The sequence below is a fragment of the Lepidochelys kempii genome, chromosome 6, assembly GCF_965140285.1.
Source record: "Lepidochelys kempii isolate rLepKem1 chromosome 6, rLepKem1.hap1, whole genome shotgun sequence".
Classification (NCBI taxonomy): Eukaryota; Metazoa; Chordata; order Testudines; family Cheloniidae; genus Lepidochelys; species Lepidochelys kempii.
Window position 1 is genome coordinate 55,829,172 of NC_136385.1, and position 1,153,433 is coordinate 56,982,604.

Consider the following 1,153,433-nt stretch of genomic DNA (forward strand, 5'->3'; position numbering starts at 1 on the left):
GTGGATGATACTAAACTAGGAGGAGTGGTAGATATGCTGGAGGGCAGGGATAGGATACAGAGGGACCTAGACAAATTGGAGGATTGGGCCAAAAGAAATCTGAAGAGGTTCAATAAGGATAAGTGCAGGGTCCTGCACTTAGGACGGAAGAACCCAATGCACCCCTACAGTCTAGGGACCGAATGGCTAGGCAACAGTTCTGCGGAAAAGGACCTAGGGGTGACAGTGGACGAGAAGCTGGATATGAGTCAGCAGTGTGCCCTTGTTGCCAAGAAGGCCAATGGCATTTTGGGATGTATAAGTAGGGGCATAGCGAGCAGATCAAGGGGCGTGATTGTCCCCCTCTATTCAACATTGGTGAGGCCTCATCTGGAGTACTGTGTCCAGTTTTGGGCTCCACACTACAAGAAGGATGTGGATAAATTGGAGAGAGTCCAGCGAAGGGCAACAAAAATGATTAGGGGTCTAGAACACATGACTTATGAGGACAGGCTGAGGGAACTGGGATTGTTTAGTCTACAGAAGAGAAGAATGAGGGGGGATTTGATAGCTGCTTTCAACTACCTGAGAGGTGGTTCCAGAGAGGATGGTTCTAGACTATTCTCAGTGGTAGAAGAGGACAGGACAAGGAGTAATGGTCTCAAGTTGCAGTGGGGGAGGTTTAGATTGGATATTAGGAAAAACTTTTTTCACTAGGAGGGTGGTGAAACACTGGAATGCATTACCTAGGGAGGTGGTAGAATCTGCCTCCTTAGAACTTTTTAAGGTCAGGCTTGACAAAGCCCTGGCTGGGATGATTTAATTGGGGATTGGTCCTGCTTTGAGCAGGGGGTTGGACTAGATGACCTCCTGAGGTCCCTTCCAACCCTATATTCTATGATTCTATGACATCTCGGTTTATAATACTGTGTAGACATACCTTATGTGGCTGTGTTAGGACCAGCCACAATTTGCACACCAGAAACACTTGTGTGGCAGAAACACTTGTGTGCTCATCCAATCAGAAACAGAAACAACACCATGTGATTTACCTGACAAGTAACCCAAGACAATTCTAATAGTGCATTGATTGTACTTACAGAACTCTTCATCATCAATCCCTAGATTTGAAATTCTCAAAGAAAAGTGCTAAATAATTTTGAGCCAAAAGTGAACTTGAAGAAACTGTTAGTTCTGCAAGAACAACAACAATAATATTTAGTACTTGCATTGTATTTTGGATCTATAGTTCTCAAGCATTTTACAAATAAGGGAAATTATCATTATCCTCATTTTACAGATGGGGAAACTGAGGCACAGAGATTAAATGACTTGGCCATGATCACACTGTAGATCTGGTGGTGCCAAGAATAAAGCCAAGGTCTCCTAGTCCAGTGCCCTATTACTGAATCATGCTGCTTCCCAGAGAGAAGGCTAAATCTCTAGGATCAGTTATCTATCAGTTGTGAGTCACCATTGGTTTACAATATTCATGTGCTAAATACCATTACACTTAAAGCAAGACAATGGAGGAAAGGAAGGAATTTACACTTGCTTTGGGGCATTCACATTTGAGTTGATCTCTCTCTTATAATAGCTGCTTGCCTGGGCTCTCCAAGCAAACATTTGTTATGTTGATATATACCCTTGAAACAAAGTCACCAGCATTTTTTTCCAATACCTGTCTCATTTCTCTGAAGCACTGGAAGAGGTTAAACGGAAGAAAGAAATGTAATCTTCTCAATTAAGAATGCAGAGAAATATATATATATATATATATATATATTATATATATATATATAGGAAGTGACTATAGTGAACAGTGCTGTGATAGAGTCTTCAGTGGGCTCTTTTCCCAGGCTCCTTCCTACTATGGTGGTTCCCAAACTTGTTCCGCCGCTTGTGCAGGGAAAACCCCTGCTGGGCCGGGCCAGTTTGTTTACCTGCCGCGTCCGCAGGTTCGGCCGATGGCGGATCCCAATGGCTGCGGTTCACTGCTCCAGGCCAATGGGAGCTGCTGGAAATGATGTGGGTCGAGGGACATACTGGCCACTGTTTCCAGCAGCTCCCAGTACATCCCTCGGCCCGCATCGCTTCCAGCAGCTCCCATTGGCCTGGAGCAGCGAACCGCGGCCAGTGGGAGCCACGATCGGCCGAACCTGCGGACGCGGCAGGTAAACAAACCGGCCTGGCTCGCCAGGGGCTTTCCCTGCACAAGCGGCGGAACAAGTTTGGGAACCACTGTCCTACTAAAGATTCATTAGAGGAGCCACGTCCCAAACTAATCTAATTACCCAGCAGTTGGGGCTTATCTGCAGGCTCCCTTTGGCAAGGGGAAGGCTTACTTGTCTCCAGTGACTGCATGGGGTGGCAGGTTGCTGCTGCGTCCCTTCAGGCAGGTAAACAGCAAGTTCCTGCCTCCTTGCCAGTCAGCACCTGATGAGCCAGGCTGTCTTCTTCCCCCCACCCCTCCAGGCCTCGCATTGGCTGCAGGTATAGCTGGGAGGGGCTAGCTGAACCTACAGGTTTTCTTTAACCCCTGCTGTGCGAGGCAGCAGTTTCTCTGCTCCTTCACAGGTGCATAGAGAGTGGTTTGCATTTGGCTGACCTATACATGGTGGTCTATCTAAATATCTTCCCCTCAGAAGCTGAAGTCCGAGATCCCCTTCAAAATCAAACACCTTCTAACGGTACTGATACTGAGAACTTACTGGGTCTTTGGATTGGTATTTGGATACAGAACATTTAATCAATGCATCAAACCGAACAGGGATGAAGAATTAAATTTGTTACCAGCTGGTGGATATGTGCAGACCTATTTGAAATGAATTTGGTGGTCTCAGTTTGTTCTTAGCAAATATGTGTTCACATACAAAAGACCACCACCACATTTCCCACTAATTTTCACATTTGATTACACTCACAGTAAAGAAGATATGGAAACTAGAGGCCACATCCTCAAAGATATTTAGGAGATACTGAAATAGATGGGAGTTAGATGCCTAAATACCTTTGAAGATCTAGACCTAAGTTCCTCTCTCACACATGCAGGTGTGCCCTTCAGGTCAGAGGCGAAGTACCCTCTATCGGTGTAGCAGTGTGAGGAATTTGGTAGTTGCCATGCTGTATCTGTGTGGTGGGTGTATAGATAGAAGACTTCCATCTTCAGACCTGCTAATCCAACCATTTTTACTAGTACTACTAACCAGAATAATATTTTAAAAACAAAATATGAACAGATTGTGCCAGACAGGGTAGATAAAAGAAATTCAAACCCAAGACAAATAAATATGAAAAAGTCATGGAGGGCACAGAAAAGAGGCAAGACAGTGAGAGAGAGCTGAAAAATCATGGCCTCACATTTGCACCAAAGGTTGCCAACGCATTTTTAAAGTCATATAAACTGTTATGCAAACTTTAAGCATGGATAGATTCATTTATCATTTAAAAGTTCCTTCTCCTGGGGTGAAAGAGAATAGCTGTTTAAGAGTGCACACCCGAACTGCAGACTAAGTTTATGAAAGGAACAAAACCGATGAGAAGGCAAGTATAATTCCAAGAGGAAAATGGTGGGCAGAAAATAATGGGGGTGGGGGAAGTGCAAAAGAGAAAGAGGATGAGAAGGAGAGTAGAGAGACGATGGAAGAGCAGGAGAGCAACTTCCTTACTATTAAGAGAAAAGGGAACACCAGAAGATAACATAACAGGAGTTTAAAATACTTACCAGCTGGAAGACAGGGAGGAGTAGTCTGTAGCAGTCACATGGACAAGGGTCATTTTAAGGCTGTAGCTGCTTGTCTCTGCCTAATTTAAAGGAGCAGCTACCAAGAAAAGCATTCTGGGAAAGGATCCTATAACAGGGTGTACCCAATCTATGCAATTTGGTGGTGACAAGGCAATTATAGAAACCATATCTACTATGTGAATCCCCATCTTCTTTGAGAGTCAGGAGCTTTGGAGGAGGTCAGAACTGGAACTTGATGTGTTGGAGGGATATGTTATCTGACATTAGGTTTCATTAATAAAATTCTGTTTTTTTTTCTTTTTTTAATTACATGCATCCTGGATTTAAATTTTACAACAACTGCACCACAGAGTGAATATCTGGGTGAACAGGATGTGCTTCTGGGGAAAATGGACAGGGAAAGAAGGGAACATGCAAAGGAGACAAAGAAAATATAAAGAGTAAAGTCAGAAAGCACCAGAAGGGTAATGCAATAAAGCGCATGCCCTCAAGTCTGGTAGGCAGAGAATGGGGGGTGGGAGCTTCACAAGCCACACTTTAATGGTAAATGAGCCACATGTGGCTCACAAGCCACGGTTTGGCCACCCCGGTATAAAATTTTCCACTACTTCCCTTGGGAGGCTTTTTTTGAATCTGGAATATTTTCCAACCATTCAATCTAATTTTTCATGTGCTTACTGTCATCCCATTTCTCTTAGCTGTATAACATCAGAACACCCTAAAAATCATCTGAGATGGGTGTGAACCAAACCCGATTAAACACCTGTACCTAATCCTATATGTTGGTTTTACATTACCTTTTTAAAATGGTCCTTCTGACAGTTTTCAATTCAATCTCTCTATAATATGCCAACCACTGTGGGATCTTTTTGTATCAATGAGGAGACAAGAACATGGAATGCAAAAATAAAAAGAATGAGAGAAGACAAGGAGAGGCATGCAAGGGGGGGTTACCCTCCCTCTCTCTCCCTTCTTCTTTTCGTCCCCTTTCTATCTTCATCATAATCTTCTTCTCTCTCAACAGTGCTCATTTCACCCTTGTCTTTTCTCCCCACCCTCTGTACCGTCTACTCCATTCTTCTTTGGCTGAGCAGGCAGACACTCTGTCTCATTAATGAAAGCTCTGGGTGAGCTAAACTCTTTTGGTAAAGAATTGATTGTCTCCCCATTGCAGTGTCAGAAATCAGCAGGGATATAGAAGGGGACCGATATTTTCCAGGCAGAAGAAAGAAGAGATGACTGCCAATAATGCACACATCCATTCTGTGCTGAACACTCTGGAACTAAGCAATGAAATTTATAATGAAAGAAAAGATCTCTTTGAGGCTGCTGACACCCTACATGCAGGCCATGGTGACTGACAGTCTTAGACTTGATACCAGTTTGACAGGGGCCTTGATGAGCTGGATGCAGAGTCAAAGGAGAAGCAGCTGTTAAGGAAAGAGAAAAGATGGGAGAAAAAGTGAGGGAAAAACCATCACTTGTTCATGCAATTATTTTTGAACTACCTTAGAGCACTTTTATTTGCTCAATTTTTAAAAGATAAGCCTAGACATGACTTGCAAACTTTAAAATTTCAGATGCCCAAAGAATATAATTCTTGTTTTCAAACCCCTGGCTTTAGAGCACACTTGATTATAAGGAAAGAGATGTGTGGCACTGGAAAAAATAAACAGCATTTCATAAACTTGTCTCTCAGGGCCAATTTGTTTAGAAATGGCAGACTTGAATACGAAAACATGTAGGGTACCAGAGAAATACTCGGAGACACTAGTTGCAAGGACATGAGAAGGGTTCTTACCCAAGTGTAACAATGAGTAGCATTTTGAAAGTGCCTAAGGGCTAGATACAGAGAGGTTCTAAGTGCCTAAGTCCAACATTGTCACGTGCCACTGACATTCTCAAACCCATGGCTTCACAGCCATGGGCTAACAGGGCTCGTGCTAGTGTTCTAAAAATAGCTGTGTTGACAGTGCTTTGAACTTGAGACTCAGGCTGGAACTCAGGTTCTTAAACCTCTCTCTCCCCCCCACTCCCCAACCGCCAGCTCCTAGGCTTCAGAGCCTGAGCTCCAGCCCAAGCCACAACTTGAAATTGCTGTCTACACAGCTATTTGTAGGGCACTAGCACAAGGCCTGCTAGCCTGAGTGTGTCGATCCCAGCTGGGAGGCTTACATCCAGAGGTTGTGCAGTCATTCCCTTTGTGAGAAAGGGTGACCTGGTTTAGACACCCAATCTGAGGAGCGAATGCACAGCTGAGAATCCTGAACAGAGATAGGCACCTCCCTCCAGCCTGTCAGTGTGGTGCCTACGGCTTAGATCAAAGGGAGTTAGACACCTAAGTGCTTTGTGAATCTGGGCCCTAAATCCGACCCTTGTGCTCTGACTCAGCTTACTGGTTTATGAGGACTGCTCTCTTAAGTGCTTCATTTCCCCCATGCAGTGTATGAGCAGCTGGGGCAGCTAACTCAGGCTTAAGGAGTATGCTAGCTGGCAGTACACCTAGGAGTTAGGTGTTTTAATGCCTAAATCCCTTTTTGATCTAGTCATAAGTGTCTTATGTCTAAGTTCAATTTTCAAAAGTGACATAGGCATTTAGCATTCTAGGGCTCATAAAAGCCAATAGGTCTTAGACTCCCAGGTTTCTAAATTGCTTGGATTTCAGCTCTAAAAATTACTTAGGTACTTTTGGACATTTTAGCCAATGCATCTAATTAGATTGTCCGTGGGGACTGATCCTAGGACCTCCAGATTTAAAACCATTTGCTTCTGTTGCTTGACGTAAATGATAAGGTCCATTAGTAGCTGATACATCTTTAAAAGTGGTCAAAGACCCATATTGGGTTAATGTGGATTCCGAACAGGGTAGCATACCAAAATGATAGGTCCATGGCAAAATGAAAAGGCATCCAAAATAAAACCTCCCCATGTCTGTGGTGTTTAAAATGATCAGTTGCTCCAAAGTGACATATGCCAAGATTTTTAACAGAGACAAGTTATTTTAAGTTCCTTGACTTTTGAATTAGCCAACTTGAGATGCCTTAAAAGGTTCTGATTTTCAAAGAGTTCAGTGGTTTCTCAAAATTTGTACCCTTTTCTGTGGCTTAGGTTGAGCCCCCCAAAATTGAGGCACTCAGAAAAGTGACTACTGATTGTAGAAGTCATGTTCTGGGTGTATATAAATCTCCTCACTGTATTTTCCACTGAATGTATCTGATGAAGTGAGCTGTAGCTCACAAAAGCTTATGCTCAAATAAATTGGTTAGTCTCTAAGGTGCCACAAGTACTCCTTTTCTTTTTGCGAATACAGACTAACATGGCTGCTACTCTGAAACCTGTCATTATGCAAGGCACTGCATTTAGCTGTATGGAGTGGAAATCTATCAACTTCATGAAAAAACTTGTACAGATACAGATACACATCATCTTCCTTTCCAAATGCAAACAGATGGACATCGTACCAAAAGGACTGATGGTAAAAAATCCATTACAATCTACATACCATACAGACTATGCTGACAGCTTGTGCCACACGCTCTCAAAGAAACTGAGGAATCACCAGATCAACATCCTCTACAGCAAACAGGGAAAGATTAAGAATGAGCTCTCAAAACTGGATACTCTCATAAAAAACAAACTTCCACACAAACTTCCTCGTGGCTGGACTTTACAAAAACTAGACAAGCCATTTACAACACACACTTTGCTTCTCTACAAAAGAAAAAGGACACTAAACTATCTAAACTACTACATGCCACAAGGGGCCACAGCAATGGTTCCCTTAACCCAACCAGCAATATTGTTAATCTAACCAACTATACTCTTAGCCCAGCAGAAGAATCTGTCCTATCTCGGGGCCTCTCCTTCTGCCCCTCCACCCCCACGAACATGAAACAGTTCTGTGCTGACTTAGAATCCTATTTTCAACGTCTCCGACTCAAGGAATATTTCCAACACACCTCTGAACAACGTACTAATCCACAGAGACCTTCCTACCAACACTACAAAAAGAAGGATTCTAGGTGGACCCCTCCTGAAAGTCGAAACAACAGACTGGACTTCTACATATTGTGCTTCCGCCGACGTGCATGGGCTGAAATTGTGGAAAAGCAGCATCACTTGCCCCATAACCTCAGCTGTGCAGAACACAATGCCATCCACAGCCTCAGAAACAACTCTGACATCAAAATCAAAAAGGCTGACAAAGGAGGTGCTGTCGTCATCATGAATAGGTCGGAATATGAACAAGAGGCTGCTAGGCAGCTCTCCAACACCACTTTCTACAAGCCATTACCCTCTGATTCCACTGAGGGTTACCGAAAGAAACTACACCATTTGCTCAAGAAACTCCCTGAAAAAGCAAAAGAACAAATCCGCACAGACACACCCCTGTACCGCGACCTGGGGTATTCTATCTGTTACCCAAGATCCATAAATCTGGAAATCCTGGACGCCCCATCATCTCAGGCATTGTCACACTGACAGCAGGATTGTCTGGCTACATAGACTCCCTCCTCAGGCCCTACGCTACCAGCACTCCCAGCTATCTTTGAGACATCACTGACTTCCTGAGGAAACTACAGTCCATCAGTGATCTTCCTGAAAACACCATCCTGGCCACTATGGATGTAGAAGCCCTCTACACAAACATTCTACACAAATGGACTACAAGCCATCAGGAACAGTATCCCCGATAATGTCACGGCAAACCTGGTGGCTGAACTTTGTGACTGTGTCCTCACCCATAACTATTTCACATTTGGAGACAATGTATACCTTCAAATCAGCGGCACTGCTATGGGTACCCGCATGGCCCTACAGTATGCCAACATTTTTATGGCTGACTTAGAACAACGCTTCCTCAGCTCTCGTCCCCTAATGCCCCTACTCTACTTCTACATCTTCATCATCTGGACCCATGGAAAAGAAGTTCTTGAGGAATTCCACCATGATTTCAACAATTTCCACCCCACCATCAACCTCAGCCTGGACCAGTTCACACAAGAGATCCACTTCTTGGACACTATGGTGCTAATAAGTGATGGTCACATAAACATCACCCTATACCGGAAACCTACTGACCGCTATTCCTACCTACATGCCTCCAGCTTTCACCCAGACCACACCACATGATCCGTTGTCTACAGCCAAGCTCTATGATACAACCGCATTTGCTCCAACCCCTCAGACAGAGACAAACACCTACAAGATCTCTATCAAGTATTCTTACAACTACAATACCCACCTGCTGAAGTGAAGAAACAAATTGACAGAGCCAGAAGAGTACCCAGAAGACACCTACTATAGGACAGGCCCAACAAAGAAAATAACAGAACGCCACTAGCCATCACCTTCAGCCCCCAACTAAAACCTCTCAAATGCATCATCAAGGATCTACAACCTATCCTGAAGGATGACCCATCACTCTCACAAATCTTGGGAGACAGGCCAGTCCTTGTCTACAGACAGTCCCCCAACCTGAAGCAAATACTCACCAGCAACCACACACCACACAACAGAACCACTAACCCAGGAACCTATCCTTGCAACAAAGCCCATTGCCAACTGTGTCCACATATCTATTCAGGGGACACCATCATAGGGCCTAATCACATCAGCCACACTATCAGAGGCTCGTTCACCTGCACATCCACCAATGTGATATATGCCATCATGTGCCAGCAATGCCATGTACATTGGCCAAACCGAACAGTCTCTATGTAAAAGAATAAATGGACACAAATGAGATGTCAAGAATTATAACATTCAAAAACCAGTCGGAGAACACTTCAATCTCTCTGGTCACTCAATTACAGACCTAAAAGTCGCAATATTACAACAAAAAGACTTCAAAAACAGACTCCAACGAGAGACTGCTGAATTGGAATTAATTTGCAAACTGGATACCATTAACTTAGGCTTGAATAGAGACTGGGCGTGGATGGGTCATTACACAAAGTAAAACTATTTCCTCATCTTTATTTCCCCCCCCCCCCGTCACCCCCCACTGTTCCTCAGACGTTCTTGTTAACTGCTGGAAATGGCCCACCTTGATTATCACTACAAAAGGTTTTCTCCCCGCCCCCGCTCTCCTGCTGGTAATAGCTCATCTTAAGTGATCACTCTCCTTATAGTGTGTATGATAACACCCATTTTTTTCATGTTCTGTGCGTATATAAATCTCCTCATTGTATTTTCCACTGAATGCATCCGATGAAGTGAGCTGTAGCTCACAAAAGCTTATGCTCAAATAAATTGGTTAGTCTCTAAGGTGCCACAAGTACTCCTTTTCTTTTTCAGAATACAGACTAACACAGCTGCTACTCTGAAACCAAACATAAAACTGGTTTGTTCAACTGAAGGAATAATGAGGAATTCCTGTGTGCATAACACATAATACTGAGTATAGTCCCATTATTCAAAACACACACTGTTCATATTGTGGTGACCTCTGCTGCTGGATCAAATAACACTACTCCTGAACAGAGTTACACAATGGATGGTAAAATCCTCTTCTTAGAGTCCTCCCAACTAAGTAATATGCTTACCTGATAGGTATCTGAGTTCCAGCTTTTAGTACTTACAGCCCACTTCATCTATAGATCTCAAAGAAGAGTAAAATACTTTTATCCACGTTTCTTACAGATGAGCAAATTGAAGCACAGAGAGCCTAAGACGAGAGCTGTGAAAATTTCCATGATTTCAAATATTTTACCAGTCTGCAATGTGATGAAACCAAAAACTTTTGATATTTTTTAGAATAAACCAGAAAGAGACAGGCAGCACAGAATAGTGACGAGTGGTAAGGGTACATGCCTAGGAAATGTGACACCAGATTCAAGTTGCTGCTCTCTCTGAATCAGAAGAGGGATTTAAATCTGACTCTCCTACTTCCCAGGTGAGTGACCTAACCACCAGTCTACAGTGTCAATATCTGACTCAATTAACATTCATTTAATTACGTATACACCGTGGAACACCTCTAACAGGAGAGACTGAGGACATGTCTATAGTACCTGCCGGATCGGCGGGCAGCGATCGATCCAGCAGCGGTTGATTTATTGTGTCTGGTCCAGATGCAATAAATCGACCCCTGAGCACTCCCCTGTCGACTCCTGTACTCCACTGCTACAAAAGGTGCAGGCGGAGTCGACGGGGGAGCAGCAGCAGTCAACTCACCATAGGAGAGACACCGCGGTGAGTAGATCTCAGTATGTTGACAGGGACCTAGAGTACATTTGTATTAATAATAATTGGATTTAATTAATTATTAATATATAAACTACCACTATAACTTACCCTTACTCTTTTGATTGTTAACCAGATCCAAAACAAGCTTCTGAAGCCCTGGATACATAACAAAATGTTGTTACTGAAATACAGAATCAGAGAAAATGCAGGAAACTTCATTGTTGAGCCCTTTAAAACTAGACTCAAGCAACCCCTGGAGATCACAGGGAGTGAACCTGTGCTGGCTGGGGAAAGTAACATGGGGAGAGGAACTAGATGACCTAACAGAGGTTTTCCACGTCTGTTCTCCCTGGGAGAGTATTCCAGAGTTGAAAGATCAACTGGATGCAGCTGTATGGGTGTGCAAGCAAATTAGAAGTTCCAGGAAGTCCACACACATCAGCAGTAGACAGAGGGCAGCCGGAATCCTTGCAGTCCCTGAGTATGGAGAAATGTTTTCATTAATATTAGAGAGCATTAGGGCTGACATGAGGCATATGTTTTCTCAGAACCCCCAGCGGCATTCTGCTGGCACTTATTCTCTACAGCAACCTCCCCTTTCTGCACAGCCTGGTTGTAAAGGTCTAAAAGCCATAGCAGGTGTCTCTGTCAGGACACTGTGATATATGTGACTTTTAAATGTGTAGGGTTTACATTTACATAGCAACTTTTGCATGCAGCACTCAGCTGATCATTTTTCAAATGTTAATTAAGCTTCACAAGCCACCTGTGGGGAAAGACATCAGGTTAATCCTCTTTTTGCAAATGGGGAAAATAATGCACAGAAAGGTTACATGAGTTGCCTAAGGTCACACATTGGTGGCAGAGTTGTGAATAGAATCCAGGAGGCCTGACTACCGGTACATGCTTTAATCACTATAGAAATTCCTTCTTCATGTCAGAAAAAATGTACTGATCTTCTACCATATTTTTAACATGAAATTCTTCAAAGTTGCAAAAAATATAGATTTTTTCCTATCCTTGTCTATATGAAATAACCATAGTCACTTCTCTGGGTACTTCAGTGTTTCCTCATTCAGCCAAAATAAAGTACTGGAATGGGGTTGGAACATTTGTGAACCTCAGACAGGGTTCAAGTTCAAGATAGGTTTACTTACCCAGCCATTTGTAAAGCATTTTGGGAGCTTTCAGGATACAACATACCGTATAAATGTAAGCTATAAAGGAATGACTGCAAGAACACATGTGCTCTGGTAGGTTGCTGACTGCCACAAGTCAAATCCTGCTTGATGTAAATCTCATAGGTGTAACCCCATCTTGGAATTTTTCAGCTTCTGGAACTCTGGACTAGTCTCTAGGGAGACTGGAATACAGGGAGTTGAAGTGACTTGTCCAAGCTCACCCAGCAGGACAATAGTAGAGGCAGGAAAAGACCCCAGGTCTCCAGAGTCCCACTCTAGTGCATGACCCACAAGGCCAGACTACTCCAGAGCAACATTTATGAAAATATGATGACTTTGCCACTCATGCAAAATTCACAGTGTAGGCCAATGTATGGGATTCAGCCATATTGACTAAGGCTTAAATCTTATTGCTTGAATTAAAGATTTAGAAGCGCGGTTTGGTGTAGCAGAGTTAACCAGAGACTGGAAAGAAGGAATTCTCCCTCCGTTTCCAGTCACTATGCGCTGGATACTGCATTACTTTAGTCCGTACTAACTACTTCTGCATCTGTCCTCCGAGGTGGGGAGCAGACAATAAAACTGCACCCCTACACAATCCTGTTCCCAGCTGGATCCTTGCTCTGTGGCGGGAACACCACAAAGACCGGCTTCATGGTGCGGAGGCAGTGCAGCCCCTCTGGGTAGGCTCCTCAGCATCTGCCCTAAGCTATGCATGCCCATAATCCCCTCATCACTTCTGACTATCTGAATAGCAGCAGAAGTGGAGGGATTTGCTAGTTAATGCCAATACAGAGACTATAATCACTGGAACTCAATACTCATTAAAACATCCACCCTCTGGTTATTGTCCTACTAGAACAACTGTAAATGGAGCTGCTAGAGCGGTGTGCCCGTGGATTAAGTGCATCTTTGGTTATACATGCATATTTATACAGAGGGGGAACTGAGATAACTGGTAATATATGTGGTTCTCACTATATCATGTAGACTAGGCTAAAACTTGGTTTGTTTGTTTATTTATTTGCAGTGAAATTGTAAAGTTCTGCCCCTTCAGCTTCTAATGTTTCCTGGACCTTTATTTTTTAGATCTCAAAAAGAACAGCAAACCTTAATTAATACAAAATGCTATCCTTAAGACATGAATATATGGGAATATGCACTTGAGGGAAGGAGGAAATGGCTTTATGGAATTCTTCATCCTTCTTGTCCAAAGGACTGTGGTAAATAATGCTCATACCTCACACCAGTGAAGCCTTCAACAGAAGTCATGCATAATATTCACACCACATGAAATCTAGAATGTCAAATTCCAAATACAATGTCAATTTAGTTTTCCCCTTTTTCTTATACTACAACTGACCCACAGTGTCATCTATGTAAAAGGGAACCTGGAAACCCTTCCACATTATTCTTTAATGTACAGACTATTTTCTGTAGAAAGAGAAATCCAGCAACATAACAATTTTCGTACACTTAGCATGTTTCAGAGTAACATAACATGCTCGTGTTACGTTGGGAACTGAAATGCAACCTATTTGCTTTTTCTCACGCTCCTGCATACTTCAAGCCCTATAATCATACCTCTTTTTGTGCACTTGAAGGCTATTCCTCAGGAAAAAATCTTCTGCAATTTGGATTTGTAGAAGAAAGCAGCTAACTCTGTACAACTTGATCTGGTGAACTGAAGATTATTTCATCTTTTCCCAAGTGTAAACTAAAAAAAATGACACTTCATAATCAAGATTACATTTGTTACTCCTGTGCAGGAAATAATATTTCATTGCTCGTCTAAAGTGTTACCAATAAAAACAAATTCATTATAGCAACCTGGTAGCTGTGCTCTGCCATACAGGACATATAGGCTTTGTTCCCCACTTCTGACTCTGAAGTGGCAGACCTGCAGCAGATAGTGACTTCTCTCACATTATTCCATATCCCCTCTGGCAGTTAAAGGTGTGGGGTTGACTAGCTCTGGGGAGGACCATGTGCAGTTATTCTGGGTTGGAAAGGCAATGACAGTGCCATAGCTTGGTAGAAGAGAAGTAGGGAAAAACAAGAGGAATCCTCAGGGGTCTAACAAGGATGCAGAGGCCCCCCATGGGTGTCAACATTGGTGTGGTTTCATATGGATCAGTAGAGCTGGCTGATTTTTTTTTCACAAAAAATAATTTTACAGAACCAAAAAATGTTCAGTAACAAAATAATGATCAAAACCTGTATTTGAAAACTTCCTCTCCCCACCCCCTGACCCCCAATTTTGGTTACAGTTATTTTTTGAAAAACCAAAAAAATTCTCTCAGGACATTTTGATAAAAAACAACCAACCAACCAAACAAAAACAACCCCCTCTCCCCGCTCCAAAATCCTGTGAAAAATAAGTGCCATTTTTTTGGTCAGCTGTAATTAACCATGGTTAGAGAGAATCCCCTACCATGTAACTAAGAACAACTTATTTATTCAGATCAAGAGTATTTAAAATACTGATTTACTGTTGCTTGTTGATGTTTATTTTTTTGCATTTTATTTGACAAGTAAAATTAGACCAGTTAGTTTCACTTCGTGCTTCCTATGCATGATCAAAATGTTGCACCTTAATCTAGGTGACAGTGTCTGTTAATCTTGGGGGGACACTTTCCATAGAGTCAGATGTACTCTGTTAGTCTCCTTTCCATCTGAGGAACATCTCCCAACAATATGCAAACATCAGAAGTTGAAATTGCAGGGCTCTTTTAAATTAATGCACATCACCGCCAGACTTTTTGTAACATCTTTTCTATACAAGTAAGCTTCAGAGATATCCCATAACTACTTTAAACTTAAATAAACTCTGTGTGTGGGAGCCATCTAAGCCTTTCCAACCCCTTTCTTCATTAATGTACATAAACCACCATCCTCTCCTCTTCTCCTCCCCCAAGATAATGCCAATAGGGGTCTTTTCCTTAACCCTATAATGAGCAGCTAAGCATATCCACTTGTGGGGTGTAGGGGAGTATTTTGTAATTTTCTATGCATTTTAATTAATTAATTTATTTAAAATCTTTGATTGTGCAATAGGGTCAAGCTATAGCTCAATTAACATTTTATGCTTTAAAAAAATTGTGCTCAGCAGCACTTTAATCAAAAAAGTGGACATCATTTTTGTAATGGAAAGCTCCCCAACAGCCAATCTGCTGTTTCCAGATGACCAAGGTACAAGAAACAAAAATTTAACACACCTCTGGTGCTACTGGATGGAGCAGACACCTTAGGCAAAATGCACCTCCTGGACAGACTAGATACTCTGTTCTACATAGGTTCTTCTAGCACTCTCATCACCAGACTATCTGAACACCTTACCTTGAACAAAGTGCATCTGCAAGGTTTCTGGATAGACTATGCCACAACGTTCATATGGAATTCAACAGGAACACTACTGAAATGGAGCAGTGCATTTCAAGTGAAGGACTAGCAAGCAAAGTAGCCATAAAACAACCTTCTTCCCAGTATTTCAGTATGTCTAATCCAGATCTTTCTTCATCCCCTATTAAAATTCCCTTAGAATATATATTATTTTTCATGTAATTCATTGAAGGATAATGTCTCCAAATATTTTTCTGAGATTATTATAGGACTTTGGGTTTCCCTCTGCAATATACTTATACTTCCTGCACATTGTGATTCAGTGTCACCTCTCTCCAGTTTCTTCTTTAGATTAGACTTTCCGCTGTAATATTCACTTACAACTTTTAGGATTATACATGCTACTTTAGAGCATTTATCCTTTCAGTCATGGCATCACATACATGTAAAGGGGACCAAAAGAAGGTGCAGTTTACAGCAACTTGGACTCATCTGTGAATTTGGCCAAAAGGGTGTGTTAGATTGATTTTCTTCTGGGTTAATCCACTTCTTTCAAAGCACCTTGATTTCATTTTGCAACGATCAGGAATATGGACTCAGAGATGTATCTTGGGTATCTAAATAAATTTCATATTTACACCTAGGAGAACTTCCAAAGCAATCAAAATGTCTGGCTTTGAAGATTAAAATCAATATTATTAATTTTGACACCCCCCTATGTACAAGTAACATTTCTTTAAAATAAGAACAAAACTTCCACCATTGTCTAGTCAGCCCTTTTGTACCTGAACACTGTCTAGACATCTTCCAGAGACTGCGGAATACTTCTTTGAATACAATGGAGATAATTGAAAGTTCCCTTACACTGAGTCATCATAATTTTGCATTAAAAGTCAGGTATTTTTATTATCTAGTACACTGTTATATATATATATATATATCCTAAAATAAAAACAACACTATTCTTCAGTAATGATCCAAAATACAGCAGTAATACTCTTAAACTGTTGTGTTTTAGACCATCACAGCAGAATACTGTAAAATTTCTAACAAACTTTTAATTTTTTTAAAGCCACACTGAAAATAAGCTGTATCCGAGTACAGAAAAAAACCAACAATATTTTATTTATAATCTTATTTTAGTGTTTGAACTACAAATTCTGGTTCTAGAATTGTTTAAAAGATCATGGGTTTTGTAGATGTTCACAAGTAAATTATTTTCTTAGATTTTTGTTTCTTCTTCCACAGAATGGTCCTCTTGGTAAATACAGAACAGGTCATTACATGAAAAATTTAAAAAAAGGCTTTGCTTTTTTGTTGTTGTTGTTGCTTGTTCCTTGGTTCTCACTTACAAATCTACTGCTAATGCTCCATTCCCTGTAGAACCGTTTCAAGAAGGGTATGAGAAAAGAAAAAATAAAACAGAAAAAAGAGACAAAATCGACTGAATCTCACCACTAGAGTTCACCATAAAAATTCCCAAAGTATGACAGAATTCTTACAAAATTTCCTAGACCAGTTCTTTTAGGGAATCAAGATCTCCTATGAAAAATATGGCAAATGGGGTTGGGGCAGGTAGGGGAGGGAGAAAGGAGGAAGTGGGGTAAATAAGTGCAGCAAAAAGAGGTTTTGAGGAATACACATAATTTTGTCTGCTTTAGATCACAATAGAATTTTTAATAAATAAATTTCTTTTTTTTGTAAAGACACTTTTTTTTGAAACAGTAGATTTAGCCCAGTCATTTGTGTCATTTGTTTTATAAACCGTCCTTTTTGTATTTCCCCTCCCCCCAATTTTGTAAATATTTTAGATCTGAGTCTCTTGTACATTGTCTTTTGAGTTCATTCGGATCAATAACGGTTCATGCACTGAACTGTGTATTGAATTTATTGTGTTAACTGTTGTTGTGTGGTTGAAAGGAGACTTATAAGAGTTATAATGATTTAGGTGCTCATGCTCTATGGCTGGCATGGACAAGTGACTCTCTATGGGTGTATCACCAGTAAGTTCATCATCCACGTTAATGATCTCTACAGTCCGTGTTGGAGCATGGTGGTTCTGTCGGTGATGCTGTTTCCTCATTTTGTAGAAAATTACCAGCATCACAGCGGCCATGAGAGTGATAGCCACAAAACAACCAATTATGATTTTGGTAGTCTTCATAACCTCGTCTATTCCTGGGATCCCATTGCTTGCATCTGTGACTGGGATGGTAAATGTTTTTTCTGTTGACCTTGTGCTCTGTGGAGTAAGAGAAGTTGTCACATTGGTGGTCTCCCAGTCAATAACTGGCGTGGGCCCAATCTGCTCTGTGGTCCGGGCCTCATCCTGAGAAGGTTCCATAGTCTCTACGGTAACAGTTGAAAAGTATGTGTAACCATTGTCCAGTGCAGTCACGTTCAGTGTGGCAGAAGCTGTGGTATTCCCAATAGAGTTACTCACCATGCAGGTATACAAGCCCGTGTCTTGCACGGTCACCTTTGTAAAATTTAATGTGCCATCACTGAGCACAGCAATCCGAACTCTGTATGCCCCATGTGTCATAACCGATCCATTTGGAGTAATCCAAGATACAGAGGTCAGGGAGGTCGATGCTCGGCATTTCAGTTCTGCAGCCATGCCTTCTGTGACGTTGAGGTCTGCTGGTGGCTCCACTATCACCGGAGCATAACACGTGAAATAATTCAGGTCCAGCTCACCGATGTACCTTCCTTTCAAATTGGGAGGTGTGTTGCAGCGAGCACAGCATGCAGTGTTGGAGGGTGCTTTGTCCTTAATCCACCAGCTGAGCCAAAGAATGTCACAGTTGCAGTTCCAAGGATTGTGGTGCAGGTGGATCCTTTCTAGGTGGAGTGGTGTGAAGAGATCATGAGGCAGTAGTGTTAGGTTGTTGTGCGCCAGGTTGATTTCCACCAGTGACTGAAGGTTATCGAAGGCATTCCTTTCAATCACTTGAATCTGGGACTGTATCATCCACAATTTTTGAAGATGCATTAACCCTTGAAAGGACCCCGGCCTGATGGCTGTCAGATGGTTCCCAGAAAGATCTAACTCATCCAGTTTTACGAGTGGTGTGAGGTTAGGGATCTCTCGAAGGTTGCACATAGCAAGGTTCAAATACCTCAAATTGGAAAGACCTTCAAAAGCACCTTCTGAGATGTATGAAAGCCTTTTTAGTTCCCCCAAATCCAGCCTACGTAGGGAAGGGATTCTGTTAAAAGCATAAGAAGGGATGCTCTCAATAGGGTTGTTTCTCAACCAAAGCTCCTTCAGTTTTGACAGGTATACAAAAGCCCCATTAGGGATGGTGGTAAGACGATTGTCAAAAAGTTCCAGAGTGTTGAGATTGGCCAGACCATTGAAGGCCCCTATTTCAATAGTTCTAATGTGATTCCTACTCAGCTGCAAGATTTCCAGGTGTCTCAAATGTTTGAAACTATTCACCTTAATTATTTGGATCTGGTTCTCATGGAGATTCAATAACCGTGTGTTGGTGGAGATGCCGTCTGGGACTTCTCTCAGATTCTTCCGCACACAGATCACTTTGCTGAACTGGTTGCTGCAGGAGCAGACAGAAGGGCAAGTTTGAGCCCTGACTAGACCAGCCACCACAAGAAGTTGAAGAGCCAGTAGCACCACAAGCAGGGGGTCAAATAGGGCCCTGTTAAACCTAGGACCTATCATTATCTGCTGTGGATGTAAGGTCATCTTGTTCAACATTCATAATTTATTTGGTGTTGGTCCTTCTGGAGTTTGAATTGTCTGAAAGAAAGAAAGGAAGAGGGGAAAAATAACATTAAATTAACTCTAAATATTAAAAGTTACAGTGTTATAGATCAATATATCTCCACACTTTTCAGTGACACTCTACCTATACTATTAGGCACAGATTTTAATGTTTGAAACTCTGAAGGCTCTAACTTGCAATGGAGCTTGGGCCATTCCAGAAACTAGACTCTCAGTCCATACTTCATTTTAGGTTGTAATGTGCAAAACTGGATGACAGATAGCCAGTACCAGCACAACAGTGCTTAGCAGAAAGACTCATCCTTAAGGTACAGAAGGGAAACCCAGAGTATCAGTGACAAGAACCTGAAAAGGCAGTATAGGTAATAATGGTTAGGATAGGAACCCCCAAATTATGCATAGTTTTAAACTTGCTGTGCACATTCTAAATAAAAGAACCATTACAAAGAAACACTGGCAGGTGCAAGCGAAAGTCCCAACTCCCAGTTTTACAATCGGAACTGCATATGTGAACCCTTACACCACTGCAAATGTGACTACAAGACTGGGGTCTTATTGCAAGCAAAGTTTTTACTACTGGATGTAGAAGGTCACAAAAATGCTAGTAAAACATTTTGCTTATTTCAGGAAAGTGGAATAAAAAAACCCCCAGCTTTATGAGAACTGCTGAGCATCAGCTCTCCCCCACCATGAAACAGGATCATTCAATTTCATGATATTTTCTCCTCTATTCTCTGGTTTACCAGCAGAGAAACACTCATTAGTAAACGTGTGCTGAGCACAGAAATAAAGAATAGCTGTTCAAACTAAAAAAAGAAAAAAATCTCGGTAGCTGCAGGGTTGGTAATTTCACTGTTACCTCCAAAAAAATATTCCTTCAGATCTTAGTATAACGGGGGAGAAGACCTTTACACTCTGCAAATGATCATCACCATTCAAAGTATTTCAGTGCTGATTCATTTGTGGTAGTTCTTAAAGCCCCCAGTCCCAGGTACATTTTCAATCTGCTACTATCTGCAAGGTCCCTCCACTGTAGAGATTAATGAAATTTCCTATAAATCAGCCACAAGTGAAGCCTCATAAATTACAGCAAGCTCAAAGCACATTTACAACCCTGAGCACCCTGATGCATAATACATGCATTCAGCAGAACAAAAAACTATCAGCTAAAGGTTTTTACTTTAAACCTCAAATTGTTTCATTTTGTAATAAAAAGCCATCTCAGTTAAAAAAATATGTTGTACATCAGAGCAGTCCATTTAAAGAAAGACAATTTTTATAATCATATGTTCTGACAATATATATTTATGAATTTAATTATGCATGCTTGGTAGTAATTTGCAACAACATCTCAGAATTACCAAGGGCTTTCTTTTGCACTCTTAAAACTTGACTATCATAGTCCAATGGTTAAAGCACAGGACTGGGAATCAGGAGATCTGGGCTGTATCTATCTGCTTTATCTAGTCTATTTTTGCTATTTATAGACACCAATCACTGTAGTATCTATTGATTAAACTAACACCAGTGTGTTTTGCAACCTCGCATAAGTCACTTGTTTCTCTTTTTCCATGTCCCATTCACTCTCTCTGTCTTAATTTCTTCAACTTTAAAACAAAGCTCTATATTAGCAACCTCAGAGAGAAGTGCTAAGGTTTAATTAACCAGGACCTGATTCTGATCTTTCCTACACTGTGGTAAAAAAAGGAGTGACTCTGATGAAATCAATAGATTACACTAGTGTAAAACTGGTATGACACCAGAATCAGGCCATTATTGTTTATAAGATGAATTGATATTGTTGGATAAATTTTGCCATTGAATTGCACGTTATAATTATTTTTTGGAAACACTGGGCAAGATTTTATTAAGTTTTTATTGTTTGTGTTTTTAGTATTGTGGCTTTTTTTTTAATTGTCTTATCCCAAAACATCTTGGCTTCAGTAATTAATCACATCAGCAATCAATAAAACAAAGAAACAATTTTTTTTTCTCAATTGCTTTGGTGCAATTCCATGGACTTCAATGTAGCTGAGAAGAGAACTTGGCCAACTATATTTAACATCAGAGCTCTCAAGGGTCATTATGGATCTGGCATGACATGCAGTCAGGAGCTCCATCATGCATCCACAAAAGCTGTAGGGATAGCTCTGCGGTTACTCTTCGTTCCGTCCCCATCAAAGGCCTACTGTGCAGCAGCTGATCTGCAGGCTGCCAAATGCCTTTTTGTCACTGTTTTTGCTACTCGGGCTCTCTCTCCTCAGTCTTGGGCAGCTTGCAAGAGCAGGGAGGCAGTGACAGTACTACAAGAGGGAGCAGCAAGAGCAAGACAAGGCTGGGGGAGAATACTGGCACTGCCAAGCTTTTTAAATATAGCTAATGTAACGTTAATATTTAAGAAGGGCTCTAGAGGTGATCCTGGCAATTACAGACCGGTAAGTCTAACATCAGTACTGGGCAAATTAGTTGAAACAATAGTAAAGAATAAAATTGTCAGACACATAAAAGAACAAATTGTTGGTCAAAAGTCAACATGGTTTCTGTAAAGGGAGATCATGTCTTACTAATCTATTAGAGTTCTTTGAAGGGATCAACAAACATGTGGACAAGGGGGATCCAGTGGACATAGTGTATTCGTGATGTTCCCCAAGGGTCAGTCCTAGGACCAATCCTATTCAACTTATTCATAAATGCTCTGGAGAAAGGGGTAAACATTGAGGTGGCAAAGTTTGCAGATAATACTAAACTGCTCAAGATAGTTAAGACCAAAGAAGACTGTGAACAACTTCAAAAAGATATCACAAAACTAAGTGATTGGGCAACAAAATGGTAAATGAAATTTAATGTGGATAAATGTAAAGTGATGCACGTTAGAAAAAATAACCCCAACTATACATACAATATGATGGGGGCTAATTTAGCTACAACTAATCAGGAAAGAGATTGTGGATAGTTCTCTGAAGACGTCCACGCAGTGTGCAGCAGCAGTCAAAAAAGCGAACAGGATGTTAGGAATCATTAAAAAGGGGATAGAGAATAAGATGGAGAATATCTTATTGCCCTGATATATATCCATGGTACACCCACATCTTGAATGCTGCATACAGATGTGGTCCCCTCATCTCAAAAAAGATATACTGGCATTAGAAAAGGTTCAGAGAAGGGCAGCTAAAATGATTAGGGGTTTGGAATGGGTCCCATATGAGGAGACATTAAAGAGGCTAGGACTTTTCAGCTTGGAAAAGAGGAGACTAAGGGGGGGTATGATAGAGGTATATAAAATCATGAGTGAAGAAAGTGAGTAAGGAAAAGTTATTTACTTGTTCCCATCAGATAAGAACTAGGGGCCACCAAATGAAATTAATGGGTAGCAGGTTTAAAACAAATAAAAGACGTTCTTCTTCACTCAGCGCACAGTCAGCCTGTGGAACTCCTTGCCTGAGGAGTTTGTGAAGGCTAGACTATAACAGGGTTTAAAAGAGAACTGGATAAATTCATGAAGGTTAAGTCCATTAATGGCTATGAGCCAGGATTGGTAAGGAATGGTGTCCCTAGCCTCTGTTTGTTAGAGGGTGGAGATGGATGACAGGAAAGAGATCACTTGATCATTACCTGTTAGGTTCACTCCCTCTGGGGCACCTGGCATTGGCCACTGTTGGTAGACAGGATACTGAGCTGGATGGACCTTTGATCTGCCCCAGTATGGCCATTCTTATGTTCTTATCCCCACTTTCATATACTCTGCCACTAATTCCCACGCACCCAACTGCCATAGGCATCTTAAATCATGAACCCAGCTGCCCTAGACAAGACCTTCAAGATACAAAAGGCATTTTCCACCAATTCCACCAAATGCTCCCCTAGTCAGCTGTGCCAAGAACACTTTTCCCTTCCTCACCAAAAACCCTGCTCCATGTTCTCCTTTTCATAGAATCATAGAATCATAGAATATCAGGGTTGGAAGGGACCCCAGAAGGTCATCTAGTCCAACCCCCTGCTCAAAGCAGGACCAATTCCCAGTTAAATCATCCCAGCCAGGGCTTTGTCAAGCCTGACCTTAAAAACCTCTAAGGAAGGAGATTCTACCACCTCCCTAGGTAACGCATTCCAGTGTTTCACCACCCTCTTAGTGAAAAAGTTTTTCCTAATATCCAATCTAAACCTCCCCCACTGCAACTTGAGACCATTACTCCTCGTTCTGTCATCTGCTACCATTGAGAACAGTCTAGAGCCATCCTCTTTGGAACCCCCTTTCAGGTAGTTGAAAGCAGCTATCAAATCCCCCCTCATTCTTCTCTTCTGCAGGCTAAACAATCCCAGCTCCCTCAGCCTCTCCTCATAACTCATGTGTTCTAGACCCCTAATCATTTTTGTTGCCCTTCGCTGGACTCTCTCCAATTTATCCACATCCTTCTTGAAGTGTGGGGCCCAAAACTGGACACAGTACTCCAGATGAGGCCTCACCAATGTCGAATAGAGGGGAACGATCACGTCCCTCGATCTGCTCGCTATGCCCCTACTTATACATCCCAAAATGCCATTGGCCTTCTTGGCAACAAGGGCACACTGCTGACTCATATCCAGCTTCTCGTCCACTGTCACCCCTAGGTCCTTTTCCGCAGAACTGCTGCCTAGCCATTCGGTCCCTAGTCTGTAGCTGTGCATTGGGTTCTTCCGTCCTAAGTGCAGGACCCTGCACTTATCCTTATTGAACCTCATCAGATTCCTTTTGGCCCAATCTTCCAATTGGTCTAGGTCCTTCTGTATCCTATCCCTCCCCTCCAGCGTATCTACCACTCCTCCCAGTTTAGTATCATCTGCAAATTTGCTGAGAGTGCAATCCACACCATCCTCCAGATCATTTATGAAGATATTGAATAAAACCGGCCCCAGGACCGACCCTTGGGGCACTCCACTTGATACCGGCTGCCAACTAGACATGGAGCCATTGATCACTACCCGTTGAGCCCGACAATCTAGCCAGCTTTCTACCCACCTTATAGTGCATTCATCCAGCCCATACTTCCTTAACTTGGTGACAAGAATACTATGGGAGACCGTGTCAAAAGCTTTGCTAAAGTCAAGAAACAATACATCCACTGCTTTCCCTTCATCCACAGAACCAGTAATCTCATCATAAAAGGTGATTAGATTAGTCAGGCATGACCTTCCCTTGGTGAATCCATGCTGGCTGTTCCTGATCACTTTCCTCTCATGCAAGTGCTTCAGGATTGATTCTTTGAGGACCTGCTCCATGATTTTTCCAGGAACTGAGGTGAGGCTGACTGGCCTGTAGTTCCCAGGATCTTCCTTCTTCCCTTTTTTAAAAATTGGCACTACATTAGCCTTTTTCCAGTCATCTGGGACTTCCCCGGTTCGGCACGAGTTTTCAAAGATTTCAAAGATTTTCGCCACGAGTTTTCACCAAGGCCAGCGGCAAGATCGCCTCCAGCTCCCTCTTCTATCATCCATATAAACATGGTCTGTATGCATGCTTACGGGCTCTCCCATCATCTATTTCAAGTGAATATGGAAGGATAGCCACTGCTCAGGAACTAAGGAATTGGCGACTCTGATTCATAAGAAACCTCACATGTGGAGCTGCCAAGAACTGCTCAAAGTTTCATTGAATGCAAACCTGCTCAAGGCAGTGTCCAGGCTTGCAGCCATCTTTACCTTTCCCCCTTGGGTCCTGTTGCAAACATATATCATCCACACCCAAGCACCAGGCTCATGTTCTCTGAAAGCACCTTCAGCAATTGCTCTGCACCCTTCAAATATGTACACAATTGCATCACAACCTATATAGTTTGCCCAACTAATTGAGTGCTTTAAATATAATTTTTCAAAGCCAGATACTTTTTGAAAACTGTCCATAATGAAAGGACAAAGAGGAAGAAAGATGTGCAGTTGTTTTAACACATATCAGGGGTATTTGTTCATTTTGTCTCTTTCTCTCTCTGAATATCTCTGGATCCTATTCCGGGTTTTGTTAGCATGCGAGTGTTAAAGATCTATAAACAAGCATCTTATTTCAGGGGCGAAGGGATCTTAGCTATTGTAGCTACTGTTTGATTTTATTTTTGGACGTGTTTATATAACTCAATATTTTTTCTCTTTCACATACGTGAGGTGAAATTCATTTAATCAGCAGAAGGTCATTAATCAGGCATTGTGCTGCTGAAGTACAGGGGTGGGACGGTTGGGAAGGTCAAATCCAGTCTCCCCAAACTGGGGTCTGATGCCACAGAACAGCCCCTGTGGCCAATAAGGGAGAGGAAGGGATAGCTGTAGTCATGCCAACACACTTGTGTGTTTTATAACAGCCACGGTTATCTGCAATCTCCTCTGGTCTGCTGCCTTTGCATCAACTATGTGCTAGCACAAATATTACCCCTCCAGTGCACTTGGGTTACAAATGGCCCTCCCTGTTTTGCTGGTGACTCCTTCACCTCAGGACTTAAGCAGCGTGGAAGTTTTTGTGCAGGTCCGGCTCAATTTCACCTTAATAAGAAACTGAAAAATATATGGCACTATAAAAAATGTGGAAAATTCATTTAAAGAATTAAAAAATATTGTGGTGATAATTTTAACAGGGTTCACATAAAGACCCAACTGCAAATTTGTATTTTAGCAATTCGCTATTCAGTATCTCCCTCACTTGTGCTAGAGACATATAAAGGTTTGACTTTATAAATCCAGACAGGAACAGCATTCGTGGACAGTCAACCAGTTTCTCCAGTTCTTCTTGATGCCCCTTTAAACCCTAAGTTTTCTGTAAAAAGAAAAGCAGTTCTTATGGCACCTTAGAGACTAACCAATTTATTTGAGCATAAGCTTTCGTGAGCTACAGCTCACTTCATCGGATGCATACTGTGGAAAGTATAGAAGATCTTTTATACACACAAAGCATGAAAAAAATGGGTGTTTACCACTACAAAAGGTTTTCTCCCCTCCCCCCCCCCACTCTCCTGCTGGTAATAGCTTATTTAAAGTGATCACTCTCCTTACAATGTGTATGATGATCAAGTTGGGCCATTTCCAGCACAAATCCAGGGTTTAACAAGAACGTCGGGGGGGGGGGTAGGAAAAAACAAGGGGAAATAGGTTACCTTGCATAATGACTTAGCCACTCCCAGTCTCTATTCAAGCCTAAGTTAATTGTATCCAATTTGCAAATGAATTCCAATTCAACAGTCTCTCGCTGGAGTCTGGATTTGAAGTTTTTTTGTTGTAATATCGCAACTTTCATGTCTGTAATCGCGTGACCAGAGAGATTGAAGTGTTCTCCGACTGGTTTATGAATGTTATAATTCTTGACATCTAATTTGTGTCCATTTATTCTTTTACGTAGAGACTGTCCAGTTTGACCAATGTACATGGCAGAGGGGCATTGCTGGCACATGTTGGTAGATGTGCAGGTGAATGAGCCTCTGATAGTGTGGCTGATGTTATTAGGCCCTGTGATGGTGTTCCCTGAATAGATATGTGGGCACAGTTGGCAACGGGCTTTGTTGCAAGGATAGGTTCCTGGGTTAGTGGTTCTGTTGTGTGGTATGTGGTTGCTGGTGAGTATTTGCTTCAGGTTGGGGGGCTGTCTGTAGGCAAGGACTGGCCTGTCTCCCAAGATTTGTGAGAGTGTTGGGTCATCCTTCAGGATAGGTTGTAGATCCTTAATAATGTGTTGGAGGTGGTTTAGCTGGGGGCTGAAAGTGATGGCTAGTGGCGTTCTGTTATTTTCTTTGTTAGGCCTGTCCTGTAGTAGGTGACTTCTGGGAACTCTTCTGGCTCTATCAATCTGTTTCTTCACTTCCGCAGGTGGGTATTGTAGTTGTAAGAATGCTTGATAGAGATCTTGTAGGTGTTTGTCTCTGTCTGAGGGGTTGGAGCAAATGTGGTTGTATCACAGAGCTTGGCTGTAGACGATGGATCGTGTGGTGTGGTCAGGGTGAAAGCTGGAGGCATGTAGGTATGCCATCATGTGTCAGCAATGCCCCTCTGCCATGTACATTGGTCAAACTGGACAGTCTCTACGTAGAAGAATAAATGGACACAAATCAGATGTCAAGAATTATAACATTCATAAACCAGTCGGAGAACACTTCAATCTCTCTGGTCACACGATTACAGACATGAAAGTTGCGATATTAAGACAAAAAAACTTCAAAACCAGATTCCAGCGAGAGACTGTTGAATTGGAATTCATTTGCAAATTGGATACAATTTGGATACAATAGAAAACCTGGATTTGTGCTAGAAATGGCCCAACTTGATTATCATACACGTTGTAAGGAGAGTGATCACTTTAGATAATCTATTACCAGCAGGAGAGTGGGGGGGGGAGAGAAAACCTTTTGTAGTGGTAAATACCCATTTTTTCATGCTTTGTGTGTATAAAAGATCTTCTATACTTTCCACAGTATGCATCCGATGAAGTGAGCTGTAGCTTACGAAAGCTTATGCTCAAATAAATTGGTTAGTCTCTAAGGTGCCACAAGTACTCCTTTTCTTTTTGCAAATACAGACTAACACGGCTGTTACTCTGAAACCTAAGTTTTCTGTGTCTCTTTCCTAGTGACAGAGGTACAAACTCTATGGTCAATTCAATAACACTGCTGCCCTCTGCTGTATATATTTAAAACTCCATTAAAATGCTGAGAATTTTCTTGTTACACAGTTAACCCCCACAGCAGTCAGGAAATTGTTGAATTAAGTTTGCATGCATAACTTCAGTGCTGTCCCTTGAGTATATGACTTGTGATACTGCTCTAATTATAGAATCACATGCTACATGTTAAATAATGCATTATAATGCCATAATATTTATTCTGCAGTCTTAGATACACACATACCTTGTAAAATTTTGTTTCATTCATGACTGTTTAAATTATTTTCATTGCCAATTATTCTGAAGAACTTTACTGAAATAGACTCTTCTCCCTGAGGAATTGATGTCAATAATTCAGTCAGGTCCTGTGCACTTTACGTTTTCTTTTGAGGCACCAGCACAGCCTTCTCTAGTTGCAAAATGGAGGATGGAGCAATTAAAGATGAAGCTAATGTACCTGTGCAGAAATGTACAGCATCGCTTTCCTTAGGTGCAACTCATGGGATGAAGCAGTTACAGTAATTGCAAAGCTAATCTACCTGCACACACATGCAGAACACAGTATCTCAAATGCAATATACTCTGAGTAAGTTTCTCAGACCTGAAGAAGAGCTCTATGAAAGCTTGTCTTTCTCACCAATAGTAGTTGGTCCAATAAAATATATTACCTCACCCACCCTGTCTCTCTAATAAAAGGCAGTTAACTATAATAGTAATTTAACCATAAATTTAGGTGGCTTCTATAAGATGCCAAAGTTTCACTGTTACTCAGTGATGTATAATTAGGCCCCAATCCTGGGCTGCACTTTTATTTCTTTGTACAACTCTTCCAGTATACCGTGACCATGAATCTAGCAAATCAGAGCCTTGAAGGATCCTCATTCTCAGTGGAGTGGGGGAAGGAACCTCAAGTGGTATAGGGGAACTCCTACCCCACTCCTTGTCCTGGCTGCGTCAAAGGTCTGCTTCCAGCCATACATTTGACACTAGCAGCCAGCACGAGTGGGGTAGGAGTTCCCCTATACCCCACTCAAGGTCCCTTCCCCCATTCCTCTGAGGATGAAGGAAGCAAGGGGGTATAGTTGAGATTTCCCCAACACTGGTGATTCCTAGCTGCCAGGTGGGGGCATTAGCAGCTAGTGCAGGCTGCTCTCATATGAGTCTAGGGACAGGCCTTGTGAAAAGCATGGGCATGCCCAGTGCACATTTATGTCCCAACCTCCTCAGATGTGCTGAGCACTCCTCAAGCTCAGCTGTTGTCAAGTTTCTAGGTCTTAATCTGTAGTAATTGTTTAATACAATTTACTGTGTACTTCTTGCCCAATTTGGTGGATGCCATGCACCTGGCACACAAAAAAGCAGCACATGAAAATGTGAGTTGCTACTCACATGCAGGCTGTAGAGAAACTGTATATCCTGTGTTATCTGTGTGTTAGCATGAGATCAAGTCATTAAGGTATGTCTCCAAAGGCAGTATCCCTCCCTGAACGCCATGCAAGTTCACTTTTGACATGAAGTTAACCAAACATGCATGCATCAGGGAAAGGCCCCTTCAGTGCACTTTTCACATCATGTATCCATGTACACCGCAGCCTTCTTGAAGAACTTAGCAAGAAAAAACATTCCAAAGGTATCAGCATTTATTAAACTCTGCACATTCTGGGGCATTCTGAGGATGACCTCTGTGGCTACAAATTCAGTGGCAGATTTTCAAAGGTGCAAAGAGGAGTTAGGGGCCAACTCTCATTGATTTTCCATGGGAAATAGGCACTTTGTTACCCTTTGCGCTTTTGAAAATCTATCCATCAAAAGGTATCAAATATATTCAGAATTCCTTTAACCAGAAGACCTTAAAAACAAGGACTGTAAATAGCATGGGGTTACATTTAAGCAGAGCCCTGAGTTAGCCCTGAGTTAAGGGAAAAGTGGAAGTATTCAGCCTCAGGTGGATCTCAGAGAAGAGATTATGTTTCAGGAACCACAGACATTTCCTGAGTGACACAGCATGCAAGGGACGTGCACACAATATACCATCTCTTGATAGTACAGCCTGTTTTCACCAAGCAGCACTAACCAGCACATGTGGGAGAGGGGCCATGGTGCTATCTTTGGGATGATTTATGTTCTCTGTGAGCCCTGGAGGATGCAGTCCCCATATGTCCCACACAACCCCTTCTCCCTCATAATAGAAATCAGGGTATCCCACATTACTTTTGTGGTTTACGTATCGCTTCTCATTTTCCCAGGAGTAAATCCAGCATTGGAGTCATCTAAAAGGAATCTAAATCTTGCATGCTTCAGATCACAGTTCTTTGGTATCTCTGTCATGCAGGGGACAGGAATGGCGTAAGAGAGAAGCAAGTATGGAGATCCACTGCTATGCTGCATGACACCACGGCCTCTCATGGAGTACAGGAACTACAGCAAATACTCCAGTTCCACAAATCCCTTCCTCTCCCTACCCTATCTCCAGCACTCAGCCCAGCCACTTGTGGTAGGATACTCCCCTAAAAGATCTAAATTCAGTTGGCAAGCTGATCCCTACTGAATCTCCACTGAATCCTCTAGGGATGAATTTGGTTTGATTTCTCTTTCTCCTCATGTTTCTCAGTTTATTTCACAGTAAATAGGTTTATTTCATTGTCTTTTCCAACAGGGTTTCTTGTTTTCTCCCTTATATCTTCCTAATTTCTCATGCAGTTTCCCCTCAATTAAATCAAATGATGCCCATGTACATATTCTTCCAAGTGGGGCAGTCAGTACATGCATGTTCTGATAGCAGTATCAGGTTACGACACTGGAAAGCTTTTTACGCTAGTGAACTCTGACATGTGTCTGTGGTAGGAAGAGAGCCTGAGACATGAGCCCTTGTATCAGAAGCCTGGTATGAGGTCTGAGGCCTGGGCTAAAGTAGTCAAAACCTTGCTGATATAAAGCAAAGTTAAGTAGTGAGCAAGAGGCAGATCCTGCTCACAGAATTTGGCAAGGATCGAGTTGATATTTCAAAAACACATATTCCTAAGAGGTGCTAGGCACAAAATACTCATGGAAACATATTCCAGAAGGGTGGTATCAGAAGACCCCGAAAAATACATTCCCCAAAGATAACAGGAACATGATAACCCATTTTAAGGATAGGTCAGGATGACAGCACGATGAACAGAGATGTTTTGATCAAACCTACAGGTATAAGGCAATGGGTGGCGCCCTAATACATCAGACGGTGGCACCCTGATATGTCAAGGGTGATACGTAACTTGTTTGTATTGGTGTACAAAGATATACCTCAGAGGGAGTGCCTTTGTCCAGCCGAGGGAGCAGTGGAAAGTCCCGCCACTGGCTGAGCTGCATCCATAGTCACGGTCATATATGTACTAGTGCAACTGTAGACATTAGTCTGGGGAGCTATTACCGTGCATTAACGGATGTTGTGGTCATTGGGCGGTTCGCTCAAGATCTGCTGTGCCAGCTATTGTGCAGAGCTGGAATAGCACACAGGGAGAACACACACACAGCTGAACATCTGACGACAGTGTCTATTTCCAAAGCAACTCTCTTTTAATCTCAGTTTTCACTTGCACATTGCATTCCTTTCTATTGCTCCTAATATTTGCTGATTTCAGTCATGAATGAGAACTCTGGAGAGCATAAGACAAAGTATATTTTGGCGGATATAGAAGTATACGAGGAAGAATTTGTTGGCCTATCTGCTCCCCTCTGATCTGGAGTAACCATATCGAATACTGCAAGGACAGTATGACCCAATCAATTCCTAGCCTCTCTGCTAGATTATTCAGAGTGGGGCTAATTGGTGCCACTTGTGATCTGTCCACTAAGAACTGATCTAAGTTAATTTTGCACAGGGCACTGATTTGGTGGTATTAGGTATTAGCAACTTTCATTCTCTACTGCTCTGGAAAAGATTCCAACCAGTTCCCTAACAATAAAAGATTTGCCACCCCATTACTCATCCCTTGGGTTACTAAAGTCCAATCTTGCTTTTCTCACTTCCGTAACTGTTGATGGCTCTTGTGAAGGCTTTTTTACTGTTTTCATTTCCATATTCTTATGGAAGATATTTATGAGGAAGGAAGCAGGGAGATCAAAATAAGCAATTATACTGTTGTAATAACCCTGACTACATAGAGTTTGTAATTATTCGCCCTAGCATGTTAATTCACCTCACATGCTAACTGTACCATGAATCAAAGTCAGATAAGCACCTTCTGGATACCACTCTCTCATGCCAGAAATCTCTCGACCGATAATGATTAAACTGAAATTAAAGAGGCACGTTCTAAGCTGACATTTGCTTTATAATGATAACCAAAACACATCTGTAGGTTCCTATGTTGGAAGGCACATGGGAACCTAAACAAAAAATAATGCATAAACAATCCACAATAAATGTTGCCTGGTATTCTAAAACAATGTTCAAAACATTACAGATTCCAATAGTGTTACTAAGAGGTTGGGGATGTTACTTTGTTACTATTCTTAAGTTTAAAGTTCTACAGTGTTCCAGTCATCTAAGGCAGTGGTTCTCAAACTTTAGCAAGCTGAGGACCCCCATTTTGATTTAAAATTTCAGGGACCCCCAAACCCTCCCACTCAGCCCTTGCCACAACCCCTTCCCTGGGACCATGCCCCTGCCCAACCCCTTCTTTGAGGCCCTGCCCCCCACTCACTCCACCCCCCTCCTTCCTTCATTCGCTTTCCCCCATCCTCACTCATTTTCACGAGGCTGGGGCAGGGGGTTGGGGTGCAGGAGGGGGTGTGGGCTCTGGGAGGGAATTTGGGTGCAGGAGGAGGTGCAGGGGGTGGGCTCTGGGAGGGAGTTTGGGTGCAGGGTGCAGACTCTGTGCTGGGGCAGGGGGTTGCAGTGCGGGAGGGGGTGCAGGCTCTGGGAGAGAGTTTGGGTGTAGGAGGGGGTGCAGGGTGCAGGCTCTGGCCTGGGGCAGGCATTGGGGTGCAGGAGAGGGTGATGGGCTGTTGCTTACCTTGGGATGCTCCCGAAAGCAACCAGCACATCCCTCTGGATGCAGCTCCTAGGCGGGGGGTGGGGGTGGGGAGGGGTGTCCAGGGGTTTCTGCGCGCTACCCTTACCTGCAGATACCGCTCCTCAGCCAATGGGAGCTGCAGAGTCAGCGCCCAGGGCGGGGGGGCAGGGCGTAGAGACCCCATGGCCTTCCCACCCCAGGATACATGCCTGCCGCTTCTGGGAGCAGTGGGGAGCTGGGACAGGTAAAGCCTGTTTCCCAGCATGTTGGAGGCGTACCTGGGAGGGATGGGGAGGAGTTGAGGAAGGGAGGAGTTTCTCAGCAGGGCCCGCGGACCACCTGGATTCCCCTCGGGGACGAGGGGTTTGAGAAACCCTGATCTAAGGTCTAACATCCCTTTTAAGGTACTACAGTAATTATCCAAACTCCTGCAATAAGACTATTTTAAAATGGAGCATTTTGGACCATTACTATGCATTGCTATTGTGATTTAGTTATATAAGCTTAAGTCATATAGGCAACCTCACTTTTTGATGAAATAATGTAGTATTCTAAAGCAGTTTTCCAAAATTCTGCAGCTTAAAGTAGTGAAATATTACAGGATTTAGGGTCATTACTGTAATACCTTTTAATAAGCAAATAGCTGATAGAATCCAAAATTATATCACCAAATCCCAACCAATCATTAGGCCTCAAGCCCACAAAATGAAAAACAGGAACAATGGAAATTCCATAATGGATCAGACCAGCCAGACATCTAGTCCAGTAGCCTATCTGTGACAATGCCCACTCCAGATATTTCCAGGGAAAGAAGACAGCTATGGGATACTCTGTCCCTTAAGAAAGCTTCTTCCTTACCTCCAAAAGTTAGAGGTTAGCTTATGTCCTAAAATATGAGGAATTATGTCCCTTCCAAACTACTATTTATTTATTTACTATTTTCAGAGGAACAGCCGTGTTAGTCTGTATTCGCAAAAAGAAAAGGAGTACTTGTGGCACCTTAGAGACTAACCAATTTATTTGAGCATGAGCTTTCGTGAGCTACAGCTCACTTCATCAGATGTTTACCGTGGAAAATAATAATTTTTTATATAAAAATATAATTTACTATTATAACTCTGAATATTTTTGCTATCCATATAAAGGTCCAATCCTTTTTGGAACCTTGCTGAGCTCTTGAACTCAATGTACTATATCAACCCTGCTCCTGTTCACAATAAACTTAAGAAGGAGACAAAAATATTGAGGCCTGATATTTCAGAGTGATGAACATGCATTGAAGTCATGAATTAGTAGCATCTTACATATTGATGCAACAGATATGTTCTGACCAAACTTTGAGATGGTGGGGGAAGACCATTTCCTTTCTTCCCATTGTCTTGAGACTAACCAGACAGAAGACTTGGTTCAGCTGAAGTTAAGGTGGAAAGTCCATTTCAGGGATATGGATGATCATTTACTTTGACAAGAAGAGTATTTGATAATGTGCAAAATATAATATTTTGAAAAAATAATGACAGCCTAGTAACATGAGGTCTCCCTGCAATGGTCTTATATCAAACCTTTACTGAAACATAGGCATAAGTCAGCATTTTGGGATGTGAATTAAAAGGTCTACTTATAGGGCCCTCACCACTGTATTATAATAGCAAGGTCTCAGTATACTGTGTTGAGCTGGCTTGTTGACGGATAACAGTATTACATAACCATAGTGACTGCAGGCTACATCCACCTGGCATGTTTTCTTCTGAGAAAACTTCTTTCCCACATTTATTGGAGCAACATATCCAGCTAATAATGAAATGACACTGAAGCATGAGAGTCCATTTTGCATTATTGCATTTGCAGTTACTAACTGAGTCCAAATTACTCCCTTGTTCTGTTAATAAACAAAGAGATAGGGAGAAAAGGGAGACAAGAGAGAAAAAGTTAATGCTGTGAATAGCCTGGAGTCCAGCAAATGATGGTTAAACTTCTTGTCCTTGGTAACTATGGAAACCCCTTAAGGTAAGAACGGCACACAGATACTTTATGGCCTGCAATTTACAAGCTGTTTATTTAATTATGATGGAATATGAGACTGTTAGGGACAATGCAATTATCATACTGTGATAGAATTTTGGATACAACAAATAGATACAGAGAAATAAGAAGTTAATTTTTTGGAAAATTACTAGTTTTATTGGAGTTTTATGCAACTGCAACACATTGTTTTTTACTGGGATCTGAGATTCTGAAGGTGGATGAGAAGCCAAAATTAGCAATGTGACATTTCTCAATAGCGTCCTTCAGCAGATATATAGCAATTACGTCCTTTCTGTGCCCAGTGAACAAAACCAAGGTCAGATTGTATTTTCAGTTAAACCCTTGGTGTTAGTAAAGTGCATCACAGCTAGAATAGCAAGCACATTATTACCAGATCTATCACGGCTGACCGATGAATAGGTCACAAGAGCTCCTGCATACAATATTTGTACAGGTTTGAATATTACAACCAAGAAAACATTTCAAGTCAATGTAGGAGGCACCAAGTGAAATAAAATTAAGAGTGAAGCTCTGTGATGACTCAGGGGAAATACAACTGCTCACAAGTATTTCATGGGTGGGAACAACAAACTTTGACTTGATACTATACTCTCTTTGGCTGCACAAGGATTATAAGCTTAGGCACCAGGAAATGAATTGTTTAAGGCTCAAAAAGGAGGATGCATTTAGTATCAGAAACAACTGTCTAGTGGTAAGATCTTAAAATGATGATTTGCATTCCACAGTGCCCTTGACCAGAGGACATTAATGAGATAACATATTTTAATATAGCCTCATAATACCCCTGTAAACGAGGAAAGTAATATTATCCCTATGTTATAGCTGGAGAAACTGAGGCACAGAGAGATTAAAATGACTTGGGGTCAGTGAAAAAGGCGGGAAAATAACCTACATCTACTGATTCTCACTCCTACAAGAACATACTTCATCCATATTAGGCTGTCAAATGATCTTCTAGGTGAAGTTCTGTCATTTTCTTATGACATTTAAAATTACTTTGGTAAAACCATTAGAAAATATACTGTATTCTATTCTATTTTATATAAGTTTTTGTGCTATCCTCATCACTGTAACATTTGAGCACCTTCCAGTCGTGCATTAAGAGATGTGACTAAAATATGTCACATGTAATTTGTTCTATCTCTAATCCTCTCCCCAGAGAAGAATTGTGTATGCTGTAGAGTGTTTTCTTTTGGTAGTGTTTATTATTTGTTGGTTTTTTGTACATACATGCTGCTATGCATTTATATCAGACAAGGCAAGACTGAAGAATTATGCCTCACACTTGGAGCAGAACATGTTGAGATTTGTGATAGTTCTTAGTTCCTCTGGGAGTTCATTCCATATTATTGGACCAGGCCCTGAGAAAACACCAATGATCTTCATCTTAATGGTAGAAAGTTCTATTGTGCTCAAGGAGTGGAGTATTCATTACAAAGCCTGACACAATTTTTTAGCTATTCTGGGCCCAGCCTACTGAGTGCCTTGAAAATACATGCCAAGATCTTGTACTTGACGCAATAGTTTATGTGAAGCCAGTGTAGAGGACAGATCTAATGTGCTCGCAATAGAGTGTGCTGCACTGTTCTGTACTAGCTGGAGTTTTGTAAGGGCTGATGGTTTCAGGCTCTGGTTTATCACATTGCTGTAGTCCATCTGAAAGGTTATGAAGGTGTGAGTAACTGATCATCCACCCACCATCTGCCCACATGCGACAGAGTTTTCTAGCCAACTAGAGATAATAGAAAGTGCTACTCAGGGATACGAGAGCTTAGCATCAGTGAGGAATCTAGGAGAACACCTAAGCTACAGACTGAACTGATTAGTTGTGAGTGTGAACCTTCAACCAAAGAAGAATGCATTGTGGCTGCAAATTCTTCAAACTCTTCCTTTGCCCACCAGCGTAACCTCTGTCTTGCTTGGGTTCAGCTTCAGTCAGCTGTTCTTCATCTGTGAACTGATCTCATCCAAGTACTGGGCCATTTTGGTGGTTGGGTATGTTCATATGTGGTGAAAGATAAGTATAGCTGTGTGTCATCTGCATACTGATGCTGGCATTTGAGCCCATGTCATTTTACCAGTTCAGCTAGTGGTTGCATGTAGATGTTGAATAGAACCAGACAGAGAATTGATCCTGTGGGCCTCTAAATGAGAGGTCTAGTGGCACAGGTGCAGTTTCACATCACTACTCTTTCGATGCGTCCCTCCAGGAAATACTTAAATCATTCTAATGCATTCCTAAGAAGCTTGCCACCTCTCTCACAGAGAGCAGTATCTCATACTGCTTGAAAAAAATCCTGCAGTAGCAGGAAATGGACTAGATAAGTGGTTCTCAAATGTTCTCATAGTGTGGACCATGTAATAGGCAGGTTTTCTTCTGGCCACCTTCCCACTAATTCATGATAGTGTGGACCCAACCTCCTTTCCTAATCACAGTCACAATAACCACTTATTTTTGATTTCCATCTTTATTTCATCAACAGCAATTTCTGACATGGTAAACTATGTAATGTAATTATTTCTGTCTCATATGTCACGGACGACTGATAATCCATCAGCCACAGTTTGAGAACCACTGATCTAGATGACCTATTAGGTTTCTTTCTATCTCAAGCATCTGTGATACTTCAGTTTTACCTGATAGTTTACTTTGTGGCAGCACTTGGTAAGGGTGAGAAGGCATACCTGTTTTATATATTCCCATGGTAGGAACATGATTGGTAAATTGATGAAATTGTCATAAATTTACAAATATACATTTACTTATTGGTCTATTGCCTACACTTTGAATGCCCATAGCTCACTGAAGTAATTGTAGTAACATTTTGCATTTGACCAAAGGGAAGGTACATGTGGTAGAAACTGAGATCTCAATTCAGCCAGGTTCTTAAGCATGTATTCAACTTTAAGCACATGAGTACTTTGCTGACCTCAAGTTAAGCACATCTTAAATTCCTAGCTTACATTCTCAACAATCTGGAATGACTTTGTGTCCAACTGATCATTTATTCAGAATGCCCAAATGATAATACAGTTTCCTTAGATCATAACCTAAATACAGGCCTCAATCATGCCATTGGGTCCACTAAGGGAAGACTAGGGATGAAATCCTGGCCCAACTATAGTCAGTGGGAGTCTTGCCATTGACTTCAATGGAGCCAGGATTTCACTCCCAAATTTAATAAGGTTTGAGTTATGCAGATCCAATGGCAGATTTAGGGCCATAGTGATATCATTGCTGTAAGCTGCAGTGATTTGGTACCATTCTTGTAGAATGCAGTTAGTGGGGGAAAATTTTTAAACATTTTAATTAAAACTTTCAGAAAATATAATCATTAGCAAAATATGGTAGGGAGTCAAGACTCAACCAAGCTAAAAGTATAAAGTTGCTATACATGAAAGAGTGCTATGAAGTAAAAATGGTCTAAGACTTAACAATTATTAAGAAATTAATACATATGATTCTGAATATTAATAAAAGACTCCAAGCTATTATGCTTGACAGCTGTAGCCCTTTAAAATGTATATATTATATGAACAGAGTAAGTCTATGGGTCAATACATACTTGAAAATTATCTTTCCAATGAAGTATAAATTTGATGGCTAATGTTATTAGAGTGCCTACAAATATTCCTGTTTGCAGTAAGCCTTTCTTTTACTCATGCTGATTTATATATCAATAGAGATACTTTTATTATAGGCAGGGTTGGTAGCATCACCTACTATTAAGGTTGCCTGACATTTCTTGTTATATGAGCCTATATTCAGTTGTTTAGAACTTTGCCAAACTTTAATTATTTGAGATGAAGTTTTCCATGCCATGTGTCTGACTTTTGAAAGAAATCATCCAAAACAGTTCCGCTCTTTCTGAGAACAAGGCTAGGGAAAAAATATATTGTTTTGTCCAAGCTAAAAATTCTGGTGACCTTTTCTTTGAGAAGCTCTAGTACCCACAAGCTTTGGAGCAGGGTCTTGGGCAAGGAATGGCCTTTGTGAGATGTGCCTTTGCTCACGCCCTGAAAGTCCACCCAAATATAGCCACACTATAAGCCTTTGAAAAATTGCAGTTCCGCATACTCAGAAGAGACTTAGATTTTAGTAGCTAAAATCCCAGAGGGTTCAATCCAAACTGGGCATGCTCCATCCTGTGTCACACCAGGACTTTCCCTGCAATTGTAGCTCTGGGGTACTGCGGGCCAAGCCAGGTCCAGTTCCAGACATTTGAACTGAAAGCAAAGATCCTGTCTTTCCTGTGCTCTCAATGACCCCCTGATAGCCTGGGCAGCATGGTGGAGGAAGATGCTTGATTCAAATGCAGAGAGGACAAGAGCTTGGCTTCTGTGAATGGAGGAAATAGATTGGGAGAAGGAGCATTAGGTGGGAGACTGGAAGTGGAGGCTGGAAGAGCGGGGGAGTGAGAAACTAGCACTGGGATTGGGGTGGGGGTAAGACTAACATTTGTTAGGAGACTAGAACTATGAGTCAGGGAATGAAATGGGAGAAACGGGAACCAGTAGGTAGGAGGAGATTGGCAGGGCGAGAAAACTTGGACTGAGAACTAGTGGGCAGAGGCAAGGAGATAAAGGGGGAATAAAAATAAATTTAACAGGGAGCAGGGTACAGGGGAGAAATGGGCAAAGGGACTAGGACAAGGGACAAGGAAAATGGACAGGAAGCCTGGGGAAAGAGATTGGGAATGGAGCCAATGGGTAAAGAGAACTTGGACAGGGAGGGTGTCTGCAGGCTGGGGGTGAAAGAGACAGATTGGATGAGGGTTTGGGGCACGGGGGCTTGGGCTGGCTGGGCAAGGAGCTGGGGTGGATGCGGGAGATTGAGAATGGTTAAGTCAAAGAGATGGAGTGGGAGTAGGAGGGAAGTGGGATGGGGCTTTGGAGGGGTGAGATTAGAACTGGTTGGGCAAGGAGAGTAGGGTTGGGATGAGAATGACAAGGATAGGAGACTGGGACTGTCTATGTGAGTTGAATGGGCCTGGGATGAGGAGCCAGGGGTGAAGAAGGGACAGGACTGAGACTGAGACAGGGACGGGATGGGGCAAAAAGGGATCAAGCTTGAGAGGAATGGGTGAGTCTGTGCCCACTAGAAAACATTCCCCTCCAGAGCCTGGAATGAAACCCCAGATTCTTGAGCCTTACCATCCCTCTGCTGTCAGCAAATATCTGTGAAACTCAGCAGCAAAATGTGTGTCTCAGTCCCCTCTAGTGCTGGTCCACTCAGAGGATGACAACCTACTACTGCTATCTGTTAGCTCAAATGGCACAAGTTTGGGTTGTGGATCTAGAGATTCCAATCCTGCTGATGATTCATGTGGGTGTCAATAAATGCTCTGATTTGGAATGTCTGTTTTTTCAGTTTTCAAACACCTAAGAAACAATGCTAAAAGAGCATTATTAGGTTTGCTAAGTCAAGCTTTCAAAAGTCAGGAGATACCAGAATTAAAGTTGCCTGTGTATTCTGCACACTGAATGGAGGGGATCCTGTGGGGGGAAAAATAACATGTGCTCATATAATTAAAGACTGTATAATAATAATACATATGCAGAAGGGGGCCTGGCATTTCCTAAATTTTGAGTGTGTGACTTTGAAACATTAATAATGTTCTTTTCACATAGGTTTGTGTGTATAATTTATTTATATCTATAATGGGCTTTTTAAATAATTTTTAGAATATAATCCAACATTTTATCCCAGAATTATTTAATTTAATATAAGGATGATAGCCAAAACTGAGGTTTTGGGGGCTTTACTGTTTAATCAGACCTCAATACTGAGTCATTCCAAAACAGAGCATCCAGATCTCTTTACCTGAGGATTCCCCTGCGTCTATCTGCATGCATGCGTGCGTGCATGTGGCTGGAATGCCAATGAACTCCAGAAACTTCTGGCTGATGGATGGCCTTAAATGGACATTGTTTAGAGCAGAAGGCTGAACTTGCCCCATGATCAGAGAGACCATCCTCCACCATGTCATCTATTGCACCCAGAAATTATTGGGCTCAGCTGAGGATTGAAGCCCAGGTAATTATTCAGATAGCTCCAAGGAAGTGAAAAATAGAAGCATCATTTGCTTTCTTCCAGTCTTCTGAAACTTCCCGAGTGTTCCAAGATTTAATGAAAATCAGCATTAGTGACCCAGCAACATCCTCAGCAATTTCTTCTAAAATTCTTGGATGTAAGTTATCCAAGCTGCTGATCTTAAAACGTCTAAGTTTGGTAGGTGATATTTAACAGCCTCCTGAGTTACTGTTGTGATGGAAAGTGTTTAATCATATATGATATGATATGGCTACATCATCTATTGTTTTTGTTTGTTTAATGGTTTTCCTAAATACAGAATAGAAATATTTATTGAACACTTCTGTCTTTTCGACATCTACCATTTCCATCTAGTAATGGACGAATACAATTGAAGAGGGTTTTTTTGGTCCTACTATACATACAACCCCTCCTTTTTATTGTCTTTAACTCTGCTGGGCAGAGATTTCGCTAAATATTTTTCAAATCTATGCCACCCAGCATGGTTAAATCTGCATGACAAATGACAAAGACATTTGACTACTGCATTCATCATGCAACTTTGATCATATCATCTGTATTCTGCCCATTATTCTTTCTTCCAAGGACTACTGTTATCATTACAAAGCTCTTCAAACTGCATCGTTAGAAGAAGAAGAGTCTGACAATAAGATGATTCCTTTTTTCTCCCAAATGCAGAATTGTACTCCAAATCAATAATGGTGTGAGACTTAGGAAGAGCAAAATTTACTCTTGGACCCAGGACTTGTTTAAGGTCCAATATCTTGGGACTTACAAAGACTAAAAATGAGAATTCTATCTGACTAGGAACCAATGAATGCCCTTACCAGTGAGATAAGACACTTATTTCATGTTCTGGTAGATTGTAAGATATGGGACCATAAAAATATGATATTATTATCTAAAGGAAATATTTCATTTCCCATTGTGGCCTGTACAGTTGGATACATAGAATGTCAGCACTTTACAGGGCCTGGTATATGGATCATCATCACTGGAGGTGCTGTTTGCAGCACATCCTCGATGGCACCGAAATTTTGTTCATTTAAATCTAGGGTATTTTTCACCATGCACCTGGCATCCCCAGGTATATGTACTTGTGCACACATATACGGTGATGATTATTACCAAGTGGCAATGGGTGTCCAGCCACATTCCGACAGAGCAGTCTGAAGGCCTGCGTTATAGAAAATTTGCAAAATTACAGCCTTTTCCTCCTTGTTACTCCCAACAATGTATTGCTTCCCTCATGCCTCCACAATCCAAGAAAGCCCAGGAACTGACATGATATGCCAACAGTACCTATAACCAATGGAGAGGTCTATAGCGGACCTGGCTGTTGGATGGGGACCTAAATCTCTAAGATGGATATTAGCAAAGGCAGGAGGTTTTCTGGGTATCAGAGTTACAAAACAGGCATAGCCATAGGAACCTGACTTACTAGTAAGACTATAGCTCTAATTCTTTAGTCTCTTTTTTCTTGCATAACCTGAAAAATAATTAACCCTTTACACATGAGCCTCTCCCTTTCCCCTCCCTCCCCTCCCCCATCCACCCCCTGGTTCTGGGAAGAATGTCACAGAGAAATCACTTGGTTCTTTTTTTCCCCCACTCTTCCACTCCAGAAAGTGCAAGGGAATCTTTTCCCCTATGATTCTATGAATTCTGGGCCACTCCTCAGCTGGTGGAAATTGACACTGCTCCGTTGAAGTCAATAGAACTATACCAATATACAGCAGCTGAGGTTTGGGCCCCTTATTATTTTCTGAATTGGGATCCTTAATTAAAACTGAGAAGTTTAGATAACAAATTACTAATATGAAGCACCCTTTATAAAAATAGGCTGGTACTGTTAAAGATGATATAAACACATTTGTTTTAATTGTGTTAATTAAAGAGATCTGCATTCAGATTGCTAAAATGCTGGAAGGGGGATAATAACACATCAGAAGGCTGCATTTATTTTTAGTTTGTAAAAATAAACTTTGAAAACTAGTTTTTTTTTTCTCAAATGATAAGCAATCCCCTTCCTCCCACTCCTTATTACCATTTGATGCCTCTTTGCAATGGCAGCTGCAAAATAATATACAACAGGCATGCACTATGATGAATCAAGAGGGGTCTTTATCTACAGCCTTTATAATGTGTTATGTCTGGTGTGCAAGGGATTTAGGAGGCTTTAAATTGACTAATAGATAACAATAGCTTACATTTATATAGCATCTTTTATCCTGAAGGATCCCTGTGGGCTTTAAAAATACACTGATAAACAACATACATATTGTACTAAGAACACTCTATTCCCCACTGAAATGCAGCCATTCTGGGGAGAAATATAGCACCTGATAACAATGTACCACAACATGGCAGGAAGAGATGAAGAATACCATATTAAATTCAAACTGCAAAGGGAAATTAGGGAGATACAATTGTGACGTTGCACTCCATATGATTTTACGAAAATATGCCAATGAGTGTGAATATAATGTAACTGGAATATGCTTCATGCAAAAGGTCTCTTGTAAGGTATCATTACAAACCTTATAATCCACTGAGTGTGGTCATTCTATTTGTATAAACGTATCATTCTTGTATCTGAAACTAGAAATATGAAATATAACTCTGAGGTCCTATTGTAATTATGCAAAGCGTGGGCCATTAATGGTGGTTTGGAATCTTTATGGCTCACATCAACTAGGACAACTGGTTATAAACAGCTCTGTTTACTTGCAAGCCTTCCTGTGAGTCAGGCCAGAAAGAATGAAGGCTTGGGGTCTCACAGAACATGTGACTATGTCACCTGGTACTGGAATCCATCTTAAACCTGGGGCTTTTCCATTTAGAAGGAGGGGTGGGGACCCAGAGAGAGAAAAGATCCCCACCTTGTGCCAAAATTATATAAGGGGGTGGAACAGAACAAAGGAGGTTCCAGTCATTAGAAATCCCCTAGTTACCAACTGAGCTAAAGCTAACAAAAACTGTACCGGGGAAAGGATTGGGTCCAGACTAGGAAGGTGTCTAGTCTGTGAAAGAAGCTTATTGGAACATCTCTGAGGGTGAGATTTTATCTGTAATCAGTTTCTTAATGTATTAGGCTTAGACTTGTGTGTTTTATTTTATTTTGGTTGGTAACATACTTTGTTCTGTCTGTTATTACTTGAAACCACTTAAATCCTACTTATTATACTTAATAAAATCACTTTTGTTTATTATTAAACCCAGCATAAGTGATTAGTACCTGGGGGAACAAACAGTTGTGCATCTCTCTCTATCAGTGTTATAGAGGGTGGACAATTTATGAGTTTACCCTGTATAAGCTTTATACAGAGTAAAATGGATTTATTTGGGTTTTGGTCCCCACTGGGAACTCTGTGTGTCTGAGTGCTGGAGACAGGAGTACTTGCTAAGCTATTTTCAGTTAAGTCTGCAGCTTTGGCATGGTTCAGACCCTGGGTCTGTGTTGCAGCAGGCTTGCATGTCTGGCACGACAACGCAGGGTTCTGAAGGCCCAAACTGGCAGAGAAAACAGGCTCAGAGGAAGTCTCAGCACATCAGGTGACCGTCCCAAGGAGGTCTCTGTGACCGAACCCATCACAACAATGTAATTACAATTGAAATTCAGCCAAGGCAATAGGATTAACATCTCTGCCATTGAGGAAAGTGAAATAGAAGCTTTAATGACCACAGTGGAAAGGACACCTCTCTTATATCTCATTTCAAAGATAGTATCTCCAATAGCACAGTATTGGAGTACTGTCTCCGGACTAGCTAAAAGGGAAAGACTCCCTCGTATTGTCACCAAATTCATTTCTTGCAACCCACTGTGTTTTCCTTGGATGTCTCCCATGAAAGTGGTGAGCAAACACAATGTTGCTCAGTTTAGGATACACAGCAAACTAACTATCCAAGGGGGTCTGAGCACAATTTCATTACTTGGTGGAAGCAATAGTAACATATACATATTGGTACCCAATCTATCCCTCAGACTCTACAAAGATATGGACTAGCTAGTCTCTGATATCTATCTTTATAATCCAGAATATGAGGGATTATTTGAGAACTGTTTAGCCATTTAGCATCCGATGAAGTGAGCTGTAGCTCACGAAAGCTTGTGCTCAAATAAATTGGTTAGTCTCTAAGATGCCACAAGTACTCCTTTTCTTTTTGCAAATACAGACTAACACGGCTGTTACTCTGAAACCTGTTGTTTAGCCATTTGTTATCCTCTCTCTCCATACAAGTGAAGAAGTGTAAACAGTGTAAGAAATCAACTGTCATCTAGGGGGTACCATTAAAATTCAATATTTACCTCCTTGGGTACCTGTGGTAACTACTGTATCAGCCTATGCTGAAAATGGGTGACTCCATAGCATCTCTGCAATGACAAATACTGGGATTTAAATTCCTCACTCTGGGCAGGCACAAGAACAAGAGAATACAACCACAGCAACATTTGTCTCTAACCATTTAATGGTGTCTAAGATGGCAAAGTTCTCTGGCCTCTGGAAGCCACCCTGGGCTGGAGCCCATCAGTGAGAACTGCAAGACTGCAGTATCCTGCAGCCAGAGAGGCCATATTAATGGTCTCTCCCGAAGATATTACAGCAGCACAACAATGCACCTTTCAGTTTAATTAAGAGTTTGTCAAGCATTTCTAATCTAAAACCTTGGTTTTTTTTCTTCAAAGGGATACTAAATATTCCCTTTAAAAATGCATTTCCCTGCAGTTTGGCATCCAAGTTGTCAGTTCAGTTGCAATTTATTTGTTCCTCTCAAACACAGGGCAAATTGCTTAGTCATTTGAAAATTACTTAGCAGCAAAAAGCACAGCTTTTTAAATGGTTTTGGGGGGATTTTTTTTCATTGTCAAGCCCCCTCATACTCACAGTAACAACATCCTCATTTTTCAAAAATTAAACCAACAGCAATTAAGTGTGAGAAAGGTGCTTGCTACGCTGAATTTGATCACACTTCACTCCTCTATTTCATTTTCCGGGGTTTACTGAGAGGTAAAGGAAGAAGGTAACATGCACTGAGAGACATAATTTGGGCACAGACCATCACACAGGGAATACACAAGCAGTGGCTGATACTTCTAAAAGGGTTTAGGGTGGGGAAACTGTACTGCTCTCCTCCCCCTGAAGCCATTCAAGCACCCTCTATGCTTTAGGAATCTGGTTTCTGAGTGGGGTCTTGCATCATCTACTTCATAACTTGCAAAGGAACAATGCTGATCCATCATGGAACTATCTGCAAGAAAAAAGTAAGAAATCCCCCCCCACAGCTATCTGAGAATGGGCAGTATGGATCTGGAGACAAATTCCAGAGACATCTGTGCTAGGTAATCTGGGGGTCCATGGAGTATCCCATCCCTTCTTTCTCCCTTCAGCTGTGTGAGTTTGCAGAGGGATCCCATGGAATGCTCCATGCACTGCTTGAGGCCATGCCACTCTCCATTCCACAGTGGGCCAAACCTTAATCAGGTAAGTTACTTGAAACTCCTTGGGTTCAGACTTTCTTGTGCCACTGCACATGGGATAATCTGACCCTTAGTCTCTCAGAGTATAGAAAAGAAAATAAGATTGTATTATATATTTTATGAGATGATATGATGATGTATCCCCCCCATCTCCACTTGGGATTACAATGCTTGGAGACATTTCTGGTCCCTGTCTCAATGAGAATTTTCCATTGAAGTCAATTGAAACAGAATAGAGCTATCAGACCTCTGGTGCCGTATAGAAGAAGCAACACAACCATTGTTGGGGCTATGGATGTAGGTCTAATACTTTGTGATACGAACAATGACTGTAAAAAGTCCTCACATTGGTGTAGCCACAGTTACTGTCAAAAATACAGCTCATAAGGCAAATCTTCAGCTTGTGTAAAGTAATGTAGCTTCACTGAAGTCAATGGATCTATGCGAGATCATACTGGCAGAGGACCTGGCTCCATATAGCCATTCAGACAGCCTCTCACTCACATTGTCCAGTCATATCCTCTTGTGTTTTAATTAATATGCTGACTAAGGACAATTGGGAGCAGCTGGAAATATATTTAAAAAAAATAGTATTCATTGTCCTTTTCTTTGCCTCATAGTGCTCATTGTTGGGAGTTGTTGGCTTTTTGTTTTGTTTTGTTTTTGTTTATGTTTTTCCCCTCTGCTTTTTTATTCATTCAAGTTTAATGTCCTTATTTATTAAATATCAATGTTAATTAATCCTCCGATGCTATAGGCGCCCTAATACTTAACTAACTAGTATTCAGTTCATGGTATTTGGGATAGTCTTATCTAGTGCAATCGTTCTCAAAATTGTTGGTCTTCAGACCGCAGAATGACCCACACAATTATCCTGCAAACCTCCATGGTACTTTTCCATAGCCCTTTGGATTGATTGTTGGATTTGTATCACAAGAATCAGCAACAGGAGGTTTGGGGGTTCTAGGGAATAGGTCACAAAGGGCCAGGTTTTTGGAACTGGTGAGGGTGCTGTCTCCCCAGTGGAAGCAGTTAGAACAAGAAATTTAGAATCAGGACATTTGAATTCCTTTCTTCACTCTTCTCACTATGGCTTGCCAAAGTTGCTTGGTGAGTAGGTGACAAACTCAGGAACAATACTCATAGGTCCTAAATCCAAGTCTTCTCCTCTAACCACCCATGACACTTACCAAATACCACGCCAGTCATGCAGTTTACTTTTCACAAGCAGGTGTGACATTTTTCAGTTTTTTAGAGGTCCTGAAATGAAATGAACTGATTCTATTTCCTGTTTCCCTAGTCACTTTACTCAAGGGTAATTGATGGGCCATTTATCAAGAGACCGATTAAGGAGAGTCCAGAACAGAAATTATAATTGCTCCTTCCACATGTTCCTATTAAGCTGCTGCCTACCATATTGCCCACAGACAATGCCATACTCCTTACCAATAGCACGTTCTCTTGTGTGATATACAGAAACCTTTACTCTTGTTTAAAGTTGCAGATTCGTTTTAAACATGAGTTAACAATACATACTGGAGTCTTCCATGATCTTGAATGTTTGATCTTAATAGGGTATGACTGCACATCAAACGAGTTAGAACAAAGTGTGCCAAAATATCAGGGCTGTATTAAAAAAGGTAACCACAATCTTTGATGTTTTGATTCCTTTCTTATTCAGACAAAGGCAAGTGTGAGCTAATAGAATTTTTCCTGTTACTCAAAGCAGCAGGCTGCAAAATCTGGAAACTACAAAAGCATTTTGCCAAGAGACTGTAGCTCAGAAATTAACCTAAGGTTGATTGAAGGCCTGCAGTTTATCGTCAAAAATCATATTTAAAAGTATGATTTGCTGTAGTTTATGGTGTCATTCACAAATGTAAGCAGAGGGAAAATGATTCATATTCCTTTAAAAGGGTAGAGTTCTAGGCTTTCTGGACAGGAAAATGGCACATGTCCAAATAAAACATTCTTTGTCCCCTTTCGCTCCCCCCCCCTTTTTTTCTTTTTTGCTATAATTATGTCTGTTACTCCTTTCAACTGTAGCTATGTTTAGTGTTTCTGTCTGTAGTATCTAAGAACCGGTGGTGTTTAACCCTTTGGGATTACATGCATGCATACCAGGAGTGGGTGTGGAAGAAATATGCATCGATGCATTTTTTTATTATTTGAGCATATTTTTGATGATCACATAATAGTAGGTGAATATTTTATAACATTTTTTTCCATCGGTCATTGAATAAACTGTTCACAAATAAATGTTTCCATTATTCAATCTGCTATCCTCTTAAAAAATGCAGGGAAGAGCCTTGAGGCTTGCATAAGGCCTTTTAAAATTTTTAACAGAGCTATACAAACCTTTTGATAATGCCACACTCTGGTTCCTCCTTGTTAAATAAAGCCAGGAAAATCTTTTAACTCACAGATTGCTTAAGTGACTATATAATAATAATAAAAATTCTTGCACACTGCACAAATTTCAGCAAGGCCTAAAAAAGAAATGAAAACTACATATATATTCTAAATCAATTCCTATTTTATGTATAAATGGTTTTAATTGTTCTGGCCAAATATGCACTGTCACAAGGTGAGCTATAGCTCCGTTGCCACAAATGAAAGCAGATAACATCTCTTATGGGATTAGTGTGGGGAGGGATTTTTATAGCAGCAGGGGATTTCATTAACAAAATGAAAGATTAGATTTTTGCTTCCCTTCAGAAGAAATGGATGCTAATAAAAGCCCATTCTCTCCTTCTCACATTGATCAGACAGAGAAGTTAATAATGGCATTGGCTTGCCTGCATATGGAAGGCAACGTAAATCAAATCTTCCATGTGATTAAATGCGTTTAGATCTTGGTCAGAGACAGGCACAGTGGCTATGAGAAGTTACGGTGGTGTTGATGGAAGGAAAAGGTGCACCACATACTGGAACTTGCTGTAGAATGTCCCTACCATATTGGTGCTCCATGTGGCTGCTTGTTTCAGGCACCCCTGCATATCTACTCCTAATATATAAGATATTAATCATTGCTATAATGTGTGCTAGACACTTGACAGCACTAGTAAAAGGATGATGTTCTTGCCCCCAAGAGACTGCAGTCTGATTGTAGATGTGATACAATAAATGGGTTTAATAAGCTGTAGGGGAGGGATGGGGTGAAGATGAACATAGTAAAAAGTTCATGTAGCTGCTCAATAGCTATGCAGATATTTTAGTAATACAAATATGTTTTTTTTGGCTGGGATTCTCAAAGGAGCGTATGGGAGTTAGGCCTGGTCTACCCTACAGTTAGGTAAGCATAAGTTGCCTTTCATTGACCTATGTTTGCACTTGTCTACCCTCAGATTTGTCTGACCATGTAAGCACCCTTCACAGCGATGCAGTAAAACCACCTCCTCAAACAGTACGGAGCCCTGCTCAACCTACTGAAGTTGACGCAGTGCGAGTGTAGACACTCCATGATCTGTGTCAACGCTAACAGTCCATCAGCAGCTGTCCCACAATGCCCCATTTACTATGACAGCGACCACTGTGGTCACTGTTTTAAACTCTAGAGTCCTGGGGTCACAGAGATGGGAAGCCATCCCCTGCCTTTTCCTGGTTGCCCACCTTGGCAAGCACAGCGAGAGCTCTGGGAGAGTAATTTCTACCCTGTAACACATTATGAAGATTTCCCAAAAGACACTGCACCAGATAGTGGTGCGTGGCGTACTGGAAAACATAATTCTGGTGAGGACATGCAACACTGACCCAAGCAACCAGGTATGTGTGTGTCCAAGTGATATAGAAACTTTGGCACCAATATAACTTGAGTCAACCAAAGTTTGTAGTGTGGTTAGATGTCCAACTCCCATTGGATTCCAGTGGGACATAAGAGCTAACTCCCTGAGGCTGCTTTGAATTGCCTAGCCTATATCTCTATCTATAGATATTATTGCCTCATGTCTTGTAGGCTTTGTGGGAGAAGTCAGGTGTAAGGGAGATTTAAATGAAGTAGTGGGTAGTAGCTAAGAAGAATGCAAATGGGAGAAATTCCAAAGCTATGGGTAGATTGGAAGAAAAATAAGAGGTTCATTATGGGGAAGTGGACAAATAAGTCTGGTCACATTTACATTTAAGAAAAAAGGTGATACCAGAAGAGATTAAGTCAGATTTGTATGCAGCAGGGAATTATCCAGGGCATTGAAGAAGAGGACAAATATTGAATAAAAAAAGGAGTCAGACTCTAAAAGCACTATTAAGGGACAGAACTAGAGTTGTTTGTATTGAATTTGGCCCTATTTTTGTTTCCAAGTTATCTACAAACTTATGGTGAGTTTCCTAAATGAACTTCTTATTCATTATTTCTAATATACAAACCATATTCAGGCTTATGGGTTTTTCACCACTATTTACATAACTATGATATTCAATATTAAGTATTCAACACATTCAGTCACATGTGTGACTGATCAACAGTCACCTGGTATGGTGTCTGTTCCACACCTGGATAAACTCAAGTGAGTGCTTCTCATGCAACTGCGCACAGTCATGCATGGATTTGCAAAGATAAAAATCTCACCCCCAAACAAACAAATATGGTCACTTATTTTTGCTACAATGTAAATACAATAGCGCACAAATGTGGTTGGATGGAATGATGAGTTGGATTTTGCAAACATTGTTGTGAATAATTTCCCCACTATTTGCCCAGACATAACACACCTGAATAGTGTGTGTCACATCACCCTCTAGTGGGAACTCTACAGAGGAGAAAACAACTTACAACTTGCTACAGCTAAAGGAGTTACTCCTTTAGTACAAGTAGTGAAAGTCTGTGTGGCAGTGATGAAGACTGCAGATTCAAACCCTTCTGATGAAACATGCTGGGGGTCATTGCACAATCTATGATGAAGCAGATTTGATTTTGAAGCTCAGCAGAGAAACTTCCTGCCTCTAGATCATGGAGTTAAATGGTCCTCCCCTATAAAGGGTCAGCTGAAGATGGAAAAAAAAGCAGCTCTACAGAGTTAATTACTATAGCCAAAGCCGGCTCATTAGTACCATTGACTCATGTGGTGTGAAATCACAACTGAAAAGGTTCCACACCAACTGAGTACACTCAAAAGATTCTCTTTCATAATTATGAATGAAGTGGAATCTTTGATTGACTGTTAATTACCTCTTTGACTCACCTGAATTATCTATAATGTAAGAGCAAAGCAGGTAGACAATAAGTTATGTCTTCTTGATACTTATTTGATTCTGAATTTTTTGTTATTCTATTCCATTCTCCCCTCCAAAAAAACCATGAACAAAACCTATTGAACTATAGCCTGATATACAACGTAATGCAACATACACAATACTTTTGGTAATAATAAACTGGACAGAGGCCAGGAAAAACTTTTCACATCCCCTAGGGGAAAGACTTACAGTATTTAATAGAAAATGAAAACGTTACTATAGTTTAAAAAAAATTCCATAGACTTTAATAGAGAATGATAAATTTGCTATAGAATTCTATAGGGCGGCTCAACAATGCTACAGAAAAGAGCATGCCCAATTAAATTTTAAGGTTGAAATGTTGATCCGCAATGAAATCAAAAGCAAAATTGTCACTGGCTTCATAAGAACATAAGAATGGCCATACTGGGTCAGACTAATGGACCATCTAACCCAGTATCCTGTCTTCTGACAGTGCCAAATGCTTCAAAGGGAATGAACAGAACATGACAATCATCAGGTGATCCATCCCCTGTCATGCAATCCCAGTATCTTGCAGTCAGAAGCTTAGGAACACCTAGATCATGGGTTGCATCCTTGACCATCTTGGCTAATTGCCTGATGGACCAATCCTCCACTAATTTATCTAATTCTTTTTTTTTAATCCAGCTATAGTTTTGGCCTTACAACATCCCCTGACAACCAGTTCCACAGGTTGACTGTACGTTTTGTGAAGAAGTACTTCCCTATGTTTATTCTAAACTTGCTGCCTATTAATTTCATTGGGTGATCTCTGGTTCTTGTGTTATGTGAATGGGTAAATAACACTTCCCTATTCATTTTCTCCACATCATTCATAATTTTATAGACCTCTCACAGTCCCCTTAGTCCCCCCTCCATCACAGTCTCTTTCCCAAACTGAGTAGTACCAGCCTTTCTAATTTCTTCTCATATGGAAGCTGTTCTGTACCTTAATAATTTTTGTTGCCCTTCTCTGTACCTTTTCCACTTCTAATATATCTTTTTTTGAGATGGGGTGACCAGAACTACATGCAGTATTCAACATGTGGGTGGCATTATGATGTTTACTGTCTTCTTATCTATCCCTTTTCTAATGGTTCCTAACATTCAGTTAGCTTTTTTGACTGCTGCTGCACACTTAGCAGATATTTTCAGAGAACTATGCACGATGACTCCAAGATCTCTGTCTTGAATGGTAATAGCTAATTTAGACCCATCATTTTGCATAGATAGTTGGGATTATGTTTTTCAATGTACATTACTTTGCCTTTATCAACACTGAATTTCATCTTCCATTTTGTTGCCCAGTCACCCAGTTTTGTGAGATCCCTTTGTAAGTCTGTGCAGCCTGCTTAGGACTTAACTATCTTGAATAATTTTGTATCATCTGCAAACTTTGCCACCTCACTGTTTACCCCTTTTTTGTTGATCCTCTCAAAGAATTCTAGATTCAGTAGGACCAGGATTTGACCCTGTATGTTTTTAAAATAACTTCTGTAGAACCCTGTTTAATTTCTACAGAACCATGATGTTTCCATCTGTATGAAAAACTGGAGGATTTCATCAGAGATACAGATCCCATCTCTCTCTGACACCCTCTCCCCACCCCACTTCTTCCTTGTATCTCTGTTTCATAGCTAAATATACAGTCACAAAGAGAAAAAAAGGGGTGAGTGACTCTTTGGAGAATACAAATATTGAGGGCAATAGAAGTAATTTATAACCTGAAGGATAAAATCATTCTGGAGATGGGTGTAATGTCTGAAACATTTTTTTTTTTAAAATCTTACTTCCTGGAGAGATTGTGAAGTCCTCTTTTTCCCTCCAATAGGTAATTTTCAAAGTAGCATCCCTCTTATCCCCAATCCTTCCTCTCTTCTCCAGTGCACACCAGCTGGAAAGATGTGGGAAGCTGCAGAACTGCCCTAGGGAGCCCTTCATGGATACATACTGGAGGAGGTGAAAACTGCTGGTATTAGCTGTTCTCCTTGTTAGCAACAGCTTCTTTCCAAAGCTGGGATCGAGGGTCCCAGAACAGTGTTTTACAACACAGAATGAGTACCTTGGCCAGATACTCCCCTTTTGTTAATGTTCGTTCTTAGCAACTTCTTCCAGCTCCCACACTTTTCAGAAGAGCACATCACGACTTCTGACATACACTGTTTCTTCCTGCTGAGGGCATTAGCACAACTGATTATGTGATCAGTTTAAGGGGTTAATACACACAGAGTACATACAAAATACATATGCACACATACACACAAAGAGTCAAGGACTGGAATTAGGGCCTCAAAGGAAAAAATTAAAGCACTTAGCTACTGAGTCACCATAGCTCAGCTTTGTTCCAGGGTAGTCATATGCAACCCATTAATTTGAAATCTAATTATGCTCCACTGCTAAGCACAAATGCACAGAGCCTTATACACCCAAGGAAATACTTCAAAGTGCTTTGCTCTGCAGAAACATCTGCAGCACCTATTTTTAACTCAAGGACGCAATATTATGCCTTCACCGAAATTAAGCTAATCTGTGTACAGTGAACCAACCGAACATAATTCTAATTAGTGGTGTGCTGCATCAGAACGGAGCCAGAGAGAAAAGGAGAATTCCATTCAGTCTCCAGGTACAATCAAAATCCTCATCAAATGTGTCTAATGTTTGTTCTTAAGGGATTGAAAAATAAATGTTTTAACAAAATGAAGCTGTTAGCTCAAACCTTTAGTTACTGTAGTTAATGAATGTCTCCAAATCCCAGTTTGTCTTTCAGACTGAGTAGCCTTGGAAAACAGGCCCATCAACCAAAAAAACCAGACTCTGCACATTCACTTTAATATTCACCTCAGCCTTCATACTATCAAATCACCTGGAGAGGCTTTCTTCATTTTGTAAAGTAAGACATTACTATCTTTGTGAAATGTGTCATGGGATCTTCAATGGTCACAAATGATCATATTCTGGGTTTCATGTCTCATTTGAAAGATGACACCTCTAGCAGAATAGCATCCCCTAACTCCAAGATGGGATATAAATTTGTGTGGACTGGTACGGGACTCAAGTAGTAAAGAACTAATGAAAGGTAATGTAATTAATACAAATTAGCAGGAATTAATGAGAGACAGATTATGTCAAGTGAATTTGATATCTTTTTATGAGATTACAAATTTGGTTGATAAAGATAATAGTGGTGATGTAATATACTTAGTATATACTAACTCATAAGTCTTAAACTTATTGTAACTGCAAATAGGAATCATCACTGAGCAGCTCTGTTTCCAGTGAGTTCCTGTGGGAATCAGTTATTGGCCCTGTTTAACATTTCACATCTTATAAAGAAAACATAAAATCATCACTGATAAAGTTTGCAGATGCAACAAAGATTGGGAAGTGGTAAATGATGAAGAGGACAGGTCACTGGTTCAGAACCATTTATGTCGCTTGATAAACTGGGCACAAGCAAACAACATGCATTTTAATGCAGCTAAATGTAAATGTATACATCTGAGAACAAAGAATGTAGGGATGGGGGACTCTATCATGGGAAGCAGTGACTCTAAAAAAGATTTGGAGGTTGTGGTTGATAATCAGCTGAACATGAGCTCCCAGTTTAACACTGTGGCCGAAAGAGCTAATGTGATCCTGAGATGAATAAATAGGGGAATTTCAGGTACAAGTAGAGGTTATTTTATCTATGTATTTGGCACTGCTACATGCACTGCTGGAATACTGTATCCACTTCTGGTGCCCACAATTCAAGAAGGATGTTAATAAACTGGAGAGGGTTCAGAGAAGAGCCACAAGAATGATTAAAAGATTAGAAACCATGCTTTCTGGTGATAGACTCAAGTTGCTCACTGTATTTAGCTTAACAAAGAGAAGGTGACGGGGTGACTTGATTACAGTCTACAAGTACATGCAGAAGAAATATTTAATAATGGTCTCTTCAGTATAGCAGAGAAAGTTATAACACAAGCCAATGACTGGAAGTTGAAGCTAGACAAATTCAGTTTGGAAATAGGGCATACATTATTAACACTGAAAGTAATTAAACATTGGAATAATTTCCAAGGGATGTGGTGGATTTGCCATCACTTAGTAATTTTAAAAAAGAGATTGGATGTTTGTCTAAAAGATATGTGCTAAGAATTAATTTGGGGAAGTTCTATGACTTGTACTATACAGACTAGATGATCACAATGATCCTGGTCTTAGAATCTATAAAGAAGTATGACAGCCTCCTATTGAACAGTCAACACCAACATCACCAAAGATTTTACATTTTAGTCTCCCACCCATGTACTGACCCATCTCAATCCTGGTTAGTTAATGAGATCATAGCTTGTGATAATATGGTTACAAAATCATAATTAGCACACATTTTTCAACCAAAATTAAAACAACTCAAGACCACCATTTTCTAAAAAACCACACAATCACTTTATGATCGCTAGAACGAGGAAAATATTATCAGATTCCAAGAATAGCCTTAGGGTGGACATGCTTTTATAACCCATTAAGCTATCTTAACTTGCACATTGCTATCAGGGTTCCACTGTTTCAATAAATTGGCACTTTAGATGAGCTTTATCTGAACACACAGTGTTCTATACAAGTGTCCCAGAAATCAGCAATAAAATATAATGAAACTACATTAATAGCACAATGCCCCAGTTTGAGCAGAGTATAATTCAATACATTTGGCTAGTTTCTAGTTCTTACTGACAACTTGTCTATATTTTCTTTCTGTTGAATATAAGTTGTTTAAGTGATATGTGCGGAGCCAGATTCTGTCACATCTACGATGAAACAATGAGTAAAGTACTAAACATCAGAAAATGTGGAATAGTCTGGCTCATAACTCATTCCTCCAGCCTGCCATCTTAAAATCTGGATTATGTTTATGGTGTAGCTAGAAATTTGTTTTTTTTACTATCCATTCTTCCATTTTGTAAATGTAATATTTTCAACACTTGTGATTTCATTGCAAGTCTTGTGATCGTTTGCACTTTTCTCAAAGCCCAAACCTCCAGAGTCATGTCATTACGTGAAAATTGTGGCTTCTATTTAAGAGATATTAAGCTAAAAAGCTTGAAAATGTGCTCCCCGCAAGGTCCAAAACCAATAAATCAAATTACTAGAACCCCACATTTATTATTTTTTAAATTTTGTGATGTTTTTGCAATATTGCAAATATTTTACAGAATATAATAATGTTAACTTTTTTTTATAGCTAAACCAAAATACTTTTGAAATATAAAAACAGAGTTAATCTGGTTGTTCCTTTGCTTGTTTGGATTTAAACATCCCCCTTCCAATCATAAGGCATCAGCGTTGCATTAGTACTTAAAGAACAGAGAGTGAAACTGACTATAAATCAAAATCAAACTGACTTGTGTTTTCATTCCTCAAACTGTGACAGATTTTTAAGAGTGAAGAACCCAGCAATGCTGCCAAGCCAAAAATGATTTTAAAAATAATTTCATTTTTAATATCAGTAATACAGGAAGGCAATATGTTCCTTAAAAAAATGTGTGCTTATATTTTCTTTGTTCCATTAAGCCTTTAAGCTACACACACAAACTAATTTTACATCATCCCAACCCTCATATCAATTTGTAAGTTATAGGTCATAACTTGCCTCACAATTATTGCATACATACAGGGCAGATCTACTACTGATGTAATTTTATATCATCTGAAAATCTGGCCCATAAAACTTACAATGGAGATCTGGCATCATGTAAAATTAGCTAGGGACTAGTGTGTCTCCATTTTGTATATAGATACAGTAACGAGAAACCAATGAAGTCTAGGGATGATTTTAGTAGCTGGGTGATTCCAGCTGGGGGTGCCTCTCCATCAAGATTTGTGCAATCTTGTCTCTCCTCTATCGCTTGACCTGATTACCAAAGCAGAACATAGTTGGGTGTGATAGGTTCAAAGATAGCTGTGCTCCAGCAAGTCTTCAAGGATGCCATCCCTTAGGTTGGGAGGAAAGATGGTGAGCCAGGCAGGCCGCCACCAATAGGTACTAGCCAGGACAGACGACAGATACAGGGAAGAGGAGAGTTTTCCAGACTGTATTTATATCAGCTGCAGTAGCAACACTCCCCTGCCTACCTATCTCTGTCTTCTCTGCTCTAGAAAGATTTTGGAGGAAAGTGATATTTCCAGAAGGGCCACATCGGCCAGGGGATGGGGAGAGGGAATGCAAGGAGTAACTGCGAGAATGTGTATGTCAATAGTAAGGTCTTCCCATACCTCTGAGCAGCCACCCACTCTGCATATATTACAGGGTGGGCTGGTCTCTTGATTTGGTGAAAAATTGTAGTCAAATAATTATTTTCTTAAAACTAAGATTTGATAAAAACATTAAAGGCTTTTATTGTTGGTGCTCACAGTAAAGTAATTGTGTAATTATCTAAGACACTAATTACAGAAGAGACGTTTTACCCAGTTGTTCATGTATATATGCTTAAGCATCTATCCTTTCAGAATCCTGAAGTGAAGGAGTAAGGCTGCTTTCCAAAGAAACAGGAACAAGAGGGTCCAAATTAGAAGGATTTCTTAAGTTAGCACAAGAGCCAGGACTCCAGAAATGGTCATTTAAATGAATGAACTATAACTTCATCCTTCATAATAGAAGTCCAAGAAGATTCCCCCACTACCTTACTAGGTTCAGGCTTTATTAGTCTGCCTGTCCTTCACTAAACTCACTGTAATATCATGGTCCGTGTTAATGTTTCATTGAATCCAATGGTCTGTATGATGTGCCTGCCTCCTACATTCAAGAGCATTGCAGCAGTACTTTATCTAATCTGGAGATTCCTGTATAGTTATGCTGCTTTCTGAGGGTAAAGAACCCACATACTGCTGCAACCTGGCTCTGGTAGGTATAATATGTATTTACCTCATCCAGTTGCTGAGTGGAGTTTACTGTAGCCCTGCTAAAAGTGGCAGTGACTACGCACCTCTAGCCTGTCAGTGGATTCCTTGGTCACCTCTGCTGATTGAAAGGTTGTGCATACTGCAGCCTTGCCCCCTGATCGGTGCAGTTAGTATTCAAGAACGTAGTTCTTTGGTTGTCATTCTAAATAAACAAAGGCAATAGCTTGCATTTATAGAACACCTTTCATTTGAGGACTTCAGAGATGTACACTGAAACGAGGGCACATAGAGCTTAAATGACTTGTCCAAAATCACACAGAAACTCAGTGGCAGAACTGGGAACAGAAGCTAGGTGCCTTGACATGCAGTCCCCTGACAACGCTGCTTTCCACCTAACATGGCCTGCCTCAGAGTTCAGTTTGGCTCCAGCTCTCCCAGGTTGTGTCCCCCTCCTAAACTTCACTCTGAGACTACACTGCTGCAGGCTTTCATTTGATGGATACACAAGATCACTTGGCTGTGCTGACTATTTGACAGCAACTAGGAAGAAAACAAAGACATACATTACAGAAAAAAAGGAATTTCAATATGGGAAAGTTCTCCCTAAATCAGTCATTACACTGGATTACAACCACAATCAGATTTGCCTGAGGTGGCTGGAAAGCAAATTAACCATTAATTTTTGCATAGAGTGCTTTTTTCCTTTTGCAATTATCTATAATATTACCGTAAAAGACTCATTAAAAAAGTGATATCCTTTCACTCCTACCCAAGAAAAATTACCTGCAAAGAGCTTCCCACCAACATAGAAACTAATCTCATAAATCTCACAATTTGGGGGGAATATAAATCCAAGCTGTTCAATGCTGGGGAAGGCCAAAGACATAAGATTGGCAGAGGCAGACAAGATACCTAATAGCTCAGATACATTGTGTAGAGACCTTCAGGCACCTCAGTGTGATTTATGGATGGGCTACTCCTGGGGGAATTCTGCTCCACTGCATGCATACATAATGAATGAGACAGACATATTTTAAATTTTTTGCACAGAAAAAAGCTTCTGCCAGAAAGTTACTGAAGTTCTGCCTTTTGCCCACCAGAGGGCACTGTGGCAATAGAACAGAACAGCAGTTCCCGGCCAACTAGGAAAGAAAAAGAGCCTGTAGTGCCTTCTTCACAGCACCATGTCAGGCCAAGTCAGGAGACAGGGGCTATGGGGAGACAGACAGCGTGGGGCTGCTTGGGTAGGGGGTCACAGACAGGGGCTCATAAGGGCTAGTGTGGGAGGACAGACTTGGGCAGGGGCTGATTGGGAGTGGAGGCACAGGGCCACAGGCGGGAAGGAGGTGGCTGAGTGGGGGCACAGAGACACATGGGGACAAGGGCAGATGTGCCTGACTGAATGGGAGAGGCTAGGGGTCAGCCAGGGTCTGCATGGAGGAAGCCTCAGAACAATCCCTCCCTGGCCTGCAAAAAAACTGTTCCATACTTTTCCCATCCATACCCAACATCCTCCAAGTTCACACCCAGGCTCCTTTCCTGCAATTACTTCCCTCTCCCTCAAACCTTTGTTATCCCCGTACTCGACCAAGCCTTTGAACTGCTTCTGAAGGGTGAGGGAAATATGATTCTGTATTGTTGTTTAAATAAATTATTACTCAGAGTTCTGTATTACTATGCCTAGTAAGGAATTTATTTGTGAAAAAAAATCTCCTGAAACTTTTTTGTTGTCTGTATTGTTACAGACATACTTGTTGACAGGTATTTTGAAATAAGTGATCGAAAATAAGTGAAACTGGTGTGATTCTATTGTGTTATTTTGACAAATAAAATATGGAGAATTTGAAAATATTATGTGCAGAATTTTTAATTTTTGGGGCAGAATTCCCCCAGGAGTAATGGGCAGAAAGCAGCTTCAGTGACGTGGCAGAACTGTGCTAATGACCACATTATGAAACCAATCAAGAGCTTTTCTCAACCTTTTGGTTAATGGTAGCTTAGGCAAGACAAACAAAGCAAGTGAAACCGAGTGAAAACTGTATTTCAGAGTAGATAGGATATTTTAGTACATTCCATGGAATGTTTATTTTTGGGGGGAAGGGTGGGTGGCTAGGTTTGAAGAGGACGGGGCAGTGTAATGGGGTGGCTTGTCCCCTTCAGGGCCAGTGGCCTGCAGCCCTGCCTGGCATACCTGGAAAGAGAAAGTAGGGGAACCAGCCTCCCCTTCCACTCTTCAGCTTCCTACTGCTCTTTGTAGGAGAATGAACTGTCCCATACACTGTTGATTCTACTAATTAAATACCACACCTCTGTGGCAGACAGAGCTAATTGTAAGAGGGTGGCCAGCTCCAGGCCTTTGGCCCTGAAAGGGAAAAACCACCCTAGTACAGACAGCATTCCTTGTGATCAGGGGCAGGGGTAAGATTTTACTGGCTGCTTCAGGAGTTTATTGAGTGAAGCACCATGGTAGGATTTTAAAAAGGCTGGATAATTTCATGACCAATATCATCATGTGTACTTCCTCTTGTTACAGAAGAGACTTGATTGTGATGGATATAAAGGGGATTCTTTACTGAGGCCGGTGGACACACAGACTCTGTGGCTCTCTCACTGTATAGTTGCCAGACTCAGTGCACACAGCCTATGCTGCCTGGTATTATCACACAGGGTCTCCTTAAGTCCTAGCATGGACTCAGCAGTCATCAAAGGGACTTCTGACTACTTGGATCTAGGGGTAATCATAATTTAATTTCAGGTCATTGGCTCATTGATCAGGGACTCAGGAAAGAAATCTCTGTTCCTCACACATATAGTATAGCACAATTCCCTAAAAAGAAAAGGAGTACTTGTGGCACCTTAGAGACTAACCAATTTATTAGAGCATAAGCTTTCATGAGCTACAGCTCACTTCATCAGATGCATATCGTGGAAACTGCAGCAGACTTTATATATACACAGAGAATATGAAACAATACCTCCTCCCACCCCACTGTCCTGCTGGTAATAGCTTATCTAAAGTGATCATCAGGTGGGCCATTTCCAGCACAAATCCAGGTTTTCTCACCCTCCACCCCCCCACACAAATTCACTCTCCTGCTGGTGATAGCCCATCCAAATTGACAACTCTTTACACAATGTGCATGACAATCAAGTTGGGCTATTTCCTGCACAAATCCAGGTTTTCTCACATTCCCCCCATCCCCATACACACACAAACTCACTCTCCTGCTGGTAATAGCTCATCCAAACTGACCACTCTTCAAGTTTAAATCCAAGTTAAACCAGAACATCTGGGGGGGGGGGGGGGGGGGAGGAAAAAACAAGAGGAAACAGGATACCTTGCATAATAACTTAGCCACTCCCAGTCTCTATTTAAGCCTAAATTAATAGTATCCAATTTGCAAATGAATTCCAATTCAGCAGTTTCTCGCTGGAGTCTGGATTTGAAGTTTTTTTGTTTTAAGATAGCGACCTTCATGTCTGTGATTGCGTGACCAGAGAGATTGAAGTGTTCTCCAACTGGTTTATGAATGTTATAATTCTTGACATCTGATTTGTGTCCATTTATTCTTTTACGTAGAGACTGTCCAGTTTGACCAATGTACATGGCAGAGGGGCATTGCTGGCACATGATGGCATATATCACATTGGTGGATGTGCAGGTGAACGAGCCTCTGATAGTGTGGCTGATGTTATTAGGCCCTGTGATGGTGTCCCCTGAATAGATATGTGGGCACAATTGGCAACGGGCTTTGTTGCAAGGATAAGTTCCTGGGTTAGTGGTTCTGTTGTGTGGTATGTGGTTGTTGGTGAGTATTTGCTTCAGGTTGCGGGGCTGTCTGTAGGCAAGGACTGGCCTGTCTCCCAAGATTTGTGAGAGTGTTGGGTCATCCTTTAGGATAGGTTGTAGATCCTTAATAATGCGTTGGAGGGGTTTTAGTTGGGGGCTGAAGGTGACGGCTAGTGGCGTTCTGTTATTTTCTTTGTTAGGCCTGTCCTGTAGTAGGTAACTTCTGGGAACTCTTCTGGCTCTATCAATCTGTTTCTTTACTTCTTTACTTCACTAGCCGTCACCTTCAGCCCCCCCAGATGTTCTGGTTTAACTTGGATTTAAACTTGAAGAGTGGTCAGTTTGGATGAGCTATTACCAGCAGGAGAGTGAGTTTGTGTGTGTATGGGGGTGGGGGGGATGTGAGAAAACCTGGATTTGTGCAGGAAATAGCCCAACTTGATTGTCATGCACATTGTGTAAAGAGTTGTCACTTTGGATGGGCTACCACCAGCAGGAGAGTGAATTTGTGTGTGGGGGGGTGGAGGGTGAGAAAACCTGGATTTGTGCTGGAAATGGCCCACCTGATGATCACTTTAGATAAGCTATTACCAGCAGGACAGTGGGGTGGGAGGAGGTATTGTTTCATATTCTCTGTGTATATATAAAGTCTGCTGCAGTTTCCACGATATGCATCTGATGAAGTGAGCTGTAGCTCACGAAAGCTTATGCTCTAATAAATTGGTTAGTCTCTAAGGTGCCACAAGTACTCCTTTTCTTTTTGCGAATACAGACTAACACGGCTGTTACTCTGAAACCTGTCACAATTCCCTAGTTACCCTGTGTGGTGCCTTCAGCTTCATTTCATGGATGCAAGATACTGGAGTTAATGGTCCTATGATCTGATCCAATATGGTAAAACCTATGCTCCTATGCAGCATACTGCTAGATCTCTTTATGTAACTGCAGCTGCTGCCTTAGTGATCATATTGCGTGTAATGGCATGTCTGCCTTAGGGGATTTATGGGTATGCACTGCAGGCAATGGTGCAGTGGGGGGAAGGGAGGAATGCATCAGCTAGGATGTGTAGACATTTTGAATTGCTGGCAATCCTCTCTGGGCTGCTGCAGGAAAAATGAGAGACCCAGGGAGCTGCTGACAGCCCACACACTGGATGATCGGTTTCTTTCTGAAATGAAGAAAGTAAAACAACATTCAGCAGTGATGAAAAGAAGTAAAAGAGCAGCCCTGAACTATCACTTCTCTCAGAGATTGGCTTGGTGCCCAATGCAAAATTACATCTGAACTCTCACACGCAGAGCCTGAGCAGCTGAGAGAGAAATGCTGGGGTGGGCAAGGACTCTCACAGCAGAACTGTTGTTTTCATTTGATCCTAAAAGCTGTTCAGGATCCTGACCCAAGGATACGAGCATTACAAAGAGAAATATTTCTCTGTGTTCTTCTTTGTGAATTTAGTGCTGGTCAAAGGGGCTGGAGTTCCCATGTTGGAGACTGAAATCCTGCTTTGTATCCAAGAGAAGGTACAAGCTATGGGGATTTTCCACCTTCCTCTGAAGCATCTGCTATTGGCCATTCTCAGGATGTGACTGCAACTCATGTAGTCATAGACAAGATAGTTTCCATCTAGCTAGCTTAGTTACCGGAGCAGTGAAGCCTCAGCACTATGGGCTTCAGTTGGGGTGTACAAGCCTGGACTCCACACGTTCACCGGTTTGGTACCTGAGCTAGCTAGACTAAAGGTAGTTCAGGTAGGTCTACACGAACTGCAGTCACACCCCTGACTGCAGTGAAGACGTACCTTGAGAGACAGGAAGCTGGACTAGACAGACCACTAGTCTTATCAAGTATGACAATTCCTCTCTCTTCTGAGATGGCTCAAAGATAAGAGTACAAACCAATTCCAAGGCAGGGGGGCATTTCTCTGTGAGAGGGGGTCACTATTCCAGTAGGCTCTGAATTGAGATCCTTCTTTAAATATATGCCTTTAAGCCCTCATTGAAATCTCCATTTAACGCTCCCGCCCAAATACAATATTTAAAAATCAGTTCCGGCTTTCACTTGCATATCAAACACTGACAAGTGTAGGAGTCTGTGTTTTTTACTGCTATAAGAGATAACTTCACTGACCTCCTAGCATAGTGCAGGTAACTGCCCTTTGTGCTCCTTTAGGCTCACTGTATGGAGAACCATCAACACCCTGGACTCACCTCTTGTCAAGAAAAAGGCTATTTTGTTGTTGTTTTTTCCCCATTTTAAATTTAATTTTCTTTTTAATTTGAGCTTTAAAAAAGTCTCAGAGAAGTACCAGGTCTCTGTTGGTTGATGATGGAATTTCATTAGACTAAGACAAAATTTTAGGACTTGTTTTATTCATTTCTAGTGCAACTGCTTTCTGCAGGGAAGGAGTCTCTTAAATGCTAGATATTGCAGAGTGCAGTGGAGACCTCCCTCAGCAGGATATGAAAAAAGATCATGGACTTCACTGACAGTTACTTGTAACTTGCCAAGGAGTGGAAATGGAGAGAGAATAGGACTCCCTGATGAAATGGTCTGAACTTGCCAATCACAGAAACACTGAGCGGCTGCCTTCACATACACAGAGATAGACCCAAAGTGGCAACACCACCGTATAAAGTGATGCTGAATTTTTTGGCAAACAACAGTGATACCATCCTCTAGGAGCTTAGTTCAAAATAAACGAATGACCTTTATTTCCAAACTGAAATACACACAAAGCTCAGTCCCAGACCATGCACAAGCACATTAGAGCCATTTCTAGCAGCACCATTTCTTGAAAAGAGCACAAAATATTCAGTAAAACACCAAGGAATTTAAGTAGTAAACAATATGTTCCTTGTTTGCCAATTACTACAGATCAGCCTCTTGCCAGAAACCAATCATGTCTCTGATTCACTTCAGAGCTCTATTTTTTATGTATTTATTTATTTTTGCCATAGCTGTGAGCCTGACTGATTTAGCATACCTACAGCCTTCCTTGTCATTGTCTGGTTAAAAACAAAAAAAAAAGGTTCAAACTGCCTGATTGTATTATAAACCAATGCTCAGTTCTCAAACACCATATCACTAAATTAACGAAGGGGGTTCAACTTGTGTGTATACAATTTTTATGTAGTATCACTGGTGTATGCAGCTATAGGTGTTACAAAATCCCAATTTACCCTAGATCTGCAAATACAAACCAGTTTGGCACCTGTAAATTTTATTGTTTATGTGTACAAGTGACAGTGTGCAAAAAGTGTGTCCAATCACTTGCACACATAAAAATATCTGTAGCTGGAGGACTCATTCTGAAAATATGACTGGCCCATAGAAATTAACCTTTTGCCTACATACACAAATACAAATGGGTTTGCCTTATTAGAAACACTGAGAAGAGTGAGAACCGGGCTAAGTTCAATTGGGCTGTCAAGGTCATTAGATTCCACATTACCTTTAAGTTTTGTATTAAAGAAGGGAATTTTACAAGATTTAATTGTGAACAGAAACTTAATTTAAACAAACAGTTGTTTTAAACATTTTTAACAATCCCCTGTAGTGCTGTGAACCCAAATAACATTGTGCTAGGGCATGAGAAATAGGAAGCAAAACTGACTAGTCTTGCCAAGCTGAGTGAAGTGCAGAGTGCAAAGACCACAAATGCTCAGTGTGAATTGTCTGTTTAAAATTCTGTCATTCTTGTTATGCTTTTCTCCACTAGATCAAAGAGCCCTTTAATACCCCATATTTTCTCCCCAGGAAGGTACTTGTACAGTGTAATCCAGTCACCTCTCAATCTTCTTTTTCATAAGCTAAATAGGTTGATCTTTTTGGGATAGACCCACAAAGGGACATAAGCACCTCAGGGACACTTTGAAGTTCCTAAATGCAAAATTTAGATCCTCAAAACACACATTAGCTGCCACCTAACTCTACAGTTGCCTCAAGTCCCTAGTCACCTGAGTTTCCACCAATAAAGTCCATTAGGCACCTAACAATCTGCCACTATGCATGCACAAAGCCACCGCAGTCCCAATGCCCCAAACCCTAGTGGGATCCTCAAATTAGGCATTGCCTCACCTATCTCACCTGTGAGGGTCAACCTGGCAAATATTTCTAGAGGCCACTTACAGATCAAGGCCTGCATAAGATGATGGTGGTGGTGATTGTGGTCCCTTTAGCTCAGTAATTAGAGCATTCACCTGGGGTGTAGGAGAGACAGATTCAAAACCCCACTCTCTGCCCAATTTGAGCAGGAATCCAGAACTTAGGCCTATAAACTTACAAGAGGCCCCTATCTACTGGGCAATGGGATATTTTTTGGGGGGGTCTCTCACAATTTCTCCTGTGGAAGCTTCTCCACTTTGCATAAATAAAGAGTCACTGGGCCTGTCACAGTTCCCTCCCCACGCAGAACTCTGGGGTACAGATGTGGGGACCCGCATGAAAGACCCCATAAGCTTATTTCTACCAGCTTAAGTTAAAACTTCCCCAAATTCTTTGCCCTTGGACGGTACACTGCCACCACCAAGTGATTTAACAAAGAATCAGGGAAAGGACCACTTGGAGTTCTTATTCCCCATATCCCCCCAAGCCTTTACACCCCCTTTCCTGGGGAGGTTTGAGAATAGTATCCTAACGAATTGGTTACAAAGTGATCACAGACCCAAACCCCTGGGTCTTGGGACAATAGAGAAATCAGTCAAGTTCTTAAAAGAAGGATTTTATTTTTTTTTAAAAGTAAACAGCTTTAATAACTTAGGGTACTATTAGTAACACAGTATGACAGGGCATCTTTCCCAGATTGCTCCAAAACAAAGTCCATACAATGTACAAAGAATTTGGCTTTATTATATATCAGAAACTAACAACATACCATAATATAACATATAGTTCCTTGGGACTGCTCAGCCCACATACTAGACCCTCTCTCCACAGAGAACCCTTCCCACTTTCCTTATAGCTATGTCGAGGTGATAAGCTACCTGCCTCTGAACACAGTTGCCAACTCATGATTTTATCATGTCTCATTATTTTTTTTTAATTTGGACAATTCCTGGGTCCAAACCTAAAGAAATTTCCCTTATTCAAAATGACTGCCATTACCCATCACTTTAAATAGGGTGAAAGCCAAATGTCCCTCAGCCTGCATAGCCATCACTTCATACAGGCTCTGACTGTAGAAAGGAGACTGCTAGTAAAGATGGATAAATTTTGTTATTTTTAATGAGAGTGAAGCAGGCAGCCTTCAAGGAAGATGGCCATCTCCTGGGTGCTATGGTAAATACTCTGGATAGAAAACTGTGAGGAGACAAGAGTATGTGGGAAGCAGGAGACATCCTGAAGAGGAGCTGTGAAGAAATGCTGGGAAACATGCAAGTAAGATGCAGGAATGCAAGCGAAAGTGCAACTGATACGAGAGTCTAAAGGGAAAGAGAGAGAATTATGGAGGGTTGCCTGGGAACAGGAGACTGTGGGAAGCCCAGGTGGGCTCAGGAAGGAGACAGGTTAGCAGTAAGGGAGGAGGACAGAGAGGGATAGAATGGCAGCTCTCCCATCCAATGGCTAGGAGAAGGTATAGGGAGGTCCACTCTTAGCAACCAGTGGAGAAGCCTGCATTTTTACATCTGCATATCAGATTGAATTTTGACCCTGAAATGCTCACACAAATGTGGGGGCAAACAGTTGGTAAAAGGGTTAAAAGCCATAAGGAAAATGGAAAAAAATAAGCATCCCACACCCCTCCTCAAATATTCATATTTTAAAGTCTCATAATTTTGGAGGCGTTGACTCCTGATATTTGAATTATTGGGATTGGGAGTAAGAGGGTCAGCAGAACCCTCTTAACCTTTTTCCAGCTCCTTCAATACCTGCAGCAATAACTGGGTGGGATATTTCAGGTAAATAATACCGACTTGTTACACAAATGTAAGGAATCTCCTAACAAATAGTTTTTATTTTTTTCTTTTATCTCAGAAGTGCCTCTATAAATGTTATTACAACAAACTATATTTTTAAATTCAAACACCAAAGGTGGAAGAGAGAGCTCAGGTGGATTTTGATTAGTGCTGATGTTTTCCATTAACAGATATTTAAAAAAAAAATCCCAGTTGTACAGGAGGTTAGGACCGTGAAAGAGAGATTGAATCAAATGTCTCCAGTGGAACTGTACCTCTCATCACACCATTCACTACTATCATTCGAGTGAAATATTTAAGTCACAATGGGGTGACAGAGGCAGTTTTCTTTTTCCATTGCTAAACAGCTCATATCCTACCAATATCACATAGTAAAGTATGTAGAAAGGTGAGAAAGGGGGGTTAGTCTTCTTTCAGGAAATAAACTTCCAAGTAACCTTGGTGACATGAAACACAATGGATGGAAGCGTATTTGACACCAGGATTTTTTGATGAGTATATGTATACAAGTCTGATATTATTTGATTCCCAACTTTTATTTGGATTAAGTTTCTGCCTCTTAAATTACTTCAAATAACTCAGATTTCTCTTCTGAGCCTGTTTTCTTATTTATTTGGCTAAAGTTGGGTGCATAATAGGAGACTATTACTCCCTTGACAATCTGGTATTTGATTTAGTAATTGTAGCTATTTAAAAAAAGAAAAAAGCAGGCTGCCTGCCACAGCAACTTCCTTTGTATTCAGTCCAAACCCTTATTAATGTCCCAAGCTGCAGGGTCCAGTGGAAGCATCCTCTGGATTGTCAAACAGCTGAAATGGCACTGTAGATGTATAGAAATAGAACAAAATATGAATCTTGAAGAAGGTAGGTATAAATCTAAGTCCTTCAAAATTTGTATTTTCTTCTCCTCACACAGAAACCCCACTGTTTATTTTTACTATACAGCGTATATAAGGGTCCTCCCACTGGACTGTGACCTTTTGAGATCTCACTAGCTTAGCAGGATTTGGAGCATAGGCCCCAGTTCTTCAATAAGCTCTGCACCAGGCCCCCATGCCTAAATGGAGCCTCAACAACTTTAGTTTGGGGTCTACTCATGCAGAACAACTTGCACGATTGAGCCTTATTCAGTAAGAACATAAGAATAGCCATACTGGGTCAGACCAAAGGTCCATCCAGCCCAGTATCCTGTCTGCTGACAGTGGGCAATGCCAGGTGCCCCAGAGGGAGTGAACCTAACAGGTAATGATCAAGTGATCTCTCTCCTGCCATCCATCTCCACCCTCTGACAAAGAGAAACTAGGGACACCATTCCTTACCCATCCTGGCTAATAGCTATTACTGGATTTAACCTTCTTGAATTTATCTAGTTCTCTTTTAAAACCTGTTATAGTCCTAAACTTCACAATCTCCTCAGGCAGGGAGTTCCACAGGTTGACATAGTTTAATACATAAAATTTTACAGATGGGACTGCAAAGGTCCAGCCGTGCAGATAGACAGCACAAAACATGATATTTTCCTTTCCTAAGAAAAACTCAATAGTATTGAAGTTAAGGGTGTATCAATTCTGGGGAGAGAGGGTTCCCATCTATGCTGGACTTACATATTGCCAGAGAAAATGTGAGAATCACCAGAGGAATAGGATATTCAGAGAGGAATGATCATCTTGTTAAGGCTCTGGATTAGTACTCAGGACATCTGGAATCAGCTCATGGCTCTGCTGTAGACCTTCAGTATGACTTTGTGCATATAACTTGGGCCTTGTTTACACAGGAAATTGATGGGTATAGCTATTGCAGAATAAACTCTCCATGTGGCCACTCTATTCCAGGATAAAAGTAACTTTATCCCAGAATAATTACGCAGCTCACAAAGAGGATTAATTATTCTACAATAAAATCACTTTTATTCCAGAATAGAATTCCACAAAAGGAGCTATTGAGGAATAGATTATTCTGCAATAACTATGTTTGTCAATTTCCCTTTGTAACAAGGCCTAAATCTCTGTGCCTCACTTCCTCATCTATAAAATGGAGATCATATTCCCTTCCACCATCCTTTATGTGTCTTGTGTAGATTTCACACTATCTCTCACCATTTATCTATTCAGTGGCTAGCGCAACGTGGCTCCAGTCTCAGTTGGGGCTTCTAGGTGCTACACTAATATCAACGAATAATAATACATAACAACAGCACACTGGTTTCTTCATTAATCGCATTCTTTCCCTCTGCCATCAAAGGCTTAGTTGTTCTGCCAATAACACTCCCACCACGCTCACCCCTTCTCGTTTTTGTATTAATATATAATAACAACAATAATATAATTTTCTTTATACCCCCACGTGTCACACACTGCAACTTGGTCACCGAGGAGCTGCCATGTGATACATTTGCATGCCCCTAGGACTGCCTCTGGTTTCCTGCAATATGCCAGTTCATCACTAGAGCTGTGAGGACCTCACTGTTCACAAGTGTTCATAGGTATATTTCCTTTGTTTCCATGCCCTGAATGGAGTTTCCCTTGGAGTTGACACTCAACAACTCATTGAGAAACACTGTAATTGCTGAGGTTCTCCTGGTTCTCTGGCAAAGTGTTAATTGGTCTCAGATCCACTCAAACCTAGTTTCACTTTACTGGGAGGGTTTGGAAACCTGATTAGATTACTCACTTCCTAGTAAAACCCAAACTAGGAGAGTTTTGTGTGGTTTCTGGTTTGTTGCAAGTAGGGCGACCAGATAGCAAGTGTGAAAAATTGGGACAGAGGATGGGGTATAATAGGCAGCTATACAAGAAAAAGGCCTGAATAGCTGGACAGTCCCTATTAAATCGGGACATCCGGTCATCCTAGTTGCAAGCATTTTCACAGACAGCTGCAGCGTCACAGGAGCCAGCAAACAGAGCTGTAAACAGGGGAGTTTGAGTGGGAGTTTGCAAGGGGAGTTTGGGGGGAAGACTAAGAGAGCCAGGCAGAGGAACAGACAGGCTAGTGAAGGGGGTGTGTAGTGGTCTGGCAGCGTTTTGGTGCTCTTTGGAGGTTTGTTTTGATGTGGGGGATGGTACTTTGGTTTGGTTTGTGTTTCCCGGAATAACAGGATTTAGGTGAGAAGGCTGTGACAGATACAGAAGCAGCAGTGGAAGACACATGAAGATGACTGGATGTGGAAGCTGCGGCATGTACATGATCCTGGAGGGGGTAACTGATAAAACTCTTAACTGCATGAAGTACTGCCTGATAGAGCTGATGGAAGAAAAGATCCGAGGATTGGAGATGCAGGTGGAAACTCTGGTCGAGTTTAGAAGGGGGTTCAACTGGATAATGGAGGAAAGACATGAGGAGGCTGAAGGGAAAAGCTCAGACGTGCAGATGAAAGCAGGACCAAAGAACTCTGAGGGGAGACTGCTGGGTGAGGAAAGTGGACAGTGGAAGCATGTAACTAAGAGAATCAGGCAGAGGAAAAGATGGGCTAGTGAAGGAGAAATAGAGCTCAGGAACAGATTTGTGGAGTTGAAAAATGAAGAAGGGGCACAGCAGATGGTCACTGAAGGTGAGAGGGCATGGAAGAAGAGAAGAGCAGCTAGTCCTATAGGAAGAGGGGAAGAGTCAATGGAGATAACACCACCAAATATGAGCCCCAGGAGGATACAGGATGGGTTGCAGAGAATTGAAAGGGACAATAGGGATTGAGAGGACACGCAGCCAGAGGGAACAGGGGATAGACCGGAGAATCGCACTATCACCAGGAAAAAGGCAAGTCTACGTGACTGGAGACTCCTTACTGAGAAGAATAGACAGGCCTGTAAGCAGAGCTGATCCAGAGAACAGAAGGGTGTGCTGTCTGTCGGGTGCTAAGATACGGGATGTGGACCTGAGGCTGAAGAGTATCCTAACAGGAGCGGGAAAGAATCCACTGATTGTCCTTCATGTGGGAACAAATGATACGGCTAGATTCTTGCTGGAACGTTTCAAGGGAGACTATGCCAGGCTGAGGAAGACGCTTAAGGAAATTGAGACTCAGGTGATCTTCACTGGGATTCTGCCTGTTTTGAGAGAAGGGCAACAAAGGTGTGACAAGATTATGATGATCAACAGATAGCTCAGGCAGTGGTGCTATAAGGAGGGCTTTGGGATGTATGGCCACTGGGCAGCATTCATGGACAGAGGACTGTTCTCTTCGAATGGACTTCACCTGAGTAGGGAGGGAAATAGACTTCTAGGATGGAGGCTGGCACAACTGATTAAGAGAGCTTTAAACTAGTAATTTGGGGGTGATGGTTGGAAGATGTCCAGGTAATCTCCACACCAGATGTTAACATTGAGAGGAAAGAAAACAAAGTAAGAAAGGATACAACCATCAATAGGAGAATGGACATAAAGAGGAAGGGTAGTGTAGATACCAGTCTAATAGGTGATACAGGTCATAGAATGTCTGTGCCTAATCGGGTAAAGAATGTGAGCGAAGCCAAACAGCCCGCGCTGCTTCCCGCAGCCGTCATTGGCCTGGAGCATTGAACCGTGGCCAGTGGGAGCCGTGATCGGCTGAACCTGTGGACGTGGCAGGTAAACAAACCGGTCCAGCGGGCCAGGAGCTTTCCCTGAACAAGTGGCAGACCGGCTTTGAGAACCACTGCTATAGACCATAGGGATCCAGTTTGGATATGGATAGAGACCTCTTTAATGTTTTTAATGAAGTAAAGACATTGGGAATTGTGTGATCATGGGAGACTTTAACTTCCCAGATATAGACTGGAGGATGAGTGCTAGCAATAATAATAGGGCTCAGATTTTCCTGGATGCAATAGCTGATGGAGTCCTTCACCAAGTAGTTGCTGAACCAACAAGAGGGGATGCTATTTTAGATTTGGTTTTGGTGAGTATTGAGGACCTCATAGAAGACATGGTTATAGGGAACAACCTCGGTTTGAGTGATCATGAGCTACTTCAGTTCAAACTAAATGGAAGGATAAACAAAAATAGATCTGTGACTAGGGTTTTTTATTTCAAAAAAGAAACTTTAAAAAATTAAGGAAATTAGTTAGGGAAGTGGATTGGACTGAAGAACTTGTGGATCTAAAGCTGGAGGAGGCCTGGAATTACTTCAGGTCAAGGTTGCAGAAACTATCAGAAGCCTGCATCCCAAGAAAGGGAAAAAAAATCCATAGGCAGGAGTTGTAGATCAAGCTGGATGAGCAAGCATCTCAGAGAGATGATTAAGAAAAAGCAGAAAACCTACAAGGAGTGGAAGATAGGAGGGATCAGCAAAGAAAGCTACCTTATTGGGGTCAGAACATGTAAGGATAAAGTGAGAAAGGCCAAAAGCCATGTAGAGTTGGACCTTGCAAAGGGAACTAAAACCAATAGTAAAAGGGTCTATAGCCATATGAATAAGAATAAAACAAAGAAAGAAAAAGTGGGACCGCTAACACTGAGGATGGAGTGGAGGTTAAGGATAATTTAGGCATGGCCCGATATCTAAACAAATACTTTGCCTCAGTCTTTAATGAGGCTATTGAGGAGCTTAGGGATAATGGTAGGATGACAAATGGGAATGAGGATATGGAGGTAGATATTACCACATCCGAGGCAGAAGCCAAACTTGAACAGCTTAATGGGACTAAATGGGGGAGGGGGGCAGATAATCTTCATCCAAGAATATTAAAGGAATTGGCACATGAAATTGAAAGCTCATTAGCAAGAATTTTTAATGAATCTGTAAACTCAGGGGTTGTACCGTATGACTGGAGAATTGCTAACATAGTTCCTATTTTTAAGAAAGGAAAAAAAGGTGATCTAGGTAACTACAAACCTGTTAGTTTGACATCTGTAGTATGCAAGATCTTGGAAAGAATTTTGAAGGAGAAACTAGTTAAGGACATTGAGGTCAATGGCAATTAGGACAAAATACAACATGGTTTTACAAAAGGTAGATCATGCCAAACCAACCTGATCTCCTTCTTTGAGAAGGTAACAGATTTTTTAGACAAAGGAAACACAGTCTAATTTACCTCAATTTCAGTATGGCATTTGATATGGTTCCACATGGAGAATTATTCGCTAAATTGGAAAAGATGGGGATCAATATGAAAATTGAAAGGTGAATAAGGAACTGGTTAAAGGGGAGACTACAGCAGGTCATACTGAAAGGTGAACTGTCAGGCTGGAAGGAGGTTACTAGTGGAGTTGTCTCAGGGATTGGTTTTGGGAGCAATCTTATTTAATCTTTTTATTACTGACTTTGGCACAAAAAGTGGGAATGTGCTAATAAAGTTTGCAGATGAGACGAAGCTGGGAGGTATTGCCAATAGTGGTTTGAGCATTGGCCTGCTAAACCCAGGGTTGTGTGTTCAATGCTTGAGGTGGCCATTTAGGGATCTGGGGCAACTATGGGGGTTTGGTCCTGCTTTGAGCAGGGGGTTGGGCTAGATGACCTCCTGAGGTCCCTTCCAACCCTGATATTCTATGATCATACAGGAAGATCTGGATGACCTTGTAAACTGGAGTAATAGTAATAGGATGAAATTTAATAGTCAAAAGTGCAACGTCATGCATTTAGGGATTAATAACAAGAATATTTGTTATAAACTGGGGACGCATCACTTGGAAGTAACAGAGAAGGAGAAGGACCTCAGAGTGTTGATTGATCACAGGATGACTATGATCCGCCAACGTGATATGGCTGTGAAAAAAGCTAATGTGGTCTTGGGATGCATCAGGCGAGGTATTTCCAGTAGAGATAAGGAGATGTTAGTACCATTATACAAGGCACTGGTGAGACCTCATCTGGAATATTATGTGCAGTTCAGGTCTCCCATGTTTAAGAAGGATGAATTCAAACTGAAACATGTACAGAGAAGGGCTACTAGGATGATCAAAGAGCTTGGCTTGTTTAGCCTAACCAAAAGAAGGCTGAGGGGAGATATGATTGCTCTCTATAAATATATCAGAGGGATAAATACCAGAGAGGGAGAAGAATTATTGAAGCTCAGTACCAATGTGAACACAAGAACAAATGGATATAAACTGGCCATCAGGAAGTTTAGACTTGAAATTAGACAAAGGTTTCTAACCATCAGAGGAGTGAAGTTCTGGAATAGACTTCCAAGGGGAGCAGTGGAGGCAAAGGACCTATCTGGCTTCAAGACTAAGCTTGATAAGTTTATGGTGGGGATGGTATGATGGGGTAGCCTAATTTTGGCAAATAATTGATCTTTGACTATTAGCGGTAAATATGCCCAATGGCCTGTGATGGGATGCTAGATAGGATGGGATCTGAGTTATGACAGAGAATTCTTTCCTGGGTGTCTGGCTGGTGAGTCTTGCCCACATTCTCAGGGTTTAGCTGATCGTCATATTTGGGGTCGGGAAGAAATTTTCCTCCAGGGCAGATTGGCAAGGGCCCTGGGGTTTTTTTGCCTTTCTCTGCAGTGTGGGGCATGAGTCACTTGCTGGAGGATTCTTTGCACCTTGAAGTCTTTAAACCACGATTTGAGGACTTCAGTAGCTCAGACATAGCTCGGGGTTTGTTACAGGAGTGGGTGGGTGAGATTCTGTGGCCTGCGTTGTGCAGGAGGTCAGACTCAACGATCATGATGGTCCCTTCTAACCTTAAAGTCTATGATTCTTTGGTTCTACATAGTCGTGTCCAGCACACCTGCCCACTTGTCCACTGGGAAATAGGGCTGACATTCTCAAAGAAGTCTAAGTATGAAGTAAGACATACAAATTTATGTCACATTGGCCAAACAACAGTCTGATCATAGTGACTTTTTAGATTTTCAAAAGCACTCAGCATTGATCTAACTTGGCTCCCATTAAAATCAATGGAAGTAGGAGCAGAGCTAGGTGAATGGTAAGTATTGCTGAAATTTTCATCCGTAGTCATTACTGACCTAGATGAGATCCAAACTAATGATGAAAGAGGTGAAAAGAACTCCCATTACCCAGACATTGAACTTTTGGCCTTTCGGTCTTGTTTGGTAATCTCTACATTTTAGAGATAAAATATTTTTATTTCCATTCTGCATAGTCAGGTCAAGTTTTTTTCTTTGTACTAATAGTTTAAATATATTGTTTCCCCTTCTTTTCTTTAGGAGATGTCACTGTGATTAAAACTCTTGCTCAAAGCAGATCTAAGCAAGAAGGTAACTTTAGGGTTCATTTTCTAATTGATCGAACAAACTGCTAATTAAATGCATCTGTGCTTAATCAAAACAAAGCTACAGTGCAAAAGCACAGTTTATCATTTAGCTAGGTGCATGAGATTGTATTCATCAGGGGGAATGAAGATTTAGTTGATTACTTCATGGTGCTCCTCACGCAAATGCTTCTTTAAGGAGGCTGTTTCTATCACAAGCCAACAATGTAATTTAATGTTATTTGTATGGGCATTGGTACACAGATATCTTTCTGGTGTGCAACAGTCTTTCTTGAGTAATCCCATAATCTTATTCATGTGTCATGTTTGCTCTCAGAGTGTGAGCTCTAAAGAGAAGGGACCATGTCTTCTTGTCTGTATTAGGAGATGTCTTGTACACTTTAGGGTGCTCTAAAACAGTGTTTCTCAATTCTTTGATACAGGACTGGCTTGTTGCCTTCCTAAACTGCATCAGGTAGAGCTCAGGGACCAGAACCAGTCCACAGACTGGTCGTTGAGAAACCACTGCCGTAAAATAAATAATGGTAATCATATCCTAGGTGACTGGGAGCACATTAAATCAAGCCAGTGCTGAGTCCCAGTATGTTATTTACTTACATTATGGTTGGAATTTTCAAGGGAGCCTGAAAGAGGAGAGTGAGTACATATATCTCTTAAACTCATATGTTAATCTAAAGCCATTATGCTTATTATATTTATGAGCTCTATTGACAATATCTAGAATGCATGAGTGTTCACACTGTACTCATTAACACCCCCCACACACACACACACACCTCCAAAGACTTCTCAGCATACACAAGGTCCTGTGCAAAACCAAATCTGGGGAGGATTCTCTGAGTGGGCAGTCTCCTTGGTTGTTCCATAAATCCTGCTCAGGAACTTGGATAACAATGTCTCCAAGAAATTAAAAACCACTTCTCCCTACTGCTTAAGAGCAATGAACTGTTGCTGCTATTGGATATGAGTAACTACTCTTTGTGACTTTGTTCTCACCCATAACTATTTCACATTTGGGGACAATGTATACCTTCAAGTCAGCGGCACTGCTATGGGTATCCGCATGGCCCCACAGTATGCCAACATTTTTATGGCTGACTTAGACCAACGGTTCCTCAGCTCTCATCCCCTAACGCCCCTACTCTACTTGCGCTACATTGATGACATCTTCATCATCTGGACCCACGGAAAATAAGCCCTTGAGGAATTCCACCATGATTTCAACAATTTCCATCCCACCATCAACCTCAGCCTGGACCAGTCCACACAAGAGATCCACTTCCTGGACACTACAGTGCTAATAAGCAATGGTCACATAAACACCCCCCTATACCGGAAACTTACTGACTGCTAGACTTACCTATATGCCTCCAGCTTTCATCCAGACCACACCACACGATCCATTGTCTACAGCCAAGCTCTAAGACAAAACCATATTTGCTCCAACCCCTCAGACAGAGACAAACACCTACAAGATCTCTATCAAGCATTCTTACAACTACAATACCCACCTGCTGAAGTGAAGAAACAAATTGACAAAGCCAGAAGAGTACCCAGAAGTCACCTACTACAGGACAGGCCTAACAAAGAAAATAACAGAACACCACTAGCTATCACCTTCAGCCCCCAACTAAAACCTCTCCAATGCATCCTCAAGGATCTATAACCTATCCTGAAGGACGATCCCTCACTCTCACAGATCTTGGGAGACAGGCCAGTCCTTGCTTACAGATAGCCCCCAACCTGAAGCAAATACTCACCAGCAACCACACACCAAACAACAAAAACACTCACCCAGGAACCTATCCTTGCAACAAAGCCCGTTGCCAACCCTGTCCACATATCTATTCCGAGGACACCATCATAGGACCTAATCACATCAGCCACACTATCAGAGGCTCATTCACCTGCACATCTACCAATGTGATATATGCCATCATGTGCCAGCAATACCCCTCTGCCATGTACATTGGGCAAACTGGACAGTCTCTACGTAAAATAATAAATGGACACAAATCAGACATCAAGAATTATAACATTCAAAAACCAGTTGGAGAACACTTCAATCTCCCTGGTCACTGGATTACAGACCTAAAAGTCGCAATATTACAACAAAAAAAACCCCTTCAAAACAGATTCCAATGAGAAACTGCTGAACTGGAATTAATTTGCAAACTGGACATCATTAAATTAGCCTTGAATAAAGACTGGGAGTGGATGGGTCATTACACAAAGAAAAAGTATTTCCCCATGCTTATTTTTCGCCCCCTACTGTTCCTCACACCTTCTTGTCAACTGTTGGAAATGGGCCATCCTGATTATCACTATAAAAGGTTTTTTTTTCCTGCTGGTAATAGCTCACATTAATTGATCACTCTCGTTATAGTGTGTATGGCAACACCCATTTTTTCATGTTTCTCTGTGTATATCTATATATCTTCCTACTTGTATTTTCCACTGTACGCATCTGATGAAGTGGGTTTTAGCCCACGAAAGCTTATGCTCAAATAAATTTGTTAGTCTCTAAAGTGCCACAAGTACCTCTCGTTCTTTTTACCCTAAACCCATCATTCTTCTCTACCACCTGCCAGATGCTATCCTTTACTGTCTGTTAATGTCTGGGATTACAGCTAAAGGAGGGAAAACAGGGATTAAGCTATTCCTACCGTATCACAACACATACACATTTTCCTTCACTCAAAATTATAAAGCAAAACATAATTTCATGAAAAGTGTTTTATTATTTGGGAATGGATTTATAAACCAGTGATTAATAATGCTGGTCACAGCCAGGAATAGCATAGTTTTGTAGGGGACATCTGAACAGTCACATGCTTGACTCACTGAAGTGAAGCTAACGCATTAATATGAACAATAATACATATTTTACACTATAGCATAACTCATGCAAGAATAAGTCAAACACTTTAAATTATTAATGGTTAGCAGTGGTAGTAGTATTTGCATTGCAGTAGCAGCTGGAGGCCATGGTTGTGCCTGCAGTAGGTTAAAAACTCATTTTACAGTTGGGGAAATTGAGGCACAAAGAATTGAAGAGACTTGCGCAATGCCATACAAAAAACCAGGGGCAAGCACAGAAACAGAAACTACTGGCACTCAGTTTCCTGATCTAACCCCTGGACAATATTCCCGTTAATTAATGGTGGAGAGAGAGCTCGCAAACGTAGTATCGTTCCTGGTTAGAGAACAACTGTGCATTGCCTCAATGTTTAAACTGCTCTGGACTCTCTCCAATTTGTCCACATCTTTCTTAAAACTGGGCATAGTACTTCAGCTAAGATACTTTACAAGAATAATTGAACTTGACAGCTGCTATCTGGAGTTAAATTAAATAAACAAACACATCTGTTCAGTGTGTCAAAATAATTGGTCTCCCAGCTGTTTTCTATTGATCTTAGCCTAACAAAGAGAAGTGTTAATTTAGAGACAGGAGTTACCTCATTACACAAATTCAGACATAGCTGTGGAATTCAGAAATCACCTTGCAGGATTGCAGCCCAGCTGTGAGGTGCCCAACAAGTTTACATTAGCTCTGGGGCCAGATCTTCAGCTGATTTAAATTGATGCTGCTCTCAAGTGTGAAGAATGACACCAACTGACCTGAAGAAAAAGCTCTATGTGAGCTTGAAAGCTTGTCTCTCTCACCAACAGAAGTTGGTGTAATAAAAGTTATTACCTCATACACCTTGTCTCTTTCACATCCTGGGACCAACACAGCTACAACAACCCTCCATAAATGCCCAGAGAAAATACAGCAGGGGCAAAAGTAATGCAAGCTTCCCTCATACTGACCCCTTAGAATGTTGCCACTTTCAGCAAGACTATAATGATACATTGCCCCACATAACTAGCACAGCACAAACCAGCGATGTGATGAATAGATGTCCTCTGTAAAGTGGAAATACTTCTGCCTGTATAGGGCTTTGTGTGAACCAATAACACATAATATTAATGCTTAACCCTTGGGCAATATTTTATAATAGAGCATTACCGGTCCTATTTTACTTATCTGGAAAACAAAGCACAGAGGCATGAAGTGATTTGCCCAAGGTCATCCAGCATGTCAATGGCAGAACAGGGAAGGAAATCCAGGTTCCCTGATTTTCAATGCTGTACCCTATCCACCAGACCACAAGGCCTCCACTAGCGATGCATTATCTATAAAAGGAGAAGCACTAGATAGAGACCAGTTTTGGTGAACCACTGGGTGATCTTAACCCAGCAACCTGTGTTTTCCTCTTTGCACTTCCACACAAACACAGTGCAGAAGACCCAGCCAAATGAGAATGTATTTCTCTCTCTCCCTCAAAGGCAAATGGTCCTTGCATGGTTTGCAGTTACTGTATTAATTATGAAAACATCTATTTACTTTGGATTTTTTTAAACCACTCTAAAAACAAAATTGTTTAAACGTTGATTCAGTTTCAGTGCCCAAGTGAGCTGCCCCTGAGGATTGCCAGCCACTGAAACACTTGAAAATGCCCTTGTAAATTAGCAAGCATTGCACAAATACTGCTGGCAAATTCAATTATTTCTGTGTCATGCTGCATTGTTATCTGCTGCTCTCTTAAAGAGCTGAAGTTCATTCTTCTTTAATTCCATGTAGGTTAGTCAGATGATACAAATGACTTTGGTTAAGAGAAACCATCTCTATTAATATTTCACTACAGAAAATAATAAAAACAGAACAAAAAAGGTTTTGGAATTAAACAATCACTCTCATTTTCTGATTCTTGTTTTTAAAATAAAATATGTTTCCCACAACTGTATTTTAAATATTTTTTGTAAAAAAATCATTCCTTTGCATAATAGTTGTTCTTATGACTGCTGGAAAAAAGGAGTACTTGTGGCACCTTAGAGACTAACAAATTTATTTGAGTATAAGCTTTCATGAGCTACAGCTTAACATTCAGTGGTTTTGCAGGGTCTTGTCTCAAGATCAGAACCAGAGTTATTAGTTGAGAAGCCTGATGTGCAAGAGACACTCACACTTAGGAAAGGCCTTTTAAATTTGCAATAATTTTATTAGCACAATTAGGAAAATCTCACACACTCTAAGCCAGCAAAGTAGATAGAAGTAATACAGAATGGTCCAGATGTTTGGGATCTAGTTCATTTGTATACACAGACCATTCCTCATGTAAAAACCCAAAGTATTAGTCATCATTCACATCATCACCAGTAGTCATCACTAGTGAGCTGTAGCTCACGAAAGCTTACGCTCAAATAAAGTTGTTAGTCTCTAAGGTGCCACAAGTACTCCTTTTCTTTTTGTGGATACAGACTAACACGGCTACTACTCTGAATGCTGGAAAAAAGGATATTTAAAAGACTGAGTCCTTACTCTAATATTGTTTATATCAATAAGCAATCAATTGCTTATATCAGATCCCTACAGACTTCCATGGAAAAAGATTTTCAGAAATGAGTGCCCAAATTTAGGCTCATAAGTCACTAACTCCAAAGGTTACCATTGGTTTTCAGCCCTTTAGGAAATCAGGCCGTTTATTGAAGTGGTGAAACAAAGAATCAGGCCCTTAATCAGATCATCTTTAATTCTTTTGTTTCTCAAACTACAGGATACTATTGAAGGAAAATATTCAAATTCCTCACAGTCAGGAAATCACAGCATGTGGCTGATGATGTGAACTTTGCTTACATGGTCTTCTGTGAGACTTTGTTAAGTGCAGCTAGAAAGTTCATTCCATGTGGTTTTCATAGGGCATTTATCCCCTGCTGGGATGATGTCTGTGACAACCTCTTTCAAAAAGTCACACAGTCTGCTTCACCTGAGGGGACAAACAAGCAGCTAATATGTTAATGGAACATCTTAGTGTTAAGAGGCTGGAAAGGTGGCATGAATTGAAAGTGCTGACTTCAGGTACTCAAGCCATCCAGAACTCAAGCCATCCAGTGTGGGGCCTCCTTCCTCACATTCAGGCAGAGGAGACCCCTAAATGCCCTGCATGTGTCTCAGCAAATGCTGTAGCAGTCCACCTTGTGGCCAACAGCTGACCAGGAATCACAAACAGAGATCATGATTGGAAGTATTGTCGGCTCTCACAAGGATTTGTTAACCCCCACAGCTGACTCCAGCTTATCCCAGTCATTCACTAAGGAGAAACTGGAATCAGCTATTTCTTTTTTTTTAAATCTTCAAGACTCCTGGGCTTGACAACATCCATGGGGAGTTCCTGCATCCCATCAGCTCATCCTGTTGCGACTTTCTACTAAGGCTCTATAATACTTGCCTGGAATGTTGTACAGTTCAAAAGCCCTGGTGAAGGTCACACATCGTGGCTCTTCTTAAGCCTGGAAGGAAGGCAGATGACGAGAAGAACTACCACTCTGATCAGCATCACTTTTAAGCTGCTTGACTGGTATATAAACGACTGTTGCCTTTAATTGACTTCCAGTTACCTCATTACCAGGCAGGGTTCCAACTCGGCCATAGTGCTAAGGATCAAGTGATTAGACTGATTTTTTTTAATTGAGGATGCTTTTGAGGCAGGACAGAAGGTCGGTGCTTTTTCTGCTAACTTTTACAGTGTGGCACCGTGGACTAGTCTATGGTCCCAGACAAGAACTTGTACAGTTTACTATCCAGATGATTTCTAACAGAACAATGATTGCCAAGAATGGAGATAGTTCAAATAGCCGAATGATATGAATCATCTCACCCACATCATATGAACAAGATATCCCCAGGGATCTGTACTCACGCTGATGCTCTTTTGTATATACATATATAAGGTGTCCAACTTTCCAGTCCTGGCTGGCATTGCTCTCCCAGCGATTAGGTGTCGAATCAGGGTCTTTGCTGCATTACTGCATGCAGCCAACTGTCAAGATAGCTTACTTCACAATTTTATTTCAAAGCTACATCAAAAACACCAGTTGAAGTCAAGATGTCCTTTTCCTGAAATAGTTGAGCCTGTCAGACAGTACATCAGACATAACCTTCCTAAGGAAGTGTGGCAATAGATGGTGTGGGGCAGCATTTTGGATCAGTGGCACATTTCTTGGCAGATTGACAACTCAGATCTGCATGTCCTAGTCTCTCCGGTTCAGCTCTTGCAAGTCCCTCAGAACAATCATATGAACCGAAAGATTCTTTTTAGTTACAAATGGATATGTCATGGGCAGTTTAACTCAGACCTGTAACTCTGGGGTTTCTTGTGCTCCTGTTCTGCCCCTGTGAAGTTCATGAACAATGTGCTATCTGGTTACGGATGGACTTCTTTATCATCTTGATGGTGGATTGCTATGTTTCATGTCTCCAGATGCTGCTGCTATAGCTACAACAATTATCCAATACCTAATTCATTGTTTGTGCCATGAGAAGCCATATACCAGAAGAAGTTTCAAAGTGGTCCTTGGAAATGTAGCTGTAACATGGCTTGTACACTCAAAGCCAGTGTTTGTATGTGAAAGCAGGTACGTGTGCATGCAAATCTAGCATATTGTACTTCTATGTTAATTGCTCATTTGCTCATAGAAAACCTGCATTGTTATTTGTGATAACAAACTATGTAACTGAAAAGTAGGTGGCCACATTTGAAAATGTGGTCTTATTCTTAATAAGTTTTTGTTATATGCTAAATATAAGAATCAGTTTACTGTACAGCTAGTTATTTTCATAGGGAACACAAGCAGGTAGGTGTCTGAGTTTTCTGTAACATTTAAAGTCAGTGATTATTATAAATACAAAAATAAATATTTGAACTTCTTCTGCAAGTTCAAATATAGATAATATAATAAATAATAAAGAGAGGGTATATTTTAGAGGTTACCACAAGGAATTTGTAGGCAGAATTTCTAAATTCTATGCAAGGCCGCGCCAGCATCTGGCTTTGTGATAATGGGCAAGTCACTTCATCTCTGTGTGTCTTGTCTGTAAAATGGGACTAAAAATACTTAACTCACAGGGGTGCTGTGAGGGTTAATTAATAGTTGTAAATGTACTGAAGGGAAGATGCTGCAGAAGTGCAAAGTATAGTTATATTGATATCATAACAATTGTCCTCTTATTTCTTTCCCTAACATTTTTTCCGTTTTACTATCTATCCTCACATAATTCTAATTTAATCTTAGCTGTGCTAAAATCTTTTCCAAGTCTCTGATGTTCTTTTACTTTTGTCAGCTACACAGTAATTGTTGGCAACTATTTTTATATCCATAAATACATATTTTTCTTTATTCTGGAGAAGGCATTTTTGCCTGATGATTACAAATGACTAAGCAACAATTGAGGATGGAGTCATTGCTAGTCTATAGTTGGCCATCTCTCACACGAGTTAATATTTCAGCTTTATTGAAGCTAGTCATCTTACATTAAGTAAAGTGGTGCTGAGCAAATTGTGAATGATGCCAGTAACTTGTATAATTTGCTGAAAAGCACTTTAGCTTTGAAATTGTCCTGTTTCTTCACTCCCATGTTCTTATTTATGGAATAATTTGAAATGAAGGAAAAATTATATTATAATATATATATATATATATATATATATATATATATATATATATATATATATGCCATAAATAAAAAATGGAGCCATTTGCTACTAGATACAAAGAGGATGCCAGTCTTGGGTCCTAATCCTGCAATTGCCTGTTTTTTGAATAAATTTATTTACATGAATGTTTCTGGTATTTGGCTCTTCACATACACAAAATAAAGCCAGGTCTCTAGGATGAGACAGAAAACTGAAAAGTGATTATTCACAACTTGTGATCTTTAAAGATCCCACAGCATCTTTCACCTGAGTAATAGCACCTTTAACTTCAGAGTCCTGCCCCAATCCATATGCTGCCAGTCTAATATTCTAACTACAGTTTCAATTGTATTCAATATTCTTCTTCACTTCCAGTCATGAATTTTGCGTAGTGTTGTTGTGTTAAACAGCTTTCATATTACACTCTAACTGTGGTTCCATTTCAGAAATTACAGGGTATATCTAAGAGTTTGTAAAACCTTTCCTATAAGAGGCAAAGGCATAAAAGTTCAAATGTGACTAGTGATTCTGATGCCCAATTTGAGACACTTTAAAGAACCGTCATTTGGAGAAAGTGCTGGGCATTCACTCTCTGAAAATTAGGCTTTTTAAAAGATGTTTCAAGTTGGGCATCCACAAACTGAGAAGGTCAAAATCACAGTTTTCACTCTTGAAAATTTAAATGGCAGTATCTTTCTAAGTTCTCCATCACTGTAGTATCGTACAGCCTAATTTATGATATTGTTATTATCACTGTATGCCTCCAAAACATAGACAAATGTGAAAAGAAAATAAACTACATTTTTCAAAAGGCTTATTTTATCATTTAAGATTGCAGTGGTTCATATGGAACATGAATAATTAATCCTTAAAATCCTCTTTGATATATGTATACACAATACCCAGTCATTATTTGGTGGCAAAATTAAGATGTGAAATAACATAAGTATGACCTAGAAAAATGAAGCAGTGTGTGTGTGGGAGAGAAAAATAAACCCTCAGGAAACAGATGAAACCCATGAAATTAAAGGAAATTATTATTGTGTACTTATACAGCACCTTTCAAATTAACATTTCAAAGCACTTTTCATATAGTTCATTAATTAGACATAAACACCCTCTGAATTAGATATTATGGCATCCATTTTATAGATTGGGTAACTGAGGTACAAATAATTTAAGTGACTTGCCTAAGGGCACATAGTGAGTCAGTAGCTGGAGAAGAATCCTGGTACTCTGACAACTAGACAACACTGACTATTGTCTGTAAAATATATATTTAAAAAAACAAAGTGAAGAATTTGGAAAAATGCAAATATATTCTGTACATGCAGAAAGGATTTTGACCATCATGGTTTTAAAATAAAACATTGTAAGGAATCAAAGCTCAGGGAGGAGTAAGGAAATAGTTGGAGACTGAAAGGAACGGAGGGGAAATTAGTCGTCTTTTTCTGTGAAGCAAGGTTTAGTTAGTAACTGAGAGAGAGAAGACCTAATGTGAACTAGAGATGGGGTAGAATCATTACGGGAAATTGTAGGCAATATTGGGATTAAGTTGATAGAAGGCATTTGCTGGAGATCCATCTGATCAGACGGTGCAAAATGAGTAGGAGATTATAACAGAAATAAAAAAACCAAGCAGATGAAAAGATGACATGGGTAGCAGTTGATGGGAGATTTCCGTAGCAGCTTGGGAAAATGCTGGAATCATTAAATTGAATTAGAAAATGTCATCAGTACAGCAGCCAGTCAAACTCACGTTCAAATAGTTAGGCAAATTGGAGGACACAAGTTTCATCAGAATTGGCCCGTTTCCTTTTAACGCTGTTCTCTGTGTAATGTGATCAGGAAGCATGATAATTCAAATTTTCAGAATTGTGCAAATGTATTTGTGCATCTAATTTGCATGCACAGTTGTGTGTTTAAAAGTTAGTGAACTGCACATGCATTTGCTGCAACTGCACATACAATTTTATTGACTGAATGCTTCAAGTAGACAAGCAAATAGGAATTTACAATTCTCAAAATCTAAGCTCAGGGACAGCTCTAGCTTTCATAGGGCTCTTTATGAAGCATCTTACTCTTTTCCCATCTGTGATCTGTCCCAAGCCACCTTAATTTACATATCCACTCATCACCACTTGCCTGTCAATTCTGTGCATAGGGCTCTGGTGGTAATTTCTACACACTCCTGGTCCTGAATCCTTTGATCTCTAAAGACCCACACAGAAACATGAGTGCCAATAGCAAAACCCTGGTATTCAAGTCAAGCACAGCAAACATTTTAGTGTTTTCTCAGTGGTGCATAAATGCAAAGCCCAGTAGCACTATTTTAGCTCCTTTTCAATACAAACTCTTATACCTGATAATTGACCTTGACATCTGCTATATGCCTTTGGCATAAGAGATGTAATTCCCATCACAGCCAGTTCTTTGACTGGCAGAGTCATGACAAAAGGGGCATTATCGATTAACAAATCCATTAAGCCAAGGTCCAGATGTGTCATGAGCACACAATATGATGGGCACCAGAACAAGAAGAGGGCAGAGAGGTTAAAATGATCAGGAATCAATTACTTTAACATAAATGATATTTTCAACAACTTCTGTTTCAAAGCTTGGCTGCTCTCTCACTTTCATGATAGAGTGCATTTGGATAATAGAACAAGTGTAAGCCAATAGGCATCTGTGATGTAGAGCATTACAGTACCTGATGCTGAGAGGTACTGAATACCCTAAAATCACATCAGCTTCAATGGGAGTTGAGGATGTTCAGACCCTTCAAGAATCAGACCTATCTTATTAGTAAAAATAAGTGCAATAAAAACTGTCTTATGTGAGCGCTAAAGTAGCTGATAAATTTTAGTTGCTTACTGGAACTAAACAAGAATTGTACTTAATAGGTGTGGGGATGCTTTAGGGTTGTAGGTTGCCTTGCAGACATGACAGGCATATAGGATACTGGACTCAGACACAAGAGACTATGTTTAATTTCTGGCTCTGCCTCCACCTGGCTGGATGACCTTGGGTAAGTAACTTCACTGCTCAGTGCCTCAGTTTCTTCATCTGTAAAATAGGGAATGATTATGCTTACCTCCTTTGAGATCTTCTGATTAAAAGTGCTATTTAAGAGCTAGGTATGTCTATCTTACGGCTTTATTCTGCTCCTGAGTACTAAAGTATCTCACCACCATCCACAGAAAATCAATAGCAAAGACCCTAATGGATTCATGGAGTACGTATCATATGAATATATGCTATGATTAAGGCTGTGAGTTTGTCACACAGGTCACAAATTCCGTGACCTTCTGTGACCTCCGTGACTTCTGCAGCGGCCAGCTGCACCGGCCGCTGCTGGGGCAGTCTTGAGGCACCGCCCCTCTGCGCCCGCCCCCCACAACAGCAGCAGGAGTTTGGGCGGGGAGCTCAGGGCTGGGGGTTGGGGCACGAGAGGGGGTGAGGCCTCTGGGCAGTGCTTACCTCGGGGGGCTTCCTCGGCTCCTGGGAGAAGCGTGGCCAGGGGGTTCTATGTGCTGCATCAGTCTGCAGGCACCACTCCTGCAGCTCCCATTGGCTATGGTTCCCAGCCAATGGGAGCTGCAGAGCCAGTGCTCAAGGGGCAGGCAGCGCACAGAGCTGCATGGCTGCACCTCAGCCTCTGCCTAGGAGCTGAGGGATGTTGCCGCTTCCCAGAAGGCATGGAGCTGGGTAGGGAGTCTGACAGCCCCCCTAACCCCCCTGCCCCCCCTGCCCCCCCTGCACCAGCTGGTGTCTCACCCCCCAACATCCACGGTGTCCCCCAGGCCACCCCCCTGAGCATCCACAGCACCCCCAGATTTAGTCAGGGGTATATAGTACAAGTCATGGGCAGGTCACACACTGTGAATTTTTTTACTGCCCGTAAACTGTCCATGACTTTTACTAAAAATATCCATGATTAAAATGTAGCCTTAGCTATGACTCAACAATCAAATAAACACCAAAAAATCAAGACCATCTCTTCAGACTTTGGACGGGGGGAAGCAATTGGAAGGTTAATCAATTCTCCTTTTAACTTTCACAAATAATATCAGGTTTAAATAGAGGAGGTAAATTCTATTATAGGAAAAGTACATACATGTGTCTTCTGGGAAGAGAGATTGAAGGAATACAAGGTAAGCAATTAACTTCAGTCTTCAGGCACATGGTTTGTTTCACTCTCACCATCCCTTTAAACTCACAGTACCCACAACCTGAGGAAATACAGATGTGGGGCAAAATGTTCCACTTTGAGCATCATTCCAGAGCTCAGTGCAATATTTTACTGTCTCTAGATGCCCGGATCTCCCATTTATTTCACTGGGAGTTGGGGGGGGGGGAGGGCAGTTTTGTGTCTGAACAGGGAGTGGATTACCAGAGTTAAGAATCTGCAATGTGGGTATGAGATGAAAGTGGAAGTTTTTAGTTAAAAAATGTTATTTAGGTTGCAAAGTCAAACACTCCAACGTTGGGAAATGCCAGATTTAAGATGGCTCCTGCAACCATAATTCTTATCCCTTATGCAACTGTGCACTGAAATGATGTACGGTCCAGTAGAAAACAGAAACAAAAACAAATAGTTTGTGTGATCACGTACTTCAAGAGAATGACAAATATGGGAATTCCGACCTTTCAAGTATTTGACTTTTTGCAATTAAAATAACATTTTTAATAACCCTGCCTTGTAGGATTTTTTTAGGTAATTTCATAGGGTGTCCTCCCAGAAAAACGTAAAAGCAAATTCTGTCACATATAACTGTAATAATCCCTCCGTCAGGCAACATCAGCAGGGTTTGAATCCTGAACATTCAGGAATGTAGTACAGATGTCTACAACTTGACCTCTGTGACTAACTATATGAGCTGACAGCAAGAAAAGACTGTTACCCCAAAGGGTGATGGACTGTTGGCACCATATGCTGGATCCAGGAGATGGGTGGGAGAAACCCAGTTTAGTCTGGTTTTCTTTCCTTCCCACATGCTCCAGGCAGTGAGTGGGCTCTTGCCTCATCTGTTGCTGCCAGAAAGGGGGATGGGATGTTGGGACCTGTTCCAGGTCCGGGGAGGTGTGCTCAGTGAGGAGAAGGAGGAGCCTATCTTGACCTGACCTTCCTCCTCCTCCCCCCCGCACTCACTACTAAGTCAGCTCCCAGGCATTCCCAGGGCTGCTGATGCTTTGGTGTTGGCATGGGCCTAGCTCTTTAGAATGTTTGGTTTTGTTATTATTTTGGCATGCTGCCAAAATGTTCTCTTCCAAAGCAAGAGAAATGACTATTTTTAACAGTTTATAACTCAGTCAAACCTGAATGGAATTTCATGCAGTACAGAAAAGGCACTTCACTCTTCTTTTTGAAGGCTTCGCCAAATTTTAAAGGCCTACTGCAAGCAATGGAGGTGTTAAGAGTTTCTCAAGGAAAGCCTCAGAGATATTTTAAATGGAAAATGTTAGGCACTCTAAATAAGGGTTGATACCAGTGCACGCACGTGCATACACACCTTGTTTTTACTACAAAGAAAAGGTGATTTTTTTTTTTTTAACCACATGTTGGGTAATGTGCTAACTAACATGAGGTGAAATCCTACAGAAGACAAGAACGTTGTAGTTTTAATGCATGTTAGCAGGTCAGGTTGAACCCTAAGCTCTCCCGCCTCTCTCAACATGCTAACAGAAGTAAAAATGACAAACTGCCTTGTCTTCTTTAGGATTTTACCCACTTAACATGAGATATGAAAACACCTTTTTTCTTAGCGTGTGGATACCCACAAAGATAAATCCCATGGTGAAGATTTAGGCTCAATACAATGTTACTACTGCAAAATCTCACATTGAAATGTCAAGAAATCAAAGAGATCTAAGGAACAAATCAAGTTCTGCCACTAGCAATTATGAGCACAGAATGTTTGATTAGACAGTAGGGGACAAATGTTCAGTTTTTAATATGAACAAAACTCACAATGGTGAATAGATTTTGCTGAAATTAAATAAATGAATGAATAAATAAAATAATGTCTACTACTGTATTGAGAAGAAGTAGGGTAAAATTCCACCCCAATCGGATTTATTGAAGACAGTTATAAGCAACAGAGAAAACGGGGTTTATAATGGATGCTACACTCCACCTTTAATTACAGTGGTGACTCCTATATAACACGAGTAAGATAAGCACAAATACCTCTGTCATTAGGAGTAATAGAGGTTAAAATCATGAATCTAATGGATAAACATAAAGTTCAAAATGATTTACATACTGTCAAGCTTTCTAACTGCATCCCACATTGGTTTTGCTTTATTTTAACATACAGGGTATTTTTTGCTGTTTACAGAAAAAAAATCTATCAGTTTGATTTCTTTCCTACTAGCATGTTCATGAGGTAAGACTATAATTAAGATTATATTACTTAAGAAATGAGTTAAGATTATAACTGGCAGATAGGCACCCACATCAGAAAGAAAATATTATATATATTTATTGGAGTGAATGTTCCTCTATTTGTTTATAAAGCTCTGTGTACATTTATGACAATCTGGGCCTGATGCAGGAGGTTCTTAGCACCCCCATCGATCATGGATTTCCATTGACTTCAGCAAGGGTTGGGAATGTTCAGCATTTTTCAGAATCATACCTTTTAGGTTTCCTTGAATATAAGTCTTGAATGACTAATTAATAGATAATAATAATAGAAATAATGTTCCCTTTAGGTCTAATGAGTGCTTTTTCCCATCCTTTTAGACATTTCTCATACATTTGGAGATTATTCTGATCTTGAGCATTATGAAAATGAGACTAAAATGTGAGGGTGAAATTGGAATTAACACACACACATAAGAGTTTTTCATTAGTAGTCGTGAGGGGAAAATGTGAGAATAAAGAGAATAAAACAAATTCAAGGAAATACTTCACACATCTTCCCAAATCACTAACAGTCTGTTCCACAGAGCTGGCCGAAAGCCCTGCAAAGTCAAAAGGGGTCTTTCCATCAGCATTAACGGGCCTCAGATCATGCCCTGCATAGGGTAAGTCCCATGTTCCTGAGAAGGTTTGCGTTTTGTCTCATTTCCCTCTTGCCTCCTCTGAAGACTCCAGAATTTAGGCGTGATGAATGACTCTGAAAACATTTGGAGGTTCATTTCAGAGAGATAAAAACAGGTTAGGTTGCTAATGTAACCCTGGAAATTGGATGATCTGCGATTTAATTATTACCTGTTCCCTACTTTTAACTTGACATTTCTCTGCCCAGTGTGCGGGTGATATAGCAAGAGAGTACAAAACCGCACTGCAACACTGCAGCTGTGCCACTGTAGCGCTTCACTGAAGACACTCTCTACGTTGATGGGACAGGTTCTCCCATTAGTGTAGGAACTCCACCTCCATGAGAGGCAGTGTTAGATTGACAGGAGAACTCTCCTGTTGACAGCACTGTCTACGCCAGGGATTATGTCCGTTTAATTGTGTCGCTCGGGAGTGGGAATACCGACCTACTTTCCTAGTATAGACCAGGCCAAAGAAGTTTACTTCTCTCAGTGAGTTACTTCTGAGCATGACAGAATAAAGAACAATTGGAACTCCGCTTCCTGTTTCCTTGGCCCCAAAAGCTTTGAACCTTTTTGCCAGACAGATAAGCCAGGGGTTCTCAACTTTTTTCTTTCTGAGGCCCCCAGTACGTGCTATAAAAACTCCACGGCCCACCTGTGCCACAACAACTATTTTTCTGCATATAAAAGCCAAGGTCAACGTTACGGGGTAGCTAGCAGGGCAACTGCCCAGAGCCCCACACCACAGGGCACCCCACAAAAACTACATTGCTTAGGCTTTGGCTTCAGCCCCAGGTGGCAGGGCTCAGGACCCCAGACTTCAGCCCCATGCTCTGGGACTTCAGCTTTGTGCCCTGGGCCCCAGCGAGTCTAATGCTGGCCTTATTTTGTGGCCCCCCTGAAACCTGCTCACAGCCCCACACTCCTGCTTGAGAACTACTGAGATAAGCCATGGAAATATGGATCTTCCCTTCTCCATCACATCCAGATCCCTGAACAAAGGTAGCTGATGGAAAGATTCATTGAAGATGCAACTGATGATGCACATCAATGTGTTCTACTAATACACCTAAATAACTGTGAAACTCAGTTTATAACACCATGATACCAGATTAAATCGCAAACAAATAAAGTTGGGATTCACTTTTCACCTCCCAAAACAACAGTATTTTTGCATTATTTTATCTATAGTTCAAGTTGAAATAAAACAAAAACAATCAAACACCAAACAAAGAAAAGAAAAATGCCATTGTCCTTAATTTCATGAACCTCATCAAGCTGAAAACCAGGATGCTGGAAATCTCATCAGAAGAGCATTTCCGACAGCATTCTGGCACTTCTTACTCTGGGTAACTTCAAGGCATATGCATATGAAAAAAAGGTTTGCCAAATTTTTTGTCAGCTCAGAAATGTTTCAGGCTAAGGTTTGAGTTCAGGAGAAAGCTCAAGTGGCAATCCTTAGCCAATTGCTTGTCTCTCATACAGCTGGTATGGTAGGTATATTGGGGTAGAGACCATCACTTGGCTGACATGACTTTATAAACACATTGCACTTTTTAAAAAAAAATATCCTTAATCATACTAATTAGAACTAAGATTTAAACCAGCGAGAAACTGGGGGCTTTCACTCTGAGACCTTGCATGGAGCACAAAGGCTTGATGTGGCTTTCATTCATTCTTGCTGACACAATTCAGGTTCATTTGGTAGATATTATAAGCCCAATCTCTCAGAGGTATATTGCTTGGCCACATGTCAGGTTGAAACTTCTTTTGCAAGTAACCAGCTGGGTCTCAAATTCTCTTCCATTTCTAGAAGAACCGCTTAAATTTTTCATCTATGGAAATATGGGTTCAATTTAATGCTTAATTGGTGTAAAAGAATGAAATGAGTTTGGTGGGGCTCAACTCTGTAGCTAGTGAACATTTGCCAGCATTATTAAACAACCATGCAATCAGCTGCGATAATCAGTGCCTACTTAGAAGCAGCTCAGGACTAGAATAGTAGGAGGAGCTGTAGATCAGGACTCAAAACACACTGACTGAGCAGCATTGGCACTTTAACTTTCTTAGCAGAACAACATGGGGGAAATTTGCACAGCAGCAAGTCTTTACTAGGCTTGCTTTTAGCTATTAGCTCTTTGCTTTAATGAGCTTCACATTTTCCCACCCTTAAAAGAGTGTACAGGAATTGGAAGGGGAAGCGATCGATATAAACGTTTCTATAACCACCTCCAAAAATGACCTACAATAAGCATTTTTTTTACCTCAACATGTCACAGACTTGAAGTCTGATGCAACAGAACCTTCAAGGGCTACAAACAAGTATTGTATGTCTCACTAGGAAGGAGGGATTCTTGCTAGCCCCAACAGGGTTCTGCACAGGAAAAAGGGTTCACATTAGAAGATCAAATTGCTGGACTGGAGCCATAAAGTAGAAGATGCCATTTTGTTTTGTTTTGTTTAATCAGTATTAGAAGATCTGGGTTCTATTCTAAACTCTGCCATGGGCCTCCTGCTTGACTTCGAGCAAGTAATTTAGGGCACAGTCCAAAGCCTAATGAAGTCACTGGGAATCATTTGATTGCCTTCAATGGGCTTTCAGTCAGGTCCCTAATCTCTGTGCCTCAGTTTACCCATCTGTAAAATGGGACAATTATAATGTTCACGGAGTGTGTGCACAAAGATAATGCCACTGATCTACTAACATTTAGAGTATACTACACGGGACATCTTTTAAGAAGGACTGCTACACAAGCACATAGATGCAATATTTAGGAATTTTGATTATTTCTGTGGTCTGATTATTTAGTACACTTGTAAGTCATAGGTTGCTGTTTCCTTTTTTCATTTACTGTAGTTTTAAGTATTGGTCAGATGTAGCTAGACTGTTCAGAGAGGTCTCTCTTATTTTATAAATCTAAATTAATTACAGTTTCTGAAGCATTCAGATACTCTGGTTATAAGCAACATAAAAAAGCCTACACATCAACAGAATTAAAGAAAGCTTCCTGATTCATTGTTATGGTATATGTGAGCAAAATATAGCGTGCCCCTATGGCACTGTAAACAGACTATTTGTACAATATGGAATAAAAGTTTTTTGTATATTGAAAATATACTCACATGAAATATTTTGTAGAATCATTTTTTTAAAAAGTTACCTTTAGCTAATTGCACATAGGTGTTTAGCTGTTATATTTTGCATACCATGTACTAAGGGTTTGTTTGAGCTTGCTTGCTTTATGGAATGAAATGCAGGGCTATTTGTTTGTTTTTAATGGCTTTTGTTTTGGAGGTTAATCCGAAAATCTGTACAAGGAAATCTGCAGTTATCAGAATTCAAAAATGTAGCAAGACTCCATTAGCAACATGAGTGGGTCACTATGCAGGTGGGTGTCTAGAAGAAAAACAGGGGTATTGACTATTAAACTTCTCCTTAGAAGAGCCTCTTGAACTTACTATTTGAAACTAGCCTGCTGTGTAGAGAGATTTCAAATGATTTAGGGTGTGTACCTGTAGTCTCTAAGGGTATGTCCAGACTCCAATTAAACACCTGTAGCTGACCCATGTCAGCTGACTTGGGTTCGTGGGGCTGTAAAACTCTGGTGTAGACATGCAAGCACAGGCTGGAACCCAGGCTCTGGGATCCTACATGGGGATAGATTCCTATAGCCCGGTCTCCAGACACAGCTCAAACCTCTTCACCATAATTTTACAGCTGCGTAGCCCAAGCCCTGCAAGTCTGGGTCAGCTGACATGTGCCAACCATAGATTTTTAATTGCAGTCTAATTGTACCATTGAATTCCATGGGGCAGAGCTGTCTTACCCACATTTGGAGGTAAAACATGCACATTCATTCTCCCACACAATCATCTTCCATGACACGCTCATTGCCTGCATTTGGAGGGTGAGGGAAATCCATATTCCATCCCCCATCCTAAGAGAACTTGGGAGGCACTTGAGGGATGGGAAGGATGGGATGTGAAATGGAGGAGAGGACCATGGTGGGTGAGAAATGGAAGGAAGAGACATAACAGTGGAGAGAGAATAGCATAGAAAGGATGAAAGAGGGAAAAGAGTGATGATTTTTAAAAGATAGTGGCAGAAGCACAGAAAGAAAAAAAAAACATACTGAAAAAAGGTCTCAAGAATGAAAAACAAAAGATAATTGAGACACTGGGTGAAATTCTTACCCCACAGAAGTCAATGGGGGTTTTGCCATTGATTTTAATGGGGACAGAATTTCACCCGAATGCCATGAACGTTTAAAATTTATGATATACAATGGGTAAGATGCTTCTAGCAACAACATTGTGCTTTGGAAAGTGAACGAGTAACATGTATGGCAGGTGACTCAGGATTGCATGACTGGACTTGTAATTTTCACCAGGCTAAGCTTGTTCCTTTTACATTTCATTTTTCAGTTTATCCCAAGGAGATCCAAAATGATCTATTCATATCACATCACTATTTCTATTCCACCCTGAAATATAAAAAGGAATTGCTACTAAGTTCTCCTGCCTCCATTTGTCTCTTCAGGGTTATTGGCTTTGGTTCCATCTAAGGGTCCTTTCTTCTAAAATAAATCCCCACAGACATCTTAGTAGTAAAACTGAGTGAACAGAGGCTTACCAGCTTTCATTTATACATATACAGAATATCAAAAATTACTCATTTGATCATTTTATTTGTCTAAATTTGCCTGGTAGCAATGGAAGCTGCCCACATAATTTTACATGAAAAATTACAACTGCCTGATAATGACTGTCGTCCTGTCAACTCCCAACTGCTTTCTGCTTGTCCAGAAATAGATGTGTATATGCAGGTTAAAATCTGTAGCCATTGGGAATACATCTGGCATGCATAGGTCTACATGTGGGTATGTGCATTTGTCGGGGGACAGGGGGGAGGTGGAAAGAAGTGAGCCCTCACTATTACTTGAAGAAAAGGAGTACTTGTGGCACCTTAGAGACTAACCAATTTATTTGAGCATGAGCTTTCGAGAGTTACAGCTCACTTCATCGGATGCATAAAGCAGAAAATATAGTGAGGATGTTTTATACACACAGACCATGAAAAAATGAGTGTTTATCACTTCAAAAGGTTTTCTCTCCCCCAACAAACCCACTCTCCTGCTGGTAATAGCTTATCTAAAGTGATCACTCTCCTTACAATGTGTATGATAATCAAGGTGGGCCATTTCCAGCACAAATCCAGGGTTTAACAAGAACGTCTGAGGAACCGGGGGGGGGGGGGGGGGGGGAGGAAAAAACAAGGGGAAATAGGTTACCTTGCATAATGACTTAGCCACTTTCCCCTTGTTTTTTCCTACCCCTCTTCCCCCCACACACACACACTGTTCCTCAGACGTTCTTGTTAAACCCTGGATTAGTGCTGGAAATGGCCCACCTTGATTATCATACACATTGTAAGGAGAGTGATCACTTTAGATAAGCTATTACCAGCAGGAGAGTGGGGTGGGGGGAGAGAAAACCTTTTGAAGTGATAAACACCCATTTTTTCATGGTCTGTGTGTATAAAACATCCTCACTGTATTTTCCACTTTATGAATCCGATGAAGTGAGCTGTAGTTCACAAAAGCTTATGCTCAAATGAATTGGTTAGTCTCTAAGGTGCCACAAGTACTCCTTTTCTTTTTGTGAATACAGACTAACACGGCTGCTACTCTGAAAACTATTAGTTGAATCACTCTTTTTTATACTTCTTACTTAATCTGCACATGGGACTTAATCAATTAGGGTCCAACAGGTTTTTCACAATGCCTACTGTGATAACTCAACATTTATAACAAACATTCTAACACTTGCTGCATGTCATGTAACTGCCATTTTTTCAAGATGGACATCAAACTCTCTTATAAGGTGCCACAAAGTGATTACACTTTACCATAAACCACAGGAATAAAAACAACAGGCAAATTGCTCAGCTGGTATAGTTCAGCATAGAGCCGTGACTTTCACAGAGCTATTCAGATATACACCAGGTGAGACTGTGATCCCATATATCTAACAGTTAGCATCTTTCATCTTTAAAAAGAACAGGAGTACTTGTGGCACCTTAGAGACTAACAAATTTATTTGAGCATAAGTTTCATGAGCTACAGCTCACTTCATCAGATGCATGCAGTGGAAAATACAGGAGGGAAATTTTATATACACAGAGAACATGAAACAATGGGTGTTACCATACACATTGTAACTGAGAGTGATCAGGTAAGGTGAGCTATTACCAGCAGGAGAGAAAAGAAAAACCTTTTGTAGTGATAATCAAGGTGGGCCATTTCCAGCAGTTAACAAGAACATCTGAGGAACAGTAGGGGGAAAAATAAACATGGGGAAATAGTTTTACTTTGTGTAATTACCAATCCACTCCCAGTCTTCATTCAAGCCTAAGTTAATGGTGTCCAGTTTGCAAATTAATTCCAATTCAGCAGTCTCTCTTTGGAGTCTTTTTTGAAGTTTTTTGGTTGTAATATTGTGACTTTTAGATCCGTAATCGAGTGATCAGAGAGATTAAGTGTTCTCCAACTGGTTTTTGAATGTTATAAGTCTTGACGTCTGATTTGTGTCCATTTATGCTTTTACGTAGAGACTGTCCAGTTTAGCCAATGTACATGGCAGAGGGGCATTGCTGGCACATGATGGCATATATCACATTGGTACATGTGCAGGTGAACGAGCCTCTGATAGTGTGGCTGATGTGATTAGGCCCTATGATAGTGTCCCTTGAATAGATATGTGCACAGAGTTGGCAATGGGCTTTGTTGCAAGGATAGGCTCCTGGGTGAGTGTTTTTGTTGTGTGATGTGGGGTTGCTGGTGAGTATTTGCTTCAGATTGGGGGGCTGTCTGTAAGCGAGGACTGGCCTGTCTCCCAAGATCTGTGAGGGTGAGGGATCGTCCTTCAGGATAGGTTGCAGATCCTTGATGATGCATTGGAGAGGTTTTAGTTGGGGGCTGAAGGTGATGGCTAGTGGTGTTCTGTTATTTTCTTTGTTGGGCCTGTCCTGTAGTAGGTGACTTCTGGTTACTCTTCTGGTTCTGTCAATACAGACTAACATGGCTGCTACTCTGAAACCTTTCATCTTTAAGAAACCCGAACAAATTATTTAGTCAAAAAAATTAACAGTGAAATGCAGCCACCTCTGGGGTTGAATGGGGCAGCTGTTTAATAGTGAACAGAAATATTATACAGGAGCTGAGGAGAGGAAGAGCCAAATTCTGTCCACACTTGCACCAATGTGAAACTTGAGTGACTTCATTGGATTTATATTAAATTTAAACATGTTTAACTGGATGCAAAATTTGGTAAGAAGTGAAGGAGAGTACCATATTCAATTGAAGGTGCAAGAGGAGGCTCTACTTAAATATCCAAAGTTAGAATTCAGCTAAAACAAAATCTTCTTTCATTAAATATTGGAGCCAAGTCTTAAATAATCAGTTACAATCAAGAGCTCAGTTTTATAACTCACCACCCCGCCACACAACACTTCCAACGACACAGTGCCCCCCTTGCTCCACCTAGAGCATTGACTCTGTGGTGAATCATATTGAAAAGCACTCTCTATTAAGACATTAACCCCACTTCCTGCAGCACCCTGTCCCCGTCCCCCCCCAGGTTAAGTGCTGACACTAATTAGTATGTGCAGTTGAAGATCTTAACTTCAGCTGGTCTAACTTCAGACACTTTTCTCTCACACATATTTTTAGCTATGTCCTTAGTGTGAGGAAATCATTTTTCCCATTGGCTACAAAGCCCACAATCATAACTGACACCAGCAGCACCAGGATTATCTATCTAGGTACTTTCAAAGTCCTAATCACAGTCTATCAAAGTAGCTATCAGACATTAATGAAGGTATCTTCACAAAACTTCTGTGCAGTAAGAAAGTATTGTTAGCCCCATTTTACAGGTGGAAAATAGAGGCATAGATAGATTGCACAGAGTCACTGAGGACATCTGAGACAGAGCTAAGAAGTGCATGCAGATCACCTGAGTCCCAACCCAGTTCCTTAACTACAAGCACATTATTCCTTCCCTTTGCTGGTGCCAGCTTTTGAGAAACCAATTTCTGCAGGCTCTTTGGAGATTTTCAAACAAAATAAAATAAACAATGCTACATTTGCTGAAAATTTTGAGGCCAATATTAAAAACTGCAGGGGAAGGTGGAACAGGGAGAAAAGCAAAATTCTATACATCCATGGAGCGTGGGGGAATAAAAAGAATGATCTGAACATTGGCAAATGTAAGATCCACCCTATCCCCCTGCCTTCACCACAACCCCCCCAGCCACCTACCCTCCCTCTCCTCTGGGAATGTATCTATCAGCTCCTCTCAATCAAACACAATAAAGGTAGCTGCTCTCTTTAGATATGCAAAAAGAAAAGGAGTACTTGTGGCACCTTAGAGACTAAGCAATTTATCTGAGCATAAGCTTTCGTGAACTACAGCTCATTTCATCAGATGCATTCAGTGGATGCATTCCACTGAGTGCATCCGATGAGTCATTCCACTGAATGCATCCGATGAAGTGAGCTGTAGCTCACGAAAGTTTATGCTCAAATAAATTGGTTAGTCTCTAAGGTGCTACAAGTACTCCTTTTCTTTTTGCGAATACAGACTAACATGGTTGCTACTCTGAAACCTGTCTTTAGATATGGAGGCCTCACGATCTCACACTCTGTCAGGGCTGCAGGCCATGTAGAAATGTAACTCGCAGCAAGATTATGATTGCAGATTGGTCTGTTGTCTTGAGGGAGCCAAGGTTGGCAAAGCATGGAAGCGATTTGTGAATTGCAGCAGTGGTAACTCTGAATGGCTTTAATTAACGGATGCCTGGGAACTGGAGGGAGCTCACCAGCAAGAAAAAAGGAAGGTGGTTCCCTGAGACTTTTGAAAGCCCAGCCTATTACTCAAGCAGCCAAGCCTATCTACGTCACTAAGAGCTGAGCAGAGGCAAAAGCTTCCCTAGCTGAGATAACCTTCTATCTAGCTTCCCCTGCCCCGAGTGAGAAGTGGAAAGACACTACTAATGTAACTTTTCCATCAGAAATTCCATTTCAGTTTGCATTGTCTAATTAGTATGATTTTCCATTGTCTACATTTTCTCGCCCTGCACAGGTATTATAGCACAATAAATGAAAGGAATGAGTCATCTTGTCAAATTTTTCCTAAAGCATCCTGGGAATAATCTGTTTAGGATAACTGCACAAAATCTATTTGCTCTGCAAACCTAATTTTTGCTGAGAACCAATAAATACGTATGTAGTGAAGATACCACTGCAAGCTAAGAGCGCTCGGAACTAAGTGGCAGATTCACACCAGGTGACTGATTATTTGGGCCAATGGAAAACTACAATGGTTTATTTCATTTGGGATATCATGGCTCAGTTCGATTGGGATGCAATAAGGATGACAATATCACCTTGAGTACAAATGTATTGGGTCACCTGGTGATGTTCTTCACCCTGATGCTGTGAGACTATGGACCTGCAGTCCGTACGTTCTCTGGAATCTCAAAGCTTTGACAATTAACATCAACAAGAGTGGTTTAAAAAAGGAAATCACACACCAAGCAAGAGAATTACAGAAAAATATTTATATTTTCAGTCCTCCCCATTCCCCAGCACATGCCCCTATTGTTCAATTGTTATACAGCTGATATGGTTGTATTATCAGGAGTGGACAGTACTGTACGGATTACCATTGGAAACCTGTGAGACGCAATTCCTAACAGGGCCATCAGAGGGTCTAAAAATCAAACACATATAAAAAACCCAGAAGGTTTCTCCTCTGAACTATCCCATGGGACAAGGCACGTTTTGCCTCACACGCAAAAGAAGGGGATTGGGACCCTAAATCCTGAGGACGCTGGGAGTTCTTCAGAAGGTACAGGACAAACCATGGAGAGGACTTGGGCCTCCTATTTCTGAAGCTTTGTGTTCCCTTCCCCCTCCAACATAATGTCAGGTCTTTTCCTGTGGTGGATGTTCCCAGAACCCCCCCCAAAGGATGTATTCCAGAGCTCAGCAAGCAGACTGTATACAAGGTCAGGCACTGCATTACCTTTTCTGTGGTTTACCAGCAGGGGGAGATGATGCTTGTCGTCCACTCCCAAACAACCCGAGGACTTCCTCATCTTGCCGGGCGCTTGGAGTACTAGGGGTGTAAAAGACCGTGCCACAGAGGTGGCTGGACCCTTCCATAAACATACACATGCTGACCCTGAGGAGACAGTCCTCTCCAGAGAAACCTGAATTCACTTATTTAAACATGGATGTCAAGGAGATCAAGTGGCCCAAAATTTTAACCTTGCGTCTGAATTCCCTGGCTATTGGGAGTGCTATTGGCTTGGGTAGTGGTGGGTAGTGGTGATAGGAAAAGCCTTGTGTTAGTGCAACAGTTTGACAGTGAGGGATCTCGTTATAGAGACTGATCCTAGAAGGTGTTGAGGTGCCTCATCTCCCACTGATATCAATAAGAGGCAAGCACATCTCAAGTGGTGCTCTGACCCTTGGAGGTTGGGTCTTTCTTACATATATATATATACATACACACAGTGATATAAAATCAAACATAAGCAACAATTAAACAAATAAACCAACCTGCTGCCCCAAACTGCTTCTAGAATATAGGCACAAGTCAGGACCTGCAGAGTCAAAAATCTCAATTAAATCAATCAGTACCATTATAAATAATAGTTATATGTATAATCCCAAAAGCCTAAAGGGAATGAGATACAAAAACAGGTCTTTCATTTCAAATTTCTTAAAGATGCTGCTCATCTACCCAAGAAATAACAAACAAATTCCACATTTATTTATTTATAACAAAGATGACACAATAAGTGGTTATTTCAGATAACCCATAAGTCACAGATTTTGTTTTCAAAGCCCTGCCTGCTTTCTATGCCTTTGGCATCTGCTGCCTAGCAACCTCAACAGAGCTTTCTTAGTCTATACTGATTCTGGAGGGTTTTCATTTCTTTATTTATTGGAATGTCATATAAGGAGCATATGAAAACAAAGAGCTGTTTGTTCTCTCTATCAAACGACAGACCCAAGGCACCCCACCTCACTGAAGAACACAGTTGTCACTGATCCAATAACCCACCACCACACCCTGGATTTGCTGGGAAATTGAAAAAGCCCTACTTTTCATTAAGGCAGGTAGACTTTGGAACCCTTCCAGTGGCTCTTGGCAGTAACGGGCACTGCTCTTTTTCAGCCTCTTTAATTGTGTTGGTTGAGTCTGCATAAGCCTTTTCACCCTGGAATATCAAGTGTTGTGTAAGCCTCCTGCTTGCCAGTAGCCATGGAGTTCCTGAATAATATGCACATGCTTCACTACTGCAAGACTGACTCACTAGCACACCCCCGCTACAGCATCCATGCCATGGAAGGAAACGAGGTTTAAAACTCTGCAATCTCTCACTGGGTCTGCTCTTCAAGGCATGTGGGTTTGGAAGGCGCTGTGGTTAAAGTAGGTGGTGGGGGAGTGTCTCACTGCACCAGCCAATGAGGAGGGGGGAGTTATGGATACGTGCTGCTCTATCAAGCTAGGGACAGGAAAGATAGCTTCCTTCTGCTTTTCCTGGAGTGGGGTTATCTCCTCAGTCTTGTTCTGATTGACTCTCTTCCCCATTTTATCAAGAATTACTATGGTTGATTATTAGGTTCTATTGCTCTTTGGTTACATCTACACTTGGAGCAGGGGGCATGATTCCCTGCTCACGTAGCCATATCCGCCCTAGCTCTGCTCACACTAGCATGCCAAAAATAGCAGTGTAGCTGGGATAATATGGGCAGTGGCTTGAACTAGCCACTCCAGGTACGTACCCACCTGGACCCTCTAGGTACATAGTCGGGCAGCTAGCCCAAGCCAGCACCTGCGCTAACCTGATTACACAGCTATTTTTAGCAGTCTAGCTCAAGCAGAGCTAACACAGATACATCTACACAAGCTGGGAATCACAACCCCTGTTCCAAGTGTAGACATAGCCGTGTATTGATGGCTGCACAGAACACCGCCTCCCCACTGCTAAGTAAGACTCATACTTCGCTTGTTACTTCAACCAGGGCTTTACAGATATCACTGGATCAATACTTCATCCTGCCCCACAATGGGGTAGGTCAATAATATTAACCTTGTTTTACAGATAGAGAAATTGAGGCATGAAGAGGCGGAGTAATTTAACTGAACCCAGATCTCCTTAACACGTAGGGCTGGGTAAATAGTTAACAAAGACAACAATAACAAAAACCACCTTATTTAAAAAACAAACAAACAAACAAACAAGCAAACAAAAAACACCAATAAAAGCGCCTGCCTTGTTTTGCTATGATTCTCAAGTTGATATTATTCATGCAAACCATTTTGGTGTAAAGATGTTTGTGAATCTCAGCATTTGCCTGCATTTAAGCACAAATGTTTATTCTGCCAAAATTTTGTACTGGGAAATGAAGTATTTGCTATCTGTTATTCTCAATTGAAAAATTTCCCATTATCCAATCAGAAAGCAGAAACAATATCAGATGACTTAAGTGACCAATCAAACAAACAAACAAGAAATGTTTGAAAATCATTCATAGACCAGCCACAGGCTTCAAATGTTTTATTTATTTATGGATACTTATGAATAATGAAGATATTCACAGAAAATGGAATAGATCTGCAGACTGTTCGTTGTCTGAAAAGGGGACTAAGTTAGGCAAGCAGAGGTCACTGGTCTGCGAGTTAGGAGACCTAAATTCTGTTCCTGGTTCTACCACCGTGTTGTAGTGTTGTTTCACCTCCCTGTGCCTCTATTTATCCTCCTGCTGTCAACTCTTTGGGACAGAGACCATCTCTTACCAAATGTATGCACAGTGCCTAGCACAATTAGACCCTGATCTCAATTGTGATTTCTGCCTGCTACCATAATACACAGACATAATAATAAATATTATTCAAAATTAAATATTTGATCACCTCTAATTATATGCAATTTGTTTTACGTCCACTTTCCACTGAGTATCAGTGCTGCAGTTCCATGGTTAACCGCACCTTTGACCCCAGGAAAATCTTCCTTAAGGTTTTAGGTTTCCTAGCCATCACCTCTCTTGGGTTGAAATAACGAGGAGTCCTTGTGGCACGTTAGAGACTAACACATTTATTTGGGCTTAAGCTTTTGTGGGTTAGAACCCACTTCATCAGATACATGGAGTGAAAATACAGGAGCAGGTATAAATACATGAAAGGATAGGGGTTGCTTTACCAAGTGTGAGATCAGTATAATGAGATAAATCAATTAACAACAGGATACCAAGGGAGGAAAAATAACTTTTGAAGTGGTAAGAGAGTGGCCCATTACAGACAGTTGACAAGAAGGTATGAGTAACAATAGGGAGAAATTAGTATTGGAGAAATTAAGTTAGGTTTTGTAATGAACCAACCATTCCCAGTCTCTATTCAGGCCTGATCTGATGGTATCCAGTTTGCAAATTAATTCCAGTTCTGCAGCTTCACACTGGAGTCTGTTTTTGAAGTTTTTTTTTTGTTGAAGAATTGCCACTTTTAGGTCTGTTATTGAGTGACCAGAGAGACTGAAGTGTTTTCCGACTAGTTTTTGAATGTGATGATTCCTGATGTCAGATTTGTGTCCATTTATTCTTTTGTGTAGAGACTGTCTGGTTTGGCTAATGTATCTGGCAGAGGGGTATTGCTGGCACATGATGACATATATCACATTGGCAGATGTGCAGGTGAACGAGCCTTTGATGGTGTAACTAATGTGGTTAGGTCCTATGATGGTGTCCTGAATGGATATGTGGACAGAGTTGGCAACGGGGTTTGTAGCAGGGTTTGGTTCCTGGGTTGGTGCTTTTGTTGTGTGGTGCGTAGTTGCTGGTGAGTATTTGCTTTGTGGGGCTGACTGTAAGCAGGGACTGGCCTGTCTCCGAAGATCTGTGAGAGTGAGGGATCATCCTTCAGGATAGATTGTAGATCCTTGATGATGCGCTGGAGAGGTTTTAGTTGAGGGCTGCAGGTGACAGCTAGTGGTGTTCTGTTACTTCCTTTTTGGGTCTGTCTTGTAGTAGGTGACTTCTCAGTATCCTTCTGGCTGTCAGTCTGTTTCTTCACTTCACCAGGTGGGTATTGCAGTTTTAAGAACGCTTGACAGATATTCTGTGGGTGTTTGTCTCTGTCTGAGGGATCGGAGCAAATGCGGTTGTATCTTAGAGCTTGGCTGTAGATACCCCTCGTCAACTGTCTGTAAGGGCCACTTTTTTACCACTTCAAAAGTTATTTTTCCTCCCTTGGTATGCTGCTGTTAATTGATTTATATCGTTAGACTGACCTCACACTTGGTAAAGCAACCCCCATCCTTTCATGTATTTATACTGGCTCCTGTATTTTCACTCCATGTATCTGATGAATTGGGTTCTAAACCATGAAAGCTTATGCCCAAATAATTTGTTAGTCTCTAATGTGCCACAAGGACTCCTCGTTATTTTTGCTGATACAGACTAACACAGCTATCACTTGGAAACCTGTCTTTTGGGTTGGATATCCATATCTCTCTCCCTTCAGACTGCGGGTTTAGGATTGCAGTCATTCTGCACCTTACTGTGACTTCCTAGCAGCTATGACCTGGGTCCAGCATCTGCGGTTAATCTTTTTCCAGAAGCTCTAACAGAGTACACGAGTTACAAACCAGCCTTCACAAAGCAAACCACATTTATTCTTAGGGCAAAAGCATTACAGAGAAAACACATATAAACAATAAAAGAAAACCTACATGCACGCTAAAAGTTTACCAGAGGACATCCCCAATTCCAATATAGAGCTCTGGTAAATTCCAGTCTTTCACGCCCCACCTGGGTTTTCCCCCTTGATTGCAAGTTCATGGCAGTTTTTAGATCAGGAACCAGGCTCCAGCTGGACAGTTCAATTGTTTCTTTATACAGCTGGAGCCTTTGATCTAATCTCCAGGAACAGGAGATCACTAGTCAATGTTTATCTTCATAGGACATAGGTTTCAAAAGGCTGAATTTTCGCATAACCAGGTTTGTGACATTTGCATTAATCACTACCCAGGGATTCCTCAGGAAACACACGTAATTGTTGTCCCAAAAGTCCATGCCTGTCTGGTACATTTCAATGTAGTCATTCAAACTCCTTATACTTCCCAGGTCTCATATCTATCACAATCAGCATTAGGTTTAAAACAAAAATCAAGTTGCTGGCTCTTTCCTCTTGCAAGGAATAAATGTAAGATCTCGTGCTGCTGCTTGTGAACCCAACCTTTCAGAGAACCATCTTCAAATAAACAGCAGCAGACATACAAACTCGTAAGTCTACCATCACATTCACCCAGGTGAGGGATCAACTTCAAAGCCAAGCTGAAATCATGGAAATGGACAATCAAAAATAAGCATGCACACACTTTTATTCTTTTATCAAATATTCTAAAAAATGGATTTGACTGTATAATGAAGAAAGTGTGATTAGCACCAAAATGGACTCTGGAGAAAAAAGAAGGCTGTACAGGTTATTGGAAAAGGATATTAGAAGAAGGTCACAGCCTAATTTCTGAAGATTGAAAGTAGATTTTAAAGAAGGAAAACCCCAACTGCCTTGGTTTTTATCTTAAAAAAATTAGTAGAGCCAGGAGTTCACTTCACCCTCCTAGGAAAGAGAGTTGCAGACTGGGTTGGTTTGCAATTTATGATCTCTCCCTAAATATGAAGTGCATCAGGGTTCCCACACACAAGCAGCAAAAAGAGATGCAAAGATGGTGATGAAATAAATCAACAAGGTGATGCAAGGCAAAAGTATTATCAAGAAATGGGCCAGCACTGCACAAACTATAGATAAATGATTAAAACATGGGTCAGCCTAATTAACCAAGGAAGACTGCAAGCAGGTCTGCACAGAGGTTTTGGAGGGTCCAGGGCAAAACCTGAAACTGAGTCCCTTCCCTGCATCCTTCCAAAAACATTACCACTGAGAGGAGGCCATGCATGGGTCTTGGAGCGCAAAGCAGCCCTACACTAGCCCCACAGCAGCGTTACTGTCCTGAGGGGCTGTGCTCAGCTCCATGCTTCAGGACTTGTGATCTGGCAGCCAGGGCTGCAGTACCATTCAGGATTGGCTCGGCCTCCTCTTTCATGACAGAAAGATGACTGGGCCAAACCTGAGTGGTGCTGTGACCCCATGTGCCAAGTCATGAAGTGGGAGCCTGGGACAAAGTGTCCCTTTGGCCGGCTACCTCCTCTCCACCCCGGTCAGCTCTTAACAACAGGACACATTATTCCAGCGGTCAAATCCTGATCCCCATTACCCTGATGTTACTCCAGACATATAGCAGTGTAAATGAGATCAGAATTTGGCCCAATTCTTTAAATATCAGCTATAAACATATTGGAAAAATAAGAGACATGAAATCCCTGAAGTTACAAAATGCTCTATTCAGGCACTGTTAAATGCTCAAAATACAGTTACCTGAACAAAAAGATATCTATAAAAAGAAAGTTGTGATCAAAGTAAGTTTGGTGAGAGGTACTTACATAAAAACTTTATAAGTACTGTAGTAATGGCATAATAAATAAAAAATACATAGAACCAAACATAACCAATACCAACAAATCCACTATTTTAAGGAAATGTACAGCATTTGAGAATCTACCTACATTATAAAGCAAGAGATGAGACATATTGTCAAGAAAAATAAATGTGCTTTGGGTGTTTACATCTATATTTTAGTAGGCACAGTGAGGACAAAGTTATTAAAATGTGAAAGTCACAATGTTATCTGCCCACATAAACCATTTAACAGTCCTTCCAGATACAGAGGAAAAAGCTGCTCTGTACAGTTGCATACAGAGATATTCTCTTTACAGCCATATATTATTACTAGCTGTGGATATGATGATGGCAACCTGAATTCTCATCCTGTGAATGAATCCCGAGTGATTTCACAATATCCAGCTACCATGGGTTTCCTGATGATGTGGAACACTGTCTTTGACAATTTTAATTTCTCCTGGTCAGTACTACTTTAAGTGCTAGAGTAGAGTGTGTAGTGAAATCAAAAGGGGTTATACTCTGCTATATATGGTTTTAGAGATGATACCACAAACTGTCATGATGTAAAGTGAAATTAGAATTTAGAATTTATGGAAAATGACAGATTGACAGCCCTGGAGAATAAAATGTAAGTTTTTGGCTCAGGGATAGTCATGTATTTTATGTTTGTACAGCACCTAGCACAATGGGCACCAACCTGGTTGTGGCCTTCAGGTATTACCTCCAACATAAATGTTAAATAACTAACAATAATATATCCATGAACAGGTATAGCCTAGGCAGTGACAGTGTAATTCACCTACTATGAATGAGCCTCAGATTGCTGATGTGGAAGGTTGTTCAGCCTTCATGCCCATCCAACTCCATGATTTCTGATGAAGGGAAATGTTTTCAGTTGTGGATGTATCCGTCTACTAGAAATTGAGTTGATACTTCCCAACTCAAAACAAAAACAAGCAGAGAGCTAGAAAATTATATGCTGCATATTACCCACCTAAGCATAGGTGTTCATTTAACCCTATTCTGGGTATTCCTCCTGGCCTCACTCCTTGCCTGTAATTAATTCCCTGAGTACCCAGGCCTTGTCATCATCAGTTTGTTCTTTGGGGAAGACTCCATGTCTTTCCTTACACTGTGAAGCACGATGACACCTATGTGCACTATACGTGAAACTTTAATAATATCACATGATATAATTTCACAGAGAGAATCACAAAGGCATCAGACCATTTTAATCATTACCAATCCGAACTATAGTTCACACTGAAATTTCTAGGACACAGCATTGCAAAGGATCCCTTTCTTTTACATCTGCTCCCCCTCACACTTCAGGTCCATAATTAATAGGAGGCTTGTCATTTGTATATGCCATCTCTTCCCCTCTAATGTAGGAGAAAGCCTACCTAAACTGATGGATAACGTTCTTTTATATACAATGGGGAAATTAATTTACTAACCATTGACTGCCTTTTTTTGTTTTTGGGACAAATACTAAGGTTTTACTGCATTCTCACTCATTACTACAAACTTGCATTGATTTCAACAGGTGCGCACCTAAGTACAGTGTGAAATGGAGTAAGCACTTTACAAATTAGTAAACCATGAAGATGATTAGAAATGGAAAAATGAAATTTTGACCAAAAAAGATACACTTTTAAAATGTTTTGCTTATTTCCCCCCATTTCCTCCCCCTATTTTCTGACCAGCTCTTCTAGCAAATACTGTTTTCCAAATACTCCTCTGACAAATGGCTGTTTAACACTGTTCTGCTTATAAAAGGTTTCCCTTGGTTTGTGCATCTATAAATACACATTTATGTGCTGTAGATACAAATATATATTTGTGTTAGCTTTCATCCCTGCTGTGTTTGTACAACACAGTGTGACATTCACAAAGAAGAAAAGAGACTAGAAGTGAGGAGTATTCAATAGTGCTGTCTAGCATTTTAAATGCAGTGAGAGAGATAAATTAGTGTTATCTTCACCAACCGCTAAGTCTGGAGTGACTAAAATGAGAGAGGAAGGGTGGGATAGACACATTGTAAAGTAAACCATGGACGAAGAGACCAGTCTCCACAATCTCAGCCGCTCTAGAGTGTATTCTGTTGAACTGTACCCTGGCACTCGCTGTGTCATTTTAGACCTCTATCCCTGATGGTAGACCTGGTATTCTTCCACTCTTCAATATTAATGATAATAGTTTTTTGCCTTCCTCTAGCAGCTTCCAGCCAAGGTTCCTAGGCCATTTCACAAACCTGTATAGATGAAGACTCACATAGCCATCTGAGGTATCTGCCTCACATATGAAGCCTCTCATAGCCATCTGTCGGTGCATTATCCCCACTTTATAGAAGAGGAAGATGAGGTTCTGAGAAGTCAACTTGCTCAAAGTCTTACCAGACACTTAGGGTATGTCTACACTGCAATCAAAAGTATGACGACAGCATGCATAGACATATCCAAATTAGCTTTAATCTAGCTAGTGCTAGTAACAATATCAAGGAGTTTCAAAGAAATCAGAGATGGAAGAGACCTACCAGATTGTCTAGTCCATCCTCTGCCCCACACTCTCCCAGGCCAATACATGAGAAGCACCGGAGGCAACACCATCTGTTTTTGTCACTCAGAAGGGAATGCTTCCTTGTGGTTAGTGAGAAGAAACCCTTTTGAAGATTCCCCTCTAGTTACAAAATGCCAGTCCTCCTGCATGAAGATATGAAGAACATGTTTTCTTCTGTATTATATGCCCATGTCTATGGAGTATTGTTGTAAATGTGCCTATAACTTCAGGAAGGAGGAAGCCCCCTTGGAGTTCATAGAATTCCTAAAAATGACACTCTTAAAACAAAATAGAAATAATAAATAGCATTCATCCTGTAGATAGCTAGATATCCATGTTTTTGCTAACTAGAATTAGCTAGCACAATCCTACTTATTAATGAATAACATAGCTTCAACCCATGACTTTTGGTTTAATTTAGATATACTTAACAAATCATTTGGCCATCTAGGAACTTCATGATAATCATTATACTGCACACTCTGGCCACTCAGAAATTCACAGTGGTGATGGGGTAGAACTCAGATTGTTGTGTTCCAAAAGGAAACAAGGATCTCCATCAGTTATTAGCTGCATAGGGTTTATGACCACAGTTGAGCAGTACTGATTCTATCCAACAGAGGGAAGGGGTGCAACTGCACAACTATCCATTTAATTACAAAGCACACACTAACTCATTCAGTGCAATTCCCTCTGAACAGATTAAATGATTATCTTAGAATATAACAGAAACACATTTTGCTTTTAAGACATTGTCTTAAACATTTTCAACATTCATGAAGGGAGTATGCCTTACTCTGTGTTTGTAAAGCACTATGCAAATTTATGCTGCAATATAAATTAGTTTTAATAATAATTATTTTAATTAAATGCTACATTCCATTTAATGATATTAACCTTGAGTATTAAATAGCACAGCTGTTGGGTCTCAATTAAAATCTGAGTTGGGTCTAATGGAACTGAAGTCTCATTTTCAACCTTTCTGGCAGTTTACCACATTACCAACATATCATCATAACCAACAGGAAAATTAACTCCTTTGGGTTAATATGCACAATATTCTGTTCATAGATCATAGGGTATGCCATGTTTTAAAAAGCTAAAAATTCCTAACTCGGTTTCTGTCATCCATCAAATTGGTTACATGCAGTGTTATTGTAGCTGTGTCGGTCCTAGGATATTAAAGAGACAAGGTGGGTGAGGTAATATCTTTTTTTGGACCAACTTCTGTCGGTGAGAGAGACAAGCTTTCGAGAGTATACAGAGCTGAAAAATAAGTCTATGTAAGCTTGAAAGCTTGTCTCTCCCATCAACAGAAGTTGGTCCAATAAAAAAAAAAAACAGAGCCAGTTAACTTTTTTTTTTCTAACAAGCAGTTTTACGTTAAAACCAAATCTGCCAAGCAAGAGCAGTGATAAGGGCATCAGTAACATGTCATTAGTAATTTAAATAATTGGTTTATATAAAAAGAGGTGGAGACTTCAGTGGAAGCAGGAGGAAGTGTATAACTAATTTTCTCTGCAATATTCTGAACTGAAGTCCAAGGACTTTGAGTTTCAGGTAAATGCTGCAAAATATTTTATGCAAAGGCTGGAATAGGTTTCTGCAGAAAAAAGGAGCCAGAGCCAGAGCATGTTATGCACTCCACCATTAAAATCCCCTGGACACTCTAGATTGAAAGATTATTTCTCAGAAGTATCTGAACTGCTTCGTTTTGCTCCACTAGAGTAGACCAAAGTAATCATAAATTGTTTATTCACTGAAATTAGTCCTTTATCCTGTCTGCTAACTGTTCATGCAACAATTGCCAATTTTCTTATTTTATTTCTTAGTTGTAATGACTATTTTTTCCAAAGCATTAATAAATAATAATAATAATGGCACTTCATTAATCCATTATTATTTATTGTGTGTGATTGGTTACCTAAATCACACGGTACCATTTCTGTTCCCTGAGTGGATGAACTATGCTTTGCAGATCAAAAGCACACCAAGATAAGTCTCTGGGGCTTTGATTCCCTTTGGTAGAGGGAAAGAGAGATTGCAGACCTAGTGAACTTTAGGACAATTCAGATATGTTCCTGTCCTCAAGAAAGAGTATTTTGGCTGCGTACATGGACGTCAGATTTAAAATCAGCTGTGTTCCCTTACTGAGGGGCAAAGAGACACTGGTAGCACACTTCACATTTGCTTTGTTCTTGTCACACTGACACTTCTAATATGAATAATATCAATTGCACGTGAACATCCCTAACTGCGAATGAACTCACAAAATCACATTCATGGGAGACGTCTCCCCAACATGTATTTGTATGCTCATAAATCAGTGTTTGAATATTAATGAAACAAACCAACAAAAAGTGGCACAAAGATGGCAAAACTCCCACTAATTTCAATATAGCAAAGATAGCCCTTCTAGTCTTTCAGGGTGCATAATGCTTTACAGAGCAAATAAATAGCTACATACCAATGTTAAATAATAACACTACTTTCTAAATTTCATTATTTTCAGAAACTTCCAAGCTAGCTATGAGCATTGGACAAAACACACTCATCAGTACCCATATATAGTCTAAAGAGAACAAAAAGAATAACCTCTTCACAAGAACACCATCTTAAAGGGGCCCAGATGCTTCCCATCTCTGCCATCATTGCCATAGCATTCTTTGAAGAACCACATCAGAAGAAAACTCAATGGTTCTCAAAAATAACAGTGCAAGATTAAACCTAGTGTGGAACAGAAAACTGACTTCTTGTTCTTAGTAGGGACCTTATCGCAACTCGAGGAGGATGAAGATCTCATTGATTCATGCAAACTTTCCTGCATTTTACATCCTTGCAAAGACACACCTGTAATAAGTGCTATATAAATGGCTATAGAGATCATGATAAAGCATATAACCTAATTCCTACCTGCTCTTTTAAGTACCAAATTTCCTGGGAGTTGCCTTTGCCCCAAGAGGAAACAATAGAGTGATTCATTGTGGATGAAGTTCAGGGCCTGCCCAAGCAAAGGACTGGGGAAGCAAGTCCTGCTAGATCTGTTGTGAAACCAGTAGCCTTGGAACCACTTAGACTAGTCTAGGATCTGCAAGGGAAACATTGGAAAACATAATCATAACTATACATTGGAAAACATAATCCTAACTATACATACACAATGATGGGGTCTAAATTAGCTGTTACCACTCAAGAAAGAGATCTTGGAGTCATCATGGAGAGTTCTCTGAAAACATATACTCAATGTGCAAAAAAGTGAACAGAATGTTAGGAATCATCAAGAAAGGGATAGATAATAAGACAGAAAATATCATGTTGCCTCTATATAAATCCATGGTACACCCACACCTGAATACTGCGTACAGATGTGGTCGCCCCATCTCAAAAAAGATATATTGGAATTGGAAAAAGGTTCAGAAAAGGGCAACAAAGATGATTAGGGGTATAGAACGGCTTCTGTATGAGGAGAGATTAGTAAGACTGGGACTTTTCAGCTTGGAAAAGAGGCAGCTAAGGGGGGATATGATAGAGGTCTATAAAATCATGAGTGATATAGAGAATGTAAATAAGGAAGTATTATTTATTCCTTCTCATAATACAAGAACAAGGGGCCACCAAATGAAATTAATACGTAGCAGGTTTAAAACAAACACAAGAAAGTATTTTTTCATGCAACGCACTGTCAACCTCTGGAACTCTTTGTCAGAGAGCGTTGTGAAGGCCAGTACTATAACAGAGTTCAAAAGGGAGCTAGATAGACTCATGGAAGATAGGTCCATCAATGACTATTAGCCAGGATGGGCAGAAATGGTGTCCCTAATCTCTGTTTTCCAGAAGCTGGGATTGGGTGACAGGGCATGGACCACTTGATGATAACCTGTCTATTCATTCCCTTTGGGGCACCTGCCATTGGCCACTGTCAGAGGACAGGATACTGGGCTTGATGGACCTTTGGTCTGACCCAGTATAGCCGTTCTTATGTTCTTATGTTTATATTACAGTATTGCCGTTCTTATGTCCTAAGGGAAAAGAGGTTCAAATACCCTGAAAAATTAGGAAATGAGGCACAGGACAAAATGGAAGAAAACACTGGGCCAGATTCTGCTCTCACTTTCAATTGCATAAATAGAGTGTAGCTCCACCAAATCAATGAAGTTGCTCCAGATTTAAAACAGTGTAACAGAAACTAGACTATGACCTCATGTGATACTCTTATGTACAATCCCCGAGAAATAGGTATTTAGACAAGTTGTATATATTGCTTACCAATAAAGCTGCTGCTTCAAACAACTGGAAACATTGGAATTTTTTCCAAAACACTCATCCAAATTAAGGAGTAATGGCTAGGGCCCTACCAATTTCACGGCCATGAAAAACTTGTCACGGACCATGAAACCAGCCCTCCCTCGTGAAATCTGATCTCCCCTGCTGCTGGGAGCCTGGAGCTCCTAGCCCGGCTGCACTTGATCCCACCTGATCCGCACTTGAGATCAGACCCACCTCCAGAGGCAGTGCAGAAATGAGGGTGACACACACACACACAGAGCCTGCTGCAGCTCTAGTCGCCGAGCTCAGGGGAGCTCGGGATTGGGGGCTTCCTCTGCTGCTCTAGCCGGGGCAGTGTGGGCTCAGGGCTTCCGCCCCCAACCCAGCATGGGCTCAGGTCTTCCGTCCCCCTGCCACTACAGCCTGGGTTTGGGGCAGTCTGGGCTCGAGGCTACCTGGGTTTGAGGCTTCTTCCCCTGTGGCTGCTGCTGGGGCTCAGGGTGACCTGGTAGGGGCTTCTGTCCTGGTGCTTCTTCAGGGGCTTGGACACCCATTTTTCCTGGGGGAGGGAGGACCCAAATTGGCTGGGGGCCTTACCTTAATATGTCCCTACCACGGATTAGCAATTAGGAATCCCCAGCTGGGGCACTCCCAGCAGCATGGGGGAGATCCTACCCATCTCCACCTCCGAGAACCTCCTCTAACTTCAGGAAGCTGGGACGGTGCTGTATTCAGTGCCGAGCTCTCAAAGAAGCACAGAGGTGAGGGTGGCAATCTCTACAACAAACCCCCTCCCCATGATCCCATTTTGGGTCAGGACCCCCACAGTTACAACAACTTGAAATTTCAGATATAAACATTTGAAATCATGATATTGACCAATTTTAAAACTCTCTGGCCAAGAAATTGACCAGAATGGATGGTGAATTTGGTAGGGCCCTAGCAATCAGTAGTAAAATTTCAGCACAAGAGCCATTTTTAAGGTATCAGCACATTTTTTAAAAAGTACCTGAAACCTTTTCAACATTTTTTGTTTTAAAGACATTCCTATAAATTCAATAACAAATAAAAATAGAGTTTTTTCTCTTCAAGTTCTGTACAAAAATAATAATTCTTTGGCAGAAACCTTGCATCATGGTGCCAAATTTCAGCTTGGAACAGATATTCATCATGACTAAGTAATTATAAAAGAAGAATCCCAAATGATGCTAACGACAGCAGTTTAGAAGTGGAAATGCAGACATAAACCTGAACTATGATGGAACTAGCACGTATTTGTTTAAAATGTAGTTTTGATTATTGAGATTCCTGTTAAGACATTGGAAAAACTCTCCCTGCAACAGACATTGGGCTTGACCCTGGGAGTGGCTGAGACCCTGGAACTCCGAGCAGAAGAGTTATAAAAGAACCTGTCAGGCTCATACCCATAATCTGTAATGATATTAACCATATCCCACATGTGACCAGGGAGTGATTTGTAAAACATCCAGTTATCTATAAATTATCTGAGGCATTCTGAAAGCTCATGATTTTACCATGAGTCTCACAACAACAGGTGATTTTCTTCAAGCCCCTTCTCCTGGAAAGTGATTAGGTGAGAATCTCAGTTTTCATGTAAAAGAACTGGGCTTACATTTTAGAAATCTCTGATTAGTGTAGACCCTGAAGATAGGTATGTCACTTCCCCTCCTCTCCCTTTATCCTAACCCTCTTTACTTACTTTGTATATTATGATCAATCTGGAATTTTGATATGTTTGTTGTATTTGGAATGATTGTAAAAAATTATAAATATAATTTTAAAAAAATGCTTCTAGTCCTCTTAGTTGAAAAGAAAATCGTGAAAACCTAGAGCAAGCACACTCTAAAGGTTCATAAACCAGAAGGCCAATTAAAAGAACCAAAAATGTATTTATTTATTTGTAAATGTCATTATTTTTAAGCTAGGTTCATGTGTTTGGGGTTTTCTTTGGGGATTGGGGGTGGGGGCAATTGGACTCATGTTTTATGAACACTTGCATTCCTCAAGGGGTTTTTAAAAGCTTTTTGTGACAATGGTGACTCACTCACTGGTCACCACCTATTTCCACTGTGGTTTCTTCAGGCCAAGTATAAAATCAATAGAACAATTATGGGACTTGTGTTGCTATTGTATTAACAACCTTTCACCTGGGACTTCATGCAATATTACTACTTCACCTCATTATAAACTTAATGCAGCCTGGAGCATAAAATCCCATTTTCTAGATGGCTACTTTGTCTTTTTCTAAGAAGTATATAGATAATGCAACTGTACCACCAGCAGCAGATAAAAACATTGACACAGTAGACTAAAACAGGGTATTCTTTCCCCCTTTACATTGCTTTACTGTCATAGTTTATAATAGCAGTAATGGCCTCTAGGTTGGCCATTCTTCATAGTTAGTAACCAGCTGGGTTAAGATTCCTCAGGGGCTGCAGTCAGTCGTTAGCTGCCATGAAAGGCCTGACCTGGTGTCATTGCTTAAGTACTGTACACACAGGCAAACTGAAATTTGAGTCATATCCGTATTATGCAGATAGTACTCAAAATGAGCAGTAGACAATATGTTATTCAATGTCTGTGTATACAACTGAAGAAACTATAATGGAACATATATCTGCAGGATGATATGCAGGCAAGACCCATCCATTTAACACAACTATTATTATATTTGTCTCCTCTCTTACTATTACACAAAATATTAAGAGAGTCATAATGGTTTTCTTTCCTTCTACAACAAACTGAATAGGTAATAACTAGATTATGAGTTCCTGGGGGGCAGGAGCTGTCTGCTTTCCTGTTTGGAAAGCATCTAGCATAATATGAACATTTCTGGATGTAAATAATGCAGCAACCTATGACAGATGTTCTCAAATTAATACACCTCTGCATCTGAATTTTGAGGTTACTGCTTATAGTCTACAAACTATTATTGAGCAGGCTTGTAATAGTCTAATATATTTATTCCTGACTTTGTGCATATAATAGAAAGAATGGTCTTGTAAGGTATGAGAGCCAGGAGATCTGGGTTATACTCAAGGCTCTTCCACAGAATTCCTGATTCTTTGGAGTATGTCATTTAGAGACACATTTTCAAAAGGAACCTCTAATTCTGGGGGCCTTGGGTTTTGTGTGTCCACCCTTGGAAACATAGAGGCCTGCATTTCAGTGGTGCTGAGCTCTCACTGATTTCCATAAGAGTAATATGTGCTCAGCACTTTTGAAATTCAGGCCTTGCAGGTGTCTAAAGTTGGTTATCCACTGACCAAGGACCACAAACTTAGATGACACTTTTGAAAATATGAGATTTAACCTCACTGTGCCTCAGTTTCCCATCTTTAACATAGAAATAACATTTTTTACCTACTTCATAGGAGTTATAGGCTTAATTAGTTAACATCTGTCAAACACTTTGGGATCCTCAGACAGTAGAGCCTATAGAAAGGCTAAGTATTATTATATTGTTGCATATTATTGTTACTTTCTATTTGAATTATTCAAAAATTAATAGATAGATCTTTAGCTGTATCCTTGATGCAGATCTACTGCTCCCATAAGTTCTCATGGGAACCATGCTGAGGGGAGAATGGACCCTTTACAATAATGTTTAAAAGGTTTTTGGCAGAAATGAAACTTTCCCCCAAAACTCATCCATTTATATGGGTGAAAGATGCTGGGGATTAAAAGTTCTCTGCCACCGAGCAAATACGATCCTGGACAACAACAGTGCCAGCTACTCACTGCACACCCTACCCCCATCCATGACAAGAAGTGGCTATCACTGGAGTTGAGATGAAAACTCTTTTGATATGGCTATGGAGGGGTGTATCACTTGTATTTGAAGAAGGTTGAAAGAGGTAGCTGAAAATGCTGAATCAGCTATTTCAGATACATGTTCCACACTAGCCAAATCCAGCAGCATCACATAATGAAACAGAAAGGCAATAGTCTCTTGACATGGGTCTGCGGTAGCTGTGCCTGGAAAATTGCATTAGTTCTGGATACCTCATTACCAAACAGAAGAAATTAATAAAAGAGCTACAGCAATGATCAGGAAACTGGAGGTACTGACCTATGAGGAAAGACTGGAAGAGTTAAATAAGTCTAGCATGGTCACTGATAACTGAGAGGGAACATTATCATTTATACAAAAGGGAAGGGTATAAACATCAAAAGGAGAGAAGAATTATTTAGTGTGATATAAGGAAGATGAGAATTTAAAAAAAAACTAGGAGCAAATGGATGAAATAAAGAAGGAAAAATGTAGGCTGAATATTAAGAAAACTTTCATAAGCCTAAGATCTGTCAGGCTGTGAAATAATCTTTTGAGGGGAGTGGTGTTAGACCTATTGCTTGGAACTGTTGAAAGTAGAGTAGATAAAGCACAAGACAGAAAGAAACAATCATGCACTGTCCCCAACACCCCAGTAGATGTGTACTAGATTATTTAAATATGTCTTTATTTAGATCTCTAATTTCTGTGAGAATGTTCCCTCTAGTCAACTGTTTTTGAACATCACTGCGTTTCAGCACTCTTACAGAAGCCATGAAAACATATAATTTTGTGACCTTGTTTCTCTTATCTTTCCCTCTACTTTAAATAAAGAGCTTATATCATCACTGTATTTATCCTAATGTTTTCAGACTTGACTCATTTTCTATCTCTGAAAACCTCTTTTATGCAGCCACTGGCCATGGCATTTAGCATCTTTCCTGCAAAATGGAGCCCCTCTGCACTCATCTGTTTTTTTTTTATAAGGTCACCCATCACCGTGGTATCTTAGTGACCTTATAAAAATCTAGATAGATAGATGGGTGAAGAAAGGCTTGGGCAGAAAAAATGCTAAATGCCATGACTGTCTTCCATCCCCCAACACGCACGTACACTTTTCTTTAAAACACAAAAGACCAAAAGTCAAAAGCTTTCTAAAACGTGAGCGAAAAAGTCTACAAAACTGTAAGTACGTGATATAGAAGATTCCATGCAACTGTAGAAAACAGGACCTAAAAGCTTTTGCTATCATAGGAAAATAAATAGTTATCACTGCATGTTTTTAAAAACAATCAAAATATCCTGACCTTTACTGGGAAATTGCAGTTATAATACTTGATAAGAAATACCTGGTATCTGTAAATCTTTCTGAGCTTCAGTGTTCTGAGAAGTTTCTAGTTTTAAAAAAAAAAAGCTTGGTGGTTTTTCTAGATTTTAATTTGAAAAGTCACATTCATATTAAAAATAAAGTGCAAATACATTTTGAAATGTCAAAGGCAAAGGAAGAAAAAAAATATATAATCCAGCAATAGTTGCAGGCATCCTGATATTACCTTTTCCTTCAACAGATGCTCATATCATCAGCCTCAAATAAGGATATCTTCCTCTTGAAACTAACATGAACCACTTAGACTGTTACCTTTTCAAAACAAAAATCACTATGTGCTTTTATGATTCTTTTACAATGAGTGTTCCGAAATACAAGAATCCTAAATCTCAGTTTTCTACACATTTTCATTATTACATCTAAGTAGCAGTGTAAGGCACATGGGCCCTGATTGAACAAAGCATTTAAGCATGTGCTTAACTTTAAGCATGTGCTTATGATCATCCCTATTCAGCCAAGCACAAGTGCTTGAGTCCCATTAAAAAATAAAATAATTAGGAAATGATTTGAAAAATCAAATTTAGTCTTTACTGGTTATTCAGTTTGCTTTCCTTCTGTATTTTACTCAGCTAGGTCAACAAGACTGGTCGGTTTTACCTTTGGGGCTTCCACTCTCTTCTGCTCGTGCAAGTTCAGTGGAACTATTTACATATGAGAATTTACTAAGGGGATGTTCAGTGTTTGCAGGATAAGGGTCTTTTAAAAAAGTAATAAAATCATTTTTGCAAAAACAAACTCTAATTTTTAGACATCATTTAAATATCCTCTTAAACTCTCAAGAAACTGTTACCCCTTCCCTTTCAGCACCAGGCATATAATGATTCTTGATTGACAGATTACGTGACCATTTCTAACCAGGCATGGGGGGGAGTTACTTTTTCTCTCTCTTTTTCTGTTTGCTAAACTGATCTAAAATATAGCTTAATCTGGTGAAAACTGACAATTGGCAGACTCCACTCAAGAAGCCCTCAAGAATGGAATAGTAGGGGTTTTGCATATCTAGAAATGAGTTGCTATTTGTCAGTGTTTGCACGTTGGGGGAGAAGGAACAGGATATTAGGGTGTTAGAAATGCAGTACTGTGATGCTGTATGATTGAAATATGACCATGTATATCATTGTTGCTACCACTGTTATACAATTGCAACAAATCTTATACAAAGTATGTTATGTAGGCTATGTACCTGTATTTCAAATGTGTCCGTTTCTTGGGTAACGCACCAAGAAAAATCACATTGATGCCAAACAGCTTTGTGTTGTTGGCCCATCAAAGGCAATTGACTCTCACAATGGATCATGGAAGAAACTCATTACACCCAGATAGCTCTTCCTGCAGACACCTTAGCTTTCAAGCAGCCAGTGGCTTGTCCCTGTGAGTCAACAAGCCATGTAAGGGCATGTGATTTGCTCATGTGACCCTGGACTCTCCATCTTGTGACTGTACTTTTCCACAAATTGTACTGCGGGTGCTGTTTTGGACAGTAAAATTCCATCCATATCGGAGAAGGTATAAAAGACCCGGAAACAGTCTCCACTTCTTGCTTCACTTCTCTGGACTGAATTTCTAACAAGGAAGCTCTAAACAAGGACTGATGATCTCCAAGCTGTTTGGGTAATTTCTAGAAAGACTTTTCCAAACTTCCAGTTTATTCCATCACTGCTTCAAATCTGATATAAAAACTTTGCAATTACTTTATCTATATGATTTCCTTAACCATTTTAACTCTCATTTTCTTTATAAATAAACCTTTAGATTTTATTTACTAAAGGACTGGCAACAGCGTAATTGTTGGATAAAATCTGAGTTATATATTGACTTGGCTGTGTGGCTGATCTCTTGGGATCAGAAGAACTTTTTTTTCTTTTTTTTTTTAATGAAATTGGTTTTCAATAACCACTCATCATAAAGTCTCGTGTCTGGATGGTGAAATAAGTACTGGAATGCCTAAGGAGACTGCATTTTTGATTTCTTGTTAACCAGTGTGGCGAGACAGAAGTTTACTTTTGTTATTGGATTGGTATATCTAATGGTAGAATAACCATCAGTTTGGGGTGCCTTATTACTCAGGGTTTTTTCCTGAATTTGGTACTCTCAGCTGTGACCTACTTAGGCAGAGTGACAAGTACATTCACATTGTTACAAACCTTTGGCCAGCTGATCCTTCATGGTGTAGCAATATGCATGCAATGTCGATGAAGGAGCATAGGCTGCAGGAGGAAAGGGTTTGGACGTAGCACCATGAATACAGTCTTATATTTACATGGCTGGAATGCTGGTGGCAACTGCAGCATCTCTGTAATAGTTTTCTTCTCACTAAAGAGCATGTTTAGTTTTAGAAGAATGGAGTCCTTTCATGTTATTTGCTGGCACATGAAACACAGAGGAGACACTATATTCAATAGTGTAATTTGTCAGAACGTCACAACAGCAGAGACGATAGAGCTCCAATCTTCCTCCCAAACCCAGACCCCTACCGACTACATGAACTAAAGAGGAATCTCAATTACCTCTTAGTAACCTATGTTTTCTTGATACTTTACTCCTGGGGGAATTCTGTGCCACTGCACAATGCAGAATTTTGCAGAAATTAACAGTGTGCACAGAATTTTCTTCCCCACCCCCCACAGAAATAGGATGCAGTGCTACTAGCTGCCACGAGGGGCCACTGGACCCAGCAGAGCCCAACTCCCACATAGAAGACACTGCTGGGGGGAGGGAGAGGGAGCTAGAGGGTTTCTGGCAGCTGCAGTTCCCAGCAAGCCCTGAGGGAAGGAAAGGGTGGTGCACAGGAAACTCTGCACGTCTGGGACAGAGCATCAGGGTGTTTCTCCCTCTGGATGCCTGGACTTGGGGGGGAGTAGGTGTGAGTGTCTGTCTGGGCAAGGGGGACCCCCATGGCTGGGTTCGGGGGGGAGGAGATGGGGTGCTGGTATCTGGGCTGGGGACCCCCTTGCGGTTGGGCTCTGGGGAGGAGGGAGTTCAGGTGTATTGATGGGGGGGCACAGGTGAGCTCTGGGGGGGAGGGGTTGTGGGTGTCTGCCCCTCCCCCCGAGATGGGCTCTAGGGGTGTAAGGGGACAGAGAACTTGGAACTGGGTTGTCATAGAGGTTTCTTTAACTCTCCACTTTCAGGGGAATTTTTGCGTGTGTGTCTGTCTGTATTGTTACAGACATACTTGCTGACAGGTATTATGAAAAAATAAAACCAAAATAATGTAAACTGGCATGATTATGCAGTGTTATTTTGAGAAAATAACATTTGCAGAATTTTAAAATATTATGCACAGATTTTTTTCACTTTTTTGGTGCAGAATGCCCTCAGAAGTAGTACTTATATGGTTTTCATTACAATAACATCTAAGCATCTCACAATCTTTAATGCATTTGTCTTCCTTGATATAGGGAAGCATTATTGTCCTTATTTTACGAGGCGCAGGGGGAAGGAGGGACAGGGGCAGAGAGAGAAAACTTGCCCAAAGTCACAGAGAAATTTGCAGTGGAGAAGGAATCAGGTCTCCTGAATCTAAAGTCAGCACCCTAACCCCTAGACCATCCTTCCTATGACACAGTTATGCAGTTCTGATTCCATTCTGTAATGCATACACACATTTTCCAGTACAATACACTATATATTCAATAATTAAATACAAAACCCAAGTAAATATGTGCAAAAATGTGCTTAGTAACTTTGAAAATCAGGATACTTTTATTTAAGTCCCCAAACTTTAGGTACCCAGGTTTGAAAAAATTACCTAAAATATATTTCAAAACAGGAAAATAAATTTCAGTTTCATCTAAACCATTGTTCTCAATTTTTTTTTTTTCATTTGAAGACCCCTACAAACTTTTGAATGGAGGTGCGGAACCCTTGGAAATCTATTGTTTGTGTGTGTGTTTTGTTCAATCTAAGTCTTTGTGGACCCCTTAGACATAGTCTCTGGACCCTGGCCACAGGTTGAGAATCACTGATCTAAACATCCAACTTTTGAACACAAAAATAATCTGCAACATTATTTTTATACATTCGATAATGTTTTTATATACACAATAATCTGCTTTTACATGTTTGATAAACTAAATTGTATACGTTATATACTCCAAAATTATGTGCAAGAGGGTTTTTTTATGTGAAAATATAATGAACCCAAGTTCCAATGCACACAGTGCCTGTGATCTAAAATCATTCTTGTTTGTTTAATAATCTTTGATCCTGAAAGGCTCTGAAAAACTACAGCCTACAATGATTTCATGATTCAATTGGACACTTGAGTAATTACTTCAATTTATATTTCTGATACGGGTCTCAATCCTGCCAGATGCAGAACCCAGATCCAGTTAAGCTTTGTTGGACTGGGTCCTTAGTTTCAGGCTGTGGTTGGCCCTAACAAATCCATAAAGGAGAGTGAGGAGGTATAAAGCCCTCCAACACCACCTGCCTGCCCTTGTAATATCTTACTGACAAACAGAGAATTGGCAAGATAAACCCTTTATTATGAACAGGGACTATGTACTGAAATGAGGCAACAGAACTTTCTATTGCTCTGTGTAGCTGCAGCTTGTGACTGCCCTGATCTGGCCTTTGTTTCTATCCAAGCAGAAAGTGTGTCCCAGCAAACCAAAGACTAGCATGTACACAAAGTGTGGCACCTCTGTACTTCCTGGAACACTTATTCTATAGCACATTTCCCTTTTTCAGATCTCTTTTAAAAATATCCTTACTTAACTGAAACACTATTAAAAATAAACTATCAAACTATTACAAGTACAATAACTGACAACTCTTCAGGTTGCTTAAACTTGTCTCAATTTCAGCAGTCTTCCCAATCTGCTGTACTGCAAACACTCGTTAGTCAAATCCTTGTCTGTAACAGACTGTTCAGTCTATTGGTCAATAACAGGATCATTTAGTGCAGTGGTGGGCAACCTGTGGCCTGCGGGCCATACGCAGCCCATCAGGGTAATCCACTGGTGGACTTCCAGACAGTTTGTTTACGTTTGCAAGGCCGCCCACAGTTCCTAGTGGCCACAGTTCGCTGTTCCCGGCCAATAGGAGCTGCGGGAAGCATTCTGATGCATATCTAGTAATTGAGTATTTATATGTCTGTTGTAGAGGAATACAGCAGTAGCAGTATAGTTGAGAATTGCTAAATATGGATCTTCTCTTGTATCCATGGCTTCACTATACATACAGCACATTCAGCTAATCCACTAGTTTGAGGATATCTGGGACTAGATGTCTCATGATGAAAGTAATATGTTTTAGCAAAGTCCAGGAATTCCTTATTCTTGAACTGTGGTCCATTGTCAGCTATTACTGTCTTTGGAAGTCCATGACTTGCAAATACAGATTTAATGTGCCTGATTCTGTTGCTGCTGTGGTGTCTTCAAGTGTTCAAGTTTCTGGGAAATTGGTAAAGTAGTCCATTATAAACAGGTTCGTGTCTTCCTAAACTGAACATGTCAATCCCAACTTTGTCCCACGGAATTGCTAGTTGTCTGTGTCTTGTTATTGGTGCTTTCTGCTGGGAATCTCTGTACTTCTGACATGTTCCACACCTGCTCACCATTTCATAAATGTCACTATTCATCTGTGGCCAGAATACAGTTTCTCCTGTTCTGCTCTTTGATTTGGTCATTCCCAGGTTCCCTTCATGTATTCATTCCAATATTTTCCTTCTCATCAAACTGTGAGAACCATGATCTGTGTTCCCTTCAAGAGAACTGAGATCACTGAAAGCTCATTTTTATAGTGGGAATATGCAGCTGAGAAATGTTATTTTCCCCTTCCTTTATTTATTGCATGTATCACTGTTTTCAGAATTTCATCTTTAGCTGTTTCTGTCACTAATTCATCCGATATGCCTGGGGACATAGCATGTGACACTATTATCATGTTACCATGTATGTTTACTGCTTGTTCCAGATCATCAAGCCATGTAATGTCAGATGGAGCACACACTCTTGAGTGTGTGTCTGCCATTCCTAAGTGGCATGCACATTGGAATTCCAGGGTGAGATCGTAGTTCTGTAATTTCAAAAGTAATCACGATTTCCTTGGTGGTGTTCTCCAAGTTCCTTTTTGTGTATTTCCATCAGTGATTTGTGATTCTTTATGGTTTTAGCTTTCAAGCAGAAACTAAAGTCATGAAATCTTGTACCAGAACTATGTCTGCTAGATCTAGTGTCTTTTTTTTTTCAGTCTGTATGTACATCTTCTCTGCATCTGTAATAGCCTTACTTCCCAAACTTCCTTTCAAAGCATCTGTGGAGAATTTGATACCTTTTGGTGGGTCAAAAAATTGCAATGCTGGAGCTGATCTCAGAAAGTGCTTTAAATCACTGAACGCTTTCATGCTCTGGCATTCAGGGCCATTCAGTGACCTTGTGGAGGAAATGTCTTAGGTGAGTTGTGTACAGTTAGGTATGAATTTGCAGACATAAGTCAACATGCCTAGCCGCCTTTGAATTCCTTTTTTAACTTTAGTATTGGCATGTACATTACTGCTTGAATAGTTAATTCATCAGGCAAGATTCCTTTGGAAGTCAATCTCTCTCCCAAGTATTTTCTTTTTGCTGTTTGAAATTAACATTTGGCCTTATACAGTTTAAGATTATTAGCTCTTGCAACTTCCAGTACTCTCCTCAATCGTTCCTGATCATTTAATGGCAGTGCTGCCTCAAATTATTATGTCATCAGTGTACACTTTCGTGACTGCTAGACCCTCTAGCGTATGGCTCATTGTACAGTAAAATATTTCTGGAGCTGAACCTATTCTGAAATATCGTCTTAAGAAGCAATATCTGCCAAATGGTGCGTTGAAAGTGCAGATCTTGCAGCTCTCACTGTCCAAGGGGATCTGCCAAAATCACACTGATGCATCTAATTTGCTGAAAAATTTGGCTCATACCATCTCAAATAACAGTTCACTTCTTACGGGCAAATGGAAAAGGTCTCTTTTTATGTTTCTATTAATCAATTTTGGGTCTATCCGCAGCTGTTGTCCCCATCCCTTTTCTTTACAATTACTAATGAGTGGACCCAATTGGTTGGTTCCTCTAGTTTCTGAATGATACCATTTGCTGTCATATTTTGCCGCTTTTTTTCTAACCTCTTTCTTACAGTATGTAACCACAGCTTCTACATCGTTTCTTAACTTTCTCTTGTATGTTACCAGAAGCACCCATTTCCTGTGCATACATCTTCATATGATGTTATAACACTTTCATATATAGAAAAGGAGTACTTGTGGCACCTTAGAGACTAACCAATTTCTTTGAGCATAAGCTTTCGTGAGCTACAGCTCACTTCATCAGATGCATACTTGCATAATGACATAGCCACTCCTAGTCTCTATTCAAGCCTAAGTTAATTGTATCCAATTTGCAAATGAATTCCAATTCAGCAGTCTCTCACTGGAGTCTGGATTTGAAGTTTTTCTCTTGTAATATTGCGACTTTTAGGTCTGTAATCGCGTGACCAGAGAGATTGAAGTGTTCTCCGACTGGTTTATGAATGTTATAATTCTTGACATCTGATTTGTGTCCATTTATTCTTTTACGTAGAGACTGTCCAGTTTGACCAATGTACATGGCAGAGGGGCATTGCTGGCACATGTTGGTAGATGTGCAGGTGAACGAGCCTCTGATAGTGTGGCTGATGTTACTAGGCCCTGTGACGGTGTCCCCTGAATAGATATGTGGGCACAGTTGGCAACGGGCTTTGTTGCAAGGATAGGTTCCTGGGTTAGTGGTTCTGTTGTGTGGTATGTGGTTGCTGGTGAGTATTCGCTTCAGGTTGGGGGGCTGTCTGTAGGCAAGGACTGGCCTGTCTCCCAAGATTTGTGAGAGTGTTGGGTCATCCTTCAGGATAGGCTGTAGATCCTTGATAATGCGTTGGAGAGGTTTTAGTTGGGGGCTGAAAGTGACGGCTAGTGGCGTTCTGTTATTTTCTTTCTTAGGCCTGTCCTGAAGTAGGTGACTTCCGGGAACTCTTCTGCCTCTATCAATCTGTTTCTTCACTTCCACAGGTGGGTATTGTAGTTGTAAGAATGCTTCATAGAAATCTTGTAGGTGTTTGTCTCTGTCTGAGGGGTTGGAGCAAATGTGGTTATATCACAGAGTTTGGCTGTAGACAATGGATCATGTGGTGTGGTCAGGGTGAAAGCTGGAGACATGTAGGTAGGAATAGCGGTCAGTAGGTTTCCGGTATAGGATGCTGTTTATGTGACCATCGTTTATTAGCACTGTAGTGTCCAGGAAGTGGATCTCTTGTTTGGACTGGACCAGGCTGAGGTTGATGGTGGGATGGAAATTGTTGAAATCATGGTGGAATTCCTCAAGGGCTTCTTTTTCCCTGGGTCCAGATGATGAAGATGTCATCAATATAGCGCAAGTAGAGTAGGGGCGTTAGGGGACTAGAGCTGAGGAAGCGTTGTTCTAAGTCAGCCATAAAAATGTTGGCATACAAACGATGGTCACATAAACACCACCCTATACCGGAATACTGACCGCTATTCCTACCTACATGCCTCCAGCTTTCACCCTGACCACACCACAAGATCCATTGTCTACAGCCAAGCTCTGTGGTACAACCGCATTTGCTCCAACCCCTCAAACAGAGACAAACACCTACAAGATCTCTATCAAGCATTCTTACAACTACAATACCCACCTGCAGAAGTGTAGAAACAGATTGATAGAGCCAGAAGAGGTCCCAGAAGTCACCTACTACAGGACAGGCCTAACAAAGAAAATAACAGAAGGCCACAATCCGTCACCTTCAGCCCCCAACTAAAACCCCTTTAAAGCATTATCAAGGATCTACAACCTATCCTGAAGGATGACCCAACACTCTCACAAATCTTGGGAGACAGGCCAGTCCTTGCCTACAGACAGCCCCCCAACCTGAAGCGAATACTCACCAGCGACCTCATACCACACAACAGAACCACTAACCCAAGAACCTATCCTTGCAACAAAGCCAACTGTGCCCACATATGTATTCAGGGGACACCATCACAGGGCCTGATAACATCAGCCACACTATCAGAGGCTCGTTCACCTGCACATCTACCAACATGTGCCAGCAATGCCCCTCTGCCATGTACATTGGTCAAACTAGACAGTCTCTACGTAAAAGAATAAATGGACACAAATCAGATGTCAAGAATTATAACATTCATAAACCAGTCGGAGAACACTTCAATCTCTCTGGTCACGCGATTACAGACATGAAAGTTGCGATATTACAACAGAAAAACTTCAAATCCAGACTCCAGCGAGAGACTGCTGAATTGGAATTCATTTGCAAATTGGATACAATTAACTTAGGCTTGAATAGAGACTGGGAGTGGCTAAGTCATTATGCAAGTATGCATCCGATGAAGTGAGCTATAGCTCACGAAAGCTTATGCTCAAATACATTGGTTAGTCTCTAAGGTGCCACAAGTACTCCTTTTCTTTTTGTGAATACAGACTAACATGGCTGTTACTCTGAAACTTTCATATATGTTGTCTTTCTGGCTCTCTATGGCATACATCCTCTTAACATGACCAAGGACCTTACAAGTGCATAGGACCAAGACTGATTCCTTGGCTCAGGGCACCACGACAAGCCCCTGTTTTATTGTTTTCCCTTTACATCTGAGTGTCAGTGTGCACTCACCCATCATTGGAATGGTTTTTCCAGGATAGTCTTTCACTTTTGACTCTTCCACTTTTATATGTGCTCCTTATATTTCTCTGTTTCAGTTTCTGTTGTTACACTTACTTCTGAGCCTGTATCCATCTTGCATGTTAGATAAAAACCCTTTGTGCACATTTTAATTAATATTTTTGGAGATTTCAGCCTCTTCCAGTACTGTGTTTAAGAACAGCTCTTCACAACATTTGGGTTTATTATCTTTTCTACACATTTGCCTGAATGTTGGCCATTTCCTATAATCATGTGGGTTACCACATGGCTGGCATTGTTTCCTGCTTTCCATGTTTCTGTCGTTGGCCAATTTAATTTCAAGTAACTTTTCCCTTGCTGATTTAACTACAGTACTCACAGACGTGCTCTGTGCCTTTCTCTAGGCTGTTTGTTTATGTTTCTGTTTTTTCTGCTGCTTGGCATATATATATATATATATATATATATATATATATATATATATATATATAGCCTTTTTTAGTGTCAGATCCATCTCCCTTAGTAACCATTCATGACCTTTTTTCATGGTTAAACCCTGGGACAATCTGGTCCTTAATAAGAGTTTAATATTCCATATTCATACAACTTGGTTCCCTTTGTGCTGTGTTCACATCCTGAACATAAATCGTTTTAAGTATTTTTTTAGGGACAGAATGATTCTCAAACATTATCATTATTTCTGCAAAGCTTTGTTCTCTTTCCCTACCACCATTTGTATGGAATGCATAGTATACATCTCGGGCTTCTGAGCTTGTCATTGTTAACAGCAAAACAATCTTTTTGCAATTCTTCAGTTTATTTGCCACTGGGTCTTTCATACATAGCTCAAATTGCTCTTTGAACCATTTTCAGACACATTTAGCATTTTCCCTGCTTCTCAGACATAGGCTCTGCAGCAGCCATTGCCATGCTACTTCTCTCACTGGGTCTTCCAGCATGTTGTATTTTTCATGTCCAGTATCAGGCAGTATCTCACGGATGAGCAGACCATTGTCAAGATCAGGGGTGGGCAAAATACAACCTGAGGGCCGGATCCAGCCTGTCTAACATTTCTGTCTGGTCCACCATGACTAACATTTCTGTCCAGCTTCCTCTGCCCCTTGCGATCTCCGAGTCCGGGCTGCTAAAAGTCCCACGGTGCAGCGGGGAGCTCAGGCAGGCCGCCTGCCTATTGTGGTCCCATGCTGCTCTTGGAAGCGTCCGGCTGCTGCTGGCACATCTCTGTGTGCCCCTGGCGGGGAGGAGGTGGCTCCGCGCATTGCTCCCACCCCCAGCACCGTCCTCACAGCTACCATTGGCTGGAAATCAGCCAATAGGAGCTGTAGGGGTGGTGCTTAGAATATCATAGAATATCAGGGTTGGAAGGGCCCTCAGAAGGTCATCTAGTCCAACCCCCTGCTCAAAGTAGGACCAATCCTCAACTAAATCATCCCAGCCGGTGCTTTATCAAGACTGACCTTAAAAACCTCTAAGGAAGGAGATTCCACCACCTCCCTAGATAACGCATTCCAGTGCTTCACCACCCTCCTAAGGAAAAAGATTTTCCTAATATCTAACCTAAATCTCTCCAACTGCAACTTGAGACCATTAGTCCTTGTTCTGTCATCTGCTACCACTGAGAACAGTCTAGATCCATCCTCTTTGAAACCCCCTTTCAGGTAGTTGAAAGCAGCTATCAAATCCCCTCTAATTCTTTTTTCAACAGACTAAATAATCCTAGTTCCCTCAGCCTCTCCTCATAAGTCATGTGCTCCAGCTCCCTAATAATTTTTTGTCCCCTCCAGCTTCTCATCCACTGTAACCCCAGGTCCTTTTCTGCAGAACTGCTGGCTAGCCACTAGGTCCCTAGTCTATAGCAGTGCAAGGGATTGGTCTGTCCTAAGTGCGGGACTCTGCATTTGTCTTTGTTGAACCTCATCAGATTTCTTTTGGCCCAATCCTCTAATTTGTCTAGGTCCCTCTGCATCCTATCCCTACCCTCCAGCATATCTACCACTCCTCCCAGTTTAGTGTCATCTGCAAACTTGCTGAGGGTGCAATTCATCCCATCAGCCACACCATTAATGAAGATATTGAACAAAACTGGCCCCAGGGCCGACCCTTGGGGCACTCCACTTGATACCGGCTGCCAACTAGACATGGAGCCATTGATTACTACCCATTGAGCCTGACGATCTAGCCAACTTTCTACCCACCATATAGACCATATATCCAACCCATACTTTAACTTGCTGGCAAGAATACTGTGGGAGACCATATCAAAAGCTTTGCTAAAGTCAAGGAATAACATGTCCACTGCTTTCCCCTCATCCACAGAGCCAGTGATCTCGTCACAGAAGGCAATTAGATTAGTCAGGCATGATTTGCCCTTGGCAAATCCATGCTGACTATTCCTGATCACTTTCCTCTCCTCTAAGTGCTTCAGAATTGATTCCTTGAGGACCTGCTCCATGATTTTTCCAGGGACTGAGGTGAGGCTGACTGGCCTGTCATTCCCAGGATCCTCCTTCTTCCCTTTTTTAAAGATAGGCACTACATTAGCCTTTTTCCAGTCATCTGGGACCTCCCCCAATCGCCATGAGTTTTCAAAGATAATGGCCAATGGCTCTGCAGTCACATCCGCCAACTCCTTTAGCACCCTGGGATGCAGTGCATCCGGCCCCATGGACTTGAGCTCATCCAGCTTTTCTAAATAGTCCTGAACCACTTCTTTCTCCACAGAGGGTTGGTCACCTCCTCCCCATACCGTGCTGCCCAGTGCAGTAGTCTGGGAGCTGACCTTGTTCATGAAGACAGAGGCAAAAAAAGCATTGAGTACATTAGCTTTTTCCACATCCCCTGTCACTAGGTTGCCTCCCTTATTCAGTAAGGAACCACACTTTCTTTGACCACCTTCTTGTTGCTAACATACCTGAATAAACCCTTCTTGTTATTCTTAACATCCCTTGCTAGCTGCAACTCCAAGTGTGATTTGGCCTTCCTGATTTCACTCCTGCATGCCTGAGCAATATTTTTATAGTCCTCCCTGGTCATTTGTCCAATCTTCCATTTCTTGTAAGCTTCTTTTTTGTGTTTAAGATCAGCAAGGATTTCACTGTTAAGCCAAGCTGGTCACCTGCCATATTTACTAGTCTTTCTACACATTGGGATGTTTTATCCCTGTAACCTCAATAAGGATTCTTTAAAATACAGCCATCTCTCCTGGACTCCTTTCCCCTTCATGTTGTTCTCCCAGGGGATCCTGCCCATCAGTTCCCCGAGGGAGTCAAGGTCTGCTTTTCTGAAGTCCAGGGTCTGTATTCTGCTGCTCTCCTTTCTTCCTTGTGTCAGGATCCTGAACTCAACCATCTCATTTCGGACATGGGCAGTGCACGGAGACCTGCTGCCCACCTCTCCCCAAAGGGGCGCACAGAGACATGCCAGCAGCAGCCGGCCACAGCCACTTCTGGGAGTGGCATGGGGGCCACGGCATATAGGCAGCCTGCCTGAGTCCTGCTGTGCCACCAGCCAGGAGCTGCCTACAGTAAGTACCTTCTGGACAGAACCTGCACCTCGTACTCTCTCCTGCACTTCAATCTCCTGGCCCAGGTCAGAACCCCCTCCTGCATCCAAACTCCCTCCCAGACCCAGCATCTCCTCCATTAATATAGTAGAAATGTGCGGCCCGTGATGACTTACCAAAATTCGTGTAGTGCCCCCACCCTGTGAAAATTATTGCCCACCCCGGTCAAGATAAACCCTTATTATACACAGGGACTATATATAGAAAGGAGGTAACAAAACCACACTGTGTAGCTGTAGCATGCAATTCCCCTTTCCTTGTTGTCTTTGTTTCTGCCCAAACAGGAAGTGTGTCCAGTCTAGCAAACCAAAGACTGCATCTAGAGTGTAAAAGTGTGGCATCTCTACAGTTCCTGCAGGAGTTACTCTGTAGCACAGCCCTGATTCCTGAAGGTCCCACGGTCCTACCCAAGCAGATCACAAACTATAGGTACGTGGGGAAAGCAGACTGTGGCTTCACTTCTCCTGCACCCATTTTCAGGTGAGGAGACTGAAAGAGGTGGAGTGGGCAGGATCTTGGCTCCTCCCTCCAACACACAAGTAAGCACAGCTGAGCCGGTGCAAAGGGGGAAGTAAGAACCCTTCAGTGCACTGCAAGAAATTATTTCCCCCATGGATCAAGGCAGGAGAAGGGTACGAATTGTGATTGAGTCATGATTCCTTTCCCCAGACTTCCTCCTGGATAGTGTAGTTGCATTCTTTGCCTTATGCAGGGCTTTGAGCAACTGCTCAGTCTATCTCTTAATTTAGTGCCATCTGTATTGCTAACTCATACCCAATACAATAATTTGAATTTCATGTATTAAAGCAAGTGGGACTATTCACATAAGTATGGGTTTCCCAGTCACATCCTAATTGTGCAATACATTTTACATGGAGAGGGTTATTTTTGTACACACAATATTTTCCATTTTACAAGACTGTCCAAGTTTTTCATTATATTTTTAATTAAGTATATTTTGCACCTAATGAAGTCAGTTTCTCTTTTGTTTTACCTTTGTAATTACTTAACAGATATGATCATAGACAAATAATTGTATGGAATAATTGACTATATATGTATTCACAATATGGAATTTTGTAATGCTTCTGCTGCCATGTTTGGAAGCATGCACAGTGTATACTTGCGATATGCTTAATTCTAACCAATGCTATATGGTGCCCTACTTTCTAGCCATCCATTCACCCATGCTAGGAATGGGTGCTATAGAACAAAAAAAAAAAAAAGTACAGAAAATATCAAGCCTTTCCTGAGCATTGACATTGCTTTATACATTTATTAAATTATTTTTTCTAATTCTTTTGTTGCAACAGGGTCACCTGTTAGGACACACATGAGAGCAAAAGCACACACAGGAGAAGGGTGTCAAATTACAGAATTGGTTCACATTTAATTTTCTTGGCCAGCCATGGGCTATTGCTAAGAGATCTATCTGCTTCCTGATTACATATTTGATGTTAAACCTAATTATATTTTGCACAGTGATCATGAAAGTAGATAGACAGCAGCACTCATAACTCATTGCTTTATATACCCTCCATAATACACTTTCCATTTAGGGACACAAAGTGTTTTTTCTAAAGGAATAAGCTATAAGAAGAATAAAGATAAATTGTACCACACAAACATTGTGCATGTCACTTTAATATATTGTTTTGTATCAGGTTTGGATTTAGATGTGATATATGTATTGTCTATATAGAATATATCTAGCAATACATGGACTTGTACGACTCACCTAAACCACTTTTATTGATTGATTTAAGTGTTCATAAGTACAGCCTGTATCACAAAACTGAAAAGCAATCATCCATCTTCGAATCTATTCCAGCACAATGACATATAATCTAGCAATATAATATTTTAAAAGGCACATGTAAAACTAAAATACAGTAATTTTTTTTTGAGAGAGAGACAGATCTAATGAAATAGGTGCTTTGCATTATGTTAGAGGCCAAGATTTTTAAATGTGGTCCCTAAAGTTGAAGTCAACTGAAATCAATGAGAGCTGCAGGTGCTCAAAACCTTTGAAAAATCAGGCCTTTTTTGTTTAGTTACTGTCACGGTTCCTCCCCCACTCTGAACTCTAGGGTACAGATGTGGGGACCTGCATGAAAAACCTCCTAAGCTTATCTTTACCAGCTTAGGTCAAAACTTCCCCAAGGTACAAAATATTACACCTTGGACTGGCCGCTACCACCACCAAACTAATACTGGTTACTGGGGAAGAGCTGTTTGGACGCGTCCTTCCCCCCAAAATACTTCCCAAAACCTTGCACCCCACTTCCTGGACAAGGTTTGGTAAAAAGCCTCACCAATTTGCCTAGGTGACTACAGACCCAGACCCTTGGATCTTAAGAACAATGAACAATCCTCTGTTCATCTTTCAATGAACGAGCAACTGCTGCAATACTAGGTCCCAATCATTGGAGTGCTCATTTACGAATTTACGTATCATGGCCCCCAAAGTTCCATTAAACTTCTCCACCATGCCATTTGTTTGATGATGGTAAGGAGTGGCAACCAAGTGATTTACCCCATGAGCTTCCCAAAGGTTTTTCATAGTTCCTGCCAGGAAATTAGTCCCTGCATCTGTGAGGATGTCGGAGGGCCAACCTACCCTGGCAAAAATGTCTGCTAGTGCCTGGCACACACTTTTAGCCCTGGTGTTGCTTAGAGCTACTGCTTCCGGCCATCGGGTGGCAAAATCCATGAAAGTCAGTATGTACTGCTTTCCTCTGGGTGTCTTTTTCGGAAAAGGACCCAGAATATCCACAGCTACTCGCTGAAATGGAACTTCAATGATGGGGAGTGGCTGGAGAGGAGCTTTGACCTGGTCTTGGGGTTTTCCCACTCTTTGGCACACCTCACAAGACTGGACATAGGTAGAAACATCCTTGCCCATTCCCTCCCAGTGGAATGACCCCCCCCAAACGGACTTTGGTCCTGTTCACCCCAGCATGGCCACTAGGGTGATCATGGGCTAAGCTCAAGAGCTTGGCCCGGTATTTAGTTGGAACTACCAACTGTCTCTGAGGATGCCAGTCTTCCTGGTGTCCCCCAGAAAGAGTTTCCTTGTATAAAAGTCATCTTTCTACAACAAACCTCTTGGCCTGCTTCACATGATTGGCCAAGTCTTCCCCCAACAGCATGGGGATGGGATAATCATCATAGACTGCAAAAGTCCACATTCCTGACCAGCCCTTGTACTGGACAGGCAACTTGGCTGTAGGCAAATTGAAAGAGTTGGACTTGAAGGGTTGAATCGTCACTTGGATCTCTGGGTTGATTAAATTGGGGTCCACTAAGGAAGCATGGATAGCTGACACTTGTGCTCCGGTGTCCCTCCACGCGGTGACCTTCTTCCCGCCCACACTCACAGTTTCCCTCCGCTCCAAGGGTATCTGGGAGGTATCTGGGACCTGTGGACCTCTGGTGTGATTCCGGTGCAATGAACTGTAATCTGTTGGGGTTCTTGGGGCAGTTGGCCTTTACATGCCCCAGCTCGTTACACTTAAAACATCGTCCAGCTGACGGGTCACCGGGGCGAGGTGGGTTGCTGGAGAACGGGGTGGTGGGACGATAAGGGGTCTGGAGGGTTCTTTGGGAGGTAGGTGGGGCTTTGGGCGGCCCCCCGGTAATAGGGTGTGGTCTGGGGTGGTCCCTTCTGGTCTCCGCTCCAACTGCGACCAGTTTTCTTCTTCTCTGCCACCTCCACCCATCTGGCTCCAATCTCTCCTGCCTCGATTACAGTTTTGGGTTTCCCATCTAGGATGTATCTTTCTATTTCCTCAGGAACACCCTCTAAGAATTGTTCCATTTGCATTAGGAAGGGCAAATTTACTGGAGATTCAACACTTGCTCCTGATATCCAGGCATCCCAATGTTTCACAATGTGGTAGGCATGTCGGGTAAATGACACGTCTGGTTTCCACCTTAGGGCTCGGAACCTCCGACGAGTCTGCTCGGGTGTTATCCCCATTCTGACTCTCGCCTTGGATTTAAACAGTTCATACTTGTTCATATGTTCTTTAGGCATTTCAGCTGCCACCTCAGCTAAGGGTCCACTGAGCTGCGGCCTCAGCTCTACCATGTATTGGTCAGTAGAGATGTTGTACCCAAGGCAGGCCCTTTCGAAGTTTTCTAAGAAGGCCTCAGTATCATCACCTGCCTTGTAGGTGGGGAACTTTCTGGGATGGGAAGTGGTACCTGGAGAAGGATTGCTAGGGTTTGTTGGTATATTCTGCTGGGCCTTTATCCTCTCCATCTCCTCCACATGCTTCCTTGCCTCCATTTCCCTCTTGTGGGCAGCCTCCTGTACCTCCTTCTCCAGCCGCATGAGTTCTATCTGTCTTTCATGTTCCCTTTGTTTTTCCTCAGCCTGAAATTTGGCTAATTCCAGCTGTAGTCGAGCCGAGGATTTGGCCATTCTAACCTCTCTGTTTTTAACTAACTTTACACCCGAGGTTTAGAAATAAACAAACAAAACTTGGCTGTAAAATTTTGCTGTGCTGGAATAGAATACCTATTCTCTGATAGTGATTGTCAGCCTACAGAAAAAGACAATTCCCTTGTCTCTGCTCTGGGCCCAAATTAAAGCAAAAAACCTCCAACTACTTGGAAACCTGCTTACCCAGCCCAAAGAAAAAAAAAATTCTTTTCAAACCTGTGCTCCTTGTAAAACAAAAAAAAAATCAAAATCCTAAAAAAAAACCCTGCCACTTTTGTCTCCAGGCAAATGGGTAGAGCACACACCCCCTATTTACTTTTAGGAAGAAAAGAAAAAAAAAACCTCTGGGTTGGAAGACTGTGAATTTCCCTGCAGGAGTTAAGTACCCTGCCTCCAGGCAAAGAAAACCTGCAATTCACAAGATAATCCCCTTTTGTCTCTGCTTGGCCACAAAGCAGAGAAAAAACAATCTGCTTTCAGTTTCAACTGCTTCCTTTCCAAAGGAAAAAAAAATTCTTTTTTAAAATCTGTATTTCTAGTTCAAAAAATCTCAACTGGATCTCAAAATGATTTCAGGTTAATCCCACCACTGTGCCACCATGTCATGGTTCCTCCCCCACTCTGAACTCTAGGGTACAGATGTGGGGACCTGCATGAAAAACCTCCTAAGCTTATCTTTACCAGCTTAGGTCAAAACTTCCCCAAGGTACAAAATATTACACCTTGGACTGGCCGCTACCACCACCAAACTAATACTGGTTACTGGGGAAGAGCTGTTTGGACACGTCCTTCCTGGGACTACAGACCCAGACCCTTGGATCTTAAGAACAATGAACAATCCTCCCAACACTTGCACCCCCCCTTTCCTGGGAAATGTTGGATAAAAAGCCTCACCAATTTGCATAGGTGACCACAGACCCAAACCCTTGGATCTGAGAACAATGAAAAAGCATTCAGTGTTGTACAAGAAGACTTTTAATAAAAAAATAGAAGTAAATAGAAATAAAGAAATCCCCCCTGTAAAATCAGGATGGTAGATATCTTACAGGGTAATTAGATTCAAAAACATAGAGAACCCCTCTAGGCAAAACCTTAAGTTACAAAAAAGATACACAGACAGAAATAGTTATTCTATTCAGCACAATTCTTTTCTCAGCCATTTAAAGAAATCATAATCTAACACATACCTAGCTAGATTACTTACTAAAAGTTCTAAGACTCCATTCCTGTTCTGTCCCCGGCCAAGACGACTACAGACAGACACAGACCCTTTGTTTCTCTCCCTCCTCCCAGCTTTTGAAAGTATCTTGTCTCCTCATTGGTCATTTTGGTCAGGTGCCAGCGAGGTTACCTTTAGCTTCTTAACCCTTTACAGGTGAGAGGAGCTTTCCCCTGGCCAGGAGGGATTTCAAAGTGGTTTACCCTTCCCTTTATATTTATGACAGTTACTTATATATGGATTTAGCTGTCTAATATGAATCATACAAGTTTGAATATTTTAGCCTATGTCCTCGGCTATCACACATAAGGGCATTTGATTATGGCATTCTATAATGGATGGGGAGTAACTGAGCTAAAGAAACTACTAATCAAAACTCTCCAAAGTTAGAATCAATTATATTGGCCCCAGTGCACTAATATAGTATCTTTGGAGTTCAATCCCGCCATTTCAGATACACTCACTCCTTTTGAGACCTTGCTTTTTGTTCTTGATCAGGGTACATAAGAATTTCTCCCATATTAATGGACATTAGCTTGGCTAAAGTTTGCAGGATGCCCCATCTGATGTCACAAAAACTCTTGCAGTCTGATTCTATGCCATGCTTCTTTGGAGGCATAGCACACAAGGCACAGCCTCATTATTGCTTGTGCTGCATATGTACTATGGACAAAGAGTCTTCAGCATTGTCAATGCAAGCATGTTTCATGAGTGCTAAATTCTGTATCAGCCAAATGCTGCTGAGAACACAAGTCCTGAAGTGCAGCAGAATGAGGGCTATTCTGCTGCCGGTGGTGAAGTGCCAGATTGCAGAGGGAATGTACAGAACTCCAATACTCATACTGCAGAGTGGCTCTTTCTTGGGTCTCACAGGCAGGCAAAGATATGGCCAGTGGCTCTGCGCATGGATTACACATATCCATGTCCAAAGCTTTGTGCAGGGACTCATGGACCACAGCTTCTGCTACATCCCAGGGGCAGAGAAACTATGTGGGGGTATGTGACTATGTGGGACAGAGGTCCACCAGCAGAGCTGGGGTAGGATTATTCATCCCCATCCCCACTTCCATACAGATTCTGCTGTACAATTGTGCTTGGTGAACCACAGTTTGGGCTTTTAAGAAAATGGTTTCTATAACTCAGCCTTATGGAGAAATAAATACAAAACTGAAAAATGCCTCTGAACGGCCAGACTGGTTGTGTCACCTCTGGTCTTGTTACAAACCTTGTTCTGTTGGATCAGAAATACTCTGACAGACAGCTGATAATTAATTATATAGAATCAGCTGGGATTCTTGTTTGTTTTCCTGATCATGTTCTCTCCCAATCACCTCAAAATCTACAATTTGTGTAGTGAAAAAATTCCCCCTCTTTCTCCCCCCCAAAGTCACTCTCAATGAACCCTATTTAAGTTGTAACCTATAGCTGTTGGGTATAACTGAACCCTCTTTTTCTATCTGAGAGGGTAAAAGCCATTGGGACTTGCTGAAACCAACTCATGGGACTTTCTAGAGAGCACATGCCTTCGCTAGATAGTAATCTCTTTAGATGACAGAGACTCTGAAGCACAGGAAAAGGGTTCTGAACATTGTATTCTTGCTGAGGAGCGAATTACATCACCACAGAGGCCAAGCAGCTGGGAAAGATTTCTCTGCTTTTCTGTTTTCTTCTATTTCTAATTCACCTTCCCTTTTTCACATGTGCATTCCTCTCTTGAACTTTCCATCTTAGTTACAGCTGCCTACAGCATAGCCACTGATTATAACTGAGGCTCCATGTCAAGTTGGGTCTAAATTCTGCTACAAATTTCCTGGGTTCTTTGATGTTCTGCTATGGCAGAATGGAAATTATGTGGTTTAATTTCAATTAAAATCTAGATGTTATTTTTAAAAGTAAATAAAAAAGAAATTGAATAAGGCAATCAGTGTCCTGTGTCCATTTTTAAAAAAAATAATCTATTTTATTTTACACCACTCCTATATTTTCAGTGCTTAATACCAACCATATCTGTATGGATAATAAACAAACTATACAGAAATATTTAGGTTGGGCATTTGACACTTGAAAAGGCCTGGGAGGTGGTTTGGAATGGTGAGATATGCACATTAGATGGAGGTTTCTGCCAAAATGATTAGCAGTGTCTGTCATAGTCAACTATAATTAGGTTTAATTCTCATCATTAGCATTCAGAGTCAATATCTCATTGAAATGAAATGGACAAATCATATCTCAAACAGCTATTTTTCAAGCTGTCTGCAGCCTCTGGAAAACATTGTTTATATTTGGTGCATTTTTTCCAAGGTTTCCTTTGCAATTGAAAGGGCTAGAATCCCCCTCAGCCTACCCCCAACAGATTTACAATGAAAATCTAGACTTCTGGACGACAATTTTACAAGCGATGGACTCTGAATCAAACTGGTCAGCTGCTTATTCTCAAACACACAAAGATTAGGTTACTACTACTAGAGGTCAGACTTTTAAATCCATCATAACAAACAGCTGGAATGCAATTGAATGGGATGCAAGCAACCCAGGTGATGCCAAAACTGTAAGATTTGTTATTTATTTATATTTGTTTATCTGAACCTACGATGAACAGAAAAGTTTTCATGGTATTTTTAAATTTCAGAGACAGTATTTTCTCCTGGAATTAACATCCTCATGCTGGATTATGAATCTACAATAACCTCTTTATAGTGCTTCAAAACCAGTAAGTGAAACTAACTAGATATGACTTAAACTGACCAGTATAGTTTTATGGTTCGTGTTGAGCAAAGTGCTTTTTTTTTCTATGAAAAATTAGATTTTTAAAATTCTTTCAGTTTTAATCTCAGGTGTTGACTGTACCACAGCTGAGCGCATTTTTAAAATGTAGGATTATTATTTTGGCACTGACCTTTTAAAGATATGTTCCGAAACACCGTGCTATATTATTTTCCCTCTCACAAGAAAAACCCACTTTCACATACAGAAGACAGATGCAGCAGACTATTTGTTGTTTCTGCCAATCATACTTAAATACAGTGATGTTTCATTTAATTAGTGAAGCCATTTTCCATTAGTTTGCATACTGCTTGGGAGCCCTTGTTCCAAAGAGAAAAGTTACTTGTGGCACCGTAGAGACTAACAAATTTATTTGAGCATAAGCTTTCGTGAGCTACAGCTCACTTCATCGGATGCATTGCAGTGAGCTGTAGCTCACGAAAGCTTATGCTCAAATAAATTTGTTAGTCTCTAAGGTGCCACAAGTACTCCTTTTCTTTTGGCCACAATGTTACAAATCAGTGGGACACAAGTTATATGTTATTTCAATGGGCAGATTTTTGGAGAAGTGGTAGGACATTGATTTCACAGCACTGCAGTGTGATTATTTTCATATACCCTAGGTGGGTGGGAGAATCTAAAATATTACTGCCACATTGGCCTGCCACTGAACACATAATATCTCCAGAGAATTGAAATAACTCCATGGTTCTAGAAGAGATAAACATCTTATTGGTATTTGCACTGGTAATGAGGGTGTGTAAAATGGCAAACCAGGGCTGTGATATGTTTGAGGAATTCTATATGAGGTAAATATGTTACCTAAAACCCTCCAATATCTTGTTCTCTCCATCAACTGGAGATTTTACAGATATTTCTTTGTCTAACACACGTTCGCCAGATAAATATGTCCCAGTGAGAGTAGCTGACTGCAAAACTCACCACAACTATTTACTGTCTGGAACGTGACAGATGAACTCAGTGTGTGAACAACTTCTCCTTTATTATTCGGTTAACTGCAGAGGCCCCTCCATACCACTTAAATCCTTAACATTCGGCATAGTGAGGTTTGAGTGATGCCTGCACCTTGATTTGACCCTCTAAGCAGGGATGAATTTCACCCTAGACTTTCAAAGCAGCATTAAATAATGCAAAGACACAAATATCAGGAATAGTCAGCCCCCCAGAATAATATCAGTATTATGTGAGGAAAGATTTGCAGGATCAGGTCCCTGGTCATTAATGTAGCTAAACTCTCCAGAGCCACTTACAGAGAAACACCACCATTCATGAGTCAGCTGTCTGCATCATCAACGATCAATCACTTATGACCTTCTCCTAAAGTGAGCTAAAGTGATCAGTTCCACTCATTCAGCCAACAGAGGAAATCTATACAGTCATGGGATGATTTAAAATTCTTCCATCCAGCAGTGGTGCATGGACGGAATACAACAACTAATCATGTCCCCCACAGAAACACCAAAGTTGTAGATTATGGCAAAATGAACTAGTCACTTTTAAAGCTCACAAGCGACTGCAGCATTTAGGAATATAATTAAAAATTCCACATTGTCCAATGAAAACAGAGTTAAGGCATTGTCTTTTTAATCATTCCATTGTACAAAATAAAAATAAATCAATATTACATCCAGCCCAGAAAATGCAGGGGCCTGATCCTACAAACTTTTAATGCATGCAAATACTTCTTACTCACCTAGGCGATCCATGGAAATCAATGGACTGCATACATAAGTAAGGACTCCACGCTCATGTGTGTAAGCACTTATTCTTATGAGTAAGAACTCAGCTTGTTACCTAGATTTTTTTTTAATTCAGTTTATGCCTCAGGCAAAATAAGTCATGAAAACAAAATCCACTTGTTAAAAGTCTGAATATTGAGAAGTGGTTAGGGGTAGGACAAAAATGCTGGCAAATTTAGAAAAAAGGAAGTTGCTAGGATGGAGGCATAAGAAGGAAGAAATGGTCTCTGCTTCTACAACTGTATAACTAAGAAAATGTTTCAGTGCATAGAATATGCATGCTCTTTTGTCTCTGTTACTCCATGTTGAAGTGTTATGTATTATATATGGTGTTAGTGGATGTAATTATTGCACTTATATTTCATTCTAGGATTGCAAAGAACCATGCAATCATAAATTAACTAAGCTTCCCAACCCTTCATGAACACCTGCACTTCAAAGGGAGGTTTGGTTGTGTAAGGTGTGCAGGATCTGGCCCTGGTTTTATAAATATGATTATTTTCACATTACAAAGAGATAAACTGAGATACAAAAGAGGTTAAATGACTTGTTCAAGACCATGCAATGAATCATAGGCCAAACTTGGAAAAAAATCCTGTGAGTCCTGACTCTCAATCCTCTGTGATTAGCACTCTAGCACTGTTCCCCCCAGCCTAATGGATCCCTATAATTTTCCTTTGATCATTTACCCTTTAAAATATAAAATTTGAAACAGGAAAAACATAATCACGGATGCATATTTTCTTCCAAAAAAAAAAATGAAAGTGCTACGCTGGGGAAAAAACAAAACAAATCAAGAAAAAAAAGTCATTCATTTTAAAACAGATTTCCTTTGAATAACAGTTTTCACTGCAGCTAGCTACAGTATTACCCAATGCTTCAAATGCCAGAGAGAACCAGCTGAGTAAAATGTGGAGATTTCTATTCCCCTCCCCCACAAAGAGGTTTATGGAATCTGGTGCTTTGGCAGATAAATCAAAAGGAATACCTCCCTGCTGTTTTCCTACAGTGGAGATATCCTGTCCATAGGGGCACTATCTGATTCCCTTTAAAAGCAATTTATAAAGCAAAAAGAAACACATTCCACATTGGAAAAATGCAGTAGATACTTTAAAGAAATACACACTATTTTCCTCTTCCCAAATGTGCAGCCCATTATATTTATAGGCTCTGATCTTGCAAACACTTAGCATATGCATAACTTTACTCTCATACGTAATCCCATTGAAGCTATTGAAACCACTCAAAGTTGAGCTTTCTGGGTGGAGCTTTTGGCCAGTATAGAGTCCCATTGTCTTCCATGAGACTCCATACCAACTCAGGAATCCACCTCCTTGGAAATTTGGCAGGATTAGGGCCATATTTTGAAAGTTTTAACCCTTCACCAAGAACTCTAGCTGAGTAATGTTAATCTTAGCCAGAGAAAGTCAGGGAAATACTTAAATGACTCACTCAGCTGCCCTTCTTATAGGGCTGTTTTTACTTCATTCTGATTCTATCATCCTCTTTTTACAGACCTAATTCACCTCCTTACCAGTTTTGGTCCCCTTTTGCCTTCATTATATTAATGGTCATTGTACTTCACTATCTGAGTATTTTTAGTTTGTTTGGCAGAAAAATGCCGTTTTCTCATTTGTCCCCTCTGTGCACCAGTATCATAACAGCTACAAATATACACAACACTGAGAAATACCGTCGACTCCAGTCGCTTCTGCAGACCAAGGGAGGGAGACATTCTTTGTCCCTAGAAGTATGCATTTACATTTAGCCATTTTAAAATGTGTATCGTTTGCTTGCCCCTAGTTTATCAAGCAATCCAGACCACTTTGAATCAGTGACCTGTCCTCTTCATTATTTACCATTTCCCCAACTTCTGTCTCATCTGCAAACTTTATCAGTGGATTTTGAGTTTTGTTCCAGGTCATTAATAAAAAATGTTAAATAGCATAGGGCCTACTACTGATCCCTGCAGGATCACACTAGAAAGACACCTGTTCAGTGGTGATTCCTCATTTAAAGTTACATTTTGAGATCAGCCAGATTTTAATCCATTTAATGTATGCCATGTTGATTTTATATCATTCTAGCTTTCTTAGTCAGAATCTCTTGCAGAACCAAATAAAACTCTTTACAGAAGTCTAAGTATATGACATCAATACTATTACGTTTATCAATTAAACTTGTAATCTCATTAAAAAAAATCAAGTTAGTCTGACAGGATCTATTTTCCACAAAACCCATGTTGATTTGCATTGAATATATTACCCTCTGTCACAGGGTAGCTGGTCCCTGTGGATACACTGAGCCCAGTTCCCCTGGATCAGAGCAATTGAATCAAACCAAAGAGGGCTGGAGCTACAACTGGGCCTATAAAACGGCTGCTAGTAGGCAGCTAGGAAAGACTGAGATAGGCTGAGCCCTGGGAAGGAAAATCACACTGGAATAGAGCCAATTCCTGTTGTGGGTCCCTGGAGTAAGGAGCCAGGTACTCAGAAGCTCTAGGAGGAGAGCAAAGCTGACCGCAGCTGAGAGACTGCCAGGAGCTGGAGTGCCAGATACCCGTAGGAGAGGTGGCCCTGAAGAACTGAGTTAAGACTATTTTCTGTTTGATAACCCCTGTTAAAGAAATAGACCTCCTTGAAAGGACTGGATGTGGCAGCACATGCTTTGGAGTCAGGGAGAAGGGTCTGGTGATGCACTCCTTTAATACTTTATTAGTCAAGTCCCATATCATCCATTCCATTATTTTGCCTGGGACTGATGTGAGACTGACAGGCCTATAACTACCTGGGTTATCCCATTTACCCTTTTAAATATTGACACAACATTAGTTTTCTTCCAGTCTTCTGGAAATTCCCCAATATTCCAAAACTTATTGAAATTTAACATTAATCGTCCAGCAAGCTCCTCAGCCAGCTCTTTTAAAACACTTTGATGCAAGCTATCCAGAACTGATTATTTTAAAATGTCTGATTGTAGTAGCTGCTGTTTAACATCCTCCTGACATATTGGGGAATGGAAAGAGTGTTATCATAAGCTCTGAGTACTGCATCTGTTTTTTTCCTAAATACAGAACAAATGTGTTTATTGAACACTTCTGGCTTTTTCTGCATTATTATTGAAATGTCAACATTTCCATTTAGTAATGGACCAATACCATTTTTAGCATTATTTTTGTGCCTAATATATATCTTTTAAAACCTTCTACTTATTGTCCTTAACTCTGCTGGCCAGAGATTTCTTCTTGCATCCTTTGCTTCCCTTAACGATTTTCTACAATTCTTAGCATCTGATTTATATTCATCACTTACCACTTACCACTTCCCCTTTCTTCGTTTGTTATATATTATTTTTACAGCTGCCTTCACTTGCCTGTAAACCAGTGTGGTTTTTAAAAACCAATATGGCCTCCTTCCATGACTGTGGCTTTTGGGGCATCTAGTAACTTTCTCCTCCCAGCTGATTTGGCTCATAATTGTTTTCAGTTTTGTGAAATTGGCCACTTTAAATCTCTATATCACTGGTTTGGATTTCATTATTATCTAGCTGATGCATGTGATCTCTAGCAGTCAAAAATGGAGGCACTCAAAGTCCCTGGTTATTAAATTTGGGCCTAAATGATTTGCCCAAGATCCCACAGAACACTCTGTAGCAGAGCAGGAACTGAGCTCAGACCTTCTGACCATCTTGCAACTTTTGTGCCTTAGCAACAAGACTAGCCTTCCTAACTACAAAGAGATATGGCAGTACACTGTATGTTTTCAAAAAATCTACAGACGTTAACTAATTATTCATCACAGCAGCCCTGTGAAATAGAGAAATAGTATCCCCATTTTACAGAAGAAAACAAAAATACTTGAGATCCCAGGGCTAGGAATTGCCCAAGGTCATGTAGCAAGTCAGTGGAGGAGCCAGGATTAGAATTTAGGAATTCCTAGTTCCTAGGTTTCTGAGCATATTATCTCGATTAAAACAGTTACATGCATCTCTTTTATCTCTTTGCTTTATTATAGATCATTACAGAAAATGAATGCAGCATTTGGGAAACTGCAGCCTGCTTTCTCAAACTAATTCAGCTGCTAATGTAATTCCACTTTTTACATAGTATATATCCTCTTCCAAAGGGTTTAGTTCAAAATGATATGTATATATACAGCATATCCAGTTAAATAAATATATTTGTATTTTTTTATGTCAATATGAAACATAAACTCCAGATTTTCCTGTTAAGGACAGTAGCATCTTAATAAACTGTATCTGTAAAGACAAGTACTGATGCATTTTGGATTACTGGATCGTGCGAAAGCTTTTCATGATACGCAGATTCAGAAACGGATAGAAACACACTTAAGGAAATCTGTATTTCTCTTCCTGCATCTCCCCTTGGGCTGTGACAATATGGAAAAGAGCAGCTACTTGACTGTTTTATCTGTTCCCTAGTGTGCATCATGCAGCAAGAACGACAATGATCCTATTGTTAGAGAAGCAGGATAATGGAATATTTGATTTTTTTTGTTCTTGTAGGGATTTTGATGCTATTATTACATGTCACCTTCTATATGAATGGTGCTTAACAGATATACTGATAGCAGGGCTTTACCTCTAAGGTCTTACAGTCTATGGCACACACCTGGTTAAGTGTTAACTTTACAGTTGTGAGTAACCACACTATTAGATAGGAAACAGAGTAGGAAAAAATAAGTTTTACCCAGGATTTTAAAAACAAACAAATACATAAATCTTGCAATATTTTTTGGAAAAACTTATCTAGATATTTTATATAGTGTATTGATTACATACATGTTTGCAGTGGTTCATTTTCTTTCACATTTAGGATTTCAGATATACGTTAAGATGCAACAGAAAAGCGAGAGCTTTTAATGTATTTGATTTGAAAAATGTCAGAAACTGAGCTACCTCAGGCACTGATCCTACAAAGTGATTGCCAATGGCAGACCCTTAACCCTTTATAGAGACCCATCAAAGTCAATATGGCTCCACATGAGTTCTGTAGCCTAACACATTCGTTCATCTTGCAAAACTGAGAACTAAGTAAGAACAGAAAATGTGACAAATAGAAATACATGTATCTTTTGCTTCTGGTTATCATGAGATCAATCATGAAGAACAAATTAGATTCAACAGGTGGCTTTACAGTCAATATCCGTCGACCATGCTGTAGGAAGGCTGGATACGGAGTCTAGATGCAAGCATATTACTAGGTTCTTGGGTTCTTTGGGACATCTGTATCCTAAAATTACTCCTGCCTTAGAAAATACACACTTGCTACTCTACAATGTCAACTATGGAACCAGTGATGGGACATCACAGACAACCATCACCCAGGAGGAACTCAGCTCTGGGTCTGAGGAGTGGAATGACTAAAGGTAGTTTTGTCAATCAAACTAAATTCTTACTGGAAGCTGCTTCAATCATTTGGCTGTTTCCCAGATTGATAAATGGTTCTGAGAGAGATTGGATAGCTATCTAGGGTGGGAAGGCAAGAAGATATGGGTGGAGGTAAAGTGTTCTGGTCGAGTCTCCGCTGATAGACTAGGGCTTCATTATTTGACATTCAAATGGGCACTGACAATAACGAGTTACAAGAAACATGAAACAAATATTCAGCTACAATTAATTCCCCTATTATATTCACAGTCTAATGAGTGGAAGAAAGCCAGAAGTATCTGTGATAAAATGAAGGGAGTATACAAAGAACGAAATACAATACAATATGCAATCACAAAGAAAACTATAAATAGGTGATGGGTTCTTAGGGGGTGGGAATGAAAAGAGAATCAGAAAAATCCTAGATGCAGATGCTAATAGGATTTCCAAGACCCTAGGGGAGTTAGACCATTGATTTGGGTTAGGCCAGTGAGATCTGGGCACCTAACTCTCTTAGTCCCCTATGAAAATCCCCACTAGAAGGCTTTAGATCCATCCTTCCTTCCCCTAAGGAGATGTGACAGTGTTCCTCCAAAACCACTAAACAGAATATTTTTAAAAAATGAAAATGATATATCTGAGAATGACACCGGGCAATGGTAGGAAGTTGAGAATGGAGTGGAGAGAGTAAAAGTAAAACAAATAATCACAAAGAAAATGACACCTTAAAAATTACACACAATTTCTCAAGGCCACCAAATGACAAGAACAGAAAAATAAATAGGTAAAACTATTGTGAGACATTAATTTTGTTGGAGGCATGATGTTTTCTCTACCTAGATGCTTGCACTTCAAAATATTCCTGATTTGGCCAAGACCAGCAGTGCCTGCAGAACTGCTGGGGAATCTAATTTCCTTACAAAGCACTTGATTGTCCTCCACTTTGCATAGAGTCATTCCCACCTGTGCCAAATGAGTGAAAAATTCTACTACTTGGGTTTGGTAGCATCTGACACCCTCTTTGTACAGGTGCAAATGATGACAGAAAGCAGTGGAGAATCAGACCCATTAAGGCATTGTCTACACAGAGCAGCAATGCATGCTAATAGGGTGTGATCTCTGAGGTGTACTATTGTTTTGCATATTAGCTGTTCCATGTAGACCCTGCTTGTGTGCACTAAATGTTCCCTGGTGCACTTTTAATTCTGCACCGTTTGAAATAGAATTACATTAAAGAGCCATAGGGAGCCTCTAGTGCACACCAGCAGGGTCCATCTGGACCCATTAATGTGCAGCATATTAGTGCACTTTAACAATGAACCCCGCACAGGGTGCATTACCACACCATGTAGCCATTTCTCCTCCTGATGCACTGACTCAGTACCCCCAATAGCATTTCCTGAAGGCAAATTGCAAGAGGAATATATCCCATTATCCTATTCACTCCCTGTCTGAAGAATGGTAAAGAGGAGAGTATTACATTTAGCGTCCATAGAGGATACTATTTTATTTACATATTTAATTACATTTGTGTATTAATTAACTGCTTGGATAGAGAGTGGTGAGTAGGGTAAGAAGGTGATATGAAAAGGAAAGCAACCCCTGTCACTTTGTGATATACCTCCTTCCACTCTGGTACTGCTGCAGCATCACTGGCAGAGAAAGTATACTGGAAACTTTATGTTGGGATCTCCTTAGACTTGCAAATTCCACAAGTATTTTCTAAAAGGGGGTAGATACAGAAACTGGATGTCTCAGGATATGGAACCTGCTAACAATTCACAGTCAGTAGTGACTGAATATAGTTACCTCCAATGGATTGCCCTTGATACCTGAAAGGTTGCTTCTCTCTCTGTGCCCATGACCTCTCATGATAACTACATGCAACTGGAACAATGAAAATGTGCCCATGACCTCTCATGATAACTACATGCAACTGGAACAATGAAAATGACAACCACTAAGGGAGAATATTGAATGTAGGAGGCAGAAATCAGATTTAGACTACAAAACTCTCTCCTATAAGAGGGAAGAATGACCACAGATCTCACCACTAAATACAGAACATATCTTTGACTTAGTTTTCCCCCACAAATTTCATTATACACATATCATACACCACCATCCTCACATATATGAAGAAAAGTAAAACAGCAAACAAACGAAAAAAACAAACTAATCACCTATTTTTACTAAAGGTTGAGAAGAAAGAGGTAGACACCATTATTGTACAGATCATCTCAGAATTGTTTAGTGATCTGTGTGAAATAAGCAGAGTGGGCAGAGAAAGGGAATTCTGTTTCATGTACGATTTTGATACTTCAAAATCTGATTCTGGTCCTATTTGGAATTTACCTGGCTTCAGCTTCCAGCCATTGTTTCTTTTTATGCCTTTCTCTGCTAGACTGAAGAGCCCTTTAGTAGCTGGTAGTCCCTCCCCATGGAGGTACTTCTATACGGTAATCAAGTCACATCTAAATCTTCTTTTTGATAAATTACACAGATTGAGCTATTGAAATTTCTCACTATAAGGCATTTTCTTCAGTTCTAATATAATTTTTGTGGTTCTTTTCTGCACCCTCTCTAATTTTTGAACAGCTTTTTTCAAATGTGGACAACGGATCTGGACACAACATTTCAGTACTGGTCTCACCACTGCTGTATACAGAGGTAAAATAACCTTCCAACTCCTATGCGTTACCCCCTTCTATATACATACAAGGATCATATTAGCCCATTATGCCATCACAATGGGAGCTCGTGCAATTGCTTGTCCACTATGTCTTGTAAATCCTCTTCAGAGTCACTCTTTTCCATGATACAGTCCTCTATTCTGTAGGTATTGCCTACATTCCTTGTTATTGGATGTATAACTTTGGATTTGGCAGTATTAAAACACATTTTGTTGAATGGGCCCAGGTCACCAAATAATTCAGATCACTGTATGAGTGCCCTGTCCTCATCATTATTTCCCACTGCCAATCTTTGTGTCGCCCAGAACATTTATTGGCAGAGATTTTATATTTACTTTCAGATCATTGATGGAAGTGTTGAATACCTACCCCGTGAAATCCCACTAGAAATGTCCCTATTTAGTGATGATGTCTCATTCACAATTACTTTGATATCTGCTAGTGAGCCATTTCTTCATTCATGTAATGTGTACTCTATGGATATTATATAGTGCTATTTTTAAGCATAATGTGTGCAATTCTAAGCCAAATGCCTTACAACAATCTACTACATCTATGCAGTAGTTACCTTTATGAACCAAACTTCTATTTTCACCAAATAATTAAATCAGGTTTCTTTGAAAAGACCTATTTTCCATAAAATCATGCTCATTGGCATAACCTTTAATTCTTCATTGGTTTAATCCCATATCAGTTTATCAATTATTTTGCCTGGGATTTATATCAGGCTAACCAGTTTATAGGTCACCAGGTCATCTAGGTTGCCTTTTCTGAATATTGGCATGCTCCAATCATCTGATATTTCCTCAGCATGCCATGATTTATTAAAAGTTAACATGTGGCCAGAAAACTCCTCAGCCAACTCTTTTAGGAATCTCAGGTGCAAATTATTTGGGCCTGCTGATTTTAAAATGTTTAATACTAGCAGATTGTTATCTAACATCCTCCTCAGTTACTAATGCACAGGAAAATACTTCATCATCGTCATATGATACAAGTACATTCTTCTACTTCTTTCCAAATAGAGAAAAAAATATTTAGTGAAGACTTGTTTCTTTTCCATGTCATTATTAATGGTTTTACTATCTACGTCAAGTAATGTGCCTATACCATTGTTAGGATTTCTTTTGTTCCTAATATACTTTAAACTCTGTCTTATTGTCCCTAACTCTGCCAGCCACTGTTTTTTTTCTTGATGTCTTGAGCTTCCCTTATCAATGTTATACATTTCATAACTTCTAATTTATATCAATTTCTTTCTATTGTTTCCTTTCCCATTTGGTACATTTTTCTAAATTTCTATTTGCTGCCTTTGTTTTGCCACTGAATCAGAATGGGCTATTAGCCAAAGTTGTCCTCTTTCTTGATTAGGGAATTGTGGGATTTTGGTCATATAATACACTCTAAATAATTCCCAATTTTTATTCACATTTTTCTGTCTAAATTTATCCTCCCAATCAATTTTGATAACAATTTATCTCAGCTTCAGGAAATTTGCCCTTTTGAAGTACCAACTATATACTTTACTGTTTGGGAGTTTCCACTGTTTGGTCATCTTGAATGTAATCAGGTCATGATCACTGCTCCCTAGGCACAGGGTCAGATTAACCTTTTGTGGGCCCGGCACCGAATATATTTGTGGGCCCCCATGGAGGCAGTGAACCATGTTGCAGGGACGTCAGGCCCCAGAGCAAGGGGCCAGCCAGAGGTAATGGGGCATGGCATGGCTGGAGCAGCTCCACTCTGCCCAGCCCAGTGCGAGGGCACTATTTACAAACCAGCAGTTGCCAGACGCACAGTGGCCCAGCTGTCCCTGTGCTGTCAGCATGCCCCTTCCCCTCGGGTACGGGCCCATGTCACGCCACATAGCCCCTCCCCCGCGATTCCCTGTGGCCAGAGGCCCCCTGGACCTGCTATGGCCAGCATCCCCCCACATATGCACAGCACCCTGCACAACACCACCCTTGCCCAGCACCCCCCTGCCCACAACCCCACCACAACTGCCCAGCACCCCCCACAGAACCTCCACTCCCTAGTGCCTCAACACACACAGATCTTCCCTGTCACCTCCCCACCCAGCACCCCCCAGAGACCCACTCCCCACCCGCTGCCTTCTGGCTGCACTCACCGGCCTTGCTGGGAGGTGACTTTGTTTGCTGGGCTGATCCAGCAGTGCAGCCAGAGCTGGTCCCAGGGACGGGAATCACATGATCAGCCAGGCCGGGGCCTGCCCCGGCTGGGCTCTCTCAAGATGCAGTTGCCTGGAGGGGCCCAGGCAAACCTCATACACTGTCACCTGCCCCCCACACCTGGCTGAGACTGGCCAGGCTTCTGCACCAGTCCCAGGCAGCTCAGGTCCGGGGAGACAGATGGGGCCCCACAGGTGATGGGAAGCAGAGACTGCCTGGAGCCGGAGATGCACTGGGTCCAACCAGGGGGCTGAGAGGAGCAAGGGGGTGGGGGCAGAAGGGTGGAGAGGAGCCCTCGGCTTGAGGAGCAAGTGGTGGGCGGCGGGGAGTCAGCAGGCCCTTCTGAGCATGGGCCCGGCTCCATGGAGCCACTGGTGTCATTGTAAATCTGGCACAACCTAGGGAATCAACAACTGCCATTTGAATGATTTAATTCATTGTTAGCCATCATTATGAGGGCCAAAATAGGCTGACCTCATGTTGAGTACCAGACCTTTTGTGTTAGAAAATTACCTTAAATAAAATAGGAACTCTACTGTTTTAATGCTGGCTGCATGAGACCACTAGCATACGTCTCCCAAACTGAATTTCTCCAGATCAAAATACTTTTTCTTTCCACGTATTACAAACAGGTGTTGAAGGAACAACTCATCTTGTTCTGTGTGGGGTTTGTGAGTGCGTGTTCGTCTGTCTGAGACCCCCAGAGTACTCTCTCCAGGACTTTGTAGTGAGCATATAGAGGACTCTCGTCTCCAAGGCTGTCAAGCCAATGGCTTTCCCCTTCATGAGATTCACACTAGAGAAAGAAAAATATCAAAAAGAACAATATTCCAATATGAGTGTCTCCGCACTTTTTCCAATGCAAAAGAGAAAACCATTCTGGTCATAATTCCATACGTCACGTACATACAAACCTCACATGGGCTTCAAAGAAAGAAAACCTGCATCTGACTGAAGGGAGCAGGCACTACATGTGAGCAGCCTGAAAGGCTAACGAGGCTATCAAAACTCCTTGGTTGCTATGAAGTAAAGAGTCCCAATTGAAATGAAACTCAGCTCTCCTAAGGATGTATTAAAAATAAAAACTTGCCTCCAGACAAATAATATATTACCCCTTGTCTAAGAGCCTTCCCTTCAAATAAGGATTCACAATCAGCTTTACAGTCACAGCAAAGTCTTGAAACACCAAACAGCAAGGAAAGAACCTAGCATACCACGTATGCCCTTTGGCAAATAAGGTTAGAGAATTTAATATATTTCTTCACTTCCCATTTCAAACTCTCATGCAATGAGAGAGGGAGAGTGTTAAGTTAACCCCTTTCTTTCTCTGCACCATTATTCCACCTTCCAGATCACCTCTGTAGTCATTAAAAGGTTAATGACAAAGCTTTAAATAAAATAACTAGGTTACATCAGTAACAGAATGTTCTGTGTATGTAGTCTTTAAGGATATGGGCACCTAATTTAGGCTCCTGTGAGAACCTCAGCCTTAAAGTATGAAGCATTGACATTTTATAAACAAAAGAGCTGAAAAACGTTCACTGGACTTGTGCTTCTGCAGTAACAGATGAAGATTTGGTGAAATAGCACTGATCACTAGCATTCTGAACGGCAAAGAGAGAGAAATGTTCCTTCCTCTTTCTAACGGCTTGGGATGACATCAAGAATGGCAAAGGTAACACAGAACACTTGGCAAATACGATAGATAAGGACGTGGACTTTCAAAATGTTAGGAGCAGTTGTGGCACCTTAAAGACTAACAAATTTATTAGAGCATAAGCTTTCGTGAGCTTATGAAACTTTTCAAAATGTTGTGATTCAGCATATAACTTTGATAATACTTATTTTTATATAAGCCTAAACTTTTAACCTGTTATTGATTTGGAAACTTAAACAGGTTTCACAATTCAGGAGTGGGAGGGGCAGGGAAAGAAGACAAACAAAAAATAAACCAGAGAATCAATCCTGCCCTTCTGGAAGTCACTGAAAAAACTCTCATTGAGATCAGTGGGAGACAAGAGCTTGGAATTGCAGATTAAAGGAGAAAAGAGGAACAAATACATAAATGAAATGAAACCACGAGGTTGCTTTTAGGCATTACAGAACAATGGGCCAGCACCTTGACCCTATAGTGGTGAGTGCATCAGAGACTGAACAGATAAATGTCAAATAAGTAAAATCAAAATAATAGTTTTGTCATTGTACATGATTTTATTAACGTTAATGACACTGTATAAACACTTCACCGTGTCAGTTACCCCTTCCCAACAATAAATTACCCTGTAGATCAAAACACATAATACTGCATGGCTCTGAGAACTGAATATGGAGGAAGAAACTTTCATTTCTAGGTCACTAGTTCAAATTCTATTCAAGTCAGCAGCATCTGAACGTGTTTAACCATCTGATGGCTAGTCAGTTGCCTAGGTATATGAAGTGAATTGATGACCTCAGTCCAAATCAAAATTAGCAAACTTTATTGACCATGTCAGAGACGCCCAGGATTGCTCAAATTAGGGAAACTCTTTTAGAGCCTGTCCCAGTTCTGAAGGTGAACCTTAACTTAGGGTTATGACTGAGGCATTCAGATAGCTAATGTGAGTGCTGTACTTAATCTTGTGGATAAATAGATGACAACATTTCACTAGTGCTAAATGAGAAGACCCGAACTACACTAAATACTTTTTAAAAAATGTAATACAGTACTAGGCTCTCAGGATTGGGTATGACCTTCAAAGCATCCGAGAATCATTCTTACACATATAGCGGTAAAAAAGTACTAACTATTGACGCTCTTCAGAAGTCAATTTTCACATTAAATTGGCCACCTGAGCGTGACAGAAAAACATATCCTTGTTTCCATGAGTTATTTTGTTGCACCAGGCTTCATGGATCCAGCTGCTGCAAAAAATAACCAAAGGGAGATCCCTCCACACAAAGGGCATCTCCAATGTCCTGAATCTCTCATGTCTTTCAAGACAAAAGCCTTTCTTTTGCAGTGACTCTCTTGAGCTGGTTTTAACTAATTCGACATGGGGCCAACAACACTGTTATGTTAAAAAATGCACTGATTTCAGTGGTACGTTGCACACAAACACTCCTGCACGGCAGGACGTGTTCTGCAGCAATTGCAAACAGAGACTTTGCTCAGGGATCCAGTGCTGCCTCTCTCTCACTTTTGCAAACAGCAAGATAAATCTGGTCCTTGCTTTATGAAAGCAGAATTTACAGAGCTTGTAGCATTGTGGTGTTCAAATTTACAGAAACTCTAGCATATGCCTGCAATGCATTTTAATCCACCCAGTGATTAGAGGAATGGATTGAGTCCTAGCAAGTTCATTGTTCTTTCTAATTGTCAGTGACTGCTACATTTCACTTGCCTGCAGCTATCCAATTAACATATCAACACTACACAAAATATTGTAATATGCTCGGTGTCCTCACAACAAGAAGCAGCCTTCCATCCAGCAGTTCTATCTTAATTAGGTCTCTTGTACATTAACAGATCTGAGGGTAGAACTGCAGAAGGCCAGGGACAGACAATGAGGCCATCTCACTCTTTTGCCTATTGTTGTGCCAAGTTCAATAGGAATATTTGTTGTTGTTAAGAAAAGCTCAACTAGAGAAGTGAAAAACATGTAACTTGTGCCCCAAGATATTGCCATGGCAACATTTAAACAATGAACAGAAAACCCTGCAGGATTCTGTTCTTGCTTCCTTGGATACCAAATGCAAATCTTCACTCCCTCTTTTTGTGCATATGCGTGCCTGACTTTGGCTTTTCTCTCTAATGTATATAAGAATATTCCTGCTCTCCCCCACCCCGATCATTTTTTTCTTAATTCATCCAGACATATCACAGCTTGTATATCTGCAATTAAAAGAGGGGGAGGGAACACACAGTAGACAACAAAACTCTCTGAAGGAGAGAGGGAATGAATAGCTCTGGAGCTGTACAGTGAAACATGGAGCCCTTCATCTTTTGGTCATGGGATAAAGGCAGTCTTGCAGAATTCTTAAAAAAATTTACCAGTGACGGCAAAAAAAAGCTACTTTCCTGTCCTTTACTCCATGATGCTGATATTGGGGAGATGTGTGGGGGGGACCCTCCTAAAGACAGTTTTCAAGAAGTTATTTGCTGAGGTGAATGGCATTGTACAAGGCTGGTTAGTTCCAATCTTTCTTGCCAAGCTTTAACCACATGAGTAATCAATCACCTTTTAAAGCAGCAGGGTTTGTTCATTTCCTTTAGGCTGGTGACATGAGTAAGGATATGCAGGATCAGGCTCCAGGTAGGCAGTGATCTAAGCCACTACTGCTTGGCAGAGATTTGGATGCTCTAGAAATAGGTTGGTGAATCTCCAGTCCTCTTATTTGTGGACAGGTGTCCATATTGCAATTGGAGCTAATTGCCCCCTTTTTTGTAAATCTCATCAGAGAGGTCAAGGGATCTCTCCAGTTCAAGGTGGAAACACATTGAAAGGATTGGGAGTGAAGTTTACACTGCAGTTAGTTGTGATGTACTCCCTCCCCGCATTCTTCCCGCAACCCCACAGTATATACTAGGGACTTCAGCCCCAGGGCTGTCAAACAGGTGCTTTTCACCAGCATCAAAATTTCCTCTACATTTTAAATATGGGGAAACAAATCTTAATGAAAAAGCAAGTCACTTTTTTAACCCTCCTGAAATCCCACATACTTACTGGTATGTCTTGCTATAGAGGGTCTCCATTTTCATATTGCTGATTGATGTAACTACTGTGAGAATGACACTGGCTAACCATGTGCAATAGAATTAGTTTTTAAAGATACTCACACCTTATCTTAAACTCTTAATATTTTGAGAATCTCTTCCACAACCTTTAGCTTACACTGAAGGAGCAAAATATGAGTTTATAAATCTATGTCTATATAGCATATAAATATGTTGACATTCTATTTAACTGCCTTTACAAGTCTTCTTTTCCACCAAGATTACAATCCTAGTCACAGTGATCCGGAGGCTACTTCAGCAATAAAAACTGATCTGGGGCCCACTATACTTCAGTGAAATACCTTTCTGAAGTGTGAAAAGACCTGGATTGTCTTGGTTTTATATCAGCAATAACTTCTGCATCACAACCACAGATTACCAAGAGAGGCTGCATTTTTAGATTAAGTAATCTTTGGCCCCAGGGGAGCAAATACAACAAATAAAATAGGGCCCTCATACACATTATTCTGATTTCTTCTGCATTGGCATTTGACATGTTACTATTCACATAACTGCTCACTATACACACTGTACTTTCTCTTCACACACACTATTCAGACCAGTTTCCTACCTGCCTAGGTAATTAACAGATGGTTTACCCAATACTCTGAAAATGAAGGCAGCTTGCATATCATATATTGCTGAATGCTACACTGGTGTTCTGACACGAGAGATGGAAATAGCAAAATCATTTCTACTCAGGTTCCTATGAAATCCTCACTTTTCACCTCATTTTGTTATCTATCATATTTTTACCATTTTTATCTTGCCCAGCACCTTGAGATCTAGACAACATCAGAGTGCAAATTATTTGAACGCAAAACACTTTTCTATTACATCACTGAAAGAGTTACATTCCATGTGTCTTTGGCTACTTTACCAAGTGAGTGATTCATGAAGTGTACAACTATTGCATCTTTAGAAGCTGAGACACATCTTCATATTTCTAATGTTGACAAGCTTTGCCTATTTCATAGCCCAGATTTGTATTTACATTTTCTTCAGCACATAAAAAAACCCCTCGTGCTATTTACTGTAAAAAATGAATCAGGCGTCCTATTGTCAAAGACTAGACTGGCTTTCCCTAGAGGTTTTCTATTTATGGGCTCACTTCGCAACAATCCAGTGAAAAGCTTGAAGATTTTTTCCCACCTCACTTGGCCAGCTTCTCTCTCTTTCAGTAATTACCGAGCAACAGTTTAAACACACATTTAACTGCTCTATTACTGCAACTGGTGATGTCAGTGTAGCCCCAATAGGGCCCAGAATTATGATAAGATATTCAGGACCTTACACAGGGTTGAGGAAAACAATGCGACTGTTTTCACAGACTAACAAATTTATTGCCCACTCAGTGTCCCCACAGGAAACACCTTTCCAGAAAAATAAACGAGACTGAAAACATTACATACTAAACATGCTTAGTTAAGGACTTAAGAGAAGGGTAAGAATAGATATGGATGTAAGGGATTTTTTTTTAATTGTGCCAACTTGCTTCTTGTTTTAAACCCAGCAGAATAAAATGCCTGATTCTGTGCCCATGGCAAACAAAAATACCTTGGACCTCCCTGGGAGCAGGATTGCCCCCAACGTCTTTTATCCTTCCCAAGTAACCAACGTTTACTTTAAGGGACATGACCTCTGAGGAGCAGAAGAATGGGATATTTTTTAATGGCAGAAACTCAAATTTCCATTAAACCAGTAAGGTCAGGACGGTTTCTATCAAATAAATAGGGCAAGTTTTTCGGGTTTTTTTTTTACCTTTATTTTATTATTATTATTATTTTATTGCCAGAAGTTCTAGCTATGTTGAACTTGTGGTTTCTGAGACAGAAAGCCTGAGAAAGAGGGAAAGATTGTCAGCAAGTGAGGAGTTCTAATCAAGATCTCTCCCCTTCCCCTATTAGATTGTAGCTAAAGGGAGCAGGGGGAGGAAATCAGTGGTGATGCTAATTCTGCACATTGCCTGGCAAAAATTGCCATTATCTGTCCATTATGGGTCATTTATTTATGTGTTTGAGGTCCCCCTCCAACTTCCTTCTTCACTACATTCCAGTCTATTCCAGTAAAGACCTTCAATCTGAGTCCCTGGACATGGAGGCCAGGGTTGGGGGCAGGGAAAGGGAATATCTAATAAGCCAGCAGTTTTGCCAGCAGAAAAGCGAGGAGGAAAGCGGCACTGTTCCCCACTAGCACACAGGGACCCCCAGTTATTTCAAATACCATTATCCCGCTTTTATTCCCCCAATCTCCGTTTCTGCAGGCAAGGACCGACATAATTAGTGGATACTAGCTCGGCCCATTATCTACCCATCACTCCTAATCAATAAACCCTACCAGAGACAGACTCGCTCTCTCCCTTTTTTTTTTTTTTTTTTAAGTTAACTCCTAACGCTGCAGAATACTATCTGTTTATCAACAGTAAATCTACAACTGCTGTGAAAGCCCTCTGGGAGCGAGAGGGATTTACCACCGAACCACAACAAATTGCCTAAGAGATCTGGAGCACATCTGTGGCAAGTATCATAAACTCTCCTTCAACAGTGAATACCCATCCCCATTCGCTGCTGCTAACCGTCCTTAATCACTCCGTGCACAATGTAACGTTTCTCCCTGTACTGCCTCCCCCCGCGTCCATCCACCCTTCACCTGCCTTCCTTATTATCATTTTCCATGTTAATACACCATGTTGAGCTGCACGGTCAGGTTGCATAATAAAAATTAAATTGGATCCCTTCGATTTCCAATGGTCAAAGGGGGGGGGGGGGGAATCGTTGTGCATCAAACTCCTGAGGCTGCCGTGCAACTTGCCGCTCTTCCACAGTTTGGGCAATCAAGCAGCACACCACCACACACTGCAGGGGCTTCCTTGGGAGATTTCTTTGCTAGTGAACATGTACAAACCCTGCAGACCCAGGCATGCAAGCATCTGCAACATCCTCCCGGGGCTTGAATTTTACTAGCCATAACATTGGATCTACCGTAACTTATCAGTTATACCCCCCGCCCCACCAAATCAGTTCGTATAATTCACCAAGATTGTATCCGAAGGGAAGAAAGCGAGGGGCATGATTTCTTTCCCAAGAAATAAGAATAAGAAAATATCAAAGGCACTCACTGTATTTCAGATTGCACAGAAGACTATCCAGATGGAAATCCGAGTGTTTAAGGGGGGGAAGGGGAAAAAAGGAGGTGGCAAACTATTTCATTGCAGCAGCGAAGCGAAAATTAAAAATAAGGAATTAAATTAAAAATAAAATATCCAACTTCAATTTTCGATCAATTTCAGGCCACACAGGCTCCAATCCAGCCCAACCTGCTGTTTTTTTCTCCCTCACCAGATTCTTCTTCTTTTCCACTCCCCCCGGCTTTTTTTTCCCCGTCGCTCTTAACTTTTCTGCTTAAAATGGTCGTACCTGTATCATTAAATTCCTGTCTTCTTGGGGGAGGTTTTTTTAAAAAACTAAACATTTAAAAAATCCCTCAGAGCAAGAATGGTCCTTCTCCTTTCTGAAACTTTTCATTCCATTGTGGATCCTTTTCCTAGTTTCCTTTCTTTGAGGGTTTTTCCCTTTCTGGCTCCTCTGTTCTCCATTGCCAACTTTTTTTTTCTTCTTCCTTTGGAGGGTAGAGAGGGGTTTCTTTATTTTAAACGACCCTCTATCTGAAGTAAGGCCGTTTGCTTTTAATGCATTTTTTGTTGTGACTGTTAAGATCCAGGTCTTTCCAGGCAATTTTCTTCTCCCCCCTTCTTTGCTGCACTATCAATTATCCAATACATGTGTTTCCACGTTAGATAGGGGGTTCCCATTCTTCTGTTTTCCCTATTTTCCTCCACGCACACCTTCACCAGAGTCTCCTCTTACATTTAGAATGTTAAAACAATAAACTTTTGGTCTCTCTCTCCCCCCTCTCCAAAGATCTGATTAGATTTCCAATCACAACCCAGTGCGCAATTGGATTTTTGATTTCAGAAAGAAGCCAGCTATTCACAGCATCATCACCATTCTCCTCTCTTCAAACTCCACGTTATCTCCTTTTGCCTTCACTCCAACTCCTCTGCATTTTCATCATCTCACATTAAATGGAAATGGGGTGGGGGAGAGTGGAGGAAAATTCAAGGTTCCCACCAGCTGTCAATAATAAATCCATCCCTTGTTTATTTTTTTTTTTACACACGTGGGGTGGGTATTTTTGACTCTCCCTCTTCTCTTTGCCCCCACTTCTCAAAATCTTCCTGACGTTAAAACTCCTCCGATGGGGCACAAAAGCTCCCTGGGGAGGCGTGATTTGTCCTCCTAACTCTGAATCTCACAAGCACGGGGCTCCCCTTCCTCTTCATTTCTGCTTCCTCTCCATCTTTTGTCCAGCAGGAATAAAGATCCAGCAGTATCGAGACGGATAAACTTCTTCTATTTCTTCTTGGGAGAGAGAGAGAAACACACACAGAGAGAGCCCTCCAATCTCTGCCTCCCTTTTCCTCCCCCTATCTATTGCAATTGCAGCTCTGATCTCATTGCCAAGATCAGGCTGGTATATTTCAGATCTACAAGTTGGTATCCCCTTCTGCACAGCAGTGGCTTAGGCTCCCATCTTCTTCCACATTCCAGTTACCTTCTCCCTTCCTCCCTCCTCTCCAAGATGACACATTCCCAGGAGCGCAGCCGCTTCTTTCATTCCTTATCCCAGAAATGCACAGCCCTTTGCACCGCAGAAACCTTTCCTCCCTGCCATCAGCTTCAGCTCGAACTCTCCCTACATATATTTATATGTGTGTATGTATATGTATTTACATATATCCAGTTCCAGTCAGCTGCTGCAGGGAATAGCTTTGCTCTCTCTCTCTCTCTCTCTCTCTCTCTCTCCCTCACCCCCCCCCCACCTTTGCAATGGCACCCCAGTATTTCCAAAGGTCCCAGGATCAGTCTTTCTTCCTACACTCGTCCCTTCTCCCGTCTTCAATTCTCTCTTCTCCCCCCCCCCCCCTCCTTTTCTCTGCTTGTGATCAGTAAAATACAATTACCCAATTACCTCCCATCATCCTAGCACTGATTGGTCAATTGCATTAACACTTGATGTCAAGGAAAAGGGTACAGGAGCTCTTGTGATAGGGCACTGCTGCCACCTGGCGGACAGTCTGGGAACAGGCTCACTGTTACCTCAAGAAACCTCCAAGTGAGGAAGGAGTAATTGAAAAACAAAGGCTCGTCTTGAGAAAAGGAATGTCAAAACTCATTTTCTTAAAAGCCCGCCTGATTGTGGCAGCTCAACTGTGCTCACAGGTACATGCCTAGCCACAGAAGGATAGGGAAAGTTAATGATTTTCTATAAAATCACTCCTTAGAAATCTGTTATATTTCATTTTACTCAGTAACTTTCTCTCACCTTTTGTGGCTAGGCATGTAATTGTGAACACGACGTCCATATATACCTTTACACATATACACGTTTACATTACACACACCCAAACACACATTAATACACATTTAAACCATTTATCTCCATAATTTGAAGAAACCCAAGTGTCACTCAGTACAAAACACCTGCACATTAATTAACAGACTGGAAGATCTTTAAAGTGCCTTCTGGTTTCAGGAGATTTGTGAGCAGTTAAGTGGCAGGATCACAATATAATGGCCATGTTTACACTACGAGCATTACAGCAGCAGAGCTACAGTGCCATAGATATGTTTCTGTAATCTCATAATTGGGTACGGCAAAATTCAATGTTTATTTTTCAGCATTTTAAAATTTTTTAACAATTTAAAGTTTCACAGTAGTGCAAAATGATATTCTTTAAGCATTTTTTTATTTTTATTTATTTAAATGTTCACAATTGAGGGAAATTATGGGAGATCTGACAATAATTATTTAATGCCTGTAGACATTGAGATTCAAAAGGTAAAAGCTTTATAACAATTACAACACAAGTGTCAACACCACATGTCAGAATATACAAAGGAAATAGCCTGAAAACAAACCCTAATAAGTTCACAAGCATTATTTTTCTTATTTTGCCTATCTTTATTTTTATTATTATTGATGGAAATATTTTTGTCAGTTTGTCAGTCAGTTTGTGTGTGTTTGGTGAAATCGACATTTACTGACATTTACAAATAGAAATTGAATCCTTCCAAGCCTACCCATAATGTAGACACAGACTATAGCAATGAAGGGTTTTCCCCCCCCATCTCTGTAGAAACTCCACCTCCCCGAGTGACAGTCACTAGGTTGACAGAAGCATTCTTCCATCAACCTAACTGTGACTACCCTGGGGAATAGATCAGCATAGCTACAGCGCTCAGGGGAGTGGATTTTTCACTCCCCTGAGTGCAGTAGCTACGCCAATCTAAGTTTTCAGTGCAGACCAGCCCAATTACTAGACTCACAGATTTTCTGGTGTAACTCCATTGGAATGAGGATTTTTCAGAAGTGAGGGAGAGGGAAGAGGGACTGGAATTGTAATGCAATGTTCCGTTCAAGTTTACAAACTAAGCCTGTGATCTTGAAAATGATCATGGATGTGTTTAATTTGATGTCAATTGAATTACTATTCACATGCTCACTGTTAAGCATGTTCATAAGTGTTTGCAGGATTGGGACCTAAACTCAGTGGAAGTTCTCACATGTGGAAAGTTATATGTGGAAATGTTTATAGGAGCAAGGCAAGCAAGCAGAGTATGGATGATACACTCTACTCCTGCATTTGTTGCTCTCATAATGAGAAAGAAAGAATGTATAGATCCAACTCCGCCACATGCACACCCCACCCCCCAAAAATGAGCCAAGCTCTTTGATGGTAATTATAGTGGATTCCATAAATCAAACAGTTGTTTCCAGTTATTTTTAGCATGAAATAACACAGCTACACCTTCACTCTGCTCTCCACAATAGTAACACACACACATACATATATATATATCAGGTATCCTTACTTAATCTAGCTCTTTGATATGATCTCGGCAAAAGTGAAAATGAGAAGAGAGAATGGAAGTGTCACGGTTACAAGTATGGGACTTGAACATGTAGCTATATAAATATTTATTTAATTGTAGAGTATATTTTCTGGTTAATTTCAGTTCAGTAACAAATTTACTGGATCAATAGCAAAGACCATGGAGCTCAGTCTTACTTCTAGTTGTAGTGACTCAGTGACAGAACTTGTGAAGTATCATTCACATTAGTGCAAATAAGGGAATCATCCTCTGGCTCTTAATCAATCATATATTTTAGGGCTTTTGATTTACTTTCATTGAAGTCAGTGGCAAATACACATTGACTTAAATGGGTAAAGGATCAGGACCTGGATCAATAACAAGCAACCCAAATTTGGTGGTTTTCCAGGCATGCTGCATTCTATTCAATAGGGTTTTGTGAAGGTAGCTGAGGGTATGCACCAGAAATGATGAAGGGATAGAAGGGAACATTTTTTGGTAGCTGTCTGTTCAAGTTCCTACCTATCCGTCTGTTTGACGCTACTGAACTTATGTTGTGATATTTATCAAGCATTAGGACTCCTAGAGCTTTGTATAAGCACTTTTATCTTTTTACTATTTTAATCTAAATAAATATCAAAACAAACATTTTTTTTCAGAAGTGCAAAAATATCACATCCCAATAAATGTTTCCATCAACCTTTTTTTAAATCACTTTTTACTACAGCAAAGTTACAACTAAATGTTAACATACTACATACTACACTACTCATTACTTATTCAAGATCAGGTTAATATTCAAAGAACCTGGCTAAAATTTTTGACTTTGTTATTAAAGGTGCCTTTAACAGTTGCCTACTAAAGCTAAGAGTCTGTGAACAAATCTGAAGTTTTTTGTTTGTTTTTTAAAATCAAATAAATGGTCTTTGTAAGTGGGGTGATGCTTAGCTGTTGCAGATCTAATCTGATTCTCAAATGCAATCTTCTGCAGTAGATACATCAGTTATTTGGACACAGACTAATATTCATTTACCCTTTCACCAGACATTAGCACTTTATGCAGCTTTGATGTCATTCCAAATGGCATTAAAACATGAATTGTTAAATGGTACTAGTATTTATATGAAATATATATAGAAATAATATATTAGCTAAAGTAGACATGATTTAGCTAAACAAATAGTATCAGGGCAGTAATATGCTGATAAAGTATGTGTAGGAACTGAAGAGAAACAGTCAAATGAAAGAGAGTCCCATTGAATTACATCACAAAGGAATACAAATAAATACTGAGAAATTTTATAAAGTGCTTTTATACAAATGAAAGAAATCTAAATGCTAAGACAGATGAAATTGAGTGCCTGGTATTCAATGATATTGATATAAGATGCACCACAGAAACTTGGTGGAATGATGATAATAAATGGGACACGGGAGTACCAGGGTATAAAATATATAGGAATGACAGAGTTGGTCATGCTGGTGTGGGAGTAGCACTGTATGTGAAAAAAAGCAATGTCAAATAGAGTAAAAATCTTAAATGAATGAAACAGTACCATAGAATCTTTATAGATAGAAATTCCATGCTTATATACCTTCAGATCTGATACTAATGACCATCGGACCAGAATGGTGATTGTGAAATGCTCAGGGAGATTAGAGAGATACAAAAACAGAAAACCCAACAATAATCTGGAATTTCAACTATCCCCATATTTACTAGGAACCAGGACCAGATGCAGAGATAAAATTTCTAGACACCATTAATGACTGCTTCTTGGAGCAGCTGGTCCTGGAACCCGCAAATGGAAAGGCAATCTTTGATTTAGTCGTAAGTGGAGCACAGGATCTGGTCCAAGAGGTAAATATAGCTGAACCACTATGTAATAGTGACCATAAAGTAATTAAATTTACCATCCTTACAGGGGGGAAATACCAAAGAAACCCAACATAGTAGCATTTAACTTCAAAAAGAGTAACTACACAAAAATGAGGAAGCTAGTTATATGGATATTAAAAGGAACAGTTTCAAGAGTGAAATGCCTGCAAGCTGCATGGATACTTTTTAAAAAACATCATAACAGAGGCTCAAACAGTATGTATATCCCAATAACAAAAACAGTAATACCACCAAAAAAACAAAAAAAAAAAAACAGCCATGGCTAAACAACAGCGTAAAAGAGGTGGTTAGAAGCAAAAAGGCATCCTTTCAAAATTTGAAGTCAAATTCTACTGAGGAAAATAGAAAGGAGCATAAACTCTGGCAAGTCAAATATAAAAGCATAATTAGGCAGGCCCAAAATGAATTTGAGGAGCAGCTAGCAAAAGACACAAAAAATAACAGCATTTTTCTAAAATACATTAGAAGCAGGAAGCCTGTCAAACAATCAGTGGAGCCATTGGGCAATCAAGGTGCTAAAAGAGCATTCAAAGAAGACAAGGCCATTGTGGAGAAAGCTAAATAAATTCTTTACATCGGTCTTCACTGCAGAGGATGTGAGGGAGATTCCCACACCTGAGCGATTCTTTTTAGTTGATGGATCTGAGGAACTATCCCAGACTGAAGTGCTTTGGGAAGAAATTGATAAATGAAACAGTAATAAGTCACCAGGACCAGATGGTATTCACACAAGAGTTTTGAAGGAACTCAAAGATGAATTTGCAGAAATACTACCTGTGGTATGTAACCCATCATTTAAACCAGCCTCTGTACCAGATTACTGGCAGACAGCTAATGTGACATCATTTTTTTTAAAAAGTCTCCAGACATGATTTTCTGGCAATTACAGGCCAGTATGCCTAACTTCAATATCAGGCAAATTGGTTGAAACAATAGTAAAGAACAGAATTATCAGACTTATGGATGAACATGATATGTTGGGGAATAGGCAGCATGGCTTTTGTAAAGGGAAAATTCACCATTAGAATTCTCAGAGGTTGTCAACAAACATGTGAACAAGGCTGATCCAGTGGATATAGTATTTGGGCTTTCAGAAAGGCTCTCCAAAGGCTTGTAAGCAAAGTAAGATGTCTTGGGATAAGAGGGAAGGTCCTCCCATGGATCAGTAATTGATTAAAAGATAGGAAACAAAGGATAGGAATACATGATCAGTTATCACAATGGAAAGAGGTAAATAGTGGGATTCATCCAAGGATCTGTACTAGGACCAGTGCTGTTCAACATATTCATAAATTATATGGGAAAAGGGGTAAACAGTGAGGTAGCAAATTTTGCAGATGATACAAAATTACTCAAGATTGTTAAATCCAAAGTTTGTCAAGATTTACAAAGCGATCTTACAAAACTGGGTAAGTGGGCAACAAAATGACAGATGAAATTCAATGTTGATACATGCAAAGTAATGCATGCTGGAAAACAATTCCAACTATACATACAAAATGATGGGGTCTAAATTAGCTGTTACAGCTCAAGAAAGAGATCTTGCAGTTATTGTGGATAGTTCTCTGAAACCATCTGCTCAAATGGCAGAGGCACTCAAAAAAGATGACAGAATGTTAGGAACTATTAGGAAAGGGATAGATAAACGACTGTAAATATCATGATGCGACTCTATAAATCTACAGTATACCCTCACCTTGAATACTGAGTGCAGTTCTGGCCACCCCATCTCAAAAAAAGATATAATAGAATGGGAAAAAGTACAGAGAGGGGCAACAAAATTTATTAGGAGTATGGAGAGATTAAATACAAGGAGAGATTTAAAAGACTGGAAAAGAGCTGGAAAAGACCTGGAAAAGTTCAGACTGAAAAAGAGATGAATGAGGGGAGGATATGACAGAGGTCTATAAAATCATGAATGTTGTGGAGAAAGTCAATAAGTGAGTAAGTGTTATTTACCTATTTGCATAATACAAAAACCAGGAGTCATGCAATGAAATGAAAAGGCAGCAGGTTTAAAACAAATATACAGAAGTAATTTTTCATACAACACACAGTCAACCTGTGGAACTCGTTGCCTGGGGATGTTGAGAAAGGCAAAAAATAACTGAATCAAAAAAAGAATTAGATTAATTTATGGAGGGTAGGTCCATCAATGGCCATTAGTCAAGATGGTCTGGGATGCAACACCATGCTTTCGGTGTCTTGAAACCTCTGACTTCTAGAAGCTAGGACTGGATGACAGAGGATGGATCACTTAATAAATTTCCCTGTTCTGGGGACTCTCTCCGAGACATCTGGCACCGGCTATTTTCACAAGACAGGATACTGGGCTTGATGGACAATTGGTCTGACCCACTATAGCCATTCTCATGTAGACTAAAACTATGGTTTCCTCTTTTAAAATTTCTATTTTTAATATGTTAACTATAGTTTATCAACAAATAAAACAAAGACAATAAAATGACTAGTCACTCACAACATAACCTCAAAGCAATCTGGAATTAAATTGTCGGGTTTCCAGGCTTGTTAGTCAGCTAGGTGCCAAATATCTTTAAAACATATTTTTAAAAACTATCAGCACATTTAATCATTCACCAATGTATATATCCATCAGGCAAGTAAATGATTACAAGTTGGTCAAATTTGGTTGGGTGAAATATTTTTTTCCCCCGACACTTTATACTAATTGTTTTCTCAAGTTTGTTTTATGCTGTTTTTGAGTCTTCAATCTTTCTCTTTGCATGGAACTTTCAGGAGCCAACAACTCCCTGCAGATCAATTTGCAAAATCCACTTCTACAATAGCTCTACATTTCACATGGAAGTACCTTGGGAGATACCTTGGATCATGTGGAAGGAATAGAATAACACCTAGCCATCCATCCACACACTTACAAAGCACAAATACTGACACAGACAAAGCCAAGTGGGGAAGGAAGTAGCTAGGGATATGTGTACTCTGGTTTCATCTTTACCTGGTCATTCACCTTTGCTCCATTTAGGTGGAAGGAAGGTCTGAAGGAGGGTAGCAGCTGTCTGAATGATGAAGGCGCACACTGTGGCCTAAATGGATGCTTTGGCGATGCAGCCCCTGGACAACTAGCAGTTCTGGCTGCTTATAGGGATCCACAGACCCCTCCTGCAACAGTGCAGCTAAAGTCCATTATCCTGCGGCTGGTGATGCACATGGACAAAGGCCGCAATCAGAGTCTCAATGACTTCCAGTTCCATTTAAGGACCAAGAGGATTATGGACCAAGAGGCTGATTAGTGAAGATAACTAGTAACATTCTGACAAATGGACTAAAACAACTCACATTTGTTTCTCATCAACTGAACAGATCTCCCCGATCCTAGGTAAGGGAGAATATCAATGCTTACTGGCATGTGCAGCAAATGTTGATGTGACTGGCAACATAACAGCAGGTTGCAATAACACAATTGTTCCTTATTGGCAGGAAATTGGGGCTAAAGAATTGAACTTCTATGTCGGAGTGGCATTGAGAATGGTTAAAGGTAAAAGACTGGATACTCAAAGTCGTCAATCATTTGGTGGAAGAGAAATATCTTTAGTCCCTGGGAAAGCAAATATTCTAATATAATGCAGACCTGCGGATAAAGAGGGTGAGATAGACATCAACTGCACAGTCAGAAAAGCCTGAAGAGGGGGAAAGAAATAGTGTAAATACTGGCAAAGTATAGGGAGAGGAGTGAAAAAGGAAAATTAAACAATGTTGCTAATAAAAAGGACAGTGAGAGGCAGTTTCAGAGCTATCTATCTGCTCTGATACAATTACATTTCACCTTCCTTGTATATAGTCACAAAAGCAACTCTGGAAAATAATCCTCCTTCCTTATAAAACATTGCTGACAAGAAGTTATTTGTGCATGGAAACATCACTGTCATTTTGGTTCTTTTCAGTCTGATACTTTTAATAAGAAAGAAAACTGCCTGAATCTGATCCAAAATCTGTTCAAGTCAGTGGGAAACTTTTCATTGTCTTCAATGGGCTTTGCATTAGACCCTTTCTATTCTAATTAACTTAACAGCTTGTCTCAGGAACTAAGGGATGGTGAGAATCCAACAGTATATTTTAGGGAGATTGTGATACAGTAAGAAAATCAAAGCTTGACTTTGATCTGACTCACACTAATGTTACACATATACAATTCCACTGATTATCACTGGTTTACTCCAGCGTGAGTAATACCAAATTCAGCTCCAAAGCCTTCAACATTAGGAGTTCAGAGATACTGTTTTGCATATATAAGGATCCCCCAGCTCATATGAGATTTAATCTCATCCTATTCACAGTTCCCAAATGTGAAATTAGGTTTCACAGCTATACAGTTGTTGGAACACAGGGGTGGGTTAGGAGAAGTCAAACACAAGTCACTGGGCTTAATACAGGAATAACAGAGTGAAATTTAATGGCCTGAAATACTCAGGAGGTCAGACTAAATGGTCTGTTGGTCTCCTCTGTCCTTAAACGCTATTAAGCTATGAATCCATAGAATATTTGCTTGGAAGGAAAATACCAGATGCTGCATCTTCCATTTGTAAATATCTTCCTTGTAAACTTGATTCCACTTCACACAGTGAAATTCTCAGAATGTTTTTTTGAATCTTGTGTTGCTAATCCAACTGGACAGCTGCAGACACAAATATCACAATCTGCAGTTAAAAATGTCTGGGTTTTAATGTGCACTATTCTTCAATGGGACACAAATTGCTGCATAGAAAGATCAGCTGATCTGTGAAAAGGAATTCAGTGGCATCCAAGCTTCTTTGAAACAGAGGCCTAACATTTAGTGACTGAAAGTTTTGTGAAAGAAAGTAAAAAGCCCTCTACTCTTGGGGCAAAGTTCTCCTTTCTAATCTGCAGTGAGGTTCTCTTTTTCACCTGAGAGGACTGCACATAGAATGAGAACAGAATGAGCAACAAAGATGAGCACTGTAGATCTGTGAGGAGAAATATGTCCTTAATATTTAAGTGAAGAAAAACTGCATTAATGAAAGGGTATAAACAGACAAAGTTATAAGAAATACAGAGAGTCAATTTGTTTCTAAGCATCTCTTTGGGCTGTAATATTACCAAATTGGCAGGTCTAGTGTCCAGGATTTTACTAAAATAAATTTAGGTCCCTATGAATTTAAGGCATAAGAGCTCAACCCTGAAAGGGTGCTAAACACCTTCAAGCCCTATTGTCTTTAATGGGATTTGAAGTTGCTCAGACATTTAAAGGGTCAGGTCTGTAAAACTTTATGGTATGAATATAATCAGAAAATTGGCGTGTAAAAATGTCTTCTTAATACTCAATGAATGAAATTCTGGCTCTATGGAAATCGACGGCAAAACTCCCACTGACTTCAATGAGGCCAGAATTTCATCCAAAATATCTACCTCTCATGTGACTTTGAGTTGTGTCCGATCTCCGTAGGTTCTTTCTCTGTGTTGAAATCTTTGTTCAGAATATTCTCTTTTAAGAACTTCTGCTCCAACTTTACTGCTACAGTTATCACAGCGGACAAAGGCTATGTCGTAAATGAAAAAAAACAAAGGTGATTCAGAGTCAGTCCTTTACTCACCTCGACTAGTTAGGCATAAGCAGGATAGCTGTCCCTCGCAACAACATGAGGTGCTGAAAGAGCGGGGCAAAGCAGTATGTACTAAATTGGACAGGCATTAGGTACAAATTACACAAATGACATCTTGGGGCTCTGGTCCTTTACTAAATTCATATCACAAATTGGTTTAATTAGCCCCTACAGCAATGAGAGTAGATACAGAAGAAATACATAGGTTGATTCCCACCACCATGGCAATCTGGGGCTCTCCAAATTGTAAAGTCATTCCAAAAGTCAAAGGCGTAGTGGCAGACAAAATGTGCCTTCACAGTGGTAGTCATAGCAAACAACGAGAACTGTGTACATGCACACACGCACCCTGAAGAAAAAAAATTAAGAACAAAAGGTTTTTCCATTTCATTCTGAATTTTTGAAAATGGCCACGTTTTGCAAATTTCCTATAATATGTCATTTTTGGACAATTTTCTGAGTGAACATTGATGAATTCGCTCTCATATTCAGGGTCAGCTCTAGCAATTTTGCTGCCCCAAGCAGCCGCCACCGAATTGCTGCCGCCACAGCAGCGGTGGAGCGGCCGCCGAATTGCCGCCATGGTGGGGAAAGTGGCTGAGCTGCCACTGAATTGCTGCCACAGGACACAGACTGCCACCCCATTCTAATTGCCGCCCCAAGCACCTGCTTGGAAAGCTGGTGACTGGAGCCAGCCCTGCTCATAAATGACCCTATTTTCCACATAAATCCACAGAAGTTCTGATTCACGAAATGGCTTGTAACCAAATGCCAAATGTTTTCATTCAAAATTTCCCACTTCCAAGTTTTGACACTTCTGCAGCCTCAAGTCCAAATCCTTCAGTATGACGCACACAGCAGTGGACTCCTACACCAAGATGGAGCCCCACTGAGGTCAGAATCTGATTTCATTTACACAGGTGTAAGTGAGGAGTAACTTCTTTGAGTACAGTGAAGTCACTCCAGATTTCTTTTGGTGTACATGGGAATATATTTTGGCCCTTAATGGTTCATGCACCATCCTCTACATATATATAGCTGCTTTTGTAAATGTCAGTAGAGTGAGAAGGAAGAATAGCTCTCTGTTGCTACTAAATTGCATTCATAAGATTGCAAACCCTAAGACAAGAAGACATGGACATGAATGATAGAGTACTTTAGGAATTATCGCTTTTACTTAAAAAGTGACAGCAATTTTTCCCCTATGTTTTTAAAGTTGCAAGAATATGACGCATTGATATCGAAGGGGATGTTTCAGACATCTTAATTTTTTCTCCTAAGAAGTTATTGTGACTGGAAAATACAATTCTTATTTACTTGAGAATCGAATCTTAACTGTATGTGCCTAAAAATACTCATGAGAAGACAACCAAGCAGCCATGTTGCTCTGCAGTGCCAAGCAGGAGATATATAGGTCTAAGTTCTGCTGTCTTGTTTCCTTGCTCAGCACAGGTTCAGAATGATGTGTTCTGAGGAGGAAAAGGGCCTCATAGAATCATAGAATATCAGGGTTGGAAGGGACCCCAGAAGGTCATCTAGTCCAACCCCCTGCTTAAAGCAGGACCAATTCCCAGTTAAATCATCCCAGCCAGGGCTTTGTCAAGCCTGACCTTAAAAACCTCTAAGGAAGGAGATTCTACCACCTCCCTAGGTAACTCATTCCAGTGTTTCACCACCCTCTTAGTGAAAAAGTTTTTCCTAATATCCAATCTAAACCTCCCCCACTGCAACTTGAGACCATTACTCCTCGTTCTGTCATCTGCTACCATTGAGAACAGTCTAGAGCCATCCTCTTTGGAACCCCCTTTCAGGTAGTTGAAAGCAGCTATCAAATCCCCCCTCATTCTTCTCTTCTGCAGGCTAAACATTGTTTAACAGAGAACTCTGAGCCAAGGATGAAGGAACAATAGCTGGTTCCAAAGTCCCCATCATCCAGAGGGATAATGCTTTGCAGGCATCAATGCAAGCCCTCGAAGAAAGGTATAAAGTGAGGAAACAGGAATGGTCTGTATCTGAATAACTTGCCAGAGATAGAGAAGATCCCTGCCAAGAGGAAAAATGTTCATGGCATAAGTATATAATAACTATGTCTTACACATCTGCTCTAGGTGAAGTTTCCTGTATTCTTTTCAAGTACTCACAGCTGAAAGTTGTTAGACTTCACAGTAGTTTAGGAGATACTTTCATTTTAAGCCTCTATTCTCAAGTGCTATAACTTTCTAAATAAATTAACCTCTGGATTGAAATTTTATCAACATGTTCTAAGCCCAAAATATGATCATAATTTTTGGAGATCAGACAAAATTCTATCTGGCCTTTTTTTGAGATTTCTCAACATAAAATAAGTGGTATTTTCCCAACACTTAAGACATTTTCAGAGACTTTTTTTCTGTCTATATAAATTAAAGAAGGCTCCTCTTTAAAATTGTCATACCCCCTAGTATATACTTCATCCTCAACAAGCAAAAGTGCCTTTGGCATGTGAGACGAAACTTTGTTTAGACATGTTCAAGTTTTAAGATTTGAAAATAGTGTTTTTATGCTTGGAAAGATTATATTTTTAATGATAAATGTTGGTAAATATCCATTTCACTGTACACACAAAAGCTGATAAAAATATTTCCATCAATAATAATCAACATTTACAGATTAAGAAAAAAAAATGCCTGGAAACATATTTGTGTCAAAATCTAGTGATTTAGACTTTTGAATTAGGCTTGTTACAAATGGACTAGCAAATGAATTGCAAAAACATGTCTGACTCGTTGATTTAAGGATAAATAATTTGTATATTTTGACATGTGATGTTGACAATTTGTCCTTTCACTTTTTGAATTTCAATATTGACTGTCATTAAATAACTATCTGACTTAATTATTTATTTAAATAAATACAAAATGCTAAAACTCCATAATTTTACACAACTCTGAACATTTATTTTAAATGCTTAAAACTAAATATCAATATTATCTGTAAAAAGTTATAAAAATAATCAAATTCTGTCAAGCCTAAGTGTAATGTTCATGCACTGTACACTATTTTCTAATAGCCAATTCTTGAGGCAGTGTGGTCGAGTGAATAGGACACTAGACTGGATTTTTCACACCCTCAAGACACATAGCAATGCTGATGTAAATTCCCAGAACAGACCAACCCTTGATTTTGTTAAATGCTTTGAGATCTGTGTATGCTATATAACATGCCTGTACTTTAACAGGTGTTTGCCTGAGTAATCGCCAATTAAAAACTGAGTACAGGTCTTAGGATTTAGCCCACAATGAAGAGAGATGTGAGGCTCTGCATATATGCACACAAATGTATTAAAATATAGTTAAAAGAACAGCCTTAACCTTGAATAGGGAGCTGTGAATAGCCAGCTCCCTATTCTTTCACTTTCCTATTCTTTCACTCTTATTAAAATTGTGCTTTGTACCAAATTTTCACAATGCATTATTTTATTTTCTCTAGCTTCCTTTCTTCAAATATATGCAGCATGGTTTTCTAGTGTTCAGAAATCAAATTAGCCTTACGGTGTTGAAATATACTCCTGGAACTACTATCTATTTAAATCATCTGGGCTTCACAGAGGTTACAGGAAGGTTCCTGAGTCATATTACTAGCTGTATTTTAGATAGACAGACAGATGGATAGATTATATATATCTATTATATATATATATATAAAGTGATATATAGCTGCTCATGATATGCCAGAATATTGGATTGTTATCCGAGCAATATACATCTTGATTTTCTTTAGCATGTGCAATACAAACACACTGAGGATTATATAGGGAAAAATATGAACATATACTCTGGAATGAGCAAGGGGAATATTCTTGATATAAGCGTATATATATAGATACTACTAAGACAGGGTTCTCTAAAAAGGTATAATAGGAACTGGCTGTTGTGAACTGTTCTCATTCTATTCTGTTTGTCCATTAGGTCTCAGGATAATAAGATGGGAAGTCTCTTCAGTCCAGGTTTGTGAAAATGATAAGAATATATAGGGTTTTAATGTATTAGGTCATTATTTTTAATACATAGATCTTTCTGGTTCTTTCCTCCCTGTCTCCATCTTTCCTTCTCACTTTGCCTGGTGCAACATAACATACAGTCCTACCTTAACAAATCTGATCTGATCTTCAAGATCTAGGGAAGAGCTGCTTTGTAAGAGGATGATTTCTGGTGATGAAGAGGGCATCAACACCTGCAAGGAAAGACACACAGATATTACAAGTTTGCACATGTTGGTTACACAACAATGCAGGAAAGTGCAGTCTATGATATGAGAAAGTCTGGGCTTGGTCCATATAAGTAGGAATTTGGGCATCTCTCACTACCTGCAGGAATTGTTTTTTCTTTGTCATTTTCTGTAATAATCCTCTTCCTTCTCCACTAGTTTATGCTGGAATTGAGTTTCCTCACTATTACATATGGCTTCCACTTCATTGCTTCAGTAGTGTGGAATTCCTTTTACAATGCTGATAAACTTAGCTGCCATGTAGTAGATTAGAATGCATTGGCAAATACCATACATTACAACACTGACAGTCTTTTGACAGTAGATAGGAATGCTACTGTAAGGGGAAGCAATCTTTTGCTTCTCAGGAAACTAAACACCTTGGCCAAAATGCATGTAGTAGATTAGAATGCATTGGCAAATACCATACATTACAACACTGACAGTCTTTTGACAGTAGATAGGAATGCTACTGTAAGAGGAAGCAATCTTTTGCTTCTCAGGAAACTAAACACCTTGGCCAAAATTTTCAAAAGTGACTAGTGATTTTGGGTGCCTCCAATTTTAGGGGGCCAATTTGAGACATTTTAAAGGGGCCTGATTTCCAGAAACTCTGCACTTTCTGAAAATAAGGCCCATTTAAAGTCTTAAGTTGGCATCCAAAACCACTCATCACTTTTGAAAACCTTTTCTGAGAATTCTAGAGGAACTTATATCATCGCTAGCATTTGGCCAAGAAGCAGGAGCTATACAAATATATATATAAACTCTATCAGAAGTTCTATACTGCTTCAAGAGGTGTATGGTATTGCAAACAGGAAGTGTTGCAGATTGGAATAGGTCTCCTCTTTCCATGAGTCTGCACAATAGAAATAACTCTGGACTGCAATGTTCATGTCTCATTCCAGGTCAGAACTTTCCAAAATTTCAGGTGAATTTGAATCCAATCTTCTCTTCAACTCATTGTAGAGATAATAGCTACACTCAAAGATAAGATCCAGTGTGACCTTTCCCAAAGCCTAGGATGTAGAACTGGTTGAAAAATCTCCATCAGAATATCTTTTTACGGGAAAATGCAATTTCATTAAAATCAAAACTTTCTAGAGCAGTTGTTGGCAACATTCGGCCTATCAAGGTAATCTGCTGATGGGCCGCAAGATAGTTTGTTTACATCGACTGTCTGCAGGCACGGTCACCTGTAGCTCCCAGTGGCTGCAGTTCGCCATTCCCGGCCAATGGGAGCTGTGGGAAGTGGTGGCCAGCACGCGGTGACCGGCACGTGGGTGACAGTGCCTGAGGACGGTCAATGTAAACAAACTGTCTCGCAGCCCGGCAGCGGATTACCCTGATGGGCCGAGTGCGGACAACGGGCTGCAGGTTTCCCACCGTTGTTCTAGAGGAACATGTGAACTTTAATGAATCTTTGTTTAAAAAAAAATGAAGAAAACCATTTCGGTAAGATTGAAACATCCCATTTCAACAATTTCAGAACAGAATGTTTTGATTTTCATTTTGAAATCATGCTCTCTCCAAATTTATTTCCAATTTGGAATGAAAACAAATTTAGAAATTGCAGTATTTCTGGTGAACGGAGATTCCAGTTCCCTGCACAGCTTTAAAGCCAAGATTTGGTTTGGTTCTTTCTTTATTGTGTATTATTTATTTGTTTGTATATATGTATTGTGTATATGTGCACGACTATCTCCGGAATGCTTGCCTTAAACATTTGCATCATTTTATGTAACCTTTATTTACAAGATATGTTAGGAGCAATACAATTGCATGTGGAGATCTATTTTTATAAAAGAACATTCCAAACATCTGGTATTCTTTAAAAAAAAAAAAATCCATTCCCTTAAGCAATTTTTGACTTGCCATAATCACCGAACACAGATCTTTAAAAAAAATATTTGAGCAATAATGAAAAGACTAGAGCCACCGTAGTTGTGGGCCAGGCCTTGAACCTATCACTGCAATCTTCTCTTCCAATCCCTAGACATATATAGATCCTACAAACATATATGCACATAATTTTATGAAACAGGTGGCCCTTTTGAAATTCAAGGCTATACTGAGCAACATTTTAAATGGGGTTTCTTTTTTGGCTAATAAAGTCCAAAGATTTGTTTCTTTCAAATCTGAGATATATCAGATATGAAACTCACCTATTACCTCCGTTAACTTTATTCTGTAAATTAAGCCTTTGGACCAGATCTATAAAGGTATGCAGGTGCCTACATGTGCAGATCAGCACTCAGATTTACAAAAGTGCCTAACTGAATTAGGCACTTAATTCTCTTTGACTTTACGTAGGTGAATCTTGGAGACACCCTCAAACAAGAATGATTTTGTTTTGTTAATATATCCACAGAAAGTAGAATATATGCTGAGTGCTTAAGCTTTTGGGGCTTTCCCAAGCCTACCCTGGGGTTTCTGAAAGATAATCAGTATCTTTCAAGTCATCTTAATGATATCAGGACAATGGTGGTTCTTTCCTCTCCCCCTGCCCCAGCTTCTTTCTTGTCATTTGAAGGTGTTAAGCTTATTTCCTTTGAGCAGAAGATAATTAGCCTGTTATCAGCATGCAGTATGAGCTGGGAGGCTGTGCACAGAGGGATTATTCTTCAGTAGTTAAACTTTCTGGTCAGCAAAATAATTCAGTATGGGAGGAATGTGCAGCGGGATTGTGCCTTTGACAATGCACTAGAAGATTCAAATTTACTTGGAAGCACATGCAGCTATTTTGGGATGGAGAAAACATAAGATTTTAAGCACTCTCCCTCTCCATTTTAATAAAATCTTTAAACACCTGTTTCATTATGCATCCTAAGTGCAATGAACTCACAACCACTCTGCTTGTTCTGGATTGTTTGTTCTGTACTGTACCCACCCATACCTTTGGGGTCCTGATTCTGAAAAGCACTGCTGAGCACCCTCAATTTCCACTGTTATAGGATAGTTACCTTGTAACTCATGGGATGAGGCCTGTGGATTGTAAGTGATATGGGACAGGGATTCCATGTTTTGGTTGAATGTAAATATATGTTGGCCCTTTGTCTCACAACAGTGTGGGAGTAGAGGAGTCTGTTAGACACAGAAGTAGGAGTGAGAGTGAAAGTCTGATGAGATGCAGCTATGACACATTATTATTCATTGTGTGAGGGTTACTCAGAGCAACTGTCATAAAGCACAGTGCAGAGCACACAAACAATGAGAAGCCTTGAAAGTGAAGGCAGGCCTCTTGGTTGGAAATGCTTCTGTCAGCCTCCAGGCCCTGGATTCACTGTTGTGTTTGTGTAAAGCATCTGGTAATATGAGTCAGGGTACTAACAGCCACTGAAATAAATACATAAATTATTAATCAAGATTGGCCTGCGAAGGCTTCATGAATTGAAAAAGGGTCACAATTCAACAAGTTTAGAATTCACTGACTACTATTCTACCAGGTCTAGAATTTATAGAATTAATAGAAACTGAACAACTAGCACTTTAAGAGAGTGACCACGACAGTTAGTAAGGGAATCAGCCCAAAGCTGGAGACTGAGTGAGGAAAACAGTTGACAACTTTCACGTGGTAAATAAGCACCCCAACTTTCACAAGAAGCCAAAAATCAAGCTAATCCTATTTCAAAACAAGGCCAAAACAAGCCCATCCCTAAGAACTCCAAACACTCTATGTGACTAGATTCCCCCGGCATGCAGTCTGGGACTGTGGTGGGCCCACTGTGCACCCCGGATTCTCTCCCTCCCTTGCCCCTGCTTTTCCCTTCCCCGCCCCTGATTTCTGGGAGCCAATCAAAAAAAAAAAAAGAAGCAACAAGCTACAAGCCAAAAACAAGCAACTCACAAGCCAATTAAGCCAAAAACAAGCTCAATTTCTGTGTTTTTTCCATGGGTTTGGCATGTCTGGTGAGGAGGTTAATGAGAGGGGACCTCAGAGGGAAAAATCAAAGACATGAATATGGAAATTTAAATCTCTCAGGATGCATATATAGGATTAGGATGAGAGACATAAAGAGAGCCAGCCATCACAGTCAGAATTTTTAAAAAAATAGAAAAGAGGTAGTAGCTAGTTGGAGGGAGAGGAAAAGTGAAGACTGAAATGAAGAGGGGGGAAAGGGAAGGGTCTGAAAACAGTCAGAGGGGAAGAGGAGAAATCCAAAGCTGCCACTGAGGCCATAGGAGCCGGAAGTGAGAGGAGAGGTTACTAAATGAGATGGCAATAACAGCTGACAAGTCCAATGAGGAGAACCAGGTATCCTCAGGGAGAAGGAAGTCAGAAATAAAGAGGTCGTTGATCAGGAGGACTTTCCAAGTGCTGGAACAAGAATTCCCAGGTTTTGTTGCACAAGTTTCATCTTTAAAATTGCCCAATCATCAGTGCAACATTTCAAGCTCTAAGTTCACAATTAATTAACTATTGAGAAATGCAGCCTGAAATATTAAAAACTATATGTTCACAATCCCTTGCCAATTTGGAATGGATTATCAACACAATCAGGACTGCACAAAGAGTTTTAATATCTCTACTTTAAAAAAATACACAATTTTAGTATTGGTGAAAGGTGCTGGATTTAGAATTTTGGAGACTGCCCATCACTCTTCACCCAAGAATGGGCAGAGGACACACAACAGCCATACAAACTTCCAACACCCATTTGTCCCCTTCCCTTTCAAGAGTGCCTCAAAACTCATGCGGAGACGGAGCTAAATGAATCATTCATAGTGGTTAATTCTATTAGATGAATTTAGTCTGGTTGTGGCAGCTTATGATTTTTTTGAACCAGAAAACTCAGGTTTCTGGTATGACAAAAGTAATAAATAAAAACTCACACAATTTTGAAATGTATTTTGTAAGAACATTCTCTCTTATCAGTCTTCTATCTGCTGTTTCTATTACAATTCATTTGCTAGGATATTATAAATAAGTGAATGCAAAAGGATAAACTCATTTAGCCTCTCTCAATTCAAGAGAAAAAATATTTGGGAGAAATGTTTTGAGATGTACACTTAATCTATACCTGAATGGCATGTCTCCTGAGTGTTCAGACTGGCAAAATATTAAGTTCATTTTGACAGCTGGTTGACAAAATACAAAATGTCAACACATTTTTGTTGAAATTTTGAATTTTTGATGAAAAACAGGGAAAGCAATTTTCTCAAATATGTCATCCCCCATTTTCCACTTGCTGTACTCATTTTGTACATGCACAAACTGAGGTTCAGTGACAATAGTTGATTTGCCTAGTATCTCATTTTCAAAATTTCCAACATAACCCAAAAGTTCATTCCTGAACCCACCGAGGTCACTGCTTTAACTGCTAGGCCAAACATGAATGCAATTAAATATTTGGCCTAGCTTCTAGACCAGGGGTTCTCAAACTGGGGGTCGGGACCCCTCAGGGGGTCATGAAGTTATTATATGGGGTGGGGAGTCGCAAGCTGTCAGTCTCCACCCCAAACCCTGCTTTGCCTCCAGCATTTATAATGGTGTTAAATATGTAAAAAAAGTGTTTTTAATTTATAAGGGGGGAGGGTCGCACACAGAGGCTTGCTATGTGAAAGGGGTCACCAGTACAAAAGTTTGAGAACCACTGTTCTAGACCATACAGCGTCAGAGACTGTTGTTTTCACAGGGTGACCGTTGGTAGCATCTGCTTTACCTTTCCTGCTTTTTCATCCTTTCCTTTCCCATAAATAGCTTCAGTTCATGACTAGGGTATCTACTATGTATTTCTAATCTTCTGATATGAAGTTAAGAAGGGGGGAAATAAAAGTCAGCATGAGGAAATGATTCTAAAATACAATTAGCAGGTCAGGGAGGCACTATTGTAAAGTTAGTTCAACCTGCTCTCAGTGAAGGTTTCTTCTCTCTAGCAGTGAAAGCAGGTGCCAAAGTTTTCTAGTCACATCTACACTTCAGCCACCCTAAACTGATTCTTTGAAAATACTATGGATAACCAGCTTCAATGGAAATTACATTAAATCCCACTGTAATTATCCCTATTAGAGCAACATATAAGCAACAATGATGGAGTGCAGATTATTTCTTTGGGGAATAATGACTGGGTGATATAAACTAATGACCATTATTCCCTTAGATCACTCATTCATTTGTTATTGGCATTATAATATGAAAGAATCTATATGTTTTAAAAAATATTATAACAATAAAAAACCACAAGAAGTTGTATTCATATAGTACTTTTCATTACAATACATCCAAAATCATTAAGTAGGAATCACTTTGCCAACAACAAACATATCCAGCAGTGGTGGAGGAACACAACTTGTGCTTAACGGCTGACAACATGCAGCACTTTTGTACAGGAAGCAAAGAATGTTGTCTGCAGGTCTACGTGCATGGAAATTTTGCAAAACATAATTATAAAAACTAGAATTTGGCCAGATCACCTGCTAAGTAACTCTTGAAAAAGAAAAAGGTGCTCTGGAAACTTTAATGACCACATGGATGGCGAAAACTCAGAATGTCCATTCTGTGGGAAATTCTGACATTTTGAAAAAGAACAAAAACTTGAAATGTTAATATTTCTTATGGAAATCCCATTTTTTTTTCATTTTGAAAAGTCAAAATATTTTCCTTATTTTTTTCCAGAATGAAACTGAGTAGCCATTTGCCCCAAATCCTGAGGATCCCTCATGCTGCCCAACTCCCAGGGACTCCCCCAACTCCAGTGGATATCCTAGATGGCCCTGACTCCCCAGAAAGTCACCCATCACAGAGCAGGGACTCCAGAAGTCCTGAAAACCTTGATCAAGAACTAAGGCTTTCAGGGCTCCCAGGCTCCAAGCTCCAGATCAGAGAGTCTGGAAGCTCTAGGATCCCCAACTCTGAAGCAGTTCACATGACATAGGCTGCCCTTGAACTGTAGACCCTGCAAGCCTGGGTTTCTCAGCAGCCCACCAAGTAAGCTGGCATGAAGTCAGGCAGGTTTCCAAGGTAAGCCCAAGGAGGCATTGTTTCATTGGAACCCTGCCTGTATTTTGGCAGAAGTTAGTCACAACAAAAATGTTTCTATGAAATGGTCTAGTTTTGGCAAATCAGCATTTTCCGAACGAAAGATCATTTTGTCAGTAAATTCCCAACCATCTTTAATCTGGAATATAACATTCCAAGCAGCACAACATGCTCCCCTCTCAACATGTTAGGACTCTGGGTCTACACTGACTCACAGGAAAGATATTCCTGGGGGAATTCTGCACCACTACTCACACACAAAATTCATTATCCTTGCAGAATTATTTGCTTCCCTGCAGAAAAATGACTTTCTGACGGGGAAGTGAAGGGAAGCTGCAAGAATGGGCACGCACCCCTGCCCAGCAATGTGGGGTGTATTGTTTCAGGTGTCTGGAGCAGCCAGCAGAGTGGTAAATCAGTGTGGGAGATAGGAAGTCGGGATGGGGAAGCCTTAGTCAGTGGCTCCTATCATGCACTGGGCTCAGTTGCTAGTCCTTCAGCCACAGGGGGAGGGGTCACTCTATGGGATGCTGCTCCCATCATCTGCCCAAACCCTGTGCATCTGGACTTCCCCTCACCCTGACCCCCCTGCCGAGCCCCATCCCCCCACAGCCAGAACCCCTTGCTGACCCCAACCACTTTCAGCTGGACCCTCCTGTAGAGGCCAATTGCCCCTACATCCAGAATCCCTCACTGAACCCCTCTGCATCCTGATCCCCCCGACACACATGGCCCCCCACTGAACTGCCTGTACCCAGACTGTCCCACACAGAACCCTCTCAACCCACATCTGGATATCCCCACACTAAGCCCCTCAACACTTTGATCCTGCTGAACTGATCCTGCCTGCCCACATCTGGTGCACCTGATATGGAGGGGCAGAGCCCCAGGCTGTTTCTGGGACAGGACAGGCCCTGGCGTTGTGTCAGAGTTGGGTGCAGCCTCAGTGCTGAGTCCATGTCCCAGGACTGGGGGCTGCAGGGTGATCTCCCACCTGCATGCAGCCAGTGGTCTGTGCTCCCCACTGTCATGTTGGCGCCTCCACATTTATTTATTAACAAATAAAAATTGCAGAATTTTGCAGATTTTTAAAATATTGTGTTCAGAATTTTTATTTTTTGGTGCAGAATTCCCTCAGGAGAAGAAAGAGAACCCTTTACTATTCCATCACCTTTAGTTTTCCTAGGCAGTGTCTCATTTAAGTACTAACCACACCTGACCCTACTTAGCTTGTGAGTGGTGACAAGAGCACAATTAGAGGCAGTGTTGCAGCTGGCAAAGAGGTACAGGATGAACTTTATTCGGAAATTTTAAGGCACTCTTGAAAAACTAACACCCTGGAAACAAACACATCAAATTACTTGAATGTGCCCTTAATATTCTATTCTGTATATAATTCTTCATAACATTCAACATTGTTACCCTTTGAATGAGAGTGGGAATGGGCACGTTATGGGAAGGAAAATACTTCCTTGTTATGTACTTCTAAACACTTGTTTTTATAGATAGAGTCAATAAATAATCATTGTTAGGCCATTTCTCATCTTTCAGCTGGAGCTGAACGTAACTTCCATGACTGTGAGACAGTGTTCACTGTATGTTTGTGCCTATAGGAAAGACGCCATGGGCCCAATGGGAAGAATAGAGAAATTCTCTGTTTGTTGAAGCTGTGGGTGAATAATAGAATGTTTTATCACATAAGCAGGACTATTTCCACATCTCACTGTAACTCATTACATATGCTGCTAATGGCACAGGGAAAACCAAAATAACAGTTAATCCTACACAGAGACTGTTGGAATGTCAACGTTTAATTAAACCTGCTTCAATCTGAGTGTAGACTGGCCATGCCATGTGTCACATGACAGCAGAAGGCAGCTGCATTGTTGACTAGCAGCTTAAATAAAAGTAACCTGAGAGGGATGATATCCCAGTATGTGGTGCTCCTGCTGTAGTATCTGATTTAGTCATTCTTCTTAACCTCTGCGAGGGGCAAAACAGCATGAAGTGGGTGAGCTGTGAGACAGTCAGTGATGTTCCAGGGATGCTCAGCATTGTGGCAGCTGTTCCTTGCTGTCCTTGGTGCTGGATTTACCATTGTAAGGAGGGGATTGAAGTTGTGTACTCTAGGAGTCTGGCGCATTTTTTTCAGGGAAAAGCAGCATTAACTGTGCTAATCCATATAGTAGGGGTGTTTTATGAGGGAAATGCTCTATCACCCATTCATCTAGACAGAAAATATGGCAGAGGTGACTCAGACAGGGATTAGAAATGAACAACATAAATTCTTCATTCCAATAACATCTTGTTAACACAAGAGTGACTGACAGCAGTGATAATATCTGTAAAATTATTAGCCAGGTGTTGTAAGGTATCTGAACATTATCTATGAGCCTTACTGAAATCATGCAGGTACAGATGGTTTTCTGGTGTTATGGCCACATTTTCAACTGCAGAAGTTCCTCTCAACCTTAAAATACAGTATGTTGTGCAGCATGACTAGCACAAAATGGCTACTGCTTTTCCACCTGAGAGGTGGCTGCATTTCAAAATACAACACTGCTTTTGGATCCTTCTGGATGAAACTGTCCTCTAAATGTATGCTCTTATTTATGGTTTATGTAGATAGGTTTTTTTTCTGGCTGACATTTAAGTGTGTCTCAAGAAGAAAGGTTTCCAAATTAGAAGTAGTCAGGGTCAAAAGAAGAAGGTTTCTGAAATAAGTACTGCAGCATTTTCTCTTTCTTGATGCAGATATCTTAAAAGTTTCTTTCATATATTGGTAGTTAAGAAAGAAGGTTAGTTTCTTGTCATTAGAGGAAAATTCAAGATTCAATCCAAATAAAAAGGCAGAAATTGCAAGATACACAAAGACAAAGGTAACATTAGAATACTGATATATTAGGGAATATATAGTTACTGCTGATATTAAAATATTTTTCTTCCAGTTAGTACTAGAAAAAATAAACCAGATCCTTGGATCTGGTTTAGTACAGTGTAGATTAGTTGCAGTGGAAGGGCAGAGGTATCAAAGTATGATTCTCAGTTCTCTTCTTTAATATTACTGAGCAAATTCTGCTTGCCCTTACTCCTATAAGTAGATCCAGGGACTTAGAATAATAGAATATCAGGGTTGGAAGGGACCCCAGAAGGTCATCTAGTCCAACCCCCTGCTCAAAGCAGGACCAATCCCCAATTAAATCATCCCAGCCAGGGCTTTGTCAAGCCTTACCTTAAAAACTTCTAAGGAAGGAGATTCTACCACCTCCCTAGGTAATGCATTCCAGTGTTTCACCACCCTCTTAGTGAAAAAGTTTTTCCTAATATCCAACCTAAACCTCCCCCACTGCAACTTGAGACCATTACTCCTTGTCCTGTCCTCTTCTACCACTGAGAATAGTCTAGAACCATCCTCTCTGGAACCACCTCTCAGGTAGTTGAAAGCAGCTATCAAATCCCCCCTCATTCTTCTCTTCTGCAGACTAAACAATCCCAGTTCCCTCAGCCTCTCCTCATAAGTCATGTGTTCCAGACCCCTAATCATTTTTGTTGCCCTTCGCTGGTCTCTCTCCAATTTATCCACATCCTTCTTGTAGTGTGGGACCCAAAACTGGACACAGTACTCCAGATGAGGCCTCACCAATGTCGAATAGAGGGGAACGATACGTCCCTCGATCTGCTCGTTATGCCCCTACTTATACATCCCAAAATGCCATTGGCCTTCTTGGCAACAAGGGCACACTGCTGACTCATATCCAGCTTCTCGTCCACTGTCACCCCTAGGTCCTTTTCCGCAGAACTGCTGCCTAGCCATTCGGTCCCTAGTCTGTAGCTGTGCATTGGGTTCTTCCGTCCTAAGTGCAGGACCCTGCACTTATCCTTATTGAACCTCATCAGATTTCTTTTGGCCCAATCCTCCAATTTGTCTAGGTCCCTCTGTATCCTATCCCTGCCCTCCAGCGTATCTACCACTCCTCCTAGTTTAGTATCATCCGCAAATTTGCTGAGAGTGCAATCCACACCATCCTCCATATCATTTATGAAGATATTGAACAAAACCGGCCCCAGGACCGACCCCTGGAGCACTCCACTTGACACCGGCTGCCAACTAGACATGGAGCCATTGATCACTACAAGCTGAGCCCGACAATCTAGCCAACTTTCTACCCACCTTATAGTGCATTCATCCAGCCCATACTTCTTTAACTTGCTGACAAGAATACTGTGGGCGACCGTGTCAAAAGCTTTGCTAAAGTCAAGAAACAATACATCCACTGCTTTCCCTTCATCCACAGAACCAGTAATCTCATTATAGAAGGCGATTAGATTAGTCAGGCATGACCTTCCCTTGGTGAATCCATGCTGACTGTTCCTGATCACTTTCCTCTCATGTAAGTGCTTCAGGATTGATTCTTTGAGGACCTGCTCCATGATTTTTCCGGGGACTGAGGTGAGGCTGACTGGCCTGTAGTTCCCAGGATCCTCCTTCTTCCCTTTTTCAAAGATTGGCACTACGTTAGCCTTTTTCCAGTCATCCGGGACTTCCCCGGTTCGCCACGAGTTTTCAAAGATAATGGCCAATGACTCTGTAATCACAGCTGCCAATTCCTTTAGCACTCTCGGATGCAACTCGTCCGGCCCAATGGACTTGTGCACGTCCAGCTTTTCTAAATAGTCCCTAACCACCTCTTTCTCCACAGAGGGATTTCAGTGGAATTGCAAGAGTAAGGTAAGCAGGATTTGACCCTTTATATTATGCTGTGGGTACTTACATTTGCAACTATTTCTTGTTTATGCACATGCATATGTGTATTTACAGACCTCTGAATTTTTAAAGGCAGAATGAAATTTGTCCTCTGGAATTTTGGTGATAAATATTAACTCAGAGAAATTAAGTTTGAGACATCACTAGTAAAACTGAAAAGGTTCTGTATGAGATATGAGGAAATTACAAAAGGACATAGAAAGGAAATAATCAAAGGACATGGAAGCCCTATTAGGGATCAGCACATAAATCCAGGTATTTACCAACAACTGTGAATCTTGTGCCAATAATCAGACAAGCAATACAGCGATGTCTCAGAACATTGATACTCTCTTTCCAAAGCTGTCTGCAAGCACTACCATAATACTAAGGACAGATGAAATGGAACCCAACTCATGAGAAAAGCAGAGTAAAGGGGAACTGGATTTTTTTCTTCTTTATCACCCATTTGCAAGAACAACTGTGGATTGTAAAAGCCTCCTAAAGGACCTGTTATTTTACGCTATCTCATCAAGGAGCTCTCTCTGTATAGGCTTCAGTGCAAAAGACACTGATGGATAATATAGCAGTGTACACTTTTGTTTACATCTACCCTGTGCTTTTCAAATGTATAAGGCATGGCCACAAGCCAATGGAAGAGCAGCTGTGAGAATGTAAAGTGCTATTTTTACTCATGTCCACTGGATTGTGCATGATTTATGCTGAACTGTTTATTAACAGTGTTAGGGTGCTTTGCTTTCAGCTCTCTCTCTCTCAAAAAAAGCCCACCTCAATGGAACTGTACTTAATTGTCACATGAAATCTTAAAACCAAACCAAAACAAAAGAATTAAAGGAAAACATATATAGTGAACTTAACTCCCCCGCACAAGTTTTAAATCAACCCCAGCCCCCTTCAGACCTGGTTGTGCAGAGGAAGATTCATGAGAACAACTTACACTAATAGTCCTAAGGACTCCGAATTGCTTTACAAATTACAGGTGGGAATCCCATTTCCTACCACTGCAACACAGCCACCTCTGAACTAGAATGTGGCAGCTGTTTATTATTATAAACAAAACTACACAACAGTTAAGGATAAAAAGGAAAAAAAATAAAAATAAACTCTTTGTACACCTGAAAATTTGGGGGGCAGGGAAGGAAGGAGTTAGACAGGCAAAATGTAATTATCCACATTGGAATTTGGCTAGAACACATGGGTTAAAACTCCAACTCTTGCAAAAAGTGCACAGAGGTTCAGTTAGTTCTTGACCTAAGCTTTTGAACCTCCCTAAAACACAATAGTCAACAGCATGACAAGCCCCAATACAATGAATATTGGATCAAAACTGACTCAGGACCTGGTATTTCACTGCCTTGAAGATTTCCGTCCCCAAATAGAATAGATTCCACACTCCTTGACTTATAAAATCTAGCAAGATCAGAAACTGACTTGTTATAAACAAATCTAGCTCATCAACTAGACTATTTGGATACAATCTTGCAAAATGTGGGGGGAAGGAGAGAGAGAGAGAGAGAGAGAGAGACTCTGTTTCAACAGATTCCTAATGTAGCAAACATTCTTCATTACATAATGGTAGATATGGTAGAAATGCTAGCAGGAGTCATCTTTATACTACTAAAAAAAAAGGAGTACTTGTGGCACCTCAGAGACTAACAAATTTATTTGAGCATAAGCCTTCATGAGCTACAGCTCACTTCATCGGATGCATGCAGTGGAAAATACAGTGGGGAGATTTATATACACAGAGAACATGAAACAATGGGTGTTACTATACACACTGTAACGAGAGTGATCAGGTAAGGTGAGCTATTACCAGCAGGAGAGCGGGGGTGGGAGGGACCTTTTGTAGTGATAATCGAGGTGGGCCATTTCCAGCAGTTGACAAGAACATGTGAGGAACAGTGCAGGGGAATAAACATAGGGAAATAGTTTTACGTTGTGTAATGACACATCCACTCCCAGTCTTTATTCAAGCCTAATTAATTGTATCCAGTTTGCAAATTAATTCTAATTCAGCAGTCTCTCATTGGAGTCTGTTTTTGAAGTGTTTTTGTTGAAGAATTGCCACTTTTAGGTCTGTAAGAGACACCACTGAGTTCCTGAGAAAACTACAGTCCATTGATGATCTTCCTGAAAACACCATCCTAGCCACTATGGATGTAGACGCCCTTTATACCAACATTCCACACAAAGATGGACTACAAGCCATCAGGAACAGTATCCCCGATAATATCACGGCAAACCTGGTGGCTGAACTTTGTGACTTTGTCCTCACCCATAACTATTTCACATTTGGGGACAATGTATACCTTCAAATCAGCAGCACTGCTATGGGTACCCGCATGGCCCCACAGTATGCCAACATTTTTATGGCTGACTTAGAACAACGCTTCCTCAGCTCTTGTCCCCTAATGCCCCCACTCTACTTGTGCTACATTGATGACATCTTCATCATCTGGACCCATGGAAAAGAAGCCCTTAAAGAATTCCACCATGATTTCAACAATTTCCATCCCACCATCAACCTCAGCCTGGATCAGTCCACACAAGAGATCCACTTCCTGGACACTACGGTGCTAATAAGCAATGGTCACATAAACACCACCCTATACCGGAAACCTACTGACCACTATGCTTACCTACATGCCTCCAGCTTTCATCCAGACCACACCACGTGATCCATTGTCTACAGCCAAGCTCTACGATACAACTGCATTTGCTCCAACCCCTCAGACAGAGACAAACACCTATAAGATCTCTATCAAGCATTCTTACAACTACAATACCCACCTGCTGAAGTGAAGAAACAGATTGACAGAGCAAGAAGAGGACCCAGAAGACACCTACTACAGGACAGGCCCAACAAAGAAAATAACAGAAAGCCACTAGCTATCACCTTCAGCCCTCAACTAAAACCTCTCCAACACATCATCAAGGATCTACAACCTATCCTGAAGGATGACCCATCACTCTCACAGAACTTGGGAGACAGGCCAGTCCTTGCTTACAGACAGCCTTCCAACCTGAAGCAAATACTCACCAGCAACCACACACCACACAGCAAAAACACTAACCCAGGAAGCTATCCTTGCAACAAAGCCCGTTGCCAACTGTGTCCACATATCTATTCAGGGGATACCATCTTAGGGCCTAACCACATCAGCCACACTATCAGAGGCTCATTCACCTGCACATGTACCAATGTGATATATGCCACCATGTGCCAGCAATGCCCCTCTGCCATGTACATTGGCCAAACTGGACAGTCTCTGTAAAAGAATGAATGGACACAAATCGGACGTCAAGAATTATAACATTCAAAAACCAGTCGGAGAACACTTCAATCTCTTTGGTCACTCAATTACAGACCTAAAAGTGGCAATTCTTCAACAAAAAAACTTCAAAAACAGACTCCAACGAGAGACTGCTGAATTGGAATTAATTTGCAAACTGGATACAATTAACTTCGGCTTGAATAAAGACTGGGAGTGGATGTGTCATTAAACAAAGTAAAACTATCCCCCCCCACACACACACACACTGTTCCTCACACAATCTTGTCAACTACTGGAAATGGCCCACCTTGATTATCACTACAAAAGGTTTCCTCCTCCCTCCCGGCTCTCCTGCTGGTAATAGCTCACCTTAGCTGATCACTCTTGTTACAGTGTGTATGGTAACACCCATTGTTTCATGTATATGAATCTCCCCACTGTATCTTTTACTGCATACATCCAATGAAGTGAGCTATAGCTCAAGAAAGCTTGTGCTCAAATAAATTGGTTAGTCTCTAAGGTGCCACAAGTACTCCTTTTCTTTTTGTGGATACAGACTAAGGCTACTACTCTTAAACCTGTCTTTATACTACTGTTTCACAGAGAAGAGTTTTGTGAATCATACCTGACCTTTTGGCAGTATGCTGGTCCAGGTTGGTATGGGAAGTTTTTGTTGTTGTGTTACAGTTTCTCACCTTGTCTTTGGTACTCAGGGTTAGAATACTGTGGTCTCAGCTAGAGGTGAACTTGTCATTGCAAGCAAAGATGAAAATGAAGGAAATATAGGAAGGAGAGATTCACCTAAATTTTGAATTCCGTTTTATTTCCCACATTATTTTCCCCTGTAAATGGAAATGTTTGGAATGAATAGAAAAGCTTGATTAGTACAGTACATCAATCTCAGATTTTCCATTTCATATTCATTACTCCCCCCACCCCAAGAAAATTAAACCAAATAATACATACATCTTTGTTTTTCAAAGTAAATTTAGTTAATTAGTATGGATGTTAGGTGTTATATTGATAACTCTTAAGACTTAAAGAAAAGGAGCACTTGTAGCACCTTAGAGACTAACCAATTTATTTGAGCATAAGCTTTCATGAGCTACAGCTCACTTCATCGGATGCATTCAGTGGATGCATTCCACTGAGTGCAATCGATGAGTCATTCCACTGAATGCATCTGATGAAGTGAGCTGTAGCTCACGAAAGCTTATGCTCAAATAAATTGGTTAGTTTCTAAGGTGCCACAAGTACTCCTTTTCTTTTCGCGAATACAGACTAACATGGCTGCTACTCTGAAACCTGCCTTAAGACTTAAGTTCTCTGTTCAAAAGCAAGTGTAGCAAGCAGAGTGACAATGCAAACTTCCCTACCTCCACTGCTTTGCTAATTGCCTGAACCTTGACATGGATGGACCTCTTCAGTCTCCACAGGCATTCACTCTCCTTACCCACTTCCACACTGATTTTCATTCTAAAGTCCATCATCCCTGACTCTAAAGACTACCCTGTAGGAGTGAGAAGAGAAGTTCAGGAGTTCATTCTCTGTAGTCCATTCAAATCTGGGGCCTCTATAATGTTGCTAAATTAGTGGCAACTATAGTGATAGTTTATGGGATGTGGACTGGGAAGTAGGTTAAAATAACCTAAGCTACCCAAGAGTCATCAGATGGTAACAAAATTTTTGAAATGATCTTGAATCAAAATCCTAGATCTGGACAGCCACAGATGAAGTGAGCTGTAGCTCACGAAAGCTCATGCTCAAATAAATTGGTTAATCTCTAAGGTGCCACAAGTCCTCCTTTTCTTAGTGCTGAGAAAGTTTGAGTCCCATTGTTTCAATTACCAAAACATGAGCTCTGAATGTCCCCAAACATATTGTGTGTGTGCTTCCCCTGATAATACTTTCACTTCAGTCTTAGGTTCTAAATCTGAAATGTCTGAACCAATTCATCTTTGAATTATTCTTATTTGGCTAGAAAAGCACAGAGCTAGCTGAAGAAAAATCACAAAGGGCCCTTCCACAAATTCAAAGAGTGAGCACAAAGCATCAGATCAGGGAAGCTGCTAAAGGCTGCACTGTCATTTTGCCTCAGGGCTTGAGAGCCACATCCTGTTTGCATGCAATGAAACAGATTGCAAGCATCCTTACTTTCAGTATGGCCCTGAGGCCTTTAAGGACTCCAGCTCTCAGCATACCACGCTGAGCAACCTTCCTCTTGGATTAGAGCTGAGTATTACATACTGGGACCTGCAGTCCCCAGGGCCTGCACTACTATATTGCAAATGAGGACTGCTTTGTACAATTCCATGGGCTGGACTGCTGTCATGCCTGAGCTATGTTTGCTCTCAGAATCACTGAGAAAGTATGAATAAATCCTGTCCCCTCCTTAACAGATGGAAAGCCAGTGTAGTTCTATTTTGGAAAAGGAGCAGGGTTTGGGCACTCTGTATAGTTATGTGACTTTCCCTCTCAATGCAAAGCTCTGCTTTGTGTGTCTGTGGGGTGATAGTGGCCCTGTATTACAGTACACTGTGCATAGGGGTCTTGAAGTGTTCACCAGCTAGTCTTCATGGTATGAAGGGGAGTGCAGTGGCCACGAGGGCTACTGCATCCCCGAAGAAGATGTGATGTGGCACCATGGCCTGGCAGGGAGGACTGATTCCTTCCTAGCTCCTGTAGAGCTCCCCAATGTGCAGCCCAACTACTCCACATGCAGCTTCAAATAAGCTGGTAGAAAACAAGCAAAAACAGATTGGGGAATGGATCCTGGATAAACACTGTATGGTCACATTTGATTCTCTCGCTCTCACTCAAATAGCAGGAAGTGTCAAAATACAGCTACTCTATATTCTGCATGGTACCTTTGTTGTCTTGGAGAGAATGGAGTTAATTGCTTCAGTTAGCCCTTCACTTAATTCAGCATATTACTGCACACTTCAGTTGCCACCCAAGTGAACAAGATGTGGTGCTGAGGGGAAAAACACATATAATGGATATCTCATAAATGTGCAATTGTTTATCTTTGAGCAAAACAATAATCTAGCTTTGAATTTATTGATCTCAGCAATAGCCTCCCTGTCTTTAGGGTTAGAGAAATAGCTCTGTCTCACATACAGCCACCTACTTCTTGGATTCATCACCTACTAATGGTCAGTATAAAATAAATGTCAGAGAAAATAATTTCATTTCTGTTACCAAAAGCTCTGGATATCTGGCTCAGAGTGAGTTTGTGTTATTTCCACACCTCATACTCATGGATTGCTTCCCACATGACCGTAAACAGTTTATTTCTCTCTTGCAAGTGATCATCGTTGGCTTAAGACACTGGTTTAATTAATTCATCCTATTATGGCTTCTGTTTAAGAAAAACAAGTCAGTCTGTTGCAATCTGCAAGAAAACCATTGGGGTTTTACATTGTGAGAATACATGAGGAGAGTCTATAAAAATAAATCATGTATTATTTATTATTAATTATTATTATTATTTTAAAGGGAGAGATTTGAGGATCATGCAATGCAGTATAAATAAGTCTGTTTAGAATTTTAAAAACTCACAATAGGCTTACACCTTAAAACTTCCTTGAAAATTGTGTGCAAGGCAATGATACAAAAGGAAATAGTCAGAAATTAGAGATTAAAGAAGTCTGTGGGGCTGCATTGTCAAAAATGTTTTATCTTGGCTCTACAACCTCCATTTTTGTACTAATGTTTCCACGCTTAAGTTTTTGTGTATATCAGAAATATGGCAATGCTCACATAAACTTCAGGTGCCCATGTAAACCGGTTCATCAATCTGACAACCCAATTTACAGGCAGGGTACATGCAGTTTGTACACGTACAAGAACTCAGTCATGAAAACTTGTGCAAATGCAAATTTAGAAGCCACTTTTTGAAAATGTGGCCCTTTTTGTCTGTCTTCTTCGTCACTGCAGGAATATTCCTTATGTTATAGTCCTTGATACTTATATTCCCTGATACAAAATCAGCATCAAATAACTTGAGCAATGTGGCTTCCATCACTTCTCTTGGGTGACTATTCTGCAGTGGAACAGATCACACCATTAAGAATTTTGTTGCCAGTCTAAATTTTCCTTGGTCTGGTTTAATCTTTTTCCTCCTTAGACTTATATAGAATCCTATATTTTAGTGGCAGGAAAAGACCATGCACCCCAAGAAACGTGACTATTTACACCAGACACCTCACTAATTTGTTCGAGGTGTCCCAACTCCCTTAATGGTTATATTTTGGGGTAGCAAAGTGGGAGGGGGGAAGGGAAACATGGGCAATTTTACATTAAGAAGTGAAGATGAGGTAAAATGTCACTGTACATGACTCAGACTGATGACAGTCAGCTCTTCATGCTACCTTTGAAAAGTGCCATTGTTGATACATGATGAGGTACAAATAATCGTTGCTTCCTACAATCTCTTTTCTTTGCCATTAAAAGTACTTGTGTGGGTTTTATAAGAAAAAAATCTATATCAGTTTTTCTTTGGATTAATAAAGCTATTAGTGCTGAAAGTCATCCTAAGAGGCAAAGCTTCTTCCCACCAGTTAGACCAAATGAATGCTTTAATCCTAAACTCTGTGCATTGAGCCCTACTAGGAATGTATAAAAGTAGGCTAAAGGGGAAGGCAATCCATAGAAATAAGCTTTATTAGCTGGAATGTCTTTGGATACTTCACTGAAAATACAAAGGGTTTACAGGTGCCCTGCACCTTGTGTTATCTTTTAAATCTGTGCAGCATGAGAATGAAATGGGTGCAAAACACTACTGGGCAGAACAGAAGGCAGCCACTTTTTACACCCATTTTGCAATGGTAAATTACCATTTAGGGCAATGGTAAATTTGGCCCACAGTTAGGTGAGATAAAGTGAAGATGATGTCATGTTACCATACCAATACTGGATTGAATCCTGAACTCTATTCCAATGTTGTTTGTTGACCTTTTTGAATAGGTTAGTGAAGAGAAATATATAAAGGAATATATAGCTATTGTGATGGGTTCGGTCACAGAGGCCCCATTGGGACAGTCACCTGTCGCGCTGAAACTACCTCTGAGCCCATTTTCCACTGCCAGCTTGAGACTCCAGAACCCTGTCTTGTTGAGCCAGACACGCTACTCTGTGGCAACACAGACCCAGGGTCTGAACCATGCCCCCAAAGCTGCAGACTTTAACTGAAAACCACTCAGCAGCTATTTCTGTCTCTAGCACCCAGACACCTAACTCCCAATGGGATCCAAACCCCAAATAAACCCATTTTACTCTGTCTAAAAGCTTATACAGGGTAAACTCATAAACTGTCTGCCTTCTATAACACTGATAGAGAGATATGCACAGCTGTTTGCTCCCCCAGGTATTAATCACTTACTCTGGGTTAATTAATAAACAAAAGTGATTTTATTAAGTATAAAAAGTAGAATTTAAGTGGTTTCAAGTAATAACAGACAGAACAAAGTAAGTCAGTCAATAAAATAAAACAAAAACACTCAAGTCTAAGCCTAATACATTAAGAAACTGAATACAGGTAAATCTCACCCTCAGAGATGTTCCAATAAGCTTTTTTTCACAGACTAGTCTCCTTCTTAGTGTGGGCCCAATCCTTTCCACCGTTTCAGTTCTTTTTAGTTCCAGCTCAGGTGGTAACTAGGGGATTTGTCATGACTGCAGCCCCCTTTGTTATGTTCCATTCCCTTTTATAGCTTTGGCACAAGGCGGGAATCCTTTGTCTCTCTCTGGGTTCCCACCCTTTCTTCTAAATGGAAAACCAGGTTTAAGATGGATTCCAGTACCAGGTGACATGACCAAATGTCATTGTAAGACCTCATTCTCCATTCTTTCAGGGTTGGCCTGTAGGTACTCAGGAAGGTTTGTGAGTAAACACAGCCATTTACAATCAATTGTCCTGGTTAATGGGAACCATCAAGATTGCAAGCCATTATTAATGGTCCACACTTTGCATAGTTACAATAGGACTTTAGAGTAATACTTCATACTTTTAGCTTCAGATACAAGAATGATACATTCATACAAATAGGATGAAGACCCTCAGCAGATTATAAGATTTGTAATGATTCCTTACAAGAGACCTTTTGCATAAAGCATATTTCAGTTACATTATATTTACACTCCTAAGCATATTTCCATAAACATATGGAGTGCAATATCACAGCTCTAAACCCAACACACTCCAGAATGCCCCAAGCAGACACTGGAGACTTCTGACATCCCCATTTTGTGGATGAGAGGTATATTATTAAAGAGGTGAGGGAAGGAAGAATAGGGTCCTGGAAAGCATATGCCATCATGTGCAAGCAATGCCCCTCTGCCATGTACATTGGTCAAACTGGACAGTCTCTGCGTGAAAGAATAAATGGACACAAATCAGATGTCAAGAATTATAACATTCATAAACCAGTTGGAGAACACTTCAATCTCTCTGGTCACGCGATTACAGACATAAAAGTTGCGATATTACAACAGAAAAACTTCAAATCCAGACTCCAGCGAGAGACTGCTGAATTGGAATTCATTTGCAAATTGGATACAATTAACTTAGGCTTGAATAGAGACTGGGAGTAGCTAAGTCATTAGACAAGGTAATCTATTTCCCCTTGTTTTTTCCTACCACCTCCACCTCCCCCCCCACTCGCCCCCCACTCCTCAGACGTTCTTGTTAAACCCTGGATTTGTGCTGGAAATGGCCCACCTTGATTATCATACACATTGTAAGGAGGACTTGTGGCACCTTAGAGTCTGTATTTGCGAATACAGACTAACACGGCTGTTACTCTGAAACCTGTCATTGTAAGGAGGGTGATCACTTTAGATAAGCTATTACCAGCAGGAGAGTGGGGTGGGGGGAGAAATCCTTTTGAAGTGATAAACACTTCATGGTCTGTGTGTATAAAAACATCCTCACTGCATTTTCCACTTTTATGCATCCGATGAAGTGAGCTGTAGCTCACGAAAGTTTATGCTCAAATAAATTGGTTAGTCTCTAAGGTGCACAAGTACTCCTTTTCTTTTTGCGAATACAGACTAACACGGCTGCTACTCTGAAAAATGTTATGTTCCATGCACTTTTCAAAAGAGGTGTCATGTTAGCTGTACCATGCTGACCAAACAACAGTTTGAGTGGTTGCAATCTTTTCCTCAACTTCTTACATCTAGAATATTAACAAGTTCCTCAAAAGTGTTTCTCTTTTCCTCCTGATAGTTTGCAATTAGAAGTGTAAAGCATACAAAAATGTAATTCCCAAACAAAGTGTAATTTGATTTTTATTTTAAGAGATGATACTTGATTAAGGTGCTAGCGTGCAACTCAGGAAACCTGGGTTCAATTCTGTATACAGCCACAGCATTCCTGTGGCAAGTCACTTAATATATCTGTATCTCAGTTCCTAATCTGTAAAATTGGGCTAATAGTATTATTAATTGACTATTAAAAATTAGTTATTACCAAAGTACCTATATGCCATACTCATGACCCAAAACCTGACTGTGCTAGAAACTGTACAACTCAAAACAAAAAGACGTTCCCCGCCCCAAGGACCTTATAAACTAGCTATAAGATGTGAGACAATATATGGACACAGACAGATGAGGAGTACAAGTAAACAATGAGACAACACTGGTCAGCATGACAGGCAATGGTTTCTGCCTAACCATTGTCAAGGTTTTTTTTAGGCATCATGGTAAAGGAAAGTTTTGAGGACAAATTTGAAAATGGATAATGAGGAAGCTTTGCAGAGGTTTATACCCTCTCAAGCATGTGTGACAGCATGGGTGAAAATGAAAAGATGTTTGAAAATTTAATAAGTGGACGGTGGAGGCTGGCATTATGTGATGACTGGAGGTGAGCATCAACAACTTAGTATTAAATGAGAGATGATAGGATGAGTGGGGATTGTGCACCATCCCCTTTTGGGGACCTTAAAATAGAGACTTGGAGGGGGGAAGGAAATCAACAGAGTGTAGATATGGGACTAAAAGGAGCGAGCTCTACAATCATGGCTGCCATTCCCACCATTTTCTGGAACCTCAGAATCCACTGTGATGCCACTGGTCTTGACTGTCCTCATTCTCATTCTGAAAGGCATCCTGACCTATCACACCAGTGACCCAGAGGCTTTGGCTAAATCCTGACCACTATCTGGAATATGGCACTTGGGACAGATGGATGGATAGAATACCTTTTTCTTGTGGGGAAAAAAGAGATTTTCTTTTATTATGAGAAAATTTATTTTGCGTTTTACCTTTTTCTCTTTTTTTTATATACAATTAAATTAGTCCTCTGCAGAGTTTTAATGCTGTGTGAGTCATATTTAATTGCAACTGTACATTCATTTTCTGAAGCACTGAGTTCAAATATAGCCCTCACACTGAGACACTTATTTATGTGCATAGCAGGCCGGCTTCAGATTCAGAAAGATATCAAGGGGAAGTGTTCATATTAGATGTGAATTCCCTACTGCCCCGCCCCCACCAACCACCCAGATTCTAAGCATAGAAACTATTAATCATATTGCAAAGCATTTTCAGGATCCAAAGTGCTAAGAAAATCTATACTGAAACTAGCTTCCTTTCATTTTAGGGTCCCTCATTTGCTCTTCAGACACCAAAGCAGTGAGGACAACATATTTTCAAACTGTGTGCATAATGCATGTCCCAGAAACTCTGTACAAAGCAGTCTTTCAATATTATTATGGTCTTTTACTATGCTTGTCAATGTGTCATGTCAATCAGTAAACTGTTTAGAATTCATCCCTGTTCTGTGGGCCAATACAAGGCCTAGGGACACTTGCATATCATTTAAGATCTATTTTCAAGTCATCTGTGGTCCATAGGCCAAAATCCCAAACCATGTTTAATGGTCTAATGTTGTACAATAACAAGGTCATGTTAACACTTTTGACTCTCTGAGCTCATTTTATTCTGTCAGAATTAACATAATACCTTACATGAGTCTTCTGTACAGGGTAACATTTCACCCTAATGAAAAAAAAGCTTTTTCTGTGTGCAGGAGAGAAACTGAGCTGTATACTGAGTATTGCCTCCATCCGAATGACCACTATCACTTTTAATAACTAGTGATGGTGAAAAGTTTCAATCCTGTTTGTATACCAACATTAAATAGCCTTAATAGCACCCTGACTGTGAGATCTGTTAAGCACTTGTAACCCCTGCTTATAGCCATGAGAGCTGTGGGTACTCAGACTTTCCAAAATCAGGCCCTTTCTGGTTACAACCAAGACAAAAAGTGGCATTACTCCTTTTATGTTTGTGGCCTAATATACTTATTCTACAAGATTTCCAGCCCATGTTTGGATACTTAAGAAGATTGGAGAGCCCTTCTAAGCATCTAATTTCCTGGGTGAGTTTCTGATCTTATATTTATTAGTTCCTTTCACTGAGATGAATCTCAAAGATGTTGGCAGTGTGTCATTCAATATAAGCAGGTAGAAATACCCACCACGAGGGCTACACTGTAAGCAAGGAGCATGATTCACAGCTCGCATATACATATTAGTGCTAGCTCTCATTGATCTAGCATGCTAAAAATAGTAGCCTGGCTGGGGTAACTGAGCTGGCAAATGGTGACCTGGGTTAGCTGCCCTGAATACATACTCTGTGGATGTGGACTTGGCACAGCTAGCCTGCATTGCTTCCTGCTGCCTGTGCTACACTGATATTTTTAGCATGCTCCCTTAGAGGAGCTAGCACAAATCTCTCTGCACAAGCTGGAATCACGCCTCTTACTCATACTGTAGACATAGCCTAAAATGCAATCGGCTTTGGAATGGGATACGGCAGCTGTTAAACAGCACACAACACTGCAGCAGTTTAAGTCACAACGGGCTAGAGCCAGAAAGAGTCTTAGGCCCCACTGAGATCCTTCAATTCCCTACTATTCAGCTGCCACCGAACTCTGTAGCTGCCTAAATTCCCTAGGTGACTAACTTTCTGCCAGTAAAGTCCCCTGGGTGCCAAAACTTCCACCACTTAAGTCCTGATGCCCCCAGGCTCCTTGGTGTCCTAGGTCAGGTAAGAGCCCCAGTAAGATTCACCAGCTAGGCGTTATCCTCTCCCATCTCACCTGTGGGCAGGACTTGATAGGCATGCTCAAAGCACACCTACCAGATCAGGCCTCTCCCAAAAGAAAGCTGGAGTGACCAGACTGGGAATGCATGCATGCATGTGTGTGTCCCCCAGAAAACCCAATAGTGTTAGGACATTCATCTGTGATGTGAGAGACCTATTTTCTTCACTCAGGCTGATTTGGAGGAAGGACTTGAATCTAGGTCTCCACTATCCAAAATGTGTGCCCTAATCACCAGGCTATAGTGTCAGTCTCTCTTTCTCAATCTCTCCTGTTGGAGCTGTTGCACTTTGTATAAATAATTAAATATTAATTGGGCCAGAGAGAGAAAGAGAAGCAAACGGAAAATCCCAACACATGTTAGAGGGTGGTAACACTCATTGAATAGCAAATACATCTTTGAGGTGTGAGTGTTTGCAAGTATAAGTGACCAACCCCCAAAATTGCCAAAAGCTAATTGGGTAGATGAGTGTGTAGGGAACAGCAGCTTTTGCCCTGAGAGCAGAAAATGGCTCTCAGAAAGCTTTTGGAAACTTGGCTCTTGAAAGCTTTGGATGCCAGATAATCTAAGAGAAGGTAAACTACAAATGAAAACCATCACAGGGTCAGCAAAGTGGGACGGTGCCAGAGGGCTACTTAGCACCCAAGTCCTTTGTATATCATGGATTCTTCATGCTTGAGTCACTTAAAACATACTACTGTGTTGGGGTAACCAATGCATATTCTTCTGGGCAACAGTGTGAAACTGGCAAAGACCTAGAAATTGCAGCTTAGAATGGAGGTCCACTTACAGGAATGTCAGTAGCAGTGATTGAGGCAATGGCTAGAAGGAAAGTGCAGATAATATGTCTGCAGGAAACTAGGCGCTACAGAGGCAAAAATAAAATCTTGAATGATGGCAAGGTCGAGAAAAATATGAGAGGAGCAACATGGAAGGCATACCACACATAAAATATTTACAATGAGACAGAAGTTTGAAAGATAAAGCATATGACTTGGTTCTGTGGGAGTTGTCTATGTATTGAGATGGATGGCAGGGGAGCATAAGAAGTGGAGATGATAGAGGAGCTAAAGTGGTAACATGGAATTTCAGAAAGTTTTGAGGTGACGATGGGATTGAGACAAGGCAGTGTGCTGAGTCCACTTTTCTTCACTCTAATTATGGAGTTAACTAGTAGGAGAACTGAGCCTCTGGAGAGACTAATGAGAGAAGAAGAATGTATGCTGATGATCTGGCCCTTTTGGCTGACAGCAAAGAGGAATTGGTAAATATGATATCAGAATGCATCTGTATTTGAAGATTATAGTTGGAAGGTAAACACAAAGACAACTGAAGTAATGCACAAAGAAAAGGTGGAAAATAGTCCTTGATTAAAGTTGCAGAACAGAAGCTGATTCAGAAGAAAAAAAATCGTGTACTTGGGAACTACTCTTAGAGCGAGATCTGGAGAACTGTAAATAAGACCCCAGTGTTCATTGGTGGTAGTGAAAAAGGTGGCAGGAGTATAGTGGGACAAGCAATTAACTAATAGACTGAACAGAAAAGTTTTGGTCCTTGCCTGGTCTATGGTTTGGAAACCATAAGTCTTATGGAGATGGAAGAAAAGAAGATACAGGTAGTAGAAAATAATATGGTGAGGAGAATTGCAGGCATGAGGAGGGTAGGTAGACTGTGCATGAACAAAATTAGGAGGAAGATGAACTTGGGACTCTAAGTGGTTGATAGTCTGGAGAGTGCATGTTTGAGGTGGACTGGACATGTGATAATAATGGAAGAAAAATAATCAGCCAAAAAAGCACGAGAGGAAGAGAACAGCAAGAAAGGATGTGGAAGGACTCAAGGATATGATGGAAAGACTCAATCAATAGAAGTTTGAAGTGAAAAAGACTAATTCCATGATCTATGAACCCATACCATAGATCAGAAGGAGTGGCGGAAGAATCATGAGCACCTCGGACTCCATGTACAATGGAAAAAGAATCAAGTAATGAAGTGAACTGGGCCAGAGAGAGAAAGAGAGAGGTTGACTCTATAGCCTGGTGTCTAGGGAACTCAAGTGGGATACTGGAGAATCAGGTCCAGTCATTCATGCTTGAATGAATATTTATTTATTTATACAAAGTGGAACACCTTCAACAGTAGGCTTGAGAGATATCCATCTCAGAATACCCAATAGTTCAGTGACCAGGTGATTGGAGACCGACGTTCAAGTCCCTGGTCAAAATCAGGCAGACAGGCCAATTGAAACTCAGCATTCTACATCCAAGGTGAGTGTTATAATCACTGGGGTATTGGGTATAATGTGGTGGGTTTCTCCTCTCTGTTTTTTTATGAGAAAAGGCTGACCTGATTTGGCTTAGGTGCCTAACTTCAGGAGAGGGTTCATGGTTGTGAATCCAGAATGGAGTTAGATGCCTAACTCCTTTTGAGGGTTGCCCCTCTCCTTGGAATTTCCTGCTATCTATTTTAGATGGCTCCCCACTCAGCATACTGGCCTATGTGAATTCCATCCCTGGCACCTAGCTCTCCTCATGCTTTGTATAGGGAGCCAGGGCACCTAGCTCCTGGTGGAGGATTCCACTGGGTATCAAGAAGCCTAGTAGCTAGGTGTTGCAATGCTAGGTCTTGTGGGTTTAGCTGAAAGTGAAAGAAGCCACATCCAATTAGAATCATTTCAACCTCCAAACCTTCTGAAGTTCACCCATCAGTACACAAAACATGCACTGAGAACTTCAGAGATGAAGGGATGAATGTGGAGTTAATCATCCTTTCATTTTTTACTTGAGATGCATACTTAATTCTCTCTATACAACTAAGAGAATTTGCCTCTCAGAACCACAGGTTAAAAAGAAATACTACATTCTGTCCAATGCTGACATTAAGATGTGAAACATTCTTGTCTGTAAAAATAATAGGAAGATTCAAACCTATAATACTGCTTTACTTTAACAACAATTTGGAGGAATTTCACTATGAAATACCTGAGACGACATACAAAAGTTTCACATAATGGATTCAAGAATTTGGTTAGCATCAGGGGCACCTATCTTCTGAAGTATCTGATACCAACTTCAGAGCTCTTTAGTGAGATATATTGACATTCTCTTATTCTATTGCAGTGCTAATGGCTGTTAGCACAAAACAACAAACAAAACTCAAAAGATCATTTTCCACATCAGTAATTAACTTTGGATGTTTTATAATAGAACAAAAGGCAGGACAATTCTATTTTCAATCTGCATTATGATCTTACATTTACTTAAAACTATGCTAAAGTGTTTTCTTCTTATATTTAATAGGCATGGAAAGAACCTACTGAGGGTAAAGATTAAAAAAAAAGCCACCAATCCTGACTAGTAACTGGATGGATGGTCTATGATTAAGTAGATAGCTCTAAACTTTGCAAAATTAGTATGCAGTATAGCCATATCAGTTCTGAGGATATTAGATAGATAAAATATATTACCTCACCTACCCTGTTTCATCTATTAATAGTTAATTTAAGAAACATGCAATGGATACTTGGGTGCATAGGATGGTCACAGGGCTCATGAAGAACTGGATACATATGGCGATGGACTCTTGGCTTTGCTGAGAAATGAATTTTCAACTGGTTGCAATCTTTCAAAACATCTTGCAAAAGGCCAGCTAATGAGGTAGGACAATCATTAAACTTAGCTAGACAAATATGATATGAGTAGTACTCCTGGGGGAATTCTGCACCACTGCATGCATGCAGAATTCATGTCCCCCTGCAGATTTATTGCTTCCCTGCAGAAAAAAATGACTTTCTGATGGGAAAGCAAAGGGAAGCCAAAAGAGTGGTCACATGAATCTCCCCAGCAGCCTGGGCGTATTGTTTACGGCACCCAGAGTAGCCATTGAAGAGGTAGAACAGCATGGAGGGAGGCTGGGGATGCCCTGGCTCATAACTCCCACCCTGCACCGCGCTCAGCAGCTAGTCCCTGCTGGGCTGGGCATGACGGAACTTCCTCTTCCCTTACAAGGAGTAGCCAGGGCTGGAGGAAGCTCCTCACCTCCTCCCCCAGAAACCTCCACTGGCTGCCGAAAGCTCCTCACCTCCTCACCATTTCCTGCCCCTATCACTCCTCAGCCATTGGGGAAGGAGTCACTATATGGGGAGGTGCTCCTCCATCCACCCATCCCCTTGCATCTGGAACCCCCAGCCCCCGACCCCCCCACTGAGCCTCACCTCCTGCACCTAGAACCCCAACACCACCAAATCTCCCGCACCCAAACCCCACCCTGTCGAGCCTCACCCCCTGTATCTGGAGCCCCCCTGTACCCAGACCCCCTCTGCCGAGCCTCATTCCCCCATACCCAACCACCCCTTCTCAGCCCCAACCACATTCACCTGGATCCCTCTGCAGAGTTCCATAGCCCCTGTGCTCCGAACCCTGCAATGAGCCCCTGTGCATCCAGATCCACCGTACCATCCCACTGCGCTGCCCACACCCAGATTGCCCCACACAGAAATTTCTCACCCAAACCTGGATTCCCACATACTAAGCCCCTCCACACTTGGATCCTGCAGGGCTGAGTCTGCCTGCCCACACCTGGTGCACATGGCACAGGGAGCAGCGCCCCGGGGTGTTTCTGGGGCAGGCCCGGCCCTTGCCCTGTGTAAGAGTCTGATGCAACCTCACTGATGAGTCCATGTCCCTAGAAGAGGTGCAGAGGGGCTGCATGGTGATCTCCCACCTCCATGCAACCAGTGGCCTGTGCTTCCCACTGCCATTGTGGAGCCTTCACATTTATTTATTGACAAAGAAAATTTGCAGAATTTTAAAATATTGTGCATAGAATTTTAATTTTTTAAAACAGAATTCCCTCAGGAGTAGAGTAGGAAGCTCAGCTGATGGGGCAATAGAGAGGAAATTATTCAGATTTTATCAGTGTAAATAATAAAATAATAATAATAATAGGCTAGACAAAACTGATGAGCCTCATAAGTCCTGTATAAAACTAAAATCAAGGATCAGCCACACAAACACCTATATCAGATGTGATGTAGGTAGGAAAAGATTACAGCCTTAGCTATAGTGAGAGGCAAGGAAAATGGCTTCATTTTTAGTAAGCAATCAAAGAAGAAAATGTTTTGTAGAACAAAGGTTAGATAATGTTTTTTAGTATATGAACAAGAAATAATTCATTGTACATACACTTTGAGGCTGAATTATTCACTTCTTTGAGAGTTGGTAGTTCTAACACGAAGTTAAACTATGCATTGGTGTTCAGACAATACATAAGAATTACAGCTAGTGATTAAGTGCAAGTATATTCCATAAAAAGTTTCAAAACAATTTTGTTTTGAAATTTCTGTAAAGAATTGCTGTGGAGAATTTCAACTTTTTCTGATTTTTTTTTTTTTTTTGGACAAAACCCCCAAACAAGAATGTTTTTGAAACCAAAGCCAAATATTTTAAAATATGTTTTCCTCCCTGCTTTTTTACATCCTTTTTCCATTTTGCTGCTTAACAGAGGCTAGGGAAAACAGAGCTGAGGGACAATAACTGAACACCCCAAAATTGAAAAATGTTAAATTTTGTTTTGGAATTGTCATAAATGTAAAGGGAAGGGTAAACCCCTTTAAAATCCCTCCTGGCCAGAAGAAAAATCCTCTCACCTGTAAAGGGTTAAGAAGCTAAAGGTAACCTCACTGGCACCTGACCAAAATGACCAATGAGGAGACAAGATACTTTCAAAAGCTGGGAGGAGGGAGAGAAACAAAGGGTCTGTGTCTGTTGGTATGCTGCTTTGCCGGGGATAGAACAGGAATGGAGTCTTAGAACTTTTAGTAAGTAATCTAGCTAGGTATGCATTAGATTATGGTTTCTTTAAATGGCTGAGAAAAGAATTGTGCTGAATAGAATGACTATTTCTGTCTGTGTGTCTTTTTTGTAACTTAAGGTTTTGCCTAGAGGGATTCTCTATGTTTTGAATCTAATTACCCTGTAAGGTATCCACCATCCTGATTTTACAGGGGTGATTCCTTTACTCCTATTTACCTCTATTTCTATTAAAAGTCTTCTTGTAAGAAAACTGAATGCTTTTTCATTGTTCTCAGATCCAAGGGTTTGGGTCTGTAGTCACCTATGCAAATTGGTGAGGATTTTTACCAAACCTTTTCCAGGAAGTGGGGTGCAAGGGTTGGGAGGATTTTGGGGAGAAAGACGTGTCCAAACTACGTTTCCCAGTAAACCCAGTTAGAGTTTGGTGGTGGCAGTGGTTATTCCAAGGACAAAGGATAAAATTAATTTGTACCTTGGGGAAGTTTTAACCTAAGCTGGTAAAAGTAAGCTTAGGAGGTTTTCATGCAGGTCCTCACATCTGTACCCTAGAGTTCAGAGTGGGGGAGGAACCTTGACAGGAATATTTTTGTCAAAAGTTGCAATAAATAAATAAATATTTTGTTAAAACAAAAGGATGTTTTAATTAAAACAATAGGTGGGAAGTGTTGGGCAGCTGTAATAATGGAGTACCAGCATTGAGGGATATAGCTTGTTCCAAAAGAATAGGTATGAGAAAAAGGAGGAGGTGTTGCACGGTATATCCAAAATGTATACACTTGCCTCAAGGTCCAAGAGGAAGCAAGCAATAGACCTACTCAGTCTCTGGGTGGCAATGCTATGGTGGAGGTCTATTACAGACCTCCAAACCAGGGAAGAGGAAGTGGATGAGTCATTCTACAAGCTGGTAACAGGATGAACTAGTGTTAATGGGAAATTTCAACATCCCAGATATTTGTTGGAAGACTATTACAGCAAAACATAATATGTCCTGCAAATTCTTAGCGTGTATAGGGGACAGCGTTGTGATTCAGAAAGTTGAGGAAACAACTACGGGGTCATCCATTTTGGATCTGGTTTTGACCAACAGGGATGAATTAGTTGGAAAAGTGAAGATGATTGGGAACTTGGGAGGAAGTGATCATAATCTGATAGAATTCAAGATCCTATGGAAAGGAGAACATGAGAACAGCAAAACAAGGACACTGGACTTCAGAAAGGCAGATTTCAACTGATTCAGAGAAATAGTAGGCAAGATCCCATTGGAAAGAACAATTAGGAGGAAAAGAAGTTGAAGGGGGATGTTAGTTCCTAAAAGATGTAATACTGGAGGCTCAGCATCAAGCTATTCCAACAAAAAGGAAAGATAAAAAGAGCCACAGGAAGCCAATGTAGCTGTACAAGGAGCATTTTAGCTATCTAAAAACCAAGAGGGATACATACAGGAAATGGAAGGCGAGGCATGTCACCAAGGAATTATGCATGGGAATAGTGTGTTTTTGTAGAGACAAAATCAGGAAAGCCAAGGCAAAAAATGAGTTGCAGCTTGCAAGGAATGTTAGAGAAAACAAAAAGGGTTTCTTCCAATATGTCAGACAAAAAAGAAAGATCAAGGATGGTGTGAGTGCACTGCTCAGTGGAGAAGGTAAGCTGGTAACAAGATGATAAGAAAGCAGAGTTGCTCAATGTCTACTTTGCTTCAGTCTTTTCACAAAAAATAACATGTGACCAGATGACTGGCGAAGTAACAGACAATTAAGGGGAAAGGATGCAGATCAGGATAAATAAGGAACATGTCAGATATCTTCTGACCAAATTGAATGAATTCAAATCAGCAGGATTGGATACTATTCACCGAAGGAGGAATTAGCTGAAGAAATCTCAGCACCACTGGCAATAATATTTACAAACTCATGGATAACAGGAGAAGTCCAGGAAGAGGTGGGAAAGGAAGAACTGGGGAACTATAGACCAGTCAGCCTGAGTTTGATACCTGGGAAGCTAATAGAGCAATATATAAAACGTTCAATTTTCAAATACCAGGAGGATGAAAGGGTTAATCACTAGCAGCCAGCATGGATTTACGAAGAACTAATCGTGCCAAACCAGCTTGATTTCCTTCTTTGACAGGGTAAATGGTTTGGTGAATAGGGGGAATGTGGGTTGACATAGTATACTTGGATTTCAGCAAGACATTTGACACAGTCCCACATGACATTCTGATAGGTAAGCTGGAGAAATGTGAACTTCGTGGAACTGCCATTAGGTGGATGCATAACTGGTTAAACCACTTCAAATGAAGAGTCACTATTAATGGAATGATGTCAGATTGGAAGGAGGTCTCAAGTAGGATTCTACAGGGATCTGTTCTGGGTCCAGTGTTGTTTAACATCTTTATTAATTACCTGAATTTAGGAATAGAGAGCATCCGGATCGAATTTGGAGATGAGACAAAGCTGGGTGGCGGGAGGGGATGCCAATACTTTGTAGGATAGAGCTAAAATTCAAAGGCATCTGGATAAATTGGACAACTGGGCTATAGACAATAAAATGAAATCCAACAAAGACAAATGTAATGTGGTACTGTAAGGGAAGAAAAACCATATGCACAAATACAAAATGGGGGATAACTGGCATGGCAGCAGAACTTCTGAGAAGGATCTGGGAGTTGTGGAGGATCACAACCTCAGTATGAGTCAGCAATGTCATGCTATTGCAAAAAAAGCAAAGGCAGTTTTAGGTTGCTTTAACAAAGGCAGAGTATGCAAGTCATAGAAGGTGATAGTACTGCTCTACTGGAGTACTGTGTCCAATTTTGGTCACCAATGCATAGAAGAGATGTAGAGAAACTGGAAAGGATCCAGAGGTGAGCAACAAGGATGATCAAATGGATGGAACGCAAGCCATATGAGCAAAGACTGAAGGACTGGGTATGTTTCGTTTGGAAAAGAGGAGATTAAGGGGCGGATATGATAACAGTCTTCAAATACTTGAAAGGCTGCCATAAAAAAGATGGAGAAAAGTAGTTTTTTCTTGCTATACAGGGTGAGACAAGAGGAATGGATTCAAACTACAGTATGACTAAATCTCAGAAAAAAACTTCCTAACTGTAAGAACAGTAGGACAACGGAACAGACTGTATAGAGAGATTGTGGAAGCTCCTTCACTGGAGGTTTTCAAAAAGAGGGCAAATAGCCATCTGTCGTGGATGGTTTAGACACAACAAATCATGCATGTTGGCAGGGGGTTAGACTGCATGACCCTGGCGGAACGTCTAACCCTATGATTCTAATCTGCTTTAGCATGTGATATCTTCAGACATATGCTTTTTAGGGCTTGAAATAGAGCCTGACACAGAATTTGCTGATACCACAGGAACTGTTTTTTGCTGTTCATTCACCCACCACCCCACACCCCAGGCAAAGACTGAACACACACAATCATCTTTGATAGATTTTTGCAGGCACATGTGTGAGTGCAAATTTTACAGGCCTTAACCCTTTGAAAAATTTACCTTAGTAATTTGCATACCTGCCCCTGAGTCAATGCTGTGCCAATGTTAAAGGTGCCTCTCTCTCGATGTGATGTACAGCTGAGGCCATAATACCTTAAACAAGACTAAGGGTGGCGTGCAGCCAAATTTCCTTTATGTAATTACATTCTGACTGCCCAAAATCTTTCTATAATTTCAACTGGATATGGTCTTTTTCATACTTCCTTTTAAACTGAATCTGCTGGAGAATAATTATAGCTGTATTTTCATCCAATAGAATGAGTTTATTTATTACATCTTAATAAGAAGGAGAGAGAGAGAGCCCTCAATGCTGGTTCTGTGCTAATTGATGAATAGGAATCACCAAAGGCATTAAAACATTTAGTGACCGTTTAGCATGTGGTTCAGACTGTGGGCTGGGATTATATGACATTTCCCAATTCACTTTAAGGACACACAACTTTCGTAGGCCCCACTATCTTTTACACGCACACAATGTTATTTACCCACTACTGAATTTTTACACACACACACAAACACAAATGGTCCAAATAATTACAAGTTAGTTACCAAAGCAAGAAAAGCCGGGCTGAAAGGACACTTGGACTCAGAATTTTAGGCCAGAAGGGATCATCATGATCATCTAGACTAGATTGATTCTGCACATTGCAAGCTGTAGAATTACACCCACCCACTCCTGGCTTATGTTCTCAGTTCTCCCACAAAATGTGTGTGTGACCCCGGGTATATCAAGTAATCTCTCTGAACTTTGGTTTCCACATTTGAAAAATGGGGATAATTCGATCTGAAGACTCTCCTATGATTTTATTACTACTGTGCAGAAAATAGGGTTGCTCCAAAAACATTTTCTTTTCAAAGAAAAAAAAAATATTTTCAACATTTTCAGTCTTCTGATTTTTTTTTTAGATGGAAAAAATATGAACAAGTTTCCATTTTTAAAAATTAGTTAAAACTAATATTTGGTGAATTGATAAACGTTATTCATTTCAAAATTGTGGGGCTTTCCCACTTGATTGTTTTCCAACTTTTGGAAGTTGGAAAAAAATCAAATAATGTAAGAAATTGGGAAAAAATACTTTGTTATTCTTTTTCAATGTTTGCTTTTTAGAAAACTGTAATAAATGTTGAAAGAGAGAAAGTGGAATTTTAGCAACTGAAAGTGAGTGTAACTTTTAAAAGTGAGAAATGTTTTTCTTCTCATTTTTTCACTCTTTCGTACTAATGAAGTATGTACGGAAAAGCATGGAGGAAAAAATACTCTCCCTATTCTTGAATTTTCCCATAGAAAAAATTTGAAAGGGCATTTCCCCAGGTTTTTTGACCAGCTATAAATATCTTAACCTACCACACAATGGTGATGTGCAACTAAATTAATGGGTATTCCTTTTCCATTTTCTTTTGTTCAGTTTTTTATTTCCTTTTTCTTGTTTACCCTAATTGACTTTTTTCTACCCCTTTTCCTTTTGTTTTCTTTTTTGAACTTTTTAATTTTATTTCCAATCAGCTTTATATATGTATTTTAAATGAGAATTAACTGGTTATGTGGAACACTTAAGCAAATTTCCTGGCCAAACTCAAAAAGATACAAGTCCACCCTTTAAAAGATTTGATTAAATTATGTAAACATATTTTATTAAGCTTAAAAGACTAAAGTGATATCTTACAGAGTAAACAAGATATAAGAAAGTTAAAAGTTCCTACTCTAAAGCTCTGCTGAGAATTTCCCCCTACAGAGACAGAAGGAATAATTCAGGGCAGGGATTGTTTCTGTTCTTGTTTGTACAGGTGCTCACTCTTAAAACGTCTCTTATTCATCTACAAGCACAGTTAGCTCCCCTTTGGTGTGTGATCTAGCTTTTTTCTCTGTTTTTTAAATAATTTATCCTCTAACATGGCATGTCAGATCTTAAAGGCTCCGCAACCCAAAGTATCACAAGAGCATCAACCCCAAACTACAGAATAACCAATGATCTTAACCCTTTGAATCAACTCTCTCAAGACAAAAGTGGAGATGTAGGAAACATCCTCAAGCTCTCTAACCTTTAAAGTCAAGGAACCAATTAAAAATGTATAGGTTTAGTTTGCAAAAGTCCTTCCTATAGAAATTTCAGGAAAAAAAAAAGACTGGTTTGCTTGGAGCATATTCTGAAAACTTGAGTAACTAGAGTACACACCCCAATATCAAAAGCTATGAAAGTTGAAAGACATCTGCTCGGGCATATTTGTATATGATAGGTTTCAGAGTAACAGCCCTGTTAGTCTGTATCTGATTTTTGTATATTTGTATATGATTGTTAGACATGGATTTAAACCAAGATACTTTCAGAAGATTAATCATCTTAACAGCCAGATGCTGCAGAGCAATATTTGGCATATGTGGAGTTAATAAAGTTACCAACTTTGAAGTGAACAGGAGAGATCGCAAACGTTCCCACTCACCACAATCAGAAGAATTCACAGGTCATAGATTCTAGATTCTTAGAATGTGTGTTAACTACTTGTGCTAAACAATCAGTTCCATCTTGTATTTAGTTGTGACACTCTGTGTACCTTTTCCAGGCCTGAAGAAGAGCTCTGTGTAAGCTCAATAGCTTGTCTCTTTCAGCAATAGAAGTTGGTGCCATAAAAAATACTCTCTCACCCACCTTGTCTCTCTGAGTAAGATATGGCTTAGAGATACTAAGAGGCTTTTTTATGTTTGCTCATATTTATAGTGAAACACACACAAAAAAACATATGGTGCCTTCACCTTTGGACTGTGTGGCCCAGATTCTAAATTTGCTTACACAGGTGTTAACCTGGGCTAACCCCAAAGACTTCAGTGGAGTTATTCCAGATTGGCATGAGTGCAGTCAACCTCAGAATCAGGCCTATGCGTTGTCTAATCAGGAAGATGAACTTTTTTTTTTTCAAAATTCTGACGTGTGACTGGAGGAAGGCAGCATCAGTCCCTTTTTTTCCTCAAAGGTCACCCTTTTATTTTCCATTCTTCAACCATGATTTTTTTTTTTGTAGAAAGGAACATATTGATGTGAAGGCTCTCTCATATTCCTGTAGCTTGGCTTACAGCTCTGAATAGAGCTGGCTGGGAAAAAAAATCCTGAGGGTTTTTTTTTTTTTTCATTTGAATTTGTCAAAACTGAAATGTTTTGTGGAGACAGTTCAATTGTGAGAAAGCTCCTGCCTAGTTTCCTGTCAGATTGCCTGTCCAGTTCATCAGCAGCCTGCCTACTAGACAGCTCTGGAGTTGGGGATCCCAGGACTTCTAGGATACATGGCTCCAGGTCACCCACTTGCCAAACTTCCTTACATACAGAGTTCCATTAACATTTTAGGAGAAGTTTGAAATTTCTGGTTTTAATTCCAAATTGGAATGACACCAAATTTCAAAATACCAAAATCCTCCAGAAAGGAATTACCTTTCTCCATCCAGCTCTAATTATTAATCAAATACCCTACCCCAGGGATAGAGGCACAGTCTCCTCACTTCTGTGGTCAACAATCAACGTGATAAAAATGTAGTTTTTCCTATTTTTATAGGTGAGGCATTTCAGCTAAATCAGCTAGAATTTGAGATTTTCAAAGTTTCCTAAACTATGTCTACTCTACAGCTGTGTCACTGAAGCCTTGCTGCTAAAAGTTGTGCAGTGTAGCTGCTGTTTGTCAGCTCTCCTGCTGACAAAAAACTTCTACCCCCAATAGTGGCATTTGCATTGTTGGCAGGAGAGTGCTCCTGCCAACAATGTGCTGTTCATACTGGCACTTCTTGTCACCAAAACTTTTCTCTTTCAGGGGGGATGTTTTTCAATACCTCTGAAAGACAAAAGTTTTGTCATTCAATTGCCAGTGTAGACATAGCCCTAGAGGTGGGTTTGAAAATCTAAACTATATTTGTTAAGCACTGTTGCCTTCCTTGTCCAGCTATGCTGAATTTAATTCTAAAATGCCTCAACAAAAATTGCACCTGGGGAGACATTTCCAACCCCTTTAGCAAACCCAAAATATCCTGCAGGCAGACACCTGGCCATTATGCCATCATTTTCTTACACCTCACCTACACTACTGTGGCTGAAGTGTGGTTTCTTTTCTTCTGATTACAACAACACTGCTGTTTTTGTCTCAAATTGTTTGCAATATGCTAAAAAGGCTGGCTGCCATGTGCTACCACACTCTTTTGTGTACTCGGAAAAGGTGTAAGGGGCAATGGGTGAGATACTAGATTTGTTGCAGAAGTGGTACTAGGATACAAAGCTTTCCACTTGAAAGTCAGTGATTCGAATCTGGATCAGGCTTGATTTTTTTTTTTACCATGTGGTGGCCTATGTGAAATAAGTCAACGGCTAATTTCAATTCTCAGACAAGGATGGTCCAAGTCACAAGAAGCAACATCATTTGAACCTTGACTGGCATTCTCAGAGGTGAGGCCAAGGACTGTAGAGACCAAGGAGCACAAATAACAGTCTAAACCTAGATGTGTTCCCTCTGGAACAAGGTGGAGGCACACTAAAAGGATTCAATGCAAGTGGGAAGCCTGTACTGCTTCTGCCTGTGTTGTGACTGTGCTGTGGATAAACAGAGGACTTCAGTATCCTGTTTGGCTCTTTTCACCAGCTCTAAAAATGTGCTTGTGCGTATTTTCACAGTGTTTGTCTCTGTTAGGAAGAGAGCTTTTAGCACTGCCACTGACATTCACTCTCAGAAGAAGCCATTTCAAGGCACCTGACTGCTTGAGTAATAACTCTTTGCTGTACACAGAAAGATGAGAGTATCCTCAAGTGCCTGGCATGCACTGCTAGTGGTGAGAGAAGTCACTAGTGGGCAACAGTGACAACAGATGCCAAACAATGGCTACAGGTGGTTTTGATGACAATTGTGTTACTATAACGAAGCACCTCTTGTGTGCAAGGCAACCACCCTCTCCTTGTTCAAATCTGGCTCCAAACACACTCCTTATGGCAAAACTACACACAGTGTTAACCCAGCAGTTACAAGAGATTTTGTGCTCCTATTTAAAACAGGAAAACAACCTCCTTGCAGTCTCCCTTTGGTCATCCAAATCACCATCTGCATTGTTTTGTTTCGGCCTTTACAGTCAGATCCTGCTTGCCTGGGCATGAAACAGAAAGGTGCAAGGAACCTCCCCAAGAAGAGAGGCACAACTGCAGTCTTTGCTCTCCTTTGAGACCAAGGGCTATTTCTGTCTGACAACAGTAGCCACCCTAAAGAAGGAGGCGGGCTCATGGGCTTCCACACTGGCCAGTGGAGATACCCCCAAGGAGATGCCTGTGTTTCCCATCCAAAATCATTTTACTCACCATCCAAAATCATTTTTGTGGGCTAACCTCCCCAGCTACAGCTAGTACTCACTCGTCACGGCTGAGTGGCACACAAGGGAGCAACCTCAGAGCTGCTCTAAACAGTACCAGCTGATTATAGCCCACTAGGGATCACTGGAGTACAGTAGAGCTCTGGCTAGGCCCCCTTCCTCCTGACCACATACCCAGGAGTCTCTCTATGACAGAAGCAGGGCGATGTAGGAGCCAGCTATGCCTACTCTCTGTCATTTAGAGATTTCCCAGGCCTGCTGGATAAGCTGGCTTTCCTAGCCAGTGCAATGCAGTTAGAACTGAGGCTGAGGATCTGGTCTGAAGATGGACACAGTTCATTTCTACCACAGTTTAATAACTTTCTTTTCCAAATGGTGTTTCCCTTGACCAGTGTTACACCTGTGAGGAAATGGGGAAAGTAGTGAGCAGATCCCTTAGACTCTCTCCTTTCTGCAAGCACAAGCAACACAGCACATGGGTTTAAATATATTCTGTTAAAATATTGGCAGCAAATCTCTGATACTTATGTATGATGGGGTGTTTACCTCACACACACCAGGAAAGGGTTAATATGTTCCTGAGAGGCAAATTACCCACATTGGGTACACCTGGATGGTGGTCCAGGCCTAATTAGAGACAAAGCTCAGCTGTGGGAGAGCTAGTTTCCACATCCCCATCCTAAGAGGTGGGTGAGCACAGTTGCGGGAGGGAAACCCAGAGGAGAGGAGATAGAGAGTTTTCTTTCTCAGGCAGCCTGAGAGAAGTCTGAGAAGCAGAGCAGAGAGGTTTCTTCAGGGGTCAGGCTTCCACTTCACTGGAGATGAGCATCCTGAGGATCTGTAGCGTGCCTGAACCCCTGAGTGCAGGGAGGAGTGTGCCAACTTCTGGACCATGCCGTTGACGGAGGCCCAGAAGCCCGTGGTTAGACATGAGGGTGATCTAGTACAGCAGAGGAACACTTGCGATGAGGTGGCTACCAGCTGAGCTCAGCTGGTCTGAAGGCTTAGTTTTGTATATGTTTCTGTTGGACTTTGGTAAAGAACTCGCCGGCTTTGGAAGGGGCAAACTGGTCTGGGTGGAGGGCCACGACACTCTCACAACTGGAGTTGGCCAAAGGAAAGTGAGGGAAACTGGGTCAAAAGGGCACTACAATACTCTCCAGTCAGGAGAGGGTGGGCTGAAGTGGCAACTTTACCATGCTGCACTACAATTATGCATCCAAACTCTGCCTTCATTTACCCCCATAAGACTCCATAAGAACTAATGAGTTTACTCAGGGAGAACTAGGAGCAGAAATTTTGACCTTGACATTATTTTAACATTAATGACAGCTGTCTTTACTTAAAAACAAGAAAATAACAAAACAAACAACCTCAAACACTGACCTCCCTCAAACTCCATCAGTAAGAACAAAGCTAGGGAACGGTGAATAGTGAATGTGAAAAGTGCAGAGATTTGTGTCACCAACCCAAATAAAAGTGCTGAATTCATGGACATTTCCTAGAGAAAGTCACCAGTTTGGATCTGATAATTATTGTCTGAAAATCATTACCATCTAGTGGCAGCCATTTGTGAGAGGAAGTGCTGGTCTCAATTGTCCATCACAAAATGTCCACCATCACAGTTATCACTAAATGTTGACTTAATTTGACTTATCAGGTCACAGCTCATCCCTATAGGTGATCTCTCCAGCCAGGACTGAAGTACTTTGGCAGAGGAAAAAAGCTTGTTATCTGTTTTGTGGATAAGCAGGACTTCATTTTCCAGTGCTGCCAATCTAGCACCAACTCATACAAATTGGTCATTTAGAAAAATATATATATAAAGAAGTGTGGGAAAGGGTGTGGATTTGCTGATGACATTGAAAGTATAATTAATAGTAGTACAGAGAGCTCCTCTTTCTGACCTTCATCCATGAAAAAAAATATTTATGAGCTAAATGGCATTTAGTTTGGTATTAATAGAAACCCCCCACTCTCCACATGGTTAAAATACTGCTACTCAGAGAATTCTTATATAGTTTCCTTGACAACCACATAAGCATCCTCTGAGTATCTTTCTGTAACAGCTGATTGTGTAATATGTATTTAATCCAATGGCTATGAGGATGAATATAATTTTAGACCACAAGAACATTCTAACAAGCCTGAATCAGTGAATTGGTTTGAAAGAAGAATTAGTCCCTTGGTGAAAATACTGAAACACTTTAGGGGTTGACACAGCCAGATCTTGGGGGAAAGAAAATACTCCAGTCATAAAGAGAGATCATGAAATAGAAACATGTACCAAATGAATACATGATTTTTTGTTGTATTACATCTCATTAGTCTCTCCTATTACCCTACTTCCATAATCAACAGCCAGCATGTTCACCTAAATGAATGGCTGCCACATTTATAAGAAATGAAAGGGAAAACTACACTCTGTGTAATCACCACCTGTGGAACTCACTGCTGAAGGACTGTTAAAGAATCCCATGGCCAAGATCCTGGAATGCAGCCAAAGTTCATGGAGCACCTTAGATGGCGATGAGGTGGGGGTGATGGTCAATAACAGTGCTTTGAAGCTGCCATTGTGCTTTCCTGATTGAAGCTATGGAGATGATGATCTGGTTCCAGTCCTAAGTTAAAGCTGAGGGCTTCTTTAAATGTTGGTGGCTGCCAATGGACCCAACAGGACATGCTGAGACTAGGGGATTGCTGGGGCATAAGAGATCCCCATCCATGCCCCTGTCTACTCTGGAAACACCCCTCACATCAGTGAGTGAAAAGGGCAGGATGACTTTTCTGTACTGGGTGTTTATATTAAAATGAAAGAGGGAAGCTCAGTAAAGTAATGATTAAAAAGAGAGAGAGAGAAAAAAAAACATAGAGGTGATGAATGGACCTGGCACTCCTAGCTTTTCCTATCTCATAGCAATTGTGCAGGAGGCTCACATTAGAGTCCATTTATGTCCACTTGGAGCACAGCCACCTACTAAGGTGACTAGGGAATAGGCAGGGTAAAATAGAAGACAGTAAAATAAAACCCTAGAGCAACAGGGGAAACACTTATACCAATCCCTCCCATTTGGATGCTAGACTCTTTCAACTGCTGAGATGAGAGGCAGGGTCTGCTATTTGCACTTCCATAACTGGCTGACCTTTCCCCTAAGCTCATTAGCCTGCAGCAGATCCAGCCTCAGTGGCCTTCTGGGGCTCATGGACATTTTTGGGTTTTATTGGACATTCAGTCTTCTAAGCCTCAGGCAAATCCTTCTGTGCACCTCTCCTTATCACAATGCAATTACTTGCCTTTCTTCAGGCTGGTTGGAATTCAGGAGTGGAACTCACTGAAAAGGTTAAGGAGTCAAGAAAATCAGATTAGATCTTTGTTTTTTAATCAGTGTACTTGTGGCACCTTAGAGACTAACAAATTTATTTGAGCAAATTTGAGCATGCTCAAATAAATTTGTTAGTCTCTAAGGTGCCACAAGTACGCCTTTTCTTTTTGCGAGTACAGACTAACACGGCTGCTACTCTGAAACCTGTTTTTTAATCAGTTCTCCTAACTTCACTTCATAACAGTTGGTGTCAGCAAGTTGAGACTGTGACTCTGACAGCTTGACTGAACCTATCAGATGGTCAACTGATCCATTTTGTATTTGCCTAAATCTAAAAGTTTGGAGATAAAAATAAGGGCACACATTCCAGTTCAATTAAAACACGTGCTAGAGAGAAATTTCTGAAATGACAGTGTAATAGTAATTTAATTTTATTTATTTGACTATTGAAATAGGGACTAAACCTCTGAAGCAGGCATTGAATTAAAACACAGTTTGAAATCCTAGTTAAAGAAGACACAAACCAACCCAATACAGGGCACATTTCTTTGAAGAGTTGAAATAAACATCAGAAGAAGGTAAGTCTCTCAGACTGTTACGAAGAGAGAAGAAATTAAGCCTTCCCCATCAATCTTGTTCCCTCAAAAATAATTTTCTTTATCCTATTTCATGAACAGGGATGCATGCCATAAGACAATTACAGGACCCTGCATCTTGATCCAAGCAAACTTTCATTCAGATCAAGATGCAGCACTGCATGCTTGGATCTACAGTTTCTGGTTGTCACACCATCATATTCAAATCAAGGGGGCAGAGGTGGGAGGATCAAGATAGTTCTAATCACCATGTTATCTGTATTTATCAGAGAGGTTATTTAAGTTCTAAACTTAAGACTTCCTTATTGAATGCCAAAGCAGTCTTCACCTGGGAATCTTGGCTTTACCTATAAAACTGAGAGGGTTCTTTCTCTCCACAGGCCCTCTGGAGGAAGATATTTGGAGTATTCTTACAGATCCGTCATTTGACAAACTTTTACTCATAATTTTTCTTTTAGAGAGTGTGTACCTGTGACACGATATTCCCCATATGATACTCTGTACCCCATGTTCACCACTTTTGTATGGTTATGATATATTTTGTACAAAGTATGCCTTGTGGGATATCATTTGAAAACTCAATCTGCTGAGCATCATTGTTCTGTTGAAAGATGTGTCTGAACATTGCATATGGAGTTATGAGATTTTGCTATATGTTTGTGACTGAAACATGTAATTCTGGGGAATGCTCATAGGCTAGCTCCTCAGTGACAATAAAGGCTTGACCACCGATGTTCTAAAACTATTAGCTACTGAAGCAACCATTTGCCATTGGGGGGGACAGTAAACAAAAGATTTGCATAACATCCTGGAGAAGTTTCAAACATCATGTAGGCAGAAGGTGTGAACAAGAAATTTGCAATTCACCTGAAAGACACTTGTACACAGGGGACTGCTTTGTCTAAGCCCCAGCGGAGGGTGGGAGTAATCCTCAAAGACTGGAGGAGTGTATAAGAATGAAGAACACACAATTTACCTCTCCTCCCCTATCTCTATGCATGATAGCAAGATCGTTTGAAAGACAAAGAACCACCACTGAACTAGAAGGATTGATCCTAACTAGTAGGCTTTCCAGTTAGTGTGGACTGCTGAAACTTTCTGGGTGACAGATACCATTTGCTTTCAAATCCTATTTAGCTTGGTAAAGTCTAGGAATTAGATTGTGGTTTTATACTTTTATTTTCTTTTGTAACCAATTCTTACTTGTATACATTTATAATCACTTAAAATCTGTCTTTCTCCAGTTAATAAACTTGTTTCATTGTTCATCCAAATCAGTGTGGTTTTGGTTGAAGTGGCTGGGGAATCTTTACTCAGGTTAACAAAGGCTGTCACATATTCATTACCCTTGTTGGAATGAAGAACTTTTAATGATCTTGCACTGTTTGGGGGGAGGAGGCAGGCCCAGAACAGTGTAAAATGCACATTTATGGGGTGCAAGGGATTGAGGGATATGCTGGGTTTGAGGGATATGCTGGTGTTGCCCTGTTCATGAGTGGCTGGGAGAGCGTTCATGTGACTTTGCTGGTTATGTCTTCACATGTTAATGGCTGTCTGAGGATGGCCTGGAAAGACTGTTCTTCACTAGCAGAGCAGTGTAAGAGACATCCTGATCTGGAGAATTAAGGTGACACAGCAGTTCAGTGTTTCAGGTTGTACCCTGGGGAATGTCACAGTACTCTATCCTTTCCATGTAAAGAGGAGCAGGGGAGCTGGGACAATTTATATAGTGGGGGTGCTGAGAGCCATTGAATCAAACTCTAAACCTTGTCTATAATGAAAATCACTTCAAGCCGGGGAGTGCAGCAGCCTCCCCAGCACCCCTAGTTCCAGGATCTATGAACAGAAGCTTGAAGTGTCTTATAGTCAAAATACTTACAGCACTCTTATGTTATTCCATATGTATCCCTTCTCAATCACTTCCACAGAAAATTAGCTCAAATTTACAAATCAAAGGATGATTTGTTTCTAACTTCTAATACCACAAATTCCAACCCAGAGCTGAAAAATAACATTTTTCCCTTCAGTGAAGTCAACAGATAAGACTTAAAGGCTCACATGGGATCACAAATGTGGAGTAAAGTGGTTCAAGGTGCAATTTTTACATTGTCATTTTTCTGACCAAATCCACTTTTTAATCCTTATTTTAAGTAGGAATGGAAAAAAAAGCATCATTGTTGTAAAATGTCTTTCAGGTTTTCTTCTTGTGAATTATAATCTTTTCCATGGATCAAGATTGAACTAACTAACTAAATTTGGTTTAGGAAGGAATTTTACCTCAGGGAATATTGGTAGGAAACTTTTCCCCCTTCTTTTGATGCAATAAGCAGAGATAATCTATTAAAATCTAGTAGGTGTGTCCCACAGTGTTATTTTAATATGATTACAAGAGTAGTATACATTTCTCAGGAACAAGATTTCCAGCCCAGATTCTACACTGAAGAGACTTGATGTGCTTTGTTTTTTTCCTAAGGACAAAGTCATTCATACTGCATGAATTTGCAGTCTGAATGACTTTAATGTTAAAGGGAACAACAAATTTAAAAAGTACTAAGAGGAGGAGCATCTTTAGCCAGGTTCTTTGAATATTAACCTGATCCTGAATAAGCAATGTGTGATGCAGTATATTAATGTATCATTGAAATGTTGGCTTAATAAATACAAATAAACAAACAGAGAGAGAGAGAGAGCATAATACGTGTTACTCACTATACCATCAACCAATTTGGACTAACTCACAAGAAATGCCTTTGGATGTAGCCTATTAACAGTTTACTCAAAATTGCAACAATCAGAGTTACATTACTACATAAACTAAAGGGTGTGTTTTGATAAACAGCTGTACTTTCATATTATATATATGAGGGTGCATATAGACATGAGGGCTTTTCAGTTTCAATCAGTACTAAATATAAACCACATAGTGTGCTGATATTGCAGTTATTATCCTCATTTATAATATGATGGATTAAGAGAATTACTGGCATACATATCTGATTGGTATTCAGCCAATTTGATTTTGTATTTTTTGTTTTAAAATCCTATACTATACCACTTGAAATTATTTTGACCAGCAAGAAACTAGACCCCTGGTTTAAAAAAAAAAAAAGTTTTCACTCTTGATCAACAAATTTCCAGTGTACTGAATTATTGCTTAACTATTCTGAAGCTCTTTCTCTATAAAGGAGGCTCAATGTTTCCTAAAAATATGCTTTTTTCCCAACAGATTTGCAGTGTTTACTTGGGCCAAATATAAAGATAATGTAATTTCTCTATTTCTTCTTATCCTAGAAGAAACCAAGAGAAGAGGTGTGATTATTTTTTTCAACCTTCAGAAAATGAATTTGGATTTGCTATATCATTTAAGGTAAGGTTCAGTCCATTCATTATGATTACCTTGAGTCTTGACAGTGTTGCTCAAGCTAGATTTTGAAGATGAAATTAAGGGTATAATAATTCTATTTGGTTCTAAAAAGGCTCTCATAATGCAGCCATCACTGCTGTATCTGAGTACCTTCCTGGGTAAAAACAAAAACAAACAAAAACGTGATCTACTCTACATATTTAAAGTTTCCTTTCCATTCTCCTTCTCTGTGCTATAACAAATACTTCCACTCAGCCACTGCAATGTATATACTGTTATCAAAGAGTAATGCAGTTCTTTAGGTATCAATGGATCCTCTCCATTATGGACATTGAAAAACTTGATCTAGTTTTCAACAGGGAACCAGCTAGTAAATTGATCAGTATACAGATACAATGTACTCTTCATAGCCCATATTGCTGAGGAGGTGAACTTCCACTTTCTGCCCCACTTGCAGCTTTTCCATTGATGTTTTCTCATTGGTGTTTTTAATGAGACATAATGAGATTAAACTGAGAAAAAATACCCAATCAGATAGTGGCATAATCTCTCCAGGGCTTTGGTAGACCCCGAATCACAGTAAAGGCCAAAGTACTTGAGAATATACTGTAGGGAAGAATCTTGACCCCGACAGGGAATAGACTAGATGATCTAACAGATCTTTTCCATCTCTAATTTCTGTTGTTTTGTAAGGCAAGTGTCTCAACCAATTCACTCTGGATCTATCCTATGTACCTTTTGTGAATTGTCAGCAAATCAGAAGCCCATCACTTGTGAGCACATTGCGTTTTCCAGAAACAATGAAACTTCACGGACATTGCACTTAGATTTACACTACTGGGTACATTTTTGACAGCCCTAAACTGTTTAGTGTCAAGTGCCCCTAAATTAATGTAGCCATGGCTCTTTCCTTTTTTCAGACTGTATTTTTATGGATCATTTCATGTATGTTTAAAAAATTTGGCAGTGTGATATAAATAAATACATTTAATTAAACCATCTGGCCCAGACAATACTTCAGTATAATATAGTTATATGGCCACACTCAAGCTTATACTCAGGGGCCTAGGATGCTTCTATACAGGAAAGTTTCTAATATAAGTTTATGAGGGGAGCAGATGTTCATTCCTGCTGTTTGGTGGTGGTGACATCTGAAAGTTCTGTCTTTTACCACTGAGGGAGAAATCCAAGGGTAGAACAAGTCTCTCTAAAACCAGCAAGAAAACTTAAAAAAAAAACCAACAAAAAAACCCCTCCCCAACCCTTTGTTACTAATCAGACTGTCACTATAAACAAACAACTATGGGTGCGTATTTAGTGATTCCATTGTTATTGGTACTGCCCTACTCCCTCCCCTTTATCGTGGACCAAACATAAGATTAAAAAGATGGTGATGTACAAGATAACCCTTATAACAAAACTCAAAATATAGAAACTAGGTGAGGTTATTTAGGTTGACTGGTGATCTTAGGTATTTGTCAGCAAGCCAAATATATTCCATAACAGAAACACTGTCTGTATCAATTTACTCTATTAGTGGACCCAGAGGATCTGCTCCTTTAGTTTGCTGAGTAGAAGTGCTGATGTTTTCATTAAATCTGAAGTTGTGAGATTTATTTCTAATACTTTTTGTATGCAGTTCATTTACGTCTCTGTCATTTTCATGCATAAAACCAACTACAGATCATTAAACAACCTTATCTCAGAGACAATGGCTGATGGCAGGAAATTCTATAAAAAATGTTATTCATACACAAGTCCATAAAACTTGTGTACAATGTTAAGGTAAATGTTTTTAAAGCACCTAAATGATTCAGAAGTCCCATTTTCAAAAAATACCTTAGGCAATTAGGGCTAGATTCACAAAAGGATTTAGGTGCCTAACTTCCACGTTGCGGTATTGCTATACAGTCATCCTAACTCTCTCTGGCCCAATTAATATTTAAATAGTTACACACAATAGGACAGCTTCAACAGGAGAAACAGTGAGACCTGCCTCAGAAAAAAACAATGGAATTAGGGAACGCACCAAACAAGTAGGAGACTCGGATTCAAATCCCTACTCAGCATCAGGCAGACTGGGTATATGAAGCTGTGTCTTACACATCCTGGATAGGAAAGGTCTGTCTGACCTGGCTTAGGAACCTAACTTGAGAAGCTAGTTCATAGCATGAATCCCGAGCAGAGGAAAGTTACTCCCTCTAGGCTGGAGTTACGTGTCTACATACCTTTGAGGGGCAGGACTTAGGCCACACCCCTCTCCTTTGTATTTCCATTTGTCTAGTTTAGGCGGTTGCCCATTCAGCATGCTGGCTTTCATTGATCCCATTCTTAGGTGCCTAACTCTCTCCATGCATTTTATAAGGAGTCTGGGTGCCTAATTCAGGGCTGTGAATTATACTAGGCAGCAGGGCACTTAAACATTAGGCATTGCAATGCTGACTCTAAGTCTGCTTTGTGAATCTAGCCCATTTGAAAGTCAATGGGACTTAGGATTCTAAGTGCCTAAATTACTTCTGAATATGGGACTTAGGGTTAGTCTACATGGTGCATTAGTCCATACTACAGAGGTGTAAAGTCTAGTACACACTAGTATGTTGTTTGAAACAGGACTACATTAACACACACTAGGAAACTTTTTGTGCATTCCAGCAAGGTCCACATGGGACAGTAAGTGTGCAACTTGCTATTGCACCCTAGAATTTACATGCCTTTGGTGCAGGCTAATGCACCATGTAAACAAGGCCTTAGGCTCCTAAGTCGTGAAGCACTTAGTGCTTATGAAGGTGAGAGACAAGCTGAACAATTGTGGGGAACAGGAGCTGAGCAATTTTTACACACACTTCTTTGCTGCTACATCTCAGTCCTGACCTGCAGCACCCAGGGGATCCACAGCAAGTAGTATTCCCTTCAGTTACATATACGATTCAAGGGACTGGTGGTATAACCTGCACTGGGTATATTCAATTCCAGACTAGAACGCTCATCTTTTTATTGATACATTATTAAGCACCATGTGAGGATTTATATATATGATTCCCACTATCTAAAATTGAAGTTGCAACGTTTTGTCTCACCTCCCTAGCTTTGGACATACATTCTTATACATCTGCTTTCTGATGTTCTTTTTATCGAAACAAGTGCAGCACAGGCAGAAACAGCAAAATCTTCCCCACGCTATCCAGTCAATATGACTAAACCCCAACATACAGGAACCACCTCGATGCCAATAGATAATTCGTTCTCCATAACCACTCAATCCTTATACTTTTGGCTGAGGCAACCACTGGTGGCAGTAGTGATGATTTAAATAGCGTGGAAAAAAACTTGTCCAGTGGGACCTGGACTCCACCAGGTCAATAGCAGCCACCGAACAGTGCCAGAAGGTAAAATCTTTTGGTCACTAGTGATCCATGTGTAGATTTCTACTACAGACATAGGAAAAAGCCACGTGTCTTTTTAATGCCACCCTGGGTCACCTAGTCCTCCATATATTGGGGAGAGGGTAAGACAAAGGAAAGGGAGACTGAATCCTTCAGTTATTCAAGTTTCTTCTTTCATTTGATAGCCACTGGAAAATTAGAACCTGTTCAAACAGGAGCCTTTCCACTGACTTCAATAAGCATTAGATGAGGCCCTTATGACCTTCAGATAAAAGTAAGAGCAGTAATATATGCTTTGTGCTCAGTACCAAGGCTCCATTGATAGCCTTTGTTAGAAGAAATATCAAATGACCTATTAAAAAAGTCTATTTAGTTCATTTTCACATTTTTTTAAAGGAATGACATGGGGAGCTATAGAGAAACAGGGCCCAAGACTGAGACAGAAAGAGAGAAAAGAAATTCATGGCTATGAAGTTCTGCAGGCACCACACACTTACCTCCACACCTCAGAGCGTTCCACTGCAATATTGTTCCTTGCAAATGTGATAGGCAGGGCATTTCTCAGGGATCACACTCGAGTGGTTTCTGAGCCCTTTCCCCTTTCAAAGGCCTTTCTGGTTTTTGGTGAGTCTTTGTAGGCAATGGAGGTATGTCAGATATTTTTACCTGTCACGTTCTGGGCTGCAATCCAGAGCAGTGAGGGATTATGTTACTGCCTGCCCTGTAACCCTATGTGCTTCAAAAGGCTCTGCTGCTGTGGTTCTCTTGTCTGGAAGCTCCCAGCCAGCATAGAAGACTGTGCTGAGTGTCTGTAGGTTAAGCAGCTCTGATTCAGCAATTCTGTTCACCACAGCCACACTCTGGTTATACCTAGCAAGATGACCCCACCACACATTCACTCCCAAAACCACATGCTCTGCAATATCCAGCCCTCTTTTGGACCCTTCAGAGGGCTATTACAGTTTGTTTGTTCCTTTAGAGGTACAATGCCCAGCAGCTTGCCACGTTAATTGGAGTTAACATTCACTTTAAATCAAACACAGCACTGTATTGGTTTACATTGAAAGTAATGCAAGTTTATTAACAAAAGATAAGATTGTAGGTGAGTTAGAAATGGTTACAAGCAAATAAAAGTAAAAAATGCTTTCTAGACGCTAAGCTAAAGCCATTGTTCAAGGTAGTTTGTTTACCAATCTACCTTGCAGCAAGACAGCTGACCAATGCCTCTGGTCAGGATCTCCTACATAGTCCAAAGTGCTTGGCTAGTTTGTCTTCCTGGGTGAAAGACAAATTGGGGTTCTCTGCCCCTCTCATTATAGACCAGTGAGCCATTGAAATGGCTTCTTCTGAAGATTACCCCACAAAGTAAAGTTTATTCAAGTTGTGAGGAAGGTTGAGATGGAATCTCCTGGTGCAGGAAGTTCCATGCTAGTTTCTTCCCCCAGTTGGCATCTGCCAAAATGCCATTTCCTACATTCTCCTCCCACTGCCGTCTTGATAGTCCTGTTTACCTTCTAATTGATTTGCATTCCTGTTGTTTTTTAAGGTACCTTGGAGATGACTTGCAGGTGGCTGAACCACATTCCTGTGTCTAGGGTGGAGTAGCCTGCCTGGAAGACACACTTTGATAATTTCCACTACGTTTGTAATTTTGAATTTGTCCTCCATATATATGCCACACAATAATGATCAGTAGTTATTAGCTTTCTCTTTATATCTTACATGACACCTTTTAGATACAGATTAAGGCATTAATGAGCTGGGGTACACTGAACTGGTCAGGCCAGCAGAAACTGTACCAGATACCCATGAACCCCTGGCTCTCTTGCACTAAGATGCTGTTAGGATCACACCCTCTCACCTACTCTGTAGCAAGTGTTAGCGCCTTCCAAGGTGCAGCAGATTTTCTCCCGGTTGCCATCCCTTCTGTGACTAGTTCTCCTTTTTAAGCTTGCTTCCTCCAGCTGGAGCAGCCTCTGTAGGTGTGTCTGTTTGGTAGCAAATGAGCCCAGAGGAGCTCATTAGCCTTTTCCTGGTTGGGACGGGGATGTACCCCACCACAGCAAGGATCAAATGAAAGTCAGAGGAAGCAAATTAGTCATGACTTTACTAGAGGTGACAGTAATAATCACAACAGTAGCAATTCTTTCCTTCCATGCTCCTTCCCATCCTTTCCATATCACTTTCAAATTATCTTGAGTTCGAGCTAGGTATGTTGTCATAGATTTTAAGTTATTTTGTAAGATGACTTATTGGGTGTGTAGTACTGTAGTAAAATAACAAAACAAAAAACGTGTGAAATAAAACTTATTTCCACAGATATTTCCCTTTGCTTTAAAAACTTTACACCTTATTTGACCTCCTGTGCTTGGTCTTCTCTGTGGAATGAATGGCTTCTCAATTTAATACAGTGGTCTATAAGGCTTTTCCCTCTTATTCCATATCTATTTTTATTTATTTATTTTAAATCTACATTATATCTGAGAAAAGTAGCATATCTCCAGAATGTGTCTTCATTTTATTTATTACATGTCTTCCAACCTGTTTAACCTTCATTCAGAAATGGAGCAGTAAATACATTTGTTTGAAATTATTTTGCCATTTAAAACAGGAAATGAATGATCAACTTGGTCTGAGTCAATAATAATAAGGTCACATATCTATTAATCTGTTAGTCACTCTTATGCATCCATTGGGACATGACTTCACTTTTTCAAGGCAAATTATGTCCTGATCTATTGTCCTGACATTATTAGGTTCATAATATATACAAATACACTTCAACTGCATTCTAAAGTACTACCAACTGAATGAACACAATAGCAATAGCTACTGTCTCGGCTTTGGGAAGTTGCTCTTTTTAACTCACATTTCTGAGCTCTGCTGTAATAATCTTCTGGATAAACTCTGACAGCTGGTATGTCCTATATTTAAGTCAATCCTTGGGAGATTTCTCCTCTAAGTGCTACAAAGTAGTACTCTTCTAACAACTGACCTTCTGCTATGTAACAGCATTGCAGATGAGGAGAGTTCACATCTCTAACGGTTTCATACTGCAGGATAATCTTCATGTAACTTTGCCATGATACTCAGTGACTATGAAGATTATTAGTGAAATTCAGAAATAGGTTAGAGAGATAGATTAGATAAACCTAGATTAAAGATAAATTAGATACAGATGAAATAGCTAAATCATAGTGTTAGATCAGCACATCACAACACAGTGTTATATGGCAGAATCAGATGTCATTCAGGACGCTGTGGTGCCCCACAAGCTTGAAGGATCATTCCCATGAAATCAGGAAAACTGCAAAAAAATTGGAAGGGTGGAAACCAAAATACTGGCAAGCTTTCTGTTGGAAACCCACTAGTTTAGCTGGGTATAACAAGGTTATATTGAGAAAAAATAACTGGACTAAAAACCTGACATATATTAAAAAAAAATTCTGTGAATACTATCACCACCCCACCCCCATCAATAAAATCCCTCCCCATTTAAGCACCAAAGGGATCAATCCTGCACGATGCTAGGCATCTGCTGAAATATTGAAGATCCTCATCCTTCCCATTTCATTGAATCCACTGGAAGTCTCCTGGTAGGTGGCACCTTTTTGGAATGGTCCAAAAGTATTTAAACATTGCCAAGTGAGACTGACTGTCATTTAGATATCATCACACTTTACCCCCCCTCTTCAACTAATCACTGCATGTTGAAGAGTTAGGGTGGAAATGGGAATTACTTGCATACAGAGGCTAACCACTGACATGCAAATTTCAGGGGTCTGCCAATCTGATTAATTAATCATCCTTGCAATTTATTCAGATAGATGATTATCTCCTTGCAATCTCACACATAGCCATGGAGGTTTTCTATGGGATATTAAGAATGCATAAAGAGGACCTTAAAATTATTGTACTCATGTACAAAATACACTGTCTTCTTCCTTTATAAACATTATAATTATTTAATTTCCTATTTAAGGTTAGATGAACAGTTATATAAACACCACCTGAAACATTATAAAGGGTTTTTCTTTACAGAAACAACCATTTATTTTTGTTTCCCTAAGTCAAAAAAGGAAACAAATGACCTTGTTTGTTTGAGGAATTTAGACTATTAAAGATGTACCTCTAAACCAAAAGGATAAGATGGGGGAGAAAGAGCAAAGTCACAGCCATGGTGGAAGTGGATATGATACAATGATTAATTTGACAGGATAACATGGCCTTTCAATAAATCATACACTGTACCTGTCACAAACTGTTTCACTCACATGGGATCAGGGCTGTACCTCCTGTCCCAAAATCCACAGAACAGAACAAGTTGTCAGAATTTTTTTACGGCTTCTATGGCAAAGCACGGGAAACAGAACTGAGTTATTGGCTCCATGCAGACCCTTGACATCTGGATATCAATTCAAGAATGATGCAGAGAAATCATCATCACAAAGATAACATTGGTTTACATTTCAAACAGGCCCGGGGTGAATGAGTCAAGAGTCATGATGGTTTTTAAAAAAAAACAAAAAGGAAAATAGTTCACATGCACTCTAACTTTGGAAAACAAACTAGTCTGTGTTAGTGAATTTAATGCTGGTGAAATAGCCAGCCCTGGAGACTGAAATACTTTCTTCACTGCAAAAGCAGCAATCGAATGAGCATCCTACAAACAGCCCTGTGGATATGCCTCAACCCTAACATAGAGGGAGCATCTCCAGGGAGGAGAGGCCATGAGTCCTTTCGTCCTGGTCTGGTGAGATTGTCAGCAAGGTGCCAAATTAGTGTGATGGTAATTTACATTGTAAACTCCTCAAGGGCTCTTTGTCTTCTTCTTCCTATTAGGCTACACTATGTAAATAACGATATCACCAACGCATCTCCTATCAAATGAGTCACTGCTAATCTGCGATGGGTATGAAATGATTTTTATCTCATTACTAGTCCTTGGAGGTATTTTATGTCACTCAACTTTGGTTTTGAAAAATTACATTGATATCCAAGTGAATGGTAAACAAAAGAAATCTTCCTTGTGTTAATCTGTATGAGGCCAAGGAAATACTGTGGAGTCTGGTACTCAAAGAGTCTGTAAAAAGGCAATGGAACAACACAATATCCTTTTCCATATTCTTCCTCAGGGACCTAGGGAAATCAGTTGGAAAACACTGCACTTTTTTTGCAGTAGCTGCCATATATTGTCGTAACACCCCCATCAGAACATGGGAAATAAATGTCAGAAGGACAGAAGCCAATGCTTGTGTTCAAATACATGAAATATTGGCATGATAAGGCTGCCATAAGGCCTTTTATGGCCTACGTGTCCTAGTGCATGTGAGATTTGGTCTGGTAAAGGTGAGTAAAGAAACATAATTATTAGGTCACTGATCAGAACGGTTACTTGAGTGTTTACTAACAAATCAGACACTCCTGGTTTGGACAACCATTATTCCAACTGCTGTAGGCTCATCTGTTGTATAAGTTTTCCTCAGTAAAGCCTATTTAGTCAAAGTCATTCTCCTGTAAAAATATTGGCTGGAGAACAGTGATGTGGTGACCAAGGGAAATGTTCAGTAGCCTAGGGATATGGGAACCAGAGCTATTCTTATTAACCAGCAGGACAGCCAGTACATGCATAGCAGAACACAAGATTTGCCATAACATATTGGAGCACTGGTCCATCACATCCAATATCCTGAATCTGGCAGTGTCTGAAACTGAAGATGCAGGAGCAGGAGGTGAAAAAGTTCCACAGTGCATTTAGCTAGTGAAGCAGTGTTCTGTGGGCCCATCCTGCACTGCTGATGAAAATGGGAGTTATGCCATTGGTTTTATGGGGAGCTGGATGAGGAGGGGGGAATAGATTCCTTCATTACCTTTCTGGGAATCAGAGGAAACATCAGATTTGATTATCTTCCATTAGCCTGTGTACTATAACTACACTGTTGCTATGGCCACACAATAATCCAACCTACTTTAAAAAATACCACCACAATCTTCAATATTATGATTACAAATAATTAATCCAGATCAAAATAGCTCCAAAGCTACTGCTAGTTATACCTGGGCAGAGGACAAAGCTCATGATGAGCAGATGTAGTTAAATGATATTCTAAAAGAATGGAACAGTTCAGAAGAGGTAGTGAGGTGATAGAACCAGTTTCTCCATTATTTTCCTGAGTAATCCCTATTTAAGGATTCTGGATGCAAACATGTTGGGGAAACCTGAAGATCATTTAACAATTGAACATCTACAGAGAATGAGAGCTGAGACAGGAACAATACATGTAGTTCCTTTGAGGGTATTCCACCTGAGTTATAACATTTCCAAACGTGCTGCATAATGCAAATATTAATAGAACACGGGTGCCTTTGCTGTTGCAAAGAAATAGATGCACTGAAGCAAACCAAGTTATTTTTAATAAAGTAATTTCCATTTTAAATAACATGAAGTGGAGGCTGTAAAACAGCTTCCAAATCTGAACACTCCTAACACTGCCCACTGTCACATGGGGATGTCTGTGCCTTGTAGAAATCTGCTACTATGTTTGAAAAAGTCTGGGAAATGAAGAGAGGGATAAAGCTCTTTGTGTCAAAAACTTAACACAGGAAACACTGTGATTTAAACAAATTCACTGGGCTCCATGTCTAGGAAACAGCACTGAACAGCTGAAAAAGGAACTTCTACAGACTAACTGGGCTAAATCAATATAAGTATTCGGAGGAACACATAAGGACAGAGAATTAGATATAGTGCATTAATACTCTTGGTTTGGAATGGGACTTGAAATCTGAATAAATTCATGTGACCCTAGGGACTCCTGTATTCACACCTTACACACTGCTGCAGTAATATTTGTACAATATACACCATGTAAGTTATCACATGAAAGCTAATAATACATTGGTTACTAATGTCATTGTAAAATGCATGTGTTAGCATTATAAGTGAAGTTATGATTTCCCTCTGTCAGATGTTAATAAAATGTGATTGAATCAGAAAGATCTGGGGAGACGGTAAACAGTTTTTTTCCCCCAGATAAAGGAAAGGCTGTTTCCATCCAAACACAATCACAGACAATAGGCAATCACAGTCAAGCAGCCATTCATTGGCATATGAGAGATGGCAGGGACAGATCAATTTGCATTGTAGAAAGCAGCACAGGAAAAGAAACCAGAATTCAAACTTTTCCATCAGACTCCATGGTAGCCTTCCTCACTGCAGGAGCTTTGAACTTTGAGAAGGATATTTAGTAAAAGCTGTATCATCTGGTACATTACCAACTGGAAAGCTCTAGAAACTGGCATTTTGAAGTGCTGGATCTGAGCAGCTCCCCACAAGCGGTGACATGTCCCTACTGCTCCTAGGCAGAGGAATGGCCAAGCGCTCCGTGTGCTGCCCCCATCCCACCCCGAGCGCTGGTTACGCAGCTCCCATTGGCTGGGGACCATGGCCAATAGGAACTGCAGGGGCAGCACCTGCGGGTGAAGACAGTGTGTAGAGCTTCTTGGCCGTGCCTCCGTCTAGGAGCAGCAGGGACATGTCGCCAGTTGCAGGGAGCACCCAGTACCCCCTCCCGTGCCCCAACCCTCAACCCTGAACCCCTCCCACACCCAAACCCCCCACAGAACCTGCATCCCACACCTCCTCCCGTGCCCCGAGGCCCCTCCCACTCCCAAACTACTTCCCTCCATTGGTAAGTATAACTCTTAGGTAACTGGAATTTTTGATTAACCGGCACCTCCAATTCCTCCAACATATTGGATAACAAAGCTTTTACTGTATTGCAAAAGTTGACAGGACTATAAAATAGAGGGGCAAAGAACCCCAAGTTACCTTTCACCTAAGAAAACAAAGGATCCAAACACTTTGTACTTTGAGGGAGATCATGAGCAAGAGGGTGGCCAGGCACCTTGTTGTAAGGAGGTGTGTTAAGAATCTTACCTTGAACCAAGACTATAGTTTTGTTAAGTCTTAGTCACTAGGAAGTGTTTTTCACTTTTATTTGTTTGAAACCAACATTTCTGATTTTATCACTTATACTGGATCTCACTTAAAAACTCTCTCTTTTTGATTAAATAAACTTGTTTTATTTTTTTCTAAATCAACCCAGTGCTGTGTTTGGCTTGAAGTAATTAACTCCAGTTAAAGCAACACACTGCTGTGCTTTCCACTCTTTAAAGGAGCAACAGACCTTGTTACTCCTCTGAATGTTCCAGCAGAGGGCTGTACATTTCAAAACAGATGGTTTGGGGGCAGTTTGGGTCTGGGAGTGTGTTAGGGTAACTTGGCTAGCAGTAACCAAGGCTGGTGGAGACCAGAGTGTGACTGAGGTATAACAACAGGCTGCTGAACCCACAGTTGCTAAACCAGGGCTGCTCAACACACAGACATTGAGTACATGTGTGTATGCTGGCTGGGAGCATCCAGACAGGGAGTTGCAGCAGCAGAGCATTTTAAGGACAAGCAGTGACACAACTGTTCACTGAACTGCACCCCAGAATGTGAAACTTCATAAATAAATTAACTGCAGACAGCACTATCTCCACATTGAAGAGATTGCAGTGATACAACCTTGGGCTCTGAGCTCCTCAGATCCCACAAATTAAGCAGGCTGTGTCTGGCTAATACTTGGATAAGAGACCTCCAGAGAAATCCCAGGGCATTGCTGCACATGGTGTCATCTCTGAGCCAGCACTAACCCAACAGCCCAACTTGGTATTAATACCCTCTACCAAAAAACCAGCAACATTCCAATATAGAAATAGTTGCATTTCGTTTGTAGATGAAATGATTGATAAATATAATTAGCTATAGCCTAAGGAGGCAGCGTTCAAATCCATATTAGGGGTTTGTAATCAGCGTTCAAGTCCAGGGATATGAGTCTATATTTCTCAGCAATCCAAAGGAGGAGTTCATATTTGAGGATCCATTTCCAACAATACAGCTCCAATCCATCTGTATGTGAAGCACTTTGGGGCTCTTCTGGTTGGAAGGTTCTGTACAAAATGTTGTACCACAGTCTTTTAAACAATGTAAGTTAAACTAGCTATTAAAAACAAAGAAAAAGGGGGCATGCCAGTGATTATACAGATGGGTTATTAAAAATGATAATTTTCCATCTGTGATTACAAATCAAGATACTGAATAGCTGCAGTACCCCGTCCACAGCAAGTGAACAGAAAATGTAGAATTAGTAAATACCAGAGTCTGAAATGATGCTGAAGAGCCGAGATACTGTCCAGTAATAACAAAGCACCAGATGCTGCCCACTCCATAGCATGATAATACCTGGCAATGCTAAAGATATTGCACAGTTAGGAAATGAGGATTTTTTTTCCTGATGTGTTTCCGAGGCTACTCATCCCTAAGACTGAATAAATCTCCAGATTTTTGAATGCTAAAAATTGCCCTGCACATTGTTTCTTACTTAATAAAGAGCTCATCATAAAGCTTCCGAACAGGTAGCGTGAAGTGTCTCCAAGGCAATTATTATGTTCCCATGTCACAGACACCAATTCTCCAAATTGGAGACCTAATAGGTGCTTTATAATAATTTCAGGCCATCCTTAGTTTCAGGAAAGAATGTCTTCTTATACCACAGGTTTTCTTGATTTCTGACAAGGTTTTATAGAATCTGTGAGGAGTCTCTCTATTTTTCACGACCAGTGAATGGTTCTGCTGTTAATGAATCAGGCTGGGATTGAAGAGACAAGGTTCAGTTTCCAACTCTGCCATTCACATCCTGTGTGACCTTGGACAAGTTATTCAATCTCTCTCTGGCTGTCTGTAAAACAGGGCTAACAATACCTGGGGTTAGGAGGGACCACAAGGGTCATCTAGTCTAACCCCTGCCAAGATGCAGGATTTATTGTGTCTAAACCATCCAAGATAGATGGCTATCCAGCTTCTTTTTGAAAACCTCCAGTGAAGGAGATCCCATGACTTCCCTAGGCAGTTTATTCCATTGTTTTAGTGTTCTTAAATTAGGAAGTTTTTCCTGAGATTTAATCTAAATCTGCCATGCTGAAGTTTGAACCCATTGCCTCGTCTCCTGCCTTCCATGGCAAGAGAGAATTTTTTTTCCTCCATCTTTTTATGGCAGCCTGTCAAGTATTTGAAAATCATTATTATATACCTTGTAATCTCCTCTTTTCCAAACTAAACATACCCAATGCCTTCAGCCTTTGCTCATATAGCTTCCATTCCATCCCTTTGATCATCTTTGTTGCTTGTATCTGGATCCTTTCCATTTTCTCTAAATCCTTTATATGCACTGGTGACCAAAACTGGATACAGTACGCCATCTGAGGCATAACCAGCACTAAATAGAGTGGTTTTATCATTAAGGCTACAATTTAGTCATGGGTATTTTCAGTAAAAGTCATGGACAGGTCACGGGCAACAAAAAACAAAATTCACGGCCATGACCTGTCCATGACATTTACTATAAATCCCCCTGACTAAATCTTACCTGCTCCTAGGGCACCACTGCTCTTAGGGGCCCCATGGTGCTGATGCCCTGTGGTGGAACTGACTCTGGCTGTCTGCTGCTCCAAGACCTCTGGGGCTGCCCACCGGCTAGTGCTCAGGCTACCCCTGGGACTGCCCTGGGGTCAGCTGCCCTGATTGCTGCAGCTGTGGAAGTCACAGAATCCGTGACTTCCACAACCTCTATGACAGACTCACAGCCTTACCTACCACCTTGCATGCTATACCTCTGTTAATGCAACCCAAAAATAGCATTTGCTTTTTTTTGCAACAGTATCACATTGCTGACTCATGTTGAGGTTGTGATCCACCACAATTCCCAGATCATTTCAGCAGTGCTGCTGCCGAGTCAGTTATCCCTCATTCTGTATTTATGCATTTGGTTTTTCTTCCCTAAGAGTAGTGCCTTACATTTGTCTTTCATTTTGTTGTCTCTAGTGCATTTCAAGTTATCAAGATCCCTTTGTATTTTAGCTCTATCATCCAAAGTGTTTGCAACTCCCGCCCCAGATATTTGTGTCATCTGAAAATTCTCTTTATTCCTACATCCAAATCATGAATAAAGATGTTAAATAACACCAGACCCAGAACAGATCCCTGTGGAACCCCACTTAAGACCTCCTTCCAATCCAATATCATTCCATTAATAGTTACTCTTTGTTTGCAATTGTTTAACCAATTAGGTATGCACTTAATGGTAGTTCTAATGAACCTGCATTTCTCCAGTTTACTCATGGGCATCGGGGGGGGTGCGGTACTCAAGGGGGTGTGTGAAGAGGTGCAAGCAGTTAGTGGGGGGCCCCTCGGGGGAAGGAGAGAAGAGGCATGAGCAGCAGGCGGGGGACGTCAGGAGAGGGAGCAGAGAGGTGAAGGCAGGGGATGGGGCCGAGCAGGAGTGGGGCCTGGGGCATAGTGGAGTGGAGCATGGGCAAGGCCTCGGAGGGGAGGAGGCTGAATCATAGAATCATAGAATATCAGGGTTGGAAGGGACCCCAGAAGGTCATCTAGTCCAACCCCCTGCTCAAAGCAGGACCAATTCCCAGTTAAATCATCCCAGCCAGGGCTTTGTCAAGCCTGACCTTAAAAACCTCTAAGGAAGGAGATTCTACCACCTCCCTAGGTAACGCATTCCAGTGTTTCACCACCCTCTTAGTGAAAAAGTTTTTCCTAATATCCAATCTAAACCTCCCCCACTGCAACTTGAGACCATTACTCCTCGTTCTGTCATCTGCTGCCATTGAGAACAGTCTAGAGCCATCCTCTTTGGAACCCCCTTTCAGGTAGTTGAAAGCAGCTATCAAATCCCCCCTCATTCTTCTCTTCTGCAAGCTGAACAATCGCAGCTCCCTCAGCCTCTCCTCATAACTCATGTGTTCCAGTCCCCTAATCATTTTTGTTGCCCTTCGCTGGACTCTCTCCAATTTATCCACATCCTGCTTGAAGTGTGGGGCCCAAAACTGGACACAGTACTCCAGATGAGGCCTCACCAATGTCGAATAGAGGGGAATGATCACGTCCCTCGATCTGCTCGCTATGCCCCTACTTATACATCCCAAAATGCCATTGGCCTTCTTGGCAACAAGGGCACACTGCTGACTCATATCCAGCTTCTCGTCCACTGTCACCCCTAGGTCCTTTTCCGCAGAACTGCTGCCTAGCCATTCGGTCTCTAGTCTGTAGCTGTGCATTGGGTTCTTCCGTCCTAAGTGCAGGACCCTGCACTTATCCTTGTTGAACCTCATCAGATTTCTTTTGGCCCAATCCTCCAATTTGTCTAGGTCTTTCTGTATCCTATCCCTCCCCTCCAGCGTATCTACCACTCCTCCCAGTTTAGTATCATCCGCAAATTTGCTGAGAGTGCAATCCACACCATCCTCCAGATCATTTATGAAGATATTGAACAAAACCGGCCCCAGGACCGACCCCTGGGGTACTCCACTTGATACCGACTGCCAACTAGATATGGAGCCATTGATCACTACCCGTTGAGCCCGACAATCTAGCCAGCTTTCTACCCACCTTGTAGTGCATTCATCCAGCCCATACTTCCTTAACTTGCTGACAAGAATACTGTGGGAGACCGTGTCAAAAGCTTTGCTAAAGTCAAGAAACAATACATCCACTGCTTTCCCTTCATCCACAGAACCAGTAATCTCATCATAAAAGGCGATTAGATTAGTCAGGCATGACCTTCCCTTGGTGAATCCATGCTGGCTGTTCCTGATCACTTTCCTCTCATGCAAGTGCTTCAGGATTGATTCTTTGAGGACCTGCTCCATGATTTTTCCAGGGACTGAAGTGAGGCTGACTGGCCTGTAGTTCCCAGGATCCTCCTTCTTCCCTTTTTTAAAGATTGGCACTACATTAGCCTTTTTCCAGTCATCCGGGACTTCCCCGGTTCGCCACGAGTTTTCAAAGATAATGGCCAATGGCTCTGCAATCACAGCCACCAATTCCTTCAGCACTCTCGGATGCAACTCGTCCGGCCCCATGGACTTGTGCACGTCCAGCTTTTCTAAATAGTCCCGAACCACTTCTTTCTCCACAGAGGGCTGGTCACCTCCTCCCCATGCTGTGCAGCCCAGTGCAGCAGTCTGGGAGCTGACCTTGTTCGTGAAGACAGAGGCAAAAAAAGCATTGAGTACATTAGCTTTTTCCACATCCTCTGTCACTAGGTTACCTCCCTCATTTAGTAAGGGGCCCACACTTTCCTTGGCTTTCTTCTTGTTGCCAACATACCTGAAGAAACCCTTCTTGTTACTCTTGACATCTCTTGCTAGCTGCAGCTCCAGGTGCGATTTGGCCCTCCTGATATCATTCCTACATGCCCGAGCAATATTTTTATACTCTTCCCTGGTCATATGTCCAACCTTACACTTCTTGTAAGCTTCTTTTTTATGTTTAAGATCTGGTAGGATTTCACCATTAAGCCAAGCTGGTCGCCTGCCATATTTACTATTCTTTTGACTCATCGGGATGGTTTGTCCCTGTAACCTCAACAGGGATTCCATGAAATACAGCCAGCTCTCCTGGACTCCTTTCCCCTTCAAGTTAGTCCCCCAGGGGATCCTGGCCATCCGTTCCCTGAGGGAGTCGAAGTCTGCTTTCCTGAAGTCCAGGGTCCATATCCTGCTGCTTACCTTTCTTCCCTGCATCAGGATCCTGAACTCAACCAACTCATGGTCACTGCCTCCCAGATTCCCATCCACTTTTGCTTCCCCCACTAATTCTACCCGGTTTGTGAGCAGCAGGTCAAGAAAAGCGCCCCCCCTAGTTGGCTCCTCTAGCACTTGCGCCAGGAAATTGTCCCCTACGCTTTCCAAAAACTTCCTGGATTGTCTATGCACCGCTGTATTGCTCTCCCAGCAGATATCAGGAAAATTAAAGTCACCCATGAGAATCAGGGCATGCGATCTAGTAGCTTCCGTGAGCTGCCGGAAGAAAGCCTCATCTACCTCATCCCCCTGGTCCGGTGGTCTATAGCAGACTCCCACCACTACATCACTCTTGTTGCACACACTTCTAAACTTAATCCAGAGACACTCAGGTTTTTCTGCAGTTTCGTACCGGAGCTCTGAGCAGTCATACTGCTCCCTTACATACAGTGCTACTCCCCCACCTTTTCTGCCCTGCCTGTCCTTCCTGAACATTTTATAACCATCCATGACAGTACTCCAGTCATGTGAGTTATCCCACCAAGTCTCTGTTATTCCGATCACGTCATAATTCCTTGACATCACCAGGACCTCCAGTTCTCCCTGCTTGTTTCCAAGGCTTTGTGCATTTGTATATAAGCACTTGAGATAACCTGTTGAGGGCAGGGCTCAAGGCAGACCATGGGGTAGGGCCACGATCTGGGCACTGGTGCCCCCCCCCAGCTTCTAAGGAGCTTCTAAGGTGCTCATGCTCAGCCTCCCCAAATGCAGGGGTCACTCTCCGCCCATTAATTTACTTATGAAAATGTCATGTGAGACTGTCTCAAAAGCATTGTTAAAGTCTGGGTATATTATATCCACTCTTTCAGTTGGAAACTGTTGATTCTCACCAGAATGTATAAAACACACAAGAAATGGTTAATTTCATAGATTCTGAGACCAGGAAGAACTGCTATGATCATCTAGTCTGACCTCCTGTTTAACACGAGCCATAGGAATTCCCTGAATTAATTCCTGTTTGAACTAGAACACATTTTTTTTAAAAACCATTAAATTAGTAAAAGCAGCTCCCTGAAGTTTCATGCGTCATGTTCTTGGGTATGATCAACCACTGAGAGCTAGTTCTGAGGCTTCTTATAATAGGATATCCTGCTGGGAACTCTTGGTGGGAAGAACTTTTCAGGACAAATGAAATCTGTCCCTTATTACAATGAAGGAGACTGTCTCATGCTCATGCATTTTCAGTTGATATCAGTTCATTGAGTCTTTATTAATACAGTCCATTGCTGTTTTCTCTCATTCAATTCTGGACTCTTTCATACTTTTACTCCAGACCCATCAGTAAGACAAACTAATAGGAAAACTACCATATGTGCAAAACAGAATGGAAAAAGAGTTGAAAGGAACAGAGTGAGGGGACAGACTGATAAAAACAAACATGCATTTCATTAAAATTGAGTGTAAATGTTGCAATCTTCCATACAGTATGTCCACCAGCATGTATTCTTGCTATTATGTGGTATGAATGTGATTCATGTCCAGAATGATTGATTTATAAAATATTCCAACATATTATGCCCACTCTCCACACAGTAATAGGTATGTGGGCTGTGGTCCATAATGCCCTGCTGCTTATTTTGCAAAAGGCTATCACTTCCATTTTCAGTTCCTCTGATAATTGGCAGTGTTTGCAGAAGCAGCCAACATTTTACATTAGAGGTTCCGGAGGATGCATCATGTGCTGATTGCTTTCTCTGTCAATTTGTTTTGTTTGCACGGTAATGAAATAGAAATGAAACTATCAAAAATATTCAGCTCATAAAATTTGAAGGAAGATGGGCAGCCCATTCTAGCTGACTGGCAGTATTCCATCTTGATGGGATTAGTTCACTGCTTCCCAATATATCCCTCTAGTAACAAGACAAGATAAGAGGATGACATGAGACAAGACTGTGGGTGACCCTTTCATAATCTGAATGCTTCTGGGTGTTGGAGTATTGTCCAGCAGATCAAGTGCTGGGATAAGTGTTAAATATTTTTTTGGTATAGAGGGCAGTTTTGCAAATACCAAGGTGCTTTACAAAATTATCAATATACACCCAATCCTGGAACTTTAACATTTTATCATTCATGCAGAGTGCATTCCACTGAATAACACTGAGGGCCTGTAATAAAGACGCTCCCCCTTTGCTGAAGAACATTGACATTTTAAGGGTCCTGGAATGTGCAGGGACCACTTCACCTTGCATTGAAATGGAACCTGTGGGATACAGCAGCTAGAATGATGACACTAGTCACATTGCAACAGTTAAGGAAAAAAGAGGTGAAGAAGAGTAATTCTGTTGAAACAGCAAGGGGATTCTAAATGAACAGAATATAATTATCAGAGTTGGAATCTGGTCAACACATTAGGTTCAGATTTACACTTTGTGTGAAAGGTGGCACATGAAGATGCACTGCACCTTCCCTAGGGCCAAGGCTCTGGTTCCATTCTGACTTAGAAAGAAAAATGTCATCTACTAAATCACCCATACCACTTGCTACAGAATCCTCATTTTCCCCCTGGAAGAATCCCATGTCCTCACCTACTGACTTCAATTCTGGAGACTGTGATTCCACCCCTTCTTTCATGAAATGATTTCACATCCTAATAGATCTTGCTGTCATCATTGGCTGAGCCTCGCCGGCCAAAGAGATGTGATTTGAAAAAATCAAATTCATTTCTCAGCCCTGGAAACAGCGGTTAAATCTCGCCCTCCCCACACCCATCTCCCACAAAATACCCTAAAAAGAACACTATTTCCTGCAAACACATCTGACTGAGTAGAGACATTGATCGACCTTGTTGGAAAGCAATAAAATGCAACACTATTCATGTTGGGGAGAAATTAACATTGTCATTAAACAGAATTGAGCACGTTAGAAGGTGTGGATTGTGAGCCAAAAGAGAATTTAAATATTCCCAGCGTTGCCTACACCTTCCTCTCCTCCAGGGATTTATTATCATTTGCTGTTGTGCTTCCATCCCTAATAAATTGAATAACTAGCTCACTAAATGCAGAGCAATCAGTTGCTCCAATTATTCATATGAAATGTTATCCTTCCAACAAAAGGATGTTGGCACTCTATTACTTGGCAAAGTTTGCTTTCACAGTGTTTTCTATTTTTTTTCCTACCTCAGTTTGAACTGAATTCAATCACTTAGCATGTTGCTTAAATGGGCCTGCTATATGAAGCAGTGAGAGTGCTTGCCTCCTGGAATGTCTCAGACTTGGCAAAACCAGTTCCAAAGACAGCACGTGAAGGCCATTCATCAACTTTATTATCATTCTGAAGCCTTGTCTACACTGGCAAGTTTCGGCGCAGCAAAACAGCTTTCTGCAGTGTAACTCCTGAGGTGTACACATGGACAAGTCACATAGTATGCAGAAACTGCGCAGCTGCAACGCTGTAAAAAAACGCTCTAAAAAGAGAGGCGTACGGTTTTCTGCACAAGAGCTACAGCCAGGAAGAGGAGGAACATGGATGTGGGAGGAACATGGATGGGGGACAGACACACCATTGCTGCACACAAGCAATTAGTTTAAGCCGCAGTCTTGGAGAAGACCTTCCCTTGATTCCCTGCTCACCCTCAGCAGCGAGATATCTTCCACAATGAACACAGCCTGTGGAAAACGTGGGGACAAGAATGATTATCAGGCCCACCATACAGTGCTGGCTCTCCCCAAGAGCCATGTGCCCACTCTACAGTAGGGTCCAGGAATACTGATTTACCCTGACTCTGTGGCTACTCACGATTTTGGGGGTCTTGTGGCTCATGTGTGTTTGCCTGGGGTATCTGACAGTTAGTGACAGGTATGTGAATAGTGACTGTGTTTTAAAACACTGAATCAGTGTTATGTATGTTGCAAACAATACTGCTTCCATAAAATGTTGCATTTTGGCTTCACAGAGATGACTTTGGGAGCCCTGCCTCCCTCTTTGTTATCGCCAGCTGATCATCTGCGCAGAATTAGAAAGTGGCCACAAAGAACTAAAGAGGACTTTCTACATGAGGTTATGATGCACTCTGCGGCTGAAAAACAGGAATTGAAGAAGTGACGGGACAGCGAGAAGAGGGACCTAAAGGAGAATGTGGCGTGCCAGAATGAAGCTATGAAGCAGCTCCTAAACATTATGGAGCGCCAAGAGGATATTAGCACTGCAAACTGGGCACCTCTGGGCCCACCCTCCCCTGAAGCTGCTGCCACAAAACACTTTTCCATGTGCCCCCCCAGACACCGCCAACACACTCTTATCAAACTCCTGGCTCCAGTATGTACCTGCGGCATCCACTCCTCCCCCACCACAGCAGACTCCCAGTACCCACTGCACTCTGAAGGGTTAATGTCTAGCTATTCCACCTGGAAGCAGGCGGGGCACACCCTGACTGTTTCTTAGGAGCAATGCACACATTGCTCTATCCAAGGACAAGGGCTAGATATGAACCCTGAGAACTTGATTGTTTGGACAGCAACTGTGGGAGGTTTTTTTAGCCTGGGCTCAAGGCCTGAGAACCAGGATTGTAGTAGATAGAGGATGGTAACTAAGCATATGAATCAACGTCATACATTCCTTTGTGTAGCAGTGTGTAATGCTTAGGGGGAGAAATATAATAAAAGGAGAAGGTGGAAGGCAGGGGGGGCAGAACAGCCCATCTCCGCTGACCAGCCTGTTTGCTTGCATAAAGCTGTGTTCTGTCTCATCACTGAACCGCAACAACTGGCGCCCAAATGTGGGGCCCTCAGCACTCACCTCGCCCGGCAAGGGTTTCAGACGCGTCACTCATCCACTTCGTGGATCCCGGTGAGTATTTTTCATTGTGGTAAGTATGGGAAGCTCCCTCTCTGCTTTGCAAGTGCAACACCGCAATGAGCTGCAGTATTTGCTGCGTAAGGCTCAGCATGACTGCCCAGCTTGAGAACTCACTCTCCTGCTACAGGAGGTGCGTGCCAAGTGCCCGTGGTATCCTGAAGCTGGAAGCCTTAAGCTAGCGGACTGGGAGCGATTGGGCCAGACATTGCACAAAGAGCCTCGGGCACCCGTGCAGGCTTTACATGCCTGGCACCTCTGCCGCGACGTGGTACAGCGTGTCGCCTCGGACAGACCCTCCCTCGCGAGGCTGGTGCTCTCGCCGCCCCCGTCCGCCCCTGCAGCCATCCCCCCTCCTGGCGATGCGACACAGCATGTCGCCTCGGAAAGGCCCTCTCCAGCCCCAACAGAGGAGCTGCCGATCCTGCCACCCCCGTCCGCTCCTGCAGTCATCCCTCCCCCTGCTTCGCCCCCAGTGCCTCTATTACCACCGCCTCCCTGGCCTTCCCCACCGGAGCCGGTGTGTGATCACCCTCCCCCCATGGGGCCCCCCGGAGAGTCATCTGCATCTGCTCAGAAGCTTTCGCTGGTGCAACAAATGGTTCACGCAGCGAAAGCTCGATCAGATCTTACAGCAGAGGAGCTGGCTGATCTGGTCTCCGTTTGCCCGGTGACCTGGCAGAATGATGACCAGGGCAACCCCGTGGGCACCTGGACTACTCTGCCATACTCGGTGGTTAGAGAGGTAAAGAAAGCAATTCGTGAATTTGGCCTGACTAGCACCTTTGTGCGTGGTCTCATTGAAGGGATGGGTGCTGGGTACTCCCTAATCCCTGAGGATTGGAAAACGCTGCTGCGCATGATGTTGTCACCCAGTCAGTATGTTATTTGGCTTAGTGAGTATCGGCAGATGGCAGAACGCCAAGCCCAGGTATATAGAGAGCAAGGTATCATTTATGAGCATTTGGCAGGGGAGGGCCAGTTTGCTACTATTGGGATGCAGTCTCAACTCCCTCAGGCTGTCTTCCCCATTATCTCCACCTGTGCCCAGCATGCTTTCAAGAAGGTCCCGGATTCAGGCAAGCCTACCAAAAGCTTTGTCAGTATCCGTCAGGGTGCCTTAGAGTCCTTTTTGGATTTTACCAACAGATTGCAGGAGGACACTGACTTTCGGCTGCCAGGGGAGGTCTGTGCCATACCTACACAGGTGATGGGACCTCTCCCTGCCGGCTTTTAGGTCTTGTTCTCCCTCGCTCACATGCTGGGAAACAGGGCTTTTTTGTCATTCCAGGGGTCATTGATGCTGATTACACTGGCATTATTAAGGTTCAGGTGTGGACTCATCTTCCACAGTCGCTCCCGCGTGGACGGTCAATTGCACAATTGATTTTAGTCCCCTATCAGGTGCCAGCTGCCGAGGATCGAACTCGGGGCGGAGGAGGCTTTGGATCTACGTTGTCTCACTCGCCGTCTCACAGCGTTCAGAATTAGCTGCTGTTATTTTGGTCTTTCAACTTTTTGCTGATTGTCCCTTTAATTTAATTGTGGATACCCATTATGTTTATTAGGTAATTGCTTATTTACCCCTTGCCCTCATTACCCCTCAGGTTGATGCAGACCTCCTTCACCTGTTTTTGTCTTTACAGCATCTTCTTGCCACTCGTCATTTCCCTTACTTTGTTGCTCATATTCGCAGTCATACCCCTCTGCCTGGGCCACTCACTGAGGGCAATGCACGCGCCGATTGCGCGTTGCGTGGTCAGGTAAATTCCCTTTTTTCTGACCCCATTGAAAGCCATGCCTTTTTTCATCAGTCTGCCTCTGTTTTGGCCCGGCAGTTTCACATTCCTGCTGATCATGCACGTTCCATTGTCCGTTCCTGCCCCCACTGTGCTGCTGCTGCTCCTACCTTTTCTTATGCCGTTAACCCCCGAGGTACCGCAGCAAATCAGCTGTGGCAAATGGATGTTACTCATGTACCACAATTCCGCCCCTATTCATTTTTACATGTTTCCGTTGATACTTATTCAGGCTTCCTTTGGGCAACCCCACAACGTGGGGAAGCCACTAACAAAGTTATTCACCATTTGCTGGCCTGCTTTTCTGTTATGGGTCGCCCTTGCCAAATTAAAACAGATAATGCCCCAGCCTACTGCTCTGCAGCCCTCTCCACCTTTTGTGCCCGCTGGGATGTCCGTCTTAAACATGGAATCCCTTATAATTCCACGGGCCAAGCCATTGTTGAACGTGCCAATCGCACACTCAAAACCTTGCTAGATAAACAATTAAAACAAGGGGAGCTGCGTCTCCGAACCTTAGGAGACATTCAACAACAGATGTATATTCTCTTGTTTACTTTAAATAATTTAACACTGAATGCAGATCTGCAGACCCCTGCGGATCGGCATTTTCACAAATCTGAGGTACTGGAAAGACCGCGTGTCTTTTACCGTCAGCTGCCCGATCCACAGTGGCTGGGCCCAGCACCTCTAATCACTTGGGGTCGGGGATATGCTGCTGTGTCTCTCCCTGCAGGACCGTTGTGGGTTCCAGCCCGGTGCGTGCGACCAGCACTTAAACAACATGGCATGGCACCAGGGGCTGTCGAATCCCATACCAGAGTTTCAGCTGACCTTGGAGGAGACCGCGTTGCCCCCCGAGTCGACAACGGCGGGACGGAAACGGAGGAGGCGTAACGTCCCAAGCCAGCCCGTGACAGGGGGAGCAGTAAAAGCATTGGTCGCCACGGCTCAACGAAAACTGGCAGCAGATTCAGCAGCCAGAAACTCCTAAGACTTTGTTTGTGGCGATTCTCGCCCAAATCACTGCTAATTCTGTGATGATTGTGTGCCTTTTGTGCCTGCTATTTTCTGTAGGGGTTGGCTCGGAAGCGCCTCCCCCGTTACAAGTCCGAAGGAGAATAAGATACTGCTCTTTGCTTATGCTAATCTTTTCTCCCAGTACTCTAGCATGGCTAATTGGGGCCCGGCCAACTATATTCTGCCTCGCACGGCTATATCCCTTCACACACCGTACCCGGCCGGGGCTCACAATGTCACCTGTGCGCGTGTAGTTAACTGCACTAGTACAAAGGTGCCATTGGGCTGTCAAAAAATTTCTCAATCCCTTTTAAATTGTTCCCATGCTGTTAATGTTTCATATAATTATGGCCATATCATCCTACCATCAGGATGGGTTTTTACTTGTGGTTCATGCACCTTTAATTATATTCCTGCAAATTTAAGTGATGGCACCCTTTGCTGTCTTAGTAGAATGATACTTATATTGCCTTTTGCTGGTTACAATTGTAGTAAAAGAAGTGTACCCCTTTTAGATGATTATATTGCAGATGTTAAGCTTTTGGTTATTTTGTGTTTGTAATCATTGGGCTTATTTTTTGTTGTTGCTGTGTACAATGTATTCCTTCCTTGTTAAGACTTTGTAAAATTTTGCCCTGGAAAGCTCCCCAGGTTATGTCCTTGTCTGTCTGGGAGTTAAATAGCATGACAAAACAAATTGGCGGCTACCATGAGATGGCCAACTATCAATAAACAAAAAAAGGGGAGATGAAGGGTTAATGTCTAGCTATTCCACCTGGAAGCAGGCGGGGCACACCCTGACTGTTTCCTAGGAGCAATGCACACATTGCTCTATCCAAGGACAAGGGCTAGATATGAACCCTGAGAACTTGATTGTTTGGACAGCAACTGTGGGAGGTTTTTTTAGCCTGGGCTCAAGGCCTGAGAACCAGGATTGTAGTAGATAGAGGATGGTAACTAAGCATATGAATCAACGTCATACATTCCTTTGTGTAGCAGTGTGTAATGCTTAGGGGGAGAAATATAATAAAAGGAGAAGGTGGAAGGCAGGGGGGGCAGAACAGCCCATCTCCGCTGAATAGCCTGTTTGCTTGCATAAAGCTGTGTTCTGTCTCATCACTGAACCGCAACAGCACTCAACACCCATTCCTCTGAAGTTTAGCCCTGTTGAAGTACAGTACCCGCTGCACTGTACTCCAAAGAGAAGGTTGAATATGATTCCTGGACATACACAAATCTTTAACCATCCTGGGACCCCACCTCTTTCTGGGACCTTTGCTTCCCCCAGTCCTCTCAGTGCTGATGTGTTTTGTTTTTTCTGTCTCTCTCCTCCGGATCTTGTTTTTTAATAAAAGAATTGTTCTGGTTTGAAAACAATCTCTCTTCTATTAAGCGAAAGGAAACATAGCCCTGCAAAGCAACAGACAATTATCTTAAACCTTTATATTGCATCGTCTGCACCTATCACAATCACCTCCTAGCATTACAAGAACTGCACTCCCAAGCATAGCAACAAATATTAGAGGCTTTCAGCTTCAAATTGCTGCCTCAAGGCATCCCTGATCCTTATGGCCCTGCGCTGAGCCCCTCTAAAAGCCCTGGTCTCTGGCCGTTCAAATTCAGCCTCCAGGTGCTGAGCTTCAGCAGTCCAGCCCTGAATGAAGCGTTCACCCTTCCCTTCACAAATATTATGAAATGTACAGCACGTGGCTATAAGCATAGGAATATTGTCATTGGCCAGGTCCAGTTTCCTATATAGGCAGCGCCAGAGGGCCTTTAAACAGCAAAAAGCACACTCAACAGTCATTCTGCACTTGCTCAGCCTGTTGTTGAACTGCTCCTTGCTGTGTATGGCTTCATAAGCCATGGCATTATGGGGTAGGCGGAGTCTCCCAGGATCACAATGGGCATTTCAACTTCCCCTCTGGTGATCTACTGCTCCGGAAAGAAAGTCCCTGCTTGCAGCTTCCTGAACAGACCAGTATTCCGAAAGATGCATGCGTCATGCACCTTTCCAGACCACCTGTGTTAATGTCCGTGAAACGCCCACGGTGATCCACAAGCACCTGGAGAACCATAGAGAAATACCCTTCCAATTAATGTACTCAGTGGCTAGGTAGTCTGGTGCCAGAATTGGAATATGTGTGCCATCTATTGCCCCTCCACAGTTAGGGAAGCCCATTTGTGCAAAGCCATCCACAATGTCACGCACGTTGCCCAGAGTCACAGTCTTTCAGAGCAGGATGCGATTAATGGTCCTACACACTTCTGTCAACACAAGCCCAACAGTCAACTTTCCCACTCCAAACTGGTTAGCGCCAGATTCCACACTGCAATCGCCATGTGCTTGTCCAATGGCAGGGCAGCTGTCATTCTTGTGTCCTTGCACCGCAGGGCTGGGGCAAGCTCATCACATGTCCCATGAATGTGGCTTTCCTCATCCTAAAGTTTATCCCATACATGCACGATGATGTGATCCCACCACTCAGTGCTTGTCTCCCAAGTCCAAAAGCAGCATTCCACTGTCACCTCCATGAATGCCACAAGCAATCTCATGTCATAGATTCTATGCATGGTAAGATCAAAGTTGCATTCCTCTTGCCCTTGTATTTTAAGGAATAACTCCACTGCCACTCGTGATGTGTTAGTCAAAGCAGGCAGCATAGTGGTCAACAGTTTGAGATCCATTCCTGAAGACTGAAGAGGCAGGGCGCGCAATACACAAACTGTTGAAAGATGGCACCAAATGCAGATGAAAGCACAGGGATTGCTGGGATGCGAAGCAATGCATCACGGGGCATTGGGACAGAACCCAGGATGCTCCGCAACCCTCTCTGCCTTCCCACAACTCTTAGCGGCAGAAGAGGAAGAGATGCTCCGTGGGATGGCGGCCCAGAGTGCACCGCTCCGAATACCGCTGCAAGTGCCTCAAGTGTGAACACACTATTGCACAGGCAGCTGACAGTGTGAACACACAACAGCGGTTTCCCTTCGGTGCTCGATGAGTGGCACTGTAACTCCTGGTGCCGTAACTCTGCCACTGTAGACATACCCTTAGATACAAGCTTCTTGCTCAGAGGGGTAGTCTTCATAGATACTATATTCAGTAATGCCAGGGCCCTGACATATGGCTCCCTTCTTTCAAGAAGGGCAGACATTCCGAGAAACATCATTCTCTTTTCCACATCCTCTCCGCATAAAGTAGAAACAGAGGAAGGAAGCCTTTCATGATGTAAACACCAAAGAAATTAACTTTGTGGGTTTTTTTTAAAGTTTTACTTACTGTACTAAAGATTGTAAAGATATTATTCCGCACAGCAAGCTAGACAAGTGGTCTATGTGGTGCTATACTGTGCCTCTGTTATAGTGATACTACATGCTTCAGAGTAAGATGGTGATTCCCTTTAATTCAGCAAGCAAATATTACAGTTTTCTGGCTGAAATCTGAGCTGAAAGAGAAAATATTGGAAAACGTTTGCAATAAGAAATTTTTAATTCATCTACTGTGCATATTCACACTGGAAACATGATTCCAGTAGTAATACTTATCCAATCAAGGAACAGAAACAATTCCATGTGACCTCTGAGCCCAATCCAAATTAAGCAAAAATCAGTCTGCAAATAATTTCAAATCAATATGTTCAAGAAAATACAAACCTACTTGCAGCCTACAGGTAGAAAAAAAAAGAGGTAAAGTTTGCTGAATAATTTCCTATGAATTATTTACCCAGCTCTTGTAATCACATTCTATTTGCCCATTACAATTGAAAGAGAAAACTACTAGGGCAAAACATAAATTAGCTCATCATGAAGAAGTACACGGTAAGGATTGAAAGTATCAATATTTTCTCCAGCACATGAATCTGGATTTTCCAATTATGAATTAAGCTGGGAAAAAATTGTAGTATGCAACAGTATGAAACTTCAGTGGCTTCACATTTCTCTGCAAACCTGAAACTCAGCCCTGCTTTTTCAAAAGTTTTGTGAAACGTCTGAGTAAAACTGGGCCCAGTTTCATATGAAGGTAGATCCTATTTATGGTTCTTTTATAAACTAGATGAGGCTCAGTAGTTTTGGCGGAATTTTCATTTTAATATGCATTTGTCTGAACCCCAGACTCCAAGTAAGCTTAAGGGGTGCAAACATATAGCGATCAAAACTGGAAAAAAAAAGCCTAAAAACCCAATTTTGTCTAAAATTATTTGAATGAAACACACAGAGTTTTGAATGACAGTTATGCAAAATGTAACTGACGTCAGTGTTTAGTTCTGAGATTAACAGTGATGGGACTTACACCAATTTTCATTCTACTTTATCATAATACTGGTCCCAACCTGGCAAAGCACTCAAGAAGATGAAAAGGAGTACTTGTGGTACCTTAGAGACTAACCAATTTATTTGAGCATAAGCTTTCGTGAGTTACAGCTCACTTCATCGGATATCCGATGAAGTGAGCTGTAGCTCACGAAAGCTTATGCTCAAATAAATTGGTTAGTCTCTAAGGTGCCACAAGTACTCTTTTCTTTTTGCGAATACAGACTAACACGGCTGTTACTCTGAAACCTGTCAAGAAGATGAGTAATCTCATTGCATTCAATGGGACTATTCATGTACTTAAATTTAAGCATGGAGTTTGTTGGATCATAGTCACCAGTGCAAATGCTAGCTCTAGTAAATAGAGAATCTAGTAAATGGAGCAGAAGCCCAGGGTTTCCAGTAAAATCATCCATGCAATGATGCACCTGGAATAAATGAAGAGTTCATACAGTCAGAGAGAGTAGGGATGGGAAAAGACCTATTAGATTATCAGGAATATTTTGCAATATTGTTATCTATAGCTATCTCCATTGCACAGACACAAATCAGTACAGCTGGCTGAATTTTTTCAAATGCTGATATTTCAGCAAAATTTCAAAACTAGAAAAAATACAAAAGGAAAATATTTTATTTTTTTTTCCTTCCCTCCCCCTCTACCCCTTTAATTTTGTGATCAGCTTCACAACTCAGGTACTTGTATGCACAGATATCCAGCCAGGCATCTTTACTCAAACATTATGTACGTGAACTTCTGGGAACTACACATAGGTGTGTGTATTTCACCATTGACATCCAAGGACTTCTGACATCTGGAAAATCAAGCTCTATATCTACAATGATTTAAGATATTGTAAGGCAATAGACCATGACACTATCAGATCTTGGCACATTCTACAAATTGGAGAGCTTTAAGGGGCTTTCAGAAGTCTCAAATGATACAAATTAGTCTATGTGAAAAGGAATTTCAATTCTACTGCTAGACAGCCACACATCTGATGCATGAGATACAGAAAGAATTTATTTGGTCTTTCAAACCAAAGAGAATTCACAACACACTTGGAAAAGCAAAACCTTTAAAAACCAAACCAAACCAAGATAATCTCTTTGCCCAGAGAGTAGTTTAGAGGACTTAATATATTCATATTGTTTTCTGAGTCTGGATGAGAACCATACATTATTACCAAGGAGGCACCTTTGCTGCTTTAATTAATCCAAATGTTGTGCAGATGCTGGTAACATTAGGACATGAAATATTGTAATTGACAAATTTTGGACGTATATCCCTAGATAGATGAAAGGGATCAATGTTAGTTGTTTCTCTCACTCCCGGCAAAGTGTGTGTATGTGTAACAAGTATGATGGGGTCATGCCAGATGGCTACAGGAGAGTGATCCTATTGGGATCTGGGAAGTGGGTGGGCAAAGCTAAAGGATTCCCCCCCAGCCTAAGAGGGGGATCTACAGGACCTGAACACCAAATAAATACGGGGGACAACTAATGGAATAACAGGGACAGGAGTGTGGTCAAAGGGTCAAACAAAGGGAACCAGATGGGGACACTGAGCAGAGAACCCTGGACAGCGCCCACTGCTCCTCAAAGGCGTCAAAGGAGTCAGTGGACGCCACCCAGAGGAACTCTGCCGGATATGTGAATGGATGGAGGATCAAAAATAGGCCCCACAGTCACAGGAGACTCCATCGGCCAACCTCCTCACTCTGGTTTTATATATGGCCATTTTAGCCAGGGCAAGGAGGAGGTTGACCCGGAGGTCCCGTGACTTTGTGGGGCCACGGATAGGGAGTGCATAAATAAGAAGGTTACAGGAGAGTGATAGAAGGCAGCTATATTAGCCCCAGGTTAAGTAGGTCCCTTTTCTGGGTAAGGTAACAGGGAAGGTTCCAGAACAGCCAGGAACTTTCTGGAAACAATTAAGGCAGACAGGCTGATTAGAACACCTGCAGCCAATCAAGAAGTTGCTAGAATCAATTAAGACAGGCAGGCTAATCAGGGCACTGGGGTTTAAAAAGGAGCTCACTTCAGTTTGTGGTGTGTATGCGAGGAACTGGGAGCAAGAGGCGCAAGAAGCTGAGTGTGAGAAGGCGTACTCCTGGAAGACTGAGAAGTATAAGCATTATCAGACATCAGGAGGAAAGTCCTGTGGTGAGAATAAAGAAGGTGTTGGGAGGAGGCCATGGGGAAGTAGCCTAGGGAGTTGTAGCTGTCGCACAGCTGTTACAGGAACCACTGTAGACAGCTGCAATCCACGGGGCCATGGGCTAGAACCCAGAGTAAAGGGCGGGCCTGGGTTCCCTCCATCTCCCCAACTCCCTACTTGATACCGGAGGAGTTGACCTGTATTGTGGGTTCCAACACAGGGGAAGGTCTCCGGCCTGTTCCCCGATCCACTAAGTGGATCAGCAGAGACTGCGGGGATTGTTCTTCTTCCTTTTCCCCATGCTGGCCAGTGATGAGGTTAGCTGAGTGAATGGCAGATTTGAGCCACGAAAGTGGCCAAACTGAGGGCTGCCGTGAACCTCTGAGGCGAGCAAATCCGTCAATAAGCGTAGGACCCACCAAGACAGAGGAGGAACTTTGTCACACAAGATATACACTGAAGATGATAGATGTGGGATGAATTTATTCCCTCATTGCTCATTTGCAATAGATTATTTATCCCAGCTGCCACTTGAGTTTTTAAGTGTCCTAATGATTTGTAAAAAGAAAAGGAGTACTTGTGGCACCTTAGAGACTAACCAATTTATTTGAGCATAAGCTTTAGTCTTAGTCTCTAAGGTGCCACAAGTACTCCTTTTCTTTTTGCGAATACAGACTAACACGGCTGTTACTCTGAAACCTGTCCTAATGATTTGTGTATATCTTTGATACAGATACTTTCAAAACAGAAACATCCACTCTGGAGACAGAAATAGCCATTGTCAATTAGGCTTGTCTGATGCTATGAACTCCCGAGTCCAATGTGAATTTCAGTCAAGGCTAAAAAACAAACTCAGAAAGCGGAACAAGCTGGAAGGAATCTTACATGATTCCAAGTATCTAGATTTGCAGAATCAGGAAACTACAGTGATTTCTAAAGACATATGCTACCTGAGATATGACCTAGGCTTTTAGTGGAGGCAAACCCCAAGCTTGTCATATTGATCTTCCTGTTTGTCATCATCTGGAAAAAGCCTATCGATTTTCATTTCCAGTTGCCCTTGAGATATTTAAGTTCTTTTGATTGGGTGCACTGTATTCATTTCTGAATTTCTTACAGCTAAACGCATTCTTCAGGAATGTAATATTTCAATATACTGGATCAAAGGAGGCCTGCAAAACTCATCAATTTAATGAGGACTAGTTTATTTTTGAGTTTGCTTCATTCCTATCAAAATGAGCAGGAGTGCCATAGATTCATAACAAAAAGGGGGAAGGGGAAAAAAAGGCAGGGCTAAACTAGTGGTGGAAATTAATTTAATGGCTAGTACCAGATCAAACTACGCACATTATTCAAAGAAAGAATTAATCATCAGCAATACTTTTGGTATTTAACCTTGAAATATGGACAAGTTATTTAAACAAATCCAGCAAGCAAATTCAATCAGTATAAAGAATTCATTTAATGTAAGAGACCAGCCTATTACCCAAACCAAATATAAATGTCATTGCAAAAACTAAGCTTATAGCTGAAGCTCAACAGGAGTTCTAAAGTGTGTGTATGTGTGGGGGGGTGTCAATTAATATTTGAAACAATTATGCCTAAGATTCAGAGATGAAAGCCATTAACAGTGAAAACCATTAAAAACATAAACCTGCAGCTCACAACATGCAGAATTAAAAGTCAAGTCTTCAGGAAATGCTGCAATGAACTTCCTGCAGCCAATGTCTCAGGTTAAATTTGTGATTCAACATGGATGTTTGCAAAGCAAGATGTAAGTTTCTAATCAACATTCAGTTAGATGAGCCAATATCCAGCAGTAGAAGCAATGCACAATACTGCCAACAGAAATAAAGAAGCAATGGACTTGCAACAACTTTTAGAATTACTGTGGAAGATCTGCTAAATAGGGAAGCTCAGTAGTTGTATTTACTTGTGGTCAGAGTATGGACATGACAGTTGGCAATAGTGGATTTTAATCCCATGGTTACCACTGAATTGATCTGCAGGCCTGAGGTATATCACTTATGCCACATTTCAGCTATCTGCAAGTCTGAGATATTTTATTCACATGTGTTGTGAAGTTTAACTCATTAAGGTTAGTCACCTTCTTTAAGATGCTCAGAGGAATGGTGCTATAGCAGTGGCAACTGTTCACAGGATTACAGATGTCAGACGTGGGGAAGGGCTGGAGCTCAGAAGTTCAGATTAAGTTTCAGGGTGTCTGTATCTGAGGCTCCAGTTTATTGTGAATATATGCGCTACACACACAGTCTGGATCCAGATTTGGGTCCTAAATTCCCTTATGTTCTATGGGGCTCAGATCCCAGGATCCACTTCTAACTTTAGAAAGGACCAAATAAATAATTCAGTCCATCTCTGAGTCATTATGAGACTACTCCCTGCCATTTATTTTCTAGTGTTTAATGTTCCAATCAATAGGGAGACTATTGCAGAACATGGTAGATCTCACCGTTAAGATGTTTTGCCTGGTACTTTGGGCCTGACTGTCCAGAGCCTTGCATGGGTGTGTATGTGTTTTTGGTCATGGTGGTGTGGGGGGAGGGTTAGCACAAAATACCTCTCACTGCTCCTTATTTCCATACCCTATACAAGAGCCAGGGACAATCAGAGTCCTTGCATTCAGGGGAGGGCAGGAAGTGCTCTCTCTCTCTCTCTCTCTTTGCCTCTTGAGACACAAATCATCGCAAAAGGGTCAAGGATGGGGGATCATGTCCCTACTCAATTCCACACCAACCCATGAAGCTTGTCCAGCATGCCAGGAGAGCAGGTTACAACACTCTAGGGTTTCCCAAGGAATGTTGCACTGTGTCTTATTCCCAGCACTGGCCCAAATCAGGGCTGCAACTAACTGGCACATTTCAGCCCTTGGTGTAATGCAGATGATGATAATGTCTTTCCCTTAGATTCCTTCTCCCTAACTCAATCCATCATTAAGATAAACTATACAGTATATATTTAGCTCTTTTAATCTTTGCTCATAAATCATTCCCTGCAGTCCCTAATCATTCTTGCTGCTCTTATCCACTTATTACATACTTTTTATTATCTGCCCCCACCATCTCAGAGATTTTCAGGTCTCATCCTGAACAAATTCAGCAAATGGAAATGTATGTCACAAATCTGAGGATGTATACTTGACATGAATCTGGGAAGCAGAAATGCCGATTTTCCATCCCAACTGCAATCTGATAGCGGAAACAACATCTCAGGTCATGAACAAGGAGATCTTAACTGTATTAGCAGTACAGTAAAGATTAGAATCAAAATAGTCCATAACCATTCATGAGGTTTGTGGTTTGCAATAGAAAATAAATAGCCAGTCATTTACTTTTTATTAGTGTTATGAAAAGCCAGCTGACTGTAGCTGACAGGTATCAATAAAATGCGTGCCAGGTTCCTTCCACCAGTGATCTGTAAAATACAGAGTAGTAATTGTGGAATATCATGAAATGGTATTTGGTAGTCATTTGAATGAATCATAATAGTTAGCACTCCAACATGCTTTTTAAACATTAACTAATTAATCTTTTTTAGGTTGTGAGCTACTCAGAGCAGGGGATGTGTTTCAACTTGTATTTGAACAGCATCCAGAATATTGTTAGTGCAATTAATATAAAATAATCCTCACAGCACCACTCTGACACTGTCATTACCTACCTTTTAAAAAACAGACAAATGTAAACTGAGTCCCAGAGAGGTGAAGTTATTTGTTTCACAACAAAAAAAGAAACAGAGTTGGTTGCCATAGCCTTCAACTCCCCATATGATGCCCATATCTTCCAGCAAAAAGAGCATACAACTCAGCTTAATATGGGAGTGGTACCCTAAAAAGGAAGTGTTTGCACACACCCACCCATCTTAGCCTGGGCTAGCTGTTCATAGGATGGTCCCTTGGTGTACCTTAACTTAGCTTGGGGAGAAGAGGATGGAGGGAAAGTCCTCTTATAAGTAGCTGCTCCACTGAATTGCAATACAAATTTGAATGATGAAAACTTTGAATTAGGCAGATTCCAGTAAACAGGTCAGACAGAGCAGCTGCTTAATACAAATGTATGTATTTTGCCATATACAGACAGAAAGAGTTATAACAAAGGTTTAAGGGAAATTTCATAAGAAATCACTTATCTACTTGAATAGCTCATCTCTAGAAATTATGGTCAAAGGCATTTCAAAGTCCTGAATAAATGAACCCTTTAGTTCTTTTAAGACAGAACTTCCCTGATAAGATATACTTAGTGCTGGTGGAAAGTGAAAGACTAACAGCAGGAACAATGTCTGCATAAGCTTGTCCACATTACCTTGCTAATGCACCTGAGCAATCTGAAAGTGAGGGAAACTCAGGATGAATTGAGAAAGATTTCTTGAAAGAAAATTGTCGAGCTGCCAGTCAAAAGCACCAGCTGAGTAGCCAATTATTTACACACAGAGATTATAATACGTGTTTGGAGATACAAAAAGCTGCCAGTTTCAGGAACTGGAAGATTCTAGATGCAAGCATGTTGTAAAAGAAACAGAGGAAACTCTTAGGAAGCTGTGAATTGCAGCAGCAAGGACTGGAGTAGCTACTATTCTCCATTTGTGTAGTGACTAGCACAATGGGGACCCATTCTCCAATGGTTCCTAGGCATTACTGTAGTAAACACAAAAACCAGGGCTTTGGAGTGGAGCCCAGAGCTGTGGAGCTGCAGGTTTTTGCCTGGAGCTGGAGTGGAACCGGAGCACAGCTCCAAAGCCCTGACAAAAACAAACAAACCAACAATAGTAATAAATAATTCTAATATGGTTTCAGGAAATTAAGAACTGAGTGAATTATGGTTATGGTACAAGTGCCAATCAGGGAAGATTATCTCCACAGAAAAATTGTGCATCTCGTGATAACATATTTTAGTGTAGAACTTTGTAATTTTATTTGATTATTTTTACTTTCTACACTTTTCCAATTATTAAAGTTCAGATTTAAGGTGTAGGATTCCTTCTCTGATTTTAGTCACAAAGGATATTTGAGCACTACCAGGGGGAAAAAAAACCCCACTAAGTCAAGGAGAAAGAGACTACAAACTGCTGGAGGGGTAAAGTTCAAATAGAAAAAAAAATCTTTGAAATAAAAAAAAATATGAAAAAAGTATTGATATTAGATTATATAACCCCATTGCCTTTTATTCTGTTACTCCACAAAACCTATATTTTAGGACTGCACTATTTTATAGCGTGACTGAATCAGATAGAATTGTGTTCCTCCATCAAAGAAAGCTGCAAAGTTAAAAACTGACTGTATTACACTTGGTCATTTTTGTTTGGTTCAGTTTCACTAAAATCTACTCTAAGTAATGAAAGGGCTGAAGCTCCTAATCCAGTGCAGGCAGTGGATACATTTTCATAGCTTACAGAGATAATAATACATCATCTTAAAGTCCAGGTTTATTAGAAATGACTGAAATACATTACAGGGCAACAATAACTTCAATGGTTGGTTTACCAACCAGTGGGGTGGAATTAAAAACGCATTAAAATTTATACAAAGGAAAGTAAATAGCAGAGAGTTTAGATTGTCTTTGACATAGTTAAATGAACCATTATTTCTCTTTTTGTGGCTAATAAAATAAAACCCTATAAAATGGGAGAAACATTCTATTTTGGAAGCTGAGAGGTGCAAAAATCCATTATTAATTAAATTTACTACTTGTTCCCCCCCACTGCACATCAGTGATGCTTTTCAGACAGGAGAGTCAGTGAAAGGTTCTTCTTTCTGCTCCGCTAGAGAATTAGCTATTCCCTTGGATTTCAGGAAATAGATTTTGTTCAGCCTTTTTAGGAGCAAGTGTAAAACAAAGAAACTCATCTGCACAGGAAAATGAGTTGACATACTGTAATAATAATGACATCTCACAATTATATAGCTCTTTGCTTCCCGAAGGATTTCGAAGTGTGTTTCAAACCACGGGCCACATTCTCTTTCACAGCCGGAGGTGCATAAGACAGAATGTAGAGAGTGAACTGAAGGAGTCAGAGATATTTTGACTGTGCAGGGAGAATATGTTAGGGAACACTGGAGACAAACTATTGCTCTCTAATAAACCTTTAAGCCCTAATCATCCTATTAGGCAAAGGCCCATATTGGAGGTGAAACTACACCATCTTTTGAGAGAACGATGGGATTCATTGTAGCTCAGAGAACCTCCAATAGCTGTTCAGCACATAGAGGAAGCATATTAGTGTACCACTCCTTAGGAGGCTGTAGCATGCACTCTCTACTCCTCTGGAGATGCCTTGCAACTCAGAGATGCTATAAGACAGTATATTGGCTGCCTCATGTATGGGCATCCTATATGTGGGGAAAAGAAGCCATCTGTATCCTTTCCCCCGCTGGAGCATCTGCACATGTGTAGCCACACTTCAGCTCATTAGATTTTCAGGAGTTGTTTCAGCTGCCTCTGGGGGAGAACATGGAAACTGTTTAACACTTCACATCAGACAGCACTTAGGATAGAAAATGTGGGTCTGATTCTTCATTACCCTGCACCTAATGCAGTCACTTACACCAATGCAATGATAAAACACTACGCTTCTGATTTGGTAGCATTTCCACATTCGCTTTGCACTGTGTAAATGACTACACGAAGTGCAGGGCAACAGAGAATCAGGCTCACTATATATAGTGGAAAGAGCACGGCAATTTAGAGCAGCGGAATGTAATTAGCCAGTTCAAATTTGGCCAGTACACTAAGGCATCATATAGCACCATATAGCACCAGTGGATCTGTAATGACCACAAGTTGTCAAGACCGTCTCTGTCTTCATTTCCAGCCGCACATCACCCTCTACCAATATGTTGGTGAGTTGGTTCATACAGATTCAAAAGGAAAAATGTTACCTATGACATCACCATTACCATATCTTCTAACAACCTGGGTTCCCTGGAAATCTCCCATCCAAGAATTGTTCAGGCTTGGGCTTATATTGCTTGCGAGATTAGGCCTGGTGTATAAGAAAACAATGTGTTGTCTTTTTATAGCTCCAGAAGCCTGAATGAAAAACAGATTGCCAAATAATCAAAAATACACCATTTCCAACAAAAGTTATCCAGAGTGCAACAAACCCTTCTTGCAGGTAAAGAAATTGTTACAACTGAGTATACTAATGCATCTGTCAAAACTAGATCAGACTTTACTACTTAGCGGAGCCCCTTCTAATCCAAGTCAACATGTGTTTGTCCTCCAGGTTTCTGTAGCCAAGGCTCACTCAGGAAGCTGTAGGCAACAGCTCAATTAGGCGAGTTAAAAGGAAAGTGCCTTGCACAGGCTGAATTAATGAAAGCTATGCTTCCAAGCTTGTCAACAGTACTAAAGAGCATGGGATGCTTTTGCCAAGGGTTTGCCCTCCACAGAGTCCAATATATTTTCATTTTGTATCTCAGCTTAGATTCCAAACAGAGCAACTCCCATCCTTAGCACCAAATAGCAACACTTATATATTCCATGTTAATATCTAATGGGTGACTCACTAATTTTTTTCTCCCACTCTCTCTCTGACTTTCCTTTGGCAAATGAGCAAACACGGACAGTTGTGAAAATTCCAACACAAAACAAGACCTGTACCTTCCACTAATAAAACCAGCTCCACTGATGCAGAGGACAGTGTTTGATCAAGAGAATCAATGACATGAATATTGATGGTGTGGAAGATAGGATCTTTTACCCAGAGAAAGAGTAATGGATGAGGTGAAAGCCTGCACTACACTTACTGTACATACACCTACATAAATTAATACACACACCAGCATAAATACACACAAGAATTGGTTCTCTTCACTACTGGAATGCATCTACATAGTAGTGCCCAAAGAAATTCAGATAAGGCATGAAATGCTGCTACTGGTCAGCAGTACCCAGATCCTTAGAGATTGATTTAACATTGGGAATATAATCAAAAATAGTCACTGCATGTTTGTTTTGTTTTTGTTTAATTTCATTGCAAAATCTGTAAGTATAGCAACAATAAACAGGCTATATTTAGAGACACAATTTGTAGTTGCCCTGCAGAATTCAGTCTCCTGAAACAGATCTACCAAACAAGGCTTCTGAATGGAATGTTTAAAAGAAACAGATAATTTAAAGACTTTTCATATGCCTATAGCAATACTAATGAAGATAGTGATAAGGGTCTTCTGGCCACTGTTGGAAGACTGGATACTCGGCTAGATGGACAATAGATCTGACCCAAAATGGCCATTCTTATATTTTTAACTCATGTTTCAGGACATAAACTGATTAATCTGAGGAACTGTCTCAGATTGATATGTCAATAGAGGTGGTTTTGGAACAAATAAATAAACAGTAATAAGTCACCAGAACCAGATGGTATTCATCCAAGATTTCTGAACAAACTCAAATATGAAATTGCAGAAATACTAACTGGAGTATGTAACCTATCATATTTTGTATGTAACCTATCACATATCATAACCTATTTCTATTTCAGATAACTGGAGGATAACTAATGTGACACCATTTTTTTTTAAAAAAGGCTCCAGGAGCAATCCTAGAAATTACAGTCCAGTAAGCCTAGCATAAGTACCAGGCAAATCAGTTGAAACTATAGTAAAGAACAGAATTATCAGAAACATAGATGAACATTATATGTTGGGGAAGAGTCAACACTGTTTTTGTAAAGGGAAATCATGCCTCAGCAATCTATTAGAATTCTTTAAGGTTATTAACAAGCATGTGGGCAAGAGTGATCCAGTGTATATAGTGCACTTGAACAAAGTCCCACACCAAAGGCTCTTAAGCAAACTAAGCAATTATGGGATAAAAGGGGAGGTCCTCTTATGAATCAGTAACTGGTTAGAAGACCGAAAACAAAGGATAGGAATAAATGGTCAGTTTTCAGAATGGAGAGAGGTAAATAGTGGTGTTCCCCAGGGATCTGTATTGGGACCAGTATTCAACATATTAATTAACAATCTGGAAAAGGGATAAATAGTGAGGTGACAAAATTTGCAGATGATACAAAATTAATCAAGATAAGTTAAGTCCAAAGCTGACTGCGAAGAGTTGCAAAAGGAGCTCACAAAACTGGGTGAGTGGGCAACAAAATGGCAGATGAAATTCAATGCTGATAAATGCAAAGTAATGCACATTGGAAAACATAATCCCGACTATATATTCAAAATGAAACAGTCTAAATTAGCTGTCATCCTTCAAGAAAGAGAGCTGGGAGTCATTGTGGATAATTTTTTTGAAAATGTGCAGTGGCAATAAAAAAAAGCAAACAAAATGTTAGGAACTATTAGGAAAGGGATAAATAAGAAGACGAAAACCATCATAATGCCACTATATAAGTCCATGGTACACCCATACCTTGAGCGCTGCATATAATTCTGATCACCCCATCTCAAAAAATATATATATTATAATTGGAAATGGTACACAGAAGGGCAACAAAATGATTAAGGTTATGGAACAGCTTCTGTATGAGAAGAGATTAAAAAGACTGGGACTTTTCAGCTTGGAAAAGAGATGACTAAGAGGGTATATGATAGAGATCTATAAAATCATGATTGGTCTGGAGAAAGTTAATAAGGAAGTGTTATTTACTCCTTCCCATAACAAAAGAACCAGAGGTCACCCAATGAAATTAATAATGAGGCAGCAGGTGTTAAAGAAACAAAAAGAAGTACTTCTTCACACAAAGCACAGACAACCTGTGGAACTCATTGCCAGGTGATGTTGTGAGGGCCAAAACTATAACAGGGTTAAAAAAGAACTAGATAAGTTTATTGAGGATAGGTCCATAAATGGCTATTAGCCAAGATGGTCAGGGCTACAACCCCATGCTCTAGGTGTCCCTAGCAACTGATTGCTAGAAGCTAGGAGTGGACAACAGGGGCTGGATGACATGATTGCCTGTTCTGTTCATTCCCTCTGAAGTACCTGGCATTGGTCACTGTCGGAAGACAGGATATTCGGCTAGATGGACCACTGGTCTGACCCAGTATGGTCATTCTTATGTTTATGGGTTTTTTTATTAAATCAGTTGATGGTTTTAATCCAGTTGCATCTTAGCAAGAATCCACAAGACATCCAGCACTCTTATGGTTCAAGGGGTAACTATAACAGGACCGCTTGGAAATAGTGACCATAATATAACAACATTTAACATTCCTGTGGTAGGAAGAATACCTCAACAGCCCAACACTATGGCATTTAATTTCAGAAAGGGGAACTATGCAAAAATGAGAAGATTAGTTAAACAGAAATTAAAAGGTACAGTGACTAGAGTGAAATCACTGCACGCTGCATGGATACTTTTCAAAGACACCATAATAGAGGCTCAAGTTAAATGTATACCCCAAATTAAAAAACACAGTAAAAGGACTAAAAAAGAGCCACCATGGCTTAACAACCATGTAAAAGAAGCAGTCAGAGATAAAAAGGCATCTTTTAAAAAGTGGAAGTCAAATCATAGTCAGGTAAATAGAAAGGAGCATAAACACTGCCAAATTAAATGTAATAAGAAATGCCAAAAAGGAGTTTGAAGAACAGCTAGCCAAAAACTCAAAACGTAATAACAAATTTTTAAGTACATCAAAAGCAGAAAGCCTGCTAAACAACCAGTCGGGCCCCTGGACGATTGAGATACAAAAGGAGCACTTAAAGATGATAAAGTCATCGCAGAGAAACTAAAGGAATTCTTTGCTTCAGTCTTCACAGCTGAGGATGTTAGGGAAATTGCCAAACCTGAGCCGTCTTTTGTAGGTGACAAATCTGAGTAATTGTCACAGACTGAAGTGTCATTAGAGGTGGTTTGGGAATTGAGAAAGTTAACAGTAACAAGTCACCAGGACCAGATGGCATTCACCAAAGAGTTCTGAAAGAATTCAAATGTGAAATTGCGGAACTATCAACTTTGGTTTGTAACCTGTCCTTTAAATCAGCTACTGTACCCAATGACTGGAAGATAGTTAATATAACGCCAATATTTAAGAAGGGCTCTAGAGGTGATCCCAGCAATTACAGACCAGTAAATCTAACATCAGTATCAGGCAAATTAGATGAAACAATAGTAAAGAATAAAATTGTCAGACACATAGAAGAACTTAAATTGTTGCACGAAAGTCAACATGGTTTCTGTAAAGGGAGATCATGTCTTACTAATCTATTAGAGTTCTTTGAGGGGATCAACAAACATGTCAAGGGGGATCTAGTGGACATAGTGTACTTACATTTCCAGAAGCCTTTGACAAGGTCCCTCACCAAAGGCTCTTACGTAAATTAAGTTGTCATGGGATAAGAGGGAAGATCCTTTCATGGATTGAGAACTGGTTAAAATACAGGGAACAAAAGGTAGGAATAAATGGTAAATTTTCAGAATGGAGAGGGGTAACGAGTGGTGTTCCCCAAGGGTCAGTTCTAGGACCAATCCTATTCAACTTATTCATAAATGATCTGGAGAAAGGGGTAAACAGTGCGGTGGCAAAGTTTGCAGATGATACTAAACTGCTCAAGATAGTTAAGACGAAAGCAGACTGTGAAGAACTTCAAAAAGATCTCATAAAACTAAGTGATTGGGCAACAAAATGGCAAATGAAATTTAATGTGGATAAATGTAAAGTTATGCACAATGGAAAAAATAACCCCAACTATACATAAAATATGATGGGGGCTAATTTAGCTACAACTAATCAGAGAAAGATCTTGAAGTTATCATGGATAGTTCTCCGAAGACGTCCATGCAGCATGCAGCGGCAGTCAAAACAGCACACAGGATGTTAGGAATAATTAAAAAAGGGATGGAGAATATCTTATTGCCCTTATATAAACCCATGGTATGCCCACATCTTGAATACTGCATACAGATGTGGTCCCCTCATCTCAGAAAAGATTGACTGGCATTAGAAAAGGTTCAGAAAAGGGCAACTAAATTGATTAGGGGTTTGGAACAGGTTCTATATGAGGAGAAATTAAAGAGACTAGGAAAAGAAAAGACTAAGGGGCATATGATAGAGGTATATAAAATCATGAGTGTTGTGGAGAAAGTGAATAAGGAAAAGTTATTTACTAGTTCCCATAATATAAGAACTAGGGGCCACCAAATGAAATTAATGGGCAGCAGGTTTAAAACAAATAAAAGGAAGCTCTTCTTCACTCAGCGCACAGTCAACCTGTGGAACTTCTTGCCTGAGGAGGTTGTGAAGGCTAAGACTATAACAGGGTTTAAAAGAGAACTGGATACATTTATGGAGGTTAAGTTAATTAATGTCTATTAGCCAGGATGGGTAAGGAATGGTGTTCCTAGCCTCTGTTTGTCAGCGGGTGGAGATGGATGGCAGGCGAGAGATCGCTTGATCATTACCTGTTAGGTTCGTGCCTCTAGGGCACCTGGCATTGGCCACTGTCAGTAGACAGGATACTGGACTGGATGGACCTTTGGTCTGACCCAGTATGGCCATCCTTATGTTCTTATGGGCAGTGTCAGAAGGCAGGGCTATCACTGAAATGGTTGTGAGGTCCCTGAGAGGTGGCTCCTCCAGGCCATAAATGAGGCTCAATTTTTTATTTGGCCCTTTTAACAATGTCTTTTTCACAAGAGTGATTTTTCCATCTCCGTCTCTCAGCATCCTTAATATTCCCAAATAAAAATGAGCATTTAACTTTTGATTGAATGGCAAGGTCAGAAAGAATAAATGACTCTATGAATAGTCATTACGTTTTCTGTTATCAGACCAATTAAGATTTCCAGCTGTCACTGTCTAACATTGCTACTGCATTTAAAAAAAATGGATACTAAGATGCACTGATCTGTGTGAGAACTATTTCAGATGGAAAAAACTGGGCAGAAACAATGATAATTATCATAGAATGTCAAACCATTAAATAAAAATATAAAAGGAGGAAAAGTTAAGAATGTCCCCCGGTCAGAGTCACCTTTCTACCTACCTCATTAGAGCCAAACAAGCTAACGGTTGCCATCACCTTCTATTACTTAGACCTCTAATCAGGTAACCCATCTTTGATCAGAAAAGGAAGACTTTGTAGAATAGCTAGAAAGCTCACAAATACGCCACCATACCAAATGACTAAAAGGATCTGGATGCAATGATGGTACACAGGAAGGTGGGTTCTTTCCCTTTTACATTGTTTGAACAGAGACAAAGAAAATAAACAATCAAAAAACCCCAACACTGGAAAGTTGTTTGAAAAACTGCTTGAAAATATAAACTAGAAAATACTCTGAGGGACTGGGAGTTGAGGGTACTCAGCATTTTCCAGAATTAAGCAATAATAGATTATACAAATAAAATATCTAGGTAAAGTTCCCTCTGCAATCTTGCAATAAAATTATTTCATTTTATTTATTTATAAAATTATTTATATTTCATTGTACTTTATTTTGCAAACTTTGTAATCACCTTTAAAAGGACACCAGATTAAAAATCACATCTCTGTGCAACTATTATTAGTAAACCTAAAATTATTTAGACTAAGGCATTTAAAAAAAAAAGACAATTTGCTTTCCTTTTCAGCTTGTTTAATTTACATATTTGATAGCACTTTTTTGTGTTGTCAGTTTCACTTCCCTTCCCCCCCTACCACCCATATGTCAGTCGGTTGGTGAGTTTCCCCCTTGTTTATATGGATTTTTTTACAGGGAAAAGAAAGACAGGAGAATGTGGCTGTAAAACCACAAAATTTGTCCAGAAAACTTGGAGACAAGTGTAAAATCACTTAACTGTAACTACTGACTGACATAAAGACAATAGTGTCTTTTTAAATACTGGAAATAAATACATTTTAAAGCAAAACAGATCAAGATCGTGCCCAAGTCTTGAACTCACAAGTCTTTGTTTCCCCTACAACAGTTAATGCCATCACTACACTTCACCCAATTCAGAGCAGCACTCTCCAGTTTCTTTACATTCCTTAGCTACATAGCGAACAATGCTCAGGCAGGTTGAGAATTGAGAATACTGCTTTTTACATGAAACATCTGCATTGTACCATAACTTTGTCCTCCCACCCCTAACCTGAAGTTTGTCTGTTCTGGTGCATCTTGCCATAAACCTGGTTTATGAACTCTCTGATGCAGGGACTCATTTTCTATTACTTGTTTGTATAGTGTGTAGCACAAGGAGTCCCTGATCTTTAATTGAGGCCCCTAGGTATTACTATAATGCAAATTAAAAAAAAATCCTGCATTCATTTAGCTGACTTTAAGAGTTAGGTAGCAACAATAGAAGACACTCCGAATGCTAAACTCTATATTTGCCAGGGGTAAACTTCTTGCACTTCAACTTGATTGAAATGGGAATAAGAGTTCAAATCATGGTTTTGACTTTAAATCAGAAAGAAATGTATTTTTGAGTACATTGAACAGTCTGAACATTAAAACATTCAATCCTAATTAATATAGTCTATTTTCTCTTTTGGGGAAAAAAAACCCCCTGAGAATAAAAAGAGAACAATCATTATCATGTTCTTCTAAGCAATCCTTTGATGAATGCAGTAAAGTAAATCTTCAGTATCGCATGGGAATTGTCCGCAGGACTCTATCTTTGGTGAAAATGTATTAAAAATTTAGGTCTTTACAAGCCATGACAATTAAGGTTAAGAACAATCTTCGAAGGTTTAGAGTTCCAATAACCTAAGGAAACAGGACTGCCTACACCCAGAGCTCAAGCCAAAGGACTTCTTGCAGACAAGGGATAAACATTTCAAAACTGTTTAAGTGACTTAGGAGCATGCATCCTATTTTCAAAACTGACGTAGACACTTAGGAGCCTAAGACCCATTGATTTTCAGTAAGACTTGGGCTGAACTAAGTGACTAAGGGCCAGATTTACAAATTATTTAGGCATCTAAAGATGCAAATAGGCACTTAGTGGGATAAACAAAAGCTCCAAAGACGGTTAGGCACCTAACTCCCATTGCAAGTCAATGGGAGTTAGGTGCTTAACTGATGTTTTTGCAAACCCTACTAGGAACCTATGTGCATCTTTAGGCCTCTCAATATTTATGTAACTCTGGGCCTAAGTCACTTCTGAAAACAACTTAAACTTCTACGTAACTTAGGTACTTCTGAAATTCCCCCCCCAAGATTCAAAAGTTGGACTTTTCACAGCCAGGATTTACTCAAAGTCTATAATTGCTCCTCACAGCCTACATGTCCCCTCTTTTGGTTGGGTCTAGCTTAGTTTGACCCACATCACAAGTTCTTGCCTATTGATCAGTAAAGCACTGAAAACCCCTCGGAGGCTATGTTAATTGTAATAACAAACAAATATGAATCCTGACACAGAATGTAGAGCATGTATTTAAAGTTTGTTGGATATGCTTTACTGAAAGAGGACAGGGAATTTCCTGCTATGCCATAGTATTTTCTATTACTTCAGGATAGGTATCCTGGCTCTACTGTCAAAACAATAAGCTACAATGTACTAAGGCTCTGTCTCCTCATGTTTCTGCAATAGTTATCAAAGAGAATTTATTTTATCATGTTAGATGCACGCTGAACTTCACTTTGATGAGACAGATTTGAGAAGCTCACGGGGATGGTGGAGGATCCAAAGTTTCTGGGCGTGGTGGTGCTAATGTAAGACTCCCAAGGTCCCTGCTACTCTTTCTAAGTAAAGGTTTTAAGGAGTGGGGAGTGATGCTCTCATTTTTGTGACACATGGTTCCCACTCCCTCTTTGTTTCTAAGTGGCTAAGCTACAAACCTGCAACCCCCCATGTTCACAAATGTTTCAGTAAATGTCTGTCACTCTCTGTTCCTTATTTGGCAGACCGGTCCTTTAATGAACCACTAATAATCCCTTGATAAGGAAATATTCTGTAATTTGTCCTTCCAAATACAGCAGCAGCATCAAGCACTGACACAGGTAACATAACTTCACTTCAAGTGAATTGCAACTGGATACGCTTGGCAACCAGACAAGCAGAAGCCCCGCAGCGCACACCTCTCTCCTCATCTGCCATGTATTTTTTCGCGAGTCATGTCATATATTTCAATATGTCTGCAAACACTGAATATTTAGAGTCTTTCTCCTGAAATCCAAGATATGAAGTAAAAATAATTTCTGCTTCCATTCAGTCATTGCTAATTGGACTTGGGTTTTTTTGGCAAATATGAAGATGGCAGCCAAGCTGAAATCAGATTTAGATGACCTGGTCTCGTAAAAAAAAACTTCACATCTTCATGGTAATATTACTGCTCTGTGTGACACTCCACATAATACTCAATTCACTGTGATAAACCTAGAAAACTTGCTGACTTGGTGATCTGACAGCAGGCTCTCTTTCATCATGAGTAGACTTAGAGCTGGTTGGGAATTTTTCAACAATTGGTTTTTGTTAAAAATATCTTTTGTTACAGACTCACTCCAGAAGAGCCTGGTGGTCGGGGTGCTCAGTGGGGACAAAGAAGATTCAGGTTCAAGTTGTTGCTTTGTCAGACTTGGAGCAGGCACTTGAATCCTGGTCTCTCGTATCCCTGGTGAGTACCCCAGCCAAGAGGCTGTGCAGTCAGTCTCTCTCCGTGTCTCCTCTTGGAGTTGATCCACTTTGTATAATTAATTAAACATTCATTAGGCAAGAGACACTGACTTTGTAGCCTTTATAGTTAGGACCCACATCTGGGATACAGAAGACCTGGTTTCAAGTCCCTACTTCAAATCAGGCAAAGAAGAGACTTGAAACTGGGTCTCAACATCCCAGGTGAGAGCCCTAGTAGCTTTTGACTAATCTATGGTAGGTCTCTCTCTCTCTCTCTCTCTCTGTTTTCTTCACAAAAAATTCTGAAAGGGCTTGGTTTCGTCCCAGTGTGGAATAGTGAATAAAACTGAAATCTCAATACTTTTCATGTGACAGAAAAAAACATTTCCTGGTCAGCTCTAGTTGTGTTTTAAAATGCATTTAATGCTCTTAAAAAGATAGGATTTTGAGTGAAAGACCCTCAGGACAGGGACTTGGTCTTCATAAAAGAGTGCAAAGTGTCTAGAACTGCACTGGTGCTACACAAATAAAAACAATAAAACTGAAAAAAATAATACTAAGCAGACTAATAGTAATAATAAATTTGGTGAAATGAACAGGTACAACATGGTTAACCATATAGTGAGCTTCTGTTATGCCTCAACCCTGCATTACATGTATGACATTTAGAGAGTGAAAAGATCTTTCAGTATCCATGGCCCATTTAGTTCTTGGTGGTTTCTGTGAGAAAGGTAGTATGATGCCACCTACAGATGTTAGGGAGAGCATCACTGGAGAGATTTGGTGAATAAGTCTATTTATTTTCTTTTTGTCCCGTTTTGGAAATCTGAACTTGATCACGGACCATCATACTGCTGTCAAACCCAACATATCAGCTGATTTCTATTAAATTTAAAACAAAAAACAAACAAAAACAGACAGACAAACAAAAGACAACTTGTCTAAGTCTCACATTGGAGAGGATATATGCTATACAAATTAATGTAAAAAATATCGGGGTTGTCTATGTCTTTGTGAATGCACTGTTGGAATGTAGCACAATATAATGTATACATTTCACATAAATATAAAAAGCTACATAGTTCGTCCTCCAGGTTTTTTCCACATTTGTTCTTTGGACAAGCTGTAAAACCTAAATCCTGACAATTAGTAGTTTTTATCAAATTCCACAGTGCCTTTGGCAAAGCATAGCAACTAATGTCCTCACCGGTTTCTAGAATTGATGGATATATTTTGATAACCTATATTCTCTCCCTTCCCTTCATTTTTTTTTTCAGCTGGAGACGTTATTCACTTCCCTTCCTAAACCTTGTTCTGTAGTTGAGTGGAATATGGAATTTGTTTTACTGTGCCCAGCAGAAATAGTTGAGGTCCTGCTCCTTGCTATGGTCTGGCCATTTTGCACAGCTCAATACCAACAAATTGGCCCTGAACCCAAATGACTATGGGAGGATCACAACTTTTGAGGCAATACCAGGCCATTCCCCATATCCCTGGGTTCTTCTGTTGCTATAAAAACCCACTGGGGTCTTTGACAGCCAGTACAAAATAAGGCATCCTCAAAGTTGCATTAATTTATACTGGCAGACCGGTCTAGTGCACAGCTAATCTAGGATCAAGCTAGTGCCTAAACTTTGCATGATCCCTAGTTGCCTGGATTATGCTCTGTGTTTGTCTTGGCCACCATGAGCACCTCTATACAGCAAACAGAAGCCCACAGCAGCGAGTCTCAGAGTCTGGCATCTGAAGTCCTGGGCTTGTGCTCTGGCACTAATAATAGCTGTGTAGACATTTGGGCTTGGGCTAGAGGTCAGACTCTCTGACATGGGCTGATGCTTGTTGTGTAGACATCCCCCATAACTATAATATGTGAAAGTCTCAGTCTTAAATGTATTTATTCTCATAACTTCCCTGTGAGGTAGGCAATATTGTTATCCATATTTTATAGAAGTGAGCCACAGAAAGACTAAGTGATTCACCCAAGGTCATACAAGAAGCTTTTGGCAGAGCACAGAATTGAATTTGGGTCTTTTAAGCCCTCAGACCCCAGCAGTTTAACCCTGGACGCACCTTCCTCTCCAATGCCATAGCCTCCTTGGCCTCAGTCAAGGTTCAGGGCCAGAGTCTGTCAAGTCACTCAGAGTAAGAGTGCTATAGTCAATATTATTATCCATAGCAATAATTACATTATTATATGTACTAATAAGAAGTTCTGTGGAATATAATGGACAAACCCATCTTTTTTGCTATTTGGCTTCTGTACCATAGTCAATAGCCAAGTTGACTTGTGGTTTTCAGCATTTCAGGGCCTTGTTTATTGCCAGACATACTCAGCATGCCATTATGGTTCTTACTATTTTTCAAGGTGGCGTGAAAACAAAAGGCAGCTGGATGATAGCAGTATTATTTGGTTTATTCATTTTTCCACCTTCTGTAAAGGACATGAAGTGCTATCAAAGTAACCTGAAAGGATACTGACCATCTGTGCTAGTCTTTCCTCACAATTTTGCCCCAAAAATAACCGTAAAGGAGCAATTACATGAAACAGACACCTTCTTTTTATCTTACATGCTGAGCATGACAGAAGCTTTCATATCAGACGGAGATGTATTGTCCTGTGGGCATGCTGGCAGAAACCACATTAGCATAAAGCGGAGTCATCCCTACACTTTGGGAGGAGAAATTTCACAGCTTGACTGTGAGCATAAGATTGTTCTAATATAAGGGGTGCTGTTTTGGGGAAAGCAAAGGAGGTTTCAAAGATTATTTTAAAATAGTAATATGGGGAGAGGAAGGGGGGTTAATTGGATATACTTTGCACCTCTTTTTCTCAAATGCAGAGCATCTGCCACTCCCATTGACTCCAGCTAGAGTTGTGGGTGCTCACCAACTATGCAAATAAGTGTGCCTGGGCACTTTTGAAAATCTGGACTTTGATCTCTTGTGGGGGAAAATTCAGCTCTGTTGTGGGTTTGCCATGAGCCTCGTGAGTGTGGCCACTGGTCCAGCAGCTGACCACCAGGTAAGATTCTGACTCAAGAGTCATGGAATTCCTTTTTTGTAAAAAATAATCTTTGAAAATTCAAAGGTGGTTTATTATATTTTAGTAAAAAGTGTATCCTTCCTCCAATACCTCACTCTCATACTGCCCTCATATTAGTAATGAGTTCATAGCTGCATACATGATCATCAGTGGGGATAGAAATCAGGATCTTTTGGCCCAGGATCAAAAGCACTTGAGCTAAAGGACATTCACCATAACACCAGTCACTAGCTATCATAGTTCTAGGGCTTATATCGCCCATGTACTACAGCCACTACAGGGCATTGTGATTTGATAGTGTTTTACTTCTACTTTAATTTCCTGGGCTCTGTGTTGCCCCCAACCCTCTTCAGTATGATGTTCTTCGCCATGCTTACAGATGCCTTTTTTTTTCCTGTGACACCAAGATTGGCATCAGATACCAGACTGATGGCCAGCTCTTCAATTTGAGGCGACTACAGGCAAAGACAAAGGCATGGAAAGTGACTGTTCATGATCTTCTGTTTGCTGATGACTGAGTCTGACGGGCAGCAGAGTATGGACTATTTATCTTCAGTTTGTGACAACTTTGGTCTCACAATTAACATCAAGGTGACAGAAGTGATGTATCAGCCTGCACCAGGAAAACTTTGCATAGAGCCTACTGTCACAGTGTATGGTCAAACCCTCCAAGCAGTGAACAAGTTCACCTACCTCAGCAGTACACTGTCACATTCAGTTCACATCAATGATTCAAAGATTCATAGATATTAAGGTCAGAAGGGACCATTATGATCATCTAGTCTGACCTTCTGCACAATTCAGGCCACAGAATCTCACCAACCCACTCCTGCAATAAACTTCTCACCTATGTCTGAGCTATTGAAGTCCTCAAATCATGGTTTAAAGACTTCAAGGTGCATAGAATCCTCCAGCAAGTGACCCGTGCTGCATGCTACAGAGGAAGGCGAAAAAACCCCAGGGCCTCTTCCAATCTGCCCTGGAGGAAAATTCCTTCTCGACCTCAAATATGGCTATCAGCTGAACCCTAAGCATGTGGGCAAGATTCACCAGCCAGATACCCAGGAAAGAATTCTCTGTAGTAACTCAGATCCCACCCCGTCTAACATCCCATCAGAGGCCATTGGGCCTATTTACCATGAATAATTAAAGATCAATTAATTACCAAAATCATGTTATCCCATCATACCATCTCCTCCATAAACTTATTGAGTTTAATCTTGAAGTCAGGTAGGTCTTTTGCCCCCACTGCTTCCCTTGGAAGGCTATTCCAGAACTTCACTCCTCTGATGGTTAGAAACCTTTGTCTAATTTCAAGTCTAAATTTCCCGATGGCCAATTTATATCCTATTTGTTCTTATGTCCACGTTGGTACTGAGTTTAAATAATTCCTCTCCCTCTCCGGTATTTATCCCTCTGATATACTTATAGAGAGCAATCATATCTCTTCTCAACCTTCTTTTGGTTAGGCTAAACAAGCCAAGCTCCTTGAATCTCCTTCCATAAGACAGGTTTTCCATTCCTCGGATCATCCTAGTAGCCCTTCCCTGTACCTCTTCCAGTTTGAATTCATCCTTCTTAAACATGGGAGACCAGAACTGCACACACTATTCCACATGAGGTTTCACCAGTGCCTTGTATAACGGTACTAACACCTCCTTATCTCTACTGGAAATACCTCGCCTGATGCATCCCAAGACCACATTAGCTTTTTTCACAGCCATATCACATTGACAGCTCATAGTCATCCTGTGGACAACCAATACTCCAAGGTCCTTCTCCTCCTCCGTTACTTCTAATTGATGCTTCCCCAGCTTATAACTAAAATTCTTGTTATTAACCCCTAAATGCATGACCTTACACTTCTCACTATTAAATTTCATCCTATTACTCCAGTTTACAAGGTCATCTAGATCCTCCTGTATGATATACCAGTCCTTCTCTAAATTGGCAATACCTCCCAGCTTTGTATCATCTGCAAACTTTATTAGCACGCTCCCACTTTTTGTGCCGAGGTCAGAAATAAAAAGATTAAATAAGATTGGTCCCAAAACCGATCCCTGAGGAACTTCACTGGTAACCAACTGGTAATGGTAATGACGAACTGATAGTGATGAAACCAACACCAGAATTGCCAAAGCAAGCATGGCCTTTGGCAGACTATGTGCAAATGTGTGGGAGTGTAGAGGCATTAGTCATCAACAAAACTGAAGATCTACAAAGTCATTGTGTTGCCAACTCTGATGTATGCTTGCAAAACATGGACAGCATACAGACGCCAGGTTATGAAGCTGAATCACTTTCACATGGGCTGTCTGAGGAAACTGAAGAGGATAAGATGGCAAGACAAGGTTCCAGACACTGTGATTCTCATATGGGCAGGCAATCTGAGCACTCACACTCTGTTGATGAAATCACAGATAAGATGGGCAGGCCATGTCACCAGAATGACAGATAAGCACCTGCCAAAGAAGATCTTTTAGGGTGAGCTAAAGGAGGGAAAGCGCTCTCAGGGAAGTCAGAAGAAACATTTCAATGACTCCCTCAAGTTATCCTTGAGGCATTTCAACATTGACCTAGAGTGTTGGGAAGATCTCATTAATGATCGTTCTACCTTATCCATACTGGAACTACAATTTATGAGCAGAGAAGAACTGTCAAAGTAGTGGAGCAGCGCCAGCAGCGTAAATCTCACAACAGCATGTCTGCTGTTAATCAAGTAACCCATATCAGCGTCTCTTGTTTAGTGTGCCACCGACAGGTCAAAGCTCAAATTGTCCTGATCAGCCACTCACGTGTTCACAGAAACCAAACCAACCAGTGATGCCATGGTCATCTTCAAACTCGAAGGACAAACAACAATTCATTTTACACTGGTAGAAAGGATTACAAAAAGTGTAGCCCAATAGAGAATAGGGTATGCAGAACCCCCTCTGGAGAGGCAAGGGTTGAGGAGCTGCTCTGGGCTCAGGCAATTCTGTCCTGCCACATCTGCAATACATGCACAGGCTGGAGAGGAGCTTAATAGGGGAACAGAGTAGTTCATTTGTAGGCAGCCAGTAGAGATGATCAGATTTATGCTCTAAAGCTCTCCAAAAGGAGCACTATGGGAGGCCCAAATTCGGGGCCCTGTTTATTGATAATCTACCAGACCTGCTCAGGGAAAAACACTCTGGACTTCTGCAAGGCTGGAGACTCGTTCTTTGATTTATTTTGTTTACATGCCTTTGCTGTACTTTCTTGTATGGGGAGGGTGGTAGGAAGTGATCTAGGGAGACAGCTGCATAGCACTCCAAGGTACAGGACTTAGCTGCCTACCCTTTGGGCCCTGGATTGGAACCCGGTGGAGAGGGTGGGCCTAGGTTCCCCTACCTACCTCCTGATATGGTGAAAAGCCTATACTTGATATCAGAGACCCAGGGCTAGGAAGACCCCATATCACAAAGAGTCCTGACATTGGAACTTTGGCCAGGTGAGGCCTAAAATGGAACTAGCCTTGGTTGGATTCTTTGGGTACCCTTGAATGGGTCGATGCAACTTGTGGTTCAGCTGGAGGGCTGAGTCACAGAAAATGGGACCACTGCAGGGCAGGGATGACTGTCAACTGGTGGCATTAACACTGAAGAGCACCTAACACTTCCTTGCCTAATCACTAAGTGGTGCCAGAAGCCCTCCCCCTCCTTCACAGCCATATTCCACCAAAGTTGAAATACAGGCCAAACTTGGATGAACAGCACACAGCAACACTACAGAACCATTAAGGACCTAAAATGAAGCCACGTAGGTTTCCCACTGGAAAACACAGAAGAAATTTTTTTAGGATGTCAGAATATAACTATTAACCGAAATGGAATTTGGCCAGGACAGTCGGACTAACATTATTAAAAATGCCATAGAATCTTTAATGTGCTCAGATGGTGGTTCAAGGGCTTGGTTTTATGTCTCATCCAGGAGACACACATTTACTAGTATTTAAAAGAGAAACTGTTTCATAAAACCACAGAATATTTATTTTTAGTCATGTAATTTAACATTCCAGAGCATCAAATATGAATCAAACCTGCTTAATATCATGAATCTTCCACAGAATCTCATATGCTTGAAGGAAGGGCTCAATCAGAACAAATTTTCTGGTTAAAATATAAATAATTAAAATCTGAATACCTGGCAATCCAACCCCATATGTTGTAACAAAATGTCAAGGCCCATCAATCACCAGCCAGCTTTATTTATGCAGCACATTAATGGACAACTTCACTGTAGCCAAGCAGCAGATCAGCAACATATGCTGCCCGATTGCTGCCACATTGATGCCAGGATAGAATGCGGCATGCATACACACATGTAAGCTGTGTCCGATCTACTGATCAATATGTGCATCAAGTAATTAACCGATTAAGGTCACAGGGTTTTCTAAAAAGGAAATTATTCCACTTCTTATAAGGAAACCTGCAACATTCTTCTGTCTTTTTGGGGGGCGGGGGAGAAGGGGGAGGGAAGGAAGAGGTGGAATGTGTCTTATGGCTCTCAGTTCACTATTTAACCTCTTGCATGCTTTGAGGAATATACCGTATGCACTGTTCCTTTAAAAAAAAATAGTTGTGATCCTGGATGTGAAATAGCATGGTGCTTAGGTGCCTGATTTTGTAGCAGTCCCTCTCTGGTATCATGATTAACTTAATGTTGTTTTTTTTAATTATTATTATTTCTACAGAACAACATTTTCCTGCCTGAACAGCTAAGTGAATGTTTTCGAAGACATTGAAGACTCAGGGACCTCTTAGAGAGGTCATAGGGTTAAGATTGTACAAGATGAGCTTTGAGGTGTAGGAGAGAGCAGAGATGACAGAGTAGGTAAGAGTGAGAAGGAGACTCAGACGTCATATTTGCCCTCTTGAAAAATATAGTATCGGAGGTGGTGGGAAACTGGGATATTGTCATTTTTGAGCAAGGATATCTAAGTTACAATTGAGACTTTGCCAACACAAGTAATAGCATCTAGGCCAATTAGATAAGAGAAGAATAGAAAAATGGAAACCATTAATATAATCTAACTTTGAACACAACTTTGTTCTCAATTGTAGGAATCTAAATCCTGTTGCAGCTAAAGGAGGGTAAAACATGAATGGAAGGGGCAGGGCATGAGGAGTCAGGAACTAAAAATGGTCTTTTTTTCCCCAATGCCTCAGTGAAGCTAAGAGAAGAGGACAAGACAACTTTTAAAGCGTGGTTATAGTCCATAAAAATGACTTTGAGTCTGATCCAACTCCCAACGGAGTCAATGGAAAGCTTTCAATAGGAGCTCAATCAAACCCACTGTGAGCTTCTATATTATAAGTATTCTCTCCTCTCCCAATGAATCCCACTAAAAAGTCTGCTCAGTTTTCAAGTGGGAAGATGATTTCTCTACCTGTAATTATTACAAATCCCACCTATGATCTGAAAATCTGTGCTCACCTGTGTTCTTTCTACTAATTACTACTTCCCTGGTACCAAATATTCTGCAATATGAATTTAATGGATACTTTTCTTAGTACATCAGATAGGATAGAGCCCAGTTCACTGTCAAATAACTATTTGCTATGCAGAACTAGCAAGAATGAAGACTTGCATCAGTAAAATGCTGACAAATAGAGATGACTTCAAGATGCACTTGGAACAGTTTAGTTGAGCAAAGAAAGTTTCATTTTTACATATTCTTTTAACAATAACCATGTTTTACCTGGCTCCGTTCTTTTAGCATCAAAAAGGTGGAGGAACAGCATGGACAAAGGAATGTGTTGTTCACAACCTTCCTTCACAACCTCCAGTTTTTGACTATTTACTCAGTTTGGCTTGTATTGAATTTACTGAAACGGAGTTAATCTGTATATGTCTTTAATTTGGTCTTTCAGATTTGAACTAGATATGCTAGATGGGGGGGGGCACAAACAAGATTCAAACCAAAATGGGCTTCCCCATCAAAAAGCAATTTTCCCTTCTTTTTATTACATACTTGTTTTCAACAACATTTCCAACACAAGAGAATGCCCTGAGTCTGACCAAGTGGAAGCTGTTCTTTAATAACATATAAAACACCTGACTATCATTAGTTCACCAATACCATTACAAAGAATCATCAAAAAGCTACACAATTCACTACTATCCTGCAATGGGATGCTGGAATTACTCTGATTTTAAAGATGCTGGAAAAATAACATAAATAATTCTGGATTTATAGTTTCTAGACTTGTATATAATTTCTTCCAGGATATATCCTCTGTCTTCCCCGAGCCTCAATAAAAGCCCATAAATAGGATATTTTGTACAATATTTTGGGGGTGATACACGCTTGTTTAGCATACTTTAAACATTTCTTAATCTGTGGAGTAAAATATCCCAGAGTCACTACTATTTATCTGAGGGATTCCCAGCCAGATCCAATACCCTTGTCTCTGATATGCTGTTGAAGAGGTCTTGCTGAGCCACTTGACACAGTCATCCTCAGAATAACTTATCTCCTCATATATCAAATCACCAGGTCCTACAAAAGACTCCTAGGAAATACTGCAAGAACTAATGGTAAGGGTTCTGAGGTCACTCTGAGGAGGAGCTGATTGTAAGTGGTTGAACTTGATGCCTTGGAATGTAAATGTGTATGAACCTTTAAGATTCAGCAATCAATAGCATTATGGATTCAATAGTAGTTCAGTCTCCATGTGTATGAAATAGGCTCACTTATTTGGGGGGTAATAGAGGCCAAACAGGGACTTGTTAAGATGCAGAGCCAAAATAAGAAGGTACAAAAGAAAAAAATGTTACAACTGCATGAATTGAATATTATATACATGCAAAAGAATGTGTCACTTCCACATTGACCAGGATTAACTGAAAAAGGAGGAAGAAGGCATAGCTTTCTACTTAAAAGAAGCACAGTAATGATGGATGACTTGCATTAACATATGATTTTCATCTGAATCCTAGAATGTCCTGCTGAGCCAATTGATTTGAAATGTTCTTCCTGCCTTCAGTCTAGCACTGACATCAAAGAAAAGGGCAATAACCTTTGGCCTGAAGAAGATGACATCCTGATAAAAGGTCTTGGCTACTCCTTAGATTCAAATGCCTTTTCTAGACAGACAGTACAAGAATGCCATGAGTCCCCACTGAAGAGACACTTTGACCTACCGCAACATTGCTATGCAGTGAGGTTATCTCTCCAGTTAGCAGAGGGTAAAGGAGAGGAAGGAAATCTCAGAGGGGAAAAATGTTATGAGAACTTTAGCTTCCTTTCCTTCAGGAAACTCCCCCTTAGCTCCCCATCATTTGCGGATGATACTAAACTGGGAGGAGTGGTAGGTACGCTGGAGGGGAGGGATAGGATACAGAAGGACCTAGACAAATTGGAGGATTGGGCCAAAAGAAATCTGATGAGGTTCAATAAGGATAAGTGCAGGGTCCTGCACTTAGGATGGAAGAATCCAATGCACCGCTTACAGACTAGGGACCGAATGGCTAGGCAGCAGTTCTGCGGAAAAGGACCTAGGGGTGACAGTGGACGAGAAGCTGGATATGAGTCAGCAGTGTGCCCTTGTTGCCAAGAAGGCCAATGGCATTTTGGGATGTATAAGTAAGGGCATAGCGAGCAGATCGAGGGACGTGATCGTTCCCCTCTATTCGACATTGGTGAGGCCTCATCTGGAGTACTGTGTCCAGTTTTGGGCCCCACACTACAAGAAGGATGTGGATAAATTGGAGAGAGTCCAGCGAAGGGCAACAAACATGATTAGGGGTCTAGAACACATGACTTATGAGGAGAGGCTGAGGGAGCTGGGATTGTTTAGCCTGCAGAAGAGAAGAATGAGGGGGGATTTGATAGCTGCTTTCAACTACCTGAAAGGGGGTTCCAAAGAGGATGGCTCTAGACTGTTCTCAATGGTAGCAGATGACAGAACGAGGAGTAATGGTCTCAAGTTGCAGTGGGGGAGGTTTAGATTGGATATTAGGAAAAACTTTTTCACTAAGAGGGTGGTGAAACACTGGAATGCGTTACCTAGGGAGGTGGTAGAATCTCCTTCCTTAGAGGTTTTTAAGGTCAGGCTTGACAAAGCCCTGGCTGGGATGATTTAACTGGGAATTGGTCCTGCTTCGAGCAGGGGCTTGGACTAGATGACCTTCAGGGGTACTTTCCAACCCTGATATTCTATGATTCTATGATCAAAGAAACTGGAGCATAACTGGCTGCTCAGTGTTGAGGTCTGTTAGATACCAAACTCAGTAGAAAGGAGACCAACATTTACACTAAGGTATCAAGATAAAGGAGGGATAAGCTGAAAAAAAATTCTCCTGCTTTACTCCTGTGGGGATGGCAGAGTAATAATAGGGCCTATTAATAATTCAGCAGCTTTCTTGTGCTATTTAGTAGCTGGCTACATCTCTGCTAGTTTCTAAGGCTCATTCTCTTTCCCACACAGGTCCTTGAGTATCAAGACTTTGCTTCAATTCTCTCTATTCCAACATAATTAAAACAATAGAAATCTTTCAGGGGAAACAAAATCTAAATCCAAACATATTAGAGCTTTGCAGTGAAAATTAGAGCAACAACTTTTTTTCTGATTTACTGGTAGGTAGTCTAAGTATACAGTTGTGTATATACCTGACAGAATACAAGGTGAATACAAATGACCACCACCATTTTGTTTTTAACTTAGCACAAGAAAGCTATAGGCTAGACAAACTGAAGACCTCCTGTTTATCTTGCACGGATACAGTAAGGCAGTTACAGTGCCTCCTTTCGGGACAAGAAAGTTTATTCATTGTCCATGGATCAATCAATCCAGGTCTTTCAAATGATAATGACAAGAAGGGTGCCAGTTATGACTGAAATGTATGTTTGTGTGTGCATACGGTGTAAGTGTTGTTTTTTTGTTTTGTTTTAATTTTGCAACGTGGATACCAGTCCACTACAAACTGAACTGCAATCACCAAATCACTACACATACTGTATGACATGAGTCGGCTATCAAATGATGCTTTTTGGTTACTCTACACCTGGATGAGATTTGAACTAGTGGCACGTAAGTAAAAATCTCCATATAGCCCATTCCCTACCTTTGAGCATTTATCCTACAAACCCCTTCGCTTACATACCTTTATACCCATATTTCAAAAAGTACATTGGCCTCCTATATGACATTAAGTTGAAATTGAAGGTGATGGTTTTAATATATAAAGCCACATGGAAAGACCTAACTACATTAGTGACTATCACTCTTCCTGTTACAGAGATAGAGTGAGGATTTTTTTTTATTAATTAGAAATGTGCTTTGAAATATTTAGTGGAATGTCCCTGACTGTGAGCCTCCTCAGAGTCATCAGAATCTATTTGTTTATTTTCAAAGTTTGTCATGAGGCACATCTTTTTGGTTGTTTGACTATGACTCATAGGTAAGGACAGGCCATAAATAGAAGTGTTTATTTGGGGGATTTCAATTGTTACATTTTTATGATTTAAAGTGATTAAAGGATTGAAATGGATTCTAAATATTCAGTGACAGAAGTTAAGCCATGAGGTTTTGAACACGTGGCTTTCTCCAGAAAAGATCCTTTAAGGAAAAAGTTATAGAAGAGGTGTTCAATTGCTGGGTCATATTCTACTGACAAAGAACCCTAAAATGAAAAACACATTTTCTTAATTTTGTTGTATCACATTACCTGATACAGACACTGTACTTTTGTGACTGGGGATCCTAGTTATTACCACAATATAAAAAAATAAGTAATTATAATAATTGTAGAAACCATCCTTATTTCCACTTTAACTGCTTCTAAAAGCTTAATCTAAATGGAAAAGAATGAGAAAATAAATGAAGAACAATGGCTATGTAGCAGACGTGATGAGTTCCATAGTGTGATGAGAGTCAGGCTCAGAGAACCCTCATAACAAAGAATCTAGCTACAATGATTAGCTCTTTCAGATCCCAGTTCTCAGTATAACATTATGTCCTATCCACTGTGAGCAGTGTGCACTTGTGATTATTACCACCTCTGAGCTAGAGTTCCATGCCACTGGATTCTGGACAAGGGACAAAGCTACAGGGTAAACCAAAGAAAGGTACTATATTGTGATGTATTTAGATGCTCCTGAGGGAATTCTGCACCAAAAAATAAAAATTGTGTGTACAATATTTTAAAATTCTGCAAATTTTATTTGTAAATAAACAAATGTGGCTCCAGCATTGTAGTGGTGAGCACAGGCCACTGACTGCATTGAGATAGGAGATCACCATGAAGCCCCTCACCTCACCTGGTACAGGGACTTGGCAATGAGGCTGCACCTGACCCTGACACAGGCTGGTCCTGCCCCAGAAACACCCTGGGGCCCTGCCCCTCTGTACCACGTGCACCAGATGTGGGTGGGCAGGCTCAGCACATCAGGACCCAAGTATGGAGGGGTTTAATGTTGGGGGATCCAGGTATGGGGTGAGAGGTTTCTGTGTGGGGCAATCTGGGTGCAGGCAGCTCAGTGGGAGATCTGGATGTACAGGGGCTCACTGGGGGATTCTGAGTGCAGGGGCAATGGGACTCTTCAGGGGATCCAGATGAAGGTGGTTGGGGCTCAGCAGGGGTGGGTCTGGGTTGTCTGGGTGCTGGAGGAGTGGGGCTTGATGGGGCAAGGATACAGGTGGAGCTGGTTGGGGATCAGTAGGGTGGGGGTCTGGCTGTGAAGGGCTCATCAGAGAGGTCCAAGTGTAGATGGGTAGAGTTACTCAGGATGAGGGTTTGATGGGCCTGCTTAAGGGCTGCCGAGGGGATGCTGCATGCCGGGCTCCCACTTCCCCCACAATTCCCTTGTCCCCTTTTCTTCTCCATCCCCCTCCCCTCACTACCACATTCCCCTCCCCCTGCCCTATGCCACCCCCTTCCTTCCCCACTGCCTCTTCCCCATCCCATCCCACCCACTTCCCTCATTTCCTCTGCGCCCCCGCCCCACCGTGGACACTCACTGTTGCACCAAAACCAGGAAGGCTCCCAGCACACAGAAGGGGAACACGACCGGCACTACGACCCAGAAGGTGTCGTTCAGCTGCAGAGTCAGCAGAGCCCAGATGCAGCTAGGCAGCTCTGCGCTTGCAGAAATGAGGGGAGGCAGTAGCACGTAACCAATGGTGAACCGGTTGTTTTTAACTTTTGAAGCAGTTTTAGAACTGGTTGTTAACCCGCTTCCCTGCAGGGGGCGCTGAGGCTTTGATGGGCTCCGGCCGGGAAGTGAGCCACCCCTGCTCCCCCTGCCTGCAACCAGCCCCTGCCGCACCCCCTGCCCTGCCCGCACCAGCCCCTGCCTCCAGCCACCCCCGCACCCCCTGCCCGCACCAGCCCCGTCTCCAGCCACCCCTGCACCCCTGCCTGCTGCCAGCCCGTCTTCAGCCAGCCCCGTACCCCCTGCCTCCAGCTAGCCCTGCCCCGCTCCCCTGTCTGCAGCTGGCCCCACGTCCTCTGGTGCCCTGCAGTTCCCAGGGCATTAACCCTGCACACCTGCTTCAATGGGGGGGGGCATGGAGCAGCTGGGACCCACACATGTGCACACCCTAGGGTGACCAGACAGCAAATGTGAAAAATCAGGACACAGTGTCGGGGGTAATAGGAGCCTATATAAGAAAAAGACTGCAAAATCCGGACTGTCCCTATAAAATCGGGACATCTGGTCACCCGAACACACCCCCAGGGAGTGGCGGGGACCCACACATGTGAAACGGAGCTCATTTCTAGTTCAGGCCCATCTTTTTAAAAAAGAACTTTAGGCAGGGTTAACATACATCCGTATTTTCCCAGACAGGTCAGGCTTTTTGGTTCTTAAATCGCCGTCCGGGAAAATACGGACGTATGGTAACCCTGTTGGTACAAAAAATACATACTGGGGCACATCCCTTAAATCAGAGCTTTTTATAGGGAACCGGTTGTTAAGATTTTGGCAGCTCATCACTGGGGGTATCCCATTCAAGACCAGAAACTCAGATGGCATGACACATCATAACTCTGTTACTACAGTAGCTTCCTTTAATGTCAGTATTTTGTGTTTATGATATCAGACGCCAAAACTAATAGTTTGGTTATAATGCATTGTTTTTCAGTCTCTATTTGGTATCAGCTAGGAGGTGGAGTTGGACTTTCTTCCTTTTCTTTCTAACCTCTTTTTTTTTTTTTAAGGCAAAGTTACAATCAAATGTTAACAAACTACATCTTGTATACATTACTTATTCGGGATCAAGTTAACATTCAGAGAACCTGACTAAAGATTCTGGCTTGTTAGCTGGGGAGCCCGTCTCCTCTGAATATGCTAGAAAGGGAGACCAAATTTCTAAACACCCCCTCCCCCCATTCTGGCACTTCTCTTGTGTATGTATTTGGTGTGAAGGCTTTTCCATTACATAGATGGTCTGACTGTGGGTTTCTTAAATATTTGGTCCTACTTAATGCTTTGGTAACATTTAACATTCTTCATTTCAGTGTCCAAGTCCCATCCCAACTCTAACAGAAGTTCAGAACGTGCATGGCAGCCACCTTCCAAACATCCTATTTACAGTGTGAATTCAATTAGCATACATCTAAGGAGTATCAATAGTCTACATACACCCACATACATTCCTTTTGATTCAATACTGTTGTCTGTAGTCTAGAAAGAATAATCACACCTGATTACACACCATTGACATAATGATCTTCGGGAATCTGTAAGTCCTTAAAGTACCTCTCCACCCAGTAGGCCTTGTTCTCCATTGCCCTGCATTATGTAGAGTCATTTGTAATTGGACACAAAATATCTTATCCTCCACTCTGTTATATCAGTTTTATGCTAGTCTACCTTTACTTTTAGTATTACACTAAATATGTAAGTAAATTTACTAAATATGTAAATAAATAAGATATGGAGTAATTGTGAGTGCAAAATAGGTGCAAATCCCTACTACTGGTGCAAGTGAGTAGAGAATTTTGGTTTGGTAGCATTTTACACTCAGTCTGCACTCACCTTGCTATGTTTAGATGACAACACATGGTTAAGTCGACAGAGATTTAAGCCCAGAATAACCATTTGAAATAGGAAGAAAGAGTGGTCTAGTGGTTATGGCAGAAGTCTGGGAGTGAGTCCTATTCCTCGTTCTACCAAAATTCAGGGTGATGACTTTAGCAACTTGAGGGTTCTAGCCCACGAAAGCTTACTAACACATTTATTTGGGCATCTCTACGGTGCCACAAGGACTCCTCATTGTTTTTTCTCCATTACTAAGTTTTCCTATATGCAAAATGGGGATAATACCATCTATTTTGCAGGGATATTCTGAGTCTTAATTAAGCATTTCAAAATCAGTGCAGAAAAGATACCATATATGTGCAATGTTGACCCATAGGTCAGATTTGTAGTAGTCATAAAGCCTACTGGTGAACCAAACTCCCAAGATGTTTTTAAGAAGGCTGTTGATTGCTGTAAAATGTGGAAATGCCAGATTGTGAAACCTTTAGTCCAGTACCCTGTTGTTTGAGTTACAAAATGATTTTGCAAGGAATGTACTAATCACAAAAACAAACAAAAATGCACAACTAATACACTAATGGTAAAGATTATGATTAAGCAACAGATGTGTGATCACGAACTTGGAAATTTATGAAATATACCAGACAAACATATATTTTTATTCTTATGACAGGAAAGAGGAAGTTGTAAATGGTAAACAAGCAAGCTATAAGAAGTCCAAGAAATATGCAAGCAGCTGAACTAGACAGAACCGAGATCAGTCTGTTATCTTTGCCATTGTCTACAAGTTTTGTTTCCACAGACTTGGTAATGTATATACCTTTCTGTTGTGTGCTGTACTAATAATTGATTAATAAATATCATTCAAGCATAGGTATCGGAGGTTTCCTTAATCATGAAACAAGATTAAACCTGAACTGGTAAAACATAGGCACCCTTAGTGGGCCTCATATCCATGCTATTGACTGAAACCTGACAGAGCAGGGTTACAATCTACCTATCAGGGGAAAAAGCTAACAGTGTAGAGGTCTGGACTCTGGCTGGGACAATTCAGATGTATAAAGCACCACAGAGCTCTTGCAGCGTGGGGGAGAGCTGGAAAATAAGAATGCTAAAAAAGAAAACTCGAATAAGAAATGCAAGAACACAGAGAAAAATACTACTGAATAAGTAATATAAGAAAAAATATAATAAACTGAAATGCTAATTAGACTAAACACCATAAAGAATAAATTCCTAGCTAATAGGAGTAATACTAATAAATAAATAAACAATAATAATAATAGAGAGAGTATTGAATTGTTTGTAAATATACAGTTGAACAAAGAAGGGGTTCAATAGTGCTGGTCACGGTCCAAGGATCTGTCCCATGGAGTCATATGTGTTTATTGTTTGCATCCAAGGTAGGAAAAAAGTCAAGGACAAAGATAAAAGGTATGACTGTCCAATGTTTGTTTATTGTTTATTGTGATGCCTTAGATTATACAGTTACAGATATGGAAAAGGGTCTCAAGGAAATAAAAGAGAACCTTGAAAGGGAGAAAGAACAGAATGTGGAATTAAGATTACAGTTTGAAAATGCAAGTGGGTTAAATGCATCTCTAGCACATAGTTTTAAAGAAGAAAATAGTAAAGAAAATAAAGGAGCCAGATCTGATACAGCAAAGAGAACAGACAGAGATTGACCTGGCAGAAGCAAGCAGAAGAGTACAAAGGGGCTTACCTGGTCGCCAGGGAGGAGTTGAACAAGGCAAATCACTGCATACACCATGTAGAAAGGAAGAGAAGATTATAAAAGAGGAGTCTCATGCATTTAAGAGACAGATGGTGGCACTGAAGCTTTAAAATACATGACCTTCCATGCCTCCTTACCCAAATTCTCCTTATGAGGATGACAAGGAACATGTCTATGAATAGGATGAACCCTGGTTAGATAATAAAGAGCCAAACAAAAAAGAGGAAAAAGAGGTTAAAATTCCTGTAGCTCCATTAAATAGGAGGCAAAGGGCAGCAATAAGTGAGGCAGAGAAAAGAGGAGGGAACTACATGCCAGAAGGGGTACTGAAAATCCAGGAGCGGATGATAGGAATAGCACTGACTTGGATGACAAGGACTCCCCTCCAAAAAAACCCTGACTTTGCCCCAGATAAGGAACAAGAACAGGGAGATACACTTGCATCCACTGATATAAAGAAGTTGGGTTTAGTACCAAAAAAGGTGAGGATAATAAAAAGGGTGATCTAATGGCAGTGCACAGGACTAGGACTGCTCAACAGGCACAGCTGTTTGATTTAGAGGATCCAGACTTCGTTAAGGTAGTGCAGATGACAAGAGACAAAACCACATGGAATGCTCTTCCTCATGTCTACAAAATAATAGAGATGAGTTTTAGTGGCACCATATCTCAGCTCCAAAACGTATTGCAGTCTGGACACGTATGCATTACCTTAGTGGACAAGCTCAAACAAAAGCCAGGAGAAGTCCCTGTGAGTTATCATGAATGGTCAGCTTCAGTGTGGATAAGAAATGATATGGACAATAGAGCAAATGATATTCACTATATTATCCTGTTAGTAAAGAATTTAATTACTGCCCCAAAGAACTGGGTGGAGCTTTTGTTTTGATTGGATTTCAAAGTAAATGATGTTTTGGAATTAATGACTCAGACATATCACAGCATAATTTCAGGAAAGGCCAAAGTAGAAAGAAAAAAGGTAGTGGCAGCTGCTGCTGCGGTTACACTTGAAAGTCCTGGGAGAACATCAAGATGGCAGGCATTTCCCAGCTGAGGGAAATATAGTTGTGATAGTTGTCAAAATAAAAACTTCCAGGCTATGGTAGAAGACAAGGATTTTTCAATTATGGCTCAAATAGAGGACAACATTTTGGTTGGTCTGGCAAAGGACCACTATCATTCTCTAACCCTCCTTGCTACCCATAGCCAGCTCATACATTTCCTCCTCCCTACCCCAAGTCACTGATTCCACAAGACTATCATGAATTGGAGTGATTATCTGCCCAACTTAATGCTGTCACTGAAAAAAAAATATTGGAAGGTAGGAGACCAGGTCATGCTTCTCTCATATGCTGTATCAGAGCATAACTTATGTCACAAATAGCTTGGTCCATGCTATATAAGGGCTAAACCAAGCTCATCAGTGTATAACATTAGAATTATGAGAAATAAAGAGGTTGATAAAATCTATTATGCCAATCAGCTTACTCTGTTCAAAAGACATAATGTCCATATGCAGAAATCATGTGGAGGCTTCTGTTTGGGAGCAGCATTCTCCAGTGCTGCCCAGGACAAGGCATTCTCCCACTGGACAGATAAATCAATCAAAGAAACCAAATGTATTATAATGATACGGGGTAAGGCAAGTGACCGGTATGAATCCCAACGCCATAGCTGGGGCCCTACCAAATTCACGGCCATGAAAAACGTCACGGACACCACCGCCTCCCCCCATCTCCTATGAAAACTGCTCTTGTGTGTACTTTTATGATATACTATAAAAATGCTCTATACTATACGGTACTATAGGGTAAAAGCATACAAAAGTACAACAGCTTGAGAAATCCTAAGTCTTAAAGGCTTTATAGTTTATATTTTGCCATTTTAAAATATATATTCATGTTTATTACAACACCATGAAATTTAAGATTTCAATATCTGAAAACATGACATTCAAAATCTGTAAAATGCTATGACAGTGAAATTTATGAAAATAGACTGTGAATTTGGTAGGGGCCTACGTATAATGTCATTATGGCCTGGAGATGCACCCCAAAAAATGTTACCTGCAGGAAGATCATCCATACAAATGAGTTCATGAACTTCACAAGCTGGACTAATGACACTACTGTAATCATACAAGATGTCGCACCCAAGACACAAGAATTGTACCAACTAGGTATCAGAATGGACACTGGGGGACAAAAATGATTTGTAATGTTTAACCATATATGGTAAATGTGATCTCACATGCCCACCTGTTGAAGGAAACCTGCATAAAGGCACTGGAGTCACAGGTAACCAGAGGGAAAAGGAGTACTATTGACCACTTCAGTGTTCCCTAATCCTTTGTAGTAAGTTATGTGGTAGAAATGTTACTTTAGAGGGGTAATTTTTAAGTAACATGGGACCTCAACCCATTGTATTATGGTATAGATTACCAGGACAACAGGATAGGCTGCCGTATCACGTAGTTGGACAGGTTCTGTTTAAAAAAGGGACAGAAAGATAAGGATTGGGAGAATAGTAACATTGAGGTACCTGCTTGAATGGTCAAGTAAAAAGTAATGTTGCCTTGATGCAGCCAAAAATCACTGACCCCAGAAACTATGTGACCTGTGATTAATTTATTACTATTGTTGTTGCAGTCTCATCTAATCACAAGCCTATGATTCTGGTCTTCGATATATTAATTCTGGTGCTCTTTTTGCTAGCTTCATTCCATCAGTTTCTGTACTATTTCATTTCTTCTGCGATTTGAAAGGATTGGCACAGACTTCAACACACAGAAGTGAAAGTTCACTTTATTTGACACCTATTTATAACTGTACGGTGGAGGTTGTATCCCTCACAGCCTGCTTTTATTGCTTACAACTGGGACTGGTTTTTGATCAGGTGACTAACTGCCAGTCTTTCTGTCAATCTCCAGCTGATCAGCTACCTTCAACTCTGCACTATTTTAGAAAAGCCATACCCAACTTCTAAACCATCATTGTCTGACTTCTCATACTAGATTCTCAGTTCTTCTTCTCTATTTACTGCAGGCATTTTTAATACACCAATTACTGTAGTATCTAGACACCAATATTTATATAGTCTTACTAGATACATCGGATGGTAAATACGACAGTACATTTTCCAGTTAAACATTACTGTAGTGTTCTTTTTATCTTTTACTTTGCCTGTTTGTATTCTAATTCTTTATATATACACCTTTTATACAATATTAATTAACTAGCAATCTGGTAAACATATGATGAGATAACTGGCTCTGTGGATGAGGGGAAAGCAGTGGATGTGTTATTCCTTGACTTTAGCAAAGCTTTTGATACTGTCTCCCTCAGTATTCTTGCCAACAAGTTAAAGAAGTATGGGCTGGATGCATGGACTATAAGGTGGATAGAAAGCTGGCTAGATCGTTGGACTCAATGGGTAGTGATCAATGGCTCCATGTCTAGTTGGCAGCCAGTATCAAGTGGAGTGCCCCAAGGGTCGGTCCTGGAGCTGGTTTTGTTCAATATCTTCATTAATTATCTGGAGGATGGCATGGATTGCACCCTCAGCAAGTCTGCAGATGACACTAAACTGGGAGGAGTGGTAGATACACTGGAGGGCAGGGATAGGACACAGAGGAACCGAGACAAATTAGAGGATTGGGCCAAAAGAAATCTGATGATGTTCAGCAAGGACAAGTGCAGAGTCCTGCACTTCGGAAGGAAGAATCCCATGTACTGCTACAGACGAGGGACCACTGTTCCCTCTAAGCTGTGCGCGCACACACACAGATCCTAAACCCTGCGCACACAGCAAAACTCCGCGTACACAAAAATTTGCACAGAAGCAAAACAATTTGCACAGAAGAAGTTTTTTGCGCACACGGCTTGTCAAAAATTAGAGGGAACATTGCTAGGGACTGACTGGCTAGGCAGCAGTTCTTCTTAAAAGGATCTAGAGATTACAGTGGACGAGAAGCTGGATATGAGTCAACAGTGGGATCTTGTTGCCAAGATGGCTAACGGCATCTTGGGCTGTATAAGTAGGGGCATTGCTAGCAAATCGAGGGACGTGATCATTCCCCTCTATTCGACATTGGTGAGGCCTCATCTGAAGTACTGTGTCCAGTTTTGGGCCCCATACTACAAGAATGATGTGGAAAAATTGGAAAGAGTCCAGCGGAGGGCAACAAAAATGATTAGGGGGCTGGAGTACATGACTTATGAGGAGAGGCTGAGGGAACTGGGATTGTTTAGTATGCAGAAGAATGAGGGGGGATTTGATAGCTGCTTTCAACTACCTGAAGAGGGGTTCCAAAGAATCATAGACTTTAAGGTCAGAATGGACCGTTATGATCATCTAGTCTGACCTCCTGCACAATGCAGGCCACGGAATCTCACCCACCAACTCCTGTAACAACCCCCTAACTTATGTCTGAGCTATTGAAGTCCTCAAATCGTGGTTTAAAGACTTAAAGATGCAGAGAATCCTCCAGCAAGTGACCCGATCTAGAGGATGGATCTAGTAGTACCAGATGACAGAACAAGTAGTAATGGTCTCAAGTTGCAGTGGAGGAGGTTTAGCTTGGATGTTAGGAAAAACCTTTCCACTAGGAGGGTGGTGAAGCACTGGAATGGGTTACCTAGGGAGATGGTGGAATCTCCTTCCTTAGAGGTTTTCAAGGTGAGGCCTGACAAAGCCCTGGCTGGGATGATTTAGTTGGAGATTGGTCCTGCTTTGAGCAGGGGGTTGGACTAGATGACCTCCTGAGGTTCCTTCCAACCCTGATATTCTATGATTCTGTGATTAACATTCAGTTTGTAGCATTAGCACCCTCTGTAATCTATACCGATTAAAAGTGGTACAATGAAACTCACTTATGTAGTCAGTAGGAGGGAGTGGTGCACATTGTGACCCTATGTCCCATATTCTTCAGAGAGATATGCTTAGATATGAATATGGCATAACTAAGATATGTTTTATGCAAGATGGGGCATGCGAGGTATCATTGAAAAGGTTATGATTTACTGTATGTGATTATCCAATTTATATGCATGAATCATTTCTGTATCTGAAGTTAGAAATATTGACTATGTAATAATTACAACTGTGTTTTCACCTGGGGAATGCCCACCAGACAGTAGGCAATCAGCCTGCAATGGGCCATGAGGAAGAACAACAGGACTTTGAAGATACTAATCTCCCTCCTTCCTGAGAAGTTTCCTGGGATTCTGCTTGGACACTGTAGTGTCCGGTGATTGTGTCACCTGGTACTAGACCCCATCTTGGACGTTTAGTGTTTTTCCATTAAGAGGGGGTGACGGTCAAACGATGAAACAAAGGATTTCCACCATCTGCAAATCCTATTGAAGGCTGAGAAGTGAGTTAAGTCTTGACTACAATGCTACTTTGCAGCACCAAAACTTTCTTGCTCAGGGGTGTGAAAAAACAGCCCCCCAAGTGATGCACATTTGAGCACTGTAAAGTGGCAGTGTAGACAGTGCAACAGTGCTGGGAGCTACTCCCCTCGTGGGGGTGGGTTTTTTACAGCACTGGGAGAGCTTTCTCCCAGTGCTGGTGCCACGACTACACAGCCACGTTAAAACGCTGTCGGGGCAGCGCTTTAACACTGGTAGTGAAGACATACCCTTAATCTTGTCTCTTCTTACTGCCTCCCTGCTCAAGAGGGAAGACTGCTGAAAACACCTGAAAAAACAAAGGAACTAAGCTGGGGGGAAGGGGACAGGGGCTGAGCCCAGGCGAGAAAGGTCAGCCTGTGAAGGATATCCCTGGAGATTTCAGCTGCAAGCAGTACAGTTTACCTTCCAGAAACTCTGCAATCTGCATAAAACAACATTTACGGTGAGAAATTATTATTTGTAGCCAATTTCTTTAATGTATTAAGCCTAGTTTGTGTTTGTTTGCTCAGTAATCTGCTTTAATCTGTTTGCTATCCCTTATAATCACTTAAAATCTACCTGTTGTAGTTAATAAACTTATTTTTTTGTTTATTCTAAAACCCAGTTTGCGCAATTCATAACTGGGGGGCAGGGGTGTGTGTGGGGAGTGGGGAACTGTGCACATCTTCCTCCACATTGAGGGAGGGAGTGAATTTCATGAGCTTATGCTGTATATCTCTATACAGAGGAAGACAATATAATTTTGGGTTTACACTCCAGAGGGTGTGTGCACCTGAGTGTTGGGAAATTCCCTGAGCTGAGTTTTCCCACACAGAGCTGATTGCAGACTCTGCGTGATTCTATAGCTGGGTGTATCCGTACCTTTGTGTGTGTGTGTGTGCGCACAGCGGGACAGGGCGAGGGAGCCCAGGCTGGTGTAACAGGTGGACTTAGTGGGACCCCAATACATCAGGTGGTACCCCGAAAGGGGATCCAATCTGTCACATGCATATACCTTGTAGGAGGTGAAAGACCCACATAGTTTACTATTAGAGAGATTTTTCATATAAATAGAATTCTTCACTCCAAAGGAACCAAAGCATTTAGAAAATGGTGTACTACATATACAGCATCACTGAAATATAGCCAATTATGAGTTGGAAGGCAGTGACTAACCATGGATTCATACGTTTAGGCAAATGTGGGAACCACATCCCACCAATTTCTTATTATCCTACTGAAACTGAAATCCCTCTGTGATGCTGCAGGATTCATTTTCACTCTTTAGCCATCCTTCCACTCACCAACACCCCCAGTGTAACTGCACCTTTACAAGTATCCATTACATCGCACACAGTATAAGACTAGGGAGAAAAAGAATATTATCCTTTATGTTTACAAAAAATGCCAAGACAACTTTAATGCCCCTGTAGAGGAGACAGAACTTCATTTTGCCACTTCTCATCAGAAATACCCACACTCTGCGTAGAATTTGGATTATCTACCTCAGGAGAATGAAAAGCTGAGTCTGATCCATCTAGATTTGAACTTGTGGTTATACAGAATCTAGGGGTGAGTTCCTCACGCTGCTCTGGCCTCCTTTATGTCAGGTTAAAAGGCCACAGTGGTGAAAAGGGGCTCTAAAGGACCTGGAATCAAGGTGAAGGAGGATTCCCCACCCCAATTTCTGAGGACCCACCTTGCAAGTCCGGATGTAAAGGGGACATAGCAGAGACAGAGCTTAGGTTACAGTCACAAACACAGCACTGCAGAGATTCTGGGACTATGGACTGCTAGATACAGGGACAGATCTTTCACAGGGAAATGACTGACATCAAAGGAAGCTAGAGATAAGTGCTATACCTTAGACAGGTCCCCAGATCTGTGTAAATTCTGCTGGGGGCCCTGGAGCAGACCAGCATCTGGAGGACACACAGATGGATTAAAGAGCTACATGAGTGCTGCCTCCCTCCTCTCAACTTCCTTCTGAGCTTGGAGTCACAGTGCAGAATTTCGCCCTGAGGTTTCCCGTCTGATGCTTTGATTGCTAAGCCTTTGCTTGTTGCTGTTGCTTTTTGCTCTCACCAGCCAAAAGCATATGGAACACTTGATGCCTCTGGTAAATGGTTTAGGGGTTATAAAGAAAGTCAAGGCTATTTAACATAGCTTTGGGTAATTTTGCTGAACTTATTGCACATTATGTAGCCTGAACCTTCATAGACTGGAACAGTGAGATGGTGCCGCAGAGTTGGGCTTCCAGCTTTACTGCCTTTTAAAACCGATGGACTTACTACAGCAGGCAAGGAGAGGGCTCATGGAGAAACAAGTTGTAAAGAAGAGCCCTGCACTCCTAAAACCTTCCTAGACGTTTTCTGCTGCCCTGCTACATTCCCTTGAACACGGGAGCTAACAGGCTGACAGTGCTGTGTGATGAGGCTGATGTTGTGTTGATAGTCTTCACATTCGGTTCACAATTTTCTTATGGCTATACCCTGAATACAGGCCACTCTGAATCAGTTTCCACTAACTGTTATCCTAATTTCAGATACAGAATATGTCCTACAGAGAACCACACCGAGGCTATACTTGTGCCAACCAGAAACCACAGCCAAAAGTGTGGACTCCATCAAAATAACTGAATGTGTTTGTCCCCAGGCAACTAGCAGTCAGAGTGTAATTACAGCTGGCTGCTTTTCTTGGATACAGAGTAGGAGAGATTTCCTAGCAGTTCTTTTCTATGTTACTCTTTAAAAAAATACAAAGAGGAGTGGGTTTTGTTTTAGTTTTAGTTTTTAACTGTTTTAATCTGCATGGTTTATTTATTTAGTTAGTTTTTGGTGTAGATAAGATCAGGAGCGTGAACGAAAGTGGAGTGAAAACAGAAATCAAAAAAATGGGGAAAGTAGAAAAAAGGTTGAGAGGTAAATGCCAAAAGAGGAGAGAGAATTAAAAAGTTACAAAGACCCTCCAAACAACATTATATTTGACTGAGTTTGTAACCAGCAATATAGGCAAGTCTAAACCTTTGTTTCTACATACACAGTTAACGTGTTAGTCTGTAAATATATAGTTTACCTGTAGCTAGTATCCATAGTGGGTAAAAATGTTTTACCGATGCTATTAGCATAGCAAGGTATATAAATGGTTTGGCACAGTGCTTTAAAAACAAAAACAAAACCCCCCAAATAAACAACAAAGTAGACAAAACCCTAGAACAATATCTTTTACTATTTCTTCTTCCAGTGCAGCAGGACATTTCAAAATGCCACATAGGATGCATATACCAGTTTGTGGCTCTGAACGAGAAAAGCACTTAAGTATGTGCTTAACTTTAAGCTTGTGAGTACTCATATTGACTTCAAAGGTTCTAATCATGTACATAATTTTAATCATGTGCTTAAGTGCTTTGTTGGATTGGGGTCAGAGTACATGTCCTCTGATCACTTCATTGAGGCACTATGAGAAACCTGCTCGGTTCTTCCAGAGCACATTCAAACAAATTGAGGTAGTATGGTAGCTATAGATGCACAAATGTAGCTGGCACATGGCTGCACTAGGAATAAAGATGCTATGTGGGAAATTTTAAGAAAAATACTAATGTGTCCAAGGTCCAATTTTGTGACTACAAGGCTGGGCTGAAATTCTCATACAGACAGGATGGAGGCCTCTCTGCATTGGGAACCCAGACACCCAAAGATGCATAAAAATGACACATAAATGTTTTTAAAATTGAAAATTTCCAACCTCAGAAAGACTAGGTAAATTCTTATTTAATCAAAACCACCATTGCTACTGAAAACATGACACAGTTTAGACTCTTTGTGGCTTTAAAATTCTTGACTCACCTGGGCCTCTAAGATGGATAGTGCTACATTAAGATCCTGGTGTACATTAAGAACATGAACGAGGGTGAATTTTACCTGCACAGCTACAGATACAGAATGTTCCACATAGCTCCACTGAAAACTAGCCACTTCCATATTCACCTCCCACCCAGAACTTCCATAAAGGAGCTAGTGCCTCTCCTGTGTGAAATTAGTTAGGGAAGGATGGTTTCAAACTCAGCTGCATGCTCTTTTGTAGAGTGAGATCTAGTCACATGTATTACATTGGCACACTTGTGCCCTCTGATTTCTTTGTTGTTCCCATTTCTCTTTATGCTCCTATCAAGCTGTTAAGTCTTTTCTCCAGTTTACCACAAAATGTTACTCTGCTTACACTTTTTAGGTGTAATTTGGAGAAAACTAGAGACATTAACTAAAATCAGGCATTGAAGTAGACTGTGTAGCAGTGTACTGTGTTTCTGTGCATGTATGGGTGGATAGATAGATAACTACAATTAAGTCCTTTGACACATCCGATCCCTGTTTGGGACAGTTATATGCTACTGTAATAATAATAATAAATAAAGATAATTGAAACTCCCTTTGAAAATGTGTCCATATTTGAAGGCAAAACTGAGCCCACTGTCTTTCAAAATATTTCATATGGAGGATAATTTTCAAAAGCACCCTAGGGAGTTAGGAGCAAAAATCCCATTGAAAGTCAGTAGAATTTGTAAACCTAAATTCTTTAGGTGCTTTTGAAAATCTCCCCATATGTGCAGTGTGGGCAACTTAAAGATATCTGTACACTTAGATTACCTCTTTAGGGCAGAGGCCATCAGTTTGGTATGCTTGGACAGCACTTTGCACAATGGAGTTGAAGATGCAACATGCTTCTGCAATACAAATAATACATAATCATCAGCATCATCCCAGGAACCTTACTTTTTGAATTTCTCGACTCCTTAATGGAAACTTTTCACTAGAATAAGCTGATACATCCCAAATCCTTGCCTAAATTCACATACAGATATTAGCTGCCTATGAAGTGCAGACAGAGTGGAGGTGGAAAGTGGCAGTACATAGCAACCCGACAGAAAACTTTTAAGAAATAAATGCAGAAGAATGCTGTATTCATCTAAAAACTATGGAAGGAATTTAGGAAGGCAGAATGTTTTACCTAAATTGGAATTTGGCAAGGGTTTGAGATGCAACAACTTACCCTAGTGAAAAGCTGTGCACAATGTGGGAAAATTAAAGTTATCTTTGTACTTAGATAATCTCTTCAGGGCAGGGACCATCACTTTATTACCCTTGTACAGCACCTTGCACAGTAGGGTGAAAGTAGTCTGATTTCCAGAGGTGCTGAAGACTTGTGCTCCCATGAACTTCAATAAGATTTGTGGTTTCTGAGAACTTCAGAGATGTGAAGCAGGACATCCAGTATTCCCTGCCTGACTACAAAGTTTTATAGAGATACACATGACTGGAAGCTTACAAAGAAATCAAAGTATCTTATATCCTTAGGTTTAGTGATTCAGCAGAAGGCTGATGCTATGGTACATAGGCACGAATGGACATTATTTTAAACATGTCAGATGAGTCAGGAAGCTTCTCATTCTCTTTTCACTCTCCTCTCTGTGTGGGCTAATGTCATGTCCTAAAATACAGCAAGTTGTCTTATCACCACCATTTTTGGAGGAATTGCATCTACAGGCAAAGTGCTACAATCAATGGGAATGAGACATGCTGCATTTGTGGCGAAGGAGCTTTTTCCATATTTACCTTGCTACTATTCTTCATCATGTAAGTACTGGTGCCCTTATTAAGCCATTCTTAGAATCAACCAGTATGCTAGTTTTTCACGGTATAGACAGAAGTATGTTCTGCAATTTATTCAGCAAATAGAAACTCTTCAATCACTGCTTAGTGTAAATATAACTATAGATTTTCATTTTTTTAAATTTAAACCTTGCTTCAAAATATGATCGAATTAATATCTCGGTACAGTAAAGAGAAATTTCTTTGCATTTAACTTTATATCATGTCTCAAAGGGTCTCATTCTGTTGTCACTTACACTGGTTTTATACTGGTGTAGCTCTATGGACTTCTGTGGAGTTACTCTTGGTTTGCACCACCATGTAAGTGAAAAGAGAATCTGATTGTGGTAAGTATTTCAAAAGTGATGAGAGTCACAAGCCATACTGGGATGAATCACAGGCCAGGGTAAGAGTTTTGGCATCACCTGAACTCTTTTAAGAATAAGAGGATGAAACTCAGAAAAATGAAAATAGGGTGAAATCTTGGCCACATTGAAGTCAATGGTAAAACTCGCATTGATTTCAGTATGTCCAGGATTTCATCCCAAGCCTCCATATCAGGGAAGTTTATGCTGAATATCAGGAAAAATTCCAAATAATGGGCAAAAATAATGGTGTAAATCAGCAGTAATTCAACTGACATCAATGGAGTTAAAATGAAGTTAAAGGAGAGGAATATCAGGTGTAATTCAATCTAAGTAGAATGTGGAATAGTTTCCCAAGTCTTAATTCCTATTATTTGTGTGATTTAGAAGGAGACTGGGCAAAGTGCTGGAAGATGTGTATTTCTATGGAGAAATCCTGTCCTAACAGGAAGATAAATTGCCTTATAAGTACAGTGAGTCTAGAATTTTTCAATAGAAAATGTTCTTTTTGCAAAATTAGAGTTTTCCATTGGAAAACTGGAAGTGGAATTGACAAGAGCTACCCAGGCAGGAAGCCAAAGAGCTGCAGCTGGGCTGCAGGACTGGGAGCTGGGCAGGCTGAGCACCCCGGCTCTCTGCCTGCTCTGCAACCCAGCTGCTTCTTCAGCAGCTGAGCTGGGCAGGAGGAGGGAAGCCTAGGTGCACAACCCACAGCAACCCATCTGGAAGGCTCTCGTTACATTTCACTATCTTTCTGCAGGGAGAAAGTAAAATTGACAAAAACCTTCCAGAAGGGCAGCCAGCAACTTGAAAAATACTGTTTGGATTCTCCTAAAATAGAATGTTTATGGAAATCCATTCGGGGGGCGCAGGAACAGACACATTTGTGACTTTTTTCCCCAATTCAGGAAAGAAAAGAAAAATTTAAAATGGATTTTTTTTTCACACAGGAAGGGATTTCCATTTTCTGGCCAGCTCTACTTAAAATCTTCCCCATCTCTGCCGCCTATGATAAACATTTTATAAGAGATAGATGGTTGGCTATTAACAAAATATCTTAATCATAACAATGTTACCAAGTGCCACAGTAATATAAGACCTTGATAGGTTAAAATCCTTATTAAACAATACATTTCACTTCCACTGAGAGTTAAAGACATATTTTGCATGGTGCTCTCAGCAAGCACGGTTGGAATTTTACAGTTAAAGATGTGAAGAAGAAAGAGGCTTTAGAAATACATCTTGTGGTCTTGTTGTTGCTGCTTTGTACTGTAACTAGAGATATGTACACAGGTCATATATTCATCACGAGGAACTGAAAGACTTATGTTTAAAAAGACCATATTTTTGTGTCTGATTCTACATCCACAAATAATACCACTTATAACATAGTACATGTTTGATGACAATTAAATACATAACTCCCTGAATTATAATTGAAATCAGGTAGTTAAGATGTCTAAATGCTAGCATTTGCACCTTCAGTTAATTTTTGGTACAAAGTTGCAACCACAATAATTAAAGCTTGTTTCTGAAAAATCAGGCCTTAATGGTGAAGTGAAAAATTTTGTATTTGTTATGGTCTGAGTTTGTGGTTATGTGTTTCCCCTCTAACAGCTGTTATCAATAAGCAACACTGAAAATCAGGGCAAGGGAAGTATATCCTTTACAGTGCCTTAAGTAATTAGTGATGACATAAACCTGTTAAAGGGAAAGCAGAGAATCCTAGACACTGCAAAGAAAAAAAATGAAGATCTGGACTTTCAACTGATTTGCTTTACCATGAAGGAAATTGCAGAGGTATCTAAAGCATGTAATCTACAGCACTAGATCTAGTCTGGAAATCACATCCTGTGAAATTTACAGTACTTTCTGCTTATCTTGCTTCTGACTGGACTGTAAATACCAGGTGTCCAGCCTCTGCTATGGTGTTTCAGCTGCTCTTATCCTGATCAGAGCCCAGAAGTGCAGAAGAGTAGGATAATAAGCAACAGTGGGGAAACGTTTACTCTATACTTTAGAACCTGTTTCGGTGTTCAGATATTGAAATGGGCAAAGTTTCTAGTGGAAAGAAGGTTGTTGTTTCTTTGGAACCATTTTACCTATCCCTAATCTACATCACAATACATGACTGGCAGTTTTGGGAAAATCCGATGTGAATGAAGGATACCAGGAAACGGTCTGTCACTCAGGCTCATCATCTGGATGTTATCATTGACTCAGCCCTCTCCATAGCTGACTGGAGGATGACAATTCTGTTTCGTAGAAAGACAAGGTGGGTGAGGGAATATCTTTATTCAAGGCATCTTTATTAAATATCTTTTATTAAAGATAGTACCTCATCCACCTTGTCTCTCCAATATTCTGGGACCAACATGGCTACAATAGCACTGCATACAATTCTGCTTCGCTGCAACTGGAATTAAATCAAAACTTTTAGAATCTTTTCATGAAAAAGAAAATACGTGTACACGTCACGCTATAGCCTGGCAGTTAAGATACTGGTCTGGGATACGGAAGACCCACATTCAAGTTCCTGTTCTATCTGATTAAGAGCAGTGCTTCCCTCCTAGATGACTCCAAATCAGGGGCTTGCAGCTGTCTCTCCCACCTCCCACACACTACGCTAGCTACCTAGCTATAATGTCTCTCTCCTTACCTTTCTCAAAATCTTCCCATTTCATTTTCAATGAAACAGCATACGCTGGCAAAATTTCATTTTGTCAAAAATGTTTTCACTGGCTTTAGCCCTCACCCCCGGATATCAGACTGTCTCTATATCTTGCTGCTTCTTCCTCTATAGCATCTCAAAGATCTGGCTGTTTGTGTCTACCTGGGCTATTAACACTTTTATCTAGGCCCTTATCTCATACCTGGATCGCAGTAATCTCTTCCTCTCTGGTCTGGATGCTTCCAACCTTGCCACTAAGTCCGTTCAAAATGTATTCCTTCAAGAATCAACTCCCTGGCTTTTTGTTTTGACTACTTCATTCCCCCAGCCTTAGTATATCTCCACTGTCACCTGATTTTACACTGCATCAAGCACAAGCTCCTCATTCTCACATTTTAGCGCTCCCCACCACCACAAAGCCCTCCCTATCTTTCAAATATAACTTCTTATCACAAAGTCAGCACCTGATTTTGTTCCCCCAATCATGCTGGCTTTGATCACGCCTTTCCCACAAACACCCTCATGCTTTTTCCCAATTAACCCTTTATACTTGGGAAAAACTCCCTCTCAGAATTCACAAAGCCACCACCTTATCCTCTTTTAAATCCTTCTTTAAAACCCACCTCTGTCTGGCATGGTGCCTATAGATCACTACCATCTGGCACTGCCTAGGCTGGTGCCACCTGTGCCTATTGAGATCATTGTTATGAGTAATTTATGAATACACTCCTGTCACTATTATAATTTCTTCTCCTCTTTCCTATCCACTTGCTTGTCTGTTTATTCACCCACTGTGTTTTGCCTAAATCTTAGATTACGAGTTCTCTGGTGCAGGGACTGTTTTTGTGTTATTTGTCTGTATGGTAACCAGTACAATGGGGCTCTGATCCCTAATTGGGATTTTTAGTCAGTATTGCAATAAGAATAATAATAATGGCTCTTCTAAAATAGTTGTGAATAAGAACTTAATGCTTAATTCATCATAATGTATTTATAATCATGAAAAGTGTGGAGAAAGTGAATAAGGAAATATTATTTACTCATTCACATAACACATGAACCTGAGGTCAGCCAATGAAATTAATAGGGAGCAGGTTTAAAACAAACATAAGGAAGTACTTTGTCACACAATACACAGTCAATCAATGGAGAATAGGTCCATTTGTGGCTATTAGCCAAGATGATCAGGGATGCAACCCTATGCCCACGGTGTCCCTAAGCCTCTGAGGTTGGATCACTCTATAATTGCCCTGTTCCATTCACTAAGTCTGAACCATCTGGCACAGGCCACTGTGGATGAGAGGATACTGGGCTAGATGACCAAGTATGGCCATTCCTATGTCCTTATACATTTAGTCTCTTAGGCTAGATGCCTTCACTGTTTAGGTGATCCTTTATAAGATTTGTCAATAAAAAGCAAATCATGGTGCTTCCAGATGGGAGGCAATTAAATGTAATAATTAATTCTGCTTGATGCCAGCATTACCAAAGATGCAAACTCTGAAACAGGTGCTGAGAGTTGAGATATGAAGAAATTGCAGTAATCTCCAGCATGGAATCTAGAGACTGTTTGCAAGGAAGGATTAAATAAATAGTCCCCAAACTTATTCAACATCATCACAAGGATCAAAGGAAGCAACTGGAGCAGGGAGGAGAACCAGCCACTAAAAATGTGTCCAAAGGGCTCAACTACCCCACTCTTGGAATGATGAGGAGCTGCTCCACCCCAGACAATCAAGATTGTTTCAGAGCTCCCTAGCATGCCCCCAGAGCATGTTCACCATTCTATCCCATAGAATGGTACAGAATGTGCTCCCCTGCATATGCAGCCAATTCTGATATTCAGCTCTAGGATGGTGCTATTGCACCTTATCCTCCCAGCACTCTCTGGAGTGGCTAAAGGTTGTGGTGATGCTGAGTGGCAGAGATAACAGGGACTAATATGGTGCAGAGCCACTGCATTGTGGGTGCAAAAGGATGATGAAATCTTTCAAGTTTACATTCCCTTGTGTGTGGCGTGTGGTGGCTGGAGCCCAAAATGAGTTCTGATCAAATGGATGTAGCAAGATCCTACTCTGACTGTAAAAAGCAAATTGTAGTTTCCTTGTATTGTATTATATCACTGCAGACATTAGATATGGAGAAGAGCTATTTGATCATGCAGTCCATTTCCCTGAAAACACAGGATTGTTCCCTAGTGTATATTTTAAAGTGTTTTGTTCACCCGAACACTTTTGAATTTCTTTTCTAATAGGAAAAAAAGAGAAAGAGAGAGAGAGATTCAAACTAGATCAAAGATTCATGTCAGAAAAATGCAGCTTGGTAACACAAAGTTGTGGATACATTTTTCTCTCTCCCTTTCAGCAGTGTTTGGCCAAACTCCCATTGATCTCCTGGTTATTATTAGATAAAACATTCATCTGCCTTTTCACCACTCCTACAGCCACAGGCATCACCTTAAATAAGCTGCAATTGAACATGACATTTAATGTCAAGCTCAGCACTGCTAATGCAATTGCAATTGTCTCTGGGACAACCTGTAGCCTGACCTCCTTTTCTGATGTATGTGTGCCACACATCCCCCTTTCTATCCTCATTCTGCATTACGGTCTCAGACATTCTACATGGCTAATGCTGAACATTTTTATCCCCCCTTTTTCCCCCAAACTAGGTTTTCTTCTATTACCTCACCAGCGTTTGACAGAAATAGACGATGTTTGCAGAATCTCAGGTGAGATAATCATGCACCCAGGGTGCGCTTCATCAGTTCCACTGCGGAATCCGATAACTGGGGTGAAGTTTATTCCAGGCTTGCTGAGACTTTCAATTTATTTATTTATTTATTTATTTAAGAGGAGAATGAAGCAGACTTCATCCTGCCCCCATGAATGCTTCATATTACATTACAAATATACATTATTATTACGCTACATATATATAAATTCACTTCAATCTGGCAATAGTACTGAGTGTGTTTCAGTGCATACAAAGGAGATGGATTACACAAATGAAGGGCAAAAAGCAAAATAATGAGTTCACTGCACAGCAGCAGCTCTATGACTCCTGTTTCACAGGCACACACAAGCAAACCTTACTGAACCAATATCTTATTTCCGAGTGGATTTGTCTTTATGAAATTATGAACTCCATTTTGCAGTGTGTGTTGAACACATGACTAAACTTGCCTGAGGACAGCTTATTGCATTGCATTCCAGAGAGTTGCCTTACCTGGGAAAGGCGCTTAAAATCTCCTCAAAAGACAGTACCGGAAAAGCCATCGAGATTGCAATCTTGGGTCATTGACTTTGATTGTCTTTCAACTACTGGCAACCTCATGGAACCATTTTTTTTTTCTACAGAGGAGCCAGAACATCTGAATGGAGCACATGAAGAGCTGGATTAACCCATCACTGGCAAACATACACCTATTGGTCCCTATCCTCTAATTTGAAGGAGGATAGATGGAAGGAAAGATGGGGGGAAATGCATTTCAGTTATGTTCCTCCCATACTTGTCACTGCAGCAAATTCCCATCCCAGCCTGTTCTCTTACTGCTGTTGGAGAAGAAAGTGGTTTCTTTACCCAGTGTCCTCCTCTATCAGTGGCTCTGCTGGGAATGGCAAAGTGAGTCTCAGCTGGGTCTGAGGACTACCTCTGCCCTTTTATCCTCTGGTGTGAATTTACACAAAAACTGAAAGAACTTCACTCATCGAGTCAGTGGCATTGCAATCTGGCACATAAGATCACAGCACCTCTTACATTTGGCCCAGACACTCTTACATCACTAGGGAGGGGTGTGCTGGGCAAATTTGAGTGGCATTGAAACCCTATGCACCAGATTGCAATGCCACTCACCAGTGGAATTGTTTCCCACATCAATAAAAATAGATACAATGAAATTTGGCCCTGGGCATGTGCCTCCTTTGTCTATGCATTGAACCAGCCCTGAGAACATGGCAAAAGAGAGAGACTATTTAAGAGCCTGGTGCTGCTCTGAGAAGAGACCAACCATTGCCACACATAAGGAGGACATGCAAAAGAGAGCGCGTAGGAGGCACACTGCCCAGTCTGCAATTCTGACAAATCTCTGACTCATAGAAGAGGGCACATCTCAAGAATTTTGTTGTTTTCAAAGAGCTATAACTCTCAAGCACTTAAAAAAGAAAGTCAGTATGGTTAAGAAATTCCTTTGCTAAATCTGTGTCCTTTCTTTCCTGACACATTGTCCCCATCAGAAGTTAAACTAGAAGGGCAAAATGGAGATGTGGTGAAGCATGTGTAAGCAACCGGGGGGGCTTGTGAGGACTCAGACATCGGTTTTCAGGGTCTATGCTGGCAAGTGGCACCTGATATCCCAAGGAAAGGCATCAGTAAAAGAGATCTGGACCTGGGAGTGTTCCCTAAAGCCCCAAAGCCAGATACAGTGACTAGACTTTATCCACACCTAGTTGGCTTGAAAGCATGTGGGATCCAACGACTGGGTCCATTTGTAATAGACTGACCACTGTACAGAGTACCCAGGTCAGGTTGTGACACACTGTTTTTATTAACATATATAGTAAATAACTTTGTGAGCAAAACTAAACCAATATGGGGTTTGATCCTAAGCCCAGTAAAGTAAGCAGAAGTACACCAACCAATTTCATTGGGCTTTGGATCAGGCCCACAGAGAATATGATTAAAACCTTTTAATTATTGAAACTATACAAAAATAATTATAAACTAAGCTCAAATAATGTTCAAGGTCTCACTAACATCAATAGATGCAGAGAAATTTCAGAGCTATAGTTAAAATGTAACTCCTCTCACTGATAGCAGTGCTCACTTTGAGCCATATGGTCCAGTAGGTAAAAACACCCTTAGGCAATATGTAAAAAAAGAATCAAGAAGTTCAGGACCCAAATGTAAACTAACATAAATGTCAGGGTTTTTTAAGATTGAAAATATGTTCCCTGATTTAATTAGCGTTGGGAACCTAGTGTATGAGCTACAAAAAGCAAAACTGGCTAGGAACAGGAAATAGATCATCATATTTACAATAATTCCAATTATGTATCTCATTGTCTCAATATTTTATAGGTCAGATTTTGCCAATTTTATTCATGAGGAGTGGTACCTCACTTTTTGAGTAGTTCCATTGAAATCAATGTGATTACTTGAAGACTAGGGTACTAGTCATTGTAAGTAAGGTTGGCAAAAATCTGGTCCTATATTTCTATTATACCAGGGATAAATATCTGCATGGAAACAAACCACTCAAATCTCTTCTGTTACAATACAGGTGCATATGAAACAGTGTTTTTGGCCCAGTAGTGGCAGATTCCCAGAATTCCAGTGGAGACAGGAGAGACAAATCCATGATTCACCTTCTCTTGCCAATGTCCTTGCTGGCTGGCAGGGAGGCACAGGTGGCCTGGCACTGTCCATGCTGACTTATTCCAATGTAGAGCTGAACTAAGTGATGCTCATTCCTGGTGAAAAAGTACCCATGTACAAAAGGCTAATACCATGCCTATATGCACCATTTAAATTACATTTAAGTACTATTTGGGTACTTAGGTGGCATATAGACCTCATGCTGGGTGAATTGCACCCTACACATGTAGGACTTCTGCCATTTTAGAAGAGCACTGGACAGAAAGCTGATGAATAAGTGTAACACACTTACTTTCCCTGGGGCATGTCCCTATTCTGTTCTATCTATCTTAGGGTTTTATACTGCTACCCATCACTCTAATGGCTCTTTTCTGCACCCTCTCCAATTTATCAACATCCTTCTTGAATTGTGGCCCCCAGAAATGGACACAGTATTCCAGCAGCAGTCACACCAGTGCCAAATATAGAGGTAAAATAACCTCTTTACTCCTACTCAAGATTCCCCTATTTATGCATTCAAGGATTGCATTAGCCCTTTTAGCCACAACACTGCTCTGGGAGCTCATGTTCAGCTGATTATCTATCATGACCCCCAAATCTTTTGCAGTTACTGCTTTCTAGGATAGAGACCCCCATCCTGTAAATCTGGCCTACATTCTTTGTTCTTGGATGTATACATTTATATCTAGCCATATTAAAAAGTATATTGTTTGCTTTCATCCTGTTTACCAAGCAATCCAGGTCACGCTGTACTAGTGACCTGTACTCTTTGTTTTTTACCTCTCCCACAATTTTTGCATCATCTGCAAACTTCATCAGAGAAGATTTTATTTTTTTCTTCCAGGCCATTAACAAAAATGTTACAGCGCTTCGAGGCAAGAACCATAGGGAGAGGGGAGGGTTGTGACCAATAAACTTGTTTGACTGTTAATCTAAACCAACAGGGCTGTGTTTGCTGTAAACTGTATGTCAGCTTCAATTAATGTGATAAATTGTTATGTATTGTCTCCGTAAAGGAGCAAATGAACCATATTATTTCTCTGAACTGCCCAGGAGATGGCTGAACATTGTAGAGCAGAAGGGTTTGGGAAAATTTGGGACTGGGAGCGTGTTGGGGGTCACTCTGCAAATAGTGTCAAGACTGGTGGAACCCAGAGTTGGGCTGTGGAGCTGCAGATGGGTGGCTGGGATCAGAGCTGCTGAACCAGGACTGCCGAGCACACAGACACTCAGGGTGCGATCTGAATGCTGGTAGTCTGGTTGTGAGTTGTCCAGTTGGGAGCTACAACAACAAAGCATTGTGAGGCACCCAAGATTACAGGGTAGGCAGTGTGACAACCCCTCACTGTCTGGATTGCACTCCAGACAATAACAGGGGTCGATAGGGTTTGGGAATAGCAAGGGTATTTATACTGTGAAAGTTCTGGTGGAAAAACACTCTCATTTCTCAGGTTTTAACCATCCTTACAAAAGTTACGATCCTAGATTCAGCTGTTTTCCTCAGGAAGATTAAGGGGATCCAGCTGTGGAACTGAGAACATTTTTCCCCCAGCACTCGCGCACACTTACTTTCATAGACTGAAGTTTATACTGGGCTTTGTGATATTCATTGTCCCAGAGGAATGGAGCTGTTGCAGTGATTCATATATTGAAACTTGGTCTTTGATGTAGCTATGACATGGACCATTAATTGCTTTCATATTAATACTAAGACCTTAAACAGGCATCAGAAGCTGACCAGGAGGCAGTGGAGGGCTGTCTGCGGGGTATGTACCCCACACTGGCACACAGTCCAAAGGGTTAAATACAGACATGGCCAGCAACTGTTGATAGAATGCCTCATAGCATCTGGGCTGAGAAGCAGAGGGATGGGCTGGCTACCAGAGGAAAAAGAAGGTTACAGAAAGGAGCTCCTGCCAGCAAACTACTTAAAGAGCTGCCCAGTGGCAACAGCCCAGGAAGAGATGAACTTACCAATAGGCTGGAGAGCCTGCACAAATCCAGGGGAAGGTAGGAAGAAACTCAGGGCACTGTCAGAGTTGAAGAACCCTGACCCTGCTTACCTAACTTGAGGGCCCAGAGCTGGAAACCAGTGGAGTCGGTGGGCCTGGGTTCCTCCACCAACCCCCTAATGGACTTTGGAGAAAGTGTTTTCAGACTCCTGGGACCAAGAATAGATGGAGAGCCCTACTGGGCTATGTGAGCCCACGGGTTACACCATGCTTGGCCAGAGGAGGGTGCTGTCATACTGACACCCCACCCCACCAGGGCTTAGAGCATAGGCCTGATATGCTCCCAGTGGTCTAAGCCACTGAGAAGATGGGCATTCTGTATCAGCTGGAGTCTGTGTATTGTCTTCAGATTCAGATACAGTGAGTTACAGTAATCCAGCCCAGGGGCAAAAACACATGGATTGTTCTTGTCCAGAGCTGAAAGAAGGCATTTTTGAAACTGATGTTACCTGGTCACTCAAGCTTAGTGAGGAGTCAAACAGGATTCTGAAACTTGGACAAATAGGGACTATATGCCTTCAATGGGAGAAGAGGACAATATCTTGGACAATTCTTTGAAGAGTTTCTTCTTTTTGATCAGCATCACTTTGTTCTTGCCTAGGTTCAGTGTGAGCCAGCTGCTCTTCATCTAAGAGCTAATTTCTTGTAAGTATTCTGTTCTACCCCTGAATCACAGAAAGCCAGTGAAGGTAGTGACCTGATAGTTTAGTCAATTACAGTGAACTGAAGCACATTCCTGAATGTCCATAGTTTGAAGTAGTGTTCAGCTTTTTTCTCTACCTCTCCTCTCTCCTTGTTTGCTTTGTCTATGGCACAGGACAAGAGAGAAGGTATTCCAGGATCTTTGTTTCTAAGAACATACCTTGTGCTGCTGCTGATTCCCACTCCTGAAATCAGAGTCCTCTGTTTGTAATTTTCCTTGCTGAATGCAGTAGAAAGGACTGAAATCACTAACAGAATGACAGGTTTCAGAGTAGCACCCATGTTAGTCTGTATCTGCAAAAAGAACAGGAGTACTTGTGGCACCTTAGAAACTAACAGATTTATTTGAGCTCAAATACATTTGTTATTCTCTAAGGTGCCACAAGTACTCCTGTTCTTTTTACTAACAGAATGATCTTCCATATTCAGTGTTTTTGTAGTCACACTGGTCTCAGGATATTAGAGACAAAAGGTGGCTGAGGTAACCTATTGTACTGGACCAACTTCTGTTAGTGAAAGACAAGCTTTTGAGCTACACAGAGCTCTTCTTCAGGTCTTGAAAGCAAAATCCTCTTTCTATGCAGGTACCCATTAAACAAAAGAGAGGGGGAGAATATACCACATAGGCACGAGCTGTTTCTGAGTACAATGGTTCTCAAAAGTTTTCTGGGAAGGATCAGAAAAGGCTTTAAATATTTTATCAAGTTAAAAATTGCAAAACAAAAGATGATTTTTAAAATTGTTCCTGAGTTAAGATATTGGATGTCAACTTTCACCCTCAGGGAATTTTCATGGCTTAGTTATAAACCTTGAAAACTGCAGGGTGGGGGAACTTATAATGAAAATACGACAGAGCCATTAACAATGGCAACTTTAGCAGCAGCCTCTACCATTAGTTTTACTATTGTCTACTATTGTCCTCCTTCATGTTATTGTAGTTATCGTTTTATTCAGTCAACAAGGCAAACTGAATGTATCAGTGATGATACGGTATAATGAGCACCTGATGCCTGAACGTTTTGCAGTAATGTAGCCAATGGGTTCATTTTATCATTAATTTATTGTATATTGTGTGATGTTATGATTAACTCATATGGTATGCCATATATAATCATTGTATGCTAAATAGATTCAAGAAGTATAAAATGAATAACTATTTAGAAGTGATAAGTATACATTAGGTATCTAAGTAAAAGCAGGGCTGAAAAGCAAAGCCTACAGGCTGAGGCCTGTAAAACATCAGCTTAGCTATACTAGGCCATAGGCTTAAGAAATGCTTGACATAAGTAAATGGCCAAAGAATGACCCTATGCCACAAGATCATGAGAAAGATGTGCTAATGGGTGGTGATATGAAAAACGGATTGCAATGTACCATTCAAAAATCGTGAGATACTTTGCTGTAATGTCTTTTTCTAATGTGTCCTCATCACAGGGTACATGTTATACGTAGATGCTAATGAGAATAAAAGGAACTATACACAACCTATGAAAAATGGTGCATATTCTTACGGGGTGCAATACAGATAAGGAAAAAGAGGGCTGGCAACTTCATACACATGCACAGAGTGTTAGGTGTAGTTAGAATCACAAGATAAAAGAGGGCTCCTGGATGGGGTAAAATGGGCTACCGACAGGAAACTCCAGCAGGCACCATCCCTCTACTGATGATCAATTGGCAAGACATCCATCAGACCCTAAGAATATTGTTAAGAATGTGAGTATAACTATATTGGTTACTTGTGCATAGGTCTTTATAGGATTTTGATATGCATGGTAATCATAACCTTAATTGCAACTTTAATAAATCTTGTAAAAGAGACTAGGCCTAGTACTTGTGAATGCATGTGTGGTCACTATCCTTGATCGTCATGTGTTCCTATAGGCACTAAATCTGAAGCAAGTAGCAGAGGAAACTTTCACTCTGAACTTGAAACTGAAGCCATCAAAGCCAAACATGGTAGTATAATACACCATTACTAAATTCACTTTAAATAAAAGGCTACAATAAGGTACAGGATGTCGCATGGCATATCTTTTAGCACCTTGGTAAATTTTGGAATAACTAATATTTATCCCTTAGCACAGCCACAACTAGACCTATTCTGTTGGCACAGTACTTTTTCCTCTGGAAAGGTATTGGCTGTTACTAGTTTCCCAGTGCCCTTTGTTCGTCCTCTCCCCTCTTCTCAAGGGGAACCCAAATTCCTTTTTGGTATACACATACACACTTGATTTTACCAGTTCTCATCTGATATAAACTGGAAGTCAATGGAGCTAACTAACATCGTTCCAGTGACTTCCGTGGAGCTATGCTGACTTCTACCAGATGAGGAACTCTCTCTACATTTACTCATAAGAAAACGTTGCTGCCCGGGAGGAAGATACCCCAGAGAGTAGGGTGGAAAGAAGACCATCCACCAGGATATCTTAAGGCCCACAAGATTTACAGACGTCTACCATCTGGAAGGCCAAAACCCCATTTCCTTGATCATGAGAATGTTCAAATGCAGGAAGTGAACCTCATGCCTTATATTATTTTCTTCCATCTGTAGGTTCTTCTGAAAAAGGGAAGCTTTGGGGCAAGTGTAAAAAGATTATCCATTATCCAAGGGACAATCCTGACACCATTGGGTATACTCAAGTCTAAATCTTGAAACGTCTTCATGGAGAAGCACCATAACTTCCCAAACATCACAGTACCATAATGCAACAGATTTGCAATCTGTAATGGCAACAGGAAAATTTAGGTGCTTAGACAACAAAGTGATGTGCATGGGATAGATAGGTAAAACATTGACTGAACTCCGGTCTCTACAAGACATAGAAACAGCATGGTCTCTGATCAGAGAAGCTTGCAGTGTAAGGCAGTGACACATCATCTGACTTTGTGGGAGCACGAGGAAAGGCAAGATGTGCATGCTAAAAAGAAATCTTGCAAGTACAGGTTTAATGGAGGAAAATTTCCACATACATACACACACACACACACACACACCCTCTGAACACTGAACGGAGAATATAACTGGGGAAGCACAAATTGGCTTAGACAAAATAAATAGCAGCGTTGTACAACTGGCTGCATGCAGTGTGATTTCAGTTTGCCACCTAGTGAAGCACCAGATATTAGACTCTCCCTCATTCTTGGCTTGAAACTCAGCAATGGGAAATCATGACACTTGCTAGCACAGAGTTAAGATGTAAACCACTCACACCATAAGCTATTTTTATGCAAGCTTGGCACTGGAGTCTCCCTTCTGGAAAGAAAGGGGGAAAGTGAGAAGTCAGGCCCCAGGAGAGGCAATATACATTTGATGCAGAATCTGACAATAGTTAGGTGAATAGTGCCTTTTGGCTTTACTGTCAAGAGAAGTAACCTGTCAAAGTTCCTGATGCAACTGAGACAATGTCTCAAATTGGCCTCCAGACACCAGGAAAAAAATGCTCTTGGAATATTTTGTTCTATACAGTGGAAGAAATGGAGTGGCATGTTTTATTTTTGCATCTACCAGTGGTTTCAATCCCAATGGTCTCCATTCCCAACTGCAGCAAGATCTCTTAAATACAGAGGTACTAACTACCTGCCTTAATTAGGTGATGCAGGGCAGAAGCCAGGTGCTTCTAAACTTAGATCTAGTTGATCCTAAGGAGTGGGACAAGAAATTACCAAGGCCCTTGCATGGCTGTACAGAACTTTAAATACTAGACTACAAAGCCTGAGACGGCTACATACACCTAAAGATGAAAGAAATCACACCCAGGTTAGTTTTCATTGAAAGTAAAGTGAGAACACAAAACAAAAATATGTCTATTTACTTTACATCAGTTTTTGTAAATTCTCTTTTTCCCTCTAAATGTCCTAATTTTGGTGCCTAATTTTCCTTCGACTCGAACAACACTTGCAGGGTTCTGTTAATATCAGTGATACAGGTGCACCAAGAGACATGTTTACCACTAGGATATGGGGGGGGGGTCAACCAATACCCAGATATACCTGTAATCTATGAAGACAAAAAACTGAACTCAGGTTGCCTGTGGGGCAGCACAAAGAACCAGGTATTGAACAGATTTTTAACTGGTCCATTAGATTAATGAAGAAACAAATTATTTTTGTGAAGGGAATTTATGGTTAATTACTTCCTCCCAGCAGAGGATTTGGAAAGGATTGGCTGTGGATCTGTAAAATTAGAAGCCAGGACTCCTGAGTTCCCTTTCCAGCACTGGGAGAGAGTGAGATTATGGTTAGAATCAGGGGACAGTGAGTCAGGCATTCTATTCCCTCCTCAGCCTTCATTTATTTGATGACCATCAGCGAGTCACTTCAGCTCTTGTAGCTAGGTGTCATCACAGGGAAAATAATACTACAGTATATGCGTGTAACTGTTGCCATAAAGTGCCCTATGGCTAGAAGAGGCAGCTTCAGAAACCTCAAGGTGAGTAGCAGGTGGTGCAGTTGGAATAACAAATTAGAAGATTTTGTAGTTGACAATAGTCCTAACTGTGCATTTTAGTGTGTGATTAAATCTGAATCATTGCATGTTATTTAAATAATTATCAAAGGCAGTTATTAATGTTTGTCAACGCTGTAACAGGTACCTGCTTCACTTGTCAGATGCAAGAGATTGCTTCTCTCCCCCCCAAATTCAAGGCCACCTAATTTAATACTACAAAATTTACTCACAACCCTTGTTAATGAAATATCATTTAACAGAGTAATTAGATGTGCCATCAAATTATTTTAAAGAGTCTGGGAAAATAAGAACTAGGTACAAGTGGCTGCAACTCCATTGACTTCAGTGGACTTCCATGCCTGTTAGTTCAAAATAAATCGGTTGGAGCCTCAGGCTTGAGGAAAAGCAAATTAGCTCATATATTATGTGAAGTAATATATATTACTTCTGGGCTATTTGTTCTCATATATTACCCCCCTTGCCCCTTTCATGGCAGTAGTGCTCTACAGGAAGAAGCTCTGAAAACTTCTCCTACTCTGCATCTTGACCTTAATCAGATGGTGAATGCATTTCTTGGAATAAAAGGATAGCTTAGTCTCCATGACCCACTGATTTCTTGGCTTCTTTACTGAGGCTGACAATTAGTGTAAAATGTGATGGTGGTATGTGTTCATTAGAGGGCTTATTCCTTCACCCTCTCACTTCCCTGGTCCTTCTCGCATGAACAGAGAGCAACAATACCCGAAGTCCAACGGTGCAAACAATTCAGGGTTTATTGGGGTGAACTTCCAGAAAGCAATGATTCCAATTTCCTTCCTCAGTGTCCCCCTTCCCAGCTCTGATGCCACAGAGCCTTGCCTGTGTCCCTGTTCCCATTTCCCCCCTTAACAAAACATGATTCCATTTCCCGTCCCCCCCACCCCCCGCCTGCCACTTACTTCCTGATTGACTGCAGGCTATACAGTAAAACTTGAGTTCTGCTTAGCTATACCTTAACCAATCATTTTACTGAATTTACCTAACCAATCCTAACATACTATAACATAATTCTCTAACCAATTATATCCCACTACCCTAATTAACTTACACCTAGCAAATTAATTATACAGCAGACAGAAACAATTAGAAAACCAGACAGATTAACAATAGAAAAGTGGGGGCGTACATACATAAGATAAAACATACAGAAATGAGAGTTTCACAACCACAACCATTGATAAGTCATTTCTTGCCAGACAGGATGCTATCAAAGTAAGTTTTCTTTAACCATCTTTCTCTGGTGGTGCTAGGCATAATCAGGACAGGATTGTATTCCTAACAGCCCAATAACACCTTATTTCAATGTGACTAGTTTGGAATGTGAGGATGTGACCGGTCGCTTCCCAGTTTATGGCTGCCTCTGCTGCTTAGCCAAAGGCCTTAGCTTAAGAACAGGGCCTCAGACTGTCACAGTGAGAGAAGGACCTTACACAGGCAGACAGTAATTTTGATTCTTTCTTTTATACCTCTATAACGAGCTAAATGATAAACATATCCCTAAATTCTTAAAGTATAGGCCTGCATATCTATATCCTAACAGTGTTGTGTGGATCTTTGCCCATTAGAAAATTGACTAAGACCATCATATCCATTTCCCACTGGACAACAAACATAATATAGTGGGTAATTACTCTGGGATGGACTTGAACTGGTGATTAAGAAGTGAAAGGCTTCATTTCCAGGAAGTCAGACTAGACAATCATCATGAATTCTTGAATTATATCTATGAATTTATACTCTTATTCCAGGTCCCTGGGGCACCCATTACCTTCTTCCAAGCTACTCTGAAAGCCATTTTGAGGAAATGTTTTACCTATGTAGACTAAGGCTATGTCTACACTGCGAACCTTACAGCGGCACAGCTGTGCTGCTGTAAGGTATGCAATATAGCCTCTCTTTGTCAGCAAGAAAGCTCTCCTGCTGACAAAATAAAGCACCCCCAATGAGGGGTGGTAGCTTTGTTGGTGGGAGAGTGTCTCCTGCCAACAAAGCACTGTCCGCACCAGTGCTTTTCGTCGGTAAAACTTTTGTCGGTTGGGGGTGTGTTTTTTTCGCACCCTTGACTGACAAAAGTGCAGTGTAGACATTGCTTAAGATTCCTTGTTAAGTACAGGTTTACTATGGAACTGTCTAGCTGCTGGGAGCACGCAGGTTATGTGAATCATTCTGACTTTCATTGGTGTTTAATCTTAAAACAAGAAAAGACGAAGACAGGTTGAATAACTCTATGTTTTACATAACTGAATTAGCCCATTTCACTCCAAGTAAATTCCTACTGATTACTGAAACACCCACTAAGGAAAACAACTGTAAGCAATCAGAGGCAGCAAGTTGCTTGAGTCTAGAGTATTTGCGTGCTTCCAGCAGCCAGAAGGAGTATGGCCAGTGACAACATTAACCATTGTCTTCCTGCTTCATCCACAGAGCAAAGGTCTGTTTGAAATGCAGTATTCATTCTGAGATTAATATCGTATGATATACAAACTGTGGTAGCTAGTCGACTAGCCATAGATTAATTGGGAGGCAATGTGGTGTGGTGAAGTTAAGAGATTATTGGTCTAATTTGCCGCAGAAGTTGAGGTGATATGTAATAATGTTATGAATGCTGAGATGTAACAATTTTATGAACATTGTATGTGAATGGGTCAGGGAGGGGAAGTTATTGTATAAGAATTTCCTGTGTAACTGTACTGATCTAACTTATATTGAGGGGCCTGGGAAGGATAGGGAAACAACACAATGGCTTTCCGATATGAACACCCAGCATGCATTTGAAAGTCAATGGCCAAGCTACTATATTCAAAGATCTTGTCTCCATCAAAGAAGCAAACCTTGTTTTGCCAGAGCTGGGAGTTATCAAATCAAAGGTCTGTAAGCAGTTAAAAAGTGACTTGATTTCTGTGAAGGGGGGTTAGTTGCCAAGGGCTGGCCAGGGAGTTGTCAGTGAGCTCTGATGGGGAGACAAACTGACACATAGAGTGATGCTTTGTGGAAGAGTCTGTGGGCAGTTAGTGCTTCCAGGGTCCCCACGTGGTAGACAGTTAAACACCTGGAAAGCAGACATACTTATAGGCTGGTTTATTGTTCTTAAGATAATTTTCTGTTCAATTATTTTGTTGAATAAATGATAATTTGCTTGAAAGAGGCTTTTTGGTCTAATTGACCCAGAGGGTTTAGAATTGCAGGGTCCAGACCTACCTCAAACCTGTTGAGGTAAATCAGTTTTAGCATTGACAGACTACAACCTTGGGCCTGGGCTGAGAGTGGGAGCCAAGTTACAGCTGGTGGCCTGAGACCTAAGAGAAGGGTGCATTCAGTGAGGCCAGGAGGGATCAGAGGTGAATTTCCCCTGATAACTGTGACACTGTTTCCACCCAGCTCTGCCACAGTCTCTCTATGAGATCTTGGGCAAGCAGTGTAACCTCTCTGTGCCTCAAAGGGAATAATATTTACCCTCTATAGAAAGCTCTATGACAGTGATATCAGTGCTATAAAATTATTACAGTGCTATGGAATTATTATTATTCTCTAGGAGGCAGCCAAATTCATATTCATGACCCATAATCAGGCTGTGCTTCTAAGATCTAAAATCAACACTGTTAGCTTTGGTACTAACAACAGCGATACTCTCTTAAAACTAATATTGTGTCTTTTCATCCTGAAGGAATCCACAGCTGCTTTTCAAGACTGACATAACATTTAATCACTTCTCCCACCACTGGGGTGGACCACAGCAGCTGCATAATAGTATCACACAATAGTTATGAAGTTATAAATAATACTTTATCAACCTACTGAAGCTTAGGGGAAAAAATACCATGCGATGTCTAACATATGGCCAGGGCCCCAATTTCAATGCTCATCTGAATGATGGAGTCCATTATATTTGATGAAGCCAGCATAGGCCAGTGGTACAAAAGGGCTCATCACTAATATTTTTCAGCTCTAATATGTTTCAAGCAAAATAGTACAGTTGCTCATCCAAACTAAATGAGGAACCTAAAGTAACTTGACTCAAAAGAATATCCAGACACAGCCTCTCTCAATGAAGAACCACTTTCTCAGCTCTGGAAGCACACTAATTCTCTAGCACACCTTCCCCAACTCCTCCCTGCAAAATCCAGCTCCTTCATAAAATGCAAATCCATGGTCCAATACCTGCACAGAAACTGTAGGCTGCGACCAGCCACAAATGTGAAACACCAGAACTAAAGCTCAGGAGTATGTCTGGGACCCAAAACCCACAGGTGTCTACTTAGAGAGCAAAAAGAGCAACTTTAGAGGACAATGGTATATATGAAGAGATAAAGTTTATGAATACAAAGAATCAGTGATCCATCAAGAGGTCAGTCAGTCAGTCACCTTTAATCAGTCATCCTCTATCCTACAGCAGATTCATTTAATTTCAACAGGAAGTCAAGACCTCCTTGGTTCTTACTACTCCCATTTCTGCAGGTGACCTACAGAAATGTGGATCAAATCATGTAACCCAGGGGTCTCAAACTCAAATTTCCCTTAGGGCCAGTGCCAGTCCTCAAAACCTCCCAGTGGGCCAATAATGTCACTCATGCTGCCCAGAACCCGCCCCCCAAAACTCTGCCCCCCCCACCTGACTAAGGCTCTGGGATAGGGTGAACAGATGTCCCATTTTTATAGGGACAGTCCCGTTTTTCTGGACTTTGGCTTATATAGGCGCCAATTACCTGCCACCCCCTGTCCCATTTTTTCACAGTTGCTATCTGGTCACCCTACCCTGGGAGGGAGTTTGGGTGGGGAAGGAGGTCTGGGGTAGGGGATTAGGGTGCAGGCTCTGGGAGGGAGTTTGGGCACAGAAGGGGTGAGAGGTTGGGCTCTGGGAGGGAGCCTGGGGTGCAGATTCTGGGATGGAGTTTGGAGGCTGGGTGCAGGCTCTGCGCTGGGGCAGGGGGTGCGGGTGCAGGAGGAGGGGGTGGGGTTGCAGGCTCTGGAAGAGCGTTTGGGGGCAGAAAGGTTGTGTGGGAAAGGGGAGGGGTTGCAGGCTTTGGGAGGGGGGTGGGGGATGTGACACTTACCTGGGGCTCCAAGGTGGGGCAGGTCGGGGGACCTCAGCAGGCTGCTGCCCCCACAGCTTCCCACTGGTTGCAGGGGCGCTCAGGGTGGGGCAGCATGCAGAAGCACAGCCCCACCCCGGGGCTGCAGGAAGGGGCTGTCAGACACGTGGCGCGAGCAGGCAGAAGCCGGTGGTGAGTGGGGCTCTGGGCCATTTTAAATTGCTGGAGCCCCACAGGCCACATTGGGGAGGTTCTTGGGCCACAGATGGCCCACAGGCGACAAGTTTGAGACCTCTGATGTAACTTTCCATGCCTAACTTTATCCAGGTGTAAAAGTGCAATAACATTATCATCTACCCCAAGGAAGTGTGAAACTTAGTAGCATCACTGAAAGTTGTAAATATGAACTAATTGGGTACTATGAGCCAACCCACTACACTACAGCAGGAGCGTCTTGTTGAAGCACTCTACAAATGAAGGAAATGTGGGGGGCTCCCATGATATTAATCCTTCCTTAATATATTTTCTTCCCACTTTTTTAGCTGTGCTGACAGTTTTGGTGTGTGTTTGGTTTTTTTGCCCTTTGACCAGCCAATAGGGCAGCTCACTTAAGACCCAATTAGATGAGGAACCAAACAGAGCAGTATTTATTTTCCACCACTGGTTTGCGGTAGTTTAATTTGTTTTGTTTGCCTTGGTACAAAGTATTTCTAAACCCACAGAAATGTTAACCCAACACACAGACTTTAATGCTCTTCCCTGCGCTGTTTGCACCAGGATCAGAAGTGAAAGGCCATTGCCTCAGTAGTGCACTCAGATTTCATTAGAGAGAGAGACAGGAGCACACACACAGCTGTCTCTAAGTAAGCTCAATAAATTGTTTGAAATTATGTTTTATGCCAGAAGCTGTATCTCTCCAAATCTGCAGAGACTGGTTTACAAAAATGCCAGTGATCTTCTGGGTCCGATAGCAGAATGTTTACTGTTTACATTTCATTTTCATTGTACCAGAGGCAGGAGACAGTCAGAGGAAAAAGAGCAACTTCGCTATCCCTATGTGTCTTTTGCAATCAACCTTATCATTGATTTAGTCATAATTTGCTTTTAAACTTCTTGAGAGATCATTTATTTGTTGCGGCAACCTGCCTGCAGGTGTAATACATGCATCTCAAATACATAAAAGCATTTTTATTCTAAAAAACACAGCAAGACCTTTTCATCGACACTTCTTGTCATGTGAATAAGATACAGACACATACACACACACACATGCCACTGCAAAGCTGAGCTGCAACTAAGACTTATACACATAACACCACCAACCATATGAGCATTAATTTGATGGGTACAAAGATGCCAAACAAACCCCTTCCAGCATATATAACCTCACAGCTCCAAGTTATCCAGCTAAATTGCATTCTCTTTTGTTCTTTTCATAAATTATTGTAACCGAAGTATTGCACTGACCTTTCTACTAGTCTCAGATAAATATTCTTGTGAATACCTGCCCCACACAGTACATTAAGAACTTGTTTGCACCATCAGTCCTAATAGAGGATGTGCATAGCCTTTTATTTACAGAATTCTCATTTATTTTGTCCTTCGTCTCTTGTGCATCTGTTCCACACCAACACTCCAATATTCTTGTCCACAGTTCGTCCAATGCTCTTCTGGCCCTGCACGTGCTCTTATAGCATCATCTACTGCTGCTTTGCTCTTTGAGTCCTTGCACAACCTTTTCCTGTGTTTAAGAACCCTAGATGAAAGTTCCTTAGCTTTTGCCAGTTTCAGTTAAGCTTTATTATGATACTGTTTTTTCAACAGGAGATAGAGAATGTTTAAAAGTTATCAGTGACTTCCATGGATGTGGCTATCTCCAAACCTGCATTAAAAGGGGAGAGAAGGCCATTGTGGAGGGACAGGCCCTGTCTGTATTAAATTTAAGGGGAAAATTATGCAGGGAGCAAGGAAAATGATATACATCCAGCCCAGGCCACCTTCTTTTCTTTGGTCACGTCTCACTATAATCTATATGGATACCTACAGGATCTATGAAAGGGAGTGGAAGCTTTCATAGATGAAATGAATCATAAAGCCATGATCTATTCTAGATCTTCACTTTTTATTATTTTACAGTTCCTAAAAGTTTGCTAGATATCTCACAGTACAGATAAGTGTCACATGGTCCTTTCTTTAAAGAGCTTCTAATGTAAATTCTACAATGATGAGAATAGTTTAAATACATAAATAATCAGACAGAAAGTGTTTGGTGTCTCATAAAGAGATATAAAAAATTCTTCCATCTTAAGCCTTGCCCATATCCCACAAAGCCCCAGCTGGGATGATTTAATTGGGGATTGGTCCTGCTTTGAGCAGGGGGTTGGACTAGATGACCTCCTGAGGTCCCTATGATTCTATGATTCTATGATATCCCATGGCGATAGTTGCAAAATAAATTAAATTAAAAAAATATTAATAGTAGTCAGTTTCACTTTCAATGTCGGTGCAAAATGCTGCAAGATATGAGACTCCAACTCAGTAGGAAAATGTTTCTCTCTTTCACACACATACACACAAGCATGCATGTTCACATACACACTCCACCCCTTCACTGAGATCAAAGTAAAACAAGAACAAAACCCAGAAACCTGAAAATATTTCTCATATCTCAGATTTTGTAAATCCTTCCCTTCCCCACTAATCTCCCCCACACCCCCCACAAGAGTGATCAGGAATGGTGAGCTATTACCAGCAGGAGAGCCGAGCATGGGGGACGGGGGACCATTTGTAGTGATAATCAAGGTGGGCCATTTCCAGCACTTTACAAGAACAGTAGAAGGGGAAATAGTTTTACTTTGTGTAATGACACATCCACTCCCAGTCTCTATTCAAGCCTAAGTTAATTGTATCCAGTTTGCAAATTAATTCCAATTCAGCAGTCTCTCCTTGGAGTCTGTTTTTGAAGTTTTTTTGTTGAAGAATTGCCACTTTTAGGTCTGTAATCGAGTGACCAAAGAGATTGAAGTGTTCTCCGACTGGTTTTTGAATGTTATAAGTCTTGACGTCTGATTTGTGTCCATTTATGCTTTTACGTAGAGACTGTCCAGTTTGGCCAATGTACATGGCAGAGGGGCATTGCTGGCACATAATGGCATATATCACATTGGTAGGTGCACAGGTGAACGAGCCTCTGATAGTGTGGCTGATGTGATTCGGCCCTATGATGGTGTCCCCTGAATAGATATGTGGACACAGTTGGCAACGGGCTTTGTTGCAAGGATAGGTTCCTGGGTTAGTGGTGTGTGTGGTTGCTGGTGAGTATTTGCTTCAGGTTGGGGGCTGTCTGTAGGCAAGGACTGGCCTGTCTCCCAAGATCTGTGAGAGTGATGGGTCGTCCTTCAGGATAGGTTGTAGATCCTTGATGATGCGTTGGAGAGGTTTTAGTTGGGGGCTGAAGGTGACAGCTAGTGGTGTTCTGTTATTTTCTTTGTTGGGCCTGTCCTGTAGTAGGTGACTTCTGGGTACTCTTCTGGCTCTGTCAATCTGTTTCTTCACTTCAGCAGGTGGGTATTGTAGTTGTAAGAATGCTTGATAGAGATCTTGTAGGTGTATGTCTCTGTCTGAGGGGTTGGAGCAAATGCAGTTGTATCGTACAGCTTGGCTGTAGACAATGGATTGTGTGGTGTGGTCTGGATGAAAGCAGGAGGCATGTAGGTAAGCATAGCGGTCAGTAGGTTTCCGGTATAGGGTGGTGTTTATGTGACCGTTGCTTATTAGCACCGTAGTGTCCAGGAAGTGGATCTCTTGTGTGGAATGGTCCTGGCTGAGGTTGATGGTGGGATGTAAATTGTTGAAATCATGGTGGAATTCCTCAAGGGCTTCTTTTCCGTGGGTCCAGATGATGATGTCATCAATGTAGCACAAGTAGAGTAGGGGCATTAGAGGACGAGAGCTGAGGAAGCATTGTTCTAAGTCAGCCATAAAAATGTTGGCATACCGTGGGGCCATGCAGGTACCCATAGCAGTGCCACTGATTTGAAGGTATAAATTGTCCCCAAATGTGAAGTAGTTATGCACTTCAATCTCTTTGGTCACTCGATTACAGACCTAAAAGTGGCAATTTTTTTGTTGAAGAACTTCAAAAACAGACTCCAAGGAGAGACTGCTGAATTGGAATTAATTTGCAAACTGGATACAATTAACTTAGGCTTGAATAAAGACTGGGAGTGGATGTGTCATTACACAAAGTAAAACTATTTCCCCTTCTACTGTTCTTGTAAAGTGCTGGAAATGGCCCACCTTGATTATCACTACAAATGGTCCCCCGTCCCCCCTGCTCGGCTCTCCTGCTGGTAATAGCTCACCATTCCTGATCACTCTTGTTACAGTCTGTATGGTAACACCCATTGTTTCATGTTCTCTGTGTATATAAAATCTCCGCACTATATTTTCCACTGTATTCATCCGATGAAGTGAGCTGTTGGTCATGAAAGCTTATGCTCTAATAAATTTGTTAGTCTCCAAGGTACCACAAGTACTCCTTTTCTTTTTATTTAATGCTGTAGACATTGTGGTTGCAGCTTTGTTAATTTTGGATAGCCTCAAATCATAAGGAGGAAAGAAAAAAAACAACCCATGAATGCGAACTGAAAAATGCCTCAACTGACCAAAGGAAACCATAAATACAGTCACAGGTTTCCATTTATACAGGGAAGCTAAAATAAAAAATTAACAACTGTTGTTTAAAAAAGAGAGTATCTCAGTCAAAGACAGTGATGGCATTCTACAAACGTGCCAGTTATTCTTTTCTCAGCAGAAACACAAATCCTCTCAATGCTAAAAACACCACAGTTTGCTGCATGTAAATATGTCTCCAAGGGTGCCTAGTGCTTAAGATGGATCTGATTACATTTTTTATGAAGTCCATCACACCTTTGAATGTACTTTGAGGATAGTGCATTAATATTTTATATTCTGAAAACAAAACTACAATTACTTTCTATGTGGTATTTTGTTTTATCTGAGTCCTGCAGTGCATAAGGTTGTCTTGTAAGATTTAATTAGTATGTCAGAATAGAACCTTCTCCTTCTTTTCTTTCTTTTCACAGTTTATTTATTCATAGCTGGAAAAAAGGTGACATAAAAAAAAAAGTGCAGTTCCCTATGCACAAGCATAGAATTTCCTGCTGGCTGCTGCTAAATTATAGCAAAGAAAAGAAAACTAAGTAGATGGGTAAGGTGAATTCACAAGTTTGCAGACTGGTTAGGGATCTGTTTGCTGGAAAAGGCTGCAGATAAGCACAGTATAGGTCTGACATTCAGAGGTGCTGAGTCATTGGGAGTTATGGGTGCTCAGCACCTCTGAATATCAATGAGACTTTCTAAAGACAAAAGACTTGAATGTGATCTCACATAGATTTTACACCAGGGTAACCTTACTGATTTCAGTGGAATTACTCCTGTTTTACACTGGTGAGAAAGCAGAATACTTTCGAGTAAGGACAATGTGCATACAGTAGGTACACTATTTCTGTGGGGTGGATTTGTTTGCTTATATGTAATGAGAAGAACATCTGAAAATGTTCCTGAAACTGCATATGAATTCTTATTTGAATTATCCCAAAAAAGTGCCCCTCCCTAAACTATTTAGAAAAGCTGGATGAGCACAAGTCCATGGGGCCGGATGCGCTGCATCCGAGAGTGGCAAAGGAGTTGGCGGATGTGATTGCAGAGCCATTAGCCATTATATTTGAAAAATCATGGCGATCGGGGGAAGTCCCGGACGACGGAAAAAGACTAATGTAGTGCCCATCTTTAAAAAAGGGAAGAAGGAGGATCCTGGGAACTACAGGCCAGTCAGCCTCACCTCAGTCCCTGGAACAATCATGGAGCAGGTCCTCAAGGAATCAATTCTGAAGCACTTAGAGGAGAGGAAAGTGATCAGGAACAGTCAGCATGGATTCACCAAGGGCAAGTCATGCCTGACTAATCTAATTGCCTTCTATGACGAGATAACTGGCTCTGTGGATGAGGGGAAAGCGGTGGACGTGTTGTTCCTTGAATTTAGCAAAGCTTTTGACATGGTCTCCCACAGTATTCTTGCCAGCAAGTTAAAGAAGTATGGGCCGGATGAATGGACTATAAGGTGGATAGAAAGCTGGCTAGATTGTTGGGCTCAGCAGGTAGTGATCAATGGCTCCATGTCTAGTTGGCAGCCGGTATCAAGTGGAGTGCCCCAAGGGTCAGTCCTGGGGCCGGTTTTGTTCAATATCTTCATAAATGATCTGGAGGATGGTGTGGATTGCACCCTCAGCAAGTTTGCAGATGACACTAAACTGGGAGGAGAGGTAGATACGCTGGAGGGTAGGGATAGGATACAGAGGGCCCTAGACAAATTGGAGGATTGGGCCAAAAGAAATCTGATGAGGTTCAACAAGGACAAGTGCAGAGTCCTGCACTTAGAATGGAAGAATCCCATGCACCGCTACAGACTAGGGACCGAATGGCTCAGCAGCAGTTCTGCAGAAAAGGACCTAGGGGTTACAGTGGATGAGAAGCTGGATATGAGTCAACAGTGTGCCCTTGTTGCCAAGAAGGCCAATGCCATTTTGGGATGTATAAGTAGGGGCATTGCCAGCAGATCAAGGGACGTGATCGTTCCCCTCTATTCGACATTGGTGAGGCCTCATCTGGAGTACTGTGTCCAGTTTTGGGCCCCACACTACAAGAAGGATGTGGAAAAATTGGAGAGAGTCCAGCGGAGGGCAACAAAAATGATTAGGGGACTGGAACACCTGACTTATGAGGAGGGGCTGAGGGAACTGGGATTGTTTAGTCTGCGGAAGAGAAGAATGAGGGGGGATTTGATAGCTGCTTTCAACTACCTGAAAGGGGGTTCCAAAGAGGATGGCGCCAGACTGTTCTCAGTGGTAGCTGATGACAGAACAAGGAGTAGTGGTCTCAAGTTGCAGTGGGGGGAGATTTAGGTTGGATATGAGGAAAATCTTTTTCACTAGGAGGTGGTGAAACGCTGGAATGTGTTACCTAGGGAAGTGGTGGAATCTCCTTCCTTAGAAGTTTTTAAGGTCAGGCTTGACAAAGCCCTGGCTGGGATTTAATTGGCGATCGGTCCTGCTTTGAGCAGGGGGTTGGACTAGATGACCTCCTGAGGTCCCTTCCAACCCTGATATTCTATGATTCTATGATTCAAGTATAAACTAGAAGGAAAAAATCCTGCACTGGCTCTTTAGGGATGGAGAAGATGACCTAATGGAACTTTTGCAATTGTAAAATATCTGATGGTATGTTGAAGCTGACTAGACAGGAAGAAAAAAAGAACTGCTGACTGCAGGGGGAAAAGGAGAGGGGGGAAAAGTGGGACACTGGAAAAGTAAATAGAAAAAAAAATACCTCTTGCCATGGTCACTTTAGGTTCATCATCAATAATGAAAGTATACAAGATGTTAAGTTATTTATGTGGCTGAAAAGCATTCTGCATTATAAGAAGAATGTATTTTTCGGATAACAAAAAAGTCTTGAATTTAACAAGTCACTGGGCCACTCAGAGGCTATCTTGGTAAATCCCGGAAGGATGACAGTCCTGAAATGCTGCTGCTCAGGGTTCTCTAGCTGCACCATTCACTGGCTTCTTAAAGAAGCCATATGTGTCCCTTAGATCAACAGGATTTTCGCAAGATTGAAACTTCAAACACATGGAAGTATGCAAGGAGTGAAGTAGACTACAAGTTCTCTTCCCCCTTAGCAACACTGTTGGAGGTGGGGAGAGATCTAGTAGAAAGTTGTCTTCCCCTCCAGTAGCCTCCTACTCTTCCAATTCAGCTCCACAGAGCAGTTTTTCCCCCTCTGGACTGCCTTTCTAGCAGTGGAGATGGAGACTGAACTGATCTGTGAGTTACTGCATCTCCATGGGGCCTCCAGTCCAGGAAGCTGGAACATAATTTAAATGAATTTTTCACTAATACAATGAGCCAAACTCCAAAAATGACATCATCCAGAAGTTTTACCTCCTCCTTTATCAAATTCTGTCCCTGGACTATATAAATTTTGTATTTACAGTCAATATACTGCTTTGTCAACTGTATCATGGAGAAAGGCCCTCAATCTTTTATCCTAAGACTGGGTTAGGAGGGCATGGAAACCCAGGTGCAGGAAGCTGAAAAACAGAAGTGGCAACAACAAAACACAAATATAACTACAGTTATATAGCCGCTTTTGTCTGAAGATATTAAAGCTCTTTATGAACATCACAGTACCCTGTGAGAAATTCAGTGTTATCATTGTTTTTTTAAGATGGAAAAACTCAGAAAAATGGTCCCAGATTCACACAGTGAGTCAGTGGCAGCACCTGGGAAAGGATTTACTGGTCTCCTGCTCTAACTAGACCATTGTGATTTATTTTACTATGGTGCCATGCTATTTATACCTGATACACAAAGTAGTACCGGTACTTATTGCTACAGAGCCATTAACTTGCTTCCCTTCCTCACACACACACAGTGACAGGCCTGAATCACATCAGTTGCCTTGGAGTCAGTTTAAATCCCTGAGAACTCCACCTGTTCATTCCACCTGGGACTCTAAGGTTCGCAAGCCTACAACACTGCAGCAGCACTCAGCCAGATGTTTTATTAGGCGGGGATTGTTGTGCAAATACTAGCAGACTAATGCTCAGAAACAGAGTTTCTTCTCTGCCCCAGCCCCAGCCCCCAGTGCCCTTTACATTGCACTGGTGGCTCTGATACAAATGTGAGGAGGTAAGTGCAAACAAATAAATAAATAAATCAAAACTCCAGATTAAGGCATAGAAAACAATGAGTAAATGTTCCTATTCACCCCAGTTGTGAAATCCAGTGAAAAATGTCACTTGTTGCCCAGTGAAATTCCTTCACATTTTGCTGTAAGTGGAAAGCAATTTTTGTTCTGGGGCGTGGTGGTGGGCATAGGGGAGAGATTATGATTTATCATCAGGCAAGGAAGGAATTGAAATATTCAGATTCTTTGTGCAACAGTCACTAGATCTCAGTCAGAACCTTCCCACACATTAATCCCTTGGGATCAGCAGCATTCATCATGCTAGTGAAATAGAAGAGAAATGGAGGAAGGTCATTGTAGCATGAGAGTTAATGGGGAAAGGATACACAGGAGAGTATAGAACTGTGGTGTGAGGAGAAGAGAGGACTGATGAAAAGATTGGAGAGGCAAAGAGAAGGATTTGAGGGACAGGATGCTGTGAAAAGGTGAGGAGTCCTATGATAAAGGGGCACTGTTGAGAAGCAAAGAGGATGTCCATGTCAGGAGTAAAGAGGACTTCCAAGGAAGTAAGGCAAATGGTAGAAGGATAGAAGAATTGCATGTTGGAGAAATAAACCACAAGGAGAGGACATGACTGTGGAGATAGACTGTGTGAGAAGTGGGGGGAAATGCAGAGGGAAAGAAACATATTGTGTATGTGGGACACTGACATTGACTGCGAAAGACTGTAGGGGGTTCTACAGAGGAAGAGAGGGAAAAAATAGGAGGGGTGACTGAAGAGAAGTGAGGCGAATTTCCAAGGGAATGAAGGAAAGTTAAAATAATGCCACAAAGTGAAAAATGGTAAAGTAGGAGAAGCAGCTATAAAAGGAATGAAACCTAAGTGAGAAAATAGCAATGTCCCCCACCCCCAAATATCCTTCTATCATTATCTACCCATCTTTTCGAGTGGAGCCATTATCTCTGACCACTCAGTCTCTGTGCTGAAAGGTAAAGAATTTGATTACTACAATGACCAGTGATGGTCTGCTGACTCTTGCATCGTACTCATATCCTGGCTGCTTCCAAAGAGCCACATTGACTGTGAAGACTATTGTGTTGGAATTTTCAGACAACAATGAGCAAGGACAAAGTATATTCCAGGTCCAAGGTCATGGTCCTTTATCTTGATGGATACCTATGTTTGGACACTACCTGCCTTCTAGAGGGTCTTGTTACCAAGCCTTTGATGTGATGGCCCATAGGGTGTTTAATTCACTCACGGAACATCGTCCCTCAGACTCTATTAAAAATACTTTATTTTGGAAGGTTAATGTTTGCAAATGGTAACTGCAATCTTTAAAAAAAAATGTTGTTAATAGAAATGTAGAACTCAAAGGGACTTCGAGAGGTTATAAAGTCGAGCCTTCTACACTGAGGCAGGAGCTAGTATACCTAGACCATCCATGACATGTATTTGTCTAATATGTTCTTCCTTCAATGATCGAGATTCCACAACCTCCTTTGGAAGCCTATTCCAGTGCTTACCTAGCCTTATCATTGGGAAGTTTTTTCCTAATATGTAACCTAAATCTCCCTTGCTGAAGATTAAGCTCATTTCTTCTTGTCCTACCTTCACTGGAAGAGGAAAACAATTGATCACTATTCTCTTTCTAACAGCCCTTAATGTACTTTAAGACTTATCAGGTCTCCATGAGTCTTTGTTTCTCAAAAACATGTACAGTTTTTTTAAACTTTCCTAATAGGTCAGGTTCTCTAACCTATTTAATATTGTTGTTGTTCTCCCCTCCAGTTTGTCCACATCTTTCCTAAAGTGTGGCACCCAAAACTGGACAAAATACTCAAACTAAGGCCTCAATAGTGCTAAGTGGAGAAGGATCATTACCTCTTGTGTCTTACATACAACATTCTTGTACATACATCCCCAAAAGATATTAGTCATTTTCACAACTGCATCACATTGTTGGCTCATAGTCAATTTGTGATCTATTATAACCCCCAGATCCTTTTCAGCAGTACTACCATCTACCCAGTTATCCCCCATTTTGTAGTTGTGCATTTGATTTTTCTTTTCTATGTGTAGTACTCTGCACTTGTTTCTACTGATTTCATCTTGTTGATTTCAGACCATTCCTCCAATTTTTCAAGGCTGTTTTGAATTCTAATGCTGTCCTTCAACGTTCTTGCAAACCACCCCCCCCCCAAAACTTGGTGTCACCCATAAATTTTATAAGCATACTCTCCACTCCATTATCCAAGTCATAAATGAAAATATTTAATAGTACCAGGACTGACCCCTGTGGGATCCCATCAGATACGTGCTCCCAAGTTTGACAGAGAACCATTGATAAGTACTCTTTGAATACAGTTTTTTAACCTGTTATGCACCCATCTTATAGTAATTTCATCTAGACCAAATTGCTCTAATTTGATGTTTTAGGGAGGGCAGCTGTGGTATGAATCTTTAGAGAAGGGTACTAATAATCCATACTCAAGGATTCTATTGCTGTCTATGCCAAAATTGACTGCAAGTGATTTCTCCTCTTTGTGTTTAGTTTTGGTTTAAAATGGGGATAACAACATTTACTTACCTCAGGGGATGTTTTGAGGCTTAATTGTTTGTAGAGTGCTTTGAGGTTCTTAGATGGCAGATATAGGTATAAAGTATTTTCATGAATGTTTTCAACTCACAATTATTTGTAACTGTTTGCGTGTGGAAAAGGGGTGGCTATGAATTCTTGTTGAGACCCTAAATAAATCCTCATTTCTCAATAATTGTGTAGTGCTGAATTACTGCAATTATATGTTTGCATGTTTTCCCACTGGTTTTTCTTGCCCCAGACAGCCATTTGTAAGGACTAAAATGAATTGAGATCTATTCTTCAGTCATGGTGTTCCCACTGTTCATAAACTGAAATACCACAAGGTAACAAGAACCATGTTATTTTAGCTTCTACATAAGTGCCTTTTGAGACATGAAAAAGCCCCCCTGAAGAATGTAAACCTCAGTGCAAGCACATCCATGCACTCAGCTCCCAGTGCTAGCCAAAGGTGGGATGGCCCCCACTATGCATTTTGTATTCACAATTTGTTAGAATCCTTGTGTCACATTATCCATCACAGACACAAAAAAGCAACTGAGTTTAAAAAAAAACTACCAACAACAACAGAGAAGAAAAAGCTATCAGGAGTGCTGCCTGAGGCCATGCATTTACTAACCTGAGCGTTTTGTTGAGTTCAATGAACTGGTTCACCTTTCATGGTTGACTTACCTGCGTGACTACATTGGGGTGGAGGGGTAGGAAAGGAAGGAAAAATATTGGTGTGCTTTGTAGAGGCTAAGTAGCCAATAACACTTACAGTCTGCAAACAGGAGGGCAAACACCACAGTAGGTGGGAGCAATCAGCCAAACCTCCGTCCATGGGTCATGCTGCATGTATGCTCACCTTGAACATTTTCTCAACTGGGACTTGAACCAGGACACTTGAGGAAGGGAAAAAGCAGCTCTGCCAAGTGAGCCAAAGGAGCCTGCACCTAGATGGACTCAGTAGGCGTTATGCAAAGCTGGAAATGGTTCGCTGCAGATTTTATTGTGACAGTAGCTGACCATTTGTTTTATGGATATTTGAAGTCATTTCTATAGCTACACATGGATAATTATCTCTGTCTTTCCTCAAGACCCTTTCTCCCTCTTTCTCTTCTTCACCACAGTTGATAATTGCAGTATCCTCCCTATAACCAGGCAATGCAATCTCAATGTCACATTATCTCCTGTCTGTTGTTTTCCTTGTTTCCACATCCCACATCTAGGATGTTGCTGACTTCAGTCAATTGTTTCTCTGCAACGTCTTTCAGATGCATTGTTTCTATTTATCCTTACTTCTGAAACCTGTTTCCAAACTTTGATCTTCTCCTACCTCATCTGTCTCAAAGTCCTCTTCTCTGCTTCTCTCCTCACTTAGCTCTATTCCATCCACAAGGCCACTGCAGAAATCATCATATTCTTTTACTACTCCTGTCACATTCTTGCTGTATTCTATTACATTCATTGCAGCCTACTCACCCTCCGTATCAAGGGTGATTTTCTGGAGGATCTTCCCAATTTTCCTTCTGCCCTGCAGTTCTGCTATTTCTCCACTGTTTTGTGATTCAGAAGTCCATGGTCCTGTCTTCTGAATATGCCATGGAGAATAACAGCTTAATACTGCTGCTAGCCAAGGGAAAGATTCCTTTAGCTCACTTGTAGAGATTTGTTCTATGGTGCTGAAAGTTTTTGGTTCATACCATGCCAGACAGGTGAGAATCTTTGAAAAATTAATGCCTGAATTCTGGTAGCCCTTTTGTTATTACTTATATTACACTAGCATTTACAGTCCCCCAAATTAGACTAGGACACAAATGTGCTAAGTATTGCACATAGAAAAAGACAGCTTTTGCCAAGAAAAGTTTAAAATCAAATAGACAAAAGATGGAAGAAAACCTGTATTATATACCTATTGTATAGATGGGGAATTGAGTGATTTGCTCAAGGTCAAACAGGAAGCTTGTGGCAGAGTTGGGGAAATAACCCTGACCTCCTAAGTAGCAGACTAGTGGCTTAACCACAGGGTCATCATTCTTCTGCGAGCATCTAATGTCAGGAGGAGCATGTACCCAATTGGTTCTATGTTACATTACCCCTGTCTAGTTGATAAATTTACAGATGACACTGCTGCCAGGTAGGTTCAAACCCTAATGATGCAGGATAGTGTTGCTTTTTTCAAGAGGCAATTCCTATCGCCACCACCACCCTGCTGAAAGAAAAAGGAAGAAGTGCCAGGAAGGGTACTTCACAGAGACTTTCACCTTTCCTTACACTTTTCAAAGTATCCATCTGGATGACATGCAGCCATTTGGGTAAGAGTTATTACAAGTTCTATTCTATTCAGATTTTCATACTGTGCCCATGACATTAGTAACTTTAGAAATAAGCTAATGGGATACACCCACTGATATTCCTCATACATGATATGATCAGAATTACTGTTATAATACCAGGCATGTGAGATTATCATATATTTATAATTGTCAATGTTAATGTCATTCCATGGAGAGAAAATAAGACAATATTCCCAGACACAGAACAATTCCGTTTTTTCTTACGCACAACAAGTTCTTATGGGAAAACCAATATACTAACCTAATCATGCTTACTGTAATGAAATGCTAAGAGGCATCACAGAGTGGAGAATGACAAAACATGTTTGCACTTCATGTTTGATTTAATTTAGAAAGAGAGGCCTGTGAGGCTTAAGGCATTGTCAAAAACTGCAAGGTCCTTTTGCTATTTTTTTAATGTATAGCAAGTACTAAGTAAAAAGTCCTTTGGATTCAGAGCTAAAGCCAATCTAATGAAGTCAGGCTTCACAGTGTTGAGTTCCAATGTTTGGAGGAAAGCTCTGGTGTGAATAAAGTATACTGCCATGGAAATAGTCTTATCAGTTGATTCATTAGAAGAAATGAACAACTCATTCTGCTAATGTGGCTTTTGATCACTTAAATCCAATTTCAGGATTGCAACCAACCACAACCATATGTGACTACCTACTCTTAAGGCATAAAATAAATACATACATGCAACAAAATGATATGTTCAATTCGCCCACTTAGAGTCAAGTTCCAACAACTCAGAACAAATTTTCAGATTATTAGAAACCAAGCATTTTTTCCAGAATTTTTTCTTTATGTGATTTTTAAAAGTACAGTGTCCATAGAAGCTGCACTTCTATGAATCTTAATATATCAAATCTGAAAGTAAATTCAAAATGTGAAAACGATTTGCTCAGAGAAACCTAGAAACAAGAGGTGGAAAGACTTATTAGGTAATAAATATCCTCTCTGCCATCGTGGCCAACACAATTGTCTCTCTGCCATATATTCTCATATGCTTTGAATTTCTAGGAATCTGTTTAGCTTTTTGTTGTTGTAAACAAGACCATAGCATCTCAGTGCCTTCTTAGGCAAAATCCTATAATTATTATGTATATTTCAGCAGCACCTAAGCATCCCATTGTGCTAGGCACTGTGAAAACATATAAGGTGACATGCTGTATGAGGATATAGGAAGTTTACAACGATTATTCAGAAGGTCTGTAACTCCAAGCCAAACCTTAAGCATGCTAGTCCTATTAAAGTCAGATAGAGAAGACAATAGACAGAGACAACATAAGTCCTTAGCAGTGTTGCCACCTACACTGATGCCGAGAACTTACCCAACAGAGACTGCAGTGATATAGCCACCAAAGATTAGGTGACCCTCATTCAATCAACGAAAAAAATCTCTTAGCAACCATCTTTGTACCTTGGAACAACGTATAAATGTATCAGTGTACTGACTGGGATAAATAAAATAGCCTTAGAAGTTGATTTGACTTAGCTCTACTGAAAACCTTTGGACCTAACATTGGAAACAACAATAATGCTTTGTGCTTTTATCTAAGGATAATAATGTGTTTTTAAAAGATGGGGAAGTTATATTATCCCCACTGGGAAAAGTGAGGTGCAGAGACTTGCTCTTAGTTTTCACAGGGAACTAGGAACAGAACACAGATCTGCCGATTCCTAATCTCACTCAAACTGGTAGTAGGGTTGCTCCCTCTCTGATCCATCGCTACACACCTGTGATTTCCATCTCTTGCTTTATTTTATCTTCCCATTTCTTTTCTCCATTTCAAGTCTGAACATTTCCATTCTTTCTCTTGGCCTCAAATGCTAGTTTGAACATTTAATGTAAGATTTGTCATCTCAGGAACATATATACTTAGACCAGCTCAGTGTTGTAACTGGAAATGGAGATTTGTGTATGGAACAGGCTTTTCCCTTCAGTAGACAGGGAGCATCCATACACTCCTAGGTGTGAGTGCAAGCATCTTTTTCCTGTAATTGTTTGCACTGTAACCTACTGACAGCAAATAAGCAATTATAAAAGGATAAGATATGAAAAACAAATTTCCTTTCACTCTACCCCATTTCTCCACCCTCCAGGACTGAATTTATTAGATGTCAGATTATTATTGTAGCCCTGGCAGTTCTTACTTTCAAAAGAACAATCAAAGAACCCCTTAAGAAAGCTGATCCACCTAAGTCTGTCAAGTCTTTGCATCTTTACCCTTTCACAGCCTGTCAGTCTCATGTTTCAAGTGCTTTTTTGTTTGACACTATCAACACAGATCTTGGTTTTAACAGGTAGAGAGTCATTGATGTGTTGTCAGTAATATGGCCTTGTTTAAATATTTAATCAAGTCCAAGGTGACCTATGGTAGCTGAGAACCATTCCAGATCCTGCAAGCACTACACATACATATAACACACAATTCATTGGCTTCATGTATACAAGAGCTGGCTAGTACAAACAGATACTAAGTTGTCCATGTGTTGTGTATGGATCTGGTGGGAAACTTTTGACCAAATGGTTTTTCATTGGAATATGCAAATTCATCAAAAACAAAACTGTTTTGATAAAATTTTCAGTATAAACCATAAGTCACAGCAGAGGTGGTGTTGCTACTATAAGCAGTCCCCCTGAAACCAGTGGACCTGATCCTTGAGTCCAACCAAGCTACATTCAGTGCAGGGCTTGGGGTGGTGTGACAAACACAGCTCAAAGTCACCACTGCACTCAGAATAATGCCCAGAAGTACTAGGGGCTGGTTCCTCATGGCTGTGTTACCTTAAATAGTGCAGGTGCAGGTTGTTGTACACATCCCCTGCTGGGTTCAAATACTATCTGAACAAGCTATTGCCTCAGCTATGGGAAAAATCCTTCCAGGTTCTCACCTGGATTTGTGCAGGAAATGGCCCAACTTTATTATCATGCACATTGTGTAAAGAGTTGTCACTTTGGATGGGCTATCACCAGCAGGAGAGTGAATCTGTGTGTGTGGGGGGGGGGGTGGGGATGGAGGGTGAGAAAACCTGGATTTGTGCTGGAAATGGCCCACCTGGTGATCACTTTAGATAAGCTATTACCAGCTGGACAGTGGGGTGGGAGGAGGTATTTTTTCATATTCTCTGTGTATATATAAAGTCTGCTACAGTTTCCACGGCATGCATCCGATGAAGTGAGCTGTAGCTCACGAAAGCTCATGCTCAAATAAATTGGTTAGTCTCTAAGGTGCCACAAGTACTCCTTTTCTTTTTGCGAATACAGACTAACACGGCTGTTACTCTGATACTAATTTCTAAGCGTAAGTTCTACTAACTGAATTTCTCCTTGTTGCAAATGTCCTCAGCTGCCCTTCATGCCAGCATTTTTTTTCCTTTGGAATTGGTTTATTATTATTTAAATATTCTTCTGAGATGAGAATGCCCACTGGTCTGGATATTTCTTCTGAGCCCCTTTTTCAACAAATGCCCTTCTCCTCAGGGGACACATCAGCAAGTGACTCTTTGTGTTAAGCGATCACTGCATTAATGAATTACTTTGCAATTCAGTCCCCTTGGGTTTTTCGTTTTGTATGAAGGAGCTGCAGAAAATCTGCTAATTTCTCTAAAATCTTTGCTGAAGAATGCTGCATAAAGTGCTGGAAGAGTTCTCCATACCAACTTATGTGGGAATGAAAAAGGAGGGGGGGAAAAAGAAAGGTATTATTTTAGTGATTCTTATTACCAACTGAATCTAAAACGAATGTTTTAAACTGCTGACACAACTGTAATTAGATCACAGATTGGAGCTATGAGAGTTCTGAAATGCCCAGTATTATTTTACTACTCATATTCTGACCTTAACATTCTCATCTGCCTTCCTCTGATGTTGCCTAAGAGACCATTTCAGCTACTAAAAATAAAAGTGATAAGTACAAAACACACACACCACCCTTGAACTTTGGATTTTTGTACATATGTTCCATCTGAATAACAATCTCATCTAATATGTATATTACTCAATATACTGTCAGGCAGGTGTTCTCTCTCTCTTTCTCCCCACACCCTCCCCACAGCCTGATTATCTCATTCTGATGAGCAGACAGATGACTGTCTTTCCTCTGAGTGTGTTTCTCACCCCAACACTTCCAGATGTGTAATTTATCTTAACCACTAATTTTATTCACTCTAATGAAGGGTAGTGTCTTCAGTACTTACTTAGGATAACCCTCTTTTGACTTCATTAGGAGTTTTATCTTGAGGGCTACAGCATTGACTGTTTCGGGACTAGATGGTGCCATTAGACAATGGCACATGTCAGAGGTGAGACACATATGCACCCACCAAGAGGAGCTCCAGGATAGAATGCTCCTCACTGAATCATCTCCATACTAGTGCAAACCACTTCAAAGAAGAGATCAAGGGCCATTGGCCCTGCTTCTCCTTCTACACAAGGTCAACGAGCTGGTGAAGAATGTTGGGGGATCAGACTGCACAATTCAAAGAGAAGGTGCAGAATATTCACTTTCCCTGGGCTTTTGCCACAGGATGTTTAGGTAGTTCATACGTGATATTTAAACCATGGAACCATCCCCTCATGGTACAGCTATACAAAATAAAAAAGTGGTACAAAGAAGGCAAAGTGTATGTTCATATTTACCTTTCTAGTAGTATAAGACCAGGGACACGTTCAATTATAAATGGAAAGGCAACAAGTTTTAAATTGACGAAACCTTTTTTTGAAGAGGCATTGTATTTAAATTAAACCTGTGGAACTCACTGCTACATGAGGTAAGTGAGGCCAAGAGGTTAGTAATAGTCTAAAAAAGACTAGACATGTATGTACTAAATGAGAACATTAACAGTTACATGAAGTAGGGTAATTTTTTAAAAGAGGGATTTAAACTCTCATACCTCTAGGCATAAACCAGCCACTAACTGATGGAGGATAACAATAAGTTTTGGTTTGTTTTTCATAAGTGTCCACCTCAGAGATTCTTGCACCTTCCTCTGAAGTAACTGATACTGGGCACTATCGGAGACAGGTTACTGGACCAGACTGATAATAGGTCTGATCCAGTTTGGAAATTCCTGTGTTCCTCTGGTAATTTTTCTGCTATGTCTAAACACTCATATAAACAATAGGAACAAATTCCACCCTCAGATAAACATATGCAAACCCACTGATTTCTAAACTGGATGATTGGAGAAAGGCAAACATAGTACCCATCTTTAAAAAAGTAAGAAGGAGAATCTGGGAAACTACAGACTGGTCAGCCTCTCCTCAGTCCCTGGAAAAATCATGAAGCGGGTCCTCAAGGGATCCATTTTGAAGCACTTGGAGGAGAGGAAGGTGATCAGGAACAGTCAGTCAGCATGGATTCACCAAGGGCAAGTCATGCCTGACCAACCTGATTGCCTTCTAGGATGAGATAACTGGCTCTGTGGATATTGGGAAAGCAGTGGACGTGATATATCTTGACTTTAGCAAAACTTTTGATACGATCTCCCACAATATTCGTGTCAGCCAGTTAAAGAAGTATGGATTGGATGAATGGATGACTATAAGGTGGATAGAAACCTGGCTAGATCGTCGGGCTCAACAGGGAGTGATCAACGGCTCGATGTCTAGTTGGCAGCCAATGTAAAGTGGAGTGCCCTGGGGTCGGTCCTGGGACTGGTTTTGTTCAACAACTTCATTAATGATCTGGAAGATTGGATGGATTGCACTCTCAGCAAGTTCACTGATGAAACTAAGCTGGGGGGAGAGGTAGATAAGCTGGAGGTAAAGTGATATGGTCTAGAGTGATCTAGACAAATTGGAGGGTTGGGCCAAAAAAATTTGCTGCGGTTCAACAAGGACAAGTGCAGAGTCCTGCACTGAAGATGGAAGAATCCCATGCACCGCTACAGACTGGGGACCGACTGGCTAAGCGGCAGTTCTGCAGAAAAGGATCTAGGGGTTTACAGTAGACAAAAAGCTGGATATGAGTCAGCAGTGTGCCCTGTTGCCAAGAAGGCTAATGTCATGTTGGGCTGCATTAGTAGGAGCATTGTCAGCAGATCGAGGGAAGTGATTATTCTCCTCTATTCAGCACTGCTGAGGCCACATCTAGAGTATTGCATCCAGTTTTGGGCCCCCCACTACAGAAAGGATGTAGACAAATTGGACAGAGTACAGTGGAGGGAAACAAAAATGCTTAGGGGGTTGGGGCACAAGACTTATGAGGATTGGATGAGGGAACTGGTCTTATTTAGTCTGCAGAAGAGAAGAGTGAGGGGGGATTTGATAACAGCCGTTAACTACCTGAAGGGGGGTTCCAAAGAAGATGGAGCTAGGGTACTCTCAGTGGTGGTGGATGACAGTACAAGGAGCAATGGTTTCAAGTTGCAGTGGGAGATGTCTCGGTTGGATATTAGAAAAAACTATTTCACTAGGAGGGTTGTGAAGCACTGGAATGGGTTGCCTAGGGAGGTTGTGGAATCTCCATCCTTAGAGGTTTTTAAGGCCCAGCTTGACAAAGCCCTGGCTGGGATGATTTAGTTGTGGTTGGTCCTGCTTTGAGCAGGGGATTGGGCTAGATGATCTCCTGTGGTCTCTTCCAACCCTAATCTTCTATGATTCTATGAACCCTATGCAGAAATCCATCCATAATATGCCTTTATATATATATATATATATATATATATATATATATATATATATTAACATTATATAAGAGAAAAAGTCATGGTGAGGAGAAATTTTTAATTGGTACTAGAAATCAATGCTATGTAGATGTAACAGGGACACAGAGAATATGCATATGCAAACAGTACGTGTATTTGATTACACATACAGAGACAGAAAAATAAGGAGAACTCATGATTTAGCCTGTTTGTTGGAAATAGAAATACAGGTTCTTAGGTTCTTGTTGAACATGAAATCTGAAGTTACAGTAGCACAGACAAAGACAAACCCTAGCAGGGGGAATAATTCTCCTTTACACGTGTACAGCACATTTAAGTCATCCAAGGATCTCTCAAAATGCTTTATGAGCATTAATAAAACCTCATAGCACTTCTTCTGAAATAAGTGGGCATTATTAACTCCATTTGACCTATGAGGAAATTGAGATACTGGCCAGGCAAAGTTACTTGGTTTAGGTTTTGGAGAAAGGATTGTCCAGTGCTCAGGGTGCTAGTCTTGGACTTGGGATACCTAGGTTTATGTCCCTACTCTGCCACAGATGTTGGGCAAGTCACTTATTCTCGCTTTGCCTCAGCTCCCTATCTGTAAAATGGGGATAACACTTTACTATCTCACAAGTATTTTAAATACATTAAAGGTTGTGAGGCACTGAAGTATTATGGCAATAAGGGGCATATAAATACCTAACATTCAGTCACAACAAATCAGGGCTTGGATTAGGACTCAAGTGAAGCATGTCCTGATTCCCTTGTCACTCTCTCTCCTCTCATGTACTTCCCCACCTAAAAACAGAAAGGCTTATAATCCTCAACAAGGGCATTCGGATCAGGGAAGCGTAAAGTGCTTGAATTTAAGAAGCTATCAGATAAGCCTGGATGTGACTGCAAGGTACCATAACAGAGTGGCCTTGATCCTGTGTTAACCCCATCAACAGCCTCCGTGGTCTGCTTTATAATGAGTTCCTCATCTTATTTCACTGATCCAAACCCTTGCAGCAATACACCTGATACATCCCTGGCACATTTCACATAAACCTTTGATATAGATCATTCCAAAGAACTGATGCTAGAGGTTATTTATGTTTTCATAGTCAGTGTTAAGCCATGTAGGAGCCTTCTAACTAAGGAAATAAAAAGTGTGTGTTTGCAACACATTTGTATAAAAGACCCTTATTGGTCTGCCAGCCTCTAGATTAATTGATAGTCTTATTTGCATAAATAGAGAAGCTGGAATTGCAAAAAGACAGATGGGTGAATATTAATTAATGATCATGAAGCTGAAAAAATAATTTGAAATATCCCATACCTCATGTCCCAAACAAGCCCACATTATTTACATGATGGTTTAATGCTGGCAGAGGAACACACTAAATGCATAAGGAACTACAAGATTTAACCTGAACTGTAAGAATTACTTTAAAATAAGCACAGAGGTGCATGTTTAGACTAGGTCAGTACAGCTCCAATGGACTGGGCCAGGAGGGAGGTTCATTTCTCACATGGTGGACTATGGATCCAGTCCCAGCTGCATGCAAACTCACTGACAGTGGGTCTATGGGACAAGGAGAATCCACTCATTGGTTAAATCCAAGATAAAGATTGGACAACCATGCCAGCCATCACCCGGCAAAACAACATTTCTTTCACAAATAACTTCAGGTCATCTCCTGGTCCCACTGAAGTCATAGAATACCAGAGTTGGAAGGGACCTCAGGAGGTCATCTAGTCCAAACCCCTGCTCAAAGCAGGACCAATCCCCAATGGCCCCCTCAAGGATTGGGCTCACAATCCTGGGTTTAGCAGGCCAATGCTCAAACCACTGAGCTATCTCTCCCCCCTTTCACTGACACAAACTTTCACTGACTTCACTGGGACAAGATTTTTGCTCCTACATTTGTTAAAACAATAAAGAACTATGTTCATTTGTATTGGTATTAGCCAGGTTATTGACTTAAATTCATTAAAGAACAGAAATTCAATCTTTGACATCTCCCCTCATCCCTGTATACTGCAGGTGATATCACTTAATGCTTAGAAACTGGGTAGATATTCAAGAACAATGGTAAAGTTTAAAGTATCATCCTTAAGTTTTAATTTCCTTCATTTTCTGGACATAAGCCACATTCTAAACAGTATATTTACCTATGGATGGGTGTACAAATAACTCTCATTACAGCTATCCTCTTTCTAACTGTTATATTAGGTAGAGCAAGTGGTTGTGATACTGGATGTATCATATACAGTCATGCAGAACACAAGTGCTGTATATACCAAGTATTTCCAGGTAGATGCACTTACTGTGGTCCTGAATAGCAGATGTATCCAGGCAGAACAAGGCTATTATGCTACTGAATGTACCAGGACACAAGTATATCTGCTGTGTTTTTTAGTGAGCTATGTTTGTCCAGCTGCTGAACTACTAACTGTACTAGCTACATCCATGTGTATACCACTTACTAGTAGCTCCTAATGCTTACTGATATCATTGTATGTTGTTATGTATATGTATATGACATTCTTCACCATGCGGTGTTAACTCATGAGTCATAAGCACTTATTGTGCTAGAAGAATGAAAAATGCAGTGTTGAAAGGGTTGAAGTTTGACAGCAGTAGATGGGTTGGTGAAAGACCAGTTATGGAAAGACTTGAATTACAACTGTGCAGATCACTTCAGTACTATGAAAACATACCTTTTTCAGGTTTAATTGCATATGGAATAGAGAAGGAGGTGGTTTAAGTCTTTAAAAAAAGGATAAGAAGTTGTGCCATTGATAAGCAATGAGATACTGACCTTATTCACACCCAATATCAGATCAATGGAGCTGTCCAGCCTTAGGCTACATCTGCACTCGGAATTAAGGGTGTGATTCTCAGCTCTCAGAGACATATTCATCCTAGCTGTGGTCAAGCTAGTATACTAAAAATAGTAATGTAGCCACAGTAATCATGGGCAGTAATGAGTGGTGGTATGGGCTAGCCACCACGCGCAAATGTGCTGGCCCTCCTGGGACAGCTAGCCCAAGCTCCTGTTCACCAGTATCTGTGCTATCATTGCTACACTACTACTTTTAGCACACTAGCTTGATGAGAGCAAACACAGGTATGTCTAGGTGAGCTCAGAATCACACCCCTAGCTCCAACTGCAGACACAGCCAACAGATGAATTAGGTCTACAGCTCTACTAATTTTAATATGAATGCATTCACAGCAGGTCTAGTAATGAGTCTGAAACGCTGGGGGAAGTGTATTAACAGCTTCAGAACATTTGCAAATCATCTTTCCATTATATAGTTTAGAATGTGAAATAAAAATGCTTTATGGTGATAATTAATATACACCTATGTAGCACATCTTTTCTTTGGAGGGATCCCAAAGTACTTTACAGGAATTACTTTATCCACCACTGAAATGCTGCCACCTTTATGGCAAAATGCAGTAGCTGATTAAGGGTTTGATAATGCCCCAATTAAATTTAATAGTAAAATCCCATTTATTTCAGTTGGAGTAGAAACAGGTCCTAAAAATGCACAGCAATCCTACAAAATACTTTAGGACTGAAAATGAAGCAGAATACTTTACCTAACTGAAACTAGATGGGGATTTGTGGGAGGCACAATCATATTACCTCCAGGACATCCAGGTCAATACTCTTCCAAAAAAGTGCTAGGCACATATGTGTTAATAGCCTTTAAACCCTGAAAATTATGCCGTTCAATTGTTTTGTTCTTTCTTCATTTTTTAAGGAATTGGGCGACTTTGAAATGCCACTAAAAAGAATAGAGCTGACTTTTAAGCTACAAGAGTACATAGAGAAAATATTTAATAATTTACAATTCTATAAATTATATATTCATAATTTATTGTGCTTTATATATATATAGATGGAAAGCTATATATCTAGAAGAGATAGCTATAGCAATAATAAAAATATTTTTGTGGTTCTCTGCTTGATATATTAAACAACCATGACATTAGTTGAAGACCTTTGAAAACACTGTACTAGTAAGTAATTATAAAGGTTGCATGCCGGGGCTCACATACACTTAGTGAAGTTACAAGCTCATGAGAATTATATATCATCCCCACGTGCACTACAGGGATCTGTAAAGGAATCAATGATCACTCACTCTGGATGCACTAGCAGACACAAGCTTTCATATGGACTGCTTCCTACAATATATAGGAGATATGAGATTTCCCATAATGGACAGCAAAACCAAAAAGAAAAGTGAAAAAAAAAGAGCAAGAAATGGGAATAAATCTTGAACTGCCATCATTCACTGGAGTAAGAATACAGCTGGTCTACTCTCCGGAAGATTATCAGTTTATCTGTCCCAAATGGCATAAATCACAAGTAAAATTAGGTTTTGCAAATGTCTCAATAGGTGCTGGAGCCAAATTGATCATCCAACAGCTGTAGTGGCTGGAAGTGTAAATCAGAGGATGCCCAGTGAAGCTGGGATTTGAAATTGAATCAGAGCAACTCAAAGGAAGGAACAGTCAAGTTTCCTCTGGGGTGCATGAATCTGCATAAGTAAAATGGAGGAGGGGAAGGTAGTGAAAAAGAGAGATAAAGAATGAAAATAAGACCAGGTAACATGTGACATAGAAAGAGTTTAACCTACTAGTGCTGGAATTGCGGGTTAAGCTAAATGACAAAGAAAGAGGAGCTGCATTTCCCTCTGCTCCCTCAGCTATAATGAAGTCAGGAGTGGACTCTGTTTGATGGTAATGTATATTAGTTAATTGCGGCTCATTTTGGAGGGTTGTTTTAATCTCTCAGCCTTCTATTAAGACTGCTCACTGTATGATTAACACAGGAGCTGGAAAGAGCAGGATAGTTGTTATAAGAGGAGATTAGCAGTAGGATTTGTAGATTCTGTTCCCCATTTGCCACTGACATGAGACAAGCCACAATTACTATGGGCTAGATTCACAAGGGGGACTTAGGCTGAGCACTGTAGTACCTAACTTTTACCATCCTCCTGCCAAATGGAATTCATAACCCCCAAGTTAGGTGCCCAGGATCACAATACTATGTTGGGAAGATTTAGATGCCTAAAAAGGGGATTCACAGAAGACAGAGTGCTAAGTGGGGAGTAGCTTCCGTTAGCTAATAGGATATGCCAAGGAGAGGGGTATGGCCTAAGTACCACCATTCAGAAGTAGGTGCCTTGCTCTAGTTGTGATTCACAGCAGTGAACCCTCTCCTGGAGTTTGGAATCTAAGCCAGTTGAGCCCTTTTTCAAGAAATCCTGAGAACAGGTGGTGGTGCCACCCCGTATAATAATAACCCACTAGTTAGATCTCTCTCTTAGGCTGTGGGAGACCACTTTAAATCCCTCCTCTGCCTGGTGGGGAGCAGAGATTGGAACATAGGTCTCCTGTCTCCCAATTATGTGCCAAAACCACTGGGCTTTGGGGTATCATTGCAACAGAGAAAGAAACTCTATATCCCAATGGTTAGGGCACATCCTTAGGAGACCCAAGTTAAAGTTTCTGCCCGAATAATTATTTAAGTATTCTATACAAAGAGGACCAGCTTCAACAGGAGAGACTGAGAGAGACCCACTCCAGAATACCTCTAAGCGCAGTGGTTAGAGCTCTCACATGGGCGGTAGGGGAGCTGGGTTACAGACCTTACTCCACAGCTGGTTGAGTGGGGATTTGAGCCCCATGTGGGGCGAGTGCTCTAACTATTGGGTGTAAGGGTGGCACTGGAACTACCAACTGTTTTATGAGGGATTGATCTGATATGCTCTGAAGTGACCTCTGAGTTTGTCTACAAGATCAGGCCCTGCAGGTGAGGTAGCTGGGGGAATGCCTTGTTTGTGAATCTCAATGGGGCTGAGGCATGAGTTAGGTGCCGAGGTGCTCCGTGATGTCAGAATTGAAGTAGCTGTACACACACCCAGAGGCAGAAATTAGAGTCCCACTGAGACTTCACTGGTGGAAATTAAGATGCTAGCAATGTTAGGTATCTACAGGGTTAAGCAGCAGGTGACCACAGGTTCTGGACTTAGGTGTCTAAAGTGGAAATTAGTTGCCTACGCCCCCCCTTGTGAATCCCAATTTATATGCCTGTATCCACATCTCTAAAATGGAACACAGTCGCTGGCATTGAAAGTACCTTCAGTTTCCACATAGTCATGCCTAGAATAGGAAACAACTGGTACTTCAGCTATCCCTGTACGGTAATTGTGGGTAAATGTTAAATTTCAATGGAAGCCATCACACCTATCTCATACGGGCCCTTTGAGGTTTCATTCATTATCATAAAGCACTATAAGATGGGTAGCTGAAGGCACTATAGGACAAAAGAAATGCTCAGAACCTTGATCGCCTGAAGTAGCCCAATATCACATCATCAGTGTGGCTGCTAAAATACAAGGTACCGACATTTGTTTTTTCCACTATGAAGGTAATGTATTTAACAATCTTTGGGGGTCAATAAATAACAAACCAGTGAATGGGAAAGGAATAAAACTTTAATAAAACAAACTGGAGAGTATCTCTGGTGAATTGCTACATGCAGTCATGGGCTTTTTCCAACCACTGCCTCCAGGGCACATCTCTAAACTTCCGCACTCACAACACAGTCCCTTATGAGGGAGTATCTCCAAATCACAATCTTCCAGAAACGTCTCTCTACAACGCACAGAACCCTTATCACTGAGTAGCAGTAAATGGCAAGATTGTAATTATGCCACTGAGTTCTACCCTAAAGGTGAATGCATTCTGAAGGTGTAATAAAGTAAGAGCTTGCATAGGCAGCCTATACACTTCCCTCAGTAAGGGTGAAAGTTTCCACATGAAAGTAAGGAATTATTTTGCTGATATGAAATGAGCCAAGAAAGACAACAGTTGGTCCCATTTAGGAAACAGAATGCTAGGAACTGAGAGAGGTTTTGGGCTGTGTGAACTTTGATTAAAGCACTATTATTTGATGAGGCATTTGATCCTAAATGGCACCACTGAAGAGATTAATGAGCCAGGCGACCCAGTGAGTGAAATTATAATTTTTTTAAAACTTAAAATATATCCTGATTAATATTAATTAATGCACAGAAAGTATGATAAGAGAACGCTAAAAGGTCTGGCATAACCCAACATCTTTATTGATCATTTTATTACAGAGACCATAATGTTACAAAATATATGTCCTTTTATAGGCCCACCAGCTATTTGTACTGTTCAACTTTTAGATCCTTCCATATTCCAAAATATTGATGGTCTCCATCTGCAATATCGACTAAAGAACATTTATTTAGTGTTTGGATCCCTCATACTCTCCCACGTGAAAAAAATGAGGAGGGAGAAAGTTGCTGTGAGTGAAGATTCTGATGTGATTTTCCCACAGGTATGCAGGGTGGGTGGTCTCATGAAAGGGAAAGTTAAGCTGGGTATCTGCTGGAAATACAATCCTACCCTGCAGATCCTGATAAGACCTGTGCAACAAAACACCCTCACAGTATACTCTGCCAGCCTCGTGCCAGAACTAGTAGCAATGGATGGCTCTTATACGTTGGCTCACCAGCTACAACTCCCTCTACAGTCATTAATGCCATGGTGGGGTACCTTACGAGATAATGTCCAGGAGAAAATACTGCAGATTTAAGTATTTCTGCACAACGTAGCATGCCTCCTACAGCAGCCACTCTTCTACCCTGTTACACCCCTCCAAACACTCAGATCTCCAATGACACGGTGTCCACACAGAGGCTCTCCATCCTCAGAGCTGCTGCTTTCCTCTAGTACTCCTCTCCTCATGGGAGGGGAAGGGACCCCCTAGCCTATGGTTTTTGAGCAACATGAGGCTCAAACAAGCATCACAAATTGATAAGACTCATTTTGTCACTGCTCTGTGTAAATTATAATGATAAAATCCAAAGCAAATTTTGAAAATGTGTTCATGGCTGTGAAAGAAGTTCAAATGGTGCTCAGAAACTACAGTGATGGGACATAAATATACCTAGATAACTGATTCCCCTTAAAGTTGCCAAAGCTTAGAAATGCTACATACCAACTCAAGCTATGCCAGACACCAATCAGCTAGGCCTGAGAAAATGGCCCTCTAATTCCCCTGTCTCTTGGTGATGCCTTATGTGAGTACCCAGCACAACTCCCACTCAGATCAAGCTTCTTTAGGACATGTCTGTGCTGTAAGCACTATAGTGGCATAGCTAGGGCACTACAGCTGTGCCACTGTAGCTCTATAGTCTAGACTGGGGTCGGCAACCTTTCAGAAGTGGTGTGCCGAGTCTTCATTTATTCACTCTACTTTAAGGTTTCGTGTGCCAGTAATACATTTTAAAGTTTTTAGAAGGTCTTTTGCCATAAAAGTCTATAATATACAACTAAACTATTGTTGTATGTAAAGTAAATAAGGTTTTCAAAATGTTTAAGCAGCTTCATTTAAAATTAAATTAAAATGCTGATCTTATCAGTTTAGTGTGATCCTTGCCCTTGCTTTTGCTTGCTGAGTTTTCCAATGTCTGGAACGTATTTGGATACTTTGAGCTGCACACAGGCTTCTGAGTGATCAGTTGTTAACTGGCTCCAAGAGGGACAGAGGATAGATTTCATGTATGAAAATACCTGTTCACACAGATATGTAGATCCAAATGCTGAAAGCACGGCAAACACAATACTGAGCTTTTTAACTAAATGAGCTGTACTTTGAAATCTTCAACACCCATCCACTGAAATACAGACAAATCTAAGTCGCTTTTGTTGAACTTTTCAGGTTTAATTAGAAAAGAAAGCATTGGGCCAAATCGCTGGAAATCTTGAAATCTGTCAGAAAATTCTGATGCCAGTTCTTGCATGTACATTCTAATCTCAACGACAAACGCAGTGCGCTGTTCCACGTGGCGTGATAGTAATGTAAGCAGCAAATCAGGAATTAAAAATATCCCAGTACAGTGGTGCTGGAACAATTTTTAAGGGTGCTGAGCTGTGCACCCTCTTCCCCCTGTCTGCACCCCTCACTCCCCCAGGCTTGGGCCAGTGGGCCACAGCTGGGGGTGGCTGCAGAGCCCCAGGCTAGAGCTGAGAGCCCCCCAGATCAGCAGCCAAGACCCGGTGCCAGCAGTGGCTGAGCAGAGCTGGCGGACAGAACCTTGGCTGGAAGGGGGCCAGCGGCCGGTACCCCAGGCCAGCAGCAGAGCCCCCGGGACTGGTGCCCAGGACCCGGGCAGTGTGAGTGACACTGAAAATCAGCTTGCATGCCAGAGGTTGCCTATCCCTGGTCCAGACACTTCCTACAGCAATGCTCTCTGTAATATAGCAAGGGGGTAAATACCAGGGAGGGAGAGGAGTTACTTAAGTTAAGCGCCAATGTGGACACAAGAACTAATGGGCATCAACTGGCTATCAACACGTTTAGGCTCGAAATTAGACCAAGGTTTCCTAACCATCAGAGGACTGAAGTTCTGGAACAGCCTTCCAAGGGGAGCAACGGGGGGAAAAAAACCCGAACTGTCTTCAAGACTGAGCTTGATAAATTTATGGAGGGGAGGAGATGATGAGATTGCCTTTTTGACCTGTGGCCCATTGGTGACTGTAAATTCAAAAGTCCCCAATGGCTGGAGATGAGACACTAGTCAGGGAGGGCTCTCAGTTACTACAGAGAATTCTTTCCAGGTATCTGCCTGGTGGGTCTTGCCCACATGCTCAGGATCTAACTGATCACCATATTTGGGGTCGGGAAGGAATTTTCCCCTGGGTCAGATTGGCAGAGACCCTGGGGTTTTTTCACCTTCCTTTGGAACATGGGTCACTTACAGGTTTAAACTACTGTCAGTAGTGAATTCTCTGTCACTTGAAGTCTTTAAACAATTATTTGAGGACTTTGGTAACTCAAGTAGAGGTTATGGGCCTACTACAGGAGTGGGTGAGATTCTGTGGCCTATAACGTGCAGGAGGTCAGACTAGGTGTTCAGAATGGTCCCTTCTGACCTTAAAATTTATGAGTCTACGTGGGAGAAAATCTGTATGGACACTCACATTCTTCTCTCTTCTTAAAGTGGATGTAAGCTACTCCTGACAAACATGTGCCACATAAGAGAATTTCTCCACTTGTGATTGAATTCCTTTGTCTATCCATCCATCCCTCCTTCATCAAAGAGATACTAGCTTACTTACAATAGCATTACAAGCTTCCCCCTCACCTCACCTGCCTCCACTAGGTTTCACTAGGGTCATGTCTAGAGCAGCCCAGGTGCTGCTTACTAGCTTATAGGAACTTAAGATAACACAACTCAATGTGGTCCAGCTGTAGGCTAGCAGTTCATTTGTGGAAAATAAACAACATGCTATTATGCGTCAGCATTAGGGGTTGCCAAGCAGTAGGCATGACCAGTAGCTGCCTGATTTGATACCTATCATGGTAGAATGCTTTCCTCCCTTTGAGAGGAGACATATATTTGAGGATGGGGGCTAAGAGATATGAATGTCAGCTATACAGAGGCACATTTGTGACTTTCAGTTTCTATCTGTGTGTGCACAAAATTGTGCTTATACTTTGCAGGCACAACAGCTGCTAACACTTAACTATGCAAATGTTAAATAGTGTACCTTTGTCAGAAGTATCAGTATTCATACCGACTGGGGGCAATGGGTGCTGGACAAAATGTTCAGAGATAGAGGTTATGAGAGTGGAATTGCTTCTGTGAAGTTTCACAGCTCTTTTTGCTGCCCTTATTTAGGATAAAGGAAGGAACCTTTGAGTGCTTAATTGGTTCACATTCCTATTCCTCATGCTGGCACTGTGCATGGGTTGAATTTCAGTCAGAATGAATAAAATAGACAAGGAAAAAATGCCCTTTGTCTCTATTCATGCAGCTTTTTCCCAGGATGGATTAACACATTCCTTCATGGCTCGGGATACACTGAAGGAGATACACTGAAGGATACATTGCAGATACATTGAAGGAGACAATTGTGCATTAGGGGAAGGTGGATGGACCATGTAACAAAACTGGCTCTATTTCTCTGCTCTGTCTGAATCTAGGTACACATTCAATACATGTACAATTGCCTATTATCTGGAGTATGTAGCCATGTTTCTGAATTGAAAGAAATTGACACGACCCTTGGGTAAGAGAATGTACATGCATACCCTAGTTTAAGTAGCCCTTGTGGAGATAGATATTTCACTAAGAGAGCTTAATCTCCTTGTAAAACATATTCTTTTTGTTAAGAGAGTCCATGGACAAAAACACCACCAACATGGGCATGGCATAGGATAAGGAGCAAATCTTTTGCCCTGGAGCTGCATCACTGTTGCTTTACAGGTGGAGGACTGACCAATGGATCCTTGGAATAATGAATTGTAGGGTTCTGCCCCACACTTCCACAAACCCTGTCCTATATGGTGGTATGGCATACGAGCATACACACCACATGTGGGCTCCAGGTGTTCTGCTCCCTCAGCCCAGAAGAACCAGACTGATTGTGCTACAGACACTGAGCACAGAAGCGGGATTTGCCCATTACTGAACAGATGTCTCCTTGTGCAATATTACAATATGTGTGGGTACAATACACAGACGTGATCCACAGATATGCTAAACACAGAAGCCAATAGACTGGCATAACGCAAAACAAGATTTGATTTTTCTGGGCATGCAAAGGTGAGATCAGCAGCTTCTGCTTAGGGAACACAAGATTCATGTTTTAAGACAGACATACCAGGGGGAGAAACATTTTTTCTTCTCTTTATACTCCACCACTGCTCAACAGCCTAGGTACATTATGAGGGAAATAGGGTTGACCTTCCTCTGAACCATCAGGTACTGGGGCACTGACAGAAGCAGAATGTACAGGACTAGACAGAGCTTTGGTCTGATCTGGTATGGAAGCTACTAGAAAGACAGAGTAGACACATGGATATATTGCTGTGGCTTTAACAATACATTATGTGGTACGACTTTGCACTGCAAATTAATGCAACTAATGAGTTTTATGATGGGCTTATGCCATGCAAATAATGAGAAGACTCCAGCCCAAAGCTCAGACAATTGAACTCCGTTGCCCTCTGTACCCCACTTTTTAATGCACTCAGCTTCCTGATCCAAGCTTTTCATTATGGTATATAAAACAGATTAATGAAAAGAGGGTCAAAATGATTGTATAGGTTTTGAGATAAAGGTGAGAACCCACATTTTTTATGCCCATTTATTAACGATAATAGGATCTTATGGTTGGAGAACTTCTCTGTAACCTTGCCTACTCTGCATACCATTGGGGCAATAGTGAGAGGTACACAGTCTGCACTCTGCAAAAAGTATAGTAACTCAAAGCAATATGCTAATTATCCCCAGTGTCCCTGTAATATTCTTCCTTCTGCTTGTACTAGCATAATGCCTCCATCCATCTCAGTTCAGGTAGAGCGTCAATTGTTTTTCCCCGCATCATCAGTGCGTTTCTCACTCAAAGAACCATCATTTGAGTCCTATATTATTAATTTTTATTTATATTGCAGTAGCACCTAGGAATCCTAGACATAAAACAGGACCCCATTGTACTAGGCCCTCACAAACGGAGGGGGGGGAGGGGGGACACGACAGGAATGACTTAATCCATCACCAGAGAAACAATGTAGGAGAGAATATCTTATTGGTCCAAATTCTGTTGGTGGACTGGAGAAGCTTTCGAGCTTCACAGAGCTCTTCTTCAACTCTAGGGAAGGTAAGCAGACTATCTAAGCTAAATACAAGGTGGAATAGGTTGTAAAGCATAAAGGGTTCACACATGCTGTAGGATACCATTTAAAATGAAGTGAGCAATTAAGGTCAGTATCCCAGTAGAGTGGGGTGGTAATGAGCCATAAAACCAGTGTTTCTCTTAAGTCCACTGTTTTTAGTGTCTAACAGAGCTATTAATTTAAGTACCCAAGCTCAACTTTTGAAGGTGTTTTGCAGATTTCTTTTGAGGACGAGGACATATTTATACTGAAACCGTTAGTGAAGGAAATCTGCTTTTAAGCACACACAATTTTAGGCTTGGTCAAAAAATGGAAAAAAAAAACAAGTGGGGAAAAAAATTGGAATTTCAGTGTTTTCATTTTTCAGTTTTTGAAACTGACTTATTTTTTGTTCTTTCAAAATTAGTTGTGAATTTTTAATTGAAATGCTATAAAATCACTACATAGATTTTTCATTTACTGATCAATAAATGAAAAAATACACAAATTCTTAAACTTAATTAAATGAAAACTTTCAAAAAATGTAAAATGTCTAAAAAGTCAGAAGGAAGGTCTTAAAAAATTAACCAGCTGTACAAAATACTTTAATGGACACAAAAATATGTAATGTTTTTGTTGAATTAGTAACTTGAGTGGTATGGCTCTGACACAAATTACATCCGTGTGAACCAATAAACTTGATGCTTTTGGTCCAACAGCTGAAAAAAATAGGAAGGTCTGCTCGACTAGATGTCAGATGTCCTAATAAGGAACAGACCCCTGTGACATTTGTGAAGGAGGAGTCATTAGCTTGTCCCTCTCTTTTGGATTACACAATGTGCATACATAAGAACACATTCTCCATGATTGGCAAATGCACAGTTTGAAAGTCCTACTATAATATCAAATTAACTTCTCGGTGTGTGCTTCACATCCTCCTCACCCCACAAATCATCCTAGTAATATATTTTGATGACTCTCAGGAGGCTTACTAATTTGGGGAGTGATGCTCGAGTGAAAGTGGGGTGCTGAAAATGTGCCAACACAGGCAACAAAAGAGCTAGCTTAAAGCCAGGACATCATTCCGGCACTTCAGCCTTCTACTGTGATTGCATTGGCTCCATTCCTAGTTTACAAGTGAGTTTAATTTTCAGCAGTGGTATATGGAAGGTGTGCAGATATGAAACTCAAATTTTAATGCAAAATATTTTGGATAATTTTCAAGACAGTCATGGAAATTAGCGAAGCTCATACACACTTGGCTGCCTCTAAAATCTCAAAGTGCTTATAGTTCTATGTGAAGAATTAGCAATTCACAAAATGAATGACCCTCTTGTGGACATAAGGAAGTCCTAGTGTATTAGTGATTTCAGGCATAGGAGACATACATAGAATTGTAGCAAAACTTGAGACTTTTTTATTCAAAGCCAAATCACACCCAGTGCTCAACAGAAGACTTAACAACACTGACAGGATGAGTGCAAACTTCCTCCACATTGCTTTACCTAATTCATAGTGTTCCAGTGTGCCTATCACCATGGTATCCGGTCATCCAACCAAGGTGATAGGTGCACTAAACTTAACTCTTACCTAGAATAGATCAATTTTATGGACTATCTATCCTTGGCCAGTCTCCCTTTTAAGGCTATGGTGGGGAAAAGGGTGGATAGAAATGTAGAAATTAATCTGAGATTCAGAATAGCCCTATCTGTCCATGTTCACTCTTACAAATCCCCTCCCCATGCTCTATTTTGAGCAATGCCTAACAGGCTGCTACACTACACAAGTGCCCTCACTCTCCTATTTTCAGTTTAAGCACAAATCTTGTCCTCCAAAGATCTTAAAACATGCTACAAACATTATTCATGACTCACAAAACCACCTGTGAGGAGAATGTATCTGTGAGGTAGAAAATTCTATTATACCCACACTACAGATAGGTAAACAGCGGCATGGCCACATTAAGCAGTTTATTTGGAGCCACAGAGTCAGTAAAGGAGCCAGAAAGAGAGACCAACATTCCTAAATCCTCACATCAAATGCTCTGCTCTAGCCTCCTGGACCAACTTCACTCATTTAAAACTATTAATAAGCCAGCTGGCATAAAAGTCAGGCATTGGTAACCTTGAACAGATCAAGGCACAACACACTCTCAACTTTGTAGGTTTCAGCACTCACCTCCAAAAACAACTTTGATTCATCCCAAACCAGACCTAGAACATCCCAGGCCCACACTGCTCTGCCAACGCAATCCAATCCTGTCCTGGCCCACTCAATTCCAACCAGGTAGACTGCTCTGTCAATGTGCCTTAATCTCCAGCTGCAACTGCTGTTTTTTTCTTAAACAGAGATAGGTGACTGGCAACCATGCTAAATAGTGCAGCAGTTGGTGATGTGTACAAACAGTGTGTTACGTTGTGGTTTCACAAGTGTCCTAGACCAGAATTAGGTCTCTAGAGGTCAAAGGTCATTGTGCTAACTCACTGCATCACTCCTAGTTCCCTAGGATACTTTTTTCTAACCACCCTCCATTTAGAACCATTAGAATATTGAGACACATCCATCCTATTACAGCCCAGGTTGTTAATAGTGAATAACTCCTTTTATCCTCAGAACAATTCACTCTGTCCTGTGAAATGGAGTTGAGAGTGATAGGGCTCACATAATGATAAATAGCTAGCTAGATGATGCTCAGCATCGCACACAATAAATTCCTAATGCCCCAGCAGAAAATCCCCATGAGTGAAGAGGCTGTGCATGTATTTATGTCTTGTTACTTTCTTTCTCTTCTACATGGAAACCAGAATCTCAGCAAAAGCAGAGGGAGGGTATATGTGCATGTGCATGTGCGTGTGTGTGTGTTTGTTTAAAATGAAAGAAAATGCTAGGTTATCAGCCTGGATATGCCACGCTCCATCTGATATTACTAGATGTGAGCAACAAAAACAGAGTTAATGTTCCATAGTGAAAGCAGAAGTGACAGTAATGCCCAGGAATGGACTTGAAGACAAAGAACTCACTGGAAAAGCTCAAATGTCAAGTGTAACAGAAGTTTACATTACTTCGGGTTTTTGACTTCTGCCCCATAAGATTCCTTTCTCCCACCCCTCATATATCCAGAGTAATAGGCCCGGCAAACTGGCCTTAGTATAACACTTTTTTTTTTTTTTTTAGCAATAATCAATGGAGGGAATCAGCAGAATCCCCAATGCTTGTGTGAAAACTCCTTGCAGTTGGAGAAAGCAATCATTTCTCTGTTACCCTCGTGCACAATATGTGTCCAGGGGATGGATAGATTATAGCATGGGCAAAATTCAATTGGACTTGACGTTTGTTAATGCTACTTCTCTGCACTAGAAAGAACCCAAGCTCCGAAATAGTTTGCTTCCAGTGCAAGGGAATTGGCATTCAAACTCCACTGCCCCCGCAGCAAACATCTTATTAAGTCCCCCCCAAACTCTTCAAAGTCATCAGCCAACCCCTTTCTACTGAACCCTGTCTTCCTTCTCCAGACACAGCCTGTCACAAAAAGGTTCAAGCCCAGGGAATACAAAAGGATGTGATAGACTGAAATGTACAAATTTTATCTGAGAACAAAACAAACGTCTTCGGAATAAACCTGGAAAACAAATGGGATTTACTCAGACTATAAACCACATTATTCCTGGATATACCATCCAGTCACGAAACCCCAGTGGGTACAGTGGGGTTGCAGAGAGAGTCAGAGCAGAATTTAACCCTATGTTTATACACAGCACTCACCTATTAGAAGTCAAAGACCTGATTTTCAGAGATTGCTGATGAACCCTCATTATCCTTTACTTTACCTGGATATGTGAGTGCTCAGCTTTCCTGGAAATCAGGAGCTTAACAGTAGAATGCAATACAAATGCAGTTTTAATGATACAGGTAGGATTCTCAGCTGGTGTAATGGGCACAGACTTCAATGGAGCAACACTAATTTATTGACTTACAGTAGCTGAGAACATGGCCCACAAACTGTGCTCCTGACTCTCCATTAGCCCCTGCCCATTCACATAGGGATTGGGTAGAGATCAGATAATGTCACTGGGTCAATTTAATGTAAATTCTTTGATTTGCTATGTTTACACGAGGGAACAATTTGGCCCAGTGTTTGGTCCATGTGGTAGCATTAATAAAATAAAACAACAGTAATAAATTATAAATAGTACCTTCCACTTATAACGTTTTTCCATCTGAAAATTCCCAGTGTGCTTCACAAAGGGGTTGACAATATAATTATTTGCATTTTACAGCCGTAGAACTGAGGGCTAGATTCACAAGGGTGATCTAGGTACCCGATTGCTACTTTAGGCATCCGAGTCCAAAATGTAGATCCTCAAAATCCCTGCTGAGGTGCCACCTAACCCTGCTGGTGCCTACATTTTCATTGATGAAGTTCTCCAGATGCCAAAATTTCTCCTTGTGGGATATAAGCACAGCTGCCCCAGTCCTGACACTACCGAGTAACTCACCGACTAATTCACATCTTAGCCCTGCTCTCCCCTATCTATTTCACCTGATCACATTGACATGATCACTGTAGCAAAAACTGGAACCTTGGTCTACCACATCCCAGGTGAATGCCCTAATCACTGGGCTAAAGAGTAACTCCCATGCTTACTAAATATTGAAATATTGTATAACAAATGGAACAGCTTTAACAGGAGAGATTGACGGAGAACTCACCTGGAAACTAGGAGAGTTGGGTTCAAGGCCCTGCTCCACATCAGACAAAGTGAGGATTTGAACCTGTCTCGCACGGCCTGTGTGAGTGCTGTAACCACTGGGTGATTGAGTAAAAGGAGGCCACCACCAACTCCTTGACTTTTCTCAAAAAAAGATGGGCCTTCGGCACTTACCTCCAGGAGAGGGTTCACCGCTGTAAATACTGAATGGAGGGAGGCACCAGACTTACGCAACTAACTCCCTTTGGGAGGTGGGGCTTAGGCCACACCCTTCTCCTGGCATTTCCTTCTGGATAACTTAGGCAACTCTCCACGCAGCATCTGGCTTCTGTGGATCCCTTTTTGAAGCACCTAAATCTCCCCAGCAACATATATGGCTCCTGTGTGCATAACTTGGGGTTGTGACTTTCACTAGTGGCAGGGTGCCTAAAGGTTAGGTTTTGTAATGAACAGGCTAAATCCCCCTTGTGAATCTGGCCCGGAGAGCTTAAAGAGCTGCCATCTGACAAGAGCCAGAACTAGAACACAAATCTCCTGACTCCCAGGCGTTCTCTGCTAACCATGAGGTCACACTGCCTCCCTAAATGTACCACGAACACCATATCCTGTGGGACTCACTCAGCCCCCAGCAATAGGGTTTGGAATTTTCAACAGCACTAACAGTTGGCCTAGCACCAATAGGAGCAGTTAGGCCAATGCTGAGTGCTTTTGAAAATCCCATGCATGGTATATATGATGTGTTATACTGGCCACAATGACCTCTAGGTTATCAGATAGGTATTGCATTTGAGTTTTTTGCTCACAATGGCATGACCATCCAAAACTATTTTCCTTTCTTATTCCCTCCTTCCTGAGTAGGAATGTTTGGCTGCCTTTAGAGGTGAACATACCAGGGAGAAAAATATTAATTGACTATTTTATTTGAAAATGTTCATAATATTAGTTGAAGAAGTTATTTGCATAACTCATCAGCAAATTATTTCACCATCTGGTTATAACAGGAGTGAAATCTGACCCCCACTGAAATAATGAGAATTTTGTCATTGACTTCAGTGGAGTTAGAATTTCACCCTATGTGAACCATGAAATAAAAGTTCTCTCAAATAATTTGAAAAAAATGCCAAGTTTGTTAAATAATATTCCAGCTGTAGTCACAGTGTAATGAGGGTAGATTTAGCTTTCTATCACATGACATCACCTTGAGGTAGTGCTTTGAACACCCAGTTATGAGGAGTCCGAACCTGATAATGAGGTGACATGGTTAGCTCATAACATGACACCATTAGCAACTTGATGTGACTTACTTTGACCACAAACTGCTGGCGTGACAAATTACCCAAGAGCTCAGAAGAGGCACAGTCTGAAAATGTGCCATTGCTGTATGAAAGCCATTATTATGCTTTCCTGAATTGCACAACCCAAGGGAAGGCAGGCAGTGATACTTCAAATAAGAGGTTTTAGCTGGGTGGGTTTGAATTCTTAATCCTAGTTTGGATTTATTGTGCTGGCTCCTGGAAAGAAGAGATAGACACAGACACAAACTCTTGTCAAAGTGCATGCCAGGAAATGCTGTTGCTCCTGCACTCCAGAATACAAGTGCCCTTGTGTATTGGAGCAAGATGTGTTTTTATTGGATGGACAACTGCTTATTCTGCTAAATAAATTCTGCACAGTTGGCCTGCAAGAGTTGTACATGGTGGTTTCAGATACAAACTTGTATGTGTAGGGAATGCTTTTAGGACTGCGTAGATCCACTTTCCTAAGTGAGAAAGTGGAGAACACAGACTCTTGTGATGTTTTCAATCTCTTGACATTTAATATTGGCACAGTAAACCTCACCTTGTCAATCCCCCTCTGCTCCCCGCCCCACTCTGTCTCTGCAGCCATAAATAAAGATAAAGAGTTAACCATTCATAACTTAACATAAGAATGGTCATACTAGGTCAGACCAACAGTCCATCTAATCCAGTATCCTCTCTTCTGACTGTGACCATTGTCAAATGCTTCAAAGGGAATGAACAGAACAGGGTAATTATCAAGTGTTTCATTCTGTGTTGTCCAGTCTCAGCTGCTAGCATTCAGAGGTTTAGGGACACTCAGAGTATGGGGTTGCATCCCTGGCCATCTTGGCTAACAGCCATTGATGGACCTATCCTCCACGAATTTATCTAATTCTTTTTTGCACCCAGTTATACATCCCCTGGCACCCACAACATCCCCTGGCAATGAGTTCCACAGGCTGACTGCGCATTGTCTGAAGAAGTGCTTTCTTTTTTTAAAAAAAACCTTGCTTCCTATTAATTTCATTGGATGACTCCTGGTTCTTGTGTTAGCTGAAGGGGTAAATAGCACTTCCTTATTCACTTTCTCCGCATGATAGAGGTCTATAAATTCATGAATATCTCCCCTTAGTCATTTGTTTTCCAAGATGAACACTCCCAATCTTTTATTTCTCCTCATATGGAAGCTGTTCCATGCCCTTAATAATTTTTGTTGCCCTTCTATATACTTTTTCCATTTCTAATGCATCTTTTTGGAGATGGGGTGACTGAGCTGCATGCAGTATTCAAGTTGTGGGCATACCATGGATTTATATAGTGGCATTATGATATTTTTTCTGTCTTATCTATCCCTTTCCTAATGTTTCCTAACAATGGTAGCTTTTTAGACTGCCACTGCACATTGATCAGATGTTTTCAGAGAACTATCCACTATGACTTCAAGATCTCTTTCTTGAGTGGCAATAGCTAATTTAGATCCCATCTCTTTGTATATATAGTTGGGATTATGTTTTCCAATATGTATTATTTTGTGTTTATCAGCACTGTGTTTCATCTGCCATTTTGTTGCCCAGTTACCCAGTTTTTTTTCTCAGAAAATACCAAAGCAGATTAATCTGCCACTTGAATTTCTTCTTCTTCTCACCCACTAGATCTATTGCTTTCCATCCATCCACTCATCCTACAAGAGTGATTATATGCATGAGACATCAGATTTCACAGATGTATCTGCCATAGTGTGTGTCTTTGAACATCCCCCAGCTGTGTCCAGTCCTGTTTCTTGGCTCCCATTGGCCACTGCTAGCTATATGCCTCAGATTCCACTGGCCATGTCTACCTAGCCCTGATGAGATCTACATATATATTTCCAACCTTATTACTGGATAATCTCCAATAGCTATGTCCAATGTTCCCTCTAATTTTTGACAGGCTGTGTGCACAAAAAATTTCTTCTGTGCAAATTGTTGTGCTTCTGTGAAAATTTTTGTGCGCACGGTGTTTCGCAGTGTGCATGGAGTTTAGGATCTGTGTACGTGCGCACACACGCACAGCTTAGAGGGAACAGTGGCTATGTCTACCCAGTTCTTATACTACACTGACCTCTCACTTTTCCACATCTCTCACCATCCACCGCCTCCATCCCGGACATCCTCAGCTAGGTTACTTGTCTTATGTCTAGTCTGTCTCCATTTCTTCCAGCCATATCCAGCCTCTTTCATCTTCATATTCCAATATACTCTGATTTAACACTCAACCAATACATACATGTGTTTGGAGGTGTCAGATTTGCTGAACCAACTCAGCTAATCTGTACTGGGTACTACCTATCTAATATACCTCACACTGCACACAAAATCTAATGCCTCTGTGTGTTGTCTGCTGAAAAGAAAAAAAAAATTAAAAAAGCAAGCTGTGTTTTCAGAAGCGGAGTGACTCAGTGCTCTGTAAGTAGGAAGGGGAAATGGCATGTCCTTTTATACAGCCTGAAATTACAACAGGAAGCAATTTGGTAAGGGATCTGTTTAACATTTGTATTTTCATTGTAAAGGTTTTATAAAGTTAATCCTTGAACTAAATTAGCCCTTTTGAGTCTGCTAAACCAGTAATTTAAACAAATGTAGCTCTGAATATATATCTCTGTTCTAAGGGCTGATATACATATGGGCATGATCTTCACCAGTTGCTCTTCAATGCTGTTTTAGCTGATGACTCATTTATTCTGTAAGCAGGAATCAGTATAGATGTTGAGATCATAGAAACTGTCTGACAGCTTTGATCTGAGTACAAACCTTATATTAAGAATGGTGGATTATTTCTCACTTGTTATTTGAAATAAGTTTGATAGATCTTAGCCCAGTTCTTGGCAAACAGGTGTTCATAATCACCAGCATAGCCACTAGAATTAGACTGGCACCATTGCTGGCAGTCCTAGCAGAAGCCACGGATTGATAGTCATGGAGACTCTTAATTATTATTACTATTGGCCAAATTACATAGATCAAACTTGCGATATATTACCTGAAGGGGCAGTATGCTTGGAAGTTCGGTACCATATTGTCCTGTTCTATGCACTGAAAGGGTTATCAATCTAGCATGTTTCCTTGCAAATAATTTCACTTTAAAAAGTACGTGGCTCAAAACCTGTATATAAGTTGGTGCTGCTTCACTGTCTTCAGTGGAGCTATGCCAATTTACACCAGATAAGGGTATGGCCCTATCTGTTTTTGAAATGTGTCATGATATTTTTCTTAAATAAATAAATAAATGGGCAAGTAAACAAACAGAATTAAATCATGTTTTTGTGCATATATAGTTATACGGAATACAGAACATTCAGTGTCTTATCCACAGGCCAGTCAAACTAAACCTTAGCTTCTCTTTTCCACATAGGGTTTTTCCTGGGTCAATAGAACGAGAAGCAGCCACTTGCATGCAATGGCAGCTTCTCATGGCTAGTTCCAGGCAAGGCTGGGGTTCGAACAAGTGGGAAGCAATTGGCCCACATATTCTCCATGTTGTGCTATATGGAGAGAGGCAAATTTGTGAAAGCACAGAAAAAGTGACTTCCACACACATACATTCTATACAGACAATATATATATTTTTTCCCTCCACAAAATACCAGAGCAGTACTTATACTGCATCTGGGCCTTTCTTGGATGTGGAGGTGAGGGAGGGTTCCAAGCAGGGAAAGCCTTGTGGAATGTTATTCCCACATGCTTCAAGGTGCAATGAAGGGTCAAGCATACAAGTAAAAAGTTTAGTGAAGTTCAAACCCTTTGCAGTTTGGGATTAATCAAAAACAAATCATTCTCCTTGGCGCCAGTAACCCTCCCATCTCTTCATGCATGGGATCTGAAACAAAGAAAGATTTTTTTTCTTGTTTGTAGATTTGAGAGTTTTCAAGACACACCTCATCATTCATTTTTCAGCATCTACACAGTGATGACACCAAGTCAAAAACAGTTTCCATCAGCAGACAGAGACAGAGAGGAGCCAGCCTCCAGCTCTCTCCAGAATGACAGACCTGGGAGTGGGGCTGAGGATACCGTAGGCAAATACCATATTAAACAGACAGACTGATCAGCTCAAGACAAGATGCTGCTCTTGTCTGCCTCTTCCTTACATTCAGAGCCAGTTTGATAGTATGATACCTAGAAGTCATTACTGCAGTCTGTACAATGATCCAGCTTGCACACTGTTTTGTTTTTTTCCCTTTTTGCTTCAGCTTTTGCTTTGGGATTTCATCACTCTTTGCAACATTAGAATGTCAAGTAATTTGTACCACAAACTACTATTTATTCCAGTGCCCAGGACCCTTCAGTGTCAGTGAGTAGCACGAACATGCAGTGAGGACTTGATCCTGTCCAGATCGGGTGCAAAGTGCTGCCTGCATGAATAAAAGTCAAGTAAAAAATGATGAGCAATGGTGGAAGTGCAGGGGACTAAGATCCTGTATTAATGGGACTGCTGCTGTGTGGTATCAAGTTGCAGCTGCCTAGTACCAGGCGAGAGAGCTAGGAGGGTGACCAGATACCTTATTACTACAAGCATTACATCTAAATCCATGTCTCTCCATTCAAGCCAATTTTACACCTAAACCTTGCCCCGTTTTATCCTGTATTCTTGTGCACAAAGGGAGTAGGTGTGTAAGGCACTTGAGATGTACTAACACTTAGCAAAGGACACACCTAGTGCCGTACCTTTCTGATACCCATACTATGCCTCCACTTGCACTGGGCAAGAGCTGGGAGGTTCAGAGCCTGAATGGCATTCTCTTGTCCCTTCCTTCCCAGCATACCTGCTTGCTATACTGAATGGGAGTTTTGAAATTAAAAATCTGATTCTCTCTCTCTCACCCCCCCCCCCCCGTGACTACACTCAATTTCACAGTGGGTTCCTTACTTCCTCGAATCAATGGATGCTAGATAATTGAAGGCATTCTGTTTCAATGAAAGAGCAATTCCTCAAAGCACTAAAATGATAATAAACAAACAGCCAACCAACCAACCCTGACTTGACTCCATCTGGAGAATAGCGGAAAAGACGCTTGATTCTCTAATCTGCCTGTGCAATCCCTCAAGTGAAACTCCTCAGTGACGGGAGAACGCTGCTAATGCTGCAAACTCTCTTCCAGAAAGGAGCTGAAATATCTCTTGCAGAATCTTATGCTATATATTTTCCTCCTCCTCCTCCTCCTCTCTGTTCTGCTCAAGATGGGCTAGAGCTGACTGAGTTTTAACAAGCCTCAGGATGTGCAGAGGACTCAATGAAATGCAACGTGAGCATGCATGCCATCGGCACATGGTCTAAAACAAGCCATGGATTTACCCTGCTAAACCACTGAGGAGGGAAAATGTTACAAGAGCACCCCCTGCAATCAGGTGGAGTGGTTTGATTTGTTTTCTTAAGTGGAATCTTGAAACTAATATCTTGTGTTGACCAAGAAAGCAGTGGAAAATCTTTAATCACTATGCCTCTACTCCACAAAATTCATGGCACTAAGACATAGGCTATTTTTTTCTCTTTAGCCCCACTGTCCATCTTCTCACTGTACGCTCGGCAGAGTCCTGTGGCACCTTATAGACTAACAGACATATTGGCGCATAAGCTTTCGTGGGTGAATACCCACTTCGTCGGATGCATGTAGTGGAAATTTCCAGAGGCAGGTATAAATATGCAAGCAAGAATCAGGCTAGGGATAACGAGATTAGTTCAATCAGGGAGGATGAGGCCCTCTTCTAGCAGTTGAGGTGTGTACACTGTCTATCGTCACTGTAAGCTTTTCAAGGCACAGATCTTATCTCCATACACGTCTGTTCAGCACTTAGCACACTATTTCTATTGTATAAATATCTTTGTAAAAACAACCTATCGAATAATAAAACCTTACATTTTACATAGCGCTTGTGTTCTAGATTTCTATAGGTTAACAATGCAGTGAATGAGATCTCAGCCTTAGCGAGGTGTCTGGTGCAAGATAGCTCAGTGCATATCTGGGTCACAAAGCTCATCTTTGGTTTACTTAAATATAAAGTTTTTAACAGCCAAACAATATAAGCTTTTGCTCCATTCATAAGAGACAGCAATTGCAAGGACTGTGCAACATCCTGTGAGCGCATCTCAACCCTAGTCTACACGGAACCCCGCTAAGGATGAAAAAGTGGTTCAGCTTCCATATCCTATTTATCCCAAGGCTTCTTTGATAAGTCCTCCAATGAGGATCCCACTTAGTGTCACCTGTGATGTGGACATGTGTCCATTAGAAGCTGGAGTGAGACCAGGGACTCATTTCACATAAGCCACTAAATATCCAGCAGAGTGTAATGACTGCATCAGTCACAAGTTGGAATGTGTAGCATCGTTCGTGGTACAGAAAAGACAGGAAGCAATCAGTTATAATGTGTATTACTGGCCATCAGGAAGTTTAGACTTGAAATTAGATGAAGGTTTCTAACCATCAGAGGAGTGAAGTTCTGGAATAGCCTTCCAAGGGAAGCAGTGGGGGCAAAAGACCTATCTGGCTTCAAGATTAAACTCAATAAGTTTATGGAGGAGATGGTATGATGGGATTACATGATTTTGGCAATTAATTGATCTTTAAATATTCATGGTAAATAGGCCCAATGGCCTGTGATGGGATGTTAGACGGGGTGGGATCTGAGTTACTACAGAGAATTCTTTCCTGGGTATCTGGCTGGTTAATCTTGCCCACATGCTCAGGGTTCAGCTGATCGCCATATTCGGGGTCGGGAAGGAATTTTCCTTCAGGGCAGATTGGCAAAGGCCCTGGGTTTTTTTTTTTTTTTTTGCCTTTCTCTCCAGCATGGGGCACAGGTCACTTGCTGGAGGATTCTCTGCACCTTGAAGTCTTTAAACCATGATTTGAGGACTTCAATAGCTCAGACATAGGTGAGAAGTTTTTCGCAGGAGTGGGTGGGTGAGATTCTGTTGTCTGCATTGCGCAGGAGGTCAGACTAGATGCTCATAATGGTCCCTTCTGACCTTAATATCTATGAGTCCTGTTTTAAACTATTAGATAAACACAAATTTTGTAATTCTTCTAAGGCTCTGCATTTCTCAGTCTAACCATACAGACTGTCTCCCTAAGTTCTGGTATAAGAAGTCATGAAAGGGACTCCTCATCTCATTACAGGCTGGATGTGAACAAATAAAAAGCTTCATGACCCATTACCGATCTCCTAAGAAATGTAGGTTCCCATTAGAGAATATATGGACTACTGACAAAATTATAGTACTGGGAGATATGAGATGGGTTCTATCCTCACCTCTGCCATATCAACTGTGTGACTTACTATTTAACATTTGGAAATCATTTCACATTTCTCTATTTCTAAAATGAGGATTATAATGCTTACCCTTTGAAAATGTGCATTTAAAGGTTTAATTATTTAAACTACGGAAAGTGCATTGAACTGTTCAAATAAAAAGCAAAATGTTGCTATAAAAGCCTCTGAGGACTTTATTTGGAGGACCCCAGATTCCCAAAGAAAGTCTTGTGATTAAAAGATCAAAGGAAAGTCAAAGGTACAAAGATATTATATATAAAGAACAGCTTCCATTATTGCATTAGTGTCAACATGTAGGATTCTACAGAAGAAAAACAGTAACATTGGGAAGCCATAGTAACTTTTGATGGATAAACTACTAAACCAAGACATATTGGGCAACACCAAGAGAGGAAAGTACTTCTAGAATAGGATTCAGAGTAGCAGCCGTGTTAGTCTGTATCCGCAAAAAGAAAAGGAGTACTTGTGGCACCTTAGAGACTAACCAATTTATCTGAGCATAAGCTTTCGTGAGCTACAGCTCACTTCATCGGATGCACCCGATGATGCACCCGATGTTGCATCCGATGAAGTGAGCTGCAGCTCACGAAAGCTTATGCTCACATAAATTGGTTAGTCTCTAAGGTGCCACAAGTACTCTTTTTCTTTCTAGAATAGAAGTTACAAATGCAACTAGCAGACACTATCTGTCCCAGGGAAAAGCCTGCACATCAAGATCTAAATTGAGCCCACAAGATATTGCTGGGTCAGCTATATCTCACACGAACAACAACTGATAATGAAGAAACAGAATCACAACTTTTTGGATGCCATCACATGCAAATACACAGAGTGCTGCATTTGACTAGGGGTAAAGGAAGAGAATCATCCCCCCCCCCCCAAGAATCTGTTTCTTTGTCATAGTTTAGAAGTTTAAAGTATGAGACTTAGTAGTATTATTCCAATACTATGGTTACTGAATCAATCTCATGAGTGATCTTCAGTGTCACATAGATATCATCCAATAGCATTGACAGTATACCAAAAATATATTATACAAGATCAGCTTTAATTGCTTTATCTGCTTTAGCACACCTGTAAGCAAAAGTATCTTATGGCCAAATCCTATAAGATGCTCAGCACCTGAGAAATACTGAACACTTTTAACACCCATTAATGGAGCCTCTAAAGAACCATAGAATTGTATAATAGCAACCAACTATTTTTAACAAGGAGTCTTAAATACAGTGAGTTAGAAGAAACTCCCTTCATTGGTCAAGAGACAGGATGAACAATATAGGTTAACGTAATAAAGTAAAATATAACATTCTATTTATATAGTAGTATGAAATTGGCAATGACTTTGTCAGTGCTTCACAAACACAAGTAATATAGAGATACACAGATTAAACCTAAGGGTTTAGGTTGGGTATTGGTACTATACAAAACCCTAAAACAGAGAAATGACTGAAAGGATAGTTAGATATAATTTTACAGAAAGACTTCCATTGACTTCAGTGGGAGTTAGATAAGGCCCTGAAAGCCCTTGCTAACAATAATTTGTTACTACTGTTCCATTAGATGGTCCAGTAAAGATCATATCTATCAAAATTCCAAGCTTTCTGATTCCTATATTGACAGATTGAGACACAACTTTATGGTATGTACCAATGGATATTTCATCCCCCTCCAGCATTCAGACATAGTTTAATTTGACAGATGATACTTTTTTTTTTGTCTAGATGGTTCAGAAGATTCTTTTGGAATATTAAAGAGCTTTAATTGACAGCCTGGGTTTTCTTTTTGTGATTTATATTGGAGGTACTCTCCTCTAAGATAAGCTATCTGCATTTAATTGTATCCCCAAAACACAGGCAATCTTCACATCCTATCAGAGAACAACAAATAAGACGTGTCTGCCATTATTGTTACTACTACTATTTGTATTACCATGATGCCTACGAGTGCTAATCATGGCTCAGGACCCTATTGTGCTAGGCTCTGTACAAACCGTACAAAAAGACTGTCCTTGCCCCGAAGAGCTTACAACTAATTATAAGAAAAGAGAGAGCAGATGGATACTGTCAGGAGGAGAGCACGAGAAAACAATAATGGTCAGTGTTCTCAACACACCAGTGGCCTAATCATTGTCAAGTTTTTTTTTGTAGACATCACAGCAAAAGAGAGTTTTAAGGAGGATAATGAGGTAGCTTTGCAGAGGTTTATGTGGAGCTCCTTCCAAGCACAAGGAGCAGCCTGGGGGAAATCACAAAGGTGCTTGTTTGAAAATTTAACAAGTGGATGGTACAGCATCATAAGCCAATAACAGATTTATAGATTCCAAGGTCAAAAGGCACTCCTGTGATCATCTAGACTGACCTCCTTTATAACACAGACCATAGAAGTTCCCCAAAATAATTCCTAGAGCATAGCTTTAAAAAAATCTGAGAATCCAGCACAACCCTTAGTAAATTGTTCCAATGGTTAGGAGGTGGGAGTTAATAAGTGAGACATGATGGTACGTCGGCTGTAGACCATGAAGGGCCTTGAAAGTGAAGACAAGTAGATTATGTTTGACACAATAGAGGGAGCAAGTGGAGGGATTCAAAGAGGGGGGTGACATGGTCAAAGCAACAAGCTAGAGAAATGATCTTTGCAGCAGCATTCTAAATGGATATGAATGGGACAATATTGCATTTTTCAAGGCCAGAGAGAAGAATGTTGCAGTAATGGAGATTGACATGAAGACAGTCTGGATGGAAGCGGATAGGAAAGATTGTTATCTTAGAGATGTTATCCAGCCATCATCTCATGACCTGGAGGAGAAAAAACAAACAAACAACATTCCACCGTAGGTCAGGTTTTTGAGAGCAAGGAAATTCTGCTCAAAATCAAGGCACAAATACTTTAGAAAAGATTTCTATAAAGGAGAATGTAAAGATATTGGTTAGATTTAGATGAACCTTTGACAAACGGAAATTTCAGATTGAAAAAGCATTTGGTCATCAAAACTGAAAGCAGAGGTTAATGGTTTTCTGATAGTAATGATATGTTTTGCATACACACAAACATGAACAGAAGCATTCACATATGTCTGTATAAAAGTAATGGTGTATATGTCAATCAATATGTTTACAAGAGCAATGAGGGTAGCTGGGCTATTTATAGTTATCATGAAAGGTGCTGGATTGACAGCCTTGGTCACTGAAATTCTCTATTTATCCAAGCACAGCATAGGCAACGACACTGCTAATTTCTCTTGTGCCAATATGGCTCAACACTTATGTGTAAGCACGAACACTGGGAAGAAGATATTACCTCACTATCCATTCCTCCATTGGGCCTCTCTGATGGGACTAGCAGCAAGGGCCAAACTAGTGCCAATTATGTATGGTGGTTATTTTTGTGATGTGAACATCCACTCATCTGAAACTGGAGTGAGCCCCACTATCTCTTTAACAAAGGTCACTGAATAACTGTCAGTGCCACTTACTTTTATTACTATTTTGCTGGAGGCAATAGGGTGATCGAATGGGAAAAGTTTCTGTATCCATACCTTTCCCTTGGGCAATCCAGTGTCTCAGAACAATTTTAAATACATGGCCAGTTTAAAACGTATGTCCCTAAAATAGCATATAACATAAGAATGGATTTTCAAAAGGTACTGAGCACCTACACCTCCTGTTGACCATAGCTGTATTTGTGGATGATCAGCACCTCTGCAAATCAGGCCAATTACTCTGCAATTACAAAGAAAAAACAGTGATAAAACTGAACTTCCTAACCGAAAACGTCCTCCTAGAAGACCAAGCTATATTAGCTCAGGCCAGAAAAAACATTTGTTTGCACTTTACCTTCAATTCCTTGTATTCCCTGTCCCACACTCTTGCAAAGCTCAAGAAATACCTAAGTCTACCAAGGTTTTACTGACCGACGAGGCTCTAAAAAAATCCATGATTATTTCTTGGCATTTGCTATTGTATGTGACCTTTACTTCCCAGGTAGGGATATTATTACCTGGCTACACTGTACATTTCCCCACAGGATATTACCATTCATATGTCAGTCTTGCTCAGAGGTCTGCCTTATACAGGTCGTACAGTTCATCACAGACCTCCAATATTAAGTGAGAATGGTATAGCTTGTATTTATATGGGGTTTTGTTTCTTATTTTCTTTACAATAAATTTCCTCAAGCCTAACTTCAGTGTTCAAAAATATAATATGTATTAGATAATTTAGATCAGTAATATCTGTAAATTAAGAAAAAAGTCTAAACCACATTTATTAAATCAAATATAGCAACCAAGCCAGTTAAAGTAATCTTCCAGAAAGGCCCTTCCCACCCTTACAACAACATAGATCATATGTGGTCATTTTTACATGATAAAGTGTATTTATCATGCACCTTTAAACCCCTCACCTACGTTTTGCCCAGTAATCTCTCTTTACAGTGTCTACTACTAACTTTCTGAGTAGCCTCAAACCATTGTATTTTAAAACAACATGCCAGAAAAAGTTTCATGCTCTTCCCCTTAACTGTGGAATTTCTCCCTAACCTTATAGCTATCCAAGGTCCTAGCTTGGAAATCAGCAATCGTGTATTCAGGAGATTTACATCCCATAACTCTGCAGAGCTAGAAATTTGGGGAAGAGGAGATTCCCTTCCTTCAACTGAACACATTTGCTCTCTATATCCCTGGGTAGGCCCAAGATATTGCACCTGAATAGATAATCTATTTCCAGTTATTTTTAGAGGATTATAAAACAAGTGAATTAGAATTTCCCTCTCCCTCCAGGGCCTGTACACTTGCACTCATGGTAACAAAGGCAACCTGTAGGCAGCCATGTATGAAAGGTAGTCACAACAAATGAATGAACAAACAAACAATGCTCAAAAGTATTTAGAAAAATAGTTTTGCTGTAGAATGTGGCACACAGACTATAGGAGTTGTGTGGTGTCGTATGAAGCTTGAAGTGACACTTGTTTGAAGTGACCTGCACAACTGGTTTTTAGATGCTAATATTGTGTGTGTGTGCAATCTAGATGAAATAGAGTTTGAGTCACCCAGAAACAAAAATGGAAGGCATTTGTAACTATTTTTTCTATTCACAATATTTGAAATTTTCTTCTCATCTTTTGTACAGTGACAACAGTTCTGAGTAGTAATCTCTTTGGTGCAATGACTGTGTCTTCGTATATGTTTGTACATCATCTAACACTTTGGAGGCCAGACAGTGATCCCAGATCTTACTGCAATATCAATTTTAAATAATTATTGTCACCTGTTAATGGCAAACACTCAGGGATAGAAATATCTTAGTGAAAGTTGCTAGTTGCATCATGCAGTGTCTACTGTGATGACTTGGAAACACATTAAGCCCACCACTGAACTACTCAGGCATGGCATAGACGTCAGTGGAATTTCATCCACTCATACTAAGGCTGCCTTTTCCAACACAAAACCAAAAATATCAAAGATTACTGCAACATGCCACCATGGTTTGGAAAATACCAAGGCAGCCAGAAGAAAAGCAACAACTTTAGAGGACAGAACCTCAGAATGGGAATGAAAGTGGGAAGAATAGCTGGAAGAATCCAGAGGAGCTTTCATGTATTTATATATTTTTAATTAATAGTATTTATTTTCTAATGTTACAAAAGTAAAAGTGAATAATTATTACTTGGTTTACCTTAACAGTCTATGATTTTCTTCTTCCATACACTGTACCATGTGGCTGGCGGGCTAACTAGCTAACTAGCTAACAAACAAAAACAAAACAAAACAAAGTCCTCTTGCTGACTATTAAGAGGGTTCACCATTTCATCCCTTTATCAAATATGTTAGTAAATGGCTTCCTGCGGTTATGAGGTTTCTCCTGTCCTGTGCAAACTGGAAAACATCCATCCCACAGTACACCACCATGAAAATATTTTGCATCACAGTAAGAAATTCTCAGTGTGTCACTATATTGTGATGTTTGCCAAGCCACACAGAAAAGTAAATTTCAGTTTAAGTTATTTTGGGGTTACAGAGCTCAGCACCCATATTATGTCTTCTCTACAATTTCCCTTTTATGGTGAGTCCTATTGATGTTCCTAATTACTAGCCATTAAAGGTACGTTCATGCCATGTCTTAGAACTGAAACCACTAAAATGTATCCATGCACCTTCTATATTACAATAAGGACACACATGCACACAGATTTAGGCTGATGTTTTCAAAGCCACCCAGGAGTTTTAGACTCACAGAGTCCATTAATTTGTATTGTACTATGAAAATCTCACCTTCATGACATTAAAAAAATCTAGTTTATTTGAAGAGGGCACACTGCAAGGTTAAAAAAAGACAGAATATATCTCTATTGGGCTACTGCTCTTGTGGATATTTTGTCAGCAAAAGGATTACTTTAGATATTTCTTAAAGTAAGGCTTCTGATGTGACATAACTGAGGGACATCTGAAGCATCTTCAGGATATTTCATTTTTTTCAGCCATAATCTGAATTTGAGAGTTAAATAAGAGTTCAGAATTTAAAGAAAGAAAGAAAGATCTGTAACAAACCAAAACATGAAAAGCTCAACTGTTGTCAAGATTAATTATGAATCCAAAACATAGGCAAGGTTTGCCAGAGGTTTTCAAACTATATAGGTGAACATGGTCTCATTACTGAATGATCTCTCTCCCAGGGAAGAGGGTGCAAGAGAGGCAGTTATGGTTCCAGGTGAAACTAGGGAAAACATGATGGCTCTGGCAACACTTTGGATTTGTTTGATAATGTTTGAATCAAATGCCTCCAAAAGAAACTCAAAAGATGTGAGCTCAAGAGAACTCACACTAAAGAATGTTTGCACAATCCCCCTTGAAATTTAAAGTGCTGAGTTTCAAAGTGACACTGATTGAGTTTAGCTTGGAATATGTATTGAGAATTTATCCCAAAAATGAAGCTGAATTTCTGCTTTCATTTACACTGATTATATAAAGAGTAGCTTCACTGAGCTAGAGAGTTGAATGTTGATCTGGAATTAAGTTATACTAGTATAAATTATGAGCAGATTTTGGCTTCAAGCATTTAGACTCTCAACCTCCTACTTCCTGTTTTCGCTTTACCTTTTTCTTCCTTCAAAGTCAATAGTACTATGGCTTTTTCTATCTCAGACATCTACAATTCAGTAACCACTGAGGCACCATAAAAAAATAAAGAGGTTTACACTAGCTCTGAGAACTGGGAGCTGTTGCTAAAATAGTCTTCTTAACTCCACTGGCTGGAAAGGGCCTTATATTCATGGCCAGGTAAGTTTCCCTATTCAGAGTATATTCTGCTCGGGGTAATGAATTCCTAATGGATAAAGACAAATAGTTCAAGAACCAATTTAGAATAATCTAACAGATGAATCCCTAGGCCATCCAAAGTAAATTAATTCAGCAATGTGATCAATGTGTTTCTTGGAGAGTATCTGTAATTCTTTTTTTTTAGTGTTTCATTGAAGATTTTGGGGCTATATTAGCTGGGTTACAGTGCCAATAAATAGAGAATAATTAGTTTGAACTAACAATTAGCATTTGTAGTATACCTGAAACTACTGGCATAAGTTCTGCTTGTCTCACAATGCAATACTCACATGGAACCTAATCCTCAGATCCTTACTCACTCAAAATTCTCAAACAAATTCACTGCAATTTTGCCTAAGTAAAGAGAGGGTGAAATATGATAACATCTTTAGGACTTGGGCAGAGTAGGTTCAATTAATTTTCCAGGCATGACATAAAATGTATTGAAAATTAAATGTATTGATACATTGTACAAGGGAGTGTGTGTGTGTGTGTGTGTGTGTGTGTGTGTGTGAGTGTGTGAGAGAGAGAGAGTGAGTGTATTTGGAGTTTTAGCCCTTTCTTCCCTGGAGAAAGGTAATTTACCCAGACTTTTGAGAGTCAATGCTATATACGACCGCTCAGAGAAAAATGCCTACAGCACACCTCTTCATCTTCTGAGATGATGGAACAGACTGATACAACTCACCCTAAGGGCTCTCTGAAACATTTCTGAGATGGAGGAAATCTTGCCAAGTGACTGGTAGGTGGGCCAATTCTTAAAAGGAAGAGTTTGTTGTTTCATTTTTTAGGGGAACTTATAATGGCCTTGCTTTTCTTTTCAAAAGATATGAAAATTCTCTAGAAAGGGAGTTTTAAAACTTTTATTTCCCCTAGGATAGCCCACATAAGGAGAATAATACCGTGTGTGTGTGAAAATTGTTATGAAGGAATGCGTTTAAAACCATACTGGAGTAGCACTGACTAACTGATGGATGTAAATATCAGTTCATAGTTGTATTTTTTTAAAATTAAAATGTGTTACAAGTCCAAGTTTTCTTTGTAATTACAGTGGAACCTGCTTAGAATGAATAAGGATATGGGGAACTTCATTTAGAGCGATGATAGTCCATGGAACAACGGCTTCATTATAAGAGTGTTTATTTCTTTCTACCTTAAATATCGTAAGTGCAACCAGTTTGTTGTCACCATTTTGTTGTCACCAGTTGTTGTTACAGTTGTTACTATGGCCCCTCAAAACTTCTTAGTGGTTGAGGGATAGGTTATGATGTTCCTTTTCTAAAAGCTTAGGACCCCACTACCTGAGCTGAAGAAGAATCTCCCTTAATGTTAGCAATATACAACACACCTCCCTTAGGAATCTTAACTTCCTTAGGCACCTCAAGAAATATTGCCTTGGAATCATGGACTTATTAAAAGCCATTAAAATTCTGAGAGGTTCCACCCTTAGAGGTGCTCATCACCCTCCAACAGCCACGCAGTTCCATGATATGTTGAGGTTAGCATAGAAATTTTCATGGTGAGGTCAAGGCCACTGGTTTCCCATTCTTTATATTTTACAGCCGGAGTGTGTTACCCATAAAAAAATAGCTCATGCAGGGAAGAATTCTTGGGAGAAGAGAGCAGGCAACTGACTGAAGTAGCAAAGCACACAAATAGAAAAGCAAGGCTCCACCATAGCAGGAAGGTGACAAGCATTTTGCCTGAGGCATTTTCTCAAGAGAAAAAGAACTGGAAATATTACAGTGCACAGCAGATTTTTATTTATTTTTTTCTCCACAGGAGTGGAAAGAACCACACACAAAAATCAGTCCACTCTCCATTACCATCCTCATTCATTCTTCTCACTTCTTTAGCTTTGGGAATTATCTTTAAAAGTTCATCATTCTTAGGGGTTCATTTACTGTACCTAAACTCCAAGCCAGTTGATATAAAACAAATATTTACTCAGCTTCATCCCTACCACCAGCACTGAAAAGTCCTTGATTTCATTGTTTTAAAACACTAATTGATGTTTCCAAAGAGTCTCTTACCACAGTTGGAAATATGTGAGAGTCACTATTGTACTCAGTGGGATACTTTGCCAGAAATATAATGTATAAACATTCAACAGCATTGCATGCTCCATAACTAAACAACTTATCTTCCTTTGCTCTCAGCTTCATTGCTATGTAATTATGCGCCTATGATGTGAGGTGTGTATATATATGTGGATGGCAGAACTTTATTTAAGAAACCTATGGGACATAAAACTGATTCCAAACAGGGTGGTGGTGGTGGTTGTTTATTTCAAAGTATTCCTTTACTAGCCTGTTGTCAATAGTGCTCTGTCATGGTTTATAGTGACTTCTTACTTTTCATTAATTACTTTAAAATATTTCTCCATTAGTCTCTTTATTTCTATTTATTCCCACATGTTTCTGAAATCCTTTAGTTAAGGGAGAGGACTGTGGATCTCACTATCGCAGGCTCCTTCATCTTGCTTAGTGAACACACACACAAAACAAACTCATAAGCACTGAGGGCTCCCTCTAATAAAAGCAAACACTAATTGTGCCTGATCCTCCCCTGCCTTAAAGTTTCAATAGTCATTTATCTCTGTGCAAAGTAAATATAAATTGCTACTATTCTGACCTGGAGTTACAGCTGTGAAAAGTGGGTGCACTGTAAGTGATTATACAAGCTGCTTGATGAGTGGTTCCCAAACTTGTTCCGCCGCTTGTGCAGGGAAAGCCCCTGGTGGGCCGGGCCGGTTTGTTTACCTGCTGCATCCGCAGGTTTGGCCGATCGCGGCTCCCAGTGGCTGCGGTTCGCTGCTCCAGGCCAATGGGAGTTGCCGGAAGCGGTGGCCAGTACATCCTTCAGCCTGCGCCGCTTCCAGAAGCTCCCATTGGCCTGGAGCAGTGAACCACGGCCACTGGGAGCCGCAATCGGCTGAACCTGCGGATGCGGCAGGTAAACAAATCAGCCCAGCACCCAGGGCTTTCCCTGCACAAGCGGCGGAACAAGTCTGGGAACTAGACAGTGAAGTGTCAGGTATACTGTCTTTAAGAGGTTTCTGTAGTCAAAGGATGAAACATCTACTATATTATTTTTATTTATTTGTATTACCATAGCACCTAGAAACCCTAGTCATGGACCATGACCCCATTATTCTAGATGCTATACAAACCCAGAACAGCAGAGTGTCCTAAAATCATCATATTATGTTTGTTCTGATACCATGCCCCAGACCCTACCCAAAAACTACATACAAGTTTGCATTAATTCTGTTGAATAATATTCATATTTACTGAATGAAGAACTCTGGTTAGGACCAAACTGAAAACCATTCTCATTAGTGATGGGTAATATTGGTTATGACAGATCTAGCACGAAACAAAGTTGAGAAATTCTGGTTTGAAGATTCCCGTAGTCTACAGGGGGATGTGTGTGTTATTTCTCTCGACACAGCATATACGAGTGCATGTTTCTGAGGTCACCACAGACCTCAGAGGAAGTCATGTGATTTGAAATCTCCACATATGACTTTGAATTACCTCCCCGTCTTGATTAGAATGCAGCAGCCTCTATGTCAGCCTAACAGAAAACATCTTCATTTCACTGCAGCACTGAGCTGCCAAAGCCAGCCTCTCAAAAAAAAAAAAAAAAAAAAAAAAAGATGGCTTTCCAAAACACTTTGTTCCATGGTAATGATACAATTGGCACCCAGACACAGAACACAGAATGCTGTCAGCAAAACAGAGCACATTTGCAAGATTTATGCAGATGAATCCTAAGCACTTCAACCTCTTGTTGTTTCAGCTCCCAGTGAGATGCTTAAAAATATCACATTGAGGGTCAATTGGACACCCATCACAGGAATAAATCACCAACACCACCATCATTTTTCACTTCTTGAAAATAAGAAAAAAATATGGTTGCAGTGATCAAAACTTTAGGTAAATACAGTGATGTGTGGGATGGAGATGTCAGATCTAATTAAACATACAACATCTTAAGGGTGTATGAAATAAGACGACTTTCAGTTTACCTGTAGTTGATCATTCATTGGACAATTCTCTTCTTTGCCAAAGTGGATTCCACTTCCTTTCTCATTGGCATGTCATGTTGTTAGGATATTTCCTAGCAACAAATTTCACGGTCCATTCCTGCTCCCCTGGTGACCTGTGTGAAAAAGGGGATAATAAAAATAAATAAGAATTGCACTTTATGTATACAGAGCTTTTCATCCTGATGGACCCCAGAATACTTTACAATCTGTAAGCGTGAAAATCTCCTAACCCACTACTGAAATGCAGATGCCTCTGGAATGAAATCAGCAAGATTACTTTGACATCAGCTGTATCTAACTTCTTTTTAGGCTAGGAAATGAAAAATAACTCCTTCAATTTGAAGTACAGTTTTTATGTTTATTGATTAGTTTTCTTAAAAGCAGAGCTGGATCAAGGTTTCCTGCAAACCCCCCCCCCCCCGCCTGCAGTCCCGCCCCTGTTCCACCCATGGTCATACCACATTCCTCTCCACATTGTGGCCCAGCAACCCGTTTGCTCCTTTCTGCCCCTCCGCCCCTACTATGGCCCCAAGACTGGAGAAACTCTGTCCCCCCACCACAGCCCCAGGGCCACAGCTCCCCCAGCCCTGAGATCAGGCAGGGAAAGCTCCCGCAGCCCTGAGATCAGGCAGGGAGCGAGAACTCCTCAAATCTCAGAGCCACAGCTGATGTCCAGGCATTGGGGCATCCTGTGCCACCCACACTTCTGCCAGAGAGCGGGGGCTTCCCCTGCCCTGCCCAGTGCTTCTGGCAGGACTCCGGGCTTCTGCCACTTTGCAGCAGATTTCAGCTGTGGGCAGGTGCCAGTTTTTCCAAGGCTCCTGGGAATGAGCCCCGTCTGTCCATTGGATAATCTGCTACTGCTTAAAAGGTGACAAACTTGTGCTGTATGGAGCTTGGCAAGAAGGGCTATGCACTTGGCAATGGCAGGTGGCTCTTACACGTGTGTATTTTTGGCAGGAAATCATATCAGATACGTCATACAATACAGCTGCAGAAAGAGACTTAAAGAACAGACTTCTTCATTCTATTGACAGTGTATAAATTACAGGTCTGTAGCATATTCCCACCCCCTACCCTAATCTTTTCAAAGTGTTTTATTGTTGTTGTTTTTTGCCTAAGAATGAGAAATTCCAGAGAAACTACAGTTGAACTGACCAAATCAGCTTTTCTCTAGGGCAGCCTTTGCACTACCCCAACGGCTGGAGACAGGGCACTAGATGAGGAGAGCTCTGAGTTACTACAGATAATTTGCTCCTGGGTATCTGCCTGACAGGTCTTGCCCACATGCGCAGGGACTAATTGATCACCATATTTGGGGATGGGAAGGAATTTTTCCCTACTTCAGATTGGCAGAGACCCTGGCTGGGGGGCGTCACCTTCCTTTGCAGCATGGGGCACGGTTCATTTGCAGGTTTAAACTAATGTCAGTGGTGAATTCTCTGTAACTTGAAGTCTTTAAACCATGATTTGAGGACTTCAGTAACTCAGCCAGAGGCTAGGGATCTATTTCAGCAGTGGGTGGGTGAAGTTCTGTGGCCTGTAATGGGCCTAGAGGATCACAATGGTCCTTTCTGACCTTAAAGTCTATGGGACCACATTTAACACAGATTTGTTCACATTATCCAAGATACTCTATATTTGCTTTGTTTTCCTTGGAAAGATAAAAATTGCCATGCTGGTTCTCATTACTGGCATATCACAGCTCAAACAATAGCCAATACCTAGTATTTTCAGGGAAGCAGAAAATGCATCTACCTAATGTGCAAGGCTTAACATGGAAAAAATATTTTCTGATCACACCAACAACCCTCTTTTCTACAGATCATCAGTTTATATCATGGAGAATCAGGTTTGATCATTGACTGACCTTATTATCATAGCTTGCTCTAGTGGAAATATTTATGAACTCTATTAGAATTCTTCATTCAGTTTCCTCTATTCATTGTTGATTGCTACTGACACTTTGTAGTTTCTACTGGAAGAGCTGTATCCCCTGTACCCATTGCTCTAAAACCTGGTTGCTAAATGGAACTCACAGGAACCAGTTTATTATTTGCAACAGGCATTTCCACTAAGGTATAGCTTAAAAAATATGTTACTTGTTAAATTTACTCAGTTGCCTACTTGGGCAGCCACTCTTCTAGTCACAATGGGAGAAATCATCCGCCATAAAAAAACAAGGAAGATTTATGGTGGGAAAATAGCTCAGTGAGGAAGGGGATATGTCCGAGTGTATCCATGATTACAACAATTCATAGGCCACACCACATGCTACCCTATCCTACCCATATATATAGAGCAGCTGCTGCAAAGTTTACTGATATTCTAAGGCTTTGGGGACAAGATTCTCCCAAAAATTGCCCCTACAGACAACCAGTTTACTCAGGCTTTGCACATGGTCCAAGATTTGGTCCCATGTTAGTATTAACACTTCAAACATTCCACTTACATTTGAAACCAAAGCAAAAAGTGAAGCCAAGGAAAGGTTATTAGAAAATGATCCTGTAACATATATTATGTTTAAGAGACAATTATGAGAGCCAACCTTCCAGCAGGGAACAGGAAGGTATATTTCATCTTTCAATATTGTTTTATTAAAGCATAAATGAATTTCAAATCTTTTATTACATGTATCTGCCATCAGTATTTCATCTCCCGCAAGGATGTTACACAGCATCTCTGACAAATGCACACAAATGAAGGTTAGAAGTAGATCAGATGCAGTCCTGACTTCCAAACAAAATCACAGATTTTTCTTTCCTAGAGTAAGATATTAAATCCTGGTATAAAGATATTCATCATTGTCCCTTGATATTAAGAATGCCAAAGTGATGGGGAGATGATACTTTCTTTGCTTGAATGAAAACAAAGAAACCTCCTTTTAGTTTGAGATTTTCAGGTCTGGTCTCCAGTAAACAATTCCTGTCCTCAATCTCTTAATTAACGCATATCACCAAGATAAATAGCACCTAACATTTTGGAGTTAACAATATGTTAAATAATAATGCTAACTTTGTAACATGAACTCAAGTTAGTTGAGCTATTGTGCCATTATGATAAGCTTTTCATTATTTTTTATACTTCATGTGTATAGTGGTCACTATTAAGTCATCTTGTATCCACAGTTATCATGCCTTTGCCCAAAAATTAAGAGGCGGGATGGTCTAGTGTTTAAGGGACTGTGCTGGGACTCAGAAAATCTGTGTTCAGTTCCTAGTTTTGTCACTGATTTCCTATGTGACTTTGGGAAAGTTGCTTAGTTTTTTTATGCTTCAGTTCAACACCTGTAAAATGGGAATAGTAATACTTCCTTTCACCCATCCATTGTCCAACTTCTGCATTTAGACTGTAAACGCTTTGGGGTAGGGCCTGTGTGTTACAATGGATTTGTAAAATGCCTGGCACAACAGTGGCCTCTAGACGACACCACCACCACCACCAAATCCTTCTTACGGTTACTCAGGTATTACTTGATCAATGTAACTTAGCACATGTAACTAAGCACTCAGCAATGGTGTATAGCTGCAAATTCATTTACTAGATAATTTGAACTATTAGTAAAGGATTACTAAACCCAGGCAGTGAAGATTACCAGCAAGTGGGAATTGTTGACTTTTTAATGGCCACGTGTAAACATATGCCTATTTTAAAAAACAAATCAAGATCAAATCTAGTTTTTGTGAGGGGGGTTTCTTGCTTTACTACGTTTCATATTTGTGAAGAGTATATGGGACCTTCTTTCAGGGAATGAGTAAAATCCAAATTCAATATCAATCTTCCAAAACATCTGAAAATACTACATAGTGATCCTAATACTACAAGAACCCACTAACCAGACTTCCAAACCATCAGGTTACGGGTAAGAATAGCTCAGATAATAGTAATTTTAAATTGGACTAACTAACTGTAGCTAGATAATCGATTGCAGCCTGTATGCATTTTATATTTGGGAATAAAAAACATAACCTCAAAACTATCTTGGTTTGTAGGGTAGGGGTAGCTTTGATTATGTAGAAGGGGGATAACATTTCATATTCTGCAGGGCAGGGTTGGAACACCTGAGGCTTTCCAGGGTATGACAGGGACCATGTACTTCCTTTTATAGGAAGGGAAGGGACTCTATACCCAATTGTCTTGCTTTGAAAACCGGATTATTCCATACTTTCTTTCCAGTTTCTAAAGATAGAATGTTATTCTTAAGAAAGGTATTGTGCATTCTGGGTTTCAATCTCTTGCTCATAGTTCCTGTTCTGTTTACTTTAGAAATGTTTTCAGCCTCAAGAAAATCACAAAGCCAGTTTCCATTGTTGTTTATATCCCCTTTTAATTGTCAAACTTATTTTGAGATACATAGAGAAAATACAATTGAATTTTAAGTCTCTATAGCAAATTTCCTGAAACTGGCTTTCAATGTCACTTATATTACACTTGGAAAGTGCTACTAAAGTGAGCACTTAAATATCCTTAACCTCAAAACAGATACTTCCTGGCTCATTTCTCCTTCCGTTGCATTCCCAGAAACTCAGCTCCTGATCCTGCTTTTCCAGCTGGTCAAGTGTAGCAGTCTTTGAGGAAAGACTGACCTTTCATCCATCAGCAGCACACACACGGTTTCTTATTTTTTTTTAATGGAAGGAGGTTTATAACACATACCACTCTCTGCTGTATTTCAATCAAAACCTGTCGTCCAACTCACTTCAGCTCACTTTGTGGCCCTTGCATTTCAGATTCTGATTGGGCCATGCTTTCTGGCAGTTTGACAAGAGGATGTGATCCATCACCAGCTTCTGTTTTCTGCTTTATAAACATTGATGTCTCAATATGAATCTCACTTGGGCTCATCTTTTAACCAGCGCTGCCACAGAGACTACGCTGTTTGGAAAGGCTGAAGTATTCATCTTTCCCTGTTTTATATTTAAATAGAGTAAGAGGCAATAGCTGTACCTTCATATTCCCTACAGAAATACTCAGCCACATTCTGCTTTTGTGTCACCCTGGTGTAAACTGAGAGAAACTCCATTGTATTATGTTCTCTGATTAATGGAGTTTTAAATTTGAGTTAGAGACATGGAAAATCCAGAATTGTGCATGTGTGTGAAATTACAAATGTGAATTATCCAAAACTCTAATAAATAAAACAAAACAAAATAAAAGCAACAAACAATATATAATCTTTTATGAACTTTTCCAGAACATATATATATATATATATATATGGCACTATATTACCCATGAGCATTCATCTAATACAGGGCATCTGATTTTCACCAAGGTCTTGCTTGTTTTAGGAAATTAGGTAATTTTTTTTTTCAAGTTAAGTTCAGGAGACACAAGGTCAGATTCAAACAAGTTGTAGTCGACTCAGTGGGATTTAAACCCATGATTCTTCTAAGTATTATTCTCTTGGTCTTACTGCCAGCTCAGGCAACCCTCTGGAATTGTCTCAGTTATAAAACTTGCATTAACTACACACGTCTTTCTCTTTTCTAGGCATGGAAAACGGATTAAACGTGTTTCTTAGCACTCAAACTTTGACAAGGGCCTTTAGCATAATCATCCATGCAAATTCAATCAATTAGTTTCAGCTGTAAGCTCTCTTTTATTCTGTCGAATGTTGAGTGTTTCCCTTTTTGATCCCTTTTCTATTTATATTGACTAGTCACAGTCACTTTTTTTTTTTTTAAAAAAAAACATAACCTGCAAAACAGAAAGAAGAAAAAAGAGGCAAAAGAAAACCCTTGAAACTCACGCTTTTCATCTTTCCATTTCAAATAATAAAATCATAAAAGTTAGAGACTTGAAAGATCGATTAGAGCATCAAACCCATATCCTGGCCAATGGGGGCATCCATCCCACCTAGAACCAGATCTCAGGGTGTCATCTTGGCACGTAATAGCAGCTGTCCCTTGTTAGGAGATCTGCTGCGGGTCAGTTTCTGTTGAAGTTATGGACCTACACATAAAAATAGCCCTCAGAGGAGACAAGCTTCTTATTTCATCTTCATGCCTGCAAACATAACATTTCATGCTCTCCGTATCAATCAATTGCAAAGATAGTGCTTTGAAAGTTCATTTGTGTGCTTACTAAAGATGTTCTTTAATCATCTGATAAACACCTATGGTGGAGTAGAATGTGAAAATCATGCAAATTTGGAATGCACACCGACAATATAAAAATTGTCTCATAAGTACAGCATAGGAATACAGGACACAGGACTGGAAGGGACCTCCTGGGTCATGAAGCCCAGTCCCCTGTTACCTCAGCAACTCTGTCAAATAATCATACTTATAAAATTATCAATCTCCATCTTAAAACTAGTTTGGTTGTTTGCCCCCACTACTTGTATTGGGAGATTGTTCCAGAACCTCACCACTCTAATGGTTAGATTCTTTCTTAGTTCCAGCATAAATTTATTTATAGCCAGTTTATAGCAATCTATTTTTCTGCCAATATTGTCATTTAGCTTAAACCCTCTTCTTCCTCTCTGGTGTTTAGCCCCTTGATGTATTTATGGGGAGCAATATGTGGGTTTTAAATTTGCAGTTTCTAAAAGTCTTCAGTGAAGTGGACAACTAGAGAATTAGGGTGATCGATTTTATAGGGACAGTCCTGATATTCGGGGTTTTTTCTTATATAGGCACCTATTACTCCCCAACGCATGTTTCACACTTGCTATCTGGTCACCCTACAGAGAACAGACTAACTGACTCAAAGGCAGGCTTATAAACTATGTTTTTTTGGATGGTGCATAGTATGGCTGCTTCCTCATTACCATTATTCTATTAGAATACCTTTTCTTACAATTGCTTTGAAATGGATTATTTATTTATTTTCCTGGGCCTCCATGCTTCCTGATATTGCCATTCACTCCTGATAACTTTCAGGCATATTTTTTCTTTCTATTCCCCCATCCCTTTCAAAAATGAAGCAATCGGCAAGACAACAGTAGTTAATTTTGTTTTTACCACTGATGCATTCATCTTGGGTCTGATTCTCCGCTGCCCAGCACCTTGTGTAGTCAGTAATACCTGTGCAAAGTGAATACAATGTAGATGTATAATGCTACCACATCAGAATGGGAGCATTTTAAACCCAGTTTACACATGTATAATGATTACTTATATTGAAAGGCAGTGTGAAGAGTGCCATATTCAATTAAGGTAAGTGGTAAGGGTCTTATCTTCAGATCTTAGCCAAAAGATAAACACCAGCAGTGGAGCATCCCCCTAAACGGAAAGTGACACAGTGCCACAGATAGAGAGTAGGCTTTAATATATTTATATTCTCTGCAGCAGAATGGGTTTCCTTGGAGATCTCCCGTTCAAACGATGACTAGTTCCATTCCCCTTAGCCACAAAAAGGTGACAATAACAGACTGACATGTTGGGTAGCAAGACAGAATGGAAATCAATAGAATGCAATGTAGCTGAATATTGGTAGGAAAGCCTTTAAGAAAAGGTTGACGCATGCATTTGCCCTGAAATAACTAATTCAGTTGTCATTCACACTTTCTGTTATGTCAGTGCAAGTCTGTGTGTGAACATTCCTTTTTCAGTTTCAGGCAAGGGTGAAAGTGGGCCGATATGGCGTACTGGTAAGAAGCCGGTACTGGCCCGTACGCAGCCCACATTAAAGCACGGCCGCCCCTTTTGCCTCTCCCATCTGTGGCCCTGCCGGTAGGGCCACTGACAAGGGAGGTGGAAGCACCGAGGTTAAAGCGCTGCTGCAGCAAAGGACCCTCCTTAAAGCGCGGCTGTGGCCGCGCTTTAACGTCGCTGCCCCTTCCCCCCAGCCCTACCAGCAGGGCCCCCGACGGGGGAGGCAAAAGGGGCAGCGACGTTAAAGGAGGGGCCATTGCCACGGCAGCACTTTAATGTCATTGTCCCTTTTCCCCCACTGGGCCGCTGACAGTGGGGGGGGGGGGGCAAAAGGAGCAGCTGACCCAGGGACAGCAATTTAAAAGGGCCCGGGGCTCCCAGCCACTGCTGCTACTGCGGCACCAACTGGAGCCCTGAGCCCTTTTAAATAGTCGCCAGAGCCACAGGTGGCGGGGGCCAGGCAGCGTGGATGGGCTGGCTGGGGGAGGCTGACCCCTAGCTCCGCCACTTCTGGGGGCCAGAGCCAGCCCCTGGAACCAGTAAGAAATTAATGTTACTTTTCACCCCTGGTTTCAGGGCACCCTATACTGATTTAGCTTAAGTTATTTTTGTACTGACAAGCTAAGTCAAAACATGGTACTTTTATTCTGAAATATAAGTGTACACAAATAACTGAAGGCATGCATTACAACTGAATTGGTCATTTCAGAGCAAATTTGCATGTGGACAAGCCTTAATTCCTCATCATACTATTCTGTGCTAGACCCTGTTAGCTTAGGAAAAAGAGGTACAGTAGGTCCCCTCACTAGAGAGAAGGAAAGGCTCCAGACAAAGACAAAAAATGTGTTCATGATTATTATTTATGTATGTGAAGACTGAAACTTCATCTTTGACACTATGATTGGCACATGAATTGTTTTTCACTTCTCAAGGCAAGCCAGTCTCTAATTTTATATTGAATGTGAGAAAATAAAGATGGCTTAAACCAAAAAGATCCTAATGTGTAAGTGGTTTGAAAAATAAGCTTCATATTTATTCATTAGCAACTGTACTATCTAAATCACAATATATTTATATACACAAACTTCCTATACGCATAGAACACTTTATTCCATATCTAATTCACATTAAGATAATTATCTTATTATAAGAAATGCATGCATCTGGATAAATAATACTTAAATAAATAGCATCTTACAATACAGATTGTCTTGAAGTTGTGTTAATTACTATTATATTGTAATAAAGCATTGTAAATAGCATTGGATGATACTTTTTACAATTATTATTATTTTATCCTTCCTTTATGGTCAGATACTGATCAGCATTACAAACGTATTGGACAGACCAATACTAGCTTGTGCACTTCTCTTAATATAAGATAGATACCCCATATTTGGGGTCGGGAAGGAATTTTCCTCCAGGGCAGATTGGAAGGCCCTGGAGGTTTTTCGCCTTCCTCTGTAGCATGGGGCACGGGTCACTTGCTGGAGGATTCTCTGCTCCTTGAGGTCTTCAAACTACAATTTGAGGACTTCAATAGCATAGATATAGGTGTGAGGTCTTTTTTTAGGAGTGGTGGGTGAAATTCTTTGGCCTGCATTGTGCAGGAGGTCAGACTAGATGATCATAATGGTCCCTTCTGGCCTAAATATCTATGAATCTATACTTGCTATTGGCTAGGTCAGATGGAATCTCATCTTGCTGCCCATATAACTTAGATATGTCTGGTATTAACTAAGCAACTTGAACTCTTCCAGCACTGTTCAATTTTCTCCTGTTGGCATAAGTAGTTTTACTACTTTTAATTTTTTCCTACATATTTCCTAGTGTAATTAATCCATACACAGCAAATATCAGACACATCACTCATATATCCCTCTTGAGCTGGGTCTAGAACCTGGTCCATTGGTGTTGAAAACATAGGCTGATTTATATATAATGACCTGGCAAAGAAAGTCTACAAGAAATAATACCAGAGAGCACAGCTGTTTAACGGAGTGGACATTCTTTTTTTACATTAATGTCACAGCATCCCTTTAGAAATTGTGGATTGGGTTAAAAAGTACAGAGAAACACTTCAAGTTAGTTATTTGCTCTCCCTTATCTTTGTTTCACTTAAAGTTCCATTCAGAGTGTAAAACCACAAATCTGCTTTCCTTAAAAAAAAAAAAAAATGAAATAGAGGAGGGGGAAAATGTAAGGATAAAAAAAACCCAGCAGTTTCCTTTAAGAAAGGCACTGAGAAAAGCACATCAGCCCCTTTTGTCCTTGAGTCACCACAGAGGTGAATAATTAGTTCAGCATTCTGAAAACCTTATAATCAGGATGTTTGCATGATGCAGATGAACTGAGGATTAGACATTACTGTCCCTGGGAAAATGAACTTGAGAAAAAAGATCAGCATACAATGCATTGATTCCCCAGGCAGTCAGCAGAAAATGAACATATATTGACCAATGAGTGGAATAATAGTTTTGTTGACAATCTCTGCACTGAGTGGAGAAACAAAGAGAGAAAAAGAAAGTAAAAGTCATCTCTCTATGGAGGACTCCCCCTCCCCAGCCTCTCCTTCACCTCTCTCCACCACTGCTATCATCCTTTGGACATGCAGATGGGCCAGATGGCCACAGAGCAAGGCTGGTATGTCAGTTGTGAACACAGCAGCTTGTTTTCCCTTCTGGTCACAACATCCAATCTTATGTAATGTGAAAATGTTTCCCTCATTGGCTGGAGATAAAAATGGGGAGGATAGTCTTTCTATGCCAAATTGCTCAATAGCTCATTGCAATGATTTAATATTCATTTGGGTCATCCCCTAGCTCTTAATAGGATTGGATTTAATTGTGGTTGCCAATTATTATTGGGTTCAGGGGCCAAATGTATCCCTGGTGCAACCTTATTGGCCTTGAAGAGGTAAAATAGGCCCAACCTGTGAATTTCATGTAGCTCCTCTACATTCATACATTCCAAACTTACAGTTAAAAACAAAGCACAGTTTTTGAGAGAACTGGGGAGGGAGGGAGGCAAAAAATATGACCAAAGGGGGAAAAGAGCAGGCAGAATAAAGGACAAAGTTGAGTATCACCGCTCTTTCTTCAGCCTAGGAACTGAACTTTTTAGCACAAACTGAAATCATTTGGATTCAAACTTTTAGCAGCCATGAAAGGAGATATACTCAGCCCAAAGTGTTTAATGCAGTTACCATATTTGTTCCATGCTGCACTGATAAATCAATTTTGTCACTTGGCTACCTTTATGCTCTTTCAACTTGTTCCCATAGAGCAGGTGTCAGGACAACAATCAGTTCTTGGCAAAGAAGGGCTGCTTCATGGTAGTTACTCTTATAAGTGCCTCTGATCTGGGAGCTCCTACCCAGAGTGTGGTTGGCAAGAGAAGGATGGTTGGTAGAAAGTCTTGTGCTCTGGAAGCTCATTCATGAAGTTGTGGTTGGCAACAGAGAACCAACCAAGGGGAGCATCTAGTTCTTTTATTCTCCCTGAGTTCTAGGGCTGCAAATCCAAAGATAAGGGCTTTTCTTGGCTGACCACTGTCTGTTGACTATCCTCCCGAGTCAGGCCCCAAAGCATGGGCTCTTCTGGGCTAGCATTATTTGCTTTTGTTAATGCTGCTGCACATCAAGCATCCATACTCAAAGAGCTGTCCACAGTGATGCCCTAGGTCTTCCTTCTGATGAATACAGCTAATTTAGAGCCCAACAATGTGTATCAGTATATTCTATTCTTTTCCATAATGGTATGTTTTGAGAGTTAACTACTTAACGTTGTGAGGTTCTGTAGGAGTGGTAATTTTTCTAAAATCCATTAAAAATACCCAGATTAAATGGCTGTTGACACCTTGGAGCTATGCATAAATTATGAATATGGGAATGATTACATTCTGAAATTACAATGATCATAACAGCAGCATTGGCCTTGCTATTTCCAGCCTGGCCATCAGCTGGCCATTTCAGGAATCTTATAAGAAAAATATTTTTGTGTGTGTGACATCTACCTCAGTTTTGAAAATGTATATATGGGTTTGAATAGTTTGTAGGTCCAGATGAATTATTAATTGCTATTGTTCAACCATTGTATAAAATACAATAAATATGTGAATTGTTCACAAACCAATCCTGATTTCTGTGACCTTCTTTATTATTTAGAAATAGTCACCAAATCATTCAGCCAAACCTTTTTCAGCTTATGGCTTGTTCATAAACTGCTGTCGCTAGTCATTATTTGTGGTGTCTGACTTGCTTCCTAAGTCAAATGACATGACCAAAGTGAACCTATTGGAATGATGTCTGCCTGAGTCTGCAGAAAGCAGTAAAGAATATGTGTCTGAGGAGCATAAACTGCCCAATGCATCTCAGTGTGGTGTTAACTCAAAACTTTACTGATCAGGGGAGCTCCATTAACCTCACCCCAGGAGGAGATTGTGCACATGGCAAGAGAAGAAAAATGAGGCAGGCTAACCCACTCACCTCAACAGAAATCCTCTGGGGACCACCACTGCTGATCCTGAAGGGAGGAGGCTCCTAATCTATAAAGGTAGAGAAGATGCCCCATGTCACTGAATCTACCTCTCTAGGAGGAGAGGTAGATCCATGCCCACTCAAAGGAGAACAGGGTCACAGTCTGAGGTCAGAGCCAGGAGGGCCTATGTCATCATTTTCTTAGGGCCCCGATCACCTTAATCTAGCACTGATGACATACTTTCTAGGAAGAATAATGAATAGTGAGAAACAAATGTCAATAACCTTGTTAGTAAACTAATCCCCCTGGTTACCCACAAATGTGGGGTTTTGTCTGAATGAAGAATAACCCATCTTCAAATATGTGTGGGGAAAAGACATGTTTGAATAATGTCTTCAAATATTGAACAGCCATTAAGTAGTTAAATGATTATTTCTGAACATGATTTTGTAATATTTTGGCAGCTCTAACACACAGACTTTAAAGCCAGAAGGGACCATCGTGATCATCAAGTCTGATTTCCTGCACATTGCAGGAGACACAACTTCTGTAGTAGGCTCATAAGCTCTGGCTGAGTTACTGAAGTTCTCAATCATGATTTAAAGACTTCAAATGCTTTACTGAAATCCAGTTAGATTAGATCTACTGCAATTCCTTTTTTTTTTCTTCTTCAGAAAACCAGTTATTTTCTCAAAGAAAGATCCCAGTGGTCTGGCACAATCTACTTTTTGTAAAACCAATTATTGTTTACCTCTATGTCCTTAACTACTTTCTCTTTCAAAATTTGTTCCAAGACCTTGCATACAACTCAGGTCAAACTAATGGTCCTGTAGTTTCCCAGATCACTCTTTTCCCTTTCTTAAAAATAGGTAGTATATTAGCAATTTTTCAGTTATAGGGTATGTTTATGGATTCTCATTAAAAATCTCTACTATTGGGCTTGCAATTTCATGTGCCAATTACTTTAATATTCTTGGATAGAGATTATCCAGGCCCCATGATTTGGTTCCATTAAACTGTTTGAGTTTGACCTCCACCTCGGATGTGGTAATTTCTACATCCATATCCTTATTTCCATTAGCCACCCTGCCACTATTCATAAGATTCTCATTACTCTTATTACGATCTCAGCAAAAGTATTTGGTTAGATGTTAAGCCATGCCTAGGTTATCTTTACTCTCCACCCCAACTTCCATGCTTTGCGGTTCCACTTCTTTCCTTGTTTTCTTTTTATTAAAATGGCTATAGAACCTTTTACTATTGGTTTTAAATTTCTTTTGCAAAGTCCAACTCCCCTTGGCTTTTGGCAGTTCTTAATTTTTCCCTACACTTTTTGAACTCCAAGAGATAGCTTTCCTTGCTGATCCTCCCATCTTCCATTCCTTGAAGGCTTTCTGCTTTCTCTTAATAAGCAGTTTGAGATGCTTGCTCATCCAGTTTGGCCTGCAACCCTTCTGTATGAGTTTCCCCCCCTGCTTGTCATGCAGGTTTCAGATGGCTTCTGTAACTTTGACTTAAAATAACTCCAAGCCTCTTCCACATTCAAATCGTTGAGCTCTTCAGTCCAATCTAATCAGCTTCCTAACTAATTCCCTTCATGTTTTAAGCTTTACCCTTTTGAAATCAAGGACCTTAGTTGTAGACCTACTGTTGTTTTTCCATTCAATTTAGTTGAAACTGAATTAGCTCATGATCGCTTGAACCAAGAATGTCCTCTACAACCAGTTCTTCTATGAGGTCCTTGCTACTTACAAATACTAAATCTAAAATGATAACTCCTTGTGTTGGTTCAGTAGCTATTTGGTGAAGATATATATCAGTTATCACAACCAGAAACATCTGGGCCCTACCATTATTAGTAACACTTGTCCTCCAAACTATATCTTGCACAGTAAAGTCTCCCATAATCACATAATTCCAAGTAATATTTATTTCCTTAATAATATTGGAGAGATTTCTATCCATGTCTAACCTGGATCCTGGAGGTCTGTAGCAGACCCCAACCACTATACCAGTGGAACCCTTGTTATCTTTCTTCCTCAAAATGATTTTGATCCAAATAAATTCTGTTTTATTCATTCCATCACTTCTAATTTCTTGACAGTGTGAGTCATCATTAAGATACAATGCTACTCCACCACCTTTACCTTTATTTCTGTCGTTCCTGAACAACACATAACCTTCAATACGTGTGCTCCAGTTATTACTACTATTCCACCATGTTTCTATTATCCCTATAATACCTGGTTTCACTTCCTGTACCAGTAGTTCTAATTCCTACATTTTCTTTCAGGCTCATCTCACTGGTATACATACATTTTAGTTGTTTCTCCTTGGCTTCACTCTGGTTCCTCACCCTATTATGTACAGTCATTCTACTGCCGGTATCACCTACCTGCTGTTAATGTTATTTGTACTGCCACTATCTTTCCTCTTGAAGTCCGTTCACCTACTCTCTGTTGTTCCTTTCTCTTTTGCTGTAACCTCCCTCACTTGATTTTCCTCACACTCAATGTTAGAAACAGTCATGGAGATTACACGAGCATCTCCAAACCACCTCCCCCAAATTCCTAGTTTAAAGAGCTCAGGTAAGTATCCAAACCTGTGTTTGATTATCCAGATAGAACCTGTAAACCTTCTTAAGTTTGCCTGTTACAGTTGGCTTGACATTCACAAATTTCCTTCTCTGAGGATCTCTTGGAATGGTTCTTTAACATGTTTTTTAGGAAATACAACTGGTTTCTGAAGTACTAAACTCTATGAAAAAAAGAAACCCTGTAGGCACACTGACATGTGTCCCTCCCCCAACCCCATCCTCTTGACCCATATGGTACATGCCCCTTCTTCATTGATTAAATATATCAAGATAGCCACTCTGATGATTGGTGTACACCAGTCTAGTAATCAGCCCTCAGGAAATAGTCATTGAAAAGGTTTATCCTAGCCTGCCTCCCAAGTGATATAAGAGTTTCCCAAGAGTTTCTGTAACTTAATACTGTATGCCAGTGGCAAAAGTAAGAGAGGTTAAGCTGTGTGAAGAGCAATTTCTCCAGATCATAGAAAGAAAGGGAAAGTGAGTAGGTGAGATGATATTACAAGATCATGGAGTCTGCACACCACCAAGGAATCGGGGGTACGGGGTTAAAAGCCAAAAAGCCCATTGCGTGAGAGTTGGCTGTCTCATTACAGCTCTGCTATTGGTGCCAATGGAACAATTCTAAACACTTTGTGCTTGGTCGTAATTTGTGCTATGGGGTGTAGGCTGCTGCTATCTAGTCATTTTACAACTGGAGGAAAACAACAAAAATGAACACATTCACTAGTCAAGGAATTAAAGGTAAAATGAACCTATACAGCTTAAATTTATTAAATAAGAAATCTTGACAAAATTGACATCAAAAATAAATAAATAAAACCTTTAACAGCTACATGCTTTTCTGAAGAATAAATAACACTGCTAGAAAGGAAAGGACAGCTGACCATCAGGAATTTTAGTTTCAGCTACCTGGCAGTAGGAAATAAGAGATTCTAGTATTGAAGAGACACTTTATAAACCCTGGTGGGAGATTTGTACCTTTTAACTTTCTCAAGTAACTATTTGCTGCATTCATTCACATTACTTCCTCTTACTGATTTAATACAATATATAGTACTGAAATTGTAATAAATTATGTTCTTCTGATGGATGTGACTGTGATATAGTATAGAATTGATAAAAAGAGTGATTCCTGTTCATAAAAGAGGTAATATACCCTTTTCTGAGATGTGCTCTTAATGAATCAACCGTATACTGCCAATTAGTCTTCTCTGCATGGAAAAAATACAGCACATGAGGCAGCCATGCAATTCCCTCCTCCCAGCATTTCTCAGTCCCAACCTTGGTGAAAACTGATTTCTGCTGGGGTCAGGAAAACAATTGCCGTCACCAGCTCCCTCTTCCCTAAATAGCATTATGGGCCTTGGATTAGTTTGCCTGTCTGTTTGAGGAGTTGCAGGGAGAGAAGGTATAAATGGACATTCACCTTCTTTTGAGCTATCAGATATTGGTCATCAGTCGAGACAGAAAACTGAATTTGGGGAGTCAATCATCTGATCTGATATGGCAATAACATGTTTTGTACTCTATTTTCTGTCGGTCTTGAAGTTTGCCACCAGAGAGTTGAGTTTGAAAAATTGTTGCCCAGGTTTGAATCATTGTTTTTCATATGCCCAGAAATATCTGTACAAAATGATACAGAGGCACAAAGTGTCAGCAATGTATCTCAAGCATCACACCTCAACACTTTAGCTATACTTCACCCATTATCTATCTATTGCACATCTCCTGACACATCATAGAATGATTCACAGAGCTAAAATAATACTCGTAAAAATACCTGAATTTCATGCTGCATTGACAGCCATGGAGATGAAGTCCTCTATTCAGTCACAGAATAGAGACACCATGAGTAGCTGTACTACAGGCTTCCTTTAACCACACCACCCACCTGGCTATAGAGGTACCATTGTTAAAGATAAGAGGCTTATTCAATTTCCAGAATGATAAGTGCCAACATTTTCAAACGTGACTGAAGATTTTGGATGACTTACTGTTTGGGAGCCCAAACTCAGATACCTGGAACCTAATTTTCAGCGATGAGCAACAGCATCTTACATTGCCTCAAAATGAAATAGTTGGTACTTAGCTACTCTGAAAAATGAGACCCTGGGTGTCTTGGATCAGGCACCTCAAAATTAAGGAACCCCAAATTAACAGCCATTTTTGAAAATATGGGCTTAAATCTTTCCTGTTTCTGCTGAGACTTCCAAGAAAGGTGAACCCTAAAATAACTGCTCACCATGAGAAAGCTGTCCTTCCATAACAAGGTGGAAGCATTTGCAGGGAGAAATTTGCATTACCCCTTTCTGAATTAAGTCCATTCTGGGAACAGAAAGTTTTGTCTTCCAGATCTGTCAACACAGCATCTTTCACCAACATTATATTCAATTAAAATTCAAAATAAAAAGATGACAGGACCATTGACCTCTTGTATAAGACAAACCATAGAACTTCCCTAAAATAATTCCTAAAGCATATCTTTTAGAAAAATACACCCAGTTTTGATTTAAAAATTTCCAGCAATGGAGAATCCACCATAACTCTTGGCAAATTGTTCCAATTGTTAATTACCCTCACTATTAAAAGTTTACTCATTTCCAGTCTCTGTTTCCAGCCATGGGATGATGTTATACTTTGTCTCTTATACTGAAGATCCTATTATCAAATATTTGTTCCCCACGTATGTACTTACAGACTAATCAAGCCACTCAATCTTCTCTTTGTTAAATTAAATAGCATGAGCATTTTGAGTCTATCCCTATAATGCAGGTTTTCTAATCTTTAGATTATTCTCATGGCTCTTCTCTGAACCTTCTCCAATTTATCAACATCTTTCTTACATTGTTGGCACCAGAATGGACACAATATTCCACAGTAGTCACATCAGTACCAAAAATACAGTTAAAATAACCTCTACTACTTGCGATTCCCCAGTTTATCAATTCAAGGATCCCACTTTAGACCTTTTTGGCCACTGCATTGCACTGGGAGCTAATGTTCAGCTGATTGGCCCCCAAAACTCCCAATTTTATTTCAGAATCACTGCTTCCCAGGATAGAGTCCTCCATCCCCTAAGTATGGCCTACATTTTTTGTTCCTATATTCTATGTTAGATAAGTCTGAGGCAAATATGCTATTGTGGGCATAATTCTGATCTCAGTTATACTTGTGTAAATCATGAGTAACTCCACTGAGATCAGTGGGGTTACCCATGTGTAAAAGCAGAGTAAGTGAAATCAGACTCAGAACATCAAAACGGCCATACTGAGTCAGACCAAAGTATCCTGTTTTCTGACAGAGGCCAATGCCAGGTGCTTCAGAGGAAATGAACAGAACAGGTAATCATCAAGTGATACTTCCCCTGTCGCCCACTCCCAGCTTCTGGCAAACAGAAATAAGATATAGGGCTCCCCATAGGGCTAATAGCCATAATCCTATCCTCCATGAATTTATCTTGTTATTTTTTAAATGCTGTTATAGTCTTCACCTTCACAACACTTCCTTATTTAGTTTCTCCACATCAGTCATGATTTTATAGACCTCTATCATATCCCCCTTTATTCATCTCTTCCAAGCTGAAAAGTTCCAATCTATTAATCAGTTCTCATATGGAAGCCCTAAACACTTTTGTTTCCCTTTTCTGTACCTTTTCAAATTCCAATATATCTTTTTTGGAGAATGGGTGACCACATCTGCATGCAGTATTCAAGTGAGCATACCGTAGATTTATATAGAGGCAATAGGATATTTTTTGTCTTATTAGCTATCCCTTTCTTAATGATTCCCAACATTCTGTTAGCTTTTTTGGCTGCCGTTGCACATTGACTGGATGTTTTCCGAGAACTATCCACAACTACTCCAATATCTCTTTCTTGAGTCATAATAGCTAATTTTTTATTTATAGTTGGAATTATGATTTCCAATGTCCATTACTTTGCATTTATCAACACTGAATTTCATCTGCCATTTTGTCACCCAGTCACCCAGTTTTGTGAGATCCCTTTGGATTCAGGTCCAGAGTTTCCACCTCATCAATTGTGAATATTGTACAAAAGAGAATTAAGCCAGCATTCTGAAAAAATAAATAAATCAGTTAGCCCCAAATCTGACGGAAAAAATTCAAATTCAGTGGTAGGAAATGTTGTGTGCCAAGTTTCTTTCGATTCCATTTATACTCCAAACTTATATTTCCAGAATGATATCTCTGCCTTGAATCTAGCCCATCTTCTTTCAGTGTTCACCTGAATTCTTTTTTTCTTTAACTCAAGTTTATGATCTAAAAATTCATTGCCCACTTGTTTCAACTAACGAGGCATGCGTTAGTGGCATGCCCTATAAAACATGAATTGTTTAAGCAGCACATTTAGGACACACATATAAAGGTGAAGTGCAGGTTCTACAGGGCTTTGTCCTTGGTTCCCTTCTCTTCTCCTTCCACATCTTCTCTCTCAGTATCCTTGTCCACAAACAAATTCAGCTGACAACTCACAGATCTCACTCTCAACTCCAGATTTGTCTTCTACTGTCCAAGCTAAACCCTCAGCTTGATTCTCAGACATCTCTTCATGGATGTCTGGCTTAAGCAAACCAGAGCTCTTACATTTCCTGCCAAGCCATCCCCAATACCTGCTTTCTTGATCAATGTGGTTAACACCAGCTACTGCCTGTAATTCTGGCCAGTAATCTGGGTATAATCTTTGACTCTCACGTCTCTAAGTCCTCACATCAAGGCTATATCTAAATCTTGCCAATTCTTTCGGAATAACATATCTAAGATATGGACTTTCTCATCTATCCACAGAGCTAAAACTCTAACCCAGGCCGTCATCATCTTGCATCTTCATTAGTGCACTATCATTTTCTCTGGCCTTCACAAATACAATCTTGCCTCACTCATATCCATTTTGAATGCTACTGCAAGGATCATTTTGACCATGTCACCCTTCTCTTTACATCAGATCCGCTTTCTCTATGGTATCTAAAATAAGCTATTTGTCTTCACTTTCAAGGCCCTTCATGACCTATCCTCCCCCATAGCTGTCATCTCTCATTCACTATTGCAGTGTCATGATTGCCTCTGATTGGCCCATGATACCAGTCCCCATTGCCCACTTGTTACATTTTCAAACAAGCATCTTCACGCTTTCTCCCATGCTGCTCCTCCTCATGCTTGTGAGGCGCGCCCCATAAACAACCGCAATATTACCTCATTATCCTCCTTCAAATCTCTCCTTTTCCACAATGCCTACAATAACCTAGATCATGGTTAGGCCATTGGTGTATTAAGATCACTGCCTACCAATATTTTCTCATTTTTTTCTTGTACTTATCTGTCTGGCTGCAGCCGTGTGTTGATTCTTGTGTTATACTTCAGTTGTAAGCTCCTTGGGATAAGGATTAATTTATTGTTCTGTGTTTGTACAACATCTAGCACAATGTGGTCCTGGTCCATAACCATGGGTCCTAGGTGCCACAGTGAGTCAAGTGATAAATAAATTATAATAATGTTGCCATGTGCGAGAGGTGACTGTGCTTCCTGGCAGAGGAAGTAGCTTTGCATGAATTCTGACCTCATGCCCAGTGACTAATAATAATTTATCATCAAATCTCCCCTCCTGTACAAACACAAAACAAAAAACAGCCCAAATTAATTCAAAGTTGAAGTTTAAAGAATTAATTCTTTTGTTTAAAGAAACAAAAACAAAACAAAATGCAAAAGTTCTCATTTCTAATAGGCCTCCACATGGCTTATGTTATGTCAGAATGTGAATCAACAGCCCAGACTGCAATCAAAAATATCCTCCACAAAACACTTAACTTTAGAGCTTATTTTTTAATATTTGAAAATATTTCCTTAAATTAAATGAGGACATATTTTTCACACACACACACACACACACACACACACACACACACCCCTTAATGTAGGTCACAATCCCATGCGTATTGACCACAACTGATGTGTTACTACTCCAACATCCTAATACAAATACAATTACGGATACAACAACTCCTTTTCATTTCCAACATATAACCAACAACAGTACACATAACTTATTTCTCACAATCACAGTCAAGTGTACAATCTGTACCCTTAGCTTAGACTTCTTCCTGTACAAAGAATACCATATAAGCTTTACTGCCACAACTTACGTACAGCCATCCTGTGTCTCACCCTAGTCAAGGTCTTTTACCCCTCTTGCATCCCCAGCCACCTGCAACAAGGTGATTTAATGTGCCAGTGTCTCCCCTCCCACAATACACCTGCACTCCCTTCCTTTTGCACCCTGAGGTGCAAAAGGTTCCAGGTTCCTGCCTGGAACAGTTCTGCCAGGATAAAAGCCATCAGGTGGTAGGTTCTCCACTTTAACCTGTCTGGACCTTTAAATGCCCAAAAAAAAGAAGGTGGGGAACAAACTCCTTTTCTTTCTGTGTGGAGAAAGGCAGCCAGGAGAGTGCTGCTAAAGAGCTTCATTATGGGAGAGACAGAGCAATTGTTCAGGTCTCTGCCCATTCCTGCAGAGCAAAAACCTGTCAGGGACATGTGAAGAGTGAGAGGGAAGGTGACATGCTATAAGCCTTGCCAAGCATGGGAACATGTTAGACTCCAGTTCAGGGTAAGGGCTTTTAAAATTATATTCATTCAAACATTATGAAGAATAATGACATTAGCGGCAAATGAAAATAAGAAATAACAGTTACTAATTTTAATAAATAGTGACAAATTAGTTACAAGAGAAACCATTGCATGGCATATAATAGATAAAAAAAATTCCAATTACAGAAATAGATTATTTCTTTACTGAATCTTTATGCTTTTTACATTGGTGTACAAGAGTCGCCATTAATAAAAGTTGACATGTGTCTACAGATACCCAAGGTCTAATCACAGCTATTAACTATTCTAAGTATCAGTGTAACCAATCCTGACAGAGCCTGGCTTTTTCCCCCTCTAGTGGCTGGACCAAGGAAGAAAATATTGGTCTGGGTAGATAAGTGCTTTGATATTTCAGATGCCACTGTGTGGAAATTGTGGGTATGTAGATATTTCCATGGATATCAACTGTACTCCCAGTTCAGAAACAGGAAGTGCCCTGATACAGAAACCTCCACTAGAGGAAGTCCTGCCATTTATGTATTTATTTTCTTATTAAATATATAAAATATAATTAAAATAAAATAAAATGACATTAAATTTAAATATAAAATTTTAGATATTGTGAGCCTGTTAATAGTTGATTGAACAAATATATGGAGAGATGATATGGCATCACCTTTTTGTACAAGTGTCTAATTAATTAAGATTAAATTTGCCCGTGGTAAATGTAAAATGATTTAATTATAATCAAAATTATCTAAATTGAATAGCTTCTGTTTCAAAGAATCACTCGCGTAGCACTAAGAAGCTCATTAAATTCAATTTGCAGTAATGTACGACTGTCATGTTTCCTTTCTGAACCACAGTATTAAATTAAAGTCCTTTGATTCTTTTCCTGTAGGGCAGCATTAATATGTCACACCATTAAAAGTAAAGCTCAGAAGAGTCTGAAAGATTCACTTACCTTTTCTCCCTACCTCAAAATGTTTAGTCTCAAGAAGAAATATTCATGGAAGAGTGTTATAACATGCCAAATGGTCAAGAAAGGCAACTTCAGAGAATAACCAAAGTAAAATATATTTGTTAATCATCACTAAGAAGTCCAAAATTTGCCAATGGTTTCTACATTCTGGTCCTTGCGATTCTGCAGAATGTCCCTATATCAGATGAAATAACTTTGGTAATAATATTTGTTGGCAATCACTGACTTTTCATTGGTGACAACTATACATATATATGATTCATTTAAGCCTAAAGGATTTTACCAAGATAGTTACTAGAGTGATAAGATGATTGAGGTAATATTTTTTACTGGACCAACTTCTGTTGGTGACAGAGACAAGCTTTTGTGCTTACACAGAGTTCTTCTTCGGGTCTGGGAAACATTCTCAGAGTATCACAGCTAAATACAAGGTGTAACCGATTGTTCTAGCATAATTTGGTACACATATTTCAAGGGACCATTCAAATAGTTGTCACTTATCACCCACACTAGGATGCAGATGATTCTAGGGGATCAGTACTATTGGGAAACCATTATGTGGGGAGGGATATAGTTGAACGATAAGGATGACCATCACAATATACTTTGGGAGATTATAGAGGTTAGGGATTTGGATTCTGGGAAATGTTGGGGTGACAGCAAGGATTGGTGGGTAAGGGAGGAGAGTAGTAATATGGGGGGAGGGAGGTGCCATATGAATCTCCTTTTCATTGCTACCTGCCTGACATGTCCTCTTCCCATAAACATTCCTAATATTCATGGGGTGGGGTGAAGGAGTCTCCTGATGGAGTCGCACAGCACCAGAGTTCCTCAGCTCTGTTGAAGAAGACTGAATAGGGAGATGCGGGGAGCAATGAAGTGGGAAGACAGTATATAACAGAAGGGGTGAATTCATACAAATAACAGGTATGCTGGGTAAAAAGGAAGGCTACTTGGGAGGAGTTAGAGTACATCAATATAAGAATTGATGGATAACTAGCAACAGGAGGATATCCATGGCAGCCCTGGCCTGCCCATGTGGGAATATAGGAATTGCTATATTGGACCAGACTCAAGTCCATCTATTCCACTATCCTGTAGATGAGAGAGGCCAGTACCAGAAGTTTCAAAAGCAGACCCTGCAGTAGGCAGAGATAGGTTAATCAGTTCCCTACATTAGGTGCCATCCTGATCTCTTCAGTTAGAGATTGGCTGAAGCCTTGAAGCACAAGGTTTAATATCCCTTCCAAACTTTTTGTTGCCATTAATAATGGTGATTTTGGATATTCTTGATATCCATATAAAATCCAATTTCATTTTGAATCTTGTTAAATCCTTGGCCTCAATGATTTTCTGTGGCAATGAGTTCTATAGTTCAAGTTCTACAGTTCAATTACATACTGTGTAAAAAAGTATTTCTGTTGATCAGTTCTATAATATGTCCCTTTCTTCCTCCTTTTCTCCCCATTTTATCTCCCACCCCGAATTCCTGATTCCCCATCCATCACAATCATCCTTTGTTCCATAATCCGTAGCATGTCCTCAAGGTTTTTGATGGAACATTGCATCTGATAAAAGGTGCATCACAACAGTTTACTACAGAAAGTGAGAGAATGGTGAGGTCTGTGATGCAAAGCACAAGCTCTGGAAGCCCTGTTATAATCCGGGCTCTAATCAGAGTCTCTCTCTCTGGTTGTGCAAAAATCATTTAATCTCTCTCCCTCAGCTCATACATTCATAGATTCCAAGGCTGGAAGGGACCACTGTGATTATCTCTCTGATCTCCTGCACAGCACAGGGCATAGAACTTCCCCAAAACAATTCCTAGAGCAGAGTTTTTAGAAAAACATCCAATCTTATTTAAAAAAATCTTAGTGCTGAAAAATTCACCAAAACCCCTTGGTAAGTTGTTCCAGTGGTTAATTACCCTCATTGTTAAAAATGCATGCCTTATTTCCAGTCTCTACTTGTCCATGGCCAGACATTGGATCATGTTGTTATACTTCGGCAGCTAGATTGAAGAGTCAGTTATTAAAAATTTGTTCCCCATGTAGGTACTAAACAGAATGATCAAGTCACCTCATAACCTTCTCATTGTTAAGCTAAATGGCTTGAGCTCCTTGAGTCTATCACTATACTGCAGGTTTTCTAAATCTTTAATCATTCTCATGGCTCTTCTCTGAACCCTCTCAGATTTATCAACATGCTTCTTGAATTGTGGACACAAGAAGAAAACTGAGTATTCTGGCAGCAGCTACATCAGTGCCAAATGTAGAGGTAAAAGCCTTTCTACTCCTACTCAAGATCCCATCTATAAAATAGAAATAATTTACTTGTCTACATCACAGAGAATTAATTACCGTAGACAATGGACTGATCTTCAGCTGCTGTAAACTGGCATGCCTACATAGATTTACATCAGCTGAGGATCTGGCCTCATGTTTGTAAAGTATTTTGAACATTAAATGTACTGTTAGGTACGAATAATTACACACACACACACACGAGTTGATTTGTTGCCCTCAAACACACACATTAAAAGATGCAAATGTGTCCCTTTTTCTGGTCCCCTATACTAATTTTAAACTACTTTACGTTCTCCCTAGCCCCTCTATTTCCCCTTCAGTTCAGCATCACTTTAATGGCTGTTTGTACAATCAAAACTTCCGAAATGTTGAAGTCAGACCTGACTGATTTAGGAATTCCACAAAAAACCTTGCTTCTTAGGCTAAAATCTTGAGGTTAGGGAGGTTTGTTCATTCATCTGCCTACAATCAAGGTACAGTGAAATGTGCTACAACTCCTAACATTCAGACACTTCATCTCAGCACAGTGTAAGGCATGTGAAGAAATGTGAGTCTGGCCATCTCCACAGTGTTTTCTACAGCCACGAATGGCCATTTAAGATCGCCCGATCAATTAAGCATAAGTCAGAGACATTTTACTGTTTCTCTTTCCTCCCTGACAGAAAGCAGAACAACGTGTCTGTGGACCTTAACACTTTTCCATACAGTTGTGGATTGGACTTCACTAAAATTGTTGTCCAAGCACACCATCGATGCTTGCTGCATGTGTGATGAGCACACACTGTTGTATATATTTAGGGACTCTTGGAGTCCTGAGAGCTGTTTGTTACAAGTTATGGGAGAAATAAAACTGGATCCAAGATCAGTGCTTCCAGCATTTTTCCCCCCTCTATAGCTACACTGGAGTCAGCATATAAGAAAAGAAAGCACTACACATTGCACCAAGCAGGTCACGGTTGAATGAGAGATTTAATAACAAGTTTTGGAACTACCTACAAACTATGTTGTTAAATTGCTCTGTCTCCCAGACCTTTCTTATCTGGCCTCCTGCTACATATGAGGTTATTTGCTGCATTCTTTCTAAAATGCAGAACGATGTGCAAGGTGGCATGAGTGATCTTGGAGACATGCCAATGGATGACATACTTGGAATTGAAGCCTAAAAAATTATAACAAGGGGAAGGATGGATAGCTACTCTCCATGGCAATCTTACTATCACACTGCTCAGGAACTCAAATGTGAAGAACACCTGTAATCATGCTGAAAAGAGGCTTTTCATTTCACCCTACCTCTCTCACGCATCTCTATTTGGCTCAGAGAAAATTTTATTGAATTATTATTGTAACTTAATTTTTGATTTATTTACCAACTTTCACGTGGATACCCTTCCCCCTTTATTTAAAGCTTGTGGCAGCTAATGCACTTATGGAATCTCATATTTACACATGAAATTGGGAATTTAGGAAATCAAGTAGGTGTCATCTTGTCATCAGGTGATTGGCTAATGTGCATCCAGAAATGCAAGGATTATCAAATACCCTTACATTTTTAAGGATATTCCTTGCAACTACCTTTAAAAACTAAGGGTATGTCTGCATGTCAACTGAAAACCCATGGCTGGCCCATGCCAGCTAACTCAGGCTTGCAGGGCTGCAGGTAAGGGGCCTTTTAATCGCAGCGTAGAAGTCCGGGCTCAGCCTGGGCTCTAGAACCCTGTGAGGTGGGAGGGTACGAGAGCTTGGGCTGAAGCACAAGTCAAAACGTCTACACCACAGTTAAACAGCCCCTCAGCTTGATTCCTGTGACCCTGAGTCAGCTGGCATGGGCCAGCCATGGGTGTCTAATTGCATTCTAGACATTCCCAAAACCCTTAGCGTCATCATCACCACTACCATCACTGTGGTGTGGAATTCTGGTGTGAACTTAGTATTTATTACTAATTAGAAATATATAGATTTAATAAAGGCAGTGAGCTCCAGGACTCCGGGAGAAGAATCTGGAGATCTGGGATGAAATCCTGGCCCTATTGATTTCACCCCTAGGTCCTAATCCCAGCTCTGAGAGCTTGAACAAGTCATTTCACCTCTCTGTACCTATCTCCCCTCCTATTCTTTGTCTGTCCTGTCTATCTCGACTAAAAGCTCGTAGGGACAGGGCCTGTCTATTACTATGGATGTGTATTTACAGTGCCTAGTACAAAGGGTCCCCCAAATGGTACTAGAATACAAACAAACAACAATGGTATTAATTACTTAATGTGGACCAAGTCCTGATCTGAAGGCAAGGGAAGTTTTGCACCCAAGGACTAAGTAGGCACTTCAGGATTTGAGCCGTTATTAGCATGGCATTACAACAGACATACATGAATAATAATTTAAAAAGTACCCCCAACATTGACTTACTCTTCCTGACCTACTACTCCCTTGTTTATTCTTTCTTCTTTGCCTGAAGTGCTGTAGTAACAACATCTAGCAGGAACAAAAAGGATTAAAGAACTATATCTGATAGTATCTTTCATCCACCAAAACATATAATTTTATAACATCTTCAAAATGTGAATTTCTCTGTGTTTCACATGCTGGTGATCACATTCAAAGAAATCAACAGAAGACATCATGAAATCAGAAGTACGAATAATTTATTTGAACAAAATACGAAGGCTATTCAAATGTGCAGTAATTCCCTTCTGCTGTCAAAAGATAAAGGCTCACAATTTTCAGCTGAAATGAGTACAATACTTTGTAAACTGTGAGCATGTAATCATCATCATTAAAAGGCAGGGGGAAAAGTACTTAATGGCAATGCTGGAAAGGATTACTGCAAACATATTTAGGTCAGGTCTTCTTACAAGAGAAGATGAAGGGGCAGTTTAGGTACATTACTCAGCAGCAGACAAAATTTGGCATTAATTTAAAGTGCTGTCATATTCAGAAGAGTAACTATTAAAAAATGGCACTCAGCACATCTGGCCCCTGTGCAGCTTTGAGCCAATATCTGCTGACTTTCCCTGATCGTAACTTTGTGCTCCTTTGAGCCCTGCAGGGTACACACATTTGCAAAGGAGTAGGGTGTGTTCTACTATGCATAATCTTGCACAAACTCTTAAGAACCCCATCAATAATGCTATCAGCTAAGTTCTGAAAACAGAAACTTTATTACGGTGATGATCGCTCCAAAGTGACAACTGGCTCCGTTATCAAAAAGTAAAACTGGAAATAGCCACTGAAAAGTTGGCTGGAGGGGTTCAACATTTTCTGAACTTCAAATTTTCAGTGAAATTTTTTAACAAAAAAACAAAAAGATTTTTGGCAGGGAAAAAGACTTGAAAAATTTCATTAATTTTTTGTTTGTTTGTGTGTTTGTTTCTTGGCTGGCTGGATTTTTTTCAGCCAACAATAAAGCTGGTCCACATTTCTCCAATTATGAATATGTGATGACTTTTTTTTTTTGTCAAAAATAGATTTTTGTTGGGAAAAAAAATTTTCATTGAAACTTTTAAGTGGTGTCGACCAAGTCCAGAATAAATGAAGTATCTCAGACACTACTGTATGAAAGTTCACTTTTGAATGGTGACCATGTGAGAAAGAACAAAAATACACCTGGATTTTCAGATCCCAGAATGAGTTTGTGCTACTGCAAGATAGAATTTACTCGGAGTGAAAATAAGCTACAACTAGGTGTAATAGGAAGGTATTTGACAGAGGCAAATAGGCCAAAAAAAAAAAAAGTTTGGATAGGTTAGATCAGTAGTTCCCAAACTTGTTCTGCTGCTTGTGCAGGGAAAGCCCCTGGTGGGCCGGGCTGTGCTGGTTTGTTTACCTGCCACGCCTGTAGGTTCGGACGATCGCGGCTCCCAGTGGCTGTGGTTCACTGCTCCAGGCCAATGGGAGCTGCGGGAAGCAGCGTGGGCTGAGGGACGTACTGTCCACCGCTTCCAGCAGCTCCCATTGGCCTGGAGCAGCGAACCACGGCCACTGGGAGCCGCGATCGGCTGAACCTGCAGATGCGGCAGGTAAACAAACCGGCCAGGCCCACCAGGGGCTTTCCCTGCACAAGCAGCGGAACAAGTTTGGGAACCACTGGGTTAGATATATAGGAATGATATTTTTACACTACTGTAGGAATACTATTTTTATTTTTTGTGATCTAATACTGTATTATACAGTAGAACCTTTATATATCAAAAGGGATGGTGAAGCACATATGTCAATGGACATCTCATATCCTTAATGCATGGAATGCATCAAAATACATCAGTCAAAAGCAGGGACCTGTTTGACCCCCATTATATACCCACACACTATTACCACACTCCCAAATGACACTCTCTGTTCATATCTGGACACATGTCCTTCTAACCTCTAAAAGGATCTTCTGGTGTAGTACAATTTAGACTCATGATTATTCTATAGTCACCTCCATTAAGGGCTTAATCTTGAGAGGTGTTGAGAACTTTCAACCCCCACTCAAGTCAGTGGGATATCTTGCTGATCAGCACCTCTGGTTAAGGACCTAACAAGCCCAATGTATAAAATATCCTTCAGTTATGTTCTCCACCCTTTAAGGACCTCTGGGGAAGGCCTAAGGGGCTAGACTCATCCAATATACTTCCCCTTATCTCTACAATTATATATCTACATTCCCTTGTCTCTGCATCCCTCCCCCCACCAATAATATATCCTCTTCACAAAGCCTGAGGAACATGATTTATTCATGAATGGGGGAAAGTACTTTAACATGGTGATGGAGAGCTTTCCACGAGCCAAAGCAACATAATTGTATTTTCATGGGTGATATACTGGCATGATTCAACTGGGATTCATTTAATTTTAAATTAACGTGTTTAACTTCATAGCACCTGCTACTAGACAAGGACACTGACATGGAAGGTGAGCTGCTTAGTTACACTTCTGGTGAGTACTCCCCAAATCATAAAGTAATTGGTCACTCCCTGGGATGGCCTCTCCAAAACTGATGAAACTTCAAGAAAATTGGAAGGGAGTTCAGAGGGGAAAAAAAAACATAATTAAAAGGATGGAGGAATTGATTTAATGGGAACTAAAATAATTATATACATATAGCTTGGCTATATAATGATGAACATAGGTAGCCATAAGTTTCTGCAAGCACAAGAATAATCAGTCAACATGTTATAACGGGTATAATTTTAGAAATAATGTGATGCAACTTTAAGAAAAGAAAAGGATAGGCTGCATGTTAGAAAAAAAAGGTGAAGATGTATTAAACAGCAGAATAGTCTCCAAAGGAATATGGTGGAAGTCTGAGGCATTTACAAGTAGCCTAGACAAAGCACTAGAAAATAGATCTGTAGGGAACCATCCTGTTCTGTCCAAAGAAAGAGGGAGTGAATGAACTAACAGTTTGTTTCCCCACTGCCATCTATCGTGGAGTCCTCCCTCCAATGCAGACATGTTTAACTGCATGCTATGCCCTTTGTAACAGCTTGCTCATCACCATTTTAAACCAAAGCATCATAAGCCCTGTTCATCTAACAAAATTGATAGTCAGTAGCAAGGTCAACTGCTCTGGACAACATGGTGACTGTCGCAGTTTAGGGAAACTGCACATATATTTCCCTTTAGTGGGCCCTCAAGGGTACCCACTCTTAGGTGTCTGGCCATCTACTATTGACTTTCTCGGGTGGAGATCCACATCCCTGTCCTTCCCTCCTGAACAAGGTATTTCCAGGCAGAATAGTCCCCTGCCTTCATTGTTTATTCTCAGCAAAAGACAGTCTGCCTAAGCAGGACTACTTCACTTCTCCCCTCAGAGACAATGCACAGTTGAATTGCTACATTACAAATTACCACATAGCACTTCCTATACAAGCCTACTTTATTCTTAAGGTAAAAACACTACAGAGTAAACATATTAAAAACAATAAAAGAACCTACACACATGCTAATGAGATTACAAGAGACCACCCCAACTGTCTGCAATATGGGTTCTTTCAGGTTAGTCTTCCAACCACCCTGCCCAACCAAGATCTCCTTTCCCTCACCCACAAAGGGGTCTCTTTTGTAGCCAAAAGTTCATAACAGCCTTCCTCAGAACTAGCACACAGTCTTATCAGGCCTCAGTAGGCCAAGTCCTTCCAAGCCTTCCTACAATTTTTCTTCCATCTCATCTTCTCCTTTTTCACTTTCTCTCTGAAACACACTTTCAATCTGCCCTGTGCTGTATTTTCCACCCTCTGACCTCAGTATATGTTTTCTCTCTTCTCCTTATTTTCAGATTTTCTTTCTTCTCTATTTCCCAATTTTTCCCCCCATTGGATATTTTCTTACCATTTCTTTTCCCACTGTATCTCTCAAACAGAATGAAAACCAAACACCATTTGAATATGGGTCAAGCCTGCAATCTTACAGTAGCATTCAAAGCTTGGCAAAATGAGTTGGCCATTTCCTACATAAAGTCTATTGATTGGTGTCAGAATTGTCTTTCATCCTTAAACGATGTGCTAAACACAGAGCAGCCTCAAAAGAAAAATAAAATTATTGTGGGTCACAACAATCTTCAACACCAGCAAAGAAAATTAAATCTCCTTAACAGACCATATTTAACTAAAATAAATCACTTCCTTTTTTTGAATAAAAGGACATTCATTACCCTCTGAATAGATCTTTGTTTCATTAGACACAACTCACCACTAGATATTGATAGAAGCTTGCAAAAGCTGATGTGTTCCCTTTTATGTAGGTTCTTTCAAAATCAATCAAATACCTTGCAAACATGACCTTTTTGTTGAAAAAGAGTCATACACAAAACAGAAGTAAGCCGTGGCCTGGATTTGCATTGCTATTATTCTATAAAAATCCCTCACCGGGAAGCAAATGGTGAGGAAAAACTGTGGGAAGCCAACAATTCTGAACTATTCATGTGAACTATTTGAAAAGAAACTAATTGTTCTCATAATTTATTGCAAAAGTAGAAAAAATTGCTTACACAATCAACTTTCTCCTCAAAGAGGCTGAGTAATTAAGTGAAAGGATCCACAGATCCAAAGAAACAAATCAAATCTTCAGTGCACCTGTGTGGTTTCCAATTCTGGTCAACTCAGACCTAGAGAAGGAAATCAAGATTTGAGAGGTGAAGTCCTGGCTTCACTGATGTCAACTGCAAAACTCCTATTGATGTCAATAAAACCAGGAGTTCAGCAAAAGTCTCTGACATCTTGATTAAGCCTCTTTCTGCAGTGTGTCCCTTACATACCTCACACACGTAGTATAGGGCAGTTTAGTATTTGCAGTCCCCATCAGAAGAAAAAATTGATGCATCTGCAAAACATTACAGTATTACAGTCTCACTGTTTCCATTAGTAGAAAATAATCCTGCTCAGATCAAAATGTATTAACAAGCTAAAGTCTTGTTTTGTGATTAGAAATGTTATCTTCCAAATTAAGTATTCTGCATTAGTCATAATGTTACACGAAGTTACCCTTTTTCTCATTATGTACTAAAGTTAATGAAAACATTCGAGTTGTCAGGGATGAATCACTTCCGTTTGCTTGTGCCATAAATGAAATTAGTCTGATTGGGGCAACAACTTCTTTACTGGAGGTTAAACAGTTTGCAACACATCCACTCTAGATCAAATTTTAACATTAATAGAGTTAAAGACATTTGCATTAACTTGCACATTTTATTTCAAAATGTAATGCTGGCAAATGTGTTCCTTCACACACACAGAAAAAAACTGAAGTACTAAAGGTAAGCAGGTGTGCATAGGTGTGTGTGTGTATATGCACACACACCAGTGTTATATACTGTTTCTGAGGACATCATTCTCTTGCCTTCCACCTGTGGTTGGCACTCACACTAGTGAAAAGTGTGTGTAAATATGCTACTTTTTGACATTTTACACCCACTTTTCAGTCACTTTGCACTTATCTGACTACACAAGGTAAAGGGCAATACAGAATCAAGTCCTTATAATTTGGAAAACTTCACATCAGGAACCAAACTTTACTTTCCAGCAGTTCTCAAATGCACACCTGCACGCACGCAGATATGATCACCCTGAATTATTACTTTCATCCTATGGTGCATCTTTTCCACAGAAACTCAAGAAAGGTCAAGGAATTATTCTTTATGGGCTCTTTATACTCTTTATGCAAGAATACCCCTTGCACGGCAATAACATGTCCATACAACCACAACTAGTGTTGTGTTAATAAGAATACATTGTTGGTTCACTGTCAACTCCAAAAAATTGTGTGTGGGGGGACACACACACCACATCAGGTCAAACCAAAAACATTTTTTTCTAATTTTTTGGTGAATCAAAATATTTCTTGAAATGCACTTTGGACTGAATGAAACATTTTGTTTAGACAAACTAGAAACACAAAATTTCAATTTGAGATAATTTTTAAATGTTTTTGATTGGATTTTTGTTTAGATTTTTCTTTATATAAAAATCAAAGGAAATTTGAACCAAAAAGTCATTTTGAAAAAAAAAAAAACTGAAACATTTCATTTAGAAAATATTGAAACACAACATTTAGATTGTTTTTATTTTAATTTTTAAATCTTGGTTAGGGTTTATTTTGCCTCCAACAAATAATTTGGCCAAACTCACATGAATTCTCACAATGTTTCGGTGCCACCAAATCTGCATTTTTTGCTGAAAAAAAGTTTCAGCTGAAAAATTTCACCTAGCTCAAATCACAACCCTATACACAGCAAACCCTGTTTTGAACAAAACAATCTCCCAAGGAACCAGCAAAGTTATGCCATCTAATAGACCCAGTGTCTGATTCTGGTATAAGTTACATTAGTTTTATATCCATGAGATGATATAAAATGACTTCAGTAGAGTCATTCCTGTACTTTTAGTATGATAGTAGGATCAGGCCCCTCACCTTTGACTAGTGATCAAGCAAATTTTTACTGGAAACACTAGGTATACGTTAAAATGCTGACTTAAAAGAGGGGCTTGGCTTTGGAAGTGAAGTCTTTAAAGAAATGTTCCGTGAGTGTACATTATGCAATATTTGTATGAATGTTCATTGCATTGCAGAAAAAAACAGAGTGAATATCATTGACATTGTGTATGTAAACTAATGATTTACATGATTAGTGTCTAATCTATCAGTTATTAATAATGACCTCTGCATGTGTAAAGAACAGATGCAAATTAGTTATTATAGCATCAAGTTTGTAAACAATTTAATGTAGCCTTAACATTAATACTAATTTACACAGTTTTACTCCCTGAAAATTCAGTAATTCACAAATATTCTACTTGATCCAGTGAAACTCTTGCACTTCCACAATATGTCTATAATTTACATGTATTGATTTGGCCTCATTTAATATTTCTTATTCCTTGCATCAGAATAACCTGTAGGCACTATTTCTTCATCTAGGAAATTATTCTCTCAAAGAGACTAAAGCAAAATGGACTTGTTAAAAAAATACACACAGAGGAATTGCACAACCACTAACACAAAATATTTGCCCCACAATCTCTCCATACAGTCAAACAGAACTTGTAAAATCAACGGTAAGTATGCCATCTGGTTACTCCCCGTTAATCATACATGGTATTTCTTCCAGTTTATTCCAGAAAATTAATGTATTGGGCACCTTGACAATGGTAAATAACCTCTAACTTTAAGGTAAAGTACTGTACTTCCCCTGATGTATGATATACATTAATGTAGTTAGAATCATGATGTGGAATTACATTGTTATACCTATACACTTCTTAAATTAATTGTGTGCCTTAACCACACATACAACTCAACACCTTACGTATTGTATATCAGAACTGCCACCATGCTAATTAATTCAGCTGCCACAGTATCAGTTGGAGCCTCACCTCCCAATAGCTCAGTCTGCTGGATTCACAAAAGACAACTGTGCATTCAAAATATTGAACAGAGTTTAAAAAAAGATGTGGTAAAAACAGAACCTGCCACTTGGAATAATGGAGTCACTGCAATCAATGAACGTTAATTATATTCAGCAAAATCATAAACACTTATTCTCTCACATATCATAGGAATATACTGTACATATATACAAAATACATGGTAGTTTGTTGCTGATGTGACATACTTCTCAAAAGAGAGAGAAATAATGCACAAGACGTGGAGTGATTTATGATATATCTCTCAATGAATGAAGATTAGTATCACAGAACTAAGCTAACATGATAATGATAAAACAATATTTTCCATTTCTATAGCAATTTCTGTCTGAGAAACTCGCCACACCTAAAAACACTAATTAGAATTTACATTTTATTATCTCCATTTTACAAATTAGAAAATTAAGGTACAGAAGTAAAAGGGAGTTAAGGGAAGAAAACCCTTAACTCTTGACTCCAAGTCCCATGTTCTAAACATGATATAATTCTTTGTGTTGTTCCCTATAGATGTAACAGTAATATGAGTTAACACTTTTATTGGGCCTGATCCTTCTCCCATTGAAATTAATGACAAAACTCCCATTGACTTCATTGGTACAGGATCAAGTGCATAGTACTTCACATTTTCAACACAATGAACAAACTACCTATTAAATGCAAAACACTCCTGAGTAAAGTCAAATCATCATCATCTCAGTTATTTGGGAAAGTCTTTCTTTGCTGATTGCTAGACATAGATCAATTTGGAATATCTGTTTGATTAAAGGATTGTGAATTAATTACATTTTGTTCTTATATACCAACTTTCATTTGAACACCTCAAAGCATTTATTAAGTGGGATGAATTATCCAAAAATTTACAGAATGGGAAATTGGTACAGAGAAGTTAAGGACTCAATCCTATTCCAGTGAAGTCGACAGGAGTTTTGTCATGAAATTTGCAGGAAGCAGAATTGGATCCTAAGTCACAAACCAAATCATTGGTACCATCAGAAAGACTCCCACTCATCACAACTTATCACTATTTCAGTGCTGCTTCCAATGCTTACATTTTTTTAAACAAAATGAAAAATTGGCTACATTGGAAGACAAAATGTTCCCAGATTTTTTTTTTTTAAATTTCTGATTTTACCACAAAAACAAAGACCAAAAAAAGCCTGGATGCGGGGAAGGAAAAAGGAAGAAAAATGAAAATAAGAGAATAACTGGGAAAAAAGAAAAAAAAGCATTTTCAGTTTTTGATGAAAATTTTGATATTTTTGTGAAATTTTTTGAGAAAATGAATTTTTTTTCAGAAAAAAATACCTATCATTTTTGACCAGTTTTATCTTTGAGAAGGAGTTGGGATACAAACCACAGCACTCATTGCCACTAGCAGTAATAGTCTCTTTCTTGGAAGAAAGCCTAAGCAATGGATATTAGTGAGTTTACAAACTATTATCTTGTTCTTCAGAGTCTGGCAAGCCCCTCATGAGCAGGACATCAGATGTGAAAGGTTGGTGCACTATTCCACCTACTTGCTGTTCCATTTACAGTGATCTTGCTACCTGCAAGATTCAGATACGTTCCATTGGGATGCTGATAGTCCAGAGGAGATGCATGAAGTACATAAGGCAACACTGGTGGAGTCATTTTCACCTATACCCCCAGTAAATTTGGAGGTACCAAAGTGGTTAAGAAGAGGGAGAATACTACAGAAAATATCAGAAACGCATTACATAAATCAATGAGCATAGACTCAGAACAATTATGGAAAAGAACTAATAGGACACATTCCTCCCCTAATAGTATCAGCTTTTCCCGTATGGTATATTTTCTTGGGCTACCTCATCTTCAATACTATGATCAGTTTTGATATACCTCATATTTTACACATCAGAGATAAGTGGTTCAGAAAATTATAAGGTTTTGTCTACACTGGCACTTTGTTGTTAAAACGTTTGTCGCTCAGGGGTGTGAAAAAAACATTCCTCTGTATGACAAAAGTTTTAATGACGAAAAGTGCCAGTGCTCTGTCGGTGGGAGCCGCTCTCCTTTTGACAAAGAGCGGCTACGCTGCTTAACTTAAAACAGTGTGACTGCAGCAGCATAGCTGCACCATTGTAAGGTAAATGGTGTAGACATAGTCTAAAATAGAGATAGAGGCAGGAGACTACACTAGGTATTACTGATCTTTTTGGCTATTTCTACGTTACCAAAGAGAGCACTTGCCCTACTCTGCCACATTGAAGTGGCTATAAACAGATATGCTCATGCACTCAATTAATAGTTTCACTGCCTTGTGAAACAGCAACATAGACAACACTCTCTTAGGTTTCACTTAACTTCCTCTTTTAAAGAAGACTCCAAGTCTCAGGGATCAGGGAGTGACACTGCAAATCTATCATCAAAATCACTGAGTGCCTTTCAGTGATGAGTTCCCATTTCCCCATCTCTGAAAGGCATTGTAAAGAGAGTCACAGATCAAAGCAGCAGGGCAGCTGGGTGAGTACAGCTGTGGAAGGGAAATGGCAGAGCTTCTACTCTGTAATTAATAGAGCCATCACTTAGGGTTTACTGTGGAATTTCAGAAATGTCATTTATAATTTGAAACAAAGGTTCCATTAGCTCCATGCACCTTTTATTGTGCTACCGATTTGCAATCCTTTGCTTTAATTTAATTTCAAGATGACAATGAATGCTTAAACATTTTTTCTCCGTCAAAGTGAGTCTTGCTGATTTCACTTCCAAACAGCAATATATTTTGAACCACTTTCTTTCTAGTCAGCTTCTCAATGTATTTCACTAATTAGGACTTTCATTTGCCCTAATTATGCTTTGGCAGATTTGCTTTCAGCAACATCTCACCTCACCACAGCAACATTTTGCTGCCTTCCTTGTTTAAGTCAGAATAGTCCTTAAAACTTATTTCCTCCCCAACACAGCTTTTTAGTTTACATGGCAACATTTATGCAGACTTCTGCATAAAATTCTTCTATACTCACATTTAGACTGAGTGATTCATAGCCAGATTTTCCCTTTCCTTTCTTGGGCCTGTAACAAACCCATGGCAACTCAAATATAGCCATAAATTGGAATAGAACTCAGGGCAAGCCTACACTACAAAATTAAGCCCACCTATGTTACGTCGACATATAGGCACCGCAGTAATTATATTGCTTTTGCATGTCCACACTACACTCCTTGTGTCAGCGGGGCACATCCTCACCAGCAGTGCTTACACCCATTTAACGGTCAGTGTGGGACGCCTTCTGAAAGGCAGGAACAGTCAATGTAAGCAGTACAGTGTCTACCCTGACACTGCATCGACCTAACTACTTCACCTCTTGCGGAGATGGAGTTAAGTCAGCGAGTTACATCAGTGGGAGCTACACTTTAGTGTAAGCGCTTATGGAGTAATGTCAGCGTAAGCTGCCTTACATCAACTTAACTCTATAGTCTAGAGCAGGCCTCCAAATCTTCAGAAGCCCAGACCTCAAACACTAGAGCTAAAGAAGAATCACCTTTACTTACAATGGTAGTAGGGTTTGAACAGGTCCAGTAGATGTTAGTAGTATGCACACAGATTAGCCGTTATATTAAACACTGATACTTTTTAACTACTCTTATTATTTATAACTACTCTTATTTGTTAACCTGCAAGGTACTGAGCATTCTGGCTTCAATCAGTGAAGCATTTATGCATGAGCTTAACTTTAAGCATATGAGTCCTACTGACTTAAATGAGTCTATTAATTACAGCTGAGTGGGAAACCGTTTCCTTGTCCCATTAACATTTTCAGTATATAAATAATTCCCATCTCAAATCTGGATGGAAAGTTGATATCTCAAAAAAACAAACAAAAAAAATTGTATACCAAAATCTTAAATCAGTTCAGATCAATCAAAATGTTTTATTTTGATATTTTCAAAACTTTTTGTTCCATTTTCAACCTTTTCCCATTCATTTAGTGTAAATAAAATTAATTTAAAAACAAAAAGTCATTTTGAAGTGAAAATCCTAAACTTTTCATTTTGACATTATCAGAATGTGTAATTTAGACAGTTCTAAAACATTCCTCCTTAACATTTTTTGAGCGAGAAGATTTGCTGAATCTTGTTAGGTTCCATGGCCTGGTCAAATCCACTTTTGGTAATTACTTTCTCTCTCCTGAAAACTCTCAGAGCATTTACAATTGTTTTGTCACCCCATTCTAAGTACAAAGTTTGTGCAGGACCGTGTCCTTACTGAAGCAATTCTGTACATACTAACCAGATGTCATGTTTCACCTCAAAGGTGGTTGCATATCTTTGGTGAGCGAAATGATTTCAATTTACAAAATGCTGGGAGGAGGGTGGATATTTTGAGATAAGGGACTACATTTAAAAACAAGATTATATTGCCTATTTGCTTGTGAATTTTAAAAACAGGTACTGAATGTGCACAAATGGCAATAAACTGAGTTTAGCGGCCAAAAGTGGACTACTACCCATGTGTAGGTCAAAACTCTGATTAAAGTTGTTGCATTCACACTGCTTAATATATGGAAATATAAAAAATAGCACTTCCTTTAAAGCTGAGTTTTCTGACAACAAACCTATACTAATGTACAATCCTGTGACTCTCCATGAAAGCACACTCAGAATTTTATTATTTCTCCTAAAGCTGTACCATTTTGGTGTATTTTCTTTAAAAGCCCTATTTAATTGCCCAACAGTTGCAGCTGAGGAGAGAAAACTGTACTTTGTTCCTAGGTTCCACTGGTACTGGGCTGGGATAAGTGTTTTCTTAGCTGAAGGTCTTTGCTTGTGGAACTCACCCCCATATGAGTTCCAGAGGAATCCCTTAGTGTCTTTCAATAGAGCATGTTGTAAGTCCTATCCATTTCAGTCAACTTATTCTTGATTCCCACCTTGTTTTTGCATCTTTTATTCCCTTTCCCCCCAATGATTTACCTTAGTTGAGAAATGATCTCTTTGTGAGATAGGTAGTTTCCCTGACGGAAATTCAGTTTGCCCTTGTGCCAGGTTTTTCTTTATGCTGTTTGGCTCTGTATTTGGGCTAGTTAGGGTTTTGTGTTTTTTGTGGTTAATGCTTTGTTTGTTTGCACAGCAACTGGCGGGCTCACAACAGGCCCCTGTAAATGGATTAGCTGAATGAATACCATATATAAGATAACAGATGGACCTCAGAGTGTCTGAAATCTTACAATTCACTAAAAAAGCCCAGCTACTGTTCCTTGAGGTTTAGGATTGACAATAAACCTCAGAGTGTAAATTTAGACATGGTCTTTTCCCTTTATTTTTCATAGACTCATTACCAACTCTTCTTCCTACTCCTTCCCTGTCTTCCAACCAAGTTTTTGGTTTCATCTGCCTGTTGCCTCCTGTCATTAACCAAGATTGTAAGCTCGGTAGGCAAGAATATGGCTGTACACCACTTCACACAGTGAGATCCAAAGCCCTGATTAGGGCCTCAAAAAACTACTGCAATATAATAAACTATCATAATAATATATACTTCATTTTTAAAACTCTTAGCCTTACAGCTGTTAGACATGTTAAATGGAACAGCCATAAACCATTTAACAATTCTATTTAAATTTTGTTTCAAGTGATAAAATTAAAGGATATATTACAGGTCTTATTTGTATCAGTGAATACATTCTCTCTCCGCCACAGTTAATAGTGTAAATAACTCATAACTATATAGAATAGATTAGTTTCTTTTTCTGTGTTAAAAAGGTTTGGAAAGTTTTTTTTCAAGACTGTTTGTCATATTTTAATTGATTCTTGCTCAAGCGCTAACAGTATTGCTGCAATTTCTTCAGCATCCATGAGGAGAAGTGTTTGTAAATTACCAAGCAATTTTAGATGTTCAGACAGTTTAAGTTGTTCTCCCACATTTCTTTTTTTTTCCTCCCTCTATAATCTCTCATTCATTCCTTCTATGAACTTTATGCCTACCCAGGATATAATATTGTGTATTCATATTATAATGCTAATGGTTTGGTAATATAGCTTCCTGACAGAGTCCACAATGTTTGGTTTCTCCTTGATTGTACATCTTGGTGAGCTACAGTACTTGGACTGATAATAGCCAGGCTACTTATGATCTGATTTGAATTAGATGAGAACTGCTGGACTCCTGTTTGTTTTATGGTTTTCTGATTTAATTTATATTCTTGTACTAAGTTTATTTTTAAAGTGTTTCCTTTTAACCTCTCTCATTAGAATGCAGCGAGAAATAAGCACTTGAAACAAAGGGCTAGTTAACTTGAAACAAAACTGTAAGGATATGGGATTTATTGAGCTATTGAATTAATCTGGAAGGATGGACTATATGAAATAGTATTTTTTCAAAAGCATACATGTGTATCATTCTGTGGCTTTTGCAAGAGACTGAGATAAATACAATATCTGGAATATAAAAAGACTGGATAACTGTCCGACTACTATTCCTATTTGCTACTCTGTAAAGCTAGAGAGCAAACTATAAGCGTGATCAAATCTCACACTTCAGGACCCATACTGATTATCTGCAAACCTCAATCGGCTTTTTCCAGCTCACATACAGCGATGCATAGATACAACTGATTAAACATCACGTGTGGCGAAGATGTTGTCACATAGGAACCCTCTTTTAGCTGTCTCTGAAGTATTAGAAAGGAGCCATAGTCTGATGCAGGTTACAAGAAATGCTCATGACCTCATCTAATCAGCTAACAGAAATAATATCACTAATTGAACCATTCTCAATCCTGGCACACAACCTGAATTTCAAATATTTGTGACTAATCCAAAGAGTGAGAAATAGTAACTGATTCAGTTATTATGTGTTCAAAGATACCCTACCAAGAAAAAGAGAGAAGCCAAATTAATTAAATAAATTAATCAAGTAAAGTACATGTTTTGCTCAACTATTAGTTAAGTCACAGTAACCGTCTGTTTAGTCATCAATTGCAATTGCTTTAGTAGCATACTGATCTCTTTTTAATTCTAAGTAGTTACATTTAATAGGAACAGAATTACACTTGTATATTTTTTCCAATACCAATTGATTAAAAAACAAACAAACAACCCCCCACCATATTTATATGGAAAGAAAACTGATGTGCAAGATAAATGAATGCCAATAAATATGTTTAAGATAATAAACAGTGGCCAGTGATATTTGGTTGCAGTGACAGGATAACCACAATGAAGCCAGTTGCAGCTTCCCAGTGCTGATCATCCCAACCGTGTCATAAGTTAAAACTGTAAGGGATCACCAGGTGTAGCAGCACTCAGTTTTGCCATACCTTTCCCTCCCCTTTCCCCCCACTCTTTCATGCCCCCTTCAACTTGTTTGTACTAGGGAGGCAGGGGACTGCTGGCACAGGAAGTGGCCATGCTGTCTTCATAAGATGATGCAGCTAGAGTTGGTTGGAACACCTTCAGCTCAATGAAATTTACCAAAATATGCTGTTTTATTGAAATTGAAATATTTTGTAGAGATGCATCAGTATACTCTATAGCCTGGTGTTAGGACAAACTCTCTTCCTCAAACTGAAAAACTCAGGTTTTGGTCTGAAAATGGACATGGCAACACAATTTAACTTTTGCAAAAAGGTTTTGTTTAGCGGACGAAAACCAAATTTTCAAAATATTGAACGTTGTTATGAAATGGAATCGTCATCCTCCATTTAGCACTACATGTGGCACTGAGTGGATGTGGAAGACTGCAAGCTCCACCTCTAGGTATTTAACATATTATGATTGGCCCATGAAGTCTAAATTAAAAGATGTGCTGAATTCTAAAATCGTTACTAAAAGCTCAATCTTGAAAAATGTTGAGCTTTCTGGACATGATCTAGTAAAGCTCTTTATCATGTACTTACTTTTAAGTTTCAGAGTAGCAGCCGTGTTAGTCTGTATTCGCAAAAAGAAAAGGAGTGCTTGTGGCACCTTAGAGACTAACCAATTTATTTGAGCATGAGCTTTTGTGAGCTGTTTCCACTGAATGCATCCAATGAAGTGAGCTGTAGCTCACAAAAGCATATGCTCAAATAAATTGGTTAGTCTCTAAGGTGCCACAAGTACTCCTGTTCTTTTTACCTTTAAGTGTGTATGTGTGAAAGTGTCACTGATCTTCAAGTTAAGCAAGTGTGTAAGTGTTTTACTGGATTTGGGACAAAGTGCTCATCACTTTGCAAGATTGAGAAGAAAGTGTTGTGGAACTGGGATTCTGTGCTCTCATCCCACTAAAAGAAAAGGAGTACTTGTGGCACCTTAGAGACTAACCAATTTATTTGAGCATACGCTTTCGTGAGCTACAGCTCACTTCATCGGATGCATACTGTGGAAACTGCAGAAGACATTATATACACAGAGACCATGAAACAATACCTCCTCCCATCCCACTCTCCTGCTGGTAATAGCTTATCTAAAGTGACCACTCTCTTTACAATGTGTATGATAATCAAGGTTGGCCATTTCCAGCACTTTGGATGGGCTATTACCAGCAGGAGAGTGAGTTTGTGTGGGGGGGGGGGGGGGAGAGGGTGAGAAAACCTGGATTTGTGCTGGAAATGGCCCAACTTGATTATCATACACATTGTAAGGAGAGTGATCACTTTAGATAAGCTATTACCAGCAGGAGAGTGGGATGGGAGGAGGTATTGTTTCATGGTCTCTGTGTGTATATAATGTCTTCTGCAGTTTCCACAGTATGCATCCGATGAAGTGAGCTGTAGCTCACGAAAGCTTATGCTCAAATAAATTGGTTAGTCTCTAAGGTGCCACAAGTACTCCTTTTCTTTTTGCGAATGCAGACTAACACAGCTGTTACTCTGAAACCTCTCATCCCACTGTTGCTCATATTTATGGGTAAATGGCAGTGAACTATGGATAATTCATCTCTGTTGTCTTTACCACCTATATAACATCAATTATTAAAATGAACTTAAGCAAGAGCAGAATTCCCCTCTCCAGCGGCTAGGCTTGCTCTGTGTCCTACATGAATTTGCAGATGAGGCTCAATGCAGAAACCTATGGTCCACATGCAGCAGCTCTGTCACATGAGACAAGGAGATGTCTCCCCCTCTGGCTCAGATGGAAGGCATGGTATTGAATTTACCCCATCTGGACATCAATCTTAAAGGGACACACATTAAGAGAGTGAATCCATTCAGACACCCCAGCAACAACAATTTTCCATTCACTGTCTCTGTTGGTGAAATCCATTAGTGTTTGTGATATGCTAATTATAAACAGACACGATGTTGGCCAATAATGTCCCCTGTAAGATTTTCAAGACATTCTGTGAAAATTAATTATAATGGAATTTTTTTGTTTTAATTTTATTTTCCCTGGTGGTTAATTATAGTACCAATCATCCTAATGAGAATACAACACTGCAGAATACAATAGCAAGAAGGCCTTTGTTATTGACGGTATTGTTTCTCAGCACAACCTTGGCAGAGAAGCAGGGCTCAGAAGGTTCACTGCTCAGTACTCTGTGTCAGCCTTATGGCCATTACCCAGAGATGGATTGATATCTTGGCTGTAAGCACCACCTGAAAACCTTATTGATTCATGGTGCTCACATACTGTTGTTTTCCATGCCCATGGAAAGGCCATTCATGTTACTTTACAGCACGTGATTCATTTTCAAAGTATAGTATATTTGGATAAAGTGTGAGGTGTAGTTAAGTTATGCAGTACAGCCAATAGGCACAATTATTAAAAAGAATTCACGCATGCAGGGAAGCTAGTGCTAAAACCTTGGTGTTTCAGTTTTAGAATTACAGGCACCAACCGCCTGAGGTAAAAAATGTCTGTAGCTTTTCCTAATAGTAGATCTTATCCTCAGGGTGGGCAGAGTCAGAAGAAGATCATTATACAGGCATGCACACAGAGCTAGTACATTACAGAGGTAATGGGTCTATCTGATTTCCTGCAAACTATCTAGATCCATTTTAGCCCATGAACACATTACTATTTCCTATTGTACATGAAAAATGACCTAACCCTGGTACATTGACATTAATGAGAGGTATGCAACTGACCTAAGAGGAAGGTGCATCAGACTCACTGAGGAGATGGAGGAGACTTACATAACCCCTCCCTAGTTAACAGAACCAGACCATGAAGAACTGCCTCATCTTCTGCTAGGGAGAAAACTGCTAGGGAGAAAAACAAAACAAAACAAAAAAAAACGTTCTATCCCTTTTCCTTGTGAAAAGCCTTGAAAACATAAAATGACAAACGGAAAAGAACAAGCAACTGGGCTGCACTTCTAAAGAAAGGGCAGACAATGAGCATCCCCATCAAATACTCGCTCACTTTGTACGTAAAATGGATCAGTTAAATTTGGGACACACCCCAAAGAGTCATCTTGCTAGGCCATCCTCCCGCATCTTTAAGGCAGCCCTGAGTACAGTGGTAATCTTGGCAAACAACGTTAACTTAAATATGATTTGGGTGGGACTATTTGGAAGGTTCACCTAAAAATGCAAATGCTGGCATGACATGTTAACTTTGGCAGCCCCTGCTGAGGCTGAGCTGCAGGTTGTTCCTGCTATTGATATGGCCACAGCCACTATTAGGAGGAAAAGCCCTCTCACATGCTCTACCATTGTCACTAGTAGCATATGAGACATGCAAAATATAGCCCTTGTGTGATGCACATATCTCTTGGGTGTGGTTTTCTGTCCCATCTAGTGGCACTGAGACCACTTAGAGAGAGATTAATGAGTCTGCTTTACAGCCTTAGCTAACAGGCATATGGCTTTTAGCTCCAGAAGTCCCAGGTTCGATCCCGCCTGCCGACAACCGGGGTCTGCAGGCTTTACACTTGCACCTCCCATCCCTCCACCTTCCGTAGTGGTGCACAAAGAGAGGCAATGTCAGTCATGATTCAGCTTTGTTAACGTCAGATATTTACAAAAACATTTCAAGATAACATAGGACTTGACAGAGTGGATGAGACCATTGGTCCAGCTTATTCGGGATTAGGCCCTGAGTAGTAGCTGTTTCCAAAATGTTTTAGCGGAAGATGAAAAAAGTAGCTAATGCACACAGGATCAGTTTTTCAAAGGTATTTCACACCTAAAAGTGCAGAGCACCACTTAGCAAGATTTTCAAAAGAACCCAAGCAGTTCAGGACCTTACTCCCATTGAAATCCCTCTGTATTTTTAGGCACCTGAAGTTTTTGAAAATCTAGCCCACAGTCAATTATGTTATATTCTACCACATGAAGATATCTATTACAGGTGGATTAGTATCTGTACTCCGTTATTTGATCACTCATAATTTGACTTGGATAGCTATAAATGCTATTGTGGGTCATGAATCCTCCCAGACTTTTAAAATCCAGCCATAGCATGTGATTTGAGTACACACAGAGCTTGTTTCAGTTTCATTAATACACAGTTTGTGTGAGAAGCAGGGTATAAAACAAGTAAAGTACCTAATCAGTGTATGTGGGCGATAGATACTGAACACTAAAGTACACGGTCCTGTTCATCTCAACATCCAGGGGATTTACATTAAAAGTATACTGTTTGCTGCAGTGAGCGATGATACAGGACTAACTCATAGAGACAAACCAGCCCTTTAGACTGCTGCTGATATTTTCTTGGTGCTTACTGAAGAATTTCAGTATTAGAGAAAAAACAACAAGCTTGCATCTTCCCTTCCCACCGTGATGCTAACTCCAGCACAGAGCAGCACATTTGCTACATACCACTGTCCCTGCTCTGCTGACAAAGCCCAGGAAAGGAGCATTCACTGGTGTGAAGTCAGTTTTACAACTTATGTACCAGACTGCAGAGCAAGGTTCGAATTGTACTCGCTAGAAAACAAATAAATCTGAAATTATCTATTTATGGGATGTGCTAGGGTTTTTTACATTGTGTGGGAGGTGGTAGTGTAATCATATTTTAGGCTTGTTTGCCTGCATAAGTTAAAAAACAAAAACACCACACATACACACACTCTCTCCTTGTTCTTTAAGAACCCAATCTTGTGAATTATTGAGTTCTCTGAGTAACTTCAATCGGAGTAGAGGCATTTCAGAACCTCTCTTGAAGCCTTCAGTGCTTTATATTTAAGAAAATTTGGAATATTTAGGGTCAGACGTTTCTTCTATAGACCTAATTATGATCCTCACACTGCTAGAGCAGGACATTTCGCTATGTCCTGTCTAGTTTTAAATGTCCCAAACGATGAGGATTCCTCCAATGTCCTTATTCCACAGCCAAAGGGATTGCACTGTCAGGAACCTTTTCCTGATATCCATGTTATATTTTTCCATTTCTTCATTTTGTCTCATTACTCCTAGCTATATCCATATATACTGTCTTAAGTAATACTCTCCCCTCCTTGGTGTACATATTCTTCAAACATATTTAAACTGATACAACATTCTTGAATCATGCTTAGCCAAGCCAATCATTTTTAGCTCTTTTAATCTCTTTCCCCATAAGTTAGTTCTTCCAGACACCTAATTATATCTATTATCCTCTCATAGCAAGGTTTCTTCAAATACACAGGGGAGCAGACTGGATACATTAGTTGTTCATCTCTAGACATTCTAACCGTTTGAGTTTTATAAAAGCAGAATTTTTGTAAAAAAAAGTGGAATGGGGTTGGGGTTTTGTGGTGTTGTCAGGACTCCACTGAAACTGACTTTCAACATTAACTATAATATTTTAAAGAGTTCTATATATACAGAAACACATAACATATGGATGATTTTGTTGAGTTTCAATCTAGATATTAATAAAGTTTAATGTCCCTATCACAATGTCTGCCAAAACTACCTCTATGTTTGATCCACTTGTCAACACTTTCGGAAAGTCAGAGTTGAAAAATATACAACATACCTAAGAAACCAATATATTTTGTTTGAAAAAGAGGAATCTCTTTCTCTCTCTCTCATATAAGAAATAAAATTGTAACCTTGGAAACTTTGTATGGGGATTAAAACAAAATCCTTCCAAATACTTCTGTATTTTTCCCCTTCCACAAAGTTGCAACTTTATTTTTTCCCATTAGTAGACTATGTTGTCTGTTTTGCTGTGAAAATGCATATATTTAGATACCCTATGATAAAAAATATTATGAATACAGTGCAGTTAGTGAGGAAACAAAATAAAGGTCAACACTGTTCAGGCCAATGAAAACCTGAGCAAAAATTATTATTATAAATTGATGGGAACAGTGAGAGGTGACTGAAGCAGCCTGACTGGTAGATCTTGTCAGAAAATTTTTGACTAAATGAAATTTTGTTGAAATACGTTGTTTCACCAAAGTCAACACATTTCCAATGTAGCTTTCGTCAGGAAGATGTTTTGGCTCCAGGGCTTTTTGGTCACATCTGGAGAGAGGGAAGAGGCAGGGAAGGAAGGAAAGGGAGCGAGGCAGACGCTATTGCCTGTGGTATGACATTGGCATGGGGAGACCAATCCATGTGTAGATCTGTCTGATTCAGAGTGATCTGGGATGCAAAACTCTATTATCATTACTGAAATACTTTTAAATAAAGTAAAAAGAAAAAAATGGAATGTTTTTAAAATAAACGACCATCCGTTGTGCTCTACCTTCATGAACAGATGAAAATAAATCATTTACATTATTAATTACTATGTTGATTATTTAATTTATTTATAGAGCACCATAAATGTAAATATTTGTGTACACATCACAAAAAGACAGACTGAGATCTTCACAGCCATCTTGACTGAATTTAAACAAACAACCTATTAAAATTAAGGAAGATAAATTTGTTACAGTACTTTGAAAATCTCAACCAGAATCCTTTGCCCTGAATGGTTTATAGCATAAAGGTCTCATTAAGCATTTACTAGCAAGCACATGTCTACTGAAGTCATGTCAGAAAGATCAGTAATAAGTGTTCTCCTGGTCAGGCCATAACTTCAGTATCTGTTCTGAAAGGTGCAATGGTTGGTGTATCAACATAGACAGAGCCATTGCATGGAAAATGCTTACAAATATTATAATTAAGCAACGACTGTGAGGATACTGTATGGTATTTTCTGTGGATCTCTTCCCCAATTCAAATTCTCCTTCTCTCACCACTCTCCTACTACCCTCCATCAAGTAGCAGTACTTGGCACAAGGGGTTTCCATGGTGGCCATAGGAGGAAAGCAATCCTTCACAGGCCACAGAATGAAACCACCTCCGGTTTTAACTTCCAAAAGCTATGATTAGAGTAACCGTAAAGAATTCTGGGATCCAAACATTATTAGGTAGTGCAAGTGTGGCCAAATACGATGACTTTTTCAACTACATGTCATGAACCCACCCAACACAATAATTTAATTCTGAAAGATGTAATGCAGTAAAATATAATATTATAAAAGGCAAGATTTAGTGGTGGCATCACCAAACAAACTGTAGTTTAGGATAGAGTATAAACTTTAAAAAAAAAGGGCTTGGCTTAAATTGGTTTCTTTAAAATAAATAATCTGCATAAATTAAAACAAAAAATTATCAGTCAGCTCTCACCTCTGTATTTGGCAGAAAATATACTCCATGGTGATCTTACTTGATCTGTTAACGGCAAATTCTCTGCATACAGCAAATTGTGTGTCCTCTTAGGAGTACTGCTGTGGGCATGGGGGAATTGGCCGGGGGCTGGGGAGGAGGGAGAAAATGCATGCTGACTCCACTGAGGATGATCAGTATCTGGACAATATGAGCTTTAATTAAAGAAAAAAAGAAACAAAACACATTTCAAGCCCTTATGATTGTTAAGAAAACCTTTTGAACATGAACGGCGTATAAACCGATGCTGCGCTCCGTCTGCTGCAGGACAGCCTGAAACCATCACTGTAAGAGAAGTCTGACCTCCCCTCTCCTCATTCATCTCAATTTCAGTTAACTTTGAAAACTGTAACACACTTTAAATGGTAGCATTATTAATAATTTTAGAGGCATGCAAGGAGCATGTTTTCACATTCCAGGAAGCCTAAGAACAGGAAATCCATAAGACTCGCAGAAACCCATGGCTTGTCTACCTTACAGATGTTACCTGTGGCTCAGGATGGGTGAAATTTTCAGGCTTAGCTGAACTGGTGTTGAATATAATTTCACTGCAAAAATAGCCAGAAAAAAAATTATGTTCAGCTCCATTCCAGAAACTGTCATTAAAACTTATTCCACATCTGTTAAGCATCTTGTAAGACCCACCTTGTAAGACTGGCAATGAGTAAACAAAGCAGTGTTGCACATTTACACAGGGCCCTAGAACTCTGGGAAGCAGAGACATTTATGGATCTGCAACGCCAAGAAGACATGTAGAGCTGTGTTTGCTTACGGATGGCACAGTGCCATTGTGAGCTTTGGATTACCACAGTCTCTTAGACCCTGCTCTCGTAGTCTCTTAAAACTGGGATTTCAGGGTTAAATTAATGTGTATATAAGGCAGTATCAGGTAACTAGGGATTAAAACAAAATATAAGGGAAATTACCTACCCTAAAATGTTTTAAGCAGTTTGGCGATATTTACTTCTTCAGGAAGACAGCTCTGTTTCTTTTTAGAGCATGAAAGTTTAATTATTCAACAGACTGGGGGGTGTGGGGAGAAATGCTCAAGACTCTTGCCTTGTCAAAGGAGATCTTGGAAATATACAATTTTATTTGTTCATAGCACAACAAGGTGGAGGCTGGAGTTATCTCCCCTTAGACCCCTATCAACTCAGTGAGTGAGAGAATGGAATAAATAAATTAAAGAGTACTAGGGATTTTGTGTGTGTGTGTGTGTGTGTGTTGGGGGGTGGGGTGGGGGGGCTGCATTCTTAAAAAGATTGTTGATCACATTCTGTAACTGTGGTGATAACCAGGAGGGGCCAAGGCAGGGTTTCATATACTGTCACATAAGTGTCACAGAACAGGAGAATGAAACTGAAATGTTTGATTGTCTTTGGGACCCCTGTCATCTTTGCCACCAAAGCTCTGAGAAATTGTCTCATGCTGTTATTGATATGCTGTCATGCTGTCCAACAGTTTAAGAAAAAATTTTGAGCACGCACGCGTGCACACACACACACACACACACTTACTTTACAATATATAAAATAAACATCTGATTTATTTCAATCATAGTATCTGTGATGGGTTGGGTCACAAAAACCCCCTTGGGACTGCCACCTGATATGCTGAGACTACCTCTAAGCCTGTTTTCCTTGGCAGCTTGGGACTTCAGTACCCTGTCTTGTTGAGCCAGACACGCTAGCCTGCTGCAAACACAGACGCAGGCTTGAACCACGTCCCCCACAAGCTGCAGACTTAACTGAAAACAGCTTAAGAAGTGCTCCTGTCTCTAGCACACAGATACCCAGTTCCCAATGGGATCTAAACCCCAAATAAATCCGTTTTACTCTGTCTAAAGCTAAAACAAGGTAAACGCATAGATTGTCTGCCCACTATAACACTGATAGAGAGATATGCATGGCTGTTTGATCCCCCAGGTATTAATTACTTGCTCTGGGTTAATTAATAAGTAAAAAGAGATTTTATTAAATATAAAAAGTAGGATTTAAGTGATTCCAAGTAATAACAGACAGAACAAAGTAAGTTACCGAGCAAAATAAAACAAAAACACACAAGTCTAAGCCTAATATAGTAGGAAACTGAATACAGATAAAATTTCACCCTCAGAGATGTTCCAATATTCTTCTTTCACAGACTAGACTCCTTTCTAGTCTGGGCCCAGTCCTTTCCCCTGGTACAGTCCTTGTTCCTGCTCAGGTGGTAGCTAGGGGATTTCTCATGACTGCAGCCCCCTTTGTTCTGTTCCATACCCCTATATAGCTTCGGCATGAGGCAGGAATCTTTTGCGTCTCTGGGTCCCCACCCCTCCTTCTAAATGGAAAAGCCCTAGGTTTAAGATGGATTCCAGTACCAGGTGACATGCTGACATGTCCAGTGAGACCCCAAGCCTTCATTCTTCCCAGCCTGAATCACAGGAAGGCTTGCAAGTAAACAGAGCCATCTACAGTCAATTGTCCTAGCTGATAGGAGCCATCAAGATTCTAAACCACCATTAATGGCCCACACTTTGCATAACTACAATAGGACCTCAGAGTTATATTTTATATTCCTAGTTGCAGATACAAGAATGATACATTCTTATAAATTGGATGAACACCCTCAGTAGATTATAAGCTTTGTAATGATACCTTACAGGAGACCTTTTGCATGAAGCATATTCCAGTTACATTATATTCACACTCATTACCATATTTCCATAAAATCATATATAGTGCAATGTCACAGTATCAATGATGTATAACATTCTGGTATTTACAGACCTTTCTTGTAGAAAGCAGATTTTTTGAATAAATCATCAGTCTCAAATCACTAATAAGTAATGCCAACGCTCATTTTATTATCACAAGTCTCAAGATCTGTGTTCGTTTTTCTTAAAGCCCCAGGTCCTGGAGTCATTTTATTTCAGGATTGTCTAAGCTTTCATTTTAAAAAAGAAAAGCAAGTTTCTAGCCCCACGGTTGCGGTGAAAACTTGAAAATGACCGAAATGTACTCTAAAGTTTCAGTAAACAGAAACAAAGACAAATAACTTAAAATGTATTATTTACAATTATCATAATTTTTAAACCAATCTCATGATTTTGGGGATCTGACTCATGATTTTGGCCAATTTGGGATCAGCACCACAGCTAAAAAATAATCAAACTATACCACAGATGGCTGCCAACTTCAGACTGTTTCAATACAATTTGAAGACTATATGAAAATGATGTGTCATTTTTATACTATATGAACAAGCGAGTTCTCTTTTGAGCAAGAGTGATACTAAAAAAAAAAAAAAAAAAACCAGCAACTAGATATCTCTGAATAATGAAATAATTCCTTCTGAAGAAGAAGTAAAACTGCATTAGGAAGAAGCATGGCATCATGGTTGAGACACTGGCATGTTCGATTTTCAGTTCTTCTGCAGACTTAATGTGTGACTTTGGACAAGACACTTAGTCTCACGGAGCCTCGGATGAAATGTAGCTCCATTAAGCAAATGGCAAAACTACAACTGATTTCCATAGGACCAGGATTTTATTATCCCGTCTGTCTGTCTTAATTTCACAACAGTTCAGCACCTAAGCAAGTGACCAGATTGGCAAATGAGCTAAACACACAGCAGCTAGAACAAAGGGAGATGGTGAGTGCTGAGCCCTTTTCCATATCAGGTCCCCATTGTGGATGCTAATCACATTTGAAATCTGGCCCTTAGTCTCACTGTGCTTCAGTTATTCAGCAATAAAATGTGGGTAATAACATTTCCCTGACTCATAGGGTTGCTGCGAGGATAAGTTCATTAATGTTTTTGAGGCAAGCAAATGCTATGTTGATACCTACTAGCCTACCAAACCTTTTCAAAATCAGGCTACCAGGAAAACTAATGAATGAAGATAGATTTTGGTTTAAGTCTGGGTTGTTGATATTGTTCTAATCAGGCCCAGTGTTAAGCTTAAACAAGGAAAGAAAAGGGAGATGCCAGCTGATGTCTGTTTTTCTTTTACCAAAAATATGTCCCTAAAATAAATATCACCACTGTTCTCCTGGGAAAGGACAAATACATGTAGGTTATAGAAACTCGTGGCTAAAGGCTCCAATGGCAAGCATCCCAGCACACAATTTAATTTCCTCTCATCATAAAAGCAGCTTCTGTGGATAATGAAAACCTATGATTACCAACATTAGAATAATCAAAGATTAAGGCACCAAAGGGCACAGGGAGCTTTTAATTATCTATTTGTTTTTGCAACACATCTGCAGATCCTGTTCTTTACAAATGTTCATGATGAAAGAGAGCACATGAAAGGTGAAAGGGAGTGCCAGGCCACCATGAGAGGGGAGCCCATTTCTCTTGAGTGGAGCTGCGTTCAAAATGCTCAATTTTAATTACTAACCTCCATGAGTCCACATTAAAGCTTTTCAGTGAAGCTTCAAAAAGCCAGGCACTTTCAAGGCAAGCATTCCTTTGTGCTCTGTGGTGACAACAACCCAATGAGGTGACTCAAACCTCGATACAATCCAAGCTATTTGGGTGGGATGGGAGACAGTACACCAAGAACCCAGAAAATCCCCTCACTCTGCCTCCCTATCACACACGCCCCTACAAATATACTATAATTCACGTCAAAAAACCCTATCTTGGTGACAATAGCTCCACTGCCACAGTCTTTTCATTTGGAAGGCCTGTGATTGCCGTCAGTAAGAGGCCACCTTATTTTGTCAGCCAAGCGTGCTTTATTTCCTCTCTGGATCCCTTTATGTCTCTTTTTTCCCGTGCTGTTAATTTATGGTCCATGTCTGTCCCAGGCAGCATCAGTCTCATTAAAACTGACTCCTGTTGCTTCGACTGTGCCTGGCTTCGATGGGAAAAACATCACCCCAGTGCACTGGTTGACCTGCACCTTATTCTTTAACTCTAGCCCAACAAACTGTCAGATTAACAACAAGAAAGTGAGCATGTTATAAAAAGGAACACTTTTATCTGAACTATTTGATTAGGTATGTTCTAACAGAGACATGACCTACATTCTCACATCCCAGCTGTGAACATATTAATTAAATAGCCTGCCTAATAGAACAAGCTGCTCCCCACCCCCCAACTAGTCATAATTATTGAATGAAATTCTGCAGAGATTTTAAGGGCTGGAAAATGGAAGTATTTAGATGCTAACTACTTATTATTAAAAGGTAACCTTTTCAAACCTGGGTGCCTTCATTTAGGCCCTTAAATCTATACTTTGTCACCTTAATAAAATTGGCCTGATGTTTACAGAATCACAGAAATGTAAGGTCTGGAAGGGCCCTTGAGAGGTCATCTAGCCCAGCCCCTGAGCAGAGGCAGAACCAAGTTAACCTAGACCATCCCTGACAAGTGTTTGTGCAACCTGTTTTTAAAAACTGCCAATGTAGGAAATGCCACAACCTCTCTTGGAAGCCTCTTTCAGCTCTTAAGTACCCTTATAATCAAAAAGTTTTTCCTATTATGTAACCTAAATCTTCTTTGCTGCAGGTTAAGTACAGTACTTCTCATTCCACCTCCAATGGACATGGAGAACAATTGATCACCATCCTCTTCTTGCCCTTAACATATTTAAAGATTATCAGGTCCCCATCTCAGTCTCCTTTTCTGAAGACTAACCATTCCCAGTTTTTTTAACCTTTCCTCACAAGTCAGGTTTTCTAAACCTGTTATAATTTTTGGTGGTTTCCTTTGGACTCTCTCCAATTTGTTCACATTTTTTCCTGCAGTGTGGCTCCAAGAATTGAACATGATACTCCAGCTGAGGTCTCACCAGTGCCGAGTGGAGGAGGACAATTACCTCCTGCGTCTTACATACAGAACTCTTGCTAATACACCCCAGGATGATATTATTACCCTTTTTCAGAACAGCATCACTTTGTTGACTTGTATTCAATTTGTGATCCACTATAATCCTCAGATCCTTTTCAGCAGTACTACCACCTACCCAGTTATTTTATTGTTCCACATTTAATTTTTCCTTCCTAAGTGAAGTACTTTGTTCTTGTTTTTATTGAATTTCATCTCGTTGAATTCAGACCAATTCTTCAATTTACCAAGATCATTTTGAATTCTAATACTATCCTCTAATGTCCTCGCAACCCCTCCCAGGTTGGCATCTTCTGCAAATTTTATAAAAACACACACTCCACTCCATTATCCAAGTCATTAATAAAATTATTGTCTAGTATTGGACACAGGAATGACTCCTGTGGGACACCACTAGATACACCCCACAAGTCTGACAGAAAATTATTGATAATTACCCTTTCAGTATGACCTTTTAACCAGTTGTGCACCCACCTTATAGTAATTTTCTCTAGACCACATTTCTCTAGTTTGCTTTTGAGAATGTAATGTGGGACTGTGTCAAAACCCTTACTATGATCAAGATATATTTTCAGAAGTGCTGGGAATTTTCAGCTTCCATTCGTGTCAATAGGAGCCACAGGTGCTCAGCACATCTGAGAATCAGGTCACTTTTATTTAGGTGTCTAAATAAGAGCATAACATAAGAACGGCCATACTGGGTCAGACCAAAGATCCATCTAGCCCAGTATCCTGTCTTCTGACAGTGGCCAATGCTAGGTGCCCCAGAGGGAATGAACAGAACAGGTAACCATCAAGTGATCCATCCCCTGTTGCCATTCCCAGCTTCTGGCAAACAGAGTCTAGGGACACCATCCCTGCCCATCCTGGCTAATAGCCATTGATGGATCTATCCTCCATGAACTTATCTAGTTCTTTTTTGAAACTCGTTATAGTTTTGGCCTTCACAATATACACTGGCAAAGAGTTCCACAGGTTGACCATGTGTTGTGTGAAAAAATACTTCCCTTTGTTTGTTTTAAACCTGCTGCCTATTAACACAAGAACTAGGGGGTCACCAAATGAAATCATCAGAAGGAATAAATAAAACTGTCTTATTTACTTTCTCCACCCCGTTATGATTTTATAGACCTCTATCATATATAGTCTTCTCTTTTCCAAGCTGAAAAGTCTCCTCATATGGAAGCCGTTCCATATACCTAATAGTTTTTGTTGCCCTTTTCTGAACCTTTTCCAATTCCAATATATCTTTTTTGAGATAGGGTGACCGTGTCTGCACGCATAACTCAATATGTGGGCATACCATGGATTTATAAAAAGGCAATAGGTTATTTTATGTCTTATTATCTATCCCTTTCTGAATGATTTCCAACATTCTGTTCACTTTTTTGACTGCCACTGCACATTGAGTGGATGTTTTCAGAGAACTATCCACAATGTCTGCAAGATCTCATTCTTGAATGGTAACAGCTAATTTAAGACCATATCATTTTATATGTTTAGTTGGGATTATGTTTTCCAATGTGCATTACTTTGCATTTATCAACATTGAATTTCATCTGCCATTTTGTTGCCCAGCTACCCAGTATTGTGAGATCCTTTTGTAGCTATGGATCTTTAGGTGTCTAAATATGGATCTAAGAGTCTACCTTTCGGCACTTCAGGCCCAAATTTTCAAAAGTGTCTGGATTTTCAAAAATTTCTTAATTACGTTAATGCTTAGTACTTAAAAAAAAAAAAAAACCCAAAACCCACACACCCTAGACATTTAAATAAAGTTTTTCAGAATGTAAATTTAGGTACCCACTTTAAAAATCTTGTCCTAAATTTGAAAATTTGGGTGATTATTTATTCTTGATATTGCCGTATTTATTGTCCATAGTGTGCCAAGGAATTTCCAAACACAGAAAAAAAAATCAGTCTATGCCCCAAGGAGCTTACAGCCTGAAAGTAAACAAAATCTGAAGCAACCAAACCAAGAAACAAAACACTAAACCTCAGATGTGTGGAGGGGAGGAAGGAATACACAGTTTTTTATACTCCTAGTGATCAGATAAAAAACTTACACATATATTGGTAGTTCCGTGTGCTTATTTGCATCTCTTTATTACATAAACTACTTGAGAAATAACTGAAAGCAAAAAATCAATTGATGTCTCTGGCACACATTTCATCTTAAATCTCCCAGTCTGAGAGTTGGCAGTTTTCTTTCCAGCAAGCAAATAGTTTCATTCTTATGGTAGTGCTGCTCAAGGAGACCAAAAGGTCAGTGGGATTCCAAATTGAGAGAGCCAGAGTCACTCTGTAACAAATGAACGCATGGATGGCATTGATGGTATCAAGCCAACCGCAAAAGACAAGAACGTCTTACAATATGCCCACAGGAAGATAGGCAAACTATAAACAGCTGCCCTATCAAATACTTGCAGCAGATTCCAGGAAACACTTGCATATCAAAGTGAATTGTGTGAAATTATTTTAACTGAAGGGATGCAAGAGTGTTTTAGCAGATCATCTCTGAAAGAATCAGATTAGAAAACAGAGTCTACACAGTCAGCTGCTGTGCCTTTGTTATTACCAATATAATTCTATATACATGAAAGGAGATATAATAGAAATTGCTTATTCACACAGTCCATAGCTCTCCCACACAAGAACACCAAGGCATTTTTTCCTCACTTCTCAGCATAAATTAAATAGCTAAGACAGTGCTGTAGTGAAACCTCATATCACTAATACTCAAGATACACTACCGAATATTTACTATTATGCGATGAAGTAGGATGGTAAATTAGGGTGGCCAATTTACTAAGTGCACAAAACTGAACACAATAGCCTAGCCGTACCCCTTCCTGAAGGCCCACCCCTGCCCCACCTCTTCCCCGAGGCCCCGTCCTGCTCACTACATTCTCCCTCCAAGGGGCTGGAGTGCAGGAGGGGGTTTCAGGCTAGGGCTGAGGGATTCAGAATGTAGGAGGGGGCTGTGGGTTGAGGCAGGGGGTTGGGGTGCAGGAGAGGGCTCCCAGTTTGGAGGTGCTCAGGGCTGGGGCAAGGGGTTGCTGATCAGGGTTACCTCGGGCAGCTCCCGGTCAGTGGTGCAGCGGGGCTAAGGCAAGATCCTTGCTTGTCCTGGCATCGCGCTGCACCCCGGAAGCAGCCAGCAGGTCCGGCTCCTAGGTGGTGGGGCCAGGACTAAACATCCCAGCCAATGGGAGTGCAGAACCAGTGCTTGGGGTGGGCACAGCACACAGAGCCCAGTGGCCTCCCTACCTAGGAGCCAGTGGTCGCTTCCAAGGTGGTGCCAGGACAGGCAGGGAGCTTACCTTAGCCCTGCTGAGCCGCTGACTGGGAACTGCCCGACGTAACCCCGAGCCAAGTGCCATGACAGGTAGGGACTAGCCTGCCTTAGACCTGCAGGACCACCATCTGGACTTTTAACGGCCCGGTTGGCGGTGCTGTCCAAAGCCACCAGGGTCCCTGTTCGACGGGCATTCCGGTCGAAAACCCGACACATGGCAACCCTATGGTAAATAATTAAAACTGAACTACTCTTCTTCAAATAAATGATCAAGGCAAACTTTCTGATGCAGTAGCCTCTCTTATTTTAGTGAATTGTTCAAGAGGCAGCATGGCCTAGAAGTGTATGCACAGGACTGGGATCCAGACGACCTGAGATTTATAGTCCTGGCTCCAGTGCTATCACGTAGCCTCTCTGTTTCACCATCTGTTAAATGGGAATAACAGTGCTTACTTACATAGCTTTTATCAGTGTTGAGGGGATTAATTAGTTATTGGTTGGAAAGTCTTTTTGACATGTAAGGCACTGTGTAAGTGCTGTACATCCTATTAAGCCTGCTAATTTGTAAAATTCAGCAATTTACAACTCATCTCTCAAATAGTAAGCGTAAGTTAGAGAGATTCTGCTATATATATACAGATAGATAGAAAAACTTATCTTTCTCCTATTGTGCTAGATTGTTAAACAGGGCCTCTCACACTATATCCTCCTCAGGTCTCATTTTTGGCAGAATCATGTGTACGTTTGAAAGGGTATCAGTCAGGTGATAGTTAACTACAAACCTGATAATCTTCTTGTCTTGTTTGGCAAACATACCTGCTAGTATGTCTGTAGCTGTGGCAAGATGACACAATATTTATCTGGATGAGAAGAAGTCTTAGTGATAGATAGAAAAGGGATTCTTGAGCTGTTCAGCAGACTGCGGGGGAGATACCTATTTGCTTCTTCTATTTCCCTTTTTCCTAGTTGTTTTCTCTCCCCTTCCCTCCCCACCCCCCATTAAGCCTCCCCATAAATAAAATAAGGTAGAAAATAATGCCATTAACTTTTCCACCGCATACAACTCTGTGATGTAGCGTAGGAGAATGGGGTTGGGGATTCTGCAGTTTCAGCAGGGCTCCAGTTTTTACTTGCACTTGCACAGAGCTATGCAGTAATCCACATTTATGTCAATCTGACATGAGCATTAAAATTAGTCCTTGCACACAGCCATCAGATGAGACGGGTATGAGATGTGACTGGCTGTATTGTTCCCTGCTGGTCCTGCCATTCCCCACTTGCCAGGGAAGAGAGCTCTCGCTGCTCCACTGATGATTTCAAAGGAGGTACAATAATACCCTGAGTCAGTGTTTGATTTCTGTATCACAGGAGTAAAAACAAAAAACAAAACCAGATTTTTAAGAATTAATAAAATTATAACATAAAATAAAATAAATAAATGCATCTTCCATTTATAAACAGTGACATTCATCCCTAATAGGAGGTCAGCTCAAGGCCTGTGAAGCTTTTAGTCCCACTTAAGCCCTAAAGGCCTTATGTTGGTCCTCTGCACAGAGGTGAATTAAACCAATAGCAAAAGCATCCCAAAGCAGTCAACAAACTAAGGGCGGCCTCAGCTATACACAGAAGAAGCAAAACATGTGTCAGAAGACAGCACATAAGGGACCAAAGTGTCTCCTGTAGTGACCACAGACAGACCAACCTCCACAACATCGTGGGGTCAGGGTTTGGGGAAGTTACATGCTACAATTAAAATCTGGATGTGAACTTTACCAAATTTCAAGGGGGGTTGGGGTGGTAAGGTTTGGATCTGGAGTTACAGTGCAGAGAGAAGGACTGGTTGTAAAGTTCAGATTGCGGTCTGGATCAAAATCCAAACTTCCCCAAAGTTCTGGGATGGCCTCACCCAGGGTTTTGGGCAGCTCCTTCCTATAGTAAAATGCACAGATTGATCAGTTTGGGGTCAGTGTATACATCAGGCACAGGCAACGCAGAACCCTGGTCACTGCCACCTCTCTGAAGGGTGATGCTTGCATTCCTCTCCATGGCTTCCACCTATGTGGATCAGCCATGACCTGGCCCTTAGCCGCTGAAATTTATGGTATTAAAATAAATGAAAATGTCAAATTTCTTTCAAACAATTATTTTTCTTTCATTCATCATTCCATTCAAACATTTGATCATCAAGCTCAGGCCAGTTGGAGAATCTCAACCCTCTTGCTGCTGAAAGGGGTTAATGGCTTTACCAAAAGAACAGTCCAGCATCTTGGTTTCTAAACTACGAATTTCTGTCAGAAGCCATCTTTCACACTCAAGGTTTCCTGTAGTATGAGGAGTTAGGATGAATTGGTGGAGCGTCTACACACCCATTATTTAATGCAACTTTGGTAATTCGTGCCTCTTTATAGTGTCAGAGAAAATGTTGGTCAGCATGCTGGCAACATCCTCTTTATTCCTTTGTGAAGTCCCATGAGGCTCTTTCACCTTCACCAGAGCAACTATCAAAAAAAAAAAAAAAAGCGCTGGGGAGAACTTTATTCCAACATCCTTACTGTGTCCTGCACTTCAGACTTTGTAGCCTTAGGATTTAAATCTCTCACACGAGGATTTCTTGCTCACAGGCAAGACTGTTCATGGAAAGAACACATATTTTTTCTACCTACTAATACTTTCTACAATGTGTTTGAAAATTGACAAGACGTAGCTGCTTTTTTAAATGAGCAAAATGAATTTTGTGACCTTTTCAATGTATGTACTTTTTTATTGCTGTTCCTTTATTTCCCCCTTCTTCTTCTTCTTCTCTTTTCTTTTTTACTTTGAACATTACTATTTATTTTATTTGGGCAGGTTACAATAATACATTCATTTCAGGGGACCATTACAGGCAACATCTCAGCACATTAGGAAGCATCAGCTGCTTAACCTCCTGCTGTCATGCTTCTAAGCAGAAAAAAGATTAAGAACAACAACAGAACCTTGAGTAATTCTCTTCCATCTCTGAGTTATGGTCTCCATAGAACAGGCATTGCCACTAGAAGAAGACAGCCTGGTATAGTGGTTTTGCATTCTTTACAAGTTACAATACTAATAGGTTGATGAGAAACAAGACATAATCAGGACTAGAAGTATAAAGATGAGTAGTTTCAATATAATGCTAAAGGAGGAGATCAGGAACTACTAAAAGGATTCAAAAGGGTGGGAGGTACATAGAGGGCTATTTAGCTGCAGCATGTTGGAAAGATTTGCTGGGAGTGATAAGAGACTGAGGGAGAAAAGGAATAAGGATGCCACAGTAGTTAAAGTGGGAGGGCTTTAGCATTAGGAAAGGACACATTGTGAAGTTGTCTTAGGGGAAAATAATAATAAGCAGCTTAAATCAGAGATTCTTAAACTGTTTGATGGTATGACCACACCTTAATAGGCAAATGGTGTTATGGACACCTCCTCTCCTCTGCATAATCATGTATGCCCCACCTCTTCTCCTATTTGTGATTGCATTCAATCTCTGAAGCACCTAAAGCATTTCCTTACGTGGAAAAGTAAAGATTAAGAAATAATATTGTGTAAAACTGTCCTTTTAATGTGTGATTCAGTAGCTGGAAACAAGGAATAGGAGATAGCATGGGACCAGATGGTTCTCTACAGACTAGCTGTACAGCACCCCTTCTCAGCTGATGCTATGAAATTAGCAGGCAGTGCCTCTTTTGAGAATATGGCTCCTGCTTTAAACATGTGGGGAGATGAAAACCCACAGACTTTCCTGGTTTGAAACCTCAGAAGAAACTAAAGATGCTGCCTATGTGTTCTGGCGGTGAATGGAACAAACTAACCATTTGGATTTGTCACTGAACTCCCAAACTTCATCAGCTGGGCATTCAGATTTCAGCATGTAAATTCACATGAACACCAAAGAGCCTTGCAAATGTGGATTTGTTCTGAAGCGGAACCCTGCTGCTACTTCACTAACATCCTGTGGTATTATTCTGGGAAGTGAGGAAGAACCTCTTTAAAGCAGCAAAACAATCAGGTTGAAGGAGTTTATTATTGGGATTTCTACAGAGCTTCATTTTCTCATGCTCAAATTATTAAAGAGCTACTGAAGCCTCAAAACAAATCCAGTGTAGAAGCAATTCTTCCAACATTCCATTGAACTGTTATTTCTGTATCCCAGTATTTTTGCCATTCAAGTATCCAATTGCAAAGATAATTGGGTATGATTATTTTCTTGGGTGGGGTCAGCATTCCTAAGCACAGAGATACTGGGAAAAGGGAAGGAAATGAACCACAGAAATTCCACACGGCTGTAAAACAAGCCAGAATGGGGAACCTCTGGGGAGATCAGAAACCCGACTTGGTTGGCAGGACCATTATTCAGGGAGCAATTTGCAGGATTTAAAAGCTCTGCATGAGAGGTGCTGGACTAGGAGAAGACCTGGAGCCTAGAAACTATGTCTGGGGGCCCAAATGGATAACCAGGCCTAAATTTGAAATTCATAGCACCTCCCTTTCAGAAAAGCTTTAAGACATTTTTATGAAGGGAGTAACCCCCAAGATTGATTTTATGGAGGGATAGAATCATAGAATATCAGGGTTGGAAGGGACCTCAGGAGGTCATCTAGTCCAACCCCCTGCTCAAAGCAGGACCAATCCCCAACTAAATCATCCCAGCGAGGGCTTTGCCATTATGTGGCATTATGCAGTGTTAACTTTGAGAATTATGGATGCTTTTGTAAAGCATGTCAAGTTGCCTTCATGAATTTCTTGAAAAAGTCAAAGTAATTACTCTTCTTTAATGTGTGTGCAATTATACATTGATTTCATACTATATTGATTTCATGATGGCAAATGCAACTTTAAATATGTTCTCTGCTTGTTGTTTTGTCTATATATGTAATTGATGATCTACTTACAAATGTAATTTCTAAGAAAATAACAGCTTATTTTCAGCATATTGTAATAGCAATAGAAGGTGGACAAGGGTGTCTTCATACCTGCTAGAGAGACACCCTATACCTAACTTTGTGAGAAAAGTAAAAAGTGACTTGTATACTAATATTGAGGCTTGCCAACAAACTGCCAACCTTCGTCTGCAATCGATAATTCTAAGATGCTGCCCAACCACTTTCTTTGAGGTTGAGTTTGAAAAGGTGAATGCTCAGCAGGTAGTAGGATGGCCAGCTTTTAACGTGATGATTTCATCTGCCGTACCAACAGTAATGTCTACTATCTAGTGCTGCTGCATCACCCACTGAAAGGAGCACAGTTTTCTCTGTAATGAAGAACATCAGCAAGATGTCTAGGACACTTGGACAAGATTATAGTGTCTTGATATTTGACGAGGCTATCTATTTTAAGGTTAAAGAGATTCAATGGAGGTGAACAGAGGAATTTCAGGGGGGTGAGGAGGAATCTACAGAATGGGTGGTTTCAAAATAGCACAGACATTTCTGGTCTGATTTGATTGGAAAGCACTATGAAGACAGTGGTATGGAAGACAGCCTCATAGAATCACAGATGTTTGGTAGCAACACAGAAAGCACTCTACTTCAAGGCAAATAATCCAGCCATGGAATGAGAGCCCACAGGCTGGTAATGGAGACACTGGCCAGGCTGCAGTGGCAAGCATTTTGTAAATGGGTACAAGAAAATGAGGTTGACTGTGCTGTAGACCTCACCAACAGCAAGCTCCAGGAATGTCAAAATGCAATTTCTAACAATGATACAACAAGTCTAATGGCAACACTTTCCCAGCTCAGTGATTCCTTCCAGAAAGTACAGGATGTATCGCACAGATTCCGCACTGGAACAGCAACTTCCCAAACCTTTGCCTCCTGGGTTACTTACATAGAAATGGTTAGCATCCTAATGCGTTTCATTAGAGCAGAACATGAAAGCAACTAGAACCTGCATCTTGCAGTGTTTACACAGATACTACTGCTATTTTTTGCCTTTCTCTGCATCAGTTATGCCTGCTGGATATCTGTGCACGCGAGCGATATGAAGCTTCTGCCAAATTATGCCCCTGAAATTCATGAGCAGTTTGTGCAAGGAAACCATGCTGTGGCTCAGTCGAGTTAAAACTTCAGCAAAGTCTGTGGAGACATGGCACTTGACCAAATAGTACACTGTGACAGTAAAGTAAAAATGAGTACTAGTGGGTTTCACTTTGAAACCAGAAGCCTTGGCTAGATGTCTCATCACTTCCATTAAGGCAACGTGTGATAAGGTAGACTCAGCTGTTTCACAAGGAAAACACAAGGAGACTGCATCACATCACTTGATGAAGGAACTTGATGAAGGAAATGTAAATGAGTTTGTTTATGCCACCACCAACCCTATGACAAAACCATTTGATTTGAATGCTGACTTGCTAGCACTCACTCAACATTGCAACTGGTATTGTTTCACCCCCAGAGGTTTCTACCAAGCTTGTTACTGAAAATAATACAGGAATCAAAACAATGAAACAGTTTGTGGAAGACACTGCCAAGCTGTCCTGCAGTGGCTCATGACCATGAGTGCCAACCTTAGGGAGACTGTTAAGAAGTAGGCCATGAATCCCAAATTGGTTGCGAGTTCTATACTTAGATTTCACCAACCAAGTATCAAGTGTGAACTCCTCAGGCACTATATCAACCTAACAGGAAATCACAGACTGTCCCTTGGGTGCTCCCATCTATCTGGTCATCTTGACAAGTTTGCCTTTGAGATAGTGTGATGGGTTCCCCCACCTCCGGGTGCCAGTTGGAACTGGCCTGCCTGACCCACCAGCCTGGGCTCTCTTCACATTGTATTGCTGAGGCAAGCCAGCCAAGCCCTCCCTCAGGCTTCAGACTGCACTTTACCAGCTCACATACAGGTAGAGACATACCCAGCTGCAGCTTTACACACACAGATGCTGAGATCAGTTCTGCATGGGAAGACTCAGATCAGTACTCAAGTGCACGTCCCCCTCTAGAGGGTAGACCCAAAATTGTACCATCTTGTGCTGCACAGAGAACTTCAGAGAGAACTTACAGCGTAAGCTCATGAAATTCGCACCCTCCCTCAATGTGGAGAGAGATATGCAACACAGTGTTTTTTCCCCCCGGTTATGAATTCCACGCACTGGGTTTTAGATAAAACAAAAACAAATGTATTAAAAAAAAGATACATTTTAAGTGATTATAAGGGATAGTAAACAGATCAAAGCAGATTACCCAGCAAATAAAACAAAAACACAATCTAAACTTAAAATACTAAAGAAACTGGTTACAAGTAGTAATTTATTATCCTAAATGTTTCAGGAAGATTTCAGAGATTCTTGAAAACCAGCTGCACTTGCCACAAGCTTAAACCATCAGATATTTCATTCAAGGCAAGAGAACCTTCTCCCCTCGTTCAGTCTTTGTTTCTTACATGTTTACAGCAGTCACTTAGAGCAGGGATGCAGAGAAGAACCCTGATTATGTAACTCCTCTGCTTTAAATAGGTTTTATGTATGTCAGGAATCCTTTGTTTTCCAGTGTGATTCCCACCCCAGCCAGTGGAAAAATACTAATATTATCATGGTGTCCAGTTTAAAGTGACTTGATTACATGACCCTGCAGCCATAACTCAGAGTCTGTTTGCACCATCCCCAGGAAGACTTTCCAGATGAAAGATTAGCATGTTCTAAAACCTACTGTTCTTCCTAATGGCTCTTTCCAGCAAGCAATCTAGACTGTTTCCATTCTGTCTAATGGGTGTTCCCCAGTTGTAAGCCCATTTGTAATAGGTGAATAGACAATATTCCTAACTTTGGATACAAAAATGATGCATGCATACAAATATGATAATCCTATTCAGTAAATCATAACCTTTTCAATTATATCTCACATGCCTTATCTTGCACAAAATACATCATAATTATGCCATACTCCTACTATAACAATATTTCTATGAAGAATAGGGGGTGTAGTGTCACAGATATATGGTCCCTTACACCAAAAATCACAACAGTGTTCTCGTTACTCCCAGTCCCAAAGGACCAGTCACTCACCCCAGGTCAATTTGACCTTAGATCTCATACTAAAGAAAACACTGATAGCCAGTCCTATAATAAAACTAACTATAAAAAGGAAATAAGAGCTTTTTACAAGGTTAAAGCAGATAAACACATATACTCACAAATGAGTTCCACTCTTAAATTTCAAATATTAATTGAAGCTTCTATAATAAGCAAGCTCTCTGTCTCTTTTCTGGCTAACCCAGGCCAAGCACTGGGGATCTTTGCTTATGCAAAACAAATCTTGCCCCTCAGTTCCAAGCACCATAAAAGATGCTTATTGTTAGGGATTTTTATTCCTTCCCTCTTTCTACTCTGGGTTGCAAGTTCAGCTGTTGGGAGAAATTCAGTTGCAAGTCTCCTCTTCATGGAGAGGGGAGGATCAGGGAGGGGTGAACAAAGTCTTTGTCCTCTGATGTTCCACAATGATTCGTCTGGTGTTGATGGGCCTTTTTTTTTTATTAGGCAGGAGATACCACCTCCTCTACCAAAATAATATTTTACAAAAAGAAAAGGAGTACTTGTGGCACCTTAGAGACTAACCAATTTATTTGAGCATAAGCTTTCGTGAGCTACTTAGAAGTGAGCTGTAGCTCACGAAAGCTTATGCTCAAATAAATTGGTTAGTCTCTAAGGTGCCACAAGTACTCCTTTTCTTTTTTCGAATACAGACTAACACGGCTGCTACTCTGAAACCTAATATTTTGCACTTATTAATGTTCCTCTCCTGTCTGGTGATTTACAGTTACAGAGAAAACACTTAAATATTGCCTCATAACATGGGACCCAGATATAATAAGTGAGATTAATGCCTGCAGCGACTTAATAGCATTCCGTAAAGTCTAAACACTAAGCACATTTTTATCACTCTAATACCTAATTTAACCATACTGACACACTGGTGAGCCAGACTGGTTCCAGCTATGCATTTTTCAGTGTTCATTTGAGGCCTGGGGGCTTTAGCTTAAGATGGCAAGTGGTCTGGCACACTCTGATGCTACCCAGAACAAAACTGCAAAGAGTAAGCTATTGCCTAAATTAGAAAAAGACACAGAGTCAATCAACTGTCAGCATCACAGACATAAATACATACATTCAAAATACCACTAGATTCTTTGATCAACAGCACAAGTTCAAGAACAAGACATTTGCATCTCTAAGCAAGATGATTAAATTGAGAGGTAATATTGATAAGATAGTGACTATATGAGCAGACGTGGAGTTGTTTCGCAATCTTATAGTAGCTGCAAAAACAAGAGATTGGTCTGAAGGAAGTTTTCACATGTGAGCTTCCCACAGTTCCATATGCTCTACTCCGATGCTATCCGGAACAAAACTGCGAAAGTAAGCTATTGCCTAAATTAGAAAAAAAATACAAAATCAGTGTATCAACTGTCAGCATCCAACATGCCAACAGCTTGGATAGTGAATGGCATGGCTGTTATGCAAATAGTTAGGCAAAGAGATGCAACTAAATTTGCAGAACTTGCTGGACTTGTTTTCAGAATAGTACACTGGCTTTAGGGAGCTATGTGAGCTGCAAAAGAGTACATATAATCTTTGATTGATATGATGTTAAAGATTCAATTAAAGCTTTTGAGAGTCTATTCTCACAAAGAAATGAAGTCCAAATCCATGGTCTCAAAACACCCACCCCAATGCCATGGACTGTGTGTGGTTTTTGGAGGGGGGTGAGAGAACCTGGATTTGTGCAGGAAATGGCCCACCTTGATTATCATACACATTGTGAAGAGAGTGGTCACTTTGGATGGGCTATTACCAGCAGGAGAGTGAGTTTGTGTGTGGGGGGCGGAGGGTGAGAAAACCTGGATTTGTGCTGGAAATGGCCCAACTTGATGATCACTTTAGATAAGCTATTACCAGCAGGACAGTGGGGCGGGAGGAGGTATTGTTTCATGGTCTCTGTGTGTATATAATGTCTTCTGCAGTTTCCACGGTATGCATCCAATGAAGTGAGCTGTAGCTCACGAAAGCTCATGCTCAAATAAACTGGTTAGTCTCTAAGGTGCCACAAGTACTCCTTTTCTTTTTGCGAATACAGACTAACACGGCTGTTGCTCTGAAACCTGAAAATCTCCAATGATCCATATTTTTCAATGTATATTATAAAAACTTTAGTGATGGTTAACTTGACTCCTTCTCCTACAATCTCTCCCACATTATTCTTTATTTTCATGTCCTTCTGGGGATCCATCCAAGACTAAAAACGAAAGTGCCAAATACTAGATAGACTAGAGGTACAAAGTACTCAAGTAACTCATGAGAGCTACAGTTCTCTTGAGATTTCCAAGTCACAGATCCAAGGAACTCAGTAAGTTAATAAGCAATCAGGCTTCTTCCTGTGCATGTTTATAAGCTATTTAGGCAATCTAAACCTAAAGTTTTTGAGTGGTTTCAGAGTAGCAGCCGTGTTAGTCTGTATTCACAAAAAGAAAAGGAGGACTTGTGGCAGCTTAGAGACTAACAAATTTATTTGAGCATAAGCTTTCATGAGCTACAGCTCACTTTGAGGTGCACGTACCACTAATTCATGGTATGGTAAAGCACCAAGCAAATTAATCAGGTAACAGTTTTGCCTGGAAGAGTGCAAAGAGGTGCATTATTCAGGCTACTTAGGGACATCAGCAGCTTCTTCACAAATATAGAGATCCAACAGAAGGGCACATCTTTAGTGCGTCCTTTGCAAATGCAGATCAGATTGCATTCCCAGTCAAAGATGCTTTACTGCAAGTAATAAGGAAGAGAGGTGTTGGGCTATCTGGAGTGATTTGAAAGCAATGTTGCACATTCAGTCAAAGAAAAACTTGACCCTTTCAATGACCCTAAAACTCATTCCAGTCAATGCAATAACATTTGCCACAATTCATCTGCTAAACCATCAGGCAGAGCAACAAAAAGAACAGATTCTCTTAATGTCATTCAGGTGACTGGTCTATCTTGTAGTTCCTTTGACAGTAAAGACAACAGTATAACAGTAGGAAATCACACAACAGTACTTTCAAACACCTGCTACAAGTTTCAGTTGGGTCACTGAACCCATCTATGTCAAGCAAGTACAATATGTGCTATGAGCCGGGAATCACCACATTTTGACTGCACATCTTTTCCATTTCACCAGCAACACTGCCATTTCTTCCATAAAAGGAGAATTCTCAGGTAGTAAAAATAGTAGCAAAACTGTGGTCACCTAGGACTTTCATGGTGACAGTACAGATAGAATACAGATTCTGCTGTTTCATATATACAAGCCTCTCAAGAACAATCTCCCATTAGTTATCAACAGTTCAGAGCATATGATACACAGATGCACAGTTCTGACTGTACCTAGTCAAAGGCAGTGGTACCCACATATACAGCCTCTTTGGGCAGGTGGTAGCAGGTGTGAAGCAGCTTCTACTGCTGTTACCTGTACATATCTCACCTGTGGCTAAAAAGATTACTTCATTCTCCATTCTTATAACTTAACCAATACTAAATTTATAAACCTGGATTTGAAAAAAATAACTATCCACTGGTATAAATCAGCACAACTCTAGATCTGGTCCGTATAATAAAGATGGAACAGTAATCAGATATGATACTATCATTTTGATAATCTGAAAGTTCTCAGAAAGACGTACAGGAACAGATCTTCTATTTTAATTCATTACAAATGCCAAAGGCCTTTCAAATGTACTGTAAGATCTATACATCTGTAATAAATTGTTAATAACTGCTCAATTAATCATCATAGAATCATACAAGCTAGAAAAGGAAAAGGCTATTTGTGTCACCTAGTCCCTCTGCCTTCCAATACAGGATTATTGCTTTAACAATGTGGAATATTTACGAGAATTTATAATTTGGGTGATTTCTACCCCTGCAACAGCATGCATTCAAAATGGGAGCAGCATCCCTGCATTCTACATAGTCCCAGTTGGAAAGATTCAGAACAGCAATAGCCGCTCCTGAGAGAACATTCACATCTATAGAGACAGTGAAACAGTAAAAGGTATTTCTAAAAACTATAGAAAAATATATGATTTGTAATAATTATGGATTGCTTTTTTTTGTTAGTTTTGTTTTTAGTGCTGTCTGCCAGATGAACTGAACATTTTTTTGTTTTATACCTGCACAGGACAAAAAGTTGTTGAATTTAATCTGAAATACACTGTAGATTACTTAGATGATATATTTTCTCTCTGCACATCATACATGCTGTACTTGTATAGAAGCTAAGTTGCATACAAATTGTTCCACTAAATCTGTGTCTTTTGGAGGAATCAAAAACCAAAATCTGTACTGGATATTTATCGTATACTCATCACTTCTGACATATATAAGCAGCTCCCTCCCCTCAGCATTAAGTTGACTTTACAATTAATAAATGTCAAAATAAAATATTATTTATAATGTAGTAGTGTCCAAACTCCCCATTTGTAACAGTTCCTTGACTGTGTTAGGTATTCTACAAATACATAAGAAGACATAGGTCCTGCCCCAGTTTTAAGTGTTAGATTCAGAGGGTCAAGTTCTCTTCTACTGAAACCCCTGGAGCTCCTTAGAGCTATGCCAGAAGAAAATTAGGTCCAGAATTATTAAGTGGCTGGTCTCTCTTGGTCCCTTTGCAGTAATTTTGTTACTGTATTCACCTGACTAGATCGATCCAAGTATGAGACAACTCTCAACAGAAGTCTTAATATGTGATCCTAAATAGCTTAACACATACACATGTAGTTATGGTTATGAACTTCTCCCCCCACAAAAAAAGCCTAGTAAAGAGAAGAGACACTGTGATACCAATTAAACAATAACAATTAATGAGGGGAGGGGGTTAAATGAGGAAATAAAAGAAAGCAAATAATTATTTATTGCTAAAGAAGCTTCATGACAGATGCATGCTGTAAACGGATACTTTGATATTTGGATTCCAAATCTTGATAAATTTTAAGCTTTATATTCAAAGGCCACTTCCTTAGAAAAGGCACTGGTGAGGAGGAAAAAAAATGATCCAATTTCTACAACTCCTGGTGGACATCCTTGCTCAAATTAAGGAAGAATATGAACATTTAAGATCATCTGCACACTGGAGGGCCTTTCCTTTTTACTTGAACTTGGAGACCTCTGTCCATGTCCATCTATATAGGGTGGAGCTACTCAAGTGATTTACTGATTACCAAACTCAACGAAGAAAACAACTAAGACCCCAAGCTTGAAAAAACACAAATACGCACACACACACACTAATAATTTTCACAGCTCCATTTAAATCAACGAGGTGACTGACCTGTAAAATTAAACTAGGGGTGTTTGCAGGGTTGGGACGTGAGTCAATAAATGTCAAACACATAAAGGCAGCCTACAGGTTTAAAAAATGTACCTTTGTTGAAATATGCCAAACTGTAAAATATAAAATGCAGCAGATCCACATATAATCACAGAAATGTCTCTGTAGAAATATGCTTTTGAACATGGCTAATTCTTTTCAAATAAAATGTCTGATGGACCAAATTCAGCAATACTGGTGCAGGGAGTTGTACAGCTCCGTGGTTCTCAACTAGGAGCTATACTGTGCTGGAAATGGCCCAACTTGATCACTTTAGATAAGCTATTACCACCAGGACAGTGGGGCGGGAGGAGGTATTGTTTCATGGTCTCTGTGTGTATATAATGTCTTCTGCAGTTTCCACGGTATGCATCCGATGAAGTGAGCTGTAGCTCACGAAAGCTCATGCTCAAATAAATTGGTTAGTCTCTAAGGTGCCACAAGTACTCTTTTTCTTTTTGCGAATACAGACTAACACGGCTGTTACTCTGAAACCAACCAGGAGTATGTGTACCGCTGGGGGTAGGCGGAGGTCTTCCCAGAAGTATACCAACTCATTGGCCTAGTTTTATAACAAGCTCCATAAAAAGCACTAGTGAGGTCAGTACAAACTAAAATTTTATACAGACAATGACTTGTTTATTCTGCTCTATATACTATACACTGAAATGTTAGTACAATATTTATATTCCAATTGATATATTTTATAATTATATGGCAAAAATGAGAAAGTAAGTAATTGTTCAGTGGTGTGAATGTATGATTTTGTAAGCCAGTAGTTTTTTACATGAGGTGAAAATTGGGGGTACACAAAACAAATCAGGCTCCTGAAAGGGGTACAGTAGCGTGGAAAGGTTGAGAGCTACTGGTATAGCTAGCCTCTTGTTCATCCCACTTGAGCAAAGCCCATGGTAGCAGGGTCCAGATAATCTTAGTAGGAGATGGGCAGTAAAGCTGATTAAAGAATTTTTTGTCAATGTGATTTGTTGAGAACTTCAGCATCTTATTTCCCCAATCAAATGATTATCCTAGAATTCCTATATTTCTAGCAGACCATAATTCTGATCTGTGTTCTACCTGGGTTTATAGATAGGCAGCTTTGACTTGCACTAGGCAGTCCATTGTCAGTGTGCCAGCCAGGGTCACTGCATCATGGACATTCTGGCTGATCTGCCTAAATCCCTTTCATCACAAAACTCCATCTAACTTTGCTGTTGCACTGACTGTTTATGGCTCCACACTCTATAAAGCCAACATGGCCACTTTCTGACAGTGAAGTCTACTCCCCTCTGCTATTGTTATGTCAGCATAAAGTGACATAAGACGTTCTGGCTGCATTTATGCCACTGGTGAATTTAATCCATTACAGGTATATCAAATGTACTGTTTGGAGATTTAATTTAAAAAAATATGCTCTTCTTTTTGGTAGCTCAGATTTTAATAATCACAATAAAGTCTCGATTAAAGGTCTAGAAAACATGACCTATGAGTGAAGGTTGAAAAGGGGGAAGGGTGTACATGTGCTTTTCTTTCTGCATTTGTTAAGAGATTTTTCAGATGGCTTTTGCTAATTGAAACAACTGCTGAAAATTTACTTGGCATTGCATTTAACTTGTCAATATTTGCAACCTTGACGCAAATGTTTCATCTCTTAGACTGTCGTCCGCTGGGATCATGAAAAATGTACGTTCCCTGTAGCAGCCAATATTTGGAGATGATACCACCTGGATTCTATTTATTCAAACACAACTGATGTTGCTTCTCCTCTTAGTCCCTAATGCAACTTAGGCGTGCCACCAACATGAATCATAATTTCTAGATCTGCTGTTCAGAAAAGCCGATGCGTTTCTTTCACAACATGCTGCATATTGGAGCGATGTAATGCAGAAAGAGACTGGATGTTTGGAAATACAACATATGCCATCTGACTGCAACTCTGCTGGAGTTTCTTAACCTACTTAAAACAGCACATTCTTTTATTTATTATTATTATTACTTTGTTTGTTTTACAAATGTTAGTACTGGTGAAAAGTGATAGACATCTACAATCCTGGAAATTAAAGTCCTCCATCCAAAAAACAACTACACTCTGATCTTCGTCAAATTCTGCCCCATCAATTCACCTGTAGCATAAATCATTAGCAGCCATAGAACAAGAAGTTCTCCTATAAATACATTACAGAAGGTCCTTCAAACTCTTTGTACCTTAAATGCAAGCCTTCTTTTTGCAACTCCTGTAAATTCTCACTGCTATGACTTAAACATCAAAAGAAGTATTTTATATAGGCTCATAATGGATTCTTCACATGAATGAAATAGTTGTTTGAAAGCCAAATGCCATAAAATTGCAAACAACATACAGTTGACTATAACAAACATCATTAGAAGCAACGTTAATCTGTTTACCATCTGGTGGTTTCTCTCTGCCCTTGGTTTTTCTACAACAGGAAACAATGCAATCCTTTTCCAGCACTTTTTTGTAGTCAAGACCATATTCCAACATCTCTGGCTACCCAGGTTTGCCTAGCAAATGCTTTTGGATTATTTCAGTATCGAAGTAGTTTTCAGTTTCAAAGGTGCCAACAGTTTAATCTAAAACAACAGTGAAAGGCTGGTGGGGGGGAGGAGGGGAGGAGACCTGACTGTTTCTCCCTAAGTGTCCTTTTACATCTATTTTTTGAATCATTTTGTTTTAGTTATTTCAGTTTTGGATATTGTCTCTTTGCCTGCAGTTTGAAATTTAAGATCTTCACCATTTTACCCTCTGTCCCCTCTTGACAGTGTTCACAGAACTACAGAAATTAAAGACAGTGAAGTTCTATTAGGACTTCACTATTTACTCCATCCTGCTGCCAATATAGGATATTCTCCAGTCTTTTATCTAGTCCCCTTTGAATAACTGAATTGATGGGACTTCCACAAAATCCCCTGGGAAATTGTTTCAAGGTCACTTCCTGGAAATGTGTCCTGATTATCAGCCTAAAATGTTGGTAGCTTTATTTTATTCCTTTATTGCTATCTCTATTTACAAACAAAAACTAGCTTTAGTGGCAGTTAAGATTGTGGCAGGATGCACTCCATCTACCTACAACTTTAAAAACACAGAAATAAGTAGTTAAGGAGAAACACTTGTGTACGTCTTTCCTGCTCCACATTGGCTACAATGCTATCAGGAACACGCTCCAGTGCTCCACATAAGGCTGTTACTTTTTTGTCTCTGTCAGAGAAAGAAGTAATACATACCCTACTTTCACTCTAATGCAAAACCTTAATAGTGACCCCTTAAGCTTTAAGATCAGTTGTAATGGATCAGGACATCTGACAATCACATAGTCCACACAGTTGGGAAGTTATTCTGCCTTAACAGTGCTGAGATCACTGTTAAGGTTTTGCATTCGAGCACTACATGCTGGACACTAAGAGTTATCTTTTGCTTTCTGGGTTGCGTGGGGAATATATTGCTGAAAACACCTCTACTTATCTGTAAAGAAAAGGAGAGAGCATTTCTGAAATTCCTCTTACAATCGGTGTGCTCTAGAAATGGGAATTTCAGTGTAAATGCATCCAATGCCATGTAAATTCTCCACCTGCCCAACATTTAGAGAGGGAACAAGATCATGCCATATAATAGGAGTTTGTTTTTCCTGAGTTCAGACCTCTACAGTGTACTCCTAAGAAATTGGCAAGAGGATCCTGCATATATCAGTTTTTTCTCAGAACGTGTGTTTCTCTAATATGGTAATGTAAATAAATAATAATGCTCATGGAAGTGTCAACCCATTAACAACATGTATGCCAATTTTAATTTATTTCTTTGTTTTAGGGGCAGATGATGTTGAGGTAAGGCATTGTACACTCTGACAGCCACCTTAAGAATTTAACAAACTAGATAATAAATTGAGCCATTTCATTCACTACGAGAATGCAACCAACTCTGGAGTATAGCACAGCAATTGTTTAACTGCACTCAGGAACTCTGCCAGCCCTTTAGAACAAAACCCTTATTCATGTAAAGTTGCAGGGTGCATTTAGACAGTTTGACTAGTATTAGTAAAATTGCAGTTTTACTAAGAGATCAAAACTAACCATTCCCTATTCTTACAAAAAAAAGTACAGTGGAATCTTTAATGATAACGAGTGTTTAGGATCATCATTTTAATTCACTAGAAATATGGTATCTGCAGAAGCACATCACCATATGGGAAACTGGATTGAACACTGGTTTAGCAAGACAGACCACCACATATTAAGTCAACATATGTAGCATCTGGGTCCTTCCACAGAGGTGTCCCATTCAGGTACTGATCCAGGCTCGTCTAACCCATCGAACTTCATAAGATCCCAAAGCCAATGTTACTTCTTATAGATTTTTTTTAACGTTACCTAGGAACCACTTCCCAAGTGGGTTTATCCAATCTGAAGCTTAAGCACTCTCTATTTCTAAGTACATTTTAAAGTATACTTGTCTCGATTATAAATCAAGAATTCCATTGGCAATCTGTTTAAAAAAAGGGTCCTTGACAAATCAAGTCATCAGCATCCTCTTTTGCATTATAATTAGCCAGGTACAGTGTCATATTACTCGGAACAGATTACTATTGTACAGGTATTTGTCGCTGGATGACAGATGTTACAAGCATTAGCTTGTAAACTGGCATCATCGGTCAAAACTGAGCGAATCCAGAGTGAAGATATATTTAAATATAGCCACAAGGACTAACATTTGAATTTAATCATTCTTCAAAGACAGTCTAAAATGGATTGTAGCTATTACAGGAAACACAATTAATATTTTGCCATTTTGTGATAGTTTAAGAGCTAAACATTGCTAATCTGAAGATGACAAATGTTAGAGAGGCACTGGAGTCCCATTGTGCAGCCATGCATTCTATCTTTGAGTGGGGGATGGAGAAAATATATATTAGTAGTTTCTATTTACCCAGAATTTTATTTTTAATATCCTGGAAAAGCTGATGGTGGAATTTGCTTTTTAAACTATCTAGCCCTTCTTCTCTGCGTCCGTTGCATAGGAAAAGGAGTTTTCCCAAAATGCATACATGTTCAACAATCTCCACAGGATTTATATTTTGTTTAAAATCCTTTTCAATACTGATCTCGTTCTTAGATCTGACTATATACTAGGCTGCATTTTCTCCTGCAGACCTACTGTCTCTGTTCTTTTTAAAACACTGTCCCAACTCTGTTAAAAATCAGCCCTCATCTGTGTCTCCAAAATCAATACAAATAAAATTAATAATAATAATCGAGCTGCGGTTGGTACAACCACCTTCTCTGCTGCAGCTCCTGCCGATTTTGCAGCAGCAAGTTTCTCCATCTCTTTTTTTTTTAAAATATGTCTGAAAAAGGCTCGCCTAAGCCTCTTAATTTCTGTCACTTTTAGACTTGGTAGATAATATTGGAATTAAGTTTTTATGAAAGAAACTATGCCAAATGAAGCAGTGTTGTATTTTATTTTGCTTTCTCAGTCACTCCTGCTCCCCTGTCTAATTTCAGCAGGTCTGTTTGCCTGTGTCCTATCCCATTGTCAGCAATGTCAAGAGAACCAATGACAAAGTACAGTTTCTCTGCCAAACATAAAATCTCAGCCATCTCAGCACCAATCTCAGCCATAGTGATAATTCAAGTGGATGGTCACCTCAGTAAAAAAGAATCTAGCAACAGTGCTAGCCGATTATAAACACGAGATTGCCTGTGGGGGAAGGAGGGGAAGCAGTCTACTTTATACCAGATGAATTCAACCAGCTTTTGCCTTAGGCACATTAAATTCAGGAAACAGCAATTTTATATTGGTCTCGGTAAGTAATGTAACAGCTGCACACTTTGATTGTTGTGTATTAGAATAAAGTATGTAATAAGATACATATTCAGAGGGACAGGAGAGATGGATTTAGTAATATGAAGTTTTACCATTGAAGAGACTCCTATAAAACAAGGGAATAGTTTTTTACAGCTGTATATTTAAGCATTGTCAAGGAACTCCCGGCACAAAGGATAGGCACTTCTTACTTTGTGTAAGTCTAAATAAATAAATAACTTCAATTAAAATATATTGGACATTGAAGAAAGCTCCAGTAGAATCCAATGGTGACCTTTTTTACCCCCTTAACTGCAGCTGGAAGCACTGTCAAACCACCAAGATGAGTTATTACAGTACAAGAATTGTGCTTTTAAAGGGCAAAGCTCTAGAACTCTGCCTAATGGTGGGAACCAAGTCCAGAGCTCACCTGCTTGTAAGAAAGGAACAATTATGTAGTGATAAATGAGTAAGTTGCTGTGAAAGAGGCAGGGAAGCTGGTTGCTTGTAATTCTTGAATCTTGATAAGAAGGATCACCAGAAAACAACTGGGGCCTCCAGACTAAACCAGTTGAGAAACAGTAAGTATGTAACATTCTAGAGAGCTGCCAAAGACACTGGGAACCCCCTTGTTTGTGTAACTCCTATACATCTGTGTTCCATTACAGATGCAGCTGCTGTTCAGGTCTCTTACCCATGCCTCACTTCACTTACCCATGCCTCAGTTTCCCCATCTGTTAATTAGAGCTAATATCCATCCTGTAGGGCACTGGTTCTCAGATGTTTTTTTTTTTTTTTCCACAGACCACTTGAAAATTGCTGAGGGTCTCAGCAGACCACTTAATGAACTTTCCAAATGTTTGTACTGGTAGCTAACTATTATACAGGGCTTTAGATCAAAGTGCTATATAAATAAAACTTTAAAATAATTAACATAGCACACTACTCATATTTTAATATCAGTAGTTTTACCTTTCTAAAGCGATGGATGTGCCCTCTCTCACCTGCCACGGCAGCCCCTGAGCTGGGGCTGGGAAGGAGAAGAGTTTCTCCTCTGCCACGGCAGCCCCTGAGCTGGGGCTGGGAAGGAGGGCTATCTCTCCTATGCAGCCGCAGCCCTGGAGCTGGGAAAAACCACCTCTTTCTCTGGCTGCTGCAACCCTGTACATCCCAAATCCCCCCCCCCCCCACCCTCTTCTCACCCCACTCCCTGCTTCCACCATGCCTGCACGGCTCCACTAATTTGGTGGGTGGCCCTTCATTCTCTTGTGTGCCGCTGCCCAGGCACGCACCTTAGGGGGAACTATCTGCGGACCACTTAAATGGAGCTCATGGACCACAGTTTCAGAACCTCTGCCGTAGGGGTACTGTAACACAACGTTTGCAAAATGCTTTGAGACACTTGGATAAAAGGCATTATAGAAGAACAAAATGTTATTTACTTTATCAAATATCAAGTTCATTTAACTAATGAGGCAGAACAAATTTGCTTAGGGAAGCACTTCATTGTTTAAATTAGATTGACTGGTTAGAATTCCTAGCATTAGCAAAATGACTTTTATCCATATTGTGTGTCAGAATTACATACCCCGAAGTCAGATTGGGCTATGTTCTCAAAAGAAAGAGTCTAACTTTACTTATGTCAGTGAAAGGAAAAACATGTCCGAAGTTAATGTTGTGAGTACCATTTCTGAGTTAATTCTTTTTTAATAGCTTACACTTTTATGTTCCTGTTCCAAGTTATCATCTGAATCAAATTCATATTCTACAGTGTCTTGAGATCATCATCATGTCCTGTGTCCTCCAACTGTGTTGTTCAGATTTATCTTCTAGCTTTTCCTAGATTCCTGCTATGGTTATTGGGTCATGTTACTAGTGATTTTTGTTACCTCTATTGTTGCATATATTACTTAAGATGCCTTAAAAAGTTTTGAAAATCAGCCTTCATTAAAATGTGTCTAGATAGTCACGCAAAAATTGAGGCACCCAACATTCACAAGTCACTTTTGAAACATGTGGTCAGTGTATATTTTATTACAAAACAGACCTAATATTGGGGGACAAAACTAGGAATGCCAAAGGGGCTGTGAGAGGTTTCTATCTGGTGGAGGCAGGCCCAAACTCCCAAATCCAGATTGGGATATGAATTTCATCACAGTTCAAGGGATTCAGAACCGGAGGTTTACTATTTCAAACCACTACCTTCATATACATTGCAAACCTTAGATACATTACGATTAAAATTTGATTCTTGATCTAGGTTTTGTGACTCAGGCCCATTTCTGGTTGTTACCTTCTTATGGCTTTTCCTATATGAAACAGGGCAAATGGTAACACTTCACAAATCTACAGCACAAAAAGCGCAAGCAAAGTTGGCTTTATTTGGGCTCCTGTTAGCTTCCTCAGTGGACAGACCCAAAAATGAATAGGACATGAGTGCTGGTTATGATGTTTGTGTAGCACCAAGCACAATGGCATCCAAGCTGGTTGTGGGCATTATGTGTTATCATAATATAAACGTTAAATGAAATATCAGCAAGAAGGCTAAACTACCTTCTAAATCCTAGAGGTGATTCTTCTACTGTACCGAATCCTCTGATAACTGCTTTAAAACAAACATGTGTGTCATTTAATGGAGCAAAATACCCAATGAATAGCTTTATTGAAGAAAGCTTCAAGCATGTGTTTATACATCAATTTTTGCTAGTGCTTTACAACATATGAAGAACTTCTCTACTTATATCCCCTTAGGAGTATAGAAAGCATTTACCTTTGAATAGCTGTTTGAGTGCTCCTAGCATTTGGTATTCACCAACTAGATGAAGAGTTTATTATTTTAACATCTCTTGTATTGAGAAAGTGACCAACGCCCACATCAGAAGGGCCTTTGTGCAAACACAGAGGAAGATACAATCTCCCCAAGACTTCTCATCTTCTTGTAAGCTTTGCAATATCAGAGAAAAACAGGCAACAAAGAAGCCATTCTACATATATAATATAGATGATGTAATTCAGCGGTTTCGGTCACACTGCTGCATTTGACAGTCACATTTGCACATTCTTTATAGCCTAGAAATGGATGAATAATAATAAAAAATGGTGAAAATTTTATTCAAAAAGTGTCACAAGGTTTGTATACATTCAGGAGTTTATTCAACCTACTATCTTTCTAACCCAATTTTGAATGATTTATAGATGAGCCTTAAAAAATTTGCCATAGGCTAAAATTTGTATTGAAATTAAAAATGTTAAATCAATTTTATTAAAACAATTGTTGAAAAGAAAACTGTTTAAAATTATACATTTTTAAAAAAATGTCTGAGAATATAGTGTGTTCCACTTCTAAATGAATGGATGGATTTGATTTTACATATTTAAATTAAAAAAAGTGAAGGCGTTTTCAGGCTGGTTTTCAAATACATTTTTATCTATACCCAAATGACAAAGGCTTTGCACAGACTTATCTAGTATATGAATGAGTCAGCACAGGGTTTTATTTGATGTCAGGTTGTTAGTCCAGTGTTCTAACTCTGCTGACCCACTGTGTGACCTTTGTCAAGTCACTGAACTTCTATGTCTTGGTTTCCTGATCTGAAAATGAGACGCCGTTAATAATGCTTAGCCACCTTTATAAATGACATTGAGATCTTTAGACAGGCCCCTTTATGTGCAAAACATTATTCATTCTCATACAGGCTGTACAATAAACATAGCCTTCATCTGTGCATCAGGTACGTGTGCTTCAGTAGCATCGTGATTAAATGTATGCCACCCTCGGTCCTTGCCTCCGACAATACTAAACAGTACCAAGTGACGAGAGTTTTGGGGCTGGTATTTGTAGCAGGTTGGCTTCAGGGAGAAATAAGCCACCATGTAATTTAGATTCAAAACAGTGATTTTTCCCTCCAGTGAATTATAAACTTTCTATGCCCTCTACTATCCAATTCAGGTTAAGTTTGAAGTGGAGCAGGTGATACAATAGAGCAAAACCACACACCCCTCAAAAACGATGTGTATTGTAGCACCATGAAGGAGGTCCATCCCTGGACCAGGACCCATTTGTGCTAAGCACTGTACAAACACAGAACAAAATGATAGTCCCTGTCTCAAATGGCTTAGAAGTGTATTATACGCACACACATCCCCGCCGCCGCCACCACCTTAAAAGTCTCTCTCTCATACACACCCAACCCCCAAGGAAGAAACATTGAAGAAGTATGCTAGAACTAGAGGATAAAATATACTTGTTCCAATTACTTACTCTGACTCAGTACTAAAAGGAATTCATCCAAGAACTAAATAGATCCTAATGGAAATATTTTTTGTTTGGTCTTTTAGTCATGGTAACCATTTCATATTTTTTCCCATTGGTTCCAAGAAAATCCCATTAAAACTACTAATACAATAGAAATTGTTTTTGCCTAAAAATATCACCGTTTGGCCTTTTGTAATAGTTAGTCTGTGGACTCTTTCCAATGTTTTATTTCTTTTAAAGACAGTTTAATGCCTTACACGGATTAACCTTCATGATTTTCTCTCCTTGCCCCCCAACTTTCAATATGCTAATTCCAGGAAATAAACAAAATGCTACTTTCTGAATAAATTCTTTCACAAGCCTGGAAGTGCTATACATAATTAAAACTGTGAGCTCCATTTTGCAAACCTTTATCCACATGAGCAGTCCTGGCTCACATGGGTAGTTATACTGATATCAATGGAGATACTTGTAAATAAGCATAGGACTGGCTCCCAACCAAGGAGTCTTGGCCTTTGTGTTACTTCCCCTGAGAAAGGTCATATTCTAACTGTATAGCAATATTACTTAGCAGCTTTGTGTTCTTAGGGAACCAGAACACAGTACCCAGCCTGTCTGACTCACAAAAGACCTTTCCGCACAATCCCCACCTCCAGCCGCTGCTTGAATCAAAACCGATTAGAAGAAAGACTTACAAAAAGCAATGAAAAGGCAGGGAGAGACACACCTAAGCCCCTGGGATAAAGGTGACAGGATTAAGGAAATTCCCCTAGCCTCATTTGCATTAGCGATGGGACAAGGAGGCATCTCCATTAGCATACAGAATGGAGAACAGAGATTCCAAGGCAAGAACCGCTTGGAACTCTGGGACAAGAAAGGCAGAGAAGAACTGCATGATGGGGGATCTCTGCTTCAGATGTTAATGAACCAACGCCTGCACACACCCAGCTCAGTAGTTATCAGTCGAATTCTATTCATAAATCCTTTGTTAGTATCCAAAATAGTGAAGCTCCCAAATTGCATTGTGAGCTCCCTCCAAGGAACACTGCCCATATTCAGGAATGATCAGCTCCTGTTGTCTAGCCTGAACAAAACAACTTTGGTATACTCCCTTGTTAATACATAAACAAAGCTAGTGTTCTCCTTTGAACCATTGTTGTTTCTCTACAAAAACCTATGCTCTACCTATGCTCAATTAAGTGTTCTGATGCCTGGAACCAAAATCTGCATCAGTTCCATTGGGACTTCATCTTCTCTTGACTGATCATGGTGGGGTATCTGCCTGTCTCCAGCACTCCGGATACCCAGCTACCACCACTACCTGGGACCCCCAATCGATTCAAGCTTCATGGAGCGGTGAAAACCCAGCCCTCTTTCTTTATAAGCATAAACTTCTGACCCTGACTTGTCTGATCGGTTATAGTTTTCTAAACATGGCTTTTATAATTAAGTTTAAATTAGATTTAATTTTATAACTGTTTTGTTTGGTTGGTTACCCTATGGCTATTACCTGGCAATAAATAATTTTCATGATTAATCTGGCTGCTTCTCTCTCTCTCTCCCCCACTTCCCCTAATGGGTGTTTTTTGGTTTCCTCATTTGCTCTTCAGCAACGCTCCTCATACCTAAGCTAAAAGATCCCTGCAGCGCCCAAAAATCCTGTGGGGTTTGCTCATCTAGCAGGTTACTACCAGAACAATTGTAATGTGAAAGTAGCGATAAAGACATGCTGAACCTTGGACACACGAGGGTGGCAGCTTGGAAGTGCTGCTCGACCCAGTCAGCTGAGTCCAGGGGCATAGGAGGGTGGCAAATTGAAAGTACTGATTGACCCAGCCTGCTCAGGAGTGCTCTCTTCTGATGCGGTATCCCTGGCATATGAGGGTGACAGCTTAGGGGTGCTGTTCGACCCAGCCCTGCTGAGTCCAGGGACATATAAAGGGTCAGCTTGGGAATGCTGATTAACCTGGTCCTTTCAGTCACACTCTGCTAGCGTGTCTGTTCATCTGATTCTGGGGCTGAAAGATAGCTCCATTGAGAGGGAACGTGCAGCAGGGAGAAGTAGAGCTCCATATGAGAACACAAGTAACACAAGCAGTACATCGATAGAAGTACAGACCCCTCCCCAGAAAAGTAACCCTAATAAATGAGCACACCCCAAAGTAATGGGCAAAGTGGGTAACAGTATCCCTTACTGTCATGGTGGACCAACAGGATTACAGAGCAATGCAGCTGGTCAACAGTTTTTGTTGAAATACTGCCTTCAGAAGTCAGCATTGGTGGTGGCTGGCAAACAAAGTGCCATCTCTCAATATTTTCTTTCCCAGCATTGCTATCAAAATTATTAGAAAATTGTTACTGGATTTTTTTAGTCACAGAAAATCCTAGTTTTAGGTAAAGGAAAAATTTCAGAAAACATTTTGCTGTTTTCAATATTTGTACTGAATATTAAAAAATGGCAAAAGTTACGGAAAGTTAAAGAAAAAATGTGTCCTTTTTTTAAAAAATGAAGCTACTATTTTTTTTTTTACAAGTTTTGTTTGGCAAGTTTTAACTTCTTAGCCTTAGAATCTAATGCCTCATTCAAAAAAAAAAAAAAATCCAAGAAGAGCTCCAAATATTGTACACGTAATTTGAATCAAATCCAGAACTCCCAGAGCGGATTACTCACAGCAGAAACCATATGTAATTTTTAATGTATGTACCATACTGGAAATGCAGATGAGATTTTCCTATTAAATAAATTCTACTTTATAATTATTCCAACTTTAAAAGTAAGTGTCAGCTCAAATCCAGCCCCCCAAAAGAGCAGATGTAGATAATCTAACACACTAGCAATAAAAAGCACATAAAAGGCCTGCCTCGTTCTAGGGACTCTCAGTCAGACGCTGGGCTTTTTACTTCTAAGTTCCCTGTAGTGACCAAGCAAGTTTTTAGTATCCAATGAGTTTCGGAAGGTTCCTCTTCAGTGAAACGCAGCGGTTGGTGTCAGTATTATAGCTGGTCAAAAAAATTTAGTAACACCAGATTTTTCTCAAAAAATGCTTTCTCCTAAACAGATTTTGTGTTATGAAACTATATTGATTTCAATGAAATTTTAGTTTTAAAAATAGGGGGGGGAAAGAGTTTTGTAAATGTCAGAGTACCCCGTTTTGGTACATTTGGAATGGAAAGTTTCAATTTTTTATTTCAAAATGTATTTCATGTAAAAAATAAAAAGAATAGTTGAAATTGAAACAAAAATGCTTTGACTGTATAGAAACTAAACATTTTGATTGATCTGATATCCTGTCCCCCCGCCCGAATTTTGTTTGGCAAAAAAAAAAAAAAAATACAAATAAACATTTTCATCCTGATTCAAGATTCCCCCTCTCCCCCGCTGCCAGAAAAACAATACATACAATTTTCACAGGACAGAAAAATCTGGTTTCTGACTAGCTCTAGTTAGTATACTTCCTAGTAAATGTCCTCATCATGAGCCATCCAGCAAAGTGGCCACAGAGACTGAAACGTCTTTGCCATCCAGAGGAGATTTCTCCAGGTCAGGTTTGAGACATACTGGCAATCTGTAGGAAATGTGCACAACAGTTGCCTATGCCATACTTGCTCTGTAGATAATTAAAAGCTGTTAGTCTCTAGGGCTGTCAGTGAATAAACTTTCACCAGCACAGATGTTTAAGAGAATGAGAGAGAAAATAAATTAAGTACTAAACACAGGGTAAAGGAGAAAATAGAATGATGTATATGGTGAGGAGAGGCGCCAAGGGGTGTCCCTTTCAGGTCTATTCACAAACGAGGCCATTTGTTCCCATATATATTATTAGATTCTGCAAATTCCAGTATCTGCAGCAGGATACAATTTGGTGGAATTTCAAAAATAGAGCTTTTTCACCCTTCCCCTTATGAATTATATATTTACTAAGAAAACCTTTTCATCTGAAACACCTATAGAACACAAAAGGACTCTCTGGGTTTCAGTCTTTCCCTAGTGAAGAAGAAGAAGAATAGTTTTTAAAGGGTGTAACAGTTTTGTTTTGAACATACTTCAATTCTTTCCCAGTGCACTTTCTGCAGATTTCATGATCAGCTGGAGTATACCAATTATGAATAAGGCAGAACTTCCCTTTTTTTTTTTTTTTTGCTGGGGGGGGGGTGGGAGGGGAGAGTTTAAATCTTTTGGTATATACAATTTTGGCTCTTTAAAATTCTCTCATTGTTGAAGAAGGCAATGTTTTTTTGTGGGGGTAGGGGGAAGAGGGGGATTGTTTATTTTTGGCAAGAATTCAAATGTTTTTCAGTGGAAGACCTGCTGAACATAAAAGACCCAATATAGTGTGAAAGAAAGAGAGCAAAACATTATGAGGTGAATAATTAACAAGCAAATGTCAAAGATTCCTATGTTGTGTTCACAGATGTACCCATATGTCATGATGATTCACATGAGCAGCTAATGTTCTTTGGTCTTTACAACTGAGCTGAAAAGGTCAGGAAAAGGGGGTTCCCTCCTGATAGCTCAGGTATTTCCAGTTGGGCTTGAGCTACCACAGCAGATTCTCTCTAGAGATGAAAGTCCAGGATATTAAATTTGATTGAGTTTGGAGCCAGTCTCAATTTTGCCATCTCTGAGATAGGCTAAACCAAAACACTGGATCTAAATCTAGACAGCACTTGGAAGCAGATCTGAATTTCACATGTAGGGCCAATCTCAAACTATTTCAGCAATTTTGTATTGGACTGTAGCCCAGAACTCCAGAGGTTTGTTAAAAGTAAGTCAACCAGACTGCTTTGAACCTGAAGGAAAGATAGTATTTGAATTGTGGGTAAAGAATTAGGTATCTTTTCTCCTAACCACTTCATCCATCTAAACATTTAAAATGTCAGGTAGTTGATGTGCTCTGGAAGCTGGGACTCTTAAGTAATATTATCTACAGCAGCAACTAGGGTGACCAGATATCCCAATTTTATAGGGACAGTCCCAATATTTGGGGCTTTTTCTTATATAGGTGGCTATTCCCTCTAGTCCCAATTTTTTGTACTTGGGTGTCTGGTCACCCTAGCTGCAACTTCCATACTGCAAGGAAAAGGGCTTATACAGGCTTTTCCTTAATTCAGTTCTTTAATACTATATGAAATTCCTGCAACAAGTTGAGCTTTTATTTCTTTTTAACTAATTTTAGTCAATTTTAGCAGCCTGGATGTGACTACACTCTACCCTTGAAATATGTTTTGATGTCCAGTTGGGATGGAAAAACCGTGATCCTCATATTCAATATAGTAGGTATATAGACCTGAAGTATTATTATACAAAACTGACCACACCATTATTATTACTAATCCTGAGACAGCTACATTGGAAGTAGGGAACTAAAAGTCACCATTAAAAGATTATCATTTGTGCAGGGTTATCTGTGATAACTTAATTATTTCCCAGGCTAAGTAACCACTTTCTAAATGGCAGCCATCGTAGATAATGGAAACTGAGATAGTACTTGAAAATGTTACATCTGCCTTCCGATAAACATTCATGTCCTTTACAAATGCTGAACCAAAATCAGCCCATAACAAAGTAAAGCTGCCATTTTACTGTTTACAAATGACATACTTTCTTACGAGCAGGTTATTCCATAGTTGCACACTTCAGGATTTCTTGTCCTGAAGCTTCTGGTGTTAGGCAGCATTAGTCACAGGATATCAGTCTCAATTGTCCATTGGACTGATCCAGTATGGTTCCTAATAAACCTGAGAATTCATAGTATGAGTCATCATCACAATTCTGTCCTGAGGAGTACACTAAGAATTTGAGGTATGATTCAGGTGAGATTACTTTAGCAGGTTGAATGCTAGTTGTTATGCTGGCAGACCAGGTGCCAGCTCATGCCAAAGCCCCAAAGCTTTAAGTGAACACTGACAAATAGCTGGAAACCAGTCTGGCTCACCTATGTGTTAGAATTGTTAAAAAAGGTATTATGTTTATGAAAATCTCACTTATAATATCTGTATCTCATGTTGTAAGGTAATATTTAAATGCTTGCACAGTAATTGTATAAAAAAAGTGTTTAATCTGAAACTCTAAACCCTGCCGTCAGTAGAGATGCATTACAAATGTGAAATGCTGGTTTACCACAAGAGGTGTTGTTTCCTGCCCAACAAAAGAAGGCCCAGAAACAGCAGACAAACCATTGTGGAACATGAGAGGACAAAAATCTTTGTTAATTGCTCCCCTCGCACCCATGAAGAGATGATATGCATGGGGCTTGTCAGATCAGCTTGTACTCTGAGAAAAGGGAATAAAAATCCCTGACAGGAAGAAACTGCATCTCTAAGGTCCTTGGACTTGGAGAGGGCAAGATTGCTAAGCACAAGCAAGGGATCCCCAGCTGCTTAGACTAGGTTAGCCTGAGATGATATATAGAGCTTGCAACTGTATGATTACTTGCTTCAACCTTGTAAAAACTCATTTCTTTTTTCTTACTTAATAGATCTTTAGTTAATTTATTATAGGATTGGCTACAAGCATTGTCTTTGGTGTAGGATCTAAGGTGCAACTGACCTAGGGTAAGTGACTGGTCTTTTCCAACTGGCAGTGACCTGAATATTGATTAGCTGATTAGCTGGCAAGATAGACCTAGTACTCAAGGAGACTGTCTGTGACTCCATGTTAAGGCTGCTGTAGTGCCTGAGGGGTTCACACTTCATGCTTGGTTGGTGAAATCTAAGTATAGAACAGTTTGGGATTCGTGCCTTGCTGTGTAATAGTCTGCACTGATGTTGGTATTCACATGCTTGAGCCACTCCAGAAAGCTTGACACTAGTACCTTGTGCAGAAAGAAGGATACTCTTGTGACTAAAGAACAGGATGAAGAGGATCTGTTTTTTAGTTCCTTACTTTGCCACTGATTTCCTGTATCTCCATTTCCCCAGATATAAAATATGGATAATGGAATTTTATCTAAGAAGGGTGTTGTGAGTGGTCATTTGTTAGTGCTTATCAAAAGCTGCCATGGATGGAAGGCATCAGAAATGAAAGCATTGTTATTAAATTATTTTCCCATTATATATTCCCATTTGGTCACAATATTATTCATTTCATGTCCTATTATTCCTTTCCTGTTGTATAGTATTTGTAGACAACGAGAGAGGTATGTATTTTTTTTAAAATAAATATCACATGCACCTCAGTTTGATATTAGCACCGGTGTGATATTACCGTTTCTGGCTACAAAGAGTTAAATTAAAGGAAGCTGATGGAGGGAAACAAAACAATTACAGAAATATGGAGTAATGTAGAAAATATCAAGGCTCCTTGAGGAAACAACAGGGAAGCTATTAATTGGGGAATATTCTGCCTGATTCTAGCCAGGCTGGCAAAAATTTATTCTTCCCATGTGTGAGCTTAGAAAAAAAAAAGAAGACACTCAAACTTTAAATATGTTAGCTTAGGGAAGAAAGGGTGTTGACTGGGTTATCAGCAGCTTCCCAGGGAGGAGACACTGACAGAGAGAAAGACACACAGAGAAAGGAGGCTGTCTGCCAACATGGAGAAGGACATAAATGGGCTGAATGGAATTTACTAAAGTTTGCAAGGAAACATTAAGGTTTAGGTTGAGGAGAAATGTTTATGTAGACTTTTTTTAAAACCCTTTGCTCTGCCTGCTGTGTACCTGTCAGTGAATGGATAAATAATGCTTTGCTTTGAATAAACTGTTTCCAAGTCACCATAATCAGCCATTGTCACAGACTCTTGAAGAAAAAAGGCTAAGTTGTGCCAAACACAGTTGGGCCTGCTTGTTTAACATAGTTGAGAAACAGGGTCTAAAGTGCAGCTTGCCCTGGAACCATGACAGAACCATGACATGCACTACTGAAAAGTTGCCATATTTCCCTAAGGAAATGTAATAATAGAAAAAGCAATTGCTGCATGTTGATTTAAAAAAAAAACCATACATCCATTGGCATAGTTTATAAAATTCTTTGAGAGCCTCTGAGATGAAAGACAATTTACTAGTATTAACTCATTATAACAACCTTTATCATTTGTCTCTCTAATACTAAATGTAAATATCCTTGGCATTAAGAGCACAAACCAGCAAATGAAGTGAATTTCAGGATGCGCCTCAACCAAATAAAAAATAGAGAGAGATAATCCAATACATCTTGTTCTGTTCCATTGGCTTCATCAAATTCTCTTTTCAAATTAAGGCTCATTAGCTGAAGCACAGAACGTTGTACGCCTATTTAGCTTTGGCCATTGTCTGTCTACTAGGAACTTTACATGATCTTTTCGTATGATCAGGAGAAACACTTTCATGGTTGGTCCCTATTGTGTTATTGATATTTTCAGAATAAGCAATCCTTGGAAAGAAGCTGCTTTTATTCGTTTTTGTAGCATTTCCTTTCCACTGGTTTTTAAAAAAATTTGGCTAGTGCAAGAAAATAAAATAGGAAAAATTGAAAGAGAAGAGCATCTTTCACTCAAAATACAAAGAATTTAGTAGAGACAAGGGATAATTTCCTATTAGGATTTTTGGGACTGGGGAAAGGAAAGCGAAATGGACAAGGCAAGGAGATGTTTGTAGAATTTGAACAAAAAGCCTAATGGGAGTTAAAAGAAAAGAATCTTGGAGGGAGCTTATAAAGGAAAATGATTGGAGACACCACAGATAAAATAACTACCATTTTTACATAGCAACAAATGTTTGCATGGGATTTCCACTGCATTAACCATGTGAGTAAGAACTACTGAGTAAGAGTCTGCAGAATCAGGACCTAACTTAAGACATCACATGGTAATTTATAATCGGATGAGAGGGAAGGGAATGGAGGGCAGCAATTAGATCGTTCAGTAGATTCATACCAAATAATGAATAAAAAATAAAACAAGACATCATTAACAAAAATCTAAGTTGTAGATGCTTAAATGCTTCACATGAACTATCCAGAGATCATGCATTTTTAACAGCCTGTATTCTTGGTCAGCATGGTGTACCTGTGCATATATTAAATTGCTCTTTCATTATTCATTCAGTAACATCATTATTGCATAACTTATCAGCAAGTGATGAACGATGACATGACAGTTAATGAATATACGTGTCATTATTAGGTTAGATACGTTATCTGCTATTATCTAAGCCAGATTCATTGGAGCAGATCTGTGTTAGAATGGTAGGAAAAGATTTGCACCAAGAACGCAATTCAACAACCATTAAAATCTTTAAAAAGACTCCAATTACTTCAAAGGAGTTGTGTTGTGCCCTTAAAGCCAATACAAAATTTGGCTGGAATTTTTTAAAATGTATTTTTTTTCCAGGCTGATGAGTTTAAAGGAATACTGTCAACTTTATTTTATTTAACTGTCTGAAGAAATAAACAAGTTTTATGATATAGAACCTTTAGATAGCATATATTGATGGTTTGTAATTACTCTTTAAAGTTGCTATAAACGGGGGGGAGGGACGGTTCTGTTCCCTGTTGATGTTTAGCAGGACCTTTTCAGCAGACCCAGGAGCAACACTGCATGGTACTTAGATATAAATCCTTCTCCCCACTCCTCTCTCTATGCACACTTCTGACTGCTGCCTCTTCAGTTTCAGATTTGCTGCCACTGCTATTGGGAAAGACTCTCACAGGTCCTGGGGAAGAGTACAGCTCATCAACAAAACAAACTGATTACCTATAAAGTGCTATCAACTGTAAAATGTAAACCAAAAAGATTTTTAATATTTAATATTTCAGTCAACATTTTTAGAGTTTACATTTCCACCTGAAAACGTTGTACTTACTAGTTACAAGTAATCTTCAGGTTGGCAGTATCTCTTTAAAAAAATTCATCCCATAGTTTTATATCTTGTTTTCTTATATCAAAATTCACTATTGGGACAGTGAGTTTATTGTAAAATGAAAGAGGATTAAATATGGTGAAACAGAAAAATCAGCAGAGCACACTAGTTTTGCCAATATTTACAAAACCTGGCTACTTTTTCAAATAACCCTTGACAACTGTATGATGTTATTGTGACACTCCATATGTTGCACTATTGTTGCACTCCATATGTTTATGGAAATATGCTTATGAGGGTAAATATAATGTTACTGGAATATACTTCATGCAAAAGGTCTCTCGTAAGGTATCACTACAAAGTTTACAATCTACTGAGGGCATTCATCCTATTTTTATGAATGTATCATTCTTGTATCTGAAGCTAGAAATATGAAGTATTACTCTGAAGTGCTATTATAACTATGCAAAATGTGGGCCATTAATGGTGGCTCGGAATCTTGATGGCTCCCATTAACTAGGACAATTGGTTGTGAATAGCTCCGTTTACTCGCAAACCTTCCTGGGTCCATGCAGGCCAACCCTGAAAGAATGGAGAATGAGGTCTTACAGTGACATGTGATCATGTCACCTGGTACTGGAATCCATCTTAAACCTGGTGCTTTTCCATTTAGAAGGAGGGGTGGGGACCCAGAGAGACAAAATATTCCCACCTTGTGCCAAAGCTATAAAAGGGGGTGGAACAGAACAAAGGGGGTTGCCAGTCATGAGAAATCCCTGTGTTACCACCTGAGCTGGAACAAGGACTGTACAAGGGGAAAGGACAGGGCCCAAACTAAGAAGAGTCTAGTCTGTGAAAGAATCTTATTGGAACACCTCTGAGGGTGAGATTTACCTGTATTCAGTTTCTTTAATGTATTAGGCTTAGACTTGCATGTTTTGTTTTATTTTTCTTGGTAACTTACTTTGTTCTGTCTGTTATTACTTGAAACCACTTAAATCCTACTTTTTATTCTTAATAAAATCACTTTTGTTTATTATTAAACCCAGAGTGAGTGATTAATACCTGGGGAAGCAGACAGCTGTGCATCTCTATCAGTGTTATAGAGGGTGGACAATTTATGAGTTTAGCCTGTATACATTTTATAAAACCGATTTATTTGGGGTTTGGATCCAATTGGGAGCTGGGTGTCTGGGTGCTGGAGACAGGAGTACCTGCTGAGTGGTTTTCGGTTAAAGCCTCCAGCTTTGAGGATGTGGTTTAGACCCTGGGTCTGTGTTGCAGCAGGCTTGCGTGTCTGGCTCAGCAAGACTGGGTTCTGGAGTCCCAAGCTGATGGGAAAATGGGCTCAGAGGCAGTTTCAGCACAACAGGTGACCATCTCAAGGGGGTCTCTGTAACCAAACTCTGTCACAGTTATAGAGTAAAAGCTTTACCTACCAAAAATGTGAAAGTTGGCCTAAAACTGAATCTTACACTCAAGCAGGTTACAACCTAAGCACAAACAGATTGGATAATTCAAAGGGTCATGCAATATGAAGGCTCAACTGTCTGAGCTGCTGCTCTGAAACCTTTCAGCCCAGGTTAACAACAAGAAAAAATTATTATGGCTTTTCAGTTGCCTGAGTGGAATGCGTTTCATAGTCATAGCCAAATTCACAGCAGACAGGTATCCATATGGGGTAAAAAGTAGTATACATTTCCACTTCCCCCCCGACTCTAAGCACAGAGGCCAAGACCTGAATAGACACATGAGTGAACTTTACTTTAATTCAAAAACTGATACCTTTAACTCTGAGTTAGAGGTATCATTACAATCATTACATTATTGTAGCAGGCAACAGCACAGGAAAGCTTGCACTGCGGATGCCATACCTGACTCCAGGGCTGTTAATGGTACACCTCTCACAAACACTACACCCATTAAGAGAACAAGCAGATCTATTCTCCAACAGATATTGCCGTTGTGATGAAAGAAGAATAAAGCTTATCAAATGCCATAGAAATCCCATTCTCAAATTTGTTAATAGGTTTTTCAGGATCCCTCAGCTTCATAATTTCATAATTCATAATTTCATCATTTTGTTAACAGCTTCAAGTCAGGCTTCATACAGTACTACAGCGGGAATGGCAACAGCTGAAATGGAAACCAGATTTAGATTTGACAGGCATGCCCAATTGAAAGCTAGAATCTAAATGTAATCTTTCAGAGGCCTGCCAAGATTCAGCGCCTGATGCGTATCTATGCCCCACATGCATATTATGTATTATGTAATGTAAACGTACAGTGGCCATCCTTTGAAATCTACACAGACCCAATAGAACAAGATATGGGGGTCTGAAGGGTCCTAAGTTAATGGCCAAATCCCAGCCACCATGTGGGATCTGTTCCTCACAGGAGAAAATAAATGCAGATGCTTTCAGTTGTTCTAAACATTTCAATTTTTTTCCTGAAAAAGCTTATTAGAGCACGTGTGATATGGCACAGATACTGCCCAGGTTTTTCAAATGAAAAAGTGTGGTGTATTGAGGACTGTCTTGCAATTGCAAGCTATGGCTTTAAGAGTAGAATAGAGTGGGTAGGGGGTTCCCTAGTCCTGCTTGCAGACTACAGGGCTCTGCAGCAAAATGTATAAGCAGGTGCAGTCTGGGGAGATCCCGTTTAAAGCGAGTTGCGGGTGAACTGTCTCATTCTTCTCTCCCTTTGATAACACGAGAGAATCCAAAAACATTCTGAATTCTCAGAAATAAAGTAGTGTTATGTTGGAACCTTCCATCAAGAGTATTTATGTGGTTTATTTTTTTTAATTCTAACTTCTGTTTGTAAGCTGTGAACATAAAAACAAAGCTACAATTGGGTCCCCTAGGTTGGGTAGGGGAAAAGGGTGCAGGGAGTCCATATAATGCCTTGTGCACAGTTTGCAATTTGTGAAGACAAGAACTTCTGCATCATCCTCATGCTAGAGAGCCCAAAGAGTATCTTCCTTCCCTGTCACTATGTCCAGACCACCTGCTAGCATAGAAGAATATTCTTTACTCTTGTAAAAAGTATAGTGATTACGCCTCCGTGTGCTCCCCCAAGCATAATCCTTAATGTGGTTGAATTGCCATTCATGCAGCACCTATCCCCTTCATCCACTCACATACCCTCCCAAAGGTGGCAGTCACTTTAAAAGCCACAGATGTTGCATGGAATGTTACTCATCAGAAATCTGAAAATTAAAATGACAGCCCACAGCTGCAGTGCTGGGGGTCCACTGCTGCCATGGTGTAGGATCGAGCGATCTTTGATGAGTCTACTATGTTAGCAAAGCTATGGCACTGGAGTTGTACTTGTGATATGGGATGCACTTTTACACTACAAAGAGTAGACGAAAACTTCAAGATCAAATGCAATCAATGCGTAAGTCCACGGACTGAAGAGGAGATAAATATGGGCTGAAATTGACCTTTCCTTTGCAACCAAAAATAAAAATGAGACTGTCACTTAAAGAAAACAAAGTTTCTTTTTTTAAAAAAATCCCTCTCTTCCTTTAATTGCCTAATCCAATCTTCTTCAACTCTGATGAGCATCCACACCTTCATATTTTTAAAGCTCTAAACGGTTTTCAACCATAGCTGAATCAGTAGTTATAAAATAGTAGGGATATTTTTTTTTTGGTCTCCTGAGGTCACTACTGCTTCTTTTGATATAACCTCAGCAGTATTTTAAAGCAGCATAGAGAATGTTTGGCTTTCAAGCGAAAGATACTATTGGTCTGTCTCATCCAATATTCTGCTTCTGGAGGCAATATTATACATAATTCAGAGAAAAGCAAAAATGCCAACTGTGAAGCATTACACAGGTGATCAGATTAATTTCTGAAACTTAATACTGTGTTAATCTTCATCAATGTAGGTTACATGTCATAGGTATTTATGCTGTTATCTGTGGTGATAAAACTAAGATTATTTAGCTTGGGAAGGATTTGACTAAAATAGTAAAATATGTGTCTCATGCTATAAAGTGGATTTGATGAAAGTATCATCCAAATCAGAAAACAAAAAGAAGAGAAAATGAAACAAAAACCCCTCTTTGTTATTCAAGCTTTCCAGGTAGCAGGGTCTGTGCTTCTGGAAATTGCTTCCTGAACAAATAGGATTAACCATGCCTATAACTCAATGTACCAACATGAGCCTTGTGAGGCAACCAGATACCATCATGATGGGTACCTAATAAATACAATATTGATCTTAAAAATAAATAAATAAAAATAAGAATCTATCCTTCCCCCTCCGTGCAATATATGACTAAAATGACATTCTTACCAAGTTCCTAAGCAGGAGTGAAGCTAAAAAGCTGGAGAGTCTTGGGGAATCTAGATTAATTTCTATAACTGGGAAGATATGTATGTGTTTGGGTGAATGTGTGTGTGTGTGTGTGTGTGCGTGTCTCAAGCCGTCTAGAGTGGCTCATGACCATGGGTACTAATGTAATACCAACAGACCCTGGTTGTCGGTGGGTGGAATCAAACCTGGGACCTCTGGAGCTTAGTACATGAGCCACTACTGCATGAGCTAAACGCCATATGACTTTTAGCTAAGACTGTAGAACAAACTCAATCTCTTTTCTCTCTAAGTGGTCTCGGTGTCACTAGATGGGACAGCACACCACACCCAGGAGGTGTGTGGGTTACACTAACGTCAGGGCAGGCTGAAGAAACACAGAAGAAACCCCAAATTGGTTGTGTGTTTTATACTTCGATTTCAGCAACCAAGTGTGAACACTCCAAGCACTACAACAGCCTTAACATGGAGTCACAACAGTCCCATTGAGTATTCTGGTCTATCTTTCCACCATGGTAAGCTTGCCTCTGTGACAGATGGTCCCTTACACCAAAAGATCACACCAATATTCAGGTTACTCCCAATCTGAAAGGGCCAGTCACTTACCCCAGGCCAATTGCACCTAAGATCTCAAAACAAAGACAATGCTTGGAGCCAATCCTATAATAAACTAACTAAAAGGTTTGTTAACTAGCAAAAAGATAGTTATCTACAAGGTTAAAGCATAAAAGTAAACATACACACACACACAACTGAATTACAGCCTTAGGTTCCAAAAGGTGATAATAGCTGCTATATATGCAAGCTTGTATGTCCTTTAGGGCTAACCCAAACTAAGAAGCTTGGGGATCCCTTGTTCAGACTTAGAAATCTTACCCTCTCCAAATTCCAAGTAAAATAGTGATACAGTTCCTTCTGGTTGGACATTGTTATTCTCTTCCCACAGAGTTCAAGCTGATGGGATGAGTTTACACACAGGTCCCCTCTTCATGAGTGTAGGTGGGAGCAATCAACAAAATCTTTTCCCTTCAATGTTTCATAGTGACTCGTTTGGTTTCAATGGGCCTTCTTGTCCTCAAGACTTAATACCTTGTGTAAGAAGCCAGCATTTTACACTAATTAATGCTTCTTTCCTGTTTGGTGAGCTACCCAACTACAGAAGTTTTCCATGCAAACACTCAATGCTTTATACCATGGGCTACAGACATAGGCGCCAACTTTTCCTGGTGCCAGTGGGTGCTCGCCCTCCCAGCCCCACCATGACTCCACCCCTGCCCTGCCCTCTCCTGCCCCGCCCCCATTCCAACTCCTTATTAATTTGTGACGTCTCATGTTTGGATGTGCTATTTAAACTGTATTATAATTGCAAGCTTTACTTTGAAAATGGATTTAAAAATAAGATACTGAAAATCAGAAGTCAGTGGCATCAGAAATACTGTGTATTTAGTAACAATAAACCAAATATCTGTCTATTACCATTTTGATTAATCCAATACTTTCAACTACTCAGAAACATGTTTGTTCAGACATGCTATTCATGTGTTTAATGTAAAAACCTTATTGATAGTTTCTAGTCTCTACAAGCAATTCATGGAGCCTCAGGGTCTTGCAATGATTCAGCAACTTATTGTCCTCTGGTCGCAAGGCCCGAAGAAGAAGAAATTCACCATCAGACTTTGACAGAAGAGCAAGACAATTTAGGACTCTACAGGACATAAATTCAGTCCCCAAAGATCGTTCTCTTTACTGGCTAGCTTTGCTTTACTAAAAAGAGGTAATATATCTACTTTGACCAGTATTAAAGGGCCTGGAACTACCATGGAAGTATAAAACGTTTCTTAATTAAACTTATGACTTTGTGAATGTATTCTCTCTTCCCCTTCACTTTGTACTTACTTTAAAAAAAAATCCCCATACCAGGCAGTGAGTCTACTTAACCAAGTGAACACAAATCACTGCCCTCATACAAGAGCCACATCTAGATAATTATTAGTCACTCGGAATGGACTGTGAGAAGGAAAAGTTTCTTCACTATCTTAACCCAGGATTGGTTCATTTTACAGATTTTTTTTTCCTGTTGTTACGATGAACTAGTTCCTCAAGAACAGCAGCTTATCAGGTAACCTGGCGCCAGATTCTCCACAGCCTGAGCAAAGCAGACATACAATGCTACCCAATCATGAAGTTTTCACTGACTTACTTTTGGTGTCAGCATTTTATTACCAATTTGCACTTATTTTGCATATATGTAAATTATTACACTAGATGAAGGGCACTGGAGAACCAGGTCCTTAGTCTATCCTCAGGTCCCTATGGTACATTCTCGAGTACTTTGTCCAGTTTAATTTTACAAGAGCCAAACAGAAGCAGTTCCACTAGATTCCTTGAGAGAATCATCTTCCATTGGGAGATTATTCCCTGGCCTGGTAGAATTAGGACAGTTTTCCCCAGTAGGCCTAAAATCTTACTTTGCACATTTTTGTCACATCGAATTCATGACGACTAAGATTAGTCAAACAAAAATAGTCCGTCCTTTCCTCCTGGAGGATAATTAAACAGCTTTGCCTCATCGGATTTCCATTAGCACTCCAGCTTCATTTGTTTCCCACTCCATTCCCCGCCCCGCTTTTAGTATTTATATTTTTTGCACCACCAGATGAGACAAATATTTGCTGACCCTTTCAAAGGCGATTAGTGTTAACTAATCTACAGCTGAAAAATGAGATGCACATAAATAAAACAGAAGTCACAATACCTTTTCATGCGTCTATAGTCAAATCCACTGCTGAAGGCAAGTTTCCTTTTTCTGGGATGGTTGTAGGGTCTCCAGAAACATCAAGAGGCATCCTTTCAACAGCATTCAAATGATATAGGACAGAGAATCAGTGACACCATTTAAAAAGTTACTGGTGCCTCATGGAAAACTTTTCTTTAAAAAACCCAAAATATTATTTTTGACTTTATATAATTTGTTTTCCTTTGCATCAAGGACAATTATTCATTTGCTAATTATTTGGATGGGAACAGGATTGAGCTCTAAAGGAGTTTTGATCAGTATTCACATTTTTGGACTCTGATCCTTTTGAGATTCATCCCCAGTTACAACACAGGCCAGTGTGCTTAGAATACATTTTATAAGTTTTAAACATTATCATTAGGAGCAGCTAAAGCCCTAAGGTATCTGCTTAACGACTGGCTAAAGGGGTTCACATAATGTGCAGAGAAAAAAAAAGTAATGTAGTTGAGCCAACTACAAATAACAGCTACAGAGCAGATACACAGAGACGTACAAATGCCTCACATTGAGATGATATTTTAATATTTTGTTTATCTCATTGACAGTTGAATCTCTTGACTGGAGAGTTATATTTTCAGTTAAGCTTGCTTATATTTTTAACAGATTTTTTATTCCATTTCTACATTTAACATCCAATGACATCTTAGAAAGAGAAACAGAAAAAGAGACATGATTTCTTACTGAAATGAATTTGCTTCTTATTGGTGATAAAACCAATAAGAAGCAAGGGTCAGTCAGCAGTGCTTTAACCACCGTCCAAGCCTACTCAGTGTCACTGCCATTGCCCATCACCAACCTTTACCAACACATACAGTCATCTGCTAAATCCACCTGTTACATCTTTGGTACAGAAGCTGTGCTTTAATATGCATTTTCTCATGATGCAGCACAAGAGCTTGCTGGGAACATGAATCTCTATTACTCAGGAAATTCCAACTTTTATACATGTATATTTACATATATGCAGACAAAGACACGCACAAATCAACTTAAAGGACACGGTCAACAAAAAGTCCATTTGAAGACTTTCCTTCTACACAATATTAATCAGAGCAAAAATGCCAACATTTCCCAAGAAACAATAATTATGAAATTTCTTCTTTCGGGTCTATTGACACGTTATTGAAACGAAATGTCTAATCATTTTATTTTGATAGAAATATATCTTTTTAACTTTGATATTATTGAAATAATATTTTAATATGTCAGAATAACATCAATCAAAACAGTAGAGTGAAAACACCACTGTCTGAAATTAGAGATGTTTTGACCTTATTAAAAAAGGTAAGGAAGTCAGCACTTTGTTTTAACTTTCATACTTTTAAATATTTTGACACACATCAACACGTTCACACAAAAATGTTGACAAAAGTCAACATGTTCACACAAAAATTTTGATGAAACTTTTTTTTTTTAAACTGAAGACTGTTCCATCCAGAAAGATTTTAACTCTTCTGCCCTGGCACAAATGGACTTTTCTCTTAACTGGGGCTTCTGGAAGCTAGTGTGAAACAAACAATAATTGACCAGAAGGGATTCTTTTTCCACATGGTGAAGAACATATATTTTAAGCTGGTGAGGCTTTAGATGAGAACACAAATATTCCTTTTATATTATCTAATGTAAGAGTTATCTAAGATGTCACATCTCTGTCTTTTTCCCTACTTCTTCCTCCAATTTAGAAACAAAACAGTAAAACATAATTAACATGTAACTGTGCAGCTCACCTCTGTGTTAATTTGCTTATATGCCATTTCCAGGTCTTGCATGAAATTTAGCCATATGGAATGGAAATCCATCAACTTCGTGAAAAAACTCGTACAGATACAGACAGACATCATCTTCCTTTCCAAATGCAAACAGAAGGACATCATACCAAAAGGACCAAAGATAACAAACCCATTACAATCTACATATCACACAGACTATGCTGAGAGATTGTGCCACACACTCTCAAAGAAATTGGGAAACCACCTGATTAACATCCTATACAGCAAACAGGAAAAGATTAAGAAGGATTTCCATGTCTCCAACCCTTTATCTGTTAAGGGTGTCAGCTTTCTGGAGTTGAGGTTCTCTTTACATGTCTTTGTATAGCTCTCTGTACAAGTTTTCCCCAATTCCAACTGTTGGCATATGAAGGCCTAAATCCTAAGCATTTATTATGGCTATGCTAAAGAGCACCCATAAAGTTCTGCCAAAAAGTAATGCTAAAAAGAGATTGTATAGAATTATTAGTGAATAAGAACTAAACTGCTTTTGAAATTGAAATACATTTAAAACCATGACCTTTTGTTATAGCTGCATGTGGTTGTTTTTAATTGCATATGTGCTTGTTAGGAAAAATTGATTAATAACTATATTTAGGAGCCAGCTCGACTGAAGAGACAGTATTTGTTTGATGTGCACCTAGTAATACTTGCAAGACTATGAGACAGAGATATTCCGTTCTGCTGACATCCCAACACTCCAGGTATCTAACTTTATTTCTGAATACAGAGATAGTGCAATACAGATAAATAATGTCAGTATTTCTTAGTTTTCCTCCTCAATAAAGTAATTGCCCCAATGGAGCACAGCCTCATTCCCACTAAGCATTGGGGATTATTTATTTATTTTTGCAATGCTGCAGCAAGGAAAAATGCCAGTTGCAGAGTTTTAACTTATTTGCCAATTAAATACAGATTCTCTGCACCCCAAAATACTTCTCTTAGCTCTTTAGACCTGTTGAATGAGAACAGACTCAAATATTATGCAGTTACACCTAAAAGGGACAGAAGAAACATCTAGAAACAAGCATTTAATATGTTGCTGAAACTGTACAGGGTATGTATGAATTGACAGGTTGTTTTACTGTGCATAATCACTATCTTCCATTTAGCTTAATGAATGGTTGCTTATCCCTACAATAAAAAGATAATTGTAAGCTATAAAAATTGTATTGTGACTATCTGAATGCAGAATGAGTCTCAGTGATGCAAAGACAAAAAGATATCCATCAACTGAACACCTTCACAGTTCACACTGTTGAACGCTATTTCTCTTTCTAGCTTTCTCTTTCCTCTCCCTCCACTTATGTCCTCTCCCACCTCCTATTCTCAGCAGTAGACAGTGCCTGTGTAACTGCACTATATTGGGAATGCCATATCAGATCAGAGGTGATCCATTATTCTGTCCCCACAGTGTACACTCCTGGATATTTCAGTGGAAAGTGCACAGTTATTGAATAACTTGCTGATGGAAAGTTTCTTCCCATCATCTAGGCTGCTAGGGGTTGGTTTATACTCTGAAGTACAAGGTCTCACGTTCCTTACACTTTTTTTGTATTTAATATAATTGTATATGTGCTCATTACCCCTACAAATGTGTAATCATTTTCTGAAGCTTTACCTTCAATATTATCTTATGATCACACAGATGCACTGTCAAGGTTCCTTCCCTACTCTGAACTCTAGGGTACAGATGTGGGGACCCACATGAAAGACCCTCTAAGCTTATTTTTACCAGCTTAGGTTAAAAACTTCCCCAAGGTACAAACTTTGCCTTGTCCTTGAACAGTATGCTGCCACCACCAAGTGTTTTAAACAAAGAACAGGGAAAGAGACCACTTAGAGACGTCTTCCCCCCACCCCCAAATATCCCCGCCAAGCCCTACACACACCCCTTCCTGGGGAGGCTTGAGAATAATATCCTAACCAATTGGTTACAAAATCATCAAAGACCCAAGTCCCTGGATCTTGGAACAATGGAAAAATCAGTCAGGTTCTTTAAAAGAAGGATTTTATTAAAAAAAAAAGAAAGGTAAAAATCATCTCTGTAAAATTAGGATGGAAAATACTTTACAGGGTATTCAGATTCAAAACACAGAGGATCCCCCTCTGGGCAAAATCTTAAAGTTACAGAAAACAGGAATAAACCTCCCTCTTAATACAAGGAAAATTCACATAAAACAAAAGATAAACTAATCTGCCTTGCCTGGCTTACCTATACTGTTTGCAATATTGGAGACTTGGATTAGGATGGGTTGGAGAAGATGGATTTCTGTCTAGCCTCTCTCAGTTCCAAGAGAGAACAACCACTTAAAAAAAGAGCACAAACAAAAGCCTTCCCCCCCTCCCCCGCCAAGATGTGAAAGTATCTTGTCTCCTTATTGGTCCTTTGCGTCAGGTGCCAGCCAGGTTAGCTGAGCTTCTTAACCCTTTACAGGTAACAGGATGTTGCCTCTGGCCAGGAGGGATTTTATAGCACTGTATACAGAAAGGTGGTTACCCTTCCCTTTATATTTATAACACACACACACCCCGCCCAAATCACAGATAGGGTGAAACACTGGCTGTGATTTCTTCCTGGAGCTCTAGGAGAAAACAGAGTTAGAGACATGCATCTCTAAATAGTCGTCATACAGTTGGTAGTCTAACAATATTTCCCACATCTTAAGGACGATTTGGACCAGTTGATTCTGGGAAACTTTCACGGGAGAGTGCATCAGCCACTTTGTTAGAAGCTCCTGAGATGTGTTGGATGTTGAAATCAAAATCTTGGAGAGCTAAACTCCACCGAATACGTTTTTTGTTATTTCTCTTGGCGGTATGAAGCCACTCTAGCGCAGCATGGTCGGTTTGCAGGTGGAAATGCCATCCCCAAAAGTATGGGCGTAGCTTTTCCACAGCGTAGACAATGGTGAAAGATTCCTTTTCACTGATTGACCAGTGGCTTTCCCTCTCAGACAGCTTCTTGCTGAGAAACACGACAGGATGGAACTCTTGATTCGGTTCTTCCTGCATTAACACTGCTCCCACACCACGCTCCGAAGCATCTGTGGTTACTAGGAATGGTTTGTCAAAGTCCGGAGTCCTTAGCAAGGGTCAGACATGAGTGTCATTTTAAGCTGGTTAAAGACCTTCTGACACTCTTCAGTCCACTGAACCGCATTTGGCTGTTTCTTTCTGGTTAGGTCTGTCAGTGGGTCGGCAATTTGGCTGTATTGCGGTACAAATCACCTGTAATATCCGGCCAAACCTAAGAAGGATTGGACCTGTTTCTTTGACTTTGGGACAGGCCACTTTTGGATAGCATATTTGGCCTGTAGGAGGTTGATAGTTCCTTGACCCACCTGGTGTCCAAGGTAAGTCACTCTGTTTAGGCCTATTTGACACTTCTTAGCCTTAACAGTTAGACCTGCCTCCCTTATGCGCTCAAAGACTTTTTGTAGATGTTCCAGGTGTTCTGTCCAGGAATCCGAAAATATGGCCACATCGTCAAGGCAGGCGACTGCATAGTCTCCCAATCCTGCTAAAAGACCATCTACAAGTTTTGGGAAGGTGGTGTGTGCATTCTGCAGCCCGAAAGGGAGCACACTAAATTCATACAGCCCGACGTGTGTGATGAAGGCTGACCTTTCCTTGGAGGATTCATCTAGCGGTACCTGCCAGTACCCTTGGTTAAGTCCAAGGTAGAGATGAATTGGGACTGTCCCAGTTTCTCCAATAGTTCATCTGTGCATGGCATTGAATAATTGTCTGGATGAGTTACAGCATTTAGTTTACTATAGTCCATGCAAAAACGTATCTCCCCATCTTGTTTGGGAATTAGAACCACTGGAGATGCCCAGGCACTGCTGGAGGGGTGGATTATACCCATCTCTAGTATATCCTGGATCTCCCATTCTATAGCAGTTTTAGCTTCAGGAGACATCGGGTAAGTTTGGGCTCTAATTGGGTGAGCGTTACCTGTGTCAATGGAGTGGTATGCCCGTTCAGTCAGTCCTGGGGTGGCTGAGAACGTCGGCGCGTACCTAGTGCACAGCTCTTTGATCGGCTATTGCTGCATACACCCAAGAGACATGGAGAGGTTCACCTCTTTCATGCCACCATCACTTCACCCTTCGTAGGAAACACCTTCAGGACACTCAGCGTCATCACCTCCTTGGGCTGTAAACTGACAAACCTTTAATTCTCTGGAATAAAAGGGCTTTAGAGAATTAATATGGTACACCTTAGGCTTTTGGTTTGAGGTGGGAAATGCTATGAGATAATTAACAGCTCCCAGGTGCTCCTGGACCATGAATGGCCCTTCCCACGACGCTTCCATTTTATGGGCCTGGAGCACCTTTAAGACCATGACCTGGTCCCCTACTTTGAAGGAACGCTCTCTGGCATGTTTATCATACCAGACTTTTTGCTCTTTTTGAACATCCTGTAAGTTTTCTCTAGCAAGGGCTAAAGAGGTTCAGAGGGTGTTTTGTAGGTTGGTTACAAAGTCCAGAATGTTAGTTCCTGGAGAAGGTGTAAACCCCTCCCATTGCTGCTTCACCAGCTGTAATGGCCTCTTAACCTCGTGGCCATATACAAGTTCAAATAGTGAAAACCCTAAACTGGGATGTGGTACAGCTCTGTAGGCAAAGAGCAACTGCTGCAAAACTAGGTCCCAATCATTGGAGTGCTCACTTACGAATTTACGTATCATGGCCCCCAAAGTTTCATTAAACTTCTCCACCAGGCCATTTGTTTGATGATGGTCAGGGGTGGCAACCAAGTGATTCACCCCATGAGCTTCCCAAAGGCTTGTACTGGACAGGCAACTTGGCTGTAAGAAAATCTAAAGAGAGTTGGACTTGAAGAGTTGAATCATCACTTGGGCCTCTGGGTTGATTAAGTTGGGCTCCACTAAGGATTGATGGATAGCTGTCACCTGCACTCCAGTGTCCCTCCATGCTGTAACCTTCTTCCTGCCCACACTCACAGGTTCCCTTTGCTCTAAGGGTATTTGGGAGGCATCTAGGCCTGAAGACCTTTGGTGTGACCCCAGTGCAATGAACTGTAATCTATTGGGGTTCTTGGGGCAGTTGGCCTTCACATGCCCCAGCTTTTTACATTTAAAACATCGCCCAGTTGACTGGTCACTGGGGCGAGGTGGGTTGCTGGAGAATGGTGTGGTGGGACGATAAGGTGTCTGGAGTTTTCCTTGGGATATAGGTGGGGCCTTGGGTTGCCCCTGGTGATAGGGTTTTGTTTCAGGTTGCCCCTTCTGATATTTGCCCCAACTGCTACCAGTTTTTTTTCTCTTCTGCCACCTCCACCCATTTGGCTCCAATCTCTCCCGCCTCTTTTCAGTGGACATTCATTTGCACCACAGCACATTCTGCTTTCTGAGGTATAGGCCTTTTGTGAGACCTTCCTTTGTGAGAAAGTTGAAATTCTATCATGCTTCCAGTAGGATGACCAAAATGACACCGTCAGTATCTCACCATTGAAACAGACTGCTATGTATGTCTGTGCACTAAAAGCTATCACATATATACCATAAATGTGCCATCAAAGTAGCAATAGAAAATCCCACAATGTGAATTTCTTGTTTCAGATAAGCCTAATATGTGGATTCTGAATATCCTTAACTTTGGGGTCTGCAAAAAGTGGGATGGGTTCCTTATGAGAGCAGGCTCCAAGCTCATGCAAGGAATTTCCTGCTTCTAGTGGTGGTGTTATTTTTCCCTTTTTTCAAAATATTCAGAGATCATGGTTTTTGTTTTTTTTACTGATTTGTCCATTATTGATAATTACTGGAAAAATATGATTTAACTGATGGCTAACTTACTTAATATTTGATATTAATGATTGAGATTTTTTTTTTATTCTTGCATGTAATTGGTCACATAATTCGCATGGTATTGCTCATAAGTCATCCAATCAAAAAACAGGAATAATTCAGTTTTCAGTATATAAATTATTCATTAACAGGATATTTCAGTATATAAATATTCATTAACAGGATGTTAATTTTTGTTTTTTATATATATTTTTCCTCATTTTTGCAAGAGTTCTTAATTGACAAGATTAAGAATGCGAGTGTAGCAAACCGACAGGCTGTATTTGCTAGAATATCATGAATACTTTTTGTGCTGCACTTTCCCATTTCGAATATGGCACAATGAAAAAAAAAATTTCTAGATCAAAGAAGGAAAAACAAAAAATGCTGAACTAACTCTGAAAGTGACACAAGTTTGTCAATTTCATTCTTCTTCAAAGTGAAGAATGAAGGGGGTCATTCATTTCACATTTCTATCTCCTGAACTTCTCAAAAATAAAAACAAATGCAGCTGCAATGCAGCAAGCCTGAGCGGTCAGCCAAGAAACTGACAGTCTCTTCTGGGAATGAAAAATGATTGTCAGCATGAAAGATAGTGCGGGATTTGCCTCTTCACCCAGCTATGTCTCAGTTTGCCTGTCATCATTTACTCATAAGGTCTGACCAGTTTGGGGAGGTATCAAGGGAGCAGCTGTCAAACTCAAGGCAGCAGGATTGTGAGGGGAGACTGGGGAGAACAATATAAAAACATCCCATTAAAATTATGATTGATCATGTCCTGTGTAATGGAGTCAAAGTGAACATCAAAAGTAGGCAAAGCGAGAAGGCAACGGTTCAAGGAAGAAATATTTAGTCACCCAACCCAAGACTTTCAAAAGTGGGTAACTCAAGTGATGAGTTCCTAGCAGCAAGCACTGAAGTAAGTCTATTCAGCTGCTGTTTTAGGACATCAAACAAATTTATTTTTTAATCTTTAGATTTAAGATTAGCAAATCACAAGATTAATAACTGGAGAATACTTGATTTTCTATTTTGCAGGAAACTCCACCATTTTGATTTCCCCACAGAACAAAGATTTTTTTTTTCCAACAATCTCCCAGGAAACAAAATGAAAAACATTTCAGGTTGATCAAACTATTTTGTTCCCATTTTGACTTATATTTCATGTTCTATTATATAATCATAGGACTGGAAGGCACATCAAGAGGTCATATAGTCCAGTGGTTCTCAAAGCCAGTCTGTCGCTTGTTTAGGGAAAGCCCCTGGCACGCCGGACCGGTTTGTTTACCTGCCGCATCCACAGGTTCGTCCGATTGCGGCTCCCACTGGCCGTGGTTCACCGCTCTAGCCCAATGGGGGCTGCGGGAAGGGTGGTCACCACGTCCCTTGGCCCGCGCCGCTTCCCGCAGCCCCTATTTGCCCGGAGCAGTGAACCACGGCAGGTAAACAAACTGGTCTGGGGCACCAGGGGCTTTCCCTGAACAAGCAGCAGACCAGCCTTGAGAACCACTGATCTAGTCCAGTCCCCTGCACTCATGGCAGGACTATTATCTAGACCATTCCTGATAAATGATTGTAAAATCTCCATCATTGGAGATTTTTAAGAGTAGGTTAGACAATCTCCCTAGGCCATTTATTCCAGTGCTTAACCACCCTGACAGGAAATTTTTCATAATGTCCAACCTAAACCTCCTTTGCTGAAATTTAAGTCCATTCCTTCTTGTCCTATCCTCAGAGGTTAAGAACAAGTCTTATCCCTCCTCCTTGTAACAGCCTTTTATGTATTTGAAAACTTATGTCCCCATTCAGTCTTCTCTTTTCCAGACTAAACAAACCCAATTTTTTCAATCTTCCTTCACAGGTCATGTTTTCTAGCCATTTAATGATTTTTGTTGCTCTTCTCTAGACTTTCTCCAATTTGTCCACATCTTTCCTGAAATGTGGTACTCAAAACTGGACACAATACTCCAGTTGAGGCCTAATCAGCACGGAGCAGAGCAGAAGAATTACTTCTCGTGTCTTGCTTACAATACTCCTGCTAATCCATCCCAGAATGTTTGCTTTTTTTGCAACCACATTACACTGTTGACTCATATTTAGCTTGTGATCCACTATAACCCCCAGATCCCTTTCTGCAGTACTCCTTCCTATGCAGTCATTTACCATTTTGTATGTGTGCAACTGATTGTCCTTACTGAATTTCATCCTATTTCCTTCTGACCATTTCTCCACTTTGTCCAGATCGTTTTCAATTTTAATCCTATTCTCCAAAGCACTTGCAACCCCTCCCAGCTTAGTATCATCCACAAACTTTATAAGTGTACTCTCTATGCCATTATCTAAATCATTGATGAAGATATTGGAGAACCAGACCCAGAACTGATCCCTGCAGGACCCCACTGAATATGCATATACCAGAGTTTGAGGCCAAGGAAACAAGGAAGGCATCTCCTGAAGAGTTGCAACCATGTCTTCTCCTCACACTTAAAACAACAATATTTTGTGTTGGACGATGTCACAAAAAGGTCTATCCCAGGGAAGCCCAAAGTGAGAAAAATCTTCCATAGAATAGGATCACTCAGCTCTAATTCATGATCCAGACAGAAATGTTTGCTCACTGTGTCTGCTACAGTGTTTTCCAGACCTGGTAGACATACTGCCAAGATGTTGATTCAGTAGGTTATGCTCCAGTTCCAAAGTTTTATTGCCTTTGCACACAAGGATTTGAATCTTGCTCCTCCTTGGCAGTTGCTTTGTTGTCTTATGGGACTCTGCCTGTGTTACCCTTGATCTTGGGTAGAAAGTGGCTGCATATTTAGTGAACTGTTCTGAGCTCAAGTAGATTGATTTAAAGAGGAAACTACTGAGACCCCATGTGCCTTGTACTCTGAGGTTCCGAAGGTGAGCTACCCTGCCTGCTAAGGAGACATCTGTGGTGGTGATCTTTGCAGGGGGCGGGGGGTACAGAACTCCCCGGCAAACATAGTGGGGCTCCTTCTACCATAACCTGAAGAAGTAGGTGCCGGGGTCAGGGTTGCATGTGGTTTCTCTGAGGAATTCCTGCATTTGGAGGACTCCGAGGCGGGTACCAAAGTTGGTGCAGAAGGGGGCTTTTGTTGAGAAACCTCAGTGTGCAGCACACTGGAGGCTGCCTTTGCCAGTACAGAGATCTCAGTATCAGAAGAGGCAGAAGCCTTGCCAGTACTTGTACCAGATTTGGTTGGGGGGCAACTTCTACCTCTTCTTAGTCCTTCTATTGTGGGATCTGTTCTGTTCTTCTTAGAAGATTTCAGAATGTCTGAAGGTGACCCCAGGTTTCTCCTCAATGAAGCTGGAGAAATGGAAGTTGCCCAGGCACACGGGTAGACGGAGGGTGACGTACCAGGGTGGAGGAAATAGGGGAAGAAATTGGGCCACAAAGTGGTAGCAGGTTTCAAAACAACAACATTCCATAAGAAGGAATTTGAGCCTTTCCTCAGCTTCCTGGATCTGCTCTTAAAGCCAATGCAATCTTTGCACTTAGATAGAATGTGGTACTCTCCAAGAGAGCAGAAGCAGCTGGAATGTCCAACTCTGTGGGAAAAAGAACTACTTCAGATTTGGCAGGACTTGAAGTCTGGAGTTTGGGCCATACCCCCGAAGACAGAAGGCCACAGGCAAAGAGAAGCAGCCCAGGTCAGATGTGAGGGAGTCACAAACACAAAAACAAAAAAGTGGGAGGGACCGCTGTCCCCTTTGACAGTTCTCAGGGTACGCTGGAGTGAGAGTCACCTTATTATTTCCTGCTTCCATTTAGATGGAGTCTAGTTTGTGGTGGCTCCTTAATATCACCAGCCTGACAGCCACTCAATCAATCATTCTGCCACTGGCGATGTCAGCCCTGATTTTTGCTTTACAAGTTAACCCAAGGTACACCCCAGTTCCCAAGTTTCTTTGAAGTACTCCTCTCTGATATCTAGCTCTGACAGAAGCTACTCATAGAAATGATGGATTCCCTGCTCCCAGAGGAACAGCGTATCCTGGTTTAAGCTGAAGTCACCACTCCTGTATAATACACCACACTTAGAATCATAGAATATCAGGGTTGGAAGGGACCTCAGGAGGTCATCTAGTCCAACCCCCTGCTCAAAAGCAGGACCCATCCCCAATTAAATCACTTGAGAGCACTTACAATAAAACAAAAAAAAATGATTATGAAAAACTCCATTAGAAACAGAGAGTGATGTGAACAAATAGCTATAACATAAAACAAAAATCACAAGATACAAACTGAAAAGGAGTACTTGTGGCACCTTAGAAACTAACCAATTTATTTGAGCATGAGCTTTCGTGAGCTACAGCTCACTTCAAAGTGAGCTGTAGCTCACGAAAGCTCATGCTCAAATAAATTGGTTTGTCTCTAAGGTGCCACAAGTCCTCCTTTTCTTTTTGCGAATACAGACTAACACGGCTGTTACTCTGAAACCTGTCAAAGATACAAGCTAGGGCCTACATTTATCAAGTTACCTTTCCTTAAAATAGTTTTCAGTCAAGAGTTCAGTTTGTTGCAGAGCTGGCTGACTTCACAGGAGCCAGGATCCAAATGTTTAGGAAAACACACCACCGTTCCACAACATGTCTCCTCAATGAATGGATAAAGAGTGTCTTTCTCCACTATGATAATCTGAATCAGTCTCTTGTCTTTATAACAGACTATGGATTATGTTTCTTTTTTTTTTTAACCTCCAAGTGGTTTCAGTTGTTTGCAGTTGTCTTTTATGATCTTCCATTGACTGTTCTGTGATGGGGCAAAGGTAGACAATTGAGTCTTGCATTACATTACCAGCTAACGAGGGATGAGTGGCAACTCTCCCCTGTATGAATAGGCCATCATCAAGTAATATCACTCCTAGGTGACTCCTTTTAACATTTAGATGACAAGGGCATACATTTCAATATAGTTGAGAGCTGGCTGTATTTCAAGGAATCCCTGTTGAGGTTACAGGGACAAACCATCCCGATGAGTCGAAAGAATAGTAAATATGGCAGGCGACCAGCTTGGCTTAATGGTGAAATCCTAGCGGATCTTAAACATAAAAAAGAAGCTTACAAGAAGTGGAAGGTTGGACATATGACCAGGGAAGAGTATAAAAATATTGCTCGGGCATGTAGGAATGTTATCAGGAGGGCCAAATCGCACCTGGAGCTGCAGCTAGCCAGAGATGTCAAGAGTAACAAGAAGGGTTTCTTCAGGTATGTTGGCAACAAGAAGAAAGCCAAGGAATGTGTGGGCCCCTTACTGAATGAGGGAGGCAACCTAGTGACAGAGGATGTGGAAAAAGCTAATGTACTCAATGCTTTTTTTGCCTCTGTTCTCACTAACAAGGTCAGCTCTCAGACTGCTGCGCTGGGCATCACAAAATGCGGAAGAGATGGCCAGCCCTCTGTGGAGATAGAGGCGGTTAGGGACTATTTAGAAAAGCTGGACGTGCACAAGTCCATGGGGCCGGACGAGTTGCATCCGAGAGTGCTGAAGGAATTGGCGGCTGTGATTGCAGAGCCACTGGCCATTATCTTTGAAAACTCGTGGCGAACCGGGGAAGTCCCGGATGACTGGAAAAAGGCTAATGTAGTGCCAATCTTTAAAAAAGGGAAGAAGGAAGATCCTGGGAACTACAGGCCAGTCAGCCTCACCTCAGTCCCTGGAAAAATCATGGAGCAGGTCCTCAAAGAATCAATCCTGAAGCACTTGCATGAGAGGAAAGTGATCAGGAACAGCCAGCATGGATTCACCAAGGGAAGGTCACGCCTGACTAATCTAATCGCCTTTTATGATGAGATTACTGGTTCTGTGGATGAAGGGAAAGCAGTGGATGTATTGTTTCTTGACTTTAGCAAAGCTTTTGACACGGTCTCCCATAGTATTCTTGTCACCAAGTTAAGGAAGTATGGGCTGGATGAATGCACTATAAGGTGGGTAGAAAGCTGGCTAGATTGTCGGGCTCAACGGGTAGTGATCAATGGCTCCATGTCTAGTTGGCAGCCGGTATCAAGTGGAGTGCCCCAAGGGTCGGTCCTGGGGCCGGTTTTATTCAATATCTTCATAAATGATCTGGAGGATGGTGTGGATTGCACTCTCAGCAAATTTGCGGATGATACTAAACTGGGAGGAGTGGTAGATACGCTGGAGGGGAGGGATAGGATACAGAAGGACCTAGACCAATTGGAAGATTGGGCCAAAAGGAATCTGATGAGGTTCAATAAGGATAAGTGCAGGGTCCTGCACTTAGGACGGAAGAACCCAATGCACAGCTACAGACTAGGGACCGAATGGCTAGGCAGCAGTTCTGCGGAAAAGGACCTAGGGGTGACAGTGGACGAGAAGCTGGATATGAGTCAGCAGTGTGCCCTTGTTGCCAAGAAGGCCAATGGCATTTTGGGATGTATAAGTAGGGGCATAGCGAGCAGATCGAGGGACGTGATCGTTCCCCTCTATTCGACATTGGTGAGGCCTCATCTGGAGTACTGTGTCCAGTTTTGGGCCCCACACTTCAAGAAGGATGTGGATAAATTGGAGAGAGTCCAGCGAAGGGCAACAAAAATGATTAGGGGACTGGAACACATGAGTTATGAGGAGAGGCTGAGGGAGCTGGGATTGTTTAGCCTGCAGAAGAGAAGAATGAGGGGGGATTTGATAGCTGCTTTCAACTACCTGAAAGGGGGTTCCAAAGAGGATGGCTCTAGACTGTTCTCAATGGTAGCAGATGACAGAACGAGGAGTAATGGTCTCAAGTTGCAGTGGGGGAGGTTTAGATTGGATATTAGGAAAAACTTTTTCACTAAGAGGGTAGTGAAACACTGGAATGCGTTACCTAGGGAGGTGGTAGAATCTCCTTCCTTAGAGGTTTTTAAGGTCAGGCTTGACAAAGCCCTGGCTGGGATTATTTAACTGGGAATTGGTCCTGCTTTGAGCAGGGGGTTGGACTAGATGACCTTCTGGGGTCCCTTCCAACCCTGATATTCTATGATTCTATGATTCTATGATAGTTACATTAACATATAGTTAAATACTACCCATATACACAGCATGCCATGATTATGAACATCAGTAAGCTGCAAGCTTTCAATAGAGACCTTACATGTTACTCTTTATGGACAAATACCCTATAAACAATTTATTTAATATAGTGAATTTCTCAGGTTTGAGATAAGAGTTGTTTGCAAAGAATGGGGAACCTTTGCTCAAGGATGCCTTTGTCTCTCAAGTCCCCAGAGCACACATACTATGTGCAAGGAATTAATAAAACAATAAATAAAATTAAATTGAAATAAAATAAAATAAAAAAGATAAAAATAAGTAAGCTAGCTATGCTTGACGCTAATGGCGGTTGGAAAACTCCACCTCTAGCTGCAGGTAGTTGAGAAGGAACTGGAGCAGTGGTCAGCTTTCCCCTATATGTCCTTGTATTAGAGCATGAGGAAGATTAGGGTGCAAGACTCTGTGGGCACCGGTACCAAAAATATCCAAACAAGAGCCAGCAGGGGGCATGCACACCCCTAAAATGACAGCTACTTGTAGTAGTATCTATAACACTTCCCTAACAGCACCACACCATTTTGTGCTTCCATAACACTTTCCTTCTGATGCTCCCCAAGCATCGAAAAACATTCATGAATGTGTCCCAACAGCCCCACTTTGAGGTAAATATCATCCCCATTTTACATTTGAGGAAACTGAGTAATGATGTGGTTAAGGGATTTTCACAAGGCCATAATGAAATCTATGGCAGGGCCAAGAAATAATTTATCTCTGAATCCTAGTACTTGGTCATGCATAGTCTAGCCTTTGCGTGCGTAAATGGACATTTGTACATGCATATCAGTTAATTAGATCCCTAATTATCCTTTTACACATTTCTTCATGCACAAAAATAAATAAAGGCGTTTCTGTGGGTCCAGTTATGTATCCCATAGAACAATGCTGGATACAGTCTCTGAGCTGCTGGTACAATAAGCTTGTGATGTTTATATCTGAAACCATTTTGTACCACTCGGGGAACTGAACTACTGAAGAGTTGTTTGTTTTCAAGTATCTTAAATCTCCTGCTCACTAGATTAAACATATGATAAATAGCTATAAATATAAAAATCAGCAAATACAGAATTTGTGAGCAACTATTCACACTGAGGTATTAAATGCTAACTGGAGACTAGATGCAAAAAATAATTGCCAATATTTTCCTCACAAATACTAAACCTTTAAGTACCAAAAAAAACAAACAAGCACACAATTAGCAAACTGACAAAATATTCTCCTGAGTCCTGCCATCAGCTGCTGTTCCTGTGAATACTATTTGCTGTATTAACCCATCTCTAGAATGGAACATGCTCCTTTCCCTTCTTGTTTCAGAATGTTTTGTGCACAGCATATTGACAGCATGTCAAGCCGTTTTTCCACTGTTAGAAACGGTTTATTTTAAAATCGTGTCACTGGTTGACATGCTGTAAAGGTGACTGAGTACTTGCAAAGGTAATAGGCTTGTTATTAACACCATTTGCTAACGAGTTACTGTAACATACCATACATATATGTCTCATCATTGCTGGCACCATTCCAGGTGTAAAATGTTGGCTAATATTCACTGCAGGGAAAGTGTCTTAATTCATGAATATTGTAACTAGGTTGCATGCTCTAGTTGTCACAGTTTCAGGATAACTGCACCTGTATTCCTGCTTCATGGCCCCTCAAAGGAACAACTGAAGGTTTCCAGCTCCGAGCTGTCACCTCTCTTGAGTAGACACCTGTACCTCTCTACTTCCTGACCAAGGGTTTTAAGGTGGTACAGTTCCCTGCCTTACATTGCAATATCCCCAGCAAGCCACTCTGCCTGTAGTTTATTTTCTCACCAAGAGCACATGACCAGTGTATTGCCAGCAGTTATCAGTTACCACACAGCTCTTTCTAAGTAAGCAAATTTATTCTTAAGGTAAAAGCATTTCAGAAAAAAATATAATAAGAGTTCCTGTATGCAGGCTAAAACCTTACAAGAAGTCACCATATCAGTCTTATGGGGCCCTGTTACAGGGTTCTCATTCACTGCTACTGCACCTCCTTGTGTTTAGATTTGGAAAGGTGTCTCATGGCATTGATTGTCCCCTTCTGCTCGCTCTATGATAGTCTCTCCTAGTAACTTGGGCCTCTGATCAGAGCTCCATCTAGTCCACCCATTCTGGGGTTACAAAGTCCAAAAGGACCACTGTAAAATGCTTCTCTGGCCAGCACATCCCTCGGCCCACGCCACTTCCCGCAGCCCCCATTGGCCTGGAAAAGCGAACCGCGGCTAGTGGGAACTGCGATCAGCCGAACCTGCGGAGGCAGCAGGTAAACAAACCGTCCCGGCCTGCCAGTGGATTTCCCTGACAGGCCACATGCCAAAGGTTGCCGATCCCTGCTATAGCACCTTTCATCTAAGGAAATCTAAGCATTTTACAAACCTTTCCTCACAACAGCTCTGCAACATTTATATGACTATTTCCATGTTATAAAAGGATAAAACAAGGAACAGTAGAGGTTAAATGGTCACACAGCAAGTCATTAGTACAAGTAGTATAGGAAAAAAATTCTAACTCTCGGCTCCTGTTCTTACCACTAAATATACTGCCCTCCCTATTGCATTTATACCAATAGCCTAATCAATGGAGAGTAAGTGAAACCCAGCATCATGGTCAAGTGTCATGGATAACAATAAGAACTTTGTAAAACCAGAGAATGACTGTGGCCCCAGCAAGTCTCCTGCTTTCCTAAAGTTATTTCAATTGGCTGGTTTCCTTCCCTGTGATTATCAGTTTAGGAACTCTTCCAATTCTTAAGCTCATTGATAATTTTTAAAACTTCAGTAGCCATTTACCTTCCATTCATTCCTTGTTCATTTCAGAAATTCAGTTTGAACTGATCCAACCTTTTCCTTGAAATTCCAGGTAAAGCAAACACATGAGGGTTGTTGGGTTTTTTTTGTTTGTTTGTTTGTTTTTTTAAGAAAACATACACCGGTAATATCTTATATTTTGTTTGTAATGTTAAAAAATGCTTGAAGAAATCTGGGAGTGCAAGCCTTTGGAAGGCCAATTTTTATTATATAATTCAAGGAGGAAAATCATAACCATAGATTTAAACAAACAAAAAAAAAAACCAACACTTTCTTCTTTCCAAAAAAAATAAAAAAAAATAATAGAAATTAACCAAATATTTCCTAAAAATAAACACTAAAAAAATTGCAATTAAAACAGCATGCCTTTGAATCCCTCTCTCTTTTCTTATATTTATATTTTTCAAAAGTAAAACAATTATGTGTAAAATCCTATCCGGACCCCAGTTTCCTACTTTGCAGGTCAGGTTTTCTAGTTTTCAGTAACCTCTCTTGGAACTGACATTATTCATGACAAAAAAATGCCAGGAAAGTTTCCTGGAATGTTTATCTTCTCCACTAAAAATGTCCACTCTATTTCATTCAGAAACCATATAAAATCCTAGCAATGAAACCCCTGTGGGTGGGGTGGCGGGACACTCAAGAAAGCCAGAATGACTGCACTTGCCTTTCTTGTCTCCTATGAAGATCAGGCCTGGCTTCAGCCCTATGAAGGTCAGGCCACTACTTTCAAAACAAAACAAAACCCAAAAAAACCAAGACTCTTCCTCCTGTGAAAAAGTCTTGTACCAACAAACTTGAGCATGGGAAGAAAATGCCAGTCGTGCCCTACCTCATCAACTTCTAATTTTGAAAAGCAATGTCCTGTCTCCTGGGTAAAAGAGCCCCACTCTACAAGCCTCACTCGGAGAGCCCAGAGCCCGACTCTTACAATGTTGTTTGTGCTGTATTTCCATGCAAATTATTCTCCACTTTCTCACTGTCTTATTTGTCAGCTCAGAGTATGTTTAGAAGTCCCCTTTAAATGGTTCTAGTTCTGTACCTCCAACATAGGGGACAATCATACCAGGCATGCTCCTGTCCATTAATCCATCATCTGGTCATATCATTTTTCTGGTGTATGTGTTTTTTGAATGAGCTACAGTGATAGTTTGCCAAAATATTGATCGTATAATCTTAATTCTTACCCAGAAATATCTCCATTGATCTTGCATTGTCCTATTTCACGGGCTTCCTACCCTAAACTTATGATGGTTACAGTTCCCTTGGGTTCTCAGTCACTTGCTATTCCAGAACTCTACTTTTGTTGTTCAACCGGTAAATGAGGCTTTTTGCACAGGTTGCCCTTTTTTATCTGCAAAGCAGCCTGAACTCCTCACAGTCAATGATGTTCACTTGCTACCATGTTTTTAAAAAGGTAAGATGAAGACTCTCTCTTTTTAAGACTGCATTTAGCTGAGCTCATGTATAATCCTTTTCAAAGTGTTCAGCACCTTAGAATGTTGTTTACATGATAAGGCACTTTACAGATGAGCCAAACATGAACATTAGATTTGAGGTTGTTCCTCAAACACTGCACACGAGCAAATGCTCAGGGCAGCTACACAGCTCTCTTTTGCCCAGAGAACTGAGCATGAGGATGGGCTGATGCATTGGCTGTCTGCAGCAGTCAGAAGGTTCAGGAAGCAGCCTTCCCCAACCTTAGACCTTTAAGCAGAACACTGTTCTGTAATGACCCCATTTGACTTAATGGCAGCACTTTATACTATGAACTGATATGTGATCTCAAGAAGATGCTAGAGGAATCAGACCCCAAAACATTATATCCTGTGGTCTGAGAGGATATATGAACGGACACAGAACATTGCTTACTCCACCTGACAGCAGTTACTTCTTCTGCTCCAATGTTGATAACAGCCACTTGGGCAATTTGGACAGAATCAAACAGACCATGACATAAGATTGTAAGACCCTTGGGTAGGAACCATAAGGTCTCAATTGTTTGAAAAGTGCCAAGCCCACTGCTGTTTGATGAATACATTATAATATGAAATGTTTCATGTCAGCTGTGAGCACATGCTCCCCGTAACAAAGAAAATGCCATCAGGCTCAGGGGCTAAGACACTAAAAAACACAGTTAAGCATTTTTAAAAATCCATAATAATTTTCAAGATTCTATTTTTCATGTATTTATTTTTTTAAGTAAAACAAAACATCACAGTTGGAACACCAAACTGTCTTCTTCATCTAAACAGTGCAAATGCAGCACCCTCCAGTTGGGGTTGTACCAACTAGCATCTTAAACTACTACAACCCACCATATAAACTTGACTAGATGAACTCTCTCAGGTGCTTTATGTATGTATGTTTATGAGCCTCTTGGTTATGTCTACTGAAATTAAAGGACATTGCACATTGTGAATGATTCAGATATCAGGTGACAAGACTGTAAAGCAAAACAGAAGAATCATGTCCAAACTCTGTGGCAGTTTGTAGAGGAGGAAGACCTCATGTCAGGAGCAATCAAGTATATCACCCAAAGCTATCTTGCACTGTGTTTTTAGATGCCCGAGGAGTTATGTGGACACTGGGAATTAAATGAGTTAATAATAAATATGGTATAGCCAGAAACAAGTTTGTCTATGTCTGCCCTCCATGTCGCTTTCCGTTCACAACACTATGTGGACACACTTGCAAAGGCACAGCTCTCCTGACTTGGCAGCTAATAAGGGCATCTGTTTGTGTAGGAAATCCAGACCTGCTGTTTATATTTTTGACTCCTTCTAGCCTATACTAGCTGAATGCTTTAATTTGAGACATGAAAGTGCAAACATGATAAGGTGATAGATAACTTTGAATGTATTATAGCGAGTGGGGAAGCGGGAAGAGTTTGCGTTTTGTTTTTAAACAAGACATTTTCCCCTCCTTACCATTCTGTCCAATAATCATAAAGTAAATTATAATTGTTAACACTTACATATCACTTCTCTCATCTGTATGTCTCATACTGGTTATTACCAAATTACTTTTATGGACTTGGAAACAAAGACACACTGATTTATCCAAGGTCATACAATGAGTCAGTGAAAGATTTGAGAGTAGAACCCGGAGCCACTGACTCAGTCCAGTCAGTGTCCTAACAACCGTGTAATACTGAGGAGCAAGCACTGGATAGGGGAACATAAGATATGCAGACTCTGGAACCAACCACAAACTTACATCAAATATGAATCCACTACACCACCCACAGCCCTCGAGCACATTACCCAGGGAGTGCAGCAGTGAATGGCAGACCAATGAGGAACAGCCTTCTCTTTCTTCTGCTCTCAGGGATGGCCTCCAGCAGTGCAGGACTGTTCTTAGACAGCAACTTCTTTATTCAGCTATCCCTCTGCTTCCATTCACACAGGTGAAGTGAGCACTCAGATTTGGACAGTGCTTTTCACACAAGTTCATTGTGATGAACCTTAGCAGGACCTAACTTATAGCACAGACAACAAAGCTAGTACTATGCCTCATAGCATTAAGATGATACACCACTTGAAGACACCTGCATATAGTAAACCAAGCAGAGAGTTTTTCTCATAATTCCCAGCAAGATTCCCCACAAAAAAGTAGCAATGTTTAGGACCAGATCCTCAACTGATATAAACTGCCATAGTTCCATGGAAGTGATTGCAACTACGCTGGTTTACACAAGATGAACATCTGGTCCTAGGCAAGTTGCTTTATTAATCTAAGATTCATTTCAGTTTGTGACTGAACTTCCTACAATGAAAGACAGGCACAAAAATCACCCTCAAAACAAGCAGAAAAGACTACCTGCACTCTCTATTGGACAAAATGTGTATTTTGCTGTGGCCAGCCTGTATGGTCTATACCATATTTTCAACTGTACAAGTGTTGTATTTTTTTTAAAAGGTCTTGGAGAGCTTCTGACGCCTGTGTGAAAATCAGGCATTTGTAGAGCATCAATCCTGCAGAGCACCAAAACAGGATTCCTAGGTTTAGTTCCTATATTTGGCATTGACCTACCTGATATAGTCACACTACCATTTTGGTAGCGTAGAGGGATCCACTCACTGCAGGAGAGCCTCCTCATGGCCAGGCACAGCATAGCAGCTGTATCCTCATATAGCTTCCTCTACTGATGGCTGTTCTGTCACTGCTGTGATCTCTCTTCCCACAGCTTGACCCTTCAGCCAGGTCACACGTTAGTCCACCCCTTCTGGCGTAACAGAGTCCAACCCAGCTATAGTTCAATAACCTTACAGGAAGTCTTCTATCAGTCTCTGGGTTCCATTATCTTTATACCTTTTCAGACGGTTTCCTCTCCCCTTCCTTGGTGGCTGGTAGGGGAACCCAGGCCCACCCTCTTCTGTAGGTTCCAGCCCAGGGACCCTGTAGCCGGCATCAAAGATTTGCTCCCTCATACTCTTTGATGTCTCTCAGGTGCACTACTCTGCCCCCCGATAATGACTGCAGACAGACTGACTTACTCTAACGCGTGCACACACACTCTCTTTTTCTCTGTGCAGCCCCCTTTCTGCTACAGATTTTGTGGCTTTATAACCACTACCTAGCCTTTCCACAGCTGGACTTAGTTATCCATTACACCTGGCTCTCTCTGTCTCGCACGTACTGCCAGGTATGTTAATTGGCCTCAGCCCACTTTAACTCCTTTAGGGCCTGTGTGGGGTACACACCCCAGAACAGGTACCTAAAGTGGAATGAGGGGTATAAAACAGGTGACACATAGGTACCCAAACTTTTAAATGAAGTCTGATTGTTTAGAATCTTAAGACTTCAGAAACTACCTCCCCTGCCCTGTTTTTTCCAGAGCCAGTAGGGAATTTTTGAACAGAGCTTGTTGGGGTCAGAAAATATCAATTTGTCAAAACTGAAACTTTTTGTGGAAATGTGTCACTTCTGATAAAAAGTTCTCAGGTCCAGGAGGGAGAGACCCCATCACATAATAGCTATGTGGTAGGTGTTCACCTGAAATGAGAGACTCCCAGGCTCTGCCTGAACCTGGGTCTTCCACTTGCCAGATGAGGGCCTACCCATGGAGCTATTGGGTATTCTGAAATAGGTGGGTCTCTCTTTCCTCCTCCACCCCGTATCTTTTTCTTCCTCCCGTCCCCTTATGTTTCTCCACACACCCCCCCCCCCAAAACCATTTAAATGGTCTGAGTTTCATTCCTCACTGGAATGAAAACAAATAATCAAACCACAACGTTTTCCAGAGATTGGAATTCTTGTTTTCTGGCCAGGCCTACTTTCTTTCTTCGTGGTTCATTCAGCCCAACATGCTTAAAAACTCTGAATGTAAAGGCAACGTAAAAATGCCTTTTGTGACTACTTTGATACTTGGTTCACTCAAACTGAAGCTCAGTGTCCTGACTGAAACAGTTTGCTGCAGATTAAATAGAAACTACTGGTATGTTGAGATCAGCTACTTCGAGTCTTAGCCAAGGAGATATTTGAAGTATTTTATGACTATTGCCCTGAGACAGCTTGTGGCAGCTCTATGATTCTCTTGTCCAAATTGGTTTAGACACATTTCAGCAAATGGAAGTGATCCATTGTCAGGTTCTTTTTGTGCAACAGTGAGAACATCTGAAGCCACATAGCTGGTTTGATTAATCTCAAGTGTCTTTAGTGCGACAACAGCTACATTCATCTTTATAGTGTTTGATAGAAGTTACAGCATAAGTCAAAGCTAATGGCAAGCCCAGCCAGGAATTCAGAAGCACAAACACTACAGATACGGAGTTCATTATTGCAAACATTGGCAAATCTCATACAGAGTGAGCATTCTGCTAAGTGTCTGAAACTGGAGTGTTTATCTGAACTACCCCAACCACTTAATTCTGCAATATTTGGTTGGAGATCTCATGACATTTCACATAGTTCCTGCTTCCATTCAGAACACTCACTCTCTATAGATATAGATACAGCTATGTGTATATACACGCCCATCCACCCTGTTTATGGAGGTGGTTTCAATTAGATTAACTGAAGAAACTTGTAATATATTTACTACATGCCTGTGCAATCAGTTGCATGCTACAATTTATTTATCAAATGCCAATGCTCTTTATCGTATATTTATGACTACGTCACCTAATCACTACTCCATCTCCCCAGGATTTACTCTAGCATTCCAAATCCAGCTTGTTTACTCCCCGCAATCACACACACACACTGAGATCTTTACAGCTGGATTTGAGGTTGACAAGAATCTGACTTTACAGGCAAAGGGATATGGAAGTATCTCAAATAATAATAATATCTACCTCAGGAGGGCGAGGAGAGTAATTGTTTACATAGTACTTTGAGATGGCTGGATGCAAACTGTAACTCAGTGGTAATATGGTAACAGCTGCCAATATAACCTCAGTCTAAGTGAGAATTAAAGAAAATAAGAAACAAAAGAGAGGAAAAGCAAGAATTCAAAGGCACTTCTGTTTCAAATGACTTTTTAAACAGTATGATTTGTCTAACATATTATTAAGGGCTCTTCAGAGGAAAAGGGGAAAAAAATGGACTAATAGCAAAGAGCCTATTGATTGAAGTGTAATTTCTATTATCACAGCTAAATTGTATTTTCGCATGCAAGCTGGAACCTCAGTAAACAGAGATTATTTTTGCATGGGTCCCCTTAAACATATTGTTGCTCATTTCTGTGCTTTGTGTTGTGTCCATTTTATATTAAAATTGAAAACAGTAGTGATTCATGTGCCGATACAGAATGTGATGTTTTTAATTAGAAGCCATTTCTCTTACAGCCTCCTGCATCACTTCTCAATGCATTCAATTTTAAATGGCACTGTCAATATAAAAACCCATTTGAAGATATTCCTTATATGGGTTCCCACTAGCACCACCCAAACTGTTAAAACTGAAAGTATTTTTAAAATGCTCAATGGTAGGAGGGTTAGGCCATTGCCGAAAGTCAGTGGAAGTTTTAACATTTATTTAGCTGGGAATAAAGATTTTGAAAATCCCAACACTGGGGTATGTTTAATTATCTTGTTCATTTTTTGGGAACTTCACTTACAGTTTGTCTACTGTACATTGCAGTTTGTATCGTATCCACATTAGCTGTACTCTAGGTAGCTCACGAAAAAAAAAACATGAGGACACAGTGACACAGGCTTCAGCCTAGACTGCACGATCCTGCCTGACCCCTCTGGATACACACATGCTGGTCAGCGTGTGCTGAAACCCATGCCTCTGCATCCTCACATTTATTTTTGTTGAACTAGCTAGATTACAGCTACCACAAGTACATCCACATGTGCCGCCAGAGGCAGAAATTTTGCGTATAGGGTGTGAACAATGTGCTCCACCATTACACTTGCTTCCACTGGTGCCCTGGCTCTGCTGTGTATTCTGATACAGAAGTGGGGCATGCCCCTCTTTATCTCTGCATCCTTCTTGTTCTTCTGTTCCTCAAAGGGGAGCAGGAGCAAGTAATCCCTGTGCAGCCCAGAGGGCAGAGGATGAATGGACTGCTACTGCATGCAGCTATGCAAGGGGATTGGGACGCTTCTTGTTCAACCCTCCACCCCAAGATCCTGTAGTCAGTAGTTTCATTTTTATTTTTAAATTGCTCTATGATCAGTTTCACTCATTCTAGAACAAGAGAGTGTATTGGGTTTGAGACATCAGCACTATAGTAAGTTTTTAAAACATTAACTTTTAAAATAAATGGAAAGGACATTTTTAGTGAACAAACTAAGTTTTGAAAATCTATTTTCTCTCCAAAACAATGAACATTTTGAACTTAAACCACATTACCACTGATCTTTTAAACACATTTTTGAACAGAAACATTTTGATGTACAGATCAGACTCATGAAAATATTTGTTTTCCTCTGCAATCTAATCCTGCATTTATCATGAATAAAACTATAAATATCGCCAATATCCTACTTAAAGGGATGAATCTGGATACCACAGACAGATAGTTGAATGACTGGTTTCAAAAGAACTTCAATGAATTTAGCCCATATTTCTTTTCATAAGTCATCTGTGAACAGACCAACTTGTACTAATTAATTTACTACTCATAATTGTTTGAAACGTGTTTGTGAACAAATTTTAGCATATTGGTTGTTTACAAACTTTACAATTTGGCTACTCACTATTCTGGAATAGTAACTGGTCATTTAAGTCACATAGTATCGTTTCTACTCTCTCACTGGAGCTTTTAAAGCACAAGAATAACTAAAAGAATTATAAGCAGTGAACAGCAACTATCAAACAACAGTGAATCTTTTTGATTATGCACAAAATCCTTTGCAGTCACGATAATTTGGGTATTATAAACAGGACAAACATCCAGTTCCCAAGTATTTGGGTGAACAAAACCTGCTCTCACAAATGTTTATGAATAGTGTTGATGGGGCAGGAGGGAGGTAAACAAGAGTATGAACATAGTAGAACCAAGCCACTATTCAAAATTCAAATGGAATTTCACAGACACTCTTTTTGCAGAATCTTTTTGCACTGGAATCTTACACTGGACCTATATCAGACCAAAAGGGCTCTAGTCAGGAATGTCCAACAAATATAGGGGGAAAAAAAATCAAGAATTACAATCCCACTAACAGCAATATCAGAGATGATTTTGCTATTCTAGACTGACCGTGCTTAGTGCATATTGCAATCAGACTTGGAAGAAATGGCCTTTTGTCCTTCTCAGGTTTAATGTACTAATACACCAGGGAAGGTCATTAATATTACTTAGGATCTTCTCAGAGCTGAAAAGTTTAATCAAAGTTTACATCACTGGCTGCCGCTCTGTAGCTTAGTTTGTAGCATTCCTGCTACATAAAGGTCAAGATGATGCTATTTTTGGGCAAGAGAATTAATAGCGAGGTCTATCTAGACTTTGGCCAGGCAGGCTCTGTATAATTTTCTCTAGTGCTTAGTTTTATGAATTATCATAAATCCTGGCCTGTGTTGTCATGGATTCTCCCTGAGCTGAGGTTATCTATTGCATAGTAGCATGTGATGAAGACTAATGTTTATGAGTCAGGCTAAGAGACAGCATCCTCAGCAGAGACAGAATTCCCACTGATCACCATGAATCTAGTATGTTATGGCCTTACATTCATGTTTCAGTTGACACACAAGTCAGCAGCACTGACAGAGGACCAGAAGAGGAGGGCTAGTTTCATGGCTTGCTGCCTCCATGTGTTCCCTAATACAGCTTACCTATGGGCCTGATTCTTGAGGAAAAACAATTCCCATTGATGTCAATTAAGTCTGAAGACAGAAAATGAATAATTAAGGAGGATTCCAAAGAGAGTTTACCTTGCAGATGGACCTTTTAAATTTAATTCCTTTTAAAGGAAAATTGGGGCTTTCACTTATAAGGTGTTCTCTGTGCTTATCTCACCTAGAAGAGACTGTGTACCATAAGGTATAAGGCAAAATTACACTAAAGGCAACAGAAAGGCCTGACATCTGACAGAATTTCTCATATTATTTTGGGTGCTGCTATTACCCAAATGCTTTTTTTTTTTTTTTTTTTAAATCTCTAACCATTAGCTCTTTGGGTGAAACCAGTCACACCCGTTAGCCTAAACTCATATGCTATCATCACTAACATAAACCCATTGAACTTACATGATGTTCAGACTATCCAATCGAATGTCAGCTTGTTTGGCTCCCACATCACTAAACTATCTTGAATTCTTGCAAGAGAGAAATTCATTTCTGGAGAAGACAAATAAAAAAAAAGACATTAAGTTAGACTACTGAAGATTGCACATAAGTGACAAGTGCTGAAAAACAAAACCTTCCCAATTGACACATCTATGGGGGAGTGGGGAGGAAATCACAATGTAACAAAGAGAGTAGGGTTTTATTATTGCAGCACTTGTACCTCAAAATTGACACAATTTTTTTTTCATATGTAGAAAACAAGGAATTTTGACTGTGAGCAGTTTTTGTTTGGTTGTTTTTTTTTTTCTCCCTCTCTTTTCTCCTATGAGAAAAAGATTATGCTTTACTAGAAAAAACGAGTGTATTTTCTATTGTGGCAAAACACCTCCATTTTACAGGTTTGCTGAGGGCCATGAATCTGTGCCATTATTGTCACTAAAAGGTTGTTTCCTGATGAAAATGAGGACATTTCACCTTGGTCAATATGGACAGAAGGATTTTGAAGAAATTTGTTTGGTTGGTACTCCAGAATAGCACCCGTTTCTACACGTTTGTAATGGCTACCAATAGGAAAAAACGAAGAAGACGGAAATTTGAGTGTTGTAGCAAGCCAAACTTCTACCAGTGAAATCTAATTAACTTTGGAATGGTCTCTCTGGGGAAATGGCGTAAGACTGACCACTTCAAATATACTGGACAAGGCACTAGTAAGTATGTATGTGCAATAGAATTTTCTAGAGTGATCAGCACTGGTCTAACTGCTCCGACTGAAGGCAAAGGTAGCTTTACCATTAACTTGAATGGGAGTAAAGTTAGAGCGGTGTTAAGAGCTTTTGAAAAATCCCACCCATAGAAAATAACCCTGCAGTGGAAGTGACAGTTCTCAGCTTTAGGCAGAGTTCCCTTTTTGGTCACTCCACTGGCAAAATCGGATAGCTTTCCAAATATAATGTGGTATAGGCTTCACTGCTTAGAAGACTTTAGTAACTTCAAACTGAACACCTATCAGAGAAAGAATACACTGTTGAAGACAATCCAGAACTAGAAGACAATGCACTGGATAATCAAATAGGCCTGTCATCTCTAAAGTCTACGATTGAAATACTTGCAAAGAGATCAGTCTTGCCATTGGATACTCATGGAGTGGAAGCAGGTAGTGTGATACAGCTCTACAATTTTGTCAGCCCTCCATGGAGCTATGATTATGACATATTAGATCTGTGTAATTATTAAGAGATGCAGACTGGCTTTAAGCAGTTTGAGAGCAAAACTTGGCCCTGTTACAATATTAACAATTCAGATATATGAACCTGCGCTCCAACTAAAGTGAGCTAATGATATTGGTGTTACAGAGGGCACTCAGCCCTGGAGGGACCCATTGTGTGAAGGCTAGCCTGTTATCCTTCACCCACTATGGAACAACTTCAGTTTCCCCTAAAGAGCTTTCAATAAGTTCAATGAACTTTTTATGTAGTGAATAGTGTCCCCTCTATGAATCTACTTTATTTAGCCAAAGGCCAAACATGGTACACAAGCAAGACTTAACCCCAGTATCTAGCTGGTGGGAAAAGAGTGTGGAAAAAGGGGGGCAAGTAATCTTTAGTCTGTCTACCACACCTGAGTCCATTTGTCTCCTCCTTCCAAGCTCCTTATTAGTAAAGTCCTCTTGACCAGGGACCCCTTTCCAGAGTCAAGTCTCTTGCCATCACCAGATGAAGGGTTACTTTACTGAACACAGGATCCCCACTTAGGTCAAACTACTGCAACTTGTTTACAGAGCAGCATGTATTGCCTCTGCAATCTGATCCACCTGCTAAAAAGTCTTTCTGCTCAAGTCAGGTCTCTCCTAGGTACTTAGCATTCTCAGCTTTTTCCCCTTTCAAAACCTCTTCCCTTCAGAAGTGCCCTTCATAGATTTCCTTTTCTTACAAGCTCCCTACCCAGCTCCCATAAGAAATACATCTCCTTAGGAGCTTCCTGGATCTAAGAATTTGCTGACTGAGCCCTCATAACCCTCTATTAGGCCCATGTTGCCCTTAGCTAATTGACTGCTCTTCAGTTACCTAGGTAATTAACTATTCAAAGGAGCAGCTCATTCTCCTTAGCAGAATCTATCACAGGTAGACTGGGTACCTGATCCCATCAGTTTTAGATGAAAGGTACGAGATGGTTACTGAGTCAGGAGGGCCTGTGGCTGCCCTTCAGCTCTACAGGAGAGACACCTGAGGGAAGGTCCAATTGTCTTTTATAAGGCTTTCATTCAAGGAGAGGGGAAAAGAAGGATGTAGGAAAAAAGAGAGTTGGAGGGTAGAAAGAGGTATTGGAGAACAGTTTAGGGCAGTGGAGAAGGGGCTTGTATTGCAAGTCTGGGAGTGGAAGAAGAGCTTCCCTGGTAAGCCTACTACATCAGGGTTAGTTCTTGCAACCAGTAAACCAGAAGGCTCCTGTGACCAGGTCACAGAGGGTGCAGGAGGACTAGTAGTTTGGAGAGGTTGGGGAAGGAGACCCAGGAGAAGGTGAAGAGCTGTATTGCAGTAGCAGCTACAGGACTTGGGGTAGAAGAACGGGCATTATTAGGCAGGGTGGTTGCAGCAAATTTCATAGTAGAACAGGCGCAGTGACAAAAGCAGGGGGTGTTGAAAGAGGACAGGGGCACAAGTAAAGCCCCTTGCTCACCTTCCCCGCCTCCCCCCTTAGTGGTGGGAATTGAGTCATGAGATCTGGCAATAGCAGCTGATGCAGAGGACCGAAGAAGTAGTGGGTGGAGGAGACTGGCTCACAGTGCCAGAGGAATGAGGCTAGTGGTGAAGGCAATTATTACTCAAACAGAGCTTGGTTTGAGGGCTGTGCCCAATAGAGGTGCACATGGGGCAGAGGAAAGTGTGGGGGTTGGGATGAACTAGAGTACAAATGGAAGGGGTGGGGTTGGAGACAATCAAATAGAGGCTAACCTCCTTGATTAGGGAACAAGCATTTCCCAAGTAGCGGGAAAAGAATCATTAAAAAAAAAAAAAAAACCACTGAGGAGACAGGTATGAGAAGTGGAATTTTACTGCTTGGGCTCTCTGGGACAGCTTCAGATGTCAATGTAGTACAGACTCAACAGCAGCACAAAGAACTGTCTGGGTCTTCTCAGGAGTTGAGGCTATTAGTGTGGAAGAGGACACTAACCACCATTGGGGTGCACTCAGACACCAGGTTTCCCATTACTAAGGGGATGATGTGGGGCCGGAGGCACCTTGTGTAAAGATATTGATGAAAATGAGTGACAGGAATAGTGGTCAACAGTCAGGGAAGGAGGGAGGAATGGAACTGGGGTGAGGGTACAGGGTCAGATAGCTGCAGATGGGTGAAGGAGGACATATTTTGTTTGCTATATATTTCCCTAATACCACCAATGCCAGAGAGATGTTTTAACAGAGATTGTTATTTTAAAAGGCAGAGGTTTGTGTCTTTGGACTTTGTAAAGGCAATGTAGCTGCCAGTGTTGAGAGATGGACCTCTGTTTTCAGAATAATAATCTGAGGGAGAGCTTTTGGAAGCACTATAGGAAGGTTTGTGGTAAAAAGGCTTAGCAGCATGCTTCTTTAACTGTGCCAGTCATAAATAAAGTCACAATTCTCTTTCGAAACAATACAGTTCCAATCAGTTGAGGCCTGGCTAAGGCAGGAGACAATAGCTGCAAAGGGAGGGAAAACATGGGAACTTGGTACATGCATATCAGGAGTGATTGAAGGTGGGTAGAGGACAGCAGTATTGAGTGGGAATAAAGAGCCTCCTGTAGGACTGGGGAGGAGACAGCTGAGAAGGGAAGTAGAGGAGCAAAACTCCAGTGACCCTCAGAGGGAGAGAGAGAGATTGCTGGAGGGAGAGATGAGGATTTGATGCTAAATAGGTAACAAGAAGGGTGGGAGTTGGGTGAGCTATCCCAGTAGACCCCCAGTAGTGGCACCAGATGCCTGGTGGGTAGGGAGGAGCCTCCTCTCCTCCCGGCTGCTCTCTTTGAGCCTTTACCTAGTGGTTATTCCCCCAGTGTTGTTTTCCCCATCTATCGCAGAACCAGGCAGCTGCATCTCCTGCTCTTGATGAGTGGCTACATCCCACAGCCCCTATCATAAAGAGGAGCTTTGAAGGGGGAGAAGGTGCGCTATCAGGGGAGAAGAGGGTACTAGCTCAAGTAAAGGGGATTCCCTGGAGCTGGGGACCCCAGATCGTTTCCCCCTTTTTTCTTCCATGACCCCTCCCCTCATGTACAGACCTGGGCAATAAATGGTCTCGTCTGTGCAGAGGAGATGGAGGCTCAGGAGTTAGGTGGAGATGTAGGGCTCTGGAGCACCCTTGTCACAGCAATAGAGGCTCTGGAGTCAGTTGATGGATATTGGGGAAGGGGCTGGAAATGTGGAGGGAGTGGTAGGCCTGCAGGAGGGAGATGGAAAAGAGGATAAGAGAAGCGGGGTTTCTTGAGAGAAGGGACTGAGGAAGCTGGTGGAGATATCTAGCTTGGTCACTGGAGATGGGTCATGTCAAGTGATGTCACCAGCCAGTGGATGGGTCATTGTCACTGGTACAATCCTACTACTTTCCCTTCTCCCACATGCACAGTTTATCCAAAAGCCTTGCAGACAGGGAAACAAACAGTTAAGACACCCTGATAAGAAATTAAGAAGGGGGTGGGTTTTGTGAGAACTGAAAGGGGGCAGGGAAGAGGGAGACTTCAGAAAGGGATGGAAAATTGCATGACATATTAGTATTGTTATCAACCCTTGAGGAGAATGTGAGGCTGAGGATTTGCGTCAGGAAGTATTCCTCATTGTGAAAAACAATATCTGATGGATTTAGTGCTAGTAAACATTCAGCTACATTAAATTAAAAAAGCAGAAAGTGAGAATCTAAAAATAACCATCACAGCAAAAGAATAGTTTTCTATAGTTTTTTTTTTTTTAACTGTTGCACTGAGTTTAGCACATTTTACAAAATATCATGAAATCCCAACATAGATTAATGAAGGCTGAAGTTCTTAGTGATGTGTGAAACAGAAAAGAGTTTGGCATTTTTGTTGAGAAAGCAAATAGTTTGGAAATGTAGTAAGATCTGTAAGATTTATTGAGTTCATGAGAAATATCATGGGAATAGTATTACTCATTCCTTTCCCTCTTAAAGTACCTATTATCCTGTAGGCCGCAGTCTATTGAACAGCGATGAGTTCCTGTAAAAAAAGCAGTTCCTGAAGGAAAAGCGATATTTTAAAAATCCAGGGCTTTGCTATGAAATCTTTTCCATTTGAGAATATGAAGGCATTTTACAATTAAGCCTAATAAGACTCCCTTGTGAATAAAGTCAATTTCTTCATTTGATGAAAGGGGAAACTGAGGCCCAAAGGAGTCAAGTGACTCTCCCAAAGTCAGACAGCATGTCTGTGACGGAGCTGGGAATAGAACTTGAAATCCCCAACTTCCAGTTCCCAGAGTTAAGCAGTAAATTCCTTGTTTGTGCACACCCAGTCCCCCTAAGAAACAAGTGAACAAAACACTTTTTTTTTTTTAACTTAAAAAATTTGGATTCAAAGTGAACTTTTGGCAAAGGCTCAAATCAGTTTCTGTGATCCTAACTAGTTCTGTTTTGGTCTCTCTAAGCTGACATTGGAGCATCTGGAATTCTGTGGCATGTCTGAGCATTTTTTTCCTCTGCTAAAGACATAGGGGTTTTTTTTGTTGTTGTTGTTTTAACTGATTTCTGTGACCCTTTGTGGTAGGGTTCAAGTATAACTATCTATAATCCTGTACCCATGAGAATGCACTGTAGTCTGTAATACAACAGGAATCCAGGCTTCAAACAGTTTTAAATAATAACAAATGAAGCTATGGACAAAGAGGGAATGTGTGTGTAGAGAGGGGTGTATCAAGGTTCCTTCCCCACTCTGAACTCTAGGGTACAGATGTGGGGACCTGCATGAAAGACCCCCTAAGCTTATTCTTCCCAGCTTAGGTTAAAAACTTCCCCACAGTACAAACTTTGTTTTGTCCTTGAACCCTATGCTGCCACCATCAAGCGTCTTACACAAAGACAAGGGAAAGAGCCCACTTGGAGACATCTTCCCCCAAAATATCCCCCCAAAGCCCTACACCCCCTTTCCTGGGGATGGCTTGATAAGAATACTCACCAATTTGTACAGGTGAACACAGACCCAAACCCTTGGATCTTAAGAACTATGAAAAATCAAACAGGTTCTTAAAAGAAGAATTTTAATTAAAGAAAAGGTAAAAGAATCAGCTCTGTAAAATCAGGATGGTAGATACCTTACAGCGTAATCAGATTCAAAACATAGAGAATCCCTCTAGACAAACCCTTAAGTTACAAAAAGACACAAAACCAGGAAACTACATTCCATTCAGCACAACTTTTTTTTACCAGCCATTAAACAAAAGGAAATCTAACGCATTTCTAGCTAGATTACTTACTAACAGAGTTATGAGGCTGCATTCCTGATCTGTTCCCAGCGAAAGCATCACACAGACAGACCCTTTGTTCCCCCCATCCAGATCTGAAAGTATCTTGTCCTCTCATTGGTCATTTTGGGTCAGGTGCCAGCTAGGTTACCTTAGCTTCTTAACCCTTTACAGGTGAAAGGGTTTTGCCTCTGGCCAGGAGGGATTTTATAGCACTGTATACAGAAAGGTGGTTTCCCTTCTCTTTATATTTATGACAGAATGGGACAATGTTAAGAAAAAAAGCAGTGACAACATTTCTTCTCCAGAGATTCCTCTATTAACACCATGGATTAGCCCTTGACCTAAACCGTTCCAGAAAGAAAGAAGGGCCAACTAAGAATTTGTGACACACTCAGTAGTATATTCAAGGTCCATCTAGAAATGGACTAATCTGCTTGGATTTCATAGGATATTGATCTTACATGTGTTCCCATATAGGCCTAGAGCTCCCAGCATCCCTCATGGTTATGTCAAGGGGAACTAAAGGTATACTTGACTATGAGCATACTGAACTTACATAGGATGTGCCCTGAAAGGAAGGAGAATATATCTAAGGTGTGATCCATTTCCACAACCTATTTTTGCAGCTGTGTTGGATGGTTTAACTGCATAATCACATATTAAAACCTGGAGGCACAGAGTTTGGTACTAAACCTGAACCAGTCTCCCATAAAGCTTTGCATAGTTATACGAAAATAATGGAGAATTACTAGCAGATGAACTTTATTACATATGGAACAAAATGTATTGAGAAATTAATCATAGTACCTGTACAGGATGTATTGACTACAGGAAAAAAAATAAATGTTATACAACTAATCACAGAATGTAGAGAGAAATAAACACGGAGGCTATAAAAGCCCACAGGTCTGTGATCAACTTTGAACAGATTTGAACTGCAGGGCTGTTTCCCAGGGTTTGGTATGTATTTACCTTTCTGTTTGTACTGATCCATCTTTGACTAATAAACATCAACTGAGCTATCTGCTGTCTTGTTGACCAATCTAAATCAAGTCATCTACACATTTATACTGTATTAAACTATATTACAAAGTGCCATACAAACTACACAGAGGAGTCCCCTTTAGATCTGGTCAGAAGAATTCAGATTAAACACTTTGTGAATGGAGGTTGCAGAGTTGTTGAAATCAGACAGTTTTGCAAAACAGGCACAATGGTAGCATTGGCTGATCTGGGAGCCTGAAGGCTTGGGAGCCAGGGCTTCCAGGCTCCCTGGGTCCCCAGCAGCGTACCAGGCTGGTTGTTATGGAGCCATAGACCCTAGGAGCCCTAGCAGCTGCTGACTGAAACTAACATCAGTTTCACTGCTGCCCAGCCCTGAATAGCAGCGGTGAAATTGACCAGATTCTTGTTAACTTGGGAACTTGTTTCCAAACTAAATTTATGATTTTTGTTCCTCGAAAATGTTGTTTTAGCTTTTCATCCCAACTCAGGAAGAAAAATATTTCTGAAAACTTGCTTTCATGCAACACCACTTTGGTTTCCTAGCCACCTCTAGTCACTTCGCCCACTGTTCAAATACTTCTGGAATAAAGGGCAGCAGTTTAAATGCACACAGCAATGCTATACAACGGTTTAGGATAGGAAGCAAAAAATACTTTTTTTTCCCCCAATTGCAATTTCAGAAGTTGTTCAAGGCAGAATGCAACTGCTGGAACTGATATTTTGGTTGAGACCTCTACTAGTACAGAAGGAGTCTAATGAATGTTTAATTACTATAAATAGTCAGGAACTTGGTTTTATATATCATCCAAAAAAAAAAAAAAGACTGCACCTTTCTAAGGCACTTGTTCACCACTGCATTACAAAGGAACAGTAGGACTTAATGATTCACCAACACAATTTGTTTTATATCTTTCTCCCATCTTACAACACCAGCTTAAGGAACAGTCAGTGAATACTAAGCAGAGTACGGCTAAGTAGAATCATAGAATATGAGGGTTGGAAGAGACCTCAGGAGGTCATCTAGTCCAATCCCCTGCTCAAAGCAGGACCAGCACCAACTAAATCATCCCAGCCAAGGCTTTGTTAAGCCAGGCCTTAAAAACCTCTAAGGATGGAGATTTCACCATCTCACTAGGTAACCCATTCCAGTGCTTCACCACCCTCCTAGTGAAATAGTGTTTCCTAATATCCAACCTAGACCTCTCCCCCCTGCAACTTGAGACCATTGCTGTCATCTGCCACCACTGAGAACACCTAGCTCCATCCTCTTTGAGAAACTCCCTTCAGATAGTTGAAGGCTGCTATCAAATCCCCTCACTCTTCTCTTCTGCAGACTAAATAAGGTCAGTTCCCTCAGCCTCTCCTCATAAGTCATGTTCACCAGCCCCCTAATCATTTTTGTTGCCCTCTGGTGGACTCTCTCCAACTTGTCCACATCCTTTCTGTAGTAGGGGACCCAAAACTGGACGTAGTACTCCAGCTGTGGCCTAACCAGTGCCGGATAGAGGGGAATAATCACTTCCCTCAAGCTGCTGACACTATTTCTACTAATACAGCCCAATGTGCCATTGGCCTTCTTGGCAACAAGGGCACACTGGTGACTCATATCCAGCTTCTCATCCACTGTAATCCCCAGGTCTTTGTCTGCAGAACTGCTGCTTAGCCAGTCGGTCCACAGCTTGTAGCGCTGCATGGGATTCTTCCCTCCTAAGTGCAGAACTCTGCCCTTGTCCTTGTTGAACTTCATTACATTTCTTTTGGCCCAATCCTCCAGCTGAACAATGGACCACTTTAAGCTTCTACGTGAGTAGAGGAGGTTGTGAGAGTTGACTTAAAATTACTGTACAAAGTTCTATGCAGATGGGTATAGTAATGATATTGGGAAGCACTGATTTGGGTTTAAAGCCAGTAATCTCTCTCACAAGTGAGATACAAAAGTTCATGAGTTGGTTCTTTTGTCAAATCCTTATCCTTTCACTCTCTCCTTTGCCCTCTCCCCTCCACCCCCGCCAAAATGCATTTAACAATGTGAGACACTTCCCTGACGAGACAGAATTTCTAGTTTATCGTACCTACTTCCAAAATTTATCACCATGGACTGAAAAGACTTCAGAAGCTCTTCGGAGAGTACAAAACAAGGACTGCTGTGTGGTGTTTGTTTCAATGTGGTACATTCTAGCTATACACAGAGTACTCTTTTCTAATATATATGCTATTTAGTCTTTTTTCCATTTTATTCACATAATTTACTGGGCCCTTCTGAATGTTAATCTATTTAAAAAAAAAACACAGGATGAGTCTGTGCGTGCCATTGGAAATAAACAAGGATAACAAAACAGTGCATCAAGGACCTAATCCTTCAAGCAATTGAGTGCCACCTGAAGTCAAAGGGAGTAGAGGATGCTCAGCACCACAAAAGCAGCACTCAGCAACTCCCAAGATAGGACCTCTTATTTTTGATCTCTCTTATCAACCTTGTCATGTCATCTAATTTTCCCATTTGTCATTGAGGAAAGATAGAGTTGTACATATAAATGAGTGAAATATATAAAAATAAACAGTATATGCAGGTCTATCTTCAGAAGAATAGGTTCTGGACTTTGATTGATGCCATTCTTCAAACCCTGCTTCTGAAATTCTGTTCTGAGAGTAGGGCAAAATTCCACCAAATTGAGCTTTATTTAAAACCTCCCCCAATTTCAGGCTTTCAAAAGCAGACTAAGGATGACAAACTCCATGGAGTGGTTAGAAGAGAATGGGAGACAAAACCCTGGTTTATATTTCTAGTTCTGCCACTGAGTCACTGTTTACCCTTAAGCAACTTCTCATATCTCCCACCTCTTTTCATTTTATTTCATATTTACAAGTGGGTAATCTAATCTTTGTGTACTTCACAGAGGTACTGCGAGGCTTCTATAATGTTTGCTTTATTCTCCCTGCATTCTCAAAATTATTATTTCTTTAAAATGAGGGGAAATAATGACTTGAGAGCAAACTGTGACTACAATTAGTAAAGAGTAAACCACTTAGCAACATTAAGAGATATCAGAGGGACTCTGTGTCACTCAGCATTTGATATGAGTGATGGGGTTTGTCTAGGATAAGGAACATCCATATGATAATTACAATGAAATAACTATGAATTGCATGTAACTGTATTAGCTCTATTGCCAATTATCAAAAAACTAGGCAGCAGTAGGCCACTCATTCATTTCCTCTTGTGGCTTTGATGGTGTATTGGTGTTTAACAAAAATCACACAGCAACCAAGATAAAGTACAGATTGTTTTCAAAAGTCCCTGCCAGTGCCTGAGACAGATGCTTTCTGAAATTACACCTAGTGATTTGCAATACTCATGTGATTGATTGTTCACATTTCCTGGAAGTCTGCTGAACAAATATACTTGCAATCATTTGGTTCGGCTATATAAACAGCCTTGCATATTAGCTGGGGTTCTCAGGCACTATGATGATGAGTGCCAAATACTTAGACCTCAATTCAAGAAAGTACACTTATTCAGGACAGCATTTAAGCACACACTTAGCGTTAAATATGTGACTAAGTCACATTGACTTCAGTGGGATTTAAACACATTCCTCAACTTAAGAACATGTGTTTAAGTGCTTTCATGAATCATGACCATAGGTAGAAAGAAAACAGATTCACAGTAGTATTTTGAATGGTGGTGCTCATCTGACTTGAGGTAACCCTTTGCTGTATGCCAGCATTTATGGAAGATAACAACCAAAGCATGGGATCAAGTAGAGGTGGGAATATACTAACAATCACTTTCTGCAAATAGTCATTTGAATTTTTAAACAGATTTGCTCTGACCACGTTGCTATTCTTTTGCAGTTTGCTTTACGTGAGTATTCTAGTGAATGAGCCTTACAAGCATGAACACTTTTAAAAAGGCAAATATTAGATACTGAATGTTCACAAACAGCAAATTTCAAATTGCAGAGTAAGCCAACAACTATGCAAAGTGCAAAATATATTCAAATATTCAATTCAAAATTTGCACTGGTATTGGTTAGTCAAGAGTCATTCAACAAAGAAAAACAATGTCATGTCGCTGATATAATTGACCAGCGCTAAATTAAATATAACTATGAACCAAGATTTTTTTAAATGAATGATCTATAGACCGGTTTCAGAGTAACAGCCATGTTAGTCTGTATTCGCAAAAAGAAAAGTAAAGCTTTTGTGAGCTTTAAGCTTATGCTCAAATAAATTTGTTATTCTCTAAGGTGCCACAAGTACTCCTTTTCTTTTTGCGAATTCCAGACATATTATCATTTGTGGAAACCTACTGGTGTATTTATGTCATTGTACCCTTTTAATATTGTGTCAAAAGTATCTAAAAAGTTTAGCAAGGAAAAAAGTGTCTATCCTGAACAATTTGGTTAGAGGGCAAAAAATGATGAAAGTCTTTGCAAAAAAACCAACCCCTGTGCTTAAAAAAGAATTTGAAAGGTCAGAGAGAGGAAGGACACTTTGAGCACAAGTGGGAGTTCATTCCAAGCATCAGGGGAGGCATGAAAGAAGTTGCAAAGCTTAAAGTGAATGGAGACAATAGATAGAGGACTGTAAAGAGTAAGGGCTTGGCTACGTTTGCGAGTTAGAGCACATTAAAGCAGCCCCGGGTGCCTTAGCTCACTACCCGTCCACACTGGCAATGCACTTAGAGCGCTCTGACTCCATGGCTAGAGCACTCCTGGTACTCCACCTAGGTGAGAAGATTAACACTTGTTGCGCCTTCACTGAAATGTCACGGCATCAGTGTGAACGAGGTGTTGCATTACTGTTCTCTGATCAGCCTCCTGAAATGTCCCATAATCCCCTTAAGTCAAGTGGCCACTCTTCTCATTGTTTTGGAATCACTACAGGAATATGGATATGTCCTTTGAAAGCTTTGTTTCTGACAGCCGGCTGCTTATCTGCTCCGAGATAAAGCAACCATTAGTGTGGAATGCTGTGTGTGTGAGGCGGGGGAGAGGGGAGTCTGTTGCTGTCTGAACTTACAAGATAGCATGCTGACATGTTCTCAGCCCCCCTCCCCCCAAAAAAACCCACTCTCTTTCCCCCCCACATACACACAAACACACTCCCTGTCACACTCCACACCCCTCCCATTTGAAAAGCATGTTGTAGCCACTTGCATGCTGGGATAGCTACCGCAATGCATTGCTCTCTGTGGCCATTGCAAGAGCTGCTAATGTGGCCACGCCAGTGCGCTTGTACCTATCAGTGGGGACAGATTGCAGCACTTTCCCTACTGTGCTCTACAAAGGCTGGTTTAACTCAAAGCTCTATATCTGCAAGTGTAGCCATGCCCTCAGACTAAAAAGAAATAGTTTGTGAGATGAAACGGGCATTAGAGGAATTGTGAAGAGCTCTGAAGGTGAGGGAAAACAGCTTGAACTTAATGTGATAAAAAGGTAGGATGTCAGAAGAGATTTGAGGCAGTAGGTTTGGGGTGATGTGATCAGAACTTTAGTAAAGGGAGATGACTTTAGCAGCAGGCTTCATAGCTCCACTGATGTATTCCTGAGAGACTGCCTCCACGGTCTTCCAACGTGCTACCACCATCCAAGGTCTTTCTGAAAGTCGACTATTTATTTGTGCATGTTCTGGCTGGGCAACAGTTTACTGGGAGCCAGAAGAGCATGTAAAGGTGTAGTTCTGACTTTCAATCAACACTCATTTGTCATTCCATTAGACACCCTTTACGCAATTCAGACATGTTAAAAAAATGCAATTTTAACGCTCAGTCACAGCCCCCCCCCCATCTCACTTGCTGTAGCACAATAGTCAATGTGGCTTTTGTTACCTTTCCTGCATCTTGACCTCATTCTGAACATGCCTATTTCCCCCCCCCCCATCTGTATCCCCAGTTGTTTATTTGGCTTCAGCCTTTGCAAAAAATATTGCTGACTAAGCAAAGCAAATGTAAATAGTTTCTGCAGGCTCTCTTTCTTGTAAGGCTAGTGGCTGCATTATGACAGCCAACACCACCTCATAAATCTAACATCTATCTTTAGAAAAAATATTGGAACAAATAGTAAGAGAAAACAAATCACAATTTCTAGAGCATAACAGAAAAACAATAGGCAGCACTGAGGTTTATTACAGAATAGATTACTAGAAAAAAACTTGATTGATTTCTTCTTTAATAGAAGTACTAAATTAGCGACTAGAGAGAAAACAGTGGCTGTAAAATAACAAGATATTAGAAAATAATTTGGTACACTGTCTCATGAAATCTTATTCTCTAAAGTAATCTAAATTAACTTGGCCTGCATTTAAAAACAAATAAAATGATAAACGACAATTTGAGTTGGCAGGAGTCATCAGATGTGGTACCATAGAGATTGGTGTTGGATATGGACAAAGGCCATGTTTAACAGGGACCAATCCTATTTTGCTAAAGAGGTTGACTAAACAATGTAATGCAACTTTTCTACCTGTAAATTTTGAGCTCTGTTACATCTATGTAAATCAGGAGTAGCTCCACTGGCCAAAGTCTCTGAGTGGTTAATCATTCCCTGATGGTGAGGAGCAGAGCTGAACTGAGCTTAGTAGAGATACTTGGTATAAAAAGTCAGGAGCCATGAACAGCTAACAGGAGAGTTTCAGAAAGAGTTTGGAGAGGGAGTGTGAGAGGCTTTCCTTCAAGGTCTATGTTTAATTCTAGGCTGGCCAATGATGGAAGCGTAATGGTGATCTGCAATGGAAGTGCATGTTTGCTTTCTTGCTTGAAGCCAGAAGATACTTCCTGTTAATAGACAGCAAGCTGGTGACTGTGCTGGAAGAAAAGATTCTTGGACTGGAAAGGCAAGAGAGAATCTATGGAGAATGAAAGAATCTGAGATTTTTCTAGACAACCAGCTTCAGGAAACATGAGTACCCCAGGTTCAAGGAAGAACAGAACTGGCCATAAAAGATTTGGAGAGAGAGGAACTTAAAGAAGAGGTTTGGAAGTTCATATACACTAGAGGCAAGAGATCAAGGCAGCATTCTATTCGACTAGAGACAGATGAAGATGGGCAGGCTGTGCGTGGCCACCAGAGAGAGAGAAGAGGACCAAGAAGAATTCCACAAAGCTAGAAGTTTCCGATCCATACTGCATCCTCAGTCTGGAAACTGTGGAAGAGCTCTCTGAAGATCCAGGTGGTCTAGGGGAATGGAGAGATGCACAGGAAACACCTGAAGATGGCTGCTTGGCCCAAGCTGTAAGAAAATCAAGCTTGTCTGCAAAGATCTCTAACCAGTTAAAAAAAAAAAAAAGACAGATGATCCTTGTTGGTGATTCTACACTAAAAAGAACTGAAAGAACATTCTGCAAGAGAAAGGCAGAAAACAGGATGGTGTGCTGTCTTTTCAGAGCCAGTACACAAACATCATTCTACAATAAGATAGGCTTCTGAAGTCAGTGGCCAAATGTTTGTTGATGATGGTTCATAGAGATACTAATGACACTGCATAATGATTTCAGGGAACTCAGAAAAGTACTGAAGAGGAACATCCAAGTAATCTTCTCAGAGATACTTTCTCTCCCTTGAGCGAAGGATGAAAGAATGCAGATGATTCTGGAAGTGAACTGGTGACTGGGTAAGTGGTGTAGAGTAAAGGATTTTAGTTTTGTGGAACATTGTTCCACCTTCTACGAGGACAGAGGGGGCTGTATACTTCAGATGGCCCCCATCTAAGTAGAAGTGAAACCATGCTTCTCTGGGACAAGTGAGCTAGAGTAGTCAGGAGGGCATTACATTAATGACAAAAGGGAAGAGTGAAAAGGGGAAGAAATGAGCCCTTATGTATCACAAAATTGAGACATTTAGAACAAAATTACTCAAGTAAACAAAAGAGGTGAAGAGAAGAAATTCTTTAATTGCCTATATACCAATGTTAGGAGCTTGAGTAACAAAACAAAGGAATTGGAATAGTTCATTTATGAGCATAAATTCAGTCTAATTGGTATTACTGAAACCTGGTGGGATGATTCACATGACTTGAATGTTAAAATCAATGATTATAACCTATTTAGAAAAGATTGAGTGGGGGAGAGGGAGCAGAACTCTGTGTCAGAAATGCCATTACCTGTTTGAGTCACTGACAACTCGGAAGAAAACAATCTTAAATCGTTATGGTTCAATGTCCTAACAGAAAAGCACAATATGGGGTATTAGTTGGTGTCTGCTACAGACCGTCTAATTACACTAGAGAACAGGATGACTGGCTTGTTACACACCTATCTATAACGAAAGGGGAAAAGATCTGTGTAATCACGGGGGACTTCAATCTGAGTAACATATACAGGAGATCTCACGCTGCCAGTATTAAAACGTCATAGGAAACTCATCTATAATATTTAGAAATTCCAATCTCAAAAACTGTTGTTTCCAACATGAAGAAATTTTACATTAGACCTTGTCTTGACACACACAAAATTGATAAGAAATAAAAAAATAGTGGTAGTTTAGTCTACAAGTGATCATGACTTGGTCACATTTGTCATGTGCAAAACAGAATAAAGTCCAAACCAGGGATACATATATGGTGCTCTCAAAGGGCCTCTTTCATAAAGCTGAAAATAATTGTAAGCCATGTTAACTATGAGGAAGAATTTAATCAAAAAAGGAGAAGGATAACTTGGAATTCTTTAAAGAATACTTGACCAGATGACCCAAAAAACAGAATCAAGGAAGAAGACCATATTAATTTAAAAAAAAATGACCTGGATTAGAGGGGAAGTGAAGGCAGCTATTTGTATACACATATATAAAAAACAGACAAAAGGGAAAGTCAATAGTAATGATTATAAATCAGAAGCATGGAACTGCAGAAAACTGATAAGGGAAGTAAAGGGACACAAGGAGATATATTTAAAATAGATATGATGAACAAAAAAATGTCTAACAATGTTATTGATCCATTACAAGAAGGAAAGGGTAGAATTATAAATGAGAATGTGGAAAAGGCAGAAGCATTCTATATATATTTCCATTCTATATTTTGGAAAAAAAACAGATGATACTTTTCATTCCTGTGGTAACTCATGAGGATGTTAAAGAGCAGTTAATGAAGTTAAACATTTTTAAATGTGCAGGGCCCTGTAAATTACATCCAGGTGTTTTAAAAGAACTGGCTGAGTTGCTTACTGGACCATTAATATTGATTTTCAATAAGTGTTGGAACACTGGGGAAGTTCCACAAGACTAGAGGAAAGCTAATGTTGTGTCAATATTTTAAAAAGGTAAGTGGGATGACCAGTGTAGCTATGGGCCTGTCAGTCTGACATTGATCCTAGGCAAAATAATGGAGTGGCTCATATGGGAAGTTATTAATAAAGAATTAAAGAAGACTAATATAATTAATGCCAATTAACATAGGTTTGTGGAAAATAGATCCTGTCGACAGATCCTGGTGTCTTTTTTTTAAAAAAAATATATATTAACACATTTATGAAACTTATAACGTAATATACTTAGACTTCTGTATGGTGTTTTATTTGGTATCACATGACATTTTGATTTTAAAAACCTAGAATGATAGAAAATTAGCCTGGCACACATTAAATGGATTAAAACTGGCTAACTGATGTAATTGTAAACAGGGAATCATCATTGAACAAGTGTGTTTCTAGTGGGGTCCTACAGAATTGTTGGCCCTGCACTATAACATTTTTATCAATGACCTACAAGAAAACAAAATAATCACTGAAGATTGCAAATGACAGAGATTGGGGAATGGTAAATAATGAAGATCACAGATAACCAATAGAGAGCAACCTGAATTGCTTGGTAAGTTGAGTGCAAGCAGATAATATGGTTTTTAATACAGCTAAATGTAGGCGTATATATCTAGGAACAAAGAATGTAGACCACATTTACAGGATGGGAGACTCAATCTTAGGAAGTGGTGACTTGGGGGTAACAGTGGATAATCAGCTGCACATGAGTTTCCAGTGTGATGGTGTTGCCAAATGGGCTAATGTGATCCTTGGATGCAAAAACAAGGGAATCTCAAGTAGGAGAAGAGGTAATATAACCTCTATATGTGGCATTGGTGCAACCACTGCTGGAATACTTTGTCCAGTTCTGATCTCCACAATTCAACAAGAATATTGATAAACTGGAGACGGTTCAGAGAAGAGCCAAGAAAATGCTTTAAAAGGATCAATCAACCTGTCTTATACTGATAGACTCAAGGAACTTACTTTATTTAGTTTAAAGAGAATGTTAAGGAATGACTTGATCATTGGCAGTAACTAACTACATGAGGAACAAATCATAGAATATCAGGGTTGGAAGGGACCTCAGGAGGTCATCTAGTCCAACCCCCTGCTCAAAGCAGGGCCAATCCCCAAGCAGATCATCCCAGCCAGGGCTTTGTCAAGCCTGACCTTAAAAACTTCTAAGGAAGGAGATTCCACCACCTCCCTAGGTAACGCATACCAGCGTTTCACCACCCTCCTAGTGAAAAAGTTTTTCCTAATATTCAACCTAAACCTCCCCCACTGCAACTTGAGACCACTGAGAACAGTCTAGAGCCATCCTCTTTGGAACCTGCTTTCAGGTAGTTGAAAGCAGCTATCAAATACACCCTCATTCTTCTCTTCCGCAGACTAAACAATCCCAGTTCTCTCAGCCTCTCCTCATAAGTCATGTGTTCCAGTCTCCTAATCATTTTTTGTTGCCTTCTGATGGATGTTTTCCAATGTTTCCACATCCTTCTTGTAGTGTGGGGCCCAAAACTGGACACAGTACTCCAGATGAGGCCTCACCAATGTCGAATAGAGGGGAAGATCACGTCCCTCGATCTGCTGGCAATGCCTCTACTTATACATCTCAATGTGCCATTGGCCTTCTTGGCAACAAGGGCACACTGTTGACTCATATCCAGCTTCTCGTCCACTGTAACCCCAGGTCCTTTTCTGCCAAACTGCTGCTGAGCCATTTGGTCCCTAGTCTGTAGCGGTGCATGGGATTCTTCCGTCCTAAGTGCAGGACTCTGCACTTGTCCTTGTTGAAACTCATCAGATTTCTTTTGGCCCAATCCTCCGATTTGTCTAGGTCCCTCTGTATCCTATCCCTACCCTCCAGCGTATCTACCTCTCCTCCCAGTTTAGTGTCATCTTCAAACTTGCTGAGGGTGCAATACACACCATCTTCCAGACAATTAAGGAAGATATTGAACAAAACTGGCCCAAGGACCGACCCTTGAGGCACTCGACATGATACCGGCTGCCAACTAGACATGGAGCCGTTGAGCCCGACAATCTAGCCAGCTTTCTATCCACCTTATCGTCCATTCATCCATCCCATACTTCTTTAACTTACTGGCAAGAATACTGTGGGAGACCGTGTCACAGCTTTGCTAAAGTCAAGGAACAACATGTCCACTGCTTTCCCCTCATCCACAGAGCCAGTTATCTCATCATAGAAGGCAATTAGATTAGTCAGGCATGACTTGCCCTTGATGAATCCATGCTGACTGTTCCTGGTCACTTTCCTCTCCTCTAAGTTCTTCAGAATTGATTCCTTGAGGACCTAATCCATGATTTTTCCTGGGATTGAGGTGAGGCTGACTGGCCTGTAGTTACCAGGATCATCCTCCTTCCCTTTTTTAAAGATGGGCACCACATTAGCCTTTTTCCAGTCGTCCGGGACCTCCCCCGATAGCCAGGAGTTTTCAAAAATAATGGCCAGTGGCTCTGCAATCACATCCACCAACTCCTTTAGCACTCTCGGATGAAGCGCATCCAGCCCCGTGGACTTGTGCTCGTCCAGCTTTTCTAAATAGTCCCGAACCACTTCTTTCTCCACAGAGGGCTGGTCACCTCCTCCCCATGCTGTGCAGCCCAGTGCAGCAGTCTGGGAGCTGACCTTGTTCGTGAAGACAGAGGCAAAAAAAAAGCTTTGAGTACATTAGCTTTTTCCACATCCTCTGTCACTCGGTTGCCTTCCTCATTCAGTAAGGGGCCCACACTTTCCTTGACTTTCTTCTCGTTGCTAACATACCTGAAGAAACCCTTCTTGTTATTCTTAACGTCTCTTGATAGCTGCAACTCCAGGTGTGATTTGGCCTTCCTGATTTCACTCCTGCATGCCCAAGCAATATTTTTATACTCTTCCCTGGTCATTTGTCCAATCTTCCACTTCTTGCAAGCTTCTTTTTTGTGTTTAAGATCAGCAAGGATTTCACTGTTAAGCCAAGCTGGTTGCCTGCCATATTTACTATTCTTTCTACACATCGGGATGGTTTGTCCCTGTAACCTCAATAAGGATTCTTTAAAATACAGCCTGCTCTCCTGGACTCCTTTCCCCCTCGAGTTATTCTCCCAGGGGATCCTGCCCATCAGTTCCCTGAGGAAGTTAAAGTCTGCTTTTCTGAAGTCCAGGATCCGTATTCTGCTGCTTTCCTTTCTTCCCTGTGTCAGGATCCTGAACTCAACCATCCCATGGTCACTGCCTCCCAGGTTCCCATCACTTTTGCTTCCCCTACTAATTCTTCCCAGTTTGTGAGCAGCAGGTCAAAAAGAGCTCTGCCCCTCGTTGGTTCCTCCAGCACTTGACCCAGGAAATTGTCCCCTACACTTTCCAAAAACTTTCTGGATTGTCTGTGACCACTGTATTGCTCTCCCAGCAGATATCAGGGTGATTGAAGTCTCCCATGAGAACCACTGTCTGCGATCTAGTAACTTCCATTAGTTGCCAGAAGAAAGCCTCATCCACCTCATCACCCTGATCCGGTGGTCTATATCAGACTCCCACCATGACATCACCCTTGTTGCTCACACTTCTAAACTTAATCCAGAGATACTCAGGTTTTTCTGCAGTTTCATACCAGAGCTCTGAGCAGTCATACTGCTCTCTTACATACAATGCAACTCCCCCACCTTTTCTGCCCTGCCTGTCCTTCCTGAACAGTTTATATCCATCCATGGCAGTACTCCAGACATGTGAGTTATCCCACCAAGTCTCTGTTATTCCAATCACATCATAATTCCTAAACTGTGCCTGGACTTCCAGTTCTCCCTGCTTGTTTCCCAGGCTTCTTGCATTTGTGTATAGGCACTTGAGATAACTTGCTGTTTGTCCTTTCTTAGTATGATAATGATACTAATGTTTGATAATGAGTTCTTCAGTCTAGCAGACAAAGATATAACAAGATCCAAGTTGAAACTTTACAAATTTTGACTGGAAATAAAAAATGATGCGTTATTAGTGATGGTAATTAGCCACTGGGATAATTTACAAAGGGTGATCGTGGATTCTCCATCACTGACCATTTTCAAATCAAGATTTTTTTTCCCAAAATACATATGTTGTAGGGATTATTTCAAAGAAGTCCAGGAGGTCTGACTAGATGAGAACAGTCATCCCTTTTGGCCTTGAAATCTATGAATATACACTAGTGTAACTATTATAATTTGGTATTATGAATCGTGATAGCTTCTGGTAAACAGCAAGCCTAAGTTTAACAGTAGAAAGTTTGCAAGGACCATAGTTTTGTATCTTGCAGTAGATCTAACACAAATATTAATGAAACTTCAGCGCATTAATCTAGGCTAAAAGAGTATATGGCATTTTGAATGCTTTGTTCACCTGAGACTGATAGTGGAAAAGCAGTTTGAAGTGATTGTAATAAATTTTCATCAGTTTGTGTGTCAATACACCTGAAAAACCAGGGGACTCCCAGTTTCAAAACTAGTCTCATAACATATATCTTGCTCCCCCTTTAAGGCTCCTTTTTTTTGCATACAAAGCAGAAACACACTAGATGATAAAGACAGAGTGTAGAGGGGAAATCTGTGTTGGATCTCTCAAGACAGTTGATAATCTTATTTCTTTCTTTACAGTGCAGTTTACTGACAGACTATATTACAGGTGAATGAGAGTCTGAGGACCCTTGAGCCAAGAGCCATTGAACAATGTGAAATTTCAAGTGTACCATAATTACTGAAACACCTGGGATTGGAAACTTGCTACAGATCTTCTGTGGAAATTCGGAGCTCTCAAATCTCAATAGTTCTCAAAATAGCTCTTTTTTTTTTTTTTATCTAGAGTGGGTTATACACATAACCATTTGTTTAACAGGAGAATGAAAAATATGGGACTCCTTTTCCAAATTGCTTACAAGGAATGGCCATAGTAATTCTCAAGTATACCCAAGATCCTTTTTAGCATTTATATCATACAAGAAAGACAATATCCATGTGATAGAAGTATTTAACACATACTGCTGACCACACCACATATTCCCTCTTTGGGATTTATTTTAACATTCCCAAATCCTGAGGATCTTCACCATTTTTGTTTTAATCCACCATCAAGGGAAATGTTTCTCCCCTCTGCATTCAAATATTGGATTTGCCTCTGTCCAAAGCTTAGGATGGTTAAGATTCACCCCAAGCCAAGTGCCAGCTTTTTCTAAACATAGAAATGTCACGCTTTTGTGACATTTGTGTCTACCCCCCATTCCAGTCCACGAAACTTAAGAGTTCAGTATCTTATCTCCCATTACAAAGACTCAGAATGTATTTGTTTAATCCACATATCCAGAGCATCTTACATTGTAGTCTTTTAAAAAGCATCTCTTTTAAGATGGAGATGTTATTTGAAATCCCAGACAACTGTCTGGAAAATTGATGAACGCTCCAAGCACAGAGTTTGTGATTAATAAAAAGGGCATATCTGTGTTGTTTGAGGACTCACTTGCTTTTGAATATTATTTGCCAAGTGTCTCTTCGCATGCACTGCCTCTAGTCAAGGAAATGTCAGTTCAGTCGCAGGCTGCCAAAGATGAACTGCTGAGCAAGCATTAAAATACTCAAAGTGATCATAAGGGCAGGGCAGTCCTCTTACCTACTTACAGCAGGCACTCACTTTCTTCAGCCCAGCAAGAGGATACCCAACACATATGAGAAGGATAGAGGCTCAGTAGTAGAATGAATGTTCCCTGTACATGCTTGGGAAGAAGACAAAAGAGACAGAGAAAGCTCCTACTTTTCAATAAAAGGGGCTTATTTCTAGAATTGGCTGAAACTCAGAATTTCCATTTTCTGGGAAATTTATAAATTTACTTTAATTCCAAATTGTAACAAAAAATATATATTTTCATAATTTCCTGTGACATGGAAATTCTGAAACAAAAATCTGGGGAAAAAATCATTTCAGAACATTTTTTAAAATTTTCAACGAGATTTTTTTTGTTTCAAAAATTATTTTTTTCTTTTATATTACTCTTATTTTTTTACATTATTTCATTATATGTCAGTAGTAGTGCAATATGTCATATCATGCAGTACTACATCTGACTTGTCATACTATGACATCATCAAAATTCTCAATTAATATTGTTTTAAGAATCATTAGGGACCGGTGCTCCTTAGTAGTGATTGAAACATCCTATATTCTTTTCTTGAACAATGTATGTCATGTTTGTGTTGTAATGAAAAAGTCTGACAGTTTGATAATTTTATATAGCAAAGATATACATCAGTATAATTAGTACTAATTAGAGGAGCAGCTGTTTTCAATATCTTGGGGAAATGATTCTAGAGTAACAAAAGGATATTGAAAACTGATTTGAAAAACTTTTCTTGTATGCAAAAAACCATCCTGTGTCTGCTATCAGCCAACTCATGTGACCTTATAATGCAGCTGTCACCATATTATGATCAGAATTTGTACACCAGAAAGACGTATTCGTTCATCTTCTGTGAAGCCGTCTATCCTCCCATCTCCCCAGTGTAAGACTGTCCCCTACAGTATAGTATCCAATGCTCCTCCACTATTCAGCAGTTTAATAACTCTACCTATTGTAAATATTTTCCTGGGATCTGCAATTGACCATTTGTTTTTTTCTTCCTATAAAAATGTATCACATACATTCTGAAAGAAGAAAGTACAGTACGTTATGTCCTCTAGCTGCCCTAAACATTTTGACACGAGAGAAGATTCTGATGGCTTAATTACACATGAATCAGATGATCCTAGCAGCAATATCTTGTCAATTTACAGTATTGCTGTATCTTGATAAGTGTTCCTGTAATCTCACTGTGTTCCTTTTTTTTTTTTTTTTTTTTTTTAACTTCAGTAACTGGTTTTATTTTACCTCAGAATGCAAAGATTAATTGAAGCAGAAACAGCTTTCACTATCCCATTCAGGTGCTTGTCAACATTACAAAGGTAAAGAACTGGAAACTAATCCCAATGAAAATATACACCTTACAATGAACACAACATAACGCCAAATGTCTATGTTAGTAGCAGAGTGACATACTACAACTTTAAGAGAGTCTTCCAAGAAAATTTCAAGCAAGGGAATATGAAGGCCCTCCTTGAAGTGTAGAGCAAGAAAATGGTGTAGTGAAACTGAGAGAGGAAGTGTCTCCAGGACTTTGTGTTATTACTTGAAACCACTTAAATCCTACTTTTTATACTTAATAAAAAATCACTTTTGTTCATTAATTAACCCAGAGTAAGTGATTAATACCTGGGGGAGCAAACAGCTGTGTATATCTCTCTATCAGTGTTATAGAGGATGGACAATTTATGAGGTTACCCTGTATAAGCTTTATACAGAGTAAAATGGATTTATTTGGGGTTTGGATCCCAGTGGGAACTGGGTGTCTGGGTGCTGGAGATAGGTGACTTGCTGAGCAGTTTTTGGTTAAAAACTACAGCTTTGGGGGCATGGACCAGGCCTGGGTCTGTGTTGCAGCGGACTAGCGTGTCTGGCTCAACAAGGCAGAGTTCTGGAGTCCCACGCCGGTAGTGGAAAACGGGCTCAGAAGTAATTCCAGCACGTCAGGTGACAGTCCCAAGGTGGCCTCTGTGACTGAACCCATCACAGCAGCAACTGAGCTGTGAGGTGTCTGAAGTTCAGAAGGTGTCAACATAAGCCAGGGAACTTGGTCTGAAGCCCACAGAGCTGCACATTTTGGAGAAACAAACCCAGCTCAGCAATGGACCCAATGGAAGGAGGAATTTTAGTTGTACATAGACCTAGCCATGCAGAACAACAACAATGGAACTGTGCGCTTACCGCAAAGGAAATTTCCAGTGGCACTATATAATCCAGCACTCAAGAAGCTTGAAAGTCTGCAGAACAGTGTTATCATAGCACCTGTAGAAGCCAGTACAGCCTGGGTAAGCAGCATCGTGGTGGTAGAGAAGCCATCAGGCAAATTACATGTCTGCATAAACCTAAAGCCACTGGAGTGGGTATTGAAAAAATGCCACTATACACTGTCCAAAATTGATAACATCTTGCCAGGACTTTCCAAAGCCAGAATCTTTATGGTCTGTGATTTGAAAAATGGGTTTTGGCACATAAACATGGAAAATGAATCCAGAATGCTGGTAACCTTTGCAACACCATTTGGTCACTAAAGATGGATCTACACATCAATGGCCATAAACCCAGAACTAGAGGCGTTCCACAAAAGATTCACCCTAGGTGAAAATAATTGCAGAAGATATCCTTGTTATAGGTGAAGGGAGAATACTACAAGAGCATGGCAGAAAACTACAAGCTTTTCTATAGTGATGCAGGGACAAGAACATAAATCTCGACCCAGAAAAATGTGACTTAAACGATGTGAGATGGCATACATTGAACATCTGCTCATAGCACAGGGACTGAAAGCAGAATCTCAACAGGATCAAGGCACTCAGATGTGTCCATTCTATTGGACGTGAAAGGGGGACAGCACTTCATAAGAATGACAAATTTTCTGTCCAAGCTGTGCCCACACCTGGCTGCAGCAGGAGAACCAGTTCATGAGGCAGAATGCTAAGTGGGACCAGGTAGGTGCCCAGCAGCAAGAATTTGATATGCTTAAACAAATAGATGCCCCTGTCCTGAAGTACGACCAGCCAGAAGAGGCATTGACACTCCAGTGAGATGCACTGGAAGAAGGATTGGAAGTCACCCTTTTGCAGGAGCAGCTGGTTGCTTACGCCAGCTGAACCTTGTCAGAGACTGATAAGGGATACGCCCAAATGCCAGGGGTGAGGGAGAGAGCTTCTGGCTATAGTATTTGCCACCGAGCAATAATTCAATCACACTTCAAACCTAGACACAATCATAACAAAGCCTTTCTTAGTGCTCTACAGACATTGGCACATTTCATGTGCCTCCAGTGAGACCAGTTAGAGATCAGGTATTATCCAGGACCCTGAGCAGGGCATATATATCCTGCACCAACGAGTATGGGGAAGGGGATCAGGACACTGAATCCATTTACATGCTCCACTGTCTTCCAGTTTCAACAGCAAGGCTGATAGAAATCGAAGAGGCTATGGAAAAAGTACATCCAGTGGCAGAGAATCAAGAAAGGGATATTAGCATGGTGGCCAGAAGACAAAAGTCAAGTACCAGTAGGGGCAGAAAATTATTTCTGAAATTAAATTAGACTAATTAACCACTGGGACAATTTACCAAGGGTCTTAGTGGATTTTCCATCACTGGCAGCAAAAAGAGATTTAACGCGTGAGCTTCCCCTTCAACCATAGGAAAAAGGTGGGAGACGACTTTTTTACTTTCAGTGAAAAACAGTACTTTACTACAGTGGACTAATATTCAATTTTGGGAGGTCCGTACCCTGTCTGATACAAGAAGCAATTAGTGATTGGCAAATTGAAGGCCCATCTTGTGAGAGATGGTATTCCAGACACTGCATTCACCAACTACAGCTCCCAATTTGCCTCAGAAGAATTCAAGGAATTTGCAGATAAATGGGAACTTGACCATTACACCTCCTCCCCAGTATATCCACAGAGTACTGGTAAGGTGAAATCAGCTGCGAAAACAGCTAAGAAATTCACACAAGGCTGTTTCTTCTGGATCAGACCCCTTATTAGCATTTTCAGCAGATGGGAATATCCCATCACGGGGTGCCAAAATAGTTCAGCTCAGGTGCTGATGGGATGAAGGACCAAAACCCTGTTACCAATGAGGGAAGATGTATTACATCCAGAAGAATGGGGACACCATGGAGAGGACATCACCACCACCAATCAGACAAAGCAGGCACAGGAGTATGACAGGTCAGCCAAGGACCTACCTACCCTGGAGACAGGCAGTCCTGTAAGGATCTAGCCTTTAGAGAGACACCAGAAGGAGTAGACTAAAGGAGTCATCGAGTTGATTACACAAGAGAGAGAAGTGATCTGGAGGCACTTAATGAGCCAGAAGACAACACTTAGAGAAAGCCGACAGACAACCATTTGGATGCCAATCCCACAGGGAGGAGGTGACTCCATAGAGGAATAGTTTGCTAGAGACAGGTCACTCCCAGCGTGGTCGCTTGCTGAGGAGAGCAAACTATTTACGGTGTCTGTTGTAAAGATGAGACTCCAACTCAGCTTTGTGTTAGCAACCTCTGGCTGAAGAGATGGAGGCAGAGGCCTTGGCATCACTTACTTGTTTGTAATGTTTATGTTTAAATGATTATAAAATAGGGAAAATATCCTGGAGTCAGAGGGTCCATGTTCCTTAGAGTGACTGTTATTCATGGGACACCCATGGAACAGAGAACACAGGGAGTTGTGGCTAAATTGCTTCTAGCCTGTGGGTAGAGCAGTGCACGGAGTTTAATAAAGTTCCACCTGGGTCAGTTTAACCTGCATTCAGCATCACTCTTCATGAATGAAACAAACAGCATGTGTAAATTCTAGGCGGAGTTCACAGAGCTGATCATTTGAAAAAAGCAACAAAAAGCAAATCTTCTCTTGACTTGTAACTTGAGTAAATTGTTATGGAATAATTAAGGGAGATTAACTACAGAATAGATTTATGAACTCAGTTTTAAAGAGAGCCACATGGTTATCATTATCATATATATTACAGTATTTGTAGTTAGAAAAGTGACTAAGACACAAATCCGGAGATCAGGAGAGCTGCACACTCTTTCTGTCTTGTGCAAATCTCTATCTTTTGCTCCCTTTGTTTCTTCAGATGTGAAATGAGGTAATACAGTTTACCTGTAGTGGATATCTTTAAAAATCTTGAGGCCCTATTCCATGGTTTTATATTTCCCAGTGGGAAATACTAATATCCTGTGACAGGAGAATCGGGTCCATGAGCTGTACTACTCCATGTTATATGTGGTTCTCCCAGTATTTCTAATTTGGGGGCATACCAAAATTAGGACAGTAAATTTGACCACTCACTTCACAGCAGTATCTGGGAAGTCCACATCATCCATCAGTCACCTGTAATGTTTGGGGGTTTTAGATACATAGGTGACAAGTGCTACAGAAATAATTAAGATACAATGAATATGACACATTGGAACTAGAGATGGAAGGGATCATTTCTATGGAAAGGATGGCTAGTTATCTAGTCTCCCATAATACATCTGAGTTAATCTGCTGAAAGACTCACTCGATCTGTGCTTTTTCCATCCAACCAGTCACATGTGTCCATTTAGTTCTACAGTTGTATATGTATGTATGGCTTGTTACTCCTAGTGAAGTTCACACTTTAAGCACTGATATTTGTGATTTTAAGTGAGTTTTAAATGCAGTGCCTAAGAACAGTCAGGAGGTCACAGATTTGTCTATTTTCCATTTGCTTATTTTAGGAAAGGGAAATAGGGACAGAAAAGTAGGAAAATGAGTGGAAGCAGTGAGTGATTGTGAAGTTGGAGCTTTTTAGGCTGCAGATTACAGAAAAGGAGCGGGAGCACCAGAGATTATTGCAATTGAAAGAGAGAGCGAAAATACCAACTGGACCACATAGAGTAGCAGATCCAGAACCCACTGACCCCAATGACTGCCATCACTCCAAAAATACACAAGTGGGAACACTTATGTCCCACATACAGTGAGGACGATGACATTGCTGAATATCTGACTACCTTTGAAAGGCTGTGCGTAATACATAAAATCCCAGATAAGAGAATTCCTACCCTGATTGTGAAATTACTGGTAAAGCTCAAAATGTATTCAGTGGAGTGCCTATTGAAGATGCTTTAGACTATTGTAAATATAAATTTAAAGATACTGTTTTGCAAAGTTTTCAGATTACCCCTGAAACACAGAGTTAAATTTAGGAATCTTAAGAGGGATATTAGTATGAGTAATGGGCAATATGTCCTAAGTGACTGGGGATTCTAAGTCTCATTAGTTTTCAATGAGAGACTCCTAAGTTACTTATGCATTTTCCAAAATGTTAGGAAAAAGGGGTGAGGTGGGAAATTGAAATATTTCATTTTGAAAATGTTGAAATAGAATGTTTTCAAACACTTTTTTTAAACACAAAATGAAATTGCAGTGAAAGACATAATTTTGCAAAGTGTTTAGATTTTGACAGAACAGCATTTTAAAAAGAAAACTGGTCCATCAAAGTTGTTCTAACAAGTTCTATCCTAGACATCTATGAAGACAATAGGAGATGAATCTCCGGAAGCTGTGGAACATCCACCTTTGTCAGATGCTCAAATTAGATGGCCTCAATTTGAGTCAATAGGAAGACCTTAGTGATGGGTGAATTTTGTGTAAGAGAAGGAATGTTAAATTAAAATTTACCCTAGGGCACTGAGGCAGAGTATTTTTATTCTGACTACCTAAAATACCACAGCTAGCTTCTGAAACTGAGACAAGTGATTAAATCACAGCTTGACTGGCGATTTGCCTTCCTGTTTCCTTCACTTTTTTTTTTTTTGTTTGTTTGTTGTTTTTTTTAAGAGAAACCACAAAAGACCACATCCCCCACCTCTGAGACTACAAGAGCTATTTTCATTTTTAGTCATTCTACAGAGTGAATATTCTAACTGTATGTACATTTTGCTTATGTGTAATATTTAATGATGTTTCACGTTTATAAACCATTTCCCAAGAGATATGAAATGGACTTAGGAAAACACACTGCAAAAGTCAAGCTGTTTCCCAGTGATGTAATTTGTCATATCCACATAAGGCAATCTGGTTCAGGAGACAGAGAAAGAAGCAGCAGCAGAAGTCTGATGATGGTACACAGAAAGGAAACATCTGGGTACAGTATATTCTACTAAAACCCTAGTATCTGCAGCCCTCTAACAAAAGAAATCCATCGAAACAAGTTCAAGTAAAAGACAAATGTATTCTTATGTCTTTCAGAACTATGTGCTCATTGAATTGAAATATTCTTTTTATTAGAATGGGTAATACTGAAAGAAGGTTTCTTTCTTTGGCTGCAACTGCCAAATATAGGTTGGTTGAAGGATATTTTCCTTCCACTTTTAATAACTATCAAGGGGGGAAATAATTCCAATGAATATGAACAAAGATCTAATATTAACTAAACCCTATGTGAACAGAAATATTTTTGATGGGTTGTTGTTTTAAATTTTCCTTTCTGTAATTATCTATTTCCCACGGTGTTGTGAACTCAATCATCATCATCAGGCTTGTACATGAGAACCAGAAAGTGAAATTGACTAGAAATGAGGACATATTGAACGGTGCATTACTTTGATTTTATGCTAGGGTAAATCCATTGTAGTTAATGGATTCACCCCACTATAAACCTGGCATAGACAGTGGAGACTCAAACTAAGAAAGTGACATTGCCCCATCTAATTTTATTGTCCAAGATACGTGATAGGAAAAAAAGTGAAGAAAAGGCACGTTTAAGACAAAGTACATTCCATTTTTAAAACTTTTCCAATTTAAGTCACAAAACAGTGCTATAAGAATAAAAAAAAGTGAGGATTTTTTTTTTATATTCAGTACATCATTTGTATCCCCCTTCATTAGCAAAATCTAGATATTGTAAAGCTTAGATATAAAGAGATTGTGATGGGGTATACAAATGTTGCACAGAGTCAGGGGGATTAAAAGACCACATAGGGCCCAAGTAGCCCACCACTCCAGGCCTGCCAAGCATGCTTCAGCTGGGGGAATGCATTAAAAGAGCTTAGAAGCCCAAGCAAAGGGTGGTAAATAAGCTGCAGGAGAGAGGAAACCTTCTCTAGGAAGTTAGATAGAAGATTGAGTCTGAGAGTGGACCCCAGGCTGGGCCTTCTCTAACTACCATCCCCTTTGAGAACTTGCAGAGCACTGCTTCTTTGGACTCTTTTTTTCTTGAGAGACTGACTGACTGGACTACAGATACCATGCCCCAGACTGAAAAGACCTTTTGGTAGGAAGTAGCCCAGGGAGACAAACTTGGCCTTACTTCAGGTGGGAGCCTGCCGATGTTGCTTCCTACAGGGCCCTGGGTGGGGACCTGGTGGAAGGGGTGTGCCCTGGCCCCCACTACTGCACCCTCTCAAGGGCCCAGAAGCAGGTGGAAGATTCATGGCTTAAGGTCAAGAACAGATTTTGCTGCTGCCCTGAGAAGGGCAAGAAGGTCTGCTGACTCCTAGGCTGCCTAGCCCTCTGAGCCCCCTGACACAGAGATATAGTAGAACCAGACAGTGTCATCTCCCCTTTAGCTTCGAAATACATTAGGATGCATTTATTTTTACATTTAGTTCTATATATCCTGTTACCTCACCAAACTACTGAGCTCCAAGTGCTACTTTTATGAAGTTTTCAGTGCCAGTGTGATACTTTGTTCCTAACATATGAGAATCCATTCTGCCCTAGATAAACATAAGTGTGTTGTAAGAGTTGTGTCTAAGAGTAGAGCTGGTTGAAACTCAGAATTATCCCTAGGAAGTTCTAACACTACTAAAGAAAAAAAAATCCACAACGCTACTCAGAACAAAAACTAGAGATTTCAAGATTTCCCACAAAATATAAAATTACCAAAAAAATCAGCAAAATCTAACAGTTTCTGTTTCCAATTTGTTTGGCTGCCCAGTTCTGTGGCAGGAAACTTGAAAGCCATGAGTCAATCTGGGGCTTCAGGGTCTAGGCCCTTAGCTCCCCAGAAGGGAGCCTAGAAGCACCAAGAGCCCCAGATGGAGTCAGAACTCTTAAGGCTTCTAGGGTCCCTCCTGGTGTGGGACTCCCCTCACTCTGGAGGATTTCATAGGCTACCACTACCTCACCAGGAATAGCCCAGGAAGTCCGCCAGAGACAGGAGGAGCCCAAGGAGTCCATTTCATTTGGAAAAAATATATAGAACTGAAACTGTCATGTGGAACAGTCATTGAACCCAGGGTCCCCAGCTTTGGGACAGCCTGCATAGTGGGACTGCCCCTGAGCCAGGAACTATGGAAACCCAGTCTCCCCAGTAGCCCACCAAGCTTCTGATGGAAACTTGCCTGTTTTTGCAAAAGTTGGTCAAAGTCAAAATGTAGTGTGAACTTTCCTGACCAGCCCTATTTCTGTCCAGAGGGAAGAAAAGCCCCCTTCCACTACTTTTGGGTGAGGAGATAAATGTGTGCTAAGGATAACCTGGGAATTCATTAAAAAAAATCAACTTCTCAATAGCGCCTGTTCCGGCAGATCTGGGGAATTCTGTGAGGCTTTTCATTTGAGACCCTGGCAAGGAAGACCAAGATTCAGTGCATGTCTTTCTATCTGACCTCCTCCCTGTACCACAAATGCCAGATGGGGAGTAGGAGGCTGGTAGGGAGTGTGTGCTGAGCTGGTGTGTTCTCTTTTACCCTCAGGAGAATCTAGTTACTTTTCCACACTGCTGTCAGTCAGCACAAAGCTGTATGCTAGCACAAGGTGTCACTGGACTTTGAGTCTTAACAATGTTATTTAAATGAATGTCCCATTAGTTGGGAACTTCCCACTGACTTAGTGTCCCTCTCCCCATCCCAAGATTTCTTGTTTAAAACCATTATATGGGTTCTGACAGTGCTCAAAGCTCCCCAACTGAAATCAGGGATCTGTGGTGCTAAGAATTGTACAAAACACATAATAAACTGAGGTACCTCCCCAAACAACTTGCAATATAAACACAAAGTTTTATATTCTCCATTTTACAGATAGGGATTGGAGGTACAGAGAGATTATGTGATCACCTAGAAAGTTGTGGCAGATCCAGAACCTGAACCCAGCTCTCTTAAGATCAAGTCCAGACCCTTAACCAAAAAAAACATTCTTCCTCTCAGCACCAGTATTCAAACAGATGCAGCTTATCAAACTGAGGGTGTAGGAAATGGCTAAGAAAATGTATAACCATTCTAGTTACTGTAGTGGCACCATGCCTAAACAGCACTTCATGGACATCAGCTATTCTGCATACCATGACTGTATACCAATCAGTTACCAACAAGGATAGAATTTAAGATAGAAAATATCATATTGCCTCTATGTAAATCCATGGTACACCCACACCTTGAATATTGCATGCAGATGTGGTCGCCCCATCTCAAAAAAAGATATATTGGAATTGGAAAAGGTTCAGAAAAGGGCAATAAAAATGATTAGGGGTATAGAACGGATTCCATATGAGGAGAGATTAATAAGACTGGGACTTTTTGGCTTGGAAAAGAGGCGACTAAGGGGGGATAAGACAGACATTTATAAAATCATGAGTGGTATAGAGAAAGTAAATAAGGAAGTGTTATTTACTCCTTCCCATAATACAAGAACAAGGGGCCACCAAATGAAATTAATAGGCAGCAGGCTTAAAACAAAACACAAGAAAGTATTTTTTCATGCAACACACTGTCAACCTCTGGAACTCCTTGCCAGAGGGTGTTGTGAAGGCCAATACTATAACGGGGTTCAAAAGGGAGCTAGATAGATTCATTAAAGATAGGTCCATCAATGGCTATTAGCCAGGATTAACTAGGGCCGGAATGGTGTCCCTAGCCTCTGTTTGCCAGAAGCTGGGTTTGGGTGACAGGGCATGGATCACTTGATGATAACCTATCTGTTCATTCCCTTTGGGGCACCTGCCATTGGCCACTGTCAGAGGATAGGATACTAACTTGATTGACCTTTGGTCTGACCTAGTATGGCCATTCTTCTGTTCTAATTCAGGAGGCCCTTTTGTTCAAGAGACCACTTGTTTATCATTTGAGCTAAAGAATAACATTTGTTATGTATTAGTAGTATATCTTACATCTTCTCTAGACTGTAGTCACTGGATCAGAAGTCATGTACACCTCTGATATTCCATCTAGTGAAGTTCAGTGGTGCATATACATCCGGTACGTTACGCTATTCTACAATTTTTCTTTTCTCATAGGCACCATTGGAAAACTGGCCCTGTGTAATTGTCATGACACTGCTGGAGTTACTATCACAGTAAATGGAGCTTTAGTCTGTTCTGGTGTGGCAAGTCAAATGTTCATAACTGTAAAGTCTATGTGGTAAGAGGGGAAAAAAACACACAAATCAAATACATTTAAGGTAGCAGCCTGCATGGAAGATGGAGGGAGGAGTCTGCAGGAGGCATCAGGAAGTCAGTGTGTATTCAAATGTCTGGAATGCTAACTGCAGTGGCAGCATCTCTGTAAATAGTTCTCTTAATAAAGAGAGTTTTACAAGCATAGAATCCTTTTCATGTTATTACCCATCATGTGATACATAAAACACTTATGGCTAGAAAACTGAATCTGTAAAAAAAAAAAAATAGCACTTTATTACATATCAACTGTAGTGGATGGCCCCACCTCCCTTCTGCATCATAGCTGCTTAGTTTACTGACAAAAATACCTTTTTATTGCAATCAGCACTACCAAGCCAATGTAACCAGGGCAAAGCAGAACTGCATTCCATTTGGTCAATTTAGTTCCATTCCAAGATTTTATTGTTCAGTGATGACTGGTGATAATATCTAAAAGCAGAAAGAACACGACTGGATTTCTAGATGATGGACTGTGCTGCCAGGGCCAATAGATATTTTATCTTGTTTTAACTGGTACACTAAGCAATTCACGTATACCATAAAAATTAGAAGGAGGAAACAATCGGGGGGGAACAGAGATGATTTTACAAATTCAATTGTGTCCACTAAATCTGATGTTTTTTAGACATATGTTAGAAACAAAAACACAGCTGGCAGACAAATTAAGTGAGGCAGCTAAGGGATTTCTTTTAAAAAATAGAGTCTTCAGGTGAAACATTATTAATCTTGGATATGTTGTACACTCTAGTGATCTAGCTACAGATTTAATCAAAATAGTTTTGCTAGATTGTCTGTACAGTATTAATATGGATTATATTTGCAGTGATTGATTCCAAATGATCTGGAGACATGCAATGTATGGTCTAACGTGCCCTATTCATAGTCCTTCCAGGTGAGTTTCAGCCCTGCGCAGAGGATCAGTAAAGGTGGATGCAACTTAACTCACACAGAAACCAGAGAGTCTTAAGCTTTGCATAGATCTGGGATCAGCCATTTGCACTGGAATGAGTTTCACTCTGTTTGCACTTAGAGGCTTGCAATTTTCATGTATTGTAATATGGTTGCAAGCCTGTTACATTTGTAATACCAGTTAAAACAAGAAAACAGTCTACAATCCTAGACAGTCCCTCAGTCTGTGCACGCTACTCCTACACAAACTAAAAGAAGCTTTGCATGCAGATAAAGAGTAGTACAGGTTGCCTGCAAATAAAGGGTAGTATGGGGTCCTTCACGTAACCTGTGGTAAACTTCAGTGCAGCCAGCAAGCCACTGGCTCTCTCCTTGCCAGAAAGAGATAAGTACAGAAAAGCAGAATCAAGAAAGGCTGTTGTATTTAAAGGCAATGACTGCAATAAAGAATCGCCATGACAACTGATGTTCCTCCGATGGCAATGAAATGTGCCTCTGATCTGGACCTGACACTCATTAACACTGCTCCAGCTGTGCAGGATTTAGGTTTAATTCCTTTTAAAAAAAAAGAATGAGGTTAAGAAAAAAAAAGTTAAAATTATTGGAGTTTTGATTTTTTTTCAATAAAATCCTGATAATTTAGATTTAAATTAAAATGGGGTTGAGGATCATTAAAAACATCATTATGATACCCTTGGGTTAACACACTTTTTTTTGTTGTTCTACTTTCATAAAGGCACTAGTCAGTCCAGTCAAGACGGGAGAATTTTTTAAGGCTAATGTTTTATATCTAATTTATTGCAGAAATGGTGGCAAGAGAAGAAGGGAGAAAGAGAGTGTGTTTTTAAGTTAATAGGAGTGGGGAAAGTTCCTTATTGTTGCTGTGGTAACAAAGATGTGTTTTCTGCTCTCTTTTCTCATAGCCTGCATTTGGCAGACTCTTAACTTTCAACATGGACTAGGCTTCCTCTCCTAGATGTCAACAACTTGTCATAAAAAGAAGAGAACCTGGAATAGCATAAAAGTCAATTTGCTGGATTATGTTTCATTAGACTTGCAGCTTTTATGGATGAAATTACAGTAACTGGTTGGATCATGGTAAAATGCATGTTTGCTGAGGAGTCTTTGAGTAAATATAGATTTTGATCCAATTTACCTTGCACTAAAAGTCTTAACCCTTAAAAAAAGATTGTACCACATGGTCATATTTCCAGTAGAGAGGACTATGGATCTTTTCTGTTATCCTTTATTGCATCCTCCCATTCTGAGAACTCCCATCAAGACTGCTGGGAAGAGGCAAGCTGCCAAGTCAGTTCCTTACTCCAGTAATTCTTATTACTTTAATGAGGAACAATGGGTCCCATAAGAACTGGAGATTGAATCAAAGTCTCTCCAAGTAGAGTTAGAAGAGGAATTTCATAAGCAAACCAGAGATTATTAATTCTTATTCATTTAAATTAGCCAGGTATCTCCTTTCCCAGCAAAACTTCACATTTCCTCATGTGATTTTCAGTATTATTTCAATTCTAGACCTTCCCCAGGCATTTAGCTCCAAAAGAGCTAAATCTCTGATATGTCTTAAGACCCTTCTTCGTGCCTCTGCATGAGCAGACTTCAGGTTAATAAGGAAGAATTCATTTTAGAGAGACTGGTTCTTACGTAAAAATGGCATCATGGGGTTTACAGTGTCCTCACTAATACTGTGTTCTCACCATTTAAAAGTTGAAGATTTTTTTTAACTTCCAGCCCTGCGAATTCTGAGAATCTGAAAGTCAAGGTGGATTATTTCCTCTTCCTCTGAAGTGCAAGTTAGTCTCTCATTTATATCCTGTGCCACACCAATGAAGCATAATGGAGTTGCACACTTGTAAATGAGGGCATAATAGAAGAATGTAATAAGCATGATTTTGCCTATATCCTCTGTATTATTGGTGGTGATGATCCACAAGAAGCAAAGAATTAATCCCAATTCTCCAAACCAAAGTAGGAGTTTTGCAGCTCTGAAAAAAAAAATCAATAGGAAATATATTTTAGAAATTGACAAATTTGATTTTGAATCATGGAGAGAGAACATCAGAACCCTGGTAGGCCACTTTCAGAGTGTCACTATTCACACCACACTCCAGTAATGAGACAGTCCCCCAAAAATGTAAAGAATCCACATTGTAAGAATCTACATGTATTTTCTCTCAGTGACTCAATGTCATAGTTGACTTCCCTGGATTCTGCTTGCAGCAGGGTATAAAGGTGTCATATAAATATAGTATCACGACAATAATCTGGCCAATTTCTGTAGAATTTATGTTTTTAAAGTCCCAACATTTATGTTCAGAATTCTGTATTTCTCATGCAAAACCAAGGCAAAAATCAATCAACTAAAGTACAAATGAGTTTTCCCTCTTAACTTCCTTCAGAGTTTTGTATGGCCCATCCATCATCGTAATATCTGAGTGCCTTCCTTGTAAAATAAATAGCAATCATGAAATCCACAAGGGGCTTCATTAAGTCTTCTTCTTGGATCAATTCTGTTTCAGATAGGTTTTTTTTTCTTGAGAGGGGTGTGTGAAGGCATTGGGAGAGAGTCAGTAATAAAAAGGGTGTTGGAATTGTGAGCATCACTTATGGTGGAAAGGTTTTCTCAAAGGGAAGGGCTTTACAGCATTTCTTAAAGATAGTCAGATTCTGGATTTGCCTGAAGTTCTCTGGAAGATTAACATATCTAGATCCCCTTGACAGATAACGGTTTGTCCTCAGCTCTCAAGTTTCCTCCAGTGGTCTGATTGTCTCAGAAGTCTGTATCTGTTGTCATGGTTCATACAACAAAATTTGGTCTTTGATGTAGCTATGGATTGATCCGTTTACTTTTGAGCCATGTAGATGGTGGGCAGCTGTATTCTGTAGCAGTTGGAGCCTATGTGTCATCTCCACATTCAGCGATCCAGCCTGGAGGTGACAAATCCATAGTTATTGTGGCTAGGTCCTGCTGCAGGAGGAAGGGATGATGTTTCCTAACCAGCTGGAGGTGAAAGATGACATTTTTGGAAATATGAGCTACCAAGAGGACTCTGAGGCTTTGCTCCCCTGTGATGAATGGGAACTGTATACATCTGACGGGAGGCAAAAACAGCCTCATATCCAGTTCTTTGAAATGTTTCCCCTTTTCCACCATCATCACTTCAGTCTTGCCTGGGCTCAGCTTGAGCCAGCTGCTCTCCATCCAAGAGTTCATTTCCTAGACACAGTTTGATATTTTAGTAGTGGCAATGGTTGCGTCAGTTGAGAATGAGTCATATAGTTCGTGTCACTGGCGTACTATGTGTTGGCAGCCAAGCCTATGGCATCTCACTGTCTCTCCCAGTGTTCTCATGCAGATCTTGAGGAGAAGTGTTGATAGGTGGGACCCTGCAGTTGCGGGCCTTCATAGAGCAGGAACCTTTACCCAACATGAACAAGCTCTGCGGAAGAGGAACAACTGGAGCCATTACAATGCTGTACCATCAACTGCTGCTGTGGCAGGATTTTCAACCCTCTTGTTTTAAAACGTAATCCCTCATTACTTTTTCAGACCTACTCATGTATTTGGTATTGATTTGAGACCTTAAAGAATTTATTTACATAAAATAAAGCTTTCCAGTTCATCTTTAACAATCTTTTTATGTCAAAATCATCAAATTAGGTATCAGGTTGAAGTGAAACTGCTTGAAGAAAAGCATCCACTTGAGTATGTTTAATGCTTCTGAAAATCATTGGTGTGGAATGATGGACAAGCCCCTAACACTGTATGCAAAGGGCCTGTCTGCACAGGCAAAGATTTCCTGACATAACAATGTTATGGTTTCATTGCTGTCTCCTCGCTATTTTGTTTCCATTTTCAAATCGGTTTGTTTGGCTGGAGTAGGAAGAGTATTTCAACCCCTTCCAAGTACATTGTTATTTAAATGCATTTAATAAAGAAAGCAACAATTATTCTGGTCAGCATGAAATTTAATGTAAAGAGTAACCATTTTACACTCTGTTTCACTAAAGATGACTCCTTTTGGGACAAGGAGTCCAAAGAAGCAAATGCTTATTACCACCAGTGGGGCTTATTATGTGAGTAGACTAACACAATTACTCATGTTAATAAGCACTAAACTAAGTAGCGAATGGTTGTAGGATCAAGCCATGAATTAAGGGGGAGGGGGAAGCTCTTATCGACATTGCCAAACCAAAACATTCAAAAATTAGATTTTTTTTTTAAATGTTGTATTCTTTTTCTTCTGGTTTTTGAGCTTTTCAGTCACACCTGGGTCACGTTTACAAGTTTTATCTGAAACCACAAGGACTAGAATAATTTTTAAAATATTATGAATATTCCTCTACACAAAATATTTGAAGAGTTGGCAAAACTATTTTATTCAGAGATGGGCTTGGACCTCAGGTTGGTTCATGATAACAGATTCAGATGGTAGTTTCTAACTGAAATCTTTCTAAAATGGGCTGAGCATAGGGAAATTTGGGAGTGTTTGGCTCTGGACCTGGATTTGAAAACTTAAGTTCTGATTTTGACAATTTAGATACGAGTCCATCTTTACTTGTACTAACAATACAGCAGGCAGGAAAATGAATAGGAACAAGTGATGTTAGAAAGAGACAGTGACAATCATAAGAATTTGTAAATTCCTTTGTGGGATTATAATGGGAGACTGCAGGAATCATAGACAATGTAGTGGCAAAAATATTCTTTTATAATAAAAATATGCATTAAAATAGTGAATCTTAAGAAATGATTATCACTGTTTCAGTATTTCCATTAGCCTATAGGACTCATTTCTTTAAGTGGGGTCTCCAACCTTACAGTCTGAGGAGAGATTGGAATGGAGAAATTCAAAATTTGTTGTAAAGTTTTTTCATTTCAAATGCTTTCTAGTGGTGACGCCAATTCACTGAGACATTTTTATATCCATCAAATAGTCATCTTCTTGTTTTATTGTTAATCCTACTTCAATATATTTAAGACACTTCTGAAAACATTTTTTACATATTTATTCTTCTTTGTAATTAGTTGCGGTGATTAGAATATCTTGTATATTACACTGATGTTCCCCCTTAATGAGTTCTGTTATGTTCTCTTCTCTTCTGAACACTTCTTAAACATTGTTTTAAATTAACATTTAAGCTATTGGCAAAACACTGAAGTCTTGCTGCTGAAGTGCTCTTTGATCTGCATTGCAAATTAGCAGCTAAGAACACATCCGTTTGGTAACCATCCAGCAAACGTTATAGAAATCTCACAAGTATTGGGATGAGGTTATTCTTCCATGAACCAAAGAGCTAAGCACAATTGTGTTCCAAAGAAACAGCAAGAGAAACATTTTTCGTACTTCCATTGATTTAACAGCTACTATATGGCAAAAGGGGAGATATTTCCAGCCTTCAGCTTCTACTTGTGTTTGCCATAGCTTGTGCCTACACTTCGCAAGTGCAAATTCCTGCTTACAGTTACCTGAGAGCTCTTTGAGACATCTAACTCCCAAAGGCATGCAAGTGCTAGAATTTATACCCACAAACGCCACTGGGGCTAAAAGTGAAACATTCAAGTGTTAGCACACTCAATACATAGAACCATAGAATATCAGGGTTGGAAGGGACCTCAGGAGGTCATCTAGTCCAACCCCCTGCTCAAAGCAGGACCAATCCCCAATTAAATCATCCCAGCCAGGGCTTTGTCAAGCCTGACCTTGGAATGCACACATAGAAAACATGACTGTTTCAAATCCCTGATTAGAAGTTATAGTTTCCCACTCAAGTGTTGGGTACAATACTCATATTTATAAGTTAAAAGCTTTCTGTGAATATTTTTTAATATTTGCTTAAAATTCACTGTAACTGTACATGCTCCTTTCAAGATGCATTTCTGAGCATGTCCATGTAAAGCAAACAAAAGGGCACTAATACAGACTCTTCTTTACAATAAGACAAGACAACACCCTCAAAAACAAAAAGGTACCTGGGATAACTCCAGAAAGAAACCATTGCTGGCCTTTTTGGTTGAATCAGTCATTCACAGTGTCTAAAGAGAAACAACGAGGAATCCTTGTGGCACTTTAGAGTAACAAATGTATTTGGGCATAAGCTTTCATGGGATATAACCCACTTCATCAGATGCAGATGAAGTGGGTTATATCCCACAAAAGCTTATTCCCAGATACATTTGTTAGTCTCTAAGGTGCCACAAGGACTCCTTGTTGTTTTTACTGATACAGACTAACACGGCTACCCCTCTGAAACCTGTCTAAAGAGAGTTACCTCCTTATGTTTTGGGGAATGACATTACTTTAGCCCTTCGTGAAGTTGCTGTGGCAGTTTGGGGATCATTTTGGATGACAGCTCTACCCTTGGCAGGATGGCCAAGTAATGATGATAAACAACCATCTTCTGAGCTCCCAGGATTCCATTATACAACAATCATATGTTGTACTGAGTATATGTGCCACGCTTTCTAAGTGCATTCAGAGCCAACTGGCTGGCGGCCTGGATATTTGTTTTCTTTCAGCTCTTCACAGTAGTAGCAAGACCTGAATGGAACATTGAGATATTGCACAAACCTTTCCATTTTATTTATTTTATTTACTTTTATTTTTTATATGCTTATTTATTTTTGTGGAGGAGATTGGAGTTTCAAATCTGACAAGACAAATCAATTTTGTTGCTGCTGTTCAGATCTTATGCTGGCAGAAGTTACATCAATAACACCACTCAAGAAATTCAGAAATGTGGTATTTTACATAGGAGACTGCAGATCAATAAAACACAAGGAACATGTCCTTGCCTCTCCTGCTGAGGTTTGTTCACTCCACGTCATGATAACACATCAATAAAGGTGTCTAGGCACTTGGCTGTTGTTACAGAATAAAATCCCCAGTATTATCAGTCATTCCAACTTAGTGTTCACAAAAAGATTTTCTCCTGATTAAATGGTCTGCATTTCAAACAGCTGCATATCAGCTGAAGAGGTAGATGGGCAGCAAGGACTAAAAGTCACTTGCTCAAAGGGATTACAATGTTTTCACTGTCTTTGAAAGTAACAATCTAAAATTAGTAAATTTGTCACTAACATACCACAGATAGGAGACTGGCATGACCTGGGCTCAGATGGTCCCCTTGACTTCCATAAGAAAAAGCAACCTAATGAGGATGAACTTTTCATTGGCATATAAAGATGGGGACAGAAGAGCCACTTCCATGGTGCCATTCTATATTCCCTGTGTGAGTATTTAGTACATCTGTAAAAAGCCTATAACCAATCTGCAAACTCTGTTCTGTGTGGTGAATGCTATTTTGATTGTAAACTGTTTTGCGCCCATCACTTTTGCATCATAGCCTTCCTCTTGGTCAGGACACTCAGGTGGTGTTGGGAAGAATCCTTACACCTAGCAGAGGGTCTAACAACCCATCTGAAACTGGTGGGCTCGTATGCTGCATGGCTAAGCCACACCTCCACTGCTGCTATCCATGATATCATAGCTACACTACTGTTTATATTCACAACTATGTTTATGCAAGCAGATGAAGCCACACCCCTAGGCTGTAGTGTAAGTATAGCTGTAGAGACAGTGCCTGGATGCTGCTGAGACCCATTAGGCTTAAAAACATAAGGGATCCAAAGGTTGAGTCCAACACAGCAGTCTGTTGCTGACCAAATGGCAGCTTAGCTGTATACCTGCAATCCTTCTTGAAACACCCTTGACTCCTGTGGTATATAAGCAGCCGCAGGAAAAAGCAACCACAGCACAAAACCAAAGGAGGCATATGCAGGACTCTGATCCCTGAAGCAGCATGGAAAGGAGCAGTTTGTGAAGGACGGATCCTGTGTCCATGGATGATGATATGTCCTTCCTCAATGATCCACTAGATTTAGAAGACTAGAATGCTTCCATCTTGCTCTTGCTCCCAAACCATCCCCCTTTAGAAGATATTCCATATGGAGAATACACTGTAGTGGAGTTTTCTGGTCACTCCGTAACTCTCAAAAAGGACTGTCATTTTATGGGTAATGTCTTTTATGGGTAATGTTAGATTTTTTAATTTTAGTACTTAATTGCACTTGTCCACATTCTCAGTTGTATTCTGTTCTCAATGCTGCAGAGGAATCTGCAATCAGATATATATTACTTTTATTTTCCTATCCTAGACTTCTGCATAGTGTTGCTGTACACTGTTAAAGAGCTACCATGATTCACCCAAGGGATTGCTCAATTTCAGTGTTTTATAAGACAATTCTTGTACATGTGTGGGCACAAGGATAGGGACAGGTAATTAGGGATCCTGTGGGAAAGGCACTATCTAAAAAGATATTTAAGAAGGGATCATGGAGTAGGATCTCTAGCTTTCCACAGAGTCCCCTATAAGTCAGGTCTCACTGCCAGAGGAAATAAAAAAATCACAGACCGGTCCAAATGAAACAAGCTAAGCATGGTGTTTTCTTTCTATTTACTCCCACTGTCTGCAAACCACACAAGGCTGTTTCATTAAGCCAATGTTCTAGGTTGAGAAAACAAAAGTAAATATTACTCTTTGCACACCAATATAGTCATCCTCAGAAGAAACAAAGCAAAGAATTCCCAACTACTCCTTTCCCTTACCTGTGGTCTGGCTTTGGGGACTCCTAGGTTGGACAAAGAGCAACTTCTCTCTCTTCTCAGTTTATTTTGCTTAGGAGGCACAGCTGTCAGTTCTGCCTCCCAGCACCTCAATAAGCCGCAGCTGTCAGCTCTTCTCTTCTAAGTTGGCAGCTCAAGCCGTCTTTCAGGGTTTATTTCCTACTTTTTATGCAGCTAAGGACAGTACTGACAAACTCAGAAGTCCAAAACTCTTGGGGCGTCAGGTTCCAAATGGGATCATAAAACTGAGATTTTAAATAAATAACTAAATAAATGCAGATTTGTTGTGATATTTTAGGGGGAAACCGTCCACCCCACATTTGTGTATGATCATGCAGTCATAGATTTTAAGGTCTGAAGGGACCCTTTTGTTAATATAGTTTGACCTCCTGCATAACACAGAGTAAAGAACCTCACCCACTCATTTCTGCATCAAGCCCATATGTTCTTAAGCCCATAATCTCTGGTTGAGCAACAGCATATCTTTCTGAAAGATAGCCAGCCTTAATTTAAACCTTCAATTGATGGAGAATCCATAAAACCCCTCAGTAAGTTGTTCTGGTTGTCAATTACCCTCACTTAACAATTGAACCTTATTTCTACTCTGACTTTGTCTGGCTTCAGATTTCAATTACTGGATGTCATTGAGACACTTTGAAGTTCATCCAGGCCAGTAAGGTATTCAGTTATCACCTGTATTGCAACTCTGGGTGTTTTAATGGTCTGCAGCTGTGGCTCCCAGGGGGACTGCTTGCAGGGGGACCTCAACAATCCTTCCAGCCCTACAAACATCTTTTTACAGTGCCCAGCCCCTCTTGCTGTAACACCCCCAAAACTGTATGAAGTTTGCTGCTCATTTAAAGAGTCAATGTCCAGCAACTCATTAACTTAACTGAAATAACACATCATTCTCTTCAATCACAGCACTGAGTTTGTTTACAGTAAAAGTAAAACAAGTTTATTGACATAAGGACATAGGTTTCAGTAATACCAAGTAGAAGTAATAGGGGTAGGAAATGGTTACGAACAAACAAAAATGAAAACATGCTACCAAAACTCAGCTTTACAAATCAGTGTCTTTAGTTCAAAGTTTCTTCACCATAGTGATTCTTCCAGCATGGCTGGATGGTTCTTCACCAGGATCCAACACACAGAGCCCAAAAGCTGGGTTTCTTTTTCTCCTCAGGTGAAGGATAACTTAGAGGTTATATATGCTGGGTATAGAAACCATGCTGTCTGGTATTGATGCCATGCTGGTTTCTCTCCCACTTTTGATTTTTTATAAAGCAAATGATATTCTTTAAATCTCTGATTTAAATTTATAAGCCACCTAACAGTCAGCTCTGAGTAAATGCTGACTTTTTTATGGCAATCATTGCACATTAACAGTCAGCTTTGTTTTCTTCCCATTTTAGTAAAACCCATCTCACAATGCTCACTTTCCTCTCTGATCTGTCTTTGGAAGAAACAGGATTTATGCTCTATATCCAAAGTTCCACTTCAAGGCCCATTCATCACATTCCTTTCTTTCACTCTCTGGCTTAATTAACCTTTTAATGTCATATGGAAATCTGAATGCATATGGTGCTAATCAGCTAAGTCTTTGCATCCTTGGCAGGTTGCTGTAATAGATCACAAGGCAATCAGGGTCACTGTCAGATTGCAATTGAGCTCTGTCTAGCACCTGTTCTTCTATAAAGCCTTTCACTGACTGAGTTACATACTAAGGACTGTTTGCAATTAAAAAATGCTTTTACAATACAAATATGTGTTGAATTTCAATAAAGCCCTTACCTGACCTGCCATATTAATCAAATGAAATTGGTTTCCTGGAAGGACTTTGTTTATTGATTGGATAATTTAACCAATTCTTAACTTGGCTGGCTTCTATATATAACATGGATCCTTCATGGTCAGGGAAAGAAAGCCTTGAGATTAAAGGACTGGATTGGAACTCAGAAGATCTGGATTTATTTCCAACCTCTGCCAACAGAATTCCTTTGTGAACTTGGGCAAGTCACTACACCTCTCTATACTTCCAGTCCCCACTATGAAGAGAGGATAATACTCCCTTCCCTTGCAGGGGTGTTGTAAGGATATGTTTGTTAATGACTGTGAGGCACTCAGGGTATGTCTACACTTAAAATGTAGTGCTTCAGTATAGACACTACCTATGCCAAAAGGAGGACTTCTCCCATTGGCATAGGTAATCCACCTCCCCAAGAGGAAGAAGCTAGGTTGATGGAAGACTTCTTCTGTCGACCTAGCACTGAGGGTTAGGTCAGTTTAACTGTGTTGCTCAGAGTGCGGATTTTTCACAACCCTAAGAGACGTAGCTATACTAAAGTAAATTCCTAGTATAGACCAGATCTCAGACACTGTAGAGGCACAGCATCTGATCAGTCAGCCTCCTCAATAGCTCTGCGGCTGGAGAGGCATAGAGCCTCAGTACTTAGACTTCCCCGTCCAGTTCTGGGACTCAGAGGGGCAAAGAGCTGGGGAGGAGAGTAGGATCTCTGCCTCTCCAGCCTCAGAGCTGCAGAGAGGCAGGGGATACTGAAAGGTAGAGCATCAGGGCACTCAGCCTGGGCAGCCCTGAGGGAAAGCTTTTGCCAATTTCATGTCCTGGCTGCAGGCCAAAGTTAAATTGACAAAAAAGCATCCAAGCGGGCAGTCAGGGAGCCATCATCATTTCAACAGTCCTGAAAATGTTTGGCAAAACTGAAATTTTACTACAGGAAACTGTAGTTTTGTGAAAAGGGCCTTTTTTCCCCTGTCAGTAAAATCATTGTGATTAAACATTTCCCACCAGCTCTAGTATCAAGAGTAGGTAAATGGATTCTGACCCTCAGGTGCTTAGATTACTCCTGGTTTAGTGACATCAGTTCTCACATAATCAGTCTGGCATTTTTGCATGGTTCATATTCCTGCTGGACCTAGAGACATTTTACACTGCGATATAAGTGCATCACTGGAAAAACCTATGCACCCATAAACCAGGGTAAGGCTTGCAACTGCCTTGGCTCATTTTTACATTATAACATTTTTATCATCATCACTGGTTGTAATAGTGCAGGGGACTTTGCTACCTTTTCTCAGACAGCTGGAGAATTTCTCAATTTTGCTTTAAACCACCACTTTCCGACCTGCAGTTATTTATCATATACAACTAAATTAACTTTAACCGTTATGAGCACATAGGCTGCTCTCAATTGAAGATGACACCTTTAGTCTAAGCTCACTCACCAGCAGGAAGATGGGGAAAATATTTCTGTTGTTAAACTTCTTGGCAGTGCCTTGCTTGGGGATATTTATTTTAATAAACACAAGGTGATTATGCTGGCATGAGGTTCCCCCTAAGTGCCACTCTTTGATTACACATTATCCATCTTGCTATTGTATCTCTGCCTGAAGTTTGTAAGCTTCAACTGAGCAGCTCCTGCTAAAATTACGAAAAGCCTCATAGGAGGTCAGTTTCATAAATAGAAGACAGTTAGCAGACAGTGCTAGATGTAGTGCGGCTTTCATCTACCTCTGTGCTGCCTGCTCTATCAAGCACCTGTCACCATACAGTGAGCTGCAAGAATTATAGCTAAGTCAGCACATTAAGGACAGGTTTCCTGATGATTTACTCACCTTTCCACCATTCTATGCACAGGGTGAAATGTAAAAAGGGGAGTCATTGAAGTGGCACTTTGAATAAGAAACGGAAGGGTTAAACATAGTGTCCTGGCCTACTTCCAGCTCAGATAAATACCTCCTCCCTAATGCCAGAACTATGCCCCCAACACAGCCAGTGCCATCCACATTTAGGGCTGCTTTAGCCCTCACTGCTGCCTGGAAGTTTCTTTGCATTGCTACAGCCTGTCTCTTGGAAATTTTCTTCTCCACCAGAATTTAAGCCACATCCAAATTTAGGAGATCCTAACCCACTGTACATTCATGCATGGCCCCAAGTCTGTCAAGAATACGGTAGAGATTTCCTGGTGAACAAAGATCCCTGCCTCTCAATGAAATTACACATTGCTTACCTAGTTGCTCAAGCAGTTAAAAAGGCACTTACGGAACAGCTGAAGTATACTAAGAATTGCAGCAATATCCCATCCTCCCTGAGTGGCAAAGCATCTCAAATTTTCTTCTGCAGCATGCAGTGTAATACTGCCAGCCAACGGAACAAACAAAGTCATGAACCTTGCTATAAAACTTGAACCCCAGTTAATACATCACCTGCAAGGTCTCATGCATTTTCTGATACCAAATGCTGGAGATGGAAAATACCTGTTAGATTATCCAGACCATCTGCCATTGGCCCATGAGTTATGTATTATATAGCAAACCCTATAATCCACTGTTGCCCTAGTGAATAGAATTATATTCACCTGCCAGATTGGGGCAGAGATGGCATCTGCCCCTACATATTATACCATACTGTTAATGCTCAAAAAATAACATCCAGGGGCCAATGAAAAGAATCTTGTTTCTTTGACTAGAAGTCCAGTTACTTTTAAAAAAGTATTTATCAACTCTCAAGAGGAGGTGTGTACTTCATGTGTCCTATTTACTTGCCTTCCAGCGGTGTAGCAATCTGAAGGCAATGGCAAGTAAAGGGAGAACCCCTACTTTTTGTAGACATGAAGTTCTCACTGGAAACAGTTCACAAGTCCCTAGTCCTGGAGCCTGGAATCAGTTTAAGGCCTTGGACTTTCCCCTTCCATGATGAATATGTATCACAATTTTTTCCCCTTAAACAGTCTGCCATTATTATTCAGTCTGAGGTCTTATCCAAAATTAAAATAAAGGACATAATGTGGACTAATACACATATTCCGTATCCACATTCTTAGGCCCGCTGTATGGTACAGTGGTAAAGACCTGCTCAGCAACATTGCTGAAGCATATAGACACTGCTGAAGTGTATGAAAGCAATTGCCCCTGGGGTGCCCACTGCAAGTGAACAGAGGTGTGGCATTAGCTCACTAATCAATCTTCCCACTCACTTTACCACAATTTGTCATTCTTAATCCAATTGCCACTCATTCAGACATTGCCACTGACTCAGGCAGTGTCTGCTACTTTACTAATAGTAGGCATCTTCGGAGGACGCCTGGTTAAAATGGTCTCATTTAAAGCATTTCACATTTCAAGTCTCCCCTCTTTTGGGTACCTGATTTTCATCTGGGTGAATTGGCATTCCCCCCACTTCTACTTCAAACCCACCATTTGTCTCTGCCAACACCTGGCAAAGGTGCCTGAAACGACAACATATTGTACATGGAACAAATTTGTAGAAAGGCATGAGGACAGTTCCCACATACAGATAATTTCCTGGAGGTGTGTGCTGAAGAGCTAGTTGTGCGAACACGTTTCAGTGAATTTCTTTTAGTGCTGAATATGCACAGCTGACCATGCTCTTTGGAGTACTGAGTGCCCAGAGAATCACCTACTGAAAATGCAATCCTGTGTGATGTGAGTTCCAGCTACTTTTCCATCTGCTAAATCTGGGACATTGATTTAGGCTACTTTTAAACCTCACATCCCTAGGTACAGTTGCTCTCTCAACAACCCCCCCCCCCCCCCACCATTTCACAAGTGCCTTTAAAATTTGCCAGCCTAATGTCTCAGTTAACTATTCGGCATAGTAGATCCTCTCTCTTTTAAGACATCAGAGCAGATCAATTGTTAAACCAATCTTTTGAAACATTACAACACAAAGTGTAAAATGTAATTGTCTCAGTGTTTTGTGACTTGTGTCAATAATGTATGCTCTTCCCTGACCACTATAAATTATTAGGCACATCCAGATACTTTCAGTTCATTTTCATCCTTGTAGCTTCTACAGGTGATTGAACTGTATTTTGTAACATAAATCTTACCAAAAAAAGAGAAAAGTGAATGAGATGGGACCTGCCACTATTGAAACTAAGTCTTAATATGCAAATGAATTACTTGGTTGTATATTGGTATTTGTACAGCTCAGCACTGTCTACATGTTGAAAATGTCTAAATGACTGAATTCCTCCTAGAAGACGTGCTGCACAGCATCTGAAATCCCTACAGATGTATTTGTCCTTCAGCGAGAAAATGGCCTACTTTGAGGCCGTGATTTTCTTTCTTCAGAAAGAAAGTGCGCAGAATTGTGGACCCTTAATGAACAGCTGTATTACATGAAGGCATGTGAGAAATGGATATAAGCCTTGATAAACAGAAAAGGGACATCACACTGTACAGTGCAAGTTCCACTTGTAAACTGTTTGAGTGGGTGTTTAATATTGCCATATTTTGCAATGCATAAATAACTTACCACTGCTATCTATCATTTACATATTAGAAGTGAATGTTGACTGGTGATTAAGGCAAGGGGCTTAGAGTGAGGACTTCATCTCTACCACTGATTTGCTGTGTCCAAATTGCTTAACTTGTCTATGCTTCAATATCCCCATCTGAAAAATGAGTATAATAGTGCATAGGACTGTTGTGAGGCTTAATTAATGGGCCAGGCTTAACCTCTAGTGTTATAACATTAAGGTGAATGGAGTTATATGGGGGGATACATTTAGCAAAATTTGTAAAGGGCTTTGAAGTCATCCAGTAGAAGGTACTGTACAAGTGAAAAGAACTAATATTTTCACAAAAGCTAGAGATTTAATAAGCAAATCCTATGAGTAATTACATGTTCCTGAATACTGCTGTGTATTTTCATTTAGTCACTCCAAAAGTAATTATAATGTAGCCTGCTCAGTGTTTTGGAAGACACAACATGCAGTTATTTTGTAATTACATACTACTTTTTGTATACTTACCTTGTCACTACAAGAGGCCTCAGTATATAATGAAACGCTCAGAGACCCTGCAAGAAAGCCAAACTGAAGTTTATGCCTTCAGAAAACAGCATTCAGCTACATCATTTAATAGATCTTTATGAAACTTTCAGTTAAAAGACATTTAATGATAAGTTCTTAATCAATGATCATAGAAGAAGCTGTTCCAAAATCTTTCATTAGATGTGCATATTAAATTCAGGCACTTATTCAAGAGATCATTTTTCAGTTGCTATGAAGCACGTCACAAAGGGCGATATAATAAATAATCAATCTGGTGGTGGTTCTGTCAGTGAGGCAGATAAAGCTCTGGTACATTCATAAAAATAAGAAAGCAAAACCAGAGTAAAATGATTGGTCCCAATTCTATGCGCCATTCACAGCTCTGCCATATGAAGGATCTGCGGACAAGTGCCTACAGAGTATAGTGCATGTTCCAGAAGGCAGCTCAAAAGTAGGACTACACTGAATAACCTGGAAGCTACAGCAGTGCACTTTCACAAGTGCTTGTGCATCTAAGGTAACTTACGGAGCTTCACCAAAACTTTTGACCTTGAACCCTCACTAAATAAGAAGCTAAGGAAAAAGGGCTCCTTTTGTAATGTAATGTTTCCCTGCATGAATAATCTGCAGCATTTGAACCCAAGACTTTCAGCTCTGCACCACAGACCACTAGAGCTAAAGACATTCTCCATTAGCTTTTAATTATCTTATCCATCTAAGATACTTATATGGTCTTCATTATTGTAGTGTCTCACAAGCATTAATACATGTCTGAATCCTCACACTATCACTGTGAGGTAGGAAAGTGCTATTATCCCCATTGTACATATGGGAACTGAGACACAGAGGGTTCACGACTACACTGCAATAAAACACCTGCCACTGTGTCAGCTTCTGGGGCTCAGGCTGTGGGGCTATAAAACTGTAGTGTTGACCTGAGCTGGAGCCTGCACTCTGAGATGCCTTCCCTCCTCCACAGGGTCCCAGGGGCCATGCTACAGAGTGAGCCTGAATATCTACACTGCAACTGTATAGCCCTGCATCCCGAGCCCCGCAAGCCTGAGTCACAAGTGTGGTATTGCAGTGGAGATGTAGACCCCCAGAGACAAAGACCTTGATCCTGTGCCCTCTGCAAACTACAGTAAGGCTCCCATTGACTTCAGAGACGAAGTGACCAAGTCTGTGGCAGAACGGGAAATTCAGCACAGGAATCCTGAGTCCCCAGGCCAGCAAGCTAACTACTGGCCCATCCTTCCTCTGCACAGAATCGAGAGGTTATCATCCTCTAGTGCAGGGGTGGGCAAACTTTTCGGCCTGAGGGCCACATCGGGGTTGCAAAACTATATGGAGGGCTGGATAGGGAAGGCTGTGTCTCCCCAACCAGCCTGGTCCCCACCCCCTATCTGCTCCTTCCCATTTCCTGCCCTCTGACTGCCCCCCTCAGAACCTCCGACCCATCCAACCCCCCCCTGCTCCTTACCGCCCCCACTGGACCCCACCCCCTCTCCAACTGCCCCACCCCCTGACAGGCCCCCTGGGACTCCCACTCCTATCCAACCCCCCTGTTCCCCGATGCCCCCCCCCGAACATCTGCTCCATCCAACCACCCCCCGCTCCCTCCCCTGACTACCCCGCCCCCTAACAGGCCTCCCGGGTCTCCCACACCTATCCAGCCCTCCTTCCCATCCCCATTCCCTGACCGCCCCACCCCCAGAACCTCACCCCATCCAACCGCCCCCTGCTCCCTGTCCCCTGGCTGCCCCCCTGGGTTCTCCTGCTCCCCGCACTGTTATCATGCCGGATCCAGCCATGTCGCCGTGCTGTCCGGTAGGAGTGGCGGGCCAGAGGTCTGGCGGCGCAGTGCGCTGAGGCTGCAAGGGAGGGGGAACAGCGGGGGAGGGACCGGGGACTAGCCTCCCTGGCTTGGAGCTCAGGGGCCAGGCAGGATGGTCCCGTGGGCCAGATGTGGCCTGCAGGCTGTAGTCTGCCCACCTCTGCTCTAGTGGATGAGATCCTAAAGGATAACATGACCTACACTGTGCCAGCGTATTAACACATTTCTGCTCCCTTGTGCATCATTGGGTAGATCTACACAGCAGCTAGGATTCCCAATGCGGGTAGGCAAACTTGCATTATCTCAGCTTGAGGAACAAAGCTAAAAAGAGCACTGTGGAAATCGCGGCAATGGCTCTGGCTCGCCACCCAAGCTAGACGCAGGGGATCAGGCAGGCTCGGACTGGGGCAGTGCTGCAACAGCCACACTGCTATTTTTAGTGTGCTGCTCATGCAGAGCTAGTGAAGGTCTGTCTACACGCACTGGGAACCACACTCCCAGCTGCTGCGTAGCCATATCCATTAAGGCCCTCATCCACCAATTCACTATGTGCAGGCCCACTACTGCACTTGGGCAGAGCCTCATTGAAGTAAATGTGCCTAAGTCACTTTTTATCACATTATTAATAATGTCAAGTGTTTCCTAGTATTAGCCATGCAGAACCAATGCCACTAAGGACAGAGCTGGATGCTTGTTCTGCCTTAAAAAGAAAATATGACTGGAGATTTCATTGCAGAAAGTTGATTAATGATAACAACTTAAAATAACTATTATACTCCTGCAACATATAGCAGGAGCAATCTTGAGATCTCAGACAATATTAGAAAAAAGGGAGAAAGTATTATTGTCTTAATTTAACAAATGAGAAAACAAACTTGCCCAACAGTTTAGAAGTCAGGAACAAAGTCAATGATCATTTAGTTCTCCTGATATCAATTACCACTATCATGATTAAGGGTTCCCCTGCTCTAAGCTCTGGACAATGCTGTCTCACCTTTCCAGGTAGAATTACTCCATTTCATTACATTTAATATCTGTACACAAAATGAAAGTATAAAAGTAAGCATGATGCTGAAAGCAATCATGCTTTCAGCGTGAAAAGCAAGGAAAACTAAAGTACTGTACTTATCCTACATCTTTTAAAAATGAGTATAGCACATTTTCCAAGAGGAAGGGAATTTATCCTATAAAACCAGAAACATAGCGCATGCTACACTGTAAGAGGCAGAAAGAAATAAGAAGCTTGAGATCCCTGGTGGGCTTTGAAATACTGGAAAGTTAGAAAAATCTCTTTTGGCTTGTAAAGAAACATGGTAGCCACAAACAGTGAATAAGAATAATTTTTACAGGTTGCTATTTGGAGTATAATTGCACTTCAGTTTACAGTGTTCTCACTAACCCAAATTAATTGAATGTCTGACTGCTTTTGCCTGGGAAAGAAGTGTATGATATTTTTCCATTTGTCCCCACCCTAGGCTGCTTATTCACCTTATACATATTTTAAGTGACATAATTCAACTCCCATATTAATGTTAATTATTTGAGAAGTTAATCAACTATTCTAACTCACATTTTTTCTGCTTTTCTCATAGTATAATGAACTACATCAGATTTAATATCTATATGTAAGACATATGAATAAAAGCAAAATCAATCCTAACAGCATCCGTAATGCTAACAAAGAAACCTAAACATGTGTCCTAAATTTCCTTTATCATTAGCATAGCACATTGTCCAATGAAAGGGGCCACTCTTGAATGTATCCCATAAAAACAGAAATATATCATATGCATACTCCGTGTGGGTTACACAGTTGGCTAAAATTGAGTGAAGATAAATTTAAAATCTATGCCATAATTACAGCTCTGTGGGGGGAAATATATCCTTAGAGTTATGCAGTGACAATATAAACTCTCTTGACTGGGTTCTCTTTCAAATCATGGTTGAGGTGCATTAGAGTTGGTCTATATGGCGATGCTTGCACTGCTTATGCCTGTATAATACCTGTTCTGTGGATAAAAAATTTAAATTTCCAGGGCTGTCAATCTGTTACCTTTCATAATCACTAAGGCTCTGATCCAAGGTTCACTAAAGTCAATGGGAGTCTTTCCAGTGACTTCAATGCAGAAAAGACAATCTGTTGTTTTGTAACCCTTCATTTGTAAGTGATTAATAAAGCCATTACAGTATAATCCCCTACCACAGAACATAAATGAATTAAATAGGCTATATTCCTGTTAAACTACTCTGTATCTTCCTCTTTTTGGGCAAGGGGAGGAGGAAAGGGAATGTTCAATTATTGTTATTAAATTTAATTACATTGCTATTTTAAAATGCACTTCTGGGAGAACTATTGTTACCCACAGTTCCTACAGTAACTGTGTACACAGTGTGGTTGTTTACCGGTAAAGCACTTAATGCAGTTATCTGTTGCTATAGGCAACGGGACCCATATCTCTGAGGGAGCTCGCTTCATTGCTACCAAACAGTGATCCTAAATTGTGCTTCACTTTTCCTGCACTTGACACCAACCACCTTTCTACCTATTTAAATTATTTGTCTTATGTGTTTTCCACAACAAATTGTTACTGCACAAGATCGTGTGTGGCAGCTCTTGGGAGTTGCAGTGCAGAAGGTACGGCCCAGGAAGAAGTGGAGTGAGGCTTTCCACCACCCAAATAACAGAGGGTTGCTGCAGGTCCCAAAGTGATGGAGTTTAGAGCAAGCTCCTTATAACTGCTCTTCTTGAGACTCCTCTCTAACTCCCTCCCCCTCCCCCAAACTCTGAATGTTTGACTGCAGATGAACCTCAGAGATGGGATGCTTATAGGGATATTTGTGCAACAGGTACAGTTTGGAAGCCTTAAAATTCAACTTGACCTGCTGAAAGGGAGTATTCTGTGTGTCAGAAAAATTTGCATCATCCTGAAAGCAAAAAATGTGGGAATGACATACAATAAACTGAATTTAATATAAAAATTCATGACACAGCACTTAGCATATTGATTGTGTTTGTCGTATGGGGAACTGGCTCTTCAAGGAGGTTGGAACTCAGTCTCACTTGTATCAGGTGTGGCCCAACTCCTAAGTAAAGAGAATGGAGTCCAGGGATCACATGATGGAAGCATGTGACTCAGAACCAAGCCTGCTGGGAGATATGAAGAACAGCCCGCATTCAATGAGGGAGACTCCAGGTACAGCAGCTCTGAGAGTGAGTGTTTTGTTAAAGACTATTGGGGAAAAAAGGGCTAGTGAAGAGGCCTAACTTGAGTAGATCTCCTTTGAAGAAGGCTTGGGAGAAAGATCTGCAGGGAAGTTGATCATGCTAGAGGAAAGTCTCAGTAGGTACAGGATGTTAGAACCCTGCACTAAGGGTAGTGATCTTGCTTAGGTGGGAAATCAGTGCTGGTTTGATCTTTAAGTTAATAAAGCAGACTCCCCAAAAGTGAAGATTATTGGGACTAAACCCTCTGTGATTATCTGGGGAAGAAGGAGAAACTGAGGCAGCAGACAAGCCCACAGCCGATTGGATAACTCTCTGCTACAGTGTTGTTCAATAAAAATCTCAATTTATTTAATGCATCACTTCACAATATCCATTAGAGTGTCAGAGAATCTAAGGACATTGCAGCAACACTTATTCCTCATTGTTGTGGAGTATTACTATTGGTAACGGATAAGGAACCTTTGGCTGACCATCACACATTGTATGTATCAAATATTTATTGAATGCCTAAATACAAAAGGATGTTTTCTTATTCTTTGTATATTGGGAGGCAAGGGGAAGCCTTGGGGAAATGAGCTCCGAAAATAAACTAACAGTTGGTAATGTCTCAAAGCATATCCTTCATTTTACTTTTTATTGTCTTTACATGATGCCAACAGGTAAAGGCCTCTAGCTAAAAATAATAATCAATTATCCCCCTCTTCAGGTCAAATCTTTGTGAAGACAGCTGACATGAAGTTCCAGCCAATTTTAACTTTGGAAATGGAATTTTCTTTTTACCTTCCCAATCAGTCACTCAGGTATAGACACAATCTCTGGAATGGAGGTAGAAGGGTGGAAATCAAAGCTCCTTTGAAACTCGTTTGCAAAAAAAGTTTTAAAAGGAAAAATAAATTATATGAAAGAAATATATATATATATCAGACAATTTGCAACTGAAAATCCCTCCAGCAAAGGAGAAAAGTGGGGCTGATGACACTTCTCCTGTAACACTAATAAATAGTGTCTGCTTACTGTTTCTTCTCTAGCCCTCTCCCTTTTCTCATCTGGCTATAAATAGATATTCCTCCTTTGCTGTTACACTTTTGAAACAACAAACAAGAGGTTTGTTTGCTTCAGTGACCACCTATTGTTCCTCGCCAAGGATGTAAGCTACTGTTCTGTTTCACAAACACTGCAATATGCTCTTAGCTCACTAGAATAATATTGGAGATGATGACTCAGTATGGGGGTGGCCTACACTCTAAGAAGGCCTGGATCATGTTTTAAGCCTGCTGACTGACCCTGGTCGGGGGGTATTTCTATTTCCCTTGACATAGCTGAGATGTATAACTTATGATTGGTTCCTCACATGCAAAGGGCTTCATGTGGAGGAGGAAAAGATATTGCATTATTGCCAATCACATGTATCTGGAAGTCATGAGTCAGGCTCCAAAATATCATGATATTGGATTAAAAATAATGAGATTTTCAAAAAATAAATAAATAAAAATGACCTTTGAGGGTTTATTTATTTATTTAATTGCTTTCTGATTCATGTTTTCAAACTTTTCTCTGCAACCAGGATATCGAGAAACTTTTTCTTTTAAAAATGAAGGCTGGAATTCTCACATAATATGTTTCCAAGAGCTGGGGCCTTAAAAATAACACCAAATATTGCGAGACTCATGATAAATTCAGAAGAGTCGGTAACAGAGCATCTTCGCCTGAACTGTTCCTTTCAGATTACATTTCACATGGTCTGAATTAAGTTTAAGATGTCTGTTCAGACACCAATCTATAACCAACACACACACAAACATACAGATAGCATGATCTCTACTACTTAAACCAGGCATATCTAGAAGGTATTAGAGAGTTCAGAGCCCATTGGTATAACAATTCAGGCATCTACTATCTCACTCAAATTGCCATTATTTGGTAGCGGTGGTATCGTGCTTATTGTGGTGGTATCCTGGTATCTAGCCTGCCTCCCAGAACTAGAGGGTGACATAATAAACACTTAAATAGGTCAGATCCTATCCAGCAGAGGGCAGTGGTTAACCGGACACAGATCCTTTCACGGGGACATCTAATCCAATGAACTTTGAGGGTCGCATGCAGCGTTCACACCAGGGCCAAAAAGATTTGTCCATGGCAAATGCTAGGTCATCTAATTTAATGAGGATGATTCTTTTCTTCTTCTTTTTTTTTAAAGCAGGTATCAGACCACTGCAGTGCCACTTTGCTGGATGAGTGCCAAATGTCCGTCCATGGAGCAGTAAGTAGCAGCAGGCAAAGAGGAAATGGGAGGTTCAGATTAACCCCAGGAAAAGATAAATGTTAATTGCAAAAGGTTTGTGGTGGTGTTGACAAAAGTTGACCTATCTAAAGCTCATGAAACCTCCATGACACATCAGAATTTTTTTTCATGTGTACCTGTGTATTAGATTGAACACAGGGCTAAATTTGAAGCCAGGCTCTATAACTGACTAACTTTAACAATACTTAGCACATACTGTGAAGACTGGGTCATGGGCAATCAGCATAGGGGCTAGAGTCAGAGTCAGCTGTCAGGAATTGGAGTCATGGATTGATCAGGGGGTCAGAAACCTGGGGCCAGAGTCAGGCATCAAGGTTAAGTCAGGAGAGTTGGTGCTCGGAGGTAAGGCTGAGATTAGAATGAGAAGTCATACACAGGAGACAAGACCAAGTCAGAAACTGGGTACTGGAGCCAGGAGGTAAGGCAAAGATCAAGACCCAGGGATCAAGAGCAGTGCAAGAAAGCAGGGACTGTAGCAGCAGATAGCTGGGGATCTGCTTAGTTGCACAGATAAATTTCCTGTATCCTCCCCCAACTGAAATAGTATGTCTGGACCAGACACAAATATCCTGTCATTTGGCACATCCTGTGGTGGTTGGGCCCCTGAGGCTCATGACTTGCCAAGTGTTTCTGCTGCCACAGCTGTTAGGTGGTGGCATGGAGTGGTTGCCTCCAGGGCAATCCACAGACCCAGGTCCTAGTCCTGCTTCTTCTTACACTTATCTGGCATTTTACCCATATGGTGTAGCAAAGCCTCAGAAAGTCTTTTCTAATGTAAGTTAATAGTATTCCTATTTTACAAGCAGGGAAACTGAGGCACGAGTTCAGAGGCTTGCCTAAGGTAGTGTCAGAAGAATACAGATCTCCCAGATTATAGCTCTGGTCTTAATCCACCAAGGCATAGTGCTTATATTATTACTTATTATTCTTTACAGTGTACTTGAGCACTCAGCAGTACAGAAAAAAATACAAGGTTCCTGGACAAGGAGCTACAAATCAGTATTAGATAGTACCTGATTAGGAGGGTAACAGACAAAGGTAACATCAAGAAAACATAGTTACTCACCAAGGAGATGGTTGTGAAAAAATGGACAAATAAGGCATTGAGGCTGACCACACTGGTGAAGCAGAGCGTAAGAAATGGGAAAATGTGCTAAAGGACAAGGACAGTAAGTAGAGAGGATAGTTACGTTTGGCCCTGATGGTGGAGGAATTCAAGGAGATGGGGGTAGGCTGATATGGTTACAACGACAGTCCAGCAAACTGATCTTAGCGGCTGCACTTCATATGAACTATAGTGGGCTACAGTATATATTAAGGAAGTCAGTGAGGAGAGGTTACTATTATCAAACTTCAAGCTGATAAGGGCATGGAGAAGAGTTTTAGCTGCCTGGACAGAAAAAAAGCTCAGATATTTAAGATGTTTTGCAAAGAAGTGGCAAGATTTGAACCTGGCCTAATATAAGGAGCAAGGGAAATGGAGGAGTGGAAGATGACTCCCAGGTTACAGGTATGTGTCACAGGGAGGATGATATTGTTACCAGTAACAGAGAATAGAGGGAGCAGAGACAGTTTGGAAGGAAATCAGTTTTGGCCATGTAAACATTCAATCAGTACTGAGATATTCAGGAATGAATCCTCCTTAAGTGCACAAATATACATCCATTTCCCTAGATCCCCCTTTTACTTCAGACAGAAAACACCTGTAATATTTCAAGCTGCAGTAGCTTTTGGTATGGATGGGTGTGTGTGTGTGTGTGGGGGGGGGTGGAATCATAAGAGAGCAACCAATCAAGGCATGCAGAAACATGCAAAACAAATTGGCAAAATAAAAATCCTGATGTTCGGCAAAACAACATTCACCAACTTCGCACAAGTCCAAACCATTAAATTTCTTCCAAGAAAAAAAACAAGTAAAAAGGAACACCAAAAAATTTCAATTGTTTCTGGATATAGAGGAGTTAAAACCATTTTTTACCTCAAAGAACCTCCTGTTGTACACCCAAGACAAGAACAAAGATTTTTTTTTAATTGAATTTGCTGAATATGTAATGTTTTTCCATACATTTCTACAGAATCATTATGCTTGACTTGAACCAAACAGACTGAGGAACATGTTACCTTAGCCAATATTTTTACTGATACAACCCATATTTAACTAGATAGGGCTGAAACTAGGCATTTCTATTCCACAGGAAATTCTGATATTTCCAAAAAGATTTTGTTCTGAATCAGACAAGAAAAAACAAGACATTCAAAATTTCCAATAATAAAGCAAGTCTAATATCCTGGGACTGATGCAGCTAGAATTACGCTGCATACATAATTTCCAGTGCAACAGAGATCCCCCAAAAATCACTTGGGAAAAATCAAATTTTTTCAGTCTGAGGTGGTTTTTTGAAGCAAAACAGCAGCCAGCTGCCCTGACTCCCAGGGAACTCCTCTCACTGCCCCAACTCCACATGACTTCCCAGGTGGCCTGACTTCATGAGGTAGGGCTACATGGGGAGTCCCTCGGGGTCAAGAGAGTCCTCCAATGCACAATGAGGAGCCTAGAAACCCTGAGAGCCCCATCTCAAGCTCAGATTCAAGGCTCCCCCTGGCTCTGCAGCAGGGAACCTGGAAGCCTTGAGGTCCTCAGCTTCATGGAAGTCCACATGGCAGAGCTGCCCCAGAGCAGCAGACCTTGGAAGCGCTGGGGTCTGCTGCAACCCTCCAGGTGAACCCTGCACCTATGTTTTGTGGAACTTTGTCAAAACCAAAATGTTTCTGTGAAACCTTGTGGTTTCGACACTTTCAAATAAAACCATGTTTGCTAGGAAATTCCTGATCAGGTGTACATTTAACACAGCGGCTCTTTGCTTCCTTCTAGTGTTCAGTGTCCTTCTAGTGTCCATATAGAGGTTTATGAGTCCACTCTAGCTCTGAAACAACTGACCTGGTCCTTCAGCTCAAGTCACTCATTCTTTTTGAAGAGGTTCTGGATTCAGTCCTTGCCACAACCTGACCAGGGCATCATTACACTAAAACATGGATGGGGAAGGGGAATTAGTCATTTCCTTATAGTTAAAAACATTTTGTGCACTCATCAGATCACAAGATGTTGCTTATGAAAAGAAGTGTTAATTGATTTTTTTAAATAATCATTTCAACGCTTATCCTTAAAACTATAATTTACTAGAAGGAATGCAAGAGAGTCTCCGAACAAACAAAAACAAAACACCAGTCCAAAAGCAGCAAAAGGGAATACAGAGAATTAATCCTTTTTTTTTTTTTGGGGGGGGGGGGAGGGGGGTTTGGGCTGGGGGTAGTGGTGGAGAGAATGAGTTTAAGTACTAATGATACAAGTAATGTAGACTTAAGTCATCTATGTGATGAGCAGGTGTAGCATGGGCAGCAGCAATTGACACTTCCCCCAATATTGTTCCTCCTAATGAGCCATGTGTCTGACCTGAACGAAACATCTCTGAGTCTACATGGCCCACATTCAATACTTTGCCTCTCTGCTAAGTTTGCCAACAATGTCATTTATGACAGATAAGGTGGGTGAGATAATATCTTTTATTGTGACAGAGACAAGCTTTCAACAGAGCTCTACGTACCTCGAAAGCTTGTCTTTCGCCAACAAAAGATGTTCCAGTAAAAGATATGACTTCCCCGACCTTGTCTCTTTAATATCCTAGGACAAACACTGCTACAACAACACTGCATAATGTCATTTATGACAGTCATTTTTGTGATGTGGACATCTGTCCCTTAGGCTGAGATGACCAGGTCATTCCACATAGTTCAAACAGCTGTGTGATGATAATGACTGGGACAAGTCCAAACAGGTACCCTCCTGGTGAAAGGTCATGGCAAATCTCATGAATCATCAGAACTCCCTAGATTCTTTACAAGTTAGTTCATCCTTGAACAATTGATTTTGTTATGCCTTTTTATTTTTAATGTGGCAATAAGCACCCACCCTATGCTTTGGACGCCAATCATAGGTGAAAACACACAAACTAATACAAAAGGCCTGTCCATTAATATAACTGCTCCTACCCACAATATAGTTCATCCTCAATAACCTCAGGGAAAAGAGAAAGAAAACATGTTCTTCAGAGTATGCCAGGGAAGTTAACAAATCCAGGGTTCAGCAGCTGAGGGACAGCAAGTTTCAAAGCTGAGGCATCCTCAGGGAGAATGCCTGGCCACAAGCCTCCTTTCATTTACAGTGTGGGGACTCAAATATATATCATGGTGAGAGAGACAGCAATTAGTAGATTGAATCAAATCATCAATCTTTACGTTACCTGAGTGGGTTTCACAGACTACCACCGTCTTGGGACATGTGGTCCCTTCTCTTACTCTACTGAAAATTCATATATCATAGAATCATAGAATATCAGGGTTGGAAGGGACCTCAGGAGGACATCTAGTCCAACCCCCTGCTCAAAGCAGGACCGATCCCCAATTAAATCATCCCAGCCAGGGCTTTGTCAAGCCTTAAAAACTTCTAAGGAAGGAGATTCCACCACCTCCCTAGGTAACGCATTCCAGTGTTTCACCACCATCCTAGTGAAAAAGTTTTTCCTAATATCCAACCTAAATCTCCCACACTGCAACTTGAGATCATTACTCCTTGTCCTGTCATCCGCTACCACTGAGAATAGTCTAGATCCATCCCCTTTGAAACCCCCTTTCAGGTAGTTGAAAGCAGCTATCAATTCTCCCCTCATTCTTCTCTTCTGTAGACTAAACAATCCCAGTTCCCTCAGCCTCTCCTCATAAGTCATGTATTCCAGTCCCATAATCATTATTGTTGCCCTCCGCTGGACTCTCTCCAATTTATCCACATCCTTCTTGTAGTGTGGGGCCCAAAACTGGACACAGTACTCCAGATGAGGCCTCACCAATGTTGAATAGAGGGGAACAATCACGTCCCTCGATCTGCTGGCAATGCCCCTACTTATAATCCCAAAATGACATTGCCCTTCTTGGCTACAAGGGCACACTGTTGACTCATATCCAGCTTTTGGTCCACTGTAACCCTTGGGTCCTTTTCTGAAGAACTGCTGCCTAGCCATTCGGTCCCTATTGTGTAGCAGTGCATTGGATTCTTCCGTCCTAAGTGCAGGACTCTGCACTTGTCCTTGTTGAACCTCATCAGATTTCTTTTGGCCCAATCCTCCAATTTGTCTAGGTCCCTCTGTATCCTATCCCTACCCTCCAGCGTATCTACCACTCCTCCCAGTTTAGTGTCGTCTGCAAACTTGCTGAAGGTGCAATCCACACCATCCTCCAGATCATTAATGAAGATATCGAACAAAACCGGCCCCAGGACCAACCTTTGGGGCACTCCGCTTGATACTGGCTGCCAACTAGACATGGAGCCATTGATCACTACCCGTTGAGCCCGACAATCTAGCCAATTTTCTACCCACCTTATAGTGCATTCTTCCAGCCCATACTTCATTAACTTGCTGACAAGAATACTGTGGGAGACAGTGTCAAAAGCTTTGCTAAAGTCAAGGAACACCAGGTCCACTGCTTTCCCTTCATCCACAGAACCAGTTATCTTGTCATAGAAGGCAATTAGATTAGTCAGACATGACTTGCCCTTGGTGAATCCATGCTGACTGTTCCTGATCACTTTCCTCTCATCTAAGTGCTTCAGAATTGATTCCTTGAGGACCTGCTCCATGATTTTTCATGAGTCATCAGAACTCCCTAGATTCTAAGATATCAGCCATAAGAAAAAAAAAATCTTGTCCAAGATATTTTAGAGTCTCTGCTCTCCTAAATTCTAATAAATGCATGCAGAGCACATGGTGTATCTGAGCAGGTATTTTTTCCCTAACCTGCTCTACATCCATAGTTGACACACAATGCAAACTCCAAACTCATCCCCTGTGCTGAAGTTTAGCTGTATTAGTAAAGATATTAACAATAAGGTAACAAAGGTCAACTGCAAAGACACGTCCTAGATCCTCTCTCTCCTAGAGAATAACTCTCACTTTCATTATATGCAGTGGGGTAAAAAGTCATTGGCCTCATTCAGCAAAACCCACTTAATACTTTCTCCACAAGCAAGGTGGATTGTTTCAGATAAATAGTTCAATAATTGTTATTCCTGCAAAAAGAAATGATAAAATAAACATTTGTACTTAATTCAGAAGTTGTTTAAGAAATAATTCCATTCAAAAATTCCTTAGATGAAGGGTTACATTTTGCAGTCTGGTTTATATCACATGCAAAAAAAACCCCAAAACGGCTGTTTAAGTTCAGGGATTCAAAGTTCATTTTTCAATGGCGAGCCCAATACTCTTCTGCTCCAAATCCAAATTTGGACATAGTGATAATAAGACTCAATAACATTTTGTAGGTAAATAAGGAAAATGAATTTACATTCTTTGTACCCATTTGGAAATGGTTTATGGATTTTAAATACTTTGAAATGTAGGTTAACTAATGACACCCTAATAATCAAACACACACTTTTTTACAGGTTGAAGAACACTTTAAAAAGACCCCAATTTATTTATTTTTTTTTTTAAAAATCAAAGCTAGAAACAGAACACATCACCCTGTCTTGTTTCAGGCTTTTAAAAACAGAACAGTTCTAAAAGTATTTTCTCAACTGACATTACTGGTATTTGCATTTTGCAGATGCACAGTCTGTGACTGTTAAAATCTATGGATCTTCTAGGTTTCCGTTATTATTCCAGGTGAATGGAAGAGGAAGCGAAGCCAGGTTCCTTTGTGTATAAATTAATATCAGCTTAATTTAAATAAACAGCATACATAGGTATTGAGGGGATCACTTACAAGGCAGAATTTACCAGAAATGCCAAGTACTAAAGAGGAAGGGTGGTCCAGTGGTTAGGGTGCAATACTGAAACCCCAAAGAGACTGTGCTAAATATTCCCTGTGTGACACTGGGAAAGTCACAAAAGCATGTCTTCGCTACAAAGTTAACTTAGGTTCTTATGCAAGTGTTGCCCCCAACCCTATACCTGAAAGCTCACTCAAGTATGGTTGTGTTTTAAACTCAAGCTGCCCTGTCAGGGGTATCAGCTAACTGTTTAATGGATGTAAAGTGCTTTGAAGATATAAAGTGCTGGTTAAATATTCTAGTCTCTGAACTTTAATAAAAAAATTTGATGTTAACACAAGTAAAATAACTCCCTAAAATTAAATGGTTCAGACCCCCTGCCAACTCTGCAGCATATCACCATGCGTCTCATTCAGGATCTAGCACACACAGGTCCAAGCCTGCTGAGCTGTCCCCATTACAACAGGGCAAACAAACATGTTTTCTTTGTGCTCTGTCAATAATTACATTTTCTCTGCCTCACTGAGGATCCCCCATTGGCAGTGAAAAGTATGAGGTATTTTAGTGGGTCAGACTCTGGCTGTTTTTATTATTTCAAACATGGCAGACTGCATTTGTAACTTTCAAATCAACTAGCCAGGCAGCTTTGTCTCTTAAGTCTACTCAGTGATGGCTGGCAGAATTTCATTTCATGGGAATAAAAAGCTCAGCGAGATATTAACCCTCCTTTACCAAGGAGCGATCAGAAGAAAAATGTAAAGCGTCTCCAAGCAATATGTTTTTCCTTAACCCTCTGAGAATCTGTGACCATTATTACAGCTGGTATGGCTGTTTAGGGTTCACCAGAGCTAGTGCAATGAATTGCCTTGTATTGATCAATTTCCCTCTGGCAAATGGGTAACTAAAGACTCTGAGGCCTACATTTTAAAAAATGGACACTGTTTTATGGGGTACATAACATGAAACACCTTGGACCCCATTTTCAGAGGTCACCTGCAATTCTCACTGACTTCAGTGGCAGCCATGAAGGCTCAGCACTTTTGAAAATGAGGCCCAAGGAATCTCAAAATAGGCATTCAAAATTTGAAATACCCAAAAACCATGGCCAATTTGAGAAACAATGGGCCGAAAAAGGTGTACCAGTAATAACAGGTATTAGGATTCTTTAGTTCACACAGCTAGAGGCCTACATTTTTTGAAGCAGAAGGCTATGACTTCCATTCCACAATGCTGCATGAATATGGTTAGTATAATAGCTAACTTGGGGAGGGCCCAATCCTGTTCCCGTTGAAGTCACTGGACATTTTGCCACTGGCATTAATGAGAACAAGGCCGTACCCTTAGTCTTAAAAATAAATTTATTTAGTACTCTGGAAAAGAGCAATTTTAAAATGGGTTTGTGTATAAATTGTCCACGTTTTCAGGGCCCAATTTCCTCCCCCCACCATTTCATGTTGATTTCACCTCGCATTGGTATGAGCGGAAGTTACTTCCACTGCAGTAGGAAAAGAAATCCCTTGGCTGCTTCAATTACAGAGGATTGTACATTTAAAATGGAAAGGGAGAAAGTAATATTTCAGTGCTCTTAGAGGTCAGTGATCTCTCTTGAGAGGCTGCTTAACTTCTTCCAAAGTGGATCTTATAGCACAAGTGTGGTTAAGAAGTTAATCACAAGATGACTCATAAAAATTAGAGATGGAGAAGAACTGTTAACAAGAATTTAGAAAGTGGCCTCAAAGGAGATTGAGATCTTTCACAATATAGTGATGGAGTTTCATAGAAAATTCTGAAGGCTCAGTGAGCTTGTTAACGTATATTTATAGGTTTCAGAGTAGCAGCCGTGTTAGTCTGTATCTATAAAAAGAAAAGGAGTACTTGTGGCACCTTAGAGACTAACACATTTATTAGAGCATAAGCTTTCGTGAGCTACTCACGAAAGCTTATGCTCTAATAAATGTGTTAGTCTCTAAGATGTCACAAGTACTGCTTTTCTTTTAACGTATATTTATAATGCTCCAACCACTAGCCTTGTCAAGGTTCCTCCCCCACTCTGAACTCTAGGGTACAGATGTGGGGACCTGCATGAAAAACCTCCTAAGCTTATCTTTACCAGCTTAGGTCAAAACTTCCCCAAGGTACAAAATATTACCCCCGTTATCCTTGGACTGGCCGCTACCACCACCAAACTAATACTGGTTACTGGGGAAGAGCTGTTTGGACGCGTCCTTCCCCCCAAAATACTTCCCAAAACCTTGCACCCCACTTCCTGGACAAGGTTTGGTAAAAAGCCTCACCAATTTGCATAGGTGACCACAGACCCAAACCCTTGGATCTGAAAACAATGAAAAAGCATTCAGTGTTTTACAAGAAGACTTTTAATAAAAAATAGAAGTAAATAGAAATAAAGAAATCCCCCCTGTAAAATCAGGATGGTAGATATCTTACAGGGTAATTAGATTCAAAAACATAGAGAACCCCTCTAGGCAAAACCTTAAGTTACAAAAAAGATACACAGACAGAAATAGTTATTCTATTCAGCACAATTCTTTTCTCAGCCATTTAAAGAAATCATAATCTAACACATACCTAGCTAGATTACTTACTAAAAGTTCTAAGACTCCATTCCTGTTCTGTCCCCGGCCAAGACGACTACAGACAGACACAGACCCTTTGTTTCTCTCCCTCCTCCCAGCTTTTGAAAGTATCTTGTCTCCTCATTGGTCATTTTGGTCAGGTGCCAGCGAGGTTACCTTTAGCTTCTTAACCCTTTACAGGTGAGAGGAGCTTTCCCCTGGCCAGGAGGGATTTCAAAGGGGTTTACCCTTCCCTTTATATTTATGACAAGCCTCATAGGCCTTTCCTTCTTCCCCCTTCCCCCAAAGTTTGCAGCTCCATGTGACCTAGCCTATTTGAATATTTGCCTATGCAATGCCCTCTAGTCACTCTTCCTAGACAGGACAGTATTGAGCCTTAGTTTAGTTTGTACTGATATATAAAGTTAAATGGTAGTCCTGGGAATCGCTCCATTGGAGCTCACTCACTGTCCAAGAGTAGTGCATAAATTAAAGCAACTGCCCAACCAGTCTTAGCCTCCTAACATTTATCTCCCACATTTGCAATAAGGGAGCTCTGGCTATGACAGACATTGACCTTGTGAACAAGGGTGATCCAGTTGATACAGTGTACCTGAAGTTTCAGAAAGCCTTTGAAAAGGATCCTCACCAAAGGCTATTAAACAAATTAAGAAGTCATTGGATAAGAGGGAAGATCCTCTCATGGATCAGTAACTGGTTAAAGGATAAGAAATAAAAAGTAGGAATAAATAGTTTTCACAATGGAGACAGATAAATAGCAGAGAGCCCCCCCCCACCACCACAAGGATCTGTACTGGGACCAGTGCTGTTCAACATATTCGTAAATGATCTGGAAAAGGGGATAAACAGTGAGATTGCAAAATTTGCAGGTGATACAAAATTACTCAAGCTAGTTAAGTCCAAAGCTGACTGTGAAGAGTTAGAAACGGATTTCACAAAACTGGGTGACTGGGCAACAAAATGGCAGATGAAATTCAATATTGTTAAGTACAAAATAATGCACATTGGAAAACATAATCCAAAGTATACATACAAAATTATGGGGTCTAAATTAATTGTTACCTCTCAAGAGAGAGATCTTGGAGTCATTGTGGATAGTTCTCTGAAAACATCTGCTCAATGTGCAGTGGCAGTCAAAAAACCCAACAATGTTAGGAACCATTAAGAAAGCGCTAGTAAGAAGACACAAAATATCATAATATAAGACATAAATCCATGGTACATCCATACCTTTAATACTGAGTGCAGTTCTGGTCACCCCATCCTAAAAAAAGATGTATTAGAAATGGAATCAGAGAAAGGCAACAAAATGTTTAAGAGTATATAACAGGTTCCATACAAGGAGAGATTAAAAAGATGGGGAAAGTTTAGCTTAGAAAAGAGATTGTGATGTTATTGACATGAACTGTGACCATATAGATCATTGTTGCACCAGTTCTTGTACAGAGGAGGCCAAGTGAGAAGTCTATGGAAAGGTAGTAGTTTGCTGGTTATGATTATGCTGTCTGTATGCGTGTATCATTTTTGTATTTGAAGTTATGAATATTGGCTATGTATTTGTTTGATTCTACGTAGCCTCAGTGAAGCATTTGGTCAGCTTCTTGTGAACGGACTATTCTCAGTAAGTGCCTAATCAAGAAACACTTAACTGACAATGGACTTTGGGAGATGCCAATCCACATCTGAGCTTTCCTGGGAACATTCAAACTAACTAGTAAACAATGCCATCGGCCTGCAAAAAGCTGAATCATTCATAGACATATGACTTGCCCAGGTGGTTACAGACTCCATCTTGTTGCTGTGATTTTGCACAGGAGAACAAAGGGGTTTCCATCCACAAGAGAGAGAATATAAAAAGGCCCTGGAAACCCCTCCATTTTGTCTTCAGCTGGCTCAGAAGATAGCCTCTCCACCCCAAAGAGATGCCTGAAAGAAACTGGAACAAAGGACAGTAACTACGGAGGTGTGAGTGATTGCTGGGAAGGAGTCTAGTCTGTGAAAGGTTTCAGAGTAACAGCCATGTTAGTCTGTATTCGCAAAAGGAAAAGGAGTACTTGTGGCACCTTAGAGACTAACCAATTTATTTGAGCATAAGCTTTCGTGAGCTACAGCTCACTTCATTGGATGCATACTGTGGAAAATACAGAAGATGTTTTTATACACACAAACCATGAAAAAATGGGTGATTATCACTACAAAAGGTTTTCTCTCCCCCCCCCCCACCCACTGTCTCCTGCTGGTAATAGCTTATCTAAAGTGATCACTCTCCTTACAATGTGTATGATAATCAAGGTGGCCCATTTCCAGCACAAATCCAGGGTTTAACAAGAACGTCTGAGGAACAGTGGGGGGGGGGGGAGGTGGAAGGAATAAGCAAGGGGAAATAGGTTATTTTTTATAATGACTCAACCATTCCCAGTCTCTATTCAAGCCTAAATTAATTGTATCCAATTTGCTAATTAATTCCAATTCAGCAGTCTCTTGTTGGGGTCTGTTTTCGAATTTTTTTTTGTTGAAGGATAGTCACTTTGAAAGAAGCTCATTGGAACATCTCTGAGGGTGAGATTTACCTGCATTTAGCTTCCTATTGTATTAGGCTTAGCCTTGAGTGTTTCGGTTTTATTTTGCTTAGTAATTTACTTTGTTCTGTCTGTTATTACTTGGAACCACTTAAATCCTACTTTTTATATTTAATAAAATCACTTTTTACTTATTAATTAACCCAGAGCAAGTAATTAATACCTGGGGGAGCAAACAGCCATGCATATCTCTCGATCAGTGTTATAGAGGGTGAACAATTTATGAGTTTACCCTGTATAAGCTTTATACAGAGTAAAACAGATTTATTTGGTGTTTGGACCCCACTGGGACATGGGTATCTGGCTGCTGGAGACAGGAGCATTTCTTAAGCTGTTTTCAGTTATGTCTGCAGTTGTCAGGGATGTGGTTCAGACCTAGGTCTGTGTTTGTAGCAGGCTAGCATATCTGGCTCAGCAAGACAGGGTACTGAAGTCCCAAAGCTGTCAGGAAAAATGGGCTCAGAGGTAGTTTCAGCACATCAGGTGGCAGTTCCAAGGGGGTCTTTGTGACCCAACCCATCACAGAGACAACTAAGGGGGGATATGATAGAGGTCTATAAAATCATGAATGCTATAGAGAAAGTGAATAGGGAAGTGTTATTTAACCTTTCATATTACACAAAAACTAGGGGTCATCCTATTAAATTTATAGGCAGCAGGTTCAAAACAAACACAAGGAAATATTTCTTCACATAATGCACAGTCAACTTGTGGAACTCATTGCCAAGGAATGTTGTGAAGGTCAAAAGTATAACTGGGTCCAAAAATGAATTAGATAAATTCACAGAGGATAGGTCCATCAGTGGCTGTTAGCCATGCTGGTCAGGGACACAACCCTGTACTCTGGGTCTCTCTAAACCTTTGACTACCAGAATCTGTGATTCGACGACATGGATCACTCAATAAATTGCCCTGTTCTGTTCATTCCCTCTGAAGCATCCAGCCTTGGCCACTATCAGAAGACAGGATACAGGGCTAGATGGACCATTGGTACAAACAATATGGCCGTTCTTATGTTCTTAGGAGTAATATGTCTTCTCAAAGCAAATTTTGCCTAGGTGGCTATGCACGGGGTGACTCCTCTTCCTTTATCCCTTCACAAGTACCCTATAGGCAGTCTGCAGGGCATAATCAATACATATCCCCCTACCAAGTCACTGGAATCAGGTTAGGATGCTATGAGTCAGTAAGGGAGCAGCAAAGACAGCTCCCTCTATCACAACTGCACAACACTTGACCTTGGGAAAAGCTTAGTGTTGACTGTTACCAAAGGGATTAGCAAATGTTCCATTTTTCCAACACTGTCTTCAATTACTTTGATGAGCAATTAAAATGCTAATTAAAAAAACAATCCAAAATTCTGTACTTGGAAGGTCGTGAAATAATAAGCTCTTGTACACTCACAGCAATTGGAAGCAATAAGAAGGTCATAATACAGATGGAGCAGAAAGGTGTTAAGAAGAGCAGCTGTGCCTCCATAAATATTATGCTGATAATTTCTTGAGGTTGCTTTGTTTGTAATTTTTTTTTAAATGAACACATCTGGCATGATGTCTCTTGTACCTTCACCATCACCACCTTGGAATTAGTGGCTAGATTCAACCTCTCTTTTTGCTGCTTGTATTTGCACAAGGCCTCAAGATACAGGAGGGTTTCCCTTCGAGTTCTGAAATGTTTCAACTGAAAGGTAGTCAAAAGGATGCTCTTTTATGGGGTAAAATTCATCCCTGTGCAGCAGGCCTGCACAAGCCAGAAGACAACTTTCACAGTACTGTAAACACCAAGGGTACAAAAATTTTGAATCAGGCTCCCAAAAATTATGAGATTGGCTTAAAAATCATGATATTTTTAAAATAGTAATTTTGGGGTAATTTTTGAGGGTTTTTTTTTTTTTTTAAATTTAGCTCATAGGGTGCACTCACTTCATGTTTTCAAGCCAATCTCTGCAACCATCACAGCTACAAACGTCCCTTTTTATTTTTAAATTAAAGCTGAGATTCTTATGTAATCACATAAATCCAGGAGCTGGTGCTTTAGGAAAAACACCAAATATGATGACACAATAAAAATCATGAGAGGTAGGAACACTGTACTATGAACCTCTTAAATCCTATTTTGAAGGCTTATGTGATGCATTGTTGCTAGTCCTGTACACAGGTGATTTTAATCTTAAGAGAATTTAACTCGTCAGTTGAATTGTATAAACAGCCCGTATCTTTCTATCACTTTTCCTACTGTTATGCATGCTCAGGGGAATCCTGGATTACATTCTTTATAGCCCATATTACAGCATGCTGTCCAAAAAAATCAAAAACAAAAACTACATTTCATCGCTGTTGCTATGAAGACCCTATTGGAAAATCTAAAATCCCCTTACATTATACCTTAAGTAATGAGACAGGAGTGAATTCATGTTCACATGTAGTTCACAGTTTGATGTGAATATGATTCCCTCCCTCAACACTGTTTATCCAAATCTTGTTTATTTAATAAATTATCCACTTGCCTTCCTTCTCCCTTATCAGTACTTAGAGCTGACTAAGGCTGTTTAAAACAGCTGTCATGCTGCAGTTAATGCAACACAGGAGACTGAAATCTCCATTACAATGCATTGACTTCATCAAAGGTACTACAGAATTTGTTTAAGCAACCTTGATGATTTCCCCACCCCCAATGTTAAGGCATTAAAGAGAAACTCACATACTGCAGCAAATTTACCAGAAGACTAGCAGTGTAAATCTCCCCTCTCCACACCCACTTCCTCCCCCCAGAAGAGCTATAATTCATTAACAAAACAAAAAAAAAAAAGTTCTTTTAATAAACACAGAGTTCTCACCATGGTTCTTGCAGGATAACTGCAACTGTGTTTCCTCTCAGTGGTCCAGCAAGGGTACCCACACTTCCAGCTCCCCAGCTGTTCCCTTTCTGGGAAGAGACCTGTCTCTCTCCCTTCTGACCAGGATATTCCCAGGCTGCACAGTTCCTTGCCTTCACTGTACATTTCCCATCAAAGACAGTCTTTGCCTAAACATAACTGCTTACTTTCTCTTCAGAGAAGAGAAGACAACAGTGTAATCGCTACAGCTATACGTTTCCATACAGTTCTTTCTAAGCAAACCAACTTTATTCTTAAGGTAAAAATCATTACAGAGAAAACATATTAAAAACAATAAAAGAACCTACTTACATGCAATATGCTTACCAGGCATCACACCATGTTAGAGGTTTCATTGTAGTTGCAAGTTCATCAGAGCTTCAGCTCAGAACAAGCACATAGTCCTATGGGGCCTCAGTATACCAAATCTCTCCCAATCCTCTCCTAAGGACTGGGGTCCTCCATGGACCAGCGTTCACTTCAGTTTGCTGGATCAGGAAGATTTAAAACCCCGAGTCAGTTTAAAAGCCAGGCTTTTATCCAAAAGTCTTTTCTTTGTCTGTTGGTGTCCGAAGTATCCAATTTGAACTAGTATGGGGGTGGCTTCAAAGGCTGGTAACTGAGGGAGTTCGTTAGCATCCCCCTTCACTACCAAGGTACATACAATATCACAATAACACATACACAGTTGTATTTAAATACCATGTATCCCTAAGGTATTAACCCCAATTCAACAACATTCAAAAAGGTTTAGCTTAATTCAATAACATTTATTTTAACTCCATAAGGTTTGTTCAGGATACTATAGGATATTGTCAGTCTCTCACAATGACCACCAGCACTTATATGTTTTGTGAGTGGTTTAGATTGGTCTTAAAGCATAAATTCCTCAGGGCAAGGACCTCTTTGCACTACTGAGCACAATAATGCAAGTGCTCCTCAAATAAATAATATTAATTATATTTACTCTTATGCCTAGGCTGTACTCATCTGGTAGGCATGTATTATATGATCACAAAAATGGTGCTGTTCAAAATAAATTATCCATGTATTACATTCCTCAGTTTATGCATCTGTAAAATGGAGATAATATAGAGAGTAATATAAAATTGACAAAATGGATAAACCCTCTTGCTACCGGATGTAAACCATGCACTAACTGCCTGGGATTGGTGAGGGAAATGTATAACTCTCCATTATGGAGTGTTTCCAACTTTCCCTGAAGCATAATAATTATTTAGCCAAAAAGGAAGAAGTTGCGGCCTGAAGCAGCTAGGGGAAATTTGAACACAGCTATGTCATTTGCAAATTTAAAGGAGCAACCACTAAGAAAGCTGGCAGGGAAGGCTTTCATAAAAGGGCAAACCAAAACTAGAAGTCAGAACATAGGGAAGTGGACTGAACTTCCATCTTAAGCAGGACCAGAGAAACATTGGACTTTTGGTTTGAAAGACTTTGTGGCATAGACTGAATAAGGAAAACCCTTTTAGGGGAAAACTTGAAGGTTTACTTCTGGAAAACTCCAAAAATATGGACCTTTATTTCGTTTGGCCTGACATGTTGCATAAATGTGTTTAGCAATAAAAACACAATGATATAAAAATACTCTCCTCCCTATCCTATACGCACAAACACAACAACATATTGCATAAATGTGTTTAGCAATAAAAACACAATGATATAAAAATACTCTCCTCCCTATCCTATACGCACAAACACAACAACATATGCCTTATACTTCCTTTGGAGTTTAAAGATCTTTGGTAGCTGGATGATGCTAAACAAGTAATCTGCAGTTTCTATACTGTGAAATGAGATTTTCTAATTTTAAAGGTTTAAAGAGATTTCCCTCTCACTAACTAAAATCCCTAATCCTGCAAACATTTATGCATATGTTTAACTTTACTACTGTGAGTAGCACCACTGAAAACAGCGGGCCTTCTGATGGTAGTAAATTAAGCACCCATGTACATGTTTGCAGGATCAGGGCCCAGCTGATTAATTACAGGCCTGAACCGCTTGTTAGCTGAGCAGCAGGAATTCCCAGACTCAACAAGTGAAACTTAGAGCAAGTTACTGTTGAAAGTGGTTGATGTTTTGTCCATCAATTAGGTTATTTCAGAATTGAGGCTGAAAGAGATGCTCGGTCTCCACAACAACGCATTATACCAGTGGTTCTCAAACTGGGGGTCGGGACCCCTTAGGGGTTCACAATGTTATTACGGGGGGGTCGCGAGCTGGCAGTCTCCACCCCAGACCTTGCTTTGCCTCCAGCATTTATAATGGCATAAATATATTTTAAAAAGTGTTTTTAATTTATAAGGGGGGGGGTGTCGCACTCAGAGGCTTGTGAAAGGGGTCATCTGTACAGAAGTTTGAGAACCACTGCATTACACTGTACCTTGAACCATGTGCCTCCATACCATTATAATGAAGTCGCTTCTGGGGTATAACAGTGTTAACAGTGGTCAGTCATGCTGCACAGAAGAAAGGGAAGAAGAATACTCTGCCTGAAACTCCCAGGAGAGTTTAGAGCAGCAGAATGTAATTACCTAGATTGGAGTTTAGCCAGACATTATGAACATTAACACTGAAAATGACACAATAAAGATCAAATTAACACTTCATATAAAATTTGGTATAACAATGCCATTAAATTAATTTTTATACTGTTTAGGACAAAAGGGGAATGAATAAAATGTGTATGAGCACTGAGATTTTTGAATGAGTGGTATCACCAAAATGAAGAAATGACTGCCAATATCTTTTTTAAAAAAATCCCTTGTTAGCTACCTTCCCCTTTATTTCTAAACCTCAACTGCTAGTCCTGCTTCATGCTTCTATTGATTTACCTTCTGTATGTTAATTTCCCAGCAGATTCTGGCTCTTCTAGGTAAGGTATTTCCCTGAGAGTTTCAGCTCATTTCCACTTTCTTTTGCTTCCCTATGTCCCTGTAATTCTAGCTAGAAAATATTGTGGTGTCGGCTAGTGAGTTAGATTGCATTGTCTAGTTGACAAGGTGAAAGCAGTTTTGTCTTAATGCAACAGAATCAAGGAGAATTGATTATATTATTAAAGTATTTAAGGAAACGAATGGTGACATTGACACTGATGGAGCATGTCTCATTACTACTGCTGCCCTGATGCAATGAAGAGCAAGAAAGCAAGCCATTGAAGGAACTGACATTCATATTTTTATCTATGCACTCAGTACACATAACAAGAGAATGGCAAGGTAGGTACTTACCACTATATTGAAAGCAAACCTTATGACCACAGCTGGAATAGAACTCAAATCCTCCTGCTCCAAAACCACTGCTCCCTTCAACTTGAATTAAAAGAGATACTTGCTGTACAGTACTTGTTAGGAGTATAAGGCCTATGAAACACTGCAGAACAAGTTATGCTTTCATCCTGTAGAGGACAGTAGTATAGACACACACAGCTGGATTCATTACCATTTATTCAGTATGAAAAAATATTACTTTAAAAAAAATCTGTAGATGGGAGTAACATGATTTAATGCAGGAAACATTGATTCTGGTAATGTTTTAAATGAAATTGTTTTCCTTCTCTAATTATCAGGTTTTGTTTATATTAATGCAGGTCAAGAATTAGTTCTTTTAGCTGTCAAAATAATAACAGTTAATATAAATTTTAATGTATAGGAGCTATAATGAGCATCACAGGGCACATGCCCAAAACCTTCAGGGCACCTTACCTAAAAGAGATCAGTATTCTAAGAAACAGAAAAAAAAATGCCTTAAAACTCCCACTTGACTGTATATTTTGGGCTCCATGATGCAAGTTGCTGAGTGCCTTTTAACTCCCTTCAAAGCCAATTTGAAAGTACAGTGAGGCTTCTACAGGAAAGGTAGAAAGTCAATCAAGCCAGGGTGATGAGAAGTGGTCAACTTTTCCTGCCACTGTTAAATGTTCATCTCTGTCATTGGTTTCTAGTAAAGATGAGCCCAAACCAGATCCCAGATCTCTGAATTTGGGGATGATTGAGCATCCACATCCAAATCCAGATCTAAACTTCATGTCTGGCTTTCCCTTAGCCTCTGTAATCCAGGTGTGAATAGGTCTGACTTTGAGATTTGAAATCTGGATGTGAGTTCTGCAGCTGTACCATCACCACCTTAAAGCAGTGTCTCAAAAGCTTCACCAAAACATAAGTAACATGCCTTTTTATGGCATAGAGCTGGGCAAAAACACTGAGAGCTTGCTGACTGGGTCAAGTGACTTGGGCTCCAGGTGCTCGGGCTGCAGGGATGAAAATTCCTGTGTAGAGTCAGGTTTCAGAATGGTAGCTGTGTTAGTCTGTATCAGCAAAAAGAACGAGGAGTACTTGTGGCACCTTAGAGACTAACAAATTTATCGGGGCATAAGCTTTCATGGACTAAAACCCACTTCGTCAGATGCATGGTGTGGAAATCACAGTAGGAAGATGTGTATTTATAGACATATACATACACACACATATCTATCTATATATATACACACACACACACAGGGAAGAAGTGTAGAGTCAGATGTTTGGACTTGGGCTGAAGCCCAAGCTCTGGGACCTTCCTCTCTCCTGGGATTGCAGCCCGAGACTGAACAGCTACACTGCAATTTTACAGCCCTTACTGCCCAAATTCTGCAAGCCTAAATCAGCTGACCCAGACCAACCGCAAATTTTTAATTACTGTGTAGATGTACCCTCAGAAGTCACAGTCCATTCACCTCTGAGGGAAGATGGGGAGAGAAGGAATCAGCAGCTGGAGATTAAAAAGAAGAAAGGAGGCATGCCAGCATATCCTCTCCAAATCACATCTCCCCTTTTCTTGGTAGAGAAAAATAAGTCTAGAAAATAAAACATACCCACCTATTTCAGTGGGGGTTCTAATCAGTCAAGAGTATTGCTTTCTTTTCTGTAACTCTCATCTGTCCCATTCCTAGGTCTTCCTTCTCTCTCAAGTCTCCTTTCCCCTCCCTCACTCCTGCTCTCATTTTCCTTTCACTGCATTCCTTTCTTTCTATGAGGTTGCTAATTTTTCTTCTACCTCTCTCTGCCTTTTCCTCTTTGTTCTCTCCCCCCCCCCGCCAGATGTCCACACTGGGGCTTTTAAAGACACCCTGTGTTGGGGGTGGGATTATAGACTAACAGCAGAATCATAAGTATTCCACCAGTGCTGGCATTTGTTTGCGGGAGACAGGGACCTGGCTACAACCCCACCCAGCCATACCACTTGGGATGCATAGTGCTGCACTGTAAGCACCAGGATGCCCTCTGACTCCTGAACAGGTGCACAAGGATGTGATGAAGGGATACCTACTTGTGCACTCATACAAGGAAAAGAAAGGGTGAAATCCTGGTGCCACTGACTTCAATATACCAAGAATTCACTCAGAATCTTTATGCTGGGGAGATGTCTGGTAAAAACGGATTCCCCCCTTTACTTACATTCCATTTCCACATGCTTTTTGCTCCTTTGCCGCAGTTTGTGTTCAAGCGCACCCGGGAAGGAGCACAAGAGGCTAGCCTACTCGTAACTCCAAATATGTCTTTAAAATGAACATGCAAAAGCTCACAAGGGAGGAACAACTGACATTGGTCCTTATGTCCTCAGTGTTTGCCAGAACCACAAATGCAGCTTGTTGGGCAGAGCCTGACAAAGTTGTTTTTCTTCAGATATTTATATCTCAAAGTTATTCATCCTTTCAAAAGTTTTTGAAGCTGTTCAACTACAAAGACAGACATGAAAAAAAATAAAAAGAACCACATGGCGGGGCCATAAGGAGTGTAGGTGGAAAGATGAAAATTGAGGCATCATTTATTGTCTAATGCATATTTCCTCACCGCACCTCTCCCCAGACGTACCCTTCCATCACTTCACTCTAATATTTCTGTGCAACTTACTCACATCATTTGTCTTTGTGTTTTTCAGTGTATAATAGAAGCCTGTCGTTTGCTAATGGACAATACAATAATACCAGTAATTGCATGCTGATCCATATTTCATATTTTAATGTGTGTCACTCTGCACCTTCATTATTTCTGTGTGTGTGTTTTTACGATGGAGAAAAGACTAAGCAGAGAAAATATGTGGCATACAATTGTGCATGCGTGCACACACACAGTAATAAATTTAACAGTTGTCTTTTAGATCTTACCCTTTTAAAAAAAATAATCTAGTGTTAATTGGCATGCCTGTCTCTGAGATATGATACAATTACTTAATGAAAATTAAAAACAAAAAACAAAACACCAAGCAAGGTTTGCACCTTTGTATTCCAATAATCTCTTGCCAAAGCTTTCTGAGTTCTCATTGCACAACGGATGAGGAAGCACAGCACAAAGGCTGCAGTAGGAAGAGAAAAGCATGGCAGGGGAATAATCCTTCCTTTTAACATCAAGTTTTCTGTTTGATCCAGTGGTTTTCTTCCCTCTCGTTTTCTGACTGTGGGTAGCATGAAAATGTCTGGCTGAAGAAGCGATCGAAGGCTCACAGCTACTGTGAGCTAACATCTACCCTTAGATCTACCAGGAGGCTAGGGAACTCTGGGTCTTCTCTTGGATAGATATGTGGAAATTCACTTCTGGACTAGCCTCAGGCTCATGGTTTCTGCAGGGAATGGCTCAACAGAGTAAGTGGCAAATCTCATATCACATCTATTAATACAGTTTTCCTCTTCTGAAGCCAAACATCTGAATCTGAGTCCACACAGAACCTCCATACAGGAATGTAAGCTTTAATTACAACTTCTCTTTCTGGATGAAGTGCACTATTATTTATTATTCTTATTTTAACAACGGATGTTTCTTAGGGCTTGTCTAATCAGCCACATAGTTAATGACCTCTGTGGTGTAAAGTTACAGCACACTATCCTGCCACAAACTAAGAAGCTGCATGGACCCTGCTGCTGCGCACTAACAGTTTTGTAGTGTGCTTTGATCAACTGCTGTTTGAAATGGCAAGTTACTTTGTCACTTTGTCTTTCTGTGCCTGAGTCTCCCCATCTGTAAAATGGGACAAGTAATTCTTTCCTCCCTCATTGGGGTGTTGTGAGGTTAAAAACATTAAAGATTGTGAGACACTCAGATACTGCAGTAATGGGGGCCATATAAGTACCTAAAATAGATAGATAGATAGATAGATAGATACAAATTAACAGCTGCAGATCAGTCCGCCCTCATAAGACTGCATGCTTGTTCTGAGCTGAAAGATCTGATGAACTTGTAACCACAAGGAAGCCCGCTAGAATCGGGTGTTGAAAGACTGATCTTGCCGTCACCCATGTGAGACTTTGGACAAACTCTGGTAAATTTATTAGCTTGAGTGTAGGTTCTTTCATGGTTTTTAATGTGTTTTCTCTGCAATACAGAGAATTTTACCTTAAGAATGAAGTAGGTTTACTTAGAAAGAATTGTGTGGTAACTTATATCTGTATCAATTACACTGTTATCAGTCTCTGAAGAGAATGCAAGTACGTCTGTTTAAGTAGACTGTCATTGCTGGGAATTACACAGTGAAGGCAAGGAACTGTTCATCCCAGAAATAACTGAGTCAGAAGGGAGAGAGACACAGGTCTCCATCCAAAACAGGCCACAGCTGGAGAGGTGGAAGCCTAAGTGCACATGCCCTTGCTGGACCACTGAGAGGAAATACTGTATGGGTACAGTTGCCCTGCACTGGGACAGTATGTCACATATAAATAACACATACACAGAGCATGAGTCATGTAGAACTGACATATTGAGTAAATCTAACTCTTTCCCTCATGGTGGATATCTGTTAAAAAGGAGCTTGAGAGGAAGGGGGAGCAGAAAGGAAAAAGGAAATGAGGAAGAAATAAAGGGAAAATAAAATAAAAAAAAGATGCCCTCTATGACTTACCTGATAGTTTAAGAACTTCTACTACTTTTGGATTACAAAGCCAGTTATCCAACTGCCCATAGTGTAAACAGGGTGTGACACAATGGCCCATTGGTAAAAGGGCTCCATTCTTTCCATATAACTCATCTCAGATCTGACAAACTCACTACATCAAATATACCACCTTCATGGGATTTATGCATAAAGGGTAGCATGTGAGGTTTCTACCGAAAGCTTGTCACTTATCAATTCTCACAGTCATTGTGAGATATATGCATGGGTGATATTTAAGAAATAATGTACCTATATTCAAATTATGCCCTTATTATCTTGGAGTGAAAGTGAGCCATCAGGAAATTATAGGACTTGGTGATGACCCCTTCAAGCGGGAGGGAGTTGTCCCCCTCCCTAACTAGCTGAATATGTAATGTATTGCTCAATTGTCCACTATTATAACACACAGAGAAGTCAATGGAAAACCCTCAAAGAAACTATAGTCAAAACCACTTAAAGGTAAAAAGGATCACTATAACAGACAGGGGATGGCCCTGCATATGAATAAAGACAAAATATTGTTTCAGTATAACAAAGAGGTGGGAGAGGTTCTCTAAATCCTAGTACTGACGATACCCCTTGTGGAACAGAACATTTGGATCCTGTATTCTGTGAAACTAACCACCTCTACAACAGATTGAAATGACGGGGAGAGGAACCTAGATTATTAGATAGGAAAGGTAACTATTCATAAGTGTAGGCCCTAGTTTGTGTTTTATTATTTTGTTTTGTATTATAACAATGTGCTTCTATCACACACTCTAGTTTCTAATTGAATCACTATTCTTTCTTAAATAAACCTACTTTTGTTTTATTATCAGTACTCGCAAGTGCTGTGGGTCTATACAGGAGCTGTTATTTAAGGTAAAACTGGTAAGCTGGGATGCAATGTTTCCTTGGGAGCAGAGGATGCGGGCTTTCTGTGAGTAGCCAGTACCAGGGAATGGATATCGCAGGGTAATGCTTCAAGAGCGCTCAAGGACTGTGTGTACCTCTGATTAGCCTGAAAGGCCAAGACAGGGCTGGCATAACTTGGAGGAGAGTACTTGAGTGACTGAAAGGCTGGTGGTGATAGGGAGCTGACATCCAGCTCCATGGAAAGTCTCACTCTTGCTACAGAGAGTGAGCAACTAGGGGACTCATAGTCCTGTGTGCCCTGAGAACCATCAGACAGAGTTTTCCACATCTTTTCATGGTTTGCATTATATCACAATAGGAAGATTCTCTCACAGTCATACATACTTTCTTCCATTCCCGAACCTCCGCACTGCCGCCTCCCCTCTTTGTGACTATACGGATCACTTACCCACCCACTAAACAATGTCCCTACCATGACTATAACAATTGTGTATGTGAAGAATTAAAATTAAGAAAGTATTGAATGTGGTGTAGCAGCTGGAGAGGATTCTTATGCTTAAAGAGTTTCTGTGCCATGCCAGGATGACAAACAATACCACAAGTAATGAACAGAGAGAAACTGAAACAAACAGCTTGTTCACATTCAACAGTTTGTTTCAAGTCCACAGGCTGGGAATTATTTGTTAGAAGTATTCGGCAAGTATTTACAAATGACAGACACATTCACAGAAATTGGGATCTGTTAGCAAAAAGATTGACTTACAGAAAATGGGGTGACATTCACAATGCACATTATTTGCAATGAATAATTTGATCAGGTGGGACTATAATTAACTTTATCCCAAGCATCTGGATTTCCTGGGCCTGAAAAACTGGATGAAAGCAATAGAAGAATTCTTAATCCAGCGCTTAATTTCCAACCAGGAAGGGGCAAAGAGGAAGCAAGAATAGTTGTTTGTCTAGGGTTTACAGACATCTCAGAATCAGTGTGTTTTAAGGAGGAAAGGGTACAGATATCATCAGAGGAGGGGGAATTCTATCTATAGAGGGGATCGACAGAACACGGACAGGTTCTGCTAAAATCCACATTGTTTTTTTGTTTTATTCAGATTGATTCATCCATTCCTTAGTTCAGGCACATGCTTTAGCTATCAGAGAGAGCACTCTCTCCCTCCAGTGTTCATTCAGCACAGCATTTTGTTGTCCTTAACCCTGAGGAAAATCAACTGAGTGTTGAATCAAACCCCCCTGGTGGGAAAAGCTTAGCTCTTTTATCACTGCTCCTCCTTCCTAGATGGGCAGACCTTAGTGGTTGCCTGCTAAAGATTGTATCCTGTTCATCCCTTGCCCTACTTCCCATGGTGCTGAGCACATCAAAGGAAGTTGTCTCACAGCATGCTGGGGAGACCTAGGGGGTGAACAAGAACAAGGCATAAAAGAAAGAATATATAGATCCAGTTACCCAGTGCAGATGGTACACTGGCACATTGGGTTAAAATACTGCAATTTCTAAGAAGGCCTTGTGAAATCAGTTTAATATAGAACAAATTGTTATAGGTGCCTAGCCTCTTTTACACAGGAAAATTGCCAAAGGTAAGAAAGGGCTAGATCCTGCCATCCTTATTCATACTGAATCATACCTTACTCTGTGAATAGCGTCATTAGTTTTAATGTGGTTACTCAGTATGAGCAAGCTGGTCAGAATCTGGCCCAAAGAAAGGCTACACATGATTGAAAGAGGCAGAGCGTTTAATTGAACAAGCTTGAGACAGGAAGATAGGTGCTTCTCAGTTTTAATCACAACTATGAGTGACCTTGGGCAAGCTACTTAACTCTGTGATTCAGTTTCCGCTTCTGTGAAATGGGACATATAGCAATACAAACTGCAAGTGCTGTCTCCTGTGCGTTATAGTTTGCATATATGTAACATCCTCCATCAGAGCATCATAGCTTTACAGACAATGAATCAAGCTTTCCAACACATCTATGAAGTGTTTTTATCCCCAGTTTATGGGTGGAGGTCAAGTGCCTAGGGTCGTGCTTCATAACTGTAATAGGGTAAGGAAAAGAATCGTGATCTCCAGATCCTAATACTGTGCTGTAGAAGCCTCACCCCTCTCCACCCCCCACCCCCCTGAAAAAGATCTTAAAATCTAACATTCCTGAAGCTTGGGAAAGTCTGGAGCTGAACTCTGCGATTCATCCCCTTAATAAGAATGTATAATGGCAGATCTCCTTACTGAATCTAGCTCTATAGCTTCATTTTATTCCTGACTCCTTCCATATGTATAATTTCTTGCTGAACCCTTAAATTCTCCATGTACCTTGAAGCCAGTCACTGTAATGCCTAGCGTTTAGCCAAAGCAAAAGAGAGAAAAAATATTATTCTTCAGTGCATATGGGAACAGAATAGTTAGCAATGATGGCCATCAGAATGGCACAGTCTGTGTGTGTCTTCAACAGGCCAAATCAACACTCTCCAAAATATGTTTCGCCTCCACACCCAAGTTCCCAAGCCTTTATTGAGTTCACATCCCCAGTATTCGGCCTTCCTCCCCTAATATCAGGTCAAAGAAACATCAATGTGTCCCCAGGAGAACATATTTTAGATTGTTTTATTTACTAAATTAATTTGGTCCTGGTGACAGACGATGGATTTAAAGCCCTGGAGCCCAAAATGAAGTTTATTCACAGGACCAGTAACACACGCCAACCCCAGTTCATGTCCCCATCCGACCAGTGTGCTTCAGTAATGGCTTGGACAGACCTTCCTCTCATAGTATGAAGGTAGTGTAGACTCCATGGTCCATTCAATCTTTGGCTAAATTTCCATATGACACCAGCCATCAGATAATGATTTTTAGTGACTACCAACCTAAGGCTAAGGGCTCTGTATCTTCTCTGTTCTTTGAGCCATCTATTTCAGTCAAACAAATGCAAATTAATCATTTAGTCTGAGACACACTTTTATAGCTTAAAACTTTGCAGACTGATTAATTTTCATTATAGAATAGATCTTGGATACCAATACAGTTAGTTAGGACTAGATCCTCAAAGGGATTTCGATATCACAAGGCTTAACTTTATGAACTTTCCCATACAATGGAATCCACAGCCCAAGTTAGGCATCTAGGGCTTGGCTACACTTGTGAGTTACAGCGCAATATAGTAGCCCCAGATACAGTAGCTCACTGCCCGTCCACACTGGCAAGGCAGATAGAGCGCTCTGACTCTGCAGCTACAGAGCTGCTGGTACTCCACCTCGGTGAGTGGAATAACGTTTGCTGCGCCCTCGCTGGAGCACCATGGTGCCAGTGTGGATTGGGTGTTGCATTACTGTGCTCTGATCAGCCTCCTGAAATGTCCCATAATCCCCTTCAGTCAAGTGGCCACTCTTGTCATTGTTTTTGAATCACTGTAGGAATGCAGCTATGCCCTTTGAAAGCTCTGTTTCTGACAGCCAGCTGCTTATCTGCTCCGAGACAAAGCAACCATTAGTGTGGAATGCTGTGTGTGTGTGTGAGAGAGAGAGAGAGGCAGGGAGGGGAGGTGGGGGGTCTGCATGCTGACATGATCTCCGCCCCCCAAAAACCCACTCTCTCTCCCCCCACATACACACAACATACTCCCTGTCACACTCCACCCCAATTTGAAAAGCACGTTGCAGTCACCTGCATGCTGGGATAGCTGCCCATAATGCACCATGCCCAATGCCGCTGCAAGTGCTGCAAATGTGGCCACACCAGTGTGCTTGAAGCTGTCAGAGTGCAGCGCTTTCCCTACTGTGCTCTACGAAGACTGGTTTAACTCAAAGCGCTCTACATCTGCAAGTGCAGTCATGCCCTTAGACTCCCTTTACAATACATGGGGAGAGTTAGGTGCTTAAAACTGGGATTCACAACAACCACTCTGATCAGAGAGCCACCTACTGTAGCCAATAGGAAATCCTGAAGAGAGGTATGTGACCTAACCCTGGTTCCTCTCATTGACTTAGGCACTGAAGTCTGGACCAGAAGAAGGCACATATCTCTACTTGGGATTCACAGCTTGGAACCCTCTCCAGGAGCCTAAGCTGTTTTAGTGGTTAGGGCACTCACTTGAGAGGTGGATAATGCAAGTTCAAGTCCTTACCTCCACCTCAGGCACAGAGAGGAACTGAACCCAGGTCTTCCACATCACCACTGAGTGCCCTACCCAGTGGGCTAACGGTCATAAGAGTCCTCAACCCACCTTCCCCCACTGGCCATTTTGTGTGGGTTTAGATATTGATGGTACCAGGACTAGCTACATCATTTATTATTTCTCACATTCAGGTCCTTCCAAAGTCATCTGGGTAATGAATAATGACCATGCAACTGGCTTGTATGTCTCTGCTGACTCTTGGGATTTCTGTTTCTCCTCACACAGTCAAAAAGATGAAGCTGAATGGACAAAACTGGATTCCTCCCACCTCTTCTACCTGAGGCTTTCCCTTCAGCAACTGTTCAAAAGCCTTGATTTGCACTGCAGGCAGCTCTCATGTTCAGCTCCTTCCACAAAATACCAGAGGAACTCACAACCTCAATACACATTTTAATGCAGTTCATCCTATTGCTACCTGCAGTTTATCTCAACATTTGGAAACAATTATTTGCAGATATCACACTGAAAATAAAAAGCTGATCCAAGGCAGTGCTTCAGTACTCCATATTGTGGGAAAATCAGAAAACCAAGGAATAGGAAAGAATTTTATTTAAAGAGAGAGAGAACTAAATTCATCCCCGATATAACTCCACTGCAGACAAATAAGTGATTTACACCAGGGATACATGCAGGCCAGAAATCTTAGTTACTGGACTGTATCAGCAAACAGACTCTTACTACAGGAAAAATTATTCTGACCATAGTAGAGAATAGAAGTGAGGTGGATGCCTTTCAAGGCCATTGCCTTCAGCTCTCTCTGCAATGAACCATTATGTCTGCAGTGTCCCTGCTGGAGTGACTCCCATCACCTGCCTGGATAAACAAAGCCAGGGAAAGGACAAAGTGTACTATAAAGAGATTAAGAGATGGAACTAAGAGACACAGGGAAAAAAATGAGAACTCCCAGCTAGACAATCTGAGAACCAGCAGATCAGACAATAATTCAGGCAAACATGTTGTCCTTTGCTTTAGCTGTGTTAGCATGCAGTGACAAGCTTACTTGCTGGCTCAATCAAGGGAAAGCAAGGGTAACATTCAGATGCATCTTACATGCCAAGAGGGAAGGGTGACATGGGGAAAGGGGAGCATAGTTTTAAAAGCAGGGGCATGAAATCTTGACTTCTCAATTTCTGCCTCAGAAATTGCTCTTCCAAAAGAAAGGAATGTTGAATTCCACATCTGAGCAGGAGGAACCCCACAGGTGCAAGCACCAGCAGTGTCAGCAAATCATGTTTACTGGCATTCAGAATACTGTATATTGCCAGTTCATTTTAGGAGGAGGGTTTCTGAGGGTTGAGGGGTTACTGGGCATGGAGCGAAAGGTCAAAATCTATGCTCAGAGATTAAACTGACAGCAATTGCTATCCCTTCCCAGGTTTCCCCTTCTTGAATCACAATGCAATTCAGCTCATATTGTAGAGTAGACAGGATTAGAAGGTGCAAGGGACTGTCCAATAAGCAAAGATTTAAAGAACTACATATTTGTAAGATTGGCCAGTCTAGGGGTAAGCCATGCTAACTGACTGCAAGTGACTGAAAGGAGTAAATGCCAAGAACGGAGAAGAGGTGGCTGGCAAGAAAACACATGAAATGCACATTTTAATATTTTTCCTGAGGGAAAAGGGAATTCATTTAAAATGGGCTGAGTGGAGGCTGTGCTTTGACAGGAAATGAAGTCCCAGGTTCATCTGATGAATGGAGGATAGATCTGATTTTTTAATATAAAGAACTTCCCACAGACTGACTAGCAGGTAGCCTATGAGCTGAATCTATAAAGGAAAACCAACCCTCATTCTCAAGACTTAGACAAGGGACAAGAGACACAATTTATGACCATAGACAAGGACATGGTATGAACATAAGTGTAAATTCATATCAACATAAAAGTCAGAGACAACTGGAAAGCAGGATTTTGTTTGTTTTGTTGTGTTTTCATTTTTCATTGACATTTTGTTTTCAAAGTTATGTTCCAATGAGCTCAGCAGTTTTCTAGCTGCTGTTCTTCTTTGAGGACTAATTCAGTTTTTGTTCTCTGTTGTGTATATCAGTTAAATAGCCCATTGCTAGTCTAAGACTCTGTAAGTACTTTTTAACTTTGGATCTTGTGGGGTGACATAAAATAATGATTGTAATATACAGAAGGGGGGGAAATGGAGTCCAAGGGCACCACTTTTGAATCGTGTACACTAGTATGAAAAGGGGGATCAATGGAGACATACTAAAGTCTTGACAATTAAATATTTAAAATAGGGTTAACTCAGTGGCAGCAAAACCTTACAATTATTCTACTTTATTGAAAAGATTCATCAAACTATTGCGGCAAACAGCTGATCAGTTAAGGATCAGAGATAATCTGAACAGGAAAGTGAGGGTGGAGTAGGAGAGAAGACCTTCCAAGTATCCTTGAGAGTGCATCACTTTTGATTAGTACCGATAGCTGTTTCTATACTCCACTTTTTGGCTGTGCCAAATAATTTCATTTGTAAATAAAATGAACAAGCATATGAAATACCTCCTATTTTCCAGAACTGCAATGTCACTCATTATTTGTAGCCGTGTCCTGCATTCTGTGGCTAGGCAATTTGCAAGCTCAATGTGGAGTAAGCTAATAACAAACAAGTATGTATAGTACCAACATAATAACCAGCTAGCTCATAATCTAGTGGCAAAATGCAAATATTAAACATAAACCACATTTTAGACAGTTCAGTTTGCAGCTTACACAAGCCAACCATGGGTGTTTAATTGCTGTGTTGACATCCCCTAAGTGTTTAGCATCTCTGAAAATCAGTCCACCTTTAGGTGCCTAAATACGCACGTGGGTGCCTAGGTGTAGGCAGCCCAGGTTGAACATTTTAAACTCATTGATTTGCCCAGGGAAAGACAGAGCTAAAAAATAAAATCCAGTTCTCCTTAACTGAGAATGAGATGCTGTGGGGGAAAAGGCCTAATGTGATCCTTGGATGTATAAAGAGGGGAATAATGAGTAGAAGTAGGGAGGGGATTATACCTCTGTATACGTCATTGTTGAGACCAGTACTGGAATACTAAATCTAGTTCTGGTGTCCACTTTATTGGAAAGGGTTCAGAAAAAAAAATCAAGGACTCTATAAAATATCCTGCACTAGGAGACTTTAAGAGCTCAATCTGTTTAGTTCATCAAAAAGAAGACTGGGACTTGATTGCACTGTATAAGTACCTTAATGGGGTAAAAATACCAGGCACGAAAGGGCTCTTTAACCTAGTCGAGAAAGGGAAACATGAACCAATAGAAGTGATTAATTCTTGAAACAAACAACTGAAGGAAGTGGTGGATTTTCCCTCTCTTGAAGTCTTCAAATCAAAATTGGATGCCATTTTGGAAGGTACGTTTTAGTCATATACAAGTTACTTGGCTCAACACAGCAGTAACTAGATGACATTTCACGACCTGTGTTCCACAGGAGGTCAGATTAAATGATCTACTAGTCCCTTCTGGCTTCAAAAATCTATGGGACTATTATGTCAAGACCTGGCCTTGTAACCACAACACAATGCTTTCTCCCTGGCTTAACTTCATTCTGGGCTATACTCCATTTGACAAACAGTCCATGATTAGCCATTGTTAGCCATCAGAATAGCCCATTATTTCTTCAGAACTGTTGCCCTAACATAAATCAGAAAACTATAACTCCTTTTGGCAAAGGGTTTGGATCTTTATACATAGCAAGTCATCTTAGCAACCAAATAGAACTGGTAATACTGACAAAAAATTCAAAAAGAGAAATACAAATATGAATCTTATCGTCTGACTTTTAAATGTGAAGTAAATGGATCAAAAACGGCAGTGATTATCTCCAAATATGTAATCAATGTTGAATTTTAAGTCCTATTAAAAAAAAAGGGGGGTTGACAAACCAAAATGTTTCAGTTTGGGTCAGCCTGATGCAAAATAAAATATTTCATTTCAATTTTTCCTGGTGAAAACTAAATTAAAAAACTAGCAGTTTTGCAGAGACCATATTTTTTGGCAAGAGCATTTTGATAGATCTACCACAGCTGCATTTCAAAATAGCTGTGGTGTGCAGCATAACAGTATTTTGGTTACGAGTAGATGACCAGATCTACTCGTAACCAAAATACTGTTATGCTGCACACCACAGTTATTTTGAAATGCAACGCCAACAGCAAGGATAGAACTCAGACCCTCTGCTTCACCAGCACAGGCCTCTGCCCTTTTGGGAACTAAAAAAATATATCCACTAGCTATTACCAACATCGGACACATGGGTACTTCTGCTTCAGTCTGGTAGAAAGTAGAGCTATGAGCATGCACAAGTGCAATACATACACAATTATCTCTATACCCTTAAATATACCCATCTAAATACTTAAATACACACCTCAAAGCTTTCCTAAAAATCCATAACCTCCTTCTTATCCCCAAATCAAAATAAGTCACTCATGTCAGTATTTGGGAGTTCAATGAACGTTTCACACTATTTTATACTCAACAGCCCACTGACTGGCAGTTTCAGTCGTATCTATGCACATATATACTCTAATGCGTGTAATGGAGTTGGAGGTGCCTTGTAGTTATTTTTGAATACCATATGTTGACCTGGTTATTCAAGTTTATTGTATGAATATGTATCAGTTTAGTTAAATAGCAGGATGTAAGGAAAAACAAGCAGGAAAGAAACAGAACAGCTCAAGAAAAGGCCATGTTTCTGCAAACATTTGAAGGTTGCTAAGCAACGCTACTAAATGAAAAGGCCTGCACACACCAGACATCAAAAGGCCAACAGCAGTTTAAAAAGGGACTCTCTCATGGGAAAGGTGTATTTTTTCAGGGGAGTAGTTTGGGGGAACAAGACTGAGACAGGCACTTGGTGGGGTGGGTGAAGAAGTTAGGCTTCCCGTCTAGCTTCCCTTCAGGGGCTGGTAAGCCTTTAAGTAAGATAGACATGAGCGTAGACGGTTTAAAAATCCTTTTCTCTATAAATGTTTGTTTCTGCTGTTAAAAACTAACAATATTTTGGTCTTAGGAAGGCTATCCGATCACTGTATATCAGTGGTCGCACTTCTGATGGGAAGAAACACAGGTTGCAGAACTCAGTCCTGCTGGGTATGCATGGTTGAGACACAAAGTGCGGTAGCCCAGGGCCTGATCTAAGTGTGGACTAACTATGGAATTGCACCCCAGGACTAGTAAAGACATAAGGCCTGACACCTCAATGAGTGCACTCAGAGACCAGAAAGGAGACATAGGTGCAATTAGTCCTGTTAACCATGACAATCTACTGACTGATATAGTCATTAGTTATATTGCACAGGATTAATTCTTACTGACAACATCCATTCAACGTTAACTCTACATAACATTATGTTCTGAAGTCAAGTGTCTTAAATTGGCTGCTCTTTGTTTTTGAAGTAAACAAGATATTTCACTTTGCATTTCCCTGTGCTTAACTCCAGGCCTTTGCCTATGTAGGATAGATATTATACAGGCACAATAGAGTGTCTTGCTTCAAGTTCAGATGACTTGACAAAATAATCAGCCCTTACAGCAAATGGCCTATAAGAGTTATGGACATAGACCAGGGGTGGGGTGACGGACATCTCTGGCAAACTTTGTGATGGCAAAAAGAAAAGGAGTACTTGTGGCACCTTAGAGACTAACAAATTCATTTGAGCATAAGCTTTTGTGAGCTACAGCTCACTTCATCTGATGATCCGATGAAGTGAGCTGTAGCCCGCGAAAGCTTATGCTCAAATAAATTTGTTAGTCTCTGAGGTGCCACAAGTACTCCTTTTCTTTTTGCAGATACAGACTAACATGGCTGCTACTCTGAAATTTGTGATGTTTATGATTACAATTGAAGTTCACCTTAAGTCCTTGAAAACTCTTATTTCACTACAAACCTCATGCTTGTCCCTAAAACACAGCCCTCATTAGAAAATGTGGATGGGACAGACATATCTGTCAGATAGAGTTTGTGTTAGATAAAATAAAAAAAAAAAGTTTATAAGTAAACAGAAAGATGGGACAGATTGTTATTTAAGAAGTGGAACTCAAACAATTAGTCCATTCTTGGTGAAAAATAGAGCTGGGTCAGTGGAAATAAAAGAAGAAAAAATCCCTTGCAAAATACCACTGGATTCACTTCAACGATATTTACAACCCTTTTATTCATTATCAGTTGGCATTTGTGTACTATTTTTCCCCCAAAAAATGCTTGAGGAGAGGGAAAAAAGTTTCACAAATATTTACATTAATAAACATTTGTGGGACCATTTGCATGCCACCACCTTGTAAGATCTTTGTTTTCCCTCCTCTTCATAACAAATGTCAGTCATACAATTAGGAAGTAGAAACACCACCATGTGATTTAGGTGGCTCAAACAGCAACCAGTTGAAGATATCTTCAGAATTAATAGGTTGAACCTCCCAGAGGTTTAAATAAAGTCTGTAAAAGTCTTTGTTGAAGCATTTTGAACAATATGTGGATTAGTAATATATTATATAAGAAAAAATCAGAGTCTGCTCACAGTTATTTTGGGGAGGGGGGCTAAATTCTCTCACTAAAATTTTTTATGAATAGTTTGCCCAGTTCTAGGTAAGGCAAGGGACTTTGAATATTTCAAAATCTAAGATCTCCTTTTATAATAGAAAGACTTAAAAATCAAATCTCACATAGATATTGTTGAGAAGAAGGAGGAGGAGGAGGAGATCATTTCAAAAGGGTGTCATAGTTTTAGCTACAATAAGTTTTATTTGCCCCAGGCTTTCCTCTCTCTGTTCTCTGACCTTCTTCTCTCTGGTACAATCAAAATAGGATATGAAGCCAATAGTGACAGCTGTAGGAGATGGCACCCAATGTCTTTTCCAACAGCAATCACTCCCCTATACTTAAAAAAGTAATTTCTGGGATCTTCACTGCTGTATCCTTATGAATAATACATATACCAAACTATGATGCAAGAACCCTGAGTCCACCGGACAATCAAAATGACAGAAAAAATTGTGAGGACTGTCAAAGACGGAGACATTAGGGGGCCAACAAGAGGATTTCTGAAAGTACTCTGCAAACAGAAGATATTGAGAATGACTGTAAGATGTTAATACATTCTTGCAGTGCAGTACCATTTGTGTTCTCATTTATTGGTTTCACAACATAACTACCTTTTGATGTGTCCTAGGTGATACTTACCCTCTGAGCACTAAGTTGTGCATAGCCCTTGTGTTAGCCTTCTGTGCAGGCATTTTGAATTTCACCCATAACAAATAAATCTAATGTAGGGACTGTTCAAAGGTTCTATAAGCAGAGCAATAATGGAGAAGATGTTTTGAGCTCTCACCTAACCAACCAGCCACCACATGTTCTAACATGTAGTGCAGGTTCAACAGAGCCAGAGCACTTCAAATAATTTCCCTTTGCGGGAAGGATGGTCTAGTCATGAAGGCACAAGACTGGGAGATATAGGTCAGGTCCTATTGCCCACTTTGGTTAATCATATCTTGGTTTCTTCCCACCTATATCACAGGGTGTTTGGAGGCTTAATTAATTTACATTTATAAAGGACTTTTTAGATCTTCAGATAGATAGCAGAATTATTATTTCCTACTTTGGCAACTGGCTGGTTTTCAGTTAACTCCCTTCTTCTGCTGTGCAAAGTAATCAGATCCCATTGGAACATAGCGTTTCTATGCCTCAAGGCAACTTTCTTTTTTTTTTTGCATGTCAAGACCACAAGGCTCACAGCTCTACAATAATAATTACTGATCTACTGACACATCTGTACCAAATTACACATTTGAAAAGAACAAAGTGTAAGGCTCTTGTGTCCCCTACAACAATGCAATCTCTAGACAGTCTTTTCTCTGGTGTTGTGAAAGTATTTCACTAGCAACGATGGTAGTAGCAGCACAAGCCAGATTTTCCAGTCTGCTAAGGCCACTTTTCACTGCAAAGGGACCTTAAAATGGTTGGAGAGGACAGTAGAACATTTCCTGGCACAACAGAGCTCTCCACTGGCATACATGTAGAGTAGAGGAGGCAGTTGTGCCTCCTTTTACGCCAGCTGTTCCAGGAACCCCAGCATAAAGGCAAGGAGGGGGCAGGTTGTGTGGTCAGGACAGGGAGGGGAACGAGAGGAGGCAAGGGGGAATGGAACAGCAACAAATCTTCCACTGGTGTAAGGTCCCTGAGGGACAACCATATGCTAGTGGTGTAAAGCCCAAACATCTTCACTGCAAATTTTACAGCCCTACAGCCCGAGCCCAAATCAGCTGACAGGCCACCTGCGGGTGTTTAATTTCAGTGTAGACATACTTTAAAGTAGCAAAAATTCTGTAAGGTGCCTCTGTAATGTTCACGGGAGTTCTAAGCATGGTCAGCGGAAGAGTGTGGAAAATGTACCGTCTATAATATAGTCAGTATGGCCCCTATTAGGGAGAAGTGTGTGTGTGTTCCATAGCAACTGCCAGCTGAGCTTCTTAAAGGTGACCTGCGAAGCTATTTTAGTGTAAATTAAAGAGCTCTAGATATACATGCTGAATTCCCCCTGTAACCAGGGTAATAGGGAATTCAGTACATTAACAATATAAAATAGCTTTAAAGGCTCTCTCTCTCTCTCTCACCCAGCATGTTCTCTGCCAGTTATGTCATACTTACCTCAGAGACTAGAAGTCATTTGTATGGAGCAAACAGATAAGATTTTGTACAGGTTACTAGCACAAATTCCTTGATTCAGATTAGAAACTGGGCAGGGCAATTCAATGTTCACAAACAACTCCTCCAACTGAACTTTTCCTCTTTCTGACAGAGGCATCAAGATCTCCCAAGAAAGGAGCTTTGTTGCTGTTCTCTGTTTAAAAAGAAGCAAATACCTGTCCACACCATACAACTGTAGGTAATCTATCATGTAGTATATACGCTTGTCTGATCTGCATGGATGATCCCACTGTAAGTTCCCAAAGGAAGGTAGAAAGTAAACTGCGTTTGGATCATGCCACAGGCATGGTTTGCACCTGCATTATGGAGATGAAACACACTAGAAATGTTTTTGGAAAAGCTCAGCTGCAGGCTCCATCGACTACAATAGTCTGCCATTCAAGAGCTTGTCAATTTCTGAGAAGGACTGCTGCAGCTACCAAGGTCAGATGTTGTCAGCATAGATAAACTTCTGCGAGAGGTTGCTGAAGTACACATTGAACAGTACTGGTGAAAGAACTGAGCCTGGAGGAAGGATGTTGATCTGACACTTCCAAGAGCTACAGCAGTTGCTCACGTGCACTCTAAACCACCTGTTTTGGAGAAAGAGCTCTACTACTTGACTACCCAACATGGTGACTGGTTTTCAGTGGGAGCCCAGTGACGAGAGTGCTGCTTTGAAGGGCATGGTCAGATGATGGGTATCTAGGATTCATCTCTTTATATGTGTATATAGGGCTCATTCTCCGAGACAGAAGAGGAATCTGTTTTGTCAGGGTGTGGTGCCAAACAGGATTGTTGCAGTGATGAAACTTGCAATGCCAGCAACATCAAGCACATCGAAGAAAAGAATTATTGGCCACCTTCTTATTTTGCACCTGCAGGAGTTCATTCTTGCAAAATGGTCCATTTTTAGTGTCATTATAGTGGAGAATTATCTGAGGTTTCTTTTTGTCTACTTCTACAACCTCATTGTGATACATCGATTGGCAAGTCAGTAATAATGCTTTCTTTGGAACAATGGAAACCAGGGTGAGAGTGACTTAGCAACCCCTGATTATAATTTCTCTCTGCTGTGATGTGAATGTAGCTCACTGGCTATATCTAATTTGTTTCATTACATTGTTCCAACATAGGTCAAATTTTCATTGAGTAAATCCTAAGTAAGTGAATACTAATGAAGAAACTATCTCCACCTACATATCTTCCTGTCTTATACCGGGGCTAAACATGAGCTCCCCACTGTGCAAAGATGAACCATCAAGGGAAACATGGTCTTCCTTCTCAGAGCAGCTCTTAACATGATCTGGCACAAAGTCAGTATAATCTAATATGTTGACATCTGATGACAACTCATTTTCAGAGTTTCAAATCATTTGTATAAGGTCAGAAGCAGAATATTGTGCCTGTTTGTTCACCATCCTGAATTCTGCAACACAAAAAATCCTCTCAAGAGAGTCTTCTGAGTTGGCAGTGTTTGGAGCACAGTACTTCCACAGAAAATTCCCTCAAAAAGTGTTAGGCAAAGAGAGCCAGCATCTGCCTACTCTGTTAAGGATACCTAACAAGCCCGGATTGGAAGGAACAAGCCTTCCTGGAATACCTTCTACCTTCGGATGACTGTAGGACACAACCACTGTCACTGCAATTCATTATCAGTTAGCATATGTTACCTATTACAATACAAGATACTCTCACTAGAAGCAAACATGGGCATAGAACTGCTACAAGTACTTGATGCAGCATGTTTGGGGTACGTTTGTACCCCACATATTTTTTGATACAGAAAAATGTTGTGTCTTGCTATTTTTTTCCCTGTTGAATTATGTGCATGTGCCTAAGAGACAATGTCCAAAACCAGCATAGTTGGAGGGCCACTCGTTCATGAATTATCACAACATATATGTTCATGGGGTGCAACATTACCCTCTGAATGTGGAGGAATGTTAAATAAAGCACCGAGGCAGAGGCCAATGATTGAGCCAAAGAGCCAGAGAGGAAGTTGCTAGACTGTGTTCTCTAACATCAGTATAGCACATGTAAGCCAAAGTGGTGATTGCTTTAGAAATGTAGATTATTTAGGATTATCATGCATGGGGCTGTCTTCCACATCTTGGCAATTGCAGTTATTGAAACAAAGTTAAACATAACATCTATCTGCTTTGATACCCTCTAACCAAGAAAAGAGAGGGGAGTGGGGATGAAGCAGTTCTCCTCCTGTCCCTGACTGCCTAAAAATAATAAACTAACTTCCAGCATGCAGTTTTATTATTGGCTTTCAGGTAACACCCATAGGCTCCAATCAGGATCAGGACACCATTACGTTGGCCACAGTACAAATATGGTAAAAGACTGAAGAGCTGCCATGCAGCAGTTCTGTGAGTGAAGACGCTCCCCTGTGTGTGCACACAGAAAAGGGCTGCTGGTGGGAGCCAAAATCAAAATGAAAGGTAGCAAGAGAAGGAACTGTGTGTGCACTTGTGTACCGAAAGGGATTGTGTGTGAAATTCCAACCTACTGAACTGTTCAATCCAGCAGATAAACCAGAGGAACTTGAGGGGCTTAAGGGGGCAGAAACCACTGTGGTTAGTATTCGGAATGCATTAAGAGGAGTTTACTTTGCAAACACATGCTCCTAATTTACTGTCTAATGCAGAGGAATAAGCCAACACTAATGGTTGTTACTAATTAGATTTTTAAAGAGCTCACTGGGAATTTGTAACTCAAAATTACTGTGCCAGACTCGGAAGATTTGGACATATTTTAACGGCTTGACTGTGTGGCTGAAGTAGGCAAAAAATAGCCTTAAAATGTGGCATTATTATTCAACTGTGTTAGTAGCTACTATTCAGTGTTAATTATACATTAAAAGCAAAGTGTTATTTATGACTATTTGGGGCAATATTTTAGTTATTTATAATGTATATTCAGGCTTCCTTGACAAAAGGCTGCTTGCGCTGCGTGCGCTTTATAATTTAGAGGAAATACACAAAACAAAACACAAAAACAAAAACAAACAATGCCCAGATCTGATCCGGAAGCTAACACACTAGTGAGTTGCTTCCAGTGTGCTGAATATAAATGATCACTTGATCTTATACTCTGACCTAAATGCTGGCTATTATAGGTGCAGCTGATATGCAGTCTCTAGCTAAGAGGCCAGCACAAGACATAGGAGCAGTGGAAACTTAATTAAACTCCTCTCAGACACTTTACTAAAAACAAATCTGTGTGAAATGTTTGCCAAAAAACCCCTTCTCACCTGGTCACAATGTTTCATGAGATGATTTCACCTGGTTTGATGTTCCTGCGAGGTGGGAGGGTCCTAGAGCCCAGGCTCCAGGACAAATCTGGAAGTCTATACTGCAATGAAACAGTCCCGCAGCCCGAGCCTGAGCCTGCTGGTATGGGCCAGCTGTGGGGTTTTCTTTGCTGTGTAGACAGGCCTATAGTGTGTGGTCAAACAAAACAGTTCTTCCCAAAATTGGTTTGTTTTTTTCTTTTCTTTTATATTCTCCAAAATATTGAAAAAAGTTTTGTTTTCAAGTTGACCCAAAACTTTGTTTAATTGACAGAAAACAGAAAAAAAAATCACTTGTTTGTACTTAGGTGTGTGTGTGTGTGTTTACCTGCTGATTAACGTGTTAAAACTGGCCAGGAACACAGCAAAATGTATATGAACTCAAATCCCCAATCCAGGTACTGAGATCTGTGACTCAGTTCCACCTGTAAATACAACAACAAGAGGTAGAGGATCAGCAGGATAGTCAAGTTCCTTTACAGCACTTCAGGCCCTGGAAAGTTCATAAGAGAGCTCTGGAATAAATGCAAAACAATGGGAAACTCGCCCATTTCAAGGTTCCTTCTAAGAACAGGCTCAAAACAAAACTCAGGGGCCTGAGCCAACATGCTGCTCTTGGCAAAGCTAATGAGCAGCCTGTCTAAAAGCTAATAGAGACAGCACTGTGCAGGAAGCACTGCCTGCTTTTTCTTTACCACAGCACTCCAGCCAATTTAGTATCACAGAGCAGCTTCCTGGTTTTCATGCAGTTATCACTGTCTCTCGTCATGTTTATTTTTTTCCCCACATCTGCATCTGAGAGAGAGAAAGAGAGCGAGCGCGGGTGTGCGCAGATGGGGGTTTGCCTACTGGCTATTTGAAAAGTTATTCCCATATAATCAGTGCTGGGGGCGAAGTGCCCAGATGCTTTCTTTCACTTGAGTGTTTCCTTGCACTCTAGTTACCAGCTGTGGTGTCATCTCCCTAGCTCAGTGTGGCTTTCACCATCAGGCTGGGTTTGTGAACTGCTGAAGGGCACATGTTCCACTCCGCAAGTGCTCTAGGCCATACCTGAAGAGGTGGCAAAATAGGTCCTGCCAGGCTTATTGTGAACAAATCTGCGGTTACTTGGGAGCTCCTTTCAGAAGATTTTTCTCTTTTAGCCAGTGAAGACTAAAAGGCTGTGACGAGAGAGCGTTTTTTAATATATTTGCATGCCAATAGTAGAAATTGTTTTAATGACTTGAAAATTGAGTGACCTGTGATACTAAGGGGAGAGAGGGAGGTCTCTCTTTATAATTATTAGTCCTGCTGTCATAAAATTCCACTACAAAATAAGCAGCTTTGAAATGTTGGCAGAGGAGCAGATTTGAAATCCTCGATGAGGATTTCATTGCCAATAGGGCTTCACAGACAGTTCAGATAATGCTGCCAAACCCGCAACCACAAAGTGCTACACCAACACACAAGTGTAGGACCTTACCAAATTCAGACCCATGAAAAACATGTCATGACCGTGAAATCTGGTCTCCGCACTTGAAATCCGGTCTTTTGTGTGCTTTTACTCTATACTATACAGATTTCACAGGGGAGACCAGCATTTTTCAAATTGGGGGTCTTGTCCCAAAAGGGACTTGCAGGGCTGTTGCAAAATTGTTTTTTTTTTTCCTTTTTTTTTTTGGGAGCGGGGGGGGGGGCGGTTTGCGATATTGCCACCCATACTTCTGTGTTTCCTTCAGAGATAGGCTGCCAGAGAGCAGCGGCTGTTGGCTGGGCACCCAACTCTGAAGGCAGCGCCCTGCCAGCAGCAGCACAGAAGTAAGGGTGGTAAAGTCACACCATGTCATCGTTACTTCTGCGCTACTGCTGGCGGCTGATCTGCCGTCAAAGCTGGGATCCCGGCCAGCAGCCACCGCTCTCCAGCTGCCCAGCTCTGAAAGCAGCACCACCGCCAGCAGCAGCGCATGAGTAAGGGTAGCAGTACTGTGACCCCCTCACAACTCCTTTTGAGTCAGGACCCCTACAATTACAACACTGTGAAATTTCAGATTGAAATAGCTGAAATCATGACATTCATGATTTTTAAAATCCTATGACCGTGAAATTGACCAAAATGGACCGTGAATTTGGCAGGGCTCTCAGCCCTCCCTTTTGGTTTAGCAAGAAAACTCCATTCCTGAACTCTCCTCACAAGCACACTCAGCAGGAGCCAAATTAGAGTTCATTTACATGGTGTAAAACCAGACTCACAGTGACTTCAACTCAGTTATTCCAGATTTACATTCGGGCAAATGTGTGCACAGTTTGGCTCTAGCTGTGAGTGCTTGTGTGAAAAGAGGCTAGAGTAGGTGGAGGTTATCAGAGAGGAAGTGATTCTTGTTTGTATGGTTATGTAGGGCCTATTTTCAAAAGTTGCTGAGCATCTGCAGTTTCCATTAATGACAACTGGAATGAATCAGGCCCTTTGAGATATTTGAATGAAAAGTGCTACAGAAACATCATTAAACATGTGCTAGCCAATTTGGTGATCTATATAATCACCAGAGTTCTACCAGTTTGTATCCTACACCGCCATACTATACAATGTGTTAATAGAAATGTCAGATGTATGCAACCTCCTAAATCCACTCTTTTATAACAGACTTTGAGACAGAGACCATGGCTTACTTGTACTGGGAGGAATCTAGCATTTTTTTTACACTATAACATAATACTAATACGTAAATATTTTGCATCTGTACTGGTTGACTACATGTTCCCTTTTCTTTATAGATGATGGATGTTGTCAATGGGAGGAGAATGCCAGTCTTCTACTGGTCCTACCAAACCATGCAAGGAAGTCAGAATATCCAAATCATCACATTAAAAGGATCCCAGAGCTGTATAATTTACAACCCTCTTTTGAAGACCATTCAAATTCCGATTTTATATTCCACAAGAACAGGAAACTGTACAACTTAAATCCATCTCTGTGATCATAACCATAAATGTGAGCAGCAAATGTTACAACACCTAATCCATTCTAATGACCATTTTTAAAGTATAATGGGATTTTATCTTGCAGACCATCTCAGATCTCTCTCTGCATTAGTGAGGCAGTGCAGCAACTCTTTCAGTAATGTGGTCATTAAGTTTAACATTTAGGACGATTTGGACAATAAACAAACACAGCTGTAAGGGAAATGCCATCTGTACGTTAATGTTAATAAATACATCCATGGCATATTGTGGTGATAAATTCATTATTATGTGAGTTGCTCTAAAATTACAATGATGGGGGCCATACATATACTTAGGTAGAGGAAGACCAACAAACTCACACATGGGCTGCAGAGATCATATCATTTTAAGAAAATTGGAGACCTGTTAATCATTTCTACCAGTTCTAGTTTAACTTAATCCAGTGTTGTTTTTTACCTATAATATTTTGCCAGAATTATAGGTAACTTTTACCACACAGGATTCTGTAATTGTGACTTAGCTGTCCCTAATGGCTGCTTGGAACTCCCCCAAACTGGCCCTCATGGCCCGGAGGACTGGACGGAAATCCCCCCAGTGCTGGAGAGCGATCTGTACCTTATTCTGGAACCCACAGATATCCCAGAGAAAAATGCACAGCTCATCTTTCAGTGTTTCAGGGGATGGGGTCACTGGCCCCTGGCCATCCTCCAGTGGGGTCCCCATGACAGCCCCATGGCCTACTAAGACAGGCCGGGGCACACCCTCAGCATGGCACCCATTGAACTTTCGCCGCACAGGCTGTCTCACACCCCATCTCAGGAGGGGGCAGCAGAGGGAAAACAGCAACCCCTAAGGGGTTGGGCAGGGGAACACAAAGGCCACCCCGAGGGTCCTCTGATGGGAAAGGGAACGAGATGACTCCAGGGGCAGCATCAGCACAGGAAGTGATCGGGGGGAGATGGGAGCAGCATCGGGAACAGGGATGGGACTGGGATCAGGGGCAGGATCGGGGAGGGGGTCAAACCCGGGATTGCGGGTCCCAGCAGCTAAGCTACCGGGTTGTGGCATCTCTTGGATGGGCCCAGGGGTGAGGGGAACAGGAGCAGAAGGGGGCCCCTCGGTGATGCAGGGCTCGGACACCAGAGCAGATTTCGTGCCCGCAGCTATGGCATCAGGAGATGGAAGTTCAACAGTGGGGCCCCCATCTGGGATGGAAAATGGTCACCCCACTCCAATGGGGAGTGCTCCTGATGGCTCAGGACCCGGCCACATGACACTGGCCATGGCCGCAGTGGGCTTGGCGGCCACTAGTGGCATGCCGTCCACAGCCGAGCAGGTGGATAATTCCAAGAGCTCCCCGGGAGTCAGAATGGGAGCAGCGGCTGGGGGAAGGGAAGAGGGAGAGGTGTGAAGCCGCCCATATCAAGGCCCGCTGATGGAGGGTCGTCCTCCCGCTGGGTGACTGGGGTCAGACTCAGGGCCTCAATCTCCTCGAAAATGGAGAAGTCTCCACCCACTACCCTGGGGGTTTCCCCGCCGGTATCCAAGGCAACACTTGCCTCAGTGCCGACGGGGTATGCGGATGGCAAGGGAGTGAGGGGGGGCTCCATCAGAGGCCCCCATGAGAAGGGACTCCAGAAGGGGGGCCGTACTGTCCCTCGTTGCTGCCATGACTTCCCCAGCCAGCTCCGGTGGTTGGAGCTTATCTGGGGGCAAGGCAGAAGGCTCAGCCCCAGTGACCCCCTTCCTGGTCTTACAGGGGGCCTCCGGTCCCCCCGCATTGGTGGGGAGGAGCTGAGACTGCACCTTCCGCTTAGCCCGCTTCCCCCAAACAAGGGCCCAGCCCTGAGGTGCTATCAGGAGGCTGCCTAGCAGGGTGGGACCAGGGGGCAAGGGAGATGGTGTGGGGTGTTGGGGGGGTAGGCAGCATGGGGAAGGGAAATCTCCCCCATGGGCAGCCCCTCAACCACACCCAATGGTAACCCCGTCGCACCCTCCTCCACAGACCCCACCATACTGCACATCGTGGAGGCACGGCCTGCCCGCTCATCTGGGTGTGCTGGGGAGGCTACACCCAAGGCCCAAGTGGAGCAGTGGTAGGCTGGGAAAGAGGAGGGGCAACTATGGATGCCGGGCAACCAAGATCACCAGCGGTGACAAGGCCAGCGCCCTGCCGGGACTCAGGTGTCCCGGACACCACTCCATGGTGGGCCAGGAGGAAGTCCCTCCAGAAATGCCCCATCATCCAGCAGAGGTAGCACTGGGCCTCCCCTAAGGAATAATGCACTCGGTATTGGGTCCCCTGTTGGGGACCAAAAAGGACCCCTCGAGCGCCTCTCCATCACGTGCTGCAGCGACACTTGAAGCTGCACCTTCCGACGGAATGAGAGGATGTGACAGAGGCGGGGTCCTTACAGCCCAGTGGGAGAGGGCTAATGACAGAGAGCCGTTTCCCCAACGTGGAAAGGGAAGGCAAGAGGGTGGCATTAGAGAGGAAGGGCAGGACAGAGGTCAGAACCATCTGTACACCCAGGTCGTCCAGTGGCTGGAGAGAGACATACACGCTCCCCTCTGCCAGGCCCTTGTCCACCGCTTCCTGGGTGGCAGCCTCTGATGTCAGGAGGAAGACCACTTTCCCATACATCTTGCAGGCTGCCACCATGGCCATAGGCCCCACCACTCTTGCCAATGCTCACACGTAGGTCTCCATGTGGGGCAAGGTGAGCACCAGGAGGCAGCGGACACCATACTTCCTGGCCAAGGTGGGGAAGGGGCTGTGGCCGCCAGAGTTAGAACCGGAGATGGTGGCCAGGAGAGATGACATGGCAGCGGGCAAGGGGGCTACCACCACCTGGGTGTACGTCGTGGTGGCCGGGAGAATGACAGCCCCAGAGCTGGGGGGCGGGGATAACAGGGAGAGGGGGAAGGGATGTCGTGGCCAATGGCCCTTCTTATTCCACTGGCCCTTCCTGCCGACTGGGGGGGAGGAGGGGCTCCCCCAGAGTCGGGGGAGACAAGGGGCGTGGCAGCAATGCAGTCCGCCCCAGTGCCCCCCGCCGCCGGTGCCCCTGAGGGGGTAATGATAGGCAGTTTGGCAGCGGTGGTTGAGGTGGTAGCCACAGATGGAACGGGGGGACAGCAGGTTCCGCCTGAGGGGCCCCATCCGCATTATCCCCCGCCATAGTCAGTAGGGACGTAAGACTAACACCGGGGGGTGTGGGAGAGAAGCCAGAGTTGAAGGTTGACCACTCGGCTGCAGGCGAAGGAGGAGGGTGCTAGAAGAGGAGGGGGTATGGGGCACCTATCAAGGCAGGGAAGAAGGGGTGCAGTTGTAACTCATACCTCTTGCGTGTGGTGTTCAGACCCATCAAGTTGCACCAAGACCACTTAGAGATAGAGCTAAAATGAGTCTGATCTACAGTGTTAGCTAACAGCTAGTTGGCTTTTAGCTCATGCTGTAGAGGCTCATGCACTAAACGCCAGAGGCCCCAAGTTCGATCCCACCTGCTGGTGACCAGGGTCTGTCGGTATTACACAGTCACCGACACAAGAAGGGATTACTGGCTCCTCCGGCTGCACTAGGGGAAGTAGAAGCACTATAAAGTCATTGGGGAGTGCAGTGAATACTAGGATTCAATGTAAAAGAGGGGGGGGGGGAGATGTGGGTGCACGGAGCAAGGGGGCAAACCAGTGCGGGTGGGGAGGGGAGAAACAGACAGGCTGGAAGTAAGCTGTAGGCAGCACAGGCAAACGGAAAAGACTAGCTTCAGGGGCTGGGGCGAGGCAGGCAAACTGAAGCTACTGGAGGCCAGGGGAAAAAAAAAGGGGGGGGGAGGGAGAAATAGGTAGCAAGGTGAAAGGGGGGCAAACTGCTGCAGAGAGACTTGTGGGCAAGACAGAGGATGGGAAAGCCCACCAGCCAAAAGCAGCAGGGCCGGTGAGGGCCAGTTTAAGGGGAGGAAATAGGCACATGTGCCCACGTGCGCTTGCAAAAGCCCAGTCCATGTTTGCTGCTGCTACAGGCTCAAGAGGTGGAAAAGGGGCAAGGCAAGTAGTTGAGTCCCGGACAAAGGAGCGGGGGAAGATGGTAAGTGAGGGTGGTGGAGGGGGCAACGGTGGTGGTGGGGGTAAGGAGGACAGACGGACCAGGGGACTGGCTTCATGCTACACCCCACACCATCTTTCCTCAACAACAGTCAAGACCCCCACCAGAAGAGCCAAGTTGGAAAGTTACTCAGTCCTTCAGGAGGCCTCCTCCACAGTGTCCTGCAGGGTTCCTGCATGCTCCCCCAGCAGCAGAGACAGCAGCACCAGCAGGCAGTCTGGCAACCAGGCGGAAGAGACCCCTCAGGTGGTGGGAGCGGCAACAGCAGGGGCACAGGCCCTCATTCCGCCTCCCGGGAGCAGGCCAGCAGCACTCCACCCCACCCCCAAGGGGAAGCAGCAACCAGGGAGTCCACCGGCCGGCAACCTCAGGGGCGGGACGAGTCTGGCCCAGACAAGAAGCTGAAGCAAAGGAGCCCTGGGCCTGTGAACAGCAGCTCCACACCCACACCTCAGGCCCACCCTGAAGACACAATCAAGGGAGCACCGAAGGGGGAAGGCAGACCCTGCCTTAGTGGGACCGATTATCCCAGGCCCACCATCGCCAGAGGGGAGAAACGCTAAGGCTGGCATTCAAAACTCATTTGAAATCAAGTTTCTAGAGGGATGTGATGAAAGGTATATTAATATTTCAGAGACAGCCAGACCCCATCACAAAATTCTTCCTCACACATTGCAGTACATGTCAAGACAATGGATGATTCTCTACAGCAAAATAATTTGTATTTGTAATTTGTATTATTTTTATCGATTTGTTGAAAAATTGATAATTATCTTGCGAGAAATGACGAATTTTCCAAAGCAGACACATTGGTTAGCAACAGTCCAGAAAAGCAAACAAACAGATGAAATAAAGTAGCAGGGATTGATATTGTGTGATGTTGGTTATGGTTATAACAGCAATAATCCTCTCCCAAAAATGGCCATTACCATGGTTAATGACTGGTTAGTTAGAACACAAATGACTCTCTGCTTTGCCCTGGGACATTAATTTACAATCCAGCCATTAATTCCAAGTAATGTAACAACCATATTTTAGAGTCTCACTCCTGTAGTAATCTTCTATCATAAGATGTGTGTAATGATGTTAGCTGTATCTGTAATACAAACTCTAGTACATTTGTACTATGAAAAGGTCTTTCTATAGTGCCACCAAATTCACCTCCCTTTTGTCTCATCTTGCACCTGGAGAGACCATGCTCTGTGCTGGCGTCAATTAGCTACCTTTCACATGTGTGTTTCGTCTTTCATTCCTTTTCATACATTTCTTGTCAATACTGCAACAGCATCTCAGCCAGTTTTTCTAGGGATGCTTGGTGAGGTGTGTGGGAGAAAGAAAGGAAAATATCTGTGCAATTATTTTTAAAGGGAGGGGGGAGAGAAGGTATGTTGGGTTGTTAACTGAGGGAGAATGAGAATCTGGCATTACGGTTCAGGAATGTTCCTGTGCACAGCGGGTGTCAGACAATAGCTGAAAAGTAATCTCTCCAAGGGCACAGAGTAAACACACAGGATTGAAATTCACAGCCTGCATTCACTGCAGTTCCTCTGTCCTTGAACCCTACCACTTAATGGTAAAAATGTTAACCGCGGACATCATATCCAGAGGAAAGCACATAACAAGGCTAATCAGTGGCGCTCAGACCTTCATGCCAGAGCAGGGTACTGATCTGGAGCCTTCATCATCCACTCTGGATCACAGAAACTAATAAGTTTAGAGAGGTGGGAGAGTCAGCAGTGATTTTTTTTTTTCAATTTAAGTTCCTCTAAAGGAATTTTGTTACATATTTAAATGCTTGACAAAAGCAAATAATGAGGAGCACCAGAGGCAGCAGTTCTGCTGAGTTGCAAGAATCCTCACATAAACTGGAAGCTTTAGAGGTGTGGGCTGAATACCTCAAAGGAATGTGGGTAACACAGAGCTTTTCACCAAGCAGTCGTAGCCCAGGTGAATAGCATGAGGGAAATACTGTTCATCTGACAAGTTGCTGTGGCCTAAGGGAAATGAACTGGGAACCTCAGAACATTTGCTAGTGAAACAGGTAATCCTGCTCACAGAAAATGACAGCAAAGAAACTGAGCAGGGAATGGGTTTAAAAAAAAAATCCAATCCCAAATGAGAATAAAGTTTAAATATCAAAAGTTTTGCAAATAAAAAATCCCCTTCAAAATTATGGACTGGGTCAAAAAAAATGTTGTTTGTTTTTTTTTAATATTTTAATGTTTTTCTAAAAATATATTTTCAAGGAATTATTTGGGGGAAGTTGTATGGCCTGTGTTTTACAGGAGGAGGTCAGACTAGAAGATCATAATGGTCCCTTCTGGCCATAGAATCTATGAGTTTTAACTTAAAAACAAAACAAAACAACTTGAGAATTACCTTAAATTTCAAACAAAAACCATTTTGATCTTCACAAAACAGAACCTTTTCCTTTTAAATGTGTCAGAACAAGTCATTTGCCTTCTTTTTTTCCAAAAGGGAAATTTGTCAAAAGCAACCCTTTCCCACAGTGTTTGGTTTGACAAATGGACATTTTCTGATGTTACATGTATCATTAAAAAATTCTTGACCAGCTCTGGCCACCACACCTGTCAAAAAATGTACCCTCACTGGCAGTTTCAGTGGGGATGAAGAGAACTGGATGCACATGAAGATTAACTGTCCTACCCAGAGGACCCCCTGTAGACTTGTCACATGGAGGGGGATGTGGGTGGTAACTGCTGGGTAGAAGAAACTTGCCAGTGCCCCGCTGTATCTCTTTTGTATGATTGTATAGGAAACTTTAATTCTCAATTTCCTATCTTTTGAACGCTTGACTTTGCAACCCTAATAAGTTTGTTTTAGCATAGGAAAAAATTACACACAAAAACCTAGGTTTTTAGAAAAAACAAACAAAAAATCAGAAATTCTATCATGTGACGACATATAGATGCCCACATAGGTCATCAGCAGGGTTCAGAGTAACAGCTGTGTTAGTCTGTATTCGCAAAAAGAAAAGGAGTACTTGTGGCACCTTAGAGACTAACCAATTTATTTGAGCATAAGCTTTTGTGAGCTACAGCTCACTTCATCGGATGCATACTGTGGAAACTGCAGAAGACATTATATACACAGAGACCATGAAACAATACCTCCTCCCACCCCACTCTCCTGCTGGTAATAGCTTATCCAAAGTGAACACTCCCTTTACAATGTGTGTGATAATCAAGGTGGCCATTTCCAGCACAAATCCAGGTTTTCTCAACCCCCCCTCCCTTTTTCCCAAAAACCACACACACAAACTCACTCTCCTGCTGGTAATAGCTTATCCAAAGTGACCACTCTCCCTACAATGTGCATGATAATCAAGGTGGGCCATTTCCAGCACAAATCCAGATTTTCTCACCCCCCCACCCCCATACACACACAAACTCAGTCTCCTGCTGGCAGTAGCTCATCCAAACTGACCACTCTCCTTACAATGTGTATGATAATCAAGGTGGGCCATTTCCAGCATAAATCCAAGTTTAACCAGAACGTCTGGGGGCAGGGGCGAGGGGGGGGTAGGAAAAACAAGGGGAAATAGGCTACCTTGCATAATGACTTAGCTACTCCCAGTCTCTATTTAAGCCTAAGTTAATAGTATCCAATTTGCAAATGAATTCCAATTCATCAGTTTCTCGCTGGAGTCTGGATTTGAAGTTTTTTTGTTTTAAGATAGCGACCCACTTTGGATGGGCTATTACCAGCAGGAGAGTGAGTTTGTGTGGGGGGCGCGGAGGGTGAGTAAACCTGGATTTGTGCTGGAAACGGCCCAACTTGATTATCATACACATTGTAAGGAGAGTGATCACTTTAGATAAGCTATTACCAGCAGGAGAGTGGGGTGGGAGGCGGTATTGTTTCATGGTCTCTGTGTATATAATGTCTTCTGCAGTTTCCACAGTATGCATCCGATGAAGTGAGCTGTAGCTCACGAAAGCTTATGCTCAAATAAATTGGTTAATCTCTAAGGTGCCACAAGTACTCCTTTTCTATCAGCAGGGTTGGAATCCTTAGATCCACCACTAAGACCTCTGCCACTTGAACTAATGAACTGATAGCAATAGTAGATTGTGTGGACCAGAACCAGACAGATTTGCCAAGAGCAGAGGAATGGTATCACTCAGGAATATTGGATTCCATTCCAGTGGACTCTAGTGAAAACAGACTCTTATGTCCATTCCCCCTGAGTATGACTCCTTCTAACACATCCTCTAAAACTTGCCCCGTCCCAGGTTTGTTTCTTCCTTATCCCTGACTTTGTCCTAGTCTCCCCACTTCGCCAATCTCCACTCTTCAGGCTTTTAATTCCAGTTCCAGAATCCTTGTCTAAAATGCCCTAGTCTCACTCCTTCAAACTCCTTATCACAGTGTCCCCTTGCAGCGTCAGTCTCCTTCCCCAGCCATTTCCAGTTCCCCCATAATCCTGCAAGCTCCTTGTCTCCAGTCTCCTTGTCCAGCCAGTCCCAGTACATTCCTTCCTGGGTCATCATCCAGTCTGTCATTCTTCTGCAGCCTGGCCTCCAGTACCCCTCCCTCTCATTTCCCCTGTCCCAATACCCTTCCCAGATACATCGTCTAATATCAGTGTCTGTCCTTCCTCCTCGCCCCCATCTCCTTGTCCAGGCAGTTCCAGTCTCCTCCCTGATTCTACATCACATCTCAGCCTCCCTTCTACATACTGCTCTCACTTCCCTCTTCCCCATTTCTGTACTCATCTCCCAGACCCTGGCTCCTTGCCAAGCCAATCCCAGTCCCATTGCCTAGTGTCAGAGCCCCCCTTTGGATACTCACCCATTGTACCCATGTGTTCTTAAGCTTTTGTTGGTGCAGGTAGACTCTGCTCTTAGGGGAAAGTTCTTAGACCCCTCTTTGAGAGGGAACATCTGCCATTACTGTTATTAAGTGAAACATTATACATTCATACAGCAAGAGTCTAATGATTAGACCAATATACAGTTTCTTGAAAATCATTATAGGTTTCCCATCTACATCATGCAAATCTTCTCCCTCATTACCCCCTGGGAAGGAGTAAATAGGGGCAGAGTTCATTGGTCCCCACATCCTCTTATGATCCTAGTACTTGTAATTGGGAAGAGAAGCCACACTAGGGTTGACCCCTTTCAGAATGGGTCTTAGTAGTCTACTTTGAGCAGCTAAGAGGTCCCTGACCCTTGGTGAGCTAAAATCTCCCCACTTCCCTCTAAGGCAAGTCCTCTTCTCCTTTCTATCTGCTGAGGAGACGTGGGCTGTTGCATGCTCCCTCACCCCTCTCAGGTTCAGTTACACCTTTACTAACCAACCTGAGGGAAAATTGTTGTAGACTGAGGGAAAATTTTCCATCTCCATTTTCCCTGTGTTCCCCAAGCAGTTGATACACTTATCTGGGTCTCCAGCACATATCATAACATTGGCAGTACTTTTACCAACATTAATTTTCCCTTCTCCCAGTGGGAGCTGGAATCACATCACCGTTTATCTGTGCCTCAGTTTCCCCATATCCACCAGGTATTTTGGTTATCGACAGTTAGAACTGACTTAGTTTCCCCTCCTTTTGGCTCTGGCTTATGAGAGTTCACTTCTGAGTCCTTTGGGTTTAACTGAGTTGTGTCATTTCCCACTAATATATCAAAAAGAAGATCCTCGCTGTCAGCATCCTAGAACTTTTTTTGGTGCTCATTGCAACTCAAGTCATTAAAGTTATTTAATATGCTCTAAGTAGCATGCTCAATTTCACTCTTTATTAATACTAAGAAGAAAAGAGCCAGAAGCCTACTGAAAAAAAATAAATCTTTACTTTCTTGTTGTGTCCACATAAAACAAATATAACTTCTATTGTAAATTTGTTCAAACCTCCTATTCACTTCAATAATAATGTAAAACATAGAAAAAGACTTTCACAAATTACATCATTAAACCTTCCCCAGGAATAATCATCATCTAAAATATGGCAAACCTGTTTTTTCCATCTTGTCTTTGTACTAAATTGGGTCTCAGGACATTTACACTGGCAAAGCTGCTATGATTCAAATTTCAATAAAGCTCCAGCCCAGCCTGCCCCTTTTGGTTGGAGGAGGTGGTGGGGTGGGAAAAGAGGAGTGAAATAGTTTAGCAGCAAATAAGGTGGCCACTTCAAAGCCATAAATCCTGCCAAAGCAACCCAGAGAATAATCATCAGTCAAGACTTTAATCATCAGCAAAAGCTAGTTCAGAGAATAAGGAGGGTCCTAAGGGTAATAGCTGTAAAATGAAAGTGTCCACTGAGGGCATTTGTTTCATTACAGACAATTGAGCCATTTCTCAGCCTTGTTTATCTTTAGCTTTCCCTGTTCGACCAGAGAGAGAAAGAGAGAGAGAGAGAAATTTTTACTATCTTCCTCCAAAGAAAGAAAAACAGACGTACCAGAAATGCTATAAAACGCTATTTTCTAGTGGTTAGTGTACATTATTTGTTGTTTTTTGCCTGAGTTAAATAGGGACTTATGTATCCTTGTGACGAATGGGGGCAAACCTGACACACAGCAACATTATGGGGCTTAATGATATCACATTTTTATCTTTTGGATCCTCTATGAAAGACCACATATTATTATAGCAGACATTTTGTAGACAAACTCTTCATTGGGAGCAGCAATGATGTGAAATGATCTCAAATGACTTGGCACTGTGTGTTTTTTTCCCCATCTTATTCTTACTCTCCATTTTCCATTATGCAGCATTGTATTTATTCTCCCTATTATGCAGCAAATTTATACTTTTAAACACTCCCCTAACCGCCAGTGGGGTTTGAGCCTGGGACTTTTAGCACTAAAAGTAGAAACTTCTTCTTGAGCCTACAGAGTAATGTCTCTAGATAGCAGCTGCAGTAAACACTTTTCTGATACAGACTAGCCACAAAAGGGAGACAAGAGCACAAACTGTAGTTATGTTACAGAAACAATCATTTATTTCAGTGGGGGATTTACCATTTTTCATCATGAGCACTCAGGTAGGCCTGTGCAACATTTTACACCATGACTAAACTTATGAATTCTTGTCAAAATTTCTATAATTTTTATTCATTACTTAAATGCTGACAGTGTGCTCAGCTGTGGACACAAAGATATAGTGCGTGCACAGGTATGGTCTACAAGGCAGACAACATACTGGTAGATGCAGTGGATGTATTTAAAAGGGGGTGGAGTTGATAAGAAGAGATCATTTGGAGGTCCCATCTTAACCTGTAGAACTACTAATGTTACTAGTCAGACTTATGTTTCTACCAAGTCAAAGAATAAACAGATGTTTTTAATCACAGAAATTCAGTGGGAGTTAGATTTTACTTTGTTCATATTTGTTTTGTCCACAGGAGACAGCAGACAATACACAACCCCTATTTAACAATCTGAACTGGACCTAACACAAAATGGCTGCCTTTTGCTGCAGACAGCAGAATCTTTAGAGTTAAAGGTTCAGGAGTAATAACAGCCACACATCCATTGACATCACAAATATAGTTCAGCCCTCAGGGACATGACAGTAGAATTATTCTGTTTTATCCAGGCACAATGACAGGAGGAAATAGAAGCAGCAGCTTCTATTTCTTTTATTGAAAAGCCATAATCTGCCCTGGCCAGGAGATGGGCTGGTTGATCAACTAGGTGTTGTGTTATGCTCCTGTGATTCCAAACCATGCTTCTGGCATACTCAAGTAATTCAGAAGTAGTTACTGTGTCATTTCATGGGAATGCAGAGCTAAATACATACTTTCCATCCAAATGGTTTCAGATTAAGGAAAACAACAAAAATAAACTCCCCATGACAGGGAAAGCTGAGTGAGTCTCTCACTCTGTAAGAGCCTCTAATCTCAACATGTCTCACAGATCCCTCTTCTTTCTCCTTTTCTCCCATGCACAGCAGGCAGGCATCCTACATTTAAAAATGAAGTAAAAATACAGAATCACAGCTAGATACACCACAAAGGCGGAGGAAAGGAGACAAGTTTTGGACGTACCGCCATATTAGATTTGGACAAGGATTTGGAGTAAAGGTGAAAGTTTGGGTATGGATCTGATAGCAGGTAATCTCACAACCACCATAATTTTCATCAGATTTTGATACAAAGTGGTGGAAATTGAACAAGGCCAACCACTTTCAAATAGCAAAAACCTTGTAAAATCTGGCAAAATTTCAGAAGTGTCCAAATTAGAATCAGAATATCACCCCCATTTTGGCACAAAAACTGTAAAGGATGGCGTCTGTCCCAAAGATTTGAGAAACTCCGCCTGAAATTCAAAGGGGGCTCAGATGGGAAGTTCTTATCCTGGCCCATCTCTTCTGAACATGGGCAATATCGAACAGTCATTTGACAGTGAGTGTTTTATAACAAAACATTTCCCTTTTCTCCAGCAGTGTTTCTGGATAAAATCTTGGAACTTCTTCCTGTCTGTTTGCCAAATTGAGAATTTCCTTGTTTAAAAATGGTTTCAGAGTAGCAGCCGTGTTAGTCTGTATTCGGAAAAAGAAAGCTCACGAAAGCTTACGCTCAAATAAATTTGTTAGTCTCTAAGGTACCACAAGTACTCCTTTTCTTCTTGTTTAAAAATGTTCTGCTTCCTCCCATCTACTGGGAAAACTGTTCATGGCTGGAGATAAATCCTGAGGGTTACACAATCCTTTCTTGGCAATGCTAATTTGTTTGTGCCCCTCCCCCCCCCATGTGTTTGTCTTCAATTTGGAAGACTTAGTACCAGATTAATGCACATTGTAAAGCACTTAAAACCGTTCAGCCCATCAGATCACTCAGTTGGCTGAACATTCGAACAGTTCTTTCCCACAAAGGAATGTAACCTCAAGCAGCGAACCAACCACAAATCATTCCATTTTACCTGTTAGTTGAGGAGATTTTATTTAAGGGGCTTCACTTTCCTTGCTAACTGATTGCACACATAAGTAAAAGAACTTTACTGTAAACTAGAGAAAGGCCTGACCCAAAGCTCCTCATCTGAACTTTGGGGTTGGCTCTTACCCATATGATGAGCCAAGTCAAACCAAACTCACAGATCTAAAGACTTCATGAACAGAGGAAATTTTGATCTGATTTTTAGACTGTATTCCTTGCTCCACCAGGATTGCATATTCATAAGGATTTGGGAAGCCCTTGGCAAATTGTGGGCAATTTAAAGAACTAATCATCATAATTGAGGCCAAACTCTAATATAAATGTTCAAAATAAAGGCCAAATAGAAAGGTATGTCAGTACATTAGCACCGTGTGATAGGTCATCTTAAGAAAATCTCTCTAAGTAACATGCTTCTACTTGAAGAGGAAGACATTTCTAGGGCATGAAATGGCAGATTTTGTAGCTTCTATAGGACCTACACAAAACTGCCTTCCAAAGAGTAGGACTACACACAGAAAGTTCCTTTTAAATTTGGACTTGTACATATCTAATTGCTATGTAAGAAACAGTGAATAACTGTGCACAGGTGACTATAAGCATGTCCACCTCTGCAATAATTTGATGGGGATATCTCCCATGCGCTCTATTCTCTGTGCATCTTGGGAACCTAGGCAGAAAGACATTTTATGGATATCATAATCCAGGGCCATGGCTGGATTATTTGTTTACAGTGCCGTGTTTGGTGCTTTATATACATCTAATAAGGCAAGTCCCTATGCCCAGGAGTTTGCCTATATAGAAATTCCAGGAGAAACACACACATAAGAGTATAGGGAAGAGGAAAAGAACACAGCAACCAAAAGGAAGGAAACTCACGTATAGGGCAGCTCTATTTTAATAGGAAAGCAAATCATACAAGTGTCTGTTTCACATATTGATTTTTTATGTATTTTTTGTTTGCATGGTCAAGTCTAAAAGAAGCAGTAGAGTGCCCTGAAGTAGAGATTGGTAATGGGAAGCCAGCAATACGATGGGAGTTTTGAGGAAGGATTTGAAGGAAAAAAATAAAACGTTTCATGGTGTAGGGGAGGAAGCAGGCTGCTTCAGTCAAAGAAGGTGGTATGAATAATCCATGGCGTCATGATGTGGGATAAGAGAAAATGTGATGACAATGGATCCATGTATCAAACCATCATACGTTCTGGGGCTTGGGTGGAGTGACTTACTTGTCTGACCAAGTTCTTAGTGAGAGAAGTTCTCCACCACCTTGGGCCGGGGGGGCGGAACCCTGGCAAACAGCATTTCTTAGGCATATGGATTGGCAGTCTCAGCAGACAGACCTAGTACTGTACAAACCCCTGGAGATTGAACTCACTTCTCATTCCTAAATGAGTCTTCCTTCTCTCCTCTCCCACCTCCCCCGGGTTAAGGCATATAATTTGGGAAGTATCAGAGGAGTAGCCGTGTTAGTCTATAAGGTGCCACAGGCCTCTTTGCCATAATTTGGGAAGTGTTTTGTCCTCTTGTCTGTATCAGAGAGCTTCACTTTCCATAGCTGAAAATTTAGATAGTACACACACAAACTCAATGAACACACAAAAACAGACAGAGTGGCAATGTGATTATATAATTAAACAAGAAATTTTCAAGCAAAGGGAATGTGAAGCTCTACAGGAGAAATTCACACCAGAGCTAAAGGCCTAGACAAAGGCCTGCCCATCATTTCAGCTTTTAGCACCATAACCTAGTCTTCAGGAAGTCAATGGGAGCAGTGAAACTGGAGAATAAGATGACCCAGTGGATCAATTCCCTGCTCTGCTACAGGTTTCCAGTGTGACCATGAGCAAGTAATGCTGTGATATGTAAAGTCTTCCCTTCCTCAGAGGGGAGTTGAGAGATTAAATACACTGAAGATTGGGAAGTCCTCAGTTACTGTAGTAATGAAGGGCATGTAAGTATCTAAAATAGACAGTCTTTGACAGGACCTGGATTTGAACCCACATAAAGGGCTTATGTAGCCTTTATGAGTGGACCAATCTTTACTGTGGGAAACTTCATTCGCTAAAAAATTGTTTCTCCAGGTCTTTCTCCTTGTCCCTCCCCACCAAAAAAAGAAAATGTTTCAACAGAAAAACTCTCTCATGCATACTCAGAAGTAGAAGGAAAAAATCCTCCTGAAGATCACATTCTCAAGATTGTGTGGATTGGGTTTATCTGAACCCCAGCTAGCGAAAAACCAAACCAAAACAAAAAAAAGTCTGCACAAGGCTTCCCTTTCTTCAACTAATGCAAAGCTATCTAATAAATATGAATAAGGTTATTTATATTTATTTCATTGCTGCTGCTGGAAAAGATGACAGACTAATCATGTCTGCCTAGAACTGGGTTGTAAGTTTACATTACACTGCGTGTGTTCTGTCATTATTGCACTGTATGGTAGGATAATGGCTTTGACTACACTGTGCCACAGGAAGAGCTGCTTCTGAGAGGCACTTAGGAATCAGCATAATAGAAGATTAATCTACATTTTTTATTATTTACAGCACGTATAACTCAACATGATTATTATTCAGGGGAGAAATTGTAACTTGCATATTTCCCTGCCATTGCTCTTTAGCACCATTCCGATCCAGGAGCAGTTGGTAACAGATTGGTACAGCAAGCTGCTTGAATATAGCACATCAGTGCTTTCAGAAGGCATTAAAAGCCCATGCTCCCTATTAACAGCTGTGTTAGAGATCCCTCCTCAGGCCCCCTACTGTAGCTTCCCAGTGTTGGGCCTAGAGAGCTGTGTAAAATTAGTTCTCACATACCGACTGGATCAGTCAGCATAAGGCTAGGCTCCATTTGGAGGATAAATTACCAAATGTAAAGAGTCATATGTTCATTTGTCTTTGGAAAGGGGAGATGGCCCTTAAGGAGCTTTCATGCTCTGGTAGTGGAATTCAGACCAGTGAGAGGCTGGGTCCCTCTTGTCCTGTAACCTTGAATTCCTCAAACTGCTCTGGTGCAGTAGCTCAAGAGGTAGGGGTTGTGCGCATGTGCAGCAGCCCTGGTTCAGCTACTGACTCTAGTAGCCTGCTTGTTACACCACACATTCATACCCCAGTCTCCACCTACGTTGGTTTCTGCTATCCAAGTGACCCCAGCACACCCTCAGTCCTGAATTTTTCCAAGACCTTCTGCCCTAAAATGTTCAGCCCTCTTCTGGGACATTCAGAGGACTAATAAGGTCTGTCAGTCCCTTAAAGGAGCAAAAGCACAGCAGCTTGTTGCTTTAACTGGAATCAATCACTTCACATCAAACACAGTACTAGGCTGATTTAGAATAAAAGTAAAAGAGTTTATTTATGATGGCTGACCACTCCATTTGTCAGGATCTCCCATGAAGTACAAACTACTTGGTTCCTTTGTGTTTTTAGGTGAAAACTTGGAGTTCCTTGCCTCTCTTTTATAGTCCAGTGAACGTTTGGAATGTATACTTCTCAAGGCCCAGTGCCCTTCCTGTAAGAAAAGGCACCATGCAATCTTATAGAGTTTCTTCCATGCTGGTGCTTTCTACAACACATGTATTTATAATATATTAATAACCAGCACGTTAGCTTTCATATGATAACAAGGCATATTGTGTACAAATATTATTGCAGTACTGTGTGGGGTGTGAAAATAGGGGTGCCTAGGTTCACAGGAGCCCACCTCCCCACACTCCTCTGACAGTCCCTAAGAAACGCCCCTCCATCTTGTTTTTAGCATCATTACAGCAACTGGAAAGCAAGTTGTGCCTCTTAGTCCATAATTATGGACTGATATCCTAAATGACTGTCCCATAAAATAACTTCTATTTATTTATTTGAGGGGGATGGGAGGGGGTGGAACAAGGCCTTCCGTACTTCCAACTTTTCAAGTACAGTTAGCACTGGTTCTATGAAGGGGAAACAGTTTGTAAAGCTCTGTGGGCTGCTGACAGTTTAGAGCAGCTGGGGAGTTCAATAGAAACTATGAGTGTCCAATGTCTATATTTTTTCCTCCCACTGTAAAAGCTAATATTCTAAAGGGGGCAGGAGAATACTTAATATAATTCTACAAAATTACAAACTATTTACTCTCCCCCTCACACACACTATTAATTTTCAAGTCACACCAAAGACTCAGTTCAAAAGAAGTCTGCCATCTTATTATGGCCAGGGCAATTCATCATCCAACAAAGTGTCTTGAAAATACCTTGTGCATGCCTCTTTTACAGTACTGTTGTATCTCAAGCTTATAAAATAAGGAGCTTCTTCAGTGTTGCTCACAAGTTCTTTTGTTCTGCTTTTTTTCCTTTTAACATTGTCTCAAATCAAAATGCAAGTGAAGGTGGAGTTGGGGGGGGCTAGCACCCAGCCATTTGCATGAAATACATTAGTGCTTCTAGGTACATTCACCAATTAAAACCCAATCCACTGTAGTGGTTAAACCTACAGTGCACTGACATCAGGAATCATAACATTCAAAAACCCATAGGAGAACACTTCAATCTCTCTGGTCACTCAGTAACAGACCTAAAAGTGGCAATTCTTCAACAACAACAAAAACTTCAAAAACAGACTCCAGCATGAAGCTGCAGAACTGGAAACCATCAGATTAGGCCTGAATAGAGACAGAGTAGTTGGGTCATTACAAAACCTAAACTTAATTTCCCCAATACTAAATTTCTCCCTACTGTTACTCACACCTTCTTGTCAACTGTCTGTAATGGGCCATACTCTTACCACTTCAAAAGTTATTTTTCCTCCCTTGGTATCCTGCTGTTAATTGATTTATCTTGTTAGACTGACCTAACACTTGGTAAAGCAACGCCCATCCTTTTGTGTATTCATATCTGCTCCCTGTATTTTCACTCCATGCATCTGATGAAGTGGGTTCTAACCCATGAAAGTTTATGCCCAAATAAATTTGTTAGTCTCTAAGGTGTCAAAAGGACTCCTCATTATTTTTTCTGATACAGACTAACACAGCTGCCACTCTGAAACTACGCAGACTAGAATATAGGAAATTGAAGCCACCCATACCATTCCAAACCACTGATCAGGCCTGACAAGAGATTAAACTCCTTCCTAGCTTCTTTGCTCTTCTGTAATTTCTTGAGAGTAATTTTACATCAGCCTGACTCTTCCTGCAGTGCCACTGTCTCCCCAGATATTCACTTTATCTTACCAAACAGCTGGGATAGAATAACCAAGAGATCAAGGAGGGTTTCTTGCAGTAGGGAGACAAAGCAAGTTGGGACTCCCTTTTTCCAAAACTTCCTTGTCTGCCGGTCAGACCATGTTACTCTTCCCTCCTTGAGTCCATGCACTGATTCATCCTCATCCATATCAAGTTCAAACTTCTTATCCCCCACCTTGGCCTACATCTCAGATCTCTACTCCTAACAAGTTTGCCCTTCCTCTCCCATTCACTCTCACAGTAATGATAACCCTCCATCCCCATCCCCCACATGCCTTTGTTCCTTCTTCCATGCCACCCTCCTGTAGAAAACACCACCCCAAGCCCAGCCTGTAAAGCACCAGCCTCCTCCAATTCCTTCCTGAAGCGACCCACTTATTTGATTCCATCTACAGACACTAACCTTGGCCAATTGCCCTCTCCATCCCAACATTAAGATTTAAAAACAAACAAACAAAAAACAGAAGTTGTCATGTTCATCCGATGAAGTGAGCTGTAGCTCACGAAAGCTTATGCTCAAATAAATTGGTTAGTCTCCAAGGTGCCACAAGTACTCCTTTTCTTTTTGTGAATACAGACTAACATGGCTGTTACTCAGACTTTTTAATGGGACTAGTCTCATCTATTTATAGCTTTGAGGCTATAAGCTCCTCTGAATAGAATCATATGCTGTACAATGCATGTACAGTACCAAGCACCTGAGTGTTTAGCAAGGAGGAAAGATCCCTGACTAAGCCTGCCTCCAAGATGCTGTAAATCCTCCCTGACCCCAGGGTTAGCACATTTTGCTTGACCAGCAACCCAAGGTCCCCCCCCCCCAAGGGGGGTAGGGAAATCTAGAATTCAGATGTCATCCACCCTAGAAACTGCTCAGTGCCCTGAGGAGTAAGATTAAATTCACCATGTTGCAGAAGGCCAGTAAAAGGTCTGTATAGCATTAATTAAATCCCACTTAAATCTTCAGAATAGAACATAAATAGAACTAAAATGTTTCATATGCCCCGTGGTAGCCCACTGCACAAGGTTAAATGTTACCCTAAAAGCATAAGGGTTTTGAAAGTCTGTTATATTTGATACTGCAGGTCATCAAAACCCCAATCCTAGGATCATAAAATGTTTGTTTAAACACTTCATTTAAATGTTTTCCTTAAAAGTGTAAAGATGATAGTGACAATCAAAATTTTCTTTATCTCCCAAAATGATACATCTTTATGGCATTAGAAGCACACATCACTAGTTTCCCTTTATGAAATGGACACTATTAGCAAACCTTAAACAAGTATCAGGGGGTAGCCGTGTTGTTTTTGTGAATACAGACTAAGAAGGAGTCTGGTGGCACCTTAAAGACTAACAGATTTATTTGGGCACAAGCTTTTGTAGGTAAAAAAAAACACTCCAGATTTTGTACCCATGAAAGCTTATGCCCAAATAAATCTGTTAGTCTTTAAGATGACACTGGAAACCTTAAACAGTGTCTTTCATTTATCTGATAACATCCAGTTTAACTCTAGAATTTATGCAGATTACAAGCCACTTCCTGGAAATTATGTTTAATTGATTGCGTCTGATTGAAATAAAGTTAATGCTTTCTTCAAACCAAAAAAAAGAAGTCATTGTTGCTCTGTACCAAATTAAGGGAATGACAACACAAAAGCCCAACGTCAGAATAATGAGCAGCATTGATCATGCAATTTAAGGAGAAGAAAAATATACGTAACTTCAGAAAGAGAAGCAATAACTACAGACATTCTGCTAGAGAATGCAGACAAATATTCAGGGCCTAGTGGCTTTGGGATTTAAGCTCCCCTCAAACAACCTTGTCAAGAAGACTCATAAAGCTTCTAAATCTTAGCCGGAAATCTATGTGTATGAGATATGATGAATCGCTGTGTATGAATAATAGGAAATGTAAGGTGTGTGCTGCATATTAGTAGGAGCGAGAGAGAACATTCATGGAAGAGAAACATAACATTTATGACAGGTTTCAGAGGAACAGCCGTGTTAGTCTGTATTCGCAAAAAGAAAAGGAGTACTTGTGGCACCTTAGAGACTAACCAATTTATTTGAGCATGAGCTTTCGTGAGCTACAGCTCACTTCATCAGATGTTTACCGTGGAAACTGCAGCAGACTTTATATACACACAGAAATCATGAAACAATACCTCCTCCCACCCCACTGTCCTGCTGGTAATAGCTTATCTAAAGTGATCAACAGGTGGGCCATTTCCAGCACAAATCCAGGTTTTCTCACCCTCCACCCCCCCACACAAATTCACTCTCCTGCTGGTGCTAGCCCATCCAAAGTGACAACTCTTTACATAATCAAGTCGGGCTATTTCCTGCATAGATCAAGGTTTTCTCACATCCCCCCCACCCCCATACACACACAAACTCACTCTCCTGCTGGTAATAGCTCATCTAAACTGACCATTCTCCAGGTTTAAATCCAAGTTAAACCAGAACATCTGGGGGGGGGGGTAGGAAAAAACAAGAGGAAACAGGCTACCTTGCATAATGACTTAGCCACTCCCAGTCTCTATTTAAGCCTAAATTAATAGTATCCAATTTGCAAATGAATTCCAATTCAGCAGTTTCTCGCTGGAGTCTGGATTTGAAGTTTTTTTGTTTTAAGATAGCGACCTTCATGTCTGTGATTGCGTGACCAGAGAGATTGAAGTGTTCTCCGACTGGTTTATGAATGTTATAATTCTTGACATCTGATTTGTGTCCATTTATTCTTTTACGTAGAGACTGTCCAGTTTGACCAATGTACATGGCAGAGGGGCATTGCTGGCACATGATGGCATAGATCACATTGGTGGATGTGCAGGTGAACGAGCCTCTGATAGTGTGGCTGATGTTATTAGGCCCTGTGATGGTGTCCCCTGAATAGATATGTGGGCACAATTGGCAACGGGCTTTGTTGCAAGGATAAGTTCCTGGGTTAGTGGTTCTGTTGTGTGGTATGTGGTTGTTGGTGAGTATTTGCTTCAGGTTGCGGGGCTGTCTGTAGGCAAGGACTGGCCTGTCTCCCAAGACTTGTGAGAGTGTTGGGTCATCCTTTAGGATAGGTTGTAGATCCTTAATAATGCGTTGGAGGGGTTTTAGTTGGGGGCTGAAGGTGACGGCTAGTGGCGTTCTGTTATTTTCTTTGTTAGGCCTGTCCTGTAGCAGGTAACTTCTGGGAACTCTTCTGGCTCTATCAATCTGTTTCTTTACTTCTGCAGGTGGGTATTGTAGTTGTAAGAAAGCTTGACAGAGATCTTGTAGGTGTTTGTCTCTGTCTGAGGGGTTGGAGCAAATGCAGTTGTATCGCAGAGCTTGGCTGTAGACGATGGATCGTGTGGTGTGGTCAGGGTGAAAGCTGGAGGCATGCAGGTAGGAATAGCGGTCAGTAGGTTTACGGTATAGGGTGGTGTTTATGTGGCCATTGTTTATTAGCACTGTAGTGTCCAGGAAGTGGATCTCTTGTGTGGACTGGACCAGGCTGAGGTTGGTGGTGGGATGGAAATTGTTGAAATCATGGTGGAATTCCTCAAGGGCTTCTTTTCCATGGGTCCAGATGATGAAGATGTCATCAATATAGCGCAAGTAGAGTAGGGGCTTTAGGGGACGAGAGCTGAGGAAGCGTTGTTCTAAATCAGCCATAAAAATGTTGGCATACTGTGGGGCCATGCGGGTACAGGACAGGCCTAACAAAGAAAATAACAGAACGCCACTAGCCGTCACCTTCAGCCCCCAACTAAAACCCCTCCAACGCATTATTAAGGATCTACAACCTATCCTAAAGGATGACCCAACACTCTCACAAGTCTTGGGAGACAGGCCAGTCCTTGCCTACAGACAGCCCCGCAACCTGAAGCAAATACTCACCAACAACCACATACCACACAACAGAACCACTAACCCAGGAACTTATCCTTGCAACAAAGCCCGTTGCCAATTGTGCCCACATATCTATTCAGGGGACACCATCACAGGGCCTAATAACATCAGCCACACTATCAGAGGCTCGTTCACCTGCACATCCACCAATGTGATCTATGCCATCATGTGCCAGCAATGCCCCTCTGCCATGTACATTGGTCAAACTGGACAGTCTCTACGTAAAAGAATAAATGGACACAAATCAGATGTCAAGAATTATAACATTCATAAACCAGTCGGAGAACACTTCAATCTCTCTGGTCACGCAATCACAGACATGAAGGTCGCTATCTTAAAACAAAAAAACTTCAAATCCAGACTCCAGCGAGAAACTGCTGAATTGGAATTCATTTGCAAATTGGATACTATTAATTTAGGCTTAAATAGAGACTGGGAGTGGCTAAGTCATTATGCAAGGTAGCCTGTTTCCTCTTGTTTTTTCCTACCCCCCCCCCAGATGTTCTGGTTTAACTTGGATTTAAACCTGGAGAATGGTCAGTTTAGATGAGCTATTACCAGCAGGAGAGTGAGTTTGTGTGTGTATGGGGGTGGGGGGGATGTGAGAAAACCTTGATCTATGCAGGAAATAGCCCGACTTGATTATGTAAAGAGTTGTCACTTTGGATGGGCTAGCACCAGCAGGAGAGTGAATTTGTGTGGGGGGGTGGAGGGTGAGAAAACCTGGATTTGTGCTGGAAATGGCCCACCTGTTGATCACTTTAGATAAGCTATTACCAGCAGGACAGTGGGGTGGGAGGAGGTATTGTTTCATGATTTCTGTGTGTATATAAAGTCTGCTGCAGTTTCCACGGTAAACATCTGATGAAGTGAGCTGTAGCTCACGAAAGCTCATGCTCAAATAAATTGGTTAGTCTCTAAGGTGCCACAAGTACTCCTTTTCTTATAACATTTATGTAATCCTCCCTCCTTAATGCTTTGTCTCCTCCTTCCATTTACTTTTTTTCCCCCCTTACTTACGTCAACAGCTTTGCTTTTCAGCTTCGTAGGCATTAAGTCCAAAGAGACCACTGTCATTATCCAGTCTACACAACAGAGACATAGAATTTCACCCAGTGATTCTTGCATCAAGCCTGACAATTTCTGATTGAGCTACAGCAGTGTATCTCAATTTAAAGATTTCAAGTGATGGAGAAGCTCCAATATCCTTTGGTAAATTGTTACAATGGTTAATTACCCTCACTATAAAAAAAAATAAGAGTTATTTTTAGTTTGAGTTTGTACCTACAGAAGGAGGAGAATTCCAGATTAAGGTACAACAATATTCAGTGCCTGAAAGCTGAAACTAGACATTTAGACCATGATCAAGTCACCTTTTAACCTTCTCTTTGATAAGCTAAACAGATTGACCTCACTTTAAGGCAGGTTTTCCAGTCCTCAAATCGTTCTTATGGCTCTTCTCTGAACCTTCCCTAAATTTTTCCTATCTCCTTTTTGAAAGTCTGATGACAAATTGGAGAGGGTTCAGAGAAGAACCACAAGAACGATTTGAGGACTGGAGATCATGCCCTCCAGTAAGACACTCAAGGACCAATACTGCCCTCCCATATACCAAGAAACCTCTCATTCTTCCTCAGTTCTTTAGCTTATCAGGGTGGGGGAGGAGGGGGTCTCACCCTATGTTACTGTATGAAATTGTATGTTCCCAATAGTGCATTTTATTTATGCATAATACTACACAAATAAACAAAAACCTCAAAAAACATAGCCACCTCTGGGATTGAGGGCTGCAACCAGCTACAACATGATGATTTTACACAGCAATGTGGAAAGTACAAAATTCCAGTCAAAAAATTCCAACTTTTATAGAAAGCATCAGTGGACGTTTAATATTGATACATAACAAATGTGAAGTCTCCTTTGGAAAAAAAAACAAAAAAAAAACCCCAAAAAACATTTACATAGCAACCTGTCTTCTTTGGAAAGCTGAACAGCTAATTAAGCTGATATGTTACTGTAGAAGGTTCACTCACTGGGCAGGTGCGTTATATCAGTCTTTTAGATTCAAGAACCCATTGTAAAGTGCAACTGGTTTACCCCTTGTCCCAACTCATCCCTACAGCCATGTCACTTACTCCTTCTGCAGTAACAGAATCAAATAGTCCAGTGACCTTTTGCCAGGTTTTCAGCCACTCTGTGAGCTCAAACAGGCCTTGCACCAGGAGAGTTTTTCATTCCCTTCCTTGATGGTAAATTGTGGAAAGCCAGACCCTCCTTCTGCTTTGAATCCTAGCTCAAGTGACCCTGTAGTAAGCAACTAAGTTCTTCTCCCTCAGACTCACAGCTGCTTCCTTGGGATATTTCCGACCTTTATCAGCCTCAAAGAGCAGCTGATTCTAGTGTTTTTTCCTTAGAGGTTTGACTTCTTGCAAGGCTTTCTCACAGTTTGCAGTCACTGCTAAGTGCTCCTCAGGCTGACTGGCAGTAGCTCCTCTCTGCCTGAGCTGCAGCCCTTGGCTCCAGCTGTTGCGGGTTAAATAATTAGCTGCAGGTGGGTAAGTGACTGTTTTGTCCATTAACCCCATTGTGACTCTTGCAGCACAAAGTCTATACACTCCATCACAGTTACCCACAGGAATGTGAGAAAGTAACATGACAGAGAATGAAGTGAGTGTGAGAGCTGATAACTGGGTCACTACCTAGACAGATGTCCTCTTGTTGGATGGCATTGCACTAGTTCCAGTAAAAGGAGCACAAGCTTCATTGTCCAACTTGGCAACCCTGCCAGAAACACTGTTTGTTCTGTTGGAAAGGACAACACTGGGATTTGCCTACTGAAAAACATATCAGCTGAGGAAAAAACCCTAGAGCTAATATCTAGGAAAAAACAGAAGAATACGGTCAGTGTTGGTTGTTTTGGGACTATATTAGTCTCAGGATGGAACCTCTTTCCCACAAGAGCCCTACTGGGAGGATAATAACTTTAGAGTTTGCACACAAACAACTTCTCCCTACTTAGTTAGCAGCAGCTATTACACACATTTCTAGAATGCTCTATAGTTTCCCCTCTAGGATTTAGAAAGTTTAAAAAAAAAAAAAAACCCTGCAAAGTGTCCCATAAGATGTCATCACGCTAATGTAGGTAAACTCCCCTTACTGCTTCTTCTTACTTTATCAGCGAGTGTGGGTAGGAGAACAACATCAGGCTCAAGTGAAAAATCTAAAATTACATTATGATCCTATTAGTTTTAGAGGTTCCATAAACATCATGTTGCGCTATTATACTGAAGTCATTGCCTATCATACTATGCACCCCATCTGATTGTTTTATCCAAATGTACTGTTGTCTTATACTTATTAAAAGGTCTCTGCCTCAAAGAGCTTCTAATCTAGGTTTCCACTATGCATACCACAGTGGGACTTCCGTTCATGAGGTTTCTATATGTTCATGCAATTCAACTAAATATTCTAGCAACACTGATGGGTGTATCACCAGAGCTAGCCATCAGTAGAGCTGGGCAATCAAAGCAAATTAAATAAAAATAAAAAAAGCCACCACACAATTTTTGTTCACATCCCCTTTGGTTTTGTTTCCATTCTATATTCCGTTAAATGAGCTTACTGTCAAGAACATTTGTGAAAAGAGTGTATTTTAGGCATATTTTATTTTATTAGTGAAATGCTTTCGGCTTTAGATCTGAAAGGCAAAAAAAGTAATATTTTATAACTGAACAAAATTAGGCCCTGATCCAAAGCCCCTGAAGTCAGCAGAATTTTTTTTTCCCCCTATTGACTTCAGAGGACTTTGGATAGGGCCTAAACTTCCCTCCAGTGCTACATTTTACTGGTGAGCCACAAGAAAAAGCAAACCTTATTCCACTGCACATAAGATGCAAGATCAGCAACACTGTCCGTTGAACAATGTCTCCCTTTGTACAGGGATTTGGAGAACATGTTTGATTCATAATGTTCACCTTTAAAGCATCAGGTTTTCATCCAGGCTTAAGGTTCTTTCCCTTATCATACCCCTCTGTGGTAATTGATTTTCACTGTCTTTTGTGAAAAGAATTCAGTATGGTAATGAATTCCTGAAACATGCCCCCCCCGCAACATTAGAATTACTGGAAACGCAGCTTTTTTTCGAATACACTGGTGTAATTTAGCATCCAGGGAGACCGCCTAAATGAACATGGAGTGTGTGACATGGCCTAAATTGGTAGCATGAGGGAGCAACTAAAGGGAGATGATGTAGAGATATGGAGTGAAAAAGGAGCACACACCTTCACTTTCAGGGTTCCTGGCAGGTCACTGGCCCCAATTTTCTGGGGTCACAAATCTCTACTGCTGCCAAATTCAGACGTCTGCATTGCTGTAGACGGAAACCAAGCACATGGCCTTTTCAATTAACAGCTGACTTGCCCCTAATTCTTGGGTCCGGTTTTAACTTAATAGCAGATGAGGACTTCGGTTTGTTTTTGGCTGTGTGCTAAGAACATTTCAGTTAGCTGGGGTTTCACATTGTTGTGCCCACTCCCCCATTCTTCATAGAGCTGCACTCCTGCTCCAACTTTTACTTCACTTCTAAACTGCCTACTTATCTCTACCACACTTCCGCCAGCCTCATTTCTCTGTCTGCCCTTCTACAACTACAGTAGTTGCCTCTCTTCTCATGCCCTCTCCTTCCCCTGTTCCTTTTATCTAAAAATGCCTTTCTGCTCTTACTCCTTCTTCTATGGAGACCCACCCTTCCTTCACCCCTTCTGTTCATTTAAGATTTCATTACTTATATTTTTATTCCCCAGGAGACAGGGTGCACAATTTCTGTACGAGTCTCACATCTTCACATGTTATGCACTAAATACAATGCTAAATGTCTTGCTGACTAGTGAAAACTTTCTGCCAAAAAAAAGCTACTTTGGAAATCAAATTTAAGACATCTACATTAAAAAAACTTAGCCATCATAATTACCGTGTACTATACAGTGGATAAGTACAGATAAACAATACTAACTTCCAGAAAATAAGCTTGAAAAAACATCTAAAAATCCTTAGAAATGTTAAGACACTTGTGGAAAAGCAGCCTGAAAATCTGGTTTAACATACACTACACATTGCAACCCCAGGCCATTCCTTGTTCACTATTATCAAAGTATTGTCCTATTCATCAGCTTTCAGTATATACAAAGGATAAATTCATCTACACTATCTGCTTTCTCATCCAGCTTTAAACTGAAAATCAAAGGCCCTCTTTGATTAAGGAGGGTCACGTGAACAAAAGGAAATGCATTTATTCACCATATGGGTGTGAAGCTTTGGGGGTTCACTCAGATCACTAATGGGTTATGTCACCTCCTGGCCCATAACTCTGGGTGCTTCTGTGATGTGCAGCTTTGTCTTAGAGCCCTGAAACCAGCAGCCTGCTCAAAGCACAGTAGCCTTACCCTGGCTTCCACCATTAGACCCACTAAAAATCGGCCGCTGATGCATTGATCCCCGGTAAGTTTTTACAAGTCCTAAGTCTCCAGCAAATTTTGCCTTCCAGAATAAGAGGACCCAGCTTTCAAAGGCTGCTGTACCCTATCCTCCCCTCAGTGATGGATGCCAAAATGGTTTTCTGCCTTTGCTTGTATATCCCAAAGTCTATTGTCTGTCAGATCCTGCCATGATCAGTAAGCAGTCCAATCCCCACCTCCTGCTTGTATAGCATGATTACTTAGTTTACCTTGTATGTAAATAACCTCAGAGGACAATGCAAAGTATATCTGGCTCAATTTACATTGGAGACATAGGAAAACAGGCTAAACAGCATCCCTTTGTCTAGGAAAGGTTCGGCTTTTGGAAGCAGTGCATAACACTTTTTAAGCACATATATCTATCACACATCTTTAATTCTTTATGCACCATCCATACACACACACACAATAATATTAATGGCTAGCAGGTTACCCGTTTGCATATAATCTTACATAACACCTTTTGGACAAGTTATGACAATGGTATGTTGGGGCAATGGTGCTAGACCTGATAGGACTCATGGTGTGGTGTTGGCACTGAGGGCACCCTGGGTCTCAATGGGCTTACATGCCATGTCACAAATTAACAGGCACATTTGTTATTCACAGATCAGAGATGAAAAGGTGGTTAAAACACCCTTTCTGAAGAATTGGCTGCTTTAGTTATGGATGAAAGCAAATATCATATGGCATGATGACTTACCACTACCATACATTAAAAGTCTCCAAAATCTAAATCTCACTGAGTCTGTTTTAAACTCATTGGTGGCTGTTTAGCAGTGTATGTGAAATGAGTTGATGTCTCCAAATCCTAGTTCTTAGTAGACAGGTGACCATATCACAAAAGCCAGCTTTATAATTTACTCTAAATGGCAGACTCAGCATTGGGCCCAGAGACAAGACTACCATCTCATAACCCTAAAGTCATTCAGCCTTGAGACATCATGTCTAGAGCTAACTGGTTGATGACAATTCTGTTTTCTATCAATTTTTGATGCTTCAAAATTTGTTTTCATTATGCACTGGAATTAAAATAAAACCTTTTAAACACTGACAGTTCTATTTTAGTGAAGATTTCCTTTTTCAGAGTGAAACCTCAGCCTTTCAATTCAGGAAGTGGGGTTGGGGAGGAGAAAGGAGGTTTTAGAGCCTAGCCAGGATGTGGGAGACCCAGGTTTGCTCAGGATCAGGCAGAGGAGGGACTTGAATCTGGATCTCCCACTTTCCAGGCCCATACCCTAACCATCAAGCTACAAATGGTGACACAGTTCTCTCTCCGTTTCTCCCCCACCCCTGTCCAATGAAAGAGATAGGCTTCCATGAAACAATTTGGCTTTGACAAACCAGCATATTTTGGCTAAATGAAATTTCTCCAGAAACGATCCAACCAGCTCTAATCAGGTCTTGAAGAACCAATCAGTGCTGCTGCCCATATTCTATTAGTTCTATGGATGATTAGAAGGTTCAGAGAAGTTTAACCTTTTAAGTGAAATGCCTAATGTGTGCAAAACCATTGAGTACAATATGACAGTTATATTCATAAGTATCTGTTTACATGTACTAATGAAGAGCTAACACACACTTTGTGGAGACAGTTTTGGAAGCTCCTTTGAAGATAAAATTCCACAATTGAGAAGCTGATGAAAAAAAAACATTATAAACTTCTGAGACTGCTTGGCATAAAGGCATGGCACCTATGCACAAAATTTAATAAAAAGTTACAAATTTACAAGTGTGCACAGAAGGACAAGGCTTGCAGCCAGGAACTTTATTGCTAGAGCAATCCCAGCAATTTCATTTTTTAATTACATTTTCCCTTTTTTGTTGTCGTCAAGGTAGCTGCATAGCTGCAGCTTTAAAGATTAAAATGGATTTAAGGGGGAGGCCATGAAATGAAAGAAGGCTGAAGCTGTTTGTTATAAAAATAAGGCCACATCTTTTCCCCAATCATTGAAGGCCTCTTCCTAAAATCTGAACATTTGTTGTGGATCGTATACCCTTTTGTGACATTTTTCAGGACAGGCTAGGAAATGGGAATACTCTACTTTCTCCATGCTACACTGGGTATGTTCTCATAAGGTCTTATTAAAAGCTGCTTTTTTCCAGTCAAGTTCTCTCAGTCAAATTAGTTGAACTCAATGAAAGCCACATCTAACACCTAGTCCAGACAACACCATAATGTGGTCTGATCTTGTGTGATGTTTAGCTCCCTTAACTCCCAGGGCTAAATTCTCCACTAACTTGTACTTTGGTAGTCTTGTCATTTTAATCTGTGCAGAGTGTGACGTGCTACCATTTCAGAATGGCATCATTTTACTTCTACATTGCACTCACCTTACGTGACTGCAGAAGGGGTTGTACAGCAGAGCAAAAGCCGCCCCCCCCCGCATTGTCTTCAAGGGGAGATGAGGATCAAAGTCAGCCTATGTACTTTCAACCCAGCTGAGACGAAAGAATCTTACAAGACTGACAGGTTTTGAGAAATTTCAATTCTGTTTTCTAGAGCACAGATGTTCAGAGAAATGTCTGAATTCCAGATGCTTGTCCCAAGTTCTGAAACTGACATGCGAGAATTGATAAGCTAGATATCATGTAAAAGGTGGCAATTAGGCAAAAAAATAATTGCTAAATCCTATTGCATATGAGATAAGCAACTAGTGACTATACATTGCTCCTGATGTTAACTCACAGGAGATTTGGCCTTGGAAGAAGGATTAACATTTCCACTTGGTTCATTATTTCAAGCATTCAGTAAAATAAGTCATTCCCACATCATAATCAGATAGTCCGAGCATTTCCAGAGAAGTGTTGGATACAGTTCAATGTGTGATGAGCATTAGGTAGTACAGTGAGAGAAATAGCTGAAGCAAAGTATTCAGGATGAACCATTTCACTCTTAGAACAACTATCATGTTGCTCTTGAGTTTCTGATGGATGTAACAGGTAATTGCCTAGAAGAAAAAAAAATTCTCCATCCATCCACTACTGGTATAAAGACTATGTCAGTATTCTCCAATATCTCAAGAACAAGTATTGGAAGCCAAAACTAAATATACAATTGTAACAGATGTCAGGCCTCATGAATATATCAATTTTCATTCATGAATAGCCCAATGGGAGTAGGTGCACATTTCAATAAGTATCCATGTGCTCCAAAAACCGGAAGCTTTCTTATTTTCAAGAAGATTGATACATTAAAAAGATTATTATAGCTATAAAAAAATACTATCCCCTCAAGGGAGAATTCAAGCTTTCCTTTGTAATTAAACTTCCTTTGAAACTGAAACAAAGGACTTTTAAGAGAGACTTTTAAAGCTCTGAGAACACTTCTCTCTCCTAATAGCTGTGGAAGGTTTAGCAAACACTTGACTTCTGACTTTCCTTTTGAACAAAGAACTAAGTTGGAGTCTCTCCACCCCCAGAAAAGAGCTTGCTTAAAGCCTCAGACTTTCTTGTCCTAATGCACCAAAGAGATTATTTCAAAGCCTACAGAAAGTCCCCCTCTCTCACACATAATCTTTTAATGTAATTTCTAAATAAGCCATGAAAGTACCAGCGATCTTAAAAGCTATAACTGGCTTTGCTCCCCTCTTTTCACAATCACATAACCATCCTAGCTACTTTACTCTCCTGGACTACACAGAGCTTCCTAACAAAGGAACACATTCGCTCTTTGGATGCGTCTGAGCAGTTGGTAGCAGGAGAGAGAGAGAAGGCATTTAAAATACAAGACCATTTTATTCTGCACAGTGGATTTCACATTTCAGAGTAGCAGCCATGTTAGCCTGTATCCATAAAAAGAAAAGGAGTACTTGTGTCACCTTAGAGACTAACAAATTTATTACAGCATAAGCTTGTGAGCTACAGCTCACTTCATCACATGCATTCAATGGAAAATATAGTAGGGAGATTTTATATACACAGAGAACATGAAACAATGGGTGTTACCATATAGGCTGTAACAAGAGTGATCAGGAAAGGTGAGTTATTTCCAGCAGGAGAGCTGGTGGAGGGGAAGGGGGTGGGGGGAGAGAAAAGAGACCTTTTGTAGTGATAATCAAGGTGGGGTCCCTTACTCTCCCATTCCTGTAATAGATCTCTATCCTGTAGCTGAGATACTGAAGTCCTCAAATTATGATTTAAAGACTTGAAGTTACATAGAATCCATCATTTACACTAGTTTAAAGCTACAAGTGACCCATGCCCCATGTTGCAGAGGAAGGCAACAACAAACAAACCCCAGCATCTCTGCCAATCTAACCCAGGGGAAAATTCCTTCCCAATCCCAAATATGGTGATAAATTAGACACTGAGCACCTGGGCAAGATCCACCAACCAGACAGCAGAGAAAGAATGATCTAGTAACAAGTTTTATGTACCTGGGGTCATAACCTTTGCTTGGGTCATAAAGAGCTTCAGGGGGTTACCACCACCTTCCTGTTCCATTTGGCTAGACAGGAGATGTGTTCTGAAACCTTTTTTCTGTTGCAGCATGGGTTTGTGGTTTGGAAAGTTTAAGAACAACCAACCTACCAGAAAAGTTGCCCAGAAACATAAATGGAACAAAATAAAAGGAGCCCAAAAAGTTTTCACTGAGCACCATATAACTGAATAATATTCCATTAAGATCCCCCAGAAAAGGAGAAATTTACTTATTCACAATATAAGACAAGAGGAGGGAAGAACAACACCCCACCACATACACAACCACAACTCTGGGAAGTAGAGAGGAACAGCAGTTAAGAGCAAAGCAATAGTTTCCTAGTAGAAGAAACACCAAATAAACAGCATTGTCAGTCATGGATATCAGAATCTTGAGAAGAGAAAAACCAGTGAGAAAAGTAACTCTTTTCAAAAGGTTTCAGAATAGCAACCGTGTTAGTCTGTATTCACAAAAAGCAAAGGAGTACTCGTGGCACCTTAGAGACTAAGCAATTTATTTGAGCATAAGCTTTTGTGAGCTGCAGCTCACTTCATCGAACAAATGCAAAAGGACAATGCAAAAAAGATATTTCAGCACAGTCACCTACCGGCCAATAATGTAATACCAAACAATCAACAAGCTTATCCTGGAGCAAGCCTTGCCTATGCTGCTGGAGCAAACAAGCCTAATGCAAAAAAAACCCCAAAAAACAAAACACTACACAGGAGCATAACGTGGTGTTATTTTGCTTCATCCCAGCAGAAACTGCAGAGAATGAAGTGGTTGGGCACTCACACCACCTTTTCATTTCAAATTTCTCTCCTCAACAGAGGAGCAGAACAGAGGTCCTGTTCTCCTGAGGCTTTTGTGTAACTGAGCTCAGGTAGTTCTCTCCAAGCATTTCCTTCCTGGGCCTCTTTATCAGACTTGGGCTGATGGGCTAATTGGGTTCTTATCCCAGCCAGACAACCTGACCAGATTATTACTCCAATCAGTTCCTCTGGGCAGCTAATTAGCATCTGCGTGATCAGAGTGCAGGCTAACCTGTTTACTTTCTGTCACAGGGAGCTACAAATAAATCCCACTTGGAGCAAGGAGCATCTAACCTTGCTAATGTAAGAGTAGCTGTGACCCTCAATTAAACCATTATGCTGAGGGTGTATGCTCAGCTTTTTGAATCCACTGGCTTTATACTTACCCTTCTTCTAACCTCCAGCCACAACCTCTCCTATGCCATCTTCATACTGCTGAGATCACTTCCACAGTGGCAATGCATGGCGGCACACAGGAGACATGGAGACCACCTCTTTGACGTGCACATGTGTATAGTAGAATTATGACATATCCATTGCTTTTCAGAAATTGCTAGATTTGCCCCTGACTTGTCTCCCAGTGAGTGCTATTCACCATACTGCACGGACTTTGTGACGAGCTGGATCCCCGTTCTGGGGTGCCATCTGTACTGGGGTCCTACTGAGCCCACCTGTCCCACCAGCCTTGGTTCCCATTCACCCCCTGCACTCTGTGTTGCTGTGTCAGGCTCTTCAGCACACACACAGGTAGGGACATGCCCAGCTGTAGAATCACACAGAGTCTGCAACCAGCTGTGTGTGGGAGGACTCAGCTCAGGGAATTGCCCAGCACTTTGGTGCACACCCCCTCTGGAGTGTAAACCCAAAATTATATTGTCTTGCACTATACAGAAATTTATACAGTGTAAGCTCATGAAATACGCCTCCTCCCTCAATGTGGAGGACGATATGAACAGCTTTTTGCACACACACACACACAGTTATGAATTACACAAACTGGGTTTTGGAATAAACAAAGAACAAGTTTATTAACTACAAAAAGGTACATTTTAAGTGACTAGAAGAGATAGCAAACAGAACAAAGCAGATTACTGAGCAAATAAAAGAGGCAAACTAAGCTTAATACACTAAAGAATACTGGCTACCAATAATAATTTCTCATCCTAAATTTTGTTTCAAGCAGGTTGCAGAGTTTCTTGAAGGTAAACTGCACTGCTTGCAACTTAACAACATAATAGCTACTTCCACAGTTTTCAGTTGGGAATAAAATTACTGTTAGCTAGGGCACTGTATTACCAGTTTCCAAGGATGCCGTTACTGCAGCATAAGATTTTCTTGAGATGAAAAAAAGATTATCTCACATGGGGAAAATACTTAGGGAGACAAAGTTCAACCTATAGGGGCCAGAGTGCAAATGGAAGAGGGAGCAGAGGAGTGATTTGGAACCCTGTTTGCAATTGCTTGTAGATTAAATAAACAGGCAAACTTGTAAGAGACAAAAGACTCCTGAATCAGAAGAAATGAATGAAAATGGAAAACCAAATAGGAAGAATGGTAGGTTTAAAAGAGAGAAGGAAACACACACACACACACAAAGTGTTTTGCTCATCCAAGGCTCTTCCTTTCTTAGCAGAAGCAATTACAAATAAAACAAAATCTTCCCACACAGATTGTAGAGGCACTCAGACAACCCAGCAATTCCAATTTGTCCCACTCACTATTCTTCTGGTTGAAAAAAGAAAAGGGGAAAGGAGTAAAAAACAGCTGCTTGAAAACAATCACAAAAATGTGATTTTGGAGATTGAAAATTATGTAGGCCTCAAGAGACTGTCATAGCCACAGCCATTTCTTCTATGGACCAACAAACACCTGCCACAAATTCCAGAGTTAATGCTTAAAATGGGTACATTTGCATCAGTTTTTAGCTGTGCCCAAACCATGGATTTTGGCTCCAGAGTCAGATGCAAGCATCTCCCAAGTTTGAGGAGTCAGAAGGCTCAAATTAAAGCATAGGTACTAAGGGTACGTCTACACTGCAATTAGACACCTATGGTTGGCCAGTGTCAACTGACTAGGATTCGTGAGCCTCAGTCTGTGGGGCTGTTTAACTGCAATGTAGATTTCGAAGTTTGGGCTGGGGCCTTACCTCTAGGACCCTGTGAGATGGGAGGGTCCCAGCCCAAGCCCAGAAATCTACACTGCAGTTAAACAGCTCCACAGCCTGAGCATCGCAAGCTCCACTAAGATGGCGCAGGCCAACCAAGGGCATCAGATTGCATACCCTAAAGGTCCTTGCCTGGGGTCCCAGCTCCTGAAATCATGTGATTAAAGCAGAATCTACGCTTTCACTTAGGGGGAAAAATGTTTCTAGTCCTCATGAGTACAAAGAAAAAGCTTAAAATTGTGAACTGATCTACCAAGAGACTAAAATTGCAGCACTGGTATGTGTATCCTGCCACATTAATCTCAATGGGATATTAGTGTCAAGAAGCATGCCTCTGGGGGCTCCTGCCACCATCATCAGGTAGGGTTGCTGCCTGTCCAGGGTTTAACCAGATAGTATGGTTTTTGGCTTCTGTTTCTGGGTGACATTTAGAGTTGCCAGGTGCCCAGTTTTCAACTGGAAAATCCGTTTGATCCACCAGACACTAAAAGCCTGATTACTGCAGGGTTTGAAGAGGTGCCGGGTCATTAACTTGTGCCAGGCTCTGCTCAGCCAGGACTGCCTCCTATCTCTAGACAGGCTCCTTGTCAGAGAAGTGGTGAGGCCTCGGGAAGGGGTAGGGCAGGGGTGTTTGGTTTTGTGCAATTAGAAATTTGGCAACCCTACAACCCAACCCTACCTCCGTGTGTGTGTGGCAAGAAAAGAAGAGTACGGCAGGACTAACCTATCCACTCAGGTACACCAGATGCCCCAGCAGCTGGGGAAAGTACTGGGGGGCTCACCAGGCTGCCACTCTCTGCATCTCTGGTGATGGGAGATAGGACCCCTGCTACCATTCCTGATACTCCTGGAGGAAGAGATCCTGCTTCTACTCCTGGGAGGACAAAGGGGACTTCATGCTTCTGTACCTGCCTTTGTAGGAAGAAACCCACACCAGGTCACTATCAAACCAAGCAGAGTGGGTCCATGGCATGAGGATGGGGCAATGCAGAGTGCGCCTAGGACCCCAAATTTGGCCGGGAACTGTAGTTTCAATTTACCCATGTTAAGGGCTTCCCCATGATACTCAGATCTGAATCAGAATCTTAACTGACCTAAAGTTCTGGTGTTACTTTCTGGTTATAGCCTAGGCTCCCTCTAAGCATAACTTGACCAGTTTAGCAGATGTTGAAGGAAATGGCCACACTAACTTTTAAAATGTGCTAGTTTTCATGTATTGGTTAACACATGCTAGTATCACACTTTAAAATCTTCGTCTAGACAAGACTGCTGAGGGTGTGGGTGGAGGAAAATTAGAACAAAGACTGACACTGCTCTTTGTTCACTTTCATTTGTAATCTTTTAATCTGCCTTGCATCAATTAATGATTTGGGATGTCAGCCAATTTATGTAGTTTAAGTGTTTTCAATTAATTTTGAACAGAAACTGGACATTTAAATGGCACCTGTCATTCTCACATTGTTAGCTACACAAATGGCCCATACAGCTTGTTTTGGGCCTTACAGAACAATGTAACTTTAAGAATTGCGGGTGTTACTTAAATAATGAATCTCAGCCTGTTACAGTGATATCTAGTGACTTCTGGGGTATTCAGAATATCACAACAGTCAGCATGAAGACAGCATGCAAGACACAGGGATTAGCTGAGCTCATGGTATTGACCAGAAGACCCCGCAGTGTGATGTGCTCAAGCCAACATTACTGTCACCAGGGAGGACAAAGATTGCCCCATTATATGACAAAACTCCATTCCTACAGATGCCATATTTATGGAAGCCGATTCTTTTCAGAACTTTATTGAGAATAATTCTATTATGAGACACTAACTATGATGTAGAGCTGGTTGAAAAGTTATATCTTTTATGATAATGATGGAAAATGGCTTTTTGACTAAACATAGTTGATTTTTTTCCATTAAAAAAAAAACAAATACCCCATATTTTATTTTTGTTTTCTGACTCTTTTCTCACCTTTTCCTGCTCATTTTCCTGCTCTCTCTTTTTTTTAAATCTGACTGGAAGTGCAAAAAGGGAAAGGAGGAAAGAAAGGGAAGAAGAAATCTGAGAAGTAGTGCAGATTCACTTCTTTAACCAGTCTCCATTTTTCTAGAACCTGGGTTTCATGATAGAACACTTCTGACACCAAAGATTCACTGTACGAAACAGTGAGATAATGCCAGGTCTGTGTGGTATGGAAGCAAATTTATGTATAAAATTCCTTGAAATCAGATACAAATTACAGTTGTGTCTGGGGCAGGATTAAGGGAATATGGAACAAATACAGTCATTACTCTTGTGAGTAGTATTTTCTCTCATGGCTAGTCCCATTGGAGTCAATGAGATTGCTGATGTGAGTAAGCTTATGCAGGATCAGACCCTATATTTGCTCAAATATACTTAATGTGTAACTTTATATATGTGAAGAGAATATTAGCCTTCATAATCAGATCTTCTATAAGCAAGTCCCACCCATCCACACAATCTGTACTTCCTCACTATACACATTTAAGGGAATCCAAACTAATTTGCTATTAAAATAAAATAATAATAATAATTAATAATAAAAAACAATCTGCAGGATGACTCACCAAGATGGGGGAAGGAAAGGAGATCTCTGAGTCAGAGGGAGAATTTCAGCACTGTGCAGGAAGATTTTCTGTTTTATTAACTAGAATTGTGTGGGACTGATTGAATGAGCCCTGGTTTCATGAAATTAACTCAAATATCTTTAAAAAAACAAACCACATCAGTCAAAAGGTGATCATAGTAGGTATATGGTGGATTCAGTGTATTCAGGCATGTGTTGCCTACGTTCTGACTGACAATCAACCTGACGGTCCAAAATCTACAAACAGGGATATTTAGAGAGAAAACACACAGCAGTGCATTCTAACTCCATGAAGATACACAGGAGGAGACGGGATATGACTGTGTGAAAGCAAAATAACTTTTGCTTTAAAAATGAATTCAGTATCACAATTTTCCATGTGTGTAACAAGGAACTTATGATCCCTTTGTTATCCTTCGGACCTTTTTGGAGGGTGGGAAGAGGGAATTTCAGTACTGATAAAAAGCTATGATAAAAAATGGGGGGGAAATTAATTTCACTGACATCAATGGAGCTACTTGGGCACTTTTCTGGCCCATGAATTTTCTTCCTATGCCAACTTTCCCAGTTTAAAAGTGAAACTCTGGGACAACTTCTTTTCTTGTTTAGTTCCATTTAATTCAAAATTGGGTCATCAGCTGGTATAAGTCAGTCAGTCTATGAATCATAAAGGTGCTTAGATATTTCCAGGCCAAACTTAGGATGTTCTCAGAGAAAATGGCTGGGGCTAGTAGTTTAGGTAGGCTATCAATCAAGTAGAAATCAGAAATGCCCGAATTCTAATTCTGCCTTTGGTAAACGTTACTGCACAGTGATTGGGTAACAGGTCTGCCTTTGCTTCCCCATCCTTGTGAACACAGACTTACTGTGACGAATAATTAGCTGTGTGAAGATCTCTGGCTGTGAAAAAAAAATTATTACATGAATGCTAACTAGTATTATTTATGTGGTAAAAGGATAACTCATACACTAGGGAAAGTTTCAAAGCATATTCTACTTTAAACAAATTCCAGTTCATTTTCCTAATGTGTTTGTTATTCATTGTTATTTAAAAATAAATAACGCTTTGTTCTGCTCCACTCTGTTCTCTCATCCTTCCTGACCCTGCTGCATGAGACCATGCTGAATTCATGTCATTATAGCCATTTCTACCAAAACAACCGATAATGAAGTAAACAAACATAGCCCAGGTCAGAATCCATTTAAAATAATAATAAATAATAATAAAAAAACCTGCGTAGACTGCACAACTCCCCAGGGAACTAGTCCCATGACACCTGCTTTTGTTTCTCCAGCCTGGACCTGGTGACACTCCACATGGAGTTGGCATCTGGGTAGATGAATCTTTCATCTGTGATACCCCAGGTGTCTTGAATTCTCTCACTTCCTCCTCATTTCCTCTCTACAAGTCTCTAAAGTGTCCTCTTCCCCTTAAGAGGTGCACTGCCAGTTTGATTTAGGTTCAACTTTTGGATATGGAAGGCTCAAACTTTATAAAACAAACATTGATATAAATATTTGTACATTTAATAAAACATCCAGTGAAATAGTTTTTTTGTGTTTGGTCCCTAAATACTCCCCAGCAGGTAGAGCTTGTGGTGGGAGAAACAGTTTTGTGCTAAATTTTGAAATTGTTTTTATTTTACAGGGCTTGAAATGGACCCATTCCATATTTTTTTGTGAAAAAATCAGTAACATTTTAAATGATGTTTTTATTGAACATTTTTAATACAATTGTGTTTTCAGTTGACTAAAATATTGATTAAATAATGGATTATTTTGTGAGAAAAATATTTTGAAAATGTTGGAAATTTTCTATAAAGAGATTGTTTTTTCACAAAAAACTCCTTTTAGATGCAAAAAATTGCAATCAGATCTACCAAAAACATTTGCACTAGGAACGAAATACTCGAGCTGGGAAAATAAGTCAGCAATTCTTTATTTGATTATTTTTGCCTCATTGTCTGTTTACAACAGGCTTTTCTTACATTTGTTATTTGAAACAATTTCAAAAGCCATCTCCTTCTTATATTCTAGTCTCTCTTCAACTCTCTGCTTTCTGCAAGGCTCACAAGGACTTTATATGAACAAAAACCAACTCCCCCAGTCTTCATGGCATCCCATTGTTTGTATGTATCTTTTAGATTGTATATTTTTCAGGCCTTTATCTGTACATAACATTTCTGAATAAATTCTTGGCCTACAAATCAGACAGGAACAGTTCACTGTGAGTATTACGTGTATTATATTTAAGCTGTCATAGTTTGTTTTGATTGTGCACAAAGGCTACATGGAATTGTTCCTGGAACCCTTAGCAGGATTCTAAGGGTATAGAAACCTAGTATACACACTAATGCTCAAACACTTTCTGCAATTCCTCAATATTTACTTAAAATTTTCTGTTTCTTTGATTCTTTCCAGTAAACTTGTTTGCTTTAAACTTTGTCCTAAGATACCACAGTGGAGGAAAACTAAGTTCTGAGATAAACAGAAATGAACACAAAAGGCACTACACTGAATTTGAAATTGACCAGTCTAATTTAATTATCTAAGCTAACTGAAATTAAAATAATCATCATTGAATGCTTGGAAAAAAAAATATAGGATTTTAATGTGTTCAGTTTCCAGAGTACACAATGTTATTAGCTACACGACAAGAAAGAAAAACTTTTATAACAACATTCTTGACCAGGCAGTGCCTCTAACTTCTGACTGAGTCCCTCTCTGTAAAGTGCTTTGTGATGCTTGATGCAAAGCATATTTACAACAGCAGTTTCTGTGAATTGTATCTACAGTCAGAAGTCACACATTTTTCAGCATGTGTAAGGACAGGAGCTTCTGTTATGTGTGCAAACAGCTAATACCCTCACAACCCAGGCTGACCCTTCCCTGCATTTCTTTTTATTGGCGGTTATTTTTAAAGTTCAGGCTAGGATTTTTACATAGCCATTCAAGATGGGATCACTACAATTTCCCAAGGTGCCTGATATGAGTCACTGATTGTGGTGCACTGGAGTTATGGGCCCACTCAGTCCTGGAGTCTGAAAGAAAGGTGCCTTTGGACAGCTTTATATTGTTCTAAAAGATCATTTCTCCCCTCAAGTATTTCAAGCTTAATCATCATCAAAAGAAGAAAGTGGTGAGGGGGAGGAGGGGATTCTGTTTTGGCAAGAACTCAAATAGCTCTCAACTTTGGTAGAGTTCTGGTTCAAATCACAATCTTTACTTAACAATACTAAAAGCATATTCAATCAATATGGCTATGGAGTTGTTGCTACCCTGCAGCACGTTTGCCTAATGCAATAAAAAAAAATAAATGCCAATTAGAAGATGAATGGAATTCAGAGACATTCACAGAATTTGAATGGCCAGTTTTGTCAGGTAATACTTCCTGTGTGAAGGCTGAAACTGCAGCTTCCATAACAAAAAAACTTCGGTGATTAAATTCAATTTATAATAGCAATAATCCAGTGCAGGACATTGGCTGGGAATTAATGACACTCAAGTGCTGAACCTCTAGCCAGCAATGCCTCCTGTATCTGGAATCCCTTACAAATGCCCTGTGCCTTCATCCTTACTGTGAATGGCTGGGATTATCAAAGGAACCTAATGAAGTTAGGCACCCAACTCTCACTGAAGTTCAACTTTTAGGTACCATTGAAAACCCTTACACCAGCACACAATGTAAGACATGCTAAGTATGTAACAAGGATGCATAGCTGAATGGCAATAGAGTCCTGTAGTCATCGCTGTGTTCAAATTGACAATGATCAAACATGATCAGATTGCTGCTCAGTGGGCCACAATTATACCTTTGTACACCCTCTCCCATCCGTTCATGGTACTACTAGTCACCCTAGAAATATCTAAGTGCAAAATGGGTGACTTCAGTCAAAAGGAATCCATATCACAAAAAACAGCATCACAGCTGATGCACTTGTCCCAACAATGGAGACAGGAAAAGTACGACTAGACATGAAGTCAGAGCATCCTTTCTAGAGAGGGTCCTTCTCGGTCACAATTCAAACTCTTTTTTCAGGGTAGTGTGTGGAAAACATGTGTTGTTGCTGCACTTGGTAAATCAGTTTTATCATGTGGCGGGGGAAGGGGCATCACTTTCCAGGACTATCTTATGTTTCTCTATACAGAAAGAGCAGACACTTCCAGCTGTAGCAATCTGCATGGAACTTGGAGCACAGATTACAAAAGGGAAGAGTTTGGAGGAGACACCAGAAAGTCAGTCTGTATGCACATGACTGGAATGCTAGTTGCTAGTGCAGCACCTCTGTAAATAGTTCTCTTAATAAAGAGCCAATTTAGTTTTAGAAATATGGAGTCCTTTCAGGGTATTACCAAGCACATGGTATATGAAAACACCAGTAAGAATATTTTTATTTTTGATTAAATAAAATAAACCAAGAAAAAAAAAGTGAAGGCTGCATAAAAGAAAACAATGTCTCTCTCCTCTGTTAACTGGCTGCAGCAGCTCTGCCTCTCAAAATGACTACCTGTCTCTGTAGACAAAAGGTTTCACAAAGATTAAGAGCTGTCGTGGCTAAAAACCAAAAGGCATTTACATAGCTGAATACAACATGCTATTAATGAGGCATATCTCAAGTGATCAAGGAAAAAACCGTTTGCTTTAAAAAGATGTGGTATTACCCTGACCCCTTCATTATATAGCACAAATGTAAAGGAAGCAAACAGAAGGCTAAATCAGAAGCACAGAATCTTACAAGTTATTGGCAGCTGTTGTACTGGTGGCTTTGGGAAAACAAGGCTTGTTTGTTTGCATGCTAGTGTTAACATGAAATGTTGGGATAGGACTGTGGCAACCATTTCATTTTACATCACAGCAGCTGAAACATAACTGACTAAGAAAAGGAATCCTCTGGACTAAGGCAAAAGATTTAGAGAAGCAATGACTTAGCATTTTGGATTGGGGCACATTTTAGAATATACTGCACTTAGAACACCCTGTAATTTTATAGAACATCATATATCAAATCTTAGTTTTTTAGTGTGGAATCTGGCGTTTTACATATACAGGAGTCATCACCAAAAGGAAGTCACCGACGGGATGGAACATAGCAGCTGTCCAATAGCACACAATACAGCAACACTACACAACAGTGTAGGACAAGGGGGGGGGGAATACTATAGCTAAAAGGAAGGATAGTTTTGTGGTGAAAATTATAGCTAGTTAGAAAATGGATTTTCTGTCCTGTGGGGAAAAAAATAGATTTTTTTTGTCCTGAATTGTGACAAAGCCAACATTTTCAATTTTTTTGGCAAAGTAACATTAAAAAAATGTTTTGGGTCAATCAACATGTTACATTTTGATAAATTTGATAAATAAATCATTTCAATATTGATCCTTTTAAAAATCAAACTTCTAGTTCTAAACATGTTGTAGTGTCCTGTTTTATTCTCATTTTTAAATGAAATTGTCAAAATTCATATGATTTCATGAAAAAAATTAGTTTCAACAAAGACCTTTCCAGATGGAAAACTGTTTCAATATAAATTTTCCAACCAGTTCTAGTTAAGATAATGGACTGGGTCGCAAGGGTTAATTTCCCAGCTGTGTCATGGGATGGTCTGTGTGATAATTTCAATACACTTAATCTCTCTGTGCCTTAGTCCCCTACCTACAAAATGGGGATAAGGATACTTCCTTCTCTCACAGGGTTATCACAAAGATAAGTCCATAAATGTTTCAGAGGTGATCACGTATTACTTTGATGGGACAATATAAAATACCTACACAGAAAATTTAGGGAGAATGTAGGGAGGAAGCATATAGTTATCCAGATTGGATCTTAAACAGGACACCATGAAAAAAAGACACTTGAAAAAAGTGCCATTGGACTTTTAATGGCCAGAAGTCAGAGGTTGTTGGTTGTACATCTCAGAGAAGGGGTACTTCCTGCAGCATGGTGCTGCCTTTTACCATGATGGGAAATCAGTTCATTTCTGCTGACAGAAGAGAAAGTGCACCCTACCGTACTGAATACTAATGCCACTTCTCATATCCTACTCATTATTAACATTTTAACTGCAAACACAGTAACTGACATACAGTGACTGAGGATGGCATGATAAATGCCACATCAGTGGGAACGTGGCAAGTTACCTACTGTTTTTAAACAAGCGCAGATTTTATACTAGTTAATTTTTGCTCCATTAAGCATAATTACACTGCTATCCACTAAAGCCCATAAATACTGTTCCATTATTTGACATTTGGGGGCAAAACCTCTTAGCCACCTCAGAGCTACCTCTAGGCACCAGTATACAGGAGAAAGTTTCTAGGTCTATCCTATGTTATCAAGTATATCTCCACTCAAGGGCCAACATTCCATTGATTGTTGTCACTTAAAGGAATGCCATCTTAATTCACTGTAATGTCAAAGATGCAGCAGAAAACAACAATAAAGTACCATGTAATTAAAGAATAGCTACATGATGGTTGTGCACTGTAATTTAAAGTGTCAAAGCAAAAATCAACATAAATTCAATAGAAGGAGTCAAGAGTCCATGTCTCAAAAGTGATTTGAGACATGGAAATACTTGTACATGAACAGAGAATGAAAAGATTAACATTCTTTCATTTAGAAGGAAGATGAATAAGGTGCACTAACATGAGCATTTCCCCTGCCCCCCTAAAATGTTTCCACCATGGCATTCGTGGGTAGCACTCATGTAGATTGATTACTGGCAACTTGTGTACACTACAGATCCCATTGTTGCTATGACGGATGGAACTGCACCAATAGTAACAATTGTGGGAATTTTTAGGAAAGAAAAGAGAATGCAGACAAGGCTTAAAAGGAGATGTAAGAAATCCAGAAGTACAGAACAAGTACACAAGGTGCTATATACCCCTCAGTACAAAAACAAGGACCTCACCCAAAGCCCACTGACATCAGTGGGAGGCTTTCTATCAAGCAAGCACTGTATCAGCCCACAAATGAAAAGCTGATAACTGTGGAATGATTTTTTTTAAATGTATATTTAACCTAGGGAACTCATTGCTACGAGATATAATTGAGACAAAAAATAAATAGGTTTAATATGAGAAAATCTACAGTTACATTGGACAGGATTAGAAAAATAAACCTAAATAAGAATATAAACCTTCTTGGTTCAGGTCAAAAACCACTAACTGACTGGGGGAAGGAAGAAACATCCTCTATAGATACATTATTTTATATTTTTACATTACATTAAATTTTTGCAATTTCACATGAAGCGAGTGGTGCTGGCTGCTGTCAGAGACAGGACACTGAACTAGATGGCCCACAGGTCTGGCCCACAATAGCAATTACTATGTTCTTTTGTACTTCATGCCTCAAAGAAACAGAATGTATTATGAACAAAACTTTAGGTGAGCCATTCTCTATCCCCAGCAGAGCAAAGAAACCAGTTCTCAAGCTCTGGACCAAGCAGTACTTTGATAATAGTGTGCATGCTGGAATGGACAAGTAGTTCATTCCAACTCTAGCACAGTCTTACATGGAACACCCTGCTAATCAAGGATGACATTATTTGCTATGCCATAGCATTGCCTCCGAGTTGCTCTAAGGCAAATTTTAAACACACACAAACTGGCCATCTTTCTTGATGAAATCGATTTACCAAAAAAGCAAACAGCAAAACAATAACGGTAGCACAAAGGATGAACAAGAGCAATTATTACTTTGTAAGCGAGGATGACTCCGATTAGCTTGTTGATGAATGACAAAGGCTTGATAGCTGAACTCATTTGAGTCCTCACTTTGTTTACTGAATTCCTAGAAGTTCGACGGCTGTTCAGCTCAAATCAATTTGTTATGAAATTAACTTTAATTATTTGTTTCAAATCAATACAACTTTTTAGCTGATCTAACAACTTTCCAGCAGGCTTTAAAAAAAAAAAAAAAAAGTGAAACTTCCCTCACTACTAATATATCCACTAGACTTAGGAAACACAAATAGAGAGACAAGGACATATATTTAAAATGTCACTGAATAATTTCACTCCACATGAGGCTTTGGGGTATGTGACAGGATTATTCAAGCAGCTGTGAATAGAATGTACACTTAATGGGAACAAAAACATTGTCCTATCCAGGCCCAGCCCTTGGTCTCTGAAGACTACCACCTAACCAAGAGGGAGTTCCAGTTCTCCGGGGGCCTCTTCATACATACAGGACTTAAAATGAATTAGTTCTCACAATCATATGAAGGATATGAAGTGGTGCTCTGATAGTTTCTCCTTCTGTCAGCCCTTGTCATTCCAAAACAGACCAAAGATCCATCTAATTTCAACATCTTATGTCAGAATATCTGGCCAACACCAGATGCTCAAAGGAATTTTAAACCCTACTAATGCACCAAACCAAGTGCTAATATGCCACAAAATGGTGATTTTTTTCCAGATCCCAGATAGTGATTTTTATGTACAGGGCATAGGAACTGAAAATGCTCATCATGTTATCCTAGCTAACACACTATGCTGATTTATACCATCTGAGGATTTGCCTCACAGCCTCTCTCTGTGTGTGTTCTCACCCACCAAAAGTTCTTATTAGTGGCTGCTCCCCAGCCTCACCTCTGAATTAATACTAGAAGCAGACTGTGGATTTCTTCTTGATGGTTAAAGGAGGAGAGCCCTGGAACTGAACACTACACTGAGTGCAAGTAAGTTCAGCAGAAATGTGTAAAAGATCAAAGGTTCTTTTCCCTCTCTCTCTGCTTCTTGGTACTTATACATAATTGATATGGAGTTCTCTCCCCCAGAGGAAGAATAATCAAAGCTTGTTGATAACCAAAGATTGTCAGTTACTGCATGGCACTTTTACAATTCATTAAAAAAAAATCCCAGAGATGATTTCCGTCCAGTTCTTAGTGGACAGCGGTCCTCACAAAAGCTATCACCTCATAATGGATTCTCTCCTTGACAATTTCACCACGGACAATAAGGGGAATTGGAATGGGAATTGGAGAATGACCTATTCTCTCCCGTTCCTACACTCATCCCCCTCAGGGGATGGTGAAGGAACAATGAAAGGGCAGTACTGAGGCAGTTGTAATTCCATTGCCTATGATGTGCTTCCTGCCATTTGTAGCCCCTTCCCCTGTATTTCTCTATCACTCATCTCTTTTCAAATTTCATCAGAATCCTCTATCCCTCCCATTGTTTCTTCCTCACTCCCACCATTATGGCTATCCTACTTAACTCTTCACTCACTCTATTATTAGGTAGCACCTTGAAGTCTTTGGGGATAGAGTTGGTATGAGAAATGCTCGATATAATGAGGGTCCCACTGTCCTAATCCTTACTCACTTGCATATTTACATTGTCTTTGATGGGACAGGTACTGCTCCTATTAGCCTTGGCTACACCCTTGAGTATGGTCTTGAAGAAATGGGTCATGTAGTTGTATTTTTGCTTGATTATATCTTCCCAGTACAAAAAGTGAAAGATTTTTTTTCCAGGCATAATTGTGTCATCTTAATCCATTACAAAGACAGAGTACTCAGACTGCTTATAATGCTGCTATCAAATTTCTGTTTTCTACGATACAATTAATTTTTAACTTTATTGTTGTTTACTTTCTCTAGCAACAATATACTGCATTTACACAGTGCTTTGTACCTAAAGATCTAAAAAAAGTGTTTCAGAAGTATTAATGAAGTCTCATGACATCCTTAAGAAGTATCAGAGATAAAGACACAGTGAAACACAAATAACTTTCCAAAGGCAGACTCATGAATAGAACACTAAAGAGATTGGATTTCTACTCCCCTTCTGAAATTACTAGACCATACACACCAGTATATAATTAGCACCAACAGAACACTCTTTTTGTACCTTCTCTTGTTTAATTAATCTTTCTGATCAAGCCTATTGCTGAGATGTCCCATTATTGAGAGAACAGATTCTGTCTTCCTGTACTAATGAACTACAGCCTTAATCTGAAACGACTGCTTTCCACTAACAGAAGGTTTTAGATCACATGCCATGTGTTCATTCATGGACAACTTCAAAGCATGCACCACCAACTAATCTGAATTAACAATTTTGTGATCTGAATTTTACAGGTAGTTTCCCCCTAAAGGATTAAGATGATTTGGCTACATCCCTTACTCATTTTGTTATCATCTGAACAATACTAGGGGGTTTTGATCTCCATGTAGAATTTCAAACTCATGTTCTAAAGCTCAGGACCTGATTTCATGGATAGTGAACATCTGCAACTCCCATTGACACGAGCTGGAGCTGTGAGTGGTCAATAGAGGTCTGCAGCATCCAAGCAATACTGGACATCAAATATGATCTTGAAAACATATTTTTGAGGGAGGATAAGCACATGTTCAAATTAGCTGGAGATTTAGAGTTCTAGTATGTCATTCACTCCCCTCCCTACACATGTTCTATAGGAGACTGATCCTTGAAGTATGTTTTTCAGAGCTTCACTCATCCACTTACACATTTCTTTTTACACCTTCATCTGGCAACCATTTTGTTTTTATTGTTGTTACCTGCATGAGAAGGCTACTTTATTTCTCTTAAACTAAAGAGACTTACACACGAAGGGGAAAAATGAAGATATTTTATTTGAACAATTGTTCAGCTATTTGTTATTCTTATTTCCTTTGTTCCTGCTCCATTAACTAAAGAAACATTTTTCTGTCTGGCTGGACATTGTGAGGATAAAAGCAAAAGAATACCTGACATTCTGAATCAGGGCACTGGATAATGCCAATTCAGACAGAGATGCTATAATACATGGTGTCTCCCTTTCACATACCATAGAGGTTCACAGATACCATAGCAATGGGTGGAGTGTAACAGGCTAGCAGCATTTGCTTGAAACACCCCAGTTAGTAAATATTGGTCCAAATGGGAAAAGGTTAAAAGGTTTTACTGACTTATGGGAGCAGTTGGATCATAACCTCACCCAGAGATGAGAGAGATAAGAATAGAACTCAGAACTAGAGTTTGGAAGAGAAAACCTCAGAAAGGGAACCCTAGGAGTAGTCAGGCCTGTGAAGGCGGCTTAGGTTGGTTTCATGCACTATTACTTTGGAATTACCTTTTTTGTTAGTTGATCAGATCCCATGAGGAATGTCTTTAAACAAGAAAACCCCCAAAACAGGGTGTTTGATGATCCTAGGAGAACCTAGATTAAGAGACAGACAAAAATAATAAACAGAGTGATTGTAAATAGCTATTTACTGGGTGCCAACAGTGTTCACTATACTCTCCCAACTTACAGTGAAGCAAGGTCTTTGTGCCAGGAAGCTTACACTCCAGTATAGACTAAATAGCACAAACTGAATTTTCAATGAGAGCTTAAGGTTGAATCTTGGGGAGGTCATTTCTCAATGGCTTTGCAGAAGGAATTTAGTATGAGGAATGATCTAAAGCACAAGGTGGAGGTTGGTGCACAAAAAGACAATTCCAAGCATGAGGGGCAAGTGTGGAAAAGAAAAATTTTGTGGTTACGAAAGATGCTTCAGAATGGAGCTTGTAAGAGGGGGCTTAGAAGGAAATGAGTGCAAACACACCAAGAAGGAGGAGATTGTTTTGGAAGGCCCTTGAAGGTGAGGACTAGAAATTTGAAAATGATGGTGAAAGTAAGAGGGAAAACCAAAAAAGGAAGAGAAAAGATAGAAAGAGGATTGCAGCAGCAGTTTACTGAGTGGACTGAAGGAGGGTGACGTGAAGCACAGAGCATTCACAGACCAAGGACCAGATCTGCAGTTGTATAAATCTACATAATTCTACTGAAGCTACTGCAATGCATGCTGTCTCAAAATTTGCCGAGAAAAGTGAAATCAGGCTAAGGCATTAACAAAGGCTTGAGCGTACACAAGAACATAAGAATGGCCATACTGGGTCAGACCAATGGTCCATCTAGCCAGTGTCCTGTCTTCCAACAATGACCAATGCCAATATGGTTAGACAGCAGAAGAACCACCTATGAGATAGATAGGGAAGAAAAAGAGAAGAGTCAAACATGACCATGTGTTTGTGAGCCTTGGTGGCCAAGAAATTTAGTAGAGTTGTCAACAAGGTTTATTTCGGGAATTTTCATTTTTAAATGGGTATGGTAATTATCATTTAGAGCAGTGGTTCCCAAACTTGTTCCACCGCTTGTGCAGGGAAAGCCCTTGGCAGGCTGGGCCAGTTTGTTTACCTGCCAGGTCTGCGTGTTCGGCCGATCGCGGTTCGCTGCTCCAGGCCAATGGGAGCTGCTATAAGCGGCACAGGCCGAGTAGCTGAAAGACAGGAGGACTAACTGTCCCAGTTAGTGACTTGTATGAATTAAGTTGTTGGTGTTAAGACTAGCTCCTTTTGGACAGCTGTCCACCCCACAACTGGCACTCATGTTGGCAGTTTAAACACATGAATTAATAATTGAATTAGTTAATGAGACTCACTCTTACAGGTTGTTCTGAAACAGGACAGGGACCAGATACAGATTTAGATCCTGATCTGAATGTCAAAATTAAGTTGGCTTTAGATTTGGCAGTTTCATGCAGACAAAATTCTGATCATAATAATCAGAGATAAATGAAGGTTCATGTTTTTGTTTAAAAATAAATAGCTGTCTAGCACTGTTAAATTGCAATCAAGGAAATGTCTGCTGGTGGGTCCAAGATGCTTTATTATAGGGTCTGAGAGGGAGGAGAGAGAGACCTTATTGGCAGGGCATCTAAATCTATCTATTTTTGCTTTACCTTATGAGCTCTGCAGAGCAGGCTGGGATTCATTATATTGCTGCTTTATTATTATGGCCTGACATCTATGGCTGCCATTAGAAAACATTTACTGCTATAAATTGTAAAGTGATGCAAAATGAAGCAATAATCTGTTTCCAGCTTGATAAACAGAATGGCTGGAAGAAATAATGATGGTCCGACCTCAGTTCAAATACCCGTGAGTCTGTAATGATCAAAGGAGTGTGTTATTCCTGTTGACTAACTACCCATCCTCATCCTTTGGGGAGTTAGGGATGAACACGCTTAGCATTTTGGATTCAGTTATGAAATGCAAAGCAGCCAGACAATGATGCTATTTCTTTACCCAGACATTTATATCACACTCCTTTGCCTGAAGTATTTGGAGGGGTCAGATAAAACACAACTGGATTATTTTAGTGCTGTGGTACTGTTAAATTAAACTTTTAATTTATTTTAATTAAGGCAAGAACATTCACTGCTGTGGATTTTCATTTGGAGCAGTCAAAAGTTAGAACTGGGAACAACAACAATGGTATTCTACCTTCAGGTACCACATTTCATCCCAAACGATCCCAATATGCTTCATAAACTACATACACAGTGAAAATGCAGACATCTCTGCTGCGAATGATACCATCCAGCTGATGAAATTCCCTTTTCCTTCACTACTGTATTGAGGATAACCTCCTCATAAAAACATTGCCATAAATGCCTTAGAACCAAATTCTCAAATGGAGTAAATCAACATAGTGTCACAGGAACTACACTGAAATAAATGGAACTACACTGACTTACAACAGCTGAAGATCCAGTCCTTAATGTCTCTAACCCCCCTCTCTCCCAAAAAATAATCCTCCCCCTGTGGCCAGAATATTACAGATTCCTTTAACGGGAAAAATGACAGGAGACAGCAGAAACTCAATTTCTCACCCCTCCCTCTTCCTTTCCCCCCCCCCCCCAACCACCAAACACACCAAGTCAGGCATCTCCTTCTCCTCTTTACTAAGATATTGTATCTGCCTTTTCTCCTGTGGCTGATATGGATGTTCCCTGTCTTTTCTCTTCCATGAAGCTCTTCCTCATCCACATGTCTTGATCCACCGTTCTCCTCATCTTTTCTCCCCACCTTCAATCAATAAGCCCCATTCCCAAATTGGAGGCACTCTGAAGAGTTCCTGATAATCTTGCACAATACCTTGTAATCTTTTCATGAACCTGACCTTGCAACTTCAACACATAAAAAGGAAAATCAAATAAAGAAACACTCACATGGAAAACATAGCTGTCCTATCTCTCTGTTTTTATGGTTCATCCCTTCCATTCCCCTCCATTAGCTGGACAGGGGTATATTTAGGGCTGTTCATGGGAAACCTTAAGAATGAAATTTTTCTGCTCTTCAGCAACATGACAATGAATCATTTGTAATTTATATAGCACCACTTACTGAAAGTGTTTTACAAACATGTAGGAAGTCAACTCCCTTGCCCAAAGTTTTGTAGTGCACTTTACGTACTGCCGTTTGAAATGTCAAAGCACACTACACAACTTTTTGGTGCACAGCAGCTGGGTCCCCACAGCAGAAGTTCATTGCATAGCAAGGTTGTATGCAATTATGACTAACTGTGATGTTACATGCAGGTATACCAAGATCAGATATTAATGCTGATGGATGAAAGCCTGAATGAACAGGGGGTGAAGAACTTCTACAGCTCACCAGCTTGGATGGTCTCATTCACCAGAATGTGAATGTCAAAACTTGTTACAGCTTAGCTTTAATTCACTCTGTGGCCTATTATCCCATTTGCCACCTATCCCAGGAAACAGATTAGGAGTTTCTCATAGGGTTGTACAAACTGGCCTGGGGCCTTCATATATGTAAGAAAGAATAATATAAATGCTACCAGTCATCGCCCCCTCCAAAAGAAACCCAATCGATCCAGGTTAGTGGATCTGATGGGCAGACACACTGCTCTTCATTGGAAGGTTACTGCTGTTAGTGATAACATGATGAGTGCTAGGATAATCTGAATAAACAGTGTGAATAAACTACTCCTGTGGATTTATTCTGTCAAATTTAAGTAGATATATAAAATAAGGTTAAGCATTAGAAAATAGAAATCCAGTTCTACATCAGAGTTTTGGGGGAATGATATTTTACATTTTTATTGCATTTTTTGTTTTAATGTCCTAGAGTGATCTTGCTCCTGGTGAAGAGATGCCAGACTGAAAGCCCAGGACTGAAAGCCTCTGAACAAGTACAGCATGGGCAACCTCAGGGCAAGCTTCCCCATGTGCTGCTCCACCAACATGTCTCAATGCTGACCTAGAAAGTGCCCACCATGATGTGAGATGGTAAGCCACTATGTAAGGATCAGTGGTACCTGAATCTAGGTTGCCCAGCAGGACAACATCCCCACATTGTCGTCTGGCTGCAGCAGTAGCCTGGCTGCTCCTTGACATCCACAATCTGCAGAGGTTGCACACCATGGGAAGTTCTGTCTTGAGTGATCTGATTGACAGTTGTCTTAGCAATGCCTTATTGGATCCTTGATCCTATACAAGCCCATAGGGCGAATCGGAAGCATCCAAGCAACAATGTGGATCCCTAGCTAGCTATCATGATAGAGAAGTAGCACCATTTCTGAACTCCCACTATTGACTAGGATTCTGACTTGGATTCTGACTCCCCATCAACCTCTGGAACCCCAACACAGACCTGATACCTAGCATTGACCCCTCTGCCTGATTCCTGACTCTCACTTATCTCTGCCTTGACCCTTATACTGGCTCTTTCTCATGGCTTCAGTTCCTGACTTTCAAGCTCCCAGCACTAGTCCTGTCTATCTTGCCCATGAGTCTGAAGCACTATTGACAGACCATTTCTTGGACATTCTTTCAAGACTATGAAGAAGAATAAGAATTATGAAGGTGTCTTTAGTGGTTTGTATGGGACCCTAAATCACTTCACAGAGGCCACCCAACAACAGCCATCAGAAGGTAATGACATTTAGTCACTACTTCATCTTGGTGCTGAATTCAGACTGGTAACCTTGCTATAAAATATTCTGTATTCCTTTACACATACTCTGTGCAATGCACTTCTTCCCTCTATTCTCCCAGCAAACATTTATTTAAAAAACAAAACAAAACAGTGTAAGGAAAAACAGTGTAAGGAATAATGCATGAAATTCTTTATCTAAAATTGGCATTTATTTTTGCAATGCCCACACTCACAGCAGATATCTAGATATCTCACAAGATTAAAGATAACATTTGCTTCTGGGTATACTATAGCTTACGTTTTCTTCTCAAGTCTGTCTAATTTATATTCTGAAATACATTTAAAGTAAACCTATCCTCTGGCAGGGGCCATTCAGGATTTATCCTTGCTTTTATAGTGGTTGAGGTTACTGAGAAAGTTTGTTTGCTTCTGTGAAAGAAGTGGGTGTTGGTCCAGTTAGTAACACACAAAAAACACCACCAAAATTAGGTTCTGTACTGACAGCCAAAGCAAAGATCCCACTTCTATCATGACTGTTGACTCAAATCAATTTCCTCAGACCACAATGTTGATACTTTGCTCACATCCAGGCTATATCTATGTCTTGCAAATTCTTTCTGTACAAGATCCCTAAGATACAGCCTTTCGTAGCTAAAACTTGTCTCTCATCCTGATTGCTATGCCATCATCTTTTTCTCCAGACTTGACAAATACAATCTTGTCCCACACATGTTCATTTAACATGGTGTTGCAAAAGAGAATTCTTCTCCATATTGCTTTGATCACGTCACCCTTCTCTTTTAATCTCTACATTGTCTTTCCCTTTCCTAGCATATCTAACATAAGGGGCTTGTCTTTACTTTGAAGGCCCTTCACAGCCTAACCCTACCCTAGTTATCTCTCTTTCATTATTAAGATGTCAACTCCCACCTGCCAATGTCAGTCTAAATATAACCCCACTTATTAAATTTCCTTAGAAGAACATTCTTCCTTTCTCCCATGCTGCCCTTCACACTTGGGAGGAGCTTCCTGTAAATATCCAAAAACTATCCATTATCCTTCTTAAGAATCTTCTTTGCCGTGATGCCTACAAAAAATATTGACAATAGTGAGGCCACTGATATGCTGATACTACTGCTGATCATGCTCACCAATATTCTCCTTGCTTCCTTCTACTCCCATGTCTGTCTGCCTGTATCCATTTGTTGTCTTGTTTGATTCTTAGACTATAAGTTCTTTGGGGCAGGGACTGTCTTTGTTTCTGTTTGTACAGTGCCTAGCACAGTGTGGTCCTGGTCTATGACAAGGGTTCCTAGGCACTACAATGATATAGACAATAAATAATAACAAATGGAGTGGGAGAGAGCAATCATTGTTGACCTTTAGTTTTTGGGTGATCACATATGATTTATCCATATAGATAAATTAAATCCCTCCAGATCAGAACAACCGAGCTGAGAACTGCTAAAATCTGAGAATGGAATTATATCCTTAGGGGTAGATTTGAATTTATAATCTTGTCATGAAAGATTCACTTCACCAATATCAACCCACTGAGTTTCAAAATTCTTTGGCAGTCAGAGATTAACAGATATAGTGATGACAGCTATCTATATAGGAACAAACAGAGATTCCATGTTTAATAGTACAGAATGTGTGTTTAATTTAAAAATAAACATTTTGAAGTGTTAAGAGACATGCTGTAGTTCAAAGACAAGTTATAAGCATGATGCAGAAGTTACTAGGTAAGGTTCTTTGGTCTGTATTTTTCCAGGAGGTCAGATTAGATCATCATAATGAACGCTCAGGTCCCACAATTTAGAATTACAAAAAATGAAGTGTGTCAGGGGTCATTTTAGACTTTGGTTTTCTTCTACTTAAATGCTCGGGTGTAACGTCTGGCTCTGGTTCTCTCTAATTCTCTTAATTCTTTCCTTTAATGTTTTACATTATTCTATCTGTAGGACTATTTGGGAAATGCAGCTCCAACAATGATCCAAAGGACTGTCTGCTAAACTATTTTTAAAGGGGGGGAACCACTTCTTCACACTACAATAGATCTATTTGCAGCCATCCATCTTCTGTAAACTCCTGAGCTAGACAATAACCTTGAAAAGGCAACAGTTAGGAACCTTTGGTTATAAATAAATTCAATAACTATCGTTTCATAGGAAAAGAGAAAGAAGCTAAAAATCAGATAGTAAGTGGGGGTTTATCAAACACTGAGAAATATCATTAACATAATTCACTTGTTATTAAATCTGCTGTTTCCATCCCATACCCACTGCATTTCCCCCCCCCTAAGTTGCATTGTATAAGATGCTGTATGGTAGATTAACTTTACTTTTCCTCCCTGCCAAAACAAGGACCAGATTCTGACACTCTTACTGGTGTTGCATGGCATCTCACTCAAGTAGCCCCATTCATCACTCACTGTGAGTAAGATAATTGATTTTTCCCCCCATGGTGATTTGGGAAGTTCCTGAAGGAGAGGAATTAGAAATGAAAAAAAGTCTAAGACTGTGGATAAAGGCAAAAAACATGACATAAACATAGGCTCAGGAAAACCTCCTTATTCAGAGGGACAGTGCAGCTGTGTGGATTCTCTGGTAGCATGCCCTCTCATGTCACAGTGGTACTTAACAGGCTTTTCCAGTCCAGTGCCTCCTGTAAATAGCCTCTTTGGTACTAATGTGGTCTGCTTCTTATAACTTGGCCCTTCAGCCAGCCACTTGTAGATCCCTCCCTCCACTCCCTTCTGCGCTAACAGAGTCCAATGACAGGTTTCAGAGTAACAGCCGTGTTAGTCTGTATTCGCAAAAAGAAAAGGAGGACTTGTGGCACCTTAAAGACTAACCAATTTATTTGAGCATGAGCTTTCGTGAGCTACAGCTCACTTCATCGGCTCACTCCATCGGATGAAGTGAGCTGTAGCTCACGAAAGCTCATGCTCAAATAAATTGGTTAGTGTCTAAGGTGCCACAAGTACTCCTTTTCTTTTTGAGAGTCCAATGAATAATTCAAAGACTTTGCATCAGTTCTTCTGCCTGACTTCAAGCCCAGTGGTTCTGACACACTTTACTTCGGGGCTTCATGACTACTCTGTGTTTCCTGGCTGCATAGCATCCCTAGGTTTGCCCCTCTTTCAGTGCAGAGGCTCACAGAGCTCCTGCCTGGAGTCCTTCAACAAATCCCAAATTAAAATACTCCTGCCCTCCACTGGCTTGAACTTTCATACCACTTAAGTTCACTCTGCATGCTGTTCTGCAGTTGAACCACTCTGGGTTTCTTCCCTGGAGGTCTGAATCCTGCCCTTTTATCAGGACTCACCGCCAGAACTTCCCTGGTGGCTTCTCTGTATCTCTCAGAGCCACATTCTCTACTGCCAAGAGAGGCACTACAAAGTTCTTTCCCCTCTCTCCCCACAAGCCTCTTTCTACTATGAAGAGATGAAGCCCACAGTAACTGCCAAACTCCTCTCCCAGTAGGGCTCACCTTTAATTGGGCCTGTCACTCCCTCCAGCTGCAACCAGGCCTTAATTGGGCTCTTTCCGCTGTTTGTGCAAACCTTCACACTCTCAGCTGCGTCCAATCATTATCCAAGGCTACCTGGTACCCAGCCAATGAGGACTGGACAGGAGAGACTGCCAATTGTAACAGGTAAAGCTGGGCCTGCCACAGATGGGCTAGCCCTTTAAGGAGATCAGTCTCAGCTTTGCCTGTAACAATTGGCAGTCTCTTCTGTCCAATGCTCACTGGCTGGGTACCAGGTAGCCTTGTACTGGGTAGCCTGGGCACTATGTAGATGGCCTGATTTTTCAGTAGTGCTGAGCGCTCCAAGTACCTATTTATTTTAGTGGGAACTATGAGGATGGGAAGGAGATTCCCACACTTGAACCATTCTTTTTAGGTGACAAATCTGAGGAACTGATCCAAATTGAGGTGTCAAAAGAGGAGGTTTGGGAAAAAACTGATTAAAGAAACAATAATAAGGGTACATCTATAGTATGAAATTATTTCAAAATTATTCTATTCAAATTTTTGGAAGTGATTTTACACATTTGGTCTTGCGTGTCCCCACTAAAGCATGTGAATTTGGCGGCGTGCATCCACAGTACTGAGGCTAGCATCGAATGTCGGAGCAGTGCACTGTGGGTAGCTATCCCACAGTTCCTGCAGTCCCCACTGCTCATTGGAATTCTGGGTTAAGCTCCCAGTGCACAATGTGGCTAAAACATTCTTGCGAGTGTTCCTGGGTGTGTGTCGTCAGTCGCTCCTCCCACCGTGAAAGATACAGCAGACCATCATTTTGTGCCTTTTTAGCATGCAGACACCATACTGCTTTCAGCAGATGGTGCAGTACAGTGCACTGCTTCTCTCCTGGTACTATGAATCCAATTCACATTTCCTCTCGTCTTTCTATGTAATCTCTATAAGTATCTACTCTTTCTCTTCCTCATCGACCCCTTCCGCTGCCAAATCTGCTCAGCCATCGTGAACCGAGCAGCACAGCTTTCACCGCCAACTCTGCTCTCCCACTCTTGCCATGCTACCGAGCTTCTCCATGTTGTCTGTCCTGGGCTCCCATCTCCGTGAAAGCTTCAGAAGACAACCATTTCCCGGCCTTTTTTCGACTATCGTGAACCGAACAGCACCTCTTCCACTGCCACTCTGCTCTCCTATGTTTCACGCCCTTTTTCCAGGATTACCCATGCAGGCGCCATAGCGTGGAAAGCATGGAGCCCACTAAGATCTCCTCTGCAGTTTTGACTGTTGTAAATACCTCACGCATTATCCAGCAGTATGTGCAGTGCCTGCAAAACTGGGTGAGGAAATGACGACAGCACGATTATGATAGTGATGAGGACATGGACACAGACATTCTTAGAAGCACAGCCTGTGGCGATTGGGAGATCATGGTGGCGTTGGGCCAGGTTCATGCCATGGAATGCCGATTCTGGGCCCAGGAAACAAGCACAGGCTGGTGGGACCACATAATGTTGCGGGTATGGGATGATTCCCAGTGGCTGCAAAACTTTTGTGTGCATAGGGCCACTTTCATGGACCTTTATGACTTGCTGTCCCCTGCCCTGGAGCACAAAGACACCAAAATGAGAGCAGCCCTCACAGTTGAGAAGCGAGTGGCCATAGCCCTGTGGAAGCTTGTAATGCCCAACAGCTACCGGTCAGTCGGGAATCAGTTTGGAGTGGGCAAATCTACTGTGATAGCCAACTCAATCATTGACCAGCTGCTATCAAGGGTAGTAACTTTGGGAAATGTGCAGATCATTGTGGATGGCTTTAATCGCTGGGGTTCCCTAGCTGCAGAGGAGTGATAGACGGAACGCATATCCCTACCTTGGCCCTGGAAGACCGGGGCGGCCAGTACATAAACTGCAAGGGGTACTTTTCCCTGGTGCTGCAAGCACTGGTGGATCACAATGGACATTTCACTGACATCAACATGGGATGGCCGGGAAAGGTGCATGACACTCACACCTTCAGGAACTCTGCTCTGTTTGAACAGCTGCAGGAAGGGGCTTACTTCCCAGACTAGAAAATTACTGTTGGGGGATGTTGAAATGCCTATAGTTATCCTCGGAGACCCAACCTACCCCTTAATGCCACGGCTTATGAAGCCGTACACAGGCACCCTGGACAGTAGTAAGGAGCAGTTCAGCTATAGGTTGAGCAAGTGCAGAATGGTGATAGAATGTGCTTTTGGATGTTTGAAAGCACGCTGGTGCAGTTTACTGACTCGGTTAGATCTCAGCACAACCAATATTCCAATTGTAATTGCTGCTTGTTGTGTGCTCCACAATATCTGTGAAAGTAAGGGGGAAGACATTTATGGTGGGGTGGGAGGTTGAGGCAACTCGCCTGATGGCCAGTTTCGCACAGCCAGACAACAGGGCGATTCGAAGAGCGCAGCAGGGTGCGCTGTGCATCAGAGAAGCTCTGAAAGCCAGTTTCATGACTGGCCAGGGTACGGTGTCGCAGTTGTGTTTGTTTCTCTTGAAATTACTCGGCCCCTATATATATATATATATATATACACACACACACACACACATATACACACACACATATACACACACACAAGGAAATAAAGTCACAATTGTTTAAAAAATGTTCTTTATTATTTATTTGTTGCAGAGCACATTGAGAGAAATCAGAAGGTAGATGGGGGGGTACAGGGGGATGAGGATGGAGGAGGAGGGAAGGACAAGTCCAGAAACCAAATCAAAATTTTGGATATGCCAGGTCTCTGCTGCTTGTGCAATCCTCTGGGCTTGAGTATGTGGGTCCCCGTAGCCCTCCCCACCCCAGCCCCGTGTTCTTGGGCATCTGGTTGAGGAGGCTATGGAACTTGAGGAGGAGGGAGGGCGGTTACAAAGGGGCTGCAGCAGCAATCTGTGGTCTTGCTGCCTTTCCCGCATTAGATCCACCATCCGGCGGACCATGTCAGTTTGCTCCCCCATGAGCTTGACCATAGCATTGAGCCTGCTCTCATTGCTTGCGTCCCTCCTCTCTTTGTATTCATGCAACACTTTACCAACTCCGCAATTGTTTGCCTCCATGCATTCAGCTGGGCCCTATCAGTGTGGGAGGACTGCAGTGGTAACTAAGGGATGGACTAAGTGGTAACTATGGAACAAGAGATGCAAACCTTAGTACCTACAAACAAACATCACTTACTCTCACTTACACATGCACACACTCTCTCTCTCTCTCACACACACACACACACACACACTCTTTACTCAGGATGGCTCAGCTGAAGGTTACATGATGCATAAAGTGGGATTTCCTGCCAATTAAGTCCCAATGGAAAATTCCAGAGAAGCACTGACAGGATAAGAATAGATTGGATCATAAAAAAAGGCAAAGGCTTTCAGGTAAAAAAAAAAAAAAAAAGGCAAAGGCTTACCATTCAGCAGTCCCTCCATTCCTCAATGTGACAAGCAATTATAAAAGAGGATCTCTCCTCCTCCAACATTTAGATCTCTCTTTTGGAAAAGTGATAGTTCAGCTCTCAATATCAAATGCATAGATAACTCTTCCAAAGGCCACTGTCTTCAGCCAATGACAGCAGAATATTTCTTTCCAGCTGGGGGAAGGTGAAAATATCCAAGAAAAAGAGTTTTTTCCCCCCCAAGTCTGGACAAGACTCTCTGTCAAACTAACTAACAGAATGAGAATTAGGATAGGTGAATCATTTCAGATTAAGTAATCAACATCCCTTTCTCCACTCCTGAATCTTCACTGACTTTTTTGACCAATCTTTTTGAACAAAATTTTTCAACCAGCTCTAGTAATTACTTACTTTTGGAATAGAGATTTTTCTCACATACATACTTTATCATAATGTTATGCAAATTAATATAGTCTGCAGTCCTATATTTTACTCTACTTTAATAATAGAATGTTGCATACTTTAGCAATGAAAAGCAAAACTGTCTCTGCTATGTGCTATCACAGCTAAGGGTTTCTTGAAGTATTAACATTAAGACCCATTTTACAATAAGCTCCATCAGGTTACATTTTTTCCTCAGACCCCCAGAAACACACACACTTCTCTCAGTATTTACAGGTTAGCACAATTTATGCAGCCCAGTTGAAAGCATCTGTAGATAGATGATACATACCTTCAAATCATCCTGACCTCCTGCATCTGCAAAGTTGGACAAGCAATTCCTCAAGAATAGACTTAAAGATTTCAGCATTTCTCCTACTTTCAAGTGGACCAAAAACATTAAAAACCCAGTGTATACCCACATGTATCACCAAGCAGTTCCTAGTATGCCACTGTATTCCATTTCCTCAGCACAGGAAATAATGGTGGTAGGGCATTGTGAGGTATCTATGGTGCAGAGTTGACATATTTTAATGATGACCACCATTCTTGGAGAACGAACGAACATGTCAGTGAGTATAACAGGATCTGGACCTTAGAAAGTACTTTTACTATTTATTATTACCACCATCTTAGTCCCAGAGCCTGCAAATACCACCTATTCCAATGGGAGATGTGGCAGCTCTTCACCTTCCAGTGTCTGGCTCATTCTTTTTAAAAGGATTTGGGGTCAGAAGAGAGACAGGATGCAAGGAGAAGACACAAGCAGAAGTTCTTGAATGCAGCCAAATCGTTTTCCATTATGTGGAAAAATAAAGAAGAAGGGTGTGGGGGAAGAAGCTTTTGCTCAAATATCTCTAACGTGGACCATTTCTGTGCTGCTTCAGTGAACAACTCACCGTGCATCTGCTGTTGAACAGTCCAACATTTACACAGCCATCCATCATTTATTATATACAAGGAACTATGTTTTTAGGTTAAGCATGGAATTCTGGATAGCGTATAATAGCAAGAAATAGCATCAAAATGTAAGGGAAAGAGGTTGAATTTTGGTCAAGTGCATTAAGCAAGACTTTAAAGAGAGCCAACCAACTGGTGCTTAATTTGGTGGCTTTGATTTCTTTCCCCCTCCCCCACCCGTTCTTCTTGAGTTCAAGATGTTGGACAGCAAGAAAAAAAACCTGAATATTTATTTGTTTTTTAATTTAAAAAAGTGGTAATAAAAGGTCTTCATGAAAAATGTTACATTATTTTTGTTTTATAACACAATGATAATATAAAGGTCATGGTTGCTTCCCATCTTCTGAACTGAACCCCCCCCCAATAATAATTGAAACATGCTTTAAAAATAGAATTATTCTATTATGATGAAATTATCACGTACAAATAGATTTGGAAGTCTTGATACTGCCCAAAGCAGGTGTGAAATGTTGTGCTTACAAGAAATACTTAGAGACATGAGCAGGGCAACCCAATCCTGCATGAAATAAGAGCATAAATGAATGGTGCCAACTTGCTCTTGCCTAGTAGGAAGAGGGAGGTCTACAAGGTGAGAACATAGCTAAGTGCCCCATTAGTAAGATGAGGAAAGTGCTTTAGCCCATGTCTTCTTGCACACTTATATGTGCAAAGGGGCACAGTGTAAGATAGCGACATACAGGAAGCTTTAGAGTACTACTGCTCAGAATGGAGTAGGAATACACCTGCATTATAACTTTTCTTGTGCACGCATATAGATTTCACATTGCCTTCCCCCGCTGTTCCCTGAACAATCAAGGCTACAGAAAAATACTTTCAACAAATATCACCACTTCCATTACAGTGCATCCCTTGGAAGCACTCAAGAACTGGTAAAGTATTGGATAATCCAAATACAGAAGGCACAAGTGATGCCGCCTCAAATGAGAATCAGACTTCATTGTCTTAAATCTGAATCTCAAGCATAAAAATTGAAGTGGAACAAGATATGTGCCATCACCACCACATCTTGTCTGTAATTTTGTCTCATCCCTTTTCCTTTCCCCTTCATCAGTATTTTATCTATTCAGAACTTAAGCTTTCCCAGACAGACCTCATCTTCTTGCTTGTCTGTAAAGCACCAAACACATTCAGTGCTATATGAATAATCCATAACATTCTTCCACACTCTAAAACATACAGAAGTTACAGATGCTTCCATGTGTAGTGTTCTCCAGGTATATAGCTGCAAAAGAGAGAGTCAATCCCTTGTGGGGGATATGGTCTTCCAATAAAACAATGAAGGGTTGCTGTTAACATCAGCATATCCTCTCCAGGCACCTTTACAGCGATCCTTTCATTTTTATTTCTGCCATCCACGCTATACATTTACTATATGTCCTTATTTCCTTCCTATGAGCCTATATTCCTCAACACAGGTGTCTGACAAGCCCACCTTGGTTTCAGTCTTTATGTCCTCTCTTTTTGGAGTTTGCTGCAGTAGAGTCAGATGCGTTGTAGTGTTGTGTACTTGTACGTTATGTGTACACTGCAGTCAGAGGTGTGTGACTGCAGCACGTGTGGACCTACCCACAAGCTTTGATTTGGCTAGCTCAAATTCCAACTGCAGCAGCACAGCATGGGCTACCTCTTCAAGTACATACCCAAGTCCCACACAGGCTTGTACAGCTCATGCTGCCAAGGTTTCCATGCTGCTCTTATCTGAGCTAGCTAGAGCAAAGGTAGCTCCTGTATGTTGGCGCATGCTTCAGTCACACCTCTGACTGCAGTGTTGACATACCTTTAATTGTGTTGGAATTGGGTTGGGGTGTCAAAACAGGCATGCAATATTCATGCAGGTGATAATGCATTAATTCTGTATGGACTGTTATTATATCGTCTATTTTCTTATATGCCTACACAGGCTTAAATTCCAAAATATTGATGGCTGTGGGGCGATATGAACACCTCTATAAACACATCAGGGTAAACAGCAGGGAGGGAGAAGAACTATTTAAACTAGTGGACAATGTTGGCACAAGAACAAATGGGTATGAACTGGACATGAATACATTTAGGCTGGAAATGATAGACAGGTTGTCTAATCACCAGCGAGGTGAGGTTCTAAAATAGTCTCCCAAAAGGAGCAGTGTGAGCAAGCAACCAAACAAGTTAAACTTACGTTTATGAACAGGGTTAGATGACTAAGTTCTTATGATAGCGGAGGACTGGACTCTGTGGCCCAGGAGATCCCTTCCAGTCCTACGTACCTAAAACTGTAACTAAGCGAAAACTTTCAATCCGATTTCTTACAGCCTGTCCCTGACAGCACAGGCCATGTACAAATCATGAGCTGCAAACTGAAAGAATACTGCACATTCCTACAAGCTCAAAATCCTGTGTGTGCATGAGCGTAGCCTACGGTTTTTTGGTAAGGTGCTGACATCCTTCACTATGCAGCCAGTGCTGTCAACCAGCACCATCCATATCATTAGTGATTACAAGATAGTAGAAGAAAACAAGTAAAGAGCAGCAACCAGGAGTTTGGTGCATATCATGCTACTACAGCTGCTGCAGGGCTTTATCCATAACAGAAACACTTGTCCTGACAGGACACTGGGGTCATGTGGGTTACCCTCCATCCACAGCACGTATAAAAGCTAGAGACAATTGCACCTGCTGCTGCTCAACATTCTGCTGTCCAAGACCTTGATTTATGCAATGAGTTAAGTGTTTTGAAACTTTAACATGTACACAAAACCACAGTCCGATAATGAGCACACTTTTTGATGAGTGCAAACCAAATGACTGGTACTGTTGGAGTTAAGCATGTGCTTGGGAGTAAGGGATAATTTGCCCATTCTCTGTCTTCTACCATAGCACAAGACACTGAGTATGCCATTTGATTAGTGGCAGCATGAGAAGGACCACCAGCAGAATTATCATCATTCTCCTTAATAGTATGTGGCATTTCATGATGCCAAACCAAACTTTTGGTGCTATGTGGGCAGTTTGTGTGTTCTGTAAAAGAAAACATGACACAAAAGTGAGAATTTCTCATCTTCCCTCTTTCATATTATAATCAGCCGGGGCCATTTCCTCTCTGTAGGCCTCAATGCTCAGGATGCAAGAGAAAACTGAGCTGTTATTGATGAGACAAACTGCTTAGTTTGAGAGAATTATGTCACGCCAATATAAAATAAAAATAAAATTGTTCCCAGAGGAATGACACAAGGTAGTAAGTGTTATTTAGACATCTTGTTCTTTACAGTGCTGAACCTACTGTTAAGGTTCAATCAACAATGAACATACAGTAGAACTTCAGAGTTATGAACTGACCAGGCAACCACACACCTCATTTGGAACCAGAAGTATGCAATCAGGCAGCAGCAGAGATACAACAAAGAAGCAAATACTGTACAGTACTGTGTTAAATGTAAATGACTAAAAATAAAGGGAAATTTAAAAAAAAAAAGATTCGACAAGGTAAGGAAACTATTTCTGTGCCTGTTTCGTTTAAATTAAGATGGATAAACGCAGAATTTTTCTTCTGCATAGTAAAGTTTCAAAGCTGTATTAAGTCAATGTTCAGTTGTAAACCTTTGAAAGAATAATGTTTTGTTGAGAGTTACAAACAACCTCCATTCCCATGATGTTCGTACCTGAGACTCTACTCTACTATCCCACTGTGTGTCAGAGTCAGGCAGGCATGGAAATGAAGACTAGGTAGACTACCGGAGAGTATTTAAATCCAAGATTTGTTTAGATGGATCAGGAGGCTTAACTGAGATGTAGTTTCCTCCTCTGAGAAACCAGCTAAAAATTGCTTCTAAGCTTGGATGACCCTTCTTGACTGCATATGAAACAGGACCACCCAAAATGGAAAGATAACCATGTGATTTGCCGCATACTGCCCATCCCAATTAAGCAGTCTTGAAATGAACCAAATATCAGAACAAGCTGAAAGAGTTTGTGGTAAACTAATAAAGCAAAGAAAAAAAAGCATAAACAGTTTGGGTGGCATAAAGAAAACATGGTGGTTCCATGGATGCTATTAGTGTTCAAACTAGGGCTGATTTCAAGTTGAACCAAATACTTCTGCAGCTACAGAAATAATTGCCAGAGAGTCACACAGCATAACCTGCAACCCCAGCATTTCATAGGGGAAGCAGTGTGACAAGAGCATATGAATCTTGGGAGTCTTCAAAGAACCACAAATGGCAGCATCATGAGGGGAAAAATGTCTAAAAGAATATTATTGACATGATGTTTCTTAATACTAAAAAGAAAAGGAGTACTTGTGGCACCTTAGAGACTAACCAATTTATTTGAGCATGAGCTTTCGTGAGCTACAGCTCACTTCATCGGATGCATACCGTGGAAACTGCAGAAGACATTATATACACACAGAGACCATAAAACAATACCTCCTCCCACCCCACTGTCCTGCTGGTAATAGCTTATCTAAAGTGATCATCAAGTTGGGCCATTTCCAGCACAAATCCAGGTTTTCTCACCCTCCGCCCCCACCCCCATACACACACAAACTCACTCTCCTGCTGGTAATAGCTCATCCAAAGTGACCACTCTCCCTACAATGTGCATTGTAATCAAGGTGGGCCATTTCCAGCACAAATCCAGGCTCTCTCACCCCCCTTTCCCCCCGGGAACACACACACACACAAACTCACTCTCCTGCTGGCAATAGCTCATCCAAACTGACCACTCTCCAAGTTTAAATCCAAGTTTAACCAGAACGTCTGGGGGGGGGGGTAGGAAAAAACAAGGGGAAATAGGCTACCTTGCATAATGACTTAGCCACTCCCAGTCTCTATTTAAGCCTAAATTAATAGTATCCAATTTGCAAATGAATTCCAATTCAGCAGTTTCTTGCTGGAGTCTGGATTTGAAGTTTTTTTGTTGTAAGATAGCGACCTTCATGTCTGTGATTGTGCGACCAGAGAGACTGAAGTGTTCTCCGACTGGTTTATGAATGTTATAATTCTTGACATCTGATTTGTGTCCATTTATTCTTTTACGTAGAGACTGTCCAGTTTGACCAATGTAAATGGCAGAGGGGCATTGCTGGCACATGGTGGCATATATCACATTGGTGGATGTGCAGGTGAACGAGCCTCTGATAGTGTGGCTGATGTTATTAGGCCCTGTGATGGTGTCCCCTGAATAGATATGTGGGCACAGTTGGCAACGGGCTTTGTTGCAAGGATAGGTTCCTGGGTAAGTGGTTCTGTTGTGAGGTATGTAGTTGCTGGTGAGTATTTGCTTCAGGTTGCGGGGCTGTCTGTAGGCAAGGACTAGCCTGTCTCCCAAGATTTGTGAGAGTGTTGGGTCGTCCTTCAGGATAGGTTGTAGATCCTTAATAATGTGTTGGAGGGGTTTTAGTTGGGGGCTGAAGGTGACGGCTAGTGGCGTTCTGTTATTTTCTTTGTTAGGCCTGTCCTGTAGTAGGTGACTTCTGGGTACTCTTCTGGCTCTATCAATCTGTTTCTTCACTTCCGCAGGTGGGTACTGTAGTTGTAAGAAAGCTTGACAGAGATCTTGTAGGTGTTTGTCTGTCTGAGGGGTTGGAGCAAATGCGGTTGTATCGCAGAGCTTGGCTGTAGACGATGGATCGTGTGGTGTGGTCAGGGTGAAAGCTGGAGGCATGTAGGTAGGAATAGCGGTCATGTAGGTAGGAATAGCGGTCAGTAGGAGGAATTGTTTCATGGTCTCTGTGTGTATATAATGCCTTCTGCAGTTTCCACGGTATGCATCCGATGAAGTGAGCTGTAGCTCACAAAAGCTCATGCTCAAATAAATTGGTTAGTCTCTAAGGTGCCACAAGTACTCCTTTTCTTTTTGCGAATACAGACTAACACGGCTGTTACTCTGAAACCTTTCTTAATACTGATTGTCTGCTCAGAAAATAGAGTACGGGGGAGGGGTGGGTGGGGAATGGGAAATCACTACTTATCCTCTTTAGATCCAGAGGTAAAATTCAAAGGTATCATGTGGCAGACACACCCTTACACTCTGACTTTTAGATTCAGACTCTCTTTAGACCTATTTACACCCATTTCCCAAAACTTACACACTGAGGAGCTGGAAAAAGGGACGAGAAGGTGTAAGTTGCAGTAGGTCATGAGTGGTTTAACTTACCTATTCTTACACCCTCTGGTTAGTTTCCTTTCCTCCTTCACTGTTGTGGACAGGCCAGATTCTGTCAACCATACTCCCGGATCCTGCACCTGGCCCAAGCCTTCAGGATAACAGCCTTCTTTTGTTACCTGCTAATGTACATAGTCCAGTGGATCAAATAATAGAAATCTGTGCTGTGATGTGCATAGATTAGAGTTCAAATCCTACTGAGATGGGATGCAAGGATTATTATAGATGAACATAGCAGAATTTGCTTTACTTTTTCCTTTAAAATAATTAGGGAATTATATATTTAAAAAAGCCATTGAAAGAAAAAAAATAGGTTGCAAATTCAAGAACTTGAAAGTTAGGAAGTGCCAGCTATGAGGTTGCTCATGCAACCTGAATTCAATCCCCTTGCATTTATGCATTATGGTACAGTCTTCAGTTACATGATTTAATACTATTTTTTTCCCTCAGGACCCTGACTTCTTTTGGTGCACAGGAGGGACACACAAAATTCAGGTTCCATGGAAAGCCATAAACCTGAATTTTTATAACTTATGAATGTTTGACTTTGCAACTTAAATAATTGTCTTTGAATATAATTTGAGGATTTATTTGAAGTGTGATAACATAATTGTGGAACTGAAAGCAGGTGAGAAATACACTGTCAGACTCCTTCTAAACTGATTGAGGCTCAGTTTCCTTCTGAATTTCATCTGAAATACCCTGTAATATTTCACTTTTTGCTTCTCTAACACTGATCCTGAAATGATCTTGTTCTTCATTCCCTTATAGTATAGGGTTCATATTCATTATTAGAATTCATATCACATTTCTGTTGGGAGCTGTGTATATTCCCTTTGAGTCATCCTACCTAGAACTTACATTTCTTATTTTACTTTCTCCCTAGATATTTTCTCTCATGGGCATCACAAACCATGGAGTGCTGGATCTTGAAATCTCTTTAACTTCAGTCTTATTTTTCTCCTGTTGGCCTCTTTCTTGAATGGAACCAAGAAATAAGACCTCTAATGGTATAGATTGTTGAACAAACTGGAGATGAGACTAAGTTGGCACTACTTCTAGAAACAGATTTCAAGTTCCGCAAGATCAAAACTCAAGCCTACTTAGAGGCTGAGAATTGCTTTTACACACAAGAGCAATTGACTTCCACTAATTGTAAGGTGCATCCAGAATCACCAAGCTATCTTAGTTTATTATTGATGCTTTTATCCAAATTGTTTCTGCAGTGCCATCAGAATATTTCTATCACCTCCTGCAGATTCACTAGCATCTTGCACCAAATTTTCTCATGTCATGGTTCATTTTGATTAAAACCTGCAGGCAGCACAATATTCTTTTTTGTTCAGTCAAATTTCACATTCTAGCATGTTATGTATAGCTGAAAACCTATCACTCCAATTCAAGTCTTCACTTGAAATATTATTATAGGCAGGGCTGGTAGCACTGACTATATTAAGCTAGCCCAGTGCTTCCTATTATAAGACCCTAGATATCAGAAACGTATAATGTTGCCAAATGTTAAAAGTTTGCATTGAATTTCTCCATGCCATGTTGGATGTCTGCTTCAGGCTGAATTATTATGGAAAATTTCAGCAAAGTGACTTCAACCATTTCCAAGAACAAGCTTTAGGGAAAATAAGTTGTTTTCCCCATGTTAAAAAATATGGTGACTTTTTGGTTTTGAACAGCTGTAATACCTTCCCCCCCCAGCTTTGGAGCAGGGGCTTGAAGTTTGGTAAAGGGAGTGACCATTGTTTCTGAGAGGTGCCTTTTGCTATCACAGTTCACATCTACTCAGTAGAGCCATCTTAGACTTAGCAGCTAAAATCTCTGAAGACTCCATCTCACTGAATATGCTCTGTCCCCTAACAGTTCCTACCTGTGGCCAGATTCTGTATGTGCCATCCCTACAGTGCAACTGAGCACAGTCCAACCCTTCTTAGTTCCTACATGACAGGACTGCCCAGGCACCATCCCCACAAAGCATCTGAACATGCTTCCTCCAGCCCAGGGCTACATGGGTGAAGCCATGCTTTACTTGTAATGACTGCTCCAGGCCAGTGTTCAATGATCACTCCGAACCAAGAAGTCTCACTGAGCTCTGCATCATTCAGTGTTCAAGTTCTAACTGATAAGCATGCATAACATACTAACTGGCCCTTGCTAGAGCCACTTAAAGATGCAGTTCCCCACATCATCCTTCCGCAGCCAAACCATTATCAATCAACATCAATAGAACACAGAATTTCAAACACTATAGCCAATTTACTACCTAAACAAATTATGTTCAAACAGGTTCTGAGTTGCCCATCACTATTGCGGGGACATGTGGGTCTCCCCTGAGACATCAGCACCATTGTTGTCAGGCAGTAGTAAGTCCATTAGTTCTGGTTCTACTTAGCTGTCTCAACCTGTTGTGGTTGTCTTTCTGAGACCTTCTCAGGCAAGACAGCCAATTCAGTGCCCCTTATCGCCTCCCTTCTGGAATTTGGAAGTGTCACCTACTCCTCCATAGTATGTTTTTTTCTGGGCCACAATCTCAAACAGCCTAGGGGCAATCTCTTCTGACACCACGAAAGCTGTGCGGGTACTGCTTTTTTCGGACCACTGGTGGTTGGGGGGGGCGGGGGGGAATGGTTCAGGTCAAACAAAACATTTCAAAGAGATTGGGACAAAAACCCCAAGACAGAGGGTTGGAGGAAGGCTGAGATTGAATGAGAAGCCTGGGAAGGGAGACTGGTACTGGTAGCCCCTGGGGTGGGGAGGGAAGAGACAGCTTGGACAGTGAGCTGAGATGAAGGAACTGAGACTAGGTAGGTAAGGAGACTAAGACTGAAATGAGAACCCCCAGGAGTTGAGATAGGGTCAAGGTAGGTAAGGAGAGTCAGAGATGGGGCAGAAGGTGATAAAGTTGCGGGGGCGGGTAGATGGGCAGAAGAAAAGTCTGTGCTCACTAGAACGTACTTTCCTCCAGCATCTGGAATAGAACCAAAAAGATCTGAGTCTCACTATTCCTCTGCTGTCAGCAAATATCTATGAACCTTCTGCCAAAGTGTGTCTCATCCCCTTCTAGTGCTGGTCCACATAGGGGATAACAGCCCACTATTGCTATCAGTTACTCCATTTGCTCAAATGTCAATGGTCTATGTGGTGAATCTGTGAGCCAATGTTGCTGATTGCCTGTGAGTTAACAGGATACCATGATAGAATTTCTCTTTTACCTGTTTCCATTTAAGAAAAAAACCTAGGCAATCACACACAAAAAACTTACGTTAAGAGAACATTAAAGTTGTGAAGGCAATTACTCAAAGGCAATTACTCAGGACATGTTAGTTAAGGTTTCCTGTGCAACCTTAATTCGGCCTCCTTGTACATATGCATTATGATTACAGCTGGCCAGAAAATGGAAATCCATTCCCATTAAAAAAAATTGTTAGGGAAAAAGATCAGTCTTGAACTGGAAAATTTCAATTTTACAAAGGTATATTTTTGGAAAATTATTCTACTAGAAAATCCCTGACTAGCTTTAATTATGACACAGTCTTTAATTATGTGATCACATAAAAAAGCCCATTAAGAAATAAATAAATCTGTATTCATAGAAGGGTTGGAATTGTGTGCAGTAAATAAGGCATGTGGCCACACATTGAACAAAAAAGGAGAAAACAACATATTGAATAGCTACTGATTAATAAGCATCATCCATTCTGTGTACTGAATGAAGCAGGGTTCCTGTGGAAAATACAGTATGTTGTCATGTAATTAAAGAGTATATCATAATGCATACTCATAAGGGGGCTGAAATAAGGTTTTTCCCCTCACACACACCAATTGCTATTAGAGAATCCCCAGCAAGTTGTAACAGTATATAGCCTATGACACAACTCATCAGTTAGGATTCCATTCAGCAGAGGGAAGAGTAGAGGCTCACTGTGACATATACACAAAGATTCCATACAAATCTCTTTAGGAAAGACAAACATTTGACTTTTGACCCTTTTGGCTGATTAAATAACTAGCAAAAAAGTAAATTTCTAAAGGTGTGAAGTTTCAAATTAGGTTCAGCGAAGTATACAAAAGTTCAGTGTTTCTCAAAGGCTTATTCAAAACTATATTCTGGACCTCTTGGGAGGAGGGTCTGTCCTGTTGAAATGGTTCACTCCATTCTACAATTTGTTGCCTGAATAGCAGGAATTCTTATGCTTTAGCAAGGCATAATAGGAGCACAATGGCCTCCATTTTCTTGAATTACTATTAATTAGATTTTAATAGCTCTCAAGATGTGCTGGGCTCTTTCAAAACACAGAGTAACAGAGCCTCTGGCCTGAAGGCGTACAGTCTAAAAAGACAAAGCATAAAGGAAAGAAGGAATACATCAGACAAGCAGTTGTCTGGTCCCACAACCTCTCTCATACAACACCCTCCACATAAAGCTCCACAGCATTCCCCAACAATAGGGGAGTCATCCATTGTAGTAAACCTGTTTCATCTTTCATGGGGAGTGGGGAAAGGTATGATGGTGAAAATAAATATCTGGGGTGAAATCCTGGCCCCACTCAAGTCAATAGCAAAACTCCTATCATCATCAATAAGGCCGGGAGTTGACCCATAATGGTGTTGCATGTATGTATGTTTGTTTAAAAAAAAAAAAAAAAAGGAAATTCAGAGAGGGAAGTTGACAAATACCTCTCCACAGCAAATTCACGTCTACGTGCAGTTTTTTTATTGGCATAACTAATTCCTTTAAGCACGCAGTATTGTTTGTTTACTGAAATTATACCATTACAACACTTAGTGTGGATGCAATTATAATGGTGTAAAGATGCTTATAGCACCACAGGTTATTCCCTTTCCTTTACAGGAATTAGCTGTGCAAATATAAGCACCTCTCGATAAATACCTCAAAAAGGAAACACCTGGGAGGGTAAAGAGCTATTTAAGCAAAAGGACAATGTTCTCAAAAGAACAAATGGATATAAAGTGGCCATGAACAAGTTCAGGCTGGAAATTAGAAGGTCTCCAACCATCAGAAGAACACAGTTCTGGAACAGCCTCTCAATAGGAGTTGTGGGGGAAAACAACTTATTTGGTTCTGAGAGAGAGCTGGACCAATTCATAAGTGTGATTGTATTACAGGGGTACTTGTGTTGGAAGGGGGCAGGGCTCAGCAGCCCTGGGGCTCACTTTCAGTGTATATCTTACGTTCCTAAAGGTTCCTGCTTCAGGGTTTTAACCCATCCCTTACAGGGGTGTGGAAGAGATTCCCCTTCCCTCTACACACACCATTTTTGGGAGGCAGGGGAGAGAGGGGTTGGGTCTCCTCCTTCTGAAGCTTCAGAGATGGCAACCATTGGGATAGCAAATAGGGAGGGCCAGGGCTCTGAGGTGGCACCAAGCAGTCTTTCGCTCAGGTGCCTTGCTGGCTGATTGTCACTCACATACTCATGGTCTAAGTGATCTCCATATGTGGAGTTTGGAAGGAATGTTACCCCAGATCATATTGGCAGTGAGGTTGAGGGTTTTTCCTGGTCATTTGCCAGGATTATCTGGGTATATCTCACTTAATCTGTTCCCTGCCATTGTGGGAGGTGTTAGGCACTGCTCCACCTTGGATTTTCCTATTGTCTGTCTGTAGCATATCGTAATTTTCTAAGGGGCATAATACTTTAAACCCAACAAGTGAAATGGGATCAGTGGATGCTGCGTGCTGTTGAGGGCCCGTGTTATACAGGAGATCAGACTGGACGATCTGCAGGTCCCTTCTAGTCTTAAATTTTTATGACTATCAGTGTAACAGCATCCAGACTAGGGGAGTTATACCACATTAGCTTTACTAGCATAGTTAAAGCAACACAATTTTTGCATGAAGATAAGCTCTTTCCAATAAGTGTCCAATTAGCTATGGTAGTGGGAGTAATAATCAGTGGTAGGATTTTTTTCCTGACATATGCAAACAATTAATTTACTCCCTGTGATGTGAAGATTGAAAGCACCTAACATTACTAGAATACACATATTTCAGTTTCAAATCTATTGCCTACTATTTGATCAAGTACTTCCTTGTTCTTGTGTTCTACTAAGGCACCCAAGTGGCTTTTACCTCTCCCTCCCCCCCATTTCTATTATGTTTCTCACTGAATGTATGACAAGTAACTCAGGCCTTGATCCTGCAAAGACTTACATGTTGAAATCAATTAACAGTAAATGTAAGCATGTGTAGAACTTCTTACAGGATTAGGGCATACTTTTGCAATGAAGTCAAGTCCTTCAAGGTATGGTTGCAGGCTTTCACTACTGTTCTCAGGTGAAGCTGAGAAGCTCTGCTATGCTGCTAATAGCAAGGGAACTTCAGTGAGGCTAAAAAGTGAAATTAAAATGGAATACTTTTAGCAGGATGGTGGGAGCTGAAATAATGAAATTGACCAAAATTGCAGTTAGACATTTATGATTAGGCAAAGAGTAAAGCAAGAGCAGGGCTGGAACCAACTATTAAGCAACAGGGAATATCCCTCATATCATACCAAGATACTGCTCATCTCTTCCTATAGCATCCCAAATAGCTCTTTAAAGGCAGGGGAGGGAGTATTGTCTAATAGCTAGAGCACAGGACTGAGACTAACAGCTATTTGCTGTGTGATCTGAGGTTATTTAACTTCTGTGCCTCAGTTTCCATTAAAAAGGGAAAACTCTTGCATCTGTCACAGGAGTGTTTTATCTAGGGGGAAGTTTGTTGAAGCATAAAGCACTCTGACGTGCTTAGGTGGGAGGTTCCATAGAAGTGCTAAATATTACATTTCCTGTGCACCTTTCCCCATCTATTTTTCTTTTGCAAAGCAGTTTTAATAAGTCCCCCACAGAAGTGGTCCCTCCAACTCAGGGTTGAGACATACTGGAAGGGCAGGGCTGGAAAAGAATGGATTGCCCTGCTTATGCTCTACGAAACAGAAGATTGACCACAATCATGGAAACAGCTGGATTCTTTTCAATAGCATCATGACAAAGAATATGTAGCAAACTGGAGGGCAGAAGCTAAGTCCTGCCATTCTTGCCTAAAAGTTTTAAAAAAAAAAGTGTCTGAAACTCTGTCCCTCCCTTCACTGAGAGATGACTTGCCTTGGTCTCAAGAGCTTGTTTCTAGTGTGCTAAGGTAAAGCACAAGAAACTCAAGTGTGATCAAATGGAGACTTTGCAATGACGGCTGGCTAGAAAATTGGCCAAGTGAACCATTCCTCAGCCTGTCTATGCCTTCATTAAGCTAGGCAGAACATATTGCTCAGCTTATTTTTCTCCCATTCAATCACAGATCTGTGGTACAATATTTAACTCTGCATCAGACCTGTTCTGTTCAACTCATTCTCTCTGTATGGTGATCAACAGGATTAGAACTAGATTCCCCTCTCCCGCCCTGAAGGTCACTAGTTCTTTTCTAATTTTACTCTGAAGTGGTTGGGGTGGAGGTGCTGTGTAAATAAATAGAGCTCGCTCCTAAATCTGTATTCAAGGCACATGAATAAATGGCTGGCCTTTCAAAAGTACCACGTACGCAGCAATATCCATCAACTAAAAGGAGCTGTTGGGAGTTCTTTTGAAAGCCAGACCAATTATTTAGGTGCCTAAACATTGAGTTAGAAGTGAACCTTATGCTTTTATTTTTCAAAATCTTTGCCACACAATTGTTATACATGTTTGCAGCTGTTCTTCATTAATGTAGTAGTTGGATTAACCACATAAACCCAAAATGCTAATGATCCATCTTTCAGATGGAACAGAAGATTGAGATCTAGCCCACTTGCAGTCAATGCAGATCCCATGACACTTCTGTCAGGAATGGATACATGTACCCTGATGTCTTGTTTGGATTCCAATTTGTGTAATTACCTTTCACTATCATAAATATTCCCTTTAGTCTTTAGTTCCTGTCCTAAACTCCTGGGTAATGTGGAGGCACACTGTTCAACAGTTGCCATGTTCCACCTCAGAAATAAATGCCTATAGTGGTAAGTGGAATGATCCCTATTTTCTTCATTCTGTAAACTACTTTGGGTTCAAGAACAGGAAATGTACTATACACTGTACAAATATAATTACTTACAACCAATAGTAAAAGGATGTCCAATTTACTTGTCTTTGCTAGGTGGCTGTTGAAGGGGTGAACCAGTTCAGGTAAAAAGTAAGGGCTTAACCACAACAAAACCAAATTTGAACATTTCCTGCAGTTTAGGGGAATGGAGTAGACTTTTTGCTTGCTTGCCTGTTTAAACTATTGTTGCATCTCTGTGCTTGCTGTTCACAAGCTTGACCCCAAAGAAAGTACCATGAAAGGGCCATTTTAGATAATCCATAGTAATTATTTGATTTGCAACATGGAAAATGTCAGGGCATGGAGGATTAGTAACAAAGTTTAAAAATAAGGAAGGACAATCCACTGTGTTTGAATACTTTAAGATGAATTAAAGTTTGAGCCAAAACATTAGTTTAACATAGATACAAACATTTCAATAATAAGATAGGGTTTTTTTTGTTTAATTCAATATAACATGACTTTCTTCTTTTTAAAATCAAAACATTTCCCTGCAAAACAGAAGATCATTGCTCTATTATGAGAATCACAAAGTTTAACTCATTGTAATGCTTGGCACTTCAGTGTGTTTTTAAGATGTAAAGTGTTGTAACAAACATTACAAACCCACTGAAACTGAGGAGTTTCATTATCCAAGAAGACTGAAGTGCAAGCAGGACATGGCATAAGCAGAGATAAGTCCAAGATTTATGCCCACCTACTGGGTCTGGAGACCTAAATCCAATAGTAATTGGCAATTAAAATACTTAGATGGATAGAACAGTAATAGTTATTTGACAACGTGCTCAGGGCTGTATAAGAAATAATTCCTCTCCCAAGAATCGTATAAGTTAAGAAGAGTAAATTAGGAGTTTAAAAAAATCCTTGCAAGTTTGCATCATCAGGCAAGGAAAAGTTTATTTTTTAAAAATATATCACAACTCTCTCTCCAGGGAGTTGAAGCACATTTTTTGTTTTAGGAAAAGGCCATTCTGGCTTGTGGATGTCTCAGAACTCCTCTTCCCCCCCCGCGCCTTTCAAAAGGCAAGAGAATAAATACAGTTCCTAGAAGACAGTGAGTGTGTTGCTTGGTGTATGGAATTTCTTCTCTGATCATTTCTAATTCAGCGATACATGTATGAATGATTATGGCTTCTCACAAATATACCTGACACACTGGACCTGACCACTGTGATTACAGCCTGCAAAATTAGCCTGTTTGGAACAGCTTCAGTGGGAATGAAGATAAATAGTGACAGAAACTAACCTATCAGCACAGAGGTCCCATCCCCTCATTCAGCACTTTCCCCAGTCAGTCCTGCTTCAATAGATGATCCCAGCGTGACACCTAGTGGTAGCTGCACACTAATTTGTTAGTCTCTAAGGTGCCACAAGTACTCCTTGTTCTTTTAACCCTTTAAGTGGCTATTGGAAAGAATATGGTTTCTTTCCAAGAGCTTCACTCATGTTTTTAAATCCATTGCAGCTGTGTGACAAATATCGCGCATGAACCGAAATGAGAACAGTTGAATTGCCCAAGATAAAAATCTTTCTTGCACATTCTCAAGTTTAGAGTAGTTTTCTGGACTTTCTACACACTATGCCTCACTTGAACTTGATACTTGTACTACTATGATTGTTTGGTACAAAGTGCTTTCCCACCCCGTCTATGTATATAGACTCTTTGGGTCGGGGCTGTGGGTAAAGATGCCCAAGTTATGGAAAAACCTAACTAATTTATTTCTAATGAAATTTAGGCTCCTGAATACAAGGACCAGATTTACAAAGGTATTTATCTACATCTTTAGGCACATAACTCAACTAGGTGCCTTTGTAAATACCAGTAGATACCTAACTTCTATTGACTTTCCCTTACAATTAACTGACTTACCCATTAAATGTTGTAAATTCCACTAAGCACTTTCGATGCTTAAACACCTATGTAAATCTGACCCCTATTCATACAGCTTAAGGCCAGAAGTGACCACTAGATCATCTGAGCTGATCTCTTGTATGTCAAGCCCAACACCACCCTCACCCAGCACCATCACCCACTAATAAACCAGACAAATGAAAGGAGACCAAAATATTACAGCCTTTTGGAAAATGGGTTGCACGCTCCTAGATTACAAAGGTGTCTTTGCAATTTTTACCCTATATCTTCACTATATCTCCATGTAGAGAGTCGCACATTTGGAACACAACTGTAATACAGCTAATGATAATCTGGAACTGGTCAAAAGACACAAAAGTGATCTATGACTATTATGTGACTAAAAGAAGGAAATTCAGTTCATCATTACTTCAGGATCATACTATTTGTAGTTTGCAAGTATCTGGATGGCTTCCTGGTAATTATGAGCACCCCAATTCCAAAAGTTTCATGAATTTTTAGCACAAATATTTATTCACCTGAAAATTTGTACTGGAAATTATATCATTACCCATTTGTTCGCCTCTTTTTTCCAACATTCAATCAGGGAACAGAAACAGCAGGTGAGTTAGGTGTTCTGTCACAGATCATAATGAATTTGCTAATACTCAAAGTTAACAGTTATTGATAACCTGTTCGCTGGAATTTATTTGCATGAATTATCTGAACACGCACAAAGAACTTGAGAAAAATCACAGCAACTAGGACTGGTTCACAAAATTCTTCAAACAGAAAAATAAAGGGCTAAATCTGCAATTTATATTTCAACCAGCCATAAGATATCCATTTGAGGAGAATCTTATAGCCATATATGCTATGTGTCATATCTCCAGTTCTCTTTACAACCGTGGGAGCATACTGTCCAAGGTTTTGTCTACAAAGTGTGACAATGCACACCACAGAGCTCTGAAGATGGTGTGGTCTAACTGCCCTGTGTAGCTCCAGCTGATATGTTCTAAAAGGTTCCTAGCGTACAGTAATGTTTCAAACAAGACTACATCAATGCACCCAGCAGGGTCTGCACAAGGCAGTTAGAGTGCAATACTGTAGAATGCGCTACAGTTTACACTCCTCTAATGAGTACGGACACACTATGTAGACAAGCCCCAAGTTTGTCTTTCACTTCTGGTCCAAGGTAGATCGGAGGTTTGAGTCAATAATAATGAAAACTAATGGAACAAGGGAAAGGAGACAAACTCCTTGCTCAGAAGTAGTACTTGCTTCAGTTTTTGATGAAGGTATAGGCTACTTTTCTTTTTCTAACATCCCAATGTATGAAAATTTTATTCAAGTGCTGGCTTTACGCTTTTTAAAGATTTTTTTTCCCCCAAATAGCATAGACTACATCTTACCAGGGCCTAAACACAAACCCGATGAATCTGTTGAGTGTTTGCAGAGAAATTACACCACCTGAGCTCCTTTGTTTGCAGAATTCTGCAGTTAAACTTGTCATGCATCCCAGTGTCCTGAGCTTTAGCATCCTGATGACTGCAGCTAATGAATGCATTTCACTATACACCATCAATATCGTTGCAAAACAACAAATACTCACTGTGGAAACGTGGATAAGAAAAAACAACTCCCCCATTCCCCCATTTACTGCATGTATTAGGTTAAGAATTGAACTCTGAGGACAGAGTGAGCAAACGGGAAATACTGCTTTAAAAAAGCAAAATGACTGAAATAGTCTAAAATACAGTGAACCTACATAAAAAGTGCATTCCAGGTTTTAGTGATATTACTGATTCCAGCAATATTATCTATACCTAAAAATGGGAAACATTGCTGGAACCATATCTCTAGAACTGGAATGCATACAGTGGATGCATACTCATGGTCTCTCAACTCCTATGGTCTCTGTTGTGCTACATTCTCATCTTTTATCGGACACTCGTCCTTACTGCTGATGTAGGAGTACATACACATGCACACACACCAGATGGACTGACCACAAAAGTAGTACTATTCCGGGGGGTGGAGGGGGGAGAAGGGAGAAGAGTGTCACCATCGATCTCAGCACTAATCAATGCATATCACAAATAGAACATGCATATACCAGTGCTTGGGTCTCCTGTTTAGAGCATAGTAGTTTTAAGATTATATCTGTTCAGCCATGTAATGGCCAGCCTCAGGCTCATTTCTGATGGCTTAATGCCCCTTCTATGCATTTGTACCAGGTTCAGAGAGGCATTGAGACTTCTTAAGCTGGTAGTGGTCTGGAGGGCATATGGTTCGGTTTCTTCCTCAGAATAGAAGGAGTGGAAAGGTTCCCAACTCAGAGCACCTCCTGGGGCCAGGTCCATGACCATCTTCAAAGAGCCTTTTCTTTTTTTCGGGAGGTGGGGGAGGGAGAGGAAGATCAGGCAACTTGATTAGTCTGTAGTGATTTAGAAAAGCAGAAGATATCTGATACCACAGGGCTTTTTAATCTAGTAAATAAAGCTATGACAAGAGCCAATGGCTGGGAGATGAAGTCAGCAACATTTAAATCATAGAAAAGATTCAAATGGTTAACAATGAGTGTAATTAGCCATTGAGGCAGATGACCAAGGGAAGCAATATGTTCTCCATCACTAAATTTTTCAATCAAAATTTCAAAAATATATACTCTACCTCAGCCATAAGGTGCAGACCTAGAGGCAGGAATCCCTGTGTGAAATTCTACAGTTTGGGCTAAGCAGGAGGTCAGGCCTTAGAGCCTATTAATCTTGTCCTGAAATTGTGTAATTATAACAATGCTGCCATTTGAAAGAAAGATTGCATTTATTGTTGTCATTATTGTGTATGCTGCAGCAACTGACACTGCTCAAGTCAGCAGTGAAAGCCCTATTGTACAGCACCTAGCACAAACGTAATATGAAAAAAACACCCTGTTTTAAAAGCATGTAGTCTAAATAGACAAGACGGAGGAAAGGCAAGGGAAAGGAATGAAACAGAGCAATGGGTAACTGCATGTTAGTTCCAATTATTTATGTAGATAGTAGACATGTATTCATATTCTCATTTTAGAGAAAAGAAACAGAGGCATTGCAAGGAGAATAGTTTGCTCAAGTTCACTCAGCAAGACAGTGGCAAAGCTAGGAACAGAATGCAGATCTTCTGATTCCCAGCCCCATGCTTTAAAAACAAGGCCATGCAAAGAGCTCATTGCATACACTAACATAATCAGTGCCTGCCTGCAGAAAAACACTTCCACATTTTAATTCTAATAAGATAGAAGTGCCAAGATGGGATAATTAATGAAGCAATAATCCCCAAGAAATTGGCCATTACCACCATTTAAGACTTTTTTAGTTAATGATTTGAGCTGGTTGACTGTCTAAAAAACTCATTTAATAATTTCCATAATTGGCTATATTTTTAATGATAAATTTAGCAGACAATAGTATACTGGCAGCAAAAGACTTAGGCAGGCCAACTGCATTTACTGCCAAGTGGTTTTCCCACCTGAACTTCTATCTACTTCTCAGTGTTAAATGGGCCAACACCACCAACATACTTGATTGGTATTGTTGTAAACACTTTGGGTATCATCACATGGAGTGATAAAGAAGTAGGGGAGGGGAAAATAGAGACAAAGACACAGAAGGATGATCCCATGTACAAAGAAGTCTGTATAGAGCTAGGATTTGAACCAAACTGTATGGACACTAAGTTTCCACTTAATCCAACAGGTCACAGTACCCCTTATATTTTTATATTAACCACAAGACCATCTTTTCCCTCTGTCTTCATCCACAGAGGAGTTAAAATATTAACTTTCTTTTCATGAGCTCCACCTATTACTTCCTACAACAACAAAACAATCAGTACTATCAAAATATTTGATGGTGCCATCATATGGAGGGGTTGGCTGGGGGAAAAGGAAGTATGGAAGAGACTGAAGGTCATATCTTCAAGAGTGCCTAAACAAGTTAAAAGCCTAAGTGCCATTTTCAAAAGATACTTAGGCTCCTAAGTCACTTGGAAAATTTTGGAAATTTTACCTTAAATACCAAAAGTACAGAGCTTTTCATCCCTAAACTGGGACAAAGATGACAACGTTTTAACATGTATATTTATCCACCTGAATCCATTGTCACTAGAGGTCATTTGAGCCAAGAGGTTTAAGAAGGATTTAAAAAAAAATCATTTACATGGCTAATTTCAACATCTACAGCTAGAAGGAGTTAATACATGGGATATAAATCTCTATTCTTCGGGGCATGTCAGCCATTAAGTGATGTTCAGAGTCACAAAATCACTATTGCTACCTTACTTGCAGCTTCAGCAAATTGAAATAATCTTTCACATGCAAGCATACCCACTCCAGACCACAGCTGAAGGACCCTCTCAGGGGGATAGTGCAGTGGAAGGGAAGATTGAACTGCTAGAGCCCAACATGCTAGTTTCAAGATAGAGGGTTCATCCTTCAATGCAACTTGAGGAGGCTCTGCACTTCAGAGGTTTTTCAGCATCTGGCATGATCAAGCCCATATAGAGGGATTCAATCCACACTTTTTCCAGCTGTACAAAAATTTTAGGGAATTTATTGAAGTCATGCATAATTTATTTTACAGCAAAAATTAAAAAAGCAAAACAAACAAAAAAAACACCCACAAACACACACCACAACCACAAAAAAGCAACCCATCACCAATAATCCCTACGATAGGCAAATCTCACTAGGATGAGAGCTGGATTGATCAGGTTTGTATTTATAGGTGATCACAGCTAAACTATTGTGCAACCACATCCTCTCTCAAGCCTTTCCATGATTCAGATGAGGCATTAAAAAGCATTTGAGTTATGGAGCAAAGTTTCATGAAAGCATTTGTAAATCATAAGATATAAACATTTTAAATGCAGACATCTTATCCATACTGTACATTGGTTACAATAATGAGCTGCCCTTGTTCATTATTCTCTCTGTGGCACTACTATTTGTCTTGCTTGAAGTAATCCAGATACAAATTAAATCATGCAAGTGGTGAATTATCTCCCTGGGTAATTCCAGACATATTCTGAGCTGGTCCTGGATGTGCAAGATATACGTTACCAAGATGGGCTCTCAATTTATCAATAGAACTGTTGAGGTGCTCAGATACCACAAACGTGGGAAGTGGCCTAAGAATCTACTCAGACAGAGTCAGAATTGGGGCTGAACTTTGGGATTTTTTTTTAGTCTGAAATGTGAAGATTGGTCCATCATAAAAAATAGGGACTAACAAAAGCCTTGGACCCCAGTACTACCAAAACACCTGAAGTTAAAATCAAAACCCAAATTTTGGGTAGAACCCTTCCCTTGATGTAATCTGAATCAGAAGAAAGTATTAATATCTCACAGTATGAAAAATATAAAATGGGTCCAATGCCCCCAAATGTAGCCCATGTAATATACAATTCTCTCTCCTTCTGCCCTTCCACTCATTCAGCCCTCCCTAACCCACAAAACCTCAAGTCAATGTGTTTCCAGAGTGAACAGTGTCACACACTGAAAACATCAGTTTACATAGAAAGATGTGTGACAGACATGTAGTCATTTTGCTTAATACGCTACTGGAAGGTGCTCAGATACTCTGGTGATGAGTGTAGAACCTGAAAAGAACAGAAAAATTTTGAGTGGGAAGCCAGAATGTTTTTGTTCTTTTCAGTATACACACCACCCTTCCACCAGTGAAACACGGCTACCTCTAGAGAGAGACATGACAGCTATTCTGGCCCATTTTCTAGTGATAATCACCTGATTCTAGAATCAGATGACTATCTCCTGAGCATGATAAAGCCCTGCCCTGAGCTCAATTAAGTGGGAGCCTAGAATTACATACTTGAAGGGATATCCCAAGGATTGAGCAAAACTGAATCCTCGTGGGATGAGGAAGCCTACTAGAAGTGAAGCACTGTTTCAAGGACGACGACTGCAGTTACTTTGTCCCAGCAGAGAAGAGGTTTGAGTCCAGGATTGAGGCAAGGATGAGACCTTGGAGAAAGAACTCTCAGAGGCCCAGAATCCACCATAAGGAGAACCTGGAAACTGGGATCTCCTAGTAATACAGGAAATCCCCAGAGAGAGAGAGATGGGGTTTATCCTGTCCCAAAGAAGAAGAAATTTAAACCCAGTACTGGGGCTGAGAATAGACCTGAGGAAAGAGACTCTCCAGAGAAGCCAGGGGAATGAATGGGACCAACTGAGTTCTGTTGCTTGGAGGGAATTGGGAGCCAAGAGATCCAAGGTTTAAAGCCCCAGAAATGAGAAGATTTGGAAATTGAAAGGGCCACAAGAACTGAGTTTATAAAGGACTTTATACATTAAACCCTGAGACAGGAAATACCATTTTAATTACCCTTGGCTGTCAGCTATTAGAAAACCCAGGAGGGAAACTGAGGCAAGATAAGTGCTATGCTATGAAGGGGTTTGCCCGGCTGCAATTTTATTTAAACCTTCCTGAATCATGCCTCCTTCTGTGTCTAGACTGACTGTCTTTAAAAATATCACAAAATACCCAGTGTATAATGGAAAAAAGAAAAGGAGTACTTGTGGCACCTTAGAGACTAACCAATTTATTTGAGCATGAGCTTTCATGTAGCTCACGAAAGCTCATGCTCAAATAAATTGGTTAGTCTCTAAGGTGCCACAAGTACTCCTTTTCTTTTTGCGAATACAGACTAACACAGCTGTTACTGTGAAACCAGTGTATAATGGAAATCTCTAGGGTTATAAATGAGTTCACTCACCAGCAAGTGCCCCCTCATGGCAATACATGCTGTAGCAGCTCTCACTTCTCTGGCACCTTCTGCCAACAGCTGTTCCAGTTCTGTGGTGACTTCTCTTCCAATGATTTGGCCCTCTGGCCAGGTCACCATCTTAAGTTCACCCTTTCTGGGGTCACAAATGTCCAAACAAAAGTCCCCAAAAGCCTGTAACACAACCAAAATCCTTCTACCCTCTCCATGGCTATTCCTCAGCCTGTCTTTAGCGCTTAGCCTGCAGCCCCTGTGCTGGGCTCAATAATCCCCACAATGAGTTTGTATGCCTCCGTTCCAGGGGCCACTAGGGAAATCCAGTCCCACCCTCTACTCAGCACAGTGCCCCGAGTAGGCACAGTGCCCACAGACTAGGTCTGCTCCTTCAATCAAGCTACAATTTTCCTTGGGTCAGTTTCTACCCAGCTTCTTAAGTTCCCCTCTGGGACCCCAGTCTCTTCCCTGCTTAATCAGTTCTCTCTTATGCCTCCCTGCTAGGGAGATTTTCCATCTCTTCTCTGTTTTGCCAGGGTCTCTCCGAGGCCTCCCTGCATGGAAGGCTTTTATTCTGGCTCTGAGCTTCCCTCCTGGATCTCATTCTAGCTCTTTCTCCAGCTACCCTTTGTCTCCACTGAAACCTGCTTTCCCTCTTTATTGCAGCCCCTTTCTGCTCTTTATGGGGAACTGCCTGATTCCCCTCATGTGGTGCTCATTCTGTAATCAGGTTTGCTTAGTCCCAGCTTCTCCAGACTATGGGGAAAGATACCAGGTCACAAGGGCTCACAGCAATCCCATTCTTGGCCATATTCTAAGGTGTTTAAAGGATTAAAAATGTAGGCTGGCCAAGCCAATTCAGATAAAATACATATTTACCTTAACTGATTTTCCCTATTTTTTATTTGTCTGTATGCCTGGATTCTTACCAGGAGTGGAAGAGGAAGTGACAATCTATCAAGCACAGAGAAACCATGACTGGGATTTTCAAGCAAATCTAAGCCCTGGTCTACACTGGAGGGGGTGGGGGGAAGACTGATCTAAGTTACTTACTTCAGCTACATGAATAATATAGCTGAAGTCGACATACTTAGATCGACTTACCATGATGTCTTCACCGCGGTGAGTCGACTGCTGCCACTCCCCTGTTGACTCCACCTACACCTCTCGCGGCGGTGGAGTACAGGAGTTGACGGGAGAGCGCTCGGGGGTCGATTTATCACATCTAGACTAGACACAATAAATCGATGCCCGCTGGATTGATCGCTGCCCACTAATCCGGCGGGTAGTGTAGACATACGCTAAGAGAGTCAGGGACCCAGCTTCTACAGAATTCCAATGGGATTTGGGTACTTACCTCCGTTAGGCTTCTTTGAAAATCCCAGCGTAAGTGACTTCCCATAGGGCATCTGTAGCAGAGTAGGAACCAAACGTAAATCTCCCAAACCACAGACCAATGTCTAATGCACAAGACCAGCCTTCCTCTGATACTTCAATATAGTCTCTTCTAAACACTTTATGGGACTCATTGGAAGCATGGGGTAGACAAAAGGCTGTTCTCACAAGATTTCTAGCCCAATTTTGCAGACCCAAGAAGTTACAATCATTTGGAACTGAATCTCAGAACATACTCAGGTTCATCAATCAATGGTTAAATCTATTACAGTGAAATCTGTCTTCACAACAGCTGAGAAAATACTGCAAGAAATATTCATGAGCATTCGTTTCAATGAAAGCAGGGAATTCACTTTGCCTGCATTCATAATCCTTTTTATTTATTTTCAGCGAATGTTAGTATGAGTGACTCTTTTGTTCACAAGACTGTTCACAGAAAGTGAAAGTCCCACAAATACACATGCAAGTAAATAAATCAGTAAAATCAATGTCTGTGGATAATTCCTGAATAGAACAAGGGCTACATTCAAACATATTATTTACTAGGAATAAGAACAGGAGTACTTGTAGAACCTTAGAGACTAACAAATTTATTTGAGCGTAAGCTTTCGTGGGCTACAGCCCACTTCATCAGATGCATAGAATGGAACATATAGTAAGGAGATATATATATATATATACACATACACACATACAGAGAACATGAAAAAGTGGAAGTAGCCATACCAACTGTAAGAGGCTAATTAGTTAAGATGAGCTATTATCAGCAGGAGAAAAAAAAAACTTTTGTAGTGATAATCAAGATGGCCCATTTAGACAGTTGATAAGAAGGTGTGAGGATACTTAACATAGGGAAAGATTCAATATGTGTAATGACCCAGCCACTCCCAGTCTCTATTCAAACCCAAGTTAATGGTATCTAGTTTGCATATTAATTCAAGCTCAGCAGTTTCTCCTTGGAGTCTGTTTTTGAAGCTTTTCTGTTGCAAAATTTCCACTTTTAAGTCTGTTACTGAGTGACCAGAGAGGTTGAAGTGTTCTCCTACCGGTTTTTGAATGTTATGGTTCCTGATGTCAGATTTGTGTCCATTTATTTTTTTGCGTAGAGACTGTCCAGTTTGTCCCCTCTGCCATGAACATTGGGAATTTGTTTTTATTGTGTCAGGTATTGGGGTCACCCTGCAAAAAGTAAGTGGCTGGTAGATGCCAGGAAGTGACCTTCATGCTTGTATGCTGGATGTTGGTGTCACAGGATAGCATTTAAGGAACCAGAGCTGCAGGGCAGGTGGTGACACAAACCCTTACTGGTCTGGGTTGAACTCCAAAGTTTTCTCACTAAATTCCCTCAGTGCTGTTCTCCCTAGTTGTGCACACTCTGCTAAAGCTAAAAAGTCAGAGATGTGTAGCAATCACGCACAGATTTCTAACCCTGGCACCACACACCTCCTGGGAGCAAGATATTTGACATCTTCTGGTCTCAAATTTGAATAGTTTAAAAAAAAAAAACCAACCAAGCACAGCAAGCAGAAAACAAAATGCAGTGCATGCAATTGGCAGCTGCCTCTCAAATCCCAAACCTCTCTTTTCCACTTCAAGATAGAACCATAATGTAACTGAAATAAACTTCTAATAATGCAAATGATATTAATTATCAATGTTTATGCCAGTCACCAGTATCAGAAGCAGAAGAATCTGAGCTGACTGCCTTGTCAGTCATATGAAAAGTTCTGCCTTAAATCAAAACAAAATACTGTCTTTCACCTCTGAATATAATTAAATGATTGTTTTAATGTTTATCTAGTCATTAAATGCAAACCTCTAATGGGCATCTGTGCTGCTGAACTGATTTCATCCTATTACATAATCTCTACCATTAACTGATTAATTAGTGTTTTCCTTCTGCACAAGTGTCTAGACCGGGCTAGTCAATAGGCAGACAGCAGGTCAAATCGAGACCACCAGATGCTTTTGAACGGATCACAAAATATTTGATGTACTTATTATCATTATTGTTATTGTGGTGTGAAAAATGTTTCTCTGGAGTCTGGACTTTTATCAAGAAATTTGGACCTTGACAAGAAATAATTGACTAGCCTGGAGGCTGACCTCTTCTATATGACAAGCTATTACATTTCACCCAGTTACCCCTGTACTGAGCCCAAATATTTTAGCCAAATGCAAGGTTATCTTCCGGAAAGACATCCAGTATTAATCTGACAACATCAAGAGATCAGAACTCACACTTCCCTTCATGCTTTTTTATGGTTAATCACTATAATAAAAATGGTGCTTATTTCTAATTTGAATTCCATCTATTCCATCTATTGTTTCTTGTTATGCCTTTCTCTGCTAGATTTAAGAGCCCTTTAGTACCCCGCATTTTCTCCCCATGAAGATCCTTATACACTGTAATCACTGTAATTCAGATTCCTTTTCTCCCATCCTGAGGAAAATTTCAGACAATCAGTGTTATGGCATATTTTACCAGGTTAAAAATAGAGAGGGGGGAGAGGGAAATAAGGTATTTGGATAGAGAATCAGTGGGCATAAATGCTCATTCACATGGAAGCCCAAAACTACATAAGGAGAAATTTTCTGAGGCAGATGGAAAAAAGTTTGTTGCCAAAAACTAAGAATGGGAGTTAAATCAGAAAACTTAATCCCCACAGTTAATGGGTGCAAGGAAAATTTTCATGCATATCCACCACAGATCACATCAAGGGGGTATGGTTCCAAAAACTGCTCTCCTTAAGGAGAGGGCTTTAAAAAATAGGAAGGGATGAGCACAGGAAGTGATGGGCCATTGGATTTCTGATGGAAGAGAGAATAAAGTGAAGAAAGCTTCTGTACCCTATCAGACCTGGCTAAAACAAATAGACTTCTTGTAGGGAACAACTCGAGGGTGTGATATACCTTTACTGCACCAGTTATAAAAAGTTATTTACACCCATGATTAAGTTTCTTGATTGAGGCTATTTGGTCAATATGTTCACAACCTTGACGGTGAAAGCTTTCTTCTCTGTATCTGCTTCTCTCATCTTCCAGGTCACGAGGCTCAGGAAGAAGGGCTTTGAGAAGCAAAGGAATGTGACACTAGACAGACCCATAGCATGGGCTCAGCATTAATGAAAGGTAAAGAAATTTCTACATGAGAAGTGAAAATATGATAGGGAGACAATGGAAAAACAGTGGACATTCTGTCTGATATTTGAAGGACATAGACAGCCTCAAGTCTGGTCATGCTAAATTACAAATGGCTGAGGACATCATCTAACAGAAGATAATTACAATGGCAACTCCACATATTACATGTTTCAGGAGCTACTGGAATAGCAAAAAGATCCACAAGTCTAAGGCAGCAGTCCTAGCATAACTATGAAACCTAGAATTCTGCCACTGTGGCAACAAAAGCCTTCAGTGTTCTATGATGTGTTGTCATTATCTCCAGTACTTGTGAAACTGAAAATCTTTTTCTGCAGCACCAGCCTGGGAGAGCAAACATCACTCCAGTACAGGAAGGAACTTATATGTCAAACTATATAAACTCCATTAAGGCTACACAGCTCCTATGGGTGACAAAGTGACACTGACAAAGGAAAATTCCCATCATAAATATGGAAAACATAAGAACTTTGTATTTATTCTAAAAGAGCCTCACAAATGAGGATAGACCTAATCTATGTGTCAGAAGTGACAGCTGTCTTACAAGGAGATTTGCTGTTAATAGCAATTTTGTACTAGTTTCCGTAGCAACTGCCACCTCACACTTCTGTCTCAGACACAGAACATCTAATAATAATAATAATACTTTCCACTTCTATAATGTTTGTCGAGTGAATAGGCTAGATTTTTACTGGGAAACAAGTTTGGCTCTCATTATGGTGTTTCAATTTACTCTGAACACTGATCATTTTGATGGGGGTGGGGGAACTGGTTTGGTAAGTGAAATTAAAATCACAAATATGCATTTGTTTTTTTTTAAAAAATAATTAAAGTGAACCTTCCCTTCTTCCAAACCCATAGCAACAATGGATTCTGGAAGGATGAGAGACCAACATACAGGAGAAAAAGAAAACAACACAGGAACAATCAGATGAGCTAGAACTCTGCTTGTTGGTCAGAACCTGTCCATTAGGAATCCCTTTAGCAGCATCTCTAACAGGCCCTGAGAAGGCTAGCAAATCCAGTTAATTCTTCAAGTCGATGATGCCCATTATTGAGCTCAGTTTTTGTACTAGCATAACTATTTCAGTTAAGGGTGTAATTTATTTTATAGAAATAGTTATACCAGTAGAAGCCCTAGTGTGAATGCTGTTGTACCCAGCTAAAAGTGCTTTTTATCCTCATCAATTATTGGGAGTGGATCACATCCACCCTGACTGAATTGGCCTTGTCAGCACTGGTTCTCCACTTGTAAGGTAACTCCCTTCTCTTCATGTGCCAGTATGTTTATGCCTGCATCTGTAATTTTCACTCCATGCATCTGAAGAAGTGGGGTTTTTTACCCACGAAAGCTTATGTCCAAATAAATCTGTTAGCCTTTAAGGTGCCACTGGACTCCTCGTTATTTTTTTTATCAATATAGCGTAGTCCCCTTCCGGTGCCGGAATAAGCTCTACACACAAGCACTTTTATAGCAATATAGCTGTGTCTACACTCTATAGTCTTTAACTATATTGTGTACCACTGTAACTACAACTTGTGTGTGTAGAAAAGCCTGCCCTAAGTATGATCTTTCAGTTAAATTCCAGACACTTAGAACATTACAAGTAAGTCAGTCCCCAGTGAGATGGAGGATAGAGTGAACAAGTCCGATGCAGTATGCTCTAATTGAAAGCAGGGTGCAGTAGTTTTTTTCCAGTATGTTGCTTGCTCTTTGAGGATATAAGGCTACATAGGGGGGTATGTCTACACCGCAAAAGATAATTGTAATGCAGGTAGTCGTACACAAACTGGCTTTAATGTAGCTAGGACAGGTAACAATAGCAGTGAAGATGTAGCGGCATGGACATCAGCAAAGGCTAGCAGCACAATGTGCATAGGGTTCCCAGCTGGCTTGTTCTGGGGTGGCTAGCCAGTGCTGAAGCCGATGCCCCCATGTCTTCACAGGTTTGTTATGTGTGCTAGACAAATTAAAGTTAGCGATGGTATGCCTATGCACACTACCATCACACCTTAATTTGCTATATAGACATGCCCACATTTGTGCCATAATGCAAATGCAAGGATCAGTCCGTCTCTGTCTCTGTTTCCAGTAGGTTATGAATTTAATCAAAATTCCTTTAGTACAGTCACATTTACAAGGCAGTACCTGGGTTTTAGATTAGCTGTGCTATCTCTGCTGGTTCTGTAGACCCTAATTCATTCCTAACAACCAACCCAGACTTTTCCCAAATGCTAATCGCTTCCCTCTCCCCACACTGCAGTTGGGTTGGGGTGATGAGGAGGTGGACAGTGGGGGAGATGCATAATAAGAGTTATCAGACACCTGTACAAAAGCAATCTCTGGCAAAGAATTAGTCAAAAATAACCAGAAGCTGGGAATGGGTGATGGGATGGATTGCTTGATGATTACCTGTTCTGTTCATTCCTCTGGGGCACCTGGCATTGGCCACTGTTGGAAGACAGGATGCTGGGCTAGATGGACCTTTAGTCTGACCCAGTATGGCCATTCTTATGTTCTTAACCATAGGTTTCTTTCATATTTTATGTTATTCACATGAGTAGAGCATTGAACCATTACTGTAAAACATTATAAAAAGCTTCACAGTGATTTAAATATTGGATTAGAAATATATATTTATAACATGTGAATTACATTTATTTAGTTGGGTTTCTTTTAAGATATTGCAGAATATTTCTATTGTAGAGTCTGAACCTGCTTTTACTGAAGTCAGTGCAAAATTCACATTGGCCTCAGTGGGTGCAGAAGAAGGCTTTAATGAAACTAAATATTTCTTCAATGACTGAGGGCATGGGAAGGAAAAGAAAAGAATAAGGGGATTCAGAGAATAAAGGAAAGGATAACTAGGAAAAGGTGACAGAAAGTTCAACATCATGTTTAGCCAAGATGAGCAGGTGCATAGGGACTAGAGTCAGAGTCATGGAAACCTGGGTTCTGTTCAAGGCTCTGCAACTGACTTGGGCAAGTTATTTCATATCTCTGTGCCTTAGTTTCTCCATCTGTAAAATAGGGATATTAATGCTTGCCCACGCCTGTAAAGCAGCTGAGGATCTACTGTTGAAATACACTATTTAAATGTTATTATTAATGCACAACTAACCTTCCTTCTCAAGAAAATGACTCTTTGGAAACCTAAAAAAATTAACCATTTTAGGGCAAATGACACATAATTTTTTTCATTCCTCTTTGGTCTTAGCAACAAGTTTCCTTATACACACAGAGACGTAACACAGCCATTCTTTACAGCCCAAACACAATAAGAGAACATTAACACTCCAGTAGGCAATAATGGCATTTTATTGCATTTTAACACTAAAAATGTAAATGGTTCTAAGACCACCGTGACTGTTGCTTTCTAAATGGCTGAATTATCTTAATTGTCTCAGAAGCAACAGTAAAAGTTTAAAAAAGGGGGAGGAGGGAGAGGAGAAATCGTAATGTTCTTTTTTTAGACCAGGGAAGTCATTTCAATCAACTGCAACAGGAAATCAAAATGGAAGGGAGATGGGTGGCAGAGCTGTATGTCACGCATCATTTCAACCAAATTACATGCATAGCTACTATGCAGAACTGAGCATCAGATACTAATCTAATTGAATCAAGTGGTAGTTCCAAGTTAGCTCAGGATTTTAGTTGTGGTAGATTGCACTGCTGTGCACAAGGCTCACTTTTGGCAGGAAATTCTGTGTTCTTGCTCCACGGTTCAGCAGCCTGCGGTGGGTCAAAGAGGTAATATTCTCTAGTCCCAGAGAGGGTGGGGGGAGAAGAGGATTCCAGCTGCATTTACTCACATAAGAACTCCCTGTTTACCAGTCTAGGAAACAGTAGTGGCATCTAGTTCAGAGGAAGCTTGCATCGTGCCAAGTTGGCATCTGCTATGAAGAAAAGGAAGTTACTGACAAACCGGTCACTGGTCTGAAATGGAAAGAAGAACACCGAGATTCTGTCCCAGCTCACTGCAAGGTAGGGACCTAAACAATGTTCTTGTCTTAAAGTGGTGATGTGGCAGGAAAGTTTAGCCTGAGAGAGTTGAGCAACTGCAGCCATGCCATCTCAGGCTGTCCTCTTGTTACAGTTTACAAACTAAGCAGAGTTGAGCCAGGTTGGTAGCTGCATGAGAAGAAAAAGCAAGATGCTACAGGAAATGATGTTGGCAATTGAGTGCATGGTGCTCTTCTCTGTCAAGATCATGCTAGAGGACATCATGCTATTGCTGGTGCTGTCTTTTGGATGAAATATAAAACCAAGGTCCTGACTATATTCCTAGTCTTTAAAGATCCTATGCAGTTTTTGGAAGATTTGTGCCCCAAAGTCCTAGCTGAATTACAGTATGGAAATTACACTCTCTCTGCCTAAAATTCCCTACTGATTTAATTGTAAGTATCTTTTTTCCCCCCCTGTAGCTCCTAAATTGTTAGGTAGCATTCAAGTGCCATTATAATGGTTGCAGCTTGCCTCTCAATTTTGGTGTTGGGTGAAATGGACTATGTATCTATAGCATACAGCAAGCAACAATTTTGTCAGTGTACATGAGCCCTAGGAAAGATGCTATGTGAATCAATAAATAATTGTTAGGTTTCAACAGCTCTGACATCTTTGCTTTACTTATTCTCAGTCTACTTCTCACTTTCTTTGCAGCAAGCATGATATAACTACATTTAATTAAATAAAGAAAATAATACAAAACTAGAGATTGAAAATGTCACTGGTCCAAGGAGCGGAGCTTACTGAATTAATTTTTGGAGCAATGCCCAAATGGCACTTCAGCAAGAGGGACCGGTGACCATTTTGAGGCCCCATTTCTCATGAAACAAAAGGATCAGTTAAATTTTATATCCTGTTGCAACAAGAGAAATCTACTGCATTTCAGAGTGTTAGTCAAGACTTACGAGAGCTAGACAATATGCTGTACAGCTTCAGTGTGCTTGTAATCCCAGTTTTCAAATGGCGTTTAGAATATTAACTACTGTAGGAGTTCAGAACTTAAGCGCAGAGGATAGTGAGCTCCACAGAGCATGGAGCATGTCTTCATTGTATTTGTTCAGCCTATGACACACAGGCCCATCGGTGGTGCAGTACTCTGTGTCATGTACGATATCATTGGAAAACTACAAATTTGCTGATCATTACTATTCTTGCATGGTGTATTTACAGGGTGTGTATAAAGACTTATGAGTATGTGCTGAAATTATATTCTTAAAATGTGTTTGGCAAGCAGTGCATAAACCCAATCTGCTTTAGACAAAGGAATGTGTATTTGCTTGTCATCAAGCAGCGACAATGAAAGCACATTTATGTAAAAGGTAAACAAAGACATCACACTTATAAGGGGGGAGGTTGCCTCTTGAGGGGAAACCTGACCATCAAATGAAATTAATTGAATCAACTGATTATATACAATATTATTGTATAATAGAAGTGTGTCAGGTCTTTTCTGAAAGCTAATGGCAACCTAGTGATTAATATCATTGTGATATGTATGTATTAACACTATATAAAATATGGATACTTAATGATATTTTGTTTTAAAGTCTGTGACCAAAACATACCGAGAAACTGATTCTCTCACAGATATCTACCTTTCTCCAATGAATTTAAGCAAGGTGTGACCCAAAACAATGGAAGCTCTATTTACATACAAATCAGCAAGTGGATGGAAAGTCTTCAGGAAAGGAAGAACAGTGTGAGGTCATCCTAAGTCTGGGGATAACACAGTGAGTTTGGAAAGACAATATAAGGAGAAGTAGAAGCCATCTTGGCATCCATCACTGGACAGACATAAAGGGGCTAGAGCTCTTGCAAGCGGTTCAGTTAAGGGGGCTGAAGGTGCTGGGAACCAAAGATTGGGTAGAAATGTACTTCAAGCCAAGGCCTTAGCTTGCTGAGTTAAGTCTTACCCACTAAAAAGTATATTTTTATTCTTGTTTATTTGTAACCCTTTCTAACTTTATTCCTTCCACTTGGCATCACTTAACCTATACTATTTTGTTAATAAATTGGTTTTATTTTTAATCTAAACCAAACCAGTGCTGTATTTGAATGGAAGTAAATGTTAACTCCAGATAATGTGGCAAACTGCTGTATATTGTGTCTTTAAATGAGCAAACAAACCTGATCATTCCTCTGAATGGTCCAGGAAAGGGCTGGACCTTGCAGAGCACACAATTTGGGGAAAATTCGGGATTGGGGAGTGTTGGGGTGATCTTGTCAGGTGTAACCAAAGCTGGTGGAAACCAGAGTGGGGATGTCATATTATAGGATGGTTTCTGGAGTCAAAGCATTGAACCAGGGCTGCATAGCACTCAAACACTTGGGATACTGCATGCTTGTCTGCTGGTTGTTGGTGTCTGAGCTGCGAGTCACAGCAACAGAGCAATTAAGACACCCAGGGTTACAGGGAAGGTGATGACACAACCCCTCACTGGTGTAGATTGCACCCCAGAATGTGACACAGCCAATAGAGGACACTGCATAAAGAAAAGTGATTGAGAATAAGTTAGCTAAAGAATTTAATTCTTAGCATAAATTATATGACATGCTTGTTCTAAGGTCATGTTAGACACAATCTGCATTTTACCTATGCACTGGACCCAAACCTGGTATTAGGAAGAACAAATATTGGATCCCCAAGGTGAACAGTCACTCTATGTTTATTTTAGGCAGGAGATAAAATGTCACTCCAGGGGTTGGTTGTATTCTCTATTTCTAAATATTCTTCCAGCTACCAGACTGAAGTTTCTGAATGATTCTTATTTTTCTGAGGCTCACACCCGCTTGTTGTCATCAGTACCACAACAGCTAATGTAGATTAGTGTAGACAGAATCCAAATGATCAAGCCAGTGCTCAGGAACACCTCTGAGGAATTATTTAAAGAGATTCCTAGTCCTGATATTAGTCATCTTGCAAGACTGCTGGAACAGACACACGATTCTTTTAAAAGCTAACATATCCATAACCATCTAGGGAATTGACAGTAAGCAGAACACAGCCACTCATGACAACAGCTGGATTCTTAATGCCTGCCACTTAAGATAAAGGAAATTTTCTTCTAGCTGTTGGCACTATAGCACTTGAGGTACACAGTTAATCTGTTCTGATTATATCCAGCAGAGGGCAGTGGCAAACACTGGAGCCAGGACATTGCAATCTATATTGTATACACATAGATTACCATAACTTTTCCTAACAGGAATAGCAACAACATTCCATGAAATATGATATACAACCACACAGGAATGCAGGTTTTTTCTCGAACTCCACCTGTTGGCCAGAGTTAGAACCCTGCATCATCATCAACTTGGTGATAAAATTTTGCTTACTCATTGTGGCTAGTGCAGCTCCTGAACTCCACCAGGAAATGAGAAAGGTGGATCTGGAAAGAGGAAATTAAGGTCAGAGATATCCTACAACAACCAGCACCACAGAAAAAGTTTAGGGTTAAGTTTATGTTATTAATTTCTGAAATAATAAAGACAAACTGTACGGAGGGGAAAAGTTTAACCTTCTACAACACATGTAGACTTTATTTGGAGCAAGATGAAAACACCAACTGCTCATTTGATGAATAACTTTGGTAAACAGTTCTTGTTCTGTAGTTTGCTCTAAATAAATCTTTTGCAAGTAGTAACCAAAAGATAAATTTTATTAGTCTGATTGGACACAGAGGTCACATGGTATTATTTCACTTCCCAACTGGATAAGTGTAAATATTAGAATTAGGTTTCCAGTGTTAATATTTTGAGTACAAGCTCAAAATTGACATTCCACAATTCTATTCCAATATTAAGTTAAAAGGGCCCAAATCTGGAAACACTGAAGTATGTACTCAAGTTCCATTGATTGACGCAGGTCTTAAGCATGTGATTAAGCCCTCTTCTGAAACAGGGCTGTTTTCCTGAACTGGAGTTAATACTGAGTTACAAGCAATAATGTTTTTATAATGTCCATAGAAAGAAAATTTTAAAAAGAGCATTAAAAAAAAGAGTCAAAACAACTTCATTAAAAACTGTTTGAATATTTGTTGGAAAGTGTTTTGCAATTCACCTTTTTAAGTAGTACTGTATCCCATTGAAACTACAGAGGCAATACAGACACCATGCAGAATGTAATTTGGTTGAACAGCAGCCAAGAATATTTCACTCAGCCATGGAAGTCAAGACTATTTCATACAATACATTTTCCCGATCAACCGATGAATAAATTATTTATGAATAAATTGGTTTATTATTCAGATTAAAATTCATCATATACCATTATTTGATATTTGTCATCAACCTGCAAATAAATTAACATATTGTCTCCATTATTTAACCAGCTCTAGAATTACCCAGGTAGAGTGTGTCTAATTCATGGGCTAACACCCTTCATCCTCATCAAACCTCCTTCCCCCAAAAAGAAGCCAAACTGGTGATATTTTGGTCCATATTTTTAGATGTGGCCACTGATTTTGGGTGCCCCAGCTGTCAAACTTTGAGTCTGATTTTCAGACAAGCTCCACACCTGCAGCTCCCAATGACTTCAAATAGAGTTATGGTTGCTGAGCCCTTACAAGACCAGTTCCTAGGTTTCTCAGACCGAGCATCCAAGAAATAGGATAACCAAAATCAGTGGTCACTTTTGAGCATTTTGGCCCTAATGATTTACTTCTCTTCTGAAAGGTGGTATCACTCAAGCAGTACAGCACCCTCTAGCACCATGCTGAGGTATCAGTTCAACAATCCCAACAAATAATGGCAACTACTGAATCACCGGCACAACCTCCTGCAGCCTCTAAATAGTTATTCTGAAATCTTCTATCCAAGCACAGAACCCACTTATGCTTGGTTGGCATGTGAAATCTTACGGACCACTGCAGAAGAGGATGAAGTACAGTCAAGGTATGGGAAGTGTTCTTGCTAAGCTGGGTGGACTAGTGGGAGGAAAGTAGTTAGAATGTGACATCCCAACATTGCCAATGTCTCCAGTGCACCTGGCATTTCAGGTACAAATCCTGCTCTGAGTTTCTTAGTAGCAACAACATATTTTTATAATTCATTGTTTTTGTGGAGAGAGGAGGGAAAAGTTCAGGCTTCCAACATTTTTTCTGCAACAAGCATCAACTACAGGTACCAAGAAGCATATGAAACTAATTACTTGGCATCTCAAGGTAGTTTAAAGACCTTCTGTGCAGTGCATATGAATGGTAAAACTGACAGATTGTTCACAATCGCCTTCCATATCTATTAATGTAAAAAATCAAAATTAATATCTCTGTTAAATTAAACCTGATGTGGTCTGAAATGCAAGCCAATCTGTTTTCAATTCTGCAATCACTCATTGCTCCAGTTTTATTAAATCTTAAGACAGAACAAGCTTAAAATGTATTAACTTTGTTAAACAAAGTCTGGTTTTATGACTCAAACGTCAGTCTTCACAGTTCAGTGAGTTCTTTTAAATGTTATACGACTCGCCTAGCTTACCTTGTCTGACAGCGATAGATCCTTTTAATTGACTTTTTTCATTAGGTGGCCAAGATTTTTAATATAAGGCAGGGTCCTCACCAAAACCCACCTTGCAGATTAGAATATGCTATCTGAGATTCTGCACGTTTGTTTCAGAATTATCTTTTACGGTGGGTGGGGCTTGACGTCTTGCCATTTTCATATTCAGAACTTGAGAGATGTGTGACATGGCCCTCATGTCGATTTCATTCTGCCAGACATAACAAACAGGGCCACATACAGATCTGGCACAACTCATGCCTAGATTTTAACAGCGTCTAATTTGTTGTACAGTCAACTGCCTGTTATATGCATTTTCTACCTGGGACCCAAGACACAGTAAATAACCTCCTGCTCCTCTCCAGCTCTTTCCTCTGCTCTTATTTTTCTTGCTCTGTGTATTCTCCTATCATGTTTTTGTGCACAAATGGAGGCTGAAGATATTTAGGAGATGTTTTTTTTTTAGTTTCTCTCATGGCATTTACTGCCACCTTTGTGTCATCCCAGCTGGTTCAATATGACTAGCTAATGCAAAAAAAAAGGGGAAAAGTGCAATTTTACATTTCCATTAAGAATATAAATAAGTAAATGTATTGGAGAACATATTAGGGTTCAGCTAGATCTCTAAGAGATTGAAAAGGGCCTCCAAACCAAGTACTCTCTAGAGACTTCTGAACATAAGTTTCATTTCACCCATACCTGGAACTACCAGAACTTCAGAGGCACTGTGGTGCTACAGAGAAATTTTAGTTCAGGTGCCCCCATGCTTCCATTTTCTTCTATGGGTCAGGCTCTGCAATCACATCTTCCCTAATGTACCACAGCAGTTGAACTGGGAAATACGTATCCAACAAGTGAGCCCAGTCAAAGAAGAAAAAGCAGACATGAGGCACCCTCTACCATTCAGCAGAGTTGGGGCCAGACCCACCTGTGACAGATTTAATTAGTTTCCCCCCAGCCTCAGGGGGTAGGGCTAAGGGGATCAGCAAACTGTTTAATGGACACACAGGCCTTATAACAACGTTGAGAGTGCATAGTCTGGAACAGAACCACAATGAGTGAGCAGGCTCCTGTAAAAGGCCCTGGGCTTGTATTTGCAGGATGCTCAGTACCCAATGCCCCATAATGAGTGGGGAAAGACAAAAGAAACAGAGACCAGCAGAGACTGAGAACAGTATTCCAGGGAAGTAGTCTGGGTGCTCTGTCCCAGAGCTAGAAAGATTCTTAAAGATAGCCCAGAAAGGAGCTGGGAACAAGGTCCCGAGGATAGGCAGAGAGAAGTTTCAAAAGGCAAAGGAAACTTTTGGTTGCTGGGACCCTTTAGTTGGGCTTTTGATACCCCAGAAGGTATTAAGTAAGTTTGAGACTTGGCCATAGGGCTAAACGACATCAGCAGAACAGACCAACGTCTGAAGATCCACCCCCAAAGGAAAATAAAGCAATGAGTGCCACTGCTTGGCTGGCAAGGGCGTTGATGACCCCATGACAATTGGATATGAGAAGTGAGATCACAAGACCTCCTTCCAGAAAGGAGGAATTATGGGGCAGGGAGGTTCGGATTCTTTCTTCAGTTGGGGAACATCTAACTGATCCTGAATTAAAACATTTTGATTCAGTTATACAAACCCAGAAGTTTCAATTCACATTGGCCCTATCCCAAACTAAAAATTCATTTTGGTTTTCCCTGGTGGAAAAATGAATTCATTTCTGCAAAAATTTTGCAGAAACCACATATTTTATAGATCTTTTTTCTAATATTACAGTGTAGGCTTTCCAATGTAGTCTACAAATGGAGTACACAATATAGCCCACTGAAACTCTTGGCTAAAAAAGGCCTATATTCCTACATCAGTGGGTTATTTGCCCATTAATGGCTAGAAGGCCTGGGGCTAGCCAACACTCATTACTAAAGGATGCACACCTGTGGGAGACTAGCCGTTTCCCTACAAAGAGCAGCAGGTGAGTGCAGTACACTGGGGATGCTCAGAAAACAGAGGGTGTGAAAGACAAGTCCTTGAAGAGACTTTGAACTGTGCCCAGCTTTGGCAAAGGTCACTAGGAAACCTCCAACTAAAGGGACAGAAACAGTGTACTGGGTTGGGGACTGGAGGGCCAATGTACGCATGAAGAGTGAATAAACTGCAGATGGGGAATGTTTTAATTTTCTTTGGACTGTCTTGACTGTATTTAAGGAACCCTTGTCAAGGATACAACCAGGAGGCCAGTGGTCTGCCTTTTATAAGCCTATCAAAAGCCAAGAATTATAGAACAAATTAGCAGGCAATGCATATTATTTCATAGTCACTTTTATTACTAGTAATTACATTATTTTAATGAAAAATAAAAGGCATCCCTTGCATAAGGGTCCACTTGAATCATAATGTTTAATAAGGAGGAGGAGGGACAGAGTCATGTTGGTGTTACAGACTTGCTTTTAACAGCTTTTTATTAATGTACAGTGCTATATTTGCCTTAACCCATTGGGAACTGAGCAGACTTTCCAAATGTGTGTGTGTGTGTGGGGGGAATAGAGGCTCCACAGAAACTCTACAGCCTTGGCTTTTTTTTTCCTCCCCCTCCTAACAGGCTACGGCTGGAGAGAAAACTTGGCTATCTGCCCCATATACTGAGCACACTACAGATGGCTCTTAGTCCTCTGCTAACCAGATTAGCTTTTCCCAAGTCATTTGCCTTTAACCTTCAAAACATTCCTCTCCTTGTCTCCATTGTCAAAGCTCTCTGCTGATTAAAAGTCATTTCCAAAGAGTAACTGTCACTTGATAAAGTGGTCCACAGTGGTCATGGCTTGGATCTACCCAAACCAGATGGAGCTGGTAAAAAGAGAGGTGGACCACAAAGGAAAGTATGGCAGTTTCTGACCTTTGCACAAAAGGCAATAAATCAAGCATTAGACAAATTGAGGCATATTGAGATTGGGCTGCTTAACAGATAATCCATTGGCCTTTTAGTCTCCTGGTCTCTTCTCTTCATTTGTTTTACTGCATTGAACAATATTGTACATCCAAAAGGAGAGGGGGGCAGATTTCAGCATGAGGGGTAGATTCACTGATGGATCATTAGCTGGGATGCTGAAGTTATTGCCCCTTTTACTTTCCTCTTGTGAGATATTTTTTATACACTGGTTAACTGCTGAAAATAGACAGATGGAAACTCAGCATACTGTTTCCTGTGAAGGAACACACCTCCCCAACTGTGCAGTGTTCTTTTTCTGGATCGTGGTATCAGCCACACTAAGGTATCTGTCCAAGTCCTGGTAGGAAGTTAATTAGTTTTGTTGTTCAAAAGGGAAGAATCATATCCACTGAACCATATGGTAAATGTACAGTATGAATCTAAATTAGCCACAGCATTTTACTCATCTCGCCCTACCAGGGTGACTACCTCAGTCACGGAACACAGATATGTTAGTGGACTGTGTCTGAATCTCTTATTTATAAAGGAAATCACAGCTTCTAGAAATAAGGCACATTTTTTAAAAACAGTAAGTGTGATTACCCATTGAAACAAACTACCAAGTGAAGCGATGTCTCTTCTGTCACTTGAAGTCTTCAAATCAAGACTGCATGCCTTTCTGGAAGATATGCTTTAGCTAAACATAAGTTATTGGGCTCAAGGGTAACAAGCTATAATGTAATGGCTTGTGATATGCAAGAGGTCAGACTAGATGATCCAGTCATCCATCTGATCTTAAACTTTATGAATCTATTGAACCAATTGGAGCAAAGAAAGAATCTTAACCCACTTAAGCGGCAATTAATTATTATATGAGTGCATGTTCATAGTGAATGGCAGTTTAGGAAAAAGTAGCTTGATATGAACAGTTTGACATTGACTGTTACAGTCTTTAGATAAAATGTTTCCATCTTCCACAGAAAAAGTGGACCAATGCCAGTGTTCTTGCATGTCTTGGAAACAGCAGGTTCCAGAGACCTAATATACAGTTGTATGATCCACAGTTTTGCAACTTTGAGCAAGCTGCCTCCAACACATCTCCATCCTTGAGAAATCTTCAAGCCATAGCTTTTAGTTTCCCAAGCCTTTCCAAGTAGGTGAACCCATCCAGTGACTAAATGAGGATTGCTGTGTTTACTTAACCATCACAACTATCTAGCAGCAACAGGGCTTATCGTTACCCCAAACATTCCATCTGTGCTACTCGGCTAGAAATAACAGAATGGAAAATATGTTAAATAAATTTGGGTAATGAATAAAGATCAGGGATTTTTTTTAAATGGTTGCTTTTTGTGGTTCTAATATTCATCCTGCATCAGAAAGCTATTAGGCAGGGCTACATTACTCTTGGTTTTACATATGACAGCCCCCATATTCCCAGCTATATTCAGATCACCTAAAACAGACAATTACATTTAATCCTAACCTGAGGGTCAGAAAGCAATTGAATTTACTGTAATAAATACTATCTAGAAATACAAACATTTGTCCAAGAATCTACAAACAGTACATATTAGAGCTGGTGAGGAATTTTTTGACCAAATGTTTTGTCAGAAAATGCCAATTCATAGAAACATATCTGTTTCTATGAAATTTTCTTACTTCTAGGATAATATTTAAGGTTTGAGACAGACAGACCGACCTGCCACAGAATAGCCTAGTCATGAAGGCACTCAGGTAGGTGCAGGAAACCAGGTTCAATTTGAAGCTCTACCAAATTTTGAGCAGGTTCAAGCTTTCCTGTTGGAACTGTTCTATTTTGTATAAATACATATTAATTGAGAGAGAGAGAGAGAGAAGACTGACTCTTTAGGCTAGTGATCAGAGCAGGTATCTGGAGGTGGGAAACCTAAGTTAAAGTCCCTTTTCTGAATCAGAAAGGCAAACCTCCACAACTACTGGCCAATTAAACATCTTCTCTGCACTAAGATTTACTTAAAATATAGTGAAACAACAAGGGAAGCTTCAACAGTTTTCCTAAAGATTATTGTCAAGTGCCTTCCTAAAAACAGTAAGGATTAAATTCTACACCAAAGCAGAATCAAACATGACTAGAATAGAATGGGACTGAAGTGGCAAAGTTTATAGAGATGGATAAATATGTCATGGCTTTCTATGCTTACCATACTCCTGCTACAGATTTTACCCCTATAACCACCATTTAGGTCTAGTAGTCACTGCAAAAAAAAATTCAGTCAGGGTTTACATAGAAAACCACATTGCGATTCTGCAGAATTTATCATGTATTCCTCTCGGACCAGGCCACTGTGTGAATTCCATCAGCAGCTTTCTTCTTTGATTGCTTTTCCATCCCATTATCTTAATATACTGCACAGCTCTTTAGTGTCACTTTTTAGATACGCTCACTAATGAATTGTGCTGCCTTTCTAGACAACAGGAAGTGGGAGACTCTGAGGTCGGTCAGATTCCATTATGCCACTACCTAGTATACTAACAACGAATATGGCCAGAAAAGAAGATTGCTAATTACGACTAATGCATTTGAAAACGTTTTCAGTGCAGACAAAACCCAGACTGTTGCAGCTCATAAGCATTATAATCTGACCACTTCTTGTTATTGTTTCTTCCTCTTCAGTAATATGCTTCACAAGTACTAAAGTATTTTACATATAGTAATATACATTGTGCACAGAGCTAGCAGGCACCAGATATAGAGTTATATCATCACTGGTAGAAGTATCTGACAGGGAGCTCACATGACAATGTGCCACTGTGTCATTTTGTGGTGATGGAATGCAGCAAGGGGAAGGCAAAAGGAACAAGAGAAGGTGTTACTCTGAGACAAAGTTCATGTCTCCCAGAAAGGTTCATGATCAACCAAACAAAAGTAGCACTGTTGTTGTAGGACAGTAGCAGTCAAACAGTCACCACTATCAGCCTCTGTAGCAAATGACTGGTGGATAGGTAATGTAATGCTGATTTGTTTTTTTTAAAAAAAGGCTCCAGAGTTGACCCTGACAATTAAAGGCCAGTATTCCTAATTTCAGTATGAGGCAAACTGGTTGAAGCTATAGAAAAGAACAGAATTATCAGACACATAGAGGAACATGATTTGTTGGGGGAAGAGTCAACATGGCTTTTGTAAAGGAAATTCATGCCTCATCAATCTATGAGAATTCTTTGAGGGGGTTAAACACTAACCCAGGAACCCATCCTTGGAACAAAGCCCATTGGTAACTCTGAATGTTCACATACCTATTCAGGGGACACCGTCATAGGACCTCATCACATCAGCCACACTATCAGAGGCTCATTGTGATATATGCCATCATGTGCCAGGAATGCCCCTCTGCCATGTACATTGGCCAAACCGGACAGTCTCTACGTAAAAGTATAAATGGACAGAAATCACGCGTCAAGAATTACAACATTCAAAAACCAGTCGGAGAACACTTCAATCTCCCTGGTTACTCGATTACAGACCTAAAAGACGCAATACTACAACAAAAAAAACCTTCAAAAACAGACTCCAACAAGAAACTGCTGAATTGGAATTAATTTGCAAACTAGACACCATTAAATTAGGCTTGAATAAAGACTGGGAGTGGATGGGTCATTACACAAAGTAAAACTATTTCTCCATGCTTATTTTTTCCCTCTACTATTACTCAAACACCTATGTATGATGTGTTTGTATGTTAACTGTTGGAAATGGGCCATCCTGATTATCACTACAAAAGTTTTTTTTCTCCTGCTGATAATAGCTCACCTTAACTGATTACTCTTGGTATGGCAACACCCATATTTTTCATGTTCTCTGCGTATATATGTATCTTCCTACTGTATTTTCCACTGAATACATCCAATGAAGTGGGTATTAGCCCAGGAAAGCTTATGCTCAAATAAATTGCTTAGTCCCTAATGTGCCACAAGTACTCCTCGTTCTTTTTGCTGATACAGACTAACACGGCTACCACTCTGAAACCTGTCATCCTATTACTGTTACTCCAGTTTACAAGGTCATCCAGATCTTCCTGTAGGATATGCCAGTCCTTCTCTGTGTTGGCAATACCTCCCAGTTTTGTGTCATCCACAAACTTTATTAGCACATTCCCGCTTTCTGTGTCAAGGTCAGTAATAAAAAGATTTAAAAACTGATCCCTGAGGAACTCCACTAGTAACCTCCTTCCAGCCTGACAGTTCACCTTTCAGTATGACCTGTTGTAGTCTCCCCTTTAACCAGTTCCTTATCCACCTTTCAATTTTCATGATGATCCCGATCTTTTCCAATTTAGCTAATAATTTCCCATGTGGAACCATATCAAATGCCTTACTGAAATGGAGGTAAATTAGAGCCACTGCATTTCCTTTGTCTAAAAAATCTATTACCTTCTCAAAGAAAGATCAGGTTGGTTTGACACGATCTACCTTTTGTAAAACCATGTTGTATTTTGTCCTAATTGCCATTGACCTCAATGTCCTTAACTACTTTCTCCTTCAGAAAGCCTTTGCCATGGTTCCTCACCAAAGGTTCTTAAGCAAACTAAGCAGTCACGGAAAAAAAGGGAAGGGTCCTCTCATAGATCCGTAACTGGTTAAAGATCACAAACCAAGTGTAGGACTAAGTGGTCAGTTTTCAGAATGGAAAGAGGTAAATAGCAGTGTCACCCAAAGATCTGTACTGGGACCAGTGCTATTCAACATATTCGTAAATGATCTGGAAAAATAAGTAAACGCTGAGGTGGCAGAGTTTTCAGATTATACAAAGTTACTCAAGATAGTTAAGTCCAAAGCAGACTATAAAGAGTTACAAAGTGTAACACAAAACTAGGTGACTGACCAACAACATGGCAGATAAAATTCAGTGTTGATTAATGCAAAGTAATGCATACTGGAAAACATTCCTAACTATATACATACAAAATGATGGGGTCTAAGTTAAGTTGCTACCACTCAAGAAAGATCTTGGAGTCATTGGAGGGAGAAAACGCCTGCTCAATGTGCAGCAACAGTCAAAAAAGCTAATGTTAGGAGCCATTAGAAAAGGGATAGATAAAAAGACAAAATATCATAACGACACTATATAAATCCATGGTACACCCATGCTTGAATATCATGTGCAGTTCTGGTCTTCCCATCTCAAAAAAAGATATATTAGAATCAGAAAAACGTACAGAGAAGGGCAACAAAAATTATTAGGGGCATGGAACACCTTCCATATGAGGAGAGATTAAAAAAATTAGGGCTGTTCAGGTTAGAAAAGAAACAGTTAAGGGGTGATATGATAGAGATCTATAAAATCATGAATAGTGTGAAGGGAATAAGAAACTTATTTATTCCTTCATGTAACACAAGAACTAGGGGTTACCCAATGAAATTAATAGGCAGCAGTTTTAAAACAAATATAAGGAAGTATTTCTTAACACAACACACAGTCAATCTGTGGAAATTGTGGCCAGTGGATGTTGTCAAGGCCAAGAGTATAACTGGGTTAAAAAAAGAATCAGATAAATGCATGAAGGATGGGCTCATCAATGACTATTAGCCAAGATGGTCTGGTATGCAACTCCAGGCTCTGGGTGTCCCTAAGCCTCTGATTGCGAGAAGCTGGGAGTGGATGACAGGGGATGGATCACTCAACATAATACCCTGCTCGCTGCCAGTGAAGCATCTGGCAGAGGCCATTGTTGGAAGGCAAGATACTGGACTAGATGGACCATTGGTCTGATCCAGTATAGCCATTCTTATGTTCTGTACGGTATAATGAGAGATGATCAAAACTTTTTTGTTGAACTTTTTTACAACTAAAAATGCAGGTTTATCAACACTGAAATGTTTTGTGCAAGTATATTTGTCATGATGAAAATTATATCAGTTTTCTCAGGTCCAGAATGGAATTTAGAGACCAACTGCCACATGAAAAGAGCTAATAGTCTGGTGATCAGGGTACTCACCTAGGAGGTCTGGGTTCAAGATCCTTCTCTGAATCACACAGAGCACAAACTTGAATTAGGGCCTCCCACTTTCCAGATAAGTGCCCTTCCCACCAGGCTATTGGATATTCTGGAAAAGAGGTGTCTGTCTCTCTCATGTATTTTTGGCAAAAGGAAAATAATAATAATCAAAAGTCTTGATTTCGTGCTGGATCACAACAAAAAAAAATTCAAATCTCTATATTTTTCACAAAATGGAATTGTTTGTTTCTGGCCAGCTATATTACACATGACAACACTGAGGATCAGCTCCTCAGCTGATGTAAATTGGCTTAGCTCCACTGAAGTCAAGGAAGCTATGCCAGTTTATACCAGTGGAGGCTCTGGTCCTAAGAGGGGAAATTTTGTTTCATGTAAAATAAATTCAAAACATGTGGTTCTGGGGATCCTTGCCCTATGGAAGTTTGAAACCCTAGGTGCAAAATCCTGAATTGTGAAAGATTTTATGACATTTCTAAAGGGAGAGTGTACACACAAACAAAAAAAAATCAAGTGTTTCTTTCTTGTTCATCTTGAATTCTGTAGCAGAATGACTCACCAGTAGCAAATTATGTTCTTTTAAACTATCAACAGACACTTACTAAAAACAGAAACCACAAGCCCGCAAACACCCTTGCATGTTTCCCCATCATGAACAGAGTGAAAGATACAAAACCAAAAGGTATAGCATTGTGCTATCAAAGGGAAAGAGGTGTTAGCCTAGTTATGCAACACAATAAAGGACTCATCTACATTATACATTACAAACATGTTTCAATGATGCCACATTGTAATACAATACCCCTCACTTTGATGTATTTGTACAGCAGACTGGCCCAAAGGGAGCAGTCAGGACAAGAGGGGAGGCATGGATGAAATGCAGGGAGCAAAGGAAGGTATAGGAGGGAAATAAGGACAGAACTCAGTGGGAAATTTGAATGTCATGGGCATGGGGGGAAAAGACAGGGAATTAGAGTAAAGACAGAAGGAAAAATTGGACATGGTCAGAGCCGTGGAAAACAAACATGAACTTTACAGATGTCTATTAGATCAGAGAAGGTTGGACAGCAGGAGATGGCATCCAATGAAAAAGCCTAGGGATATAAGATCTAGTTTTAAAAGCAGTAAGATATCTGAGTTCATCAGATTAAGACAACTGCAACAACTTCAGGTAGGAAATGTTTCGGATGCTTTGGTTTTGCAGGTTGCAAGTAGAGCTGGTTGGAAATTTCCTCTGTGGCATCAGAAAATGGTGGTCCATTGAACCTGAAATTTCACATGAAAGTGAGTTAGGCTTGAAACACTTTCACTGAACCATGGGCAGCGTTTTCTGTTAGAAATCTTCCTGATTCCCTGCCAGCTCAACTACTGGGCTGTTGGGGAGCCCTGCCATATGGCCTGCCCTGGAGCCCGGGATCCTGGGTTTCTAGGGTTGACAGCTCTGGCATAGCCTAAGGTCAGTGACCCCATGCTTCTAGGGTCCATGGCTCTGGGGCAACCCTGGGAGAACAACTCTCACTAGAATGCTGAGTCTAGGCTCTCAATTCCACAGCAGGGATCCTGGAAATAACAATATTATGTAACTCATATACAACATTTTTCAGGCAGTAGATCTCAAAGCTATTCACTGTCTTTTTCCTCACAGTACCCTAGAAGATAAATATCATCCCCATTTTGCTGATAGGCAACTGAGGCACAAAAAGGCTAAATGAATTGCCCATGGTCATACAGGAATTGCCCATGGTCATACATACTGGCAGAGCAGGGGATTGAATGTTAGTCTCCCAAGTCCTGTGCTGGATCATCCTTCCTCTTGGGAAATGTCAATTTCATACAGCAGCTGCTGGTACCAGGGACCAGGTGTCAGTGTTCTAAAACAATTTTTGGGAGGGGGGCGGGGGGGGGAGGAGAGATTTCTGGTGCATGCGAATTTTTGAAAAAAAATTGGTTTTGTTCCAAATCAGAATGAAACCAAATTTCAAGATGCCAAAAGTCTTGCAAATCAGAAATCCTGAGTTTCAGCCCGCTCTAATTGTGACGGTCATGTTCCTTTATAGTGCTATATAAATCATGAAAACCATAATGTCCAGCATTCTAACTTTATGTATGTATGTTGAATAGCAGCTTATTCCGGGAGTAGTGTTGGAAGGTTTATTTAAAAAAACCAAAACAGCTATTTTAAAAAAAAAATCTATTGGTGTTAGGGCTGTGAAAGCTTATTTATACAATAACTGACTTTGGTGTTAAATTCCACCTGAAAGCAGGTCTTTGAAAGGAGATTGGAGGAAGGACTGGTGATAAATAGGGATCAGCACTCCATAAAGTATGAGATGAATCAAAGCTGAACACATTATTGCTGCTTAACAGCATCAACCTCATCAATGGAATCGTGCACAAAGAATGGGAAATTCAAGGAAAAATACACCTAAAAAGGTACCAGTATAAACTGATTTCAAAAGATATTTAGGTTATAGTAGCAATAATGATCCTAACAGTACATTTCATGGGGTTTAATGAGTCATTGTACATAGTTAATGGCCCAAAACTTTGCCATGAGCCATCTACTCATCCCATTAAAACCCAGGAAACACCCTCCCTGCACCTCTGTCATTAGTGTTCCAATAGCCAGCAGCAAATAAGCTTTTGAGGTTTGCTCTTAACATTCAGCTACATCAGCTAAATGCCCTTCAAGGGGCCATGAAGCCCCCAAACAGGTGCTGGATGGGCAATATGTGTGGAAGCCCATCTATCAAATAGATTGTGATACGGGCAGCCTCTCTAGGTAGAGGAAGTCCTTGTACGAAATAAAACAGAGAGCTTCACAGTGACACAACTAAATGGAATAAAAAAATGAATACATAAAATTAGTAACATCTCTTAATATTAGTGACAGGTCCAAGCCAAAAAACTGATTCCTAACACCATTGATTTTTTGGGTAAAGTCACATAAGAACTGCCATACTGAAGCAGATCCAGCATCCATTGTCTCTTGCAGTGACCAGAACTAAATGCTTTAGGAGGAAGGTGTTAGAACCCCAAAGGAGGCAGATGTGGGATAATCTGCTCCACTAAAGCTTAGAGACATGTCTCTAAACTTTGAAACTGGGGGTCGCTCTTCCAAATATATGACTGGCTTGGATTTAAACTAGCCAGAGGTTCCGTGGTCCTTGCCCCAGTGATAATGAGCTCTACATGGCTGGAACATGGGAGTGACAGAGCAAAGGATTCCAAGCAGGAGTTCAGTCAAGTTATGTACACCATGAGGTACATAATCTTGGTTTTAACATTCTGATGTTTCTTCAAACCACATTTTTTTAAGTCTACAAAAGCTGTGCTGGAAGTTTGAGAATTCCAAAGCCACCTAAAGAATTCAGACACCCCTTTGCCATTTTAGACATCCAAAATAAAACTGAATGGAAATAAGGCTCAACACGTGTGAAATTTAAAAGCCTGTGATATATGGGAGGTCTGACTAGATGAAGTAATAGTCCCTTATGGCTCTAAACTCTATAAAACTATGAAAGACGGCTTTCAAAATTTCAGCTGAAATCTCCCAAGAACAGGTTATCTTAGAAGACTGACTACTACAGGGGAAATAGCACAAAACAAAAATGCCACTTAGTCAACCTCTTTTTGTGCTATTTTTCACATCTCATTCCTGAAACATCTGCAAATGCACACACAAAGTGTACTAACTCTTTTGTTAAGATGGAAAGGCTATCCAGTGGGTATTTTGATAAATCATTTTGACTTGGTTATTTTAGACAAACATTTCTTTTTCCACCCAGGTATGGGCAAACCAATTAGATGCTGCAGACTCTAAACCTTTCTTGGCTTCACAACCAAGAACCTGTTTTGGCCACAACAGATGTGGTTTGAATTTTAGTCTTTTTACAGTTTTATAGCCAGCATGACCAAGAATTAAAATTCTACCATTGGATTAGGTTCTTTCAGCTAGAAAGTCAAAATTGTGTGAATTAATATTCAACAAGGGCTTCTAACAGACCTAAATCATAGTGAGCAGATGTTCTGGAGACATGTTACAGTAAGCATTGTATATGCATAAATACTATTGTCAATGCAACCCTTCTTTAGAGAGTTGTTCTATGAGGCACCTGAAGCCAGCTGAATGAGGGAGATGCGGAAAGGTCCTTCAAAAGGCTAAAAACAAGGGCTTTGGTAATTTACTGTAGGCATTTCTTTAATACTCCATGATGTATAATCTAAATACCCTGCCGTATTTAAAATACATACTTCAACTCTGGACAACAGCACTTTGATCTCCCCTCATTTAAAACAGATTCTTGCCACGATAGTATTCCTGTCAGGGGACCAGGTTGAAGAAGGAGTGAGGCCTAGTGGTCAGAGCAAGAGTCTGGCCTAATGGCTGGAGTCCAAACGCCAGAGCCAAGAGTTGAGACAGGGTCAAAACCAAGAACCAGAACCAAAAGTCAGAGCTGAAGTCACTGCCTGAATGTTACAGCTAAGGGTCGAGACAGAGTTGGAGTCAGGAATCATAACAAAGGGTCAGAACCAGATTACTAGGAGCCGGGGAAGGCAGGAACAGGGTTGGTTCTGAGGCAGGAGCAAGGCTGGGGCAGGACTAGAACAAGACTGAGTGCAGGGCAGGAGCTAGACTGGAGCCATGGAGGAGTAAACCAGGAGCAGGGCTTGGCAAGAGATGAGCAGAGGGAGGCAGAGAGTCCGTGGTGTGCACTGAGCAGCCAGCGAGCTACTGCTGCTGCTGGGCTTAAAAGCCAGTCTGCTGGCTTCTTCAGCCAAGCAGGCAGGGTGGTATGTCAGGCAGCCTTGCTGACTTGTGGGGGTGTCAGGACTACCGAGACAATACAGATGCAGGGTCTGAGTCCTGACAGTTCCCGGTAGTTACATGTGCATACGTAAAATCTTTTTGGAATTATTTTCCATTCACAGAATATGCTTCCAATGCACTTACAGTACTGTGAAAGGTCAGCTCACCACCTGACGCCTTCTCATCACCAGACATGGTATGCCAGCTCTCACTCTCTAAGAGGGCTGTGGCCACCGGCTGCTCCATTTTCACAGATGTTGCCTTCTCCTGTGACTTGGCTCTCTGGCAAAGTTACTTCCAAGTCTCTCCCCTTCCAGGGTAGTCCATGAACAAAAAACAAGGGGAATTAACACTAAAGGAGTCAATATGAGAGAGGGGCAAATGCCTCCCTCTCAGGATTTATCAGAGTCAGGTCCTCCCTTCTTTCAGGGAGGTACCTTTAGGCACTTATTAGGAAAGCTCCGCCCTTTTTTCAGGGGCTGCAAGTAAAAGGTCTGACCTCTTCCCTGCTCTGCCCACAAGTGTACTGTTCTGCTTCCCTTTTAACTCCTTCAGCAGCCTGTGCATGTCTTTGCAGGTGTGGCAGGGAGGGGCTGAATGAGCTCCTTAACCCCTCGTTGCACAGTGTGGCATTTGTATACCCCATCACAAGTACAAAAACATTCTTGGATTTTTCATGGCTAGTGCTCTGTTTACAGAGTTCACATTCAACTCTAGATCCAGGCACAGTGTTTTCTGTACTCTTTGTTGATCATCTGGCAATTCTTTTGTAGAATAAAAAATAATACTTTATATGACTATGGAAGATTCCATCCAAGGATCTCAAAGCAATTTACAAACATCCATTAAGCCTCATAGCACCTTTGATATATTCATCTACATACTTTAGCCTATAAAGTTGGGTTGGAAGTTTTATCCCATAAAGTATTATTCCATTTGACAGGTCAATAAAGGGACCCACTGCAGGTGGATCCCACAAAAGCACCTAAGAAAGTTAAGTGCATCCGTTCCATTGAAAGTCAATGGTGTGTGCTGCTAACTTGCTTGGATGATTTTGAAAATCCCATCCATAAAAGTTAGTAAGTCTTTGCCTAAAGTCACACAATAAGTCAGTACCAGAGCAAGGATGGCAACTCTCTAGTCTGAGGTCTTAGCCACCAGCTGTAACACCAGATCACATTTCCTGTGTAAAGACACTTTAGAAAATAAAGTTCATTTCCTTGTATGCTGCTTGTCTAATTTAATACCAGTGTTTCCTATTTGTGGATGCTATTTTTGTCTGCAGCTCCTTTCAGCAAGAATTTGCCCAGCAGATATTGTTATTTCAAGAAAAAGAAGAAGAAAGAGGGAGAGAGTCTGTTTTTTTAATGTAATGGTTCTGTGTGTAAGCTGAGTTGCCCTTTAGATACCCTTGGACTGATTAACCAAGTAGCAAATTGCTAAGCAGGAGCCCAGGTACTCTGTCCTTGAAATTAAGTGTAGTGAACTGTTCATTTGTGAAAATTAAGAGTTAGGGATACTGGTTACATATAGATACAGACAGAAGCCAAACTCACACAAATTACTTCTTAATGTAGCGGAAGAGCAATGACTAACACTGGGTGAATATTGCCTGAAACCAGGGACAGAAGAGATAACATCTTCAAAGGCCTTGTGTCGGAAATATGCAAACACTTGCATGGGAAATGTGAAATTTGGTGTTCCTGAGCTTCAAATATATCACTGTTCTATTGAGTCTAGTCCATGGAGTTAATAAAATATCCATAAATTACGGCACTCACATGTTCCAGGTTGCTAAACTGGTGATAAGAACAACTAGCTTTCATTGACTGGGGAAAAGAAAAAAAGAAAAGGAAAATAATATACAGAGAACCAGCAACAGTTTAAGATTCCTCAAAAAAATTGGAATGCTTTGGAATAAAATGACAATGCTGTGTTTTTGTTAAGCTTTGCAACTCCCCCACTACAACTTGTTAGTACATAGGTTTGTTTGTCAGCCTGAGATAGAATTTTGGATTTGACTTTTGATACTCTTGTATCCTTACTAATCTATGTGAAGAACAATGAACAAAGACACTGTGTGCTACATTTCCCACAACCAGATGGAGTTTTAAGTACAATGAGAAAAGACAAGGGATAGTGCTAAAAGTGTTACAGGGTATGGTGGGAGTGTAATATATGAGCATACATTGGAAGGCTGCCTTGCTCCTCTCTCAAGCCAAGGTCAGGCAACCAGTTAGGAGTGAAAGGGGGGATGCAAGGGAGGCATACGACACACAAAAGCCGAAGAAAAGCCTGGCCTTGGCCAATACACAACCTCACTCCTTACCCCTCCCATAGGATACAAAAGAGGTGGGACAAAGACCCCAGACTCACAACCCTCCAAAACAGAACATGACCATAAATTGTAAGGGGTGGGACTAGGGGCATGCATGGCAGGTATATTTCGGCCTGCTAAAAAGGAGGAGGGCGGAATAGGGAACGGAGACACAGGCAAGGCTCTGCACCATCAGAGCTGGAAAGGGGGACACAGGGCAAATGCTCTGCAGCATCAGAGCTGGGAAGGGACCACTGGGAAACAGTCTCTGTCGGCGTGTACAGCTATGGATATGCTTGCTTGGAACTAACCCCAATAAACATCACTTTGCCTGCACTTCGGACTTCTGGTCTTCTGCTTTCTGTCTATGTGACAAGAAGCAGGGGAAAGGGTGAGGGGGAAGCCCCTAACACAACTCCTCTCCCGTTCAACTGACTTTTGATGTTTGACTGCCATAGAGTTTTGGGAGATTTAAGAAAAAAAATATTGTTCATGGAAAGTAGTAGACTAATAACTTTGGAAAGAGATGATCTCTAGTTATTTACAGAATGGGTTCTTCATAAGCAACATTCAAGTGCAGTCTCTGTGTGTCTAAACACTTCCACAGAGGAGCCATCCATACAACTGAAAGAGGGTAAAGAAGGTCTCATATTCTCCACTGAGATTGTTCAGAAGGATATGAGTGTTAATAGTCATGTTGGATTTTGCACAGTGAAAACTTGCCCTGGAGGACATACTAGTCCCCTATACTAGTTAGGTCTCCAAAGCAGGCATATCACAGTGAACAATACAATTTATCCATTGTCATCTCCCAGAGTAATTTTTGCTTGAAATCCTCCTAGAATGGCAGACATTTTGTTAGGACACATATTTGTTTCCTGGGTACCAGAAGCTTTCCAAAACATCATACTGAAAGGATACTGTCTCAGTATGGCTCAGTTATCAGTACTTACCTCTGAACCAGCATGTTATGGCTCAGAGTCCTATACCAGCCTTTGACTTTATACCCAGTACTAACACTGGAGGCATCTTCCTGAGGTGGTAGGAACAGGCTGCACTGCTAGGGACACAGTCTTTCAGAAAAGGTTTTCACAAAGGCTTCTGGTGGCTACACAAATTTAAATTTAAAGATCCTATCACAAGCTGTTCTGGCCCAAGCTTCCCCACAATTCCACTCCTCATAAAACAAATTCCAGTGTCCAAAAAAAAGTTCATTTTGCAATTGTGTTGTCAACTTAACACCAAGTTGTGTTGTCAATTGTGTCAACTTAACGCTAAGAGATGCAGAGGCTAACAAACACCTTTGTCCATCCCTAGTCCACTACTGGTGCCCAGGCCTTGCAGCATCTGTGACAGTTTAAGCACATTCAGACTGCCCTGTTTTTCCAGATCACAGCAGAACAGATCAGAGACTTAGTTTTGTCTCACCTCTACGTGCCTGGCCTTTATCAACTTCAAGTTAGAAGCGTAACATTATCCGATTTTGTCTTCAGTATTTCATAAACTATCCAATGTTTCTCATGCTCTGATGGTTGCTACTGTCATGAGCTTAAAGAAACATCTTTTTATGAAACTTCTACATTTCAAAAATATATAGATTAATTTGTCAGACCTGATAAATTTGGCAAAACAAAGTTATGAAAAATATCCAAACTTGAATTGTCTCATATTCTTCATGAAATAGAAAAATGGCAAAATAAATTTAAAAAAAAGGGGTTGGAATCCATCAGGATGAAAACTGATTGGGCAGCACCTTCTTTTCTTTCTGGCATTTCATCAGCTACACTGACAGAAGGACAGCAGAGAACTTCCATCCTCATTTAAAAATAAGCATCAGGTAATTTCAATCTCTCCCTGTCTGACACATGCATAGCAAAAAAAAAAAAAAAAAAAGTAAATCCTTTGCTTTTTAACACATATATCCCCACAGCAATCAGGCACAATATATTACAAATCTGTCTGTTTCTCTGTATTTGCCATCTCCCTTATATTAATACACAACTTGACAGGTGAATCTTTTGCAGTGATATCTCACTGCTACATGATATGAAAATCTATATTTTGTCATGTTTTCCTAGAGTAAATTTGGGGACTAGGGAAAGGTGCCAGACTGACATGCCAAAGACTAAAGCCCTAGTTATTCATACAGCAAGTGCAACGTGGCCAGTAGCAGCGAAAGACAACCCAGTTGACCACATTCAACTATATGCCTCTACTTTGACGTGGAGAGACCACCCTTTAGAAGAAAATGAATTATCAACAGTAATGGTTATAGTTTACAAACAGAGTTACTACAGAGTAACTCTACATCAGAGTGCATGCAGCATTGGACTGGGAGTCAGAAGACCTATATTCTAATCCCAGCACTGAACTGGGAGTCAGGAGACTTCAGGCAAATTATTTCACTTCTCCTTTTTCTCTCATTCTTTGTTCGTCTATTTCAATTTTAAACTCTGCAGGGCAGGGACAATATCTTCCTATGTGTTTGTACAGCACCCAGCACAATGGAATCTCAAGTCTCAACTGAGTCTTTGCACCAAACTGTAATACAAATAAATATGCACTCGTAAATTCAGGACTGTATAACCTGAAATATTATTGTGTTTTATCTTAAATATGGGTAGGACCAGCAACTCATTCTCTGCCCTATGGGCTGGAGTTAAACAATTGATATAGGCGTGAAAGGCTCTATATATCCCAGTATAAATCTCCTGATCATATTCTCTATCCTGTATCAAATATTTACACAATTAGAGTCAGTCTCTAACCTCTGCTATTTTGTACCAATGTCTAATAGTAATCACTACCTATAAATTAACAATGAAACCACATTAGACATACTGAGTGTGGAGCTGTCTTTTGTTATTAATCCACCAATCTGCCCCAATAGAACCTGACTCACCTCTTCAAGGGTCAGGTCATTTTAATTTTGATCTAGTTAGAATGCATGATTAAAGATTTTTTTTTAATAAACACATTCACAGTAAGTGCAGACTTTGAGAGCTCTAACAAAAGACAGAGATGGTTGGGAGACACCAAAGCAAAACAAAACAAAAAAAATAGGGGGTATCTGGAGAGCTCAGACAATTGGAAAACAAATATAGAGCTTTTCCTTTCCTAGCTCACAGGGTCAAATCTTGTCATTGCCATTAGTGATTGTTTTACTGCCTGTCTGATGTGAACTGGTAGTCTCAGTTCATTCCGCAGTAGCTAAGCTCTACAATACAATTGCATTTGCTCCAACCCCTCAGACAGAGAAACTCCTACAAGATCGCTATCAAGCATTCTTACAACTACAATACCCACCTGCTGAAGTGAAGAAATAGATTGACATAGCCAGAAGAGTACCCAGAAGTCACCTACTACAGGACAGGCCCAACAAAGAAATTAACAGAACGCCACTAGCCATCACCTTCAGCCCCCAACTAAAACCTCACCAGCACATCATCAAGGATCTACAACCTACCCTGAAGGACGACCCATCACTCTCACAGATATTGGGAGACAGGCCAATCCTTGCTTACAGACAGCCCCCCAAACTGAAGCCAATACTCTCCAGCAACCACACACCAAAAACACTAACCCAGGAACCTATCCTTGCAACAAAGCTGATGCCAACTGTGTCCACATATCTATTCAGGGGACACCATCATAGGACCTCATCACATCAGCCACACAAGGCTCGTTGTGATATATGCCATCATGTGCCAGCAATGCCCCTCTGCCATGTACATTGGCCAAACTAGACAGTCTCTACGCGAAAGAATAAATGAAAACAAATCACACGTCAAGAATTATAACATTCAAAAACCAGACGGAGAACACTTCAGTCTCTCTGGTCACTCCATTACAGACCTAAAAGTTGCAATATTACAACAAAAAAACTTCAAAAACAGACTCCAACGAGAGACTGCTGAATTGGAATTAATTTGCGAACTGGACACCATTAACTTAGGCTTGAATAAAGACTGGCAGTGGATGTGTCATTACACAAAGTAAAACTATTTCCCCATGTTTATTTTTCCCCCCTACTGTTCCTCACTCGTTCTTGTCAACTGCTGGAAATGGCCTATCTTGATTATCACCACAAAAGGTGTTTTTTTCCCCCCTCTCCTGCTGGTAATAGCTCACCTTACCTGATCACTCTTTTCAAGGTTCCTTACCCACTCTGAACTCTAGGGTAAAGATGTGGGGACCTGCATGAAAACCCCCCTAAGCTTATTTTTACCAGCTTAGGTTAAAACTTCCCCAAGGTACACACTATTTTACCTTTTGCCCTTGGACTTTATTGCTGCCACCACCAAGCGTCTAACAAATATATAACAGGGAAAGAGCCTGCTTGGAAACGTCTTTCCCCCCAAAATCCTCCCAAACCACACACCCCCTTTCCTGGGGAAGGTTTGATAAAAATCCTCACCAATTTGCACAGGTGAACACAGACCCAAACCCTTGGATCTTAAGAAAAAGCAATCAGGTTCTTAAAAGAAGAATTTTCATTGAAGAAAAAGTAAACGAATCACCTCTGTAAAATCAGGATGGTAAATACCTTACAGGGTAATCAGATTCAAAACATAGAGAATCCCTCTAGGCAAAACCTTAAGTTACAAAAAGACACAAAAACAGGAATATACATTCCATTCAGCACAACTTATTTTATCAGCCATTTAAACAAAACAGAATCTAACTCATATCTAACTAGATTGCTTATTAGCCCTTTGGAGTTCTGACCTGCATTCCTGCTCTGGTCCCGGCAAAAGCAACACACAGACAGAGAGAACCCTTTGTTTCCCCCCTCCCCTACCAGCTTTGAAAGTATCTTGTCTCCTCATTGGTCATTTTGCTCAGGTGGCAGCGAGGTTATCTTAGCTTCTTAACCCTTTACAGGTGAAAGGGTTTTTTCCTCTGGCCAGGAGGGATATAAAGGTGGTTAGCCTTCCCTTTATAGTTATGACAACTCTTGTTATAGTGTGTATGGTAACACCCATTGTTTCATGTTCTCTGTGTATATAAAATCTCCCCACTGTATTTTCCACTGCATGCATCTGATGATGTGGGCTGTAGCGCACGAAAGCTTATGCTCAAATAAATTTGTTAGTCTCTAAGGTGCCACAAGTACTCCTGTTCTTTTTGCGGATAGAGACTAACACGGCTGCTACTCTGAAACACGTAGGAAGGCTGACCCTGTGTTAAAACCATGGATCAGACTCAAGAGACCTGGGTTCAGTTCCCAGTTCTGCCATATGCACCCTGTCTGTTTTTGGGTAAATCATAAACTCCCTGAACCACTGTTTCCCTGTTTGTAAAATGGGGATGATACTTCCTCACCTCACAGGGGTATTGTGAGGATAAATGAAGTAATGGTTGAGAGTTCTATGGGGGCATAAACAATCAGTGTCAATTCTGTTAGTGGTGATGAACTACCATCCTCAAGGGAATGAGCCATGGAGACGAGGGACTTGAGGAATCCACTGGTTTGTGTTTGGAGGATGCACGATATAAGTGCCAAACTTATTTTGGATATCAAAGTTAGACAAGCAAGATACATTTCTCATTTAAAATATTAAAATACTCTCAAAGCTATTCCAGCAGAGCTTTAGAAGCAAAAACATCAATAAAACAAAACTACAAACATTGCTTTATAAGCATATCTACAACACACATCAAATTAGATTATCTCTCAGAGATGAATACAATGATTAAATTGGAAATTACACAATTTGTGATGTTAATTAACTATTATACAGCGTAACATCACACAGCGATCTTCTGTAAATAAAACAAGTATCAACTTATGGGGAGTCAGGAAATCATGTGTTCTAATCTTGGTTCTGCCACTGGAGCCCTCTGGAGACTTGGGCAAGTCAGAACTTCTTGATGTCTCAGATGGGGATGAATGTATTTACCCACTTCTAAGGAGCGTTGGGAGGCATTCATTTATGGTTATAAAGTTGTTTAAAGATGCAAAGCTCTAAAAACAGAAAATACTCAGTATTTTCTAGCATGAGTTGATTAACTTTCTGAAGGCAGATTGAGTGGTGGGTGAGTTATTTATCTATTTATTATTATTATTATTATTATTATTATTATTTAAAGCATACATGTACTGTAAACTCTTATGGTTTACAATAGATTTATTAGGTGAATTCATCCCTCAGTCTATTGCTCATTCAATAGCATTTTACTTTCCTTGGTGCATCTGTCCAATGAATGAATGTACTTAAAGAAATGTAATAAAAACTAGGAGAATGTGCACCAATTACCTCTCCCTGAGGCGACCATTATCTGACATGGTATAACCACAATACAAGGACCAGGTCAGGATTATAAATCCTGTCCTGTTCCTTTCCTAAAGCGAAAGCAATTATCTAAATATTAGCAAGGCAGCTTGATAGTAATCTGTACCCACAGTGTCTGAAGTGTAATAATAACTTAAAGGCAAGAGAGAAAACAATATTAAAAGAGATTCAGACAAAAGTAATTTTGCAAATTCATTGTACCCAGAGTCCACATTACAATCTCCTAACAAGGAAAATAGAAATGGGAGAGATTAAATGCTCAGATAGAAACAGATGACCACTGTAAGGACAGCATAGCAAGTATATTTGGAAGAGGTGTATTCTTTTCCACAAGCGCTGTGGCTCTTTCAAGCCTTGCTCTAAACTATCTTACCCATGGGCTGAACACACACACGGTCACACAAGTCCAAAGCAGTCAAGACCAAAAAGTCAGTGACTTTATTTTAGGTGTCAAGGCAAAGGAGGGCAAGTGAAAAAGGTTCTTAAAAGTGGAATTTATATAGAAATGAAAGCACAAACATGTCTCTGGTAAATTATCATTCAAAATAGTCAATCAATTTGCTCTGGCAGCAGAATCTGCATGCAATACAAGAGAAATAATCCATGTAAAAAATTTGAGACAAATAAGGACAGGAAAAGGCCATGATATACATCTAGGTCAGACCTTATCTCGCTCTATCATGGGGTTTCTATAATGGCCAATTACCACTGTATCTAAGCACTTCTTGTTCTCATTTACCAGCTGTAAATATACCATGTGGAACACCCAACTCAGTCATTCAGGGAAACTCTGACTGATTTCAATAGAAGTTTGCCTATAAACACCAAGCAAAGACCACAGGAATTTGGCCCTTTAAACTGAATATAACCTGATACATTTTAATGAACCCTGTCACAGGAATATAGTAAAAATCCTTATACAATACAATTAGTGCACAAGTTCATTCAGTTAGTTCTGTTTTAAGATTTATAGACAGATGACAAGCTCTACTCTCATAACTTGTCCAAAACATACATTTCAGTGGTGCTCATTTGCTGTACCTGATTGGGTTTTGAGATTTCTGATTAAATACAAAGCAATTTCACAAGTCTAGAAGAAACTGTAGCCATGTTACCTCTTTGAATTTTGTGACACTGATCACATTTCGTTCTTCTGCTGACATTGTTTATATCAGGAAAATGGTTTTCCAATTGACATTGGAAGGAAAATCATTTCTTGTTAATAGATAGCAAATGGGAAAATTTTATTGTGTTTAGACAAAACGATCTGATATGATGAAAATATTTTCAAATAAGCGCAGCTTCCCAGGAAGTGAATTGAAATTAAATGGTCTTGAGCAGCCAAGCAGATGACAAGCACCAGAAATCTCACAATCGACTATTGTTCTTTGTCAGATTTCCAGCCCAGATTTTCCGATCTTGGGAGGTGATGACAGTTTAGATAAGGTTCCACTTTGCTTATCTGAACCAAACATCCTCAAAACCTTTAAATTTGTTCATCTCCCATCATTCTACTGAAAGCAACAAATGAAATATAATAGAGACATATTAACCCAAAATAGCTTGTGCAGATGTTTGTGTTTCACATGGGTAAATTTCATTAATGCTCTGGACAGAAAGGATCTAGCACTACCCTCCTTCTTAATGTTATGGAAAGTTATCTAACAGCAATATGCAACATCTCTTTAAACCTTTTCAGAATGAAGTAAAAGTATGATCCAAAGTGTTCACTCTGGGAACATGTGGACTCAGTGAAGGACAGTAAATTGAATTAAGGGAAAGTTTTATAGGATACTTCCTCTGGAATGAAAGCTGAAGCTGACAACAGCATCCACCAGCTGTCCTGTGAATGCACTGCTTGTTGCTATTTTATGTCACATTAGAAATGTGTTCCTGAAATCACAGGGCATTTATGGGGGATTCTGTTACTCTGTTTTGTAAACATTAACTTTTCCCTCCATATCAGCGTTTAGAGCCAGAGGAAGTGAGGCCATGGCCTTGCCTCCTCTTTGCCTCTTTCTGGATGATTTACTCCCCAGATGGAGCAAGACTCGAGCATTACAGTGACTGCTATTGTGATCTGCTCTTGTGTGGCACCTACACCCCTCCCATAGGCTCCTTGTGGGGCACTTTTTACCCCTGCCATGTACCCACATAAGGGAAAATCACAACCTAGCTCATACATTTTAACACGCCCTCTCTATCTAGATTACATTCCTGTTGACCATAAGTGTAGCTACACGGCCTGACAAAGAGGTTATGGAGCTTTGTTCATGTGAAATTCCATGCTCTATATAATTGCTTGCAAATTCCTGACCTGATTAAAACTGGGTCTAAACTTGACCCATATCTTCAATAGCAGGGGAATAGACTGCAGAACTAGCCCATGTGGATGGGCCTTTCTAAAGGTATATTTCTATTGCCCCCCAAATTATCATTGGTCATTCATGATGTGTGACCATACCCTGCAACTTGCTCAGGAAGCTGCAATCTCTTTCCAAGAGAAAACATGGAAAGGGACGACCCTCTAAGTTTGAGCAATTGCTGTATTAATATTCAGCAGCAGCAGAGCACCTTAAAACAATGACTCATATATTAGAAAAAATAAAGTTAAGTGGGAAGTGGGGCCAGTGCTTACAATCCCCCTGAGAAGAATCCTTGGCAAGTCAAGGAGCATATAACATATAAGCAAAAAAAAAAATGCTCCATGGGAATTTAGACAGAAAGGTACTAGTAGGGAAATGAATGAGTAACAGCTCACTGTCAGGAATTTTCCCTTCTTTGGTCACCCTCCCAGACTGTTAACCCAGGAGTTGCAAAGTATGGTTAGATAGCAGGATTCCCAGAAACGTATGGCCTAGATGTTTGCTTAAATTGTACCTAATGGCCAGCCCTGATTATATTGTCAACCTTACTAAGTTTTTATCAGGTATATTCCATTTATACTCCATGAGTTAATGAGTTCAATCGTAGCCAGAAGTATCAAGGATAATATCAATTGCAAGATAATAAAATGTGGAAGCTACCATTAAGCATATACTGGGAGGTAGCTTAGGACCAATATTTTAGTTTGGTAAAAAAAAAATGCTTCACCAAATCAAATATTAACCTAATTTCATAGGCCTACATTTTTAGGAGCTACTAGCATTTTAAGTTGCTTCTGTTTTGGGACACCCAATTTCAGGTAGTAAGCACCCCACCCGCTGAAAATCAGGTGCTTTTCAGGTGTCAAGTCTCAAGTAGAAATTGGGGCACTCCCAAATCACGAGTCACTTTTGAAAATGTACACCATTTTAAAAAAAGGATTAAACTACTTTTTTGGGGGGATGGGGGCTAGAAGGGGAATATGAACATTCCCATGCACCGTTTGCCACTGAAGCATTGCAGCTTTGCACTAGCATATGAAAGCCAGAAAGTGAAATTGACTAGGGACAGGAGTTTGATGAGTCCATTTTTTTCACTTACCAAGTAATATCCTCCACCTGCGCTCAAGCAAAGTGGGCTGCAAAAAATAACACCCAGTAACATAATAAATGGAGGAGAAAAGTGCATTGCACTGTAACAATTCTTTTGGATTTATATTTTCAGGGTTATTCATAACAAAGGTAAAGAAATCTGTTCTTTACAAATATTTGATTATTAGCAACAAGGAAGGATAGGATGACCTTGTGGCTAAAGCACAGGACCAGTACCCAAGAGATGTTGGTTCAAATCCTGCCTTTGCCACAGACTTCCTCTGTGACCTTAGTTAAGTCACATGGGAAATTTTCAAAGGCACACATCACCCTTTGTGTTTTTGAAAATCACTCCCTTAATCTCCCTGGCCTCAGATTCATATCTATAAATTGGGGGGACTATTGCTTTCCTACTGCAATATATTAATGTAGTGAGGTCATCAGATACTATAGTTATGAGCACACCAGAAATGCCTATAAATAAATAAACCTGGCTTCTCTATAAAGATCCAGCCAGTAAGTGTCTTTCCATAGAGCTGATTAACATTCCCTTGCAGATTTCATTTTTGGCAGTTTACTAACACATACCCCATGCTGTACCTGCCAACATCTGAAAGCTACAAATAGGGACAATGTGAGGAGGGGCGGGGGGCAAGGTACACCTGCTAACTCCATTGATATACATTGAGATGAGAGCATTTTTGAAGGCACCATTGGAAAATAATGACACTACGGTTACTTGGTTTACAAATGAAGACTCTTCCTCCCCTGCAAAATAAGAACAGCTGCTACATTCCTTCCTCCGGGTGAAAAATAAAGATTACCCTTTTCGATCAAATACAGTATATTACTATTACCTGGGTCGTACCTCTCCTAGAGAGAACAAAGCAGGGGCCAATGGATTTATACCATGGAATGCATTAAGATGAAATATCTGGCCTTGAAGGAAGAGGCTGGTATGAAATAAAGTGCTATCAGCTGGCTGCAAGAACCACTTATCCAGCTCCCACTGAGTGGTTGGAAACAACAAATCATTCAGGCTCACTATGGTCCCTTGCTAGTATGCAATATCCTCCACCTGAGCTCATCAAACAACAAATAAGCAGATATAATTTCCCCTTCTCAACATCCACCTTCCCATCCTCTAAAAGTGAACCCACAAATACATGAGAAGCTCTCAAATACTGCCTTTGTGCCAGAAAATATTCAGATTCACATTATATCAACTTTTCAACACCTTTTTTGACCAATACAACTGACAATGATGTAGACGGGTGATGTCAAGCAAGAGTCAAAGAGTGAAAACATTGTACATTTCTCACAGTACTTCCAAGACAGACATTTCACCTCCCAGCAAAAAGTATTCAAAGGGAAATTTCATGTCTTACTTCTGTGAATTTAAACATAACACAGTTAAAATCAACCATTATAATAAAAATAATCAAACAGCAAATTTGGCGTGTATGTCGTGAGCATTTTGCACTACCTAGTCGAGATCCTCTATTGGTGTAAATAAATGTCATGCCACGGACTTCACTGGAGCTATGAAGATTTACAGCAGCTGAAGAGTTGGCCCCATGTTTCTCTGGAATAATTATCATCATTAATGTCCACTGAGCTGTTTATGTAGTCAGTATTCCCATGTTTGCACTGATAATGGTAGGTCATGGCTGACTTCAGTTCGAGGATTGGTAGTTTTCATTCATGAGATCAATAAAAGGGAGTCAAATGTGACCTAAGTCAATACCTTGACCTCTTTTTGGTAGCAGGCTTCTTCCAGTTATAGAATGTGCTGGATATTTTCAGCCCACTGTTTCACTGTTGGTGAAGAATTCTATAATAAAAGTCATATTTTCATTTTGCAAGCAACACTACTACCAAGAACAAAATGTTTCGGTTAGTATCTAGTATTACAATTCAATTTTACTACATGCTGCTTAGGACTCTCTGTTAATTTTTATCACAGATATTAATTTTACACCACCATCACATTAGCTTTTTATTTTTCCCAGTTATTGCTCTCTGACCTCTGAGATAACACAATATTTTCATTTATTTATATTATTGACTTTACTCATTAGTATTTCTCTAGCAATCAGTGACATTCCAGACAGCTCATAAAATGAGCACATAACCCTGATTTTACATGACACAATGAGGGAGGGTCATAAAGACAAGATGGTGGGAAGGGAAGAGGATGATGAGTAGGTCACTAGCAAGAGAGCTACTCAGTAAGGCATGGACACATCTTGAAGGTTCTTTTACTTTGTTGTTATCTTCTTTACCTCCCTCTAGCTTTTTTATGGGCTTAATGGCAGAAATTATTTTCTCAGAGGTGTCTGAATATGGCAAAGGTGGTGACTTGACAAAGAGGTTCCAAGCATAAGGGCCAACAAAGAAGGGGGTGAGGACACAGCTGTGAAAGGAGGATGGAAGAGACGTATTTGGGCTGGCATCATTGGTGGAGCACAGAGCACATAAGAGGGATGCAAAGAGAAGCCAGACCAAAGATGCAAATGTTGTTGAGTTAGATAAGTCCTTGAGAACAAGGACACAAAGTTTGAATTTGTTGCATAGCACAAGCACAGGCCAATGAGGTAACAGAGTCACCAGGGTATCTACGTGCCAATTCAGGTTTTACTTGCAAAACAAGGCCACATATCATATGTGCACAAACAACCTGTGAAGAGTGATGTGTGCATAGTTTACTGCCAGAGGCTATGGCTTCTTAGTGTTGAAAAAGGAGACAAGTTAGAGATTAGCTAAACTAGAATTATTGGGGCTGTCTTTAAAATGTTGGGGTTTTTTTAATCTATTGGTTCTTTCTGGGAACAAATCAAATAGCCCCCACCAAGCAATGAAATTCAAACCTCCATGTCTGAGAGCATTAAAGAATTTACTGAAATGAACGTGGACTGCCTCCTTCTGAGTCATCAGGTTTTAAATAAAAATGAGATAGTAAATTTCTGCCAGCATTACACTGTGTGTCTTCTCTGATTCACTACTCTCATTCATCTTGAGGCTTTCTAATTTGTAAAGATGCAGACAATATATAAATATTCATGGCAGATCTGGAAATAGACCATACAGCTTCCTATCTTTTTGCTAGGAACGGGCAGAACATGACATAGGGCTACAGACACGTCTTGAAAATGATACACTTCACATGTCAGTGAAGACACGAAAAAAATGGGGTGATTGAGTCCTGAAAACAAAGTCTAGGGCTGTTGTAAACTAGGCAAACAGTGACTAGAAGTATGACCAGCTGCTCAGCATAGATGTTAATAGCTTAGATCCAGCTCACCCAGTATAGCTAAGGTGCTGAACAGCTTGCCAATGGTTTGCCGGTACAGCAGTTTCCCAGAGTGTGAGTGCACCCACTATCGGAAACATAAATGCTTAACATGTAGGGAGAGGGACAGTGTTTCATCAGAGACTCACTTTAAAAACAATTAAAAGCTTTGTGGCTGTTATGGCTGCAAAGAAAAACTTCAAAGCATGAAGCAGGTGTGACCGATACAGAGACATCTGCCTGAGTTTGCAGAACGCCTCAAACAATCTTTATGAGGGGTGAACGGCCTGATTTATTTGAATGGGGGCTAACTTAGATGCCAAGGGAGATACTTTAAATGCCAGCATTGTTGACTCTTTCACTCATCAGCAAGGCCTGTAAAGGAGAGGGAGTATCAGATTACAAAGGTAATATTTGGGGGTATGGAAGATGTATGTCTATTAAGAAGTGCAGACCTTTTGCCAGCACATGCTGGGTTGTGGGGGTGATGTACTAAGGCCATGTCTACACTACACAGCTTTTAGCAACATGGCTGTGCTACTACAGCCATGCTGCTAAATGTTGTGCAGTGGAACCGCTGTTTGTCGGCTCTCCTGCCAACAGAAACGTCCAGCCCCAAAAAGCGGTGTTTGCGTTGTCAGCAGCGGAGCGCTCCTGCCGACAACATGCTGTTCGCACTGCATTTGTCGCAGCAAAACTTTTGTCTTTCAGGGCGGGGGAAGGGTTAACACCTCTGAAAGACAAAAGTTTTGTTGTTCATTTGCCAGTGTAGATGTAGCCTTAGTTTTATTTTCCTGAAGTGAGACTTAGATATCAAAAGATTGGGAAATGTTATAGCATGATATTCCATCTCTGGGATCAATAGCAGATGTTTCAAAGTGAGGGTATACTGCTCATAATAGACTGCTATTCAATAACATGCCTATGGAGGATATTTCTTCCTAACCCCAGACAGTTAGTGGTTAAACCATCAAACATACGGATATTACTAATATCTATTGTACAGTTTTCTTTATGCTGTGCAGCAAATCAAACATATGAGAAAGGAAGAATATACGCTTTCCTGAGCTCTTGAACATGTCTTGATCCCATGTTCATTAGGCACATGGAAGTGAGGGGGGGGAAACAAAGTGGCAAAATTTGCTGAAAGCACAGAATAAATTAGGTCTATCAAGATGTGAGAAGATTGTGAAGAACACAGAAAGGCCTAAAAAAACCTTGTAACTGGGCAACAGACGTGGTAGATGACTCTAGTTTGAATTTCAAGTGGAAGATAATGAACATTAGGAGGAAAGATTTTAACAGTTTGTCCCTATGAGGCTGTATCTTGATTTAGTTATAAATAAGGCTATGGTTTAGTCAGGGGTATTTTTAGTAAAAGTCATGGACAGGTCAAGGGCAATAAACAAAAATTCATGGCCCATGACCTGTTCATGACTTTTACTATAAATACCCCTGACTAAATCTTGTGGGGGTCACTGCTGGGGGGGACACTTCTGGGGAAGGCATCTGAGGGGGGGACTGCTGTGGATGGTGTCTGGATGGGTGCTACTTGGGGGTAGGGGTGGGGCCAGTGGCACCAGCTGCCAAAGGTCGCTGACTGCGGCTGCTCCAGCCACCCCAAGCCTGCTGCCAGGGGCCGCCAACCATGGCTGCTCTGGCTGCCCGGGGACTAGTACCAGAGGTCACCAACAGCGGCTGCTCTGGCTGTCTAGGGACCGCTGCCAAGGGCCGTCGAGTCGGCTGCTGCTCAGGTGGACCCCGGGGTTGCCTGAGCAGCAGCTGGTGTGGCCCTGGGGATCACCCAAGTGGCTGGCTGCAAAGCTGCTTCAGCAGCGGCTGGTGTGGCTGTCCCCGGAGCCACCTAAGCAGCTGGCCCCGGAGCCAGCTGCTTGGGCAGCCCTGGGATCAGCCACTGCAGAAGTCACAGAGAGCACGAAAAGTCACAGGATCCGTGACTCTGGGCTGGATCTCTCTCAATTCCGCCTGTTTGAGCTGTTGCATTTTGTATAAATAAGTAAATATTCATTAGGCCAGAACTGAATCTCTAGCCCAGTGGTTAGGGCACTCATTGGGGAGCCCCTGATTCAAGTGCCAGGTCTGTCTGATTCAGACCAGGGAGTGGAACCTGGGTCGCTCATGCCTCTAGATGACTGTGATTAACCACAGGGCTATTAGCTATTCTGGAGCAGAGATCTCTTCCACTGATTTTTCATGAAAAACCTGAAAGGTCTAGGTTTTGTCCCAATTTAAAATGAGAACAAAAAATTAAATCTCAAGAAGTTTCATGGGAGGAGAAAGCTGATTCCCTCCATGCTCTAGCTGTAACCTATCAGACTGAGATTGCTCATTTGACAACTCAGGGAAGATATCTGCTTAGTGTTCAGTGCCAGCCATAGGATAAAAAAGATTTGAGGGAGTAATAAGAAGGGATAGATAACTGCGTCATTATTGAAATGCAGCCAGCTCCTTTTGTATTGACTACTACATTTAGTTTAGACAGAAATAGGGAATGTCTTGATGAAAAGGCAATGGACGTAAAAAGCTTTTTTTAAACAGATGTAATTAGCATGCAAAGGAGAATTAGAGGAGTATGACCTTGTCTCTAACATATCAGGCCCTCTTAGTTATCCTTTTTGCTAAAGCAAGATGAAGGAGGCATCCTTGACATTCAAAGACAGTAAATGCTATACACAAACATTTGTCCTATGGAACTCACTGCCACTGGATATAATATGGCAAATTGCTGAGTAAGATCTAATAAAAAAAATTATATGCATAAAATTCCTGGTCTTTCCTGAAAACTCCTGCATTCTGATGGATTTACTCAGTCTTATTTCTCTGACTCTTCCTCATACAGCTCTCCCCACTCCACAGCTGGGAATGATTCATCCACTAATACTGTCCCATCTACCTGCATCTGCACTTCCTTCTGAGTTGTTTTCCTATTTAGCTTACAAAGTATACCAAACTCCAGTCTCAGTCCAGAGATACCTCCATTCTGGTAGCTCATTCAGAAGCCATTACACAGCCCAGGACTCTCCATTCAGCCGCCAACAGGAAAGCCTTTTGTGATCTTTCATGAAAAGGGTGCTTTGGAGGCAATAAATGACATTGCAATGCATCACAATTGAAGAGATATTATCCATGTCAGTTAGTGACAGTGGTGAATTTATTACCTTGTCAAGTAAGCCTTTCCCTGATGGAAAGAGAAAATGACAGTTAAATACTATTGGCCATTAATCAGACATTGGTTACTGACACCTAGGGTTTACCTATGGATCCTCAGATCCAGGCCTAGCCGAGGGATGGCTGCAAAGTGTGAACTCATGGGGTCTAAGTATAGAGAGTTCCATTGCTGAGAACGTTAAGGTCCATTGTCATAGGGATGAAGGAACAGGAAACAGTTTTTCAGCAGCATTTTGGAAAGAAAATTCCCTATGCTACTGAAAACAAGATATTGAGAGGAAGCAATCACTGAAATTGATGTCTTTGGTCATCGGGAAACCTTAGTGGATGTAAATACCTGAAGAAAATGATATAATCATCAGGCCTGTTAATTGTCACTAGCCTCTGCTGACGCCATATCACTAACTGCCACAGCTGCAACCCAAAGATGTTACCAAACCACAAATTCCACTGAGGCCCTTGTCTTCCACTGTCCTCTCCCTAGACAGATTAACTTCCCCTGTTAATTTCTCATACAGCACACCAGCAGCTGACCTGTGGATAGATCAGTGGTTCTACTCAATGGCAGCAATGGAGCTGACATTAAACTTTCTTTGCAGGATTAGGGAAGGAGACTGGCTATAAACCCAGCCCTTAAAAGTCAAATCAGGCATTCTACACCTCACACTATAATCTCAACAGCCTCATAAATTAAGCCAGGTTCCTTCCATAAGTGAGCCAGCTGGCACTTCCATAAGGGACCCCTCGGGAAGATGCTGGTGGAGGTATAAAGAGGTGTTGGTGCTTCAATAAGGTGTGTTCTTCCTTCTGCGTCATCACTGAACCAATGCCCTAGCACAGAATTAGGACGTACTGGACTTCTGGATGAAATGTAAAAAGTTAGATTTAAACACTTGTGGTCATTGCATACCCTTGGGTACTTTTTGAAAGAATAAGATGTCCTGGCCAAATTCCAGTTAGGTAATTGCATTCCGCCCACATTTTTTCTCCATTTTCAAGTAAAGAAGACTGTACATCTAGAATGTTTTTTGCAATAGTGCTGAATGTAGTTTAAATGTGGCCACACCCTATCCCAGATGTGGCTGAATTTCAGTAGCAGGTAGAGGACTCCCTATATAAAGTTAATTTTATAAAGTTTTGCAGCGGCTTAGGATCTGTGCCTGGTAGATGAGATAATGGCAGATACTGGTATCATCATTACTGTGAAGCAGTTGAGGCCTGATTCTGTGCCCACTGAAGTCAGTGGATACAGGATCAGACCCTTTACACCAAAATTCTTTAATATTAAAAAGTTATATCCTGCTGTAGTTCTGCTCGGAAATCTCTACCTTCCACATCCTCTGTTTGTCATAATAAGGACTGTGCCTAGTGGATATACAGAGTTTTCCATCTGTGACCTTGAAGGGAACTTAGGCGTGATTACAGGAAATAATAGTCAATGTTCCTTATTTTCTTTGGTCAGCATAGGAAAGAAGAAAAGAACAGATACCTTGGGAATTGTTTTTGTTGTTGTTGCAGATTTTGGTTTGCTCCCCGCATAGACTATATCCTCTGCACCGTTTTTTATTCTTGGGCACACATTCTCTCCCTTTCAATTGGCATAATTTCAACACCGACAGAAATAGAAAGAGATTGCTGGCACAACATAGGGTAAAATTTAAAACTCTTGTAGAAGCCTGCGGGACTGCTCAGCTATATATCTCTAGACACATCTGATATGCAAAGCATTTTCTTTTCTGAGAGAACAGAAGCAAATACGTGGAATGATTTGGAGGCCAGAATACAACTGAGACATAAAAAAAATATGTGCATTGGGCTGGTAATTAAAGGAGGTTTTTTTTACTTTATTTCTGAGACCTAAATCACACCTCTCATTCTCTCTTACCCTTCCTTGTGCAAGAAACTATTGACAAAAATCCAATCTACAGTAGGCCTGAAGAAAACCCATTATCCTAAGAACTCTCCTTGCAGGGCCATACTTCCACATCTGTCCTCCCCAGTAATGCTTGGGATAATCCTTTTCACTTCTGGGCCTGCAGGTTTTGGGTCTCCAGGTCATGACTGTTGGTCTGGAACCTGAATGTTCTCCTAGACATTTGAACGCTGACAGTTGTCAAAAATCTTTGAGCCCATAGAAGCCATTTGGTTAAAGCTAGAGCAGTCTCACATTTTGGCAGTGAAATGGAGCAGGGAGTGGTTGTTACACACTGAAACCATCATTTTTCATACCTATCTTGATCACTTGTACCAGCAATGTTCATGTCAGGCTCTTGGTTTTCTTCATCCAGAGCTATTCTCTGCAGCTCTAAGCATATAACTTTGCTTTTCTTTACACAAAATCTCTATATAACAAGGAAACAGCATTAAGAGATCTAGGTTCCTAAGTGTTTTAGAAGAGATCTAAAAAGTCAATGGGTCTCTAGAGGTTACTATCCTCGGCAGATTTCAGTATTGCTGACCCAAAATGTTCCAGAATGATCAGTGAGGCCCAAACAAATGTGAACATGACTTAAAATTATTACATTTTTTAAAAATAATAATAATTTGGGGTCATTTTATTCAATTTCCGTTTCTGAGCCTTTAGGGTGCACTCAGGTCACATTTTAAAGCTTTTCTCTGCAACTATAAGGGCTAAAACTTGCTCAGTAATTAAATATGTAAATACATTGAAAAGTGGAGATTCTCACCTAATCAGTTGAATACAGGAGTTGGGGCTCAAACAAGAAAACATAAAAAATAATGAGACTACAAAATAATGAGAGATGTCATCACTGAGATTTAAAAATGGCACTAAGGCCACTCCAGAAAGTAGCCTTGTTCACAATCCACATACGGGGCATAGTCAAATGTTCTCAATTTTTCCCTCTCAGACACAGACAATGCACATCTTGAGAAGCAAACCTGTAAGGATAGTCTGAAATATCTCCCCACCATGGCATTATAGCCTGTTTCTTGAAGCAGCATATTATATGTTTGTGTATGTAAGTGAGACACATTTGGGGACTAGATAGTCCAAGGGACAGGGAATGGGATCAAGATCAAATCTCTAGAATGCTGGTTCAAATTTGACTCAAGACAGAAGGGATGTAACACAGTTACCAATCAATGGCTTCCTTTAGTGGTCTCAGTGCATTTCCTAGGGGACAGGTGGACATTGCACACAGCCACCAGCACAGTTAGAATCCTCACTGGCAGTCTCAGCTGAAAGGCCACAGACTCAACTGGTGTGGAGGTACCTGGAGGTAATACCAGGTCAGGGTGAGGTACCTCACAGGGGGCAGAGGGGAAGTTTGCTTTGTTGTTGCCTGCAAAGTATATACTCTGTGGAAAAAGAGCAGACACAGCAGCCAATCTGGCATCTTTCATAAGCAGTATATCCACACACACAAAAATTTAACTCTCTCTATTTTTTAAATAAATGATAAAATAATCTGAAATGCATAAATCAATGCAGCCACGCCTGAAAGCAGGTGGCAGGGCTACATCTGTAGTAGTCAAACTTCACTCTTCTTTTGATTGGCTATAGGAATTTGTTTTCCCTTTTTCTTTTCTTTGGTCTATTGAAACCCAGCACCTCCCTTACCCTGCTCCATCCCAAGAGTTTCACTACTCAACAGACTGCCATTCATTCCCTGGCTCACTTCATGTACATGATTTTCAAACCACTTCTCTCAGAGGGATGATCCAAGTCTTTAGGCTATGTGGCTCAAGAGACAAGCATAAGCCTTGTAAGTAAAACAATTCACTAATGGGAGACTGATAAACTTCATAGCACCATTGCTTTAAAAATACAAACAAACATAAAGGTACTAAATGCAATGGGGTTATTTTAATGTATTTAACGGGCAGTATAAAGTGGGGTTAGATGCTGTGGAGTAGTGGTAAAAAAAGGAGCAGGTAACCTAACTAAATTCCACGGTCCTCAAATGAGAAGTGGGTACACCCTGTTTATATGTGTTTACTTTCAACTACACTCCAGGACTTAAACCCATAAAGAAAGGTTTGTTGGGGAAAAAAAAGTAGTAATTGGGGAGGAGGGTTGGAGGAGATGGGAAAGTGTTTTACAAAATCATACATGAATAACAATAGCATAGTGATTTTTAAAAGCAAAATCAATTAAAATGATTGATATTTAAATATCCTTCCTCACACTGGAAACTCAAAAACTAAGAGTCTTATGTTCATATCAGCAACTGAGAATGAGAAAGTGAAACTGACTATACGGGCGGGGGGGGGGGGGGGGGTGGAGGGGGAGTAAAGAAACCACCACCCGGGACTACCTGAGTACATACGTTTCGGTGGCCAAGACACTAGACTGGACCTTAGAAGTGCTGGGTTCAGTTCCCGGCTCGTGCCCCAGACTTCCTCTATAACTGCAGTGGTATACAGCAGATGATAGATAGATTTGTCTAGTGCTTTTAGAGGTTGAAATGGAAAAAATGCTGTGTGTGGTAAGTGCACAATATTATCTCAAACTTTCTGGAAGTAATGAATACATTTCAGGGTTTTCTGTCTTTCTTTCAATAATTATCATCACAGCGATCCCCAGAGAGTTATACTGAAAACACTTAAAGACACATAGAATTCAGCTGCCTCCAATTCTTTGAGTGTCAGTTAATGTCACCTGCTGAGCTGTAGCAGGAGAATCTCCGAAATTAGTCTGGAAAGGTAGATAACTTTACAATTCCCGTTTAATGAAAAATATCATACAGACACTGAAACTAATTTTTCCCGTGGGTTACAGTACTTTTATTGCTAAAAAGAATATGCTGAAAGGAAATTCTCAGAAACTTATTTCAGCTTTAAATTCATTAAGCGGGTATATAGGACGATGTGCCCATCTTTTCTACGGAAGTATAAGGTCACACACACTCTTTCAATCTCCCGCCCTCTCTGCCATGATTTCTGGATAGCTTGCTTGAAAGTGGATGAGGCAGGTACCAGTTACGATCCCAGCTCCCTCTCATATCTTGTGTTGCTGTGTCATAATGTAGTATAAGGAAACCAGTGGGTCAGTCATTGTGATTTCTTTTCTACACAGAGTAGCAGAGGTGCCAAGAAAGTATTCCAGAGAGCTTCAATCACAAAGAAAAAAAAGATAATAAAGAAAAAAGTCATGAAAGGGTCAGACTCACAACTGTCATTCAGTTAACAGATCCAAACATAACTCTTAAGTGCTCTTTGTAGTGATGCACAGGGCAGCATGGACATCAGGGAGGATAAAGACTGGCCTTGAATGGAAAATCTTTGATGGAGTATTTTCCATCAGATAGTGCAGTTCCCTAGAAAAATCAGAGATCCCATGGGATAATCCTGGGACCCCTCTGGAAATTGAAAATATCAAGGAGAGTGAATGGAGAAGATTCTACACGAATGGAGGATAAAACAAAAGCATGGGCAATCCAAACCAGCGTACAGATTCCAGGAACTCTAAATGATGCATTTAGTTTTAAATATATGTCATTCACTTCCATGACTACCTAAAGATACTCTGCATACATTGAGATCAATGAAGACAGCTGGGGCTAGCAGATGGCACCTGACTGGGAGTCAGGATACCTGGTTTCTATTTGTGATTATTCAACTGACTGACTATGTGACCTTGGGCAAGTCACTGGGTCCTCTCTTTCCCCTCCCACCCTTAAACTGTACATGCTTCAGGGTAGGGACTATATTTTACTGTGATCTTTGTTGGAGCCTCTAGCTGCTACCACAATACAAATAAAGAAGAATAATGAAAATCTGATCCAAAAATGTGCAACAAAAAACAGATATTACAGTGGTAGGGGACATATAAGACCTAAGTGTATGGAGAGACAGAATCTTTTGCCTAAGTGGGATAAACTGTGTGGGAGTGTGTGCATAAATGTGACAAGGCAGAGAGGTTTATAGATGTATAGATAATGGATTAATTGAATTATTTAGATACTAACAATACAATTAATATACTCTGCTGCTTCTTCGGATCAGTTTTTTTTTTCATTTATCTGAATCACACCCTTCAAAATGCTTTTGTTATTATTTTAATAAAATGAATTACTGTGTAACATCTTCTCCTCCGTCTTCTCTAATGGTAAATACTGCATAATGTTTTGTTTTTCATTTGCTTTTATGTTTCAGGAGCAACCAACACTACACAAAAACATGACATGATCCATGGCTATTTATGTTGGTACATGTTTCATAATGCAGCCTAATAAAATTATTGCAGCACAGAAGCAAATTAACAAGGGTGAGGGTAATTGAGCTGCAATACATGCTGTGTATGAGGTGAAAAAGTGTTTTTAATCATGTATGCTGTTGTGGCTTTTTAAAAGAGTTTCTACACTTAGAAATTCTGCACACAAAGAGAAGGAAATAAAATGGCAAAAACTCACTGAGGATTTAAAAAAAACAAAAAACAACCTAACACGTCCAACAGTTCTAGATAGATAGGAGCAGGAACAGCAGAATTCTAATCCTGGCTCTTATGCTGACTCTCGCTGTGGCCTTATTCAAATGGCTTAACCTCTCTGCTTCACTTTCCCTGTCTGTAAAATGGGGATGAGACTTCCCAACATCACCGGCTGTTGTGAGGATTAATTAACTAACAAATATTTGTGAAGCTCTTTGAAGATGAAAAGCTTTGCATAATTGCTAAGTATTACGATATCTGGAAAATGTGTCTCACTATATACTGCCAAAAGTAGTTTGGTTTTTATTGCATTTAAAATTGTGTTCGGGAAGTGGATTGCTCAGGGGATTGGTAATAAGAAGTGAAACCTTTCATCTTTTAAGAAGACAGATGTAGCAACAGTGTATTACGTACCACTACATTCCCCCTCACTTTCCTTCCTACGCTCAGCACAGAATGTTTCCTTACATTATATTTTGTCCAGTCCAGTTTCAAAATACACAAGCAAAGGAGCTTCCACAAGGGGCATTGCTTTGCACCTGGCTTAGATCAGTAGTGACAAAATGTTACTGCTATCTAGTGGCAGTTCCATGGCCTAATTTAAACCATTTTTTGCTTTTGATTCCTAATGTGCTCTTGGTCTTATACTAGGGATGTACCACGACCAGGGGAACTAGAGTCAGAGGGCCCGTGTTCCTGGAGATACTGTTAGTTATATGAGGTGACCACACAAGAGGGAAAAGTGACCTGAGGGAACAGGAGGCACCAATGAGCTAGTAGACAACAGCCTGAGCGAGCATACTGAGAACATCACAAAACAGAGAGACAGAGGGCCAGCCAGAGGCCAATCTCACAGGGAAGAGAGATAATCCACAGAGAAATAGTTTGTTAGACTTGGAGACAGGTCACAAGGAGACAAAGATGGATCACTCCCAGTGTTGGCACCTGCTAACACCAAACTGTCTCAAAGACTATGAAACCAGCTGAGTCTGTGGTAAAGACAAGACTCAAACTTCACTATGTGCAAGCAACCGCTTGCTGAAAGGACATGGGGTGGAGTCTGGGCATCAATTATTTGTTTTAATGTTTATATTAAGCTATTTGTAAAATAGGAAAGATGCATCATCATCAGTGGAACTGGAGTCAGAGGAGCCCTTTTCTCCTGAAGGACTGTTATGGCTTTGCACAGGAAAATGGGTCCACATTAACAGTATCACTTTAAAGCTATGGGACAACAAAAGCCATCTTCAGTCTGTTTCTCTGTCGAAAAACAAGGTAAGAGCTGCTGACCTACAGCTGGTATGTTGTGCTCTATTATTTATTTGAAAGCATCTCTGTCAGTTCCAAACATAAGATAGGGATCCATATCTCAAAAGCCACCATCCAAACTGCCACCTGTTTTCAATGTTGCTTTAGAAAGATCAAGGCTTGAACGGACCTGGAAAGTGAACAATACATTAGAGATAGTTCTCTTGAGTTAAAGTTTAGGCGTCTTGGTTGAGCAGTTATGGGAAACTTGTGCTACTGCTTCACACTCTGTTATCTTATTCAAATCATCCTGTTGAATTCAATGGCATCCCTTGCATTAAAAAACTGGCTCAGAAAGGAGATCATTCTCTGTTAAATTCTGCAAGATTCATTTCTATAGCATTTTTTATATTTCTATATAAGTTCTGATGGTTTCATCCTCATTCAGTTTCATAGAACTTCCCCATAAATCAAACTAATTTGTCTCTTCTAAATTTAAACACAACTCAGATATTCTGTATATTTCTTTTTACGATACTACTGCCATAATCATATACTCAAGTCTCTACCATACATGCACAAGCTGATGAGAGGGTCTCACTGTTACATTACCATAGGATTAATTTTCCTTTTTCGCTGTGTAGTAAGTAAACAAAAGATTTAAAAAATAAAAGGAAATTAATTTAAGAAAAATAATATTTGTCCTGAAACCAAACTCCAAACCAAGCTGTTGAAACAGACTAAGTCTGTTTGTCCTTTGGCTTTAACAAGGGTAACTACACATGTAATTCTCCAATAATTTGATATTTAAGCATGCTCAGAAAGAACCAATCAAACAAGGGTTTAATCCCCAAGGGGAAATGCCATTCTGCTAAGGAAATGAATCAAATTAAAGCCTTAGAAAGCTGCCGATTTTTCCAAAGCAGGGGATGGACAGAGAGATAGACAGATGGACACACCCCCACATATTTGGGTGAGATATTAGCAGGACTCTGAGATTTTATTAACTGAAAACTCCAGTTGCAGCTTTCTGTTTTCAAACTAGAGGCATTTCATTAAAAATCGGGACACGTTAAGGGCTTTATGAAAACATTTTCTTGTATTTGCGGCGGGAAGAAGTCAAGTTATTGCAGATTCGCCTCTGCTGAATGAACCAAGTCATTAAAGTGGCATTTGCATTGAAAGGCTTTTAAACAGGGCTTTCTGTCAGGCCTTTCAAACAGGAATGAAATGAATGAGGGCCAGCTTACAAATGATGCCTTGTTGAATGTATGTGGGAGCAAACAGCCACTATTGTGAGTGCAGGTGGGAAAGAAAAATGAATAGACAATGAAGCTGGCTGAGATGGAGAATCTCATTATTGATAGACTGTGTGTGTCTCTTTAATGAAGTTTAGGAGGACAGCAGTACCCAATAAAAGATGGATTTTTTCCCTCATCCTTTTATTTAAAAAAATGATTAAGTTGGATAGAATGTGTAATGGAGAAACATCTCAGAGAATTGAGATTTTACTGCCCTTGCTGAATTTGCTCCTCTTTCACCATCATATTACCACTGTGGATCTACACTGGCCCTTCTTCTGAGGATCTAAAATCACTTTACAGAAGTTAATTAACACTCATAACCCCCCCACACCATGGGAGTATATTTACAGATGAAGAAACTGAGGCAGGAAGAGAGATCACACAGCAAGTTAGTTGCAAAAGCTGGATCAAAATCCATGCATTGTGACTCTTGGTCCCCTGTAGTAATCCTTAGACAATATTGACTTTTGCCTTCTGCAGTGGAGTATGGCACCAATGCGTCCTGAAACCAAAAAGTAATAGAAAAGCAGACAGTAAAAAAGCTGCCACTGCCTCGGTGACACTGCTGGGAAAACATTTTTATTTTAGAAGCTATTCTTCTGAAAGCAAGTGGCTTACTGTGGCTGCATGAGTATTCTCCCATTGTCTGGGGCAGCCTTCCTGCATCTCTCTGCCTCACTGATAATGTATCTGTTTTCAAATTTCATCCAAAAATGTCTCCCTTACCTAACCCTCTTGTTTTCTCTTTCCTTCTACTTTGGACCTTATGACTGAATGGTCTGACTAATTCACTAGGCAATGCTCTTACACCACCATTTGCTGTAGTTTGGACCATCTACAACCTGCCGTCACATATTATGTAACCCTGGGATACTGTTTACAAAGAAAAGGCCTAATTCTGTCTCGTTCTTATCTTGTAAAACAGCGCCCTCAAGACTTTCCCTTCACTTGCACAAGCCATGTATGTACCTGGCAGAACTACAGCCCCTACTGTCTGATGAGTGCAGGGGATGCCTCGCATACAAAGTGGAGGCGGGGAGAGGGGCAGTAGGCAGAGCCTTAGTGTTACATACACACACACACACACTCATCAGTGAGCATAGCTGGCTGCACAGGGAAAAGCAAGCTGGATCCAACAAAGAGACCCTAAACCCAGGTATAAACTTAGGCCATGTCTACACTAGCGAACTTACAGCAGCACAGCTGTACCAATGCAGCTGTGCCGCTGTAAGATTGATCATGTAGCCGCTCTACACCAACGGGAGAGAGCTCTCCCATTGGCATAATAAAACCTTCTCAGTGAGTCGTGGTACTTATGTTGGCGGGAGACACTCTGGCTCCGACATAGCGCTGTGCACACGAGCTCTTAGGCCTGCAAAACTTATGTTGCTTGAGGTATGTTTTTGCATACCCCTGAGCGACATACATTTTGCCAACATAAGTGGCAGTACAGACATGGCCTTGTGACCCAAATTTGTGACCCAAATTTTAAAAACTGACTCGTCATTTGGAGTGCCTTAGCACTTTCCAGAAGTCAGGCTTCTTTAAAATGTCAGCTCCCAAATCACTAGTACAGCTGGTCAGAAAATTAAAACAGATTTTCAAGAAAAAAATCAAAATTTCAACACTGTTTTTGTTCAATGATGTAAAACAGACCTTTTGTGTGTGTGTGTGTGTGTGTGTGTGTGATTTTTACCGGTCTTTGTCTCTTAAGTCTTCTTGTCTGTTATATGGACTATTGACACTACTGTGTCAAACAGGGGAACCGTGAGACTTAATTAATGTTTATAAAGTGGTTTGAGATCTCATCTACAGACAGGAGATAAGACCGAAGCATCAATTCAACCCACTCCCAGCCCTCAGCCATCATCACCTTAGAAACTACATGTTGTTTTAAAGATAGAAAAACTGTGGGTGAAAAGTAGTGACATGCCCATAGTGACATGCCCAGGAGAATTATGTCCCCTTTCAGCTAAAGAAAGGAGACAACATGGAACAGAAATAGTGCAAGTTTCCAGCACACAGTTATTTCCCCTCCTCCCTGCATCAATGTACCTAGCCCTGTCTGGTGGGACAATCTCTAGGTGTGTGAACAGGGAATTCAATCTCCTTTGACCATTCAGTCACCGGCCCTCTCTAATGAGTTTGCTTCAAAGGCCAGCTTTAGCCTTCCCTATCAGATATTTAGAATATGCCCTACCATTATAACATATAGGTGAACTATGACAAACAAGGGGATCTACGTAAGACTGACAAAGCATGTGCTGGTTCTCTCTCGCTAGTACACACAGAGAATGACATCCTACGAGTGCTCCCAACTGACAGAGTTACTCTAGCTCAGGTAGCAGAGATGTGTGCTGTGGTACTGAAAGCCCCAGGATCAAACCCTGCCCATGACCCACGTGAGGAACTGTTACATCAGCATTGCCACATTCACAGCTGCAAGGTAGAAATACACTATAAGAATCCACTTTTCTGACTTATTTTTCCCACTTACATGTGAATTACAGTGCAACCAACTATATTTGTCTTTTGGGAGAAGAGTATTTGTTTAATGTTGTAACTCCATAATTCTTTATCTTTCCCATGACCCACCATAATTAACCTTGGTTGTGTTCCCACCATAATGGGCCTGTCATTGTTGCTTACAGTAAAGGCTATTGTTATTCAGAAGAGATAACAGGAGGTTACTTTAATAATTGAAAAGTAGCAACCACTGTATATCAAAATTCTCCACCACATTTTTTGTATGTGTTTGAAATCGTATTCCAGAATTTGTCCTTGTCGGGCTGTGAAGAGAGACCATAAGGATCATTCCAGCCGAAATAACAAGTGACTTCACAGGGTAGAAATAAAGTCAGTCATTAGCAACTTGTGCTAAGTACATCAGACAGGTTAGGTTCTGCCAGACACTTTGCATCATTTACAAGATCGACTTTACAAAGTTGGATTTTTGCAAAGAAATCATTGTTTTATTTTCTGTTCCTTTTCTTCTGAAACAAAGATCTGAGTTCATAGGCCAATATACTGTAGTATCTCTTAGCACCACAGGGGTCACCTGAGGCCTTGGAAAAGGTGGCTACTGTCAATGACTGAAAGAATTGGCCCTTCTTATTTGAAGTATCTGCTCCCATGTGACTTTGAATCTCTCTTGTATATTTACTGATAAATTTCTATAGCACCCAGCAGAATTGATCCTGCAGATACCTCAACATATACTTTACTTTATTACCATGAGCAGTACCTTTTAAATCAAAGGGACTACGTGCAGTAGTTAAGCATGTGTGTAAATGTTTACAGTAAATTGGGTCCCTTCCCTGGTAAAATTCCTATTGCTAGAGTAAGTTCCTTCTCTGTGGGTACATTTACACTGCAGCCAGGACAATGCTTTCAGTATGGGTAGATAGATGGGGGTTAATTCTGCTTTAGCTAGTGAGCTAATAATGTCAGTGTAGCTCACAGTAGCATGGATGGTAGCTTGGGCCAGCCATATGGATGCATGTCCAGGGCATCTGGTCCGGTTTGTGTTCCAGTGGCTAGCCTGAGACACCATGCATGCTACTGCGACAGAATATGTTTACATGGAAAAGAAAAACCCATGGCCAACTTGGGCTCACAGAGCTGTTTCATTTCTGGATAGACTTCTGGGCTCAGGCTGGAGCCCTGGCTCTCGGACCCTCCCACCCCACAGTGGCTCATATCTGAAGGCACAATTTGGCCCTGGAAGCAAAAGCATATACTTAAAGGGACATATTCTCTACTAAATGCCTTCAAAGGTATGACTCCCATTAAGATTCAGGGGGCGGTATGTGTGTGCACAATGAGGGCAGAATAGATCTCATAAAATAAACACATGCCAACAAGCTGTTTGCTTAGTTCTGGAGACAAAGGAAAATACAGTACTAGCTTTGGTCCAGTGCAATTTACTATATTATATATAATCTGACTTTGAAACTGTTTAGGGCAGATGTTCAGCTGGTGAAACTGTCATAGCTCCATTGAACGAGGACAATTTACACCACCTGAGGATGTGACCCTTCATTCACAGATTATAAATGAGTAAACCTCAGTTTTAATAGTTTGTACTCTTGGCACCATTGAGGAAACCAAGGCACAGCAAGGTTAAGTGATTTCCCCAAAGTCACACAGTAGCAGAGCCATGAATAAAAACCAGCAATTCAGCAACCTGGAGGCTAACCATATGACCATACAATTTCCTTGCAATTAAATTAGATGCACTGTATTTTCATTATGGACTATTGCAACTAATATTATCTACTTTAATCAGTTTGTCACCTGTGTAGATGGGCAAGATCTGGAACCAGTACTGTGGCCAGCATTCTAAGGTGAGTCAAAATGAAACTGAAGGTGCCTCAGAATGTTTAGACTATTAACTGTGGAATTTGTGCCTCCCTGGGGTTATTATCAGTTGTATTCCATTCATGTTCCATTTTGGCTGAACTAGGAATTGAAAAGAAGCTTTGACACACCGTTTGACCCGACCGCCTCCTTAAAGCTGTTGGAAGAAATTACTGGGCAGACTTGAGCTAGTTTTCTGTTCTCTGTTGTATTTTATCAGCAACCTCAGGGCAACTGAAATATTAAAAAGGGAGAGTCTTACTTGTATCTCATAGTGTGTTTACCAGTCAATACACATGTGAGTGGTTGGAGTACAAAAGCTCTGTGTCAAACTTGTGCAAAAACAAAAAAGCACAGCACAGGTTCAGGTCGAGAGAGTCTTCATTTCAATGGCTGGATCTACAAAGAGAATTTTCGGGGATTCTGCCATGGTTGATCTAGTACTGGTGCTGACAGTGGCGGAAGCAGCAGTGCAAACTTGTTGCTGCCCTCTACCAACACGTCATCTAACCCCGAGTACCTCTACATGACACTGTGGTTAACCTCCCCCCCACCACACACACACACACACTGAGCACCCCAACCTGAGACTGGTTTCCACTACTGCTCCTATCAGGAGGAGGAGGAGTGGAGACCAGTCTATCAGGCTAGCACCTGAGGAGCTGCACAGGTCGTAGACTAACCCTAGAAGAATTCTCAAAATTCTCAGTACAGACAAAGTCAATAAGTGACCTGCCTGCACATCAAACGTATGTTTCCATGTATATTAGAGCACATGGCTCTGGACAGAGTTGAGAGTTGGTAGGTTACCAAGGGTTGGGGTCATAGTAGAACGTGATTATAGAAGTCAGGGGAAATAGGCTGTCTCTCTCTCTATATATATATAGTATATAGTATATACTATACTGATACTATGCTTATGGGTGAATGAGTTATTTTGTCCTCTGGAAGTTAGCCCATCGAGGGGATATGGTACCTACTTCTAGTATAAGCAAGTTCTCCTTTAGTTCAAGTGATGAAATCCTGTGTTTTCTTAAGGTGAAGGACCAGGAATTTAGTCCCAGCTCCCTAAATCGTGTGTGTGTATGATTTATTTAGCAATTGTGCCTGTCTAAGCACTTGGATTTGTTACTAGAATGCTTATAAGCTATATAAAATCAACACAAAAAACATCCATTTGAAAGGTGCATGCTTTTGCATTCAAGTTATTTGCAAGATCTTGCTGTGCCTAGGCACTCGGCGAAATAAGACTGAAGATCTGTGAAGGTTAAGCTGGAAATCTGGTTAGCCTGCCCATATTTTGCATATCAATAAATCCAGCTCTATGCTCCATCACAATTAAGAAAAAGCCCAGTAGCCAATATAGAAATTTCATATATATCACTACAGGCATGGCACCACAACATTTTCACAGATTACACTGTCAATCATAATACCTAGCAAGGGCAAGAAACCTATTGCCTACAGTGGCCTTGTCAGTGTGCAGATCCCAAGGACTATTTATGAGCAGCAGAGGCCAAGAGCAGAAAGAGATGAAGTAGACTGAGTACTTTATCTGGTCAAAAGCAACAGACCTCATTAAATCCTCTCACTCTCTTCTCTTTTCTTTATGAAAGAGTGTTTGGGGAGAACGAGATCTGCCTCCTTCATGGTCCGTGCATCATAACTATTTTAATTTAAAACGTTAGGGCTAATCTTTGTTCGCTTTCCAAGTACACAATGCACCTGTTGTTTAGATGCCTGCCTGGCTGCTTGTCTGACAGATAGTTCCTATTCACTGTTCCCTGGAAGAATGGTACCTGACTTCAGCAGAAACGATGGACAGATGTTTCATTGCTATATGGTACGAGGGTAATATGAAATTCAATAATGGGAAGTTAAGCCCCTTGTCGTCTGTACAGTAAAGGAAAAGAAGCTGAATCTGTTCATCCTGGTTTTATTCACACTGAAATAAAGACCAGCTATTCCTCTTTTCCTTACAGCTGAAATATCAATTAACTAACTTTTATTCTTCTGTGAGTGAATGTAATACTTATAAAAGTGAGAGCCTGGATGCAGTTACTCTCAAGAGATAACCATCATGCAGGCAAAGACTGTGCAATACACTCTGTATACCCTCACAGCTTAATGTATCTTAATGTATTTTAATGCTGAGCTGCAGACCCTCTGTGATCCCAATCTTGGGCAACTGCACAGTTTTACTAGTGCAGCTCAGTCTTGATGTGCTGCCCCCTCTTCCACCCTTCCAGCTTTTCCCTCCACTATTCAGGTCCTGGTCCTGCCAACATACATAGCAGTGCCAATGCACCTCAGTCCTGTTCTGCAATTCCCCTGTCAGCCCCCTAGTTTTACCAATGCCATCAATTTTGATGTCAATTACATGTTTATTATTCAAAATTTTCAGCCTCTCCATTGTCGTTTTTCTGGATAATCATCTACATTAACATGGGACACAATAGTCTTGTAGAATTAGACTAAGATCCATTCAGTGTGGGTGACTGGACTGATGATAGAAAATTAGAAATAGAAAATGAAAATGAAACTGACTAGTGCCAAAGTAAACCTGACCCCTCTAGGTTCTCTGTCCAAGGTGGGTGAAATGCAAATGTAAAATAATAGTACAAGAGAAAAACAGTGTCATTATTTTGTACGAGTTACATAAGCATCTACAATTTCCTACCAATGTTGGACAGAGAAACTAGAGAGGGCAATCTCAAGAGTGTTTCTAGTAGAGCTGGTTGAAAATTTTCAGCGTTAAAATTTCAGCAGAACTTTGAAATTTAATAAAAAAAAAAGTGGGGAAAGAAAACACCAAATTTTTGGAGTTTGTTTTTTTTAAAAACAGATTTTTCAATCAGCTCTTGTTTCTAATCCATTCTACTTTAGGTTCCTAGTGCACTAGTAAAATGTTTTCTGAATTTGCATTGCCTTCTTCTGCCAGACTATCCAACCATTTTACACTGTGATCACTACCGTATCTAAGAGTCTGAGGCCTGGTCTACCCTGCAGTGTTAGTTGCGTTGACATAGCTGTGGAAGTGTCTTCACTTAAATTTGGCTCCAACAAACCTAAATGCCTCTCTATACTGATTTAGGCTATGTAATTAGGCTATGCACTTTTGTTGTTAACGTTTTGTCAAAAAACACCCCCCTGAACTACAAAAGTTTTAACGATGAAAAGCACCGGTGTGGACAGCACTTTGTCGGCGGAAGACGCTCTCCCAGCGACAAAGCTACTGCCCCTCACTGGGGGTGGTTTAATTTTTTTTGTCTGGAGAGCTCTCTCCTAGTGACAAAGAGAGGCTCCTCTGCTTACCTTATAATGCTGCAGTTGCACAGCCGTGCCATTTTAAGGGATGCAGTGTAGATATAGCTTAATAACGCCATCTCTCTGAGTGGTACAGAGCCACAGTCAATGTAATTAGGCCAATGCTGTGTCACTGTAGACACTGCATTGCTTACACTGACTGCTAATGGCTCTCAGGAGCCATCCCACAATGCCAGTACAATCGATACAAGCACTCTTGGTGAGGACATGCAGCACTGACACAAAGAGCCAAGTGTGCACACACAAGTGATTTAACAACGGTGGTGGCTGTATGCTGATGTAAGTTACGGCAACGTAATTTTGTAGTGTAGACATGTTCTGAGATAAGTCATATTCTTTACTGTCCTTGTTATATCTCATGTGTGAGCACCTCAAACAGTACTAGATGCTTCATACAAACAAGAATAGAAATCATTCCTTCCCTAAAGAGCTTAAAATCTGAATTCATATCCAACAGAACAAACAGAAATAACAGACGGGCAAGAAAAGTGGGAGAGAGAGAGAGAGGAAGGGTGACGGTAGCAATAATATGATCCCACATTTAGTTCAACTCTATGTCCAGCATGCCAGTTCTGTCCTGAAAAAAGTTTATAGGTCACTTGAAGATGCTTAAGGCCAAATCCTGGAAGAGTCTTCAGTTCTCATTGATTTCAGAAGGAGTTGAGGGCATACTACACAACACTTTCACAATGCACTCAGCACTTCACAGGAATGGGCTTTTATTTGTTTGTTTGTTTGTTTACTTTTGCTGTAAACAGAAGATTTTATGTCTTGTTTCTTGTGAAATATTCATGCCATATTAAAGCGGCTGTTGAATATTTTCTCCTCTACAGGCAAATTTCGTCCCACCCCTCCCTCAAACACTCACGTTGGCAATTAGGCCACTTCAGTTTTATTGTCTCCAATTGGACAACTGAGGAAGCAGTGGGGGGGGGGGGATGTTATTTCTTTTTTGTGTGTTAACTGAAAAACACAATACATTTTTAATGACCAGCTATAGTAATTTAAAGTTATCTCCCGAAGAACTGCTGCACTAACCAGCCAACACTGGAAACAAATAAGGAGAGGGACAGCATGAGGAATAGGGAAGCGAATAGGAAGGAGACAAATTGTTTTTACATAAACTAATCTGCTAATTGAGATTAATTGCTCAATAATCTCCATTGGATCTGTAATTCCAACAAATAAGACAGAGGTACTGTCTCTTTAAATCAGGGATAGCCTTACTATTCACAGAGCACTGAATGGCAAAGCTATTGTGTGGATGCCAAAAGCCAAGAGCCTATCCCTAAGTCCAGGCTTCCAGAAGGAGGAACTGTGTGTATATAAAAAAAGCTTTCATACCCTCCCCACCCCCGCAAAAAAAGAAAAGGCACCCCTTTTCCTCCCACAGCCAGAATAGGAAAGCCAAGATTTACATGGCCTATTGATCTCACTGCCAAGGGAGATGGAAGAGGAAGATCAAGTGGTGAGTTGGAGAAGCGGGGGATGTTGGAGTCTAAACTCCTCCCCCCCCAACCCTATTACTAAAAAATGGAATTGACAGAACAAGCAACATGGAAAGCATCTCACTATCCTCTCCGGCAAAGCACAAGGACAAGAGGTCCCTCAGCTCCTCATAGGTGTTAGATAATGTTTGTAATGGGAAAGGTACTGTAAGTGCTAACTATTATTTTTTGACCCAATCTTTCCATTAATTCAAAATGCCAAGATTTGTTTTTAATGTAAAAAAAATGACAGTCTTACTCAGCATGATCTGCTTTTCTTTCTGATGACTTGAGCAACTATAGCTTTTACTGCTTTTCACTGCAGAGCCAGGCAAGTGAGCTGGATTCTATTCTGGCTCCTGCATCTTCAAAGGAGATAGTTAATGAAGTTCAGTTTGCATGTTCAAGTTCTGCCCTCAATTATAACCCCACAGAAGGCAATGGGAATTGCAAAAGGCTAACTGAAGATAGAATCAGACTTGCTTAATCTTTATTCATGGAGAGGCATGAGCCAGGAAAAAAAAAAAAAAAACAGCACTGTCAGATATCAGGATGAGTTTACGTGTCTGTAATCACAAGGTAATTCTACATTGACTTTTCTCAGTGTGGAATTTCTCTTTCACAGTTGTTTCATGGCTATTTTTTTATTATGATTATTTTCATATAATTGACAAACAGATTGCTCCCCTGAAAAGATCATTCTTGACTAGGAAAAGTTGATTCAAAATACCAATGCAATTTTAATCATAACAATCATAAATGGATTTCCTTTGCTCATGTCTCCATTCATTCTGCAGTAGAGGATGGGGTAGGATGAGAAAATGAGACTATGTGTATAGCAGAATATACCAATTAACTTAGGCTAAAAGTGTAGGGTTTGAGAGAAAATATTTCTTTTCACCAAAACAAATCAAAAGTGTTCTTATGAATTTTAAAAGTTACATGGAAAACAGGGTTTTGCCTTCTGTTCCTCTTTCAAAATGTAAATATTCCTTTGCATTTTTGGCAACCCAAACACAATAGTATTCACTAATGCACAGTAATCAGGAAGTGAAACTGACCAGCCTAAGTTTCACTGAGAGAAGTACAAAGTGAACAAAATACACATTTGAGCTGGACTATAAGAATTTTGGGACCATTTCTTCCTATGCTGAAGTCTTTAAATCATTATTTGAGGACTTCAGCAACAGGTTATGGGTGGGCTGTATTCTAAGATTGGGTGGGTGAGATTCTGTGGCCTGAGATATGCAGGAGGTCAGATTAAATGATTACGATGCCCCTTCTTGCCTTAAAATCTATACATCTCTAAGGTTTTTTCAGCACCCAGCAAAATTGTACCTGATCCTGACTAGTGTGTATGCACAACATCTTAATATAAATAACCATTAATAATAATTAGTCAGTTTAAATAAACTAAAGTATTATATTAAAATAGGAAAGGACATTTAATATAAATAGAGTCTGATCCAAATCCAAACTCAGCATTTAAACTTTGGATCCAAGCTCCTTATTTTCAGTCTATATTAACTGTTTCAGATTATGGAAAATACAAAGGAAAAAAAAGAATAATATGAAATCTCCATGAGAGAAAGCAAGCAAGCCCAGAGAAAGCAAATCTACATCTGATTTGAATGCAGCAAATGGGAACCAGCCACAGCAGAAAGGGAGACACCTCTACTTTTAATGAAGCAGTACAAAGAAAACAGAATTACCTCTTTTTTGCTGTAAGTATACAGCAACATATAACACAACAGTCAGCCCTGAACTTTGGGGACATTCATACTGAAACTGTGTGCTTGGGTCTAATTATAATGTACATGAAAAAAAACCAAAAAAACCCGCATATGCTAGTATAAAGTTAAGGTTACACATTTAAATAATGCAAAAATTGTCTGTCTCTCCTGGGCCTCTCCGCAACTCTCCCCCACTTTATGCCTATTCTTCTGTTCTCTCCTATGACCACCTCCATGCACCTACCTCTCAGCAGAGCCAACCTCATCAAGAGGTTGGCTCCCCTTCAAACCACTGCTGTGGAGAATCTATGGGAGCCCTGACCAGCCTTCACAGCATTTGTTTCCTTGGCTGCAATATTTTCTCCATGCTGAACAATTCATCAGTGAAGGAACTACCGATTCAGTGGTGGCTGAGTGACGAGAGTTGGCTAGGTTTTAATGGGAGAAAGTCTTTGCATCCATTCCCTCTCCAACAGGTTCTTTTCAGCAGCATTGAAAACACGTGCCTAACAAATTCAGCAGCAGTGAATCAGTTAATGAAACAGAGAAAAGGATTTTTCATAGCATTTCAAACGATGAATTGACCCTGGCCCTCACTGCATCAGAAATAAAAAGGCAGCAATTTACATTTTGTACTTTGCAGCATAATTTGTTTTTACAGATCAACATTAATCTACTTTCCTTTGGCTGGTGTTACACAATAGTTTGCAAATGCTAATTGGAAATGTCTGTTTCATTTGTCAATCTGTGGCAATGAGCAAACTGGAAAATATATCCAGTGAAAAAGCCCATCAATATTGTGTCATTAGAGCTCATTTGGAATATGCTGACAGAAAATACCCTTTTTGCAAAATCAACATTCACTGCTGAAAAAAAATAATTTCCTCCCCCCATTAATTCTGAGGCAAAAGACTGAAATGACAGCTGCCCACCTGGACGGCTCTTGCAATTCTGCAGGCCGAAACTAAAAATGACAAAAATCTTCCAGAACGGCTGGACTGAGAACCCAGTTCTCTTCCACCCACCATAGGCACTGACTCTGTGGGTGCTCTGGGGCTGGAGCACTCACGGGGAAAAATTGGTGGATGCTCTGCACTCACCGGCAGCCAGCCAAGCTCCCTGCCCCTCCTCACCTCACCTCCACCTCCGCCTCCTCCCAGGGCTTGCTGCAACAAACCAGCTGTTTTGCAGTGTAACAAGCTCTGGGAGGGAGGGGGAAGGAGCAGGAATGTGGCGCACTCAGGGGAGGAGGCGGGGAAGAGGCGGGGCCGGGGAGGGGATTTGGGGAAGGGGTTGGAATAGGGGCAGGGCAGGGGCGAGAGGGAGGGGAGTCGGGGTGGGACCTGGCGTGGGGGGGGGGTCGAGCACCCACCGGCGCCAGCAGAAGTCAGTGTCTATACCCCCCACCTCCCTGCCTTCCCACTTCCCCCCCAACTCTAGGACCAAACAGGCAGAGAGTCAGTACACTCGGCCTCCCTCCCAGCTCTGAGAGGCAGAGAGCCTGGCTACTCAGCATCCTGACCCTTGCAGGACTGTGGGTGGAGAGGCAGAGCACTCCTGCAGGCAGAAAGTGAAATTGATAAGAACCTTCTGGGCAAGTGGCTGGGAAGCTGCAAAATTCTGTTTCAATTCTTCTGAGAGAGATTTTTTTTTTAATCCCTTCCCATGAACATTTTTGTGGTTTTGAATTTTTGTCTTGGTATTTTTCCCTTTATTAATTTCATCTGTAATTCTCCTAGAATATTATTTATCGTTATATCAAGCATTCTATTCCTGCCTACACAACTCCCATTCCTGAGTTTCCTAACCACAGGATTTGACAGAAAATTGCTGCAACGCTAATGACAGAAAAAAGAGGTGCAGTTATCAGAAGACTATTATACCCCTAAAAAGAAGGTGATAAGGAATGAGGATCAGTCAAGTATACCTAATCCTTCCAAGTTGACTTTATCTCGTGATAACCACACACACCCGGGAGTTCCCTCATTACTTTTTTGGGTGGAGCGTATATAAAACACAAACCAGAAAAAATAGCTCTCTTTTCTTTTCTTCCTTTCCCCCTCCCCACTTTTAATTGAACATACTAAGGATTTTAAAGCTCACCAGAAATTTCAGCTCAGCTGAATCATTCTGATAAATCTGTGTCCTCCGAGAGTTGCTCGCTAAATGTAACTTCAATCAAAGCTGTTTCATATGTGAGCTGTGGATGGATGTATTATACACACTAGCTAGTGCGGGCTACTGGTTGGAACAGACTTGTGGGGAGTCAATCCTGGGTTCCACTATTACCTGTGCCCCGTTGTTGTGTGTGACTTTAGGCAAGTCACTTTGCCGCTCTGCACCTCTGTGTTCTTGTCTGTAAAAGGAGGAGGATATATACACACAACTGAGTGTTGTGAGGTTTCGTTAATCCATTTCTGTAGAGCAGTTTGGAGATGTTTATCATCATTGTCATAATTTATAGATGTGATATTTTAAATGAAAATGTTATGATAGATGGAGATCACTATACCAGTTCTCCCCTCCTAAGTCTAAATATTTGATAAAAAAAAAAGTCATGATACTGATATTTGAGGTTATTTGGGTACTGACATTAAGTTCACTTTCATTTGCCTGTATCTCCCACAATATTAAGTTCAAGTCAAATATTGTGTATACTAGTAAAGTATCTGATGTCTGAAAACCATATGCTATTAGCAAACTAATTATTGCACACTCACAGTACAAAGAGATCATAGTCATCTGACAATGACCCCACATGCATCTAACACTGAGCTGAAATTCATTCCATTACCTGTTGGTAGCTGTAACAGCTTATTGCCTCGTTTCCACTTCTCCAGTCATCAGAGGACCAGATCAATAGGAACTAAGATAAGAGAAGATCTAATATAGATTCTATCCTATAAAGGCAAGTGGGATATCTGAGCCAGGATGTTACAGAGTAATTCATCTATGATTTTATATAGTTCTTTGTTCTTTCAGGTTAGTCATGGCATTGTGCCACAGCCCTCTTTGTGGAAGATAAGGATGTTCACAGAAGATGATCTGAAGCCTGGGCGGCTGCCGACATTCCAAAAAAAATCTGATCAATGACCTCACTGTGCAAGTTCTGGACTTCTCCCCACGGTGCATATGGACAGCTCTAAACTATATCTGCTGACATGGAAGATACGCATTCTTACTCCATAAATGGAAAGTGTGGGAATTGCCGAACTGCGACTGTGATATGGTGCACACTTTCAGATATGTCACAGACAGTTGCCCAATCTATCCTCATCCTGGACATGTTGCAGCCATTCACATGGCTACTCCTTCTGCTGGGCTGGATAATAGACCTTAAGTTCCAAGTGTAATCATGCCATTGCTTTCATTGTTCTATTATCATCATATGACAGAAGAAGTCATGACATGCTGCATCTCTGTGTAGAAGAGGTGAACTCAGTCAGAAGTGCAGTTATTTACAATTTAAGCTTCTTCCTGGGCATTGTCTTCATTATTTTCTCCACCACACAAAATTCCCTGGGTGTCCTCCATGTCTCTTTTTAGAATTCATAGTGGACTTTCATCCTAATAATGCAGACTACCACCACTAGGTTACCCACTCTCGTTTCAAATGGGGAGCATGGTCTAATACTTGAAGAAGAGGATCTTAATGGTAGAGTTCTGCCTCCAGCTCTTCCATTACTCGCTTTGTGTCCTTAAGTAAATTACTGCCACTGGATCCCTCTGCTAATATGTTTTTAAATGGTGCAACTTCTTTACCTCGTAGTGGCATTTGCAAAATGCTTTAAGATCAAAGGGAAGGGCCATGTATTACGTTTTATGACTTTCTTTAGTAAAAACAACAAGATTTTGTCTCCCAAACTAAGAATTGTCTTTTCTTTTGGGACCATGTTGTATATTATCAGAGTGGGCATAAGGCTCTGTGTTGTGTAAGATGATGTACCCTGTATGAGCGTCATGAACCCTGGGTCTTAAACCCAAGTCCACAGCTTTCTTGGGGGGTCATTATGCTCCAATCCTCCATTCAATGGCTCACTGGCATCAGCTAGAACCAGAATTTCTTGAAGCTCATCACAGATAGATGAGTCAACCCCTGGGCTCTGACTGGGAGAACACCAGAGCTCCTAATTGGCTCATTCCCCTTACCTTAGAGAAACTGAGGAACAGAAGCTATCTGTAGAACTGGGCTCCACCCTGCTTTGGACTGTCCTAACATCCTGAGTCTTGACTTGACCTGATTCCTGGTATCTGACTCTTGGTTTCTGACCTCCTGGTTCTGAACCCTAGCAATGGGATCCAGTCCTTTGCCCTATGCTGATCTCTAGGCCTGGCTGCCTACATCCTTGCCCTGATAATGAAAGGCTTTTAAGTGAGAGGCACACGTGTGGCCCTATAATGGATTAGCTAGAGAAATGAAAGAAGAAGGAAGATCTAACAGCAGATAGTGACTGTGAAGATCTATTTTTAATGACACAGCTACTTTGAAGATAATTTAATATACATCACTCGATGCATTTTAAACATTGAGAAATAGTTTCTAAAATAGAATTCCCACCTTCAAGAATAGTGCAGAACAGCTCTCAGAACCTGGCTTTCGCTAGAGAGTCACCCAGCGTATAGCCTTAGAATGGAACACCCTCAGGAGAGGAACCTCATAGCTCAGTTCTGTCTCTAGATCTCACAGAGTTTTTGTTTTTGAGTGGGAGAAGGGCACTTCAGGATCCGCTCATGTTTTCCCTTTATTTCTCTCCTTTCCCTATCCAGGACTCCACTTAAGACTGACCCATTCTCATCAAAGAAATGTTGCAACCATCATCCCCCCAGAAGGCTGCTAATGTTGATTTTGATTCATTTGAGTAGGGAGAGACAGAGAGCAAAAAAAAAAAAAAAAGTTTTTCTAGCTCCCAGAGGCTGAATAGCCAGTGCTGACCCTAGGATGTGCAGGGGGGTATATGAAGGAATGCACGAGGACTGTTGTTCATAATATGCCATGTGCTGTGCTACAGACTTTGACAGTCATAGGTCTGGAAGGTTTTGTTAGCTGGGAGGGGGATTGGGGTGTTTGTTAGCAGGGTGTGTGTGTGGGCGGGGGGGTTCTAGCACTTGCATGAGGGATCAAGGCACCTTTCATCAGGGCAAGAATGGGCTGGGGTCCCACTTGCAAGGGAGTGCTGCCATAATAGAACCTTCAGAAGCCTGGCACTGTTTGCAGCTACAGCCTTGGCATGGACTTGAAACTCCTCTCTCTCACCTAGCACTGTGGTGAGATGCCTCTGGACCCTTGGAGTCTGCCCACAGTAATGGCTCCATTGAAACATCAATCTTATTTCCACTCACTCAGGCCATGTGAGCAAGGCAGCTGACACAATTCATGAGGTTGCAGTAAATCCCATATTTCCTCAAAGGTCATGCTATCTCCTCTCACTTAATAGCCTGATGCATTGCATTACTATTGATAAGTACATTTCAAGAGGCAGGAAAAAGCAGCTCTCTTACTTCATGTTGTTAATAATGAAGTGAGTTGTTAAAGTTGTAATCCGGTGGGGTTGAGAGCTATGAGGTTCCTCTCCTGAGGGTGTTCCATTCTAAGGCTATACGCTGGGTGACTCTCTAGTGAAAGCCAGGTTCTGAGAGCTGTTCTGCACTATTCTTGAAGGTGGGAATTCTATTTTAGAAACTATTTCTCAATGTTTAAAATGCATCAAGTGATGTATATTAAATTATCTTCAAAGTAGCTGTGTCAAGGTTTACAGAAAATGACTGCTAATGTGATCTTCATTAGCTGTGGCTGTCAAGAAATCCCTGACCTCAAGGCCTATGGGGTGAGCCAGTTCTTATTTGAAAGCAGTTTGGAAGGCAGAAGGTCAGATTCCCATACACTAGTTAAGGTTATTGGCTGCATTGTCCAGTGATCAGAACGGGAATGATAGGATGAGTTACATGACTCAAATGGTAAAAATCACTGAATACACCCTATATAGGAAAGATAGAATGGGAGGAGGTGGTGCGTTGAGGAGGACCTATATGAAAGATACCATTACCTACTTTAGAGTTACTAACAATTCAAAAGGACAGGATGTAGAAGGCTGAGATGTTTAAGGATCAATGTTCTAACTGATAACCCCCAAAATAAGGAACATGAAGGGGTCTCTTACAACCCACCAAATCAGACAAGGGGACAGAATGAGCAGCTCCTTAAATATCTATAATGTGTAGAAAGAGAAACTACATTATCCTGGGGAACTTCTATCTGGGGGCACATGCTAGGGGTCTCATGCTTCCACTCGGAAATCATCCTTGGTGCTTCTAAAAATTATAGATTATAACTTTGTAACACAAAACGTCTTGCAGCCAACTGGAGGGTAATGCTATATTAGGATTTATTCTGATTAATTAATATGAATTGATCACTGAACTAAAAATTGATGGCTGCTGAGATAAAAGTGATCAAGATGTAAATTTATTTAATTTATGGCATTTTTCTTCAGTAAGGACCTTGCAACTGTCATCCATGCCTTTGTCACTTCAAGATTAGACACTTGCAATATGCTACACATGGAGCTCCATGTTAAAATCAATTTGAAAACTAAAACTGACACAGAAAGGGTTAGCTCTCTCCTCAAGTAGCATGTGAGCATGACTCAGGTTTCTTCTAATCTATAAAGCCATAAATGACTTGGGTATTGTTGTGATCCAAGAACCTCTGATTGCCAACCGGAGAGATGATGGGTATCTCTTGGGTCTGGCAAATACATTCTAGTTCAGCAAAGAGTGTCATGGGAAATCTGAAATAAAAGCTGGGTGTCACAGAAGTAATCAATATCATCATGAAACTCACATGTGATTGTTGTGTAAGGAGTTATGTATAGGGTCCTACCAAATTCATGGTCCATTTTGGTCAATTTTATGGTCAGAGGATTTTTAAAATTGTAAATTTCATTACGTCAGCTATTTAACTGTGTTGTAATTGTAAGGGTCCTGACCCGTAAAGGAGTTGTGAGGGTGTTGCAAGATTGTTGTAGGGAAGGTTGCTAGCCCTACTTCTGTGCTGCTTCTGGCGGTGGTACTGCCTTCAGAGCTGGGCAGCTGGCAAAGCGGCTGCTGCTGGCCGGGAGCCCAACTCTGAATGCAGATCTGCCATCAGCAGCAGTGCAGAAGTAAGGGTAGCATGGTATGGTACTGCCACCCTTACTTCTGTGCCGCTGCTAGCTGCCTTCAGACCTGGGCACCCGGCCAACAGCTGCTGCTCTCCATCAACACAACCCTAAAGGCAGCACAAAAGTAAAGGTGGCAATACCGCAACCCCCACTAAAATAACCTTGTGGCCCCCTTTTGGGTCAGGACCCCCAATTTGAGAAATGCTGGTCTCTCCTCCCCTCCTCCCCCACCCAAAATACATCCTACTATCCTCTCCGCTACTCCACTTGAATAAGCAGCAGAGGCCGTTTGTTCCCTTACTATAGTGTGTGAGCTGTGACTGTAGAAGTGATTAGTGAAATACAAGCAAGTAGTTCCTTACCTCAGGGAGCAGGGAGATTTCTGCTGCAATGCACAGCCTACAGGACACACACCCGCAGAAGTGAGATTCACACTCATGACCGTCCTTTGTCTTTGCTTCTTTGGGGAATATCCTCAAAGGTTATGTGACTGCAATGAACTGTCACAGTGACACACACACACACCCTCCCTCTCTGTCCCCCACCCCAGCAAGCAGGACTCCATTCTTTCCCTCTGAATGGACTCGACCAGGAAGGCAACTTCCTAGAGCACCTGACTCTAATAGCCAAATGCCATGATATGGTAAGAAAGAAAATTTAAAGTGGAACATGCAATGCAAAATACACCCATTCATCAATACAAAATGAAATCATTCCCGTTATGTCAGAAATGGTACTTGAATGTCTAAGCCAAGAAATGAAAGCAGGTAATGTTTCTATATAATCGTTGATGAAACTAAAGACATTACAAAGTAGAACAAGTGTCAGTCATGTTGAGATATTATTTGCATGGCATTGCATGGGGAAGATTTTTTGGTTTCTATCCTGCCAAGTCACTTGATTTCTTTCCTTCAGCACATGAAGAACACACTGACATGGTGTGGTATTGATGTACAGAACTGTATTTCTCAGATGCCAGTGTTCAATGAAAAATTTTAATGGTGTGCAAGCTCTCTTATGGGAAGAAGTACCGCAATCATAGCATGTTCACTGTTTCTGTCACAGCCTCAATTTAGGTATTGTTGATGTATGCAAAGGAAACAAACAGGAAATGATTTTTTCCACTATCCTGGAGAAATTGTACATGTTTCTCTCCAGATCAGCTATACAGGCAAAATTCATAGCCATTCCAAAAAAAAGTACAACCCAAAAATAAAGCCTTGGAATTGAAGTTTCTGCTTGTAATGTTGTAAAAAAGACAATTTAATCCATGCTTGTGACACTCACCGTACTACCTCAAGATATGTCAAGAAGAGACAGGGAACTGGGTGCACGAAGTTTTAGTTCAGGACTAAATTAACTGTCCTCCTTTGCATGTTCACAAAAATTCTTTGCTTAAAGTTATACATGACTACTTGCAAGCAGTTGAGTGTGACTTGTCTCAGGCATACGTATTTCTTGACATATTAATCAGTGAATTTCTGAAAATGACAGATTTGGAAGGGACATTTGATAAAATATGGAGTGAAGTACAGAACAGGGCAACAAAATGATTCAGGTTATGGAAAAGATTCCATATAATGAGAGATTAAAAAGACTGGAACTGTTCAGCTTAGAAAAGAGATGACTAAGGGGAGATATGATAGAGATCTATACACTCATCAGTGTGAAAGGGAATAAGAAAGTTTTATTTACCCCTTCACATAACACAAGAAGCAGGGGTCACCCAATGAAATTAATAGGCAGCAGGTTTAAAAAAACGTAAGAAAGTACTTCTTCCCACAACACATGGTCAAACTGTGGAACTGGTTGCCAGGGGATGTTGTGAAGGCAAAAGTATAACTGGCTTCAAAAAATAATTATATAAGTTTGTGGGAGATGGGTCCATCAATGGCTATTAGCCAAGATGGCCTGCGATGCAACCCCATGCTCTGGGCATCCCTAAACTTCTGACTCCCAGATGCTAGGACCGGATGACAGGGGACGGATCACTCGATAAATTGATTTGTTCTGTTCATTCCCTCTGAAGTATCTGACACTTTCCACTATCAGAAGACGAGATTCTGGGCAAGATGAACCATTGTCTGACCTAATATGGATATGCTTATGTAAGCTGTTAACATAGCTTCAGAAAATTATTTGAAGCCCTGTGAAGTTTGGGGAATACACAGCCGTGTATGAAAGTGCCTTAAAATTTCAGGAAAACATTTTGACTGAAGAAGTGTCAAGTGCAGAACAGCCCCTTTGAGATAAAGGAGACTTCAGGAAATGCACCTTTTTGCAAGTGCCTGATCAAATAACAAGAGAACCTCAAAGAAGATTTTCTGAAAATATCTGTTCTTGTTGGTGTCTATTACCTTAACTCAAAGTATGAGAACTTTTTTGACTTTCTAAAATGAAAGCCACTTGAAGAACACTATGAATATGATATTAACATTGTGAAGACCAAGGTAAAACTCTCGCCAATAGTAACTGAATGTTATGAAGAATAACAGAAGTCCAAGATTGACAGTTTGCTGCAGCTGCTAATTTTCTTGGATAAATATAAACTTGACTTCCACAAACTGCATAAATTATGTATGATTGGTGTTAATATTCCTCCATCAAGTGCTGCATGTGAAAGAACATTTTCGTGCCTTCAGTGGGTGAAAGATTACCTGACGAACTGCATGACACGTGACCAATTATGGGACTTTGCTGTCATGGCTATTAAAAAAAGTGGTCAATGTCTCTTGCTCTGAAGAGATTTGTTGACAGCTTTTCTACTGCTCACAATAGGTGTAGCCAGCTTCAATATGGTAAATAAAATGTTACCAACATTACTTATCCCCATTCTATAAAGTATGTGTAGCAAAATCCTTGCTCCCCCAATCTTTGCAACCCCTTCATTCCCCTGAACTAATTATTCTAGCATTGCCCCTGCAAAGAAGACACTGTATCATCCTTCACCTAGAAAGCAAATGGACAGCACCTTTTCTTCATGAAAGAAGGATCTCAACCAGCCTTGACTGAAAACAACAGAGAGCAATTTGGGTGAGATAAGCTTTTTCAGACAGGAGGTTAACCTGTTAGTTAAGTTTAGTCTCTAGAAAGCATGTTATAAATTTTCTATGTAACTATTAGTTTCCAATATGCTTACTCACTTGAATCTCGGATCTCAGATAATACATTTATTCTGATCTTCACTATAAATATCTCTAAGTGCTGTGCATAGGCACTGACTCCCACTGTTCCCAGTGGGTGCTCGACCAGCCCTGCCCCTGCACTGCCCTTGCGCAGCCCCGGAGCACCCACAGAATCGGTGCCTATGGTGCTGTGGTATTAAGCAAAGTAGTGATCCTAAATTTAAGCTGTCAAACTGGTGTGTACTTTGGGAACAGCAGGCCTGGTAATTCTGTGAGTGTCCAGTGGATAAGGGGCTGGACCCTATAGGGAACACTCTGAGGACTCAGGGATTGATGTGTGTCTGTTGCTATCTGTACAGAGCAAGCAAGGCCTGGAAGTTAGTGTGTGTGCTACCAGAGGCTACTGGTTTCAGGGAGCTGATCCACAGCAGACACAAACATGGCTTCCTCAAGATAAGGGCAGGTTGTGGTGAGTGCCTCACAACCCTTGGTGCCCCTGAGTGCATCACAACTGTCTACACAAGGGACCTCTTCTTTCTCTGTGCCGTAATGTCCCAACTGAATGCAGAGGTACTCAAGCTGAAATTATCTTGGTAAATAAAAGGGGTTGCTTCTGTCAGGGCATTGTCCGTGAAGGGACCTTTCACTTTGGATTTCATCCCTCTCCCTCCATGCACATCTTGGTCTGAAGTAGGTCACATGTTTAGACCTTTAGGACTTACTAGAGGGGAAATCAGCTTACTAGGAGCTGAAGTTTGGAAAATTTCAGTTTCGTGACTTTGTGCAAAGAAAGATTGTTAGTTTGCCGCTGCTGCCTGTGTCTTTGTAGGGTTGCATTTTTTTATTGTCTATGGCATGCAGAGCCTGACATAGGCTCTCTAAGGTTTGTATGTTTAAAATATAAATAAATAAGTCTTTTTCTTAACATGAGTTCTCCCCACCATGCCCTTTAGGGACCAGCAGTTACGTAGTTAATTGTTTGACACACAAAGTATGTATAAGGCAAGATGTATTGAAGTCAAGGCCAATCCAAATCTCTGAGATTACAAGCAGGTCATGAACTAACAATACTGAGGCAGGAGGTGTATACTTTACCCAGTGTTACAGCACAGGGGTATTCTTGGGGACTACAAAACCTGATAGTGGAGTTACACTACATTAATGACATATTGATGAGCGAATAAACCACTTTGATTCCTTGGACTAATGGGAGCCAGATTTCTTATGAAATGCCAAGTCATGATAGATGTATGGTCATTCTAAATCTGGTATTTTGTGTGATTCACACATAAAATCAATGCCAGATGCTATACAGGAAGGCATAAAATCTTCATGATGTGTCTAACTGTTCATTATTTTATTATTGGAGGAAATTTCTTCCCAACTTTAACTGGCCTTCAGGATATACTACAAAGCTCAAACATTGATAACTATTAACATTTTTGTCATAACTATTTATAAGGACTTAAACCAGGTGTACAGCACTCAGGACAGTTGATATTCCAACAGTACAACCAGAAGGCCATGCAGAAGCACAGCCAAAGAGCACTGTGGAGAGTAAGTGACACAGGAAGTACTGCCCAAGAGACCCAGAGTGATAGTACCCTGTGGCCCTCTGATTGGCCAAGCATCCTATTAAACCTGAAGGGTTGCCTCAGGAAGTTGTTTGGGCAACTGTACAGACTTCAGCCTGCTGCAATGCCAGACTTTGCTTCATCTCCTGTCTCTGACTCCAGCCTGACTCTGACCCTGACCCTGACCCTCTTGCCTCCTGATTCCAGCCTGGTACTACCTCTGATCTCTGGTCTCCAACCTTGGCCTCACTCTGACCATGACTCTTGCTTATGGAACCTAGTTTTTGCTATTCCTCCAACTCCTACCTGATGACTACCATCCCTGGTGGGATCACTACTTCACTCAAGCCAGACAACCTATGCTCTGGTCCCTTACACTGTTGTCACTACAGCTAATATTCCTATTTATGTATGTCTAATCCATTTTCCAAACTCAGAACATCCTGTTGTTGTGGCAAGTTTCACAAGGTAATTATATGTATGTAAAACAGTATTTCATTGCATCTGAGTCTTCTCTTTGTGAAGTATCTTAAGAAGCAACTGCAAAAATCAGGAATGCAGATTTTGCTACACTGAATGAGACTACAGCTGTCTCAAGGATGATGATTCCATTTCCTGGACATTTGGGGGCTTCATATTTTGTTTTTGTTCCACTGAGGAACAAAAATGAAATATTTCAAAGCTATTTGGTGAAAACAAAATTCTATGGAAATGTCTGTTTTCAGAAATTTTTGATTCAGGAAGGATTCTTCATCCAGGGCACTCTGGTCACTTCTGTCAAGAGAAACTGACTCTCACTCTATATCCTAGTGGTTTACGGCATTGGCATGGGACGTAGCCAAGTTCTAGTCCTTTCTCTGCCTGAATAAGAGCACATTTTTCATCTAAGTTCACTCCAATTTGATCAGGGATTTTAACCGCAGTTTCCTACATCCCTAACTAGTGCCCTAATCAGCTGATTATAGTTTAAGAGAATTAGTCTCTGTCTCCCTAAAAGTGTTCTCAATGAAAACCAATAGGTCAATATGCCTATGCAAAATGTTTCAGCTTCAGCAAAATAAAGTTGCACCAGAAAAAACAAAAAGTAAGAGGACCAAAAAAAAATAAAAGGAGTACTTGTGGCACCTTAGAGACTAACCAATTTATTTGAGCATGAGCTTTCGTGAGCTACAGCTCACTTCATCGGATGCATGCCGTGGAAACTGCAGCAGACTTTTATTTATACACAGAGAATATGAAAAAATACCTCCTCCCACCCCACTGTCCTGCTGGTAATAGCTTATCTAAAGTGATCATCAGGTGGGCCATTTCCAGCACAAATCCAGGTTTTCTCACCCTCCACCCCCCCACACAAATTCACTCTCCTGCTGGTGATAGCCCATCCAAAGTGACAACTCTTTACACAATGTGCATGATAATAAAGTTGGGCCATTTCCTGCACAAATCCAGGTTCTCTCACCCCCTCACCCCCCTCCCAAAAACCACACACACAAACTCACTATCCTGCTGGTAATAGCTCATCCAAAGTGACCATTCTCCCTACAATGTGCATAATTAAGGTGGGCCATTTCCAGCACAAATCCAGGTTTTCTCACATCCCCCCCACCCCCATACACACACAAACTCACTCTCCTGCTAGTAATAGCTCATCCAAACTGACCACTCTCCAAGTTTAAATCCAAGTTAAAACAGAACATCTGGGGGGGGGGGGGGTTAGGAAAAAACAAGAGGAAATAGGCTACCTTGCAAAATGACTTAGCCACTCCCAGTCTCTATTTAAGCCTAAATTAATAGTATCCAATTTGCAAATGAATTCCAATTCAGCAGTTTCTCGCTGGAGTCTGGATTTGAAGTTTTTTTGTTTTAAGATAGCAACCTTCATGTCTGTGATTGCGTGACCAGAGAGATTGAAGTGTTCTCCGACTGGTTTATGAATGTTATAATTCTTGACATCTGATTTGTGTCCATTTATTCTTTTACGTAGAGACTGTCCAGTTTGACCAATGTACATGGCAGAGGGGCATTGCTGGCACATGATGGCATATATCACATTGGTGGATGTGCAGGTATACGAGCCTCTGATAGTGTGGCTGATGTTATTAGGCCCTGTGATGGTGTCCCCTGAATAGATATGTGGGCACAATTGGCAACGGACTTTGTTGCAAGGATAAGTTCCTGGGTTAGTGGTTCTGTTGTGTGGTATGTGGTTGTTGGTGAGTATTTGCTTCAGGTTGCGGGGCTGTCTGTAGGCAAGGACTGGCCTGTCTCCCAAGATTTGTGAGAGTGTTGGGTCATCCTTCAGGATAGGTTGTAGATCCTTAATAATGCGTTGGAGGGGTTTTAGTTGGGGGCTGAAGGTGACAGCTAGTGGCGTTCTGTTATTTTCTTTGTTAGGCCTGTCCTGTAGTAGGTAACTTCTGGGAACTCTTCTGGCTCTATCAATCTGTTTCTTTACTTCAGCGGGTGGGTATTGTAGTTGTACGAAAGCTTGACAGAGATCTTGTAGGTGTTTGTCTCTGTCTGAGGGGTTGGAGCAAATGTGGTTGTATCGCAGAGCTTGGCTGTAGACGATGGATCGTGTGGTGTGGTCAGGGTGAAAGCTGGAGGCATGCAGGTAGGAATAGCGGTCAGTAGGTTTCCGGTATAGGGTGGTGTTTATGTGACCATTGTTTATTAGCACTGTAGTGTCCAGGAAGTGGATCTCTTGTGTGGACTGGACCAGGTTGAGGTTGGTGGTGGGATGGAAATTGTTGAAATCATGGTGGAATTCCTCAAGGGCTTCTTTTCCATGGGTCCAGATGATGAGACTCCAGCGAGAAACTGCTGAATTGGAATTCATTTGCAAATTGGATACTATTAATTTAGGCTTAAATAGAGACTGGGAGTGGCTAAGTCATTTTGCAAGGTAGCCTATTTCCTCTTGTTTTTTTTCCTACCCCCCCCCACCAGATGTTCTGGTTTAACTTGTATTTAAACTTGGAGAGTGGTCAGTTTGGATGAGCTATTACCAGCAGGAGAGTGAGTTTGTGTGTGTATGGGGGTGGGGGGGATGTGAGAAAACCTGGATTTGTGCTGGAAATGGCCCACCTTAATTATGCACATTGTAGGGAGAATGGTCACTTTGGATGAGCTATTACCAGCAGGATAGTGAGTTTGTGTGTGTGGTTTTTGGGAGGGGGGTGAGGGGGTGAGAGAACCTGGATTTGTGCAGGAAATGGCCCAACTTTATTATCATGCACATTGTGTAAAGAGTTGTCACTTTGGATGGGCTATCACCAGCAGGAGAGTGAATTTGTGTGAGGGGGTGGAAGGTGAGAAAACCTGGATTTGTGCTGGAAATGGCCCACTTGATGATCACTTTAGATAAGCTATTACCAGCAGGACAGTGGGGTGGGAGGAGGTATATAAATAAAGTCTGCTGCAGTTTCCAGGGCATGCATCCGATGAAGTGAGCTGTAGCTCACGAAAGCTCATGCTCAAATAAATTGGTTAGTCTCTAAGATGCCACAAGTATTCCTTTTCTTTTTGCGAATACAGACTAACACGGCTGTTACTCTGAAACCTGTCAAAAAAAAATGCTACTATGATTAAACATAAGAGTAAAAGAGCTGATTAAAGACAAAAAGGCATCCTTTAAAAACTGGAAGTCAAATCTTATTGAGGAAAATAGAAAGGAGCATAAATTCTGGCAAGTCAAGTGTAAAAGTGTATTTTGGCAGGCCAAAAATCAATGTGAAGAGCAACTAGCAAAAGACTCAAAAACTAACAATATTTTTAAGTACTCAGAAGTAGGAAGCCTGAAAAACAAACAGTGGGGCCACTGGATAATCAAATTATTAAAGGGGCACTAAAGGATGATAAGGCCATTGTGGAGAAGCTAAATGCATTCTTTGCATTGGTCTTCATTACAGATGATGTGAGGGAGATTCCCACATTTGAGCCATTCTTTTTAGGTAATATATCTGAGGAACTGTCCCAGATTGAGCTGTCAATAGAGGACATTTTAAAACAAACTGGTAAACTAAACAGTGATAAGTCTCCAGGACCAGGTGGTATTCACCGAAGTGTTCTGCAGGAACTCAAATATGAAACTGCAGAGCTAGTAACTGTGGTATGTAACCTGTCACCTAAATCAGACTCTATACTAGATGACTGCAGGTTAGCTAATGTAATGCCATTTTTTTTTTAAAAAAAGGTCCAGAGGAAATCCCGACAATTAGAGGCCAGTAATCCTAACTTCCGTACCAGGCAAATTGGTTGAAACTACAATAAAGAACAGAATTGTCAGACACAAAGAGGAATAGAATTTATTGGGGAAGAGTAAACATGGCTTTTGTCAAGGGAAATCATGCCTCACCAATCTAGGAGAATTCTTTGAGAGGGTCGACAAACATGTGGATAAAGGTGATCCAGTGGACCTAGTGTACTTAGACTTTCAGAAAGGTTTTGAACAAAGGCTCTTAAGCAAAGTAAGAAGTCATGGGATAAAAAGGAGCTTTCTCTCATGGATCAGTAACTGATTAAAAGACAGGAAATAAAGGGTAGGAATACATTGTCAAATTTCAGAATCAAGAGAGGTAAATAGTGGATCTGTACTGGAATTGGTGTAATTCAACATATTCATAAATGATCTGGAAAAGGGGGTAAACCTTGAGGTGGCAAAGTTTGCAAATGGTACAAAATTACTCAAGATAGTAAAATCCAAAGCAGACTGTGAAGAGCAGTACAGGGGGATCTCACAAAACCGGGTGATTGGGTAACAAAATGGCAGACTAAATATATTGTTGATAAATGCAAAGTAATGAACATTGGAAAATATAATCCTAACTATCCATACAAAAGAATGGGGTCTAAATTAGCTGTTACCACTCAAAAAGGAGATCTTGGAGTCATTGTGGATAGTTCTCTGCAAACATCTGCTCAATGTGCAGTGGCAATCAAAAAAACCTAACAGATTGTAAGGAACCATTAAGAAAGGGATATCTAATAAGAACGTAAATATCATATATATCCATTATATATATCCACTGTATAAATCCATGTTGTGACCATATGTCCCATCTCAAAAAGACATTAGAATTTGGAAAAGTACAGAGAAAGGCAACAAAAATGATTAGGCTTATAGAACTGTTTCCAAATGAAGAGAGATTAAAAAGATAGACTGTTCAGCTTGAAAAAGAGACAAGTAAGGGGGGGTGGGGGTATGACAAAGATCTATAAAATTATGAATGGCGCAGAGAAAATGAATAAGGAAGTGTTATTTACCCTTCCCTGTAACACAAAAACCAGGGGTCACCCAATGAAAATTAACAGGTAGCAGATTTAAAACCAACAAAAGGAAGTACTTTTTCCACACAACACAGAGTCAACCTCTGGAACTCATTGCCAGGGGATGTGAAAGCCAAAAGTTAAACCGGATTAAAAAAATAATTAGACAAGTTCGTGGAGAATAGGTCCATCAATGACTATTAGCCAAGATGGTCAGGGATGCAACCCCATGCTCAGGTGTCCCGAAGCCTCTGACTGCCATATTCTGGGACTGGACGACAAGGTATACATCACTAAATACATTGCCCTGTTCTGTTCATTCCCTCTGAAGCATCTGGCACTGGCCACTGTCTGATGACAGGATTCTGGGCTAGATAAATCATTGACATATTGTGTCATACCATCCTTATATTCAGAAATGTTCCAACTGTAACTATCTTTGAGTTCATTAAATAACAACCCAGTGAATGAGAAAGGAATAAAACTTTAATTAAAAATACTGGATAGCATCTCTGGTGAACTGCTGCATACAGCCATGCACTGTTCCCAACCTTTGTCTCCAGGACACATTTCCAAATTCTCACACTCACAGCACTGTCCTTTGTGAGGGAGTATATCCAAATCACAATCTTTCATAAAGATATCTTTACACCAATCAGTTTTAAAGGGGACCACAAGTCTAATCTCCTTCCTGTGGAAAGTAAAAATTTACCATAATATGTTTTACCAATTCAGTGCTATGCATAGGAAAAAAATATTTCCCAACCCTTTAAGTGATCAGCTTCTTCTCTGAAGCCCAATATTTCACCGCCGTTATTACAAGCCTGCAGAATACAAATATCACTGGTCATCAGTTGATTCAGCCCTTTTTGAAAATCCAGCCACAGTATTTGATGATTCAATCACATCTGATGGCAGCAATTCCACAGAATAAATAATTCAGAAGCCAGGGATTCCTCCTCCCCTCTCCCCATAAGGTAGTGACAGTTTCCAAGTTATAATCTCAAGGGTACTTTTGTAGTACAGTGAAATGTCACTATGAGCGGAGTAAAATTTTACTATAATGGGCTGAAAATGCAATGTAATGTTACTGTAGCAACCTGGGACATTTCTTTCCCTATTCTATAAACTGAATTTTACTGTAACCAAGTTCACTGTGAACTGACCTGGGGTGACCGTGCTGAGAAGCAAGACCTGATAGAAGTACACCTGAAAAGCCATGGGCTGCAGACACGGATCTCACTGCAGTCAAGGAGCCAAATTCAACTACGGTATAAGCAGGCATAGCCCCATTTAAGTTAATGGTGCTGTACCCACATCAAGAAGTGCTTATTATGGCCTGCAATTTGCTAACCTACATTAAACAGAAGTTCGGGGACCTGGGGATTCTGCAGTGGGTTTTGTAAGAACAAGACACCTCTGACCTTTTTTATCGTAAATATTTTTCCCAAGGCAGATATCTTGTCTATAATGCAGTGAACACATCAAGTCACTGGCTGCCAACATCCATGAAAGGCTCTTTTATCAGGGTTGAGGTGGCGGGGGGAATTGACGGGTAGAGATGGAGTGGGGGGGGGGGGGGGAAGAGAAGGAACTTTGCATGCTTCAATGAATATTCATCGCATCCTCTAATTTATTATCATGTTTACAGCCAAAACTGCAGAGCAAATTATATTCTACATCAGGTCCCGAGGGGGGGAGAGTGGGGTTCATCTCCACAGCTCGGACTGGTACCAAAATAAAGCACATTGAAGAGAGAAATTGCAATGAGGGTCATTAATATTTTATGTGCTGGAGACAGCAATGCTCCTTATCACAAAAAAGTGAAGCAAGGAGGAGGAGGGAAAGACCCACCTAATCTCCGGCTCCACCACATTCTGTTCATTCCGTAAATGGAATAATGATAATAAAAAAACAGGAGGAATTATTCCAGAAAGCTGCCTGCAAAGAGTCCCACCAACAGCAAGTTCTTAAGAGTGCCAGGCAGAAATTTGATAATCTAAACACATGGAGCAACTAACAGTACATGGTGCAGAATAAGTGTGTGGGGAAAACTTGAACCTGCCACAATGTGGAAATGAAGGTGTGTGGGATTTTTTTTTTTTTGAAATTTCTAGTGCATATAGAGGGGAACCAGGGCCTGGGGGATTCCTGACACTGCCATTTCTTGGGAGGAATCAGCACATGGGGGATACTTGAACCTGCTAGTGCATGAGGAGATGATCCAGCACTTGGGAAAAAACCCAGCACAGTGGGCATATCTGCAATTTCCAGTGTAAGGGAAGGGGGACCAACACGTGGGGGGAACCCAAAACTGCCATGGAATCAGGAAGAACCAGTCCATGGGGTGACTTGAAACTGCCAGTGCAAGGGGAGAAGACCAACACACAAGGGAAAGCAAAGCTTCTCATGCTCAGGCAAAATATTTACAGCACCCCGGACAAATAGCATGAGTTACTGGAGTCTTTCTAGGAGCCCAAATACCAGAGCAAGAAGGAGTAAGCAAAATGCCTAGAGACAGAGTAAAAAAACAAGGATGCTTGAATCAATCTAGACCAGTATTTAAAGTTTCAAGGACAAATTCTACATTGCCTTGCTACACCCATGGTGTGGCCACTCTTCACTCATGTCATTATCAGTGAAGGAGCCCTCAACTGTCATTTCTCAAGCAGCACCAGGGCTCCTCAGGCAGGTCTGCTTTCTGTCCTCAAACAAATGCCTGTTTTCTCAATCACTGCTCCATAGAAAAGGGGATATTTTCTCGTTTTATTCCTATTTCCACTGGGAAGAAGGGAGTGAGGATCCAGATGCCTGACTGCACTAAAGTCCTCCCACATACCTGCTGACGTATTTTTAGATTCAGTTTCTAATTGCATGTAGAGCCTTAGCTCAGAGCATTGCCCAGGGATGAGATGTAGCTCCTCCTAGCCAGTCACTGTTCCTAGGGAATACCTTGTGCCTCAGGCATTGTTTGGCTATGCATGCACTGGTATTACTTGAGCATTAATTGGCATTCTGTTCACACTGACTCTGTGCAGACTGACACATGGCTCAGATGAGCAGGCATTGTACAATCAGGATTCAGCTTTCCAGTCAGTAAGATGCTAATTTGTTGTCTCACAGAGTTGAGGTCATCCTAGGTGAGCTGTGAGTTACCACTCCTGGGTTTCACTTATTAACCCCTTGACTGCTGCTGCAATAGCCCGGTGCCCAGAAACAGCTCTAATTGGAAGGGCTGGTGCTGTTGGTGGCTCCAGAATCATACATTTGCTGGATGGGTCTAGTATCTCAGCCTGCAATGAAGCTGGTCATAGCAATATCTGCGATTGATCTTTCCCCACTTGGAACCAAGCCTACAGAGAGACTCTCAGGGTGGTGAAGTGGGGATGCATGGAGAAAGATTATAGCATAGCAGAAAACTTTTCAACAGAGTCCCAGTTAGAATTCAGTTTAATATGTCTTTCAAGTGTCTTGACATGAGCTGGAAACTTTAGCATACTCTCTCACAGATAGTCACCCACATTACTATAAAACCGTAACAGCTGGTACAATAGCCATCTGTGTTCGTTTTTGCAGTGAGACCACAAAATGAATGCACATAGAGCACTGCAAGCTGAACAGTGTTGGTCCTTGTAAGTACTTGGATAGAAGGTCTCTAAGACAAATCCAGGTGCTGCAGGAAGGGTTACTTCACTTGGAGGTGCTGCCCCATTACTGAACCAAATGTCCCCCTGTGGCATTACAGCATGCTGTCCCGGAGGTGTCCTTCCAGGATGAGACTTGATCATTAAAGGATCCAATAACTTTTTATCTCACAAATGTGCTTCCAGCCTGACCTGGAGGGGCTCATCCCAGCATGAATTGATAATCCAGTAGAGCAGGCCAGAAATTTTCCTGCTAACATTTTTCCAATCCGAAAATTTTCTGCAGATAAATTCTGATTTCAGTGAAATTTTATTTAGAAAAAGCTTGCAATAGAGCATTATAATAAGGTTGAAACATCCCAGTGTGACTTTTTTGGAACAGGAAGTTTCAATTTTCCATTTCTAAATGACTTTGCATTTCATCCCCCCCACCCCCAATTTATAAAGTTGAAATCAGAATGAAACATTTCAGTCCACCTGAAGCAATTTTTTCCAGGATTTCATTTTGTGGGAAATTTCAAATTTGTTTTTATCCCATTTCAGAATGGAAAATAAAAATAAAAATTACAAGCTCTCCCACAAAACAGAAAATCTATCTCCTGCCAATCTCTATAGTTTAGTGTCTGTGGTTCATTCAGTTTTTGGCCTCCCTTGCTGTGTGCCAGCAAAGGTGCCAAGTATTTCAAAGTGTGATGATTTTTGGGATGTAGATTGAATGTCTTTTCAATAGAAGTGGACTGATAGCACAAACTCACTTCATTGAACAGCTGTGATAACTTTTATTTGCCATTCATCTGTGCCGGTGAAAACCTAGCCACAGAATTTTAAGTAGTAGAGTGTACAAAACAATTTCTGTGGTTATGTGAATTCCACTATGTCCTACACTAGGATAGCTCCCCAGGTACCTTTCCACCCATTCACATTAAAAATAAAAATAAAAAAATAAAGAGAGAGAGAAAATGGGCAAATGAAATTCTTCTCCCATGCATCTACCTGTGGATACTCTACCTCACATCCACAAGGGTTTAACAGGAATAGCCTCTCAGGTGAAGGCCAGTTACCTGAAGTGATTAAAATTCCACGCTAAGTGAGTTAGGAGCACAACTCCCATTGATTTTCACCTTTAATCTATGAACAGAGTTGACATCATCCACAATCCCATCTTGCTGACTGTGTGATTTGCACATTGCTTCCGCTAAAAGTTGAATTCAGACCCTCATAGATATCAGATTTACAAGGACAGCTATAAAGGTCCTCCTCCTGGAGCTGTATCTCAGATGGATTTATACTTATGCAATCTGGAAGCTGGGCCTTGCTTATTGCACAGACAGCAACATTTCAAAACAGTGCATCAGCTGGTCCTATGCCGGGAAGTAGTGGGGCAGGGGTGAAAATGTGGGGCTTTGTTCAGTAACATAAGATAGATGGGAACTCCATCTCATACAAGGGAACAGGCACAGTTTCAGAAGGCAAGAAGAGGGGAAAACAGAACAGCCAGAGAAAAAGAAAACATGCCATAGGGTAACCACCTACCAGAGAAAGAGACAGACAGACACACAAAATTATCTCCTTCCTGGATGCTTACATTCTCCAGGCAATAGCACTGCCTGTATTCCTTCCTAGTTAGAAAACTCTTATGCTGTATGAATAAAGCAGGGGGATAGGATAGGATTAAAAGAATGCCAGACACTCAACGCTGTGACACTTCCAAAAATCATGAATTTAAGAATAGGTACTCACTGGAGAGATCCTCCTGGAAAGAAATATGGTGGCAGCGAGCAGCCAGCAAGTGGCACAAGCATTAGTATTCAGCCTAATCTCCCTGAACCCAGCCAAGAAATATGAATAATGCAGAAAAATGAAAGAATTCAAGGCAGAGGATTAGGCCATTCATCTTCAACCTTTTAATTCTCTCTCTTTCTGACACTAATAATTTGAGGGGAAAGAAGGGAGTCAGCATATAAATGCACCCAGCCCCTCAGACAGCCATGTACTGAGGCACAGTTAAGTCCACCTAAAATCCCAGTGAACAATCTCTGTGGCTGTGTATGCAGAGCTGTGGTGTATGCATTGCACTCGGGGGAGGTGTCAAAAATCCAGCCATTCATAAAGGTAACATCATTTTAAAGAACAAGGTTTGTCAAAATAAGCTGGTTTTCAGTTAGCTGAGCTCACCAACAAGTCTGTTCTTTAAGCTGTCAGACTTTAGCTGGTCAGCACAGGGGTAATACCATGGCGTAGTTACTCTTCAAAGTGATGTTTCAATTTGTCATCTCCTTTAGCTAAATATGGAAACTCTGATGGATGCTTCCTAGAAAAGTGTCCGTGGATGATCAGAATCTTCCCTTGACAGCAGGTAAAAAGCTGTACCAGAACTACGATCTGGAAACCTGGGTGAGAATGGGTATCAATCACAGCCTCCCTGTCTCCTCCTTCAGCTGGGATTAAATATAGTCTGGCTGCTGATGTAGATGGGAGCAAACTGTATTCAGTATCTCTGACACAGAAAGCCTGGAAAAGACCACATAGAAGGCCAAGCAGTATTCAACCCCAACTGAGGAGGACTGTGGAAAGAACTGTGATTCATACATGTTGTTACCCTTGACTCCAACAATGACAGACCTGACGGTACACAGCATAGCACAGAAACATAGCTTGAAATTCTCTGGTGCAGTACTCTCCCAGCAGAGCAACCCCCACTTCATTCAGGTTGGTGCACTTCATTTAATATGAATATAAATCTCCCATGCCACCAACCAAAAGTCTATTCCTGTATTCTATATAGCCCCCATATAACAAATCTGGGACGCCCTGGAAACCTCACATTTGTCACTGCAGTACATACTCTGGCCATCTGGAACTTCACCACAGCAGGAAGAGAACTCAGGTCCTCCTGTACAAAAGTTCCTGGCATCTAATACTTGAGCTAGCGGAGAGCCTCAATTAGCAGTGTAGTGCCAAAACCACACAGCTCAGTGATTCTGACTCTATTCAGTATGTGGCAATGGTGCAAACGAAAGCCAGATCATTTCACTATTGTGTCACACATGCTCCTGCTTGATTATGGCCACTCTACTGTGTGCATTGAACCAACCCTATTTTGATAGCATTTGGATGTATCAGGCCAAATTATGAAATCATCAAAAAACACATAATTCATTCTGTACAACAGAAGCAGACGTACTGGAGTTAGAGCTGGGTAACATTCACCCCCCCCCCCCGCTCCGATGAATAGTACATTTTGGTGAACAATGCAGTTTCAGGAAAAATGAAACATTTTGGCCTTTCTGCTGAATTAAAAAAAAAAAAAGAGGAACAATTGTTTTGTTTTTTCAAAAAAGTCAAAATGGTTCAGTTAGGCCCTTTTCAAATGAACCGTTTCCAAAAGGACAATTTGAATCAACCTGAACATTTTTTTTTTTTGGTTTTTTATGTCAGCAAGAAAATGGGAGGGTGGGGAATCAGTTTTGCTCAAAATGATCCATCCTCTCTGTCCCCGCCCCCACAGTTAGCTACTGAACCACAAACCTCAATTATTTACTCAGCTCTAATTTGAATGAAATACTGTCTAATTTATGATAACTGTATCCTCATTGAAATAGACATCTATGGCCATGCTCAGCCCTGATATAACACCTCGGACCTCAACCATCTGATGCTATACCAGGGATGCTGTAATAAATATATATAAGGGGGTGTCTTAACTTACAGCCACCAATGTTTTCAAACAAGAGCTAGGCACCTAAATCCATTTTAGGCACCTTAATCAAAATGACCTGATTTTTCAAAGGTACTGAGCACCCACATGGATTTAGGTGTCTAAATTTTGGCACAGAATTTAAAATCTGTTGGGCACTATACAAAGAAGTAAAAATGTAACGCTATTTATGGAAATAGCACTTAAGTGAAAATTATTGGCGAAACAAGCTTCCAATGTCATTTGGAAAACTAATACTAACAATCATGGAAGCTATCTGAAGAGGTATAATTTGAGTCTTACTCCTGCAGATAGAGAAAATCTTTAAATGACTCAAAAGATTATTTTGGCAAAAACATTTACTCACACTGTATTTCTTTGAAGGTTTCTTCACATAGATAAGCCAATCAGGAATGGCCAATTGAAATTAAGATTGGATAATGCATTAACTAACCCAAAATGTTAACTGACCTTTTTAGAAGCCACCCCTCAGAAATTGTCAAATTATATTTTTCATTATTATTTTTCATTTTTGCTTAGACTATGCTTATGTTCTGGCTGGGACCGGAAAAGGAAGTGCCAAAATACAGTAATATATTTTGTCCCCATAATATTTCAAGAGAAATTTTGCAGATGCACAAGGATTTGCAAGTCTTCATAAGGTTTGCATAAGTGTCACCCATACCCAACTTTTTGATCATTAACTTTGCGAGCATTTTGAATCTAATGAGGACTGTGAGCAGCAATAAAACAATGGTAAAATAAGGCTTTACAGACTGGTTAAAAGGGGTTCCCAAAGAGAGAAAAATAAAAAGTGAGGAAAAAAGAAAATGTTTCCAAATTTTATAATGTCCAAAGGTCCTGATCCTACAAGCTGTTCCCTGAGCTCAATCCTCAGAAAGCGCCATTGATTTTAACAGAGCTCTATATGGATGCAACGGTTTGCCCATTCACAGCAGCTTGCATGATCAGGACATAACAACACTACACAAGGCAATAAGATACAGTGCTCAAACCTCAAACAAAGATGAGCCTCATCACACAGTGCAGTGGAGCTGTGTTTATGGAAGCCTTCCTCATGTCCATGTTTTGAGGCTTCTTTGCAAACATGGCAGATACAAACCATTAAAGTGACTACCCTGATTTGGGCTTAAAAGCATGCAGACCTCCGGGGTTGATGCAGCTATCATTGTCCCAGCAGTTGCACAGCTACGAGACTCCTGTGTAAATCAGCAGCAACACTCATTTAGCCTCTCCATTCTCCCTGCCTCAGAACCTCATCTGCCATCCTCCTATCCTCTGACATCCCTAGGTTACCTGCTCAGGAACCAACTCCAAAGAGTGGAAAGATAGCACTTTCAAACAGTTCTGCGCAAAGCACTTGTCATTACCAAAATACAAGAGGAGGCTGCACTTGCAGGGGGCTTCAGTGAGCCCATTGAAATTACTGCATGTGTTTCTCACTCGCAAGACCACTGAAAATGTCATACACAGAAGGACCTCTCCATGGAGATAAATCTTATTGAATAATACTATCCAGCACAGAGAGATTTCTTTTTCCTTACTGTTTGTTCTTATTTCAGCCCAGAAGATGGTATATCCCATCTGTCTTACTTTCTGTCTGTAGGTGAATGATAAAGGATATATTTCCATCTAATATACTTATATGGCTCCATATCATTATAGAATTTGAACACTTTAAAATCTTTATTGTATTTTATCCTCACAATACCCCTGTAAGGTATGGAAGTGCTATTATCCCTATTTTACACATATCCTGTCAGTACCTCGCTTTCCTAAGTGAAATATGCAAGGGGGAGCAAGAATTTGAATCCAAGCCCCCCAAGTCAGCATTCTAACCACTGAACCATGCTTCCTTGCTGCTGAATTTTCCTTTCATCCCAATCAAGGCCATAATTCTATGTACTGGAATTACTTCACCTGTGACTGTAATGCAGACACCTCTGGTGTGGAAATGTGCACCACAATACCACAGTCTACTTTACAAAATAACGAACTTAACAACAGGGGGGATTTTAAATAAGAAAAATCTAATTACCCAAAATGGAACTTGTCAGGACACAGGAGATAACACCCCTAACTCTTGCAAGAAAATCCCAGGGGGAATTTACAATGACAAGAAGTGAGCACCTTGGCTTTTCTAAAAGATAAACCCTCCAACACAACACTGCCTCCTAACATCATGCTGAGGGTTTGGTTCAATGCTTTCTTAGAGGGAAGAATGGCACCTACTAGAATTTCCTTATAACCAAGCATGCGAATACCAACCAAGCCTGACATTGATTATCTTGAAAACTCAGATGGGATTATAGCCTGGGATAACATGGCTGCAAATTGTTTTACTGTAATAGACCCATGCTTAGCAGTTGATGTATTTCAGAGCAGAATAGGAAAGTTAATCACAAATGCTTGACAGAATATGAGCAAATGCAAATGGCAGATAGTCACTTGAGTTAGTATCTTTTAAAACAATAGAAATGTATTAGCTCAGAAAATGGGTTAAATAATCCAAGTAACACTGATTTACTAATAGAGAGAAGGAAAATGTCAACGTCATATCTACTTTGGATTCTCACTGGTACTTTCTCTCTTCCTCAATCCCTCCTAACAGACCAACCATGCTACACTTACAAAACCGTCTCATTAGAGGAAGTAGAAGCTTTGGAGAGATATTTCTTGAGAGTTAATCTCCAAGGACTAGGATAACCCAGCTTTGTGATCAAGGAGTTAGAGCAAATGGTATCAATTTGGAAGGGATTTAATACCATCTGCATGAAGAGAAGCCCCCCTTTTAGTTAGGTAGCCCAAGATCCTTTAGCCCATCAGATTTGACTTTGTGAGCAGTAGGCAGCCAAATGCAATCAGTACAGGAGTTTCATGTTCAGAGATAAACTGCCTTGCTGGCTCAGGTTACAAGGTGTTTTGGCTTTCATCCCAATCTGAAACTTTGGATGGAATCTATTTAATTCTCCAGGGTCAAATAGCACAGGCTCTTGGACGCTGTCCACTGCAAGATTTAATTCAACTGGGCAGCTGTTCCAATATCCAATTAGAATCCAGTTTATTTCTGATCTTTCCTTTGCTTTAATTTTCCATGTTCCCTTCCTTGGTGAAATCCCTTCCACAATAATGCAGTCATCTTGGCTGTTTGAGATGGGGCTATGAAAGAACAAAGACACCTAAGTCTATATTAAAAATGCAAGGGAGTGTTGAGAAATAACTGAACTAGGGCCTTTTCACTGGTGGCTGTGTCGGGGATAAAAATCAGGATGTATATGATGTGCTGCTGTTATCTTGCTAACCCCAGAAATTCCCAGATGTCTCTCCAGGTTCTTTGATCTTTTACACTAATTAATAAAACATCACATTATATCAAAAATGCTTTCTTAGGCTGTATAAGGCATTTAACCAGGCTGGATATTTTTTTTTTAAAATGTGAACCTTAAAAGGGTAAGGTTTAGATAAACATCCATATATCTGAGTGTTTTTCTGAAGCTGATGTGAACCACCTGCATCTTTGAATATGAGAGCAGACACTTTTGTGCTATTCAGGCATTTCTGCCAGTGTTCTCTTGGGAGGTTTGTCACACAAGTACTGACCAGGCTCAATCTTCTGTAATACCATATCACAGCTCAAAGTGCCATAGCTTTTACCAGTAAAATCTGGACTGTGAAGTGCACTGATGAGGGGTGGGGGTGTAACTGAAAGCCCGGGGAGAACAAACAAGTAGCACTGGATATGGAAGGGTTGTGGCCTGGATGCCCAATAAACATGCTGATTTGGCAGAGCCCCAGGGCTGCCTCCATTCTTGGCCTCCTAAGAAGGCTAAGCCATACTTAAAACAGTCATCCTGTGGCAGAATTACGCTCAGATGGCCTCAGTAATAGCCCCCTCAGGCATAGGCACCGACTCCGTGGGAGTTCCAGAACTGGAGAACCCACAGAGAAAAAATGGCTGGTGTTGTTCAGCAGCATCACTGGCAGCCAAGCTCCCCCTGCTCCCCAGCACCTCTCACGTGCCGGTGGCCCCACTGACCAATTCCTCCTCCTCCCTCCCAGCGCCTCCCACCCACCAAAAACAGCTGTTTCGCGGCATGTAGGAAGGTCTGGGAGGGAGAGGGAGGAGTGGGGACGGGCCACGCTTGTGGGAGGAGGCATGGAAGAGGTGGGACGTAGCTGAGTGGGGGATGGAAGAGGGGGGTGGGGACTTGGAGGAAGGGGCGGAGGAGGGGCAGGGCCTGGGGTGGAGCAGGGCACCCTCTGGTTGCGGGAAGTCTGCTCCTATGCCCTCAGGCACAGCTGACTCCATTGGTACAAGGATTGCAAACTGTATTCCCCTGTGCCAGTACAAGTGAATCAAACGAGATCCTCACTAGAGTTGCCAACCCTCCAGGATTGTCCTGGAGTTTCCAGGAATTAAAGATTAATCTTTAATTAAAGATATCATGTGCTGAAACATCCAGGAATACGGCCAATCAAAACTGGCAACCCTAATGCTCACTGGTATGCAGTTCTGGCAAGACTAGCTGTTAGCATGTTAACTAAGCATCTAGGTGAGTGATCTGTTCTACAAGTTTCTATGTCACCAATGGCATGGCTCAAGGGGTTATTAATAAGATATAAAGCTTTTTACCTCTATGTTGCTGGTTCTAATCCATTCCAGGCTGGCAATGACTGAAAGCTGTTAGTGACATATATTGCAATATACATATTTCCTGCATATCTTTGGGAGACCTTACTGAATTAATCTAAGTATATTTGGGATCCATTGTATTAAATGTGAAGTTTATGTACTATTGTCGGCTTGGGTCATACATAACATCCCTAGAGAAGGGATGTAATGTGAGGTCTCGGAGTTCATAGTACTATATTGAAAATGTGCCAGATAAAAATGGACTTTTGGGACAATAAGTATTAAGTGGATTTCCTGGGGATTCCCTAGGGAGAGTTTAATGCAAATTACCCAACTCCGGATATGCAAAACCAAAATGCTATCAGGAATCAGGGCATGCAGCAGAGCCAGTCTCCGGGCAACCTAACAAGTGCAGCTGGCCTGTAACAGTCTTCCTGATAGGTTGGAAGAGTCAGCAGAACAGTTCTTAAGCCCAGCAGCAGTAGGCACCCTAGTTTAGTGGCTGCCTGAAGCATTTGTCCATGACTACAATAGCTCCTGCCTTGTTCCCAGCCTTGCCTCACTCCAGGAACCCTGGCTCTGACCCTCAGCTCCAATTCCTCATTTTGACTCTGACCCTCGTCTCTGGCCTATGACTCCTGTTCAAAGTCTGGATGCTAATTCCAAGCTACTGACTCTTGCTCTGACCAGCAGGCACAACAGTCCATATTCCAGTCATGTGACATCAGCCTGATGAAGCTCTGCTCTGAGGAGAGTGTCTTTGTTACCAGAAGCCATGATTAAGTGCCCGAGCTGTATAAAGAAACTGGCTGATCTGCTCAGTCTCAGTTCTGGGTCTGAATCTGAGACCCACTGGAGCCTGAGGTTGGGGTGATCTCTGATAAGCTTTTAGCATGTGTGTAGGTTCTCTTATTCTTACTATGTTTTCTATGTAAGGCTTTTACCTTAAGAATAAATTTGCTTGTTTGAAAAGGACTGTATGGTAACTTGCAGTTGTGGACAATTATGTTGTTTGTAGCCTCTCAAGAGAAAGCAATGCCTAAATGCTGGCTTGTCTAGACAGTCTGTCTTCCTGGGAATATCACAACCTGGGGGAAAAAACACGGTGAGGGGGGGAGAGAGACATGGGTTTCTGCCCAACAATGATGATGGCTGAGGAACTGGGAAACTAGAGGGGGTTCCCTTGGTAGACCATGGAGGGGGAATAAAGGTGTTGTTACTTTTCAACGGCCTACTAACCTGCTTGAAATGGATTTTGTGGGTCTCAATCTTGTTCCTAATGAACATGGGTCAGTAGCATACAAACCACACCACCATAATAAATTTGCAGCACTGTCATTGGCAGCCACGGAAGAGAGACTAAAGACAGAAAGGCCACAGATACTGACTCCTTTCCGTATTCTTAGAAGGTGCTCCTCTAACTCATGATTGAACTAAACTAGAAAGGGGCAGCCAAGGAGAAGTTTCCACTGCCTCTGGCTGTAGGGTTTTTTTTGTTTTTGTTTTTTGCTTTTTTTAAAAAATAAAAACAGAACTTCACTCCCCAAAGCTCTGAAATTGAGCACCTCTCTTAAGCTCTAAATTCTCTTTAAAATATGTACAATAAAATAAACGAACAAGTAGTTTTACAACAGCGATAACAACAAAAACAAAGCTCAGCGAGGACAGAAATCCATTTAAGATGGTGATTGACTAAGAGCAGTAAGACAATTCAAGTGAAATAAAACTTTATGATATAAGTTAGTTACCAGTGTCAAGAAGGGTCTGAAGAAGAATTTATCATTTTGTTTGTCTTTAGATTGCTCCAAACACTAAATAAGATTTTTTTTTAAAAAAGCTCAGAGTAATCAACCATATCCAGGAGACATTCACTGCACTATCACATGAAGGTCTGCTTACCACTAAATATGGGCAAACAGATTCAGTTAAGTGAACACTGAAGCAAACTTTTGCCTAAGGGAATATTTTGGAAGTTTCTCAAACCAGTTCAGCTAATTTTTTTTTTAATTGGGTCCAGGAAGCAGATGTGCTGAGATTCTATGAGAAAGCCTGTACATGTGAAAGTAGCAGCCCTTGTGTGAAATATATAAGCATTAGGGTTTATCTGAAAACAAACTTTTGAAGTTTCCCCATCACATTCTTTCCTGTTTCAGGCTCCCTAAATCCCTAACACAGCCCTCTTTTCTTCAGAGACCATAATGCCTTTTTATTTTGTGGTGGACTCCCTTAGGATGGGTCATTCCTTCTTTCATATGGGGGCCTCCAAGTTCCCTCTTTTGATATCTGCCCCATGTATTCACCTGGATCCCAGAACTATCAGTCCGCCATCAGTCGGTCTCCAGACTATTCCTTTTAAAGCACAAAGCCAGAGAGCATGCTAGGCTGTTCTGAACTCTGACTCCAGCCATTAACAGCCAAGGGGAGCCCTACCAACACATAGAACTTTGAACTAAAACAGCACAGCAAGTACACATAAATGAGTCTTCCAGCAAAGAGTGGCTTTTCCTTATAAAAAGTGTACACTGTCCAGCTAAAACTGGGATGATATTCTCTTATTTAACCGCAGTTACTGGGCATCCCTTTTAAAAAGGTCTGTGTGACAAGAAATCTCTACTACTTGACTTGCAACTGACTATACACAATGGGAAAGATTGGCCTAGCTGGCCTAGCTCTTTTTGTAGAATGGCACAGCAGGGACATGGCAGGTTCAAGTTCCTTCGCCCTGTGTACTTTCACCATGAGCTGGAGGAAGCCTGAAGGTGAAAGGAGAGTTTTGTCTATGTGCCCATTCAGTCCTGGGTCTTTCTGCACAAACAGCTAATATTGTGACTGAGATTCTCATCAGAGCTGGTGGGAACATTTTCAAATAAATGCTGGTGAGACTTTTTGTTTGTTTGTTTGTGCAGGGAGGGTCTTGGTCCATAAATGTTGTTTTGTGGAAGCTGAAATGTTCTGTGATGACGTATCGATTTCAATGACATTTTTGACAGGAAGGCTTCTGAGGAGCAGCCAGACTATCTGCTTGCTTACAGAGAGAAAGCGAGAGAGCTGAATTGAAAACCTGACCTTTGACAATTCCATTTTGCAAAACTCTTTGAAACTGTAAAAGTTGTCACAAACAGAATAGTTGTTCTCCAGCCAGCTCTAGTTTTCATGCCATGTGGATGCCGGACGAAGATCACCAGCTGATTTCACATAAACCAGCCTTCAGCCTTCAGGCAATAATGACATTCAATCACTACCAACCTACGTTAGATTTAAGGTCACCATCTCCCATTAACAAATCTCTTAAATCCCATCTTCCATTAATCTAACACATTTTCATAATTCACTAGTTCATTCCTTGTAATTAGTTTGTTTCATTTTATTATCTTTCTCGGTGAATATCACCCCCCAAAAAAGATTTTCTAAGCTCAGTATTGTGGATGCATATCCCAGGCAATATTGATGCTTTGGACTAGTTATTATCTTTCCCTGAATCCAGATGAAGACATCCTAATGTTTGAAACTGATTCAACAGAAATTCAAACAACCAGGATGCTGCACTCAGTTTTGCAATGGTGTCTCCTTCATAGATGTGAAAATTAAGTTTAAATATCAACATTAATAAAAGCAGGCAGAAGGCAGCCAGAGATTCCACACCAGCACATGTGCTTTAGAAACTAATTTGCCCGCTGATGTAATAGTGGTCATCCTGAATAAAGCTCAGGTACTCATGATGTAGTTATAATGGAACTCCACTGGAGTGAGCAGGAACCACTATTCAAGATAGTGTCTGATCAGTTTCTGGCAGGGATCTCTCTTCTCAGGATAGTCAGGCCCAGAACCTAAATCAGTCTAAGTGCGTAAGTACCTGTCTAAGCAAGAGTCTTCTGAGGCAGCCTTCTTTGTACCAGTAAGACATGCTGAAGCCAAAGTAAGCTTGCCAAATAGGTTCTGACAAAGTGCCAAGGAAGGGAAGGATGTTTGTTTGGTTGCTTGCTCACTCACTCACTCACATGCAATATCTTCCCCTGCACCTGTAGAACCCGGAGCGAGCCCAATAGTTTCCAACTGTCTTGAGCTGTACTTCCCTCTCTGGTGCTCAGGCTCCCACACAGCACTGCTGTAATGTTATCCAATTGAAGGTGAAATTAAATGCTTAAACAGAGAAGATTAAATCAAGTTAAATCAGACAAATATGTTTCCAACATTAACCAACATGGGTCATTTATTGGTCACTCATATTAGAGGGCAGAAGGGAAATTAGAAAAACAGCATGGTCTGGTAGTTAGTACACAGAACTGGAAGTCAGGAGAGCTGAGTTCTATTCTCAGCTTTGCCACTGACTGTGTGTGACCTTGGTCAGGTTTCAGATCACTCTGTGCCTCAGTTTAGTCATATGCAAAACAAGGCAATAAATTAGATTGATTCATAGGATATGTTATGAGGTTTCACTCAGGTTGTTGAATGTTTTCACATCCTTGGGGTTGAAAATGTTATTGGAGCAGTATTAGTAGTCAGATTAAAGAGTACAATCAATCAATATTTCTAATGCAGAGTAGGAAACACATGGCTGCTATCTCATCTCTGGGCCAGAGAACCCTTGGTTCAAAGTGTCACACAAATATATGGGCACAAGAGAAGATCTTGTGCCCAAATAATCTGTGACATCACAGGATTGCCAAAATTCTTCCAAACTCAAAGAGTCCAAGAAAGGAGAGGGGAGTCGATATTAAAAATCTCTTTTGGTTGTATTCTCACTCGGGCCCTGATGTTCCAGAGTATTTACAGGATTTTTTGGAAGGTCTCTCCTTCATCTCCCTTTGTAGCTCCAAGCATAGTCATTGAATTTTATTTCTAAGCACATATTTTCAACAAGCAATAATACTTGTTTTGTAATGCTATAAAGGTTTTACTGTGGAATATCTTCTCCTCCCTGTAAACAGACAACTTTTATATATATACAAAAATATATAAAATTTAAAATATATATTATTATATATAAAATATGAAAATTATTTTATATATACTTTTATATATATATATAACACACACATGCACACACACACATATATATATATATGTCTATAAACTATATACACTTAGCATTAAACATGAAAGGTTTAGAAATCTATTTTACTGTCAATAATGAATGTTCTTTGTTATGTTTTGGCATTTGTTTGAGTTGAAATAATTTGACAGTGTCCCTTTAAATATTTGTTCTTGCAGACCTGCTGCTGGGAAGACGTGTGTTGCTATTTGTAACATGCAGGTGCTATGCAAATGCTATCTCAGCCCTAGAGATATAAAGCTATATAGTAAATACTGATTTCATTTGGAAAGAGTCAGCCAAAATGCCAGATGTCACTTCAAGACTGAAAAGCCATTAGTTTTTGTATGTACCTGTGAAAATCGTGTCATCCAAAAAGAAGTCCCTCCAGGAGAACAAGAGACTAAAAAAAGTGTAAGGCCAGGTTACACTGCTGTAACTACATTGCTCAGGGATGCGAAAAATCCACAGCCTTGAGCGACATAGTTATACCGATCTAAGCCCCCAGTGTAGACAGCCTTATGTGGACTTCTCCCATCAACGTGGCTACTGCCTCTCACGGAGGTGAATTAACTATGCCAACAGGAGAAGCTCTCCCATCAGCACAGCAGAGTCTGCACTGATGCATCATGTCAAGTATAGACCTACCCTAAGAAAGAAAGGAGAAGGATGTGAAAGGAGAATGCTTTACACAAAAGCCCTGGCATTTCTCTCTCAGAATCATTCTCTTACAAACAAATGGCCATGGCTGTACTCCACTCAGTCATATGAGAACAAGGAACGCAGCTCTCCAATTAATGCTCAGCTGCTAAAGTTTCTTGCTCAGTGATGTCAAGTGTCCTTGGCTGCTTTCAGTCTCCCAGAGTAGGATCCCTCCCCCCTTCATTCATTATATGGGGTGACTGGTTAGCTGTTAGCCTTGTATTTCCAGAAGTCCCAATACAGAGAAAGGTCCATCAAGGAAATCCACCATCAGAAAATCATTCATTTTGTCTTTTTTTACAGAATAAATACATTTTAAAAAATGGGTCAGATGCTCATTTGGTGCAACTTGACATAGCTCCATTGACTTCAACAAAGTTATGCCAGTTTACACCAACTGGAGTCCAACTCTCTCTATATTTGTGTAAAAAAATAACAAATGAGAAATATGAAATTTAAGTGACTAGTCCCATATTTTCTGAGAAATTCTGCTCTCAAAGGGTACACCCTTTATACTTTGGTATCTCTCTCAGTCATCCCCATCTTACATGATCTGCTGTCCTTGTTCTTGGTTTCAGTCTAGCTTTAGACTGTAAACCCAGTGGAAAAGTATTTACCTGTAAAGGGCCATATACATACATGGTGATATAATTTAGATATTATTAATTATTATTAAGTCCCAGCTTACAGGTGCACACTAATCACAGGATCGTAGCACTGGAAAGGACTTCAAGAGGTCTTCTAGTCCAGTCCCCTGCACTCAAGTATTATCTAGATCATCCCTGAGAGGTTTTTGTCTAACCGGCTCTTAAAAATCTCCAACGATGGAGATTCCACAACCTCCCTGGGCAATTTATTTTTGATGTTTGTGTTAATGGTATCTAATATCCTAGCATGCCAGTGACAGTTGCTGAAAAATTCAGTTTGTAAAAGGAGGATTGTGGTGATACCTTTATATGGCAGGATAGATGCCCTAACTCTGGACTATGCAGTCACAGCACAGTGTTACTGTGTTTCCAGGCAATGGTTTAAATGAAAACAATGATATGTGGTTCTTGATCCTATCCCCATGGCTCACAAAGCAGGGGAAAGGGTAAGCTGGGGAGTTTCTTTTACCAATTCATTCTGTTTAATTAGAGGAAGGCTGTGTGGGATGGGTCCATCTACGCTCCTAACTAAACAAAGTGTTGAGAAGGACACATACAATCCTGAGGTGGTCCTAATGAGGGGAGGGAATTCATCTTCTTCTCCCAACCCAGGTTGCTCAGTGGTTCAAAATGTAAGAGTAACAGCTCCCTGACTTTCATAAATATCACACTGAATCGTTAGAGATGGCTGATTGGCTAGATGACCTCCTGAGGTCCCTTCCAACCCTGATATTCTGTGAATCTCCCAAAGTTTGCGGGTTCTGATGAGCCTCCAAAATGTATCTGAAGTTTCTGATTCTCCTGCACCCAGAATTTACAAGATTTAAAGAGACCACGAGGATGACCAAAAGTTCTTGCAAGACCTGCTGAGATGCTAAGAAGGATTTCTGCAAAGTAACAGTAGAAAGCCTGCTGATATCATGAAATAAAGGATGTCCAGCAGGAGTCATAGGTTGGGATTCAATCAGATGCTCCAGATTTTTTCCCCATCTCTACCAGTTCACCCATCTTTAACTATCATCACACTGTCCAGCACAGAGTCATGACCTCCTTCAGCTGCCAGGACTTCCTAGAGGTAAGTAGGTGCATCTTCCAATCCAGCAAGGCAGCTCTATTCTATATAAGTTTTGATACCATGCTCATCACTGTAGCATATGACCATGTTCCAGCCACTGCTTAGTTAGCATTCCCATCCCAATGAGCGAGAGAGACGAATCAGGTATTCAACCAAGACCTGTCACGTGACAGTGTACAGTACTCCCATTAGCTGAGGAAGACTTGTCAAAAAACCTAGGACTTAAATCAGCTGGACTATGAGTACTGGTGATGCAAATATTGAAGCAGTATCTGGAATGAACTCTCCTCTTCATTTAGACAGACTGTATCACTAAGTTTAAGCAACATTCTGCTTAAGTATATGCTCTTCTGAGGGAAAATTTAGAGCACTTTCTGCTCTTATGCAACTGCACTTATGAGCAGTACAAGAAGAAACAGATTTTAGGGGGAATACAGCTCAGAGATCATTATTTATCCAAGCAGAGCTGGGCCTGAACCGAACCCCTGGATCCAAACAACCCTGAACATTGAGGTGGGGTTGGAAGACAAATCTGGATCAGCTTCTATCTGACCTTGGATGGGTCTATGCTGCCACCGCCCAAGTCCAAAAAACCCCTTTAGACCCAAGAAGGCACACTTGGGAATTTCTCTCTGTGGGGTACCCTCAAGCCCTTTCACCCCCTAGGGAAGAGCTGAGAAAGAAAAACAAAGGAAATCAGCTGTTGCCACCAGTTAATTAAACAACATATGTACAAACCTCTTAGGACACAAAAAACCCTAATCCCGTTCTTAAAAAAGGTAGATTTTATTAAAAACAAAAAGAAAGAAAATACATCTGGAACTTACATTCTTACTAGATTTGAAAAGAGCAAATATAATAATTAAGCATCAAGAATGTTCTTTTTGAGGTCCAGCTTAATGGTTACAAGCAAAACAAAAGCATTTGATGGTTAGCACAGAGGAGGAGGAAAGGGGGGAAAAAAGGGGGAAAAAAGAGATAAACCTAATCACGTCTTCCTAGACATTCCCTGATCTACTTACATATCTGGGGTTTTCAAATAAACAGTCTCTAGGTATGATCAGATGGTTTTTCATACCTGGCTTAAAACTTCCTACAGCATAGTTCAGCCCTGTTCCTGCTCTGTGTCTCCTCTCTCCAGAGAACAACAACAGAAAAACAAAGGGAAAGTTTTTTCCCAACTTTAAAAACATCTAGCCCTCCGATTGGCTCTTTTGGTCAGGTGCCCACTCCCTTCCTTTTACATATGGGCTTTTTAAAATCCCTTACAGGTAAAGCAAGTAGAGAACAGCTACTAACAGGGATATTATAGCTAACTGGCTGGTTGGGTGTCCATACAATCCAAACTGGGTATTAGTGGGTGAGATGAGTAAAACAAATCAGCAAAAATTCCTCTTGTGACCTCCTAAATAGAAAGATTGGGGTGTGGATAGGAGACAGGTGGATTACCGATCTGGGCTAATCAGTTCCTACCACCACAGTCAATCAGGCTCAATAGTTGGCACATAGGACATTTCTGAGCTAGAAGATAAAGGAGGGAAGAAGAGAAAGAATGAAGAGCAGGAAATATAGGTTAATGCAAAGAAAACCTAACAATCTACACAGCTGATGTTTTTAGCTGTAAGGAAAACCAACAGGACCCGGAAAGTCAGAGCACAGAGATCAGACGCCATCGTCATACAGTGGGAATTAAGTCCATTTCCAATTTAATTTGAACATTGAAGCCTTGAGAATTGCATGAGAATGAAAGGGCAGGCCTCCTGTTAGCACTCAATCAGGGATCTGTCCTCTGTGGGTCCCATTCCTGAAGTCCTGTGCTCCCCTTTAATATTGCAGCAGAGAATTTCCTTCAGTTTGCATCATTAATGCAAAGAATCTAGTATGGAAGGACTTTTCAAAACCACTCAAGCATGAATAGCTATAAAATATTTATGAGAGAAAATAAACTGGATAAGCATATCAAGCCTTAACAGAGCTGGTGAACACGTACAGCTTTTCAAAGACCCTTTTAGACAAGCCCAAGGCCGGCTGTTTACAACATATTAACATAAGAAAAGTTATGCCACTTTGCTCCCTGAAATACAAGCTCAGCACTCCACTCTAGTTAGAGAATAGGTGCGTGGCTAAAACACTGGGAATATTTTTATTCTTGCACAAAGAAAAAAATGGCATGGGAAAACAACATTACTCAGATAAGCATATCCACATAGGGTCTTCAAGTTCATACATCCAATGGAAAAGAACAAGATGCCTAAGAAAGCCACCAGTTTTACTAGGATTAAGTGTCCATTCTGCAGTTACCTTTGTGTTCACCTTATTAATTATAGTGGCACAGCAGCACCGTTATCAATAAGGTTGCATCACATCATCTGTCTAAAGGTGAACTTTTCTATGTCCTTAGATTTCTTTGAAATGTGGTAGGTGGAGCAAGGTGGGAGGACCTCAAGCCAAATCCGGACTACCAGATTCTTTTGAACAGACCCTAAAATCTTTTTATTTACTTATTATTGCTGCTTTTTAAAAAATATTTTCTCTGGAGTCTGGACCTTGACTATATCTTGACCAAGAAACGTGGACCTTGAAAAAAAAACAATTGACTACCTTGCTTTAGAAGGTACAGGGTAGGGTTAGTGAATCAAATTTGGAGTCATTCGAGTCTTCTCCTCCATTTGGAGTCATTTCAGTTGGTCTTCACCTCCACTGAGTTGTCTTGTTCAACTGAGAACAACACATTGAGATGAATGGGATTATTCACATCTTTCAGAGCCTCCTCAGCTGCAGAAGAATGTTGTTGGTCCTTCAAGTTAAAAAATGACCCTGGCATCACAGGTTGGTTTGGTTTCTGTGAACATGTGAGTGACTGATCAGGCCACTTTGAGCTTTGAACTGTCTGTGGCACACTGAACAGGAAATTCTGCGATGGGTTACTTGACTAACAGTGAACATGCTTCTGTTGCAAGATTTACACTGCTGGTGCTTCTGCTCTTCCTCGGCAGTTCTCCAGTGTTCATAGGCTGTAGCTTTAGTATGGATGAGGCTTCTCCAGGTAGAACAATCATGAGTGAGATCTTCCCAAAACTCTGGGTCAATGTTGAAATTCCTCAAGGATAACTTGAGAGAGTCCTTGAACCATTTCTTCTTGCCTCCCTGAGAGCGCTTTTCCTCCTTTAGCTCTATGTAAAACATCTTCTTTGGCAGTTGCTCATCTGACATTCTGGTGACGTGGCCTGTAGTTCTCATCTGTGATTTCATCAACAGAGTGTGGATGCTCAGATTGCCTGCCTGTATGAGAACCTCAATGTCTGGAACCTTGTCTTGCCATCTTATCCTCATCAGTTTCCGCAGACAGCCCATGTAAAAGTGATTCAGCTTCAGAGCATGGGATCTGTACACCATCCATGTTTTGCATGTACACATCACAGTTGGCAACACAATGGCTTTGTAGACCTTCAGTTTTGTTTGTTGACTAATGCCTCTATGCTCCCACGCATTGGCACATAGTCTGCCAAAAGCCACACTTGCTTTGGCAATTCTGGCATTGATTTCATCATCAATGTGAACTGAATGTGGCGGTGTACTGCCAAGGTAGGTGAACTTGTTCACTGCCTCGTGGGTTTGGCCACACAGTTTGATAATAGACTTTACATAAGGCTTTCCTGATGCAGGCTGGTACATCACTTCTGTCGTCTTGATGTTGTGAGACCAAAGCTGGCACAAGCTGAGGAGAAATAGTCCATACTCCACCGCATGTCAGACTCAGATCTGGCATTCAGGGTACAGCCATCCACAGACAGAAGATCACAAATAGTCACTTCCTGTACCTTTGTCTTTGCTTGTAGTCTCCTCAGACTGAAAAGCTTGCCATCAGTCTGGTATCTGATGCCAATCTCAGTGTCAGTGTCATGAAAAACATCTGTAAGCATGGCAGAAAACACAATATTGAAAAGAGTTGGGGCCAACACACAGCTCTGTTTGATTCTATTGGTGATTGGGAATGGTTCAGATGACTCACCACCATCCATAAGGCAAGAGAGCATGCCATCACGGAATTGCCAAACCATTGCAATAAATTTCTCTGGGCAACTGAATTTTGTCATGATCTTCCAAAGGCTCTTCCGACTGACTGTATCAAATGCTTTTTGTCAGGTCAAAGAAAGTCATATTCAGGTTGGAGTTCTGTTCCTGGCATTTCTCCTAAAGTTGATGAGCTGCAAACATTATGGTCCTGCGTCTTCCTGAAGCCATAGTGACTCTCAGGCAGGAGTCCTTGTTCAATGTGTTGCACAAGGTGATTCAGTAGAATTTTGGTGAGAATTTTGCTGGCTATTAACAACAAGGAGATGCCCCAATAGCTGCTGCGGGGTTGTCTGTTACTTTCTGCTTGTATAGACGGACAATAGATGCATTCTTATACTCCTGGGGTATAGTTCCTTGAGTCCATATTGACTAGAAAATGTCAAACAGTCCATCAGTTTCAGATCCATGTGCGAGACTCTGACCTTGTGAAGCAGCTGTTATACCAGCAGAAGTCTAGGTACTCTGCCCTTTGACACCAGGTCAATCACTTTCGCACTTTCAGTCAGCATTGGGGGATCAACAGTCTTGAGCAGTCGACCAGTTGTCTCCTCACTAATAGATGATTGTTGATTGAGGATGTTGTTATTGTGTTCTGCCCACCTTTGCAGTATCTTTTCTTTGTCAGAGAGTAGTGTGGTGCCATCGGCACTCAGTACTGGAGATGTTCCTGATACCCCTCACCCATAGATTGTCCTCAGAGCATCACAGAAGTTCTTCATATCATTCCTGTTTGCATGGGACTGAATCTCATCTGCCTTGTTTCTCAGCCAGTAGTTTGGCATTTCTCTAACTTTGTGCTGGACAGTGCTCTTGATGTTTTTGAAAGCTGCCTTCTTACATGTTGAAGTGCTGTCTTCTAAATAGGCCTTATGGAGCTGAAGTTTCTCATTCAATAGTCTTACTATGTCAATATATTTTTCATCAAACCAATCTTGATGTTTACGTGTGAGGCAACTGAGGGTATTAGATGCAGCCAAGTACACAGAATCTCTAAAGGATGCCTAACTTTCCTCTATGTTATTAGAGTTTGTATCAATTGTTACAAGTCTGGCTGTGCAGTTCTTCAACAAAGCCTGTTTCACACTCTCCTGTTTCAATTTAGAGACATTAAGCTTTTGGGGGTGTTTTTTTACCTTGTGGTCATTTACTAGGATTTATCTAGATATTCAGTTTGCAGACTATACACTTGTGATCAATCCAGCATTCTGCATTTCTCATAGTCTTTGTCATTCTAACACCCTGTTTGTCTCTTCTACTGATGATGACATAGTCAATGAAATGCCAGTGCTTGGAGCGTGGATGCATTCAAGACATCTTGTTGCAGCTTGACAGGTGGAAGACTGTGTTGTTGATGAGGTGTAATGTTAGGCGCATTTCCTCAGGAGGAGGAGCTTGTTGCTGTTTCCTTTCCCAAGGCCTGTCAAGCTGCACCAACTCTACCACTGAAGTCACCAAGGATGATGATCTTGCCTGCCTTCGGCACTTCTGCAAGTATAAAAAATCAGGGTGGTGGTGGTGGGGTAATAGGTGCCTATATAAGAAAAAATCCCCCCAAATCAGGACTGTCCCTATAAAATCAGGACATCTGGTCATCCTAGACCACAGCTCTTCATAAAATTTGTCCTTGATCACATATGAGTTGGTCATGATGGATGCATAGGTGCTGATTATAGCTGCTTATCTTTTACCAAACAGTGGGAGTCCCATTAGCCTGAGTCTATCATTCATACCCTTTGAGAAATTCATAAGCTTGTTAACTAGCAGTGTTTTGATGGCAAACCCAACACCAGCTATATGTTGCTCTTCTTTACTATGGCCACTCCAGAAGAAGGTATAGCTAGCCTTTTACAGTAAGTTGTCCTTTTTCAGTTAGGCGAGTTTCACTAAGGGCCGCACTTGTCCTTGCTGAACAGATTTCTTTTGGCCCAATCCTCCAATTTGTCTCAGTCACTCTGGACCCTATTCCTACCCTCCAGCATATCTACCTCTCCCCGCAACTTAGTGTCATCTGCAAACTTGCTGAAGGTGCAATCCATCCCATCATCCAGATAAGTAATGAAGATGTTGAACAAAACCGGCTTCTGGACTGACCTCTGGGGCACTCTGCTTGATACCGATGCCAACTAGACATTGAGACGTAAATCACTACCCGTTGAGCCAGACAATCTAGCCAGCTTTCTATCCACATTATTGTCCGTTCCTCCAATCCATACATTTTTAACTTGCTGGCAAGAATATTGTGGGAGACCATATCAAAAGCTTTGCTAAAGTCAAGATATATCATGTCCACCACTTTCCCCATATCCACAGAGTCAGTTATCTCAACATAGAAGGCAACCATTTTGGTCAGGGATGACTTGCCCTTGGTGAATCCATGTTGGCTGTTTCTGATTACATTCCTCTCCTCCAAATGCTTCAAAATTGATTCTTTGAGGACCTGATCCATTATTTTTTCAGGGACTGAGGTGGGGCTGACCAGTCTGTAGTTCCCTGGATTCTCCTTCCCTTTTTTAAAGATGGGCACTGTATTTGCCTTTTTCCAAGCATTTGGGACCTCCCCAATTACCACAAGTTTTCAAAGATAATGGCCAACGGCTCTGCAATCACATCAGTCAACTCCCTCAGCACCTGCCTAAGTGCTAATGTCCTAGGCTGTCCACACAGTTCTTGACCACTGGGTCCACCAGAGAAGATTTTCCAGAGGGAGCCAGCTGTAGCTGTCAACTCTGGTCAACAGTCACAGGAAGTACTTTTTACTGTTACTTACAGTAGCAGGTGTTGATGAATGTGTAGAGGAGCCTTTTTCCTCCATTTGTCTCACTATAATCTTCCTGTTTAATGGAAGATTCTTAAAAGTGCTATAAAATTCACATTTGCACACATTTTCTTGAAATTTGCTGTGCCCCATGGGAGTGCTAAGTCAATTTGTGACCCAAAGTTGGAGCTATTTGAGCCAGGGGTCTGAAGACATAAGTCCCCAGAAAAAAAAGTAGTTTAAAAAAAATCTCGGTTGGTAGGGTTGTTTGTTGTTTTATTTATTTCCTGAACAGATCTAGAGATTAAATTATTGTGGTGATGTGGGTCAAAATAGCCTATCAGTCAATTAGTAGTACATGGTATCCACTAAGTCTTTGCGGGACTCAACATGTGAATGTCATTTAAGAACATGTCAACTTCTTTGCTTGTGTAAACATGCAGTCAGGAAGGATTACCATGTGTTTTCACCAACAAAGAGGAAAAAAATGTAGAGGATTTCTTTGGAGGTGTCTACACTACAGACCTATATCAGTATAACTAGAGATATAGCAATACCAATCTAACCCCTCATGTAGACAGTGCTATGTCAACAGGAGAGCTTCTCCCGTCAACGTAGGTACCCCCTCTCCGGGAGGTGAATTACACCACGCTGACTGGAGAAGCTTTCCCATTGGTGTAGTAGCATCTTCACTAAATCACGACAGTCGCACTGTAGGCAAAGACAAGTTGTCAGAGATGGGGTACATCTGCTGGACAGGGATCAGAGGATCTCTCTGTCAAACACTGGATTTATGGCCTATTCCAACAATCTGAACCCACTAAAATTCCTTTTTGTCTGATGACCACAGGGGTGGTAACAGACCACTTCACCTTGAATGGTCTCTTACAACATGTGTCAACTACTTATGCTAAACAATCTGTTCCACCTTGTATTTAGCTGTGACACCCTGAGTACCTTTGCTAGACCTGAAGAGGGGTTTGGTGTAGCTCAAAAGCTTGTCTCTCTCACCAAGAGAAGTTGATCAAATAACAGATGTTACCTCCCACCCTTGTCTCTCTAACACCCAGGGACCAACACAGATACAACACCACTGTAAAAAATGTAAAATGATCTGTATTTTGGAACAGAAAACCTGTCTGTGATTTCTCTTGCTGTCCCTGCCACATACTCCACCTTCTGACCATTCTGAAACACAACCAGAAACACCATTCCTCTGTACCATCATTGACCATTAGTCCAGGTATTGCATGTGAGTTGGGCTGGGGGTGTGTGGCATAATGGCAATAGACATGAACCAGGGAGTGAGGACTTAAGGATATATGTTTCCCGCTTGGAGTGGAGGGGCCTGGGTACAGTAGTGGGGAGGGGGCCAGGTTGGAGGGGGAACACAGCAAATGGGTCAGTGTCATGGCTGGGGAAGTGTGCCAGAGCTGGTTTTGGGGGGTCCTAGGTGACGGATGGCAGGGGGAGGGCTCGGTTGGTATGCAAATTTTGGGACAACAATGTGCAATTACCTAAATGACAACTAACTCCTACCAACAACTTATCTTTTCCAAGCCAAAAAAGCCTAGGAAATTCAATGGCAAAAAATTGTTAATGTAATGTTGAGTTATGGTTGCTTGGTGGTATGTCATCCCTTTGAAGTAGATTGAGGAGCCACACTCAAACGTCTGAAAATCTGGATATGCTGAGTTAAGGTTGCCCATGCAACCTGAACTCTGCCCTCTTTCAGCAATGCTCCAATAAGCCCCATTAACACACACATCTTTATTCTGCCAACCCCACAGTTGCTGAAATGCACAAGCACTTCACCTCCTTTTACAACCTATTCACTCTCACACAGGATTCCACCTATCACTATTAATGGGAATTATTTAGATATACTCCAGGTGCAGTTAGTGTGTTAGGTGTACCTACACTAAATAGTGGAGGCAGGAGTTGGGCCTGCTTGGTAAAGGTGTGTTTGGGTTATAAAGACATGTGGATTACTTTGAGATGTGTGACACAGCTATGATGATGATATGAGCAAATCTATGTTTTGCACCCTCCAAAGTGTGTGAGCAAAGGGAAGAAACATGTGTGTAGCTTCAAGATCCAGTATGCATCACTTCAGTGCAGAATTCTGTATGTTATACAATTAGCAGAGCACAGGCGTTTATTACAAAGGGTATTGTCAGTAGCAAGTAGGGATATGTGAGCAGTCTAATTATTTATGATCTGCATGCACTCCAGGTAAACTGTGATTAGCTATACTGAAGGGATAGCTATACTGAATGGTGGAGGCCATTTACACCCTGATTTGTGCGAGGAAAGGGAAAAGATGCATGTGTACCTTCACGATGCAGTATGCATTGTTTCTCTGCAAAAGTGCATAAGTTGTGTCTGTAGCTGGACATAAGAATTTTATGACATGGGATATTGTAAGCAGGGAGGCAGAATCTGAGAGGTTTTTATGACAGTTAAGTGAAAGAGTAAGGGAGTTGTAAAAAGCTGTGAACTGATTCTTCAGGCGTACATGTGTGCTATTCTTTCTGGGGACTTGGCAGAGTGCTTGAGTGTATGCCAGGATATGGAACTGCCCAAATCTTATAGTATCAGGGATCAGTGTGAGTATGTGCATATTAAGGCATTCCTCAAAAAGAGTAGAGGGAAGGTGGTATGGAAAACCTTCCCTCCCTCTCCCCTCCTTAACAGTGTTAAAAGTAATCTTATGAGTAAAAGTGAATAGGTAGTGAAAGGATATAAAGAGCTTGTACATTCCAGCAACTGTGGGGTTGGCAGAGTAAAGGTGAATTCATGTTAATGAGGAGTGCTGGGGCATTGCAAAAGAAGGCAGAGTTAAGGTTGCTTAGGCAACATACAATTATTGTATGTATTTGATTCCTTCAACCAATTTTAACTCTCACCTTTCTTTCTTTCTTTCTTTCTTTCTTTCTTTCTTTCTTTCTTTCTTTCTTTCTTTCTTTCTTTCTATGAATAAACCTTTAGAATTTAGATACTAAAGGTTTGACATCAGTGTGATTTTGGGGGAAGATCTAAGTTATGTATTGACCTGGGTGTGTGGCTGGTCCTTTGGGATCAGAAGAACCTTTCATTTGATGAGACTGGTTGTAAAGAACCACTCATCTCTGAATCCAGTGTTTTTGGTGGTGATACAAAGACTGGAATGCCAAAGAAAATTGCTTTTATGACTTCAGTGTGGTGGAACAGGAGTTTACCTTTGTGGGTGGTTTGGTATATCTTATGAAAGAATAACCACCAGTTTGGGATTGTGTTTGCCCTATTTCTCAGCAGTTTGTCCTTAATTTGGCATCCTCAGTTGTGACCCACTGAGGCATGGTTACAAATACACAACATTTTGCATGGTATTTACCAGATTTTGCTTGTTTGTGAGGGTTTCTGGCAACACAGCACAGCGATGTGGCTGCAGGCTATTCAAGTCAAAACTAATTTTAGGGGAACAAATATATTCCATCTGTTTTTTACTTACTTGTTTTCAAGTCCCAGGCAGGCTCACTTCCACAGAATCCCTATGTGAAAAGTAGCTGCTTTCTTAACCTCGCTAGCACAGCCCTTTCCATTCCCTTTTTATACTGGATTTGACATACATAATGGGGTGTAGTGTTCATAAGGACACCCTCCTGAAAAGTTATATTTTCTAAAACTAACTTTTTTACTCAGAGGTTAAAAGTGGCTGAAATTGACACACACAAAAAAGCACTACACACAATTTGTCTTTCTCCAACAACAAAAATGGAGAGGCTTATTTCAGTGAAAATTAATAGGGTCTTGGGCTATGACCTTGTAATAATAAATTCAGTTTGGCAATAAGTGTTTTTTTATGACAAGTTAATAAGCCTTACAAAATGAAAGATTTATAATGTACGCGTCTATGCTCCTCTGAGATTGTCTCTACAGGAGTTAAATCTGGCCTTGTAAACAGATCAGATGTCTGGCTGCAGACCTGTGACACAAAGCTGAGGGATATATTCTGATGTAACAAGTTTGAATAAAGTGACTTGGACAAATGAATAAAACTTTGATAAATGATCAGGGAATTCATTTTATTTAAATTTATATCTTCTGACAAGTAAAAAATATTAATTTCACTCATAAAAATGACTGAAAGAGTTAGCATTTGTTTTTCTTTAGAGATGAGCTGGATTTAACCCCATAAATGTGGGCACTTCCATACTCTGTAGCTCACACCAGTCCCTTTGTCTTACACCATAATACAAAGCACCTTGCTTCACCTATGGGCTAGGAGTTAGAAGCATTCAGCCAGTTGAGAACTACCACTGAAGGGGCACTGAAGGCTTGTCTTCATGTACAGCGCTACAGCGGTGCAACTGCACCTGGCCTGAGTCCTTCAAAAGGGACACACTGATGCAAGGAGCTCCCACAGGACTCATGATACCAGGACTCATGCTGAGTTCTTTCCACCAAAGATGAGGGTTGCAAACTAATGGAAGAGTTGTATAGCTCTTTGAGCAACAATCAGATTTGGGGTAGGACTTTAACGGGTTCAAGTGCGTAACTCAGATCCATTCCTCAAATAACCCAAAGTTTGGGTCTAAGGTTTTGATTCAAGCCTACTCTTAAAGGAATAACCACTTGGAATGACACCTGAAAGAAATGTACGATATCTGCAGCAGTCTAAATTTACCTAACCAGGGAGTTAAGTCTTTTAGAGTAATATTTACATCTATATACTTTTTAAAAGCTTAAACACTGATAAACCTTATGGGAAAAGTCATACAGAATTTAATAGATAATAACTTTTTTATATAATTTGTAAACTAGTTTATAGAACTCAATGGCAAGGATTATAAAATTTAACAGAGAATTATAAATCATAGAACTATAAAATTCTTCATTAAATTCTCTATATTCTCTCCCCACCCCTCCTTTTTCATTAAACAGCAATTTCTGCAGAACCCTATCATTTTACACCTTACTAAATTCTATTGAGCTTTTCTATAAGGGGAGGCAGTCATTCCTTTATGAATAATGGAATCACTGAAGAAAATGCAAACTGGAAAAGAAATGTATACGTTGCTAGTTTGGAGCTATAGGATTTACCCTTAAAATGTTGGCACTTCCCATCAGAAATGTCAAACGAGCAGAGGTCTGTGAGGTAGATCCAGAGGTTCAACTTCTAACCAGAGCTGGTTGGGAATTTTCTCCGGTTGAGAATGATTCTCTGATGTCAAAAGCTGTTTTCACAAAATCAAAATTTTCATCAGGAAATTGACAGGAGTATTCCAGGTTGGCTACTGGAGGCTGAGTGCCCTGGCTGTCCTCCTCCTCTCTGCCCATCTCTGGCTGCCTCTCCCACCACAAGGCTTGTGAGGAGGTGAAAAGGCTCAGCTTCCCAGCTTTCTGCCTGCCCCATAGTTAGCTGCCTCTCTATGCTGCCGGAGAGGCCAGGAGGATGAGAACTGGGGCATTCAGCTTCCATTAGCCCACCTGAAAGGAACAATTTTCTTTTTGCCTGCAAGCTGGGGGGGGGGGAGGAGTCACTTTTGGTTGTCCCAAAATTGATATTTTTTTAAAATATCTGTCCTGTGAAAAATTTCAAGATTTTTACTTTTTGCCTCAAAGTGGGATGATTTTTTTCTTTTGAAACCTTGACATTTTCTGTGGGATAGAAATTCTGCTTTTCAGTCAGCTCTAGGGCTGTCTTTGATGATGAACCATATGGGTGTCAGGATGATGCCACAGGGTGGAATTTGTTTTTTCAGTTTGCCTTTTTTTTAAAAAAAAACTAGAAAATGACACACAAACTACATTAAAGTAATGGTAAGGTTGCAAATACAGGTACTCCAAGGTTAGAAAATGGGAGAATTTCAGTTGCCTTTGAAACCTTGATTTGGCCTCCTTGTGTATATGCATTATGATACAATCTTTAATTACATGATCAACTACTATTCTTTCCACAAGACCCACCTCATTCAGTGCACAGAAAAGAAGGTACTTGGGGAGTTATTGGGGTTGTATGGTCAATGAGGGTGTTGTGCGGTTTCTACAGACCTCATTTGTTAAAAGACATTTGAATGTGTATAATGAATGAGGTGGGGGACTTATGGTCAAGACAGATGAATACTGCTCCTGACAATTGGATTCTATCCCTGCCTCTGCCAGAGTTCCTATGTATTACGTACCATTGACAGTGGTGCGGAGGAGCAGCGTTGACCACCCTGCTGCCTGCTCAGGTTTGGCCCTGCCTGCTCTTAGTTGTGACAAGAGGGCAGTGGGGCCAAAACTGAGTGAGCAATATTGTTAGTGACCTGATGCCTAGGGGGGTCAAAACACCACTCAGGTTTGGCCTCCCTCAGGAGAGCTGTCAGATTTTACTGTCCCTATTGTCTCTCAGTGCTTCTATTGAAGAATCATGAATGCTGAAGTACAATCAGAGAGAGTTCTCTTGTGCTCAGTGTAGAGGGATGCATCTGTACCATTTGGATTAATGGTACCTCTGTGCATCTCCCCTATTGCCCTACTATTTCCTTGTTGTTTTTGCTAGTCTCCTTAGTCCCATTTTAACCCAAATTGCTTCTGTTTAATTAGATGCATGCCTGTAGCTCAGAGAGGGAGCAAAGTTAAGCAATTGTTTTCCCTTCCTTGAAGTGTGTTTGATTCTTTTTTTGCAAAGCTAATGTGCAATTAAACGTTAACAGGGAACCTTAATATTAGCCCAGTTTTAATTTAATACAAGAGTTCAAGATAGCAATTGTCTGCTGGCATGCTTTCTAATGCACTGAGAGTAGGCAGGGTGCACTTAAATAGGAAAACACTGTGTGGCTACTACTTCACATTAGAGCCTGGAGCACTATGAGGGATGTAGCTTGCAGATTAATACCAAGTGGGTAATACCAGTTGACCAGACTGAGGGGCCTGATACCAACATGCTGCAATGTGCACCTGGGCTTATTTTAAACTTGGAACCATATTTCTGTATCTAACCTGTAGAAACACAACATGCGTCCTTTTTGTGATACAGATGTAGCTGCAAGTGTACTTTGCTGAACAAATGGAAACTGTTCAGCCTACAGCAGACACCATTAAAATGCTGACATTTGCCATTAGAATGTAATTGACATTATGGTGGCATCGTAAGTATTTCCAGTGTGTTAAAGGTATTTGCAGCACGTGGGGGGAATACTGATAATACTGTGAAAAATCCACAGAAAATGGGTCCTTATCTGTCTGTGGTGGATGACTAACAGAGCATAGCATCCTGCTACTGATGTCAGTTATGCTATTAGCTCAAGTGGCAGAGGTCAGTGGTCACAGATCCTTTTGCCTCCTTCTTTCAAGTCTGACCCCTTCTATGCCTAGTACTTCCATCTGGACCTCATCCCACTTCCAATCCCAGCCTCCTGGGGCTTCTCATCCCTGCCCCCTTCTCCATGTTACTTCCCTCACTAGCACCCCAGGCCTAGTTGCTCCAGCCCGCTCACATGTGGTTCCTTCTTCCTTGCTGCCTGGGCAGAACAGAAGACATTGAAACCACAGAAGAGAGTGAGTCTCCCTGCTCTCAGTTTTGGCACCCAGAGCCACTGCAGCCTCCAACTAACAGGTGGAACAATTGCAGAGGAAGTCCTCTTCTGCCTCTCCAGCTCCAAGATGGAGCACGTTCATTTGTTCAGAGGTGATGGTGCGAATACAGATCAGAGAGCATGGAGATGGAGCTCATTTAGTGAAAGTGAAATTAGAGAATTTAGTTGTCAAACTCTAACAAGTCTCTACTGAGCATTTGTAAACAGAATTTCAGAGGCTCGTAACTTGGCCAAATTTGGGTGGATCATCACCCATGGTAAAGAGTCATATCCTTGACAATACAGTGACCCTTCTGCCAAATTTCAAATCCCTGCTCCAAAGCCTGGGGTCACTAAAGCTTCTCAGTGAAACAATGGCAAGGACTTTTTATCAAGGGCAAAATAACAGATTTCCCACTAGCCTCATTCTGACAAACAGATGAATAATTTTGACTGAAATAAAATCAGCCCCAAGCTAACACCTGGTATGGACCATTTCAGCTCCAGTGATTAAAATTAGGCAAAGTTATAAGTAACTGAAAACAGGGCCTTACAATAGGAATCTTTTCTATCAGGATCTTGACCTGCACGCCTTTGATGGATTTGTAGAGCACTGGTATATGGCAGCAGATATAAGCTGCAGCATGATCCTAATAGGATAATATTGCTCTCCAGTCTCAGGGAGAGTGTATCCAAGGGCTTCTACTTCTTACAGGTGAAACATCTATGGGGCTGAATAGGGCTCAATGGCCAGCATGGATCTAGCCCTACTGCAGAAAATCTTAAAGGAAGCCTGTCAGGAAGATGGGAGCTTGATGTATACCCAGATCCAATCATAAGGCTTTTCATATATATACACACCTGTTTTGTGTGTACTGCATCTTAAACTATGAGGTGGCAAGGGAGTGTTAAAAGTCAGTCAAGGAACCTGTTACAGAGTAACTTACATCTGGTCTCTCCCCCACCTGGAAATTTATCAATTTTTTTCTTGGTTGATTTCCTTAATTTGGAAAGAAAGTCACTCAGACTGAAAGTGAAAATTTTTATTATTGTTTTATGAGAAACAGAAGTGGGATTAGGAGGAAGAGAACTGTATGCCATTAATTATACCACCTAATCAGCTCTATTTTGCACTTTAATTTTTCAAAATTACCACTCCATTTGTTGAAGCATTAGGTAAAAAGCAGGACATCTGAGCACTTGAATCAATTTTGTGATCAGGTACATCAATGCTTTTTCCCTGCACATATTCACATCCATTGTGTTGCTGAAGTGATAAACTACACGGCACTAAGGCAAGGGGAACATTAGCAAATATTAAAAGTGCAGGGCTCACTGCCTTTGGGAAGAGTTAACTCCAAACTCACTTGCCACTGAGCAGTGGTTAAATATAGCCTGCATATGGTCCTAAGCAGCTGGGATTTTACATTTATGCAAAACATGCCCTCAGTGTTGCCATGGTTACCAGCTCTTCCTTTGGATTATTTCTGTTTGTGAGTGCGCGCACATGCGTACTCATCTTCCCCCTCACACTCACAGTTGCAAAATCCAAGTGTCCCTTCTCTCTATTGCTCTCTCCCCTCCCACCCAGAAGAGATGGTGCGGCACATTCTAAAAGAGCACTGAATTTCAAGTAGTAGGGAAGAAGGATAAAGTGGAGGCTCCCAAAGCCACCTGGGCAGAAAGGAGATGAGGCACATGACTTATTTTATAGATGATCTCAGGGTGTTTCATGTTCCACATGGGAAGTTATTTGGATCAATCAGAAAGACTGGGGGGCGGGGGGAAAAGACAGGGCAGAGTAAATTTGCTCTTAGGAATTTCCCCAACATTTTTCCCTCTGGTTTTCCTTGCCCTGGTGATTTTTAAATTAGGCCATTTTGCATTCGTGGGAACCAGAGGGCAGTAGAGCACAGCAGTTGCTGTGCAATAGTTTGAATAATGCCCTGAAATAATTAAATGAGAGCCATTTTTTGCCTCCTAATTATTCTCAGTATGTAATCTGATTCTCTTAGTCTTGCTGTCTAAAAGCAGCTGGGCTTCCTTCATTCAAGCAGAGAAAAACATGAAGGCAGCAGTCACCCTTCCATGTCTCTCTCCCTCATTCATTGGTTCACCGAATGGAAGGATACCCTTATGCAGCGACAAAAGAGGTGAGCTGCCATGAACTATGTAAGGGTCTAAAGCACGTATCTGAAAAGAGTTTGTTGCAATAAACCAATGTGCAACAAGTCAACTTTCTCATGCAATATTTGCTTTGCAGGGAACACAGATACAGCAATGAAGCACCGTAACGGAAGAGGTAGAGCGAGGGCAGGACCGCAGGGGAAGGGGCAGAGCAGGGGCCAGTCATTGGGGCAAAGCCAGGGTGTAGCATCTACCCAGAAAAATGAAAGTCAGCACCAGTGGATAAAGATAAGGATGAGCTTTCAACCTTACCTATGTATTTCCTAGCTTTTGTAGTGCTTTGATTTTTCTGAGTTGTAATGCTACATTAATACCAATCTTATACCTGAAATACATCTGTATCCAAATCCTGTATCCCCTCCCGACATACATTGTGGACCAAATTCTCTGCTGACATAGTTCCATAGATTTTAACAGAGTTAGGCGAGAAGAGAATTTGGAAGTGTCTCTCTTCCTTTATGCAGTAGCGCACACAGAGAAAATAGATACGCATTAATTTATATACTATTATGTATAGGTAAGTGTAAAATATGATGGAACCTCATGTGAATATACAGTATAATTGTTGAATGTAACTATTTATTCAGGACAATAATATTAACTGTTACAGCAATATATATTCATTTCCCATAACACTTCAATTTGATACAATTATTTTTAAGTGACTTCAATATAGCATGCCAAGAGTCCAATCTGTCCAGCTTCCTGGACTATTGCACAGACACACAGGTGCTTATCTTCTTAGGCACCTTTAAATAAATGAGCAGGCAGTTTTAATTCCTATCTAGCATGGAGTAGTGATGGCATTTCAAATGGCTAGATAGCTAATCCATCTCTTTAGGATAAGCAGGACACATTTAGTAAGTAATTGCAGCTCTTCTGGCATGAGCTGTTCCCAGTTGATTGCCCATAGATCTTTCTCTTACTCTCACAGTAAAGCTCAGTACAACTATTCTGTAGTCTATATCCCTTTTCCCTGGTGGGTAAGAATGTTCTTTGTGCATGGGAATACAGTAGATAATATTTTTGCCACTAACCTCTATTAATGAGTGAATAGGGGTGTGTTTTCCCCCAGGACTTGATACTTTGCATTTGCACAGCATAGTTCATGGGGGCATGTTTTACAAACACTAATTAGACCACAATCTATTTCAGGTAGATTACTATTATCATCCCCTTTGTACAGATGGGAAACTGAGGCACACAAGGTTCAAGTCACTTCTTTGAAATCCCACTGCAAGGCAGCGGCTGAACCAGGAACAGAAATCAGGAATCTTAACTCTGGCTCCTACTCCAACAAACTACTCTCTCCCCCTAAAAGGCAGTGACTCAATTTTGTCTCTTGGAAGATTGTATGAAAACATACAGCAAACTAATTTACTTTCATTTCAGCTTAGCCTCCCCCTCCCTCTACACACACACACACACATACTCTACATGGTTAGTTCTTGCAGCAGCATTTTGGCTCCAAGGAAATAATTGACAAAAAGTGTATTGGCTCATATTATTTTTGCATTGATTTCCTAGGCTTGTTTTTTATGAGGTTCAATTCATTATCATTTCTCCTATACATTAGTAAAACATGACAGATCATTTAACTGTCTTTACCTAAAATCGGCAGTGGGGAAGGGACTTCACACAGTTCTGCTGTTCTTTTCGACACTTTACAGATAGAGGACTCTGTACAACACAACTCTGATTTGTTCTTTAATCTGCCTCAGCTTAAAACTGACAATTTGATATGTGGTACAATCTTAGCAGTTTGTTTGGGGTTTTTTTCCACCTCCATAAATAGAGAAAATAATTGGGAAATCTGAAAAGGAGTTCGCCTCTGGGTAGTTGTAACAGTTGGGGAAATAATAAGTCACAAATATTTTAACCAGATTCCACTGAAATTCTCTTTTTAATTTACCAAAATTTTGGAGGAATTTTAGTTTTATCCAGCACTTACCCACACATTTTACAGACTTCACTTAGCATGAAAAGTCTTCTTGACTGCTGCTGAACACAGTATAACTGAGGTAGAGAGCCAGTGCTGTACTACAGAATGTACCACAGGAAAGGCTCCTGCTGTTGTGTTGTATGTACCAGTTGCTGGGCTACCAGTTGGGTTGTGTTGCTGGTACCATATGTACTACAGAATGTCTGTAGTACCATATGTACCAACACAGCCCAGCAAGGTAGAATCAAACCTTAGATAAGCTTAGACAGCCAAGTATGTTTTAAATACAAAGGCAGTAGAGGAAAATGACAGCATGGCAGGTGTAGTGTAGCTCTGGAAGTAAAGGAATTAGTTCCTTGCCATCTGACAGTTTGATTTTATTTGTAAAGCTTTATTCAGGGTCAAGTCAAATAAGGTTAGGTATAGTTGTATAAAGAAGAAAATGTTCTGACCCACACTGCACTTGGATAACTGGATCATAGCTGAGGACAATAACCATATCTCCCCACCATCAACTCTATGAAAGAAAGAAAAAAAATTCATTCATGTATTTTGCTTTACATTGTGAGTCTCAATCATTTTCTGGGATAACTCTGGCATGGCACATTTTTGTGTCAGATTCCTAACTGAGCAAATGTTATGATGCACCAATAAAAATATATTTTACTATATGTGCCAGTCTCCTTTCTTTATGCTAAAATAGAGTTTCTCATGAAACATCTACAAAAGATATATGTACGGGCTTGGCTACACTTGTGAGTTACAGCACGATAAAGGAGCCCCGGGCACACTAGCTCACTACCTGTCCACACTGGCAAGGCAGGTAGAGCGCTCTGACTCCACGGCTACAGCGGTGCTGGTACTCCACCTCGGCGAGTGGAATAACGTTTGCTGCGCCCCCGCTGGAGCACCGCGGCACCAGCGTGGATGCCCTGGTCCTATAGTGTGCTCTGATCGGCCTCCAGAAGTGTCCCACAACGCCTGTGCTAGCCACTCTGCTCATCACTTTGAACTCTACTGCCCTGCCCTCAGGTGACCAACCATCAGACCCGCCCTTTAAATTCTCTGGGAATTTTGAAAATCCTCTTCCTGTTTGCTCAGCCAGGTGTGCAGTGCTCTCAGCAAATCTTTCCAGGTGACCAGGCCTCCATGCAATCCCCAATATGGAGCAATGGCGAGGTGCTGGACCTCATCAGTGTTTGGCAGGAGGAAGCTGTCCAGTCCCAGCTGCACTCCAGCCGTAGGAATTACGATACCTTCGGGCAAATATCAAGATTGTACCATTCCCCACCCCAGCCCCTTGCCATTTCTGTTTTTCAAGCAGTTTTGTTTCTTTTCAACAAATTGATTTTTTGGCTTTGAAAACATTCTTTATTATTGCACGAAGTAAAAGATACCTTAGCTCAGGAAAGAAACAGGCACTGCAAGTCAGCGTAGCAAACACAGATTCCTACTAACATTGGAACCACTGCACATCACTCCCATGCAGGGCACCAGACATTACTGGTGGCTTTCAGCCTCAAATTGCTCCCTCAAAGCATCCCTAATCCTTGCAGCCCCACGCTGCACCCCTCTAATAGCCCTGCTCTCTGGCTGTTCAAATTCAACCTCCAGGTGTTGAACCTCCAAGTTCCACGCTTGAGTGAATTGTTCACCCTTCCCTTCACAAATGTTATGGAGGGAACAGCACGCGGATATAACCATGGGGATGCTGTCATCGGCCTGGTCCAGCTTCTCATACAGAGAGCACCAGCGGCCCTTTAAACAGCCAAAAGCACACTCCACAGGCATTCTGCACCAGCTCAGCCTGTTGTTGAATGGCTCCTTGCTATTGTCAAGGTTCCCTGTGTAGGGTTTCATGAGCCATGGCATTAAAGGGTAAGCAGGGTCTCCAAGGATCACAATGGGCATATCGACTTCCCCTACGGTGATCTTCTGGTCTGGGAAAAAAGTCCTGGCTTGCAGCTTCTTGAACAGGCCAGTGTTCTGAAAGATGCATGCGGGCCAGCCTGCAGTAATGTCAATGAAAAGCCCAGTGTGATCCACAACCGCCTAGAGAACCATAGAGAAATACCCCGTCTGATTAACGTACTCAGAGGCTCGGTGGGCTGGTGCCAGAATTGGAATATGTGCGCCATCTATCACCCCTCTGCAGTTAGGGAAACCTATTTGTGCAAAGCCATCCACAATGTCATGCGTGTTGCCCAGAGTCACAGTTCTTCTGAACAGGATGTGATTAATGACCCTGCAAACTTGTATCAACACAATTCCAACAGTTGACTTCCCCACTCCAAACTGGTTAGCAACCGATCAGTAGCTGTCTGGAGTTGTCAGCTTCCACTGTCAGGGCAGCTCTCAATATCGTGTCCTTGCACTGCAGGGTGGGGGCAAGCTCCTCACAAAGTCCCATGAAAGTGGCTTTTCTCATCCAAAAGTTCTGCAGCCACTGCTCATCATCACAGACTTGCATGACAATGTGATCCCACCACGCAGTGCTTGTTTCCCGAGCCCAAATGTGGCGTTCCACAGTGGTGAACATGTCCATGAATGCCACAAGCAAACTCATGTCATACACGTTAATTGAGTCTATATCATCATCGGAGCCCTCACTGTCACTTTGGATCATAAGGAATAAGTCGACTGCCAAACGTGACGTGCTGGCGAGACTTGTCAGCATACTCCTCAGCAGTTCAGGCTCCATTCTCGCAGACCAAAAGCGAAGACAGAGCGCGCAGTACAAAAAATGTTAAAAGATGGTGCCAAATGTGGACAGAAGCACAGGGATTGCTGGGATGCGAACCGATGCATCACGGGGCGTTGGGACAGGACCCAGAATGCCCCGCACTCCCTGCCCCCTTTCCACAAGCCACAGGGCCAGAATGGGAAGAGGTGCTCTGTGGGATAACTGCCCATAATGCACCACTCCCAATGCCACTGCAAGTGCGGCAAATGTGGCCACGCCAGTGCGCTTGTTCCTGTCAGTGTGGACAGACTGCAGTGCTTTCCCTACTGCGCTTTCCGAAGGCAGGGTTAACTCAAAGCGCTCTACATCTGCAAGTGTAGCCATGCCCTGTCATCATTGGATTGCCAAAAACCTGATTTAGTTCAGACAAAGCCACATGACTCTAAAGCACCTTTATACTATACAGCATTCCCTGGAGATCAGTAGCTTTTTTGTGGGGAAAAAATGTTCGCTGAGATAAGCTTGTGTGATCTAAAACAGAGAAGCCTCCACAAAGAATTCTGTATTTGTGATGCGAGAGCAAAGCTCAAACAAAAGACTATTGAGAGCTGTTGGGATATACAGACTCATTCCATATTCATGAAATATTTGGGAAAAATGTATTTGCTAGTCTTCTGCTTTTTTGGGCTCGGCCCATGATAGGATGTAAATTATGGAAAAACAATAGCAATTCCATCCATTATGGCCTTAAACCTTTCTGTGTCTCTTCTGCCTTATACTGTATCATACCCACTTACAGTTGCGGGTGAACCCCAAGGCAACAGGCTTTGTTGAAAAGGTTTCATTGAGAGTCTTCCCCTTTCAAGCCATAGCACTAGCAGATCTGTCCTGAGGCTGTTAATGAAACCCATGGGTACCCAGACTTTATCAATATCATACATGGTCTCTATGTAGATTAAATACATATTTTCTCTCCCCCATATGCATACGTGCAAGCACACACCCACCCCCACCCCCACACACTAATCATAAAGCAAAGTGCATCCACATGTAGGATCAACATTTCACTAGCTTCAGTGGGGAAAAAAAATCAATAGAATTGCAGCATCAGAAGAACTGGAGTAGAAGCCCAGCTGTGAAGCAGTCAACACAAACACAAACATACTGTGGAAAATCAATGTAACATATATTCCCATTTTCCCCAACAATTACTGATGTTGAAGTAATATCGGGATCAGGATACTGGACCTCGATCAGACGTGCTATAACCATGTATGCAGAGGCCTGGCTAATTGGAGCACTAGGTTACCACACTACTACAATTAACATTGAATGATGTTGTAAACGTCCCTAATTGTGCTAACCGTAGACATGAATATTTTAGTCAACTGGCACGTACTCAAAAAATTAAAATGCTTAAGGAATTGTAATGGGTTGCATTATGTTAATAAGAAAGAGCACTTGAAGGTATGTCTGTGTACTACTGAGTCTCTGGATACATGCGGGCATAACGAACAAAGCAGCTCTCTTTTTCCTCCACATGCACAAGAGTTTATTTATTTTGTAAGTGCATCAATCATTTTTGTAAATATGCAATAATAGATCTATAAAGGATCCTGAGTGTTTAGAGATGCTCCACGCTATGTGACTATCATCCTATGCTATTGGGCATCTTTCAGTATTCTCTGTTCTTGTTTCAGAGTTTCACAACATTTCCCAATAGTGGTGGAGATACACGGTAAGTCTGTTGTAGACAGGAGAAGACATTTAAACTGACAGTATGAGTGACTGTATAGCTGGACAGAAAAGACGCAAGTGCCAGATGAGTGACCCGAAGTAGAGAAAAAAGGCCTATAGATTCATAGATTCCAAGACCAGAAGGAATCACTCTGATCATTTAGTCTGACCTCCAGAGTAAGAGGCCATAGAACTTCCCCAAAATAATTCCTAGTGCAGAGCGTTTACAAAAACTTCCAATTTCTATTTAAAATACAGTATATCAGTGACAGAGAGTCCACCACGACCATTGGTAAATTGTTCTAATGGTCAATTATCCTCACCTGAAAAAAATTATGCCTTATTTCCAGACCGAATTTGTCTATCTTTAATTTTCAGCCACTGGGTCGTGTTACACTTTTCTCTGACAGATTGAAGAGCCCATTATTAAATATTTATTCCCCATGTAGATACATATACTGTGATCACATCCCTTAACCTTTTCTTTATTAAGCTAAAACCTCTTCAGTTTATTAACATCCTTCTCAAATTGTGGGCACCAGACCTCAGTTTTCCAGCAGCAGACACACCAGTACTAAACGCAGAGGCAGAATAACCTTTATGCTCGTATTTGAAATTCCCCTGTTTATGCATTCAGGGTCAATTTGATTTAAATCACTAGTCAGGAAGACTTGATTTAATCATGGATTTCTACATAAAAGTGCATTCTTGTTCGTTGTTATAATCTTAATACATATTCTTCACAACTCAGAGATAGATGTAGGTTTCATTTTTAGAAGTACACACTGTACATTTTTAAGTGATTTATTTTGAAAACTTTTCAGACTAGTTTTACAGCTATATCAGAAAATGAATGATTGTTTGGTTATTTCATTTACCAAAGGTAAATGAAGCAGATATTTATGAAGTCACTGGGAGGTGAACTATCTTCAATTCAACAGGTTAATCATTAATATTTGGAGGATTTTCTTGCCATGCTGTATTAGGAGGAGATCATCACCAGATAGACATTTAAATTGTTTTATTTAAGTAAAACAATGTTATGTATTCTGGATCTTTTTCTTCAACAGCAAACATATAACATTTCAACAAAACAAGCATATGAATTTTTGAATTTAGTTAAACATTCAAGTTTTTTAAAATCAGGTTTGTTTTTGTTAAAATTGTTTTTAACTAAAATAGTTAAATGAAATATTTAAAAAAAACACAAAAAATAAATTGACTAGATCAGACAGGTCAACATGAAAAAACTTAAAATATTGGCTTCTGCAGCTAACTAAGTCGTCTTCATGTTCATTTTCCTGTGTGTTCATAATCTGGAAAAATAAAACAAGCTTTCCTGCTTTTTCAGGTCCCAAACAATTTCTCAATTTGGAATGAATTAGTCCAAAGGAAGAAAATATTACTTCTAGCCTGGCAGAAGAAGCTACTGCTGTTAAAAGTGAGATCATCACTTCAACAGTCTCTGAATCCAAGTGCTTCCATGACTTGCACCAGTTCACTGACGTGACTTTCTTTAAAACATCGTCAGCAAACATATATTTCTTGAATGGTTCACCCTTAGCGCTGAAGTTTATTATAGTTGGGATTATGGAGGGATGATTGCTGGATGTCCATGTCATAGCCAACTCCTTCAGCAGTTAAGGTTTGACTCTAGTACCGAGTATTGAGAATATTTGCAAGAAAATGAGCTAGAGATAGTGCTTGTCCCATTTGTTTTTTTTAAATACTTCTAATTTAAGTCTGTCATTGCATATTTCTCTTTTTAAGATCTCACTCAGTTCCTTCCAAATTTCAATGGCATCAGCAATAAAACAGTTATTTCTCTGAATTTTGTTCAAGGCTACAGAAATAGGCTTCAGGGAACTCAGCATGTGTTCAACATTTCTCTTAAGCCCAATGTTGAAAACTTTGGCTGTGACAGTGCCATCTCTTTTTTCACGATTTTGTTCACAAACTGTCATCAGATTAGGCCAGTTTATGATATAGTGCTCAAAACAGTCCACTGCTGAGTTCCATTGCATGTCTTGTGGGAAACTTTGCTTGATTCTTCCCACTTTTTTCAGAGCAGCTGCCACAAAGTGGTTGTTATGAAAGTATTTTGCAATTTCAACATTAGCCTTTATTTCTGGAACACTGAAATCTTTGGCTAGGAGGTGCATCAAATGGGCACTGCAACCGTATGTTATTAGCTTGGGACTCTCTTCACTCTCTTCTAAATAATTTCTTCTCATCTTGGATACATTTGCAGCATTGTCTGTGACCAAGCTGTGTACTAGACATTTGAATTTTTTTCCACAGTTTGTTATAGCTTTTACTGCTACTTCTTGGAAGTATTCTGCTGTGTGTGCATTTCCTGATGTATCAATTGTTTCTGTAAGGAAGACATGCCCTTCTTCTGTTGTCACACAAGCACATAAAACAGGATCATTGTGGACATTGCTCCACCCATCAAGACTCAAGTTAACAATTTCACCCTCTAGACCTTTTGCACACTGCTCAATTTCGCTTTCCTACACTTCATCTAGCAATTTGCCTGCGACATCTGCTCTGTTGGGTGGATTGTGTCCTGGTCTTAATGACTGGACCATGTTAATGAAGTGTGAGTTCTCAAATCATACAGAAAGGAGAGTTTGTTGCATAAACCAAAAGGGCAATTTTTTCATCAATTATCTCTTTTTGTAATCTGCTGGTTCTTATCACAAACATATCTATGGTTGTTTCTGGATGATGGAAATTGTTTTTTCTTTTTGCTACTGGTGATATACTGTGGCTATGTGACCTACATGATGTGACTGAAACACTATCATTGGCAGATAACTCTGAAACTATAGAAAATGATGGTGATCTTGAAGGTGGATACTCTTCAGAATCCTGTATGTTGAGGATGGATTCTCCTAAACAAAATAAGTCAATGCTGTTACTTAATTATTATTACCATACTGCTCATTTAGTATTACTTATTGCATTCACTTACAGTCAATACTACTTTAAAGGAGAAATTGTAAAAGGAAGATCTGTCTATTTCAGCTATTTATTTTTTATCACAACTGCATCTAAAATGATTGTACGATAGAGTAACAACTATATTTTGTGCTCAAACATGAGAATTCAAGAATAGTCCAGAAGGAAGACAGGCAGTTCTTAAGAAAAAAGTATGAAATAAAGTTTACCACCCTGAAGATCCTGCATCTTCAGACATGTTCCTTTCATCATCTTCAATGCAGCTTCCTCCTGAAAAGGAACACTTCTCATGATGTTGCTTCATTTGGACAACCAAGCCTTGCATTTCTTTGTTGCACTTTTTGCATTTTGTATGCATGCCTGTCTCACCCACAGGTAGAGGAACTTCATTAAAATATTCACAAACTGGATCTCTTTTATGGCATGCTGCCATTATAGGTTTTCCCTTCTAGTGAGAGAATGATATGGTAGGTCTCAAATCAACGAAGGCTACACTCAGAAAGACCTCAAGACTTCTGGAATATGCTGCTCAAACAGTTTTACTTTTGTTTCTCCTGCCTGTCCCTCCCTTCTCACATTTATCTCCAGACTTCTTCTCCTTGTCCAGATCTATTCTGCCCCCAACGATCTTCTATTCATTGAACTTTTTTAAACTTTGCACTTTTAGAGAGATGAAAGGGATCGACTCTGTGTACACAAATTTGCAGAGGGACAATAGGGTTGAGGTCTGTTATTTCTCAGCTCTATATATTATTTATTTATTTTAAAACATTTTTGCTGTTAACAAGCTTATCATCTCTGGAGACACAAATCCACAGTTTGAGAACTGCAGAACTAAGCATCTCTGATGGTATCTTCTAGACTGAGTCCCATTGGGTAGATAGAAAGATTAACCTAAATAACCTATACAGAAGCCCCTGGAACCCCATAAGACTGGGTCCCTAATCCATGAACTATTGGAACTCATTTACAAAACTTTTCTTAAACATTACATGAATATATTGTTTCATACTATAGAATGAGAATTTATAATCCATGATGAGATATCTTTGAGCTATAGTGTATCTTAACTGAAACTATCTTTAGATTGGATTTTTTTTTTGATAAAATGCTTTCTGAGGAAAAAATCTATTTAAATAAAAAAAATCAGATTTTTTTTATTTTATTTTTAAAAAATCATTGATTTCTATCCACCTCGATTGCATTAGCTTTTTTTGGCCATAGCATCACACTGGAAACTCACGTTCACCTGATTATCCACCATCACCCCTAAATCTTTTCCAGAGTAATATCTGAAATACAGTAGAACCTCAGGAATGGAGGTTGTTCGTAACTCTAAAATCTGAACAAAACATGGTTGTTCTTTCAAAAGTTTACATTGACTTAATACAGATTTGAAACTTTACTACGCAGAAGAAAAATGCTGGTTTTAACCATCTTAATTTAAATGAAACAAGCACAGAAACAGTTCCCTTACCTTGTCAAATCTTTAAAAAAAACCCATTCCCTTTACTTTAGTAGTTTAAGTTTAACATAGCACTATACTGTATTTGCTTTTAAAAAAAAAATTGGTCTCTGCTATTGTCTGATTGCATACTTCTGGTTCCAAATAAGGTATGTGGTTAACTGGTCAGTTCATAACACTGGTGTCCATAACTCTGAGGTTCTACTGTAAATCTCAAAGTTAATGTGGAAGTATTAGCATTATTCCCCACATAAATTGTTATGCCCATTGTGCCATGTGTATCTAAACTCATGAGGCTGGAGACATCTAGATATCCTTCTTTGAAGCACATAAAAATAAATCTGCTAACCCTTGTCCCTTGGTCCATAATTCTTTACCATAAGTTTAATTTTAATAATGTGAGATGAGGAACCAAAATGTAATACCAATGGGCATAAAAAAAAATCTTTGGTCAGCATGTCTGTAATTTACCATTAGTATTTTGTTGAGTATGTAAATAATAATCCAATATCCTCTGAAAGCTGAAAAATCAGATATTACCCAAATTGTTTGAAAAGAAGAAGTATTTGTTGTTAACATGATCCTGCTGGTAATATCAGATTCTCTACATGGTGTTCTTTGGGCAATAACCATTGTATTTCCTTGGAGAATAAGGATCTTTGAACAAAAATTGTTAGGGTAATAGAATACATAAGATACTTTCAGGAAGGATGGATGATAGAATTCCCCATTAGGTCACGGATGTGAATTCAGTGGACGTTCTTCTTCAATGCTTAGCCAAACGGCTAAGTAGCCATCGATCACCATTTGATCGCCTGTGCCGAGAGTCCAACGTCGGAACAGACTTGATGCACTCATGTAATAGGGGGTCTGCTTCTGGGCCACCTCCACCCTTCAGTTGGTGGAATTTTATCCTAGATGTTAGAAGGCACCTGGAGAATGACATTCACTGGAACTTCTTGTGGCATTCTCACAACATGTCCGGAAAGCATAGGACGCCATCTGAGGACAATGGCCCCAGCAGTCTGTAGACCAGAGTGACCATAAATATCTGTATTACAAATGAAGTCATTCCACTTTATGTCCAGTATACAACATTGGCATTTTGTGTAGAAAGCTTCCAGCTTTGTCCAGTATGAGTGGCATAGTGTCCATGTTTTGCAACTGTACAGTAGTATGGAGAGGATACAGCTCGAATAGACCCTGAACTTGGTTGTAATTCCAAGATGATGCTGATTCCATGTTCACTGTAAACGACCCATGGGAAATGCTCCAAGCCAGTGGAGATCCTCAATGTGAGAGCTGGAGGAACTGGTGAGTATAAAAACCAAACAGCAGAAGATGGAGACTGCTTCGCCAGTTTCATTATTGAAAGAAATTGGGGCTTCGGGTGGACCTCATACTAGATATTGCAGCTTTGTCTTTGACCATGAAACATGGAGGCGAACCTTAGCCAACTCTTTCTCCACTTGCTGGTGTGCCTTGCAATATCTGTTAGGGCTCTGTACTAGAAGAACATCATCATCCAGATAGTCAAGGTCTGAGAGCGAAAGATCACCAATCTTAATGCCTATGGATCTGATGGAATGCTGCATTATGAAATCCATTTTCTGACAAAAGAGTGTAGGTTGATGTTGGTCAAAAATCATTACTAGCTGATGACTCTTTCAACGCTTATTAGTTAGTGGTCTCAATCTAGTGATGAAGAAAAGAGTGTCCATAGAAGGAGAACTACCATCACACCTGGAAATCTCAAGAGAAAGGCCAAGCACTGAATGAGTGTGAAGAATGAAGTTCCCACTTCAGTCCTATAGGGAGTTCCTCCAGGGCAATTTCAAGGCACTTGGACAATACAATGTGAATTTCCATGTTTGATTTGCTGCTGTTTTAGTAGAACATGTTCTGTAAACAAAAGCAGGACCTCAGGCTCCAGGGCTGTCAACGTAGCACTTCTCACCAGCACTAACTTAAAAAAAACCGAACACTTTCCCAGAGAAAAATTAAATGTGCAAGGGTCAAGGGTCTGAAATGTGCATAATTGGACATAGTAGCAAGATTAGTCAATTAAGGAGACAGGATGCAAGCTGCTGGCCCAAGACTGCTTTGTGAAGTAATGAATGTATATTGTGACAAAGTTCCTCCTCTGCCTTGGTGGGTCCTGTGCTTACTGGTGGATTTGCTTGCCTCAGAGATTCACCGCAGCCCTCAGTTTGGCCACTTTTGCTTGTGGCTCAAACCTGCTTTTCACTCAACTAACCTCATCACTGGCCAGCATAGAGAAAAGGAAGGAGAACAATCCCCACCGTCTCTGCTGGTCCACCTAGTTGGTCGGGGGACAGGCTAGGGACCTTCCCCTTTGATGGAACCCACAGTCCAGGTCAACAACTCCTGTATCCAATGGGGAGTTGGGGGGATGGGGGGAACCCGGGCCCACCCTCTACTCTGGGATCCAGCCCAGGGCCCTGTGGATCACAGCTGTCTATAGTGTTTCGTGTAACACCTGTGTGATAGCTACAACCCCCTGGGCTACTTCCCCATGGCCTCCTCCCAACACCTTCTGTATCCTCACCACAGGACCTTCCCTCCTGGTGCCAGATAGTGTTTGTACTCAGTCCTCCAGCAGCACACCCTCTCACTCTCAGCTCCTTGCGCGCCCCTCACTGACTGAAGTGAGCTCCTTTTTAAACCAGGTGCCCTGATTAGCCTGCCTTAATTGATTCTAGCAGCTTCTTATTTAGCTCCAGGTGTCCTAATTAGCCTGTCTGCCTTAATTGGTTCCAGCAAGTTCCTGATTGTTCTGGAACTGCCCCTGTTACCTTACCCAGGGAAAAGGGACCTGCTTAACCTGGTGCTAATATATCTGCCTTCTATCACTCTCCTGTAGCCATCTGGCCCAACCCTGTCACAATATGAAGTCACTGAAGACATGCCAATATGTTGCAGACCCAAAACACTAAATACTCTCTCATTTTATATTTATGAAATACTGTAGCACACATTTATATCAGGGACACAGCATGTTTTCAGTAATGCTAGTGTGCATAAAGTATGAAACAAATTCCCTCTCCTTGCATGTATCAATTTGGTACCAAGAAGACTGCAGGCTTAGCAAATAAAAAACACTCATTCCTGTTGTGTGCTAATTTATTATAAGGAATAACATACCCACAATGGGGCACAATACAGTTCTAATTCCATCACCCTAGGCAGTTCATATCATAAACCACAGGAGTTGTGTCACCAATGCCCTGAAATGTAACTGAAGCCATAATTTATGCATATTTTAAGAGTATGTGTTGTAACAACCAGGCAAGGTACTAACAAACTTCAACAGGCCTTTATTCTTAAAGTGGAAACCTCTTTACCAAGCTGTTGCTGCACCCTCAGTAGCTGTCACTCAGCCTCCTCAAGTCCCCTCCTTTCCTGTTTCCTGTTCTTTCAGGCTCCCAACAGCCAGTGCTCTCAGTTCCCATAATTACAAGCAGCATCTAAACACCACTTTCTCTCTTAAGAAACTCTAAAATAAACATTGTTGTTCTAACCACAGGAACAAATATGAAACAAGACACTATACTGTTGGAAGAAATATGACACTGAAAACATTGTAGATACTATATAACAGTCTCTAGTCCAGACAGGTGGTCGTCTGAGTCTGACAGGCCATCTCTCAATCCCCGGTTCCAGTGTAATGTCTTGTTGTGTTGATACTACGGTGAAGTCATCCAATGCAGACCATGTGTTGGCATAATCTCCTCTTGGTGCATAGGCAAGTACAAGATAAGCAGCATTCCATACCTGCCCATCAGAAAGTCGATAGGTGTAAGGTCCCTTCTTCTCTATGATTTTAAGAGGAGCTGTGAATTTATCATCCCCTTTTCGTAAAATTCTAGGTTTTCGTATTCTAACGTAGGAACCACACTCAAACTTTGCTTCCTTACCACCCCGCCCCTTGTCTCTGAAAGCCTTATACTTTGCTTGGTTCTGTTCAACTGTTTTTCTCACATCATCCTTGGCTGGGGCATCAGGTCGTGCCTGTAACAATCCAACAATGTTCAGTTTAGTATTCATCTGTTTCCCATGCAGTAACTCTGCGGGTGATCTTTGCATGGTGGCACGTCATGTAGCCCAGTAGGCTTGCAAAAAATCAGTAGTGAAGGTGATCCACAATTGCCCTTCCAGTTTAGCTGTTTGCAAATGCCCTTCCAGTTTGCAAACTCTCTTTCAAACGTCTGTTAAACCGTTTGATTTCCCCATTGGCTTGAGGGACTATAAGGATGACCTTCTGTGTAAAATGTTCCTCTCGGCTAGAAGAGTTTCCAACTCCAGGGAAGTAAATTGACTACCATTATCTGAAACCAGTTCTTTGGGATTACCTTCCCTGCTAAAAACTGAAGAAAGGAACTTAATTACTGTAGCAGAAGAGATTTGTGATGTAAATGCTACCTCAGGCCATTTACAGAAATAGTCTATTAAAGAGATGGCATAACGGCAGTCACTTAGAGCAGTATCAAAGGGTCCTACAATGTCAATCACCACTTTTTCCCATGCAGATTCAGGAAGAGGAACAGGGTGTAATGGAGGGGTACATGTCACTGCTGTCTTATCATGCATTTGGCAAGTGACACAGGATTTTATGAGTGCTTCAGTTTGAGAGTCCATCCCTGGCCACCAATACAGATCCTGTAGTCATTGTTTCGTTCTGACAATTCCTTGATGAGTATCGTGTGCCAGGTGTATGAGTTTTGACTGTAATTCTTCTGGCACAAGCAGCCGGTGTGTACCTCGTAGCACACAGCCATCAAGCAAAGAAAGTTCATCCCGAACTCTAAAATAAGGTAGCAAAACTGGGTCAAGGTTTTTAGGGTTACTGGGCTATCTCTTTGTCAGAAATTCCCATAGTTTTTGTTGAATTGGATACGCTGAACAAGGAGCTTGAAATTGTTCTCTTTTAACTGCAGTGAGAGTGCTTGTAATAAGAGCAACTACTACATCCTCATCCTCCAGTGGACCATCTGGTGAAGGCAAAGGCAGTTGAGAAAGGCAATCAGCTACCACATTTTCATTTCCAGGCTTATATTCCAGTTCATAATTGAAAGAGAGTAGTCTTGCAGACCATCTAGCAATACGATATCCTGCTCTTCCCAGTCCTTTCGTGGTGAGCAACGTCAAAGGGCTGTGGTCTGTGAGCAACTTGAACATGCAGCCCCACCGGTAAGTTCTCCATTTTTCAATAGCCCAGACACAAGCAACTTTTCGACTGTAGAATATTTTCTCTCAGCATTACTTAGTGTCCTTGAAACAAATGCAACAGTCCTGTCTGTGTTGTCCTCATGAAGTTGTGTGAAGACAGCCTCAAGTCCATACTCAGAAGCATCAGTAGTTACAATTGTGGGCAATGCAGGACTGAATAGTGCCAGTACTAGACTATGTACAATCAAGTCTTTCACCGTTGCAAAACTAGCTTGTGCATCCATTGTCCACATTAAGGTTGAACTTCCCCATAGTAATTCTCGTAACGGTTCAATGACAGAAGCATAATTGGGAATGAATTTTGCATACCAGGAGGTAAGACCCAAGAAGGAAAATAAGGTTTGCAAATCTGTTGGAGGAGAAGCATTTGAAAGTGCCAGGATATGATCTGGATCAGATTTTAGTCCAGCCTGTGAAATTGTATGCCCCAAAAAGGAGAGTTCAGTTGGTCTAAATTTGCATTTGGACCTACTGAGCTTGAGACCTGCTTTGCTGATGCAGTTTAGTACAGACTTCAGGTTATTGTCATGCTCCTCAGAAGTATTTCCAAACACGAAAATATCCTCTAAATATCACGGAACTCCATGTTGATTCTTCAGAATCAATGACATCATGTTTTGGAAGGCACTTGGGGCAGATGCGAGACCGTATGGAACACGTTTAAAACAAAATAGTCCCTTGTGTGTAATAAATGCTGTGAGGTCTCTGCTATCTTCATGCAACTTAACCTGGTAGTATGAGGTCTGCAAATCAAGAGCAGAAAACATCTTTGCTCCATGGAGTTCTTCAAATACTTCTTCTATGTGAGGAAGAAGATGGCTGTCAGTCACAATAGCTTTATTTGGCTCCCTTAAGTCCACACAAAGACGAATGCCTCCACCCTTCTTCTGCGTCACTACTATAGGTGAAACCCATTCCAAGGAGTCAATCTCCTCAATAATGTCCTTTTGAACAAGTTTTCTAAGTTCCTCTGAAACAGCTTCCTTGAATGAAAAGGGTAAGCACCATAACTTCTGTCGTACAGGTATCACATTATTCCGCATTTTAACTTTATGCAGAAACCCATAAGCACAGCCAAGTTTCTCCTCAACCTGGTGTTGGGTCCCAGCTGAAACTGGTGTGTGTACCGCAAGAGTGCTTTGCTGAGGAAGATCAATTCATCCATTAACTACCCTGAGACTTAAAGCAGCCAATAAATCTCTGCCAAGGATAGGAGTGCCTTTGTGGACAATGTAGAACTCTGCAGTTACACAGTAATCACCAAAAGTAACTGTTGCTGGCAGGCAGCCATGTACTGGAATATGGTTTTTCAAATAGCACACCAAGTGAAGTTTGGGTTCAGTAAGAGGCACATCTTTAAAGTAATGCAAATAGATGGAATCAGGTACTACAGAGACTGCTGAGCCAGTGTCCAACATTAGCTGAATAGAGTGTGATTTGCCTGAGGGTCTGGCAGAAATGTTTACAGTGCACTTCATTTGTTCTGGAATATGTGCAGTAGTGATTTTGTCCACGCTGAGCACAGTAACATCTTGTATTGTAACTACATGCACCTATTGATTGAACTGGCTGCTGTGACATATTTTAGCAAAATGTCAAATCTTTTTGCAATGATTGCACTGAGCTACTTTTGCCAGACATCTTGTGTAGCTTGCAAGGTGTTGTGGGGATCCACAGCGTAAGCATGCTTTTACTGTATTTTGAATTGGCCGATTCAGTGGTTTTTCATTAGTTTTCCTCTTGGAGTCGTTTGTCTGCAGCGATAGTGAACTTTTCTGCAAAGGAGTCACAGCCTGGACTGTGCCTCCTGTATCCATGCTCATTAGTATGGCTTCAGCTGTAGCTGACTCAATCTGAGTAGCAATGGTTATTGCTTTTTCTAGTGTAAGTTGTGCTTCTAGAAGTAAGTGTTCTCTTACATGAAGCATGGTTGTTTTCTCAATGAGCTGGTCTCTAATCATCTCATCTGCCATATTCCCAAAGTCACAAGTTACAATCAGATTCCTCAGGGAAGCAATATACTTCTGTATATTCTGTAATCTGTAGTGATTAGCTACTACATTCACTTTTGGCACAAAGAAGTTCTTTAATGCAGTGAGTGCAGTCTCATATTTATCATCTGCAAGGGGAAAAGTGTAAAATATATGCTGCCTTTCTGCTCCAAGGCAGTGGATTAGCAGAGCACGCTTTCTTACTTCAGAAATCTCTGTAGCAGTGATTACAAGCAGATAAGTCTCAAACATATGGATCCAGGCAGTAAAAGCAACTGGAGGCTCACCTGGGCTTTGCAGAAAGAGTGCAGGTGGGTTCAGAGGCAGAAGATCCAAATGTTGTAATGTCGCCAAAATGTTGTAACAACCAGGCATGGTACTAACAAACTTCAACAGGCCTTTATTCTTAAAGTGGAAAACCTCTTTACCAAGCTACTGCTGCACTGTTGGTAGCTCTCACTCTCACTTGAGGAGCCTCAAGCCCCCCCTCCTGTCCTTTCAGACTCCCAGCAGCCAGTGCTCCCAGTTCTAATAATTACTAAGCAGCATCTAAACACCACAGTATGTTACATTAACACATTTAAAGAACACTTTTCGTCCCACTTTATAGTCTAACTCCCATCGGCCCATGGTAATTCTGAGCTGGCCACATGTTTTGCCATGTTCCTTCCCTTGCAGGTGTTTTTGTTTTGTTTATTTACACAGTTCCATTTGTAAGATGGACCTTTTGTCAAGCTCTAGCCACATTTACAATAAAAGCAATACACAAGCCAAACAATATTAGATTACAAAAGTACACTGCAACTTCACACTAGCTCACTCTTGCACCAGGCCTGAGTAAACGGAAGGCCTCCAACATATGCTCTGACAGTCAATACACTCTTGCTCTTTTCAAACCAAAGGGGGAGTGGATTGCAGAGCCACAGGCCTGTCACCAATTAGGCCTTGCCCCCAGACACAGATGACCAAACCTAGGAGATGTTGGCTCAAAGCATTCAAGATGATAGCAATGATAGTGTAATGCATGGAGGGAAAGATGCACTTTAAGGTACATAGGACCCAAACTGCACTGAAAAGTAGAACTAGAGGAATTACCATACCAAATCGGACTCATGATGGGCTACTGAGTTCAGTATTTAAGATGGATGTACTTTTTGTCTGTAACCTTTTTTCAAGAAAAAAATGTAGATTTAGCTTGACTGAAACAGTTAGTGAATTCATGTGTGTTTCAAATTGTTTCCATTTTTCTCCCCCTAAAATGTCAAAACAATTCACTTTGACATGAGGCATATCTGTTTTTTTGAACTAGATGCACAAGAGGACTTAGGTACCTTCACAAAATCAAAGAAATGGTGGCAGTGATGCCCTCTTACACCCAATAGCCCAGGGTACTCACTTCGGCTGTAGGAGTCTCAATTTCAAATCCCCACTTTGAACTCAAGTTTCCCCATCTCCCAGGTAAGGGCCCTAACCAGCAGGACATAGAGTCATTGTTACTTTCTTGTTAAACCAATGAATAAGTATTTCACATAGAAAGGGACAGCTTTAACAGAGGAGAATGAGAGGACACCTCTTCCCCCCTCCTCCCCAAACACACTCTATGGCCTGGTGGTTAGGGCATTCACTGGAGAGGGGAGAGAAAATTCTAAAATAATTCAGTTTTGGGTTGACCCCAAATGATTTTTTTATTATTTATTTTTCAGAACTGCCAGCAAAATGACAAATCAGTTATTTGCACAGCTCCATTTGGTATTTTCTCTACAACCATGGAGATACTAAGTGCTTCATAAGAAAAATGTAAAATTTCCTCTTCTAATCCCCAATAATAGAAAATAAAGCAGTAACTGCCTATGAGGGAGATTTCTTCCCAATCCCACACAGTTACTGGTTTGTTTATGCTAAAGCATGACGATTGATATGCCATGCAATGTAAATATTTTTCTTGGATAGTGTAAGCATTCATATTCTTATTTTCCTTATAAGCTGACGAGTCTTTTCTGAAAGTTACTAAGCTCTTCCCTTTAGTAATACCCTGTGGCAGCAAGTTCCACAGGCTAATTTGCAGCATCTTATAAAAAAATATCCATTTGTTCTAAATTTGTTGTGTTTTAATCTCAATATTCTCTCTTATTCTTGTATTATTTGTAAAGCTGTTCTGCAAAAAGTTTCAATGTCATTTTTTGAAAAGGAACAATTTATTTATTTCATATTTTTATTATTAATTATTATTATTATGGCAAAGAACATATTGAAGATGTTTGGACTCCCCCTCCCAACTTTTTTTGGGGGGGGCTAAAAAAGACAAGTAGGAGTGGAGGGAATGAGTAAAAAGGGATTGGATGAAGGAGAAGAGAAACTGGAAACCCCCAATTTACTTCATTATCAGGTTTCAAAGAATTTTTTTTTTAAAGTACTAAAATGATTTTTTTCAGATTTTTTTTTAAATGGCCATTTTTGACTTTTTTCATTCAAACAGTGTAAACCAGCTCTAATTATCTGAAAGCTCCCAATTTATTTCTGCATGCTATTCATCATTTTGTTTGTCTATCTTGTCAGGTCTTATTAGTTTCCTTTGAAAATTAGGACTGTTGAGTAAATAATTCCTCTCCATATGGAAGTTTTACCCAATTTATAACCTAAAACAGTCCAGATCCTGCACCATTAAAGTCAATGTGAGCTTAATATTGATTTCAATTAGTGTAAGATCAAGCCCTATTTTTGCTGCTTTTTTCTGGATCTTTTCTACTCTCTTTCTTTTTAAAGATGGAAAGACCAAAACAAACCTTGTATTTGGCAATATTTTCTATCTTATTTTCTATCCATTCTTACTATAGGCTAATATTTTCTTTTCTTTTTTTTATGACTACTGCTGCATATTGAGTAGATGTTTACAGTGAGCTGTTCATAATGATACCCTGGATTTTTTTTTTTTTTAGTAGCTGCAGTTAATTTATAACCCATCAATGTGTCTGAACATTTCAAACTCTTCTTTGTAATCTCCATTACTTTGCACTTTTCTGCATTGGATTATTTTTGTAAGATCCTTTTAAAACTCTCCATAAACTACTTTAGAATTGACAAACCTAACAATGGTATTTCATTCTCCAAATTGTTTCCACCTCACTCTTCATCCCTTCTTTCAGATCATTATTGAATAGAGCAGAGCAGGAAATTATTTATTTTCCTCTGAAAAAGTGTTAATTTTTTTTCAATACTTTTTATTTATTTTCCACAGAGATGGGGGGGAGAGGGGGTTCATTAAAAAACAAAAGTATCTTTCAATTTTTGGCAACAATACCAGGTTTCTTTTTTTTGTTTGTTTTTTTTTGTTATTTCAATGAAAACTCAATTTAAAAAAAATCACAAAAAAATCATTTACAACAATCAAAAACCCACATCTGTCCTGCACTGCCATAAAGATCCTTGGGGCACCATGCTGTTAACCTCCTTTCATATGGAAAAAAGTGACCATTTATTCCTAAACTTCTCTCTCTCGCTCTCTCAACCAGTTTCTAATTTTCTAATTCATGGCAGAACTTTAAACCTCAACCTGTGATGAGAAGGTTCCTCAGCCTGTGCAGTAACTATAATTCTTTGAGATATGTATCCCCATGGGTGTTCTATTCTGGGTGCACTTGCGCCCCCAGCATCTCAGATCGGAGATTTTAGGTAGTAGTATACATTAGGCACATGCATGAACTCTCCCTGTCTGGTGCCCTGCACTGCGCTATATAGCGCTGCTGGGGCTGAATGGACATCCTCAGTTCCTTCTCTACCTCAGAGCTCATGGGAAAGAACTCTGAAGCAGAGGAGAGGAGGGTAGGTAGTGAAACACCCATAAAGACACGCATCTTGAAGAACCATAGTTACTGCACATGACAAGTAATCTTCTCTTCTTTGAGTAGAAGTATCCTTATGGTTGCTCCTTTCTAGATGATTCCGCAACAGCATCCCTAAAGGAGGGTGGAGCATCAAAGTCAAGTCTAGAATTGAGGATAAGACAGCAGAGCCAAATATGGTATCAGATGATGAGTTGTGGGTGATTGCAAATGTTCAGCAAATGTATGAGCAAAAGTCCAAGTCGCAGGTCTACATATTTCGGTGACCAGAACATTTTTGAGGAAGGATATGGAAGTGGAGAGACATCTCATGGAGAGAGTTTGTACTCTAGAAAGAAGCTGAAGATCATACGACCAATAGCAGTAGGAAATGCAGATCAATATTCACCTATAGAGTCTTTGTTTAGAGATTGAGGATCACTTAGATCTGTCCGCAATGGAGAGAAAGTCTGGGAGATTTCTTGAAGGGCTTAGTCCTATCTAAATAAAAGGCTAGTGCTCTCCTGACATCAAGAGTGTGCAATGTCACATTCCTTTTGTCCTGGTGCATTTTTGGAAAGAAAACTGGGAAGTTGAAAGTTGGTTTATGTGGAAGTTCAAAGATATTCTTGAGAGGAACTTCGGATGCAGTCGTAGTGTGACCTTGACTTCAAAAAAATATTGTAAAGCTGGGGGTAGGCCATTAGAGCCCCTATCTCTCCCACTCTTTGAGCAAGTGATAGCCACTAGGAATGTGATCTTCATAGATAGGTGTAGGAGGGAACAGGTGGCCAAGGGTTCAAAGGGAGGTCTGGATTGGTTGGCAAACTGCGAAGTGAATAAGGTAGGGAAGCCATGTTTGTCTTGGCCATGTGGGAATTACATGTATAACCCTGGCTCTTTCTTTCTCTGTTATGAACAGGCATACAAGAGATCTCTGTTCCATTGTAGGAGAAAGGCAACTTCAAGAGAGTGATGACCCTGACTGGCCCTGGAGCAGAACTGGGAGCATTTCTTGTTTTTGACTGTGGTGAATAAGTCTTTGGGACTCCCCAACATAGAAATATGCAGTCAAGAATGGAGGGGTCTATTTCCCATTCGTGGTCCTGGGGAGAAGTGTCTGCTGAAATTGTCTACTGAGAGCATCCACCATAGTGTTTTGTATATCCGGGAGATAAGCAGCTGAGATGTTGACGTGATGGTGAATGCATCAATTCCTGAGTTCACTGCTTCAGCACAAAGGGAAAGTGATCTCACTCCTCCCTGATGGTTTATGTAAAATATACATGAGATGTTGTCCATCATGATTATTATGTGCTTGCCCCGATCAGCGAGAGGCAATGTGTACAGGAATTTCTGACTGCTCTGAGTTCCAGCAAGTTGATATATCGAGTGTACTTGAGTGGAGACCACCTGCCTTGAACAGCGTGGGTGTCCAAGTGGGCTCCCCATCCCAACAGGGATACATCCATAGTTAATATTAATGTTGTGGTAAAGGCCAATTAGAGGTGGGGTCAGGAGGGACATTTGGCCTGGGCCTCAAGCTCAACGGGGTCCTCAAATTTAGACACTTGCATTGCATATTTTTTGTGAGTTTGCCAGCATCAGTGGCTTCAGGTGAACACACCTTCAATGTGTTGAAGCAGGTAAAGAATTATCACCATTCAACTAAGGGACAAGACCATTTGAATGGGCTCGCCATGCTTAATATTAACTGTGACATAGCACGAAAGCTAGATTTTTCCTCGATAATTAGTGCATTTGCACAGAAAAAGGCTACAAAGGCATTTGTTAAATAAAAAAAAAATAAAGTTATGTTTACTCTTTTTTTGGAGTCTTATTTTGTTTTCATGTATCATCATTTTGTAATTTTTATTATGGCCCGGGCCTCTCTGGACCTCTGAGAGGGCCTGGTTGGGGGTGCGCAGACATTGTGAGGGTTTTTCCAATATTTGAGGGATATTTTTTTTGACTATCAAGAGCTTCAAGAGACGTTTGTTTGGGGTGGAGAAGATCTAGGTTCGAGTCAGTCTGATTGAGAGCAGGAATTGGGTTTTCTATATCCCAGGCAAGTGCCCTTACTATTGAGGTACAGAGCCAGTGTGTTTCTCCTCTTGAAGCTGTTCAACTTTATATAAATTAAATATTCATTGGGACATAGAGAAAGAGCAGCTGATCTATAGCCCAGGGATTAGGGCATTCACCTAGGCTGAGGGAGATCAAGGTGGGTGATCTAGCCAGCAGCTGATTGGCTATTCTGGTGTGGGTCTCTCTCTTTCTTTCTTCCTCTCCTCTCACCTCCCTCCCCCAGAGATTCCATCTGCACTTCAGGAAGCTGCCCAATGAAAGCATCATTAAAATACACATTTCCACAAAAAAAAGTCAGTTTTGACGCATCAGTATTTTGCAGCAAAAAGCATTTTGTCAGAAAATTCCCCAATCAGCTCTTCATCCAAATCCATCCTTATGGGGTTTGCCCATAGACACCAGGTATACACCTGGCTCTCTGGAGTCTGGTTCTGAGAACTCACTGCCCAACAACCCCGTGGTTCTGCTGCTGTCCTATTTCAGGTTAGCCAGAGTAATTGACTTGCTACCAGCAAGCAGCCATCCACATAGGATCTTAGAAACTTATTTCTTTGTTAAAGCACCCACATTAATGTAGATGTGGAAGCAACATGCTGTGTGTGGGTGTGTGCACTGGAATGAGTGCATGAAAATTACAGTACATAGAAATCAGAAAGAAAAATTGCCTTCAGAGTGACAGGTTATCCTTCAAGGAGAAGAGAAGCCAAATAATTTATGCCCGCAGAGATACTGTAGGACTCATATTTTAGCAGGCAGAATTCTTCCAGATTACATAACTGGGGCCCTGAAGGAAGGATATATTAATCCTTTGTATGCTTTGTCATTAATATTGTTTATTGGGCCACGAGAAGATGACATAAAACTTTAATGTCATTTTCTCACTCGAAGGGCTTTTTTTCCCTTAAAATCTAAGGGTCCCTGCCAATCTGATATGGCATTTAGATTAGAGGAACAGATGGCTGATGCTGAATGACTAATTTTTGCATCAGCCAAAGCATTGCTGTTTGATACAAGCTGTATGGGGGGAAATGGCCCCCTTTTTTTACATTCCACTGGTCAGGGGGAACTGAAAAGCAACAAAGACACAATTAAACAAATGGGGACTCTTTAGAGTCCAAGACAGTTTGGGAAAACAGGGAGAGCTATTACATATACTCCACTACTGTCACAAATGTTGGGCTTGATTAAAGGCAATGAGGACACATGCAGTGCCAAATATGACCAAGTAGCGAGAAATCTGAGTGAGGCAATCCAGGATAATATTTGCAGGTGAGGAGAAACAGAGGGGAGCATACCATTCTGTACAGAGGCTCCTTGCTATATTTAATCTCCCTAGGAAAACTCATATACTACCTAATTTTTCAGGTAGGTATTTCAGTATCCTTGTGGGTGGACAGAGGCAAAGGTCAAATGATGCTAAACCACAGAGCCTCAGCCCTCAAATTTAGGAATCCCAGTCCCTGGTTCTATTACTAACCATCAGCTAACAGAACCTGATTGGACAGGTAGTGGTGGGCTTGTGGGTGTTCAAGAAGCAATGTGTAGGCTATACCCAAGGTACTGCAAGCCTTCACATTCTATTTACTCAGCTTCCATGCCGTGGGAAACTCACCTAGAGATCGGGAGTCTTGGGAGCTCAATATCGTATCTTACACTGTTATGTATTAGATAAGAATCTAATCCATTTCCCATCAAAATTATTATAACAACTCTATCTATCACTCTTTCCCTGGCCCAAATGTTACTATGAATGACTGTGAATTGCCATTACGAACGGCAATAAATAGGTATTGGGCCAAGAAAGTAGCAAGAAGGATTGTAGAGTAGTGGTTAGGGCACTCACCTAAGATGTGGGAGACCCAAGTTAAAGTCCTTGCCCCAATGGCTAATTATGTATTCATTCAGGAACAGTTCCAACTAGATAAACAGATATCCCCATACCAGAAAATCCCACAGCCCAGTGGCTTGGACACTCACTTGCAATATAAGAGATATAACAACCACCATGCTGGAAGAGACCAATGGTCCTTCTAGCCCACTATCCTCTCTCTGTCATTGGCCAATATCAGAGCTTCAGTGAGAGTGTCCAGAACAGGGCAATTTGTGGAATCCCACCTCTCATTTTCCCTTCCTGTCTCCTAGTAGTCAGCGGTTTAGGGTTGCCCCAAGCATGGGGTTACATCCCTGATCATCTTGGCTAACTGCCATTGATAGACCTATCTTCCATTAACTTATCCAGTTTGTTTTTGAACCCAGTTATAGTTTTGACCATCACCACACATCCCAAGGCAATGAGTTCCACATATTAATTGTGCGTCTTGTGAAAAAGTGCTTTCTTTTCTTTGTATTAAACTTGATGCCTACATTAATTTCATTGGATGACCCCTGGTTTTTGAATTGTGGGAAAGGGAAAATAACACTTCTCTATTCACTTTTTCCACATCATTCATGATTGCATAGATCTCCATCATATCGCCCCTTAATTATCTCTTTTCTAAGCTGAACAGCCCTAATCTTTTTACTATTTCCTCATATGTTATCAATTCCATACCCTTGTTCATCTTTGTTGCCCATCTCTGAACCTTTTCCAGTTCCACTATAATCTTTTTGAGATGGGGCAACCAGAACTGGACACAATATTCAAGGTATGAGCACACCATGGCTTTATATAGTGGCATCAGGATATTTTCTGACCCAAGTTCAAATCCCTTCTCCCCAGTCTTCCACCTCCCAAGTGAGTACGCTAACCAATGAGGTAGCGGTTATAAGGGACACCTCCCCTTCAACATTTTGTGAATCTAGTTTTCACTTTTCTGAAAATGCCTGAAATTGAAATGAAGAATTTAGATCAGGTCAAAACCAAAACATTTTGTTTTACCATTACTGGTTTTGTCAAAACTATTCAGTGAACTAGACATCAATTCATTAATAGTCTCAGGTTGACTGAAACTGGATTTTTTGGCACAAATTATTCACAGAAAAAAAAATTCACCCAGCTTTAGTTCAGACCTTCCTCCTCATACCAAGGTGGTTATGATTAGTACGTTCATCCAGGAGTGATGAAGCTACAGTGGTTGCTCTTGAACACTTTCCAATTTTCTCCATTTTTAGAATAGGGCAGCAGTTCTCAAACTGTGGGTCTGGACCCCAAAGTGGGTCATGACCCCATTTTAATGGGGTCACCAGGGCTGGCTTAGATTTGCTGGGCTCAGGGCTGAAGCCTGAGCCCCACCTCCTGGGGCCAAAGCTGGAGCCTGAGGGCTTCAGTCCTGGGCGGCAGGGCTCAGGTTATAGGCCCTCTGGCTGAGGCTGAAGCCCTTGGGCTTTGGCTTTGACCCCTTTCCTGCCCAGGCCAGTGGGGCTCTGACTTTGGCCCCCCTACCTGGGGCAGTGGGAATCAGGCAGACTCAGACTTTGGGGTTGTGTAGTAATTTTGGTTGTCAGAATGGGGCCGCAGTGCAATGAAGTTTGAGAACCCCTGGAATAAGGAATACCATGAGTACTTCAGTAACATTGTAATTTGTTACAAGGGCAACTGAAAAGATTTTAAAGACAGCCACTGCAAGAACCTCCCAGACAATCTTCTTGATTGGCACTCAACTCTGGAAAGCATTTCCCGCCTCCATAAAGGAATCTGTAGAGCGAGGACAAATACACATTGACTAGGAATTTAGGAAAGAGAGCAGGTTGGTTTGGTGAGTGGAGAAGTTTTATTTTATGGTGATTCTGACCTACTAAGTTTCCTGGTTCATAGTGATTTTACAGTTCCCAAAGCCCTAAATGGGCACTTTTTAAATAAACCGAAAATTAAACAGTAAATATGTATGGTTTGTGACCGGTGACTCTGATCCCGGAAAGTTATTTCTGTCATGTCTCTCTTTAGAGGGAGATCTTATGAGAAATCTTAAAAATTGCACAGGCTAGTCATCATGTTAATACTGGTCACCACTGTATCATCCAGCATGTCTACAAAGCAAAACCTGTGCATGGGCTAGCCTACCAAAGCTAGCTTGAATCCAGCTAGCCTGGGTAACAATAGCAGCAAAGGTAGCATAGCATGTGCTTCAGAGTGGGCTAGTGAACCAACTATGTACACAGGGCCATGCCAGCCAGGCTTATACTACATGTGCTGAAGACCGAGCTGCATGGTCATCACTGCTATTGTTACCTGCGCTAGCTGGATTCAAGCTAGTTCATGCACAACTTTTTCTGTGTAGACATACGCACAGAAATTGCAGAAGGCAGCTTGAGTTTTCCCCATGCCTGTATACTCCACTCCAGTGGTTCTCACACTGGGGTCTGCGGCCCCCTGGGGGTCCACCCAGGTATTCCAGGGGGTCCATGCGTCATGTCCGGCCCCACTGATCAACTCCTCTCCCGCCCTAACAGTGCCTCCTGTATGCCGCGGAACAGCTGTTCAGCAGTGTTCAGGAGGTGCTGGGAGGGAGGGGGAGGAGAGGGGATGAGGCACACTCAAGGGAGGGGTTGGAAAGTGATGGGGAAGAGGAGGGGCAGGGGTAGAGTGGGGGTGGGGAAAGGTGGGCGGGGCCTTGTGGGAGGAGGGCGGGAGTGGTTGTGGGGCCTGGGGCTGAGCAGAGGTTGAGCACCCCAGGGAAAATTAGAAACCGGCTTAGGGGTCCGCAAAAAATGTTAATAAAAAAAATGGGGGTCCTCAGGTTGCTAAAGTTTGAGAACCGCTGCGCTACACACTTACAGGAAATGGATGGTACAATATACGCTATCTGGTCTTAACAGATGATCCCAGAGTCTGCACACATATTTCATTGCAGTAAGTATTTCTTCCCTCTCCCCAACCCAATCTATCATTCTGAAACTTTAAATTTAATAAACTCTTAAAAACCACCTAAACAATAGTATCCGGCCATTCTCCGACATATGAGCTGTTTTAGTCTTTCGCTAAATGATTTCTAAATTCACTCCGCTCTGTTCCTGCCAGGAAATAACTACTAGGAGAGGACTGAATAAATACCATGCAGCTGTGTGTGTTTCTCTGAAGAAACCGAGGTTGTAACTAGTCCTTGAAGACAATGAGAGAGATGGATACAACAGTTGACCGGCTCTATTGTACTTCCTACACATACACAAAATCATTGTGACAGAGCCAAAAAAACAGGTTTGAAATGATTCACTAAGATCCCCTTTTGTGAGAGGCAATGTCTCAGTGACATTCTTGCTTCAGCAAAACAACAGAAAGCAACAAAGAAGAATTAATGTATAATAACCATTCACGCAAGATATGCCAGACAGTGACAAACAAGTGATGAAATACAAACTGGGCAGGCTTTGGATTTTGGCAAGGACTTGGATTTTTTTTTTTAAATAAAGGGGGATCGAGTGCCAGTGTTTATATAAAATACAGGAGTTAACTGGCATGGTGGGTTTTTAAGCTGTTCGATTTAGTGCTCTTTCCTTGACCCTGGGTGCATTTATTTGATCTGTAAAAATGGATCAAATGGAGCATTGCTGAAAAGGAAATTATGGTTGTCTGAGTTCCTAACCCATTGTAAAAATGTTTCCTTCCAAGCAGAGCTATGCACGCGCACACAGCAGCTCTGCGGTGGTGATAAAAGATTCCTGGCGCATAGTGAAGATGAAAAATGAAACACAGTTGAGAGGTAAATTGCCAAAGGTGTCAGAAGACATGTTGTGGTGACGTAAACAGTGACACCAACATTAATTTCAATAATCTGACAGGGTGTTAGCAAAACAGAGCATACCTGAGACACTCGCCAGGGCTGCCTGTTTCATTATATTCATTTTCCCATCACAAGCCTTGCTTCCTCTGGGCTCCTAAAAGACAATCCCCAAAACTGAGGATTCCTTGGTAAGTCAGCCCAAGATGGGAGCCTTCCCATTAATTGTACTAAATAGAGTGATGATTTTGAAAGGTCATATTGGCTTTTTTACAAGCCCTCTCTCCCAGCTAAGTACCTTTTCAGCTACAATTGATTACCGTGTTGTTTGGGTTTGCGCAATTCTGTCAAGCAGCAGTGCAGATAGCATCAATAACATTATTGATATTGTGATGAACTGTATTCTAACTCAGCACAGACTCCATCCTGTATTCTGTGGCACTGCAAGGCAATATTGATGGAACCACCAAGAGGGCAGTCCAGGCACTGAAGGGATGGTATCAGAGAGACAGAGTGTACCTTTTCATGCGACACTGCAGCAGGTCTCGGGGACAGTAAAAGAAGATAATTGGTCAATAAGAGAAAACTGTGCTCTAGCCATGTTCCCTTTCAGGGTTTCAAAGTCACCCTATTTTTGTTCGTTTCCTTGTGTTCATTGAAGGTGCATCAAGCCCATGAGAGAGACTGAATCTGAAATATCTACCTACTAAATGTTTACTACTGGTCGTAATTTAGCACCTTCTACTAGCTGTGTTCCATCTTAAACTAGGTTTGTTGGAAGGTGACTTCAGTTATTTCCCTAGGAAGGGAATACAGCTGGGGTTCAGAAATATGTTTGTATGTTGATTTGTGAAGTATGAAAATGGTGTAGGCACTTTTTATGTACAGAACTGACCCTCACACATATTATATATGCCTATTGCAACCCACAATTAAGTTAGTCATGGCTGCCCCAACACATGCCGTACCCACTCCATCATAACCACGCCTACTAGATACATACTTGCCCCAGCACATGCAGTTATCCATGCCAACAGAGACACTGTATCTACCTGCCAGTTCATCATATTCTCCCTAGCACATGCATGCACAGACACAAAGCCTCTTGCCTCAGTACAGGCAGAGTGAACTCTACTGGTTCTATTGGACATTGGCAGGTGGCCTGTTTGTACAAGATGCCAGTCAATGGCTCAGCTTTGCTGCCATCTCAGTTCACAAGAGAACACAGATGGGTCATCGCCTCGCATGGTGGCAGCTCAGAAAACACTTTTTCAACTAAAAAACAAATTATATGGGTCACGTCGCTTTTCTTTAAAGGCTGCAAAATTCCACTGGCACCAATTCAGCTGCTTCCTAGTTAGAGAGAAACTGCAAGAAAAAGTGGAACGTCAAAAAACAAACCCACCCCGCTCACATCCCAACCTTTTTTTTTTTATCCTCCCAGTACATTCCTGGAGCCTTCAAACTGCAAGGAAATGCCATGCCCCTGAATGGTGAGTCCTGCTGGAACAATCCAGGCTTCCTGCAGCAACAACCAACAACGGCCCTCCATCCCGGCAGCACAGGTGAAATCTTATTTAAAGCTCAAGGATAGTGGTCACCCCAGTTTTCTTCCATTAAGGAGAACAAAATAGTTAAAATATTGTATCTGCCATATAAATCCCAAGTGTTAGTCACACTGTATTTATGGTACCAACAAGGAGACAGGAATGGGACAAAGGGGTCTCTGGATTGTGGGACTTTCCCAGTGTCAAGAATGGAGAGGATCAGGAAACCTGGGCAGAAGTCCCATGTAGATCACACTACTACTCCTCCTCTATTGTGTGTTATGCCCATCTGTTAAGTCCTCTCTTTATTTAGACTGTAAACAGTTCAGGGTATATTTTTACTGTGTGTTTGCTAAATGCCCAGTATAATGGAGCTCCAATATTGACTTGTATTGTCATAGCACTCAGTAACCCAAATAATAAATCATCATCATTATCCAATTCCATATCATAAAAATATTGCACCATGTATAACAAATGAGAGTCTCTAGGAAGATCCAGACATGGCATAGCAAACTGTTGTAGGTCAGATGCACTGGGCACCAGCAAACCTATATTAAGTGGGGGGAGCTCAAGAATGGATGAGCAGAGAGTACTGAAGGTAAGGATTGAGGTGCTTCAGCAGAGGGGGTCTAAACTAGAATATCTAGAGATTCCGTAGATGAATGTTAGAAGTTTATGTATCTTCTGCCCACAATATACTGTACTGAGTCAAAGTCCCTCACTATCATCATGAATGTTCAACTACAACCACAACATTTCACAAGGAAAAATAAATGTCAAAGAGAACGTTCTTACTCTAAATAGGTTAACACAGCTTTTTCCTTGAATTATACAAACACTAAACACACTAGCAGAAAAAGTGAGTTATCTCACACACACAAACAGATTCTGCTGGGGGAAACAATTATTCCGGCTTTGCACTATGAAAAATTTGACCTCAGGGCAAAGAGAAAACAAGCAAGCTCTGGAAAGTAACCTTTTTATCCATATTGTTCCTAAGTCAAGCTGTTTCCTTTAAAATGAAGAAACCTGAGGAAAACAAGGTCCGGCTAAGGAGACTTATTGTAAATATGACATTGCAGCAGCCAGAAGTCTTAAGTGGCAAAACCGCCATGTCAAAAATCAGTAAACAGCATCAAAAAGCTCTCAGTGCCTTACCAACCGCTCGTTAGCATTCATTGAGGTGCTGCTGCGGTCTTTTCTTTCTCACTCATTGCTTGGAATGAACGGGGAAGAAAGAGCCACTTGTTTCCCATCTGTCACCACTAGGGACTCCAGAGCTCTTTTCAGACTCCCTTCAGCATCTTAACAATTGACAGGCTTACCGAAGAGAGCGCCTCTTAAAGAGGACTGCCGCAGAGCAAGCCGAATAGCAACAGCAAGGCAGCCAATCAGGCCAGCATTGGGGAGAAAGCTACAAACGAGATTTGAAAGTTGTGCAAAGTCCGCAACAGTAATTCGGCTTTGAAAAGCAGAACATTAAGGTGGAGAGGGTTTGCCTAGTTAATTAAGACAATAAGTAGCAACTTAAGAGCTTCCTCTTTCATCTTCTGTAAACTCACTATGCACTTACTTTCAAAACAAACTCTTCAACAATCTGAGTGTGAGATCAGTTCAGGTGATGAAGCTTAAATATGCCTCTTGGAAAGGGGCACAGAACACTACTTAGAGACATTTTGACTCCTAAAAAATAGATTTTTCCCTACTGCATGATTAATTTAATAGGCACCTTTCACAGGCACTGTATCAAAGAGCTGCATGGCATAAGCAACAATAAGACTAAAAGCACGGGGAAATAAGGAAACATTTAAAGCTTTATTTTTAAAATTTCCTACAGAAATCATGCAGGAAGGAGGCCTATCAGCTGGGACCCAGATGGGAAGAAGTCCCACAGTGGGGTATCAATCAGAAATACGGATGAGCAGGAAATCAGCCACAGAGCACACATGAAGACACATATACAATGGCAAAATGTTTTGCCCCTCTGTTCCAGGATATCTAAAATTACATAAAGTCACTAATTCTCAGAACACCCCTAGGAGGTTGGTAAATAATTTAAACTCTGTTTTATGTAGAAACTGAGGCACAGATCATTTACACAGGGCTAGTGGCTGGTCAAGTATTAAAACCCAGGAGTCCTGGCTGCCAACGCCATGCTCTGACCATTAGACTGCACTCCTTCCTTCACTGTCAAGAGGTATGGACAAGTCAGGTACACAGCTGCTGAGTGTAAGTTCCTGAAAAAGGCACAGCATGAAGAAACAGGAAGTTTAGGAAAAATAGATTAAAAAAGTACAGGTACATTAGGGAGAGATTATAAATATAAAATGTGTAAGAGAGAAAAGAGGAAGGCTGCCCAAGCCTGACTGAATAGACAAAGGGGGAAGCAAACAAAGAGCAAGATTTACACAGGTCAGAAGCCTGAAAAAAAGGAACTGCAGCCCATCTTCCGACTCCACAGGCTGGTCTGACCCCCAGCACAGGCTAGGGAAAACCTGACAACGGCCCCAATTTAGAATCCAGCTGCCTTGCACAGCTGAGCATAGAACTAGCTTCTTAGGGGGCCTCTTGCTATAGAGGTATTCACTGGAAAAGGTTCATGGCCCCATTGAAGCTCATTTGCACTGGAGGAAAAGATGGTGTTTATGAAAATTATTCTGGGCCAGGGATGTCAGTTTCCATTTAAAGAGCCACCAATGCCTCCAAGGAAGTTTTGGGTAAGGTTCCCTTTGATTGCCTAAAAAGTTGAGGTGGTTGGGAATATTTTTGACAAGATGTTTTTTTCATTGGAAAATGCTGATTTATTGAAATCAAAACTTTTCAAAGTTTTTGACAAACTTCCCATTTTGAAAAAAAGTTTTGAAATAGTCAATTTTTTTTAAATGTTTATTTTTCATTTTGAAACCTTTTTCAACTCAAAATTAAGTTAATTTATAGCAAAAATATTTTAAAGTTTAAAAGATTGAAATAAAAAATGATATATTTTTAAATGACTGAAATGTTTTGATAGACAGGACCTGAATTTTTTGGGAGGTTGGGAGGGGATGGGATGAGGTGTCATGAAAAAATCTGAGATTTTGACCTTTTGGTCCTGATTCAGGATGGGGAAAAGTTTGAAAATCTGAATTTTTTTCTCACAAGATGGGGAAACTGTTTCTTGCCCAGCTCTCCTTAGGAATTCCTACACTCTTCCTGTTTATTCTCCCTCCAGAAGTGACCAGGCTAGATTCACGGCACTGGATGTGAGAGCAAACCTAGGCAGCAGGCTCTGAGAACCAGAAAATCTACCTGGAAGGCAGGCATAGCTGCACAGAACACTCACAATCTTCTGCTCCACCCATAAACTTCCTGCTCCATAAAGTGATGAAGCCCCAAAAATGGGCAGAGCTGACCAAAGGGGTTGGCTGAGGACAAAGTCTCCCAAGATATGTGCTGATTCAGTGCACCTCCCAGGCAGCTTCCCTGGAATTTAAAGTTGCCTTCCCTTGACAAGGATGGTGCCACTTGTATTTATATCTTCTCCCCACCCCTACCCCATCTGGGCATACTACCCCATTCCCTCTCACATGGGACTGCATCAAACCTATTATGTTCCATTTATTAAATCACACTCAGTTGCTAGAGATGATGATGTATTGACTTCAGATGGAAAATAAGCAGAAGGAGCAGTCAAAATACTAAACCAAAGACAAGTTTTTTATGTGAACATCCTTATTAAACTGCTTCCCACACCTCCAAACCTCACACACAGAAAATGTCTGCTGCCTCAGCAGCAATATTGCTGAAGGAAACATCCCAATGACGTTTCTCAAGAGGCGCTGTCACCCCATTAATACGCACACTGATATTCCCCAGGCCCAGAACAGTCTTAATAACTCTCTCCTAGAATTTCCCACACTAATTAAGGAAGTATAATCATCTGTGAAATCTCCAGGTGCATACAGGGTTGGGGTGTGTGTGCACACAACATCAATATTATCACTAGTATTTGCAATGCTCACCACCACAGTGGATTTCTCAATGACAGCTTGTTTGGTTCATGTGAAGGAGAGCAACTAATGGAGATTTTCTGATGTGGCTGAGTCATTGCAACTGCTTCCTAGGTCCTCAGAGACTGGGATCCAACTTACTCATGCTCCATTTCATATCAAGTGAATGAAAAAAAAAATCTGAACAGTGCCTTGTACTCTGTTCTCTGAGTGATAAAGTGACACCAAAAAGATAACTGGAAAAAATAATGGCAAGAGCAGCAGAAAGGTTGATTTATGTATTTATGTTTACAGTCTTCCTTTAATGCTAAGGGAATACACCTCCCTGAAGTTGTTGACTCAGAGTAAAGGTAACCACAGGAGCCAGGGCTAGTTCAGATAATCCTGCCAAACCTACAGCTTCAGAGGGAACTCCTTACTCTGGGATCACAGGGTATAGGTCTTCAGGGCTATGAATGAAGTGTTTATTGCTTATGTTCCAGTGCTGCTGAATATGGAGGAAAAGATACTCTGTACTGAACACCTAAGCCTGACCCTTGCTGATTAACTGTAGTTCCCAGCCACTTCAATGAGTCAATGGCAGAGTCAGGAATAGAACCCAGGAACCTGACTCCTAATAATCTGTTCTGAACTCTGCACCACACTTACCTCTTACTTGTAATCTAAGTGTAATTACACACTTGTGTTGTCATCTTTGAGGTTCTTCAGACTTGCCTACCCAAATGTCCAAGAGCTCAGCTCCCATTTCAGTACTAAAATAAGGGCCAGATTTTTGGGAGAGCTCACTTTCAAAATGCAATCATAATTGTTACAATATGGCCTTCTTTAGATGCCCAAATAAGATCTGAGTTCTTGTAAGAATATGGCTCCCACTGTGGGTGGTGTGCACTAGAACTGATTGGAAAACAAGAACCTGGTTTCATGAAAAACTGAGGTTTCAACACTGATTTCCATTCTAATGTAGAATGAAATCAAGACCTTTCCACATTTGTCTTAAAAAGAAAAGAGACACTTTTGAAATAGCAAGTCAATGGGCCAGATGTGCACCTCTTCCAAGATGTGACCCAATTATGTGTTTAGGTTCCCGTGCTGCCATTCAGCAAATCATTTTATCAAACTGCACAAATTGCTTATTAGAGCCCAGAGTCAGGTTCATCATTTGATTACTCATGTGCTAAGGGCTGTCCACATAAATAAGGGAAGCACTCTCCAGTGATAGAGGTTGGAAAGCAGTCCCTACTCTGAATTTGATCTGCTTCATGAAAACTAGGAACCAGCTGTCGTTGTATCAGATAATTAAGTCCAACTGGTGACAAAGGGGTGAAGATCATAGAAGTGTATGGATTCAGGGCTGCTCACAGGAACAGAGCTCACTATAATGGTATTGTATTTACAAAGCAATTTCTGTTCCAGTGCGCTTTACAAACTGCAGGAATAACTGCAACCCAACAGTGAAATGTGGCTACCTCTGAAGTAAAACAAGACAACCCATCTCACAGTTGACAGCAACACAGCACAAGAAGTGTAGAATACTTTAGCTAAATTGAACAGCTAGGTGGAACAATGCTATTGCTAATTTTTATTAGGTGTGAACTTATTTCTTGCCCGAAGGCCCATTTTTGTTTGGCTAACAATATACAGCCATGCCATCTCAGTGTAATAAAGCAGGGAAGGATAGTCAGTTCATCACTCATCGACCGTCAGCCCAGATCAACCAACTACCATACATTTCTGGAACCTTGGCCTTGTTCCCTATCAATTTCTCTTGTCCTAGTTTACAAACCTCTCCAAGTAGATGGTGGTCATGCCACACATTCAGTACATCACCTTCTTTCACAGGATAGATCCTTTCTCTTATATGCCTGATGTCTCATTCTTGTCATTCAATTCTCATTCAACTCCCTTCTCAAAATTTTCTTAATTCCCTTAGAGAGTTTACCACTAGGTATTCCCCATTCCCAGTCCTGCCCCTGATCCTTTGAAAATTGCTAAACACAACAAAAGAAGTTAATCTCCCTCACTGGAGGTTTTTAAAAACAGGTTAGACAAACATCTGTCAGGGATGGTCTAGGTAATACTTGGTCCTGCCTCAGTGCAGGGGACTAGACTAGATGACCCATCAAGGTGCCTTTCTGTCCAACATTTCTGTGATTCTATTTAGCGCTCACTAGGATGAGCCTTTACTACCACTTTTCCCTCCACAACTGCCATCATCTGGAACTCTACTATTGACAGAGGTCCAGGGTAGAGGTCTCAAGAGTAAAAGGTTCAGTAAAATCTCCAGGGTCAGGCTGCTTGGAGAGAATACTCTGCATTTTTATTAACTAATCAAACACTCAATTTCTGTCTGAATTTGCTGAGGCTTCTGGGAAATTTAGTTCACTTAGAGCATGTTCCGAGAGGCTTTGGCAAGCCACCTCCCTACTAACATTATGTCAGCTCATTTGCATAGTCACACCATGCCCATGCTAGTAACATGCAGTCTGAAGGGCTTTCTCAGCTACAGAATTCCATTCTGTCGGAAGTTAGAATGAGATGCAGTCTGGCGACCTTAAAGCAAAATGTAAGTCTCATCACTTAGTACAATCTTTCTGCCAACAATATTAGAACCTCAGCCCTGTGTACGTTTCCTTGGACATAAGAAACTGAAATGAAACAACAAAAAAAACGAACACCCACCCCAATTCCATGTTCACTCAAATGGCACAGTATGATAGAGAGGTAGAGGAGAGAGCCATTGGAACTGAATTTGACCGGTAATAATATGGACAAAACCCACACACCAGAGGGCTAGGTGTGCTATAAGTACATGGATTCGATCGGTCAGACCATGGCAATCAAAATCATTAAAGCAGAGAAGCAAACAATTCAGTTTCACTTCTTAAAAAGTATCATTAAAACTTCCTTTCCATTTTCTAGTAGTTGTACTTTATCTTTCATTGTGTATGTTATTTTGCCTGTCCATTGCATTTTATTAAAAACTAGGATGTTCAGGAACTGTGCTATATAAATGAATAAGCACAATTATTAACTGCCCTCCCACAAAACAAGGGGCCAACAGATATTGACTAATTAATTGCATTATATACTATTTGTAAAGTACTTTGAAGTGAAAAGCAATATATGTGCCAATTATTACTATTGTGTAACCAGCAGCTCAAAAGCATGTTGCCAAAGTACAGCAATAAGCTTGTCCTTTAAACACTTTCATGGTAATTATGGCTCTTAACAATGGATATTGTTCAGCTGAATAAATATAGTAAGACTTCAGCTAACAGCTCTTATCAATCTGACATTCTTACAAATGCCCCTTGTTAAATGTCATGTGAGATTTCTTAAGGGAAAGGAAAATACAAAATACAAAGTTTATGCAGATGAAAAAAAGAGGAAAAAAGGGTTACTTGCAGTTTCAGCTATCTGTAAAACATCAACATGAATTACTAATCATCAACTGGGCCTTGTTTTAAACGGTGGAGAGATCAATTATAGATGTTGAATCTGCATCTCTGGGACACTGATTTACACTGATGCTGAAATTACTCTTTTTAAAATTAAAATTTTAATTCACAATTCACAATTTAATTCACACAAAATTCAGAGAGAGAGAGAGAGTGTTGATGGTTTCTGTGCCATAAAATGGTGTGTTGCTTTGCTCTACTACTTCAACAAAGAGCTATTCAGAACTGGACTCTATCCTCAGGACTAGCTGTAAACTGGTCTTCAAGAGTCTTGTTAGCAAAAATAAAACAAAGAATGTATTTTACATAGTTGCACATAGGCAAATTATGGGACATTTTGTTACAGATCCACTATGTATACAATATAAATATGCAGTAGGATGTTTCCTAAATTGAATTTACAATACCCGGTTCTATTGCAGTGTATGATATACTAATTTATGCTGGGTTTCTAGCCCCTATCACCTCTCAGCAGGTGATCATGTTCCTCTGAACTCCATTCTCTAATGAGAATGTTATGGATTTAGCGCTGGGTTGGTACCAAGGAGCTGAGTTCTAATCCCATCACCCACATGAATGCCAAACTCTCAACTTCAATTTCTAGGTCTGTAAAATAAAGATGCACTGTACTTATCTACTTCACAAGGAGACCAGGAGATTTTTTTTCTAATACTTGTAAAAAGCTTTAAATATGTAAATTGCTACAATACATATGTGCCAAAAAATTCTTATTGTGAGTACCTGACTTGCCCCTATTTCCCTGAATGTATTAGAAATGTGATGGTTTCATTTTAATGCATCTAATTACTGGGGGGAAAAACAGATATGTTGTGTTCCTTTGTGTATATGGTATTGATTTACACCTCAGCCTCTTACCTATCCAGAAAGCACAGGCATCAGTTGAAACTTAAACAGGCAGCACAGGGAATAATACAGCTTTCTGCTCCCTCCAGAAGAGCAAAGACTGATTGTGTATCAGCTCCAAGCCACAGAGGCTCTGAGAAGTTAAAAGGAACCTGAGAGAAGAATCTGAGCTTTCAAGATGCTTCTCCAGCTCTTCTAGGTTTTACCCAGCACTTCTCTACAAGCAGCAAAAGCTCCATGGAAACTTCCATGAAAATTTTTTCACATGCTTTGTTTTTCAACAAGGGAAACAAGAGGAGTGTGACAGGTGATATTTCCACTGTAAGTCTAAAATTAATGGTGCTCAGGTTAAAACAAGTAAAAGGCAATGCTCCTTCATACTGCCTGAATCATAGACATTAGAGACTGTTTAGATCAGTAGTACTCAGACTGAGGCTCAGGAGCTGCAAGTGGCTCTTTAATGTGTCTCCTGCAGCTCTCTGCAGCACATAACATTAAAACACTGTGTGATTTAATTATTAACCAATCTCAGTTATTAACCAGTCAGGATGCTTTTACTATGTTATTAACCAATTGTAGAGTACTTGGTCAGTTATTTTGCTGTGAGAATATATATATATATATATATATATATATCTTTATTATATAAAATGAGAAAGACAAAATGAAACAATGAATTCACAATACTATAGGTCTTTTGGGTAATGTTGATTGCTAATTTGGCTCCTGAACCACTAAGGTCTGACTATCACTGATTTAGATCATCTAATCCATCTCTAAGTCACCCTAGGGAATCCCCTATTGTAAGAATAGTTCTACATGCTAGGATAAGGATAATCAATCATCATGCTTCATGGATTAGGTTGACTACCACAGAATTGGGGATAACATTCTTCCCTTACAAAGTCACATACATTGTTACACAATTTGCAAGGTGCAGTATAAGGGTGTGTCATCTTCTTCAGATCCGTAAGGAACTGGGTATTAATGAAAATGAGATACAGGCTTGATAGACTAATGTTCTGATCCACTGTGAAAATATACTTTACTTTTAGACCTAGCCAATTTCATCTGGGTATAATTAAATGTTCATTTATTCCATCGTTTTGTGGAATTTGCCAGAGAATTCACTCTTTGCAGCAGAACGGTGCTCCAGGATCTAAGCTTTCTTTCTAAATAGCAACTCTGTTAATAGGCCTCAGTTTCAATGTAACTTTGAAAACATGACCTGAGTGTAACCCAATGCAATGTACTTTTGAGTCTCCATACATCTTGAAATAACCCAGAGGTGAGATGTTGTCATATCCATACCAATGGACCGTTGGCTCTGAAACCAAAAGATGACAAACACAGACTAATATTGTTAGCTACTTCACTGTTGATTATTTTAGCAAAAAACACTCAGTTAGTATACTTATCCCAAAATCCCAAGTCATCTCCCATCCCTCTCCTGCTACCAGTCTCCCATTTCTCCTCTCTCAATTTCTATGATGCAGTTAGGTAATATCAGTGCAAAAGTCTACTGCATTTGGAAAGTGAAATGCAGAGACAGCACAAAATAAATACCAAAATAAATTGTGCAGCAGTTATTATACCGATTGCAATATTCACTGTGTTCAATAAAATCCTCAATTTAAAAAATTTAGCTGAAAGTACCATAAAATTTCCAGAATGTAACAGAATCTGGAGAGTCTGCTCCAGAATTTAGGTCCAAGTTGGTATGGTGTACACATAGGGCTTTGAGTTTTTATATTCTTCTTCACTTCCTATCCTAAAACATTCATGTACTGCTGCAGTGAGATACAAAACAACTGCCACATTCATCCCCCAAAGTGTCTTCCTTTCAGTGATAGCTCCACATACTTTATAAACCACTTTATGATGATTCAAAATCAAGAGTTAAATGTAAAATAATATAATTTGTAAATTAATACATATTACATATAGCTTTTTAAGATATGCAGAATAGTAAAATAGTTTGAACTGCTTTCCCATCTGATTTCAACATTTTCCCAATATTATGGTCAAGAAGGCATTCTTAGCCTGATGCTATGATAATTATGCTGAACAACTCACTGGATGCAATACAGGACATGTTCACCTTTCTCTGAAGCATTGGGTATTGGCCCTGCTGGATGCAGGAGACCAAATTTAATGAACCAATGGTCCAATTCTTTACTGCAAATTCTATGCTCCTACAGTTCAGAAGCCACTTTGGGATCTCCAGGATGATAAACACTATATGGATTTGAGATATACTTTCTGACACTCTGGCCCAGCTGTTCCCTGCGAAGAATCCATGTCAGACAAATGTGGCCTGTCTTGGAACAAGCCATGCTGAGCAAAGCAAACCAAGAAAATAAAAAGCCAAGCAGCTGTGCTACATTTGCAGCTGCACTTCAGCATAGGAAAGATTAATAATGAGTTCCACAATTTGGGAACAACAATGATTTTTTAAAGGAAATAATTTTAAAGTTGAGTTTTCTATGATCATCATTGTGAGTAGAGCAGAAAAAGGTAGATGAGGTAATGGACAAGTTTTCCCTTGATCTTTATTGGATTGATGTACTCACCTTTAAGTATATTAAGACACATTAGCACATGCAGCTATTTAAATAATTAGCTGTTTGAACAACTACCTTATGTTTGCTTAGAGGAAATCTGTTTTAATAAGGTAAAACATTCTGAGTTAGGTGGACCATCTTTAAGAAGCAAAAATTGCTTCTCCTGTGGGGATGCTTCTGGACCTGATATAACACAGATCCACAGCAACACCTAGTGCTCGTTAGGACACATGGCAAGACTGTAGTCCTTAAAAATTCCACTTGTAATTACCCCCAGGGCCTCTTACTGGCTGTGTGCTTTTTGAAGTTGTAATTAGGTGAGAGAAATCATGCTGAACTGGTGCTTCATGAGCACTGCTGGTAACTTAGTGCTCCCAAGGCTTATAGTGCACCATGATAAATTGGATTGAAAGATCATGCTAAATTAAAGCTATGTATAGTTGGGTTCGAAGGCATGAAAAAAAATAAAACAAAAAAGTGGGGGATTTAAAAGCATTTAATAGGTTAGGGCCACATGAGAAAGTTCAGTAAAGAGTCGAGACAAAGTTGTGAGCGGGGGGAGCCTCAGAAGATTTAAAGAAGTAATGGCAGAGTTGGGATCTGGATCCACACATCACCAAAAGAGATATTTGAAAAGTCTGGATATGGACTTGAACTTTAAAAAAAAAAAGATAGATGGGCGTTTTGTGCCCACAATGGAATGACAAATCAGAGAAGCATGAAATTCAACATGCCTGGCATGTGTATGCTGAGATTGGTTGGCACACCTGGTATCTGGGACAAATTATTTGAACTTTTGCTAATGTTGGTAAACTCATTAGAACCAGAGTACAGCTTGCTCTCCAGCAGATTGTGTGCCCAATGTAATCAGTTGCATCCCTAATGCACATGCAGAAGCTGGTTGGAAGCTATGAAATTTGTTCCTCCTTTTTGTTTTGCAAAGCTAAAGTTTACATTTTTCAAAAAAAGAATTCTGGTACTTGTTATGGTCAGAAATTACAAGAGTCTTCCTCTTTGTATAATAGATCTGCTATTGATTCCAGCAGAAGTGAGAGAGTGTAAAGAAAGAACCTGCACTACATATTAAATATCTATTCATCCATATCCTCCTTATTCACAGGCACTAGAGAGAAGTGCAAGATTCCAGACAGTCTGTTCCATTCCTGACTTGAGTCTGGAAAACTTATTGTTCTGCAACATGGGAAAAGAACCATATACATTCACATACAGCAGATCAGAAAATTGAATTTCTCTTCCAAGGAATACCTACATTTCAAAATTTGTTTTTGTCCCAAATCAGCACAAAAATCTTCTGCAGAACAACATATTCTGAAATATTTCAAGTCAGATACATCAAAACAACCTTACTAAAATATTTCATTTTGATGGCGTCAAAACAACATATAATATTAAATACATAAATAATGTAAAATTAAAGTTATAGTTAGAACTGTGCAGAGGACAGAAGTTGGTTTGTGAAGGAATTTGAGATTTCAACAGTTACCCTCATTCCAATTTGGGATTAAATCATGCATTTTGAAATTATCTATGAAAGAAAATGGTGGAAAAATTGTTTCAAATTTCATCTATTTTATATAATACAAATTGTTAAATTTCTAAACAGTCATTTCAACACAAAAAATCAGAACACTTCATCCAAAAAACATCAAAACAGGACATTTTGACATTGTCACAATGCTTTTTTATGCCAAAATTTTATTTTGGAGAAAATGATATGATCTTACAAAGCATTTAGACTTTGGTGGAACTGCATTTATTGACAGAAAGTGATTCCACCCAAGTTTTCTGACCAATTTTACATTCATATTTCACTGAATGTAGGCTGTGTTCAGAGGGTTTAGCATCTACCTGTGTGAGGTGGATAGAGGTGTAAAATAGGGATGGGTAAACCACTTTAGAAAACCAGCAACACATCTGAACTTTTTCCCAAAACTCAAACTCCTTTGGCCCCCTCCCCCATTCCCCATTATTATTTTCACTTCCCTGTGACTCTTTGCTTTCCGATTTTCCCAGGAGGGTTTGGATAGTATGAGAAAACATCTGCCTTAGAGAGAGAGAGGAAACACCCATAACCTCTCATGAGAAAGCCTATTCCAAAGCTGTCCAGTCCAGTCTGATCAACCTGAGAGGTTTAAAGGAGCGTTCCATCTTCTGCATGTGCATTAGAGATGCAACTGATCATATTGGACGCACAATCCACTTGAGAGCAAGCTATACTCCGGTTCTAATGAATTTACCAACATTAGCAAAAGTTCAAAACATTTGTTCCAGATACAGAGGTCATCAATAAAATCTTTACAATCTTCCTTTTTCTTCCGATTAGTGTTACTGTGGTAATCCCTCTACCCAGTATGGCAGATATCCCAGATACAACAGTAATGTCTATACTGGCAAATGGTGAGCACTGTACCAGAATGAAGGATGTGTTAGATATTGGGTTAGTGTGTTGACACAGTCATTAGAGATGTGCATACTCCTCCACCCGAGAGAACTGTGTTAGTCCAGTGTAGACGTGATAAAGTAATAGATCATGATTGCATGATCCACTTCCAAATGACTCACTCTGATCCATCCTCAGTAGCCCCTCGACTGTGTCTTCTAAATTAAATACTTACAAAACTGGATAAATTCAGCATGTCAAAGTAATGGACACTACAACCACATACAAGTTGTTTGGAAGTGGGTGGTAGCGGTGGGGAAATATTAGCAAGGTCTTTTTTTAATGTTGCTGCCATCTTGTAACAATTCCTTTTATTTCACTCATGTGCTTGTTCATCCTATATTAGGACAGATGGAGATAAATACACAAGTGACTTCTAATTTTGTTTTTCCACACCAGCTAATCTAAGAATAATTTGAGGAGCATTAAGCAGGAGTTGAGTCACCGAACCCATTGTGAAGCTTCGACTCACATGGCTGGTGACTGCAGCTCACTTAAAATGTCGCTTTTACTTAGCCTTTTGTTACTAGTGGGTGTGGAGCTCCTGCCATAATCTGTGCTGTAGTCTGCATTAATACAGCACATTACAATACTCTGTCTTCTGGGGTCACAGAGTCGATAGTGTTTCATTGTGGGGAAGAAGCAACAACAAAACAGAACTGTGTTATCAGTTTGAGAAACTCAGATGAATATTATGGAGTCCAGGCAGGTGTTCTGCTGTCTGAATCTTTGTGCATCTGTACAGTGGAAACTGGAGACTGACAGCATTTTGAGAGCAGTGGCAGGCAAAGGTTGAAAGGTTTGGAGTTCAGGTCAGATGAGCACTAGGGCTCGCAGATCCTACAGAATTTCGGCCAACTGTCCTCAGCAGAACTGAATTTGCAGTTGTCAGTGAAGTAAGCCCTCTGGCAAGAACTTTGAAGAAAACGTAGCTCCAGTATTTGATTCTTTGCTCTCAGATTTAGAGGGATGTATGTCCCTTAATAAGAATCCTATAGCATTTAATATGGATGAAATTTGGAAAATGTAATAGGGCTCTTAAAGCTGTTGGAATGTAATGGAACATCATCTTTCTATAGGGTTTGATGAACCATCCAATAGAATCTTATATAAGAGCAATATAATTATCTATTAAGTTCTGTAGGGTAGTCTAAAAATAGAAAATTGTGGCTTTGTGAAATTAAATTTGGTAGCACTTTTCCACAAAGCATGTGCACTTATGGGTGCTCTCTTAAATCCATTCACAAGCTGAAGCTAGTGTGTAACGTATCAACTTGCTGATTAGTGGGAATATCTCAGTAGGAACACAATGTCCATGCTCTATAATCTGTACTGGCTGCCTATAGGTGTCTAGGTGGAGTTTAGTATGTTGCCTTTCACTTATAGAGGCAAAAGTAGCCTGGGGCCTACCTGAATGACCACCCCCTTTTTCCCCAGGCTGTAGTGCCCTAGCGAAGGTCAGTAGAGGCACCTGAGCTGGATCACCCTTGATATACAAAAAATGGAGTTGCCAGTAAGGTATTTTCCTCAAGGGTCCCTCAGCTGTGTAATTCACTCCCCTCTCACCTTTAGTCTGAAATAATCCAGATTTGGCGACCTTCTGGGAACACTGCAAAGCTCACCCCTATGAACAGGCACTGGGGCAGCTGAGGCAGTTGGAGATGGGACCCCTTCTGGTATAGGAGGGGTTTCTTGTTGACTTGCAGCTGTATGCTGTGATGGCTGTGCGGCAGAGGAATAAGACACTGTTTTGTTCTGTAATGGTCTTAGTATTGGTAACTGATCACAAGGATGCCTAGAGCCCAGGATAAACATTTAATGATAGTTTAATTTAATTATTTGGAATTAAATAAAGTGAAGAGAGATTAATAGATCAGGCTTGAATTATGCAGGGCAGGTGCAGAGGAGCTTCCCTCTCATTGCTCTGGCAAAGTACCATGCATCAGGAATGAGAGGCATCAGCACTAGCTGTTACTGTACTATACAGTACTGTGTTACACACATAGCTCTGCCACCACACCTTGTTCCTGACCTGAAATAACTACTGCGGTGCTGGAATCCCAACCAGTTATGCCAATGCACTTTGACGCTACGCCTCAATAGCTCCCTTTGCAATTTCAGTCCTCGCGCTCCTGGAGCTGGCCATTATGCTATCATCCAAGAACTGAACTGGTGGCACCAGGCCTCAGATATGAAAGGGGTGACTACCCATAACAAAGCATATTTGAACATGCATATTTGAGTGGGCACGGTAAGAGGGGCAGATGTGAACAGGATGGATGGGGAGGGGATGTGAGAAAGTTGAGAAGCAAACTGAGCTAAGCATCCAGGAGAAGAGAGGGAGCTGAGACCTGGTGAAAAGAGCAGAGTTCTTATCAAGGGGCAAAGGGGGTCTTGGGAGAAGGTTGTGGGGAATGGGACTGAGAAGAAGAAAATGGTTTAAGCATAAGCCATTTAATAAACCTTAGACTGAGATACTGCCTGAATCCCTGACCCTTTCCTGCCAGCAAAGAGAGCAATGTGTTGGCCTTATGGTGCTCCTTCCCCTGTTTTGACTCTGCCAGGTTGACAGCATGATCTCAGGCCAGAAGTACTGTTTTGTTTCACAAAAGAACAAATGTTAAAAACTATTCAAGAACAAATTCAAAAATGATTACAGCTTGCAGAACTCCTGCAAGTAGAAATTCAAAGCCCTAGCAAGAAAAACAGTTTTTCATTGTAAAAAGTACTCAAAGCATTATATGCATAATGAAGTGTCATTAAAGTCATTTGTTCCAATAATGCAGAGAAAATAAATTAATCAGAACTAGCATGACTTTTAAGAGTGGGGAAATTAAAAAAAAAAAAAAGCAAATTTTTGCCACTTATGTCGTGGAGACTAGCTAGCTGTGTGTAGCAGGAGCCATTGACTTGCTTTGTGGGGGGGAAGCTATATAATATCTTGACTAAGTAGTCTGCATCCTGGACATATCAATAAGTTCCTTACTATACTACACTATACAACACATGAAACAGATGAGGGAACTACAGGGTAAGTGCATAATCATACTGTATTAAATCCATGGCTAGCTATGGCTTCACAACATGGCTACTTGCATCTTCACGGGAGCAGCAGGGACAAAACATAGATCCTCCTACTTCAAAAGCACAGGCCCCTCATACTAGAATTAAAGGAGATTCATATTTATTGGAAGCAGTATAGATCTTGTTTCTCAGGACACGACTGGGATAGGGAAAGGTTTGCCGATGTGAAAGAGAGGGACAAAAGACTGATGTGAGTTACTTTCACAGAGGCTTTTGGGGAAGACAAGAAGAGTCACAGGAGCATAAAGAGACAATGAATTTTAACAGACCTCCAAACTGGGGCATGGGAGGGAGGTGTGGCTTCATATATTCGGCCCTATATATATCACTTCACTCTTCCCTTTGAGCTCCACATTCACCAGCTATCCCAGACCATAGAAAGAAAATGGGAACATTAAAAGGACAATGCAGAAAATCAGAGCTTAGGTCCCAAAACATAAGATATCTATCCTTAAAAAAGAGCTTGACACATACCCTAATGTACGAATAGACAAGTTCTCAATTTTGCTTTAAGAAAATAAACCAGTGAAAGTATTCCACCGTCCCCCTATTTTAAAGCTTCCCCTGTAGTCTTAGAAATTCAAACATAAGATCATTGTGCTACACAAGTCCCAGTTCCATTGTCAAAAGAAAGAAAGAAAAAAGAAAAAAAAAAGAAAAAGAAAAAGAAAAAGCTCATGATTTTAGCGGCAGTAAATTCTGACCTTTAGGACTATTATCCTAAACAGTTCCTTATGGGTCTGGGCATCTGTACAGTCCCATTTAAGTCAAATGTAAAATCAGAGCCTTAGATTTAAGTCGTTCTTTGCCCCAAAGACCTTGTCTTTACTACTGGTTGTACTGCTAACTACCAGGCTTAATTCATTAAGTCAATGGGCCCAAGTCAGATAGTAAGAGTTTGCAAGATTGCCCCTACATTTGCAGAGTGCTGTGTCAATTCACTGTTCCAGACAGTGCTTTGCAATACAAATAAGATCATAATTAAAACTGGCTACACACTGGGAGGCAGATCCTCAGCTAGAGCAAACTGCCATGGCTCCAATGGAACTACGTGCCTGTTTACATTACCTGAGGATCCAGCCCAGGGAGTCACCAGTGTAGCCTCACTGTCTGAGGTGAATGAAACCAAAAAGGAAAAACAAAACGGCATTAGTGTTCGGAAGCAAATTAGATTTTCAAAAGTATTTCAGTCTTAGTAATGTAAGGTGTAATTTGTGATGAAAGGAAGGATATTCTTATTTGTAATCATATGAATTTCATCCAGACAAAATCCCTCGAGGAGGAATTACTGCTTAAAATCCATCCAAGATGACGTGGCATTTTGCTAATTAATATCACTGGCTTTGCAGCAATCCTGACTTTCTATCTATGATGAGCCAGTCTCTTCTCTCCCTCACTACAAGACACAGAAATAATTCCCCGCAATGGGAACTACATCAGTGCCCATCACAGAATAGTATTCTTACCTGTTTCCAATAGCCCTGGATTATCAAAGCTATCATTTTGATTATAAAATTCTATTTCTAAATCTTCCTCCCTCTATCTCCCTCTGTAACAAGGAACAAAGGGTGACATCCTGGCAAGACAGTTTCACCACATTTTCTGGGGATAACCAGCAGCAACCTCTGCCTGGCTCACCTGGTGGAGCCGTTGCCCATGGACAATAAGGGCTATTTCAAATCGTGCCTATGGACATGTGCAGGATAGTCACACAAGTCTGGCAGTGGAGAAGTCCAGTCCAAGTTTGCTGACCAAAAGATTCAATTAAAATTCTGAACAATCTCTGAACCTTATGAGGTTCACATTGTAGCTAGTATTTGTGTTAGGAGGTAGAATTGTAAAGAACAAAAACTGTGGAGCTGGAGAAGTACTACAGGGGGAGTCTGACTAAATTCCATGTGGAAAGAAGGTGTCTGCTTTCTATTCCTCAAGTTCTTCTCTGTACAATGAGTTTTCTCTACAGCAGTGGTGCTGGAACAACTTTATAGTAAGGGTGCTGAAAGCCATTGAACCAAACTGTAAACCCTGTATACGATGCAAACTATGTCAAGCCAGGACGTGCAGGTGCACATCCTGGCTCTCCTAGTTCTATCACCTATATTCTATAAAGACATAGAGATCTCCTGCATTAAATGAGTATTTCACATGCAGACTTCAACACAGGGAATGTTTACTTGCTTGGTCTTCAATCTCCTTTACAGAAACTATGTAGACCCACTTAGGAGCCAACATGTTTCTCTCTATGTAGAAAAGGAAAGATAGTTGGTCTCCAAGGTTATGGAAAGATCCAAGACTTCCAATGATTCAATGAAAGGAAAAACTTATCCCAGATGAACTTCATGGAAAACAGAGGCATCTCAAAAGACTCCAGAGGTTTGAAGGTAAGTGTGGAACCTCTGTGTTAAGTTAAAGGGACAAAGAGAGAGATCCTACCTCCTTGCCCACCTCAGGAACAAGGATGTAAGAATTAAAGCACAGATTAAGAGACTCTTTTAGACAGTCTAAGACTCTTAAGGAGGCATTGCCAAGCCAAGTATTTTTATTATGAGAAGCTTCTCATTTACCTCTCTGCCCTGTCACTGTTCTCAGGATTGGGTAAAGCTGCTTATACTACAAAGCTGATTGTCAGGGAATTCCGATTTTTAGAGATCTTTTTACAGTTTGGAAAGGCTGTGACCTCCTGCATAATAAGGGCACCAGGTTACTGCAGCGATCCACAAAATATCTATGACAAAAGAGGAAAGGAAAAGCCTGGCAAGATAAACACTCTGTCCCTCTCTCACTTAGTGCTTGGCCAAGACATGTGGTGGTTATATAACAGGACAGAGTATGGTAGGACTAAGGCAATTCCTGCTATGCTGAGACTCTTTTGTTCTCCATTAAACTCCACTGACAGACACTGTATCTTCTGTATGATACACAAGAACAAGAGCTGCATCTGAAAAGCACTGCTAAGATTAGGCAATTATGGCCAAAGGCTTCTGCAGAAAAAGTAGAACAGTCTTGAAATTTCAGTAGCATTAAAAAAAATAAAAAAGAAAAAAACATGCCTTCAGATCAGCCTCAATATAAACCATGCAGAATTGGAAAAGAACACACAGTATTTTCTGTTTGGCTTCCAAAGTCTGTATTAATTAGTCCAACTGACAAATAGCAAGGTTTCTTTATATATATCAGGACAGATAATACATGGAACATTTATGGGTGCCTTTCGCTACCAACACTCAAAGAAGCCCTTACAGCTTTTAGCTTTGGCTTCAGTCTTCGCTCAAAGATGGGTGTGTGATTACATAAAAGCCATTGTAGAACCCAAATGCCCTGGGGGTTACTTCAGCCGCACAAACTGCTGGAGAGATTAGAGTATCACAATGGCTGGGTTTTTAAAAATGAACTAAAATACCCACTGACATGAGTTCCTTGCTTTTATATAAGGGTCTCCATATTTCATCTGTGAGGCAGATTTCAAAGTGTAAGTTCGAACAGGACTTCCAGATATAGCGTTTGGACACTCAGGTCAACACTTAAATGTGAAAGGTTCCATCTATTCCACCTGTGTTAGTGCCATCCTGGGGACTGCTTCTCCAAGCTCCACTGGATCCATATTCCATTGTCTCTAGCTGCTGTTCTGACACCCATCACTCCATCTTCCTCCCAATCCTCCTAACTTAAATTCAGACTTCTTACCTTCACAGTCCTACAGGGCTCTGCCTTTGCTTACTAGACTGACCCCCTCACTGCCTTACTCCCTATCATATCTTCCTTCTCTCATATCCCCACCCCTCTAATTGGAGTAACCCCCACACCTTCTCCAACCCACTGTCTTCCACAATATTCATCCTCTGCACTTTCGTCACCTTTCTCTAAGTGCTCCCCCATGTCCTCCGTCCTCACATCTCTGCAGCTTTAGCATGCTGACTGCTATGTCTGGAACAGGCTCCTTTCTCCTGTTCACCGGGCAAGCTTTCCATTCCTTCAAATCCCTTTGTAAGGTTGTTTCATCTTGTCTTGTGTCACTAATCTCCAGGAGTTATCTAATCTCACTTTCACAACCTTCATTATATTTTAAACTGCAGTGGGTATATATAAAGGGAAATGCTACAGTGAAATAACAAACATGAAGCACCAGTGCTATATCTTGTAACTTCCCCTGCAGCAGTTCTCTAAATTATCTCTTAACTAAGATCTAAAGACATTAGTGGGTAAATATGTAAGTGTAAACCATGCTTACAGTGTGGCTTTCTGTCCTTCTCCAGAGGCTGACCCATTCAGAAGTTGAGACTATATATATAGCCTTTAAGGTAACAGAGCTGCATCTTTTAGCTCAGATCAGATGTTCCAGATCCAATCCTCACAAACAACAACAACTCACCAAGAGGCTGTGCTACTAACATGAAAACTTTTTAGATACAAACTGAACAAGCTAAAGGAACAGGTCATGATTTGTCACAGAGACCAGATGTTCCATTCCTCCCAACTGGCAAGGTGGATGTGCTCTCACACAAAATATGATCAATGACATAGCTGGTGAAACTACAAATATAAGAAAATTGTGTTAGTAATGCAGAACAATGAAAGCTGTCTCCAGAAAATAAAAATGTCACATGCCAATAGATGACACTGTTGAGCAGGCCACATGCAGTCACAGATGCAGCAAATTCTATCCTGTGTACTGGTACAGGAGTGATTCTGGGCCACAGTAGCATTTTTTTAAATGGATTATGTCAGTGTGTTTTTATTTCACCTTGACTAAAAATGAACCTAAGATAGTTCATAATGTCAAGAAATAAAGCCTTCTTCCAGGAGACATATTAGACATTGCACATCGGCTGCCTCCCAGGTAACCTGGATGGCGGCCTGAAAGAACTGTCCTCTCTAGGGATGAACAGATTGTTCAGCCTCCCTAATAAACTTTAGTTTGGGCATCTGCTGAAGGGAAGAGAGAGACTGGTGATGTGACTGCACTGAAACTGCAGGCTGTAGAGCAGAGCTTGCAGTTTCCTCTATGTTTTTTGTTTTTAAGCAGTGTTGAGTGCATGGTACATTTAATTTACGAGTAATATTTATATTAATTAAAAAGTTTCAGATAGCTAACTTGTTACAGCAGTTGAAACTCCTGGTTGGTCTTTTATTACTAGGTGCTCCAGTCAAGACCAAGTAACCCCATATCCCCTCTTACCCTCCTCCTCATTCTAATTTTACAGTCCACCTTTGGCTCTAGGCATAGAGTTATTTCTAAAGGGGTAAACAGTCACAGGGTACCTGCAAAATCATCTGCCACTAGGAAAGTGCATTTTCTTCAATCCAGGGTACATGTTTACTGCTAAACTACTCTCTCTATACTAAACTACTGTACCCATTTATTTAAAAACTGGTCCCAATGTTAGCACTTTAATGCAACATAATATTCCAGACTAATACCGTGACTCAACAATCAAAACTATGCATTGTCAACCTGCAGAGCTTTTACTTTTAGTTCAAGTCCTGCATTGCCGGAAGGATTTTGTTTCTTTTCTTTTTTCTTCCTTTTTGGCCTGTACAGAGTGCCTAAGCTCACTTGCCAGTTGTCAGCTCAGCTTGTTTCTGAGGAAGGGAAGAATTCATGTGTAAAGCACCCAGGGTCTTAAAAACATAGAAACATGTGCTGGAGGATCATTGTGCCTGGTTGGCTGACTTCAGCAATGAGAGAGAAAGAGAGAGAGGAACTGTTCAACTGACTGGAACTAAATAGGGAAGAAATTTGAATGTTCCTTTTATCTTCCACATATTCTTAAAATAATATTTAGGCAATTCAGTCTTTGATAATCTCACTGTACCTACATTTCTGCTAGGAAGCTTCTACTGGGGCACTACATTCATTTGGTGTAAGGACTTTTACGTACCTTCCAATAGCAACATGCTGATACATACAGTATGCAGAACAGTGAGCTTTTATAATAATACATGGAAAACAGTATTAACTACAGAATTCTCCATATTTCTGCAATGCAAAAAATTGTATCTCCAAACCCAGCCATGAACTGGGATAAAATGGGAACCTCGTACAAGTGAGACATTTAATATTTTCATTTAAATAGTTGTTTTAATTGTACATTTTTATATTCCACTTTCCCACACACTCCAAGCTGATGCTTAAGTCAGTTCCTAGATAAACTAGCTTGTCATGAAATCTGGCAATACTGAATTTTATCTGCTTCCACCATGCCATAAGGATAATTAATACTGTTTCAGTAACTTTAACATCCATCCTATAGAGTTATCAGACTTACAACACAGAAGAAAATGCCTATGGAACATTACATTTAGGAAATTAGTAATCAAGTCCACTAAAGGTTAGTTTCAGGGAACCAGGTAGGAATCTAAATTGAGAAACAGTTGGTCAAGAAGTAAAATGAAGCATTCTCCCTATAAAGAAAAGGAGTACTTGTGGCACCTTAGAGAAGCATTCCCGATGAAGTGAGCTGTAGCTCACGAAAGCTTATGCTCAAAAAAAATTTGTTAGTCTCTAAGGTGCCACAAGTACTCCTTTTCTTTTTGCGAATACAGATTAACACGGCTGCTACTCTGAAACCTGTCATTCTCCCTAAATAACTTTGCTAATCTACCCACTTTTAAAGAATAACTTTTAAATTAGTTTGTTGGCTACAGATGATCTTTGCTGCTTAATCATCCAACAAAAAACAAACAAACAAACAAAAAACAGAAAACATTGGCCTCATGCACACAAACACAGAGATCATCCAAACCAAAGAGAAGTGTGGCCTTTTCTCTATGGATTTAGCTATGGTTAGGCTGCATTATTACAGTCCAATCAACTGAAGTGATGACAATCCTTCAATTCCCACTGTTGTCCCACTGATTTGAGGATAATTTGCACCTGACCGGATTGGGCTAGGGGATCTTGTGTGTCCTCCATCCTCCCAGAATATGAAAGTTTTTCATTTCCAGTTTGTATGTTATCCACCCCCTAACTTTCTTCTTATCTGAAGTCTTTTTTAGCTTAGTTATCTCTTCAAAAGAAAAGAATCCTGGAGATTCCCATAAGATTTTATTTAAAATCCTCCCCCTGAGACAATGTAAATGTAAAAGCAATCACAATTCACATGCCTCATGAGAAGATGAGGAGGGTCGAAGAGAAGCATAGTGGAACAACAACAAAAAAAAGGTAAATTATACCTTGACCGGAGACAGATTTGCCTGTCATATTCCTATACAGTAACATTGTTGTGGGATGGAATATCACTTGCAGAAAACAAGGGGAAACACAGCTATAACCAGCTTTCCTTGTTTAATCCCTCTGTCAAGCTGGTATAAGAGAACAGCCACAAACACAGCCAGAGAGACTGACTGACAGGAAAGATGTAATAATATGAGATTATTCAATTACTTTGTAGCAGAGGCCTTTTCATTAAGTGTTTGGTTTTACAATGCAACACCCAATCAAAAAAAGCCTCATTACATTTATTCATACATAATGGAGCAAATAAAAAGGCCACATCAAAGAGGATGTGCCTTCAGAGGTCTGATGCATTGTAACATACATTATATATACACTTCAACACCCTTCTATTTTGCCTATTCAGTATTGTCACATTTTTACCTGTGCCTTTCTAGACCACCTAGCCAGCTGTACATAATTCCATCAAATAGATACCACATCTTTCGATATTAGTCCTTCGTATTCATATAATTGAGAAGGAATAAGTCCCTAGCAATTCCACTTGGGGAACCAGGAATCTCAGAAATGTATTTACGAATGGATCTCTCACCTCTCTGGGAAAGCTAAGTGCTGTCAATGCAGCAATAAAACGTCTTCAAGTGCAGGATCCCTGATGTTATTGCGATACAATAGTATTTTACTTTCATTAAATAATTGGAAGATGGGAATGGCTATAAGAGTCTCAGCATTTCTGAAGAAAAGCACCTGTGGGGAGATCTAGGTTCAGACCTTGAATATCTCAAAAGACATGTGATTTAATAGATACTGGGAAACATTAACCTACAATACAACATGCTGGACAAGGCAGTTACTTAGAACACCTGTATGCTTGATGCAACCTTAAACCTCCCTCTTATGTCCCCCCTCCCATCCAAATAAATGAGAGGCAATAAGAAACCATTTGCGATTGGCACTTCAGTCTGATTTGGAAGGATTAGAGCTATGGCCCCAAATATTTCACAAATGCTGTAGCCTTAAAACAGTGCAAGATGCATTCAATAGGTTAATGAGAAGCAATAGCAGAGAAACTCCACGTAACAGAGTGGTCCACAAATCCTCAACAATTTCCATTCTGTCATCTGCTCCAGCTAACAGCAGCAGGAGCAGCTTTCTGTACTCACATATTCATCACTTCAGAGCAGACTGAAATGCATAGAGGGTGAAAAAAACATGATTTGTGAAAATACAGAGACTCCCACTGAAGTTATTGCGTGGGCTTTTTGCGAGTGTGTGAGAGAGAATTCCTTTGGACTCAGACCAAAAAAAGCTTTCAAATGCTATTTTACCAACATTTCTCAACACTCTGGATCGTTATTTTACAGGTACTTTAGCTTTGCAAATACTAGGTAAATCAAAAAGGAAAGCAAATAGAGGTGTGGGGGGGTGCAAATGACAAGCACAGAGTCCACAACACACCGACACAGTGTCACCATGCACTATAGGTGCTCCATACTCATCTTTTAGCTTCTTTCTAGATTAAACAAATCAAGCATAAACAACATAAGGAGGACGAAGGGGCAGGCAAGCCCTTGGACTTACCTTTTGGATGGTCCCTCCTAAAACTTCTCCAAAGGAAATTAAAAAATCCTCCAGATGAACTTGGATTCTTCTTTTCTGTTTATTTTTTCAAGTCACATAGGAGCAAAATGATTAGTTTTCAAAGGTTCCATTTACTGATCTTCCATCCCCAGCAAAATGTGTCCAAAAGTCTATGTCAAAAGTGAGCCCGGAACTCAAAGGCAATTGGGAAAGGGTGTTTGGTGGGGGAGGTGGCTGGGGGACCAGACTGTGAAATTGAGTGGCCTGGGTATATTAATCTCCACTGTACACTATACCTGGCTTCTTGCTCACCAAAAACTGTAGTGCAAACTGTCAGTAGTAGCCTCCAATAGCTGCTGTGTGTGCTGCAGATGGTAGGTCTCACTGTTACCTTCTCAGATGGGTAGAGGATTCAAAGAACAGCAAAATCCGGGGTCCCCTCCAAACCAGGTGGATTGCCAGTCAGTCACTCACTCAGTCCAATTAATCAAGACAAGAATGGCTCCGTCACCAGAGGTATCTCCTTCCAGAGTGCACAGGATTATGGCAAGGTTATTAATCTTGCTTTGCTGCATCCCCCCACCCCCTACATTCAGCAGCCTGCATTGAGATGATTGCCAGCTCTGTCTCTGTCCCTGTTCTACTGCATTTTGCTCAGCCCTCTGTTGCTGCAAGTGAAACACAGAGGAGGGAGGAATACTAATAAGGTGGTTAGCTACAGTTTTTTCAAGGCATTCTACGTACTCTGTGTGTGTGGTGTGTATGTGTGTGTGTATTTTCTGTGGGGAAGTCTCTAGATTTAGTTGCAGGTCAAATGGGAAACTGTTTCCACACTGCTACAGAAGCCTGAATTAATCTGGATTATTACTTTCAAGGAATATCAGAGCCAGAGATCTTATTTTATTTAGGATAAAAGGAGGGTGCTAAATGCTTTAGAAGCCTAGGGCCATGGCCTGGCAGTTGTGAGAGAAACAATGTTCAGAGAGAGATGCATTAGGTTAGTAAAAAGGCTCAAAGGGACCTAGGCAATATTTTAAATCCACCGCTACACTGCATATACAAGATTTTTAAAAGCAGCCCCTTCCTATCAATCTTGAGATGGCAAACAAATATTCAAAGATGAGTGATTATTGGTATAAAAAGAGACAGATTTTTGATTAGGTGAAAAAACATTAGTGAGTCAAGCAGGGTTTGAATTGATAGACATAAGACATTATGGTTCCAGCAGTGCTTTATAATTCTCTGTTTCTCAATGAGATCTATTCTTCTACAGAAATATTTCAGTGATGTGAAATGAGTTTGGAGTTATCAGCACAGTGTACTTCAATAATATGATGCTATGCAGCCAACAGAATGGAATTGTAGTATATTGGTTAAGTAGTGGCCCTTCATCGGTGCATTAGCCTTTGAGCATCCGGGGTGTACAAATCCTAGCTGCGGAGCACCATCCACATTGTGGTTCGCTCTCTTGGAAGACTCTGCTCAGTCAGTGATTTTTTACTGGGTTCTTCTGTTTAGGTTCAGCATTCGAGCGATGTTCTGCAGGTAATCTCTTATTATTTATAATCCCAGTCTTTTCCAGCAGATTACACTATATATTACTCAATTCAGGAACCAGAGGAAGGGAAACCTACAAACAAAAGAAAAAAAAAACTTTTAAAGAGAGGTGTATATTTTTTAATGTTATGACTATGTTTAGACTGGATGACGGCTCAGAGGAGTGGTAATGAGATATCGAGCCTTCCAAATTAAGGGTTTGAATCCAACGTGGAGCAGCAGTAAATGCTATCAATACCAGACAGAGATAGCTGGTCAATGATACATGTGAAATGAGTTTTGTAGTCTCAGCATACACATGCCCATAGCACAAATGGGACCTTCACAATTAGCTTTAGTCAAACCCCTTATTAGTAGCATTGGGTCAAGGACTGAAAAATAAATGGTGACTGAATGGGCACAGAGATGGAATTATCTTCCCACTGTTTTAACTGGTCCTTCCTGGACAGGGTTCAGACCTTTTTTGGTTGGGCAGCATGGGGAAACTGCCTCTGGCACTGCTATTACTGCTCAGAATAATGTTCAGGGCAAAGAATTCCACACCTATCAGAAACCCATATAATCCATGGGAATACAGTTAAGTACTGAATAAAGATGCACTGTTGGTAACTGAACCCTACAACCATGAAACTGTGGACTGTGGGCTCACCAGATCATTCAACTTAAATGGGGCTGGATCTCTTTTGCATTTGGATGGGAAAACAGAAGATGCTATAAGGAACTGATTCAGAAGATTGAAAAAATAGCCTTCTACCACTGACCGACCAACCAACCCTAATTTAGCTCACGCTCCAATTTTAACATAAAATGATTTATATAAAAAAATCTCAGAATAAGATGTGTTTAGCATAACTGTTCCAACTCCCTTTGTTTTTATGTTTCAATTCTTTCCCCTCCAGACCACCTACAATTACTACCATCACTGTCTGTAAACTCCTTAAGGAAGATAATTTTCCTAAGCCACAAACATCAATGACACTAACCAAACAATGGGAACCACGGATGCTCTTCTTTTCAAATAAGGACCAAACCAATACTCCACCATGGTATTAGTAGGCTCAATGATTCTCAAGAAGCTAGGTTTGCCACTTGTGGTCATTAAATATCCCATAGAACTTCTTGTAAGGAAGCACCAGTGTCCTGGTCAAGTTCCAGTGTGGACAATCACAATCTGCCACACTAAAGTTATCTGTTTAGTTCAGGGATGGGCAAACTTTTTGGCCCGAGGGCCACATCAGGGTGCAAAACTGTATGGAGGGCTGGGTAGGGAACGCTGTGCGTCCCCAAACAGCCTGGCACCCGTCCCCTATTTGCCCCCTCCCACTACCCGCCCCCCCGACTGCTCCCTTCTGGGACCCCCCACCCCAAACTGTGCCCCCAGGATCTCACCCCCTATCCAACCCCCCCTGCTTCTTCTACCCTGACTGCCCCGACCTAGCCATACCCCCTGACAGGCTCCCCAGGACTCCCACGCCCTACCCAACCCCCCTGTTCCCGGACCCCTGACAGCCCCAGAATCTCCGCCCCATCCAACCGCCCCCTGTCCTCTGTCTGCCCCCCAGGATCCCTCACCCCTAACCGCCCCTGCTCCCCATCCCCTGACTGCTCCCCAGGACCCACTATCCAACCCCCCCGACTGCCACGTGCGCGCTGCCACCCCGCACTTACCAGGCTGCTCAGAGTGGCAGGAGCTTGCATCCCCGTTGCCTGCGTGGTGGCAATGCTGCGGGGGAGGGGGAACAGCGGGAGAGGGGGCAGGGGCTAATCTCCCCGGCCAGGAGTTCAGGGGCTGGTTTGGACGGTCCCGCAGGCCGGATATGGCCTGTGGGCCGTAGTTTGCCCACCTCTGGTCTAGTTACAGCTGACTAAAGCATTGTATACTTCCTGTCCCAAGCATTGTTGTGGTGTGTGTTATCAAACAACTGTAACCACCAAGATGGTTTGATGAATTCACACCTTATACTTAAAAATTCTGGGATCCTTCTGAATAAGAGGTTCTATATGAAAGAGACTTTCCATTATAATTTATTATTTCTGCCTCAAATTAACTGAATATGAAAGAATGGACTTTAATAAAGGATGCTCTAGAATAAATTATTGTTAGCAGCAATTCTCAAACTATAGCCACTTGGCCACCAGTCTCATTCAGTTTCTGAAGAGGTCCATATTATAAGAATAGATGTCTCTGCAGATAAGATAAGAAGCAATGGACTTAAATTGCACCCAGGGCAATTTAGGTTGGACATTAGGAAAAACATTGTGTCAGGTTGGTTAGCACTGGAATAAATTGCCTAGGGAGGCTATGAAATCTCCATTATTGGGGATTTTTAATAGCAGGTTAGAAAAACACCTGTCAGGGATGCTCTAAATAATACTTAGTACCACCTCAAATGCAGAGGACTGGACTAGAACACCTCTCAAGATCTCTTCCAGTCCCATTCTATGTCAGTTTTGCCCCCTGCCACAAATGATCATGCCATGCTAATTTGCAATTGGGACAAAATATCTTCTGGAGTCTCAAGTTACTTTTACAGGATTCTTATGCAATCAAAATCACCACTAAGATCCCATAAGAGCCTCTAATCACAGTCAGTTTATGCAGTTAGGCAACCAAATGACAAAAACTAGAGCCATCTACAAAAAATACACACCAGACAAAATGTCACATATCAGAAGGGTAGCCGTGTTAGTCTGGATCTGTAAAAGTGGCAAAGAGTCCTGTGGCACCTTATAGACTAACAGACGTATTGGAGCATAAACTTTCGTGGGTGAATATCCACTTTGTTGGATGAATACATTCGCCCAAGAAAGCTTATGCTCCAATATGACTGTTAGTCTATAAGGTACCACAGGACTCTTTGCCGCTCAGACAGATGTGGTGTCTCTAGAGCTCCTTCTCTTAATTTCCAGCCTTCACCTTCCTCTCCCTGAATATAGCTGATCTTCCTCTTAGGTTCTAACTCTTACCTAAGCTCACTTGGACCAGTCACTTATCAACAGGGAGTGTCTCTTTGAAAACACCTGCTGGGATTTAGCTACAAATAAACACATGCCACTCTGGTTTGGCAGGGCCTTCACTAGGAGTATCACTGAGTAAGGAAGCATCATGGCTGTATGGCCTCAACACAGGTACTGAACTATCTATATAGCTTATCACTCTGTAAATGAGACTAGATAATGGTATGAGTACCTTTCCCAGACTTGAAGAAGAGCTCTGTGTAGCTCCAAAGCTTGTCTCTCTCTCATCAACAGAAGTTAGTCCAATAAACAATATTACTTCACCCCTCTGGTCTTTTTAATGTCCTGGGACGGAAATGGCTACAACAACACTGCATACGTGGTATAAGCAATGACATGCTAATAACTGTGTTGAAGCCTGTGAGCATGCCCAGTGTGAAGCAGCTGTTCCTAGAAGGCTATGCAGACTCAGCTATGTGGTTAGCAGAAGTGTTTTTATTGCTCTTCAATCAACCTGTCTTCTGAATGCTGAATAAACACTACATATAGATGTTCGGAAGACAGAAATGGGAGATTGTGGGTCTGGAAGGGAAGGTGAACCCACAGGAGGATCTATTGCCCAAAAAAGAGAATCACAGCATTAGTGACTGAAAGCCCAAAACAAATAGAAATGTTCATTGTATACACTTGTGATGAATATAGATAGATAGTACAGTGCTTAGTACAATGCGACCACAACCTACCAATACGGTACAAGTTTATCATAATAAATGTCTTCTCTAAACCTCTCCTCTACAAAAGAAAGGGAAAAATCAAAAAGCTATCCACAATGGGCTTGAACCGGTCAACTCTCCAAAAATGGGAACTCCCAATCCCAATGACTTGGCTTGTCCATAAGCCCTTTGCCCGAAAAAAAAAAGAAAAGAAAAAGTGCAGCCTCACACAGAGTTCTTCACTGTGCCACCCAATGAGTGCATCCCGGTACTGCACTAAAACATTAACCACCCCCAAAGTATGGCCATCTACCCTTCATAGAGACTTTGTGAATGTCTGAGTATTTTTTTTTCATTTTCTTTTGGAATAGTAAATATTATTCATCTGCAAATGTTAAACCCAGAAGGGTCCATTCTGATAATCTAGTCTGACTTCCTGCATAGCACAGGTTATAGAATTTCACTCAGTAATTCCTAAATCAAGCCCATAATTTCTGGTTGATTATGTTTTGTATTCCAGCATGCCCTTGCTCTGGTTTTGATTTGTGCTCTTTTGCTGTTATTTTTTAAGGCTGGGGTATTTAAAAGGGACCTAGGAGAGTTAGGCACCCAATTTTAATTAAAAAAAAAAAACAGTGAGAGTTGGATGACTAACACCTATCTGTGACACACACACACAAGATTAGAGAGAGGAAGTGTTTCAAAAACAAAATAATTTTGAAATAAACAAACAGTTCATTTCATGGTTAAAACATTCTTAAAGGGCCTAGTCCAGTAATTTAAGATCTAAAATGTTAGATTTTTTTTCTTTTAAGAAAAAGGAAGTGATGGAAAGTGTGTTTTTGAAGAAAAAAAACCAAACTCCTCTTGCCCCCTCCTAAAAAACCAACATAATTATAGAGGTGATATCTGACTCCTATCAACATCAATAAAATTAAAAAATTAAAATTTTCTCCTGTTGAAAGATTGATTTGACATAGGCTCTTGCAGTCATCTTTGATGTTATGCCTTTCCTTTCTTTCATTAGGGGGAGGGGAGTGGACGGGTCAATTATCAAAATTTGACTTCTTCAAACCACAGGTCTGCATCTTTCTTTCAGGCATTTGTCTTTGTAGTGAAAACAACTTGGTTGATAAGACATACAGGGCACCTTCGCTATGTTGTGCTATTGTTTGAGAAACAGAGCAAAATTTACTAATCTAAAACAAGACTGACCAGTGTAGGTTCACCACAGTAAAAGCATCGATGGTCAAATCAGAGTTTTACAATCTGTTGTATTTTAGTTCTCTAAGAGATTATTAGTAACAGATTATTTTTAATTTACTTTTTAGAAGGTCACAGTCCCATTTAATGATCTTTAACTAGACACAGGAGAAATATTTTAAAGCTATAAACCATAACTATTACATGTGTCTCTTGGATCACTGAAAGATTCAGTACATTTGTTAAACTCCCTGGAACATTTAGTTGTTCAACTGCACCTCAACTTTGTGCTTTCTTTGTCTATGAACATGATTCTGATATTTGCACTGGTTCCAGTTTTATTGACTGCCAATAAAGATAGGGTGAATGGGATAGTTTCATCAACATTTCAACCCTTCAGACATTTTCATTCTCTCAGCAGCTGTGTCTGACTTTCCTTCAGAGTCCCACTTGCGTGAAAAGGAATTCAGCAAGCAAGCTTTGTACTCATCTTTACACTGCAGGTGTGGCTAAGAGAGACTCTCCAAAAGAGTTCGGAAATTCAGTGTAGTTCAGATGCTTATCTGAACAGAACACAGCCTCTTTAGTGATTCTATTCCTTATGCAGCCTAGAGAATCTGAAAGGCAGTAATGACCTCTCAGAGAAAGTTATTTCTCAAACGTGTTTGTATTATGTTTTGAAAATGCAGAAGTACTAAGGGTTTTTATTATTATACATAAATTGCAAGTGGATATGCTAGGGAGTGGGGTGTGCAAAGGACTGTACTGGGCTAAGATTCCCTTTTCCCATATTCAACATGAAGGTAAAAGGGTTCTAGCTGGTAATTGTGTTCCTGGGAGGAAGGGTTTTGAGATAGGGAGATTCTGCTTCTTACCATACTAAAGACATTTTGAACAAAAGCTGAATGGGTCTTCTAACCTTACTCCAGGTTGGGTCTGAAATAAACACGTCATTTGTCTGTGGGACCACTGAAACTTCTGAGGTTTCACTTGTATGATCAGTTGGGTGAATGTAGAAAGATGAAGAACATATGAATCCTTTTCTCTATGGGACCAACCCAGTCTCTTTTTCACCTGGACTATTCAGATGTTTTTCTATCAAGCAGAAACTATAAGAGAAACTAATTTGCATGTTTTCCTTAAACTAGGCAAATTGACTGCCCAAGACTCCCTGTTGAAATAGAGGCAAATCAGAATTTTTACACATTACAGCTGCACTTGCAAGTTTTTTTAAAAGGGGCAGTTTTCTTGCTAAAGCAGCAGTAGGCATGATTATGAGAGGGATTCAAAAGGAGAGAATCTAGTTATATGCCTAGGCTGATGAAGTAACTGCATTCGGACTGCAATCCCCATAATTATTTCATAAAAGTTAGAGATGGGAAAGACTTATTACATCATTGAGTCCATCTCCCAGTCAGCACAGGATTGCTCCCTAATGTGCATTTACCAGGCCTTTGTCCAGTCTAATTTTAAGTTTTCCCATGCACTTTCCTTAGGAGACTGTTCTACTGCCTAATAGACCTCAAATACAGTTAATGTTTGTAAAGAGCTACTGTAAGTATATGTACTAGGCTGTATTATCTCAGAAATAGATCTGTTGATGGAGCAGGGCTGGGGGGGCCTCATACATAATGAGGCTAGGCTATTATGGGTATAAACAGCTGTTTAATATTTTTTTGCCAATTTGCTACAGCCTTGTCCATGATATAAAACAAGAAATTTCTCAACCTGTCTTTTCTTGACCCTCGCTAACAACACCTGCACATCACCATGGTCAGCAGTTTTCCTGGTGCTAAACTTTTTTAAATCTTTAAAAGGAAAAAGAAAAGTTAGAGCCCATCAGTTCAGTTCGGACCTCAAATGCAGGCTGGTTTTTATTTTGTCCGAACCAGTTCAGCTATTCCTAGTACAAATATAAAAATACCTATGACATTGCTCAACTACATGAAACTATGCACAGATGTGTATGCCTCATTAGTTATTGAGCAGTTACTACAAATGGTATTAGCGACACTATCAATTACTGACAATCCGTCAAGGGTGGGGGTGAAGTTAGTGGGTCTCAGCAATGGTCTGGCTGCATGGGTCAGCTGGCAGGACTGGGCCTCAACCCTCATTCAGACAAACCTCCTCTGAAGGTGAGAGAGGACCATCGTCCACTCATTCCTTGGTTACTCTGCTACAAGTGCCACTAAATGTGCCAATTGTGAAGGGGAATGTTCTTGTGAGGCTGAATCTGGATACTGGGTTAAGGATTTTCAAAAGCATCCATGGGAGTTAGATGATCAAATACATTTCAAATTCAGTGAGATCTGGGAGTGCAGCCTATTTCCTTTAAGCTCCTTTGATAATCCCAACTGACACCAGTGAGCAACCATTGTTTGCTAGCACTTTCTGGTCAGTATCTATCTGGGCTGGATGATCCAGAGGGAAAACTTTCTGTGTAGTATTACTAACACACTGAGCCTCTACCCTCTACTTAAACGTAATGGATATAATAATCAATAGTTGTGTGTTAATCCACAGTGTCCCTCATGAATGAGAGAGTCCAGAACCTGTGTTGCACTGGTTTTAAGATCAATAGGGTGAGAATCACCCTTAGAGTCTCCCAACCTAGGAGAATCATTAGGAGTAAACATAGAACAAATACAGCGATTGCAAAAAGTCACAAGTATTATGACTATGTCTGTATATAAATTTAACTAAGCAGATAATCAAGGTTACAATCACAAGCATGCATACAAAACCCGAGGGAGCCCATACAATAGCTAATACTGTATTCATACTGCCATACCCAAAGATATCATCAAGTTGGGTGGATCTTGCAACAGGTGGTCAACAGAGAGGTGGGTCCTGATGAGGAACCACCCTTCCCATACCAGGGAACCCTTTTTTGTCCTGTGTTCTGACCACATCTACCACCTTATTCATATGCATGAGGGTTCCAACAGCCTTTTTTTTAATCTGTACTTCCACACCCCATACATTTTGCCATATCCTTCTTCTCAGAGGTGTTCTCTTAGTTCCCCTTAGTCTCACTAGCATCTTATTAATAGCTATGTAAACGTTTTTCCCATGGTAACCTGTGGTGAGAGCAAAACTTTCCATGATGTTACAATGATGTGTCTAAACAGGTACATTGTGGCACATTTTCATGATCACCACCTACTGGCACATTCATTACGAAAATCTTGCAATTTTACTGGTACAGAGTTATTCCTGGGTTACCTACTTATGTCAGGGCCGAGGCTTAGTATGACTAAGCTGAAATTTTACTTTACTTATATACCACCCACATTCTCATCATTCATAAATAAGTGTTGATCTTATACTCCTATGACCCTGTCCTACTTATATCTTTACCTTATATACTTAAATCTATTCATCACACATTGATTAAATATGAATAATGAGTTAACCATGACAGTAGGTAATACAATTAAATAATAAAAATAAAACTAATTGGCTACAAACCATAGCATCATTCCCACCTTAATAAACTTCACACTTTCAGCAAGTACACTCAGAACTATGGTGCTGGGCACTGCAATGAAACACTACAGAGATTTCCCCAGGCATATTTTGGAGATGGAATGAAGGTTAAAAAGAATGCAGAAGGTAAACTGTCTCCAGTAGATCCTAAAGTGATGGGTGTATCCTATCTCCTGGCGAGCTCAGTAGGAGATCAGAGAGATAGAAAAGCTAAGGAAACACCTGGAGAGAAAAAGTTAAATATCTCCTCTACGAATGTCGGGAGCAGAAAAGCTGACTTTGAGGGAACGTGAAATGCCCCTAGGAATATTGATTGGAGTGAGAAAATGTGCATAAAAAAAGGCAGAAAGAGTTTGCGAGACTAACTAAAATCCAACCAGGTTTTGTATTAACAAGGAAAGAACAGAGGGTAAGGGAGATTAAGCAAGGAAATGAAGTACAATGAGGGATTTAGGGAGTCATTGTACAAAACCAAAATAAAACCAAAAAACCACCCTGTAAGCCTTGTTTATGGCTATAAAGTGATTTAGGAAGAAAGGGCCAGATCCTCAGCTAGTGTAAACCAGATAACTTCAATGAAGCTGAACCAATTTACTACACCAGACGAAAATTCTGCCCTAAAAATTAAATGTATCCAGTATAGGGACAAGAGAGCAATAGGTTAACTTTCAACTGGGGTCTTTAAGGAGGAATAGGAATAATTTTGTGTCATAAAGAGGTTAGTAATAGTGAGATGAAATTAAGGTAAGTAAATATTTAGGTTGGATATCAGACAACCTGTGTGATGCAATGTACTAGGCTGTAGAATAGTAATTAAAGAAATGGTGAAAGCCCGTTGACTTAGACTATTTAAAATGAGACTGGACAAAACAGTAGTAAATGCACAATAGGGAACAATCTTGCTATTGGCAGGGAGAGGTGGTAGGTGACCTAATGCAGCAGGTGTTTTCCATCTCTAGCATTTATAATCCTGCAGGGAAAAACCAAAAGGAAAGTGGAACACAACATGAAGGTACAGAATACAGATATCAGGATTTCATTACTGTGTGAAACACTGGGACTACATGAACGGGAGAAATGTGTTCCGCTCTGCTCTCCTTTGTCAATGATAACATTCGATGACAAACTATTCTAGACAGAGCTAGTAGCACCAACCTGAGCTAAGATTGCCTGACACTTCTCTTACTAAGGCTGTTCCCAATTGCTTCGAACTTTGGTAAACATCAACTATTGGGCTGAAATGTTCCATTCTGTGTCTTCCTCAAGTTTTTGGAAAGCTTCAGCAAAAATAGCTCAGGCATTTCTGAGAACGGGATCAGGGAAAATACATGGTTTCCCCCAAGTTACAAAAAATAAAATCTTACAACTGCTTTCTTAAGAAGTTCTAGTGCCTCCGTGCTTCAGAGCAGGGACTTGAAATGTGGCAGAGGGAGGGAGAATCAGGGGTGTTCCTTTTGATGCTTCTGTGAAAAATCACCCAGATTCAGACCTGTAATGAGACCCTGAAAATCTCAATTCACATCGGCTCAGCAGAGACGTGCTAGAGTTTGGCAAGCACAGTCTGAAGATTTTGTTGACAATAACCATGTTGTAGTCCAGGGACTAAGTGGGACTTTCTTTTGCAATTGCTGCTCTGGGCTGCTGTGGTGCCCAACACTGGCCCTGGACTAACGAGACAATCTTTTCCTGTGCTAGGGCTGTTGTGTAAATAAATACATTCATGTTTGGGAAACACTCCTACTCCAGTGATGAGCACCATAGAAAAGCCTGTGGAAAAAAAATTAATAATTCTCTCTTTACTGCAGTCTTTGAATAGTGTGCAGTAAATAAGGCCTAGAGCTATACTTTGAACAAGAGGATAAAACCAGCCATTTATAGCTTCCCGTTTCGTGAGCACTGATCATCATTGAGTTTTCCTATGGAAAAAAAAAATTATATATCTATGTCTATATCTATATCAACAAACAAACAGCCCTATGCTCCCTGGAAGCCCCCAATGTAAAGGAATGCCATTGGCAAGACCAGGAGGAGGTGTTTCAGGGTGGGAGTGGGAGTTGCTGGAGCACAACCTATAGACAGCTAGGTAAGGCTGCTACAAGTTAGAGCAGTTCACAGAGCTGCTCTAATCCACATCAGGTGTCAGACCAGCACCCAGAGCAGCCCAGAGTCTGGAAAGTTATGATTTCTATTCACAGCTCTGCCACAGACTTCCTGTGTGCCTTGGGAAGCTAGTTAAACCTCTCTGTCCAGAAGTTTCCCTATAGGTATAATAGAGCTAATCTTACCTGCCTACTTTCTGAGGGTATTGTGAGGATTTGTTCATTTGTATTTCTAAAACACTTTGTGATCCTCCAATGTAAGTGGCCAGTCTTCCATGAATAAAGACAGGTACCTCCCCATCCTTCTTTGTATATCCTTTGTCCCATGACATTTATTTGACAACAAAAGACTCCCTTAAAAAGGATCTCTGAGTAGTCCCTCAACCTTGTCTACAAAAAAAACACACACACAGGTTTATTTAGGGCTGTTATAGACAGTTTCTATACCGCTATAACTTTGTAGATGCCAATATACTTAAAGTAGTACAACCCCCTAGCATGAATGAAGTTATATCACTAAAAAGGTACTTTTATTGATTATTCCTATAAAACTATCATGATATAAACCCTTTTATTCCAGTATAACTTGGTCCACACTAGTCTATTGTACCACTGAACTATATCAGATTCTAACTCATTATATTTACAGCAGAACAAAAACGGTGTGTAGACAAGCCCTTTAACTGGTTGAATTAAGCCAGTTCAAACCCCTGTGTAGAGACTCCCATTCCATTCATGTCTGATTTTGGATTAGTTTTAAATCTCTTCCCCAATTTGTTTAAACTAAATTGAAACAAGAGCATCCACACAATCTTCTACACCTATTTACATAAGGACTTGTCTACACCTAAAATGCAACAGTGGTACACAGTTGGGCTGCTGCAGCTGCATTACTGTAGCGCTTCAGTGTAGAGACTATTGACACTGATGGAGGGATTCTTCCATAAGCATAAGTAATCAACCTCCCCGAGAAGTGGTAGCTAGGTCAGTGGAAGAATTCTTCCATCAATGTAGTGATGGGGGCTACATCAGTATGGCTACATCTCTCAGGAGCATAGGTGCTGAGTTTCTAATCTGCCAGAGGATGCTCCTTCCCCTGGCTACCCCAAGGCCCTGGCCACACTCTACCCCTTTCTCCGGTATCCCCATCCCACCTCTTCCTGCCCCTGCCCTTCCTCTTCCCTGCCCAGTTACGCTCCCTCCCCTGAGCGTGCTGTGCCCTTGCTCATCCTCCCTTTCCCCCAGCACCTTCTGATGCCTCAAAACAGCTGATTCATGGTGGGCAGGAGACATGGGTAGGGAGAGGGAGGGGCTGATCTGTGGGGCCCGCTGGTGGGCAGGAAGCGGCTTTGATAAGGAGGCTGCCAGTGGGTGCTCAGCACCCACCAGTTTTTTTCCCCCAGTGTGCTCCAGCCCCAGAGCACCCATGGAGTCAGCGCCTATGCTCAGGATATGTGGATTTTTCACACCCCTGAGAAATGTCAATTCCTAGTGTAGACCACGCCTCAATCCGTTTAAAATAATGCCTTAAATTAAAGCAGTGGAATTCTGTGTATATACAAGCCTCCAGATCAGCCTTTGCCGTGACTGCAGAGCAACATTAGGTGCTCCACCCATCATTCCTCCCAGTTAATGCTCAAGGGGCTTTTAACACTTTGCCCCCAAAGTCAGCCAGCTCAGAGAAATAAGACATGAAGTCTCAGTTTCCTGTGCAATAGTGAGAGCTTTAGCCACAGGGTACCACATCAGTCCTTAGGTTACATTAGTCCCCTTGCAAAAACGGTGTCCTTAACAAAATGTAGGCATAGAAATCACTGCAATTTGGAAAATCTGCAGTAGTTAGGGGTTTCTATTGTTATTACAGAGGAACACATTTCTAACTTCACAGACCAATGGACATTACTGAAGAATGACCCTGACCAACATTACTTTTGACAGTCAGCAGCCAAAGCAATAATGTTTACTAATTGTTACATGTTCTGAAGGGGGTGGGGAAAAGAGTCCCTAGTGCTGTTGAATAAGTGGAATAACAGAACAATGGAATAAACTGCACAGCTGGGTGATAGTGTTCAACTTCAGAAAGACTGCTCTTCTCATTAATAAAAGAAATACGCTTGTCATTTCATAGAACAAAAATACAGGTTATAAGTATTTTACCTCAGGCTTCTAACAGGCATTTCAACAAGCTGTTGCCTCACACATACATAATAGCACGTTGCCCTTCATCCTTAGATCTCGAAGAACTTTAACCGGTGAGCATGAACAGCACCTGTGTGAGGTAGGTTAAGGTTCACTTTACCTAACACTAAAGGGCAGCCACCTCTAGAAAGGAATGTTACAGCTGATTAACAGCCCCCAGCAACACTATAGCTATGTCTGTCCTGCAAAAAATAGGTGTACTTTTACATCAAGATAGCTATGTTGATGTAAAGTCCCAGCGGAGGCCAGGCACAGGTAATTTTTACCTCAGTGTAGCTAGTCACAGTCAATCCTGTACTTCCCACCTGGGATTTACTTAGACAAACTACATTGAGGAACAAAACTACTGCACTCCACCAGGGTTGTACTCAGAGTTATTTCCATGTAAACAAACACCTATTTCTGCAGTGAAGACAGCCTATACAGCAATTTAGGAAAGCAAATGAAGAAGAATATTAAACTAAAGAGAAAACCTTGGGAGGAAGAATATAATTGCCTGAACTGTAATGTGGCCTTGTTCACAGAACTAACATTCTTCTCTTTCAAAAAAATTAAAGGGGGTCTTTAAAACTGCACAAGAGGTCCAGGACTCAAGATTTACCTTTCACCCAAGAGATGGCACCTCCAACAACATACTTCCCACAAACAGCATTCTAAGAATTAGTTTAGTACTGATTCAGAGAAGTGCATCCATTCACAAGTCACCAGTGCCACTTCCTGCAGCAGCTAGATGTGTCTTAAAAGGTCCCCATACAAATTCAGAACCAGCAATATACTGCTTACAGCTACCTTCCTCATCTTCTCTGATCCATGCCAATGAAGATTTAGCTCATACTAGAGAATGATCTCTCTACTGTATTTTGAAGCACCCTATTGAATTCTATAGCAGGAATATGATTCTGTAATGAAATTCTCTAAAATTCTAGAAGATGGTTCAAGTCTCTGTAGAAAGGGTATCACTTTCTATCAAAGTCTATAGAGAGATGTGACAGGTTCCATATTCCATTACCAATTCATGAGCCAGCCAGGCTCCTTGTTTTTGTTATTGTTTGTATGTATTTCATACAAATAGAGTAGACTCTCTTACACCATTCCTCACCCAGACAATGTGGTGACTCCACTGTTCTAGGTAATATATTCTCTAAAACAGGTTGATTAGGACAGCTCTTTTCAGAATATATTGTGTTGCTTTTTTAAAAATAATCATCTATCTTATTTAATATATATATATATATATGCCTTCTTACTCAACAAACTCATCCCTGTGCATGTCTGAGTCATAACTATTGGGTTTTCTGACAGAAACATGTTTACTTTTCATAGCCTTGCAAAGCCAATCCAGTTAAAAGAGACTGAGCTAGATTCTATTCTGCCTTACACATCATTATCTGCAAAATTGCCTGCTAAAAATTCGTAGTTGCAGCATCTTGATTAGTTTTGTGATGATGCCAGCCGGACCTGAGATTTTTAGATCCCAAGTGGAGTTTGTTACAAAAATCATCTTCTGAGCAATGTGCTCTGGAGTCATTGGGAGAGAATGAAATAGGGGAGCTCACAAGGTCATTTTTACTGACTAAAACTTCACTTTAAGCAATAAAGCTCAAGAGAACCAGTGTTTTCCTGGGGGATTATTGTTTAGCTCAAGTGAGATTTTAAGCAGACTCGTGCCTTTAATCACCCCAAAAGAGCAGTGATATTCCATGAAAATGTGCTCTCCCCCAGCTATTAGGAGATAGAAATGACAGTTAAAAAAAAAAGGAAATTCCAAAGAGATTTACTTTTGATTTGGAGCTGTGGTTGTGGAAAATGAGGGGGTTGTGTAGAGGGATTTCTATTTCTATTATAGGGACAAAGACACTCAGATAACCACGAAAAAGGATCTTTATTTTACACTACCCCAAGAAAATGTACATTACCCCAACTAAATGCTTTAGCTGTTTCTCTGCCTATTCGGGGGGAAAACAGATACTAAATGCAAATAAACTAGACAGGCAATTGCATGAAATAGCTGAAGAAAATATACATTGTTAATTAATTATATATCTGTGTATTTTTCTGGCCCTTATCTCAATCAAATTGAATGCTCACAAACACTGAGGAATTTATCTTCTCAGTATCTGAGAAGTAAGTATTATTAGCCTTATTTTACAGATGAGAAACTGAGACCGAGAGGTTAAGTGACTTGCCCAGGTCACAGAGGACATTTGTATGGGAGCCAAGAATAGTACCCAGATTTCCTAAATCCCAATCCAATTTCTTATCCTCAAGACTATCCCTCCTCTCTATTGATATAGTGTCAGTCGGGTACTAGGTGCTGTATAGATGGCTAGGAGGACAAAGTTCCTGTCCTACAGGATTTCAATCCAAATATAAAAAGATTAATAGTGTTAGTTAAAAGGCAAATGACAAGTACAAGCACCACAAGTGCATGAATTTATCATAAATAGGTGAAGCCCCTCAAATAAGGCAAATATACATTCTTTATATTCATACACAAAATGTGCATATGCAATAATATAGGTCCAACCATTAGTCATATTGGCTCCTCTTCCCTCATAGAATCTTTGAGGTTTAAGGGTGGCAATAGGCTTCATACAAGAGCGGTAGGCACAGTGGTCTCCTCAGCCTGGCTGACATTTCTAGTTTCTCTTGGGTTTCCAGCAATTTCTGTTCCCTCCTCAGCTAGGCAGAGCTGCCACTGGATATATAAACTTCTGAAATCTTGTGGGAGTTGACTGCAGAATCCCACAGTGTAACCAACTCCCGGACCAGCTGTGTGGAAAGTACTCTTCCCCAGTCCAGTGTTACTGAGATAAGAAAAAGTGCTGAAATTTCATTTCAAAGATTGTATTTCCCCTGTTCTTTAATATAGATAACTGAAGGTTACTTTATTGAGGTAATGGCTATGCTGTGGAGCCTATAGTGGCATAGCTAGGTCTCTGTAGCTTTGTTGGCCTAACCCCATAGCAATGATAAGCCTACACTGACAGAAGGGTTTATTTTCTCCTCCCATTGGTGTAGAAACACCTCCTCCCTGCATGATGGTAGCATTCTTCCTCTGACATGGCTGCATCTGTACCGGTAGATTGGGGTTGTAATGGGTACAGCACTCGGGGTGTGTATTTTCCACACCTTGATTGACACAGCTATGTCGTCCTAAGTGTAGGCCAGCCCTGAGTCTATATTCTTTAGGGACATCTCAAGTATCCATATTTTAGAAGTTAACGGCTGTTATCAGGATGCCCTTCTTTATAAATCCAAGGAAATTGATGTACAACATTTAAAAGAATTTCAAGCAATTGTTTTTGACAAGTTTAAACTTTTCCCATTCATACCACTTGATTTAAATATCAGGATAAGCTGTAGTCCTTTGAACCTGATCCCCCAGCTAAAATCGGTCTCTGTGGGGTGGGGTTTAGTTTAGAGGAATGTTTTCTAAGTATTTTTTGTAACAAAACCAAAAATTAGACATGCAAATGCTTTCTGGCAGGGGAAGGGCTTTTTAGGGGGTGGAGGGGTTGAGGGCTGCATCAAGGGGAAGGGGGATTATGGGGACTTACGTTGGGAAGGGGACATGTGGTTGAGTGGCAAAGTTACTGGGGCAAAATAGGGGCGGGGCTCTTGTCAGTCCCATACTCTCCCCTTCTATGAACATTTGCACCAAGATCAGGAGGTCTGAGCATCTCTAAGAGGTTCTGAACTCCGGTTCTCTGCCCCACTGCATGTCCATTCTAGTATCTGGGGGCTCCTGCCCATTTATGGGGGGGGTCTTACCCTCCTCCTGATCCTCTCATGTGAGCCATGTTCTGAGCAGTGTGTGTCCCACTCCCTACTCCCCTTATAATCCAGGGGTCCCTGCCCAAATAGGGGTACCTGAGCCCCATTCCCTACCTCACCCCTTGTTTGTGCCAGGATCTAAGAGTTCCCTGTCCATCTATGGGGTCTGACCCACCTGCCCCTCCTCACTTTCATGTGATCTGGTTCTGGAAAGGGCTTGCCTTTCTAGTGGGGTCTGAGCCCCTCCCCCCTCCTATGAGCCAGGATCCGGGGAAGCCCTGCCTTTCCGACTGGAGCATGCACCAAGAACATGCTACTGAGACTGGGGTGATAAGCTGAGAACAACTTGTGATAGAGTGTTGGTGTAGCCGTGGAGACAAGGATGGGGAGGTAATATCTTTCATTGGACCAATTTCCGTTGGTGAAAAAGATACGCTTTCAAACTCTTCTTCAGGCCGTAGTATCTGTGAGGTTTCTTTGTTAGAGGAGCAAAACATGACACTTTGTTTTCTGGAAAAATACATGTGCGTTAAATGGGTGGGATGCTACTTCTGTGGCAATGTAAAGATAAAATAAAGGACATCACCTACACACCATTCTTTAGGGATCTAGCTCTGCTCCCATCCAAGTCAATGGACATTGTGTTTCCGTTTCAGCACGACACTTCGCTCTGAATGGGATTCTGTCCCTGCTCCATGGAATCACAGAATAATCGACTTTAAGGTCAAAAGGGACCATTATGATAGTCTAGTCTGACCTCCTGCACAACACAGGCCACAGAATCTCACCCACCCAACTCCTGTAACAAACCTCTAATCTATGTCAGAGCTATTGAAGTCCTCAAATTGTGGTTTAAAGACTTCGAGGTGCAGAGGCCCTGTACACTGCTGGAGAAGCATCTATGTGCCAGGGAGAATTCTGCCAGTGCAGCTGCTGCAGTAGACCTCTGTAGGAGGCCACACCTGTAAGGACAGTCGGTGTGCCAGGGGTAGAGCCGTAGGCCACACCACGGCAGCAATTTTAGTTTGCATTAGAAATCACAGGCTTCTATAACTTGGAACATCCACCAGGAGCTCCAATTATACCTGGGGCTGTTTTGGTCCCTGAAGGAAGCTGGAATCAGAATGGTGTAAATGTGGCTTAAATAGGGCTGCTGAGTTGCCTGACACTTGCACATTTGACAGGCCCTTTTGCATGGTCACAGCCCAGCTTAGATGTAGTAATCTGGCTGGACTACATCCAGCATCCCCCTGGGCTTCCATAAAAAGCAGCACTTGCTGCTGTTGGCTATTAAGGGTTAAGGGTTGATGTAATACCTGCTGTAGTCAAACGGTATTTGTTTACCCTCTTGCTTTCTTCCTCATGCTGCAGATTTCCCTCCCTTCCAGACACCTAGAAAGCACCCACAACCCCCAGTGTATGCACCAGACACCTAAACAACATCCAGCTCACACCAGACAGCCTTCCTCAACCCCTAGGTTAAATACTGTAAATTGATCCCCTGCTAAACACCCAGGCCCCTGCTAACGGGCCACCAGCTTCCCCAGCTTTCTCAGGGGCATTCAGATTTACTCCCACTATCCCTCTACCCACTCTCCAGATTCCCACCCAGCTACACCCCATTACCACCCATTCCAGAACCCCCAGACACCATCAGGAATTCCAGATTCCCTCTACCACCATCTCCCCAACATCCCAGATACCTTCCAGCACTCACGTAACCATCTCCTCCCAATCAGTGCCCTAGTAAGCCTCTAAATCAATGCTGCAGAAATTAATCAGTGCCCTAAAACTTAGATTCTGACCACTGGCACTCCAAAAACATCCTACAGCACATCTCATAGACTACAGATATTACCAGTTCAAATTCCAGTTTGAGTAGTTATTAATCCACTTGCCTAGCTCTCTTGTGCTAACCACCTCACCCAATAAAGTGTAGAGAGTATTCTTCACTTACTAACGCTACATCACCACTGTACATTTACACCGCTGCTGTGTACAGTCCACCACCCTAGAATAGACTGCAGTACATTGGTTCATGAAATGTCCTGTATATAATATATGTACAACCCAGTTCTTCCAGAGGTTAAGTACATAGTAATTTCCGGTACATAAGTAGTCCCTTGGAGCAGAGGTTCTCAACCTTTTTTTTTCTGAGGAACCCCAACATGCTATAAAAACTCCACGGCGCATCTGTGCCACAACAACTGTTTTTCTCCATATAAAAGCCAGGGCCAGTGTTAGGGGGTAGCAAGCAGGGCAATTGCCCAGGGCCTCACACCACATCTGGGTGGCAGGGCTTGAAGCCCCTGACTTCAGATCCAGAAGGTGGGCTTCAGCTTTCTGCCCTGGGCCCCAGCAAGTCTAATGCTAGCCCTGCTAGGTGGACCTCTTAAAACCTGCTCATGGGCCCCCAGTGAGCCCCGGACCCTTGGTCGATTGTACTCCAGGGCAGTGGTTTTCAAACAACTCACATGCATAGTTATTTACATGTGTAAAGATTTGTAAGATGAGGACCATGGTTTGTAATCAGTTACATTTTATAGGAGCTTAGGAACTTTGTGTGATGCAGGATACTAAACTATTAGCAATAAATTATGTTTAAGCAGTTAGAAAAGAGGAAATTATAAATTGAACAAAATATGGGTTTTTTTAAGTCATTATTTTAAATTTATGACAGCTGGACCAGATATAGTCCATGTGGATGATGAACACGAAAGCTCTTATTTCAGACTACCCTTAATGTTTCATGGATATCTCTAAGTATATTTTTTAAATTATTGAATGTAATTTCTCTAAGATGAGTAGTGATTTTTCTTCTGTACGTTAGTCAATATAAACTGACAGGACTCATTTTGTTCAAGTGTTGGGGCTTTTGCTATTTCACTTGGAATGTCTCTCTCTCACACACACACACACACAGTCACCCACCCACTACCTCCCAGCACCAGGCACATCTTCTCTTCAGATATATCCAGGAATAGTTATTGATGTCTAGATACATGTATGTCATCGATTTAGCATGATTATCATTAATGACTGCCAATATGTGACTGAGTCATATGCTAATGATCAGATGACTGACAGAACTTCTCCTGGGTTCTGTTCCAAGCTCTTTTATTCATCCATTGTATGTGATTTCAGGAGATCTTTTTTCCCCTGTGCCTTGAGTTTTCCCACCTGTAACATGGTGGACATTTTACTCCACAGTGATACTGTGAGACTTAATTCATTATATGGAAAGGCTCCTATTAACTTCGGATCCGGGCCTACTAGTTTTTAAAGCTCTTCAAGTACAAAAATGTTACGAAATGATTTGTTTCTCGTAGTTTGTTACTGACGTTTCATATTACATATCAAAGAATGAATTTGCATCACCACGAAAGAGAATAAAAGCACACACAAGGACTAGAATCTATTGCCTTTTCTATGTATGTCAGCATTGACCAACACAGGAAATATAGCAGTTATGTTAGTAGATGATAAATACTGTCTGCTACTCACCAAACATTTTGATATCTTGACAATTTACTTTGCATTATTCGAAAGCTACTCTAATATTGATATAAATACTGCGTAAATATTTATTCACCTCAAAATAAGGTTTTATCATCTCATGATTTTAAGAAACACTGTAGGAGAAAAAATGCTGTAGAACACATCCATTACGTTTGGGAAGAGTTACTTTTCTAAATCTCATAACTCAGACAGACCAACAGAAGCAGTTCACATGCATCCGATGAAGTGAGCTATAGCTCACGAAAGCTTATGCTCAAATAAATTGGTTAGTCTCTAAGGTGCCACAAGTACTCCTTTTCTTTTTGCGAATACAGACTAACAGGGCTGCTACTCTGAAACCTCACAATATACATGTTGCCTATGGTGAAACTGACATATTGAGAAGTGTGAAGAGTAACTGGGAATAAATATATATCTATTTTTTTTAAAAAAAGCCTACCAAGTATTAGCTACATAGTCACATTCCTCGTAATACACTCTTCTTATATAGGGGTGGATCATAAATTTAAAATCTAAAACAAGTAAAAGACAGTACACAGTTGCATTGCCCCAGGAGGGCAGGAACCAGATCTTGACTCAGTCATACTAATGTCTGGTTTCCTCCTGCTCAAAAGTGGGAAAGTAATCTCTGCCACTCCTTTGGCTGGTGTAGATTTTACTTACTTTTTTATTTGGAAAGTATCTAGAACACTTGGTGCCACAAAAAACCAAGTAATAACTTCAGTTAGGTTTATTCTAGGCAATAGAGTCTTTAAAAAAAAAGAAAAAGAAAGGCCACTAGAATTATTCTACAATGGGAAAACGATTTTACCCCCTTTTAGGCTGAAAGGTTAATCAATATTTGGGGTCTTGCAGGTTGTTTCCATTGGGAGAAATTGACTATGTCAGGTATTTCTTTGATGCAATCCCATTTATTTAAAAAGAATGTACACAAAGTCCTATTTTCCTGAACACAGGTAGAATCAAACAACTCAGGAAAGTTTCTTTGCTGACAATTCCAAGCCTCTTTCCAGCCAGCACTGACCAAAAAGCTCTCTGAGCCACACTTTTATTACTATACACAGCTCCACTAAAACAATACCCAAACACGGCATTTGCATTTAGACCCCAGGTAAAAGCCCTCAGACTGCCTGGTTCAACCCTCCTCCAGCTTTGTCATGCTGATCTCTGACATTGACAGTGGGTTCTATTGTTTCAGCTATAGCTAAATGGAGAGGCACTTAAGTGTTCCCTCATTGAACCTGAATGGAAAGAGGCTATCATACCCACCAGTTTTAATAAGTTTTGAGCCTGCCTATAAATCAAAGACACACATCCTCAAGCCACCCAGCCTAACACTATTTTATTCCTTTCACTCTAAGAGAGATGAATCATTATTATTCAAGCTTTCCAAGAAGAGACCAACCCTGAAAAGTTTTAGCCAATTTTTAGTTGAGAAAGTTATAGTAACTGCATGCAAGATGTTATAATCAGGGCTATGTATATTTTACAATTGTTTTTCCCCTCACCATAGAATCATGCTGCAGAATGTAGGCTTTCATTTTAAGATAGCAATTTTTTTTTCTTTCTGAATCTGCAGAGAACCAAACACTACGGCTCTGAGAGATGTGCCGATAGCACAAAAGATGACTAATTATTTCTCCACTGATCATTTAAGCAGAAATATCCATCCACTGTTCTTTTCTCACAATTCTAATTGGCCTCCCACTTCCCGAAGTTCCAGAAGCCCCACTTGCCCCCAGCTGCCAAAGTCTCCTGTTTTCTCTAACCACTTCTACAGTGCAGATCTGTGTTGTCATAACATAGCTCAGAGTCACATTGAAAAGTCAACTGAATTAAATATCAACATACCTATCAGAGGACACTGTTCTGGCCATACTGACTCTCACATTTGACTCATTAAAATAATTTCTAACAATTAAATGAAGGTGCTGCAGAGATTTTTCTAGGACACATCAAAGCTCCACAAACACCAGAGGCCATTCTACAGGCTATAAATCCAGTTTACTACACAATTACATGCACTCTGGGTTAAAAAGGATTTTTTCACAGAATTTAACCCTGGGTTTTGTCTATAATATGGTAATTGCAGTTTCATTTTGCAAATAAACTTGATTGCTTAACATGACAAAGAATTTAGGGATACTGTTTTTGTGCAAGATACTATACAAAACAAAGTTGTATAGCTGTCATATTATTTCATATAATTTCCAGCTGAATAAATCCTTTCTGATGTTCAATTTAAACCCAATCTCTCTGGAAACAGATTCCTACCTGATTCCTTATGGGATCTCTTCCATTATTTGCTGCCCCTAAGTGGAATTCATCACTGCTTCCTTATTTGAGAAAGTTGAAGAAGTTAAAAGATTCTGCATCTGCCTCCAGCTGCCTCCCTCCTCCCAAACGTTATTTTAATCCACACTTGCTGCAACCACACATGCAAATTGTATATTTGCATGGGAATAATGAGAATCACAGAAGCAAATTATTTCACACATAGTGTTTTGGAATTCAGGTTCAAAGCATTTTCTTTATATCAGCCACTGTTTGAAATCCAGTCCACTGAATGCATATCATCAGAGTGCTGCTTTCCCGCAGAGTTTGTTCAGCTACCATGCAAAGTGTTATGTTACACAAGTCCTAAGTTATTATTTTCTATGTACTACAAATACTTTTGTTTTTCCCTAGAAGGTTTAATTCTACACTCTGAAATCCGTGGCAGAGTCCAGTTGAGTTTAATGGGGCTGGATCAGGCCCATAGTGTTGGAATGACAGTGTATCAAGGGGAATTCTAGTTTTTGAAAATCCACGTGCAGGAATGTTGAATCAGTGTCTAGATATTACAGGCCAGATACTCAGCAAGTTTAAGTGGGATGATTTACATGAGCTTAAAATGTGGTCCTACAACAACAGACACTTTAGACAACCTGATAGATTAGATACAGTTAATGCATGGGAATACAGGGGTGCTGGAACAATTTGGATAAAGGGAATACTGAGAGTCATTGAACCAAACTGTAAACCCTGTATGTAAAGAAAACCACTTCAAACCAGGGGGTGCTGCAGCACCCCCAACACTCCTAGTTCCAGCACCTATGTGGAAGTATAAATACTATTACCAGAGATATCTAATGCACTGCATTTGATCACAGAATTGTACAGTGGAACTTCACTATAGCAGGCACTTTACTCCTTTCAAACTGCTTTTCCATTCTGTTTTGCAGAGATTGAGAGCTGAGGGAGCATTACAGAACAGCAAGGGAAAGGAGAACACCTGCCCATTCCCAGCAGTTGAAAGCAGGGACTTCAGGACTGGGAGTGCCTGTAAGGTGGGAGAGAAAAGCCTCAGAGGAGGATCAGTCACTGACCTTCTCTCTTACTTAAGGCCATTGTTTGAAAGCTGTTAGTTTGACAAACATTTGTTTCTTACCCTGAGGACAGTGATGTCTGTACTTTATTCTGACAAAGTTATGCTTTCTGCTTTAAATTTAATACCCATGTATCGGAGTACTAATTGATCTCAAAAGGAAGCACTGTTGACCAGTGGCAAGAGCAGAAAACCAGGACATGGGAGCTCTATGCTTGATTCTGTCACTAACTTGCTATGTGACTTTGGACACGCCATTTACCTTCTCTATAGATCCCTGTTATAGACCTCTATAAAATAGTTTTTCTGAAAAAAGACAAATCATTCTCTATTATCTTCTATCGGGTTTTAGAATAACTTTATATAACCTAATTATTAGTATTAGTTCCATTTTGGTTACATTACATTGAGCTTTTCTACCTGGTTTAATTTACTAAAAATAAAAATACCCTAATAATTTTCAGTTTTCAAAGCTACTTTAGAGCAGCATGACTAGAAAGGAAGCATAGCTAACATAGAGCAGAGAGTGTGTGAAACATGAAACAGGATGGGCAAAAATGTGTGGTTTTCAGGATAGAGATGGAAAAATTGCTGCTGGAAAAATATTATGCAAACACCTGCAATTCTACAGATTCCCAGCAGAGGGGGAGAGAAGCTGCAGCAGCAGAAGTTATTTGAATATAAAATCCAGTGCTTTAAGTTGTGAATGGGAAGCAAAGTCTCTGGCTATGAAGAAAAGCATGTGTCAGAAACATTAGAATTGCTGCTCATGTGTTTAGTTAGGTAGATAAGTGGCTGAAAGAGAATAGGATTGCACTGGTATTCATGGTCTAGCCTCAGGACATGCCGTGTGTATGTTGGGAGCTTGAACAAAAATGAATCTCAGAGTACTGAATACATTACCCACGTCTCATAGTTATTTTGCACTCTCCTTCTCTCACAGATAGCTGTAGCCAAGGTCAGGCGGGAAGGGTGTTTAATTTAATTTACAGACCTTTCTATAGCACTCATCACTATAGTGTCTGTGCACTGCATGGGTGTTAATGAATGTATCCTCCCAACTCCCTCTGAAGTAGAGAAATCATATTAGCCCCATTTTACACATGGAAGAATTCAGGTCCAGAGATGTTCATTCACCTACATTCTAAAAAGCATACACTAATTTGGACACTTAACTTGACATTTAGGGTCTGAATTTTCACAATTGTCTATGAACCTGAGGCACCTTAATTTATGGGCACTGAGCTCAAGCCACCTAAGTTACTTGGTTATTGTGTGTGTGTCTCTCTCTCACCTGCCATCTACCACAGAATCAGGAGAACCCAGATCTCAAGTGCTAGACAAGCCCTTCAATCACAAAACCATTTTATTCTCAGTGTTGTGCTACCAAAATATTAGCATGTACCATTACTTGGGCAAAATACTCTTCCCCCAAACACCAAAAACAGCCAAAGCAAAATCAATTCCATACTGTGCCCCCTTCCCCACAAAAAATACCATGCCCATTAATTTCACACTTTTCCCACCCCTAAATCTATTAGTCTGTAAGGAACTTGCCCACACCTCCTTCTCCTCCTCCAGGCCCACTAACGTTCTTTTTGCAGTATGCTTTCTTTCCCTCCCCCCATCCTCACTAGGGCTCCAATTAGGTGGCTCCTCACAGCAGCAGTATTGGTAGCAGGTATGTTGTCCTGCTGTCTCCGATTGTGCAGTGTTTGGCCAAGTGGGAAGTAGATCCCTTCTGAAAATGGGAAGATCTGCCCAGCCTGCTAAAGACCTTCATTTTAAAATCTAAGGTATTAGATTAAGGCTTATATTTTTCTAAAGGATGCAGGGTGAAGATGTTGCTCTATTTCTCCAACAGTAGAATCTCCACTAAATTAGTCATTAGGAGACATTTTATAACTGAAAAATAAAGGTTTGTAGTTACTTACAGGTAGCTGGAATTTTTCATTTGTCTCTTTTAAAAAAAAATTCTCATTTTTAAAAGAAATATTTTGCAAACCTGTTTTGATTCTCATTTTTCAACTTCTCCAGAATTGTTGGCAGTTTGTTTTTGTGTGTGGTTTTCAGTATCATTGAACATTTTCAGTTGTTTTGCCATTTTTGATTGGTCAATTTAGTCACAATTGGATTTTTTTTCAAAAATTGAACATTTTCAAAAGAAAATGCATCTTGGAATATTTAGGGTTTTGAAAAAAATATACAAATCAATAAAAAAATCTCGAAGTTGATCGAGTTCAAGAGCCCATGGAATATAATTGTCAACATTTTTTGCAAATTAACAAAAAACAAAAGCAAAAAGTTTCTTGACCAGGGCTAGTAATAGCCCAGAATTCTGCCATACTAGCATGACTTGTAGCATTTTGGACCATTGCTATGGAATACTTTTTTTTATAAACATAGATGTTTTTCCCAGAGACTTAGTCTGTCCCTTTTAACAGCTATGACGCAATGGATCATGTTGGACAATATCATATCTTGAGTAGTTTATTATATTCTGAGAGGAAAGGAGAGAGGCCTGAGATCAATCATCCCCAGAAAAAAGTTGACATGTTTTTACTATGGCAAAGCATATTGAGAAAGAGAATCCATGCTGTGCCCCACATTTTACTGATCATGTCTGCACTGGTTGATTGTTCACACAGCACTTAAAGTCTTGATCCAAAACCCACTGAATGCCTTTGGGTTCTTTTCTTTATTTTGGATCAAGCCTTAAATTCCAAAAGTTTTGTCTCTGTGTACAATGGGCCCAATGTAAAAACCTGGAGACTATTCTCTATGGATATTCGCCTTGTGCTTTTCCAAAGTTCTGGTCAGGAATATGAAAAAGGAAGTCACGGGTCTGTGGAGACCACCTGTTCTTACTGCTAAAAAGAAATCAATTGCTCCGACTATTGTATGAGAGGAGCTGCCGTATTCTCATCTCTTTCTTTTCACTCAACTGCTATTGAGTGCTGTACTTTTCCATATGAGAATTATAATGTTGGATATAAATACAATGGCATGAGTTCCTATAGGGGTCTCTGTCAATGTAGATTATTTAAGATAGAGAAAGGAAATGGGGTTTAAATTCACACACACAAATACTCACAGTAGTTTCTACACACACAATTTTCCCTTTATCCTAAATGCAAATGTGATGATAAAGTGCTGAAGCACTTTGGCATGAGTTTTAGTGGTCAGAGTTTGAGAACATTGATTTACAGCCACAAATCATGTAGGTAGGTGCTGTATGTGCAAGCCTTCCCCAACGTAGCTCTGTGACAGATGGGTGATTTACTGCAATACTTTTGGGGAAAAAAAACTTTATTGAATTACATTTAAATATCTTTGTGGATCTGTTGTACTAAATGTAAAAAATTATGGATTATTGTGAGGCCAGGGTTGTATATAGCCTGTCTAGTGGGGAGATGCGATGGGAGGTGTGACTGATCAAAGATTTATATTGAACAGCATGCCAAACAAGAATGGACTTCTGGGATAACACATGTGAAGCAGATTTCCTGGGAAATACCTAAGAGGAGGTGAACTTTAATTCCAGTTATGCAAATACCCAACCTTCTAAAGCTACACCTTGAGGAGAGGACCATTGTCCACTGATTACCTGTTCCCAAAGTCTCAAGATGAAAGGCCCAAGGAAAGGAAACACTGAACTATTCATATCTGAGCCAAGGCAGTTATGAACTTGTGAACACTTCAAACCCTTTTGTGGGGTTTGAAGGACTGACTCCTACCAGAGCCCTTTCTGGGATGGGGGGAGTGATCTCTGATAAACTTATCAGGATGTGTGTAGGATTTTTGTTTTGTTTTGGTTTTTTAAATGTTTTCTCTGTAATGCTTCCATCCTAAGATAGCTCTTTCTCAGCAAGCAAATTCTGAATCATAATTACAGCCTTCAAAGAGAAAGCAAAGTGAAGATGTTGGCCTATTTAGGCAGCCTGGCTTGCTAGAAAAATTACAGCGTAGGCCAGGAACTATAAAGCCTGGAAAACCCCTGCTCAGGAGACACACAGACATGGGTCTCTTGTGAAGAGAGGACTGTTGAGGAGCCAGGAGCCTAGAGTGGTTGCCCTTGGTGGACCACAGAGGGGGGAATACAGGTTCAGTTGCCCTGAACTGTGACAAGATCTTTTAATGCCCCCAAATCTTGACCAGTTGCAAGCTTAACACAGTCACATTTAGTTGTGACTTTAACAAGATTTGAGCATCGATGTCTAGAGGAAAAAACAGCTCAATAACTCTCAATGCTGCATAAGCACCCAGGCACCATTTTGATGTAAACAAACCTCCACTGTTTTCTTTAAAGAAAATGTTTCATCTTTGGTAGCTAAGAAATACTCATCCAGAGGTTTAAAGAATCTCCTGTTTCTTTGGATGCTCTCCTAGAAAAAAACTAAATACACACAAAAAACTGCAAAGTCTGAAAACCCAGACTAGCTTAATGCTTTCAGCAGGGCTCTCTCTCAGGATTTTCACAGGAAAATTGGCTAGCCATTTCTTTCCAGCATACCAGTCATTCTTCTAGCAAGTCCAGGACCCCATGCCAGTAAACGGCAATTGTCACGTACAGTAACATGTATGATTTTCCCAAACATCCAGATAAAACTGACTGGCTTTTTACAAGGTGAAATAAGTGTCTAAAACAGAGGGAAAGGTCGGGGGAGCCGGGGGGACTTCTATAACTTAATGGAGAACAAAGCTGCAATGGGTCAGAAGTAATTCTTTCTGAAAGTTACGGGGCAAACTGCTCATCTGATCCCTTTTGGTATCTCTGAGTGCACCCCTTCTAGGTCTCAAGTCTCTAGCGGTCACATGTCTCTTGGGGTGGAATCACACGATTCTCCCACTCTTGGACTAGGCCTCAGATTTCAGTCTTCTGCTGATTTACCTCTGCAGGTCGACTCATATCCAAACCCTGCTATTCTATTCCCTCTTGGGCAATGACAGTGATAATCAGTAACCAAGCAGCCTCCTTAAAGCAGAGTATCACTTCTCTAGAAGAAAAACATTTCAAAGAAAATATTTTTAAAAACAACAATATACATATCTAGCTTTTCCCCAGAGCTTATCATTCCCTCGATCTGGGAAGGTCCAATTTCTTTAAACTCCATCTGCAGAGTGGATCTCTGTCTCCCTAGAGAGTTTCTGACAAGTGATACCCTTCCTCTTCTCAGAAGACTTTAAAACTGTTCAGTATCCTTTTGATCTCCAAGTTCTCAGCATGGCAAGACAAGCTTACATCTTCCAAGGCAACAGGATGCAAGGTCCTTGAAGCTGATAGGCATGACATTCAGAGTACCTCAGGCTTTCCCAGACCTGAATAAAAACTTACGTGGCTCAAAAATTTGTCTCAAACCAAATTCTTTTGGCTAGAGAAAGATATTACCTCACCCATCTTGTCTCTCAAATAATCTGGGACCAACACAGCTGTAACTACACTGCATACTTCCTTGGCACAACACATACAATGTTCAGACAATTGTTACATTTCAGTATTCATAACATTATTACATTATGTCTGTGACAGCAATGAATCTGCTATCTATGAAAGGGATGGAGGCAACTAAAGCACATGAAAGACAGTTCATGAGGCATCTTAATCTTACCCAAATAGATTATGTGTAGATGTAAAAACATAAATAAGTGAAAGCACAAGTGAATATGTACATCCCATTGACTTTATTTAGAGCCCTTAGCGTACATCTGAAAACTAAATTAGCCACAGTTCCTGTATATATTGCTCTGTAGTGCAGAGCTCATCAAGGAATAAATATATCTTAATTTGAAAAGATAAATGGGAACTCTTGGTTATTCAAAACTACTTACATTCAGCTGTCCTGTTCTCTTGCCCTCTTGTGCTTCCCAAAGAAGCAGTCTTTTCATCCAATTCTATTTCTCTTTAAATCTCATCCCATTTCCCTACTTTATATGTGACTGTTCTTGGAGAAAAGTACAGAAAAGTGGCAGAATATGGCCCTTGGGTATAGAGAACTGATGTAGTTAAGATAATAACCAGCCTGAGCCTCTGAGATTTTACAAAACGCAGGTAACTTTTGAGATGATTTCTGACATTTCTCATTGGAAATAGAAATGCTGAAACAACATCCAAAAAGCTGAGTTTCTCCCCTCTCCATATTTTTCACTCAAAACATTAAAGAATAATATTTTTGTGGGGGTGCGGTGGAGAAAGAGTAGTTCTCCAAAGGATTTCTGCCCTTGAGGTCTCCCAGGAACCCTTCTGTGGCTAGTGCAGCTCTGAACTACATCCCACGCTCAGTCCTCCAAGTAATCCAGTTGCCATGCTACAGTTACATTTCTAAATGGGTAAAAGTATATTCTGTGATGGATTCAACCATTATGCAATAAAACACACTGTATAACTAACTGCTGAGGAGAATTACAGGTTATATATTCACATTTTTCCAATTATTTTTTTAATAATGCCGTATACATGTAGAAAACAAAATGGGTTGCAGATACTGTATTGATAACCCTCAGCGCTCTAGGTCTGAGAACATCCAAAGTAAATACAATAACTAAGTTCTGCTAGGCATTGTTGTAATGGAATAGACAATTGGACCATCTTGTCTGGCATCCTAGCCTATACTGGATGCTTCAGAGGAAGGTGGGAGAAAATGCAACAGAGGAAGCGTGCAGTCTGCAACATAGCATGTACAATTCCTTGCTGACCTATTTGATGGCCATTTAATGCACCAGAACACACAGACAGATGGCCTTTGTCATTAAGTCACTTTTTCATTTGAACATCTAATCAAATCATTGCTTATTTTTGTCTCAATAATAACTCTACTCCCTCATCAGCCCGTCTTCTGTGTTGCTCTGGGGACTGCAGGTGAAATTCTCTATTGGTGTCAATCCATTGACATTCTTGCACTCCACTGAGGTCAATTAAGTTTTATCAGCAAAGAACTTGGCCCACAGTGTATCTTCCTCTGTGTGTGTGTAACCAGCACCAGGCACTGATGCTGGTAGGCCAGATGCCAGCTCTTGCCCAGGCTATAGGTATCCTCTGAGCACTAAAATTCATAGCTAGAAACCAGAGCAGTTCAACTGTAGGTTTCTATTGTTCAAGTGGTGTTAGACTTGTAGATTTGTGTTTTAGTACTTTTGTGCTATAAAATGCTTGTAAATTGCTCCATGCATTAATCTGACTTGTAATGTCTCTATCCCATGCACTAAAGTAATATGTAAGGCCAGGTCTACACTGCTGACTTATACCGATATAACTACATGGCTCAGGGGTGTGAAAAATCCACACCCCTGAGCCATGTAGTTATAGTGACCTAACCCCACCAGTGTAGACAGTGCTACGTTGGTGGGAGAGCCTCTCCTATTGACATAACTACTGCCTCTTGGGGCAGCAGATTAACTATGTGGAGGGGAGAAACGCTCCCATCAGCGTAGGAGCGCCTTCACATACAGTGGTACAGCAGCACAGCTTCTCTTCTTCAGTGCTTAGCCAGACAGTCGGCCACAGCGATCATTCACCATTCCGTCCATTCCTGCTCAACCGCAAAGGCTTGACGGCCTGCAAGTCCAACATCAGAACAGACTTGATGAACCCATGTAATAGCGGGTCTGCCTCTGGGCTGCCTCCACTCTTCGGTTGGTGGAATTTTATCCCAGATGTTACAAGCAACCCAGAGAATGGCGTTCACTGGAACGTTTTGTGGTATCCTTGCTACATGTCCAAAAAGCGTAAGGCATCGCCTATGGACAATGGCCCCAGTAGTCTGTAGATTCGAGCAACCATAAACATTTGCATTACAGATGAAGTCATTCCACTTTATGCCCAATATACGACATTGACATTTTGTGTGGAAAGCTTCCAGCTTTTTCCAGTCTGTGCGGCGTAGCGTCCATGTTTCGCAGCCGTAGAACGGTATGTGAAGAATATAGCTTGAATAAATCCTGAACTTGATTGTCATACTAAGATTATGTTGATTCCATATCCGCTGGCATCCCATGGCAGATGCTGGGATGCCAATCCAATGGAGAACCTCCGTGTGAGAATTGGAGGAGCTGATAAGTATGGAACCCAGATAGCAAAAGCTGGAAACTGATTCAACAGTTTAGTTGTTCAAAGAGATTGGAGTCGCAGGTGGATGTGGTCCTAGATTTTGCAGTTTTGTCTTTGACTATGAACATGGAGACCAATCTTAGCTGACTCCTCTTCCATACGCTGGCGTGCCTCACAAAACCTGTCAGGGCTCTGTACTAAGAGAACAATGCCATCAGCGTAGGCAAGGTCTGTGAGCGAGAGATCACCAATCTCAATGACTATGGACCTGATGGAATGCTGCATGATGAAATCCATTGCCCGACAAAAAAGTGCAGAGGCCAGAACACAACCCTGCCCAACACCAGATATTGTTTTAAAAGGGGCTGACATCTGGTTCCCTAGACAAACATGAGCTGTGGTTCCATTATGCAGCTCTCTAATCATGTCCAGCAGAGTGGTAGGGACACCTACACCCTTTAAGGCCTTCCATAACGTGACATGGTCTACTGAATCAAATGCAGCCTTAAGATCAACATATGTTATGTGCAGGGGCTTCCTGAACTCACGATGTATCTCCGACAACAAGCAAAGGGCCAAAATGGCATCAAATGTGGACCTGTTCCTCGTAAAGCCTGACTGTTGGGGACCACGCTTCTGATGTAACAAAGTCTCCAGACGTACCAGAAAAACATGCTCAAATACCTTCCCTGGAATAGACAGCAAGGTGATGGGTCTGTAGCTCTTACATTCACTGCACGGTCCCTTACTCTCATAGGGTGAGATCACAATACTGTCCTTCCAGGTGACTGGCAGGGTTTCAGTTCTCCACAACATAGAATCATAGAATCATAGAATCATAGAATATCAGGGTTGGAAGGGACCCCAGAAGGTCATCTAGTCCAACCCCCTGCTCAAAGCAGGACCAATTCCCAGTTAAATCATCCCAGCCAGGGCTTTGTCAAGCCTGACCTTAAAAACCTCTAAGGAAGGAGATTCTACCACCTCCCTAGGTAACGCATTCCAGTGTTTCACCACCCTCTTAGTGAAAAAGTTTTTCCTAATATCCAATCTAAACCTCCCCCACTGCAACTTGAGATGAAAGATGGCCAGAAGTGATTCTGCTACAGGATCAATAGCACATTTTAGCAGCTCTGAGGCGATGCCATCAGCACTGGCTGCATGTCCATTTTTCAGTTTAGAGATGGCACACTTCACTTCATCCAATGTTGGTGCATCAGTATAAGTATTCATCTGGATCTGGAACCGCAGTGACTGCCGTATCATCCAGCTATGAACAAGTGGCACCTGGGGGATGTTCAGGACACTGATAATGTTCCACCCAGCGTGACAGATGGCATAATCCGATTTATATGGATGGCCTTGGATGTCATTCAGGATGCCATTTGTAGTGGCTACCTCTTGACTGCTGAGGTTGCAAATAGCGCAGAATGCTGGCTTCCAGTCGCCCCTGGCTAAGTCAAATCCAACATCATCTGCCATTTGGTTATGCCTCACGATCGTGGAGCTGCAGCAGCACAGCTGCGCCAGTACAAATGCCTACTCTGAACTAGTGAGCCCAGGCAGGAGTGGTTCTCCTACCCATCAAGAAAGATCATCAAAACTAAATGGGCTATTCTGATACAAAGACTGGGGCCAGGTCTACACTACAGACCTATACTGGTATAACTACATCACTCAGGGGTGGGTTAACTTCACCGGTGGGAGAAGCTCTCCTGTTGGCATAGTAGCATCTTCACTAAAGGGTTTCAGCTGTGCAGCTACACTGGTCTAGCTGTGCCACTGTAGGGCTGTATGTGAGCGTTGATGGCCCTCTTACACCCATGAAGGTGTCACACGCAAGGTACTGATAATCCCATCAGTTTGAATTCTGAAGAAGGAAATAAAGATACCTGACATGAAAATTCTTTGTCTCTTTTCTGTTTGGACTCTCAACAGGGCTAGAGCTAGGAAACAAAAGCAGAGATCCCCAGGGTCAACCTAGGTTAGTCCTAAAAGACATTCAGAGATAACACGTTACTATAACATCTTTTGGAACCATTGATTGTAACTCATTTCAGTATATATGTTGCCTGCTTTAACCTGTAAATAACTAATTTTTTTTTCCTAGTTAACAAATCCTTAGTTAGTTTACTATAGGATTGGCTACAAACATTGTCTTTGGTATGCCATCTGAGGTACAAATTGACCTGGGATAAGTGACTGGTCTCTTGAGACTGGAAGCAACCTGAATCTTGTGTGATCTTTGATGTAAGTGACCATTTATCACTTCGTCCAACTTTTCTGGGTGGCAAGATAGCTCCTTGGGTACTCCAGTCTCTGTGACTCCTTGGTAAGGCTGTTATAGTGCTTCAGAAGTTCACATTTTTTACCAGATTGGTGAAATCTAATTATAGATTATATGACCAGTCGGGATGCCTGCCCTGCCAACCTCAGGGCTGATGGTCAAAAAACACTCATGGTTGTGAGCCACTCCAGACAGCGTGATGGACACATTGTAGGCACTACCTAATTATCAGCCACAAGTGAGTTGGGTAGTGTGTTGCTCTGTGCTATTGAAAAACCACCAGCTGTTGCAGTTCACCCTTGAGTTTATATATCCATCTGGTAAATCTCAATGACACTTGAGACAAACACCTTTGGGTGAAAGGAGCTATAGAATGTAAGTTGATGTAACAAGTGACTCTAAATGCAAATTATTCCATCATCATGAGGCAGATATTGCAACTAGTGAATGTTTTCCCATATCCCACTCAAACTCCCTTTCCTACCTGTTAAAACGATGGCAGAAAGGTATAAATATAAGAGATTTTAACAGTCACCAAACTTTTTCACTTTAGATACATAAGAATTTAAGAATGGCCATACTAGGTCAGATCAATGGTCCATCTAGCCCAGTATCCTGTCTTCCAACAGTGACCAATGTCAGGTACTTCATACAGAATGAACAGAACAGTGATCCATCAAGTGATCCTGTCCACTTCCAACTTCTGGCAAACAGAGGTTAGGGACACTAAGAGCATGGGCTTGTATCCCTGCCCATTCTGGCTCATAGCCATTGATGGATCTATCTTCCATTAACCTATCTAGTTCTTTTTTTAAACCCTGTTATAGTTTTGGCCTTCACAACATCCCAGGCAATGAGTTCCACAAGTTGACTGTGCGTTGTGTGAAGAAGTGCTTCCTTTTGTTTGTTTTAAACCTTCTGCTTATTAATTTCATCAGGGGTGAACCCTAGCTTGTGTGTTATGTGAAGGAGTAAATAATATTTCCTTATTCACTTTCTCTACACCATTCAAAATTTTATAGACCTCTGTCACCTCTTTTCCAAGTTGAAAAGTCTGTGCTTTTTAATCTGTCCTCATACAGAATCATTTTTGTTCCCCTTCTCTGTTCCTTTTCCAATTCCAGTACATCTTTTTTTGAGATGGGGTGACCAGATCTGCACATAGTATTCAAGATGTGGGTGTGCCACAGATTTGTATAGAGGCATTATGATATTTTCTGTTTTATTATCAATCTCTTTGCTAATCCTTCCTAACGTTGTTAGCTTTTTTGGCTGCCACTGCACATTTGAATGGATGTTTTCAGAGAACTATACACAATGACTCAAGATCTCTTTCTTGAGTGGTAACAGCTAATTTAGACCTCATCATTTTGTATGTGTAGTTGGGATTAAGTTTTCCAATATGCATTACTTTGCATTTATCAACATTGAATGGCACCTGACATTTTGTTGCCCAGTCACCCGGTTTTGTGAGATCCCTTCGTAACTCTTTGCAGTCGGATTCAGATTTAACTACCTGGAGTAATTTTCTATTGTTTGCAAATTTTGGTAAAATTTGGTAATTGGCAAAAGAAAAGAAAAATAATCCATTTTTTTTTTTGGTAGTGGGACTGCAGCCCTGCAGCCTAGAGGCAATGTTATAGGGTTAAGTGAGCATAGGTCAATTGCAATCCTTTTGTTATTAACTGGGTTCAATTCATTTTCAATATCCTCATTTATACATCCAGTATATACACCATTAAAATCCCATCTCTTTCCTTATAGATCACAAGCATCTCTTGTTCCTACAGAGCTAGGATCTTCCTCATCCCTGTGGCAACTTCTCCTCTCAAACAATAATGACAGCATATGACAGACAGCACCAATGAACATGGACAATTCCCAATCATAGTCCTCAGTGGAGGACTCATTCTTGCATCCACTGAAGTGGATAGCAAAATTCCCATTGACTTCGATGGGAGCTGGATCAAACTTTGTATCAGGGGGATTCCTGCTCTTGCTTATTCCCCCCTGCCTGAAAATAGGAAGTGAAGGCCTGATCTTATGGAAAACAATCTCAGCTCCCAGGAGCCTTAGAGAATCAGGCATCACACTTCTAGTGGTTCATAAAAAAGTCACCTTTCTGTTTATGAAGACCCTGCAAGATTCAGCTCATCTATTCTGTCTCAAAGAACTAGAAATAATGATATCTTACGAATTGATTAATGTGATGTATTTAAAAATGAAAAGGATTAGGCTGTTGCTAAATTATTTAAACTTAATTATGAATGTACATGCAAGTATAGAGAGCTTTTATTTTATCTTTTTACTCAAAGTATTTTTTTACTCTTTCAGTAATAGAAAAAATAATATAAAGCACGTCAAATGAGAATGAAATTGAAATCCTTCTCACTTATTTAATACAGCCCCAGTTCTAGACGCAGATGTGACCTTGGTTTTGCGTCTCTTCCACTGATGATCCAGACCCCCACATTCAGTCCTAACTTATCTTTCTGTTCAATTCCAGGACATATATGATGGGAGTCCCAGGCACAAAAAAGTAATTTGATCATGATTAAAATTTAATGTTAAGGTGGTTGGGTTTGCACACAGACAGAGCTGTGAGCCATCATTAGACTGGCACTACAAGGAATGGTCCCAAACAGGCTATTCATTCTGAGAAAGTGACAGGTACATTTATTAAGATGTCTCAGACCTATAAATCAGATTTGTACTCTAAAGAAATTTCTGTATGATTGATATATAAATATATTATAACAGGAGCAGTAATGACAACCACAATTAAGGTCACAGAATGTTTCTATTCTAACTCCATATTTTGAGCCACTCACAGCTTTCCAATTTATTCTCATTTGTGGCTGAAATTTTCCTGGCTTAGCATCTGCTTCATTGTGATTATAGTCAGATACATTTAGAAAGTCTGAGAAGGAACAGTTCAGCTGTTTGAGTAGGAGTGTGAAAAATAAGTGCAATTTACCAATTATGAAAAATTCTTCCAATGATATTCTGAACAGCTCTAGTGTTGGAGCAGCAGGGATTGTAAAGATGAAATATGAAAAGGAAATAGCCCCCACTGAAGGGAAATACATTTGTGCCCCAGTGCAGACATTTCCCATTACAAAAACAAAAAAAACAAAAAAAACCTTAAGTAGAAGCTTTTGTCAGACTCCTTTCTCCGTTAGTCCAATCAAGACAGTACAGAAATTGCATCGGATGAAGTGAACTGTAGCTCACGAAAGCTTATGCTCAAATAAATTTGTTAGTCTCTAAGGTGCCACAAGTCCTCCTTTTCTTTTTGCAGATACAGACTAACACAGCTGCTACTCTGAATACAGAAATTAAGGCACACACAGATATTCTAGTTTAGACAGCCTTCTGTACATTGATCTCTGACTTACTGTATTTTACCCAAGGCAAAACATTTAGGAGAACTGTATTTTGCCACCTGATCAAGTTGTCAGAATTTCCCTTACTGGGGAAATATCATCTTCATTCAACCTTATGCCACACCATACATACCACCTTGAGACCTCCAGAGGAGTGGAAAGGGAACTCCAGTCCAGCTAGGGTTTGTGTGTCTCAGACAACCTTTACTTCATGTATATCCTAGTAAGCAGGATGGTGCAGGAGAGGGTGGACAGATGTTACTAAGTCCAATCAAACACCTTTGCAGAATTATGGTGGGGCCAATAAGTTCAGCCATGATAGTATGGCCAATGGAAACAAGAAGTCATCTTGGATAACAGTATCACACCCTGACCAGCCCTCCATTCCTCAGACAAACAGTGAGCAGATAGTCAAAGCTTTTAGCACAGGTTTCTCTGAAAAGGCTTTCACTCTGTCATGGTCTGAAGAGTGTTATGATCATTTTGCATCCCTTCATGTAGTAACTGTGGTCCATTGGGTCTGACAAATGCTAGCTGGACTTCATCAAGAAGAAGAGTCCCCCCTCCTAACAAAGTGTTTGTACAAACCCCAGCAAATTATTTTACTCAGCATTACTGTACACATGTAACCCATGTATTCCTCACATCATTTATTCTTTCATTAAGTGGAACTAAGAGCCTCTGTATTAAATGTTAGGGCCAAAGTCTCTAGCCAGTTACACTACTTCAACTCCACTGACTTCAGAGTGTGGTATTCCAGTAATCCCACTTGTTTTTCCATTGCCTTCTCCTCTTAGATTCAATTTCACATCAGGATAGTTTGGCTTTCCATGGCATCATATTCTAGGTCTTTCCATTTCTCTCACCTATATCTTCTTGCCCATCTCTTCCCACTCAACTACAACAAGACTTCCCTTGCAAGACCATTCCATAGTTTATTACTAGATTTCAAAATTAGGAGGTAATTGTAACATTCAGCCTCAGTTTTCATCTTCTTATTGCTCCTAATTTATGGCTTTGAAAATCATAAGTACTCCCTTTCCCACCTTGGAGTTTACATACGTTAGACTGCTATTTTACCATCACCCCTCTCTTCTTGCTACCTGACTCAGGCCTATCCACTCTCCAACTCATCTATTCTTGAGCTTGTATGCACAGTTTGGCACTCAAAGCATCTAGGATAGTTCTGTCACTGTGACTATTTTAATAGCGGTTTTTCCACTTGCAGCTTAAAAGGCACAGTGTTCATAATTAAATTATGCCTATTATGTTATATGTAGAGGATTTTTTTACATTAATCTAAACAGACTTGTTTTCAGGCAGCTAACCACCATAGGAAATGAGAGCTCATTTTGGTCTAATATATACACAAGGAACATTATCTTGATTATGAATCAGAGCTTGAAAACTGGAAAGGAATTTTATTGTTAGTCAGGCACTAATATCCTTAGAAACTGACTGTCTTTTTTCCACGTGCAAACACCGCCATCTTCAGTTCTGTATATAAGCCAGATGGACTATTGATACAGGTCAGACTTCTAAAGGCCATCACACACAGTAATGGGCGATTTCTCCATCACTGTTTCCATAACATATTTTGTTTTTGATGGGACAAGGCTGTTAGCCCAGTGCCTAACCTGGAGGACCAGGGTGTCTGTTTTGTCTGGCCCCTCCCCACAACAAACTCATCAGGGACAAACAAGACCACCTACTAACAGAAAAATAACTAGAAATGCACTGGACAGAGCATTTCAAAGAATTGCTGAACAGGGAGTCACCTAAAGAGGAAGCAAACATCCAGGGAGGCAGAAGATGATTGTGATGTCAACACAGACACCCCACCTAAGGAAGAAATCACTCAAGCCATCAATCCTTAAAAATAGGAAAGCTCCTGGCAAGGACAACTTGAATGCAGAATTGTTCAAGGTAAATCCTGAGTTAGCAGCATCTATCCTGACCCCTCTATTTACATCATTCTGGGAAAGGGAAAAAGTGCCAGGTGAACGGACTAATGGGGTTAGAGAAGATACCAAAGAAAGGAAACTCTCAGTGATTGTAATAACTGGTCTGGTATCACACTTTTTTCTGGGCCAAGCAAAGCATTGTGCAAGATCATAGTCCAGTGTGTATCAGAGACAGTTCATAGTGTTCCTAGAAAAGAGAAAGCCAGTTTTCGGAAAGGGTGTGGATGTACAGACTAGATCTTCACTGTATGAGACATAATAGAACAATTCTTAGAATGGCAACGGCAACTCCACATAAACTTCATAGAATTTGAGAAGGCTTTTGATAGTAGTTACAGTACCAGCCGATGGTGCATTCTGCAGGCATATGGAATCCCTCTCCATATAATCAACATCAAAAGCTACTTCAACTTTACAGGTAGCGTTGATTACAGTGAGCTCAGTTTTGAAGTCAAAACAGGAGTATGTCAGGGGTGTGTCAGGTCTGCAATTCTCGTCAATATTGCTATTGACTGGGTAATGCAGTGTACAACAGAAGACATGCCAAAAGGCATTAAATGGACACGCTTCTCATCTCTTGAAGACCTGGACTTCGCAGATGATCTCACTCTCCTATCACATATCCATCACCATATACAAGAAAAAACTCGACTCAAAGCATTCAGCCAGCAAATTGGACTGAAAAATCAACCACAATAAGATACATACCGTGACCTTTAATATTGCCTTAACATCACAAATACAGATAGAGGATTATGTTCTCACCAATGTAGAACATTCACATTCTTAGGCAGCACCATCAGCCAGGATGCTAGAACAAGCCAGGACACCTGGAACAAAATCTGTAAAGCCAGGAACACCTTCAGGAGCTTAAATACAGTCTGGACATAATCAAAATACAACACCAAAACCAAACTCAAGCTTTATCAGAGCTGCATACTTTCAACACTACTTTATAGAGCAGAATGCTGGGGAATGAGAAAGTATGGCATGTCCAAACTGTCTTCATTCCATACAACCTGCCTTAGAAAAATTCTCCGTATTGTTTGGCCCAGAACAATCTCAAACCAATATCTAATGACACAGTGCAGCCAAGAGAATACGAGCACCATCATTGCCAGGAGGCATTGCATTGGCAATGTGCTTCGGATGGAAACTGATTCAACCACCAGAGTAGCAAGAAGATGGACACCGTCCTGACGGACAAAAGCGCCAGTGTGGACAGCGTTATGTCAGCGGGAGAGCATCTCCCACCAACATAGCTACCGCTGCTTGTTAGGTGTGGTTGAATTATGCGGGTGGGAGAGCTGTCTCCCACCAGCACAGAGTAGCTACAAGGAGACCTTATAGTGGCACAGCTGCAGCAGTATCGCTGTGCCGCTGTAAGGTCTGTAAAATAGACATAGCCTTAGATTTAAACATGTTGGAATTAATTCACCCCTGTTATAACTCCATCCCACAGATTCACAAACTTCAGGGATCAATGGGCCCACAATGATCACGAGAGAGCATTTTCTTGTTCTTTGATCAAGGGATAAGAATTATGACAAGAGCTGTGGAAATAACTGAGGTTTTGGTTCGGTGGTCGAACTGAAATAAATTGGTGGGTTTTGTTGCCTTCCCTTCCCCCCACCCCACACCCACACACAAAAAAGTGAGTGTTTTAGTGAAAAAACCCCCCCACAAAATATAACCCCCCACCCATGTCACTTTAGTTCCAGGCTCAAGAAAACATTTTGTTTATGTTCCCCCCTCCCCCGCCCCATTTTTTAAAGGGTAGTAAAATTTGAAGTGAAAAGTCACTTTGAATTGGAAAAAAAAATCAAAATGTTTAATTTGGAAGTGTCAAACCAACCATTTTGATTTTTTTAGGCTTTTTTTGTTTTGGTTTTGCTTTCATTTGGGGGGGAGGGGGGGCAAAACAATTTAGTGAATTTGACAAATTCACAAAATGTTTCAGTCAGCCTGAATCTGATTTTTTTGGTGAAAATGTTTTGCCCAGTTTCAACCATCACTCTTGGGGTGAAATGCTGGATTTCTTAAAGTCAAAGGTGAAAAGGCCCAAATTGACAGCTCTTGGAGGGTAAAGATTACTGTTTATCCACAGATCAGGTACAGTCCAAGCACCCAATTCCTTTAGGAAACTATTCACAGTAATAAGTTTCAGACCAGATTTTGCTCCAGTTGAAGTAAATGGGAACAGGATTAGGCCTGTTCCCTGTAAGAACGGTTTCTTGCTATTCCCACTACATTTTCATAGGCACAATTTCTTCCTATTAGTCCTAATTATACTCTAAACAATTCATCTCCCTCCTTGGTGTTCATATTCTTCAAACCTTTGTAGGTATTTGTCCTGTATGCTCATAGTAATTATTCAGCCAAGCTAGTCTGATATCTCTCTTCTCATAAATCAATCCTTTTCAAAAGGCAGGATAAGCCTACAGCCAAGCTCTTTCTGACACTGATCAGTACCCAACTCTCATCCACTCCTGTAGTTTTGTTTTCTGTACTATGAAAATACAATAAATCAATGAATGAATCTAGGATGGGATTTTCAAAAGCCCCTAATTAAACTTAGTGGCAGAGGCCCCACTAGTTTCAATAAGACTTGAGTTTCAGGATTCATGGACATAAAATTACTTAGTTCCACTCCTTAAATCCTCCAGCCTCTTTTAATCATTTTAATTCCCAGGACACAATTCTCCAGGGGACTTGTAGGTCTGCAAGAACTCTGTGACACACTTCTACAAATGCATCACACCCTGCCCCTGTTTAGGACTACTTCTATCCCTCCACATTCCCCTTTTGAGGCACACATGCAGTCCTTGGGCTCCTTGAATTCAAGGACTAGGTTTATGTCTGGGCTCCGTGTATGGGCTCAAATGGGGAAGAAGGGGGATCCTTGCTATCTAGCTCTTATTTTGCTTTCTTATGACCTTCAGACTGCCCTTTTTTTTTCTCGTATAAAACCCACAAAAAACACATAAGTTGTGTCTCCAGCTTTGTTTCAGATATGCCAGGCCAGACCCACAATTGGCATAAATTGATGTAGTTCTACTGACTTGAACAGAGCTATGCTGATTTTCAGCAGCTGAGGAACTAAACCAAGATCTCTTGTTCCTACCATCAAGAAAGGCCCTTAGCAAGTCAGTTCCTCAACTTTTTGTCAGCATCCCTTGCAGCTTTTTGGAATGAGAGAATTCTTAAAATCAATTACCAAGTTCCCTGTGGTGTGTCATCACTGCAATTGGTGGCTTATTGCTCAGGCAAGGCCATCACATACACTACCAAAGTGGGAAAGGTGTTTCTACAAACCTAATGTCACCCCCATTTTGAGTCTTGCCAGATCTTTAGCCAGGGGCACCAAGTGAGGATGTGATTTTGTAACCAGGAGCTAAGGCAACATTTTATCTCTCCACAATCTGTGAAAGGAAAGCTTGATTGAGTTAGATGAGGAATGGGCTCCTCATAATGAGGCTGTCTGTTAGAATGTGGCTCAATCATGTATAACTTACAGCTCCGCATCACAGCCAACACTGCATTAGTTACCATTGATTGTCTCCCAGCTCTTTCTTGGAGCAGTGGCTAGGAAAACACAAGGCACAGAAGCAGATCTCCTTGGAGAGATGGCAAAGGCAAGCTGACAGTATTAAAACACGTGTTCAACCAGGGAATGTGTCCTTTTAGATCCAAACCTGTCAGATGTGGTATTTAAATTAAACTGTCATCTTCACCACTGCACATACTGATGGGTTTATAAGCACCTTTAGAAAACCGTTTTCTTCAGCAACATGAAGGCTGATGTCAAGCTATTGCATATGGTACTAATTTGCAAGGGGGAAAAAGTACAGTGTGTTCCAAATTATTTTATTTATTTTTAGAGGGAGAGAGCGCGCACGCAGGCAAACATGCGCACGCCTGGAGCCCCAATGAAAGTGAAGACAACAGCACGTTCTGTTAAAGAATGTGAGCTCAGTTTACATGTCCTGAAAAAAAAAGGGAGGGAGGGGGAACAGCTGCCCAAATTCATGCCCCAAATATAACCAACCACAATGGTCTTTAGTCTTATTCTATACACAATAGGTGTAGAATTCAGGTCATAACCTCCTGTACAAAGGCCACTGACTAGACCTAAAGAAATATCCCATTAACTTTCTATAGCAAGAGAGCTTTTAGGTTCCTTTTCTTTTCTTTTTTTTTATGCCAACACAGAGAGAGGAGAAAGTAACACCATTATAAGCTGATAAATACTACTCTGTCCAGCACTTTACATGATATTACAGAAGATCACAATCTTATACCTAAAATATGCCCTCAAAAGCTATTGTTTACAAAGTGAACGACAGGTGAGAAAATATATGGGAAGACTTTTCATTTAAATTCTGATACATGGGACTGAAATGAAACACTGTTTCCTTCTCTAACCCAAATTACCATATGTAGCTCCTTACCAAGTTTGTTGTGTCCATTTCCTTCCAAATCTCCATCAATTCTGTATTATCTTATATAGTTGCCAACTTTTCAGTGGGTGCTAAATGACTTAAAATATGTAAAAAAGCATTTAAGTGACTTGGTCATGGATACGTGAGTAAGTGGGAAAGCTGGAATTACATGAGAGATGTCCAGAATCCTCTGTTTAAATACCAGGCCAGGTTCTGGTGAGAAAGCAACTCAGGGTTATAAAACATATTTCCAACAAGACATAAAAATGGTTCCTTGGCAGGTGTGTTAGGAGCCCATGACTAGAACACATCGATTAGAACTGGAGCCTGGGTCAGTATTCATTCCGTCTATTCCTGGCTCTGCGACGGACTCACTAAGTAACCTCTGGCAAGTCAGTTAGCCTCAAGAGAGTGAAATTTGCATTTCACCAGCAAAGTCTGGAACAGGACTCAGGATTAGAAGTAACTGAAGAATTCATTTCAAATGTATTCAGTGAATTTTGCCGTTTTTTCTGTTTACAAGTTATTGATCCATGCACCTTGATTTTTAATTCCCCTCCACATTTGTAATTCCATGCACTTTATGCAATATTTTCTGCCTTTGGGTTGTTGGCAAGTTATTTTCTTTGCCTGTTCATTATTCACCATTTGTGTGGTTAGGCCTTAAATATGTAAATTAAATAAAGGAGAGAGGGCGAAAGAGAGAGAAGCCTATCAGGGAGCTGTTTATGGCTCTTTTACTCTCAAGTTTCCCCAGCCCTTGCATGAGGTACAGCAATCTAGGGGCTGTTCTGACTTAGTTAGCTATGGCTCCAGAGAGACTAATCTCTGTCCCATACTCTCCCCACCTCTCCATTCCCAACATGCTCCTTACACCAGAGAATGGGTGGCAGCTGGTGCAGGATCCAGCTCCATTAGCTTTATGTCAGTTTAAAATTCATGTCTGCTAAGAGAATTCTCAACTTGACAGCTGCAGGCAGATTCCAACCTCTCAGAGGGCACGTATGGGCCAGATCAGGGGTGAAGACTGGCCCACACTGCATATATAAACAAATATTTTAGATTTTTTCCCCCTTTCCCTCCAGTGTTTATGGAAGCGTACTCCGGATCTGTGACTCAGGCTATGTCTACGCTACGGCCCTCACAGCAGTGCATCTGTACTGGTGCAGCTGTGTAGCACCTTGATGCTGGCGTGAGAGAGCTCTCCTGTTGGAATAATTAAACCAACCCCAACAAGTAGCAGTAGCTATGTCAGTGGGAGATGCTCTCGCTGTCCACATTGGCATTTTTAGCAGTGAAATTTATGCCAATCAGAGGTGTGTTTTTTCACACTCCTGACTAACAAGTTTTGCCAACAAAAGTGCTAGTGTAGACAAAGCCTTGCTCCCCTTTTCTTTTCTCTTGTCTTTGCTTCCCCTTACTGAGAGGTGGTCGGATTTCTTAGTTATGGTACACACAAACATTTTAACTTATTAAAAAATGCAGTTGTACACTGTAGACAATGAGCTTTAAAGGCTTTGTTCCTTGATGAAGCGGGCTTTGTTCAAACTTGGTTTCAATTATAATGGATGGAGGGGAGGGGAAGTCTTATGAAATGTCAATTTCATGTGCTTGAATTCCTCTTTCTTCTCTTATTCACTGAAACTGAATAATATACTCTATGCCAAGGAGGTTATTTGATGGAAAGTTATAAGTGGCTTTTATACAGTTCAGTTGCAAGATTAATTATGACCTATTGAACATCATCAGCTTGTCTCCAAGACAATATGTTGAGCTGAGCAAATGGATAATTTGACAAGTTTCACATTTTTTCCTCTTTGCAAATTGCCCCCAAGCAGATGATTATTATTTATTACTCAAAATTATTAGGCAGAATTTCGGAAAAATAACTCTTGGTCTTCAGCTTGTCCACAAGCAGTTCACCATGAGTCATGAATATTAGCAATTTGAGCCATGTAATTGGTCACTTAAGTCACATATTATGATTCTATAGTCCATCGCTAAATACTGAACAATGTTCCCCATTTCTCGTAGATAGGCACTTGTTAAGGAGGAGAGCATACATCAGCAGTGCTGGAAAGGAAGAACTCACAGCTAGCAGAGGTGAAGAGAAATATGTTGTCTTATGCAAGGAATCCCAGGACTGTCCTCAACATCTCCAGCATCTGCCTCATAGCATAACATTACAAGAGCCACATGACTTACAGGGAATGGATTGTGCTTCAGAAAGTGGAGTCAGGAGGCGGTTCTGTCACATGATGAGGAAACTCCATATTATAGGACAGAGAGCCCAATGAGTATGCCACATAAGATCCATGATAATGTAATACCTATACTTTTGTAAGGCTTTGGACTGAATACCCCACAACTTCCTCATTAAAAAATTAGCACTATGCAATATTAATGAAGCACAGGTGAAACTGATTAAGAACTGACACAATGAGGAATCATCATCAAATAGGGGTGCCTCTAGGGAACTTTCTCCAAGGCTTAATACTAAACCCAATGCTATTCAACATTTTCATCAGATTATCTTGAAGTAAATATAAACCCACTGTTCATAAAACTTCCAGATGACACAGGTTGGTGGCATGGTAATTAATGATGAAGAGGACAACCCAATCACACAGAGCTATGTACTTCACTTGATAAGCTGTATCTATTCAAACAAAATGCATTTTAATGCAGTCAAATGCAAAAAGGTATACATCTAAGAACAAGGAAAGTAGGCAATACCTACATAATGGGGGACAGTGTCCTGGAGGACAAGCAATTTAACATGAGCTCCCAGCGCAAGACTGTGGCAAAAAAGGCTATTTGGAACATTGGATGCATAAACAGGGGAATACGAAGTAGGACTAGGGAGGTGATTTTACCTCTGTATATGACATTGGAGAGACAAATCCTGAAATACTGCACACAATTGTGGTGTTCACATTTTAAAAATAATATTGAAAAATTGAAGAGGCTGCAGAAAAGACACACAAGTGCTAGAGAAAATGCCTTGCAGTGAGTAACTTAAAGCTCAATCTGTCTAATTTATCAAAAAAGACTACTGAGAAGTGACTTGATTACAGTGTACAAGTATTGTCCTGGTGGCGAATACCAGGTACTAAAGAGCTCTTTAATTAAGAGCCAATGGCTGGAAACTGAAACCAGACAAACTCAAGATATAAGTTAAAAAAGATTGTGTCTAACTGTGATGATTAACCACTGAACTAAACTACCAAAGGAAATGTGGATTCTCCATGTCTTTATATCTTCAGATCAAGACTGGATGCCTTTCTGAAAGATACACTTTGGCCAAACACAAATTATTGGGTTCCAGAGTGAAATTGAATTGCCTGTAATGTACATTAAGTCAGACTAGATGATCTAATGGGCCCTTCCGGCTCTCAACTCTATGACTTTATTATTATTTGTTTATTAAGTGATGGTGAACTCATATCTGTACAGGACCAGATACGAATACAACCTCTGCCTCAGTTTACAATCTAGAAGACAGATGGTGAAAGACAGAATGCAGTAGACAACCAAGAAGTAGTAACCCTTTGAGGTTCTCTTTCTTCCCCTTAATACGTCAAATTCATTTATTTCATCATTTTAGCCTCTCAGAAGCAGTGGATATGGTGGAACTATTTGAGTGGTTGCCTGACATTGGCAACAACTTGTCTTCATGTGCCAAACATCCTTCAGGATAGCATCTCAGGATGCTGTATAATTAGCCATAGCTGAATGATCAGCCCTTACAATTACTTATGAACTATTGTAATCATATCTGGAGACAGACTGAGCTCCTGTAATTGTCACAGGCAGTGAATTCCAGCATGATAGTTATCCTGTTTATGATTGAATCAAGTTCATAACAGAGCAAACCAAATAACCTAGCTCTAATATTGAGTAGATTTACCCAGCAGCTTTAAGCTGTTTCTGGATTGAACCTTGGAGACATTTTGGTTTTGAGAGGATGAAACATCTCTACCAAACTATAATTAGAGTTAATAGTCAGCAAAGTGGGAGACTGACAACCACCCTATTCTGCACCTCATTAGAATCCCATAAACCCTTCCTATAATTCTTGGGAATTTGTTTAGGAAAGCCCAAATGTATATCTGGCTGTTTACAAGAATGCCCACCATCTCTCTCATTCTCAGAGTGAGCATGGTAAGGTGTTTGGGCCAGATTCTCTGCTTCCTTCCCTTGTCTATAGTCATTTACATCTGTGCACAGTGGGTTTTAAATGCCACCAAATTAGAATGGCAGTCTTTTGCTCTCAGTCTACACAGATGTAAGTGACTACATAAGGTGCCGGACAGTGGAGAATAAAGCCCTGTGTTGAACAGACAGGAATCTGACTATGATTATATGGTTTAGTTGCTCTGTCTAATACAGGTTTCCTCCAGTAACCAGAAAGCCTGACTTCTGGCATTTAAAAAAAAACAAAAAAAACCCACAACAACAAAAAACCCCTGCCATATTTCTTTTCTGTTCCAAAGAATTGAATACTTGTCAGATCTTGCCCTCTGAGATCTCATTGACTCATACTCTCATTGAAGTTAATAGCAATAGTAAAAAACATTGATTTGAATGGGAACCATTTCAGCATCTTAAATACACAGTAATGGTGCTGTCGTCAGTAGGCGTGTTTAATAGCAATACCAAACATCCTGGGTGCCTGTGTGTAAGCAGCTGTACTTACCACTGTAGTTCTCATGGCATCAGGTCAGGGAGCAATAGGGGGTCTTTGTCACTAGCACCCCCTCTTGGTCACCTTTCTGGCCTGGTGATGGTCTGATTCTGTTGTGACTCAGCCCTCAGACTAAATCTTGTCTAGTCTAGACCCCTTATTAGGTGGCAGAAGTACATCCCAAACCAAACCAATCCAAAAGAGCCTTCTGCCCTCTCTTGGGTTATTCTCCAGCCCATCCTTTAGCCCCAGTCAGGCTTGTACCCCTCTTCCTCAGGGATTGTAGAGGGACCCAGGTCCATCCTCTGCTCTGGATTCTAGCACAGGGACACTTGTTGAGCAGCTAGGGCTGCTTCTTCAGACACTCAGCTGCTTCCCTGCCCCAGTTCTTGCTACTGAGCACCTCATGCTATTTCCCTGGAACCTGTGCTTAACTCAAACTTTCCTCAGCTTCTCAGGCCTCTAGCTTCTCCCTAGGTCCTCACACCTTCTTTCTCTGCTGGAACACTAACCTGCTAGGACTGTCTCTGTGCCTTGCCTCCTTTCTAGGGACCACCCAAGGAATTAATTCTGTCCCTGTGACCTTCTTCAATTTGCCTTCCACAGGTACTTCCCAGAAAAAAAAGAATTTCCTACCTCATTTCTCCTGGGTATTTCTGCACTTTGTTTATGTAGCCCTCTCGGATTCCATCCCCAACAGCTGTGGTCCATCATTATAATTGTCTCCATATCACATTCAGGGGAAGGGGGATAGCTGTCTGTTTACAAGCAAGGCTGAGCCTGGCTCACCTTACAGAGCCTGTGGTGGGGTTATTGCCCCACAGAGGGAGAAGAAAGGTTTAAAAGCAGCACCAGGGAAGCTGGTAACACCAGTATAAAACTGGTGGCAGTGTAGAATTGGGCCCTCTATAAAGGAAACTAAATATAGGTCAATAGAATAAATATCTTGCAAGAGCAGAAGTATTTTGCTGATCCAAAATTAGATCAATTACAGTACTGTGGAATGCTCTTGGTTCAAAAAACCTTTTTTTGGTGCAAGTTACAATTGCAGGAAGAGACTGTTCTCTGTTCTAGTTATTCTTTGCCAAAAAATGTGGGGTTTTGAGTTACAAATAAACAAAAAACAAGCAAATACTCTAACTGCTTCAGACTCTGGGTGAATTTATATTGCAAATTAAACACCATTTAACATCACACTGTTAACAGCAGACTGCAAAAGAAAGGCCCTCAAATTTACAGCTACCCCCTGCTATAACAACATAGAAGCAAGGTTAAAATCCAACCCACTACTTTAGCAATACTATAAACAAAAATCCCACCACTGCTACTATGGGAGAGTCAAAAGCCTGCATGGATAGTGGGGCTTTGCACAGCACTATGGTGATTCAGACACCCTGGATCTGCTGGGAGGAATCCGCACTCACAGTGCTCTACCAGCAGCTCCCGGCCTCGGACATTCAAGTTTAAAGAAAACTAGTGAGTACTTTAGAAGAACCTAATTGCTAGTGACTAGGGAGAGAGGTGCGCTCTCAAGGCATTCGGACAGTGGTGGGCAACCTGCAGCCCATCAGGGTACTCTGATTGCAGGCCGCAAGACATTTTGCGGACATTGATAGTCCACAGGCATGGTCCCCCCGCAGCTCCCAGTGGCCAGGGTTGCTGTTCCCAATGTAAGTAAAAGGCAAAGAAGACAACCCTTTATCCTGCACATAGGAAGTAATCGGGCAGTACAATTACATTCACAAAAAAACAACAACCAAAAACCAAAAACAGGATTACAACTAGGCTTGCTTGAAAATGGTGCAGAAGACATTTGAGGTGAGAAACTTATTTAGAGTGGAGGTTAGCCCATCAAGTTTAGTCTCTAGGAATCATGTTATGGTTTTGTTTTATTTGTAATCATTCCGTTTCCATCATCCTTACTCACTGTGCCTTGCCTGTATCTATAATTTTCACTCCATGCATCTGAAGAAGTGGGGAGTTTTACCCATGAAAGCTTATGCCCAAATAAATCTGTTAGTCTTTAAAGTGCCACTGGACTCCTCATTGGTTTTGTGGAGACAGACTAACACGGCTACCCCTCTGATACTAGGTCTTAAATCTTTATATTTGATAATAAATTTATGATTGTTTTCACTAGGATTATAGCTCAATACTGTGATATTATACCAGTAGCTAATCCTGAGCTGAATCATTCAAGCGGATGTGTGCTCTGTTCCCTTGGGGACAGCAGACCTGGTGAGTGCTCAGGGGTTAAGGACTGGACACTACAAGGGAATGCTTCAAAGGGGCTCAGGGACTGGCTTACACCTATCGTTATCCTGCAAGGCAAATTAAAGGCTGCATAGCCATCCAAGCACTCTCCTCTGGGCTAACAGACTGGAGAGATCAAGAGACATTAAGCTAAGCACAAACTAATCTCTCACTGGAGGCAAGGTGGTAACAAGATGACTCACTGTCCTGGGCACCCTGAGAATTGACAAGTCAGTTATTGGAGGAGTGGGATAGCTGGGTGTGCAGGCTGCTCCCTGTCCAATGGCTGGCTCCCTCCTCTGTACCCCTTCCCCCCTCCTCCCTCACTTATTCCCTCCCTCCCTGGCAGCAGCCCTAGGTGTGATCACAGGCACCACAGAAGGATGAACTAATGCAGCACCAGAGTCAGGGTTGGCTTGCTGGGCACTGTTGTCACTCAGAATGGAGTCTGCCTGAAGCACTGTACTGAAGCCCTGTGGACCTGCAACCGCAACTGTGAGGGTGTATCAGGGATTTATATAGCAGCATTATTATATTTTCTGTATTATCTTTTTTCCTAAAGGTTCCTAGGACCTTTAGCTTCCTTGACTGGTGCTGCACATTGAGCAGATGTTTTCAGAGAACTATCTACGATGACTACAAGATCTCTGTCTTGAGTGATAACAGCTAATTTAGAACCCTCATTTTGTATGTATAGTTGGGATGATGTTTTCCCATGTGCATTACTTTGTGCACTTTTCAGCATTGAATTTAATCTGCCATGCTGTTACCCAGTCACCCAGTTTAGTGAGATCCCTTTGTAATTATTTTCTGCCAGCTTTGGACTTAGCTATTCTGAGAAATTTTGTATTATATGCAAACTTTGCCACCTCAGTGTTTAGCTCTTTCTCCAGATCATTTATGAATATATTGAACACAGGTGCCAGTACAGATCATTGGGAGATTTTTTACCACTTTTCATTGTGGAAACTCACCATTTATTTCCCCCTTTGTTTCCTATCATTTACTCATCCACGAGAGAAACTTCCTTCTTATCCCACCATGACTGCTTACTTTGCTTAAGAGCCTTTGGTTTGGGAATTTGTCAAAGGCTTTCTGAAAGTCCAAGTACATTATATGGACTGTATCACACTAGTCCACAGGCCTAAAATCAAGCAATATTTAATCAGCTCATATTACACGTTCTGAACTTTTAAACACACATTGATAAATCATAATATGTTAGGCTACAGATTTAACAAGAAAAACAAAAACGAGTTGAAAACAGAGTATTTTGGTGAAGCAGCTGGAATCAGGGCTGTTGCTAGAATCTTAAAAATTTCCATGTCTTTGCCATTGTTAATACAAGGATTTTGTTTCCAGTTGCATTTCTCAATATATATTACACACTCACACCCCGTTGTCTTTATTTTCTCTATTCTATTATGATAATTTAACATATACCCCTCCTCATTTTTGAAAAAAAAATCTAAACTATGTAGCTTGTCAAGTTTAAATGCTCTCCTGGTCTTTCCAGTGGAGCTGGTAACATCTTTTAACCTACTAGCTGCACACACATGCACATCACATCTATCTTTAAAGGAACACATTTAAATTTAAATGTGCCAATATTTTATTGCATTTTTTAAAGGAAATTAAAATCAGGTGTAGTCATGAAAGTGAGTCCCATGGCAATTTTTTTTTTTTTTTTGGCTCTACAATCAGAGGCCCGGATCCTAGTTCCTGTAAGTCTGCTCATATGGAGCGACACTGAAATCATTTTAAGACAAAAGCACGTTATTAAGTTAAGTTTGGTCCCTTTAAACATGTAGCTTGCACTCTACTAAGAGTTATTACTGCACATACATTCCACAGGTTTAGATATTCATAGCTTTATTTTAAACCCTCTTTCCTTTAAACTTATCCTGACATATATTCTTCAGTGAAAAGTAGTTGGATGCCAAGCTTAAAAGTTACAAAGTTCAGTAATTTTTCAGTAAGTCCCTTTACTTCTGATCCACCACATCAGAAACTGCTTAAATGTTTTTTGTGCTTTCTGAAATAATTTTGTCAATAAGGAGTTACTGTTAGGTTCTATTAACCCCCTTTACTTTACTCAAAGCTGAGGTTTGGTCCTGAATTAACCAACAACATCTTTTTAATATGATTACTTATGTTTACTAGAATTCACTCACTCAATTTCATTCTTTTAGTTTATATAATTATTGCATAGGTTAATTGTAAGAATGTGGCATGTATAATAATCAAGTTGATTTTAATGGGTTTAAAAATATGCCAATACATATTTTAGATTTATAAAAATTAGCAAGTTATTTCCAATAAACACCTGTTTATTTCAGCAGATTCACTCTCCATCCACCACCAATCACATTTCCTATTCAGAGCCACCATATGGTCTTCAGTCCTGGTTACAAACCCCTTTTAGCTAAGCAAGGCAGACTCACCTAGCTCACAACCCTCCATTCTATGGGAGACTGAATCGAAAGAAAAGCAGAGCTGTGATTCAGTAGTGCCAACATCAGGTGAAGCTACACAAAGGTGATGATATTTACACTCCTTTCTCCCTTTACTTTTAATGACAAGATGATTTGAGGGTAAAGTTTGTGACAATTCTCTGTGGACATCTCCAGACTCATATGACAGCTTAGAAGGCGGTACTCTCTCTCCAGTGGCAGGCCACCCACTGTAAATTATCCAATTTGTTAGAATGCAGCCAAAGGCTACATTTTCTTCAGCACTGAAATTCCTTCTTATTCCCCCACCCCCTTACCTAGTCTTCCTGTAACGAAGCTACCCCATCACTCCTGACAGCTCCAGAGTTATGTGCAATTCTGACTGTGATTGACAGTGTGCTAAGTAAATTTCTTCATGTCTAAGATGTCTGCCTGTGCATGGGATTTAGGGAGTGTGGTAGTTTGTTTGCATACACAAACTAACCTGGTGTATGTGTGTGCACAAAGGTTACTCTAAAAACCTGCTTCTAGACCAACTTCCTGCGATGAAGATTATTCATGGAGAGTCCTAATGCTAGTGAGGTACAAATATGGAGTGAAACACAGACCTGTACCAAGTATATGCACAGAAAAGACAAGAGGCACCAGGCTCCCCTTCCCCCCTCCCATCATGGCCATGTAAGGAGGAGAGCACGTGCTGCAGAAAGGGGGAAAGTCCACCCATGTGATGTGTTGCTTGTTCCCTGCAACCTTGATGAGCCAGAGGCCCTGGCCAGTATCAGGAGAGGGGAGGGTAGGAGCTGGCTCAATGCCTCTTGTTTCTTTCCATCCCAGAAATATGGTAGAAACCAGCACAAGTTTAACAGTTTCTCCTTCTGAACTGTTAAACCAACTTGTGATAGAGTGCTGGAAGCTAGCCCCTGTTGAAGTACTGGGAGGTGGGTGAGTGCATGCCTGCCCACATCTGAAGACTCCTCCCCCAACCTAATGCAAGAAACCACTAAACCCAGGGTTCAAATAAAGTTGGTGGACAACAAATGATAAAACATGAATGGGTTTGAGGGTTACAGGGAGGCAGAAGGGAACACCGAGCAGAGAACTCTGGACAGTGTCCACAGCTCCTCACAGGCACCCAGGGAGCCAAAGGACACAGCACAGAGGAACTACACCAGGATGTGTAATTGAAGGGAGGAGCAGAAATAGGCCCCACAGTCACAGAATGCTTCCCTATCCAACAACCTCCACCTCGTATGGTAGGTGGCCATGTTGGCCAGCACCAGGAGGAAGTTGATGAAGAGGTCTCAAGACTGTGGGTGGCCACAGATGGGTTGTGTGTAAATCAGGTGCTGTGGGGAAGAGTGCAGCCAGAACCTAAGGAGAAGGTTCTGAAGGAGCCGGAAAAGGGACTGCAGCCTGGCCCACTTAAGATAGCGCACATCTATCTTAAGTGGGCCAGGCTGCAGTCTCCCTTAGGGTGCAGAAGGGACAAGTGTCAGAAAGGGAGCAGGGGTGAACTGTGCAAAGTACATGCCTGTGCTCATGGCAGCGCCCTCTCAGAGACAACTGATATCTCTGGTGGGGACCAAGGTAGAATACAGACTGGCCCACCAGGGCTCCTAATCCTCCATGAGTGGTAGGAAGTCCCATCACTTGTTGTTGGGGTGGGACACAAGGGTGAGGCAATGAAATGTGTGGAGCACAAGCATGTACAGCTGTGACCGAGGTATGGTTCAGAAATGAACTGGCTGCAGATCACGCAGCTGGTTAGGGATACACAGAGGAGGTGGCCGGGGGGGGGGGGGGGGGCTCATGGAACCGGGGCCCGATAACAAGGTCTGAAAGGAAGGAGGTGAAGAGCAGGCGGAGAGCACCGTCCTGCTCAAGAAAGACCCTAGAGGCAGGCAGCTCGCACTATGCACTGGGTCTTAGGAGGGGATGAGAGCTCCATGCACCAGCCGAGTGCCAGGGGATCCAACCAGTCCCCCCAGTCATAGTCCAGGATGTCTTTGATCCTAGTGGCACCTGCCAGGACCAACCTCTGGCACAATGGGAACTCCACCATCTGCACACTGAGCGGGGGATTATGTAACAAGGGTTCCCAGGTGAACCACAGGGGCAAAAGGAGCAGAACGTGGGGCCGCCACTCTCAGGACCCAGTGCCCCATACCAGTAGCTCCTCCAGTGCGGCTATACTGGTACTACCCCCAGCCCTGTCCTGCAATGGGGCTGTACATGCCCCAGCAGATGCAGTTGTGTGGAAGTGCAGGGAACAGTACAGCCATGTCAGAGGAGCGGCTGGCATGGGGCCACTCTCTGTTTGACTGAAATTGGTATCCGGTGCAGCGGGAGGACAGAGTCCCCCCTCCCCCCACAGCGAATGTGGAATGGGGAGGGGACAGGGAGAGTGCAGGGACCCAGGCTGGAGACAGGGTGGGGAGGAGTCACGTGTGCGGGGGGTCACGTGGTGAGTGAAGTAGGGAGGTCACATGATCCCTTGCTAGCTGGTGCGCCCCTTTCTGTCCCTCCCATGAGTCACCCATGTGTGCCAGATCACCTTGGTTCTACCAAGAGGAGCACATCATTGGCACACGCTGACAGGACCACCTGCAACTCTGGCTCACATAGCACCAATCCCATCAACCTCCTGTTGAGAAGACCGAGGAAGGGCTCAATGGCCAGAGCGTACAGCTGGACTGACAGGAGACAGCCTTGATGCACCTCTCAGATGAAGCTGACTTTCAGCGGCCAGTTGAGCTTGACCAAATATTCCCTGCCTCCAGGGAATAACACCCAGAAAAAGCCCATAAACTGGTGCCCAAAGCTGAATACCCACAGAGTGCCCAGCAGATACCAGTGGTCCAGTCTCCTTGTCCAGGGACAGGACGGTGAATGACAGACCATCCCTACACCCAAGGAGGACCCAGACCAAATAAACAATCAAAAAGACGGTACAGCCCGGGACAGTGTAAGTCTGGTCGAGGTGGACCATGTCAACCAGCAGACTCCAGCCACAGTGAGATGGCCTTTGCTACGATCTTGCAGTCCATGCTGAGGACTGAGATGGGATGCCAGTTAGAAGGTCACAGAGGTCCTCCTTGTTAAGTAGCAAGGACCATGGCTCGCCCGTATGACAGGGGACCATTCTGCTCCCTAAGGACTCAGCCCATACGATGACAAGGTCCAGGTCGAGGACATCCCAGAATGCATGGTCGAACTCCATGGTCAGCCCATCCATGCCTGGAGATTTATTAGAGGGAATCAGATGGAGGACTTCCGAGAACTCGGCCAGAGTGAGAGGTAACTCCAGCCGGTTCTGGTCCCCTACTCTGACTATTCAGAGTCCATCCCAGAGCACCCCACAGGCATAAGTGTCAGTTGAATCTGGGGAGAAGAGGCCCTGGCCCTCCCACAGATCTCCACTGGATCCATGATGGGGAGTGCCGTCTCCAGCCAGAAGGCAGGTGAGGTGCTTCCTGCTCCCACCTCTTCCCCTCCCACATTCTTTTTCTCCGGGGCATAGAAGTGGGAGCTGCAACCCATCTCCCGAAGGAGGTAGATGCAGGATTGAACAAAAGTGCCCCGAACCCTTTGAAGGTCTGAAGCTCCTCCAGCTTTTCCTGGCACTCTCTGTAGAGAGGGATCCCCAGGGCTAGTGGCCAGTGTCTCTCTAGCTCCAAGACCTCCCACTCCAGCTGCTCTATCACCACATCCCTCTGCCAGCTGGCCCCCGGGGTGTAGTGACAGCAGAAGAGCCAGGTGCGGACCTTCCCCACATTGCACTAACACAGAAAGCTAGCACCTATTGTGTTTTGGGAGGTGGGATGGGTGAGGTGGGGATGCTTTTGTCCACCTAGGTTTTTTCCCTAGATTATGCCTACCACAGTAGTATCTGAGTCTAGCATGCATAGCTACCCAGGAGGTATAGTTCCCACAGAAGGTATGCTTTCCAGACAGAATGAGTCAGAGGGCATCTGTGAATGGTCCTTGACCCCTGTAACTCTCTAGGATCCATGATATCAGGACTGCAAGCTTCTCCTTTAGGGGCAGGGGAACAAGCAGCTCCCATATTCAAAAGGGAAGAAGAAGTAGGAAAAACTCCACACAATGAAAACAGCAGTTTCTTTCTAACCTAGGAGAAAGATACAGCACACTCAGGGCCCTAATAGTCTCAAAGGGGATAGTGGGTGTGGGGGAGAGGGGGGGGGGGGTTGCTAGTACTTCACCTTGATTTGTTGTTCATTCTATAAAAACACATGTACCCAACTTTCTCTTGAAGATTTGAAGTAGTATGGTCCACATACAGGAAGGAAGATGAGGGGGAAATCTTAGTTTTTAGGGGAAATCTTAGCTTCAGTATTCACTCCATAAGACAGATGTTACAGTCACACCACTAAGATGCCACATGGGAGTCAAAAACCTATGATCTGCCCCCAGTATGCTAAAGTAGAATTTTCATTAACTGTTTTTCTCCAAGTGAGCGTTCCCTGAGTAAACAGCTGCAAAAATCACATTCTTGAGCACTTCTGGCTTTCACTCAGTTAGAGGAGAGCTGTGTGCATACCCCCTACCCACCTACATGTTCAGGACATTACCGATATATATGGAAAGCCTCATTAGTAGGAACTCAGTAGGCCTTTCACTGCTAGACTGACTGACCAGTTGGGATAGAGAAGAAAGCATCATTTCTCTCTTTGCTTTTCAGATACAGTGAGAGACTAGGGACAGGAGTCAAAGGAAATAGATTTCTCCATATCTGAGCTTTGGCCTCACTTAGGGAAACCAAAGAAGAATTAGAGGAGAGAAGTCTTTATGAATTATACATGAGGCCCTTCAACTAACTCAACTTGGAAGGGGGGGGAGGGGAGGAGGATATTCTGATTCCATGGAGCACTGGAATGAAGTGTGGCAGAGTTATGAGAGAGCACAGCATGTGCTAAAGGCAGGCGGCTGACACACTCACACTCAAAAGTGAAGAAAGCATGTGTGTGGATGTGTGAGCAAGAAAGAAACACAGTATCAGGCCTAAGACCTCAACATAATTGTTAAGCTTAGAACTTCTTTCTGACCTCAAGGTTGTAAATCTCCTTTGTCTTATATGTATGCTCACACCCATTCTTTAAACAAAACAAAACAAAAAACTTTAACTTTAAAGAGGTGAGGGGTTATTTAAGTCATTAAAGTCCGTACAAAAGTTTAATCGATTTCTAAATAATAAATCAACTCTGGGTGCTCTTAATAATCTCTGTGTAACACATTTCAGTCCAGAGGCATTACACAGTATTTACCTTTAATGAATAATAAATGGCACATTGGTATTGACCGAACAAGCAATTAAATATTCCATCAGTAACAGAACACTGAAATCATTTTGAAATATTAATAAGCTATGAAGTTTGCTTGTCAAGTGCAATCATCTTTTGACATGAATGACTTATTTTCTTTTGTATCATCATAGAGCAGGTGAATTCAAATGACAATTAGGGCTAATATTGAACAGTCAGTACATAGTTTCCATCATCCCAGTCTCTGAAGCCAGAAAGAAAAAAAAAGTACTGTAGAATGTGTTGGAGATCTTTAAACTGAATCACTCAATGTCACTGAGTCTTAGGGTATGTCTACACTACGGAATAAGGTCGAATTTATAGAAGTCGGTTTTTTAGAAATCGGTTTTATATATTCGAGTGTGTGTGTCCCCACAGAAAATGCTCTAAGGCATTAAGTGCATTAACTCGGCGGAGTGCTTCCACAGTACCGAGGCTAGAGTCGACTTCCGGAGCATTGCACTGTGGATAGCTATCCCACAATCTCTGCTGCCCATTGGATTTCTGGGTTGAGATCCCAATGCCTGATGGGGCTAAAACATTGTCGCGGGTGGTTCTGGGTACATATCATCAGGTCCCCCTTCCCTCCCTCCCTCCGTGAAAGCAAGGGCAGACAATTGTTTTGCGCCTTTTTTCCTGAGTTACCTGTGCAGACGCCATACCACGGCAAGCATGGAGCCTGCTCAGGTAACTGTCACCATATGTCTCCTGGGTGCTGGCAGACGCGGTACGGCATTGCTACACAGTAGCAGTAACCCATTGCCTTCTGGCAGCAGACAGTGCAGTACGACTGGTAGCCGTCCTCGTCGTGTCCAAGGTGCTCCTGGCCACGTCGGCCGGGAGCGCCTGGGCAGACATGGGAGCAGGGACTAAATTTGGAGTGACTTGACCAGGTCATTCTCTTTAGTCCTGCAGTCAGTCCTATTGAACCGTCTTATGGTGAGCAGGCAGGCGATATGGATTGCTAGCAGTCGTACTGTACCATTTTCTGCCAGGCAGGCAAGAGATGAGGATGGCTAGCAGTCGTACTGTACCATCTTCTGCCGAGCAGCCAAAAGAGGAGGATGGCATGCAGTCCTTCTGCACCGTCTGCTGCCAGCCAAAGATGTAAAAGAGAGATGGAGTGGATCAAAACAAGAAATAGGCCAGATTTGTTTTGTACTCATTTGCTTCCCCCCTCCCCTGTCTAGGGGACTCATTCCTCTAGGTCACACTGCAGTCACTCACAGAGAAGGTATAGTGAGGTAAATCTAGCCATGTATCAATTAGAGGCCAGGCTAACCTCCTTGTTCCAATAAGAACAATAACTTAGGTGCACCATTTCTTATTGGAACCCTCTATGAAGTCCTGCCTGAAATACTCCTTGATGTAAAGCCACCCCCTTTGTTGATTTTAGCTCCCTGAAGCCAACCCTGTAAGCCGTGTCATCAGTCACCCCTCCCTCCGTCAGAGCAACGGCAGACAATCGTTCCGTGCCTTTTTTCTGTGCGGACGCCATACCAAGGCAAGCATGGAGGCCGCTCAGCTCACTTTGGCAATTAGGAGCATATTAAACACCACACACATTATCCAGCAGTATATGCAGCACCAGAACCTGGCAAAGCAATACCGGGCGAGGAGGCGACGTCACCGTCACGTGAGTGATCAGGACATGGACACAGATTTCTCTGAAAACATGGGCCCTGCCAATGCATGCATCATGGTGCTAATGGGGCAGGTTCATGCTGTGGAATGCCGATTCTGGGCTCGGGAAACAAGCACAGACTGGTGGGACCGCATAGTGTTGTGGGTCTGGGACGATTCCCAGTGGCTGAGAAACTTTTGTATACGTAAGGGCACTTTTATGGAACTTTGCGATTTGCTTTCCCCTGCCCTGAGGCGCATGAATACCAAGATGAGAGCAGCCCTCACAGTTGAGAAGCGAGTGGCAATAGCCTGTGGAAGCTTGCAACGCCAGACAGCTACCGGTCAGTTGGGAATCAATTTGGAGTGGGCAAATCTACTGTTGGGGCTGCTGTGATGCAAGTAGCCAAGGCAATCAAAGATCTGCTGATATCAAGGGTAGGGACCCTGGGAAATGTGCAGGTCATAGTGGATGGCTTTGCTGCAATGGGATTCCCTAACTGTGGTGGAGCCATAGACAGAACCCATATCCCTATCTTGGCACCGGAGCACCAAGCCGCTGAGTACATAAACCGCAAGGGGTACTTTTCGATAGTGCTGCAAGCTCTGGTGAAACGTCCCTTGTGATTCACCACCATCAGCGTGGGATGGCCGGGAAAGGTACATGACGCTCGCATCTTCAGGAACTCTGGTCTGTTTCAAAAGCTGCAGGAAGGGACTTTATTCCCAGACCGGAAAATAACTGTTGGGGACGTTGAAATGCCTATATGTATCCTTGGGGACCCAGCCTACCCCTTAACGCCATGGCTCATGAAGCCGTACACAGGCAGCCTGGACAGTAGTCAGGAGCTGTTCAACTACAGGCTGAGCAAGGGCAGAATGGTGGTAGAATGTGCATTTGGATGTTTAAAGGCATGCTGGCGCAGTTTACTGACTCACTTAGACCTCAGCGAAACCAATATTCCCACTGTTATTACTGCTTGCTGTGTGCTCCACAATATCTGTGAGAGTAAGGGGGAGGCGTTTATGGTGGGGTGGGAGGTTGAGGCAAATCACCTGGCTGCTGGTTACGCACAACCAGACACCAGGGTGGTTAGAAGAGCACAGGAGGGCGCGGTCCGCATCAAAGAAGCTTTGAAAACCAGTTTCATGATTGGCCAGGCTACGGTGTGAAAGTTCTGTTTGTTTCTCCTTGATGAAACCCCCCACCCCTTGGTTCACTCTACTTCCCTGTAAGCTAACCACCCTCCTCTCCTCCCTTCGATCACCGCTTGCAGAGGCAATAAAGTCATTGTTGCTTCACATTCATGCATTCTTTATTCATTCATCACACAAATAGGGGGATGACTACCAAGGTAGCCCAGGAGGGGTGGTGGAGGAGGGAAGGAAAATGCCACACAGCACTTTAAAATTTATTGAATGCCAGCCTTCTGGTTTTTGGGCAATCCTCTGTGGTGGGGTGGCTTGTGGCCCCCCCACCGCATTCTTGGGTGTCTGGGGGTGGAGGCTATGGAACTTGGGGAGGAGGGCGGTTGGTTACACAGGGGCTGTAGTGGCAGTCTGTGCTCCAGCTGCCTTTGCTGCAGCTCAGCCATACACTGGAGCATACTGGATTGCTCCTCCAGCAGCCTCAGCATTGAATCCTGCCTCCTCTCATCATGCTGCCGCCACATTTGAGCTTCAGCCCTGTCTTCAGCCCGCCACCTCTCCTCCCGGTCATTTTGTGCTTTCCTGCACTCTGACATTATTTGCCTCCACGCATTCGTCTGTGCTCTGTCAGTGTGGGAGGACAGCATGAGCTCAGAGAACATTTCATCACGAGTATGTTTTTTCTTCTTTCTAAGCTTCACTAGCCTCTGGGAAGGAGAAGATCCTGTGATCATTGAAACACATGTAGCTGGTGGAGAAATAAAAGGGACAGTGGTATTTAAAAAGACACATTTTATAAAACAGTGGCTACACTCTTTCAGGGTAAATCTTGCTGTTAACATTACATACATAGCACATGTGCTTTCGTTACAAGGTCGCATTTTGCCTCCCCCCACCGCGTGGCTACCCCCTCAACCCTCCCCCCTCCCTCTGGCTAACAGCGGAGAACATTTCTGTTTAGCCACAGGCAAACAGCCCAGCAGGAACGGGCTCCTCTGAGTGTCCCTTGAAGAAAAGCACCCTATTTCAACCAGATGACCATGAATGATATCTCACTCTCCTGAGGATAACACAGAGAGATAAAGAACGGATGTTGTTTGAACGCCAGCAAACAAACACTGCAATGCTTTGTTGTACAATGATTCCCGAGTATGTGTTACTGGCCTGGAGTGGTAAAGTGTCCTACCATGAAGGACGCAATAAGGCTGCCCTCCCCAGAAACCTTTTGCAAAGGCTTTGGGAGTACATCCAGGAGAGCCGCGAATGCCAGGGCAAAGTAATCCTTTCACATGCTTGCTTTTAAACCATGTATAGTATTTTAAAAAGGTACACTCACCGGAGGTCCCTTCTCCGCCTGCCGGGTCCAGGAGGCAGCCTTGGGTGGGTTCGGGGGGTACTGGCTCCAGGTCCAGGGTGAGAAACAGTTCCTGGCTGTTGGGAAAACCGGTTTCTCCGCTTGCTTGCTGTGAGCTATCTTCTTCGTCCCCAAAACCTGCTTCCGTATTGCCTCCATCTCTATTGAAGGAGTCAAACAACACGGCTGGGGTAGTGGTGGCTGAACCTCCTAAAATGGCATGCAGCTCATCATAGAAGCGGCATGTTTGGGGCTCTGACCCGGAGCGGCCGTTCGCCTCTCTGGTTTTCTGGTAGGCTTGCCTCAGCTCCTTCAGTTTCACGTGGCACTGGTTCAGGTCCCTGTTATGGCCTCTGTCCTTCATGCCCTGGGAGATTTTGACAAAGGTTTTGGCATTTCAAAAACTGGAACGGAGTCCTGATAGCATGGATTCCTCTCCCCATACAGTGATCAGATCCCATACCTCCCGTTCGGTCCATGCTGGAGCTCTTTTGCGATTCTGGGACTCCATCATGGTCACCTCTGCTGATGAGCTCTGCATGGTTACCTGCAGCTTGCCATGCTGGCCAAACAGGAAATGAGATTCAAAAGTTCGCGGTTCTTTTCCTGTCTACCTGGCCAGTGCATCTGAGTTGAGAGTGCTGTCCAGAGCAGTCACAATGGAGCACTCTGGGATAGCTCCCGGAGGCCAGTACCGTCGAATTGTGTCCACAGTACCCCAAATTTGAGCCGGCAAGGCTGATTTAAGCGCTAATCCACTTGTCAGGGGGTGGAGTAAGGAAATCGATTTTAAGAGCCCTTTAAGTCGAAATAAAGGGCTTCATCGTGTGGATGGGTGCAGGTTTACATTGATTTAATGCTGCTAAATTCGACCTCAAGTCCTAGTGTAGACCAGGGTTTAGGCTCTGATTCTCCACTATGTCTTAGCTGCAGTTGGACATAGTGGAGTGGCAGCCATAAAGAGCTAGCAGCCCTGATGCTCAGCTGTCCAGCCCCAAAGGAAATTAGAGAAAAGTCAGGGGTCTTCTCTAATTTCTGCTATGGCATAGAGGAGCCCTCCCACCCTTACCACACTCCAGAATACTCTTCATGTGACCCCCTCCCTCCATTTAATGACAGGATGTGAAGTGATTGCAGCAGAAGGTGGGCTGGGGCGGTGGGAAAAGAGACATCCAACAGTTTCCCTAAACAAGGAGAGTTCTCCACTTACTATCTCCAGTCATTTTAAGGTCACTATGTGCCACATACATGGCACAAAATGGTCTTTGCAGACCACAGAATCTGGCCTTTTATAGTCAATGGTATTTTTTTCCAAGTCAGACATTTTATGTGCGGTGTATGTTCCCCTCACGGATTGCTGGCTGCTTTCTTCACTCAGTTATTGCAATAATGGATATTTTACATTATTCTGTCATATTATGGTGCACAGATAGCATGCATACACAGCCCAAATGGCAATTAAAAAACCACCATCTCAATGTTGAGATCAATCCTATATCCCCAATCTTATATGCTCTAAAGAGACCCATATTTAGTACAATTATAAGTGACAGGATTATACAAATGGTCAGAAAACAAGTCTGTACAAAATGTCCCCTTCTTATTAGTATTTTATACTTCCTAAGGTATATTTGAATCACATCTGCCGATTTCATGACAGAACAAGTTTTCACTCATTAGCCCTGCAGAGCCAGAACAACTATAGGAATGTGAGCTAGATTCTATTTTGCTTCACGTATTATCAAAATTCTCATCCAAGTTCCAACATAGACTCTGTATTAGAACTGACTGAAAGTTGTCAGAAAAGTACATTTTGTAAAAACCAAAGATTTCCCCCGGAAAGTGGCAATTTCCATGAAAATTTGTTGTTTTTTTTGGGGGGGGGGGAGGGGAAGGATTTCACCACTTCTGAAATTGTCAGAATGTTTCAAAACAGGATGTTTTGATTTTTCATTTTGAAAGTTTTTAAACTAGAAAAAGGTCCCAATCTAAAACAAAAACACTGACCTCAAAATGAATTTTTTTCCCCAGAAACTGTTTTACAAGAAATTTAGAAATTCAGTTTTGCTCCAGTTTGAAACTGAAACAAAACAAACTTCAAAATCATGGGCTATCCTGCAAAATGGAAATCCTGGTTCCTGAAGAGTTCTAATCTTTGTCTGATGATGTGATATGCATTTATACAGTGCAGTGACTCTGACTTTAGTTAAACAGAGTTAAAAGTAATGAGGAGTCCGGTGGCACCTTAAAGACTAAGATTTATTTGGGCATTAGCTTTCCCGGGTAAAAAACAGATATGCCCCATTTCCCCCCCAGAAAAAGCTTATGCCCAAATAAATCTGTTAGTCTTCAAAGTGCCACTGGACTCCTCATTTTTTTGTGGATACAGACTAACACAGTTACCCTCTGAGAATTAAAAGTGCTTTTCTGTCTTCTGGGTTAAGTAAAAGTTGTATTTGTATTTCCCCAAGCTTTACTAGGAGATGGCCCTTTATCACCTGTCTGGGGTACTATGATGTCCATCTCTAAGAAACTGGTTTGTGGGCGTTACCCAGAATTACAACGTATTTCAGTAACAATCATACAGGAGAAACTTATAACTTTATATACAATGTCGATACACATTTTACCGAGACAATGATATTCAGCAGATTGTGACTTTTCAAAGGATAGCTCACAAAGCATACTTTGTACAGAATTTATCAGTCTTATAAAAGTAGTGACCACAACAGTATAGACCATCACAGTGACATCCCCGCAGTGGTCTAGATTGAGCCCCACAATGTGACAGGCATGTAGCAAAGTTATGCTGACTTTATCAGCCTAAAACATAAGAGTAGATATAGGATGTACAACACATTCAACGTTACATGGTAAACCTCTTCCTTTAGATACTCTTTTTACATGACATTGCATTACACATTTTGGGATTGGCTTGGTTACTTTGTAGGAACCAATCCCTTACAGCTTGCTCTGGCCAAGCACTGTTCATGTGCAACTTTTTGTTTACCTCATCTTTACATTCCTGACTTTTCTTATCCCTTGTTTGGTTCTTAGTAAATGGTTTCCTGGGTGTTGCCCCTCATTTTAGCTAGCTCAGACATTTTTGTTACTTTATTGCCCCATTTGCTTATCTTAGCACATACATTTTGTTTTCAGTCTGCTGATCTATTACCTCCCTAATCCAGTCTTCCAAAAACTAAGGCTTCTCCCACATTAAGGTACTCATGTCAAGACCTACACAAGTATCACCCTGGAAAAAGCTTTTCTATCTCTTGGCTAAAGAGGTTTGGCTAAAAACAGTTCCTTTTGGTTTTTGGTTTCTTCTGTATTCAGACAGAAAGGACTTTGTACATTCTTTGTAAATAAACAAGTTTACATTAAAGAAAATACCAGACTCCATCAATTTCTATTCCAACTGGTTTCAGAGTAGCAGCCGTGTTAGTCTGCATTCGCAAAAAGAAAAAGGAGTACTAGTGGCACCTTAGAGACTAACCAATTTATTTGAGCATAAGCTTTCGTGAGCTACAGCTCACTTCAATTTATTTATGCATAATCATAAGCATCCGATGAAGTGAGCTGTAGCTCACGAAAGCTTATGCTCAAATAAATTGGTTAGTCTCTAAGGTGCCACTAGTACTCCTTCTCTTATTCCAACTGGAACATCCCCAATGCCTCAGACTTTGATTTAATGACCTCATATTTTATGGAGTTACTTTTCTGACCCTTTGACGTATTTCTTGCTCATCCAAAACTCCCAACTGAGAACAGGAAAATCTTGAGTGTGCAAGAAATGGAGGAGCAGGACCTTCAGGACACCACAAGGTTCAGTAGAAAAAGATATCAGGATAGCAGTTCAGCGAACTAGGCCCTCTTCCTAGCTCTGCCATTTACTCACCAGGTGACTTTTGGCAAGACAGTTGACTTCCCTGTGCCTAAGTTTCCCCAAATATAAAATAAGGATAAATGTGTAGCCACTTTTGTAAAGTACTTTGAGTTCTAGAGATAAACATAAATGTGCTAAATTCATTATTAGTTTACTAGAGGGGATTCACTAAAGCATTTACTATTAAGAGCTATCAAAAAGAAATTAGGGGGCATAATCCTTATTTTTCCAGGATTTCAGCTCAAATAACTACTTATGAAGGTTCTTCCCATTAGTCATTTAGCTGTTGCTGATGACATTTTACAGCCTGCTGATCACAGCCAATTCCCATCCCAATTCATGCTATAAATATACAGATTAGGGGGATAAGGGAGAAGGTCACCTATTTTCAGTGTCTCAGAAGATTTTTTCTCTAATCTTTATTGTATTTTTGCTTGGATAACTTTACTCACAGTCTATGGGAATGGTTGCACAGCAAGACGTGTTTTTAAAATATACCCACAAATCCATCACTGGGATAGAATAAAACAGTCCCTTGAACGGATGTCAGAACAATGGATTTGTGCATTTTGTCAGCTCAGTTTTACAATTTTTCTAAATTCTCTTCTCTGCGTTTTGTTGATTTTTAGGGCTGGTGAAACGTGCAAGAATGACAGGTCTGGAGAACTGAAATGCAATTCTACTCTAAAATGTGACTGATAAACAGCCTTGTGTGGCTCCATACTTGCTGTCTTTATGGCTCCAGCTCAAATGGGTTCAATTTGCAAGTAAAGGAGGGAGTCTATCTGCTCCTTAGAGTGTGCAGAATGGTGGGGACGGGCACAAGAACTTATTCTCCTTACTGTTCCCTCTTGTAAGCCATGCCCACTTGGTATAGGACTCACCCCCAACAGAGGAGTACAGAGGCCACCTAGGGACTGGTGGGCCTGCTACAGACTTGGCGAAGAGATGTGTCTTTTAGCTTCTGCAGTAGAGATTCATGCATTAAGAACCAGACATCCCAGGTTTGATCCCTACTGCCAACAACCTACCTCGGGGGGTGGTGGGGGTGGTGGTGGTGTTGGCCTTACACTATGAACTGCTCTGAGGGTACACAGTGTCCCAAAAAGAGATGGGGCTTCATGGAGAGGAGGATCCTTTTAGTCATTGGCTATGGGGCTGGGGGAGTGAGGGGGTTAGTATGATGCACATTAAAAGGCATGCAGTGGAGCATGTGTGTGTCTGGGGACTCATTCTTCTCATTGCTCCTTTTGGGATAGTACAGCTCTATGCCACCCCTTACAATGGGTTGGGCTAACAAGGCACAAATCAAACCCAAAGAAACGTTTTTCTAACTGACAGTCCAGCAAACTCAGTGTTGGCTGTTACAGAAAGTCGCCTATATACCACAGTAGTGGGTGTGCTACAAGTGCCTTAGATAAGAGTCAGACTGTGTTCCTTCTGCTTCCTATATCATCAGTGATAAAGATGCCACACAGTGCAGACCTAGATTCTTCATTGGATTACACGAGTCTAACTGAATTTAGCCTGGCCCTGAAATTTGAACTTGTAGTAAAGGATATTTTTATTGAGGATGAACAAGCCTGAAGAGAATCTGTCACACTCTTTCATAGCTGTGTGGGCTCTGTATAGCTAACAATACTTAAACAAAAAAACAAAAACACCACACACACGCCGCTTTACCTTAGTCTCTGCTCTGAGTACACATCTGTTAAGGAATAAGGTGCCATTTTTCTGACCACACCTGTGCTTTCAATCCTATGGCAGAGCACAAAGGTATGGTAATATAAAGGGACATGGATAGATTATCTGTGGAAAAAGTCCACAGCATCATGGCAATGGGTGAAGAGCTACTAAATCAGCTTGTCCTGCCAAAGCAGTTCCCTACACTGTCTTCTCAGGGGATTTCTTCCAATATGTCCTAAACAATAGAGAGGAGGAAGGTAGACAGATACATAAGCAGATGACTAGAAAGTGAGTCAATTTTGGTAGATTAAGTTCCCATGCCTAGAAAATTTATTTCCTGTACATTAGGTGTCAGTTAGTGACTCGATAAAAGAAATAACCACACATTCCAGTGTTAATGCCAGAAAAGCCTTTGTTGGTCTCTGCCTCATAAATGGACCATCTCCCAGGATCTTATTTTTGATCAGTGGATTTTTGTAAGGCTTTCAAATCTAGCCAGAACAATACATTTGCACAGAGTGACTGTATTTGTAGCAACTAAGCTTGGTGGGAATGTCAATAATGTTTTCTGGGGCCCTGTATTTCTGTCATTCTACCTGTGCTTTGAAAGTCCAGCCCATGTAGGATGGATTTGCACAAGATGAACATTGTCAATAAGCACAATAATTTGACTGAATTCATTCACACACAGACACACGTGCGCAAGGGGCCAAGAAGTCACAACATTACAGTAGGATAAATAAGTTCCGTTCCTCAAGTAGAATGCACTTGGAAGCATTCTGTCAGGTGATACAGAGGTCATGGAATGACTTTAAAATAGAACAGCTTTTTTCACTCAAAATGGATGACGTGTCAAACTTACCTCCTCATGAAACAAACTAAAAAAATATCCAGTTTTGGAGAACCAGCCAGACGGGTTATAGGAAAAATACATGAATTGTAATAGGTTATAATGAAGGATTGTCTAGACTTCAAATGTAAAGATAACAAGGAAATGCTTTTTTAAAAACACACTGCATAACTAACCTGTGGAACTCATTGCCACAAGGCCAAGAGATTAAGTAGCATTTAAAAAAAAAAATCAGGTACTTACATGAGTTATGAGAACATCCCAGTTATATTACATAGGATATAAACATACAAGGATGTGAGCCTTCATACTTAAGGGAAGAAGCCAATCACTAATGGGTAAAGGCATAAGTGGTTTGGAAGTGTTAAAATGGGCTTTTTGTCAGTTGAATGTTTTATCAATTAGGATTTTATCCTACTTATTTTTACAGGCATCTTGCTTTGTTTTTTCCCTGCATTTCTGCACTTTCTTTGCTGGGAGAATTGTATGCTGCCATGAGGCCGCACTCATCCCAAGGATTGATTTGGGTCAAATGAGGTATGGTTTGTGTGAATGAAGGGAAGAAACTGAATGGAGGAGATATGAGTAAATGCAGAGCAAATACAGTGTGGAGCAGCAGCTATTGTTTTCTAAGAGTGCAGGTGTAGACGCAAGGATCAAAGCTCATCCTCCATTTTGTAAGGCAGCATTCAGGACTTCAAGGCCTAATGTTGACTGCAGCCTGTTGTAGTAAAGTGGTGTAATGGTCAAATACAAGCTCTCTCTCACTTAAAAACGAACAACAGACAATAGGGATACATAAGATGGAGTGTGTTTTATCAGGAAGGCCACAACATAGTATTTGAAATCTGACCCTTGGAAGATTTAGAGAAGCACGTGCGCATACACCCCGCTATTTGCCCATTGATCTTAGGTTCTTACATGTCCACCATTAACATAGTACCTGAGATTCCACATGGATGCGACAAATCCTAGCCATGCAAGAGTGAAAGTACATGTAAGCATCTTTGCTAGAAGTATAAAATATAATTTTTCAAACATATTTCTCTTTTAAACTAACTTATTTTCCCTGCATGTAGAATACAAGTTTATTCATAACCAGGCCAACTTTTTCCTTAAACCTCTGCCCCACAGGGGAAAGACTACACTGCATTTTGTAAGTTTCTTCTAGCTAAGGAAGTGCTGCTGCAGTGTTGCCACGGCTCATGATTTTATTGTGAGGCTCACTGTTTTTCTTGATGCTCCCAGAACTTGGAGCAATGTAATTTAAGAATCTCAGCTTTCATTTTTGAAGCTAGCTAGCTATGGGCTCTTGTGGGGCAGAGAAAAGCTTGAAAATGCAACCCAGAAGAACCCTAAAGGCTCAAAACCCAGAAAAGAAAATAGAAGAGAGTGCCTCAGTTATTTTCTAAAAGACTCATTCCATGACTTTAAGCCAGTCTCATTAGGTTGGGGAGCAAAGGGGCTGAATCTTGACTTTTGAAAGGTTGATGTTGGTGCCCCAGCACTGGTAGAAGAACCTGAGCCTTTGTTGTGGACTGTGATAGGTTCCTGGCAAACTTGCATGGAGCTAATGGGTGTCTCCAATCCCAAAGGTTCCGATATTCCTCACCATGCTTGTTGAGCCTGTAACTTCGGCCTGGGAAAGTACTTCACACAGATATTCACATCTCATTAGAAGGATAATTGCTTGCTGTAAAGGAGCACTTGGCCACCATGAGTAAAAAGAGTCTGCATTGCAACCATGTATTTAAAGATATAGTCCACATTTATCATATTTGTCACTTGCCATTAATTTAAATTCCCTTTATGCATCTGTTCAAAAATAATTAGGATTTTATGCTGTAGTAAATATGCTTGTTCATCCATTAGTGCACAGCAGAAGATTAATTGCATTACAATGAAAATCAGTACTACAACATTCAGAATACAATGATAACAGTGACAGCTGGGCTGCCTACAATACTTTGCTCTGATAAGCTTCAAAAACAAGTATAGATGAGAAAATAATTAAGTCACTGACAAGGCAGTCCTTGCCCTGTTCTTGTTGTGCGTGCAATCAGCAACACAACAGCCGGAACAAAGGCTTGAGCTGCAACCAACAAAGCCAAGATGTCACACACACTCTTAATTAAAATCAGGATCATGATTTAAACCATAGTTTACAATTAATTTTCATTGTACTATGATTTGCTGATGAACATTTGAGAAGAAAAGAATCCAGTGTAGACATACAGCTGTAACCAAAACCAGTATTAATGCATAGATGTTCATTTGGAAATTCAGCCAGAGTGATACAGAAACTTTTACAGTCTCTAATTGCAAATTACAATCGCTACATAATAAGGCCAATTGGTAAAAAAAATATATATATATAAGAAGAGGTGGTAGATGGTTGAAAGTGTTGCAAAAAAAAAAAAATCACCAGTGATGGTATGGCTGTGCTTGACTAAAGAGAGAAGCAGGAGGACAGGAGAACACAAAGACTTTTTAGCACTAACGTACCCAAGAACTTGCAATATGGTCCTCTTATAGACACTGATCCCATTTTTATTCTCTCTTGTCTTCAGAATTCAATAGCAATATAAAATACAGTAGCAGGTTTCTCATTAGAGGAGACTCCTTATAATATATTTGCACATTCAGTCCTGCTGTAACCAACTATTCTCTGGGGAAAGGACTACTGGTATTTGCAATCTAAACATTCCTTCTTTGTAGTCAAAGTTTTGCTATTGACTTCAGAGAAAGCAGGTCCAAGTCATTGCTTTGTATTTAGTTTTAGGCTGTTTTAAGATAAGCCTGTTTAAAGTAAAACTGTTGAATTTTGGTTTCCGATAATCTGAGATTGAGAGTCCTTTGTGGTACTAATAGGGAAAAGCAGGTTAAATAATACAAAGGTAACCAAAGAAGTTGCTTAAGGTTTTAGAAGATGGAAATCACTGGGTACATTTTGGCCTTGACAGTTTGAGTAATTGGGCATAGCTGCCTTTATAAAGGTTAGCATAAAAATTAGTGTTTTACTGAGGTTATTGCAGCTATTGGAAGGCCACTTGTATTTTAATTTACTAGGTGATACTTGGTTAAAAAGCAGCCCTTCAGTGGTCCTTCTGGTATTACAGATTTAGCAGCATGCTTAGGCCCCCATTCTCACACACGCACAACCAGCCCAAGGTCCCTTTAACACCTAAGCGGTGGACCTGGAGCCAGGATGCGTCAGTGCTGGAAGCACCCCAGCCAAGGGCTTATACTGTGTGCCCAGTTCCAGGCTCCCACCCCTGGGAACCTCCCCTGGCTGCATGAAGCTGCTGGTGGCAGTGGTGCAGAAGCAAGGGTGGCAGTACCATCCCATGCCACACTCCCTTCTGTGCTGCTGCTGGCGGCGGCAGCGCTGCCTTCAGAGCTGGGCTCCCAGCCAGCAGACATCGCTCTCCAGCCGCCCAACTCTGAAGGCGGCGCGGCCAACAGCAGCAGTGCTGAAGTGTGGCAATTCTGTACCACCACACTCTCTCTCACACACACGGACCAGATTTCATCGGAGAGACCAGAATTCACATGGTCCGTGATGCATTTTTCATGGCCATGAATTTGGTAGGGCCCTATTTATGTACCCAAGGATCACGTTAGCCCTTATTACCCCAGCATCACAGTGAGAGGCTTTAATGACTGCAGGGTTTGGCACTGCTAATATGTACAAGTTTAGGCACTAAACATGTATTAAGCATGATGCAAAAATATCTGCTTATTTTGGGAGAGCTGAAAGAGGCCAAAATTAATAGTTTGGTAAAAAATGAGAACATTTTCTTTGGAACAGTGGCTAAAATGCCATAACAAAGCTTATCCAGAACTGTGGATTATGTGAGTTACCTACAGAGGAGCTGGCATTGCTCTTGTAAACAGAGACACCTGTGATGGTTTTCAGTAGTGAAGCAGGAGGGTGGGGGAGAAAACACTGCAATACATCTTGGGGCTAATAAATCACTGACATTGATAGAGAAGGGGAATGCTTTGAACACTAAACTTATTTCACAAATCAATGCACATTTTATAAGCTTCTCCCAAGTTGTTCTCTAGAAAGCTGGGAGAAGTAGTATGAATCAGCAAAGCAACTATAATAGGGGGATACCAGCTTAAAAAAAAAAAAAGCCACCACCACCACAACAAAAATCAGTATATCTAACTTCAGGAATGACTCCCGCCATAGAAATAGGTTTTACAAACCCTAAAGAGCCTTAACAGCAGCTTTTACGTCTGTGGATGAGGGATATGCATGGGATTGACAATGGAAAAAAACAAAGGCTTTTTTTTTAAATCACTTTTCATATTTATGATACAAATTATTAAAGAAAAGCCTTTAAGTGAACCAAGTCAAATGCAACCTTGATGTAAGTAGACCAGGTTCAATGGAAGCTTTGTCATGGTGGTATACCAGCCGCCATGACCTACTCCAGGAGAGTGTTTTATGGAATTATAGCCTGCAAATGACTACCTTAGAAATTTGAGAGAAGGTCTTCTAAACATTTAATAAAAACCCTGTTGCATGCTGGAACCTTCTTTTAACTTTATTTTGAGAACCAAAGACTCTTGCTGATATGTTTTTAAATGGCCCCAAAATCTCTTGTTTTCTAAATAAAGGTTGTTTGGGCTAGAAGGACTATTGGAACACCCTGGGAAGACCTATGAGCAAACTTGTAATTTTCCAGAGTCACTTAGAAAATGGAGGGGACAAGTAGATCTTCATGTTGCTTTGTGTCTGGATCTTTCCTTTATATTCCCCCCCCCACCACCCGGTATGGGTATGAAATCTCAGAACATAGGTTTTGGATTATATCAAAATACCATGGACACTGCTATATTTAGTTTTGCCTGCTCATTTGATACTGGCTCCTGTCACTGGGAGAGGAGGGGAAAACAATGTAGCAATAGGACAGTATCTTCTGCAACCTGATCTCAGATGAACCAGGCAATCTGCCTACTCAATGGAATACAGCCATGGCTCCAGCAAGAAGCTTATAAGTGATGGTTGATTATTGTCACTTGTCCATTAGATGCTTTAAAAAAAAAAAAAACACACAAACAACCCTTTGTTCCTTTTCCTTTCTTCTTTAATCTTTGTGCACAGAGCAGAATCTGGCCCAATGAAATTACCCTAGAATCACACTAGCAAATGTGAGATGAGAATTTGGTCCACCGTGCATATAGGGAGACCTTGTATGGCTGGTAATAATGACTGTACTTGTCCCGAAGACCTCCAGGCTTCAGACAATTGTTATTGCTACTCAAGTTATGCAGTTTCCATTTAAGTGATTCTGATTAATTACCAACTCTTCCAGTTGTTAAAACCTATTATTGCTGGCCCAACAGGCAGATCCAGCATAAATACTGAATACCACAATGACATTGTTCAGAAAAAGCACTCAAAAAGAAAGCACAGGGTCAGCCACTCTATTTCACCAGATCATTGACACATTACAAGAACCAACATCTTTGAATCTTTTAGATACAGTTTGTAAATTCGTTTCTTAAAGACAGTTCTTTCCCTATGTAAATTAAATATCACATTCTCTCAGCAGCTGGCAATGTCAAAGAGAAGAGCTGGATTATAAAATATTTATCTACATCATTGGCTTGCTTTTTGCAGGCTTAGATTTCGGGCAGAGAATGTCCATACCAGTCAAAGTCAACAGTATTCATCGGCTTGCAGATAATGCTGATACTGCAGTGCTGAGGGGAACACTACATCACCCAGAATGTTTAGTGGAAGAGACTTGAGCCAAGAATTGCAGAATTTCAAATATCAAGGCAAATTACATTATAGCCAGGTGCCATCCCCGGCTTTGGTTTTTCACCTAGTTGTTGGATCTGTTTCTGCTGGAGCCCTACAGGTGGTGCTGTGCCCTGAAGCAGCACGAAAGCTTTTGCACACAAAGCAGGATTAATGAATGTGCCTATCCTTACATAAGCTGTTTGGAAGAACGGGAACTCATCCTTCATTCCCCACTTTCCTGTACACTTCTGGATAAGACTTTGTCATCTATTTTCTTTTAACTGGATTGGGTAATGTTGATATATGTTTTAGTTTGGAGGCAACTCAGAGGAAAAAAAACAAACAAAAATGATTAAGAGTCTGGAGGAATTGACATACAGCACAAGGGGAAAAAATGTCAAGAACTAAGTATGTGCAGCTTGGCCACACAATAGCTACAGGGATACAAAATTCATCAATAAGTGTTTAATAGTTGCAAATGAAAATTACTTAAGCCTTATCTACACTTTAAAAAAAGTTCATCTTGCTGACTAGTGTTGCCAACAATGAGTGCAGCCGATTACTGTTTAATCCTATTCAGCACCCAAACACAGACAAGGACAAACTGTGTTCGGCAGCGTTTCAGAAACTTGTTTTAGTACCAAATGCAGTTATTTTTGTTAAGCTAGGTTATACACCAGTTCTACTACCAGTGTTGACACCTATTATCAGATATAGGTCATTTTCATAGTGTTGAGAAGGCTTTAGGCCTTGCAGGGTCCCAAAGCCCAAGTTTGCTGTCATAGGCCAGTCGCAGATGTCTAGTCACTGTGTAAACATACCCTGAAAGGCGATAGGTGCCTTTATAAATAGATTAGAGGTTGATAAATGAACTTAGAAAGGAGAAATTTAGGCCAGATACAGGGGAAAACATTTTATATATGTTTAAAAAATAATTTCGCAGATGAAATAAAAGCCCCATCATTTGACGACAGCTGTCTTCTGGAAGGGAGTTGCAGTACAGAACAAGTCTTCTTTTCCCTACCTCTAAGTTTTAGGAAGTTCACCCAGTAAATCAGTAGTAGAGTAGGAAATAGAACCCCAAAGACATGATTCCAGTTCCTGGCTCTAACCACTAAACCATGCTGTCCCTTTACTTTGTTTAACCCTTTGTTTACTGAGTCTTGTTCCCTACAATTCTCCCCTTTTTTTCGTCTCTTCCCCACACCTCTCTGCCACATGATCCATTTGCATCCTGATGCTTGGCTCTTTCGAGTCCTGGAACAGATATATATTAATGTGGCTCAGTAATAGCCAAAAGGTTGGAGACCTCTTCTGTAGATGGAAAGCAATATGCTAGGACAGCAATATGAGAGTATGAAAATATATAATATAATGTAATTTTAATTTATGAGAGAGCTATAACACAAGAGGAGGTGATAAGACAAAATTGAAAAAATTCTATATTTTAGGAAATGCAGTGTGATAGAGAATCAATAATACATTGAAGCCCATTTAGACAAAATGTCTTGTAATAAAATTGTTAAGAATAAATGCAATATGTGCCAGAATATATTTAATTTTCTCTTTCCTGCTAAAGCAAATTCTCTTTTAAATGAATATGGTAAAATCAGTTATTGCAAATGAAGTTTGAAAAAATAAGGGACAACTTAAAGATGAATGTAAAAATCTTTTAAATTAATATAAAGGGCGTTTAAGATCCCAGTCAGGCTTTTGGACAAATCTAGAAAAAATAAAGGGAGTTTGGTGTTCAGCCACAAAGTGCTGCAAATCTTGAAACTGATGTGTAGGTCACAGAGCCTACTCCTTAGATGATGGAAGGTAGGAGAAGGCGGAACACCTGGAAGAGCAACCAGCTTTCTCCTAAGAACATGGACTTCTATGTTGTCTCATGAAAAGTATATGGAAGAAGAGACTCAGGGCCAGAGCATGGGAGGTGATTACATGAGGAAGTACTTGGTAACTATTAGATCCCCTCTGCATTCCTGATTTTGGAACTACCACCACTGATTCTATTCTGGGACATACACATAATCTATGCTGGGACATGATCACTGTCTAGGTTCTGGCTACTGCAAAAGTTTCTCTCACCGTTAGACATTCATAACAACTACAATCAACTGAGGCACGTTAGCTCCTGATAACAACCTCCTGTATTAAATGGAAAGGGACTGTTGGCAGAGCAAGCTCAGTAAAGGAACCTCACTTCTGGAATACATCTTGGTTCACCAAAGCAGAAATCTGACAACTTTGTTTTTGCTGGCCTCTAGTTTGGAAAATAGGGAAGAGTGGGACACAATAGCTTTGACAGCTATTTGCTAACAGTGGTCCAGTTGGTATGGATTTGTGTCATCATTTCATGAATGAGCACATTTTCAATAAATCTCCAGAAGATAAATGCAGGCTTCCAGCTAGAGGATGTATTTAGTAAGGATTCCTGTTTTTGACTTAAATACCTAGCATCACTGTGCTAACCAATGACCCACAGTAAATCCACCTTTGGCTACGTCTACACAGAAAGCTAGGATTGTGATTTCCCCTGCTCAGGGACACATACTCACAGTGTAAGTGAGTATAAATAGCAGTGTAGCCATGGTAGAACAGGTAAGGGCAACTGAGGCATAGCTCAGCTGTGCCACATACATACACACTAGTTTCCAGTGTGTTTATAGTCAGCATGGCTAAGCCATGCCTCCACTCCTGCATCAAGCTAGCGTGTGTGTGTGTGTGTGCATATAAACAGTGGAAATCACACCCTTAGCTCATAGTATAGGCAGACTTTGCAAAGTAAAATTGGGTACATGCTTCTTTCTTTGTGTCCTTTCATAACTTTGTAGAATCCAAATTAAAGTGACCGTTTAAAAATAAAAAGTCCAGATAGTTTAAAATACTTCCATAGTATGTTCAATGTCTATAATCCAAGTGCAGTTTAATTTGAAAGCAGTTTACAATACCCAAACAATTAGATTTTCCCCTCTTCTTGTGAATTCTTTTTGTGGGCAGAGGAGATGGATACTATACTGCTAACTACTATATTCTTATTTTATAAGGCCATTATTCCTGTGTGGGAGGGCCACATCCCGCATATATTTATAACCAGTTTTAACTGTTTTCCCACCCTGTCCTCCAAATGTCTCTATCGAGGTCTGTCTATTTCAAAGGATGGTTTCAAGGAGAAGTGTCACAGTACAGCACAAAGAGGAAGAAAGAACCCATTCTTCTCCTTTGTCGCCTTCCATGGCAGCACACAACTGACCATATGTATTATGAGAAGCAAGGGGGTTAGTCAGTCTTAACTAATGCATCCTGTCTCCAGTAGCAAGATATCAGATTTGAAAGACCAGTGGTCTTATTCACTTGAGGCAAACATGTTTCTGAGCTCCTAAATAAATGCTGGTAAATTTACAGTCAGGAGCACAGTACTGCTATCCCCTAGCATTCAAAAAATCATGAATCAGGTCCTCCAAACCCAGGTTTAAAAATCTAGCATTTTGGTGCAGTTTCCCTCCCCCTCACTTTCTGGTTTCTGAGCTTTTAAGTCACACTCATCTCACATTTCGAAATTTTTCTCTGCAGCTATGTGGTCTAGTAACAAAATTAACTTTTAAGAAAATTCTTCTCTAATAAACTGGGACTTTAAGATACCATGATGCTTGTGATTTAAAAAAAAAAAAAATCACCAGAGTTGGAAACACAGCATGGCATTGTGTTTTCATTACTAGAAGGGAAGTGGTATTGTTTTGAAGTCAAAGCATGGAAACTGGAGTCAGGATTCCTGGCCTACATTCCCAGATCAGCTAGACTTGCTCTCTGAACTTGGGCAAATGACAGACTTTCAATAGCTCATTTCACCCCTCCATAAGGGGATAATAGATCTTTTCCTCAGTGAGGGATTGTGAAGCGTAAGTATTGTGTGTGCAGCATGTACATAAACTGAGATGAAGGGTGCTAACCCTCCCCCGACACACACAAACTGTTACAGAAAAAAAGAAGGCCTTTTCTTTGACTGTGAGTGCGCGCGCCAAAGAGTTATCCTGAACAGTTTAAGGTCAGAAGATACATTTCTGGGATGTGGCTGTAGTCACCCATTCTGTTGGCCATGTGATGGAAACTCAGAATGTGCCTTGTAATATGTTTCTGCAGACCTCTCCCTGTCATTGCTTTGCATAACAGCAAGTAGAAATGGCATGAATTATTAAATTGGGACTTCGGGTTGCTAAGTAGTTGTATTGTGGGTTTTTTTTAATCCCTTTCTATAGATGGTTCTCTAGAGTCCTTACTCAAGGCCTGTACTTTTACAAAAGCTTTTATGCTCAGTAACACTTTAGAAAACATTTTAATTAAACATAAGTCACTTTTGCTTTCATGTATTTGCATCTGACATGTGGACAAAGATGGTGTGTCAAAACAAGTGTAAAGAAAAAAAGGCAACATAAAATCAAGAGGTCTGTGTTTCTTCCATATTTTGTGCAGGCAGCCGGAAAGGTGCTAGTCTGACGCCTACTGAGCTGGGCTAGGTGGGAAGCATGATTAGCCCCTCAGAAATGCTTGCTGCCTGCTGAGATCAGCAGTTTAGAGGACCAATTGCAATGGCAAATGGCCAGCAGTTAAAAACAATGAGCCAACAATTCAGGAACAATGGGATACAAAGAGGCTGCTAGCGTCAACATTAATATAAAATATTGAAGCCATCTACTCCTCTGTACATACAGAATAGAATGGATAATGTGGGACTTTGTGTAAGCCCCTAGCTCCAGGGTACTACTAAAGGCAATCACAGAAATGAGAGATGGGGAAAGATATCAGGTCATCTTGCTCATCTCCCTGACAATGGAAAATTGCTCCCCACAGTCTGTTCTCCAATGCTTTGTCCAGCCTACTTGTAAATGTCCCCAGTAATATTTCTTCTACTGCCACTTTCCTTACAAAACTAAATCCACAGTCTAATTAAACGTCACTAAAAGTTTTTCTGCTGACATAGAATTAAATTTCCCTCTCTCTCAATTTCAACCCATTATTCCTAATCAATCTTCCTACATTGGTCTCTTCATTGGTAATCATTACACATCCTCCCCTTACCTGAACTGGCATCCTGATTTTTTGTCTGTGCTGGATTGTTGGCTGTCCAGGCTGAGGACTGCATCTAGACAATACAATGGGTATCTTACACTCGATAGCCAACCAGCAACAGGAAAGGACCATATATATTTGTAATCCTTCAACAATAATACACATCTCACACTGGGGAAATTAAGCATGCACTTTCCTCTGTGGACTTTTACCCTATTGCTCTCCAATCAATCAGCCCTCTACTTTTCTAGAATCTCACCCATCTTCCAGTTCCTCCCCTCCCCCCCGCCCCCCCGAGTGCTTTCCTAGAGTCAAAGTATCATACTCCTAGCCTTGCAGTCATGACACCTTACTTCCCACCCAAGGAGATGATTTAAATAGCATATAACAGTATGTGGACATATTCTTTCTTGAGATTAGGATTGGCAACACTAACGGTGTTTTGGTTTAAGCTACTTTTGTACTCCCTGAACCTGAGGGCTACTCAAGCCTATGTGGACTTCCAGTGCGAGTTGGGGCACTCTGAAGGGTGCCCCAAGTTGTGCTGGCTGTCAATGGCCCTAAGTCAGTGGTAATCAGTAGGCAGACTGTGGGCCAAACTCAGACCCCCACATCTCTTTACTTATTTATTGGGGATCATTTTCTCAAGTTTTTCCCTTGACAGAGAAATTTGAACCCTGACAAAAATAACTGATTATCCCTGCCTTAAGTTATTGATACAGCAGTTGGTGATCCCTGGGACTCAGGATGTTGGTACTGTCTCTGAACCAGCCCTAAAGGTGGTGCCAGCTTTTTGACAATTTTGTGCGAACAGAATGGTGCAATACTCCCCTGCTTTAGGGCAGCATCTGCCCGTCATAACCATAAGGGTAGCCTAAATCCCTCCTCACCTGTAAGGGGTTAAGAAGCTCAAATAACCTGGTTGGCTATTAATCAAAGGAACCAATGGGGACAAAAGATACTTTCAAATCTGTAGAAGGGGAGAGAGGCTTTGTTTGGGTTCTTTGTTTCTGTGTTCATTCACTCTTGGGACATCAATCCATGTCCTCCAAACCTGAACCAGTCTCTCATATTACAGAAAATGTAAGTACAGCCAGGCAAGGTGCATTAGTTTATCTTTGTTTTCTCAAAGAATTTCTCTTTGCTGGAGGGAGGTTTATCCCTGTTTTGTTGTAACTTTGAAACTAAGGCTAGCAGGGGTTCCTCTGTGTTTTGTGCATCTTTTGTTACCCTGTAAAGTTATCTTCCAACCTGATTTTACAGAGGGGATTTTTACCTTTTTATTTTTAAAAATAAAATTCTTCTTTTAAGAACCAATTGATTTTTTTTCAGTGTCCAAAGATCCAGGGATTTGGATCTGTGTTCACTTTGTAACCAATCGGTTAGGATATTATTCTCGAGCCTCCCCAGGAAAGGGGGTGTAAGGGCTTGGGTGGATATTTTGCGGGAACAGGAACTCCAAGCGTTCCCTTCCCTGATCCTTTGTCTAAATCACTTGGTAGTGGCAGCATACTGTTGAAGGACAAGATGGAATTTGTGCCTTGGGAAAGTTTTAAACCTAAGCTGGGAAAAATAAGCTTAGGGGGTCTTGCATGCGGTTCCCCACATCTGTACCCCAGAGTTCAGAGTGGGGAAGGAACCCTGACATGGCCCAATACCTTTATCACACTTAAAGAGGAATCTAGTGAACCCTCCACCCACACTTGATTGGAATCCATATCTTCCACTTCCTCCACCAGTCCTCACTGAATCTTCAGTGGAGTAGCACCAATTATTCAATTAGTTTGATATATCAAACTGAGTGCAGAGCCCAGGTCTATTGTGAATGCAATAGAAATGCACAGCATTGACATCCCATCTGAAAATGGAAGAAGAGCTCAACTCAGCTCACTTATATCTGTTATACTATTCATTCCTTCAAAAGAGGGAGATGCAACAAATGAACATCACTTTTCTCCTACATCTCAGTTAGTCTCACATGGCTTTATTTCTCACACCTACCTGTGTGGCACAGGCAACTCATTTCTCACCCCGCCCCCCCACCTTTTCTATTTTTACCCTGGTCTCATTTTCTGAAAAGGTTCTCTAGTCCTACTCAAAACTTTCTAGGGTTCATTTTCCAGGCAGTGCAGTTACATGTTCACTGTCAGTGTGGCACTGCTGTTCAGGAAATGGAAAGCTTTTGGCAGTCTTATGTATGTCTATTTCTGAAGCATTTCCCTTTAAATCTCACCATGCTATTTCTCATTATGGCTCCCAAATTCTGCTGATTTGAGACACCTAGGAGAAATTCCAGGAGCATTAAAGATGATCTATTCCAGCAATAAAGGAGATGCTATCTTTTCTATTTCTCGGAGAGATACAGAATAGAAGGATAAGAACAAACATTTCCTTGTGAGACTGACAAAAAAAAGAAAAGCTATTTCAATATTTTATATGAAGGCTCCAGCAATCACACTCTGTACAGTTACCTAATTTATATCCACCTCTACAAAATAAAGTCAGGTCCAATTCATTATGTTTTGCTTCTTAAACAAGAAGGCTGAGATTTTTTCCAACCCTTTTGATTAAGATTGGGATAGGCATCTTTGGGGGAGGAAGATTTATCTTTTGATCTGCTGATGAGACACACTATATTATAATATTTCCTAGCTCTTATATTAGCTCCTTTGAAAAATGCTGTGAGTTCTACTAATGAAAATTGATATGTAAGAGGTAGGTATCTATTATCTTATTATGTAGCAATTCTCATCAGCTGATCAAAAGACAAACCCTCCTCCCCGAATGATGCCTATCTAGGTTTCTCACCATCAGTTAAAAATACAGTCCATAGCCAAAGAACAAGACCAGCAGCAAATCGCACCCACCATATAGCCAGCAAACCTAAGCTTCCCAACCCTCCAGTTCTCAACAGTGACCCCACACTTAGCACCTCAGCCCCCTCCTTCAGCAGCCTCAGCATGCCCCGTCTACATGGCCTTTGCAGTATGTCCTGAGGTGCTCAGATACTACAGTGATGGAAGTGGCACATGTGCCAATATTGGTTAGAAATGGTAAAGAACTTACTAGGTGATTTAGTGCATTAGTTTCACTGAAGAGCTCTTTTCTGTCATAAAAAATAAGATGAATAATTTTCTACCAGCTTTACTGGGGCATATCATCTGTTTAAATGTCTTGAGTAATGGGAGTTTCACTATTTCCCTTGACTGTTTTCACCATTAAGAAACCTTTCCTGATACTCCGTTTAAATGCTAGGTTTTCATAACTTCATCCTACTACCTCTATTTAGACCTGCATATACCACACTAAAACAGTGATCTCAGTGTGTTTACACTGTTCAAGGATCTGTAGATTCTTGTGTGTCCCATTACTTACCATTGAACTAAACTAAAGCTATTTACGCCCCAGATATGAACATCAGGTACCAATGTTTAGACACAAATCCATATTTAGGCATCTAAATCCATCAGCTGATTTTTCAAAAGATGCACAGTACCTGCAGCACCTAGTGTCTTCAGTTTGGTCTTTTCAGCCCTTTGAGATCTTAGGATGGCAAATGCAAAGTATTATTGTTTCAGAACTTTAGAGGACCCACTGAGACAAAAATAAAGTCTATAAAACACACAAAGTACTAATCACAAACTATTTAGAGTTATTGGACTTCCTATGGAATTGGAAAGTACTGTATTCCAGGTGTGTTTTCACCAGAGGCTTATAGGGTTGATCCAACCACAATGAACTCAATGGTGTCTTTCCATTGACTCTAATAGGAATTAGACTGATCCCATACACAGAACCATCTCATTTGTGATACCTCTGTGCACATGGTAGCAAATGTAATCTAGGGGATTTGGGACTATTTCTCCATGACTAGTATGGAATACTGATTGGGATGAAGCCGATTACCAGGGCAATCCTGATCAGGTCTACTCTGAAGGGCAACATATAGAACACACAAAAATTTGTGTGAAAGCACGCAAAAATTTACTTCCACTTCTAAATAGAATAGAGAATAAAAAACATGCTGCTTTATGCAGCATCTCTGTAGTTCTGTAAATATACTGGCTTCTGCGGGGTGTGTGGGGGGGAAACAAAAAAAAATCCCTCAAACTACAATTCAAAAGTCATCTCACTCAAAACAATCCATCTTAATAAATTATGCTTCAAAACATTTAATTCCTACAGTAATTAGAGACACATTCTCCACACATTTGTTTATATCAGTGGCTCTCAACCTTTCCAGACTCCTGTACCCCTTTCAGGGATCTGATTCTTCTTGCATACCCCACAAGTTTCACCTCACTAAAAACTACTTGCTAACATAATCAGGCATAAAAATGTGTCACAGCACAGTATTACTGAAAAATTGCTTAACTTATTTTATAATGTAAAAATGAGAAAGTAACTGGAATATAAATATTGTACTTATATTTCAGTGTATAGTATATATAGAGAGAGCAGTATAAGGAAGTCATTGTCTGTATGAAATTTTAGTTTCTACTGATTTCATTAGCCTGTTCTAAAACTAGACAAATATTCAGATGAGTTTATGTACACCCCAGAAGACCTCTGTGTACCCATGGGGTACGCTTATTCCTTGTATATGCACAAGCCCTGGTCCCATCCCAGCTTCAGTGCTGGGGGAAGGAAATAAAAATGTTTGTTAAGGAGAAATCATTATGCTTATGCTGCTTGAACTCTGAGGGGTGAGGTTTCTAAGTATAAGCAAGGAGTCCCCTTGTTTTACCAAGGTTAGCCCTAAGGGATATTCAGTTTGCTTACAATAGTAGCTTCTATTATGTTTTGAAACCTGACTGTAACTCATTTGTGTATATGCTTACCTATTTAAGCTTGTAAAAAACTCATTTCTTTTTCTTAGTTAATAAGTCTTTAGTTAGTTTATTACAGGACAGGCTACAAGTATTCTTTGATTTGAGATCTCAGTACAGTTGAGCTGGGGTAAGGTGGTGGTCCTTTAGGATTGGGAATACATGAAAAATTATAAAATAATATTTAGGTTAACATGACCATCTACCACAAAGCCCAGATTGCCAGGGGGTAAGCTAGACTGGAATGCCTCAGGGGACAGTTTGTGATGCTGTTATAGTGCTTTAAGAGTTAACATGTATTGCTAGGGTGGTGAAATTTAAGTACTGAACACACAACCAGTTTGCTTCTTGACAGTCTGCCTTGAGGTTGGCACTCACATTCGTGAGCCACTCCAGACAGCTTTACAGGTTGGAATGGATCACTCATTTTATAGGTGGGAAATCTAAGCAGTACATTGATCAAGTGACTTGCTCGTGATCACACAGCAAGCCAGTTGCTGTGTTGTGAATAGAACCCAGGTCTGCCAAATCCAGGCATGCTCTTATGATTTTTCCATCACAAATTATACAGACAGCATAAGTTAGCTACCAGATAAATGTGAGGGTTTTTTTGTTTTTTTTTTAAACAAAAGCACTTTTTTCATTCATTTGACGTTTTCTTTAGTTTTTATTCATAAGAAACTCCAATGAAAGTAGTTCATATGTTTGCTATTAGATGTATTCCGCTATAGACAATATAACATGGCAAATGCTCTTGATTTTATCCAATTAGAGCAAAGGTGAACTGTACAGTCCCTGACTCAATTGCTTGTAGTAATTCTGGAAAACGCAAATCTCTGATTTGCTATTACAACCAGAATATACCATCTAAATACTCACAACAAAAGTGGCCACTTGAGTTTCATTTAATCCAGCTACTCTAATACAGTATTTTGTACTTCTATAACACCTTCTGCCTGAGGATCTCAAAACACTTTGCAAATATTAATGAATTCCTGTGAAGCAGGAACTGTGATCCTCACTTCAGACTTATGGAAACTGAGGCAATGAGGCTTTGTCTACAAGAAGCAAAAAATTACAGCCACAAAGAGTTGATTAGAACACTTTGAAATTGCAACATCCATATTATGTTGGATGTTTACATGCAACAGCCATCCCAGCGGTTAAACCAACATTGTCTGTGTACCTGTAACAGGGTTCACTCACTACTGGGACACCTCCTTCTGACTGCTCTGCGATCCTTCAAGGGATGATTCCCCCTTCCATCACTCCCTTCTCTCCTTGTATTCTTTGGGACTCTGTGCACTTCCATTTCATGAGTTGGTTGCTCCCTCTTCAGGGCTTAGTCCTCTGGCCAGGTCACTATGTGTTTTCCTCCTTTCCGAGCATCAAAGGATCTCCATCCGAACTTGATCAGGCAGTTTTCCAATTCACTGCCCAGACTTCGCCTCCATAGCTAGTAGGAGAAACCAGGCCCACCTTCTATTCTAGGTTCCAACTCAGAGACCCTCTAATCAGCAGTCAAGGTCTGCAATGTCCCACCTTGCTGTTATTTCCCTGAGCCTTTTCCTACTCTGCCTCTCTCAGGCTTCTGCTCCACCACCCTTCTGGATAAATCCTTCCTACAGGACCTAGATCCCCAGGGTTTCTACTCTCCCACTAGATTTCCTCCTTTCTCTCTGGTTCCCAGAGAATAACTACAGGTTTCCTCACTACAGCCTTTTTTCATCCCCCATCTCTTCTGTTTATGCTTCTCTGAGCTCCTCCCCCAGCTAGACTTCATCAGCAATTAGTGATTTATAAAGTCCTGATCCTCCCTCCTGGTGCATCTGTGATGGTTAATTAGGCCACCTTAACCCCTTCCATGCTGGTGTAGGGGTGAACACATAATCACAGTACACCTTAACACATGGAAGAAGATTGTTAGCCTGTGTTTGGTAAAAGCCCTGGCCTCAGGAACTGTGCTGGATATTATGGATATGTGTTGCAGGAAGTGTTGCCAGCACTGGGACACAGGTTCAGTTTTAAAGCATGCTTTGTGTGGATGTGCTAAACTGTTACAGAGAAAAAGTGGACAATCAGCCATGTCATTGCTGGGATACACCTAGAGAATAGTGATTAATTGAGTTGCCAAAGATCACACAGAAAGTCAATATCGAAGCAAGAGAAAGAACGCAGAACTCAAGTCCCAGTCCTGTGTTCACCTCTACACAATGCTCTCTTTCTGACCAAACTTCTTGTTGATTTATGAAATTCCAACCTGATTCACCTAGTCCCTCAGTTGACGAAACAAACCTACATTTTTAACTTACACAGAAATATCTAATGATGAAACATTTGTAATAAATGTAACCTGAGATGCTTGAGTGCCTTTAACTCAGTTCTAACCATACTCAGGGCCAGTTCAGCAAGCATAATAGCAATACAAAACTTATGTATTCAATCATTTTTGTTGTTGTTGTGCATTACTTGAATGATATTCTAGAAATGACCCAGCTGCAATCTGCCAGGAACAAATATATATTTATATGTATGTGAATTGTTCAGTCTGAGGCAAAAGGGAGCAAAAGTCAATTTTTTTTTCATTTGAAACTGAAAACTGAAGCACCAAAATGAGTGAGTACCCCCAGCTTGTGCTCCGAGCAATAGGGATTTACCATGTCTGAGTTTGTTCCTGATGGGTAACATGAAAAATCCAAATGACTGATGGGGAAAAAAAACAAAGCTGACTGACTGAGCTCAGCATGGACTACTGTTATTTGTAGCTTACAGTTTGTATTACAGAGGGTGGCATAGCTGCAGTTCCAAATACTCCATCATCTCTTCTGAAAACACTATTAGGCATCCCTCCCTCTTCCTTTAAACATCAATGAAATCTCTGCAAGAGGCAAATACGAGCACTTCTGTTTCAAGGTTGTTGGGTTTTTGTTTTGTTTTTTAATTGTCAAAATGTCAGATTTCAAGATTTTTTTAAGTGAACATGTTCAGTTCTGGGGTTGAATTTATTTTTGAAACAAAAAGAGAAATTATAGTAAAAAAGTTTAAAAATTAAAATGGTCAAAATTGAAACATTTTGATTGATTTGAATTTTTTTAGATTTTCAGTCTGTGAAAAAAAATAGATTTCAAATTTTTGTCATGATATTGGATGGGGAAAAAAAACCTAGAAATTTTGAAAATTCTCACAGGATTGGAAAGCCGTTTCCTGACTAGATCTACTTAATTGTTATTTTTCTCTTATTTCCTTAAGGAGATAAACTGGAGTAGCTGTTCATTTTCCCCATAATACTCATTATATTATACCCCTAGTTAAAAATTATTTAGTGCACGTAGAAAGTAAGATATATTCATTGACATCAAAGTCTCCTTTTCTTCATAGTGCTGCAGAAGGGAAACTTGCGAAATATACTTGAAGTGGAAGGTTTCAAATTATGAAGTGTACAGGTGCCAATGCAGCAATCCACCACTGTACAACAAAGCATTTAAGTATATGTTTAACTTTAGGTACCTGCTAAACTGGAACCATACTAGGAATAGTCCTATGAAGTGAAAACAAGACAATCACTTGATAAAATTAAAGGATCAGCAGAATTTTTAATGCTAGGAAAAATATACCGGTACTGCTTCTTGCAGCCCCTAGAATGCACTGTCACAGGAAGGTGCTGAGTCATAGATTAGGGCTGAGTTTATAGGCTGAGTCATTCTATGCTTATTAACATTTGTAATTAAGAAAGCTCAGGTAAGGATGCCAAAACCTGGAATCTCTACGCACGTACAAATCCCACTAACTTCAGTAGAAAACCAAGCCAGTGATTTAAGCTAAGCTAGAGTTCCGGCCCCTAGTCACATTATCTGTGTGTCATCTCTTTCTCTCTCTACAATCAACAGTCTGGTTCAACATGGTTATTTGGTGAACAGGTGTTTTTTGCTTCATGGGAGCTTTTGCCTATCAAATCAGTGACTTATTAATTCAGGAGAAGACTGGCTTTAGTTTCCAATCTCAGTAGAGCTGATCAAAAAAAGTGTTTTTTGTTTAAATCCAGATTACACGTATCTTCACAAATTAAAGCGATAAGAACAGGTACTATGAATCATGGGGTCACGTTATCCATTATTTACAAGTATTTGTGAAAATGGACATGGAATCTGAACTCGTCATTAATTTTAGCAAGAATGTTTAGTAATCCAAAATTTAGTTCTGGAAGTTGGTTATTTATTATCTGTTTTTCACCTGTTCAAAAATTGGAATCATCCAGTCAAGGAGTAGATACAATACTATGTCATTTAGATGACAAATCACAGAACACAAAAAAACAGCTGAAATGTTTGGATGACAAATCACAGAACGAGCCATTGACTCAAAATTATTTACTGAAACTATTCAGTGCATGATCCTCTTTGAATGTTTTCATCATTTGTAGATCAGAATCAGCACACAGATAGTTTACCAGAACTGGGGCTAACACTGAAATAGATATTATGAAAAACAAAACGTTGGGCCATATATAAGCATTATTTTCACATTGTAGTTGGGCATGGAACTGAACTGAATAAACTCTTAATTTCCAGAGCAAAGGTAAAATGGTGCACAGCTGGGACCAATGTTTATTACACTAATGAACTAACTGTCTCATTCTTAAGGCTAAGTTTTAGTCATGGCTATTTTTGGTGACCTGTCCATGACTTCTAACAAAAATACTTGTGACTAAATCTCTGTTTCTGGGACCCCGCTCCAGTGCTGGAGGCTGACTACCCCACAGCCACTTCGCCCCAGGACTGCTGCTGCTTGGGTCACCCCCAGGGCTGCTGCTCAGGTGCTTCCTGCAGCCAGCCACCCCTGCCGCTGTTTCAGCGGTCCCCAGAACTAGCTGCCTGGGGTCACCCAAGCAGCGGCCAGTGCGGCTGGTCCCAGGGGCAGACCCCAGGACCGCTGCTCAGATGCTTCCTGGGGCCCGCCGCCAGGACGGGTGCTTGGGCAGTCCCCGGGACCAGCTGAACTGCCACTGCTCCTCCCAAGAAACAGCTGGTGTGGCTGGCCCTGGCGACCTCTGGAGAAGCTGGCCCCGGGTTGCTCCAGCAGTGGGTGGTGCAGCTGGCCATGGGGTTCCCAAGCAGCTGGCCTTGGGGCAGCCACTCAGGCGGCCCTGAAGTTAGCTGCACCAGTCATTGCGGAAGTCACAGAGGTCTCGGATAGTTACAGAATACATGACTTCCATGATCTCCAGGAAAGAACTGCAGCCGTACTCATTCCTGCCTTCTCCTCTTCCCATTCAATTGTTGTTTCCATCCATTGTCTCCTGTATATGGTTGCAAGCTCTTTAGGGAAGAGCCATCTTTTCACTATATTTGTGTACAGTGCTAGCACAATGGGGTCCTAATCCTTGACTGGGATCTCCAGAGCTCTACCACAAAACAAATAATGACAGGTTTCAGAGTAACAGCCGTGTTAGTCTGTATTCGCAAAAAGAAAAGGAGTACTTGTGGCACCTTAGAGACTAACCAATTTATTTGAGTATAAGCTTTCGTGAGCTACAGCTCACTTCATCGGATGCATACTGTGGAAAATACAGAAAATGTTTGTTTTTATACACACAAATCATGAAAAAATGGGTGTTTATCACTACAAAAGTTTTTCTCTCCCCCCACCCCACTCTCCTGCTGGTAACAGCAAATAATGTTGCCCTTTTGGCTGAGCAGCAGCTGAAATTTGGGACATTGCAAAAGAGGTTTCTTTTTGTATGGGGGGAAAAACAAACAAACAAAAAAACCTAGGGACAGTCTATATAGCCATCATGTAAAAAGGGGGGTTTAGAAGGGATTTGAAGGAAGGCTGAATAGTACCAGCCTCTACATCCTACCCTACCCCTCAGGACATTTTACCTGAGAAGTGGGCAGGTGTGGCAGAGTTACAAAATTAATGAGTGCCACATGAGATGCCTGACACAAGGTAGATCTGAGCCTGATTTGTGCTTTATTTAGAACAGAAAATAATTAGCTCAATCCTCTTTAAGAGCAACAACAAAAAAAAAAGCTCATGGGGAAAAAACAGCAGAACATTGCATTTCTCTGGGTGCAAACATATTCCTTCACCAGCCTGTAATTTCTTAACAGAATCACCCAAGTCCTCCCATTCCCCTTCAGGGAGTTTAAACAAGGAAAGCTCAGGAATAGGACTAAAAGGAAAGGCTTGTATCACTGTACACTGATCATCATTTCATGACTGGCTGCCAGGCAGAGAGCACTGGCAAGAAGCTAGATATGAGACTGCAAGAGGAAATGAGGGAACTGAACTTGATGAGATTCTGCATTTTAATCAGCTCAAACAAACAGCTTGGAGAACCGATTAAGGTTTGATAGAAGCAAAGCTCCCCTGCCATTGTTAAAGGGTTCATATTGGCCAAATATTTCCCCAAGCCTTCAGGGAGCAGGGATAAGCACGTGTTCTGTACTCTAACAGTAGTATGAAGATAGACATAGTTCAGAAAGCGTTTGCTCCCCTCCCCTCTCACTTCAATGATGGCTTTTAACCAGTTTGATGGCATGACTGTTTAAAGGTCACCCCAGAAGGAGAAGTCAGTAGATCATGAACTGTCAGGGACGTAGATGTTGCCTGACTTTTAAGTGCCATAAAATCACAGGAACAATGTGATGCACAAAGACTGGGTTAGATGCTTTGGCGCTGATAAAATGCAATCCACAAACAACAACACACTAAGCAGGGAGCTGCCTAAGATAGCCAATATGAGATGCTGACAAAAGGGGTGAGTTCTAAGTCCCACACCTCTTATGGAGAAGGTGCCTAAATACTGGCTGGAGGGAGTGGGTATCTCCACTTGCAATCCACAAAGCAGAATAATGCAGGTGGGTGAATGCCTATCTTGAGTGTGGGGCATGATCCAGTATGTGCACTTAGAGGCCACCTAGTTGTACATAAAATGAGGTAGGGGGATGAGAAGAAGGAGAAGCCGCTCTCATATACCCTTTAGCCCAGGTGAGTGCCCTAACTACTGGGCTATAGAATTGTAACCCCCAAGGAGATTACCTTGATGCCTGGGGCTCTGTCTGCTGGCAGCTCAGGGAGAGGCACACTGTTCCTGGTAGAGAGGGGGAGCCAAGGTAAACTCGGAGTCTGCCCGACAGCAAATAGGGAGTGAGATGCCCTTCCCAGAAGTTCAGGAAAGGGGAGAAGCCATTTCTGAGTCAGTCTGGAGCCAGCTAGGGCAAGGGCAGGAATGGCTGTGTGGGGAGCTGGTAAGTCCCAGGCCCGCATGCAGGGTTCCCTCTGAAAACTGGCATCTAGGGAAAGCAAGATCCTTCAGCTGGGCTTTTCCTTCTCCACTGATGATTCCCAGTTTGTAGAGTTTTGCTGGGAAACTTCCCCAGCCAGGATGAGTTCGCCCTCCAGCTCCCTAGCTGAGACCAGTCACCACATAGTCAGCTCTGCTCTGTCTGCTAGGGATGCTGCCTGCTGTGTGTGTGCATCTGGAAGCTGGGCTAGGAGACTACAGTTTAGATTTTAGTACAGTTGTGTAATCTATACCTTGAACTCTCCTCCCCTTTGTGGTGAGGGGAAATCCTGGGACTGAAGCAGCCTGATTCCTGTCTGAAGAGGATCCCTGCCAGCAGAGATCACCCTTCTGCAGTGACTGAGGAGTCCAAAGTCATCTCTGAACCTGAGGATCATTCATGGAGTTTGTGAGTGCACCATCTTTTAGTTAGTCAGGGAATTTGTTTTGAGGACCCCTACTCTCTAAACGGTGTCCTCAAGCCAGGGAGTAAGGTTTTGGGGATTTTATAACCTGCTGCATATTAAACCTGTGGAGGGATTTACCACCTTCTCCCACTTGTGAGTCCTTTGGGCTGTACTGAACCCAGTCAGCCACACTGCTAAACCACTGCAGAGAAGAATTTTGTGTTCATAGGTGATCAAGGGCCCCAACAAAGTACACGTACCAATGGGACACTAATCTTACATTTGCTACATCAGGTCCCATGACTGGGGAAAGTCATGGGTATTATCAGTATGGGCACCGGTGACGCTAAAAATAGTGTTTTACCCTGTTATGTTATATTTGTCTCCTGTTTAATATAATTATTATGTTGAATATATTGTATGTGTTTGTGTTGTTTCTTAGAAGTCTCCAACTATCTGGCAAGTAAGTGGGGATTACCCTGTGGTTAGAGTTTTCCTCCCAAGCTGCTCTGGTGACCCTGCCAGGAAGGAGCGAGGGGGGTGGAGGCACCGCAAAATAAAGAAGATACACCCTGCTGAGTGGGTGGCAGGATCCAGAAGAACCCAGACATGTCCATCAAAACCTGTAAGCAGATTGGCATTAAAGAAAGTAACCAGGTGGAGAGGGGGCGCAACAGAATAATTCTCACTCTTGTCCAATTAATGTTTAATTAAAGTGCAACAACTTCAACAGGAGAGGTTGAGGGAGCCCCACATCAGAATAGTGCATAGTTTGGTGGTTAGAACATTCTCCTGAGAGGTGGTAGATCACTGTGCAAATCCCTTCTCTTCATCAGTCAGCAGGGGCTCTTGAACTGGGGATCTCCTATTGACTTCAACTGGGGCTTTGATTTCACCTTGGCTTCTATAACTGCCTGCCACTGACTTGTGATATAACCCTGGAAGATCCATGTCATGTCTCTGCCTCAGTTTTCCCCCTTGTAAAATGGGGATATATATATACTTACTGTACCCATTTCATAAGGGTAAGATGAAGATTAATTAATAAATGCTGTGAAGTGCTTTGAGAACATCATGTAGAAGGAGCTATCCAAAGTTTTGTGCCTGCTTCTTACAGTATGTTCTATCTGAAGTCCTAAGACAGTGCTTTCTCAAATGCTGCTAGATATTGGTATAATAAAGAATACTTAGCAAATAATACAGAGCTTTTTATCTTCAAATGGTAACTGATTCCCATCCAGTCATTTAAACTGTGCTCTGCATTCTAGTATATGTATACATCACTGTGAGATAGGTATTAACTTCTCTGCCTGAGATCCCCTAATATTAAAATAGAGGTAAGATATGCATTTTCCAAAACAGTCACTAAGTTTGTGCACCTCAATTTGGGATGCTTCACTTGAGACAGCTTGTGCTGGATTTCTCTGAGATGCTAAGGACCTGCAACTCCTAAAAACATCAGTCCCCTCTGGGTTATTTTTTTCTAGTTCTCTGTGAATAGGGTTGTGTCAATTCAAGTGCTCAACAATTGTTGTTTTTTTGTACACCTCTCCTGGGGGAAGTCTCTTACAAAAACAGTTTTTATATAGGGAATTCCAATTTCCAGGTGGTTTTACCCTCACTCAAAAAAATGTTTGATGATTCTTCATCAGTAAGTCTTGCACTGCTGCCTTGACAGCTTATATTCAGTATAGTAGGGGTTGGGACGGGCTTATTAGAAGATGGCAAAAAATTAATGGTTAAGGCAAAAGGGCCTTACCTATCTATTGCTCTTAAAGAACAATGTTAGATATAGTGCAGGGCTGTATTGACTAAGTATATGCATTTCTACTCAAATGATTAGTCAATATCTTAGGGTCAGGATCTTCTTTCCAAGAAGTGGTTGAACCAGGAATTCTTAGTGATTTTGTAATGCAAGGAATGTCAAGAATGCACATTACAAGACCTTTGTCTGTGATGTCCTCCTTTTCCACTTACCCTTGGGACTTGAAGATGGGATTGCAGGTATCTGATGACCAGTTCTCTTCAGGGCCTTTTTGCTTCCCAACTTTCTATGAGTCCCTAGATTCTAAAAGCACAGCAGGGCCTCTCTCATTGCGCAGAGAGCCAGCAGGCTGGTTTGTACTGGGATTCTGGACTGGTAGACATGAGACAGTGGACATTTTTTAGCATATACACCTTTACAGGAATGCCCATCTGCAAGTGTGAGGGGCTACCTTACCATTGCTCCTGTAATGCTGACAGTCTCCCAGCATGCCGGCAGACCAGATCAATCCTGGGAACTCTGAAGGTTAGCACATGAGCCTCCACCACAAGAGCTACAAGCCACATAGCTCTTAGTTAAGTCTGTAGCAGACTCAATTTCTAGCTGGGTTAGTTGCCATTAGATGGGGACAGAGCACCAGACCAAGCAGGTATAGGTTACACTTTCTCTGGGTGGGAGTGTAAGCAAGCAAGCTAACATCAGTTGTGGAAGTGATTACATCGGTGGCCAAAGCATGGGCTGTGGGGGAGAGGAAGTTCCTGGAGCTCCTTCCCTAGAAGGAGGAACAGACTAAGCCCTGCTTTTGGCTAGCTCAGGGGTCAGCAACCTATGGCACACGTGCCAAAGATGGCATGCGAGCAGATTTTTTAATAGCACACTGCTGCCTGCCGGGTCCCAGGCGCTGGCCCTGCTCAGCCTGTTGCCGAACCCAGGCTGGGACACTGGCAGGCCGCAGCATGCCATTAAAAATCCTGCCCGGCCTGCTCTTCTCTGCGTTGTGCCCCCCACCCCCCGGCTGGAAGGATGAAGAAGCTTGGTCCTGCCAGCTGCTGCTACAGAGCAGACAAGGTGTCCCCCCCCCCCCCCTTCCCTCAGCATGCTGGGTTCCTGCCCCTCCTTCTCTCCCTCCCTGCCGCCGACCAGCTGATGGCCCTTGCGAGGGAGGGGGAGAAGCGGAGCCGCAGTGGGCTCGCTGCTCCGGGGAGGAGGCGGAGAAGACGTGGGGACGGGGCCTTGGGAAAGGGGGATGGAATCAGGGCATATCCCCTCCAGTCCCCTGCCATAAGCTGCTCTGGGCAGGGGGTTGGGAGCACCCCCACGACCCCAGCCCTCTGCCCTAACCTCAGCACCCCCCCCACAACCCCAGCACCCTCACCCCCCCCCACATTCCCACCTGCACTCCTCACACCAAATGGGAGATGCCCAGGTAAGCACTCTACAACCAAACCTCTTGCCCCAACCCTCATTCTAGCTCCTGGCCAGACCCTGCACCCCAACCCCCAGCCTGCTCCTTCACCCCCAGACCTGTGCTCAGTGCACTCCCACCCTCCACTCAGTGCGGAGAGAGAGGAAGAGAACGTTAGGGAGAAGTTAGGTACCCACTCTATGTGGGCAGGGCCAGGATCCCAGACTGGCAGAGGGCTGCGTGGGGCCTGCAGCCAGAACCCTGGCTGGCAGGAGCCGGCGGACTGAACCCCACACTGGCAGCTGGTTGAGTAGCAGCGGGCTGAGCCGCTCAGCCCACTGCCAGTCTGGGGTCCTGACCACTGGCCCTGGTCAGTCTGCTGCCAGTCTGGAGTTCTGGCTGCTGGCCCCTTGCCAGCCAGGGTCCCGGCTGCAGGCCCCACTCAGCCTGCTGCAAGCCTAGGTGAACAGAACCCTAGGCTGATAGCGGGCCTGCGGCAGAAGATCAGCATTTTAATTTAATTTAAAATGAAGCTTCTTAAACATTTTGAAAATCTTTACTTTACATACGACAATAGTTTAGTTATACAATGTATAGACTTATAGAGAGAGACCTTCTAAAAAACGTTAAAATGTATTACTGGCACGCAAAACCTTGAAGTGAATAAATGAAGACTCGGCACACCACTTCTGAAAGGTTGACGACCCCTGGGCTAGCTCCTAGGGAGACATTTCCAGAGTTCGTCTCTAGGAGGTATATTGCCTATAACACCTTCAATGTGAAGATCATAAAGTGCTTTACAAACATGAATTCCTCACAACACCCCTGTGAATCATTATCCCCATTACTAACTGAGGCAAAATTAGGGGAAGAGTCTTGTTCCGGTCTTCATAGCCCTTATTCACGGTGGTAGCCTTATTGAAGGCTGCATTCAAGCATAGCACTGGAATGTCAGTGGGATCACACACAATTAAGAGCTCAAAACCGTGGCATATTCAATAGCAGAGGCCAGGAGTCCTGACTTTGAGTCCCATTCGCTAATCAATAGACAACACTTTATGCACCAATACAGTAAGAAGGATTGTTTTGAGGTAATTCAGAGTCAAATCAAGACCAGCAAGAATCTCATGTGAGAGCATAAACTCTCCCAGTATTCCCAGTCTAAAGTACAGTAGTCTGTTAGAAGTGCAGCTGGAAAACAAATCCCAGTGAAGCCTTTACCTGATTCTGCAATCATGTAACCATGTTGTAGCTTTTCAATGGTTAGCCTGTTTTTTCCCCTTCATCTTCTTCATATCTAAACTGCAGCTGACAGCAGGGATAGAGGTGCCAAACAACCAGAAGTTCCTATCTGTTACAAAGTGTCCAGCCTAGATTTGTAGATTAAGGAAATTGAGATAGTGTGCTATAGCATCTGAATTTAAAGGCACTTATCTGACTCTTCAAACCTCCACCAGTTTTCATAACTATTATGTGCTTAAGGAACACCTTAGAACTGGCAGGTCAGTTTTGTACCTAAGCATAATCTTGCAAAGGAGTTAATTATATTTGTTTGGTTTGTGGCAATCTTTAATCGCAAATTAATTAACTCCATCTGGTCTGCAAATTTCCACTTAGAAGGTACTAGCTTTTGAAACTGGTTTTTGATATAGGTAGGAAAATACTGATGATGGTAATTCTTGCCCCTAATATTCTGCATGTAGGTCCAGTCCAGGTCTGTTCCACACCAGATCTTCTCTGTACTGAGCCATGAATGTCTTAGTTTGCAAGAGGTGATACTAGTTCATTTATTACTTGCTGCCCTTGCTTTGCTGATTAATGGAAGTAATTTTTAAAGCTAGAGGTGTTTTTTTTTTTAATTTAAAAATTGACTGACTGTTTGATTAAGCTTCCTCCAACTGGGTTTTCATATTGATGAAGCATCCTGATACAGTACCTGGATGTAAATGGGGGGGAAAAAAAATCTAAATTGCCTGCACATAAACACCAAGCACTAAAAACAGCAGCCCAGACAAAAAAGCAAAAACCTTCAGCAATGGGCACATCAAGGAATAAGCATCACTTTTAAAACATTTTGCTTGTTGGTAATGTGATCTTTCTGGAAAAGCAAGTAGGACTCTCCTTTGGCTTAAAAATTTTAATTTCTTTAAAGGTGCTAAAAAAAATTATACCTGCTATAATCAGGTGCATCTCACTTAATTTCAATATCACAAGCCAAATTTGCTGTAAAAACCTTGCTTTATAAATTTATTGGAGACTGAACTCTGTATCAGCATCACAGCTTTATCATCCAGCTCTCTGTTCTGGGATGAACTTTGCCTTTAAATCTCTTTTGTAATTTGTACTGAGAGCCCATCCCTGGTTGCTTTTATTACATGTATGACACTACACTCTATGCTGGACATTTTGCATTATATTCTGATTGCCTCCATGTGTAATGCAAACAAATCTGGAATCTGCAATTTGAGCATTCTGGCTCAGAATCAATGGGAGTTAGATGTCTAAAAATACCTTTGAGGCTCTGAGCCTCTATATTTACACCTAGGTATGCACTTTTAATTAGATGCATTGTTATTATTTCACTGCCTGCTAATGCTTTCATTTGGGAAGGACAATTTTCATTAATCCTACAAATACCCCCAGTGTTTTCATTGTTAAATCAATTTGTTGATATGACCTTGCTTTGAAATGATATCAGACATACTACAAACAATTTCTTTTCTAATTAGTTCCATCTACTAACTGTTCCAATTCACGTAACTTAGCTTTATTATTGAAGTCTGTTACACAAGGATCAATTGTAGAGCTGGGTGGAGAATTCTGTTTTGCGGAGGATTTTGAAATTTCAAAATTGGGTTCTGTTCTGATTAGGTTTAGTTTCCTGAGAGCTCTGGCTCCAGGACAGTCTGTCTGTTGGGCTACCCTTGAGCCAGAGTGGCTGGAAGCTCTAAGAGCCTGGGCTGTTCAGGAGTTTAGGAAATAGGGCTCCCACTGCTTCAAGTCTTTCAGCTCCATGTTAACCCACCACAAGGGCTTCCAAGGAGCCACGCAGGTCACCTGGCTGGAAACCAGGCAGGGTTTCTATCAAAATCCTGTATGGTTTCTGACAGTTCATCAAAATCCAGTATCTCAAGGAACATTTTGATTTTGACCAACTGGCAAATTCAGATGAAAAAAAATATTCCATGGATTTTCCCTCCCCCGCTCCAATCAATTGTCTTACCTGGGCAGCTTGCTTTTTCTAAAGGAAATGTGACTTTCACAATGACATTCTTCCCTGGAGCACAATATTTTTCATATTTTTGAAAGTTACTGCCTGGCATTTTGCAGCATCCGTCTGTCTCTTCTGGAATGTATTGTAAACCAGTAATGCCTCTGGGCCTGGCACATACATCATTGCAGAAGATTTCACTGTCTGATTTTTCTGTCATACCAGTTGCTCCCAGGAAAATTTTAAATTGCCTCCACTTCTGTGCCAGCTTCTGTTCCGGATTGAGGGATCTAGACAGCTTTATTTCCTCCTCTGCAGAGAGGAAGTTTTTTTCCTGCTGCCACACCATAAAAATGTGATACACAGGAGTGGTGGCCAGAGACAGAATTTCACCTGGCCTTGGTTTCCTGAATTGGATCAGAGTTACAAATGTGAATATATCTCACATAGGACAGGCTCCGTATCCATTGACTTCAGTGGCAACTTACAATTAGGATCATGGTTTTCATTTCTCAGAAATAGATAACAGTAAGAGGGACTAGGTAAGTACCACGTCATACAAATCACCTTCACAATTGGCACTACTGGGTTCCTTTATTAGCAGTCTCAGCACTGTAACCAAGAATTAAATGATTAAGGTGAATGAACTCCCCCCCCCCCAACCTCCTAAGAAGTGATTTCTCCCAGCCTGATGTGGTCCTTAGATAGCTCTGGAACCTGAATTTTAAATGTTCTCTTTATTTTTCAGTCAATAAACACCTCCCCCCCCCCCCAGCAATGATTCCTAAGCTTTTCTGTGTAAAATAATTCCTGAGAGCATCCACAGGAAGATGATAGAGACAACAGTCTGTCTCCAGATCTTTAAGAGAAAAGTCTGTTGCATTAGCTACCATAGCTTTGCCCTGGATTAACTGGTTCTTCTTCAGCTCCATCATGCCAGCTTTGACATTGTGAATACTGCTGATGTTTAGCAGCATTTTGAAGGAAAGTCTGACATTCTTGTCTAAAATGCAGCATCACCAGTACCATCTAAGAAAAGCTGAGTTTATATGTAGAGGATGCCTACCTAGAGGTAAGTTTCAGTGGTGCTGGCTTCTGGGTTTTTGTTTTTGTTTGTTTGTTTTAAATCCAGCTCTGGCATCTACTGCGTGAAATCAGTTGTGTTCGAGTGCATGTGACTGTCTCTGTCTAGTGGCTTGGGGCTGGCAAAGAGGATGCAAACTAATATTGTTGACAGTGGATGGAAGTTCTTCTTTAGCTCAGACAGTAGAGGCCTGAGTTTCTGGAGCACAAAGTCTAGTGTTCTGTTTCCCATGTTATATGTGTCTGGTCCACTAATGATTATGGGGTGTAGCACTGCCTCTGTGTAGTTAGGAATCTTAACAGACAAAACTGTAACAATGTTGCAGAACAAAAATGAATTCCCTCTAGTGGTACTCACAACCTCTTCTGTGTGCACAATCCATATATGGCTAAGTAATTGCTGTTCACTGAAAGCATATTTTAAGCTTGCACACCTTGAATTGCAAAAGTCTAAACTCACATGTTGTGGGTTATTTTGCTTGATAGCAGGGTTCCTCAAAACCACTCAGAGGCCTCACACAGAAGTAATTAAATTGGCCAGATGAGGATTTGACCACAACCTACGCAGTTCAGAACTTTCCTGCCCATACAGTTACTCTGTGTGTGTGGTTAATGGAGGTTATATTACGCTCTGCAACATGCCAATAAATTAAGTTTACAGTCCCCTGGTTTTACTAGGGGCAATGCCTGTTGCAAGATCCACTCAGAAGGGAAAAATGTATAAAATCTGGTTTATCTACACTCTTTCCCTGAAAGATTTACACCCTCAGTAGATTAGACTATAATATGAACCTTTTGATTCTCTAAGTGGGTGAGTTAAACAGGGGTAGACAACCAGGCAGACTGTCCTGGAACCAGAGCTCTCAGGAAACTCATCCACTTGGAGAGCAGAAGGAACAACGTACCATATGTGAGCCAGTGCAAATAAGCTGCTTGAATTTCAGGAAGTGTATTGACTACTTATAACTAATGGTTTGAGATCAACTGTTAAGAGTACAAAAACTAGCAAAAAAATAACCTGAGCAAATTCAAATGCAATGAGCGGGTGATCTCTTTGCAGATATTCTGCATGCAGAAGAAGGAGGCTATGTATGTCCGGTAAGTATTTACTGCAAATTATCTGTTTGGTCCTAACTACAGGTTACTTGAGCAGGCAGCAAAAAATACTCTGGCCTCACTTACCAATGAGGTGAGGGAAGAAAAAAGCCCATTTTGTGAAATAGAACAATACTGACTCCCTAAAAAAAGGAGTTTTTTTTAGTTGGTAAATCAGTAGCTGCCAGTGGGATAACCATAATTTCTAGAGTAATTTAAGTGTGCACAGTGCTTGAAATAAAAGGAAATACAAAATCTGTCCCTAAGGCAGTGGTTCCCAAACTTGTTCCGCCGCTTGTGCGGGGAAAGTCCCTGGCAGGCCAGGACAGTTTGTTGACCTGTCACGTCTGCAGGTTCGGCTGATCACAGCGAACCACGGCCACTCGGAGACCCATGCACATCCATGTACTAGCAGACCCATGCACACCACCCCACCCCCAACATAGGTGCAGGATCAGGGATAAAGATTATAAACTCTTCAGGGTAAGAAGCTTGCCATTTTATCTGTACGGAGAAGCACCAACCACATTTATTTTTTAAAGCATGGTTTTCCCAGGGTTGATGGGAAATAATTTTGCCCCATTTGCTAACTAAAAAGCTGCATTTGCCATCAGAAGTGGAGACATTTTATTCCGGCATGAGTTTAGCAAGATTAATTATTTTCAGTGTAAAAAAAACCTCTCAGACTGGCGACTCCATGAAGTTATTTCTGCAAGGGGCCTTTTTGGTTGCCCTGTGTTTAATGTAAATTCTTGGCTCTGCTCTATGTGAGTGCACATGGAAGAATGCACAAAAATGTGGAGGGCTGCCTGTATAGCAACATTCTCCTCCCTGTATACAATTACGAGCCCTGAGTTTTCATTGTCCTTAAAGTAACAGTGCAGCAGCTTCCACTGTTTACTAAAGTTACCACTAAGGTTTATTATAGGAGGGCTCTTTCTTTCTAGTTTTAATCCATGCCTCTGCTTCAAACTCCAAGTAACATTTTGCTGCCTTTGTTATCGTTCTGTTTCTGCACCACCTGGGCTTTGCAAAGACTCCAATATTTTCTTTGGAGAGGTTTCCTTATCGCTGACAAGATAACATCAGAAGCTCAGGGGCATTTTAGCTTCTTTGGAATTGTATTTGTCAGTCCCCTGAATATCTATGGTTGAATGGATGAGCAGATCAGCATGTTTTTCCCCACAATTACATTCACTACTAACCCTTTGGATGCACTGTATGTGTGACGCTGGGCTTTCAGCAATTAAACAATGCACTAATGGGCCAGTATCTTAGGTTGAGATTTTGGCATTTAAATGCCATTATGTTTAATGGGAGTTGGGTGTTCAAATCCCTTAGGCAGCTTTTTAAATCACAACCTCCTTGAGTAGTGGTCTGTATGTCCACACCGGAGGGTCCACCCCACCCCCTTTTGCTATGTTAGGGTTGCAGCGATACCAGCCTTGCTGTGGGATGCTTATAAAAAAATTGGAGCGGAGTTAGGAAGATTGCTTGGCTCCATGGCAAGTGCCAAAGGTGCAAAGCAAAATACAGATAAGGATGGAAGATACAGAGAGGGGGCTGGTAAGAAAGATCTTGGTAGTTGCACTATGTATGGAATGGAGAAGGTGACATGGGTGTCATGGAGACTAGCAGATGAGGCTATGTCAATAGTCAGGTACAGTGAACAAGTGAATGTTACTTACCCTTAGTCACAGAAGCTTTCATTTGTTAAACATTCCCTGCTCTAAAGTTTTCAGCATCATCTGGGTATTAAATCTAGCTTCTCAATGGCTGTTAGCCAGGATGGGAAGAGATAGTGTCCCTAGCCTCCGTTTCCAGAAGCTGGGAATGAACAAGAGGGGATGGATCACTTGATTACCTGTTCTGCTCATTCCCTCTGTGGAACCTGGCATTGGCCACTGCTGGAAGACAGGACACCGGGCTAGATGGACCTTTGGTCTGACCCAGTATAGCTGTTATGTTCTCGTGGAATTGCTCCATTTGCAAATCTAACTGAAAATACTCTTTGCTGTCAACTTCAGTAAGGTCATTTGGTGCACAACCTCCTCTTTCTAGGTGCAGAAGCTGTTTGAATAGCTGCTGACTTGTTTGTCATCCAGGCTGGGAACAAAATGCCCCATTGTTCCAAAATAAAGGTTTCTTACATAAAAGGCTTTTCCTATTTAGGAACTGAAGAGATCTCTAGGCTGTTCTTTAGTTCCTCTCATTTGTCTACATCTGAGGCCGTTTCAAACACCAAGATTAAAATAAAAAAAGCTGTGTAAAAATGTGACTGAATCAAAAGGTGAGTTAAAGAAAATGTCATTTGGAGAGGTCAAAGCACCTCAGATGGCCCAGTCAGTGGCCCTAACTAGATGCCCTGAGTGTTGTCTGGAGCTGCCACACAGCTGCCTGAAGACCTCTGCCAAGAAGCCAGATGCCACCGAGAGAGAGAGAGAGAGATGGAAGAAATATCCAAGCTTCATCTTTCTGAGCCTGATATGTAAGAGAGGAGCATCTGAGGATGAACAGCACATCAGCTTTGCCTATAGGAAGTGAGAGCAAAGGAAGGAGAAAGGGGACAAACATTAAGGGAGACAGCTGGGAGCCTGAAGAGAAGCAGAAGCTCTATGAATAGCTGCTGAATGTTTAGGTCATGTCTGGGTCAGGAAAGCAACTGAAAAAATGTCACCTTGTCACCATCTGCATTTTTCACAGAAGGTAGATATAGAAGAGAACTCTCTCGGCCCATCTATAGAAGCTAGTTCCCTCCCATTACACGATTCAATGTCTGTTTACTGTTTTATTTTCTCTACCCTGGGTCTATTTATTAGACTTTAGTATAATTTATGTTGCTCTCTAGAGGCCATTTTCCACTGTAATTTATACTCTGTGCTACCCCATTGTAGTACAGCTAAATTCACAAAATTTCTGGTTGAGAAACTCTAACCTCAGGAGATAATTAAAAATGGGAGGATATTTATGGAAAAGTGACTTGCTTTCCCAGAAAATAATTTTCCTTATGGTGGCATGTTCTAGTGGTTAGAGTCAGGAGAAAGAGTCAGGTCTCCAAAGGTTCTGTTCTTGGCATTGCAACAGTGTTGCCATTCTATGCCTCAGTTTCACCATCTGTAAAATAAGAATACCCACCCACTTGCACTTGATTACATTTCAAAATGCTTCTGGGAATTTCTTGGCATGTGTATGTGAAATACAAAGTAAAACTCCCTGTAATAGACACATTTGGGAAGGAGCCAGACTAAGCAGAGTAACTTCCATTCCCTCCTCTCTTTTCACATCTACTTGTTCAGAAAAGTTTTCAGTGTCTGTTGAGGTCATAAAAAGACCTGGGAGCATTCAGCCACCACTGGATAAATGACCCTTCTCATCACGGGGAATCAGTGTGTGGGGCTATAGCTACGTTAGAGAACTTATAGTGGTGTAGCTGCACTGGTGCCGCAGTGCCACTGTAAACTTTCTAATGTCAAGTGCTCTAAGCTGGTGGGAGAGAGCTTGCCCGTTGGACTTAATTAATCCACCTGCAACAAGTGGTGGCAGCAATGGCGGCAGGAGCTCTCCTGCTGACATAGTGCTGTCCACATCAGCGCTTCGGTCAGTGTAACGTATGTTGCTCAGGGGGTGACTTATTCACACCCCTGAGTGGCATGTTACATGAGTGACATAAGCAGTCATGAAGCCATAGCCTGGAACGGGGGATTAGCAGCTGGGAGAGGATCAACTCAGCCTTCCTCACCCTTCAAGCTTCAAAAGCCAGGCTATTTTATGTTTACTAGCCAATGCCAAAGATTGCCCAGTGTCATTACTGAAGTAGAAAAGTTTCAGTAAGTCCCAGCAAACAGAGCTTCTAAACTCTGGAGGGAAATGCTTGATCCCTCCTGTCAAGGTTCCTCCCCCACTCTGGACTCTAGGGTACAGATGTGGGGACCTGCATGAAAAACCTCCTAAGCTTATCTTTACCAGCTTAGGTCAAAACTTCCCCAAGGTACAAAATATTCCACCCGTTGTCCTTGGACTGGCCGCTACCACCACCAAACTAATACTGGTTACTGGGGAAGAGCTGTTTGGATGCGTCCTTCCCCCCAAAATACTTCCCAAAACCTTGCACCCCACTTCCTGGACAAGGTTTGGTAAAAAGCCTCACCAATTTGCCTAGGTGACTACAGACCCAGACCCTTGGATCTTAAGAACAATGAACAATCCTCCCAACACTTGCACCCCCCATTTCCTGGGAAATGTTGGATAAAAAGCCTCACCAATTTGCATAGGTGACCACAGACCCAAACCCTTGGATCTGAGAACAATGAAAAAGCATTCAGTTTCTTACAAGAAGACTTTTAATAAAAATAGAAGTAAATAGAAATAAAGAAATCCCCCCTGTAAAATCAGGATGGTAGATATCTTACAGGGTAATTAGATTCAAAAACATAGAGAACCCCTCTAGGCAAAACCTTAAGTTACAAAAAAGATACACAGACAGAAATAGTTATTCTATTCAGCACAATTCTTTTCTCAGCCATTTAAAGAAATCATAATCTAACACATACCTAGCTAGATTACTTACTAAAAGTTCTAAGACTCCATTCCTGGTCTATCCCCGGTAAAGACCAGCATATAGACAGACACACAGACCTTTTGTTTCTCTCCCTCCTCCCAGCTTTTGAAAGTATCTTGTCTCCTCATTGGTCATTTTGGTCAGGTGCCAGCGAGGTTACCTTTAGCTTCTTAACCCTTTACAGGTGAGGAGCTTTCCCCTGGCCAGGAGGGATTTCAAAGGGGTTTACCCTTCCCTTTATATTTATGACACCTCCTGAACACCCCAGAATGAATTCCTCACTGCCACTTTACTGCAGTTTTGTGGTTGTGACAGTTTAAGCCCCACACGGCGTCCCATGTCCCAACCCCCATCCCCACCCCAAAGAACAACCAGCAGGCACAGGAGCCACTGTCACAGGGTTTGTTCCCCGAGCAGCATGGGGGCCAGGAGGAGTCATGTCAGAGTCAGTAAAAGGCATAGCCAGAGCAGTCCTGCACCCTAGCTATTCCCTGTCTACTGATAGACACGTAGAGGGCTTGTCAGCTGGGATGTACCCATCTACATCAGGGACAAACTAGCCTTTGCAGCCCTAGAACTGGGGAGTTGCAAGTTGCCTCCATAGTCCCTGCTCCAGAGTAGGGGTGAGTTACTTTGCCTGTCCCAACTGCCACTCCTGGAATAGTTTGACAGGAAAAAGGAGCTAGAATGACCCTAATGTTGCTCACTCAGTCTCTGAAGTGACAAAGGCTGTGAGCAGCCTCCTCTCTAGAAAGTCAAGAGAGCTGTAGCCTACACCCTCTCCGTAAATTACCTCTTTGCAGGTGGAAGATTGAGCAATATCCAGCTCCTGATTGTTCTAAACTGCTGATAAACCATCATATAAAAAGAGAGGACAAAGATCAGGTGGGCCTTCTATGGGGTCCCAAATGCCACTTTTTACAGTAATTAAAGTTACAACATAGCATTTCCATTATAACACTTCTCAAGCCAAGCTTGCTGCTATTATGTCCGAGGCCCTTCTGCTTGCACGTCACAACACATGAGAGGAGCAATTTTTCTGTTTGGATAAAATCATTCACATATTACTTTTGCTAGGGAACAAGCTACGGAAAACATTCATTAAAAATGAGAATTAACTTACATTCCATTTCACTGCTATGTATGAGAGATTATTTCCCCCTTTTTTATCCTGGGATTTTAATTTAACTGGATAGCAGCAACAGCAGAATTATTAGCCTGTGTTACCTGTAAATTTAAGATGGCCAGCTCAGTGAGAGAGCGGTTAGCCTCCTTCATTGTAAAGTGTTGGTGTTGTGCATGAGTGTGTGTATTACTTGTTAATTGCCCCACTTGGGAATCCACTTGAGAACAGGGATTTTAATTTCCCTTCCCAAAACCAAACAGTTTAGTGTGTGGATGTTGCAGCTTTTAAACGGACACTGACACTTGTTGCCCCTTGTGGGCTTCCTTATTGCACCTGTTATGAATGATTTTATATTAGTGTTTCATAATTAAAGGCAGAGCTGTAGAGACCATCTTTTGTTTTCTACCCCTGATTATCTCCATTCTATCCCCAAAAGAATTATTTTGGTTTAATGCCATTAGAGCTGTGCTTTGATGTACAAACCAGTATGTTGCTTAGGTTATATTTAAAAAAAAGTGATGTGACCTATAAAGCTCCCCTGGTTTCATCTTACAAAAGAGGAGTATAACACAGTGAGGCAGCCAGCAAATTATGTCACTGTATATATTGCTAATTGCTCGAGCAGAAGTGAGTAGCTTCAGTTCATACTGGCCAGCCCTACCAGGAGCTTAGAGAAGACAGGTGGAAAGGGAAAGGGAAACAAACAAACTTGTGTCATTGCACAGTTTTGAGAGTTTGCTTGAATAAAGAATCCATTTTTGATATTATGGACAGCTCCATCTTATTCTCCTCTTCTGACTCTGCCCCTGAGCATCTTCTAGTGTTCTCATGCATTCAGAGCTTTTACTCACACTGTATCAGTCAGCAGTAGTCAAAGCCAAAACACACAAAAGCTTGGCCCAGCAAGCACAATATCTTGAGGTGAGGCTGTGGGTCCTGTGGCAAGATAGCAGATTTTCACCCTCCCCCCCACTTTGTTCCTCAGACATTCTTGTCAACTGCTGGAAATGGCCCACCTTGATTATCACTACAAAAGGTTCCCCCACTAGTAATAGCTCACCTTACCTGATCACTCTCCTTACAGTGTGTATGATAACACATTGTTTATGTTCTCTGTGTAGATAAATCTCCCCACTGTATTTTCCACTAAATGCATCCAATAAAGTGAGCTGTAGCTCACAAAAGCTTATGGTCAAATAAATTTGTTAGTCTAAGGTGCCACAAGTCCTCCTTTTCTTTTTGAGGATACAGACTAACAGCTGCTACTCTGAAACCAGATTTTAGTTTGGTTGGTCCTGTGCTTTTCTTGGTAGGGAGCTAAGATACCACCCTTTGCCCCTGCTCTTGGGTGCCATGGACCCCACTACTGGCCCAGGAAGGTGCTAGAGGAGGGAAGCAGGGAAGGGGTCTGGGTTTGCTCCTTGCTCTGAGTCCCAGCCCCTCTGAACCCCTGTGGGTTTCTTACCCTCATCCCCCTTAAGTGGGGTTAACCTCAGTCCTTAGTTGCTAGGGAGAAGGGGGTCTCCCTTATTCTAATTCTCAGGTCTTCCAAATCTCTCAACATACCTCCAAGCTCTAGTCCTTCCTCCTCCTCTGTCTGCCTGAGGCAGGGGGTTTTATCAGGTTCCTAACAGAGCCTTAATTGAATGCAGGTGCTCCAATTAATCTGCAGCCACCTTCCCTAGTCTACAGGGAAACACGCCTTAATTAGCCTTGATCTTATATATCTAGCACTCTCCCATGGCTTCCTGGCCCTCCTGTATCACAGTCCCCAAACAGTATTTGCAGAAAGGGGAAAGAGTGCTCATGTGCTACTCCAAAGTTAGTCATATCAGAGACCTGGCTAAAGGTCAAGGCAGGTTAAGGCTCTCAAGCAGCACCTCTTTATTGACTGCTCTATAGTTTGTGCACTGCTGAAATGGATAGCACACTGTGTAAGGCCACCACACACACACTCCTTAAGTGACATGCATACAGACACCGATGACTGGGTGGTGAGATGAGCAGAATTGAAAAACGTAGTTGGACTGGGTAATAATTTATACAGCTCTGATCTGAAGGGACTGGATCCTGTTAAAATGGCCTTTGTGCGATTCACTTTGTCTATATGAACGGAGATGACCTCTCCAGCTCCCTTTATTGTACTACTTTTCCTAAAGGCATTTAGTATATTTAGTAACATCTTGCCATAGGAGGGCTAGGTGACACTTCTAGCATGTTTTCTGTGAACTTGGATTAGTGTTTCTAAGATCCATACTAGCTAAATTGTGCTGAGCATATCACAACAGGTCAGCTATAGCATAATGTTTTTAGGATTGGCTGAAAAACAATTGTGATTCCATGAAAAATTTCAAGGTTTTGAAATTTGGTTTTGTTCCACATCGGCACAAAACTGAGACCTTTAGAAATTGTTTGTGAAAAACCACAAGAAAGAGTGAATCTCTGAATAAGGAAGAGTAGGGACTTGAACCATGGGTCACCCATATCCTAGGTGAGTGCCTTAACACCCCCCTCCTAGTATTCTGAACTTAAGTGGTAATTAGTGTGAAGAGTCAGTGTCGGCTGTCTATTTTGTTGATACAACAGGTTTGTGTTTGTTTTTCATTCTGTCAGACGAATTCGGCTCTTATTACATCCAATTGCACTGAACTCAATGGCCTTGTATCAGTATAATTGAGAGGAAAAAAATGGGTATATAAGTATGTAAAAAAATTGGTCCAAATGTGCTCTCACCAGTATTATCCCAGTGACTGAAGTAGAATTTGGTCTTAATTAGAAATAGACATGCCCATTCCACATGTAGCGATGTTCTCTCAAAAACTTTTGTGACAAGGCTTTTTATGTGCAAATAAGATACATAGAAAGGCAATTTGGGATCAATATTAGCCTTATAGCACTTTCTCAACCCACCCACTCTTTGAAGCCACTTTTTGTCTTTTAGGTATCTTGGTATTTAACTATCTTCTGTTGTCATTTTCTATTGCCCCATCAAAAAAACAAACTTGCATAGCAAATCTGGGACTAGCACAGCACTGTATCTTCCTTTTCCCCACCATGAGCAGCTTTTTCTCCGTAATCGTTCCTAACCTGGAGATTTTCCAGTGCAAGGTGCAAAATCAGCTACGCATACAGGAGGAGTAAGGTATATGGGAAAGGCACTTCCAATGATACACTCCACCAGGTCAGCTCCGTTCCATCAGAGTTGATGTATATGCTCACAGGAGAAAACTACCAAACAGTTTAAACTTTTTTCCTGAATCTGCAGGTTTTACCTAAGAAGTCATTTCAAACCAAGAGGGAGATGGAGAACTCCTCCTTATGTTGCAGTGCCCCCTTCTGTGCAGTTCTGTGCCCCAAGCCAGCCAGTTCTGTTCCCCAAGCCAGCCAGTTCTGTTCCCCAAGCCAGCTGATAATTCTCTTTTGCTTCTTGAAGGAATGTGATAATAAATTAATCTCTCTCTCATTTATATAATGTTTTTCATCCTGCTGGAAAGCCCAAATGCACTAAAGAAGACTATATAGATTTCAGTTTGGAGCTGTGAAGGTTTGGCGCTTCTGAAAATTACACATCTATCTCTCTCCCTCTCTTTCACACATGAATCACTTCCTCCACTACTGAAATTCAGCCACCTATTAGGTAGAAAATAGGTGCTGTTCAATAGCTCACTGCATAACAGTTTAGGACTGGAAGTGAAGAAGAATACCATATTCCACTGAAATGTAGGGATAAATTATGTAAGCAGAATGTAGTTATCCCTATCATCCCTGATGAAATTCTAATTACAAAGTAAGTCTGCAGAAAATGCCCTATTGTCCTTAAAGGTCCCATGCAGTCAGGAACTTAGTTTTATTTCTCCTGTAGAATAATAGAAATGAAAACGGCTGCGTAGGTGATGACTCTGTGGGATCCGTTTACAAAGAAACTTTGATCCTTTCTGAAATTAATAAAGCACAGTGCTCATAAAAATGGCAGTATTTACCTACAGATATTGGTACTATTCAGATACCATCATTATGGCTACTGTCATAAATATAAAGGGAAGGGTAAACCCCTTTGAAATCCCTCCTGGCCAGGGGAAAGCTCCTCTCACCTGTAAAGGGTTAAGAAGCTAAAGGTAACCTCGCTGGCACCTGACCAAAATGACCAATGAGGAGACAAGATACTTTCAAAAGCTGGGAGGAGGGAGAGAAACAAAGGGTCTGTGTCTGTCTGTATGCTGGTTTCTGCCAGGGATAGACCAGGAATGGAGCCTTAGAACTTTTAGTAAGTAATCTAGCTAGGTATGTGTTAGATTATGATTTCTTTAAATGGCTGAGAAAAGAATTGTGCTGAATAGAATAACTATTTCTGTCTGTGTATCTTTTTTGTAACTTAAAGTTTTGCCTAGAGGGGTTCTCTATGTTTTTGAATCTAATTACCCGGTAAGATATCTACCATCCTGATTTTACAGGGGGGATTTCTTTATTTCTATTTACTTCTATTTTTTATTAAAAGTCTTCTTGTAAAACACTGAATGCTTTTTCATTGTTCTCAGATCCAAGGGTTTGGGTCTGTGGTCACCTATGCAAATTGGTGAGGCTTTTTATCCAACATTTCCCAGGAAAGGGGGGGGTGCAAGTGTTGGGAGGATTGTTCATTGTTCTTAAGATCCAAGGGTCTGGGTCTGTAGTCACCTAGGCAAATTGGTGAGGCTTTTTACCAAACCTTGTCCAGGAAGTGGGGTGCAAGGTTTTGGGAAGTATTTTTGGGGGAAGGACGCGTCCAAACAGCTCTTCCCCAGTAACCAGTATTAGTTTGGTGGTGGTAGCGGCCAGTCCAAGGACAACGGGTGGAATATTTTGTACCTTGGGGAAGTTTTGACCTAAGCTGGTAAAGATAAGCTTAGGAGGTTTTTCATGCAGGTCCCCACATCTGTACCCTAGAGTTCAGAGTGGGGGAGGAACCTTGACAGCTACCGTGGTGAATGTGGTGTAAATGCTTAGATAAATAGGAAGATGATTTAGGTTATTCCCTTTACAAATATAGCTAAATACTGCAGTATTTCAGATACAGTACCTCTGCATGGTTACCACAACACTAGGGGATACAGTTTAGTTTGCAAACCGTCTTCTCACTTTGTTGTAGAAGAAATGTTATAAAACACACACAGAGAGAGATTCTATGCCTCAGGGAATTTTATACAACTGGGATCAACTTGTCTGACCAGTCAGTGATATTTTTTATATGCAGACTGTGAGCTGCTCAGCATTTCTATAGCTGATGAAAACTGGGAACACAGAGTCTGCATTCAAATGACATTTTGTAGGAATAAAACAGAGACTTTATAATTTATATCTTTTCCTCGTTAGTTTCTTACCTTCACTGCTTACTTCTGGCTAGTGCTGGAGGCTATTTGGGTTTGAAAACAGAAAAAAAATAGTTTCTCAACCCCCTAATAGTTAAAGAATTTTGAGATCAATTAAAGCAATTGTGGTAGTTCTGAAGTACTGGGTTCTTATCTCTTTGTGGAAATATATTAATTGATCATTAATTTACCGCATCATAAAAGAAACAAAAAGTGAACATTTATAAAATAGATCAAAGGACATCCTTTCCCGCAACATATCACTGACCTTTGGAAATGCATAGGTGCATGGTACTGTTGGGGCAAATGCAGTGGATAAGATTTAGCAAAAGGTTAACTATTCTATTAGAGCAGTACACAAAATTTGATTTTTAGTTCTGAACTGCCCAAAATTTTAGACTCAGCACTGATTTATATGAATAACATAAGCAGTTACAATTAACAGAATGAAAATCACAAGCTTTATCAATCCTCGAACTTCATGCCCAGCTGGAGGCAAAAAAGATTACTCTACATAGTACAGTACTGCGCAGTTACTGTGGGGATGTTACGGGGCGTTACATGTGCTGCTGAAGGATCCAGCACGGGCCACTGGAGAGACTGGACTAGTAGACCATTAGTCTGTTTGACAATTCCTATATTCTTAGCATAGAGGACATGGCAGCAAAACATGAAAATTGCTTTTACATGTAACCCTTCTGCCAGGCCAAGTTGATAGCAGCAAGGGCCGGGTTCAGTACACAGGGGTTCCCTCTCATCAAAGCAAATGCAAAACTGGCTTGAGCCCCCACCCAGTGACCTGGGAAAATCTTACACACCCCCTGGGCGCCTCAAAGAGGCAATACTTCCCCTCTCGCAAGCACAGAGTCTCGGTGTAGCAGAGAATCTTTAATAACATGACGTAAACGACATCAGCATTAAATTGGGGAAACGCCACAACTAGTGTTCATTAACCAAACCATGAGCAAAGACCCACCCCAGAAAATTGGGCCACATCCTTTCCCTCGGGTTCTTGAGTCCCAGAACCCAAACGTCTCTTGAGTCCAGCAATCCACAAATCACCCAAAGTCCAAAAATTCCAGCCCCGGAGTTCAAAAGTTCATCTGCATAGTGTTACTCCCCAGTCTGGCTAAAATGTGCCTGTGTGTGGGGGAAAGAGGTAAGGGGCACCTTACGTGTCCTGAAGCTGACTGCCCCACAGGGCTCTGCTCTGCTACGCTGTCTCACGAACGGCTCTGCTCCACCACGACCGGCTCCGCTCTGCACAGCTCGCCATCTCACGAACAGCTCTGCTCAGCTCGCCGTCTCACAAACACACCGCTGTCTCACGACCGGCTCCGCTCTGCACAGCTCGCTGTCTCACGAACAGCTCTGCTCAGCTCGCCGTCTCATAAACACACCACTGTCTCACGAACAGCTCCGCTCTACCACGACCGGCTCCGCTCTGCACAGCTCGCCATCTCACGAACAGCTCTGCTCAGCTGGCCGTCTCACGAACACACCGCTGTCTCACGGACAGCTCTGCTCCACCACGACCAGCTCCGCTCTGCACAGCTCGCCGTCTCACGAACAGCTCTGCTCAGCTCGCCGTCTCATGAACACTCCGCCAGCCTATCCACAAACAGCACCGCTGCACTCTAGATCTTCTGGCTCCCCACTACCTGACACAGTGCTCAGTGATTTCAGCTCTCAGGGATTTCAGCTCATAGTAGTGGGAGCCTTAGTGCTAGTGCACCATAAGGCCAAAGTGAATTCAGCACAGTACCTGTAGCAAGACTCTTAATAGACCCAAAATTAGCTCTGAAATTCCACAGTGGAGAGAGACAGAGGTGCAATGGGTGCTTCAGGCCCTCACAAAGGCCTGACTCTGCTTACATCCATAAAGGACTGGGTAACATTCAGACTGGTGTACTGCCTGTCAGTAAAAGACTGCCAAAAATAGAATTGAAAAAGACCCATAGATCATCTTATTTATCATCCTGGCTACTACAAGTTTATTCTCTAAAGTGTTTCCTCATTATGATAACCTTATGAGATACATTTTGTTTACAAGAGTAGATTTTTGAATGGTTTGTCTTGTCCATTTTTAATAGACTCATAGACTTTAAGTTCAGAAGGGACCATCATGATAATTTAGCCTGCCCTCCTGCACACTACAGATCACAGAACCTCATCCATTTCTGAAAAAGACCCCTAACCTGTAGATGAGTTACTGAAGTCCTCAAATCATGGTTTAAAGCCTTTCAAGTTACAGAGAATTCACCATTTACACTAGTTTAAACCTGCTAGTGACCCATGACCCATGCTGAAGAGGAAGGTGGAAACCCCCCAGGGTCTCAGCCAATATGACCTGGGGAAAAATTCCTTCCTGACCCCAAATATGGCAATCAGTTAGACCCTAAGAATGGAGGCAAGACCCATGAGGCAGATACCCGGAAAACAATTATCTGTAGTAACTCAGAGTCCTTCCTTCAGCAGTTGGGGATTTTTGCTTCTAGCAGTCACCGATGGACCACATACCATCATAGGCAGTCCCATCATACCAACCCCTCCATAAGCTTATCAAGCTCAGTCTTGAAGCCAGTTAGGTTTTTTGCCCCCACTGCTCCCTTTGGAAGGCTGTTTCAGAACTTCACTCCTCAGTTGGTTAGAAACCTTCATCTAATTTTGACCCTAAACTTGTTGATGGTCAGTTTATAGCCATTTGTTCTTGTGGCCACATTGGCGCTTAACTTAAATAACTCCTCTCCCTCCCTTGTATTTATTCTGCTGATGTATTTAAAGAGAGCAATCATATCTCCCCTCAGTCTTCTTTTGGTGAGGTTAATCAAGCCAAGCTCGTTGAGTCTCCTCTCATAAGGTAGGTTTTCAATTCCTTGGATCATCCTAGTAGCCCTTCTCTGCACCTGTTCCAGTTTGAATTAATCTTTTTTAAATATGGGAGACCAGAATTGTACACGATATTCCAGATGAGATCTCATCAATGCCTTGAATATTGTACTAACACTTCCCTGTCTCCACTGGAAATACCTCTCCTGATGCATCCTAGGATTGCATTGGCCTTTTTTATAGCCACATCACATTGACAGTTCATAGTCATCTTCTGATCAACCAATACACCCAGGTCTTTCTCCTCCTCTGTCGCTTCCAACTGATAAATCCCCAGATTATAGCAAAAATTATTTTTATTAGTCCCTACATGCATGACCTTGCACTTTTCATTATTAAATTTCATCCCATTGTTATTAATCCAGTTTACAAAGTCATCTAGATCTTCTTGTATGATATTCCACTCCTCCTCCATTTTGGCAACACATCCCAACTTTGTGTTATCCGCAAATTTTAATGCCCCATGATGTAAGATTTCCACCACTTCTCTTCACAGTCTAGAACACCTCTCTTTTGAGAAATTTCTGCAGCTATTCATCTTAGATTTTCCTTTGCTCAGCTTCATCTTATTAACTGTACTTAGACCCATTCAGATCACTCATAGCTCATCTTCTTCCTTGGTGTGCATACCCTTGGAGACTATTATGCTACAACACATCACTATTTAGTTGAGGGTTTATATTGCAAGTAATTAATTTTTCCGATGCATTGCATCAGGGTGTGAATTTACAGAAATGATACAAATGTGTCCTCTGAATAATGGGAGGGGAATGGGTTCAGTTCAAAGAATAATTTGTAAACAAAAAAAAATTCTCTTCCATTTTTTTAAAGGGCTTGATTTAACATTAGGTAGGGGGTGAACATGCTTACGCAGACATACCTGAGCCAGCAAGTTGGAAAACTGCTGTTTGGAAGAAACAGAAGAAGGTCAGAAGTAAAAAAGGGACAACATCTGGGAGCTTCTCCAATGATGAGACAAATTCACTAGCAACATAGGATGTTTAGATTGATGTTCAGATTTTAAGCCTTGTTATATATAGGCAGATGAGGTGATTACAGTGCTATACATGTCAGCTTCATCGTTTATAGCCTTTTTCTTGCAGACTGCATCCCCCACATGCTTGATACAGTTAAATAATATAGTGAGGGACTTAAATAATAATGGCAGAGGGAATAATAAATTAAAAGATAGGAAAGAGGTCCTAAGTGGGTATAAATCAGCAGAGCTTCACTGAAATCACCAACTGAGGATCTGTCCCTATTTGTTTTCAGCTGAGATTTAAAAAAGAACTGGTGAGCCAATGAGATGCAGAGATGCAGGAACACTGATCCAGACATCAGAAAACATCTGGCAGCACAGTAGTGAACACCACAGAAGAAAGAATAGAACAGGTTCTTTCACCATCAGCAGCAAGATTGTGGGGGTGACAAGGGAGAAGGTCAGGGATTGATTACAAGTGGGTGCAAAGGGAGGGGCTAGTGGCTAGAGAGACAGACATGAATTGTGATATAGGCTGGAGCACATCCATGAGAGGTGATTCTGAATAGAAGCCCAAACTTATTTCACTCTGCCCCTTTTCCCACAGAGCTTCAATTCAAATGAACTGGATGTAAAATTAGATGAGCCAATCTCCCCAAAAATGAGCAGCAGGTTTCTCTGCCAGAGAAGAAGAGTAAACATTCTGTCAGTGTCCTCTGTGGAATTAATCTGATGGTCTTGGTTTCCATCCCAGTGAATAGGGCAGGTATCTACATCACAAAACCACCAACACGACTGGTATCTTTATAGTCTCAGAAGAGAGACAAAGGACTGAATCTATCTATTTTAAACTGAGCTCATCGCAACCATCTTGGTTATCTGCTTCCACCACGATGCTTCTCACATGGACATTTTAACTCTGGTATTCCCTCCCTCTGCTCCTTTTTTACAAGTATCCTGTTCCCAGGAGTGTGGGGGAGTCCTGTGATAGTTGTGGCAGGTGTTCTTTGAAAGGCCATTCCAAAAATCCCATTCACCGCAGCTCCACTCTGACTGATTTAACAACTTATAATTTATCATATATGAACTCTGCATGAATTCTAATACTGATAATCTGGCAGAGCCCACTTTCCATTTCAAGCCTCCAGAAAGTCCTTTTTCATACCTCACCTAAGGCTTCCTTTTCATAAACCCTAGGATCTGATGTTCTCTCAATGTGGTCTCACTGTTATCCTCTCGGTAGTCCAGACTTCTGTCATCTATGATGAACCAGTCTCTGGAGCCTGGAGAGACCTTTCTTGGCAACCTCAACAAGCCTGGACAAAACCACCTCCAGCTGGCTAGTTTCCACACTCACTGCTTCAGTAGTCCTCCTCCTACTGATGACTTTGGAACAGTACTCCGGGGTGACTCCTAGCAACGCAATGGGTCCTCACAGACTCCTTGGGTTTCAAACAACTCTCTTACTTCCATCCTCACGTTTTATCTCCCACAACCCTCATACCTAAAATAATATCAAGACAATACATATCTTAATGTTCTCCACAGAGTCCATAACAGTAGTATCTGATCAGCCACAGAGACTGCGTTTTTCTGTGCAGATAGAATGACCATATTTTCAATATCAAAAATCATTTTTGTGCTGCTATTTTCACGGTCATACAATACTCATACAAAAGTAACCTTTAAAAAAAAATGAACCAGTGTGACTACTGCCAGCTTCTGACTCAACAGTGACAGATGCATGTTTCTCTGAGTGCAGGATTTTCACCAGTAATTTAAGTGCCTGGAGCAAAACAACAGCTTATAAAGTGTCTATGCTTGTTTGACTTTCTCTTCACCCCAAACACTCTTCTTCACATTGGATAATTATTCCAATGGACTGCTTGTTCCTGGTCAACACAGAGGAAATTGTATTAGATACAGCAATACACCTTGAACAGATATTTTGTAGTTATAAAACAAAACATCTTGATTAGTGAAGTGGAAACTAGCATATGCCAGCAGTTCCTGGGACAAGTGGGCATCATATGAAAAACCAAGAGACATGGCCATTTTCCTTAGAGATGGTCCCTCTACGCTGGGCTTGAGGCACATTGCTTAGGGGCAGTGTGACCCAAACAGCACCCCAATGCAAGAGGTTTGGGGGCACACAGGCATTTGGTAGTGAGTTTCAACTGGCTTGACCAGTTAGTTGTACCCCAACTCATAATGCCATAACCTGTATCTAAAAGGTATCAATAGAAAGCTAACAGAAACTGATCATTAATATTACTGTGTGATGTATGTGTGGAGGAAAAATGCAAAATTACAAATATATTGAAAAATATGTTCTTAAAGTATGTCTGCCAGGCAGGGCTGAACTTACCTACCCTAGACAAAGGAATGTGGTTCTTCCACCTTGAAAATACTTCCAGGATACATTAAGAGATACTGGTATTCCATTTACATAAAATGTAAACAAAACCATAAAGCTAAGAAGGGGAGGAAATGACCACTCTATATCACGGCAGGAGCGGAGATTGCAAGACCAGATCAATTTGCATTTTAGCAAACCAGTGGAAAAAGAAACCAGAATGTGACTTTCTTAATCACCCGGTTCCGTGTTGCCTTCCTCACAGCTTGAATGAATTTTACTTTGGTGGATAATCTTCAGAACAGTCCATTTCAAAGGTTCATAGACTATAAAGAGAGGGGCAAAAAACTGAAAGTTATCTTTCATCTAAGAAGACAAAGGAACCAAGCACTTTGGACTTTGTGGGAGATCCTGACCAAGGGGGTTTGTCAGACGTCTTGGTGGAAAGTAGTGTAGTCTTGAACTAAGACTAGTTTTGTTAAGTCTTAGTCTCTGTAACATATTTTTCACTTTTATTTGTTGTAACCATTTCTAACACTATCCTTTATATTCAAACTCACTTAAAATCCTATTTCCTTTTGTTAAAAAAATTGTCTTTCTTTTAATCTAAACCAACCCAGGGTCACACTTTCACTGAAGTGATTATTAACTCCAGTTAAAGAGAGAAGCTCTGTGTGTTGTCCCCTCAGATGAGTAAAGAAACCTTATTATTCCTCTGAATGGGCCAGGAAAGGGTGCACATTGCAGAGCAGATGGTTTTGGGACAATTTGGGGGTGTTGAGGTCAGCTTGCTAGATGTACACAAGGCTGATGGAGACCAGAATGTGGCTGTGGTTTAACCAGAAGGCTGCTGGAGCCAGAGTTGCTGATCCAGAGTTGTTTATCACACAAACACTCAATGAATGCCCATATGCTCTCTGGGAGTGTCCAGACAAGGGAGCAATAACAGCAGGATTACAAGGCAGGTGATGACACAATATCTCACTGGTCTGGACTGCACCCCACACCTTGACAGGCAGTCTGAGGGAAACTTACATTGCTACAGCCTGTGCTGTGCTTCTTTTGATAAGCAGATGGTTTCATCTCCAAATCTGTCAGTACAGCAATTCTTTAACCGGCAATGAAATCCACATGGTGGTTTTCTTGAAATATGCTTGCCTAGTCTAATGGCTTAGGATAGTTGCTGTCTGTACCAAGTGAAGAGAAAACCGTATGGTTTGAAGTTATACTTTTATGGCATAAGAGGTTCCTTATTATTATAAAAAATATTTGTACAAATTCTGCATTTTGAAATCTCCCATCACTGTAGTTTATCTGTGCTAAAATGGCAAACATCTTTTAATCCATATGGTTTGTAAATTAACTACTTTCTTTCTGTACTCCAAAGCAGCATTTTTCAAATGTGGTCATCAGGGGGTTTTCCTACAGCCATGACAGCCTCCTGGACAGAGATGAGGGAGGGGGGAAAATAGCAGCCCCTCCCTGCAGTGCCCAGGCGCTCCAGAGGAGAGCTTAAGCCCCCTTCCTCTTCCCCATCTTCAGCTGCTACACTTCAGGAGCGGACTTCAGCTTCCCCCGCCTGGCTTCAGCCATGGGACTGCAGGGGTGGGCTTCAGTCCCCCACCCCTGGTTCAGCCAGAGGCTCCAGCAATGGGCTTCTGCCCTTTCCCCTGGTTCAGACAGAGGCAGACTTCAGCCTTCAGCCACACTGCCTGAAGCTTCAGCCACGGAACTCCAGGGACAAGCTCAAGCCCCCTTCCCCCCTCGTTCATCCCAGAGCTAGAGATTCAGTAGGACTGGCCTTATGAGGTGCTATGGTCAAGAGGCAAGGAATGGGGTGAGCCTGTGGTGCAAGGCTGTGGAAGGGAGCTGAGGGCAATGGGAGGGGGGAAGCATCAGGGCCCGGGAGGATGATGGGGGAGGCAATGGATGCAGGGGAAGGGGAGGCAGCAGAGTCACCAAAATATAACTGTACATTATTTTTATTATTGAGTTTGTAAAAAAAAAAAACCTATAAAAATACATTACAATGATTTGGACATGTATATGTGCATATTTAGTTGTTTTTCCTAAGTTAATTAAGTATTTTAGGAAAATTTGTCAGAGCAGTCACCAGCAAGAGTTGGTGGCTGTACTCTGAGGGCACCAAAATTTTTGTTGTCAGAACTCCTGGTCAGTGAAGAATAACAATACATAAATATCTCAAATGTGTATGTCTATCTCTAATCCTGTGCTTTGTCATCTTATTACATAAAATCACTCCATAGGGGAGGCTCCCAAACATTTTTTTTCTTTGTGCTTGGGGTGGTGCCACTATTATACTTGGGAAAGCCTGATAACAGATAATGCTGCTGATGCAACAAACTCATGTAGGGCAACGTCAGAGCTCAATATATATCTATGAAAAGCCATTATGCTAAACAGTACCATGCAGTGCCTTACTCTAAATTCCCAACTGAGAATAAACCTTGTGTATCTCTGAAAAGAATCTCGTGACTCCAATAACCATGCCAGGTATTAGGAGACTTTGATTTTTTTTCTTTTCCTAATGCTCCATTAACCATGAACATCTGTTCTCCCTGTGCACAGTCAGCAGCTCTGCTAATCTCTCCCTGCTCTCTCTTCTCTTCTAGCAGAAACAGTCATCTTTAATAAAGCAGTGTGCCTCTCCACAACCTCCTTACTCCACTCAACCCACCCATTCTGGTCTATTAGTGAGTGCCATGCCACAGGGAATCAGTAGTGCTGCCTAGGCATTAGTTTTCCTTTGTTTCAGCACTTTTCGACCCGAAAGCAGTGCACTCAAAGGTCCATTAGAAATGCTGTTCATGAACGGATGCCTCCAGTATTGTGTGTGAAAAGCTTTAGTGGTCTGGAGTTGCAGCCTAAGGCTGTTCATAGGTACATGGCCAAATTTGTCCCTAACTGATGGTAGTCAGAGACTTAGCAGCTCTTAAAGTGCTTTGTCTCTTGACTTGCTTGCCTTTTATCCTGATGGGTCCCAGACCTCTGACCAAGCTGTGTGCAGGGATTATTTCACTCCCCCAAGTGAATGCAGCTTTCTTTGGGGTGAAAGGCAGCAGTTTTTTAACAGAACACAGCACAACACTGCATTACATAGCAGCAATTTATGACAGGAAGTGAAGAATGCCACATCCAACTACAGACATTTATTAGCTAGATATGTATATTTGTAAGCTGCTTCTATATCGGAAAAACCAACTCTGGCCAGCCTCTTTCAGGTGAATTATAATGTTGCTTACCCACAGTTCCACATACTGTATTTTGTTGCTTTAGCTGAAATTTTCTTGTGTTCTGATTGTATAAATAATAGATTGATACTGTAACTGTACACATGAAAGAGCATTGACACTGTGCAAGACGTGTCCTGGAATGTGTGAATCACCCCGAACTCACAGGTAGTGTGGACTTTGGTTTGGGAACAGGATTGAAGTTCCATAAGAGAACAGAAGGCTGTCAGAAACCAGGAGAATTTTTCTCTGTGTTCCCCACTTAGAGATTCTGGAACTTGTGTGAAGTGATGCTTTGGGATTGGACATGGCAGAGACGGCATAGAGCTGACTTTGCAGTGAGTCTTGACCAGACCAGCAGTAGCAGCATAGAGCTGACTACACAGCAGCACAGAGATGAACTTCAGGACAGGGTGTCACGGTTCCTCCCCCACTCTGAACTCTAGGGTACAGATGTGGGGACCTGCATGAAAAACTTCCTAAGCTTATCTTTACCAGCTTAGGTCAAAACTTCCCCAAGGTACAAAATATTACACCTTGGACTGGCCGCTACCACCACCAAACTAATACTGGTTACTGGGGAAGAGCTGTTTGGACGCGTCCTTCCCCCCAAAATACTTCCCAAAACCTTGCACCCCACTTCCTGGACAAGGTTTGGTAAAAAGCCTCACCAATTTGCCTAGGTGACTACAGACCCAGACCCTTGGATCTTAAGAATAATGAACAATCCTCCCAACACTTGCACCCCCCCTTTCCTGGGAAATGTTGGATAAAAAGCCTCACCAATTTGCATAGGTGACCACAGACCCAAACCCTTGGATCTGAGAACAATGAAAAAGCATTCAGTGTTTTACAAGAAGACTTTTAATAAAAAATAGAAGTAAATAGAAATAAAGAAATCCCCCCTGTAAAATCAGGATGGTAGATATCTTACAGGGTAATTAGATTCAAAACCATAGAGAACCCCTCTAGGCAAAACCTTAAGTTACAAAAAAGATATACAGACAGAAATAGTTATTCTATTCAGCACAATTCTTTTCTCAGCCATTTAAAGAAATCATAATCTAACACATACCTAGCTAGATTACTTACTAAAAGTTCTAAGAATCCATTCCTGTTCTGTCCCTGGCCAAGACGACTACAGACAGACACAGACCCTTTGTTTCTCTCCCTCCTCCCAGCTTTTGAAAGTATCTTGTCTCCTCATTGGTCATTTTGGTCAGGTGCCAGCGAGGTTACCTTTAGCTTCTTTAACCCTTTCCAGGTGAGAGGAGCTTTCCCCTGGCCAGGAGGGACTTCAAAGGGGTTTACCCTTCCCTTTATATTTATGACACGCCCCCCAAATCTCAGCTAGGGTGAAACACTGGCTGGGATTTCTTCCTGGAGCTCTAGGAAAACAGAGTTAATAAGACACATGCATCTCTAAATATACTACCAAGTACATAAAGACTAACAATATTTTCCACATCTCAAGGACGATTTTAACCAGTTGATTCTGGGAAACTTTCACGGGAGAGTGCATCAGCCACTTTGTTAGAAGCTCCTGAGATGTGTTGGATGTCGAAATCAAAATCTTGGAGAGCTAAACTCCACCGAAGAAGTTTTTTGTTAGTTTCTTTGACGGTGTGAAGCCACTTTAGTGCAGCATGGTCGGTTTGCAGGTGGAAACGCCGTCCCCAAACATATGGGCGTAGCTTTTCCAGAGCGTAGACAATGGCATAATATTCTTTTTCAGTGACTGACCAGTTGCTTTCCCTCTCAGACAGTTTTTTGCTGAGAAACACTACAGGGTGGAATTCTTGATCAGGTCCTTTCTGCATTAAAACTGCTCCCACACCACGCTCGGATGCATCTGTGGTTACTAGGAACGGTTTGTCAAAGTCTGGGGCCCTTAGTACAGGGTCAGACACGAGTGTCGCTTTAAGCTTGTTAAAGGCCTTCTGACACTTTCCGGTCCACTGAACAGCATTTGGCTGTTTCTTTTTGGTTAGGTCTGTCAGTGGGGCAGCGATTTGGCTGTAGTGCGGTACAAATCGTCTGTAATAACCGGCCAAGCCTAAGAAGGATTGAACCTGTTTCTTTGACTTTGGGACAGGCCACTTTTGGATAGCATCCACTTTGGCCTGTAGGGGGCTGATAGTTCCTTGACCCACCTGGTGTCCAAGGTAAGTCACTCTGTTTAGGCCTATTTGACACTTCTTCGCCTTAACAGTTAGTCCTGCCTCCCTTATGAGCTCAAGGACTTTTTGTAGATGTTCCAGGTGTTCTGCCCAGGAATCCGAAAATATGGCCACATCGTCAAGGTAGGCGACTGCATATTCTCCTAATCCCGCTAGGAGACCATCTACAAGTCTTTGGAAAGTGGCGGGTGCATTTCGCAGCCCGAAAGGGAGTACATTAAATTCATACAGCCCGAGATGTGTGATGAAGGCTGACCTTTCCTTGGCAGATTCATCTAGCGGTACCTGCCAGTACCCCTTGGTTAAGTCCAAGGTAGAGATGAACTGGGCCCGTCCCAGTTTCTCTAATAGTTCATCTGTGCGTGGCATTGGATAGTTGTCTGGGCAAGTTACAGCATTTAGCTTACGGTAGTCCACGCAAAAACGTATTTCCCCATCTGGTTTGGGAACTAGAACCACTGGAGATGCCCATGCACTTTCAGAGGGGTGGATTACACCCATCTGTAACATATCCTGGATCTCCCGTTCTATAGCAGTTTTAGCTTGAGGAGACACCCGGTAAGGTTGAACCCTAATTGGGTGAGCATTACCTGTGTCAATGGAGTGGTATGCCCGTTCAGTCAGCCCTGGGGTGGCTGAGAACGTTGGCGCGTAGCTAGTGCACAGCTCCTGGATCTGCTGTCGCTGCATACGCCCAAGGGTCATGGAGAGGTTCACCTCTTCCACACCACCAGCACATTTCCCTTCGTAGTAAACACCTTCAGGCCACTCAGCGTCGTCTCCTCCCTGGGCTGTAAACTGACAAACCTTTAATTCTCTGGAATAAAAGGGCTTTAGAGAATTAATATGGTACACCTTAGGCTTTCGGTTGGAGGTGGGGAATGCTATGAGATAATTAACAGCTCCCAGGCGCTCCTGGACCGTGAATGGCCCTTCCCACGATGCTTCCATTTTATGGGCCTGGAGCTCCTTTAAGACCATGACCTGGTCTCCTACTTTGAAGGAACGCTCTCTGGCATGTTTATCATACCAGGCTTTTTGCTCTTTTTGAGCATCCTGTAAGTTTTCTCTAGCAAGGGCTAAAGAGGTTCGGAGGGTGTTTTGTAGGTTGGTTACAAAGTCCAGAATGTTAGTTCCTGGAGAAGGTGTAAATCCCTCCCATTGCTGCTTCACCAACTGCAATGGCCCCTTAACCTCACGGCCATATACAAGTTCAAATGGGGAAAACCCTAAACTGGGATGTGGTACAGCTCTGTAGGCAAAGAGCAACTGCTGCAATACTAGGTCCCAATCATTGGAGTGCTCATTTACGAATTTACGTATCATGGCCCCCAAAGTTCCATTAAACTTCTCCACCATGCCATTTGTTTGATGATGGTAAGGAGTGGCAACCAAGTGATTTACCCCATGAGCTTCCCAAAGGTTTTTCATAGTTCCTGCCAGGAAATTAGTCCCTGCATCTGTGAGGATGTCGGAGGGCCAACCTACCCTGGCAAAAATGTCTGCTAGTGCCTGGCACACACTTTTAGCCCTGGTGTTGCTTAGAGCTACTGCTTCCGGCCATCGGGTGGCAAAATCCATGAAAGTCAGTATGTACTGCTTTCCTCTGGGTGTCTTTTTCGGAAAAGGACCCAGAATATCCACAGCTACTCGCTGAAATGGAACTTCAATGATGGGGAGTGGCTAGAGAGGAGCTTTGACCTGGTCTTGGGGTTTTCCCACTCTTTGGCACACCTCACAAGACTGGACATAGGTAGAAACATCCTTGCCCATTCCCTCCCAGTGGAATGACCCCCCCAAACGGTCTTTGGTCCTGTTCACCCCAGCATGGCCACTAGGGTGATCATGGGCTAAGCTCAAGAGCTTGGCCCGGTATTTAGTTGGAACTACCAACTGTCTCTGAGGATGCCAGTCTTCCTGGTGTCCCCCAGAAAGAGTTTCCTTGTATAAAAGTCCTCTTTCTACAACAAACCTGGATCGATTAGAAGAGCTGAGAGGCGGTGGGTTGCTCCGTGCCGCCGTCCACGCTCTCTGGAGGCTTTCATCTGCTTCCTGTTCGGTCTGGAACTGTTCCCTTGATGCTGGAGACATCAGTTCCTCATTGGATTGGGGACATAGGCTTGGTCCCTCTGGAAGCGATATAGGGGATGGAGCTGTTTCTGTTGACTGTGAACTGCTCTCCGCTGGTGCACTATGTTGGGATTCAGGCTCCGGCTGAGCCTCTTGTGTAGGGTTATCGGCTGCTGCCAGTTCAGGTTCGGTGGGGCCCTCTGGTGTTGAGGTTGCAAGTACTGGATTCAGTGCTGGCACGGGGTCTGGTGTTGGTTGTTTGGCTGGTTCCGGTTCTGGGACTGGTTCCGTCTGGGTCTCTGGGACTGGATCCACTACTGCTGTTGCAGACATTGGCCTGGGGTCCGGGTCCATCACCTCTGACCGGGCCCTGATAGAAGTTTCCGGAACAGAGCTAGGCCCCACGGCTTGTTTAGCCTGGCTGCGGGTGACCGTTCCCACCCTCTTGGCCTGCTTCACGTGATTGGCCAAGTCTTCCCCCAACAGCATGGGGATGGGATAATCATCATAGACTGCAAAAGTCCACATTCCTGACCAGCCCTTGTACTGGACAGGCAACTTGGCTGTAGGCAAATTGAAAGAGTTGGACTTGAAGGGTTGAATCGTCACTTGGATCTCTGGGTTGATTAAATTGGGGTCCACTAAGGAAGCATGGATAGCTGACACTTGTGCTCCGGTGTCCCTCCATGCGGTGACCTTCTTCCCGCCCACACTCACAGTTTCCCTCCGCTCCAAGGGTATCTGGGAGGTATCTGGGCCTGTGGACCTCTGGTGTGATTCCGGTGCAATGAACTGTAATCTGTTGGGGTTCTTGGGGCAGTTGGCCTTTACATGCCCCAGCTCGTTACATTTAAAACATCGTCCAGCTGACGGGTCACTGGGGCGAGGTGGGTTGCTGGAGAACGGGGTGGTGGGACGATAAGGGGTCTGGAGGGTTCTTTGGGAGGTAGGTGGGGCTTTGGGCGGCCCCCGGTAATAGGGTGTGGTCTGGGGTGGTCCCTTCTGGTCTCCGCTCCAACTGCGACCAGTTTTCTTCTTCTCTGCCATCTCCACCCATCTGGCTCCAATCTCTCCTGCCTCGATTACAGTTTTGGGTTTCCCATCTAGGATGTATCTTTCTATTTCCTCAGGAACACCCTCTAAGAATTGTTCCATTTGCATTAGGAAGGGCAAATTTACTGGAGATTCAACACTTGCTCCTGATATCCAGGCATCCCAATGTTTCACAATGTGGTAGGCATGTCGGGTAAATGACATGTCTGGTTCCCACCTTAGGGCTCGGAACCTCCGACGAGACTGCTCGGGTGTTATCCCCATTCTGACTCTCGCCTTGGATTTAAACAGTTCATACTTGTTCATATGTTCTTTAGGCATTTCAGCTGCCACCTCAGCTAAGGGTCCACTGAGCTGCGGCCTCAGCTCTACCATGTATTGGTCAGTAGAGATGTTGTACCCAAGGCAGGCCCTTTCGAAGTTTTCTAAGAAGGCCTCAGTATCATCACCTGCCTTGTAGGTGGGGAACTTTCTGGGATGGGAAGTGGTACCTGGAGAAGGATTGCTAGGGTTTGTTGGTATATTCTGCTGGGCCTTTATCCTCTCCATCTCCTCCACATGCTTCCTTGCCTCCATTTCCCTCTTGTGGGCAGCCTCCTGTACCTCCTTCTCCAGCCGCATGAGTTCTATCTGTCTTTCATGTTCCCTTTGTTTTTCCTCAGCCTGAAATTTGGCTAATTCCAGCTGTAGTCGAGCCGAGGATTTGGCCATTCTAACCTCTCTGTTTTTAACTAACTTTACACCCGAGGTTTAGAACTAAACAAACAAAACTTGGCTGTAAAATTTTGCTGTGCTGGAATAGAATACCTATTCTCTGATAGTGATTGTCAGCCTACAGAAAAAGACAATTCCCTTGTCTCTGCTCTGGGCCCAAATTAAAGCAAAAAACCTCCAACTACTTGGAAACCTGCTTACCCAGCCCAAAGAAAAAAAAAATTCTTTTCAAACCTGTGCTCCTTGTAAAACAAAAAAAAAAAATCAAAATCCTAAAAAAAAACCCTGCCACTTTTGTCTCCAGGCAAATGGGTAGAGCACACACCCCCTATTTACTTTTAGGAAGAAAAGAAAAAAAAAAAAACCTCTGGGTTGGAAGACTGTGAATTTCCCTGCAGGAGTTAAGTACCCTGCCTCCAGGCAAAGAAAACCTGCAATTCACAAGATAATCCCCTTTTGTCTCTGCTTGGCCACAAAGCAGAGAGAAACCAAGCTGCTTTCAGTTTCAAAGCTGCTTCCTGGACTTCCTAAAAATTCCTTTTTAAAATCTGTATTTCTAGTTCAAAAAATCTCAACTGGATCTCAAAATGATTTCAGGTTAATCCCACCACTGTGCCACCATGTCACGGTTCCTCCCCCACTCTGAACTCTAGGGTACAGATGTGGGGACCTGCATGAAAAACCTCCTAAGCTTATCTTTACCAGCTTAGGTCAAAACTTCCCCAAGGTACAAAATATTACACCTTGGACTGGCCGCTACCACCACCAAACTAATACTGGTTACTGGGGAAGAGCTGTTTGGACGCGTCCTTCCCCCCAAAATACTTCCCAAAACCTTGCACCCCACTTCCTGGACAAGGTTTGGTAAAAAGCCTCACCAATTTGCCTAGGTGACTACAGACCCAGACCCTTGGATCTTAAGAATAATGAACAATCCTCCCAACACTTGCACCCCCCCTTTCCTGGGAAATATTGGATAAAAAGCCTCACCAATTTGCATAGGTGACCACAGACCCAAACCCTTGGATCTGAGAACAATGAAAAAGCATTCAGTGTTTTACAAGAAGACTTTTAATAAAAAATAGAAGTAAATAGAAATAAAGAAATCCCCCCTGTAAAATCAGGATGGTAGATATCTTACAGGGTAATTAGATTCAAAACCATAGAGAACCCCTCTAGGCAAAACCTTAAGTTACAAAAAAGATACACAGACAGAAATAGTTATTCTATTCAGCACAATTCTTTTCTCAGCCATTTAAAGAAATCATAATCTAACACATACCTAGCTAGATTACTTACTAAAAGTTCTAAGACTCCATTCCTGTTCTGTCCCTGGCCAAGACGACTACAGACAGACACAGACCCCTTTGTTTCTCTCCCTCCTCCCAGCTTTTGAAAGTATCTTGTCTCCTCATTGGTCATTTTGGTCAGGTGCCAGCGAGGTTACCTTTAGCTTCTTAACCCTTTCCAGGTGAGAGGAGCTTTCCCCTGGCCAGGAGGGACTTCAAAGGGGTTTACCCTTCCCTTTATATTTATGACACAGGGCCTTACAAGATTAGTAGTGGCAGAGTGGACAACACAGAACTGGACCAGTTAGCTGTATATTGGAGCAGAATGTGCTGATGCATACTTCTCTGGACTGGAGCAGATAGACAGAGGCTAGACACCCTGAATACCCCATCACAGAGTCTAATTAGACCCTACCTGTGAATAGGGTTTTAGGTGAGTGAGGAGTGTTGTCTGACTGACTTCTGGACTTCAGCAAAATGGAGAGTTAATATATTATAACTGTGGTGTTGGCCATACTTCTGATAGACTAATTGTTTTTTATCTATTTATTTATAGAACAAGATTCCAGGATTGTCATTCTGTAGTCTAGGATGTCTGTTGAGTGAGTGTGAAGCAATGGAAACAGCTACAAGCATTGTTGAGAGCTCCTTTTGTTTAGAATATCAGCAGGTTCAACCACCGTAAGGATTCACAGTTTATTACTGTGACGGGTTTCCACCTCCATGGTGCATTTTGGGAACCATGGGAACAGCTGCGCCTCTAACCACCCAGCTAGGTGGGATCTGCTCACACTGCTTTGCTGGAGATAACAGGGTCTGGTGAGGCTGGCTGTATCACCCAATATGAAGGCAGGTAGCTCCACACACCCAAATGAGCTGCCTGAGTGCTTTACCTCAGCCATTCAAAGACAGCCAGGAGACAACAGTCAATTTACCAGCTCCTCCGCCTTGCACCCTTGCTGGAGTGTAAATCCAGAATTATACTGTCTTACACTGCACAGGGATCTGTAAAAAGTAAGCTCATTAATATGTTTTGTTTCCCCTCAATGTGGGAAAGATATGCACAACTAGCTTATGTAAACCAAGCTGAGATTTTTCCCCAGACACTTCCCTCAAAGGCAGACTGGTTTAGATGACACACAAAACAAGTTTATTAACTACAAAAAGATAGATTTTAAGCGATAATAAGTTATAGCAAACCAATCAAAGCAGCTTACCTAGTAAATAAACAAAAAAGTGAATCAAGCCTAACATACTAGATAGAATTTGAATTAGTAATTTCTCACTGTTACTGATGTTACAAGCAGTCCACCAAGTTTCCATACACAGGACAGAAATCCCTTAGTCTAGGACCAGTACTACCTCCAGTTCAGTCTTTCTTCCTCAAGTGTTTCCAGGAGTTCTCTTGTGGGGCCAGGGAGGCCCTTAGATGATGTCACACCCCACCTTATATAGCTTTAACATATGGCATGAAACCTTTGTTCCAAACTCAGTTCCAAGCCCAGTTTGTGGAAAGTTCAGTATCATGTGGTCTGGTCACATACCCTTGCTGAGTCATAGCAGCCATTACTTACAGGCCAGCTGAAACATTTACGGGAAGGCAAAACTCTTCCATAGTCTACTGTCTTTGATGATGGGCCATCAGCACTGTTTAGCTTCCTCATTGTTGTACCTGAAAGGCTAGCTGTGGGTAAGTACAGACTAGGGACCGAATTGCTAGGCAGCAGTTCTGCAGAAAAGGACCTAGGGGTTACAGTGGACGAGAAGCTGGATATGAATCAACAGTGTGCCCTTGTTGCCAAGAAGGCCAATGGCATTTTGGGATGTATAAGTAGGGGCATTGCCAGCAGATCGAGGGACGTGATCGTTCCCCTCTATTCGACATTGGTGAGGCCTCATCTGGAGTACTGTGTCCAGTTTTGGGCCCCACACTACAAGAAGGATGTGGAAAAATTGGAGAGAGTCCAGCGGAGGGCAACAAAAATGATTAGGAGACTGGAACACATGACTTACGAGGAGAGGCTGAGGGAACTGGGATTGTTTAGTCTACAGAAGAGAAGAATGAGGGGAGATTTGATAGTTGCTTTCAACTACCTGAAAGGTGGTTCCAAAGAGGATGGATCTAGACTATTCTCAGTGGTAGCGGATGACAGGACAAGGAGTAATGGTCTCAAGTTGCGGTGGGGGAGGTTTAGGTTGGATATTAGGAAAAACTTTTTCACTAGGAGTGTGGTGAAACACTGGAATGTGTTACCTAGGGAGGTGGTGGAATCTCCTTCCTTAGAAGTTTTTAAGGTCAGGCTTGACAAAGCCCTGGCTGGGATGATTTAATTGGGGATCGGTCCTGCTTTGAGCAGGGGGTTGGACTAGATGACCTTCTGGGGTCCCTTCCAACCCTGATATTCTATGATTCTATTCTATGAGTCTATGAAATACAGATACCTAATGAATATTCATAACTTCAAATACAAAAAATGATACATACATACAACTAGGATAATCATATTCAGCAAATCATAACTTTTTCATAGACGCCTGACAAGACATATCTTGTACAAGACGCAACATAATTATGTCATAATCATATCATAATCAGACCACTATGAAGAATATGGGGTGCAGTGTCACAATTACCATCCACTATTAAGTTCTCTGCCATATTAAGCTTTTTTACACATGTGACTTTACATTCATAAAACGGCACAGGCTTTCAGCTACTAGCTGTATGTAAATATATATGTGATTAATATGTTTCTTTTGTTTGGTTTTTCCTTTGCTCCCCAAATAAAATATACTTGTAGAGCATGCTCCAAAAAACTTTGAGTGCTTGTGAGTAAAGAAGAACCTACTAGAAAGGTGACAATGGAGATTATATTTTTATTTCCCAGATTTAGAAATAGGGTTGTGATGCTGGCAGACTAAGTGCCAGCTCACATCTCAATTGAATACTAACAAATACATAGCTGGAGTCAGTGTGGCTCACGTATGGGTTAGAATTGTTAAAGTAGGTATTAAAATAATAAGAATGTGCTTCATGTTTAGACTTTATTGAATACCTGTGAGTGCTGCATGCATTTATCTCATCTCTAACCTCTGCATCCCGCATTGCAATGTAATATTTCACCCATTGTATTGTGAGTCTCTGTGACTGTGCAAATTACCAGACAGGAGAGAGAGATTAACTAGTGTGAAGTGCTGATTTCCTACAGAAGACGCTACATCCTGCCCAACAGACAAGGTCCATCAACACCAGACCGACTATTGTGGGAAATTAAAAAGGACACAATACATTTGTTTCCCCCCCCCTCCCTGTGAAGATGAGTCATGGCAGTGGATTCCTCCCATCATCTGAGCTTGCAGCTCAGGGCACAAGAGAGGAGGGGGTTAAAAATCCCTAACAAGAAGTAACTGGATCTCTCTGTTGCTTGGACTCTTGGGGCAAGGTTTTCTAGGCATAAGCAAAAGATCCCCAGCTGCTTAGCCCTAAATGACATGTAGAGCTTGCTTATTATAGAAACTTCTATTACTTTTTGAAATTTAAGATTATAACTCATTTGTGTATATATGTTCAACCTGCTTTAGCCTTGTAAATAACTCTCTTGTTTCCTTTTCCTATTTAATAAACCTTTATACCGTTTATTATAGGATTGGTTACAAGCATTGTCCTTAGTGTGAAATCTAAGGTACAATTGACCAGGGGTAAGTGACTGGCCCTTTGGGCCTAGGAGTAACCTGAATATTTCAGTGATTCTTGGTGTAAGGGACCATTAATCACAAAGGTAAGGTCACCTGGGTGGCAAGATAGATCAGATAACTCAAGGGCACTGTCTGTGACACCATGTTAAGGTTGTTATAGTGCTTAAGGAGTTCACACTTGATAACTGATAGAATTCACAACCAATCTGTCATTTGTGCCCTGGTTCTTAACAGTCTGCCCTGAGGTTGGTATTCACACTCTTGAGTCACTATAGGCAGCATTACAAAGAGTATGACTTTGGATGGGTACTTGAGCCATAGTTTTATTTCTTTTAGATAAGGACTCCTAGACACATTGACACATGCCCTTATTGCTGCCTTAGCACCTGGCAGAAGGGTTACACGTTTCTGTAATTCCTGTTTGTATCAGTTCTTATTTTACTTTGTATTATATCAGGCTTCCTTATCTGGGTTACATATCTGTCTGCCAGCTATCACCATACCACAAATGTGATGGTGATAGCCCTGTGATAAATTGCATTCACCATGTACCAGTCACACCTCACCTGAACTCTGCTCACTAATTCGTCTCTGTTAGGACTACTACTGACATTCCAAACCCCCTGAGAAGCTTTAAAAAAGCCAAAAGACCTTCCAGAGAAATGTTTGCTTCTCTCCACCACCAATCTCAAAAAAAAAAAAAAAAAAAGATTTGCAGCACACAGATTAAAATTGTGAGAGACCCATGAGAGAGAAAGACCAGAAAAAGGTTTACAGTCTGCTCGCGTATGACTTTGCAGGGCTAGAAATAGGAACTTTGTACTCTTTGAGGGGAGATTTCCAGCTTTCAGATGAGATACAGAGAACCTAGCTTTAGACCTGATAGTTCCTGAGCTACTGAGATTTCCGTGACACAGAAGGTGCGTAGAACTAGTTTACAGAGTTCTGCACGTCTCCCAACCCTTGCGGTCTCTGGTAGAGGGTGCTCAGTGTTCAGTCATTCTGGAATGACGGTGGACATAAATTAGAGCAGACTACGGAACAGTCCTAACTCAAACTGGTTGTCATGTGGCCCTGAAAGCATTCAAGAGACAAACATATAACTTAAATCTTCCTCCTGGCCTGCACTTCCTGAGAGGCACAGCACAGAATGAAGCCCCCAGAGTTTAATCCTGGTTCTTTCACTGCTTTGCTGAGTGAAAAGATGTAAAAATAATTAATTTATCTGAAAGTTAGTTTGTGCATCTGTAAAATGGGAATAATGGTTAAAGCACCTAGCACACTGTTAGCCTTACATAAATAATAACAATATTTAACAGCCACGAGAAATCATGTTTCATTCAAAAGACGTTGGCGCTAACACTGCACAGAGCTTCACAGAATTCTCTGGAACACCAATCATCCCTACCCCTCTCCCCACAATGAACTAGAGCAAACACCCTGACTGGCCTTGTGTGCAGCTGTGTGCGAGCTCTTACTTAGCTAGGCCCTGGCATCAGCCAGTCCTGTGCATCTGACTCCCTGTGATTTTCAGAGAATTCAAAGAGAGAAGTCAAGAGGGTATTGCCTCCTCTGAGGCTGCAGGATTTTATGAAAGGGTAATAAGAGACAAATTAATCTTCCAAATGAAGAGAACACTTTGTCAACAGTGTGTGTTTAAAATGATAGATTAAACATATGCTGATTTCTGAGTGAAAAACCTGTTAACAAAATCATAGGATTAATGGTACATCAGTGCTATTGGTCTTGTTCAATACTTAGCATCCCTAACAAAGTGTATCAGAAGGGTTGTGTAAGCAGAGACAGGGTGGGCTCCACCCTGACATCTGGTGGTGAGGTGTGGCAAGTTGTGGAAAAGAACTTCAGGGGCTGATCTCATTTGCATAGGCACACCCACCCTGCCTAGAATGAGGCCATAACTGCCCAAATCGTCACTTTGGCTGCTGTGGGATCCCCAGTGTCTCTGTTATTGGGGCGGGAAGAATAAATTGTTAGTACCCTGATTATGGGAACTGTGCTTGGAACTGTACTTGGCCTTTTTGTTATGATGGAGGACTCACCATCAACTGAGTAGCACTCACTAGGCAAGGGACATGGGTTCCAAAACTCTGTGAATTGAGAGAGACTTGAGACAGGTATTAGTGCCTGGTGGTGTAGGCCCCTTTTGTGAGGGCCTGAAGCACCAATTGCACCTCTGTCTCTCTCCACTGTGGAATGTCAGAGCTAATTTTGGGTCTATTAAGAGTTTTGTTACAGGTATTGTGCTGAATTCACTTCAGCCTTATAGTGCACCAGCACTAAGGCTCCCACTACTATGAGCTGAAATCACTGAGAGCTGAAATCACTGAGCACTGTGTCAAGTAGGGGGGAGCCGGAAGTTCTAGTGTGCAGTGGAGCCGGTCGTGAGACAGCAGTGTGTTCGTGAGACGGCGAGCTGAGCGGAGCCGGTCGTGAGACAGCGGTGTGTTCATGAGACGGCGAGCTGAGCGGAGCCGGTCGTGAGACAGCAGTGTGTTCATGAGACGGCGAGCTGAGCGGAGCCGGTCGTGAGACAGCGGTGTGTTCGTGAGACGGCGAGCTGTCTGGAGCCGGTCGTGAGACAGCGGTGTGTTCGTGAGACGGCGAGCTGAGCGGAGCCGGTCGTGAGACGGTGAGCTGTGCAGAGCGGAGCCGGTCGTGGTGGAGCGGAGCAGAGCCCTGTGGGGCAGTCAGCTTCAGGACACGTAAGGTGCCCCTTACCTCTTTCCCCCACACCCAGGCACATTTTAGCCAGATTGGGGAGTAACACTCTGCAGGTGAACTTTTGAACTCCGGGGCTGGACTTTTTTTGGACTTTGGGCGATTAGTGGATTGCTGGACTCAAGAGACGTTTGGGTTCTGGGACTCAAGAGCCTGAGGGAAAGGATGTGGCCCAAATTTTCTGGGGTGGGTCAGTGTTCATGGTTTGGTTAATGAACACTAGTTGTGGTGTTTCCCCAATTTAATGCTGATGTTGTTTGCCTCATGTTATTAAAGATTCTCTACTACACCAAGACTCTGTGCTTGCGAGAGGGGAAGTATTGCCTCCTTGAGGCGCCCAGGGGGTGTGTAAGATTTTCCCAGGTCACTGGGTGGGGGCTCGAGCCAGTTTTGCATTTGCTTTAATGAGAGGGAACCCCTGTGTATTGAACCCGGCCCTTGCTGCTATCAACTTGGCCTGGCAGAAGGGTTACATTTGTATTAACAATATGTGGCCCTGAGCTAAAACCCAGGTTCCAAATAGCCTGCCTATGGGAGTGTTTGAAGTGTTTTGCAGACGTACATTCTGTTTATAAAAGGCTGATGGGAGGAAAGATGGTTTTGTGGGTATACTACAGGATTGGGAGTCTGAGGAACTGGCTTTCATTCCTGGTTCTGCTGCAAACTTTCTGTGTGACCATCACTTCAACTTTCTGTCTCAGTTTCCCCATCTGCAAATTGGGGATCTTATTTTCCTACCTCACAGAGGTATTGTGAGACAATGCATTAATGTGTTTGTGGTACTCAGTTACTGTAGTAATGGTCTTATAGATAGAACTGCATATAGAGAAACCAAAGCCCCAGTTCAAAACACTGCACAACTTGACATGTATCTGCTATTAACCAGTAAGTCCACAGGCAAAGGATTCAATAATATGGGCATATTGTTTTGGAAAGAAAAATGGGAAGGGGACTGCTGCAAAGGGAGCAGCTGATTGGGAACGACTGATTGTTGTTTAACACCAGCAGGTGATTAACAACTACATATGAGACAGGCTAGGTGCAACCACTGAAGTAAATGGAGCATGAATGGGACTTCTGATATCCCCTCTGTATCTCTGCAGCACTTATCATAGAATATCAGGGTTGGAAGGGACTTCAGGAGATCATCTAGTCCAACCCTCTGCTCAAAGCAGGACCAATCCCCAATTTTTTTTGCCCCAGATCCCTAAATAGCCCCCTCAAGAATTGAACTCACAACCCTGGGTTTAATCCCTTTCAACTCCTCACACCTGTCATTGCCACACTCCCCAGAAGAGAAGCTAGGGTGGCACCAAGAGGACTTAATGGGAACTGGTATCTGGTCCAGTGGGAATTGAGTCTGATCTCACTAAACGGACATCCTTACTAGAACCTTCACTTTCCATAGCCAGTAGCTTTGTAATGTGAGCTGTCAAGGTTCCTCCCCCACTCTGAACTCTAGGGTACAGATGTGGGGACCTGCATGAAAAACCTCCTAAGCTTATCTTTACCAGCTTAGGTCAAAACTTCCCCAAGGTACAAAATATTCCACCCGTTGTCCTTGGACTGGCTGCTACCACCACCAAACTAATACTGGTTACTGGGGAAGAGCTGTTTGGACGCATCCTTCCCCCCAAAATACTTCCCAAAACCTTGCACCCCACTTCCTGGACAAGGTTTGGTAAAAAGCCTCACCAATTTGCCTAGGTGACTACAGACCCAGACCCTTGGATCTTAAGAACAATGAACAATCCTCCCAACACTTGCACCCCCCCTTTCCTGGGAAATGTTGGATAAAAAGCCTCACCAATTTGCATAGGTGACCACAGACCCAAACCCTTGGATCTGAGAACAATGAAAAAAGCATTCAATTTTCTTACAAGAAGACTTTTAATAAAAATAGAAGTAAATAGAAATAAAGAAATCCCCCCTGTAAAATCAGGATGGTAGATATCTTACAGGGTAATTAGATTCAAAAACATAGAGAACCCCTCTAGGCAAAACCTTAAGTTACAAAAAGGATACACAGACAGAAATAGTTATTCTATTCAGCACAATTCTTTTCTCAGCCATTTAAAGAAATCATAATCTAACACATACCTAGCTAGATTACTTACTAAAGGTTCTAAGACTCCATTCCTGTTCTGTCCCTGGCAAAAGCCCAGCATATAGCCAGACACAGACCCTTTGTTTCTCTCCCTCCTCCCAGCTTTTGAAAGTATCTTGTCTCCTCATTGGTCATTTTGGTCAGGTGCCAGCGAGGTTACCTTTAGCTTCTTAACCCTTTACAGGTGAGAGGAGCTTTCCCCTGGCCAGGAGGGATTTCAAAGGGGTTTACCCTTCCCTTTATATTTATGACATGAGCCAAAAATGATTCTCTCCCTAGCTGAGCAGCTCACAGCTGCAAGGCAGTTTTTTGCACCCCTTATGTGATGTGAACAATTCTCTAACACTGGGAGAGCACGTGAAAAAGTTCAACAGATTAGCAATGAGCAAACATATGTGGGTTTTTTTTGGTTTTTTGTTTGTTTTGGTTTTTTGCAGCACTTTTCAAATTAGACAAAAATGACTCATCTCTGTGCTGTATAATTGTGATACTTTAAAAAATTGATGTTCTTAATACTTGTTTGATATTTACTTAACATTCAATCACTATCTTATTAGGTCTAAATGAAGTGCAGAGTGAAGGAGGACACTTGATATAAAGTGCCGATTACTGGTAACTGCTGGTTACTGAAACCAAAGAAAGCTCACTTTGCATAGATTGGAATTCCCCCTATCACCATGCTCTCTATGACATTTATAACTAGTCATCTCATACACGAATATCTGGTCTCTGTGACACCAATGACTGTACTGGAAATTTGCCAGGAGCGCAAGCCCCACAACTGGCTTGCAGTCAACTAGAAAGATGAAATAGTGAATGCCCACACAAAAATACTGGCTTGTAATTGTACATTCCCTGCTATAGGGAGAGAGTTTGCTTTTTAGGGCTAGACTGTGATCTGGACTACCAGTCCATAGAAGGAAGCAAGGGGCAGTAATATCCCACACAAGAATGTAAGGAGGTTATCTATGCCTTGAGACTGGACACACAGGAGTAAGTGGGTTCTGTGTGCCTGCTCATTCTTTACCCCTGGACCAGGAGGGAACCAACCACAATCATTCCCACAATGCACTAGCCACGTTCACTGAGCTAGTGCAGGGGATCTCATAATTTCCCACACCAAATTAATACTGCCCCTTCCTCAACCCTGGGCACAGGGGAAGCAGGGAGGGAATTGTGTTTCCTAGGAATGTGCCTGAGCACAATGCCTCCTCAGGATTCTCTTGGGGGTAGTGTAACTTCTGCACCACCTTTTACTCAGGACTTCTTAAGGACATAGTCCAGCAGCTCTTACTGAGTGAAACAGTAATGAAGATGTGCTTGTGCACTGCAGTTTTCGGGAAAGAGTGACCATCTTTAGAGTAGCAGCGGCTGTGCTTTGCGATTCTCTGTTATAATTTGTAAGGCTCCTGAAGGTACCATAGAGTACTAGATTAAAGATGACTCCCCTACAAGAAGCCCTTCCATGTTTGAGTGCATTCTACCCTCTCTCTCCAAACAGTTTCTCTGAGCTGTGGAATGTTCAGCCAATAAAGTGCCATCCCTTATTGCTTTACAGTAATATCTGTGAACTGTATCTGCTGCACTGCAGAAAAAAGAAAAGCATTTAAAAGAAGTATCAGGGACAAGCCAATATTTCCATTTTGCATGCTCGTATCAAAGTGCCACTGGTATGCTCTAGGTATTCTTCCTTTTCCTTCACAAGAAGGCTGGTTCTGAAGAGACAGCATAGGTCTGAATCATCAAGGGAAAGGAGGAGGAGGAAAATATACTTAAAATGGCTTTTTAAAAGATTTCTCTATCTCATCTAAGTTTCTCAGTGGCTTATTAAGGTCAGAAGAAAAGTAAGAAAAAAATCTTCCCGCACTTTTAATAAAGCTTCTCTCAGCATCTGGTCTTAAAGAGACTGGATAAAACAAAGAACCTGGACAAGCTAATAAAGATGAAACTCTTCCTGCCTGACATTTGTATCCTGTAGTCTGTCCAGGAAGAGAGGATGGATAAGGGACTGAAGGCAAGTTGTACTTTGGTTCCCAACTTTTTGGGAACCTGTACTGGTTTGCCAGCTGTAGCAATCAGTTCCTGCTGCCTCCCATTCATTTGTGATGCTTGAATGCATAATTGATTTTTGTAAATGATGCTGGGGTTTAGAGCAGCCCAAGAATCATCAGACTGCACTGGAGACGAACAGCAGTGTTGGTGCACCAGACCCCAGCACAGAGGGTCATCATCAAAAGTCCACAAACTATCCAGCTGAAATCAGCAGAGCTATTCATGGTGTACAGTACTGCTAAAACTTTCACAAGCACTTGCAAACTGGACCTAGTGGAAAATGGTGCTTGTTTTCCTAGTGACCATCGGTTTCATGTGTCACTTTTTTGGATAAAAGAAATCACGGGCGCCAATGAGTTTGTCCAGGATAGAAATTCACAATTTTCTCAGCAAACAGTTTTGGTCTTCCATGTTTGCTAGAGAAGTGAGTTTTTTTCAAAATAGCTCTAATCCCTTTGGTTTTCTTGGGAAGTACTGATATAGGGCTAGGACTGCAAATCCTTACAGATAAAACCATTTGATTATTTACCTTGAGAAAGAGCAGTTTATTGAATTGGGCAGTGAAGCTCTTAATTCCTATACTCCTACCTACACATTCTCTCTACTACTAAACCATCACACAACAGGGAAGTCTATCCCTTTAAGGACCAGTGGGCCTGGGGACTGGCCAGCCCTGTTCCAGGGAGGAGACCAGCAAGTATGTGCTGGGAATCATTAGATCCATCTGGACAGCATCAGGTGACTGGGTTTGATGATTACTGGTTAGGAGATACAGATGAGGGCCCCAGCTCAATTAGGGTGCCTGTGATCAGGAGAGAGGTAGGGGAACACTCCTGTAACTACAGTCAAGGCTGAGGTGGTTCTGTAGAGGACTGTAAACAGATGGGAGGCCCTACAGAACTGATTGGGGTGTAGCCAATTATTTCCCCAGCCTAGTGAGTGAGCCCATCAGGCAGGTGTGTCATTTTACTCCAGTGTCATCTGGGATTACTTTCTGTAAGAGACAGCTCCTTCCTTAAGTTATGAGAGAAGCATAATGGTCCTTAGTAGACATTTAAGCTTCTAGTGATGGGTGGAACACCAAAACTAGGAATAAAAACCCCAGTTTCACAGTTTTCTAAAAAGACCAGTCTTGTTCATTTATAGTTTGTTTCTTAAGGAGATGCACTGCATATCTGGACCCTAAGAAACCACAAAAGGGTACTTAAGTCAATGAATACCCTCAAGGAAGGAATAAATGAATTCAGAATGCTATCTAGTATCTTTCAGTGTAACTATCTGATGTGATGCTTTGTTGATGTTGGATGACATGTAAATGGCATGAAAAAATTGTACTTTCTTAGCATAGCAATCCAACAGGGAAGTGTAGTGTAGTAATTAGAGCAGGTGACAGAGAAGCAAAAGTTTTTTTTTATACCCAGATCCATAAATGAGGCCTTGAGCAAGTTTTTGTACCTGGGTTTCTCCATCTGATAAATGATGATAAGCATGACTGCCTATTAATTCATTACTGTTTGTATTATGAAGCATTTTGAGAGTCCCAGACACAAGTTGCTATCTAAACACAAAGAAGCATTACCATTTTCCAAGCCAAACACTGTAAGACTGGGCATTTCAGAACTGGAGAACAGCACTGCAAAGAGTTTTCAAGAAGTCCTAAAGTCCTAAAGTTTCTAAAATCTGGGTGGGGGGCAAACTTAGGTGCTATAACTTAGGCAGGTGCAACTGCACTTGCACCAGGCCTGAATTTGGCCCTAGAACATTAGTGATCTTGTTTGCAGAGATCTAAGCCCTGGTGAAAAACTTGATAGGAATGCTCTAAGGCAGCTCTGTTTCAGACCTGTGAGTATAAGGAGACATATTTGTATGCTGTTCCCTGAAACATGGGGCTAAATCTTCAGCTGATGTCAATCAACTTATCTTTATTTTATTTAAAGGAGCTAGGTTGATTTACAGGAGCTGAGGATCTGCCTTGTGATCCTAAGGGTATGTCTAGCACAAAAAAGCCCTGTGGCAGAGTCTCTGAGCTTGGGTCAAGTGATTAGGTTTATAGGGCTCTTGCTGTAGGGCTCAAAATAGCCTTGTAGATATTTGGGTGTGAGCTGGAGCCTGGGCTCTGAACACAGCACTGGGGGCAGGTCTTGGAGCCCAGGCTCTAGGCCAAGCCCAAATGTCTATGCTGCTTTTTGGTTTAGCCCCACAGCACAAACCCAAGTCAGTTGACCTGGACTTAGAGACTCATTGCCATAGGGTTATTTTTGCTCTGTAGATATATCCTAAATGGCTCACCAGACCTCAGACTCTAAGAGCCCTGGTCAGGATGCCTATGAGAAAGAAATGCTTCTTGTGTTCTAATAGGCAATCCATTAGGGAGGTTCAAATGTTTCAGGTGTCAGAAACATCACAGGAATGGCTTCTTCTCGTAGTTTATCCCAGGGCTTTGAAAAGAAACCAGGAAGGTACAAAGGCAACAGAAAAATGTGGAAAAAAGAAAAATGAAACCTTCTCAAATGTAATTTTAAAAAATTGAGTTTTGGTGTTATTTTCAGGCCAGTTCTTATTATCCAAGATACCTTTCCAAGTCCAAGGAGATTCATCACCCTTCTTGATCCTCATCTAAAGCCAACTGAAGTTAATAGGCCATAGATGTCAATGAGCTTTGGAGCAGGCCCCCTCTGAGAAGTTTGTTAGACTCTGAATGTGAGGGAGTTGTATTTGTTGCAAATGTGGCTATTGATATTGTCAGGGGAACAACCTCCTCTGCCTCCAAAATAAGTCAACAATAAACCATGCATCAAAACATGACTGCTGCTTAATGCCTCAAAAGAAAGAGACAGAAAGTCAGGAAGGATTTTATTTCTATTCCTGTTATTTCTTCTTGAGGGGAAAAATAAATAAATCTTGCTGCTTTTCAAAAGATCAGGCTAGATTGATAGAACCAAATTGAGTTAAAACTTCCCATATTTATAAAGCGGCATCTGAACTATTCTAGGGAGGATGGATTTTAAATTCTCAAAAGTAAAAGCTTTCTAGAAGAGTTATTTAAAATGTTTATTTTCATCTTTCTCTCCCCTCATAACCTTTTGTCTTCTTTACACTCCTCCACCAAATCCTGAAGGTTTAACAAACATATTCAGTTCATATGAAATCCCATTATATTTCAATGTTATGAATGCCAAGGGTCAAAATTCCCTCCCAGTATTCTGCCCCCAAAACAGACTGGCTTTGTGAGACTTTCTACATTATGATGTTATTTCCTGTTGTTGGATAAGCATGGAACATTCAGATGAGAATACAGCAGCTCTTACACAGCTGACACCCATTCATTCACTAGAAAGGAATGATTTGTATACAAACTATATTGAGTTTGGTATGGGTTAGAAGGAGCTTGGCAGAGAAAAGGAGGGTTTGGTTTGGTTTTTTTAAATGTGTGTGTATGTGTGTATATCCAGAGTGGCGAAGTTTCCATTCAGCACTTTGAAATGTGGACTCTCTGATCTGTTCAATTTGCTCTAAGATTGAGATGGTTTCAATTGAAAAAACTGTAAATGGAGCGCCAATCACCATAAGTGGCAGCAGAGAGTCATTAAGAATGACAAGTAGAGTATTTTTCTAGTATATTTAGAGACTTCTTGAACACTGATGAGACTCTTCAGCCTTCTTTATCCCTTTGTAACTGCCAAGGATTACTGATGAGACTGCACCTGTTGCTATTACTTCCCCTGTAGAGTCTTATGAGTGAAAAAGAAACAGCCTGGGGCTTTTCCTTCTTCTCTAAATGCTGACTTGGTCATGAACAGAGTGGTAGTCAAGCTAAGTCTGCCAGCTGGTGACTTGACACTAGAGTGGCACTTAACCAGATATTAGAGTTCTACATATGGTGGATGGATTGACCACATATGTTGGTACTATGTTACCATAGCCAAGACTCAAACAGGGGTCCTTATGATCCACAGATAGTTTCTCTACCAGGTGAGCAACAATAGAAACATGCAATGAGCAAAATGTAGCTGTACAGTGAACCTGGAAAAGATGCAGTGAGCTGCAGTGCTGCTCTGCAGTGAACCTGGGAGGAACGTAAGTGAGTGCGGCATTGCAGTGTACCATAATGAAGCTATGAAGAATGTGAGTGATTGGACAAATGCTACATATTCTAACAAAAAAAGGAACTGGAGCATCTGTTTGGCTTAATCACCTCTGCTTACTTGTTGATCTGCTTAACATGCTGTAGGTGGCAGTGTGGGTAAATCTCTGACTTCCTAATGCTGCAGCAGTCAGCTGCTAGCTTCTCTGCATAGGCTAAACACTAACACCGGAGGCAGTGTGTACAGAACTTGCCAATAACACAAGGCATCTTTTGGAACCAGAAAGCAGCTTAACTACAGACCTTGATGTATGAAAGACCTCTTAGGACACATCTGTTTTTCTAACAGTGACTATTTTTGATCCTCCTCCTTGCTCCCCCGCCTCTCCCCTTCCCCCCCTTTACATAACATGACAAGTCGAGAGTTTAATTTTAAACGTGCTCTGATGCACATTATTCTGTAATTTCCACTAACATCATTGCTCTCTATCCTCTCTGAGGTATGTTAAGATGTAACTGTAATGTAGCTTTAGATCACCATCTCTCCCCTGGCATAGTAAAGTTAAATGTCTAGTTGGCAGCCGGTATCAAGTGGAGTGCCCCAAGGGTCGGTCCTGGGGCCGGTTTTGTTCAATATCTTCATAAATGATCTGGAGGATGGTGTGGATTGCACTCTCAGCAAATTTGCGGTTGATACTAAACTGGGAGGAGTGGTAGATACGCTGGAGGGGAGGGATAGGATACAGAAGGACCTAGACAAATTGGAGGATTGGGCCAAAAGAAATCTGATGAGGTTCAATAAGGTCCTGCACTTAGGATGGAAGAACCCAATGCACAGCTACAGACTAGGGACCGAATGGCTAGGCAGCAGTTCTGCGGAAAAGGACCTAGGGGTGACAGTGGACGAGAAGCTGGATATGAGTCAGCAGTGTGCCCTTGTTGCCAAGAAGGCCAATGGCATTTTGGGATGTATAAGTAGGGGCATAGCGAGCAGATCGAGGGACGTGATCGTTCCCCTCTATTCGACATTGGTGAGGCCTCATCTGGAGTACTGTGTCCAGTTTTGGGCCCCACACTACAAGAAGGATGTGGATAAATTGGAGAGAGTCCAGCGAAGGGCAACAAAAATGATTAGGGGTCTCGAACACATGACTTATGAGGAGAGGCTGAGGGAGCTGGGATTGTTTAGCCTGCAGAAGAGAAGAATGAGGGGGGATTCAGCTGCTTTCAACTACCTGAAAGGGGGTTCCAAAGAGGTTGGCTCTAGACTGTTCTCAATGGTAGCAGATGACAGAACGAGGAGTAATGGTCTCAAGTTGCAGTGGGGGAGGTTTAGATTGGATATTAGGACAAACTTTTTCACTAAGAGGGTGGTGAAACACTGGAATGCATTACCTAGGGAGGTGGTAGAATCTCCTTCCTTAGAGGTTTTTAAGGTCAGGCTTGACAAAGCCCTGGCTGGGATGATTTAACTGGGAATTGGTCCTGCTTCGAGCAGGGGGTTGGACTAGATGACCTTCAGGGGTCCCTTCCAACCCTGATATTCTATGATTCTATGAAATGTAAACCAAAACTGTGGAGTTAAACACCTCTTCACTTTTGGGCTATTCCAAATCTGCCACCAAATTTTATGACTGGAACTCAATTTTTACATTAGTTGCCGAGCCAGAATTTGTAGAAGTATAGCTGGGATTCACTTGCATATGCCAGAGCACTTAGAATCATGGCCTAGACTGCATCAGGGATGGTTTAACCAGTTCTGATAGAAGAACCAACAGAGCTTTGCCAGGTTCATGTCCAGAACATTCTCCAGGTCTGGAAGTGATGAGCTTCTCCCTCTCATTGCACCACGTTCCCTGTCCCACTGGAATTACAACTGGAAGTGTCAGAACGCAACAAAAAAGGCAGCCTCATCTTATATCTCCACCAGTAGCCAGAAGTGAATGTTTCAGAGTCCTTGCCATCTGCTTGGGCCCTTCTATTGTCCACTCCAAGTTGGAGCCTGAAAGTGCAGAGGAGAGGGAAGTTAACCTCACTGTTTTGAAAGACAAAGGGCCAGACTGTAGCTTGCCCTGCATGGCTGTGTGTGGGATGGTAATCTACCTTTTTCCACCCAGTCCATGTTACCGCCCCTGCACACACTGGGTGCAAGGTCTGTTTCAGGCAAGTGGAGACACTAACCACTTTATAGGGTATGCTATGAGGCTGGGGCCATGGCTGTTAGCACCTCCTTACCAAATGCCACTATGTCAGTCAGTTAAGCCAATGCATGGGAATGACATTCTGGACCCTTTCTATGTATGGCAGAGCTCTCTATATAACTTGTGCTTCCCCTGAGTCCCAGGAGAAAATCTAGTTGACACAGCTAGAATTCATCCAGATCTCCGACTACAGTATTACCTCTTCTCACTAATACCCTCCCCTCCCATGCACACATACCTATGAGGGCCATTCCTTAAAGATGGGCAAAGAACAATAAGTGGTTTTGACTTATTTGTTTAGGGTTTTCCATTAGAAAACAGGAAACCAAATTACTCAAGGGATGCCTACACATGTTTAATTGAGAGATCAAATAGTTATGAGTCCAAATACATTACAATAGTCAGCCGTGCTGAGAAGTTCAGACAGTGGAATGTCACGTAATTAGGGTCTACTATGTTGTATATTGGGTGCCAGTGTTTAAATGTAATTTTTTGGCTTATTTGGCTTAAATCATAGTACTTGACAGGAGATGGATATGGTTAGAAAAAGCTTGATTTATGATTGCATCTATTGACACCCCGCTGTATCATTTGTAATTGCAACAGAAGACTTCACTGAGATTATGTAAAAGAGTGGACTCACCCCTGGTGCACCTCGGCATAGATGGGCATAGCATAGCACCTCATTTCTGTCTACCAACCCTGGCGAACCATCGCTCCAGTCCTATGGTGCTCCAGCTCTTCTGATTCATCCCTCTGGTCAGTTCACATTTAGGTCCACATCTTACAGGGTAACAGAAAGTAAGTCCTTACATCATGTTTTCTAGCCTTGGCTCTGGGCCCTGTGATCCTCTCACCCTTCTCCCATGGCTCAGTCAGCCTTATCCCCGTCTCTCAGGGGGAGTTCCCACCACCTTCCCCAGAAGCTTGTAGGAGACTACAGACCCTCACCCTCGCCTGTCATAAATATAAAGGGAAGGGTAAACCCCTTTGAAATCCCTCCTGGCCAGGGGAAAGCTCCTCTCACCTGTAAAGGGTTACGAAGCTAAAGGTAACCTCGCTGGCACCTGACCAAAATGACCAATGAGGAGACAAGATACTTTCAAAAGCTGGGAGGAGGGAGAGAAACAAAGGGTCTGTGTCGGTCTGTATGCTGGTTTCTGCCAGGGATAGACCAGGAATGGAGCCTTAGAACTTTTAGTAAGTAATCTAGCGAGGTATGTGTTAGATTATGATTTCTTTAAATGGCTGAGAAAAGAATTGTGCTGAATAGAATAACTATTTCTGTCTGTGTATCTTTTTTGTAACTTAAGGTTTTGCCTAGAGGGGTTCTCTATGGTTTTGAATCTAATTACCCTGTAAGATATCTACCATCCTGATTTTACAGGGGGGATTTCTTTATTTCTATTTACTTCTATTTTTTATTAAAAGTCTTCTTGTAAAACACTGAATGCTTTTTCATTGTTCTCAGATCCAAGGGTTTGGGTCTGTGGTCACCTATGCAAATTGGTGAGGCTTTTTATCCAACATTTCCCAGGAAAGGGGGGTGCAAGTGTTGGGAGGATTGTTCATTGTTCTTAAGATCCAAGGGTCTGGGTCTGTAGCCACCTAGGCAAATTGGTGAGGCTTTTTACCAAACCTCGTCCAGGAAGTGGGGTGCAAGGTTTTGGGAAGTATTTTTGGGGGAAGGACGCGTCCAAACAGCTCTTCCCCAGTAACCAGTATTAGTTTGGTGGTGGTAGCGGCCAGTCCAAGGATAACGGGTGTAATATTTTGTACCTTGGGGAAGTTTTGACCTAAGCTGGTAAAGATAAGCTTAGGAGGTTTTTCATGCAGGTCCCCACATCTGTACCCTAGAGTTCAGAGTGGGGGAGGAACCTTGACACCGCCCAAACCCCCCACTCTTCTGGTTCCCAGCCCAGGGACCCTGTAGTTAACATGCAAGGTCTGTTTATATTCCGACCCAATCCTGCTACCTCATTGACTTCTTCCTACCTGAGCCTGCCAGTAGGCTTCTGCACAGCCTCTCCAAGCTTATTCTTCTTGCAGGGCTAGGATTCACAGGGTTCTACCCTGGAATCCCCAATAAATCCTCGGATAAAGGTATAAACTTAAAATCCCTTTTGCCTTCCTTGGGCTTGACTCTCTCTTGGTCCTCAGCTGAACACCTCCCAGGGCTCTTTCCATTCTCTGAGGCCAGACAGTGACTGCCATGTTCCTACCTCTCTCCCTGCAGTCCCATTTCTGCTATAAATTTCCTCTCTGTATACTAACCTCCAGCTCCTTCCCCAGATAAAATTCATTTGTAATTGTGGCTGTCCAGATGTGGCCAGACACATTAGCTGAGCTTTCTAGCTCTGGTTAACCTTTTTCCTGGTAGTGTCGGGGCAGGCACCTCATCCCAGATTAATATAATTTAAAAGATTTGACTGAGGCTGTTAAGTTCAGATAAACCCCACAGTTCTCTCTGGTCCTATAGCTCTTGATTGATGAATAGCTTTGATATCTAGTGTCTCCAGTAAATCCTAACCTGAACTAAGCAGTCGTAGACTCAAATGCTGACTACAGGCTCCAAAGCTTAATACTGGCTTGACATTAACTTGTCAGTAAGCACAGTAAGTGCGTTTCTCCAACCCAGCATTCACAGAATTCAAACACAGTGTAAAGCATCCACTGTGCAGTGTTATAAAACACATGCTGTCAAATCCATTTAGAGGAGAACCCATTCATAACAAACCTGGTATGTGTGCCTGAAGCAAGTCGATCTATAATATTTAGGGATGATGATTGATTTCCACTCATCTGCTGAGGACAATCCATCGGTCTTTGCACCACTACATGTGGTATCTCCATCCTGCTCATATCAAACTGTTGTGTGGAATAAAAGGGAGAACTCTCAGTGATTAAGAGATAGAAGCAAAATTTCTTTGCTGTCAAGTTGTTTTCTTTGCTTTATACTTTGGTTTTGTTCGAAATTTAAAACAGGACAATTTCATGGATTTGAAAAGAATTGGAATCAAGGTTTTGAGCTCTGGTGCATGGAATGGAGATACCAGAATTTTTTGGAGGTAGGATGTAGGTGCCCAAATTTGCAATTTGACCTGAGATCCTCATGCTAACAACACTTCCTTAAACTTGTGAAAAGTGGTAAGGAATCATTAATAACCACAAGTAATCAAAGTTTCTGTTTAACATTTCATCTGAAGTTCAGTCCATCTGAAGTCACACTTGGGCAGGGGTACAGCACTGACTTTGAGGGAAGGTCACAATTTAGCCCTGGTCTAGACTATGAGTTTAGGTCGAATTTAACAGTGTTAGGTTGATTTAATCCTGCACTCGTTCACATGACCAAGCCTGTTTTGTTGACTTAAAGGGCTCTTAAAATTGATTTCTGTACTCCTCCCAGATGAGGGGTTTAGTGCTAAAATCTACGTCGTTGGGTCGAATTTGGGGTAGTGCAGATGAAATTCGACAGTATTGGCCTCTGGGAGCTATCCCGGAGTGCTCCATTGTGACTGCTGTGGACAGCACTCTTAACTCAGATACACTGGCCAGGTAGACAGGAAAAGCCCCGGGAACTTTCGAATTTCATTTCCTGTTTGGCCAGCGTTTCCTATTTTACCTAGTCAGTAAACCATGCCAGCAAGCTTTTAAACATCCAAATGCACATTCTACCACCATTCTGCACTTGATCAGCCTATAGTTGAACTGCTCCTTACTACTGTCCAGGTGCTTGTGTATGGCTTCATGAGCCATGGCAGTAAGGGGTAGGCTGGGTCCCCAAGGATAATGAGGCATTTCAACATCCCCAACAGTAATTTTCTGGTCTGGGAAGTAAGTCCCTTCATGCAGCTGTTCAAACAGACCACAGTTCCTGAAGATGCGAGCGTCATGCACTTTTCCCGGCCATCCCACATTGATGTTGGTGAAACATCCCTTGTGTTCCACCAGTGCTTGCAGCACCATTGAAAATTACCCCTTGCGGTTTATGTACCAGCTGCCAAGGTGATCTGGTCCCAGGATAGGGATATGTATTCCGTCTATCGTCCCACCACAGTTAGGGAACCCCACTGCAGCAAAACCATCCACTATGACCTGCACATTTCCCAGAGTCACTACCTTTGATTGCAGCAGCTCAATGATTGCATTGTCTACTTAGATCACAGCAGCCCCCACAGTAGATTTACCCACTCCAAATTGATTACCGACTGAACAGTAGCTGTCTGGCGTTGCAAGCTTCCAGAGGGCTATCGCCACTCACTTCTCAACTGTGAGGGCTGCTCTCATCTTGATATTCTTGCGCTTCGGGGCAGGGGAAAGCAAGTCAAAGTTCCATGAACGTGCTCTTACACATGCGAAAGTTTCGCAGCCACTGGGAATCATCCCAGACCTGCAACACTATGCGGTCCCACCAGTCTGTGCTTGTTTCCTGGGCCCAGACTCGGTGTTCCACGACAGGAACCTGCCCCATTACCACCATGGTGTCCAAATTGCCAGGATCCATGCTTTGAGAGAAGTCTGTGTCCATGTCCTCATCACTATCGTGATTGCGCTGTCGTTGCCTCCTCGCCTGCTTTTGCAGGTTCTGCACATACTGCAGGATAATGCATGAGGTGTTTACAATGCTTACAACAGCAGCGGTGAGCTGAGTGGGCTCCATGCTTGCCATGGTATGGCGTCTGCAGGAGAGCAGAGTTGCAGCGGAAGTAGTTGATGACGACAGCTGCCATGAGAATAGATATTTATACAGAACGATGATGAGAGGACCTGCGAGGTGGATTCATGGCACCAGGAGAGCAGAGTTGCAGTGGAAACGGTGGATGACGACGGTTAGCAGTCCTACTGTACCACCTGCTGACAGCAGCATCCAGGACACAACAGCAGCAGTGATGGTGAGCTGAGCTGAGTAGGCTCCATTCCAGCTGTGGTATGGCGTCTGTACGGAAAAAAGGCACAAAACGATTGTCTGCTGTTGCTTTCACGAAGGGAGGGGTGACTGATGACATGTATCCAAAACCATCCTCGACAATGTTTTTGTCCCATCGGGCACTGGGAGCTTAACCTAGAATTCCAATTGGCAGCGGAGATTGCGGGAACTGTGGGATAGCTACCCACAGTGCACTGCTCCGTAAATCGATGCTAGCCATGGTAGTGAGGATGCACTCCGCCGACTTAATGCGCTTAGTGGGGACATACGCAATCGACTGTATAAAATCAATTTCTAAAAATCGACTTCTATAAAATTGACCTAATTTAATAGTGTAGACATACTCTTAGTGAAACCCAACCTAGTTCCAGCAACACTGTCTGTAGTTACTGTTTGTTTTTGTTTTTGTTTTTCCCCTCCCTAGAAATCTCACATCCAAGGACCAACGCAATCTTTGTATTCTTGGGTGCTCATGGTTATTGGTTTTCTAAGGGATAGACAGAAGTTTTCCCAACTCATCAATATGGCTTTAGTTTTGGTGGCTATGACAGAATAGACAGTGAAAACTTTTTTTTCTTGATCTCGGTGAACTTGTCCTGATTTCACATGATTGTTTGTTGTTGCTGTCATCATTGTTTTATTTATTTAACTTTTCACCTAGTTTAGGAGGCAAGTTAAGGGAGGCGGGGGGGACACAGAGGGGAAAAAAGGGCTAAAATTTTGTTCTCTTAAATTATTTATTACCCTTTCCTTTAACATACAGCAGTGAAAAGCTTTTAAGTATCTTTAGATACGCTCACAGAACACACCAACCCTTCTCAGTGTGACATGCTCAAGTAAAGTGGCATAGGCATATTTATATCAGCAACCCTTTCCTGCTCACTAATAATTCTATTGATGTTTTATCAAAAAGTCAGTTGCCTTTCCCATCTGTCTTAGCCATAATCTGTTACAGCTGTTATCGTTCTTTTACCAGAGATGTTCATGTAACTTCCTACCCCTTCATGAATTTATCTTCATTTTATATTTAACATATCTTCACTGCTTGCACGAGATGGGTATTCAGAGAGCAGGTATTTGATTTCTCTTGTACACCACTTCATACCTTTATGTTTGTAGTAAATTTTGTGCTGGTGAAAAGAGCTAGGTTGACTGCCCCAGAGATTGACATCCTCTGTTTCTAGCCATAGAACAGGCAAGACCAACTTCTCGTCCATTACCTCTCTGCTGTAGGGAGGTACTAAAGACAAGATGTGGAGTTCAGTCTTCATGTACATTCATTGCTAGATTTTTTGGCTGAGACCACCAGTCACGATTAGAGATGGGCAAAAATCAAGGTGGTTTTGCTTTTACACAAGATTGCTGTTGGGAGGTTGCCATTTTATCTCAAATTCCAAAACTAGGGGGAGACAGTTGGGTTCAGCTTTCACCCTTCTCCTATTGTTATGGTTGTTTATGTAGTGAGGACTCCTATCAACTAGGCACTTGACAGTAACTGTGGCCACCAATTAATTTTACATACTGAGGCCACTTTCCATCACTACTGTCCCGCATCAGGTGTGAAACAACAATCTAGAGGTGAAAAGAAAAGGAGTACTTGTGGCACCTTAGAGACTAACCAATTTATTTGAGCATAAGCTTTCGTGAGCTGTAGCTGAAGTGAGCTGTAGCTCACGAAAGCTTATGCTCAAATAAATTGGTTAGTCTCTAAGGTGCCACAAGTACTCCTTTTCTTTTTGCGAATACAGACTAACACGGCTGTTACTCTGAAACCAATCTAGAGGTGAGAGACTGTTGCCTCATTACCAGGCCCTTGGGACAATTTAGGTCTGCAAGCTGCCTTGCTCATGTATGAGTGTTCCAGTGCTGGAAGAGGCTTCCTGTAACTTACTATCCTCCCCTCCCCCCCCCCCCAATGCAAAATAAACCAGAAGTTTGTACATATGGGCTTTTCAGATGCTGATAACCACGATCAGATTTATATAAATCATCATGTGTGCCAGAGTGAGGTACAAGGCTGAGGTGAGGTCTGGGGCACCACTGACGACAAAAACTAAGTGAAATTTCAAGAACATTATGGAAATTTTGCTAAGATGTTTTTTTCCTTTCTGTCCAGTTGTTTTCCTACAGATGGGATACACAGTAGATGCGGGTTGTTGTTGTATTTTTAGCCACACGGTGTCTACCTTCCCACCAGTTGGCACCCATCACTTTTTTCTAGAAGAGAAATTATTTTTTATCCAAATCACAAATTACTTGGACTCATTTCATGGTGTCTCAGTATCATTCAATAGCTAATATCCTGAGCCTGATTTTATTCTACTGTCCATGTTACTGTCCCACCAAAACTTTGTAATGATGGAAGATGAAGCTGAATTTATAAAACCTATACCATGTTTTTATATACCGCCTTGTGGGACAGGACTTTCAGGGCCTGATTTCCATTTACCGTACGGACATGAATTACATTCACACAAATTTTAAGTCTCTGTTACACTGTGGGACCAGCAAAAAGTAGCCTCAGGGTGTGACAAATATTGCAACCCCATGCAGTAACTTTGGGGACCATTGTATTTAATTTATGAATGGTTTATGAATGATTGTGTTATACTCCATGAGGAAGGGTTACCACTGTTCCTACAGGAACTAAAAAATAGTGGGGTGTTTCAGGAGAGTCACTGAGACTAAACAACTCTAGAGAAGTTCCACTTGCTATGTTCCACACTCTGGGATAGTTTGCATATACTAGTTCAGACGGGGAAACAAAGAAAGAGCTTTTGGTATAAAAGGATGAACTTGAAATCACTTGTGGCCTTCATTTTGATATAGCAAATCGACATGACACTCTGTCCAAGCAGAGGCCCCAACCCTTACTGATGGGTTGGAAAGGACATTGGCCTATCAGACTTCCTTTGTGGCAGATGAATGATTCCTGGTTGTTTATTGTTTTGTGTATGTTTACTCTGTAAGGCTTTTGTCCTCTGAGAGAAAACAATGCCCAGAAGCTGGCCATTGGCTTGCTGGGGATGGGCGTGGGTTGTGCAGCCTTAAAATCCCCAGTGAAGCAGGAGAGAGAAGTGAGTCTCTACCCAAGCTGGGAGCTGAAACCTTAAGTGAGTGCCCTTGATGGACCATGGAGGGGGAATACAGGGGCAATTACCTTGAAATTAGGGCATCTTAAATGAGAATCAGATCCTCAGAGTTTTAGTTAGCATAATGTACATGTCCAACCAGAGTGGGTATGATTGAGAAGGCTGATAGCTCCTTACATGAATACTGAGTCTTAAGGTCTGAGTCTTTATATTATTTTCTATGGGCTTTGGAGCAAGTTGTGAGATTATTCCAGGTTCCCAAGGGACATCACACAATTAGCCTTGATTTCATATTCTGCCTCTAGTTATGCATTTTGCTAGGACCAAGAGAATGAAGGAAGAAATTGCCTGAGAGCAACTTCATGTTTTTTTATCGACATTCCTTTGGGCCTTGACTTCTATGCCATCTGTCATGACCATTTTTATTGGATGGTTGTGGGGAGAAGGTGGTGGAGTGCGGGGGCAGGAGTGATAATGTAGCACTTCTTCCTTCATTAGACAGCACAATCAATGTAGTATAGATGGAGGAACCTGCATTAAGTTCAGGGAGGCAGGACTTGTTAGCCTCTTGAGGTCTCTTCTGTCTTCTGGCTCTAACTTCCCTAGCTGCACAGTTATTGAAAGACCTCCTGTGTGGAATGAGAATAGGATACAGTCACAGAGAGTATATAATTTAGAAAGAGATGTTAATTTTTCCTACAGACTTGAGGTTTTTATTGCCTTTTGAAAAGCAGCAGTGAAAGGACATGTCAAATCTAAACTTGCAGCTACAAGTTGGCAGAGAATTCAAAATTCACTGGACAATATATCTCAGCCCAATGGTTCTGTAGTCATGGAAGTTATACTGATTGATACTTATTGCTAGTTACTTACAGAACAAGTTCTGTGTTAGAGTTAGATACCATTTCCTGCATAGGAATGGAGAGATTTTCCTCTTTTCAGTGATTGAAGGTGCCTGGCAAGTTAGATATTAAACTTTTATGACTGTATTAAAATTTTGAATCCTACTTATAACTCTTCTGATTGACTTAGGAAAAAATATAGCACAGATACAGGAGTTCTCTTTATAACACTTAATCCTTTGTACCATGTTCCATCTCAGCTTGTCTCTTCATTAATATAGGGCCCTCCTGCTGAAGGTAATCAGATCCCCAGCTCTATGGAAATCAGTAGAAATTGAATTGATTACCTCCTGCCCCCCAAACCCCCACCATCACCATCACACACACATTAATATTTTATAGCGGCAAAATACTTTGACTAGCTCCCTTAAACCATTAAATCAAGAACATTATTTGGGAGTAGCCCTGTTCTAGGCTATAGATGTACTCAGTGAAGGACAAAAAATAGAGTGGCCCTGCCCCATCCCACCCGCAAGTCCTGTCAGAAATGGACACTGGGCAGCAGGGGGTAGTACATTCAGTAGCAGGCAGCTTTGGGAGGAGAGTATACTGCTGGTCCCCCCAGCTCACAGAAAAAGACCCAAGAGAGGGCAGAACCTGCTCCCTCACTTAATGAAAGAATAAACTCCCTGAGACAATAGGTGGCTGGACCTATTTCTTCTGATGAAAAACCATAAGAATGGCCATACTGAGTCAGACTAATGGTCCATCTAGCCCAGGATCCTGTCTCCCGACAGTGGCCAATGCCAGGTGCTTCAGAGGGAATGAACACAACAGGCAATCTTTGAGTAATCCCCCACTCCCCCAGTCATCCATTCCCAGCTTACCAGACTCTGAGCCAAACTCAGGTCTGGCCAAGGCCCCTCTGATGGAAGAGAGGTTGACAGCTCAGCTCGGAGTGACTACTTTGGTTCCCTTTGTTTATTTTCCTGTTCCTATTGTGGTTAGATGTTGATAGATGTTTGGCTGCATATGTGTGTTCCCTCTGTGTGCCACTCCAGCCCTGCACATACAGCTGGCACGGCAGACCTTGAGCGAACTGCCCAATGATCACAAGATCCATTAAGGGCCAGGTTTATTGTCGACGAAGCATGGTACTAGTATCCCGCAGACTCTACCGAACCACTAATACACGTATGCCCATAACAACGGACCAGCTCACTGGACGGTGGGACTTGCCATTCCTCCCTAGGCCAGACAAAAGATAATCCCTCTGAGATACATCTTTATACCCTGATATAAACAAGCTAGTACTGCTCCTTTGACATAATTGGTTACTGCCCCCTGACATCACTGATTATCACCCATCATCTTGTACATGTTAGTTTTTATCAAAACATCTCTATTACATACTGTCATTGTGACCTTATCTTTTAGGAGGGGCCAGTGGGTTCCTGCTATCCTTGGGTAATGTTTTTGTACCATCCTTGATATCGGGATGGTCTGGTACCACTTGATATTGGGATGTGTTTGCATGAGCACTCTGTGACTAGCACATCTTAGGAATGTGTATTTCTGTAATATCAGCCCTGTTCTTGCCAAATTCTGTGAGCAGGTCCTGCCACATACCAGGCCTCTGATACAGAGGCTTACATCTCAGGCTCTCTTCCTACTACATCTATTTGTTTGTTCTCCTGGAAACCTGAAAGAAGTAAAAACCCAGAAGGACTTAGCCAAAGGGCTGAAACTCTGTCCCCAACACACTCCTACTGAGCATCCTCATGTGAGTTAGCAGTGCTGGATTGAGTACACAACCCCTTTAAACCCAAGGGGGTGCTGTTAGACGACCAGATCTCTTTCACTCCCATACACTAAAGATGCATTCAGGATGCCTACCAAAACAGTCCAGCAAAATCTAAACAACGTTGTTGTTGTTTTAAAAACTGGAAAACTATAACATATTCCACGCAAAAATGACATTTAGGAACAAGTCACTTTTTCATCCAAAAGTATTTTCTTCTGAAACTCTTTGACCAGCTCTATTTCTCAACCATATTAGGATGTATTTGAAACTGTGCTTTAGAACGCAAATGCTCCGCAGCCCAATCTCCTGAATTATCCAGTCCCGGCTCATGCTATCGTCTGTCGGCAAGATGCAATGTCCCATTTACAAGCCTGAAGGAAAGGGGGTTGGCCCTTCTTGAGGCATAGTTTTTTTTTTCTGAAAATTTTATCATGTTCTGGTTTTGTTGCACAAATAACCTCTTCCATCAAACTGACAAGTCTTTTTTGTTAACTTGCTGCCATAATAAATGTCTCACCTCTGAAATCTATTTTCATTAACATGGGTGTTGGTGAGGCAGAATAAGGGTTTCTATGCAGGCAGATGATATCTCAATTTTCTGAAGCTATTGTATTTTCAGTCATGCTTTTACATCATGTCAGTATAATGCATCTTATTATGACTGATGGGCCATAATGGGATTTTCTTGTTGTCATCAGGTTCCAGAACAAAACAGGGACGAGTTTCACCAGTGTAGATCCAAAAGCATTTGACAGTACTTATCTTATAAATTATTGCATTCTTTTCTGCCACCAAGTGGTTTCCAGACATAAATAACAATGGAAATGTCAATGCAGCAATTCATTCATTTGGGGCTGTTCATGTTTCTGAATTTTTAAAAAAATTTTTTTTTTGTCTTTAGTTTGCAGTTCCTCTGGCTGCAAGTTGCAGACTCAATTTTCACTTTTACAGGGTTTGAATGATGGTTTAGGTTTGTTTTAACCACCTACATGTTTTGCTTACTTTTTGATTGTGTAGATAGGACCTGTCTTCTCATTTAGCACACCTTCAAACAGAAGACATTACCTACAGACACAGAGAACTCTTTTATTTGTTTATTTATTTTAAGTTAAATTAATAGAGCTGACAAAATAATTTAAAAAAACTTTTTATTTCAGTTTTGGTTGAGCCAGGCTGTGAAAAGTTGAACCTGAACATTGAACATTGAAATAACATTGAAGGTTGAACATTGAAATAGCTTGGATGTAGAAAGGGAAAAAATGATTTTAAAAAAAACCCCAGATATTTTGCTGATTTTCTACCCAAAAAATAAATAAAATAAAATAAACAAATCTTCTAAATATTTGTGTGGAACATACTCCTGTCAAAAGTGTGTTATCATTGACTACCTAGCTGAAAAAAAAACCTGTTGCTGGGTTTTGGACCTGTTCCAAATGGAAAAGTGTTTATAGAAGAAAAGATACCTTCCTGAATGACCGTAGTTGGCACCCTTATTTATCAGTCTGAGCAGATAGGCTAAAGGACTCAGTGAGTGATGTAGGGCTATTAACTTCCCCACTCATCCAAGAAGTGGTCCCTCCACATCCAGGCTGAAGCACACATGGTGGGTGGAGGGGTGGAATCCTACACAACTGCTATTTGCAGTGTATCTGTTGTCAGTTTTTAGATCTGTCATTTTGGCACTGTTCTGCAGCATGAAATGCACTTTAAAAATAAACTGAAATGTTCCAAGAGTGGGTTCTATTAATAATCTAATGTTAGGATGGTAGCTGATGACTCCAGCCTGCAGCCCAGTGCCAAAGACAAATGAGAAAAGGACAGTTTCATGCTTCTGCATGTTTTATATGCCTGGTTATATATCAAGCTACACTGCTCCTTGCTAGGAACAATATAATTAAAAGTGATTTACCTGACCAGCAGCAAATGATTTTTAATTGTAATACACCAAATGGGGCACTGTGAAATCCAACAACACCCATTGTTAAGAAGCCACTGAGCACATTAGATAATTAGCATCAGCAAATAACAAAACAAATGATCAGTCAAGCACCTTGTCCAAAAATGCACAGTTCCCCAGTAGGTCTGACAAGAACACAAAAGCCAGTCACCATGACTAGTGTACTTTATACAATTTGATTCCCCTCCACCCACCTTAAAAAAAATACCAAGCACACATGGGTTAAATTCAGATGCTATCAAAATACTGCCTGTGGCAGATTGGAGGGCAAAAGCTAGCTGACATACAGGGAGAAATGTTATGGTAAATACACTCAAGACATGCTGTACTACCATACAGAGCATTTTAGGCAAGTAGATGTGAAATCAATTGTGAAAGAGATGAATAAAACATGTTTCCAAGAAAATGAAAACAGCAGCATTCCTGTATTTTGGCAGAAATGACGAGGGACAGAGAGAGAGAGAGAGGCTTGTTTTTGCTTAAACAACAACCTCCCCTCCCACCAAAAAAAAAAAAGAGAGAGACAATGGGCAACCTTAAAACAGTCAGATTTTGCCCTTTTGTGAATTTAGAAATGACCTCAGCCAGTTATTAGCTTCATGAAAAACCTGGCTAGTCATTTGTACCCACGCTAGAGGTATCCTGAAGATCCTCTGTGTACATTAAAGTTTGATAATTTGCTTAAGAATGTGGACTCTTCTCCTTGCAGAATCTGAATAAAGTTTACCTATGTAATTACCTTGAAAAACCAGACTCTAGCAGAGTATGTTCATTATTCCAGGTTATTAGTGAATTGTAAACATTGTGCTATCATGCCTGGGTTTTGCAACAACATAACATTTATATATATATATATATATATATATATATATATATATATATATATATATATTCGTATTGGGTATGTATTGCCATGTGGGGACATTATGACAGAAAAACATACAAGAATTTTAAAAGTTTGTATGTGAAACTTCTTACCCTAGGCAGTTTGAGCAGTACCTGCGCTGTTGTGAATCAGATATATCATATCATCTACCTTTTGCTGTGAGTGGCTCTGAACCTGTACTTTTATACACCAAGTTTGGCTGTCCAATTTCAGAGGTCACCAGCTTCTGCTGAAGTAAACCTACAATTTTGCATATGGTTTGAATCATTATTGTCCACTGAAATAAAACAATGTTCCTATTTCCCAAAGTGACCTCTAAATTGTACACCTTGAAACTCAGATCTGTGCCTGCATATGTCATTTGCATGCATCAGATGGACATATTTACCAGATGTGTTGAGGTTTCTTTAGAAATTTCATCCTTAGCTTAATTTTGTTGTATAGATGGCAAGGTGTGCCTTTTCCAATGGTTATAGACATTCCTCCTGTGAGACACAATTTCTCAGCCCCACTAAGACTGATTTATGCTGCTCCATTGGCACAGGACAGACTTAAAAGGTGGATGTAATGGGCAGCTCAGGATATCTCATGTAAAGAGAACCTCAGGCAAGATAGACACAATATATCTGACCGTATACCATCCATTGTGCTATCCCTACCATATATGGTATGGCTGGGACATGGCTACGAGAAGAGGACATGACTGAACTGCTGTTGTGTTCCAGTGATCCCCAGCGGGCCTTTGGTGATCTTCCAGTCAGGCACAAATTAATTGTAAATTGTACAAGAAGCCAAATCAGTGCCTATCCTTTGTTCAGATTTTGGAGGTATAAAGGTGGTTTAGTGCAGAACTGGACTGGACTTGAGGATCTAAAAGCATGTATTGTACCTTCTTTTATATTTGAGAACAAACTGTGCTACCAAACAGTATTAATAACCTACTCCCTTGCATTTCTCTCTCCTTTCTCCTTCTGCTCACCTACCACTGTGTCTTCGATCAAGGACATTTTATCTCCAGGTCTCCCCAGTACATCCCAAGAAATCACAGTTGTATGGATAAGTCATGGTGTCTGATGTTGCTGAGTCCTGATCTGTTGCTGTTTTTAAACATCAGGACTAAGGCTTTAAATTAGCCTCAGATGTGAATTGAGAATCAGTGGAGGGTGCAGAACAGAAGGGAACTGTGCTTTTGGAAGCTACATATGTTGAGGAGACATGCTGCCACCTTCTACATAAGCTGGACAATAAGTGGCTATCAACTTCAACTGCAGGTATAGTGAGTTACAAAAATTCAGCTTTGCAAGGAACACCTGACTCAGACCCCCTGGTCAACTCTTCATACAAGAGGAAAGAGGAAAGCTTCCTAATTAGCTAGTAAAGTATGCATTGCATTCTTCTCTAGTGGCATGTCCATGAGGATAACAGCCCACTTCTGGTATCTACTGTAATAGCATGCATTCACTGCCAGAGCACCCCCACACAGGAGGACACAGCATTCCTCTCTAGCACCTTCGCCGCCTCACTTGTGTCCTGGATACACAATGGTGTGCTGCCTCGTGGCTTTGCCTTCCAGGCAGGTCAGCTCTCAGTCCACTCCCCTTCCAGGGTTAACTGAAAAATAATTAAATATGAACTCAGAATAATCTCCTGGGCATTAAAGTCCATAATATAAAAACTAGTTTTTCATAAAGGTCCAAGGCTAAGATTGTCAAGGTTAACCCCTGACTGGGCCAGGTTATTTGGGTTAAGGCAGGGAGATCCTTACTTCCCAGAACTGGCCCATAGTAGAAGTTGCCAGCCCTTTTTATCTTGCCTGCCTTGAGCTCTGATTGACCTCTGCCTGCTTCTGGCCCTTCTATGTGTCTGAGAATCAACACTCACTGGTTCTATTCTGCATGCAGCTGATCATGGGAAGCCTTTCTAGGCATCCCTGGAGGTCTGAACTCATTGTTTTTCCCTTTCAGAATGACACTTTCTTAGGCCTGGTCTACACTACGTCGTTAGATTGACATATGCCACGTTAGGTCAAATTTATAATGTGCCTGTCTACACTACCGAGCCATTTCCACTGACCTAAAGGGCTTGTAAAATCAGTGCCTGTACTCCACCTCGGTGAGAGGAGTAGTCTTAGAGTTGACCTTCCCAGGTCGAATTAGGGATGGTGTAGACACAACATTGTGTAATTTGACAGGTTTGGCCTCTGGGGGGTGTCCCAGAGTCCTCCAATGTAACTGCTCTGGACAGCACTTTCAACTCCACTGCACTTCAGCCAGGTAAACAGGAAAAGCCCCGGGAACTTTGGAATTTCATTTCCTTTTGATCAGCATGGAGAGCTCACCACCACAGCTGACCGTGCCTGCCAAGGGCCACAAACACACTCCAGCATGGAGCATACAGGAGACACTGGATCTCATTTCTGTGTGCAGAAAAGAGTCTGTGCAGGCAGAGGTCCAAACCAGCAGAAGAAATGCTGACATCTATGCCAAAATCTCACAGGGCATGGGGGACAAAGGCTACACCAGGGACACACAGCAGTGCCGTGTGAAAATAAAGGAGCTCAGACAAGCGTACCAGAAGACAAGGGAGGAAAACAGTTGCTCTGGTTCTGAGACACAGACATACTGCTTCTGTGAGCGGCTGCATGTGATTCTAGGCGGGGACCCCACGATTACCCCAACACTTTCCGTGGATACCTCCCAGGGGTCCCAGGTGGCCACAGGCAACAATGGGGAGGACATTGTTGTTGAGAAAGAAGAGGAGGAGCAGAATGTGCAGCAGGTAAGTGGAGGATCCATTCTCCCCAACTGCCAGGACCTTTTCCTAACTCTGGAGCCAATCCCCTCCCAGGACCCACTAGTGCGGGACTGTGGTGGCGGCGAAGGCACCTCTGGTGAGTGCACACTTGCAATCACACTACAGGGGTTAAATGCAATTGTGATTAATGTTTAATCTGAAGTAAACGAGATTCAGTGGCAGCCAGTCCAGCTATGCAAAGGGTGCTCCCTGGAAAAGCCTGTTTATGTGCCAAGAATTCCCCATCAAAAAATGTCCCTGGGTGTGTCCTGACACCACCTATCCTTTCTTGTGTGCTTACCATGCCTGCCTGCAAACCAAAATCTGCTGCCCAGCGCTCTGCTTTAGATGTCCAAAGGCACATTCTACCACCATTCTGAACTTGCTCAGCCTATGGCTGAACTGCTCCTTACTGCTGTCCAGGCTGCCTGTGTACAGCTTCATGAGGCATGGGAGCAAGGGGTAGGCTGGATCTCCAAGGATAACTATTGGCATTTCAACATCCCCAATGGTAGTTTTCCAGTCTGGGAAGAAAGTTTCTTCTTTCTGAAGAGAACGGAGTTCCTAAAGATGCACGCATCATGTACCTTTCCCAACCATCTGACGTTGATATCAGTGAAACAGCCCTTGTGATCTACTAGTGCGTGCAACACCATTGAGAAGTACCCCTTTCAGTTTATGTACTGGTTGGCAAGGTGGTCTGGTGCCAAGATAGGGAGGTGCATTCTGTCTATCGCCCCACCACAGTTAGGGAACCCCATCGCGGGAAAGCCATCTATATAGCCAACTATATCCTGAACATTGCCCAGAGTCACTACCCTTCTTAGCAGATTGCCCTGGCTACTTGGATCACAGCAGCCCCCACAGTAGATTTACCCACTCGAAACTGAGTTCCAACTGACTGGTAGCAATCTGGCATTGCAAGCTTCCACAGGGCTATCGCCACTCGCTTCTCAACTGTCAAAGCAGGTCTCATTTGTTATTTATGCGCTTCAAGCCTGGGGAAAGCAATTCGCAAAGTTCCATGGAAGTGGCCTTACGCATTTGAAAGTTATGCAGCCACTGCTCCTCATCCCATACCTGCATAACTATGTAGTCCCATCAGTCTGTGCTTGATTCCCAGGCCCAGAAGCGATGTTCCATCATGTCAACAAGACCAGCTGCCGCCACCAGCATGTGCAAATTGCTCCATTCTATGGTTTTCAGCGTGGCTATTTGCGTGGCATCACATTCTTCCATGTGGTGGCTCCTGGCTAGGCTCTCCAAATACTGCAGGACAATGTGCAAGGTATTTGTGATGCTCACAACAACAGTGTACAGCTGAGCGGGGTCCATGCGACAGTGTCTGCACGAGTAACCCAGGCTTCGGCACGGAAATTATTGTTTGCCGTTTCTTTCAGGAAGGGAGGGAGGAGGCAAGTGCATCATGGGAGGCTGACGATATGTACCCAAAACAACTCACAAAATGTTTTTGTCCCATCAGGCATTGGGAGCCTAACCCAGAATTCCAGTCGGAAGCAGGAACTGTGGGATGGCTGCCCACAGTGCATCGCTACGTGAGTCGATGCTAGCTATGATAGTGAGGATGCACTCCGCTGACAGAATGTGCATAGTGGGGACATGCAGTATCGACTTTGTAAAATCAGATGCTAAATGTCGACTTAAATAAATTCGACCTAATTTCATAGCATAGACACGCTCTTAGAGAGGTATTCCAAGGCAGTGGGGCCTTTGCGTAGGGGGCAGCAAATGCCTACTACACATTGTCACACCTGCTAGAATCAATCACACATTGATTCAAATGGGAGAGATCTGTGCTGTCGTGCTCGTGATCACAACATCAAACTCTTCTCATGACCCATGTGAATTGTCATAACACAGGCATTTATTACCATTCAGTCATCCTGGCTTATGAGTAAAGCATAGGTGTTCTGAACTGTAGTAACAGGTTAAAGCTTCCTTCCATATTTGCAGGGTTGCTTGAAAGATGGTGGGAAGTCACAGAATTATCCCATTGCTCTTCCACTACTTTGTTAAAACATGATAGATTTCTTTACAAGAAACAAAACTTTGTTTAAACCATTACATAATACTTCTCTCTACAAATAAGTGCATGTACATAATGCTCCCTGACACTTGTTTCTTTATAGAGAAACCTTCTGAACTTAGGAATTCAGAAAGCTGTACTTACATTGTACCAGATGAATGCAGGCTTCATCACATACTTTTAAAACCATACTATTTTAAAAACGCAGCTTGCAGTTCTTTTATAGTATTTTGAATGTCACAGTTAAACACACAGTACGTGGGGTAGATTGAGAGAAGTCATGATTAACAGTCAAAGCCAGCCCCCTTATATGTTTGTTTCCAGCATCAACTGTAAAGACTTTGCTTTAGGATGAAAACTTAATTGGATGTGCTGAAGAAAAGAGCTGCCTTTGGTAAGTGAACTGAATTTTATAATCTCCATCAAAGTTGCATTCTGAGCTGGCAGACCTAAGAATTCATGTTAGCTTTTGCCCTGAAAGTAAATAAAAATTAAAATTGCAAAAACAACTAAAAGTATCCAACTTCAATGAAGGTGAAGGAAATTAAATAAAGGCAAAGATTCTTTCAGGTTTTTTTTTAATTAAATCTGAAACAATCCATCAATTTTATGTTAATTTTAAAGTTTATTCGCACTCCAGTATATTTAATATTTATTTTGGAGGGACAGATTGTGATGGATTTTTTTTTCTTCTCATACCCTGGGTTTGCAAAGGGAAATCATTGTATTAAATTAAAGATCAGAAAGAAAATGCCTTATATATGTATATTAGTGTAAGACAAAATGGGTATGGATAGCAGACCCAGAGCCTGATTCTGGTGTCTCTTACACCAATTTTACACCATTGACTTCTCATTTTATACTCATGTGAGATCAGAAATTGGCCAGAGATTATTAGCTTTTTCTCCCCCCTCCTTTTAACTGAATCCAGCTAATGCTATTGGTCTCAAGGTCAGATCTAGCGCCAGACTTTCAAACACTATTTCAAAAATTAGAGAATAGTTCATGTTTCCAAAACCCCACTTTTTTCATGTCAGTTAATCTATTCAGATTTGCTGAAAACTCAAAGGACTGTGCACACAAAATCCTGGTTTCGTGTTCAAATGCTGGCCAGACCTATTTAGAAAGTAGGCCAGAAAAATAAAAATTCCCTTCCTGCCTGTTGCAGAAAACTGCCCAATTTTTTCAGGAAGCCTGAGGTGTGGATGAAACTTTTTTTTTTTTAACCCAAACACCTGAGAACTTTGGGACTCTAAATCTCTATCTGAATCCAAATTATGTATCTTGAGCTCATCTTTTCTGACAACTAAACAAAGCTTTCTCCATCAGTTAGGCCTTCTCTGGAACATTCATCCAACTGGACAAAGTAGGAATTCCTCCATTGTCCACACCACATCCACCAACTCCATTGTCCAGCCAGAGACGTCACATATGTATTGTGCACCAAAGTCAGTAGAAAGATGGTTTTCTCTGATTTTTTGCAGTGTCTGTCTAGATACTTATATGGTTTTCTTTGCTGTACTGTCTGAGCTTCGATAGTTTCTTGCAGAGCTGATCAGAGAAATTGTGATGGAACTATATTCCATTGGAATATGTAGTTCTGTCAAAATGTAAACACCTCATGAAATCAGGTTGATTTTGCCAGAATTACGTTCTGGAGAAACATCGGGGAAACAAGTTCCAGCAATGTTGAGACATTCTATTTCAGCATTTTTGGAACAAAACATTTTGATTTTTCTGTTGGAAATTACTTGTTTGTTTTAAACTTCTTTGTGTTATATGTTTTAATATCATGCATTATATAATACAAAATAAAAAAGTCAAAATTGAAACAAAATTAATTGCTTTTGTCAAAATGAAACATTTTGAATGAACCCCCTTCCTCCAAAAACTGTATTTGTTCAGACTTCTCCTTCATGGAGAATTTAATTTTTTTTTTGTTTGTGTTTCATTCCTTATTGGAACAAAGCAATTTCAAAATCCTTTGTGAAATTGAGCTTCTGTTCTGTGCATAATTCTACTTTCTTGTTCCCTAACTGCTGGATACAAGTTTTTGTCCCTCTTGCCTGCCTGTTGGGTAATATTCTTAACAACCACAGCATTGTACATTTCTTATCATTGCACAGATACTAGAAATAACACTCCTAAACAGTTGTACAATCAGCGGTATGGTAAGAAACTGCAGCTTACTTAACTTTTTCACCAGATACAATATCTGAATCTTGATTTTTTTGCTTATCAACTGTTATATAGGTCTATCTTATCCTCCTTCTGAGAGTCATGGATTGATTTCAGTAATAATGTTGAAGAGTAATGTGCATTATACATTAAGTAGCTATTTGTAAACTACTATCAAGGAAGCAGAAGAAACCAAATATGTCAATGCTTTCCCCATGGTTTGCAACATTTGGCTCCCATATACTAGACTATCAGGCTCAATCTGACTCCTTCATAACAAGCTGTCAAACACTATTGTGGCACCAGCCATGTCTGTCAGAGCAGCCTCCTCAGCATTACTTCAATCTCTTCCAAAAGACATGGAAGTGCATTTTATAGAATCAAAGTTGGTGCTTATTGCCTAAGAGACAGACTCTTTCAAGCATGATGTTCTACTCACAGTAACACCTGCTGATGACAGGATACCTTGTCTGGTTTTCCTTACACTAAAGTCCACTCATTCCTTAACTGTTCTTTGGTGCATGGCAAGTGAGCAGAAGGGACTGAGGCACAGGATTTGCGTTGAAGAAATCCCTTCTGTTTCCATTATGAAATACATAGATAATACCAAGCGTGAGACTATAGCGTGAATCAGCCAACCTATTGTCCATCCACATATAAATGTGTCACCTCAGACTAGTGTGCACTTAAACTGGAAAGTGCATCTCTCAGGCTGAAGTCCACCCCAAACTCGCACAATTTGTGTATGTGTGTGTGTGTGTGTGTGTGTGTGTGTTGGATGTGGGCAGAATGCAATGCAATGGCCTGAGGGAAGGGACAGAGCTTCATTTCTCACTAGAAATGCTCTGGTTTCTGTTAGCTAGGTTGGAATCCTATCACTTTTATTTTCTGAAAAGATCATAAGCTCTTCTGGGCAGGGGCCATGCCTGTGTGTTTGTACAGCACCTAATACAATGGGAGGCCCTGATATTAATTGAAGCATCTGGGCACCACTGTTATACACATATTGAATAATAATAATAATAATAATTAATAAATAATAAATGAGTCAACTGAACAGTACAGAAGAACAGTACCAGGGCAACCTATTCCTCAAGACTACAGTCAAAGCACAAGCCTCTTGTCAGAGATGTCTTTGCAATAAAACACATGCATTGCAAGTTAATTTTACTAATCTCCATAGTATTTCTTCTGTTGTACACTTAAATTTTCCCATATAGTTGGAACAATCCATAAGAAAAATGACTATCTATCTCTGGGAGGAAAGCCAGCTTGCCAATGGCCCAATATATGAGTTCACAATGATTTTTAAAAGGATTCATACATTGCTATAGAATCCTGGAATTCTCTCCTGTTTCCACTCTTTATTTGTCCAAATTCCTACTATGGACACTATCATTATTTTTATTTTTGAATTGCCCCTCTATCACTCTGTGACTCAGTTCAGTCAGTCAAACAGATGACTGACATGGACATGGTTCTCAGTTTTCTATCACCTTGCTCATTCTGTGGTTTCACCAGGAGACTCCTTCTACCCCCAGGTTCAGTGTGCACCATGGGAAAGGTACGCTACCTCTCTTCCCTTTCAAAATGGCCGCCATCAATCCTACCACAAATAAGACAACAGAAAACTCCGAGAACATAGCACCATTACAACGCTTATTGCTAGAACCCCACGTATCACCTCCATGAAACATCCCAACTCCAGCAACCAGAGGCTGGCTGGGCATGAGTCTCACTTGGGTTGCTCTTTTCTCCTTGAGTGAGAAACACCAATACAGATGATAAACATAAGGGTGAGGTATAAGAGGAATGAGGATGAATAGCTATTCTCCAGACTTCACTGGCTGCATTCATACACAATTATGTGGCAGACAGAGAAAGTAACTCTAACTCAAATGAGAACAGATATAATCCTTAGTAATATAACACAAGGCTGTCGAGCCAGAAGAATTGGTGGTGAAGAGAAATGTGAATCAAGTCAACAGAGCTGTTAAGCAAATGGGTATGAAGCTAAAAGAGAGACCTATATTTATGAAGTGGCAGTGTCTGTTGTTGAAGATCCAGAGTCCGGTTGCTCTTTACCCCAGAAAAGGTGGAAGGGTATCAGAATGAAGTAAGTGTTAATTTAGCACCCAGGATCCAGTCTTTAGTGGATACCTCACATCTGCCCTCACACCAATAATTCCACCCACTGCATCAGCTCCCCACTGTCCTTTCCAAAGAGAGCATCTTCCACTTGTGCTGCCTACCTCCACTGCCTTGTTTTCATGCGTCAGTTTGAGATGCTAGGAATGAGCCCTGGGGGCAGAGATAGGAGACACATCTAGAGGTAATTTCAGTTGCACCAATAGAATTGAGAGTTTTTCAGTTATGCTTGTTGCAGTTGTCTCTCACTGTTCACAAAGCAAACAGTGGAGAGAGGTGCTTACAAGATGCATGATTAGCACTTTCATTTTAAGCCCCTTGTTTAGACAGACAAATCTAATCCATTTCTGGATTGCTGACTGACATAAAACTGTGTTCCACAACATTTGAAGATTTATCTGACATCAAATATTGCTAAATTCCCTTTAAGGTTCTGCCCAGAAGAAATGCACATGGTCACAGCAGGCTGGATTGGAGCCATCCAATGTGTGTCTTTATTACTGAAAGAATTTAAACTAAATTCTGTTGGATGGGCTGAATTCTGCTATCGGTTTTCTGCTCAGTGTTGCAAGCATGGTGAGATTTTTCAGCCATCTTGCAGGCTGTACCAAATCCATGTGTTCTTGGAATCAAACTTTCTATTTACCAGATCCTTAATATACTCATGGGGCTTTCTCCATCACATGAACTGTACATGCACGTAAGCTACGTAACCATTATGATTTTATTTCTGTGGATATTGCACATTTAAATCCCCAGCCATGTGCTCTATCCTGAATACAGCTGCCATTTTGTGTTCAGTTATGTTGTAGATTGTTACAGAGACAACACATGCACTGTTCTGTCTCATGGTGGCATTACTTTTTACCTTGCTTGTTCTGTTGGTTCTCCTTGATCTAAAGTAAACACAATTTAGACTGAAAGTACACAGTTGCTCTTTATGTATGGGAAACAGAGGCATTCACCAAATTTGGGCCCAGGAAGGAGTTTTGCATAGTGCATATTAAAAGGGATTTGGGAACAATGTTTACAATTATGTGGATTGCTGATAGGGAAACATACACCTGATTCATGTCCACACAATCAATTCCGTGCACTTGTAAGGCGCAGCCCATGATGGACCTTGGTCTTCCGTTGTTTCTTGACTTACAGATTGCTGAACACATTTAGGGAGACAAATGGAGGAAGGACAGATATAAAGTATAGGGCTAGGAGTCAGGAGACTGGGGTTCCATTCCCAGCTCTGAGACAAGCTTCTTTGACCAAATCACTTGATCCAATTTTTTTTTTTTTTGTAAATGCTCAGTGATGTGGGGGGGCCTCTGGTTTCTGGTACCTTGGAACACTTAGAGCTGGATTTTCTGAAGTGTTGAGTACCCATAATCCCAACTGAAGTCTGTTGAAGTGGCCAGTGCTCAGCACTTCTGAAAATCATGCCCAAAGTTGGGCAACCTAAAATAGAAGCAGCCAAAATCAATGGCTAGTTTTGAGAAAATTTTCCTGTATCATTCTGCTTCTCAGATTCCCCAGCTGTAAAACAAGGATAATAATATGGACAAAGGGATACTGCGGGGCTCATTTCATGACTTTATGTAAAATTCTATGAGCTCTTCAGATAGAAGACACTATAGAACTAGAAGGTATTATTCATGGGTTCATTTTTCAATGGTTAACAATTTTAAACTTGCATTAAGTACAGTCATTAAAGTATTGACATTGTCAGTTGCACAAGTACAATGAGGTATCATAACTCTGTGCATACACGTGCACAAGATGTACTGTGTAAATCAGTTTAGAAAAATACAGCTTTATAAAATGAAAGACCACACTTTACATTGAAATAAGTATGTTTTCTTATTTTATATGGTAACCGCTTACCCTTGAATTACGTAGTAATTAATTATCATGCAGTAATTACATAGTAATTACAATCTTCTTGTAAGGCAAATAAATACACAATTATTTCTGTCTGCTAAACTGCAGTGCTGGTTGCATGGTAATTGCTTTTTGATCTGCTATGTGTAACTATGCAGTGATCCACAGAAGCATATAAATGCAATGTATGTCGCCCCATGGTATTTGGAAATAAATTCTACTAAATTGCCAAATGATTACAGATGGTTATAGGAAAGGTATGCCCTGCAAGAAAACCTTAGGCCTACTTCAAAATGAGATGGAAACTACTAAGATGTCACAAAGTGTTTTCCCCACTTGACTACCTCCCACAAACACATTTGGCTCAGGCAAAACTTTTATCACATCAAATGGTTACCAATGGAGTGGACAGGGATCTTCAAGTCTCAGTAATCAGATGCAAGCATCAGGATGAATGGCAGTGACTGAAAACCAAAACCAACCATAACCAGCCTTTCCCAAGCCACTTGCAGACTGCAATAAACAGGTGGGCTAGGTGGTCACCAGGGAAAGAGAGAATTTGAAACTCAAATTGATACCTGTTGTGGTACCCTTCAGCTAAAATCAAGCTCAGGCAACTAACAGGGTTGGTCATGTCAGTTCCAAGTTTCGGGGTATATGATGAGGATGTGAATGGTAAATAACAGGGAAGAATATTGAATGACATTTCACTAGGGAAGCCAACACATGCCACTTGTGCTGCAATAGCTATTGGCGGAGTGCAACTTCAGAAAACTCTGGGGTGACATGCACAAGGCTGCCACTGCTAGTGAGCGTAACTATAGTTACTGGCACAGACCAAAGCCTACAGGGAAAAAAAGAAGAAAAAGCTGGAGAGGCAATGCATAACAGGACTATTGGAAGATGTTAAAATGTCACTGGCAGCTATGGAAAAACCTGCTAGAGGAAAGTCTGGCAACATAGTCTCTCTCTCTCTTAATAATACTTTCCATTGTTACAACAGTTTGAACGTATATATCAAAGAGGAGTTAACCAAAGTACATACTGGACTATATTATTACTCACATTTCTGTTTTACAGATGGAGAAGCTAAAGTACAAGTGATTAAGATAATTTTTTTTCAAAAGCACCTAAATGGCTTAGGAGATTAAAGTCCCATTTCAAAGGTAATTTATGGAGATTTTCAAAGGCACAAGGAGGCCGAACTCCCCTTTTTGCTTCAAAAATCTCCCCCTAAATCTCACTGGAAAGCAATGAGAGTTAGATTGCTTAGGGTATGTCTACACTATGAAATTAGGTTGAATTTATAGAAGTCGGTTTTGTAGAAAGCGTTTTTATACAGTCGATTGTGTGTGTCCCCACACAAATGCTCTAAGTGCATGTAGTCGGCGGAGTGTGTCCACAGTACCGAGGAAACCGTCGACTTCCGGAGCGTTGCACTGTGGGTAGCTATCCCACAGTTCCCGCAGTCTCCGCTGCCCATTTGAATTCTGGGTAGAATTCAGGCCCCCCTTTTGGCAGCAGACAGTGCAGTATGACTGGTAGCCGTCGTTGATGTAGTCCTGGGTGCTCTTTTAACTGACCTCGATGAGGTCGGGGCGCCTGGGCAAACATGGGAGTGACTCAGCCAGGTCATTTCCCTTTTAAATTTCGTCTCATGGTGATTCAGTCCTACCAGCAGTTGAATACATGCAGCCAGACACCAGGGCAGTGAGAAGAGCACAGCAGGAAGTGCTGTGCATCAGAGAAGCTTTGAAAACCAATTTCATGACTGGCCAGGCTATGGTGTGATACTTCTGTTTGTTTCTCCTTGATGAAAACCCGCCCCCTTGGTTGCCTCTATATTCCCTGTAAGCCACCCGCCCTCCCTCTTCGATCACAGCTTGCTTGCAAAGGAAATAAAATCACTATCATTTAAAAAACATGTATTCTTTATTAATTGATTATAAAAATAGGGAGATAATTCACAAGGTAGCCTGGGTGAGGTGTGGGGAGGAGGGTAGGAGGGAAGGAAAAGGTCACTTTAAAACTTGTTGAATGACAGCCTTCTGTTGCTTGGGCTGTCCACTGGGGTGGAGTGGTTGGGTGCCCGGAGCCTCCCCCACCCCCCTCATTCTTGGGTGTCTGGTTGAGGAGGCTATGGACCTTGGTGAGGAGGGAGGGCGGTTAAGCAGGGGCTGCAGCAGCAGTCTGTGATCCTTCTGCCGTTCATGAACCTCCACCAGATGCCGGAGCGGGTTTGATCCCACAGTAGCTCCAGCATTGCCTCATGCCTCCTCTGATCCTCCTGCCACCACCTCTCTGCAAGTTCATTGGCCACTGTCCTGTACTCTGTTATTGTGTCCTTCCACACAGCTCTGTCAGTGCCAGATGACTGAATGAGCTCAGAGAACATGTCATCATGCATGCGTTTTTTTACCACCTTATCTGAGATAGCCTTTGGGACGGAGGAGGGAGGCTTGAAACATTTGCAGCTGCTGAAGGAAAAAAGGGAGTGAAGTATTTAAAAAGATACATTTTACAGAACAATGGCTATACTCTTTCACCATGAACAACACTATTTACATTACATAGCACATGTGATTTTGGTACAAGGTCGCATTTTGCATCTTATATTGAGTGCCTGTGGCTTTGGTGTTAGAGATCACACACACAGTGCCGGGCAACAGAATTCGGCTTGCAGGCAGCCATGGTAAGCCATAGTCTTTCAGCCTCTTCAACCTTCATAACAGCAGCCCCCTCCTTTCCCATACCAAGCAACGCCCGTTGAGTTGGCCATTTAGTGCTCTGGTTTTCCTGTTAACGTGCATGTCCATGAAGCTCTCCTGGAGGTACTCTAAAAGCCTTTGCAGAAGAGGGAGAGCAGCCTTATTCCGTTCTCCATGGTAGGAATAACCAAACTAACCCCCTCCCCACATCCAATTCTCTGAGTTGATCACTTTTCCCCACCCTCCACAGCCTGGCTGGTATCAGGGAAGATCCAAACGCGAACAGCTCAGCACCAGTGCCTCCCCCCCCACACCACGTGGCTAACTGCAGGGAGGATTTCTTTTCAGTCACAGGCAAAAAGCCCAGTAGGAACGGGCACCTCTGAATGTCCCCTTAATTAAATTCCCCTATTTCAACCAGGTTACCATGAACGATATCACTCTCCTGAGGATGATAACAGAGAGATAAAGAACGGATGTTGCTTGAATGCCAGCAAACACCGGGACCATACACTGCCAGGCTTTGTCATGCAATGATACCAGATTACTTGCTACTAGCATGGCGTGGTAAAGTGTCCTACCATGGAGGACGGAATAAGGCTGCTCTCCCTCTTCTGCAAAGGCTTTTAGAGTACCTCCAGGAGAGCTTCATGGAGATGTCCCTGGAGGATTTCCGCTCCATCCCCAGACACGTTAGCAGACTTTTCCAGTAGCAGTACTGGCCACGAATGCATCCCAAGTCCTCAGGGCTACTTAATCATTAAAATTGCTTGCTTTTATAACATGTATTATATTTTAAAAGGTACACTCACCAGAGGTCCCTTCTCTGGCTTTGTTGGGTTGGGAGGTTATTTCTGTCAGGGTGATAAAAAGATCCTGGCTGTCAGGGAGAACGGTGTACTGTGTGCTCTTTCCAAGCTCGCCCTCCTCCTCCTCATCTTCCCCATCTGCAAAATCCTCAGGCATGGCGGAGAATACCCCATCATCGGAGTCCACAGACAGGGGTGGGGTAGTGCTGGTGGCACCCCCTAGAATTGCATGCAGCTCAGCGTAGAAGCGGCATGTCTGGGGCTCTGTCCCAGAGCGTCCGTTTGATTCTTTGGTTTTCTGGTACGCTTGTCTGATCTCCTTTAGTTTCAAGCGGCACTGTGTTGCGTCCCTGATGTAGCCTCTGTCCCTCATGGCCTCGAAGATTTTTTGAAATGTTTTGGCATTTCGTCTTTTGGAACGTAGTTCTGATAGCACGGATTCCTCTCCCCATACAGCAATCAGATCCAGTACCTCCCATTCGGTCCATGCTGGAGCTCTTTTTCGATTCAGGGACTGCATAGTTACCTATGCTGATGAGCTCGCCTGGCCAATCAGGAAATGAGATTCAAAAGTTCCTAGCCAGTGCATCTGAGTTCAGAGTGCTGTCCAGAGCGGTCACAATGGTGCACTGTGGGATAGCTCCTGGAGGCCAATACCTTTGAATTGCTTCCACACTAACCCTAATTCGAAATGGTGACGTGAATGTTAGCGCTAATCCTCTCATTGGGGAGGAGTACAGAAATAGGTTTTAAAAGCCCTTTATATAGAAAAAAGGGCTTCGCTGTGTGGATGGGTGCAGGGTTAATTCAGATTTAATGCTGCTAAATCCGACATAAACTCGTAGTGTAGACCAGGCCTGAGGGAAGGGAGGGCCAGATCCTGACACACCCTGATAGGGAACCAGTCCCCTCTATTTCTTATTAACTCAGTTATTTGTATTGATTCTCTTGCTTTTTGTTCATGGACAAACCCAGAAGGGGAGAGACTTCAAAGTGACCTGCCCAGACGGCTGAGTCATTGAAAGAAACAGGTCACCACAGAGGCAGAGTAGCTGTTGGCAGGAGACATCCTGCAGGGGAAGAGCTGCTATGCACTGCCTGCCACAAGGATAAGCCACCGGTAAATCAACCCCTTCACAATGCACTTAGCTCAGTTGATATCCACTCACATAGATCCAGTTGTAGGATTGAGGATTTGCAAAGTGTTTTTTAATCAGTCCCAACTGAGTTATGGCAGCTGGGACCTTATCTTGTTGATAAATTCCTTACCTGAGTTTTACTGTACAACACCAATATTGTGATAGAAACATGCATGCACACGCACACACCATCACTCTTTGCTTTCAGGCTTCTAAGTATCCCAACAGAGGTTTGACAAGTCCCATGTGGAGACAAGATGGGTGGGAGCATATGTTACTTTGTGAATAATTCATGGAGTTTTTTCTTCTGTTCTACAGCTAATTTGGAGTTGTTTGGGGGATTTTTTTCCCTTCCTGATTAAAATGCACAAATGCTGTGCAAGTTCTGTCAGACGTCAGATCATCTGGAGTTATGCTGAAGGAAAACAAACCAAAGTTTGTCTCCTTGCTAGCTTGATAATCCTGAAGTACATTTTATAGGAAATCAAGGATTACACATAATTTTCTTTTGGCATCCTGACTTGCTCTGGGATGCCAGCTATTGGGTGGAAGTGTTCAAATCCATAATGTACTGACAGTCTGTGATGTTGTGGATAAAGTTAGAAACAGCTCATTACTGAGGGGATCATGTTGAGAGCTCATGGCACAGGCTTTTCATGACGAGAGCTCAAGAGATTCTCCACATCACTTACTGCATTGCTACATAACACAGAAAAGCTTCAGTCCCTGTCAAAGACTAATTAAGCCAAGAAAAGAGCAAACTACTCTGAAAAAGGTGTTATGCCACTGGGTGGAATTGTGTGTCTTGAGCATTCTACACATGGCTTCTTTGACTGTGGAAAACACATGGTTTAATAAAGCCTGGGTTTGAATAGAAAGCAGATGAAATTTTACTTCCTCATAGCACATCCAGTACTGATGAGAGCATTTTTAATGGCCAAGATTTTAAAAGATAATTAATAGTAATATATTTCCACACACAAAAGTGACTATCTTAGATTAAGGTAAACCATCAAGAAAGAACAAAAGCAGCGTCTCTGTTGCCTGTCAGTAAACATGGAGAAGCAGCACGGAGGGATAGCACAGGGAGCACCATTTGTACTGTTGCAGGTTCAGTACTTGTAGCTGATGGTCCTACAATGGTGCATGAGGACCAGGATTTAGCAATGGTGCTAAGTTTTCTTCTGAGCAAGTGCAATCATGATGGTGAAATCCTGAATATTAATATTATTTACTTATCTGTATTCATAGTTTCATAGATACTAAGGTCAGAAGGGACCATTATAATCATCTAGTCCGACCTCCTGCACAACGCAGGCCACAGAATCTCACCCACTCACTCCTGCGAAAAACCTCTCACATATGTCTGAGCTATTGAAGTCCTCAAATTGTGGTTTAAAGATTTCAAGGAGCAGAGAATCCTCCAACAAGTGACCTGTGCTACAGAGGAAGGCGAAAAACCTCCAGGGCCTCTTCCAATCTGCCCTGGAGGAAAATTCCTTCCCGACCCCAAATATGGCGATCAGCTAAACACTGAGCATATGGGCCAGATTCACCAGGCAGATGCCCAGGAAAGAATTCTCTGTAGTAACTCAGATCCCACCCCATCTAACATCCCATCACAGGCCATTAGGACTATTTACCATGAATATTTAAAGATCAATTAATTATCAAAATCATGTTATCCCATCATACCATCTCCTCCATAAACTTATCGAGTTTAATCTTAAAGCCAGATAGGTCAAGTTGCAGTGGGGGAGGTTTAGATTGGATATTAGGAAAAACTTTTTCACTAAGAGGGTGGTGAAACACTGGAATGCGTTACCTAGGGAGGTGGTAGAATCTCCTTCCTTAGAGGTTTTTAAGGTCAGGCTTGACAAAGCCCTGGCTGGGATGATTTAACTGGGAATTGGTCCTGCTTTGAGCAGGGGGTTGGACTAGATGACCTTCTGGGGTCCCTTCCAACCCTGATATTCTATGATTCTATGATTCTATGATTCTTTTGCCCCCACTGCTTCTCTTGGAAGGCTATTCCAAAACTTCACTCCTCTGATGGTTAGAAACCTTCATCTAATTTAAAGTCTAAACTTCCCAATGACCAGTTTATATCCATTTGTTCTTATGTCCACATTGGTACTGAGCTTCAATAATTTCTCTCCCTCTCCAGTATTTATCCCTCCGATATATTTATAGAGAGCAATCATATCTCCCCTCAACCTTCCTTTAGTTAGGCTAAACAAGCCAAGCTCCTTGAGCCTCCTTTCATAAGACAAATTTTCTATTCTTCGGATCATCCTAGTAGCCCTTCTCTGTACCTGTTCCAGTTTGAATTCATCCTTCTGAAACATGGGAGACCAGAACTGCACACAGTATTCCAGGTGAGGTCTCACCAGTGCCTTGTATAACGGTACTAAAACCTCCTTATCTCTACTGGAAATACCTCTCCTGATGCATCCCAAGACTGCATTAGCTTTTTTCACAGCCATATCACATTGGCAGCTCATAGTCATCCTATGATCAACCAATACTCCAAGGTCCTTCTCCTCCTCCGTTACTTCTAATTGATGCATCCCCAGCTTATAACTAAAATTCTTGTTATTAATCCCTAAATGCATGACCTTACACTTCTCACTATTAAATTTCATCCTATTACTATTACTCCAGTTTACAAGGTCATCCAAATCCTCCTGTATGATATCCCGGTCCTTCTCTAAATTGGCAATACCTCCCAGCTTTGTATCATCTGCAGACTTTATTAGCACACTCCCACTTTTTGTGCCGAGGTCAGTAATAAAAAGATTAAATAAGATTGGTCCCAAAACTGATCCTTGAGGAAGGTAACCTGGTAACCTCCCTCCAGCCTGACAGTTCACCTTTCAGTATGATCCGCTGTAGTCTCCCCTTTAACTAATTCCTTATCCACCTTTCAATTTTCATATTGATGCCCATCTTTTCCAATTTAACTAATAATTCCCCATATGGCACAGTATCAAACGCCTTACTGAAATCTAGGTAAATTAGATCCACTGTGTTTCCTTTGTCTAAAAAATCTGTTCCTTTCTCAAAGAAGGAGATCAGGTTGGTTTGGCACGATCTACCTTTTGTAAAACCATGTTGTATTTTGTCCCATTTACCATTGACTTCAATGTCCTTAACTACTTTCTCCTTCACATTTTTTTCCAAGACCTTGCATACTACAGATATCAAACTAACAGGCCTTTAGTTACCCGGATCACAATTTTTCCCTTTCTTAAAAATAGGAACTATGTTAGCAATTATCCAATCATACGGTACAACCCCTGAGTTTACAGATTCATTAAAAATTCTTGCTAATGGGCTTGCAATTTCGGGTGCCAATTCCTTTAATGGTCTTGGATGAAGATTATCTGGGCCACCCGATTTAGTCCCATTAAGCTGTTCGAGTTTCGCTTCTACCTCAGATATGGTAATATCTACCTCCATATCCTCATTCTCATTTGTCATGCTACCATTATCCCTAAGATCCTCTTTAGCCTCATTAAAGACTGAGGCAAAGTATTTGTTTAGATATTGGGCCCTGCCTAGATTATCCTTAACCTCCACTCCATCCTCAGTGTTTAGCAGTCCCACTTCTTCTTTCTTTGTTTTCTTTTTATTTATATGGCTATAGAACCTTTTACTATTGGTTTTAATTCCCTTTGCAAGGTCCAACGCTACTTGACTTTTAGCCTGTCTCACTTTAGCCCTACCTGTTCTGACCTCAATAAGGTAGCTTTCCTTGCTGATCCCTCCCATCTTCCACTCCCTGTATGCTTTCTGCTCTTTCTTAATCACCTCTCTGAGATGCTTGCTCATCCAGCTTGGTCTACAACTCCTGCCTATGAATTTTTTCCCCTTTCTTGGGATGCAGGCTTCTGATAGCTTCTGCAGCTTTGATTTAAAGTAATCCCAGGCCTCCTCTGTGTTTAGATCCATACGTTCTTCACTCCAATCCACTTCCCTAACTAATTTCCTTAATTTTTGAAAGTCAGCCCTTTTGAAATCAAAAACCCTAGTTGCAGATTTATTTTTGTTAATCCTTCTGTTCAGTTTGAACTGAATTAGCTCATGATCACTTGAACCAAGATTGTCCCTACAACCATTTCTTCTATGAGGTCCTCACTACTCACCAAACCCAAATCTAAAATGGCATCCCCTCTAGTCAGTTCAGCAACTACTTGATGAAGGAATCCATCAGCTATCGCATCTAGGAAAATCTGAGCCCTATTATTATTACTAGCACTCGTCCTCCAGTCTATATCTGGGAAGTTAAAGTCTCCCATGATCACACAGTTTCCATTAGTATTTACTTTATTAAAAACATTAAAGAGGTCTCTATCCATATCCAAATTAGATCCCGGCGGTCTATAGCACACCCCAAGCACTATCCCAGGGGAGGCTCTAATAGTTTTCTTCCCCAATGTAATTTTTGCCTAGACGGACTCTGTCTTATCCATTCCATCACTTCTTATTTCTTTACATTCTACCTCATCATTGATATACAGGGCTACTCCACCACCTTTACCTTTATTTTGGTCTTTCCTAAACAGCACATACCTGTAGTCCGTCATGACGACTATTCCACCATGTCTCTGTTATCCCTATAATATCTGGTTTCACTTCCTGCACCAGTAGCTCTAGTTCCTCCATTTTGTTACCTAGGCTCCTCGCACTGGTGTACAAACATCTTAATTTTTGCTGTTTGGCCTCGCTCACATTCTGTACCTGATTAGGCACGGTCATTCTACAATCAGTATAACCTATTAGACTGGTATCCACACTGCCCTTCCTCCTTATATCCATTCTCCTACCCACGGCTGTATCCTTTCTTACTTTGTTTTCTTCCCTCTCAATGCTAAAATCTGGCGTGGAGATTACCTGGACATCTCCCAACCATCTCCCTCAAATTCCTAGTTTAAAGCTCTCTTAATCAGTTGTGCCAGCCTCCATCCTAGAAGTCTATTTCTTTCCCTACTCAGATGAAGTCCATCCCAAGAGAATTGTCCTCTGTCCATGAATGCCTCCCAGTGGCCATACATCCCAAAGCCCTCCTTATAGCACCACTGCCTAAGCCATCTGTTGATAGTCATAATCTTGTCACACCTTTGTTGCCATTCTGTATTGCAGTAGTGCCTAGGAACTCCAGTCTTGGATCAGGACTCAATTTAGCTAGATGCTGTACAAACACAGAACAAAAAGAGAGCCTTGATGCCAATGAGCAGGAAGAAGTGCTAGGTATGTATGTGAGAATACATGCATTCTGGGGATCACAGCATCAAAATGAGTTAGCATAGAAAAGCCTTCTTTCTTTGTACTGAACTAATGTCCTAGTACAGTGCTGATACTGGCTCCTAGAGGTGCTCTTTTCATTTTTTAAACATAAAACAAAAGTCCTAATCATTTATGGTCACTAAAGATCCCATGTTTCAGAGTAGCAGCCGTGTTAGTCTGTATTCGCAAACAGAAAAGGAGTACTAGTGGCACCTTAGAGACTAACCAATTTATTGGAGCATAAGCTTTCGTGAAGTGAGCTGTAGCTCCCGAAAGCTTATGCTCAAATAAATTGGTTAGTCTCTAAGGTGCCACTAGTACTCCTTTTTTAAAGATCCCATGGAGTTTTTGACAAGAGTAGGAGTCAGAAGTGCTACCCTCAGGCTCCAAGCCAGCATCCATTTTGGGGAGTTACAATCCATCTATCTAATCCAAATACCTGTGGGTTTTAACTGAATAAGGTATTCTTCACTTTTTGCAAAACTGTTGTGTAGGATTGTTGGGCGCTGTTAGATAGCAGCTACATTCCACATCAGAGGAGGCTAAACGTCAGTGGCGAATGAAGGAATTGCAGTCTGTAAGGCAGTTTGGCATGTGTACATACAAAGGGGTGTGTACATACAAAGCTTCATCCAAAGCCCATTAAAGTCAATGGAAAGAATCCCATTGATTTCACTGGGCTTCAGATCAGGCTTTATAGATTTTACTATTATCTGCAGGACATAGCCCAATACCGTGTCACCAAAGAACGTAAACATTTACAGAACCTTGGATCTTCCTGGCTAGTAAGTGCTGATGGGGAAGAAGGGCCCTTCTAAAATTCACCCCTAAGCTACTAGGCACACAAATCAAGGCTTGTTAATTCAAAGTACAACCAGGGTACTCCCAAAATCTTTCACACTGTACACATAACTGAGCCACTCACACTTTATTGTAGTGTAACATGTACACATATATTATTTCATCTTACACGAGGCAAACCCCCCGCATGTCAGCACCCTCCTCCCCAGGGCTCACCTCTGCCCCTCTCCTGGATGACTTCTCTGTGCAGGCACTTGCCACAAATTCCTGTACTTGTTGCAGGTCCTGAGGCTGTTGCTGAGTGAGTCCTGCAGGCAGAGCAGAGGGGACATGAGCTTCTGGCAGCAGGGTGACACTGGGTAGGCCTCAGGGGAGGAGTACTGGTGCAGGAGCTGGTCTCTCGGCACTGACAAGGGGTAGCAGCACTGGCAACTACACTGTACACTCAAGTTTGGACCCACGGGCCTCTCAAACTGAATGAGTGGTGCATTGTGCATTGTGACCTGCACATGGGGGTACCAGCACAGCATAGGTTTGGCCCAACAGCCCCTCTGTCATGATAGGAGGGAGGGGATAGTGGGACCAAAATTGAGTGAGTCGCATTGAGACCTGGTGCACAAGGGTCATGATAGAGGGGTCATGGGGCCAAACCTGAGCAGCCCTGACATCCCCATGTGACCTTGCGGAAGTCACTTAGGCCAAGATTTTGAAAAATAGGGGTGTAAAGGTAAGCGCCTAAAACCATATTTAGACTCCTAAATAACTGGCCTCATTTCCAAAAGTGGTCAACACCCTCCCTGACTTCAGTGGAAACTGCTGGGAGCTCAGTGCTTTTGAAAATTAGGCCACTCGTTAAGCATCTTAAGGAAGGGATTGAAAATTTATGGAGTCCAAGGCCAGAAAGTATCATAGTCTGACCGCCTGTATAATACAGGCCATAGACCTCCAAAATAATTCCCAGAGCATATCTTTTAGAAAAATGTCCAATCTTGATTTTAAAATTATCAGTGATGAAGAATCCACCACAACCCTTGGTAGATTGTTCCAGTTGTTAATTACCAATACAGTAATGAGATTTAACTCCTAAATCCCAAATTTAGAAGCATAAATAGGGATTTAGGAGCCTAACTTTAGGCTCCTATTTTTGACTTTTTTTGGCCACTCAACCAAGTCTTGCATTTCCGACTTGAGAAAAACTCCCTTTAAGATCAATGGGAGTTTGTTTGATGAATGACTGAAGATTTTGGCCCAATTAAATCATCTCATTGAGGCAAAATATTGAAGATTAACTTTTCCTTGGATATATACAGACAAAATGGTTGTGTTACTGTGTGGAAACCTGGGAAATATTTTGATAGTTATAAAAAATAATCACATACCCTTCAGTGTATCTGTGTGATATTACACTGCTTGAAGGCACAGCTAGAGCAAAAAGGATCCTTAGAAGTAACCAGGCAGGAAACCTGGATTTGTGCAGGAAATAGCCCAACTTGATTGTCATGCACATTGTGTAAAGAGTTGTCACTTTGGATGGGCTATCACCAGCAGAAGAGTGAATTTGTGTGGGGGGGTGGAGGGTGAGAAAACCTGGATTTGTGCTGGAAATGGCCCACCTGATGATCACTTTAGATAAGCTATTACCAGCAGGACAGTGGGGTGGGAGGAGGTATTGGTTCATATTCTCTGTGTATATATAAAGTCTGCTGCAGTTTCCACGATATGCATCTGATGAAGTGAGCTGTAGCTCACGAAAGCTTATGCTCTAATAAATTGGTTAGTCTCTAAGGTGCCACAAATACTCCTTTTCTTTTTGCGAATACAGACTAACACGGCTGTTACTCTGAAACCAGGCAGGAAAGGTAAAACAATGACCTCTTCTCAAACACAATAGCCAGGTTTTCAGCCGTGAACAGGGACTCCTCAGATGCGACCACAGTAACATCTTTGTTTGTCAAGGTTGAGAAGAGAGAGTCAGAAGACACCGAGCTGTTAAAAGATGTCCCTGTTCAAAAAGGAGGGAAGTGATCAGCTCTGTTGGAACTTGATGCAGAGAAAGCATGGTTCAGACTGACCCAGATTGATTGAGATCCAGGGTCTGCAGCAAGCAGGCTACAACTCAGTCCCCAAGAGAACAGGGGATGCCAAGGCTAAGTCATGTCCACCTAAGGGCTCAAAATGAATGCTGAGTGTAGGTAAGACAATATGCCTCTGTTATTTTAAATCCACTTCTCTAAGCACTGCCTATTTAATAGGCAAATAAATCTTACTTTGTTTTAGAGAGCTGCTTGTCTATCACTGCATACTAACCCTGTTCCTAGGCTCCAAAAGGAAAAGTCTGACAAGTGCTAAATCCATTAGAAGTGGTAGGTATTACACCTGGTTACCAGGGGAGTGCAATCCAGAGACCCAGTCCAGGAGTGGCTGTGCTTTGGGGCCCCATCTCAAAGAGGAAGGGGGCTTGGGCCTGATGCTCGAAAAGGCTGTATTCAGGGGAATGAAAAAAGGGTATAAGCAGGACCATGACAAAGTGTTTAATCATCATTTCATATGTAACTACTATTCAGCAATTGTCTTTGTGAACTCAAGAGCAATGCAAATTTAAAGCATTAGTTGAAAATCTTAATGCGCTATAGTCAGGATGGGAACTTGTTATACTGAGCTGGGGAGAAGAAGGGAGGCTATTTTAAAGTGCAGTGAATGGGAGTGAAGCGTACTCTTGCAAACACTAAATGAGGTGATAGAGGCTCCAAAGCTCGAAGCGTCATGCAAGGAAGAGCCTACTCATCCCACAAATGGGATTTCAGACCACGCGATAGAATTGAGAAATTAATGAGAAAGCTGAGAAGTTGTCAGCAGTTGAACAAAGGCCACAACAGGAGGAAACCATTAATTGAGCGAAGAATGTGGCTGCATTGCCTGGCTGAATAGTGGTTATTATGCTTTGCTTGCTTGGCCACTGTGAGTTAGTGTTATCTGTGCTGGCCACATACTCTGGGAAGAAACTGCAAGCCCTGGGCAGTAGAGCTGCGCTCGGCATAGTTAAGAGATAAGTCTTCAAATTCCAGCAAGAAAAAAAAAATAAAATAAAACTCAGAATAGTAATTAATAATATAGCATAGACCAAGTTTCTCTTCACATAATGCCAGAACTCAACATTGAGCTTGGACCTGCAGTACAACTGTTGACCAGGTCCTTATAGGGCAGGAGTTGGCACAATTTTGCATCCACTGAGAATAAACAGAAAATCCCACCTGCTTGGGTAGCAGGGAGCATGGTGTTGGCATCATGTTAATGTCCGGTCACTGCAGTGCAGAAGTCAGTGCCATGCAGCAGTAACATCATGATATGACGTTTGGTTCCTCATGCACTGACTGCCCCCCTCACCACCCCCCAAACATGGGCCACTCTTAATCTGCCTGTTCCTAATCTCTGTATTTTGGTGTGTCCATCTGAATAACCAGGAGAGCAATACTTATTTGCTTCACACGGGGCTGTTAGGATTATTAAATTATGGATTAGGGAAGATTGATTAGCAGCACTCTATTCTGCCTCTGTCATGAAGGTGATGTCTGGTTCAAGCAAAACATGGGCCACCAGGCAGACAATAGTGCTGATGTCTGTGTGGATTTGTCTTAAGCTACGGCTACACTTAAAATGCACAGTGGCACAGCGTCAGCAATGAAGACGTGCTGTTGTAGCACTTCAGTGAAGACACTACCTATGCCACTGGGAGAGGTTTTCCCATCAGCATCGGTACTTCACCTCCCTGAAAAGCAGTAGCTAGGTTGACAGGAGAATTCTCCCATTTTAGGGAGGGTTAGGTCATCTTAACTGCATTGCTCCAGGGTCTGTGTGCGTGTGTACATTTTTCATACCCCTGAGCAACATCGTTATACTGACCTAATTTCTTAGTGTGGACCAGGGTTCACTATAGTGACAGGAAGGGTTTTCCAATCACTGTAGCTAATCCACCTTCCTGAAAGGTCAACAGAAGAATTGTTCGATCGACCTAGCACTGTCTATACTGGGGGTTAGGTTGGAATAGTTATGTCTCTCAGGGGTCTGGATTTTTCACAGACCTGAAAGATGGTAGCTATGCTGGTGTAAGCTTTCAGTGTAGAGAAAACCTTAGCAAAACCTTCCACTGGCTGAATTTTGCTGAGAAGGGGCCTGTCTTGTCTCCTTGTCTCTGCTCTGGCCCTCAGAGAGCTTGTTGGGATGCATGGAACGGTTATAAAAGGTTATTCTCCAATATGTTGAAGCTACTAGAAATGGTCACACACCCACAGAAGGCTCTGAGTGATGAGAATAAAAGAGGTTAGAAGAAAGAGACTTATCTAAATGCCTAGGATACCCCTCTCCCATTCCACCAAGGGAGAGCGAAAAGGCAAAAAACTAACAATTACCAATTGGTTTTTATCTCAGTCAAGTACAGCAGCTTTAGGGAGTAGTATTTGTTGTTGCATTTAGATTTCCCTGGCTGCAGATTTACCATGCCAATTAACCTGCCTAAACCTTTAATGACTGGTGTTGTATGATGGAACATAAACTCTGGGATTGCAGTTAGCCAGCTTGTTCAAAACCTTGGGTGGGGGAAATGTCATTTTGTCCCTTGATGGCTCCATTGCTCTTCCTGGCAAGAGAATTAAAGTTACAGCCTGGAATAGAGTAGTATCTATTTTTTCCAGGGATGAAAAATGTCTCTGCTCAGGACCTCCAATGACATATGGGCATGTTGAGACATTTGACCAGCAGGTGGCACTTGGAGCCTTTTTGCTTCTTAACAGTGCCACTATCTGCATTTGTTACATTGGCCTTTCTGTTCTATCTCAGCTTAGATTGAATTGCACTGATGTGTTACAGTTTCTCTCTATTTCTTGTGTGTCTAGATTATATATTGATAATATTTGTGATATATCAAAGTCTTCCCACAATGTCTGTAACAAGGCCTTGGCCTCCTTATGGTAACTTCCAATAGTTCTGCCTTAGGAAAGAAATTTTACAAAATATATGTAGAAAAGGAAGATCCGAAGGGTTTAATTTGGGATCTTCATAAATAGACCTAGGCCTAACAGTCCACATCGTGCTTCTAAAATCTACCACATACTAGGCATACTGTTGCTTTGATTGAAGGATACCTGATATTCATGAAGCTTTTTTACATTATGAGAGGATAAAGTGGGAACTGATGACCCTATTGGAGCCAGGAAATTCTAAATTTTAGCTACGCTCTTCCTGTAACTTCTGGGCAAGGACTACATTTACATCAGAAATCATGAGGATGAGTGTGGTACAGGTAGACAAATCTCAGAACATATTTATTTATGTACCAAGGAAGACGTAAGTGCGGGTAAATGGGACTGCTTTGTGCATTCATTTTTTGTAACAAATTTTATGTAAATATATACATTGTTAGCATGTTAGCCTCAGTCTCCTAGCAAATTGCCATTACCCTCGTGCAAGCCTGTGCTGATAGGAGCTCAGCTCAAACACAGTATAGACCCTTAGTTCTGGCAGTTGAATTCTCAAACTCTTTCATAGGAATATAAAAATGAACCTGATCCCTTAAAAGTATGCAGAGATTTCATTAGCATGGCAAGCTGGCCACATTGACAGGAAGTCAATGATTAATTCTGACAAAACACAGACAGTAGCAAAGTAACTTCAGCAAGATGCTCATTTTAATGAAAGAAAAATACTGTAGGTATGACCTGAGTTGTATTACATTTGGTTACCGTATACTGGAATTTGCTGTTGTCACCTTATTGTTGACATAGGGCCAGATCCTCCAGCACAATTCAGCCACTTTGTGCCACATTGTTGGCATAAGGTATCTGTGAAGCTATCTTAACCAACCTGTAGAAGACCATCCCCATGTAAAGGTGAACTTCTCGTTGTGTAGAGGTCACAGGGGCTTATAAGCTACTCCACACCCTGCAGCCTGCATAGTAGGGCAAAGAGGATGTGGCAGGAGAATGAGTGCATGGAATAGATGTTCCTGCTGTACACCAAACCTTGACTGCACTTTCACTAGTCTATGACCATGGCCACCCTCAGAGCACTCTAACAAGGTCCAGGGAGACTGACCAGCACAGAGCAGCAGCAGGATCAGAGTAGTGAAAAGGTGGGCTTTCTGGCTTAGTTTACTGCACTCTAAGAGAAGCTCTTTTACTCCTCTCAACTTCCATAAGCATGAAGAGCATTAGTGGGCAACAAACTGCAGCCACCTATACACATGCAGAACCTTACCTAGGTGAGTAGTGACACTTGAAGTCAAATCCTGCTGATTCTAGAGAGTCATGCCATGTCTACTCTATAAAATTATGTCAGCTGAATTTACACCAACATACAGCCACCACAGTTATTAAATCACTTGTGTGTGTGAACACTTGGCCCCTGGTATCAGCGGTGCATGTCCTCATGCACCTGTGTTGATTGTATTGTCAGTATGGGTTATTGTGGGAGGGCTCTTGAAAGCCAATAAAAGTCCGTGTAAGCCATGCAGTATCTACACTGACATTGCACTGACCTAATTACATTGACTGTGACTCTACGCCACTCAAGGAGGTGGTGTTATTAAGTCGGCGTAGAGAGGCACTTACGGCAGCCAAATTTAAGTAAAGACACTTCCACAGCTTGGTCGACATAAGTCAGCGTACATTGACACGTGGTGTAATGTAGACCAGGTCTAAGTGTTTGCACTCTTTAAAGTCTGAGCCTGATATATAGAAGAACTGAACACTACAACTCCAGCTGATGCTTTCAGGAGTTGAAAGTCAGGTCAAACTTAAGCATGCAAAAACTGAAGCACCCAAAATCTGTGACCACTTTTTGAAAATGACTGTCTTCATGTCTGAGGATCATCAGAAAGCAGCAGGCACTGCCCTGGAACAAGTTTTCTACAGACCTAATACTTGAATTTAATTCAACACTGCCAAAGATCTGATAAGGTCATTAGCTTAATTAATGCTTTTTGCTATTAAATATCACATAGGAAAAGGACTGAGTTATTGGCCATTTGTCAAATGTCTGACAAACTTAAATGACCTTTGCTTAATGGGCATGTTTGTTTAAAGTAAATTTTAGTGCTGTTGAAAAGTGATAGAGTGATAGCTCCAAATTAGGTTTGATGTTCTTTATTTACCCAGTGAGTGTTACAGCTTGGATAGCAGTAGGTCAAGCGTCACACATGCATGACTCCCTGACAATGTGACCTAACCTTGACAGACGACCTCTGTCTCCATCTATCTCCTAAGACTGCCAGAAAGAAGGCAATTAATTCAGTGCATGTTATTCCTCTGCATTTCTTTTCACTTATACCTCCTGGAAGTAATGATATACAAAGAGCAAATTCAGATTTGAAAAAAGTACAGGTTAGTACTCTATTGCAGAGACCATTGAGGGATCCCACGTAGAACTTGGTATAATAATTTGAAGTTTTGAACAACTACAGCTACAGCTTTACAAAAGTTGTTTGTTCCTTTTCCCAAATACTGAACCTCCAAAGCAGGTGCTCCAGAGTCAATAGCACAAAAGAGTTACTCGGAATGATGGAAAATGGTTCAGTCCTGGTTTTATTTTCCCTTTTAGATAATGGAAGTATTGACTGAGCTACCTGACAGTTGGAGCCATAAATGGCAAGCCTTACACTCTTATATCCCCTTCTTATTGAAATGAATTTGATAACATCTGCATGTCATCCTCAGTTGCCTTCTCAAAGGAGTGAGATCTAATGGTTGAATAGGCACTCGGTCAGGGACTCAGTCTTTTAAATTCTGCCATGGACTCGGAGGCCTTGGGGAAGTCACTTGATTGTTTGTGCCTCAATTTCCTCATCTATAAAATGAGGATAATATTAACCCATCTCACAAGTGTGTGAGTGGCTTGATTCCTACTTGCCTTGAGATCCTTGAAGGACAGAGGCTATAGATTTGCAAAGCAATATTAAGTCTCTTAGGTGCAGATTTTCTGAAGGGAGAGTCTCCTTATTCTCTCTTTCATCAACACCCCACACTGAAGTGAACATCCTTCCTTCCACGGAGGTGGGTCGAATGGAAGTCTTCTTAGTGCACATCTGCACTTCTCCTGATCCATCCCGAGATCTTGCTGTGGAGTGAGGCCAATGCCATACTCTAACCTGGGGTACTTCTGCCAAGCACCCAGAGGCCACCCATGGCAGAGAGAATGGGTTACAGTATTAAACTTCAGACCACCTTCTCCGTTGTAGATCTTCCATGTCACAGAAGATTTATATTACGGTAGCTTCCAAAGACCCCAATCAGGATTGCGGGCTCCATTGTGCTGGGCACTGCGCAAATATAAGTGACACTTCCTGCCCTAAAGCACCTGGCTGGCTCTCTCAGTGTTCTGGGATTAGAAAATTTGTCCAGGAATATTGGTTGGTGCTAGCAAGATTTTTCTCTCCTTGTTCTAGGGAGCTCATTCTTTTATTCAAGGAGAAAAATAAAAGATCCACAGTGCCTCTTTCTTCCCCCCTTGAGGGTCTGTGCCATTCCTGGTAGAAGCTCTATTACTACTTTCACCTAATAAAATATATTTGGCCTAGACTCTTGACTTGCCAGTTATCAGTCTTCAGTGTGGAACCTCAAAGGAATAGTCTAATAGTTCCATTTTATAGTGTCCTTTCGAAGACTAGAAGGGTAATGGCCTCTCCAAGGCATTTTATGAAGACTTATTAAGCAACCTGCAACAGATAACAGCAATAAAACAATTAGTTACATTCATCAAAATCACCTGAACAAATAGGGAGCAGGACTGTCAGAGTCGTTTCTACCAACAGAGGAGAATATAAATCTCTCTTAATTCGTAACTTCAGAAGACTAGGTAATAGACTTTTGTTCCTTGTCAGTGCTATATTTTGCTTTCTTTCTACAGTGCAAAGGGTTGCTGACATGGGGTTATTTCTTTCACTTGCACAGTCTTGCCAGATCGTTGTTTGCAGAGTCAGGGTTTTTTGGCCTAGTAACAGTAGGATGCTGTAATATTCACAGTGAAATGTATTGCTTATCTAGAGGGGCGGGGGGAAGATGCACACTGCCCCCCTAGTGCAAAGGGAATGTTACCAACTAGATTTAGACTGGTCAGTAAAAGAAGAATTGCTCAGCATGTAACTTGTGGATTTGTTGGGTCTGGAGCATGATGCACATTCATAAAATATGCTGCAGTGAGATGGGATAAAATTACTTGGCAATCCAGTTAGTGTTAATAGAAATTCTGACTGCAATCCATGTATATGGGTGGAAGACAGTGAAGTGAGGAAGGAGGGTCAGGGCACTATCCTAGGATTTGGGAGACCAGCTCTGACTTTTGTATGACCTTAGCCAAGTCACTTTGTCACTCTGTGCCTTGGTTTCACATCTGTAAAATGGTGATAACTTTCCTACCTCTCAGGGCTGTTGTGAGGATAAATACATTAAAGACTGAGGTTTTCACCCCGTAGGATAATGGGAGTCATAAGTATCTAAGATAGACAAGTGAAAATAAATGGATCATATCCTTTCTACAGATCAGATTAGAGCTAGTTGGATTTTTTTTTTAAAAAAAAGGAAAAATGCCATTTTCATCTAAATCAAAACATTTAGAAAACTGTGCCGAAATCTCATTTTGAAAAAAAAAACATGAATAAAATATTTCTGTAATCTCATAATGTCCCATTTTGGCATTTCTGGAACTGATTTTTTTGTTTTGTTTTCAAGTGATTTTTGAAAAAAAAATTAAATGTCAAAATTAGAACAAACTGTTTTGATTTTTAGCAAAATGAAATCACTATCAACCCAAAAATATGTTTATGGAATTTTGTTTCATGGGTAATTTCAAAATTACTTGATTTTTAGTTTTGTAATGGAAAAAAGTTTGAAATAATGAAATAGAAAAATCTAGTTCCCACCCAGCTCCGATAAGAACTTTTCTGCCACAGGGACTGCCTACAATTGCAGTCTCTGTTAATGCTCTGTGGGGAAATTTTCCGTTTCCCTCGGTTACTGAGCCACTTCTCTGATTCTCAGAAAAATATATTTGAGCCATAAAGAGAATAAAGACAGGTTTCAGAGTAGCAGCCGTGTTAGTCTGTATCCACAAAAAGGAAAGGAATACTTGTGGCACCTTAGAAACTATATGTTAGTCTAAGGTTCCACAAGAACTCCTTTTCTTTTTAAAGAGAATAAAGAAGCAGATCCTTGGCCCAAATTATTTTGTGCTTCCTCAGCAGGCAAAGCAGCCAGAAAGCTTCCCTAAAGGAGAAGTTGAGGATTCCCTTCTATATGCAGGTAGTGTACAGCCAGTATAGCATTGTGGGGAAAGATCATGGCAGGGGTTGAGAATCTGGCCCTAGAAGGTGTTTTTAAGTATAATGTTGCTTTGAACTTATGTTGCTGCCTTCCAAGGATATCAAAATCACTCCACAAACAATTAGTAAGTACTGGCAAACCGACACACAGAGATAGCGAGGCCAAAATTTTCAAACTTGGATGCTTAAGATTAGGGAGCTACATTCATATTGAGATGAAGTCTATGGGAGCTGTGTGTCTTTGAAATTCAGAACATTTATTTAAGTGCATAAATATGGATTTACTTGTCTAATTTTAGATCTTCATCTTAGGTAATAGTACTCTAAGTCACATATCAAGTTAGTGTGAGCAGGGATAATAAACCAAGACTTCAGACTCCTAATCACTTGATCCAAGCTAATCCCTCCCTCGTACAGCAAGCAAAGTGTTTTCCCTTCCAATTATTTCAACGAATTCTTTCCTTAAAAAGAAATTCAGATACTAAACACAAAAATATGGGCAAGTATTATTTAACAAAGGAAGCACCACCTGACTTGAACTTACCTAACACTTGACATTTGGAACGCTGTTGGAGTGAATAATCCACAAGAGGTCCCTTCATTTTCAAATGATTTTGTGTGTGCAACATCCACCTTGTAGCTTGTCTCCAGATTTTGTTGAGGATGCATTTCTTATGCTTCTTGTCTCTCCTTTCCTTTCTTTGTGCTGATCTTTCTATTCTTTTTAATGGGAATGTAATTTTCCTTTGCATTTGCCAAGGGAGTCATGTGGCTCTTCCTATTTTGTTGAGGTTTCTTTTCTGTTAGAGTAGCAAATAGACACCTACTAATTAAAGAAAATGTGCCCACACTGAAATACATCAGCAGCACTTTGTTTGATACTTCTATTCAACTCCATACTTTAATATGGAAATTTACTTCTGCTCTTTATTTTACATACGTGTTCACTGTGTTGTACTGATTTTTTCCCCACTGTGGTACACTGACTTTCTGCTGTGATACTGAATTTTCATTGTGTTGTATTGATTCAGGGAGCAACTGTCTAGTGGTTATAGCAAGAGATTTATGATGACATTCTGGGGTGCAATCCAAACCACTGAGGGGCCATGTCACTCCTGCCCTGCAACCTTAGGTGCCTCACGTTGCTTTGCTGTTGTAACTTCCAACTTGGGTCACTCACAATCATCCTGCCAGCATGCATGTCACAACCCTGGTCCAGCAACTCTGACCCCATTAGCTAGTCCACACCACACCAGCCACACTCTAGCTTCCAGCAGCCTTGGTTACTACTTGCAGGATGACCCCAACACAGTCCCAGATTTCCCTCCCCAAAAACGTGTGTTCTGCACTGCCCAGCCCTCTCCTGGACAGTTCAGGTATTTTAGGTCAATTGTCCATCTAAGGGAACAATATCCAACAGTTTACTACCCTAAATGGAGTTACTCCAACAATTTACAACACTGGATTAATTTTGATTAAAGAAAAAAAGTTTATTTAACTACGAAGATAGATTTTGAGTACAAGTATAGAGCAATGAAGTCAGAATGGCTACAAGAGAAATTAAAATACAATTCTTTCTACTACTAAAACTCAACAAACTAGACTTGGTTCAAGGTGAAGTCCCTTACCACATGTTTCCAGTAACATTGCTGACCAAATTCTGCTCCCGAAGTCCAAAGGCATTATGTTCTTAGGTGAAAGCTAGAGATGGATAGGGACAGTTACCTTGGGTGTTTTTGCCCCTCCCTTTTAGAATTCAGTCACCCTCTGAAATGCATTTTCCTAAAGTTTACTCCTAGATAAAGGTAATTTCCACTCTGAGGACAGAGACAAAGAGTTTTGCAATGAAAGAAGTTCAATGCTGTTTGTTGAAATTCAGATCACTTTGTTCCTGTCCCCGTTCCTTGCCAAAGAGTGGCCACTTGACAGGTGATTGCCCATCAACTTTAAGGACACCTGCTAGCAACCTCAGACTTGTCTGGTAAAACACATTTCAGACCTAATTTCAGTTTATGTTTATAGCTTTACATAGAATATTGCTGCACACATCATATTATTGACCAGCAAGTTATTAGTTTTCAAATGATACTTGACAAGGCATACTTTGTACAAAGATTCTTACAATAATGTGTAGGATGTGAATGCAGGGATGCATTTAGTCTCACTGGTAATCACTGAAGAACTGGTTTCTTGTTCTTGCCTTGGACACTGATTTGCTATGTGATGTTGTGCAAGTCATCAGTGGCCTTATTTTCATAGCATCTGAACATTCTTAACTGCCACCAAAGTCAACAGGAGCTGTAGATTCTCAGCACCTGTGAAAATCAGGCTCTTAGGGTGGGTATTGTAGGGTTACCACCTCCAGTACATCTTCTTGTGTCCTGAGGTAGTTCAGCAGGCACCCTGTCTCAATTTCCATCTTCTTCAGCTTTGTTTTGGTCCAATGCCCTCTGGGGTTGGTGTGAAGGTTTGGGTAGGCTTCCTTGATGGGTTGTAACTCTCGTCTCACTCTTTGGGAACCAAGAGTCTAAAGCCTTCCTTCCAGGGGGTGGGGTGGGTACCAATTCCAATAATTCCCTCTTTTAGGGTCAGGGGTCCACAGCCTTGCTCTTGAGGAAGAGTCACAATTCAATCAGCCTCTTTCCTCTTGCATCAGGAGTCCACAGTCCCCTCTCAGAGCAGGGTTAAGATAGACACAGTTTCCCTCTTTGGATCAGTAATCTATAGCACTTGTCCTAGGGCTGGGTTAGAGTAAAGCAGTCTCTCTTTCTCCACACCTCCTTGGATAAGGAGTTTATAGCCCACCTCCCAGGGCTGGATAAAATACAGGAAGTCTTTCCTTCTTGAGATCAGGAATCCACAGGCCTCCTCCCAAAACTGGGTTGCAATTCCTGCCAACTGGCTACTTCTCTCCCGTTGGTCCCTATTTTCTACTTAGTCCCTTTTCCTAGTAGGCTTCCTCCTTCTGCTAACACCTCCTGTTAAGAAGAAGGAAGCATATATATATTTTCCTCATCTCAGTTGACATAGAGACAGGAGTCCTGTCCACTCTACACTAACAGGCTCTTGGTCCCAGGTCTTTAAAGAGATTAGGTTTTCCCCTAACCATTAATCCTGTGGGAGCACCTTCTTTCTTCCGTTCCAGTTTCAGCCACATTAGGCCTTTTTTATAACCACATTTTGGGGATGTGTAAATCTGGCCCCCTCTGGGCTTAAAGGGTGACTGGGCAAAAAAATGGCAGATGAAATTTACTGTTAATAAATGCAAAGTAATGCACATTGGAAAATATAATCCCAAATACACATACAAAATGATGGAGTCTAAATTAGCCATTATCACTCAAGAAAGATCTTGGAGTCATTGTGGATAGTCCTCTGAAAACATCTGTCCAATGTTTTGTGGAAGTTAAAAAAGCTACCAATGTTAGGAACCATTAAGAAAGGGGTAGATAAGATAGAAAATATTTCTTGCCACTATAACTCCATAGTAGGCCACATAACTTCAAAACTACAAGCTGTTCTGGTTGCTCCATCTCAAAAAAGATATTAGAATTGGAAAAAATACAGAGAAGGACAACAAACGATTAGGGGTATGGAGCTTCCATATGAGGAGAGGTGAAAAGACTTTTCTTCTCAGAAAAGAGACAACTGAGGGGGGATATGATAGAGGTCTATAAAATTATGAATGGTGTGGAGAAAGTAAATAGGGAATTATGATATATCCCTTTAAATAGCATAAGAACCAGGGAATGCAATGAAATTAATAGGCAGCATGTTTAAATTAAACATAAGGAGTTACTTCTTCACAAAATGCAGTCATCAGCCTGCGGAACTCTTTGCCAGGAGATGTTGTGAAGGCCAAAAGTATAACTGGGTTCAAAAAAGAATTGGACCTATCCTCCATGAATGTATCTATCAATGGGTATTAGCCAGAATCTTCAGCAACTCCCAAATAACTGACTGCTAGAAGCTAGGACTGGACAACAGGGGACAGATCTCTTGAAAATTGCCCTATTCTGTCCATCCAATTGGAGGCATCTGGCACTGGCCACTGTTGAAAGACAGGATACCGGGCTAGATGGACCATTGTTCTTACCCAGGATGGCCATTCCTACGTTTTTCTCTGTATTGCTTTTACCTTACAAATAAATGTGATTGCTTATTGTGATGGGGTGTACCTACCCTGCACCATCCCTGAAAGGGTTAACTCTGCTTGGCAGGCTGAGGAAGCCCCATCTCTCCAACCCTGTTGGGTATGTGCAGCATGGAGGAAGCATATAAAAGGTAGCAGCCCAACTCAGAAGGCTGCTGATGGGCAAGGATGCAGACTGCAAGCGCCCTGTAGGGAGTTGCTACAAACTCTGACTATGGCTCTTGACTGGAAACTCCAGGCTGCACGATGAGTCCAGAGAAAGGATGACACCAGGGGAGCGTGGCCTAGAGACCCTGGGGGTTTCAATGAGAGGGAAAGGGTAAGAAGCAGCCCAAGGGACTTGAACTCTTCGCCAATCAGCGTGTTTCAGGAAGATCTCTGCTGACTCGGTGGTGAGCACCCCCACCACCATCAGGGACCTGGGCTGAGGCTCGGAGGAGCAAGGAGGGCCTGAGCCCCCTTACCTGGGGTGCCACACCCCCCGAGTGGCACCCCACTCCCTCAATGGGCCAATCAGCCATGCAATTTCACAGAGGTGGGTTTCTTCACTGACTCTGGCCATTGGACCACACTACCCTGATAGAAGGGCTGCTTAGTGACTCTAGTCACTAAGGAACACTACCCCATGTTACAGTAAGGGTCATCAGCGTAGGACCTAACCACCTGCAGAATCGCCTCCGCCCTTCCATTTATCCCTGTGTGACCTGACACCCCATGAGGGGGCGTACCTACCCCACCATACTTATAAAGAGCTGTGTGGTAACTTATACCTGTGGCAATTATACTGTGTAAGAAAGCAGTACAGGCCTGCTTACTCAGTTTTTCTTTTGGTGGGGATCTCATATCATAGTTAGTGAACTGTGCAGCGTGGAAACACCCTATTTAAGAGGGTGAGAGATGTTTGTCTCCACCAAAAAGCAGTGACAGCTGGTGAGCATGGAGCCTAGAGTGGGTGACCTTGCTGGGCCATAGAGCAGAAATACCAATGTAATTCCTCTGAGCTGTAACATCTCTATTTTTAATAGCTTCTATATAACTTTAGCACAAGCAAAAACAAGTTTTCCATATACCTGCATGGTGAGCTACATTTTCTTAACTGGCATACCATTTCTTGCCATTTCAGCTACAGGTTAGTATAGCAGAAAGTGTCTTAAAATGGATTGCAAAATTATATTATGATCTTTTACTCTTGAAAAGAGTTTAAATGATATCTGTTAATAAGCTCCTATTACCTTTCTCTTAGCATTATTTGCAAAGCTTTTGGGGAGTCTTCCTTGACAATTCTTTTAGCATACCCATGGGGAATGTTTAGGCTTTTAAGGCCTTTATGCTTCATGGGGAGCAATTGTGGAACCACTGTCCAGAGGTTACTCCAGCTACCTTAAATTCATGGAGGAGACAAAGGAATTTTGTGAAGTGAAAGGACAAAGAAGAATGAGATTTGTTCTCAGGTTGACACACAACATACTTGGACATGTATAAGATGAGCATAATGAGGGCTTGTATTAAGGTCAAGATGCACCAGTGCAGCACCTCCTGCTGGTCCTCTTGGGAATTAGCTCAGCTCCAGACCCCCCTCTGCTGGGCAGTGTCTAACCTGCCTCAGGCCCCATGTCCCTCCTGGACACTGGTGCCTCTTTACCTCCGGGTTCTGCCCCCAGCAGTACCCCCTTACTCTGGGTCCATGCTCTGGATCGCCCCTCCCAGGGGAACCCCCAACCTTCTAAACCCACCTTTCCTCAGTGGCTACTGCCAGTCATCATCTAGCCCTCTTTCACTGGGGCAGAGTGCAGTCTGTAAACCACTCATCATTGGCAAGATGGTAGGACCTTTGCCAATCCCCAGGCTGTCCCTCTGCAGCCCCAGTACCTTTCATAGGACTCCAACAAGACCTGCAGCCTGGGGGTTTACCAGCATGGAGCTCCCTTTGCCCTTCCCCAGCACTGCTTTACCTCAGGTACCTTGCTCCCAGGCAGCTAGACCTTTCCACTCCAGGGCTAGAATAAGACTCCCCCAGCTCCTGGCCCCAAGCCCTCTTATCAGGGCCAGTTGGGCCTGATTGGGTGTGGCCCCAACTGTGGCTGCTTCCCCAATCAGCCTAGCTTGGCTGCTTTTAACCCCTGTTCTCCAGGAGTGGGGCAGCCACCCCTCTACGGGGCATATAACAAAACCCAAAGAACAGAAGAGCAATTCCATTTCTTCTGACTTTTGTTGGAAGCAGAAGACTCCACTAGAGTTGCAAAGGAATCAGAGAGGAGAGATGCTATCGTAGTTACTGCCAAAAGGCCACACAAGGCAAAAAGTCTAGACAGAGTAGGGGAATCAATTGACTTAATCTGACTTTAATTAATTCCATAATGATCATATAATTTCATCCTTCTGTAGTGCAGAACACGATATTAATTATGAGTACAAAGCACAAAAACAATAAAATTAAAGCAAAATTATAACTGTAATTTCCTTCCCTCTAACTGCTAAATGGAGACAGCAAAATAAGAAACAGCTTGCAGCTTTCCACCCTCTACTCTGGCTACACAAAAAAGTAGAAAAACCCCTAGACATAATTAGCTAAGCACACAGTACATTAATTTTTCTAATTTAAACCCTTTAAAGTTGTTTAAATTTTTTTGGACACAGATTTCATTATCTCAAAATCCCACATTTCTGCCCTTGCTAAAATGCCAATCTTGCCTCAGGGCCAGGAAGGTAATGAGCCGCAGCTAAGAGCCTGGAAATGTGCTAGAGTGTAAGGGTGTATGGAATAGCAGTTGCCATCTGAATGTACTTTAGAAGAGCTTCTGTTAGTTGGGAGCGGCTCACTGGACCTGTGCAGCAGACGTGCCTTCTTGAATGTGCTCTCCAGTCTTCTGAAGATTGGAGTTAGGGAGAAGACAGCCTGGAGGTATCTCATCATCCTTCTTATCAAACTCCTGAAGCTAAGAAAATCTAAATTGGTGCAAGGACAAGCAAATTCTGCCCTGTGCGAACAGATACCCCTCACTTTTACAGGGGGGAGTCACTAAAGGGATAGCAAATGATTTTACCACTGCCTCCCTTTCCTTCAGAGTTTCCTTCACCAGGAAACTATTTTAAGTTAGGGGTCAGGATTTCACAGAAGCCTTGGTGCCATAGCACATCCCATTGGCCTCCTTGCCCATCCACTGTTGATAGTCAGGCCCATCTACTTTTTGTGCCATGCTTTCTTCCTGAGGGCCTGCCAGTGACATACAAATGGTACCTCTGCCAGGTGCACTATAGTGTGAATCTGGGCCTTGTTTTAGGATTCCCATTTATTTTGATGTCTTCACAATGGGGAGAAGTCCATAAATGATCTACACACAACAGATAAGAACTTTGCCCTTGAGTGATCCATGCATTCAAGTGGATGGTTCATAGCACTGGTAATGGATTGGGATATGAAACATTTCACCTGTAGATTACCAGTTTGAACACTCTCCAGACTGATGGTAGTACATCTGAGCAAAAGTAAATATCACCTGGAAGCTTTTTGGTGGGCTACATGAAATGACTTGTTGGTTTCAATCCAAATACCTTAAACACACACACACACTATTCTCAGCAGACGTGCCAATGATTTAATGGACCACAGAGACTACACTCTCCTCTTACTCCAAGAAATGGTCCCTCCAGTTTGGGACTGAGGCACATTGGCAGGACATTCAGAGAGACGATGGCACAGCACCTTGCCCAGATTTAAAAAAAGACTTCATTTTCTTTGTCTGTTAAACTGGATATTTCACCCAAGCTACATTTAGAGGAAAAAAGTAAATGGAGAGTAGTGAGCCCAGAGTTAAATTTAAAGGGACCACCTTGAGAAGAACAGTGTATTTCTTTAATTTCACACAGCCCTGAGATGGTACTTGTTCTGCCTACAGTTCAGCATTAGACACCATATGGACTGACCACAAGATAAGATGCTTCCAGTTATTCCAGTGTGATATAGCAGAGGACTCAACACTTAAGCCAAAACAGCAGTACAGTGTTAGTAAGTGTGGAATCTACTAAAATGGCTCACTGGTGCTGCGATATGACCACTCTTCAATTTAGTGAATGAGCTCTCTCAAGAAAAAATCATCTAATATCTTCTGTATAAATGCAAACTATTTTAACTAATTTTTCACATATTTCATATTTCACAATGGCTTTTACTGATACTAATGAGACAAAGGAAAACTTCTTTATTTCCTCTAAACCACCTGGGGTCTGCTATGGGTTCTGGATGGGTACATCCCTTGAGCCACACTCGAACAATATTCTGACACTTTTGCCACACAGAGAAAGCCATTTTGTTCGCAAAATGGTGTCTTCTGCACAATGTGACCTCCCACACACCATGCATGCGAGGTCAGGCTGTGCAGAGGACACCATTTTTTTCTACACTTCACTATAGCAGTCAGGGGATAGAACAGAGCCTATCCAGTTTGGCTCCCCTGTTATCAGTGGCAATGCTAAGAGCCAGTGGTAGATTAGCCATTGGGCCAATGGGGCCCGTGCCCTGAGGCCCAGGCCAACTGGGGGGCTGTGATGGGGTATATCAGCCCTGCATAGCAGGGGTTAACCTTTCTCTCTTAGTTGAGGAGGCCACACACCCCCGGCTCTGCTGGGCATGCTACAGCTAGAAGCAGAATATAAAAGCCAACAGAGCAGCTCAGTCAGGGCTGACTGCTGGTGGGGAAGGAGGTGTGTTGCCAGCTCCTGAAAGCAGCTCCTGTATTCCAAGATGCAGTGGCTCGCCAGTTGGAGATGGACCCCGACACACTGGCATGAGACATCGTAGAGAGGGAAGAGATTGGAGAATCCCAGAGATGGAGAACCTTAGAGACTTGGGTAGGGAGTAACCCAGGGAAGCTTTGTAGGGAAACGGTTACAGAACCGGACCAAGGCTCGGCGTGTTTTGGTTGGCGCCCCGATGAGCTGATGGCAGGCAACCGATAGGCCCTGGGTTGGGACCCTGTGGAGAGGGTGGGCCTGGGTCCCCCTATCCTGGCCACTGGGGTGGTGGCCCCACTCACCAGTATTATGGACTCTGGCCATTGGACCTCACTGCCCTGACAGCAAGGGCTGTAGTACTGACTCTGGCCAGTAGACCACACTGCTCTGAGAGCAAGAGTTGTATTAAAGACTAAGGCCATGAAGCTGCGCTGCCTGAGATGCGGGGCAGCCCTTCTGACTGCAGGTGGAAGGGGTGTGGAGGAGTCCCCACTTGCTTTGGGCCAGGGCCCCACAAAATCATAATCTGCCTCTGCTAATAGCTGCCCACATTGCCTCCTATAACATGCTTCTCCTCCTCTAAAACTGTCCCTCAACAAAAGGAGAATCCCTTTCCGTTATTAGTAATAAAAGGCCTATAAACACACAGCAGAGCAGTTCCAGTTCCAGCCAAGACAGAGCACTGATACACATATACATTTGTCAGTTCCTTCCAATATATTTTGCTGTGCTTTGTCCAGCTTACATTTACATGTCCCCAGTGGTGTCACATGCACAGCCCTGCCATCCATTTGCAGATCCTTAAAAGGTTGTTTCAACGAGCAATAGTGCTGACAAAATACAAATTTTAAAAATGCTGAGAAGTTCAACCTAAAGTTACATAATCACTCACTGCAAGTTTTCATTTCTGGAAGGTAACAAATCTCTTTTGGACCTTTATCTCTGCTATCTGGGGAGGAGAAAAAATACTCCGTACCTCAACAATGCTTAGATGGCTACAGTTTTGACCTAACAGGAGTAAGTTGTCAAGAATTATTGATGATTTGATAGCATTCTGCTACTTCTGTATCCAAAGAATGAAAAACAAAAATGAAAGGAAAAAGATTGAATGAAAGAAAAAGTGACAGAAGCTACAAAAAAAGAAAGGCGCTCCAAAATCAGGGGATAAATGAGACAAATAGATTAATGCTAGACAGACCTGCTCATGTGCAAGGATTTTGATTCCGGTTTTTGTTGTGTGGGTAAAGGAAGGGGGAGAATTACATTTTTTTAGGACATTCACTACACAATAGCAGACACTGTTGTCATCTTGTACCAGGATATATTGAATCCAAGTGACATGGCTGACAGAAAGAGTTATGCGGTTTCATGCGCTTGTGTACTTTATTGCTCACATTAGTTCTTGGGAAAGGGGGGAAAGATCTCAAAGGGCTATAAATCTTCACTGACACTTCCCATGATATTGTCTCCTTGTGTTAGGGAAAGTGAAGGTGACATACAGTACCTATCTTGAGTGGGATGGTGTGAGATGTCATCTGCATTTAGTTGTCCCACACCTACCTTAGTTAGGACCCTGGTCCGATATATGATAGAGGGAGAAATAGGTATCAGTGACAGTGAGCCTTTATGAATCAATTTTCCTTCTCTCTAGCCTCTTGTTTGTTTACAGTAGAGGGTTAGGACAGGCTTGTTATGGGAAAATTTGAGTTCCCATCATCTGATCCCCACTAAAAAGGGGAGACTGGGTTCATTAAACAATCAAACAAATAAATAAGGCCTGAACTACAGATTCCCTCTCTCAGATGAAGCAATCTTGGGCAGGGACTGATGACTACAATGCACAGCCTATCCAATTTGGCTTAACTGTTATCAGTGACAATGCTAATAGCTGCCAAGTTATAACATTACCTTTCACAAATTGTCATGTTGTCAATGAATATATGTTACCTAAGATGTAGGTTAGTCTGAATTATCCACAATGGAGACACTAGGAAGCCCTGCAGATGACCCAGTGTGATGGATTCTGCAGGTAAACAGACACAGCTAGACCCTAAGCCTGCTGCATCAGAATTAATAGACTAGATTTAGAAGGCTATGAGCCTGTATTGATTTTTCTTTGGAATTCCCACACTCTGGGCTCCCAGCATCATGAGTAAGCCTGCAGATAACCAATATTCAGTTCTGGAAGTAATAAGATTTTGGCAATTACCAGATTCCTACCAGTGTTCCCTATACACTGATGATACAAAGTAGGATGTTCATCCACCCAGGCAGCCATGTGATTAAATGGTCTTATCTTTGTAGGTCTCAAGTGTCTGGGACTGCAGCAGATTGCTTTTTAATTGGATCTCATTCTGATCTCAGTAGCACCAGTGCAAACCCAGACTAACCCCAATTAAGTCAGTTCTGGATTTGCACACAGGTGCTACCACAGTTAGACTCAGCTCCATATTTTGGTTCCTTGGCCTACATTTACCACTCCGTCACTCCATACCCAAAGCCCCTTCCTCTCTGCTTGAGAAAATGCCTCCATGTACCCTTTCCTTTCTACCTTCCATAATATATCAGTTCACCGTATGACCTAAATACTTTCTTTTCACAAATGCAAACTCAAAAGTCAAGAAATTAAAAGAGGGCTAATACAGTACTTTGTAGCTTCATAACGTCATGGAAGACTCACTAATGAACTGACTCGCTCATGCTTCTTTCCCCAGCAAGCTTCTTATTCTGGTTTTATTGCTTCTTGACTGCAGTATCGCTAGTTCTGTTGACACAGTTGCTGGAGCATGCTATTAGAATCATAGAATCATAGAATATCAGGGTTGGAAGGGACCCCTGAAGGTCATCTGTCCAACCCCCTGCTCAAAGCAGGACCAATTCCCAGTTAAATCATCCCAGCCAGGGCTTTGTCAAGCCTGACCTTAAAAACCTCTAAGGAAGGAGATTCTACCACCTCCCTAGGTAACGCATTCCAGTGTTTCACCACCCTCTTAGTGAAAAAGTTTTTCCTAATATCCAATCTAAACCTCCCCCACTGCAACTTGAGACCATTACTCCTCGTTCTGTCATCTGCTACCATTGAGAACAGTCTAGAGCCATCCTCTTTGGAACCCCCTTTCAGGTAGTTGAAAGCAGCTATCAAATCCCCCCTCATTCTTCTCTTCTGCAGGCTAAACAATCCCAGCTCCCTCAGCCTCTCCTCATAACTCATGTGTTCCAGACCCCTAATCATTTTTGTTGCCCTTCGCTGGACTCTCTCCAATTTATCCACATCCTTCTTGTAGTGTGGGGCCCAAAACTGGACACAGTACTCCAGATGAGGCCTCACCAATGTCGAATAGAGGGGAACGATCACGTCCCTCGATCTGCTCGCTATGCCCCTACTTATACATCCCAAAATGCCATTGGCCTTCTTGGCAACAAGGGCACACTGCTGACTCATATCCAGCTTCTCGTCCACTGCCACCCCTAGGTCCTTTTCCGCAGAACTGCTGCCTAGCCATCCGGTCCCTAGTCTGTAGCGGTGCATTGGATTCTTCCATCCTAAGTGCAGGACCCTGCACTTATCCTTATTGAACCTCATCAGATTTCTTTTGGCCCAATCCTCCAATTTGTCTAGGTCCTTCTGTATCCTATCCCTCCCCTCCAGCGTATCTATCACTCCTCCCAGTTTAGTATCATCCGCAAATTTGCTGAGAGTGCAATCCACACCATCCTCCAGATCATTTATGAAGATATTGAACAAAACCGGCCCCAGGACCGACCCTTGGGGCACTCCACTTGATACCGGCTGCCAACTAGACATGGAGCCATTGATCACTACCCGTTGAGCCCGACAATCTAGCCAGCTTTCTACCCACCTTGTAGTGCATTCATCCAGCCCATACTTCCTTAACTTGCTGACAAGAATACTGTGGGAGACGGTGTCAAAAGCTTTGCTAAAGTCAAGAAACAATACATTCACTGCTTTCCCTTCATCCACAGAACCAGTAATCTCATCATAAAAGGCGATTAGATTAGTCAGGCATGACCTTCCCTTGGTGAATCCATGTTGGCTGTTCCTGATCACTTTCCTCTCATGCAAGTGCTTCAGGATTGATTCTTTGAGGACCTGCTCCATGATTTTTCCAGGGACTGAGGTGAGGCTGACTGGCCTGTAGTTCCCAGGATCCTCCTTCTTCCCTTTTTTAAAGATTGGCACTACATTAGCCTTTTTCCAGTCATCCGGGACTTCCCCCATTCGCCACGAGTTTTCAAAGATAATGGCCAATGGCTCTGCAATCACAGCCGCCAATTCCTTCAGCACTCTCGGATGCAACTCGTCCGGCCCCATGGACTTGTGCACGTCCAGCTTTTCTAAATAGTCCCTAACCACCTCTATCTCCACAGAGGGCTGGCCATCTCTTCCCCATTTTGTGATGCCCAGCGCAGCAGTCTGGGAGCTGACCTTGTTAGTGAAAACAGAGGCAAAAAAAGCATTGAGTACATTAGCTTTTTCCACATCCTCTGTCACTAGGTTGCCTCCCTCATTCAGTAAGGGGCCCACACTTTCCTTGGCTTTCTTCTTGTTGCCAACATACCTGAAAAAAACATTCTTGTTACTCTTGACATCTCTCGCTAGCTGCAGCTCCAGGTGCGATTTGGCCCTCCTGATTTCATTCCTACATGCCCGAGCAATATTTTTATACTCTTCCCTGGTCATATGTCCAACCTTCCACTTCTTGTAAGCTTCTTTTTTATGTTTAAGATCCGCTAGGATTTCACCATTAAGCCAAGCTGGTCGCCTGCCATATTTACTATTCTTTCGACTCATTGGGATGGTTTGTCCCTGTAACTTCAACAGGGATTCCTTGAAATACAGCCAGCTCTCCTGGACTCCTTTCCCCTTCAAGTTAGTCCCCCAGGGAATCCTGGCCATCCGTTCCCTGAGGGAGTCGAAGTCTGCTTTCCTGAAGTCCAGGGTCCGTATCCTGCTGCTTACCTTTCTTCCCTGCGTCAGAATCCTGAACTCAACCAACTCATGGTCACTGCCTCCCAGATTCCCATCCACTTTTGCTTCCCCCACTAATTCTACCCGGTTTGTGAGCAGCAGGTCAAGAAAAGCGCCCATATCTGCCTCGAATTCCATACAGCCAAGAGTTATGTAGCTTTCGAAAAGCATTTAACATCTGTCTAACTCAGACCTGTTTACAGAATTTTATATAAACTATCTGTCCTCTTTTTAGGCATTGGATTTGTTAAGTCTGCAAAGGCAAGAACAATAATATTCCATACAAATGAATCCTGTAGTTTGAGTTTGAATTAGGCCACGTCCACACATACAGTGCTGCAGCAACGCAGATGTACCAATGAAGCTGCACCACTGTAGCACATCTGGTGAAGACACACTATGCTGATCCTCCCCATTTTGGAGCTGGGGAACTGAGACAGATAGAGGAGATGCTTGCTCAAGATCACACAGGAAATTGATCCCCCCACAAAGTTATCCTTCCTATCCTCAGAGGAGATTTAGAGATCTACACTGTATTATCTAGGTGTTAAATACAAGTCTGAGATCACAATAACAGTTTTTCCATAAAGGCACTGCACTCTTTTGCTCCATGTTCACATTGTTTTGTTTGGGTATGGTTCTTTTCTTTCTCCTCCTCTTTCCCTTCTCTGTAGGGAAATGCGGGTGGAAATAGTCTCACCACTCTACTTGTGGAGAGAGGAGTCAGGCTTTTTTGTCATAAGTGAAGCTAGCATGCAACAACATTTGGCACATGCTGGAGTTTTAAGAGCAGTTACTTGAAAAGCCATAGGAAGGAAGATGCAGTAATCAGGCAAGAGGGAAAAGGGCAATGATGGTCTTTGATGAAAGGGGGAGGGGTCAAGAAAATGACACACTGCACTCATGTTGCATAGGCCGACACATGAGACAAATACACTTTCACCTCAAACATTAATTTTTAAGAAGTTTATTATTTCAGTTCATCCAGCTTGCCTGTTACTATCAATGATGCTACCCGCCTTCCAGTGCCACAAAGTATGCTGGTTCCACTAACTTATTGTTTAACCATTTTAATTGAGTTTCATTTCTTCCATGGCAAAATTTTGGCATCACATTAAAGTAGTTTAGCAATGAACAATATTCCCAAGCTCTTTCCTGATTAGGTGAAATGGAGAACAACTCCCCAAGAAATACAATCATATACACCAGTGGCTCTCAACCTTTCCAGACTACTGTACTCCTTTCAGGAGTCTGATTTGTCTTGTGTACCCCCAAGTTTCACCTCACTTAAAAACTACTTGCTTACCAAATCAGACATAAAAATACAAAAGTGTCACAGCCACACTATTACTGAAATATTGCTTACTTTCTGAATTGTATCATTTAATTATAAAATAAATCAATTGGAATATAAATATTGTACTTATATTTCAGTGTATACTATATAGAGCAGTACAAACAAGTCATTGCATGAAAATTTAGTTTGTACTGACTTTGCTGGTGCTTTTTAATGTAGCCTGTTGTAAAACTAGGCAAATATCTAGATGAGTTGGTATACCTCCTGGAAGACCCCAGGGGTACACGTACTCCTAGTTGAGAACCACTGATATACACAATATAATTATAATTCTCCCCAACCACAACTTGGAACAATCAGTCACTTTGGGGGAAATACTTTCTGTGGAGCACACAGAGCTAAGTGTGCTTTCTGCTTAAACTGAGATTTAGGGTTTTGCAAAACATATTCTAGACATGCTTTCATGGACTAACCCAGACTTTATTTTGTACAGTTACTGCATGTATATTTTATGTATATAGCTATATGGTGGTGAATAATTCAAGGAGCTGGATACACTTACTACAAGGGGATGTGATGTTCTCATTTGATCTACTTCGGTAAAATTATTCTCCATCAAGAAATTTACAGCAATGATGTGTGATTTAAATATTTAATAATATTGGAGGCATCAGCGTCTATTTTCCTTTGAAGAGTGCTTAATTATGTCAATTTAAAATGATGTGATGCTAAAGCCAGAATTGTTTAAATTAGGTTTACTTGGGGCAGGCAGTTCCTGAAAAAGTTAGTGCTTTCAAGTATCTTATGTACTGTATACTCTGTATACTTCAAAGTATGATTCTAGTCAGAAAAGTGAGTCAGTAAAAATAAAATCCCGAGGTTCTGTGTTCATTCCCTCTCACTGATTTCCTGTTAATTTGGTTGAGTTTAGAAGTCAAAAGATGATGTTGTTGCTGTTGTAACTGACAGACCTCAGCAAATTCCACCTGGTCTCTTGGTTCTTTCTGCCTCTTACTAAATCACCCATAATAAAGCAAGAGCAGCAAAACTGAGTGGACAATTTTGCTGATGATGTAAGAGAAAACAATCCAGCTGACTCTCCCATAGCTCTGGAGTAAATATTTGATTCTCACAGTTCAGTAACCAAATGAAACTTGAAGTAGAAGGTTTAATAGATTGATAGGTTTTAAGGTAAGAAGGTACCATTATGATTTTCCAGTCTAATTTTCTGCCTAATATAGGACCTAGAGTTTCACTAAGTGGTTCCTGCAGCAAGCCCTTAATTTCTGGTTACGCTAGAGCAGACCTTTTAGAAACATCCAGTTGGAATTTAAGACTTCAAGTGATAGACAATCCACTGCATCCCTAGATATGTTGTTCTGTTGGTTATTGTAAAAAATGTGCACCTTATTTTGAATTGGAATGTGTGTAGCTTCAGCTTCCAGCATTTGATCTTTCTGTGTACTTGTCAGATTGAAAAGCCTTCCCTCTACTAGCAAAAATCTTCTATCCATGTAGGTATTTCTAGACTTTGAGCAAGTCATCTGTTAACTTTCTCTCTGAGTACACTCTCAGAAGGTCAGATATAAAAACAAAGATTCAGAATAAATGATCACCACTAGCAAACAAGAGAATGGACATTTGATTGTGCCTAACAGGAAATAAACTTTGTTATGGCCTTTCAAGAAAGGAATAATTCTAGGCAGTAATTTGTTTGATTAGAATCTCCCAAATATATGTATTAGGAAGTGTGCCTTAAATAGAAAGAAATTATTTCACAATCCTATCATGGAATTACAAGGGCAATGTGATCCTGTGACATCAATTCTATGCAAATGGCATGGATGGCTTCAAGAAGAGCAACAGTCAACATGCACCCCAATGAAAGAAAAACATTTCCACTCTCTTCCCCACATACCCAAACATGACTCTTCTTTCAAACCAGCAGCTTTGAATGTAATGTGCAGTTCATCACACCTAGAGAACTCAAATTTTATACCTTCCCCCTCAAACTCTCTTGCTCTCTCAGGATCAAACCCTCTTTTTATTCTCAACACTGAAAAGCAATCAAGATGTGTAACTATACATTCGTAAAGCACATCTGTTCTGGTTTGATATTAAGGGAGCTATCAGCAGAAAAGAGCAATCTAAAGCATAATGCAGTTGAAGGAAACAAGTAATAAAACATAAAAAAAATACACCTTGTTGATGACCCAGTTGAAAACAAAGTGCTGAGATTTATTATCCTAGAAATCATAATGAAAAAGTCTCATGAGACCATCTGGTCCATCCCCCGGCCAGTGCAGAATTGTATCCTGAGGTATCATTTTTAGAGTTATCTAATTTAAATGATACCAATGATAGATCCTTTGGAAAACTTCTCTACAGGCTAAAAAGCCCTTGTGCTTTGGGAAGTTTTCTTGATATCCAGCCTAGATTTTTACCCTCAATTTCCCTCCATTGCTTCTGGCTAAACCTCAGTAGCCCACATTAGCCAACTCCTTTCATTCACTTGTAGATAGATAGCCCCCCATCATTTTTTTAGCCAACCCAGTTCTTTCTCAATCCTTCTTTTATCTTTCCTCATGAATCAATTCCTCCCAGCATCAAGTTGTTCTCCCTTCACATTACGTATGGGACTTGACCCAAAAGGCAACAGAAGTTGATAGATTCCCATTGGAATCGGATTTAGATCAGGCCTACAGTCTCCCTGTTAAACACGTGCAGCTCCTCTGTTCTGTCACCAAATGCCATTCCCTGTGGCAAGAGCTTTTAAATCAATGTCAGCTGTCTGCTTTTCTTCTCTGGGGAAAATGTGAAGGGAGTAGGATGCAGTAGAAATGTAGTTCCTTGTGAGTTGCTTTTTCCTTCCTTTCTTCATTTACAATTCAATCAATTGGCCCATTGTTTGTTTAGCTTTACGTCTAAGGCAAACGCTAGGACATTACGCCTCTCTTTTAGCATCCGCTCTTTTCTTCATTCCTCCTGGAGAAAGGCAGACGGCACATTTTGCAAATTGATGCTTACTGTATAATGTCAGACTTACTGTATAATGTCAGATTTCGTCCTCCTGAGGCAAAGTTAACTTGCCTCAGGAGGATGAAATCTGACATTATACAGTAAGTCTGACATTATACAGTAAGCATCTATATGGATAAAGGTAAAAGTACCTGAGAAGCAAATGGATCATTTATCTTTACGTATTGCTTAAATAGGCTTTTAAAAAAATCAGCAAGTTACACAAGGTTGTATTGTGAACCTTGAAAAGTATTATGGCTGAAAAAATAGGGGGTTTTTTGTCTTAAAAAAATAAAATCACTCAAAACCAACTGTTAGTGGGAATGGATTCTTTTCCCCTTGACAGTAGATGTCATCAAGGATTTTGCACTGGATCAAGCAATGGTAGAACAATCTGACATGATCACCCTTGTGTTAACCTCAGTCATAACACAACATGGTTTAAAACATGTTGCATTGTAAAATGCATATAACTAAGGTATATGCTTGAGGCAGCAGTGTGGCCCACTGGCTAGAGGATAGAAGTTGAATTCAGAAGACCTGGGTCTACACCTGCTTTCCAGCAGTCTTCCTGAATTAACTTCTGGAAGCCTCTTAACTGTTCCATGCCTCGATTTCCCTGTTTGGTACAAAGGGAAAGTATATTTAAGCAGCTTTCAAATCTATAGATGAAAATAGCTCAGTAAATCTTATTATTGTGTTCCACATTACTGGGATCCTGTCATTAATTAATGAAAACTCAGCACTGAAGTGCAAAACCCTAATAAATGTTAGGGCAAAATTCCTTTCTTGAAAGTGAAGTCTAGATATATTATAATACTAATAATGTTATATTCTCCAAAGGATTCAATTCACTTTAAAGACCAGTATTATTCAGCTACTTCTTGGAGGAATGCAGAAATCATCCAACAAATAGCAAAGCTACACAACAACTAGGGGTATATAAATTGCCTCAAGGACAAGAAAAGTCCTTTAGGAAAAGTGCCTTGGGATGGTTAGAGGCAATAGTCAAGAAATGCCTATAACATGCATCCCTTGGTTTTCACTCCTCTTAGTCATATACCTTTCAGGGTTATGACATGGTCACATGAAGATGCTGTACCAAGGCCCACCTTGTTTTTTGTGCATATAAAATCATAGGTCCAATAAAGCAAGCATGGAAAAAATGTAGGTGCCAAAAGTAAGCAAGAAAAAAATGCAGAGCATTAATTTAGATGTTGTCTCTATTTTGGTTGGGCCAATGTCCTGGTCAGAAACATAGTGCTAAGTGATGAAATCAGTGATGTAGAAGAACTGTGCTGGTAGTTGCTTAGTTTTCACAATGGACAGAGTTGCCTATGACTTTAATAAATTGTATGAGATTACCTGTGCTAGCCCTAAACAACGGTGAAATATTTTAAAGAGACCACATATGTATCTAAAGTCAGCTACTGTCTCCACAAACCAGTGGGAAAAAACAAGTATTCTATTTGTAAAAGTGTTGGAGAGAAGAGTTGTGATGACCTGACAATGTCCTTGTGACAGGTGAGTCATGATGATGATCATGTGGAGGGTCAGGGCAAGCCGCTCTGCATCACTTAACCCTTGTATAGGAGTTGCATTGATGAACTGGTGGTGTAATGATCACATGGGGTACCTGTGCACTCCCCATGAATAGGGTCTCTGCACTGGTCGTGTATAATATAGTTTAGAAAGGTACAGTCAGGGTTGGGGCCTGAGAGAAGCTGCAGATCCAGACGCCTCAATGGCCTCAGCTGACAGAGAAAAAACTATAGAGAGACAAAGTGGGGGAGGCAATATCTTTTATTGGGCCAACTTCTGTTGGTGAGAGAGAAACTTTTGATCTTCCAGAGAGCTCGTCTTTTGCTGAATGGCATAGCAACAGGAGGGGGATTGAAGGCGGCTGCACAAGGGCCTCATACCTTGATGATGGGCTGAGGGTAGATTTCACCCAACTGCTCCACATTCTGCTTATATAAAGCCCGAACACCTAGGCTTTATGCAGGTGGAGTGGAATTCACCTTCCAGGAATAGTGGGTAATCTAGACATGCCCAGTTTAGTTAAAAGAAAAAAAAAGCACCAGGATATGGTGGGGGGAGGCATTTGACTTCAGGCTAGAAACCACTCAATAGTGTCATCTATAGATTTAGGATATAGCTTATTCTAAACAGTTCCTCTGACAGATCTCTTCGTGAGGAGGCTCAGGCAAGTACACAGAAAATGAAAGGACTTTTTTTCCTGCTTGCTTGTCCTAAGCAAAGGCTGGGCTGACATTTCAGACAATAAAAAAAAGTCCCTGTGTTGTTTTTTTTTGTTTGTTTGTTTTTGCTGAACTCTAAGTGGAAATAAGCTGGCAGAATGAGAAGGAAGAGGTTTCTCTTCCCCAGTGAAAGGAGCAGTTTTGACCAAGAGACATGGGAAGATCTTCCACAACCCACCCCAGATCCTGTAGGAGAAATAGCTATGGGTCAGCAGTAAACTCACCAACTCTTGCCACACAAATATGGTGAGTTCCAATAGTAATTTTTCCCTATTTCCACCACTTCCTATGCCCATCTATGCACACAAAAGAAACAGTGAGAGCAAGAGAAAAGTAGGAAGGGGAAAAGAAAGGAAGGTGGTGTCATTCATTTTAAAAGATATTGCCATTGACAACAAAAAGAGCAGCTAGTACAGAAATCTGTGCATACTTCTAGTACATTATCTAAAGAAAGATAATTACATCTCAAAGGCATTTTTTTTGTCTTGCACACTTTTTCTCTGAGTGAAAAATAATCTTTGAGGCTGCCCCAAAAGGCACTTTTAGGCCTGCCATAGCCACAAATGCAAAGACAAAAAATGAAGACATGACATTGATTTGATCCTCTGTTTAAAGAGAAGAGACGATTTAATATTCTTTGGGGTGGAAGCACAGGGAAAACATGCGGAGAATTCCATGTTCTACAAAATTGCATATTTTCATTTTAAAAGATCCACAGGAATACCCTGGCTTATATGTGACTATGGATGTTTGTCTGAAGAGCAGCCACTTGTCAGTACATGTATGGGGGGCGGGAGGAGAGGGAAGGAGGGTTAAAATGCCAAGTCTGTTAATGGAAAAGTGATCAAAAAGGGCAGAGCACAAGCCAATTGGGGGGAAATGTAAATTATTTTTTAAAATACTGAAAATGTTTCTAACATTAAATATGGTAACTGAAGTGTCACATTTCAGGACAGCTGCACTGTATCCCCCATCTGTGGTCCAGCAAAGGCAGGCACCCACCCTCGTCTTCTGATTCCCCAGGTGTTCCCTCTTTTGGGTGGAGATATGCATCTCTTTCTCTTCTGATTGAGGTATTTCCAGGTTGAACAGTTCCCTGACTATACTGTGATATTCCCCAGAAATGAAGGCTATCCAAAAGTCCAGCATCAGCCCTTAGGTATCTCTTCAGAAACTAGCAGAGTAATTGCCATCAGTTTTAAGTTACCAAACCATTTTTTCTAAGCAAGCACTTTTCCCTCCCAGGTATAAAGTAGGTATTCTCCTACAAAGAAAAACATAGTAAAAACAATAGAAGAATCTATTTGCATGCTTACAAGATTACCAGAGATCACCATGTAAGCAGTCCTTTGCACACTCACACAGGGTGTTTCCTGTGTTTTAAACTTCATAACACCCTTTGCCCAGAACAAGAACTCTCATGATGCTGTGGCTTTGTCTACCCTGGCACTTACTTGGCAAAACTTTTGTCATTCAGGGGTGTTAAAAAAAACACATACCCCCTGTCATAAATATAAAGGGAAGGGTAAACCCCTTTGAAATCCCTCCTGGCCAGGGGAAAGCTCCTCTCACCTGTAAAGGGTTACAAAGCTAAAGGTAACCTCGCTGGCACCTGACCAAAATGACCAATGAGGAGACAAGATACTTTCAAAAGCTGGGAGGAGGGAGAGAAACAAAGGGTCTGTGTCTGTCTATATGCTGGTCTTTACCAGGGATAGACCAGGAATGGAGTCTTAGAACTTTTAGTAAGTAATCTAGCTAGGTATGTGTTAGATTATGATTTCTTTAAATGGCTGAGAAAAGAATTGTGCTGAATAGAATAACTATTTCTGTCTATGTATCTTTTTTGTAACTTAAGGTTTTGCCTAGAGGGGTTCTCTATGTTTTTGAATCTAATTACCCTGTAAGATATCTACCATCCTGATTTTACAGGGGGGATTTCTTTATTTCTATTTACTTCTATTTTTTATTAAAAGTCTTCTTGTAAAAAACTGAATGCTTTTTCATTGTTCTCAGATCCAAGGGTTTGGGTCTGTGGTCACCTATGCAAATTGGTGAGGCTTTTTATCCAACATTTCCCAGGAAAGGGGGGGTGCAAGTGTTGGGAGGATTGTTCATTGTTCTTAAGATCCAAGGGTCTGGGTCTGTAGTCACCTAGGCAAATTGGTGAGGCTTTTTACCAAACCTTGTCCAGGAAGTGGGGTGCAAGGTTTTGGGAAGTATTTTGGGGGGAAGGACGCGTCCAAACAGCTCTTCCCCAGTAACCAGTATTAGTTTGGTGGTGGTAGCGGCCAGTCCAAGGACAACGGGTGGAATATTTTGTACCTTGGGGAAGTTTTGACCTAAGCTGGTAAAGATAAGCTTAGGAGGTTTTTCATGTAGGTCCCCACATCTGTACCCTAGAGTTCAGAGTGGGGGAGGAACCTTGACACCCCCCAACGACAAAAGTTTTGCCAATGAAAAGCACTGGTGCAAACAGGAGCGCTCTCCTGCTGACAACGCTGCTGCCGCTCACAGGGAGTGGAAGTTTTTTGTTGGCAGGAGAGCTCTCTTCTGCAGACAAACAGCAGCTACACTGCGTGCCTTTTCATGACACAGCTGTAGCAGCACAGCCGTGTTGCTAAAAGCCTTATAGTGTAGCTACAGCCTGAGAGTCACTCAATTATCCAGTTTGGGCCTTGGAAGAGACTTTGATTACCTACTCAGCCAGACAGATTTTCTGCTCAAGTCACAGCTTCAAAAGGGTGGATTTGGAGGGGGGGCCATCTGCATTTCCCGCATCCAAAGCGTTTCCTAGGAAATCCACTTCACAGGTTTTGTCCCCTAAAGTACTTTTGAAGCTTATATACAATCCCACAATAACACATAAACATTGTATTTTTAATACAATGAGTTCTTAAGCACCTAACCCCAATTCAACCGTGTTTAACTTAATTCCATAAAGTTTGTCCAGGATATTGTCATATCTGGCACGTGCAGCATTACAATTAGTGTCAATTTCCCTGTAATACCAATTCCATTCATTTGGGATGACCAGCAAAACTCACTTGTCACTTCACCATTCCAAACTCCTCCATATAAGACACATCAGCATCATATTCGCTACAGGGCAATTCACCCCTCACAAGGTCTATGTACCATGCAAGTCCCATGTAAGCCCTCCTGGGTGAAACTCACCCTTTCTCTGTGTATTGTATTTGGATACCCCATTCCATTTCAGTACAAATTTGTACGTATTTGTATAATAATAACAAATTTATACGTATTTATAATTTATAATATAACAAATTTATAATATAACAAATTTATACGTATTTGTATAATAATAATCTCTCTTGTTATAGATATTGATATATTTCCAGGAATCACATCACCTACCACAGAAATATATCAGTGTCTATAACGAGAGATTGTTATTATACAAATAGGTGAAATCCTGGGCCTTTTGAAATCAATGGAGTTTTTCAATTAACTTCAGTGGGGTCAGGATTTCATCCTTAGTGACTAATCCAAACTCTACTGAAGTCTTTCAATTGACTTCAATAGACATTGGATCAGGCCTTTAGATTGAAATGCCCTGGGGCTGTTATCATGCCTACTTTTGTATTTGAAAAGCACCTAGTACAGCATTCCCAGAAACTGATGATAAATAAAAAATTAATAATAATGCTGCTGGAGTTACCTACAATAGACTTTTGAAAAGATTCCTGCTAACCCTCCTGTACATGACAAGAGATCTCGACTGATTTATAGAGGTGTTGAGCACCCATAACTCCAAATTACTTTAGAGAGAACTGTGGGGATTCAACAGTTGTGAAACTCAGGCTCTATATGGTGTTAATGATTCCTAAATTTTAAAAAGCTCTCCATTTATGTTACAGAATGGTAAATACTCTGTATGTACGTGGAACAATGCATGCTCAGAACAAATTTCTGAGGGACCCTCTTCTCCATTTAGAATTTGTCCAGTAACCGTCAAGCTTGTTGTTCCTGCCTCTGTTGTGGAAAAATAAATTCAGTAATTATTGAATGCAATTTTTCTGTTTGTCATAAATATAAAGGGAAGGGTAACAACCTTTATATATGCAGTAACATCAAATCCCTCCTGGCCAGAGGTACAGAATCACTTACCTGTAAGGGGTTAATCAGTTCCATTAACCTAGTTGGCACCTGACCAGAAGGACCAATGGGGAAAGAAGATACTTTCAAATCGGGGGAGGAGTGGGAGGTTTTGTTTTGTGCTCTCTGTGTGTTCCCTCTCGAGACAAAGAGAGAGACCAAGCAAGTAATCCAGCTTCTACTGAAATGATACATCTAATATGATAGATATTGTAAGTAATAGCAAGGAAGTGAGTTAGATTATCTTTTGTTTTAGCTTGTGAATTTTCCCTATGCTAAGAGGGAGGTTATTTCCTGTTTTTTGTAACTTTGAAGTTTTGCCTAGAGGGGAATCCTCTGTGTTTTAAATCTTATTACCATGTAAAATTACCTTCAATCCTGATTTTACAGAGGTGCTTCTTTTACTTTTTTCTTTATTATAAAGTTCTGCTTTTAAGAACCAGATTGGTTTTAAATATCCTAAAAAACCAAGGGTCTGGTCTGTGCTCACCTTGTTTACCTATTTGGTTGGTATATTATTCTCAAGCCTCCCCAAGAAAGGGGGTGAAGGGACTTGGGGGGATATTTTGTGGAAACAGGAACTTCAAGTGGTCCTTTTCCTGAATCGTTGTCTAACTCACTTGGTGGTGGCAGCAGTACCATACAAGGAGAAGGAAGGATTTGTGCCTTGGGGAAGTTTTTAACCTAAGCTGGCAGAAATAAGCTTAGAGGGTCTTTCATGTGGGTCCCCACATCTGTACCCCAGAGTTCAGAGTGGGTAGGGAACCCTGAGATTGTTGCTTTTTTGTTTTGATTTTTTAAGCTGTAGAAAAAGGTTTATCAACTTTGGGAAGTACAGAGATAGCCTCAGGGTCCATGTCCGTTGGGCACAGCCCTGACATCAAAAGATAGTATCATTGTGTAAAATTGCCAGGAGGCAAATACTATTTACAGACCCTCTGGCCCTGTTATGCTAAAATGATAAGAAATGTCAGCATAGCAGATTGCATTGAATAATAAACATTCCCTTCCTATCCACTTACAGAGTCCAGAGGATTGGGGCTGCTTGTTATCATTAGAAAGAAAAAAAGAAATGTTTGCCCTTTCTTCTTGGAAATGCACTAGAACCCTTCCTGTTAATTATATCTGTGAAATAGCAAATGGTAGAAAGTTCTGAGAATATCTGTATTATGCACGGGAAATATAGTTTATCCATTTTTAATTAAACAAGTTATAAATATAACCCCTTTAATTCCAGAAACTAATTTAAAAATGAAATTACTTAACATTGCTGTGTGACATCATTAAATAAATTGTTCATATAAAAATGTAAAAAGCCCCACAGGAAGCTCCATGTGTGTTCACTGGGATCCTTTTCTGTGATGTTAATGACAAGCCAAGCAATAGTGTTCTGCATGGCAATAATTCCTTGCAGAGGAAACCTCTTTTTCATCTTCAGGAGCCAAGGCTTGTCTACATGGGAAGTTATACCAGTATAAGGTTGGGTGTCAATTTAAAGTACTATAGTTTTAGAACTATGATATTCTAGGGTGCAATCCAGACCAGTGAGAGGCTCTGTCACCCCTGCCCTACAAACTCAGGTACCTCACAATACTTTGCTGATGTTGCCTACCAGCGTGCAGGTAACACCCTGAGTGTCTGTGCATAGCTGCAGCCTGCCCGCCACACATTAGTCACATTCCAGCTTCCACCAGCCTTGCTTACTACTTGCAGAGTGATCCCAAAACATGCGCAGTCCTGGATTTCCTCCCAAACATGTGTTAGGCACTGCCCAGCCCTCTCCTGGACAGTTCAGATATATTAGGACTGTTATTCCTCTAAGGGGATCAATATATAACAGTTTGCTACCCTAAATGGAGTTACCCAACAATTAAAGAACAAAACAAGTTTATTTAACTACAAAGAGAGAGATTTTAAGTGAATACAAGTATAAGGCATTACAGTCAGCAATGGTTACAAGAGAAATAAAGATAAAATGTTCCCTAGTATTAAAACTCAATAAACTAGACTTGGCTTTAGGTGAAGTCCCTTACCACGTTTCCAGTAACATTGTTGACCAAATTCTCAGGCCAGGATCTGCTCCCACAATACAAAGGCTGTTTCTTTTGCCTTCTTAGGTGAAGGAGAGAGAGATGGATAGGGAACGATACCTTGAGGTTTTTTTGCTCCTCACTTTTATAACTCAGTCACCCTCTGAAATGTATTTTCTTAAGGACAGAGACAAAGTTTTATGGTGAAAGAAGTTCAGTGCTGTTGTTTGTTAAAATGAGGACCTTGTTCCTGTCCCCCATCCTTGCCAAAGAATGACCATTTGACAGGTGATTGCCCCTCAACTTTGATGACACCTGGCTAGTGATGTCAGCTTGTCCTTTGTCTTTGACCAGACTCGTTAGGTAAACACATTTCAGATCTAATTTCAGTTTATGTTCACATTTTTATATATAATATTGCTACAAGTATTTTATGACGATATCATTGACCAGAAAGTTACTAGTTTTTAAATGGTACCTCACAAGGAATATTTTGTACAAATATGACAAGAATGTGTAGGGTACGAATATAGGGGTGCATTCAGTCACAACCACTATAACTGTGGGGACACTTATTCCAGTATAAGTGCCTTTTTCCAATTTAGTTTGTCACTTTGGAAGAGGTTTAATCTAAACCAGAACAAGCAACTTTTATTCCAGAAAAACAGTGTTCACACAGAGAATTATATCAGTGTAATGATAGTGGTTTAATTATACCAGTATAAGTATACTGGCAAGGTTTCCCATGTAGACAATCCCTCAAACATGACTCCTTCAGGGGTCTTTGTTTGATCTCTTCTGTACAGACCAGAGATGGGTCAACTGTTTGTAAACATCTTTGAAAATGTCAGCTCACTGTCCTATCCATCCATAGCTGCATCTCTTCTTGATCACTTTTTTGTGAATATTTGTCAAAACCCAAGAACAGAGAGTTGAGGAATGGCTTTCCTTCATGCAAATAAGTCATGCAAATTCAATTTCCCATGAACAAGGATGTCAATAAAAGAAGATTAGATTAGATAAGATAATGGATGTACTTAATGCAAACATTCATGTGCAAAACATGGGTATTCTTGTAGATCTTCGTCACATGGCACTGTTTCTGTTCCCTGACTGGATCAGTTTATAAGTATCTCTGCAGCTAATACACACAATGTGAATGCAATGTTCTGTCTGCAAATTCTCATTTACATGACTTTGAAATTCACATTTTGCCACTACAGCTCAATCACATCAATATGTGTGGAAAATGAGCTCAAAAGGGGTAGCACATAAAAAATTTGAATTAATTAAAAACTTGAAAGAATATTTGCAGAAAATTATTTGCATTGTTGGCTTAGCGCTATTACATATTATTACATAGCTTTTTTTTCAACATCGCTGAAGCTTGAGACAGAATTATGATGACAGTTTCCAAATATGTGAAAGATTATTATGAAGAAGATGGTGATCAATTGTTCTCCATCTCCTCCAAGGGTAGGACAAGAAGTAATAGCAGCAATGCAGATTTAAGTTAGATATTAGGAAAACATTTCTAACTATAAGGATAATTAAGCACTGGGACAGGCTACAAAAAGGGGTTGTGGAATCCCCATCACTGGAAGATTTTAAGAATAGGTTAGAAAAAGATCTGTCAGTGATAGTCTAGGTATACTTAATCCTGCATCAGTGTGAGAGATGGTCTAGATCAGAGGTTCTCAAATTGGGGGGGGTGCACTCTCCAGCAGAGTGCAGAATGTATTCTGGCGGGGGGGCAGGGGGAGAAGGCAAAGCGGAGAGTAGTGGCTGCTGGCCAGGCACCCAGCTCTGAAGGCCGCCAGCAGCAGCACAGAAGTCATGATGATATGATATGGTATTGCCACCCTTATTTTTCTGCTGCTGCTGGTGGTGGCGCTGCCTTCGGATCTGGGCAGCTGGAGAGCTATATACTATATAATTAAATAGCTCTGTTTGAATCAATGCCTTACTGTTTTTTTTATATTTAGTGCGAGTTGTGTGTTGGTGTTTTTAACCAGTATATGTATTTGGATGGTGGGCAGGAGGAGAGTAAACTACTACAGGCACAAAGAAGGGGGGTGTGTGATCAAATAAGCCTGAGAACCACTGGTCCAAATGACCTCTTAAGGTTCCTGTTAGCCTTAGATTTCTATGATTATCTTCTGAAGTCAATTGTTGCATTAGTGGAAATGCTTTCCCTGATATCCTGCTGAATTTAGGTTTTATTTTGGCACTACAGGATCTACTATATATATATCACTAGTGAGAAAGCTGGAATACTGTTTCAATTGTGGTTTTCTCAAGATTAGAAATACATGGCCAACTGGAGAGTTAGGAGCAATGAAGAAGAGCAATGACTTTAAGGAGCAGGAGGATCAAATTTCAGAGGAAAGATTATTAAAAGAACTAAATATATTGAACCACATTCTCAGCCCTAGTTGACATTTGAATGGGACAAAGGGGATGTAATCTGGCTGCAACTGGCCTGTTGGGAACTCCTTTGTCAGAGATAGTATAAAGCAACATATCTGGCTCTTATGCCAAGTACCACAGGAGAGTGTTGAGGGTAGCACACAGCAGAACTGCACTCCACTATCCCAATTTTCAGATGATGTATGGTCCCATAGGCTTGGGGCTTGAGAATCAGGGAGCTGTAACTGTATCCCTAAGGTCTCCCTTTTCCCCCCATAGAGTTCACCTAACTTAAAATTGGGGTATGTTGGGGTAGTAAATATGGTAACATTTTACACATATTTCAAAGGTCACACAAAGACGGGAGAGTGATTATTTAAGATGTTCCCAGGGGATGAATTTGAATAAAGGAAACTTTGGGACTGATAACTAGAAAATCCTCCTAACTGTGGGAGGTATTAGAAAAATGAATAATGTTCCAAGGGAAAGGATTGAAGCCCCATTGCTTGAGTGACTTAAAATTGTACTGGGGAAAGCTCTGGAAACATCCTGCAGTGACTGGGGAAATCATGTGTTGGAATGGGCCTGGACTAGGGAACCTAATTGGTGACACTAAGGACTTTGCAAGTGCGAAACAAACAAGAAACAAAAGTTTCCAAAGAAAAACACCATTTCTCAGTAGCTTTTATTTTTTTGAGGGGAGGGGAAAATGTCAAGAATTAGATTCCAGGAAAAACAGGATTTTAATTACCATCTGTGGACCATCATTTGGGTTTTTTTTGGATACACTGTGACACACTTCAGTACCCTGGCAAGATACAATACATCAAGCTCATTCAATGTCATGGAGAGTTAAACATTGACGCATATCTTTGTCTGACTTCCTCACTCAAGAAAGAAGCCTCTAATTAGACAGTAGATTGGAAGATATTAAATGGATATGACATGTACTAGGATGTAACTTAAGTAAGGCTTGAATTTATGACAGGAGTAAAGATAGGGCAGTTCCCTTTTTTCCCCATAGTTTCCATGGATGTTATGTTTGGTAAATCTAGGATGAAGGATGGGATGTTAATGATTCAGCGGGTATCACTCTTCATTGCAAGCACTCAGACAAAATTTTGGCATGACATTCAGGGCAAACTGGTTCTGGAGGTGTTACAGTGATTGGCATAGGAAGAAAGAACAGAACCGAGGGCCTCTTGTGATTTTTCTGGGGGATGGGGTGGGGGGTGAGATTTTTGTAATAGCTTTAGGACCTATGTTTTAAAACCAGTGCCCAGCCCAAATTCCAAGATGGATCATTCCAATCTGCATCCCAAATTTCCCTCTGTATCATTTCAGTTGGAATCAGGATCAGTTATATTTGTCCCCCGCAGAGGAGATGGGCACAGAGGGAGCTGAGAGAAACACAGCTGTCTGTGGTGGTGGTAGCTTTATTGTTCTGGCAGCAAAATCAAAACCAACATGAAAGTGAGGTGGAGATGGGAGAGTGCTCAAAGATTTAAAGGGACTGCACATCAAAGAATCATTTTGCATTTCTTGTTCTAAATGGTATTTAAGCAGCTGCCATGTTCCATCATAGAGGGTGGCTGATTTACAGCAGCAGAAGTGATTCTTGTCTATGGAAAGTTTGTAAAGCACTTTCACATCCCTGGAGATAAAAGGCACCATATAAATGTAATGTAAGTCATAATCATAGTAATTAAAATACCGTGTAGAAGTGTCACATAATCATTTTCTTCTGAAAAAAGGCTGAAGTCCTCTTTTTTTTTTTCTTTTTTGTGTGTGCCGGTCTTCTTTTTGGTCACATATTACTTTAAGTGATTTAGATACTTTTAATGTAGTATTTTAACTGCATGGTGGATTTTTGTGAGGCATCTAGAAGGTTTCACTGGATAGGACCATAAAAATAAAATGTATTCTTATTACACTATTACCTACAGTGTCATCTGCTGAAAGACAGCAGGATCTTGTGAGGAAATGTTCATGAGTCTCTCAGGTTCTGTTGGTTTCCTGTGGACAATGAATGAGAATCCTGTTGGATGTCTGCAAACTTCTGTTGCTTTTCAGTGGGCAGCACTGGGGTCATTATACATGTAAAATATCAAATATTAAAAATGCTTTGTTGCTTCTACTGCACCTTTCATACTAGCATTTCAGAGTGCTTTATAAATACTTATCAGTTCACATTGTTAAATATTGCATCTGTTTACCTGAAGAACAAGGCAAAGAGGATAAGTAACTCGCAGGCCCAGTCAGTAAGACATGGTGGAGCGAGCAATAGAATCCAAACCATTCTTTATATATACTGTATATATAAGCTTCTTTATGGCATACATCCCTATTGTATCTGAACACCTCAAATGCAGTAGTAACTTTATCTTCCAACCACCTCCTGCGAGACACAGAAGCATTGTTATCTACATTGTAGAGATGGCAAAAGTGATGGCCAGAGGCCTAGATCATCCCATGTATGGGGGCGGGGGAGGGGAACCCATGTAAAAGATTCCTAGACAGGAAATCTGCACAAAGAACTCTTTATGAATGTCTCTCCCTGTCGTCCTGTCAGAGGAGCATGGTTTGCCCTTCCCCAAGGAAATGACCATGAAGCAGAGCCATCCCCAAAACTCATGGTTCCCATGAGGCCAAAGCTATATGGATGGAGGCCCTGTGCTTGTGCAGGTTCCCTGCCCTCACCCTAGCTTCCTGGCAGTGCTATTCTCTATAGCTGCCTCCAGAACCTGTGTTCAAGTTTTGGTCTGTTCTTGATCTTTTCCGAGCTAATGAGCACAAGGGCAGGACAAAGCTCAGAAGGTTTGGAGGTTCATTTTGCTTCAGATCAGTGTTTAAAATAAGAAGTTTTGCTTCTATCTCCAAACCACATGTGTTCTTAATGGAGACAAAATATTGCCACAAGTCACTTGATCCTGGGTTATAAATGGCAACTTGAAATGTATGCATATACTAATGAATCCATCATCATCCACATGCCTGCAATTTTCCACAAGTGATTACATACAGCATGTTCACTAGTATAAGATACATGTTTTATACAATATTTTACTTGGGTAACTAAATTAACTATCTCATTGTGCATACATGTGCCCTATACTGTACTCACTGTGAGTTGATGCATTCCTGTTGGCTACAGTGGAAAAGACAAAAGATGATGTACTGTTGCAATTAATGTTCTATGCTGCATCCGTATTTACTCACCCAGGAAAAGGAGTTGTGTAGAAAAGGGTGCTAGTTAAACTGATGTTTTCCTTTCTCATTCTTTGGAGGCTATGTATTACTGGCATTTTGCTAAGAAACTCAAAGTGGGTGCTTTCTGATTCTTCACTACACAGTTAATTCAGCAGGTGCCATCAGACAGAGGTCTAGCCACCTGTTAGAAACAGGCTGAATGAAAAACAAAAAACTTGGCTGTTGCCATAAGTAATTGTGTGCATGAGTCCTATTACATTCATTTTAAGTTAATATCACTCCATCAACTCCAGCAGGGCTACTTCTGAATTAACTTCCGTCCCTGGTATACATGGTGCCTGCCTCCTTACAATTGCCTGCTGAGGAACTATCGTGTATTTGTCCACAGCCAGCTCTCTCAGCACAAAGCCAAAAGACATTTCAGCTTGGTATGTCTCTGACAGCCTCATTTGGATAAATAAACCCCACACAGTATGACTCAGCCCATTTGACTAATAAAACTACCACCAGCTGACGACAGGGAAACAGACTTGCTAGGAAACATGCTGATCGATTTTTTCCTGGATGCCACACTAATTAGACAGCAAGGTCTCAGAGGCCTGGTAAACCACAGCACAGCCTAGAATGCTTATTGGCAGCCACTGGGTAACTGTATAATTATTCATTAAACAATATGTTTTTCAGATCTAGTAATTCCTCCTAATCTGTTCTGTTCTCCCCTTTGCTGTGTGTAAGAGTCTTGTGCCCAAGTCTCCACTGGAGAAGTGGAGAAGCTACAGATATTAGCATATGAACGGGCATAGTGATTGATTCCACCTGTTACAGGGGAGTGAAAATTGTTCTGCTGAGGGAAGGCATTTATAATTTTGGCCAAGTTTAGCTGCTTTGTGGCATTTATCTGATACAGAAGCGAATATCCTTTTCCCTCTTGCTTCAGTGCAAGATGTATGGAACCAATATGGAAACAGATATGAAAATCTCTCAGATAAAAGGGAAATGATTCCAGAGGACCTTCAGAATGGAAATTTGCTCCTATGGAAATTCATCCTCTTACTTATCCTTTCCAAGAGCAGCAGAAGTTACTCAAGGTGATTTAGATTAAATTTAAAGGAAACCTACTGGTTGCAATGATCATTAGTGACTCTGGCTTGAAGATATGCACACTTTAATACCTCTTCTAGAAGCTATGTGGCCTCAAGATCCTGTGTACTTTTGGAATGTACTTCTCTGACAAACTTAAAGCAAATGATACTATTAAACACAACCTTTCCTCTATACGTGGCCTAAACACAGAAAATGCGAGCATGTTCATTCTCATGAATACTCTCCACGATCTGTACCCTTGACACTAATTTACATTACTGGACCAAACTACTATCCTGGATTCCCTTCCAAAAAGTGTGTTGCAATGATAATCCCCATAATTTTGTGCATGTCATGACAATACTTAGCTCGTCTATAGCATTGTTTAGACATAGGTCTTGAAAAGCTTTACAAGGAAGCATAAGTATTATAATCCCATTTTACAGATAGGGACATTGAGGCACAGACAGGTGAAGTGACTTGTTCAAGTTTACGCAGCAGACCATAGTCAGAGCTGGTAATAAGAAAAGGAGTACTTGTGGCACCTTAGAGACTAACCAATTTATTTGAGCATAAAGCTTTCGTGAGCTACAGCTCACTTCATCAGATGCATACTGTGGAAAGTATAGAAGATCTTTTTATACACACAAAGCATGAAAAAATGGGTGTTTACCACTACAAAAAGTTTTCTCTCCCCCCACCCCACTTTCCTGCTGGTAATAGCTTATCTAAAGTGATCACTCTCCTTACAATGTGTATGATAACCAAGATGGGCCATTTCCAGCACAAATCCAGGGTTTAACAAGAACGTCTGAGGGGGGGGGTAGGAAAAAACAAGGGGAAATAGGTTACCTTGCATTATGACTTAGCCACTCCCAGTCTCTATTCAAGCCTAAGTTAATTGTATCCAATTTGCAAATGAATTCCAATTCAACAGTCTCTCGCTGAAGTCTGGTTTTGAAGTTTTTTTATTGTAATATCGCAACTTTCATGTCTGTAATCGCGTGACCAGAGAGATTGAAGTGTTCTCCGACTGGAAACCGCCTGAGAATGGGTATGTGGCCAATTATCTAATTTATGTTTCAAATGCAGGGATGTACAGAGTCTGGTCATTTTTGTGGGTACTCCCACTGTGCCTGGGGCCCATATTTTGGCTCTACATAGTTGATAACTCATTCTTGCATAAGGTAATTCATGTTGGTAGTATAAACAATGCTACAGAACATAAAATGACTACAGTAAGCCACTAAAGGCTCCAATAAGAAATAGTTAACTATCTGAAGGAAAAGTGTTAGTAAGTAAATAAACCTAGAGATGAACTTAGCTGGATTTCTTGATTTCCCACTCTCCTATCAGGTTGTGTAGCACATAGGGAATAACTAGGCAACAGTACTGCAAAAACAAATCTTGGGGTTATAGTGGATCATAAATTGAATATGAGTCAACAGTGCAGTGGCATAAAAGGTAACTGGAATTCTGGGATATATTAACTGGTGAGGCCTCAGTTGTGTCCAGCTCAGGGTGCCACACTTTGAGAAAGACATGAACAAACCGGAGGGAGTCCAGATAAGAGCAACAAAAATGGTAAGAGGTTTGGAAAACATGACCTGTGATGTAAGGTTGGAAGAACTGGCCATGATTAGTTTAGAGAAGGCTGTAGGGGACATGATAGCAGTCTTCAAATATATAATAGGTCATTATGAAAAGGATGATGATCAATTGTTCTGCATGTCCAGCGAGGGTAGTCCAAGAAGTAACTGGCTTAGTTTGCAGCAAGGGGGATTCAGCTTAGATATTAGGAAAAGCTTTCTAACTATATAGATAGTTAAACACTGGAACAAGTTAACAAGGGAGGTTCTGAAATTCACGTCATTGGAGGTTTTAAAGAATAGTTTAGGCAAACACCTCTCAAGGATAGTCTAAATCTTGCCTCAGCACAGAATTGACATGTTGAGATCCCTCTCAGCCCTCCAGGTCTATGATTATTTGTGGTGATACCTAAACTGTATCAGTCACCAGTGTGCCTTTACTCACTCCAACAATCTTTCTTGATATGAGTGTATTAAACGGGTGATATTTCCACTCTATTCCAACAATCAAAGCACTGCTTAGGTTCCAAAGCTCACCCTCTTCTTTGGGTTTAATTTTATTAACAAATTAATACAAAACATGCAGCATAAACTCCAGTACAAGTGTTCTCCGCAGGCTTGGCTGGGACTACGGTTCCTCTCTTAAGAGCACTATGATCAGAAGAACCACCCCCACCTTCCTTATACTAAGGATGGGCTGCACCTGTTACAGTGAGTCAGCGGAGTTCAATTGTTGCAGGGTTCCTATACCATCTTTTTGGGTGAATTTGATGGAAAACACCCCTCTAGTCATATATTATTGTAATTATACTGTTACACACTATACTACATACTATTGTAATAATCTTTGTACAAAGTATGCCTTGTAAAGTATCATTTGAGAACTCATAATTTGCTGGTCAGTATTGTCCTGATACAATATGTGTTGCAACATTGTGTGTGAAGTTATCAGACTCCCCTTTAGGAAGTTCTTAATACATGTTCCAAACCCCACAGCCCTGCACAGGCAGAATTCAGGTTTGTCCTAAACAAAGGAAAGCACGTATGCTTGCCTTAATTGCATTTAAGTAGTAAACATAGTCATCAAGCAGGGAGGGAAAACAAAGGAAGTTCACATCGGGGGAGAAAACCAGCAGGGAATAACCTTCCACATAGATTTTCTGTCTCCTGGATCTCAGCTGGAAATGTTTTTCAAGAGGGGGACTAAAACTATTAAAAAGAGGGACAAACACCCCAAGGCACTTCCATTCAACCATTGAATTCACTGCATCTAAAGAGTCAAGGAAGCAGCCATTGGACTCTGGGGAGGGGTTCTGACCTAAACAGTTTGGTCAGTAAGACTACTGAAACCACATGGTGAGAAAGCTTTGCTTTGACTCTGATGTAGTTTGTTAAGTTTGGCAACAGTAAGTGTTGTATCTTTATTTTTCTTGTAATCATTTCTGACTTTTATGCATCAATATTTGCACTCGCTTAAAGTCTAGCTTTTAGTCAATAATTAACTGGTTTTATTGTTTTATCTAATCCACTGTGTTCAAGTTGAAGTGTCTGGGTAACTCCATTTGGTGTAACAAGTTGTGTGTGCATTATTCTCTTAAAGGAATAACGGACTTACAGTATTTGTACTGTCCAGGAGAGGGCTGGGCAGTACAGGACACAATTCTGGGGGGGAAATCTGGGACTAGCAATATTGGGGTCACCCTGCAGCATAACCAAGACTGGTAAGAGCCAGTGTATGGCTGGCTGGCTGCAGCACACAGACATAACTGGGAGTGACTTACATGCTAGGCCTTTTGTGAGCAGTCCAGGTTGGAGGCTGCAACAGCAAGGCATTATAAAGGGCACCCCAGATTACAGGAAAGGGTGCATTAGTCTGGATTGTACCCTGGTATGTCACAGTGAGTCACAAGAAGAACTCAAACAACCTAGAATAGGTACAATTCAATCAGAGGATTCTGGAGCCCCAGAAAACTCCCACCATAGCACTTATTTGGCATCAGGTGCCACAATCATCTACACAAAGGAAGGCAGAGCACAGTTTACAGCAACTATTGTGACCCAGTGACTGGAATAATGGCTGTACAGGGCCTACCTTGCACTGAGTGCTTGAGTTCACTGCAGAGTTAGCCTAGCTGCGGTGAGTGTGCCACACTGGAATATCACTAAAGCTATGCAGAGTGGTTGTGTTAGCAGCTGATGAGTTGTGCTCACTTAGACTTTAGCCTATTCCCCAACTGGCCAGCCAACACAAGCTCAAAGCACCACTGCACTTGAGTAAAGATGTTTTGTGTGTGGACAGGACTCAAGTTAGGGGACAAATGAGTTATGAATTGAGTTAACTCTCCAGTGAAGACAAGACTAGCATGTGGGGGAGTGAATAAAACCGGTCCAAGGCTCCATGAGAGCTACTGCCCAGGACACAGAGTGACATTTTTGCCTGGATTAGTCACTGCATTGTGGGTATCTAACTCAGCATTTTGCAAAGTGCCTTAACAGCCCTTCTTTTCTATATCATCTTTAAAAGCTAATTCTACCTAATTATTATTGAACTAGCTGACCCAACTCCTGTTCTCCCGCCCCTGTATTTCTTTCACCTTTTTGATAGGAGGCCACCTGCTTCAGTATTTTGATTCTGGAGATCCCAGAGGTGTACAAGACCCCTCAGTTGAGGACAATCACTTCCCATTAGCTGCTAATTCTAATGACTTTCCATAGACATGCCCATTAGTGTTTCTGTGCTCCCAAGAAGATTAGGAACAGCTACTTACATTTGCAGAATGAAGTTATTCAGGTCATCATTATTCGTATTTGCTGTCTCTGGCTTGCAGCCAAACAATGGCATCCAACTTAAAAACAATGCTTTTTAAAGCTCAAAAGACTCCTTAATACATTTTAAAAATTACTCACTAATCAAGAGGAGCGGGGATGAGGACATGACTGGCCCCATAGACTAAAAAGGCAGCAGCTTCATCAAATTACTGGGTTACAGGGATAGAATGATGGCTTCTATTCCCCATGAAATATCTTTGGGGATCACATTATATTAAGTTTATGAATAGTTTAGATATCACTGTGGACCACGGATCGTAAGCAACTTGAAGGGGGGGAGAGTTACCACAGCTCCTCCATGAACCAAAAACAGTGAGGGGCAATTAAGATCATTTAGGTTATAAATACCAGAGAGGCATGACCCCCTGGGGAGGCTTGCATGTACTGCTTCCAACTGAGCTTTTTGGAGACGAATATAAAAATAAAGGGCTTTTGATTAAAAAAAACAACCAAACACTGTGTTTAAACTGACTTGGGGCCTTCTTTCTGATCCAGCAAACAGACAGGACTATGGGGTCATGTGGTACCCAGGAGAAATATGACTGTCTAGTCCCAGACTTCTTCTCTCCTCACATATTAATTAGTCTCTAATAATTTACTTTCCTAGCAAATTGGCAATAAGTTTGTCATAAAAGTTTAATCTCCTGAATAAATATCAAACTGTTGAATATGGATTCAAATGAAAAAATGAGAAGTAACAAAAGACCTAGGCCTGAATCACCTACGTAGCTAAAGTGGGAGACCGCAAGGCCACAGCCGAACCTAGCCCAGGATAGGGGGATATTGAAAGAATTCTTCACTGAAAGATTGGATTCAATCTCCAGAGGTATCCCTGGCCTCTCTAAAGATGTATGTGATGTAAAATCCTGAATGCCTCACTTGGAAAACAAGCTACAAAAGGCTGCCATTGAAACCAATGAAATTAAAGAAGAAACTGCCTTCCTAAAGCTTAAACTAGATCAACTGGAGGAAAAACAGGATGACTTAGAAAACAGATCTTGAAGAAACAACCTTAATCTCTTGGGCATTGGTGAATGTTTAGAGAAGGAAAATATCTTTCTTCAGAAGCTGCTCCCTGACTATTAAATTGGACTCCCAAGTACCCCTGTTAGATATTGAAAGGGCTCATCAAATTCCTGATACTGGAAGGTGAGAGTCTGAGAAGCCCAGACCCAGCGTCTTCAAGCTGCTGAAGGTCAATGATGCAGTAATGTTAATGAATGCTGCCAGAAAAACTAGATCCCTTATGTACAAATGCCACAAGATTTCTTTTCCTGAATTCTCAGCTGAGCTTAACAAAAAGAGAGCTGTATTCAATGGCATAAAGCAGATCCCGAGGGAAACTAACATCAGATACAACATCAGGTACCCATTCACCTTCACTATGGATTTAGCAGGCTCCACAAGATCTTGCAAAACCCCTCTGATGCTTAACAGACATTTCAAAGACTGAGAACAGATTTGAGCAAAAATAGCATAATGTTTATTTCCACCCATATCTCAAGAAGTTTAAAAATTGGTTTGTTTTAATATGTGTCCTTATAGATATGGTAATATTCTCTTATATAATCTTCCGGCTCCTAGCAGATAACCAGCTAGGCTGAACTCTTCTATTGATTTCCTTTTGTACAGATCAATAACAACAATTGAATATGACTGCAATGTGTAGAGAAACAGTTTAGCACTAAGCTGGTGGATAGAGCACCATCTACTGAGTGAAGCATTAGTCACACTAATCATAACTTGCACAGCTATTCAGAATCTCATCTAATTCTGCCTCTGATGGACCATGTTATGGTAACCACAAGACCCTTGGAGCAATTAATACTTCTGTCATGTAAACTAGACTATCATCTAAACTTTAAATAGCACTAGTTACTCAATTTCATCAGGGCATTGGACAGATTATGAATATCATTTTAATATATATTTAATATATAAATATATGTATAGTATTTTTCATATTTAGATTGTCCTAATTTGTGTTGATTTGCCAAAACAATTGTAAATTTACATGTGATGAGTCTAAATATGTACGTACATACATATGTGTATGTTTGCATACATATCAACTTCTGTACATTTGAATATATTATACATGTTCTTAGAAAACCTACTGGCACTTACAGGGTAATATTTGACTTAAATATATTTGCCTTTAGAGATGTTTAGAATATTATTAGATAATGTAGGGAAGGGAGGAGCATAAACCCACAGGGATCTGAACATGCCCACAATGGCTTGTTTTAAAGCTGTTAATTGTTTGTTTTCTGTTACACAAAAGGCTCTATAGTTAAATATAATGTATCTTCCAAAGTATATTTGTATCTGACACCCTTAGAAGATCAACTGAAGACAAATTCATTCAAAACTAAACAGTATCTAATATGTATGAATACAGACAATATAAATGGGGAAATATGTATCTTTAGAATAAGGTTATATTTCTGAATATATCTTTTTAAGACTCTGACATGAATTTTTTTTTTTAGACTGTGCTCCTGGAATGTGAGGGACTTAATCAACCTTAAAAAAATTAAAACCCTGAGATCAAAAAAGAGCCAAGTAGCTTTACTGCAGGAAACTCATCTAGCAGAAATAGATGCAATAGAATCAAGAAGATGTGGGTAGGTGTTGAGTATCATTCATCACTGAATTCTAAAAAGAGAGACACATCCATCTTAATTCATAAAAGTATAATTTTTCAATGTCTACAGTCTTGGTCTGATCCTGAAGGAAGATACATCCTTCTTGAAGGCTGTTTCAACTCAAAAAGTTTATTCTATTTCTAAGAATCATTTACAATCCAAGTCAAGATAATTCTGAATTTTTCAAAGACATTGTAGACATTCTTTCTAATAAAAAAAGGCATTCTGGTAATACTGGGAGGCAATTGGAATACTACACCAGATAGACACCTGGGCAAATCCAATTACATGAGACCCAGCTCTCAAAGCATAAGAGGCAACCCTCATTAATGAATGAACTTCAATTAAAAGATATATGGAGACGGAGACACCCCAACGTGCATGACTATACATATTTCTCTACAGTACATTCATCTTACTCGGGAATTGATTTTTTTTCTTGTGTCTTCAGACCTGATTCCAGCATATCTGGAAGCAACTATTGATAATATATTCATTTCAGATCATGCTGCAATTATACTTACCATAGACTCTAATTACAACTTATTAAAGTATTCTAGGCAGTGGCTTAACACTCTGCTACTAAAAGATACAAACTTTCATTGCACAGGTGATTCAATCATCTCTAATTTCTTATGAGAAAATAAGCACTCCGCATAGATCCCATCTTTTGGGAAGCTCTGAAAGCGACTGTAAGGGGTGAATGAATAAAGTACACCTTCTGAAAGGAGAGAGAGATACTAGACTCTCTGGCCAACGAAATAGATGCTTTGGCAAGAACACACAAGAGTGACCAAAAAAATGAAAACCTCCTGCACTCTCTAATCAATGACAAATATAAATATAATGAATGCTTATCCAGCCAAGCTGCACTTACACTGAACAGTGTCAAATACGGATATTATGAATGGCGACATAAAGCCGGTAAGCCTCTTGCCACAAGACTTAGGATGGAGCTAGTCAACAAACAATATTTCTTTCTTATAACAAGAAATTGGGAGTGCCATCTTTAAACTAATAAAGATGAATAATCAATTTAAGCAATTTTATCAAGCTTTACATAAATCAGACAACCAATTTGACTCTAATAAATTCAATCATTTTATTGAAGGCCTGTCTTTTAATACCCTAACTTTTCAAAAGCAGTGTTGTTTATGGACAAAGCTTCTCAACAAAGAGATTGAACAGGCTATATAAAAAGTATGAGTTCTGGCAAGGGCCCTCAGACGGACGGCTTTCCAGTAGATATGTACAAAACATTTTGTAATCAGCTATCTTCTATTCTTTCAAAGGTATTTACTGAAACATTTAAAAAAGGAACCATTTCTGATTACGTGAGAACTGTTTTAATTACTTTAATATTAAAGAAGAACAAAGATGATCACAAATGTGGTGGCTTCTATCCCATATCTCTATTGAACATAGATTGCAAAATAATCGCAAACATTTTAGTGATATGACGGAACACCATCATGCAATCAGTTATACACGCAGATCAGGTTTGTTTTATTATAGAATGATTGGTTGCTGATAACACCAGAAAAATCACTCACTTGATCTAGCAAGCTCAGATGCAGAAAGGGCCTTTGATAGGGTTGAATGGCCTTATTCAATGGCTGTCCTAAAAAAAAAAAATTGGATTTGGATCAATATTCCTGAATTGGGTCAGCGTATTCTACAACTCTCCCCTCACTTCAGTATTAACTAATGGAATTATTTCCCTCACATTTCAGCTAGAAAGAGAGATACAAAAGGGCTGCCCCCTCCTACCGCTCCTTTTTAATCTATCCCTTGAACCACTGGTAATGTATGTACATCAGCCTTAAAACCACCTGGACAGAAAAGAGTGGGACAGGGATACCTGCCCAGAGACAGATGATGGCTGGAGGCCAGAGACCTGACTGGGCACTCCTGGAGTGGACCTCAGCTAGTGTGCAGGGATGGGAAATACACATGTAGCTACCTTAAACTGTGACAGCTTCTACACAGTGAAATCTTTCACTCATGTTTTATTTAAATGTGATATTTAAAATATTTCTTTGTGTCAGGGAAAAAGAAAAGTCAACATTCTTCCTGTTGTTTAGATTTTTAGAGTCATAATTTTTTCTGAATTTGGTCCTAGCCTCCGAATTCCTTTCATGTAAACATGACATCACTCTAAAAATGTATCCTTAAGTATCTTAATTCTTACCCTGTGGCTTTCTTTCTCACCAGAGACACATAAAATAGATCAAAGCTTTAGAAGGCTTGTGATTTGGATGCGCTGTTACGAACATTTTGATACATCTGATCAGATTCCCTTCATATTTATAGTCATTGGTTTTCCTTGTTTGTTTTTTAATTGCTTTTTTTTAATCTTAGTGCATTTTCTTTAAGAGAAGCAGGCCCAAACCCAGACCTTGGATCAAAACACACTGAACTTCAGGGAAGCTCAGATGCAGAGGAGAACTTTGAGGGTTAGGCCCATCTTTTTTTTTTTTTTTAACCTACACTGATAGTCAGTCAGACCTCACAGTCTGGAATTGTTTTGAGAATGCTGGCACTGAATTATCTAGGAAAGCTTCGGGACAGGGAACCAGCCTGACTAGTCTTGGTCCATCGTTTGGGGCCACGTGAGTGGGATCCTTTTGAATGCATTACATTGAAGTCAGATGGGCTCCACACATAATTAAGGGTCTTTCCATACACATTGGATTTAAGGATCAGTGCCTTACTCCAGTAAAATAGTTAACTGAACTGTAGTATCAGCCACAAGTGTTCAGAGATCATGAGTCAGGCTCTCAGAAATCATGAGATGGACTTAAAAATCATGAGATTAAAAACAACAACAATAAAACAATTAAGTTTGGTTTCTTTTAATCTGCCTTCTTGTTTTTCAGTTTCATCCTCCAGTCAGCTCTAGTTAGCATGAATATATTTCATCACCTTGTGACCTTCAGTTCGTGATTCTTTGCAAAAGGAGTTGAGAATGAACCACTTCATGTGGCATTTTGGAAAGAACACATATATTTTTCCATAGAACTAAAAAGGTAGCAGTCAGGAGCAATGTGAAATGAAAACACCATTGAAGTGGAAACAGACTTGTGTAGTAGGGAGGTGTAATAAATGTAAACATGGTGCAGCTTTATCATTATATAAATATACCCAGTCTTCCGATAAATCTCTTTTATTGAGGCATTTTTTGGCAAAATGTTTTACCTTGGCTTCCACCTACAGAGAGTCTATCCATGTTTCCCAGCTTCACAAATCTTGTCCCCAAAGACAGTTCTGTAATGAGAATGAAGTGATTTTATTATTGCTTTTGTTAATCATGCTTCCAGCATCCCGTGATATGCATCTTATTCTGGACATAAACTGTGCCAGAATTATTGGGGGATTAATCAATACCTGCTATTAATCACAATCACAACTGGTAATCAGAACTGCAACTGCCAATTTATTAATTAGTGTAACCCTGTTCAAATGTCAACAGTCACTAAATTTCCAGTACATATAATTTTAAATTCAACCCAATAGCTATAAAGCTGTACAATTACACATCAACTTCCTGTAATTTATTACACAGAAACAGTACTTTTTATTATTAATTATTTATTATAAGTTTTTTTTCAGTCACCCAGACTGTTTCCTAATCCATTTATAAGGTTTTTTTTTTCTTATTGTGTATATATAATCTAATGAATAAGAATTTATTACAATTCCTAATAATAAACAATGGTCAGGTCAATGCAAACCCAACCTGAGAATGTTTAGAGTTCTTGTTTTGAATTGTCCTTTCAGTGTGATAAATGCTTTAGCCAGAGAACAACATTTGGGTGCATTCCAGATGCTGATAAACTGAAATTATTTGCTTTCTTCCGCTGGAGGACACAATTTATATTAACAAAGCAGCATTTCATTTTATTATCTAGGGCACTGGTTTATTTTTGCCAGACTGTGCATGCCATCTAACTGGTAATTAATTGACCTTTCTCCAGTAAAGATCTGGGGAGAAGAATCTTAACCATCTGCTGGACAATTTAACAGAGTGAAAGGTATTAAGAAAGCCACCAGTTACAATGAAATCATATTTTTCTTTATGTCCTCTTATTCCTTTTGCTGCTAAAGATATAAAAAATTAATTAGAAAAAAAGGAACTCTCCCATAAAGTCACCAGTTTGGCGTCCACTCTCTCCCACCTGCACTGAAATTGCTCTCACCAAGGTATCCACTGTCCTCCTCACGACCAGATCTCATGGTCTTTATTTAGTCCTCATCCCTCTTGACCCCCACTTCTGTCTTTCACACTTCTGACAATGCCCTTTTTCTCAAAATCTTGTCCTCCCGTGGGGCAAGTTTGTGGCTATACAATCTTGACTGTATAAGAGGCAGAGCAAAGCAATGCAGCCCCGCATAGGCACAATTCCTTCCTCCTCCTCCTTGTACCTGGCGGGTAATAATCTGCTAGTGACCCATACCACACTGTGCTAACTAAGTTGTGATGGTCAGCAGAGCTAATGTTCTATCCATTCTCCACTCAACTGGGGCATGGCAGGAGGCAGGTACCAGATGCGCAGTGCAGGCTTTCCCCTTACATTCTGATACCTGAAGTCCAGGCATGTGGAAGTGGTTTAACTCCCCTCTTCGTCCATGCATAATTAAGATATGACAGTTTCCTACTATATCCTTGAAAAAATCTTACTGAATTAAACTTTAAGTTGCTTTGGAGTCCATTGTTTTAAAAATGCAAAGTTGATGTATTATTGTGAATGTGTATGTAACTTCTATCGGGGGAGATGTGACCAGTGTAAACCCTGAGTAGTGTTATGAACTTCAAAGGACTATTTATAAGCTATATATAAAGCAAACATACTGCCTTTGGTTATGCAAGAACGTGGACTTTTGAAGCTTCATCCTGAGGAGTGGACCTTTGTCTGCTGATCACCTGCTATGTGAGGACAAGCTCAAAGGCCCAAACCATATATAGGAAAGACTGAACGATTTGTGCATGTGACTGTTCTGACATAATAGCTGTTTTGGCCTTGTAATCACAGAAAGAAAAACCTTGGTGGGGTTCTGATCATCTGCCATAACTCTTGTTCGAGTTGGTGATCTCTGTTAAGCTTATTAGCATGCATGTAGGTTCTTTTTTATTTTTAATGTTTTTTCTACAATGCTTTCACTTTAAAAATAAATGTGTTTGCTTAGAAAGGGTGATGTGGTAACTTACAACTGTAAATAATTACACTGTATGTGTCCTCTGAAGAGAAAGCAAAACACACAGGCTTAGGCAATTTGTATTGCTAGGAAACTCACAGTAGAGGCAGGGAATAATGCAGCCTAGAAAAACCCTGGTTATGAGGGAAAGAGATGTGGGTTTCCACCCAAGAGAGGTGACACCTGAGAAGCCAGGAGCCTGGAGTAGATTCCATTGCTGGATCATGAGGGGGAAAATACAGGTGCAATTTCCATGAACTATGACATACATCACTCTGGATTTTGGTTTTCATGGCACTGCCCCATTCAGATTTTATTTCCTCATTTATTTCCTTCTTTCCTCATTGTGACACTGACTTATTGTGCGGCTCCAAATAAGACATCTGATACATCTGGTACTGCAAATTCTTACCTTATCAATAGTCCTTGAATTCAGTGGGACTACTGATGCAAGTAAGGTTTGCAGGATTAAGCTCTTGACTGTAATTTAGCCATCTGTAAAACAAGCATATCAATACTTACCCACCTCAAAGATGTGGATAAACTATGTTATGTGCCTTGAGATTCTAGGATGAAAGGTTCTACAAGTATATCAGTACAAAGCATTAGCATCAAATATATAGCTCACAGCTTGTAAAAATCTGAGACAGATCCAACACAGCCTTATTTCAGCATCATTGTATCTCTCCCCATGTGTATTTTACATAAGTTACATATTATGTATTTCACCATTTATGTTTATCCATATGATAGTGATATTTAACTGGAGAGTGATTTAAAGATATTTAACTAGAGATAGACATTTTTGTGTGTATATATATATATATATATACACACACACACACACATACACACATTTGGCATATACCACGTGTAGAATGAAATTGCAGGGGAAATAAATGCTTTTGTTCCATATGTAGTTACACAGTCAGCAGTACATTTTTCTCTTACCTTCAAAGTGGACAAAGCACAGCAGAGAAGTAGAAGCTATTGAAAATGTAATAGCTGGATTACTTGGAATTTTTGATAGCATTGTACATTACATCCATGTTAAAAGCAAATAGCTGTAGCATGAATAATAGTCTTTTACAATGAATACCAAATGAATTAGGGACCATTAGCCATGTGCTGAACAGCTCTGCATATCTCTGTAAGGTGAATTTTGAAATTGGGCTATACCTTCTACATTCGTTGGATCTCAGTCCTGCTGCTGCCCATTCTGAATGCTGTTGTTACAGCTTGCAACTTGCTAAGCCATGCAAATGTTAGTGCTCCTGGATGTAGAATAATAGAGGTTAAGCATTATAAGAATGTTGCTGATTCAACTCCCATCCCCTCAGTACAACTATATAGAGGATGTCCATTTAGTGCGACACTCTCATAGGGACAAAGAAAAGCTGGCTGTTTTCAAACATCAACCATTTAATGAATGAAGTGTCACAGTCTCCTGGCAAGTGCTTACCTCATTGGCACAGCAGTTTGATTTGCAGCAGTTGTAAAACAGCTATTCCTGGATCTAGAGCAAAGCAGAATTAATTACACTAGTGAGCAAATTGGAGGAATAAATTTATATTGAGATGCTTTGGTTCGGACAAGCAAGAAGAGATTTGTCAGAATGTACTCACCTGACCCCAACCCTGAATTTATTTGCAACATCAACAGTTATAAAGTTAACCTGCTATGTTATGACGGAGCCAAAATATAATCAAGGAAGATCTAGGCTCATCTATTGCCTGTGCACTTGGCCTTAGGATCTTATTTTATTCCCAGGTGCTGTTAGTCCATACACACCGGGTTGAGCTCCGTGTCAACTAAATCTTACAGGAAAGCAGCGATTTTGCTTGTTTGTTTATTTGTTTGTTTTACAGGCATTCAGTGTTATACAATTACACTCATCTGACAAGACCAGAAAAGTCTAAATGGGCCAGGACTTTACATATGCAGAGAGAGGCTCCCTGCGCTTCTTGGGTGTTGCATATTGACCTTTTATGATCAGGGCCAATAGATAGAAATAGGTATGATCCTAGGTCAGTATTTCTCAACCTTTTTAGGTTGGCAACCCCTTATCTGAAGTAAAAATATTTCACAGGCCCCTTAGATTTACTGTAACCCTAAAAATGTATCTGTGATAATGATAAACCTATATAGTTTGTGTGTGTGTAGGTTGGCAATCCATACTTGACTTTGAAGGGTAAGGATGTTCAGAGAGTGGGGAAATTGAGATTTTATTTGCTTTAGATTGTAATAAAATTGTCAACCCTTCACAATTCCCCCTTTCCCCAGAAGGTCACCATCCAGCAGTTGAGAAACACTGACCTAGGATGTGCTGACACCACCTCATGGATGAATGTGTGTGTCATTTCACGCAGGCTTTACTGGCATGGCAATTTTCACCTTCTGTTCCCATCCAGGCTCTTGCCATTTCATTAGACTGTAAGACTATTAATAAAGCTTTAGTTGTATTAGTTAGACAAAATTGGCATGGTATGACCTTCTGCTTCTCCAAGATTGTTAGTCAGCTGAGTGCTACATACAGTGCTAATAAACAATGGTCACATAAACACCACCCTATACCGGAAACCTACTGACCGCTATTCCTACCTGCATGCCTCCAGCTTTCACCCTGACCACACCACACGATCCATCGTCTACAGCCAAGCTCTGCGATACAACCGCATTTGCTCCAACCCCTCAGACAGAGACAAACACCTACAAGATCTCTGTCAAGCTTTCTTACAACTACAATACCCACCTACAGAAGTAAAGAAACAGATTGATAGAGCCAGAAGAGTTCCCAGAAGTCACCCACTACAGGACAGGCCTAACAAAGAAAATAACAGAACGCCACTAGCCGTCACCTTCAGCCCCCAACTAAAACCCCTCCAACACATTATTAAGGATCTACAACCTATCCTAAAGGATGACCCAACACTCTCACAAATCTTGGGAGACAGGCCAGTCCTTGCCTACAGACAGCCCCGCAACCTGAAGCAAATACTCACCAACAACCACATACCACACAACAGAACCACTAACCCAGGAACTTATCCTTGCAACAAAGCCCGTTGCCAATTGTGCCCACATATCTATTCAGGGGACACCATCACAGGGCCTAATAACATCAGCCACACTATCAGAGGCTCGTTCACTTGCACATCCACCAATGTGATATATGCCATCATGTGCCAGCAATGCCCCTCTGCCATGTACATTGGTCAAACTGGACAGTCTCTACGTAAAAGAATAAATGGACACAAATCAGATGTCAAGAATTATAACATTCATAAACCAGTCGGAGAACACTTCAATCTCTCTGGTCACGCAATCACAGACATGAAGGTCGCTATCTTAAAACAAAAAAACTTCAAATCCAGACTCCAGCGAGAAACTGCTGAATTGGAATTCATTTGCAAATTGGATACTGTTAATTTAGGCTTAAATAGAGACTTGGAGTGGCTAAGTCATTATGCAAGGTAGCCTGTTTCCTCTTGTTTTTTCCTACCCCCCCACCAGATGTTCTGGTTTAACTTGGATTTAAACTTGAAGAGTGGTCAGTTTGGATGAGCTATTACCAGCAGGAGAGTGAGTTTGTGTGTGTATGGGGGTGGGGGGATGTGAGAAAACCTGGATTTGTGCAGGAAATAGCCCAACTTGATTGTCATGCACATTGTGTAAAGAGTTGTCACTTTGGATGGGCTATAACCAGCAGGAGAGTGAATTTGTGTGGGGGGGTGGAGGGTGAGAAAACCTGGATTTGTGCTGGAAATGGCCCACCTGATGATCACTTTAGATAAGCTATTACCAGCAGGACAGTGGGGTGGGAGGAGGTATTGGTTCATATTCTCTGTGTATATATAAAGTCTGCTGCAGTTTCCACGATATGCATCTGATGAAGTGAGCTGTAGCTCACGAAAGCTTATGCTCTAATAAATTGGTTAGTCTCTAAGGTGCCACAAGTACTCCTTTTCTTTTCACATACAAGAGAGGAAATGTTAGGGTCAGAGACAAAGAGGAGTGATTGCTAACACCAAAGTCAGATCAGTAGTGTTCTTTGTATGGAGCTTTGCATTGGGAACTGTGCATGATTTGTATCACACTGGTGTTTTAGTCTTAGGTCCACTCTCTTTCCCGCCCCACAAAGCTGCAAGGTGTTTGGAGTGTTCCCGAGATAACATATTCAGCCCCTCCCACAAGCATTGCACAGTCAGGTCTTAACTAAGGGCTGGAAGTTTGCTGCAGTAGTACAAAAGTGTTCACTGATAGAGGAAACAGTTGTAATTGCAGTTTGTTTCTTCATCCTGTCCCATAATCAAAGCAACGAAGATCTGATCCACTGTTCCAGTTCATGGAAGCTTTCCCAATGATGCTGAGAGGACAATTCACTGCTTAGACACTGAGCTTTATTAGTTCCTCTGAAGAGTTGAAGTGAGAACTGTCTGCTGTGGACTAATTAATCGGCTCCTATTCCTGAAACATTTAGAGGCCACTTATCTGCAAAGACCCCTCTCCCTTGTCTGGTTAGTTAGTCAGGGAAACCTCAGGGGAAGGACACACAGGGTGATGGGCTTTGGTTTATACAGGAATAGAATCCTGTCTTTTACCTATTACCTTGATGAAACCAGAGAGTCAGAAGACAGTGCCTGAGCAACCTGTTCACTGCGATTTCTAGAGCAGGTAGGTTAGGCTAAGATTTTCATACAGATAGGAATACAACTTAGCTGCACCTTTGGAGAACAGAGTGCATTTCAGTAATGCTTTATTGCAACTGGCATGGAGTACACATTGAATAGTATAAAAGTACAGAGACATACACTGGTTGCACTTGTAATAAATGCTTGCATATGTTCCCGATATAATTATACTCTAGTAATTGCTGTGATATCTGCACTAGCAGATCTGAGTCTGTAAAATTCTACCTGACATGCACAGAGTTGTAGTTGATATCAAAGGAATGAAGTGCACTACTTGGTGCGATGAAGGGTACTTACTGAGCTTGTACCAATTAGAACAGCTAGGGTCCTGTGCTGGTAAAACTCTCAGATAGATGCAATCAGTGAGCCAGGCATGTAACATTATAGGGAGAATAAAAAAAAGTTAGAACTAAGCACCATCATTGAATTTACTTATCCGAAGCAGGAAACTCTAAGAAGGGATAGATTGTAACAGAAGGATGAATCAAGCCTTGACTCTACATTCACTATTACCTTCCCTCATTGAGCTTTCTAGGGGAAGCCAACTTTCAAACATATCCAGAGCTCCCCTTAGGAACTTTGCCAACACAGGCTTCCTGAATAAGAGCATCTTCAGAGCTCCCTGACCATGACCTCTCTTCGACCTGCACTGCTTAGCATTGGGTTGGAGCTGACTTATTCCAAGCACCTGACAAAGTAACATGGGTGTTGTGGGTGCCTTGAACTGCTGCCCTTTCCTCTCCTCCAGGTGGACTTCCCAGCTCTGTGAACTCACAGTCTTTGTTCCATTGCTTTGTGACAGTGGAAACCTGGGAGCAAACCAAGCCCTCAGAGTAGAGGGCCCAGGGTTCACTGTGGGTCATTTAGGATAGGGCTCACAAATTTAGTGTGGGGCATCTGCAACCAGCCTAGTAAGCTGTGCAAGTAAGTATCTTTTGTGTAACTATACATGATTAAATGGGATCCCTTTTGCTCCTTACAAATAATTCATTATGTTGCATGCAGCAGTTGGTTTGAAATGGCTGAAAAAGCTGTGGGTTATTTCCAGGAGGTTCCCTCCTATAGACTGTGGTCATGCCAAGACAGCATCAATAAATTATTTCCTGGAAATTTGTCTAAAATTATTGTTGGGTCTTTTCTATGAAAAATGCAAGCGTGACTCCATAGAGTTATAAGATGGTGCCGAAAGACTTGTAAGAGATTGTTAGAAATTTATAAAGGATAGGGTATTATTAAAGGAGACTGAAGATGCTAATGACCTATGCGTTCCTATGCATGAAAGAACTGTCAGAGCTTTGCTTTTGCCAGGAGTGTCCTTAGCTAGTCTGTGAAATTCACAAAGGAAAAAGTAAGTACAGTGTCTGTCACAAAGATTCTGCTTCCTTCAATGAGAGAAAGGGTGAGAGAGCATTTTGGAAGCAAACAAATCCCAAATCTAATTTCTTCCACTGAGAGAATCAAAACTTGTTAGTATCAAGTGAGCTTATCTGAACTTTATCAAACAAAGTTCTATAAGGACTCAGTATCTGTAGGTGAAAATGAAGTATGTCACAGATTCCTAAATCTATGCCACAGAGGAAAAAGGCTTATAGTTCCAATATTTTATTCTGATTAGTTAGGACCAGACGTTTTTTGGCCCTTATGCAGTTGAACTGGCTTGTCAGGGGAAAAAGGACGCCACCATGGTCCTTGGCACAGTTTGGATCCAGGGGCATGCACCAGGTCCACCTGTTGGAATCTTGGCTCTGCCCAGCTGTGACAGAGTCTATCAGATCTTCTCTGCCTTCCACTGGAGCCATCTGCACCCTGGCAGCCCCACTCAAAGAAACCCACTCAGACCAGACTACCAACAAGGCAATCCTCCCAAGGCCTAGAGGGGCCCGGAGAAACACTGGTCAGTTGGAACCAGCAGGCCAGTGAAGAAGTTTTGCCTGCTACTTCTCACTGGCAGACCTGGGGGAGAGTGTGGTGGGGCAGGTGTGCCTTAGAGCTACCCCGAATGATGTGCTGCAACTAAAAACTTGCTTGCCTTTGAGGCTTTTTGTTTCTCTGTTTATAAGGTGCAGACAGCCACCTTTCTGAGTTATTTTGTTACTTAACTGTTTAAGAGACTGATGCCAAGCTTATGGCATGGGTCACCCTGCTCAAAGCAGGAAGCCAAGACTTTGTGTATGCCTGGCATGGTTTGCTTTGTTGCATGGGCTTTTAAAGACCAGCTCCACTGCCACACCCCCTCAGATACCAAACCCTGGGACTCAGACAGTGATCAGGGAGAGTATGCTTCAGCTGATAAAAAAAATTACCCCTTCCCATATTTCTCCCTTTGCTTCAGAGAAGGAAGTTTGATTCTCCAAGCCCTGAGGCTCCTCCGGGGGCAGGGGAAGGGCAGTTCCTAAAGGCACAATTATTTATTATTTGCACTTCTGTAGTGCCTCAGAGCCCTATTCCTAGGCCAGGTCTGTATTTTGCTAGATTCTGCACAAACTGACCAAAAAGTCTGTGCCTGTACCAAGGAAATTACAATCCAGCCTTTAATAAGCCCTCTCTGCTCCACATTGCTCCAGGGAGGTAGAGGGTGCAATAGTTTGCTGCTGACCTATTCCAATAGCAAAGTAGTAATCCTCTCACCCCAATACAGGCAATGCCCACTCCCTAGTGAGTGAGTAGGAGGGGAGCCGGCATGCAACATCTACTTACATGTGGGTGGCTAGACACAAGATTTGAGCAAGGGGCTTTTCTTCCTCCACTTTATGCTCTGCACAGGTACACAGCCCAGGCCACAGTCTGGTCTAGTGGAAAAGCTCATGGTGCCTGGCACTCACATGTGAGTGAATATGTTTTTCGGATCTCCACAGAAGTGTTGCCTAGGATTTTTCCTGACAAATTAGCATTCTGTACAAAGAAAGCAGCAATTACCTGATAACAAGTGGCAAACTATTATTTCTTCCTTTGTTATTTACTGTCACCCCACTAATCATGATGAAAGTTCTTTTGACACTCCTCATGTACTGTAACACATAATCCCATTGAAGAAAGCTTGGTGATGCTTGCTAATAGTAAAATGGTGTCATTTTTTTTTAAAGGCTGCCCAAAGTAGTGTTACATATACACAGCCTGCCTATCTAATGAGGGAGTGCGGGCTGATGGTTAGAGCACGGAACTCGGGGTCAAATGCTATTCCCAACTCTACATATGACTCACTCCTAAACTTAGGTTGAGTCCCTTGAACCCAAGTTTTCAAAAGTGGCCACTGATTTTGGGTGCCCAACATGAGAAGCCTTGGGCTTGGTTATCAGAGGTGTTCCATCACTCACAGCTCCTACTGATTTGATTCTAAAGACACTTTTGATAGTCTTGGCCACTAACAGCACAGTACCTTAATTTACACATCTGTAAAATGGTCATAATAATACAGGTGCTGAATATACCAAAGAAATTCATGTGCAGAGGGGATATTCTATGCACGGATTTCTGTGTTCTGCATGAAAATGGGACTCAGTTGCCCATGCAACAGTGGTCCCCTGCTTCCACCTGGCGTCACAGAAGGCTGTTTTGTGGGATTAGGGGATCCAGAACGTGGAGAGCAGGTGGGCAAGATTGACAGGGCATATTTCCCTTTCAGTACACAAACACACACAACCTAGGCCTTCTGCTGCACAAAAGAACTGAAGCTGCTAGGCTTTCTTATTTGTGAGGCCTAGAGAAATTCCATTTTAATGAATGGCAAGTGGATAATTGGATGCCTTAGTAACATATAACCGTAGTATTTCATTACTAGTATTATTTATTAGTTTAATGGGTCAGTCATTAATTAACTTTTACAGATAAAGCGGTCATGGTTTTTGTCTGTTTTGTTTTCTTTTTACATCGAGAAACTGTAATAATACTTGCCACTTACACAACATTTTACATTTTCAGAGCACTGTACAGATATTAATTAACAACAAATCCGAAATGGTATGATAAGGAGAGGAGTTCCAGGGTTAATGCAACTTTGAACACAGTTTGTTCCTTAAAAATGGCAAGGAAATTAAAAAAGAAATTGGGCCTGATTCACGATAGCCCAGCCCCTGGTGGTGTCATTTGCACCAGCGCAAAATGTGTAAGAAACATTACCCTTCTCCTCCGATAGCATCTTGGTGTCCTTTACACAAGTGTACATGACCTATCCAACTGCTAGTCAGTGGCAAATCAAGGCATTCAGAGTAAATGCAATATGCTGACAGGTTCCTGGGGTGAGCTCGGTAACTTCCCCTCCCCCAGTAAGCCAGAATAAAAATCCCTGGTTCACATAGATACAGATAACATTTATAAAGTTGATACTAAACTACAAAGGGCCAAAATACTATCTGAGGACTCCTTTCCAAGATGTCATTGAGAATTCAGTGCCATAACGTTTCTCTTACCCACCTCTGTATGCAGTGGTGATTGATCAGAGAATCATTTTAGGGTGCCACTATTGGCATGAAACCTCCTCCCATTGAAAAAGTGAGGGGGTTTGTGGCAGCCCCACAATAGCCATGGTACTATTTTCTGACACTGACAACTTTTTTGCCACTTCAGCATTAGATACAAAACTGAACCAACCCTCTGACCTGATCTCTAGAGAGGTTTGGTTCTCTATCTGGAGCTAAACTTCACAATTTGACCCATCTCTATAATGTGCCAAACCAAAACTCTGGATCTGGACCTGAATCCAAACACGGCTGCTTAGGCCACTGTCTATTGAAAAAAATCTGGACCCTGAGTTCTGGTAGTCATGTTGACTTTCTTTGTCATGCTCATGGCAATAAACTGAATAAACTGCATCTTTACCTAGCTTCCCTATCCTAAACAAACAGACACGTCAGGGTTTCTCTCACTGCTGACTTATATAATTTACCTAGCTAACTTGTCACCTTACACGTTAACCTTCCAGCCACAGGGATACATAGAATCATAGAATCAGAACTGAAAGGGACCTCAAAAGGTCATCTAGTCCAGTCCCCTGCACTCAAGGCAGGTCTAAGTATTATCTAGACCATCCCTGACAGGTGTTTGTCCAACCTGCTCTTACAAATCCCCAATGATGGAGATTCCACAACCTCCCTAGGCAATTTTTTACAGTGCTTAACCACTCTGACAGAAAGTTTTTCCCGATGTCCAACCTAAACTGCCCTGGCTGCAATTTAAGCCCATTCCTTCTTGTCCTATCCTCAGAGGTTAAGAACAATTTTTCTCCCTCCTCCTTGTAACAACCTTTTATGTACTTGAAAACTGTTATCATGGACCCTCTCAGTCTTCTCTTCTCCAGACTAAACAAACCCAGTTTTTTCAATCTTACCTCATAGGTCATGTTTTCTAGACATTTAATCATTTTTGTTGCTCTTCTCTGGACTTTCTCCAATTTGTACACATCTTTCCTGAAATGTGGCACCCAGATCTGGACACAATACTCCAGCGGAGGCCTAATCAGCACAGAGTAGAGTGGAAGAATTATTTCTCCTGTCTTGCTTATAATACACCTGCTAATGCATCCCAGAATGATGTTTGCTTTTTTTGCAACAGCGTTACACTGTTGACTCATATTTAGCTTGTGATCCACTATGATTCCCCAGATCCCTTTCCACAGTACTCCTTCCTAGGCAGTCATTTCCCATTTTGTATGTGTGCAACTGATTGTTCCTTTCTATGTGGAGCACTTCACATTTGTCCTTACTGAATTTCATCCTATTTAGGTCAGACCATTTCTCCACTTTGTCCAGATCATTTTGAATTTTAATCCTATCTTCCAAAGCACTTGCAACCCCTCCCAACTTGGTATTGTCTGCAAAATTTATAAGTGTACTCTTTATGCCATTATCTAAATCATTGATAAAGATATTGAATAGAATCAGACCCAGAACCAATCCCTGCGGGACTCCACTCATTATGCCCTTCCAGCATGACTGTGAACCACTGATAACTACTCTCTGGGAACAATTTTCCAACCAGTTATGCACCCACCTTATAGTAGCTCCATCTAGGTTATATTTCCTTAGTTTATTTATGAGAAGGTCATGCAAGACAGTATCAAAAGCCTTACTAAAGTCAAGATATACCGCATCTACTGCTTTCCCCCATCCACAAGGCTTTTTACCCTGTCAAAGAAAGCTATCAGGTTCTTTTGACATGATTTGTTCTTAACAAATCCATGCTGACTGTTATTTATAACATTATTTTCTAGGTGTTTACAAATTGATTGCTTAATTATTTGCTCCATTATATTTCCGGGTACAGAGGTTAAGCTGACTGGTCTGTAATTCCCTGGGTTGTCCTTATTTCCCTTTTATAGATGGGCACTATATTTGCCCTTTTCCAGACTTCTGAAATGTTTCCCATCTTCCATGACTTTTCAAAGATAATTGCAAATGGCTCAGATATCTCCTTAGTCAGCTCCTTGAGTATTCTAGGATGCATTTCGTCAGGCCCTGGTGATTTGAAGACATCTAACTTGCCTAAGTAATGTTTGACTTCTTCTTTCCCTATTTTAGTCTCTGGTCCTACCTCATTTTCACTGGCATTCACTATGTTAGACGTCCAATCGCCACCAACCTTTTTGGTGAAAACCAAAACAAAGAAGTGCACCTCTGCCATTTCCACATTTTCTATTATTGTCTTTCCCTCTTCATTGAGTAATGGGCCTACCCTATCCTTGGTCTTCGTCTTGCTTCTAATGTATTTTTAGAATGTTTTCTTGTTTCTTTTTGTGTCCCTAGCTAGTTTGATCGTATTTTGTGCCTTGGCTTTTCTAATTTTGTCCCTACATACTTGTGTTATTTGTTTATATTCATCCTTTGTAATTTGACTGAGTTTCCACTTTTTGAAGGAGTCTTTTTTTGAGTTTTAGATCATTGAAGATCTCCTGGTTAAGCCAGGGTGGTCTCTTGCCATACTTTCTATCTTTCCTATGCAGTGGGATAGTTTGCTCTTGTGCCCTTAATAATGTCTCTTTGAAAAACTGCCAACTGTCTTCAATTGTTTTTCCCCTTAGACTTGCTCCTCATGGGATTTTACCTACCAACTCCCTGAGTTTTCTAAAGTCTGCCTTCTTGAAATCCATTGTCTTTATTGTGCTATTCTCACTGCTACCATTCCTTAGAATCATGAACTCTACCATTTCTTGATCACCTTCACCTAAGTTTCCTTCCACTTTCAAATTCTCAACCAGTACTTCACTATTTGTCAAAATCAAGTCTAGAAAAGCCTCCCCCCTAGTAGCTTTCTCCACCTTCTGAAATAAAAAATTGTCTCCAATACATTCCAAGAACTTGTTGGATAATCTGTGACTTGCTGTGTTATTTTCCCAACAGATGTCTGGGTTGAAGTCCCCCATCACCACCAAGTCCTGTGCTTTGGATGATTTTGATAGTTGTTTAAAAAAAGCCTCATCCATCTCTTCTTCCTGGTTTGGTGGTCTGTAGTACACCCCTATCATGACATCACCCTTGTTTTTTACCCTTTTTATCCTTACCCAGATACTTTCAACAAGTCTGTCTCTTATTTTTTAGCTCAACCTCAGTTCAAGTGTATACATTTTTAATATATAAGGCAACACCTCCACACTTTTCCCCCTGCTGGTCCTTCCTGAGCAAGCTGTATCCTTCTATAGCAATATTCCAGTCATGTGTATTATCCCACCAAGTCTCCGTGATGCCAACTATGTCATAATTGTGTTTATTTACAAGCATTTTGAGTTCTTCCTGCTTATTCTCCATACTTCTAGCGTTAGTATACAGACATCTAAGATACTGATTTGATTCCCACCCCCCAGCTGTGTCTTGTCTCTCCCTTATTTCTACTATAACGACCCATGCTCCCCCCAGATTCTGATCCTCCTCCCAGGTCTCCATGTTTTTGACTTACCTGAGGGCTTTGGTCATCTGCCCCTGTTGAACCTAGTTTAAAGCCCTCCTCACTAGGTTAGCCTGTCTGTAGTCAAATATGCTCTTCCCCTTCCTCGATAGGTAGACCCCATCTCTGTTTAGCAGTCTTTCTTCCTGGAACAGCACCCCATGGTCAAGGAAGCTGAAGTCCTCCTGGCGACAAAATCCTCGCAGCCAGGCATTCACCTCCAGGATGTATCTGTCTCTGCATGACTTTAGATGGTACGTGAATGTTTCCATGGAGGACACTGATTTTGCAGGCTTCCATTTTTGGGTGTCAAAATAGAGGTAGGACTAGGAAACCCCAAAACAGAGGTCCCACAATAACAGTGGCCACTTTGTGAATTTTGGGTACTCCTGCTCTCTGACTGCAGTAACCCAGATATTGCTACAGTTAATGCAATGCCCGGATGCTTAAAGAATATTCCCTACATGTCACATCAGGGTGGAGAAGTCAGCTGCACATAGCTCTCCCTGGCAAATGCCTGGGCCTCAGCTTTCATTAAATAAGGAAAGAAAGAACCAGATCTCCGTGCTCTTCCTGTTCACACATGCTGCGAGTGTTATGAGGCCCATCGCAAATTACTATTTCCACATTCATATCATCTCCTATTATCTCTGCTCAGTGACTGTGAGGCAACCTAATCTAATCTCCACCATACAGACCATTTTATTCTAACTACCGAATAGTATTTCCCATTTGGTTTCTCATAGTCAGTGATAGGCTTATTCATTTAAATAGAGTTTTTGCATGACTTACTTAAAGCTGACATTTTGCAGACATGGAATTTAAAATCTCTCCATACCTGGTAGATTAACCTGGGCTTTTTATTTTTATTTTTTTAGCAATAACAAGAGCAACCACCAACTCTTGCAGTCAAATGGATAACTTGATGGCTTGAAAATGAACTATAGAACCTTTCACTTGTAGGTCACTGGCACAAATCCATGTATAAGTATTAAATGGAGCTGCCAACATGCTTACAGTTAAGCATATACTTAGGTGTTTTGCTAGATTAAGGGCTAGGTTAGTGGGGACTGCAAGTTGTTACCATCTTCTTGTCCTGTGTAAATGATTTGAGTGGCTCTCAGTCTATTACCTTATGGTTCGGTGTCCATCAAAAGAAACGCCCTGCAACTGGCATTTTCAGAAACAGAATGAATGGGAATAAAGTTGGATTTGCCCTTTATTATTACTCCTCTTGAGTTTCAAGCCTTACTCGTGTAAAACTCCTATCAAGGTTCCTCCCCCACTCTGAACTCTAGGGTACAGATGTGGGGACCTGCATGAAAAACCTCCTAAGCTTATCTTTACCAGCTTAGGTCAAAACTTCCCCAAGGTACAAAATATTCCACCCGTCGTCCTTGGATTGGCCGCTACCACCACCAAACTAATACTGGTTACTGGGGAAGAGCTGTTTGGACGCATCTTTCCCCCCAAAATACTTCCCAAAACCTTGCACCCCACTTCCTGGACAAGGTTTGGTAAAAAGCCTCACCAATTTGCCTAGGTGACTACAGACCCAGACCCTTGGATCTTAAGAACAATGAACAATCCTCCCAACACTTGCACCCCCCCCTTTTCTGGGGAATGTTGGATAAAAAGCCTCACCAATTTGCATAGGTGACCACAGACCCAAACCCTTGGATCTGAGAACAATGAAAAAGCATTCAGTTTTCTTACAAGACGACTTTTAATAAAAATAGAAGTAAATAGAAATAAAGAAATCTCCCCTGTAAAATCAGGATGGTAGATATCTTACAGGGTAATTAGATTCAAAAACATAGAGAACCCCTCTAGGCAAAACCTTAAGTTACAAAAAAGATACATAGACAGAAATAGTTATTCTATTCAGCACAATTCTTTTCTCAGCCATTTAAAGAAATCATAATCTAACACATACCTAGCTAGATTACTTACTAAAAGTTCTAAGACTCCATTCCTGGTCTATCCCCGACAAAGACAGACTATAGACAGACACACAGACCCTTTGTTTCTCTCCCTCCTCCCAGCTTTTGAAAGTATCTTGTCTCCTCATTGGTCATTTTGGTCAGGTGCCAGCGAGGTTACCTTTAGCTTCTTAACCCTTTACAGGTGAGAGGAGCTTTCCCCTGGCCAGGAGGGATTTCAAAGGGGTTTACCCTTCCCTTTATATTTATGACAACTCCCATTGAATTTATAGTCTTGACTCAGTGCTTAATTTGTGCAGAAGCTTACCAGGGCTCATCCCTGCTACCTCTAGGCTTGCTGCACCAGTTATGAATGTAAAAAAGTTGCTTGAACCCCAGCACCTAATTGCTTGAGCCCCAGCACCTCTGTACAAATTAAGCCCTGTCTTTACTTCATGCTTGCTCAGGCATAACTCCCACTGACACCATATTTATGGTTTGGTTTTCAAGCATGTGTGCATCTGTAAGTTCAGATCAGCACATAGAACATTATATATGCATTGAGGTATTGACTTCTGGACAGCCTATTAAGGTAGTTAAATGCTGGCTTCCAGTAAAAGCGTGGACCTACTGGTAGGGGCACACACACCCTGGGCAAGGCCTAGTGTTGCAGCTCTTTTCTGCCTAATGCCACCTGCCAGTGGCCACTGAGGCCCTGTAGCACTCCACCTCTTCTCATGACTTGCCCCTCTGGCCAGGTCACATTTCATCACACTTTTGCTGGGGTAGCAAAGTCCAACAAATAACCATCTAACGTCCTTATAAAGGGGTTGAAGTCTGACTCTGGTCCCTGTGGACCACCCTTCTCTCAAGGCTTTAAGTGATCCTTGTCTTCTTTCTCAGGGGCCTCATGCCACCCTATCAATGATTGGTAGGGGAACCCTGGCTCACCTTCTACACTGGGTTCCAGTCCAGGGACCCTATAAGCGGCAGTCAAGGTCTGTTATGTCAAACTTATTGCTCAGACTCCCTGGACTTCTTCCTATTGTAGCCTCTTTTTCAGGCCTTTTCCCCACAACAGTTCTAGGTTCACCCTTCTCTGAGGACCAGGATTCATAGGGTTTTCTCCTGGAATCTCCCAATAAAATCCCAAACCATAAGTACAAATGTAAATCCCTTTCTGCCCTCCTTAGACGTGACATTCTTCCTCCTCTATTCCCCAGTTGAACACCTTGAAGGCCTCTCTCTCTCTCTCTGGAGTCCTCCACATCCTGTTCTGTAATGAGGGCTCACCCACAGTGACAGCTCTGAATCTCTCTTGGCCTCTTGCCAGTCTTTTCCTACTCAGGAGAGGATCCCAGGGTCAACTCTCCCCCTGGGCTTCCTCCTCAACCCTCCTGGTCTCTCCATTCTCTAATCTCAAAGAGAGACTGCACTTCACTATATCCCTTTAATCCCTCCATTATGGCCAGAAGAGCTAATGCAATCCTGAGATGCATAAAACAGGGGAATCTCGAGTAGGAGTAGGTATTTGACACTGGTGTGATTGTCCTGTTCTGGTGCCCACAATTCAAGAAGGATGTTGACAAATTGGAGAGGGTTCAGAGAAGAGCCACAAGAACGATTAAAGGATTAGAAAATATGGCTTATAGTGACAGACTCAAAGAGCTCAATCCATTTAGTTTAACAAAACGAAGGTGAAGGGGTGACTTGGTTACATCTATAAGTATCTACATGGGGAACAAATATTTAATAATGGGCTCTTCAGTCTAGCAGAGAAAGGTACAACATGATCCAATGGCTGGAAGTTGAAGCTAGACAAATTCAGACTGGAAATAAGGTGTACATTTCTAACAGTGAGAGTAATTAACCATCGGAACAATTTAATAAGAGTCATGGTAGATTCTCCATCACTGACAATTTTGAAATCAAAATTGGTTTGTTTTTTTTCTAAAAGCTCTGCTCTAGGAATTACTTTGGGGAAGTTCTCTGGCCTGTGTTACACTGGAGATCAGACTAGATGATTGCAATGGGACCTTGGAATCCCACAACATCATTAGTGGGCCCACATAGCACTTTACAGCAAGTGTTTCCATTTCCAGGTAACTGCAGCCAATTTGAGAAGCTGCCTGTGTGGTTTCTGCTTTGAAATAAGACAGCTAGGGAGTAAACTTTCAGACTACAACCATTTTACCCAAGACAAAAGGTCACATCATTACCTTGAAAGAATTAACAATGTCAACATTTAAATTGTAGTCCTTAGGCATCAGAGTTAACACTCCATTGAGATGAACGGAGAACGTATATGCCATGCTGAGCTACTGGTTCATGCCATCTGCAGATTTGGACATATGATGTTGCATTAGTTCACATATGGAAGCTTTTCTTTGCAGTCAAAAGGGCCAGATTCTTTATTTAAAAAGGAAAGAGAGCTCAGATTCTGCTACGATGTGGAGACGGATTACGTAGCAAATTCCAGTGCCACAAACTCATGGCCCTGTGTAATAGCTGGCATCTCCTGGATTGGCTGCATGGAAAATCAACTAGCCCTTTTCTCCAAGCATGAATACCTAGAGCAAGTGATTCTTCTGGGTCAGTCCTTTGGGGAAACAACCTCTTCACTATGTTGCAGTGATGTTTCTTCATTAGAGGAAAGCGCTCTTCTAAGCCAGCTGTATAGGATATAGCTGGCTCACTTTGTGTCAGATCAGCATGGTGTCCAAGCATCATGACAAATATCTCCTATCTAAACAGCACATGCTGAATTGGAACCACAAATTGGAGGACTGGGCTAAAAGAAATCTGATGAGGTTCAACAAGGACAAGTGCAGAGTTCTGCACTTAGGACGGAAGAATCCCATGCACTACTACAGGCTGCGGACTGACTGGCTAAGCAGCAGTTCTTCAGAAAAGGATCTGGGGATTACAGTGGATGGGAAACTGGATATGAGTCAGCAGTGGGCCCTTGTTGCCAAGAAGGCTAGCAGCGTATTGGGCTGCATTAGTAGAAGCCTTGCCAGCAGATCGAGGGAAGTGATTATTCCCCTCTATTCAGCACTGGTGAGGCCACATCTGGAGTGCTGCATCCAGATTTGGGGTCCCCACTACAAGAAGGATATGGACAAATTGGAGAGAACACAGTGGAGGGCAATGAAAATTATTAGGGGGCCAGGGCACATGACTTATGAGGAGAGGCTGAGGGAACTGGGCTTATTTAGTTTGCAGAAGAGAAGAGTGAGGGAGGGATTTGATAGCAGCTTTCAACTACCTGAGGGGGGTTCCAAAGAGGATGCAGCTATGCTGCTCTCAGTGGTGGCAGATGACAAAACAAGGAGCAACGATCTGAAGTTGCAGTGAGGGAGGTCTAGGTTGGATATTAGGAAAAACTATTTCACGAGGAGGATGGTGAAGCACTGGAATGGGTTACCAGGGAGGTGGTGGAATCTCTATCCTTAGAGGTTTTTAAGGCCCAGCCCTTGACAAAGCCCTGTCTGCGATGATTTAGTTGGGGTTGGTCCTGCTTTGAGCAGCGAGTTGGACTAGATGACCTCCTGAGATCTCTTCCAACCCTAATCCTCTGTGATTCTATGATGGTCTCATCACACCTGAATGTGACAGTTCCAGGCACTGTTCATATTCCTGCTTGAAAAAATCCCAGCTGTAATCTAGAGCAAGGAAAACCCAAGGAATAGAAAAATGTTTTCAAAATAAAAATCACTCAGTAATACAAAGGAAAAAAAAGTATAATTTTCCTTCAGTAAATGCAACATGCACAAATTGTTTGTTACAGCTGGTTCGAGTGGGAAATGAATAACTTTCACAAGGTCACAATGCGACAGCAAGTGCTTGCTGCATGCACACGTGGAGGAGGGAGCCGGGACAGACGTAAAATAGCAGAACAATTTATCTGCCCCATCACCTCATGCATATTTGAATGGAGAGAATGCGATTGGGAGAGCTCTCTGAAAGTTCCATTTTTCCACCCTCCCTATCCCCTCCTTCAGTAATGGTGAGTTCTGCTAGTTATTTCCACAAGGAATGAAATGTGTTAAGAAGTTTGTCTCACTCACATGAAAGGACGGTAAGTTTGTTGGCTAGGAGAAAAATCAGAGGGGAATCAAAACTCTTGGGTTGTATTTACAGATCTTGGGGCGTTGGGGAGGGAAGTCAGGGTTTGCAATATGTAGTGTTCCTATTGTCTCCAGTACCTGAAGTTTAAAGTGGTAGGAGGATTAAAATGTAATTTGGTTGTTTTCGTATGCAATTTATATTGCAAACCTAGCTGTTTAAACCTGAAGCAAAACAAACACGTAAACTTCCCCTAGCTGAATGCCATAATATAAATTTTTATTGAGGTCAGGGCAAACGAGCCAGAATGCATATTCCTGGAAAGAAAAAAATGTGTGTTCAGTTCTCAGCCCTGCTCCTCCACATGTTGCAGAGGACAAACACAATGGGGAGACATAGGATTTGAAATGAGCACTTAAGAACATAAGATTGGCCATACTGGCTCAGACCAAAGGTCCATCCAGCCCAGTATCCTGTCTACCGACAGTGGCCAGTGCCAGGTGCCCCAGAAGGAATGAACAGAACAGGTAATCATCAAGTGATCCATCCCGTCACTCATTCCCAACTTCTGAGCAGATGCAGCAAACCTCATCACCTGCGTTGAATGGCTGTGTGTGTGCATTTGTGACAATAACCAGCCACCTAACACATAGACCATGAGGTAACTTCCTCTGAATAGAATGTGGCAGCTCTAAGCCAAATTATTTTTTATTATTGTACAGAGTCCAAAAGTGTGCTAAGCATTTTGTGATGCAAATAGAAAGACATGGTTCCTGTCCTGGAAGGTTTACAATATAACCTGAATATAAATTTTGACTGAATATTTAATGAATATAAATTGTGAAAGGATTTATATAACATAGCAAAATCCTGTCCACTACAGTTGTTCAAGGTGAACTAGTGTTTTTTATGTTAACCTTTGGTACATAGAGTAAGTCACACCCCAATGAGTCAGCAGGGAAAAGATCTCATGACTGCCTCTGGCACTTTTTAAATAGGCATGAGGGGTTTATGGTGCATCTCCTGCTGGGGAAGGAAGAAGGTGGGAAAAGGTGGTGTTTTGATAGAATGAAATAGGAAGAAAAAAAGCTAAAATATTACAAAAAAACTTGACAAGAACACGGGGTGGGTGGACAGAAAATTACACTGTGATATCTTTAAAGTTTGTGTCTATAAGCAAAGCAAATCAAGAAGTATCAAGATTGGGGACTTTATCCTGGGAAACACTGACTCTGAAAAAAGATTTGTGGGGTGGTGGTGGATAATCAGCTGAACATGAGCTCTCAGTGTGATCCTGTGGCCGAAAGGGCTAATGCAGTCCTGGGATGCATAAACAAGGAAATTCCAAGTAGAAGTAGAGATGGACTGTTACCTCTGTATTTGTCACTGGTGAAACTGCTTCTGGAATACTCTATCCACTTCTGATATCCACAGTTCAAGAATGATGTTTTAATTGGACAAAGAGATCTTCTTCTCTTCTATACCTTACCCTGTCAAAGTTCCTCTGCATTGTTCAAGAACTGCTGTGTTACCTCAGAGGCAGCTACAGCTCATTGGTGAATGAAATGATAGACAAACAAGAGTTTAGGTGGATAAATAATGGTAGTGTTCTGTCAAGATTCACCAAGGGAAGGTCATGCCTGACTAATCTAATCGCCTTCTATGAAGAGATTACTGGTTCTGTAGATGAAGGGAAAGCAGTGGATGTATTGTTTCTTGACTTTAGCAAAGCTTTTGACATGGTCTCCCACAGTATTCTTGTCAGCAAGTTAAAGAAGTATGGGCTGGATGAATGCACTATAAGGTGGGTAGAAAGTTGGCTAGATTGTTGGGCTCAACGGGTAGTGATCAATGGCTCCATGTCTAGTTGGCAGCCGGTGTCAAGTGGAGTGCCCCAGGGGTCAGTCCTGGGGCCGGTTTTGTTCAATATCTTCATAAATGATCTGGAGGATGGTGTGGATTGCACTCTTAGCAAATTTGCGGATGATACTAAACTGGGAGGAGTGGTAGATATTCTGGAGGGCAGGGATAGGATACAGAGGGACCTAGACAAATTGGAGGATTGGGCCAAAAGAAATCTGATGAGGTTCAATAAGGATAAGTGCAGGGTCCTGCACTTAGGACGGAAGAACCCAATGCACAGCTACAGACTAGGGACCGAATGGCTAGGCAGCAGTTCTGCAGAAAAGGACCTAGGGGTGACAGTGGACGAGAAGCTGGATATGAGTCAGCAGTGTGCCCTTGTTGCCAAGAAGGCCAATGGCATTTTCGGATGTATAAGTAGGGGCATAGCGAGCAGATCGAGGGACGTGATCGTCCCCCTCTATTCGACATTGGTGAGGCCTCATCTGGAGTACTGTGTCCAGTTTTGGGCCCCACACTACAAGAAGGATGTGGATAAATTGGAGAGAGTCCAGCGAAGGGCAACAAAAATGATTAGGGGTCTGGAACACATGACTTATGAGGAGAGGCTGAGGGAACTGGGATTGTTTAGTCTGCAGAAGAGAAGAATGAGGGGGGATTTGATAGCTGCTTTCAACTACCTGAGAGGTGGTTCCAGAGAGGATGGTTCTAGACTATTCTCAGTGGTAGAAGAGGACAGGACAAGGAGTAATGGTCTCAAGTTGCAGTGGGGGAGGTTTAGGTTGGATATTAGGAAAAACTTTTTTTCCACTAGGAGGGTGGTGAAACACTGGAATGCATTACCTAGGGAGGTGGTAGAATCTCCTTCCTTAGAGGTTTTTAAGGTCAGGCTTGACAAAGCCCTGGCTGGGATGATTTAATTGGGGATTGGTCCTGCTTTGAGCAGGCGGTTGGACTAGATGACCTCCTGAGGTCCCTTCCAACCCTGATATTCTATGATTCTATGAAGCTCTGCCCATGAACTGGGCCCCACCCATTTCATACACCCAAATGAGATGCCACTCACCTTAGACTGCAGTTATTCCTAATACGATGGCCCTTTTTTCCTTATGTGCCATACTTTTAGTGACGTCAGCTGATCATTGTTTTCTTTTTTTATAATTATTATTATTATTCATATTACTTTAGTACCCAGGACCCCGCAGTCAAGGATCAGGGACCCATTGTGCAAGATGCTCTGTAGACATTTAGCAAAGAAGAGAGAGTTCTTGCCCCAGAGAGCTCACAATCTGACAGAGTACACCAGGTGGATGAAACAACATGGGTAAGCGTGGGTTGGGAGGCTGAGGTAATGATAACACAAACTGAGTTTCAGTTTCAGAATTAACAATCTAGAAATTTTTAAAGATCATTTATTAGGCTTCAAAGTTAACAGGCCACTGAGACAAGTATGGGCACTTCCTCGTTCTCAGAGCTATTGTCTCGGGCCATTTGCAGGCACAGGCAGATACAGCTGCACTTGGTTACACTTGGTTACACTTGGTTCACAAACTGAAGATTTTCTATGCAATCACATGAGCTAGAGATTTGATTTTGTTTAAAAACAAAACAACTTAAAACTAGATTCTGGAGCAGAAGAAGGAAGTCTCCATAAAAGTACTGGTACCCCAGGCTGCAGCTTGCCAACGCATTTCAACCACAAGAATAAAGCCCTTTGAAAGACTGAAAGACACTAGAGAATCAAAAGTGCTGCAACTGAGTACTTGCTGTTGTTGGGTTTGTAAATGAACTGAACAATTTTATGAGTGCTAACAACATTTGTAAAATAGTGGTAAGAGTAGCCAAATCTCATGCTTCAGGGAAGGGATTAGCTCATTGACCGTGGGGTGATTAGGAGAGGTCAGGGAGGAATGTTTCATGCAGAGTAGGCCAGGCATATTATAATTTATTTTCCTTCCTCTGAAGCAATGAATATTTTCTACTGTTAGAGGCGAAACACCTGACTGGATAGTATCTGCTACATTACAAATACCTTTGATAGTAATCATACATCTCACACAGCTTAAGATGCTGCTTACAGCAGAATTTTTTTAGCAAAAGCATTCCCACCAGCATTAACATTGGGAGCCACACTATAGATGGCTCTGCAGCACTTGCAGCCATTTTCAACATCATGTGACTTAGGCATGCCCTGAGCAGGGTTAACCAAAGTGGCGCTGAAAATGGCTGTCAGAGCATTCTACTATAGTGGCATTCTACTGCCACTGCAACACCGGTGTTAGGATCAGTAAGAATTTTTTTATAGCATTCCCTACTAGTCAGCATGCCCGCCCCCCCAAGATGGACAAGCTGTTGCTGAGGTTTCAATCTCCTTTGTCTGGTCCTTCAGAAACTTGCTGAAGTTCTCCTAAATATAACGGTGATATCCGGAATGTGACATTCCTAGGGTTAAAAAACCAGAAAGCAGACCTTTTTCCAAATGAATATCATAAGGCCATTTTCATGCATCTTACAAGAAACAATATGCACAAATACTTTATTTTGTTTAACTTTCTTGCTTTTACATTGCACTTCAATGGATTTGGCCTTAATAGGAGGTTTCTGTTCCGGCATCACAAAGAAAGCAACAGGACACCAGGGAAGTGAATAATTCTCATTTCAACAAATGATCCACTTTTAGGCTCTGATCCTGTGCTTGAATATGCATGGATGGATGCCTGTGCAGTATGGCACAGACATCCATCCTCACAAATCCAATCACATGTTCAGGACCCTAGCATCCAGCTCTCTCTCCTAATAAAAACTATCCTTCTCCTCATCAGTTTTCCATCTAGTTACACAAAGATGCAGTTAAGATAATTGTTTGTTGCCCAAATCACTGCAGGTAATGACATGCTAGAAAGTATACACCTGTGATTAATGGGTAGAACACTCCTCTGGCTCTGAAGGGGAAAACAGCAAAGGTAGCTCTTTCCTATTCCTGCTCATCTCTGTCATTAAATGGGTGTAAGTGGCTCAATAAAGCATGTAAGTGAATCCATTAAAATACCTACTGAACAGAACAAAAATATTTAACCCCTTGTTGCAAGCCAGCCAGCCAGCTAATGCAAGTTGATTTCAGATTACGTTAATATCATTGTGAAAATACTGACACCCCCTAGTATATCAAGATGTGTAAAAATAGAAAAGACGGTCAATTAAGACTAGGTAGGAGTTGCATGCTGCCAGGGAGCAAAAAATAAAACCCAACAGGGTTTGTATTTACATTTTTCTATCTGATATTTAGCAAGTTTACCCTATTAACATGAAGGACCGTTTAAATGAGATACAGTATATAAACAGACTTGGCACAATTCCTTTTTTAAAATAATTTTGACAAGATCAAGATAATAGTGATATTTATGTTTAAGCTTTTTTTTTTCCAGTTTTCATCCATTTTAATATTCACAAGTATGGGAAATTATGTGGGGGCAGACAATAATTATTTAATGACAGACATTGAGACACGGTTATAAAGCTTTAATTTTCTGAAACACAAATGATAAAACTCATGTCCAAATAAAGTAAATATCCTTAAATCAAACTCTAATAAGTTTTCAAGTAGCATTTTTCTAACTTTGCCTATATGAAAATTTTTATTATTATCAATGGTAATACTTTTTCATCAGTTTGTGTGTATACGGTGAAATTGACTCTAATAAGAGATACCAACATTTACCCATAACAATCTAATCCTTCCAACCCTATATATAAAGAATAATGAAACAAGATCAACTGGAAGGATGGTGGCCTCATATGTAGATTGTAATGTATTAACTGGTCCTGGGGTCTAACATTTTGGAAGTTGGAGAATCACATTTCTTTGCCTCCTGGTTTTGTCCTCCTCCTCTTCACTGGGAATTGGTCCTGCTTTGAGCAGGGGGTTGGACTAGATGACCTTCTGGGGTCCCTTCCAACCCTGATATTCTATGATTCTATGATTCTATGATTCACAGATTTTGGGTTACACATGCTGTTGCAGTAGAGGCTAGTGAGGAGTACTGCCAATTCCAATAGTGCAAAATTCATATTTCAGGCACCCAAAATATCATCAGATTGTCTTAAAAATCATTTATATATATGTATAATTGGACTTCTTTTTCTTTGCCTTCTAGTTCCTGATGTTTTAGGGTGCAGTTGGGTCACATTGTCAAGCTTTTTTCCGCAATGGCTAGAAACTTATCCTTTCCTTAAATGAAAGCTGAGAGTTTCACATATTCATGTAACTTCAGGAGCTAGGGCTTTATGAAAAATACTAAATATTGCGAGGCTCGTGATAAAAATCACAAGAGTTGGCAATGCTGAGTGGAGAGTCAGCACAATATTGAAGCCACAGACACTGCAGTTTTAATCCTAATTTTGACACTAACCTTAGGCAAGTCCCTTAAACTCTCTGGGCTTCAGTTGCTCATCTGTAAAATGGGGATCACAGTAGTTACATGCCTCACTGAGGGGGTGCGAAGATTAGTAATTTGTTAATGGTGCAAAGAAACTGGTGCTGGCCGGTAGATGGGAAAAGGGTATAAATGCACTTTCTTGTGCTAGCTAGGCCCCCTCTGCTCCAGGGTGCATTCTTCCCAATGGAGGCCAGGCAGTGTTCTGGCTAGCTAGTGGGGTATTCATCTGGCCCCCATCTCCATGGGTGTTGAGCATCTCCTAGGTATTTATGGATTTAGCCTCACAACGCCACTATGAATTAGGGAAGAAGCATTATACCAACTTTACAAATGGGGCACACAGTGACTTGCCAAAATGTCAAGCAAAAGTCAGGAACTGGACCAGATTTTTTTGAGTCCCTGTCCACTGCCTAAGTCACCACCATCCTAAGTGTTCTGCTAGCCTGAGGCAGACCAGTTTTACTTTATGGCTAGTGTAATAGAATGCTTTATAGAATCGGCATCAGTGGCAGGCTGCTGAAGTGATACACTAATCCACCAAAGCATGATATATTGTATAGCTATTATTGAATAGCAATTACTGACACACACCAAGTCAGTGTGGAACATACACAAGGTAAATGTTATTGTTCACACAGACGGTAGCCAGGTATGGCTCATGAATCCCTAGCATTTCTCCCCCTAGTTGGAATATGTCTCAGAAGCTTTGCTCAGTATTGTTACAGCACTCCTAAAAGTAAAGGTGCTTATTGAACACTGGAAGCTGGCTCTCTAATGGGCTGATCAGCCTTCTTATATATATATTATATTTCATTTACTTCAACATTGGAGCATTATAAGACTATAGTCAGAGGAAATGTCAATCTCTTATTTTAAAGTAGAGCAACTAGGAGAAATTATTACCCATGGTTTTTGCGTACAATCTTTCTGGTTGGGATTTTTTTTTTTAATGAGGGAAAATAAACAAAAGATATTGCAACATATTTCAAACTGAAAGCTTTTAAAATGCTCTGTTCTGTTTTTTTTTTTCTCTCCAGTCGCGGAAGCAGCGCAACCCACAGATGCTGTGTAGGGTATTTTTCAGCCTCATTTATTTAGAAATTAATCTTACCTTGCAAAGTAAAATCCATTTTGCTATTCCCACCAGTGATGACCTGAAAAGTCTGCATTCAGTGGTATTTGGTAGACATTTTTGGAATGTAATCAGGCCTCTTTATTGATGCTTGCCGCTGAGAAAGGCAGAAAGGTTCTCCCAGAAAAGCAATAAGACTAAAGAGGGGCTTGAGCAACAAAAGCTCAGATTCAGCAAAGCACTTGAGCAGTTAACTTTAAGCATATGCTTAAACCCCATTGAAGTCAATGGTTTAGACAGTAGTCAGGCTCCCTTGTGCCATATTTCAAAGCTGTGACTCATAAAATAGGTTCAGAGACTATCAAATTGATGGAACAGCAGGCATAAAGTCCACAGAGTCGTTAGAATTTCCCACATTTCTTAATTCAGGGAAGATCTTGTTCCAAAGAAGCATGCAGCTATTCAAAGCCAAGCTTTAGTTTTGCTGCTCTGACATGAGGAGCATCCATACTTGGAATGGAGACCTCTAAGGAAACCTCAGTCGCTGCACAGAGGATAGCTCTTACTTAATTGGCATTCTTCTCCCTGATTCCATAGTGAGCCAATATCCCACTGTTGTTCTGGAAATACTAGAACTTGGCAGAGGCATAAAGTAGAGGTGCTGGCTATTAGTAGTCATTAAACCTCCAGGCACTTTTTTCCTTATGTCCTGGCCAGATTTTAATTTGGTTAATTCCATTCTGCCTGCCTAAACTTCCCCCTATGGTTTCAGCAAAATAAGATGTTCATCTTTACTTCCTTTCCTGAACTCTTGTGCTGTTATCTGTTCAGGAATTACTGCATTTCAGTGATGGATGAAGTGCTTCTGAATTATTTAGGGCCCAATTCTGAAGTCCTGGCTCAGACAAATCAATGAGTATTGTTATGATTTAATACTGGTACACAATATCATGTGTGCATGGCACTTATGTAAAGAAAGTAGGCAAAGTCTCTGCCCCAAGGAGTTTAAAACCTAGGATATATGTGATATGATGGAGGAGAGTTTGTATGAAGTTGGAGGATTGCAGGATCAGAGGAAAGAATAAGGTAGGTTGGTATGCGTACCACACATCGCAGTAGTTTTATTTTATATATAAATAAGTATATTGGGCACTGGAGTGAGTCTAGATACCTGGGTTCTAGTCCCAGCTCTGCCACAGATTTGTATGACCTTGGTGAGTCATTTATTCTCTTTGCCTCAGTTTTGCCATGTGTAAAATGCAGATAATAGCACCTGCCTTTGTAAATTGCTGTGAGATCTCTGGATGATAAGTACTACAAAAGAGCTAAATATTACAAAGATAAAATAGATCAATAGTTTTGCATAATAGAACGAGTCATTATTAGACCTCCTTGATAAAGGACTTGCATGTGCTCTGAAAGATCAGGTTTAAATTTTGAAGAACTCTTTGGGAAACTTTGAAATGAAAGGCACTAATCAAAGGTTAGTCATTATCATTAAAGAACGCAGTCCTTACTAACACAGTAAAAACCATTTGTTATAATTAGTGCTAGACAGTATTACTACTATTCTCCATTTATACTACCAACAGTTCCCAAATTGTCTGGTGTGGGGAGAAAGAGCAGAAAATTGTTTGAGGACCTGCTACCAATCCCTAATTGATGGGTGCATCACACCTTAGAGACACATGCTCTTTCCCCTTGTAAAGGATTGGGGTCTATATTATCACACACTCCTCCTACCTGCTAGATTTTTATTTTGCCAAGCCACTCCCTGGGGTAATTCTGTAATTATTAGAACAGGGAGCACTGGATGTTGGGAGTCTGAAAGGACAGGAAACAGGAAGGAGGGGGAGGAAGTTGAGGAGGCGGAGTGAGAGCTACCAATGGTGCAGCAGCTTGGTAAAGAGGTTTCCACTTTAAAAATAAAGTCCTGTTGAACTTTGTTAGTACCGGGCCTGGTTGTTACAACATTTTGGCAATGAGGATGGATCTTCTGCCTCTGAACCCACCTGCACCCTTTCTGCAAAGCCCAGGTGAGCCTCCAGTTGCTTTTACTGCCTGGATCCATATGTTTGAGACTTATCTGCTTGCAATCACTGCTACAGAGATTTCTGAAGTAAGAAAGCGTGCTCTGCTAATCCACTGCCTTGGAGCAGAAGGGCAGCATACATTTTACACTTTTCCCCTTGCAGATGATAAATATGAGACTGCACTCACTGCACTAAAGAACTGTTTTGTGCCAAAAGTGAATGTAGTAGCTAATCGCTACAGATTTCGCCAGCGTGAGCAGAAAACGGGGGAGACTATAATGCAGTATACTGCTTCCCTGAGGAGTCTGATTGTAACTTGTGACTTTGGGAATATGGCAGATGAGATGATTAGAGACCAGCTCATTGAGAAAACAACCATTCTTCATGTAAGAGAACGCTTACTTCTAGAAGCACAACTTACACTAGAAAAAGCAATAACCATTGCTACTCAGATTGAGTCAGCTATAGCTGAAGCCAAAATAATGAGCATGGATACAGGAGGCACAGTCCAGGCTGTGACTCCTTTGCAGAAAGGTTCACTATCACTGCAGACAAATGACTCCAAGAGGAAAACTAATGAAAAACCACTGAATCAGCAAATTCAAAATACAGTAAAAGCATGCTTTCGCTGTGGATCCCCACAACACCTTGCAAGCTACGCAGGATGTCCGGCAAAAGTAGCTAAGTGCAATCATTGCAAAAAGATTTGACATTTTGCTAAAATATGTCACAGCAGCCAGTTCAATCAACAGGTGCATGCAGTTACAATACAAGATGTTACTGTGCTCAGCGTGGACAAAATCACTATTGCACATATTCCAGAACAAATGAAGTGCACTGTAAACATTTCTGCCAGACCCTCAGGCAAATCACACTCTATTCAGCTAATGTTGGACACTGGCTCAGCAGTCTCTATACTACCTGATTCCATCTATTTGCATTACTTTAAAGATGTGCCTCTTACTGAACCCAAACTTCACTTGGTGTGCTATTTGAAAAACCATATTCCAGTACATGGCTGCCTGCCAGCAACAGTTACTTTTGGTGATTGCTGTGTAACTGCAGAGTTCTACATTGTCAACAAAGGCACTTCTATCCTTGGCAGAGATTTATTGGCTGCTTTAAGTCTCAGGGTAGTTAATGGATGAATTGATCTTCCTCAGCAAAGCACTCTTGCGGTACACACACCAGTTTCAGCTGGGACCCAACACCAGGTTGAGGAGAAACTCGGCTGTGCTTATGGGTTTCTACATAAAGTTAAAATGCAGAATAATGTGATACCTGTACGACAGAAGTTATGGTGCTTACCCTTTTCATTCAAGGAAGCTGTTTCAGAGGAACTTAGAAAACTTGTTCAAAAGGACATTATTGAGGAGATTGACTCCTTGGAATGGGTTTCACCTATAGTAGCAATGCAGAAGAAGGGTGGAGGCATTTGCCTTTGTGTGGACTTAAAGGAGCCAAATAAAGTGTCAAGGTTCCTTCCCCACTCTGAACTCTAGGGTACAGATGTGGGGACCTACATGAAAACTTCCTAAGCTTACTTTTACCAGCATAGGTTAAAACTTCCCCAAGGTACAAACTATTTTACCTTTTGCCCTTGTACTTTATCGCTGCCACCACCAAACGTCTAAAAGGTATATAACGGGGGGAAAGAGCCCATTTGGAAATGTCTTTCCCCCAAAAATCCTCCCAAAATCCTACACGCCCTTTCCTGGGGAAGATTTGATAAAAAATCCTCACCAATTTGCATAGGTGAACATATGCATAGACCCAAACCCTTGAATCTTAAGAAGAATGAAAAAACAATCAGATTCTTAAAAGAAGAATTTTAATAGAAGAAAAAGTAAAAAGAATCACCTCCGTAAAATCAGGATGGTAAATACCTTACAGGGTAATCAGATTCAAAACATAGAGAATCCCTCTAGCAAAACCTTAAGTTACAAAAAGACACAAAAACAGGAATCTACATTCCATTCAGCACAGCTTATTTTCTCAGCCATTTAAAGAAAACAGAATCTAATGCATATCTAGCTAGATTACTTACTAAGTTCTAAGACTCCATTCCTGTTCTGTCCCTGGCAAAAGCATCACACAGACAGAGAGAGCCTTTGTTTCTCCCCACTCCAGCTTTTGAAAGTATCTTGTCTCCTCATTGGTCATTTTGGTCACGTGCCAGCGAGGTTATCCTAGCTTCTTAACCCCTCATAGGTGAAAGGGTTTTTCCTCTGGCCAGGAGGGATTTTAAAGGTGTTTACCCTTCCCTTTATATTTATGACATAAAGCTATTGTGATTGACAGCCATCCTCTTCTTCACATACAAGAAGTATTTGCAGAACTCCGTGGAGCAAAGATGTTTTCTACTCTTGATTTGCAGACCTCATACTATCAGGCTATGTTGCATGAAGATAGCAAAGACCTCACAGCATTTATTAACGAGGGACTATTTTGTTTTAAACGTGTTCCATACGGTCTCGCATCTGCCCCAAGTGTCTTCCAAAAAAATGATGTAATTGATTCTGAAGAATCAACATGGAGTTCAGTGATATCTCGATGATATTATTGTGTTTGGAAATACTTCTGAGGAGCATGACAATAACCTGTCATGTACTAAACTGCATCAGCAAAGGAGGCCTCAAGCTCAATAGGTCCAAATGCAAATTTAGACAAACTGAACTCTCCTTTCTGGGGCATACAATTTCACAGTCTGGACTAAAACTTGATCCAGATCATACCCTGGCAATTTCAAGTGCTCCTCCTCCAACAGATTTGCAAACCTTACGTTCCTTCTTGGGTCTATAATCCTCTTGGGTTTCTCATGGAATCCAGGCAAGCAGCTTCCAGAAGGGTTAATTGTTTATTATTATTATTGTTTTTATTTTACTCCTTTGTAACAAAGGATGATCGAGATACAAAAGGAGCACTTAAAGATGATAAAGTCATTGCAGAGAAACTAAATGAATTCTTTGCTTCAGTCTTCACTGCAGAGGATGTTAAGGAGATTCCCAAACCTGAGCCATCTTTTGTAGGTGACAAATCTGAGGAATTGTCACAGATTGAAGTGTCACTAGAGGTGGTTTTGGAATTAATTGAGAAACTTAACAGTAACAAGTCACCGGGACAAGATGGCATTCACCCAAGAGTTCTGAAAGAACTCAAATGTGAAATTGTGGAACTATTAACTATGGTTTGTAACCTGTCCTTTAAATCAGTTTCTGTACCCAATGGCTGGAAGATAGCTTAAGTAACGCCAATATTGAAAAAGGGCTCTAGAGGTGATCCTGGCAATTACAGGTCAGTCAGTAACTTCAGTACCAGGCAAATTAGTTGAAACAATAGTAAAGAATAAAATTGTCAGACAAATAGAAGAACATAAATTGTTGGGCAAAAGTCAACATGGTTTCTGTAAAGGGAGGTCATGTCTTACTAATCTATTAGAGTTCTTTGAGGGGGTCAACAAACGTGGACAAGGGGGATCCAGTGGACATAGTGTGCTTAGATTTCCAGAAAGCCTTTGACAAGGTCCCTCACCAAAGGCTCATAGGTAAATTAAGTTGTCATGGGATAAGAGGGAAGATCCTTTCATGGATTGAGAACTGGTGAAAAGAAAGGGAACAAAGGGTAGGAATAAATGGTAAATTTTCAGAATGGAGAGGGGTAACGAGTGGTGTTCCCCAAGGGTCAGTTCTAGGACCAATCCTATTCAACTCATTCATAAATGATCTGAAGAAAGGGGTAAACAGTGAGGAGGCAAAGTTTGCAGATGATACTAAACTGCTCAAGATAGTTAAGCAGACTTTAAAGAACTTCAAAAACATCTCACAAAACTAAGTGATTGGGCAACAAAATGGCAAATGAAATTTAATGTGGATAAATGTAAAGTAATGCACATTGGAAAAAATAACCCCAACTATACATGCAATAAGATGGGGGCTAATTTAGCTACAACTAATCAGGAGAAAGATCTTGGAGTCATCATGGTAGTTCTCTGAAGACATCCATGCAGTGTCAAAAAAAAAAAAAAAGCGGCAGTCAAAAAAAGCAAACGGGATGTTAGGAATCACTTAAAAAGGGATAGAGAATAAGATGGAGAATATCTTATTGCCCTTATATAAATCCATGGTATGCCCACATCTTGAATACTGTGTACAGATATGTCCCCTCATCTCAAAAAAGATATACTGGCATTAGAAAAGGTTCAGAAAAGGGCAACTAAAATGATTAGGGATTTGGAATGGGTCCCATATGAGGAGAGATTAAAGAGGCTAGGACTTTTCAGCTTGGAAAAGAGGAGACTAAGGGGGGGTATGATAGAGGTATATAAAATCATGAGTAGTGTGAATAAAGTGAATAAGGAAAAGTTATTTACTTGTTCCCATAATATAAGAACTAGGGGCCACCAAATGAACTTAATGGGTAGCAGGTTTAAAACAGGAATAATAATAATAAAAGGAAGTTCTTCTTCACTCAGCGCACAGTCAACCTGTGGAACTCCTTGCCTGAGGAAGTTGTGAAGGCTAGGACTATAACAGGTTTTAAAAGATAACTGGATTAATTCATGGAGGTTAAGTCCATTAATGGCTATTAGCCAGGATGGGCGAGGAATGGTGTCCATAGCCTCTGTTTGTCAGAGGGTGGAGATGGATGGCAGGAGAGAGATCACTTGATCATTACCTGTTAAATTCACTCCCTCTGGGGCACCTGGCATTGGCCACTGTCAGTAGACAGGATACTGGGCTGGGATGGACCTTTGGTCTCACCCAGTATGGCCATTCTTATGTTTTTAACAAACAAATCAAAAACCTCAGACTCTTCTCTCAGAGTCTGTGCGGGCTGAGTAGTCCCTTTCCCAAGTCTGTGCCTCACACCAGTATGCTCATCAACCCAAATTTCCTGGCTTTAACCTCAAAACCTTAGCAATACAGTGCTCCTGCAGCACTCCATTGTGTGCACAGCCACTGGGCCCTCAGCTTTCTGGAGTATATTGCTAGCTCCAGATCTATTTCCTGCTGCCTTCTTTTATGAGGATCAGCCAATTGAGTGTCAGCTCTTTTTCCCAGGTGCAGCAGGCAGGGCTAATGAGACAGCCAGCCAGTTGCAGGTCTCTGAACCCACAGGCATGGTATCTCTTATAACTTTACACACCTGAAATATTATGGCAGGTGCTGTTAGTGTGAGCACCAGACTGTGGTCATTAAAGAGCAGTTGAACTCTGAACATAACACCATGGAACATCAGTTGGACTCTTCAACAGATATCATCACTATCAACAAAGTTTCTGCAACAGAATTGGGGTTATAATTGGGAAAATAATTCAAAAACACTTTCACAAGCTCTGAATCACTTTGGTTTGGCCAAGTTCTCCCCCTCCCCCTGGTCAACTTTTCTGTTAACAGTGGTTCAAATGTTTTGCCCAAATGTTGAGTATAATCATTTGAGTACTTATTTGCATGCTAACAAGGATTGACATTCATGCATGAACACTAGATTGCACTACTAATGCCAGAAGTGCTCACTCTCTTCTCAAAAACGTTTCACTCCTCCACTCAGGAACCAAAACCATACAGTGTGCCACAAGCAGCTAGTTACACACCATGAATAGAAGTTCATCAGTGACATAGTTGCGGCAAACATAAATCACATAGGCTAAAAGAGGTTTGTATAAAATGTTCAAACCATTAAAATATGAATAAAAATGGAAGGCTCTGCATCACTGATTCCTGAACAGGACAAAGAACAGAAACTGTTCACTCTGAAAAGTTGCCCAGCTCTACATTGCAATAAGATCTTACAAATAGCAGACTACCTTCCTGATGATGAACAAGGAAGAGCAAACAAAACTAACAGGAGTCAAAACTTGTTTTTAATAAACCAATCAGTTGATATAACTTGGAGATACATGAAGAGCAGTTTTGTGACATAAAAGGAGGCTATTTTTATGTAATCACTTCTGTAATCATAACTGCCCTTCCAGACTCATCAGTTTACACCTCTGTTATCAGCTATGGTTGAAATATTCAAAGCAGTGAAGGGGATTTAGACAAACACTTGCAATTACAACAAACTAGATTGTTTTGAAGAGTTCAGCCTGTGTTTCTCAAGGGATTCTATACTCACCTATTATCATTTTCAGGAACATGGGGGTCCATTCTTGCCAATACATATACATAACCAACTATTGATGGCATGTGTATATACCATGAAGAGACCATACACTTTGTACAAACTGCTACCCTAGGGAACAACACTGTTCTCAAGAAACAGTAAATCAGTGGGATCTGATAGAATGTTAACAGTGATTTTTCCTTGTTTGTCTCTGTCAGAAACATTGAAACAGTTATACTGATATTTGTGATGACCTATTTTTGGTTTTAATCATCTAAATGATTAATTTTATGAAGGTTAAAGGTCTAATTGTTTGTGTGGTTTATTAAAAGAAACTCTTAAAAATCCACTAATTTATTTTCAGTGTGACTATCAGACAAAGAAACATTAGCCACAAGTATAATTCATAGAATCATAGAAGTTGGAAACATTTGAGTCTATCTCATTCCATTGCAGCATCCACTCTTTGTCCTTACACAACTTCCAGGACTGCTCCCTTCAGTACATTCTCTTTTGCAGTTCTGTAAATTCTTTATAACTAATTACCTTGCATACTTGTAATTATGTACTCAGAATTTAACTCAGCATTGTAAGGGACAGACCATAAGCTGATGTAAGTCATTGATTTCAACAAAGCTATTGAATGAACACCTGCTGACACAGGTGTTCCAGGGCTGGAGCACCCACAGAAAACAATTAGTGGGTGCTTAGCATTCACCGGCAGCCAAGCTCCCCCCACCATGTCTCCTGCCCACCGGGGGCCCTGCCCATCAACGCCTCCCCCTCCCTCCCACCACCTCCGGCAGCCCTGCTGATCAACTCTCCCTCCAAGTTCCTCCCACCCACCACGGATCAGCTGTTCTGCGGCATGCAGGAAGTGCTGGGACGGTGGGGGAGGGAGGAATGGAGACAGTGTACACTTGGGGTAAGGGGCGGAAAGAGGTGGCAAAGAGGCAGGGCAGGAGCAGAGCAGGGATGGGAAGAGGCAGGGCAGAGGTGGGGCATTGGGGGAAGGGGTGAAATGGGGGCAGGGCCTGGGGCTGAGCAGGAGTTGAGCACCCCTAGGATAATTGGAAGCCGGTGTCTGTGCCTGATGAGGATCTGATCCTCAGCTGTGGTTCTACCACCAGAGCCACAGAGAGAGACCTTATTGCTCTGTGACATGACGGCTCTGCACACCTAGGCCCAAATTGCATTGCATTGACAATGTCTGCAGCCACATTGCGTTGCAAATCCATGTCCGATTATCTCCATTATCATACCTTGGTCTCGCTTTCAGTTTTTCCTGCTTCTCAGTTTATTTCCTTCCTACTGAAGTATATGTTTTGCATTACTCAGCTTTCTTATGTTATGGACATATAATTAGAATGGAAGACCAATGAATTCCAGAGCATATGTACCAACAGATGCTACTGGTGGTGATTGTGTGGTCTCCAAAAGCTTCGGTGGTGCAATAAGATTGCCAGTGATGGACATAAACTGACTATGCAGCCAGACTGCCTGTAACTCCTTGCCAGAGATAGATCTAAATTGTGTTCAATCTGAAAGGGTCCTATGTCACTTTCGATTTGCCACGATGATGGAGGAGGAGGAGGCTGTTTGTACGTATCCGTACATGTCTAAGGTACTTCTAAGTCCCCTAACCCATACTATCTAGGGACTAAGAATCTACTAGCTGTATTTTCCTTAGTTAAAACCAATCTATCCAGCTTTCTTTATATTATTTCTTTTTCCTCACTGATGTTCACAACTTCTCACAATTTATCATCATAAGTGAATTTCACTAATACACACTTAACTCCTCTCTTTCAGATTATTAATGAAGCTATTTAATAAGACCAGGCCTAATACCCTGTGGTACCCCATTATTAACAACATGAATATATTTGCTCATTACTTGGATTCTACCTTGCTCTGTTCTTTTTTTAAATGACATCCTATATCCAGCCTATTAGATTTGCTGTTCTTTTGTTGTGCAGCAAGCAATCCAATTTGGTGCTGTATATTTTGATTTGTGTTAACATTCCCTGCACTAATCTTACTAATACCCTTTACATTTATTTGTGTCATAAATCAGATTGCACTCCAATCTTGACTTGCTACTTGCTTTCTGCTACAAATATTTATGTTGCATTTTTTTCCTATGCAAGTGGAAATTTATTTTGGAATGATGTTATTGCAGGTTTAGCAAACATTTTATATTCTTCAATGTTTTGTAAACTTTTATTTTTTTATGATAGATCCATTATGACAAGTGTTATAAGCATTTTACTATAGAGTGTATCTCATTTATTCAGCTATGCTTAGTTTCATTTTTACTATACACACAATACTCTAACACTGTACCATTCTATAAGCTCCAAGAAAGTTTGTAAAAACATAATATCTGTAAGAATGATCACCGATGGACAGCGATACTTTGCCTGGATGTAGCATCTTCAGTTCAAAGATTTAAAAGTGTTTTACAAACACTGATTAATTCTCAAAACACGCTGTTGAGTAAAGCATTGTTAGCCACATTTTATAGATAGGGAAACGAAAGCCCAGAGAGATTAATTGACATGGCCAAGGTCTCATAGTGAGTCAATGGTAAATACAGGAACAAAATCTGGAAATCCTGATGCCCAGTCACCTGATATAACTACTTGATCACAATGCCTCCCTCTTCACTTTGCTTATTCTGTTATATTTGTGCATCCATCCCACTAAACCTTTCACCAGTAGATGACATAATTCAGTATTGAATGCTAATGTTCCTAAATAACATGAGGAAAAATGAGTAATAGTATATATGAAAGTATTTATTTTGTGTAGGCGGTGTTTCAATTTTTCCAGTACTGACATTAATTGCTAGTATTTGCCTGTGAAAGCTAAGAATTCATGTCAGCTTCAGGGACATTCTATGTACTATACACATGCTAAAGGGAAGCAGTTTAAGTCCCTCATCGTGGATCTTCCTTTAAAATGGTCATAATGTGCTTGAAAAATATAGATAGCAGTATGACTACTAATATAGAAAGACCATTTGGGTCTCCCAAGGGAAACTCCATTTTTGAAGATATTTAAAATCAGACTGGACAGAACAATGGGGGCTAAACCATAGGCAACGATCCTGTACTGGCAGAGGAAAATGGATCAGGTTACCCAAGAGATCTTTTCCACTTCTGTGTTGTAGTCTGGCCCCTTGTTTGTTCAAGTCTTCTCCCTATACCGCTTCTGAGAGTGAGTGAACTCTGGGGCAGGGACTCTTGCTTATGAATACTTGCCTTTATTCAGAACCAAACCCAATCCATTTTCTCCACCATAGAAATGGGACAAAATTAGAACCTTTCATCCAAAGCCATGAGCACTTACAATTGCGCTGGGGAGGGGCAGAAAGTAAGACTGGATCTGCAAAATCAAAAAAAATGACTGAAGAGTTTTCCCCAAACACAAAAGCCAAATTCTGTTCCTTCAGTTCTGCTCTAGAGCAGAATAGAGGAGAGGGAAAGGTGCATAGATGGTCAAGTTACAGCAGGGCCTTCTAAATGACCAGTGACTTTGGATAAGAGAGGATAAATTTGTGCACTACTCTTGGGAACTATCAAGGCTGAGATATTTTGGCTCATTTTTTTGTATCAGGTAGCTTTCCCTTCTCAAAATAGAAGATAAAAAAATTGCAATAACTTCGGATTAAGGATGGTTCTCTTGATGCAATGTTTGTTTTTGCAAGTCCAATTTCACAGCTGAATGGAAATCTCTGGATGCCTAGCCATCTGAGAGGGGCTCCAGAAATATCCTGCAAACTGAGCAGCAGATGGGAAAACAGTTTTTGGCAGCCCTGCCTTCCTAATTACTGCAAGAAGAACCCAGAATTGTCTCTCCTCTCCAAACAGCTGTACTTCCATTTACAAAGGAAGAAATCCAGTCAGGTGTCACTGGTAGCTCTCTCTCTCTCTCTCTTTTCACTCGTGTTTAACCCTATTTTAAAATTTATTTTGAAACTAAACTTTCCCACTTTTTCATGGACTGGCTTCCAAGAAATTTCCCTGTGATGGGATTACTATGATGGGATAAACCACTGCCAGGTACTTTCCCTGAGCACGATGGGATTTTTAGGGAACTGCTGGGACATTCCATCAAGATTTTGGATTCATAGGGCAGGCTGGGCTGCTGAAGCTGTCAAGTCACAAATTTGAGTGAGAAGACTTGAGGGAAACATGACAAAAATGGAAACTGGAGAGTACTAAAAATTCAGAAGAATCTGTTCTACTAGTACCAAGCATCCCGATTTCTCATTTCAGCTGTAAATTAATGCACATATAGAAGGGACCAGAGGACTTGGGTCCAGCATAAGCATCTAGCTGATGACGGTCTTTTCTAGTTCAGAAACTCACCAGGGTTTGTGTTATCTCATATTGGTTTGCTTTAAATATGTTATGCTCAATACCACCCAGGAAAAATAAACCAATATTGTCAGGCATTATCTAGTGTGCACAACTTCCCTCTATTGGATGAGATCAGGACTGCTCCTCTCTGTGCCATAGGCTCTGTGTTGTTAACCATTAATGAAGATTCACCTTCAGATCAGGCAGAACAAGGGGCCTGTTCTTATGAAGAATGGCTGCCTGAGTTTCATCTTATTTCCGTGAAGCTGTGAGATGTGCTGTGCAGTATGACAACCAGGAAGTCCAGGACAGTCACAAAGTTCTTAGAATATGCATTACATAGCACATGTAAACTGGTGATACATACATGCTTGGTGCCTACTTTATTAGTCAGGCAGCTCTGTACGGATGTGCACATGCCAAGATTCTAAACCAGTGCATTACATATTTAAACGACTCTAGCAGACTCGTTTATATAAATAGTCACATAAAACTGACATTAACATTAGTTTTCTCAACACCACTTTCCTCTCTGAGAGATGATTTATAGCTCAGTGTAATCTCAACAAGCGTTATTAGCTTGCAAAAAGGCAGCTCTCAGCACATCAACCCAGTCCTCAACCCAAGAAAAGCTTGCTTCTGCCAGAAAAGTGGTTCAGACTGATCAGGAAAACATGTGATGGGAAATCAGCTTTTGACCACCGCCATGTAACAACAGTGGGCCACCATTTAACCCTTGAGTGACCAGACAATATTTAAACCATTTATCCTCTCTTCTTTCTCTAACTGGTCTCATTACTACAGGCTTTTGAGGTGGAAATCATGAGACATGGAGAAGTGAAATAACTTGCCCAAAATCAGTCAGTAGGTCAGTGTAGGGTTACCCTACACAGAAGGCAACTCCACTCCAACCCCAACTCCCAACCACAAGGCAACTCTGTAACCCCTAACCCTTTCAACAGCCATTTATAGTATATAGAGAATTAACATATAATTTTGTTATCAATCTTATCTATATGTTACCTTGGTTGTGTTTCTCCAAGCTGCCTTGTTTGTGTCTGTCTCTATTTTTTCCTCCCTCACACTTCATTGATTCTACATTTTAAATATGTAGTAGGATGTGAATGTTTTGGAACTTTATACATAAAGAAAATCCATTGAGTCTATTTCTTGAATTTGTATTTTCCATTTCCAGCAATTTCTCATGTTTAATGACAATGCCATAGCATCTTTAGCTGGACACAAAAACTTTTAAACCTTAGCTATCCTAGTGTATTGTAATAATCGTGCAAATATATAGACCCATATAACCACCCCCACCCCCCCAAGCAGATTAAATTATTTTTTCTGGAAACTGGCGAATCCACCAAAAAACTGGCCAGAGCAGTCAAATACCAGCCAGGTGATAGCCCTAGGTCTATGGCACAGTCAGGAATTGACTGTAGAGCCAGGCCTACTGTCTTCCAGTTTAGTACCATATCCCCTGGACCACACTGCTTTCCCTTAAGACAGAATGGATCTGCCTCAGTGTATTCTGTCCATGTGAGTTCATGTGGCAAATTGCTTAGCTCTCTGTGTGACTGCGGGGATTGAAGAGCAGCTATTCTCTAGTTTGTCTAAAAGCAATGACACCCTGAAAATCAGAGTCCAGATTTATCTAAGTGTGTATAGACTCCTACCACTGCAGCATTCAAGCACCTCACAAATATAAATTAATTTATTCTCATAATGGATCTATGAGAATGGGTCAGTATTACAGCTGAGAGGAAAACAGTAAGTATTTTCCAGGAAAAAAAGAGTGATTTTTTTCCATTTTTTTTTTCCAATGGAAAGCTGAAATCCAATAATTCTAATTCTTTTGTTTTAAATACACATTCTGTTTTTAAGAACTCCCGCCCCTCCAGTTTTTGGATTTTCATCTAAAATGGAAAATTTTCCATGAAAAAATGATTTTTGCATGAACATTTTTCATTTTGGACAACAGGGCATTTTTCATTTAAAACTAGTGTCAACACAAAATTTTCAAGCAGCTTGAGTCAGCATATTATCCCCATTTTGAGGACACAGAACAAAAGCATAGTGAAATAAAATGACTTGCCTAAAGTTAGTGGCAATGCTACTAATTGAACTCAGACTACCTGAGCCCACATGTAATTACCTAGACCTTGTGCTGGCCATCTGCGCAGGAGTGAATTTCATATAGTGAATACTGTAGGAAAACAGACTCTTATTTTTTCTTCCCTCCTTCAGATAAGTTGCCATCTGGAATCACCAAAAGACAGATCTGTATTTTTCCCCCCAGAGAAATGTATTTCTTAACAAAATGCATCATGAGAACTGCAGGGAAGCATGTTCTGAGTAATTGGAACTGAAGACAACTTGTATTGTAGCAAAACAGGGTTTTGCTGTATGAGAACCCATTAGGAAATGATCCCCCTCTAATATTAATTTCAATTCATAGAGCCCTGGTTGACGTCAACAAGATTATGCACTGTGCCTTGGTTGTTAAAATATAATTCAAAGTAATGTGTTTGAAAAGAACATTCTGACAAGACAGCACAACATGATCATTGTTGTTTATTGTGCCACAAACCCCATCCCGGCCCTTAAGAACCAAGATTTAATATTATGTTATTTCTTCAAACTCTTGCCTTAATGGACTTTCCTTGAGGATCAAAAACATGTTGCTGTAATTTGATAGTCTAAAGAATAAATATTCTGGTGCTCATCTGGTAAATGTGCACCACCAATCTCTACTCAAACATAGTATTTATAATTCGATCATTGAAATCAATGGGAGCTTTTCTGTTGTCTCCATTGGGTCAGGACTGGCCCTTAATTTGAAGCTTGGAAAATATGAGGGATAAGTTGGGAGCTGTTCACCTGCACTAAGAGTATACCAAAAGTTAAGTATTAAAGAAGCTAATTGGTATTGCATTCTAGTTTAGTACTAGCTCTAAAGATGATATATAAAGGATGGTATAGTATATTATAAAGGTTGTATCCACATGAGTTTTAGACTTAAGTGGTGGTGTAATACTTTCCTAATAGATCCTTCATACCACTGCTCCCACACACTGAAATGCAGTCACTTCTGCAGTGGACTTAGGCATCCATTTGTGCAAAGCTATGCTTCTCAACAGACTACAGGTAAAGGTTATGTTTTCTCCTTGTTACTTTATCAATTTTACCAACAAGCATCAGGAAAAGAGAAATAATTCACCATCGGAGATCAGTGCAAGATATGATCTAACATGTATTTCTCTCCTCAGTCCCAGTGAATATTATTGTTAGGGCCCCTACCGAATTCACAGTCCATTTTGGCCAGTGTCATAGTCATAGGATTTTAAAAGTCGTAAATGTCATGATTTCAGCTATTTAAATCTGAAATGTCATGGTGTTGTAATTGTAGGGGTCCTGACCCAAAAAGGAGTTGTGCGGGGATGTGGTCGCAAGATTATTGTAGGGGTGAGTTGCGCTACTGCTACCCTTACTTCCATGCTGCTGCTGGCGGCGGCGCTGCCTTCAGAGCTGGGCAGCTGCAGAGTGGTGGCTGCTGGCTGGGAGCCCAGCTCTGAAGGAAGAGCCACCGCCAGCAGCAGCAGCGCAGAAGTAATGGGTGGCATGGTATGGTATTGCCACCCTAACTTCTCCGCTTCTGCTGGCAGGACATTGCCTTCAGAGCTGTGCACCCCGCCGACAGCCACCGCTCTCCAGCCACCCAGCTCCAAAGGCAGTACAGAAGTAAGTGTGGCAACACTGAGACCCCTCTGAAATAACCTTGCAACCCCCCCTACAACTCCCTTTTGGGTTAGGGCCCCCAATTTCAGAAACGCTGGTCTCCCCCCGGGAAATCTGGTCTTTTGTGTGCTTTTACCTTATATACAGATTTCCCGGGGGGAGACGAGATTTCACGGTCCGTGATGCGTGTTTCATAGACATGAATTTGGTAGGGCCTAATTATTGTCCAACATATTGTTGACATTATGCATTAGTGCAGTGGTTCTCAAACTGGGGTCCGTGAAGGTACGCCAGTGGGTCTGCAAGTCATGTCTGGCTTCAGGTGGTCTATGAGATATGGCTGGGGCTGCCATAACTGATCAACTCCTCCCCCTTCCTCCCACTGCCTGCAGGCCCTGGAAAAGCTGTGGAGTGGGTCCTAGGTCTGAGCATGGGTTGAGCACTCTCTGGTGCTCAAAATTAAAAGCCGGTGCTTGTGCGTTGAAGGTTGTGTTCTTAACCTTGTGGTATTGCATTATGGATCACTGATTAAAATGTAAAATGATGTTGACTCAAGTGCAGGTGCATCATGCTCAGGCGAAACTACACAAACACGAAATATGTAAGTACTGTGACAAATACATATTGTTTAGATTTACAGGTGCTGACTATGAAGACGGCCAGAAAGTACAATGAGTTATTATCCAACAAATGCATGAAACCAAACAAACTTTGCTGGCATCTAGAAATGAAACATAAGCATCATGTGAAGAAATCTGTAGAATTTTTCCAAAACAAACAGTGAGAACTACATGCAAGCCAGAAATCGATTAAAAAAACTCAACGGGCTGCAAAACGAAAAGGCTTTGTTCGCTTCTTATCAAGTATCCCTACTAATAGCAAAGTCAAGGAAACCTCACAGTATCACACAGGAACTAATTCTACCTGCTGCAAAAGCAATAACCAGTGCAGTGCTGGGGGATAAAGCTGCAAGAGATTTAAAAATTTTATCTCACTATCCAACGACACTGTCACCTGTAGAATTGAAGATATGTCTGTGAATATAAAAGAGCAGTTAATTACAAGGGAACGCAAAAGCCAATATTAATCACTGCAACTGGATGAAAGTACAGATGTTTCTGGCAACACTAATTTGCTGGTACTCATTCAATATGAATTAGATAGTCAAATTAACAAAGATTTCTATTTAGCTATGCATTACCAACACATACTACTGCTGAAGCTGTGTTTAATAATCAGAATGATTTCATAATAACAAATGAAATCAAGTGGTCAAAATGTGTAGGAGTCAGTACTGATGGGGTTTGTGCAGTGTCAGGAAAGTACAGAGGATTCATGCTCATGTTAAAGATCTCATACCTACAGTTATGTGGAATCATTGCTGTATACACAGAGAATCATTAGCTGCCAGAAAAATGGCAAGAAAACCAAAGATAATGCTGGATGAGGTGGTAAAAGCAGTCAACTTTATTAATGCTCGTCCACTAAATTCCCACATCTTTAATGCCATTTGCGATGACGTGACTAGCAATCATAAACAGCTTCTTTTATATTCAGAAGTTGCTGGTTGTCTTGTGGTAAAGTACTCAACTGCTTGTTTGAGTTGTGTGATGAAATTCAAATATTTTTTATACGTACGACATTTCCACTGAGCGAGCATTTCAATGCTTTCATTGTTAGCTATGGTAGCCTACTTAGCCAATATTTTCATCAGTTTGAACAGACTAAATTTGAGCCTACAAGAGTAGCTGTAACTATATTTAAAAGTTACAGACAAAGTGGAAGTGCTGATTAAAAAAGTTGGACTTATGGTCAAATCATCTTCAGGACTGTGTGTATGAATAATTTCCAACGCTGAATGATTTTCTTGAAATGTCTGATGAAGAGCTCTCTGATGAAATACAAAACGTTCTCATTGAACATTTGCAGGCTTTGAAGAACAACTTCAGGGATTATTTTCCTCTTCCCTATTCTGGTAACAATTGGATCAGGGATCCATTCAATGTAGATGTCAACATCCCCCAAAAACTGAACTTCATCTGAAGAAAATAGCCTTGTGGAGCAATCTGTGCAGTCTGGCAGACTTTTTGGTTAAGTCTGAGACCTGATTATGCCAAACTGTCAAGCAAAGCGTTGAAGTTTTTGATGCCGTTTCCCACAATGCATGTGGACAGGCATTCTCTGCACTTTTATATGTGAAATCAAAATACAGAAACTGACTGAATGTGGAACCAGATCTCAGAATACAGCTTTCTACCTTTGAGCCAAGCATTTGTGATCTTGTTTCAGCAAAACATCATCCTCCTTTGCATTAATGTTTTGTCAGCTTGGGGGGGTTTATTATGAAGTTTTCTAGCTGTTTATATTAAATAAAGAATAGTTCTTTACTGAGATATATTTATGGATCTCTGTTGAATAATAAACAACAACAAAATAATAGTAGTAGTGGTAATTTTAGTAATAATAGAGCTTTTCATGAACATGAGCATTTTTTTTCAAATGTAAATGAACAGCTGTAGGCTAAGGGGTCCATGGACATTTTTAAATCAAAATGGGGGTCCTCAAGTTGCTGAAAAGTTTGAGAACCGCTGGATTAGTGCGCGGGCAAAAGGGAAGGATGAGCCCTTCTTAGTGAAAAACCATTGACCAACATGCTCAGGCAACTCCGTTTTGCTGTGCACTGTCAAACAAAGGCCCTTGCTGAAGACTAAACAGATCTGGATTTATAGCTGCAAAACTGGTCCTTTATCAGTCTCGATTCAAGAGGAGAACTTGGTTTTATTTATGCTTTATAACAGCTGTGAACTAGCAAGCGCCCTGAGGGAACTGCTCTTGTGATAGACACACTATGAGGTTGCCTAGTGACTATGGCACTTTCTCCTGTGCTTTAGATAAGGGGACCACTTCACTTCAACCATCTGTGAATGGAGCCACCTCTGTGGTGGAATGCACATGCTTACTGAAGCACAATATAATATTACAGTTTAATGGAAGAAGAAGTGAAGACAACAGTGGTATCAATTAAAATTACAGGAAGATTATGATAGGCAGACTGGAATTAGTTCATTTCACACAGACACTGCCATCTAGGATGTACTTCATTCCTAGTCTTGGTCTTCTTATTGTTTCCAATAGGTCTAAGACAGTGATACACAATGAATACTATTATTAGAATACAATAAAATATCATCCAGGGTCAGCACATATAAGCTTGGAGTTAAAGTATCTTAGAAGGTAGCAAAGAAAGGTTAGCGGTAGACAGTTCATAATCCTGCACTGTTTTAAACCTTACTTAACTCAGCATGAATGAGTCAATAGAAAAGCCTTTCTGATTCAAGTTCTTTAAAGACACAATGTGATCAATATTGCCATTGATTGCCTGACCTGTTGTGTACTTTCACTGGCATCTATCTATATTTTAAGACAGTTCCCCCTTTGGATTTATCACAGTAATAGACATTAAGCAGAATCTTGTTCCTGCCTCTTGCTTATTGGTGCTGTACTGAGGTGAAGTAAAACATGTACTCTCTCTTTTTTGGGGAGGGAAGGGTTGGAAGTTTTGTCATTTAACTTTTCAAAATAATTTATAATCATGTAACAAGCTAAAGAGGGGGGAAAAACACCATAAAAATCAGCAAATGTTCATAAACATGGCATGAATATCAAAAGTCAATATAAGAATGAAATGTTAGTGTTTTAGGGAACACTAATGAATAGCACATTACATTGGTGAAATGGGATGCATGTTCACAATTCATAGCATTGATTTAAGTAAATTAATTTAGATCTTCCTAAAAACTCTTCAGCTGGGCCCTCAACTGCAAAGATTTCTCTCCCCAACCTGCCCCAAACTCTTCTGCCAGTAAATCTCAAACTGTGGTCAATGGAGCACCTGCTTGAAAACACCCGATACTGATTATTTCTCCTTGTTTCCAGCTTCATCTAAAAATGTATAGGCTTATCATTACATAGAAAAGGTTGGAGGGCTGTAGAAATAGTGGGGAAAGGACAATGATCCAGCCTGTTTCATATAATGGTCAATGTACATAAGAGCAGGAGAGGAAGAGGAAAAGAGCTGTCCTCAGGAACAAACTAGCTGCAGGAGACGCCAATGGAACTAGAGCCACCAGTGAAAGAGAGGTGTCCAGGAGAGTGGAAGACCAAATAATTAGGGAGCACATGAAGGAATTGGAGACAGCTTTTTGTTTCCAAAAGTGGAAGAAGTAAACAGGGTGGGCATCCATTTTAGGCTTGATTTTGGCCAACAGGTAGCAAATCTATTGGTGAAAGGCAATTAAGGTGAAAGTAGCAATTGGTAGCAAATCTGAAGGTGAAAGGCAATTAAGGTGAAAGTAATCATGAAATGAGAGATGTCATGATTCTAAGGAAAAGGAGCGAGCTATAAGAACAATGGATGTCAAAAAAGCAGACTTGGACTGAAAACTGATAGGTAAGGTCCCATGGTGGGGGAAAATAAGGGAAAAGGGAGTTTAAAGGAAATCTGGCATTTTCTAAAGGAGACAATTATAAAGGCACAACTGCAAGCTCTCCCACTGTGAAAAAGAAAACACAGAAAGAATAGTAAGAGGCAAATATGGCTCCATCAAGACCTCTTTAATGGCCTGCAAGTCAAAAAGGATTCCTACAAAAAGTGGAAACATGGATGAATTGCTAAGGGGGAGTACAAAATAATAGCACAAATATGTAGAGACTAAATCAGAAAGGCTAAGGCACAAAATGAGTTACACCTATGAAGGGACGTGAAAGGGAATAAATGCATTAGGAGCAACAGAAAGACAAAGGAAGTGTAATTCCTCTACTTAGTGGGGAAGGAGAATAACCTGATGGCAATAAGAAAGCTGAGGTGTATAATGCCTATTTTGCTTAAGGCTTCATTAAAAAGGTTAATGGTGACCAGATATTCAAGACAGTTAATATTAATAACAAGGGGGAAAGCACACAAGCCAAAATAGGGAAAGAACAGGTAAAAGATTATTTAGATATATCACATAGATATTAGATGTATTCAAGTCATCAGGGCCTGATGAAATTCACCCTAGCATTCCTAAGTAACTAGCTGAAACAATCTCAGAACCATTATTTGGTAACTCAAAGAGGACAGGTATTAGCTGGGACATGGGTGGTCTGACCTAGTGAGATTCCCTCACTGAGATTCCCTTCAATTCTGTGGAAATGGTTTCCAGTGTCAGCAATATAGATATCAGCATGCACATACTTCTTGGCCTGCATATCTGGATATATGTGCATATATTGAACAAAATAGGAGCTAAACTTGACTCTTGTGGAAGGCCATCGCAGAGACATTTAAGGAGACTGATTTTCTCCCTTACTTGCAGAATAAAACTTCCATTTCTAATCATTTCTTGAATGAACCACATTATCAGACTACAAGAAATAACTTGCAGCAGCTGGGCAGTCAGTCCAACTTGTCACACAGTCATAGGTTGCAGCCAGATCAATAAGGACTGCACCAACTTTCTTTCCTGACCCAAGTGTGGTTTTGGTATCCTGAGCTGGATGGAGTATCTGATTTTGGCTCCTGAATCTAGCCTGAATGAAAGGCATCTGAGGATAGACCATCTCATTAATCTGCATTAGGATTAGTTTGTCCATCAGTTTGTAGCTAACACAGCAAAGAAATGTTGGTAGCTCTTTGGATCGGTCAGTCACTTCCCTGGCTTGGGAACAGCTATGAACTTTGCTCTGCAAAAGACTTTTGGAATGCTGCAGTCCTGGTATAACAATCCAAAAATCAAAGGAGCCAGCTTTTGGTGATTGTCCCAAAGTGAGAGACAAAGTTGTTGCAGATAGACTAGGAGCCTTGTTAGGCTGCAATTTATGTATGGCCAGTCAGTAAAAGGAGCCATCAAGTTCATATCCTCACTCAGAAGTTACCATCTGTCAGCAACCACCATTTTAATTGCATGGCTAAAAGCTTTGTCTGGATTAGAAGCTTTTACATTGGTCACCAGCTGGGATTCAATGGAGTGGGTATGATTGGGTAGTCTCTCTTGCACAGACTAGTATTTTCACCCAGTCCCTTCATAGTTTGTCAGGCTTTGAAACTAGAATGTGTGAAATTCAATTTGGAAACAGTTTCTTTCCATCTTTCTTGACTGATTTGGTCTAGAAAGTGAAAAATATCTCTACATTCCTCAAAAATCTGATCAATCTTGGAGAAATTAAATACCTGAAACAGTCTAGTTAGATCATCCAGGAATGAAATATTGACAAAGTCTCCAAGGTATAGATTTTGTTACAGTGGCCAGAATGGGCTAATGTAGTGCCCATCTTTAAAAAAAGGGAAGAAGGAGGATCCTGGGAACTACAGGCCAGTCAGCCTCACCTCAGTCCCTGGAAAAATCATGGAGCAGGTCCTCAAAGAATCAATTCTGAAGCACTTGCATGAGAGGAAAGTGATCAGGAACAGCCAGCATGGATTCACCAAGGGAAGGTCATGCCTGATTAATCTAATCGCCTTTTATGAGATTACTGGTTCTGTGGATGAAGGGAAAGCAGTGGATGTATTGTTTCTTGACTTTAGCAAAGCCTTTGACACGGTCTCCCACAGTATTTTTGTCAGCAAATTAAGGAAGTATGGGCTGGATGAATGCACTATAAGGTGGGTAGAAAGCTGGCTAGATTGTCGGGCTCAACGGGTAGTGATCAATGGCTCCATGTCTAGTTGGCAGCCGGTATCAAGTGGAGTGCCCCAAGGGTCGGTCCTGGGGCCGGTTTTGTTCAATATCTTCATAAATGATCTGGAGGATGGTGTGGATTGCACTCTCAGCAAATTTGCGGATGATACTAAACTGGGAGGAGTGGTAGATACACTGGAGGGGAGGGATAGGATACAGAAGGACCTAGACAAATTGGAGGATTGGGCCAAAAGAAATCTGATGAGGTTCAATAAGGATAAGTGCAGCGTCCTGCACTTAGGATGGAAGAACCCAATGCACAGCTACAGACTAGGGACCGAATGGCTAGGCAGCAGTTCTGCGGAAAAGGACCTGGGGTGACAGTGGACGAGAAGCTGGATATGAGTCAGCAGTGTGCCCTTGTTGCCAAGAAGGCCAATGGCATTTTCGGATGTATAAGTAGGGGCATAGCGAGCAGATCGAGGGACGTGATCGTTCCCCTCTATTCGACATTGGTGAGGCCTCATCTGGAGTACTGTGTCCAGTTTTGGGCCCCACACTACAAGAAGGATGTGGATAAATTGGAGAGAGTCCAGCGAAGGGCAACAAAAATGATTAGGGATCTGGAACACATGACTTATGAGGAGAGGCTGAGGGAGCTGGGATTGTTTAGCCTGCAGAAGAGAAGAATGAGGGGGGATTTGATAGCTGCTTTTAACTACCTGAAAGGGGGTTCCAAAGAGGATGGCTCTAGACTGTTCTCAATGGTAGCAGATGACAGAATGAGGAGTAATGGTCTCAAGTTGCAGTGGGGGAGGTTTAGATTGGATATTAGGAAAAACTTTTTCACTAAGAGGGTGGTGAAACACTGGAATGCGTTACCTAGGGAGGTGGTAGAATCTCCTTCCTTAGAGGTTTTTAAGGTCAGGCTTGACAAAGCCCTG

At 41.1% G+C, this 1,153,433-nt stretch overlaps 2 protein-coding genes across 14 annotated transcripts; one reads left to right on the forward strand and one right to left on the reverse strand.

Annotated features, from left to right (window-relative positions):
- Positions 1–16,554: 16,554 nt before the first annotated feature.
- On the reverse strand, positions 16,555–866,613 carry LRRC4C (leucine rich repeat containing 4C). 13 transcript variants are annotated; one of them, XM_073348028.2, is made up of 7 exons: positions 865,625–866,428; positions 701,890–701,942; positions 505,188–505,277; positions 379,580–379,713; positions 177,540–177,626; positions 102,540–102,583; positions 16,555–19,201 (listed from the first exon to the last, which is right to left on the reverse strand). In XM_073348028.2, exon 7 carries the CDS (start codon positions 19,157–19,159, stop codon positions 17,246–17,248), a length of 1,914 nt encoding a protein of 637 aa, XP_073204129.1. In that variant the 5' UTR covers positions 19,160–19,201; positions 102,540–102,583; positions 177,540–177,626; positions 379,580–379,713; positions 505,188–505,277; positions 701,890–701,942; positions 865,625–866,428; the 3' UTR covers positions 16,555–17,245. The 13 variants fall into 13 exon arrangements, 12 of the variants coding, with proteins under 12 accessions (XP_073204129.1, XP_073204128.1, XP_073204130.1 ...); XM_073348027.2 differs by lacking the exon at positions 102,540–102,583 and adding an exon at positions 113,977–114,151; XM_073348029.2 differs by lacking the exon at positions 102,540–102,583 and adding an exon at positions 267,144–267,239.
- On the forward strand, positions 246,720–250,483 carry LOC144930656 (uncharacterized). Its single transcript, XM_078853288.1, has 2 exons — positions 246,720–247,349; positions 249,140–250,483. The coding sequence occupies exons 1-2, from the start codon at positions 247,146–247,148 to the stop codon at positions 249,395–249,397; spliced, it is 462 nt and encodes a 153-aa protein (XP_078709414.1). The 5' UTR covers positions 246,720–247,145; the 3' UTR covers positions 249,398–250,483.
- Positions 866,614–1,153,433: the final 286,820 nt, after the last annotated feature.

Coding starts and splice junctions, on each gene's coding strand:
- LRRC4C (XM_073348033.2), bottom strand. CDS start 19,159: ATGTTGAACAAGATGACCTTACATCCACAGCAGATAATGATAGGTCCT.
- LOC144930656 (XM_078853288.1), top strand. CDS start 247,146: ATGGGGCCCCCCGGAGAGTCATCTGCATCTGCTCAGAAGCTTTCGCTG. Junction 247,350..249,139: donor CATACTCGGTGGTTAGAGAG/GTAAAGAAAGCA, acceptor CTCTCCCTGCAG/GACCGTTGTGGGTTCCAGCC.